This window comes from Aquarana catesbeiana, linkage group LG08 (genome assembly GCF_042186555.1).
Source record: "Aquarana catesbeiana isolate 2022-GZ linkage group LG08, ASM4218655v1, whole genome shotgun sequence".
Taxonomy (NCBI): Eukaryota; Metazoa; Chordata; class Amphibia; order Anura; family Ranidae; genus Aquarana; species Aquarana catesbeiana.
In genome coordinates this window covers 189918217-190885716 of record NC_133331.1, presented here as the reverse complement: position 1 = coordinate 190885716, position 967500 = coordinate 189918217, and the positions used below count along the sequence as shown (strand labels likewise).

The following is a 967500-nucleotide window of genomic DNA, read 5'->3' as shown; positions in this document are numbered from 1 at the left end:
TGGAATTTACACAGCTTTTAGTTTATGACTGCCTATGTCATTTCTTGAGGTGCTAAAATGGCAGGGCAGTACAAAACCCCCCCAAATGACCCCATTTTGGAAAGTAGACACCCCAAGGAAATTGCTGATAGGCATGTTGAACCCATTGAATATTTATTTTTTTTGTCCCAAGTGATTGAATAATGACAAAAAAAAAAAAAAAAAAAAAATATTTACAAAAAGTTGTCACTAAATGATATATTGCTCACACAGGCCATGGGCCTATGTGGAATTGCACCCCAAAATATATTCAGCTACTTCTCCTGAGTACGGGGATACCACATGTGTGGGACTTTTTGGGAGCCTAGCCGCGTATGGGACCCCGAAAACCAATCACCGCCTTCAGGATTTCTAAGGGTGTAACTTTTTGATTTCACTCTTCACTGCCTATCACAGTTTCGGAGGCCATGGAATGCCCAGGTGGCACAACCCCCCCCCAAATGACCCCATTTTGGAAAGTAGACACCCCAAGCTATTTGCTGAGAGGCATATTGAGTCCATGGAATATTTTATATTTTGACACAAGTTGCGGGAAAGTGACACTTTTTTTTTTTTTTTTTTGCACAAAGTTGTCACTAAATGATATATTGCTCACACAGGCCATGGGCCTATGTGGAATTGCACCCCAAAATACATTCAGCTGCTTCTCCTGAGTACGGGGATACCACATGTGTGTGACTTTTTGGGAGCCTAGCCGCGTACGGGACCCCGAAAACCAATCACCGCCTTCAGCGTTTTTAAGGGCGTGAATTTTTGATTTTACTCTTCACTGCCTAACACCGTTTCGGAGGCCATGGAATGCCCAGGTGGCACAAACCCCCCCCAAATGACCCCATTTTGGAAAGTAGACACCCCAAGCTATTTGCTGAGAGGCATGGTGAGTATTTTGCAGCTCTCATTTGTTTTTGAAAATGAAGAAAGACAAGAAAAAACTTTTTTTTTTTTTCTTTTTTCAAATTTCAAAACTTTGTGACAAAAAGTGAGGTCTGCAAAATACTCACTATACCTCTCAACAAATAGCTTGGGGTGTCTACTTTCCAAAATGGGGTCATTTGGGGGGGTTTTGTGCCACCTGGGCTTTCCATGGCCTCCGAAACTGTGATAGGCAGTGAAGAGTGAAATCAAAAATTCACGCCCTTAGAAAGCCTGAAGGCGGTGCTTGGTTTTCGGGGTCCCGTACACGGCTAGGCTCCCAAAAAGTCTCACACATGTGGTATCCCCGTACTCAGGAGAAGCAGCAGAATGTATTTTGGGGTGTAATTTCACATATTCCCATGGCATGTTTGAGCAATATATCATTTAGTGACAACTTTGTGCAAAAAAAAAAAAAAAAAAAAAAAATTTGTCTCTTTCCCGCAACTTGTGTCGCAATATAAAATATTCCATGGACTCGACATGCCTCTCAGCAAATAGCTTGGGGTGTCTACTTTCCAAAATGGGGTCATTTGGGGGGGGTTTTGAACTGTCCTGGCATTTTATGCACAACATTTAGAAGCTTATGTCACACATCACCCACTCTTCTAACCACTTGAAGACAAAGCCCTTTCTGACACTTATTTTTTACATGAAAAAGTTTTTTTTTTTTGCAAGAAAATTACTTTGAACCCCCAAACATTATATATTTTTTTAAAGCAAATGCCCTACAGATTAAAATGGTGGGTGTTTCATTTTTTTTTTTCACACAGTATTTGCGCAGCGATTTTTCAAACGCATTTTTTGGGGAAAAAACACACTTTTTTAAATTTTAATGCACTAAAACACACTATATTGCCCAAATGTTTGATGAAATAAAAAAGATGATCTTAGACCGAGTACATGGATACCAAACATGACATGCTTTACAATTGCGCACAAACGTGCAGTGGCAACAAAATAAATACATTTTTAAAAGCCTTTAAAAGCCTTTACAGGTTACCACTTTAGATCTACAGAGGAGGTCTACTGCAAAAATTACTGCCCTCGATCTGACCTTCGCGGCGATACCTCACATGCATGGTGCAATTGCTGTTTACGTTTGACGACAGACCGCCGCTTGCGTTCGCCTTAGCGCAAGAGCAGGGGGCGACAGGGGTGCTTTTTTTTTTTTTTTTTTTTTTTTTCTTTATTATTTTTTTGCTTTTTTATCTTATTTTTAAACTGTTCCTTTCATTTTTTTTTTTTTTAAATCATTTTTATTGTTATCTCGGGGAATGTAAATATCCCCTATGATAGCAATAGGTAGTGACAGGTACTCTTTTTTGAAAAAATTGGGGTCTATTAGACCCTAGATCTCTCCTCTGCCTTCAAAGCATCTGACCACACCAAGATCGGTGTGATAAAATGCTTCCCCAATTTCCCAATGGCGCTATTTACATCCGGCGAAATCTAAGTCATAAAATGCTCGTAGCTTCCGGTTTCTTAGGCCATAGAGATGTTTGGAGCCACTCTTGTCTCTGATCAGCTCTATGGTCAGCTGGCTGAATCACCGGCTGCATTCTCAAGTTCCCTGTTGAGACAGGAGAGCCAGAGAAAAACACGGAAGACGGTGGGGGGGGGGGGCATTCCCTCCCACGGCTTGTAAAGGCAGTCTAGAGGCTAATTAGCCGCTAGGATTGCTTTTACATGAAAGCCGACCGCTGGCTGAAAAGAATGATACCAAGATGATACCTAAACCTGCAGGCATCATTCTGGTATAACCACTCAAAGTTGTGAATGGCGTACCTGAAGACAAAAAAATGGTTAACAATAAAGCACAGTAAACAGTAAAGTATAAATAATTACATACCTGAAAAACAAACATGATAAAACATAATAACAATAAAACACTGCAGAATAGAATACAGTAAAAAAAGAGCAGAACAATAGAGAGAGAATAGAGAGAGAGAACAATAAAACGACAACTATTTTTTTTTATTTTATATATATATATTTTTTTTTTACACTTTTTTTGTAACTAACTTTTATAACGGTAACCGGTTCCAGGTTCGGGTCTCTCAAAATGCGATGGCATCTTGGGAGACCCTGTGAAAGTGTGCCTAGTCTGTGCAATGCTGTACCCTACGCTAATACTCAACTAGTGAATGGTAGCGTTCAAAACATTCACCAATGCAAAGACCAGGATTGTCAGGACAGGAGGGACAATAATAGCGGGTGTCACGCCTATATTCGCGCTTGCTGCAGACACAACATCTTTTTGGGGGGGTTCGTTGGGTAGGGGTACTCGGGAGGACATAAAGAAAATGCCTCTCATGCAGCCGACTGCATTTGGTTGGGGATGTGAATGAGGGAAGTACGGGCGCTGCAGAAGTGGTGGGTTCCCAATTAGGATTGGCGAATGCAGCAGGAAGGGCACTATGGGCACGACGGGCCTGTGTTTGTCTTTTTGGTGGCAGCGGGACACTACTTGTGCTTGCCACCTCACCAGCTTGAACTGCACTTATGGGACTCGCCACGTCACCAAGTGTTACTGCAGCGCTGGTTTGACTACGACCGGGGTATACTAGGCCGCTGGTGCTTGCCAGTTCAATAAAAAGCTTCCAAAAAAACTGTTAGCGATCGCAGGGATCAGGTCTGACTCTGCGAACGCTGCAGTTATGCGTTTAGTGTTTTGTAAGTGTCAGTGATCGATCGATACTGCACTTGGGTGGGCTGGACTGGGCCGGGCGGAGGGGCAAAACGCAGGTGCTAGCAGGTATCTGGGCTGATCCCGCTAACACTGCGTTTTTGGGAACCCTAAACTGCTGGGGACGCTAGTATAGATCTGATCGGATCAGATATTGATCCGTTCAGATACTATACCACTAAAGGAGGCGTATGCTGCGTGCGTGGGTGTTAGTGGTACTGGCGCTAACCTGACGCTGCCTGGGGCCGGTGCTTGCTAGTTCACCAAAATGCTACCAAAAAAACTGTTAGCGATCGCAGGGATCAGGCCTGACTCTGCGAACGCTGCAGTTATGCGTTTAGTGCCTTGTAAGTGACAGTGATCGATCGATACTGCACTTGGGTGGGCTGGGCTGGGCCGGGCGGAGGGGCACAACGCAGGTGCTAGCAGGTATCTGGGCTGATCCCGCTAACACTGCGTTTTTGGGAACCCTAAACTGCTGGGGACGCTAGTATAGATCTGATCGGATCAGATATTGATCCGATCAGATACTATACCACTAAGGGAGGTGTACGGTGCGTGCGTGGGTGTTAGCGCTACTGGCGCTAACCTGACGCTGCCTGGTGCTTGCTTGCCAGTTCACCAACATGCTACCAAAAAAACTGTTAGCGATCGTAGGGATCAGGCCTGACTCTGCGAACGCTGCAGTTATGCGTTTAGTGTTTTGTAAGTGACAGTGATCGATCGATACTGCACTTGGGTGGGCTGGGCGGAGGGGCAAAACGCAGGTGCTAGCGGGTATCTGGGCTGATCCCGCTAACACTGTGTTTTTGGGAACCCTAAACTGCTGGGGACGCCAGTATAGATCTGATCGGATCAGATATTGATCCGATCAGATACTATACCACTAAGGGAGGCGCATGCTGCGTGCGTGGGTGTTAGCGGTACTGGCGCTAATCTGACGCTGCCTGGGGCGACGCATATCACCGCCGGGCGATCAGGGGGCTAAACCTTTATTCGGTAATAAACGGCGGGTGCCCTGACACTATAAAAAATAAACAAACTAACCAGCGTCACCCGTAACGGTTATACGGTGATCAGTGGTGAAAGGGTTAACTAGGGGGCAATCAAGGGGTTAAAACATTTATTAGGTAGTATATGGGGGTCCCTGTCACTATAAAACGCTGACGGCGAACCTAAATATTTACCTCACTAACTAGCGTCACCAGTGACACTAATACAGCGATCAGAAAAATGATCGCTTAGCGACACTGGCGATGGGGGGTGATCAAGGGGTTAAAACTTTATTAGGGGGGGTTAGGGGGGTATCCTAGACCTAAAGGGGGGTAATACTCACTGTCCCAACACTGTAACTGTCACAAACTGACACTATGCAGTAATCAGAAAAAAAAAAAAAAAAACCTGCTGGTGTCAGTTTGTGACAGGGGGGGGGGTGATTGGGGGGGGATCGGGGGGGGGGGATCGGGGTGTTTTGTATGCCTGGCATGTTCTACTGTGTGTGTAGTGTGTTGTGCACTTACATTGATGTCTTCTCCCCTCGGCGCTGGAACGGAATACCGAGCCGAGGGGAGATGACATCATTTCCTTTGCTGCTGTTTAGCATACAGCAGCAAAGGAGTGTTCCCATTGGCCGGCGGCGATCGCGAGGGGGGGGCCACGAACGGATGGCCTCCCCCTCATCTCGGATCGCCGGGGAACAGAACGGGACCGCTTCGGGCACCGGGGGGGGGGTCCGATCGGACCCCCCACCCGCGAGAGGCAAATCACGTACATGTACGTGATTTTGCCTGCCCGTGCCGCCTTGCCGACGTAAATCGGCGTTAGGCGGTCCTTAAGTGGTTAAGAGAGGATACAAAATTCAGCTTTTCTGCTGTCAAGATAACCAAACCTATAAACTTAGTTTGCACCTTTTTATTAAAGTGGAATTGCAGCCCAACTAAGCTGAAAATGTCTCCCACCTCCTCCTATCTTATAGAAGGAAGATACTTATTCTTACCTATTCTCCGGTCCCATCATGTGATCTGGCCAGTGGCTGGCTTCAGGAGGAGAAAAGAGCGCCAACAACAGATGGAATGCCTGAGTGGTAGCATCACTGACGGGCTTACTATGGGGTATCCCTTGTCGGCTGTCCCTCCTCTCCCCTGAAGCCAACCACTGGGTGCTGATGACCAGAAGAAAAAAAAAAAGGTACCGTAAGTATATACAGCTTCCTTCTACAGGGTAGTTGGTATAGGAGTTAGGACGAGGGCAGGAGCCCTTTTTAAGCTTAGTTAGATCTTAACTGGAATTCCACTTTAACTACTTAAGGACCGCCAGCCACAGTTGTACATTGGCTGTTTGAAGTGGAATACCATTGTTACAGGAGCAGCTAGCTGCCATAACCTCAGTATCCTCTTCAAAAGCAGGTGCTCCGTTTTTAGATAAAAGTGGTCTCAGCAGCAAATTCGCAGCAAGATCACTTTTATCAGGGGTGGGAGAGGTGCGCTCCTGCTGCGCTTTGGTGGTCTCCGCAGCTTACCGGAGGCATCGGTAGCGACGGAGACGATCAGGTCCTGTCCCCTCACAGGCTGGATGCTGAGTGAGGGAAAGATGGCCCCTACCTTTTTTTTTATTTTTTTTTGCATTTTAGTGTAAAACGTGAGATCTGAGGTCTTTTTGACCCCAGATCTCACGTTTCAGAGGTCCTGTCATTCTTTTTTTTCCATTACAAGCGATGTTTACATTCCTTGTAATAGGAATAAAAAAGACCAAATAAAAAAAAAAAAAAAAAAAAACAGTTACAATTTTTAAAGCGCCCTGTCCTGCCGAGCCTGTGCTCAGAAGTGAACGCATATGCAAGTCGCACCCACATATGAAACCAGTGTTCAAACCACATGTGAGGTATCGCCGCAATCGTTAGAGCGAGAGCAATAATTCTAGCACTAGACCTCCTCTAACTCAAACCTGGTAACCTGTAGAAATTTTTAAACGTCGCCTATGGAGATTTTTAAGGGTCAAAGTTTGTCGCCATTCCACAAGCGGGCTCAAATTTTGAAGCGTGACATGTTGGGTATCAATTTACTCAGCGTAACATTATCTTTCACAATAAAAAAAAAAAAAATTGGGCTAACTTTACTATACGTGTTATTTTTTTATTCAATAAAGTGTATTATTTCCCCCCAAAAAATTGGGCTTGTAAGAGCGCTGCGCAAATACGGTGTGACAAAGTATTGCAACGACTGCCATTTTATTCTCTAGGGTGTATGAAATAAAATGATATACATTATGTTTGGGGGTTCTAGATAATTTTCTAGCAAAAAAAAGATTTTAACTTGTAAACACCAAGTCTAAAAAAAATAGGCCTGGTCCTTGAAGTGGACCTTAAGTAATTTTTTCAATTTTCCATATATTTAATCCTCTGCGCTTGTTTTAGCTTTGGATAGTAATTTTTTTTTCTGCCAGTAAATACCTTATACAGCCCACTTCCTGTTTCTTGTCTGGTAAAAAGACTAGGCTTATGACACCATGCACAGCTCTCTGTGAAAGTTTGCCAGGAAGGTAGGGGGGATGAGTCATAAGAGGGCCAATTAGAGCTGCAGAGGTGTGTGTGTGTTTAAATCCAGGAAGTTAACAGGCAGCTTCAGCTGCCCACAGTTAAAATGGATGCAGCCAGACACAGTGAGAGATTTCTGCAGCATATTTGTCAAGTACAGAATCACAGTGTATATAAAATAATATGCAAAGTGGTTGGAGGGAAGCTTCAGAATGGCAAAGATATTTTAATTACAAATTATGTGAGCAGACTGCAGTTCCGTTAAGTGGTTAAACAAAACTCAGAACACATTAATATATTGCTGCCATCTAGACTTTACTGCAATGATCAGACCTGAATGAGTCTTTACCAACTTCATACCATACTAGAAAAATTGAGGCTGCTATTGCTGACATAATAAAAATGATGTTTTTCTGCCTTGGGGACATTAAAGTAGAACTATAGGCAAAACATTTTTTTTCATTTTGGATAGAGTAAGGGAAGGTTATAACCCCTATCAGATTTTTTCCGCTGTGTCTCATTGCAGAGATTTCCCTTCAATTGCTGTCAAACAGGAAGTGAGGGGAAATCCCTGCAAATTAAAGGCATTCATTGGGGACCCCCTGGTCACCAGAACTAGTGTCCCCATTGGAAGATTTCCCCTCCGTTACTTTTCTGGGGACAACCCAAAATTTTAGATTTTCTTTTACTTTCAATAAAAATGGTAAACAGGACAAATGCAGAGGGTGACTCTCCCTAATGGGGTCATAGACAGCAATAAAAACTGGCAAACACTCTAATTCCTCTACGCTCTATCCAAAATTAAAAAAAAAAAAAAAAAAAAAAGTGCCTTTACTTATACTTTAATGTGAAAGCGATATTCAAAATGGAAAAAAACTTAAAATTTGTATCTCTATTCCAAGTCAGGGCCTTAGAAAGTACCTAAAGCAGTAGTAAAATCTGCTTGTTAACTTGTACCTGCAGGTAAGCATATAAAATAAGGCTTACCTGAGGTAGGTACAGTAAATATCTCCTAAACTTGTTTAGGAAATATGCACATTTGTAGCAGCCAGCGGCGTCACTGGTCCCACAGACTGTATGCACACTGTGCTCTGATTGGACAGCACACTCGAGTGCACTGTCCACTTGAGCAATATGCCGCGATCATGGCTCCCGTGTGCATGCACAGGAGGGATGTTATCGGAACCCCAACCATTGAAATGGCCGGAATGTGTGAAGAGCTGGCTACCGCTTTAAACCCAAAGCAAACATATTGTAGCCAATTCTAAGATGTGATGGCAGCATTAGTTTTCTTTATGCTCTCTTATTTTCACCTGGTAATCCAGCCAGTAAGTCTATTTTTCAGCAGAATAAGCTGTCCTGCAGTTACAGGGATGAGAAACTATTCACCACTGACAGGGGTGCTTACAATGATTAGCTTTTAAGTAAAGCCTTTATCCCAAAAGGAAAATTAAACTGTCGCAGTAACTGCAGTGTGACCTGAAGTTTGGCTTCAATTTGTTAGTGTATCTAAATCTGCTAGTAGATCTAACACTTCCCTCCCCCCAGACTGCTGTCCATTGGTGCCACCTGAGCTCCTATATGCAGAGTAGGGGCACTCGAATACAGGATGCATGTTACTGGCAAGATCAAGTGAAAACAGAGGGGGAAAAAAAAAAAAAAAAATGAAGAAAGCTAATGCAGCCCTAACACCTAATGATTGGTAAGCTGCAATATATTACATTTTTGGTTTTGGGTTTAACCTACAGAGCTACTTACTAGTATTATCAGAAGTCAAGGTCAGCATTCAAAGCCCCTATAAGGCTTTAGCACAGGTTTACTTTAAGATGCTGCACTTGTGTTTGCATACAGAAGGTTCTATGAACATATGAAGACTTTGCAGTTGCAGCCTGAGAAATGACAAGAACACAAGGCAGATAAAGCATAACTTCCCTACTGACTGCTTAAACCACTGCAACAATATGAAGTCGTTTGATGAATTTATTACACCTCTATCACTGCTGCTATCTAACAGCAAATCGATACCTGCACAACAGAACAGTCAAAGAAATTCCATGAATTTATAGTCACTGTGTCTACAGGACAACCAGCATGGCAGTAAAAACAGGATCAATGGAATCCTTTAATGGAACTTGACTTTCACACTTCACAAACCCTTACTCATTCTCATCAAAAATAATCCCTAATTTTAAGGAGTAGATTTTTAGAAAAATCAATAATGAATAAAAGAGCACTCAAAACTACTAAAAAGCTGACCGAGCTTATACCAACAAATTTTTCATAAAATTTGTTAGTCATGTTTTAATAATTTAAAAAAAAAAAAAAAAAAAAAGTATAAAACACCAAATTTCTATAATTCTTAGTAACCTTATGCTGACTCCAGTAAATCAAAAGGATCAGATCATACAAAATTTATACATTTCATTGTATTACTATTTTTGTGACAAACAATTTAAAAAAAAAAAAAAAAAAAAAAAAAAAAGGGGGCACATTACAGAGAACAATGAGATGGGAAGGGCATCAGCCATATCGGCAATATCCACTCTGCAGTTCGAACTTAGGCTGGCCATACATTATACAATTTTCTTTAGATTTACCTTCAACCATGGTGGATACAGTATGGGTATGTATGTATGTTCAGATTTTTTTTTGCTTTATATCAAATTTATTTTAATAAAATGCTTTTGGTGTAAATCTAAAGATAGTTTTCTATTTATGATACATTAACAATTTAGTTTATTCAGCATGAAATTGAGCTTAGTTATGTAGCATGAGGCTTTATATTCTGCAATATTTACATTGGTAAACTCAATGAATCCAAGCTCTGCAAGCTGAGATAACATGCACTGCATTGATGCATTCACACAATTTCACAGTAACCATGAGATAAGACAAAGTTCAGGAATATTCCTTTATCCCATTGTTTTGCAAATCTATGTACACTACAATCTGTATGATGCCATTTTACTAACCTGACAGATTATTATTCTAAATAGGAAACCTTCATTTTGTTTGCAAATATTAAAGATTCTAACTATCAGCAATAATGAGTCCTTACATTTAAAGAGCACCTGTTATTTCAGACCCATCATGGGTTAGCAGGGCATCCACGTCACTGCCGCATCACCAGCGTCCCATTAAAGTGAATGGGACTGTCGTGAGTCAACAGCGGATTAGAGGAGGATCAGCTGTGGTACAGAGATAACAGTTGCTCGTTAACTGCTAGCCTACCAGTAGTACTGCAGCAGGTTGGCACGGCTGCGCAAATCACCGAAGATATACATGAGCTCTTTAAGACGCTATTGCAGGCGCTCGTGCAGCGTGTCCCCGGAGCCGATGCACGTGCCCGGCAGGCGCGATGTCCACCGGGCACCTGCGATCGCTCGTGACAGAACGAGAATGTGTGTGTGTAAACACACAAATCCCGGTTCTTTCAGGGGAGAGGGGACAGATTGCGAGTTCCTACTAAGTAGGAACAACGATATGTCTCCTCCTCTAGTCACTCATATCCCCATACAGTTAGAACACACATTTAACCCCTTCCCTTCTATGGACATTTATACAGTAAACAGTGGCTATTTTTAGCTCTGATCGCTGTATAAATGTCAATGGTCCCAAAAAAGTGTCAAAAGTATCTGATCTGTCTGCCGCAATGTCACAGTCCCAATAAAAATTGCAGATCACCACCATTACTGGTAAAAATAAAAAAATAAATAATAATAATAAAAATGACATTAATCTATTCCCTATTTTGTAGACGCTATAACTTTTGCACAAATCAATATACACTTATTGCGATTTTTTAAACAAGAATACATATCAGCCTAAACCGATGAATCATTTTTTTTTTTTGATATTTATTATAGCAAAAAGTACAAAATATTGTGTATTTTTCAAAATTGGCGCTCTATTTTTGTGTATAGCGCAAAAAAAAAAAAAAAATCACAGAGGTAATCAAGTACCACCAAAAGAAAGCACTATTTGTAGGGAAAAGGGGACATCAATTTTGTTTGGGTACAAGGTTGCACGACTGTTGCGCAATTGTCAGTTAAAACGATGCAGTGCCGTATCGCAAAAAATGGCCTCGTCAGGAAGGGGGCAAATCCTTCCGGGGCTGAAGTTGTTGAAAACTATGATTTAAAATCAAATTGATTTAAATCAAGCCTTTTTACTAGGGATTTTAATGATTTAAATCGACTTCATTTAAAATCAAATCCACCCTGGCACAGACAGTAATGAAAAAACCTGACCCAAGCCATCTCCACTCTATCCAAAACGTAAAAAAAAATGAAGAAGCGTTTAAAAAGAGGTTACCTCCTATACTGACAATACACTGCTTTTATCTATTACCAATGAGAATTGTTTCCATTACGGTTTTGCATGGCCACATGAGAGCACTGAGACATGCATGCACAATCTGACAGTCCTCAGGCCAAGTGAATATTTAACTCATCAGAAAGTTTCTGGTGATGTAAATGGAGAGGGGAAGAGATGATCAGTAATGGCAGATGCTGCCAAGACCAGATATCAGAAGAAAACAATGCCAATTGGGTAAGAGTCTTGGTGCGCTAGGCCCCCCTTCCCTAAGTCCCACCCCACAAAGAAGGGTTGGCAAAACAAATTAATTTGTACTCCAATCAGGGTAAAAACAGCAGCAACTATCACCTCCTGTGTATAGGTGTCTTAACCCCTTTTGTGAGGTCATCGGTGCATACTACAGATGCCAAAGTCTAATTTACCAGTGATAGCTTATGTTGGTTAACTTAGCAATACTTATGACTAATTTGCATAAACTTATATAGAAACATTTTGATTTTAGTATACTGTTTAAAAAAGAAAAAACGGCTGAGAAATCTGCACAAATTTAAACAAAAACATTTACATTTTTCTATTTTATTAATATGTTTCTGACAGTTTGCACTACTAGATGGGACTGCAGATGAACATGCAGCCTGAAGGAGGCAGTGTTGTCTGTAAGCCAAAGCCTTACATTTTGTCAATGAAGCCTATGCTAAATGTATCATCAAAATTTGATCTCACTGTGAAATGCAGAAACAGAATGCTTTATCACCTAGTTTATCAGTTGTTAGAAAACAGAGTTCCAGAGAAATGCAGGCACATTCTGCTACAGCTCTAATTCATTCTTTCTAGAGCTCTTTCACAGTATGTGCAGCGATGTGCATTGGATAATCATCAGTTACAGCAAGGACATACAAAAAACAATCGTTTTCTATGTGCCCCGTTCACACCCCAATGCTGGTGTGTTAAGCAGTACAGAAATATTGCAAACATACTGCATTTTCCTGCAGCGTAATGGATGGCACCATATGTCATTGCACGACACATGGTAAAAAGCAGGCTAGCGAGAATAGGTCCTTAGGGGCTGCTCACTTCCACGTGTTTTAAGGCATGCAGCTGCATTTTTATGGGTTTGTTATTTTTAACATTGCTTTTTTACATTTGTGCAGTATATTGTGCAAAAAAAGCCATGTCTAGTTTTTTTTTTTTTTATCCTTCAATGTACATTCTGGGGTCTTTTGATGGGAATGGCATGTTGATACACCAGTGCAGAGCAATGAATGCATAAAAATGCACACAGAAGGATGAGCATCCAGCCTGAAGAGGTATGGACACTCTTTAAAACCAGCCACAGACCTTAAACCTCACAGAAACAGTTGGCAGCCACATTTTTTGCAGAAAGGACTATACTGCTACAGCACTTGAAAAAACAGACTTTTTATAGCTGCTCCCAGGGGCATCTGGCGTTTTTCTTCTGCCTCTAAACTCCACTGTACGTTGGCCTATATGTCCATGCATATACAGGCTTTTAGCAGTGTTTAGTTGCAGGATAGTTTAGAGGCAGGAAACAAACCCATTGCCAGTGCTTCCAGGAGCAGCAAAGTCTGGGCAGGAAAAAAAAAAAGGGAGGGGTTTGGGACTTTAAATGGGGCAAGTACAGCACGGCTAAAGGATGAACTAATTCATATTAAAGTGGTTGTAAACCCACAAAAAAAACAAACTTGCAAGACAAAGGCATAGTGAGCTAGTATGCATAGCATACTAGCTCATTATGAAATAATCACCTTAGATCGAAGCCCACGCACCGGTCCCAGCACACTGCTCTGTCCAGCGACACGTCTCCCGGAGTTATTTCCGGGTATCACAGGCTCCATTGCGGTGTCTGGCCAGAGCCGCAGGTAATGGCACAGCTAAAGCAACGGCACGAATGAGCCGTTGCTTCAGTGCGCATGCGCTGATGACGTCATAGGTTTAGGAGATAACCACAGTACCTACAGGTAAGCCTTATTATAGGGTTACCTGTAGTGAAAAGTGGTCTGTAAGGGTTTACAACCACTTTAATGGCCAGAAAAAAAATTATTTCTTCTGGCCAATGGAATGAATAAACACCCAAACGCTTGATGCGGTAAACGCATCGCACACTTTTACAAGTGTCAGGCGCATTTATTTATTTTTTGCCAAAAATGCTGCTGCCAAGAGGAAGACTTCTAGGGGAGTTTAGAAAATGTCCAGTGAGCATGAGGCCTAAAAAGTGATGTAAAAGAAAGTCATAACCACAGGTCGTTTAATCAGAGATTATTTGGTTCAGCTGTAATCAATTATATAGTGATTTCAGCAAAAGCCAACAGATTCACTTCAGAGCAGTGAGGGTACGTTCACAATGGAGGCAGGTTTAAAATCGTACGAGTTCAGCCCGCATTTCAATGCGAGTGCGGGCGCGACTTGAAAGACATCTGTGCAGGTTCATGCACAGATGTCTATTGAAGTCACCCCTAAAGTAGCCAAAAGTAGTGCAATATATAAGAAGTCAATATATAATACCCATAATATTCAACATATTTGATCAAGTTTAACTGCATGAGCAGTGGAGTATAATAAAGGTCCAATAAAAAAACAAAATGAAAACATTCCAGGCTGTAAAATGTTATTTTCTCCATGGAGGGGAGAAGAATCCACAGATGTTTATCTAGGTATCTCTGTGTAAACAAGGTATGAGGTGAGGAGGCTGCACAGATGAAGACACAACAGCAGCAGGTAAGTATAATTTCACCCCCAACATGTTTTTATATAAAGTCAAAAGTTTACCACAAGAATTCTTGCCATTATCACCCACTGCTTTGTATGTTTAATCCTATTTTTAAAACACCCAATGCACTTATGTAGAATAGCTTCCCATGTAATTTATTAGAAATGTACATTTTTCTGATTCTTTCCTGCAGAGGAATACACCTCAGGGTAAACATGTTGCCTTTTGAGAGTCCCAGTTCTGGAGCCATGCCTGTCAGCTGTACTCATGAATATACCGGTATTTTCATAAAAATATGTGCATAGCAGATCATCTTACCTGGCCCAAAAGCATGAATTACCAGTACCCCCACACAAACTCCTACTTTATGCTCCATTTCTTACAATTGAGGAAGACTAGATTTCAGTTTGCTAAAATCCTATACTTCACATAAACAAATGTGTGTTATGCTGTGTGGTTTACCACGCACTGCATTTTAATACTTGCATATAAAGCTTACAGAAGTTAAAAAGGGACAAACGTCACTGTTCTGCAGGGTGGTTTGACACAGTAAAACAGCAATATCAGAACTGATTTTAGGTTAACCACTTCAGCCCCGGAAGATTTGGCTGCTCAATGACCAGGCCATTTTTTGCGATACGGCGCTGCGTCACTAACTGACAATTGCGCAGTCGTAGGACACTGTACCCACACAAAATTGAAGTCCTTTTTGTCCCACAAATAGAGCTTTCTTTTGGTAGTATTTGATCGCCTCTGCGGTTTTTATTTTTTGCGATCTAAACAAAACGAAGAGTGACAATTTTGAAACATAATATCCCACATTTTTTTTTAATCAAAAAAACAAAATTCTTCCTCAGTTCAGGCCGATATGTATTCTTCTACATACACATATATAAAAAATATCAATAAGCGTATATTGATTGCTTTGCGCAAAAGTTATAGCGTCTACAAAATTGGGGATAGATTTATGGCATTTTTTTTTTTTTTTACTAGTAATGGCGGCGATCTGCAATTTTTATCAAGACTGCAATATTGCGGCGGACAAATTGGACACTTGACAATTATGCAGTGATCAGTGCTATAAAAATGCACTGATTACTATATAAATGTCACTGGCAAAGAAGTGTGTTACCACTGGGGGGCGATCAAAGTGTTAACTGTGTTCCCTAGGTGTGTTCTAACTGTAGGGGGATGGGACTGACTAGGGGAGGAGAGAGATCAGTCTTCATACTTCGTATGAACACACAATCTGTCTCTACTCCCCTGAGAGAACCCGGGATCTGTGTACACACACACAGATCCCGGTTCTTGCTCTGTCACAAGCAATCGCGGTTGCCTGGCACTCATCGCGCCCACCAGGCATCGTGCCTAGTGGCCAAAAGGCGAAGCCCAGCTGTGCCATTCTGCCACAGTAAAACTGTGGTGGCTGGTTGGCAAGCAGTTAAAGTGGTTGGAAACCCTATTTTACTACCTTATGATACAGGTAAGCCTACATTAAGGCTTACCTGTAGCTACCCAGGATATCTCCTAAACCTGCAGAGTTTAGGAGATATCCCCTGTATGTGCCGATGTAATCGGCACATGGGCACTGGGGAAAACTGAAGCAATGGCACCTATGTGCCGTTGCTGCAGTCTCCATGCCGTTACCAGCGGTTCCCATGCGGCGCTGTGATTGGCCAGAGCTGCGATACCCGGAAGTAACTCCGGGACGACATGTCGGCGGCTGGAGGGGGAGACAAGGACTGCTGCGGGGGCTTCGATCTGAGGTAATACATACTAGCATACATATGCATACTAGCTCATTATGCCTTTTCCTTGCAGGGTTTTTTGTTTTCTCTTTTTTTAAGAGGGTTTACTTCCTCTTTAATAGGTTAATCGCACATAATTGGAGAACTACTCAAATTCATTTATTTAAATGAAAACAATAACAATATATTCTATAAATATTGCCAAACTGGGTCTCTTTTACAGCCTGCTGCCATTTTGCACCTCAAGCTATGTGCAGAAAGATCACAAGGTTTATCAGCTGCTTAGAAGGTTTCACTTTCATGCTTGCCCTTCCTCCTCACACTTCGAGCCTGGTACAGATGCATTTGTCTTCAAACAATCATACAGTTTGTAGTGTACAAAGATTTGTAAAACAGTGCATGTTATCTCAGCTTGCAGAGCTTAGATTCATTGTGAGTTTACCAAAAATTTAAATATTGCAGAATATACAGCCTCATGCTACATAAGTAAGCGCCATTCATGCTAAATAAACGAAATAATTATTGCATCTTAAAATAGATTTTTACTCCAAAAGCATTTTAACAAAATAAATTTAATGATTTAAAAAAAAAATCATCAATTTTTATCCACCCTGCTGTTTTGACTTGTGCGTTGCGGTGTTCATACATGCGTTGCACGAGGAAAAAAGTGGGGCATGTTTTTTGTACCTTTTCTTTTTCAGCACAACACACTGGAGTGAGCTGCTCCTATTTGAATATGTTTCTTTTACAATCTATATGTGCTGGCATGTATTATCTGGTGTGAATGATCACTTAAGAAGTGGGGGTATCCTGATGATGTCAAAAGGTACCTCTATATCACTTGCTCTTAAAATAGATCTGTTGAGATCGATCACAATCCAAACAATAAGTTTTTTGTTTTTAACAGGACAGCATTAGAACCTTGGTCAGGATTTTATTACATTTCAGGATAGATAGAAATCAATGATTAAAAAAAAAAAATTTTAAATTATCAGATTTTGATTTTTAAATCAAATGCATTTGGAGTAAAAAATCTAAATATAGTTTAAGATACATTAATAATTTTAGTTTATTCAGCATGAAATGGAGCTTAGTTATGTAGCATGAGGCTGTATATTGTGCAATATTTAAATTTTTGATAAACTCATTCAATGGATCCAAGCTCTGCACATAATTTCACAGTAATCATGAGATAAGACAAAGATCATGAATATTCCTTTAACCCATTGTTTTGCAAATCTATGTACACTACAAACTGTATGATTGCATCCGTTCTGATATCGCTGTTTAACTAACCTGACATCTTATTATTCTAAATACTAAACCTTCATTTTGTTTGCAAATATTAAAGATTCTAATTAGTCGCAAGAATGAGTACTTACATTTAACCACTTGATAACTGGGCACTTAAACCCCCTTCCTAACAGACCAATTTTCAGCTTTCGGTGCTCTCACATTTTGAATGACAATTACTCAGTCATGCAACACTGTACCCATATGAAATTTTTGTCCTTTTTTTTCATACAAATAGAGCTTTCTTTTGGTGGTATTTAATCACCGCTGGGTTTTTTATTTTTTGTGCACTAAATCAAAAAAGACCGAAAATTTGGTAAAAAAAAAAAATCTGTTTCTGTTAAAATTTATTGCAAAGTATTGCACACGATTGCAGAGTATTGCACAGTATGAGCACAGAGCAGAGCTGTGGGCAATACAGATCCAGCCCACAGCGCTGCTAAAAATGATCTCTTCCCCCTCTCACTGTACAGATCAGTACAGAAATGGGAGGGAGACGCCGGTTTGTTTACAAGTGATCGCTCCGTCATTTGACGGAGCGATCACGTGGTAAATGGCCCTCCAGGCGGCCATTTACCGCTATCCGTGATGCGCCGGGTCAGGTCACGGATGTTTGCGGGGGCACGCGAGAGCAACATTCTGGGAGGACGTCCCACGGACGCCCACCCAGAATAAGCCGACCGCGCTGTAACCATCTTTCAGCTATGGCCGGTCTGCAAGTGGTTAAAGAGCACCTATCATTTCAGATCCATCATGGCAGTGCCAGTTAGCGGGCATCCACTCACCTGCTGCTACCACATCCCTCACCTTGTTGTGTCACTGCCGGTTTACCAGCCATCTCATTAAAGTGAGAGGAAGAGCCGCTGCCGGACAGAGATGACAGTTGCTCTTTAAAAATTATGATTTAAAAACTTCAGCCCTGGAAGGTTTTACCCCCTTCCTGACCATAACACTATATATATATATATATATATATATATATATATATATATATATATATATATATATATAAAAATAAAATAAATCGCAATAAGCTTATATTTGTTTGCGCAAAAGTTATAGCGCCTACAAACTATGAGAACGATTTGACATTTTTATTATTTTTTTTTTTTTACTAGTAATAGCGTGTTCTAACTGTATGGGGATAGGACTGAGTAGGAGAGGTGACATGTCGCTATTCCTACTTACTAGGAATTAACAACATGTCTCCGCTCCTCTGACAGCACAGGGATTTGTGTGTATTCCTGTGCAATGAGGAGCAGGGCGTTTACACACACAAATCCCCGTGCTGGCGCTCGTGGCGGCGATCACGACCACACGCATAGGGTCCCCCGGCGTGCAGCGGGCACACACCCTCTGGCGGCTCTTAAAGGAACCCCGTATATATACACACAGGGTTTCGTGCAGAGGTGCCATTATGCCGCAGTAAATGTACGCGAGCTGGTCGTGAACGGGTTCAATCAAGCTATTTTACTAGTGATTTAAATCAAATCCACCCAGAGAGAGAGAGAGAGATCTCCATTTTAAAAAAACACAGTAATTTTGGGTGCACCTCTACAACTTACATTAGGGTCAATAAAAATGTACTGTGCGTTTTTGTCCCAATCAATTTTTTCCCAGATGACAAGGCATGAAAACCATCCAAAATGCATTAAGCATTGCGTTCATTTTTAAATTTTTAAATTGCATTAAAAAAAAAAAAACACACAAAAAAAAAATCTGCGTTTTCAAAATCTGCAAATCCTGTGTTGCAATGCACTGATGTGAGCGTCCCTAAGCAGGACCCCAAAGGTTTATGCATCCCATTGGGCGAGATCCTCCTGTGTGGTCACCAGGACAGGAAGTGAGAGCAATGTCCCCCAGAAGGACACAGGTAACATGACATTAGACTGTACCCTTCCCATCCATAGACATTGGGATTATTCCAGGATGGAATGTCCTTTCGGCTCTGCATGAAGACACAACTTTCCTCCAGAAACAAAAGAGAACTTGTGACCAGAGGAGGGAATGGTCTGTGAGATGGATGAGAAGGTAGAAGGGATGAAAGCTGTCCAATCAGAGAAGAGGATACACCGATCTGGAGAAGGACACAATACAAACACAACAAGCCAGCGCAGGCCCGCCGCCACATACCTACATAGAGGACAAGACGGAGAACCCCTCCCTCCTTCCTTCTCCTCACCTACCCGCTCCTCCCGGCCTCCATGTCCGACACTCACACAGCAACACCGACAAATCCTCTCCGTTCTCCCAACACACTTCTCCGCCACAAGCTCCTCCGCCGCTGCCTGCCCGAATACCTCACACCTCCCTTGCGCGCTCCCGCAGACCCGTGCACGCCCCCGCCACGCACTACACTCGGGACTGAGGCACGCATGCGGTGACGTCTCCTAGTCTACCGCCAATGAGAGGAAAAGGATTAACCCACTCATGGCTGCCTTGTATTGTCTCACCTCAAAAGGTGCTAGTGTTCCTTCCTCTATGATGAGATATCATAGTAAGGAGCGGGATACAAACTACCCACAGTGAGGAGCAGGGTACAGACTACACACAATGAGGAGCAGGGTACAGACTACACACAATGAGGAGCAGGGTACAGACTATACACAGTAGGGAGCAGGGTACAGACTATACACAGTAGGGAGCAGGGTACAGACTATACACAGTAGGGAGCAGGGTACAGACTACCCACAGTGAAGAGCAGGGTACAGACTACACACAATGAGGAGCAGGGTACAGACTGCACACAATGAGGAGCAGGGTACAGACTATACACAGTGAGGAGCAGGGTACAGATTACACACAGTGAGGAGCAGGGTACAGATTACACACAGTGAGGAGCAGGGTACAGACTATACACAGTGAGGAGCAGGGTACAGACTATACACAGTGAGGAGCAGGGTACAGACTACACACAATGAGGAGCAGGGTACAGACTATACACAGTAGGGAGCAGGGTACAGACTATACACAGTAGGGAGCAGGGTACAGACTATACACAGTAGGGAGCAGGGTACAGACTACCCACAGTGAAGAGCAGGGTACAGACTACACACAATGAGGAGCAGGGTACAGACTGCACACAATGAGGAGCAGGGTACAGACTATACACAGTGAGGAGCAGGGTACAGATTACACACAGTGAGGAGCAGGGTACAGATTACACACAGTGAGGAGCAGGGTACAGACTATACACAATGAGGAGCAGGGTAAAGACTATACACAGTGAGGAGCAGGGTACAGACTACACACAGTGAGGAGCAGGGTACAGACTACACACAGTGAGGAGCAGGGTACAGACTACACACAGTGAGGAGCAGGGTACAGACTATACACAATGAGGAGCAGGGTAAAGACTATACACAGTGAGGAGCAGGGTACAGACTATACACAGTGAGGAGCAGGGTACAGACTACACACAGTGAGGAGCAGAGTACAGACTACCCACAGTGAGGAGCAGAGTACAGACTACCCACAGTGAGGAGCAGGGTACAGACTATACACAGTGAGGAGCAGGGTACAGACTACACACAGTGAGGAGCAGGGTACAGACTACAAACAATGAGGAGCAGGGTACAGACTATACACAGTGAGGAGCAGGGTACAGACTACACACAGTGAGGAGCAGGGTACAGACTACAAACAATGAGGAGCAGGGTACAGACTACACACAATGAGGAGCAGGGTACAGACTATACATAGTAGGCAGCAGGGTACAGACTACCCACAGTGAAGAGCAGGGTACAGACTACACACAATGAGGAGCAGGGTACAGACTGCACACAATGAGGAGCAGGGTACAAACTATACACAGCGAGGAGCAGGGTACAGACTATACACAGTGAGGAGCAGGGTACAGATTACACACAGTGAGGAGCAGGGTACAGACTACACACAGTGAGGAGCAGGGTACAGACTACACACAGTGAGGAGCAGGGTACAGACTACACACAGTGAGGAGCAGGGTACAGACTATACACAGTGAGGAGCAGGGTACAGACTATACACAATGAGGAGCAGGGTAAAGACTATACACAGTAAGGAGCAGGGTACAGACTACACACAGTGAGGAGCAGGGTACAGACTATACACTGTGAGGAGCAGGGTACAGACTACACACAGTGAGGAGCAGGGTACAGACTATACACAATGAGGAGCAGGGTAAAGACTATACACAGTAGGGAGCAGGGTACAGACTATACACAGTGAGGAGCAGGGTACAGACAACACACAGTGAGGAGCAGGGTACAGACTATACACAGGGAGGAGCAGGGTACAGATTACACACAATGAGGAGCAGCGTACAGACTATACACAGTAGGGAGCAGGGTACAGACTACACACAGTGAGGAGCAGGGTACAGACTACACACAATGAGGAGCAGGGTACAGACTATACACAGTGAGGAGCAGGGTACAGACTACACACAATGAGGAGCAGGGTACAGACTATACACAGTGAGGAGCAGGGTACACATTACACACAATGAGGAGCAGCGTACAGACTATACACAGTGAGGAGCAGGATACAAACTACCCACAGTGAGGAGCAGGGTACAGACTATACACAGTGAGGAGCAGGATACAAACTACCCACAGTGAGGAGCAGGGTACAGACTACACACAGTGAGGAGCAGGGTACAGACTACACACAATGAGGAGCAGGGTACAGATTACACACAATGAGGAGCAGGGTACAGACTATACACAGTGAGGAGCAGGGTATAGACTATACGCAGTGAGGAGCAAGGTACAGACTACACACAGTGAGGAGCAGAGTACAGACTACACACAGTGAGGAGCAGGGTAAAGACTACCCACGGTGAGGAGCAGGGTACAGACTACACATAGTGAGGAGCAGGGTACAGACTATACACTGTGAGGAGCAGGGTACAGACTATACACAGTGAGGAGCAGGGTACAGACTATACACAGTGATGAGCAGGGTACAGACTTCACACAGTAGGGAGCAGGGTACAGACTACACACAGCGAGGAGCAGGGTACAGACTACACACAGCGAGGAGCAGGGTACAGACTACACACAGTAGGGAGCAGGGTACAGACTATACACAGTGAGGAGCAGGGTACAGATTACACACAGTAGGGAGCAGGATACAGACTACACACAGTGAGGAGCAGGGTACAGACTATACACAGTGAGCAGCAGGGTACAGACTACACACGGTGAGGAACAGGGTACAGTCTATACACGGTGAGGAGCAGGGTACAGACTATACACAATGAGGATCAGGGTACAGACTATATACAGTGAGGATCAGGGTACAGACTGTACGCAGTGAGGAGCGGGGTACAGATTATACACAGTGAGGAGCAGGGTACAAACTATACACAGTAGGGAGCGTGGTTCAAACTACACACATTGAGGAGCAGGGTACAGACTACACACAGTAAGGAGCAGGGTACAGACTACCCACAATGTGGAGCAGGATACAGACTATACACAGTGAGGACTATACACAGTGAGGAGCAGGATACAGACTTTACATAGTAGGGAGCGGGGTACAGACTATACACAGTGAGGAGCAGGGTACAGACTATACACAGTGAGGAGCAGAGTACAGACTACACACAATGAAGAGCAGGGTACAGACTATACACAGTGAGGAGCAGGGTACAGACTATACACAGTGAGGAGCAGGGTACAGACTACATACAGTGAGGAGCAGGATACAGACTACACACAGTGAGGAGCAGGATGCAGACTACACACAATGAGGAGCAGGGTACAGACTATACACAGTGAGGAGCAGCATACAAACTACGCACAGTGTGGAGCATGGTACAGACTACACACAGTGAGGAGTAGGGTACAGACAACACACAGTGAGGAGCAGGGTACAGACTATACACAGTGAGGAGCAGGGTACAGACTATACACAGTGAGGAGCAAGGTACAGACTACACACAGTGAGGAGCAGAGTACAGACTACACACAGTGAGGAGCAGGTACAGACTATACACAGTGAGGAGCAGGGTACAGACTATACACAGTGAGGAGCAGGGTAAAGACTACCCACGGTGAGGAGCAGGGTACAGACTACACATAGTGAGGAGCAGAGTACAGACTATACACAGTGAGGAGCAGGGTACAGACTATACACAGTGAGGAGCAGGGTACAGACTATACACAGTGAGGAGCAGGGTACAGACTATACACAGTGAGGAGCAGGGTACAGACTACACACAGTAGGGAGCAGGGTACAGACTACACACAGTAGGGAGCAGGGTACAGACTACACACAGTGAGGAGCAGGGTACAGACTATACACAGTGAGGAGCAGGGTACAGACTACACACAGTAGGGAGCAGGGTACAGACTATACACAGTGAGGAGCAGGGTACAGACTACACACAGTAGGGAGCAGGATACAGACTACACACAGTGAGGAGCAGGGTACAGACTACACACGGTGAGGAACAGGGTACAGACTATACATGGTGAGGATCAGGGTACAGACTGTACGCAGTGAGGAGCGGGGTACAGATTATACACAGTGAGGAGCGGGGTACAGACTATACACAGTAGGGAGCGTGGTTCAGACTACACACAATGAGGAGCAGGGTACAGACTACACACAGTAAGGAGCAGGGTACAGACTACCCACAATGTGGAGCAGGATACAGACTATACACAGTGAGGACTATACACAGTGAGGAGCAGGATACAGACTTTACATAGTAGGGAGCGGGGTACAGACTATACACAGTGAGGAGCAGGGTACAGACTATACACAGTGAGGAGCAGAGTACAGACTACACACAATGAAGAGCAGGGTACAGACTATACACAGTGAGGAGCAGGGTACAAACTATACACAGTGAGGAGCAGGGTACAGACTATACCAGTGAGGAGCAGGGTACAGACTACACACAGTGAGGAGCAGGATACAGACTACACACAGTGAGGAGCAGGATACAGACTACACACAATGAGGAGCAGGGTACAGACTATACACAGTGAGGAGCAGCGTACAAACTACGCACAGTGTGGAGCATGGTACAGACAACACACAGTGAGGAGCAGGGTACAGACTATACACAGTGAGGAGCAGGGTACAGACTATACACAGTGAGGAGCAAGGTACAGACTACACACAGTGAGGAGCAGGGTACAGACTATACACAGTGAGGAGCAAGGTACAGACTACACACAGTGAGGAGCAGGGTACAGACTACACACAGTGAGGAGCAGGGTACAGACTATACACTGTGAGGAGCAGGGTACAGACTATACACAGTAGGGAGCAGGGTACAGACTATACACATTGGAGAGCAGGGTACAGACTATACACAGTGCGGAGCAGGGTACAGACTGCACACAATGAGGAACAGGGTACAGACTATACACAATGAGGAGCAGGGTACAGACTCCATACAGTAAGGAGCAGAGTACAGACTACCCACAGTGAGGAGCAGGGTACAGACTTCCCACAGTGAGAAGCAGGGTACAGACTTCCCACAGTGAGAAGCAGGGTACAGATAACGTGAGGAGCAGGGTACAGATAACGTGAGGAACAGGGTTCAGACTATACACAGTAGAGAGCAGGATACTGACTGTACACAGTAGGGAGCAGGGTACAGACTATACACAGTGAGGAGCAGGGTACAGACTCTACACATTGAGAAGTGGGGTACAGACTATATACAATGAGGAGTGGGGTACAGACTGTATACAATGAGGAGCAGGTTACAGACTATACACAGTGAGGAGCAGAGTACAGACTACCCACAATGAGGAGCAGGATATAGACTATACACAGTGAGGACAATACACAGTGAGGAGCAGGGTACAGACTATACACAGTAGGGAGCAGGGTACAGACTATACACAGTGAGGAGCAGGGTACAGACTATACACAGTGAGGAACAGGGTACAGACTACACACAGTGAGGAGCAGGGTACAGACTACACACGGTGAGGAGCAGGGTACCGACTACACACGGTGAGGAGCAGGGTACCGACTACACACGGTGAGGAGCAGGGTACCGACTACACACGGTGAGGAGCAGGGTACAGACTATACACGGTGAGGAGCAGGGTACAGACTATACACAGTAAGGAGCAGGATATAGACTATACGCAGTAGGGAGCAGGATGCAAACTATAAACAGTAGTTAGCAGGGTAAAGACTACACCAGGGCTTGACAAGTTTGCTTTGACTCTAGAAGCTGTTTTTTTTAACTAACAAAGCCTATGGGTAGAACAAGGTGAACTTATCATTTTAACCCTTTCGCTGCCAGAGCCATTTTTGCACACACGTTTAAAAAATCACTTTAGGCCTGAGGATTACATGAAACCTCAAAAACATTATATTTTTTTCTGAAAGCAGACACCCTAGAAAATATAATAGTGGAAGTTTCAATTTTTTTTATGTTACACAATGTTGCAGCAAAGGTCTAGGAAACACAACATTTCTGTAAAAACACATTAATGTTAATTTTAGATAGCACACAACTGCAATAAATGACCCAATTTTTTGGCAAAATATAAAAACAGAGGTTGCACCGAGTAAATAGATACCAAGGTACCCCCCCCCCATTCTATGCACCCGGCCCCTAATCTACACGCAGGATGCCGGACGCATGGATTTCAATGTTTTGGTTTTTTTTAAGCACGTGATTAGAGCCTGAGGCTCTTATTGGCTTCAAAAAAGGCTGGGCTTGGGGTGCAGAGTATTTCGCCCTGAGCCCACCCAGTTGTGTGACATTAGCGAATTAATATTCGGACTCCCAGCCAATCAGGTCTCAGGACCCACTCCCTGTTCGGCCAGGAGGAGAAACAACAGCCCCAACCCTTCCCTCGGCAAGCTGGTGCAAGGAGCAGCAAGTGGAGTGGCGGTGGGGCAGCAAGAGCCTCTTCAAGCTTCCAGGATCCCTACCCTGGATCCAGCACCACCTCGTCATCAACCTCCTAAGGTAAGGCCACTGATTGCCGCATTCGTCCCGCGGGGGGGTTTAGTGCGAGTGAGGGGCCAGGTTTGTTTGTTTTTTTTTTTTGAGATTCATACTTACCTAGGTGGATGCAGCATCAGACCGATGCTGCAGCTGTCCCCTGGTGTCTGCACTGAGAGCGGAGCCACCGAACACCATCAATGGCTCAGTTCTCACTCCTCCCTGAGAGAAGAGCTGCTGGTTGTCAGTCAGCATCTCTCCTGCTCTGTTCCTCCACGCTCATTGAAGCGCTGAGCTGTGGTGGGGCGGGGAGTGGCTGTCTCAGCGGCTTGCTGAGACTGCCATCAGTCAAGGCACCTGGCGAATTCAGACTTCTGAAGTTGGGATGACGCGGTGCCTCGACTGATTTCAGTGACGTCAGCGGAGAGCAGACTTCAGACCGCTCTACTCTGAAAACGGGTCACAGTAGTGCAAAACTTTTTGCACTCTTGTGACCCTTGGGAGAAGTCCAGCCTAAAAAGCTCAGGCTGGACTTCTCCTTTAATAGCCCTGTGACAGACCTAGCCGGGACAGAGGCTTTTGGAGGGGACTGAATGCCAGCCTCTTGCCGATCGATTATGGGCCCTGGCATTTGGGGGAACGGTGCTCTTTGTGAGCTGTATGCCTGGGGATCCTTGAGGTGGCATTACTTTAGATTCAGGTCCATGTCCCCCAAGACACACAGACTCTGGGGACCCTGGATATGCCATTGTGATGGGAGTCACTAATAGGGGCACAAGGTGAATGAGAACCCCACTATGATCTGTGCTAGTCAGACTCAATGCTGTATATATGTATATATAATGTGTGCTGTCTCATTGTGTTGTGTACTATTTGCTGTTGACCCTCAAGACAGAGCCTCGTCTCATATTTGGGGGAGGGGGGGAAGAATTATTCGTATGGGGTTCTTGTTCGGCTGATCGGAGTGCTGTATATATATCACGTACCTGGTAGAAGAGCCTGAATGGACGAGCAAGGCCTACCTTACACCTCTGACTTGGGACCTCTGATAGTGGGAACAGAAGGCGCCAAGGTACAGAGTCCCACGAGTGCCAAGAGTCTTTAGCTGGTAGCTGGACGACAGTCCTGGAAGGGCTGGAGAAGACAGAGGCAGACTTCAGCAGGAGGACCGACAGGCAGGCAGCTGGTGCGGATGGCAGTAATGAAGAAGCAAGGTTAAGCAGGCTGGGTCATACACGGCTAGGACAATCGGATGCAGGGTGCAGGCAGGTTCATAGTCAGGAGGCAAGCCAAGGTCAAAGCCGGATCAGCAAACATGAGCCAAGGAGAAGACAGGAGGATGGTCACAGGACAAGCCGGGGTCGGTGCAGGTGGAGATCAAGGGATGGTCAAATCAAGCCGGATAGGTAACATGGATCAAGATACAGGTTTTCAGGAAACAGGATGCACAGAGCTGAAGATGAAGCAGCACTGGGGCTGGGTACTGGCTGTGCTTAAATAGACTCACTGGCACCAGCATCGCTCACGTGTGCGCACGAGCATCGACGCGCACATGGGTGCGCGACGGCTTCTGTTTGCACGCCAGTTCGCGCATGTGCACACAGGTGCGCGACGGCTTCTGTTTGCGCGCCAGTTCGCGCATGCGCACTTCTATGCGCCAAAGCCCGATTCCTATGGGCAACAGGAATGCATGTATTTCTGCGCCTCAGAGCTCTTGTAGGGAGGCGGCTCTCTGCTGGTATGCGCATCCTGACATAGCCCCCCTCCAACGGGCAGCCTCCGGATGCCCAACTGAGCAAGTTTCTCTTGATGGTTTTGACAGAAGGTTTGGACAAGTCTCTCGGCATGAATATTGCCCTCTGGCTCCCACGAATTCTCTTCGGGTCCGTACCCTCTCCATTTGACCAGGTATTGGGCCTGATTCCGTCTCTTACTACAGTCTACGATCGCTTCTACTTCATACTCTTCTTTGCCGTTCACCATTACAGGTTCAGGAGGACCACTATTCCGTTCAGGAAATGGATCCGGACATGCAGGTTTCAGAAGAGAAATATGGAACACTGTGTGGATTCTAAAAGAGACTGGAAGTGCCAACTCATAGGCCACATCGTTGATCCTCTTTTTCACCTGGAATGGCCCCAAAAATTTAGGACCTAATTTTTTAGAGGGGCAAGCTAACTTAAGATTAGTTGTGGCTAGCCATACCTGCTCGCCGGGTTCCAGGATCAGATCTCCCCGTCTCTTTCTGTCAAAAGACTTCTTATAGTCTTCCTGAGCTTTGGCCATGGTCCTTTGCAACAGCTGATTGTTGGAATTGAAGAAGTCCATTGTGTCTTGAACTGCAGGAACAGGACATTCAGGAGCTATGGTAGTCAGGAATGAAGGGTGGAAGCCGTAGTTGGCCGGGAACGGGGATTGCTTGATAGCGGAGTGTTCCGAATTGTTGTATGCAAACTCCGCTAATGGTAATAGCGCCACCCAATCATCCTGTGAGAAGGAAGTAAAACAGCGTAAATACTGTTCCAGCATTTGATTAGTCCTCTCAGTTTGACCATTGGAATGTGGGTGATACGCTGAGGAGAAGGACAGTTCAGTCTTCAAGGACTCACACAAGGCTCTCCAAAATCTGGATGTGAACTGGACCCCGCGGTCTGACACGATATTGACAGGTAGTCCTTGCAGTCTTACAATTTCTATAATAAAAATCCGTGCTGTCTCTGAGGCTGAAGGGGTACCCTTCATGGGCAGAAAGTGTGCCATCTTTGACAAACGGTCTATGACCACAAAAATGATAGAGTAACCTTCAGAAGGGGGCAGTTCAGCGATAAAATCGATTTAAATCATTTGCCAAGGTCTATCCGGGAGTGGTAAGGATCGCAGCAGACCCCAGGCTTTAGTCCTGCTGGTTTTATTTCGGACACAGATAGTGCAAGTTTCATTGTACTTTTTACAGTCCACCAAAAGGTTTGTTGTAAAAGTTCAGCCGTTTTATGGAACCCAAAGTGACCTGCAAGGGCATGGTCATGGCAGAGACCCAAGGCAGTAACTTGCAAATTTTCTGGTACAAAGATCTTGCTGTTGTACCATAATAGGCCATCCTTTGCTTGTAACCTCATTCCAGAAGAAGACGAGATACCAACAGAGGCTTGCTTAATTTGAGACATGAAATCTTCTTGCAACAAGAGGAAATTCCCAGAGGACAGGATGGTGTTAGGGGGAACAGGATCTTCCGACACCCCAAACATGCGAGACAGAGCATCCGGTTTTACATTCTTTGATCCTGGCCTGTAGGTGATGTGAAAAACAAACCTCATGCAAAATAGCGTCCACCTGGCCTGCCGGGGTTTCAGACATCTTACAGCTTGTAGGTACTCCAAGTTCCGATGGTCAGTATATATTAAGATTGGGTGGGCTGCCCCTTCCAGCAGATATCTCCACTCTTCAAGAGCAGCCTTAATAGCAAGAAGCTTACGGTCTCCCACGTCGTAATTTTTCTCAGCCGAGGACAACTTGCGGGACAAGAATGCCACAGGATGTAGTAAGGCCTTGGCCCCTTGACGTTGAGACAGAATTTCCCCTACTGCCGTCTCCGAGGCGTCCACCTCCAAGACGAAAGGTAGGGCAGGGTCCGGATGCCGAAGTATAGGTGTGGCTGTAAAGAGTCCCTTCAAAGTCTCAAATGCAGATTGCGCCTCAGGAGACCACTGGAATTGTTGGGCTTGTCTTGTCAATTGGGTGATGGGGGAAATTATTGCGGAAAATCCCTTGATAAATTTCCTATAGAAATTTGCAAATCCGATAAAGCGTTGAACCCCTTTCTTGTCTGTGGGAGCTGGCCAGTTCAGAATGGCAGAGACCTTCTGGGGGTCCATTTTGATGCCATCTGGGGATAGAATGAGGCCCAGGAACTGGATACTTTGGCACTCGAACTCACACTTTTCGAGTTTTGCGTATAGGCCGTGCTGCCTGAGTCGTGTCAGAACATTTCTGACATATCCCCGATGAGTTTCTAAGGAAGAAGAAAAATCAAAATATCATCTAGATATACTATAAGGCCTCATGCACACGGGATGTTAAAATAACGTTATGAAAATGCCAGTATCTTTGCAGTGATTTTTTTTTAACTTTTTTCAGCTTTTTTCAACGTTTTTGCAATAGCGTTTTTTAGCGTTTATTAGCGTTTTTCCGCGTTAGCGTTTTTTAGCGTTTTTTTTTTCAAAAATTTTTTTTTTTTTCAGTGGATCAAAAACAAAAAAAACATTGGTGAACGACGTTTTTGAGCGTTTATCAGCGTTAGAGCGTTTTTACGGCTGAAAAACGTCTCTCAGAACCCACTGGTCCTGGGTTTTTTTTACAGCTTACAAACGCCTATGCCATTTGCAGCTCAAAAACGCCTAGATGGGCATGAAGCCATAGACTAACATAGACAGGCGTTTTTAAGCTGCAAAAAACGCTCAAAAAAGCGGCTGTAAAAACGTCCGTGTGCATGAGGCCTTACAAATAAGTCTAAATAGTCCCGGAAGACATCATTGATAAAATGCTGGAACGTTGCTGGGGCGTTACAAAGTCCGAAAGGCATTACTAAACATTCAAAATGTCCAAATCGGGTACGAAAAGCCGTCTTCCAGTCATCACCTTCACGAATGCATACCAAGTTATATGCCCCACGTAAGTCCAGCTTCGTGAAGATGACAGCAGAATGGAGTCTCTGAAACAACTCTGGCACCAGAGGTAAAGGGTAGCGATTTTTAATCGTTATTTTGTTGAGATCCCGGTAATCCACACACGGGCGAAGGGAATGGTCTTTCTTCTCAACAAAGAAAATTCCCGGCTGGGGACGTGGAGAGACGGATAAACCCCTTTCTTAGACTGTCATCGGTGTAGTCTTTTAGGACGGTAAGTTCAGGTTCAGTTAAAGGGAAGATTCGCCCGAATGGAATTTCAGCCCCTGGGAGGAGCTCGATGGGACAATCATAAGGCCTGTGTGGCGGGAGAGTTTCTGCACCCTTCTTACTAAATACGTCAGCAAAGTCTCGGTAAGATGCAGGCATAGCAGAACAAATTTCAGCATCCGAGTCCATACACAGTGTGTATGGACTTGTGATGGTTTGGCAAAGCAGTGTTGCAGACAGTAGCAGGAGAGGAACTCAATCTTCCCTGAATCCCAATGAATGCTGGAATTATGTGCCTGGAGCCAAGGCATGCCCAAAATGATAGGGAACAAAGGTGAGGCTATGGCATCCAGACGCAGCAGTTCTTTGTGAGTACCAGAAATGGTGGCAGGTAACGGCACAGTCTCTTGGGTAACAGGACCAGATTTAATACACGACCCATCCGCCAGATGAACTGTAGGTCCAAGAGATTTAGGTTGCAAAGGAACCTTATGTTGAAGAGCAAAAGTCAAGTCAATAAAGCAACTGCAGGCCCCTGAATCCACAATAGTGGGTACATGGATGACTCTTTCCGGAAGTTGCAGTGAAAGCTGGATAGCCAGATGAGCGGACTTGCAGGGCAACAAATACAAACTGGCAGCAGAGAAGGTCGGGCATCTGCAAACTTTGGCTGGACAGGACCTTACGTAGTGGCCACCCTTCCCACAGTACAGACACAGGTGATTTATTTGGCGGTGTTGGCGTTCTTCTGAAGAGAGAGAGGGGCGAGGCATGCCGAACTGTGCTGAATTCCATGGACTGGGTGCTTGTGGCAACATCTCTGAAGACTGGAGTTGTCCTGCTGACCTTTCGGCCCTGCGTTCTCTCAGACGTCTGTCAATCTGGATGGTTAAATTGATCAAAGTCTCTAAAGAATCAGGTACTCCCACACGGGCAAGCTCATCCTTTAGGGGTTCAGACAACCCTAGCCGAAATTGGTAACGGAGAGCAGCATTATTCCAATCAACATCTGCGCTCCAGCGTCTAAAGTCTGTTACATAGTCCTCAGCGGCCCTGTGGCCCTGCTGGAGCGCATGTAGGGCAGACTCGGCTGTGGCCGTTCGCAGGGGATCTTCATAAAGCTGAGCCATAGTTACAAAAGATGAAGATAGACTTGACAGACAGGGATTGCCCTGTTCCAGCAGGCGATGAGCCCAAGACTGAGCCTCACCTTGCAGAAGGGAGATTACATACCCTACTTTAGTAGCCTCAAGAGAAAAAGTCTGGGGTTGTAACGAAAAGTGAAGTACACAGGCGTTATGGAAAGTCCTGAGAACCTTTCCGGAGTGGGTACCCGGTGTTCAGATGGCTGCATTATTACAGCAGGTGCAGTGGGAAGTTCCATTGAAGCAGATGAGGCAGAAGCTGGCATGGGAGAACAGAGTCCAGGGATCCATTCCTCAAGCTGGCTGTAACCTTCCTGCAGAATCTTGACTGTTTGAGTGAGTGCAGAGAGGTGGTGGCACAGCTGATCCACCGGGGAGGTTGCTCGTTCAGGCTCGGACATGACTGCTTCGTACCTGGTAGAAGAGCCTGAATGGATGAGCAAGGCCTCCCTTACACCTCTGACTTCTGACCTCTGATAGTGTGAAAAGAAGGCGCCAAGGTACAGAGTCGCACGAGTGCCAAGAGTCTTTAGCTGGTAGCTGGACGACAGTCCTGGAAGCGCTGGAGAAGACAGAGGCAGACTTCAGCAGGAGGGCCGACAGGCAGGCAGCTGTGCGGATGGCAGTAATGAAGAAGCAAAGTCAGGCAGGCTGGGTCATACACGGCTAGGACAATCGGATGCAGGGTGAGAATTATTCGTATTGGGGTTCTTTTTCGGCTGATCGGAGTGTTCGGTAGCTGCCTTTGTGTTTGGAAATGGAATGTCTTAAACGGCTTTAACCCCTTTCATACTTGGGGTGTCGTTACAACTGGTGGCAAGCAGCGGGATCATTCCCACAGCCCAGAATTACAGCTACAAGAGGACACAGGACAATAGAAGCACAGTATGAATGGCTAAAGCTCTCTTCCCTCAAGGACTTACTGGAGAACCAGGGACGACCGGCCAACAACCGTAAGAAGAGGGACATTATCGCAGAACTAGTCGAAATAGAGCCGAAAGACTCAACATAACCGAAAGGCCCAGCATAACAGACAGGACACCCGAAGAGGCATGGTTTGATCGGGCTGTTAAAATAAGACTGGCACATTATGGTCTTAACCCTACAGCGGAGATCATAGACCTAGTTATAGCGGCTGTGGATGCAACTTGGCTACAGCAAAGAGGTGCTGCAGCAGCAGCATTCACAGCAGCACCAACTGAAAGGAGAGGTACAGATACCAGCTACCATGGAAGAGGAATTCAGAAGGAGGTTGCGAGAGATGCAGATACAGCATAGAGGACCAGTATCAGAGCAGGTCCTGCTGGGATGGTCTGATTCTATCAGATGCGAACTCTGGAAGGAAGCGCTAGCCCGTGAGCAGCGACACCAGGGAAAAGTTCTCCCCTCCATCCATGTAAGGTACTGGTCGCAGTATGAAGTACGAATGCTGTTATTGGGGGAACAGCCGAAGCAGGAGTGGACAGCTGAGTTAAGCAGGCTGATCCGGGCAGATATGCGGTTGGACGAGAGATACAGAGCCCTCCGGTGGTATGTAGCCCAAGCGTGCCCATGGTCAGTTGAGGACAGCCCCACGGAAGGCTTTGACTATGATGGCCTGGGATTGTTGTATTGGAGGCTGTCCAGGGACCCTGACTTTGGGAGTGATCGGGAGTGGCATTTGGAGGAAATAATGGAGCACAGAGAGCGAAGACTAAATGTCTCGGAAGGGCACTGGGCACAGGAAGATTTGGAGTTTCTGGCCGTTCAGGAATGGGAGCTGGAGATCGCCTACAGACAGCTGCTAGACTCTGCCCTTTGCCTGGGACTATCAGGAAATACCAGTTGACAACTCTGAAATCCTGGCTGAAGAATCGGCAGTGGAAAATCTGGAGATTGTCATCCCCAAAGCTGAAGTGCTGACAACAGGGCAGAGTTCTGCTAACCTCTGCCCAGCACTGATAGCATCTTCTGGGTTGCACGGACATGAGATTGTGAACTTCTATCCCCAGACACCAGTTGCAGAGACAGGGGATTTGATAGACTTTTCTGCTGAAGAAGAACAACCTGATGAGCCTCCAGCAGAAGGGCTGGTATCAGGGCCAAACTTCAGTGTGCTCTGCCCAGCACCAACAGCAGTATCTGTGGAGTTGCAAGGAACTTCCCCAGCTGAGGAGCTGGTCACCGGACAGAGGGTCCAAGACCTCTGCCCCACACCTGTGGCAGTTCCGGAGGCTCATGGTGAGAATGTGGCAATCACTTCCCAGTGGATTTCAGAGATGCAGGGAGGAGAAGCAGCCATTTTCCCAACAAGGGTTCGTGCATCTGGGAGACAATACCAGTGAAAGGGAGTTCCAACAGCAGACGGCGCCCCAGAATTATGACACCAACCCAGCTGAAGCTCTGGCAACTGGGCAGAGTGGCAACTGGGCAGAGTGCTACCAACCTCTGCCCAGCACCAGCAACAACTACAGAGTTTCAGGAAACCGGGGCAGTCGGCCTCCCTCCCCAACAGTTAGTTGGAGCAGATGGTGTGGGATTTCCAGCAGAAGGGCTGGCAACAGGGCAGAGTGCTGCTGGCCTCTGCTTTCAACAAATTTCCTGTAAGGGTGGATGGGGCTTCAGTTCCCACCTGTATACCCCAGGGATGCTGGGCAGTCGGCCCAGATCCCCAACAGCATGATGGAGTGAGCTCAGTCACCCTGTCTTCTCTCCAGCGGCTGAAAGGACTCCAGGGAGAAGGGCCAGTCCAGGCCTCTCCCCAGCGGCGGATATGTTCTCTGAGAGAGGCAGAGGTTGGCTGGGTGAGTAATACTCTGTTTGGAACAATTTGTTTGGGGTACTGTGTGGATACCAGCATTAGAGGACTGGAACTACTGACTAACTTCGGAGTCAAGCCGTCTGGGGTCTCCTACTGTGTTAGTCTCCTGCCAAAAGGTGAGAAATGTGACAGACCTAGCCGGGACAGAGACTTTTGAAGGGGGCTGAATGCCAGCCTCTTGCCAACCGATTGTGGGCCCTGGCATTTGGGGGAACGGTGCTCTTTGTGAGCTGTATGCCTGGGGACCCTTGAGGTGGCATTACTTTAGATTCAGGTCCATGTCCCCAAGACACACAGACTCTGGGGACCCTGGATATGCCATTGTGATGGGAGTCACTAATAGGGGCACAAGGTGAATGAGAACCCCACTATGATCTGTGCTAGTCAGACTCAATGCTGTATATATGTATATATAATGTGTGCTGTCTCATTGTGTTGTGTACTATTTGCTGTTGACCCTCAAGACAGAGCCTCGTCTCCTATTTGGGGGGGAAGAATTATTCATATGGGGTTCTTGTTCGGCTGATCGGAGTGTTCGGTAGCTGCCTCTGTGTTCGGAAATGGAATGTCTTAAACAGCTTTAACCCCTTTCATGCTCGGGGTGCCGTTACAAGCCCCCTATAGGTCATCAGTTTAGCGTTATGAAGGAGAGTTGGTGCTAGAATTATTGCTGTTATTCTGGCATGCGCATATGTAACGTGTAGCGCAATCAACGTTTTCAGGTATAGGCCCCCTGACACGTGTGTTTATGCTTGTGCCTATATGTGGGGGGCCTCAAATATTTTTTTTGCAGGGGGGGGGGGGATTTTATGATGTGCTTGGGTGTAAATGTATTTTTTGCAATTAATAAAACTTTTTTTTTATTACATAGAGGATAAAAAGTTATGATTTTTTGGGTGACAGGTTCTCTCTAAAGGACCCTGCATGTCTCCCCTGTGCTCCAGTGAATGTAATGCATGGCACATTGCACTATATTACCTTCTTTCCCGGCCTTGATGGCTGGGGGAAACTTTCAATGGGGACCCGGAAGTGACGTCTTACAGGTCAGCAACAAGAAAGGGAGGGGGGCGGATGTGTGTCCTCTCTCCTCCCTCCCCTCTACCCGGCGGCACCTGCTATGCCAGTCCTAGAGCCCCAGATGGGCAAGTGGAGCCCGGGATACATAGCAGGAGGGCGTGCGTGGGGTGTGTGGAAGCATTTGGATGGTAGCCCAGGCACAATTTCTTGTTGCTATGGCGACCTGGCGTCTGGGATTTGTCAAGACCTGGACTATACACAGCGAGGATCAGGGTACAGACTATACACATACCTCCCAAATTTTAAACTTCACTAAGGTTCCGTTTCCTCTAGTGAGACTTGTCATGCAACTTTGGACACATGAAGTTGCATGACAAGTCACAGCCCATTGATTTCAATGGTACCTGTTCCAATCTAAGTGACCTAAAGTTGCAGTGACCCAAGGTTCCTGCACTACTTTGATGCAAACTTTGATCCTGAGACTGTAAAGGTGGATCAAAGCTGCACTCTAAATCATGCGACTTTGGGGTCGCAATAGGGTAAACATAGCCTAAAAGTCATTCACCCAGGTACACAAATGTACTGCATTCGGATCTATAACACAAAATCCAAAAATCTCCACCTGAGGTCAGACATTTACACATATGTAAGATCCAGGTATTGGGGGAGAAAACATCACAATATTACGCAAGTATTTACTGATTATTGCTGAGGAACTTATGTTCCAGAAAAAAACATGCCTAATAAGATCGGTAATATTTTTACAGCCATGTGAATGTAGCCTAACAGGAACACACAGACCTCAGCACACTCATTTAAAAAAAAAAAATTAAACTGTAGTCCAGGTTTGACTTTGAAAGATGTTTTCTTGTTGGCTCAGCTTTCCTCAGCCAAATGCTGTCTAGTAGTGTGTTTATAAATTTTTAAAGTGTATGTATAGCCCAAACAATGGTCTGCAGTCCAAATAGAGGGGGTGAATCTCCCCAGTGGAGACACAGCAATACAAACTTGATAGAGGGTCTAAAGCCTCGTACACACGATCGGATTTTCCGCAGACAAAACCTCAGACTTTTGTCTGAAGGCGTGTGCCTGGATTTTGTCTTGCATACAAGGAATTGTCGGCCAACAAACACAAACGTACTGACGTACTACGTGGTTTTCCAGCTTTTTAGCACCACCCTTTGGGCTCCTTCTGCTAATTTCGTGTTAGTAGAAGTTTGGTGAGTGTTGATTTGTGCTTTTCCTTTTTCGCGCTTTTCATTTCACGCTTTTCATTTAGCACTTTTCAGTTTGTGCTTTTTAGTTTGTTTCTGAGCAGCCGTTCGTCAACCAGACATGTTGCGGAATCGGAGGAGAAAACGTGTTATTTATTATTGGCCTTGGAGTTATTGCTTTGACCCAAGTCCAATCCAGGAACAGTAGGAGGAGGAGGAGGAAAATCCGACAACAATTGTCCGATGGAGAGTACAAACGGTTGGATTTTCCGCCAACAGCCTGTCATTATTATTATTATTATACAGAATTTATATAGAGCTAACAGTTTACGTAGCGCTTTACAACATGAGGGTAGACGGTACAAATACAATTCACTTTAATACAGTAGGAATCAGAGGGCCCTGCTCCTTAGAGCTTACAATCTAAGAGGGAAGGTCAAGAGATACAAGAGGTAATAACTGTGGGTGATGTGCTGATTGAGAAGATAAATGTGCAGTTTTTAGGTGGGGAGCAGATAGGCTTCTCTGAAGAGATGAGTTTATAGGGATCGTCTGTCATCACACAATTCCCGTCGGAAAATCCGATCGTGTGTACGGGGCTTAACTCTTCTGTCTAGAGGTGCATTGTAATTTATAATAAGCCAGGCTAAAACAAAATATAGGACCCTTTTAGATCTTGGTGCTTGCACAGAAGTGTGTCATGGGAGTTGATTTACTAAAAGTAAAATCTGGTGTAGCTGTGCATGATAGCCAATCAGCTTTTAACTTCAGCTTGTTCAATTAAGCTTTGACAAAACATAACTGGAAGCTGGTTGGTTTTCTGTGCAGAGCTGCACCAGATTTTGCACTCTCTAGTTTTAGTAAATCAACTCCATAGAGTTTATTAGTACTCTGTATTCTTCTTGGGAACTAGCTGGTCAAGCTTAGGCTCTTTTCTGTGTTTCCTGTTTCTCTGCCACCTGCTGGAATTTTTTTTTTTTTTCCAAATGAAACATTTAATACAGAATGCAGGCATGACTTTCATGATTGTCAGTACTTGTGGTCAGTGGTGTATTTTGGTTTTGTGCTGCCTTAGGCAAGTCTAAAATTGGGTACCCCCCATCTAAATTTGTCCTACACCTTCCTATTTGAGGTGGCTATTCGGGGTCTCTGGTGGCTATGTGGGGGTCTTAGGTTGCTATGTAGGGATTCTGGCAGATATGCAAGGTCTCTGGCGGCTGTGCGGGGTCTCTGGCGGCTGTGCAAGGTCTCTAGAGGCTATGTGGGGTCTCTGGTGGCTGTGCGGGGTCTCTAGAGGCTGTGTGTGGTCTCTAGTGACCGTGCGTGGGTCTCTAGTGGCTGCGCAGAGTCTCTGGTGGCTGTGTGGGGTCTCTAGTGGCTGTATGGGGTCTCTAGTGGCTGTGTGGGGTCTCTGGTGGCTTTGTGGGGTCTCTGGTGGCTTTGTGGGGTCTCTGGTGGCTGTGTGGGGTCTCTGGTGGCTGTGTGGGGTCTCTAGTGGCTGTGCGGGGTCTCTGGGCGCTGTGTGTGGTCTCTAGTGGCTGTGCAGGATCTCTAGTGGCTTTGCAGGGTCTCTGGTGGGCTGTGGAGTAGTAACCCCCTGCTAGTCTGCCACAGTGCTCTCCCCAACCCCCCCCCCCGCTAACCTCCCACAACCCCTCCCCCCACTAGGAGATTAGGTAAGGAGAGAGATGGGGGACATGAAAATGGAAGAAGGGGAGAGTGGAGGGGTGAAAGAGGTGAGGGGAGAGAGGAGGGGGGTGAGAGAGACACCCCCAGTGTCCACATTCACCTCACACCCCTGCCCTCATACTCACCCCATACACCCCCAGTGCTCACACTCACATGTCTCCAGAGGACAGTTGTTGGCTGGGTGATGTAGTTGGTTTATACAAGGTGCTGACCAGCCATCTTCCATAGCACCCAGCATCATCTCTGCAGCGGGGGTCTGGAGCTGATCCAGATGACAGCTAGGGGGTTCTCGGTGTCTGGGCTAAGTTCCCCCCAAACCTGGCTCTCCTGCACTCCAAAAGCCCGCTGCAAACCCGCAGGGGAAGCCTCTCCTCCTGTATCCCCTTCCTTACGGCTGTAACCACAGGTTAGGAAGTAGGATGCGACTGTAGAGGAGGAGCCATGGCTGTGCCCAATCCCAGGGTGAGGCAGGGACAGTGCGGAGAAGGAGGGCAGGGCCTCAGGTTGCTGCTGTCTGGTTTGGCATGGTGCGGTGGATTCAGCAGGGAACAATGTTAGGAATTGTCACAAACCTGGTTATTGAGCCTGATATGCAGAGGGAGGCCTCCCTCACGATCCTGACTTGCGGCCCCTGATAGAGCTGACAGGAGTGCAGGACAGCACGAGTGTCTGGCAGGATCAACAGCTGGTATGCAGATCTGATGCTCCAGATGAAGCTGGGACAGCAGGAACAGCAGGTGGAATGCAGCAGACTGGAAGCTGAAGCAGGAGGGCAGGCACTCACAAGATTCAGGTGGATGGTCCCAAGGATAGAGACACAGGAGGGTCAGACAGGCTGGGTCATACACTGGAGAGCAGGACTGGAACAGATGCAGAAGGCTTGAAGGAAGGTCACTAGGCAAGCCGGGTCGGCAACAAACTGGTACGGATAAGCCAAAGGATCAGGCAGGAGCGAGGTCGTGGACAGGCCGGCGTCAGGTGCAGGCAGAAGGCAAGGATAGTTACAAGGCAAGCAGGTAGTCACAGGAACAGATCAGGAACACAGGAAACTCACAGGGAACGCTGTAGATCTGGCAGCAAGATTCCCCTGTCATGATTGGGTTTAAATAGCGCTTCTGGCGCCAATGGCCACGCGCGCAGATGTGCACGGGAGCGCACAGGCGCACACACGGAACCACTGTCCTCAGCAAGCCTTTCCTGACAGGAATGACAGGAATGTTGCAGGGATGGCGAGGGGGGGCACGGCGCGCCCCTGAAAACTGCCACCCCAGGCAAGTGCCTTGCCATAGATATACCCCGGATTGTGGGTCTTCTGAAGAAAGAGCACAAGTTTCTTCCTTTCTGTCATGCCGCCTCTTACTGAAGATTTGGACTGACAGTTGTGGGGGAATGGACTCCTTTGATTTATTTTGGATTCACACATGGTCTGCTGCGAATTGTATGTCCATTTTCACTGCAAATAAAAAAAGCATTTGTTCAGCGGTTCAGTTTTTTGATGCGGTTCTGATGTGAATTTGTAAGGCTCAGGATTTTTGTCACAGCTGCGATTTCAGTGCTGGCCAATACATAGTAGATAAAGGGTGTCAGCTCCTGTAGTAGGAGAGCAATCTGTGCTGAAATCCTGAACTGAACATACTGTAGCTAAAGACGTGCGATTGAGAAGCGTTTCAATGAGCCTGGAATTCAAGCCTGAACCGCACCACAGTACTCAGAAAACGCACAGGACTCTTTTTAAATTTGCATTGTGGATGCACCGCATATATTTAAACAGCGTCAATGAAAATCAATGTTATTTAACGTGTCATGCAAATCGGTTGCTGTTCAAAATGCATCCAGTTCGTATATATCTAAACCGAGCCTAAAAGTGATATTAGAGGTTACATTTTTTTAAATTAAAATAACAAACATGTTATTATTACCTGCTCTGTGCAATAATTGTGCACAGAGCAGCCCCGATCCTCCTCTTCGCGTGTCCCCTGCCAGCGCTACCTGGCTCCTCACCGCTGCTACGTGCCCCCATAGCAAGTGGCTTGTGCATGCTCGCTCCTAAGCAGGCATTATGTGTCCATTGAAACAAAGAGTGGGCCCTTAGCCCTCCCCCTCACTGGCTGTGATTGACAGCATCAGGAGCCAATGAGTAGAAAGAGAGCCAAGAGAGCCTCTGCTTTTGTGCACATCACTGGATCGAGATCAGGCTCAGGTAAGTATAAGGGGGAGCTGGGAGGGAGTTGCATACGGAAGGTTTTTTTTTACCTTAATGCATATAATACATTAAGGTTAAAAAAATCTGCCTTAAAAACACTTTAACCTAGTAACAGCAACAATTAAAGAGAAAGTAAACTCTCCCACTCTGATGCTTCTTTTCATTTAGTCCATTATAATAAGTAATTATCAAACTATAGCCACTGTAATCCAGCCCAAATTGCATATTACTTACATTGAGCACTTCCTGTGCTGTTAACTAAGCCTCCTTCTCAATCCAACGTTTCTATGGCAACCTGCTTCCCTGCTCATAGCTGACTTGTTTTATTTCATAGTATTTACTTGTGCCGATTATCTAGTGTTTGCCTATGTCAGTCTTATCAGCTTCAGCTGATAAGACTGCAGTTATGCTGTCTGATGCCCAGGTTTACACTCCATGTGATGTCACACGGTCACATGGAGTGTGGTAGGAAGCTCTGAGTGATTATACAGTCTTGTGGGATTTCAGTGTTGAGCCATAGGAAGTCCTGATAATAGACAGACAAGCACACAGAGTGTGCCGTAAATCAGGGGAGATATGGGCATGCTCAGTGACGTCATTCCAAAGAACAAAAAGGATTACAACGATACTAAGCAAGTAAGGAGATATCTACAAGCAGTGTTCATTAGGGTTTTTTATGCTGATTTACATGGGACAAAGTTGTGGGGGAGAGTTTACAACATCTTTAAACTATCAGTTAAATACTCTGCACAAAAAGTATCAGTACCAAAAATCTAAAATACTAAAATTACTAGAATGTGCAAAGCTAGATTTTGTAAATCTTGCCTTTGACTCATGAATTCGATTGGCTTTAGCAGGGATGCCCCAAGCTCTGCAAATTTTGATGGGTTCCTCTGGCGTGAAAAGGTGTTCAAATACCGTATGTTTATTTTGTTTTCTAAATCTCAGATTCTGGTGTTGAAATATTTAGGTGTCAGTTACCAGATCTGCATACAAGATTTCCTCTCTGTTTTTTGTTATTGTTTTGTTTTTGTTTTTTATTTTTAACATTTGTAGGAAGAATGGCTTAGTGGATAACACATCTACCTAGCAGCACTGGGAAACTTCAAATTCCAGCAAGGATAATATCCGCATGGAGTTTCTATGTTCACCTTGTACTTATGGGTGTTTCCCCCCCACACTACAAATACATCCTGGTAGCTTAAAGTGGTAAATGCAAGGAATTCATTAAGGTAAAAAATGTTTAGGAATTAGTTTCCTCCCCTCACCCCTCTTTTGCTTACCTTACTTAGCCTTTCATTCGATCCAGCGCTGTGCACATCTGCAGCTCTTCCCTTTCCTCAATGCCGTGTCTCACTGACTTTGCTGGGCACCAGAAGCCATTGGCTTTCACTGCTGTCAATCAAAGCCAGTAAAAAGTGTAATGGAACGTCCCACACTCCGCTTGAGTGCTTTCGTCATATACCACTTCCTCCCAGTCTGAATATAGATATCAGATATTCCAACCGCTAACAAGCACAAAACAAGACGATACTTGTTTAGTTGCTGAACATGGACTGTTAGAAGCTGTGGCAAGCTAGAATCGATTCAGTCAACTGTTCTCCAGTTGAACTATGGACTGGGATGGGGCGTGACCGGATGGATGGGCGGGTACGGGTGCGGCGTTGTGTGATGGAGTGAGCAGGGACGCTGTGTTGCTCTCTCCACCCCCTGCCTCGCTTCTCCGTGTAGCTGCATGGCTTTGAGCTAGCCGTGTCAGTGTGCCCAGGCTTGGATGAAGTTCAGCGGAGTCCTCGGGCACCTGGCTGTCTCCTTCTTTCTCCTCAACTCTCCCTAAGTCTCCGCTCTGCCGACGGGCGGTGCGGGGGGGGGGGGACGTTTATCCTCCAGACACAAGTGGGGAGCTCTGGATCATCCGGAATACTCGTGCTGCGGGGCCACGCAAGCTACACCAGCTGATCATCGCGAATTGCAGGTGGAGGGGTACAGTAAGTGGATTGAACACATGAATACAAGCTGTATGCTGCATGGCAGGTAACTTTTAGGCTAATAGGGGAAACCCGGAAGTGAATGCTAGCGGCACTGATTTATATGTTCCACACTATACTCCATAAAAGCTTATCTAAGAGGATATTATTGCTTTGCTCTGCTCTCAAGGAAGGGAAAAAGACTTTGCACTAAGATATATGGCCCAGTGAGGGGCACGGCGGACTGAGATGTTGGGGACATTCTTGGAGGGCGATTGGAGGGGTGTTCAGCAGTACTGGTATGCAAGTCGGCCCTGTCCATCAGGGTGAAAGTACCCCCCATTTTAATATCTTGAGCCTGAGTTGATTGGGAAGCTCTGTATCCCTATAGACCCTATAGACCCCCTTTAGGGGACTTATTCACATCAAATCTGCATCAAATCTATAAAGCTTAATAAAGAGTCGGCAGTTTGTGGGTCAGTGGACTGATATGGCGTGCTGCTTAGTGGCTTAGCACTAATGGTATCAACAGGGTACCTTATCTAGCAGGCAAAAGATACCTTTTCAAACCTTTGCAATCCCCTAGTATTTATGTTAACTGGGGAGTAAACTGCTCGGCGGTCCCTTCATTGGAGACACTGTCTCACTGTGCAGAGTGCATATTGTGTGTGCCTCTATCTGGTGTATCTGGTGTATTTAGCGGAGCATATTGAGGAAACAACATATAACATACAATACAGATAGCTCGGGTGTTTCTGTTTTATTTCCTGCTCTAAATAAACGCGAGGTGGGTGCCCTGGCACAACGGTTAAGAAACGCACAATGCAGAACCTGCGATCTGCCAAAGACAAAAACCCGCAACTGTCATCAGCAGCGTCAGCAGCTGCTAAGTTAGAGCAGTACGCTCATGCCTCAGCAGTGACCCCTCCAAAGAAGGGGACACAAGCAAAAACACACCAGGGGGGGAACCCCGATAGGAAAAGCTTGGGTCAGCAACCAGCTATGCCAACAGGTGGGGCGCAGGCTAAAACCCATAATCCAAAAGGATTGGGGTCAAATGATCAAAATATAAATGTGGACTCTTGTTCTGATGTAACTCTACCCTCAGAGAAAGAACCAACAATTAAGGATGTTTTTATGGCAGTAGGGGTGTGCAACTCCTCGCTTAAGGAACTCTGTGACCAGATGAGGGGAGTAAAAGCGGATCTATTATTGGTCAGGCAAGACCTTCAGAAAACCGCCGAGAGAACAACAGCCCTGGAGGAAAGAGTAGGCCTGCTGGAGGACGATGTATCCCCCCTGATTAAAGAAATGAAATTATTGAAGGAGCAGTTATCTAGACAAGCCTTCAAATTAGATGAAATGGAGAACAGGAGTCGGAGGGATAATGTCAGATTAGTGGGACTTCCGGAAAAAAGCGAGGGCTCTGACCCGCCTGAATTTATTGAAAGGTGGCTGGTGGATTTGTTTGGAAGAGAATCATTTTCTGCCTCTTTTTCAGTTATAAGGGCCCATAGGGTGCCTTTCAGAGCTCCCCCGGCAGGGGGATTTCCCAGACCCCTGCTCATAAGGTTTCTTAATTATAGAGACAAAGTAGTGCTGCTCAGAAAAATTAGAGAGGCAGGGTCAGTTTTTTTCAAGGAGGTCAGAGTTTCTTTCTATGCTGATTTTTCACCAGACCTGCAGAAAAGAAGGGCAGAATTCATCCAAACAAAACGTACCTTACAAAAATTCAATATCCCGTACGCCCTTTTATACCCGGCAAAATTACGTGTATCAGCTTTGGGGGGAACTTTATTTTTTGACTCCCCTCTAGGGGTGGAGAAGTGGCTGGAGGAGAATAGAGAAAAATTTATAAATCCAGTGTAAGAGGTTTGAGAGCCATAGATGGTTTAGGAAATTTTTCTGGTATTTGGGGGAGGGGGGGTAATGGGGGGGAGGAGAGTCGCACAGGCGGTGGAGTGAAGAAGTGAATGGGGAAGGTGCATGGGAAGAAGCGGATGGTAGTAGTTGGAGCTAGATGGAAAATGGTCACTGTTAACCCCCAGGGGGTTCACCTAGGTAGGTGGTGAGGAGGTGGGAGGGGGGTTGGAGGAGAGAGGGGAGGAGGGTGGGGGGATAGGGGGGATGGGAGGGGTGGAGGGGGGATGGGAGTGAGATGGGGAGGTAGGGGGGAAGGGAGGGGTAGTTTGATTGAAAAATTTAACACAAAAAATGTACACATTTGCGGAAAACACCTGGGCTGGAACCAGGGACCCACATTTAGATACACAGATAGACACAATGACAGGAAACTGGCTCTTAAAAATTATTTGGGTAAAAGACACATGTTTAAAGTTCACGTCTATATTAAGTTAGTATTATTTTGGCTTTCTGGTCTTCACGCGCGATAAGTATAGTGCAAACACATTCAATAGAATCAAATCAAGTCCCGATAGGAGGTATTGTAGGGGTTTTTTGCTGTTTTTTCACTGTATTTTTTTAAATAATGTGGGATGCAGGCTGAAATGTTGAAAGTTGGATCCTGGAATGTTAGAGGACTGGGGACTCCTCTCAAAAGGTTGGCAGTGTTCTCCGTGCTGGAGAACTATGGGGTAGACTTGGTCTGTCTGCAGGAAACCCATCTCACCAGGGATACAATACAATCTTTACAGATGCATAAATTCCAACATCAATATCATGCGGTTCACTCTTCTTATAGTAGGGGGGTGAGTATCCTGGTGAGAACGGGAGTTAAATTCTCCTGCAGACAAACCAAGATTGATGAAATGGGTCGATATATTTTTTTACTTTGCTCTATCAATAATGCTATGTATGTACTGGCTAACGTATATATCCCACCCCCTTTTAAGCTAGATGTTATGCTTAAACTCAATGAATTCCTGATAGACAAAAAAGGAGTTCCTATCATAGTAGTGGGAGACTTTAATGAGGTTTTAGACAGACAGCTGGACCGTTTCCCGAGGAGAACCTCTTTGGAGTATACCGCCAAAAGCAGATTAAGCCAGTTTATAGACGAGGTGGGGCTGGTAGACTTATGGCGGGTACAGAACCCGGGGGTGCTTCAATACTCATGCAGCTCAGTGTCACACTCGACCCTTTCGAGGATAGACATGGCCCTGGGGAATGATAGGACTCTCCAGCTAGTAGGCAAAATAGTGTATGGGCCAAGAGGGGTTTCAGACCATTCTCCTATGGTAGTTCCACTGAAGGTAGGGGAATATAGCCCCCGGAAGGAATGGAGAATAAGCCCGCACTGGTTTGAGGTAATCAGGAAGGAGAAGGAAATTCTATCCGCACTGAGGGAGTTTGTAAGTTTCAACCAGGGAACAGTGACATCAGTTGTATACTGGGATGCTTGCAAAGCGTTCCTCAGAGGGGTGTTAATACAGCAGATGGCCAAATATAATAAAGAAGATAGGCGAGATGTAGAGAACCTATGGAAGGACGTAATAGAGGCTGAAAGTAACTTCATTAGAGACCCAACCCCTGAAAAGGAAAAGATCTGGCAAGAGAAACAACGGGGGTATAAACAGATTACTCTACAGAAGGCTGAGACCAGACGACTTCTCCAGCGCCAGGTATCCTTGGTCGAGGGTGAGAGAGTGGGAAGAGTGTTAGCACAGTTGGTGAAATCTAATAAGGCTCCATCAACGGTCCTTGCTATTAGAGCGCAGAATGGAGAAATCCTTTCAAGCTCCCCAAAAATAGTGCAAACCTTCAGAGACTATTATAAAAAGCTGTATACCTCTCAGAAAAAAAATAAAGAAAGGGTGATGGAGGACTTTTTGGGGAAGCTGTCAGTCCCGCTATTATCACAAGAGGAGTGTGATCTGTTGGAATCCCCAATAACAACTACAGAATTACACCAAGCGATTAGAAGTATGGCGTGTCTTAAATCGCCTGGCCCTGATGGAATACCAATCGAAGCCTACAGGCATCTAGGGGAGGTGCTAATCCCTGAACTAATGAAGGTTCTGGGGGAAGCGAAGGAGGGGGGGCGTCTCCCTGCATCAATGCTAGAAGCAACAGTCATAGTCCTGCAGAAAGAGGGGAAAGATCCCTTTGATATGGCCGCCTATAGGCCAATTTCTCTAATCTGTACAGATGCTAAGATTCTGGCTAAGGTTTTGGCTGCCAGATTGAGCAGAGTCATACATAAACTAATTCATGAAGACCAGGCGGGCTTTATGGCTAATAGATCTACAAGCCTAAACATCAGAAGGGCTTTCCTGAACCTACAGTCTCCTATGGAAAACGAGAGCTCAAGAGCTCTGTTGACCCTAGATATTTCCAAAGCTTTCGATAGTGTGGAGTGGGACTACATGTGGTATGTGCTGGGAAAGTTTGGCTTTGGTCCATCATTTATTGGATGGATTAAGATGCTTTATAATAATCCTAAGGCAAGAGTCAAAATAAATAACGATCTTTCAGACTGGTTCGTGCTTGAGAGGGGGACGAGACAGGGGTGCCCATTATCCCCTTTGCTTTTTGCTCTGGTTATGGAGCCACTGGCTATGGCTATTAGAGCGAGCCATGAGATTAAAGGGTTCCAGAGGGGGCCAATTGAGGAAAGAATTGCCCTATACGCAGATGACATCCTGTTATTTTTAGATGATTGTAAGGGATCAATGGTAGGTGCAATGAGAATAGTGGAGGAATTCGGTAAATTTTCCGGTCTGGAAATAAACTGGGAGAAATCCGAACTCTTACCGCTTGACCCCCTAGGAGCACCAACTGTACCCGGGCTCCCCCAGGTGGCAATCGTGGAAGCACTAAAATACTTGGGAATTGTTCTAACTAAAGACCCCAACCAATACATTGGTAAGAACTTAGTACCTCTCCTGGCTAAATTTAAACAAAAAACAAGTATTTGGAGACGCCTCCCCCTATCAGTAGCAGGTAGATGTAGCCTGATAAAAATGATCTGGATGCCCCAATTGCTTTACATCTTGCATAATTCCCCAGTATGGATCAACAAGAGCTGGTTTAGGAAAATAGAGGCTCTATTTAGGGATTTGATATGGAAAGGTGGGCAAGCTAGGTTACGGTTACAAGTCCTCCAGCTTCCTATTAAGGAGGGGGGGTTTGCTCTTCCCCACCCGGAGCGTTATTTCCTTGCATCACAACTACAGCACTTAACGGGTTGTGGAATCCCAGAAGGGGCCACTCCGAATGGCAGGCTAATTTTGTTAAGTGCTCGGCATAATACGCTTATCGAGGCATTAGAGGCAGATATGTTTTACCATGAATTTCCGACAATTAGGTTGCTAATTAAGGTATGGAAGTCTGTTAAGAAATTAATGGGGTACGAGGGATTTACAGACCACACCCCTATTTGGAACAACCGGAATCTACAGGAAATTCTAAAAATTGGAAAGAGTAGGGGGTGGGAGGCTGGTGGTATTAAAAAGCTCAGACAGCTATACTCAGGTAACACCCTTAAAAAATTTCCTGAGTTGATCAGGGAATTTAAGATCCCTCAGAACTCCTCGTTCCTATACCGGCAGATAGAACATGCTCTCAGGGCTCAATTTGGTGATCAGCCTCCGAGGTGGGTAGAAATGCCCTTTACTCGTCAGTTACTTCAAGTAGAACCCACTAGGGGTCTAATAACTAAAATCTATGACCAACTAAGTAACTCAGAGAACAGATGGGAAATACTTCAGAAGGTAAGAGTTAAATGGGAAGAGGAACTAGGGGCAATTTCTGAAGAACAATGGAAGAGAATTTTAGAGATGGCACCCCAGGTGTCAGTAACCCCTTCGCAGAAGATCTCTCATCTGATGCTGCTTAATAGGGCCTATTATACTCCAAAACGGCTCTTTAGGTTCGGTAGAAGGCCTAATGATAATTGCCCTAGGTGCCAGGAGTCTGGGGATCTCATTCATCTGCTATGGAGATGTTCCAAGCTGCATCGATACTGGGAGGGAGTGGCTAGCAGTCTGGGTGAGACCTATCATACGTTAGTAAAAAGGGAGGCGGTGGAATGCATCCTGGGATACAGAAGGATAGAGGGGGAGAGGAGGGGTGCTACTCTGGCAATCCTGAGAGGGTTATTTCAGGCCCGAAAAATGATAATGCTAAGGTGGCAATCAAGGGAGCCCCCGACAGTGTATGATTGGATAGATACACTCGGTGCCTCCATTGACAGGGAGAGATTGGAGTATATAAAAAGGGGGAATCTCCAGGAATTCGACAAAATATGGAAGCCATGGATGGATAAGGCGGCCTGCATAAGGGGAAAGTTTGGAGTGTAAGGGATTAGGTTGATAGCCAAGATATATATGCATTAGAGAAATATAGAACCGGTGTACTACACAAAGTAATGTAGGGTTATTGGTGTTTTGATTAAGTAGGAAACATTAGGTAATAATAGTAAACAGCAAACTTTGTGTTTGGGTTGGATTTTGTATAGAAGGGGTATGGGGGTAGAGGGGGGTGGGAGTGGGGGAAGAGGTGGGGGTTTTCCACAAATACGTAACAGTTCACTAGTGGTCTGAATAGGGGGCTACGGGTGTGGGGACCCCATTAGCCCAGCTTCATACATGCGATTCTCCTAGATCTCATCGATGGGTAGCGTGCTTTTTTTTTTTCTTTTTTATTTCTTGTCGTCGGTTTTGCTCTGCGTTGGGTCGTGAGGGTAGATGTTATCCAGGGAGAAATAAGATTTATATAACCTGGTTATTTAAGTAGTTGAGAATAAGCGGACTAAGAAATCCCCTAATAGGGTACTTAATAAAGCTGTATATAATTTCCTGTTTTATATTTGATAAAAGCTAGAAGGAAAGATAAATAAATACACAAAGAAAACCACAATGATGTGAATCTAAGTCGGCGACAATAAATGATTATTACGCTGATTAGGCCAGTCGGTGGTGCTCACTGATGTGGAAAAAAAAAAAAAAAAAAAGAAAAAAAAAAAAAGAAGCTGTGGCAAGCCAGACTAGACTCATTTACATTGTAGAAGACAACAGACAGGTGGCTGGAGTTGATGACATTAGCATCTAACAGTATTGTGTCCCAACAGTATGAATCAGTCACTATTTCAAATGTGGCATATACAGGGTTCCCAGAGTCTGTGTGTCTTGGGGGATATGGACCTGAATCCAAAGTAACACCACCTCCAGGGTCCCCAGGCATACAGCTCACAAAGAGCACCGTTCCCCCAAATGCTAGGGCCCATGATCGGTAGGCAAGAGGCTAGCATTCAGTCCCCTCCACAAGCCTCTGTCCCGGCTAGGTCTGTCACAAAAAGTAAGCGGGGGGCGGGTCCAAGTCATACTGTCTGTGTCAATGGAAACAGCTGCAGGGCTTGGGAGCGCGCACACACAAGTGCCCCCATGGGAAGCGGCTTCCCGTGGGGGCACTGGACAGAGAGAAGAAGCACCTGAGAAGAGGAGGATCGGGGCTGTTCTGTGCAATTTCATTGCACAGAGCAGAATAGTATAGAGATGTTTGTTCTTTTTATTAAGGTGAGGAGATCTTGCCACTGAACTCCCCAGGAGATTTATTTCAGTTTCTAGCAGGTAACTTAAAGCGGAACTAATCTCTATCTATCAACATTAACTATTTTAAATCCCATATTTTAAATCCTTATAATACTAACATTAGTAAATAGGTAGAAAGGTATATTTACTGGTTTAAACTTTTTTTATTTTTTTTTTTTTTTTTACCTTTTTCCAGTTGCTTGCTGGTTTCTGGCATAGGCCTAAATTATGTCATACATCCCAGGAGTCTTCATAGGCATTTTTTTTTTCATCTGGAGGAGGGGCTTTCTTAGCTAAGCACACTTTTCTGCCTGCATGCCTGATCGAAGGGCAGATAGATTCTAGGAAGTAAATGCTACATGAATAATCTGGAATGGAAGAGGAACAAAGATGCCATTGGACAGCAGCATTGTGAGTCTGGGGGGAGTGTAGTGTTAGATGTACTAGCAGATTTAGATGGACTTGACTAATTATTTAAAGCTAGACTCCAGCTAACACTTTTTAACCATTTCAGCCCCGGAAGGATTTGCCCCCTTAATGACCATGCCATTTTTTGTGATACCTCACTGCGTCGCTTTAACTGACAATTGTGCGGTCGTGCGACGTTGTATTCAAACAAAATTGATGTACTTTTTTTCCCTACAGATAGAGCTTTCTTTCGGTGGTATTTGATCACCTCTGTGGTTTTTATTTTTTGCACTATAAACAAAAAAAGAGTGTCAATTTTGAAAAAAAACAATATTTTTAACTTTTTGCTATAATAAATATCCCCCAAAAAATATAAAAAAAACAAATTTCTTCCTCAGTTTAGGCCGATATGTATTCTTCTACATATTTTTGGTAAAAAATTGCAATAAGCATATATTGATTTGGTTTGCACAAAAGTTATAGTGTCTACAAAATAGGGGATATATTTTGGGCATATTTATTATTATTATTATTATTTTTTCTTACTAGTAATGGCGGCGAACTGCGATTTTTTTTATTGGGACTGCAACATTGCGGTGGACAGATCGGACACTTTTGACACTATTTTGGGACCGTTGACATTTATACAGCAATCAGAGCTAAAAATAGCCACTGATTACTGTATAAATGTAATTGGCAGGGAAGAGTCAAGACTAGGGGGCGATCAAGGGGTTAAATGTGTGTCCTAGGGAGTGATTCTAACTGGGGGGGATGGGACTGCCTGGGGGAGGAGACCAATCGTTGTTCATACTTAGTATGAACAACAGATCAGTCTCCTTACCCTTTACAGAACGGAGATCTGGCTGTTTACATTGACAAATCTCCATTCTATCTCTCTCAGGAGCGATCTCGGTTGCCCGGCAGACATTGGGGCCACCAAGCACGTGCATCGGCTCCGTCGTCGCGCCCCCTAGTGGTCTTAAAGCGGCCGACATATAGCTACAGCGATTTGCCCAGGAGAGCCAACCTGCCGCAGTATAACTGTGGCGGCTGGTCCTCTAGTGGTTAAAGGATACGTTCACCTTAAACCAAAAAATAAATAAATGCTAATTTTTTACAGGTATGTATGGTATGTAAGGTAAATATGCAATTTCTTTTTTTAGCAGCCTGGAAAGCATTGCACCAGATCGCTGGTGCCATGCAGGACTCCTGTAGACTGTCTGTGTAAGCTGTGTGCCTGCAGTTTTACACTGACAGGAAGAATTAATGAGCTACCAGGGCACTCAACGGCGCGGCGCCATGGTAGTTAATTGAGAACTACAAGCCGACATCCGGAAAAGGATGTCGGTACTTGTAGCTGATTCATTCAAAGAACTCTGCCAATCACAGCAGCTCTTTACCATTGTGACCAGCTATGTGTAATCACAGCTGATCACAGTGTAAACAGGATTTGCCAGTTATTGGCAAGCCTCTTCTCATGCTGACAGCACGTGAGGTAAGGAGAGGAGAGCCGATAACCAGCAAATCCACACAGGGGACATCTACACCGTTAATCAGGGCACTGATCATCAGTGTCCTGATGATCAGTGCAGCCCCAACAGTCTGCACAAATGCTGCCAATCTGTATCCATCAGTGCTGCCAATTAGTGCCCATCAGTCCTGCCTGTCAGTGCTCATCAGTGATGCCTGTCAGTGCTCACCAGCGATGCCTATCAGTGCAGCCTCATCAGCGCTCATCAGCGAAGGAGAAAAATTACTTATTTAGAAAATTTTATAACAGAAACTAATGAAAACATGTTTTTTTTCAAAATTTTTGGTCTTTTTTCATTTTTTAACCAAAAAAAATAGAAAAACCCAGTGGTGATTAAATACCATCAAAAGAAAGCTCTATCTGTCTCAAAAAAAGATAAATGTTTAGTTTGGGTACAGCGTTGCATGACCACGCAATTGTCATTTAAAGTGCCTGGTAGGCAAGTCGTTAAGCAGTTACAGCACCAGTTTTCGTTTTCATTTAGATATAAAGGCTTTACGTAAATAAATAAAAGCTGATCATTATAGCACCCTTGTCAATATTAAATGCTTTGTCTCAACCCTCTAACTGCTACTTTTGTGCTGGACAGCTTGGTCTGTTAAATGAAGCTTAAAAATAACAGACTTATTAGCCAGATCACCAGATAAATTAAAGAAAAAGAAAGCATAAAAAAAAAACGAATACAAATGCAAAATAACACATTTTACTTTATTACCGCTTAACCCACCAGATTTTACCTAGAGAAACAAAAAAGGAAATATACAGTACCAATTAATGAGACAATTCTTAATTTGGGCACACTGTGATTTTTGGTTCTGCAAAGCACTATTAATCTGATGAGCTCAGCTATGAATTATACAGGCTTTAGAATAATACATACCTGGAAATTACTAATTGCGTAATTACTGTACACTGCATAAAATATGAACTCGTAGTGGCCTTTATTGTTATGGTTTATTATATACAATTGCTTCTTAAGTAAGTAAATTTACTTGTGATAGCCCATTTCAAGCATATTCAATTGCTTTTACCATTTACTTATTTCTGGAGCTAGCCCATGGTGCCCATCTGTTAACATAACATTAGTTTTTGTACAAGAGGGCAATTCCAATTGTATGTAAAGCAGCAGGAAATACAGCTGCTTTCCTTTCTAGCTCAATTAATTGTTTCCTTTCTACATAAAACTGTAAGTATTGGCCACTTTGGGAAGGGGAGAGGATTTCCTACAATACTGCTCTTATTTCCTCTTCTAAGTACATTAACTAACGCTTGCAAATGATGAGTGGTAACAGAAGTGAAAGTAATAACCATACACCTTTACTGTGATAGAGTAGATAACCGACATTTCGATGTTTAAATTAAAGGATAAGTTCACCTATCCAATAAAAATAATTAATGCACATTTTTTTCAGGTAAAAAAAATGTATTTATTATTATTTTTTGTTAGGAGCCTGTAAAGCATTGCAGCTGCGATCATGGGTGTAATTCCACGGTCCTGCAGGCTGTCTAAGTAGCTGACTGCCCATGCCTCAACAGCGCCCTGATAGTTCATTGAGAACTACAAGCTTTCAGCCACAAAGGATGTCGTACTTGTAGTTTTCACATTCACAGAACAATGTGAACGAATGACGTGGCTGGGTGAGCAGAGCCCCGCATGGCCGCATTTTTTTTAGATTGTGACAGTGAGCAAGGAGGGGGGGGGTTGAGAAAAGGCCCTTTGGGGTGCGGAGGCCAGTGCATCTGTAATATGTTACATGTTATACCCGAAATATGAGTGTAGCGTGTAACATATTACAAAAGATGAACTTTTACTTTAGGCTGGGTTCACATCTAAGCCTCATGCGGCTCGCAGCAGGGATCTGGTGCGACCCTGTTCTCTGTTTCAGGGATGAATGAGGGCTGAATTTTTGCTTGAATTCGGCCCTGAAACAGAGCCAAAGACACACAGGACCTCTGTGCAATCCGCTCTGCAGACGCCCCGGAGATATGTGAATCGGCTCCATAGAGAGCTGGTCACAATCTCCTTTCATGGGAATTAGAAATTGCATCCAATTCTGACTAGTGTGAACCTAGCCTTAGTGTCCCCTTCACCTTAATTTTCTTTGTTGAACTCCTTATTGCATATAAGTCCATTTTTTATAGAACAACTGCTTGGCTTAAAGGGGTTGTAAACCCTCGCAATTTTTCACCTTAATACATTCTATGCATTGAGGTGAAAAACCTCTTGTAGTGCACCAGCCCCCCAGAGCCCCCCTTTTACTTACCTGAGCCTGATCGTTCCTGCGCCGGGGACGAGCACACCCGCTCCAGCTGGTGTCTCGGATCCTGAATGAATAGATTGATTGCAGCGCAGCCATTGGCTCCCACTGCTGTCAATCACATCCAATGAAGCGGGAGCCAGGGGTGGAGCCGAGTCCTGCTGTCTGTGTCATTGGATACAGCAGCAGGACACGGGAACGTGCCTGCACATGTGCCCAGAGGTAGAGCTCTTCTCCGACGGGCCACGACGGGGCACGTGAGAAGAGGAGGAGCCAGGAGCGCCGCTGAGGGACCCAAGAAGAGGAGGATCGGGGCCACTCTGTGCAAAACCAACTGAACAGCTGGGAAAGGCACAGTTGCACCACTATCAGGTCCTGAGGACACTAGCCGCAGTCCCACTGTATTTGCATCCTTCAGAGGCCATAGGTGCTTCTGAGCCACCGCGTCTGTATTGTAGCAACCACAGGGGGGTGGTCAACCTCGGCTTATTTCACTAAGAGTGACTTGGCGGCTTCTTTGGCTGGCCTGGAAGGTAAAATGCAGGCATATTTACCTCCATGGCACAGAACGGTAAGAAACAAAGGAAATCCCCTTCACCAGAGCCTCCTCCAGGGGCAGAGGTGGAACGCGTGGACATTGATAAAGCGGTGGTCAAAGTAGAGCTAGAAGAGGGTCAGACAGTATACTCTACCCCTGAAGAATCTGAGCCTAAGGAGGCACAGGGATCCTTAATCTTGCAGGCTCAGAAGGTGCAGTCTCTCTAAGATGATTTAAGCTGACATTTGGTTGCCTCCAGCTGAGTCCTTATCAATCAAGTCTGGGGTCTCTGGACCTGCCTCAGAGTTCACAGGCTTTTACTTGCATCCTCTCTTGGAAGAGCCGGTGTTACGTCAGATTAGGCAACCCGTCAGAATTTGTAACGGAAGTGACGTTTCGTTTCCACTATCTTGCTACACCCAGCACTCCTCTGCAGTAAGGATACACTGAGAAGGGGGCAAGCGGACATCTTGTTACACCCACCGGAGTTTTGCATTTTACCCTTTTTTTAAACCGCTTCAGCCCCGGACCATTTAGCTGGCCAAAGACCAGAGCGTTTTTTGTGATTCGGCACTGCGTCACTTTAACTGACAATTGCGCAGTCGTGCTGCATGGCTCCCAAACAAAATTGATGTCCTTTTTACCCCACAAATAGAGCTTTCTTTTGGTGGTATTTGATCACCTCTGTGGTTCTTATTTTTTGCGCTATAAACAAAAAAAGAGAGCGACAATTTTGAAAAAACTCAATATTTTTTACTTTTTGCTATAATAAATATCCCCCAAAAATATATTAAAAAAAATGTTTTTCTTTATTGTACATCACGGGACACAGATCACCATAATAATGACTATCTGAGTTATATGCTACCTTTAGGTGATTGGACACTGGCAACCAATAGTAAGAAGGTTCCTCCCATATAACCCCTCCCATACAGGAAGTACCTTTAGGTTTTTGCCAGTGCCTTGAAGGTGATGGTCACGGCTGTGGAAGCTCTTCAAATTTTCTTCAATAAATGTCCCAGTGAGGATGTTATATCAGATCCATTCGGATGGCATAAAAAAGCTAAAGTGGATGGTACCCAAGCCTTGGTTCAAGAACGAGGTTTTGCTTGTAATGTCTCCTTTAAGGTGCTGGACCCTTGTTATATGGTATCCCTGGTCTTCACTTGCCCAAGGGAACCAGAAGGGTGCTTTACAGGTCCAGGGGTGTGGACCCCGTACAAAGGGGGACCCGGTCCTTGAAGGTCCTCAGTGGCGCTACCCGCCGTGATAAGGGAAGATTGGGCCTGTATCAGGCCCTGCAGCCGAGGACCGGTGAGTACTCCCTCTGGGAGGCCTAACAATATTACTGTTGTTGCTAAACATAAAATGTCTTAGTGTATGCCTTGTGTCTCACTGCAAGCTGTTGTAGCAGAGGTTACAGAGAAGCTGACAGATGCAGCGTATGCGGGTGTCTCCCGCACGTGGCGGCGTGTTCTGCGCGAACAGGGGCGTGCGCATGCGTCGGGAGCGCGCGCCGCGTTCGTGCACGGTGCTCGTCCCCCATACTCACCATACCTCTCAGCAAATAGCTTGGGGTATCTACTTTCCAAAATGGGGTCATTTGTGGGGGGTTTGTGCCATCTGGACATTCCATGGCCACTGAAACTGTGATAGACAGTGAAGAGTGAAATCAAAAATTCACACCCTTAGAAAGCCTGAAGGCGGTGCTTGGTTTTCGGGGTCCCGTACGCGGCTAGGCTCCCAAAAAGTTTCACACATGTGGTATCCCCGTACTCAGGAGAAGGAACAGCATGTATTTTGGGGTGTAATTCCACATATGCCCATGGCATGTTTGAGCAATATATAATTTAGTGTGTATATTTTTTGTGTAAAAAAAAAAAATTGTGTCACAATATAAAATATTCCATGGACTTGACATGCCTCTCAGCAAATAGTTTGGTGTGTCTACTTTCCAAAATGGGGTGATTTGGGGGGTTTTGAACTGTCCTGGCATTTTATGCACAACATTTACACATCACCCACTCTTCTAACCACTTGAAGACAAAGCCCTTTCTGACACTATTTGTTTACATGAAAAAAATATTTTTTTTTTAAAGAAAATTACTTAGAACCCTCAAACATTGTATATTTTTTTTAAAGTAAAGGCCCTACAGATTAAAATGGTGAGTGTTTCATTTTTTTTTTCACACAGTATTTGCGCAGCGATTTTTCAAACGCATTTTTTGGAAAAAACACACTTTTTAAAATTTTAATGCACTAAAACACACTATATTGCTCAAATGTTTGATGAAATAAAAAAGATGATCTTAGGCCGAGTACATGGATACCAAACACGGCGTGCTTTAAAATTGCGCACAAACGTGCAGTGGCGACAAACTACATACATTTTTAAAAGCCTTTGAAAGCCTTTACAGGTTATCACTTTATATTTACAGAGGAAGTCTACTGCTAAAATAACTGCCCTCGATCTGGCCTTTGCGGTGATACCTCACATGCATGGTGCAATTGCTGTTTACATTTGACACCAGAACAACGCTTGCGTTCGCCTTTGCGTGAGAGCAGGGGGGGACAGGGGTGCTTTTTTTTTCTTTAGTATTTTTTTGCTTTTTTATCTTATTTTTAAACTCTTTCTTTCAGTTTTTTTTTTTTTAATCATTTTTATTGTTATGTCAGGGAATGTAAATATCCCCTATGATAGCAATAGGTAGTGACAGGTACTCTTTTTTGAAAAAATTGGGGTCTATTAGACCCTAGATCTCTCCTCTGCCCTCAAAGCATCTGACCACACCAAGATCAGTGTGATAAAATGCTTTCCCAATTTCCCAATGGCGCTGTTTACATCCGGCGAAATCTAAGTCATGAAATGCTTGTAGCTTCCAGTTTCTTAGGCCATAGAGATGATTGGAGCCATTCTGGTCTCTGATCAGCTCTATGGTCAGCTGGCTGAATCACCGGCTGCATTCTCAGGTTCCCTGTTGGGACAGGAGAGCCAGAGAAAAACATGCAGGATGGTGGTGGTGGGGGGGGGTGACATTCCCTCCCACTGCTTGTAAGAGCAGTCTAGAGGCTAATTAGCCACTAGGATTGCTTTTACATGAAAGCCAACTGCTGGCTGAAAAGAATGATACCAAGATGATACCTAAACCTGCAGGCATCATTCTGGTATAACCACTCAAAGTCCAGCAACATACCAGTACGTTGCTGGTCCTTGTTGGGCATATATTGTAATCTTTTTTTTATGCAGCCTGTGGGCTGAACGAAAAAAAGAGACTGATCGGGTATGCCCACCATTAGAATACCTCCCTTCATCCACCCACTTCTAATGATGGGCATACATGCACCATTTATGTATGCCGAAGCATGGGGGCATCCGCCCCAAAAGTTAGGAGAAAATCGCTCCTTCGCCCCTGCTGCCCCCATGCTTCGGCATATATCACCTCCGACAGCGCTGGAGTCACGGCTTTATGTATCGTGGGAGCAAACGCTGTTGCTGTCAAGATAAATAAATCTGCGCTGCAGCTGAATGGCGTACCTGAAAACAAAAAAATGGTTAACAATAAAACACAGTAAACAGTAAAGTATAAAAAATTACATACCTGAAAAGCAGGAAAAAACAGGATAAAACATGATAACAATAAAACATTGCAGAATAGAATACAGTAAAAAAGAGCAGAACAATAGAGAGAGTGAGAACAATAAAACGACAACTATTTTTGTTTTTTTTATTTTATATATTTTTTTGTTTTTTGTTTTTTTACTTTTTTTTTTTTACACTTTTTTTTGTAACTGTAACTTTTATAACTGTAACCGGTTCCAGATTCGGGTCTCTCAAAATGCGATGGCATCTTGGGAGACCCTGTGAAAGTGTGCCTAGTCTGTGCAATGCTGTACCCTACGCTAATACTCAACTATGGTAGCGTTCAAAACATTCACCAATGCAAAGACCAGGATTGTCAGGACAGGAGGGACAATAATAGCGGATGTCATGCCTATATCCGCGCTTGCTGCAGACACGAGATCTTTTTTGGGGGGTTCATTAAAGAAAATGCCTCTCATGCAGCCGACTGCATTTGGTTGGGGATGTGAATGGGGGAAGTACGGGTGCTGCAGAAGTGGTGGTTCCCAATTAGGATTGGCGAATGCAGCAGGAAGTGCACTATGGGCACGACGGGCCTGTGTTTGTCTTCTTCTTGGTGGCAGCGGGACACTACTTGTGCTTGCCACCTCACCAGCTTTAACTGCACTTATGGGACTCGCCACGTCACCAAGTGTTACTGCAGTGCTGGTTTGACTACGACCGGGGTGTACTAGGCCGCTGGTGCTTGCCAGTTCACCAGAAGGAATAGCGGTGCTAGTACTGTTCTGCTCCATACGAGAGACCTGTGGTTCCTGCACCTCAACAACAGCAAAAGAAGATTGGGGTCGGGTACGCCTGACCTTGGCAGGGACCACAACTCCGTCGTCAGAGCTATCTGTCATGGAGCTGCTGTCGTTTACAGGATCATATTCTGAGCCTGAATCTGACAGATGAGTGACTTCCTCTTCACTATCTGTCATGCTCAGAAACGTGTAGGCCTCTTCACTACTGTACCTTCGATTTGCCATTTTGGGCTCTAAATTTAGTGGTACACTAGTGAGACTCACAGGTAAAAAAGCTCCTGACTGTTAGTGACTGATTCAAACGCTACCAAAAAAACTGTTAGCGATCGCAGGGATCAGGCCTGACTCTGCGAATGCTGCAGTTATGTGTTTAGTGTTTTGTAAGTGACAGTGATCTATCAATACTGCCCTTGGGTGGGCTGGGCTGGGGCGGGCGGAGGGGCAAAACGCAGGTGCTAGCAGGTATCTGGGCTGATCCCGCTAACACTGCGTTTCTGGGAACCCTAAACTGTTGGGGACGCTAGTATAGATCTGATCAGATCAGATATTGATCCATTCAGATACTATACCACTAATGGAGGTGTATGCTGCGTGCGTGGGTGTTAGCGGTACTGGCACTAACCTGACGCTGCCTGGGGCGACGCAGACCCTATCTGACCCTAAAACCTAACTTGTATCACCTGCCGGGTGATCAGGGGGTTAAACCTTTATTAGGTAATAGACGGCGGGTGCCCTGACACTACAAAAAATAACTAACCAGCGTCACCCGTAACAGTTATACGGAGGTCACTGGTGAAAGGGTTAAATAGGGGGGCAATCAGGGGGTTAAAACCTTTTATTAGGTAGTATATGGGGGTCCCTGCCGCTATAAAACGCTGACGGCGAACCTAAATACTTACCTCCCTAACTAGCGTCACCTGTGACACTAATACAGCGATCAGAAAAACGATCGCTTAGTGACACTGGCGACGGGGGGTGATCAAGGGGTTAAAACTTTATTGGGGGGGTTAGGGGGGTGCCCTAGACCTAAAGGGGGCTAATACTAACTGCCCTACCACTTATAACTGTCACAAAATGACACCAATGCAGTAATCAGTAAAAAAAAAAAAAAAAAAACTGCTATTGGTGTCACTGTGACAGGGGGTGCAGGGGGGTGATCGGGGGGGGTGAAAAGTGTGCCTGCATGTTCTACTGTCAGTGTAGTGTTGTGCAGACTTACTTGGATGTCTTCTCTCCTCTGCGCCATAACGAAAAGGCTTCCAGAAGAGAGATGACATCACTTTCTCTGCTGCTGTTTACATTACAGCAGCAGAGGTAGATTTTCATTCGTTGGGAGCGATCGCGAGGGGGTGGCCACAAATTAGTGGCCTCCCCCTCAGCATTGATCGCTTCCCTAACGATGCTGACTGCTTGCGCCCCTCGCCCGCGGAAGGCAAATCATGTACCAGGTATGTGATTTTGCCTGCCCGTGCCATTCTGCCGCAGTATAACTGCATTAGGCGGTCGGCAAGTGATTAAAGCAATCTACTGAGCTGGCCAGAACCACCTCTGGAGGGAGTCTATACCACATTTTTGCTGCTCTTACTGTGAAGAAACCTTTCCATATTTGAAGATGAAATCTCTTTTTCTCTAGACATAAAGAGTTATCCTTATCCTCTGTGATGAACTTAAAGTGAATAACTCAACACCAAGTTCACTATACTATATATTGATCAGATCCCCACCTTAATCTCCTCTTCTCAAGAGAGAATAAATTCAGTTCCTCTAATCTTCCTCGTAGCTGAGTTCCTCCATGTCTCTTATCAGTTTGGTTGCTCTTCTCTACACCTTCTCCAGTTCCCCGATATCCTTTTTGAGAACTGGTGCCCAAAACTGAACTGCGTATTTCAGATGAGGTCTTACTCATGATCTGTACAAGCGCAAAATGATATCTCTCTCTCTTAAGTCCATTCCTCTCTTTATACAAGAATAATACCCTCTTAATTTGCTTGCTTTGGAAACCGCAGCTTGGCATTGCATTCTATTATTAAGCTTATGATCCTTCTCCACTATGGATTTCCCTAGTAGTACTCCCCCTAGTATGTATGATGCATGCATATTCTTAGCCCCCAATGCATAACTTTACTTTTATCAACATTAAACCTCATTTGCCACATAGTTGCCCAATTAAACAGTGCATTGAGTCCGGCTTGTAAGTTTAAGACATCCTGTAAGGACGTTATTCTACTGCATAGCTTGGTGTCATCTGCAAACACTGAAATGGTACTTTTAATCCCGACCCTAAATCATTTATAAATATATTGAAAAGTAAAGCCTCGTACACACAATCGGACTTTAAACAAACTTTTCCGTGGATTTCTGTCCAAAGGGCATGGGGCGTGAACTTGTATTGCATACACACGGCAGGACTTTTTAGGCAACAAACACGAACGTAGTGACGTTTTAACTTACTGACGACAGGGCGGGGATGAGGATAAACAAGCGCCGGCGGAACAGGGGGCGGAGTCTGTGTGGGCAGCTGCGGGAGCAGCGTCTTCTCCCCCAGGCAGCAAGACTTGTACAGTGTGGAGTGGAGATCAAGGGTAACTATTCCCCTCTAGCTCCGGTGCTCCAGAGCCTCTGGCATCCTCTCACAGTGATACATTGAGAGCGTGGAAAGTCAGCTATCTTGTGCAGGAGTCGGGCTGTGTTCTCCACTGTCCTCCTAACCCCTCCCTCACTGCACTGCTTGTCCAATCCAATACTCCGCCTCCCATTTGTGCCCGCCCACACTCCAGCCACATGCATGCAATGCACTGTACTGTGCTGTGAGAGGAGTTCTGTTTTCAAACAATAGCTGCCACAGCCCTGGGGAAGACCAGCCTGAATGGGAGAGCATAATTGGTGAGCGAGACCCCCAGAATAACCCCCTTCTCTGTACCCACCCCTTTGTGCTATGCACCTTCTTCCTCCCCCCCTCCCTTCCTCATCACCTTTTCTCTCTCTCCCCCCCCTTAGGCTAGGGCCTAGCCTGCCTGTATACTGTCCTAGCCTGCTTGTATAACGTCCTAGCCTGCCTATATACCATCCTAGCCTGCCTGTATACCGTCCTAGCCTGTCTATATACCGTCCTAGCCTGCCTGTATACCGTCCTAGCCTGCCTGTATACCATCCTAGCCTGCCTGTACACCGTCCTAGCCTGCCTGTATACCGTCCTAGCCTGCCTATATACCGTCCTAGCCTGCCTGTATACTGTCCTAGCCTGCCTGTATACCGTCCTAGCCTGCCTGTATACCATCCTAGCCTGTCTGTATACCATCCTAGCCTGCCTATATACCACCCTAGCCTGTCTATATACCATCCTAGCCTGTCTATATACTGTCATAGCCTGCCTGTATACCGTCCTAGCCTGCCTATATACCGTCCTAGCCTGCCTGCATACCCTCCTAGCCTGCCTGCATACCCTCCTAGCCTGCCTGTATACCTGCAGGCCACGGCTGGTGTGAGGAAGCGATCCGATGCAGCCACTATTTGTCTTCAGGCCAGGCGCAGAGATGCAGGTGCGGGCCTGCGGACCACAGCAGAAGAAATAGTGGAGAGGCACCGCAAACATCTCCCCCCCGCCACCTTCATCGTATACATGGGCAGGGCAAAGGGGGTGGAGTCAGGGGCAGAGCCAATGGGGCTGCAAAATTAGGTTTCGCCTAGGGTGTCAAAAATCCTTGCACCAGCCCTGCACACGATCGGACTTGCCGACGTAGGACTTTTGTTGCCGCCAAGTTTGTCTGTTCGCACAGCCAACATTTGTCTGATGAAAAACGAAAATGTTTGTCCGATGGAGCGTACACACGGTTGGATGTTGCCTTAAAACAGCTAATTTGCATGATTGTTGTCAAAAAGTCTGATCATGTGTATGGGCCTTAAGAGTCCCAACACTGAACCCTGGGGTACACCACTAATAAGCTTAGACCATTCAGAGTAAGAATCAGTAACACTACTCTGAATTCTGTCTTTTAGCCAGTTTTCTATCCATTTACAAACTGATCTTTCCAAGCATGTAAACTTTACCTTACACATTAGCCGTGTGTGGGGAACTGTGTCAAACGCTTTTGCAAAATCCAAGTATACTACGTCCACAGCTACCCCTCTGTCCAAGGTTTTACTTACCTCCTCATAAAAAGAAATCAGGTTTGTTCTGTCTTCTGTCTTTCATGAATCCATGCTGTCTGTTGCTTAAAATATTTCTTTGCAGCAAGGACTAATCTATAAGGTCTTTTATTAAACAGGTCTTTAGTTACTTGGTAAAGACTTTGATCCCTTTTTAAATATGGGCACCACATTGGCCCTACGCCAATCCAGTGGCACTATTCCAGTCATTAACGAGTCCCTAAAAATTAGAAACAATGGCTTTGAAATGACAGAGTGCAATTCTTTTAGAATCCGTGGGTGGATGCCATCCGGTCCAGGTTATTCTGTCTAGATATTTCTGAACCATATCACTTTTGAGCCATTGTGGATCATTCAGGGCTGTGTCAATATCATCCCCTTTATGGAAATGAGCTCCCCCATGCTCCTTTGTATACACAGAGCTGAAAAGGGTATTTAATAAAATAGCCTTCTCTTTGTCCCTAGTCACCCACTCCAGATTATTTTGTAAAGGGTCTACATGCTCAGATTTGACCTTTTTACTATTAATATGTAGCAATAACTCTCGGTGGAGCTGCTGGTTTAAAGCGGGCTGTTACCGTCACCTTCGTTACCTCTATTTCACCAGAACCGGGTCTAGGGTCCCGTTGAGTTTAATACCAGACAATGTAGGCACCGGACACTTGAGTATCTTTTCCAATGCTTTAATAAACATAAATTGAAGGAAGTAGCAGGAAAGAGGTAGAAGGAGAGTTGCAGGGAAGTTCAAATACCTTTTCTTAGTGTAGTATTAGGAATTGAAAGCTTGTAGATGATTGTACTCTCTCTTTAGAGTTGAATCCTTGCCAGCCTGGATAGGTTTCTCTCACTAACCTAACAGCCAGTACGGAGCACGAACAAAAGTCTCTGCCACAGACTTGATTGGAACAAAACCCGTACGATCCTCTGCCACAGGATGTAATGGTTTACGATGAACAGCAAACACAGCACTAGAATCTTTAAGCCGACCCGGCAGTACTATGCGGTAGGATTACTTTAGGATGCATCCTCCAACTGAGTCACCAGGCCCCTCTCCAGACCAGCACTCTGCATGATCCTTCCATGATGGGTCCTCCCCTGGGATCTTCTCAGTTGTCCAGCTTCTTCCCGTAAGACAGACAGCCCAGGACCATTCCTCTGCCGCTGTGGTAGGCCCCAGACAGGCTACTGGGCCCACCCACACGCTGCAGCGACGTGGGCCTCCCGGACGGAGGACCACGAGGTAATACTTCTAGCACATACCTGTCGGCCAGGAGGGCCAGCAGGTGGAACCGAACCCTAGAACATGGCGTCTGTCCCATAAATACCCTCTCCCAGAATGAAACTCGGAGGACCACCTCCACTGAGTTATCTCCGGGACAGAGGAGCACTCATACGCTTCAGCGCGTTGCCTTTCCAACACCGACCCATGGCGACAACGACACCCACAGGCACAGTGTGAAACTACATGCAACTCAGCCATGCTGGAACAGAGGCAAATCTGACTATGTATAAACAGACAACCAACTAAATTTACCTATAAGCAGTAGATTGAAAATCTACCAGCGCTACATACTCCCCCCACTACAATAGACGTTGTCCCCAACGTCTGTCAAAATAACTCCCAAGCCTGAGAGTAGGTATTTGAACTTAAAACTTGGATGAAGGGGAAGAAAGAAGAAAAGACAGTATAGAGATATTACAGTTTCAACATTTATACAACAATATGTTCACATCCGCAAACAAAATCACATTATGACTGTCACAACCCCACTGTCTATCTAGCTGAAAAGCCTAACAGCTTGATAGGAGATCCAATTGTTCCTGAAAAAAAAACAAAGTTAGACACACACTAAATATGTAAAGTACCCTCAATAAACAGTTTAGGAGCAAAGTCTCATTCCAAAAGAAGAATGACACTCTCTTCCCGTATATTTTTTTTTTTTAATAAAACGAACTGAAGTAACTTGAGAAGTCCATCCCTTATTTTTAAGTAAATCACATCCTTTCAATAAAGAAAATCCAGCTAGCAAAGAGTCTTTGGATTTAGAAACGCTGAGATGAACATTATCTCTTGACCACGAAGATCTCTAAACACTGACACTCTCTAACTATACACCCCAAAGTTCTTTGTTCACAATCACCAATAAAACTGAGGATCTGGCACTGTCAGTTTCTTTCCCAGTTTATCCACTGTAGTGATAAAGTACACAATATCATCTTTTCCAGGTCTGCTAATGACCACTTTGGCAGCATAGATATGCCGACCATAGTTCCAGTGTAGGAAACATCCACTGAAGCGTTCGTCCATGGCAACAGAATATCCAGTTTTCCGGAAAGGTTTTGGCACAAATAGTCCCAAACAGCTTCACTGTACCACAATTCCCGGTTGGCCTCAATTTCCTGCATAATTTCCTGAGTAACATAGGGAAACCAGAAACAGAAAAAACTCTCCTGCGCTCAGGTGTCCAGTGACTAATTATGTGGTGCGACCACCTTAATGGGGTAATGCCTGATGTCTTGCAGCCCTCCTTTGAACAATGGGTATTCATAGGCTAAAACGAAAAGAAAAGAAGGGGGGCGCACCGACCTAGTGCATTACCACTAGTAAACTTTATTACAGCATAAAAACAGCAAGAAATATACTAACAAACGAGCTATGGCTTAAACAGGGGCGCAAATGCGCTGTTCTGAAGGTCGACACACCGACAATAGGTCCCGGTGTGTCGACCTTCAGAACAGCGCATTTGCGCCCCTGTTTAAGCCATTTTTGATAGCTCGTTTGTGAGTATATTTCTTGCTGTTTTTATGCTGTAATAAAGTTTACTAGTGATAATGCACTAAGTCGGTGCGCCCCCCTTCTTTTCTTAAAATAGGGAAACTCCAGACCATATTCTTTGGCAACACGTTTGGTAAACACTCTCTGTAAACGTGCAAGTTTAGGCAAAGATCTATTTTTTCCCAAACCAGGAGGCACACAAGAGTTCAGTGATTTACTCACCATAGACCCGACGGGTGTCGGAAGCAAATTAACAACTTTAGACAATGTCTCTTTGGTAGTACTGTGCGGCTCCACACAAGGTGATGTCTTCCCAAAAGCCATGGCTGTCCACTTTGAGAAAGTCAAGGCAGAAGCAACATCTTCGCCCTGGGCCCACACTAGTTCCTGTGACATTGTCTCAAACAAATCATCATCACCGGAGAGATCTGACATGGAATCTATCTCCGAGTCTCTCAACTCTTTTGCTGGCAAATATTTACAAATAGTCCCATATATGCCCCCCTTTGATCTCTCACCCGTTCCTGACGTGGACTTCTCCGGATCCATGCACTTCTCCGGCTCCGGTTCGGGTAGTCTCTGGGGTAGGCCTCCACCACGACCCGGGAAGCCTTTACATATCCCACCTTCCTCTGGACAGGTGCAACGGGGATAGGTGTAGTAGACGTGGAAATGAAAGTGATGTCCGCTGATGAAGTAGTGACAGCGGTATCTCCCTCAGGAACACTCTCGGTGGCAACAGGCGAAATCATGGCCTGTTGTTCTCCAACAGCAATGGTAGCAGCTTCCACTGTGGGAATACCTGTAGCCCAGTCCACCCGATAAGCACGGGGCGACATAGTAGGTTGCTCCACTATGAACAAATATTCTCCACACTGCAAACAAGGAACAAATGGACGGAGATTTATGGCCAGTCCTTCACACTTGTGGCAAAGCATGCCCAGCCCTTCAATATCTCCAACTGTGTAGAGAACAAACCTCTCCTGTGGTTTCAGACGAATGCCGGTATCTCTCAGCAGGGTTCCGGTCAGCATAGCACCCGCAGCAGTACTCGTAGGGAACATCTTAGGTCCCATAGTTGGCGGTATCAACAGAAAAGAAGACATGACTGCACTCTGATCTTCTCAGCACGATCACGAGACCTCTCTTCTCCTCTGGCGCCAAACACACACGCATCCCACGCAGCAACAAGTAGGTTAGGCTCCTCTCACTTGTTCTTCTGATCACATAAAGTCCTGCACTTTAACCCCTTCTTCTCCCCAAAAATTACAAAGTCCAGAAACTTATTCCAACGTAAACTCCCTGTGAAATACTTCTCAGGGTTGCGGGAGGTTGACGGCTAACAATCCCGGATGATGCCCCACATGTAGCAATAACTCTCGGTGGAGCTGCTGGTTTAAATCGGGCTGTTACCGGCACCTTCGTTACCTCTATTTCACCAGAACCGGGTCTAGGGTCCCGTTGAGTTTAATACCAGACAATGTAGGCACCGGACACTTGAGTATTTTTTCCAATGCTTTAATAAACATAAATTGAAGGAAGTAGCAGGAAATAGGTAGAAGGAGAGTTGCAGGGAAGTTCAAATACCTTTTCTTAGTGTAGTATTAGGAATTGAAAGCTTGTAGATGAATGTACTCTCTCTTTAGAGTTGAATCTTTGTCCGTCTGGATAGGTTTCTCTCACTAACCTAACAGCCAGTACGCAGAACGAACAAAAGTCTCTGCCACAGACTTGATTGGAACAAAACCCGTACGATCCTCTGCCACAGGATGTAATGGTTTACAATGAACAGCAAACACAGCACTAGAACCTTTAAGCCGACCCAGCAGTGCTATGCGGTAGGATTACTTTAGGATGCGTCCTCCAACTGAGTCACCAGGCCCCTCTCCAGACCAGCACTCTGCATGATCCTTCCATGATGGATCCTCCCCTGGGATCTTCTCAGTTGCCTAGCTTCTTCCCGTAGGACAGACAGCCCAGGACCATTCCTCTGCCGCTGTGGTAGGCCCCAGACAGGCTTCTGGGCCCACCCACACGCTGCAGCAACGTGGGCCTCCTGGACGGAGGACCACAAGGTAGTACTTCTAGCACATACCTGTCGGCCAGGAGGGCCAGCAGGTTGAATGAAAACGAACCCTAGAACATGGCGCCTGTCCCATAAATACCCTTTCCCAGAATGGAACTCGGAGGACCACCGAGTTATCTCCGGGACAGAGGAGCACTCATACGCTTCAGCGCCTTGCCTTTCCAACACCGACCCATGGCGAAAACGACACCCACAGGCACAGTGTGAAACTACATGCAACTCAGCCAAGCTGAAACAGAGGCAAATCTGACTATGTATAAACAGGCAACCCACTAAATTTACCTATAAGCAGTAGATTGAAAATCTACCAGCGCTACAAATATATTTGAATAATGTTTTGGGGGTTGGTCCTACTATCTTTTGCAATCTGCGATTTATTTTGAATTTTTGCATCCTTGATTTCCTTTTACATATTCTGTTATATTCCTTGTAACATTTAAAGAATGATAGTGTTCCTTCATTTTTATATTGTTTAAAAGCTCTTTTCTTATTATTTATTGCTTTTTTTAACTTTGGCCGTGAGCCACATAGATAAGTGTAAAAAAATGAAGGTTGGACTCACAAACATCCAGCGTTAAATGGCATAAACAGCTCCATAATAGACTCCTCTCCTGGTCTGTAAGGATCAGTTAGCTCACAGCAATTAGCAGCACAGCAATTAGCAGCATGGTAAAGTGTTTCAGTAAGCACAGACCGCCTGCTTCCTTGTAACACACACCGCCCAGCGCACTGTGTTTGTTTTATATTTCCTGTATGTGTTTGTTGCTTACAGCTAACATTTAATGGAATCATGTTATGGCCACTGCTACCCAGATGTTCTTTTATATGAATATTGGTAATAAGCTCTGCATGGTTTGAGATTACCAGGTCCAGGAGAGCATCATTCCTAGTTGAGGCCTCAATAAACTGAGCCATAAAATTGTTGTGTAATAGGTTTATAAGTGTCTGCCCTTTAACTGTTCCAGCAGTGCCATTACTCAAGTCGATTTCCAGGTAGTTAAAATCCCCCATTATTATCATTGTCCCAGCCCTTGCAGCCCTTTCTATCTGTGCAAGGAGCTGAGTCTCCACCTCCTCATTAACAATGGGATGTCTATAGCAAACTCCAATGATAACCTTTAATTTGATGCAGTGTGCGGCGTATGGTCTGAGCACTGACAGGCTGACCCCCTACCCCCTCAACCTCTGCAGCAATGCTGGCAGCACTTATACGTCTATTTCCCAAAGACAACCTCTCGATATGACGCTGAGCATATGCACTCAACACCTTTGGTCTACCATGGCGAGGCCTGTTCTGAGTGGAAACTGTCCTGTTAAACCGCTGTATGGTCTTGGCCACCGTGCTGCAGCTCAGTTTCAGGGTCTTGGCAATCTTCTTATAGCCTAGGCCATTTTTATGTAGAGCAACAATTCTTTTTTTCAGATACTCAGAGAGTTCTTTGCCAGGCCCACCTGCCCCTCATCTATCCATTTAATGCATGTGCTTCCATTGTGGAGACGCTTATAAATTCAGTAGCGTTAGGACTGCAAGCATACACAGGTTGCCGTGAAGAGGCCTTGCAGCTTATGCATGCGTTTGAAAATGAGTGCTAACTAAACCCCTGTTTTTAACGCAGACTGTTGGACAGGTTAATTTGGTCAGTTGGCAGACTGGTTGGTGAGTTGAGCTATGGAATGTTCTGTTTTTGTCTTGCTGTTCTGAGTGGAACCTGTCCTGTTAAACCACTGTATGGTCTTGGCCACCATGCTGCAGCTCAGTTTCAGGGTCTTGGCAATCTTCTTATAGCTTAGGCCATCTTTATGTAGAGCAACAGTTCTTTTTTTCAGATCCTCAAAGAGTTCTTTGCCATGAGGTGACCAGTGACCAGTATGAGAGAATGAGAGCGATAACACCAAATTTAACACACCTGTTCTCCATTCACATCTGAGACCTTGTAACACTAACGAGTCACATGACACCGGGAAGGGAAAATGGTTACTTGGACCCAATTTGGACATTTTCACTTAGGGGTGTACTTACTTTTGTTGCCAGCTGTTTAGACATTAATAGCTGGGTGTTGAGTTATTTTGAGGGGACAGCAAATTTACACTGTTATACAAGCTGTACACTCACTACTTTACATTTAACCACTTGCCGACCGCCTAACGCACATATACGGCGGCAGAATGGCACGGGCAGGCAGAATCACGTACCTGTACGTGATCTGCCTCCCGCGGGCGGGGGGTCCGATCGGACCCCCCCCCCCCGGTGCCAGCGGCGGTCGGCATTTGACTGGGAGCGTCGGGAGGCGAGGGGGAGACCATCCGATCGTGGCCCCCCCCTCGCGATCGCTCCCAGCCAATCGGAATCCTCCCCTGCCTGTGTGTAGTTTCACACAGGCAGAGGATGTGATGTCATCTCTCCTCAGCTTGGCAGTTTCTGTCCCAGCGCCGAGGAGAGAAGACATGTGAGTGCACAACACACACACACAGTAGAACATGCCAGGCATACTTTACACCCCCCCCCCCGATCGCCCCCGATCCCCCCCCCAATCACCCCCCCCCCCCCGTCACAAACTGACAGCAAGCAGTATTTTTTTTTTTTTTTTTTTTCTGATTACTGCATGGTGTCAGTTTGTGACAGTTACAGTGTTAGGGCAGTGAGTATTACCCCCCTTTAGGTCTAGGATACCCCCCTAACCCCTCCTAATAAAGTTTTAACCCCTTGATCACCCCCTGTCACCAGTGTCACTAAGCGATCATTTTTCTGATCGCTGTATTAGTGTCGCTGGTGACGCTAGTTAGGGAGGTAAATATTTAGGTTCGCCGTCAGCGTTTTATAGTGACAGGGACCCCCATATACTACCTAATAAATGTTTTAACCCCTTGATTGCCCCCTAGTTAACCCTTTCACCACTGATCACCGTATAACCGTTATGGGTGACGCTGGTTAGTTCGTTTATTTTTTATAGTGTCAGGGCACCCGCCGTTTATTACCTAATAAAGGTTTAGCCCCCTGATCGCCCGGCGGTGATATGCGTCGCCCCAGGCATCGTCAGATTAGCGCCAGTACCGCTAACACCCACGCACGCAGCATACGCCTCCCTTAGTGGTATAGTATCTGTACGGATCAATATCTGATCCGATCAGATCTATACTAGTGTCCCCAGCAGTTTAGGGTTCCCAAAAACGCAGTGTTAGTGGGATCAGCCCAGATACCCGCTAGCACCTGCGTTTTTCCCCTCTGCCCGGCCCAGCCCACCCAAGTGCAGTATCGATCGATCACTGTCACAAAACACTAAACGCATAACTGCAGCGTTCACAGAGTCAGGCCTGATCCCTGCGATCGCTAACAGTTTTCTTGGTAGCGTTTTGGTGAACTGGCAAGCACCAGCCCCAGGCAGCGTCAGGTTAGCGCCAGTACCGCTAACACCCATGCACGCACCGTACACCTCCCTTAGTGGTATAGTATCTGATCGGATCAATATCTGATCTGATCAGATCTATACTAGCGTCCCCAGCAGTTTAGGGTTCCCACAAACGCAGTGTTAGCGGGATCAGCCCAGATACCTGCTAGCACCTGCGTTTTGCCCCTCCGCCCGGCCCAGCCCAGCCCACCCAAGTGCAGTATCGATCGATCACTGACACTTACAAAACACTAAACGCATAACTGCAGCGTTCGCAGAGTCAGGCCTGATCCCTGCGATCGCTAACAGTTTTTTTGGTAGCGTTTTGGTGAACTGGCAAGCACCAGCGGCCTAGTACACCCCGGTCGTAGTCAAACCAGCACTGCAGTAACACTTGGTGACGTGGCAAGTCCCATAAATGCAGTTCAAGCTGGTGAGGTGGCAAGCACAAGTAGTGTCCCTCTGCCACCAAGAAGACAAACACAGGCCCGTCGTGTCCATAGTGCCCTTCCTGCTGCATTCGCCAATCCTAATTGGGAACCCACCGCTTCTGCAGCGCCCGTACTTCCCCCATTCACATCCCCAACCAAATGCAGTCGGCTGCATGAGAGGCATTTTCTTTATGTCCTCCCGAGTACCCCTACCCAGCGAACCCCCCCAAAAAAGATGTTGTGTCTGCAGCAAGCGCGGATATAGGCGTGACACCCACTATTATTGTCCCTCCTGTCCTGACAATCCTGGTCTTTGCATTGGTGAATGTTTTGAACGCTACCATTCATTAGTTGAGTATTAGCGTAGGGTACAGCATTGCACAGACTAGGCACACTTTCACAGGGTCTCCCAAGATGCCATCGCATTTTGAGAGACCCGAACCTGGAACCGGTTACAGTTATAAAAGTTAGTTACAAAAAAAAGTGTAAAAAAAAAAAAAAAACACAAACAAAAATATAAAATAAAAAAAAAATAGTTGTCGTTTTATTGTTCTCTCTCTCTCTATTCTCTCTCTATTGTTCTGCTCTTTTTTACTGTATTCTATTCTGCAATGTTTTATTGTTGTTATGTTTTATCATGCTTGCTTTTCAGATATGCAATTTTTTATACCTTACCGTTTACTGTGCTTTATTGTTAACCATTTTTTTGTCTTCAGGTACGCCATTCACGACTTTGAGTGGTTATACCAGAATGATGCCTGCAGGTTTAGGTATCATCTTGGTATCATTCTTTTCATCCAGCGATCGGCTTTCATGTAAAAGCAATCCTAGCAGCTAATTAGCCTCTAGACTGCTTTTACAAGCAGTGGGAGGGAATGCCCCCCCCCCCCAACGTCTTCCGTGTTTTTCTCTGGCTCTCCTGTCTCAACAGGGAACCTGAGAATGCAGCCGGTGATTCAACCAGCTGACCATAGAGCTGATCAGAGACTAGAGTGGCTCCAAACATCTCTATGGCCTAAGAAACCGGAAGCTACGAGCATTTTATGACTTAGATTTCGCCGGATGTAAACAGCGCCATTGGGAAATTGGAAAAGCATTTTATCACACCGATCTTGGTGTGGTCAGATGCTTTGAGGGCAGAGGAGAAATCTAGGGTCTAATAGACCCCAATTTTTGCAAAAAAGAGTACCTGTCACTACCTATTGCTATGATAGGGGATATTTACATTCCCTGAGATAACAATAAAAATGATTTAAAAAAAAAAAAAAAATGAAAGGAACAGTTTAAAAATAAGATAAAAAAATAATAATAATAAAGAAAAAAAAAAAAAAAAAAAAAAAAAAGCACCCCTGTCCCCCCTGCTCTCGCGCTAAGGCGAACGCAAGCGTCGGTCTGGCGTCAAATGTAAACAGCAATTGCACCATGCATGTGAGGTATCACCGCGAACGTCAGATCGAGGGCAGTCATTTTAGTAGTAGACCTCCTCTGTAAATCTAAAGTGGTAACCTGTAAAGGCTTTTAAAGGCTTTTAAAAATGTATTTAGTTTGTCGCCACTGCACGTTTGTGCGCAATTTTAAAGCATGTCATGTTTGGTATCCATGTACTCAGCCTAAGATCATCTTTTTTATTTCATCAAACATTTGGGCAATATAGTGTGTTTTAGTGCATTAAAATTTAACAAAGTGTGTTTTTTCCCCAAAAAATGCGTTTGAAAAATCGCTGCGCAAATACTGTGTGAAAAAAAAATGAAACACCCACCATTTTAATCTGTAGGGCATTTGCTTTAAAAATATATATAATGTTTGGGGGTTCAAAGTAATTTTCTTGCAAAAAAAAATAATTTTTTTATGTAATCAAAAAGTGTCAGAAAGGGCTTTGTCTTCAAGTGGTTAGAAGAGTGGGTGATGTGTGACATAAGCTTCTAGATGTTGTGCATAAAATGCCAGGACAGTTCAAACCCTCCCAAATGACCCCATTTTGGAAAGTAGACACCCCAAGCTATTTGCTGAGAGGCATGTCGAGTCCATGGAATATTTTATATTGTGACACAAGTTGCGGGAAAGAGACAATTTTTTATTTTTTTTATTTTTTTTTGCACAAAGTTGTCACTAAATGATATATTGCTCAAACATGCCATGGGAATATGTGAAATTACACCCCAAAATACATTCTGTTGCTTCTCCTGAGTACGGGGATACCACATGTGTGAGACTTTTTGGGAGCCTAGCCGCGTACGGGACCCCGAAAACCAAGCACCGCCTTCAGGCTTTCTAAGGCCGTAAATTTTTGATTTCACTCTTCACTGCCTATCACAGTTTCGGAGGCCATGGAATGCCCAGGTGGCAAAAAACCCCCCAAATGACCCCATTTTGGAAAGTAGACACCCCAAGCTATTTGATGAGAGGTATAGTGAGTATTTTGCAGACCTCACTTTTTGTCACAAAGTTTTGAAAATTGAAAAAAGAAAAAAAAAATTTTTTTTCTCGTCTTTCTTTATTTTCAAAAACAAATGAGAGCTGCAAAATACTCACCATGCCTCTCAGCAAATAGCTTGGGGTGTCTACTTTCCAAAATGGGGTCATTTGGGGGGGGTTTGTGCCACCTGGGCATTCCATGGCCTCCGAAACTGTGATAGGTAGTGAGGAGTAAAATCAAAAATGTACGCCCTTAGAAATCCTGAAGGCAGTGATTGGTTTTCGGGGCCCCGTACGCGGCTAGGCTCCCAAAAAGTCCCACACATGTGGTATCCCCGTACTCAGGAGAAGCAGCTAAATGTATTTTGGGGTGCAATTCCACATATGCCCATGGCCTGTGTGAGCAATATATCATTTAGTGACAACTTTTTGTAATTTTTTTTTTTTTTTTTGTCATTATTCAATCACTTGGGACAAAAAAAATGAATATTCAATGGGCTCAACATGCCTCTCAGCAAATTCCTTGGGGTGTCTACTTTCCAAAATGGGGTCATTTGTGGGGGTTTTGTACTGCCCTGCCATTTTAGCACCTCAAGAAACGACATAGGCAGTCATAAATTAAAGGCTGTGTAAATTCCAGAAAATGTACCCTAGTTTGTAGGCGCTATAACTTTTGCGCAAACCAATAAATATACACTTATTGACATTTTTTCTACCAAAGACATGTGGCCGAATACATTTTGGCCTAAATGTATGACTAAAATTGAGTTTATTGGATTTTTTTTTAGAACAAAAAGTAGAAAATATCATTTTTTTTCAAAATTTTCGGTCTTTTTCCGTGTATAGCGCAAAAAATAAAAACGGCAGAGGTGATCAAATACCATCAAAAGAAAGCTCTATTTGTGGGAAGAAAAGGACGCAAATTTCGTTTGGGTACAGCATTGCATGACCGGGCAATTAGCAGTTAAAGCGACGCAGTGCCGAATTGTAAAAAGTGCTCTGGTCAGGAAGGGGGTAAAACCTTCCGGGGCTGAAGTGGTTAAGCAAAGTGTTAATTCTTTAGTGTTGTCACATGAAAAAATATAATAAAATATTTACAAAAATGTGAGGGGTGTACTCACTTTTGTAAGATACTGTATATACAGTATGTAGCAAAGAACAGAGAGAAGCACACCGCTCCAGGCAAACTCAGGTGCAGGATGGATCACAGGTGCAGAGCTCAGCAACGTAGACGAACAAGACAAGGAATTGGTTGCACACTGGAACTCCAAATTATCTCGATGTCATCTTTATTGTCAAAAAAGGGTCAGACAGATACAGGCAATGGTAGACGTTTCACAAGCGATAGCTTGCTTGTTCACAACCCAATATACAGTATGTAGGTGGGAGCTCTATTAGGGGAGAAATATACAGTATATATAATAAATTGCTATGAGAATAGTTTATCTCTCGTTGCTTTCTTGCTGCCCATCACTTGGCTCCGTTGGGGGCCTCTGCCCTCGCCCCTGGGGGGTTCTGAGTATTGGATATCCATCCTTTGTCAGAGTTGCTGGTGTTATTCTCCCCTTGAAGTCCTCCAGAGGAAGTGGGTTTTCCCCGCATAACGCATTGAGGCACCAACAAGGAGGATTGCAGACCCCCCCGGTGTATCACACCTTGGATGAGACACTGACTAGTGAAGAGGAAAGTCTGCTAGATGGAAGGTTTTTTTTTTATTCTTGCATTTGTACAATAATGTATATGTGGGTTTTTTTTTTTTTTTTATTCAGCTTTGAAAAAAAAGTTTCAAATGTTATTGGTTGTCCTTGTGCACCTTGCGCTGACTATCAGTGCAAGTCTGACAGGATGGGGAGCTGTCATAGGCTCCTTTTCAGTGCAGAGGACGTAATTTCCTTAAGTAGGGAATTGTCCATCAGTATTCTAGAGCTTCGAGCAGTCCAGCTTACCCTAGCTTAGTGGACAAGTCTGCTGCGGGGCTTCCAGTCAAATTTCAATTGTCACAGCATTGGCATATATCAACAATCAGGGTGGTACCAGGAGTCGGGCTGTCCAGAGGGTAGTGGATCATATTTTTGTTTGGGCAGAACATCATGTTTTGTGTGTTTGTTGTTTGTCCTTGTCCCCAGACAATTTTGTCTATTTATAGTGGTAGGTGTAGAATCTTTGCATTTTTTATCAATTGGTCTGTTTTTTCAATAAATGATATCTGATTAATTATTTATGCATCCTTTGGTTATTATTTCCCAGGACTCTCCTATGTGGCACTTGGTACTGTGCCTTCTTTCTGACACAGTGCACATTTTTTCAGAATGTCATGTTCCAACCCTATCAGTAGTTCATATCCTGAGTGTAGAGAACTGGCAGGCGGATTTCTCAGTCATCAGCAGTTGGTTCCTGGGGAGTGATCTGTTCATCCTGAGGTGTTCAGTGCCAGTGGCGGCTGATGGTATATTTGGAGGGGCTTCAGACAATGCACCCACAGCCAGCCTCCCCCCCGTCCTTCGGGTCGGGTCACCAGCAGCCCCTACCCCCCACCTTGCCCGTTCGGTCTATGAGCCCCTTACTTACCCCCAGGCAGTGCTTCCCTCCGGGTGGCTGCATCGTCCCCTGCACCTCCTCCCGTGGCCTCCACGTCTCCTCCCTTCTAATCTCTTCTTGTCGTGGTTCAATAGGATCGCTTGTCATTTTGGCCAGTTGAGAAATGGGTCTCATGACCCGCTTCCTGGTTGGCTGGGAGGAGATTCAGTGTGAAAAACCCATCCTTTTTTGAAGCCTATTAGAGCCTCTGGGTCTAGTCACGTGCTTCAAACCCCCCCGCTCTATTGGAATGCATGCATCCAGCGCCCCGAATGTAGATCAGGGGGCTGGAAGCATGGATAGGGGGGCGGCGTCCCTGCGCCCCTAATGGATGGGCCGCCCCTGTTCAGTGCCATTTCTCAGCATTGGAGCACGCTGGATATGGATCTTCTAGCGTCCAGATTCTATGCGAAACTTGATAGGTTTGTCTCCAGGACAAGGGATCCACAGTCAATAGGGGTGGATGCCCTGGTGACACCATGGAACCATTTATCCCTAATAAATGCCTCTCCACCAGTTCATCTGCTTCTACATCTGTTACACAGCATCTGGGAGGAGAAAATGCCAGTAATGTTTGCCGCACCAGCTTGGCACATAAGGGCATGGTACGCCGAGATTGTGAGCATGGTGGTGAATGGCCAGATCGCCTGTCCCAGAGGCCAATATTGCACTCTGCTTTACAGTTGCCGTTTTTGACAGCATGGCAATTGAGAACCAGGTTTTGAGGGACTGAGGGGTCTCTGGTACAGTTATAGCTACTTTGCTGAAGGCCAGGAAGCCTTCTTCCAGAAAGATTTATCAAAGGAACTGGAGGTGGGGGGCGTGGCTTGCCTACACCGCTGATGGCAGCCTGAATCCTCTGCTCCGCACAACCCACGGCTAATAGCGGCTCCACAGCGCAGTACAGGGGACATAAAACACCCGACTATCCTCACCACTTTTCACAGAACGACCAGGCACGATGCTGAAGAGGAGAAAACAACTTACTATGCCTCAAAAGCTGACGGATTTCTTCTCCATGGCCGGAGCGAGCCGCAGACAAGATGATGTCGGCACCTTACACAGCACTGCAACTCAGCTCTCCCTTCATGCTGACGGCGGCGGACCACAGCGCCCAGGCTTTCCTAATCTGGCTGACTGTGAGTACTCTCCTCCCCGATCACCCTCCTCTGCCTCCCCAGTTAAATCTAAGCCCAGGAGAGAGGATGACACCCCAGGACAGAGCCCCTGTATACCATTTATTCTGCCTCCTCCTAATATACAGCATCCCTCAGCAATAGATCATTTCCCTGCCTCAGACCAGCCTATCTCTGAGCAAACAATGAAGAACATGCTGATATCCCTTAAACAGACACTATACACAGATCTTTCAGCTGCAGTGTCCTCGCTGGCTAATGTAGTGCAGCACCAGGACCACCGTCTTCAACACGTTAAAAACAAAATGTCTGATCTCCTCACTGCCCATAATGATACAGTGGATGTATGCACAGCACATTAAGAGGAGATGCAGGCGATTAACCTTAAATTAGCAGCTCTCAAAGACCTTTCGCTCAGGAACAATATTAAATTCCGCAACATACTCGAAACGGTACAACTACCCGATCTGGTGCGATTCCTGCAATCCCTAATGCGGACACTGGTACCTGATTTAACCGACAGGGATCTGGAAATTGATAGAGCCCACAGGCTACCAAAGCCACCCCACCTCCCACCAGAGAAGTCACGAAATGTATTAGCGTGCATACTTTTCTACAAAGTAAAGGAGAAGGTGATGCTTGCCGCCAAGTGAACCTCTAACCTCCCTGAACCATTCACTGCAATTGCGCTATATACAGATCTCTCTAAAACAACAATGGAAAATGGTCAACAACTAAACACGATCACAAAGGCACTCCAAAACCACCATATCCAATATAAATGGGGATTCCCCACCAAACTGCTGATCACACTCCAGGGTAAAACTCATGTAGTTCGCACACTTCAGGCTGGCCTCCAACTACTGAGGCAATGGCGCATAATTCCTGAGGAAAACCCACAACCACCCCCGTCTCCTCCTTCACAAATGGAAGCTGACTGGTCACTTCAAGATGCCTGAACTTATCCCATCTGCACACTAGACCACATTATATTAACAGCCAGGTTGCAGCAGATGACTACCTCCTCCAAGCCTCTCTTTCACTGCATTGGCTCCAAGTTCCAGGACGCCACTGGAGGAATTCCCCCCGTTTGAAAGTATAAGCAGTAACTCTGCACATTGAACCCGTATTGTTAACGGGCTCTCCCTTTTTACTTCCCTCTCTACTCCACACCAGCTTCCAACTGATCCTTGACCTTGCATCACCAACTCACCTTTCTACGGATTGGACTGCTCTGATCTCCCAAGACCACGCCCATCTGTAAATAACTGCTCCTGTCAAAGGCTTTTCCATACCCACCACCGTAGACTTGCCATAAAGAACAACTGTCAACTGCCTTAAAATGCCATTAAAACTGACCTCCCTCAATGTAAAGGGCCTGAACAGCCCGCACAAACGAGCCAATTTGCAAAAAGAAATTACCAAACAAAATGCAGATATTGCATTTATACAGGAGACGCACTTTGCGGAATCCAAAACCCCAAGGTTTAGGCTCATAGGATTTGACACTGTCTACCTCGCCTCAGGCCCGAAGAAGAAGAACGGAGTGAAGACAGCTATTCGAGATACCTTACAGTTTCAACACCACCACACATATGCTGATCCACAGGGCCGATATTTTATACTTATCTGCACTATTGCTCAAGCCACCTACACCTTGGTCAACATTTACGGCCCAAACTCAAGACAACTCTGCTTTTTTCGACGCCTGTACAAGAAAGTTAACAGCTTACATCAGGGCAATATAGTACTAGGTGGCGACCTCAATATAATTGGCGATCCCTCCATGGACACCTCCACTAACACAGGCCAAAGCCGACCGGCTTTGAACCCTCTACTCTACGACCTAGATCTCTTTGATGTATGGAGAGCACAACATGGCTCAGAACGTGACTACACATACTTTTCTCACTCTCACCTATCATACTCACGAATAGATTCCTTCCTGGTGGATAAATGGACCCTGCAAAATGTCATGCATTCTGACATCGGTCTCATATCATGGTCAGACCATGCCGCTATTTCTATAATCTTGGGTGACCAACGACCTGGACCACCAAGATTATGGAGACTAGACCCTTCCTTGTTAGAGGACCCTAAAATCCAACAAGAAATGGAAGCTGAACACCAATCTTTCTTTGACATTAACGAACTACCTGATACCAACAAATTTACTCTCTGGTCAGCATACAAAGTTTACCTTCGAGGAATTTTCATAAAGCTGAGCAAAAAAACGAGATGCCTGAGGACCCAGCAGATAGACGAGGTTATGTCACAAATTGCCCACATAGAAAAAATAAACAAATCCTCTCCCTCTCACATGCAAGCCATCCAGCTCCTGGAGCTAAGACAGAAACTACACAAATTCGAATACAGCTTTACTTTTTCCAAGGCCAATTTTTATGCACTGGGTAATAAAGCTGGTTCACTCCTAGAGAAACAAGTTAAAGCCCGATATACAAAAGCCAAAATTCTCTCTCTCCATCACCCTACTTTGAAACAATTCTTAATTAACCCTCAAGAAATTGCGAACGCATTTAGTGAATACTACGCATCCCTATATAACCTTAAGCAAGATCGTCTCACCCCACAACCAACTGCAAAGCAAATACATAGCTTTCTCACCCCGATAAATCTCCCAAGATCTCGGAGTCACAATTTGATGATATCTCCAAACCGTTCACCTCAGAGGAAATCCTTCGAGCAATTAAGGCTCTTCCTCTACATAAGTCCCCAGGGGAGGATGGTTTCACTAATATCTTTTACAAAAAAATTGCCGACATCCTAGTCCCCAGACTGACAGATCTATTCAATGCTGCTGGGTGCTCGGGCTCCATACCTACAGATATGTTACGGTCGATCATAACCACCATCCCAAAGCCTGGAAAAGATGCCTTTGTTGCCTCTAACTACAGACCAATATCTCTCTTAAACACTGACGTCAAGCTACTCGCTAAAGTTGTGGCCAACAGACTGATGGTGTTTCTTCCTGAGCTGATACACCCAGACCAATCTGGGTTTGTCCCAGGTAGGCAAGCCCCAGACGCAACCAGAAGGGTCCTCAACCTTATCCATCATGCTACACAAACTCAATCGCCTTCTCTGCTATTGTCCCTTGATGCAGAAAAGGCGTTTGATAGAGTCCATTGGACATTTCTTCAAGCAGTACTAACTAAATTTGGTATTAAAGGGTGGTTCCAAGATGCAATCTTATCCCTGTATTTCAACCCATCGGCCAAAGTCCTCACCGGGGGGACCCTATCCACCCCCTTTGAGATTACTAATGGCATGCGACAGGGTTGCCCCCTCTCCCCACTTATTTTTGCCCTACTAATGGAACCTCTGGCCTCTAAAATCAGATCTAACACACAAATTACAGGTATTCCCTTCAACGGCATAGACCACAAAATTAGCTTGTTTGCTGATGTGATCCTGATGATCACTGACCCCCACCAGTCCCTACAAGAAATACAAAATACCCTCCACCAATTTAGCTTGGTATCATATTATAAACTCAACGCCACAAAATCCGTGATCCTCCCCGTGCATCTTCCGCCACAAATAGTTGCCCGGCTAAAATCCAACTCACCCTACATGTGGGCGAGCACTGCTATCCCTTACCTGGGAATTCAGATTGCTCCGAACTCGAAACGGCTGATTGACCTAAACTACCTATCCTTCGCTAGAAATTTACCCACACTACTGAAATCACTACGCAATATAGGCCTCTCTACTCTAGGTCGTATTGCTGCCTTTAAAATGATTATACTGCCCAAGCTTCTCTATCTATTTCAAACGCTCATTTTGCCTCTTCCCTGCTCCCTCCTGTCCTCAATCCAGAGTCAACTGACTAAATACATTTGGAACTCTAAACCCCTTAGATGCGCTGGCTACATACTCACTAGGCCCCATAACATAGGAGGAGTGGGCTTACCCCACATTGGCAACTACTCTTATGCCTCAATCTTGGACCAACTTTACTTTTGGTGGCATCCCATGTCCGAGAAATTATGGTCTACCATAGAATCTTCCTACTCACATCCAACTACCCTACCAGACTATCTCCTTCTACTCGCCAATCCTTTGCGAAACTAACCCAATGATCTCTGCCACATTGTTGGCCTGGAAAAAACTTTTAAACATATATGATCAAAACTCACCTAGTAGATCAATACCAATACCATTAAGAGCCATATCCTACTGCATTCCTGATTTGAACCTCTCCCGATGGCACTCCACTGGTATATTGACCATTGGAGACCTAACGGACCATGGTTTGCTGCATACATTTGAATCCTTCCAAGACAAATTCAAACTTCCCAGCTCAGAAGCTTTCGCCTATGTGCGAATCTCCCACTTCCTACACATAACTAAACTGCCTGCCACAGCACATATCCCCGTACCAATATACCACTACTACTCCACTGCCCCATTCCCTAGCAGAGGTATCTCCCAGATTTACTCATGCCTTAGCAACACCCGACCTTGCTCCCAAGTACATTCCCTGAACAAATGGGCGGAGGAATTGAATGTTCCACTCACCCAATACCAATGGCAACGAGCGTTCACAGAAACCTTTAAGGCATCTCATTGCTCCAATCACTGGGAATCCTACCAGAAGACCATCCACAGATATTTAACCCCCTATCGACTATCTAAAATCTATCCATGCCACCCACCATCCTGCTGGAGAAACTGCGGCAGTATAGGCTCCATCACACACATACTGTGGTTCTGCAAATCCTTAACCCCCTTCTGGAATCAAGTATTCGCTGTGATATCCTCCATCACTGGGACTTCATGGTCCCCGACCCCTGAACTGGCCCTCTTACACATTGGCATTGACAAATTCCCACCTCAATCTAGATGTGTAGTCCTCCATTTACTATATGCTGCCAAATGAAACATTACCAGACTATGGAAAACTACTACAATCCGCTCCATCTCAAGTACTGTTGCTGATCTCAACTTTCAGTGCGAAATGGAAAGGATAGTAGCTAGGAAAAATGTAAATTTTAAAAAATTTATGGCCATGTGGTCACTCTGGTTACAACACCCTAAATGTACAGTTCAAGTATGATTATACTGAAATGGTCTTTGAACAGCTCTGTCTTTTTCACTGGTCTGCTGGTGCCCTTCTTCCTCCTCCTTCATTTTATCCTCCCCACCCCTCCCCACCCCCTTTTCCATCTGGATTCTCTTACTACTCAACTACCTTGATTCACCCAACCCACTTCAAATGTTAATGTTTGCATTTACCACAGTGTTATTTGTTAGAAGAGCTTGTTTCCAGTTGGAACATCTATTCTGTTGCTACAGTTATGGCTATAACATGTATGTACCTTTTTTTTTAAACTCCAATAAAGAACTATTGACATAAAAGGAACTGGAGGTCTTATGTGGCCTGGTGTGAAGCTAGGAAGTTTCATCCCTGTGAATAAACAATTGGGCACATTTTGGCTTTCGTCCAATCAGGGGTGGAAATGAATTTGGCCTTAAAGTGATTGTAAAGCTTTGTTTTTTTTTGTTTGTTTTGAACCCTTTCATGACTAAGCCTATTTTTGACATTTGGTGAATCTAGAGAATAAAATGGTGATTGTTGCAATATTTTTTATCACACGGTATTTGTGCAGCGGTGTTTTAAACGCAACTTTTTGGGAAAAGGGACACTTTCATGAATTTTAAAAAATCAAACAGTAAAGTTAGCCCAATTTTTTTGTATAATGTGAAAGATGATGTTACGCAGAGTAAATAGATACCAAACATGTCATGTCATGTCGTGGAATGGCGACAAACTACGGTACCTAAAAATCTTCATAGGCGACACTTTAAGTTTTTTTATGGTTGCCAGGGTAGAGTTACAGAGGAGGTCTAGTGCTAGAATTATTTCTCTCCCTCTGACGATCGTGGCGATACCTCACATGTGTGATTTGAACCGTTTACATATGCGGGCGCGAGTTCCGTGTGCGTTTTCTTTGCTGCGCGAGCTCGCGGGGAAGGGGGCGCTTTAAAAAAATGTTTTTTTTCTTATTTATTTTATTTATTTTTATATTTAGAAATTGTGTTTAAAAAAAAATTTTTTTTTGATCACTTTTATTGCTGTCACAAGGAATGTAAACATCCCTTGTGACAGTAATAGGTGGTGACAGGTACTCTTTATGGAGGGATCGGGGGTCTAAAAGACCCCCGATCTCTCCTTTGCACTTCACAGTATTCAGATCGCCGAAAACGGCGATTCTGAATACTGTATATTTTTTTAAAACTGGCGCCATTGGCAGGCGAGTAAACGGGAAGTGATGTTGTGATGTCGCTTTGGCGTTTACAATTAGAAGTCTGGAACGAAGCCACTCACGACTTCATTCCAGACTGTCAGCAGCCTGCGGAGGAGGCGGATTGGTGATTGGGCCTCACGGTGGATCGGGAGGCCCGGTAAGAGCGGCGGGAGGTGGCGGGAGGGGGGGACGTCCCCTTCCGCTTTTCCGGTATAACAGCCGAGCGGCTTTTAGCCGCATCGGTTGTTATACATGGATAGCCGATCGCCCGCTCTACAAAATGTTACCGGGATGATGCCTGCAGCTGGTATAACCCCCGAAAGCCGAGTACGCACATCTGCGTACGCTCGGCCGGAAGGGGTTAAATAACAAACATGTTATACTTACCTGCTCTGTGCAGTGGTTTTGCACAGAGCAGCCTCGACCCTCCTCTTTTTGGGTCCACCGCTAGCGCTCCTTCCCCTCGCTGAATGACACCATAGGAAGTCATTTCCTTTGGGAGAATTCGTGCATGCTCTGTCCTGAGCCAGCTCTGTGTGTCCATAAGACACACACACAGTGCAGCTCGGCCCCACCCACTGTTCCCTCCTCAGCAAGCTGTAATTGACAGCAACAAGAGCTCTGCGCTGCATCTGACTGAGCCAATGGGGAGAGAGAGAGCCTAGAGAGCCTTAGCTCTCGTGCACATTTCTGGATCAAGATCAGGCTCTGTTGAGTATTTAAAAGAGAAGTTCGGGATTTAAAAAAAAAAACACCCACTCCAGCACTGGGCTGTGTGGGTGGGAGGGAGGAGTTGCAGGGTTTGGCTCAGGCTCTCAGCAGATCGCTGGGAGGCTGAGCCAGGTGTCATATGGTCAGAATCTTTCCCAAGCCTGGACCAGCTGAGTGACGTCCAGGTCAGTATGGATCACGGGAGTACAGTTGGTTCTGCACTTCTGTGACCCATTTTCAGCTGAGAGCGCGCTGAAGCCCGATGTTGTCATAAAACCCAGAGACGGTCTAGGCTCTGGAAAGATCTCAACCATATGGTCAAGATCCACTCAGAAGCCTGGATCGGCACCTGGCTCAACCTCTCAGCAACCCGCTGAGAGCCTAAGCCACCCCCCACTCTCTTCACAGTCCCCGGCTCTCTGAGCAGAGAGAGAGAACTGAGTGATCAGAGGTGTTTTAGTGCTCAATTCTTACAGATGCAGCATTGATTCATGAACTGTCACAGCTGCAAAATGTTTCAGTTCCCGCTGCAGCTCAAAAAAAAAAAGGGGGTGAATAAGCGCAAATGGGCTTCCTAGTGCTCTCTAAAGACAAGATGATTGCTAGCATTTAGGGTGGATTCACACTGCAGACAAAGGGTGTTATTTTCATTTTTAGAGATGGAGATTTGCAAACTATGTAAAAAAATGTATACATTTTTGTACATACCAAAAAAATTCATTTTCTGGAGTTAATTGGAGGACACAGGATTCACAGACTTGAGTTATACTGTCGCCTACAGGAGGATTTGGACACTGGCAAATAAAAAAACAGCGACTAGCCCTGTATAACTCCTCTTACACCTATAATAAAATCAATGTCAAGATAGAGAAGGGTGTACCTTTGTATCTCCAAGAAGTGGATTTTATGGTATTTATGGTATTGAAGGTCACAGGATTCAGAGAATGTTGGGATGTCCAAAAAAGAACTTGGACTGCCTGCAGCTCATTGAGCCACCTGAAGGCCCCTATGCCCGTAACTAGCCCATAACTGCCCGTAATATCTAGCTGGTAAAACCTAGAGAACATGTGAAGAAAAGACCAGGTGGCAGCTTTCGAAACCTGGGCAATAGTTGCTTGACGTTTAAAGGTCCAAAGGTACGCACAGATTTAGTAGAGTGTACATTGACAGGAAAGGGTGGAACACAATGCTTAAAGGCCATTAGCTTGGATGATGATGTGTCTGGGTCACCAAAGAACAGTGGAGCAAGAAGTAAGTTCCCTTTTATGGGGACTATCAGGGATGACAAATAAAAGTCAGTCATTTTAATGGATGTAGTGGCTGCGAGCTAGACATGCACAACCCACATTCAAATAATCTAATTCGTATGCAATGTAGTTGGACAGAGGGGAGTTGAGGTAGAAGGCTGAAAGCCATCTTAGGAAGTAAGGAAGCTCTAGGCCTTAAACAAGTTGTAAAGTCAGAAGGTTTTTTATCTTAATGCATTGTATGCATTAAAATAAAAAGCCTTCTGTGTGCATCAGCCACCCCATCACTCCCTAATACTTACATGAGCCTCCCTCTCTGTCCCTCTCGAGTGTGTCGGCCATCCGAGACTCTCCCTCCTGATTGGCTAAGACATTGGCCATTGGCTCCCGCTGCTGTCAATCAAAGTCAGTCAGCCAGTCAGGAGAGAGAGGGGGCTACATCTCTGTGTCTGAATGGACTCAGGGAGCTGTGACTCAGCTCAGTGCCCCCATAGCAAGCTGCTTGCTGCGGGTGCACTCGACAGGAGGGAGGGACCAGGGGCACAGAAGAGGCACCCGAGAAGAGGATGATCTGGGCTGCTCTATGCAAAGCCATTGCACAGAGGAGGTAAGTATACCATGTTTGTTATTTTTATTGAAAAAAACAAGACTTTACAATCACTTTAACACTATCTTGCTCTCATTAAATTACAAAGCTGCTAGCTCAGACACGTGCCTCGCATGGATGATGGTGCAAGTTAAACAACCTTGTGAATAAGAGTGAAAAGAGGAATATCCCTGATAGGTTCAAAAGGTGGTTTAGGTGTGAAGAAAATTCATATCCCACTGTGTCATGGGTGAGAGAGACACCTTGTACAAAGTCCTTATCAAAGAATGGGAAAATAGCGGTCTCTGAAACAAGATCGTAAGCACCGAGATCTGACCCAGGTCAAGATTAATCTCGTGGAGTATTTTTGGAATGAAAACTTCTTTCCCCTCACCAAGCAAAGTATGTCTTCCATATGCAATGGTAGGCTTGTGGGAAGTAGCCTTACTGGCTTTTAACATTGTGAAAATCACCAATTTGGAGAGCCTCCTCAAGACCTAGACTTCAATACCTATGCCATTAAAGCCAGCAACAGTGAAGCAGGATGGTAAACTGGTTATTAGGGATGAGCTTCGAGTTCGAGTCGAACTCATGTTCGACTCGAACATTGGCTGTTTGCAAGTTCGCCGAACAGCGAACAATTAGGGGTGTTCGCAGCAAATTCGAATGCTGCGGAACACCCTTTAAAAGTCTATGGGAGAAATCAAAAGTGCTAATTTTAAAGGCTAATATGCAAGTTATTGTCATAAAAAGTGTTTGGGGACCCGGGTCCTGCCCCAGGGGACATGTATCAATGCAAAAAAAAGTTTTAAAAACGGCCGTTTTTCAGGAGCAGTGATTTTAATAATGCTTAAAGTCAAACAATAAAAGTGTAATATCCCTTTAAATTTCGTACCTGGGGGGTGTCTATAGTATGCCTGTAAAGGGGCGCATATTTCCTGTGTTTAGAACAGTCTGACAGCAAAATGACATTTTGAAGGAAAAAACTCATTTAACCACTTCAGCCCCGGAAGGTTTTACCCCCTTCCTGACCAGAGCACTTTTTACAATTCGGCACTGCGTCGCTTTAACTGCTAATTGCGCGGTCATGCAATGCTGTACCCAAACGAAATTTGCGTCCTTTTCTTCCCACAAATAGAGCTTTCTTTTGATGGTATTTGATCACCTCTGCCGTTTTTATTTTTTGCGCTATACACGGAAAAAGACCGAAAATTTTGAAAAAAAATTATATTTTCTACTTTTTGTTCTAAAAAAAATCCTCAATTTTAGTCATACATTTAGGCCAAAATGTATTCGGCCACATGTCTTTGGTAGAAAAAATGTCAATAAGTGTATATTTATTGGTTTGCGCAAAAGTTATAGCGCCTACAAACTAGGGTACATTTTCTGGAATTTACACAGCCTTTAATTTATGACTGCCTATGTCGTTTCTTGAGGTGCTAAAATGGCAGGGCAGTACAAAACCCCCACAAATGACCCCATTTTGGAAAGTAGACACCCCAAGGAATTTGCTGAGAGGCATGTTGAGCCCATTGAATATTCATTTTGTTTGTCCCAAGTGATTGAATAATGACAAAAAAAAAAAAAAAATTACAAAAAGTTGTCACTAAATGATATATTGCTCACACAGGCCATGGGCATATGTGGAATTGCACCCCAAAATACATTTAGCTGCTTCTCCTGAGTACGGGGATACCACATGTGTGGGACTTTTTGGGAGCCTAGCCGCGTACGGGGCCCCGAAAACCAATCACTGCCTTCAGGATTTCTAAGGGCGTACATTTTTGATTTTACTCCTCACTACCTATCACAGTTTTGAAGGCCATAAAATGCCCAGATGGCATAAAACCCCCCCAAATGACCCCATTTTGGAAAGTAGACACCCCAAGCTATTTGCTTTGAGGCATGTTGAGTCCATGGAATGTTTTATATTTTGACACAAGTTGCGGGAAAGTGACAATTTTTTTTTTTTTTTTTTGCACAAAGTTGTCACTAAATGATATATTGCTCACACAGGCCATGGGCATATGTGGAATTGCACCCCAAAATACATTTAGCTGCTTCTCCTGAGTACGGGGATACCACATGTGTGGGACTTTTTGAGAGCCTAGCCGCGTACGGGGCCCCGAAAACCAATCACTGCCTTCAGGATTTCTAAGGGCGTACATTTTTGATTTTACTCCTCACTACCTATCACAGTTTCGGAGGCCATGGAATGCCCAGGTGGCACAAACCCCCCCCAAATGACCCCATTTTGGAAAGTAGACACCCCAAGCTATTTGCTGAGAGGCATGGTGAGTATTTTGCAGCTCTCATTTGTTTTTGAAAATAAAGAAAGACGAGAAAAAAAAATTTTTTTTTTCTTTTTTCAATTTTCAAAACTTTGTGACAAAAAGTGAGGTCTGCAAAATACTCACTATACCTCTCATCAAATAGCTTGGGGTGTCTACTTTCCAAAATGGGGTCATTTGGGGGGGTTTTTTGCCACCTGGGCATTCCATGGCCTCCGAAACTGTGATAGGCAGTGAAGAGTGAAATCAAAAATTTACGGCCTTAGAAAGCCTGAAGGCGGTGCTTGGTTTTCGGGGTCCCGTGCGCGGCTAGGCTCCCAAAAAGTCTCACACATGTGGTATCCCCGTACTCAGGAGAAGCAACAGAATGTATTTTGGGGTGTAATTTCACATATTCCCATGGCATGTTTGAGCAATATATCATTTAGTGACAACTTTGCGCAAAAAAAATTAAAAAAAATAAAAAATTGTCTCTTTCCCGCAACTTGTGTCACAATATAAAATATTCCATGGACTCGACATGCCTCTCAGCAAATAGCTTGGGGTGTCTACTTTCCAAAATGGGGTCATTTGGGGGGGTTTTGAACTGTCCTGGCATTTTATGCACAACATCTAGAAGCTTATGTCACACATCACCCACTCTTCTAACCACTTGAAGACAAAGCCCTTTCTGACACTTTTTGATTACATAAAAAAATAATTTTTTTTTGCAAGAAAATTACTTTGAACCCCCAAACATTATATATTTTTTTTAAAGCAAATGCCCTACAGATTAAAATGGTGGGTGTTTCATTTTTTTTTTTCACACAGTATTTGCGCAGCGATTTTTCAAACGCATTTTTTTGGGAAAAAACACACTTTTTTAAATTTTAATGCACTAAAACACACTATATTGCCCAAATGTTTGATGAAATAAAAAAGATGATCTTAGGCCGAGTACATGGATACCAAACATGACATGCTTTAAAATTGCGCACAAACGTGCAGTGGCGACAAACTAAATACATTTTTAAAAGCCTTTAAAAGCCTTTACAGGTTACCACTTTAGATTTACAGAGGAGGTCTACTGCTAAAATTACTGCCCTCGATCTGACGTTCGCGGTGATACCTCACATGCATGGTGCAATTGCTGTTTACATTTGACGCCAGACCGACGCTTGCGTTCGCCTTAGCGCGAGAGCAGGGGGGACAGGGGTGCTTTTTTTTTTTTTTTTTTTTTTCTTTATTATTATTATTTTTTTTTTATCTTATTTTTAAACTGTTCCTTTCATTTTTTTTTTTAAAATCATTTTTATTGTTATCTCAGGGAATGTAAATATCCCCTATCATAGCAATAGGTAGTGACAGGTACTCTTTTTTGCAAAAATTGGGGTCTATTAGACCCTAGATTTCTCCTCTGCCCTCAAAGCATCTGATGACACCAAGATCGGTGTGATAAAATGCTTTCCCAATTTCCCAATGGCGCTGTTTACATCCGGCGAAATCTAAGTCATAAAATGCTCGTAGCTTCCGGTTTCTTAGGCCATAGAGATGTTTGGAGCCACTCTGGTCTCTGATCAGCTCTATGGTCAGCTGGCTGAATCACCGGCTGCATTCTCAGGTTCCCTGTTGAGACAGGAGAGCCAGAGAAAAACACGGAAGACGTTGGGGGGGGGGCATTCCCTCCCACTGCTTGTAAAAGCAGTCTAGAGGCTAATTAGCTGCTAGGATTGCTTTTACATGAAAGCTGATCGCTGGCTGAAAAGAATGATACCAAGATGATACCTAAACCTGCAGGCATCATTCTGGTATAACCACTCAAAGTCGTGAATGGCGTACCTGAAGACAAAAAAATGGTTAACAATAAAGCACAGTAAACGGTAAGGTATAAAAAATTGCATACCTGAAAAGCAAACATGATAAAACATAATAACAATAAAACATTGCAGAATAGAATACAGTAAAAAAGAGCAGAACAAGAGAGAGAGAATAGAGAGAGAGAGAACAATAAAACGACAACTATTTTTTTTTTATTTTATATTTTTGTGTTTTTTGTTTTTTTTTTACACTTTTTTTTGTAACTAACTTTTATAACTGTAACCGGTTCCAGGTTCGGGTCTCTCAAAATGCGATGGCATCTTGGGAGACCCTGTGAAAGTGTGCCTAGTCTGTGCAATGCTGTACCCTACGCTAATACTCAACTAGTGAACGGTAGCGTTCAAAACATTCACCAATGCAAAGACCAGGATTGTCAGGACAGGAGGGACAATAATAGCGGGTGTCACGCCTATATCCGGGCTTGCTGCAGACACGACATCTTTTTTGGGGGGGTTCGTTGGGTAGGGGTACTCGGGAGGACATAAAGAAAATGCCTCTCATGCAGCCGACTGCATTTGGTTGGGGATGTGAATGGGGGAAGTACGGGCGCTGCAGAAGTGGTGGGTTCCCAATTAGGATTGGCGAATGCAGCAGGAAGGGCACTATGGGCACGACGGGCCTGTGTTTGTCTTCTTGGTGGCAGCGGGACACTACTTGTGCTTGCCACCTCACCAGCTTGAACTGCACTTATGGGACTCGCCACGTCACCAAGTGTTACTGCAGTGCTGGTTTGACTACGACCGGGGTGTACTAGGCCGCTGGTGCTTGCCAGTTCACCAAAACGCTACCAAAAAAACTGTTAGCGATCGCAGGGATCAGGCCTGACTCTGCGAACGCTGCAGTTATGCGTTTAGTGTTTTGTAAGTGTCAGTGATCGATCGATACTGCACTTGGGTGGGCTGGGCTGGGCCGGGCGGAGGGGCAAAACGCAGGTCTAGCAGGTATCTGGGCTGATCCCGCTAACACTGCGTGTTTGGGAACCCTAAACTGCTGGGGACGCTAGTATAGATCTGATCGGATCAGATATTGATCCGTTCAGATACTATACCACTAAGGGAGGTGTACGCTGCGTGCGTGGGTGTTAGCGGTACTGGCGCTAACCTGACGCTGCCTGGGGCTGGTGCTTGCCAGTTCACCAAAACGCTACCAAGAAAACTGTTAGCGATCGCAGGGATCAGGCCTGACTCTGTGAACGCTGCAGTTATGCGTTTAGTGTTTTGTAAGTGACAGTGATCGATCGATACTGCACTTGGGTGGGCTGGGCTGGGCAGAGGGGAAAAACGCAGGTGCTAGCGGGTATCTGGGCTGATCCCGCTAACACTGCGTTTTTGGGAACCCTAAACTGCTGGGGACACTAGTATAGATCTGATCGGATCAGATACTATACCACTAAGGGAGGCGTATGCTGCGTGCGTGGGTGTTAGCGGTACTGGCGCTAATCTGACGCTGCCTGGGGCGACGCATATCACCGCCGGGTGATCAGGGGGCTAAACCTTTATTCGGTAATAAACGGCGGGTGCCCTGACACTATAAAAAATAAACAAACTAACCAGCGTCACCCGTAACGGTTATACGGTGATCAGTGGTGAAAGGGTTAACTAGGGGGCAATCAAGGGGTTAAAACATTTATTAGATAGTATATGGGGGTCCCTGTCGCTATAAAACGCTGACGGCGAACCTAAATATTTACCTCCCTAACTAGCGTCACCAGCGACACTAATACAGCGATCAGAAAAATGATCGCTTAGTGACACTGGTGACAGGGGGTGATCAAGGGGTTAAAACTTTATTAGGGGGGGTTAGGGGGATATCCTAGACCTAAAGGGGGCCTAACACTCACTGCCCTAACACTGTAACTGTCACAAACTGACACCATGCAGTAATCAGAAAAAAAAAAAAATACTGCTTGCTGTCAGTTTGTGACAGGGGGGGGGTAATTGGGGGGGGATCGGGGGGCGATCGGGGGGGGGTCGGGGGTGTAAAGTATGCCTGGCATGTTCTACTGTGTGTGTGTGTGTGTGTTGTGCACTTACATGTTTTCTCTCCTCGGCGCTGGAACGGAAACTGCCGAGCCGAGGAGAGATGACATCACATCCTCTGCCTGTGTGAAACTACACACAGGCAGGGGAGGATTCCGATTGGCTGGGAGCGATCGCGAGGGGGGGGGCCATGATCGGATGGTCTCCCCCTCGCCTCCCGACGCTCCCAGTCAAATGCCGACCGCCGCTGCCACGGGGGGGGGTCCGATCGGACCCCCCGCCCGCGGGAGGCAGATCACGTACAGGTACGTGATTCTGCCTGCCCGTGCCATTCTGCCGCCGTATATGTGCGTTAGGCGGTCGGCAAGTGGTTAAAACTACCCGCGGCTATTGCATTGCCGACAATACACATTTCAGTTCATTGATAAAAACGGCACGGGAATTCCCCAAAGGGGAATCTAAAGTCCCAGGGCTATTTTTCTTGTTTATTTGTGCAAAGGGGAACCCCGAACCAAAATTTAAAAAAAAAAATGACGTAGGAGTCCCCCTAAATTCCATACCAGGCCCTTCAGGTCTGATATGGATATTAAGGGGAACCCTGGCCAAAATTTAAAAAAAAAATGACGTGGGGTTCCCCCTAAATTCCATACCAGACCCTTCAGGTCTGGTATGGATTTTAAGGGGAACCCCGCACCAAAAAAAAAAAAAAAAAAACGGCGTGGGGTCCCCCCAAAAATCCATACCAGACCCTTATCCGAGCACGCAACCTGGCAGGCCGCAGGAAAAGAGGGGGGGACGAGAGTGCGGCCCCCCCCCCTCCTGAACCGTACCAGGCCACATGCCCTCAACATTGGGAGGGTGCTTTGGGGTAGCCCCCCAAAACACCTTGTCCCCATGTTGATGAGGACAAGGGCCTCATCCCCACAACCCTGGCCGGTGGTTGTGGGGGTCTGCGGGCGGGGGGCTTATCGGAATCTGGAAGCCCCCTTTAACAAGGGGACCCCCAGATCCCAGCCCCCCCCCTGTGTGAAATGGTAAGGGGGTACTTACCCCTACCATTTCACTAAAAAACTGTCAAAAATGTTAAAAATGACAAGAGACAGTTTTTGACAATTCCTTTATTTAAATGCTTCTTCTTTCTTCTATCGTCCTTCATCTTCTGGTTCTTCTGGCTCTTCTGGTTCTTCCTCCGGCATTCTCGTCCAGCATCTCCTCCGCGGCGTCTTCTATCTTCTTCTCTTTGGGCCGCTCCGCACCCATGGCATGGGGGGAGGCTCCCGCTCTTCTCTTCTTCTTTTCTTCTCTTCTTCTCTTCTTCATTTTCTTCTCCGGGCCGCTCCGCATCCATGCTGGCATGGAGGGAGGCTCCCGCTGTGTGACGGCGCTCCTCGTCTGACAGTTCTTAAATAACGGGGGCGGGGCCACCCGGTGACCCCGCCCCCCTCTGACCCACGGTGACTTGACGGGACTTCCCTGTGACGTCACGGGGAATGCCACAGGGAAGTCCCGTCATGTCCCGTGCGTCAGAGGGGGGCGGGGTCACCGGGTGGCCCCGCCCCCCGTTATTTAAGAACTGTCAGACGAGGAGCGCCGTCACACAGCGGGAGCCTCCCTCCATGCCAGCATGGATGCGGAGCGGCCCGGAGAAGAAAATGAAGAAGAGAAGAAGAGAAGAAAAGAAGAAGAGAAGAGCGGGAGCCTCCCCCCATGCCATGGGTGCGGAGCGGCCCGAGGAGAAGAAGATAGAAGACGCCGCGGAGGAGATGCTGGACGAGAACGCCGGAGGAAGAACCAGAAGAGCCAGAAGAACCAGAAGAACCAGAAGATGAAGGAAGATAGAAGAAAGAAGAAGCATTTAAATAAAGGAATTGTCAAAAACTGTCTCTTGTCATTTTTAACATTTTTGACAGTTTTTTAGTGAAATGGTAGGGGTAAGTACCCCCTTACCATTTCACACGGGGGGGCCGGGATCTGGGGGTCCCCTTGTTAAAGGAGGCTTCCAGATTCCGATAAGCCCCCCACCCGCAGACCCCCACAACCACCGGCCAGGGTTGTGGGGATGAGGCCCTTGTCCTCATCAACATGGGGACAAGGTGTTTTGGGGGGCTACCCCAAAGCACCCTCCCAATGTTGAGGGCATGTGGCCTGGTACGGTTCAGGATGGGGGGGCCGCACTCTCGTCCCCCCCTCTTTTCCTGCGGCCTGCCAGGTTGCGTGCTCGGATAAGCGTCTGGTATGGATTTTTGGGGGGACCCCACGCCGTTTTTTTTTTTTTTTTGGCGCGGGGTTCCCCTTAAAATCCATACCAGACCTGAAGGGTCTGGTATGGAATTTAGGGGGAACCCCACGTCATTTTTTTTTTTAAATTTTGGCCGGGGTTCCCCTTAATATCCATACCAGACCTGAAGGGCCTGGTATGGAATTTAGGGGGACTCCCACGTCATTTTTTTTTTTTAATTTTGGTTCGGGGTCCCCCTTTGGGGAATTCCCATGCCGTTTTTATCAATGAACTTCTATGTGTATTGTCGGCAATGCAATAGCCGCGGGTAGTTTTAAATGAGTTTTTTCCTTCAAAATGTCATTTTGCTGTCAGACTGTTCTAAACACAGGAAACATGCGCCCCTTTACAGGCATACTATAGACACCCCCCAGGTACGAAATTTAAAGGGATATTACACTTTTATTGTTTGACTTTAAGCATTATTAAAATCACTGCTCCTGAAAAAACGTCAGTTTTTAAAACTTTTTTTTGCATTGATCCATGTCCCCTGGGGCAGCACTTTTGATTATTCATGTTCGTGTCCCATAGACTTTAACGGTGTTCGCGTGTTCGAACGAACTTTTTTCCTGTTCGCATGTTCTGGTGCGAACCGAACAGGGGGGTGTTCGGCTCATCCCTACTGGTTATGTAGACAGAAAATCCTAAAGATCTGGATGAACCAATAGAGCATCCCGGGAGCCAGGATAGCTTACCATAACCAAAATTATGAGTATCACCAGAAAGCCCTTCCTCTTGATCTTGCAACCTGCCTGCCAGTTGTCTACGCCTGGGATGTAAACAGTGAACAAGGCTAGAATGTGAGGTTTTGCCCAAGAAAGAATCCTTCTTACCTCTCTTGCCAATTCTCCTCCTGGCTCCTCCCTGATGATTGGTTTATGCTAATGGTGGTGCATTGTCTGATGTCAGTATGTTCAGCAATGTAGGGACAACTAGATCACCCTGAGCTCCAGAATGTTGATCAGGAGACCAGTATCCAAGTCACCTGCAAAAAAGGTGTCTTGGACTTCTCTTCAGCCTGGCATTTGTTGACAGTATCTTCCAACAGATGGGAAGGGAATATTTCCTCAAATCCAGAACTGGATTCCTAAGCCACTAGGCCAGAGACAACCAGATCCTTGGAGCCAGGCGAATCAGTTTATCCAGAGACTAAACCAATTTGTCACACGATGACAGGATGTTACGTTTTGGGGTTCTGGAATGCAATTGGGCAAACAAGACTGCCTTGAAGGAGGCTTGCATCAGCCCCAAGACTTAAATGCAGAAACAAAGAGTAAGCAACTCTTGGACTTCAAGTTGGAGTTCAAGTCTGGGAGCAGAGAGTTTGAAGTTTCTTTTGGGAAAGAAAAACTCTGGCTTGAGCTGTGTCTGTCTAGTACCTGGTAGTTGAACCTGACGTAAAGAGGGAGGCCTCTCTTACCGCTCTAGCTCAGGGACCAGTGGTAGTAAGACAGTGGTCGCAAAAGCACGGTGAGGTACGAGTGCCTGTAAGGTGTCCAGCAGATTACTCATGTAGGTAGCCAATGCTTTGCCAGGAATGGACCAGATGGCAGAGGCAGTGGAAGACAGATGCAGCAGGATCCCAAATTGGTAGACAGCTGACTGGCAGACACTTGGTTGGTTGACTGGTTGATGATTCAAGCAACCTGGCAGGAACCAGGTATGTAGCGTGCTGGTCACAGGACAGGCAGGATGAGGCAGGATGTAAGGTCAGGGAGTAATGAAAGGAACTATTATAGGCCTCAGAGGAGGGGCTGAGGTGAGTCTTCACTGTCTTAGACTTCTCCTGCAAGGACAGACGAGCACGCAACAGAGAAATGCCTTGAAGAACATACACAGCCACCTTTTTTTGCAGGCCTGTTCCCCAGCCCAACATTTCAGCCAAGGTGTCAACCAAATGTTTACTTACAGCTGAATTGTAAAGGAAATAAGTATCCACCATTCTGTTCACACAATGAATTAAGGCTGCTGGTATGAGCTCTAAATACTGAACGGGGGATCAGTTTTCAGGAAAACAAGATCTCTTCTCTTGGCCCTAGTCCAGTCCACTAAAGATTTACAGACTAGCATCACAGCCAAGGCAGGTTGCAATGCAGTGGAGCCAGAGAAAACAAGGCTTTGGGAAGGATCTCAAAAAGTTTATCAGTGGTGCATCCTTCATGGGGATTGTCCTCACTTTATTAAGATGGGATACTGGCAGATCCACACAAAGTGGTGTGCAACCTGTTAAAATGAGCCAAAATTATTTCTATAAGCCTGGAGCAATGGCAGTGGTCCACAACTCCTCAGGGGCATGGTCATCTGTTAAGGATTTCTGACATTCTGCATTATATGGAGCCTCTGTGGCAGATGGCTTAAAAGCCACAAGCAGATCAGATAAAAATTGTGCAGGGGAACGCAAGGAAGTAAATTTATAGCTTCTGTGGTCAGAGTCCGGAATCAAGGTTGGAATTTGGCCCATTAAATCATATATAACTGCAATGAAATTCTCCTCGATTAGAACCAAGGTATGTGCCACATCTACCGAAGTTGAGGAAAACTCTGAGGATTGTAGGGATTAAAGCAGAGGGCAAGGTTTTATCTGTCATTGTCAGGCCCTCGAGTGGGTGCTTTGCAGTTGGTACCAGGTCCATTAGTGGATAGTGAGCTGGGACTGCTCGTTTCTCATCTGGGATCCAACATGTTGCACTGCAAAACAGGGACAACATAGCTCAGGGTACAAGGCTAGGCCTTGAATACTCAGAAACTGGCTGGTGGTAGCAGATGAGGATCAGGTGGCTGGAGGTTACCAGGTCATTGTAGGCAGTCAACAGAGAACAACCAATTGACCTTGAGATAAAGAACAGTGGCTGGAAGGTGCTTTCTAATGCTGAATGGTGGGAACAAGAGCTCAGAACATTCACACGCAACCCTCTACTTAACAGTTTATGGCAATGCTCAGTCCTTAATCATTAAAGCCCCACTCCAGGATAGTCTATCTGATTGCTGGATTTAAAAATTAATACCTATCTAAATGCCCTTTATTACTTACAGGTACCTTTAGCCACGATCAAGTGATGCTGCAGCTAAGAGTCTGCTCCACTTTTGTTTACTTCCTGCTTTAATCCTTCTATCGATGTCCATTGGTGAGGTACTCTCAGGATCTAGAAGAGAATGATGTCATTACTGCAAGATGGTAGGACACCAGGGATCCCGGGTAAGGGAATCGTAAGGCTGCATTAGCATTCCCCCCACACAGAACCAGTGGCAGCAAGGGACCTGGAGGAACGCTTATGTGATATTTGGCTTTTTCAAAGCAAGGCGAAAAATGCCTACTAGCATGGGCTAAGATGGGTTAGGAGGGAGCAATGGTAAAAAAAATATAGTTTTAGCCCAAGCTAGAGCTTTAACTGGCTTTAACCCTTTCCGCGGTAAAACAAAAGATAATAGGGGTAATAGAGTTGTTCAATGGTCCTATTAACTAGGTAGTTTCCAGTGCTTGGCCAGCACCGCCTACTCAAAAAGTGTTTCTTCATAGACAGGGTTACACCAGAGGATTTCCTAAATCTCTGGACATAGAAAACATTGTTCAACTAACTAAAATATAACACCCAAATCTGGAAATATGGAGTCATGTTCCAGGCTAGCCTCACAACAATTGTCCAGTCCAGTGGGTATGGTCTCCAAAGTTTTTGCTGAGGATATGCTGATCTGAATAGCTATGCATAGAGAACAGCTCAAGAAACATATATGGCAACCTTGGTGGAAGAAATAATCTTGTATGAAAGAAAATGTCTAGCAAAAAATTGGTTCAACTTTTTTCAGTAGAAAAAAGCTGAACCATCTTCCTAGGACACTAATTAAAAACTGGGAGTAGGAGGAGTTATACTGGGCTAAACACTGTTTCTTCTTTGCCAATGTCCAAATTCCCCTGTAGGTGGCAGTATGACCCAAAAGCCTCTGAATCATGTCCTTCCATGAATGGGAAAAAATGGTGTATCCAAGCAATTTCAATATATATATATATATATTTTTTTAAAACTCACTGGTGAGAGTTACATGATCCCAAGTACCCTTGACATCAATACCTCTCTTACCAGTACTTCCTAATTGTGTCACAATTAAAGCCCTGTTCCGCTCAAATTCCAAACTGTTGCTGAACTGACTGTAAGGTGCACCCTGGGATATAAATGACTTTGCTCCTGTAAACCCACCTCGCTTATATGTTGTAGACATTATCCAGCATTGTTACCCGAAGCATCACTATGATTTATGCAGTATGCGAAGTGATGTAAATTCATCCTATAGTATGGGATTATCATTTTCTGAGACTGACCTTATTTCCAAAACAAAGGCCTGAACTTTACAGCCTCCTACCTAGGTGGAAAATGCCATTCAGAGAAAGTATGATGCTAGTTACCACTATTTTTGAAAACCTATGCATACGTTGTTTTGGACATCTTTAACGTAGAACTCACCAGAAGAAAAAAAAAAAGAAATGCCCCTTTTTATGGGTTGCACACTGTCTGCCAGTCTACATCATAGCTTTACATTTTCTGAAGGCTGGTGTATGCCCCAATAAATCATCTTGACATTTTACAGGAAGCAGAGCTGCACGATTCTGGCCAAAATGAGAATCACAATTTTTTTGCTTGGAATAAAAAGATCACAATTCTCTCACGATTCTCGCGGCATAAAATCTTTCACATTATACAAAAAAAATGGGCTAACTTTACTGGTTAGTTTTTCTTTAAATTCATTAAAGTGTAATTTTTTTCCCAAAAAATTGCATTTGAACGACTGCTGCGCAAATACAGTGTGACATAAAATATTGCAACAACCACCATTTTATTTTCTAGGGTCTGTACTAAAAAATTTATATATTTAATGTTTGGGGGTTCTAAGTAATTTTCTAGCAAAAAAAAAAGATTTTAACTTGAAACCTACAAATGTCAGAAAAAGATTTAGTGTTTAAGTGGTTAAACTTCCCTCATTTACACACCAAAGTGTATTCCTTTGATCTAAAGGACAAATCGTTACAATGGTTATACTACAGTTCCACTGCTAAAGAATGTTGTGATTCTTGGCAGACAGCCCGTTTTTTTTTTTTCCTTTCTTTTGACAGCTGTCGGCTTTAGCACAGCAGAGGGAATTCTCTACATAGAAAGAAATACTTTGTCAAGATCGCAACAGGGAAAAAATCACGATAACGATTCTTAACGATTAATCGTGCAGCTCTAACAGGCAGTAAGGAACCGTGTTTTAAAGAGTAATTGTGAGAGCCTAAGCCTACTGTATTACTGTATAGTGAAAGTATTTGGCGTCATATTAAAATTTTATTTTCTATGTGATATAAATGTAATTATGTAATTTTTTTTAACCTAATTTAAAATTAACTTTTGTTTGGCTGGTAGAAACATACGGTTCTAAGCCATCTACTCATGTATAGGGTCACTTGTATGTTGTGTTTTTTGTCTAGAAATGTAATCCTTTATCTAGTTTTACTACTGTCACCCGCTGTGATTGATTTCCCAAGCTTATCATAGAATCACAGGTAAAATAAAATATATTACAATAAATTAAATACAATTAAAAGACTTAGATTATTAGCTGAAAATATGGCAGGATTTAAATTGCATTGTTGTGATCACTTTTTACTGAATAAAAGTTAATTCGTTTTCGTATACAATCATAGTACACAAACAGCTAGGACCAGTGGAAATCACAGGAAAAACACACTGGGGGAGCTGAAGATCAACCAGCAATTACAGCCACTGCCAGGCTTCCTTATAAAGGCAGTTTGGCAGCAAACAGCGTTTATGCACCAGTGAGCTGCATGGTCTTGCGCGCACCCCTTCGCCAGCTTGCCAAAGCGCATTCTTGTGCGCATCTGCAAATTTGTTATGCGTCAGTGCAAGTTCCTGCGGCCATGTAAAGTACTGGCAGGGATGCCAGGTCTTCGAACACCTCCGTTGTGGATGGTACCTCCTCCCCCCCGACCTCTGCTACTTCCCCCTGTATTCCAGAAATCTCTGGAAAATAGTGGGAAGGAGAGCAAAGGGTGCAGTCAGAATATTTTTCTGAGACTCCCACTAATCCATGGGGAAGTGTGCCCAGAAGGTGGGGGAAGTATAACTGTGGTGGCTGATCGGCTAGTGGTTAAAGAACATAAATTACTTGTAAATTACACATTTTATTAACTGACTACCTATCACATTTGTGGTGGCCCTGGGGCACCAGGACAGTGGAAACACCCACAAAATGACCCCATTTTGGAAAAAAAACTCTTCAAGGTATTTTCTGAAAGGCATAGTGAGTCTTTTGAAAATTTAATTTTTCACCACAAGTTTTTGGAAAATGCAGTTCAAAAAATAAAAATGTATTTTTACATGTATTTTTGCACATAAAGTTTACAATTAATAAGGAGGTGATCAGGGATAATATAAAAATGTAAAAAACAGCAAGAAGCGCCAATCTAAGTGCAGTATCATGAAACTTTAATGAGATAATTATAAACGGACAAACAGCCAAATGGCTACTCACAAAGATGAAATAGGTTAAGGCAAGGACAAGTAATGGGTCCAGGGACGTCCTCCTCAGATGTGGGCAAAGTGCATGGTGCAGGTTCTCCTGGAAGCGCTGTCCACGTTAGGATGTGCAAGTAGTCACCGTGGTCATCGCTGGGTGCTGGGCTGCAAAACGATGGAGGTGTCCGCAAAGACAACCAGCGTCTAAGCGGACATGGAGAGCCAGAGCCGTCGCAGTAGACAGGAACCGGAAGACAAGCGTGGAACGCAAGGCACTTAGTCCAGGAACCAACAAAGCGGAAGTGACGTATGGACGTGTTGGATGACGCGTTTCAATGCTTCCGCATTTTCTTCAGATCCGATAGGCTAATACAACAGGTGTCCTTTTATGGGAGCTATGGAGTCAGTAACTAGGCAACAGCTAAAAACAAAACACAATATACTAAATACAATAACAATGAGATGAAGAAAATGAGTTCAAAAACACCAGAAAAATGTGAAAGTGAGATATAAAAAAAGGGTAGAAAGAAAAGAAAAAGAAAAAGAAAAACGGAAAAGGATGAATAAATAAAATAAAATAAGGAAAATTCAAAAATAAATAAAATTCAAAAAAATATATTAAAAATATACAAAAATATATAAAAAATATATGAAATAAAATATAAAGTAAAAATAATAAATAATAAATAATGAATAATATAAGAAAATTATAAAAAATTGTTGTTGGAAGAAATAAAGAAAAACCTTGGTAATAAAAAAGAGAGAAGAAAAAAATATATACATATAGAAACATATATATATATATATATATATATATATATATATATATATATATATATATATATATATAAAAAATTATTATAATAGAAATAATAAAATAATAATAATAAGTGGAAAAAGAAAAAAGAGAAAAAATGGGAAAAAGATCTCAGCGAGAAATATATATAAAAAAATATATATATAAAAATATATATATAAAAAAAGTGAAACCTAAAAGGGGAGCAGTTGATTAAAAACTGTATATGGGCTATAATAGTCACACATGTGTAAATGTAGGAAACATACATATTGACTACACCTAAAAAAAGGGGACATCTACATACAAATGGAGGAATATAGTAACCTTAAAAAATAAGAAATTATGAAAACCTAAAAACCTGTCGATGAACTTGTGTGTTTGTATGTATACACCCCCATGTACACACACAACACACATGATGGAAATATTATTGTTAATGAATTCAGAACAGAGTAGGAGAAAAATACCCAAAGGTAGCAGAAACTGAATATGGCTATAGACTGGAAGGGTATGGCCAAAGTGAGAGGAAAGTAATAATAGTAGGTAGCAGTAAGGAAGGGAATGACATTAAATGAAGTAATGATAAATGAGAAAATGATGATAAGAGGGGAAATAGGAACTTGCATAAGTCCTAAAACTAGGTCATACTGAACTAAATGACTGTATTGATCTCTATATCTTCGTTGAGACCATTAGGTGCCAAACTGTTTAAAGTAAAGATCCAGAAAGTTTCTGGAATCTTTCTGCAGGAGTGAATTGATCTGGTATAGATTCGATAACCCACACATTTAAGTCTGCAATATTTTGTTGATGATGGGTGGTAAAATGACGAGCGGTACTATATAGGGGATTATTGGCCTGTACTGCTCTTCTGTGTTCCCCAAACCTGGCCCGTAGGGTCCTGATGGTTCTGCCTACATACAACAGCCCGCAGGGACAGGAAATGCAATATATGACATAGGTGGTGGAACAATTGAAAAATGATTTTAGGATATATTGGTTCCCATTGGTGTAGAAAGATTTCTGACCATGTGTGACATGGGGGCAAGTAAGACATAATGCTTTCTTGCATCGGTACATGCCTAACAATGGAATAAGAGTAAGTTTTTTAGATGTAGATGATATTTTCTGAACTGGGATTTTGCTGGGAGCAATCTTAGTCTTGACATTGGGGGCCCTCCGATAAGCAAACTGAGGAACAGCGGGTAAGGAAGGTGCTAGGTGAGGATCTTGAGCTAGAATCGACCAATGTTTTTTAATGATCCGTTCCATTCTTTTATGACTAGAATGGAACTGGGTGATAAATCTAGTGGTAGGGTCTGTTTTCTGGGCCTTGGGGTTGGGTAAAGTGTCAGTCAGATAGAAGGAGGCTGCTTCGTTGATGGTACTAAGGGGATAACCCTTATCTGTGAACTTTTTAGAAAGAATGGTACATTGAGAACTGTAATCTTCCAGTCTGGTACAATTTCTCCTGAGCCGATGGAACTGGCTCTTGGGTATGTTATTGACCCACCTGGGGTGATGGCAACTGGAAAAATGTAAAAAAGAATTTCCAGCAGTGGGTTTGGTAAAATTTTTTGTTACAATCTGGTCATTTATGTGGAACAGTTCCAAATCTAGAAAGCATATTGATTCGGGATCCATGGTCGATGTAAATGATAAGCCAAAAGAGTTATTGTTGCAATGGGCAATGAATTCTTGCACAGAACTAGGGGGGCCGTCCCAGATGATAATAATGTCATCTATGTAACGACCGTAGAAGACCAGGTGTGCAGAGAAGGGATTATTTTCCCAAACACACCTGGTCTCCCACAGTCCCATGGTCAGGTTAGCATAGCTGGGCGCAAAATTTGCGCCCATAGCTGTCCCCTGTTTTTGTAGATAAAATTGACCATCGAAAGTAAAATAATTATGTTCTAAACAGAACTTGGTGGCAGAAATAATAAACTCAATCTGGGATGGATTAAGCAGGGGGTTGGAGTGAAGGTAGTAAGAAATGGCTTGAAGGCCTATTTCGTGAGGTATAGAGGTGTATAATGAACAAACGTCCAAAGAAACCCAAAGGTACGAAGACTCCCATCTGTAAGGATGTAAAAGATCGATCAGATGGGTACCATCTTTAATGTAAGAAGGAAGGGACTGGGCCAATGGCTGTAAAAACTGGTCAATATAAAGTGAGTAGCTGGTGGTAATGCTGTTCATGGATGCTACTATGGGACGACCTGGTGGCTTATTAGGATCTTTGTGTATCTTCGGTAGATGATACAGGTAGGGGACCTGGAAGAATGGTTTAAGAAACAATGATGCTTCTAGTTTGGTCAAGATTCCCTGTCCAAGTGCTAGTGTGACTAGAGTCTTAGATTCCTCAATGAATTTGGCTAGTGGGTCTGTTTTCAGTTTCTCATAGGTTTTGGTATCCGATAGAAGACGGTACGTCTCCTGGAGATAATCTGATCTATTCTGTAGTACGATCCCACCCCCTTTATCAGCAGATTTTATAATGATATCCATATTGGTGCTGAGTGATTTTAATGCTGTGAGTTCCTGGGGATTGAGATTGCGAGTGGAATATGAGTTTTTGGAAGATTCAGAAGCACAAAGACCTAAAAGGTCCTTATAGACAACTTCATAGAAAGTTGTCAAAAAAGGGCCTTTGGATTGGGTGGGGTTAAATACAGATTTCGGTCTGAAAGAAGTGTGTTGTATTGGCACAGTGGGCTGAGAATATTGGGACCATGCTACCAGGTCATCATCCTCATTGATATTCCATAGTTCACATAAATCAAGAATAGCTTGTTGGTCCACTGAATTATCCAATGAGAATAGCGGATCATCGGACACAGAAGTAGCTGTAGTGGGGGTTTTTTTGTCTTTAATATTGAAGTGTCTTCTAAGTGTGAGGTCACGAATAAATTTATTTAAATCCTTAAATAAGGTAAATGGGTTAGGAAGAGTGGTGGGGGCAAAATTAAGACCTCGAGATAACAATGAAGTTTCATATTCATTGAGAGTATAGGAGGATAAATTAAAAATGTTTATAGTTTCCGCACTTTGAGTGGGCGGGATAATTCTGGAATTACGATGTCCCCCTCGTCTGCCTCTTCTACGTTTTTTCTTTTGGATTGGAATGGGGTTAGGCTGGATGAGGGGGTCTGAACTAAAAAAGGAGAGGTCAACTTGTCAGGGGAAGAGTGTTCACTCACCCTGATATCTTTGATGAGATTTGGCTTAGTAGTAGATAATGGGCAAACAAGATTAGTGGCAGATGAATTAAGATCAGTGGGAACATGTGCGGCACAAGTCTGAGCAAGGAGTACAGACACAGAAGGTGAATCAGAGGGAAGATGGGGACGGAATTCAGGGTCATGGAGGGAAACCTGATTGGTATGATCAACTGCAGGTAAGGCAGGGGGTGAATGATCAACCATAACCGGATGGGGAGAAGCCAAAGGAGGAGATGTAGGTGCTGGATTGAAAGGAATAGGGTCAAGTAAAGAAGGCGAACTCGAAGTATGTTCAGAAATAAGAGGGGGGATGGGACGTGGAGGGGGTAGGAGAGGGGGGGGCTGGATATGTTTAGATTTCCAGTTGAAAACTCTATTATAGGAGTAGTCGTCCAGATCTCTTCTAAGTTTTCCTAATTTGTTTTCAATTAATGAATTCTCACTTTTTTTGGTATTAATCTTGAAAGTTTTGAGCCACGCAGTAGGTAACTGTGGGTGAAGGGACAAAAGATCTATAACAAGTTTCTCTGCTTTTTGACGCAAGGCAAGATAGCGTCTGTCTCTATGGGTGATGAGAACCTGTATCCACTTCTGGGTGCAGAACTCAGCCACTCCCTCCCATTCTGTGCGGAGGTCCTCATCCAGAAAGGCACAGCCCTTCAAAATACGGAGTCCACGTGGGGAAATTCTAGATTTAAAATATTGTTTCAAAAAGAAACCATCCCACCATTGAGTACTGGCGGAGGTGACAAGGTCTTCTAGACGTTTCATCTTGGTGGAGGCATCCCTGTACTTGGACAGAGGCCAAGTACGGGAATGAATGGAAGGGGAAAAAGTGTGAGAAGGAAAAATGGTGTATAACTCATCTAATAAAACATATTTATATATCTCTAGTTGCTCTATGATATCCATCTGACAAATAAAATGATAGCATCAATGTGGCAATAAAAATTGTATATGCTAAAAACAACCTCTGGATATATAAAATAAAATCACAATTAAATAAATAAATCACTGGAGAACTTCAATAAAGCATGAAATATCTGTCTGCAGCACATTAGCACACGCTTCAAAAATGGTATACAAAAAAGGATAAATGGCGCTAGAACATACAAACATGCATATAAAGAGTCCAAAGTAAATGTGAAAAAACATCCAGGGTGTGATAGTCAATAAAATTATATATATATAGAAAAATTGTATATATATATATATATATATATATATATATATATATATATATATATATATATAAAAAAAGTCACTGAAATTAAAGATCTGATAAAAAGCACCAGCGGCAGCTCACTTGAGAGTGGAAGCAGGCAACTCTGAAAAAACAATGTAAAAAACAGCAAGAAGCGCCAATCTAAGTGCAGTATCATGAAACTTTAATGAGATAAATATAAACGGACAAACAGCCAAATGGCTACTCACAAAGATGAAATAGGTTAAGGCAAGGACAAGTAATGGGTCCAGGGACGTCCTCCTCAGATGTGGGCAAAGTGCATGGTGCAGGTTCTCCTGGAAGCGCTGTCCACGTTAGGATGTGCAAGTAGTCACCGGGGTCATTGCTGGGTGCTGGGCTGCAAAACGATGGAGGTGTCCGCAAAGACAACCAGCGTCTAAGCGGACATGGAGAGCCAGAGCCGTCGCAGTAGACAGGAACCGGAAGACAAGCGTGGAACGCAAGGCACTTAGTCCAGGAACCAACAAAGCGGAAGTGACGTATGGACGTGTTGGATGACGCGTTTCAATGCTTCCGCATTTTCTTCAGATCCGATAGGCTAATACAACAGGTGTCCTTTTATGGGAGCTATGGAGTCAGTAACTAGGCAACAGCTAAAAACAAAACACGATATACTAAATACAATAACAATGAGATGAAGAAAATGAGTTCAAAAACACCAGAAAAATGTGAAAGTGAGATATAAAAAAAGGGTAGAAAGAAAAGAAAAGAAAAAGAAAAAGAAAAACGGAAAAGGATGAATAAATAAAATAAAATAAGGAAAATTCAAAAATAAATAAAATTCAAAAAAATATATTAAAAATATACAAAAATATATAAAAAATATATGAAATAAAATATAAAGTAAAAATAATAAATAATAAATAATGAATAATATAAGAAAATTATAAAAAATTGTTGTTGGAAGAAATAAAGAAAAACCTTTTTTTTATAATTTTTTTTTATAAAATTCAAAAAAATATATTAAAAATATACAAAAATATATAAAAAATATATGAAATAAAATATAAAGTAAAAATAATAAATAATAAATAATGAATAATATAAGAAAATTATAAAAAATTGTTGTTGGAAGAAATAAAGAAAAACCTTTTTTTTATAATTTTCTTATATTATTCATTATTTATTATTTATTATTTTTACTTTATATTTTATTTCATATATTTTTTATATATTTTTGTATATTTTTAATATATTTTTTTGAATTTTATTTATTTTTGAATTTTCCTTATTTTATTTTATTTATTCATCCTTTTCCGTTTTTCTTTTTCTTTTCTTTCTATCCTTTTTTTATATCTCACTTTCACATTTTTCTGGTGTTTTTGAACTCATTTTCTTCATCTCATTGTTATTGTATTTAGTATATCGTGTTTTGTTTTTAGCTGTTGCCTAGTTACTGACTCCATAGCTCCCATAAAAGGACACCTGTTGTATTAGCCTATCGGATCTGAAGAAAATGCGGAAGCATTGAAACGCGTCATCCAACACGTCCATACGTCACTTCCGCTTTGTTGGTTCCTGGACTAAGTGCCTTGCGTTCCACGCTTGTCTTCCGGTTCCTGTCTACTGCGACGGCTCTGGCTCTCCATGTCCGCTTAGACGCTGGTTGTCTTTGCGGACACCTCCATCGTTTTGCAGCCCAGCACCCAGCGATGACCCCGGTGACTACTTGCACATCCTAACGTGGACAGCGCTTCCAGGAGAACCTGCACCATGCACTTTGCCCACATCTGAGGAGGACGTCCCTGGACCCATTACTTGTCCTTGCCTTAACCTATTTCATCTTTGTGAGTAGCCATTTGGCTGTTTGTCCGTTTATAATTATCTCATTAAAGTTTCATGATACTGCACTTAGATTGGCGCTTCTTGCTGTTTTTTACATTGTTTTTTCAGAGTTGCCTGCTTCCACTCTCAAGTGAGCTGCCACTGGTGCTTTTTATCAGATCTTTAATTTCAGTGACTTTTTATATATATATATATATATATATATACATACAATTTTTCTATATATATATAATTTTATTGACTATCACACCCTGGATGTTTTTTCACATTTACTTTGGACTCTTTATATGCATGTTTGTATGTTCTAGCGCCATTTATCCTTTTTTGATCAGGGATAATATGACTGGTATGGCAGCGATTAAAGACACCGCAAGAGGATGGTGATTTGGACACTGAGTGGGTAGCAGTGATTAGCGGCACTGTGACTGGACTGCAGTGATCAGGGACACTCAGAATGGACTGCAATGATTAAGGACACTGTAAGTGAACTGCAGTGATTATGGACACTGTGAGTGGGTGGCAGTGATTAGGGATACTGACTGGCAGCACTGGTCTGGTGACATTCTACTGCTGTGGTGTTGATCAAAGAAAAGATCAGAGCAACAAGCCATTGTACATGATCATCGCCACAGCGATACAAAATCACCATAGTGCCACAGTGACACTATGTACAAAAATATATATATATATATATATATATATATATATATATATATATTTTACAATATGTTTTTCATATTGTCATATTGTCACCTGAGCAGTGCAGTGTCAACATAGTAACACTGTACTACTCTGGGGGGTATGATCAGGGATTTTTTTTTTTTTTGCACTCTGCTTAAACAGTGGCCATCGCTGTAATAAGCAATCAATAACACTGTTCAAAGGTTTCATTCATGAAACGTTTGTTTACTACTGTGATGCTGTGATTGGTCACAGCTATCACATCGTACAGGGCCATAGAAAAGGGAGGAAGATAGCAAGGTGATTCGTTTATATGCTTTTTCCCCTTGAAGATCAATGGGATGGATGAATTTACAGTTATAAAGATATAAATGTATTCTTGCAGAATGTTTTGTTTTAGGTTTGTCCATGAGAAAAAGGACGAGTCGAATTTGGTTGATCCATTATTGGGAAAGGGGGACAGTAAGGCATTGGAGGACCTTGTCTCTTGCTAGTTGAGAATAATTATATTTTCTCATCAGAGGAAGATGATGAAGTTATTTCTCAGAGAAAGGTGAACTTTACCATTAAAGAAGTGAAAAAACAATTTGCCTATGGGCCTATTTATACTGTGCCATGGCCATACCTGTTCATTGGTCCCGCCCCCTGCAATGTACCGGGTCCTTCTCACCCTGTCTCCACAACCCTCAGGCCAGGCTCTCCATTTGTGGGGTTCCTCTGATATTTAGAATATGTTTTCCTTTTAACCTGGGCTACTATGTTTGACTGTAAGTGTTTATGCTATATGCCAACTTTTTCTTCAGGGGTGATTAAATATATTTTCCTTTTGCATCATGGCAGCATACACTTTGGGTTGTGACTTCGCCCCCACAACCTGATAGGACCACATAACTATAAGTTGCAGAGAAGGCCCCCGCCCCAGTATTCTCTTATTTTTCCTCACCTGTCAGGACCGAATGAATCAGCACCCCCTTCGCCCCAGCCAGGTTTAGCCTCTCCTGGGTGGAAGTCCTTGCCTGGTCCTCATGATCGTCCAATTCAAGACGCAGAGAGACCTCGCACAGGAGAAGCCGCTCTTGCCACAGGCGAAGCCGCTCAAGTCACGGAAGAAGTCGCTCGGGCCACAGGGGAAGTCGCAGAAGGAGTCGATCTAAATCCGATTCAAGACATAGCCACTCCTATCGCAGAAGATCCCCTGCAGGCAGGCATCAGTCACCAGTGCATCACTCCCGTCCTGCCGGGAACTCTTGATGGGTATGGGGAGCCACCGCCCTCCCAGATAAGCTGGCCTGTCGCAGATGCTTCGATGAAGCCACCAAAGGGAAAAAATATCGGATATAAATGTATCATGACACAGAGTGGTACTGTGGATACATGGACAATATAAAGGTGCTGTGTCCTAAAACTATTAGATCAAAAAGAGAAGGGAGGGACTTTGGACTTTATAGGCACAGTAACACCAGGTATATTACAAAATAGTTTATTGAAAAAACATAGATAAAACGCTGATTATTAAAAGACCACAATTCATCTATATGCATGAATACTTAATAAAGTTGTTGCTGTACAAAACTATCTATATAGATAGAAACTCGGATGTAAGGATAACACTCCAAAGTAGATAGGGGTCCGAGAGTGTGGCTGGACAGCAGATCATTGATGAATTATTTCATAGCAATAATGTGCTCAACATGTTGCACGTGCCTTCACGCTTCTTCAGGAGAAAAAAATGTGTTGTGGCTAACAAGATAAGTAGAGTCGTACAGTTAGTATATAATAATTTAACAACAAAATAAATAAAAAGAAACATGGAATACAATCCAAACAGTTCAAAAACAACCTGTATTGGCCAGACTGCAGTGGCAAGGACTGGGCATAACAAAGGGAGCGATGAAAGAGTCACCACGGGGGCGTACAGAACATACAGTCTATACACGATTTTACATCTTAATACATTTACTACAGTAAGTATGCAATTTTTCCTTCCCCTTCCCCTCCCTCCCTCCCTCCTCTCCCTCCTTTTGTTCTATTAGATATTACTTTTTTTATCTGGCCATTTCTTTGGCTGGTTACCTTAAATGTCTACCCAGTATTCCCTCTATATATATTTTACTACAATGTTCTGATGAATTGTGGTCTTTTAATAATCAGTGTTTTATCTATGTTTTTTCAATAAACTATTTTGTAATATACCTGGTGTTACTGTGCCTATAAAGTCCAAAGTCCCTCTCTTCTCTTTTTGAACCAAAGGGAAAGAGCCGGACACCAGGGAATCCACTGGAGTCTCAACTCCGCAATTCTCAACTCCTGATACAGCATTTACAGCCCGAAGTGCCTCACCCGCTCCTCCCAGTACATCAAGGGAACAAGATTCTCCGTCTGACAATGAAGAGCTGGAAACATCAGCTGGGTTCGACTTTTCGCTGATAGAGCCTTTTGTAAAATCGGTCAAAGAAGCGATAAACTGGGAGGAACCCAAGGAGACCCAGCAGAAACAGAGAAAGTATTTTCCAAATCTCAAAAGGGACCCAGAGGCTTTCCCGTTCATCGACGAGTAGGAAGAGCTATCTCCAGCTGGTCTTCAAGCACCGAAAAGCTCGTCTCTGAGGGGGCGGATCAAGAAAAGATAGTCAAAGCTTTGCAAGAACTTAGTCTTGCGTGGGACTTTGTGGCAGAGGCTTCTGTGGACACAATTAAATCCGCATCAAGGGCCATGCTGGCCTCTGTAATGGCCAGAAGGCACTATGGCTGAAGCCCTGGACAGTAGACCCCGCCTCTAATTCCAACTGGTGCCGAATTCCGTATGACGGGGAAAACCTCTTCGGGGGGAAGTTGGACTCAGCTATTTCGAAAGTAACCGGTGTAAAGTCAGGGCTTATCCCCTCAGATAAAAGACCGAAACAGTAGAGACCGCCTCCCTTCAGCGCAATCTCCCGGAGAGATACAGAGATGCAAAAGCCTATAGGCCTGGGAAGGAATATAGAAGGTGCTGGAAAAACCCTCAGACGTCCTTCCTGAAATTCCAAAAACCCAAAACCCCTGCCTCCAGTGACCAGAAGTCCTTTTGAAGGTGCGCCTGCCCAGCCAGTGGTAGTGGGAGCCAGACTCACAAAATTCAGGCTGGTCTGGGCGGAAATAATAAAAGACCCATGGACGGTGACCATCATCAAATTCGGGCACAGATGGTCGTTCAAAGGACACCCCCCAAAGGATCAGTTCTGCTCAACCAATCTTCCACCATCTCGAGAAAGAAAGCTGTTACTAATCAAGTACATCCAGGATCTTCTCCAAAAATGGGCGATAGTGGAGGTTCCGCTAGAATCGAGTAGAATCATTCAAAATGGAAAGCCTGCAGTCGATCCGCCAAGCAATAAACCTGGGAGATTGGATGCTTTCAGTCGACCTCCAGGACGCATATCTGCATATCCCTATTCACGCCGCATTCTAGAAATTCCTTTGTTTTACAATAAACCATCAACACTTCCAATTCCAAAGCCTCCCGTTCGGGATTTCTACTGCCCCAGGACATTCACAAAAGTCCTATTACCGGTAATTGCCTCCTTGAGAGAGAGAGGACTAAGGGTCCATCATTACCTGGACGATATCCTCCTTCTTTCAGACAGCCAGGAATCTCTCATCCAACACATGGGAAATTCTAGTCTCCACGCTGCAGAGTCTAGGGTGGCTGATAAACTGGGGGAAAGCAATATCCAGCCCACCCAGAGAATGGTCTTCCTGGGAGCCGAACTGGACACCCGGATGAACACAGTGGAGCTTCCACCGGAAAAAATCCCTCTCTTGATCCAGAGAGTGAGAAAATCAATCTTAGCCACAACATTACCAGCCAGAGAATGCCTCAGTATCCTAGGCTCATTGTCAGCGATCATTCCGATGGTCCAATGGGCACAGTGGAACTCCAGACCCCTTCAAATCTCCTTTTTGCACCAGTGGGACGGCACGTCAATGTCTCAACCGATCTCCATCTCAGAGGAGGTCAAGCAATCACTACGGTGGTGGACACGACCTCGCAACCTAAAGAGATGCAAACACATAGTCACCCCTCTTTAGGAGGTAGTGACCTCAGATGCCAGCCTGGAGGGGTGGGGGGCCACACTATCAAGACTTTGCGGCTCAAGGCCGCTGGCCATTCAGGGCACAGGATTCCGTTTTGAATGTTTTGGAAATGAATGCAGCATTCCAAGCTCTCCTGGCCTTCAGCTCTCACTTGAGGGGGAAGCAGGTCCTCCCGAGAATGGCTGTCGCCTAAATCAACAGACAGGGGTGCACCAGAAGCAGCTCCATGATGCAGAAGGTCCATCCTGTATAGAATGGGCACAGCTGAACCTGTCGGACTTGAGGGCGGTTTACGTCCCAGGAGCCCAGAACCTCTTGGCTGACTCACTAAGCAGGAGCTTCATATCCAACAACGAGTGGTCTCTGAGTCCCCAGGCCTTCACCCTCATATCTTGGACCTGGGGATCACCGGATATAGACCTTGCAGCAACCCCAGCAAACACAAAGTGCCAGAGGTTCTTGTCAAGGATCCCCTTTCCATCAGCGGAGGGAACAGATTGCCTCCAACACCCCTGGAATTTCCATCTGGGCTACATCTTTCCCCCAACTCCCCTCATAGCGAGGTTCCTTCTAAGACTCAAGAGATCAGCGGCATTGGTAGTAGCTGTGATTCCCTTTTGGCCGAGGAGGCCATGGTTCACTACCCTCCTGCAATTGAACACGGCAGACCCACTTCCTCTCCCGTTATCGGTGGACCTGCTCTCTCAGGGTCATCTACTTCACCCGAACCCGGAGAAGCTGCATCTGACGGCTTGGAAGCTTAAAGGGCTAGGTTTCTAGACCAAGGCTTTTCCCAAAAGGTGGTAGATACCTTACTCCAGGCCAGAAGGCCTACCACCAACAGCACCTACAGGAGGGTCTGGGAAAAATTTGTTGCCTTCACACAGCAGCAAGGCTGGGACTCATCCTCTCCATCAGTATCACAGATTCTGGAGTTTCCGCAGTCAGGCCTAAAGAAAGGCCTTGGGTCAAGCACCCTGAAGATCCAAGTGTCAGCCCTATCCACCTTGACCGGAGTCAAGTGGGCACAAAATCCCCTTGTTATCCAGTTTCAAAGGGCCTGCCTAAAACTAAGACCCCCCAGAAAGCCTTCCTTCCCAGGCTGGGATCTTTCAGTTGTCCTGGAAGCCCCATCTAAGGAACCTTTCTTCCCGCTCGAGAACATCTCCCTCTGGGACCTAACGCTTAAAGTCTCGTTTTTAATTGCCATAACATCGGCTAAAAGGGTCTCAGAGATGCAGGCCTTGCTGGCTAGGGAGCCGTACCTGATCGTTTACCCAGACAGAATAATCTTGAGGCTTTCAGATCGCTTCATCCCCAAGGTATCCTCGTCTTTCCACTTCAACCAGGAAATTAACCTCCCAGCGCTGGTCACGGATCAGGGCAACCCTCATCCATTAGACATCAAGGGCAACATCTTGGAATACCTTTCGGCAACCAAACCCATCAGGAAAACGGAAAGCCTTTTAATCATCCCGCACGGCTTTAAGAGGGGTCAAGCGGCATCCTCTTGAACCATCACTCCATGGCTAGTGAAGGCCATCAAGAAGGCTTACTCGTTAAAGGTGCATGCCACCAGGGCAGTGGCAACTTCCTGGGCGGCCTACTGTAGAGTCTTGGCGGAAACTATTTGCAGAGCGGCCACCTGGTCTTCCAGAAACACCTTCATGTCTCATTATAAGGTGGATTCCGTTCGCTTATCAACAGTGGATTTCGGAAGAACCGTTATCCAGGCCAACTCTTCTATTCCTTGTTAATAAACTTATTTTGCATTCCCACCCAGTCTGCGAGTTATTCCCCAAAGTGTATGCTGCCATGATGCAACAGGAAACTGGAAAATTGTATACTCACCTTTCTGTAATTTTCCTTTCCTGTCGCATCTTCATGGCAGCATACAATCGCCCACCCTTCTGAGGTGATGTTAATATACAGAGAATACTGGGGCGGGGGCCTTCTCTGCAACTTATAGTTATGTGGTCCTATCAGGTTGTGGGGGCGGAGTCACAACCCAAAGTGTATGCTGCCATGAAGATGCGACAGGAAAGGAAAATTATGGAAAGGTGAGTATACAATTTTCCGGTTTTAAGCATGTATTGTTTGAATTGTTAATTTGATATTTGATTCACAGACATCCGATCAGAAACATCAAACTCATGATGAAGCACATCATGTTTCACAAACCACATTGGGATTTATGATGTTTTCCATTCTTTCTGTTGATTGGTACAATCTTTGATGGATTTCTTTATGAAGAGTCTTTACATTCGACTGTATGTATTGAAATGTGTAAAATTGTAAATAATTGTTCCTAGTGCCTTTCTTTATTTTTAACCTATTTTACTTTATGTGCTAAATAAAGTTGGTATATTTCTTTTATATTCTGTGTTTATATGACCCCTATAAAGTTCCATGTGCAAATAGTTTTTCACTTCTTTGTAAGTTTTTTTTTTGGGACCGATGTATAAGCCTCTGTACTGGACCTAGCAATTTTGAAGCTTACCATTAGATCAATCAAAATGCCATTCTTGAAAAAATAATAAATGGTTGACCCTATTTTTGGATTTGGTACAGAAGGACCTTAGGGAACTCGACTAGACAGGGAAAAGTAAAGAATAAGGATGAAAAATTGGATCTGAAAGAATTAGGAGAAGCAAAGGGTACGTCCTCCCAGAAGTAGAGAGCATTTCCCTGGTCAGTTGTCTACATTGGTAGTAAAAAAGTGTTCGCTTGAGTTTGGCTTTAATTTTTTTATGTAAATGCCATCTAAATCTGCTAGTGCATCCAACACTACCCTCTACCCTGATTGACAATGCTGCTATTCAAAAGTGTCACTGCTGCTTCTCCATCCAGAGTGGGGACACCAGACTTGAAGTGTGTTGCTAGGAAAAAAAAGAAAAGAAAACTAGTGAAACTACCACATTTAAGGATTGGCAAGCTGCAATAAATTAAATTTTTTAGTTTAATACCATTTTGGTTAGCCCATAAAGGGGATCAATTAAACACCCAATTTTCTGTGCAATCACTACAAAGTGATTGAGCATTTGAAACTCATATATACCAGGCAGCATTGAGATGATTAGTGAATGTAGGTAGGGAGATTGTTTTTGTTTTTTTTGTGTTGAGTTATCTTGGGGGAAAAAAACACTAAAAGAGTCAAGAAGATTGTACTGAGACACGTAGGCAGCAAAACTTTTATTTGTTTCCATTCAGTGTATGTCAATACAGACATTTGCTAGTGATATGCTTCTACAGAACCAAGTAATTGCAAGATACATTCAGGCACTACATTTTTTTATTATTTTTTATAGCACAGTTTTACATGTAGTATAAAAGCAGGAACACATGCTGCTATCACAGTATTTTGGTAACCTTCCAATTCTGCCAATTTTTTTGACAACTATGTAGGAGGGCAATGATATGCAAAACACCCACATTGGCAATTATCATCTTTCAACAGACTCTTGTAGACAGACTAATGAAATCTGATTTCTAATTGGCGGCAATATATTCCTATACATCTTTGCACTATATTAAAGTTTATGTAAATCCAAAATGTATTTTTTAGTATATTTTGCATTATGCCTCATCATATATAGTTTTCTTAAAGGCTAACTTTCCATTTGATAAAAAAACAATAAATGCACATCTTTTTTTTACTCTGCAGCCTGTTAAGCATTGCACCTGTGATCAGCAGATCATGGATGCAATGCCTGGATTCTACAGACCTTCGGTACAATGTCTGCCCGTGCTTTCAATATGGGCAGGCAGTCACTGAATGGCAAGAAGAATCAATGGACTATGAGAGTGCTTACCTGTGCCCTTGCAGTTCGTTGAGAACTACAAGCCGTCGGCTGGGGAGGGCAACGGAAGATGTAGTTCATTTATCATAGAACTCTGTAAATGAATGATGCAGCCCTGTGGATGGAGCCCTGCATGTCGGTGCTGGTTTAAAATTCTGACTGCGGATGCGGGGAGAAGGGGAGAAGGGAAGGAGGGGGGGGGTGGGAGGAGAGGAGGCAGGAGCTGGAACATGTTACATGTTCTACCCTAAATAGGAGTGGAACATGTAATATGTTTCAAAAGGTGAACTTATACTTCAAGCAAGCAGATTTTGTGAACTTATTTCAAAGTTTCTTAGACTGAGATGCTAACAATGGCCCGTCCCCCAGACAACATCATCTGTGATGAAACATGTAGGGTGGGGCTAAGTCAGATTGGTTGACGGCCGATGCCTTGATGTACCATTTGCAGCAACCCACAGGAACGCCACTATCTGGATGTGAGTGTCATATTTCCTTAATGTGTGTTTTATTCTTATCTGCAATTTTAAATAAAATCTGTGAAATGGTTTTACACCATGGGAGCGTCTTTTACATCTTGTCTTTTGAGCTAACTGGGGGACATGTCTCTGCATCTATCTGTTGCAGGATTGTAACATGGGATGTGTCAGTCCATCTAGGTAAGCGCTGCTAAAACTATCTGTTTATACAGGGGTCATTACAAACTGGTAAGAGCTGCACTGAATGTCCTTACACCGGGTGTTTGCTTTCTTTCTTATTGGTTGGATATTCTCAATGCATGAACTTCAACCGCTTCCGGAACGCCCAACGCATATATACTGCGGCAGGGTGGCCCGGCTGCGCAAAATCACGTACCTGTACGTGATTTTGTGCACGCGATCTGGGGGGCGTGTGTGCACAGCTGGAGCGCCGCTCCCGCTGTGATTGGATATAGCGGGAGACAATCAACGGGTCCGGTGGCCGCGATGGCCGCCGGGACCCACCAATCACTTGGAGGAAAGGCAGATGTAAACAAGGCAGACCACTGTTCTGTCAGGGAGTAAAAGGGAGATCTTGTGTTTAAGCTAAGCTGAAACACAGATCTCTCTTTTCGTCCAGTGCATCCACTCTCCGCACTGTTGGAAAGCTTTTCCCAGGAGCACATTTAACCCCTTGATTGTCCTTGGTGTTAACCTTCTCCCTGCCAGTGTCATTTATACAGTGACAGTGCATTTTTTTAGCACTGATCACTGTATTGGTGTCACTGGTCTCCAAAAAGTATCACTTAGTGTCAGATTTGTCCGCCGCAATGTTGTAGTCCCGCCAAAAAACACTAATCACCGCCATTACTAGTAAAAACAATTAAAAAAATAAAAAGTCCATAAATCTATCCCATAGTTTGTAGACACTATAACTTTTGTGCAAACTAATCATATTACGCTTATTGGGAATTTTTATTTTTTTAAATTTTTTTGTTTATAACGCAAAAAATAAAAACGGCAGAGGTGATCAAATACCACCAAAAGAAAGCTCTATTTGTGGGAAAAAAAGGACATCAATTTTATTTGGGTACAGCATTGCAGTTGTCAATTAAAGCAACGGGGGTCAGGAAGAGGGTAAAACCTTCCGGGCGTGAAGTGGTTAAAAACATGTGTTGGTGTTATTTTGGATTAGAAGATTTTTTTCTTCCTTTTTAAACACATATTTTTTTATTTTACTACTATGGACTTTTAGTGATGATTTTTATTCACAAGCTTTATATACGTATTTTGTTATAATTTATGTATCACTCGATATGTCAGCTATTGTTATGTTTGTCATTTGACACTTTAGTGCTGCACCTCATTACCATACACATCTTTAGAGTTAATGTATTCAAACTCAGTGCTGGCAGCTTTTTGTTGTTCTTTTTGCCCAAGAGCAGTGTTCTCCATTTTTTTGGAGATGCTAACAATACTAAGTCACCGTCTCTCAGGGTATCTTTGTCAACCTGCCATGCACACTCCTTCAGTTGGCCATCAGGCTGCTTAACAGGTGGACAGAAGGAAGGCACAAACTTAATAGGCAGTTCAATGGCCAAATGAAGGCGTGCTTGGCATCCTGTCAATGCTGCTGCTAATTTTGAGGCAGTGGTTTAGTGTTACCAGCCTGCAACTACAAGTGGATCTCCAGCCAATAGACTTTGCAACAGGTTTGCTGAAGAAAACTGTATACAGGCATGATGACAACAGATTTTAGGTTTACATATACTTTAAATACAGGCCTTTTATAAAAAGGACAAAATAAGATCAACAGGTGGAGAACCAAGATAGGATCCAAAACTTGTTAAGGTCAGAGAATTAAAAATGGACACTTATTATTGATGTCCTTATTTAGGTTCTCATGGGACACTAAACTTTTGCCAATAACACTAGATGTTGACTAGACTGGTGGTAAATGGGCAGGTGTGGCCATGAATAACTAGACAAAAAAGGTGTCTGGGCTTTGAATGGATTACCTGAGCAATGAGACCCACAGCAGTGCTTTCCATTGGTGCTCACACGGTACTTTTGTCCTTTCCTTTGCTCTATAACTGAAGAAAAAAGTGGGTCCATTTCCAGGTAATTTTTTCCAACAAGTTAGGAATTTCCCATGCAAAAGCTACCTCTAATTGTAAACAATGCTCAAAATTGTGAGCATCTTTTTGTATTTATTTGCCTGTTTGTAGCCACATTTAGTCATGGCTTATAAATACCGGTAATATAACTTGGCCAAAGAAACAGTAAATAAATCATGTTGTAGGTTGTTTGCTAAATGAAAAGTACATGAAATTTGGTTCTCTAAGAGCTATTGACTGATTCTGTGCAAAACAATAATTACAATTATTACAATTACAAAGCAATAATTCTCACTGTAACTTACACTTGTGCTAATATCAATGGAAACGTGAACTTTCTTCTCTAAAGCAAAACACAAAATAACAAGCCTCTGTGTACAAAGTAAATAGTTCTATGTAGCAAAGCAAATTTGTTTCACATTTAAGTAAGCCTGTTAAAATGTAAAACCCTTAAAGCTAGCATAGGTTAAATGCCCTCCTGGGGATCATGGGGGAAGGGGGGTGCCCATTGCACAAATTGCGGCCTTTAGCTTCATGTTGGAGTTCTGGCATGCCCTCTTGCTAGCTATGCGCCTCTTTGTAGCTCAAGAAGTTGTTCACATTGCATTAAGGAATGCAGGAGGGTTCTTCCAGCTCCAATTTGAAGCTGAAAAATACAACTTACATATTAAGCCACTAAGATGTGGATGCGAAGGAGAACATTTTGTAAAAAGGAGTGTTTACATTTATGTCTCGGTATCTGCTTCTATAGTATGATGGCTTTATTGGTTTTACATCAGCAGTTTTATCTTATATTGCAGTGTTAAAAATATCAACATTTTTTTATTGCTCTTAAAGGCAGTGTTGGCAAATCTGATAAATCTACCAGCTGTGGAAAAGCAGAGTAACTCATAGTAAGCAAGCGCATCAGATTGTTCTAAAAAGATCAAAAATGGTTGCAATTAGTTAATGCATATCTGCATAGTGTTACATTGCCCAAATGAAAACATTCTTGGGCTTATTTAAAACTTAACTCCAGTCAGGTAAAACTAAAAAATCAAGTAATACAGATATATATGTATTAAAAAATCAAATATCTTTTTAGATGCACCCATTGTACGTATCTAAATTTGAATTGGTATCAGCATTCTGTTATCCCCTGTACAGCAGGATCCCAAGTAGCCAATCAAGATTGCTGCATGTACATTTGCTAACAAGGGACATGCTCACAGGAGGAGAGAGCCGAGTAAGCAAAGGGATGAGCTCATTGGTTTGCTGCTGTTGCTTCATTGTCCAGTTACAGGCTGGTTTCAGGGAGGGGACATGTACTACATATTGTAGTAAAGGAAAATCAGGTTGTCAGCCTGACTCTGCTGCCTGGCAGAGCTGTGAAGCTTCAAAACTGGATAGACAAAAATGCAAATACTTTGGCAGGTAGAACCACACATTTAAAGGTATTTTCAACTGTAAATTTAGCTGGCTGTCTGGAGTTTAGCTTTAAACATGATGTAAGGATCACTAATGTGCAGTAACCTACTAACAAATTACTCGTATTGTAGGAATTCACTGGTAACGTGTAAAATCTGTGTTCTGGTTATTTTGTGTACTGCATACGTACTATACTAATACATGTGTATACATTACATGATTTTTGATATATAATCCATTAAAGAGCAGCTCCTCCCAAAGCTATTAGTTTTGCACAGTTGGTGACACACTGAGCCACATACTAGCTTCTCAGCAACTTCACTGGGGTGATGGCATCACCCAAATTCACTGAAAGGCCAGTGACAATGGTGCCATTTAAATTCACCGCAACTGCAGTGGCAACATGGCACCTGCAATTTTCCTGACTTCCCAGTCAATTGAAAAGTCAGCTGATGGTATCACAGTTCCCAAATAGATTCACATAATGTAGAATACACAGATATTTGGGATCCATTTGTAAAAGGGTGACACCTTTTTATTTTGCCCTCGTTAGGCCTCATGTACACTGCTGCTGGTAAATGGACATTCAGAGGCAGTTGGCAGCTTTTTTCAGCTGCCCCTGAACTCAACCAATGTTATCTTATGTGTACACGTACACAGGTTAGTTTAATGTCATTTTTAGGCAGTTCTTTGAAGGCAAAAAAATTAGTTCAGACACCGAAGTTTCCAACGTTTCAGACGCCAAACGCGGCTAAACGCGGTACTGGCATTTAACTGCGTTTCGTTTACAGGCGTCTTTCATTTTGGCTATTTTGGGAAAAAAAAAAATGTTTTTTTCAAAAGCTTCTAAACGCAAACGAGGCAAAACACCGCAAAACGTGGCATGTAAACGGATGTTTTAAACGTGGGTTTTTATCTGTCAAGTTAAATCATTCAGGAGAGGTTGTAAAAACGTCCCGTGTACATTAAGGCTTAGGGAAGCAGAAACGACTGCGAGGGAAACTGTTGCTAGAGAGATCCAAAGAGCTGCAAGTTGCCCATACAAATCTAACAGTGGGAGCCAGCCTCTAATCACATTCTTTCAATTGTTAATATTCTACGTATTAACATCTACGCTAACGAGCACCAGAAAATCGGTGACCATTTTTTTCTGTAGGAGTAAATGCTAGCATAGCTCAAGCACTTAAATGCCTTTCTTTTAAATAGGGCTGCCACCAAATCATCTGAATCCAGAAAGTGAACAAAATCTTTGTATTCCTGTGAAAATGTAAAGGGTAGAAAGTATTTGCATTGTGTGTGTGTGTTTTTTTTTCTGTTTCACATGTTTTAAGTAGCAACCCGTATATTAAATTTAAATATTCCTATTTAAACCCCCTTACCTAAAAAATATAATAAATAAAAACATTGCTAGCTATGTTTATATGCAACGATACTCTAAAAAAAAAAAAAAATGAAGTGAAATAACTAATGTTTGAGTTGCGGCACAGCTGTTTTTCAGCACACCGATGACTCAAACAAATTACACCTAATCTAAAAACAATACAGAACTTCATAGGTCCTTGCGTCCTTAAACAGATACCCATCTATTTTGCATACAAAGTCTGGATTCTGCAGTTTAATTCTTCAGGACTATTTAGAATTTGTAATTCTGTGTGGTCACTGCCCTGGAATTGTCTGAGTGCTCCATTTATTGCTCCCAAACACAGCGTGTAAAATCTTTTACTGTGAACACTACTATATAGTGTGTAATGCAATTTATCGCAGCTTATTAGTTCTTAAATGCAGTGGCTGTAGTAGCTTTATTATTTAGTTTTTTGTTTTACCTTTTTAGGTAATCCTGTAAAGGACACACTTCATGTGCTTATGTATCCAGAGAAGGAGCCATGGTTTTTAAACAGGCTGAACTTGCTTCCCTATGTTTATCTCCATAGCATAGTGGGTTGATGGGCCTAGCAGTTTACATAAGAAAGATAAGGATAATTGTGCTTTCACTTCAGCTCACGGTAAGTGGCAAGTACACCACATTTCTGTTACAATCAAGTATTTTCTGTACTTGCGTGTTCTTAGCCTGAAAATAGAAAAACAATGCAACCACCCCATTGAAGAACAGGTAAGCTGCAATATATCACATTTTTGTTTTTAGGTTTATTCTTCTAATAGGTTCTAGAAGAACTTTGGACTTTACAGGAGTGATCAGACAGCCCATACTATAACAGGTTCAGGAGTGTAACTACTTAGCAAAAATGCTTATGAGCCTTATCTCAACAGGTCTTGGCTAAATTTTCCGACTTTGGCACATTTAGAATCTCACTGTGTCTTTTAATACTGAAAGTAGTTTTATTTTTGGACAGTGTATGGATCACAAAACCTCCAAACAAAATTTTCTCATGTTCTTGTAACACACAATACTAGTGCATATGAGTGAATGTGCTGGGAGGGCAGATGGTTAATGTATTCTATGCAGAATACACACATATAGCATGTATCTTCCACCGACTGGAACATATGTTGTCCTATCACCAGCCCCTGCACTACATTTTGTAGTATCATCATGGTTTTAAGGTAAAGTGTTCTGTGCTAGCCTACATTATGTGCATGCGCCCAGCAAGGGCTTGGTATGACAGAACTGCATGCAGTCAGGCCACAGAAGACAAGAATACCCTTTGGTTCCTAATCCCAAAGAGACGCTAAAAATAGTAGATAGCTGGGTTTTACATTATAACAGTGATTATTTCATGCCTGATCATTTTTAAAGAGAACCTGCTGAGCATTTTGAATTAAAAAGTGGTGTTTTTTCTCCATGTTTTATGTAGCATTACTAAATGTGTAGGTCCTATTTATACAAGCAGTGTATCCAGATAAATCTTTGTCTAGTGCATATAAATATATGCAGGAGTTATGTAGTTGTGCAAGTCTATAGTTAGTGCTCTTGTAAACACAAGCAATTTTTCAAAAATACTGGATATCTTTAATACAATAGTCCGAAAGCCATTATATGGCAACCTCACAATGCAACAACAAGTAAACAATCTAAATATATGTGTATATATTAGCCCAAAGCCCAGCATGGCTTTAACTAGGCCAATTACTTTATTAGTCATATTTTCCTACCAATAACATGCAGTGCATACCATTGGAACAAGTCTATGAGATTAAGGCACAAAATACACTAAACTCCTCTGTGTTGGAACATAGAGATAAACAAAAGTAAAATGAAATATGAACATACATTCGTCCATGCCCCAGGTGTGAACAAGTATGCATATTTTGTACATTATTTTAACTTTTTGTGTTATATCACCTGATCCTTTTTTAACAGCAATATTTAGAAGTGCTAAAACCCATGTGAGACAGGTTAGAATAAAAATACAATGACTACTGGACCTTTTGGAGGTTTAATTCCCAGGGTTATTGCACATCTAAATTATTTTTCTTTTTTTTTTTTTTTTTTTTAGCAAACGTAAACTAAGGTAAACTAAGGTAAACTAAGGTATAGAACAGGGGTCTTCAAACTGCAGCCCTCCAGGTGTTCAGGAACTACAATTCCCGTCATGTCTGTGAATGTCAGAGTTTTACAATGCCTCATGGGATGTGTAGTTCTGCAACAGCTGGAGGGCCGTAGTTTGAGGATCCCTGGTATAGAATATTCACACACCAATAAATAAAGCTAAGTTTTTTAGCATACTATAACTGCACCAACTGACTCTAAAATCTAAATTCTTGTTACTTTTTCTATTTTTATATAAATATTTTTAAAATTTCACAAAAACGTACTTATTAGTCACAGTAGAAAATATCAGGTAAAGTAGTATAGCTAGTCGTCTTAGCTACATATAGAATTTGGTTTTAATTTTCCATAAACTTTTTCTAAATTCTACTATTAAATATTTGTGTAAATAGTTCACACACTAAACACACTAAAAGGCACTCGTGTTATTTTGTAAAGTAAGAATAAATGTACTTAAATATGCTTTCTTTTTTCTATTGCTTTTCATCCCATTGCTACAAGAATACTGTATATGTAAAAGCTGCATATATTACAAAGTTTAAAAAAATAGGTAAAATAAAATGGTAAAGTTAAGTAAATGTATAATATAAATTAATTTTTATTAAAGCATTTACTGTAGCTTGCAAATTATGCTTTTGTTAAAAGTATTGTATAAGCATTAGGGATGAGCATGGGTTAGGTCCAAACTTAGGTTCAGATGGAAACAAGAAGGCAGCTGTAACAAAGGGGTGCTCGTCACATCCATGACCTAATATGGCCACATGGTCATATTTGGCAATGACATCATACATATATATTTGCAGTTGATCTGGCAGGAATGACTGCTTGATTCCAGTTTTGGTATGAAAACAAGTTCGGACCAAACCCATGTTCACCCAAAGTAAGCATGATTTGCTATGTAGCCTGTATACCATACTTCAGATTCTTAGACGTGTTAATCAATAATTCTAGGGTTTAACTTTCCCTGGGGACTTTTGGTCAGGTTGAAGGTGTGACCTACTTTGTCTCCTAATTTAGATTGAGATTGTTGACAAGAACGGTATTCTGACATACAAAATCTGCTTATATAACGTTTAGTAATTCTATAAATGCACTCATGCTAAATCATCACACAAAAGATACATCCACACACTACAATATTTTACTAAATCAAGGTTTGTCAGGCCAGCTTTGATACAGCACAACTTTCAAATTCTTAGCCTCTACTGGACTTTTTTCACTAGTATTCTAAATTACTTACTCCATGACCGGGCCATAGAAAATCTGATAATTTCAGGGAAACTATGCAAACATTCTGTAAGCCACGCTGCCCATATTTGTCATCTATATGGTTGCGGTGCATAGTGTTATGTAACTTGTCTTGCTTTGCAGCTTTGTAAGTATGAAAAAATGGTTCAAAGCACATAAAGGAATAATAAACCTACAAACAAAAATGTAATAAATTGCAGATTTCTAATTCTTGGATGTGGCGACTGCTTTCATTTTCTTTTATAGGTTTTTTTCTTTATTTTCACCTGGTGATCCAGCTAGAAAGTCTGTCATTTTTAAATATACATTAACAAACCAAGCTGCCCAGACAAAGTAGCAGTTTGAGAGTTGAGATAAAACATTTAGAACTGATAGGAGTGCTTTCAATGGTCAGCATTATTCAAAAATGTAAAACCTTTATCCCAAAAGGAAAAAAATCTGATGCTATATCTGCATATAAAGTATACGCTGGAGTTCAGCTTTCATTTGTTAGTGCATCTACTGTAAATCTGCTAGTCTAACACTACCAGTGGTGGCTGGTGCTCTATGTTCTGAGGGGGGCGGCAAACAAACCACCCCCCATTCAGTCGGTCAAACCTCCCCCCGGTCGCTCTGTCGGTCAGTCGTACGGTCAAACCCCCCACCCCACCCCTGACGCTTGTCTGTCCATCAGCTACGCACTTACCCCATCCAGGCCGTGGGCAGCTTAGACGGCTTCCCACTGCATCTCCTCGGCTCCTCCCCCCCGCTCCGGCAAATACAGTCCTTTCTCCTCTCCTGATTGTTAAGGAAGAGAAGCAGGAACACAATAGCGAATTATAATTCGTTATTGTCACACAACCCTTTTTTGAAGCCAATTAGAGCCTTAGGCTCTAATCACGTGCTTCAGAAAAAAAAAAAAAACATTGAAATACATGCGTCCGGGTCACTACATGTAGATTGGGGGCAGGGAGCATGGATTAGGGGGCCACTGAACACTACCCTCCCCCAGACTGACAATGTGCTATCCAAAGGTGTTTTCTTTACTACTTCATCCGGAATGCAGAAACCCTAAGACAGGAAGTGTGTTACTAGCAGGATCACCCAGTGAAATAAAGCAAAAAAGCTAAAAAAAAAGAAAAAGAATATGGACACCACATGTAAGCATTGGTAAGCTGCAATATATTACATTTTTTGTTTTGGGGTTTGATAGTAAAAGCTAAAAAAACCTAAATAGTAAAATAGCTTTAAAGTAAAAAGTCTACATGCATGTGCCAACATACCTACACAAGATATTTCCCCCTGCATCTTTACTTAACCTTTCATCCATCTCTGGCCCTAACTTTCATACCATAAAAAATACATCTACACTTTACCATTGAAGGATTGTTCATTAGTGTTCTTGTTCATTAATGAAACTATGCCTTGCCCTTGCAAGACAAAAGCCCTACACGGTAGCACATACATTTTCACTGCTCTGCTACAGTACCTCATGTAATGAGAAATATCTGGTGCATTCTGGTATGTGACTCACTCTTTTTCCTCCCATGTAACAGCACCATTGCTTGATTACTGGCCACTCAGGGATCTATTGGTGTCAGATGTAGGGAGAAAGCCTTTTAGTGCTTTGTAAGCTGCAGTTAATCAGCTTGTGGCTTATGCAGGGCATGGCAGGGGAGTAAAAAGGGGTTAGTCATGTGCAGCTGAGGAGGGCGGTAATTAAGGAAACCTGTGGCTTTGCCCTGCATGGACCAACTACAGGTCCGCTTTAAAGGAAACCTGTACTGAGAGAAATATGGGGCTGCCATTGCTGCTCTCTTTCTGAAAGTTCTTTTTCTGTCTGTCTGGCTTTCCTAAAGCAGAATGTGCCATAACTTCCATTCACCATCTTTAGATCAGTCTCAGAATCTACAACATTTAACTGGAGAGCTACTGGCATCACTTTAGCCCTCACTCTGGTTTTGTTTCTCAGACTGACATTGGCAACTCTCCAATGAGAAGCTGCAGAATTTTGTAAGACTGGCAAAATCAGGAGAAAGATGGTACCTCTAAGACTGACATCAGGAAAATGGAGGAGGACCTATTGTAACTTTTTATAATGGCTTTAAATCTGCAAGAATGTGATATAACCATAAGTAAATGGTCTAATTCTAAAAGGCACTACACTGGATGTGTATTTCAATTGTATGGCATTCAACCTATTTACATATGTATCTGTATGAACTGAAAACTTCACATTTATTGCCAACTTAGCTTTTCATGCACTGGAAAAGGGGAGTACCCTGTATAATGTGAAAATAATTTTTAAAGTTTCATTTTATTAGATTTTATCCTGATTATTAATTATTACATTGTGCACTTGCTTTAACCTCAGCTTTCCAATTGGACAAATGGCACAAATAAGAGTTGCAGTAATGCATTTTAGTGTACCTTCTCATATGCTTTGATTTAATCAATCCGTAAGCCTAGAAGGGAAACAAAACCTTGTAAAGCTGGGGCTTTGTAAAAATGTAATATATCTGAAGCATGTCTTTCTGCAAAGCTCTATAGACTGTAAATGAGAAAAGAATCTGTGCTGTATTATCTATTAAACAACACAGTGTCCCTACTAATAAAAATAGCAATATTTTAGAAGAAGAAAATCCTTTTTTTTTTTTTTAAATGATGGTTTGGGAATATTCTGTTCTGGGGAACAGACTATGTATTGCCCAATCCCTCTATGCTTAGAAAGGTGCCGGGGGACCATGATATAAACAGTAGAGCAGCACTTCCTTTTTTGGCGAAGATGCACTTCATTTATTTTAAAACACTATCCACGGCGGCTCTAAAAATACCATACATCTGGTTGCTTGGCACTCTGCTTATTTTTCTGCTAGGATTGCAGCTCTGTGTTCAATCTCCCATCAGCATCATCCGAACAATGACTTTTCCATGTACTTTTACAAAACTGCTCTAGAACTGTATATTTAATAAACCCTTTTGGCGTCAAGGAGGTAACTTTTCCCACAGCCGTAAATTCAGATCAGGCAGTGGTTATATACACAATGCGTTGTAATGTTTTAGAAACAGAGTTAACACATTTTATATTGTTGCTCTGTCACTAAACATGACAATTCAGGAGGCTAATTTAATACTGAAAGTGGTGCTTGATGTATCATTAGTGTAAACGATGGCCTTGACTTCGAGTTTGAAGCTTAAGTAATCAGCAATAAAACATTCAATCAGTTTCCACAATTTCAGTATCATTTAATACCAGTCACTAAAACCTAAAGTTCTGATGACTTTTCCAGAGACCATAGGATATTTGATGAAGCTAGCAGAAGATTCTATTTCTGTCAAACTTCAAGGATTGCTAATAATCCAGTGGTGACGAGTAAAAACTGCAAGGCATTTTTCCATGTGTCCATTTAGTTATACTGACTAATACTACACATGTGGTTTATACCCATCTACTAGAGCTCTTGATTTATATTTTATCAAATCCTTGCTAATTAAAAAAAAAAAAAAAATCACACAGGCGCAGCAACAAAGTTAGCTGTCAATATTACACATATGCAATTTGCATAGATTTCTTAAAACAAACATTTGCATTGTACTCTGTTGTATGATGGTATTGCTTTTTTAGATTTATAAAACTGATTTAACTGCATCATCATTTGCAATGGTGAAAACATGCAAAAACTTGTGTTGACCAATAGGCTTGCTTTTCTCTTAGCCGCTTGCCTCCAGCAAAGGAGCCAGTAATACTTCTTACACATTGATGGCGTGGGCATGCTTCTTGCATAGAGGCTTGTCCTTTTTAGAATAAAAGGGTTGGCCCTCCAGATTCACATGACAAACCTGTAATCCAAAATGATTATGTTATTTAATATGTTTCCTAAAGAATGTTTCAATTCATTAACATGTGTAATTAAATTAATAACTAAAGGACTATAGCCTGGCTTATACATTTTGTCTACTTTATTGGCCCTTACATGGCTAAGCACAAAATTATCGGACGTGGCAGAAAACTATGCTACTTTACATATTGCAGTTTTTCTCTTCTTTATTTATGCACATTCTAAAACCTGTTTTGATTATGACAGGATATGATGGTCACGTGGAAAGTAATACTCACAGCACAGATGAAACAAGAATCATGCCAGGTGTGGCCAAGGGCCTCAATGAACTTGTCTCCAGCTTCAACAGGGAAATCACATCCATGGCATTTTGTACTGAACAAAGCAACATAATCTGCAAAGCAAACAAGTATGCTATGAGCTGGTTGATCTATATCTTCTTGATATGGCTATGATCCCAAACATTTTCTTCTATTCAGAGCTGTGTTAAAATCCTTCTAGTATACAAACATCACCTTATGTATCCTTAATCAACGTTCATATTAGGTACCCATTAGAAAACTGAAGTGATCACTTCTCAGAAGTCACTTGCTATTTCTTAGACAAGTAGAAATAAATTGCTTAGTGTTTCACATAAAATCTTTCTATGTATACAGTTTTTTAGTGATACAAAGGTGTCAAGCCTGCTGTTGTGCAGGTAGTGATAACATTTACATTCCACTCAGGTTAAAGAAGGAACTGGATAAACTGTAGTTTCTAGAGGGGAGGATATTTCCTTTATTTAGTGACCAGTTGCATGCATTGCAACCCCAATTCTAAAAAAGCTATGTAAAATTTACATAAAAACAGAATGCAATGATTTGCAAATCTCAAAAACCCACTTTTTATTCCCAATAGAAAACAGAAACATATGAAATTTTTAAACTGCTAAAATGTGCCATTTTAAAGTATAAGTAGGTTCAAAGCTCTTTTGGCCCTACTTCTCCTTTGGGTCACAGGAGTGCTGCACTCCTGTGACCCAGATTCAGCCTACAGCGGGCTAAAGTCTGCTGTCGGCTAATATCACTCAACCAGTCTAGGCTCTGAAGGAATTCCAACTTTATTGTTGGGATCCACCCAATTGCCTGAGCGGAAGCTGGCTCAGCCTCAGCAGCATGCTGAGAGGCTGAGCCAGCTGCTCCCACCCCCTCCACAGCCTGGTGCTTCAATGAGCACTAGAGGGGCAGAGCGGTGACTAACAGTTACTGGCTCTCTGCTCACTGAAGACCAAGAACCGAGCAATCAGCAGTCTTTGATCACTCACTCCTCAGTGTAAAGGAGGCAGGGGACTTAGGTAAGTATGTATGTTTGTTATTTTGAAATCCCACACTTCTCTTAAAAAAAAAAAAAAAAAAAGGTAATTTTGAAATTGATTGCAGCAACAGGTCTCAAAAACGTTGGGACAGGGCAACAAAAAGCTGGCAAAGCAAGTGGTAATAATAGTAACATGAATGGGTATAAAAAGAGCATCGTAGAGAGTCAGAGTGTCTCAAAAGTAAAGGTGGGCAGTGGTTCACCAATCTTTGAAAAGCTGGGTCTAAAGATTGTCAAACAATTTCAGAATAATATTCCTCAACGTAAAATTGCTAAGACTTTCAATATATCATCATCTACAATATATGATATCATCAAAAGAGTCCAAGGATCTGAAGAAATCTCTGTGTGCAAGAGACAAGGCCGAAATGTAATATTGGATGCCTGTGATTTTGGGCACTCAGACGGCACTGCATTAAAAACATGAATGATTTTGTGATGGAAATAACTGCATGGGCTCAGGTATGCTTCCAAAAATCACTGTCTGTGAACACAGTTCATCATGCCATCCAAAACTACAAGTTAAAGCTGTATCATTCAAAGAAGTAGTCATACATTATATGAACATGATCCAGAAACACAGCTGCCTTCTCTGGGCCAAAGCTCATTTAAAATGGTCTGTTGCAAAGTGGGAAACTGCTCTGTGGTCAGATGAATTGGAATTTGACATTCTTTTTCACAACCATGGGCACTGCATCCTCCGTTCCAAACGGAGAGGGACATTACAGCTTGTTATCAGTGCTCAGTTCAAAAGCCTGCATCTCTGATGGTATGGGGGTGCTTTAGTGCATATAGAATGGACACCTTACACATCTGGAAAGCCACCATCAATGCTGAAAGATACATTCAGGTTTTAGAACAACATGTGCTCCCATCCAAGCAATGGAGTTTATTTACTAAACCTGGAGAGTGCAAAATCTGGTGCAGCTCTGCGTAGAAACCAATCAGCTTGCAGGTTTTATTGCCATGGCTTCATTGAACAATTCAAAGTTAGAAGCTGATTGGCTCCCATGCACAGCTGCCCCAAATTCTGAGTGATCCAGGTTTTAGTAAATCTCCCCAAAGTTTTTTTCCGGGAAGGCCTTGCATGTCTCAGCAGGACAATGCTAAACCGCATAGTGCATCTATGAAAACAGCATGACTTCATAGTAGGAGAGTCCTTGTGCTTTACTGGCCTGCCTGCAGCCCAGACCTTTTCAATCAATTGAAAATATTTGGTGTATCTTAAATTTAAAAATACAACAAAGACACAGGACTGTTGAGTAGTAAAAATCCTATATCAGGCAAGAATGGGACAACATTCCTCTTCCAAAACTCTAGCAAATGGTTCCTGAAGTTCCCAGATGTTAAAAAAGTGTTGTTAAAAGAAGAGGGGATGCTACATTGTAGTAAATATGGCCCTTTCCCAACTTTTTTGTGATATGTTGCTTCCATTAATTTCAAAATTACCTTATTTTTTCTTAAAATGGTACATTTTCTCAGTGTAAACATTTGATATGTTTTCCATTTTCTACTGTAAATAAAATATGAGTTTATGAGATTTTCAGATCTTTGTATTCTGTCTTTACGTAGATTTTACACAGCGTCCCAACTTTGTTGGAATTGGGATTAAATACAGTGACAGTGCTAGGCCCTGCTACTGTTCAAATATGGGCAGAAGATGTTCAGGATTCTCAAGGATACAGCTTGAGAGGCTCTGGAGTACTGTGTCTGAGCGGCGAAGACTGGGGTTTTTAGTTTTCTCAGGGTTTTGTAATCCCAAATCAGGGTCTGGAGCCTGGAGACTTCAAAGAGATTTGGATGAGAAGAAGTCTCCAATCCTGTGTCTTACTGTGAGTGGACAGGTAAGCACACATGTTATAAGCAAGGCATGGCCATAGATCAGGGCTCTCGTTTGGATACAGGTGGGTTCTCCCATTAGGAGAGAGGTGTATACTCCAGCCAAAAGAAAGGTGTACTCCCATTAGGAGAGGAGCTCTACTCAGGAGACAGTACTCCATGTTGGTGAAATTCCTTACCCACAGGACTGGGAGAGTACAGACAGTTGAGTGAGTCTGGATGACTGGGTGAGCAGAGGTGACTAGCTGAGTCCAGGGGACTGAAGGAGTCTGTGAGTCTTGGTGGAGAGTCTGGGGTGCCAAGATATCCCCTATTGAGAGGCCGGGGAGTGAACCCATGTAGCTGGGTGCTATAACTAAAGACTGAGTGAGCCAGAAGAACCCAGAGAGCTGGGAGAGCTGGGTCTGAAGGATCTTGAGAAGTGTGACCTTTACTTTCATTTTGTTTAATAAAATGGGGTTGGCAAGCCCTTAACTACAGTTCGGACTGCATGAAACATATCTATCACTGAGCTAAACAACCCCAATATCACAATAGTCATAGCCAGCATTTGTCTGAATACATATGTAAATGTTATGTTATTTTTTTCTGTTCAGGGTATCAGGGTATCTTTTGTATTGGAGAAATGTTGACTTAGATTTTTCTTTGTAGTTTGTGGAAAACTCATGTGAAAGTAATGTATTTATTTCTTAAAAACTGTAATATGGGTGCTGAAAAATGTGTTGCAATAATGTCCAAATTCTAATTATCATCTTCCCTTTAATCTGCGCCAATATAAATATACATCAACACTAAGACCCTGCTCAGATCTCGCATAGTGAGAATGAGCTTTCCTGCTCCGAATTTCATAAGTGCAATTTACACGTTTCCACATGTCACTCCATATTCACTTCAGTGGGCTGCTTTATGCGTGTTTGTCATCCAAAAGAAGCTCTTGCTTTGGGGATCGAGCTTTGCGTGATTTTTAAAGTCTCAGCGAGGTGGCTTTGCCACGATTTCCATGCAATTCCGCTGTGTGCCAATCATGGCAAAATCGCAATGCATTTGGAGTGCCAAGAATTATGGCACTCAAACATGCATTGCATGTTTTACCTCGATTTTACCGCAATTTGGAATCGCCGGCAGAACCCATTCTGCCAGCGATTCCAAATGCCCAAGTGTGAATGAGGCTAAACAAGCAAAATGCAGAATTTAATAGCCCAGAGTTTCTTCTGTCTCATACAGGACTCTACATCTAAACAGCAAGATAAAATATATGTGATGCTGACAATATTTTGCTTTGTGTACCTATCCACACACCCGTCCACTTTAAACAAAACAAGACTGTTTTCATGGGACTCTTCCATTTGAGTCTTTCAAATGGAAGAGTAATTTTAAAACAAATTAGCAGTATTCTATTAAGAATGGGCACTTATACTCACTATAAGGCTACTTTCACACTGGGGCCTCCCCAGCATTAGCGCTAAAGTGCCTCTCGTTCTAGCAGCGCTTTAGCTCTGTTTAAGCGCCGCTTTTCACCCCCCCGTTAGCGTCCGAAAAAGGGGTTAAAATCGCTCGTATTGTGGTGCTTCCGAAGCAATTTGCAGACACTTCGGAAGCACTGCCCATTCATTTCAATGGGCAGCGCCGCCCCAAAAGATGCTGCTTGCAGGACTTTTCCTAACATCCCACAAGCACACCACCCCAGTGTGAAAGCACTCGGGCTTTCACATTCGGGCAGCATGGGAGGCAGTTTTCTAAAACGCCCGAAAACTGCCTCAGTGTGAAAGAGGTCTAAAGTAACACTTTTCAGCTTTTTTTTTAAAGCCAAAATAAGAAAATTGTTACAAATTGGTAGAGAGCACATAGATGAGTAACTCAGTCCAAAAGAAAGTCAAAGAGGTACCCCCTGGTACTAAAAGTCTGAAAGAAAGATTTATGACTTTGTGCTAATGATTTGATTTCCTTCTTTAACAATATGTGTGTGTGTGTGTGTGTAAGTGTGTTTATGTCAATACCATTTCCCATATTCCTGTATACTGCGTTCGCTAAGGTGCCCATCTAAGAGTTTTTTCCAATTATTGACACTTCCGGCTTATTGGCTTTCTTGCCCTTCTCTTCTCTCTCTCCAGTTCCAGCACATCCTTCCTGAGGTCTAGTGACCTAAACTGGACGGCATACTCACAACGCAGCCAGATTAGAGTCTTGTATAGTCCTATCCCTTGAGTAAATACACTTTTTACTGCATGCTATTATTCAGCTTGCTGCAGCTTGGCATTGCATGCAACTGCTGAGCCTGTGATCTACTAGGATCCCCAGATCTTTTTCCATCATGGATTCCCCCAAAGGTTCTCCCCCTAGCAAGTAACATGTATTCATGTTTTTGGCCCCCAAGTGTATTACTTTACATGATAACTTATTTTGAGCACATGTAAAAGATAGACAATAAAGTAGAACTATGGCATCCAATTAAAAGATATGTGCTGTGTCACTTAATTATTTGTACATCTGCACTTACAGCTATCTCTTAGTCCAATGCAAAGTCCCACAAATACCCATTGAGCCTGACAGTGAAGTCCACCTAATGTGGCTTTCTGTGATGGTTTGTCAATGATGCTGCACTGGTCCTGAATTCAGAGAAGAGTTGCCACTAATATTGGCTGTGCCTGCTAGTACTACAATGGGATAAAAAAAATGCTGCATGGGTGCGGCTATCAGTGTTGTCATTGCTGGTTCACAAACCTATGGCTTTTCAATCAAAACCTGGCCACATCTAATCCTGCTAATTTCTTTCTAAATTAACACTGACTGTTGTTATGACCTTCCTATTGTGAGCTACAATGTGTGGGATTAAAGAAGGATTTGGTTCAGCCAAGGAAAGTATAGGAAGTTTTTTTTCACTTTCCGAGGCTTGTGCATGATATTGTAACTGGATTTGGAACTTGCTTAGACTGTCATTCAAGAGCCTGATTTTGGTGGCAAAATGAACGCAACTGAGTGTCCAGCAACATCCAGCATTGGAATCTTCTGACACCAAAGTTGTTTAAAAATATGCCAAAAAATGTACAATGTTGCCCTGTTTCCCGAAGTTAAGCAAACATAATGCTTGCAACATAACCCACTGCCTATGAGTTATTTGTACACACAATAGAATGTATGCATATCTTGAGTGTATAACTATTTTAATGCACATTTCTAATAAGCAGTCTCTTCTCGTCTATAGTAAGTGGGTAACTCCAGGGGCTGTGGAACAACAGTGTGCTTAGCGCTGTCAATGTGGGATGCATGTTATCATTTTTAGCAAAAGAACTAAAACCTGAACATATAACTGTATTTTTATAATGAACTGTGAGCCTGTAGCACATACAGAAATGTGAGACTGTAATTGTTTTTCCAAGTTGCAGTTGCTCTTGTTACCTTTTTCACAGTATGGCTCTCCATCCTCCATATGGAAAAGGCTATTACCGAATGGCTTCCGGCAAGCAGCACAGACAAAGCAAGTAGTGTGCCAGGTCTGTCTTAGAGCATGCATCACTTCCTGGAAGGAGAGAAGACAGTGTTTTGAATAGTTTTCACATTTTCAGCATGAGACTTAATACCTAAATATAATATGACAAGCTCTTGTAACTTTTAAAGCTCTAAGAAAAACTGTGGCATGTCATTCCTTTTCTAAGTTTGGTAACTATTTGGCAAGGGGATTAAACAGGAACTGTTCTTCCTCTTCGCACAGGACACCATGTCCATTTCAGAGAAGGGGATTTTGTTATACTTTTAAGTATGTGCTTTTTTTCTTTTGTTTTCCAAATTATTTTAAATTGTATGTAAACCCTAAAGCTCTTCTCTGAAAATCTTGGGAGGAGCCGCTGTACTAAGCTATATTAGTACAACGATCTCCCCCACTGAGCTATTGTGTTCTGACAGTGGGACCGCCCCCCCGCCAGAACACACTGGTCAGCACTCTCAGCCAATGGCTGAGAGTGCTGATCTAATGCCGATTGGCAGACCTTTTTTTGTTTATGCCCCTTTCGACAGAAGCAGGCCTAATGGCCAGCATCTGTCAGACTGGCTGTCATACACCCTGGCCGGTGTCGGCCGATATTCGGCCCCTGTGTACGGCCCTTAAGGCTAGGTTTAGACATTCAGCAAAGATGCTGTGCCTCAGAATGTTGATCCATGGTCATATTGCTTTTCAGAAGCATTTGACACGCAGTGAGGAGTTGATATATCTCCTCACTGCCTGTTTTAGCCTTGTAAATGCCGCACTACACAGCAAACACGTGCAGTGCCATATGCCTGAATGGGTCACATTTGGTGGAGGTACTGCCCACCAAACATGATGGGGAGATCATTTTTTATGTAGCCGCAAAGCATGTAAAGGCCCCCATCCACTGCCACTGCAGCTTAAGTGGGTGGGGCTGTAACACGGCCTGACCGCATGTTTTCACTGCCACCCCAATTGCAAGTCTAAACAAGCCCTAACAATGAACTTCTCTTATTCACCCCCTTTTGGTGTGTTTAGTATACTAATGGAAGCATTTTGTTATACTATATCTGTTTGATAAGTGACAAAATAACTTGTTGATCTTTTTGGAAATTTAGGGTTGCCCTATGTCATCTGCACACTACTTATGTTTTCTCAAAAACTCCTTTGAGTTCTTAGCTTGGATACAGTTTATAGTAGTTAACTTTTATGTTATATAGATGTGAGAGTGGGAGTGGTTGAGTAGTTTAGCAAAAGACCACTGGGCATGGCTGACTACACTCAGTACACAAAAATGCTGTGTGTGCTGTCAGCCCCCAACACGAATTTAGAGCTAAGGGAATTTTTAGCAGATCGACAGGTATTTCCTATACTTGCATGGTCTTTAAAGTGGTAAAACACAGGAAATGTATATGTATTGCAGAGATGTACTGCATTTTTTTTTTGCCAGGACATACGCTTTTAAAGCAGTTGTATACCTGCACAAATTTTTTTTAATGTTTTTTTAAAACCTGTAAGGCAAAAGGCATAATGAGCTAGTACTGCTGAGGGAGCTGACATTTCCTCTCGGCGTGTCTTCAAAGGTTCGCAGCCCTGGCGCTGTAAGTGGCCGGAGCCGCAATGTCGTCACTCCCACGCATGTGCACGGGAGACTTCTTTCCAGCAAGGTCCAGCAGCATCTGCCGGACCTTCAGCCGGACCTTCACAGCTCATGCATGTACAGGTTTAGGAGATATTAATTTTACCTACAGAGAAGCCTTATTATAGGCTTACCTGTAGGTAAAAATATAAAAAAAAGGGTATACAACCACTTTAAGCGTATTTCCACTTTTGCAGTCAAATTTGCAAGATTTTTTACACAATGTTAGAGTGAGCCTGTCCTAAGTCTGTCCTCATTAACATACAATGCAAGAAACCAAGCCTGTATACCTTTAACCTTTTGCCAGACAGACAGTGTTCAAATCTAGGTACAATTGATAATGAAAATCTTCCTGCACAGTACAGACAGGGTTAATTACACAGCTACCCAGCCCCCTCGTAAACAATAAGAGCTACCTAGGATTTTTCCTTGCTTAAGGGCCCTGAATAGAGCATCTAAGAAAAGGTAAGCTACAATCTGTGAATACTTTTTAGTTATGCATGTAACAAAGATATAAAGTAGATGTTATAAAAGTGAAAATACACTTTAAGATATACACTTTTAGAATAAGTGCTATTACATTTTTAAAGCTGATATCCAGGTTTTAGTGAATTGTAAGTAGCTCATTTGGACCAAGCTGGTCTAAATGAACCATTTACTTTACTAACAGATGCACTGTCTATGAGTGCTGTACAAACAGCTACATACAGTTATACAGAGCTGTGTTCTCCAGGAAGAAAGTCAAGTCGGACTGAGTGCTACTCAGCTATCGACAGACAGCTTTTTATTCTATGAATGACTACAAAGCTTCTTCTGATTGGCTGAGGTGGAGATTATAACATAGTTTGCCCTCCTCTCCGGGGTGCTGCCAGGACACAGCACTGTATACTTTATGCATCTGCTGCATTTGTTGAAGTAGTTTGTATAAACCAGCTTGATCCAAACAAACTATTTAAAGTCCACTGAAATCTAGAGTCCTGCTTTAATGTGAATGCCAAATTGGAAATGATAAGCAACCTAAAAGTGTGCTCAAGCCCTTATCTCAATACAATAACATTTAAAAATCCAAGGACCTGCAATGAATGGTACCAAAGCCTGAATTTCAGAAAGATGTAAAATAAGATCACATAATTCAATTATGTATTTATTACATGTATTTTTACATAGAGTTACCATAAATGCCTAACTTTGTGTTGATATCAGCTGCCTGTAATTCTTTGCACAGTAGTATTCAGACTGGGGGATTGAGGGGGATACCGTGTAGCTTGGTGCTCTGCTGACTGCATGCTCCTCTGTTTTTTTCTCCCCCTCCAGCGACTGTGTGTTTTTCTCTGCCTATTCCTCCCTCCTCCCTACTGGCAGAGCAGTTAACAAGTGAGACTTGCAGCAGCTCCCCCTCCTTCATGGATGATGAAACAGCAGAGGACACTGGGAAATGTAGTTCAGAAGAAAAGCTGAGCTGTGAAATTAAAAAGGGCTGTTTACTACAAGAGCCAAGGACATTTTGTAATAGGAGAGATAAATAAGTTTCTCTCCCCAACTTTTGAGAACTTTTTTCTTGCTGCTGGGGACTGGAGCTACACAGACCAGTTTGTCTGCGTTTTAGCGACTCCACCAGAGAGAGAAAACCATGGAGGGCTGGTGTGCGGGGACCAGAGTTAAAGGGATCTGTCTGCCGTGTGTGTACAGAGGCTGAGGACTAAACCACTAAGAGGCTGTTGCTACTGAGGACTGTAGAGTAAAGACCTGCTGATTGGACCAGTCTGTGCCAACACTAGAGAGACTGGGCTTGTGAGAAACAGAGTACTGGAGATAGCCAAAGATCAGGATTCTGAGGACTGCAGCCTGTCAAATATCCAGGATAAGGTTCACTGTACATGTGCACAAGGTTCACTGTACATGGTGAGTGATTGCAATGGTGCCTATTTCACCACTTTTTAGCAAATTCAGTACACTAGGAGACTGTACATTTGCCTACCATTCTAAATACAAATCACTGCATGCAGTTTTAAAGAGAAAGTAATGAGCTCACCACCATACAGATTGGGCCCCACCATTAGCTGGCTGAAGAGTCAAGTCAGGGGTTATATACCGAACATTTACTTAATAGGGGAAACCAGATCTCAGGAGATTATATATAATATATCATGGCCTATTGTATACACTATATAACTAAAGTATTGGGACACCTGCCTTTACATACACATGAACTTTGGCATCCCAGTCTTAGTCCATAGGGTTAAATATAGAGTGTGCCCACACTTTGCAGCTATAACAGCTTTAACTCTTCTGGGAAGGCTGTCCACAAGGTTTAGGAGTGTGTCTATGGGAATGTCTGACCATTCTTCCAGAAGCGCATTTATGAGGTCAGGCACTGATGTTAGACAGGAAGGTCTGGCTCGCAGTCTTCGCTCAAATTCATCCCAAAGGTGTTCTATCAGGTTGAGGTCATGTCTTTATGAACCTTGCTTTGTGCACTGGTGCGCAGTCATGTTGGAACAGGAACGGGGGGAAGGGGCCATCCCGAAACTGTTCCCACAAAGTTAGGAGCATGAAATTGTCCAAAATGTCTTGGTTTGCTGATGCCTTAACAGTTCCCTTCACTGAAACTAAGGGGCCAAGCCCAACCCATGAAAAACAATCCCACCACATAATCCCCCCTCCTCCAAATGATTTGGACTAGTGCACAAAGCAAGGTTCATAAAGACATGGATAAGCGAGTTTGGGGTGGAGGAACTTGACTGGCCTGCACAGAGTCCTGACCTAAACCCGATAGAACACCTTTGGGATGATTTAGAGCGGTGCCTGGCCTCACAAATGCACTTCTGGGAGAACATTCCTTTAGATACACTTCTAAACCTTCTTGTAGACAGCCTTCCCAGAATAGTTGAAGCTGTTATAATTGCAAAGGGTGAGCCAACTCAATATTGATCCCTACGGACTAAGCTTGGATGCCATTAAAGTTTATGTGTGTGTAAAGGCAGGCATCCCAATACTTTTGTTAATATAGTGTATGTAAGGGGGACATACTGTAAATGTATACAGAGTGCACTCTGATACAGCTGATAGTTGTTTACTGCATTATGTTGTTCTTGATTCAAATGGTTCATGGTTTATGCTACTCCTTTACCAGTTCTGCTGATGCCAGTTAGATTTAGTTTAGTCTGTCATTCATGTCAATTAGTGCACTGCATTCAAATGGACTTATTTATCTACTTACTGTTCTTGTGCATTGCATTCTTATTTTTGCCTTGCAATGATATACCGCGTTTATCGGTGTATAACACGTGGCGTCGAACACGCACCCCAAGTTTAGAAGAGAAGTTTAAGGAACAAACTTTTAGTAGGGAAGTTTAAGGAAAAAATGCCCATCAATGCAGCCTTATCAGTGTCAATCTGCAGCCTTGCCCATCATTGCAGAATGATCAGTGTCCATCTGCAGCCTTGCCCATCATTTCAGAATGATTAGTGTCCATCTGCAGCCTTGCCCATCATTGCAGAGTGATCAGTGTCCATCTGCAGCCTTGCCCAAGTGTCCATCTGCAGCCTTACCCAAGTGTCCATGTGCAGCCTTACCCAAGCGTCCATCTGCAGCCTTACCCAAGTGTCCATCTGCAGCCTTGCCCAAGTGTCCATCTGAAGCCTTGCCCAAGTGTCCATCTGAAGCCTTGCCCAAGTGTCCATCTGCAGCCTTACCCAAGTGTCCATCTGCAGCCTTGCCCAAAATTGAAGCATGATCGCTTTTAAATGCTGCCGCCGAGATAGACAGAGCCGGATGTCCTGTGTACTTGGCTTCTCACGGCTCCTCTCGCAGTCCCGTCCCTTGGCCCAGCTCCTATGATGGACACAACACTGGTCCAATAGCGGGACGTAAATGCTAGGAGGCGGGACTGGGCATGACTGCGAGCGGAGCCGAACCTAGCCATGTACACAGTACATTCGGCTCTGTCTATGTCGGCGGCGCTCGGTCCCTCCTTCCCCTCCGAGGCAGCGGTTCGGCGTATAACACGCACCCTCGATTTTCCCCTGATTTCAAGGGGAAAAAGTGCGTGTTATACGCTGATAAATCCAGTAATTACTTTGTTTATAGTCAAGTAGTCTAATGTCTAAATTCATATGCTGATATAATTGTGGTAGTATGCTAATACCTAAGCTAACAGGTATTATTATTCTTTATCTGCTCCCTTTTCTTTTTGTTCAACACTAGCACTGACAATAGCGTCCACTAAGGTAAGTGACTCCACTATGTCAATACCTATTAAAACTGATCCTAAGGTGGCCTCTATTTTTTTACCACCAGCAACTCTGGAGTCCCGAAATCTGGGGACCCTGGAAACTCCCACTATGTAACTCCTGATGGAGAAACTCAATTTCAAATCTTAAATTTGTCATCTCACGTACTGCTGAGGAACCTTCTGCCCTGATGCAAATGCAGATAGTTTTGACATTAATAAATATACTCATCTTTTTGCCCAACGTTTAATGTTCAAGGTATTATATCACAAGCCACAAAACATTGATCATCTGGTCTCCTCTACTGGTGGGAGTAATCTCACGCTTAGAGAGGTCCAAGCTGTTCAAGAACCCATGGAATTGTGGGAGGAGAGTGACAAGTCTATTTGACTCGCCCCTTGACCCCCCACCACCACGAGATCGAACTACATTGAATAAATGTTTTCTCCTCCACAACTATTTCAACCCAAATCAAAGAACTTTCCCACATTGGGTAATAATCCTAATATTTGGACTTTTGTGCAACAAATTACCAAAGATGTGGAAGAGATGACTTGGTCGAGGTCACGTCTCGACAATCTCTCTCCACTCCTTAGGAAGGCATTATTATCGCTACAAAATGTTGAAATAATAATTAAACCAGCTGATAAGGGTGGAAACCTTGTGGTTATGGATCGTGCAAATTATGAACATATGTGTTCACATATTCTTCAAAATCGAGAATGGTACAGACCAATCTCTCGAATGGTTATTGAATGTTACTGCAATGAATATAGAAGTATTATTACCAAAGCTTACTCCAAAAACCTGATTGATAAACAAACCTGGACCTTTCTGAATGTTCAGGAACCCAAAGTTCCTACCTTTTATGCTCTACCCAAGGTCCACAAGTCCTTAACTGAGCCCCCCTGGTCGTCCTGTCATCTCTGGATGTGTAACTGAAAAATACAAGTAGTCTAATCGACACATATATGAGTCACCGCATGATATCTTTGTTTTCCTATGTACAGGATACCATTGACCTTATTAAAATCATTGAAGGTATTTTTGTTCCTGAACATGCTTGGCTTGTTGTCATTGACGTTGAAAGCCTGTACAACACGATCCCGCATGAGTTGGGACTACGTGTTGTGGCAGACCATCTGCGTGAACGGGGTCAACCTGCTTACAAATACGAGTTTATACTGGATCTTTTGAGATTTATCCTTACAAGGAATATTTTTATGTTTGGTCCCTCCCATTACCTCCAGGTGCAGGGGGGTTGCAATAGGGACACTAGTAAATACCTGGAGTATATAATTACCTTTCATCGATATATTGATGATATATTGATGATATGGTCGGGTACCCACCAGTAATTAATTGAATTTATGAATATCATAGGCATCAATGACTATAACCTTAAAGTGATTGTAAGGGTAATTTTTTTTTTTTTTTTATATAACAAACATGTCATACTCACCTGCACTGTGCAGCTCGTTTTGCACAGAGTGGCCCTGAACCTGCTCTTCTGGGGTCCCCCGGCGGCTCTCGCGGCTCCTCCCCACATCTGATAACCCCCTCAGCGCCCACGTCATTGGATTTGATTGACAGCAGCGGGAGCCAATGGCTGCCATCCCCGCCAACTGAATGAAGGGGTTCAGGTAAGTAAAACGGGGGGGCTAGGGGGCCGGCGACTGCCAGGTATTTTTTCACCTTAATGCATCATAAGCTCCCTGTGTCCCCCCCCTTTCTATTCTCATTGGCTGACTGACTTTTATTGACAGCAGCGGGAGCCAATGGTGCCATGCTGCCGTCTCAGCCAATGAGGAGGGGAGTCCCGGAAGGCCGAGACATTCCTACAACATCGCTGGAGCTAGAGGGACCTCAGATAAGTTTTAGGGGGACTGAGGGGAGCTGCTGCACACAGAAGGCTTTTTATCTTAATGCATACAATGCATTAAGATAAAAAACCTTCTGCATTTATAACCACTTTAAACTTTGTTTGCCAAGCATGATTGCCTCTTTCCTGAATGTTATTTACTTCTAGCTTGAAATCATGTCTAATCCTACAGATAGCAAGGCATCCATAGATGAATAATTTCCAAGAAATGGTTCCCAAGTGTTCGTCACTCCACTTTAATGTGGCAGTGAGTAAAGCAAGATAAGGTCATGCTGTTTTTCTGTTGTACTGCCAGGCTTTTTCTAATCTAGCTAATGTGGTGCATTGTGACCTTGTAATGCACTGTTGGGTCTATTCACAGCTTGGGATTGTTATCTAGACAGTCTGTCTGAAGTATATGACCTAACACATGGCATTGAGCTTTCTTCTATGCTTAAAATAATGAGTATTTACATTCAATGCTTTCTCAAAACTATGAAACAGGGCACAGCGTCTACACTATGGACACCATATATTTCAACGCTTGTCAGGCATACTCTATATTTAAGATTTCTTCTGACCTAGGACAAAGTGCTGTTACTACTGCCAGCAAAATGTTTAAAAAAAATGCTCAACTGCGTCAGTATGAACCTTTGGTGTTAAGACCCCATTTCTCTTGGTGCTTTTAGGCACTTTGTGCTTGTTAAAATGAGGCAATGGCCTTTCAGTCCATTTTTTAGAATGTAATTTAGATTTAGTAATTGGACAATTATGACAATGCTTTTTATAAATACAATTGTCAATCGAAATAGCTAATAAAATGTGACTATTCCTAAGGGCTCATGCATAATGCATCTCAAAGAAGCTGTTCCTACAGGCATTTGAGCTTTTTTGAGCTCTCATTTTTTTCTGTCTGGAAACTCCCCTCCATGTTAGCCAATGTGTCCATGCACACTATGGCTTTTTCAGGAGTTTACATGCATATGCTCTTACAGGCAGAAATCCCCCCCACCAAACTCGCGCTTTTGAGAGGAGCTTTCGGGCAGAAAAGACTTGACTGTTGGATGTGATGTAAGTGTTCTACCTTTTTAAATAAAGTTGGCAATCATGGTTTTACACTATGTGGAGGCTTTTTTATATTACTTGGTTTACCGGAATGCTTAAAATTATCGAATGAGTGGCAATCCTTTCTCAAGGTGGTGAAGTGAGACCTACCAAGCTGCCCTTGCAATCAATATTTGGATTAACAATGCCTTATTGACTCAGTACTACGGTATCCAAGTCCATTAGATCCGGTAAACGCAAAATCCCATCCTTGGTGGTGGATGCCTACTTATTGGTGTTATATATGGACTGTTATCATTACCATCCATAATTACTTTGATCACACTGGAACTTCTACAATCTCTTTGTACTTTCTTCAATATATATAAATTATATATATTGTTTCTTTCATTTTCTGCACTATGCACTTTATATCCATATGTTATATGGTCTTGTGAGATTATCACTGTTATGTCACTTATTACAATTTAAGCTCTGCACTTTTTTTTAATATATATTTGGTCACAATGCTTTGTCTATTGTAGTGTTGACAACTACAAGGAATTTATATTCATTTACTGTGGTATTCATTACCATACGAGCAGAAAAGACGCCTAAGTGCCCAAAAACGCATGAAAAAGTGCTAAAAACCTTGAAAAGGCACAAAAAAGCTCAAATAAGCTTGAAAACGCAGCTGAGCTGAGGGGAGGGTTTGTGAAAAAAAATGCTTATGCTCAAGGAAGCTTAAGAAAAATGCACAAAAGAACACAAAAAAAGCACAAGCTTTGTAAAGCTTTTAGGCAGAGTAATAAAAGCTCAAAAAATTTTTTTGAGCTGCAGTGTACATGAGCCCTAAGGTAGCATGTCAGCTAAAACAGCCAATGTTCAGGATAAACGAGTCCCGCTGCTGCGTCCATTGACACAGACAGCAGAACTCAGCCCCGTCCCCCGCTCACGTGTCATTGGATTTGATTGACAGCAGCGGGAGCCAATGGCTCCTGCTGCTATAAATCTATATACAAAAAGGACAGAGGCAGAGGCTGGAGTCGCTGGGCTCATGCACATCGCTGGAACGAACGGGCTCAGGTAAGAAAAAGGGGAGCTCTGGGGGACAGCTGTAGCACAGAAGATTTTTCACCTTCATGCATTCTATAGAGACTTTACAATCCCTTTAATTTCATGTATGATGCAATCATATGTGCAATAAGTCCATTGATCTTTATAATGTGTCCCATGCTTCAAACTGGTAAAAAAAAAAAAGGGCCAGTTAAAGGGTAACTCCACTTTCATGGGAAGAAAATAGCAAATAAAAAAAATAATAATATAGAATATACAGTTGCGACACAAGTCATATTATGTCATTGAATGTTATTAAATAATTTACTTTCCTTTTCAATCTGCAGCTCTGTAATTTTCTGTAAAGTGCAATGCAATATGTATACCTGGAGGTGTTCTATACACAGAATGTGTACAGAACACCCCCTAGAAACATCATTTTCTGCTTGTGTGATTGGCTCACTGATTTTCCCAGAAGTCTGCACTAATACAAGTCAGATTTTTGAAACAAATCTGCAACAAATATGTAATTTTTGGTAAGATACCCTGAATAGGAAATAACGTCTAAAGCAGGGGTCTCAGACTGGCGGCCCTCCAGCTGTTGCGAAACTACAAGTCCCATGAGGCATTGCAAGGCTGACAGTTACAAGGATATCAAATAAAATTGTAGCACATTGGAATCTTGGATTGCTTGATGGATACTTTATTGTCAAAGCCAGACACATGACAGGGAATGCAGTTAACACATTTCACAAGATTTGTATCTTGCTTGATCACTTTTTGTTTGACAGTTACAAGCATGACTCCCACAGGAAGAGGCATGATGGAACTTGTAGTTTTGCAACAGCTGGAGGGCTGCCAGTTTGAGACCCCTGGTCTAAAGGGATGCAGACCCTGCAATTTTCCTCTTTAGAGCCCTGCAAGTGCAGCAGCTGGTTGATAATTATGAAACCACTCCCATTAGACTCACTTAGCACATGGGCACAGAGGAACAAACACAGATTTATTCAGAATAACAAAAGGTAGGAGGAATCTGCAAAAAAATGCGTTAAAATCCCTGGAATGTACATAGATCAGACAGAGGGGAATGTTTTTTTTTCTCAACAAAAGTGGAGTTACGCTTTAAATCCCTTTCTCAATTAGAAGTTGAAGTAAGAATGTAAAGTTAGAAGAAGTTGAAAATGTAAAAAACAAACACAAGTCTGAATTAATGGGATCAGCTGACAATTCAGGGGCAGCAAGCCATCTCTTCATCTGAGGTTTCCAATTTAGTTACCACTAAAGGCAGGTAAGTGACAAATCAATTTTCCTCCTTGGGAACTTGGAAGGTCCAGAAAACAAAGAAGTGTGCTAACCTTGACAACCTGGTTGGTGTTTTGAAGGGTAAAGTAGGGGAGACAATTTCTGTTGTGTGTTTTATGCAGAGTGTATGGGAGTGTGTTTATTTATCTGTAATCATTTAGGCATGTTGTTAATGTGTTAACATAGATTTAAAGCGGAGTTCCACCCAAAAGTGGAACTTCCGCTTTAAGCACTCCTCGCCCCCTGACATGCCACATTTGGCACGTCATTTTTTTTGGGGGGGGGGAGTGTGTACCCTTTTTTCGTGGGAGTTCCTGTCTCACTTCCTGCTTCCTATCTTCGGCCGCCTAGGCAACTCCTCCTCTCGCCCTAGGTGGCCCCTCCCTGCCAGCAATCTTCTGGGACACAACTCAGGTCCCAGGAGATCGGCTGGCCAATAGGAGAGTGCAGCACGACTAGCGCATGCGCAGTGCCCAGCCATAAGCTGTCACGGCCAGGTGCCCACAGTTACCATGACGGCGCCGAGGGGGAGAGGAGCTAGCCTCCAGGTGGCCACATCACTGGACCGTGGGGCAGGTAAGTGTTGGTTTATTAAAAGTCAGCAGCTATGCTTTTTGGAGCTGCTGACTTTTAACCTCTCTGGCGTTATGATTGTTTCAGATTTTTGCGTCTCAAAGCGGTACAATTATTTTGCATAGAAATGTGGCGTTTTATATTGTGGGCCTGTAATTCTTAGCAATAACACACTTAAATCTGTCCAACAAGAGTCTAGTAGATATCCTGGGTATGATGAAGTTTGAAACACAGAATCATAAATTATAATATAATAAATAAATAATTATAAAAAATAATAATATAATAATAATAAAATACATTTCCCCACGATTCACTATCGCTCAATTCTGCAAGTGTTCTAATTTACTATCGCTGTTTTTTAGCTGGTCTAAAACCACTTTTGACGTAAAGGGACACTTTTTGGTTGCTATGGACAATCTCCAGTTTCCTGGCAGAAAGAACAGTATATATAATATAAAACTGCATGCAGGGCACTGGACAAAGCACTGGGGACAAAAGGGATGTGAAATGATTTCATACAGTAATGTAATCTGTAAGATTACAGTGTACTGTATGTGTTATAAATTTTCACTTTTTTGAATTTGCCGACAGGCTCCACCCCTGTGCATCGCAACGCTCGTAGGGAATGGAGCCCAGCACACAGGACATCGGGGCAGAGGATAGAGCCCGCAAACACAGCGGGGGGACATCGCAGGATCCTGGGGACAAGTATACTGCACCAGGATCCTGAGATGTAATCCCGAGTGTGGCTTGGGGTTACCGTTAATGGTGCTGAAATTTAACCCCGAGCCACACTCGGGAAAACTGCCAGGGAGGCTACTAAACTAAAAAAACGAGTGGAACCAAGCCTGCACAATGTGTGTCTGAATGGCCTCTTGAAGTCTCCTCCAGGGGAGCATGTGACAAGTGACAACACAAGAGCACAAGTAGGAGGCAGCTGTCACACAATAATAAGAAGTGCCTAAACAAAGAACTTTTATGGCAGGATCAACGGGGGGGGTCTTTTAACTGCTTGCCGACCAGTGCACGACGATATACGTCGGCATAATGGCATGGCTGCGCAAGTGGGCATACAGGTACATCCCCTTTAAGATGCGGCATTGTGGGCACGTGCCCGCCGCATACTCCGTGGCCGTGCCCTCGATGTCCGCCGGTGTCCCGCGATCGTGTCACGGAGTTCTAGTATAATGCTCCCTGTCACTGGGAGCAGTAATCACTGTCTTGTCCTAAGTAGCCCATCCCCCCACAGTTAGAATCACTCCCTAGGACACACTTAACCCCTTGATCGCACCCTAGTATTTAACCCCTTCCCTGACAGTGTTATTTACACAGTAATCAGTGCATTTTTATAGCGCTGATCGCTGTATAAATGACAATGGTCCCAAAATAGTGTCCGATGTGTCTGCCATAATGTCGCAGTCACGATAAAAAACGCAGATCGCCGCCATTACTAATAAAAAAAATTAATAATAAAAATGCCATAAATCTATCCCCTGTATTGTAGACGCTATAACTTTTGTGCAAACCAATCAATATACACTTATTGTGATTTTTTTTTACCGAAAATATGTAGAAGAATACATATCGGCCTAAACTGAGCAAAAAATTTGGCAATTTCGCAATTTTTTTGTTTATAGCGCAGAGAATAAAAACCGCAGATGTGATCAAATACCACCAAAAGAAAGCTCTATTTGTGGGAAAAAAGGACGTCAATTTTGTTTGGGTGCAACGTTGCACGACCGTGCAATTGTCAGTTAAAGTGATACAGTGCCGTATCACAAAAAGTGCTCTGGTCAGGAAGGGGGTAAATTCTTCCGGGGCTGAAGTGGTTAATTTATGCTGCAGATTTAGAAATGTTTGAAAACACTTTTGAAAGTACATTAGCATGTTAAAGCTTATATGATTTTTGTGATTGTATTTACGGTATGTATTACTGTATACTGTTTACTAGGGGTGCTGAAATTAATCTCTGCATCAATGCATTGCGATTTGGATGTCCCCGATGCGGCATCGATGCATACGACCAGAAAATCGATTGCCGGGTGACGTCATCCCGACTTGCCCCGCCCCTCCCGGGAGAGCGCTCTGAGCATATTGGTAAAATTGCTGTGTTTTAATAAATCCCGAGTTACAATGAATGAAGTGCCCCGCTGTATGTGGTTTTTAAAAAAATATGGAACTTCATACCGAATTTCACAGTACAAAACATGCCGCTCATGTGACTGCCCTGCCCGGCCCAGCCCGCCTCTCTCCTCTCCCATCTCATGTCTCTCCTGAGTCCCGATGTCAACTGGGAATTCTCAGCCCCACCCGCTGACTGTAGCTATCAGATCAGAAGAAAGGCTGGTGGGGCTGAGAATTTGTAGTCAGCAGCTACAAAAAAAGTGTATCTTCTGGCTTTTAATAAAGACACTCACTTGTGCCACACTCCAGCGATGTAGCCTCCCAAACCCTCCCTTTTCTCTCCCGCCTGTCCACGGTACTGGCAATACTACTGTGGGCATCCGGCTGTGGCAGCTTGCAGCTTCACAGCCGGGTGTGCATGTCTCACTGTGCTGTCCTGCATAGTCGGGCAATCTTTTGGGTCCTGTGGCGTGTCCCAGAAGATTGCAGGGAGGAAGGGCCACCTAGGCAGCCCAAGCGGAAGTGGGAGCTCGTCAGTAATTGTGATGAATCGTTGATCAGATAATTGTAATCAAATTGAATCGTGAGACCAAATAAGATGCGCACCTCTACTGTCTACTGTACTGTAATAGATTTTGAAACACGAGAAAAGACTATATGTATCTGAATAATAGTTTGGTATTTTAAATACATATAAATTCTTACTTACCCCCATGATCTTAGTGTTGCAACGAGCACAAGTTGGGGCAAAGAACTGCTCATAGCACCGTTCACAGTAAACGCCCTTCTGCTCCTCAACAAAACTCACATCAGCCAGGGATGACTTGCAGTGGGCACAGTTAAACTCCTCAGGATGCCATGATCGACCCATTGCCACTAAGAAAGGTCCCCTATATAATCATCAGAAAGCAAAATATCACTATAGTTAACAGTGTTTGGACCCAAAATGTTAAAGAAAATCTATCTATCTAAAAAAAATTGAACATTTAGATGTAACAGGGCGGCACAGTGGTGGTCCTCTGGGTACTCCAGTTTCCTCCCACACTCCAAAGACATGCTGGTAGGTTCATTGGATCCTGTCTAAATTGTGCCTAGTATGTATGAATGTGAGTTAGGGACCTTAGATTGTAAGCTCCTTGCGGGTAGGGACTGATGTGAATGTACAATGTACTGTATATGTAAAGCGCTGCGTAAATTGACGGTGCTATATAAGTACCTGAAATAAATAAATAAAAAATAACGAACATGACCATCAACTTAAAATCAAAATTCCTCTAATACACAACTACTTACAGTATATGTCTATAGAAAGGGGTACTAATCCTTCCTCAGTTGAGTTTTTCTCCATCTGGAGTACTATTAATAGTTTCACCAGACAGGAAGTGAGGGGAAATTTCCAACAGCAACACTGCAAAATACTGCTAAAACCCTTGTCAGCCCTTTTTTGTTGTCTTCATCTCTGTTGAAGATTTTTCCTCACTTCTTGTCTTTTAAAGCCATTGTCACTGGGCAGTAAATGACAGGAAATCTTTGAGGACCAATTAGGATCTGTCTGTTCTTGTGCATTGCATTAAAGAGGAAGTAAACACTGCCTCTTTTTTTGGTGACCTGAAAAGTAAAGGCATAATATGCTAGTATGCATTGCATACTAGCACATTATGTAAAAACTTATCTGCAAACGAAGCCCTTGTCATCCCCATTGGAGGCCGCATCAGAATTAATAACACCTCATGGCAAAGATGTGTTTTAGTACAGATCCCCAGGTAAGCAGTTTAAAATTACATGGGTTCTAATCTTTCTTCACTCTATCCAGATCTAAGGCTGCATTCACACTTGAGCTGAGTTTCTTCGGTAGTTTTGCAGTGTTTTTAGTGTTAGTATGGATGTTTTTGCAGGACTTTGAGGCTTGAGCTTTTTAAATTATTTATAACCATATGAAAGATAGTAATGAGGAGAAAAAAGTGTGATATGTGAGTTTTTGTTAATTCTTTGTGTTTGCATGTTTTTCAGACACTCCCATTGAAATTGGTCGGGTATTGGCTGTACGCTTATAGTTCAAAAGAAGGTCATGTACTTTTTTGAGCTACAAGCTTGAAGCGGCACAGCACTTAGGTGTGAAAAGGCACAACTGAAAACCATGGGATTTTGAAAGTTAAGCAAATTTGGAGCTTGGAGCTACGAAACACTCAGGTGTGAATGGGGCCTTAAACAAATAATACGTTCTGGCTAAACAAACACTTATTATGAAACTGTTCTCTCCCTCCTCACAGGGCATAATGATAGCTATTGGCTTCTGCTGCTGTTAATCAAATTCTGTCATGAGGATGCAGGGGGAGGGCTGAGCCTCACTGTCTGTGTCTATGGACACAGGTAGTGTGGCCTGGGATCGAGCCCGTGGGTGTGACACCATAGGAAGTAGCTTCCCATGGTGGCACACCAAGAAGAGGAGGAACTAGGGGCACTGGTGGGGGACCCTAGAAGAATAGGACTGGGACTGTTCTGTGCAAAACCACTGCACAGAGCAGGCGAGTATAAAGTTTATTATTAAAAATGAAAACCTTTACAATCACTTTAAGGTGTCTAACTAATGCTTGTCTGTAATTATTTGTGGATATCTAAATTAAATATGACTATGGACAAGTATCTATAGTTAAAAAATATGGCAGTACACCTAAAAGCAAAAGAAAAAAAAATCACCACCTTGCCTTGCTCATTTTAAATGTATAAACATGATGTCACTGGCATTATCCTATGTTCTACCATTCCTTTTTTTACACATTACATCTACAACTTTGTGCTTGCATTTGTCTACAATTCTTGCATAGTCTTCCTTCCAGAACATTTTTGCATGCTGCGTTCTTTGTCTGCTGCAAGTGGACTCTAAGCCCTTCATGCTAGTGTATCACCAGTTATTCAATAAAGCAAAACTTACCAATGTGTGAAATGTACTTAAAACAAAATGAGGAGTTTATTTAAAAACAGTACTATGGTGTAGCGTGGCCATACCGCTGCTGATTAAAAAATAAAACAAATCTGTGTGATTTACAAAAGCACATTGTGCTCTGCTAATCTCAGGAGTCTGAAACTAGTAGAGTACAAACACCTGAATGGCAATTATTAAACAAAAGCCAGAAGAATGACCTAATAAACAGACCTGCCAAAGTCACTATTGGCTCTCTCTGATGCATTAAAGCGGAGCTCCACCCTAAAGTGGAACTTCCGCTCATCAGATTCCTCCCCCCCTCCGGTGTCACAATTGGCACCTTTCAGGGGGGAGGGGGGTGCAGGTACCTGTATAATACAGGTATCTGCACCCACTTCCGGGTATAGCTAGCCGCAGCTAGCCGCAGACTCCCCGCCCACCCCTGTTGTGTTGTGGGAAATACACAGTTCCCACAACACAACGGGGACCAGTGTAGACGCGCAGCGCGACTCGCGCATGCGCAGTAGGGAACCGGGCAGTGAAGCCGCAACGCTTCACTTCCTGATTCCCTCAGTGTGAATGGCGGCGGCAGCACCCGAGGATCGAGGGACGGTTCGGTCTCGGGTGCCGACATCGCTGGACCCAGGGACAGGTAAGTGTCCTTATTTTAAAAGTCAGCAGCTGCAGTATTTGCAGCTGCTGACATCTAAAAATTTTTTAACTCCACTTTAAAGGAGAATTACGGGATTGGTAAAAAGCAAACATACAAACTCACTATGCTGCAACATCCATGTAACATTGTAAGCTGTACCATGCCAGCTTTTAAGCCTTGTATGCACAATGAGATTATTGGCCAACAAAGCGTGAGACTTTTGTCCGAAGGGCGTGTGCCAGGAACTTGTCTTGCATACAAACAGTACACAATTGTCGGCCAACTAACACGAACGTAGTGACGTACTACGAGGAATTTCAGCTCTTGAGCGCCACCCTTTGGGCACCTTCTGCTAATGTTGTGTTTGGTGAGTATTGATTCTGAGCATGCATGTTTGTACTTTCAACTTTTGTGTGATGGACATTTGTTGGCGGAAAGTTGGACAACAATGGTCTGATGAAGCGTACTAACGTAATAGTTTCCTGCCGAAAATCAGATCGTGTGTGTACGAGGCTTTAGACCAAGAGCTGAGCAGTCAGTTGTCCCCTGAACAGCTCTCAGTCTGCTCCCAACAGAGAAAAGTGACTGTCAGTCGCTGCACCCTACACTGCTCCTCCAGCACTCACTGGAGTGCCCAGCTGGGGAGGGGGTGGGAACAGCTGGCTCTAGGCTACACCCTAAAAGATAGAGCCAACTATAAATTAGGCAGGGTGGATCTTGACAATATTGTTGCAATGCTTTCTCAACTCGATGCAGTTGTGCTCCTTCAGGTAATAGCAGGCATTAGACAATATCAGCTGACTCTAGGTCACAGGAGAACATTGGTAAATGTACTCCTATTACCCAAAAGATAAGCATAACCCAAAAAGGTTTGGCCATACTTCTCTTTTAAGCAATGAGAACTTCGTAGGGCATCATAGGTTATACACCACAGCCCACATTTTATGGGCCGTATAATGTGGTGTGATCATACTGCTGCTTTTTTAAATAGACACTTTCCTCACCTAAACTCAAGCAGTTCAGAATCATGGAAAATGACCAGAAGCCAAACAGTAAACATGGCTCTGATCTCTTTTTATTGGTGCTGTACATACCTAATAATACCGTTGCATTGTCCACACAGAGGGGTCCTGCTGCTTGCTGGGAATCTCTCAGCACGCTGGATAAGCCCCCGAGGTACTTGTGAGGGAGGATGGCTCATGGGCTGAGGTGTATAGCTGTGAGTGGTGATTGGAGCCAGTGGTGGTGGTGCTGCTTTGGGCAGGATTTGCTTAGTAACGGTAGTTGTAGATTTGCCTGGTGCAAATTTTTGAGAGAAACTGTCATCAGTCACCCATGGTGGGCGACTTGTTGGGTCTTGCGTGGGTGCTGGGTAACCAGCTGCTGGAGATGGAGTGTAGCTTGGGGCAGGACCTGCAAAAATAAGAGAGCACTATCTATCAGAAAAAGAACATGCAAATATCCATATTCAAAAACAATGCAGTAGCGGAGTTAGTCATATGACCACCAAAATGCTGTTAACATAAATAAGAGTTATTTATTTGATTGGCAATGTATGGTAATCAGCATACCACAGAGGCAAACATCCACCTATGCATACTACAGTATACGTGACAATACCTAATATGTGTGGCACAAGAGTTGTGTTTGTACCTGTCTGCACTAGTATGTGCATATTCATGGGGACAAGGGGCTTTTAACATTTTAACTTTATTGCTATCACAAGAGGGCTGATAAGCCTCTTATGTAATAGCATAGAACAGGTGAAAGGTTCTCTTCAAGGAGACATGAGGGGTCTATTAGACCCCTCATGTCACCACTGCACTCTTGAGGCTAAGCAAGCATATTACTGTTCATTTACCTTCAGAAGTTTAAAGACAAATTTCCTCTGGATGGGACTTTAAGATAGGACAGGGAGCAGCTGAGGTATCACACGGGTATTTCAAAAATAGAAATCTTAGGTAATCATATAAATGTACAATACATGAAATTGAGTTGGATGCTGATATAGAAAAAATAGAGTTGATATCACAATTGATAGCCACAGTTAATCTGTTGAAATACAGAACAACAGGATGAGGACAACAGAAATACCCAACGCGTTTCAAGTCTGTAATATATACTTTCTCTTCTTCAGGGGTGTGTGGTTGCAGCAGGACGTATAAACGTCTACAATTGATAGAAAGAGTATAAATAAATATACAATGCATATAATACAACATCATAACGAACATGTATAATATCACACCATTTCTTATTTCATATCACAACTGTAAATACACTCTCAATTAATTTTTATATATGCCCCTATATATGCTTCATTTTTTGAGTTTTGTCATATATTTAGTTTGGTGCACACATTAGACCAATAACTATCCCCTTTCTTCCTTTCAGCGACTACAGTCTCTCGAGGATATACGAGGGGAACTCCTAGCGGGCTTTGCCAGGGCGTCCTTTGTGAGGGACCATCCCCCCTTTTGGGCCCAGATGCGCCCTGAGCAGTGTTCTCATCTCACTGAACCGGAACCGATCGGGCTTACAACCACAGCACATTTTTAATATCTTCCTTTTTAATTGGATGCAAGATACCTTGAACAGTTATACAGTTTGCACGGTCAGTGTATTTACAATTGTGATATGAAATAAGAAATGGCGTGATATTATACATGTCCATTATGATGTTGTATTATATGCATCATATATTTATTTATACTCTTTCAAATTGTCCATCAATTGCTGCAACCACACACCCCTGAAGAAAAGAAAGTATATATTACAGACTTGAAACACGTTGGGTATTTCTGTTGTCCTCATCTGTATTTCAACAGATTAACTGTGGCTATCAATTGTGATATCAACTGTATTTTTTCTATATCAGCATCCAACTCAATTTCATGTAATGTACATTTATATGATTACCTTTTTAACTTTAAACCATTGTAGCGCTGACAACTTTTGTTTTTAGCCATATGTGTGTTATACAGGACATAAGTTGTTATAGTGCCATCTTGTGGATAATTGAAAAGGTACAATACTTTTATGTTTCATGATTAACCACTTGAGGTCCGGGCCATAGCCGAATGACGGCTACAGCGCGGACCTCGATTTCCGGGAGGCCGTCATGGGACGTCCTCCCCTGTGTACGCGCACCCTGCAGGGCGCGCGGTGTGCGCGCTATGATCACCGAGTCACAGAGACTCGGATGATCACATATCCGAGTAAGGGGCCGGTCCCGGCCCCTTACCATGTGATCAGCTGTCAGCCAATGACAGCTGATCACATGATGTAAACAAAACCTCGGTGATTGGTTTCGTTTTCTCCTCACGCTGACAGCCTGAGGAGGAAAAACAAGCCGATCACCGGCTTATGTCAAAGGGACATCGGTCCCGAAGAGGAAGGAGGCACATATGCCTCATCTGTGCCAACAGGTGCCATCTGTCATTGCCACCTGCCAGTGCCCACAGTGCCCACAAGTGCCACCTGCCAATGCCCACAAGTGCCACCTATCAATGCCCACAAGTGCCACCTATCAATGCCCACAAGTGCCACCTATCAATGCCCACCAGTGGTGCCAATCAGTGCCACCTAGCAGTGCTGCCATCAATCAGTGCCCAATCAGTGCCCATCACCGCCACCCATCAGTGCCCATCACCGCCACCCATCAGTGCCCATCACTGCCACCTATCGGTGCCCATCACTGCCGCCTCATCAGCGTACATCAACGAAGGAGAAAAATTACCTGTTTGCAAAATTTTATAACAAAATATTTAAAAAAATATTTTTTTTTTTTTTAAATTCTGTCTTTTTCATTTTTTTTAACAAAAACTAAAAACCGCAGAGGTGATCAAATACCATCAAAAGAAAGCTCTATTTGTAGGAAAAAAATGATAAAAATTTCATTTGGGTACAGTGTTGTATGACCGCGCAATTGTCATCCAAAGTGCGACAGTGCTAAAAGCTGAAAATTGGTCTGGACAGGAAGGGGGTTTAAGTGCCCAGTAAGCAAGTGGTTAAGAGAAGTGACATGGAAGTGATTGATTGTTTACTTCTGAAATTTAACTGTGACCTACCCACAATGCTCCTGGACAAGAGAAGAACTGAACTGCATTGTGGGAGGATATAAAAGCGCTGGGAGCAGCCATCTTAGGTCTCTTGTTCCTGGGACGCATGGGCTGCCTGCAGAGCTCTGTGGGTGTGTGTGTCCCACAGGGTTGCGGCCTACTTTGTGAGGGAGCGGAGCAGCAGCAGGGATCCTGCCATCATATCACAGTGTGCTGAAGCAGCAGAAGTGATTGTTCCGGAGACCCGTGGAGGAGGTAACCGAGGACTCCTGGTCGTTACTGAATGGAGCAGTGTGACGGCGTGGCGGTGGTTCCGTACGGACTGAGAACTGTTGAAACAGAGGCATCCATCCGCCCGGATCTCGTGTGGTGAGAGGGTTAACACCCAGAAGTTTGTTTAAATACTACACACACTTAAAACTGTTACAGAGTGTTGCTGGGACTGATAGTCCCACGGAACAAGTTAAGTTGGAGAACATTACATCTGCATAGACTTCAGTATTCAAGAATTGATATTAGATGTTTATCTCCTTCGTATAAGAACACTTAACCAGTCTTCTGGATTATAACTGCTTTAGTGTATTACCTTACACTGCGCAACACCCAGGAGGAATACCTTTTTGTGGATTACAATTACAAATTCATAAGCTAGTGAAGACTGAAGACGTCAAGACTATCTCTTTTACTGCAGGGCCCTGCACTTAGTTACAGAGGATAGGGACTTTACAGTTTAGAGCAGGGGGAGCTCCCTGGTATAAATATAGATATATACATATACTTAAGTATATTTGTGTATGTTACTCAGACTGTTATAACTGTTTACTATAATGTGGCTCTACGTTGGTGTGATAGTGTAGTTATTGTAATAACCTTTTATATAAATATACTATTTTCTCAAAGAAAGAAGTTATTTTTGGTTATTACTGAAATTTGTGTGCAGTGTTGTTATTTCTTCTGCAGGTGGAGCTACAGACACCCAGGTAGAGGTAAATATAAACATAAGTGTATATTGTGGGTTAAAGTCAATACTCATATCATTACAACACTGCATGAGTATGAGTATTGACTTTAACCCACAATATACACTTATGTTTATATTTACCTCTACCTGGGTGTCTGTAGCTCCACCTGCAGAAGAAATAACAACACTGCACACAAACTTCAGTAATAACCAAAAATAACTTCTTTCTTTGTGCCAAGGGGATTGAACAATTTAAGAGGGGTAAAGAGACAAGAGGACAGGCCCGCTTTAAACCAGCGGCTCCACCGAGAGTTATTACACCATTAAAAGATTTAGATTTTTGTAATACCTGTGTGATACCTCAGCTGCTCTCTGTCCCATGTTAAAGTCCCATCCAGAGGAAATCTGTCTTTAAACTATGTAACTTAGGGATGTGGGTCAGTGCAGCCTTTTTGTGACAACTAGCACCACTTTCAAACAATTTACCTTCAGAAGGGATCTGGCAGTGACCGCTGGCCAAATTACTTCCACAAGAAAGCCAGCAGTCAGGAGTAAGGTATAAACAAACTCCCAGCCTCTATGGCTGCGTCGGCGGTCACTATTAGCCCCCCTTTCCCACAGTCTCAAAGTTTATACGGATCCAAAAGTTCCAAGATATGTTCATTTGTTGTCTTGGTGTCACAGGAACATAGAATCTACTCAAAGGGGTAGATTGAGGTAGAATCTACTCAATGGGGAGATTTTCTGATTGCTGAAATCAGAAATAAAATAACAATTTACAAAGAGTCTAGCCCAGTAAAGGCTCCAAAACTAATTACTTTGAAATAGACAAAGCTATAGCTTAACTGGGTAATAAACCTCACACTTATTCCATTATACCAGTAAACAACAACATTACTTTTTAAGCAAAAACCTTAAACAGAGGAACTATGGGCAATGAACTGCACCTACATGCCTGTCCTACCCATAGGTTTTCGACATGCACCTGATTAATCATAGGCCCCTAGCAAAGATTAGGTGTATTCGTAAAGAATCATCTTTACAAGATTAGATGTATTTGAAAAAATTTTATGGGTGACCTATACCAACAGCCCAGGGCAATTCTGACATTTCTCACATACAAAATCTGCCCTTTTTTTGCTAGAAAATTACTTAGAACCCCTAAACAGTATATATTTTCTGAAAGCAAAGGCCCTGGAGAATAAAATGGTGGCTGTTGCAATGGAGCATGTTCAGTTTTTAAATTTATTTACTTTATTAAAAATGTCTTTTTTATTTTTATACTATCTCTTTATTTATTTGTTTTTTGTTTCAACTTTATTGCTATAGGGATAAACAACACTCCATGTGATTGCATGGACAGTGACAGGTACTCTTTATGGAATTATCTGGGGTCTATTGTTGGTGATCTGTCCTCTGCTCTCCAAAAGCAGCTGGTCAAACCAAGACTGGTTTGATCTGCTGCTATACTAGCTGGTAATGACTAGTAAACAAACAAACCAAAACCAGAAGTGCTAAAATCCTCACAGCTTCCACTTTCTTTTGTCACAGAAGAGATCAGAGAATGGAAGTTACCTCCTATACTTCACTGGGCTTCCGATGCGACAGGTTGCAGCTGTCCATGGCTCCCCAATGAAATGGGAGAGCCTGGGAAAGGTGGCAGGAGGTGGCGGTAGGGGGTCGGACCCCTTTCTGCCTCCTGTAAAAGTGATCAGGTGGCTGTACAGCTGCTCAGATCTTTTGTACTTAAAAGAGAATCGCTGCCTGAAAATTTTGATACCAGGATTTGGTTATGCCAGCAGTTGCGGCCATGATTCTGGTATAGTGATCTAAACCCAAGGATGTAAGGGTACAGAAGTGGATAAAATTCCTTGGCATTTGAATTCTTAATACAAATCAATGCAACAAGTATTAAATGTTAGAGGTTTTCCTCAGAGCTCTTCACTTAATAAAACTCATCTGCTCACTTGAGACCCCATTCACACAGGGGCAACACGACTTGCAGGTCGCCTCAGCGAGGCGACCTGCAAACGACTGCCCGGGCGACTTGCAAAACGACTTCTGTATAGAAGTCTATGCAAGTCGCCCCAAGTCGCCCCCGAAGTCGTACAGGAACCTTTTTCTAAGTCGGAGCGACTTGCGTCGCTCCCCTTAGAACGGTTCCATAGCACAGAACGGGAGGCGACTTGTCAGGCGACTAGGTCGCCTGACAAGTCGTCCCTGTGTGAATGGGCTCTTAGCTTCCAAATCTGCCCACTAGAATTGTTTGTTAAATGTATATTGTGAAGAAAACCATAAAGGATCAGTGCACCACACTTTGGCTTTGCAATGGCAGCATGTTGCACCTGGAAATATTGGTGAAAGAGGTTCTACTGTTGGAGCTCTTAAAGGTGATAATAGCCAGACAGCGCCTAAACAGAACCAATCACCAATGGGCATTTGTGCTACTTTTATTCTCCTCTATTTGGTGGTTACAAAAGGGCAGCCCTAGCTCTAGGTGAAGAGTATGGAGGAGTGGTACCAAACACCACGTCACCTTCATTTTCTCCAGAATACATGTTAGTAACAAAAACGGCAGATTTAAATCTTATCTCTGTACTGAACAAATCACAGGCTAGCCTAAGATATTTTTTGACAAAATACAAGAAGGCTAAGACAGAATGCAGAGATTTTCTAAACCACTCACTAGCATCCTCACAAGACACCTGAACAATGGCCCTGTTGTAAACAGTAGTAGTCAGCAAAACAAACCTGTGAGTTAATTTTTTTACTGAAAATTGAACTTTCATAAATCTCAAATTCTGTGATCAGTATTCCATAACTCATACTTCAATAGAGTTATAGTCATACAAAGTGGTAACACCAAGGTATAGGAAGCTGCGAATCAGTTAGGTACCAAAAATGCCTATGATCCAAAGTCCAGGGAACATAGGACACATTAGACCTCCTGGGTGAAAGATGCATCCAATCTATATCAGGTCTACTATATGATAATTTGCAATTTAATTCTGTTAAAGCAGTTGTATAATAAGGCTTACCTGTAGGTAAAATTAATATCTCCTAAACCTATATGTTTTGGGAGATATTCACCTTGCATGCAGCCACTGACGTCAGCGGCACATGCGCTCTGAAGGTCTGGCAGATGCTACTGGACCTTGCCGGAATGGAGGACTCCCATGCACATGTGTGGAGTGACCTCACTGCACCAGAGCTACGAACCCGGAATAAACGCTGAGGGAACATGTCAGCTCCCTCAGCGGTGACCGGGGGTGGGCACTTAGTTCTAAGCTAAGTATTTCATAATGAGCTAGTATGCGGTGCATACTAGCTCATTATGCCTTTGCCTTATAGGTTTTTTTTGTTTTTTTAGGGCATACAACAGCTTTAAATAATATGTTGGTTGCTGGATCATGAAACCTTTTCAGATAGAAATATAGCTATGCCCAAGATAGTTAGCAGTAAAGGGCTGTACACACGGGCTGAAATATATCGAGCTGCATTCAGCCCGTGTGTACAGAAGCTGGACAAAAAAGGTCTGCCGATCGGCATATGATCAGCGTTCTCGGCCCATGGCCGAGAGCACTGATCAGTGTGTTCTGCCCAGAGGGCCGTCCACCTATCAGAACACAATAGCTCAATGGGGAAGATCGCTGTACTAACATTGGATCGTTAGTAGAGAGGCACCTCCTGAGCACTTCAGGTTTTTTTCATTCAGCCCGCTGCATTGAATGAAGAAAAAATAATAGTGTGTTCTATAGTTTTTGGTGGGTCAGGTGGGCATAATAAAGCACTCTGCTAAATCAAGGAATAAAAACATCTGTGCAGACTTCCTGATATCAAGGATGAGATTATGTATAGCAGCTAGATAAGGGTGGTTCCACAATTGTTACACCTCCCATTCTGTTCTTGGACATTCAACGTCTACACATTTCATGGTGATTGCATTAAGGTGTCTGTGCAACCTGTGTGGATTTAAAAGCTGGGGTATCTTTCTGAGACCTATTGGAACCAAAGAAGTGGTTTGAAGAATCTACAAAATGTTTTGAGGCCGAACCCTGGGATAAGCAATGTATATTCTTATTTGAATCTTAGTGTGCTTTGTGTGTTTCTTCCAGATCTGTGCACTAATCCAGTGTGAAACATTGGGGTTGATTTACTAAAGGCAGACAGAAATTCAGCCTAAGCTTCACAACTTAGTAAATGAGGAAAAGCGCTGCTGACTCCCATCATCCGATCACGTGCAAGCAAAAATTCAGTTCTTTTTTGTTTTCCTTGCATGTGATTGGGTACTTTTTGCAAAGTGAAGCTTTACCTAACTTAGGAAGCTCTGGAGCAACTGCACTTGCAAAGTGCACAGTCTTTTTGCCTTTAGTAAAACAACCCCTTTGTCTCTGTGCAGGAGCTTCTTGTAATGAAGACTGGTCACTGCTGCTCTCTCTCCTTGTTCGGGATGACTGGTCTTGTCTCCACCCCCTCCTGTAATTTTCTGCAGCAGCTTGTAGTGGTTGAGGTCTGCTAGGTACACTCCCACAGCTCTGCTCTCTACACAGGCAACACAGTGATGATGTCACTGCTTCTTTTTCAAGTTAATATCAGGCTTTGTGAAGGCATTTAGTGCACACAAAGAGGATTTATATCCTATAGTGGCTAATGAGGAATTATTTTATATTAAAGTTTTTGTGCTCGGAGTTCATCTTTGACCCCATTGATACCCCCTTCCTGCCCAAGCCATTTTTACATTTTCAGCGCTGTCATACTTTGAAAGAAAATTAATTAGCAAAACTGTACCCAAATGAAATTGGTATCATTTTTTTTTAGACAGGTAGAGCTTTCATTTGGTGGTACTTAATCACCACTCATTTTTTTAAATATTTTGCTATATAAACAAAAGATACCTGAATATTCTGAAAGTTTCTGTTTTTTGCAAATAAATAACCTTTCTTCATAAATTTAGGCAAAAAATGTATTATGCTACATTTATCTGGTAAAAATAACCCAAATCAGTGTATATGATTTACTCTGTGTGAAGGTTATAGAGTCTACAAACTATGGTATATATTTGAAAATTGATCAGTCCTGATGTACTGACACCCTATCTCATTTCTTGAAGCCCTAAAATGCCAGCACAGTACAAATACCCCCAAATGTCCAGTGATCTCCAGAACTGGAGAGCCTCGCCCGGCTGTATTTATACATTGGCCGGGTGAGAAGTGGTTAAAGTAATTGTAAATGCTATTAAAAAAAAAAAATGACAAAAATTTTTTACATACCTGCTCTGTGCAATGGTTTTGCGCAGAGCAGCCCCTACCCATCTCTTCTTGCGTCCCCCGATGGCGTTATTGGTTCCTCCTCCTACTCTTCGTGTGCCACCGAAGGAAGCCGCTTCCTATTGTGGCACACCTGTGGGCTTGATCCCAAGCGGCACTGTCTGCTTTCATTGACTCAGACAGTGTTGCTTGGCTCTGCCCCTTGTCACAGAATTTGAGTGACAGAAGTGGGAGCCAATGACAGAGCAGAGAGAGCTGTTGCTTTAGAACACAACACTGGATTGAGGTAAGTATAATGGGGGGGCTGGCGGGGGTGGAGCTGCACACAGAATGTTTTTTACCTTAATGCATAGAATGTATTAAGGTAAAATACCTTCTGCCTTTACAACCACTTTAAACCTTACAGAACAATTTTAGTTGAATGTGACTAACTATGACTCCTGAAGAGGTTGAAACATTTTGTGTTCCTTAGTTTCCCTAAACATGATTACACTTAAGGTACTTGCACCATAAAGCACCTTCTATGTTAGCTAGCACATCTGGCTAGCTCAGACCATGGCTTTGTTGGGGCCCATTAATCATTAAGTAGTGGTAGGTTGCCATGCCAATTACTGTATATATTGACACTACAGAAGCATTAATTTGATATTTTTGCAGTAGCCAATACCCAGTCACATAGCCTCATCTCTGGATGTGTTCCAGCTTTCCATTGCATATGTACAGTATATTAGTTCTCAAACTAAAGTTGCCATCCTTAATTAGCCTATGAATAGTAACATTCATAGGTTAAGCCTTGCATTACTTTAATTAGTTGTTACTTTCATAGTATTATATTTCCTACCAGCCAAGAGCAACCTATCGTTCCCTGTTATGCTTTTATGAAAGTTCCCACATGTACATTAATCACTTGACCACTGGGCACTTAAACCCCCTTCCTAACCAGACCAATTTTCAGCTTTCGGTGCTCTCACATTTTGAATGACAATTACTCAGTCATACAACACTGTACCCATATGAATTTTTTGTCCTTTTTTTTACACAAATAGAGCTTTCTTTTGGTGATATTTAATCACCGTTGTTTTTTTATTTTTTGCGCTATAAAAGAAAAAAGACTGAAAATTCGGTAAAAAAATGATTTTTTCTTTGTTTCTGTTATAAAATTTATCAAATTAGTAATTTTTCTTCATAAATTTTGGCCAAAATGTATACTGCTACATATCTTTGGTAAAAATAAGTACAAATTGGTGTATATTATTTGGTCTTTGTGAAAGTTATAGAGTCCAAAAGCTATGGTGCCAATATCTGAAAATTGATCACACCTGAAGTACTGACGGCCTATCTAATATCTTGAGACCCTAACATGCCAGAAAAGTACAAATACCCCCCAAATGACCCCTTTTTGGAAAGAAGACATTCCAAGGTATTTAGAAAAGATGCATGGTGAGTTTTTCTAAGTTGTCATTTTTTCCCACAATTCTTTGCAAAATCAAGATTTTTTTTTCTTTTTTTTTCCACAAAATTGTCATATTAGCAAGTTATTTGCCACACAAAGCATATGCATACCACAAATTACACCCCAAAACACATTCTGTTATTACTCCCGAGTACGGCGATACCACGTGTGAGACTTTTACACAGCATGGCCACATACAGAGGCCCAACATCCACGGAGCACCTTCTGGCGGTCTGGAGCACCCAGGCCAATTCTAAATGTAAATATCATCATTTATTTGCTAGAAAATGACATAGACCCCCAAAACATTATATAAGTTTTTTTTAGCAAAGACCCTAGAGAATACAATGGCGGCCGTTGCAACTTTTTATCTCGCACGGTATTTGCGCAGCAATTTTCCGAACGTGTGTTTTTGGGAAAAAAAACAGTTTTGTGCTTTAAAAAAACCCAAAATAGTAAAGTTAGCCCAATGTTTTTACATATTGTGAAAGATGAAGTTACGCCAAGTAAATAGATACCTAACATGTCACCCTTCAAAATTGCACAGGCTCGTGGAATGGTGCCAAACTTTGCTACTTAAAAATCCCCATAGGCGACGCTTTAACATTTTTTACTGGTTACATGTTTTGAGTTACAGAGGAGGTCTAGGGCCAAAATTATTGCTCTCGCTCTAACGTTCGCAGCGATACCTCACATGTGTGGTTTGAACACCGTTTTCATATGTGGGCGGGACTTACGTATGCGTTCGCTTCTGCATGCGAGCACGCGGGGACAGGGGCGCTTTAAAATTTTTATTTTTTTTTGTTCATTTTACTTTATTTATTTTAGTTTGACACTTTAAAAAAAAAAAAAGGAATCACTTTTATTCCTATTACAAGGAATGTAAACATCCCTTGTAATAGGAATATGGCATGACAGGTCCTCTTTACAGTGAGATATGGGGTCAATAAGTCCCCACATCTCACCTCTAGGCTGGGAAGCCTGAAACAAACAAAAAAAACGATCCTGGCTTCGATCGTAACGGTGAGTCGGTAGAAGCACCGGAAGGCAGTGGGAGGGTGGGGCGTCCCCTCTCGCCTCCCGTAAGAACGAACAAGCAGTGGAACAGCCTCTATGATCATTGTTATGATGTAGGAAATCGCCGGATAAAAAAGCTGATATCTGAATGATGCCTGTAGCAGCAGGTCTCATTCAGATATCCCCGCACAAATACGTCATATGATGGCCGGCAGGCGGGAAGTGGTTAAAACGCATTTTTTTTAACTCAAAGTTGTCCATTTATACAATATTTCTAACACATAGCATGTACATACCAAAAATGACACCCCAAAATAGATTCTCCTACTCCTCCTGAGTACGGCGATACCACATGTGTGAGACTTCCACAGCCTGGCCACATACAGAGGCCGAGTACAGCCGAGTATGGCTGAGCATGGCAGAGCATAGCAGAGTATGACCGAGTATGGCTGAGCATGGCTGGGTATGGCTGATTATGGCCGAGTATGGCTGAATATGGCCGGTAATTGCAGGGTATCGCCGGGTATGGGTATGGCTGGGTATGGCAGAGTATGGCTGGGTATCACCGAGTATTGCAGAGTATGGCTGGATATTGCAGAGTATGGCTGGGTATTGCAGAGTATGGCTGGGTATGGCAGAATATGGCAGTGTATTGCAGGGTATTGCAGGGTATTGCAGAGTATTGCAGGGTATTGCAGAGTATTGTGGGGTATTGCAGAGTATTGCGGGGTATTGCAGAGTATTGCGGGGTATTGCAGAGTATTGCGGGGTATTGCAGAGTATTGTGGGGTATTGCAGAGTATTGCGGGGTATTGCAGAGTATTGCGGGATATTGCAGAGTATTGCAGGGTATTGCAGAGTATTGCAGGGTATTGCGGGGTATTGTAGGGTATTGCAGGGTATTGCGTGGTATTGCAGGGTATTGCAGAGTATTGCAGGGTATTGCAGAGTATGGCAGGGTATTGCGGGGTATTGCAGAGTATTGCAATGTATTGCAGGGTATTACAGAATATTGCAGGGTATTGCAGAGTATTGCGGGGTATTGCAGAGTATTGCAGGGTATTGCAGAGTATTGTGGGGTATTGTAGAGTATTGCAGAGTATTGCAATGTATTGCAGGGTATTGCAGAGTATTGCAGGGTATTGCAGAGTATTGCGGGGTATTGCAGGGTATTGCAGAATATTGCAGAGTATTGCAAAGCATTGCAGACTAGTGCAGGGTATTGCAGAGCATTGCAGGGTATTGCAGGGTATTGCAGAGCATTGCAGAGTGGTGCAGGGTATTGCAGAGTAGTGCAGGGTAGTGCAGAGCATGGAGGGATGGCTGAGCATGGATGGCTGGGTGTGACTGTAATTGTCACAGAGCAGCGCTGTGGGCACTACACATCCAGCCCACAGCGCTGCTGCCATCCGATCCCTCCCCCTCTGTACCAATCGGTACACAGAGGGGAGAGAGGAACTGGCGTCATGAAATGACGCCGGTTTGTTTACATGTGATCGCTTCGTCATTTGACGGAGTGATCACATGGTAAACGGCCGTGATCAGCGGCCGTTTACCGTGATCTGTGATGTGCCGGGTCCTCTGGACCAGGCGGTCACGGATGTTCACGGTTGTGCGCCCCAGGGAGCGCGCGAAAGCAGGATTCTGGGAGGACGTCATAGTACGCCCTCCCAGAGTTATCCAACCGCCCTGCAGCCGTCATTCGGCTATGGGCCGGTTGGTAACTGGTTAATGAAGTAACTAGAAGAGTCAGCTATGAGTTTACTAAAAATTCTTCCTTCATTAATTCTAGCCTTATTACAGCTGTATCAGTTTATTTATTAACTATTTTAAATACATGATACTGTGTATGTAAATGTTAATTGTTTTAAATAGAGCAAGATGTGTTGATTTTGGTAAGCCTATATTAAAAGGTTGGTCCACCTAAAACTGATTTTGAACAGCTGTTTCCCTTTCAGAGTAGAAAGAATTTTATGCAAAAACAATACAAAGCCAGTGAATAGCTAAGGAAATCAACTTCTTTCAACAACTTCTTCTTTCATTTCATATTCCTGATATGTGCCTGCTGTATCATGTACTTGTGTTAAAAAGTTTCCTGTTCTCTTTGTATGTATTGCTTCCTTTGTGTGAAACCCCTGGTGTTCCTGCCCGTCACTCGGTTTTCCTATTAAAAACTGACCACACTAGGCATGAGAGCTGCGCTGAGAACTCAGCCTGCTCTTATCCAATGATCAGACTTGTCCTGACGTGCTCCTCTGAACAGCTATTCACTGGGAAGACCAGTGTACTGCTGTTTCTCCTCACCTAGCTCTCTGAGCTTCTTATGTATCAAAGAACAGAGAGCATGTGATCACTTATAAAAAAAGGGGGAAAAAGGTGTTAATAGTGTTTGTATATCGCTATACAAATGTTTTGCCTTTCATGTCTATTTTAAACTGAATAGGTTGTTTTACAAGGTGAGTGCATAGCTGCCAACTGTCCCGGATTTCCCTGGACATTCCCGGGACTTGGACTCCATTCCCGAATTTGTGGTGTCCCGGGAAATGTCCCGAAAAATCCGGTTCCCGTTTTCGAAACCGCCGCCGCCACTAGAGGTCGGCAGCCGGCGGAGACATTGTCTCCGCCAGCCGCCATTTTGTGGAAGTTCAGGAAGACGGCTGGGGGGGGCTAGACGAAGCTTCTGCGTCGCCGCCCACCCCCTGCCCCGCTCCGCCTCGGCCCGCCCCGCTCCGCCCCGCCTCGCCCTGCTCCGCCTCGGCCCGCCTACCCCCCGCCCCGCTGCCAGTCTGATATGGAAAGGGGCGGGGGTTCTAGCCATGCTGCGGACACACCTCTAGGACACCTCTGAGGTGGGGGGGAGCGCGCGGGGACACCTGATGTGAGTGGGGGGGGCACTGGGGACACCTGATGTGAGGGGGGGACACTGGGGACACCTGATGTGAGGGGGGGCACTGGGGACACCTGATGTGAGGGGGGGCACTGGGGACTCCTAATGCGAGGGGGAGCTCAGCCGGGGACACCTGATGTGAGGGGGAGCTCCGCCGGGGACACCTGATGTAAGGGGGGGCTCCGCCGCGGACTCCTGATGTGAGGGGGGGCTCCACCGGGGACTCCTGATGTGAGGTGGGGCTCCGCCGGGGACTCCTGATGTGAGGGGGAGCTCTGCCGGGGACACCTAATGTGAGGGGGGGCTCCGCCGGGGACTCCTGATGTGAGGGGAGGCTCTGCCGGGGACCCCTGATGTGAGGGGGGGCTCCGCCGGGGACTCCTGATGTGAGGGGGGGCTCCGCCGGGGACTCCTGATGTGAGGGGGGGCTCCGCCGGGGACTCCTGATGTGAGAGGGGGCTCCGCCGGGGACTCCTGTTGTGAGGGGGGGCTCCGCCGGGGACTCCTGATGTGAGGGGGGGCTCCGCCGGGGACTCCTGATGTGAGGGGGGCTCCGCCGGGGACTCCTGATGTGAGGGGGGGCTCTGCCGGGGACTCCTGATGTGAGGGGGGGCTCCGCCGGGGACTCCTGATGTGAGGGGGGGCTCCGCCGGGGACTCCTGATGTGAGGGGGGGCTCCGCCGGCGACTCCTGATGTGAGGGGGGGCTCTGCCGGGGACTCCTGGTGTGAGGGGGAGCTCTGCCGGGGACTCCTGATGTGAGGGGGGCTCCGCCGGGGACTCCTGGTGTGAGGGGGAGCTCCGCCGGGGACTCCTGGTGTGAGGGGGGGCTCCGCTGGGGACATCTGATGTGAGGGGGGGCTCCGCTGGGGACATCTGATGCAAGGACGGACTCTGCTGGGACACCTGATGCAAGGACGGACTCTGCTTGGACATCTGAAGCAAGGACGGATGGCTGGTGGCAGGCGACGTGGCTGGTGACACGCACAGGGATCCCACTGATTCTGCATTATGGTAAGTTGAATGATTTCATTTTATATTACAATGTAATAATAGAAATAATGCGCTTCAATCATCCTGACACCATAACAACCATGGTGCCGGGATGATTGAAGTGCTAACACCAGGTGTTTGGAGTATCTTTATCTGCTTTCTTTAAACTTTCTAGAATACACATATTTCTATTGTGTAGGATCTGGGGCTGCTGTCCCGTCATTTCCCTCTCTCTCCCCCTCTCTCCCCCTCTCCATCCCTCATTCATTTCAGACTCTAACCACACCCTCTAGAGCCACGTCCATTTAAGCCACGCCCACAATTGCGAGTAAAACCACGCCCATTTTTTGCCGCGGCGCGCTTAGCGCGCCGCACTTGTCTATTTTTGCTAGGCCACGCCTGCTGACGAATGCCCCGCAACCCTAATTATTGGACAGCTCCGCCTACAGCCACAAAAGTGTCCCACATTTTTTTTTTACAATGTTGGCAACTATGTGAGTGTTTACATATACTTTAATCTGCAAAGGCAGCCAGATGGGGTATTATACTTGCCATGGCCAATGATCACCCTTCCCATTCCACAGGCAATACCACCTGCTGAATATGACCAATTCTAGTGAATAGGGCTGCATTGAAACGGCATGCGATGCACACGGTTATAGTACGGTGGTGCAGACTTTTAGAGGTTAAAACAGACAGTGAGAAGGTGACATATTGCCTCCCAACTGCCTGTCAAATGCCCTTGAAAAAGTAATCACCTTTTAGAGGGCAACGCTAATGTAAACAAGGTCTTAGGCTGCATTGACACTAGCCTCATACATTTAGTTTATTTAAAAGGAGAAGGAGAAGTGATCTGGGAAGTATAAACAAACTTTACACTACCCAGATCTATTGCTCCTGCATTAACATTGCATCTGCATGTGCTTAGTCGCGTTCAAAGTTATCACGTTTCCCCTGTACACACCAAAATTTTTTTTTTTTTTTAAATACAGCTATAGCAATAAAATCATGATATGCAAAAAAAGTAATGTAATCTAAACACTCAGCTACACAAGATATGTTTTTTCTCCTCTAAGAATAAGAATACATAACACTTTCCAGTACATTGGCTCTGGGGCTCATTTACACATGCGGTTTCCAATAAAGAGCGATTGTGGGGTGCCCCTATTTAGTTCAATGGGTCACGTTTCGGCGAACTGTATTGCTCACTGAATGTGACAGCAGGGATAATTTTTGCTGTGCCATGACGCAAAACATTGTAACCCCGTCTTCTGCCCTTCAGCTTAAAGGGTAGTGGTTGTAGGGGGGGAAAACATGGCTTAAAGTGATTATAAACCTTCACTTTTAAAAAAAAAATAACAAACATGCCTATACTTACCTGCTCTGTGCAATTGTTTTACACAGAGCAGCCCCGATCCTCTTCATCTAGGGTGCCCTGTCGGTCCTCCAAGCCCGTCCTCTTCATCGGGTGCCATGGGGGAACCTGTGTGGGCTTGTTCCCGAGTCCCACTACTGCGTCCATTGACACAGACAGCGGGACTGGGCCCCATCCCCCACTCCGGTGTACAGCTTTAGATTAGCAGTAGCGGGAGCCAATGGCTCCTGTTGCTATCAATATATCCAATGAGTAGAGCAACAGCGGCTGGAGAAACTGTGCTCCTGCACATTGCTGGATCGGATCAGGCTCAGGTAAGAAAAAGGGGGGGTCTGGGGGGGGGATATGCATTAAGGTGAAAAACCTTAAGGCTTTACAACCACTTTAACTGCACGTTTTTACTCCTCCCTATCACAAGTGTAAACAAGGCCTTACAATGTTCTACCAATGCTGGAAAGGAGTAAGCCATATGTTAGGAAGACTTTAAAAGTTTGTATCTGGGCCCTCTGTATCTTAGGAGCAACACTATAGTAATGACAGTTCATTTACCATGCTGAATTATACTTGAGTTCTAATTATATAACTTCACTGACACAAAAGCATGGAAAGCACAAGCACCTTATAGTGACAAAGTAACACATGGCATAGATACATTATTTGATAAAACCCTAATTTAGAGAGTGTGGTGTAATGTTGTGGTGGATGTGTGCTTAGCAATTGTGGTTGAGCATGGAATGATATATCAATAAGCAGTCATGTGCAAAAAACACAAATCACGCAATGCTGGTTAAAAAAAAGCCCTGTATATAATACTTAATCTTGTATCAGCGAACCCTGGCATTTTCTTTGGAGCATGACATTATAAAGCACAAAAAGAAAATAACAGTCATTTAGATAAAAAGTGTGTGTGAGTGTGTGTGAGTATATTATAATTTTGTTATTGGGTTTAGTTAGTCTTTAGGCCTACACGAGTCATCATCAACCATTAATGAATGCCTAAAGAAACTTAATTAATTTCAATTCGTAAATGAACAATAACAAAACTTGTTGGGTATAGGAGGCCTGCATCTAACAAGAAAATTGACAAAGCAAATTTCCTTTATTGAAATTGGGGATATCTTTCACTGCTCTGCACCTTAACTTTGGGTGGTGCCTGTTGGAAATTTAACATTAGCTTTATTTAACCAGTTGCCGACCGGCGCATGCCAATGTACGTCGGCAGAATGGCATGGCTGGGCAAATGGACTTACCGCCGGCAGCTCCGTGAGTTGGGTCGCGGGTCCCGCGGACTCGATCACCACGAGGATACCCACGATCGCCTCACGGAGAGGACAAATGGGGAGATGCTGATGTAAACAGCATCTGCCTGTTCTGCCTAGTGACAAGTGTCACTGATCACAGCTGTCATCGGGAGCAGTGATCAGAGTAATGACACTGCTAGCTCATCCCCCTACAGTTAGTAATCACTCCCCTAGGACATACTTAACCCCTCCCCGCCCCCTAGTGGTTAACCCCTTCACTGCCAGTATCATTTACACAGTAATCAGTGCATTTTTAATCGCACTGATCGCTGTATAAATGACAATAGTCCCAAAAATGTGTAAAAAATGTCCGACATGTCCGCCATAACGCCACAGTCACAATAAAAATCGCTGATCGCCGCCATTACTAGTAAAAAAAAATTATCAATAAAAATGCCATAAAACTATCCCCTATTTAGTAAACGCTATAACTTTTGCGCAAACCAATCAATAAACTCTTATTGCGATTTTTTTTACCAAAAATATGTGGCCTAAACTGAGGAAAAAAAATGTTTTTTTATATATTTTTGGGAGATATTTATTATAGCAAAATGTAAAAAATAATGCGTTTTTTTCAAAATTGTCGCTCTTATGTTGTTTAGAGCGCAAAAAATAAAAATCGCAGAGGCGATCAAATACCACCAAAAGAAAGCTCTATTTGTGGGAAAAAAAGGAAGTCAATTTTGTTTGGGAGCCACGTCACACGACCGACACCGTGCCGAATAGCAAAAAACGCTCTGGTCAGGAAGGGGGTAAAATCTTCTGGGGCTGAAGCAGTTAAGTATTTTCAAATTATAGTATGGTCATAAACTCCAGCGCTCCAGAAGCATAGACATCACAAGAATGAAATGCAATCCAGGTAATACCCAGATGTATCTTCAAAAAGCATACAGGAGGGCTCAAAGGCCTTAGGCCAACCTGCATTAGCAAATCCAAACACCAAAAACATACTTACAAATATACTCATAAAATAGTGTTGTCAAGTCAACAGTCACACCAGAAGAAGTTCCAGCAGTGGGGTATTGTGCAAGCCCTCACTTCAATTAACAAGCTTAACATTTCGGGAGACACTTTCCCTTCCTCAGACCTAAACCAGGGCGTACGTCTTTCTTTAAATATCCATCAATAAAATTCTACCACTCTCAAACAAGGTGGGTGGAGCCAGTATAATAGATAGGGTCATGTGTCCACATTCAAATAAACCCACATAATTTGATTAGATGCAAGTACAGATCAAACAATCACTACTACCATAAGATAGAATAAATAATAATAAGGCGCAGAGTATAATATATTATATGAAATATAATATAAAAATATAGTGAAAGTTTACAAACATAAGTATTCAGAAATATATTGAAGTTTACATACATAAGTATTCAGAAATATATGGAAGTTTACATACATACATATGTCATTTTGGGGACTATTTCTATTGTCCATGCAGGGATGCCCCCCATTCTTGATTTTTATAGGCGTGGGCAGTGATTGTAATTGCATTGATAAATGGCACCATTTACTGAGCAATCTGCTCAGTATCCAAACCGTATTTGGCAGACCGGGGGGCCACTGGATTGCACTCTCCATTGCCTGGGGCATATAATAGGCACCAGAAGTATGTCATCAGGCCGGACATCGGAAGTGCGTCATGGTTGCCCTGGTTTGGTTTTGCTCTAAGAAAGGGAGTGTGTCTCCCAAAAGGTGTAAGCTTGCCAATTGAAGTGAGAGCTTGGACATTGCCCCACTGCTCAATCTTCGTCTAGCGTGACAGTTGACAATACTATTTTATGAGTATATTTGTGAGTATGTTTTTGTTGTGTGGAGTTTTAATAAAGTGTTATTTGGTAATGCACAAGGCCTTTGTGCCCTCTTTTTTTTTTAAAGTTCATTCTTTCATTTGAGAGATATAGGAAGAACCAAGCCCCTTATTCCCCTCCAGACCTTCCATAGTTATTAGGCCTTATGCACATAAGCAGAAAAAATGCTAGCGGGATCTAGCATTTTTTTTTATGCCCCCCAAAGGAGCTCTAGGTTATCTAATGTGCACCATTGGAGGCAGCGTGCTTTAAGTGGAACTAAAGGCACAATTACTTATCTCGGTTCCAATGGTCCCCCGACATCCATTGCTGGCATTTTCGTTGCAACTTCTTCTGGGTGCTGGTGTTTGGTTGTCTTGAGTGACTGCAAGAGTGCAGTCATTAACACACAGGCAGTGTGCCAGAATGTAAACTGTGCTGCGCTGCTCAGAGTGCACTTTACAAGGGATTGCAAACAGACAGGTAGGTGTATTTTATTGTAGAAGAGACATTGCCTATCTGCTTGCATTTTTCTATTTTTCAACTTTAGTTCCACTTTGAGGGTCCATGCATTATACATTTGTGGTAACCCAGTGTGCATTAAGACATGCTGCGCTTAGGTAATACATTAACAGATTACATCCAGTGCACTGTTGTTCTACTTTACTGTGCTTTACTGTGTGCTAGCACAACATATCAGTGTGAATGGATCCTTATGAAGCACCCTCTAGTGTGCTAGAAGTGTAAATGATTTTTTTTTAGTGTAGGTAAGTTTGTTCAGGCTTGGGTGACAGCTAGGGATGAGCTGAACACCCCCCCCCCCCCCCCCCCCCGGTTTGGTTTGCATCCAGAACATGCAAACAGGCAAAAAATTTGTTTGAACACGCAAACACCATTAAAGTCTATGGGAAACGAACTTGAATAATCAAAAGTGCTCATTTTAAAGGCTTATATGCAAGTTATTGTCATAAAAAGTGTTTGGAGACCAGGGTCCTGCCCCAGGGGACATGTACCAGTGCAAAAAAAAGTTTTAAAAATGTCAATTTTTTCGGGAGCAGTGATTTTAATAAAGCTTAAAGTGAAACAATAAAAGTGAAATATTCCTTTAAATTTCGTACCTGGGGGGGTGTCTATAGTATGCCTGTAAAGTGGCGCTTTTTTCCCGTGTTTAGAATAGTCTGACAGCAAAATGACATTTCTAAAGGGAAAAAAAAAAGTCATGAAGTAATAGCAGTGTCAGCTATAGTGAATTGTCTATGGGAGAAATCAAAAATGCTAATGTTAAGGGTTAATATGCAAGTTATTGTCATAAAAAGTGTTTGGGGACCTGGGTCCTGCCCCAGGGGACATATATCAGTGCAAAAAAAAGTTTTAAAAACGGCCTTTTTTTGGGAGCAGTGATTTTAATAATGCTTAAAGTGAAACAATAAAAGTGTAATATTCCTTTAAATTTCTTACCTGGGGGGTGTTTATAGTATGCCTGTAAAGGGGCGCATGTTTCCTGTATTTAGAACAGTCTGACAGCAAAATGTCATTTCTAAAGGAAAAAAGTAATTTAAAACTACTCGCGGCTATAATGAATTGTCGGTCCGACAATACACATAAAAGTTCATTGATGAAAACGGCATGGAATTTCCCCACAGGGGTACCGCGAACCAAAATTTAAAAAAAAAATGTGTGGGGGTCCTCCTAAATTCCATACCAGGCCCTTCAGCTCTGGTATGGATATTAAGGGGAACCTCGCCCAAAAATGAAAAAAAAAAATGGCGTGGGGGCCCCCCTCAAAATCCATACCAGACCCTTTTCTGAGCATGCAACCTGGCAGGCCGCAGGAAAATAGGGGGGGACGAGAGAGCGCCCCCCTTCCTGAACTGTACCAGGCCACATGCCCTCAACATTGGGAGGGTGCTTTGGGGTAGCCCCCCAAAGCACCTTGTCCCCATGTTGATGGGGAGAAGGGCCTCATCCCCACAACCCTTGCCCGATGGTTGTGGGGGTCTGCGGGCGGGGGGCTTATCGGAATATGGAAGCCCCCTTTAACAAGGGGACCCCCAGATCCCGGCCCTCCTCCCTGTGTGAAATGGTAAGGGGGTGCAAAAGTACCCCTACCATTTCACAAAAAAACTGTCAAAAATGTTAAAAATTACAAGAGACAGTTTTTGACAATTCCCTTATTTAAATGCTTCTTCTTTCTTCTATAGCCATAGGGAACTCCCGTGCATCAGAGGAGGTGGGGTCACCGGGTGGCCCCACCCTCCGTTATATAAGAAGTGTCAGAAGAAACAAAGCATCACACGGCGGAAGACTCCCACTGAGGCGGATCGTGCGGATGGAGCGGAGAAGAAGCAGGAGATGGATGTGGAACGAGAAGAGCGGAGGAAGAAGAAGATTGAGAAGAAGAAGATGGAGAAGAAGAAGATGGAGGAAGAAGAACACCAAAGGAAGATTAGAAGAATGAAGATGAAAGAAGGAGAAATTAATAAAGGACTTGTCAAAAACCGTCTCTTGTTTTTTAACCTTATTGAAACTCTTTTTGTGAAATGGTAGGGGTACATTTGTACCCCTTTACCAATTCACACGGGTGGGCCGGGATCTGGGGGTCCCCTTGTTTAAGGGGGTTTCCAGATTCCGATAAGCCCCCCACCCGCAGACCCCCACAACCACCGGCAAGGGTTGTGGGAAAGAGGCACTTCTCCTCATCAACATGGGGACAAGGTGCTTTGGGGGGCTACCCCAAAGCACCCTCCCAATGTTGAGGGTATGTGGCCTGGTACGGTTCAGGAGGGGGGGTGCTCTCTTGTCCCCCCTCTTTTCCTGCAGCCTGCCAGGTTGCATGCTCAGATAAGGGTCTGGTATGGATTTTTGGGGGACCCCACGACATTTTTTTTTTAAATTTTGGTGCGGGATTCCCCTTAATATCCATACCTGACATGAAGGGTCTGGTATGAATTTTAAGGGGGACCACCACGCCATATTTTTAAAAAATGTTGGCGTGGGGTTCCCCTTAATATCCATACCAGACCCTGGTATGGAATTTAGGGGGACCCCTACGCCATTTTTTTTACATTTTGGTGCAGGGTTCCCCTTAATATCCATACCAGACCTGAATGGCCTGGTATGGAATTTAGGGGGACCCCCATACGTTTTTTTAAAAATTTTGGTTCGGGGTTCCCCTGTGGGGAAATCCCATGCCGTTTTTATCAATGAACTTTTATGTGTATTGTCGGACTGACAATTCATTATAGCCGCGAGTAGTTTTAAGTGACTTTTTTTCTTTACAAATGTAATTTTGCTGTCAGACTGTTCTAAATACGGGAAACATGCGCCCCTTTACAGGCATACTATAGACACCCCCAGGTTTGAAATTTAAAGGAATATTATACTTTTATTGTTTCACTTTAAGCATTATTAAAATCACCGCTTCCGAAAAAACGGCCGTTTTTAAAACTTTTTTTTGCATTGATACATGTCCCCTGGGGCAGGACCCAGGTCCCCAAACACTTTTTATGACAATAACTTGCATATTAACCCTTAAAATTAGCACTTTTGATTTCTCCCATAGACAAGTCACTATAGCCGACACCGCTATTACTTCATGACTTTTTTTTCCCTTCAGAAATGTCATTTTGCTCCCGACAAAACAGACGTTTTTAAAACTTTTTTTTGCATTGATACATGTCCCCTGGGGCAGGACCCGGGTCCCCAAACACTTTTTATGACAATAACTTGCATATTAACCCTTAAAATTAGCACTTTTGATTTCTCCCATAGACAATTCACTATAGCCAACACCACTATTACTTCATGACTTTTTTCCCTTTAGAAATGTAATTTTGCTGTCAGACTATTCTAAACACGGGAAAAAAGCGCCACTTCACAGGCATACTATAGACACCCCCCAGGTACGAAATTTAAAGGAATATTACACTTTTATTGTTTCACTTTAAGCTTTATTAAAATCACTGCTCCAGAAAAAACGTCAGTTTTTAAAACTTTTTTTTGCATTGATACATGTCCCCTGGGGCAGGACCCGGGTCCCCAAACACTTTTATGACCATACCATGCATATAAGCCTATAAAATTAGCACTTTTGATTATTCATGTTCGTGTCCCATAGACTTTAACAGTGTTCGCATAGATGGTTTGAATATCATCCGCATCAGCAGGGACTTGCCGAGGTTCAATTCATGTATGCCTAGCCCCCAACTGTCCCTGATTTGGAGGGACTATTCCTGATTTGGAGCAATGTCCCTCTGTCCCTCTTTCCTCCTCAATTGTCCGTCATTTTGGTCTGATCTCTATAGTTGTATATAAAATGCAATTTTAATCTATCAAAAAGTGTTTGCCAGCACCTGGGAGTACTTGGGGGGGGGGTATCTATAGTATGCCTGTAAAGGGGCGCATGTTTCCATGTTTAAAACAGTCCGAGAGTAAAATGACATTTCTAAAGGAAAAAAGTCATTTAAAAGTACTAGCGGCTAGTAATGAATTGTCGGGTCTCTGCAATACACATAGAAGTCATTGAAAAAGACGGCATGGGATTCCCCCACAGTCCATTACCAGGCCCTTTTATTAATATTAATATTATATATTATAATATTAAGGGGAACCCCGAACCAAAATTAAAAAAAAAAAATATGCGTGGGGGTCCCCCCAAATTCCATACCAGGCCCTTCAGGTCTGGTATGGATTTTAAGGGGAACCTTGCACCAAAATTTTTTTTAAAAATGGCGTGGGGCTCCCTCTAAAAATCCATACCAGACCTTTATCCAAGCACGCAACCTGGCAGGCCGCAGGAAAGAGGGGGGACAAGAGAGCGCCCCCCTTTCTGAACTGTACCAGGCCACATGCCCTAAACATGGGGAGGATGTCCCCATGTTGATGGGGACAAGGGCTTCATCCCCACAACTCTTGCCCGGTGGTTGTGGGGGTCTGCGGGCAGAGGGTTTATCGGAATTTGAAAGCCCCCTTTAACAAGGGGACCCCCAGATCCTGCCCCCCCGTGTGAATTGGTAATGGGGTAAAATGTACCCTTACCATTTCACAAAAAAAGTGTCAAAAATGTTAAAAAAGACAATAGCCAGTTTTTGACAATTCCTTTATTAATGTCTCTTTCTTTCCCCGCTTCTTCTTCCATCTTCTTCTGGTCTTCTTTCAGTTTTCTTCATCCATCTTGTTCTTCCCCCCACTTCTTCCTCTATCTTCCTCTGCTTCTTCCTCCGGTCTTCTCTTCCAGCATCTTCCTCTGGTCTTCTCCTCCGGTATCTTCCTCCGGCTTATTCTCCGCTTCGACCTCTCGACGATCCGCCTCAATGGGAGGCTCCCGCTGTGTGACACTTCTGTTCTTGTGACAGCTCTTATATAAATAAGGGCGGGGCCACCCGATGACCCCGCCCCCTCTGACGCACAGGGGACATCCCTATGGCTTCCCCCGTGGTGTCAGAGGGGGGCCGGAGGAAGAAGCAGAGGAAGATAGAGAGGAAGCGGGGGAAGAACAAGATGGAGGAAGAAAACCGAAGGAAAACCAGAAGAGGATGGAAGAAGAAGCAGGGAAAGAAGAAAACATTAATAAAGGAATTGTCAAAAACCGGCTATTGTCTTTTTTAACATTTTTGACACTTTTTTTGTGAAATGGTAGGGGTTTACCAATTCACAGGGGGGGCAGGATCTGGGGGTCCCCTTGTTAAAGGGGGCTTCCAGATTCCGATAAGCCCCCGCCCGCAGACCCCTACAATCACCAGGCATGGGTTGTGGGGATGAGGCCCTTGTCCCCATCAACATGGGGACATCATCCCCATGTTGAGGGCATGTGGCCTGGTACAGTTCAGAAGGGGGGGCCACTCTCTCGTCCCCCCTGATTTTCCTGCGGCCTGCCAAGTTGCATGCTTGGATAAGGATCTGGTATGGATTTTTAGGGGGACCCCACGCCATTTTTAAAAAAATTTTGGCATGGGGTTCCCCTTAAAATCCATACCAGACCTGAACGGTCTGGTATGGTATTTGAGGGGGTCCCCCACACCAATTTAAAAAAAAATTTTGGCACGGGGTTCCCCTTAATATCCATACCAGACCTGAAGGGACTGGTATGGAATTTGGGGGGACCCCCACGCATTTTTTTTTTTAAGTTTGGTTCGGGGTTCCCCTTAATATTCATACCATACCCAAAGGGCCTGGTAATGGACTGTGGGGGAATCCCATGCCGTTTTTTTTCAATGACTTTTATGTGTATTGCTGAGACCCAACAATTCATTAATAGCCGCGAGTACTTTTAAATGACTTTTTTTTCCTTTAGAAATGTCATTTTGCTCTCGGACTACTAAAGGCATACTATAGACACCCCCAGGTACGAAATTTAAAGGAATATTTCACTTTTATTGTTTCACTTTAAGCATTATTAAAATCACTGTTCCCAAAAAAAGTCAGTTTTTAAAACTTTTTTTGCATTGATACATGTCCCCTGGGGCAGGACCCAGGTCCCCAAACACTTTTTATGACAATAACTTGCATATTAACCTTTAAAATTAGCACTTTTGATTTCTCCCATAGACTTTTAAGGGGTGTTCCGCGGCTTTCGAATTTGCCACGAACACCCCAAATTGTTCGCTATTTAGCGAACGGGGCGAACAGCCAATGTTCGAGTCAAACTTATGTTTGACCCGAATATAAAGCCCATCCCTACTGCCTACATTGTGTATTGTCATTTTCTTTGTTTTGACTTTTTGCATATGTTCCCATTATTACAAATAGTCAAAATATTATTTAGATCTTCACATATAGATATGTTTAAAAATGGAACGTTTAGATGTTTAATACATCTGAACACAACATCCCTGTTGATAATGCTGTTTTTATTAGTGTAGACTTGTTTAAATGGTATGCATGTAGCATAACTTTAGGTGAGCTAAGATATTTTGCATTCACTGAACTGTGTAGGTTTATTGCTTTAGATAAAGACCCTTCCCCTTGTTTCGCATAACTAACTTTATGTTCCATGATGGAATGTGAAAATGCCTGCAAAGACAAAACACACCTAGCTGGGAGCAGCACCTTATACAAGCACAGCAAAGGGGTGAAAGAATGATTGGAATGCCCTCTAGTGACTGCTTCTGTTAACAGCAGCTATTCGTTTTTCTGCAAATAGCGACCAGTAGAATTCTTCATCCAATTAAGCTACATTTACATGGCAGTTTAACAGCGGGCAGGAATCAGAATCAGTATACAAACGCTACTTGTGTGAACAGCAGCAGCTGTCAGATGTATACTCTGTACAAATCAAAGACTGGTACTACCACTCTTCACATGTAACTGCTATGATCCCCATAAAACAACTTTTACAACTCTTTAGCTGATCACATGAATAAATACTCTTTCGATGACCAGCAGGAAATGCCAACTCATCTTAAGTTCCTTAACCACTTCACCTCCAGATGATTTACCCCCCCTTCCTGACCAGGCCCTTTTTTATGTGATACAGCACTGCGTTGCTTTAACTGACAATTGCGCAGCCGTGCCATGCTGTACTCAAATATAATTTATATCCTTTTTTTCTCACAAATAGAGCTTTGTTTTGGTGGTATTTGATCACCTCTGCGTTTTTTATTTTTTGCACTAGAAACAAATAACGATCGAAAATTTTGAAAAAAAAAAAAAATACCTTTCTACTTTCTGCTCTAAAATATATATATATATATATATATATATATATATATATATATAAATAAATGTAAAAAAACAAATGTCTTCATCAATTTAGGCCAATATGTATTCTGCTACATGTTTTTGGTGAAAAAAAGATACCAATATGCGTACTGTATATTGACTGGTTTGCGCAAAAGTTACAGTGTCTACACATTATGGGATATTTTTATTTATTTTTTTATATTTATTATTTTTACTAGTAATGGTGGCTTATTGCTGGACTGTGATATTGCAGCAAACAAATCGGACACCTAACTGACACTTTTGACACTTTTTGGGGGACCAGTGACACTAATACAGTGATCACTGCTAAAAATATGCACTGTCACTGTACTCAGGGTTGCCACCTCATCCCTTTAAACCCGAACACATATGAATTACACAGGTTCTGAGTCTAATTAAATGCAGATAAGGCAACAAGTGAGTTTAATTACCACCTTAATCAGCCACATAACATGTGTAATTAATATGTGTTCGGGTTTAAAGGGCTGATGTGGCAACTCTAAGTGTACTAATGACACTGGCAGGGATGGGGTTAACATCAGGGGCAATCAAAGGGTTAAATGTGTGCCTAGGGAGTGCTTACTAACTGTGGGGGAGGTGCTTTTACTACTGGAAGACATGGATCAGCGTTTCTGCTTCACAGAAACAGAGGATCCATGTCTATTGGACTTACAGAATGACAGTCTGCCTTGTTTACATAGGCAGGTTGTCATTCTGTCAGAGTAACGAAGGATCGGCAGGTCTCGGCGGACATTGGTTCTGCTGAATTTATATCCTAAAGGTTTTTGTACCCTGAGTTAAGCTTTAAAGTGGAATTAAAGGCAAAACCTTTTTCTTCATTTTAAAAGTAGAGTAGAGTAAGGGAGAGTTAAAATGATGTCAGTTTTTTGTCATCTCTGTCCCATCAGGAAGATTTCCCTTCATTTCCTGTCCCATAGCCAAAACAGGAAGTGAGAGAAAATCCCTCTAAAGTAAGGGATTTGCAGGTTGTCACCAGGGTCACTAGAACTAGTGTCCCCACTGGAAGATTTGTGATATTCTTTCACTTTCTGTGATAATGGTAAACATGACAAATAGAGAGGGGGAATCTTGCTAAAACGAGCCCATACAGCAATAAAAACTGACAGGTGTTGTAATCCCTCTCCCCTCTATCCAAAGCTAGTCATTAGGTATACTTTAACCACTTGCTGCCCGCCCACTGTCATATGACGGCGGGAAGGTGCAGCTGTTATCCTGAGCCACCGTCATATGATGGCGCTGCCTACCAGGATCCCTAGGGGGCGGCGCCCGCGCGCCCCCCGCATCACTCGGGTCCCGGTGCGCGTGCCCGGGGGCCGCGATGTCCGCCGGGCACCCGCGATTGCCCAGTAACCGAGCAGGACCGTGGATCTGTGTGTACAGAGGAACACCGATTGGTCTCCTCCCCTTGTGAATCCCCTCCCCCCACAGTTAGAATCACTCCTTAGGAACACATTTAACCCTACAGCGCCCCCTCCTGGTTAACCCCTTCATTACCAGTCACATTTATACAGTAATCAATGCATTTTTATAGCACGGATCCCTGTATAAATGTGAATGGTCCCAAAAATGTGTGTCAAAATTGTCTGATGTGTCCGCCGCAATATCGCCACGTCACGATAAAAATTGCAGATCGCCGCCATTACTAGTAAAAAAAAAAAATAATAATAAAAACGTTATAAATCTATCGCCTTATTTTATAGACGCTATAACTTTTGCGCAAACCAATAAATATATGCTTATTGCGATATTTTTTACCAAAAATATGTTGAAGAATATGTATCGGCCTAAACTTAGAAAAAAATTTGTTTAAAAAAAAAAAATTTGGATATTTATTATAGCAAAAAGTAAAAAATATTGTGTTTTTTTCAAACTTGTCACTCTTGTTTTGTTTATAGCACAAGAAATAAAAACCGCAGGGGTGATCAAATACCACCAAAAGAAAACTCTATTAGTGGGGAAAAAATGATAAAAATTTAATTTGGGTACAGTGTTGTATGACCGCGCAATTGTTATTCAAAGTGTGACAGCGCTGAAAGCTGAAAATTGGCTTGGGCAGGAAGGGGGTGAAAATGCCCTGTATGGAAGTGGTTAAAGGAAAAAATCCCTTTGGTAGCACAGCTGCTTCTGTATGTTTTACTTATGGAACCCTGAACAGGGAAAATACATCTGTGTGCCCGTGTGACTGGGTCTCATAGATATATAGCGTGTGCTGTACTCTTTGTATTAATGCATAGTTGCCAATAGTCCCGAATTTCCCGGGACATTCCCGGGATTTGGACCCTTTTCCCAATTTTAGTGTTTCCCAGGAAATTTCCCGAGAAATCCCTTTTTTCACGATTTTTTATTTTCGGTAGAGGTCTGCAGCCGGCGGAGATAATGTCTCTGCTGGCCGCCATTTTCCAGAAGACCAGAATGTCCATACGCTATGTGTTTGAGCCGAGCTCAGCAATGGGCAGCGGTGGGTGTCCTGTAATTGGCCGAGCAGGTCATGTGCGGGACAGACGGAGGACACGATTGCCACCTGGAGGAGCTGGTCACATGTGGATGCAGGGCTGGACTGTGTCTGTGAGTAATCGCGCCAGCCCTGCATGCTTCCAGAGTGTCCTATACTCGCACTGTGCGTCTCTGTCATCTGCTCTATCAGCCGCCCCCCTCTCCTCTCTGTCAGCTGCCCCCCTCTCCTCTCTGTCAGCCGCCTCCCCCTCCTCTCTGTCAGCCGCCCCCCCTCTCCTGTCTGTTAGCTGCCCCCCTCTCCTCTCTGTCAGCCCCCCTTCCTCTCTGTCAGCCGCCCCCTCTCCTCTCTGTCAGCCTCTCCCCCTCTCCTCTCTGTCAGCCCCCCTCCTCTCTGTCAACTGCCCCCCTCTCCTCTCTGTCAGCCCCCCTCCTCTCTGTCAACCGCCCCCCTCTCCTCTCTGTCAGCCCCCCTCCTCTCTGTCAACCGCCCCCCTTTCCTCTCTGTCAGCCACCCCCCTTCCTCTCTGTCACCCGCCCCCCTCTCCTCTCTGTCAGCCGACCCCCCCCCTCTCCTCTCTGTCAGCCGACCCCCCCTCCTTTCTGTCAGCCGACCCCCCTCTCCTCTCTGTCAGACCCCCCTCCTCTCTTTCAGACCCCCTTCCTCTCTGTCAGACCCCCCCTCCTCTCTGTCAGACCCCCCTCATCTCTGTCAGACCCACACTCTTCTCTGTCAGACCCACACTCTTCTCTGTCAGATCCACACTCTTCTCTGTCAGACCCCCCCCTCTTCTCTGTCAGACCCCCTCTTTTCTGTCAGACCCCCCTCCTCTCTGTCAGACCCCCCTCCTCTCTCATACCCCCCTCTTTCACCTCTCTCCCCCCCTTTCTCTCACCCCCCCCACTACTCTCTCTCAAATCCCTCTTTCCCACCTCAGGTTGTACGGGAGCCCCGATAATTTCTAACAGCAGCCCTGTGAGTGCACCAGTTCAGATGTGTCTTGACCTACCCCCTGTCATAGAGGCTATATGACAGGGGGTAGGTCAGTGTGGAGTGGAGGGGTCCCTCTGTGACAGGGGGTAGGTCAGTGTGGAGTGTAGGGGTCCCTCTATGACGGGGGGTAGGTCAGTGTGGAGTGTAGGGGTCCCTCTACCTCTTTCCCCGTGCTACATCTACTAATGCATGTCCCGCCCCTTAATTATAAGGTTACTCCACCACAGCCAAAAAAGTGTCCCAAATTTTTTTTTACAATGTTGGCAACTATGTATTAATGTTTTTATCCTAGTGACATTAGTTTAACCAGAACGGAAGTAAGGGGAAGGGTAAACAGGGAAATAGCAACAAAAAGTTAACAGTTTATTAAAAAAGTTTTATTTTCAAATTTTTTTATTTCTGTCTGCGCTGATGTTGGAGATTTACGCACACTTTCAGTCTGGTGAAACCTTGGAAAGTAAATGAGGAGATATCAAACGTGTCATAATGTACAAGTATGCAAACTTGCACACTATAGCAAAAGCCCACTTACCACAGTGGACTTAACTTTTGCTTGAAATGTGCTTAACCACTTCAGCTCCGAAAGATTTACCCCTCCTCATGACCAGGCAATTTTTTTGCGATGCGGCACTGCGTTGCTTTAATTGACAATTGTGCGGTCGTGCGACACTGTACGCAAATAAAAATGTTGTCCCCCCCCCACAAATAGAGCTTTATTTTTATGGTATTTGATCACCTCTGCGTTTTTTATTTTTTGCTCTATAAACAAAATCCGACCAACAATTTAAAAAAAACAAAACAATATTTTTTACTTTCTGCTATAAAACATATCCAATAAAAAAATGTAAAAATCTATTTATGCCAATATGTATTCTGCTACGTAGTTTTGGTTAAAAAAATCCCAATAAGCGTATATTGATTGGTTAGTGCAAAAGTTATAGATCTACAAACTATGGGGTATTTATGGAATTTTTGTTTATTTATTTTTACTAGTAATGGTGGCGATCAGCAACTTATAGTGGGACCGCTATATTGTGGCGGACAAATTGGACAGTAACTGACACTTTTGACACTTTTTTGCGGGCCAGTGACACTAATACAGTGATCAGTGCTAAAACTATGCACTGTCACTATACTAATGACACTGGCTGGGAAGGGGTTAACATCAGGGACGATCAAAGGGTTAACTGTGTGCCTAGTGTTTTAATGTAGTGTGTGGTGCTTTTATTAGGGGAAGGCATGGATCCCGTGTCCCTGCTTTGCAGGGACACAGGATCCATGCCTTCCTTACTGATAAAATGGCAATCTGCCTCGCTTACCTAGGCAGACTGCTGTTCTGCCTGTGTACCGAACGATCAGGCGGTGCTGATGGAAATCGTAGAATCACAGTGGGAGTGAGCCACCGAAAGTGGCTACCTGGAAGTGCAGGATCATGTATATATACGTGATCCTGTGAAGCACGGCAGCCCTGTAGCAGTAAAACTTCTATAGGGCAGTCGGCAACTGGTTAAAGTGGTTGTAAACCTCAGTCATGAAATGTGAACAAAACACATACAGTGTATCTGTAGTGTTTACTTAACCACTTGCCGACCACCTAACGACGATATACGTCGGCAGAATGGCACGGGCAGGCAGAATCACGTACATATACGTGATCTGCCTCCCGCGGGCGGGGGGTCCAATCGGACCCCCCCCCCCGGTGCCCGAGGCGGTTGGCTTGTGACTGGGAGCGATGAGAGGTGAGGGGGAGACCATCCGTTCGTGCCCCCCCCTCGCAATCGCTCCCAGCCAATGAGAATCTTCCTTTGCTGCTGTATGCTAAACAGCAGCAAAGAAAATGATGTCATCTCTCCTCGGCTCGGTATTTTCCGTTCCGGCGCCGAGGAGAGAAGACATCACTGTGAGTGAAAAACACACACACAGTCAGTAGAACATGCCAGGCACACATTACACCCCCGATCCCCCCCGATCGCCCCCCGATTCCCCCCCCCCCCCCGTCACACTGACACCAAACAGTTTTTTTTTTTTTATCACTGCATGGTGTCAGTTTGTGACAGTAAGTGTGGTAGGGCAGTTAGTGTTAGCCCCCTTTAGGTCTAGGATACCCCCCCTATAAAGTTTTAACCCCTTGATCACCCCCCGTCGCCAGTGTCGCTAAGCGATCATTTTTCTGATCGCTGTATTAGTGTCGCTGGTGACGCTAGTTAGGGAGGTAAATATTTAGGTTCTCCGTCAGTGCTTTATAGCGTCAGGGACCCCCATATACTACCTAATAAATGTTTTAACCCCTTGATTGCCCCCAGTTAACCCTTTCACCACTGATCACCGTATAACTGTTACGGGTGACGTTGGTTAGTTCGTTTATTTTTTATAGTGTCAGGGCACCCGCCGTTTATTACCGAATAAAGGTTTAGCCCCCTGATCACCCGGCGGTGATATGCGTCGCCCCAGGCAGCGTCAGATTAGCGCCAGTACCGCTAACACCCATGCATGCAGCATATGCCTCCCTTAGTGGTATAGTATCTGAACGGATCAATATCTGATCCGATCAGATCTATACTAGCGTCCCCAGCAGTTTAGGGTTCCCAAAAACACAGTGTTAGCGGGATCAGCCCAGATACCTGATAGCACCTGCGTTTTGCCCCTCCGCCCGGCCCAGCCCAGCCAAGTGCAGTATCGATCGATCACTGTCACTTACAAAACACTAAACGCATAACTGCAGCGTTCGCAGAGTCAGGCCTGATCCCTGCGATCGCTAACAGTTTTTTTGGTAGCGTTTTGGTGAACTGGCAAACACTAGCCCCAAGCAGCGTCAGGTTAGCACCAGTACCGCTAACACCCATGCACGCACCGTACACCTCCCTTAGGCTGCATTCACACTGGGGCGGTAGGGGGCGTCGGCGGTAAAACAGAGTTATTTTTAGTGCTGTTTTATCGCGGTATTCGGCCGCTAGCGGTGCGGTTTTAACCCCTCGCTGGTGGCTGAAAAAGGGTTAAAACCACTCGTATAGCGCGGCTATAGCCGTGCTGTCCCATTGATTTTTAATGGGCAGGAGCGGTTTAGGAGCGGTGAATACACCGCTCCTTCACCGCTCCAAAGATGCGGCTGGCAGGAGATTTTTTCTTCTCCTGCCAGCGCACCGCTTCAGTGTGAAAGCCCTCGGGCTTTCACACTGAACAAACAGCGGAGGCTGTTTTGGGGCGGTTTGCAGGCGGTATTTTTAGCGCAATAACGCCTGCAAAATGCCCCAGTGTGAAAGGGGCCTAAGTGGTATAGTATCTGAACGGATCAATATCTGATCCGATCAGATCTATACTAGCATCCCCAGCAGTTTAGGGTTCCCAAAAACGCAGCGTTAGCAGGATCAGCCCAGATACCTGCTAGCACCTGTGTTTTGCCCCTCCGCCCGGCCCAGCCCAGCCCACTCAAGTGCAGCATCGATCGATCACTGTCACTTACAAAACACTAAACGCGTAACTGCAGCGTTCGCAGAGTCAGGCCCGATCCCTGCGATCGCTAACAGTTTTTTTGGTAGCATTTTGGTGAACTGGCAAACACCAGCCCCAGGCAGCGTCAGGTTAGCGCCAGTACCGCTAACACCCATGCACACACCGTACACCTCCCTTAGCACCAGCGGCCTAGTACACCCCGGTCGCAGTCAAACCAGCACTGCAGTAACACTTGGTGACGTGGCAGAGTCCCATAAGTGCAGTTCAAGCTGGTGAGGTGGCAAGCACAAGTAGTGTCCCGCTGCCACCAAGAAGACAAACACAGGCCCGTCGTGCCCATAATGCCCTTCCTGCTGCATTCGCCAATCCTAATTGGGAACCACCACTTCTGCAGTACCCGTACTTCCCCCATTCACATCCCCAACCAAATGCAGTCGGCTGCATGAGAGGCATTTTTATGTCCTCCCGAGTACCCCTACCCAACAAACCCCCCCAAAAAAGATGTCGTGTCTGCAGCAAGCGCGGATATAGGCGTGACACCCGCTATTATTGTCCCTCCTGTCCTGACAATCCTGGTCTTTGCATTGGTGAATGTTTTGAACGCTACCATACACTAGTTGAGTATTAGCGTAGGGTACAGCATTGCACAGACTAGGACACACTTTCACAGGGTCTCCCAAGATGCCATCGCATTTTGAGAGACCCGAACCTGGAATCGGTTACAGTTATAAAAGTTACAGTTACAAAAAAATTGTAAAAAAAAAATACACAAACAAAAATATAAAATAAAAAAAAATAGTTGTCGTTTTATTGTTCTCTCTCTCTCTATTCTCTCTCTATTGTTCTGCTCTTTTTTACTGTATTCTATTCTGCAATGTTTTATTGTTATTATGTTTTATCATGTTTGCTTTTCAGGTATGCAATTTTTTATACTTTACCGTTTACTGTGCTTTATTGTTAACCATTTTTTTGTCTTCAGGTACGCCATTCACGACTTTGAGTGGTTATACCAGAATGATGCCTGCAGGTTTAGGTATCATCTTGGTATCATTCTTTTCAGCCAGCGGTCGGCTTATATGTAAAAGCAATCCTAGCGGCTAATTAGCCTCTAGACTGCTTTTACAAGCAGTGGGAGGGAATGCCCCCCCTCCCCCACCGTCTTCCATGTTTTTCTCTGGCTTTCCTGTCTCAACAGGGAACCTGAGAATGCAGCCGGTGATTCAGCCAGCTGACCATAGAGCTGATCAGAGACCAGAGTGGCTCCAAACATCTCTATGGCCTAAGAAACCGGAAGCTACGAGCATTTTATTACTTAGATTTCGCGGGATGTAAACAGCGCCATTGGGAAATTGGGGAAGCATTTTATCACACCGATCTTGGTGTGGTCAGATGCTTTGAGGGCAGAGGAGAAATCTAGGGTCTAAAAGACCCCAATTTTTTCAAAAAAGAGTACCTGTCACTACCTATTGCTATCATAGGGGATATTTACATTCCCTGAGATAACAATAAAAATGATTAAAAAAAAAAAAAAAATGAAAGGAACAGTTTAAAAATAAGATAAAAAAGCAAAAAAACCCCTGCCCCCCCCTGCTCTCGCGCTAAGGCGAACGCAAGCGTCGGACTGGCGTCAAATGTAAACTGCAATTGCACCATGCATGTGAGGTATCACCGCGAAGGTCAGATCGAGGGCAGTAATTTTAGCAGTAGACCTCCTCTGTAAATCTAAAGTGGTAACCTGTAAAGGCTTTTAAGGCTTTTAAAAATGTATTTATTTTGTTGACACTGCACGTTTGTGCGCAATTTTAAAGCATGTCATGTTTGGTGTCCATGTACTCGGCCTAAGATCATCTTTTTTATTTCATCAAACATTTGGGCAATATAGTGTGTTTTAGTGCATTAAAATTTAAAAAAGTGTGTTTTTTCCCCAAAAAATGCGTTTGAAAAATCGCTGCGCAAATACTGTGTGAAAAAAAAATGAAACACCCACCATTTTAATCTGTAGGGCATTTGCTTTAAAAAAATATATAATGTTTGGGGGTTCAAAGTAATTTTCTTGCGAAAAAAAATAATTTTTTCATGTAAACAAAAAGTGTCAGAAAGGGCTTTGTCTTCAAGTGGTTAGAAGAGTGGGTGATGTGTGACATAAGCTTCTAAATGTTGTGCATAAAATGCCAGGACAGTTCAAAACCCCCCCAAATGAACCCATTTTGGAAAGTAGACACCCCAAGCTATTTGCTGAGAGGCATGTCGAGTCCATGGAATGTTTTATATTGTGACACAAGTTGCGGGAAAGAGACAATTTTTTTTTTTTTTTTTTGCACAACGTTTTCACTAAATGATATATTGCTCAAACATGAGATAGGAATATGTGAAATGACACCCCAAAATACATTTTGTTGCTTCTCCTGAGTACGGGGATACCACACGTGTGAGACTTTTTTGGAGCCTAGCCTCGTACGGGACCCTGAAAACCAAGCACCGCCTTCAGGCTTTCTAAGGGCGTAAATTTTTGATTTCACTCTTCACTGCCTATCACAGTTTCGGAGGCCATGGAATGCCCAGGTGCCACAAAACCCCCCCAAATGACCCCATTTTGGAAAGTAGACACTCCAAGCTATTTGCTGAGAGGTATAGTGAGTATTTTGCAGACCTCACTTTTTGTCACAAAGTTTTGAAAACTGAAAAATGAAAAAAAAAATTTTTTTTCTTATCTTTCTTCATTTTCAAAAACAAATGAGAGCTGCAAAATACTCACCATGCCTCTCAGCAAATAGCTTGGGCTGTCTACTTTCCAAAATGGGGTCATTTGGGGGGGGTTGTGCCACCTGGGCATTCCATGGCCTCCGAAACTGTGATAGGCAGTGAAGAGTGAAATCAAAAATTTATACCCTTAGAAACCCTGAAGGCGGTGATTGTTTTTTGGGGTCCCGTATGCGGCTAGGCTCCTAAAAAGTCCCACACATGTGGTATCCCCATACTCAGGAGAAGCAGCTAAATGTATTTTGGGGTGCAATTCCACATATTCCCATGGCCTGTGTGAGCAATATATCATTTAGTGACAACTTTGTGCAAAAAAAAAAAAAAAATGTGTCACTTTGCCGCATTTTGTGTCAAAATATAAAATATTCCATGGACTCAACATGCCTCAAAGCAAATAGCTTGGGGTGTCTACTTTCCAAAATGTGGTAATTTGGGGGGGGGGGGGTTATGCCATCTGGGCATTTTATGGCCTTCAAAACTGTGATAGGTAGTGAGGAGTAAAATCAAAAATTTACGCCCTTAGAAATCCTGAAGGCAGTGATTGGTTTTCGGGGCCCCGTACACGGCTAGGCTCCCAAAAAGTCCCACACATGTGGTATCCCCGTACTCAGGAGAAGCAGCTGAATATATTTTGGGGTGCAATTCCACAGATGCCCATGGCCTGTGTGAGCAATATATCACTTTAACTGCAGCTCTCCACCCCCTCCTCTGTGCTCCTGACAGATGAAGAAGGATTTTAACACGATTCTGCCCTTTTGAAGGGGTGTAGGTTAGAGAAGACTGCAGATACACAAGTAAAACTTATGTAGGAGTTGTTTCAACTCTGTGTATCATTTGAGGCTATTCACTTCTCTGGGCGTATGAAAGGGTTTACTACTTGAAGATGCTTTCCCATGCAGGCAGTTGTAAAAAAAAATGTAATACAGTAACTGGCCACAGGTATGGTGAGCAGGTTCTAACAGCAGCCGGAGATCTACCAGTTGTTTATCACTACTCTAAGGGCTTGTTCACACTTGACTAAATCTTTGACGCTCAACAAATGCTTCTACAGCGTTTGTAAGGTGTTAGTATGGGCGTCAGACTGGCGTCAATGAGCTTTAGATTGGGGTGTTTTACAAGCGTCAAAAACACTTCCTAAACGCCCTATGTGCGGTTTCGTAGTGTTCGATGAGCGTTAAAACTGCTCCACAATGGAAAGTGACAGAAATAAACGAATTTTTGATGTCTCATGAAACAGGAGGTTGCCTCCTGGGTATTCTAAATGAATGAGATATCCCGGGGAATACAGGATATCATTAACTAGGATCCTATTTCAGGCTCGTAAGCTCATAGCGCAAAAGTGGATATCACCAAGCCCACCTACAGTAGCAGAATGGAAGATAAAAATAAGGGAAACATTAGTTAAGGAAAAGTATATAATTTTACACAGAGGCTGCCCAGGGAACTTTGCAAAGATATGGGGAAGATGGACGGACATTTTGGATATATAATGTGGTGGGAGAGAGGAGGGGGGGCGCTTTTATGAGGGTTTTTTTTTTTTTTTTTCCACCCCATCTTATTTCGTGCCGGGGTTGTATGTTAGGTGTATGTTGTCTTTGATGTTTTTGTATATTGTATGAAAAAGTAATAATAAAGAATGACCTGATTAAAAAAAAAAAAAAAAGAAATTAACAAATTTTAACTTGCAGCAATCGCACCAAAACCGCACTGAACACGCAAGCAAGAGCATTTGCGGAGCTTTACCATAGACTTGAATGGGAGGCGTTGAAAGGCTTCAAACGCCTCCTGACTCGACATGGGGCTTCAATTTTGAAGCGAGGCTAACGTTTAGTGTGAACAGCATATTGTGCTGTCTATTATATCTTGTGCATAGGCGTTTGAGGGGCATTTTTAACATCTGTCAAACACCTCTGAAACGCCTGCTCTTTTTGCCAGTGTGAACTCATCCTAAGTCAGAACATACCAGGCCGACTTTCTATATGGATGACAGAGCATGCAGAAACTTGTACTTCCATAGCAACTGAAACTCTACCTATTTAGAGTTCCAGTAGGCATTTTTCTTGAATATTAGTTATATTTTACTTGTTCAAATTTATTAAATAGCCAATAATTACACATCTTTTAGATGAAATCCCATTCTCGAAGTTCTTCATGTTTAGTGCACTTATTTAAATATCTCTATTGGGTAATCTAGTGGCAGAAAGTTTTTGGGTGAATGTATATCTACAAAATTAAAACAAGTCTTACAGCTGTGGTTAGTTTTAACAGTTGAACTTGTTTCTTTTACTTGTAATAGTATTAAAAGCTTTTAAAACCAAATGGATTTACTTTATTTTTTTTTCTTACCTGGAGCTGGTTGATAAACAGATGGTTTGATGCTTGCAGTTGTCACTACCCGTGGTTTGGGAGCAGGAGCAGAAGGCTCATTGTACCCTCCATAAGGCAAAGGACCTTTGGCAGCAGTTGCTGAAGAAAATCCTTGGCTAGATGCACTGAAATCAAAGGATATGTTAAGATACAGCTAAGATACAGCTAAGATACAGCTAAGCAATGTACATTGGCAGATTCCTAATGGAAGTTCTAGGCAGTAATCTATAGACCACCTTAAGGGATGCATTTATCTTGTCTCCTAGTTAGCTGGTTATATAGCACTCAATATGAGCTTTAACTCATTAGCACTAGTTTTATTTCCTACCACTTTCACAGAGTAAAATAAAAAACAAATGTTAACGTTAGTTATCAGCTTCTCTCCTTAACACTTTTTCATTTCCTACCACTTTCACAGAGTAGAATAAAAAGCAAATTTTAAAGTTAGTTTATGTTAATGTCATACTGCTTTGTGTGGATTAAAAATGCTCATGAAACAAATACACAAAGACACACGACCTTTAAAAAGAATGGAATATGCATGCACATGAGACAGCCATATTTTGATGATCTATTGAGATCCATGCATTTACAAAAATGGTTGTCTTTTGTCACCATGAACCTTGCCAACATTCTCAGGTCCTGGATAAAATAAATCCCAATGCCCCATCTCACCAGATTCCATATATAAGCAGCACTGGTCTCCATTTCACTCAATCCAGGACTGTTGGCAAGTATGAAGTACACATAGCCATGACATAGCATCCAGAACAAAGATGTGGGCATATTCAATAAACTGTGCAAGAAGCAAAATGCATTAATCTGAAGTAACCAATTGGAAATCACTTTATATTGGTGCTCCAGTTTGCACTTGTGTCTTGTCTTGTGTGAATAATCTTAATGGTCATTGTAGCCTCTGGGAACATGTCTTCAAACTGCCGTTAAATCCATTTATACAAGTTCCCCAACCCCAACTGCTACCTCAGTGGAAAACTGAAGACAGCTAAAGAGGAGCTGTTCTTCGACCTCTACTATTTTCACTCAAGGAAGCTTACCAGTAAACTTATAGTGGCAGAGACAGGAAAAGCATCCAAGGATGTGCCATCAGAGAAGGCATATGGATGAACAACAGGACTCTTGGGAAAGCAGAAGGTGTTATTTGGGGCCAGGAAGAGATCTGAAAAATGTATCTGATGCTTTTTCAGTGGGGCTGCATGAGACAAGTCTGTCATTATCCCACACACGTACATTTGTATGTCCACTTTGTAGCTCTGCCAACACCTTGTTAATACATAAAGCATACCAGGCAGGAGGGGGCAATGACTTTACCACAATTCTTATACTCTGCTTTTTACCTTTATGCGCACATGGTGAGCTGTGAGTTAGGATCTAACTTTTAAAAACAGTACTGGGTTTAGTGGGTTGGTTACTTTTTATATTATAGCAGTTAACACTATGTTAACACTACATAGATAGTGGCTATACCTTAATTTTGACTGGTAGCTGGATGAGTAGGTTGCTTGCTGATGAAAGCTAAAAGAATAACAAGAGGTCATGTCTGTTATACTGCATAAAACATCTACACTAGTGATTGTTACCCATAGAGTGGGTGGTGACATCTTTTTCAATATAACCACCATATGAAACAAATAAAATAGATCCTTGTTGACCTTGTTGATCACTTTCAAAGCACGTGAAGAATTGAACAAATATACAGTGGTACCAAATATTCTCACATATGTATATACACTATCATTGTTAATAAAAAAAATCATAGTGGCCTTTTGTGGGCCATGTGGGTGTCTGAACTAACAAAAATAGGATGCAATTTAGGCACACTCTTCAAATTAAACATTTCTATGGGAACAAACCGAGTATTTTATTCCATTATTACTTTTTGTAAACCTGGTAGATAAAATAGTCTTTGTAATTCAGTTTGTAATATAAGTATAATGTAAAGTTAAAATGTAATCCTATTGCTATTTACGCCAAAGGATTTGGCTCCCAACATGTATCACCATTTCCTATAATACTGATCTAATCAATCATAGACACAGTAAACCATTCCTCGAGTAACAGTGTAGAAGCCTAATACGTAATTGGTCATTAGTTCATGGAAGAAATGGCCTGCTGTAGGCTTAATATTTTTTTTGTCTATTCATAGATGGAGGGTAAATGGAACAGTGTGAATGACTGGAACTAAAAAAGGCAAGCCTTTCATTTGCCAAGTGACAGAGGATGTACTATTTTGGCTTGCATAGTGATTTCTATTTTTTCTTCTATGTTTTAAAAATTAGCTTAATAGGATAGATAGCCACCACCACCACCACCATATTTTTCAAGGGGCTATTTTTGTTCTTGCTTCACTGATTGGTGAGTCACTGATCTGGAACAGGCATGCAGCCAGTGCAGTGGTGGAACACCTGACCTGAATTCTTGTTCTGGATCTGTGACTCTCTAAGTAGTGATGCCAAGAAGAAGATTAGAGCAAATTACAGGTACACAGGGACTGATATGCAGCATGGGAAGCATGGAATGCCCTGGACAAATGTAAAACTTTAAAACAGATACAGGGGTTGATATACTAAAATTGGAGAGTGCAAAATTTGCTGTAGCTGTGCATGGTAGCCAACCAGCTTTTAACTTCAGTTTGTTCAATCAGGCTTTGACAAAAAAAACTGGAAGCTGATGGTTTCCATGCAGAATTGCACCAGATTTTGCACTTTCCAGTTTTAGTAAATCAACCTTATGGTACTTTCCTGTGTGACAGATTCCTACAATTGTAGATTTTCCTACAGAAACATAAAACAAAAACAAAAAATCTGAAACCACATTCTTTCAAGACACAAAACAGATTATGGAAAAATGATATATACAAAGGCTTAAGGATATCCAAAGTGTCTGAACATTTAAACTTAAGCTATAAAAATATGCTTAGACTGTGATACAAATAAAGAACGTCACATATTCACTGTTCTATTTAATTATTAAACAGAACTAAATCAAACTTTTTACTTTTCTAAGAAAAGCAATGCTCTGGACTTTTACAGTGGCCATTAACATCACCGAAGCATTGGTCATGTTATTACAGCTAAAAGGGCATAACTGTCTCATATTCAGACAGCAATGACCAATGCCTCTGCATTTGTCATGTGGCTGCCTATCATAGAAAGTTGGAGCAAGGTTTTCTACAAGGATAAGTGAAAAACAATAGGATTTTTGAAAATTTAAAAATCATTTAATATTGTAAGGAGGCAGGAGTCTGAGCTGGCCGCTCCCTACCACTCCACAGCCGAGTGCTCCAATGAGTGTGGGGGGGGGGGAGCAGAGCAGAGAGCCGGTGACTGACAGTCACTCTCTGCTCAGGGAGCTCTGAGAACTGAGCGATCGGCGGGGTTTGATTGCTCAGTTCTCAGCCTTAGAGCCAGCAGGGGACAGATGCAGTATTGGACTGATGCTGCATCCTCCTAGGTAAGTATGATTCTAGAATAAAAATATTCCCATACTTCTCTTTTAAGGAAATAAATACTGCTGTGTAGTTGTTTGGTTTTTCCCTAGTCCAAACCTATAGCTACAGATTTAGAAAGAACACACCCATATCTGTAAACATTGTCTATATAGACTCCAGAAGTTGGGACTGTCCTGTTGAACTAAAGACAGCTTTGAAATTTGTTCTATATTGAAACAGTGGTTATAAAGATGAAAAATGCAACTAGCGAAACAAAACCTTTTCGTCTAAAGCATCCGCTTATCAATAGACGTTTAATTCCTGCAGTTTTGCTGTAAAGAAGAAAAGCATATGATTGGATGTCCAACAATTAGGTGACCAAAATATTACATTTTGAAATCCATTTTTTGTAACAAGGTAAAAGGAAGATTGACAAAGAGGGCAACACCAACAAGCTTATTGTTAGCCAGAATTACTAAGCAAAGTGAAAGCAAACTTAGTCAAAGGCACATCTAAAAACACTGCTAAGAGCAAATGCTTTGTGGAAATCCATGTTCCACAAAAAAACCCTTGAGTGCTTGCAAGGTGTGAAATTATTTTCCTCCTTAAAGGGAAATGATCACTTTATAGAAAATTGCCATAATTAGCATTTTCTCATCAACAAATTAACATAATTTTCTTCTACTAATTTTGTATGGTTTCAGTACAGAAGAGATTTTATTTTTAAAGTAAAAAAATGGTCCTTGATAACTGTGGGCCACTTCCAATTCTATTTGAAAAAAAATATATATCTTCAGAAGTAAAACAAGTCCAAGACACCATCTTACCAAAAATTGTTAATCTGTTTAATGTCTAAAGTGGAACAGACCCTCCTATCCTTTACAGCCAACCAAGCTGCCATCTGTTGGATCTCCAGTTGAAAAAGCGCTGCACATTAAATCAGTTATGATGCCAGCCATTGGATGGTTTGATAGTTCGGTTTAGAGAACAAGCAAATGGACTTTTATCATCCATGGCATGCCTTAAATGTAGCCGTTTTGGGAAACCATTAAATGAATGGATTTATTTCTGCTTTAAAGAAACCAGAAATATAAGAAAATTGCCTGGCTGTCTCTAACATTTAATACTATGAAACAAACATGCAGCAAGTGAAGTCAAACCCTCCAAACTGCACACTTGTTTTGCGTCAGTGAATCCAAAAGTATTGATTAAAACTATCTGGTCAGCCTTATAGCTAGACAACTAGCATTTATAAATAAAGTAAAGCAGCTGTTATTGTTTGCCTCAGGGAATCTTTTTTGGTTCTTTATGTGTTAAACTGTCAGATCTATACATAGATTTAATCAAGGTCACTCCACACACCACTTTCTATGGAATTAGGTAAACTTTATTAAATAGACAGCTTTTGAAGACACTCCACTCCAAGCCTTGTCTCTGATATTTTTTGTTCCCTTCTGGGGCTTAGTCGTAAAAACCTAGTTATAGAAGGACTAAACAACTAAGCTCATGTAGGGCGTGAAACATGTCAGAAAAAGGTGTGAAGTGAATTATCTCCAGAAGCTGCCTATGCAGTGACATTTATGCAACTATATGCAAGCAGTGTAAAAAGTTCACTAAATTTAATCTACAAATGGAGGGAGTTGATGCAGTCCAGGGCATTGCTGGCACTCATGACTGGAGAGAGAGGCACGAGACCAGGCATGGTGCCTGAGTGCATATTACAGATCCAGGATTAATTCCCCCCAAGCATATAATCAGAAATGTTGGGGTTATGCCAATCAATTTCTTACCCTGCAAAAAAATTAATGCACTTGTTTTCATGATTGGACTTCACCATTTTTGATCTTCTAAATTACATATTAAAAAAATGATGGTATCCTTATTGAGGTTTCATTTGAAGCATGACCAACCAACAAGACATCAAAATGCTAAATGCAATTCATAAAAAGTGATGATTTCCGTTTAAATCTTGTCTGACAACAGAGCTTTATCCTCGTTGTCTGACTGTGGATGAAGAGTTGCTGACCTCTCAGCACTGAAGGTAGGAACTTGTTAATATCTAGCCAGCTGCTGTAGCTGTACCTCGGAGATACTTTTCTTGGTAGATATGAGACACCAGTTCTTTTTGTTGTTTTAGTTGTTACGTTTCTCTTCTTGAGCAGAGGTGAAGTAGTGAATATAGGTGTAATATAAAGGGCTTCCAAGGCTGGTGGCAGCATGGGAGACCTATATGTGTATCTACCCGTTGAAAAAAGTTGCATAGGGAAAAAAGGAACATATCAGGATGTATAACTGTTGTAAGAGTTAAATGTTAGATAGTAGCATCCTGAGAAAGAAACTTTAGTTTGATCAGGCCTTCAAAAACCTTATAAGCAATATTTCCTGTTATTTGAGTTTCATTGCTTGACCAAAACAATGATACAGTTTTCACTAGTAGAAATATTTGCAAGAATGTGCATCATCTGATATACTGATTCCAAACACTTGGGGGGAAAAAAAGGTCAATTATAATAATTTTTTCATCTGGTTTAAACCAAGACCATGGTAAACTTAGGAATTTCTTAAATGAGCTTGGCAATTTCAGTGAGAAAACTAATCCAACCAGATCCAGATATACCATTTTGCAAGACATGGATAGCCAGACAAAGAAGATGGATCAGACTCTCTTGTCCAGACCTTTTATATTCCAGAAATGCATGAAGCCTTTTAGCTTTATTCCTACTGGTCTACTGCAAGTTCACATTTTCCAATCAGTGGTTCCCTAGTATGCTTTCTAATACTACTTAATAGTGTTCTGATACTGGGAGTTTTGGCTCCATTGGTCATCCTCAAAATTTTGCTTATCTGCTGCTGTCTTGTGTCTGGTAGTGAATTTGAGCTGTAGACTATATAAGTGAAATGATCAGTCCAGGATTCAGCAAACGATTCATAGACGGCTTCCTAAAACCTCCCGGCACAATCCCCCCCCCCCTTTTTTTTAGAGTACCGAAATATATTTAAAATGACCATGTGACCACCCTTTACCTCCTCTTTAGGTGGTCTTAAAGCGTTTGTTACCCCAACACTTCATATTTCTGATTTGTGCCTGCTGTACCATGCACTTGTATGAGAAAGTATCCTGTTCTCTTTTTATTGCTTCCTTTATGTGAAATCCCTGATGTTCTCAATAGTCTCCTTGCTTTCCTATTAAAAACTGACCACACTAAGCAGGAAAACACAGTGTGGTCAGTTCTCTAGCTATTCTGGGAACTCAGCCTGCTCTCCTCCAATGATCAGACTTGTCCTGACACACCCCTGCTGCACAGCCATTCACTGGGAAGCTCAGTGTGCTGCTGCTTCTCCTCCCCCAGCTCATAAGCTGGGCTCACAATATTGAGAATTGGATGTGGATTTCCCTGCATCCAATTCGCATGTCAGGAGATTGTGACCGGCTCTCAATGGAGCTGGTTCTCACATCTCCGGAGCAGCTCTGGAGTGAATTGCACAGGAGTCTTGTGTGTCTTCTGGTCCGTTTCAGGTTTGAATCCAGCCAAAGACTTGAAACCTGACCTGAAATGGTGAACAGGGACGCACCGGACCCCTGCTGTGAGCTGCTCCTTACGGCAGTGTGAACCAAGCCTTATGTAGCTGAGATGGAGAATGGGAAGAAAAGGTATTTATAATCTATACACAAATGTTTTGCCTTTCATTTCTATTTTAAACTGAATGGGTTATTTTACAAGGTGATCATTTACAATTACTTTAAATCGTACTTCTATGTTCTCAAATCACTGTCGAGAAGGTAATTTTTTTTCTGCATGCACAGCTGGCAACTGGTCAAAATGAGGGTGAGTGGCTAGGATATGTAAAGATTTTTTGACCTTGAGTAATGTTGTAATGCTGCTATGGCAATTATGACACAAACATGGCCTTAGCATGCACAGGTGGAGGTGGAGATGCAGCACGGATTCCATTATTGTAATAACAATGGTGTCTGAAATTAATATTTAGGAAGGTGTGTTTTGCAGTGGACCCATAGGAAACATTTATAACACAACACCTGGGAGGCTGGAGACTATCACAAGCTGGAATAAATGAATCTGAGCAATATCCAATTCAGTGGAATCAGTTAGAGGTATAAAAATTACTTTTATGTAATCATGGCCAATGCACTTGCATGGTTAATTAGAAATGTGCTAAATGTTAAAAGAAAGCAATGAAATAAATTCTCATCCTTTGGAAACATTGTCTATAATAAAAATGTCTAGCAGTGGTATTGACCACACACTGTCCTTAAGTGAAAGAGGATGAAGAAATCTACTGACAAAAGGCATAATGAATTACTATGCTAGGCCAGCATCAGTAAGTGCTACTTGTAAATGTAAGCAGAATGAAAAATGTTTCTTGATAATGGTGTCTATTTAAGTAATTGATGTAAGATTTAATAGTCAAGAATGACTTTTGGTGAAAGACCAAGAAACCTGGAAATGCAAAAGGGCCAAACACCCTTGCCAGTTATTAGTTACTGATTTCTGAGTGCCACATTATAGTCTAATTTACCATGTATGATTGTTAAACTATTACTATTGTATAACAAAAGCTAATGTGACACAATGATCTCAAATTATTTTAAATTAAATATAACTAACTGGGACTTAACACTCTGGTATCCACTAGTCATTTACCCTGGTTCACACTGATGGGATTTCGGATATGTTCCAGAACCCAAGTAATCGCATTACAAGTGAAATAATCTGAGTTTCTGTGGAGGCTGTTCACATATACTGTATGCAGTGCGATTTGGATGCAATTTAAAAAAGGGTCCTGTGCGTGCTTATTGCAGTGCAGTGTGATTTTGAGCTTCATAGACTTGAATGGAATCTGCAGGCAGATCAGCTATTTGTCCTAAAGTAATACAATTCCAGCACATTTTCCAGTACTGTTTGTTGAGAGAGAGACCACAGCACAGAAATCACAGCTGTATCCATATTGCATAATAAAAGGATCAAGCTCGCATCTGAACCGCTTCAAATTGCACTGCATCAGTGTGAGCCTAGGCTTAAACACACCTAATATATACAGAGAACAAGCACTCTGAAATGTGGTACAGCACTGCACAGAAAATACCTGTAGTGTACCTAAAGACCAAGGCAAGCTGTATATATTTGATGACATTCTTCCAAGGCTTAACAACTATTTGGCAATGAAAACAAGACAAACTAAATGGCATAGATGATTGGCACAGTAACTACCATCCGTCTAAAACACAGGAAACACTATCAATACTGCTATTCTTCATGTTATGTATATTTCCATTCACCCTAACCTTTGAAACCTGGCCCAACCTTTATGTAATGCAACCATATTAACAACTGTTTCATGGGAGGCCCAGTTTTAGTTCCAAATGGTTCCTTTAATTGTACACAGCTATTTTAAAAGTCTGCATTTTTTATAGGAGCTCACATCACTGAAAGGCAATGGGAAAAATGCAAACATAGCTTCAAATGGTTCCTGCTTAAAATGATCATTTAGAAAGTATTTATTTCTTACACAAGATACATATTCTTGTCTGGCTGTGAACCCCAAAGCTGAAATATGAAAATTTAGTTAGATGTTGAAATTTTCCATTTCCACTAACAGATATCCTGTATTGAAGAAAATGTGGGTGTTTAAAAGAAAAAAAAAAAAAGTCTGGAAAGAGCCCTTGTAGGTTAGGAAAATGCCTCAAAAATGTTTTAGTGTATCAAGCAATGTCTCTTCTTTTTTGTAGAAAAGAAAATGGTGATGAACCTAGCATTGACTTAAGAATTAAAGGTAATCATTAGTTCAATACAAAGTTCTAAAATCCTCACATTCACAGGTGCCTAAATGTTTTTTGTATTGTATTTTATTTTCTGTAAAGCAGGTTTTATGGCTGGAAGGCAACCCTGACATAATTAGAACAAACATTTGGCTTTTTCCGTAATGCAGTAATGAGCGTCTTAACAAGCAAGTTGAGTAACCCAATAAATTCAAACCTCAGTTTATTATCAGTGCTTACAAAATGTAAAAAAAACTACCACTGCTAACTTCAAGTAGTAAGTAAGCACTTGCTTTAAAATTCATCAGCAGTTTTATTTAATTTTTTACATCTTGCAAAATAAGCACATGTAAAACCTTTCAACATTTACAATGTCATCATCTGTTAAATAATGTTACAAGGAACAGCTGTCACAGCTATTATATAGAACCTTTGTGTTCCAACCATTTATCAAGAACATAGTTCATGTAATGACCTGTTGTATGAGCATGAACAGTAAACAGATATGGAAACACATTCAAAACATGACGCAAAGAAGCAAATGTGTACCTAGACTGTGAAGAAATGGCAGAAGATATAGTGGAGGCTGCAGCAGATATGTTCTTAGCGCCCAGGATGGGTTTGTTCTGTGAAGGAGAAATGCTGGCAGCAGTTGGAGCTCTGCAAATGACACAGCAATGCATGAGACACAAAACAGACAGACGGATGAAATGCAGCTGAGACCCCTCGATTACCACAATTCCATGAACTGTCCACAGCAAGACATTTACTAGCAATGAAAGTTCCAAACAACAAATATCATTAGATACCGTTCTACTTAATCCACTTTGATAATCATTGTCAAAATCCTCCTTCCCTTAATTACTGTTGGCATAGTGTATATTTTTTGAATAAACATAAAAATAACCACACGTTACAACATAATATTAAAAATATTGCTGAATATCTGTCAAAAACCTGACGAGAGAAAAACAAGGGCCCTAAGGATTCATTTTTATGCAAATCGTGAAGGGTAGGATTTCAGAGCCAGAACGTTGTGTCATCACAGTGGAGGTCCGTGTGGCGGTGTTATATATTTTTTTCTTTTTCCGGACTATCTGGAGTTCCAGAGATAAGGATCAAAAGAGAGGATTCATCCTACTCCACACGAGAGGCATTATCAAAGCGTGTTTTCTGCACTTAATTATGTAGTCACAAATTCTGAGTGTCAGAAGGGTCGGGAGCCTTGTAAGGTCAGGGCAACAACTGGGTCAAGCATCAACGGTTCATGGGAGATGTAGTATCAGGACTGGCAAAGGAAGGAAGCAGCAAGTCCCTTTCAAATTCAGCAGTGAGGAGGAATGACATCACAGAAACTTGCTGTATACAGCTAAAAGGAGAGGGTTTCACGCCACCTGGTGGTTGAATTAAGGAGACGGAGAGTTTTAAAGATTGCCATTCAAAGTCTTGTGGTTATTGAAATTGTGGTGAGTGCAATCTCACGGGGGGTGACCCCCTCACGCGGTGATCACTATTGGTGGAAGGATTTCTACGTATTTCTACATACCCACAGACCACAGATCTATTTTGAACTTTCCTATTTTCTCCAACATCTGTTCTATATAGAGTGTTTTATGACATCGGACACTTAGCGCTGCTTCAATAAGCAAAACAAATCAGAGACTTGGCACGCTTATTCATGATTTATGACTTATTGCTTGATTATATGTTCAATATTTAAAGTAGCGGCATAAGTCTACTACAGCAGATTACGGAGTAATTTAAAGGCGCAGATTAATATGAGGCAGAGGCGGTTTATATTGTCCACACATTTCTTGCAAAAACAAGGAACTGTCTGCCATTGCTGACCTCTTGAAAGTGCTAGTTGCCTGGTTGTTATCCTACTCACTGGCTTTGGTACCTTCTGAATCACTGACTTGGAATAAGTGTACAGCTCAGAAAAAGATCATTATCTGTACATTTGTAATGCAATAAGCCAGTGGATCAGCATCACTTCCAGACAACTAGCATGCCACTGCTGACCTCCCCATTAGAAAATGCTAGTTGCCTGGAAGTGAAAACTAGTTTCTCTCATAAAAAGATTGCCTTTAAGGCTCAATTAATTATGAAAGTCCTTGACTCCATATCGCAATAGGAAATATATTTAAATTCTATTGGTTAAACTACACGGAAGAACCTGTATAACTAAGCGTAAATATACTGTATGTGTTAAAATCTCTTCCGTAGCTTATAAAAATGCATTTTTGACTGATCATGGTTGACCTTTGATCATACAGTACACTAACCAGATTTTACTGGTGTAGCTAACTGTTAATAATAAAACTTTGAGGATGCTCACTAGGATTGGTTGAACTGAACCATGCCTAAGTTTGATTGTCCCCCTCTCCACTCTCCAACTGATCTGCACTCATACTGGATACACTTACAAGTGTTCCCAAGCACACTTACATCATCACCTCTGCTAACCAGACCACAATGATCACTGCTTCTGTGCATAGTCATCTATGGAGAGTTATGAGCTCTGGTACAGTTTGTACTCAAACTGAACCGAAATGTTTCAGACCACAAGTGAACTGTGCCTAGGACCACATCTGGTCCTGGGCAATGTTTGCTTAATGTGGTTATAAACCTCAGACATAATATATGAACAAAGCATATCCCTGTATAGTGTGTACTTGTCTCAATTAAAAGCACTAAGTGCCATTTCTGTCTGTTGCTTTGCTCCTCTGCTATCAGTATGAATCACTTGTGATAAGTTTTCCAGACATCAAGAGAAAAATGATAACAGGTGAGGGACCTCCAACTGATTGACAGGATAGTGACGTCACTGGGTATAGGTAGAGTTTTACAACCACTTGAACTGGACCAAGGAGGTGAACCATGCCTGGGATCGGTCAAAACTGCCAGTGTGAGTGCACCCTTGATGACAAGAAAATTACTATTTTGGGTGTTGCATACTTTGATTATTTGAGTAGAATAATTTTCTTGGGTTTTAGCTGCCCAGGATATTTTCTCTTGCACTTAGTAAGCTACATGCAAAAACAGCCTCTTGTTTTTAGAAACATCTCTGAATGGTTGAGATGACCTTATATTATTTTGTATTGTGTGGTTGTTTTTCAATGTAATATTGGCTGCTAAATCAGCTGTAATTTGTATATGGAAAAGTAGAACCTGATCTTTAATGATTGCATGTTATTAGTAACACACATAAAATACACAACATACATGTTAACATAAATTACATGGTAAAAAATAGTATTTCACTTCATGGGCATTTTAAAGTTAAAAGCTAAAGATTCTCAACTCTTATTTGTATATTTATATATCATTTCCTAAACTTTATCCAGTGCTAGATGTCTGTATCCCTGAAATTGTCATTTTGTCAGACAATCAGTTCCTAAACAGTATTCTGAAGGCAGACAAATGTTCTGGATCCACATTCTCTAGATTGTTCTGTTTCTCTTTATAAATAATGGCCATGATTCATGCTCAGAAAATGGTGGACTGCACTCTGTAATTTCTGTACAAGTAAACATGATTTGTAATCCTACAAATGCCTGCTAATGTTAAATATGTCATTATAGCAAGTTGATTTGACCAACAACACAATAATAGCAGCACTACAAGGTGGCAATATTCGTTTTTAATGAATATCTTGCTGCTGCAGGATGTGGAATGTAAACAATTCCAGCTTGGTCGGAGTCCGGAACTCCCCCCACCCTGAGCAGAGACTCCTAGGTGTAAGAAGGGAGCAGACAGAATCTGTGTAGACACCTTCTGATATCTCCTATTAAGCAGTTGGCTTAATCCATTTGCCATGGTGACATGCACATTCATATTAATCTAATATTTTTTTTGGAAATATTTGTAGTCTTCATAGCAAAATATACAACATATAAGCAAAAATAAAGCGTTACCTCTCGCTGAAAGGTGAGAAAGCAGCAGGGGGGGCAGAGGAAGCAGCTGCAGTTGGAAGCGGTGATGCTGGGTGTTGTTGGGCTGTGTATAGCTCAGCAGTAGCAGTTTGATTTGCAGAAGCGGCAGGTTTGTTCACAAATTCTGTGTTGGCTGGTGCTGGTGCATGCTCAACTGGGCTACTGAGTAAAGTTAAAGCCAGTAAGAAAACACGACATTCTAGGTTGTATGCTTTAGATGTGTTAAAGCTAAAAGCAACTGCTGCTCTCATACACAAATACATTTTTATTTCACATATTGCAGTTTTCTTTGTTATTGTGCTTACTGAGTTTGTATGAGCTCAAAATACCTATTGTTAGAAGCAGCAAAAAAACTAAGCTACATTTAAACAACTAGGCAGGTTCTATAGTTGGAAGGAAATATAAATACAGGCAGAACCAGGATGCAACCTGAAAAAATAAGGTTAAGGTTAATATATTCAATCAGATGTCAGCAGTATCACTGTACAAAATAGATTAGATTTTCTATGCAGGTAATTTGGAAAATAAAAAATTTACAGACATCAATATATATATATATATTTTTTATGAATGCAACATCTGATTCTGTCTTAGGAAACAGTACAGTCATACTGGTTACATTCATGCTTCATAAGCATTTAGTGCAAAGCCATTCCAAGTATCCCTGCAACACGAGTGTTTTTTTCTACTGTAATATACAGCATATGGTATTCTAGTATAGATGGTTGTAGAATAACATTTATAGTGTTTTAAAAGGATCGAAAAGTTGTAAGTTGGCATGAAAGAAAGGTTATAGAAACAAATTCTGTGTATTTAAAAAGCTATCAATTTTTTTTTTTTTTTTCGGTTGGGCTCCAATGAGTTGATTCACCTGCTGACTTTTTAGCAATTGATGATTCCACAAGAGACATTTCTCCACAGCAGTTTTACTCAATTTCACAGAGACATAATGAAGATTGCACTGACTAGTAGCCAGAATCGTCAACTATTTCTTCTATGAAGAATCTTTCAATGGCTCAACTCTTGCATTTTCACTAGCACTAGAGTTGTTATTATTCCAAAACTTGTTAAGTGCTGAGAAAAATACAAAGGCTGGGATTGCTGGCTCCTCATTCTGTAAATGGGAATCGCCTGACTTTCATGCTTACACAGTGGTTTCCACACTCTTTAATCTTTGAACAGGAAAAATTATGGCGATGTGGTGTTTTGACTTCCTTTTCTGCTTCCAGTACTTGTTCCAGGAAGAACAGCAGACCAGATATTTCTCTCAGAACTAGTCTCCTTTAGGCTCAGTTTACATACAGTATATGTGAATCGGATACGTTTTGAGCCGCATTCGATTCATTTGCATAACATGTGAAGCAGACTGGCTTTCAATAGAGCCGGTTCACATATATGCAAGCCGGTTGCGGTGCAAATTAAAAAAGAGTTCTGTGGGTTTTTCAGTCCAGGTGTGATTTCAGTGTCAAATTTCGAACTGACTCGCACTTGAACTGCTGAATGGAAGCCGTACCGAACTCTGAATTAAAACGGGACCCGCATATATGTGAACCCAGTATAACCCTATTGCAGTTTTAGAACAACATCCATTTCTATGAATACAAATGAAATTAGGCTATTCATACTTTATGGAATGTCTTAGCTGAGCAGCTCTGGTTAATTTAAAAAGAGGTTTTGCTCCCATAAACTAATAAGAGCTTTCATTCCATTTGTTCCATAACATAGCTCTGTCTGGCAATGGTTTTAAAGAGTAGAGTGGACACCAGTTGCATACCACTAGCTATAGATATCTACATGGGTGCTATGGGGCATGGGGTTGGAAGAAGGCCCCGTTATAGGGGCTATTGGGGTAAATGAAACATTGAAAAATATGTGTGCGTGTGGAGATAACGGAAATTTAGTACAGTATCATTAATTACTGCAGAAGTTGCTGCTGACATTGACCCTTAAAGTGACATTAAAGGTTCTGATTTGAAAAAAAAATATTAACAAACATGTCATACTTACTTTCTCTTTGCAGTGGTTTTGCACAGAGAAGACCTGATCCTCCTCTTCTTGTGGCCCCCCGCCAACACTCCTGGCTCCTCTCCCTTGACCAGAGCCCAAAATAGCAAGCCGCTTGCTAAGGGGCACTGGTGCTTGCTTGCTCCCGCACTATATGTCTTATGAATGCATAGAGCTGGGCTCAGGAGCGAGCTCAGCCCCACCCCTGCTCTCTCCTCATTAGCTCATTGGCTGTGATTGACAGCAGTGGGAGCCAATATGAAGAGGAAGTCCCGGGACAGCCGAGTCTCTTCTGCACATTGCTGGATCGAAGGTGGCTTAGGTGAGTATTAGGGGGGCTGTAGGGGGAACAGCACACAGAAGATTTTTTACCTTCATGCATAGAAAGCATGAAGGTAAAAAACCTTCAGCCTTTACAACCACTTTAACCCTTTGTGACATTTCCAGTCAAGAATAGCTGATGTCTGAGCACAGGAGGTGATTTTAGAATTGTTTTCGCTAGTCACAGTTCCCCTTCTGCAGGTTTTGCAGTAATGAGAATCTGATTAGCTGTCCTAGCAGTGTACATTTATAGCCCTAAGAGCTTCTGGCCATCCCAACCTGCACTGACATTAACCCTGTATGCCCAGTGCAGTCTTTCTTAGGCTGTTTGCAGTTTTGCAACAAAAAATTCCAAAGTTTAAAGACATTTGTATGAGGGTTATCAAGTAATTGTGTCTAGGATGACTACTACAGTTCCTGTTTTTTAACTTACTATTGGGTCAACTCTTTCAGCACTTGCTTGCTGTGGTAGTGGTGGGAGGACTTATATTGTACATCAAGTCCCTGAGATATGAGATTCTGAAAAAGACTGGAGATTTACTGAGGACAAAGATCCCATTGTAAGTGTTTCAGTGGCATTAGGGAAGTAGTAAGAGGATTTTTGGGTCATCATCATATGTGTGTATATGTGTGTGTGTGTGTGGAGGGGGGGGAGTGGGCTCTTTTTTCCTTTTTTTTTATTGTGTGTGGAGGGTGGGTAAGGAATGTTATAAGATATTTTGTGTATTTTGTAGTGTGCAAAATGATACAGAAAGAATAAATAACAAAAAATGTGGTCTGTTGGAAGCAAGTTTAAGAGGAACAGGAGACATAGAAATCCATGTGAAATATTGTAAATATTATTAAACTACAAAATGTAGAATTTATTATAGATTTTCACCATTGTTTAAAATGATGTAGTAAATACCATAAATTGCAAAATGAAAAGTAATTGATAGAATATTGTGATAGTGCAAGGCCATGCCACAGTGAAAATGTAGGAGAAAGTGACAAAGGGTCCCCAACCCAGGGTCTGGGTTTTGCCAGTAGCCAGTAACCAGAGGGCAGGAGTTTGTAACCCTTAGAGATCTGACCATACTCCAGGGCTCCATCCTCCCGAGAAATCCATGTGTGGTTGCAAGGGAGCAGCCAGAGAAGTGTACATATCTGCACCATGCTGTCTGGGACAGGACAGGAGAGACCGAGGCCCGAGCCTGAGAGATGGAGCAGCAGGGAGCTCCAGGAAAGAGACAGAGAGCTGAGAGAGCTACTGCATTTGTACGAGAGCTCAGGAGTGCTGTGTCAGATGGTCAGGAGGACCAAAGCATGAGGCCTGAGCAGCAGGGCTGCCAAAGAAACCGGGAGGCTGAATATTGTTAAGGGAAGCTGTTTGTTTGTTGGAGTTTTCTTTCTGTTTAAATAGAAGTGGACCAACCTGCTCTTAATCGGCATATCTAAAGTGACCAAAACTTTTTTTAGTTGTGGTAAGCATGGGCAAGGATTACACCTCCCTTTTTCTGGTAAAAAGGTTGTCCCCACATCAGAAAGTTTTAGGAAATATCTCTAACAGCAACACGTTGGGGTTGATTTACTAAAGGCAAATCCACTTTGCACTATAAATGCACTTGGAAGTGCACTTGGAAGTATAGTTGCTGTAGATCTGAGGGGGACATGCAAGGAAAAAAAACCCTGCTTTTTTGCTTGTACATGATTGGATGATAAAATCAGCAGAGCCTCCCCCCATTTCAGACCTTCCCCTCAGAGCTACAGAGACTCTCTAGCGGAGTCTTGTTTAACAGTAAAACCTGACAAGGGTTGTAATCTTTACTCATTCTATCTAAAACTAAAAAAAAAAAATTGTTATAGTTACACTTTAATTTAGGGGATTTTGGTTTCTAACAAATGTTAGAAGGGTTTGAAAATCCATAGCAATGTTAACCCTAAATGTATGCTGCATTGCTTTTTAAAAATAACTCATTGTTTTGCACAGGAACAAAATTTATGTTTTTAAGTGATATAAAATGTACTTCAAATGAAAAAGATAGTTAAATTATAATGAGTAATCTGTGGAAAAATCAGCTGTGCGGCTCCGTGGTTGCTGGTGGTATATTTTTTGGGGGCACACGGCAAACAATGCACCCACAGCCACCAATATCCCCCCGGTCAGTTGGTCAGTCACCAGACCCGCAATTACCCCATCTAGGTCGTGAGCAGTGCTTCCTCCGGACAGCAGGCGACGGCTACCCCTGTGTCTCCTCCTCCTCAGCATAATGATGGCTTTCGCCGTGCGTCTCCTCCCTCCTCCTAGGCGGCCAATAGGATTGCTTCTCCTCTTGGCCAATCGGGTGTAGGGGCCCACTTCTTGATTGGCCGGGAGGTAAATCAGCAAGACAATAGCGAATTAAAATTCAAAATCACACAAATGGGTAAGCTCAGGGCGCAGTGCTCTGCACCCTGAGCCCACCCTTTTTTTAAGCCCATTAGAGACACAGGTTCTAATCATGTGCTTCTAAAAAAAAAAATACCCCCATTAGAATGCATGCGTCCAGCACCCTTGGTGTAGATTAGGGGCTGGGCACATGGATTAGGGGGGCAGCTTTGAAAAGAACAGGAACTAGACATATCGTATGCCAACCATGAGAACAATTATGTATCTGGTAGAATTTGCAGGATGTTAAATCATTACACTCATAGATGAAAACAAGATGGGGCAATTTCTAAGTGCAAAAATTGTGTAAGGAAATTGGAATAGGAAAGATATCAGAGACTGGAATGCAAAGGTGGCATGTATAGGTTGAGAAAAACATAAAATACAGACATGTGCAATGTAGCAGGGAATGGAGTGCCTCCTGTGAGGCAGGTGTGTGATATGAGGCAAACGTAGAAGTCTACTGGGATGAAAAAGCAAAGAGCTGAAATTGCAAGTAGATGCCATGCTGTGGAATAGAAAGGGCAAGTCCGCCCCATGTTGTGGAATGAAACTGATAAGACAGCAGAGTTATAAAGCAAAATGACAGATGAGCTCCAACTGTTCTCCCAGACAGAAAATTAAACTGATAGGAGTGATGAAATGATGACATAAGAATAATAGTTACATTTCATGAAAGAAAAAAGAAAGGACAGGCAGGCTTCATGCTGTAAAAAAAAGGAAAGGAGAGTTAAATGCAATAGACCCCCAAGCTAGAGAGTAAAAAATAGAAGGGACTAGTGGCCTACAAGCAATAGAAAGCACAGATAGAGTAGAAAGCACAGATCGGTTTTAAGCTAGAGAGCAGAACCAACAGGTGGACTCTAAGCTAAAAAGTACAGAAAAATACAGATTAACTCCATTTAAGAGAGTAGAAAGCAAGGATAGGCTCCAAGCTTCAGAATAGAAAGGATAGGTGAGCTCCAAGCTAAAACATAGAAAGGACAGGTGAACTCCAAGATAGAAAGTAGAAAGGACACGTGGGTTTCATGGTAGAGAGTAGAAAAAGACAGGTGAGAATGGATCCAAGTTGAGTATTATTTTATAGAAAGAACAAATGAGCTTTGTAAAATAGGATAAACCGTATAGGAGGGCAAAACTAAGGAGTAGAAAGATTAGGAGAGCTCTAAGCTGAAAACAGAAAGGACAGTTGAGTGCCATGCTGCGAAATACAATGGACAAAAGATCTACAATGTTTTCTATGGAATAGAAAGGACGTGTTTTCTACACAACTGAAAATTATAGGAGAGATAGGCAATAGAATAGAAAGGGCAAATTCTTTTCATGCTAGATAGTAAAAAGCATTAATAAGTTCCATTCCAAAGACTTGAACGTACTCCTTGCTAGACAGTAGAAAGACAGGTGAAGTCTAGGCTTGGAAATAGAAAGGACAGGCATGCTATGTTCTTCGAAATAGAAAGATCAGACATCCTGCAGTCTTGTAAATAGAAACTACAGGTATATACCATCTGAGGAAATTCAAAGTATAGAGGAGCAATATTATGAAGAAGGAATAAAAGGTATACGTAATGCTATAAAGTAGAAAAGACTGATGAGCTTCATGCTACAAAGGAAAGAAGGGTTCCATGCAGTAGAGCCCCAAGTTAACAGAAAGACAAGAGGGCTCAAAGCTAGAGAATTGAATCAGCAAGTAAGCTCCATGCTAGGTAGTAAAAATTATAGGTGGGCTCCAAGCTAGGTAGTAGAAGAGACAGGTGGGCTCCAAGCTTGAGAGTAACAAAGATATGTAAGCTGCACACTAGAGAGTAGAAAGGACAAGTGAGCATCATAGTAGAGAGTAGAAATGACAGATGAGCTCCATGCTAGAAAGTAGAAAAGGACGGGTGGGCTCCAAATTAGACAGTAAGAAGGGCAGGAGAGTTCTATGCTGGAAAGTCAAAAGGAAAGATGAGCACCATACTAGAGACTAAAAAGTTCAGGTGAGCTCCATGCAAAAGAGTAGAAAGGACAGGTAAGCTCAATAATAAGGGGGTAGAGGACAGAGGGGCTCCATGCTAGAGAGTAAGAAGGACAGGTGGACTTCAAGTTAATCAATAAAGCATAGAATATAGATTAACTAGAAAATAGGAAGGAGAAAGGACAGGTGGGCTCCATGCCAGAGCATAGAAAGAACATGCTATAGAATGGAAAAGACAGATGGGCTCTATGCTAGAGAGTAGAACTGACAGGTGAGATCTAGATAGGACAGTAGAGCTAGAATATTGAGGTGGACTCCATGCTAGAGAGTAGAAAGGACGTGAATTCAAAACTAGGGAATGAATTAGAGTTGGGCATTTTCTGATGGAAAGTGAATTCTTTGCAATTGAATAGACAGTATAGGAGAGCAAGACTAGGGAGTAGAAAGGACAGGACAGCTTCATGCTTGAGCACAGAAAGGACCGTTAACCTCCAAGCTGTGAAATAAAATGCACAAGTAATCTTTAATAGAGCTCTATGGAACATAACTGGTAGGTAATTTTTGCACAATGAAATGAAAAGTATAAGAAAGATAGGCAATGGAGTAGATGTTCTCTCCATGCTAGAAAGTAGAAACATAGATACATTCTATGCTAAACACTGCAAAGTAGTAGAGTAGTAGAAAGGACAGGTGAAATCTGTGTTTTAAAATAGCATGGACAGGCATTTTTCATGCATGGAAATAGAAAGGACAGGTGTGCTCTATGCTTGGAAATAGAAAGGACAGACATGCTGCATTACTGCAAATAGAAAGAATGGGTATAATCCATGTGAAGAAATGAAAAGTGCAGGAAAGCTAAATTATGAAACAGGAATAAAAGGTAAACTTTTTGCTAAAAAGAAAAAAAAAGACAGATGAGCTCCATGGTAAAAAAAAGTAACAAACAAAAGTAACAAAGGAAAGGATGGTTAGAGGGTAGAAAACAAAGCTAAGCCCTAGCTAGAGAATAGAAAATACAGGTGGGCTCCAAGTTAGAGGGCAGAACGTGTAGATGAATTCCATGCTAGAAAATTTAAATTATAGGTGGGCACCATACTAGAGAACAGAAAGACTAGGTGTGCTCAGTGCTGGAGAGTGGAAAGGACAGGTGGGCTCCAAGTTAGATAGTCAAAAGGGAAGGAGAGTAGGAAGGCCAGGAAGACACTATGCTAAAAATAGAATAGGACAGTTGAGCTGCACACTAGAGAGTAGAAAGGACAGTTAAACTGAAGCTACAGAACAGAAAGGCCGGGTGATCTTCACGTTACAGAGTAGAAAGGACAAGTGGGCTCTAAGCTACATAGTAGGGAGGTAAGCTCGAAGCTTAAAGGCAGAAAGGACAGGTGATCTCCAAGCTAGAAAGCAGGAGGGCTTGGAAAGCACCATACTAAAGAATAGACATACCAAGTGATATCTGTGCTAGCTATTACAGTAGGCATGTGAGAACAACTCCTGTGAGTAAAAAATAGCAGATGGGTGCCATGCTAATGAATAAAGAGGACAGGTAGGCTTCATGCTAGACAGTAGAAAAGGCAGATGTGGATTCAAGGAGGAGCAGGTGAGCTTTATGTCAGAAGACGGAAAGGACAGGTGAGCTCCAAGATACAAAGTAGAAAGGACAGATGGGCCCCAAGCTAGAAAGTAGAAAACACAGGTGGGCTCTATGCTATAGGGTAGAAAGGACAGGACAGCTTCAAGCCAGAGGATAGAAACGGCAGGTAAGCTGCATGCTAGATAGTAGAAGGATGGATGAACTCCATACTAGGCAGTAGAAAAGACACCTGGGCTCCAGGCAAGGAAATAGAAAGGACAGCTGAGGGCCAAGTAACAAGGGCTGGTGGTCTCCATGCTAGAGAGTGTAAAGAACAGGTCAGCTCCAAGTTAAGATTAAAAAGGCCAGGTGAGCTCCATACTAGAGACTAGAAAAGGTAGGTAAGCTTCACACTAGCAAGTAAAAAGCAGAGCTGGGCTCCAAACTAGAGAGTGGACAGAACAGGTGGGCTCTATGTCAGACACTAGATATTAGAAAGGACAGGTGAGTTCTAAGCTAGAGAGGAGAAAAGATTGGTCAGCTCCAAGCTAGAAATTAGAAAGGACAGATGGGCTTCAAGCTAGAGAGTAGAAAGAACAGATAAGCTTCATAGCTAGAAAGTAGAAAGGACAGGTGAGCTTCAAGATAGGAAGTAGAAAGCACAGATGGGCTTCAAGCTATGGAGTTGAAAGCACAGGTAGGCTGAATGCTATAGAATAGAAAGGACAGGTGGGCCTCAAGCTATTTAGTAGAAAGAGCATTTGAGCTTCATCTTTGAATGTGGAAAGGACAGAATGCTAAAAAGTAAAAAGAAGAAAGGAGGAGTGGGCTCCACGTTAGAAAGCACAAAAGACAGGTGGGTTCTATGGGTAGAAAAGGGCAAGTGGACTCCAGGCTCATAAGTAGAAAGGACAGATGGCCTGCATGCTAGAGAGTAAAAAGGGCAGATGAGCTTCATGTTAGAAAGTGGAAAGGACTGATGGGCTTCAGGCTATAGTGTAGAAAAGATTAGTGGGCTTCTTGGTAGAGAGTAGAAAAGACAGGTTAGCCGCAAGCTAGAAAGGAGAGGTGAGCTATATGCTACATGGTGGAAAGGGCACATGGGCTTCTACAGAGTAGAAAGGACAGGTAGGCTCCAAGCTAAAACACAGTAAGGACTCCAAGATAGAAGGTAGAAAGGACAAGTTGGCTCAATACTAGAGAGTAGAAACATCCCTGTGTTGTTTCATAGAGATGACAGGTGACACCTCTTTGCTTATGAAGTGTCCTCTTTGCTTATGAAGGGTGCTGTGCTGTTGATAAAAGAGGTTGGTTAGCTTTGTGCTATGGAATGGGAGAGGCTGGTGGTTTCTGTTCTGTAGAATGGGAGCAGAAGGCAAATTCTCTGCTGTGGAAAAGAAGGGACGGGTGAAATTTTTGCTACAAAAAGCAGGGGCAAGTGAACTGTGTTCTGTGGAATGGAAGGGACATGTGAGCTCTGTAATGTGGTATCGAAGGGACAGTTGAGCTCTGTGCTGTGGAATGGAAGGGACAGGTGAGTTTTCTGCTGTGGAATGGAAGGGGCAGGTAAGCTGTGTATTGTGAAATACAGTAGGCAAGAAAGTTGGGTAATATGAAACAGGACAGGTGAATTCTATACTACAAAATAAAAGGGTGTGTCTGAAATGGAATATAACATATAAGTGTGTTTTGGAGAAAAAAGGAGGCAAGCAGATTATATGTAAACTAGGTACTTTTAAATAAAGATGGCATGACACCTTACAGAATAGTTGGATGACTTCTATGCTATTAAATGGAAAAGACAGGTGAGTTTATTTGCAGTGCAACAGAGATAACAGCAGATTACTATGTCAGGACATGGAAAGGGCAAGAGAATAGAGTGTTCAATAGTGGAAAGGTTAGGATAGACAAATGCTACAAAATAGACTGCAGAAGATTTTTTCAAGCTTTTTGAAAAAGTCTATAAAGCTCCATGACATTAAATGAAAAAGATATGCATGCTGAGATTGAGAACTTTTAATTTAGATCTGAGTGTTTGTGTTGATATAAAAGAGGTGTAGCAAGGGGAGAGCATTGCAGCAGACACTTTTGGTTCCTCATCTCTTGGGAGATAACACTTGATTAAATTTCCGGTTCCACTGCTTGACCCATTTCCACCCCAGACAAGAATGCACTTTACAGACATGGGATTAGCACCTGACCCCCTGACTACCAGCTCCTGCCTATTGGGAGATTTACTGGGAGGCAAAACAATATATGGGCAGGATGGATATACTACTCTTATGAGATCACAGACCCTGATAGATATTGAGAACATAGTGAAATTCACCCGCATAGATCCTCTAATATAGCCATTGGATTATGGTTTTATAGTTCCTCGAAATGATTTCTGGAACACGTCAAGATTTTTTTTTGAATGTACATCTGATTGTATGACATTACCACTACCATATGTATATACAGTAATACTCAATGACAAAATAGAATGTATATACAGTTTTGAAGATACAAATTGTAACACTCTAGTATCTATCTTGAGTGGAAGGCTTACAATTAAATAACAAGTGATTATATAACTATGCATCTTATTACTATTGGATACTGATGTCTCACTGTACAAACTAGAACAAATGTTATATGTGTCGCTTGTCTTTTTACTTTTTTAAAATCAATAAATTTTGATTACATAAAAAACAAAAAACAAAAAAAAACAATGGAATAGAGCCATCTATACTCTAGACCCAGAAATAATAAGCACAGCAGCTTAGCACCTAAAGTTAACAATATATACTTTTTCATTTTTCTTTTTAGCAGGCTAAAAGAACAGATTATGTATACAGTATAGTATATGAGACCTGACTTAAAAGTTTTGTGTTATTTTTCCCCAGAGGATCTTATTCATACGGGATGATTTAGAATTTGTGATTAAAGCAAATTCGTTTTTTTACAATGGCTATTTTACATTACTAGCTGGCTAGTAACAAGGCGGTTTATCTTTTACTTGATATAACATAGAAGGGGGTAGTCAATAGCTCCAGAACCTTGACTATAGTAAATTGTGTTGCTTGTAGATCCATCAAGGATATCCCTCTTACTGGTGTATAATCCTTAAACAATGCAAAGACCTCACTATTTTGAATGTCTTATTTTGAATGTCTTAAGCATAAATTATCCTACTTAATTTAAATATAGAAAAAAAACAATTAGAATTATTCTTCATGACCATTTATTTGTGTTAAGGGATACTAGGAAAGTGCACGCGCTTTTGAGCAAAGGGGTAGGTTTGGTTACTCTACATATGCAGCAAGATTTATTTATAAAATCATCAGGATTCTGTGTATTTTCACAAGCATGGTCTGCAAGCATGTTTTAATTCATACCATGATTAAATGTGCAAAATGTGCTATAAAATATATGTTGGTTAATATATATTTAAATATTTTCTGTCCATAGTTTCAATACATTCTCATGACTAGCCATGTGCCTTGCTTCTGTGTAGCAAAATAGACTATAATTAGATTTACTGGTAACCATATGTCTACATATTTGACATAACAGCACACCTGACAAAGTCCACCCAGGTGATGAAGGAGTTATATTTCCAACTATTTCAAATTCATTAATGCTTGTTGTATGTTATCAAGCTACCAGAGGAATGAGGTGCTGAAACATAATATTGCTTGGAGAATTTGTGAGGGAATATTATGTGCTTTAATGGAATTATAAAGACTAGTTGATGTAATAACTTGAATATTGAATAAAAAAATCAGTAGTAACCAGTTCAGTCAATCAGGTACTACACATTTACTCCTAGTGAAAAAAAATAATGCAATTTTAAAACAATAAATGTAACCTAGAAAACTTGACAAATCAGGGCAACTGCTTAATGTTGTAGTAAAAACTCTTTGAGAAAGATGAAAAATCTTTTAACCCTAGTTAAAGTGGGGCATTTGTAGTGTGGACTAATGGACATATAATGGACTAGATAAGGTTATAAGCATTTTGAAGCATCACTAGAAACTCCATAAACACATTTATTTGATCAAAATGTCAGAAGTTCTAATATGGAAGCATCGAAGAACTCTGCAATTTCAGAAACATTAGCAGAGTAGCTCCAAATATTATACTAGTACTTCTCTGATGTGAGCGTGTTGGGTTTTCATTGGTTAAATCATGAACTAAATGTTAAATATAAACATTAGTTGTGTTGTTGTCCAATACATAATAAAACTCACAAATCTTTACCAGTACATTGTTAGGAAGCTATTATGAAGAACTTCAATCTGCAAAACACTGATTATTATGTTAATATCTGTTATCTTAATACCTTTTATAAGAGGAAGTAATTGGGGGTGAGGGCTTAACCACTTTCTGGCTTGTAAAAGTGGGTTTTCCTGGACTTGTATTGGCACCAAATCTCACGGAATTACCTCTGGCAGGCATTACATTTGTTTGGGCAGGGGTGGCATTCATGGTAGTTGGCTTAGAAGGTTGCCAAAACTTTGAGGTGATACCTTGTGACACTGATGTACCTGCAGGCCTGGGTGACAGAAATGACGATGTGCTTTCAGCACACTCCAAAGAAGGGTTCAAATCATATAACCATGACAGTTAATACAGAGTAGAGCTATTGTAATAGCGTAACTAAGCTATTAAAAATATACATTTTCAGGACTATAGCTTGGCTTGACCTTTTTCTGATAGCAGCAATACTGTTAAAAGGACTGTCCTCATTCAATAAAAAAAATTAAATAAACTGTATGACAACTCCATACCCCCCTATAACATTATGGAGAGCATCCATTCTCTCCAACATTGTCAACCTAAAGTATAATGTATGCAATTGCATATTTAAAATACAACCTAAATGCCTGGTGCATGTAGTCATGCATGGCAATATAAACATGATATATTCATAAACATGGAAGAAATTAGTGCTTTGTGCTCCATATGTGCAGTGGGACTAGCAGACAACTCTTTTATTCCTTGTCTTCCTATTGTAAGATGATTTATCAGACTTGAAAGACTTACCAAGTGAACATCAAAACAATTTAAGTACAGCCATTTGATTTTTTTTCCAAAAATAAATTTAAAGCAGCACCATGGTTCAATAATCTAAAACCTTGACTAAAATATTTTGTAAATCATCACTAGCAAGATAGGTAATGTAATTTTATGCCACAGTATGCCATTTATTTTTAGGCAGTCACAACTGATATCGATGATGGGTGAATACTGTTCAGATAAAATGCTCACAGATCTTGGGGATTCCTGTCAGATTTAAAGGAACAGGAGTCTCTGCTGTGATTTGACCCCTACTCCTGGGTGCCATTAGGCTCCCTGCCATTTGCTCTGCCTCAGTAGAATATACTTGTATCATAATGAAAGTGTATTACACACTGGGGCTGATTTACTAAAGGCAAACTGGCTGTTCACTTTGCAAGAGAGTTTGCCTAAGAGCTGGGTGCATGTAGTGATTTCACTTTTCAAACACTACCCAATCACTTGCGAGGAAAAAATAAAATTTTTGCTTGCACACAATTGGATGATGTAAATCAGCAGAGCTTTACTTAGCTCACTAAGCTCTAGGGAAAATTCCCTTGTGGAGTGAACAGCCCATTTGCCTTTAGTTAATCAGTCACACTGTATATTGAAATTTAATGTAAAGTTGTAGTGCGCATGTGATACAGGCAGTCCCCGAGTTACGAACACCCAAGTTACGAACGACTCCTACTTACGAACGGCCTCAAATGCCAGCCACTTGTGCTCCACGCTGGTCCTGGATTCCTCTGGACACATCCCATACTGCAGTACTACATGTACTGCATGACCAGAAGAACCCCAGATAACATAACAAGCACCCGGAACATTCCACATCCACGCACAGGCAGACCTTACACTTACGAATGCAGTGTTGCGACTTACGAACAACTTCGACTTACGAACAAACCTATAGTCCCTATTGTGTTCGTAACTCAGGGACTTCCTGTAGTGAAGATCTTACTGCAGCTGGAAGCCCTACAGTCTCCACTGATGTCAAGTCCAATGTTTAACAATGACTCCAGACTCACCAAGTTCCCATCTTTCTTGCACTATGCCATTTGAAATGCACCCTTGAACAACAGTATTGCCAGCCAACAGAAAATAGTTACTGTCCATCAGAGTATTTCCTACCTCACTAGGGGTATAATGTGAGGCTTACAACTTACATCATCAGATCACATCTAACAGACTGGAAAGGTCTTTGCTCTTTTGAGAGTCAATAGGAGCAACTTAAAGTAAATTCTTATAATAATACAATTTCTGAAGATTTTTTTCCATGTAAATTTCAGTCCTTGATTTTAAAATAGTCTATTTTTCTTGTTCTCGTTTGCAAAGTATTTGGATGCAGAAGGGTAATGTTTGGGTCTTAATTCTTGCTTCAGGGTACTGGAGCTTTAAAGTGGTACTAAACATAAAGACATTTGTGGTAGGTAGTTTTTTTGGGGAAAAATATACTTTGTATGTCTTTTTTTGCAAAAAACTAATTTACCTCTGCTAGCAAAGAAGATTGTGGGGTAAGTCTGCCATAATACGCAAGTATTCTCTGCATACTTGCACATTATGACAAATGCTGTGCTGACCATAAATAGTTTTAGTTCCACTTTAAACTATACCTTTGACTTCTATGAAAGATTAGCTGCTTAAGTTCCTTCACACTCTCCCTACTCCTTCTAAAACATCTGCATTGTAATATTTAAAGAACAGAAGAGATCATAATGGTCGTTTAACTTATGAACTCAGACAAAGAGATGTCTGAGAAGACTATTTTTAATTCAGCCTCCTGGTATCTAGTCAAAACTAAAATCTCAGGTTTGAGTGGACTGACGTTTCTAGAAAGTTAAATAGTAGGTGCACCTAACTTCTTGAGTGGCTTTACAATTTTAAAGACATTATTTGTGGTTTGATTGCCATCTTAGCTGTATTTTCTCTAAATTGTTTAAACCAGTTTATCAGTAAAATGTATGCTCCTTTTATGGACTGTCTCAATGATTTTGAATCCCAATTTTAAATGTTAAACAACATAAATGTGCTTTTTTTAAACATTCTTGTAATGGTAATATAAGTGCATTTTTTCCCTTTTACTCTAATCTGTATTGTGGTGTTGTATAGGTCCCAGAGAAACAAAGTCCATTGTACAAGTTACCTTGCTTCAGGAGATTTGGGTACATTTTCCTTGCTGCTGCGAAAGAAGAGGACACAGTGAATGTGTTTCAAGAGACTCAGAATCTATCAATCAGCTCTTCAGGGCAAGAGTCCCCAGTCGTGATGGCAGTATGAATGAAGATGAATGGGGGACATCCCTGCTGTGTGTAATTAGCAACAGAGCCATGACTCACTCACTTTGCCATTTATAAAATGTTTTTGACAGGAGGGGGCTAATTTTTTCCAAATTATAACTTAATTTCAGTTATTTTAAAAGCCAATCAAGATATTTTAATATGAAGACCTTTAACTGCTTGTCAACATCAAAATACAATACAAATGTCACCAAATTTACATTTTCACTTTGATTTTTTATCTTGATTTTATTTCTTTTTCTCAACCAAGGCTAATGGTGAGTCACGGATGTAGACTGAAGCTGGTGGAATGAGAGATTACACAGTGGTAAAAGAGAAGTAAAAACAATAATATACCAAGAACCTCAAAAGTACATGCAGTGGAAGTTAAAGATCACTCAAAGCAAGAAAGTCAGAGGCGTGTCCAATAAAGCAAGAAGATGCTCCAAAAGTCCTAGAATCTATGTATAAAGCAAGCAGTTGGGTAAGGCTTCTAGCAGCATTAGGCCTTTAGTTATATACTCTACTTTTTTGTTTAAAATGCAAGTTTCCCCAAACAATAATATGTCATCATTTTTTGCCATTTTGTTCACCTATACATAATGTGGGACTTTAAAGACAGTGGCAGGGGAGTTGATTTGTGTTAAGAGAAAGAGACAGGATGGTAAGAAGAAACAATATTGGTTAATACACAATGATAACAAAGGACATTTTTATGGCCAAAACACTGAAACCTAAAAATTGCCAGTCATTTGTTACATAAATAGCCTACTTTAGTTTACTACAGATTTTTTTTAGCATTAAATATTTAATTTTGTGATGAAAATATGTTATGATGCCTACTATGTAATAAGCATAGGCCTATTTTTAGAAATAAATTATATCCACATCTTTATTGTAAGAGTGCCACCTTGATTTATCATTTCAGCTTATTTGTTAAAAAATGTTACTATAGCTGAATCAAAATGTTGTTTGTCTATTATTATTATTACTATCATTATATTTAGAATTTAAAAAAGAACTTCACCTGAAAAGAGAAGCTCTTCCTATCCCCCCACCCCCTCTATCATTATTGGGAATATTTTTTACCTGCTCCCACTTCTGCTCAGCTCACAGAAGCAAGCCAAACAAAAGCTGCCCCCCCCCCCCAAGCCCACAACCTCCTGGGACACGTCTCAGGTCCATTCAGAAAGCGCAGCTCAACTCGCGCATGCGCAGCAGAAGGCTGGCTGTAAAGCTGCAGTAAGTCACAGCTGGCTTCCCACAAGCAAGATGGTGATGTTGGGGACCCAAAGACCGGCTAAGAACTGGCCTGGGTAATGACAGCGCTGGATCCCAGGGTTTGTTAGTGTCTTTGTATTAAAAGTCAGTAAGAACAGTATTTGTAGCGGCTGACTTTAATTTTTTTTTTACTGACCGGAGTTCCTCTTTAACAAATATTAGTTATTATTATATGTAACATTAATTCAATTTAAGTTCTTCTTTGTAAGCTATTTTAAGATTTGAAAAAATAAAAACAATGAATCAAGTTACATTCTTTATTTTTTAATTAAATATTACATGGCAAATTATTACTATACTATACTATAATTGTAACATGCTTTATATATGGTTTAACTGGAAAAATCTAAACTGACAAAGTAACCTTTTTAGCCAATCAATTTTTAAAAGAGAAATAATTACATAAATTAACAATTTCTAAAGGATTATCAGATTACTAAACCTTCAAAAAGCTTCTTTAGGTAAAAAAAAAATTACATATAAGATCCCATTAATTTGACTGGATTCATGTTATAAAGAAACTAAAGAAGTGTTTATTGGTTAATGTTAAATGCTTCTGTATTATGAAAAAAAATCATCCTTGAATAGAGACTAAATCTATTTAAAAGAAATGTAGCATAAGCACATCCATATTATCAGTTTATATGTTATTAATTTTTGTTTCATCCTTTTTACAAAATCAAAAGTATGCACATGGTAACACAGTTGTAAGAAAAATGAAAACAAATTATGCTTCTGATTATTACATAGACATTTAACATGCATTGCTAGGGGGCATACTTTCTTGTGAAGCCCATACAGTCACTGTGCAGTGATAAAACTGTGACAGCATGAGGTGAAATTTTAGAACACATCAAATCTCTTACATACACAATAATGCATTCCTACATGTTAATGCACCATAGATGCCTCCAGATCTGTTTTTTAATACTCCAAGTAAATGGATGCATGTGGACTGTACAGTGACTGAACAGCTGCAAAAGTGTATGCATAGGCTCAGGGATTACATGAGAAAAACAAGGCATTCTCTCTTCTCAGCCACTTTATTAAAAAAAAAAAAAGAAAGAAAGAAAAAAAAAAAAAAAAAACAGCCCACGCTACAGGCCTTGATGAAAAAAAAATCACCTTTGAATTGACCAAATAAGGTGTACTTGCAAGCTAAACACAGGGACATATTCTCTGCACACTGTTATTCATATGAAAGCTCCAAAGTACTGAAGCTGGTGATAATTTTCTTTAAAGACTTGAGTTTCTATTCTGTCTATGCTGATTTACCTCTGAAATGTTTATGCAGTTAAATAAAATGCATAGTTAAAAAAATAAAATTTTCAGTAAACTATCCTATAATTTCTTACATCCAATAAATACGAGTGCCTGGCAATTGTGGTTTATTATATTAAATAATGTTTTGTAGAATTTCAGCTATATCTTGTGGAATATCCCTCAGATCATTTTGGTAGCTGAGCAAAGAACAAAGTCCGACTGCTGGAGAGTGCACCGTGCTGCTCTTTGTGTGAGAGCACTGGTCTTTCTGTAGGGTTCCAACATGCTCACTGCTGAGTCAAAGCTAAAGCTGTGCAATCAATAGGGAACATAAGCACTGCTGGCTGCACAGTTCTATCTCTGACCCAACTGGTTGGTCATCAGACCGATACAGAGAGCAGCAGATCTCTCTGCAGCTGAATGTCTGGGGACAGGTTAGGTTGCTCCTAAAGAAGAATAAAAACTAAAAGTTTCCATGCTAAACATTCAATTAAATGTGGTGAAAAGAAGTCCATAAAGTGAAGCTGTACATGCTATTCTTAGAAGTGACAAAAACAATAATTCAAAGTTTGTAATTCCCCTAGTATGCATCCAGTTTGAGTGAATAAGGTGAATTAACGTGCCAATCATCCAAGTGCACCTCCACTGTAAATCATATGAAATGTCTCCTTACCGGAAACCTCCAAATGATAAGAGTCTAGAAAAGTGCTGCTCACAAATCCAGAATCCCCTTTCTATTATACTAATGAGGGTAATGTCATGGCTAATGATGAGGGTCCCTCTGTCACAACACCCATGGGAAAGAGAAAAAGAACACCGGCCAGAACTCAGACATTTCACCAGCTGATTCATTCATCAAACCCAGTCATGCCAGAAGCAGGACAATGGAAAAGTTTTGTTCAGGACAGAAATAAAAAGTTTTACACTATGTGGGCATTCTTTATCTCTTTCCCATGGGCGTTGTGGTGGAGGGATCCTCATCATTAGCCATGACATTACCCTCATCAGTATAACAGAGGGAGAGGATTAGACCTTCTGGATTTGTGAATAGCACTTTTCTAGAATCTTATAATTTGGAGTCTAGGTTTCCGGTAAGGAAGCATTTCATATGATTTTTTACGGTGGAGGTGCACTTGGTTGATCTGCACTTTTATTCACCTTATTCACTCAAATTGGATGCATACTGGAAGAATTTCAGACTTTGATTTATCGTTTTCGTTGCTATGAAGAATAGCGTGAACTGCTTCACTTTATGGACTTCTTTTCACCACATTTAATTGAATGTTTAGCGTGGCGACTTTTCGTTTTTTATTCTGCCATTTCACAAGTTGTCTTATTGTGTTGTTGACAGCAGCTTTTATTTTTTATTTTTTTATTTTATACCTGCAGAATAATTATTTTCTATTCAGTGTTTCAAAGATAAAAGGGATGACCTTGACAACTTATTGTTTGGCTTCTCCCTGGGTCCATTTATAGCAATTTATTAGAGACACAAGTCTTGCTTTGAATAAAAGGGGCAATCATTGTCTGCCTTAAGTCATAACATTTACAAAATGTCTGTTTAAATTTATAGAGAAATTACATATAATGAAAAGAATTAGGCTAGAAAAGGTTTGCAAACAAAGCTGAAAAGTAAAGTTGAAAATGCTAACCTATGTTTATCAGGGTGAATAATGAAGGATGTCAGCCAAAAAGCACAGAGAGAGAAGATGATAATCAGGAAACAGTGTACACGATTACTGGATAGGGATAATTAAGATAGCTAGGAAGATGTTTTATAAACAAATGTTTGATTAGTCAGGTTATGTATTTGATGGTATGCACATTTATGTATAGGCTAATGATTTCACATACAAGACAAAGAAGCAAAGAGGTTGAAAGTCTTTTGGAAGCAGTTGTGGCACCTGTTGTATTTGCTTCAAGAATCTATTTTTTTTTTATTATGACTATTCTATACAAGTCCCTTGCCACCCATTATATTGATATAACTTATCCCCTAGTCAAGAGATAAAACTAAAGCGCAAAGATATTTGTCACAGGTTTAAGGGTAAAAGAAAGGAGATAAGACTAGTAATGTTAACATCTGTTGTTAACATCTACTCTAGAAAGAAATCTCTGTGCAGGCATATTAAGCACTGGTTATAGAAAAAAGCAAGTATTATGGCAGAGCACATTTCAAGATCCAATGCAAGCGTCAGTGACCTAGGCAAGACATAACTCCATGCCTCGAGTCAGATCTTTAATGCAGGGAACAGACACAATTTGGCTTTAGGGTCAGCCATGAAATACACTAATATGCTATCAATTAAAAAAAAAAATGTCTGGTGTATAAAGCATGCAGACTTACTGCATTCACCACATGCAATATATAAATCCAATTATATTGCATATCTAGCCAATGTAAAGCATAAACTGGACAGCAGGATAGTAAGGAAAGAGGAAGGGAAAGGATAAGAGATTAGTTCAATTAAACAAGCGCAGGCCACAGCAGATAAGGGTGTTTTTTATACAGGTACCAGTCAAGCAATTTTACCTTGTAGGCAGATATTTTTTGTATAGATTAACACTGGAAGCCCATTGGTAGCATCTTCATGGATGCACAAACTTGCGGCTTATCAGTTCAGTATGGGATGGTAGGATGGATTGGTTGCCCACGCGCTACATTTTATCTACTGAAGCTGTTTCTAAAGTTTTCAAGGCCTGCCTACTCAAAGTGGCGCATTAAACAAACCCAGAATACCAGGCAGGAAAAAAATTTGGACTCCTAAAACTGAACAGTTTGATCGAATCAGAAATGTTCTTAAACCAAACAGAAGTGAAGTTGCTAAACCATGTAATCAGTGTCTTGGAAGGCACACTGGGACTCGTGAAGGGTGATGCTCATAGCAATACATCTCACTGCTTACTATGGGTAGCATCTCTTCTCTAAAGTAATGTTGTAATCTCTCTTTTTTTCTGAGATTTTCTTATTCTTCAAATTTTGACTATTAGACTAATTATTCATATATAATTTTTAGGTACTTTATCTAAAAAAAAAAAATTGATATTCGCTAATGTGTAAATATGCTAAAAGCAAAAAAAATTTATAAATAATTGATTAATCATATCTTTCCTATGTTCCTGTTACTGTTTATTAGGTATTTAGGGAAATATATGAAATGGAGTCAAAACAAAAACATTTTAACTATTTTTAACAGAGAAATAGAGCAATTACTGCATAAACGATAGTTATTAGACAGTGCATAAAGTTGTGTAGTTGCCGTGCAGCTTTATGGTGGTAAATGCAACTGCATATGCGTTAAATATAGTTAAAAGCTGCATGGAAAGTTGAAGCAGCTTTGATCACATTATTAGAATGTTGCATTGATCAGAGCTTCTGTGTTTAAATTAAATAAATGTCCCATTATATTATGTGATATTTATGTCATAACCTAGCTTTTCAAGATGTCAGGCTGGCTGCTAAAGGGTGAAGAAAACTTGCATGTCTTTTAACCAATATCTTTAACTAAATTAACACTTTGCTTTGGTATTTATGATGGAAGCGATGCCTTGAAAACATCTTAGGAAAAGAGTTCTAAAAAAATCAGATTGCATGTGTAACAACAAATCCAGGCCTATTTATGTATTACGTTTACTTATAGTACAATGTATAGAACAGTGGTGCACAGCAACTCATAGTAATCACAGCAATTTTGAATAGCAGTAGGCTACAAAAATGCCAATTGATGATATGTTGCTTTTAACTACTGCTTATTTCTGCTTTTGCTCACTTTTTGTTTCTCGAGTAGACATTTTAAAGGGTACTTTTAAAATTGTAACAGTTAAATATTAATGAAGCAACAGTTTAATGTTATGCAAAAAGGACAGCATCTGAAAACTGCATGGAATTTGTTATATTATAGAATTTTGTTTAACTACTTAGGTCTTTTTTTCTCTTTTTGATCTTTAGTAAATTCAGCTTGCATACACTAACAAATGTTTAGTAACACCAGTAAATTTCAGATATAGGGCTTTTATATTTGAACATTTTGTATATTGATATTTTAGATCAAAATACTTGACGCATGTTTTGTCTATTCAGTTAGGATGTTTGTGGACTTTTAGGTTTTAGGTTATCATAGAAACTCTGCTTCTCTAGTTGTCTTCAGCACAATTATCCCTACCGTTTAATTTAAGCAAATACAGCATGATGTTTTTATGAACCACTTTATTATCACAACACAAAACACAAACACATAATGTGGTTCTATTACAGAAAATCATCATGAGGAAAAAACAATACAGGAAATGCCATTTGTAATTTAAACATCAAAGCAGTAAAACATTGAATGCAATACAACATCTTATAATACATCATCCATCTTGGATTCCAATCATATAATGTCTATAAACACCCTAATGAATGAACCCTTATGTAACTATTACCTCTAGTCTACGTTTAACAGTTACAAAATATATAATTGATACTGAAGAGAAATATCATATGTCTCTATTATCTCGGTTATATCTAGAAGCTTAAGCAATGCATACTGCTTTTAGCATTAGGAATATCAAATGTGTTAAGGTCTCCATGGCATCTTTGCCATTGAAAAGAAACTGTAATCCAGACATCATCCAGTAAATCAATTATCATTTTAAGTGACAAATGAGTGGATAACTATCAAGGGATGTCCATAAACCTTTGACATTTACTATATCTGAAAATTATGATTATAGAATCTATGTAGGTTCAAACAGTAAAACCCATACACACACTATACAAACTAAAGGCTTAACCACTTCTTTAAAATGATGTGCACTGTCATTAACATGGCTCCCAACTGTACAGATATTGCCAACATCCACCACAAAAGGGATCAGAAAGATGAAAGGGTTGCTAGAAAACAGCATTTACAAAAGAAACCCAATCAACTGCTATTTTACCTGTACAGGAAAGCAATAAAATAATTAAGCAACTGTATAACTGTTGGCAGTGTTTTGGGAACCACAGTTCAACAACACAGCAGGACCTGTTCCTCTGCTTTATTTCACAATACAATAATATCTAAACTACATGAATAAAACAGTCCCATGTACCTATATTTTAGTCAAGCTTGGTAACCTTGCATCTCTTCCACTAAGCCAGTGTCGATCATACACCTGCATAGCAGGCACGCTTCCTACTGAACCCCTACAGCAATCCCTACTTTCCAAATCACTAATGTCTACCAAGATCACACAACACCTGAAAAGGTTAGTTTTTTAGATTTTTTTATTTAAAGGAAAGGAAATACAAGAGCAACTTGATTCCAAACAGCAGTTTTAGGATCTAAATGCAACACAAAGCAAATGCCAATAACTATTATATTTATTTGACAATGGTGGGTTAAAAGGATAACAGGAAAATAAGGTAATGATAGGCACTAAAAGAACACATCCCTGTGTTTTTTTTCTATTTATATATATTTATATTTTATGTATATGGTAGTTTGTTTCTGCATAGTGATGCAGAATATTTTAGTGTTTCATTGCTTTTCAATAGATATTGTGTTACACGTGGGCATTTAACTTTAAACATTAAGGATTTGTGCTGAAAGGCCATGATGCCAGGTGCGCAATTTGGCAAAGCGTGGGCTGTTACGTTCCGTTTCAAACTTTTCCCTGTGGCATGGAGAAACAGAGAGAAAGAGAAAGAGAGAGAGGAGGAATAAAGAAGGGGTTAGGGATAGTGAGCTTCACTCCCCTGCCTAGAAATATAGCAATTTATTTGGATAGTCATTTGTCAGGATGCCTCAGTAATTGAATAGTTCATCTTTAAGACCATAACACTGGCACACAGCTAAATATTGCAATATGTTCTCTGCACTAAGATGTTTTACTTTTACTGCCAGGGGGTAATAAAAATGTTTAGGGATCATTTTTCTCTACCTACAGCAATTTTTTTCCAGATAAGGTAAATGTATGTTTCTGTAAAACAAGGATAAGGACTACAATTGCAAGCACACCACACAACCAGCCTTCATTGATTCATTACAAAAGTAGCCATAGATAAAAGGAAAAAAAGAAACAAAAAATAATCAAAAAAATTAAGTGTGGTGTTTATCTAGAGATATTTGATAAACACCAAGTGGATTAGCACAATTGCACTGCCAAACCACATGGTAAGATAACACAAGTCTCTCTTGCTGTATTGGAGTTCGATTCAAGGAGGTTTCTACTTTTTAATATGCAATATTTGCTGTATAAACTGAAATTAGTTTTTTTTTTTTACTCAAATGCACTAATCACATATATTTTACATTTTGGCCATATACCTGTTCTTGCATAATGGTTTAAATGTCTTGTAGTATTCTGACTGAGGAAAAGGGGGGAACGGTTTCATAGTTGAATGTTGGGAGATAAAAAATGTGGTCAGTCTAGTCTACCCATTTGTCTTGGTGAGTCTTGCTGACACTTCAACTGTAAACCATTCAGAGTAAAGGTATTATAAAAGAAGCAAAACACCGATTCAGAAATATTAACGGTTTTCACAAATTTAGAGGCTGCACATGTTCCAGAGCAGTAACTTAACACAGTTAATGGCTGGTTATATCAAACGCTTCTGAGATAGATACTTTGCTTCATGCCAGATTATCTTCTATCTCTATAGGTGATGGAAGTAACAGAAGAAAAGTGAGAACCACTGAAATCCTCTATACTACAGATATGATTTCTCCTGTATATGGTCCTGATGTAACAGAAACAGGACACTTGATTTAGGTGTAAAATATTTACCAATTGTAAAATACATACTGTATTAGAATTATAGTATATGTATTCACATCTGTTTTACATTAATGAGTGATAATTCAGTAGAAATTCACAGAAGTTCAATTACAATCCTATGTGTGAAACCTTCGTTAACTGCATGTCAGTATATTCTTGTAGAACTCTGTATGTGTACGATGTTGTATTCAGATAAAAATATCCAAATAAATTGCTCACATATCAACATGCCACAACATCATTTATAGATGAATTCTCTAGAAACATTCTTTAAAAAAAAAAATAGATCATCTATCGTTTGGGTGTACATAAAGTTGCCAATTTGAAAGCCAATAGCAGATTAACTTAGGTGTTAAATCTGATCTTAACTTATGTTTATTAATTTTGCTTCAGAGCTTTACGCATTTTGTTATCTATTAAGATGGCCACATAGTTCTGCTGCTAGTTGCCTACCTTGATTTTCTTAGTGCATCCTCATCAGGGTCTTGCACTGTAGGAGGAAAAAAAAGGAAAAATTACTTATACTACTACTATACTACATATCAGATGACTAACAGGTAATTTATTCATTGAGCATGGCATGTTGAGCGCCGGCATTGTAAGTAAGGGAAACTGGCAGTGAAGTCTTCAGGCTTCACAGCTAGTTTTCTACTGCAAATGCACGAGTTGCGCTGCGCTTTCTGAATGGTCCCGCCATCTTCTGTAACCTGTGTGTGTCCCAGAAGGCAGCAGGGGGGAGGAGGAGGGTCCGGAAATGCTCATAGATTGCCACAGCAATCTTACCCAGAAGTGGGAGTGGGTACCTGCCAAAACCAGGTATCTGCTCCCCCAAAAAAAACTGCCCTTTGGGTGGAGCTCCACTTTAAGTTTTGTCAATAAGAGAAAAGTACAAAAGTACAAAAATACAACAGATCATTGACCGTTCACAACGTTGAACAAGAGCTTCATAACAGAAAAAATACAAAAACAGTAATTTAATACACTTTATCCAACTGTATATTTGAAATGATGGGCATAGAGCAGGGTGGCCCAACATGTTTAAGCAAAATAGATCAATAAAAAGTACAGCCAGAATTTACTAGCTTTCAAATATTTTTCTGCCACATTAGAATTTAAACTTACTGTATTCTGTTCCTGTGATCTGTGCAAGGACACGGAATGACTTGGACTGCAGGTTGGCAGCACGACGTGTCCACTCTTCAATATCATTTTCACTTTTGCCCTGATTTTTAAGCACAGCCTGATACACTGGAGAAGCAATGTCTACATGAGGATCTTTAACTGGGAGGTTACTGCAATGTAGAAAGAGGGAGTTGAAGATCTGCTACAAAATGATTCAGGTCTCCTGTACATGCGAATAAAAGATTATCATTCAACACATTCACAGTGATATTTGGGAGAAGCATTAGCAAATTAACTGAACAAATAAGAAGAATACATTAAGACTTTATCCATATAGGTCAACACAATTACTATCAAGGAAGAACAGACCCATGTTTTGTATTTAGACATGTGGCAAAATATATAATATAATATAATTATGGCTGGATTTAAAGGAAATTCTTTACTTTTTCAGTGGTTACTTTTTTTTTTTAAGTAAAACATCTATGTTGGTGCACTTTCTTAATAGGCTGAAATTAAGGATTTAAAGTATATTTCACTTACTGAAGATGATCTTATAATAGATTGAGAATTCCACAGATTTTTTTTTAAATTTCCAGTTGTTATTTTGGAATGATGAAGAACTACGTGATTTTCACAGTTCTGTCTATTTACTAATATGCTATCTGATATATTCTCAACAAATACCTAGCAACAATTAAAGGGTAGTTATGAATTAGTTTCACTCACTATCCAATACAAAAAAATTTTGTTTTTTAAAAGTTTTGATTTTACATAAACTTTAAAGAATGATACTCGGCCGTGTCCTTACCAGTAGGTTGTTAAAAGGGATTAGGGTGGTGCATCATGACAGGGACCACCATGAGAAACCCTCTTCCTGTTATGATAAAGTTACTCAGTTGCAATAGTTCTTGACTACAGCAGAGAGATAACTGTGTCTATGACCTACTTGGAACCTGTTCCTATACTTTAAAATGATTACTACTAAGTCACCTTTAAATGTTATTAAAGCGGCAAAAGTATTTAAAAATACTGTATTATCTAGTATGAAATAACTTAATATAAATGTTATCAATATTTCTTCCTTCAGCTTGATTGTGGCTGGTAAAATGCTAATTTCAGAAAAAAAGGCAGAGTTTTGCTCCACAGTACAGTTTTTTACTATCCACTCAGTGTTTAGGACAGTCCTATTACAGAGGCTGGAATATACCACTTCACAATCTCTTTCAATATCTACTAGTAAATAAAAGCACATAGGACAACCTGGGTCCTTTGTACTGCTGACCGCTAATTGGATGTGGTAGGCTGTGGGGTCCAAAATACCCTTTATGTGTTCACTAAAGAATTAATTGATCTTCCAAGGTGAACCTGAGGTAGTCACTCATTCATCCCTAACTGGGCTGATCCAGTGTAAACCAATCTCAAGTTGGGGATTAACAGGAAACCTAAACATTTTTGGTAGACAAATCTACATTTTATATTTATTTATCTGACTTATATATTGTTGATGAATAAAAAAAAAATCTTTGAATATTTCTGCAAACATCCCATATATTGTACCTGACTTTATATACGTTATATTTAATATTCACAATGTTCTGTATCTTATTGATCGTTTACCCAACCATAATGTTTTTATGTATCCTAAAGGGTTTCTCTTTTTTTTTTTTTTGGTTTACATTTTTATATGATTTTAAGTTTATACATTTACATATAAAATATGTTTAAATGTTTTGGATAAAATATTTCCTGTGTAAAAAAGTATTACAGGTAGAATCCATTAAACTAGTAGGGTAGACCTAAGGCTTCCAGGAGAGCATAATGGGCCTATTCTGAGTCATTTGGGACTATTTTAGGACAACGGCCATTACCTGAGCCTCTGGGAATCCCTTCCATTTTATTGCAGCTCATTATCTGCTAGCTGTAAATGGTAAGTAATTAAAAGTTCATACGCAATATTTCATATTTACATGAGAAAAAGATATACAAAGAAAATCTACCAAATACGCATTCCCGATGACCAGCTCATGCAAGGGAAAATAAGAGAAATTTAACAGCCCGTTTCTTTATGTGGTTTTATTATTTCCAAATAATGCCAGTCTAAATACAAAAACCTGACATTATATTAGATGATACAAACCAGCATTTCAGTTTCTGAAGAAGTTAGTGCATTTTAATATGCAAATAAAGGCAAATAATTTAACTACTAATGTGTTATTTTACTATTTGTCATATTTTGAGAATTTGTAGCAATATATCATGCTTGCATTTGTGTTTATAAAATTAAGTATTATATGACATTTTTTGTAGAAGCCTTTTTTGCATATTTCAACAATCTTACCAAAATAAATAAATAAATCAAACCTCTAATAACTACATGTACTGTGTTATGACCATGCAAGATAGTACAAATTGTACACATATTGGAATACATATTACATTATGCATTGGGAAAATATAATTAAGTCTATGACCCATATTATATTTTTGCTATACAGCAGAGATCCTTATCCTTTGTCAGCTCAGGAGCCACAGGCAAATATAAATAAAGGAAGTGATCCACTGTAAACATAAAAAAAAAGATATGGAAACATTTTAATAATGAAACTACATAATTGTAAAAACATCTGTGGGACCATCTGATTATTACTAGTGTGTAATGAAGCAGGTCTTGAGACATGATATTAAAAGATAAGCACCGGCTGAGAGGCCTTACCATGAAAGGTAGCTAAGAGCCATTTGTGAATTCTGAGCAACTGGTTGAGGATCTTTGCTTTAGAGGTTTGATTCAGTATTGTTCAGAATATCAAAATATGACACTGACTGTTGGTTCTTGGTATATATTGCGATATGTTCCATTGCAAATTGAAGACAAAGGGTATTTAAAAATAATTTTACCCAGAGCATATTTAATAAAAAATCCTGGCATGAGCATGTGAAATATACTGAAATCACTTGAATGTATTAAATCACAGTGCTACTATTAGTAATGAAAGGTCAGAGCTCATTGACACCTCTGGACAAAAAAAATGTATAATACAAGCTAAAAAGGTAAATTAATTAGGATGCACTTCTTACGTTTCAAAGAATCTGATTTTAACTTTAAACACTACATGTTGCGTTTGTAGGTTATAGAAATGAACGCTTTTGACCATGCCATGTATCATTGTTTTCTTTTCAGTAACATAGTGTTTAAAATAAAAAGACTACCGAATTTCATTCAATACCTGTGATATATCTGCAAATTCTAAATCTGCAGCTGACTATTTTACCTCCCAAAACAAAGCAGAAGACTTTTGATTTAATTGTTTCTTATGAACCCTCATAATATCTCATGAGTTTATGATATGTTTAGGTAACAAAAGAAAAACACAGAGGCCAAAAAACAGTTAACAGTATGCAAACATATGACAGTCACATACAGAATAAAGCAAGCACATGGAGTGGCCCCTTTACTGTGCAAGATAATTAAGATGACTGTAAGCATGGCAGTATGGATCAAAGAAGTCATGGCATTGATATATTCTCATGGCATTTATATATTCTCATCCACATGAGCAATTATTATTAATCTGTACACTGTATACAACTTTAAAATTAAATGTGAAAATGTATTGCTCTTCTTCTTCTACTGTTTTGTGACTGTTTCATTCTGTTAGCTTAAAGTAAATAAAAAAAGATATTTCCCTTAAGCTCCTTCAGGAGTTTAACCCCTAAGCGCCAACAGTACGCAAATATGCGGCCTCTCAGCAGGTGGTCCTTGGCGCTGATCAGTCGCATATTTGTGTACCAATTAGCCGTTACAGCTGTGCCGAGAGCACGTGCCCTGTGTGCTCCCGCCACGGTTACCAGTGGCTAACGGAAAGCTCCCTATCACTCCTTTGTGATCGGGAGCTTTCTGATCATGTGATTGCTGTGACAGCCAATCACGCCGGTCACATGATCATAAACTAAACTCCTGGCATCTGAAACCTCTTAAAGGGCCAGGAGGCACCAGCGTAAAAAAGGTTAAAGAGACTACTATTGGCTTGGCCTAAAAAAACTACCTAAAAATTACCCTATCAAACATTTTAGCCAATAAGCTTTACCATAGGCAATACAGCCTAAGGCTCCTTTCACACCGATGTGGTGTGGTTTGGTGTGGGTTAGCTGTGCCTTCCCATAGAGATCCATTATGTCCCGCAGTTTTGGTGCACTTTCAGAAAACGCACCAAAACCGTGGGAGATAATAGAAGTCAATATAAAAGCACAGCTAACACTCACCAAACCCATGGGCACACTTTGCTGCACCCCCCAGTGCAATCAAACCGCATTGCATCCATGTGAACGGAACCTAATTCTTATTAAACAAATGCAGCACACTTAACCTGTTTGATTTAACCTGCTTGATATGCTATTTGTTTTACTCCAATCACCTGCCAAGTTAGAATCTGGTAGTATGTAATATAGCAGGAAAATTATGAATGTTTAATAGCAGGTGAGGAAGATGTGAGTTAATAATGCAGGGATACTTAGAATGGCTACTGGAACAAAAACACTGTGGAGAATAAAACAGTTGAAGATGAATCTGAAAAGATGAATGTCCACCTAAGAAGAATAAGCCTATTCTTTGTAGTGATCAAGTTAGAAAATGTTTTCTACTTACACCTGTGTAGCTTCAGGGCCACTGAGAGTGATACGACCAAACCCAACAGACCAGTGCATTGAGGTTTGGTACCCAGCAATGTGATGATGTGATGGGCACAGAGTAATGTTAGTATTAGAAGTGAGTTAATAAAGAAAGAATGGATAAAGAGGAAAAAAAGAAGAACATAGTCAGTAAAGGAAAACATAAGCATAATTAACATATTAAAAGATACCTTAGTAAAGGAAACAAGATTGTCAAAACATAAAGAAAAGGTCCAATGATCTGAAAAACCGTAATTACGTGACGATGTGGAAGAAGTAAAAGGTGTCAAAGAAGAAAAACTGAATAAAATGTTTTTGACAGATGACTATTTTTCCTCTTTAAATTTTATATTTTAGCTGTGTATTAGGCACTGTCATTGGGTTGAAATAGTAGTTTTCCCCCTTATAATATACAGTATATTTATCTTAGGATCTTAGGCTTAGTTACAACCATACTACACAGCTAGGATTTTAAAAGACTAACATAGTGCGGTTGTACAGTATATATGTGCAAATATTTTTTAATAAAATCATTGATACACATGAAAAACGTGATTCCCAATCTATTGGTGGTACTGTTAAATAACACGTCACATAGCATAAGGCAGGTCATGAGACCAGGTTCTCTTTATCCCATAGAGAGCCACAGTGATGCTGATGTCTAAGTGGTAAAAAAGTCAGCATTATCACCATCTCTGGTCACTGCAGGGTTGGGAAAATTGCAACCCATGGTCTTGAAGTAAGTAAATATAATGTCACTGATGTACCACCAATGACAGTGCTGCAGCTATGTCAATTACATTACCTTTTGGTATGCCATAAATTTAATCTATTGGAAAAAAATAGATTAGACTTGTGCCACATGATTGTCCTCGTACTGAAAAATTCTCTTGTTTCCAAAGGTATGCATACACACGTGACACTTGTCTGATGAAGCTGATGTACAGAGCACAAGCAGAATAACGATGCTTTCATCTGCCATCGAACATACAATACAAGATGGACTGTACGATTAGAAATGTGATCATCCCACTTTGAAAATGTTGCACACATATCTTGTGTAGTCAGAAATTATGATTGCATTGTAGAAATTTAATCATGAATATAGATACTTTTCTACAACTGTCAGGCGATTGAGGTGAAAGCCAAGTTGTCAATTTTATGTTTTACAGTTTTAGGCTTATGTAATAAAGCAATGAATAAGTGCAAAGTGTAGAAACCCATAACAACTAATCAAACTTAAAGCAGAGTTCCACTCAAAAGTGGAACTTCCGCTCGTTGTACTCCTTCCCCCCTCTGGTGCCACATTTGTCTTTCACAGGTATCCTGTCTCCCCTTTCAGGAGCCTCAGCCGTATTTGCGTCATCGCTGGGGCTCCCTCCTCCTTCCCTGGCTGCTGGGCCAGTAGGAGAGAGGAGCGGAGCCTCACGCATGCGCAGTAGGGTTCCCGGCGTGGAGCCGTAAGGCTACACTGCCGGGTTCCCTTACTCGCAATTGAGGTGACATGCACCCGACAGCTGATGGAAACATCAGAGGGGTGCCATATGAAAAATAATAATTATAGTTGTGCTAATATTAACCTTCCTCAAAATAAATAGTGTGTGCTCAGATAATTAAAACCATATAAATGTGAAAAAATATCACATCAAAAGGTCACAGTGTAAATACTAAAAACGTGTAAAGAATAATTATTACAACTCCCGAGCTGTCCCAATAAAGTGAAAAGTGCAGAAAAATCCCACTTGTACAGATAGATGAGCGATCTTAATTGAATTATAACATCATCAATCAGAACAATCCCTTTGATAGTAAAACCTTCAGAACATAAAATTTGTCCAAATTCCGCTGTGTGATGAGATGTTTCCACCAGAGGTTAGATCTATTCATCAAAAATCCAAATACCGCTGTATGATATAATATTTCCACCAGATATTTCTTAGATGTCCCCAGTATATGTAATAAAAAAATAAAAGAACATCATTGCGCAATGAACTATTATTAGAGAAAAGGCAGCACTACACAGAGTGCACTCACGTAAGCCAGAATGGATAACAGCCTGGAAGAACAATCAGCCGCTTGGGGCACGGTGGATTCTCACACCGCTTGTAACCAGCTGCTGACTGTCCACAATAGCGGACGTCACTGACTCCTCCTACGCATTGCGTCACCTGACACGTGACTTTTTCAAGGATGGTCATGTGACGCTCGAGCCTCCATTATATATTGGTGCCAGCGTCAGTGTTACTATAGGAACAGCGGTATCATTGAATCATCATTTTGTCCTTACATCGGGCCTGATTATCATACTGCATACCAGCTTTATTGATAAAACAACATAAAAATTATACATTTAAAAGCCACTAATCTAATAAGATTTTCTGAGATAGTGCAGGAGTATGCACTCTTTTTTTGGAAGGTTAATATTAGCGCAACTATAATTATTATTTTTTTATGGTATTTCAGGTGCCTGAACACTTATTTAGTTTGCTGCTTTTTTTATTTGGATATCTTCCAAAGATTTTTGCACTTCATATTTATTGATTTATTCATTGATTCATTTATTTTCACTACTGCACTTGAGTATATTTTTACATCAGCTGCGGTGCTGACATCGCTGGACTCCAGGACAGGTAAATGTCCGATTATTAAAAGTCTGCAGCTGCTGGCTTTCAAAGTGGGCGGACCTCCGGTTTAAGCGAATTACCCTTAATTGATAGTTTTGGGTTTGCTGTGTTTATATAATGTGGTTTGCTGTTTACAGGACATCCACAAACCATATACACTTGAAAGTTGGACACACAAAATATACAGTAACACGTTTTGCTACAAAACACATTGACTTTTGACCTTTGCTGTCGGGTTTGCTTTGCTAGTTTGTATGAAATAAAGCCACTCAATACCCTTCTCACAAAAAAAGGCTAGAGATTGCTTTCCTGACATTGAAGAATATGTACCTATTTATGCTTCTGCTTCTACTTTACTATAGCTGTGATATTTATTTTTGGGTATTGTTTTACATGTCTTTTCGCATCTTCAGCTTGTCTGCGTGGCTCTCAGCTCAGTCTAGTCCTCTATTTAAGCAACATTAGGATGTTCACATGACTGAGGGACATGTCAGTGTTTTATGAGTGTACTCATTTATGAGTGTACTGCTAACATGACGCCACTGGCCAACTCTGCTCAGCCTATTTCTGCTTCTGTACTTGGCATTAATTGCAGCATTAATAATTCAACAAATTAAAATAGTTTCTGAGAATCGGTTTATAAGTTAGTAAATCTGTTCAGTTCTATAAATTTCGAGGTAAGGTAGTTCATAAATACAGCGTTGCATTTACATGAGATCCTATTATTTTTCCAGGATTAATTGAGCAAAAAAAAAAGAATCCAATGCTGTAATCAGTCCGTACTAATTGTTTGTCTTCTTTATCTCTTTCTCTTCTCGCTGCTTAGCACAAATTCATGCACCCCAGCTGATCAATGCCACAATTGATCCAAAAATAACCATTCTGCGATTGGATGTTGTGAGTACCATTTCATGTCTAGGGGTGTCTTTAATAAAACAAACTAAAAATATGCATACTTCAAATTGAAAGTATAATAAAACAAAATGTATAAGAAGAGTTAACATTTAACAAAATACTCATGTCAATCTAGAGATAAACTCCTAAGACCTCCTGGAAAGGTTGTGCTTAACGTATGCCTCCTTTAAACACACAAACACATCTTGAACCTCCATATTGGCCTTTTAATGTGATGACAAAACAGCTAAGTTGGGCAGGCAGGGGAGCATGAGGTCAACCTCAATTTTAGTGTTCCTCTTTTTTATTTTTATTAAAAAAAAGAAAACATTTTTAAGACATTTCCTTTCACAAGTATTGTTGGAAAATAATTCTAACCAAAACTTTATTTGCATTTTTTAAGTTTTAAATCAAACAGCTGGAATCTATTAGATTTATATTGTTGTCTGTCTTTCAACTAGGGATAATTGCTCTCACTTCTTGTCCAAATGAAGATGCTTACTAGGAGAAAGTAATGCCGCGTACACACGAGTGGACTTTTCAGCATCAAAGGTCCGACAGTCTTTCCGACGGACTTTCGACAGAGTTACGACGGACTTTCGAACGACCGGACTTGCCCACACACGAACGGACTAGAGTCTGTTCGAAAGTCCGTTGGTTTGAACGTGATGACGTACGAAGGGACTAGAATAAGGAAGTTCATAGCCAGTAGCCAATAGCTGCCCTTGCGTCCTTTTTTGTCCGTCAGACTAGCATACAGACGAACGGATTTTTCGACCGGACTCGAATCCGTCGGAAAGATTTGAAACATGTTCCAAATCTAAAGTCCGTCTGATTTTCGACAGAAAAAGTCCGCTGAACGTCTGATGAAGCCCACACACGGTCGGATTGTCCGATTCGTTCCGTCGGACCAGTCCGGTCGAAAAGTCCGGTCGTGTGTACACCGCTTAAGGTAACAAAAATAAACCTGGGAGTTGGAAGAGAGAGCAGCACCATACCAAATAATAGTCCAACACATATTTATTTAATCATAAAAATGAAACCAATGCCCTAAAGTGGTTGTAAAGCCTCAAGGTTTTTCACCTTAATGCATTCTATGCTGCAGCTCCCCCCAGACCCCCCCCATTTTTCTTATCTGAGCCTAATCAGATCCAGCGACGTGCATGAGCGCAGTGGCTCCAGCCGCTGTCTCTCTCATTATTGGACGGATTGATAGTAGCAGGAGTCATTGGCTCCTGCTGCTGTCAATCAAATCCAGTGACTTGGAAGAGGGGTGCGGGACCGAGTCCCGCTGTCTGTATTAATGGATGCAGCAGCGGGACTCAGGAACGAGCCCGCATGGGTGCCCCCAGGGAAACTGCTTTCCATGGGGGCCCCCAATGAAAAGGAGGGGCTTGGAAAGCTGGCAGCGCACCCGATCAAGAGGATCGGGGCAGCTCTGCAAAATAAGTGTTCCCTATAAACACAACACTTGTTTTGACTGGAGTTACACTATTTTCCATCAAGTAATGAAAAATGTATTTTTTCAAAGCAAATGTTTTTTTTCAGAGTAGCTATTCCCAAAACGAGGAAGACATACTTCAATGTATTTTTCCACCACATGATAGAAAGATAAGATAAGAAGAAAAAGAAACATGATTTAAAAGCTAACACAATTTTAATTCTTGTGTTTGTACTGCAAATTTATACTGTTTACACTGTATAAGCACTATCCTGGAGTTTCTAACGGCTTTTTGGTTTTTGGACATCTACCATTAATCTAGCTTGTCTGTACTCTGTCTTCTCTGTGGCAGTGTAAATGACAGATTATTTATGAAGTGATAGCATTTAAACAAGATCATTTTACTGGCCAGGAGCACAGATCTAATCCTACCATCCAAAAGTCATCCACACATTTTTTCATTATTTATGTTTGAAAAATTATTTATGAAATCATCTAGTTACACGCTCTCAAGGTTTTCTTTTTCGCAAAAGCATATTAACAGAAGTAAATCTGTAACAATTGTGACAACAAGATTTAATACACAAAGTGAAAATAATCTGCAGAAATGTGATGTTCTTCTCCAGCATAGCCACATGAGGGCAGGCAACATTTACGATTTTATTTTTCATACTCAACTGAAAAATTTTCAAATCTCAGATCATCACTGACAACATTTCTGCAACAACTTCACAGATGTAATTATTACAATAGTCTGTCATAGATCTGAAGCTTAACCATTTCATAATCCTATATTAGCTGAGTTCTTTCTACATTTTAATATATACATTACAGTTACACTTGCCATATTCTTGTAACAGTGTGATTGTCATTCAGAGCTGTTCGTAAATTTAATGTACATGTGTTGATTATCTATCTATAGTATAGGGTCATTTTGGATCTACCAACTTGCCAGTAATCAGCACATGTATGGGAGGTCACCCACTCTCACTTCCGATTTTTTTAGGGGGATGGAAAATGTTATCACTTGAAGATTACATCAGTGAATGTATGCAACTCTGAAATCATGGTCGTCTCTTGAATGATATGATATGAGTATAACAATCTATGTTTGGGCTGACAAGCCAGCATTGCTGCAAATCAAGCCACCAGCAAAAACATGTCTTGGGTAGCCCCATCTACAGAAGTAGGGGCACCTTTGGGAGCTCAGTAGTTTATGGCCTTCTGCCAGGCTTATCTTGTGGATGGGGCCAGTTAATAATAATGATCACAATTAAAAATATCCAGCAAGACTGACCACTGTTCTGTCTGCCCTAACCCAGCATCCTTCAGGGTACGCTTGTTCACAGTCAGATGTTACCCAAAGCCATGGAAATTGTCACCCTTTCTGACTGAAACTGGGGTGATCTTTAACATCAGCTCACCCATATTTGTTTCCTGAGTTTTAGGTAGACGATAAATGCTAGCTCTGAACTTCAACAAAGAAATATGAAGAAATTATTAATTATAATACATACTGCACTTGTTGGGTATGTGCCACATAGGCTAGGAAATTAAGTTGTATTTACCATTTAAAAGTGCTAAAATTTATAATTTAATATAGCTGGGAAAGCATGCTAAATATGACTACATCAATAAACTATACCAATTCCTAATGTGACAACAGAAATCAGTCATTTGTGGTGTTTAGGTAGGTGTGTAGGTCTCTACAGTGCCAGTTTAACCAGTGAGCATGCAAGAAAGAGTTGTATTTTGCTTACCCTGTGAGATCACTGCCTCTGGCCTGTGCTTGGCCAGCAATAGCATCCATAATAGCATCTTGGGAATACATGCTGATTGGGGTGTTATACTGGGCGTGAATAATTGTGGCTTTGCCTCCAGGACCCTTGACCTCAATTGGCTTGTGGGTAGAAAGTGCTGAGTCCTTGAGCACATTGGGGTTGAATTGGGGTACGAACTCAGAGCTGACAGGAAGTGAAGGGAGTGAATAGTGCAAAAGGGAAATGAGAAAAAAAGAGCAGGAAGTGTTAAATGCAGAGTAGATCAAAAACCCATAGCCACATTGTAGGTTATGGTCTTCAAGAGTAAACGGACAATGTATGGAGGGTAATTCATGCTTTAAGTGTACACAAGTCATACCATGCATATTTTCTAAGAACATTATCCAGACTGAAAGCATTGCAAGAACTTAATTCAAAATTGGTAGTGTGAGAATTTAGCATAGAGAAATATAACTATTTTTTAATGTCATTTTTTATGTCATTTTGGCTCCTGCTTTGATCAAGGAAAATGTATGTTAGGAAAATACCTTCATTGATAACCTTTCTGAAACACTCTGCACAGTCTGAATAGAATGGAGGCAGAAATACAAGAGGAAGTATTAACCCATGCAAGTCTCTTCACATTTCACCCAAAAAGTTTTGGTGGAGTCTGCTAATAATTCTGAAGCCCAATTTCCCACTATTTATCTCTAATACTAAAATAAAAGTGTCACCTATACATTTGTTTTGGTCTCCATTTAAGCATGTACAGTATATCTCTTAATTCCTTTTCCATTTTGAAGTAAGTCCATTCATGCCCTAGATGCATTGTTAAATGAACAGATTATTGAGCAGGTAAATATTTAAAATTGCCAGGAAACTTGCTAGGAAACTTTCCATCAACACCACTAGTGTAATTCATAAGAGATATACAATACAATACTTTAGGTAACATTTAATAACCAAAGTATTTGAAAATATTCATACAATAAATTGTGTGAATATTCACTTGAATTATCCAAACATTTGCAGGTGAAATAAGTAAAAAGGGATTTTCTTTCCATATGATTGGATAATTTAGGTAAATCTTCACACAATTTATTGTGTGAACATTTTTAAATCATTTAGTAAAGCAGGCTCATTATGTCTACGCCAAGTGGCAACTAAAGTGTAACTGTTCTTTTGTGTAAATGTTACATCATAAGCCAAGGAACACAGACAATAATTAAAATGCCTTTCTTTAATAGGTGTAGGGAAAGACCAGAACACTGGCAAGCTTTTTATTGCTGTCTGTGTATCTGTTGGATATAAAATATTGTTTTTTTTCCCCATTGTATCTCCTACACTTCTGGTTCCTCTTTTGTTTCACTAATATGGCAAGGTCTGTTCCATAACTGTGCACATGGTCACTACAGATGCATTGGGGGCCTTAAAGAACATCTAATACATGCTCACCATGAATGTAAATTCCCATAGCAAGAATGTTTAAAAGAGACGTATGGTCAAAGCTTTTTTGGTTATACTTCTCATGTGGCTCACAAGGAGTGCACTTGTGCTCTCCTGTGACCCACAATCAGCTGACACTGATCCCACATGTCGACTGACATCACAGAGCCCATCAGGTCTCTGGAGGGATCCCAACAATAATGACAGGATCCGCTTTAATACCTGACCAGCAGCATGCTGCTGAGAGCCTGAGCCAGCTGCTCCCACCCCCTCCCCAACCTGGTGCCCCAGTGAGCACTGGAGGGGCAGACCACAAAGTCACTGCTCTCTGCTCAGAGCGGACTGAGAACTGAGCGATCATCGGTCATGTGATTGCTCAACTTTCAGGCTTAGGACTAGAGGAGGACAGCTGCAGCATCAGACCGATGCTGCAGCAGGAAATTGAGTATGTATTTTTTTTTGTTTTTTTTGTAAGTTCACACTTTTTAAATTTATATATAGCTTTAACTGTGTAAAATACTAGACATTTTACCTGTGCCAGCTTTTCCAAATTAAACTGTGTTTTTACCAATATTTGCAAAGTTACATGGATTCGTCTTTTCCAAATAGGGTTGTTCATGATAACCTGTGCCATCTGCAACTGGCATTTGTTTTCTTAGATAAAAACCTATGAAGAATGATCTTTAAAGGCTTGCTCATTAACATGCATATTGTGCAACATGTTGAGTGCATTGACCTGCATTCCGGCATTCAAATTAGTTCAACACAATATGCATCAATGTCACCAGTTTCTGACATAAACAAGCTGGAGGTGTGTTTGTGAGTTCAGTTTATGATCAAATTACTTAAATCACCTTTGAGCAATCACCTGTCTTGGAACACAGGGCTTTTTACAGGCAACTTTTTTCCATGCAATCATGCATTAGATTGCAGACAATAGCACAATGCTTAATTTTAGTCACATTGTGGTTTTAGTGGCATTTTTTAGGAGCTTTGGTTAACTTCCAGTAGTCTCCTTTTCCATGATTTTGATCTAGCATACCCCCCTTTTTATTAAAGGAGCCGCTATAAGCCATTGAATGACTGAACAAAAAATGTGAAAAAATGCAATATGATCATACGTAGTCTCATGACAAATATTACATGTTTGCGCTATTTATTTTTTAACTGCATAATCAAAAATCTTTTTGTAACCTTAGAGCCTAAGAGTTACTCTGTAGCCATATTTTTTGTGGGTTCTCCTACATTCCAGGATGGACCCTTTTTTATGCAGCTGCCATGACAGCCTAAAAAGCCATTTAGTTAAATTTCCCCAGCAGGCCTTTCAAGAAAAAAATGCAAATTTAGTTATGTAATGTTAGTACTGCCACTGATACATCAACTACTGGTTTAACAATAGTGTGAATTACTCCTCTACCCACGTACAGCTCTGTTAAGCTGGCTACACATTATACAGTTTTCTTGTTCAATTCCCTTTAGGTTTACCTTCAACTATGTAATGCAAGGGCCTGCCTGATTGCATACAAACTGAAAGTGTTAAGGTTTTACCTCATATTATATGATTTTGGTAAATCTAAAGGAAAATTGTATATTGTGTAGCCAGCTGTGTTGCATCCTATTTTTGTTATGTTCTTACAATAACACCACATACCATGCCAACTAAAAAGGCACACAGCAATACAAAGGGTCCAAACAACACATAATAATGCCTTTATACTAACTTGGCAGAAGTGTTGGCTATAACCTGCAGAGAAAAAGAAGAGAGGTGAATCAGTAGAGATAGATTTGTTATAAGATGGTAGAGTTATATTAATGATTTTCCTTCTCACTGTAAACCAGTCACAATGATGGTTACAAAAGCATGTAAATAATCCACATTGAATATAGCAACTTGGAGAGGTATCAAATATTTTTTACTTCCCAGAGGTGCATCAAGAATGATGGAAGGACCACACTGCAGTGGTCAATACAGTATTTAAAATCATAATTTATATCTACTTTTGTTCTTTGGGCAAGGCTGGTTAGAAGAACGGCATGAAATGCATATTTTATGGCTATGTGTTTTAAACATGACCATCTATCTGCATACTGTTAAGAGTAATTTTTAGAACAGAAGCATTTTTCCTGTATTTCATCACATTGATGGTAAGTAACAAAATGATCCCCTGGTCCTTTCAGCATTATTTTGAAAGAAGATAGAAAGAAGAATGGTCTATTATCTTATATTTACCAATCAGGTTTCAGTTTATTGTAGCTGAACATGTTATTTTGCTAATCAGTTCTGAGCAATACATATGACTATGTTGTATGATGGATCTAAGTACAATAAAGTATATTTAAAGCTTTTTCAAAGTTTTGGATAGATTGGGAAACAGTTAAGCCCCAGACAGTTTTTTGGTCATCTGTGTCTGACTGGGGAGATTTCTCTTTACTTCATCACTTCACACATCAGAAAGTAAGAGGAAACATTTGGGGAGTATTCTTTCTTGGATAGTAGTCATTGTCCAAGGTGTCCCTATTGGAAGATGCCCTCTCTGTTCAGCTGTGCCAACTAATTTTTTTCCTTCTTTTTGGTCCTGACGACAATGGTCACCAGAACCAATGTTAACCTGAAACTCCAAAGTGAGTACTCAGATACCAAATCAAAAATACTGAGAGGGTCGATAACCCTTCTTTATTTTTATCCAAAACAAAAAATAATGTTTCAGCTTTTAAATAACTCATTGTAAGTTAGTGTTCTTGATATGTATGGATGATGGTATTACCTTGTTTATAAGAGAAAACCATTAAGTGATAATTTCAGATACTAGTTAATACTAAACTATGGAAAAATCCTTTTGAGAATGCATTTCGGCTATGGTATTATTTCTTCCAAGTTTTTCATTGTTAATCTACATGCCCCTGATTCTGTTTTACTTAATTACAGTAATGTACAAGGATATTTTATGATCCAGAATTGAAAAACTGCACATCATGCTTGTATTTGAAGGGCACTTGACATTAACTGAAGCTTTCAAGCTGTTTATATCTGTCTACAAATAGAAGGAGAAAACAACTGTATAACTAAAATACTGATGTGAGTAATAGACATAAAATGTGTGGATTACAATTTATCCAGCAAGACTTATAAAGGTTTCGTGTCTGCTGGATGACTTCTAAAAGTATTTTTGTGCAGACCTTTTTCCTGAAGGACGCTGCATGTCATGTTAATCCCAGTATTCCAAAGCATGAACATTTTGTGTCACCTGGTATTTCTATACTTTAATCCTAAAGAATAAATGCACAGAGATGGCTGTTAACTGCCTCTGGCTAAATCATAATCCATAATACATATAGACTGAATGCATACTTAGGAAAAGGGTCAACGCCAGCATTACTGACATTCTGTTCTTGGGGAAGGGATCCTTTTTTACATCACTTAATGCTTTCACACATGCTGTTGACGTCTGGCAACTAAAAGGATTTTATATCATGTATGATACCAAAATTGCTGTCATGTTTGATTATATCATGATTGAAATAAACTAGACCATCATCTTTGGTGAATGTTTCCAAGAAGATCACAACCGGCTGCTGGCTTTGGCATACACTGCCATTTTCTGAGTGTTACAACAGGGTTAGTGATGCTAAATATAAAATAAATGATCCTTTTAAGGAATTGGGCCATGCTAACCCAATATGGCTATCTACGAATAAGGACATATTAAATAATGACCCTATTTTTAGCTGTAGGTAAGAAAAATGTGATAAATGTATAGCAAATTTAATGGTTGTGACAGTTTCTGAAGAAAACCTCAGCCTAACTTTCTAAAAATGCTAGTAGTTTTCCTGTCATGCTAATCTTATGGTATCACTACTCTGACTTGTTGTCAAGGAAAAAATATTCAGATCGGGAGTTTAGACACCATTTGAAATAAAATTTGTTGGAGGAATGTTTCATAAAAGTCAGAGAAGCAACATGAATGCCAGACAACTATCATTCTCAGTCCTTAGATTTAAGGCTTCCTATATTAAGTCCATGACCCATTGCAAAAGAACTATTTGATCCCTCCATGGCACTGATTATAGTTACCCATACATATTTGCAAATCCACTTGACAGGTTTCCATCCTGACATTTTTATTTGGTGTGAGTTACTGCTGTGGATCTTCACTGCTCTTGAGAACTTCTTTTAGAGCTTTGCCTCTGACCATTGCTCCTTTGTTCATGGCTCCTCTTCATGCTATTTTGTACTGTCTTTTTGCATTTGCTGACATCATATCCACTGGCTGTTCTGCTTTCCACAATGTCCTAAGCCCTCCACGCCCAACTAGTTTACCTTCTGGATAGGTAAGCTTACAGATAAGAGTTTACTCAAAGTACAGATAGGTTTGCAACCAGTCGTACTCTACAGCTTTGACAATACACTCCACATACTCCTCCAATAAGCCCCTTTTACAGCACAGGATTAGCAGGCAGTATGTCCTAATTAGGATTTGCTCACACCTTGATGTTAATATTGCCTGACACACTCCTACACTGCCTGTAACTTGCACAATAGGTTATGTACCATGTTTCCCTGGTATTGTTTACATTCTTTAAGTTTCATGTGTTGCAATAGGAACAATTGAGTACTGTCCATGATAATTTCTTTATTTGCACTATTCTAATTTTTCAGGACAAGCGTTTAGGATGTACCCCCCCCTCTTTTTTTCAAGGTCCAAGCAGTATTAATACACAAAGTTTTAGCAGTTTTACCTAAAACGTGTTGCAATTAAATTCATACATGATTGACTGCAGTGTCTTGCAAATGCATCTTCCAAAGCTTGCACCAGTCTTTACTATGGAAGATGTAATGTTTAACACATGCTACAGAATACATAATGTAGGAACTAATGCTAATAAAAGCTTACAAGGCTTATAAAACATTTTACTTTATTGGATATTATTTCAAGTGTTCACTATTGTAAAATATTTAGTAGTGTTTTAGGTGGACAGCAAGTGTGTGTCTTTTACATAGCGAAAATCACATATCCAGTCAATTCATCTTAATGCAGAATTGCAGGCTTACAACTAACTACATAACTTAAATGTGAACTGTTTTTTTCTGCCAAACAATTAGTGATTTTGTTAAAGTATACTGTATCTATGGTCAAAATGTAAACTCTTATATTCATTTCCACATTGTATTTCAATTTTTTTCTAGCCTACTCTTATTATTGCAAACAATCTTGAAGTTTGTAAATTTGCTTTGCAAAGATCCCTACTACCCTGAATTCTGTGACATGTTTTCATTGTGAGTAAGCACTGCTGTGTCACACAGTTCATAGAGCCTGCCTTCGGATGTACAGAGGTGCTGAGAGGAGGAGTTTCAGAAGGTGGAGTTACTACAGGAATCCATGCTTACAAGAAGGAATGTACCATGGGATATGTAGTCCTTTAAAGTTGAAAGTAAACAGCAGAGGAGAAGCTCCAAAGCATGCAGGGATTTCAGGAAGTTGTGGATAGAGATGGCCAGCAGGCAGGCAGCACTCATAACATGATAGGAGATTTTTCAGGTAAGCTTATATTGAATTGTCAAAAATAAAAATAGTTTGTATTGCTATTACCGTGCTGATGTTATAAAATTAGTACATATGAACTTTACAGTTTTAAAGCTGATGTTTAGCTTTTTTTTCTCCACAGCTTTAGTGGCCTAACGTACCTGTAATGTGCCATTTCTTGCATTCCCGAGGATACTGTAGAAATCATCTCTGTAGGTTGCATGGCCCTCATCTTGGCACTGAATTTTTGGAGTTACAATGGGTAATAGCTTTGGGTCTTTGGGCTGAACTGCATTAGAGTGGGGTCCCACTCTTCTCTCCTTTCCTATTTAGAAAAGTTCTTTCATTTTTACACTGAATGGTGGAGATGATCCTGTCATTCTTTTGACTCTCCCTCATTCAAAAATTGTGTTACATTCAGTGTTAACAATGAAAAAAAACTTTTCTCAATGGAGAAGGAAGGAGGAGGAGGTCCCCATCGGACCATCTCTAATGCAGTTCATCCTGAAGAACCACAGCTATTAACAATCTTCGTGCCAGAAGTTCAGTGCCAGGAAGAAGACCGGGCAACTTGCAGAAAGCATGTCTACAGGATCCAACAGCCTGCATGAGGGTACTTAGGGAACTCAGTCAAGTGATTGCCAGACCGTTGTTCCTAATTTTTACAGATAGTCTACTGACTGGAATGGTACCAGCTGATTGGAGAAAAGCCAATGTAGCACCAATATTTAAAAAGGGCCCAAAATACATCCCTGGGAATTACAGACCAGTTAGCCTAACATCAATAGTATGTAAACTCTTGGAGGGGATGATAAAGGACTATATACAGGATTTTAGTAATACGAACGGTATCATTAGCAGTAATCAGCATGGATTCATGAAGAATCGTTCTTGCCAAACCAATCTATTAACCTTCTATGAGGAGGTGAGTTGCCATCTAGATAAAGGAAGGCCTGTAGACGTGGTGTATCTGGATTTTGCAAAAGCATTTGACACAGTTCCCCATAAACGTTTACTGTACAAAATAAGGTTGGCATGGACCATAGGGTGAGTACATGGATTGAAAACTGGCTACAAGGGCGAGTTCAGAGGGTGGTGATAAATGGGGAGTACTCGGAATGGTCAGGGGTGGGTAGTGGGGTTCCCCAGAGTTCTGTGCTGGGACCAATCCTATTTAATTTGTTCATAAACGATCTGGAGGATGGGATAAACAGTTCAATCTCTGTATTTGCAGACGATACTAAGCTAAGCAGGGCAATAACTTCTCCGCAGGACGTGGAAACCTTGCAAAAAGACCTGAACAAATTAATGGAGTGGGCGACTACATGGCAAATGAGGTTCAATGTAGAAAAATGTAAAATAATGCATTTAGGTGGCAAAAATATGAATGAAATCTATACACTGGGGGGAGAACCTCTGGGGGAATCTAGGATGGAAAAGGACCTGGGGGTCCTAGTAGATAATAGGCTCAGCAATGGCAGGAAATGCCAAGCTGCTGCTAACAAAGCAAACAGAATATTGGCATGCATTAAAAGGGGGATCAACTCCAGAGATAAAACGATAATTCTCCCGCTCTACAAAACTCTGGTCCGGCCGCACCTAGAGTATGCGGTCCAGTTCTGGGCACCAGTCCTCAGGAAGGATGTACTGGAAATGGAGCGAGTACAAAGAAGGGCAACAAAGCTAATAAAGGGTCTGGAGGATCTTAGTTATGAGGAAAGGTTGCAAGCACTGAACTTATTCTCTCTGGAGAAGAGATGCTTGAGAGGGGAAATGATTTCAATTTACAAATACCGGACTGGTGACCCCACAATAGGGATAAAACTTTTTCACAGAAGAGAGTTTAACAAGACTCGTGGCCACTCTTTAAAATTAGAAGAAAAGAGGTTTAACCTTAAGCTACGTAGAGGGTTCTTTACTGTAAGAGCGGCAAGGATGTGGAATTCCCTTCCACAGGCGGTGGTCTCAGCGGGGAGCATTGATAGATTCAAGAAACTATTAGATAAGCACCTGAATGACCACAACATACAGGGATATACAATGCAATACTGACACATAATCACACACATAGGTTGGACTTGATGGACTTGTGTCTTTTTTCAACCTCACCTACTATGTAACTATGTAACTATGATTTGGGACATACTTCATTACAGGTAAGTTGGGAAAAAAAACATTTTTTAGGTAAACTTCAGCTTTGGAATGCTTGCTATTTGAATTTGCGGTCTTTAGAACCTTCTAAGATCACCCCAGATTTGATTTACTTTCTTTGTTTTATTCTTTTTTTTATTGCTTTAACATTATATTGTTGAAGCAATAGGAATCTCCTAAGTGGGAACACAGTGAGGCTGATTTACTAAAACTGGAGAGTGAAAAATCTGGTGCAGCTCTGCATAGAAACCAATCAGCTTCCAAGTTTTTTTTGTTAAAGCTTAATTAAACAAGCTGAAGTAAAAACTGATTGGCTACCATGCACAGATTTTGCACTGTTCAGTTTTAGAAAATCAACCCCAGTCAGTCATAAAAAACTCAATAAGGGTTCCTATCTTTCTCTTCTCTATCCAAAACTTAAACAAAAAAATTTGCTTTAACCTCCCTGGCGGTATGATTATTTCGGATTTTAGGTGCTGAAAGCGGTACCATTATTTTGCACGGAAATTTGGCGTTTTATATTGTAGGTCTGTAAATCTTAACAATAACACACTTAAATCTGTCCAAACCAGAGTCTAGTAGATATCCCGGGTATGATAAAGTTTGAAACACAAAAACATAAATTATAATATAATAAATAAAAATAAATAATAAAAAAAAATTTAAAAAAATAGTAATAAAATAAATTTCCCCACAATTCACTATCGCTCAATTCTGCAAGTGTTCTAATTTACTATCGCTGTTTTCTAGCTGGTCTAAAGCCACTTTTGACGTAAAGGGACACTTTTTGGTTGCTACGGACAATCTCCAGTTTCCAGGCAGAAAGAACAGTGTATATCATGTAAAACTGCATGCAGGGCATGGGCCAGAGCACTGGGGACAAAAGGGATGTGAAATCATTTCATACAGTACTGTAATCTGTAAGATTACAGTACTGTATGTGTTATGATTTTGACAGTTTTTTTAATTTGCCGCCAGGCTCCGCCCCCGTGCGTCGCGCCGCTCGCAGGGAACGGAGCCTGGCACGGAGAGGCTTCGGAGGAGGACGGAGCCCTCGGACACTGCGGGGAACATCGCAGGATCCCGGGGACAAGGTAAGTAACGCCGCCCCAGGATCCTGCAATGCGATCCCGAGTGTGGCTCGGGGTTACCGCTAATGGTACTGAATTTTAACCCCGAGCAACACTCGGGAAAACCGCCAGGGAGGTTAACAGCTTCCCGACCAACCACCGCAGTTAAACTGTGGCAGGTTGGCTCCCCTGCATGAGCCGTCGTAGCTATACGTCAGCTTGTGGGGTCGGAATAGCAGGTGCATGCCCGCTGCACAGCGGGGGTGCCCATGCTCGCGGCCGACGGTCGCGATGACCTCCGGCCACGAGCGATCGTGAGCAGGAGACACAGAACAGGGGCGAGTGTGTGTAAACACACACTTCCCTGTTCTGTTCTGACAGGAGTGACAGATCGTTTGTTCCTATTAGGTAGGAACCACGATCCGTCACTTCCTCTAGTCAGTCCCCTCCATAGAATCACCTCCCAGGGAACACAGTTAACCCCTAGTTCGCCCCCTAGTGTTAACCCCTTCACTGTCATGTGACATTTTTCCAGTAATCAATGCATTTTTATAGCATTGATCGCTGTATTAATGCCAATGGTCCCAAAAATGTGTCAAAATTGTCCGATGTGTCCGCCATAATGTCTCAGTCACGATAAAAATCTCAGATGGCCGCCATTACTAGTAAAAAAAAGAAGAAGAAAAATGTAATAAATCTATCCCCTATTTTATAAACGCTATACCTTTTGCACAAACCAATCAATATACGCTTTTTGCGATTTTTTTTACCAAAAATATGTAGAACAATACATATCGGCCAAAACTGAGAAAAAATTTGCTTTTTAAAAAAAAAAAAATGGGGATATTTATTATAGCAAAAAGTACAAAATAATGCCTTTTTTTCAAAATTGTCCCTCTTTGTTTGTAGTGCAAAAAAATAAAAAGCGCAGAGGCGATCAAATATCACCAAAAGAAAGCTCTATTTGTGGGAAAAAAAGGACATCAATTTTGTTTGGATGCAACGGCGCACGACTGGGCAATTCTTAGTTAAAACGACGCAGTGCCGAATCGCAAAAAGTGCTCTGGTCAGGAAGGGGGTAATTCTTCCGGGGCTGAGGTGGTTAATTTGTACAGTGACAATAAGTGAAAATCGAATTGTATTATAAACATGTTGATGTGTAAAGCACATGGGCTTCTTTTTTGTGCATTCTGACAAAAGTACAGAGATCTAATGCTATATTTTATATCTCCACTTTTAATCGTTAACCAAAGGCTTTGTAATGTACAGAAATAAAGCTTTAGTATTTCAAGGTAGCAAAGCGTATATATATATATAAAGAGTAATTCCTTCTTAAAAAGATTCTACATATTTTTGCTTTGTGCTACCTCTTATATCATTCTACTGTCAAACTTTCATTAATCCTTCCTTTGCTTACTACACCTAAAAAAATAAATATTATGTATTTTAAATAAGGGCTGTTCTGTTATTTCCCCTGAAAACAGAGAATCACCTCTTTTGCTAGGAGACACATTCTGCCATTTCTCTTAGCCTCTGAAATATCTGCCTGCTATAGTATCTAGTGAGATATATTAGGAACAAGCTGGAGTCTGTAAGCAGATAGTCATATAGCCATTTTTGGTATGTGTTCAACAGCTGAGCATCCCCTTACAGTCAAACACAGTGTAACAGTATCATTTGGTAAAATAGGTCCCTGTGTCTGTTTTAATCTCCTGAGCTTCAGATGACATTTTTAAGGTAGAACAGGAGAGTAACAAAATTAAATTTATTACTCAGAGGAGAAGATGGAAAAATGCAATGTATTTCCAAAGTGGAAATACGTTGTTTCAGAGTTGAATGAATATATACAACTTCACATTCTCCAGATGTTCATGTAACTGCACTCAGCCAGCAGAAGTAATACCCATTTGCAGTAAATAGTCAAGTCAGCAGAGGAATCCTTTACAACTTTCCTGTACAGAAATCAAGGCAGTACACACCGAATGATGAAGATGCCTGCAGCACAGAAGAACTAGAAGAACTACTTGGTCCTTGTTGTTCCATGAATGTATATGTGGAAGTGGAAGGAAGGGGTCAACAACCTTTAAGAAATGTGATGATGGAATGGAAAAAAAATTCAATTTTTTTCTACCTATTACCTTTTACATAAATTGAGTATGTATATATTTATGGATGATACATTTAATTGTGTCATGGGTAAGGGGGAGCTTCTGTGCATTGGTCAGAGTTTATATCTACAGCTGGTGACACAAAGCGTAAAGTGTTAATTGTCTTCACTGCTGCTGACCTCATAGGAATGGTACATGGCTGTGTGTAAGGTTGCAGTCATCAAAATGGCCCTACTGTTGAAAGGCAGGCAAGAGAAGAGCAAATTAAGCACTCCATCCTAAAGCGGAAGTTATATCAGAACCAGTTGTAAAGCTAGAGCAGTCAGATGATGGTTGAAAATGGCTTCAAATCAGAATGACAGTCAGGAAAGTCCGATGAAATACCAAAGTGCTCAGGATCTGACAGGAGCTGAAAAGAACTTTTATGTCTAGGCACTGGTACAGTGCAGTGAACAGATCTAAGACAACATTCACACTTGAGCACAGTTTTTATAGTCATTTTCCTACGCCTGACAAAGCTCAACATGCATAATCCTTCTTTCTCCTTGTGCCCGTTTACACTTGCATGCTAAATCAACCCCATGCTCTAGGCCCTATGATCAAAAAGTATATGAGCTTTTTTTTTTAGCATAGCCATCAATGGGTGCGCCTGTATGCTTGTAATGAAAGTTGCACTTTGCAAGGAAATTTGCCCTAGAGTTTAGTGAATGTGCTGAAACTTCACTTTACAAAGAATAACCAATCACATGCAAGCAAAATTAAAAAAGAACAACATTTTTGCTTGCACATTATTGGACAATGGATGCCAGCAGAGCTCCATCTCGTAACTAAGCTCTGGGGAAAACTTCTTTGCAAAGTGGAACTCTACTTGCAAAACAAACAGCTTGTTTGCTTTAGGTAAATCAACTCCCTAGAAGTGAAACAGGGGTATGTGCCAATATGTGTAGGAGAGCTTGATTTGGCACTGACACGGGAGTAAGCAGATCACATCACTCTCCAGTGGTCTACATGTTTTTCTAAATACTCTCCCCTGCTCCCCCCAACCCGCAGCTCAATTACCACTTTAGGGCTGAGAGGAAGTTGAATTGATATAGAGAAAACATTTTCCTGAAAGCACTACCCCTGCTGCATTACTTACCATTTCCCTTAATAATTACAGATCAAGTTTAACCACTTGCCGCCCGCCATATAGCAAAATGACCGCTGCAACATGGTTTCAATAACCAGACTGGGCGTCATATGACGTCCTCAGGATATTAAGCCGCTGCGTGCCCCCGGGGGCTCGCATCGCGGTGTTCGTTGTTTCGGTGTGTCAGTCTGACTCACCGCAACTCCGATCTAGGTAAAGAGTCTCTGACGGAGACTCTTTACCATGTGATCAGCCGTGTCCAATCACAGCTGATCACGATGTAAATAGGAAGAGCTGGTAATCGGCTTTTCCTCACTCGCGTCTGACAGACGTGAGTAGAGGAGAGCCGAACGGCTGCTCTTCTGACAGGGGGGGTCCTGTGCTGATTGTTTATCAGCACAGCCCCCCTCGGATCCCACCCAGGACCACCAGGGAAGCCGCCCAAGACCACCAGGGAAGCGGCCCAGGACCACCAGGATGGCCATCCACACTGGACCACCAGGTATGCCCCCTAGACCCCCAGGGAAATACTAATCTGTGCCCAGGCAGCTGACAATCAATGCCCAGGCAGCTGCCAATCAGTACCCACTCACAATGTCTACCACTGCCAGTGCCACCAGGGATGTCTATCAGTGCCTCATATCAGTGCCGCGTATCAGTGCTATCAGTGCCCAGCAGTGCCGCCTATCAGTGCCCATCAGTACCCAGCAGTGCCACCTATCAGTGCCCATCAATGCTGCCTATCAGTGCCACCCATAAGAACCCATCTTTGCAGCCCTTCAGTGCCCATCAGTGTCACCTATCAGTGCCCATCAGTGCCCACCAGTGCCACCCACTGCCACCCATGAGTGCCCATCAGTGCTGCCTATCAATGCCCATCAGTGCTGCATATCAGTGCCACCCATCAGTGCCGCCTACCAGTGCCGCATATCAGTGCCCATCGTCAGTGCCCGCTCATTGGTGCCACCTCATCGGTGCCGCCTTATCAGTGCCTGTCAGTGCCGCCTTATCAGTGCCCATCAGTGAAAGAGAAAACTTACTTATTTACAAAATTTTTTAACAGAAACAAAAGCAAAACTTTTATTTTTTTCAAGATTTTCGGTCTTTTTTTATTTGTTTAACAAAAAATAAAAATCGCAGAGGTGATCAAATACCACCTAAAGAAAGCTCTATTAGTGGGAACAAAATGATAAAAATTTAGTTTGGGTACAGCGTTGTATGACTGCTCAATTGTCATTCAAACTACGACAGCGCTGAAAGCTGAAAATTTGTCTGGGCAGAAAGGTGTATAAGTGCCCTGTATTGAAGTGGTTAATAATAGTCTTCTTTAAGTTACCTTCTTATCCATTAAATCTAGGCAGCTTGTTTCAAAATTATGGAGTATACAATTCTAATGTGATAGATGGAATTCTATGTGGTTTGGTGTAATTATTTATGATACAAACCTGTATAACAAAAAGGCTGGACCATATGACTGCTACTTGAAATTTAAAATGAAAAAAATACACTTATTTGCATGAACCTTTTTTTTTTATTCAATTAAAAAGCCAAGTGATTTTATAGATATCATAGCAAAGCTGCTTATACAAAAAATGTTAATTTGCCTTGAGTTATTCAAAGCAAATAGAGTGTTTACTTTAAAAGTGAATTTTACCCAGAACTTAGTGAGTGTGGTAAAATTTCACTTTGCAAAGGATACCAAATCACATGCAAGGAAATAAAAAACACAGTTTTTGCATGCACATGATTGGATGATGGAGGTCAGCAGATCGCCACCTCATTCACTAAGCTTTGAGGATATTTTCTTTGCAAAGTGTGATTTCCTATGCAAAAAGAACAGTCTGTTGCCTTTAGTAAATCACCTTTCTAATTCCATGTTGAGAGTAACTGAAAAACCTGCTTATGGATTGATATGCAAACATACAAAATTTCGACTTCTGAAGTAAGCTAACACTTATTATAATTCTGATCTCAATTGATGCCGAAAGGTTACCTGAAGTCTTTCCTTTCTTCCTGTGCAGTACTTTGCCCCTCTACATTGATAATACTGTGACATTCAGTGAAGTTTCAATATAACATATACCAAATAGCATTATGACCTGGAGGACATGTACAGCTGTTCCAAAGAACAAGATGGGTAGCAGAAAGGTCAGTGTTTATGGCAACGTTACAATGTTCATTGCTAATGCCAGGAATAAGAAAGCAGACCTACTCCAAATAATATAACCAACCACCAACAGTTATTGTCAAATGCAGATCCAGACATCAATATGGAAAGCCAAAATAATGCAGCCAAATTCATCAAGAGTACTGTATTAAAATTCTGGGCCAAATGGCAGCTCTTCAAGTTGTTACAAGGTCCTTTTTATTTATTACTGTCCTCCTGAAGAATAATTTTCTGATTGCCAGTACAATTGCACGTTTTACATACAGGCAATGTGTCTGGCATCTGTAATTTTATTTAATCAGTACATTTTCAAAAATCATTATTTTAAAAAATGTTATTATTAAAAGCATACTTAAGATTCTGTCCACTGAAAACTGGAACTTCAATTATAGGTGGGCTTTAATGGCCTGAATTACCCATAGGCTTTTGATTTCACAAAGACTCCACTTTTTTCAAAAAGTCTTCCTCCCCTGCTGCAGCTTGATGAGTCTCGCTGCTCTCTGTTTCGATAATGGTACACTAAATGATATATTCAATGAGAATTAATTATTTTTATAATGGCAATGCCAGTGGGAAAAGCTGTGAAGTCATAATAAAATCTCTGCAACATATAACTTATATGTGATTGAGCCCACTGATCTAATTAGAAATTGAAGACGTCAGTTTTGGGTGGACCCTTTAAGTACACTGACTTCAACCCTATGGTTATATTGTGAAAGGTAGCAAATTGTGCCAAGCAGATATACATGTGAAACACTTCATATATAATAATTACCGGTAAATTAAAATATCTTACATACCCTCTAAGAAGAAAGCTTTCTGAAGCCCTTCCCTTGAGACTTAGCTTATGCTTTCCAGCCATTTCATTAAGGGTCTCAGCTGAATATAGGCCAATGGGATTGTTATATAGTCCTTTCTTAGGCAAACTAAACTGGTTTTGATCATTTTCAGCATTTACTAAAACATCTGATGTTGCACTTATGCTACGCCTGATAGGAGATGTTTCAGAAGTCACAGAGTAAGAAGACCAAGAAGGTTTCAGAGATGGCTTTACAAAAGATGAGCTATGCGACTGGTGGACCTCTTGCTTGTTCAGGTAGCCTGATATTGTCTCGTTGGTGGTCACTCCACCACCCAGAGGCACAGCTGTTTGGCTACACAGAGCACTGAAGTCAGTTCTGCCATTTATTTCCAAAGCGTAGTCCTGTAGCAGCATACATGCAGGCCATAAAGGAGAAAACAGCAGTCAGAGTAAACATGCAAAGCACACAGCAAAGAAAATGAGATTTCTATGATGTACAGGCGAAGCATTCTATAACACATCTAACCATATTTTCATTTTTTTTTCTATAGCAAATAATCAAGCTGTTAGTTTCATATCACATCATATTGTTTAATGCAGCAAACAGAACACTTAAGTTAAAAGGCTTTTTAGAGAGATTTATTCTAGTACAAGGGAGCTGATTACATAATGGAATAGGAAAACAACACTTTAGATAAATGTAACTGTTGCATTTTAGTTATTTAGAGATGTTGTAATAAAGTGTCTGGGACCTATATCTTCATTATAATAACAAATTTCACTTAAAGTGGATGTAAACTCTCACATATACCCAGTAAAGTGAACAGCCTCAGATGATACACAGGGATTAAACAAATCTCCCTACATAAGTTTTACATACGTTTTACTGCTGTCTTTCTCTTTCTATACCCTCTGAAAAGTGCAGATCATGTTAAAAATATTCTTCTTCTTTCAGCAGTACATAGGGCTGGGTGGGGAGACTGTGCCTACACTGTGTGAGAGCTGATTGCAGGAAAGGGACACCCCCCCTCCACATAGGCAGAGGAATGAAGAAACATGCAGAGCTGTACTCTGAACAGACAAGCTCCCTGCTTATCTCTCTCTAAGCTCCCTCCCCAACACAGATTTTCAGCTCATGTTATCTCATATGTCAGAGAACTTGTCAGAAGTGACTGCTGATAACAGAGGAACAAAGCACCAGAGAGAAACAATACTTAGAGCTTTGGAGAGAGATAAGTAAACACTACAGATATATGTGCTTAGATCAAACTGCATGAATGGAGTTTACAACCACTTTGATGTCTCTCCATGCCTTTAAGAAATGGCACTTTTTTTGAGGGGGTGAGCAGGTACCTGGTTTTGACCTTAAAACCGGGTACCCGCTCCCACTTCCGCTCAGATCACCTAGGTGATCTGAGCAGAAGTTCTCCTCCCCTCATCCCTCCCTGCAGTCTTCTGGAACTTGTCACAGGTCCCAGAAGACTACGGGACCATTCACAAAATGCAGCGTGGCTTGAGCATGCACAGTGAGCAGCCTGCTGTGAAGCTGCAAGCTGTCACAACCGGGTGCCCACAGTTAAGAACGGCTGGAGTGAGCACATTTTACAGTTTTTGTAGCTGCTGACTTTTAATTTTTACAAAAGGTGACTGGAGCTCCTATTAAAAGTAAATGTAAATCCATTTTTTTTTTAAGTTTTGGATGGCATAGGGAAAGATTGCATTACTGTCAAGTTTTTACGCTGTCCTTGCCCTGCTGGAGAGACTCATCCCTTTATTTGCCCCGGTGATCATTGTCACCCCAGCCAGAAAGTAAGTAGGTTGTCAACAGAACAAAAATGGGAGTAAATCGTCCAAAAAGTATACTAGTTCAGGTGACAACTGTCTAAGATGAAATTTCCCCTAATTAGAGAAAAAAAAGAGACCTCCAGCATGTCAAATGTAGAGTGTGGTGGTCCCATCCCTGGTGTGATAGAACAAGGAAAGATACCCCTTAAATGGGACTTTGACAAACCACCAACTCTATGATAAAAAAAGTCTTTTTTATTCATAGAGTTGGTGGTCTGTCAAAGTCCCATTTAGGGGGTATCTTTCCTTGTTCTAAATTTCCCCTAATGGTTTCCTTTTTGTTTCTCCAAGACAGGAAGTGAAGGGAAATTTCCACAACAAACAACAAAAAATTAAGCTGACATCAATTTTAACTCCTCCATATTCTATCCAAACTAAAAAAAAAGTAGGGCTTTACATACATTTTAAGTTTAAAAGATCAGAGATATCAAGCTACAGAAAATAAATAATTAATTTACAAAATTTAGTTTTCTGCATTGATGCTTATGTAATTATTAAGGTGAGCATTTATCTATTTTAAAAAGTAAGTCACCTTTTATTTATTTTACTAACCAAATGAGCTTATGTGCCTTTCTCTGATTTTGTTTTCATTTAGGTACAATGATCTTACTTTATTTGATTTGATAGCTAAGATCCACTAATTGCAAACACCTTATCCAATGAAAATGTCATTTATAGCCACTGAACCAAAGCAACATCCTACTGCTTTTACCACCTGGATCATTGATACAAGCACATATTAGATCCTCATATTCCCATGAGTATTTTCTTTAAAACAAGTGCTTCCATAATAACAGCCCTGAAGAAGGGGACGTGTGCAACCCCTGAAACACATGGGCTTTTATTCATACACAATATAGTGAACTTTTCAATGAGCTTCCATTAATTTAGGAGTATTTCCTTGGCACTCTCAACACATACATTCCTGGATCTTATAGCCACTGAGGCCCTCTCATGGGACAGCTAAGCCAGTTGGCAGGGATAAGCCATAAAGTCAGAATGTTTTCATGCATAAACTCTGGCAAGTGCCACTCTATTGTCTATTGAGAGTGCTTCAGTGGCTATAAAGGGTGTCAGGTGGCATCGACCAGTTCAGTAGAAACAGGGCAACATTTAGTCCGTGTGTTCTGCAGTTGGTCCAACAGAAGACAGCTGTTTGGCCGGCCTCTGTTGAAGGGGCATGACCGAAAAAGGTCTGCCGATCATTTTGTCAATGGCTGAGAGCGCTGACCGGAATGTTCTGGCGGGGGGCCGTCCCCCTGTCAGAACACAATAGAACAGCAGGGGAGAATGCTTTACTAACGTCAGATAGTTAGAGATAGTTAACGTCAGAGGCTCCTCCTGAGCTGTCAGTTTTTTTCATTCAGCCCTACTGGGCTGAACAAGAAAAAAACTACTATTGCGTACTAGGCTTAAAGTGGGGGTCCACCTATCTATCGTTTTTTTTTTTTGAGTTCATTCACAAACTTTTCTTCTCAGCATTACATACTCACATATTGTGTGTAATATGTCTGCCTGTGTCAGATTTCGTCGGAAAGAATAACTTATATTATTCACTGCAGGCGGTTTCCATCTTCATTGTGGGCATTTGAAGCCCACAAGCATTTATTTCCTGGATGTGGTGAATGCTGTGCTCCCAGCATTCACCGCTCGTTCCCGCACATGCTCAGTGGCATCCTGGGAAGCCTGAGACTAGCTCCCAGGAGTCTGGGAGAGGCTAGAAACACGCCTACTCCCACGGGAGGAGAACCAGGAAGTGCAAAGAAGAATAGAAAAATAAAAGGTAATTACGGCGATTTAAATTTTTTTAAACGGCATGTCAGCATCTAGGCAAGGAAGAGAATACATACAGATATTGTTCAAAATTTGGGTGGAACCCCGCTTTAAGTGCAACTAAAATAAACAGAAATCAGCACAAGGAACCTAACAGTCAGTAGGATGTGTCTCTTGTGCTGATGGCTCTTCTTTTAGTTGAAATCCTCTCTCAAAGAAGCCCCCTCCATCCTGCCTCTGTAATCTTCCATTGTGGCAGGGGTTAATACAACTAAAAGGCTGTCACAGGCTCTCATCAAGGGAGCTATTCCTGCACTTTATTCCCAGCTGTTCCATTTATAGAAGCTGTACGATAGTTTCTTGGAATGAAACCTGATCTATGAATGGGGGGGGGGGGGGGCTTATCAATTATCTGTCTGTCCTCCATTTTTAGATAATGTTTCATTCATAGAAGCTGTAGCACCTGTAGCACAGCTTCTATGACAGGAGCAGTGGGGCAGATAGAGCGGACATAGTTGGGCTCCCTTAATGAGAGCCTGTGAGAGACCTTAGTTGTATTAACTCCTATCGCACCAGAAGTTTATGGTGGAAGGGGTGGGGGTGGGGAAGCATGGAGAAAGGTAGGATTTCAACTAAAAGAAAAGGCATCGGCACAATGGACACATCCTACTCACTGTAAGTTATATCCCTTGTGCTCATTTCTGTTTATTTTGGCTGCACTTAGATTTTAACCTCTACTAACTGCCATTACCCTGCTTGACCAAATGACATTCTTCAGTCTAGTAAAAGTACCCTTTATAGCCACTAAAGCACTCTTATTGGACAATACAGTGGCACTTGTGAGAGTTTATCAATGAAAGCATTCCGACTTTATGGCTTAAACCCTGCAATAAAAGATTACAAGCAGACAGCTCTTTATTGCAGGAGAGACATGCTATATCTCTTCCACAATAAGACAAACTTACCTGCTTGTTTGCAATATTTTATTGGATGTAAACTGACATGCTCATGCTTAACTCAGTTGACATTCCCAGGACACTGCGGTGGTGCCAGAATGAATGACTCCAGCATGCATGTGCGGGAGTCACATCATCCCCTACCAGCCTATCAAAAAGCTGTAGACCCAGCACCCAGAAGAAGCCCAGGGAGATGTTGTCAGCGGCTGGGAAAGACTCTCAGGGTGGTATCCGTGGAAGAGAAAAGATATACAGTATGCCTAGGTTAATTTGCCCTGGAGGTAGACCAACGGTGCTTCAGAGCTCATGGTGTCTTCCTGGCAATTAAAACAGCATGAGAGTATAAGGTGAAGAGTCAGCAACGCGTCCTCCCGATAAAAGTACTTTATTGATAAAGAATGCAGTGTGCAAGTTACAACAGCTTACACGTTTCGGTTTAGTTTTGGTTATAAACAAGGTTTTTACCAAAACACGTAAGTGGCTGTAACTTGCAGACTGCACTCTATCAATAAAGTACTTTTATCGGGAAGGGGCAGGTGAGACTTTAGTTCTGCTCTAAAAGTCCAGCCCCTGCAGCTAAGTGAAATTAAATCAGCAAGGCACACAAAAGATGTATTTCTGGCTATTATACATAATTTGTTGGGTTTGCTCTGTGTTGTGTTTACTCTTTGGCAGGCTGTTTAGTTTAAAAAGTTTAAAAAGAAGTACAGGTTAGAGCACAGTAGTCCAAGATCTGCCATTTTAGCCTCTAGACCACTGTTAAAAAGTTAATCCACATGGACTGATGCAGCATTTAAAAGATGTGAAAATGAAATATACGATTTAATGTTGACCTAAAATGCACTACACTGAGAATATACTGGACACTCTTCTCTTGTTGACAGTAATCAAAAAGTGGTTAAAAGCTTAGCAAGTAAAATTTTTTGATGAAAGTGTGACCCAAAAATTGAGGTTAAAGCAATTTTTATGTTTTCTTGTATTTAACTAGATTATTATCTTTAATAAAAAAACATAAAGTGAATATGTCAGCAAAGAAGAGAAGCTGGCCACTCAGCAAGAGACTGATTAAATTAAATGATTTCACCAAGTGCATCGCTGCCCAGATTAACATTAATATGTTATGCAAAATTTACAGTTATACAGAATAAGTATCTGCAGGGCTCCTGACTCGATGCAGTTTTCTGCTATAGATTCAGAGATTTAAAGGAAACCTGTATTAAGAGATATGCGAGCTACATGTTGCAATTCCGCTACTCAGACTACTGAAGTCTGATGAACCGTCTGAAGGTCAGGCAGCCGGTATTTTTGGCTGTAAAATATATCTTTTAGCACAGGGTTTAATTATAGGTGTACCTTTGTTTAAAAAAACTCTGAAAGGCTTTGCCCATCCTCCTATACCAAAAATACCCTAAATGTTGTTGTACACTGCCTGGCTGTCCCCTGTACCGGGCATTGTTTTTATTAATTTTTTTTTCCTGGGTGCCAGTACTCTAGTGCACAGACGTGACTGTTGAGCTTGAAATCATGTCTGTGCTCCAGTCCACCGGTCACCAGGAGAAAGTGGAATGTATAGTGGGACTATGCTGCAACTGATACAGTTGTGCTCAAAAGTTTGCCTACCCTGGCAGAAATTAAAAATATGACTGATCATGCCAAAAAACCTGCCTTTTATTTAAGGATAGCAATCACATGAAGCCATTTGTTATCACATTGTTTTTTGTCTCCTTTTTAAATCATAATGATAACAGAAATCACCTAAATGGCCCTGATCAAAAGTTTACATACCCTGGAATGTTTGGCTTTGGTACAGACACAGAAAGTGGCACACACAGGTTAAAATGGCAATTAAAGAATAATTTCCCACATGTGTGGCTTTTTAAATCACAATTAGTGTCTGTGTATAAATAGTGAATGAGTTTGTTAGCTCTGACATGGATGCACTAAGCTGCCTAGACACTGAGCCATGAAAAGGTAGAAAAGAACAGTCAAAAGACCTGCGTAACAAGTTAATGAACTTTACAAAGATGGAAAAGGATATAAAAAGATATCCAAAGCCTTGAGTATGCCAGTCAGTACTGTTTAATCACTTATTAAGAAGTGGAAAATTAGGGGCTCTTTTGATACCAAGCCAAAGTCAGGTAGACCAAAAAAGATTGACCCCCTAAAAATTGGGGTAATGCATTTTTTTATGGGTTACTTTAAATCAAACTAGCTGATTAGTATGATTTCTACATTGTTCCATACACTTGTCTTCATTTATAAATTACAGATTTTCAATAAGCCTAATCCACTGCGGCTGCGGCTCTCTGTTTGAATTTCACATACACAGCCTGGCTAATAGATCACACAGCAGTTTTATCAGTGGACAATCTGCGATGTCAGGCTGCTGCCATGTATGACACAGCCCAACATTGCTAATTGCTTATTCCTATAACTGAAATATCACTCAGAGCTGCAGTGCTGTGTGCTCCATCAGCTGGGCTATGTATGTGTACAGCTGCTGATAGCACTGAAGGCTGTATGACCTTTTTTTCATGAATGGCAGTGCTGGTCTCCAGAGTGGCCCTGGCTGCAAGAGACCAGAGCTGTCACTCACAAATGCATCTCCTTTTTAGCAGCATTGTTGGACAGGGGAGGGGGGAAAGCTGTCCAACCATACTGATTGGTAACTTATTAGAAACTAAGGGACATACTGTATGGTGGCCAATCAGCTTCTAACTTCAGCTTGTTCAGTCAAGCTTTGACATATAAACCTGGAAGCTGATTTCTATGCAGAGCTGCACCAGATTTTGTCCTTTCCAGTTTTAGTAAATCAACCCCATTGAGTCTAATGCAAAAATCTATCTGGCATAGTAGAGCCAGATCTCCTTTTCTTGGGCTTTATTTCATCACTTATAATCCGCAAAATAGAAGGTCATTCACTTTACCTCCATGCTTTTCCCACATATGACGTGGAATTGGTTTTTCCATTTTTATTATATCACCTACATGTTCCAATATTCTCTTTCAAAGTTGTCTCATAGTTTTCTCCACATAGAGTAGTTGACAATGACATTTTGCAGCATAAATGACACCTGTGGAATTGCACATTTCAGTTTCTTCTATTTTGATGTTTTCCTCATTCTTTGGATTAGTAAAATTCTTCACACTGGGCATACAGTATATTGGCATGCTTTGAAATGTCTACATCTATGAGAGCCTTTCGGGAGAACAGGGAGCCAGTTGCTCTTTTGACCATCCCAACTCTGCATTTTCTTTCAAAATGAACAATTGATCACACAAATATCTTTCTCTCTGATTAGGTTATCTTGTCCTCTAGGACCTCTTTTAAACTCCTAACTTGTTATAATAAAAGCCAATATTTCTTAAAAATGCCAAATATGCTGCTTGATTGTACTGAGTAATTACCTATTGCCCAAATCCTTTCCTTGATGGTTCTTTCACTTCATTCATCGACAGATGTTCCTGTTTTCAGTTTTTTTATAAGATAATTTAACAAAGTTTGGTGGGATTCTGACTGGATATGGACATGCATAGAGGAATATGTGTCACACCTTATATGCTAATTATTTGAGATTTCAGTTTTTAATATGTGTATAGATTTAGGCCTGTGGTAAATTTATATAGTTGTCTGCCATCTCTAAAAATGTCTTTCAAACAAATACAGATGGATAAATTAGAAATTGCCAGAGTTACCATGAATGAATAACAAGACAAATTCTTAACATAATAACCCGAAATATCTATGAAAACAAAAATAGTGTACTTTACATGGCCTGTATTTTGATTGAAATGCGTATTTTAATATAATATGATCAGGTCTATAAGGACATGTCAGAGACAGACTGGGGTAGGACAATTACCTTCTGATGTGGAATCACTGGCATGGGTGAGTCCATTCGTGGTGTGGCTATTGGAACTGGTCCTGGACGTTTAGATCTGTATAAAGAAAAATAAAACATCAATAGTTGTCCTCATATGTTTCTATGAAAAGTTTTAATTAGTAACAATATATGTTTACTCAGTCATGTATTTTATTGCTGCCTATGTGAAAAATGGGCAAAAGTTTAAAAACAAAAAGATTGTTCTTTATCCCTTTTTTACAAGGTAATTGCTTATATTTCATTGATCCAATCTCTTTGTTTCTGCTTATATTATCAATAGCAAGTGTGGCCTGCATTACTTTAGCTGCTGAAGCAAATGACCTGCTGTAGAGTTCTCACAGTGACAAAATGGGAAATTAACCAGTAAGAGAAACCTAACTTATGAAGATCCCTAAAGTAGTTCGCTGTCATGTTCTCTTGTCCCATCAGCAATGCTCTCCGAAACAGAAGGTTATACTCAGGGAAGGCTTTAGGAAGAACAGCAAACATTATCAGTAGGGATGAGAGTCACATTCTCGAGCTGTCAAACAACTCCTTTTCTGTATATTTCAGCTTTGTCCTGTCTCTGTATTGACCTTATATTAACCCATTCACTTCCCTTATCTTGCACATCTATACAATAATCCCCACTATATGTGACTTGTACATTAACCGTTTTACTTCCTCCCCCCTCTGTGTATGATCTGTATATGTAATTATTCGCTAAATTAGTGCACCATTTCCAAGCTCTATTTATTAACCACTTGAATACCAGCATGTTTCTTCTTTTACAAAAATATGTAGCAAAAATTGAGATCACCTTGGGGTGTATACTTTCCAAATGTCAGAAAATGCCTTACAGAGGGAATCTTGCTGCTGGTGCACATGCGGGTCTTGGCGCCAGATCTCCTATTTAAACTGGGCTTGTAAACAGAGTCAGTGCTGTCTGATCTGCAGCTTCCTGTGACCCCTGCTACCTGTAACATGCTTTGAGATCCTGTTCCTGTGTAATAATCTGGCTTGCCCTTGACTATCCCTGCCTGCTGCCCGTACACGACCCCAGCTTGTCCCTGACTTTGATCCTGCCTGCTCCTCTTATTACCTCGCTGTCCGCCTGTTGCCAACCAAGCCTGTACCCGACCTGCCTCTGCACCTGTCCGGTTTTTCTAACCTGTATGTGCCTGTGCCTATCTGTGATCCCAGCTCCTCTACTGCTGCTGTGCTGACCCAGCACCTCTACTGCTCGCTGTGCTGACATCTCATCCCACCAGCATTAGGAACAACTCTCATGACTATCCACATGCAAGGCACTCATACCATTCTGTACTCTCAGGTCTCCTGTCTACTCTATTAGGGGCCGCAAGTCAGATATGTAAGGGAGACCTTCCTCTGCATTACCATGCTCATCTATAAGGTACGTGGAAACATGACACCAAAAAGGGTTTTTAGAACAGATGTACCCCTTCCTTATTCTCCTGGGGAAGGGGGGCAGGATATCTGTTAGTTTCCTAATTCAGATTCCTATAAGTCCCCCACTCACACACAAGCAAACCATTCCTTTTTGGGGACATAATTTGTGAAGAGTGTCTTATCCCTTAACATTGGGACAAGGTGCCTTGCAAAGGGGGATGCTTGAAGACCCCACATGCAAGGTGCATTCCAATGTTGAAAGGCAAGTGGCCTGATATAGTTTAGGAAAGGGGCCAGAACACCACTACCACTGACGTTCTGGTCACCCAGGCTGCATGCTTTGATAAGTGTTTGATTTCAATCTTAGGGGAAATCCTGCACTCTTTTCCCAGTTTTTTTCTTTTAACCCCTTTGGAACCGCGATATAGCCAAATGATGGCCACAGCATGGCTGCACTTTGCCAGGAGGCCATCGTATGTCGTCCTCCCATGCCCGCATTGCCTGTATCGGCAGTGATCTGTAATTTATGCGTCCTTTGGATGCAGCAGATCACAATCACAGAGGCTCTTCACTATGTGATCAGCTGTGTCCAATCACAGCTGATCATGGATGTAAACAGGATTTGCCGATTATTGGCAATCCTCCCCTCACGCTGACAGCGCGTGAGGAGAGGAGAGTCGAAAACCGGCAAATCCACACAGGGGACATCTGCACTGACAATCAGGAGCCCCAACAGTGCCCAGCAGTGCTGCCAATCTGTGCCCAACAGTGCCCACCAGTGCTGCCAATCAGTGCCTGCCAGTGCTGCCAATCAATTCCCATTAGTGATGCATGTCAGTGCCAATCAGTGCCGCCTATTAGTGATGTCTATCAGTGCCACCTATCATTGCTGCCTATCAGTGCCCATCAGTCCTGCCTATCAGTGCCACCCATCAGTGCCGCAATATCAGTGCAGCCTCATCATTGCCTCCTCATCAATGCCCATCAGTGCCGCCTCATCACAGCCTATTAATGCCCACCAGTGAAGGAGGAAAATTACTTATTTGGAAAATTTTATAACAGAGACTAAGAAAAACTTTTTTTTTCAAAAGTTTCTGTCTTATTTTGTTTGTTTAGCAAAAAATAAAAAAAAACCCAGTGGTGATTAAATACCACCAAAAGAAGGCTCTATCTGTCTCAAAAAAAGCTTTTTAAGCTCTATTAAAAGATATTGAAAAAGGCCATAAATACAATACAAGTTCCACCTGCCCTAGACTCCAGTGGGCTTTGGCACCAAGTTCAGGATTTGCAGATCTCTGCAAACTGAACCCAATCCAGTTTGATCATTCCTAAATGCCAACAGATAGAGCATTTTAGTATAAAGCAATGCCAGCTCAATATACATGAAATCTTCTTGACACCTGGGCACCCTATTTTGACAAGTGTGTGTAAATGTTCTTAAGAAACCTTTAAATAGTCCCAAAATAATATATGAGGCATTATATAGGCAAGTAAAAATAATAATGTGAGTACTATGGATGTAAGATACAGTCCATGACTGTATCTCTTTTATGCAACCAGGGTACATCTCTTGTGTTGTGGTAGACAGTGCACTGTTTAAACCATATGATCCTACTCATAAGCGTAATCACTGGATCATCTGACTGGTCAGCAACTCTGCTTTTCTCTGCAAGAAATTAGGTAAACCTGCTTGCCAATCTGCTAAAGTGCCTATTGCAAACTCAGGCCTGGTATCAGCCCAGGTGAGCAAATGGAGATCATGACTTTCTCCCCATTCTGCATAGCACTGGAGACATCAGATATCTATTTAAACCCACAAAGCCTGAAAGAGTTCAGTGCACATGTAACATGTATTAGCATGTAGCAGTGTTGCCAACCGTCCATTAATTTACGGGCAGCTCGTAAATTACACCCCATTTTCGGGGCGCCCGTCAATGTCCATTACGGGCAGCGGTGCCCATAAAAAAGATGGCTGCAAGCTGACATCGCTACTGTGCATGCGCCGTTCCAAAGCCTACCCAGCTCGGGAGAACTCGTACACGCTCGGGCGGGCACCATGGGCAGGCGCATGCGCAGTGATGTCATTTCGCCACCTGGCACCTGGCACCAACAGCAGGGTTCCGGGGAGGTCGATGATGCCTGTGCCTGGCCAGGATTCCAGAACGGAGCACTGCCACTGACTGACCATCCATCCATCCAGGTCAGTCAGACCTCAGATTGTGTATTGTGCTGAAGGTGACCTACCTATACTGAGCCAAGTATGGAGGAGGAGGAGGGAGGACAGATAAACAGAGCAACTAAGCAGGAGCAGAGCCATCCACATAGACAAACCCCCTCCTGTACCATGTCCATTGTCCGCACAGCCTGAGCCTCTGACCCCTGTACCATGTCCGCACAGCCTCTGACCCCTGTACCATGTCGGCACAGCCTGAGCCTCTGACCCCTGTACCATGTCCGCACAGCCTGAGCCTCTGACCCCTGTACCATGTCCGCACAGCCTCTGACCCCTGTACCATGTCCGCACAGCCTCTGACCCCCTGTATCATGTCTGCACAGCCTCTGACCCCCTGTACCATGTAAATGAAGAAATATGTTTTTTGACTTTCGTTTAACTTAAACACATTGCTAATAGCACTAGCTATATGTTTATAGTTTAAATATTGATATTTGCACTGTTTAGCACTGAAAACAGGCACTGTAAGTACTTTTTTTGCAGTGCCAGTAAAAAATGTGGCTCTGTCAGTAAATGTCATGATTTTTGCCAGCAAGAAAATTGGTGGCGTTTGTAAATTTTGGGGTCCTGCCAGTAAATTTTACTTCGGGGGGTTGGCAACACTGGCATGTAGCATGGAACAAAATAAGAACATGAGAGACAATACATTTACATACATTCTCAATGTGTAATGTATATTTTGTTGGTTTATGTAAAAACTAAAACATAAGCTTGGCAACTGTGAGGGCAAAATAAAGGAACAGGTCCAAAGTAGAAAAGATTTAATTAGATATTTATCACTATTTGCAATTTCATAGATTAGACCAGCTGGATCAAGTCACTAGTTTAAAAAATTAAAGGTAGAAGCACAGAAAAATCAATTATTTGGTTCAAAGCTTACTTGCAGCGATTTTTGTTTCCATAAACAATGTTTTATTAATCTACAATGTATCTTTGAACTTACTTGCCAACTTCACTAGTCAATTTCCTAGCATAGCTGCCCAAAGCTAGGAGGCTGCCATGTCGTAGCTTTCTCTTCTTTAATATAGAAAGAAATTCTAAGATGCCCAAGTCATTGCCTATAATCTGGGTTAAAATAGCTATTTAACCCGAACAATTCTAAACACAATAACCTACTGGAAGCACTGAATAACATGTCTTTTATTGTAAAGAAAATTACATCTGAACTATGGATTTTTTTCTGTCATAATGCTCAGTGACTGGTAGAGAATAATACCTTTGTATCATACAATTTAGTAAAGTCTAATCTCCCCCGTATAACTTTTATCTACTAGAAGGCCATTGAGTGAAGTCAATACGATGTTTGCAACAGGCTCTATTCATTGTTTCTCATCTATGTTTTATTCTGGCACTTGTAATCAGTGGAATATATTTCTATTGAAGGTTAGAGAACTTCAAATTTTCAGTTACCTAACCCAATCTGCCCTGGTTGCTAGCAAACTAAGGCTGTCAATAAAAGAATTTATGATGAAATTGATTATAATTAACAAGTGTAAAAAAACAAATCTATGACACAATCCAAAGAAACCATTAAGAAATACATTTTACTGGTTTAAATACACTAAAGTTATTATCCAATTGCTTTGAGTTAAAGCACCTTTTAGATCACTGGAATGTATGATCCACCATAGTGTAAAGTCATGTGTTCCTTCCTCTCCTTGGGTGCTGATACTGCAATAATATGTCATTCATTCATATATCATTCATTGGTTAATGCAAGCACATCTGCAATGTACACATTCCTGCAGACTGACCTCGTGAGTTGCAGATTAAAGTGATTGTAAAGTCTTTTTTTTTTTTTTTAGATAACAAACATGTTATACTTACCTCCTCTATGCAGTTGATTTTGCTCAGAGCAGCCCGGATCCTCCTCTTCTCTGGTCCCTCTTTGCTGCTCTTGGCCCCTCCCTCCTATCAAGTGCCCCCACAGTCAGCAGCTTCCTATGGGGGCACTGGAGCTGAGTCACAGCTCTGTGAGTCCATTCAGACATGGAGCACTGACCTGGCCCCACCCCCTCTCCCCTGATTGGCTAACTGACTTTGATTGACAGCGGCGGGAGCCAAGGGCACCACTGCTGTGTCTCAGCCAATCAGCAGGAGTGTCCTGGATGGCTTAGACATTCGTAGACATCGTTGGAGAGAGATGGGGCTCAGGTAAGTAATTGGGGTAGCTGGGGTGGCTGCTACACACAAAAGGGTTTTTTTATCTTAATGCATAGAATGCATTACAATAAAAAACCTTCTGCCTTTACAACTTCTTTAAGGTGTAATGTCAGGTTTTGACTAACCTAAATTAAACCTGTGTTTGCCTAAAAAAAATAATTTCAATGCCAGTTTCTGCAGCTGCTAATACTAGCCTTCCTTTTTTATGTCTGTGTTCACCCGGGAAAATGAAGTGATATAGTGAAGCATAGGTGTGCACAGCCTACGGCATTAGGGTGTGCACCCCAAAGCTCCAACACATATGCATGTACTGTATATATACCGACAGTGTCAGTAGGGCAGTGGACGGTGTCATTAGGGCAGTGGACAGTGTCAATAGGGCAGTGGACGGTGTCGGTAGTTTTTATTTTTATTATTTTTTTTTTTTTACAATCTTATTTTTTTACTTTTTTTTTTTTTTTACAATTTAGGAGCCCCTTTAGGGGGCTTTGGTGAAATATTAGGGGTCTAAACAGGGGGAATCTGCGCCACATGGGTTGATTAGGGTGTGTCCAGGCACACCTGGCACACCCAGTGCACACACCTATGTAGTGCAATGCCATTCTTATAAAGAGCTCATCTCAATGGCTCAACACTGGGGCTTACTAACATTTTGTGAGGTACCCTACACTGCATTGTGGGATGCAATCGAGGTCCCGACTTTGCTGAACCAGGAATTGTATGCTGTATAAGAACTCAGGTTTAAGAGGCTACATGAAAGCCATTCAGTAACAGATCCTTGGATAAATTGTGATAACTGGAACTTGAGGGTACCCAGGATTCAAGTATGTGTCATAAGAGGAACATAAAGATTAACAATACTGACCCCCCTTCTGAAAATGCTAGTTGCCTGGTTGTCCTGCTGAATTTCTTGTTTAAAGCGTAACACCACTTTTGCTGAGAAAAAAACATTCTCCTCTGGGTGATCTATGTACATTGCAAGGATTTTAACAAATTTTGTTGCAGATTCCTACCTTTTGTTATTCTAAAGAAATCACTGTTCCTCTGTGGCCCTGTGCTGAATGAGTCTAATGGGAGTGGTTTTATAATTATCAACCAGCTGCTGCAACTGTAGGGCTCTAATGAGGAATATTGCAGGGTCTGCATCGCTTTAGACGTGATTTCCTATTCGGAGTATCTTACCAAAAATCAATTTTTGTTGCAGGGGATGCCAACAATCTGACTTGTATCTTAGGCACTTTCTTACTGGGCACTTAAACCCCCTCCTGTCCAGACCAATTTTCAGCTTTCAGCTCTGATGCATTTTGAATGACAATTGCGCAGTCATACAACACTGTACCCAAATGAAATTTGTATCATTTTTTACCCACAAATAGAGCTTTCTTTTGGTGGTATTTGATCACCTCTGCGGTTTTTATTTTTTGTTAAAAAAATGTAAAAGGACCGAATTTAAAAGAAAAAAAAATTTTTTATATTTTGTTATAAAAATGTTAAAACAGGTAATTTTTCTCCTTCATTGATGTACGCTGATGAGGCGGCACTGATGGGCACCGATAGGTGGCAGTGATGGGCACTGATGGGTGGCAGTGATGGGCACTGATGGGTGGCAATAATGGGCACTGATCAGTTACACTGATAGGCAGCACTGCTAGGTGGCACTGATTGGCACCACTGGTGGACATTGATAGGTGGCATTTGTGGGCATTGATAGGTGGCACTTGTGGGCATTGATAGGTGGCACTTGTGGGCATTGATAGGTGGCACTGGTGGGCACTGTGGGCACTGTCAGGTGGCAATGGCAGGTGGCACAGATGAGGCATAATTGCCTCTTCCTCTTCGGGACCGATGTCCCTTGCAGATGAGCCGTGATCGGCTTTCTTTTCTCCTCACACTCTCAGCGTGAGGAGAAAAGAAAAATGATTACCGAGCTTTTGTTTACTAGCGCGGATGTCAAGTGGTTAGTGTAGACTTCTGGGAAAATCAGGTTGAAGGGGTCGGGGGTCAACCTGTCAGTGCTCAAACCATATGCCGCACACTGCATCAAATTGGTCTGCATGGCTGTCATCCGAGAAGGAAGCCTCTTCTAAAGGTGATGCACAAGAAAGCCGGCAAACAGTTTGCTGAAGACAAACAGACTAAGGTCATGGATTAATGGAACCATGTCCTGTGGTCTGATGAGACCAAAATAAACAAATTTGATTCATATGGTGTCAAGCATGTGTGCGGCAACCAGGTGAGAAGTACAAAGACAAGTATGTCTTGCCTACAGTTAAGCATGGTGGTGGGAGTGTCATGATCTGGGGCTGCATGAGTGCTGCCGGAACTGGGGAGCTGCAGTTCATTGAGGGAACCATGAATGCCAACATGTACTGTGACATACTGAAGCAGAGCATGATCCCCTCCCTTCTGAGACTGGGCGGCAGGGCTGTCTTCCAATATGATAACGACCCCAAACACACCTCCAAGACGACCACTGCCTTACTAAAGAAACTGAGGGTAAAAGTGATGGACTGGCCAAGCATTTCTCCAGAACTAAACCCTATTGAGCATCTGTGGGGCATCCTCAAATTGAAGGTGGAGGAGCGCAAGGTCTCTAACATCCACCAGCTCTGTGATGTCATCATGGAGGTGTGGAAGAGGACTCCAGTGGCAACCTGTGAAGCTCTGGTGAACTCCATGCCCAAGAGGATTAAGGCAGTGTTGGAAAATAATGGTGGCCACACAAAATATTGACACTTTGGGCCCAATTTGGACATTTTCACTTAGGGGTATACTCACTTTTGTTGCCAGTGGTTTAGACATTAATGGGGGACAGCAAATTTACACTGTTATACAATCTGTACACTCACTACTTTACATTGTAGCAAAGTGTCATTTTTTCAGTGTTGTCACATGAAAAGATAGAATAAAATATTTACAAAAATGTGAGCGGTGTACTCACTTTTGTGAGATACTGTATATCGGCGTGCGGCAGTCGGCAACTGGTTAAATACTTTGGGTTATTGAAGCACATAAGAATTTGTGACTTGCTGATCTGCATATGTTAAAGATCCCAAATCAGTGGGGCTGATTTACTAAAGACATATAGACTGTTCACATTGCAAGGGAATTTTTCCCTTGCATTAGCGAAAGTGGTAAAATGTCACTTTCCCCAAAAAATACCAATCATGTGCAAGAAAAATAAAAAAATATAATTTTGGATTGCACATAATCGTATGATGGAAGTCAGCAGAGCTTCATCCCATTCACTAAGCACTGTAGCATATTCCCTTGCAAAGTGAACAGTCTATTTATTTATATTACTTAAAATGAGCTCCAGTGTGTCACTATAACTGTTAGACAACAAGCAGTTTTCAGGAGATCATGTTACCTGCACTATGCTATCAGATAGGGACTTATCAGCCCCCTCATAATAGATAAAGTTAAGTACCGTATATACTCGAGTATAGGTCGACCCGAATATAAGCCGAGGCACCTAATTTTACCACAAAAAACTGGAAAAACGTATTGACTCGAATATAAGCCTAGGGTGGGAAATGCAGCAGCTACTGGTACATTTCAAAAATAAAAATAGATACCAATAATGTTTTTGAATATTTATTTCAAAGAAAAACAGTAAACTAGCTCTGTAAGTGGAAAAGAGGGTCAATAAAAACTATATGGTATCAACAATAACTTTAAAAGTACAAAAACCTTAGCTCAATCAGCAACCAAGCTAAAACACAAGAGTTAAAATCCTTCAAAACTGGATTCCTCCTCATCATCTGTATGTCCAAACAGAGCTTCAGCATTAGCTGGTGTGAGATTATCAGCATAAACATTGTCATCATCACTGAGTTCGCAGTCATCACCGTCACTACTGTCATTCTCAAACAAAGCACTGTCTTCACTGCCACCCATAGCATTACTAATGCCACATTTCTTGAAGGCGCGTTGCACCATGTCCTCTGGAATCTCTTCCCATGCATCACGAACCCACGTTGCTATAAATTCTATGTCGGTCTTCATCAGATTTCCACCTTTTGTCAGTCGGGCTTGACCAGATGACATCCATTCATGCCACCTCTTTCGCACGCGGTCTTTGAAAGGTTTATTTAAACACACATCTAGCGGCTGCAATGCAGATGTAATCCCACCTGGAGTAACGGCCAAAGTAACTTGAGAAGATTTTGCCAATTTTTTTATGTCATCAGATGTGTGGGCTCTGAACATATCCCAAACTAGCAGTGATGGTTTTATCTTTAAGGCTGCTCCTGGTCGTCCGTTCCAAATTTCTTCCAGCCATTTTTTTGTTCCGTCTTCATCCAACCAGCCTTTAATATTTTCACGCACTGTAATTCGTGGTGGGAATTTGAACTTTTTAGGCAAGCTCTTTCTTATAAAAATAATGACAGGCCGCAACTTAATTCCATTAGCCAAACATGACAGAACGACTGTGAAATGTTTTTTTTCATTCCCTGTGGTTCTGAGAAAAATAGTTTTGGCTCCCAAACTTGCCACAGTTCTGTTGCTTGGAAGATCAAAGGTCATAGGTGTTTCATCCATATTTCCAATATCTCCCAGGTCAAATTTTTGGATCCTTCTTTGTTTTATGATGAATGAATGGAATTACATCACTTTTTCATTAAGGTATTTTGGCAACTTCTGTGAAATCTTTGTTCTTTGCCGCAAACATAGGCCAAACCTATTCATGAAGCGGGTACACCATCCTACTGACGCAACAAAATTTTCAATGCCTGTTGCTTTTAATTTGTCATCTTTAGCCATTTGAAGGGCACGTAAGCAAATTCCCATGCGTGTTACGCAGTAACCATTTTGACGACACTCCATAACCAATTTATGCAATTCAGTCTCTAGAGCCCCATATGAAGTTGTTAAACCACATCAAGCTTTTTTTTCCCTTGGAATCTTTTCCAAGTCAGCTTTCATTTTCCGCCAGTCCCTCACTTGTTTTTCATTAACACAAAATTCCCTACTTGCAATACTGTTATTGCTTTCTTCTGCTCTTGACACAACCTTAAGTTTGAAACCAGCTTCGTATAACCTGCGTTTTTCTTTTGGTCCAGGATTACCGGTAGAAGTATTGGGATCCATTTCTAACAGGATAAAAAAAAGACTTGTATAGTTTGAGGCCTAATGCAGGCTGATGATATTACAGAATGTGATAAAATGACTGTTTGCATAGAGCAGCCTGTGTTAGGGTTCATAATATACATTCTACCAGTGCCCATGAAATGCAGCCTGCCATTATATACGGCCTTCCAGTGTCCATTATATACAGCCTTCCAGCGTCCTTTATACTGGTATATAGCCTGCCAGTGCCCATTATATATGGCCTTCCAGTGTCCATTATATACAGCCTTCCAGTGTCCATTATACCGGTATATAGCCTGCCAGTGACCATTATATATACGGTAGCCATTGTAAATGTCAAACAGTTTGTCTCAACCAACTAAATACCACTTTGAAAGAAAGTTAAAATAACAGGATCACTTGGGGAAAAAATGCTGTTGAGTGGCCATAACACTCCTGTTGAATATGTGTGTATTGGGACCAGAGCTACAGGTAGGAACCTGTACCAACCATAGCTCTGGTCCCAATACACACATTATCTGGTATAACGTCAATATTTTGTTTCTGCAAATGTCATACATATATGTGGCAGTTATTGGAGTGGAGCAGAGCAGTAAAAGTAACAGTAGTTCACTCACCACATGTGAGATGTCCCACTGTGTCAGATCACCGTGCAGCCGCGGTAGCGATGTGCCGCCTCCTATGACACACGGCACAGTGATTCTTAGCATTGGATCACTGTGCCATCTGTTACAAGAGGAGGTGGGACATCGCTATGTGGCTGGTTGCGCAGAAATCTGATACAGCATGGGAAGGAGGGGAAACGTTCAGTAACACAGGCCTGACGACACAAGAGGAGGTGGGACATCGTTATGCCGCGGTGATGACACACACATTTGCATGGCGATCTGACACAGCATTAGAGGGACGCCGGGCCATTCACGAGCGTCACCCAGCGGCACAGGCCCCGCCCCTTTTTCTCCTCCATTTCGGACATTTTTGTTCACTGAGTCGAGTATAAGTCGAGGCAGCTTTTTACAGCCAAAAAAATGGTCTGAAAAACTCAACTTATACTCGAGTATATACGGTAAAAATAAAGGAATAAAGTTTAAAAATATAAAGTGTAATAAAATAAATAAAATTAAAAAAAAAACACCTACGCCTACATACTTATACATATTATGCAAACTCATGCTTCAGGTGCACACATGTACGAAAATGATTGCACCATACATATTAGGCATCATCACCACACACACCAAAGTGAGAGCTATAATTCTAGGGCTATCATTCTCTGTTAATTCTAAACTGATTGCCTATAAAAGCTTTTAAAGCATTGCCTATGGACACTTTGGGTACCGTAGTTTTCCATACAATTTTTAGGCTTTGAATATTTGGTATCAATTTACTTAAAGTGGAACTACACTTTACAGTATCTTAGCACCACAAACCAAAAATGCTATTCATTAATTTTTGTAAAAGAGAGAAGAACTAATGCGCAAAACCAAACTCGCTCAAATACACAAAATAAGGATAAGAGAAGCTTAGTGTTCCCACACAGAAAAAATGAATGAATAAGAAAGTATGTGGTGCTAACTATAAATACTAAATGTTACAAAAAGTGAACAGCAATGAGTGTTATAAACACACTAAATAAAGATCATTTCCAGAACCGTGTTGCGGCTAATGTGCTGAATAATCTTCAGCATAATAAATAATAATAAACATTCATAGTAATAATAAAGTGCAGACAAAGCTATAAAGTGCAAATGTGCTTGAAAAAATGTGCAAGTAGTGCAATCAAAATCCAAAGTCCAATATTCTCATGGAGTGCAAATAGAGCAATAAAGTGCAGTCAAATAGTCCAAAAAGTGTTGAAAGTGCAATCAAAATCCAATGAATAGAGAACAAATCTCTGTATGGCAGTTCATAGAAAAAGAAAGTGCATGTGCAATGTAATCGAACGATATCCACTTCCTCCAATTACTAACACCATCCGTAGTGCGCCACTTGTTTCCCCCAGCCTCTCACCTCATAAGAAGACCCCTACAGGTTAAGTCAGGCCTTAGTATGAATAAAACCAGGATCCTCAGCAATCGATCGACTCCCTTAGCTAATGCTAGCAGCAGAAGGATTAAAAATAGTCGATGTTGATTGAGAGAATGATCTGCTTTAAAGGAACATCATCTTTTATATTTTACCAGTTAGGGATTATATTGTGTTTGTGTGCATTAAAATAAATTTCAATGTATTTATTACTGAAAATATAGATTTGATAAACAGAAGAACAAATATTGTGTGACATAAAAAAATTACCACTACTAATATTTTTTTTCCTCAGGGCCTCTGCTTTCAGAAATTATATACTGTTTTTAGGGTACAAGTGTGTTTTATTATGTGCGCGCAGAAAGAAAAATGTCTCTGGCAAGGGTTTAAGATTACAATGGTGTTGCCTTCTTGATTCCTACCTGCTAATTGCATAAAAAAGGAGCTGCAGCACATGTATGAGCCAATCCCTGTGCCTTTCCCTCCTGAAAACATGTTCACAGCGTTAGACTGACAACACTGTGCAATGCTATAGAGTTGTGAACCAAAATGCATGACTTGAAGCCAATATAACGACAGGTTAATGAATCAAGAAAACACATATATCTTGTAACACGTGTCATGATTTTTTTTCTCAGTACATTTTATAAAGTATCTGCACATTACATAACAATGATTAAAGAAGAAGTTCACCTTTTAGGAAAAAATAATACATAATTTTTTCAGATAATGTGCTCATGAACATGAACAGGGCACGCAGTGGCACATGTTACAAGTTACACCCTAAATACAGGTGTAACATGGGGTAGGGAGGGCGTGTGCACGTGTGCCCTGAACCCAGAATAAGGGCGCGACGTACAGGTACGTCACTGTGCCTGTAGGAGCCGCCCGTCCACAGTACAATGCAGATGGGTGGTCCAGAAGTGGTTAATATACAGTGGGGAAAATAATAATTTGATCCCCTGCAGATTTTGTAAATTTGCCCACTTACAAAGAAATGAAGGGTCTTTAATTTTTATCATAGGTGTATTTTAAATGATAGAGACAGAATATCAACCAAAAATCCAGAAAAAGCACATAAAACAAATGCTATAAATTAAGTTGCAGTTCAGTGAGTAAAATAAGTATTTGTTCATCAAGCAAAACATGACTTATTATTTGGTGGAGAAACCCTTGTTGGCAGGCACAGAGGAAGATGTTTCTTGTAGTTGGTGACCAGGTTTGCACACATCTCAGGAGAGATTTTGGTCCACCCTTCTATACAGATCTTCTCTAAATCCTTAGGTTTCAGCTTTCTCCATAAATTTTCTATAGGATTAAGGTCTGGAGACTGACTAGGCCACTCCATGACCTTAATGTGCTTCTTCTTGAGCCATTCCTTTGTTGCCTTGGTGGTATGTTTTGAGTCATTTTCATGCCTCAAAGACCCATCCACAACCCACTTTCAGTGTTCTGGCTGAGGGAAGAAAGTTCTCATCCAAGATTTTACAATACATGGCCCCGTCCATTGGCCCCCTAATGCAGCAAAGTCGACCTGTACCTTTAGCAGAGAAACAGCCCCAAAGCATCATGTTTGACTGTAGGGATGGTGTTCTTGGGGTCATAGTCAGCATTTTTCTTCCTCCAAACACAGCGGGTCGAGGTAATGCCAAGGAGCTCAATTTTGGTCTCATCTGACCACAGCACTTTCTCCCAATCCTTCTCTGAATCATTTAGATGTTTATTGGCATGAATGTACATGTGCCTTCTTGAGGAGGGGGACTAGCCGTGTTTAAAGGAAGAAAAATGCTGACTATGACCCCAAGAACACCATCCCTACAGTCAAGCACGGAGGTGGTAACATTATGCTGTTTCTCTGCTAAAGATACCAACCGACTTTGCCGCATTGAGGGGCCAATGGATGGAGCCATATAATGTAAAATCTTGGGTGGGAACCCTCAGCCAGAACAATGAAGATGGGTCATGGATGGGTCTTTGAGCATGACAATGACCCAAAACATACCACCAAGGCAACACAAGAGTGGCACAAGAAGAAGCACATTAAGGTCATGGAGTGGCCTAGCCAGTCTCCAGATCTAAATCCTATAGAAAACGTATGGAGGGAGCTGAAACTGTCTTTTTAAGTCATTGTTCTGTGGCCCAGAGGGACCATTTGCTGGACTTCAGAACAATGACTTAAAAAGACAGTTTCTAATGAAACGTTTATTGGATGCAGTAAAGCAGTGTCAGATAAGATTTGGAGGACGCAAAGAAATTGCTTCAGATTCCAGTAGCCGGCTGTGATGCAAGGAGTTGGTGTGCCATCCATTACTTGGAGCTGGGTCGCATAGGAGACACGAGTGGACGCCTGCATTGGATTTGGGAAGCCCTTCATCTTTTGCCGTTACATGCCTATTACCCCTGCAGGGGTATGAGGAGCTGGTGAGTGGGGACCCTTGAGGGGGATCACGGAAGGCACCGGATATTATTTTCAGCACAAGAGTCATGATTTTTTATGAACATTCTTGCCATTCTGGAGCTTCACCTTTAATGCTTTAATATTTTTTACATATTTTTTACTTTTCTATGGGACTGTTGCTTACATTTCTTATATGGTGATTTTATATGTTGATTTTTCATTCAATATTTGTGGTTATACTCACTGGAGTGGACACTTAATACGTGTTTTATTATTACACGCTAGATATTAATATTGTTTACACAACTTTTTCCTGTTCATCTTATGTGGGTTATCAGGGGAAGATTTTGATGGTCACATTTTCTCTCACTGCAATTAGACCTTTACGTCACTTTTTACCCCTTTTTTACTATGGTAGTGTTGCTATGTTCATTTGAATAGTTATTGTAACACATATGTGCTTATTAGCTTTGTTTTATTTGATTTTGTTTTAGGTGTAGGTTTTACATGGGTTTAGTATTATGCCTATAGGTGTATAGCACACACACCCTACAGGATACCCCGTCATACGGAGCGCCACCCTTCTTTCAGGAGGTGTGATCCAGGGGAGGCTGCATACCGGTCCCGTCCTAAGCGCAGGAATTTTGTGTTTTTCTATAAAAATTATAGACCCTTCATTTCTTTGTAAGTGGGCCACCTTACAAAATCTGCAGGGGATCAAAAAATATTTTCCCCACTGTAGAAAGAAATTCTGAGATGGCCAAGTCAATGCCAGATCACCTGTAATCTGGGTTGAAATAGCTATTTAACCTGAGCAATTCTAAACACAATAACACAGACCTACTGGAAGCACTGAATGACCATGTCTTTTATTGAAAAGTAAATTACATCTGAACTATGTTTTTTTTTCTGTTATAATGCGCAGTGACTGGTGGAGAATAATAACTTTGTATTGTACAATTTTAAAAAGTCTAATCTCCCCCGTATAACTTTTGTCTACTAGAAGGCCATTGAGTGAAGTCAATACAATGTTTGCAACAGGCTCTTTTCATTGTTTCTCATCTATATTTTTTCTGGCACTTGTAAATCCAATCAGTGGAACATATTTCTATTAAAGGTTAGGGAGCTTCACATTTTCAGTTACCTAACCCAATCTACTTTAGTTGGTAGCAAACGAAGGCTGACAATAAAATAAGTTATTATTATTATTAATATAATACAGGATTTATATAGCGCCAACAATTTGCGCAGCACTTTACAACATGAGGGCAGACAGTACAGTTACAATACAATTTAACCAGCAGCCTACCGCCCACCGTCATATGACGGCGGGACGGTAAGCCTCTTGTTCTGGGCGGACGTCATATGACGTGAGCCCGTTTAAACAGGGCATGCGCGCGATCATGAGCGCGCAGCCCTGTACTGTCGGTGGCGGTGTGTCACCGAGACACCGCTCGTCACCGACAGGGGTGAACAGCCACTGGGCATGGCTGTTTACCACGTGATCGGCCGTGATGAAGTCACGGCCGATCACTAATGGTACATCCCCGCATTGCACGGCGCATGCGCGCTGCGCGTGCACGTCAGTGGCGGCGTGTTCCCCGGGAACACTGCTCGTCACCGACGATAATTTACAGCCATTGGCCAGGGCTGTGTACCATGTGATCGGCTGTGATCCATTCACAGCCGATCACTAACTGTAAACAAAGAGCTGTCACTAGCTGTTACTAGCCCTTCTCTCTTCACACACCGTTTCCAGTGTGAGGAGAGAAGAGCCAGGAGCAGTGAGTTACAGATCTATGTACTGTAGTGTCTGCACCAACACCACTTCTGTCCCATCGCCCCCCCCAATTGTCATCTGTCACCCAACAGTCACCCCATAAAAAGTGCACCTGTCACATAGAGACTGCCATCAGTGACCATCAGCGGTGCCACCGTCACCCACCAGTGACCGTGCCCTGTCACCCGTCACCCACCAGTGACCGTGCCCTGTCACCCGTCACCCATCAGTGACCTGCCCTGTCACCCGTCACCCATCAATGACCTGCCCTGTCACCCATCACCCACCAGTGACCATCAGCGGTGCACCCGTCACCCATCAGTGACCTGCCCTGTCACCCATCAGTGACCATCAGCGGTGCACCCGTCACCCATCAGTGACCTGCCCTGTCACCCATCAGTGACCATCAGCGGTGCACCCATCACCCATCAGTGACCTGCCCTGTCACCCATCAGTGACCATCAGCGGTGCCACCGTCACCCATCAGTGACCTGCCCTGTCACCTGTCACCCATCAGTGACCTGCCCTGTCACCCATCAGTGACCATCAGAGGTGCCACCGTCACCCATCAGTGACCTGCCCTGTCACCCGTCACCCACCAGTGACCGTGCCCTGTCACCCATCAGTGACCATCAGCGGTGCACCTGTCACCCATCAGTGATCGTCGCCTGTCAGTGACCGTCGCCTGTCAGTGACCGTCGCCTGTCAACAATCTGTGACTTTCACCTGTCACCGTCCATGGCCTGTCACCCATCAGTGACCGTGCCCTCTCACCCGTCACCCATCAGTGACTGTGCCCTGTCACCCATCAGTGACCATCAGCGGTGCACCTGTCACCCATCAGTGACCGTCACCTGTCAACTATCTGTGACCATCGCCCATCACACCATCACCTCTCAGTGAACGTCACCTGCCACCCATCGCACAGCCCATCAGTGACCGTCACCTGCCACCCATCTGTCACCCGTCGCACAGCTACCCGCCACACAGCCATGTCCAAAAGAGTTTATACTAGTGAGGAGGTGTTCCAGATCCTCTCTATGACTGATGAGAGCACCGGGGAGTTCTCATCAGAGTCCAATTCTGATTCCGAATCAAATTCGGCATTTGAACCGATCGAGAGTAGCAATGATTTGGATGAAGAATGGGTCCCTCCTAAAAGGGCACGACACTCTGGAAACCAGGAAGCCGCCAGCAACCAGGATTATATTCCCAGGCCCAGTACCAGCTCTGCCGCCAGAAATAGGCCCCAGGAAGAAAGGCCCAGTACCAGTGCTGCCGCCAGCAATAGGCCCCAGGAACAAAAGGCCCAGTACCAGTGCTGCCACCAGAAATAGGCCCCGCGCACAAATGCCCAGTACCAGTGCTGCCACATCACACCTGAGTTCCAGCACAGGAAATTCAACTCCCCCAACTACTGGAGTGTCACGTCCCCCAAGAGCCAGGGCCGCTACATACATGCCAGATGGTCTTGCCAACCCAACATGGCTGCCTTCCAACTCGGGATCACCAAATATTCCCCCTTTCACAGCACAGCCAGGTGTGCAGACCAACACCCAAAATTTTACAGAGATCAATTTTTTTCCCCTGTTTTTGCCCGACACTTTGCTGCAGTTCATTGTGGACCAGACAAATTTGTATGCCCAGCAGTATATTGCCAGCAACCCCCAATCATCTTATGCCCGCCCGTTTGAGTGGAGAGATTTAAATTTGGAGTTCAAATTGTTTTTGGGCCTCACCCTAAATATGGGCCTTACAAAAAAAAAATGAAGGACATACCTATTGGTCCACCCACCCCATCCACCATATGCCCATGTATTCTGCCGCAATGTCCAGGTCCCGATATGAGATGATTATGAGATTCTTTCATTTTAACGACAACACCCGCAATCATCCAAATTCCGATAAGCTATACAAAATTCGCCCACTGATAAATTTATTTTCCCAACGATTTGCAGAACTTTATGTCCCCAAGAAGAATATATGTGTGGATGAGTCCCTGGTACCATTTTCAGGCCGGCTAGGAATAAAACAATATATTCCTAGCAAAAAGGCCAAATATGGAGTCAAATTTTACAAGCTGTATGAGAGAGCCACGGGATATCTATATGCGTTCCGCATATATGAGGGAAGAGATTCCCAGCTCCAGCCCCCTGAGTGCCCGGCCTACATGGGCACAACTGAAAAAATCGTATGGGACCTGGCTTACCCACTTCTGAAAAAAGGCTATCATATATACCTAGACAACTTTTATACCAGCCTGCCCCTTTTCAGACACCTATATATTGAAAAAACCCTGGCCTGTGGAACCTCAAGAAAAAATAGGAAGGGCTTCCCACAATCCATAGTGAACAAAAGGCTGCAAAGGGGGGAAAGAGCAACACTGAGATGTAATGAAGTGCTGGCCTTGAGGTGGAAGGATAACAGGAACGTGCACATGATGTCCACCATTCATGATGACACTACAGTTGTAGTTCAGCGAAGACGAGGTCCCATTGAAAAACCGACATGTTTCTAAGACTATAATCTCTACATGGGGGGGGGTGGATTTCAATGACCAAATGATTCAGCCCTATTTGTCAATAAGGAGGTCCCAAATCTGGTACAAGAAGGTAGCAATATATCTAATCCATTTGGCCATTTACAATTCCTACATAATCTACACAAAATCCACAGAAAGCCCCGCCCCCTTCCTAAAATTCAAAGAAGTAGTAGTCACGTCCCTCATCTATCAACAAAGACCCCCCCCAGAAGGACTTCGTTCTGATGCTGTTAGCCAACTTCATGAACGCCACTTCCCGTACAACATTCCACCATCGGAAGCAAGCCGAAGACGGCAAAAAAGATGTCGCGTGTGCAGCAGAAGAGGTTTTCGAAAAGATACCAGCTTCCATTGTCCCCAGTGTCCCTCCCAACCTGGCCTTTGCATTGGTGAATGCTTCGAACTGTATCATACATCCCTAAGTTATTAGCCCATATTTTCCCCATTTTCGCTGATCATTTTCCATGCTTCCCCAAATAACCATGCCACTGCCTTCAATGTGAACTGACCTTGGCCTGCCTTTTGACTATGCCTCTGCCTACCGTTTGGACTGCTTCCACATGAACTGACCCTGGCCTGTTTTGACTATGCCTCTGCCCACCGTTTGGACTGCTTGCTCGTGAACTGACCCTGGCCTGTTTTGTGACTACGCTTCTGCCCACCGCTTGGACTGCTTGCACGTTAATTGACCCTGGCCTGTTTTATGGACTATGCTTTTGCCTACCGCTTGGACTGATCTGTTGCCCTGCTACTATAGTACACAGGGGTCTTACATATGTGAGGGGCTCCAGAAAAGTTTTTCCGGATGGAGATAACAATTTTTTTTGTTTTCTCCCAGTTTTGTAATTTCCGGATTAGGGTCTGGAGTCCGGAGGCTTCATAGAGATTTGGGTGGGTCGAAGCCTCTACCCCTGTGCCCCTGTGCACAGGTCTTACCCGATTGCGGCCCTCAGCCTTCTGCTGACTTACTGTTATCATGCCTTTGCCTGCCGCATGAACGGACCACACCTCTGCCTGCTACCTGGACTATGCAAATAATTCGCTGTAGCAAGAGGCAGTATGTTTATGAAGGGCTGGAGAGCGGTACAATAATGAGTGTCTGCAGGTAACAGTGTACCAGGACCAATATTATGGCTGTGCTGGCTGTCTCTGCCTGGACAATTCCTATGGACTGTGCTGTGCCAACTATAGACAATATTCCTGCCTGCTGCCTGGATAGTTATTATTGCTGTCGCTAAGCACATCCCTGACTGCTGCCTGGACCAGTGCTCTCTTCTGTGGACACTACTAAAAGCACAGGTAATACTTTTTTTTTATCCTTTCTGCAATAGAATTTATTTTGGATTGTAATTCTTGGTATGGACATGCTATGTGTTAGAAATATGAAGGGCCTTTAAAAATGATAGGTTGCCAGAAAATTATCTATATAATGTATGCTCCTAGAACGCCTGATGGTGCTACTTGGATGTTGGGCCTCTGTATGTGGCCAAGCTGTGTAAAAGTCTCACACATGTGGTATCCCCATACTCAGGGGGAGTAGCAGAATGTATTTTGGGGTGTCATTTTTGCTATGTGTTGGAAATATATTATAAATGGACAACTTTGTGTAAAAAAAATGCGTTTTTATTTTTTTTCCACATTTTCCAAAAACTTCTGGAAAAAAAATAACCGTTCAAAAGACTCATTATGCCTCATAGATTATACGTTGGGGTGTTTGCTTTCCAAAATGGGGTCATTTTGTGGACAATTCCTTTGTCCTGGTGCTCCAGGGCCTTCAAAAGTGTAATAGGTGGTTGAGAAATGAGATGTGCAATTTATGTTCGTAGATCGCCTGATGGTGCGACTTCAATGTTGGGCCTTTGTATGTGGCCAGGCTGTGTAAAAGTCCCACACATGTGGTATGGCCATACTCAGGAGGAGTAGCAGAATGTATTTTGGGGTGTCATTTTTGCTATGTATTTGCTATGTGTTGGAAATATCTTATAAATGGACAACTTTGTGTAAAAAAAATGCATTTTCATTTTTTTTCCACATTTTCCAAAAACATCTGGAAAAAAAATAACCGTTCAAAAGACTCATTATGCCTCATAGATTATACATTGGGGTGTTTGCTTTCCAAAATGGGGTCATTTTGTGGGCAATTCCTTTGTCCTGGTGCTCCAGGGCCTTCAAAAGTGTAATAGGTGGTTGAGACATGAGATGTGCAATTTATGCTCGTAGATCGCCTGATGGTGCAACTTCAATGTTGGGCCTTTGTATGTGGCCAGGCTGTGTAAAAGTCCCACACATGTGGTATCCCCATACTCGGTAAGAGTAGCAGAATGTATTTTGGGGTGTAATTTGTTGTATGCATATGCTCTGTGAGAGAAATAACCAGTTAATATGAAAATTTTGAAAAAAAAAAAAAATCTTCCTTTTGCAAAGAATTGTGGGAAAAAATTACAACTTAAAAAAAAACTTACCATGCTATTTACTTAATAACTTGGAATGTCTACTTTCTAAAAAGGGGTCATTTGGGGGGTATTTGTACTTTTCTGACTTGTTAGTACCTCAAGAAATGAGATTCACCTGGTGTACTGAAGGCCTGATCAGATGTTTTCAATTTTCAGTGATTGGCACCATAGTTTGTAGACTCTATAACTTTCACAAAGACCAAATAATATACACTAATTTGGGTTATTTTTACCAAAGATATATAGCAGTATACATTTTGGCCAAAATTTTTGAAGATAAATTACTAATTTGCTAAATTTTATGACAAAAACAAAGAAAAAGGCAATTTTTCACAAAATTTACGGTCTTTTTTTATTTATAGCACAAAAAATAAAAAACCCATTAGTGATTAAATACCACCAAAAGAAAGCTCTATCTGTGTGAAAAAAAGGACACAAATTTCATTTGGGTACAGTGTTGCATGACTGAGTAATGGTCATTCAAAATGTGAGAGCACCGAAAGCTGAAAATTGGTCTGGGCAGGAAGGGGGTTTAAGTGCCCTGTATTGAGGTGGTTAATACAGGTGGAATCAGAGGGCCCTGCTCGTTTTAAATTGGTTCTATTCAACAGGTGTAAAAAAAAAAAAAAAAAAAACAATGAAGTAATCCAAAGAAACCATTTAGAAATTTGTTTTACTGGTTTAAGTACATTGCTGAAAGTTATTATCCAATTGCTTTGATTTAAAGCTTATAGATCACTGAAATATATTAGCCACCATAGTGTAAAGTCAAGTGTGCCTTCCTCTCCTTGGGTGATGATACCACAATAATGTATCATTCACTGGTTTGTACATCTGCAATGTACACAGTCCTGCAGACTGGCGTCATGAGTTGAAGATTAAGGAGTAAGTCAGGATTTGTCTAACCTAAAGTAAACCTCTGGAAGATTTACCCCACTTCATGACCAGGCCATTTTTTGCTATATACGTCACGGCGTTACTTTGACAATTGCGCAGTCATGCTACGCTGTACACAAATTAAATTTATACTTTTTTCCCAACAAATAAAAAAGGAAAAAATACTGAAGAATTTGAAAAAAAAAACAATATTTTTTACTTTCTGCTATAAAACATATCCAATACAAAAGTTTTATCAATCTAATTTCTTCATAAATTTAGGCCAATATGTATTCTGCTACATATTTTTGGTAAAACAATCCCAATAAGCATATATTTAGTTTGTGCAAAAGTTATAGTGTCTACAAACTATTGAATATACTGAAATTTGTATTTATTTATTTTTTAATACTAGTAATGGGGCAATCAGCGACTTAAAGCAATCTAGCGCTAACTGATGTTAACTGACACTTTGTGGGAACCAGCGACACTAATACAGTGATCCGTGCTAAAAATATGCACTGTGACTGTACTAAGGACACTGGCTGGGAAGGGGTTAAACATCTAGGGCAATCAAAGGGTTAAATATGTGGCTAACCAGTGTTTATGTGTGTACTGGGAGCTGCTTTCAATCTGGGATGTGCTGGTTTTGATTCCCTGCTGTGCATGGAAACAAAAAACACCAGTTCCCTGCAGACAGGACAGAGCTCTGCCTTTTTTACATAGACAGAGCTCTGTCCTGCCTTCCTCCTCGCCAATCAGTGAGTATTGTGGCAGTCATCCATTGGCGCCTGCTGATCGGCTTGTGCTGTGACTAATCACAGCACAGGCACTGCATCGGCCCCTACCCAGAGGAGCAGAATCACGTATATATACATGATTCTGTGGAGCCGGCCCGTATTGTAGCAGCAAAGCTACAGTGCATGGTCAGGTAATGGTTAATGCCAGTTTATGCTTATACTAGCATGTTTGAAGCCTACTAGCATCTTGTTTAAAGTGGCAATCATCTCTTCCATTTTGATCTGTGTTCAACATTTACAAAATGTAGCTGAATGGTACTTTAAAAGCTTCAACAAAGCTAGCTGAAAGCTTTGTCAATGCTTTGTCAAAGCTTGCTGTTCACACTGCTCTTATACAAGCTGAAGTCCATGTGAAACAGGCCTAAGGTTAAAGTGATACTAAAGTCTTGTTTCTTAAAAATAACAAACATGTTACAGGGGTTTTGCACAGAGCAGCCCAGATCCTCCCCTTTTTGGGTCCCTTTTCAGCTCTCCTGGCCCCTCCCTCCTGTTGAGTGCCCCCACAGCAAGCAGCTGAGCCGCAGTTCCGTGTGTCCATTCAGACATGGAGATGTAACCCGGCCCCACCCCCTCTCTCTCCTCATCTGTTCACTGACTTTCATTGACATCAGCGGGAGCCAATGGCGCCATGCTGCTGTCTCAGCCAATGAGGAGGGAGAGTCCCGGGCACCCGAGACACTCCTGCAATATTGCTGGATCGAGATGGGCTCAGGTAAGTATTAGGGGGCTGCTGCACACAGAAGGCTTTTTTATCTTAATGCATAGAATGCATTAAGGTGATTGAACAGTTTCATTTTTTTTTGTATGAAAATAACAAAAACATGTTATACTTACCTACCCTGTGCAGTGGTTTTGTACAGATCATCCCAGATCTTATTTTTGGGTCCCTCATTGGTGCTCCTGGCTTCTCTCTCCTGTGGAGTGCCCCCACAGCAAAGAGCATGCTATGGGGGCAACCAAGTTGAGCCAATTCAGACACAGAGCAGTGGTTTGGCCCCACCCCTCTCTCTCCTGATTGGCTTACTGACTTTGATTGACAGCAGCGGTAGCCAATGGTGTCTCAGCCAAAAAGGAGGGAGAGTGTCGGATGGCCGAATCTCTCGTGCAGCATCGCTGGATAGAGAATTGGCTTAGGTAAGTATTAGGGGGGCTGAAGGGAGCTGCTGCGCACAGAAGGTTTTTTTTTAATCTTAATGCATAGAATGCATTAAGATAAAAAACCTCCTGCCTTTCTCAACTACTTTAGGATAAAAAACCTTCTGACTTTACAACACATAAGTAAAGGGAAAAAAGTGAGAAGTAAAAAGTGTAATAAACTAAATACAATAAAAACACCTCTACCTTTACTTGCACATATACAATGCAAACACGTGCTTCATGTATGAAAATAATTGCACTATACATATTAGGCATCATCACACATGTCAAAGTGGGAACTATAATTCTAGGGTCATCATCCTCTGTTAATTCTAAACTGATTGCCTACAAAAGCTTTAAAGGCTAAGTTCACCTTTTTTTTCTAAAATCCAGCTCCCCTATGTACCAATATACCAGTATTGTACCTCTGTTGCACAAGTTTTCTTTGATTTTGAATACAAGGCCTACCTCATCCATGGCGGTAGTTTTCAGATCACTTCAGAAACGTCCTGGTAGATAGAGGACAGACACACAGGACAGACAAACCAGTAAGACACAGAAAGGAGTTTACTAGCTGACCTCATTAGCATACCTTCACCCATCAACTAAGTTTTCACAGCATCCCCGGCATTCCTCCATGCGTGCATTTGCCTGGCATCCCTTCAGACGGGCTCAGGCTGCATGCTAAATTCCCTGGGGCCCCATTCAGCCCACGGGACACCCCTGATGTAGTGCAAGAGCCTGCCTGATTGGATACAGAGTGATTGGATAGATGGTGTCTCCTCCTTTTATATAGTTTTGGTAAATCTAAAGGGGATTGTACAGAGATTTTACAATTAGATTATATAGTGTATGGACAATACACCTAAAATGACCTAGTTGCGCTTTCAGTGTCATTAATTGTTAACGGCACACCAAACACAGAAGCAAAAACAAATTTTGCCACATAAAAAAACAGGTGACAAATGCAGTTAAGAACTTACAAAAATGTCCCACAAGCTACTGTGCCAGGTGTAGCACAGCCCATTGAAATCAACAGGCTGCCCTATGTGTGTCATGGGAAAAATGAGCCAAAAAAACATGCACTCCAACTACTCTAGGTGTGAATGAGGCCTGAAAGTGAAATTGGTGCATTAACATAAGAACAATGAGGCTCCATTCACATCTGTGCATTTTTAAACGCATGGCAAACTGCACAGAAAATGCATGCTTTGCCATGCATTTCAGAAATGCTGCAAATGTGCATCGTGCCTGTGTTGTCATTACATGTTATAGGCTCCCAAAGTGCAGCAAATGCACCAAAAACTGCGGTAACACACCACGCTCCGCTACAAAAAAATTTCTGGAGCTTTTGGAGCGATTGTTGCATGTAGGGCAGCCTATTCAAGTGAATGGGCTGCCTTATGCCTGACGAGGAGAAAATGCTCAAAAACAAACAAATGCATGTGGGAATGTGAGTTTTCACTACGTGGAGATGTGAACGGGACCTGACAAATGAGCGTCCCCATCCACTCCCTCCTATATACTTGTATAAAGATGGCCATATACTATCAAACTGATTGTACAATCTCTGTACAGTTTTCTTTAGATTTACCAGCACTATGCAATAGAGGACACACCTGAACAACCCATTCAATTTGTATCCAATCAGACAGGCCCTAGTACTACATAGCTGATGAGAGATCTAAAGAAGATTGTACAATCAGATTGTATAGGGAGTAGAAGTAAGGTAGTATTATAATGATGGAGGTGTGGTCCAGAGTGGTGAACACATCGTATCACACCCTCTTCTGTGATGCAACAAGGAAGTGAAGGCTTCTGGGAGATGACCTAACAGGAAGTGAATGCTGATACAAGCTACAGGAAGTGATGGAATCTGAAAATCCATTTAGAGATACAAAAAGACTGACAAGATTCTAAATCTCCTGTGGATGAGGCAAGTGAGAGAAAAGCACATTGGGATGGCTGGGCCAGAGATGGCATTGGAAAACACTTCTATTTATTATGAAAAGTGAAACTCTGCCCGAAAAGGTGAACTTATCTTTTAACCACTTACTGCCCGGCCCATTGCAGATGACGGCCGGGAGGTGGTTCAGTTATCCTGACTGGGCGTCATATGACAGGACAACATGCCGCCGCGCGGCTGCAGGGGTGCGCATCGCGGCGATCGGTGGAGTGGTGTGTCAGTCTGACACACCGCTCCACCGATCTTGGTAAAGAGCGGAGGCTCTTTACCACGTGATCAGCCGTGTCCAATCACAGCAGATTACGATGTCAATAGGAAGAGCCATTGATCAGCTTTTCCTCACTCGCGTCTGACAGACGCGAGTAGAGGAGAGCCGATCGGTGGCTCTCCTGACAGGGGGGTCTGCGCTGATTGTTTATCAGCACAGCCCCCCCTCAGATCACCACACTGGACCACCAGGGATTGCCACTAGGACCACCAGAGAGAGGGGCAACATGTGGATGGCCAGGTAAGTACCCCATGGCCATCCACATGTGCCCAATGTGCCCAGTCAGTGCCCAATCTGTGCCAATCAGTGCCCACAAATGGGCACTGATTGGCACCAGTATATTGCAGTGATGCCCAGCAATGCCACCCTTAGGGGCATCAGTGCCAACAATCAGTGTCATCAGTGCCACCCATCAGTGCCCATCGGTGCCACCTGTCAGTGCACATCTGTGCCCACCTATCAGTGCCCATCAGTGCCCATCCGTGCCACCTATCAGTGCCACCCATAAGTACCCATCAGTGCCACCCATAAGTACCCATCAATGCCACCTACGAGTGCCCATCAGTGCTGCCTATGAGTGCCCATCGGTGCCGCATACCAGTGCCACCTATCAGTGCCCATCAGTGCCACCTATCAGTGCCCATCAGTGCTGCCTATCAGTGCCCGTCATCCGTGTCCGTCAGTGCCACCTCATTGGTGCTACCTCATCGGTGCCCATCAGTGCCGCTGTATCAGTGCCCGTCAGTGCAGCCATATCAGTGCCCATCATTGAAGAAGAAAACGTACTTATTTACAAAAATTTTTTACAGAAACAAAGAAAAACTTGTTTTTTTTTCAAAATTTTCGGTCTTTTTTTATTTGTTGCGCAAAAAATAAAAAACGCAGAGGTGATCAAATACCACCAAAAGAAAGCTCTATTTGTCGGAACAAAATGATAAAAAATGTGTTTGGGTACAGTGTAGCATGACCGCGCAATTGTCATTCAAATTGCTGAAAGCTGAAAATTGGTCTGGGCGGGAAGGTGTCTAAGTGCCTGGTATTGAAGTGGTTAAAAGCATCACCTATGGACAATATTGAGTACCGAATTGTTGTCATCACGATTTTTAGGCTTCACAAATTTGGTATCTATTTACGTAAAGCAACATCATCTTTTACAGTATATTCTAACAGTGTGATTATATTGTGTTTGTGTACATTAAAATACATTTGAGTGTATTTATTACTGAATATATAGATTTGATAAACAGAAGAACAAATATTGTGGGAATAAAAAAATTGCCACTAGTGACATGTTTTTCCCTCAGGGCCTCTGCTTTCATGAATGATATACTGTTTTGGGGTAAAAGTTTGTTTTATTATGTGCGTGCAAAAAGAAAAATGTCTCTGGCAAGGGTTTAAGATTACAAAGTTGTTGCCTTCTTGCTTCCAACCTGCTAATTGTAGAATAAAGGAGCTGCAGCACATGTATGAGCCAATCCCTGTGCCTTTCCCTCCTGAAAACATGTTCCCAGCGTAATGCCTCGTACACACGATCGGACTTTCCAGCAGACTTGGTCCGACGGCCTTTCCGCCGGACTTACCGGCGGACTACCTGAACGGACGGACTTGCCTACACGCGACGGGACTTTCCGGCAGGCTAGGTCCGCCCGTCTTTCCGACGGACTTTCGCCGGAGTTACAGCGGACTTTCAGAATGAACGGACTTGCCCACACACGGACAAGTCCGTTCATTTTGAACATGACTCGGGTACGATGGGACTAGAAAAGGAAGTGAATCTCGCCGCTTTTATCGGCGAGATTGACACCTTGCGAGCCCCGTCACGGGGCATACCAGGCCCTTAAGTCTGGTATGGATTTTAAAGGGAACCCCCTACACCAAAAAAACCGGCGTGGGGTCCCCCCCTAGAATCCATACCAGAGCCGATCCGAGCAGCAAGCCCGGCCTGTCAGGAAAGGGGGTGGGGACGAGCGAGCGCCCCCCCCTCCTGAACCGTACCAGGCCGCATGCCCTCAACATTGGGGGTGGGTGCTTTGGGGGAGAGGGTGCCCTGCGGGGGCCCCACCACCACAAAGCACCTTGTCCCCATGTTGATGAGGACAAGGGCCTCTTCCCGACAACCCTGGCCGTTGGTTGTCAGGGTCTGCGGGCGGGGGGCTTATCGGAATCCGGGAGCCCCCTTTAATAAGAGGGCCCCCAGATCCCGGCCCCCCACCCTACGTGAATGAGTATGGGGTACATGGTACCCCTACCCATTTACCTAGGGAAAAAGTGTCAATAATAAAACACACTACACAGGTTTTTAAAGTAATTTATTAGACAGCTCTGGGGGGGTCTTCTTCCGGCTTCGGGGGTCTTCTTCCGACTTCTGGGGTCCCTTCAGTTCCTCTTCTCCCGGCGTCCGGTTGGTTCTTCTCCGCTCTCTCTGGCCTCTTCTCCCGGTGTTCCCGTTCTTCTGCCGACTCCTCCGCTATCTTCATGCCGCTCTTTTGCCAGCGGAGGCCCAGACTTCTGGATTCTTGGCTTCTTGGCTTCTGGGCTTCTTCTGTTCTTCTCTTTTTCTGATGTTGACATGACGGTCTCTCAGGCTGGAATGCTCTCTGAGCGCTCCGATGTGACTTATATAGGCGGAGACCCCACCCCCTTATGCCGTCACAGTCCCTGGGCATGCTGGGACTGTGACATTTTAGGGGGCGTGGTCACCGGGTGATGTTGACCACGCCCCCTAAAACGTCACAGTCCCAGCATGCCCAGGGACGGTGACGGCATAAGGGGGCGGGGCCTCCGCCTATATAAGTCACATCAGAGCACTCAGAGAGCATTCCAGCCTGAGAGACCGTCGTGTCAACATCGGAAGAAGAGAAGAAGAGAAGAAGCCCAGAAGCCAGAAGTCCGGGCCTCCGCTGGCAAAAGAGCGGCAGAAGAACTGGAACACTGGGAGAAGAGGCCAGAGAGAGCGGAGAAGAACCAACCGGACGCCGGGAGAAGAGGAACCGGAGGGACCCCTAAAGTCAGAAGAAGACCCCCGAAGCCGGAAGAAGACCCCCCCCCGGAGCTGTCTAATAAATTACGTTAAAAACCTTTTATTATTGACACTTTTTCCCTAGGTAAATGGGTAGGGGTACAATGTACCCCATACTCATTCACATAGGGTGGGGGGCCGGGATCTGGGGGCCCTCTTATTAAAGGGGGCTCCCGGATTCCGATAAGCCCCCCGCCCGCAGACCCCGACAACCAACGGCCAGGGTTGTCGGGAAGAGGCCCTTGTCCTCATCAACATGGGGATAAGGTGCTTTGTGGTGGGGGGCCCCTGCAGGGCGCCCCCTCCCCCAAAGCACCCACCCCCCAGGTTATGGGCATGCGGCCTGGTACGGTTCAGGAGGGGGGGCGCTCGCTCGTCCCCAACCCCTTTCCTGACCGGCCTGGCTGCGTGTTCGGATAGGGGTCTGGTATGGATTCTAGGGGAGACCCCACGCCATTTTTTCGGTGTAGGGGGTTCCCTTTAAAATCTATACCAGACTTAAGGGCCTGGTATGCGCCACACTTGGCACAATAGGAAAATGTGTTTTTCCTATTGCAGCGAGCGCAAGATGCAATACCCTGCCCTTGTCGGACCAGCATACAGATGAACGGGCTTTCCGTCAGGAACTGAGTCCGGCGGACTAAGATTTGAAACATGCTTCAAATCTAGGTACGGTGGACTTTTGGGAAAAAAAAGTCCGCCGGAGCCTACACACGATTGGATTGTGCGGCGGACTCTGGTCCGCCGGACCAAGTATGCCGGAAAGTCCGCTCGTGTGTACACGGCATTAGACTGACAACATTGTGCAATGCAATAGAGTTGTGAACCAAAATGCATGACTTGAAGCTAGTTTAAAGCCAGGTTAATTAATCTAGATAAACATAGTTTATCTTTATTAAAAAAAAAGAAAAAAAAAAAAAAAGATTTTTTTTTTCTGCTTCAATACATTTTATTAAGTTTTTGCACATTACATAACAATGATTAAAGGAGAAGTTCACCTTTTTAGGAAGAAATAATACATGTACATATTTATTTGCAGAAAATGTGCCCTGTGAGCATGGCATAAGCTGGAACATGGTACAAATGACACCCTAAATACAGGTGTAACATCTTCCAAAGGTGAACTTAGGCTTTAATCATGGGGACAGCATACCTCCCAACTTTTTGAGATTGGAATGAAGGAAACATATATCAAAAAGTATGTGGGCATAAGCCGCACCCCCTGCCATGCCCCTTTACTAGAAGAATTATATATAAAAAAAATAAGTTAAACTCCCAAGTGCTTTTTTTTACCACTACTATTCCTTTATACTGGGTTTTGACATTTACAAATTCAGCAATTTGGATGAAAGGTTTAGCTCTGGGAAACACTTTTTGAAAGCTAAAAAGTTCATTTTATACACAACTAAATAGATCAGACCAAACTGAGGGACAAATAAGGAAAGAGGGACAGAGGGAGATTGCTCCAAATCAGGAACAGTCCCTCCAAATCAGGGACAGTTGGGAGCTATGGGATCGTAAGAGGCCTGGCATTCACCAAAAATATGATCATAAACCAGCAGCTTCATCAACCAAATTAACAATATATCCACATCAGTCTGATCATCAATATACAGTAAGTGGTACATTAATTGGGTGACCCAACTGCCAGGCTGTTGTAATCTTCCAATGATTTTTTCTAACAAATGCATACTGTAACTGGATTTAATTATGGTATAATTTATATTTTCCTGGAATTCAGTTTTTATGTAGCTCCTTTTGAAGTGCTAAGACAAGAATGTTATTCCTCTTCTAGCTGTAGTACTCACAATGCTTTCTAAAGGCTTTCTAAAGTTTGAACTATCATCAGTTTAGCAATTCATACAATGTATTGAAACACATTAAAAATTGGATGTAATTTAGCTTGTCCTTTCAGCTGTCTTGTATCGTGTATTCAATTTCTAAGCTATCTTTTGGAACTGGAAAATTGACTAAGAGAAAAAAGCTCTATCTTCTTTCTATAAACATCAATGCTACTTCAATGAACAGAAAGAATGAACTTCACTACTTTGCTTTCAGCAAAATAGCTCTTCAGTGATCTCGCAGCAGTCACTGAAGCTTTTCTGTGATTTATTATCTACTGATGTATTGATCTTTTTCTGTGTTTTGTTGGCTGCCATTTTTTTTATGTAGATGAAGCTTTGAGTAAACGTGTTGCAGTTCTAGGCAAATCAAACTCTGAATATTATTATTATTATTATTATTATAATACACGATTTATATAGCGCCAACAGTTTACGCAGCACTTTACAATGTATGATAAAAAAAGAATAGGCAGGGTTTTTACTTTAGTGAAAATGGCATGTTAGTTGAATTAGAATATCAGCAACTAAACTTTTATTGAAAACTGGATTTTTCTTGTGTAGTATTACCCCCTAGAGGGCCGCTGGATTTTTGGGTACCCCTATTTCTATGCAACACACATTTTCCAACTTCCACACAGAGTCAGTAACCAGTCAATGGGCTTGCTTTTGTTGTTTTATTGAGAGAAAACAACTTGGATGGGGGTGAGGGGGTTATGGGATGCCCAACTTGACATGGTAGAGTAACTTGAGGACAAACTTCCTTCACCATATACATAAAAAATGCAGATTCTGGATTGTACCCAGAGTGTACTTCCAGAGTGATATCAATCGCTGATGGATCAGTAGCAAGGTTTTCTCTTTTCAGGAGCTCTATTTCCCTGGGGTGAATAGCAAAGTCCCAAAACTTACAGGAGCTCTATGTCCCCTTGGTGAAACCAGCAAAGTATCAAATGTATGCAGGAGCAATGTTGCCCCTTGGTAGAAATAGCAAAAAGTAACGAACTGTATGCAGGAGCACTATGTCCCCTTAGGAAGAGAACCTCACAAAGTCCTAACGCTTGCAGAAAATACCAGCCCACCTGGCTGCCTTGAAAAGTGTCCAAGAGCAAGGGATTTATGTTTAGCTGTGACACCGTCCCTATGAAAGCATGTTGTATATTGCATCTGGCAGCCTTCTCCCTTGTAGGCCCTTGGGGTGTAGAGGTACTCAAACGGTCTCTTGAATCTTGCTGCTTTGGATAAGACTGCTGTTCAGGCCTCCTGCTGGACAGATCTTTCCATGCTGGACAGGGTGTCTACTGGATGAGACCGAAGGGTGGTGAAGGTCCCTCTCGTCAGATTCCTCTTCCTCCTTCCTCAGCTCCAGCCTGGAGGCAGAGTCCCCCGCCCGAGGTCCCCTCCCAGGCCTTACAACATCTTCCTCAGCACTCTATCTTCCACCCAACAACAACAACCTGCCAGGCTTTTCAATATTTATGGGTCTTACCACCCTGCCAGGCCTCCTGCCTAGGGATTGGTCAAAGCTCCCATCAATATTCAGACCTTGCCTCCTTACCTCCACCCACTAGTTTCTTGAAGTTTCCAAGGACCCCCAGAACCAAGGAGAGGAGATAGAGGTCTGGTCTGCAGAGCCTTCCAGCCTGACCTTAAGCTGAACCCACAGCAAATTCAGAATCACACAAACTACTATGAGTCAGCATAAATTTACCCCACCACACTGTACACTAGAGGGTGCTACACTTGTAAAAATTGAGCCTGGCCCACAAGTTATCAATCCCTTATTTTTTTGGTCTAGAAATGATGGATGGCCTTAGTCACCAATAGGGATGGACCTAATTCAACTTTCACAAACATTATTAACATTCACACATATGAAGGTCAGGTGAAATGGGCAATTTAAAAGTTTTGTGTTTAATATACTATAGCTCATTGTGTTCTAAAATGTAAGAGCACTACAGAATAACAACTCAATTTAGTGTATAGGTTTACTCAATAATATTCATATTCTTATTCAGTAGGTACAGGGGCATTCTTTTTATTTCTTTATTGATTAATTTAATAAAAACCGTCTGACATTCAGCCTGTGTGTACAGCATGACCGAAAAAGGTCTGCCAATCGGCATCCAATCAGCACTGGATCTCCTCTCGAGCTTTTCAGTTCTGTTTCGTTCAGCCCACTGGGTTGGCCATACAACATTACAATTTGTTAATTCTATTAAAAACTATTTTGTATTCGGGGCAGAAGTTGAATTGTTTAGGCCGACCCTATCGCTAAAGGATTAATGCTAAATCCAAAGTAGATTTTACAAAGGTTGTACAATCAAACTTCAAAGGCCCCCATAGATGGTTTAAATCTCAGCCAATTCCTGCTAAATCAGACAAAATTCAAGCTATGGGTGACCTTGCAAGCACCACCAGTTGAAAAAAGTAAATTTAAAAATGTATAGAACTGGGCGGAAAATTATTGGTTGAACAGTGACTTCATCATATAAAATACAGTCACTATTCAGCAGTGCCTCTGAATTCAGGCAGTCATGGGTGCCACAGCTGCCAGAGTAAACTAGCCAGCAGCGGAGATTCATCTATCCACCTTGCAAAGCCGGCCATACATGATTCATTTTTTTGTTCAGTCAAAAAAGTGAACCGATTTTCCCCATCCATACATTCAAGGTGGATGTGGGAATCCACACTGCTGTGCTATTGCATTCTGCGGGGACTCCTTCACTGTCAGAATACACAACCAAGCGCTGCAGATTGAGAGATGATGAATGAGCTGCTTTTATCCAACAGGAAGGTTTTACTGAAGTCGATAAGTAGATCGATTTCTGTTTAACTGCAGTGGCCCCACATGGATCAAAATTCAGCCGATCCATGCTGAAGCAGCTGAATTTCGATCCATCTATGGCCACCTTTAGTGTAGAAATAAAGGGATTTTCTCAGCTAAGGAGCTGAACGAGAGAAAATCAAGCCATCTATCGCGGGCTTAACATATATAGACAGTCTGAACCTTGCCATATACTGACCAAAATTAGGCTGGTCCAGAAGGGAACTTCCAAATTTTGATGAGTATGTGGGCTTCCCCACTCCACAGACGTCGATTGCCCAATTTACTTTTGTTAAAGGGACGTGTTGGAAAGTTGTCAATTGATCAGCAGCTGCAGTCATTTGGCTGCACCTGCTAATCAGTGTATTCTCCCAGTGGCATGCACCACAGTTAGAATATAATATCCCAATGGGGGCATTCCTTCATCCACCTCGTTCGTGTGGATGGGGGAACAGCTTTGTTTTTTTACGTTTAGCCCTCTGGCTGAACAAAAAAAAAATCTAACCGTGAATGGCCAGACTAACACTTAAGATTGACATCTCTTTACTAAATGGGTTATTGGTGTTATGGCTACCCAATTCTACTATTCATGCAAATGGTTTGGATACAACTAATTTACACACATTTACACATTGTTTACATCTAGCACTTCAAGAGAAGCTTACTTTTGTAAGGTGAGACCCAGGTTGTAGCTGGCTGACTTGATCTTGTTCTGGGCCTCTAAATGAGTCATGCCATCTGTGTTTACTCCATCGATGGCCACCACCAAGTCTCCCTGATTTACATTGGATTGTGCTGCTTTACTGCCAGGTGTTACCTTGAAATAAATGAAAAAGAGAAGATGAGAAGTATGGACAACAAGCTTCATTTACTCAATGTGAAAACATTCAATATGCACTCAATAGCATTTCTCTGAAGTTTGTGTTTATAATCTGCTAATTTATGTCAGTCTTGGGATCCCCCAGACACAAATTCAGTAAGCTGGTGACCTAAGGATTTGTTCACTCTTTATATCCATTTCAGGGAGTGAGGTTAATGGAGATGATCTCAGATGAGAATAGGTCAGTTATAAAGAGCAATTTCAGGCAACAACTGAAAACAATTGCCGAGCTACTAATATACAAAGTAAATACAGCTGTAAAGAAAGTCAGAAACTCCACTAGGTTTATTTGAAAACAAACCAGAAATATGGAAAATATGGAAACCAGAAATATGGAGGTTGCCATTAATAACCACTTTATGTTAATACTAGTTCCCTGACTCTCTCTAGCTTCAATACTTTCAGAGCCACTGGCCTAGAACAAATGTTCAGCAAGTGAAGGAAGGACAGATCAGAAGTTGCAGCTTCCATATCATATCCATATATAATATCCTTATCAGCACTGGTAAGCACTGGTTTCCTTTACTCTAAAATTATCTGCAATTGACCTCTGTCAGAATCCAGAGAGCATTTAACAGTCTCATGTAACAACTTTCTCTGCTTCCGGCATCACCACTCATTTTCACACTGTGGGTGTTTGTGGGAACAGCTATCTCTTACGTCACAAGCAAAGTTTCTCACATCACCAGCACTAAGCAGAAAGTATGTTTTCCCTGTAAGCATCTCAACATTTTTGGCTGAACAGTTCCTGCATTCAATCACTAGCCGCTGTTTGGGTATTCTGACAGTCACCACCAGCAGGGAAATTCCTCCCTCTGTGCAGGGGTATAACCCAACAGGGGGTTTTAATCATCTGTGGTCTTTAGTGTGCTTGGAGGAACCTGTTAGATTTCTTTCATTCAGCCCACAGGCTGAGCAGAAGATATCGAACAAAGTTTTGCTAGCTTTGGTCTAAGCTCTCTGTAATCCACCTTGCCAGATTTCATGGAACACTTCAAAGGGTGACTGGGAGTGCACTTCCCAAAGTGTGCAGCTTCTTGTAACAGCAATCGCCTTCACAATTTCAAAATGTTTGTATCTGATTGGTGACTGTGAGATATTTCTTAGTGCTGATCCTTTTTTACATGTCTGTTCAGCGTGCAATACAGCAAAGTGCATGCAGTGGGAGTATTTAGGAATAGGTCTCCTGTACCACAAACAGCTTATTTAGATTGCCAGATTACTGACAAAAGTGACTAGTGAAATTTTTTTTTATGAATTTCAAGGTTTCACTTTCCATTTCAGCTGAAGTATACCATTAACATCAAATATCGATTTTTTTTTATATATAAGTACTTCTACTTTTTTGTACAGAGAAACAAAGCTAATAGCAAATGTGCATTATTTGATCTGAGTATATAATCTTTTAAATGCTTGCCTTTACTGTTAACCAGTGCATCCCAATGGGAAATAAATTTAAAAGAGCTAATAAAAGTCCTGGGTGGCTTAATTCTAACGTAAGAACGCATATAAAAGCAAAGGAGAAGGCCTTCAAAAAATAAAAGGCTGAGGGATCAGCATCAGCATTCCAACTTTACAAAGAATGCAATAAGAAATGTAAGGTTCAGGGGGGCTAAGATAGAACACAAAAGGCACATAGCGGAGAAGAGTAAAAAAAATCCCAAGAAATAGTAAGTACATAAATAGTAAGTACATAAATAGTAAGAAAGGGAGGTCAGATCATATTGGTCCCATAAAGAATGATGAAGGCAATCTGGTTACTAAGGATGGAGAGATGGTGAAGGTATTACATTCACGAGGACTGCAATGTTTATCTTCATGACATGTCACATGAAGCACCCCAATGGCTAAGGGGATAATAGGGGACTATATACAAGAGTTTAGTAATGAAAACTGTATCATTAGCAGTAATCAGCATGGATTCATGAAGAATCGTTTTTGCCAAACCAATCTATTAACCTTCTATGAGGAGGTGAGCTGCCATCAAGATAGACGTGGTGTATCTGGATTTGGCAAAAGCATTTGATACAGTTCTCCATAAACGCTTACTGTACAAAATAAGGTCCGTTGGCATGGACCATAGGGTGAGTACATGGATTGAAAACTGGCTACAGGGGCGAGTTCAGAGGGTAGTGATAAACGGGGAGTACTCGGAATGGTCCGGGGTGGCAAGTGGGGTCCCCCAGGGTTCTGTCCTGGGACAATTCCTATTTAATCTATTCATAAATGACCTGGAGGATGGGATAAATGGCTTAATCTCTGTATTTGCGGACGATACTAAGCTAAGCAGGGCAATAACTTCTCTGCAGGGTGTGGAAACCTTGCAAGAAGATCTGAACAGACGAATGGGGTGGGCAACTACATGGCAAATGAGGTTTAATGTAGAAAAATGTAAAATAATGCATTTGGGTGGCAAAAATATGAATGCAATCTACTCACTGGGGGGAGAACCTTTTGGGGAATCTAGGATGGAAAAGGACCTGGGGGTCCTAGTAGATGATAGGCTCAGCAATGGCATGCAATGCCAAGCTGCTGCAAGCAAAGGAAACAGAATATTGGCATGCATTAAAAAGGGATTAACGCCAGAGATAAAATGATAATTTTCCCGCTCTACAAGACACTGGTCTGGCTGCACCTGGAGTATGCCATCCAGTTCTGGGCACCAGTCCTCAGGAAGGATGTGCTGGAACTGGAGAGAGTCCAGAGCAGGGCAACACAACTAATAAAGTGTCTGGAGGACATTAGTTATGAGGAAAGGTTACGAGCACTGAACTTATTCTCCCTGGAGACACTTGAGAGGGGATATGATTTCTATGTACAAATACTGTACTGGGGACCCCACAATAGGGATAAAACTTTTCCGTGAAAGGAAATCCCTAGTCTTAATTTCCCTGTAATCTATTTGTCATGAAATGTTTTTTTTTTTACTGTGTTTTTCTGCCTCTTTGACCTCCTGAACCTTTCTTTCCCCCCTCAGTTCCATTTGTTTGGAACCAGCAGTGCATGTTAGTTACAGTCATGTGTTCTGCTCTGTGCACACTACAAATCCCAAAGTTCATAGTCCCTAGTCCTTCTTGGAAACGAGAGTGTGACTATGTTCCTACATATAGCGGGGCCATGGAGAACCCATCCTCAAAGAAGTCATATCAGAGAGGAAAAAAAAAAAATAAAAGTATTTGGTGATTTGGAGGAGGCTGAGAGCAACAGAAGGTACTTTTTTGAGTTAAGAACACATATTTGGTTGGAATTTTTTTTTTTTAAACCAGAGAAAAGTGTCATATTAAAAAGCAACCACACTTGTGTACAGAATGCCTCCAGGTTGCATATTGCATCAAATTTTACAGAAAATTACAGCACTGAAGTTTGAAAAGGTAATTTTTATTAACCAATTAAGGACTAGCCTCGTTTTGGATTTTAGGTGTTTACATGTTTAAAACAGTTTTTTTTGGCTAGAAAATTACTTAGAACCCCCAAACATTATATATGTTTTTTTTCTAACACCCTAGAGAACAAAACGGCGGTCATTGAAATACTTTTTTTTGCACCATATTTGCGCAGCGGTCTTATAAGCGCACTTTTTTTGGAAAAAATTCACTTTTTTGAATAAAAAAAATAAGACAACAGTAAAGTTAGCCCAATTTTTTTTTATATTGTGAAATATAATGTTACGCCAAGTAAATTGATACCCAACATGTCACGCTTCAAAATTGTGGCCGCTCGTGGAATGGCGTCAAACTTTTACCCTCAAAAATCTCCATAGGCAATGTTTAAAAAATTCTACAGGTTGCATATTTTGCATTACAAAGGAGGTCTAGGGTTAGAAATATTGCTCTTGCTCTACCGGTTGCGGCGATACCTCACATGTGTGGTTTGACCACTGTTTTCATATGCGACCGCTACTCGCGTATGCGTTCGCTTCTGCGCGCGAGCTCGTCGGGATGGGGGGTTTTTAAAAAATTTTTTCTTATTTTTATTATTTATTTTACATTATTTTATTTATTTTTACACTGTTAAAAAAAAAAAAAAAGTGTCACTTTTATTCCTATTACAAGGAATGTATACATCCATTGTAATAGAAAAAAGCATGACAGGACCTCTTAAATATGAGATCTGGGGTCAAAAAGACCTCAGATCTCATATTTACACTAAAATGCAATAAAAAAAAAAAAAAAAGTAATTTAAAAAAATGACATTGAAAAAAATATGCCTTTAAGAGGCGTGGGCGGAAGTGACGTTTTGACGTCGCTTCCGCCCAGCAGTGCCATGGAGACGAGTGGACTCCATTTTAGCCTCACTTGTCTCCAGGCACAGGAGGGAGACGGACGCGATCGCCTCCGCCGCTACCGACAGCTCCGGTAAGCGGCGGAGGGCACTGGATCGCGGCGGGACGGGGGGGCCCTCTCTCACCACCGATAAAAGTGATCTCGCAGCGAATCCACCGCAGGGACCACTTTTATCAGAAAGCGGACCACCACACAAAAACGGGGATACCGGGGTTATGGCAGCTAGCTGCTGCCATAACAACGATATCCCCTTCAAAGTTTAGACGTACATCGGCGTGCGACGGTCCGGAAGTGGTTAACATTCAATTATAGTATGGTTTTTGTAGCAACTGTATATGTATATGTTATATTATTTTTTTTAATATGCTATATTTTTTTACTACGAAAATGGAATTACCCTTTAAGCTGTAAGTATCATACCTTGTTATACCAATACAAAACAGTAAACTAAAGCAGCCATGTAGAAACATAAATGTCTAGTTTGAGCTAGATTGTCCAAACCTTAGTTTCTGAAAGAATGCCTTTGATGTGAATGTGTTATACATTTATTACTGAACATCTCTTGATGAGCCACCTTAAATAGCAATTAGTGAGCAAACAAAAGGCGGCCATGCAGCCCAGGGAGAGACAGAGAAAGAGGGAGAGATGATTAGTGTCTCAAATGTATCCAGCGCATCAACACATTTGATTGGATGCCTAATGTTTCCAAGACAATGGGGTATTTAAATATCTTGCTTCTCACAGATCACGCAAGAGCACCACTGTATAATGCAAAGGGTGATTCCTTTCCCTTTCATTAACCAGCAATCTGCTATATACACATTATCTGTGTACCGGCTGTGATTACTAAAGTAAACTAAGTACCCTTATGTCATCAGAAAAGTTTAAAATACAAATTGCCTGAAGCAAACATGTCACAAACCTTGGGCAAAGGCACTCACAATTGTGCCATGTTCTTTCCATCTGTAGTAATAGATTTAGCAGTGCATCAGTAGCTATACTTATTTTTTCTTGTCAAAAGAAGTTTATTGAGTATACAATGTTATAAAGATACATAAAGATACATAAAGTAAGTTTACAAGGATCTATAAAGTAAGCTCATTGTTTTACAGTAGGGTTTATATAGGTAAATATCATGAAATTTCAAATATTAAACATTGGGTTCAGGTAAACCTAAATTAAAGATATATATCATTTCCTCAGTTACTTTTGTAGGTATTTAAATGATTTATACCTACTATACATATTGTTTACAAGTAGAGTGTATATAGGTCAAATAAATTCTGATAATGAGCTTTAATCATAAGGTGGAGAAAAGGAAAGAGAAAGAAGAAAAAGGGTTGAAAGGTAGAGGTATGGTCCACAAGGTTGTCCCGCTCGTCAGTTTATTATTCTTTTTAGTTCTCTTTGAAGCCTTAGAATGGGTGTCTCTGTAAGTCATTTAATCTGTTACCATGGCAACAGGACAGAGTCATTGAAATTTGACAGGAACTGTTGTTTTATCCAAGGATGCCAAAGTTTTTCAAATTTTGGAATTTGATTTTGATCGATGGCTACCATCTTAGCATGGGACATTGTATTATTCATTCTGTGAATTGTTTCTGCTAGTACCAATGTAGGAGATTTCCATGCCTTGGCCACTGTTTGTTTTGCAGCCGTTATTAGTTGGATCATAAGTTTGAATTGAGAGAGTGTTAACCATTCCGGTTTTAGATTAAGTAAAGTTAAATATGGATCTGGTTGTATTATTTTTTTAAATATTTTAGATGCAATCACGAAGACTTCCTTCCAGAAGGTTTGGATTACTGGGCACGTCCACCATATGTGTAAATATGTGCCTATTTCTGGGCATCCTCGAAAACAAAGAGTTCAGGTATTAGGTGAATATTTTGCCACTCTAGCGGGTACAAGGTACCAGCGAGTTAGGACTTTATAATTTGTCTCCAGTGCCAAGATGTTGGGTGAAGATGACTTAGATGTGAGCCATATATTAGACCAGTCCGTGTCTTCTAAAGTTCGTCCCAGGTCCTCCTCCCACCTCTGAACGTAAGAGGGTCTATTAAGATTTGCTACTCCATATAATTGATTATAAAGTGATGAAATTGTACCTTTAGCAAATGGATCTTTTGTACAGATTGATTCAAAAATGGATAATTGGGATAATGGTGTATCCCCCTTTAGGAATGGTGTATAGAAATTTTTGATTTGGAGATATCTAAATATCTCAGAGTTTGGTAGATCATATTTTTCTCTAAGCGATGGGAATGAAAGGAATGATTTAGATGCTATGAAGTCATTTAGTGTCTGAATGCCTGATGTTGTCCAAGCTTTAAAAGAATTTGGGTAGATCCATGCCGGATAAAAGGCCGGATTTCTGATAAAAGAAAGAAGAGGATTGTGTGGAGATTGTAACTGATATTTGGTTTTTAGTTTATCCCAGAGAGATAAGAAGTGTTTAGTTATGGGATTATGAATTTTAAAGCGGTCTTTAGGATCAAGCCATAATAAATTTGATATTAATAGAGGGTCATTTTCTGAAGCCTCTATAAATACCCATAATGGGATTTCCTGTTTTGCATGGTATTTGGACAGACTGGCCAAATGTGCTGCTCTGTAGTAGTTAGTAAAATTAGGGTATCCCAGGCCTCCTTTATTTTTGGGAAGATGTAGTGTGTGTATAGGTATACGTGGTTTAGAAGATCCCCATATAAACGAAGTTGCTCTTTTTTGTACTATTCTCAAAAAATAGGAAGGAATTGGAATAGGGAGGACTCTGAATAGATAAAGCAATTTGGGTAGAATAGTCATTTTGATTGCATTAATCTTCCCTATCCAGGATAAAGGAAGTTGCGACCATTGTTTTATTAGATTTGTGATCTGTCTTAATACAGGAGGATAATTGGTTGAGAATAAGTCAGAATGAGATGCTGTTAAATGAATTCCAAGATATGGGATTGATTTTTCTGCCCATGTGAATGGGAGTGCAGCCCTAGCCGGGATCAATTCCATGTTTGTGAGTGAAATATTAAGCACTAGGCATTTCTTAGGATTAATCATAAGGCCGGATAGGGCTGCAAATCCATCAAGAGCTGGTATTAAGTTAGGACCAGAGACCTGTGGTGATGATAGAAAAAGTAATATATCATCTGCAAATATACATAATTTGTGTGTAATACCTCTTACTTCAATGCCAGTTATAGTTTGGTTTGTTCTGATGTATTGGGCCATGGGTTTGAGTATAAGGGCAAATAATAAGGGAGATAATGGGCAACCCTGTCGGGTACCTCTTTCGATATTAAAGGCTTCAGATTTGTATCCAGCATATTTTATATAGGCTTTGGGTTTATTATATAATGCTTTGATCCATGTTAAAAAGTGGGGTCCAAAACCCCATTTTTGTAATGAATATTGCATATATTGCCAGGATACTGTGTCAAATGCCCTCTTAATATCGAGAGATAGAAAACATAAAGGGATTTTCAGTTTTTTAGCAATATGTGCCAATAACACTGCCCTGCGTATATTATCGCCTGCCTGTCTATTTGGCATGAAGCCTACTTGATCTCTATGTATTAATTTTCCTATAATGCTATTGAGGCGTTTTGCTATTATTTTTGCTAATAATTTAATATCGAGGTTTAACAGAGAGATAGGCCGATAATTCACACAGGAAGTATCATCAGAAAGGGGTTTTGGGATCATACAAACAATTGCCATTAGTGTTTCTTGCCGAAAAGAATGTCCATCTAGAGGTTTGTTAAAAGTTTCAGTGAGAATGGGAGAGAGTATTTCTGAGAATGTTTTATAGTATAAAGCCGAGTAGCCGTCTGGGCCTGGTCTTTTGTTAAGTTTTAGGTCTTTTATGGCGTTAGCAACTTCATCTATAGTTATAGGCTCATCCAAACTGCTTTTTTGATTCTGAGATAACTCAGGTAAGGTTATTTTTGAGAAGAAGGATTCAGCTTCTGTAGGATTAAATTCATTGTTTGTCTTGTATAAAGTTGCGAGATGTGAGTGAAATTTATGGACTATTTTAACTGGATTACAAGTGTAAACATTTTTTGATAATTTCAAACGTATTGGTTTGAAAGATTTGTTAGTTGAATTTAATGCCTGAGCCAAATATGTACCTGGTTTGTTTGTATTCATGTAGAAATTGTGTTTGGAGCGTTTGAGGGATTTATCAACTGACTCAGTGAGAAATAGATCGTATTTCAATCTAGATTTTTCCAGATGAGATTTTGTACTCTGAGATGGATTATCTTGAAATGATATGTAGTCTGCATTAAAATTGAGTTCTAGTTTTTTTGCTAGATTTTTGCGTTCCCGTTTAAATAGTGCCATTTGTCTTTGTATTGTACCACGCAAGACAGGCTTATGAGCTTCCCACAGTGTTATTGGGGAGATGTCTGTTGTATTATTAATTGATATGTATTCCTTTAAAGCTTGTTCAATGGCCATCTGATGTAGTGGGTGTTTGAGCATTATGTCCGGTAAGTACCACGTTGGGTCATGCGCTTTTGGTATGGCTGAGGCTATAGTAGTGTATACTGCATTATGGTCAGACCACGGAATCGGAATTATATCTGATGCAATAATTTCTGGTATCATTCCTATTGTTAGAAAAATATGATCTATTCTGGTGAAGGTTTGATGAGGGTGCGAGAAATAAGTGAATTTCTTTTTCATTGGGTTACTTTCTCTCCATGAATCTACCAGATTGTATTTGGAAAGAAGTTGAGAAAAAGGTAATCTAGAGGTTATTTTGGATGGTGTAAAAGGTGATTTATCTAGAAATGGGAGGAGGACCTGGTTCGAATCCCCACACATTATCACTGTTCCTATTTTGTGTGTATTAATCACTTGTAATATATGTGAGAGGAATGGTGTAGGTTGTTTGTTAGGAGCGTAGTAGGAAATCACCGCGATTGCTGTATCCATTATATAACCCATGAGTATCAGGTATCTACCTTCTGGGTCTTTAATTTCTGATGATAAGGTGAATGGTGTGGATCGGTGAAATGCAATTAGAGTTCCCCTTTGCTTGGTACAGGCAGAAGCCGTGTAAATTTGTTGATAAAAAGGAGAAATATATTTTGGAGTAGAATCTTTGGTGAAGTGTGTTTCTTGGAGGCATACTATGTGAGCCTTCTTGTTATGGAAAGTACGGAAGGCTTTGGTCCTTTTTTGAGGGACATTTATTCCCTGAACATTCAGGGAAAGTATATTCAGTGGTGCCATGGCAATAGATCAAATAGTTTTGACTTACTTTTTGTTATGCAGAGCTGACTGCGCAGATCAACCTGTGTGGACTGAAGAGATGAATAGATAGAAAAGAAACTAGTGAATTCTGGAGTAAAGAGTAAACAAAAAACATATGAGATTAGATGATACATTGTATAAATTATTTTTTGCAAGTAATCACAATTTACCCGTGAAAGAGAATAAATATCTCTCTCAGGGGAATAAGTGCCTTCGTCACACTCCCACATAATATGGTTGGGAGAATGAGGAGGGCTAATGGGGGTACACGGATCTTCCGCTTACAGGAGAGAAGTGCTATGTCAAAAGACATCAAAATTATGTTTCATTAATTGGAGTGCAGAATATAGTTTTTGTTGAAATTATTTATTCCAGGGTGGTTGTATATGGTTAGTCTTGCCCTAGGCTAAATAATTCAGTTAGAAAGGTACTGTTAATAACTTTGGTATTGATGAAGATAGTTTGAATTATTTTGGGATTTTAACCCTTTTAGAGTAAACAATTACATATTTTATTCATATGTAACTGTTTAGATATGTTAACTCATAAAATTGAGGTTGTATTGCTTCAGATTAGAATAAACAAAAACATAATTCTAGGAACTAGTTAGGTAATAATATATTTGTTTTAAGAAAAGAAAGAAAAAGCTTCCATTACTTCTGGATTATTGAACATATTTGTCCTAAAAAGTAATAAATCTATTGTTATTACCTGATAATATATAACTGAACAAGAATTTCCTTATTTCACTTATATATTCTAAGGCTATATGAATCAGAAGTAATAAGAAATATAACTGGAATGTAACATGATCCCACACAGTGTGTGACTATCAGAATGCAGTTACATTCAGTTATAAATATAGGTTTTTTTATAGAGAACCATCTCTTAGTATAATAAATGAAGAGATATCAGGAATTAGGATGTCAGTCCATTGAATCTTCTTGGTCCATGGATGATGTGGCATAACGGCCTCTTTTGTGAGAATGATGATTCCCATTTTGTTCTGAAATTTTCTGGGTGCTGCCTGAAGGTGAAGATGACGCTATTCTTCTGCGTGTGGGAGTGTTGCTGCTTGTGGGTTCTGTCAGATTTAATTTTAAAAGGGTTTGTTTTAGTTCATCTGCTGATCTGCTTCTGTAAATTGTACCTTGGTAGTTAAATCTGACTGAAAAGGGGAAGTCCCATTGATACATAATGTTGTGGCGTTGCAGTTCCATTAGTTGGGGTTTCATGGATCGTCTTTTAGTAATAGTAAGTTGGGATAGGTCAGCAAAAATTTGATAATTGTGTCCTTGAAAATTAAGTTCCTTTTTTCTCTTGCAGCAATTAGTATTTGTTCTTTCGTTCTGTAATAATGAAATTTTGTGATTATATCACGTGGGGGTCCATCTTTCTTTTTGGCTGTGAGGGCTCTGTGTACTCTGTCCAGTTCTAAACGTTCAATAGGGATATCTGGCTTTAGTTCTTGTAATAGAGCAGTAATAGTAGATTGCAGGTCTGTCACAGTTTCAGGTATTCCCCTTATGCGCAAGTTTGAACGTCTGGCTCTATTTTCGTAATCTTCGAGCTTAGTTTGAAGTATTAAATTCTCTTTTTTTAATTGTTGCAATTCTGTTATATTTTCTTGGGTTGTAATTTCAATTTCATCCATTTTTATTTCTAAGGCTGCGGTGCGGTTTCCCAGCTCTCTTATTTCTTTGGTTAGGCTTTTTGTTATTTGGTCTGAGGTTTGTTGTAAAGCCTTATGAAGCATCTTTTCAAATTGTAATAATATTACTGGGGATACTGAGGAGGCTTGTGGAGAAGTTTGTGAGAGGATTTGTTCTGTATCTGACTCAAATGGAGAGTCTTGCTGTGACATTTTCTGTCTGTGAGAGCGCCCTGATGCTGTATCTTGTGAGGTGACTGGAGCTGCTTCAGCTGCAGTGAGTGCCTGTGAGCTCTTTGTGATGTGATTTTTATTTCTGCCACGGTTTCCTCCCAGTACCATATTTCCTGCCCAAACTTTCACAGTTTGTTCCCTGGGGCAAAAAGGTTCAAATGGATACCTTTTGAGCCTGCAGGCTCCGCTTTGTCCTTCTCTTCTCTCCTCAGCGGTGTGCAGCTCTAACAATGCATGTCTGCTCTGCTAGGCTCCGCCTCCTGCCCCTCCGCTATACTTATTTTTAACCCTACCCTAATTTTTCTAAATTTTTTCCACAATTTTGTTTTGCTACCACCTTGATTAAATTTTGTTATGGACTGTACTGTAATTAACCGCTTCATCAAGAACAAATCTGGGTATGCCTTCCAGAAACAGGTGTCTATTTAGTGATCATGTGACATCTTTATTGCACACGGGTAGACTTCATTCAACAAATTTTAGGACTTCTGTGGTCAGAGCTTGTTTAGGTGTTTTACATACTTTTGGAATGTAGACTTTTCAGATTTTTGTTACTTGTAAATATAAACATATTAAAAGTTGAAAATTCCAAGGTGTCAACATCTATGTAAACAACTGTACACTTGACCCATCCAGGTTTAGACATCTTATCAGGACAAGATGTTTAAAACTGGAACAGATAGGCACACAAATGTTGTCATGTCTTTACCTCTATCACAAGAGAATCTCTAACTGGAAAGGGTATATATGGCCAAACAGTGTTTTAGGCACAGGCCTAATGGTACATCCCACACAGAGTTTAAAAGAGAAGTATAAGATTTTTTTTTTTTTTGGAATCATATTTTCCTAGGTAGATGCTGCTTCTGCCCCCCGCTGATTCAAACACCGCCGATCGCTGGGTTCTCAGAACTCCCTGAGCAGAGAGCTGGTGACTGTCAGGCACCGCTCTCTGCTCTGCCCCCTCCCCACACACTCACTGGAGCACTGGGCTGTGGAGGGGGCGGGAGCCGCCGGGTCAGCCTCTCAGCTGCTCGCTGAGAAGTTGAGCTGGGTGCTGGTCTGGGCATGTGGGCGGATCCTGACCATATGGTCGCAATCTTTCCCTAGCCTGCACCGGCTCTGTGATGTCAGCCAACAGTAGGCTTCAGCACAGGAGTGCAGTGGAGGAAAGCATCAGAATAGAAACCGTCGGGATTCTAGCAGCATGGAATCTATCTGGTGTGTGAGATATGCTCCTTTTCTAGAAATTGTATTTTTACCTACAACAGGTTAAGGTGGCCATAGTGCTCAGGAGATGATCAACATCCAACTGTTAGGTTGTTAACAGCACGTTAACGGCCATGGAGCTGGTAGAATTAAACACCTCCCACACTAGCCAATATTGGAAGATACCATAGTTATTGGATAAACTTTCTTTTCTATCCCACCCTCCAATTTCTCCATAATCAGTCAACAGGGACTGTATGCTGATAACTATAGAATAAGCTGTTCTCTGATCTGGTCTGGGCATTAATCACATCAAATTTAAGGGCAACTATAGCAAATTGGATTTCACAGTTCCTAGGCATATGAACCTTTTTTTTATTCCTTACTGTTTCTAAAAAGTCCTACAATTTAGCTCTGAGACCTGGGCAGTTTCTGGCATGGTAATACCTAACTACCTTAGATATGTGGCTTTGATATTACCGGAGGACTGATATAAGACTCCAGTAAACAAGACCAGAATGACCAAAATTCATCAATACAAGAGGCGGTAAGAAGCTTAACACCAACCACTTTGCATATTATTTTCTATATACTGTGATTCTGTACTTGCCAAATATGCTGCAGAAATCTCCCTCCACTGAGTCTGGCTGCAACCATTTTAACTGTGGGCAGCTGAAGCTGCTGCCTGTTCACTTCCTGGATTTACACAGACAAACAGAGGCACACATCCAGCTCTGCAGCCCTGCAGCTTTCATTGGCCATCTTATGACTCATCCCCCCTCCCTTCCTGGCAAACTCTCACAAGAATGAGAGAGATCTGCATGATGTCATAAGCCTAGGCTTCTTACCAGACAAAAAACAGGAAGTGGGGCTGTATAAGTTATTTACTGGCAGAAAAAAAAATCTATCTAATATAAAATGGCAGTCATTGCAATACTTTTTGTCACACCGTATTTGTGCAGTGGTTTTACAAGAGCACTTTTTTTTTTAAAAATACACTTTTTTAATTAAAAAAATAAGACAACAGTAAAGTTGGCCCAATTTTTTTATGGTGTGAAAGATGATGTAGAGTAAATTGATACCCAAAATGTCACGCTTCAAAGTTGCGCCCGCTTGTGGAATGGCGACAAACTTTTACCCTTAAAAATCTCCATATGCGACTTTAAAAAAATTCTACAGGTCGCATGTTTTGAGTTACTCTACCGATCGTGGCGATACCTCACATGTGTGGTTTGAACACCGTTTTCATATGCGGCCGCTACTCACATATGCGTTCGCGCCTGCATGCGAGCTTGGCGGGATGGGCGCATTTTTTTTTCTTATTTATTTTACCTTTTATTTTTTATTTTTACACTGTTCTTTAAAAAAAAAAAATGTGTCACTTTTATTCCTATTACAAGGAATGTAAACATCCTTTGTAATAGAAAAAAACCATGACAGGTCCTCTTAAATATGAGATTTGGGGTCAAAAAGACCTCAGATCTCATAATTACACTAAAATACAATAAAAAAAGAAAAAAAAAGTTGTTTGAAAAAAAAAAAAGTCTCTTTAAGAGCTATGGGCGGAAGTGACGTTATGACGTCGCTTCCACCCTGCAATGATATGGAGATGGGTGGGGGCCAACTTCCCCTTATGCCGCGTACACACGGTCGGACTTTTCGTCTACAAAAGTCCGACAGCCTGTCCGACATACTTCCGACGTACCTTCGGCGGACTTGCGGCAGACTTTCTTACGAACGGACTTGCCTACACACGACCACACAAAAGTCCGACGGATTCGTACGTGATGACGTACACCGGACTAAAATAAGGAAGTTCATAGCCAGTAGCCAATAGCTGCCCTAGCATGGGTTTTTGTCCGTCGGACTAGCACACAGACGAGCGGATTTCGGGGTCCGTCGTACTTACGACGTAAAGATTTGAAGCATGTTTCAAATCTAAAGTCCGTCGGATTTGAGGCTAAAAAAGTCCGTTAAAAGTCCGGAGAAGCCCACACACGATCGGATTACCAGCCAGCTTTAGTCCGTCAGCGTCCGTTGGACTTTTGTAGACGAAAAGTCCGACCGTGTGTACGCGGCATTACTCAGCTCCATACCACAGACGAGAGCAGACGCGATCACCTCTGCCGCTGCTGGCGGCTCTGGTAAGCGGTGGAGGGCACTGGAGCATGGCGTGGGGGGGGCCTTCCGCCGCTTACCGGATGTTTTATGAATTGCGTGAACAGACACAACCTATACGCAGCGATTTGTGTATACAATTTCACTGCATGAAAATATAATTAAAATCTGTGATAGTTTGTATTTTCCATAAAATTTCTAGAACAAATATTTGTTGTGATAACAATCACTTTATTAAAGCTAGGGTTATAATTTGTAGCAAATTTGTAGAGCTGCATTATTAATAACTAGTAGTATTAACATCAACTTGTAACTGGAAGGTGTGAAAAAGATGCTTGGGGGCAAAAGTAGGATAGGGAGGGTGAAAATGGCCAGGATGTGGACAGTATATAGATTGTTAGCGTTCCAAGAGAGGTTAACTTAAGTCCAGTGATTGGCAATGCATAATTTATGGATTATGTTGATCATTTTTATTTTTACATTTATTGATACACATACAAATACATATACATCTGGAGAAATCCTTCACCTTTTTTTCCTTATAGTTTCCTTTAATTACTCAATTGCTCAGCCAGAAATATCCTTTTCCTTTTGTTTGAGAGCTCCCACTGATTGCCACATAGCAGCCAAGGTGTCACGTATTCATTCATTAAACCACTATAATCTCTATCTATCTGAACTTTTTTCCATTTACAGTAGCTAAACTTTCTCAGACTTCTTTACACAGTTTTATAATGTTTTCACAAGAGGAAAACTGCCAAACCAAGAGCTTTCATCGCAGCATTTTCTTGCCGCTAAAACCCCTTCCTGTTGTTCATTGTTTTATTTTGTAGCTTTTAGTAAAAGTGTTCAAAGTAGAATAAAAACATCAAGAGGAATTTGCATCACAATGTCATATTAAAAGATGAGTTTGAGGTTGTTGTTGCTAGATTGCTTTTTAATAGAGGTTTGTATAATGCTCAATATGTTACACAATTATTGGTTGCATAATAACAATTCATACAGTGTCGGCTACTATTATGCAGATATAATATGAATACTTGGCTTTAAAGCTTAAAAAAAAAGTAGCTCTTAAAGAGTAGATTTGTTGGACTGCTAGGAGAAGTCAGGTAATAAAGAAGAAGAAAGATGGTATGAGTCTTTAAAATTAGTTAAGCCGGCCTTCCCTAAAGTAGGTAAACCTTATCACGAAAATCTCATAAAACCTTTAACATGGATATTTCAAAAGTTGGGTATTTCAAAATGATGTATTTACAAAAATAAATGGTGTTTATAGGGGGAAACTGAAAATGTGATTTGATATAGAAGGAATTGCTTGATATAAATGAAAATAAAGGTTATTAGGATCATGGTTGCTAGCTCATGGTTTTCTCTTGCTTTTCTGTTGGAAAAAATAGCTGACTCTACTTTTTTTTACTCATGAAACATGATATGAACACTGGTGGCTAAAAGTAGATCTGTACAACTTGCACTGTACACGTATTATTTATATAGTTATAGTATATCTAATGCCCAAACTTTTTTTAGTTTTGTATAGAGTAGAGAATGGTTACTTTTATAATTATTATTATTTTTTTTTATTTTTTGCCCCATTAGGAAGATTTTCCTTTGCTTCCTGTCTCAACAGGAAGTAAGAGGGGATCTTTCCAAACTAAGGAAATTATAATTATTGTTCCCATTGGAAGATTTCCTCTAAGTAAGGCTAGGTACACCCGATCCGAATATCGGCCGGTTCAGCAGTATGTACAGCTGCCTGTTTGACAGAAACCGGCCTCACAGCTGGCTTCTGTTGAATGGTCTTGCTGGAAAACCAGTACCCGACCAGCAGCCAATCAACGCTGGCAACCAGCCCCCCTGTCAGAACACAATAGCTCAGCGGGGAAGATTGCTGCACTGACATGGCTTAGGAAATATGGCAACCTCTCAGGTTTTTTTGTTCAAACTATTGGGCTGACCAAAAAAAAAAACTGTACGTGTGTACCTAGCCCAAGGCTTACTCTTTATGAATCTCAAAGCAAGTATGAAATTCTTGAGACAAAATCTGAAAATTCAGTTGACATTGTCAGAATTCAGGTTACTTGTCAGAAATCTATGTTAGAAGGATGACATGTTTCTATGACTAGATTGGATCTCTGCAGATATGTTTCTGCTACAAGGATATACAGTATTAAGATAAGTTACGTTTCTGCTAGAAGTACATAATATATAAATATATACCTATTTTGGCCTTACTGTTTTACTGTCTTGGTAAGAACTAGCATTAAGGCTTTTCATTTGAATGTTCCTATCTTCTGTCACGTGCAGACAAATTGTTTTTCTAGTGCCCTTGTTTATAGAACAATCTACTACTACCTTATCAGTCTCTAAATAAACCAGGCATGACTCTATCATTTCTGACTTCAAGCCAGAAAAAAAATCCAACTACTAGTTTCCCCCTAGTGAGTGATCATGTAACACATTCTTCAAAGGTCACAAATGATAACGAAGACTTAAGGGTCTCCCAGAGGGCATCGGTATGATTGCTTTTTATCAGCTGTGCTCTTTACCAGGCATTCAGCTACAGCTTTGGCATTACTAAGACTTTCAATTTAATAGGCACCTATGAAAGTGGGCAAGCAGTAAAGGCCATACGAATCTACCATTTCTACTGATTCCTTCTTTTAAAGAACAACAGTACCAATGTCCTTTAATGAATCCTCCTCAGTGCAGTCTGTTTATTAAAAAACTTACATTTCTTCCCAATCTTTACTGTGTGGCCTTGCCTGGTGTTGCACAGCCTTTGCCAGGAAAGTCACTGTTAAAGTGGTTGTAAACCATCCCACATAACTTTAGCACATATTAATCATCAGTGAATACACTGCAAATTGCTGTGTGTAGATGTTGCTTGTAATTTGTCCCGTTCTATTTATTGACGTCACTCACTCCTGCACATATTCTCCCTGATTCACAGCATGCTTTGTGCCGTTAGTCCATTAATAAGCTTGCCGTCTCCTTCATTTCCCCTCTCCGCGCCACTGCGCCAAGATACTGCGAGATTTTGGTCCCATTCAGAAGTGTCTGATACCAATGCGACCTTAATCGTCAGAACAGGCCTGCTGTGATAGGCGAGACGCGGTTGCCATACCAATCCCAAAGCTAGAACGAGGCTTGGCTAAGGAAGCATTGAACATTGTGCATGCGCGATATTGCAGCTAGGAATAGAAAAGTGAGCGGAAGTATATTACAATGCAGACTTGGAAAACCATACTTAAAATGGAGCTAGCTTATACCAGGAAGCACGGATTTTTAAACTGCTGAAATAAAGTAAGAAACGCGCGAATGGGGCTTTTTATACTGTAGAATATGTTGTAATACTTTATTATACTGGTTTATTTTAAAAACAGCATCTGAGGGGCAGAGTTTACTTCCTCCTTAAGTCTCTTCTAATGCCCCGTCCACACGGTCGGATTTTCCGACGAAAAATGTGTGATAGGACCTTGTTGTCGGAAATTCCGACCGTGTGTAGGCTCCATCACACATTTTCCATCGGAATTTCCGACACAAAAAGTTTGAGAGCTTGCTATAAATTTTTCCGACAACAAAATCTGTTGTCGGAAATTCCGATCGTGTGTACACAAATCCGACGCACAAAGTGCCACGCATGCTCAGAATAAATAAAGAGATGAAAGCTATTGGCCACTGCCCCGTTTATAGTCCCGACGTACGTGTTTTACGTCACCGCGTTTAGAACGATCGGATTTTCCGACAACTTTGTGTGACCGTGTGTATGCAAGACAAGTTTGAGCCAACATCCGTAGGAAAAAATCCATGGATTTTGTTGTTGGAATGTCCGAACAATGTCCGACCGTGTGTACGGGGCATTACTGCGCATGCACTCTGCAGCCCTATTCGTTCTTATCGGTGAGCTGTACTCTACAGGACTGCTGGAAGCTCACCAATAGGAAGGAATAGGGCCATCATGCACATGTACAAAAAGAGGAAGACTCGGAGAGGATGTTTTCATTGCAAAGGATGTGTGACACCAGAGATAGTGAAGATTGCTGGAAATGAGAGGAATGTTGTATTTAAAATGCAAGCTCGCAAAGTTGAATTTTTCTTTTGGGTAGAATGTTGAACATTTAAGATGTCTCTTGGTTTGTACTTATGTCTGAGGCCTTGTTGTTCTTATACTGACTTTCTGTTAAGGTAATAACAATATCACCAGGCAGAAAGGGAGGTGAAACCTCCCCATCAGAGTTCCAGACATTTTCCAGGAGTCTTGTTTTTCTTAACAATCAATTTTCTTAGCTGATGCTTAAAGTAGCCTTATGTATCCTAAATTCTATAATATCTGAATCCAAAATATTGCACAGAAACAGTGGTGTCTTGACCATGACAATGAGTTCACTGTATTCCAATGGCCTCCACAGTCACCAGATCTCAATCCAAAGGAGCACCTTTGGGATGTGGTGGAAGAGAAGATTAACATCATGGATCTGCAGCCGACAAACCTGCAGCAACTGCATGATTCTATCATGTCAATATGGACCAAAATCTCTGATGAATGTTTCCAAAACCCTGTTAAATCTATGCTATGAAGAATTAAGGCAGTTCTGAAGTCAAAAGGGGGTCCAACCCAGTCATAGGAAGGTGTACCCAATAAAGTGGCCGGTGGATGTATCTCACAAAAGTGAGTACGCCCCTCACATTTTTGTAAATATTTTATTCTATCTTTTCATGTGACAACACTGAAGAAATTACACTTTGCTACAATGTACACTTTTGTTGCCTGTGGTTTAGACATTAATGGCTGTGTGTTGAGTTATTTTGAGGGGACAGCAAATTTACACTGTTATACAAGCTGTACACTCACTAGCTTGTATAACAGTGTAAATTTGCTGTCCCCTCAAAATAACTCAATACACAGCCATTAATGTATAAATCACTGGCAACAAAAGTGAGTACACCCCTAAGTGAAAATGTCCAGATTGGGCCCAAAGTGTCAATATTTTGTGTGGCCACCATTATTTTCCAGCACTGCCTTAACCCTCTTGGGCATGCAGTTCACCAGAGCTTCACAGGTTGCCACTGGAGTTCTCTTTCACTCCTCCATGATGACATCACAGAGCTGGTGGATGTTAGAGACCTTGCGCTCCTCCAACTTCCGTTTGAGGAAACCCCACAGATGCTCAATAGGGATTAGGTCTAGAGACATGCTTGGCCAGTCCATCACCTTTACTCTCAGCTTCCTTAGCAAGGCAGTGCTCGTCTTGGAAGTGTGCCCTGTGGCCCAGTCTCTGAAGGGAGGGTATCATGCTCTGCTTCAGTATGTCGCCGTACATGTTGGCATTCATGGTTCCCTCAATGAACTGTAGCTCCCCAGTGCCAGCAGCACTCATGCAGCCCCGGACCATGACACTCTCACCACCATGCTTGACTGTAAGCAAGACACAATTGTCTTTGTACTCCTCACCTGGTTGCTGCCATACACGCCTGACACCATCTGAACCAAATACGTTTATCTTGGTCTCATCAGACCACAGGACATGGTTCCAGTAATCCATATCCCTAGTCTGCTTGTCTTTAGCAAACTGTTTGCGGTCTTTCTTGTGCATCATCTTTAGAAGAGGTCTCCTTCTGGGACAACATCCATGCAGACCAGTTTGATGCAGTGTGCGGTGTATGGTCTGAGCACTGACAGGCTGACCCTCACCCTTTCAACCTCTGCAGCAATGCTGGCAGCACTCATGCATCTATTTCCCAAAGACAACCTATGGATATGATGCTGAGCACGTGCACTCAACATCTTTGGTCGATCATGGCGAGGCCTGTTCTGAGTGTAATCTGTAATGGGCCCAATTTGGACATTTTCACTTAGGGGTGTACTCACTTTTGTTGCCAGTGGTTTAGACATTAATGGCTGTGTGTTGAGTTATTTTGAGGGGACAGCAAATTTACACTGTTATACAAGCTGTACACTCACTACTTTACATTGTAGCAAAGTGTCATTTCTTCAGTGTTGTCACATGAAAAGATAAAAATATTTACAAAAATGTGAGGGGTGTACTCACTTTTGTGAGATACTGTACCTAACAGGCAAGACACTTAAGCGCATACAGGCAGCATCATATTGCATACAAGGCAAAGTGCCCGCCTGACCCGATACAAAATATTGCTGTCACCCTGAAAGATTCTCCATATCGGTAGCGGGCCAAGTTGTTTTCTTGGAAGTTAGATCACAGGTATAAATACAAATGCTCACTTTTGTATTTCAGTGGCTTTAAATGATAAGTGCCATTTTAAAGGCATGTTGGAGAATGCACAGGCTATGACAGCATGTAAATTCAGTATAGGCCCCTTTCACACAGGTATTCCATCTGTCTGGTTTTCATCCATCCTTTATTGGATGAGAAACAACAACAATTCATTACTATAGACAAACAGATGTAAACGGATAAGCATCTATTTATATCCATTTACATGTTCAATTCCTTTTTTTTAAACGGAACAGGCAGTATCCAGATCTGTTGAAATGGATCAGAACAGGCGTAAACAGACGACGTCCGTCTACACCTGTTCCTTTAACCACTTGAGCTCCGGAAGATATTATCCCCTTTGTGACCAGAACATTTTCTGCAGTTCGGCACTGCACTACTTTAACTGGCGATTGTGCAGTCATGCAATGCTGTACGCAAACAAAATTTATATACATTTTTCACACAAATCGAGCATTTTTTGGTGATATTTGATCACCACTGGGTTTTTTATTTTTTGAGATATATACGAGAAAAAAGACCGAAAAACTTGAAAAAAAAAATTATATATATATATATATATATATATATATATATATATATATATATATATATTTTTTTTTTTTTTTTTTACTTTCTGCTACAAAACATATCCAAAAAAAAACATTTAAAAAATTTAATTTCTTCATAAATTTTGGCCAAAATGTATTCTGCTACATGTCTTTGGTAAAAAAAAATCTCAATAAGTGTATATTGATTGGATTGTGTAAAAGTTATAGCATCTATAAACTATGGTATAGATACTGGAATTTAAATTTTTTTATTTTCTTTATACTAGTAATGGCAGCAATAAGTGACTTATAGTGGACTGCGTTAGTGCAGTGGGAAATCTGACACTAACTGACACTAAGAGGGAACTGGCTAACTGCCAGTGGCATCTTCAGTGACACTAATACAGTGATCAGTGCTAAAAATATGCACTGTCACTGTACTAATGACACTGGCTGGGAAGGGGTTAACATCTAGGGCGATCAAGGGGTTTAATGTGAGCCCAACAATATTTGCAGGGAGAAAAAAAATGGCACATCACTGCTGTACAAAGAGAGCTCTGTGTTGTTTACCGACACAAGGCTCTGTTCTGTCATTCCTTGAGATGATCAGAGGGTGCTGGCCATAAATCATGGCATACCTGAGTGGCCCCAAAAGAAAGTCATGACCTACAGATATGTGTGTCCTATACGAGCCCACCTGCCACAGTATTGTACTGTGCCAGGTCGGCAAGTGGTTAAGATCCACTTTTTAGCATTTTTTTTATATACTTTTATCCAGCATGAAAAAAGGTACATAAAAACAGATGTAAACTGATGTAAAAACAGATGACAAACAGATGTAAACTGATGTAAATGGACTGGAACTAAAAGGAAATTAAATGCAAACTGATGTAGCCTGATGTACAGCACACTGAACTGAATTGAACCGAAGAGGGATGCAAAAATGGATGTTAACTGATGTAAATTTAATCCATTTACCTTGTTTTTTCATGAAAAAACGTGACTGAACGGATGATGCCCATTTGAAAGGGACCTAAGGCTTTCCAAATTCTGCCTGATATTTAGAAGCAGTACAAATGAATCAAGATTTTATACAATCATTGGATCATGGGTTAGCAATTGGAAACAGTAAAGACTCATTCAGAGGCAGCTGAATGTCATCATTCAGATGTGGCTAGACTCCACATCTGAATGCAGTAGCATTCTGTGCTGCGGTCATCTACAAACTGGCCAATTTGTTGTGTTCAGGGAGTGTCGGCCTGAACCTTCGTCCCTGGTTGCAAACTGTCTGCAACAGCACCAAAACTGAAATTAGGGAAGGACATAAGCTTGAGCTCTTTATTCCCTGCAAGGTGCCATTCTCTACAAGGAAGCCTGACTAGGTGGGCTAGAACATCACATTGCTGTTAACCACATTCACTGAAGAGTTGTGATGGAATTAAAACAAGACTGCAGGGCTCAAAAGTCGGAGACCTGGTTCACCTGCTTAGTATCTCTAAACAAGTGCCCCAGATGTCCAGTCCTAGCAACAGCATTAAATAGCAAGCCCCCTTTAACCACTTCAATACCAGGCACTTAGACACCTTCCCGCCCAGCCCAATTTTCACCTTTCAGCGCTGTTGCAATTTGAATGACAATTGCGCGGACATGCTACACTGTACCCAAACATTTTTTTTATCATTTTGTTCCCACAAATAGAGCTTTCTTTTGGTGGTATTTGATCACCTCTGCGGTTTTTATTTTTTGCGCAACAAATAAAAAAAGACCGAAAATTTCGAAAAAAAACAAGTTTTTCTTTGTTTCTGTTAAATTTTTTTGTAAATAAGTACGCTTTCTCCTTCAATAATGGGCACTGATATGGCTGCACTGATGGGCACTGATACGGCGGCACTGATGGGCACCGATGAGGTGGCACCAATGAGGTGGCACTGATGAGGTGGCACTAACGGGCACTGATGATGGGCACTGATAGGCGGCACTGATGGGCACTGATAGGTGGCACTGATGGGCACTGATAGGTGGCACTGGTATGCGGCACTGATGGGCACTCATAGGTGGCACCGATGGGCACACATAGGCGGCACTGATGGGCACTCGTAGGTGGCATTGATTGGCATATATGGGTGGCACTGATGGGTACTTATGTGTGGCACTGATGTGTGGCACTGATGGGCACTGATAGGTGGGCACTGATGGGCACCGATGGGCACTGACAGGTGGCACCGATGGGCACTGACAGGTGGCATCGATGGGCAATGACAGGTGGCACAGATGGGCAATGACAGGTGGCACTGATATAGCATTGCTGGGCAGATCTGGTCATTGCTGGGCAGATCTTTGGCATAATAGTGCCAATCAGTGCCCATTTGTGGGCACTGATTGGCACAGATTGGGCACATGTGGATGGCCATGGGGTACATACCTGGCCATCCACGTTGCCCCTTCCCTGGTGGTCCTAGTGGCATCCCTGGTAGTCCAGTGGGGTGATCTGCGGGGGGGCTGCGCTGATAAACAATCAGCGCAGACCCCCCCTGCCAGGAGAGCCGCCGATCAGCTCTCCTCTACTTGCGTCTGTCAGACGCGAGTGAGGAAGAGCCGATCAACGGCTCTTCCTATTGACAGCGTGATCAGCCGTGATTGGACACGGCTGATCACGTGGTAAAGAGCCTCCGCCGGAGGCTTTTTACCAAGATCAGTGTAGCGGTGTGTCAGACTGACACACCGCTCCACCGATCGCGGCGATGCGCGCCCCCGGGGGCGCGCTGCGGCATGTTATCCTGCTGGACGTCATATGACGTCCAGTCAGGATAACACAACCACTTCCCGGACGTCAATCCGCTATAGGGCGGGCGGGAAGTGGTTAAAGTGTAACTAAAGGCAAAGCCTTTTTTTTTTCATTTTGGTTAGAGTAAGGGAGGGATATAACTCCAGGTTTTTGTTGCCACATGCATCCCATATGGAAGATTTCCCTTCATTTCTTGTCCCATAGCCAAAACAGGAAGTGAAATCCCTGCAAAGTGAGGAAATCCTGAAGAGTCACCTTGATCACAAGAACTAGTGCCCCCATTGAAAGATTTTTCATTTACTGTATTACTGTTCTGGTTTTAACCAAAAATTTGGGATTTTCTTTTACTTTTACTTTCAATGATATGGTAAATAGGACTAATAGATCGGCTGAAGCTTCCTAACGGGGCACAGATAGCAATAAAAAGTGACTGATGTTTTAATCCATCTCCACTCTATATCCAAAACTAAAAAAAAAAGTTTTGCCATTAGTTACACTCTAGGCTCCAAGGGCAGCAGGACAGGGTAAAACACATGCCACAGATGCAATGCCTTGCTTCATGGCTGAGGTTAAAATTAGACCCCTGTCCCATTTGGTTGACATTACCACTACCGAACATAACCCATTAAATCAATAGAGTAGCACCGTTACCGCCCTGCCTGTTGAGGCGGTGTGGTGTGGGCTTTACAGGGTTATATAAAGGTGCACATCAATTACTCCAATGCCTGATATACCCAGTTACTCCAATGTCAAGTTGTATTACCAAAATTGTAACCTGAAGATAAGCAATGTCTACTCATGTGTCCTTTCATCCAGCAGATTATACTATCTGTTCTGTTCATTATTATTATTTCATGCACAAACATAACGTACTTATTTATATGGGATCCACCGCATAGCAAAAATTCCCCCAAAATTCCCCAGCCTGTTGCAAGGAATAAGCACAACTTTATACTGTATGTCCATATATGTTTTTGCATATCCCTCGAAATACATGCATACTATCTACTTATATATGCAAAGCTATCATATGGGGGATTGATAGTTGATTCATAAATAGCAAATTGTGCTATAATTTCCACAATATTTGCGCATATGTTCCACCATCCAGCAGATCATTCTTATAAATAAAGAATTGGATATTACAATGAAAAGTTATTTGAGTGCAGTTAGACTTTTTAACTTTTCCCTTGTTGATTTAATTCTATTTACCTCCTAAACATATTTAACAGTAAATTATTAAATGAACTGTAAAATACTGTTTTCGGGTAATTAAAGATCAAAAAATGTAAAGACTTTCTCATGCACCCTGAATTAGGAATGCATAAATAAAGTATGTCTATCTAACTATGTGCGTACTTCCTATCATGCAACTATCAAGCCATTGTTAGGTGAACTCTACTGACCGATCATACAGGGAAGTCTGGAGTCACAGGACATGGTCTGAGATGTTAGTATTACTTGAGTGAAGCTATGAATGTGAGTAAGTCTTTGTTAGGCTTTCTGAATACAACCGCCTAGGCACTTCCCATCTTGAAAATGAGACACTACTGTTAAGTCATCAATATATCATTTCTTTACAAGGGGTCATTTTTTCTGGGTTGACTACAGGAAAAGAACTGACCAGAACATGCATGCAAAGTTTGGTTTCGGAAAATGACATCAAACCAAGGACGTTCTCTTCTATTCAAATTTTTAACTTGTCTATGAACTTTAATGACCAAAAATGATGAATGGAAAGCATGTAAAACATTCGATAAAGCTAGATTACCCTGCATACATAATTTTTTATAAAGTACAGAAGGGTTAGAACATCTCTGTCTGTCCTGGTGATCTCTGTCACTGGGGATTATTGTGAGAAAAAAAAATCCAACATTTTGCATTATTATTCAACCAGTTATAGAGGGGAAAATATTATTTTTGGGACACTTGTTCCAGAAGGGATTTCCCTTCCTTTGCAGAGCACTCCTCTCACTTTTGTTGTGTATTGAGAAAGAAAAATGCATACAGGGATGGATGAGTGACCCGGAATGAAAACTGTCTGCACCCAAGGGTGCACATAAAAAGTTTTGCCGTTAGATATATTTTTAAGTAGATGTTTTGGGTTATAAAAAAACAAACATACATACTCACCTCTATGCTGCAACATCAGTGCGATGCCTCAGCTGTCTTACGTTGGCTCTAAGTCTGAGAACTGAGTAATCACATGATTGCTCGGTTCTCGGTCTTCATATATGGCCAATGACATCATGAGGGGGAGGGGTTCCCAGTAATGTTACTGAATCATTCCGCCTCTTTGTTTACTTTGGTGGTGGTGGGAGCAGAGTGTCATTTGGCACTGGGCAAGCAACAGGAGCGGTTAGGTGTTGGCGGACAGCTGTTTTTGTTTTTGTGCGGTGCTGCCATAATTCCTTGTGATTAATGTTGACCCACATCTCTGGACAACATGATTGATGATGGATGTACAACAGGGGGGCATTTTTTTTTAAACTTTTTAATGAAGGACCTGTTAAAAACTGTCTTTGTGTTTCTATTTACACTTTTTAGGTGAATGAGTAGGGGCTGTATGTACCCTTTACTCATTCACATGGGGGGCTTCCAGATTCCAATAAGCCCCCTATCCACAGACCCGCACAACCACCAGGCCAGGGTTGTGGGGAAGAGGCCATTGTCCTCATCAACACAGAGACAAGATGCTTTGCCTGGCCTACTAGACTGCATGCTTGGATAAGGAAACAAATAAAAAACAAACACAAGAGGGCACCTTCATCTAGGTGTAGCCATTTATTTAAAAAAAAACTATAAAAGACAATAAAAATGCACTCACTAGATAAAAGTGGATCAAGGCTCATACACCTCCCACAGGATCACCGTGAGGCTGCAGAGCTCAGCATGCATGTGGCTAGTTAAGCTTCTAGGAGTGGCAAGATGGCTGCAGCTCCAAACAGCACCTCTCTCGACTGGGTGATCACAGGAAGTGGGGGGGAGGGGCTATGGCTACATGTTTCAGGTCAGACAGGAGGGCCCCTTTATTAAACCATAGCTATGATACTTGTGTTTTACATTCTTTTTTAATGCCTTTCCATTAAAGTCTATAGGGCCAGATCACATCTGCAATCACACCAAAGTGGTCAAGGACCCTGTTCCAAAATTAAGCCATGCTGTGCTGCATTGTTGTGAACTGGCACCATAAGGAATAATATGCATTCCAATGTCATGCAATTCTGTGCAAATCAAGTTGAAGCTGCAATCGCACCCATGTGAACTAGGGTTTGTAAAGGCAGAAGGAGTGTGTTACATAGGGTTGCCACCTCATCCCTTTAAACTTGAACACATATGAATTACACAGGTTCTGAGGCTAATTGAATGCAGATAAGGCACCAAGTGAGTTTAATTACCACCTTAATCAGCCGCAAAACCTGTGTAATTCAGATGTGTTCGGGTTTAAAGGGATGAAGTGGCAACCCTAGTGTTCCCCCCCTCCCCAGGTTTACGCCCACACAAGTGTTCCCATAGCAAGCAGACACTTGGAAGGTAAGGAGGAGCCAGAAGTGCTGGTGAGGGACCCCAGAAGAAGATTGGGGCTGTTCTGTGCAAACTACTACACAGAGCAGGTATGATATATTTGTTATTAAAAAAAACAAACAAAAAAAAAAACATTACAATCATTTTAGCCACTTAGTGTGTTTAACTGGTGTATGGCTAGCATTAGGCTAGGTTCAAACATACAGTATGTGACCCACATTCTGCAGGTAGGGAAGCCCATTCATTTACAATCGTGCAGCACAGAGTCGCATGGTGCTGCAGGACCATGCAGTTTCAAGTGGGTGTTTTGCCTATTTTGTCTGCTAAGGAGCAGCATGTTTTGCTTGCACAAGTGTGAACATAATTTTAGGGACAACCCCCCTGGTCCCTGGCTGATGCATTAATGACCCCTGCTAAACAGTGTTCTATAACAATCACAACAAGTGGGATAAGGGGGGTAGTCTGAGGATTGCAGACTGGAGAGGAACTCAATGGAGGCAACTAACAAATAGAAATATGTCAGTTTTGTGGTAAAAATATTGCCACATTTTTCTTGCGCCAAATCAACAATGATAAAAGACATGCTCCATGTAATGTGGCACCGGCTGCACCAAATCACATAAGGCTGGGTTCACACTGATGCCAATTGAATGCGGGTTTCTCCGCATCCAATTAGCATGAAAGGAGACTTGTGACCTGCTCTCAATGGAGCCGGTTCACACCCCTCCTGTTCGACTTTGGCTTTGTTTCAGGTGCGAATTAAAGCAAAAATGCGGACCTGATTTGCACCTGAATCGGTGTACAGGGATGCACCAGGCCCCCTCCTGAGACCCGCGGCAGCATCAGTGTGAACCCAGCCTAACAGTGTGCTTTGCAACAGTTAAAATTTCTGATTGTGTGTGCCAAATTAGTGAAGCACCTGTGCCAGTATACAGTCGATCATTACCAGAGTACATAGCTTCTGCTTTGCACCAACATTTTGGGGCATTTATGATTCTGGTGCACCACCTTGCGACAAATAAGCCAATTGTGCATGCCAGTTTTATTAATTTGTCATTTATTTATTTATTTATTATTATGTATTTATTTTTATAGTTGAACTAGATGGACTTTTGTGTCTTTTCACAAAGCTTCCGAAAAAGGGTTAAAAGCGCCCGCAAAGCACCGCTGCAGTGGCGCTTTGCCAGCTCTTCGGTAGTGCTGCCCATTGATTTCAATGGGCAGGGGCGCTGTAGGAGCAGTGTATAGCGGTGTGTCTCTAATAACTTTGGCTGCAAACCTGCAGCCAATGAGATTAATCAGCTATATGGGGCTTAGCATCTCAGCATTGGTCATTAACTTTGGGTCTTGCTCTAAGGTTGATTTCACATTGCTACGCTGTGGTTTGGCTGTAGCAAGGGGGTGTATCTGCAGTTTTTGCATGTTTTACCCACAATGTTAGCCACGGTCCCATATTTTTAAAAGCACAACAAAGATGCAGCATGCAGAACTTCTGATGCACTTTGAGAAAATGATCAAAAATGCATGACCTAATAGAAAGTCTATGGGACCGCAGCTGTGTGGATACACATGCACTGCAGCCAAACCGCAGCACAGCAGTGTGAAACCAGCCTAATTGCAGTCCAAATGGGGAAGCAAGATAGAAATCTCTCTCTCACCTGGTAGCCTTACCTCATTAATTAATCTCAGCTGTTCACAGGCCTTTTTATATGTGAGCAGAATGGAGCTTAGACTCACTTGCTAAGTATGCATCCTGCCTGTTTGTTTTGGGACAACCATTAGTGGCAATGCTGTTAGAAACTGACATGAGTTTACTTTTTTTCCCCCTTGACTGGAGGTTTTGTTTTTTTATGCTATGAACTTGCTGTACAAACAAAATTTATGACAAACCTGCTTGGACTGTTTCTGGGTGTCCCTGTCTGGTGCATGGTTTACTGCCATGGATACCTGTTAATTACGGTATGTTCCCCACAAAACTTGGTGGTTTATGGCAGCACAATAAAGGGACAAGGACCTATTATTAAACAAAATGGAGGAGCTTGTAAACAACTTAAATAGGCAAATGCTAACCAAGTAAGTGACAGTAAGTAAATTGCAAACAGCTTAATTGCCCAGCAGATGCAGTAGCTGACTGAAGCCCACCAGGCCTCCCTAAAGGGCCAGCAGCAAGTGAATCTGTCTCTACAATAGCAGATAGAGCAGGTGGTGGCGCAGGGGCTGACATCAACATTTCAACATCTAATACAGGGTACTATGTGGAAATTATCTCTGGAGGATGATGTTGAAGACTACCTCGGCATCTTTGAGAGGATCTTGGAATGTGAGTTGCTACTGATGTGCTAACACCTTTTTTAACAAGGGAGCCCAAAAAGTCCAACTTTGACTTTTAATCTAGGATGCCAAGTTTTTTCATTAACCTAAAAGTGAAATCCTAGTCAGGCTCAGGAGTTCCATGACCATCCGAAGTACAGCTGGAGTTCACATAGAAATATAATCCAGGGAAGCCCATGAGTTTCTGAATGTATGGATTTCTCCCACCATACAAACAAGTGGTTACAACCAAAGTCGTTTAAGTCTGCTCAGGTAGTGAAGCGAGTGTTTTCTAACTGTTACATCAGTGGCTTGTCTATTACAGTGCCACATTAGGCATACAGACCCCCAGAATGTGGATGAGCTGGTGTCCCTTGAGGAGTGACTTATTTTCCACTGAAGACTATCTCCAGAATTCACCCTCAAAGCCAGCAATCCCTAAAAACAGGAAAAACCAACCCCAGATAAGACTGTTGCTTTTTTATCAAAGGGGTAAATGGACTCTTATGGAGGAAGATGAGATACCCTTGGGTGCCAGATATGAATGGCCTGCTAGCCAAAAGGAGTCGTTTTGAGATAGTGGCAACCAATTGCCCCACAATCCATGGGAATGTGGCCTGGGAGGCGAATGCCATTTTTTTGCCAGGTTGGCTCTTGAAGCACATCTAGAAACTGAGACTGGAAGGCTAATAAATATGTCTTATTACCACAGAGGGACACCTGGTGGAGGCATTGTTAGACTCTGGAAATTTCACCACTTTGATCCATGTCAGTCTGGTGAACCCTGCCAAGCTTGGCTAAGACCATATGGAAATACTTTGTATATATGGCAATATCAAAGACAAATGTGATGATGTCAAAGTGTGGTGGTTATTGTTAGTTTAAAAGAGTGTCTGAAGTAAATTGTCTTACTATTTTGCCTGAACTTCAGGGAGATGTTTTGTAACGCTATGTCAGATGAACCTGACAATCTACACTGGGCATAGTTGGGTAATCAGAGGAAACAGCCTCAGACTTAACGGATAAACCAAAGGCCAGGGATGACTCTTTTAAAACATGTAACAGTGATAACGGAGTACGGCAGAAACCTGTGGCATATCTGCACATTCATGGGGGTTTCCTGCACATGCGCACTGACACCACAGGTATTGAAGGCCCATATGCCAGTGTTGCGTGCAAATGCACAGGAAGCCTCATGCATGTGCAAATGTGCCACAGATCTCTGTTGGGCCCTGAAGATCTGGCAGTGACTTTTGGCACATCTTCGCAGCTGTGAGATATTCAAAGAGATAGGGGAAAGACCAACTGAATCTCCTTTTTAGTGCAACCCATCCACATTTCCAAAGTCCGCTAGTACCCATGCCTATAATAGAGTGCCTTTTAGAGGGTTGCTATGGATCTGGGCCAATGAGGAAATCCATTAGGGGGCATCAACACATATTGGTAGTCCTTGATTATGACACCAGGTATCCAGTACAAATCCCATTAAAGTCACGTGTTTTCCCATACAAGTGTAGCGCACTTCCTTAAGGGCCGCTGATAAACTGGGATCCCCCACCCTGTACAGCCAGGCACACAAAATTTTCACAGGCACTTCAGAGACAGAGAACAGTCCGTGACTTTGTTTTTGTGGTTTACTGAGGGTTAATAACTTGGATGGGGATTTTAGGTTATGGGATGCCCACTTGACTTCAGTAACAGAACTTTGGCAACATCTTCAGGAACATCTTCCTATACAGTGTCTATATACAGCCTCCTTGACATTCCTCCTGCACTTCACTTACTTGCAGACTCCAGCTGAATCGCTGAAATAGATCTTACAGGCACAGTCAGCTTTAGCAATGGCCCTATGCAGGCAGTAACTCGAAGCCCCTTTGTTGTCTAGCAGAACACGCTTCCTCCTGTGGCTACTGGTCCCAGCACCACCTCTTCAGGCACTGCCAACCCACCTGGCTGCAGCTGCCTCTTTCACTAGCACTCCAGGCTAACTTTCCCCCACAGTCCTCCAGACTGACTCACACCAGCCCACCCAGCTGACTCTGCAGGAGATCTCCCAGGGAAGCGCTGAAGACTTGGCACAACACTGTCTTCAGGGAGAACTGGCTACATGTGGCAGTCTCCCCCCTTGCAATTTCCCAGTAGTGTTGCTTTATTCACACCATCCTCCACTTGCTCCTGTGTCCAGGATGGGCTTCCTCCGTTTGTTGGGGCAGGATCCTTCCAACACCCAAACCTCGGGCCAAGGTCACCCCCCAGATTCGGAGGTACCCCAGAGGGCCATGACAGTCTCTGCAGTTATCTCCATCTTCCACCCGACTGGTATGGCTCATGCCAATTTAGGAGGTAAGCCTTGCCCCCTGCCAGCCCAATACTGGGGATTGGCAGAGGCTCTGATAAATATTCCAAACAGCTCCCCCTAACCTCCACCCACTAGCTCTAGAAGTTTCTACAACTTTCTAGACCAGGGGGAGGCACCAGAGGAGCTGTCAGGATGATTCATCCAGCCCTGACTCACTGAACCCTGACCCAGATTCATAGCTCAGGCTTAGCCCTGAGCCAAACTAAATGTTCCTACACTAACAAACCTACACGACAAAACTTACATCTAGCACACACTAGAAGGTGCTACACAAGTATTCCAAGATGTGTGGGTTATTGAAAATTATTCCCCTACACACCTTAGTGTACCGCCTCCAAACTAATGGGCAAATTTGAAAAGTTCAATAGAACCCTAAAAGGTATGCTATAAACTCAAGTGCAGGATAACGTAGCAACAGTCATGTGCATAGTTTGGGAATATTTGCAGCAAGTCCAAGAGGTGCCAGCCAGTGTTTATAACCACTCTGCCAAAACCACTTTAAAACTTTTAAACCAGGAGACAGACGTACAGAACATGTTGCCAGGAGGACTGATGGACTGTAACATGTACTGTATATTGGAAAAATGGGTTCCATCTCACAGGTCAGAGGAGGAGGGTATGTGAGGCACTGGCTGGCAAGGTTGTGGATGGCAGGGTTGTGGATGGTGTATGTGTGCCAATGGCAAACAATGCTGTAAAGACAGTCCAGTATAACCCCTTCCACTGTCTGCATGTGTTTTAAGCAAACAATGGTAGGAGTGGATCCTATGAACAGAATGGATGAAGCTGTGTTTTGTAATGTACAAAAAAATTTTACAGGTAAGATAAAAATCCCATTTTAATAATCATACATTACAGCACACACAGGATGAAGTATTTTGGAGCCAATGATATGTCCAAAAACAGTCCAATCAAAGCATGGGCAACAGAACACACAAATGGCTAACAGGCCCAAAAGCAAAACCAACAGATTAACAGATGTGGCTCAACAAAGCCCACAGTTCTTCCAGGACAGCCATATATCCAAATCCAGCAACAGCTTAGGGCTAAATATCCACCGGGTAAAACTTAACTAAGTGTGAGCAGAAAGCCATGTAGCAGCCTTGGAAATCTGAAAAACAAATGCCTGATGCTCACCTCAGGAAGAAAAGAGGCTCTGGGCCTGTGTAGCACAAGAAATAGTTCCCTACAGGTTAAAGCCGCCACCTCGAAAAACTTCCCTTGCAGAAGTGATGGCGACAAGAAAGGCTATTTTGTGAGTAAGGTAGACAAGAATACCTCTGGTAGATCAAAGCGTGGCCTTGCAGAACCAAAAGAAGCAGGTTGAGATCCCACAGAGTCACAGGGGAACATGCAAAGGGAATTATGTATGGGACACCCTGTAGGGAGGTCTTCCACATGGAGTGAAAGGCAAGCAATCTCCAAAAAAGGAACTGTTAAAGGATATGTTCACCTTTTAAAAAAGATGTATAAATGCAAATTTTTTTTGCAGGTAAAAAAATGTGTATTTGCTATATTATTATTTTTGTTTTTTTAGGAGCCTGGAATGCATTGCACCAGCAATCAACAGATCACTAGTACCATGAAGGGCTCCTGCAGACTTTCAGTGTAAGCTGTCAGCCCATAAGTCATATGGCCAGGCAGTTTCACACTGACAGGATGAATCACTTAACTACCAGAGCACTCGACAGCGCCCTGGTAGTTCATTGAGAACTACAAGCCGACAGACGCATAGGATGTCGGTACTTGTTGTTCAATACTTCACAGAACTCTGTGAATGAATGACATGGCCGTGTGTGTGTGTGTGGGGGGGGGGGGCCCGCATGGCCGTGCTCTTGTCAAAAAGTAAAGTTGGTACGGGGAACTTCTCCCCATACTGCTGTCACACAGAGGCAGTGGATCACCGAGCGGCTGCAGAAGCTGGAGGATGTTTCATGTGCCACCCTATAAACAGGTGTAGCATGTGACATGTTCCTGAAGGCAAACTTATCCTTTAAGGTCAGAGACTGACCATTGACAGCACTCAAGGCCAAGCATTGATTCAGGACCAGACTGGACAAAAGACAGGATTCATCCCGCAGAGAACTTCTTAGGTTGTAATTTCACTGTTATGCACAATGTTTTACAAGTGCAATGGTAGACTTTGCAAAAAGTCAATTTCCAAGCTTTTAAGAGTTTAAAGATGATAAAATGTGAGATGCCCCCCTCCCTCAGGACTTGGACTTCAACAGTCAAACTATTAAGGCCAGCGAATGAGAAGAAGGGTGAAAAACTGGGCCTTGGGGCAAAAGATCTAGGCAATCTGGGGAGGCCCACAGAGAGTATGCCAAAAGTCAAATAAAGTCCAAGTACCATGTCCTTCTGGGCTCATTTGGTGCAATGAGAATAACCAGGATACCCTCATCTCAATTCTGTTGAGTAGGTGGGAAAGGAGCTTAATCCATCTAAATCCATAGACAATCCTGCTGAGGTTGTATATAACCATCAAAGTAGGACCATGTCTGGTGTCCCCCACCTGCAACAAAAGTCTCAAAACACCTCAGGATAAAGTGACCACACTCCAGACTTCAGACACTGACAATAGAAGAAATCTGCCTGCCAATTTTCCATGCCTCTAAAGTGCACGGCAGGCAGAATAGGAATGTAAAGTTTATCCCAAGCTGTAATCAGATTCACTTCTCTTTGATCTGCAAGACATCTGATTCCTCCTTGATGGTGGAAGTATGCCACTCCTGTGGCATTCTCAGACTGTATCCTGGTCAGATGTCCTTGCAGATGAAACAGCCAGCATTAAAGGGATAACCAAAGTGCCCTGAGTTAAGAATATTGTTCAGGACACAAGATTCCTCCGATAACTAAGTTTCCTGAACCAAAAGGGTACCAAGGACCCCTCCCCAACCCAACTGACTGGCACCTGTTGTGAGTACCTTCCAAACCATTGGGAGGAAGGTTTTTCCTAAATCCAGCAACAAGCTTGTGACCCATCCTGTTGGTCAGGCATATGGCACAATCCAGAGACTACACTCTTTTGTCCCATGCTACCAGAATGTTGAGTTGCAATGCTCTGGACTGAGATTGGGCATAAGGAACTACCTTGAAGGAGGGCATGATTAGGATTATTAGGAATGTCAAATTCAATAAATGGTCACAGCCCTCAGTTCCCGCCGCCGGAGAGTGACACAAACAGTCGCCGTCAGCACTACCTAGTTTACCCCCTAGTGCAGTGGTCATCAACCCTGTCCTCAGGGCCCACTAACAGGCCAGATTTGCAAGATAACTGAAATACATCACAGGTGATATCATTTGCTGCTCAGTGATTGCAGTATTCTAGTCTGCATCTCCCCAAGGTAATACATAAAACCTGGCCTGTTAGTGGGCCCTGAGGACAGGGTTGATGACCACTGCCCTAGTGGATTCAGAAGGTTACCCCTAGCACACCCACATTCCAACAAGGGCATAAGGCTCAGTCTGATGGATGTGGACCATAGTGGTATAACCCATAATACTTTAATCCAGAATACTTTATCCTGTAATCTGTAATGAGGGATTATAAAACAAACCTGTTTTCTCAGATCTTATTAAAGTGTCGTCTAGCGGGCGTGGCTGGATGGAGGTCTGAACAGACGTGCCCATTGAGAGCTCCTGCCATTTTGGGGCACATTTCCATCTTTTTCCCCCTAACAGGACTGCCTTGCCACCTACACAGAACCCGGGGTCCCTCTGAACACCAAGGTGTCACCTGGGACCGCTGACACGGCTAACCGTGTTCCGGCCGATTTCAATACAGGCCGCGGCTTTGGCCTTAACAAGGGGAGTGGCAGCCATATTGATACACCCGGCCTGCACAGTGCCGCATCCAGACCTTCCTGGTTACTCTGCGCCTGGCTCTCTTCCTGCATGGACACCGGGGCAGCCCAGCCTACTGACCGCAGCCTGCGTTCTCCCCTGTACCACCCCTGCATGCCAGCCTGAAGGACTACCAACACACACAGTAAGTGACGGCCAGCTTGCTACACCTCAGTAGCTTCCCCGTCTCCTCTGTGCTCAATCCAGGCCCAACCTAAACACCAGGGCACCCCGACCTAGTAGACTGTGACCCCAGAAAGGGACTAAAACTAATATTCACTCCCATTTGTGGGGTGGATTGCAACACTGACCCCTGGGGCCACGTGGAGCGGCCATCTTGCTCCACTCTGCTCCAGTATATGCATTTGCTCCTTAACCACTTTGCTCCTGGATCACTCCCTACACTGTCCCTACACTGTCACCAGAGCTGCCCAGAGGACCCAGCTGCCACCTGTAACCTTCTCACAAAATAACTACTCCTTGGCTGACAGTTTGCTACCTCGCCATAGTTCTGCAACACGTTTCCATCTCATTCTGTGGTGAAAAAGACTAGCCGGGAACGCAGTCCTAGCTCCAGAGTCGCAGGTAGCGACCGTCCTACCCCCCCATACTAGATACCATGCTTCCTGGCTGACGATGGACGGCTGAAGACATGGGCTACTGAGCTCTGTGCTCTCCCGTCATTACCAGGCTGTGTTACCAAATACCTACATCTCTATGTCATCCTCAAGCTCTCACTCGACTGACTCCGCTGAGCTGCAGCAAGGTTCAATCCAGCGCTACCTACTCAGGACATCCTCGCTTGACTCCTGCACGGGAAAGGACAAGCTGGCGGCCAGTCGCACCCCAGGCAAATCTAAACCTCCTTATCTGGTTCACATGGACTCCTGTATGTGTAGGGACACTACAGGTGAGCCCTCGGCCCCTCCGATGGCCCCTCCAACCCCTGTCACAGGGGCAGCTATGCCCCCTGTCATCTCCACTGAAGATGGCCCCAAGGAGCTACTTCCTCTGGCCTCGGGCGGATCCGCTGGCTCTGCGACCACAGCCCTTCTTTCTGCTTTTGGGGTGGACTTTCAATCCTGGGCGTCCAAGATGGAAGCCTCCCTCCATGTAGAACTACAAGCCCTCCAACATCGGGTTTCAACAATGGAGACAGCTGTATCCATTCTGGCTACTACCCAAGATGACCATACGGCTCGTATTGTGGCCCTCGAATCTGCAACCACGTCACATTTGCCCCGCTTGCGGCAACGCCAACTCCGCATAGAGGACAGTGAAAACAGGAGCCGCAGGAACAACATTAGGATACAGGGAATCCCAAAAGCAACCTCAGGCACTGATCTAAAACCCACTGTCTTCTCTATCCTCAACCAGGTACTGGGCAGGGAAGTTACATCTCCTATTGAACTGGACAGAGTACATAGAGTGGGAGGCATGGGGGGAGACCGCAGCGACCGCCCCCATGATGTCCTATGCCGGGTCCATTACTATACCCTCAAGGAAGAGATTATGCGTAAGGCCTGGTGCTTGGGTCCTGTAGAATTCGATGGATCTACAGTACACCTCTATCTGGACCTCTCCCGCAACACGTTATACATGAGACGGGTGGTCCGCCCACTTTTGGATTTGATCAGGCTGGGGCTACCTACACCTGGGGCCATCCTTTCAGTATCAAGGTTACCCGAGATGATAACTGTAAGTTTGTTTTGTCAGGCCTTGAACAACTTTCTGCCTTCTTCACCTTCCTTGCACAAGACCCTATCAGCATCCCGAACTGGCTGGACCCTCCAGAGGATCGCCAATGACTACCGGGCCTTTTCCCGCAATGTCACAGATGTCCGAGATCTAAATCTGCTTCTTTTGGTCCTAGAGCAAGACATCCAACATCCCCGGAAGACTGATTTGGCTCCCCATGTGAGCCAACACTGTTACTTGTTCTCTCTGTCCAATATTTTACAATGGGTTTACACCTTTCAATCTGCAGTTTTCATTAAGGGACTTGACCAGGTTTGCATTGGTACTGTGTTCTCTCTGTACCCTCCTTCTATGAACTCATACTAACCATACCACTCTGCTTACAGGGATAGTATAGAAGTTTACTAAGCTCGGGGGGGGGGGTTGTGTTGCCCTTACTGGGACCGTTACATCTAAAAAAGGATGTAGATTAGACGTTGACAATGTTGCTGCTCTTTATAGCTACGTGGGGGCTCCATTCAACACCGGACGTCCCTGGCCTTAGCTGTAAACTTTTCCACACATGGACCATACCAAGACCAAATTGAATACTATGAGCATTGTTTCCTTAAGAAACCTTCCTCTGTTACCTAGTTATCCAGAACCCTATGATTCTCTTAATCAGGATGCGGCCCGGCCCGAATGGAGCCCACCACTAAGTTCCTGGGGTGGTACCTGTAGCCAATGTGCCTTTCTAGGTCTTCGGACCTGGGGACCCGCTGACTGACTTGGAGTCTCCCAGAAGCTACCTTATTACCTGTTCTGGGCTTCTTGGTCTCCTCTCAGTCCCTGGCCTAACTGATCCTATACCATAGAACTAGTAGAATTCCTCAACGTTACCTCATTTTTTAAAAATGCTTGTTATACATACTATTGCTTGTGATGATAGCTGACTGATTATGTTCAAGTGTTTTTTTCAAACATTGATTAGATATATGCCATGTTCTTCTGTAACCTAAAATTTTTAAGTACTCAATATACTACAATAGACGGGTGTGATACATATATGTTATATATGTCTGCTATGTTGTCAGGTTTACAACTCAGAACTCTCTAATCCGACCTCCCTCCCCAAATAGGTTTGGCACGATTTGTGCCTAGCACGTGATATTTCACGGAGTGTCTCGCTGCTGCTAACACATTAGATTTTATTTTGAGAGACCTTTCCCAGGTGTCCTCTACCTAGCCATCTTCCATTCCTCTTCCCTTTTGTAACTACCTTCTCTTTTCCATTTCTTCCCCACACGCCTCCCCCTCTTTTTCTAGACTTTCAAATTTCTTCTCATCTCCTCGCTCCACCATGGCCTATACGGTATTATCTCACCCTCGACTAAAACTGTGTTCATACAATGTAAATGGACTCAATGTAGCCTCTAAACGTGGACAAATTCTATTTCAAATGCATAAATGCCAAGTTAATGTACTCCTCTTACAGGAGACACACTTTCAATCAGCCTCCACCCCTTGCTCTAACAGATATTTCAACAGATGGATCCATAGTACTAATCCATCCCAGAAAACTAAGGGAGTATCTGTAGCTTTTCACAAGGCTCTCCCCGTTGAATTGCTTGATCATCTCTCCGACCCTCAGGGAAGGTACGTCTTTTGAAATTTTTGCTGTGGGGAGTTAAATTTACGATAGCTAACATATATTTGCCAAATGTCAACCAAGTTCCATCAGCTTTGCAGTATCTGAAGATTCTATCTGAATTCATGGAGGGCAAGCTTATCCTTGGAGGAAATTTTAATACCCCCCTGGGGCCACCATTGGACTCCTCCACCTCAAGGTCACGTATCTCATTCCCCAAATTGAGGGCCCTGAAACGCGCACTATATGACTTACGCCTTGTAGATGTTTGGAGGGTTCTGTACCCTAAGGCTCGTAACTACACACATTTTTCTCAGGTACATCAGACCTATAGTCACATAGACTATCTATTGAGCGACCACAGTTGTCTAGACTGGTCTCCTGAGAGTGAAATAAACTCTATGATCTGGTCAGACCACTCCCCTATATACTTGACGTTCTCGCTCCCCTCCACACCTGTGAGGGAGTGGACATGGCGCTTGAACGATTCGTTGCTAGCTAACTCAGACTGTATTACACGTATCTTGGAAACAATCTCTAACTTTTTTGGGGACCATGCACAAGACACCACATCGTTCCCCATCCAATGGGAGGCACTGAAAGCAGTATTACGTGGAACCTTTATTCAATTAGGATCTCGTCTGAAAAAGGAACGCTCAGCTGCTATAGTGGATGCAACTCAAAAGCTCTGAAACCTGGAAACTGACCATAAGCGTTCCCCAACAATCGAAATGCTCACTGAGGTTTCCAATGCCCGATCACATCTCAGAGGTCTATATGAGACCTCTGCACGTACATTCGCGGACAAGCTCGCCTTCCAACAATATAAATTCCAAGTGTGGCAGGTCACTGGCCCACTCCCTGCACCCAAAAAGATCCTCTACTTTCATCTCCCATATCCAAGGACCGCATAGAGAATCAATCTCCTCACCTTCTAAGATTGCGCAGACGTTCAGGGATTTTTATCAATCCCTGTACAATATATCTGCGGCCCAGTCGTCAGGCTCCCCCTCTACTACAGAGGAGCACAAGTTCTCTTATATCATGGAAACCACGCACTCCACTTTGGATGAGGACACCGTTACCGAACTTGAAACACCTATAACAGCAGATGAAGTTGCGAAAGCCATTGTGAGTACACCAACTGGCAAGAGCCCAGGGCCAGGCGGCTTTACCCCAAAGTTTTATAAATTATTTGCTCCCCTTCTTATTCCTTTCCTCACTAAAGTATTCAACTCTGTATCAGAGGGCTCAGTGCTTCCCCCACAAACACTTGAGGCTCATATTTCCCTTATTCCAAAACCAGAGAAGGACCCGACTTTATGTACAAATTATAGGCCAATATCCTTGATCGGGGTGGATTTGAAGATCTTCGCTAAAGTGTTAGCCAACAGGTTACAACCATTGTTGCCCAGTTTGATCCACTTATATCAAGTAGGACTTGTGAGTGGCCGAGAAGCAAGTGATAACACCCTGAAAACCCTTCTTTTATCCAACTATGCCCGAACTCACGATATTCCTTTATGCCTCCTAACAGTCGATGCGGAGAAGGCATTCGACCGAGTAGATTGGCAATTCCTTCAGCTGTCTTTACAACAAATAGGACTGGGAGCCCACATGATCTCAAGGATAATGTCCCTCTACTCCTCTCCATCCGCTAGGATAAGACTGAACGGCTCTTTGTTGCCGGCATTCTCTAACGGGACATGAAATGGATGCCCCCCGTCTCCCCTCCTGTATGTTCTCACCATGGAACATTTACCTATTGCTTTGGGAAACAATCCCTCTGTGCACAGAATAACAGTCGGGGCCACTCAAACCAAACTTGCTCTGTTTGCAGATGACCTGCTCCTATTTTTGACACGTCCACACTCGTCCCTGCCCTCGGTAATGCAGGAGTTCCAGAGAGTTGGGGAAGTCAGTAACTTTAAAGTAAACTACAATAAATCGGAAATTCTCAATATTTCTCTGCCAAAGTTGGACCTACACAGACTTTCTACTGCCTTTTCCTTTAAAACGGGATCCACCTCCATCCAATACCTTGGTATTCAAATACCGGAGGATGCATCCCATCTCTTTTCCAAGAATTTTACCCCCTTACTTCTTAGAACTCAAGCCGATCTGTCTACTTACACATTTAAACGGCTCTCCTGGCTTGGTAGGGGGAACACCTTGAAAATGGATGTCCTTCCCCGGTTTTTGCACCTATTTCAGACAATCCCTATATACATACCTAACTCCTATTTTCTGAAATTACGCCAGCTGTTCTCTAAATTTATTTGGAATTCAGCCCGTCCTAGAATTAGATACAGAACATTATTTCTTCCGAAAGCGAGAGGGGGAGCTGGAGCCCCGGACGCTTCATTGTACCATAAGGCAGCGATACTTACTCGCATACTGGACTGGTTCCATAACCATACGACCAAGCTCTGGGTTCACTTGGAAAGCCATATGAACTCCATTGATCTCTCAGCTCTTCCATGGACCACACCCGCAATTCGTAGGGGTTCACACCCCCTCTGTGACCTCACCCGTCAAACGATCTAAATTTGGGATCGCTTAATCTCTAGCGGTAACATATCTAATCCTTCGGGGCCTATGACCCCCCTATTTGGGACCCCAGCCTTCCCACTGGATATGCATGTGACAAGCTTTGGACCTTGGCGAAAAGAAGACCATAGGAGGCTTTACCAGGTTCTCCGAACAGACCCTACTCTAATGCTAGATACCCCCCCCGAATCGCTTTCTCGATACCCTATGCAATGGCTTCAGAAACAACAACTGACTTCCTATATCCTAACCTTCCCATCAATACCAGCTATTCTATAGCAATATATGTTTTTTCACTTTTTCTCTAGTCACATCTGTATTCAGCTCACTGGCTGGATAAGAGTGTCTGGCATCTCCCCACCTGGGGATAAGCGCCACTATTTCATTTATAATTTTCTTTTGGTGAATTCGGTTTATATACATTTTATTGTTAAGTGGCAGCCTTGGTAGGGTTTTGACATTTATTAACATAGCGCGGAGGTGGTAATACAGGTCAGGGGTGGCGTAATTTGCACCTGGTTATCTCCAGTCTTCAACGCCAGATACTTGTTGGTGATGTCTAAGCTCCAGTGGCACCATGCTCCACATTTGGTGGGAATGCCCCCCCCATACAGAAATTCTGGCAACAGATCTTCCTACTATACTGCAAACTGATGGCGACCGCTCTCTCTCCTACACCTGAGATAGCTCTCTTATCCATGCTCCCGGGCACACTCAAGTCCATTAAAAAAGATGTATTACGTAATTTCTTGGCAGCTGCTAAAATGATGATTCCAAGATATTGGAAGTCAAGAACTGTACCTTCCCTGGGGAGTGGGCTATTGAGGTGGACTGCATTAGAGACCTTGAACGTCTGTTGGCTAAGGAATCTAAACAAGACAATCAGTTCTCTCTTACTTGGACTTCGTGGTCCATGTTCCGCTACTCATCAGACTTCATCTCCTGGGCAGAGGGCAACCTAGACAGTACCACCTCATGACCATGCTGGAGCGACTCCTGTTCCTAACCTTTCTGCTTCCCTACTTTCCCCCTAATCCTTCTCCTCTTGGTATAAATGTACTCCTCAGAATCCAGATGCAAAATACGACCCCCACAAGCTAATCCTCTACAACATAACAGGTTTCTGGATTAAGTTTGATTGTAGTAACACATGAAATTTACATGTAATCCCCTCCTGTATATGGTGAGGGCTCTTTGGTTATCCTTATTATGTCTCAACATGTTGTTTAAAATAATGTTTTTTCTTTGTTATCTGCACACATAACGACCTCGGTACGATAATACATTATGTATCCTTCGAATACACTGAATTTATTGTCATCACCTACTATTATTATTAATGATGTTTATGTGGAATACATTTCCTTGTATGTTTCTTTCAATAAAATAATATTGAACTAAAAGTGTGGTCTAGGTTTTGGAGCTTTGGATGTGATAAAGCCTCCATTCCCAGATCAATATCTTTCCTGTTAGCCAGACGTCATTAGTTAGTCTTAGCTGCACATGGGCCTGTTAGTCAGGAACTGACTCGTGCATGTATATACATTAAAAATTGGGGAAAAGCACATCATCCTCACCTAGGCAAGGATTGCAGAAGTGGGTGCGGGTACCAATAAGCTCACTTCTCTCCCCTCCCGCCAAATAAACCTGCAATTCAGTTGCAGACTGGAGGAGAGATTGACCAGTGGGGCTTCACTTTTTTAATGAAGTTCCGTTTTAATGTAATTTTATTTATAAAGGTGCTAACTATATATTTGATCACAATACAATCTCACTGCCCCTTCTTCTCCACTATCAAGCCCCATTGACTCCTCTTTCCCTTTCCACAATTCAATCTCACTGAATCAATGATTCTTGTTTGCACTTAAGCTATAAAAATTGTTTTTCAAAAGTTGTGGGGTATTGGTGTTCTCTGGAGTTGATTCTACCAAAAGGGACCAAGAGTCTATCCCTGCAGTACAAGTACAAAAAGTATTTTTTATTCTGTGCTGTATTTAGGCATTGGTAAAGCTTGGAAGTGCAGAGTATGTTCTCGTGTCCTTTCAAATTGGCTCCATGATATAAGTGTCTTGGACACCCATCAGTAGTTAAATGCCCAACATTCTCTACTACTGCTAACAGACATCCTTACATACTGGTTGTGTGGCTGAGACAGAAAAATTGGAAAGTCAATGTCTTAATATATTTTACAAAAGCATACTTTGCATATTTCATCTCAGGTATTTTAAAGAGGTATAAATAGCAAAAAAAAATTAAGAAAAATAAATAATAGTAAATATGCCAGAATATACTGTAGTGCACATGGAAGAATTGCTGTCCATAAGGCCAAAATAATCCAACTAGCAACTAACAATTTGCACTAATGCTTCAATATTCCTCTTGCAAATTGGGACTATCATGAATTTATTTATAAATAGTAAAACATAGCTTTAGGGCCTTGTTCACATTTGCTCAAAATACTGATGCTTAACAAATACACCTATAGCCTTCTAGCAAGTTGTTAGTTTGACTTGTGTGACCGCGCATTAAAAATGCTCCCCAAACACCCTATGTGTGTTTGACATGCAAATGGCTGCTGGCGCGTATGTGGTATGTTACAATAGACTTAAATGGAAGGAGTTAAGATGCTTCAACTCCTTTCAAACTCCACACGAAGCTCCATTTTTGAAACGGCACAATGCAAACTCTTCATGTTTTGTGCTGTCCATATTATCAATTGCAGACTGCTTTACTAGGCATTTTTAGAAGAGTTAAAAACGCACCTCAAACTCCTGATTTTAATGAGCGGTTTTGTATTAATACACTTCATTTGGAGGACTTGAAAGTTTTAAGCTTTCTATAAACCCTTCACTGTTTACCTCACGGAAGATCACATGGTCTAACACAATATCTGATACATGTAGCCTGAAATATCATTGTAATAACCACTGTAAGTGAAACTCGCTGTTTATATAACGAGATCAGAGAGGGTCCATTTATTCAAGGCATACCTAAAGGAGCACTTTTTTTTCAAAGTGGAGCTATTTAAGTAATCCTGTCATGGTCAACAAAGTGCATGCATTAGCATTACTGGTAAAGTGTCTTGTTTGTTTATGCATTGAAGGACCCTGGATGCTAGGCCCGGCTGCATATAGGGTCTCAGTATCTCTTCAAGTTAAGATTATTGCTGGTCATACACTAGATAAATTATGTCAGTTTGCCTGTCCAGCAATCAATCACAACTGGATTGAACCAGGGGCATGCCCTGAAACATGTAGTCAAGACAACTGTCTGTTCTTATCATTCTATCTACTTGTGATTGACTGCTGCCAAACCATCCAGAGATTTGCCCTTCCAGTGGCTTTCCCTTGGAGTGTTTCCGCCAGTCTGTGACGTCATATCCGTGTCACCAACTGCATCACTTCCGGTCCACAGTTAGCTGCGGTCTGAGCCCTGGCAGACACCGGAATTCCCTCTGCTTGTCAGCAGTCACAGAGGTAACATCCAGGATTAGTTCCCCATATCATGACACCAGACCTGGATATATCCCTGACTTCACTGTATTAGGATATTTGATTGCTTCGTTCCGATTTGGCAAGCTGGCTATACTTCTTTTGACCTTTTTATGTGCAATATATTGACTATACCATTTGCATAAATAAACTGTGTTTTTTACTGCTATGCCTGGTGTTCTTGTGAGCTTGGAGATAAGATGTGGGGCTCCTGAATGATTTTGTTTTGTGTAGCAGTAGGCTTTTTTCAAAGAAATCCATGACCTTTGGGTCTTTCAGAATCCTTTCTCTTATTCTGAAATATGAAATGGGTAAAGATCTCTAACAACTGTGTGCAGAGGTCAGTGGTGGAACTGGATGTTCCTTGGCCCAGCAAAACACAGACATATGGACCACGAGCCTTATGAATCCTGACTGAAAGGGGAGAAGGCAGTTTAAAATTCAGACATGTCTGACAATGTAATGTGAGCATGTTGCCTCTGTTGGATATAAACATATTTGAAGCATACACTGCCTCTAGACACTGTAGCACTGCCTACTGGCTATCTATGGATATCTGAAGCTTGTGCATTATTTTCATGCTTCACATTTAATCTGCATTGGGTAGCACAGTCATTATATTGTATTTGATCAGTGTTATATTTCCATATAAAACAAAGTAGACAAGAATAGTTCTGGTATGTGGACTCCTTTTTACTAAAGGTCCTGTAATAGACTAACCAGATTATTTTTAATAATCATGATGTATTTTCTGGAAACAGGTTCTGAGGCTGGCTGACTGGTAAGGCGTGAAATGGCCAAGTGTAGACCTCTGCTTTGTTGCCTGTTTAGAATTATCCAGGCCCAGAACCTATGCAGATCATTTAACAGTCTAAGCCTTGAATTAAAAGCCACATCAGATCAACATACCCAATAATGGCTGCTTAGGCTGATGACTTCATGGCATTAGCGTCTGTACTGGCACGTGTCCTAACTGTAAAGCAAATTTAAATAGTATATCAAGCTATACTCATCTTGCCAAGTTATAAGTAGGCTTGTGAATGTTAATTACAGTTATTTAATATTTACTGACTGTATGTATGTATAGTGGTCTGTTTAAACTGGTTCTGGCACATTACCAACTGTCTACCTTCTGGCATCCTCATGCCACTAGAAGCAATAACTGTATAACAAGTCTATTTAGAAGGATAAGAGAGCGAGTTTAGTGCTAAGTAGTTTACAAGAGCATAACTAATCATAACACAACCTTTGCATCATTTATTTTACCTCTGGCTGTTGGTTGTACGTCTGCGTTATTTCCTCTATCTGACATTTCATATTTCCATTGCAGCACCATAAAACAATGTATACATTTTTCCACATTCATAGAGGAGTAAAAAGTTGTAACTCAGCTCTAGTCTGCTGTGATTGCTTAAATGTTTTACAGAGTGCTGTAAGAGAAATTACTTGACTGTCAACACCATAACCAGGATAATGCACAGTTACAGGGGAATCATTAAAGTGGTATTAAACTCAAAACCAAAAATGTAATATATTGCATCTTACCAATCATTAGAGGTGGTGGCTGCAGTAGTTTTCCTTTTTTAGGCTTTTTCCCTCTGTTTTCACCTGGTGACACACCTCTGGTATTATAATGCCTCTGCTTTGGATGAAGGAGCACAGGGGCACAGCAGACAGCGCCATTGTTAACCTGTTGTCGCTTGCGCTATAGCCGAATGATGGCTACAGCGTGGACTTCCTTTGCCGGGGGGAGTCTATTGACGTCCTCCAGTAAATCGCGCCCCCTGCGGTGTGCGGGCGGCGCGTTCTGTGTTTGCCAAGTCTGAAGGACTCAGCTGATCACAGATCGGGGTTAAGGGTCAATCACAGCAGCCCTTTACCACGTGATCGTCACGGATGTCAACGCAAGCCGGGTATCGACTTTTTTTTTCCTCACGCTGACAGCCGATAACCGGTTTGTGTTAAAGGGACATTGGTACTGATAAACAGGGCACTGATTATCAGTGTCCTGATTATCAGTGCAGGCCCACCAATGCTGACAATCAGTGCTCATCAGTGCTGCCAATCAGTGCCCATCAGTGCCGCCTATCAGTTCCCATCAGTGCCACCTATTAGTGCAACCTCCTCAGTGCCTTCTCATCAGTGCCCACCAGTGCACATCAGTGAAGGAGAAAAATGACCTGTTTGCAAAATTTTTATTAAAGGTGTGACAGTGCTGTAAGCTGAAAATTGGCCTGGGCAGGAAGGGGGTAAAAGTGACCAGTGGGCAAGTGGTTAATTTGAGGGAGGAGCAGGGGCGGACTGACCATTGAGCCACTCGGGTACTGGCCGAGGGCCCTGGGCCACTAGGGGGCCCCATCAGGGTTGCCAGCCTCAGTAAAACCAGGGACAGTATGTATAAATCTGTGTTTTTTTTACATCTGTCTGTGTATACTGTGTGATTGTATACTGTGTGTGTGTATACTGTGTGGCCCCATAATCTCTGATTGCCTGGGGGCCCCATAATCTCCTATTGCCCGGGGGCCCCATGAGTTATCAATCTGCCACTGGGGAGGAGGTAGATTTACTAGAAGATTTAGATACACTGACAAATTGAAGCCAAACTCCAGCTGATCTGTTGCAAGCAGTTACATTGAACAATTTTTCATTTTTGGGATACATATCTTCATAAGCTTTGCTACCGCCTTGTAATCCAAGGCGTCCTAATACTTGGTTCTAACCTCTTCTGGCAAATCTGAGAGCTAGCCTATCTTGTGCACCTCCCTGGTTATTAGTGAGGCTACCCATCACAAAAACAAACCAATAGGGAAGCAGGAGAATGCATAACAGGGTTTGGCTTGTCCCAATCTTACCATAACATGTCGTATCTGTATTAGCTAAGAAAATAAAAAAGGGTCACAGTCTGATTGGTGCAAATCCAAATTCCTATGGGGAGTCATAAAAACATACTAGACAGCTTGCTTAGACTGGCATGGCAAGAATAGTCCTACTGGAACTGTGGGGGGATAAAATATAAGTGCCTTACTTCAGTTTTTCCCTGCTAAAATAGCCAGTACTGTAGAAGTCATTCTGTGGCTATGTCCTCCTGCCCTTCTCTCTTCAAAAAGTTACATTGTATCCCTGCCAACAAGATAAGTTTGTGCTGAAATGTGTTCTTTTAACGAAGGGTGGCATGATCATGCAGCCAGATTCCATGTTTGGCACTACAGTTTAAGTGGAACTTTAGTAATTTTTTCATCTTTCCATCTAAAAAAACCTCCGCTTTTGTTGTTTTAACTTTAAATAGTAAAACATTTTTTTTCTTCCGGTAAATGCCTTATACAGCCCGCTTCCTGTTTCTTGTCTGGAAAAAAGCCTAGGCTTATGAGACCGTGCACAGCTCTCTCTCTCACTCTTGTGAGAGTTTGCCAGGAAGGGAGGGGGGGTGAGTCATAAGAGGGCCAATGAGAGCTGCAGAGGTGGAGGTGTGCCTTTGTGTGTCTGTGTAAATCCAGGAAGTGAACAGGCAGCAGCTTCAGCTACACACTGTTAAAATGGTTGCAGCCAGAGTCAGTGGAGGGAGAATTCTGCAGCATATTTGGCAAGTACAGAATCACAGTATATATAAAATAATGTGCAAAGTGGTTGGAGGGAAAATTCAGATTGGCAAAGATGTTTTTATTACAAATTATGTGAGCAGACTGCAGTTCCTCTTTAAGTAGCTGGCCAAAGTCCATTTATCTTTTCAAAGAAATAAGGTTAAAGAATAGTGGAAACCAGAGCTTTTTTTCAGCTGGAACTTGGTGGAACTCACTTCCACCACCTCTGGCTCAGGCCCTCTGCTCACCACCATCACTTGTAAACACAGAAGTCCGGCTTCTGTGTTTAAAAGTGACAGCTTGTCTCCCAAAGATCTAATCTCCTGAACAGCTCCCGCTGAGTGCAGGATGGGGAAAAAAGAAAAGCAGGTGTTCAGGGTGCAGTGTGGATGCCGACGCCCCCACTGGATGATCTCCCTGCAAGTGAGAAAGACGGGGAGAACTACAGTGGGAGGTAAAGTACTAGAGCCGGCTGGGTGCTTCAGCTTAACACAGCAGCAAAAGTTGGACATATGGAAGATAGTGGAGATTTTAATGAGGGGGGGAGCATAAGGCAATGGGGAATTGCATGCAGAGGTCAGAGCTGAAGAGGGGTGAAAGTGAGATGTGGACAGGGTATACAGAGGTAAGCAGCTGTGGAAGAAGGCTGAACTCTGCACTCTGTGTAGCTCACCCTTGAACTTTGCACTATGTAGGTGGTGCAACCCTGAACTCTGCACTCTGTGTGTAACCCCCCGAATGTATGTAATGCACTCCTGGTATTTAATGCTCTTTAAGACCCCCCATTGTAAAATGTAACCACACCCACTATTTGATGGAGGGTGTTTGTGGGGGAGAAGGGGATTTCGGGGGTTGTGGTTGAGTTCCTGCACCTATTTTCAGAGAAAAAAAGGCCTGGTGGAAACAATAATAAAGTAAGCTAAACCTTTAGAAAAATACCAAAAGTAGACAGAAACCTGAGCAATGCTTAATTTGCTAATTTACTGTGTACCATGAAAAAAATAATGAAATATTAACTGCAATTAAAAATAATATGCAATTTTCATCTTTTATTCTAAGCTTTTCAAAATGCTTTTCCCTTCACTTCCTGTTTTGTGGACTCAGCAGGAAGTGAGAGGATGTCTTTCCTATGTAAGGGAATTTCCGTCAGCAAAAGATTGAGAGCAGGTTCTCTATTTTTCCGATGGAAAAAGTTCCTATCGGAAATTCCGATCGTCTGTATCAATTTCCACGCGCAAAATTCCAATGCATGATCGGAAATATTTGATGCATGCTCAGAAGCATTGAACTTAATTTTCTCGGCTCGTCCTAGTGTTGTACGTCACCGCGTTCTTGACGGTCGAAAGTTAAGAGAACTTTTGTGTGACCCTGTGTATGCAAGGCAAGCTTAAGCGGAATTCCGTCAGAAAAACCATGCAAGGTTTTTCTGATGGGAATTCTGATCGTGTGCACGGGGCATAAGTATGATGATGTATGATGTGTGTAACACTAACACAAAGGTTCAACATTTTTTGATTAAAAAAATAAGTTTGATTATACTTAAAAAATGTTTTATGATGTTTTACATTTGGGTAAAATAGTTCACAAATGTCTGTAGCTGTAGGTAGGGCAGACAATGTTCAGACAGAATCATAGGATAAGTTTAAATTGGGGCAGATGGTGTACACACAGAGTCATTCCACAGGCAAAGTTCAGGGCTAGTGACAGACAGGTGAACAACGGCATCCAAAAGGATTAAAGCCAGAATATCAGTAGACAGTAGAGTACTGAAGGACCACAAAAAAAAAAAACAGCAGGCACCTGTTTGCCCCAGTGCAAGGCAGAAATAATGTTTACTGTGTGGTGGCATCACACACTTGAGTGTAATCAAGCTGCAGTGGCAATAAATGCTACCAATGCATATACATGCCTAATAATAGCATGCCTAGCCAGACCAGAGAGATGATGGCAGCAAAGCCAGCCCCAAGAAGGGAGGACCATTGACTGCCTGTGAGAGATGAGTGGGATTCTCCAGTTCCTGACAATTAGTAAGAAAAAACTATATTCCTTATTCTATATTTTTTTAAATGTCACACACTCCCCCCATTTTAATATTTTAAGAACAGCACATTTGCATTTAGGGAACCCGAACAAAAATGTTTTGGCTGAAAAAAATAACAGGCGATCAAAAGCTAAACATGTTGCATAGTATTTTATTTAACTTTTTTATTGGCACAAGGAGCAAATTCATATTCTGTTAATTGATTCGTTATTGGATAGCCATCTGTGTTACTGGATGTATCCACGAAGGTTTAATCAGGACATGTATTTAGTATAAAATGTCCTGTCCTCAGCATACATTCCAACAGGGTTATGGAAATGAGTAGCAGGTCCAAAATAGACTGCTGTGTACCAGCTTGCATTAAAAATAGTCCTAGGCTCTCCACTATATGTCTAACACATTTAAATCCACAATATGACACCTTCAAGCCCTATGCTGTCATAGGTTTCTTCTTAATTGCTGTTATGGGGCAAATGATTACATCACTATGGTGTGCTCATCTCCTCAAACATTCCTCCCTATGTTGGTTAAGAACACAAACAAATGATGAACAGCAATGCTTGACATTTTATCACCATATAAATAATTTTGAATATACACGACACAATAGTTTATTTCAGATATGTAAAAAGACAGTATAATGTAAACCAGATTAACAATTCTTAGGTTTGTGAAGACTAATTCAGTACAGATTTTGAGAGACATTGTTAAATGCTGAACCACATTTTTAAAAGGAATATTTAAAAAAATCAAGCTTCTAGATCCCAATAGAAATTTTGAAATGGGCAAAGACAGCGCTTATACAAACCACCACTCTAAAGATTGTGCAATAACATAGAACTATATAAAGTAAGTCCACATATTCTCTTTCTGTGCTCAAGTACATTTGATCCAGCCAAAATGTGCTCCAACCGAACCACTTCATCACACACTGCACTCACCAGATCCTATTGACCTCTTGTATTCAACAAGAAAGTCACAATGCCCCTCTTTAAGTCTGATGTTTCACAAGCTGGATCATGTTGTACTCAGTATCTTGCTGTAAGCACCTTAAAACCAATTCTCCATCACACCAGAAAAAATCCCTCTTTTTCTTTAATTACTCTTGGACCATCATAAAATTTTCAGCTTATTACTCAAAAAGAGAACAAAGAAAAGCCTCTCATAGTGTAATACATTTATTATAACCCCATGCAATAAAAATAATAAATATGCAATGCCAATATAAGTGTAAGTTTATAGCCTTTCGAAAGTGAAATCCGCTGTGCCCTCCAGTGAAGCAGAAGTGATGTACCAAAAGTCTCACCCTATGTGTTTTATCATAGAAGTTGGAGAAACTGCAATATAGAGTGGTTGAGGTCCCTGCAGCCTTTCCTAGGTGCACCATTGATTGTCATGGAAAATGTAGGATTCATGATTGTTGGTTAGTTGAGTCTAATCATCATGTCTTGTTTTCTTTCTGTAGAGGAGATCAGGAAGCAGAACATAAGGTTACAAACGCTGAGTTCCACAGAATTAAAAACACACTAGCAGGTAGGTGCAGATAGATGCTTGCCTTGGAGGCATTCAGCAGCAGCAGCTTCTCCTGGCCTTCACCAGATAAAGTTTTGACTGCAGCTCTATCTAGTGAAGGCCAAGAGAAGCTGCTGCTCCTGATTGCAAGGCAAGCATCTATCTGCTTCTGCTCGTGAGTTATCAATTCTGTGGATTCAAGCTTTAGTAACCTTTCTTTCTGCTTCCTGATCTCCTTTACAAAGAGACAAAACAAGACATGATTGGGCTCAACGTATTAATAATCATTGCTGAACCTTAAATTTTCAATGACAATCAACGGTGCACCTGGGGAAGGCTGCAGGGACCTCGACTACTGTAAACTACAGCTTATCTTAATTCTATCATGAAATGCATAGAAAGGGACTTATGGTACGTGCGAGAGGATTTAAAGAAGCATAGGAATATTTCCTGGTGTGATGGAGAATCCATTTTAAGGTGCTTATAGTAGGATACTGAATACAGCATGGTCAAGCTTGTGAAACTTCAGGCTTTAAGAGGCACATTTTGACTTTCTTGTTGCATACAAGGGGTCAATATGATCTGGTGAGTGCAGTGTGTGGTGGAGTGGTTCAAGCATGGTTGGAAAACGTGTGGGCTGGATTAAATGCACACAAAGAGAATATGTGGACTTTATATAGTTATATGTTATTGCACAATCTTTAGGGTGGTGGTTTGTATACAGACGGTTTTGCCCCATTCAAAATTTCTATTAGGGTCTAGATGCTTGTTAACAAGATTACTTGCTTGCATAGTAATAGTAGGGTAGTAGTAATACTAATAGTAGGGCCAACAAGCACCGAAATTCTCCTTTAGTAGTGCCTCTTTTACCTTTTAGAGCTTCGGGCATTGAGCTTAAGGCATTTAAATACTCAAATGTGAACAGGAACAACTTAAAAGCATTGCATTTGGCTTGGTAAGCATTCTGGAGCTTTGAGCCCTGAGATACAAAACCCTCATGTGTGAATGTGGCTTAGAGTGGACTTAAAGCCTAGCACACACTACTATTTTTTTTTTGCTCAACCCAGCAGGACTGAACGAAAAAAAACTGACAGCTCAGGAGGAGCCACTGTACTAACTATTCAATGTTAGTCCAGTGATTTCCCCTGCTGTGCTATTGTGTCCTGACAGGAGGATGCCAACCCCCCCTCCCCTCAGAAGACTCCAGTCAGTCGGGAGCCAATCAGGAGACCTTTTTCGGTCACGCTCCTTCTTTCAGATCGGCTTCAGTACACATGGGCTGAATGTTGGATGGTTTCTATTGAACTGGCCGATGCTACCTGATATTTGGCCCATGTGTGCTAGGCTTTACCTCACTATAGAAGTTTACCTTCCTGACCCACCCCACAATGCTGCTGCCAATCCAAAAGGAGTATCAAAACCACTTAGAGGCAGGCCAAACAACAGGTTGCCTATCTCTAAATTACCAAACAATGCCTCTGCCTCACACAAAGCCTGCACTCATCAATGGCTTACCCCTGAAAATATTTGAGAATCAGCAGGCTAATGGTGATGTTTAAGGAGTCCTAGGGGTTAATTTAGTAAAGGCAAATCCACTTTGCACTACAAGTGTACTTGGAAGTGCAGTCGCTGTAGATCTGAGCGGAAGATCTTAAATGAGTGAAAGCTCTGCTGATTTTATCATCCAAACATGTATAAGCAAAAATGCTGTTTTTTATTCTCCTTGCATGTCCCCCTCAGATCTACAGCGACTGCAATTCCAAGTGCACTTGCAGTGCACTTGTAGTGCAAAGTGGATTTGCCTTTAGTAAATCAACCCCCTAGTGTCCTTTGTGGATAGGCAGCAGTGAAGAGGAGCAGATTGGAAAATGGTTATCAAATAAATTAAATTCTTTCTTTTTTTTTTTTTTTTTTTTTAGTTTTCTAGATTCCTTTTATTTGGGAATTCTTTTAAAATTCCATTTCTTTATTCAACAATTTCTTAATTATTACAAACAATATTAAAAAAGAAGGGAAATCAGACAGGTCTTCCAAATCCCACCCTCCACCCCTGATCAATCCACCCCTACAAAGAAAAAGTCATTATGTTCCAAGTACTGTGAGCGTGATATTTAGGGGGGACAGATGGCCTAGGGGGGGACTGTGTGAAATGCCATTAAGGGTTAATTTAACTCCCATCCAGTACACCCTCCCAGCTCACCCAGACCATTCATTCCCTCCAACCATACATCTCTCAAACTCACAAGGGCCGGCTTCTTTTAAGTCACTTCCCGACACATCAATATTTTACCCGGTAAGCAGGGATTATATATCAATCTCTCTTGTATCCCACCAGGGTTTCAAGATCAGTTCATATTTCCATAACGCACTTTGTTTTATATACACCACTTTTTCTTTAAGAATAACCGCATTCATAGTATTTAGCCATTCCTGACTGGCTGGAGGTATCGCCGACTGCCACCTCCGAGCAATTAGATTTCTTGCTTGGAATAAACATCTTGTGGCTGCTAGCTGCCTGTTTCCTAAATTCCCCCCTCCCTCCACAAATAAATGAAATTCTAGCTGTGATTGTATCTTTCATTCAAGAAAAAAAATCATACCTATTGTATTATCATCTTCTAGGCGCAAAATAAACCTGTTTAATTTGTCTGGGATTCCATTTAAGTAGCAAGTGTGGACAAAAATTTAGGGTTTATGAACAAAGTTATGCTCTGATGAACGATTTCTCAGTATTTCTGTACAAATGTTTAAGGGTAATTCTGATGGTTTACTGTCAGATTTACAGATCTTCCATGTAAAGAACGTAAATACCCTAAGTTTGTGTTTTTGTTGAATGGCTTTATTTGCACATACAGTCATTTCCAGGAAGCATTACTCCGAAGTGTACTATTTGTACTTAGAATCTGCTAATGTCTCTTTAGAAAGCAAGTATAAGAATAACAGAAACATTTTATGGAAGGTGGGAAACAGACATTCAGTATTGGAGAGATATATTTAGTTTTGCAACAGAACAGTAATTTGTCTGGGATTCCATTTAAGTAGCAAGTGTGTACAAAAATTTAGGGTTTATGAATAAAGTTATGCTCTGATGAACGATTTCTCAGTATTTCTGTACAAACGTTTAAGGGTAATTCTAATGGTTTACTGTGAGATTTACAGATCTTCCATGTAAAGAACGTAAATACCCAAAAGTCTGTGTTTTTGTTGAATGGCTTTATTTGCACATACAGTAATTTCCAGGAAGCATTACTCCGAAGTGTACTAATTGTACTTAGAATCTGCTAAGGTCTCTTTAGAAAACAAGTATAAGAATAACAGAAACATTTTATGGAAGGTGGGAAATGGACATTCAGTGTTGGAGAGATAAATTTAGTTTTGCAACAGAACAGTAATATAAAAACAAGTAAGTAGAAAGTACGTAGAAATCTAATTTGTTTGGCTAGATTTGTATGTATGAAAAACTTAGTCATACGCTAATTTAAATCAGATTTCAGTTAAGAAAAAAAGTTCAGAAGGACAAAACCCCTTTAAAGTATTTTAATGTCACTCCTGGGATCTAAAAAAAATTACACAACTGCACTGTCAGGTTACTCTCTGACCCAGGATTATCAGATTGTGTCTGTGATAACTTGACAGTTAGATCACCAGAATCATCTTGCAAGGTTTATTTATAGATGGAGAAAAGAAGGGACAATGCTGCCTCTGACTGGGACACACAAATGGTCCATCACCTGTCACTGTTTGATTGACTATGACCTCCTGCACTGACCGTCCTGGGACCTCCTACAGTTTCTTTAATCACCTGAACCTAGTCTAATCCTGTGCATCTATAATTAGGAGACAACAGGACTTCAAAGAGATAGAGAAAAAGGGCAGTATATTAAACTAAGCTCAAAACTTTCTGCATCTGTTCACATCTCTCATGATAATGTTAGATCACACTGTACACAAAAACACATTTACAGAATTAAAATCCAAAACTCACCAAGTTAGTTTTGCATATATTAGAAATAAGTTAGTTTTGCATATATTAGAAATAAACATTGTGTAAAATAAATTATATTAGTAATAAGAAGCCTACAGACTAAGATCATGACTGCTTCCAGGTGCCAGTCATGACTGCTACTTGATCATGCTTAGCAGGAACAATCAATGGGGTAATTTAGAAAACCTATTGCAATTTACTATGTGTTAATCTAGTGCCAGTGTCCCCCACCCACTGACAGACAGGCATTTGCATTTGCATATTGGAGCATTCTATGTTTGAGCTCCTAGGATGCGTTTCATAGTGTGGTTAATTTCTACGTCTGCCTGCAGTTTAGCAGCTTTTAAATGAATGACTGGTTGTATGGTTGGCAAATGAATAACCAGGGGCACATAGTACCCATTACTCATTTATGTAGGAGAACTTATTTTAAACATTTCAGATCATACCTCCCCTCTCCCCATAGACCGTCACAACCACCACACCAGGGATGTGGGGACAAGGTGCTTTATTGGGGGGGCTCTATGTTGGGGACATGTGACCTGGTATAATTCAGGGCCAGTCATTCTTGGCCAGCCAGCCTGCATGCTCAGATAAGTCTGGCATGGATTTTTTTTTCTATGGGGGGGGGGGGCATACTGTTATTCACGGGGTTCCCTTGAAAATCTTTACAATACCACATCCATAGCACCTTGACGATATGACAGCATTTTCACACTCTGGCGCCAGCCCAGATAGAAAGGATAACTTGCCACAAATGTGTGGCAGTTGTGAATTGGAAGTCTTTTTAACTTGCTTCCCCTTTTTTACTGGCGACTTGAACACTTGCAGAGCATCTGAAGCACAAGTTCTAGTTGACACTTTTCCCATTTGTACCAAATTTGCATTGGCAAGTTTCTAGCAAGAACAAAGTTGCAGTGGTGAGTCTAATGCAAGAGCTCTGCAAGTCACAGTGACCCCTGTGGTGGGATGACTATTGCACAACACAACTGAACCAGAACCTGCAGCAGACTTGCAGAATGTTTGGAAAGAAAGTTGGAGTCCTGCAATGTGGACTTGCTGCAATTGTGCAACAAACTTGTAAGGCCTGGCAAGTCAAGCAATAGCTTAGCAAGCTTTCCTGGATAACAATTGCTTGTTATCCAGGAAATGCTCAACCAAGTGCACAGTTCATTCATATTTCTAGAATGCAATTTTTCTATTCATGAGGCCAATTAAGGGATGCTGATAGTTTGTACTTGAGGATGTAAGAGATCCAATAATGTCAATCAGATATGTTCACTAGTGATTTTATATAATTTAATGTGAGATTGTCTTATAAAAGAATGCATATGGTGTGTATTCAGCCCCATTGCATACACTGCCATTCTGCTCCAGATTAAGCTGTTGCTTTCCAATTGATGGCACGACACCACTGAGGTCAATGCTTTGGACTGGGCTGGCTTACTGTCTGGCTGGGGGTAATTTGTTCCAACATTCTCTACTAGCAATATGGAATGCTTTTAGGAGGTTACCCAACAAGTGTTGTTTAGAGTATAAGCATGCAGAACAACCCAAATAACACCTTAATGGCCTGTCCCAATGAGGTTATTAAGCTTTTTCTCAAGCTTTCTGCTACCCATGATAAATAATGTAATTTATTTTTCTAAAATATTGTTTACTAAAAATCAGGCATACTGTGGTGTCAAGTGGGATTTAATGTCCCAAAATAGTTTAAAAATCCTTCATAAGCTTATTACCAAATTGTATGTGATGTACAAGTGTTTTTAAAATAACAATGCTAAACACAGGGTATTACATTACAGAAAATGAGGAAAATCCTGCCAATCACATTTCCTCATAATTATGAGTAGAACCTGAGCTTGTTAGCTGCATGAATGCACTCCAAGTAATTAAATCTCCCGCATGACATAATGATTCATGGCTCCTGAAAGTTGTGAAATTTTACAGTTGACATTTATTGAAGCCCTTTTTTCAGTTTTATGTAAACAGGTGGAGCTCTGTGGCATTTTTATGTAGTTGTAACTTTATCAAGGCCATAGCAATTTTCAAACTATCTTAGTTAAAAGGAAAGTGGTACCATTCATGAGGTCAGGTAAGCACAATAAGATTCAATGCTTGCTACTCTGAAGCTTTTTGAAAATACTGGGATGTCAGTGGCTGAGCCTGGGGAAAAAGTTGTAGCACAGTTGAATTTTTTCTAAGCCCAAAAAACAAAAAAATAATATATTGTAGCTTACCAGTCCTTAGATGTGGTGGCTGCATTTGTTTCCTTTTTTTATGTTTTTTTTCCACACTTCCTATTATTGTGGCAACACTCACTTACTGTATTTATGGAAGACCAGTGTTGTCACCCTAGCCTGGTCTCTTGATATGGCATGCAAACACCTTCTCTCCTCATCTCCATTACATAGAGGGGATAGTTTATTTAGGTTCACAGAAGATTGTTGGAAAAGCTGATAACATTGTTTTTGTGATCTGAGGATTATTTGAGGGTCAACAGGTAGTATTCTGTATTTGCTAAAAATGTACTTAGCCTGAAAAAAAGACAATGAATGCAGCCACCACATCTAAAAATGGGTATACTGCAGTATATTATCTTTAGTTTTTTTTTTAACTGTATAGGCTCTAGACAGAGGATTTTAAAACTTGTATTTTTTGCACTAAACACACATGAAGCTGTGGGGGACACAGCAAACATGTGAAAAAAGATGCTCTGGAAAATTAAAGCAAAATTGAACTTTTTGGCCTAAAAGCAAAATGCTTAATGTGGCAAAAACTAGTACTGTACATCACCCTGAACTCACCATCACCACTGTGAAACATGGTGGTGGCAGCATCATGCTGTGGAGATGCTTTTCTTCAGCAGGGACAGGAAGCTGGTCAGAGTTGAAGGGAAGATGGATGGAGCCAAATACAGGGCAATCTTGAAGTAAAGAAAGTCTGCAAAAGACTTTAGACTGGGGTGGAGGTTTACCTTTCAGCAGGAGAACGACCCTAAACAGAGCTACAATGGAATGGTTTAGATCAAGGCATATTCATGTGTTAGAATGCCACAGTCAAAGTCCAGACCTAAATTCAATTGAGAATCTGTGGCAAGACTTGAAAATTGATGTTCACAGACACTCTCCATCCAATCTGACAGAGCTTGAGCTATTTTGGAAAGAAGAATGGGCAAAAATTTCCCTCTCTAGATGTGCAAAGCTGGTAGAGACATACCCAAAAAGACTTGCCGCTGTAATTGTAGAGAAAGGTGGTTCTACAAAGTATTGACTCAGGGGGGCTGAATACAAATGCATGCCACACTTTTCACATATTTATTTGTAAAACATTTTGAAAACCATTTATAATTTTCCTTCCACTTCACAATTAACACTTTGTGTTGGTCTATCACATAAAAACCCAATAAAATACATTAACATTTTTGGTTGTAATAAGACAAAAAGCAGAACATTTCAAGGGGTATGAATACTTTAAGGCACTGAAAATGTGGAATTGAGTCTAAAAATAATTAAACTCATTTGGGACGCATTTAGTAATTCCATTCTGTACTAAGAAAAGTAGTTTTGGTTTGCTCACAAATGACAGCCTTGTCCTGAAAGGCATTTTATTTTAATGCGCCTTAGGATTTTGTAGGCTTTTACAGACTCTGAAGGTCCTTTTTTGGCATCGGTGAGAAGTGCTTTTGGCATTTTGCTACACACTGCTCTATTTTTTTTGCCCTATTGTAATGCTATGCACATGAGATATACAGTACATGGGATACCTATTTACTGTATATGTATGCTTGCTTTCTCAGTTTGCCAGCCACAATCAATAATGACCACTACTAATTCTAGCGGATGCTTATAAACTATTTCATACCAAAGTGAATCTGCTGTTAAAGTATCATGGGGATACTTAACACTGTGTAAATATTGGCAGTAATATGAGCATGTATAGGTGTCATTAAATCTTATTGGTCATAGAAACCAGACAATGGACCTCAGCTTAGAAGTAAGCATGTGCCATGTGCCATCTACCTGTCCCGAGGATAATTTACTATGTGTGGGCAAATCAATATGATAGTGTGAACGCCATGTTTCTTTGTCAAAATGATATTGAGGACAATGAAGAAGAAAAATTAATATATGTAATCTAGTAATACACATTTTTCTTTTTGGGATTATGATGATATATACAAAACACCAGTAAATGTGTATTTTATGTGGAAAAAGGTAAATAGGCACTATAATAACATTATGCCAAAAAAATAAAAAATACAAACTCATAAAGTTTAGGACCTAAAATGTGTCCTGGAACAAACAAAAGGATATTTAAAGTGGGATAATCTTCTATTCAGAAATGGTCTGCATCACATTTATAATAAATGTAAAAAGTACAGTATATTACTTGAGAAAAAAGCCCTGACTTGTAGACTTCTATGGACCACTCAAAAAGTATTGCAAGGGGTTTAATAAAGTACTGACTGGAGCTTGCTCCCCATGAAAGGTCTTCTTATTCATGCAAATTCTAAAACACATACCATGGTAGCTTAAAACATTTCTGAACTGGATGCCTGGTTCTCTGGAATTCACAGAGTCACAATATATGCATCAATATATGACTTGACTGCCATAAAATTCTAATATACTCTCTTTCAATGGGTTTTTTTTTGTCAAAATCAATGGAGTCAGCTCTGGGAGCCCACCGATGTCCCCTCTTGATCTTTAAAGGAAGCAGAAGAAAAGGGTTTCCCTTGGACTCAAGTAAGCACTGTATCAAAATAAAATATACAATAAATGACCACTTATGCAAACTCTAGTGCAGCTTTGCATGGTTTCCGGTCCTCTGATTTCCACCTGTCTAATTTTCCTGCTCCTATAAATACACATCCGTTTGCGTCATAACCACGCCCCTGATGATGCATGTTGATGACGAAACGTTGGGTGACAAGAGACTGGTGACGCAGGACGCGGTTGGATGGTGACACGGCAGCCATCTTTGTGGTTAGAAGTGCTGGACGCTTCATACTGCTCTATACCTTCTTACCAAATGTGAGTGGCTTTTTCTTTTTATATAATAAATTATCCTTTTTGATGGAATTTGCGCAATGGGCGTTTTCTCTTTACTCCCTACATACCATGATTCTTGAGGCGCATATACCCACTGGACTATACCTGGTTCTTAATCCTGTCACAAGCAGGAGACCTAAAGCCTTCCATATAGTTTAGAGGGAAAGGAATATGTTTATGCTACTCCACTGGAGGATCGTTGGTCTATCCCAGGAAGATTGCCCCTTGCTATCTGTTCTCTACACATGTGTATAACCCATACACTGATGGTAAGGGTCAGTTTGTTTGGGTGTTGGTGATGCTGTTTACATCTCCCTTCTGAGTGTCCTTTCATTATGGATTTCGCTAAACAGAGTGTTACCATTTCCTTCTGATGAAGAGGACTTTGTTCAGCTATTGTTATTTTATTTTTACCTTTATGGGGACATTTACACTTAGCTTCTAACTTCAGCTTGTTCAATTAAGCTTTGACAAAAAAACTGGAAGCTGATTGGTTTCTATGCAGAGCTGAACTACATTTTGCACTCTGCAGTTTTAATAAATCAACCCCACTTTGTCCAAGGGAATACCTTGTCTTCTGCATCCTTTTGAAGGACACTGGTGGACTCATGGAGTTGGAGCTTTTGATTTTGACAAAGAGTACCTATTGAAAGAAGGTCTTTTTGAATTTTGTGACAGTCTAGGAATATACTGATAGATAAAATGTGTCTCTGTGAATTTCATAGAATTGAGGATTTGGCTGTTTAGCATGATTTAGGTTACCTTGGTACGTATTTTTTATTTATAATATGAATAAACACTCCTGTTATGAGAAGTAATTTCCAGTCTTTTTTTAGAACTTTATCATATCACTTCAAAAATCTTTTTGATTGGTCTGTAGAAGTACATAAGAGAGGGCTTTTTTTCTCGAGTAATCTTTCGTTAGGACTGAGGACTCTGGACCATTGAGAGGGTTGTGGTTATTATGTAAAAAAATGAGTTTTATTAAGTAAAACATTGTGAATGCCTTTTCAGTCTTCAAGATGTGACACAATGACAAATTATATACATTTAAATGTACTCTTTTGTTTTTTTTTAAGCAATTCTAGTAACTTAATTAAAGTCTGCTTCTAGGCTAAATCTTTAACCGCTTTATTTTTGCTGCTGACCAAAGTGAGGGGAAATCCAAAATGTTAGTGCTGTCCTTAGAACAAGAGGTAAAGGGAAATCACAATTGGGACTCCTGTTCTAAGAGGGAAGTCCCCTTACTTTTGGTGATTCCCTCTAACTTCCTGTTACATTTCTCAAACAACATGTGAGGATAAATTTCCCCTGTGGGACAAAGACAGAAAAGCAATAAACTGACTTGAGTCTTAGGCAGGCCATACACGGTGCAAATTTTTTTCCGGCAACCACGTATTGCAAGAAAGAAATTTTCACGATTTTCCAGGTGGGGCGGCTTCCTCCGCCCACCCACCGCCAGGAGCAGACAATTGCTTGGCAGGAGGGATTCCCCTGTCAGCACTGTCTGTGTTGATGGGGGAATTCTGCAAACCATGGATGCAGTAATGAAATTCACACCAAGTATGGCCTGCTCAAGAGAGCGATTATCGCTAGCGGCTATAGTAGCCGCTAGCGATAATCAAAAGAGAATCAGATAGGCTGGTTGTACTCAGGTTGATTGCTCGATCAACTTGGTACATTCAGCCTGCCCATTAATGGTTTGAGTCTAAGCTGATTCAGCAGATTCGACCTGTGTATGGCTAGCCTTAACCCTTATCTTCTCTATTCAAATCAAAGAAAAAGGTTTGGCGATAGATATACTTTAAGTCTCAAAGAACACTATATGCAAACCATACAAAAACTGTATGGGAGAATTAGCAATTTAACTATATACAATCATTTAAGCAATTTTAAAAAAGAATATCCCTTAATTTTCAAGACCTGCACTGCTACTATATATTTAAATCTATTTTTAGACCACATTAATATTGCTTTTATTGCTTGTTGGCTAAAAAATAACATTTGACCTTTTTTACTCCAAATATTAATTCAAATAAAGTTCCTTTTATAGAACTGTATTTTCAATCTACACATCACTAAGTAAAAAAGGACTGCTTGAGTTAAAGCTGTATATAGACCTTCAAGGGTGGTCACATGCACATGCAAGATCTGGCTTGGCCAACAAGGTTGGTTGGTGGATGCACAAACATGGCATTTCTCTGTCTCCTCTTCTGGAGAGGGAAGGAAATATTTAGTAATGGCAGAATCAGAACAACTGTAAAATCATTATTTTTTGTCTCAATTCTCTCTAATGTAAGATCTGTGGAGAACCATGTATCTTAAAAATCCAGGGAATAAAGTCTAATGAATTGTATGAGTCTCAGCAAACTACACAAATCTACATGATATATTCAGGAAAAGTAAAAATACATTGTACTTTGCTAATTTTACCAGTTTGACTAGTTTTAAAACAAATTTCCTCACAGGAAGAGATGATTGGCGGTGGCAGATGGCACCACTGCTACTCATCTCATAGGGAAACAATATTGTTTGAAACAGGTTTTCTAGTATGCCCAATCAACTGTTTTGACAGTAGTTAGGATCTGTCTATAGCTATGAAATCATCTCCAGACCTAGCTGCAAACATTATCTCATGTCTGTAACCTAACACCCCGTATACACGATTCAAAAATTGTTTTTTTTTGTTTTTTGCATGCTAGTCGTATATCGAACCTGAAGAGTTTACTAAAGTTCCGAAAATTCTTGTACGACAAAATTAAAAATCGGAAGTGATGTCATGTGTTGTAGTGTATTTGTATTGTACTTTTGGATGAAAACTGTACTAATTAAACAAAAAACGTACGATCTGGTATCGTACGAGAAAAAATTTCTTGCATGTCCGGTAAAATAATATCGGATGAACTGTCGTGTACTAACAATCCGATTACTGTACGAACGCGTTGAAAGCGGTATTTTTCATCCGATTTTCGGATCATGTGTATGGGCCATAAAACAGGTCACCATTACACCGATCTGAGAAAAACTAGTGATAATTTATACATGTATAAGTTAACAAATGAGCAATAAAAAATCAATTATATCTGATGAACATCTTCAGTATTCCATTCTAGAATTTTATGTATGCTTGAGAATCTCTAAGCTGTTAAGAAATGTTAAGAAAAAAAAGGCAAAGAGGGGGCGAATAATTAAAGAAACAGAATAAACTCGCTGTCCCAGCATTTGCAGTGAGGTACATGTCAGATCTGTCATCAAATCTGATTAAAGATCTGACTGGGCGGCATCAGACAAGTGGTGTGCATACTGCAATTTTTTTTAAATTGAACATCACAAGCTTCAATCTTCATGGTGAGCTAATAACTAAACATAAGCTCAGGATGGGTTTTCCCTGAGCTCTCCCTTGTCACAAAAATGTGAGTAGCAATGCTCCCTTACAGAAAATGCTGGAATCAGCTATCCCCATTGTAACCTATATCATGCTGATGTAGATTCTGTCTGCCTTCTATGAAAAGGAACATTGCTATATCTTCAGTGAACCAAATTGTGGTTCTCCTATCCTACTCTCACACTTACAAATGTCATTTATCATGTGACCTAAAGCTGGATACACACTATACAATTTCTTTCAAATGTTTCCTTTAGATTTACCAAAACCATATAATATAAGATCAAATCTACACAGTTTCAATTTGTATGCAATCAGGCAGGCCCTTGCACTACATAGATGAAGGTAAATCTAAAGGAAATCGAACAACAAAAGTTGTATAGTGTGTATCCAGCTTAAGTCTTAGATACACAAGCCAGGGCTTGAGAGCCTAATGGGGTCCCAGAGTACATTTCTGGGGTCCTTTAGGTTGTCATAACAAAATCAAGCATTTCCAACACATTAAGGGTCCCAAAACAATATAAAAAAAGTAATTTTATATTTCATATAACACAGTACACTAGAGGTGACAACATAAAAAATGGCTGGGTAGAACAGTGTGCAATTTCTCATCAAATCAACAGCAAGCAAGATAAACAGTAACAATGCATGCATTTCCATTACATTATAATGGCCTTAAGCTGTTCACTATAGCATGTAATCAACTGCTAAGTATTGCTCTGCATTTGTTTTCTGTGTGTTTGAATGAACACATTTTACACATTTAGCATTTTTGTAATATTCTTATTCATTCAAAAATCTGCAGCAAACAGTTTTACAATGAATACACAGTTTTTAAAATCAGGATTACTAGGCAGCACAGAGTTAAGCAGATTAATCTGGAACCTTTACAACTAGTTGATACAATTCAATACTTTTCACAAATATCCCTTGAATTTTCTCCAACTCTGACACTTCTCGCTCTGCGGAATACCATGCATTTATATCACATACATACACACGTACACAATTTGTTCAAGGTGATCTCAGCACTAAACAGTATTGGCTTGTCGCCTCTTTGCACTTACTCTGGAGATGGTCAAGGGCATGTTAAAGTCCTTTCCTCCTTGCAGCCGGAATCCCCACGGCCCTGGTCCAGCGAGGGATACATTGTAAGCCATTTTTTCCCAACTTTTAGCACAGCCACTAACAGGCTCTGAGAAAAATAAAAACAGACAATATAAGCGTTTTCACCAAGGTCAGATTAGAAAGAGAAAGGCAAGAACGCAGAAGAGGGGAAAAAAAGAGTGTGCTTCACACATTTATAAGGTTATTGTAATCTTGCCTGTTCACTCGGCTTGAAGTGCCACTAAGAATAGAAGAGAGGTATAATGCAGATACAGATATCCCAGCTGAGCAGGGTCCATAAAAGGTATGTAACCAAATACCTTCCATGGAAGGATACTGTGACTCAGAGATCTATTATTGCCTCATAGCAGTCAAGAGGATCTTTCCAAGCATCTCACTCCCAGATTGTGTTCTACAATTTTCTATAATGTTAAATGCTTCATAACTGCATTAAAAAAACACACCAGTAATACTATGCATAACATAACATTACATAACCATGTGATTATGATAGATAGATAGATAGATAGATAGATAGATAGATAGATAGATAGATAGATAGATAGATAGATAGATAGATAGATAGATAGATAGAATTTTACAGGGGTGATTTTTATCTAGCAAACAAATTTAATTCTACATATAGACATTAGATAAATCACCAGAGCTGGCCGTTTTCAGCAGGTTAGGTAACAATCTGTTTTAAATACAACACAACTACTCAACAGGAATGTCTACAAGGAATAGCGTACCTTGCCACATTCTGCTTTCATTTTAGCTTGCAATGGGACCAATTGTACCAGCCTATCCCAGCATCTGAAGTCTATAGAGAAAGCACATGCGTAGGATGTTAGTTGTAACAGCCAACAACCAAAAGATCTTTCCTTGAAAAGGCAGACTGATTTAGAACAAGCATGTATGTTTATGTCCTAAGCCTACACCCATGGCAGTAGCCTTATCTTTGAGAAATAATAGCAATCCTTTTAGAACATATGCTCTTAGATAAGTTGTCAAGAGGAGGCTGCAGAGTTTGCAGTGCAGGTTCATAGACATGCAGTTATCATTGTCCTAATTAACTGAAGTTCATCTCATGTCTATAGGCAACCAAACCTAACAACCTAAACATCACTTGATAAGCTATCTTCTGCTTGGATGTTTGATACACATCCTGGTCTGACACTAAAGCCTTGTACACACTACTAGTTTTTTTTCGTTCAACTCAACGGGTTGAATGAAAAAACAAAACATGACAGCACAGGTCAGAGCCCCTGTACCAACAATCCGATATCAGTACGGTGATCTCCCCTGCTGTGCTATTGTGTTCTGACAGAACACTCCGGTCATTGGCTAAGAGCGCTGATTGGGAGCTGATTGGCAGACCTTTTTCGGTCATGACCCTTCGAAAGAAGCCGGCCAAATGGCCGGCTTCTGTAAAACTGGCTGCCGTACACACGAGCCGAATGTCAGTTGGTTTCTATTGAACTGGCCAATGCCGCTCGGCATTTGCCCCATATGTACTAGGCTTAAGGTTGGCCATAGAGGGTTTGAATAGATTTGAACCATGTATGGGTAAGTTGAATGTACAAAGTTGATTGATCAAGCAACTTGGGTACAACCAGCCTGCCGGATTTTATATGTGATTATCGCTAGCGGCTGGTATAGACGCTAGAAATAATTACTGTCTTCTCCTGGCAGGGACGGCTTCCCCCACCTGGAGAATACAATGGCTTGGCAGGAGGTATCTGCTCCCACTTGTGGGAAAAGATCGCTGCACAATATGTACGTAATGCCTTTTCATGAAAACATCTTTTAGTTGTTGTCTGTTACAACTGCCATCATACATATGTGCTTGCCTTATGGACTTCAGATGGTGGTGGGATAGGCTGATACAAGTGGTGCCATTGCTGGCTAAAATGAAAGTAGTTATTGCTCATTACACGTATTTCTCGCAGTAGAGAGGATTCTATTAAAGGAAACATATGTACTGAAGAAATATGAAGGCTTCCACTGTTGATATCCTTATCTAAAACACTAGTTCTTTGGCTGTCATGCTGGTCCATTTGTTCTAGTACTTTGTGTGCTTGACCCAGAACAAGGATAGAGATTACACATAGAGAACATATATACAATCAGAGCAAACATAATATGCACAGTCAGAGCATACAATCAGAATACACACAGAGAACACATACGCAATCAGAGCACACATATATATGCATAGTCAGAGCATACACAGTCAAAATACACACAGGGAATACACACACACACACACAATCAGAGCACACATATTATGCACAGTCAGAGCATACACAGTCAAAATACACACCGGGAATACACACACACACAAGCAGAGCACACATATTATGCACAGCCAGAGCATACACAGTCAAAATACACACCGGGAATACACACACACACAATCAGAGCACACATATTATGCACAGCCAGAGCATACACAGTCAAAATACACACCGGGAATACACACACACACAATCAGAGCACACATATTATGCACAGTCAGAGCATACACAGTCAAAATACACACCGGGAATACACACACACACACACAATCAGAGCACACATATCATGCACAGTCAGAGCATACAGTCAAAATACACACCGGTAATACACACACACACAATCAGAGCACACATATTATGCACAGTCAGAGCATACACAGTCAAAATACACACAAAGAACACACACAGACACACACAATCAGAGCACACATATTATGCACAGTCAGAGCATACACAGTCAAAATACACACTGGGAATACACGCATACAATCAGAGCACACATAATATGCACAGTCACAGCATACAGTCAAAATACACACAGAGAACACATAACAGACAGATCGCATGAAGTATACTCCCACAGACACAGCATATCACACAGTTAAAGAACACATAGTCAGAGCATGCATTTAGAGCACACGTAACAGAGAACATGCAAGCAGAGCATACCGACAAGCAAGAAATACACATTCAGAAAACACAGAGAAATAGTACACATAAATAAAAAACATGCAACTGGAAACCAGACAGGAAGATCACATAGAGTTGAAATAGACAGAACACATATAAACACAGTCATACGGCACACAGGGAACACACAATATAAAAATATACAGAAGACACACAAGACACAGTCTCAGAACACACACAGTATGCATAGTTACAGTACAAAAGCAATTTATAATATACTTATTTTTTGTGATATGTGTTGTCTGAAGCGTATGGGAGAATTACAGTTTTTGCTTATTGTGTAGCACATTATTTTGCTTTGCATGTAATGCATTGATATGCCCATATGGGAGATGTCCCTATTATATGTCTGCAATGTGACTAGGGTCTAGTAGATTATGACAGCTTGCTTGGTCCATAAGCACAATGTTCTCAATATGTATAGCATAGGAGATAAGCGCAAAATGGCAGATGTCTGTGCCATCACTATCAATTATTTAACATAAGGCTACAAAAATTGCTTTGCAGAAAAGCAATTTGAGGCTATTTCAATGATCAAATGATTGCTCTATGTATACAAGGAAGCAGACTCTTGTCTGATGCCTGCTACACTAGTATCTAAGGGCCCTATTATGTTGCAACACAACTCTGAGCAGCATATGGCATGGTGTCCAGTGTGCTGAGCAGCACTGTGAAAAATGCAGACAGCACCTATTTTTTTTCATAGTTGAAATGCATTGCAGCCTATTCAGTTTTTATGGGCTGCCTAACACAGTGTGCCACAACACAAACAATGTGTGCACTGTTTTGTGGCGTGAAATTGGTTAGCACCAAGAGAGACTCATTGACAAAAAAGTTGGTTCAGGTATAATACATACCTGTTATGACTCAATCCCAAGCTATTCTGAAGAGCCAAGCTCTGACACTTTCAGGTACTGTCAGATCTTGCTACTACCTCCCACTCCAACACACTCCTATTGGCCCACCACTGTGACTGGCTAGTGGGAAAGGTAAAAATGGGCAGGCAAGCCCAATTTGACCAAAACAAGGTGCAATAGAACTAGAGTTGAATGCAGCTTATAAGAAAAAAAAACACTTACCTGACATCACAATGCCTCACTGCTGCATGCTGGAAAACGTAGATGTTTGAAATCCTGTGAGAATGCATCCAGCATAGTGTAGGAGATCCTATGTGTGGGATTTTGAGTTCTCAACTTCCCTAGTATGCATCATTGAGGCATGGTGCTGTAACCCGCACCTCCCTGAAAAGTTGGACGGCGCGTTCTGAGGGATGTCATCTAAGCAGACCTTCCATTTTCACAAAAGGTCTGCTTTGACCTTAAACAGAGTAGGTAACTGGCCAAATGATCAGACAGCACGTAACTGTAGCTTGCAATTTACTAAACAGGTGCAAAGTTATAAGTAATAAGGCGAATCCTGTTCAGGATGGCAGAGAGCTTGTGTACGCTGCAAAATAATACAAAATAGATTATAAAGGTTCACAAACATGGACTCTTCACAGCATTATCTCTGTAGCTGAATCAGGATAATGTGTGGCTACAAAGCATAGTCTATAAGACTTAAAAAAACAGAGTCTAGCTGAAGCGTTTACTTGAGTAAAACAGTTCAGAAAATAAACTGTTAGTTGCAATTATTCCAATAAACAGCATCCCTCCTAATAAAGCTTTTTTGACATAGGCAAACAGCCAGAGGGATAAAAGGCCCAAGGACAAAGGACCAGACCACTGGAACTGGAGTACTCTGCTAGCAATCAGGGATGTGCTTCCCACAGTTGCTGGATCTTCTGGAGAAGCTACATCCTATTAGGATCCTGCTTGGTTGCCCACACCCCAGTTCTGTCAGTGGAGGGCTTCTCACCTGGCTGCAGGTAACTTGCCCAGCTATCTATGCTTCATCAGGGGTAGCCTCTCTGAGTGGCTGAGCATTGGAATCTGAGTAACTTATGATCTTTTAGTGCGTCCAGGAACCTAGGGACTTGTGGGAAATGAAGTTAAAGGGGCCTGAGCCTGCATCTGAGCATGGTGAGTAAATGGGCACTCCAATACTGAACCACATAGGCTGTTGATTTCAGTCTTTTAGTCATGCAGGGGAAAGCCTAAATTAGATTTTCCTACATGTAATTGAATATTCAAAAGTGAAAAAAGCTTTACTGAGCCATCTGTTCTCATCCTTTAGCAAATCAATCCCAATATGTCAGACATGTTTAAACAAATATTTGTTTTCCTTAGCTAAAAAAACTTCAATAGACCTTTACTTGTTGGTGATATTATTAGGACACAAAGTTAAATGGCAAGTCCTGAGCGTCAAGTACAGATTGTAGGTTCTAAGTTATTCAAAATCGCTTATGTGACAAAGAAAAATCTTTGTTGGAGTATTTTGTGTCGTGAGAAGTCTTAACTCCTAGCCAAATGATAGAGAGTTAATGAGTGCTAAGGATTAACACTCTATAGGAAATCTGTAGTACATGGTCAGGTTTTCTAAACCTGTGGTCTATGCAGTACATAAATGGTGTCCAACCCATTCTTGGCATTTATGTCATATTTAAGTGGGTAACCAGAAACCTGTAGAATACATCTTTACAAGGTAGCACATGTGCATTTAAATTATTCTTCAAAGGTTATGGTAAAAAGGTCACCATCTGGCAGAGTTCTCTGCCACAACTGTGACAAATCCACCATGCTGACAATATATCATTAGACATATACCAGCAATTAAAAGAGAAGTGTGGGTTTTTAAAAATAATAAACATTTGTACTGTTGCAGCTGTCCCCCACTGCCTCTACACCGAGAACTGAGCGATCAAACACAGCTGATTGGTTAGTCTTCGGTCTTTAGTGAGCAAGGAGCTGGTGACTTTCAGGGTGCGGGAGTGGCTGGCTATTCTCTCAGCGGTGTGCTGAGAGGCTGAGCCAACTGCCGGTCATGCATCTCGGCAAATTCCGATATTATTGTTGGGACCCTTGCAACGCCTGTGATGTCAGCCGACAGTGGGCTTTAGCCCACTGTCAGCTGAATCTCTGTCACAGGAGTGTGGGAATAGGTGCACTCTTCTAATTCACAGGAGAAGTATGGCCAAAAGAGCTTTGGCCATACTTCTCCTTTAACTGCTTGCCGACCTGCGCACGCCGATGTACGTTGGCAGAATGGCGCCGGTAGGCAAAAGATACAGGTACGTCTGCTTTAAGAAGCGGTGTCACGGGCCTCTGTGACCGTGGGTCCCGCGGACTCGATGTCTGCCGGGTGTCTGCGATCGTGTCACGAAGAGGAAGAATGGGGCGATGCTTTTGTAAACAAAACATTTCTCCATTCTGCCTAGTGACAGGACAGTGATCACAGCTCTCTCTCATCGAGAGCTGTGATCACTGTCCTGTGTGTTGAAGTCCAGCCCCCTTACAGTTAGAATCACTCCCTAGGACACACTTAACCCCTTCACTGCCCCCTAATGGTTAACCCCTTCACTGCCAGTGTCATCTACACAATAATCAATGCGTTTTTATAGCATCGATCGCTGTATAAATGACAATGGTCCCAAAATAGTGTCAAAAATGTCCGATGTGTCTGCCATAATGTCGCAGTCCCGAAAGAAATTGCAGATCGCCGCCATTACTAGAAAAAAAAAAATGAAAAATAAAAATGCCATAAAACTATCCCCTATTTTGTAGACGCTATAAATTTTGCGCAAACCAATCAATATACGCTTATTGCGATTTTTTTTACCAAAAATATGTAGAAGAATACATATCGACCTAAACTGAGGAAAAAATGTTTTTTTATATATTTTTGGGGGATATTTATTATAGCAAAAAATAAAAAATATTGCGTTTTTTTTCAAAATTGTCGCTCTTTTTTTGTTTATAGCGCAAAAAATAAAAACCACAGAGGCGATCAAATGCCACCAAAAGAAAGCTCTATTTGTGGGGAAAAAAGGACGTCAATTTTGTTTGGGTACAACGTCGCATGACCGCGCAATTGTCAGTTAAAGCGACGCCGTGCCAAATCGCAAAAAGTGCTCTGGTGAGGAAGGGGGTGAAATCCTCCGGGGCTGAAGTGGTTAATTGTAAAAATATTACATTTGTTAGTGGGTTTTCAGCAATAACAAATAGTAATGAACTATGAAGGAGATTTAAAATGACTCTGTCTAGAGACAAGCACTGGGGGTACCATTGCTGGTTTCTTTCTGATAATGTTAGTTACCTGGCTCTGTCTATCTTAAACTGGAATTGCGCTCAAAAGTAAAGATTTGCTATGTTACATGTAATATCTACTGCTGCTCACCTCTGCACCTCCCTCCACTCCTCTTTCAATACTACTCAGTGCTCACCTTTTCTCTCCTAATGACATACAATGCCTATCCCTACCCCCTCTTAAACCCACGGAAAATACAGCCTCGTTCCACCCCTTCTCACAAACAAATCAGCCTCCTAACACCACCCCACATATACATACAATGCATCTTCCCTCACACATACGTTTAATGCAGCCCTTCTGCTCCCTTCCCATACATATAACACAGCTTCCCCTCCTCAAACATACATACATACAATGCAGACCCCCCGTCCCCCCTCCCCCATATACATACAACACAGCTTCCCCTCCTCAAACATACATACATACAATGCAGACCCCCTGTCCCCCCCCCCCCCCCCCATAAACATACAACACAGCTTCCCCTCCTCAAACATACATACATACAATGCAGACCCCCTGTCCCCCCCCCCCCCCATAAACATACAACACAGCTTCCCCTCCTCAAACATACATACATACAATGCAGACCCCCTGTCCCCCCTCCCCCATAAACATACAACACAGCTTCCCCTCCTCAAACATACATACATACAATGCAGACCCCCTGTCCCCCCTCCCCCATATACATACAACACAGCTTCCCCTCCTCAAACATACATACATACAATGCAGACCCCCTGTCCCCCCTCCCCCATAAACATACAACACAGCTTCCCTTCCTCAAACATACATTCATACAATGCAGACCCCCTGTCCCCCCTCCCCCATATACATACAACACAGCTTCCCCTCCTCAAACATACATACATACAATGCAGACCCCCTGTCCCCCCTCCCCCATAAACATAAAACACAGCTTCTCCTCCTCAAACATACATACATACAATGCAGACCCCCTGTCCCCCCTCCCCCATAAACATAAAACACAGCTTCTCCTCCTCAAACATACATACATACAATGCAGACCCCCTGTCCCCCCTCCCCCATATACATACAACACAGCTTCCCCTCCTCAAACATACATACATACAATGCAGACCCCCTGTCCCCCCTCCCCCATATACATACAACACAGCTTCCCCTCCTCAAACATACATACATACAATGCAGACCCCCTGTCCCCCCTCCCCCATATACATACAACACAGCTTCCCCTCCTCAAACATACATACATACAATGCAGACCCCCTGTCCCCCCTCCCCCATAAACATAAAACACAGCTTCTCCTCCTCAAACATACATACATACAATGCAGACCCCCTGTCCCCCCTCCCCCATATACATACAACACAGCTTCCCCTCCTCAAACATACATACATACAATGCAGACCCCCTGTCACCCCTCCCCCATAAACATACAACACAGCTTCCCCTCCTCAAACATACATTCATACAATGCAGACCCCCTGTCCCCCCTCCCCCATATACATACAACACAGCTTCCCCTCCTCAAACATACATACATACAATGCAGACCCCCCGTCCCCCCTCCCCCATATACATACAACACAGCTTCCCCTCCTCAAACATACATTCATACAATGCAGACCCCCTGTCCCCCCTCCCCCATAAACATACAACACAGCTACCCCTCCTCAAACATACATTCATACAATGCAGACCCCCTGTCCCCCCTCCCCCATATACATACAACACAGCTTCCCCTCCTCAAACATATACAATGCAGACCCCCTGTCCCCCCTCCCTCATATACATACAACACAGCTTCCCCTCCTCAAACATACATACATACAATGCAGACCCCCTGTCCCCCCTCCCCCATATACATACAACACAGCTTCCCCTCCTCAAACATACATACATACAATGCAGACCCCCCGTCCCCCCTCCCCCATATACATACAACACAGCTTCCCCTCCTCAAACATACATACATACAATGCAGACCCCCTGTCCCCCCTCCCCCATATACATACAACACAGCTTCCCCTCCTCAAACATACAAACACTGCAGTCCCTCTGCCCCCTCTCCCCCGTACATACAACACCGCTTCCCCTCCTCAAACATACAGTACATACATTTCAGACCCTCTGCCCCCCTCCCCCATACATACATTGCACCCTCCGCCCCCTCCTTCACAAAAACAATTCAGCCCTCTGCCCTCCTTCCCCTCACATTGCAGCCCTCTGTGCCCTGCATACATGAAATGAATGCATCTCCCTTCACACATACAAACAATTCAGCCCCTCGCCTCCTCATACATACAAACAGTACATTCCCCTCCCCTCACATATACATACAATGCAGCCCTCGATCTCCTCACACATATAAACAATGTAGACGCCATCCCCTCACACACAGTGCAGCCCCCTCTCCCCCTCACACATACAAGCAATGCAACCCACCCCCTCACGTATACATACAATGCAGCCCCCATTGCCTCACACATACAGTACAAATAATGCAGCCCCGGTGCCCCCCTCACACATGAAAACAATGCACCAACCCTCCTCAGACATCCAAACAATGCAGCCCTTCTTCCCTCATATTTACAAAAAATACAGCCCCCTCCCCCTTCCACATGCATACAATGGAGCCCTCCTTCACCTTACACATATAAATAATGCACCCCCCTCCCCCTTACACATGCATACAATGCAGCCCCCCCCTTTCCACATAAATACAATGGAGCCCTCCTTCCCCTTACACATATAAATAATGCAGCCCCCTCCCCCTTCCACGTGCATACAATGGAGCCCCCTCCCCCTTACACGTGCATACAATGGAGCCCCCTCCCCCTTACATACAACACCGCTTCCCCTCCTCAAACATACAGTACATACATTTCAGCCCCCTCCCCCTTCCACGTGCATACAATGAAGACCCCTCCCCCTTCCACGTGCATACAATGAAGCCCCCTCCCCCTTCCACATGCATACAATGGAGCCCCCTCCCCCTTCCACATGCATACAATGGATCCCCCTCCCCCTTCCACATGCATACAATGCAGCCCCTCCCCCTTCCACGTGCATACAATTGAGCCCCCTCCCCCTTACACGTGCATACAATGAAGCCCCCTCCACCTTCCACGTGCATACAATGAAGCCCCCTCCCCCTTCCACGTGCATACAATGCAGCCTCCTCCCCCTTCCACATGTATACAATGGAGCCCTCCTTCCCCTTATACATATAAATAATGAAGCCCCCTCCCCCTTCCACATGCATACAATGCAGCCCCCTCCCCCTTACACATGTATACAATGGAGCCCTCCTTCCCCTTACACATATAAATAATGCACCCCCTCCCCCTTACACATGCATACAATGCAGCCCCCTCCCCCTTACACATGCATACAATGGAGCCCTCCTTCACCTTATACATATAAATAATGCAGCCCCCTCCCCCTTACACATGCATACAATGCAGCCCCCTCCTCCTTACACATGCATACAATGCAGCCCCCTCCCCCTTACACATGCATACAATGCAGCCCCCTCCTCCTTACACATGCATACAATGCAGCCCCCTCCCCCTTCCACATAAATACAATGGAGCCCTCCTTCATCTTACACATATAAATAATGCAGCCCCCTCCCCCTTCCACATAAATACAATGGAGCCCTCCTTCATCTTACACATATAAATAATGCAGCCCCCTGCTCCCCACATACCAACAATGCAGGCTCCCACTACAGTAACTCACCGAAGCCTCTTGAAGATGCAGGCAGTTGTGGAAGAGTGTGGCCATATGCTGTGCAATAGGACTCCTGTTTGATGCAAGTAGGGATTGTGACTGTGAGTGGCATAGTGAAGGGTGGCTGACAAGCTTGAGGAAGGTGCACATAACATGGTTATAGATAGAAGGGTCCGCGCTTAGGACAATGTGAGAGCTGCTGCCTATTCCTATTAGTACCCCAAAGGGTCCAGTGATAAAATGAAATAATAAGGGAATAAAAATGGCGCTGCCCCCAATATGATTAGGTGCTAATAGGTGATATGGTAAGTAAACCTACACTATGTGTTCTTCATGCAATCTCACAGAATTTGCAGAAATAACCAAGAACCAAAAAATCCAAAAGATAAAACACCCAGAAAATAAACAAAGGACAAATGTCGTAGCCTCAGTACATACGACACTACTACATGAAGTAAAAAAATATATAAAATGAAATTCCCCAGTGGGTTATCAAAGTAAAGTGATAAAGTATAAGTGAACTGTGATTCAGTAGAAAATATTATATTTTCTCAAAACTCAAAAGTTTTGGGACAAGATGACGCCAAGAGTGATGTGAATAATGTGGTGGATTATAGTGAGTTGGGTGTGTTTATAGTGTTGCTATGGTCTCCGTGTACCATTACCATGTGTAAATAAGATCATGCTGCAATTTCCAAAAGTATTGGGACAACATGGCATTAGTGAACCAAAAAAAACTTTTAAATCTTATGTAGTGAACCATGAAATACTTAATTGTGAGATCTTATTAACCCACTCCCTATAAGTTAAATACGATTGTAAAAAACATACAGCAACCATGAGTCCATTTTAAAGTGCATATTCAGCAATCATTAGCTCCTAAAGGGTCCATACAAGGGGTCTTACATTAATGACCAGGTGGAGAAGACAAAGTTCAACAATATAAATGCTGTTAATTCTTATCCTTGGGGACACACACTGCAGTGACTTCCGTGCCTTTCACTCAAGACGGTGACTTTCAGGTGCTCACCCCCCAATGTTACCCCACTCACCAGAGATGATCACCCCTACAGGGGTACCGAGCGACAAAGTGGGTGTCCCGGGACAGGTGGTATTCACTCCGAGTGTGCTTCCCTTCCTGTGCAGCGTTCAGTCCTCACATCTACTCCAGGGAACAGGGTAATTCAGCTACTTAACCTTCAGCTCTCCAGTATACCGGAGAAAAAAGAAACACAAGGGGGCCTCCTTGGTGTAGTACGTTGTGTAAAGTTTATTGCACATAAGCGTTACAAAAGAGTCCCATTTCAAATGTCCACAGGTTAAAAGCCAAGTTACAAGCCAAAAACACGAAGTGAGGTTAAAACAAGCACCGCTGTGTGCAAGGTTGGAACCGGCAGCGAGCTGCGGGCATGCGTTCCACCGTGCGTTCCAGCCAGCACTTCCGGGTATGACGTGTGAGCGTGACTCCGCCTTACGCGTTTCGTCATAGGACGTTCTCAAAGACGGTGTCGACGCCTACGCTTCACACACTGATATAGTTCCACAACACACAGAACCACTCCCCTTATTATGGTAATGTCGCTCGGGTGGGAGGGTGTGATCCGGCCGCTAAACATCACATATATATTCCTGTGTAGGCAGGTCTAGGCATTAACCTATCCTTTACCTAACTTTTCACCGCTGTCAGTGATCCAATCGTACACTATAGTGTCGGCCCCCCAACATATTCTGTTGGTATAGAGCAGTGGTATATGGTCACAAGAGAATAACATCCCTTAATATATGTGTGTGTTAAGACAACTAGCGGTGAATAATTTATATTATAATTAAGTGATGAGAAATAAATAAATAAAATAAATAAAATAAATTTGGTCTGCCTTTGTGGAACTATATCATTAAATGAAAACTACATATAAAGCAAATCTTATTGTGGTCCCCAATATTAAATAGACATATCTAAATCTAAATTCCTAAAAAATTCATAAAAAACCTTAAAAAACCTTTACTAGAAATATTTTTAGTAAAACTAAATACATACATCATGACATTCCCAAAATTTATTAAACATTTTTTTAAAAACCAAAATATTAAAATCCCTGTATTATATCAACTTATGTGTAATATATATCCATATACTAACGTATAAAACTACATAAAAATGTAAAAAAATATAATTAAAAATATGTATATATATAGGAGAGGTAGTAGTGGTCTAGTGGATGTGAATGTGTGTATACACAGGTTTTCAATATAGGTGATTATTCTTAATCTGGTGTAGAACCCTATACGGCATGGGTAGTGCACCCATACTTCAAACTATGGATAAACACTTTATATCGTGCCACCTTGCTTTCCAAGGTTCACCATGCTCTATAAGGTTCAAAAATATTAGGACAAACCTATAAAATGTGTGGATAGAGTCAGAAAGTACTAAGGGGCAAGAAAAATAGTGGAGTGCAATAAACTGCAATAAACTTTACACAACGTACTACACCAAGGAGGCCCCCTTGTGTTTCTTTTTTCTCCGGTATACTGGAGAGCTGAAGGTTAAGTAGCTGAATTACCCTGTTCCCTGGAGTAGATGTGAGGACTGAACGCTGCACAGGAAGGGAAGCACACTCGGAGTGAATACCACCTGTCCCGGGACACCCACTTTGTCGCTCGGTACCCCTGTAGGGGTGATCATCTCTGGTGAGTGGGGTAGCATTGGGGGGTGAGCACCTGAAAGTCACCGTCTTGAGTGAAAGGCACGGAAGTCACTGCAGTGTGTGTCCCCAAGGATAAGAATTAACAGCATTTATATTGTTGAAGTTTGTCTTCTCCACCTGGTCATTAATGTAAGACCCCTTGTATGGACCCTTTAGGAGCTAATGATTGCTGAATATGCACTTTAAAATGGACTCATGGTTGCTGTATGTTTTTTACAATCGTATTTAACTAATAGGGAGTGGGTTAATAAGATCTCACAATTAAGTTTTTCATGGTTCACTACATAAGATTTAAACGTTTTTTTTGGTTCACTAATGCCATGTTGTCCCAATACTTTTGGAAATTGCAGCATGATCTTATTTACACATGGTAATGGTACATGGAGACCATAGCAACACTATAAACACACCCAACTCACTATAATCCACCACATTATTCACATCACTCTTGGCGTCATCTTGTCCCAAAACTTTTGAGTTTTGAGAAAATATAATATTTTCTACTGAATCACAGTTCACTTATACTTTATCACTTTACTTTGATAACCCACTGGGGGAATTTCATTTTATATATTTTTTTACTTCATGTAGTAGTGTCGTATGTACTGAGGCTATGACATTTGTCCTTTGTTTATTTTATGGGTGTTTTATCTTTTGGATTTTTTGGTTCTTGGTTATTTCTGCAAATTCTGTGAGATTGCATGAAGAACACATAGTGTAGGTTTACTTACCATATCACCTATTAGCACCTAATCATATTGGGGGCAGCGCCGTTTTTATTCCCTTATTATTTCATTTTAGCACATAACATGGTGTTCCCAAATCCCCATCACAACACTATGCCCTGCCCCCCTCCATTTGTCCTGGCTCTGGGTCAGTAACAGGGAGAAGATTTCCTGAATGGAGACCACAGGCAATACTGGGGACTAGTTCTTTCTCTCTGCCTTCCTTTTTCTGGGCACAGTTTCCAGGGTTCACTTCCTGTTAAATAACCTTTAAGCCACAGACCTGTAACAGGAATGTTGTAAATGAGTGTGAGAAAAGTGTTATGCCCCGTACACACGATCAGACTTTCCAACAACAAAACCGTGGATTTTTTTTCAAAGGGTGTTGGCTCCAACTTGTCTTGCATACACACGGTCACACAAATGTTGGCCAACAATTAGGAACATAGTAATGTACAAGACGTACGTGATATCTCCATTACGAACGCTTCTCCGGCTCATACTTGATTCCGAGCATGCGTAGATGTTTGTCCGACAGACTTGTGTACACATGATCAGAAAGTCCGACAACAAACATTTGTTGGCGGAAAATTTGAGAACCTGCTAGTCAACATTTGTTGGCGGAAAGACCGACAACAAATATTCGATGGAGCATAAACACGGTCAGACTTTCCGCCAACAAGCTTGCATCCAAAATTTCTTGTCGGAAAATTCAATCGTGTGTATGGGCATTAGAGTTTCTTATCTCTATAGTTGGTCTGGGTTACCAACCAGGTAAGCTTTTCAGCCAAAGTTGCAGTATGGCCACCAGGAAACGGAGAGTTCAGCTATGGCAGCCCCCAATGACTCTCTGTCCAGGGTTCTCGGCTCTTGATTGGATAGATTGATAGCAGCGCAGCCATTGGCTCCAATAACTAATCCAATGACGCGGACGCTGAGGGGCGGGGCCGAGTCATACATTCGGTGGCTATGGACACCGAATGCTGGACTTGGGAGCGCGCCTGCAAGGTAACCCCCTGTGTATCTATGGGAATGTTTGACCATTCTTCCAGAAGCGCATTTGTGAGGTCAGGCACTGATGTTGGAAGAGAAGGACTGGCTCGCAGTCTCCACTCTAATTCATCCCAAAGGTGTTCCATCGGGTTGAGGTCAGGACTCTATGCAGGCCAGTCAAGTTCCTCCACCCCAAACTTGTTCATCCATGTCTTTATGAACCTTGCTTTGTGTACTGGTGCACAATTATGTTGGAACAGGAAAGGGCCATCCCCAAACTGTTCCCACAAAGTTGGGAGCATGAAATTGTCCAAAATGTCTTGGTATGCGCCTTAAGCATTCCTTTCACTGGAACTAAGGGACCAAGCCCAACCTCTGAAAACAACCCCACACCATGATCCCCTCTTCACCAAATGATTAGGACCAGTACACAAAGCAAGGTCCATAAAGACATGGATGAGTGAGTTTGGGGTGAAAGAACTTGACTGGCCTGCACAGAGTACTGACCTCAACCCGATAGAATACTTTTGGGATAAATTAGAGTGAAGACTGCGAGCCAGGCCTTTTCGTCTACATCAGTGCCTGATCTCACAAATGCGCTTCTGGAAGAATGGTCAAACATGCCCATAGACACACTCCTAAACCTTGTGGATAGTCTTCCCAGAAGAGTTGAAGCTGTTATAGCTGCAAAGCGTGGGCCAACTCCATACTGAACCCTACGGACTAAGACTAGGATGCCATTAAAGTTCATGTGCGTGTCCCAATACTTTTGGTAATATAATAAATGTGCTTAGATTAAGGTGACCAGATTTTCAAAATTAAATCTGGGAACATATTTTTATTTTTTTTATTGGCAAATGGTAAACTATTACATATACAATGCAGGGCTAGGAGTGCTTGGGAGCACTACATAAAGAATGCAGGGCTCAGGAACAGGCTACATAAAGAACGCAGGGCTCAGGAGTGCACTACATAAAGAATGCAGGGCTCAGGAGTGTGCTACATAAAGAATGCAGGGCTCAGCAGTGCCCATCAATGCAACCTCACCAATGCCCATCAATGCGGCCTGACCAGTGCCCATCAATGCAGCCTCACAAGTGCCCATCTATGCAGTCTGACCAGTGCGCATCTATGCAGCCTGATCAGTGCCCATTTATGTAGCCTCAACAGTACCCATCTATGTAGCCTCACCAGTGCCCATCCGTTGCAGCCTCACCAGTGCCCATCTAATGTAGCCTCACCAGTGCCCAGCAATGCAGCCTGACCAGTGCCCATCTATGCAGCTTTACCAGTGCTCAGCAATGCAAAACTAAAAATGGGTGCCCCCCCCATCTAAATTAGTCTCACCACTTCCTTTTATGTGAGCAGTCCAATTGGATCTACCTGTCTGTTTTTCAGGCCGACCCAATTGGACCCTCCACTCTTTTGTATGGAGCAGCGGGTGTAATCTCCAATCCAATCCGGTTCACTAAAATCAAATGGAAGGGGATCTGTTCCCCTCCATCTGGATGTATCGGATCAGATCGCAGTCGGGTGTAAATGAACCGCAGAGTTTGTTTACATATGATCGCCCATAGTGCAGAGTGGGCTCTGCGGAGGGCATGCGTGGTGCACTATACAGCAATGGACAGGCAGGTAAGTAACTTTAATGCAGAAGAGACAAAGTATGTCTCTTCTGCATTAAAATTCCTGCCTGTTCACCCATTTTAAAACTCAGGACTAAAGTTTCACTTTAATATAATAGGTCTTACAGTTTCAGGCAGGTTTTCCCCTTTAAATTTGTGCTGTGGCTGAGGTGCTGTACTTTCTGCTAGAGAATGGGAACAGCAGCATGATGCTATGCGGGCAGGACCTCTGCAGGAGGAGTGTGACCTCACAGCACACTAGCGCTAAACCACTCCACTCTTCCTGCCCACCCCATAGAAAAGCATTTTTAGTGACACTAAATAGCTTAGCAACAGCAGTTGCAGTGTCACTAAGAATGCTTTTCTATGGGGTGGCCAGGAGGAATGGAGTGGTTTACCGCTAGTGCCCTGTGAGGTGCTGGCACCACTGAGTAATCAGACAACTGTGTGTGACATTAGACTTGATCTGCATTGGCAACCTTAGAACTGTGGTATCTGGTGCGAGCCACAACACCCGCACTCCCTAGGTACACCACCGCCCCTCATTCTCCACCAGTACTAAGCTCCCCTCACCCCCATGTTCCCTATTACACAGAGCTCCCAACCCCCAGTACACAGAGCCCACCTTCCTTCCACCCCCCAAATACAGTGCTCCTCCCTCAACTCTGACCCCCCCTTTCCTCACTACAAGCCCCACCCCCAATTCTCCCCCCAGCTTCCCCATCTCCTAGATGCCCCCCACTTCAAAGCTCCAACTACCCCTATACCCCTAGCCCCCTGGTACACAGAGCTCTCCCTGTATTCCCAACCCCAGAGCAGAGCTCACCCCCCAGAACAGAGCTTCTCCACTTCTAGTAAACAGAGCCTGAGCCCCCCCAGGACACAGCGCCTCTTTCTTCGCCCACCTCCCCCCTTGCCCAGTACACTCAGCTCCTCCTGCCCTACATTCTCCACATACCGAACCACAGCAGCACTAGGATCTACTGCTACAAAGTTTACCACTTACTTCAGTTTCTCCGCTCTGGCACCACTTTCCCTTCCTTTCCCGGCCCTTAAATGATGTCATGTCAAAGGCCGGTGCAGAGTGATGTCCGCCTGACAGAGAATGTAATCTGTGGACGGTAGTTTAGACTGGTGCCGGGTGCAGGAGAGCACTCGGCACCCCGCTCCAGCTTTGCTTTTGTCTGTCAATCTTCAGCCGGGAGACTTTAGCCCCGGTGCTGCCTGCACACCACACTTCACTTCAAAGGAGTTTCTGTTCCTTCGGCACCCTCTAGTCCTGGCCCTGCTGCCTGTCACTGTGCTCCGCTCTCTGGATAAATGTGCAACCAGGCTGGGCACCACCCCCATGAAAAAATGCTGCCTTGCCTCGCTGCAGATATGTTCCTGAGTGCCGCCTCTGCAATCCGGGGACAAATCCGGGGACAGACGGGCTCCGGGGAGAGTGTCCTCAATCCGGGGACTGTCCCCGGAAAACGGGGACGTCTGGTCACCTTAGCTTAGATATTAGGTGAAAAAAAAAGTCAATATAAAACTCCCAGAGGAGTGAAACTCTTGCTATTCATACTTATATCCTGTACAGCAGCTAGGACACTTATTTATTTATTTTTATAGATTTATATTTACTTAATGTGGACTAATATAGTATATATAGATTTCCTTTAATGCCCAACTATGGACAACATTGTTTTCAGCAGAGAAGTGCTAAAAACTCAGTCAAGTTTCATTGAGCCCATTAGACAGAACTCTCTCCTCAATTCCTGTCCTGGAGACCAGGGTTAGAGTGACAGGAAGTTAGATTATATCTCTCCAACAGGGATACCAATAGCACAGAAAAAAAAATGAATAAATGTTAGAGCCCCTTTCAATTTTAATGCTGCCTGTCTCGCCCTGTCTCAGTGACCCCATTTCCCTCCTTTTTCTCAGATGGAATCATAGACAGCAATACAAAAGATTTACCCCATATCCACTCTGCAAAAATAAGCAATGTTTTGACAGGGGTTGGGTTTTAAATCAAGATGGTTATGTTCTACATTGTCCTATAGATAAAAGTAATCAGCCATATGGCACATACAGATAAAACCTCGCGTACTGATTATAATCTTCAGGGCAGCTGTTAATCAAGAAGATTGTGTATTTTACAGACGTCCAGATTACAGAACTGTGCTTTCTTTAATCAACGAGTTGAGGGGAAACTTTGTGTTTTTATATTTTCCTATACCATACGGTATGTTATTTTAAAAAGGCATTCTCGGCAAATGTATGCACTGAAAATCACTAACAAGACGATTGGTATGGTAGATATGATAGTAACTGACGTTGTTTGTAGTCAATGTGTGTGTATGGCTTCTTTGTGTCCCAGATGTTCGGATATAGGTACATTTGGATCTAATTGATTATAAAATAAACTATGAGTCTTAATGACTGAATGTTTTGGAATATACTTTTTCTTATCCCCTAATAAAGTAACAAAAAAAAAATCAATTTCTATGTTAGTGCAAGAAAAAAGTAAACCATGTAACTAACATGTACCTGTTCAGGTCCTGCCCCCAAATAAACCCTATTCTTATTCTTTACCTAATGACCTTATTCATTTTCTGAAAGTGTTACTAAACCCACAACAGTAAAATCAGTCTGTATATGTAGTAAAGCATGCTTGTTATACTCACTGTGGAACCTAAGGGGTTAATCCTCTGCATTGTGTAAAAAGGCTGCTTGATTCTGACTTCTCTGATCATCCCCTTCTTTCACAGTCCCCAATCCATCTTTTCACAGAACAGAGCCTTAGGGGCACTCTGCACATGCTCAGTTTGGTGTGTATTGCTAGAGAGTTTTTTTTTTCTTGGGGAGTGCATGTGACCAGCACAGGGCCAATCAGCACTGTCCAGACAGAGGGTCAGGGGTCCTGCAGTCTCATAGGACAATCAGGGGAGAATGAAAACTCCTTCTACAAGCTTTAACCAGACACTGATAGAAGTCACAAGTCTGCTCGAAATGCTGATGAGAAAATGTATTTAGAAGTTTATATTTACAAAAACTTTTGCACTTCCAAGTTGTGTATTTTGGGAGACCAGATATAGTGAATGCTGGGCCCTAGGTTTAGTAACACTTTAAGTACATTGTTGTGGGTAAATCATCCTATTTTATATACTTGAACTTAGCAGAATGGATTCTTATTTGTTTCTCTAGGTTACTGCTTTTAAGAAATATCACCTAAGTATGGTATAAGTAAACCCTGACAATGAGCTTCTCTTATTTGCTCCCTTTTGGTCTGTAAATATACTATTTGTGGGCAGGGCCAAGAGCTGTGTTAGCCAATGGAGAGAGAGCACTAACAGAGACTAAATGCGGTATAAGTTCTTGAGTTTGAAGAAGTAGTTATCAAGGTACTGTAAATTGTAGTAACACTTTTAGTAACACTGGCAGTAACTAGTACTCCATTCTTACACAGCATATATTCAGGTAGTGCAAACATCCAGACAATAATGGTACAGATTGCAGCATAAAGCATACAGTGAGGTCACTAATTAATGCAGCAGTATTCCTCCCGGACTCAGTAGTAAGGCACTATCCCAGGCAAGACCTACTTTACCCATAAGGGCATCTGCTGGAGGGGTGACTAACTGGAAACGCAACTAGTGGCTCTTCTAGACTGTACAGAAAACCTCGGCAATGGCTCTGGTGACCAGAAAGAAGGAATATAAGTGGTGTCCCTATACTTTCTCTCCTTGAGCAGGAACCTTTCCCTACACTTGGTGTCACCCTAACCAGGGCCATCTTTAATGCAGGGCAAAAGGGGCAGCTTGCCCCTTGAGCTTACGCTGCCTGCAAATAGTTGATAGGTGAATTCAGGTGGGCCCAAGAAAATGTTTGCCCAGGGTCAAATCAATATTAAAGACAGGCCTGACCCTAACAAGTGGGGATCCTGTCCCCAACCTAGCCACTCATAAAGGCATCTCTAAACAGATAGGTGCGCTTCCACAATGAATGTGCTAAAAAGTGTCAGTGCTAAAATAATCAAATAAAAGTACAACATTTATTTCATAGAAAAAATAAATAATAGAAAATCCATCCAGAAGTGTATGTACAGACCAAATCAGTGACCAGTAATTCATGCTATTAAATACAATTAAAAGGGAATAAAGTCCAATAATCAATAACTATTGTAATCATCAGTCCATGCAGCTTTCGTCCACCAGATGCTGGAAAACGAAAAGCAGATAAGTGCTTTGTCCGTGACTCCCCCACCAAAGATCATCGAGCCTCTTACCACATTGATCTCCTAAATAGGCCTCATGCACACTGGACGTTATGTTAACGTTATAAAAACGCCAATAGCTTCGCAGTGAGTTTTTCAACGTTTTTGCAATAGCGTATTTTTTTTCGTTTTTTTGTGTTTTTCAACGTTAGCAGGTTTTTTTCCAATTAATGAAAAACATTAAAAACACTGGTAAGCCACGTTTTTCAGCGGTTATCAGCGATTTCAGGCGTTTATTGACGTTAGAGCATTTTTACAGCTGAAAAACGCCTCTCAGAATCCACTAGTTTGGGAGGTTTTATTACAGCCAAAAAACGCCCCAGCCAAAAACAGTTGATAACAGCCTATGTGTGCCTATGGACACATAGGATAACATGCTGGAGAGTTTATTGACTGTAGAAAAAAACATCTGAAGCCAAAAACAGCTGCTGTATAAATGTCCAAAACCGTCCAGTGTGCATGAGGCCTTAAAGAGAGATCAATATGGGCTCATTGTAGATGAATCCTTTGGAAGATCTCCTCCTCCAGTTAGTATTAACCAGCAAAGTCATGACCAGAGTACACGAAAGGTCAAGCGAACACCACACTGGATAAACTTAACCTCAAAAGAAACCAAAAGCAGCTGACATAGTGTAATACTGCCAGAGGAATCGGTTTATTTCACACAGGAGATGTACTTACAAAAAGATACAGAGAAACAAAAGCATAGAACGCCGTACTTCTGGGAGTCCGTGGCCGTGATGATGTCACCGGCCAAGCCCCACCCAATGCATTTCGCTATCAACATTCACTGACAATGCTTGTTGGTAGCAAAACACGTTGGGAATGTGAATGGGCACATACATATACATAATGCAGTGTATAGATGCACACAAAACACTAATTTAAATAGAATGCAAAAAAGTCTTATTCAGAGTATTCTTTTCACTGATGATCCAGCCAGTAATAAAAAAAAATAAAAACAAATATAAGGAATTTGCGCAAGGTTCTTAAAAAAGCCCTATAGCAGCTAGCACAATATCCTGATACCAGACATACAAAATGTATTCCACAAAATGTGCAGCGCATGCATATACAATAATGTGACAAAAATGCTAAGTAACGTACAACTGTGCAATCTCCCCCCAACGCATTTTGTCTCATGTGACATTATCACGGGTTTAACAGATCCCCTGATGACATCACATCTGATGAAATGCGTTGGGAGGAGCCAGGGCGTACTTCATGCATGCCAGACAGAAGCCATTTTGGATGTGGGCATAATCAGAATATCTCGGTGTATAGCGCTGTTTTTACATGTTGAAGTTTGTAAGTGTCATTTTAATAAACTAAGCGTATATTGTTGGTTTTTACATGATGAAGGTGTGTTTGTGGTTGACATCAGAAACCAAGGTAATCATTTACTGCGGCATGCCTAAATGTTTACAATAGCCAGAGGGATCTTCTTTGCAAAGCTTTTTTTGACCACTCTTTAATTTGAGGGTCGAGCTCACATGGTAAGCTCCCACTGTACATAGCAGTGTTTCCCAACTCCAGTCCTCAATGCGCCCCAACAGGTCATGTTTTCAGGATTTCCTTCAGATGAAACAGCTGTGGTAATTACTAAGGCAGTGAAACTGATCAAATCACCTGTGCAAAATAATGGAAAGCCTGAAAACATGACCTGTTGGGGCGCCTTGAGGACTGGAGTTGAGAAACACTGGTACATGGTATAGAAAGATGCACTTGCATGAGTGTAATTGTCATCATCTCTGCTGAATTGTATTGGGAAGATTGGAACAAGCACTTTCTGTATCCACTTGGAATTGGGACTCTCTTTTCTTTATGAACTCTTAGCACATATTATTTTGTTATATTTTTACATATATAGTATATTTTGAGAAAACAATATCCAGAATTGCACTTGCATGTGAAAATTATTTTCTTAACAGGAAATTCAACACAATTTGTTTTGTTGTGAGTGTGGGATATATTTTGTGAAGATAATGTCTGGGATTGCACACTATAAGTTACTTAGCATTATTTGTCACATTATTACATATTTGTTTAATGCGTTGCACATTTTTTAGAATAAGATCCAGCCAGTAACACACTTCTAGGTGCTGCGAGCGCTGTGCTCAATGAGGCTAAACCTGCACTTTATCAACTCATTTGATTTTTAACAGGGTTATCGGGTATTTATTTGCATTTATTAAACAGATAAAACAATGTCAATGGTATGTTTAACAACCAAAATGGTACAAATAAGGCAGGTTCCTTTTTAAGGGTTTACATACACTTAAGAGAAGCGTAGTGCTAGAGAAACCTGGAAGCTGCCATTACTGCCTTCTTATTCTAAAAATACTAATAGCCATGATGATTTAATGGCTTTGATTCATTCTGAGCCACAGATCAGGAAGATTTGACACATGCTCATTTCAGGTCACCTAGAATGTATTCAAGTGAGAGTCAGGTCGACAATGGCATCCTCTAGGTTTCCTTTAATGGGGACTAAACTGAATGAATAGATACATTCTGTACAGTAATCCAGTCTCCTTCCTTCACCACTGTTAGCTCTACCTGTGTGGATGACATAATACCCTTCTGTTGAAGTTAGCCGGAATGTCAGCATGTTACAACAAAAGGGAACAGCAAGGAGGAGACCATTAAATGAACCTCAGTGGATCTACAGTAGTCAGAGAGGATGCATTTGGTTTTGAATGTTAGTTCAGTATTTTTGGAAGGAGAATTTTTAACTGTCAGGTCAGTTACATGTTCAGCTGTCATGCCAAATAAACTGACATGTCTGTTGTTGGGCAGTTGGCATATACAAAAATATCTTCACCATAATGACTAGGGATAGCATGTTTAGTGGTAAACCATTTTAAATGCTTATTTAGGTAAAGTGACTTGAATTTCAGGCTCAAGAGTCGTTAAAGTGTGTTTTATACAGTTCTCATCTACGCTTGTCACACAGTGTAGCTTTGAATGCGTGCTATGTGACAGGTGCTGCTGTAATCAATCTCTCTGTACAGCTTTCATTGCTGGCATTGATTGTAGAGGAAGTCAGGGAACAGATCTCATTGAATCCAGCTCCTCAGAGTTGTCCAGAGCAGCTGGTCAGACCATTAGGTCTTCAGTTGGGCAATGTGAAAGCTGAATCCACGCCTGTCTGAAACAGGGCTGTCTTTTCCTCCTGTCTAAACTATGCGGTGAATATAAATAGCTTTGGGTGTTAGTTTTTGGTTTTACTGTACAAAGATATCCCCAACATGTTGGTGGACGGTATAATAATGTTATCTGTACAATTAAACATTTGCACAGTTGCATAGTTTTTCATTCTTCAGTGGGATGTACATGAAATGCAGTGGTGATCACGTCTACGGCATGTAAAGCAGCCACTAAGGCATGTACCAGTTTACATTGTACCATATTATGTCAGGAGAATTAAAACTTGCCAACAATCCCATACCTCCCAAGTGTCCCTCATCAGTTCGAGGGACTGTCCCTGATTTGGAAAAAAGTCCCTCTATCCCTCTTTCCTCATCATTTGTCCTTCATTTTGTTCTGATCAATATAATTGTATATAAAATGCACTATTTATCTTTCAAATGTCAAAATTGCTGCATTTGTAAATTTCAAAAGCCTATATAAAGGAATAGTAGGGGTAAGAAAAAAAAGCACTTGTGGGCTTTTTTTTGTATAATTCTCCTTTAAGGGGGGCGTGGCAGGGTGTGTGTCCTACTCCTACATACTTTTGCTAATGTCCCTTGTTTCCATCTCAAAAAGTTGAGAGGCATGCAATCCCCATGATGCGCACTACTACATAGAAAAACTAACGTGGTAATTTTCATTAAATACACTTTTCATGACAGAAACATGGAGGCAGCTATCGCTGACCACCTTTTGGTTTCCATTTAAATGAACAATATCCTTTCAAAGTGGCCTACTTATTAACAAAGCTCTAAATGAAGTGGGCCTTATCTAACAGAATACTCCCTCACACTCCCTTCACGACCCAGAGAAAGCAAAGTTACACGTGCTAAGATTTGACTTAAAGTGATTCGAAACTCAAACTGTATTTTACCTTTTGCATTCTCTGTTTTAAGGTAAAAAAAATTGCCTGCTAACTGCTAGTTGTCTTTTTGCTATCTGTCTCCTCTTGGGGAGATTTCCCTTCACTTTTTCTGTCCTGTAGACATAACAGGAATTCACAAGAAAGCCTCCTCCTGGATAGTTGTCACTGGAACCAGTGTCCCCATTGGAAATTACAAATCATAATGTTGATTATTCTCTCGCTTTCAGTCCCAGTGGTCACTAGAACAAAAAAAATTGAGTAAATCTCCCTAACGGGGACATGGACAGCTATATAAATCTTAACAGTGGTTCTAACCCTTCACTACTTTATCCAAAACTATAAAAAAGTTTTGGCTTTAGTTACACTTGAAGAGTAAAATGGTCTTGCAATACTTTGGCTGAGCAGTCATGTAAGCTGGTCATATAAATGGGTATTTATACACTTAATAGCAAGTCACTCAGTATTAAAAGTCCTCTTTATATAACCATGGAAAAGTCTGGGAGCAAGGCCTCAGTAGCATTGCACATTGCACTGTGGTTTTCCTTTATTTAGATATTTGATCATAAATTCCTATAATAAAGAAATATTCCATCTAAGTTCATAGGAACTATTGTTATCAGCTCATAAATTGTATAGATCTATAGAATTCCCCAAATTGGGGTGTCAGTGTCTGAGTGGACATTACCATTCTCTGAAAAGCAGGATTTGTAAAGCAGTATGTTACAGGAGAGCATTATGAAGTAGCTTCCGAATTATTTGATAGGGTAGTGGAAATATGTTTAGCTGGTGGTGCATGTTATAGTATCATTGAACAATCTCTGTGCAATCTCGAGATTTACCAAAGCTATGTAATGTCAAGGCCTACCTGCACACTTTATTTGAAAATCATGCAGGCTTTTGCACTACAAAACTGTCGGTAGCTCTAAGGTCCCTTTCACGTGGCCGGTTTGTTGGAGCCGCTGGATTCATGCATCAAGAAGCTGGGAATTCTTGCTGCAGGAATGACCGGATTATCCGATCAGCATTGGCTGCTCAGCCCATTTAAACTAATGGGGGTTTGACAGCGGCCACTGCTGATTACATGTAGTCGCATGAAGAGCGATTAGCTGCATATAGGGACAGATGTCCAAGCCTGGATGCAGCTGGCTGCATCTGTCCCGAACCACAGCTAACCGCTCTGTGTGCAGCTACATGCGATCAGCAGCAGCCGCTTTCAGCCCACTGTTAGTTTAAATGGGCTGAGCAGCCAACACATAAGGCGGATTGTTCCAGCAGCACGAATCCACAGACTCTTGCCGCAGGAATCAGGCGGCAACAACAAACCGGCCGTGTGAAAGGGACCTAAAAGGTTATTGTACAATAAAATTGTGAAGTATTTGGCCAGCCTAAATAACACTAGCAAATAGTAACCAGCCACAAAGCTTTGATTAACTAAATTTACTACATCTAAAATGTCTTTGGTTATTATAGGTTAGTACAAATATCTCCTTATTTATTTTTCACATAATCAATAGGCCTGCTTAAGTTATTGGATAGTTCTGTTAGAGAAAAGAGAAATAATATTTTTTTCTTATTGACCAGGGCTGACGACACACAGGCTATTTTCCCACGATTTAAGCCCCTCCTTCAACTCGCTTTGTTACACCCACTTGTCACTAAGAAATCATAATGATTTTCTATGGGAAATGTTTAACGCAATTCACTCAGTCACAGTCACTCTGTCGCTCACCAATCAAGATTCATCAGGGTTTTGGCTTGGTGGCAAATTTGCTAAAATTTTCTATGAAATGTTGCAACAGTCACTATGCTTAGCTACAATTGCTGAAGTGGAACGATTTGTAGTAGAGCACAACCCAATGGTGTGGTAAATCACCAGCACCTCTAGCAATTAAATCACTACATACAAAATTACTATTTATCGATGACTTTTGCGATTTGTAGCAGCAGTAAATCTGTACAAAAAAAATTGCCTATGTGTAATATGACAATTCTAATCTTTTTGGTTCACAGTAGTGTACAGTTAGCTCTTTAAGTGGTTGTAAACCCTTACACCACACTTTTTGCTACAGGTAAGCCTATAATAAGGCTGTAGCTACCCTGGATACCCTGAACGGTTTAGGAGATATCCCATGTATTTGCATGTGCCGACATCATCGGCACATGCGCACTGAAGCAAACTGAAGCAACGGTGGGTAGGTTAGACAGTGCTGTTACTGGCGGCTTCCGCGCGCAGGAGTGATGTCATCGCGGCTCCGGCCAATCACAGCACCGGAGCCCGTGATACCCGGAAGTAACTCCGTGAGCGATGTCGCCGACTGGAGCGGTGAACAAGGACCACTGCGGGGGCTTCGATCTAAGGTAAGTAATATATAATGAGCTAGTATGCTATGCATACTAGCTTATTATGCATTTGTCTTGCAGGTTTATTTTTTTGCTAGGGTTTACAACCACTTTAAGTGGAAAAACAAGGCAATTCTAAGGCCCAAATTGGAAAGTTTGTTAATTTTTATAACCTACATTTTTTAAATCATTTTGAAATGTGTGTAACAAAATTTGAAGTATAAAAGGAACATAAGCAGTATTTGAATATCCAAAACAGAATATGTGACATTTATATACTGACACATGGATATTTATTTAATACTATTGTACAAAGATCATTAACCCCCCTGACGGTATTTCCGAGTCTGGCTCATGGTGGATTTTCAATACCAAAAGCGGTATCCCCGAGCCAGACTCGGGAACGCATCGCAGCATCCTTGTAGATGTTACTTACCTTGTCCCCTGGATCCTGCGATGTCTCCCCGCTGTGATCGGCGAGCCGCTGTGTCTCGCTTGATTCACAGTGCTGAGCGCCGTTCCCTGCGAGCGTTGCGACGCACGGGGACGGAGTTCGGTACCAAATTCAAAAAGTAAAACAAACAGTACAGATACAGTATACTGTAATCTTACAGATTACAGTACTGTATCAAATAATTACACATCCCCTTTGTCCCTAGTGGTCTGCCCAGTGTCCTGCATGCAGTTTTATATTATAAAAACTGTTCTTTCAGCCTGGAAACTGGAGATTGTCCATAGCAACCAAAACTGTCCCTTTACATCAAAAGTGATTTCAGACCAGCTAGAAAACAGCGACAATAAATTAGAATCACTTGCAGAATTGAGTGATAGTGATTTGTGGGGAAATCCGTCATCAAACACTAAAAGTAACTAAAGCGACCATTCTGCAACTGAGCAAATTTCAATGTTTTTGATCTGATTACATTATTGAATAATTTGTATTATTATTATTATATTATTATTTGTTATAATTATTTATAGTTATTTATTATATTATAATTTTTTATTTCTTTTTTCAAACTTTATCATACCCGGGATGTCTACTAGACTCTTGTTTGGACAGATTTAAGTGAATTATTCCTAAGAATTACAGGCTTATAATATAAAACGCCAAATTTCTGTGCAAAATAATGGTTCCGCTTTCAGCATCAAAAATCTGAAATAATCATACCGCCAGGGAGGTTAAAGTGTACCAAAGCACAGAAAACACTATTTTGGCTTTCTGCAGTCTAGTGCAGTCAGAATAATGAGAACTAAAATGTGAACAATTGCTCTGTTATCTCTATTATTGCAACTGTCCCTTTTACTGTATATCCATATCAGTATCAGGATAAGTAAATTTTCATTTAAATAATCTCACAATGATTACTGAAAGCAAATGCACTTATTGTTAGGTGTCATCATATTAACCTCTTCATCTGTACATTATTAGTACTGCTTTGGAGGAAAGATCCTACATATGTTACTAAAGTAGTTTTGCCAGTTAGACAAGTTAAAGCATAACGTAAAGGGCTGATATTGATGTTAATACAATGTAAGTAATAATTCTGCTGTCCTACACAGCAGCATCAGTCTCTATTCAGTCTGTTAAGAGCTGATCCCCTGTGATTAGGAGAACAAATGGGCTGCTGTAAGACCCGGCTGGCACAGCAAGCACAGGCAAAGAAAAAGCAAACAACATGAACTGTAAGGCACTGTTTAGAAGAATAGAAATGCTAAGAGCTGCATCATGCAACAAGTTAGAAGGGAAAATGCTGGTGGTATATGTCCCGTGTCCCCTCTGGAAGAGGTGCTAGTATTGTCAGATAGACAGTAATGCATTAGATTCTACCTGGGAGCTGTTCTGCAGATCCCTTCTGGTGCTCTTGTGGCTCAACAGTTGCTCCATAAGCACATTTATCTGATCCCTGCATCCAGCGTGACGTCATGTTCATGAGGAGGGGGGGAGTTCTTAAGGTGGACTCTTTACAGTTCCAATTATATCTTTAAAAGGTTCCGGGCCCTATATGAAAATGATAACAGGTCTAAGTTGGATTTATCCTTTCTTATACAATGTATGAAGCAATCTTCTGAGTAGTTAGATCCATGCTAAAATTGTTTTAGTTAAACTACTTTTAGTTTATGTTGGAACTACAACTCAATATTATTACCATATATGTGATCTTTTCTTTTGCTGCCACCATATGTACTTATGTATACTAATTGTTAAAATTCAATAAACAAATTTGACAAGAAAATGATAACAGATTAATAATAATTTCTGAAGGGCATCAATGCAACAGCTTTTATATTTTTACCTTTATTTAAAGTATTGTGACAAAAAAAAGGAAATAAAAAAAAACAGTTAATTGTTATGACAATTCCAAAGTACATAACGTAAAAAGTTATAAGGTGAGAGATACGATTAGGTGAACAAGACATGGATTTATCTGTATAAGTAGTGTTTTTGTGACAGGAGCAAAGCAGGGGGTTCAGTTGCAGCATGATTGACTGCTAAGAAGTAGGATTAGGGATGCATCAGTCAATGTAACATTTATGCGTAACTTGTAAAATAACATGCTCAACATAGAGAATGCAGCATTAACAAACAAGAGATAAAACAGATTATAACGGTCCAATGACTGAGATCAACATGACTGAGATCAACAAGTGTTGATATTTAGAGTAAGGAAAGAGATGGAGGATATGGATCAGGCCATGTATAGCGGAGGAGTGAAGAAAACTCATAAAAGGGGGGGTGCTTCTAATATCCTGAATCCAAAGTTCCCAGTTTTCATGGAATTTTGCAAGCTGAAGCTGAGCTTTGCTGAAAGCAAATTCCTTGAGGTAGTGTTCCTTGAGCAGGGCCGAATTAAGAACATCATGGGCCTGGTGCTGAGGATTATGGTGGGGCTTTTTATATTAAAAAAAATTATAATAATTAAAAATGCAAACAATTTTTTGTTATAACAAATTGAATTAAATAGAGAGAGGGAGGATGAGAGAGAGCGAGAGAAAGGGGATGAGAAAGGTGTGAGGGGTAAGGGAGGGAGGATGAGAGATAGAGGGGGGATTAGAGAGAGAGGATGTGGATGAGCATGCGTGGAAGTGACAGCAACACAGCCCGGCCAAGGCAAGTGACCTAAGGCACAGAACCTGGAAGGAAGACAGGGTCAAGATGGAACAAAAGTGTGCCCGTTCTAGAGCTGGTAACATTGAGGATATTCCATATCCATTTTAAAGAACTGTTTTTGTGTGTAAGAGGCATAGGGGAGGAGTATGGATGGTATAAAAGTGGGAAGTATGTGCAGGTGAGGGAGAGGATTGTGGAGGGTATAACAGTGGGCACTATGTACAGGAGAGGATTATGGAGTGTATGCCAGTGGGCAGTATGTACAGGAGAGGAGTGCGGAGGATATGGTGGGGGCAGTATGTACAGGAGAGGAGTGTGGAGGGTATGATAGGGGCAGTAAGTAGAGGAGAGGAGTGTGGAAGGTATTATGAGGTTGGTATGTACAGGAGAGGAGTGTGGAGAGAAAGATAGCTGGCAGTATGTACAGGAGAGGAGTGTGGAGGATATAACAGTTGGCAGTATGGAGAGGAGTGTAGAGGGTATCACAGTGGGTAGTATGTACAGAAGAGGAATGTTAATGGTATGACAGTGGGCAGTATGTACAGGAGAGGAGTGTGGAGGGTATGACAGTGGGCAGTATGTACAGGAGAGGAGTGTGGAGGGTATGACAGTAAGCAATATGTACAGGAGAGGAATGTGGAGGGTATGACAGTGAGCAGTATGTACAGGAGAGGAGTGTGGAGGGTATGACAGTGAGTAGTATGTACAGGAGAGGAATGTGGAGGGTATGACAGTGGGTACTATGTAGAGGAGAGAAGTGTAGAGGGTATGACAGTGGGCACTATGTATAGGAGAGGAGTGTGGAGGGTATGACAGTGGGCACTATGTACAGGTGAGGAGGATGTAGGAATCTGGGAGGGAAAAATGTAAAGGATGTTTAGGGACTGCATGGTGGTTAAGCGGGCCATACATGAATTGAAATTAAGCCAATTAAGCAGAGACCAGAGGAGTATGGATGGTATAAAATTGGGAAGTATGTGCAGGTGGGGGAGAGGATTGTGGAGGGTATAACAGTGGGCACTATGTACAGGAGAGGAGTGTGGAGTGTATGCCAGTGGGCAGTATGTACAGGAGAGGAGTGTGGAGGGTATGATGGGGGCAGTATGTACAGGAGAGGAGTGTGGAGGGTATGATAGGGGCAGTATGTAGAGGAGAGGAGTGTGGAAGGTATTATAAGGGTTGGTATGTACAGGAGAGGAATGTGGAGAGAAAGATAGTTGGCAGTATGTACAGGAGAGGAGTGTGGAGGATATGACAGTTGGCAGTATGGAGAGGAGTGTGGAGGGTATCACAGTGGGCAGTATGTACAGAAGAGGAATGTGGCGGGTATGACCATGGGCAGTATGTACAGGAGAGGAGTGTGGAGGGTATGACAGTAAGCAGTATGTACAGGAGAGGAGTGTGGAAGGTATGACAGTGGGCAGTATGTACAGGAGAGGAGTGTGGAGGGTATGACCATGGACAGTATGTACAGGAGAGGAATGTGGAGTGTATGACAGTGAGCAGTATGTACAGGAGAGGAGTGTGGAGGGTATGACAGTGGGCACTATGTAAAGGAGAGAAGTGTAGAGGGTATGACAGTGGGCACTATGTATAGGAGAGGTTGTGGAGGGTATGACAGTGGGCACTATGTACAGGTGAGGAGGATGTAGGAATCTGGGAAGGAAAAATGTAAAGGTTTGTGGAAGGATGTTTAGGGACTGCGTAGTGGTTAAGCGGGCCATACATGAATTGAAATTAAGCCAATTAAGCAGAGACCAGCTATAATTGATCTATGTATGGGCTAGCTGGTTGTACACAAGTCAATCTATTAATTGACTTGAGTACAACCAGCCTGTCAGGTTTTTCCCAAAACAGTCAGTGCTGTCAGCTATAGTTAGCAACACTGATCATTGTATTGTGTGGGTTGGGAAGGCTCTCCACTGGCAGAACACAATACTGCGGGAGTGATTCCCCCATCCACAGGTCAGCAGGTGAGAAGGAGTGTGGGGACAGGCTGGAGAGAGAGGTCTGTCTGCACGGGGGTGTGAGGTGGTCATGGAGGGATATGTATCAGCGGGTGGGGGGGAGTAACTGGGAGTGACATCTTTTGGAGTAGGGTCTGTCATCTGCAGGTTGGGAAATGGTCATCTGTGATAAGTTAAAGGGAGGTGGCTAACATGGAAAGTGGCTGGGGAGTGACCTGGTTGGTGGTGAGTGTGAAATGGATGATGTGTTTCAAGTTTCTTTCACACTTGCAGTAATGCTTAGACCCCTTTCACACTGGGGCGGTTTGCAGGCGGTATTGCGCTAAAAATACCGCCTGCAAACTGCCCCTAAACAGCCTCCGCTGTTTGTTCAGTGTGAAAGCCCGAGGGCTTTCACACTGAAGCGGTGCGCAGGCAGGGCGGTGAAAAAAGTCCTGTATTCACCGCTCCTAAACCGCTCCTGCCCATTGAAATCAATGGGACAGCGCGGCTATACCGCGGCAATACCGCGTCTATAGCCGCGCTGTACGAGGGATTTTAACCCTTTTTCGGCCGCCAGCGGGGGTTAAAACCGCACCGCTAGCGGCCGAATACAGCTACTAGAACGACGGTACAGCAGCGCTAAAAATAGCGCTGTTGTACCGCCGATGCCCCCACCGCCCCAGTGTGAAAGGGGCCTTACTGTCCTCTGAAAAGTGATCTGTGGTATATTGCTTTTCAACGTGTGGTATAGCAGCAGCTGACAGGAGTTCATGAGGTTCTACTGCCACCTCCTTTTTTTTTGTGAAGGCACTGTGCCTTGGGCCCACAAAGAAAGGAAAAGTTTAATAAAGGAGAAAATTAGTACAACCAATTGAGAAAGAAACTTAGGCTACTTTCCACTGGGGCATTGGGGGCATCGGCGGTGAAGCGTTTTTGTTGCACTTTTTGGCCACTAGTGGGGTGCTTTTAACTCCCTGTTAATGGCTAAAAAAGGGTTAAATGCACCCGCAAAGTGGGCAGGGGAGCTGTAGGAGCAGTCTATGCACCGCTCCTACAGCGCCTCAAAGATCCAGCTTGCAGGACTTTTTTTGGGGTCCTGCCTTAGTGTGAAAGCAGGCTTAAAGTGAATCCATGTAGTGCAAAGCAACAGTTCTTTTTTTTCTTTAATTAGGGCATTAGCAGAACATATTTGCCCTCCTTACACAACTTCAATGCCACATTCGACAGTCAAGATCAAAGAGGGGAAGCCCTGTGTGAGCTCCAAATCATTGCTTGGGGCTTAGGCAAAATAGAGACCCCTTTCCCTTGTGGTACGCGATGCTGCTAGGTCCTCGAGCTGACAATTAGGGATAAACAAAACTGCTCAGGTTCCATTTGTTTATCCATATACATTACTTATGGGAAAGACCACAAAAAAGGTTAGTTATTCTTGAGGATTATAGAGCCTCCATGCAATATTTTAAAATAATATACTTTATTAACCAAAACTGTGAATTACAAATGGGTATATTATCAATTTTTTAAATGTATACACCTTCACCTTTTCCCTAAAACCACAATGACAACATTGTCATCTAACATCAGGACATCTCCTTTCACACCACAACACTACTATAAATATGAAAGCAAACTATTATTGTTCAGTAATGCCTCACAGATGGAATGCATATCTTATACTAGTCATAAGTTTGCCATAAAATTGTGTCTTATTAGCAATGCTGTTACTCTGCCTGGTTTCAGAAAAGTCTGATAGCTATCTACGATCTTATAGGGCAAAGATGGAAGCAAGCAAGAGTTGCAGAGTCCACTTGTGTAAAAATCCAAGTGTTAGCATATCTTTCATGTTTAAATGTAAACCATTTGTATCATATATAAAGTCTGCTATAATTGCTTTTCATTGGATTTTAAATAGTGTTACTTATAGGAGCCATTTTCACTAAATCTCAAAAAAGAAATATTTGCTAAAGGTGGACTGTTTGAAAAATGTAGCCATTTTGAAAGATGGTACATCCACGCCAGCTTTTGGATCAGCAATATAGCAGCAGCATAACTGGAGCCGATGAAGGAGATAAATGCTTGCAGGAATGAGAATATCACCTTTAACAGTCAAACACAGATAAAGGTGTCCGTTTATGAAGCAGTGAAATCTATTCACTGCTTCGTTCTCCGGCATTCACAGTGAAGAATCTTCTCCTCTGTGTGCCAGTTTATGAAGCGGTGTAGATCGCTTCACCTTTGGAGGAGTGAAGTGATCTACAAATGCTTCAAATAGTGGAGAACGGCCCCTGATACTGGAATCTCGTGAGACTTTACGAGATTACAGCACCAGATGTCAGTTTATCAAGCAGTGATAAATTATCACTGCTCAACGGCGTGGATTAATGTTAATAAAATAATGTGTCCCCCTGCATTATACACATATGTATACACACACACACACACTATATATACATGTATATACACACACATGATATATATATACATATACACATTATATGTATATATGTATAAATATGTATACACATAAATATGACAGGGGGACATGCTTACAGTGTTGGGGGGTCTGAACGAGGCATAAGGAAGTTAAAAATCTTCCTCCTTCCCCCTCAGATCCCCCCAGATTTCCTCTTCACTCCCCGATTCACCACCTCTGAGATGGTGAACCTGGGAGTGTGAATTCTGACACAGATCGCCAGTGAAGCGGTGAGATCACCGCTTCATAAACTGGCTGTTACTGTGTCATTCAATGAGGATTCTCTATGTGTAGAGATAATCGGCGGGAGAACAAGTTCAAACATGTTCTCCCCCGATTATCACTGTTTCATAAACTGTTTATGGACTGTGATCAGCGGTGATCCTCGGGATCACCGCTGATCACTGCTTCATAAACGGACACCAAAGCACAGTTGTAGCATCAATTTGTTGATCCCGACTTAGTAAAGATCTGTATTGAAGACTATGGGGGTGAATCTTGATACCAAATTCTTGACATCTTCAAGGCTAATAGGCTAGCAATTTTTTTTTACAATAAAAAAGACATGACGACCTGGGCGCTAAGCAAAAAAACATTTTTGAATACCTTCTAATTGATATTCAAGGTGAATTTGGACAAATACCAATCCTGTAAATGTCATGCTTGGGGGATGCCCCTTCAAGGTATATGTGGTGTTAAGGAACATTAAGATTTTCACGAAAAGCATCAGCATCACCATGTTCTGGCATCACATTTTTGGATATGTAATTGATTTTGTAACTTTTACATGTAGCATGGCTTAAATACAGCAGCAATACCCTAATTTTTATTTATTTAAACTTAAAAAAAGGTGGTTTTGGCTGCTACACCTTTTTTTTATCAAGTGGTAATAGGCCAGAACTGATCGTAAGTAGCAGCAGCCACAAAATATCTAAAGGCTATAGAAAAGTTTACACTTGAAAAGAATAAAGAAAAGCCCTCAAATTCATACAAAATGGCCAGTGGCAAAACAGATTAACTGTATGTATTTTTTTTTTTTGCACTACCACACTGCACTGTCTTAAAAATGTTAAGAGTGCACAAAAACACAACTCCACATTCCTCAAAATGTACTCCCATCCCTGTATCGACAATCTTCTTGCAAGCTTTAAAATATAAACTTTAGGTATGTGTCTGGTAGAAATTGGCTAGCATCAGCACCAGTGGCGGCTGGTATTAACCAGATACCCAGCGCCATGGCTTCTGTGTTAACCTGGTCTTCTTTCAGGGTTCCAAATCTTCAGCATCCTGTCTTGATTGGCCAGGATGAGAAGCCGGAAACCGATGGCAAATATTGATTCGGGGCATAGAGGACAACCTAACACAAGCCAATTAGAGCCTCAGGCTCTAATCACTTGCTTGTAAAAAAATATGATGGACCCTGCACAGTGCCCAGCCACACACATAGAATGATTGATTTTTAAATAAATTATATGACCAACGTTTCCTAACTCTAAGATGTTAACAGATGTTAGTCATATTTATTTTATAATTTATTAAAAAATAAATCATTCTAGGATTAGATTCTACAAACTAGGGGGAGGGGGGGGCACCCCTCTGCCCCTTATGGATCAGCCGCCATTGTTTCTGATCACATAGTAAGTGTATAGAAAACGCAATCTTTTAAAAAAATCGCTCTATTTATGGCCATAATAATAGCCAAATGTATCATACCCACAACAACAGAACTTTTACTGAGGATCTAAACATACAAATCAAGCAAAAATCAATTCACATAAAAGTAGAAATGCTTACTGATTATATGTATTATATGTGCTATATGTCAGCAAATAATATAAATAATTGTAAATAACTGTACATAAATGTAAATAACCATTTGTTTCCTCCTGTTTACCTGGCTGTCACCTATGTACATATGTACATATGTCTGATCTGCTCATGTGCCCTCTGCTGGCAGGAGGAAACAGTGTCAGCAGTCTTACCTTTCTCACAGCTGTGGTGTCTTGGTACCGGAACGCTCTCCTTGTTCCCCGTCAGTAGTGTGCGGTGGTTAGTTGCAGGTCCCCGAGCAGCTCTGGTGTCGGCCGATCAGTTCCAAGTCTGTAATATGATGGGTAGTACACCTGGCAGCTCTCCTGTCTCCTCATCTCCAGGTTTGAACTGCAGTCACAGCTCAACTGCAGTCACAGCTCAACTGAGTCCAGCCTTCCAGCACAGTGTACACGGCCATGTCTGCTCAGCACACACAATCCCCCCGGTCAGTCGGGTCATGCAGCGGCTTCGATCCGGGCAGTGGGCGGGTGCTTTCTCCTAGGAGGCTGCCCGTCCTCCTCCTGATGCTGGAGGCCAATCCAATCAGATCTCCTTTTCAGCCAATCAGGTGACGGGTCTCACAAGGGAGGAGGATCAGTGTGAGAATAGCGAATACTCATTCGCTATTGTCATACAACTAGGTGGGCTGGAGCGCAATGCTCTATGCCCCAAGCCCACCCTTTTTTGAAGCCAATTAGAGCCTCGGGCTCTAATCATGTGCTTCAAAGACAAAAAAACCTGATTGGAATCCATGCGTCCGGCGCCCTGAATGTAGAGCAGGGGGCCGGACGCATGGATAGGGAGGGTGGCGCTCGTGCACCCCCCCATGGATGGGCTGCCACTGATCAGCACAGTACACAAGCACTTGAGTAGGCAGAAAATAGAACAAGACAAGGCAGGTTTCATCTTGTATGTGTCAGTGACGCAACGCGTTGGGAGGAGCTGGGTGACATCACTGCTGGTTGTGGCTGCGACCGGAAGTTCAGATTTGATAGCTGTTGCTGTGTGACACCGTGGTTTCACTCGTTGGATGCACAGCAGTTATTTTAACTGTAAGTCTCTACATTTTTTTATAAACTTGTCAATACTACTACACCAAGAGCATTCTTATTCCATGTGCTGGCCGTTTGAGTACCATCAACCACTGAGTGTTATACACCCCATAGAGATCTGTGATTCATTTGAAATGTGTTAGACTGAATCTGAAGGTGAGCAGCCATTGCACATAGTGGTGGAGCACTTGCATTAAACACTGGATTGCACAGTTTTTTAAATGTCATTGGATTTGAAGTATTATTTGCAGCACCTTACCAAGAACTTTATATATTATTGGCGTGGTTCACGCAGCACTGAATTTTGGAGGCACTGCCCATTGGGGCTTTTATGAGCTGATAATCACGTTTTTTTTTTTTTTCATTTATTACATGTAACATTTATGATTTACTGGTTTTATTATATGATTTTTTCCTTATATGATCAGTTTAGCAGTTTTCTGGTGTTTCACTTGGAAACAACAATATCTTTAGATTTAGCATCACTCCATTTCTATGTTTAAAATATTGATCGTGTATGTGGTGACACTACAGGGTTTGGCAGCTTTATCCTCACAATACTTGTATATTGGTTTTGGGTTTAGTGGCAAACTCATTCTGCCGCTGAAGCTGCCGCTGATCTACAGACCAGTGAAAGGAAGAAAAAAATTTCCCAGAGAACACACCGCTAGGATATGGCTAGAGGTAGTCTTGATGAAAGCACGAAATGGCCTTTCTGTAAAAAATTGAAAGTATATGCACCTGTCAAACAGGTGCTGAAAAATTGGGCTTTGGGTGTTGGTGGTGCCTTCACACCATAACCTTATAGAGGTACTCTTGATGAAAGCAAGAATTGGCTTTGCTGTAAAAAATGTAAATTATATGTACCTGTCAAACAGGTGCTGAAAAATTTGTCCTTGGGTGGTAACTGTGCCCATGAAACCTATACCAAAAAATTACTTCAAGATAAAATCAACACCCACAAAGCTAGGCAGTCTTGCAGAGATTCCACATCCCACAAAACATTTCATCAGTGACATCGGCATCAGGGGCTTGATAGCTGGTGCTAGTCCAAGACTGATTCATTTTGACAAATGTTAGCCGTTTACCGGAGTCTGTGGACAGACACGCTCTTTTATCTTTCACAAACTCTCCGGCAGCACTGAATGCCCATTCAGGAAAGCACGCTGGATGCAGAGCAGAAACTTCCAGAAACTTGATCCTGTTATTCCTGTGTTTGACCTGGCTTGCCTCTGACTCCATTGAATCTCTCCTACCTTGACCCTGGCCTGTATCTGGACTTTGGGATCACCTGTGGCTGCTGTCCTCAGAGTTGTGATGGCTCTGTATGATCAAAGAGAGTGGGAGAGAGAGAAGGACGCACCAATCTAAGTGCAGTATCCCAAAAGTTTTTAATACATAGGTGGATTAAGAACACTTACAAGAGAAATAATTAAAATAGGCTCATCTGTCAGTGGATCTCCAGGGCTGTACTCAAGGCGGCTGTCATGGAATTTGTCATCGATGTAGTTGATAAAGTCCAACTGCTCTGTGTAGGAAGCAGGGAGGCGATGTCTGGAGCCTCGAGGGGATAGGAAGTCGCATTCTGTCTGTGTGGAGCGTCCCACGGCTATGACGTCACAAGCGGGGACAGGAGATAGCTGGCAAGTGGGAGGAAAAGGCAAGGCTACGCGCTCCGAGCATTCGGCTCCTTCTACATTCAGGCTCCTTCTACAGGGCGTGTGCAAACGCCCTGCAAATTTGGGTGTTCACAGAACTAGCGAACCCACCAGACAGAAAAGCAGGAGTTGTAAAGCCAGCAATTTGGACAAGTTGGAATTCTGACGCTGAGCATGTGGGTGCCAGGAAGTGTATTTTTTTTGATGCAGCAGCTGGGGCAGAGAAATTCACCTGCTTTTGTCTACAGCTGGTGGTGTGCTGCTGCAGACGTGTTGCAAGGACCTGTGACACCCTTTCCTATACCATCATCCCTGTCAGTGGAGGCTGCTGAGAGGCCATGGGATATAGCGGGGGTAGACATGAAGGGTGAGGAATGAGGAGAGGAAGAATTGTGTCCCTTTTTGTGTGGCTTTCAGGTGCTCTTGCCAACAGGCTGAGTGTTGAGAGGTTAAATGCCTTTGCAAGCATGTGGTACCCAAATGGCTGGTGTTTTTGCCACGCTTAGAGATGTGAAGGCCCGGAAAAAAAACGGAAAAATTTGGAAAAAAACGTTTTTTTTTTTCATGCAGGCTTTTTTGTTTTATTTTCCCAAAAATTGGAAAAATTTAAAAAAGAAAAAAAAATTGTGGAATATTTTATTTTAACATGATGAATAAAATATTTTCAGACAGGGTGTTCAAATATTTTCTAAATCATTTCCAAAAAAAATGTATGATATCAGATTATTCTAATTTCTGTGAGTGAGGACAAGCAAGTCCTAGGTAACAAACTGAACCCTCCAATGCAAGAACAGTATGCATTTCTTACTTTAGGAGGTGCTGTGCTGCTATTGTAACAAGAAAAAGGTTTCAGTTTTGCTTTTGCATGTTAGTGGGTGTGTTTGGTTTGTTCTGTCCTCTTCACTAGGCCTCAAAAGCATTGGAAGAAAATACAGAGCAACAAAAAAGGAACTGAAAGTATATACTTAATTAAAAAAGGTAAGAGTTTACATTTATCTGATTCTGAATCCAGAAAACTGAATCATTTAGCTACATTAGTTTATCTTTATAAACTTTTGTGTAAATAATAATTTAATTACCAGTAATCTGATTCTTCCCCCACCCCCACACACAACCATAGATTAGTGTCTTCTTGCAAAGTAGTCATTTTTTCTTGTTTTTATTTCCTACTCCCCTCAGAAAAATGGTGAGACCAACATCTAGCATATGGAGGCATTTTCACATTACAAGGTCTTCTGAAAAGAAAAATGTGATTTGCAAATATTGTCAGATGAAATATGCATTTCCAAATGCTACCAGGATGACAAAACACATTCTTGTATGTAACAAGTGTCCTGTAGATATTAAAAAAAAGTGAAGAGGACAACAATGATGACAATGCACATAGTTTTTCTCAACGTTCTCGTAACAGAATGACTTTCAATCTTAAAAAGACAAAAAAGTGCTAATGTAGCCTTTTTTTCAATTTTTCCAAAAATTTCATTAAAAAAAAAAAAAAAAAACGGAAAGAAACAGGTTTTTTTCCGAGCTTCAAAATTCTCCTCTGCATGCTGTAGCTGGGTAGCATGGGCAACATCATTAAACAGAAAAAAGTGCCCTGCCTGAGAACGGACCACGTATAACGTTGCCTGTGGACACAGACGCTGCTGGCCCCCTCATAGTGGCATGGTAAGTCTGCCTCTCCTTGTTGGCCTCCTAGACGTGATGGGGGGGTTTATTACTCACATTTAATACATGCAGGGAAATGTGTAATTGGATGCACTTTATTCCAAAAAGTGGTGTTTGGTGCACTTTAATTTGAGGACTGCCGCTGACAGAAATTTTAAAACTAAAAAAAAAAGGGGGGGGGGACAACAGCGTCACAGTCAGAAAAACTACAGATGACAATTTAAAAAAAGAGGGCAGGCACTGGGCAAAAACAAAAAAACACAGCAACCAGAAAAAAGGGGGTATACAGCACTAAATGTTATGTAATGTTGTGTTAAACACTACACTAACACTACTGTAGGGGCTGCTGAAAAACAATGTCACCCTGCCCAGCCCGGCATTCACTTTCAAGTCACTTTTGAGACAATGAACAGTCCATGTGATTTTGTATTTTTATTGAGGGATAGGAATATATGGGATGCCCAGTAGAACAAGCAATTGGTTGATTGTATATCAATCAGTTGGGACAACTATATATACTCGGATTACGCCAGTCTCCTCCAGCACATCACTTGCTTGCAGACTGTTACCCTCTCTCTCTCTCTCCAGCACATCAGTTAACTCCAGGCACAGCTAGCACGTGGTTAGGCCCAACTCTAACTCAGTCAGGCCTCAGCAACTGCCTTTTGCAGGCAAGGACCGTGGGACTCTTTAATGTAGCAAAACATCAGAATAGGAAGACTTTTAGTGCTAGCTGTCTTATGGTGGACTACTGCTCCCAGTAAGTCCTCTTCAGGCCCTGACAGCCCTCCTGGCTGCCGCTGCCTGACTTCACTGCCCATGACATTGCAATTCTCACTGCCTCCACACCCAGCTCTGACTGTTTCCTCTTAGTCCTCTCTGACATGCCTCTACAGTCCTCCCAACTACCCATGTCACTCACCAGCCCTCCTGGCTGAAAACCGGTGGTTCCCTCCTGAAGACTTGCCCGGCAGTACTAGCTCCTGCTGCCCTCTCTGACTCCTCTCTGTGCCTCCTGTTCAGATCCTCCATTCTTGAAAGGATCCGTCCTGCACCCGAGTCCCAGGCCCAAGGTCACCCCCCCCCCAGACTGGGGAGCTCACTCAAAGGCCCTGACAGCCTAGTACTCCATCCTTAGTTCTTCCACCCGACAACTCCCCCCCAGCTGGGATGACTCTAGGTATTTGAGGATATAGGAATCAGAAGTTTGGTCCCCAACCAAAACTCCCTAGAGAACAGGGGCAATTGGACTATCTCGGCACAAGTTAAACTAAGGTAGGTTCAAATGTATAAACACGTATATAGAAAAATATATAACGTTTTATTAATACAAAATCAATAAAAGATAACACATAATCAGATACAGATTAAAAGCATGGTGACAATCCATGTATATCGCCAGTATAATGGTCCCCAAGACAGGGAAATATCCTGGTAATGACTGACTACTTCACTCGGTATGCCCAGGCATTTCCCGCAAAGAATCAATAGGCATTCACGGTGGCCAAGATCTTAGTGGAGAAGTTCTTTGTACACTATGGCCTGCCCCAAGGTATCCACTCTAATCAAGGGAGAGACTTTGAGAGCAGCCTCATCAAGAGACTTTTAGACATGTTAGGCATTAAGAAGTCCAGAACCACCCGTGCCATCCTCAAGGGGATCCTCAGCCAGAGAGGTTCAACTGAACCCTCCTGGATATGCTTGGGACTTTGCATTCAGAACAAAAGCAGCACTGGAACAAGCATATAGATGCTATTGTGCATGCTTATAACAGCACCGCAAACAATGCCACAGGATGCTCTCCCTATTGTCTGATGTTTGGACGTTTGGACAGGAGGCCCGGCTGCCAGTAGACTTGGCCTTTGGCATGTCCTTAGACTATACCTCAACAACCTCCCACAGAGGGTATGTGGACCGCTTACGGAAAAATCTGAACACTGCCTATGACAAGGCCCAAGCTGCCTCAGATGTCTGAGGACTGAGGAACAAAAGAAACTTTGACCTCAGGGTACGGGTGCAGGACTTGTAACCAGGTGACAGTGCTGCTGAGGAATCTGGGTGTCCCTGGAAAGCACAAGTTGGCTGACCCAAGTTGCAGTCCTATGTCATTTGCAAGCAGCTGCCAGAACTCCCAGTGTATCAAATCCGGCCAGAGGGGAGCACTGGCCCGCTAAAGACTTGGCACTGCAACCATCTATTGCCTCTGTCAGAAGCAGTCCATTTGCCACCACAGCCAGATTCGTGGTCCACACCCACGGCCTCTCAGAGATCCCGACCAGTCACTAGATCTCAGTCTGTACTCCTTGCTGTAGATGACGAGGACAGCGAAGATGAAGAGATGGGAATAGACTGGTTGTGGCCATCCCAAATGCCAGGGCCTGCCACCCCCCCTTCATCTCCTCCCAAGGTGACAGACATTGGGATTCTCAGACCAGAGGCTCCTGAGTTTGTGCCTCAAAGTCCACCTTCTGAAGGGTTGGAAGGCCCTCAGTCTTCCTTGCTGACAGCAATCCTCAAAACATGCCATCCTTCAAGAGGAAGCTGAGGCTGATATGCAGGAAGAAGAAAAAGCTGTGGATGAAGCAGAAACCAATGTGCCTGTAACTCCAGAGCCTAAAGAATAGAGAGAGCGAAGAGCTATTCACCCACCTAAGAGACTTTCCTATGATATTCTGGGTGAAAGCTCTGAGGAAGCTGTTTTCACTTCAAAAAGGACTCTTGAGGTGCCTGATTCCTCCACCACACATTTAGTAGAGGAAAACCCCAACTCACCCCTGGCACATCTAGCTGGGCCATTCCAATTAAGATGGCCTGTAGGCAGGACAACCATTCTTTATAGGATCATTGGTGGGAGGTTCCTCTGCCAGGTACTTATGCAAATGCAAACTGCTTTTTTTCCTGTGTACACTAACTTGCTTTTTCCTCTGCGTGTATTTACAAAGCATGTAACAGGTCACCTACTCTTTACCTCCTTTGAAGGACCAAAGGTTCTTTGGTGGGGGAGTGTGTGGTGGGTATTGCAGCCAAAGACTTACATTAACACAGATGGGCTGCCTGTACATTAACACAGATGACTGCATGTACATAGGCTTTCCAGACTGAAAGAGGGGAGAGAGCTGGCTGTCATGTCTGCATGGCTTTTTCACCCCAATTCACAAACCATTTAAGGGCACAGTTACAACAGCTAATGGGAGAGACTGTACTGAACTGCAGGGAGAGCTGCAATGGATTCGGGGACATGCAGTTCCCACATAAAATGGCCCCATAGACTGGTATACAGAGAGAAATGCAAATCCCAGCAGGCTTTGCTGACAGGAAAGTAAAAGACTCCATTTTGTGTCCGGAGGTAAAAGTCAATCGATGAGAGAGTGAGAGAGACACAGACATGATCTGAGGCGCTGCTGTTACTCACGGAGGGGATACATCCAGCCACAGTTCCAGAGGTTGTTGTGTTGATCCTGCCACAGTTCCAGGAGTTGGACGGTGATGGACATCCCATCTGAGAGGGATCCCGGCCATATCTCCAGGTGTTCCTGAGGGTGTGGGCCGATCTTGGTTCAAGGTGGCCAGTCGGACCTTTTGGGGAACTTGTCGCTTGATCCTTTGGTTGCAGGACGGGTGAGCGTGCGTTTGCCCATCTTTAAAGACACGATAGTCAGGCAACATTGCCTCACCAGTGCCCACATTTGTAGGAAAGCTTGCACCCTGCTAAACAGTCACTACATTCCACTTTGCCTATCAGGATACTGCTAGCATCCTACATCTCATTTTTGCCTACCAGGATACTTTCAAGTACCCCTTTGTTTATCCTGCTCAACAGGACACCAAGTGCACCAATGCCAGGCTAGCCGAAGATCCTGGATAGCTCCATTGTGAGGACCCTTTCTGTTACTCCTTCAGTATCAGTAATTTAGTGATTCCAGTGACTACCTTTAAAGGGGAACTCTCACATTAATTATTAAAGTGATAAATTACATTTGTGGCCTATTGCCTCACATGTAACTGCCTGGGTCTGTGATTTCAGGATTTGAGGCAAACAGACTGACTGTTGTTAAGTAAGTTCAGTTCCCCTTTATGCCTGAGTGCATGAGCCACTCTAGACCTATTTAAGTTGTTTGACTGTGTTATTTTCAAGTCTGCATTTTTGGTTTGATTAACACTATTAAAGACCACAGTTTGCCATTCTTGACTATTGAGTTACCAGATCACTGTTTGTTTGATTGTGGAAAGTCTCCCAGTAAACAAACTTCCTGTTCACTACATTTGTGTCTGTTTTGCTGTGTTTGCAAGTACACTCCTTGCTAGGTGTGTCAGAGGGGCTGAAACAGTTCTTTGGGGCTGAGAGGCAGAGTAACGGACTGAACAAACTTAAAGCGGGGTTCCACTCAAATTTTTAACTTAATCTTACCCCCTCCAGTTAATTGCATAGATGTTCAAATGCCGCACGAAAATTTTTTTCATCGTTGTAATTACCTTTATATTGTACTTTATTGTGGCACTTCCTGTCTCTCCTCCCATGGGAGTAGGCGTGTTTATTGCCTTTCCTCGACGCCGCACTGTCTCCTGGGAGCTTAGTGTCAGGCTTCCCAAGATTCAGTGTGGGAACAATGATCATGCTTGTGAACAAGTTGTGAATGAACAGCATTCACCGCATCCAGGAAATCAATGTTTGTGGGCTTCACATGCCCACAAGCAAGATGGAAACAGCCAGCATCACATTTTTAAAGTTATTCTTCAGTACGAAAACAGACAGAGGCGGAAATATTACACCCAAACTGTGACCTAAAAAAAAAAAAAAGATTGGTCGCCGGACTCCCGCTTTAAGCAGCTACTTCGGGGTATCACTACACACATATGGTATCCTCATACTCGAGAGGAGTTGCAGAGTAGTATGTGTTGGGTTGTAATTATAAGTATGCCTATACTGTGTGTGAGAAATAACTTGTTAAAATAAAAACTTTGTGAAAAAATTTTTTTTTTCTTTTTCAAACAATTGTGACAAAAAAATAACAGCTTCAAAAATCTCACCATGCCTCTTACTAAATACCTTGGATTGTCTACTTTCCAAAAAGGGGTCATTTGGTGGGGTTATACTGTCCTGGCATTTTAGGGCCTCAAGTAATGAGATTGGCAGTCAGTATACCTGGACTTATTGATTTTCAAATGTACATATTTACCTTTAGTTTGTAGAATCTATAACTTGTATAAATAATATACATTGCTCAAAAAAATAAAGAAGCACTTTTTAATCAGAGTATAGCATCATGTCAATTAAACTCCTAAGATATTGATCTGGTTAGTTAAGTAGCAGAGAGGGTTGTTAATCAGTTTCAGATGCTTTGGTGTTAATGAAATTAACAGGTGCACTAGATGTGCAACAATGATACGACCTCCAAAGTGGAAATGGTTTTACAGGTGGAGGCCACTGACTTTTTTTTCCCTACTCATCTTCTCTACTGTTTTTCACTAGTTTTGCATTTGGCTATGGTCAGTGTCACTACTGGCACATGAGGCGATACCTGGACCCTATAGAGGTTGCACAGGCAGTCAAACTCCTCGAGGATGGTACATCCATACGTGGCATTGCGAGAAGGTTTGCTGTGTCTCCCTGCACAGTCTCAAGAGCATTGTGGAGATTCCAGGAGACAGGCAGTTACTCTTGGAGAGCTGGGCAGGGCCGTAGAAGGTCCTTAACCCATCAGCAGGCCCAGTATCTGCTCCTTTGTGCAAGGAGGAACAGGATGAGCACAATACAAAATGACCTCCAGCAGGCCACTGGTGTGAATGTCTCTGACCAAACAATCAGAAACAGACTTCATGAGGGTGGCCTGAGGGCCCAGCGTCCTCTAGTGGACCCTGTGCTCACTGCCCAGAACTGTGGAGATCGATAGGCATTTGCCATTGAACACCAGAATTGGTAGGTCCACCACTGGTGCCCTGTGCTTTTTACAGATGAGAGCAGGTTCACCCTGAGCACATGTGACAGACATGAAAATGTCTGTAGAAGCCGTGGAGAAAATTATGCTGCCTATAACATCAGTCAGCATGACCGGTTTGGTGATGGATCAGTGATGGTCTGGGGAGGCATATCCATAGAGGGATGCACCGACCTCTGCAGGCTAGACAATGGCACCCTGACTGCCATTAGGTATGATGAACTCCTTGGACCCATTGTCAGACCCTACACTAGTGCAGTGGGTCTTGGGTTCCTCCTGGTGCATGACAATGCCCGGCCTCATGTGGCAAGAGTATGCAGCCAGTTTCTGGAGGATGAAGGAATTAATACCATTAAATGGCCCCCACACTCGCCTGACCTAAATCCAATAGAACACCTCTATTATGGACATTATGTTTCAGTCCAGCTGACGCCGCCAGGTTGCACCTCAGTCTGTCCAGGAGCTCAGTGATGCCCTAGTCCAGATCTGGGAGGAAATATCCCAGGACACCATCCATCATCTCATTAAGAACATGCCCCAACGTTGTCAGGCATGCAAACAAGCATGTGGGGGCCATACAAACTACTGAGTACCATTTTGAGTTGCTGTAATGAAATTTCTGAAATGTCTTTGAATTCAGCCCTCTGTAGGTTGATAATTTTCATTTCCATCAAACGATGTGGCATCCTTTCTTTCCTAACACATTACCCAGTCCATATCAGTATAGATATCCAGCAGGATCCTTTTTCCCATTGAGATCTGATGTGTTTTTAAAATGTTTCTTGATATTTTTGAGCAGTATACATTGATTTGGGCTATTTTTACCAAAGAAATGTAGCAGAATACATTTTGACTTAGGTTTATGAAAAAAAAAGGTGTTTTATTCACAAAATTTTATAACAGAAAATAACAAAAAATATTTTTTTAGTTTTTCTAGCAAAAAAAAACCTAGTGGTGATTAAATACCACCAAAACAAAGCTCTACCTCTCTCAAAATATGATTTAAAAAAAGTTATTTGGGTACAGTGCTGCATGCCTGAGTAATTGTCATTCAAAGCATGACAGCGCCAAAATCTGAACACTGACCTGGACCGGAAGGGGGTGAAAGTATCTGGACATAAAGTGGTTAACAAAATCGAAAATAAATGAACAGAAGAGAAGTTCAAATCAAATTAACATTTGCTGGGACCATCCTTTGTCTTCAAAATTGCACACAGTTTTTGAAGGAACTCAACTGGTAGGTTCCAAAAATCTTGGTGAATTTAAGGCAGCTTACATCCACAGAAGATGTGATTAGTTATCCTAGATGTTTTTTCAGCAATCCACAAACAAATCCTCAGCCTCCTGGCTTACTCTTGCAGTGCTGCTACTCTGGCCCACTGACTTGGACGTCTTACCCACAGACAGTACTCAAACTACTGTGACACATGCGCCTCTGACAGCTACCTTGCAGCCACATTCCCTACTGGGGAGGGTGAAGCCCTGAACTGTTGCCATCACCTTTCCTGGAAGGGTTGTGTACCCCTGCACAATTAGTGTGCTGATTGATGGCAAAACATGAGTACAGGATTGGAGACTTCATCTCTCCCAGGTCTCTATGAAACCTCCAGGCTCCAAGACTCATCCAGGATTTACTAATCCCAGAGGACTCGGAACAACCAGTTTTCTCTGTACCAAACATGCATCCTGGAGTCCCTCAACCTATTTGGATGAGAATTCTTAGGGCCACTTAACCTTTCTCACACATTTTAGCAGGCTATTGTACTGTCACAGTATATTTTCATCCAGATCTGTTTTCGTATTTAAATGTAGCTTTCAATTTTATCTGAGTGTGTTATAGCATCTTTGGCTTATATATGTGTCAGCCTAGTACCCTACATTGAGAGAGTGATTTGTTTTCATTTGTGGTAAACTATTTTTGTCTTAGGGCTACTATGAATGTCTAATTATATTCCTTTCCTCTGTTTTGTCTCAAGTGATGTGCTGGAAGATTAACAGCAATTTTCCGGTCAAGTACTTGAAGAAATACCACAAGAAATCCCTCAATAGTGTGGTAGAATTTGGAATGAGGCCATCAGAAGCACTTTACACCTTCCCAAGTCCTCTGAATCCCAGGCGCACTTGTTTTTTTTACCCCTGACAGATCTTTATATACAGGACATGAAAAATGTAAATGCCTCGCTTGGCACTTATGTCTAAAATGGCAGGTTCTCTCTGGCTCCAAGCAACCAGAAAACCACAAAAAAAAAAAAAAAAAAAGCATACAGTGAAACGTACCTAGGTCCACTTGCAGAAATATTCACAGTTGTAATGCTTATCATGGTTATTTATATTATTCTTATTCTCATATGACATTAAACTGCCTTTTTTCCATTGTACAAGAAACAGAGAGAGAGAGAGAGAGAGAGAGAGGATAAAAAGAGAAAGAGAGATTAAGGCTGGGTTCACACTTTTGCGAATTGTATGTGGATGTGGGGAGTTCACACTTCTCTGGGGTGGCTGCGGAGTGGATTGCACAAGGGTCCTGTGCATCTTTGGCTACGTTTTCAGGTCCTAATTCAGGCAAAAATTTGGGCTTGATTTGTCCCTGAAACGGAGAATGGGGACGCACCAGACCCCTGCTGTGAGCCGCTGAATTAAGTATGACCCCAGCCTGAGAGAGAGAACCTATTCATCAGGTTCAGAATCAGTGTTACATATTTTTACATTTATTTATTACTGTACCTAGAATCTACAGTAATTCAGGTTGGAGTCCTTGGTTTTCATCACAAACTGTCTGAAATTTAGATAATGGGTAGCACCCTGGTACCCAACAGTCTTCAATTTGAAAATCAAAGGAGCTGGAAGGATAGTTCTCGACTGAACAGTGACTGCAGCCAATCTGCTTCAGTTTCTGTTTGGCAGGACCCATTGTATTCTGACAGCCACCGGTTTTGGCTGTCAAAATACAATAGCCTCAGCAGAAGATTCATCCATCGCCTCTGTATGACAAGCTATATTCTCAATTATGCAAATAAAAAAATGTGAATACACTTTTTTTTAAATATAGCTAAAAGATTACCAAGGGTATACACTCATATCTATGGTGGAATTTTTAAGGAACGACTAAGAAATAGTAATTAAAAATTAAAGTTTATTACAAAAATACATTTGTTAAAATAAATATTGTTGAAGAACATATTATTCATACAAAAATGAACCTTTCCACATGCTAGTGTGTTTGGTGTCCAAAGCAGATTTCATACAGTTCTGTTCAGTGTTGATTATAGAAAACTCCTCCACACACTCAACGCGTTTCTTGGATAAAAATCTACTTCATCAGGAGTGCATTGGTGGAGCAAACATATATCAGCTGAGCACATGGACACAGAGAGATATAACACCTGACCACCCTCGTAGGGAGAAAGACATGGGTTGAACCCTTGGTGGAAGGACAGGGTGCCAGGGAAAACCATGGCGGTTGGGAAACCGCACCACTGTTGCTGCTACAACTTGGTTGAATTGATTTAAAGCATCTGAGGGTCAGATCAAATTAATACAGACACAAGCCACATTGTAAATTTCACAGACATGATATAGATGTATATGTGCTCTGTAGCATCCATCATATATTTTGGTGTGATATCTGTGGTTTTCCCCGGCGCCTTGTCCTTCGATCAAGGGTTCAACCCATGTCTTTCTCCCTGTGAAGGTGGTCAGGTATCCTATCTCCCTGTGTTCATGTGCTCAGTTGATATATTCTTGCTTCACCAATGAACTCTTGATGAAGTGGATCTTTATCCAAGAAATGTGTCATGTGTGGAGGAGTTTTCCATAATGGCTATATTGCTTAAATCAACACTGAACAGAACTGTATACAATCTGCTTTGTACACCAAACCCACTAGCATTGGAGAAAGGATAATTTTTGTATGGATAATATGTACTTCAACAATGGTTGCTATTTTAACTAATGTACTTTTGTAATACACTTTTTTTAATTACTATTTCTTAGTCATGCATTAAAAATCCCACCATAGTTATGGGTGTACAGTATACCCTTGGCAGTCTTCTTGATATGTTACAATTAGGATTTGGCACTTACAAGGCCTCCTAAATCAGACTAGTTTTTTTAAATATATTCATAACAAAACATCCTTTTTTCAGTTTGGTAAAAAAGTTACAACTTGCACTTTGTGGATTTGTGCCAGTATCCACTGGCACCCATTGGCTGTATGGCCTTTGTAGAGTCAAAGGGGTTTATTTAATAAAGGCAAATAGACTGTGCACTTTGCAAAGTGCAGTTGCCCTCTGCAAGTAAAGTTGCTCCAGAGCTTAGTAAATGAAGTAAGGCTTCACTTTGCAAAGAGTACCCAATCACGTGCAAGGCAAATAAAAAAACAACATTTTTGCTTGCACATGATTGGACGATGGAAGTCAGAAGAGTTTCTGCTCATTTACTAAGCTCTGGAGCAACTACACTTTGCAAAGTGCACGGTCTTTTTCCCTTTAGTAAAACAACCTCAAAGTCCCAACATAATGCATGCTGAGATTTGTACACTTTTTTGCATTTATCCTTTGCACTTTGGGGATGTTCGTTTTACCTTGTTATACAACGTACTTGATGTTGGTATAAATCAGACATCACTAAATGGCAGATGGTGGTTCTGACCCGGACAGAGTAACAGTTTGATCCAGAGATCACCAGCTTGTTAACATGAAAAGTTGGATAACTCCCATCCTCCATTCAGATTGGCTACACCTCCTGCCCTCTGGCATGCCGTGTAAGTTAGGTCTGTGAGGGAGGGGAGACTGGAGGTTGATGCAAATGGGGGTTATGTCAATTGAAATGAAGGTAAGACTGTGATGTAAAGAGGGGGAGACAGATGTGAAGGAGGAGCTGAGAACACTGATGTAATAGTGGACCATGATGTAAAGGAAGGTGTGATGTGAAGGGGGGGACTGAAGTCACTGATGTTTGGGGGGGGGGCAGCAGTATGATGTAAATAATGAAAGAATGTGATGTCAATGAGGGAGCCAGAATACACTGATATTAAAGGGGGGACTGTGATGTAAATGGGGAGCAGTGATGTGAAGGATGTGGGCATCCTTCATAGCAAAAACATGAGATTTTGACCTCCTTTTTTACTGACCTCACCTTTGTGAATTTTAATTCTATGTTACAAATAGATAATCATGTTTGAATTGAGTCTCATTTGCCTACTTATTAGAGAGAGTGCTTAACTGACCAAGGACAGCTGTGTAACACACACAGACACACATATAGGGAAGTTCAGCTGTGATTTACTCAAGTTTCTATGAAATAGGGGTGGGAATACCTCCTTATGGCTTATTTTGTAAATTCATTCAATTTTTTTTGTATTATCAGCAATTGGTAAAGCTTACCTTCAGTTTAAATGAGCTAAATACACTCCAGGTGCATCAAAAACAAAAAGTGTTCAGTGTTAACAATTTGCTTTTTTTTTTCTAAAGAAGCCACCCCCTGTGGAGAAATTCTGGTTCCCTGTCAGAAAGTGTAAGTGGGACCCTTGCTTTCTGTGTGGAAGCAATGGTCTCTCTGCAGGGATCCAACACACCCCTACTATGTTAGACCTATAGCTCTGCAATCAGCAATGCTCACATCCCCCTGATTGAAAAGCTCTGGCTCTGACTCAAAGGGGGGTGACAGACATCTGCATAGCGATCACTGTTTCTTTACAGATAGCAAAGGTCCACTTGCTAACAGGGGACATGAAAAAAGCTTTTAAATCTGAACTTCAGGAAACCTTAAAAACCTGCCGAGCATTGGGGCTGTGCTCATTTCTAGACGATTTGGAAAATCAGATTTACTTACCCAATCTTCTGCACTTGCAAGCTCCACTGCAGTGCAAGACCAGTCCCTGAAGCCTCTTCCCTTCCATGCTGTGATGTTCTAAGGTCCTCAGAATTCATAAAGACTGGTGCAGGGTCCATAGCCCTGCATTGGACATGAGGACACTGCCAGAGACTAGGGGAACATCACTGCCAGGGCAGCAGAGAATTGGGTAAATAAAAAACTTTTAGGATTTACTTGTAGCGCGACTAGCACCCTCTAGTGTGTGCTGCTAATATTGATAGAGTAGGTAAAGTATATTCTGGCCAGGAATAACCTTAGTCACTAAATTGGGTCACGGTTATTAGATGCCAGGGCTGAATGAGTTATCTTGGCAGCTCTCTGGTGCCTCCCCCTGGTGTCTAGAAGATTGGAGAACCTTCTAAAATTGGAGGGTGGGGGCTAGGTGGGGCTGCCATGAATATTTGTGGGGCCTCAGCCAATTTTCAGAAGTGGGATGGCAGGGGGCTGGGACTACCTCATGAATAGACATGGGCCATACCAGCAGAGCAGTCAGGTGGTAGATGGAGATAGTGGAGACTGTCAGTGGTCCTGAGGGGTACCCCCTAGTCTGGGGGGGGGGGTGTCCTGCCATGGGCTCAGGTGCTGGAAGGATCCTGTCAGTGGTCCTGAAGGGTACCCCCTAGTCTGAGGGGGGGGTGTCCTGCCATGGGCTCAGGTGCTGGAAGGATCCTGCCAAAGACACGAGGGAGGAAGCTTTTCTGGAGGCACAGGAGCAAAGAGAAGACAGAGTGAGTAGTGCAACACTGGTGGGGATCAACAAAGGTGGGAGCCACCTTCTACTTTGAAGACAGCGGTGTGCTTAAGTCTTCAGCCTTTCCTTAGAGATCTCCTGAGAGTCAGCCGGGTGGGCTGGGGAAGAGTCAGTCGGGTGTACTGGTGTAGAGAGACAGTCAGAAAGGCTGGTGAAAGGGTCAGCTGCAGCCGGGAGGTCTAGCATTGCCTGAAGAAGGGATGCTGGGATCAATGGCCACAGAGGAAGCTGGAGGAAAGGTTACACGCTTTTTCACTCCATATGTGCTGAATCAGCAGAAGCTGTGCAAAGTAGTGCAAGTGTGTACATAGGAAGATGTCCCTGAAGTTCTTGTTACAGTCAAGTGGGCATCCTATAACCTCCTATCCCCATCCAAGTTGTTAACCCCCCTAATAAACAACAAAAACAAAGCTATGGACTGTTTTCTGACTTTGTGTGCCTGTGAAGATTCAGTGTACCTGGCTGTGCAGGAGTAGGAAATCCCTGTCCATCTGCAGCTCTTACATGGGGTGTGCTACAACTGTCTCCTAGTTAACTTGTACAGTGTGGGCTCATTGCCAGTGCAAGGGAGAGTTTTTAAGTTTCATGGAGTTGTGCTTTAAAGAAAACAAACTGTAAGATCTTGCACATCTTTGTTTTGATGCATCTGAAATATATTTAGCTATTTAGCCAAGGGTCCTTTCATATAACTGGCATCCATTCTGATCAGCAGGGAACCCCCGTGAATAGATCCTAGGAATTGTGTGATGAAGGAAAAATGGAGCTTATTGTATCAGTGTTACGTCTATGAGCAGACTAAAAATTATTATTATGAATGGTGGAATGTTCAGAAATTAAAGGAATTAAGGAATTAAGGACTTAAGGGAATGTTGGCTGTACAAAAAATGGACATACTACATTAGTCATATTGAAAAAATGTAAACCTTTACCTCGCAAAAAAAAAAAAAAAGTTGAAAATAGAACTAGTTATATATTAGTGGGTATAATTTACAATCAATACATTTGTAATCTACAAGCAGTTCAAAATCCTCAGTGAAATGAAAGTTACTAAACCCAGGACTCTGCATTCACTATATCTGGTCTCTGGTGTATATATATATATATATATATATTAGTAAATATAAACTGCTAAATGCCTTTTCTCATCAGCCGTATATAGCAGTATTGTGACTTCTATCAGTGTCTGGTTAAAGCTTGTAGGAGAAGTTTTTATTCTCCCCTGATTGTGCTATAAGGCAGCAGGACCCCTGACTCCGCTTTCTGGACAGACACCAAACTGAGTATGTGCAAAGTGCCTCCCAGTTCTATCAGTAGATGGATTGGGGACAGTAAAAGAAGGGGAAGATCAGAGAAAACCCGGATCAAACAGCTTTTTTACACAATGAACAGGATTAACCCTTTAGGTTCCACAGTGAGTATAACAAGCATGCTTTACTGCATATACAGACTGATTTTATTTGTGTGGGTTTAGTAACACTTTAAGTTGGTAATTGTCAGTTCCTATCACATGGGCTATAGAAAATAATCAGCCATAGAGTCATATGGCATATCCAGAAAGAGCTGGGAAAAATATGAGGGAGGAGAATGGTCAATACACTGCGTGGCCTGATTAGAGATAGTCAGTAATTTTTACAGAAAATTATTTGTGCATATAGCTTTGGTGTATCTTTTTTGTCAGAGTTTCAAGGTAACATGCCAGAACAAATACGGTATATGGAATAAATGGCTGTCATTCTTATCCTTTCTTCTGCTGTCACTGAGTCTCTCCCAGGATAAATATACAGATAGTGAATTAGGATCCTCAGAGCTGCATATTTATTTCAGGTAAGTTACCCAGGAATGAACCAAAGATAACATCTCTGTAGTTTACAGGATAAATCCAACAGGAACTCTCAGAATGGCTCTATGATGTGATCCCTGGAGCTTGCAGGAGAGATCCAACAGGAACTCTCACAATGGCTCTATAATGTGATCCTAGGAGCTTACAGGAGAGATCAAGCACTTTCCTATAGCTGGCTGCCCCTAGATGTGGCCTTGCTATAAACCTCCATTCCCCACAAGGTAGGTATTAGTGCGGTCCATTATTTCCTCAATGCTGCTTCTCTGTTACATTACAAGCAGGTTCAGTTTGTAGCTGATTGTATGAAATACTGCCTAGAGAACAATTATTTTGTTTTTTTAATGGGGCCTATCACCTACAGACCTATGGCACTGCAATGGGTGCCAATTTTGCACCCAGTTATTTCAGTTTGGCTATAGATCTGTAACAATAATCCTTGTCTGTCCCAGATTATATTTTACAGTTGTTACATCAAGGATATTGTGATTATATGGGACAGTTAGCCATATTATGCTATACCTTTTGTCATCCAATGTAATAATAACCCCATGGGCCTCAAATTTACTTGTTTGTCTGAGTAAACTTCTCTAATGTTTTGGGATCTCATACTAGGCAATGACGAACACACTATAATTAAAAAAAAAAAAAAAAAAATTCAAGACGGTAGCTTGCAATTCCTATCTCCATGCAGACAGTTGATACCACCCAAAACGGAAAGCCAGCATTCTAGGGTTGTTGACTGGATTCCCAACCATGGCACTACCTGCCTAGAGTTTGCATGATCTCTCTATGCTTGCATGGGTTTCCTCCAGGTACTCCAGTTTCTTCCCACACTCCAAAGACATGCTGGTAGGTTAACAGGCTCCTGTCTAAATTGGCCCAAGTATGTGTATGTATAAATGTGAGTTAGGAACCTTACATTGTAAGCTCCTTGAGAGCAGGGACTGATGTGAATGTATAATACATATTTAAAGTGCTGCATACATTGATGGCACTATCTAAGTACCTGTAATAAATAAATAACATTTCCAAAATCCAGTACTGTTGATTGAGAAAAAAACTACACTTGCTTGGGGGACTATATTGAACAAAGTGAAGTATTAACAAAAAAAGTTCTGGGTAAGGGATATAAGAAGGAGTTAGTGGATGAAGCCTTTTGCCACTATTTGAAGACCCATACCTCCCAGAAGGTCTCTCACAATGAAGTTTTTAAAGGTGTTAAACTCATTTCACAACTTAATTATCAGCATAAAGAAATGGAAAAAATCCTCCGTAAACATGGGCCCATCCCGTCCCCTGCTCGCATGAAAGCCTAGAGTGGTATATCTCAAGGTCCCTGGTATAAAAGGGAAGATTACACCTAGCAATCCAAAAACACGGAAGCACCTCTCTAAAACTAGCTGAGGTCTGTTTAGCACCATAATTTGAATGTATCAGTGCCACAAAAAGAAATGTCTCACCTGTCAATTTGTCATCCCTAGACAGAAAGACTTTTCATACAATGGGACCAATTATCAAATTAAGGCTTTGTAAAAATGTTCAACAGAGTTTGTTGTCTACTGACTCCAATGCCCTTGTGGCTTACTCTATGTGGGGCGAACTATTAGGGCAATCCCTAGTTGGTTCGGCGAGCATGGTTGCTTCATTGAACAAGGAAGGGATGATCACAGTGTCCCCAGGCATTTCTTGGAATTCCATAAATATTCCACTATAGGTCTTAAAGTGTGGTTTATGGAAGCTATACCTGGAAGTTTCCCCCTCCTGGAGTATCTCCGTAAGCTCTGCGAGAAGGAAATGTTTTGGATTTATAAACCAGACACACTATCCATCCATGGTCCTAATTCAAGCTTTGAACTTTATAGTATATTGTGAGTATATAGAGGTATTTATGGTAGTTTGCCATTGTATTTTTTGCTTACCTCTAAATCATTAGCTAGACTCCCTCTCCTTTTCTTTATTTGGCTTTTTTTTGTGTATTTTGTATATACAACATTCATATAACCTTTTATACAACAAATTTTATCCATCCACTCATCCATCTATCTATCCATTCATCTATTCACCAGGAATTTCTTATCACTATTTCTACTACATCTCAGTTTTTTTTTCTTTGGAGTTTCTCTGATTATTATTCATATATCATTTATGATGATGAAGATGATGATTATTATTTCTGGGTACATTTATATTTCATTTATTATTTTTAAGTTCAGATTTTTTATTATTTTCTATAATCTTTATTACCATTTTACTTATATGTATTTTTTATATATATCGCATTAAGTTCATTTTCTCTGGTTTATTTTTTTTGTTACAACTGTTGCCATTATTATTGATTTTTTTTTTCCTCTAGTCTGTCATAATAGGTTGCATATACGTGGTTGGTAATTCCGTTCCCTTGTTGGTGTTTTTTGGAAATACCTCTACATTTACTGTTTATACTGTAGGTATACATAAAAGATCCATAATATGCATTTGTTTTTTAAAAATAATTTTATTAACAATTCCACTTTACCTTATAATTTTTAGTTCCCATATTCTTTTGTATTTGTTTTTAGCTTACTGTTCAGTGAAATACTTTTTTTACTTTTTTAATTTTGGCGGCTCTCTTTTCTGTGGCTCCTGCTGCTCCCTCCAATTAACATTTACATTTCATTCTCCTCCAGTGGTCTCCAAGCATGATAAAGGGGAATATTCACCCGGAAACAGGTTGCCTTTCCCCCCGTTTTCCCCCTACACCACAGGCATGTTTGCCAGATGCTCCCACCAAAATTCTGCTTACTGTCTCTATTATGCAGCTGCTACGGACCCTGCTCTCTGCTTCCACTGGCTGCCTGTCATCATCCGGTCCCTACTGCTTCCATAAAATAGGCAGTGTGTTTTGGACCCTTTTTCTTCACTCCACCGATGCTGATGTGCCTTTCTAAGAGTTGACATGCTGCTTCATTACCAGGCTGAGCGTTTTCTTCTGTAATGTAAGTAGATGCTGTTTTTATTCCAAAAAAAATTGAATTTTGATAGTGACATTGCCCTGAGTTCTGTTTTTTGTTTTTTCTATTGTAATTCCTTGGTTATTAGATTGTGATTTATTTTTTTGCACACTTGTACACATGGGTGTTTGAGATTAGCGCAGCACTTTGTGGATTCCACACTATGGTGTTGCCTTGAAATGGATTACAGTGCATTGTAAAGAACTGCAGAAATGCATTTTGCATAGAAATTGAATCGAATTTTATTACATTTCAGTAAAAAAAAGAAAAAAAAAAGGTAAATAGCACCTTGCATTGTGACAACACCAGGCACAACCCCCCTACCACCCGTACTCAACGGACACAAGCCCACATGCTAAAATGGCTTGTGTGAATGATCTCCTAATATTCAGCACATTGTATATTGACACAGCACAACAGCAGTTGGCAGCACAATGACAGGATCATCATCACTATTTTTAGATAATTGATAAATTCTCAGAGGAAGATAGGAAAAGCCAAGAAAAGCTCATTTCTTAAATTGGCGCCATGTAATATAAAGTTCCAAGAAATTATTAAGTGTCCTGGATCCAGACACATCTGATCCTGCCAAGCCAAAATCGTCAATGTTCAGGTGGCCGACGCTAACCAGGAGGACGTTGTCTGGCTTAAAGAGGCACTAACCTTACCTCTACTCCTGTGATGCAACATTTGTGAATTCTCTCACTGACATCAACATGTTCTCCCAGTCTTCCTGGTTCAATATTTTTAGCCATTTTGCTTATCTGGCCAAGGGATGAAGTAACTACTGCGCATGCCCAAAAAGTTAATTCATTCCAGCATTTTATTACACATAACTTCACATAACTACCAGACACTTCACATAACTACTACTGTATCTCACAAAAGTGAGTACACCCCTCACATTTTTGTAAATATTTTATTATATATTTTCGTGTCACAACACTGAAGAAATGACACTTTGCTACAATGTAAAGTAGTGAGTGTACAGCTTGTATAACGGTGTAAATTTGCTTTCCCCTCAAAATAACGCAACACACAGCTATTAATTTCTAGACCGCTGGCAACAAAAGTGAGTACACCCCTAAGTGAAAACGTCCAAATTGGGCCCAAAGTGTCAATATTTTGTGTGGCCTCAATTATTTTCCAGCACTGCCTTAACCCTCTTTGGCATGGAGTTCACCAGAGCTTCACAGGTTGCCACTGGAGTCCTCTTTCACTCCTCCATGATGACATCACAGAGCTGGTGGATGTTAGAGACCTTGCGCTCCTCCACTTTCCATTTGAGGATACCCCACAGATGCTCAATAGGGTTTAGGTCTGGAGAAATGCTTGGCCAGTCCAACACCTTTACCCTCAGCTTCTTTAGCAAAGCAGTGGTCGTCTTGAAGATGTGTTTAGGGTCATCGTGTTGTTGGAATACTGCCCTGCAGCCCAGTCTCCGAAGGGAGGGGATCATGCTCGGCCTCAGTATGTCACAGTACATGTTGGTATTCATGGTTCCCTCAATGAACTGTAGCTCCCCAGTGCCGGCAGCACTAATGCAGCCCCAGACCATGAAACTCCCACCACCATGCTTGACTGTAGGCAAGACACACTTGTTTTGCATTGCGATTTTGTATAGTAATATTTTCTGCTTAGTAAAGCTGGTCACAAATGTTACAATCTGATTTCATTTAGATTTATGAGAAATTCAGTAGTGCATATGCTCACCAGTTTTTTATTGACATTCTTGGTGGGCCTCTCATACTTCACAGTTGTTTGTGAATTCAAAGTAGATTATCCAATCTGATTGCATCGTGTATGAAAAGTTTGAATCTTTTATTAGATGATCATCACCCATTCTTGCAAATAATGATTTGATTGTTAAACAACAATTTGTCTATGGACACTTTGGGGTTGATTTACTAAAGGCCAATAGACTGTGCACCTTGGAAAGTGCAATTGCACTGCAGTTGCTCCAGAGCTTAGTAAATGAGGTAAAGCTTCACTTTGCAAAAATTACCCAATCACATGCAAGGAAAATAAAAAAAACAGCATTTTTGCTTGCATATGATTGGCTGATGAAAGTCAGCAGAGCTTCTGCTCATTTACTAAACGCTGGAGCAACTGCTCTTGCCGTGTGCAACTGCACTTTCCAAATGCACAGTCTTTTTGCCTTTAGTAAATCAACCCCTTTGCATCATTCATCTGCCCACACTAACTGACAGTTCAGTCTTGAGGTAAATGTCATCATACAAAAGGGATTTTCCCAGAAGATAGCCAAAAACATATGATAAATGTGCATGTTTACACATAGATCATTCATAAGACAGATCTAATGACTTCCACCTCATGTCTAGGGTTATTCCCCACTTTGATGTCATCTATCCACAATAGATTATTCTACCCTCCGCCCCACTACTAGGACATCCCATTGCCAGTCTTACCTGGTGACAGTACTATCCATGGGAACTCTAGGGGCCATTAAGTTTAGCACTTCTCCATGATTCATGCCCCATTCACACTCGGCGATTTGGAATCCCGGGCGGAATCCGTGTAATTCTGCCCACGATTCTAAATCGCATCGCAATTGCTGCAAAGCGCACAACACACATTTGGGTGCCATTCATTCATAGCAGTGCTGTATTTAGGCCTAGGCCAACAAGGCCCAGGCCTAGGGCGGCACTTTGCGGGGGGGCGGCGAAACAGCCGCCCACCGCCCCCCCACCACCCGCCTCCCGTATCTCGCGGCCTTCTCCCGCACAAATGCAGGGTTTGCTGTGGTGTGATGGCGTGCTTGGCCGTGGGGGAAGCTGCTCGCGTCCCCATAAGCGGCCGGTGTCTGGCTGCATGTAATTCGGACGGGCGGGGGCGGAGCCTAAAGCTCCGCCCTCTACCCTCCTCCGTTCGGCCCTCTTTTGCTCCGCTCGTCTCCCCAGCCAGGGGCGGGGTCTGTCTGATGACAGGACCAGAAGGAGGAGGAGGAGAGAGAGAGAAGCACGGAGGGGAACCCCCTACCCTCTAGCCAGGACAGCAGGTAAAGTAAAGTCCATTTCTATTACTCTTCTATTTAGCACATGCATGGGATCACTTTATTGCAGCTAATCTGTGCTCAATATGGAAATGAATTTACAGATCATGATGCTGCAATAAAGTGATCCTTTGCCTTTGCTACAAACTCATTAAACAGTCCACCTTCAGTGGAAGTTCATGTACTGCAAACTTTGCAGTACATGAACTTTCACTAAGATCCCTTTCACACTGGGGTGTTGGCCCATTCGCTGTTAAAACGCCGATATTTTTATCAGCGATCTACCGTCATTTTTGCAGGGGATTTTGGCCGTTAGCAGGGCGCTTTTAACTCCCGCTAGCGGCCGAAAAAAGGGTTAAAACGACCCACAGTGCCGCTTTGCTGGCGGATTTAACCCCTTTTCAGCCGCTAGCGAGGGTTAAAACTGCCCCGCTATCGGCTGAATAGCGCCGCTAAAACGACGGTAAAGCTGTGCTAAAAATAGCGCCACTTTACCGATGATGCCCGGGCGCTTTCAGTGTTAAAGGGCTCTAAAGAGGTTAAGGCTGCACTGATTGCCACTGATTAGGCGGCACTCTTAAGCTGCACTGATTTGCTACAGTGATGGGCACTGATGAGGCCGCACTGATGGCCACTGATAACCTGCACTGATGAGGCTGCATTGATAGGCACTGATGAGGCTGCATTGACAGGCACTGATGAGGCTGCATTGACAGGCACTGATGAGGCTGCATTGACGGGTACTGTTGAAGCTGCGCTGATGGGCACTGGTGAGGCTGTGCTGATGTGTACTGGCGAGACTGCCCTGATGGGCACTGGTGAGGCTGCATTGATGGGCACCAGTGAGGCTGCATTGATGGGCACCGGTGAGGCTGCGCTGATGGGCACCAGTGAGACTGGATTGGTGGGCATTGGTGAGGCTGCATTGATGGGCACTGGTGAGGCTGCATTGATGGGCACCAGTGAGGCTGCATTGATGGGCACTGGTGAGGCTGCATTGATGGGCACTGGTGAGGCTGCATTGATGGGCACCAGTAAGACTGCATTGATGGGCACCGGTGAGGCTGCATTGATGGGCACCAGTAAGACTGCATTGATGGGCACCGGTGAGGCTGCATTGATGGGCACTGGTGAGGCTGCATTGATAGGCACTGGTGAGGCTGCATTGATGGGGACCGGTGAGGCTGCATTGATGGGCACTGATGAGGCTGCATTGAAGGCAGTGATGAGGCTACACTTGGTACCGACTTTTAATGTAGAGAGAGGAAGAGGTGGAGCTCTAAGATGAAAAGATGGAGCCTAAAATGGAAAGGTATGTGGTTTACGGATGACAGGGCGGGACTTAAACTCAAAGGGGTGTGGCCTTGACAAGAAGGGGCGGGTCATATTTAAATTAGGGGTGCATGGGTTTAGTCAGGCCTAGGGCAGCACAAAACTTAAATACACCACTGATTCATAGTGCAATTTTTCTGCAATTTTTCTTGCAGCAATTGTGGCAAAACAAAGATTTAACCTCTTGCCGACCGCTGTTATACGGCGGCAGGTCAGCATGGCTCACAAACCGCCGTAGGTGTACGTCGGCCACTTTAAGAGGTATAGGGGAGCCAGAGCCGATGTGCATGGCCAGCGGCTGCGATGTCCGCTGGCAACCCGCGATCGCTCCTGAGAGAGCCATAACAAGGATCTGTCAATGTAAACAGACAGATCCCCATTCTGTCAGGGAAGCAGAGAGAGATTTGCTGTTCCTAATGATCAGGAACAGCGAGCTCTCTCTACTCACAGTCAGTCCACCCCCCACAGTTAAAAACACCTCCCTAGGGAATACACTTAACCCCTTGATCGTCCCCTAGTGTTAACCCCTTCCCTGTCAGTGACATTTATACAGTAATCAGTGGCTATTTATAGCACCGATCGCTGTATAAATGTCATTGGTCCCAAAAAAGTGTCAAAAGTGTCCAATCTGTACGCCGCAATGTTGCAGTCCTGCTAAAAATCACCTCCATTACTAGTAAAAAAAAATAATAATAAAAATGCCATAAATCTATCACCTATTTTGTAGACGCTATAACTTTTGCGCAAACCAATTTATATAGGCTTATTGCGTATTATTTTTTTTTTATATTTATTATAGCAAAAGGTAAAAAATATGTATATTTTTTTAAATTTTCGCTCTTTTTTTGTTTATAGCGCAGAAAATAAAGACCGCAGAGCTGATCAAATACCACCAAAAGAAAGCTCTTTGGGGGTAAAAAAAGGACACAAACTTTGTTTGTGTACAACGTTGCTTGACCGTACAATTGTCAGTTAAAGAAACGCAGTGCCGTATCGCAAAAAATGGCCTGGTCATTAAGGGGGCAAATCCTTCTGGGGGTAAAGTGGTTAAAAATCGTCTGAAACTTGTCACCCAAAAAGGAGCAGGAGCTTATTCTGGGCGACAAACACACAAAGAGCAGCCCACTGAATCGAAAGGGCTGACTTATGTGCGACACACAGAATCACATGAAAATTGCCTACACGAAAATGCAAGCTTGAACATGAGTTCCCACTGCGCAAAGTGTGAATGAGGCCTCAGATACTCCACCACAGAGAAGATATAATACTATAAAAGGGACAGAGAGATACAAGTTATAATACAGTTATTATCCACTCTGTGATTCCATATGCAGTCTCTTACACTTAGCTCTTTCCTTAGAAAAAGTCACACCTACCTCTCCCACATAAAAGTGGAAAACTAATTTTCACTTACCTCTGTGTAGGTAGGTACCGAATACAGATGAGAAAAACTGACTGATACTGACTAATTGGGCATACTAATCAGTCACTTTTCAGGGATGCCTTTCTCTTATTAATAATTTTCACTGCCAGCTGCTGATCACTGGCAGTATGCGACACTGGCACCATCTGGAGGATAAAGAGTGTTAGTAAATTATTGTTGATGATTAAAGAGTAGTTTACTCCTCTCTGATACCTGAAATGTATGTAAACCCAAAAAAACAAAAATAATATTTTGCAGTTGACTAGTCCTTAGATGAGATAGCTGCATTAGTTTTAATTCCCATTCTTATCACCTGGTGGTCCTACAAATAACACATTTCTTGTCCTTACTCTTCCATATCTATGAAGGAGCAGCATTGTCACCCTAGGCTGCTTTCCTGATTCAAACTACTTCTCTTCCTCTCCATTACATGGGGGTCAGGGGGATATTGTAGGTTACAGTAGATAACTTGAAAAAGTGATAACACTGTTTGAGAGTTCAGTTCACAGGAAGGGACATGGACACTGCTTATCTGGCAAGATCAACAGGTATTTTCTGTGCTTGCTGAAAAGGCTAGTAGCCTGAAAATGTAAAGCTAATGCAGCCATTTAAGGTGTCACTAAACCCAGGACCCTGCTTTCACTATATCTGGTCTCCCACAGTACACAGAACATGGAATGCATTTATTTTAGTAAATTTAAACTGCTAAATACCTTTTCTCATCAGCAGTATATAGCAGGATTGTGACTTCTATGAGTGCCTAGTTAAAGCTTGTAGAAGGAGTTTTCATACTGCACTGAGCTGTTCTATCAGGATCAAGGACCCCTTAACCCCTGTCTGGACAGTGCTGATTGTGGCCCTGTGCTGATCACATGCACTCTCACAAGAAAAAAAAAAAACCTCTCTAGCAATACTCACCAAACTGACAATGTGCAGCCTGACTCCAAAAGCTTAACATGTTATTCGGACAATGCAAGAAAAGGAGGACCTGTGTACACAGGATCACACAACCTTTTTACACAATGCAGAGGATTAACCCATTAGGTTCCACATTGAGTATACCAAGCATGCTTTACTGCATATACGGACTGATTTTACTGTTGTGGGTTTAGTAACACTTTAAGGACACATAAGCTGTAATATATTGCATTTTAGTTTTTGGGTTTAGAATCAAGCAGGCAGTTGTTTTAAACTTGATAGCACGTTACAGTGGCGGCCCGTGCATTGAGGGTGGACGGGCGCTGCCTCCTCTCTCCTGCCACCCCCTCTCTCACCAATAGATCTATCTATGGCCACCTCTGGCAAGTTATGAAAAGGACTTGGCAAGATGCAGACAGTACAATGTGCCGATTTTTTTGTTAAGGGCCTAAAAGAATGCTAAAATAGGTTTGAAGCACAGATGCTCCTTTGTTAAAACATGTTAGTCATTTATCATCAACTTCAACTGATTATTAATGCCAACATTGATGCCCTATATGCATTGCTTGGAAATGATTTAAACTATTACAACTTATACTGGGTCTGCTCATTTGTTGTCTATATTTTATAATGATTGTCAATTGGTTACCTTCTTACTGTAAGAATTGCTTGTTTGTTGGCAACATATTGTCATGATATCCTATCAGTCGCCCACATTTTACTGTGATTGCCAATTTGTCGCCCATGACTTGTAATAATTGCTTATTTGTTGCCCACATATATTAATGATTGCCTGTTTCTTGCTCATGTAATGTTAGGATTGCCATTTGTTTTCCTACATATTGTCAAGTTAGTGTTATTTGTTTAGAGGACCATACTACTATAAACATATCCCCTGCAGGCCTGCCACTAACAAGCCACAAAACTGTAATCCCCATGTTTCACTGCAGCACACTAAGGGTATCGCTATTAGACCTCTCAAGATACACTACACATGCTGCTGTCAACTCACCCATCAAGTTTATTTACTAAAGGGAAAAAGACTGTGCACTTTGCAAGTGCAGTTGCTCCAGAGCGTAGTAAATGAGCAGAAGCGCTGCTGACTTCCATCATCCAATCATGTGCAAGCAAAAATTCTGTCTTTTTTTATTTTGCTTGCACGGGATTGGGTACTCTTTGCAAAGTGAAGCCTTACCTCATTTACTGAGCTCTGGAGCAAATGCACTTCCAGAGGCAACCGCACTTTACAAAGTGCACAGTCTATTTGCCTTTAGTAAATCAACTCCACTGAGTTCAGTTGGGCTGCCTCTTGAACATCTGTTTTTTTTTTACTTTTATTTTTAAATTGCTGAACGTCAATTTTACATTGCAGGACTGTGCTGCAATTGCGAGATGGCGGTTGCGAGATGGCGATTGCAGTGTGATCCCATTGAGCTCAACGGGCCACCTTGCAAACTCTGCAACTCAAGCATTGTAGCCGTGACACTTGTACAGCTCTGTCTGGCTGCATTGTTACAATTCAGGTGACTATGACTCAGCCACCTGTTTTTACTGTCCCCTGGCTGCCTTTCTGAAATAGCGCAAAAGGTAAAATTTTTCTTTGATTTTCAAATTTCCTGCCTTACTTAACTATTTCCACCCGTCTCCCAACAGCATTGCATAGCCACAGTAGAAGTTGCTTTTATACACAGCATAGTCAGGACCTGGAAGTGTGCCTCTGCGTGCAGTAAAGATGTTTACACATTCCCTGCACTGCAAATGTGCTGGCACAGTCTGACAGAGCTCCAGTGAGAGTGAGTCAGGAGGCTAAAGTATTCTTTTGTGCAAATTACAGTAATGGTCTCTCTCTCTCATCGCCTCAGTGTTGAACCAGTGCTAAAGGCTAACCCATTATTCTTCATTATTATAGAGTAATATTTTATGCTGTTTTTCTCCTTGCATCATGGATTGGCTTCATCCAGTCAATAAAAAAAACACAATTACGAATAAGTTAACCAGCAGTATCTTGTCATATTAGATAACTTGTGGAGTAAGAACTAACAGCACTAATGTTGTGAAAAATCCATCAATCAATAGTGATGGATTAAATGTTAATTTATTGCTACCAGTAAAGCTGAGATCCTGAAATTGAGGTGTTGGAGGGATGGACTCTAAGATCAGTGATGGTTCTTGTCAAAGGAAAGGATTAATGCATTTTGGCAACTCTCTAATGGTCTCCTGGCCCGATATCAATTGCTTGTCGTTCTTGTCCTTTCAGGGTTTCTTGTCCTTTTCCTGTCGGGGGGTTTGAGGACATGCTTTCTGATTGGCCGGGAGGAGAAGAAGGAAGACATTAGCAAATATTACATTCGCTAATATCACACAAGTGGGTGGGCTCACTGCGCCCCAAGTCCAGCCTTTTTTTAAGCCAATTAGAGCCTCAAGCTCTAATCATGTGATTCTAAAAAAAAAAAAACATTGAAATCCATGCGTCTGGCGCCCTGCATGGAGATTAGGGGCCAGGCACATGGATTAGTGGGGCGACGCCCCTTCACCCCTAATTGAGTGGCTGCCATTGCAAAAGACGCTGCTGTTGTAGTTACCTACCACTATAGCACCTAACTAGGAGGCTGCTACAAGTATAAATAAATATAGTAATAAAATGTGCTAATTTAAGATACTTAATCTAGACTGCTGAAAATCACTGTATCATTGTATGTTGGTTTACTTGAGTAACCAAATTTTCAAATGTTGCCAGGTGATTGGAGAGTTAGATAAACACTGGCTGCAGCTGCTCTATACTTGCTACCCAGTGGGGCTGAACTGGTTGACAGCTATTGTATATCAGCAAGAGGAGGGAGTTGCTGAGCAGGAAGAATTTAATGGACTGAGTCAGGCAGCTCTGCAATGTGGGAACTGTAGTTCAGAAGAGATCAACTCTACTGTAACCAAGAGCTTTTGAACTGCATTTACCAGAGAAAGATTGCCAGGAAGAAGAAAAGAGCTGTGGTTTATCAGGCTGTACAGGACACAGTTTCCTTTGCCTTGAGGGAGACCGTAGAGTACACATTGCTGTCTAGTGTGCACCATCACTGCTACATGTCAGCGGCCTGAGCAGGATCCGGAGTTCTGAGTTTGGAAGAGTCAGCCAGAGTCACCTGGGTCTGGAACAGAGAGTGTGACTAATCGCAGTGTGTGACCAGGTGGAGAGCTGCAATATTGCTGGGACTGGTGAGCTGCTGCTGTGGGGATTTATTATCTGCTGCTAGAGAGACTGAGCCCTTTAGGAACGGACCATACAGCCATCTAGTAGCCTTATTGCTGCCTGCAGGTTTCACTGGGATTATTCTTGTGTGCACCAACAGTACAACTGGGCCCCTACTCTAACTGGCTGAAGAGTGAGGACTAAAGACTGCCCCTTTACAGCTGCTACACAGAGACCTTCACTTATTGCTCATGCTAAGAGGTGCTTCTCATGAATCAGCAAAGTCATCAATAAACAGTGCATATAAACATTAACTGCAATGTAAATAATAATATTATATTGTAACTAGTCTAGATTGCACTCTAGGAGAATGACTAGAGTGCAATCTAGACTAGTTACAATATAGTATTATTATTCACATTGCAGTTAATGTTTATATGCACTGTTTATTGATGACTTTGCTGATTCATGAGTTAATCCCAGTCTAGTGATACAGAATTATATTCTAAGTTACCTTGACATAGTGATTATACTGTCTAGCGGACTGTGTCTGAACCTACCTTCTGTATGATCCTTTATGCTCAAACCACCATTTATTCTTACCCGTACCAATACATCGAGTTAATTTACCACTAAACATTCTTGTGTCTTTTTAGTGGTACTAGTTCACAGCTTAGTTAAAGTAATTTATATTCATGTTCTTAGAACTTTCATTTAACCAGGTGTGTCAGAGGAGCTGAGGTTGTTCTTGAGTTAAAGGGGTTGTAAAGGTATAAATTTTTTCACCTTAATGCATTCTATGCATTAAGGTGAAAAAACTTTTGATAATACCGCCGCCCCCAGCCCCCCCGTTTTACTTACCTGACACCTCAAAAACTCGCCTGCGCGTTCCCGACCTCCATTCAGCCGATCAGCCTGGTCGCTGATTGGCTATAGTGGATGGATTGAAAGCAGCGCAGCCATTGGCTCGCGCTGCTGTCAATCACATCCAATGACTCGGCGCGCCGGGGGGCGGGGCCGAGAGATACAGCGAGCAGTTATAGCCGCCGGCTGTATCACGGGAGCGCGCCCGCAATAACTATCCACCATGCGAGGGAGCTCGCATTAAGGTGGCTAGTTATTGCGGGGAGGAGCCGAGACAGCCGCCGAGGGACCCCAGAAAAGTAGGTTCGGGGCCACTCTATGCAGAACGAGCTGCACAGTGAAGGTAAGTATAACATGTTTGTTATTTTTAAAGAAAAAAAAATACCTTTACAACCCCTTTAAGGAGAAGAACAGAGAACCAAAATTACCTAGCAGTTCCTGTGGGGGGTAGCGCTACACAAATAATAAAAACAATGGTTGAAACAGATGGTCGTCTTACAGCGGTCTGCCTAAACACAAATTCCTTCAGAAAAAATACACCACAGTCAGGTTTGCCAAGCTAACACTTGTGCTCTTATGGACAACAGCTTTGAAAATAGGAGACAGCCAAACATTTTACAGTCAATTTTCTAAGGTAATATTAGATTGTCCATATTGTTTTTATATTTTTTTTACCTAGTTTTCAATGAAGCTTTATTAGCACCTGACTGTGCCCAACCTTGGACACCTTTCCCTAACTGCAGGTGAAATGCAATAACAAATATCAGTTTGCACAATTATCAAAATCACACCAGCAAGCAAGCTAGCACTTGGAAGTGAACTCTCCACCGCAATGGGTACCAATGACAAATATGTAGTGCAGCGCTACCCTCACTAAACTCAATTCACAGAAAAAGCTTACAATAATAAAAATAATGGTGATAAAGCTGGAAATATTTCTAACAAAACAGCACTGTATGAAAATTAAGGCAAAATTATAATAAATCCGACAAGTGTGGTTATGTGTAAAACACATCTCAAAGTTCACATATAAAGTGATATAACAAAATGAATCAATTCAATTCATCGCTAATTTTGTTATATCATTTAGGGATTTATACTTATTTATAGCAGCTGGTTATTGGTTGAAGAATAATTTATTTGGTTCACAGTTTTTCAATATAATTTTCTCACAATTTATTATATTCATTAGTGCGGAAGGGTTTATATATAAGTGTTAGATAACCAAAATCACCAGTATGCTAATGAGTGCTTGGGATCCATGAGAGTAGTGGTGGTGAGCTCTGTAATTGGTGCCATCCATTTGGTTCACATATATTGGATTGGTTTAAAGAGATATTAAAGCCTTGTTTTTTTTAAAATAACAAACATGTTATACTTATCTGCTCTGTGCAATGGTTTTGCACAGAACAGCCCGGATCCTCCTCTTCTCGCCTCCCATGCCAGCGCTCCTGACTCCTCCCTCCTGCCGGGTGCCCCCAGAGCAAGTAGGCACACTTCCAATCCGTGGCTCTGTGTGTCCATTCACCCCGCCCTCTCCGTCTCCTGATTGGCTCACTGGCTTCTGCCAAAAGACAATTAGGAGTGTGAGTCCCCAGAGAGGCAAGGCTCTCCTGGACATTGCTGGATTGAGATGGGCTCAGGTAAGTATTAGGGGGGCTGGTGGGGCTGCTGCACACAGAAGGCTTTTTACCTTCATAAAACCTTGTGCCTTTACAACCACTTTAACCACTTTTGTGCTTTTACTACTTTGGTTGTAAGTGCTTTTAATCCTAAGTCCCCTTGCACACTGGGAGTTTTTACCAGCATCAGACTTTTTTCTTTTGCAGCTTAACCACTTCAGCCCCGGAAGAATTTGCCCTCTTCCTGACCATGCTATTTTTTGCAATACCGCACTGCGTTGCTTTAACTGTGTGACGCTGCACCCAAACAAAATTTATGTCCTTTTTTTTTCCCATATATAGAGCTTTCCTTTGGTGGTATTTGATCACCTCAGTGGTTTTTATTTTTTGCGCTATAAACAAAAAGACAGCGTAAATTTTGAAAAAAAACACAATATTTTTCACTTTTTGCTATAAAAAATATCCAAAAAAAGAAAAAATGTCTTTGCCAGTTTAGGCCGATATATATATATTCTTCTACATATTTTTTGGTAAAAAATCGCAATAAGCGTATATTGATTGGTTTAAAAAAAATATAGCTTCTGCAAAATAGTGGATAGATTTATGGCATTTATATTATTATTATTATTTTTTTTACTAGTAATGGTGGCGATCTGCGATTTTTAGCGGGACTGCGACATTGCAGCAGAGAGATTTTTGACACTTTTTTGAGACCATTGACATTTATATAACGATCAGAGCTAAAAATAGCCACTGATTAGTATATAAATGTCACTGGCAGAGAAGGGGTTAACACTAGGGGGCGATCAAGGGGTTAAATGTGTTACCTCAGTGTGTGTTCTAACTGTGGGGGGATGGGACTGACTGGTGGAGGAGACCTATCGCTGTTTCTAATTACTAGGAACAGACGATCACTCTCTGACAGTCAAAACATAGCCAGAGTTCAGCAACCTTGAATGGATAGTCAGACAGCTGAGTGGTCAGCTTTGAGAAGGAAGGGCTGAGCCCAGCCCTGACAGTACCCCCTCCTCAATGACCCATCCCCCTCGGAGGACCACCAGGCTTGAGGGGAAAACGTCTATGGAAATCACGGAGGAGGACAGGGGCATGTACGTCTGAGGATGAGACCCAAGAGCGTTCCCCGGACCGTACCCTTTCCAATGCACCAGGTACTGTATGTGCCCACGGAACCTACGGGAGTCAACAATGTACTGTACTTCATACTCCTCATGGTTCTCAACCTGTACAGGGTGAGCACGAGGCACTGAGGTGGTAAAGCGGTTGCAGACCAAAGGTTTTAATAAGGAGACATGAAATACATTTGAAATACGCATATTAGAAGGAAGGTCTAATGCATAAGCCACTGGGTTAATGCTGCAAAGAATATGGAAAGGCCCAATAAACCAAGATGCAAACTTCAGTGAGGGAACACAAGGTTGGAGGTTGCGAGATGACAGCCAGGCCCTGTCCCCAACCTGGTAGGAAGGCGCAGGCAGGCGTCTGCGGTCAGAATGGAGTCTGTACCTATCATTAGCATGTTGCAAAGCCTCCTAGACTTGTGCACAAGTGGAACAAAGACCACAGAGATGCTCCTCTAATGCAAAAATACTCTGTGGAACAAATGAGTCATGCAACATGGAAGGTTGAAAACCATAGTCCACCATAAACGGGGACAATTGGGAAGCAGAATTCAAGGCACTATTGTAAGAGGTCTGACCAGTTGTTATGATGGTCAGAAATATAGCAATGTAGGAATTGCTCCAAGGACTGATTGGCTTGTTCTGCGGGCCCCATTAGACTGCGGGTGACAGAGGAGCAGAGGAGAAAGCAAGCTGAATTCCCAACTGTGCACAAAAGGCTCACCAGAACCGGGACACAAACTGGCTAACCCTGTCCAAGACAATCACCTTGGGTAGCCCATTTAAGCGAAAGATCTCCCGAGCAAAAATGGAAGCCAGTTCCTTAGAAGTGGGCAACTTCTTAAATGGAATACAATGGGACATTTTCGAGAACCGGTCAACCACCATAAGGATAACTGTGTTGCCCTGGGAGTTGGGTAACTCCATCCTCTGGAACTCGCTACCTCCACCTGTCCGGCTATCCCCTACTCTTGCTACCTTCAGGCAATCCCTGAAAACTCATCTCTTCAGGAAAGCCTATAACGTCTCTAAATAATCTTTTACCACTTCCATCAGCTCATTTCCCACAGTTACAACCCTTTGTACCACCTGCCCCACCATATTAGATTGTAAGCTCTTCTGAGCAGGGCCCTCTTAATCCTCCTGTATTTTATTGTATTATAACTGTACTGTCTCCCTTTTATATTGTAAAGCGCTGCGTAAACTGTTGGCGCTATATAAATCCTGTATTGTAATAATAACCCTTTCATGACTAAGCCTATTTTTGAAATTTGGTGTTTACAAGTTAAAATCCATATTTTTTGCTAGAAAATTACTTAGAACCCCCAAACATTATATATATTTTTTTAGCAAAGAATCTAGAGAATAAAATAACGATTGTTGCAATATTTTTTATCACACGGTATTTGTGCAGCGGTGTTTTAAACGCAAATTTTTGGAAAAGTGACACTTTCATGAATTTTAAAAAATCCAAACAGTAAAGTTACCCCAATTTTTTTGTATAATGTGAAAGATGATGTTACGCCGAGTAAATAGATACCAAACATGTCATGCTTTATAATTGCACGCACTCGTGGAATGGCGACGAACTACGGTACCTTTGAATTTCCATAGGCGACGCTTTAAAAAATTTTTACGGTTACCAGGTTTGAGCTACAGAGGAGGTCTAGGGCTAGAATTATTGCTCTCGCTCTGACGATCGTGGCGATACCTCACATGTGTGGTTTGAACACCGTTTACATATGCGGGCGCGACTTCCGTATGCGTTTTCTTCGCTGCGCGAGCTCGCGGGGACAGGGGCACTTTAAAAAATTTTTTTTTTTTTTTTTTTATTTAATTTATTTATTTTTGTACTTTATAAATTGTGTTTAAATTTTTTTTTTTTTTTTTTTACTTTTATTGCTGTCACAAGCAATGTAAACATCCCTTGTGACAGTAATATGTGGTGACAGGTACTCTTTATGGAGGGATCGGGGGTCTAAAAGACCCCCCATCCCTCCTTTACACTTCAAAGTATTCAGATCGCCGAAAACGGCGATTCTGAATACTGTGTACTTTTTTAAATTCGGCGCCATTGGCAGCCGAGTAAACGGGAAGTGACGTCATGACGTCGCTTCCGCATTTACAAGAAGAAGGCTGGAACGAAGCCGCTCGCAGCTTCGTTCCAGTCCGCCCCCAGCCGCCGAAGGCAGCGGACCGGACACCGGGCCTCCCGATCGCACGGGAGGCCCGGTAACAGCGGCGGGAGGCGGCGGGAGGGGGGGGATGTCCCCTCCCGCTCCTCCGGTATAACAACCGAGCGGCTTTTAGCCGCATCGGTTGTTATATACGGGTAGCCGATCGCCCGCTGAAAACAACGGTACCGGGATGATGCCTGCAGCTGCGGGCATCATCCCGGTATAACCCCGGAAAGCCGAGGACGCATATATGCGTTCGGTCGGCGGGAAGGGGATAATAATAATAATAATAATCAATTCCATTGTATAATCATACACCGGGACTACACATCCCAGAAATCCTTGCCACTATGCAGGGGACTTCTGGGAGAGACTATAAAGAAGACCGGAGATCCTTCCCATGCTCGCTTTTTCCTGGGCCCTGCGTAATGCACTCCTCTCCGTGAGGGGGAGAGAGAGGTTGCGGCCCACTACGCGGTGTTCAAGTGATTCCAGCCCGGCCTCGGAGGGCCTAACTCTGCTTGCTGTTCGACAGACATCTACATGGCACCAACACAGCAGCTCGACACCATGTTCGTCCACACTCTGCGCCTGTGGGTCATTGCTGGCGGTTTCATTGACGGATGTCTCTTCCCGGGTTGCTGTCTGCAAGGCATCTAGGTTAGTCTAGTCGTTGGTGAGGGGGCAATAGCCCATCTTCTGCAGTCTTCCCTGGTTACTTTATTGGAACACTGTGTACAGACACCTTTACCTTGGAAACACCTTACTGCACTGTCATTTGAACATTGTACATAGACACCTCTACCTAAAACCATTTCAAGGAATACCATTAGCCTGTTTAAGCCAGTCAATCTGTTGATACAACACTCTGCCTTATTGGATATAATCTAATGAGCTCCAACTGCCGGTGAAGACTATCAGGCCTGCACCTCGGACATTGCTGTTGTTACTATTTAAGGACCCTACACTATCCTTATTCTGTCTGATCCCGCATTATGATTTACAGGTTGAATAGGCCAGCCTGGGGTTCCTCCAGTAAAAGCTAAGTTAATATAAACATATTGATCTGTGTGACATATCATTAAAAGGTGCTGGTGGAAAAATGTCTGAACCCAGAGTGTCAGGTGGGTTGGAAGGTTTACAGGGTCATGTTGATGCAGATGAGCAGGTAAATCCAAGCAATCCTCAAGAGACCATGCTACAATAGCACAATCATTGGATTTATTAAAGTGGTTGTAAACCCTTTACAACCACTTTTACCTACAGGTAAGCCTATAATAAGGCTTACCTGTAGGTACCATAAATATCTCCTAAACCTGCTCGTTCGTGCCATTTCTTCAGCTGCTGTGTCATTACCGGTGGCTCCCGCGCGCATGCGCGGCAGTGACATTATCGCTGCTCTGGCCAATCACAGCTCCAGAGCCCGCAATACACGGAAGAAACTCTGGGAGACATGACGCCGGCCACAGCGGTGGGCCGGGACCACTGCAGGGGCTTTGATCTAAGGTAAGAATTTCATAATGAGCTAGTATGCTATGCATACTAGCTCATTATGCCTTTGTCTTGGAATTTTTTTTTTTTCATGGGTTTACAACCACTTTAAGAGTTTGCCTAACTGCAGGTATCCGCTTGGTGTGCAACCACATGCAAACAGCAATGGCTGCTGTCAGCCTCTCCATACTTTGTATAGGCTGATTTGCCACCACGATTTGCTTGCACCTGTCATTCCAGTCACAAGAATTTCTTGTCACTGTAATCTGTTGCATGTTGCTAAGTGCCGTGTGAAGGAGGTCTAAATATACAGAACCTTTTTTTAACCCCTTCCCACTGGCCACTGATGAAAGTGGGTCTTTTTCTGTGGGGTCACATTTGCATATCTCTTTGTGCTGGCGGTGTGTCGCAAAGCGCACTCCCAGCACAAAGTCTGGGCTCTCTCACCAAGGGTCCCGGGTCTCGTACTAACGATCAGGACCCAAGACTCCTGGTTCTGGGTCACCTGATCACTGTGATAGCCTCTGATTGGCTATCACAGTGATCAGCCACTGTGAGCCCACCCCTGTGTTTATTTTCTCTTCTGAATGGAGAGCAAGATACATTGTATCTTCCTCTCCTTGCAGAAGATGAAGCTGTAAATAAAAAAAAGTGTGTAAAAATAAATAAATACATAAATAAATAAATTCAAAATATAGAAGAAAAAATAAAGAAAAATATAACAAGATCAAGGTTTGCAAGGGTTAGTGTTAGGAGCAAGGTCGGGCTCAAAGGTCAAGGTTGGGGTCAAAAGTCACAGTCACCATATTTTGAGTAGAATTAAAAAAAAAATTAAAAATATTATCAGTGTCAGTTAGTGTCAGTGTCAGCGTCAGTTTGTTTTAGGTAGGCTATAAAAAAGCAAAATGCGCACCATTGTTTCTGGGCCCTACTATGGGTACAAACAACAAGTAGCATACACATATGTGGCATCGCTGTGATCGTCTGGAGCAGGAGAATTTATTTGGGTTTAACCACTTAAGGACCAGAATAAAATGGCGATCATTGCAATACTTTTTTTCACACCGTATGTGTGCAGTGGTCTTACAAGCGTGCTTTTTTTGGAAAAAATTCACTTTTTTGAATAAAAAAATAAGACAACAGTAAAGTTAGCCCAATTTTTTTTTATATTGTGAAAGATAATGTTACGCTGAGTAAATTGATACCTAACATGTCACACTTCAAAATTGCGCCCGCTCGTGGAATGGCGTCAAACTTTTACCCTCAAAAATCTCCATAGGCGACGTTTAAAAAATTCTACAGGTTGCATGTTTTGCATTACAGAGGAGGTCTAGGGCTAGAATTATTGCTCTCTCTCTAACGATTGCGGAGATACCTCACTTGTGTGGTTTGACTACCGTTTTCATATGCGGGCGCTACTCATGCATGTGTTCGCTTCTGCGCGCGAGCTCGTCAGGACGGGGGGTTTTTAAAAATTTTTTTAAATTTGTATTATTCATTTTACATGATCTTATTTATTTTTACACTGTTTTTTAAAAAAAAATGGTGTCACTTTTATTCCTATTGCAAGGAATGTAAACATCCCTTGTAATAGAAAAAAGCATGACAGGACCTCTTAAATATGAGATCTGGGGTCAAAAAGACCTCAGATCTCATATTTACACTTACATATATACACTAAAACCACCGATAAAAGTGATCTCGTGGCGAATCCGCCGCAGAGACCACTTTTACTTGAAAGCCGACTGCTGCACAAAAACGGGGATACTGGGGGTTATGGCAGCTAGCTGCTGCCATAACAACAATATCCGCCGCCAAACTTTGGATGTACATCGGCATGCGGCGGTTGGCAAGTGGTTAATTGGGTTGCTCTTTGGTGGTAAACTTTGGTAATAGCAAGAAATTTACAACATTTTAAAAACCTTTTTTAAACTATTTTGGGCCAGTATTCCTCTGATAATAGAAAAGAAAAATCAGGAGATATCCATTACCATTTACCATCAAATGAAAGCCCAATTTGTCCTGAAAAAAAAAAAAAAAGGTATAATCCACCTGGATACACAAAGTAGTTGTGATGATATGTACAGCTTTAGGCTCCATTCACACTTGCGCGACTTGTCATGCTAATTTGGACATCGTTGTTCCCCATGTTTTACAATGATAACTATTCATATATGTGCAACTTAAAGTTGCAGCAACTTCTAAGTAGATCATGCACTACTTTGGTCCAACTTTCATGCAACTTGAGGGTCATAGACTTCAATGTTAACCCGCAGGAGTTGCATGAAAGCCGTACTGTGCGGAGTGTTATACAGTGCAACTTGTGGCATCAGTTGTCCATTATCACTGGTTAAAGCCAAAGTTGCATCAAAGTTGCAGCATCCAAAATTGTGTCAAAGTTGCACCAAAGTTGCACTCCAAAGTCGGCACAACTTTGGAGTCATACAAGATAAACAATAAAACAATGGACCCCCTAATGGCGGACTTTTAAGGCACTTGGAAAAAATATTACAAAATATTAATACCAATGTAATTTATTAAATTTCAACATTAAAAACAATAGTAGTATAACAAATACTATACAGAATGCATAACAGACATTTTTACATGTTTGTACACAGTTTCAGAGGTATTCTTGCACCCGATGCGTTTGGGAGTAAATATACCTCCTTCCTCAGGGGTGGGTGTAAGTTAGAGACATTTTTATTATTATTGTGGTGTGTTACTGACTTGCCATTCCATATAATTGAAAATTAAAAACAACAGCAGGGACACAGTCTGTCAACCATAGAAATTCTTGGTTCCAAGAGGAAGCAATGGTTTTCAATTGTTAGAAATTTGTTTGGTATCCGTATTGGGAAAGGACTGAGATGAAACAATTCATTCACAAATATCTTTGGTGAGGGAGGGGGGTTAGATCCTCCCTTGGCCTTCCAACAAAAAGAGGAAGGGAGGCCAGTAGGGGGCGTAAGGATATAGTATTTCTGAGAATACACTGAGGCCGAGAGGCAAATCCTGAGAGATATTTAGCGGCCCGGCTACTGATGTTGCTAGTGTATAGGGAGTAACTGAATGTTCCAAGAATAAGCAAACTTCTAACAGCACAGACCGGTGTCATACAGCAGAGTGTGATAGACATTGGAGTCATACAAGTGTGAATGGAGCCTTACTGACACATGTCATAGTTGCAAAATTGTGCTTAGACATTAACATTTGTTTTACCCTTAGGTGGGAAAGGGTTAAAGTAGTTGTATGTCCATGGTACAATGTTACATCTGCTTTTTAAATAAAACGTCCTAATCATTTTGTGTGACAGAACCAATGCTGAGAAAAATTGAAATCACACTATGGAGAGCTGCACAACAAACAGAAGCACTATACAATTCTCAGCAGGCAACGAAATAATACATATTAAAGACACTTAGTTAAATTGACATGTGACTAAAGCACTCTGGATAGCATACTGTAAAGTTCAGGGGTGATAGCAATAAACATAAAATGTCTTTATTTTCTTCAAGGCAAACAACAAGAGTACTAAGCAACAAATGTAAATAGCTAAATACCAGTAACAAAAAAAACAACAAAAAGTCCACTTATCTTCAGCAAAATAAAACATAACAAAGTATCAGCTGCATAAGGGATTTACCCAAAGGCAGGACAGTCCCCGTAATCAGGAATGGAGGTTCTTTCCCACCCCAATATCTCTCTGAACCTCCACAATTATAGGGGTTATTTACGAAAGGCAAATCCCCTTTGTACTACAAGTGCATTTGGAAGTGCAGTTGCTGTAGATCTGAGGGGAAGATCTGAAATGAGGGGAAGCTCTGCTGGATTTTATCATCCAATCATGTGCAAGCTAAAATGCTGTTTTTTTTTTTACCTTGCATGTCCCCCTCAGATCTACAGTGACTGCACTTGAAAGTACACTTTCAGTGCACTTGTAGTGCAAAGTGGATTTGCCTTTCGTAAATAACCCCCTATGTGTCCCAAATAAAAAATGATTAGTGCAGAGAGAACAGTAAGTCAGTTTTTTCCTTTATGATTGCACTTTCCATAACCTCTTACACTGCACAGGTGAGGACCTCTGAGTACACCAAAGCTATCCTCCTTAAAAGGAACACATCCAAAATATGGGTGAAACATAGCACCCGTCCAGGACCCATCCTCGGCATCCAGTACACTTTGTCCATTTGGGGCAAAGTGACAGTGCATGTGCAATGGGGCCTCCGACCCACTGATACTGACATTGCCATCACACCCCCAGCTACTTTAGCTGGCAAAAATAGCTGGTGAGGGGGAGCATATGACCAAGCAGCTAATAATTAGTCCTGAACACTGTCAAATGATAGAGACAATGAGGTTACTGCTCTCCTTAACTCTGACAATAGCAGACACTGGGGATTTTAGGGCAGGCAGTGACAGGGAAAGGAGCGATGAAGGAGTGCTGGCAAGCTGAGACCCTTTCCATAAAACACTCCCACTTTTTGTTTTACATGTTACATGCATGTGTAGGAAGGTGTTCCCTAAGGCCTCCATAAAGAGGAACTTCACTCCTCTCTCACTTTTTTTTTCTCTTTTACCTGTCATTCCAGGTTGTCCTAGATTCACATACTCATCTGCCTAGCAAATCCAATATTGTCTTGCTGCTGAGCTGTGAATCCCACGCCACCATCTTGGTCTTCCCCAGTCATTGGGAGCCAGCTGCCCCTTTTAGGTTCATGCAGCTGGCCCCTGATGACATGGAAAAATTATAAAATACCGCGCTTCCCTACACCCCCCAAGCTGCAGTCCTAATCCTCAGGTAAAAGAATCAAGTAAGTATAGCAATAAAAAGAACTGCGCTAAAAAAGTAAATAAATTAAATTGAATTAAAATAAATTAAAATAAATGGATACACAAAATAACTCAGAAAATGTATTGCATTCCCCTATTAATCACATCTGTGAACCCAAGTAACAACACAATACCAATCAGATATCTTGATATATCAGAAATTATCGTGAAGCACTTAATTCAAAATAGACAAGTGACAGAAATCCAAAAAGTCTGTGACAATAGAAATGGCTCAGGAAATCAGCAGTCCTTAGTGCAAAACAAATCCACCGATAGTGATTGAAGACTTTTAGTGAAAAAGCATCTCGTGAACAAAATCCACCACCTATAACAATATGTGCTTACCAGAGGTAAGCTATAATGGAGCTTATGTTCGAAATCCACTCCGTGGGGACACCAACATCGATCTCGGCATGGAGGAGGAACACCCGAAACCCACCAATAGAAGGGTCGATTATTCAGCAATGGACACCCAGGGAAATAAAAAGTATATCCTCCATAGTGTGAATCCGTATAAAGCAATTTATTTGAAGGATAAAAATAACGCACTTACTACAAATAGCGAGTAAACAGCGTATGATACCAATCAGCCGGCCGGCCTGCATACACCCGTTCACTGTAAACTGGAAACGATAGCGCTGACGTCATCGTTTCCAGTTTACAGTGAACGGGTGTATGCAGGCCGGCCGGCTGATTGGTATCATACGCTGTTTACTCGCTATTTGTAGTAAGTGCGTTATTTTTATCCTTCAAATAAATTGCTTTATACGGATTCACACTATGGAGGATATACTTTTTATTTCCCTGGGTGTCCATTGCTGAATAATCGACCCTTCTATTGGTGGGTTTCGGGTGTTCCTCCTCCATGCCGAGATCGATGTTGGTGTCCCCACGGAGTGGATTTCGAACATAAGCTCCATTATAGCTTACCTCTGGTAAGCACATATTGTTATAGGTGGTGGATTTTGTTCACGAGATGCTTTTTCACTAAAAGTCTTCAATCACTATCGGTGGATTTGTTTTGCACTAAGGACTGCTGATTTCCTGAGCCATTTCTATTGTCACAGCCCTGATGACATGGGTCAGGGTCGTCCACCAGCCACTATGTATCTCTGCTCCTGCAGGCTCCTGGAATAAATGACATATTATTCCAGGGGGCTGTGAGAGCAGAGGCATGCCATTCTCAGCTAGGCACACAGGCAAGAACAGCCATGGGGGGGCAAGGCCGGGATGAAAAAATGTAAAAAAAAGTAAACAAAGAAAAAAATTGCATTTTTACTTCACAGTTTTGCTGTAGTGCATTGATTTCTTCAGTAGGATGTGCTCAGAGAGTTGCTATGTATCATCTGCTAGATCTATTGAAAGATCTAAATGGCTAAGCCAGACATGCAGCATGAGGCTACCTTGCATTGAGGTGTTACGGCCATTTGTGATCATCATTTTGTTGGCTTGCCAACACAGATAAACTTTTCTTCAGTTGGCTGAACCGGGCTTTAACAAATATTCTGAGCAGACTTCTCAAGGATTCTTTTTCCTTATCTATAGGTTGTTACCTGAGTTTGGAGACCTGGGCTGGAGCCACAGGCCCTAAAGGCCTCATTCATCTGGGGCCACCATGTGCTACATGATTAAGAGGACCTTAGCCATGCTGATCTGGCTGCTCAGGGGATGATATTGGGGGACAGCAAAGCCACACTTGAGCTTCTACTGGTGTGGGACATCGCCTATATTGATCCAGTAGCTGTAGTGATATCCCTGAGGATACTGAAGTAACACTTGAACCTACAATGGTCTGATGCTGCAGTTACTATCTGGTACAGAGAAATCACAAGACCCTTTGTTGTAATGGGTTCTACTTCTGTCTGCTGTATACAGAAAAAGTCTGAGCTCCAACCAGGAATTGTCCACTTGAGAAGATACACTATAGTTTGGGTCTTCCACCCAGAACTTGGAGCGCCACTCAAAGCACTATAAAGTGGTATGCAGCATTTCCACCTGCTGTATTCTGGCTTGCTTCCATTTATCCTGCTGCTATTGTTTCCTCAATAAACTTTAAAAAAAATACAAATTGCACTGCCATTACTGCAAGAGATACAAGTAAGTGAATAGTATGCCTCAGGACAAGGTTAATCCTAATTGGAGCTTCCGCTTTCACTACACAAATCCCAACTGAGTAGAGGTTCTGCCAGAGACTGTACTGTGGTCCCCACCTTGTAATGGCTCAGTCTTCAGTACATAGCACAGGTACATCTTTAAGCAGCTTCAAGAAAGGAACATCTAGGAGTATTTAAAAACAAAGCCACACATGCATTATCTAGGAAGTCACTATGCATGCTTGTAGCAGGTGAAACAAATATAGGATTAGCTAATCAGCCCATCTGACTAGCCGTTTATAGCATGATACACTCTACTGCAACCTGAAAGTCGCACTACTTACTTATGGTGCAACTTTGCCAGGTAGCTTCTTGGCGACGTGATGCGACTTGAGTACTACTATGATACAACTGTTTTGTGCAGGTATGCAGAGACAGCAGCATACAGGAAGATGCCATGCACTACCTGGGCAATCTCCCTGTAATGTCAGATCCAAATCACATCAATATGATGGTGACTTCCATTAAATCTATGGATAGAAATCTAGTCGGATAGAAATCACCTTGAAGCAGTACAGGAATGTTTTCTAAAGTAGAAGCGACTTCAGAAGTGCTAATTAAGACAGCTCTCATTGACTAACATTGGATTTCACGTGTCGCGCGATTTGGGGTCTTGAAAGTTGTATCCCAAGTCGCAGCAGTGTAAACCAAGCCTTAATGAGGCTGTATCCAGCTGAACCGTAGCCTGTGAATTAACAGTATTACCAGATGCAGATGCATGAGAGATGTAAACCTATTATTGTCCAATACTTTAACTGAAAATGCTTCTGCATTTTTGTAAGTGTAACCGACAATGTATTTTCTAAAAATGCAATAGTATGTTTCATCATATTCAGATAATTGAGGCACTTTGCCATTTTGGAGGACTAGCCTGGTATTATGATGAATGAATTTGTCAAAAACCTTCAGTACATAATATTATGAAATTTGGTATGAAAGATGTGTGCTTACAGTCAGGGGCGTACCTAGAGCATTTGGCACCCGGGGCGGATCCTATATCTGGCACCCCCCCCCCCCCCCCCCAAGGCAGGCGGACAGCACCCATTCGAGGTCAAGAGATGTTATCGAAGTACTGGCAGGTTAGGTGATAGAGTACCAGGTTAGGGTGGTATATAGTGTCAGTTTAGGGTGGTATATAGTGTCAGTTTAGGGTGATATATAGATACTGGTTAGGTGGGTATATAGTGCCAGGTCAGAGTGGTATATAGTGCTATGTCAGGATGGTATATACTGCCAGGTTAGGGTGGTGAATAGTGTCAGGTTAGGCTGGTATATAGTGCCAGGTCAGGGTGGTATATAGTGCCGGGTTAGGGTGATATATAGTGCCAGGTTAGGGATGTATGTAGTGTCAGGTTAAGGTGGTAAATAGAGCCAGGGTAGGGTGATATATAGAGCCAGGTTAGATGGGTATATAGTGCCAGGTCAGGGTGGTATATAGTGCCAGGTCAGGGTAGTATATAGTGCCAGGTTAGGGTGATATATATAGCCAAGTTAGGTGGGTATATAGTGCCAGGTTAGGGTGGTATATAGTGCCAGGTCAGGGTGGTATATAATGCCAGGTTAGGGTGGTATATAGTGCCAGGTCAGGGTGGTATAATGCCAGGTTAGGGTGATATATAGAGCCAGGTTAGGTAGGTATACAGTGCCAGGTCAGAGTGGTATATAGTGCCAGGTCAAGGTGGTATATACTGCCAGGTTAGGGTGATAAATAGAGCCAAGTTAGGGCTGTATATAGTGCCAGGTCAGGGTGTGTAATATTGGGGGTTATTTAGCTTCATTGTAGAGCTTACCAGTGAGCCGAGTTTATGCCAGATATGCAGTTTAAGGGCTTTTTTGGCCCATGTTTATTAAAGTAAAAGAAAAAACAGTCCATCCAGGATTGTCACGCAGGAGTTTCAACTTCAAAGCAATAATTAAATAAATGAAAAATACCGAGCCACCTGGCTGTCTGGTCAGCACTGCTATTCAGGCGTTGACCTTGGTCCTCTTGACACTGTAACTGTGTCCCTGTTTGGTACCCACACTGTACCTCTGGTAACACTCTCCCACCTGTACAATCAACAAGGCTATCAGGAACCATGAATCAGACCGAGACAGAAGTAAAGTTAAATCACACTAGCTTAATAATAATAATAATAAGGTAAACAGAGTAAGCGTAGTCAAAATAAGCCAGAGTTCAGTAACCAGATCGGGTAGTCAGCCAAGCAAATGTCAGAGAGCCAGAGATAGACATAGTAGTACAGCAAGCAGAATTAGGAGCCAGAAGGAATGTCAGCCGAGCAAGTCTTCAATAGGAACGCAGGAGAATGTCTATGTGATGTTGACAAAGGGGAAGGCAGAGATCAAGTGAGCTGGACGACTTTAAGTAGGCAGGACTGACGAGCAGAATTAACAACAGCTGGGTAACTGTGGAGAGAGATGGGAGCTGGCAATCAGCCGACAGCTGAGCAGCCAGCTCAGAGAAGGAAGGGCTGAGCCCAGCCCAGACAGTACCCCCTCCTCAACGACCCCTCCCCCTCGGAGGTCCACTGGGCTTGAGGGGAAAACCACTATGGAAATCAGGGAGGAGGACAGGGGCATGTACGTCCAAGGATGAGACCCAAGAGTGTTCCCCTGGACCGTACCCCTTCCAATGCACCAGATATTGTATGCGCCCACGGAACCTAGGGAGTCAACAATGGATTGTACTTTATACTCCTCATGGTTCTCAACCTGTATAGGGTGAGGACGTGGCACCGAGGTGGTAAAGCGATTGCAGACCAAAGGTTTCAATAAGGAGACATGAAACACATTTGAGATGCGCATACTAGGAGGAAGGTTCAAGGCATAAGCTACTGGGTTAATCCTGCGAAGGATACGGAAAGGCCCAATAAAACGAGGTGCGAACTTCAAAGAAGGAACACAAAGTTGGAGGTTGCGAGATGACAGCCAGACTCTGTCCCCAACCTGGTAGGAAGGTGTAGGCAGGCGTCTGCGGTCAGCATGGAGTCTGTACCTATCGTTAGCATGTTGCAAAGCCTCCTGAACTTGTATTCAAGTGGAATGAAGACCACGGAGATGCTCCTCTAACGCAGGAATCCTCTGCGGAACAAATGAGTCAGGCAACATGGAAAGTTGGAAGCCATAATTCGCTATAAACGGGGACAAACAGGAAGCAGAATTCAAGGCACTGTTGTGAGCAAACTCTGCCCATGGTAATAGGTCTGACCAGTTGTTATGATGGTCAGAAAAATAGCAACGTAAGAATTGCTCCAAGGACTGATTGACTCGTTCTGCAGCCCCATTAGAATGCGGGTGATACGCAGAGGAAAAAGCAAGCTGAATTCCCAACTGTGCACAAAAGGCTCGCCAGAACCGGGAGACAAACTGACTACCCCTGTCTGGGACAATCACCTTGGGTAGTCCATGTAAGTGAAAGCTCTCCCGAGCAAAAATGGAAGCCAGTTCCTTATAAGTGGGCAGCTTCTTAGGTGGAATACAATCGGACATTTTCAAGAACCGGTCAACCACCATAAGTATAACAGTGTTGCCTTGGGAGTAGGGTAACTCCACAATTAAATCCATAGACAGGTGGGTCCAAGGCCTTTCTCCATTGGGTATGGGTTGTAGGAGGCCCACTGGAAGGTGTCTTACTCTGAGCACACAGGGACAGGCAGCTACGAAGACAGTTACATCAGCCCGTAGACTAGGCCACCAGAATTGTTGGGAAATGGCCCAAACGAGTTGATTCTTCCCAGGGTGGCCAGCTGCCTTGGGAGAATGGTAAGTCTGAAGCACAGACTCTCTGGGACAAAGCAGCGGTCACAAGGTTTCTCAGAAGGAGCTTGGACCTGAGCAGCAAGAATTTTGTCACCCAAAGGAGAAGTAAGACTGGTGCAAACCATAGCCAGGATATGATCAAGAGGAATCACAGGAACTGACTCCAACTTGGGAGTGGAGGAAAATTGTCGTGACAAGGCGTCAGCCCTTACATTCTTAGTATCGGGTAAGAATGAAACAATGTAATTAAAACTCAACAAGAAAAGAGCCCGTCGCGCCCTTCTGGGAGAGAGGCGCTTAGCCTCAGACAAGAATGTGAGATTCTTATGGTCAGTAAGAATGAGAACCGGCAAGGTGCTCTATTCAAGGAGATGTCTCCATTCTTTCAGGGCTAAAATGATCGCCAACACCTCTCTGTCACCAATCTCGTAATTGCACTCTGCAGGTGACAATTTTTTGGAAAAGTAGCCACACGGATGCATAGCACTATCAGAGTTAGGACGTTGAGACAGAAGGGCGCCAACTCCAGTCTCAGAAGCATCAACTTCTAGGATAAAAGGCAACGTAGAATCAGGATGTGCCAACACAGGAGCAGAAACAAAGGCTGCCTTCCTTGAGACTCTCAAAGGCCTTAATGGACTCCGGAGACCAAATCTGTGGGTTACCGTCCTTTCTGGTCATATCAGTCAGGGGCTTGACCAGAGACGAGAAGTTACAAATAAACTTCCGATAATAGTTGGCAAAGCCCAGGAAACGCTGCAGAGGACGTAAACCCACGGGTCGGGGCCACTGTAGGACTGCCGAAAGTTTCTCTGGGTCCATTCGAAAAACCAGCAGTGGAAATGACATAGCCCAGGAATTTAACCTGTTCACAATGGAACTCGCACTTCTCCAGTTTACAATAGAAATTGTTTTCTCTTAGTTTCTGAAGCACACGACAGACATCTGTGTGGTGGCTCTCCAGGGACTTGGAAAATATGAGGATATCATCGAGATAAACCACCACACATAACTGCAACAAATCTCGGAGGACATCGTTAATTAATTCCTGGAAAACTGCCGGGGCGTTACAAAGGCCAAAAGGCATTACGAGGTACTCATAATGGCCTGTTCTGGTATTAAAAGCAGCTTTCTATTCGTCGCCCTCCTTGATCTGCACGAGATTGTATGCCCCTCTCAAATCAAGCTTCGAGAAAAACGTTGCTTCCTTGAGGCGGTCAAATAACTTTGTAATCAACGGAATCGGGTAGGCATTCTTCATCGTGAAACGATTGAGACCCCTATAATCAATACAAGGTCTCTGTTCACCGTTCTTCTTCTTCACAAAGTAGAAACCAGCACCAGCAGGAGACAAGGATTTGCGGATGAAACCTCGAGAAAGTGCATCTGCAGCATACTCCTCCATGGCCTTATCCTCCAAGACCGACAAAGGGTAAACCTGGCCACGAGGGGGTATGGCACCAGGTTGAAGGTCAATTGCACAATCATAAGGCCGGTGTGGAGGCAAACTACCGGCTTGACCCTTGTCAAAGACATCGCTAAAATCACGGTACTCCTCTATCAGGGAGGAGAGTAAAGAGGTGCACAGGACCTTGGCTACCTTCTGGAAGCATGTCTCACTGCATTGAGGTGACTAGGAGAGAACCTCAGCAGGGAGCCAATCAAAAGAGGGGTTGTGCCTCTGTAACCAAGGATAACCAATAACCAGTGGAAACCTAGGTGAGGAAATAACTTGGAATTGGATTATCTCATGGTGAAGAGCCCCTACGGCCATGGACAACGGAACCATTTTATGAGTCACATGGGCAGGCTGTAGAGGTCTCCTGTCAAGAGCCTCAATGGCAAGTGGAGTGTCACACAGCTGCAACGTAATCGAGTGCTGCTATACAAAGGCAGCATCAATGAACAGGCCTGCAGCCCCAGAGTCGATTAGAGCCTGTATCCCAATGGACGACTCAGCCCAAGAAAGGGTGACCGAAACCAGGGGCTTATCCTTCTGGATAACTGGGGATGAAACAACACCACCTAAGGTCTGTCCATGACAGGACCTCAAGGTTCAGGTGTTCCCTGGACGGGCAGGACAAGACTTCAAAAAGTGACCTGCCTGGCCACAATAAAGGCACAATCTCTCCCTCCTCCTAAAGGCTCTCTCATCCGCAGAGAGACACGTGAAGCCCAAGTGCATGGGTTCATCTTCACTGACCGACTCGGTACCAGGAGGCATGGGAGGTGAGGGAGGCGCGGGTGGGACTGCAAAGCTCGAAGGCAAACATTCAGGAGGCTCCTGCAAGCGCTCCTTAAAAAAGAGTCTTTCTCTGAGTCTGGAGTCAATGAGGATTGTTAAATGTGATCAACCTCTCCAGCTCAGTGGGTATATCTTGGGCTGCTATCTCATCCTTGATGGAATCCGAGAGACCATGAGAAAAAGCAGCCACGAGGGCCTCATTGTTCCAAGCAACCTGTCAGGGACGTGCCGGTGCCCGTCAAGCGAATATGCGTGCACGCATGCGCACGCGGGGACTGTCCAGGGCAACACAGTTGAATTTCCCCACTGGTGGGCGCCGTGCGCGCGCCCATTCGCGCTAGCACTGTTTGGCGCCAAGGGCCCTTTAAAAGAATGTCAGCTGCACTCATGTGCTGTTCATCTGCAGCTCTGCACCTGAAGTTTTTGAATCTGCCTGCTGATTGTCATTGCTGTTTATTGACCCGGCTACGTCTGACCATTCCCCTATCTCCAATCCGACCCGGCTTGCCTGACCTGCTATATCCTTGTGACCTGGTGCCGAACTCCTGCCTGCCTGACTACTTTGTGATTACCCTTTTGGCAATATCTGCCTGATCTCCTGCCAAACGGACTGTCTGCTTTTGCCTGTGTCCTGTATCGCTGCATCCCAGCCCTCTCATCCAGCTCTAGGTTCTGCTGCTGCCACACCATCTACTTGCCTGCCTGCTGATCCGCTTCTCCCTGCCTACATCCGCAGCTCAGCCATCTCTGAAGGATTCCTCATCAGCTCCTGTGCCGGCCTCTGCAAAGAACCTTCACCAGGCACTCCTACCCACTGTGCTCACGAGACCACTGTTCCCACTCCAGTGGCTCCTGAACCAGCGCTGTAAGAGGGGTCTTCTCCTACCAGTCGGGCTCAACTACCAGGTACCTAACAGTATGAACAGCCATGACAGAGCCTGCAGGAGAGACCTCTCCCATCAAGGAGATCTGCACGCACTTAGCAGCGCTCACCCAAGCCGTGAAGACTTTGCAGGATAGCTACACCAGACTGGAGGGACAAGTCCTGAACCTTACTGGTCCTGGAAGCGTGGCCTCTGCCCCTGCGGCTGCCCCAACACAGACTGTCTCATCTCCCTCTGTGGTAATGCTTCCACCTGAGCCAAGGGTCCCCATCCCTGAAAGGTTTTCTGGGGACCGAACCAAGTTCCGGGCCTTCCGCAGCGCTTGTCAGCTTTACTTTGCCCTGCAGCCACGAACCTTTTCTCTTGAGGCTACTAAAGTGGGGTTTGTTATATCCCTCTTACAAGGAGAACCCCAGACTTGGGCTCACCGTTTACTTGAAACAGACTCTGTACAGATCCAGTCCTTACCTTCCTTCTTCGAGGCTATGGCCCAGCTGTACGAAGATCCTCAGCGGATTGCCACAGCTGAGTCAGCTCTGTTCGCGCTCCAGCAAGGCCGCAGACCGGCCGAGGACTATGTCATGGACTTCAGACGCTGGAGCGCGGATACTCAATGGAACAACGCAGCCTTACGCCATCAATTCCGCATGGGTTTATCCGAGGGCCTGAAGGATGAGCTTGCTCGGGTTGGTACTTATCACCCTAACGATTCAGATTGATCGACGACTCCGTGAACGTCGGTCTGAACGTTCTTCCCAACAAGCACGCCCACTGTGGATGGCCACAAGAGTTCCAGCTCCTGCTTCCCGTTACTCACCTCCCACCTGTTCAAACTCGGTCACTCCAACACCTGTTGTGCATGAACCCATGCAGCTAGGACTAATGCGAGCTACTCTGTCCCTAGAAGAACGGGCACGCCGACGCCAGCTAAACCTTTGCCTTTACTGTTGTGGAGCAGGCCATTACGTGCACAACTGCCCCGCCAAGACCCGTAAGTGTTTCCCTTCTGCTCCGGCCAGTTTGTCTGCTTTGACCGCTAACGCAACTCAACTTGCTCTCCCTCTCTCGTTACAGCTCCAGGGAAGGACAATACAAGTCAACGCCATCATTGACTCCGGGGCATGTAGCTGCTTTATTGACTCTGTTTTTGCCACTCAACAAAATCTTCCCCTAAAAGACAATTTTCCTGGCTGATGGGTCCCACATAAAGTCTGGACAAGTCTCTCAGGAAACCCTTCCTCTGCCTGTCATCAGTTTATCTCAGCATAAGGAAATTCTAACCTTGGACGTTATCTCCTCTCCGCTGTTTCCGATCATTTTGGGCATGCCCTGGCTCCAGGCCCATAATCCCCACGTCAATTGGACTACCGGTGAAGTCAAGTTCTTGTCATCCTACTGTTAAGAACATTGCTTGCATGAACCCTCCAGATCTTCTACCACCTTACTGTGTATGGACATAGATCAGGATCTACTTCAAACCATACCGGAGGCCTATCGGGAGTTTGCGGACGTGTTCAGTAAGAAGGGAGCTGACTCCCTGCCACCCCATCGCCCTTTCGACTGTCCAATTGAGCTTCTTCCTGGGGCCGAGATTCCTTTTGGCGCATCTTTCCGTTATCCGAAAAAGAGCAAGAAGCACTTAAATTATACATCAACGAGAATTTGGAGAAAGGATTCATTCGACATTCCACTTCCCCAGCTGGTGCCGGAATATTTTTTATTTCCAAAAAAGATCAGACTCTTCGTCCATGTGTGGACTATCGGGAGCTAAACAAAGTCACGTTCAAGAACCGCTATCCGTTGCCCTTGATACCTGAACTGTTTCAGAAATTGAGATCTGCTGTCATCTTTACCAAATTGGATTTAAGAGGAGCCTACAATCTGGTCCGCATCTGGGCTGGGGATGAATGGAAGACGGCTTTCCGGACTCGTTTTGGGCATTATGAGTATTTAGTCATGCCCTTTGGCCTATGTAATGCTCCTGCCACATTTTAGCATCTTATCAACGATTTATTCAGAGACTTCCTGGACATCTTTGTAATCTTCTATCTGGACGATATTTTGATCTTCTCTGACTCACTTAATCAACACTGGGAACATGTTCGCAGAGTCTTGGGCTGTCTTCCTCTGCACGGGCTATACACTAAAGCAGAGAAATGCGAATTTGAACAGAAGAACATCCAGTTTTTGGGGTTAGTGATCTCCCCAACTGGTATCAAAATGGATCCTCAGAAGGTTTCCGCCATGCTAGACTGGCCAGTTCCCCTGGATAAGAAGGGCGTGCAACGCTTCATTGGGTTCGCAAACTTTTACAGAAAATTCATCAAGGGGTTTTCCGCCATCATCTCACCCATCATGCAACTAACCAAACAGAACTGTTGCTTTCACTGGAGCCCGGAGGCTCAGGACGCCTTTGAAAGACTGAAGAGGCGCTTCACTTCAGCCCTGATTCTCAGTCATCCTGACCCATCCTTACCTTTTATCCTGGAAGTTGATGCTTCCGAAGTGGCCGTGGGAGCAGTCATCTCTCAACGGCAGGGCAACAAGGATCTAATGCACCCCGTGGGTTTTTCTCTCGAAAACTCTCTCCGGCTGAACGGAATTATGACGTGGGTGATCGGGAACTACTCGCTATCAAGACAGCATTGGAGGAGTGGAGGTACCTGTTAGAGGGCGCAGCCCATCCGGTATTAATATATACCGATCACAAAAATTTAGAATATTTAAGATCTGCCAAATGATTGAAACCTCGACAAGCCCGTTGGCCTTTATTGTTTACATGATTTTGTTTCCATATCACATACCGGCCAGGAACTAAGAATGTTAAGCCAGACGTGCTTTCGCGCATGTTTGATAACCCTAAAGACTTATCTGTACCTGATACCATTCTGCCTGCAAACAACTTTTTACTCCTGCAGATGGATCTTCTGTCCCTGATCAGAGAGGCATCTCCAGAAGCTTCAAGCCTCCAGGGTTCACCTTAACACCTCGTGATGGATTATTGTGGAGAAGAAGCCAAATCTTTGTTCCAGAGAATGTTCGAGTCAAGGTGTTAACTCTACTTCACGACCAGCCACTTGCAGGACATTTTGGGGTCCGTAAAACTCTGGAACTCATGCAGCACATGTTCTGGTGGCCTAATCTGAAGGAATTCTGCAGGAAGTATGTCGGCTCTTGCCCTGTCTGCATCCAGAACAAGACCAAAAGGAACCGAGCCTGGGGACTGCTGAGACCCTTACCAGTACCAGACAGGCCCTGGAGGATGATAGCAATGGACTTCATAGTTGAACTACCATGTTCAGAGGGGTGTTCAGCGATCTTTGTGGTCGTCTAAGATGGCCCATTTTGTACCTTTAAAAGGAACACCTTCTGCTGTGGAGACGGCCCGTGTGTTTATCAAGGAAATCGTCAGGCTACACGGAGTTCCTGCAAATATAGTGTCTGACGGGGGGTGCAGTTCACTTCACGATTCTGGAAGGCCCTGTGTGAGATCCTGAAAACTGAACTAGCTCTGTCCTCAGCATATCCCCAAACTAACGGGCAAACGGAAAGGACAAATCAGACTCTAGAACAATACATTAGGTGTTTTACATCTTTTGTACAGGATGATTGGGTGTCCCTGCTTCCACTAGCGGAATTCGCTTATAATAATGCTAGTCACTCTGCCACCGGTCAGTCCCCCTTCTTTGCCAATTACGTTTTTCATTTATCCTTTTTACCTGATTTTCTTCCAGAATCCTCAGTTCCAGCGGTCCAGGACACTTTGCAGAAAAGAAGAGGGGATCTGGACCTCCAGCTTGGCGATAAGGTATGGCTGTCTACCAATAACATTAAACTGACTTGCCTTTCCAAGAAGTTTGCTCCTAAGTTTATTGGCCCTTTTCCGGTTAAAAGGAGGATTAATGAAGTGTCTTATGAACTATGTCTACCTGACTCCCCTAAGATCCACCATGTATTTCATGTATCACTGTTGAAGCCTGCCATGCCTGATCCTTTCCTGATAGGGGTACCAGGGTTCCCAAACCTGTCCTGGTGGATGGAAGTGAGGAGTATGAGGTGGAAGCCATCCTCGATTGCAGAAGAAGACTGGGGCAAGTACAATTTTTAATAAAATGGAAGGGGTATGGTCCAGAGAATAATTCATGGGAACCTGACAGTAATATCCATACTAAACGCTTAATCCATGCTTATTTTTCTGCCCACCCTGAATAGAAGAGTTACTTGGGCATCCTGAGGCTGCCCGTTGGGAGGGGGCAATGTCAGGGACGTGCCGGTGCCCGTCAGGCGAATATGCGTGCGCGCATGCGCACGCGGGGACTGTCCAGGGCAACACAGTTGAATTCCCCCACTGGTGGGCGCCGGCACGCTCCCGCGCACGCGCGCCCATTCGCGCTAGCGCTCTTTGGCGCCAAGGGCCCTTTAAAAGAATGTCAGCTGCACTCATGTGGTGCTGTTCATCTGCAGCTCTGCACCTGAAGTTTCTGAATCTGCCTGCTGATTGTCATTGCTGTTTATCGACCTGGCTACGTCCGACCATTCCCCTATGTCCAATCCGACCCAGCTTGCCTGACCTGCTCTATCCTTGTGACCTGTTGCCGAACTCCTGCCTGCCTGACTACTCTGTGATTACCCTTTTGACAATATCTGCCTGATCTCCTGCCAATCGGACTGTCTGACTCTGCTTTTGCCTGTGTCCTGTATCGCTGCATCCCAGCCCTCTCATCCAGCTCTAGGTTCTGCTGCTGCCACACCATCTACTTGCCTGCCTGCTGATCCGCTTCTGCCTGCCTGCATCTGCAGCTCAGCCATCTCTGAAGGATTCCTCCTCAGCTCCTGTGCCGGCCTCTGCAAAGAACCTTCACCAGGCACTCCTACCCACTGTGCTCACGGGACCACTATTCCCACTCCAGTGGCTCCTGAACCAGCGCTGTAAGAGGGGTCTTCTCCTACCAGGTACCTAACACAACCTCTGCTGCCAGAGTACGAAATTCAATGGTGTAGTCGGCAACAGTTCTTGTACTCTGTATGATGGACATGAGGCACTTGGCAGCAGAAGAGGAGCGTGCGGGAACGTCAAATACCCTTTTAAAGGAGGCCACAAAGTCAGGGTAACTCAACACAACAGGTTTTTGCGTCTCCCATAGAGGGTTTGCCCAGGCCAAGGCTCTCTCAGAAAGCAAAGATATCACAAAACCTACTTTGCTTCTGTCCATGAGAAACGCCTGGGGCAGCATCTCAAAGTAAATCTCAACCTGGTTGAGAAACCCTCTGCATTGAACTGGATCGCCCCCAAATCGCTGGGGAAGCAGAGAGGAACCAGACATAACTCTTATAGAGGTAATACTCGAGGCGGGTGCCTGCTGAGAGACTGAAGCAGCAGCAGGGATGGCCTGCAACTCAAGTTGTTCCCAGAGCAGCCACAGTGGGAGTTTCCAGGTGAGCCATGCGACTCAGGAGCATTTGTAACGCCATGGCAAACTGATCCATGCGGTGATCTTGCTCATCCAATCTGGAAAAAATATTACCATCAAGTGGATTGACTGTATCTTCTGAATTCATGGCCTTTGCTTACTATCAGGAACCATGAATCAGACCGAGACAGAAGTAAAGTTAAATCACACTAGTTTAATAATAATAATAAGGTAAACAGAGTAAGCGTAGTCAAAACAAGTCAGAGTTCAGTAACCGGATCAGGTAGTCAGCCAAGCAAATGTTAGAGAGCCAGAGATAAACGTAGTAGTACAGCAAGCAGGATCAGGAGCCAGAAGGAACATCAGCCGAGCAAGTCTTTAACAGGAACACAGGAGAAAGTCTCTGTGATGTTGAGATCAAGTGAGCTGGACGACTTTAAGTAGGCAGGACTGACGAGCAGAATCAACAACAGCTGGGTAACTGTGGAGAGAGATGGGAGCTGGCAATTAGCCAACAGCTGAGCGGCCAGCTCAGAGAAGGAAGGGCTGAGCCCAGCCCTGACAAAGACAGACTCCTGGCTGCTCCCAAAACCTGGTCCCAGAATTAGAGATTCCATACCACCCAGATCGCTATGAAATCTCCAGGCTCCAGGTCCCCAACTGGATTTTACCAACCACAGAGGAAACTGATAAAACAGTTTCCTCCAAATTAAATAATCCTCCTGGAGCCCCTCAACCTGCCTATTTGAGAATCCTGGGCAACAATTACTAGGACAGGGATCCATACTGTCACAGGTGGTATATAGTGCCAGGTCAGGGTGGTGTATAGTGCCAGGTTAGGGTGGTATATAGTGTCAGGTTAGGGTGTTATATAGTGCCAGGTTAGGGTGGTATATAATGCCAGGTTAGGTGGATATATAGTGCCAGGTCAGGGTGGTATATACTGCCAGGTTAGGTGGGTATATAGTGCCAGGTTAGGGTGATATATATAGAGACAGGTTAGGTCTGCATGTAGTGACAGTGTGCATTGTTCAGCCACTTAAAGCATGTCAGAAGATTCCCGGGCTGCTGTAGTCTCTCCTCCTCTTTCTTCTTTAGCTGTGGAAGGGGGTCAGCCTGAGGGGAGGAGTCAGTAAGAGGAGTGGAGGAGGCAGCCACATCCTGACCTCGCCCACGACCTCCGGCTGCCTCGGGAGATAATGAACATCCCCGGGGGACAGCCTAACTTGATGAGATGACAGGGGGGAGTTACAGACAGCTTCCCCCAAACCGCTGGGGTCTCTGCTGATTAGATCAACTATTTACAAAGCTGCAATGACAGGGAAAGTGCAGGGGCCCCCACGTGCACCAGGGGTCCCTGGGCAGTGCCTGACACCCCCCCCAATGAATGTCACCCGGGGCGGACCACCCCCGCACCCACCTTGGTACGCCACTGCTCACAGTTAAATCTGATGTTAATCCTTTGAAACAATCTAATCCTAATGTACCCAGGCCCGGTTACAGAAAGGACATTCGTTTTTCATTCATTAATGGCCGGTGCAAAGGGACAAATTCAAGTAGGTGTAGGCACAAATGCTCTCTTTGCTCTGTTTCACACCCATTAGTTAGATGTTTTAAAATAAGCTAATTTACCAGCTACAGAGCAATCGCAGTGTACGTTTTCTTCTTACAAGCGTTAACTGCTGTTAACCTGGCAAGAATACGCCTTTTCTTGGTAGTATATCCAAACAAGTTAAAGGCGTGATTTGTAATAAGTGATTTTTCTGGTTTCTATTTACTGGTTTCTATTGGTATTACTTGTACATGGATTGAAAAATTACCACCTGTTTTCAATTCTAAACTATGGTAATTGTTTTTGACAAAAAGTTAAGCTAATCCACCATCTGTCACTGAATAATGACATTGATAATTCCTTCTCTTCAGTTTCCTACACTACTTTTGAGGCTGCTTTGGCAAGAATTAGATCATTTGAGCATAATGCTCTCCTCGCTAAAGCGGGCATAAAATCTGCTTTTCAGCTACTTCCAGTTTCTTCTGAGTCTTTTTCTTTCCTAGGTAACCACTTTGATAGTAAGTTTTTCTTTGATAGCTGTTTTATCAATGGGATGCACTTTATCCTGTTCTTATTATTTTTTTTTCTTCATTTTTGGAATAGATCGTTTTTTACGAATATGGTTCTGATGGTATAGTACGCTATTTAGGTGACATTTTCTTTATAGATCTCACTGATTCTATTCTATTGTGGTGATTTATCATTTAATTAGTTTGGTATTTTTTAGCTCATTAGAAAATGTTTTTCCTGTTTAATATTTAGAATTTTGGGGCATGGATAAGTAAGTACCGGTAACGACATTTATGTTGCCCACATTAAAAACAGAGAAGTTAAAGTGTTTTTTTTTTTTCCTGTTTTCAGAAGAAGGTTTGCATCGAGACTTATGCCCCGTATACACGGTCGGACTTTGTTCGGACATTCTGACAACAAAATCCTAGGATTTTTTCCGACGGATGTTGGCTCAAACTTGTTTTGCCTACACACGGTCGCACAAAGTTGTCGGAATTTCCGATCTCCAAGAACGCGGTGACGTACACCACGTACGACGCGACTAGAAAAGGCCGGTTCAGAACCAAGCGCGGCACCCTTTGGGCTCCTTTTGCTAATCTCGTGTTAGTAAAAGTTTGGTGAGAGACGATTCGCGCTTTTTCAGACTCATGGCTTTCAGATCGTTTTCTGCCGTTCAGTTTGTGCTTGTGGGTTTGTATCTGCTCTTCAGTGCGTGCAGTCAGTTCGTATCAGAGTTTTCTGTGCGATCTTGCCCGCTCGTTGCTGTTTTTCAGGTCGCTCTTCACAGGCCTTGCTGTTCTTCAGTGCATTCTGTTACTTTGTTCTGAGCAGCCGACCGTTTTCTAGCCATGTTTCGTATGCGTACTCCTCGTAGAGTTCGTGCTGTGCGGGGGCTTGGTGTTGGGGTCCTGACCTTGACACAAGTCCAGTCCATGAACAGGGTGGGGAGGAGTTCATGGACCAAGAATTGGTTGCTTCAGCGTGACCAGTTCTGTCATATGCCTTTGCTCCGTGAGATCCGTGAGAATAATCCTGATGATTTCAGGAACTTTCTCAGGATGATGGACCCCGTATTTCACCGTTTGTTGGCTTCGCTGACCCCCTATATTAGCAGGCAGGATACCTGCATGAGGCAAGCCATCACTCCGGAGCAGAGGTTGGTCGCTACCTTGCGGTATTTGGCCACAGGGAGAAGCCTGCAGGACCTCAAGTTCTTGACAGGCATCTCCCCCCAGGCTCTGGGGATCATTATCCCAGAGACCTGTTCTGCCATCATCCAGGTCCTGCAGAAGGAGTATATGAAGGTAAGATTTTTATCCTTTTATATCACATTTTATTGTATTGAATGTTTGATAATATATTGTATTTCTTCCCTCATTCCCTAATTACCATGATTGTAATATGCTGTGAATGTCCCCTTTGTTCTCATGCATGCTGGATTTTTATGTAATTATTATTTTAGGTCCTTCATACATATTTGCCCTTCAATAACCTCCCCAGCATGGTGTCTCCTGCCCTATATTCACCTCATGTAGTCACTTAGCAATGTATTTTATCAGCTCCATAGTAGTGCTTTACCCCAAACACCCCCTAAAATGTTTGGAAATGTTATTTTTGATTTAAATTCAGGCAGAGTGCCAGAGGCTTTTTTTTGTGCTGTCCCCAAATTTTTGGTAACCCTCCCTCCCTCCAACTGCTAAGTCAGCTGATCACAATTCTCTATCCTCAATCATCTATCTGCTGACTTTGCCAAACCCATACACACTATACCCATCTCTTTACTGGTCAGATTTATGGATGAATTCCCCAAAGCATGTAGTGCAAGGGCCTGCCTGTATACTTTCCAATGGTACTGTTTAAAGTTTTTGGATCCTATTTTTATCTTGATAGGTAATAGCAGAATGTTCAAATGTCCTCAAATGTGTACAGTGTGTATTTATATCTTTGTATTATGACACTTCTTACCTGTCCAGTGGTCTGCCAATAGTGTAACTAAGGAGGGGCTGTTCCAAGTAATACCCTGTATTTAGGCATTCATCTCTCAATGAAGTGAAGAGGGTTACCTGTCCAAGAGTTCCCCCCCCTATAATGTTAGAAATGGCCCATGAGAGGGGGGGAGGGGGAATATGATAGGTGTACCTTATACTTTGTTGTTGTTAAATTCCCCTTAGTAAATGCTATCTGGAGGTTGCCCCATAATGTTTGTGTCTAATCTGCTTGCCATGTTTCTGTGAAAAAATAGTAATGTTTATTGTTTTTTCCTCAACAGTTTCCTTCAACGCCACAGGAATGGCAGACTGTGGCCTCCCACTTTGCCCAGCGGTGGGACTTTCCTAACTGCGGAGGGGCAATTGATGGGAAACACGTCCACATCGTCCCACCACCCAACTTGGGGTCGTACTATTATAATTACAAGGGGTTTAATAGTATAGTGATGTTGGCGGTGGTGTCGGCTAATTACGAGTTCTTGTATGTGGACGTGGGGAAGAATGGCCGGATGTCCGATGGTGGAGTGATCGCCCAGACGGAGTTCTACAGGCGTCTCCAGAATGGCAGCTTGGACTTGCCACCTCCAGAGGACAATGTTGAAGGTCTCCCATTTGTGTTCGTTGCTGATGAAGCATTTGCGCTGGGGGACCACCTGATGCGGCCATTCCCGATGAGGACCCTCACCCCGGAACAGAGGGTTTTTAATTACAGGCTGGCCAGAGCCCGAAGAGTGGTGGAGAACACATTTGGAATCCTGGCCAGCCGGTTCCGATTATTTCTGACACCCATCCATATGGCGGAGTATAAACTGAACCATATAATACTTGCCTGCTGTGTTCTCCATAATTTTTTAAGAAAACATTCAGCCAACTATGCTGGCTCAGTTGGGCCTGAGGCCGGAATCCCTAATCCATCAACACTGACGGCGCTTGAAAGTGGCCGTCCTGGCTTGCCCTCCCTGAATGCCCGTGATGTCCGGTTACGCTACCTGGAGTTCTTTGCGGGTAGGGGGGCTATCAATATGCCAGACAATCTGTGACACCTTTTTCAAATAAAATACAACCAAAAGAAATTCTTTGTGGACATTTACTGCTTGTGTTTGTTTTAGCTGACCCTGACAGAAATGTGTTGAGTGCAGAAAATGTCGTGGTTGGGTAACCTTATAAAAAACAGTGTTGGCTGGTACTTCCTAAATGCAAAAACACATTTCACTACAAGTGCACTTGCAACTGCACTGAACCTGCACTTGTAGTGCAAAGTATATTTGCCCTTAGGAAATAACCCCCATTTTTGCATAAAACAGCAATTACATCACCCCAAAAGTGTTGTAGTGTTGAGACAATAATAAACACATTCTTGAGTAAGGCACTTTTTTATACCTGCACAATCACATGTGCATTTCCCAAAGTTTTTTAAAACAAACCAACATGTTTGTTGTATAACAATGTTTGCAGTAGCATTATCAAAAATCGAAATATCCATTTCAGATAAAACAGGCCTGTGTAAAACCAACAAGAAAGCCAAAAAACTTGAACTTACAAAGTTCACATTAGGTAAAACCTGAAGGCTATATCAGACATCAGTATTTAGGAACTGGGTTTGATATAGCGTTCAGATGGGGGGAAATCACCCCAGGAAAAGCCAAATTTGGAAGATGCACACCAATTTACGAATGTCAACATGTGCTATCTGCCATCAGGGGGGATCAAGGGACGTGTTTTGGGGGAGCAAGCCCTTCCTCAACGCTACTTTATAATTGAGGAAGGGGTTGCACCCCCAAAACGCGTCCATTGATCTCCCGTGATGGCAGATAGCACATGTTGGCACACTGTGTGCATCCTCCAAATTTGGCTTTTCTAAACATAGAAAAAATTTTTGTACGATAAAACAGGTGATTTTGTGGGGTTTAAATTCGCCCCAAAACATTAATGATGTTATTATTTTTTTTAATAACATCACTGATTTGTTGCTGGATGTTTTGCAATTGGAGATTACACCCCATGATCTCCCCGATCAGTATCTGGGCACTTTCAGATGTAAAGCGTTCTGGATCACGATCACCTAAAAAGAGATAAAGAACAAAAAAAAAAGGTCTCAAAAATCTGCCACCATCCATCTCTTTTACCTGAGCCTGTGTTCCCAGACACTCACCTGTTGTGGTGCCAATCTCCACCACGTCTTCTTCTTCCTCCTGCTCAGCTTCTTGGGTTGGTATTTCCCCTTCTTCCAGAGGGGGGGGTCTCTGGTCTCCTGGGATGAGGGGTGTCCGAGTCTTTTCTCCCCTAAAAACAAAAATGGTATAATTAGCACACAGATATTTGATGGCAGAACTAGAAATAGGAAACATTGCTTGGAAGTGGGGTACAATTGTCTATTTTAGCAGAGTTCCAAGATGTATTTTTTTTATTGGCCTTTGTCAAGCTGCAATACTTTACCTGTTTAGTACAAGCTTCACAGATGTAGCCCCCCCTATAGTATACACTGGAGCACCTGTGTGGCCCCCCTAATAAAAATGGTGTTCTTGTGTCCCACACTAGTGCTCCAGTGTCCAGATGTGAAAACAGCTGCTGAGTGTCCTCTCCTTACACACAATCTAGTTGGCATTTCATTCTAGTAACAAACCCATCTACACAAACAAATATTTGGCATCCAAGTAGGCCCCCAAAAATGTGTGAAAATGCATATGGCCTAAACAATGGTGTTCTAGAGGCCGAAAGAAAAATGTTTGATACGAACGAATAATGGGCCCATGAACATTAAAGTTGACCTTTTTAAACGTTACAATTAATAAAAGCATATGGAGCAGAACGAACGTAATAAAGACAGAAAGAATAGCAACACAGCACAACTACTTACTTTTTTGCAGCACTCTCCGGATCTTTCGGTACTGCTCTGGCTCTCTCAACTTCAGGTCCGACCACCGCTTCCTGAGCTGATCTTTAGATCTTCATACCCCGAAATTCCTCTCAAGACTCCTGACCACTTTCGCCATGATCTTGGCCTTTCGGATGTTCGGGTTGGGGTAAGGCCCATATTTTCCGTCATAGTCGGACTTCCTCATGATGTCGACCATCTCCAACATCTCCCCAAACGACATATTTGTGGCCTTAAAACGTCTCCTTCTGGATCGGGACGTGCCTGGATCCGGGCTTTCCTCCTCCTCCTCCTCGTTGCTAGAATTAGCACGCACCTGTTGTAACTCCGCCATGTGCTCTTCACCCACTGCGCCAAACGAAAAGGGGCGGGGAATACACTAGAAAGAACGTCAGGGGCGGGCGGAGTTAAACGCATGCGCAGTGTGTATAAAGCGTAACACGCGTGCGTATTACGTACGATCTGTGAGTGGAGGAAGGAGCATTGGACGCGCCGATCGTAAGAACGAAGGTAAGAGACAAACTTGTGCCTATACTGCTTCTAGATTGAGGCCTATATTGTAACAAGATTAGGAGAGTTTTGTCTGACATTAGGCTTTGTCTTGTGTTGTGTCTTGCAGTGAACATGGATATCTTAATGAAAGATAATGACTTCATGTCAGTATTCATAGAGATGCTAAGTGAGCTGCCCTGTCTGTGGGAGATTACCCACCCCCATTTCAAGAACCAAGCAAAGAAGAAGGCAGCACTGGAGCAATTGTGTGAAATTGTGAAGCAGGTGATCCCCACGGCAGACATCACCTATTTAAAGATCTTAATTGGTGGCCTAAGGAGCACATATCTAAGGGAGCGCAAGAAGGTCCAGGATTCACAGAGATCCGGAGCAGCAGATGACATCTATGTCCCCAGGATGTTGTACTACGACAGGCTGCACTTTCTGGCAGGCCAGACTGAACCCAGGTCATCCCTCTCCACTCTTCCTTCCACGCTTCCTTCCCCCCCGGCTGAGGCTTCTGACGCCCAACCTGGGCCTTCCAGGCCACATGTGGAGGAGCCCAGATTGAGCCAGGTATAGCATTCCTCTAAATATTTCTGCTTGTCCAATCAATGATGTTAACTAGATGTTAGTTGGGACTCGGGAGTACTAATTTAGGATTGTGATTGATGATGCAAAAACTAAAACCATGTCCCTTTTTCATACACAGGGAAGTCTCAGCCAGGAGGTGGCCGGGCCGAGCCGGCTGGCTGATATCAAGGTCCCTCCACCCCCCCTGAAAATAGAAAGTGGCAGTAGGAGGAGTACCCTAGAGGAGGCTGCTATAGCATTCTTTTGGAGGGCTACAGAGGTCCTGGGAGCACCACACACCATGCAGGAGAACATTGCTGCCTTCATAGCCTATAAAATGCAGAGGATGGAGGAGGGCCAAAAAGTCTTGTGTGAGGCCCTCATATCAGAGGCTCTGGAGAAAGGTATGAGGGGCCAAATTACACCTCACACACATCTTTGGGATGGTCCTCCTCCTCTTCCTGCAGGTCCTCCTCCTCCTCCTCCCTCTCCTCCAGGTCCCCCCAGTCCTCCTCCTCCTCCAGGTCCTACTCCTCCTCCTGCCACATCTCCAACTGCACAGCCACAGCCGGGAAGGAAGCGTGGAAGGAAGACCAGACAGTGATTGCCCTGGGTTCAGTCTGGTCGGCCAAAAGATGCAGCCTCTTGTGGTACCACAGCCTGGGGACACAGATGTCATCTGCTGCTTTCCAGATCTCTGCGAATCCCGGACCAGACTGCACTCCCTTACATATGGACTCCTCAGGCCACCAATTTTGATGTTGAAGAATTGATGTCTGCCGTGGGGGTCCCAGGCTTCGCTAATTTCTCCTGTTGATCCAGTGTTGCCTTCCTCTTTGTTTGGTTCTGATCCCTTAATAAAGGATTTTTGTTTTGAATTATACTCTCCTATGTGTTTTACTTCAAAAAGGACAGTTTGTTTGTGAGGATTCAGGTACATTTCAAATATACAATGTGAAATGAACAAGGGACACCAACACCAAACAATCTCCTTGAGATTAAATAATAAAAGATATCAGTGGTGTTGGGGTAACTTGACACACAAAACACACACAAAAATATTCTGGAGTAAAAATAAAAATAACATTGAACAAAGATCAGCCTTGGAAAAAATCCAAACATTAAAGAAAAAAAAAGGCTTAAAATCCAAAATAAAAAAAAATTAAAAAATATAAAACTGTCAGATGTGACAACTAATAACAATATATTCAGGGAATCCCACTAAAAAAACACAAATAAAAGTTTGTGAGAAGTGTGTGTGAATATGAGCAGCAAAACTACTTAATTCTTGTCACATTATAAAGAAGAAGAGAGTGCGCTGTATTAAACCATTTTTAACATTGCAGCGCGACGAAAGTGCTGTATCCATTGCGAACGCTAAGTTTACCAGAACGAGCTGTCCCGTGTCGGAATTTCTTCTGAGCATGCGTGGCACTTTGTGCGTCGGAACAGGCCACACACGGTCGGAATTGACGCGATCGGATTTTGTTGTCGGAAAATTTTATCTCCTGCTGTCCAACTTTGTGTGTCGGAAAATCCGATGGAAAATGTCCGATGGTGCCCACACACGGTCGGAATTTCCGACAACCCGCTCCAATCGGACATTGTCCATCGTAAAATCTGACCGTGTGTACGGGGCATTACTGTTGACATAAAAGCAGATTTAAATGCATGGGAGTTTTTGAACTCTTATAATGGCTGATTGTTTTTACAAGCAGACTTTACTTTGGACAATGCTTTCCACCTATCAGCTGGCACTGCGGATTCTAGAGGTTTTACGGCCATTTGTGGTCATCATTTATGTGCAGGCTCTTGCCATAGTTCTTAGCGTGGAAAAAAGGAAACAGGGAATATTCTCCTGTAGAATTATTCCCTATCCATGTGGCTAATAAAGGGGACACAGACTTAAAAGACATGTCTGCATACAAAATTTTAGTCCCCCACAATTACTCCTCTTTTGATAGGTAATATCTGGTATGCATTCAAAAAATTTCTTGGTAAAATAATTTCACTAGATTTACACCTGTTTGGGACAGACAAACTTTTTCCAGAACTTTTAAAATTGCAGAGCTTTCAGAGTTTGGAACAGATGGGTATTCATACTCTCAGCTGTCATCTGAATTCACTCTAAACTCAAAGTGGTTCTATTATTATCTCCAACTTAGACATGCCATACACTCACAGTTTGTCCTGACCTCTGTCGCCTTTTCCCCCACCCCTTTTACTGATGCGCTGGTTCAAACCACAGCCAAAAGTTTTATTTCAGAAGCTTACTTGACTCTTCTAGATATATTCCTAATAAAGTTTTCTCAAGCTTGTAAGATGAAACAGGAAATAGTTGTAAGCCCTATTACTGATGAGATCTGGGAGGCTATTTTATAGTCCATGCAAACATTCTCTTTATCCCCCTTGTGTAAATGAACCCAGGTATTTATTCTTCACCGAGTCTATCGAACCCCCCTTTTTTCTTCACAAGATCAGGGCTAGAGCTAACTCCTGCTGTGACAATCCTCAGTGTCACTCCTCAGTGTTCCTCCATCAATTGCACACTAGGTTAGTGGTGACGTCATCACGTCTGCTCATCTGAGACACAGTATTCTGTTTTGCTGTCTTCCTGTACACATTATGTGATTACCTTTCTTTTATAAATAAATGGGATGTTTTTGTACTACACTGTTCCTTATGCTGGATACCATCTGTCCTGATTCCATTAGAGTTTTGAGCAGCATTTTCCAAGACCTTCCATATCTTGAGGTCTTAATATCTGGTAAGCAGTTTACTGTGTACAATTGGTGGAAGAACACTGAAGAATAACACTGAGGAAGGACACAGCTTTGGATAATACTGTACTTATGCTTTGCTAGGCACTTATTTTGGGTATTCAAAATTGCTTTTTATATTTATGCGCTAAAGTTTGACATTGCAACACATTTTTTTATCTATTATAAAAGAATATGCACTCAGTCAGATAAAAAAGTCCCTCTTGGTAATACATTTCTATGTCATTTAGTGTTTAAGTGTTTACACCTCAATATTTGGATTAAGGCTAAATACATCCTGGACAAAGTTAATTAAATAGGTGCCATTGTTCCTATCAAGTGGGCTAGCTATAATACTGCACTGTCTAAATTGTTATCTTACAATTATAGCTCTACCCCCTAAGGAACTGCTGAGTTTTGAGTCCCCCTATAGTCTGCACAGCCAGGCAATACGCATTTTCCAATGTGCATCCAGACACAAGAAACATGCTCATTAAATATTCACAGTGCTGGAGAAAAAAGTAAGTGAATCCTTGGAGTTAATAGCAAGTCAAACTTCCTTTGACAGAAATGACTTCAATTAAGTATTTTCTGTAGCTCTGGATCAGACCTACATAACATTCAGGAGGAATTTATTCCTCTTTACAAAATTGCTTCAGCTCAAATACATTTGTAGAATGGTGTGAATGGCTCTCTTGAGGCCATTTCACAGCATCTCTATGGGGTTAAAAGAGTTGTATATGCAGAAGGTTTTTTATTTTAATGCATTCTATGCATTTGTCAGAAACCATGAATCAGACTGAGACAGAAGTACAGTTAATTCACACTTGTTTAATAATGATAAAAAAAGGTAAACAGAGTAAACGTAGTCAAAACATAGCTAGAGTTCAGGAACCGGAATGGATAGTCAGACAAGCCAAAATGTCAGAGCCAGAGATGAGCGTAGTAGAACAGCAAGCAGGATCTGGAGCCAGAAGGAATGTCAGCTAAGCAAGTCTTTAACAGGAATACAGGAGAGCATCTCTCGGGATACGACCAAGGCAAAGGCAGAGGTCATCTGGACTGAACCGCTTAAGTAGGCAGAACTGACGAGCAGGATATCATCAACAGGTGAGTCACTGTGGAGAGATAGGAGCTGGCAATTAGCCAACAACTGAGCAGCCAGCTCAGAGGAAGGAAGGGCTGAGCCCAGCCCTGAGAGCATCAAGATAAAAAACTTCTGTGCGTAGCAGCCTCCCCAGCACCCCCTAATTACTTACCTGAGCCTCATCTCTCTCCAGTGATGTCCACGAGTGTTTAAGCCATCCAGGACTCTCCTCCTAATTGCCTGAGACACAGCAGCGGTGCCATTGGCTCCCTCGGCTGTCACTCAAAGTTAGTTAGCCAATCAGGGGAGAGAGGGGGCGGGGCCGAGTCGGGGCTCCGTGTCTGAAGCTGCTTGCTGTGGGGGCACTCGACAGTAGGGAGGGGCCAGGAGCAGCAAAGAGGAACCCGAGAAGAGGAGGATCCAGGCTGTTCTGTGCAAAACCAACTGCACAGAGGAGGTAAGTATAACATGTTTGTTATTTAAAGAAAAAAAAACTTTACAATCACTTTAAGGTCTGGCCTCCTGCTGGGCCACAACAAAAGACACATTTTTTTTAATGAAACCAGTCTGTGGTGGCTTTACTTCAATGTTTAGGGTCATTGTCCTGCTGTATCACTTAACTTCTACTAAGCTTCACCTGGTGGACAGCCACCGTGACATATACTTTAGGGTATTTTGGGTGAATTTGGGAATGATGGCAAGTTGTCCAGGGCCAGAGGCAGTGAAGCAAGCCCAAATCAAATGTCCCTCCACCATACTTGGGATGATATTTTGATGTGGGTAAGCTTTACCCTTTTTACGCCATACATAGTGCTGCGTATTTTTCCCAAACAATTCAACATCAGTCCACAAAACATTTTCCCAGTAGCTCTGTGGCAAATTGCAGGTGAGCAGCAATTTTTGTTTTGGATAGCATCAGCTTTCTTCGTTGTATTCTACCATGGACACCCTGCCTCAAAGATTTACATATAGTAGACTCATCAACAGGGATGTTTGCCAGTTTCAGTGATGTCTTCAAGCATTTAGCTGTTACTCGTGAGTTCTTCTTAACTTCATTCTGTGTTGTTTGCTCGGAGTCATCTTGGCTGGGCGCCCACTTCTTGGAAAAGTAGCAACATTACTAAACTGTCTCCATTTATAGACAATTTGTCTAAGTGCCAGTTCACACTGATGCGATGCCAAACATCGCACAGACATCGCATGTAATTCGCAGCGCACTGCCGTTCACATTACATGCGATGTCTGTGTGGTGCGATATCAGCCATAGAGATAGTATGGCTGATATTGCACCGCATTCGGGGCAAACACGCACAGGACCTTTTTTCTGTTCGGACCAGAATCGGATCGCATGTGTGTTCACACATATTCGATCCGATTCATGTCCGAACTGTCAGTTCGCAGCGCGATATGCGAGCTGAACTGGGGGTGTCGTTAACAATGTATTGACACTCCCCAGCGATTCGCATATGGCAGTGTGAACTGACATGCGATGCGGGAACACGCAGTGGATTTGCAGTGTTCTCGCATCGCACCAGTGTGAACCGGCACTAACTGTTGACTGATGGATGCCGAAACACTTTGAGATTTTTTTGTATCCCTTTTCAGCCTTATGCAGATCAACTACTCTTGAATATGTCTTCAGAGAGCTCCTTTTTGCAAGGCATGGTTCACACCAGCTGATGCTTCTTGTGAAAAGCAATCTTAAAACATTTGAGTGTCTTTTATCAATCAAAGTAGCTCTAAGCACTGAATGCGACTTTAAAATTGTGCTAGTTCATTTAAAGTAACACAATTTCAAAGTTGCAGGTCAGTGCCATTTCAGGTGTGGCTTGCCTGACATCTGTGCGACTTCATGCACATGAAATAGCCAAAAATAGTGCAGTAACCTGTTTTTTTTTTAAATCAGTGTGGCACCGCAAAGTTGGAGTCGCACCGATTTGAACAGTTAATTCCAAAGGGGTTCACATACTTTTTCTTGTCGCTTGTGTGTGTGTGTGTGTGTATATATATATATATTTATATCTATATATATATATATATATATATATATATATATATATACTACTGTACTGTGCAAAAGTAGGCAGGTGTGAAGAAATACTGTAAATGCTGTTAAGTAAGAAGATACATTTCAATTGTTTATTTTTATCAATTTACAAAATGTAAAGTGAGTGAACTGAAGAAAAATCGAAATCAAGTGAAAATTTGGTGTGATTACCCTTAGGCTTCAAACCCGCTAATGATCATCAATTTCATGTAGGTTGAAACACATTCATTAATTGAAATAGAGACAGCTGTGTAGTAGGCTTAAAACTGGGTGAGGAACAGCCATACTTATTACTAAGGTGAGGTTGTGGAAGACAGTTTCATGTGACAGGTCATCATACACCATGGCAAGACTGAGCACAACACAAAGACACAAGGTAGTTATACCGCATCAGCAAGGTCTTTCCGAAGCAAAGATTTCAAAGCAGACTGGGGTTTCAAGATGTGCTGTTTAAGTTCTTTGGAAGAAGCACAAAGAAACGGTCAATGTTAAGGACCGTAGATGCAGTGGTTGGCCAAAGAAACTTAATGCAGCAGATGAAAGACACAACATGGTTACTTCCGTTCTACATCAGAAGACTGTCCAGCACTGCCATCAGCAACCACTAGGAAACCAGCGGGACCCAGGTACACCCACCTACTGTCCAGAGAAGTCCAGCCAGAAGTGGTCTTCATGGAAGCCATACCTCTGATGTGGAAACAAGGCTAAGTGAATCAACTATGCATGAAAACATAGGAACTGGGGTGCAGAAAAATGGCAGCTGCTGTTCTGGACTGATGAGTCAAAATTTTTAATGTTTGGCTGTAGCAAAAGGTAGTTTGTTTGCCGAAGGATTGGAGAGAGGTACAATGATGCGTTTCTGCAGGCAACCATGAAGCATGATGGAGGTTCCTTGCAAGTTTAGGGCTGCATTTCTGCAAATGGAGTTGGAGATTTGGTCAGGATCAATAGTGTCCTTAATGCTGAGAAAGACAAGAGCAGATACTTATCTATCGTGCTATAGCATCAGGGAGGTGTGTGATTGTCCCCAAATTTATTCTGCATCCGGACAATGGCCCCAAACATACAGCCAATGTCATTAAGAACTATCTTCAGCGTAAAGAACAGCAAGGGGACCTGAAAGTGATGGTTTGGCCCCCACAGAGCTCTGATCTCAACATCATTGAGCCTGTCTGAGATTACATGAAGAGGCAGTTTATATCCACAGAAGATCTGTGGGTTAGTTCTCCAAGGTGCTTGGAATAACCTACCTGCTGAGTTCCTTCAAAAATTGTGTGCAACAAGTATACCTAGAAGAATTGATGCTGTTTTGAAAGTAAAGGGTAGTCACACCAAATATTGATTTGACTTGGACCTGCCAAAAACTTTTGCACAGTAGTGCAAAATATATATATACAGTATGCTGTATATACCGATCAGCCATAGCTTTATGGCCACTGACAGGTGAATAACATTGATTATATTGTTATGCCCCGTACACACGGTCGGATTTTCCGACGGAAAATGTGTGATAGGACCTTGTTGTCGGAAATTCCGACCATGTGTAGGCTCCATCACACATTTTCCATCGGATTTTCCGACACACAAAGTTTGAGAGCAGGATATAAAATTTTCCGACAACAAAATCCGTTGTCGGAAATTCCGCTCGTATGTACACAAATCCGACGGACAAAGTGCCACGCATGCTCAGAATAAATAGAGATGAAAGCTATTGGCCACTGCCCCGTTTATAGTCCCGATGTACATGTTTTACGTCACTGCGTTTAAAACGATCGGATTTTCCGACAACTTTGTGTGACCGTGTGTATGCAAGACAAGTTTGAGCCAACATCCGTCGGAAAAAATCCTAGGATTTTGTTGTCGGAATGTCCGAACAAAGTCCGACCGTGTGTATGGGGCATAACACTGGCTTCTGAAAGTCAGTGGGAAATATTAGGCTGCAATTTGGGCAATGTCCTGATGGGAAACCTTGTGGATGTTACCTGGCACGTACCACCTACCTAAACATTGTTGGTGACCTACTATACCCTTTATGGAAATGGTATTCCCTGATAGCAATGGCCTCTTTCAGCCGGATAATGTGCCCTGCCACACTGCAAAAATTGTTTAAGCATGGTTTGAGAAACACAGTAAAAAGCTTGAGGTGTTGACTTGTCCTCCTAATTCTTCAGATCTAAATCCAATCGAGCACCTGTGGGCTGTACTCACAACTTACAGGACTTTAAGAATCTGCTACTGACAACTTGGTGCCAGACACCACAGCTGTCAGGGAAATGGCTGTAGGAGAACTGGCAATAGTGCCAGTACTGGTAATGGACGATTTGGGCACATTGCCATGCGCACTAGTGCAAGAAGTGCAAATGGGCGTATGCGGTCTACAACGGTGCTAACATGCGAACGCGCTTGCGCAACTACGCTAATTGGCGAACGCACAATGACAGATGCGGCCACTTAATGGCCTATATAAGACTGCTGCTGAGCCCATCCCATTGCTGGATAGTCGTCAGCCTTCCCGTGTTCCTGAGCCTCTGTGCATATTCTACTTGGATTTCCTGTTGTGACCTGGCTTGCTTCATACTTGTCTGATCTGCTCTCCTGGTTTGACCCCCCTGGCTTGCTTTACCGACTTTGCTGCTATCTCCAGTGTCTGATCCCGGCTTGGATCACGGACTTTGCTACTGCTACCTGTTCCTGGTCTGCCTTCCTGTATTTGATCTTGGCTTGACCCTGTTCCTGCTACCTGCCTCTTCCTCCTGTCAGATCTACAGTGTTTGACCCCTGGCCTGGCTTCCACTACCGTCTCCTGCACACACCTTTGCAAAGTGTTACTGGGGATTCGTAGAGACTTTGGTCCAGCTGTGTATCCTGCATTATCCGGTATACTTCAGGTGACCACCACCTCTACACTCCTGTACCCATCTGGCAACCTGTGCTTCTTTGGGCACTACACCTTCTGTACCATCTTCAGAGGTTTACTGCACTTAGCCACAAGGGGGGCCCTCTCTGCACTTCTGCCTCTGACCAAGTATGTGACAACAGTATGCCTTCAGAGGTCTAGTGGTGTCCATGCTTCGATGTGTCAGGGCTGTTTTGGCAGAAAAAGAGTCAGTTTTAGTGGCAAAAGGGAGGCCTACTCAAAATCAGGTGGATACAAAGTTTTTTTAGTGGAATTAATACTAAACAATTTTTTTCTTAAACATTGGTTTACGTACGAAGAGACAAAAATGACCAGCTTTACGGGTGACGGATGGGAAACATTGATGGAGGGTTACCTAAAAGATTTTGGAGATAAGGAATCTGTTGACTCTGAGATATCTTCCCTTTTCTCCAGACTATCTAAAACCCTGGAGAAAAAATCTCTATTTTACTGGCATGTCAAATCATTTCAGGACTACATTAAAGAGGATATTAACCCTGCGGGACTGCGAGTCCAGATCTTCCCGACACTGGAGGGCCTGGACTCGGAGTTCAAAAACAAATGGGAACATGCACTACGGGCATGTTCGCAAAGTCTAATGGAAATCCTGATCGAGGAATATAAAAAGAGATCTAACATTCTAGACTCAGACATTGTAACTCTCTGCAACAAGCTACAGCAATTAAAAATGCAGAGACCACTCACTAACAAAGAAGATAAACTGAAAACACATTTAGAAACATTCAATAAAGATGTACTTATCAAAAAAAGACAGAAACTCATCCGTGACAGGAATGCGTTTAAAGATGGAAGGGCCTATAGATGGACTCAAAATAGGACTAATCAGAACAGAAACCATCAATACCAGGGATACCAAACCAATCCTTCACAAACCACCTCCAATCCACCCCAAATTCACAACCAAACACTCCAGAAACCCAATACGGGACACAGTACCAAACGCACATTTCGGGGTGACCCCAATGAGGGGCAACAAGCAAAGAAACTAACCCTCGATATCCCTAAAAAAACTTATCCCCCCACAGTGACACAGGAACCAATTCCCAAAACACCATATGCACAGAGTAATACACACACCCCGATAAGGGATATGAATTCCCAATCTAACCCCTCGACAGTCACAACATTGGATACAATTTCCAATGACCCATCTTTTTTAGAGAAAATTTTGATGGGTGTACAACCCACGCAATCCAACCCCAATACTTACACCCAAATAGCACTCTAACTATCCCTGATACTGATCAAGAATCGAAACCCAATAGTCTCAATATTATTAATCTTTCATCATATGAACTCTCCTATGATGAAACCAATGTCCTGCAAAAAGGCCTAAACTTCTGTCCCAATCAAAATCTGGACAAGTTTGAGATCTATAAGGACCTCCAACTTTTCATACGTAAGCTTATTTTAAAAAAACTCTATCACAAGCAGGAGGGACCTACTAACATGACGCCACAGGAACACCAAGCACTAGAGCATTTGGTATCCCTTCTCGATGAGAATGATCCAACTGATCTCATAGATGAAATTAATTTATTCCAAATACTAGACTCTATTGAAAGATCTAATGAACCCCCGAAGGGAAACATCTCCACACTTAAAAAGAAGTCTGATTTCTGCCCTGCGCCAAGTACCCATCCAAACGCAGCAGCCTTCTTAAGGCTAGTTGGCAAAGAATTAGATAAAATAAGAATCCACAACAAATTTCCTGAAAACCTCACTAAAAATGAGAAGGTAGCGCTCAAATCATTGTCAAAAAATGACAATATCACGATTAAAAATGCAGATAAGGGTGGGAACATTGTAGTATTTGACAATAAGGATTACATCAAGATGTGCAATAGAATACTGGACAACCGAGAGTGGTATCGTCCTATACCGGCGAGTCTGGTCAAAAAATATAACAAGGACTTCTACATACTGATAGATACGGCATACTCCAACTCTACTATCACCAAATCCCTATGGCAGTTTATCAGAAATGACTTCCCACGTACACCAGTATTCTATGCATTGCCCAAAGTCCATAAAGACATCAAAAATCCCCCCGGCAGACCGATCATCTCCGGTATAGGGGCTATCAGTGAAAATGCGAGCAGGCTGATAGATGAAGTACTCAAACCATTTGTTCATGCCCTCCCCTCTTTTGTAAAGGATACAGTACACTTTCTACAAATCATTGACCAGCAAAAAATCCCTGAACATGCCATGTTTGTCACAATTGACGTTGAATCCCTTTACAGCTCTATCCCCCATGAGAAGGGCGTAGCAGCCATAAAACACGTTTTACGCACAGCACAAGACCTGGACCCTACATATAGTGAATTCATTACTTCACTTTTGGAACATATTCTCAGCCATAATGTTTTCACCTTCAATGGCTCCCACTACCTCCAGGTGCAGGGGGTTGCGATGGGGACATGTTGTGCCCCATCGTATGCCAACCTGTACCTGGGGGAGTGGGAGGCCATGTTCCTAAGCGATGAGAGCTTGTCGATGTACACGGACCACATACTGTGTTGGTACCGGTACATCGACGACCTCTTCATCGTTTGGGACGGACCAATTGACCTCCTTAGGGAGTGTCTATTGAGGATGAACCGTAACGACTTCAACCTCAATTTTACTATGTCATTTGACAAACAATGCATCACGTTCCTTGATGTAGAGGTCTGCAGAGGTGAGGAAGGCAGTGTTACTAGCAAACTGTACAGGAAATCAACCGCAAGCAATGCCATATTGCATGCAAGCAGTTTTCACCCCAAACCCCTCCTTAATTCTATCCCATATAGCCAGTACTTGAGAGCAAAACGAAACTGCTCAGACAGTAACACCTTCAAATTAGAGGCGAATAAGCTACGTGATAGGCTATTACTAAGGGGGTACTCCCATGCATCTTTGAAACGTTCTTTTAAAAAAGCTCTCTTGCAGCCTAGAGAGGAATTGCTATACTCTCAAAAAACCAACAAATCTGACAAGAATGATATTGGTACTCTTAGAATCATTACCAGATTTAACAACCAACACAGACAGGTGAGGAACATTGTGACAAAGTATTGGCACATGTTACAATGCGATCCAACTCTAGGACCCTTGGTCCCACAGAGACCCCTCTTTACATTCAAAAGAACTACCTCCTTGGGAGATAAAATCACAGCTAGTGAATTTAAGGCAGGGAACAACAAGACACACTGCAAACACAAGGGGACATTCATGTGTGGCAAATGTAGATACTGTAAATATATGCTTACAACCAGAAACCCGACCCTTCCAAATGGACAGCTATTCCGCCCCAAACATTTTGCCAATTGCAGGACTTTTGGGGTGATCTACCTACTCCTTTGTGAATGTACTTGCTTCTATGTAGGAAAAACTAAGACTGAATTTTGGAAGAGGGCATACAGACATTTAGCAAGCATGGAAACTGGTGACCCGGACCTCCCATTGGGGAGACACACCTTAATAGTACATAATGGCATATGCCCAAAAATCAAATTTCTTATCTTGGATCGGGTACATCCAGAGTCAAGGGGAGGGGACTGGAACAAGACATTGCTGCAACTAGAGTCTCGGTGGATATATAACCTAAGAGCCACCGAACCCCCAGGCTTAAACGAAACCATTTGGTTTAAACCCTTCCTCGAAGGCTTTTCATCTGGTGGTAGAGAGCAATAGGGAGGACCACCCCATAGATAACTACATGCTTGGGGTGGCACTATGGACCAGTTAACTACTCTTACTCCATCTATTAGTACCACCAAACATAGGGGACTCTACTATTGGCCATATGGCCCCATATACGTTTGGTGTACCCCCCATATATCTGCTATCCACACCCACTAATAGGAAAGGAAAGACTCCATATCCAATATTCAATGCAGCAGCCGAGCCTGACCACTGCATACTGGGCCCCCCCCCTCCCCTTTGGCCCGCATAAAAGGGCAACCCTGATTATATTATGGGACATACAGTCCCTATACTATATATTATGCCACTCTAGGTCATGTATTGAAATGTTGCTTTCTATCCTGTATACTGTATGATACTTGAGGTTATTGATGTCTAAACGATATGCATATATATTTGATGTCACTTTATTTGTACAACATGCCCCCGAACTATACTCTCAATATCTGTATGTGATTATTGTTTTGTTATGTTTTCCTCCATCAGATTGCCCTCCTAACCTGTATTGCACTGTCCATCGGCCCTGTTTCCCTGCTATAGCAACAAGATTCGGCACTATATTCTCTATTTAGCTGCATATAACATATGCTTTTCTCTTATTGATCCTATACCACGATCTGTGATCCGCCCGGCACGAAAAGAGCCGCCTGAGCGAAGTTTGGACTCATGGTGGCGCTGTGTGAGGTACAGAATCATCTGTCCTCCATCTTGCGACCCCAACGGACATGCGCAGTCCGCCGGGGAAGCTAGACGTGCCGGCGGGTGCAGTAGGCGTGGCCACGCCTCACGACGTATGCGTCCGCATGCGCTGTGGGTGCCTGGCGGCGCGCGCTCCACCCGGGGGGCCAGTCATAGTGGTTCCGCCCCTCCCTCACCATAATCAGCTGTTGTAGCTTTTCCATCAACAGCTGATAGGTGGGGAGGGCTTTATATATCCGGCTCTAGCCCACACCAGGCGTCATCTGCTGCTGACAGGACGCTTTCGGTGTGAGGTGCTGTAACACTTGGTTAGTAACCCACCACATATTTATTGACATGGATTTTTATGTTGGAACTATTGGCTGTAAATCCTGCTTGTTGTCCGTCATGCTTCACTTGCTTCATCCGCTATCTGCTATGTTCTGGGGTTTACCCTTTTCTCTTATAATACATCTAATGATCTAGTCTCTTTCATTGAAACTATTAGCCATTCATGCTACTTGGATCCCCTACATTTTTTCTTTTTTCTGTCTTTTTATTTACCATCCTTTTCTTTCTGTTTCTTCCCCCCCCCCCCCCTTTCTTATTCCCCTTCTTTTTTCTTTCCCTTCCTCCCTTTCTATCTCCCCCCCTCCTCTTCCCCCCCCCCCTCCCCCCCCCCCCCCATTTCTTCCCCCCCCCTCCCCCTCTCCCCTTCTCTTTTCTTTTTCCCCCCCTGTTTTTCACAAATCAGGGTTCTAATTTACCTCTCATTTCCATGTTGACTTTCCAGCTACTTGGACCACACTTGATCCATACTCACCATCAGTTACTGTTCTTTATAATTTTAGGCGGACCAGGTAGGACACATTTTTTGGATTTTCCATGTATTACTTTGGCTATCCTTATGTACGCACATCCTTACATATATATATATATCTTCATGATTTACAGGATACACATTTGGCCCCAGTGCGATCTCAGATCTAAACTATCATACGCCCGTTAACAATGGGCCCTCCTTCCCATTGGAAGGAAGAATAAAACCATCTTACATATCCATACCTTCCTATCTCCACCTCGACAGTGGCTTTGTGAATACTGCTGTTATACTTTACTAAAGCTCCACACATTACGACCAGGGAACGCGTCCGATGGGCAGTACGTCAATACTTCTATGTTTCTTTTAAACTCGTCTTGGAATGCATAATCTATATCCATAGATACCAATGTAAGTGTAAACAGAAAAATGTATGTGTATATATACAGATTCATACAACTATAGATTTTGTCCTTATGATCTTTTCACTGTGCACTTACCATGTTTATGTTATACATACTATTTCCCATATAGAAAATTCTTGTTGCAAACCCTACAATCACCCCTGAAGAAGGAGGCATAAGTAACTCCGAAACGCGTCGGGTGCAAATGTATTGGTATCATTAATCTTTGTATTTATGGAACTGCATTCCTTGTTTTTAACTATGTGATTATGTGACTTACTTGATTATTTTTTGTAATTAATAAACTGTTACCTACTTTACATACCTTTCTAAATATTTTCTCAAATGTGCCTTTAAAGTCCGCTAGGGGAATTTCTCTTGCTTTAAATTCGAAATTTAGGATGTGGCACAACCAGTAGATAATTGATCGATCAAATTTCTTGTGGATACAAAGTTATGGCCGATCGGTGTACATACACAGTATAGTTACATTTGTTTCCTCTCCATTCTGTATCTAAGGGTGGCCACACATGTCATGGACATATTTCTCATAGACAGTGGGTATGCGTGCTTGTCGGTGCACAAGACAGGACTGTTGGTAATTTTCCATGTAACTCCATTGAAATTGAAGAATTCCAATCATGATTATTACTCTTTTTACCATTCTCCATAGAAAGGCAGTTTTAATTATCTGATGGCCTGAGGTATTCATTTTTGTTATCGTGGGAAAATCCACATAGCCCGAGCCTTCCCTGCTCAACACGAATTATGACTGAATAGAGAACTGACATGAATGTTGTTAAATGTGGCCAGTTTATTCTACCTTAGTTCTTTTCAAGTAGTGATGCTGATCACTCTCTCTGATCAGATAGCCACAAAAGGGAGAATTTACAAATCTGCAGATAAAATACAATTATGATCAATGGCATATGAAAGAGTGAGCATGTAAAAATGTGAAAATAATCTCAAATACTACATGTGGGAAAGCTATGCAATAATAGATGTGTACTTATTGAATGTGCACCATCTCTTCCAGATTTTCACAGCGCTACTGTCTCTTGGTCTTAAGACTGTGCACTTTACAAGGGAATTTGCCCCAGAGCTTTGTAAATGAGGTGAAGCTCTGTTGACTTTCATTATCCAAGCATGTGCAAGCAAAAATGTTTTTTTTTAAATTTTTTAATATTCCTTGCAATTGATTGGGTATTCTTCACAAAGCAAAATTTCACCACTTTCACTAAATTCTGGGGCAAACTCCCTTGCAAAGTGCAACTTCTGCAAAGTTACCGTCTTATTTGCCTTTAGTAAATCAATCACTCAGTAATCACACCGGTGGCACTGAACTCCCTTCCTCCTATAATCAGATCTAAATTTCTCTGCCTGCTGCCAATCAGTATACAGTACAGGTATTTATATAGATAAGCTTATAGGAACAATCCACCATACACTGATCCTCTGTAAATACCCAGTCCTTCTGCATATGTAGGGGCATACGAGCTTTGCTCATGACGCAGTATGCATTGGCCTGGGCAGATAATTACCAGACCTGAACACTGTCATGTGAGCAGGAGGAGTTTTTTTCTTTTGTGAACTTCCACTTATAAATAGAAAAATAAGTTTTTGATTTAAAAAAAGAAAAAAAAGAAGAACACATTACTTAACAAATGAGTGTTTTTTTTCTTTTGTTTTTTTGTAATTGCCCACAGTTATTCTTTAATATACATTCCTGTGTCATTGACAGTCATACACAAATTATGTGAAGTAAAATTACCTTAAATGTCATTATAATGTTTATTGACTCTTCAAGCTATTAACGTATACGTTGATTTTTTGGCACTGTTTTCCATTTATTTAGACATTCGGTTAAGCTCCTGAGGAAGCGCTCTATTAGCGCAAAACTAGTTGAGCAGGAACTGTCACACCCCAGACTGGAACAGTCCCCGAGCGATTGTCATCGGCCAGATCTCATTGTGTCTTCTGTTAGGTCACCTTGTATCGGGGTAACCAACCAACTTTATGGGTGTTATCGGTTCATATTTTCTTTTTTTTTTTATTATTAATTTGCATAACATTGTCAGAATAAAGATGTACACATGTTTTTAATTTTATTATTTGTGCCTGAAAAGGATGCATATTCTCTTCCATAAAAACTCCTCTGTAAATACCCAGTCCTTCTGCATATGTAGGGACATATGAGCTTCACCCATGACGCAGTATGCATTGGCCTGGGCAGATAATTACCAGACCTGAACACTGTCATGTGAGCAGGTAGGAGTTTTCTCTAAACTTTCTCTTTAAACGTCCACAGATAAATAGAAAAATAAGTTAATGATCTAAAAAAAAAAAAAAAAAAAAAAAGGAAGCACACAATAGTTAACAAATACATTTTTTTTTGTATTTGCCCAGAGTTATTCTTTAAATTCTTTATTAACTTTTATAAATCTACTATTTCTATACTATTTAATAATATTTCTTTTTTTTTACAGTAACATTCTGGTATTTCACATTCAACAGGCAGTATATTTTCTGCCATTTCTACTGATACATTATATTTGCACAGTATAAATACTGTATACATTTCAAGTGAAATTTAAACATTAGGAATTATTCTGCTTGAATCATTTCTGTTGTTTCTTCACATGCTTTATATTTTGCCAGTTTGATTACTCTATCAATTTCTTTTCTACAACTCCTACAAAATCGAAGACATCTGTACTTCTGTCTAAAAAAACCCAACAAAACTCCTGGCATTTAAATAGTCTCAGAATAAACACTCAGTCACTACAGATAGATACATGTGGTGAATACACTGATGGTGTGGAATGATACATTTGCCATATATACAGAACTAAATACCCTTTCTTTGTATAGTAGCCAGAATAAATAATGGCACAGTGAATAGTCAATGTATACATCATTTTTCTTCATGATTTTTTTGGTGATGACTGATTTGTCGATGTTTCTGTGCTGTTTTCAGGTATAGTTTCCGTAATGATGGTGGCGATTGTATTATGTTTTGGTCCATTGGTCCTGTGACAGGGAAGAGTTGAGTTATGTTCTACTGCTGCCTGGTTGCCTTGGTAATTGCTGTAGGTCACTACGATGCTGGGTATTCGTGATGCTGTTACACGGGAGATAGGATCTCCCTTTCTTTGTCCAAAGCCATTCAAACTTCTACCTGTCTTTAATGTGAAAGGAGAACAAAAGGTTTGTCAGTATAGAAAGCACATTTGTAATTAGATTTATAAGCCGCAAAATGGCGAAACTGTAGGTCATTTTAATGACTAAATAATAACCAAATCTCACTCTTGTGAGACTAGCAGTCAGAGGCAGCAATGCTTTAGATCAGGGGTGTCCAACTCAATTTCATTGCGGGCCGCATCAGCATTATGGTTACGCTCGAAGGGCCGGTTGTATCTGTAAGACTATATAAAGTTATGCAGGGCTTTTTTTTTCTCAGAGAATATGTGCAGGAACTCAACCACTCCCCCCACCGAACCACACTGAGTGATGGGTGTGACCAAATTGCACTAACAGTGGGAGGATCTTAAAGGGTTAATAAATACCAGGCGTGTGTTATGTGCAGAGCTCAGGGATGCACTACGTGTGAGTGCAGAGTGTGCAAGAATCAGCTGTCTTTCACAGGCTGTTAACATCTCAGTTCCACCCTCCCCCTGGGTGTGAGGGCCACATGAGATGGCTTGAAGGGCTGAATTCGGCCTGCGGGCCTTGTGTTCCACACATGTGCCTTAGATGATCTCACACTTCAAATATACAGCTAATGGCAAAGGAGTACCTAGGCACACAAAGCACACTGTTATTTTTAGGAGGAAACAAAGGCGAAAGATATATTTTTAAAATCACTGCTTAGGCACAATAAACTGCATATGGAAAAAAGCTACCTATATAGAGAAATATTAGGGGGGTCATTAAGAGGATATTGTAGATTTTTACAGTTAAAAAAAGCATGCCCCAGTACAAAGGGTTTGTGTTGCAATTCAATGAAGGCATGAGTAGAGCAAGGTTATTCTTTTTAACCACTTCAATCCCTGGCCTATTCTGGCACTTCTCTCCTTCATGTAAAAATCATCATTTTTTTGCTAGAAAATTACTCAGAACCCCCAAACATTATATATGTTTTTTAGCAGACACCCGAAGGAATAAAATGGCGGTCATTGCAACTTTTTAGCTCACACGGTATTTGCGCAATAATTTTTCAAACGCCTTTTTTTGGAAAAAAAAAGTTTCATGAATTAAAAAATAACAAAACAGTAAAGTTAGCCCAATTTTTTTGTAAAATGTGAAAGACAAAGTTACGCCAAGTAAATAGATAACTAACATGTCACGCTTTAAAATTGCGCACAATCATGGAATGGCGCCAAACTTCATTACTTAAAAACCTCCATAGGTGACTCTTTAAAATGTTTTACAGGTTACCAGTTTAGAGTTACAGAGGAGGTCTAGTGCTAGAATTGTTGCACACGCTCTAACGCACACGGCGATACCTAACATGTGTGGTTTGAGCGGCGTTTACATATGTGGGCGGGACTTACGCATGCGTTCACTTCTGAGCGCAATCTACCGGAGACAGGGGCATTTTAATTTTATTTTTTTATTATTTATTTTTTTATTTTACTAAATTTTTTTTATTTTTACACTTTTTTTTTTACATTTTTTTTTAATCACTTTTATTCCAATTACAAGGAATGTAATAGGAATCTATGTGACAGGTCCTCTTTATGGAGAGATGTGGGGTCAATAAGACCCCACATCTTTCCTGCAGGCTGGAAAGCATGAGATCGGGAAAAAAAAATTCACCGATCTCATGCTGACGGCTTCGTTTATCTCCGGGTACCCGGGTGTGACGTCATAACTTCGCGCCCGGGCCTCCGACGGTCATAGAGATGACTGGTGATCATCTGGTCACCAGAAATCTCTATCGTCCTCATCCGGCGCCGGACGATTCTTTCTCCGGGCCCCCGATGGCACGGGAGAGCCTGGAGAAGCACCGGATAGCGGCGGGAGGGGTGATGTCCCCTCCCGTCACCTATAAGAACGATCAAGCGGCGGAACTGCCACTATGATCATTCTTATCGTGCACAGAATCACCGGCTGCAAAAGAATGATATCTGAATGATGCCTCTAGCTGCAGGCATCATTCAGATATCCCCCCTAAAAGTCAAGGATATCATTTTACTATGGCCAGGTATTGAACTGGTTAATATCTCCAGATATTCATCTGCCGATGAAACGATGACATATATACCAGTGTTTGGTTTTCTCCATGCAGGGGGAATATGGCATTGTTGGAAATGCCCCCCCCCTCAAGATGCATCCTCTATTGAGTTGAAGTGAGGAAAGAAAGTACATGATCGGATCTCTGTGTGAAGTAATCTGCCCTAACAGAAATTGCCCCAGCCACCATTTGTAATACTGGTACTGTAAAAGTTGCAAGTGCCTAATGGCTGTCAAATTAAAAAAAAACAATTTCATAAAATGTCTTAAAATTGTTTAATGAATGACAGTTGTGTGGACTTTATTTTTATTCAGAATGCACCATGAAGATGATTCCTCTGTAGTAATGCAGGCAGTTATAAGAGAGAGGGATTAAACATGTGAAAGCAGTGAGAGCCGGTTCACACTAGAAGCGGCATGACTTGCAGGTCGCCTCACCGAGGCGACCTGCACACGACTGCCACGGCGACTTGCAAGACGACTTCTGTATAGAAGTCTATGCAAGTCGCCCCCAAAGTAGTACAGGAACCTTTCTTCTAAGTCGGAGCGACTTGTGTCGCTCCGATTAGAACGGTTCCATTGTACAGAACGGGAGGTGACTTGTCAGGCGGCTAGGTCGCCTGAACGGGGCCCCCCCGTGTGAACCGGCTCTGAGGGTACAGAGTTTATTTAGGTCTAAGAGAAGGCAGTGAGGGTACAGAGTTTATTAAGGTCTAAGCGGAAGCAGTGAGGGTACAAAGTTTATGAAGGTCTAATAGGAAGCAGTGAGGGTACACAATTTACCAAGGTCTATGAGGAAGCAGCAAGGGTACAGAATTTGAAGACTAGAAGGAAGCAGCGACACTGCAGAATTTTTCAAGCTGTAGGTATCAGCAAGGGTACAGGGTTTATTGAGCTGTAGGAGGAAGCAGCAAGGGTACAGAGTTTATCGAGATCTAGGAGGAAAAAGAGAGGGTACAGAATATATAAAGGTCTTGAAGGTAGTAGTGAGGGTACAGAGTTTATCAGTGTCTGGGAGAAAGCAGGAGGTCATGGAGGAAATAACGAGGATACCACGTTTATAGAGGTCTTGAAGTTAACAGCGAGGGTATAGAATTTACCAAGGTCTAGGAGGAAGCAGTAAAGGTGCATCATTTATTGAGTTCTAGAAAGAAGTAGCAAGGATACAGAGTTTATAGAGGTCTTCGAGGTAGCAACAAGGGTAAAGATTTTATCAAGGTCTAGCAGGAAGCAGCAAGGTTATAAAATATGTTGAGGTCCAAGAGGAAATAACAACAGTTCAGAGTTGTTAAAGGTCTAGGAATAAACAGTGAGGGTAAAGAGTATATAGTATAAAGGTCTTATAGGTAGTAGTGAGGGTACAGAGCTTATCAAAGTGTAAGAGGTAGCAGCAAGGGTACAGTGTTTATCAAGGTTCAAGAGGAAGCAGCAAGGGTACAGAGTTGTTTGAGGTCTAAAAGGAAGCAGCGAGGGTATAGAGTTTAGGAGCAGCAAGGCAAAGAGATCTCGTCCAGATCTAGTAAACTGCTTGAAAGGGATTTGTTAGGTCTCCCCTCCACACAAGGAGCCCTGTAAAAAGATGGTTGTTGCTATCTGCATCTGGAGAGGCCATAATGTAACACTGATCACCTTAAGGCCTAGTGAGATTTCTGTTGATTGACAGTAGAGGAAAGCATTCAGAGTGGAACATATTGAAGAAAGAGTGTAATACCAAGGCATATGGTACCCATTGTCCGCTGCTGTCATAGGTTGCTAGTGAGCACATGAGTAGGACTGATGAAGATCTTGCTCTGCCTTAGTAAGCTTCACTCTTCAATGGCTACTCTCCAATCTCCCCAAGCCCTGTATTGTTCTTATATGTGTTACAGAAACTATCTCTATAAAATAGTATTTGCCAAAGTATGGAAACATTTACTATACAGTAGGTGATGGTATACACCAGTGTTAATTTTGGCAGCAAATTTAGATTTAGTTTTAGTCTTAGGACTAAAATGGCATTTTAATTTTAGTTCCATTTTAGTCTTCTGCAGTTGTTTTAGTTTTAGTCGTATTTAGTCAACTAAGTCTCCAGTACATTTTAGTCCACTAAAATGTCCTACGTTTTAGTCAAATAAAATCTCCAGTACATTTTAGTCAACTAAAACTCATTTTAGTGGTCTAAAATCGATTGGGTGTAATTAAATTGTAATGCATTAGTTAACCTTTCTCTACAATTTCAAAACTCATTATATACTGCTGGAGTGAAAAATCAAATATTTTATTATTTATGGTATTGAGGTATGAACATGCACTACAGACCAGTGTTAATTTTGAAGTCAAATTTCAATTTAGTTTTAGTCATAGTCTTTTGACTAAAATGCCATTTTAGTTTTAGTCCCATTTTAGTCTTTTGACTAAAATGCCATTTTAGTTTTAGTCGTATTTTAGTCATCTCAATTGTTTTAGTCGTATTTTAGTTGACTAAAACAGTATTCATTTAGTCGACTAAAATGTTTTAGTCGTTTTAGTCAACGAAATTAACACTGGTATACACCAAGGAGTTCTGGATCATAAGGAAATATAAAGTTTTGACCATTCTAGAGAGGGCTGGCAACATCATAACTTGATGGCAATTCTTTTGGGGGTATAAATCTGACCGTTCATACTGAAATAATAGGATGCAGACTGATGCCCCGTACACACGGTCGGACTTTGTTCGGACATTCCGACAACAAAATCCAAGAATTTTTTCCGACGGATGTTGGCTCAAACTTGTTTTGCGTACACACGGTCGCACAAAGTTGTCGGAATTTCTGATTGCCAAGAACGCGGTGACGTCAACCACGTACGACGAGACTAGAAAAGGCCAGTTCAGAACCAAGCACGGCACCCTTTGGGCTCCTTTTGCTAATCTCATGTTAGTAAAAATTTGGTGAGAGACGATTCGCGCTTTTTCGGACTCGTGGCTTTCAGATCGTTTTCTGCGGTTCAGTTTGTGCTTGTGGGTTTGTATCTGCTCTTCAGTGCGTGCAAGCAAGTTCCGTGTGGCTTATAGTCATTGTGTTCTTGTTAGTTCGTTACTGTTTTTCAGGTCGCTCTTCACAGGCCTTGCTGTTCTTCAGTGCGTTCTGTTACTTCGTTCTGAGCAGCCAACCGTTTTCTAGCCATGTTGCGTATATGTACTCCTCGTAGAGTTCGTGCTGTGCGGGGGCTTGGTGTTGGGGTCCTGACCTTGACACAAGTCCAGTCCATGAACATGGTGGGGAGGAGTTCATGGACCAAGAATTGGGTGCTTCAGCGTGACCAGTTCTCTCATATGCCTTTGCTCCATGAGATCTGTGAGAATAATCCTGATGATTTCAGGAACTTTCTCAGGATGACGGACCCCGTATTTCACCGTTTGCTGGCTTTGCTTACCCCCTATATCAGCAGGCAGGATACCTGCATGAGGCAAGCCATCACTCCGGAGCAGAGGCTCGTCGCTACCCTGCGGTACTTGGCGACAGGTAGAAGCCTGCAGGGCCTCAAGTTCTCGACAGGCATCTCCCCCCAGGCTCTGGGTATCATTATCCCAGAGACCTGTTCTGCCATCATCCAGGTCCTGCAGAAGGAGTATATGAAGGTAAGATTTATCCTTTAATATCACATTTTATTGTATTGAATGTTTGATAATATATTGTATTTCTTTCCTCATTCCCTAATTACCATGATTGTAATATGCTGTGAATGTCCCCTTTGTCCTCATGCATGCTGGATTTTTATGTAATAATTTTTTTAGTCCTTCATACATATTTGCCTTCACTTACCTCCCCAGCATGCAATCCTGCCCTATATTCACCTCATGTAGTCAGTTAACAATGTATTTTATCAGCTCCATAGTAGTGCTTTACACCCAAACACCCCCTAAAATTTTTCCAAATGTGATTTTGGCTTTAAATTCAGAGTGGCAGAGGTTTTGTTTTTTAGTGTCCCCAAATCATTCCCCCCAACTGCTAAGTCAGCTGATCCCAATTCTCTATCTATCCTCAATCATCTATCTGCTGACTTTGCCAAACCCATACACGCTACACCCTTCTCTTTTGTGGTCATATTTATGGATGAATTCCCCAAAGCATGTAGTGCAAGGGCCTGCCTGAATACTTTCAAATGGTACTGTTTGAAGTTTTTGTATCCTATTATTATCTTGATAGGTAATAGCAGAATGTCAAAATGTGCTCTAATGTGTACAGTGTGTATTTATATCTTTGTATTATGACACTTCTTTTACCTGTCCAGTGGGCTGCCAATAGTGTAACTAAGGAGGGGCTGTTCCAAGTAATACCCTATATTTAGGCATTCATCTCTCAATGAAGTGAAGAGGGTTACCTGTCCAAGATCCCCCCCCCATAATGTTAGAAATGGCCCATGAGAGGGGGTGGGAGGGGGAATATGATAGGTGTACCTTATACTTTGGTGTTGTAAAATTCCCCTTAATAAATGTGATCTGGATGTTGGGCAAGAATGTTTTGTGTCTATAATCTGCTTTCCATGGTTATGTGCAAAAATAATAATGTTTTTTTTTCCTCAACAGTTTCCTTCCACGCCACAGGAATGGCAGACTGTGGCCTCCCACTTTGCCCAGCGGTGGGACTTTCCTAACTGCGGAGGGGCAATTGATGGGAAACACATCCACATTGTCCCACCACCCAACTCGGGGTCGTACTATTTCAACTATAAGGGGTTCAATAGTATTGTGATGTTGGCGGTGGTGTCGGCTAATTACGACTTCCTGTATGTGGACCTGGGGAAGAATGGCCGGATGTCCGATGGTGGAGTCATTGCCAAGACAGAGTTCTACAGGCGTCTCCAGAATGGCAGCCTGGACTTGCCACCTCCAGAGGACAATGTGGAAGGACTCCCATTCGTCTTCGTTGCGGATGAAGCATTTGCGCTGGGGGACCATCTTATGCGGCCATTCCCGATGAGGACCCTCACCCCGGAACAGAGGGTTTTTAATTACCGGCTGGCCAGAGCCAGAAGAGTGGTGGAGAACACATTTGGAATCATGGCCAGCCGCTTCCGCCTATTTCTGACACCCATCCATATGGCGGAGTATAAACTTAATCATATAATCCTGCCGTGCTGTGTTCTACATAACTTTTTATGCCAACATTCTGCCAACTATGCTGGCTCAGTTGGGCCTGGGGCCGGAATTCTACATGATACAACCCTGACGGCGCTTGAAAGTGGCCGTCCTGGCTTGCCCTCCCTGAGTGCCCGTGATGTCCGGTTAAGATACCTTGAGTTCTTTGCAGGTAGGGGGGCCATCAATATGCCAGACAATTTGTGAAGCATTTATCAAATAAAAAAAAAATAGCTAATCTTTGGTGACATTTACTGCTTGTGTTTGTTTTAGTTGACCATTCACAGCAATGTGGGGAGTCCTGAAAATGGCGTGATTGTGTAACCTTTTATACAAAGCACTGTTGGGTGTTATTTACTAAAGGCGTAGACACTTTGCACTACCAGTGCACTTGAAACTGCACTGAAACTGCACTTGTAGTGCAATCCTCTTTTGTAGTGCAAAGAGGATTTGCCCTTAGGAAATAACCCCCATTTTCACAGAAAACAGCAATTACATGACCACAAAAGTGTTGTAGCATTGAGACAATAATCCACACATTCTTGATTAACAAACATTTTAATACCTGCACAATCACATGTGCATTTAGAAAAGGTTTTTAAAGCAAACCAACATGTTTGTTGTATAACAATTTTTGGGGTGGCATTATCAAAAATAGAAATGTCCATTTACGATAAAACAGGCATGTGTAAAACCAACAAGAAAGACAAAAAAATTGAACTTACAAAGTTCACATATGGTAAAACTTGAAGGCAATATCAGACATGAGTATTTAGGAACTGTGTTTAATATTGCATTCAGATGGGGTGAAGTCACCCCTTGAAAAGCCAAATTTGGAAGATGCACACCAATTTACGAATGTCAACATGTGCTAGCTGCCATCACGGGGGATCAAGGGACGTGTTTTGGGGGAGCAACCCCTTCCTCACCGCTACTTTATTATTGAGGAAGGGGTTGCACCCCCAAAACGCATCCATTGATCGCCCGTGATGGCAGATAGCACATGTTGGCACACTGTGTGTATCCTCCAAATTTGGGTTTTCAAAACATCGCTAAAAAACTTTTAAGATTGTAGCACACAAAAAAAGAAAGTGATTTTGTGGGGGTTTTAAATTCGCCCCAAAACATCAATGATGTTATTATTTTTTAGAATAACATCATTCATTTTTTTCTTGAGGTTTCCCAATTCTAAATTACACCCCATGATCTCCCCGATCAGGATCTGGGCACTTTCTGATGTGAAAGGATCTCGATCCACAACATCACGATCACCTAAAAAGAGAGAAACCAAACAAAAACAGGTATCAAAAATATGCCGGCATCCATCTCTTACCTGAGCCTGTGGTCGCAGACACTGAAAACAAAAGAAAAAGTTTCCCTAGGGTGGGGTTTTTAGGCAGCACAATGACGAAGTGGAGTCAATAATATATAAAAAAAGTATAACAAGTTTATTAAATATGTACCATGAAAGCTAAAACAATGAGCTCCAGTGGGGGGTACTTAAAATACAATTAAATTAGATAAGCTGAACATACATTGGCAGACACATATTCATAACAACGCTTGGTAACATGAATATTAAACCTGACGCGTTTCGACCCCTATGCTTTGGGTCTTCTTCAGAGGGTCAGTCTGCTGGAAAAATATACATAGATAGAATTGGTATACATATATAGGTTCCATTGATATAATAGTAATTACATCCACCGTATGGTGCATAAATCCAGTATAGTTGCCCAATAATGTGTGTCCAGCAGAAAAAGAAAAAAAGGCCTCCCACATGGAAATCCCCTAAAAGGACTGTCCTCCCCTCTTTCCCAGAGGGAGAATCCCAGGCGCCTCTATCGCCAACACGACTTAGACCAGGGCAGTGAGAACAACGACGTGACTTACGAGAGGTCACACTCTTGAAGCACCGCCTGCCAGGCCAGACGACCAACCAGGGGACACAAAAACACACCTGCGACAAGAATCAGAGAAGGCGTCCATAATGTGTTTCATTACCATACTATATCTGTTATGTGACCAGAACAGGCCACTAGGGGACAAAAGTCTCCAATATGTATCATGGGCATAAATATAAATAAATGTATATAGTATAATATAATTCATAAACAATATAGGGTATTGGCAACCATTCAGTCAGTGCTCTATATAAATATTTATATAGAGCACTGACTGAATGGTTGCCAATACCCTATATTGTTTATGAATTATATTATACTATATACATTTATTTATATTTATGCCCATGATACATATTGGAGACTTTTGTCCCCTAGTGGCCTGTTCTGGCCACATAACAGATTGTAATGGAAATTTGTAAGTTCTGTATATAATTGTATTGTATTTTGTATGTATTGCACACTGCCCTCACTGTGCACACGGCACTAATAATATTTTCAGTAAATGTTTACATTCTTTTGAGTCCTGATTAGAATAAGCCTGCCTATGCAACGCCTCTTGTTACCATGAACGTACAATTGTAATATTAATGTGATACCTACGTAATCATGTGCATAAAAACCTTCAATTGCGTCATAATAAAGCAGAACAGTTATTTGGAAAGATGCAGAGCGTATCTTTTGTGTCTGTTCCCTACTGCAGTAGTTATTGTTAATTTGGAACCACTAATCAATATGAGGATAGGAGTTGCCTATCATCAATTCAACCGAATCAGCATGGCGAGCTTTGCCTTAGGAGGGGATTCCAGGTGACCCTGAGTATCCGAAACGAGGAGCTTGAGACGATCCGGGAATTTCTGATAATCAGCCGGCTGAGGTAAGCCTTTTGCTTACATTTGAGTTATCAGACTTCCTTGATCGGTAAGGCATTTTCGGAACAAAGGGTACCTATTTTGCTCCCCTTAATCGAACTGTATTGATTGGTGGTTATATGTTATGTTGTCCCTGTCTATTGTCCATTGGAGTGTTATAGATAAGAAAGGGAAGAATAGTGCTGTTCACAGGTATATGTAGTACATCTGCTAGATAAAGTAGTTTAGAGGCAAGAGGGTATAGGCACACGTAGAGAAGAGAGAAGACTGGCCAGTCATTATGGGCATTGAATTAAGTAAGGGAATGAAGGGTAAGAGACCCTCAAAAATGCCCAGCGCAAGAGGAGCGCTATATATGAACCGAAGGTGTGGTTCCGCCTATACTGAGCCCCTAGATTAATGGTTAAAGTTGACAGTGATCCACATTGGGTAACTGGGTTACCAAGGTCCACAGGGACTAAGAATCATGCAGAGTAAACAGCTAGAGAAACAGCTATCTATGTGAGCAGGATGGATCAAGGGTGACATTAGAACTAGACAGAAAGGGACATTTTCATGTTAAGTTGTGGGATGAATTTGGGATCAGGCACTACAACTATTATGCCGCGTACACACGGTCGGACTTTTCGTCTACAAAAGTCCGACAGCCTGTCCGACAGACTTCCGACGTACCTTCGGCGGACTTGCGGCAGACTTTCTTACGAACGGACTTGCCTACACACGACCACACAAAAGTCCGACGGATTCGTACGTGATGACGTACACCGGACTAAAATAAGGAAGTTCATAGCCAGTAGCCAATAGCTGCCCTAGCATGGGTTTTTGTCCGTCGGACTAGCACACAGACGAGCGGATTTCGGGGTCCGTCGTACTTACGACGTAAAGATTTGAAGCATGTTTCAAATCTAAAGTCCGTCGGATTTGAGGCTAAAAAAGTCCGTTGAAAGTCCGGAGAAGCCCACACACGATCGGATTACCAGCCAGCTTTAGTCCGTCAGCGTCCGTTGGACTTTTGTAGACGAAAAGTCCGACCGTGTGTACGCGGCATTAGAGTCAGAAACAGAGAAATGAGAGGTAAAACAGAATACTTTATATGTTGTCAGAGAGGGAAGATGGGATGAGCACTGTGGCTCCCCATCTGATCATAGAATCATAGAAGCTAGATATAAAAGTTATTTAAACAAAATAAGGAAAGCAGAATTTAGGCAGGGAAATATTAAAGAGTTAAAAGAAAGTGAGAGAATGATATGCACATGTTGTGTACAAATGGGAAAAATGTAAGCGATTTTAGAGAGATATTGGTGTGTGTGCGAATGCTGGGACCTTTAGTTCTATTGCTTGTGTGTGTCATGTACGCAGATGTGACCCCCTCCTTTGTGCTCTAATGAAAGAAATGTGGCTGGGATGAGAGGTTAGTGATAAGCTGGAAGGACACCATTGCCAATTTCTGTTTTTTAGACAAAACATTTATAACAAAATGTGCTGGGTTAACGAATCTAATGGTAAACAATGTGATCACAATTATTTTGAATCTGTTTTCCAAACATGGTAAAATGAAGGTTACATTTAACCGTGTATTACACAAATTGAATATCCTTTGATAGTGGAAACAGTGCATTTAAAAAAGGGAAATTAAGTAAAATTAAGTAATAATGAGTATTAATTTCTAATATGAGTTTAACAATTATATAGATATATTGAAACTGGTTTAGACAACCTTTGGTTGGAAATGAAATCCAGGTTATTGGGGAAATTTGTAAAAATGGGATTAGTTTAGATTAAGATAACAATTTTGTAATTTTACATTTATACAATAAGCCCTTATTGAGAGAAAAAAAGATTAAGATGAGGTTGTTATTTTGAATAAAGCTGCCATAATATTTAACAAAGCCAAGATGGATGGAATACATAAGAAGTTCTTCTACAAAAATGAGAGCCTCTTGAGCCCATCGGGAAAGAGAGCCCTGACTGATGGGGGCATGGCCAGGGAGGAGTTGCAGGAAAATTATAACTCAGGATTGGTACAAGGGGGAAAAGGGTTGGGCCTGAGCTCAGAAGTTTGGCACCCCAGGGGATTATGGTCCTTTTCGGACGGAAGCATGGAAGAGCTCGGACCTGACCCTGCGGCTCCAGCTATGGACACGGATCACCTCCTGGCTAAGGTCCGTGAGCTGGCCCTCAGGGGTCAGGCTGACTGGCTCTTTGCCCTCTTATCCCCTGGGGTGCCCTCTCCTGCCCCTTCCACTGCCCCTTCCCCTGTGCCTCCTCCCGTGTCGGATGGACGCAGGGCCCGCAGACGTGCCCGTCCACCTTCTCGTTTCAGCCCCAGCCCCTCTGCAGCCTCTCACTGCTCCCCCCCTCCTCCCCCCATCCATCCCTCTCCAGTTCGGGTTCCCAGGGCTCCAGCAGCCAGGAAGCAGGGGTCGGCCGCTCGCTCTCGGCGTGCCCCCCCTCGTCGGTCGCCTTCCCCAGCCATCCGGAATGACGTGCGGCCCCCCCGTTCTCGTAGCCCCCGCTCAGCAGCCCCCCCCTCGCCCCCCTCCCCCCCTCCCCTTCCCTGTGTATGGCGCGAGGCCTGGATGGAGCTGGAGCGCTCCGGCCCACGGCCTCGCGTTGCATGGTACCTGCTTCCGCCCCCGCTAGCAGCAGGGGGGCGGCGGGTGTGCGGCCGCTCCGCTCCTCGGCCAGGCTGTCCTCTCGCAGGGCGGCTGGAGGGGGCCGGAGCTGCTCGCCTGCTCCGGCGGCTTTCGATCCCTCGGACGGCGGCGTGTGCAGCGGCGGCGCCTCGGCTCGGTACCGGCTCCCCCTAGCGGCCAGTTCACTCCCTGCGCCTAGCCAGGTGGGAGTATTCGAACTGGCCGTGCACAACACAAAAAATGCACGCGCCCAGCACCCCTCTGCGCCCGGCTGGGCGGGGGGTGATTGTGGGGGCAATCATAGGGGAGCATATGGGTGCGGGCTGCCTCATCCTGCGCCCTCCTGGGCGGGGTCGCAGCTGGCCCAGGATTCATATGGCCAGGGTGCCTTGCAAAACGCGGCCCTTTCAGCACCCGGCTGGGTGGGGGGTAATTCTTCCCGAGACGGGAATCATACAGACGTGGCCAGGTCGCAAGGTCCCCCTGCGCCTCTATGGGCGGGGCACTCGGCGGCTTCTGGGCCATCAGGAGCGGGCTTTTCACAGGGCAGGACTCCCATTGCGCCCGGACGGGTGGGGGACAGGTCCCAGACCCAGGCCGCGCCATGCCATTTAGCATCCCGGATGGGATGTGCCCCCTCTGCGCCCGGCAGGGCGGGTGCGGGTTTTTCGGCCCTCACGGATGCCATCCCCCCCCCGTGCTCTCGGACGCCCTCCAGTGCCCGGTCGGGCGGAGGGCTCGCGGATTCCCCCCGCCAGTCACCGGGGTTTAACCCCTCCTACGCGGTCAACATGGCGGGTAACGCCAATCTCCCTGCGCCCGGCTGGGCGGGAGATTCCGGATCCATGCTGGCGGCAGCTTCCGCCCTGGATCAGCCGGTCAGAATCCAGAGACACTCCTGCACCTGCACAGTCACTGCCCTCGGCCAAGAGAACCCTTCAGTGTCCGTGGCGGGACCCCCGCCTTTGGATCTATCAGTCGGCCGAGACGGCCCGAACATACACGGCCCCGTTGCTCCTCACGGTGCTGGCCGTTCCAACCTGCAGTCTTCCGGAGTCGCATGGGACACCGCCTCGCCCGTTGATCGCCCGTCATCGGTGATGCCCCCAAGGATCAGTGAGTATGATTGTGAATTGATTTGGGGGAGGTCAGTTGATGATTCTGTATCGGGCCCTGAAGACCGTATAGCGTCGGTGGTTAGGTCGGTTCTCTCTAGTATGGGCGTTTCGGGCGCGGCGGCAAATCTTTCCCCTCCTTCCGGAGGGGCCTTGTGGGCTGTAGCTCCCACGGGTTCCCACATACCGGAGGAGACGAAGGAAAGAATATGGCGTCGGGATTTCGTTGATTTCCTCGCTCTAGTTCCGTCAGACAGGGAAACGGTCGACAAATCCCGGCGGGTAGACGTCGCTACACAGGGCGATAAGGTCAAGCAGCTTCCTAGAACATTTGGGAACTGGCTGCAAGGTTTTTGTGCCTACGCGGGTGTGCTCTGTGAGCGTTACCCAGAGTTGGCGACCTCCTTGTTCTGCTACCTGGACCTTATCTGGGGAGCGTACAAGGTTTATGGGGGTCAATGCTGGTTCCAGTATGACACCCAGTTTCGACAGAAGATGGCGGCGCGCAAGGAGCTTCGTTTCGACTGTCAGGATGGTAGCCTATGGTTGTTGCTAATGTGCCCTCATAGGCCAGCGTCCTTTCAGTCCGCGGTCGGCGCTCCTCAACCCGGAGCGTCGGCCGCCTCCAAAAAAGGTGTCTGTTGGCTTTTCAACGAAAGCCACTGTAAGTGGTACTCCGCCTGTCGCTTCAGGCATGAGAGCTCTAGCTTTGGGGGTGCACACCCCTCCAGCCGGTGCTTCAGGAAGGGAAAACAGACATTTTCCAGAGCGGGAGCCAAGACCGACCTTCCTAAGCCGGAGGATGCCGGTGAACGTCCTAGAGATGTTGCCCTGGCTAGACCGGTACCCCCTTCGTAGGGAGGCCCTGATCCTAAAGGATGGCCTGGATCGAGGTTTTTGGATACCGTTTTCCCCGTCGGACGCTCCTACCATGTCGGCTAATTTAAAATCGGCTGTGGAATTTGAATCCGTAGTGGCCGAGAAACTCCAGAAAGAGCTGGAGATGTGGCGCATGGCGGGCCCCTTTGATCTTCCCCCATTCCACAACCTGCGGGTGTCCCCACTCGGCGTGGTCCCCAAAAAAGCGAGTGGTAAATTTCGTTTAATTCATCACTTATCGTACCCTTCCGGCTCCTCTGTCAACGACGGAATTGATCGCGAGGAATCGCGGGTGCATTATGCGTCATTTGATAAGGCTCTTCACCTCATCAGGGCAGCAGGGCGTTCCGCTCTTTTGGCAAAAGCGGACATTGAATCCGCTTTTCGCCTTCTCCCGGTCCACCCGGATTGTTTCCACCTCCTGGGTTGCTACTTTCAGGGAAGCTATTTCTTCGATATGTGCCTGCCTATGGGTTGCGCCATTTCGTGTTACTTCTTCGAGTTATTCAGTAGCTTCCTTGAGTGGGTAGTCGCCCGGGAGGCCGGGTCTCAGTCCATGCTGCACTACTTGGATGAATTCCTTTTTGTGGGTCCCTCGGACAGTGGGCAGTGTCAATGCTCGCTCTCTGTCTTTCAAGATGTTTGTCGGCGTTTCGCCGTCCCGCTGTCCGTGGACAAGACCGAGGGTCCGGTAACGGTACTATCTTTTTTGGGTATCGAGATCGACACAGTGGCCATGGTTTTTCGCCTGCCGAGGGAGAAGCTGACCAGGCTTCTATCCCTGGTTCATTTGGCGAAAGGGTCCAAAAAACTGCAGCTGAAACAGCTACAATCTCTGCTGGGGCACCTAGTATTCGCGTGCAGGGTCATACGCATGGGGAGGGCTTTCTGCAGGCGATTGTCTTGGGCCACGAAGGGCGTTACGGCCCCGCACCATCACGTTCGGATCACCAAGCCCATGCGGGCGGATTTGGACATTTGGCTAACCTTTTTGCAATCCTACAACGGACAGTCTTGTTGGTTGCAGGAGGAGGTACCGAACTCACAGCTGGAGTTGTACACTGACGCGGCAGGCTCCTGTGGTTTCGGTGCCTTCTTTCGGGGGGAGTGGTCTGCGGAATGTTGGCCGGCCTCATGGGCCCGCATGGACTTATTGCGCAATCTCACCCTTTTGGAGCTTTTCCCGATCATTGTAGCGGTGGAGCTTTGGGGCGAACAGTTGCGCAATCGTCAGGTGATCTTTTGGTCAGACAATATGAGCGTAGTGCAGGTAGTGAACAAGCAATCGGCCAGTTCCCCCCCGGTTGTGTCACTGTTGCGTTTTTTGGTTTTAAGATGTTTGCATTTTAACATTTATGTTAGGGCAAAACACGTTCCGGGAGTTTCCAATGACATTGCCGATGCTCTTTCCCGCCAACAGTACCCCCGTTTTCGTTCCCTGGCTCCGTCGGCTTCGCTGGAGGGCCTCCCCTGTCCGGCCCACTTATGGAACCTCGTTTCCGGGGATTGTTAGAACTGCTTCGGTCGTCGCTTTCTCCGCGGACGTGGGCGTCGTATTGTCGGGTCTGGCACGAGTGGTCACAAGCGTCGGGCGGTGAGTTCTCTATTTCATCTCCGGATGATAGACGTTTGATATTATTTGCTTACCTGGTCCAGTTACAGGATAAGGGAGTGTCGGGTTCCACTGTCTCTTCGGCTATGTCCGCCTTATCCTTTTGGTTTCAGCTCCTGGGATGGGGGGATGTCACAAAAGCCTTTCCAGTGCGTCGGATATTGAGGGGCTGGAAACGCATCACTCATCTGCCTGATTCCAGGCGCCCCATTTCTTTACAGATCTTATCGGATGTTTTGGCTATGTTGCCGGAGGTGTGCTCATCCGAGTTTGAGATTTTGCTGTTCCAAGTAGCTTTCTCATGGGCGTTTTTTGGGGCTTTTCGCATCGGGGAATTAGTTGCGAAATCCAGGTCTTCTACTGGGGGTATTCGATCGGAGGATGTTGCCCTGTCGGAGCGCAGTGTCACCATTTTATTGCGCTCCTCGAAGACTGACAGTCTTGGCAGGGGCCGCCGAGTGGTGCTGCACCACTGTGGCGGGCCATTCTGTCCTGTGTCTCTGGCCTTTCCTTTTCTTTCCGCGCGCCCCCCATCCCCTACGTTTTTCGTGCACGCTGACTCCTCCTCTTTGAGTCGCTTCCAATTTTTGAAAGCTTTTCGTTTTTGCCTCGAGGCTTTAGGCTTACCAGCGGGCGATTTTTCGACTCACTCATTTCGCATAGGCGCTGCCACCGCCGCTTCTGGCTTAGGGTTTTCCGATACGGAACTTCAGTGGCTGGGTAGATGGGAGTCGTCTCGTTTTTCGCTGTATGTTCGCCCTCACCTTTTGTGTTAATTTCAGGTTTCCCCCCGACTCAAGTATGGATACTGGGCGATTCCTTTGTCTTCTGGGCGGCTCGTCGCACAGGGATCCGAAAATATGGGAGAAATTTGGGACTCTCTTCAGAAGTGGCAAGGATTCGCTGGCTGGGCCTGCGCGGGCTGCGTTGGCATCAGGTACTGTGGGAATGTTGGCACCTCCGTACCCGCGTGTCCGGTCACATTGTCCTTGTGGTTCACGCCGGCGGGAATGACGTAGGTTACACCCGGTCCGTGGACCTAATTGCTGCCATAAAGAGCGATATTGCTCAATGCCTTGCGATGTTTACCAGCGTGACTTTCGTATGGTCAGAGATTGTCCCTCGTTCCATTTGGGCTAGAGAAGTTCCGGGACCCTGTTTAGAAAATTTTCGGAGGAAGGTCAACGCCCAAGTGTCCAAATTTGTTCGGAGGATCGGGGGGGTCGTTGTCCGTCATAAAGATTTGGAGGGAAATAACAATGACTTGTTGAGGAGGGATGGTGTTCATCTCAACGACATTGGCATGGACATATTTAACCTGGGACTTCAGAGGGGGGTGGAACAGGCGCTGGCTGCGGTGGGGCGCCCGTCAGTGGATCACTGACTGGCTGGTGGCGGTTTTGGTGACCTTGCCAGAAAATATGGAACCCCTTTGATGCCCGGATGGTAATTGGGAGATTGACGGCCGGTCCGGCACTGATGGTAAGGACAGGCCCCTCCTTCATCTCCCTTTTACATTTGTAGTTGAGTGCTCACAGTACAACTGTGACTGGCACGGTCCTAAAGGTTAATGTTAATGTTGATTTAAATAAAGCTGTGGCCTTGCCCTTTCCAACGTTAATGGTTGTATGTGGTTTTTATTGGATGAGAAGAAGGGGTAAGGTATGACAAGTGGTATGGTTGGGACCTGGGCTTATTGCACCTCAGCAGTCATGAGAGCCTCTTGAGCCCATCGGGAAAGAGAGCCCTGACTGATGGGGGCATGGCCAGGGAGGAGTTGCAGGAAAATTGTTATAACTCAGGATTGGTACAAGGGGGAAAAGGGTTGGGCCTGAGCTCAGAAGTTTGGCACCCCAGGGGATTATGGTCCTTTTCGGACGGAAGCATGGAAGAGCTGCCCACCCTCCCGCCCTAATTTTTGATGTCACAGCGTGTTGCGGTTTTGGTGACCTTGCCAGAAAATATGGAACCCCTTTGATGCCCGGATGGTAATTGGGAGATTGACGGCCGGTCCGGCACTGATGGTAAGGACAGGCCCCTCCTTCATCTCCCTTTTACATTTGTAGTTGAGTGCTCACAGTACAACTGTGACTGGCACGGTCCTAAAGGTTAATGTTAATGTTGATTTAAATAAAGCTGTGGCCTTGCCCTTTCCAACGTTAATGGTTGTATGTGGTTTTTATTGGATGAGAAGAAGGGGTAAGGTATGACAAGTGGTATGGTTGGGACCTGGGCTTATTGCACCTCAGCAGTCATGATATTGTAAGGTTTTTGATGATAACTTGATGTGCGGTCCATGATGTAAGAGTAATAATAAATAAAATTTAAATATAACAGACCCATCACATCAAGTCCACACACCCTGTTAGGATAGATGCCACCTGCAGCCAGTTGTTTTATAGTTTTTGATGCTTTCTGGTCCATCATATAGATTGGTCCTTTTGTTTTTATTTATTTTTATTTTTGAAATCCAAAGCAGAATGTGTGGATTGTGAAATGATGTGCCCCTTTTTCTTGTAAGTACACTGGTATAAGCAGAAGAATATTTTGGATTTATGGGCATCTCTGCATGACCGCAGGGTATTGTTATCATTTATTATAATATTGCCAGGAAAAAGTTGTCTTTTGAAACATGAAACTGGAGTTCTTACACAAATAGTGTGATAGAAAACAAGACATTGTAATATATTTATGCAAGCTGGACCCAGTAATGAAGGGTTCACCCCGATATATCAGAGCTGTAGCTTTTATGCAAAGGCGCTATTAGACAGTTAGATATTGTTTTGGTCAATGGTCCGACATTCTGTGCAGCAAATTTACAGCTAACTAAATGTTTGTATAATGAAAGGTTTAAAATTTGAGTTTGTTTATGTACAAATCTAACAATGAAAAATGCGTACATTTATTCAAAAGAAAGGAAAAGACGCATGTGTTAAATTGATGATATAGGAATCAGCTGCTGTGAGCCCAGTGCAGGACACACTCCCTGAAGACCCAGATATTTAATTTTTTGTAGATTTGAGTATGCAGTTTATCACCCAGAAGGATACTCTGTATTCAAAGTCATTGGATCCTTTTTGCCCAGCTCAAGAAGCAGAGCTCCATGTTTTAGCAAAGCCTGTGAGCTATAAAAAGAGTGTATATTTATATAGATAGTCGAGATATAGAGAGCGTTTGGTTCCATTTGAAGGGCCAGAAGGTTGTTTTTTCTTCGGGAGGTAAACCAATAAAGCATGCCAAGTTAATTTGATCGGCTGTTTTCAGCCTTCCAGGTTCTTGCTGAGGTAGCCATATTAACTTTCACACATGGAAGCAGACCAGGTGACTAAGGATGCTGCATTTACAGCCCCGGACACTTGATGGGTCTGTGCAACTCACAGATTCCACCCTAGTTCTGGCCCAGTATAGCTGGGATTAATAATTCAACTTTAAGGACCCCAGAACGAGAAGAACAAGTGGTCCACAGGGGGCAACTTCTTATGAAACAGGACTTTGGAAAAGGTGATCAGTTATGTCTGCCAGCCACTCTTTTCCCTCTAGCTTGACACATGGACTGTGTCATCAGTCACAAGCAGTTATGGCTGCCTTAGTAAATGAGCATGGGATAGAGCCAGGGTTCTCCACAGTTGTTTTTATAACATACCACTTCTTGTTTTACCTGTTACCAAAGGTGTTACCAAAAGCTGAACATCCCTCCCAGAGATTACAAAAAAGATATATCCAGATGCCCAAGTTAGGATCTTACGAGTATGCATTTTGTCTGTATGGACATGTTTTTTGGATGTCCAGTGGCAAATGCTACTGCAAAGGCCACAGTAAAAAGTGTTATCAGAAGTAGTTTGTAAGTACAGAGTGCCAGAAAGTACAGAGAGTAACAGAGGAAATCATTTTTATAGGAGAGTCCTTACTAGAAGTTTTGAGGTTTTATTTTTACACCCCCTACTGTCTACAATATAGCGGACAAAGTAAAGTAAGAAACTAGAAAACTTTTGCCTGAATGTTTTTTTAAATTTTATCAGGCCTCTAAGGGGGATATTGGACTCTCTCCCTATGGGATTTTGTTTGGGAGTGTGTTACTCACTTGCTTATATTTTGTCTCAGCAGCTTAAGTCCTCCATTCGGATCTCACGGAGAATGCTGATGATCTTTTAAGGTTTTTTACAAACTCATTTATGTTTTTTCTCCCCAATTCCAGATCCTAAAAGTTTGGAAGGATCTAAAACTAAAGCCAAGTGACTTGTGGATTGTTAAGAGACATTTATATATAAAGAAATGTTTGGAGACTCAATACAGCATCTATTTCATGTACAGTTTTTGCAAAACTTGAAGGGAAAGTCACCTGGATCCACACCAGACACTGCAAAAAATGACTAAATTAAAGAAATCTCTGTGTTTGATTTGTTTCCCTCTTGTCATCACAGTCTAGGGTACTTTTTGATTCAATTACTTTAATTGTAAGGGATAAAAATAGTTTAGCCATGTTGAAGTCATATTTGTCTTTTGTATGTCTTCCATTATATGTAGAATTGTCTGTGTTTACATATGCTGATAAGTCAGCATACCAACAATTCAGCTAGAAGGCCATTCTGGCCACAGGAGTGTACAGCCAGTATTCTGTAAATATGTCTTATCAATCATTTGTTTTTCACAATGAAAAGTCATTTTGTAATGAAAAAGTTGCTCAGCTATTATTTTCTCCACAATGGAGTTTTTTGCCTCTTTGGCCAGGACTACCTCCACCTAAGCGTGTGGAGGTTCCAGGTTAAAGGTGATAGCAGGTATGGTTAGTGATCAAAATATTGATCAAAAGAGGGGAGACTGTAATGGAAATTTGTAAGTTCTGTATATAATTGTATTGTATTTTGTATGTATTGCACACTGCCCTCACTGTGCACACGGCACTAATAATATTTTCAGTAAATGTTTACATTCTTTTGAGTCCTGATTAGAATAAGCCTGCCTATGCAACGCCTCTTGTTACCATGAACGTACAATTGTAATATTAATGTGATACCTACGTAATCATGTGCATAAAAACCTTCAATTGCGTCATAATAAAGCAGAACAGTTATTTGGAAAGATGCAGAGCGTATCTTTTGTGTCTGTTCCCTACTGCAGTAGTTATTATTAATTTGGAACCACTAATCAATATGAGGATAGGAGTTGCCTATCATCAATTCAACCGAGTCACAGATATAGTATGGTAATGAAACACATTATGGACGCCTTCTCTGATTCTTGTCGCAGGTGTGTTTTTGTGTCCCCTGGTTGGTCGTCTGGCCTGGCGGGCGGTGCTTCAAGAGTGTGACCTCTCGTAAGTCACGTCGTTGTTCTCACTGCCCTGGTCTAAGTCGTGTTGGCGATAGAGGCGCCTGGGATTCTCCCTCTGGGAAAGAGGGGAGGACAGTCCTTTTAGGGGATTTCCATGTGGGAGGCCTTTTTTTCTTTTTCTGCTGGACACACATTATTGGGTAACTATACTGGATTTATGCACCATACGGTGGATGTAATTACTATTATATCAATGGAACCTATATATGTATACCAATTCTATCTATGTATATTTTTCCAGCAGACTGACCCTCTGAAGAAGACCCAAAGCATAGGGGTCGAAACGCGTCAGGTTTAATATTCATGTTACCAAGCGTTGTTATGAATATGTGTCTGCCAATGTATGTTCAGCTTTTCTAATTTAATTGTATTTTAATACCCCCCACTGGAGCTCATTGTTTTAGCTTTCATGGTACATATTTAATAAACTTGTTATACTTTTTTTATATATTATTGACTCCACTTCGTCATTGTGCTGCCTAAAAACCCCACCCTGGGGAAACTTTTTCTTTTGTTTTCAGTCTTCAAGGGGTGAGCAGCAATCTTTTTTTCTCTCTCTAGTGTCCCCTTCTTTTTGTGGTCGCAGACACTCACCTGTTGTGGTGCCAATTTCCACCACATCTTCTTCCTCCTCCTGCTCAGCTTGTGTTGGGGGTATTTCCCCTTCTTCCAGAGGTGGGGGGTCTCTGGTCTCCTCGGATGAGGGGTGTCCTTTGAGTCTTTTCTCCCCTATGTAAAACAAAAATGGTATAATTAGCACACAGATATTTCATGGCCGAAATATAAAGATGAAACATTGCTTGGAAGTGGGGTACAATTGTCTATTTGGGCAGAGTTCCAAGATGTAGCATTTTTATTGTCCTTTGTCAAGCTTCAATACTTTACCTGTCTTGTACGAGCTTCACAGATGGAGACACCCCTATAGTATACGCTGGAGCACCTGTGTGGGCCCCCTAATAAAAAGGGTGTCCCACACTAGTGCTCCTGCGTCCAGATGTGTAAACAGCTGCTGAGTGTCCTCTCCTTTCACAGAATTTATTTTGCATTTCATTCTAGTAGCAAACCCATCTACACAACCAAATATTTTTCATACAAGTAGGCCCTAAAAAATGTAGCAAAATGCATAAGGCCTAAACAATGGTGTTTTAGAGGCCGAAAGAAAAATGTTTGATACGAACGAATAATGGGCCCATGAACATTAAAGTTGCCATTTTAAACTGTACAACAATTCAGAAAAGCATATGGAGCAGCACGAACGTAATAAAAACAAAAAGAATAGGAACACAGCACAACTACTTACTTTTTTGCAGCACTCTCCGAATCTTTCGGTACTGCTCGGGCTCTCTTAATTTCAGGTCCGACCACCGCTTCCTGAGCTGATCTTTCGATCGTCGTACCCCGAAATTCCGGTGCAGACTTTTGACCACTTTCGCATTGATCTTGGCCTTTCTGATATTGGGGTTGGGGTAAGGTCCATACTTTCCATCATAGTCGGCCTTCTTCAGGATGTCCACCATCTCCAACATCTCGCCAAAGGACATATTTTGGCCTTAAATCTCCTTCTGGATCGGGACGTGTCCGGATCCGGGCTTTCCTCCTCCTCATTCCTGTAATTAGCACGCACCTGCTGTGTATCCGCCATGTGCTCTTCCCCCACTGCGCAGAACGAAAAGGGGTGGGGAATAGTCTAGAAAGAACGTCAGGAGTTACACGCATGCGCAGTGTGTATAAAGCGTACCACACGTGCGTATTACGTACGATCTGTAAGCGGAGGAAGGAGCATTGGAGGCGCCGATCGTAAGAACGAAGGTAAGAGACATACTTGTGCCAATACTGCTTCTACATTGAGGCCTATATTGTAACAAGATTAGGAGAGTTTGGCCTGACATTAGGGTTTGTCTTGTGTTGTGTCTTGCAGTTAAAATGGATATCTTTCAAGATAGTGACTTCATGGCAATATTCATTGACATGTTCAGGGAGCTGCCTTGTCTGTGGGAGATCAACCACCCACATTATAGGAACCAAACAAAGAGGAAGGCAGCGCTGGATCAATTGTTGGAAATTGTGAAGCAGGTGATCCCCACGGCAGACATCACATATTTGAAGATCCTAATTGGTGGCCTGAGGAGCACATATGTAAGGGAGCGCCAGAAAGTCCAGGATTCGCAGAGATCCGGAGCAGCAAATGACAACTATGTCCCCAGGATGTGGTACTATGACAGGCTGCATTTTCTGGCAGGCCAGACTGAACCCAGGTCATCACTTTCCAGTCTTCCTTCCACGCTTCCTTCCCCTCCAGCTGAGGCTTCTGACGCCCAACCTGGGACTTCCAGACAGCAACATGTGGAAAAGCCCAGCTTGAGCCAGGTATAGCATTCCTCTAAATATTTCTGCTTGTCCAATCAATGATGTTAACTAGATGTTAGTTTGGAGTACTAATTTATGATTGTGATTGATGATGCAAAAACTAAAACCATGTCCCTTTTTCATACACAGGGAAGTCTCAGCCAGGAGGTGGCCGGGCCTAGCAGGCTGCCTGATCTACAGGTCCCTCCCCTACACCTGGAAAGAGAAAGTGGCAGGAGGAGGAGTGCCCTAGAGGAGGCTGCCATAGGCCTCTTTTGGAAGGCTACAGAGGCCCTGGGAGCACCACACACCGTGGAGGATGACTTTGCTGCCATCATTGCCTGTAAAATGCAGAGGATAGAGGAGGGACAACAACTCATGTGTGAGTCCTTAATGTTGGAGGCTCTTAATAAGGGGTTGAGGGCACAAATAACATCTGATACACACCTTTGTGAACTCACACATGGTCCTCCTCCTCCTCCTGCAGGTCCTCCTCCTCCTCCTCCTCCTTCTCCTCCAGGTCCTCCTAGTCCTCCTCCTCCTCCAGGTCCTACTCCTCCTCCTGCCACCCACATCTCCAACAGCAGAGCCACAGCGTGGAAGGAAGCGTGGAAGGAAGAAGAGAAAGTGAGAACCCTGGATCCAGTCTGGTCTGGCAAAAGATGCAGCCTCTTGTGGTACCACAGATGTAATCTGCTGCTTTCCGGATCTCTGGGACTTCTGGACCAGACTGCCCTCCCTTACATATGGACTCCTCAGGCCACCAATTTTGATGTTCAAGAATTGATGTCTGCCCTGGGGGTCAAAGGCTTCGCTAATTTCTGCTGTTTATCCAGCGTTGCCTCCCTCTTTGTTTGGTTCTGAGCCCTTAATAAAGGATTTTTGTTTTCAATTATACTTGCCTATGTGTGTTTTCCTTCAAAAAGGACAGTGAGGATTCAGGTACATTTCAAAAATACAATGTGAAATTAACAAGGGACACCAACACCAAACAATCTCCTTGAGATGAAATAATACAAGATATCAATGGTGTTGTGGTAACTTGAGACACAAAACACACACAAAAATATTCTGGAGTAAAACTAAAAATAACATTAAACAAAGATCAGCCTTTGAAAAAAGACAAACATAAAATCGAAAAAAAAATGGCTTCAAATAAAAAACAAAAAACAATTATTTATGTCAGATGTGACAAATAACAATATATTCAGGTAATCCCAATAAAAAAAAAAAGAAATAAGTTTGTGAGAAGTCTGTGTGAATATGAGCAGCAAAACTACTTAATTCTTCTCACATTATAAAGAAGAAGAAAGTGCGCTGTATTAAACGATTTTTAACATTGCAGCGTGACGAAAGTGCTGTATCCATTGCGAGCGCTAATTTTACCAGGCCGAGCTGTTCCGTGTCGGAATTTCTTCAGAGCATGCGTGGCACTTTGTGCGTCGGAACAGGCCACTCACGGTCAGAATTGACGCGATCGGATTTTGTTGTCGGAAAATTTTATAGCCTGCTCTCAAACTTTGTGTGTAGGAAAATCCGATGGAAAATGTCCAATGGAGCCCACACACGGTCGAAATTTCCGACAACATGCTCCGATCGGACATTTTCCATCGGAAAATCCGACCGTGTGTACGGGGCATAAGACTCACAAAGATACAAGGAGAAGAAGTCATGGCAGAGTTACATATATGGCCACAGTAAGTGTAATTAAAGATGTCCCTTCTAAGGCGGAAACAGTGATAGATATTTTAAGAAAAAGCTGACCCTTTGTAAGTAGAGGTGGCATCTGGATGCAGCAAAAATTATGTTCATGGTACATGATGGACAAAGTTATGATACACTTTGGTGCTGATTTACTAAAGTCAAATAGACTCTGTGCTTTGCAAGTGCAGGCATACCTATTTTCCCCAGTGCTTAGTGAATGTGGTGAAACTTCACTTCGTAAAGAATAACCAATCTGGTGCAAGGCGAATAAAAAAACTGCATTTCTGCTTGCACCCGATTAGATGAAATCAGCAGAGCTTTACCACATTCACTAAGTTCTGGGGAAAATGAGTGCATACACCCCCCCCCCCCCCTTTTTTTTATAATACTGCCCAAAATGTATCCAATAATACCCTTCTGTCAATTGGTTATGTTTTTAAGACATTAAAATGTATATCATTATAATTATGAATATAATTTTAAGCAATCCAAAGCTTCAAAAGATTTGCTAGGAAGTTCATTTTGGGTCCTATACCTAGACTCTAGAAACATTTATGATTTAACCCATACTTACTACAAGTGGAGAACTGCGATCGGATGGGCCAATTTCAACCAAAGATATGTCATCTGCATCCATGGAGGTCTAGAACATATTTAAAAAGTAATTTTTAGTGTTTATAAACAATAACTACATTACAATAAGAAATAAAAAATAATTAAAAATACAACCCAAGCATTATTGAGGTATAAATGGTAACATAATTTGAAAATAAATGGTATGGCACACATGCATAAAAGCAAAAATTGTATAAAACATCTAATTATTGATTTTGTGGTGTCATAATAAATAGTATAACTATAAAACAAAGCAAAAAGTAAACACAGAATTTAAATTGAATGGTTATCACCAACAATAAGGGGATGGGCCATAATGGAGAACTAAAATGTACCTTGTAACATAAAATTGTAAATAATATTTCAATATGCACATTTACCTTCTCAAAAATTCCAGAATCATGACTTTTCAGCTTAGCTTTGGACATTATGTCACTGAGCTCAGTGGTGTCTTTGCCCATTTCATAGGAAACCTGCCTACTGGCTGGCCTGGAGTTCACACTACTAATGTCAGCTTCAGTATCAGTCCAGCCCTGTAATGAATATATTGGAAATCATCATACTGTTTTATGGGGTGCAGATCATTTTCCATGAAACAACTGGATGGGTGGCAAGGTGAAAATGAGAATGGACAATGTAATAAATGTGTTGCCACGGGGGTCAGTCTACACCAAATTGATATTTCTGTTATAAGCGGACACTGGTGGCCATTATATATATCTTATAAGGTCTTCAGCAGGAACATTTGCAAATATTCTTATCCTCATCCCCCACGCTTTGGACATTTTCTTCTCTCGTTACAGCAAGGGAGAAATCGCCAATGAGGCAAGTAAGACTCCTAGACTTTGTTGTAGCAGGTGGGCAAACCTGGATTTGTAAATTTTACCACTAGAGTTACATATAAATATGGCGTGTTGACTGACCCTTTAAAAACAAAGCAAACTCTGGACTGCTATCAGGTAAAAAAAGAACCTGAGAAAACATATACATAAAAAAATCAAATCATATACATAAAAAGTTGACCGTAAGCAGCACAATTTTAGCAAAGGATTAGATACTGCTATATGGTACTGAGTCTGGTGTTCAACTATTAGTGTTTAGGTCATAGTATGACCTCTTGCATTGTCAACTTGGGAGGTGGACAACTAGTTCTTTAAAATTTGTCTATAACTATCAGTAAAAAGAAAGTGACAAGGATCAGACAGCTTGCCCTGACCGTCAAGTGATGGATTATTTCTTTAGTTCAGCCTTTCTCGACCTTTTTTTTTACATGGAGCTAACTTTCACATCTCAGGAAACCCCTGCTAACTATTATATACTTTAATAGAATGGGAAAAGGATTGCATCCTCTGTAAAATGTTATTTCTATCTTTGACAATGGTAAGACATAACAGGGAGTAAAGAAAAAAATCCACAATGAAACAGCAATTAAAACAATTAATACAGTGCCTTGCAAAAGTATTCACCCCCTTGGCTTTTTACCTATTTTGTTACATTACAGCCTTTAGTTCAAGTTTTTTTAATCTGAATTATATGTGATGGATCAGAACACAATAGTCTAAGTTGGTGAAGTAAAATTAGAAAAATATATACATAAAACTATTTTTCAGAAATAAAAAACTGATAATTGGCATGTGCGAATGTATTCATCCCCTTTGTTATAAAGCCCATAAAAAGCTCTGGTGCAACCAATTACCTTCAGAAGTCACATAATTAGTGAAATGATGTCCATCTGTGTGCAATCTAAGTGTCACATGATCTGTCATTACATATACACACCTTTTTGAAAGGCCCCAGAGGCTGCAACACCTAAGCAAGAGGCACCACTAACCAAACACTGCCATGAAGATCAAGGAACTCTCCAAACAAGTAAGGGACAATGTTGTTGAGAAGTACAAGTCAGGGTTAGGTTATAAAAAAATATCCAAATCTTTGACGATCCTTGGGGCACCATCAAATCTATCATAACCAAATGGAAAGAACATGGCACAACAGCAAACCTGCCAAGGGACAGCTGCACACCAAAACTCACGGAGCAGGCAAGGAGGGCATTAATCAGAGAGGCAGCACAGAGACCTAAGGTAACCATGGAGGAGCTGCAGAGTACCACAGCAGAGATTGGAGTATCTGTACATAGGGCAACAATAAGCCGTACACTCCAGAGTTGGGCTTTATGGCAGAGTGGTCAGAAGAAAGCCATTACTTTCAGCAAAGAACAAAATGGCACGTTTTGAGTTTGTGAAAAGGCATGTGGGAGACTCCCAAAATGTATGGAGGAAGGTGCTCTGGTCTGATGAGACTAAAATTTAACTTTTTGGCCATCAAAGAAAACGCTATGTCTGGCGCAAACCCAACACATCACATCACCCAAAGAACACCATCCCCACAGTGAAACATGGCGGTGGCAGCATCATGCTGTGAGGATGTTTTTAAGCAGTCGGGACTGGGAAACTGGTCAGAGTTCAGGGAAAGATGGATGGTGCTAAATACAGGGATATTCTTGAGCAAAACCTGTACCACTCTGTGTGTGATTTGAGGCTAGGACGAAGGTTCACTTTCCAGCAGGACAATGACCCCAAATACACTGCTAAAGCAACACTTGTGTGGTTTCAGGGAAAACAGGTAAATGTGTTGGAATGGCCTAGTCAAAGCCCAGACCTCAATCCAATAGAAAATCTGTGGTCAGACTTAAAGATTGCTGTTCACAAGTGCAAACCATCCAACTTGAAGGAGCTGGAGCAGTTTTGCAAGGAGGAATGGGCAAAAATCCCAGTGGTAAGATGTGGCAAGCTCTTAGAGACTTATCCAAAGCAACTTGGAGCTGTGATAGCCGCAAAAGCTGGCTCTACAAAGTATTGACTTTAGGGGGGTGAGTAGTTATGCACATTGACTTTTCTATTATTTTGTCCTGTTGTTTTCTTCACAATAAAAAAAAAAAAACAATTTCAAAGTTGTGGTCATGTTCTATAAATTAAATGATGCAAATCCTCAAACAATCTATGTTAATTCCAGGTTGTGGGGCAACAAAACACAAAAAATGCCAAGGGGGTGAATACTTTTGCAAGGCACTGTGTGTGTATATATATATATATATATATATATATATATATATATATATATATATATATATATATATATATACCCTATATTACCAAAAGTATTGGGCCACCTTCCTTTAAACACCCATGAACTTTAATGGCATCCCAGTGTTAGTCCGTAGGGTTCAATATTGAGTTGGCCCACCCTTTACAGCTATAACAGCTTCAACTCTTCTGTGAAGGCTGTCCACAAGGTTTAGGCGTGTGCCTATGGGAATGTTTAACTGTTCTTCCAGAAGAGCATTTGTGAGTTCAGTCACTGATGTTGGACAAGAAGGTCTGGCAGTCTTCATCCCAAAGGTTTTCTATCAGGTTGAGGTCAGGACTCTGTGCAGGCCAGTCAAGTTTCTCCACCCCCAACTCACTCATCCATGTCTTTATGGACCTTACTTTGTGCGCTGGTCCAAATCTTTTGGTGGAGGGGGGATTATGGTGTGGGGTTGTTTTTCAAGGGTTGGGCTTGACCCCTTAGTTCCAGTGAAGGGAACTCTTAAGGCGTCAGCATACCCAGACATCTTGGACAATTTCATGCTCCCAGTTTTGTGGGAACAGTTTGGGGATGGCCCCTTCCTGTTCCAACATGACTGTGCACCAGTGCACAAAGCAAGGTCCATAAGTCATTGATGAGCGAGTTTGGGGTGGAGGAACTTGACCACATCAGTGCCTGAAGTCACCTGAAGCCAAATGCTTGAAGCTCAAAAAGTTCTGGAGCTTTTCCGGAGCTCAAATTGGGTAGATTTGCGAGTTTTTGGCGTGTTTTTATTCACATAGAAATGAACGGAATCGCAACATTTGGCATTTTTGTGCACATTCACACGTTTTGTTACACAGTTTTCTGAGATTCTCTGCTCAAATGAAAAAATGTAAAACAAAAAATTGTAATATAACATGAATAAATAAATGCATAATACATTTTTATTATTTTTGTTAATAATAATAATAATAATAATAATGTATTAATAATAATAATACCAATGTATTAATTAATTAATATTTCTTTCAAGGGTTAGTGGTTAAGGTTAAGGGTTAATTGTTTATTGTTACATAGTATTCATTTATTTTATTTGTTTATTATTCATGATTATTTTTATTTATTTGTGTATTTATTTTACATTTATTTATTCATTTGTTATTATTATTATTATTATTAGTAGTAGTAGTATTAACACCCTAATCCTAACAAAAAAAAATAATAATAAATAACCCTAAACCCTAATCCTAACCCTAACCTAACCTTAACTCTTACCCTTTACCCTAACAAAAAATAATAATAAATGAATAATAAAAAATAAATAAATAATAAAAGCTGATAGAAAAGCTAAAAAAGCTGAAAAACCTAGCAACAAATGATGCAACAGATGATAGTTTTCTCTATTGGCAAAGTTCCAAAATATGCATAAAAATGCACATAAAAACGCAAGGAAAAATGCTCAAAGAAGCTATGCTCAGGTATGAATGTAGCCTTTAGTAGAAAGTGGGATTTTGATTTAGTAGAAAAAAAGTCCCACAAAGGCTGGAACGACATCAGTATTTGTAAATCCAGGACTTATCTTGTATTCACACAGCAGCTATTGCTGCACAGGTCTCTGGGGTATTAGGCATGAGCTGTAGGTACTCAGAAGATGTACCTTGAGGTACAGACTTTTCTCATCTTACCCAACTTCTCTGTGCCACTTATCATTTCAGCAACAGTATTGCTTTTCAAGTTCATCTGCTTTAAATTGACTTCAGCATTTGTGGGACTTGGCAAACAATTATTGTACCATTATACATGTAATGAAAGATATGTGTGAGCAGTAGCATTGCGGAATAATTATACATTGAAAGAAAGCAACTTTGAGCATTTTCTTCTGTCCCTCATAACCTCACATGGGCCATCCTTTTCCAGCATTCTCTCACAACACCAAACCAAGAGCTCTTATAAGGTATTCATATCACAATATTTTCTTTGCTTGGGGGTTATTTTTTCAAGGCTAAGTACATCCACCTCAGTGGAAGACAGTATTTGTGGATATATAACAATTTATACAATCTAATACTTGAGCTGTAATGGCAGCCCTTTGAAGCATGGAAGGATTGTGCCTTGGAAAGGCTTGGCTATATAATACCAAGGATTAAAAATTGTACATTATGCAATAAAACACAGAACAATAAGCTCTTTTGTCTATGTAACTATCACTACATTTTTCTTTATATGGATCTCCAAGGGTGGAGCAATTCACATTAGCTTAATCATATAGCTATCACTGGAGGATTGCATTTGGATTTTTTCCTTAATGTGCTATCAAGGATTGTAAAGGTTGCTCTGTGTGTCATGTGTTAAAAGCAAATTTCAAAACATTGTGCAATATGCTTTTATAAGTTATTTTTTCCACTTGCATGTTGACTTAATGTAGAATCTCATACATGCAGTATTCCACAAAGCAATAGCTCATAATAATGGATGGAAAGTGACTTCAAATGTTGGGGTCAATCTCTTTCTTTGCAATTATCATTGCTAGAATGGTCGGCATTTAAAAGTGCACCAGGGGCATATAACAACATGTGTTGGGCCATAATAGCATGCACTCTATTTTGTTTGGGATGGTCCTGGAATGTGTATGTTTCTTTTGTGTATTCGGAGATATCTATATGTCACATTTCTATTAGACCAACAGTAATAAATAAGTCATGTTCAATTATACAGTAATGCCTCGTACACACGATCGGACTTTCCAGCAGACTTTGTCCGACGGTCTTTCCGCCAGACTTTCCGGCGGACTACCTGAACGGACAGACTTGCCTACACACGACCGGACTTTCCGGCAGGCTAGGTCCACCCGTCTTTCCAATGGACTTTCGCCGGAGTTACGGCGGACTTTCAGAATGAACAGACTTGCCCACACATGGCCAAGTCCGTTCATTTTAATTGTGACTCGGGTACGACGGGACTAGAAAAGGAAGTGAATCTCGCTGCTTTTATCGGCGAGATTGACACCTTGCGAGCCCCGTCGGAAGAAGACCCCTCCCCCGGAGCTGTCTAATAAATTACTTCAAAAACTTGTGTAGTGTGTTTTTATTATTGACACTTTTTCCCTAGGTAAATGGGTAGGGGTACCATGTACCCCATACTCATTCACATAGGGTGGGGGGCCGGGATCTGGGGGTTCTCTTATTATAGGGGGCTCCCAGATTCCGATAAGCCCCCCGCCCGCAGACCACAACAACCAACGGCCAGGGTTGTCGGGAAGAGGCCCTTGTCCTCATCAACATGGGGACAAGGTGCTTTGGGGTGGGGGTGCCTCGCAGGGCCCCCCTCCCCAAAGCACCCACCCCCATGTTGAGGGCATGCGGCCTGGTATGGTTCAGGAGGGGGGCCGCTCGTTCGTCCCCACCCCCTTTCCTGACCGACCGGACTGCGTGCTCGGATCGGGGTCTGGTATGGATTCTAGGGGCGACCCCACGCCGTTTTTTTGGCGTAGGGGGTTCCCTTTAAAACCCATACCAGACCTAAGGACCTGGTATGCCCCGCGCTCACCGCAATAGGAAAATTTGTTTTTCCTATTGCAGCGAGCGCGAGATGCAATACCCTACCCTTGCGTCGCATCTGGTCTGTCGGACCAGCATACAGACGAACGGGCTTTCCGTCGGACCAGCATACAGACGAACGGACTTTCCGTCAGGAACTGAGTCCGACGGAAAGATTTAAAACATGTTTCAAATCTAGGTCCGGCGGACTTTTGGGGGAAAAAAGTCTGCCGAAGCCTATACACGATCGGATTGTCCGGCGGACTCTGGTCCGCCGGACCAAGTATGCCGGGTAGTCCGCTTGTGTGTACGCGGCATAAGTGTACTTAAAGGGATAATTCACCTTTACCACAAAACTGCTTACGCAGATAAGGGGCATCTGTAGGTAAAAACAAACTGTGCAGCTCTGACTAAAGTTGAATAATACCCTTGCTATAGGTGTAGTCCATTTACATACCTCATGAAACCTGACTTGAATACTCCCGAGACGTTGCTAAGTGAGGCCTAGTCATTACTGCTCATCTCCACCATCACAATGCTGACCGCAGAGCTACTGCATCAGGGGAGAGACAGAGCATGTGAGGGGCTTGAATCAGAGAAAGAGCTCACTCCCGTGATGGTGGAGGTGAGCAGTGATGACTAGGCCTCACTTAGCAGCGTCCTGGGAGTATTCCAGTCAGGCTTCATAAGGTATGTAAGTAAATGGCCTACACCTATAGCAAGGGTATTATTCATCTTTAGTCACAGCTGCATAGTTAGTTTTAGGCCTGATTCACACCTATGCAGGTTGCTCATTGCATATTGCAAGTGCATTTTGTAAGTCTACAAACATCTCTTGTCTTACCTGCATAGGCAGGTTTTTTGTAAAAGTGAACTATCCTTTTAAACTATTTAAAATGATCTCTCTTTCAGAATATTTTTTCAGATTGCCCTGCACTTCATGTCCAGGTGTCAGAACAAAATGTACAATGTTGTTCAGTGGAAATAGGGACTAAAAAAAATAAATTGCCATAGGTTCCAACCCTTCCCAACTCTATTATATAATAAAATGAAAATTATTTTCTGGTGGGGGGCTATAATAAAATACAAATGCTTTGCTCTGGTGGTTTGTTTTTCGCTTGAGTAGTGGTTTACTTTAGAAATTAAAAAAAAAAACAGTACTACAAATATTTATTTTTTTCTACATGACAATTATTCTCACCCTTAAACATATACACCATTATTATACATTGGCAACTCTTAATAATAATTATTTTGCTTCATTATTAACCGCTTACCGACCAGTCATTATACTGCGGCAGGTTGGCTCGTTCCCGCAAATCGCAGTAGGTGTATGTCGGCTTGTGAACTCAATTTTGTTGGCACGCGCGCTCCCATTGGCCAGTGGGGGAACCAATCAGCGGGTCCAGCAGACTTGATGTCCACCGGCCACCCGCAATTGTTCCCCCGCAGTAACAGTGTAAACAAGGCAGATCTCCGTTCTGACAGGGGAGATCACACAGATCCTGTCTTTGTGCTAAGTCACACAGTTCCCCATACAGTTAGAAAACACAAACAGGGAACACATTTAACCCCTTGATCGCCCCTGATGTTAACCCCTTCCCTGCCGGTGTCATTAGTACAATAACAGGGCATTTTTTTAGCACTGATTACTGTAATAATATCACTGGTTCCCAAAAAAGTGTCAAAAATGTGAGTTAGGTATCCAATCTGTCTGCCTTATTGTCACAGTCCTGCTAAAAATCACCGATCGTCGCCATTACTAGTAAAAAAAAAAATAATATTAAAAATGCCATAAAAGTATACCCTATGTTGTAGACACAATAGCGTTTGCGCAAACCAATCAATATACGTTTAATGTGATTTTTTTTAACAAAAATATGTAGCAGAATACATATTAGCTTTTTTTTGGAAATGTTTTATAGCAGAAAGTAATTTTTTTTTTTTTTCAAAATTGTCGCTCTTTTTTTGTTTATAGTGCAAAAAATTCAGAGGTGATCAAATACCACCAAAAGAAAGCTCTATTTGTGGAGAAAAAAGGACATCAATTTTGTTTGGGTACAACATCACACGACCGTACAATTGTCAGTTAAAGCGACGCAGTGCCGTATCGCAGAAAATGGCCTGGTCAGGAAGGGGGTAAATACTTCCGGGGCTGAAGTGGTTAAAGATGCAAATCAGAAAAATGATAACAGTAACCCAATAAAACTTACCTATTGCCTGGCAACTTTGAAAATAAAAGTATTGCTTGTCAAGAGTTTTGGAACAACCTAAAATATACTAGTTATGGGAGAAGAATAAGGGCTGCCATTGCAGGCTTCCTTCTAAAATGCTATTTGCCTGGCTGTGTCTGGCTTTAATATGTTTGAGTGGAAGACCTTAAATAATCATATGCCATTGTCACAATGCCTTAGTGACCTAAAAGGCATTGAAGCCAAGGCATCAGGATGACAGTTGGGGAATGAACATTCTCAAAAAGAGAAGTAAGCAATGGCTGCTTTCACAATTTTCCCATAACAGGTTTTCTTAATTTTCTGTTCTTTTTATTGGGGGGGGGGCTTTTTTGTCTTTCATTTTTGTTTGATTTGAGGTCAACAGTCTATTGTAGCTGCTGTCCCATCCACAACAATACACAGCAATTTTTGTTCCTTTTTTGCTGTAGGCGAAAAATGGATTTTGCTGTAGGTGTTTTCATTTAATTTGGTGGTATATCTGTTTTTAATTTTATGTTGACTGAGCCTTTATTTTTAGGTTAAAATTTTTTTGATGCAAATCTTTCCATTTAAAAAAATTATTTTGACTTCAGAAGCGGTATTTGGGGGTTTTCATTTGTTCTTTGTTTTTTTTTATTTTTATTTTATGTTGGCCTTTTTTTAAGTTTGGGTTGCTTAAAGGGGAGCATTTACTTGTTAGTCACCATCTGTTGTTGTTGCTGCCTTTTGTTCACAGCATGCACCTAAAGTACCTCACACTATATCACTTACATTCGATGCACTCCTACCTCCATGGGTAAAATAAAAATAGGCATACATTAGTTAGGCTTATTTTTTCTGATTAAAACGGTCCTTATGCTGTGCATTTTTACACTATTCTAAATTGTCCTGCTGCTGGTTAATTTTTCAATGTTGTCACCTGCAGTCTCTTAATTATTATTGTAGTTAAACCTCTGCCTGTGCTGTTTTTCACTAATATACAGTATTTCAGCCAATTGTGTCTCATTATAATGATCTGAAACAGGCCAGTTTTGCACTGTATCATCTGCGATCTCTTTTCTTAATGAGAGCTTGATAGAAATTGGCCAGCAAAAGGAAAGTTTTACATCAACGAGAACAGGGACAAAAGAAAGTATTGGAGAATTTTTATCTGTTTGTCAAATTGGCCCTATTACTGTTTGATGAAAAAGCCTGTGTTGCTGCCAAGTAGGACCTGACTGGCCTACCGGGATACCGGGAAATTTCCCAGCGCTCCGCTCCCCTCTGTTCTTTTCCTCTTGTGGAGCTGGGTCTATGTGTGTACGGCAGTGATGTAACAAGGTCCCGCCCCCCTAGACCGGCTGGTGTTATAGTCTTCTATGGAACACTGATTGAATCAGTGTTCCGCCTATCACATGAGCCGGTCTAGGGGGGCGGGACCATGTTACAGCACTGCCGTACACACAGACCCAGCTCCACGACAACAGTGAGGCTGCATTCATGGGCACCATAAAGCTGCATTTGATGGGTACAGTGAGGCTGCAATGATGGGCACCATAAAGCTGCATTTGATGGGCACAGTGAGGCTGCAATGATGGGCACTGTAAGGCTGCATTGGTGGGCACAGTGAGGCTGCATTGGTGAGCACAGAGAGGATGCATTCATGGGCACAAAGAGGCTGCATTCACGGGCACAGTGAAAGTGCATTGATGGGCACATTGAGGGTGCATTTCATGGTCACTGGTGAGGCTGCATTGATCTCTTGTATCATGTCTGCAGTCTCTGGCCATCTCTTGTACCATGTCTGCAGTCTCTGGCCATCTCTTGTACCATGTCTGCAGTCTCTGATCATCTTTAGTATGATGTCCTCAGTCTCTAACCATCTCCTGTACCATGCCTGCAGCCTCTGACACTTCCTGTATCATGCATGCAGCCTCTGACCATCTCTTGTAGCATGTCTACAACCTCTGACCATCACTTGTATCATGTCCTAGGTCTCTAAACATCTCTTGTATCATGTCCTCAGTCTCTAAACATCTCTTGTATCATGTCCTCAGTCTCTAAACATCTCTTGTATCATGTCCTCAGTCTCTAAACATCTCTTGTATCATGTCCTCAGTCTCTAAACATCTCTTGTATCATGTCCTCAGTCTCTAAACATCTCTTGTATCACGTCCTCAGTCTCTAAACATCTCTTGTATCATGTCCTCAGTCTCTAACCATCTCTTGTACCATGTCTGAAACCTCTGACCATCTCTTGTCTTATATCATGTCTGCAGTCTCTGAGGGGGAGTCTGGAGAGGAGTCAAGAGTGGGAGTGCCGCTGGGATGGAGATCATGGGAGAAGTCAGACGTGTGTGGACTGTGGAGAGAAGACTATAGGATAGAACCAGAGCCATCAACCTGGAGCCGTCTAACTGAGCCCTGCACAGTGTACTTGAGAAGAGGTCAGTGACAGCGCTGCCAGGAAGTGTAAGGGGGGTCACTGATGTAAGGGGGGAGTGAATACAATAATATAAGGGGGCACTGATATAAAGGCTTCCCCCTTTTATCAGTAACCCACCCCCCTTACCTTTGTGTATTCTTTCTGCAGAAGGTGGCAAAAGGTGGTCTCTGGAAACCAGAGTCCCCCCCACGTTCCCAGAGTTCCTGGGGTGCCCCTTGATGATTGACCAATCTTTTAACTGGAATTTGCTTTTATATATATATATATATATATATATATATATATATATATATATATATATATAATACACTCTTCAAATGTGCTTTAAAATGCATGGTTTTCCCTTTCATGAACAAGGAAATAATGACGTTATGATGGTTATGATGTTGGGCTGGTATAATAATGCTAGGGGGCTGGTATGACATTTTTTCCAGGGCTGGTTTTTATTCCCAGTCTGGCCCTGCTGCCAAGGCTACCTGGAAAATCTGAAATGTATCAGATTGGGGTGTTGCTTCTGTATACAAGCAAAGCTAACTGTCCCTAACACCATGTGTAACTTTAAGGTAACACCCAGGCATGTTACGTAAAGTATTTTCAATACTGCCCTCGAATCTACATATAAAATAACTCTCCCTGGTGCAAAACATTTTATACAATTTTTTTTTTTTTTGCATTGCTACATGTCCTTTATGGAAGTACCCAGCTTTCAATGCCTTTTTTATGTTAGTTTGCCAATTAGCCCTAAAAAAATAGCCAGAATTGAACAAGATTCAGTAGCATTCACCTCTTAGTTTGTCAAACTTTGAAAAAGATTCTCCAAACCCTCTGTGAATTGAACCTGGGCAAATTTGCCCATCACAAGTTAAAATCCCCATCAGATAATTTTTTTCACTGTCTTTGTATCGTTGGGGAGATTTCCCTTTACTTCCTGTTTAAAGACAGGTTAGGAAATGGGAGGAAATCTCTCTAAAATAACTAAAATAAGTTAGCTCACAACATCAAATCCCTGCACGGTATTTTAATAAAATTATATGCTACTGTAGTGCCCGCATAGACTTCTATTGTGGTGACTAATCCCACGGAAATAATGGCACTGAAAGCACTGAGTTAACCATACTGCTAGATTTCGGAGAGTTTAAAATTATATACATACCTCCTTTGAAAAGATAATCCTTAGGATTCTAATTTAACCTTTAAACAAAACTAACTGTGCAATGACCATATGGAGAGTCAGTATCTTAGCTTGGGCATATATAGAAAGAGGCAATTAAAAGAATAGATGGGGGTTTCTTGATTTAAAAAAAATTGTAAAAACTCTATAGCTAAGCCTATTATATGCCAATTTTAGTATGGTTAAATAAAGAACACAATTGTGGTGGACATTTTTGTAATTACTATTATATTGCCAACAAGCAACGTCATACTCTATCACCTTAGTTGTTTCTACACCGTGCAATCACACTCAAAAGTTTTATAAATAATAAAAACTCCTCCACTGATTATTGGTGTAAGAGCTGTGACAATCTGTTGCAGCAAAGTATCCTGCAAACCAGGCTAATATATCACAAGTAACCAGAACAAAGCAAAGCATACTAGAACATTTATTAGTATAAAATACTTAAATATCATTCACAAAGTGTGAGTAGGCCTATCATAAAGGGCTGTACTTGCCAAGTGTATGTAAGTATGTCTGTACTCCCTCATTGATAGTCGGTATGTGGGGAAGGATGATCCAGACTGCTATCGGGATAGTTTGTTCTCCATCAAGAACCACATGGTAATCATGAGGCTAAAACCGCTGACACAAGCATATCAACAGGGGCACTGACTGCTTGTGTCAGCTGTGTTAGCCACATTATTTCCATTGTGGTTATTAATAGAGTACTATCCAGGTTGCAGTCTAGATCATCCTTCCCCACATGCCAGATATCAGTGAAGAAGTGTATTTACATACATCTTTAATGACTGGTCCACACATCATTTGTGAGTGCAATTCCAGTTAATTTATTTGTATTGTGGAGTAGCGCTCCTTAAAATATTAATACTCAAAAGTGATCATCACCCATATGTACTCAGATCATAATTTAATTTCAGTATATTCTGCTTAGAGTACACTATACCCCGAAAAACTCCACAAAACGGGTAGGCACCTAGGCCCATTGTGTGGTAAATGTAGACAGGTTCCTCGGGATCTCATTCATCTCTTCTGGTGTTGCCCAACGCTTGATAGGTATTAGAGTGGGGTTCTCGCCACGCTCAATCATGTCTATTAAACAGCTGTTCCTCTAGATCCAATTTGTTGCCTGCTTGGTATTATGGAGGAGATGATTCAAATGGCCTTCTCTGGCTCTATTCAAGGCTAGGAAAGTTATTCTTATGGTGTGGAAATCAGCCATTCCACTATCTGTTAAAACCTGGGTGCATCATATGGGGAATTTGCTTCTTCTTGAATGGTACATATACCAGCACAGGGGTAGGCCAGGCAAGTTTGACAGATTATGGGCCCCCTGGCTTGACATTCCGGAACTAAGCCCTAGAGAGCTCTTTATAAGAAGACTTCTACAATGCCCCTCTGGCTGAATGCAAATATATCAGAGGTCTCATTGAACCCCAAGGCTGTAATGTTTGGTTCACTCCTTATATGTTCACTTTGACTGCAACACTGTATGACTGAAGTTTTGCAGTACTGATTCGGTGAGATGCTTGAAACACTGCTATCACTGTGATGCAAATGATTGTATAATGTTTATTGCTATATCACGCTACACTGGATTGTTTTTGTGTGTGTTTTCTATGCTTATCTGCAATAAAACCTTTTCTGATATAAAAAAAATATTTAATTTCAATGCATGTACAAAAAACAACATGTACCAACCACTGTTCTTATATACACAATATTGCCAAAAGTATTGGGACGCCTGCCTTTACACGCACATGAACTTTAATGGCATCCCAGTCTTAGTCCGTAGGGTTCAATATTGAGTTGGCCAACCGTTTGCAGCTATAACAGCTTCAACTCTTCTGGAAAGGCTGTCCACAAGGTTTAGGAGTGTGTCTATGGGCATATTTGACCATTTTTCCAGAAGTGCATTTGTGAGGTCAGGCACTAATGTGGACGAGAAGGCCTGGCTCACACTCTCCGCTCAAATTCATCCCAATTGGGTTGAGGTCAGGACTCTGTGCAGGCCAGTCAAGTTCCTCCACCCTAAACTCGCTCATCCATGTCTTTATGGACCTTGCTTTTTGTACTGGTCCAGATCATTTGGTGAAGGGGGGATTATGGCGTGGGGTTGATTTTCAGGGTTTGGGGTTGGCCTCTTAGTTCCAGTGAAGGGAACTCTTAAGGTATCAGCATACCAAAGACATTTTGGACAATTTCATGCTCCCAACTTTGTGAAAACAGTTTGGGGGTGGCCTCTTCCTGTTCCAACATGACTGTGCACTAGTGCACAAAGCAAGATCCATAAAGACATGGATGATGGAATTTAGGGTGGAGGAACTTGACTGGCCTGCACAGATTCCTGACCTCAACCTGATAGAACACCTTTAGGATGAATTAGAATGGAGGCTGCAAGCCAGACCTTTTCGTCCAACACCAGTGCCTGACCTCACAAATGTGCTTCTGGAAAAATGGTCAAACATTCCCATAGACCCACTCTTAAACCTTGTGGATAGCCTTCCCAGAAGAGTTGAAGCTGTTATAGCTGCAAAGGGTCAGTCAACTCAATACTGAACCCTACGGACTAAGACTGAGATGCCATTAAAGTTCATGTGCGTGTAAAGGCAGATGTCCCAATACTTTTGGCAATATAATGTATATATACATATATATATATATATATATATATATATATATACATATATATATATATATATATATATATATATATATATATATATATATATATATATATATATATATGAACTTGCACCTAGTGCGCATACAGATTTGCCCTCACCTTCTTAGGTGGACCTCACTATTAGGTCACTAGAGGTCATAAATAGCACTACATCAAAATCAGTTCCTCTCTACTTTGAAGTCTCAGTCCCCCTCTGAAGAGTACTCCTGGTCCCATATGCTCAATGAAAAACATAAGAAGACTCTATACTGCTTTACCACCAATTTATTGAAAATAAAAACAAAGCTTCTCCAAATGCACTCGATATCTAATAAACATGTATAAGCAGATCCACTCAGAGCACTGAGCAGAGTGCAGAGCACTCCAGATTCCAACATTTACCAGACAACGGGCTCAACCCATCCCGCAATGGGACTGGCATGGCAATGTCAGAAGGCTCCTCCCACCTGATACATTGCATCCTTCTGGACTTTCTCAAAGACCTTTGTGTGTTCGATGTGAGTGCATTTGGAGAAACTTTGTTTTTATTTTCAATAAATTGGTGCTAAAGCACTATGGAGTCTTTCAATGAGCATATGAGTACCTGAAGGGGGACTATAACTGCATAGTAGAGTGGAGCAGATTGTAATATAGTGCTGTTTATGACCTCTTTTTATTAGTGAAGTCCACCTAAAAGGTTAGGACACCTCTGTATGCGCACTAGGTGCTAGTTGATTAACAAAGCAAGAGTCACTGAAGGAGTCGGAAGGTTTCACACGTTTTCCTTGGAATTGAGACAGTATGATTTTAATTGGACTGTGGATTTATGAATGTTGTATATATCAAGCACTGTTGATGTATATATAAGCACAGTGGTTGGTTGTTTTTGTACATGCACTTGATATGAGATTATGATCTGAGTATATATAGGTGATAATTACTTTTGAGTATTAATATTTCAAGGAGCCCTGCCTGCACCACAAGACAAAGAATATAACTTTCACTGTGTGCAGTGATTCACAAGGGTTATTATAGCTGCTCTTAGATCACACAGGGATTGATTAATAAATAGCAAATAGACTATGCACTTTGGAAGTGCAGTTGCACTCATTTGCCTTACTAAATGTAATGTGGTAAAGCTTCATATTAAAGAATACCCAATCGGGTGCAAGAAAAATTTTAAAAAAAGCATTTTTGTTTGCACTCAATTAGATGATCAGCAGAGCTTTACCACATTGACTAAGCTTTGGAGAAAATAAGTGCAACTGCACTTAGAGGGCGCACAGTATCTCTGCCTTTAGCAAATCTGCCCAATAGAGTTAGATTATTTAAAGCAGGGGTCTCAAACTGGTGGCCCTCCAGCTGTTGCAAAACTACAAGTCCCATGAGGCATTGCAAGGCTGACAGTTACAAGCATGACTCCCAGAGGCATGATGGAACTTGTAGTTTTGCAACAGCTGGAGGGCCGCCAGTTTGAGACCTCTGATTTAAAGGGTATAGCATGGGACTAATATCATTCATCTGAACTCCAGCTAATTATTTAATTATTATTGTCCTATGTGCATTTTGTTCTTTTATCTTATGTCATTGTATTTAGTACCTCCCTGATATACTGTACACGAAGCTGCAAGAATAGGAGCAGATCATTTGTAAGCATCTGGAATTCACAGTTTTCCTCTATCTTGCATTACTCAATGACTTTTATTGATCACCACTTTTGATTAGGGCCTTTTGGGTCCAGGGTCACCTTCCCAATGAGCGCAGCCTGTGTTGTGTTGTTATTAATCGTCAAGTACTTTAAACTTATTAGCTTGTTATTGAACTGGAAAAGCTATAAACACGTTCACAAGAAATGCTACCAACTGTTACACCAATAATAATATGCAATAGAATTCTATAGCTTAAGCTGTTCGTACTCTAGTAGAATTTTGTGTGATATTTTTTAAGAATGGTCATGCTATTTACTTATCATTAGTGGGGTTAAATCCATATTTGTTTTCAACTGCACTAATGAGAACATCCAAAGGCGCAGGATGAAAACCTTCTTTAACAATAATTGTGTTTTTTTATTCAGGAAAGTCCATTAACTGCAAAATCAAATGTTAAAAGCAAAAGAAATCCTAAAGTGCTTTTGAACAGCATTCACCAGTCATCAAATATACTGAGAACTTTTGCATGTATTTTCGTTCTTCATACAAACATTTGTTAAAAAAAAATCAACTAGTTTGGCCAGCTTTAGCATTTTAATCCTTCTTATATCTTGCTGTTGCCTAGCAGGGATTTCATTTTAATTTATTTTTTTGTGGTTCTAACTCTCTCGCTGTGGGGTTGATTTACTAAAGATAAATAGACTGTGCACTTTGAAAGGGCAGTTGCGCTCATTTTCCTTAGTAAATGTAATGTGGTAAAGATCCACTTTGTAAAGAATACCTGATCAAGAGCAAGGAAAATAATAAAAAAAAAAACACTTTTGCTTGCACATGATTGGATGGTGGAAATCAGCAGAGCTTTACCACATTTACTAAGTTCTGGTGCAAAATAGGTGCAACTGCACTTAAAAACGGCACATTCTATTTGCCTTTAGACCCCTTTCACACTGGGGCGCTTTGCAGGCGCTACAGAGCTAAAAATAGAGCCTGCACAGCGCCCTGAAAGAGCCGCTGCTGTGTTTCCAATGTGAAAGCCCCGAGGGCTTTCACACTAGAGCGGTGCGCTGGCAGGACGGTAAAAAAGGTCCTGCTAGCAGCATCTTTGGAGCGGTGAAGGAGTGGTCTATACATCACTCCAGCCCATTAAAATCAATGGGTTAACGCGACTATACCACCACCAGCGCTTTGCGGTGGTTTTAACCCTTTCTCGGCCGCTAGCAGGGGGGTAAAACCACCCCACTAGCGGTCGAATACTGACGCTAAAATGACGGTAAAGTGGCGCTAAAAATAGTGCTGTTTTATCGCCGATGCCGCCCCTGCCCCAGTGTGAAAGAGGCCTTAGTAAATCCACCCCTGTGTGGTACGATGTGCACCATTTTGATCCAGTTAGTCATTGATAAAGGTCAGTTAGTTAAAACTTATTTTGCTTGATCTGAGTACCTGAGTACCAATGCTTACCCTATATGTTCACAACAACAACAAAAAAAATAATAACATTTGTGTAACCATGAAAGCTTTACTTTATCTTGGAAAAAAGGTTAATTTGTGTAAGTTGACAACTTTGTCAAAGGGTGAGATGGTAAGGTGATGATATATCAGATATATAGTACATAAAATCTTATTTCAGAAGCGCACTCTTGTTATATAAAGAATTAGTGATTATGATGTGATATGTTTTAAAAGCGAGATGCGGGGGAAATAGGAGCTGACTCCAGAAGTTAATTGAAAATCCCATGATTTAAAATCATGCTTACCGATTCACTATCTGAGACAGAAGGCATGGGTCCTTTAAGTCTGGGGTGCCCACATATGTCAGAAGATTGACTGCAATGACTTGTAACAGTGGAGCGACGAGAAGATGGATAGCTGCTAAAGGATCTGGAATCTTTGCGAGTCACTCGGAGGATTGGTCTCAAACAAGGAATATACTTTGCAATTGCCATCCTGTGTTATAGAAGAACTGGGTTTTATTAGTCATATATTTTTTAAAGGAGTTTTATGGTCACAGCATACACTTTCATTTTATAGTAACAACATTGTAATATCAACACAAACAACAGTTATTTTTTAAAAAATCCAATACAAACTTACTTGAAAACGTTTCTATCATGTTGTGATTTCTGCCTATCTGCTGGCCATATCTTTCCAAAACTTCCTAGATTCCCTGCATGCTTTTTGCAACTTTTCCTCTACCATTTACCTAAAATTTCTAAGGACTACATATCCAATGGTACCTTGCTGCCTGAAAGCTGTGATTCCCGTATTGTCTCCACTTCATTAAACTTCTCCACTCCTTGGTAGTTCAGAAGGCAGGCTCTGTGAATTATGTGACACAGCAGTACCTACGCACAGGGTATAGTGAATACGTGTCACAGAATTCAAGGGAGTTAATGTGCGGAGATCTTCACAAAATACCTTTACAGATTTAGAAATTGTTTAAATAAATCGGAGTAGACTGGAAATAATTGAAATACAATGTGGAACTAAATATATGTATTTTACATTTTGACCATAGATACACTTTAAGCTAGCTTTGGTGTATTAAAGTCAAAATACTTTTCTCATCCAACAATGACTATCTGTTCTATCAAATTGTTGAAAATCATTCCTTTGCATTTCTTCGACTGCTTATTTTCTTTGTCCTTCCAGTGTTACCATGCATACCTTGGAGGGGATTGGGGTGGGAGTAAGAATCACATAGTTAAGATTTGATTAATTTGATGAACTCAAATCATTTCACCATTAAATACCCATTGGGGAGTTCCAGTGAGATTCAAAAACAAGATACATTATTGTTTCTTTACAGTAAAAAATATATTTCTATTAGTGGTCCATGTGCAACAATTATATAATCATATGCTCTGGTAGACAGACATGGCTGTCTGTCTTTGAATTCTTCAGTGTGATAAGGCAGTGTGAATTGCTTGAGCAAAACCTTTCTTTGATTTTGTTACCAGACTTCTGAACCAGTGTCTGATACCCGTATATGTCCTGAACCCATTTTTTTAAAGATGCCTGTGTGCTGCCACTGCTGACCTCTTGTTTGATCTTCGTCTCACCATACAATTCTGTACCTTGTCAAGTGCAGATGTATGTGAGCACCTCAACCTGGGAGCCGTCTACAACAAAAGCCCATCACTTCTTGAGTGGTGCTCTGATACACACTAGGCAGCTCCTGAGATTCTGTACCTGGGCCTTCTTTAGAGCCTATATTTACCTGGCAATGCAGAGGGGTCTTCTACTACTTTGACATTTTGAATAGACTGATGTTGTTTGTGTGTGGGGGAAGGTTAGAACCCCTATCATGATTTTTATTGTTGTCTCTATCCCAGTTAGGTAGATTCACCTTCTCTATTTGTCCTGATGATCATTGTTGCTAAAATAGAAATTAAGGAAAAGAGAAAATTTCCCCAGAACAAACGGCAAGGGTAAATCTTGCAATAGAGACACTTTGACAACTGTCTGAGAAGAATTTAACCCACTGTCAGGAGCATATGCACTCCTGCTCCTTTATAGCTCCTGGTTCCAGCATCCTGGTTTTGGCTGTGGCATTCTCCTTGTCTATCTGTCCACCTGCAGGGTGGTTGATTCTGGTCAGACTCTGGGTGGAGAGCGGACCTGATTTGGGTCAGCTAAGCCTTCAGTCTCATGCTTGTGATAGAGTGTGTTAAAGTGTTAATACTTGATCAAGCTCCCTCCCTTGTCTACCCTGCTCTTCTAAATTGGATTTTCCTCTTTATGACCTTGGAACAGATAACGACTATTCTCTGAACTCTGCCTGCCTTTTACCTGGATGGTCATTAAACCACTCTACCTGTCTGTCAACTGCAAGTACCTGTTTTTATCTGGGACAGGAAGTGAACAGAAATCTTACTAATGGGCAAAGAAACATACCTTCTCTATTAAAAAATAATAAGAAAAACAAACCACTATAAAAGCCATGTAATGGCTTTACAAAAGCAATTCTACTGTGCTGGTATAGATGTTCTCTAGTAAATGTAATTGTATGGATAGTATCAGTTCAGTCCACTATACTTTTGATTTATGTATTTCTGTAGTTAGATAAAAATACTGTATCTTGTATTTCAGGTGTTAGATTTTCTCAAATCCAAAAAAGATATACTTCCAGATTTCCAGACTAAACCACCTAGGAGACATGTTCAATATTGTATGCATTATGTTTGTTTATGGCTCTAGTCGGTATCCCTTGTAATACCTTGTCATCTCCCCTCATAAAGTTTTGCCTAGGACATACTATTTCATTGCTTGTGTCTGCTTATTACTGCTGATTCCCTAGCAAATTTTAAATTACTTATTCTATGTGTTATTATTTTCAAAAAGCTTATTATTTTTAGATCATCAGATAAGACATTTTATCCTAACAAGGTAAAAAATAGAATGAAATTATAAGAGCATGAAGCTAAATGTTTCATCACTGTTTTGATAGTTTTTATTCTGGGTTCAATGCCAAGAGAGCTCTTTCAGAGCAATGGGCAGACAATAGGATGGATGCCTGCTGTGAATCACAGGAGTGCAAACAAGTTACAGTGCCCAAAAATGGAGACACCGTGTAGTTCTATATCAAGCAACAACAAGATTTGGCATCTATTTTTCTCATCTGTAGTTAACAGCTCAAAGGTTGTAGTCAGAATTGCAATGTGGTGATGGTAGGCATCTTGTGTGTACCATATATACTATATGTTATCAGTTGACCTTGATTCAGAGAATTCGCCATCCCTTAAAAAAGTGTCTCCTAATTCTGCCTTCAAGGCCTTATTCACATGGACGTGAATGTCTTTTTAAGTGCATCCAAATAGACTTGAATAGGGTTCCTGCACACAGCAACTGTCAAGTAGGAACACATAAACAAACTGGCCATTCACAGTATATGGGCATTAGCACCCATGTGAATAAGACCTAAGTTCCCACAAAAGATTATGTTTTACAAAGTTTCCCATTGCTGAAACTCTGATTATTCCACCTGTGTATACATGAGGCTACCTACAAATCAAGTGATATAGAGAGAGCTTAAAATGTAAACAAAAGTGTCTTGAAGGGCTAAAACAGGCAGTCCATAAGAAACAAATTCAGTGTCTTGAAGGGCTAAAACAGGCAGTCCATAAGAAACAAATTCATGTCATAAAAATAATATAAAAAGAAATAGCTGGAGTCCAGTGCAGCTGCCAACCACTGGGAAGGTGGACAACAGGACAAAAAACAACAATAACAGCGCTCGATGGGACCAGCACAAAAGTTCTTGACAAATGGTGAATTCAAACAAGTAAGTTAATTTATTGGATGCACTTGACAACTGTCAATAAGACTAAAACGAGCAGAAATAAATTGATAACACCAAACTCATAGTCATAGTGGAAGCACTTTGATAATTGTTATATACGATACCGCCAGATGACGAAGGGTTAACATCAGAAGGCTCCAAGTTCCGTATCAAAATTGGAAAACCCAATTGCCCGCTCAGCAAGAGAGATATCCGGGTGGGGAAGCCCGGGTCTCAAAGCTGTGGCAATGGCTCTGTAGTGAGTGTAGGACCTGCCGTGCTTCGGGAGATGTATTGTGGACCGCACTCCTGGATCTACCTCTCAACAGACTGATCAAGCTGGCTGAGGCTGAAGTGGATTTAATACAAGCGGCGTCCTGGATGGCGCGGACGGACGTGCAGGCCGGATCCGGAAACTGGAGCCGAAAGGGAAGAGAGCTTCAGATGAGGGGCGGATCGTAAACTCGTTGTTGCCGTGGCGACCATGGCTCACATGTTTCGCACGCATGCGCCTTATCAAAGTCCTTTGAGGGGTTTGATCATGCGCGCATACAAAGCCATTGCCACAGCTTTGAGACCCGGGCTTCCCCACCTGGATATCTCTTTTGCTGAGCGGGCAATAGGGTTTTCCAATTTTGATATGGAACTTGGAGCCTTCTGATGTTAACCCTTCGTCATCTGGCGGTATCGTATATAACAATTATCAAAATGCTTCCACTATGACTATGAGCTTGGTGTTACCAATTTATTTCTGCTCGTTTTAGTCTTATTGACAGTTGTTTTTAATTTGAAAGTGCATCCAATAAATTAACTTACTTGTTTGAATACACCATTTGTCAAGAACTTTTGTGCTGGTCCCATCGAGCGCTGCTATTATTGTTTAGAGCTTAAAATGTGTCTAAAACCACCTTTTTTTATATTATTATGGTTAGAATCTCTGTCAAGTTTCAATTGCTAATAGGAAAAAAATTGCGCTAGTCCAATAAGACAATGAGGGTGGACAAGTCCCAAAAGCTGCAATTAATGTGGGATAAACACAGGCATAAATAAAAGGAAAAATCGCGCTAAATAAAGTCCAAAATTGTGAAATGAAATAATATGAAAAAAATATATAAAATTATGAATATATACAGTATATATATATTGATAAATATGTGAAAAAAGTTCCAATTGCTTGAACAGATGATACAAGATAAATGCCAGTGAGTGGATCACATAAAAATATACCATCACCATGTGAAATACATGCTTACCAAATTGTAAGCCAAATGAGCAGGTAGCCGTTACCCCAGCCCGGGCTAAAAATTTTGCAAGATGAACCACGACGTTTGAGATCCTCTCAGCATAGGTATGCGTTGGTTCCACAGGTATTGATATATATTAAACAACAAAAAAATTTACATAGCGTGATACTGTAAAAAATTATAAAATTGTGCACAATGGATGCAGGAGCACTAACAGTGTGAACAACCAAAGATTATAAAGACAGATGCCACCCAGTGAAAAGAGCAACATCGAGTGTCCCGTCACCACGCAGAGGGCCTCCTTACCAAATGCTGAACAAAACAGGCAGATGTCTCTTTTAAGATGGCAAGATGTCAGCTGGACCCAAACAGACACTTGAATGGTGGACATTTGAACAACTCTCAGCGTGGGACCGAAAGAATCGTCAGACCGTAGGTGTCAATGGATAATGACCCAAGGGAGGATACAACACACCATAGTGTAATACCATCAACACTACTTTAATAAGATTAAAAAATGCACTTAAAGAAAACGATAAAATTCATGCATAAGAATGTAAGCCGGCCAGCTGTATTCAAAAAGCTCCCGTCCTCCTCGACGAGACAACGTGGTCATGTCAGCACGTACCTCCTCAGACACGTTTCATCATAGATAACATTTTCAATGGGGAACTTATAAGAATGTAAGCCGGCCGGCTGTATTCAAAAAGCTCCCGTACTCCTTGACGAGACAACGTGGTGACGTCAGCACGTACCTCCTCAGACGTGTTTCATCATAGCTAATATTATCAGCATTATTATATGTGATCCACTCACTGGCGAACATTTACCTTGTATCATCTGTTCAAGCAATTGGAACTTTTTTCACATATTTATCAATATATATATATATACTTGAGAACACTTGTTCTGATGGCAACTGTCCAAGAGGGATCTTTCTGCACTTTTGAGAGATTTCGCTTTACTTCCTGTTGTGTCTACCAGACAGGAAGTTAAGGAAAATATCTTCAATGGGGTAAAAAAAAAGCCAAACAAGGATTTTAACAAATCCCTATTCTGTCCAAAATGAAAAAACATTTTTTTAGATACTTTTTCATTATGAAATCTACAAGATTGATTTACTAAAGGCAAATAGCCTGTTCACTTTTGCAAGGGGGTGGTCCCCAGAGCTTAGTAAATGTGAGGAAATTTCACTTTACAAAGAATACCCAATCATGTACAAGGAAAATAATAAAAAAAATACTACTAAAACGAATCTAAGGTAAGTTTCTCTTTGCAAAGTGAACAACCTATTTGCCTTTAGTAAATCAACCTCGTTGTGTATCCCCTATAGTCTTTCTAGTTCAACGCTTTCACACAGTTGACAGCCATCACAACTTAGTATAATTTTTACCAATTATCACAATCCTACCTGTATTTAGGATGAGTAATGGCATAGATTATTGGATTGTGAATGGCAGATGCCTTTGCAATCACAGCAGGCACAGAATTCATATATGGTGTTAACATGTTTGCATACCTGTGGAAGAATAAGAAAAACACGAAGATTAAATAATCACAGATATTACAAGTCAAAGGACTTATTTACCCCCTCTCACTAGTTACTTCTATTTCTTCTGTGATGTTCCTTTTATATATTATTAATAATCATTTTGACTTTATCGCTCTATAGTAACAAGTGTCCCAAGGTCTTTTAACCCTGGACTGGATTTATAATGCATCCAGGATGTGACAATTCCTGTACTGAGGGACACCACTTCTTGTTCTGGCACTTAGCTTGGGAGGTCACAGGTGCCTATTTGAAGGTTGGGTCTCTCAGAAACTCAGAAGCAAGAGCATGTAGATAGGCTTGTGAGAGCCCTCAATTAACAACTGTATATGGAGGGGAGAGATAAAACTACTGCTTTAAGGTGTAAGTTCACAAAAAATGAAAAGATGAATTACCAACCTTCACCCTCTCCATTGCTATCACTTTCACTGCCCATGCACTTGATACAGTGGTCTGGGAATATGAAAAGCCTCACTTTTCTTCCCTGTCTTTTCTTGAGGGATCCAGGACGGATCAGAGCGATTCTGATCGGTGAAATTGGTCTTGAGACTGTTTAGAATTGCTCTAATCCATCCCCAAGAAAAAACAGGGAAGGAAACGGCACTTTAAAATCCCCAGATTGCTGCACTGGCTGCATTGGCAGTGACAGCTAATCACCCACGTTGGTAAGTGCAGCAGGAACTGGGGGGTGGGGGGTTGTAGGATGTTGGTTCACATTTTTATTTTTGTGAAAAGGTGACCTTACAGTTTAAGTCAAGAGGCTGGATCTGTTTTATGTTGTATTTCTTGCACCCCGCAAGCATGGCCGGGACAATGGGTGGGTAGAAGGGGTGGCTGCCCTGGGTGCAACATGTATTGTAGGGATGAACCTGAATCTGAGCACTGGAATGGAGTTACCGGGATCAACTACTACATTGAAGATTCTCAGAGTCAGAGCTGTGCTTTTTGTGTTTTTGCAGTGTATTGTAGGGAAGGGGGTGCCCCAAGTTCATGCTACTATAAGGCTGACAGGAGTAGGGACAGCTGCATCACTTCTTCTGTCAGCCAGGAGAAAAGGAGAGAAAAGGTGCAGGCTGTGCTATCTCACCCTCCTCTTCCTCTCACATAATAAAGGGGGTGTGCAATTTGCCATCTTTGCCCCAGGCACTGGATGATATTGCCCCGGCACTGCCCGCAAGGGAAGAGTGTGGATTCACACTGCTGCAACCTGCATGGTAATGCACACACATAGGCCCATATCATTTCAATTTTCCTTTCCAATTCCATAGGTATGCATAAGAATAGAATTTTGACTTCTAATGCATTTTCATGCAGAAAAATGCATGAAAATGGACAAGTGTGAATATACTATTTTCTTGCTAAAGAATAAACATGAATAAGCAACAAGATTGTATTAATTGGTGAAACTGTTACATTTTGCCCTATAAATGCTTAAAGCAATACATACATCCAAAAATGATCAACTTCATGAATTGATCAACTTCATGAATATATATATATATATATATATATATATATATATATATATATATATATATATATATATATATACACATACATATATATACATACATATATATATATATATATATATATATATATAGTATAAGATATAAGATATACAGTATCTCACAAAAGTGAGTACACCCCTCACATTTTTGTAAATATTTTCTTATATCTTTTCATGTGACAACACCGAGGAGATGAGACTTTGCTACAATATAAAGTAGTGAGTGTACAGCTTGTATAACAGTGTAAATTTGCTGTCCCCTCAAAATAACTCAACACACAACCATTAACCACTTCAATACCAGGCACTTAGACACTTTCCTGCCCAAGCCAATTTTCACCTTTCAGCGCTGTTGCAATTTGAATGACAATTGTGCGGTCATGTTACACTGTACCCAAACAAATTTGTTATCATTTTGTTCACACAAATAGAGCTTTCTTTTGGTGGTATTTGATCACCTCTGAGATTTTTATTTTTTGCGCAACAAATAAAAAAAGTCCGGAAATTTTGAAAAAAACAAGTTTTTCTGTGTTTCTGTTAAAATTTTTTGTAAATAAGTAAGTTTTCTCCTTCAATGATGGGCACTGATATGGCTGCACTGACAGGCACTGATAAGGTGGCACTGGTGGGCACCGATGAGGTGGCACCAATGAGGTGGCACTGATGAGGTGGCACTGATGGGCATTGATGACGGGCACTGATAGGCAGCACTGATGGGCACTGATAGGTGGCACTGATGGGCACTCATAGGCGGCACTGATGGGCACTTGTAGGCGGCACTGATGGGTACTTATGGGTGGCACTGATGGGTACTTATGGGTGGCACTGATAGGTGGCACAGATGGGCACTGATAGGTGGGCACTGATGGGCATGGATGGGCACTGATAGGTGGCACTGATGGGTTGCACTGATGTCACTGATGGGTGGCACAGATGATACTGATGGGTGGCATTGCTGGGCATCACTGATGTGTTTGTACATACTTGTGCCAATCAGTGCCCATTTGTGGGCACTGATTGGCACAGATTGGGCATTCATTTGAACATGTGGATGGCCATGGGGTACATACCTGGCCATCCACATGATGCCCCCTTCCCTGGTGGTTCTAGTGGTGTCCTTGGTGGTCCAGTGTGCTCATCTGAGGGGGGTCTGTGCTGATAAACAATCACCGCAGACCCCCCTGTCAGGAGAGCTGCCGATCGGCTCTCCTCTACTCGCGTCTGTCAGACGCGAGTGAGGAAAAGCCGATCAACGGCTCTTCCTATTTACATTGTGATCAGCCGTGATTGGACACGGCTGATCACGTGGTAAAGAGCCTCCGCCGGAGGGTCTTTACTGAGATCAGTGGAGCAGTGTGTCATACTGACACACCGCTCCACCGATCGCTGCGATGAGCGCCCCCACGGGCACACGGCGGCTGTTATCCTGAAGGACATTATATGACGCCCAGTCAGGGTAACTGAACCACCGCCCGGCCGTCATTTTGCTATAGGCCGGGCGGGAAGTGGTTAATGTCTAAACCGCTGGCAACAAAAGTGAGTACACCACTAAGTAAACATGTCCAAATTGGGCCCAAAGTGTCAATATTTTGTGTGTCCACCATTGTTTTCCAGCACTGCCTTAACCCTCTTGGGCATGGAGTTCACCAGACCTTTACAGGTTGCCACTGGAGTCCTCTTCCATGCCTCCATGACAACATCACTGAGTTGGTGGATGTTAGAGACCTTGCGCTCCTCCACTTTCCGTTTGTGTATGCCCCACAGATGCTCAATAGGGTTTAGGTCTGGAGACATGTCCTTAGTCTGCTTGTCTTCAGCAAACTGTTTGCGGGCTTTCTTGTGCATCATCTTTAGAAAGGGCTTCCATGCAGACCAATTTGATGCAGCGTGCGGCGTATGGTCTGAGCATGGCTGACCCCCCACCCCTTCAACCCCTGCAGCAATGCTGGCAGCACTCATATGCACTCAACTTCTTTGGTCGACCATGGCGAGGCCTGTTCTGAGTGGAACCTGTCCTCTTAAACCACTGTATGGTCTTGACCAGCGTGCTGCAGCTCAGTTTCAGGCAATCTTCTTATAGCCTAGGCCATCTTCATGTAGAGCAACTATTTTTTTTTTCAGATCCTCAGAGAGTTCTTTGCCATGAGATGCCATGTTGAACTTCCAGTGACCAGTAGGAGAGAGTGAGAGCCATAACACCAAATTTAACACACCTGTTCCCCATTCACACCTGAGACTTTGTAACACTAACAAGTCACATGACACCAAGGAGGGAAAATGGCTAATTGGGCCCAAATTGGACATTTTCACTTAGGGGTGTACTCACTTTTGTTGCCAGCGATTTAGACATTAATGGCTGTGTGTTGAGTTATTTTGAGGGGACAGCAAATTTACACTGTTATACAAGCTGTACACTCACTACTTTACATTGTAGCAAAGTGTCATTTCTTCAGTGTTGTCACACAAAAAGATATAATAAAATATTTACAAAAATGCGAGGGGTGTACTCACTTTTGTGAGATACAGTATGTGTCTGGTAGTTATGTGAAGTTATGTGTAATAAAATGCTGGAATGAATTAACTTTTTGGGCATGCGCAGTAGTTACTTCATTCCTTGGCCAGATAAGCAAAATGGCTAAAAATGTTGAACCAGGAAGACTGGGACATGTTGATGTCAGTGAGATCTTAATCAAATCTATATTTGGTGGGACTACCCTTTGGCTTTAAACCAGCATCAATTTTTCAAGGTTCGCTTGCACACAGTTTTTGAAGGAACTCAGTAAGTAGGTTGTTACAAACATCTTGGAGAACTAATTACAGATCTCCTGTGGATGTTGACTTCCTCAAATCCTTCTGTCTCTTCATGTAATCCCAGGCGAAAGTAATGATGTTGAGATTAGGGCTCTGGGGGGGGCAAACCACTAAGGAGTGATCCCAACTTTATTGCTTCAGTCTGGGATTACATGAAAAGACAGCAGGATTTGAGGTAGCCTACAACCACAGAAGATCTGTGGTTAGTTCTCCAAGATATTTGGAACAACCTACCTGCTAAGTTCCTTCAAAAACTGTGTGCAGTGGGGTCGATTTACTAAAACTGGAGGGCAAAATCTGGTGCAGCTGTGTGTGGTAGCCAATCCAATCCACTTCTTACTTCAGCTTGTTCAATTAAGCTTTGACAAATAAATAATCTGGAAGCTGATTGGTTTCTATGCCGAGCGTCAACAAATTATGCACTCACCAGTTTTAGTAAATCAAACCATTTCTGTACCTAGAAGAATTTATGCTGGTTTGAAGCCAAAGATTAGTCACACCAAATATTGATTTGACTTGGATTTCTCTTCTGTTCATTTACTTTTCATTTTGTTAGTTGCTAAAAATAAACTATTAACACTTCTATTTCTGAAAGTATTCTTAATTTACAGCATATTCACACCTGCCTAAAACTTTTGCACAGTACTGTACTGTGTATGTGTATATATATATATATATATATATATATGTAGCAATATGGACTACAAGCATACAGCACCATGCCTACTAGTATTTTAAAGTATCGCTTGTCCCTCTTGTCCCTCTAGTGATCAATGTATCCAGTGACATCATATCTGTATGCCAAAAAAATGGATCGTGGGAGGAATAGTCCTCACGTCAGATAATTGCTTTGCACAATTGTGTGCCAGGACTATATATCCCAAGGATCTTTGCTACCATCTGAAGATTGCTGGGAGTAGCTATATAAGCAGCAGAAGTCCGCACGGAGGTCTCTTCCTCCTGGGCCTGACGCAAGACGGACCTTTCTGTGCAACAGGGAGAGAAAGGTCGCGGCCTACTACACGGAGTATTACTTTCCAATCCGTGGTCTGAGGGGCCTAGCTCTGCCGTTAGCTATCAGACATCATTTCCAGCACCACACAGTCAGTGTGTGTGGTAAGCTTCACGTCAGGAGATCAAGACAGCGGATCCGCTGTACTAGTGTCGCTACACGAGTTCCTGTTTAGAAGACATCGGTGGAATCTGGTCGTTGGTGAGAGAGCAAATTGCTTGACCTTTATCCATTCTTTGTCACAGTTACATTGAGACACTCTGCACAGACATCTTTACTCCAGGAACACTTGACTGCATCATTTGAACACTGTGCTCAGACATCTTTAGGTTTCCTCACTACAAGGAATCTACTGTTCCCACTACATCCAAACGGATTACAGTTAACGAGCTCCAACTAGCCGGTGAAGAGCACCAGATCTGCAACGTGGAATTTATTGCCATTACTTATAGAAGGGCCTCTATATTACTTTTCTCTAGACCCATTCTCCCTTTCTAGGATAGCGTGTAGGCTTGCCAGGTTCCATCTTTTATAGTGTGGCAGTTAGCTAAAACATCCGTTTAGGGGGTAACATTATCGCTAAATGAAGTGTACATATATATATATATATATATATATATATATATATAGTATTGTCGTTGTTAAAATATTGTCTGGTGTCTTTTGGAGGAATTCTTTTGCTGAGTTGGTGCTGTTGCCTAGAACTCAGCAGATTTATCACCTCCTCTTTGTGACAACTTTCCCTTTGTCTAGGAACCAACAGCAGGAGAAGGGCTCTAGGACCAAGCATCTCTACCAGCACTTATGGCAGGAGAAGGACTTTAGGAACCAGCATCTCTGGCAGGAGAAGGACTTTAGGACCCAGTATCTCTACCAGCAGGTCACATGGGCCTAAATAAGGAAGTCTGCTAGTGTCTGCAATTGCTGGTTAGTCTTCAGCTCCCCCTGTGTTCCTGGGCCCTGTATTATCTGCTGATCTGATCTCCTGTGTACTGACCCGGCTTGTTTTGACCTGCTCTTCCTGATCCTCCGGCTTGACCCTTTGGCTTGCACCTGACTTCCTCCTGCCTGCTCCCAACATCTCACCCAGGCCTGGCTATTGGACTCTGCTTATCCTGCTCCCTGTATTAAGACGCAGCTGACCTTAGGTCATTCTGATCCTGGACTGTCTCTCTGTGAATGACCCCTGGCCTGGCTCCCGGCTCGGCTATTCATTACCCCACTGGTCTCTGTCTTCTGGACTTTCCAAGCACACCTGTCTCCAGCAACTCGGCACCCGTGCTTCTGTAGGCACCACACCTGCTGTTCCACCTTCAGTGGCGTGCTGCAATCAGCCGCAAGGGGAGCCCTCCCAGCATCTCGCCCTCCTACCAAGTTCTCGATACCCTTTTTATTTGGTTGAGTTAAATTAACCATAGAACCTAAATACATTGAGTTGTCTGATTATTGCCATACAGTGATACAAGGATGTCTGAACCCAGTGTGCCAGGTGGGTTGGAAAGTTCACCAGGTATGGCCGTGCAGATGAGCAGGTAATTCTAAGCAGTCTTCAAGGGGGCCGTGCTACATTTGTATACATACCCAGCAAAGGCCACCAATGCGACAGTAGAATAGGGGGCCCATGAAATCACATAAAGAAGGATGACAATGAGTGCAATCTTTGCCATCTTCCACTCATTCTTCATTTTCTGATACTGTTTCTGAGATTCCTTGTTGTCGTCAGATCCGATTTTATGAACAGCCCTGTTATAGACAAATGTAGAATTTATCATAAGTATTACATGCACCAAAAAGCAGAAGTGTGCGTCTGAATTCGCTGTCTAGCAAAAAGGGGATTTCACCATGTCAGACAAGTGTGTTTTTGCCACATGCCTATTCTATAGCAAAAAAAAGAAAATCCCCCTTCGTTGGGACTTTGTAGGCAACAACCACACATAAGTAGATTAAAGAGTATATTTATTGTGTATATATAAAATCGTTCGATCATTCAAACATGAAATGATCATTTAAAAAGACATATCAGAAAAATACATATTTCAAAATCAAACAAAGAAAAAGGAAAAGACAAAGAACATGACAGATTACATAGTTTGCACTCGAGACCACTCTGTACCAGAGAGTAATTTTTCATGCCATGCAAACTATGTAATCTGTCATGTTGTTTGTCTTTTCCTTTTTCTTTGTTTGATTTTGAAATATGTATTTTTCTGATATGTCTTTTTAAATGATTATTTCATGTTTGGAAGTTGCTGTCTTTACACAGCTTAGTATTTCTTGACCCCTACAGTTTACAGAAGAAAAGGAGGCAGGAAAAAAGTGATTGGTAAATGTTCTTAATGTCTGGTTCTGTGCACTCGCTGTTTTATAGTGATTGTCAACTGCACACATTTTTAGCAGTAGGTAACAATCTGAGTGATTTTCTAGTTTTGTATTGTAGTAATAGATAGTTTGCAACACACAGAACCAGGACATTACAAGTGACAAATTTAATTTCCCGTTACAGCTGTAAAATGTCTGGAATGTTTTTCCCTTTACACATTTAGAATGATGTGTTGAGTTTTAACTTGTTCTGCCATAAGCATTGTCATGACTTCCTACATCATTGTGGACTGTGACTTTTCTGACTCCCATAGGGTAGTTAGCAAGGATCCACTGGGGTAACTTGGGGCTTGTATCAGAAAATGGATGAAAGGGTGCATCCAGTGCTACTTTTCTATCCCCTGTCCAATGCGGTCCCTCTGGGGGACCACGAGATGAAACATACAAAATGAATAAATGCTGCACCATCACCACTGGTAAAACACCACAACAAATCTTCATATTGTGACAAAAATCACAAAATGAATCAGGTCTCTAACTTGGGGCTAAACTACAAACTCTTAATATTCAAAGATTTAACGGTGAATTCCATTCATGAACTTTATTGCAGTTACCTCGGTCCAGCTTGGACCGTACCTGTGCGACAACTGTGGAAGTGGAGCATCACTGTAGTAGTTGGCACTATTACAGTGGTCACCATTGTCACCATTGTCTTCCAGGTTTTGTGCCAAACAGCTGCCCTGCTATATAGTAACCATAAGGGGCACTGGTTTGCCACAGACAACTCTCACATTTTTGTCAATAAATGCAAGGTGCTCTCTGATTGGATGAGTTGGAGGGGTTGGACAGTGACATCACAATCTCCACCTCATCCAATTAGAAAATGGTTTGCATTCATGGGAACCGGAAGAGTGGAGATCACTGTAGTAGTAGCGATTACTACAGTGATTCTCTGCTTCCACAACGGTCCTGCAGGTACGGCATATGCAAATTACCTTAATAGCAGCAAACAAATACTCTTGCGCATAAGCATGATGTCTGGGTTATCTAATGTTCAGACCTTGCTGCCCTCCAGGATAGGGGTACCCTAGCAATCAAGAGAGGGAATAAAGAAAAGAGGGCACACAGCCTTGTGCATTATCCTTTAGTGAATTTGCATATTACAGAAGGGCCTGGTATAGACTAAAGGGGGGGACCCATGCTGTTTTTTTTTTTTTTCACTTTCTAATTGCCGGCAATTTTTTTTTTTAATTCAGCTGTCAGCGGGGAAGCCAATTGACAGCTGATGACTCATCGGTTGTTCAGGGCGCCGCGGCCGGCTTTCCGGCCCGCTCCTTAACAATTAGCTATTCACTGCGCCCTGATTGGGCAAAGCTTTGCCCAATCAGGGCTGAGAATACACTGTGCAGCATGTTCATACAATGGTCCATGGATCCCAATAAGATGCTTCTGCTTGTGTAACTTACTTCATGGGGTACCATTTTTTTCCATCAGCCATCAATTTCTACTCCTAGTAATGAATTGCTTTTTATTTTAGCAATGCCATTGAACTACTAAACATCTCCTATGTAGCTTTATCTCAATGAAGTGACTGCCAGCATGTAGTTTAAGCATAATAGAAAAAACTTAAAATCATCTCTATAGCTGGTAGAATTCAGTTTGAAAGTATTCGCCTTAGGAGCATTAGTTTAATATGCTAATTTCTAATCAATGTTTGTTTTCATCATTCTTAGGCCTTGTTTACATTGAAAAAAGACAGCAATAGCAAGCAAGGATTGGGTTTTGTCCCTTAATCTTCCCCTTCTTGGTGAAGAGTTGGTAGAAATCTTTGGGATAGCCCTCCAAAATTTAGAAGACTGGGATAGGGCTGTAAGGATCTTGAAGTAATTTGGCACCAATGTGCACTTAAAATATATAAGGGAGGCCTGTGTCACTGTGGGCAATAATATTCTTCATATCTCTGCATTTTTTGGGGCACAATATACTTATTTTACATGCATTTCAATACAAGAGATACCCTTTCTCTGAAAAATGCATGAAAAAAATGCATTTTGCAAAAGGCTAAAGTAGCCCTTGGGGATCATGTACACACTGCTTTTTCCAATCTATGCATCTTTTTGGTCTCAGAAATGCAGTGCAATTATAAGGAGCATGCGTCAGGCAACCTTTTTGCCACCTAAGTGCATGCTCACATCAGAGCTCTTACTCCTATTTTGCGCTTCTCAATCCCAGACCATTTCCAGGAATCTTTTGCTATCCCCCCATCTCCTTAGTGTCAATAAATGTATCCTATATATTTCTATAGCTCTAAACCCAGTGGAGAACAATGAAGGGCTGCAACACAATCTGTGCTTGCTAGTAAATTAGGCGATTCTCTATGAAGCAGATTGTATTTACTGTAACTGATGGTTATTGCACCCAAATTATAAAATTGAGCTAATTTTTTTTTTTAATGGTGAAAAAAGTTGTCGTTAAGGGTCATAGACACTATGCGGGTGCTGGATGCAACTATAAATTACAAAGTATCTAGGAAGGATTCAGAAGTCAAAATGTCTAGGTGTATTAACACCTGCTTTGGAGATTGATATATGTGAGCTATGTGCTTTATGTTAGTTACACATAGCTGCACATGTACTGAGGCATAGGTTGCTGGAAACATTTCAACCTTGGTTTGAGTATTAAACGTATATCTTCTAGCTCACAGAGCACAGCGGGTTCCCAGATGACTTATGTATTTCAGAAGACAGGAGGATCGAGCAGTGAGGAGTTCACATTTCATTGCTGATAATTCTTTAGCTCTATATAATGGTTTTGTTTTACCCACTGTACACGTGTTAAGTCAATCACCTGTTAGTGTTCTTGATGGCCTTAAAAATAAAGATGTAGCAATAGATTATAACAAAAAGAGGGATGAAGAAGACAAAGCAGAAGAGGAGCATGGTGTAGGCTCTAACAGAGGGTGTGAAGGTCACATAGTCCCAGGTACAAGATGTCAGGAGGCCTTCAGGCACATAAGCACCTAGAAAAGAGAAAAGTAACAATATATAGAAAGCTTTCTGTTGTTGCTGTGAAATGTATAGGACACTTAAACTGGCTATACACTAGTAGATTTTTGAATGACAATTGCACTAACATTCGTATGAACATTTGTATGAACAAAATTCTCAGCACGCCTTGCATGACTTGTTGCATGTCCTTCAAAAGTACTTCGAAATTTTGTTTACTTTTAACTTTTGATTTTGGAATGAATGGACTTACCAAACAAAAATGGCATATGCTGTGTGAAATAAGTTTGAGAGAAAATTTCCATCCTGCACCTTCAAATTTTCTCTTCACTAAAGATAAAAATGAACGTTGATTTGACCCCACTTATGGTTAGAAAATCAAGCAAACGTTCCTAAAACAAAAAGGTTCCATCAAAATTCTACTAGAATATTGGCAGCTTTAAACTGTATAGTTAACTAAATAAAGAACAGGTTTACAATCAAAATTAAGAACATTTTGATAAACATTAGAAAACTAAAACTATTTAAAGTACAAACACTAACAGTGAACTTCTCTAATTTGCTTTGTTTTCTAGGAATAAACATACCATTGAAATATTTTATATGTTTGGATAAATGTAAAAACAAAATGCCTGTTGATCAGCCAGAAATTCATTGCTGTCCTGTGCACTCTGCATTGTTATCGGAAACAATGTTACTAGTAATTGTGTTAAGACTACAGAACACCCAGTTATGAAGAAGAGGATATGGGTGGCATTCTGTGGTCCTATGAATGTAAGGGTGACAAAATTACTCTATTATTGATAAAATAAAATGAGTGAGGCTTGTTATTCTAGGACACTGTGGGGTTGATTTACTATAACTGGAGAGTGCTAAATCTGGTGCAGCTGTGCATGGTAGCCAATCAGCTTCTATTTTCAGCTTGTTCAATTAAGCTTTGACAAAAAAACAGAGCTTCACCAAATTTTGCAATCTCCAGTTTTAGTAAATCAAACCCCAAGTGTGTTATCAGCAGGATCATATAAAAATAAAGGAAACCATATACTTCTTGTTGGTCTAGATACATTTTTTTTTTTTTAAAAATGTTTATTGAACTATTATAGTGATTCAGATGTTCAAATAAACGTAAGTAACATTTAATTTAAGTTTATCACCTTCCCACTCAATAGTTCTAAACCGATTTAAGCATAATTTGTTTGCCAATTAGTAGAGACAGTCAACTGCTCATGTCTGTTGACTTAAAGTAATATTATTAGCTTGTTGTTTTTTTTTTGTAATAACAAACATGTCATGCTCACCTGCTCTGTGCAATGGTTTTGCACAGAGCAGCCCTGCTTCTCTTCTTTTTAAGTCCCCTGCCAGCGCTCCTGGCCCCTCTCTCCTGCCAAGTGCCCCCAGAGCAAGCAGCTTACAATGGGGGCACCTGAGCAGGCTTCTTTCCGAGCTGATGCTCTGTGTGTTCATTCACACACAGAGCCACGGCTTGGCCTTGCCCCCTCTTTCTCCTCACTGGTTGTAATTAACCATTGGCCAATGGCTCCCGCTGCTGCCTCAGGCAATAATTAGTGAGAGTCCCCGGAGAGTCAAGGCTGTTGTGCACATCACTGGACCATGATGGGGCTCAGGTAAGTATTAGCGGGGCTGCTGCACAGAGAAGGTTTTTTACCTTCATGCATAAAATGCATGAAGGTAAAAACCTTGAGCCTTTACAACCACTGTAAGAGAAGCATTTGTTTGTATGGTAGGAGCTTTGGGCAAAGTAATGCTCTACTTAGGTCATTTGACCCCCATGATGTGCTGTCTAGCTGCATAGCACCAAGATGATTACATTTTGTTAAGTCTAAAGTCCAAACTCCATGCCACTGTCTCTGTTCTTGGCTGCTGTATGCACTACAAGTGAACACTAGCACACAGTTGATGCCCACTTTGTGCTCTTTTCTGCATATAATTCTTCTTTTACACACCATTTACGCATTTTACATACCATTCACGCTGCAAGCCTGTTTTCGTTTTAAGCTAAGTTGTGGCACTGAAATCTACAAGACAAAAATAACTGGCTCTTATTAGTATATAGCTTTTGAGAAATATTAAATGTTTGCTTTTAAATGTTCCCCAGGAGTTGTAGTGTACACGCTAGAATAAACAACCATTTTAATACCCCAAATAGAATGTTATAGGTGTATTAATTTTTTTTTAATAATAAAGGCTATTTACCTGTTTATACGTGTATATGCATGTTGTTCAACAGTCACATGACCACACAGCCTCATTCACACCCCCTCTTCCTTGACTTTGTTTATTATGCAGGCAGGCGGTGTAAGTTATATCATGTGCACTGCAAGATAGGTAATGCCCTGTTTTTAACTGACATATTGGGATTGATTTACTAAAGGCAAATAGACTGTGCACTTTGCAAAGTGCAATTGCACTCTGCAAGTGCAGTTGCTTCAGAGCTTAGTAAATGAGGTAAAGATTAGACATGTGCAATCCGTTTCGTAACGAATCGAAATTTGTCCGAATTTTGCATCTTTCGGACATTCAGATGCATCCGAAAGTCCGAATAAAAACAATTACGAATTTCAACTAATACGAAAGAAATTATAGCGGATATAACGAATGAATTTGACATGATTCGGTAATTCGTTAAAGATCTAATGAAACAAAAGGTCAACTCAAAGTAAATCTTACAGACCAATCAGCTGATAAATTTTGGTGCTGGAGGTTGGATTACTGGCAAAGTGCATTCCTGAGAACTGAGTGAGAAGGATGGTATATTGTATTTGAGCAGAGGAGAAGAGATATTGTCATTGTGTGTGTTAATAGATTCAATAAACAAACGGCTTTCCAAACTACTAATTATTATCACAAATATATATACATACATAAATATCGAATTTCAACAAATACGAAAGAAATTATAGCGGCTATAACAAATTAATTTGACATGATTTGAGATTCAGAATAACGAATATCGACACTCTACGAATAGTAACGAATTATCCGAAAACTAATTAACGTAACATAACGAATATGACAGAACGAAATTATGTATTTTACGAATGGCAACGAACCGAAACTAAACGAAATTTCCTGTTGTGCACAAGTCTAGTAAAGATTCACTTTGCAAAGAGTACCCAATCACATGCAAGGACAAAAAAAAATAAAAACAACACTTTTGCTTGCACAATGCACTTGATTGGATGACGGAAGTCAGCAGAGCTTCCCTTCATTTACTAAACTCTCGAACAACTGCACTTTGCAAAGTGTACAGTCTAATTGCCTTTAGTAAATCAACCCCACTGACTGTAAGGTGGAAGGCATGAACCATGTTTGATGAGGGCAACTGCTGGGTTAAAATGTCAATAATAGAATTGAAACTTTATGTAATTTCCCCTATGAGAATGCATTAGGACTGCTCCTGATATCACTGTAAATCAGCGAAAAGAAGGGGCTGGTCTGGTGGGATGCTACTTCCGCAAAGGTAGCACTCCACCTCCATTTACAGTGAAAATGCTGAACTGGAGTAAGACATTGTGAAGGGGGGGGGTGCAAAACTGACTAAAGTGTTGTCACAGTGCCCTGTAACTCTTAGCAGAGTTCCCTGGGACATGAACTGGCCACACCAGCATGGATTTGCTTCCATGCTTACCATGGTTAGTATAAACAAAAGCAAGGGGAACTGGCAGGAACCCCATGTATTCATCAGCAGAATACAAAATATAAATGTTACAGGATGTATTTACTGAAAACTATATGAATAACCAGACACATACAGATGCATCTCATAAAATTTGAATATCATCAAAAAGTTAATTTATATCAGTAATTCAATTCAAAAAGTAACACTTGTATATTTTATATAGATGTATTATACACAGAGTGATATATTTCAAGTATTTTTTTCTTTTAATTTTGAAGATTATGGCTTACAGCTAGTGAAAACCCAAAATTCAGTATCTCAAAAAATTTGAATATTACATAAGACCAATTAAAAAAAAGTATTTTTAATACAGAAATTTTGGCTTACTGAAAAGTATGTCCATGTACAGTATAGTATGCACTCAATACTTGGTCGGGGGTTCCTTTTGCATGAATTACTGCATTAATTCGGCGTTGCACAGAGGCAATCAGCCTGTGGCACTGCTGAGGTGTTATGGAAGCCCAGGTTGCTTTGATAGCGGCCTTCAGCTCGTCTGCATTATTGGGTCTGGTGTCTCTCATCTTGCTCTTGACAATACCCCACAGATTCTCTATAGGGTTTAGGTCAGATTAATTTGCTGGCCAATCAAGCACAATGATTCCATGATCATTAAACCAGGTATTGGTACTTTTGGTAGTGTGGGCAGGTGTCAAGTTCTGCTGGAAAATGAAATCAGCATCTCCATAAAGCTGGTCAGTAGAGGGAAACATGAATTTCTGTAGAATTTCCTGGTAGAGGGCTGCGCTGACTTTGGACTTAATAAAACACAGTGGACCAATACCAGCAGATGACATGGCTCCCCAATTCATCACTGACTGTGGAAACTTCACACTAGACCTCATGCAACTTGAATTTTGTGCCTCTCCACTTTTCCTCCAGACTCTGGCATCTTAATTTCCAAATGAAATGCAAACTTTTCCACAGTGCACGATGATTTGTGGAGCCATGTCATCTGCTGGTGTTGGTCCACTGTGTTTTATCAAGTCCAAAGTCAGCGCAGCTGTCTTCCAGGAAATTCTACAGCACTTCATGCATCCCTCTGCTGACCAGCTTTATGAAGATGCTGATTTCAGCAGGACTTGGTACCTACCCACACTACCAAAAGTACCAATACCTGGTTTAATGATCATGGTATCACTAGGCTTGATTGCCAGCAAACTCACTGACCTAAACCCCATAGAGAATCTGTGGGGTATTGTGAAGAGGAAGATGAGAGACACCAGACCCAACAATGCAGACGAGCTGAAGGCTGCTATCAAAGCAACCTGGGCTTCCATAACACCTCAGCAGTGCCACAGGCTGATCGCCTTCATGCCACACCGCATTGATGTAGTAATTCATGTAAAAGGAACCCCCGACCAAGTCTTAAATGCATACTATGCTGTACATAGACATACTTTTCAGGAAGCCAACATTTCTGTATTAAAAATGCTTTTTTTTTTTGATTAGTCTTATGTAATATTCTAATTTTCTGAGATACTGGATTTTGGGTTTTCGCTAGCTGTAAGCCATAATCATCAAAATTAAAAGAAAGAAAATGCTTGAAATGTATCACTCTGTGTGTAACACATCTATAAAATATATGAGTTTCACTTTTTGAATTGAATTACTAAAAAAATAAATGAACTTTTTGATGATATTCTAATTTTATGAGATGCACCTGTATATGGATTCTTAAAGTGGTTCTAATGCTAAAACATTTTTTACCTTAATGCATTTTTTGCATTAAGGTAAAAAAATTTGACATCTTGCTGTGCTTCCACACCTCTCTGAATACTTATCTGAGTCTTTAATCAACCTAGCACTGTGCCCGTCTGCATCTCTTCTCTCCTCTCGCCCTCCACTCACATGGACTGAGGCAGCAATGGGAGCCATGGGCTCCTACTGCTGCCAATCAAGTGAGGAGGGAGTGGGTTTAGGGCTGAGCCAGGCTATGTGTGTGTCTATGGACACATACAGCCCAGCTGAGGATCGAGTTTGCACATCTACCCCATAACAAGTGGTTTTGAGAACAGGAGTAGGAGAGATACCCAGTGGGGGACCCCTGAAAAGGAATTTTGGGGACCATGGTAAGTATAACATGTTTATTATTTTAGTTAAAAGAAATTTTGACTGTAGAAACATTTTAAAATCGGGGTTACGTTGCACTTTATTGTTTCACAGTAAGAAGGAAGGTAACAAAGTGTGCAAGCTTCACTTTATTAAAAATAAAGGGTCATGTGTATGGATGCATTTAAGAAGGCTTGGTGCAAAATTGGTAACATACAGAATATAATTTAATAATTAGTTGGGGAATTTCTAAGTTTTATAAGATTTCCATTGAGGCTCCTTTTTATTATTTTGAAACCACTACCTGGCCATTAAAGTTTATAGTAAATCCTTTTAATGCAACTTATTTATCTTTTAATCCTTGTCTGTGTTCCAGTTTAAGCTGGTGCCATGACCGTTGCCCAGGTTTCCTGTTTCAGGGTGGCTTCTTGCTCTTGCGGGGACTAGAATTGTGCCTCTCTACACGATGTACATCAGTAGGAGCCTACAACCCTTTAGCCTAGGATGGCAAGGCACTCCTCTGCTCCTCGCTCCTTCTCTCCCTCCTTTCTTCAAGCTAACAGACTGGCTGAAGACTGTACTGTCCACTGTTAAAGTGTTACTAAACCCACAACAGTAAAATCAGTCTGTATATGCAGTAAAGCATGCTTGTTATACGGACTGTGGTACCCGAAGGGTTAATCATCTGCATTGTGTAAAAAGGCTGTTTGATCCTGTATGCACAGATCCTCACCTTCTTTTACTGTCTCCAATTCATCTGCTGATAGAACAGAGCCATAGGAGGCACTCTGCACATGCTCAGTTTGGTGTGTATTGCTATAAATATTTTTTTGGGAGGGTGCATGTGATCAGCACAGGGCCAATCAGCACTGTCCAGACAGAAATTCAGGGGTCATGCAGCCTCATAGAGCAGTCACAGGAGAATGAAAACTCCTCCTACAAGCTTTAACCAGTGCTCGGCCGGACATTGATAGGCGTCACAAGACTGCTTTATACTGATGATGAGAAAGGGTATTTAGAAGTTTATATTTACTAAAACAATTGCATTTCCATGTTCTGTGTACTGTGGGAAACCAGATATAGTGAATGCAGGGTCCTGGGTTTAGTAACACTTTAACTCTTTCCTGTGAAGATTGGAAGTTCAGGGAAGCAGCATAGAGAGCAGGAGCCAGCAGCATTGAAAGTTTTAAATTGCACATGCTTGATAACAAATAGTTTACTGGGGAATGTGTATTTTGTTGTGCAAAACATGCTGAGGGTTTATTACTACTGTAGCACCCTCTAGTGTGTGCTACTAGAAGTGAGTGTAGGAAAAAGCATTTTCTGGCCCAGGGATAAACCTAAGTCACTGAACCTGGGCCAGGGTTATTAGAGGCCAGGGCTGGATGACTCATCCTGGCAGCTCTTTGGTGCCTCCAGCTGTTTTCTAGAACATTGAAGAATGTTCTGGAACTAGAGGGTTGAGGTGAAGAGGAGATGCCTTGAATATTTTATGGGCCTTCAGCCAATCCCCAGCAGTAGGCCTGGCAGGGGACTGGGAAACCCATAAATAGAAACGGGCCATGTCAGCTGGGGAGTTGGGTGGAAGATGGAGAAGCAGTGCTGAGGGAGGCTGTCAGTGTCTGGGAGCTCAGGAAAGCTGGGCTTGAAGGATACCACTACAGGAGGCATTTGGAGGGATTCATGCTGGAGAGGCAGCAGGAAGGAACAAGCAGAGACAGTGAGTGGATCTGCACGATGCAGGGAAAAAACAAGGGGAGAGGCTGTCAGCTGTAACAGTGCTCTCTTGAAGACCGTGGTGTGCCAAGTCTTCATCTAACCTTGCCCTGGGGAATCTCCATGTGCGTGTGCCAGTCGGGCAACACTGGTGCAGAGAGTCAGTTGAGAGGACTGGGAGGAAAGGCATCCAGGCGTGGCTGGTGGCAGCCAGGTGGGCTAGCATTCTGCAGGCAAGTGAAACTGGGAGCAGTGGCCACATGGAAGCAGAAGGAGAGACGTTATGTTGTTTACTCCATTTGTGCTACTTTTGTCAAGGGACTGAAAGTTCCTGCCTGTAATGGGCCTTACAACATACTGCTAGTTCCACCAGGAGTGAGCAGCAGGTGCTGTACAGAGGAACCAAGTTTGTGCAGGAAGAAGGAAGAAGATCTGTGTAAATAGGAAGGAAGTTGTCCCTTTCTCTGTTTGGACATTTTCAAGTTGGGCATCCCATAATTTGCTTACCTCATCCATGTTATAATCCCCTAATAGAACAGCAAAACAAGCCAAGGACTGATTTTCTGTGTTAGAGTGAATGAAGGAAATGCTAATGACTGGCTGTGCAGCAGTGGGGAACCCAAACTCATCAGCCCTTACAAGGGGTGTGCTACACTACTTTAATGCTGGTAGCTAAAGGGTTAGCCCTAACAGAGCACTTCATAAGTTTATGAATGATGATCACCAAATGACCTTTGGTACAGTAACTCATAATGACCATCAAGTGATTCAAGCATGATCTCCAAAGTCTTCTATTTGGCAAAGAATGGGAACATGTAAAAATAGATTGCATTCACTGGGAAGTTTTTTACTTTTGGCTTTTCTATTATCAAGGCTTTTGCTTTCATTTATTGTTGCTCTACTTTAGTTTATTAGCCAGTTGCTTTGTTAAATGATTTAGTGCTTTCTGATTTTCCATTTTTCTTAAAAGCCAATTTATACATTTGTTCTGAAAAGCTGTGGGTGAATATTATCTGCAGGTTTCCAGTTTGTATCCAGCGCAGTTTAATTTAAGTCCCCTTTCACTAGACCCAATGCACAATGTAACCTGCTATATTGTGTAAATAATGGCATTGGCCATTGAAAGCTGATGTTCCCTATGCAAAAGAGCAAAAAAACCTTATCCAAGTTTGTTTTTCTGGCATTAGTCATAAGTTAATTCATACCTGTTACAAAATGTATGAACTATAATATTGAAAAGTGTGCCTGATTACTAGGAGCCTAGAATATGATTACCTTTAAATAATTGTTAAGAACAAATCAGATTTTCATTCTTGTCAAAAAACCTTTTAGAGTCAGGTTAATCATATTGTTTGGATCTTCAACACATCTGAGTTTGGCAGTTTGGGTGGTGGGACAGGTTAAGTGATAATTGCCTTCTTTGCAGAATAGCTGCATTTAAAGTGATTCTAAAGGCAAACTTTTTATTTTGTTAAAATAACAAACGTGTTATATTGTCCTTATAGTGAGGGGAAAAAAGTATTTGATCCCCTGCTGATTTTGTATGTTTGCCCGCTGACAAAGCAATTATCAGTCTATAATTTTAATGATAGGTTTATTTTAACAATGAGAGACAGAATAACATCAAAAATATCCAGAAAAACGCATTTCAAAAAAGTTATAAATTGATTTGCATTTTAATGAGTGAAATAAGTATTTGATCCCCTATCAATCAGCAAAGATTTCTGGCTCCCAGGTGTCTTCTATACAGGTAACAAGCTGAGATTGGGAGCACTCTCTTAAAGGGTGTGCTCCTAATCTCAGCTTGTTACCTGTATAAAAGACACCTGTCCACAGAAGCAATCAATCAATCAGATTCCAATCTCTCCACCATGGCCAAGACCAAAGAGCTGTACAATGATGTCAGGGACAAGATTGTAGACCTACACAAGGCTGGAATAGACAAGACCATTCGCCAAGCAGCTTGGTGAGAGGGTGGCAACAAATAACTGTCAAACTCCCTTGGTCTGGGGCTCGATGCAAGATCTCACCTCGTGGAGTTTCAATGATCATGAGAACATGTGAGGAATCACAGAATCCCAGAACTACACAGGAGAATCTTGTCAATGATCTCAAGGCAGCTGGGACCATAGTCACCAAGAAAACAATTGGTAACACACTACGCTGTAAAGCACTGAAATCCTGCAGAGCCCGCAATGTCCCCCTGCTCAAGAAAGCACATGTACAGGCCCATCTGAAGTTTGCTTATGAACATCTGAATGATTCAGAGGAGAACTGGGTGAAAATGTTGTGGTCAGATGAGACCAAAATCGAGCTCTTTGGCATCAACTCAACTCGCCGTGTTTGGAGGAGGAGGAATGCTGGCTATGACCCCAAGAACACCATCCCCACCATCAAACATGGAGGTGGAAACATTATGCTTTGGGGGTGTTTTTCTGCTAAGGAGACAGGACAGCTTCAAAGGGATGATGGACGGGGGCCATATACAGTCAAATCTTGGATGAGAACCTCCTTCCCTCAGCCAGGGCATTGAAAATGGGTCATGGATGGATATTCCAGCATGACAATGACCCAAAACACACGGCCAAGGCAACAAAGGAGTGGCTCTAAAAAAAGTACATTAAGGTACTGGAGTGGCCTAGCCAGTCCCCAGACCTTAATCCCATAGAAAATATGTGGAGGGAGCTGAAGGTCCTAACATCTGATCATTCTAGTAACTAATCTACTTTGTTAGTTGTGGTTACCTACACATCCTCCCATTTAATAAGAAAACAGAAATATAAAAGAGCAAGTTTATAAAAAATGTGAACATTACAATATTATTTTTTTAAGACAAACTCTGCAAAAATACAGCACCATTACAAAAAGTTAAGTTAAAAATCACAGAAAAAATCAGGAAGAAAAGCAGTTATAAGCAATTTTACAGGGACAAACATTTTTTTTAATTCTTCATAAAAAATGGGAAAAGGAATCTTATTGATCACAACGGCAACAACTCAATATTTTATCCCTTTTAAAGTATTACTAAACTCACTCATCTGCTCCCTTTGAATAGGCATGGCACACCAATAGCCACAAATGTGATTACACTACCTAGGGGGCAGAGCACATGTCTAATTTACTTCGCACTCTGAATGGCCTTGAAGGGAGGGCATGTAACAGTGACATCACATGGCACGTGGGTAGTGCTGCTAAGGACAGAAATCATGTGACCTAGTAAGTCGTGTATAGTAATGCGTGGCTTACTTACTTAGCTAAATAGTGAGCATGCGTACTGTGTTGGCAACACTACAGAGGCTCTATGAGACTGCAGATCATTGCCACCAGGAAGAAGAAAGCCCTAGGATAGGCAGGATCACCAGTAATTTCTATTATTGGAAATATTTATATAAAAAAATAACAGTGCAGATAGTTACCATAATAAATGTATTTAGGAAGATTTATTCCAGTTTTTAGATTGAATGTAAAAATTGAAAATAGTCAATCCCAGAGTACATTTTAAATGATGCACTTTGAATTATATTTTAGCACTAATTCCAACTCTCTGCATTAAAATGTAACGTAGTCTAAGCAGAGAACTGTTGCACAGGCAAGCTCTTTTTTTTCTTGGGGTCTGGTTCCTTTTAGGTCTGCCTATACAATTTCTTGGGGTCTGGTTCCTTTTAGGGCTGCCCATACAATTACATCAGCTTACATAAGAAAGGAGAAAACATAATAAATGTATTTCTACAGGATGAAACATGCTTCCTCGGAAATTAATTGTCTCTCTTAGGCTGTGTAATTAAACAATAACAATTACATTTATAAAAGATGGGTCTTTTTAAGACATTTAGTTCCTTCTATTTCTGAAAATAAATTACAAACTAATAATCTTTCTTATATGACAGGCAAGTCGTGGTTGACTCTAAGAAAGCACTGTGATTCCTAATTCATATTATCTGTTCAAAGCAGTCATCCAGACTTACTCCAACCAAAGAAGGGAGGAAGGCTCCAGGCCAAAGAATACAGCCAAACACCTAAAAGGATTAACACTGCCCTCTTCTTGGACACCACTCCAATGGAGGCAAGCGGTCGGGTGATTACGAAATACCTATCCAGAGCAATCACCATCAGTGTAATCATCGATGTGATCCCAAACAGGGCACCACAGAAAGCATATAACTCACATCCTAGAATAAGAAAAAAAACAAGAATTACACTTTATCAGAATTCACAATGTTTGCATTAAATCACACGTGGCACATTGACAAGAGTTTTGCAATGTATTATAAAAAGCTGTCTAGCGAATTATACAACCTAGTTCCAGTCATTACTTAAGATTTACATTCATCAAGAGTTACAATTATACAAAGAGCAAGGGTAAGCAGTAACCATATCGCAGCCACAAATATATCATCTTTCAGCTATTCGAAGATCATTTCAAATTGGTTGCTATCTCTTAATAAACCAGTTCTATTTGCATTGTTCTATTAAAGAGAGCCCATCTAAAATGGGCATTTAAAATCAGAATCTCTACTCTTAAAGCCCAACTCTAGATAAAACTTTTCTTTCAGTGTTCATTAGGGTTACAATCAGAAGTGTCAAGTTCTTATTGCTGTCTGTGTTCTCATGAGAGAGTACCTTCCCCCTAACTTTCTGTCCTGGTGACACCAAGACAGGAAAATAGAGGCTGCAGTGTTATTAAATATTAATAAATGTATCTTTGTCGTTGTCCATGTCCCCATCAGGCTGATGTTACAACTGCCTGTGGAATCTCTAATGACAGCGTTGGAGCTGTACACAGGAACATGCTGGAACACTGTATGCAACAGGGGTAAGTACACATTTCATCAATCAATGAATACAAACGACTGTTGGGATTACTCACTAATGCATACACTGTGATGGAACGCCCCTGAGCTCATGCTCAGTGCTGCCATCGTAAATCATTTAATACTCATGTTTAATCTGCTTATATTGCCATTGTCTTCCCTGGTTGAAAAAAATGAATAAAATATTTCTATTTCGATTACATACTTTAATTTACACCCTGCAATGTCATTACTAGGTCTCTGTGCTGCTCTGTGCAATGCAGGTAGATCATGGCTGGTGGAAAGGGTACTGTGATATTTTTCTGTAGACAGTAGAGGAAAACATCACAGCCCCCAACTACAGTACCTCTCTCAAGAGCCCTAAGGCCTGAAGCAGCAGTGGGCATGTAGGCAGCTGTCAAACACGCCATGTCCATTGTGTTTTAAAGAAATACTGTTCAGTGATGTAAGGGTTAATACACTGCTGTTCGACCTGTGATGCTTCCCATAGCAGGAGTATTCAAGCAAGAAGAGGTTGGGCCAGGAGGTTGGAATTGGATGGTCATGGTTTGAGAAGTAAGAAGGACCATACACAAATAGATGTAGAGTAGCACCTCAGTGGGGTTGCCCCTTGGTGGAACCCTGAAATGGGACTGCCTGGGGGCTAGGGTTGATTTACTAAAACTTGAGAGTTCAACATCTGGTGCAGCTCTGCATAGAAACCAATCAGCTTCCAATTTGTTTTTCCTCAAAGCTTAATTGAACAAGCTGAAGTTAGAAGCTGATTGGCAACCATGCACTCTCCAGTTTTAGTAAATCAACCCCACTGTTATTTTGAAAACTTGTTGCATTCCCACGTGATTGATGGAAAATAAGTGAATAGTCTGATCTGGTTTACTGTGAACACAAAGTGAGAGTGAGATCCTACAGTGAAAAGGAATGAGGAAGGAGGTAGAGACCTTCATATTCACTTTCACAGAGTCATGAAGAGTAAGAGATAGAAGGAAGGAGAAGCAGCCAGTTTGGGAGTGGAGGTGGTGATGGCCAGTGAATAAGGTTCTTCGAAGGGGTGGATTGGTGGCTGTATGGTCTACCCTTCCAAGCGGCAAGTTAGGGCCCGCTGCATAGCAGAACCCTCCTAGGGACTGGGCCTAGACCACAGGTGTGCAGTAGAAGACAATGTATATTGCTAGCAGCTATAGCAGCTACTAGCGATAATTGCAAGAGAATACCGCAGGATGGTTATACCCAAGTTGATTGATCGTTCAACTTGATAAACTCAACCTGCCCATTAATGGTTCGAATCTCGGCCAGTTCCTGCTTAACCAGCTGAGATTTGAACTGTGTATGGCCGGCCTGACTCCAAAAATGAATAATAAAGTCAAATAGGAGTTACTTGCCTGTTAAGAGATTCTGTTATGACCACTTACAACGTCAGATGTGTTTATGACATAGCAGCACCTGTCATCTTGACTTATAAATACTAAAGTCAATTTCTTCTTGGCATGGCTTTTCAACATATTGGCCATTGTCTTCTCAAAAGTACTAATGTATTGGAGTGTCAGTAATAAGACAAACAGTGAGGAACATATGATCAGTATGTTATTTTACTTACATGAGATGACCTCTAAATCCAACAATATTTTAGGGAAATGTGTACTGTGAGTATGAAGGCTGACATTTTTATTTTTCTGAAAAATGTTAATTGCCTGGCTGTTATGCTGATCCATTGGCTTTAGTATATTTTGAGATTCTGGCCAGGAACAAGTATGGAGATCAGGTGGTTTAACTTCACTCAAATCCACTCTGCTGCATACCTCCAGATCAATGACTCAAGGTACTGAAGTTGGAGACAGCTAGGTAACTAGCACTTTTAGAAGTAGGTCAGTAATTGTGGCCTACATATGTCCTTCAGTACAGGTTTCCTCTATTACTAAGATTCTCCAAGAACAGCTGAAAGCTCTAAGGCCAAAGAAACCCTTCTTCCAGCAGAACATCCACATTCCAGGTCTAATTTTAAAATTGAAGGTGATGTCACGCTTCAAACATCAAAATCAACACATTTTATACAGGTTGTTTGTATACACATTGACGGCCCATCCACGGCACTATATCAACACAGCAGCAGGGGATTATTCCTGATTAACAATGTCTCATGCCTAGTACACATGATCAGAAAATCGGACAAAAAATACAGATTTCGAAGCAAAAGTACGATAATCTAATCATTGGTGCACAGCTGTTGAGAGCCAATCACATACAATCACATACAATATAACCGGTTCCCGACCGGCGCATGCTGATGTACGTCGGCAGAATGGCACGGCTGGGCAAATGGGCGTACCTGTACGTCCATTTGAATTCCCCGCTATGCCATTGCGTGCGTGCCGACCGGGAGCTCCGTGAGTCGTGTCGCGGGTCCCGCGGACTCGATCGCCGCGGGGATACCCGCGATCGCCTCACGGAGAGGACGAACGGGGAGATGCTGATGTAAACAGCATCTCCCCGTTCTGCCTAGTGACAAGTGTCACTGATCACAGCTCCCTGTCATCGGGAGCTGTGATCAGAGTAATGACACACAGCCCATCCCCCTGACAGTTAGAATCACTCCCCTAGGACACACTTAACCCCTCCCCGCCCCCTAGTGGTTAACCCCTTCACTGCCAGTGTCATTTACACAGTAATCAGTGCATTTTTAATCGCACTGATCGATGTATAAATGACAATGGTCCCAAAAATGTGTCAAAAATGTCCGACATGTCCGCCATAACGTCACAGTCACAATAAAAATCGCTGATCGCCACCATTACTAGTAAAAAAAAAAATTATTAATAAAAATGCCATAAAACTATCCCCTATTTAGTAAACGCTATAACCTTTGCGCAAACCAATCAATAAACGCTTATTGCGATTTTTTTTTACCAAAAATATGTAGAAGAATACGATCGGCCTAAACTGAGGAAAAAAAAAAATGTTTTTTATATATTTTTGGGGGATATTTATTATAGCAAAATGTAAAAAATAATGCGTTTTTTTCAAAATTGTCGCTCTTATTTTGTTTATAGCGCAAAAAATAAAAATCGCAGAGGCGATCACATACCACCAAAAGAAAGCTCTATTTGTGTGAAAAAAAGGATGTCAATTTTGTTTGGGAGCCATGTCGCACGACCATGTAATTGTCAGTCAAAACGACGCAGTGCCGAATCGCAAAAAACGCTCTGGTCAGGAAGGGGGTAAAATCTTCCGGGGCTGAAGCGGTTAATCGATTCAGTATTCATCTGAAAAAAAAATCGGAAGAGCAGACCACCCATGCTTGGAAACAAAAAAATGCATTACAATACAATACAACACATTACATCACTTCCGAAGTTGTATTCTGTATACGAGAATTTTCGTAACTTTAGTAACCTCTTCATTTTTGGTATAAGACTAGCATGCAAAAACCAAAAAATAGACAATCTTTTGTCTGCTATTCTCATCATGTGTACAAGACTTAAAGAAAATTTTTGTAGGTTTGTTAGTCCTTTCAATATGTTTCTGGCCTCTTATGCTGACTTGCCTGTTTTATACATTGGGGACGGAAAGTATTCAGACCCCCTTAAATTTTTCACTCTTTGTTATATTGCAGCCAAATGCTAAAAACATTCAAGTTAATTTCTTTTCCCCATTAATGTACACACAGCACCCCATATTGACAGAAAAACACAGAATTGTTGACATTTTTGCAGATTTATTAAAAAAGAAAAACTGAAATATCACATGGTCCTAAGTATTCAGACCCTTTGCTGTAACACTCATATATTTAACTCAGGTGCTGTCCATTTCTTCTGATCATCCTTCAGATGGTTCTACACCTTCATTTGAGTCCAGCTGTGTTTGATTATACTGATTGGACTTGATTAGGAAAGCCACACACCTGTCTATATAAGACCTTACAGCTCACAGTGCATGTCAGAGCAAATGAGAATCATGAGGTCAAAGGAACTGCCTGAAGAGCTCAGAGACAGAATTGTGGCAAGGCACAGATCTGGCCAAGGTTACAAAAAAATTTCTGCTGCACTTAAGGTTCCTAAGAGCACAGTGACCTCCATAATCCTTAAATGGAAGACGTTTGGGACGACCAGAACCCTTCCTAGAGCTGGCCGTCTGGCCAAACTGAGCTATCGGGGGAGAAGAGCCTTGGTGAGAGAGGTAAAGAAGAACCCAAAGATCACTGTGGCTGAGCTCCAGAGATGCAGTCGGGAGATGGGAGAAAGTTGTAGAAAGTCAACCATCACTGCAGTCCTCCACCAGTCGGGGCTTTATGGCAGAGTGGCCCAACGGAAGCCTTTTCTTAGTGCAAGACACATGAAAGCCCACATGGAGTTTGCTAAAAAACACCTGAAGGACTCCAAGATGGTGAGAAATAAGATTCGCTGGTCTAATGAGACCAAGATAGAACTTTTTGGCCTTAATTCTAAGCGGTATGTGTGGAGAAAATCAGGCACTGCTCATCACCTGTCCAATACAGTCCCAACAGTGAAGCATGGTGGTGGCAGCATCATGCTGTGGGGGTGTTTTTCAGCTGCAGGGACAGGAAGACTGGTTGCAATTGAGGGAAAGATGAATGCGGCCAAGTACAGGGATATCCTGGACGAAAACCTTCTCCAGAGTGCTCAGGACCTCAGACTGGGCCGAAGGTTTACCTTCCAACAAAACAATGACCCTAAGCACACAGGTAAAATAACGAAGGAGTGGCTTCACAACAACTCCGTGACTGTTCTTGAATGGCCCAGCCAGAACCCTGACTTAAACCCAATTAAGCATCTCTGGAGAGACCTAAAAATGGCTGTCCACCAATGTTTACCATCCAACCTGACAGAACTGGAGAGGATCTGCAAGGAGGAATGGCAGGTCCAAATCCAGGTGTGAAATACTTGTTGCATCTTTCCCAAAAAGACTCATGGCTTTATTAGATCAAAAGGGTGCTTCTACTAAATACTGAGTAAAGGGTCTGAATACTTAGGACCATGTGATATTTCAGTTCTTCTTTTTTAATAAATCTGCAAAAATGTCAACAATTCTGTGTTTTTCTGTCAATATGGGGTGCTGTGTGTCCATTAATGAGGAAAAAAATGAACTTAAATGATTTTAGCAAATGGCTGCAATATAACAAAGAGTAAAAAATGTAAGGGGTCTGAATACTTTCCGTCCCCAATGTACACACTTTGGTGATCAGTAGATTGAATCCTGAAAGGTGTTCTCACAGTACATTTCTGAGGACCCTAGATTATCATTAAAGGAATTGGGTTGATAGCGTTCTATTGAATCAGTTTTGTTTTTACAGAACCATGGCAAACCATAAGTTAGGGGTCTCAGAAAACACTATAAAAAACGTTGAGCACCTTTATTTTAAATGATAAATTGTGGTGTATGTACAAGGTCTGTCAAATTATGTGGTGTGGGCATGTTTGGGAGAGTGGAAGTATTCACATAGATGTCAGGAGTACAGCCCACTTCATGCAAATGAGGCTTGTGCTTGAACATTTGTTATAGATTTGAAAACTTTGTATGTTTACTTCTAAGGGTCTAACACTTCCTGAAAATTATTAATATTATTATACATGATTTATATAGCGTCAGTTTGCACAGTGCTGAACAGTATAAAGGGAGAAAGTGCAATTACAATACATTTCAATACAGAAGAAATAGGAGGGCTCTGCTGATGGAGTTTACAATCTAAAGGGAGGGGGAGATAATAAAAAAGGTAATAGCTGGGGGGATGATCTGATGGAGGTGGCCAAGTACAGTTTTTAGGTGGAGGTGGGGTAGATTTCCCTGAATAAATGAGTTTTCAAGGATCACCTGAAGGCGCACAGGGTAGGACATACTGGGTAGGGATTCCATAGGATGGGAAAGGTTCTAGAGAAGTCTGGCAGGAGAGCATGGGAGGAGGAAACAAGGGAGCTAGAGAGTAGGATGTTATGGGGAGAGGAAAGTGGATGATTTGGGTCATATCTCGAGATGAGGTTGGTGATGTAGTTTGTATTTTTAATTTTATACGTTGGGCTAGTGGAAAACAGTAAAGGGATTGACAGAGAGGGGCAGAAGTCAGGGTTTGGTTAGTAAGGTGTATAAGTCTAGCAGCAGCAATGGGATAGACTAGAAGAGGAATAGTCTGTGTAAAGGTAGGCCAGTGAGGAGGGAGTTTCAGTAGTCAAGGTAGGAAATAACCAAGGGGTGCATAAGTTGTTTTGTGGTGCTGTTAGTTAGGAAGGGGCAAAGTCTGTAAATGTTGTGGAGGTTAAGCAGCAAGATTTAGCCAGTGATTGGATGTTCAGTCCAAAGAAGAGGTCAGAGTCTAGGATTACACCTAGCACCCTGGCATGTGTGGAGAGACCAATAATTGTGCTGTTGATCTCAATGGTAAAGTTGTGAGGGGGGAATCGGGAGGAGGAAATATTGCAAGTTCAGTTTTAGGCAGATTGAGTTTGAGGAAATGGTGTGACATCCATACTGATATGTTTCTCAGTAAATTTGTGATATGTGAGGAGATTGAGGGGGTGAGCTGGGGAGTAGAGAGATAGATCTGGATGTTGTCGGCGTAGAGGTGGTATTGGAAGCCATAGGAGGTTATCAACTGGCTCAAGAAAGAGGTGTAGAGAAAGAATAGGAAGGGTCCAAGGATAAAGCCTTGGGGTACACCAACAGAAAGAGGAAGAGGAGCAGAGGAGATAGATTTGTACGTGACACTGAAGGTTCCCTGAGATAGGAGGAGATCCAGTAAAAAGCAGAGTCGCGGAGGCAAAGGGAGTAGAGTTTATTAGGGAGGAGTGGGTGGTCGACTGTGTCAAAGGCAGCGGAAAGATCTAAGAGTATGAGTATGGAGCAATGGCCGTTGGTTTTAGCAGTTGGTAGGTTAGTAGGGTGAGTTCTAGTAGGGCAGTTTCAGTGTAATGTTGTGAGTGGAAGCCAGACTGTTGGGGGTCAAGAAGGTTGTTATTAGTGAGGTAGCAATTCAACTAGGCAAACGGGAGCAGGGAGATGGGCCTTAAGTTGCTCAAACAATTGGGGTCCAATGAGGGTTTTTTAAGTATGGAGTAACCAGTGCATGTTTAAGCAGGGAGGGAAAGGTGCCGGTGGAGAGGGAGAGATTGAAAATGTGGATTAGAGACTGTAGGATAGAGCAGGCAGGGGGCCATAGTAGCTGTGAGGGGACAGGGTCCAGAGGACAGGTGGTGAGGTGGGCCTCAGAATGGCATTTGGCAACTTCCTCAGTGGTAACAGGGTTGAAAGAGGATAATATTAAGTGTGGTGTTGGACCCGGTGTGTTGGTTGGAGGAGAAAGCTGGACACTGGAGATCTTATCACTGTTATCCTGTTGTGATTATCTCCATACACTACATAATATAGACTGAGACCCATAACTATAGTATATAGAATTTAATTCTCATCTATGATTTTGTGTCCATTTAAGCAGGTTTGACCATTATGTTTTTTTTTTCAGAAATAATTTGTAATAATTATTGGACTTGCTCTATTACAAATAATCAACGTAATCATTATGGCATTGATAAAAATGATAACAAACCCTTTTATAATCAGAGTGTGATTGAAAAGGTTACTAAAACTACAACTAAGAGAAATACAGTGAAAATTAAATACTGTGATGAGAGTGACCTACAGTGCCTTGAAAAAGTATTCATACCCCTTGACATTTTCCACATTTTATCATGTTACAACCAAAAATGTAAATGTATTGTAGTGGGATTTTATGTTATAGACCAACACAAAGTGGCACATAATTGTGAAGTGAAAGTAAAATGATAAATTGTTTTCGAAATGTAAAAAAAAAAAAAATATGTGAAAAGTGTGACGTTCATTTGTATTCAGCCCCCTTTACTCTGATACTCCTAACTAAAATCTAGTTCAGAAGGCACCTAATTAGTAAATAGAGTCTACCTGTGTGTAATTTAATCTCAGCATACATGCTGTTCTGTGAAGCCCTCAGAGGCTTGTTAGAGAACCTTGGTGAACAAACAGCATCATGAAGGCCAAGGAACACACCAGACAGGTCAGGTATACAGTTGTGGAGAACTTTAAAGCAGGGTTAGGTTATAAAAAATATCCCAAGCTTTGAACATCTCACAGAGCACTGTTCAATCCATCACCCAAAAATGGAAAGAGTATGGCACAATTGCAAACCTACCAAGACATGGCCATCCACCTAAACTGAAAGGCCAGGCAAGGAGAGCATTAATCAGAGAAGCAGCCAAGAGGCCCATGGTAACTCTGAAGAAGCTGCAGAGACGCACAGCACAGCACATCTCTGCACAGGACAACTATTAGTCCTGCAATCTACAAATCTGGCCTTTATGGAAGAGTGGCAAGAAGAAAGCCATTGTTGAAAGAAAGTCATAGGAAGTCCCATTTGCAGCAAGAAGCCATGTGCGGGACACAGCAAACATGTGGAAGAAGGTGCTCTGGTCAGATGAGACCAAAATTTAACTTTTTGGCCTAAAAGCAAAACGCTATGTGGGGCGGAAAACTAAAACTACAAATCACCCTGAACACACCATCCCCACCGTGAAACATGGTAGTGGCAGCATCATGTTGTGGGGATACTTTTCTTCAGCAGGGGCAGGGAAGCTGATCAGAGTTGATGGAAAGATGGATGGAGCCAAATACAAGGCAATCTTAGAAGAAAACCTGTAATGCCGCGTACACACAATCGGACTTCTCGTCAGAAAAAGATATGATGGCTTTTCCGACGGGATTACGCTCAAGTTTGCCTTGCATACACACGGTCACGCAAAAGTTCGCTGAAATTATGACCGTCAAGAACTCTGTGACGTACATCACTACAACGAGCCTAGAAAATGAAGTTCAATGCTTCCAAGCATGCGTCGAATTGTTTCCGAGCATGCGTAGGAATTTTACGCGTCAGAATTGCCACAGATGTGCCACAGACGATCGCATTTTCGGATAGGAACTTTTTCCGACCGAAAAATTAAGAAAGTGCTCTTAATCTTTTGCTGGCTGGAATTCGCCCAGCAAAAGTCCGATGGAGCATACACACGGTCGCATTTTCCGACGAAAAGCTCTCATCTGTCTTTTGCGGGCCGAAATTCCGATCGTGTGTACGCGGCATCAGAGTCTGCAAAAGACTTGAGATTGAGGCAGAGGTTCACCTTCCAGCAGGACAACAATCCTAAACATACCACCAGAGCTACAATGGAATGGTTTAGATCAAAGCATATTCATGTGTTAGAATGGCCCAGTCAAAGTCCAGACCTAAATCCAATTGAGAATCTGTGGCAAGACTTGAAAATTGCTGTTCACAGACACTCTCCATCCAATCTGACAGAGCTTGAGCTATCTTGCAAGGAAGAATGGGCAACAATTTCACTCTCTAGATGTGCAAAGCTGGTAGAGACATACCCAAAAAGACTTGCAGCTGTAATTGCAGCGAAAGGTGGTTCTACAAAGTATTGACTCGGGGGGCTGAATACAAACGCACACCACATTTTTAACATATTTATTTGTAAAAAAACTTGAAAAACATTTATCATTTTCCTTCCACTTCACAATTATGTGCCTCTTTGTTTTGGTCTATCACATAAAATCCCAATAAAATACATTTACATTTTTGGTTGTAACATGAGAAAATGTTGAAAATTTTAAGGGGTATGAATACTTTTTCAAGGCACTGTACTTGTTTAATGACCTTGCTCAGTGTTACTAAAAATGTTTTAGTTACCTTTCTCTCCAAAGATCCACCTCTTATGTAGGCTTGTTGTAAAAAACACTGGTGCCTGAGTTATGGACATTAAGAAATCACTAATAGCTAGATTGATAATGAACATGTTGGCTGGAGATCGAAGACTCCTACTCCTATATAAAAAAAGATTGAGGCTTCATTAATGCAAAGCTGTGATGACCAGTGAAAAACAGCTGTCAAATGACAGAAGAGAAATTTAATTTATCCTATATTAGCTTGCACTGCTCAGCAGCATTCAATTAAACAGTCTAGGTTCAGCTACTGCCCTACTGCATGCTCTCTTCTATCATTTGCAGGAAATTAAAAGTGACCTCCTTCACTGATTTTCTGGATTTGGGTGATGCTGAGCTTGGGGATCAGGGGCATTTTCTACACTTGATGAGATTAGGTCTGACTACTAAATATGGGGATTACACATTCTGATTAGATAATGCATCAGTTGCTTCTTCAGATCTTCACAGCAACCTCTGGCTTCACATTTGATGAAGGTTTAAAGTACAAGAAGGTTATGAAATAATCAGGGTCTATGTTCAAGTACATGTCACACTAGTTTACATTTATTGTGCCTCCCTCTATTGTGACAAATTACTAGTAACCTTATCAGTTTAATAGTTAATTATCTACATCACAGGGGAAGAAAATAATTCCACACTTGTGCTATATTTATGTTTGTGAATTGAACATTTTGATGAGAAAATGATAGAAGGCACCTAATATATAGAATTTAAGATGTTCTATTTTTTTCAATTATTAGTGTCTGAGTCATTTGTTTGTTAGCTATAATATAAAATAGGAAGATATGTATGGGTAAAGGGGTGGTAGGTCTCTTTTACACATGCAGTACATGCCATTGACAGATTTTTGTAGAGACTTCTGAGTCATAAAGGAATCCATTCTAGTAAACAATTGTTTCTATAGGGGCTCCTGGGATGGAGCCTGGTGATCAGCTTTTGCGGTAACCTGGAAGGCACACAAGGTGTGGTGAGTGTAGGAGCACCTTACACAGAGTCACCAATATTATTATTATTATCATTTCTAATCATTAGTTTTATTATTTTCCAGGAACCACCAAAAACGACTTTTTACAAATTTAGTCTATCTGTTTTTATTTTCTAAGGTTTATATTCGGCTAGTCTTTTCTACAGTTTTACATAACATGACCATATTGTTTACTCCACCCCCTAAGTCCAAACATTGTCTCCAAACATTAAATTGTATGTGTGCTGTTTTCTTTTCTATAATCCTGCCATAAACCCCCAAAATACATTGGCTATATGACTACCAATTAAAATGAGATTCTGACTGCATGTATAATGCTGTATAAGGATCTCCCTAGCCACTATGGACTGATGTCACTTTGCTTAAGAATCACCAGTATTCCTGTTTTTTTGTTTTCAAACCTTGAGCAGTCAAGGACAGATATTTGAGGTTACACACTGCCGTCATCTAACCATCTAACCAGTGCAAACATCTAACCTTGGGCTTGAGCAGCTAACACCATCTATACAGATGGCCCAGCACCATCTCACACACCAAAGACTTGAACTGAACACTAGGCAGCTGCATTGATTGTACTGCTTCTGTAAAGTAAAGATATAAACCTGGACAGGAGAGAGAAACGATGTGGCTCTGCAGATAACACATGAGGGGATTGGCTGTAACATTTAACAGTTGAAAGCTCTGGTATATTGTTTAAGCCATCGTAAAATGTTGGGATCAGCTGGAGTCCCCAGTAGGAGGTATCAACACTCAAGGTAGAAAAAGACTGTGAAGCATAGATGTGCCACAAAGAATGGCAAAACTGCTTAGTAGTAATAAGGTGACAGAAGACTCATAACTACATTTAAAGTGTTACTAAACCCATAACAGTAAAATCAGTCTGTATATGCAGTAAACCATGCTTGTTATACTCACCGTGGAACCTAAGGGGTTAATCCTCTGCATTGTGTAAAAAGGCTGTTTGATCCAGTCTTCTCTTTTCCTCCCTTTCTTCCACAGTCCATCCAAACCATCTCCTGATAGAAAAGAGCCTTGGGGGCAAGCTGCACATGCTCAGTTTTGTATGTATTCCTAGAGAGTTTTTTTTTTTCTTGAGAGAGTGCATGTGATCAGCACAGGGCCAATCAACACTGTCTAGACAGAGGGTCAGGGATCCTGCAGCCTCATAGGACAATCAGGGGAGAAAGAAGGAAACTCCTCCTACAAGCTTTAACCAGACACTGTAAGAATTCACAAGACTGCTATATACTGCTGATGAGAAAAGGTATTTATCAGTTTATATTTACTAAAATTGTTGTATTTCCTTGTTCTATGTACTTTGGAATATAGTGCAGATATAGTGCATGCAGGGTCCCGGGTTTAGTAACACTTTAAGCTTAGCGAGTGAGAAAGGCAGCTTCTCCTAATAATTTGGAAAGTGCATTATAAGCGACTCTGTATTATGCTCACAGCCATCTTGGGATTACCACTGGAGTGCCACAAATGTTTACTTTAGACAGCTATATTATATTCCTGCAAACAACTGTAGATCCCAACTTTTTTGCTTTAAATATTATTATTTAGTATTTTATAAGAGACTGAGATGCCAAGTGCATTGTGCAAAGTTACCATTATTTCTCACGTGTTTTGCTTGGCCCTGTCCTAGTTTTCTGAAGTTCAGTGCTGCTGTGTAAACCCATTTGCATTACACAAATTGCAGATTATATAGTAAACCAAGAAGAATGCAGGTTACCTGGCCCATATAGTCAATTTTGTAAGCAGATTTCAGAGTGCTAGTTCAATCAGATTTTCTTAATCCGATTAGCTTTAAGTTAAAGTCAGATGACATTAAATATAGAAAATGGATGATATCCAGCAAATCCAGCAAGAAATAATATAATTAAAGTTTGACATTTTTCCTGCTTTTCCAAAGATTCAAATACAAAGCATGCAACAAAATTAGCTTATGTATAATACAATTACACACATCTTAGCAAAGATCATATTTTGCATATTTAACTAAAAAGGGTGCTATTTTATATTTGTAATTAAAGCTGAACCCTGGGCACATATAAAAACATCAATGAATGCAGTTCTGCGATTAAGAAAAAAAAAATCTTCATATGTATTTTAGATGCAACCAGCATAAATAGATACAATTTGGCTGTTTTCCCAACCCCAGTGTGAGCTGTGCTGCACACCTATCAGGCCTATCAGGTGCAAAGACATGAGCTGAAAAAATGAACCTGTTTGCCTGGAATTCAGCTTTAAAGATGAATATCTGAAATGGATATTTTTATATAGTTGCACTGGTTCAGGTTTAGAAAATGAAGTGTTCTCTGAAAGGAGCCCACATTGATTGGGCAGCCTCCTGTGTTCAGCATGCAACATAGCTGCCAATTGGCATAGGAGCCAGAAGTTATTGGAGATCACTATAGTAGTGGCACCTGCTACGGTGATTTCTAGCTTCCAGGGTATGGCAAATGCATAGTTACATTGGTCCAAGCTGGACCAATGTAAAAATATCCATACCTGGAATTTATCTTTAAGGAATATGCACTACATAATGCAAATGAAGTTTAGTCTACGTCAAAAGTTCGATACCAGTTTAACATATGTAACATGTAATAACATTTGGCAGGCTACAGAGCGACACATGTCAGTACCTGGAAAAAGCATAGATGACAAGGAAGTTACCCAACATTCCTGTTATTCCTACTGCCAGGATCACAGCTCCAATTGTATAGTGGACATGATCTGGAGCATCAACTGTAGGGAAGACATGGTGAACATTATCCTTTGGTGTTTCCTAAATAATACATTAAAAGGAAGAATATGTTAATAAATCTAATCAAATTCAGTAAGATTATGAAGCAGTAATGGCACATATTTCAAATGTTATGTAATATAAGCCCAAACTTAGAAATGGTAAAATATTACATATACTATGATATAACAATACAATATATTCAGGCAAATTGAAAAAAAATATTATCAATAGCACTTTAAAGTTGCTGAAACAGTTTTTTAATTTAGTTGTAATAGAATATGGGATTGATTTGCAAAAAAACAAAGACCGTTCACTGAGCAAACTGAACAAGGTGAAGCTGTGTTTACTTTAATCATCCAACTATGCATCATCAAAAATCCTGTTTTTTAAATCTCTCTCTCAGAAACATTTAGAAGGAATATACAGTATGTTCCTTAATTGTACAGTACAGGACATAAGAATTGTGGCTGCACGTGGGTTATAGGCTTCCACCTTCACGTGATCGGACACTGGCAAACAAAGTTGTTAGGACAGTCCGATATAACCGCTTCCTCTTACAGCAAGCCTCAGTTTTTTACTTGCATCCTTAAATGATGACTATCAGTGGCGGCTGGTCTTTTTTTGTTTGGGGGGGGCATATGGGCATCCGCAGAACTTTTTTCGGGGGGGGGGGCATCATTTTAAGGTCACCCATGCTCTTCCCCTTTTCGATAATGTCATGAAGGGGAGGGGCTTAGTCATTATCACATAAAGCGTCATAACCCTCCGCCTTCCACTGCCACATTTGGCACATTTTGGGGTGGGAGAGTGTACCTGGTTTTGCAGTGGCCAAGATGTGGGAACTGTTGTTGAAGCCTCTGCTAGTTTACCAGTGGATGTGGTTGATAGGGATGAGCTTCGTGTTCGAGTCGAACCCATGTTCGACTCGAACATCGGCTGTTCGCCCGTTCGCCGAATTGCGAACGATATGGGCCGTTCGCGCTAAATTCGTGTGGCGCGTCACGGCCCATAATTCACTGCGGCATCGCAGTGCATTGCTGGCTGATGATTGGCCAAGCATGCACTATGACCCGCATGCTTGGCCAATCACAGCACCGTCAGTAGAGAGAGCTGTAATTGGCCAAAGCCAGGGTGGCTTTGGCCAATTATGGCTCAGGGGATTTAGTACACACCCCACACTATATAAGGCCGCCTGCACGGCGGCCCTGTGTAGTGTGTGTTCCGGTGTGCTGAGAGATAGAGAGAGAGAGAGACAGTGTCATTTGATTTGAGTTAGATAGATTAGGCAGAACAGTCAGTCAGTTAGCTGCACTTACAGTGTATTGTGTATATATATGCATCCCAGGTGTTGCATATATATATATACACTGTATTCAGTTTAGCTAGATCCATTCCTGTTATCTTCTATCTAGACTATTTACATTTAATGCAGTGCGTCCTGCTCACAGTGTTCAGCTAGATCCGTTCCTGCTATTTACATTTAGTGCAGTGCGTCCTGCTCACAGTGTTCAGCTAGATCCGTTCCTGTTATCTTCTAGACTATTTACATTTAGTGCAGTGCGTCCTGCTCACAGTGTTCAGCTAGATCCGTTCCTGCAATTTACATTTAGTGCAGTGCGTCCTGCTCACAGTGTTCAGCTAGATCCGTTCCTGCTATTTACATTTAGTGCAGTGCGTCCTGCTCACAGTGTTCAGCTAGATCCGTTCCTGCTATTTACATTTAGTGCAGTGCGTCCTGCTCACAGTGTTCAGCTAGATCCGTTCCTGCTATTTACATTTAGTGCAGTGCGTCCTGCTCACAGTGTTCAGCTAGATCCGTTCCTGCTATTTACATTTAGTGCAGTGCGTCCTGCTCACAGTGTTCAGCTAGATCCATTCCTGCTATTTACATTTAGTGCAGTGCGTCCTGCTCACAGTGTTCAGCTAGATCCGTTCCTGCTATTTACATTTAGTGCAGTGCGTCCTGCTCACAGTGTTCAGCTAGATCCATTCCTGTTATCTTCTAGACTATTTACATTTAGTGCAGTGCGTCCTGCTCACAGTGTTCAGCTAGATCCGTTCCTGCTATTTACATTTAGTGCAGTGCGTCCTGCTCACAGTGTTCAGCTAGATCCGTTCCTGCTATTTACATTTAGTGCAGTGCGTCCTGCTCACAGTGTTCAGCTAGATCCGTTCCTGCTATTTACATTTAGTGCAGTGCGTCCTGCTCACAGTGTTCAGCTAGAGCCGTTCCTGCTATTTACATTTAGTGCAGTGCGTCCTGCTCACAGTGTTCAGCTAGATCCGTTCCTGTTATCTTCTAGACTATTTACATTTAGTGCAGTGCGTCCTGCTCACAGTGTTCAGCTAGATCCGTTCCTGTTATCTTCTAGACTATTTACATTTAGTGCAGTGCGTCCTGCTCACAGTGTTCAGCTAGATCCGTTCCTGTTATCTTCTAGACTATTTACATTTAGTGCAGTGCGTCCTGCTCACAGTGTTCAGCTAGATCCGTTCCTGTTATCTTCCTACTGACAGGCAGGCTTGTCTGGTTACAGTATATAAAGCTACCTGAAGAAAATTACAGGTGTTCTATTTGATCCTATTAGTACCACGGTCAGGCAGCTAGACTATTTACATTTAGTACAGTGCGTCCTGCTCACAGTGTTCAGCTAGATCCGTTCCTGTTATCTTCCTACTGACAGGCAGGCTTGTCTGGTTACAGTATATAAAGCTACCTGAAGAAAATTACAGGTGTTCTATTTGATCCTATTAGTACCACGGTCAGGCAGCTAGACTATTTACATTTAGTACAGTGCGTCCTGCTCACAGTGTACAGCTAGATCCGTTCCTGTTATCTTCCTACTGACAGGCAGGCTTGTCTGGTTACAGTATATAAAGCTACCTGAAGAAAATTACAGGTGTTCTATTTGATCCTATTAGTACCACGGTCAGGCAGCTAGACTATTTACATTTAGTACAGTGCGTCCTGCTCACAGTGTTCAGCTAGATCCGTTCCTGTTATCTTTCTACTGACAGGCAGGCTTGTCTGGTTACAGTATATAAAGCTACCTGAAGAAAATTACAGGTGTTCTATCCCAGCTTAGTGCAGCTACAGGCCATTAGTATGTCTGGAAGACCAAGAAGGAGAGGCAGACAGTCACAAGCCAATAAGAGAGGGCAAGCAGGCTCTGTGTCTAGTGCTGGTCGTGGAGACGGTGCATCCTCATCAGCACGTGGCCATGGGACACGCTTGGCCTTTTTTTCGGCAGCTGGCCGTGTTGAGCCGCAACATGCGGAAGACTTGGTCGAGTGGATGACCAAGCCGTCCTCATCCTCCTCATCCTCTCTCACCCATGCCCAGGGTGCTTTGTCTGGCAAAGCAGCGGCCTCTTCCCTCAGCTCAATGTCATCAGTGACTCCTTCCCTAGCTCCACCATGTCCTCATGAGGATTCCCTCGAACTGTTTGACCACAGTGTTGGGTACATGCTCCAGGAGGATGCCCAGCGTTTGGAAGGCTCTGATGACGATACTGAGCTCGATGAAGGCAGTAACATGAGCACGGACAGAGGGGGTGCCCAAGAAGGACAGCAATCTGGCAGTCATGCTCCCCCTGCTGCAGCATACTGCCAGGTTTGCTCCAGTGATGAGGAGGGAGTTGATGAGGAGGGAGTTGATGATGAGGTCACTGACTCAACGTGGGTGCCTGATAGGAGAGAGGAGGAGGAGGAGGAGGAGGAGGAGGAGGCGGCGGCACATCACCAACGAGGCAGGATGCCCTCCAGGGGCCAGCCTAAGAGCAGCACATTGACTGCATCACACCCCAAAGCTCCACATGTGCAGGGCGCTGCAGTCTCTGCGCGTTATTCAAAAAGTTCTTTGGTGTGGGCCTTTTTTGAGACGAGTGCATCAGATCGCACCGCTGCTATTTGCAACATATGTCTCAAGCGTATCTCGCGTGGCCAAAACATCTCCCGCTTGGGTACCACATGCTTGACCAGACATATGTTGACCTGCCATGCAGTTCGTTGGCAAGCGTATCTAAAAGACCCACACCAAAGAACAAAGAGGATCTCTCCTTGCTCCTCATCAGCTGAGATTTCCAACCCCACTAGACCTTCAGTCCTCTCTGAGACCTGCAGTGAGAGGAATGAAGGTGTAGAATTAGGTGTGTCACAGCCAAGTACTTGTGGGCAATCTGCTTTTGGTACACCAACGTCAGATTGTACCAGGCAAATTTCCCTGCCCCAGCTGCTGCACCGCCGAAAGAAGTTTGCTCCCAGCCATCCACATGCCCAGCGGTTGAATGCTAGCTTGGCAAAATTGCTAGCACTTCAACTGCTGCCTTTTCAGTTGGTAGACTCTGCCCCCTTCCGTGAGTTTGTGGAATGTGCGGTTCCTCAGTGGCAGGTACCCAAACGCCACTTTTTCTCACGGAAGGCGATTCCGGCTCTCTACCGGCATGTGGAAGGCAATGTCCATGCCTCGCTGGACAGGGCGGTCAGCGGTAAGGTGCATATTACCGCTGACTCATGGTCCAGCAGGCATGGACAGGGACGTTACCTAAGTTTCACGGCGCATTGGGTGACTCTGCTGGCAGCTGGGAAGGATGCAGGACAAGGTGCAGTAGTGTTGGAGGTTGTTCCGCCACCACGCCTCCAAAATGCTGATTGTGACACACCTCTCTCCTCCACCCCCTCCTCTTCTTTTTCCTCCATGGCCTCTTCCTCGGAACCAGCGGTGCTCCGTAGGCGTTCAAGGGGCTACACAAGTACGCAGGCCAAAAGATGCCATGCGGTGCTTGAGCTGGTGTGCTTGGGGGACAGGAGCCACACTGGGGCAGAGGTTCTGTCAGCTCTGCAGGGGCAGGTTCAGAGGTGGTTGACGCCACGCCAACTTAAGGCAGGAATGGTGGTTTGCGACAATGGCACCAACCTCCTCTCTGCCCTCCGACAGGGACAAATGACCCATGTGCCCTGTTTGGCTCACGTCCTTAACTTGGTGGTGCAGCGGTTCTCGGGCAGGTACCCGGGCTTACAGGATGTCCTGAGGCAGGCCAGGAAAGTCTGTGTGCATTTCCGCCGGTCATATAATGCCAGTGCTCGGCTGACGGACCTCCAAAAGGAGTTTAACCTGCCCAAGAACCGCCTAATCTGTGGCATGCCCACCAGGTGGAACTCAACGTTGGCCATGCTGCAGCGGCTGCACACGCAGCAGAGGGTCATCAATGAGTACCTGTGCGACTATGGCACCAGGACAGGGTCAGGGGAGCTTGGTTTTTTTTCCCCACGCCAGTGGGCCATGATCAGGGATGCATGCACTGTCCTGTCACCATTCGAGGAGGCCACGAGGATGGTGAGCAGTGACAGTGCATGCATCAGTGACACTGTCCCCCTTGTCCACCTGTTGGAGCACACGCTGCGTGGAATAATGGACAGGGCACTTGAGGCAGAACAGAGGCAGGAAGAGGAGGACTTCCTTAGCTCTCAAGGCCCCCTTTATCCAGACAGTGTTCCTGCGTGCCCGCCGATCGCACAGGAAGAGGACGAGGAGGAAGAGGAGGAGGAGGAGGAGGAAGATTGTGTCAGTATGGAGGTGGAGCCTGGCACTCAGCATCAGCAGCAGTCTTTAAGGGATCAGTCCCAAGAAACACATGGACTTGTACGTGGCTGGGAGGAGGTGGCTGCGGACCATGTCGTTCTTAGTGACCCAGAGGACTCCGGACTGAATGCCTCAGCAAACCTACGCTGCATGGCCTCCCTGATCCTGCAAAGCCTGCGTAAGGATCCTCGTATTCGTGGTATCAAGGAGAAGGACCAATACTGGCTGGCAACCCTCCTTGATCCACGTTACAAGGGTAAGGTTGCGGACCTTATCTTGCCATCGCAGAGGGAGCAGAGGATGAAACATCTTCGGGAGGCCTTGCAGAAAGGTCTGTGCAACGCGTTCCCAGAGACTGGGAGGTTACAAACTCCTGTTTCTGGACAACGTGTTGCTGAGGCTTCGGTCAGTCAAAGAAGGAGCGGTGGAGAAGGTGGCCGTCTGACCGATGCGTTCAGACAATTTTTTGGTCCGCAGCCCCAAGGTATGATCGGTTCCAGCAACCATCGCCAGCGTCTGTTTTACATGGTGCAGGAATACCTAGGGGCAAGATCAGACTTGGACACCTTTCCCACCGAAAATCCTCTGGGTTACTGGGTCTTGAGGATGGATCACTGGCCAGAGCTTGCACAGTATGCAATTGAGCTACTGGCCTGTCCTGCATCCAGCGTTCTTTCGGAACGCACATTCAGTGCTGCTGGAGGCGTGGTAACTGATCACAGGGTGCGTCTGTCCACCGACTCGGTCGATCGGCTGACCTTCATAAAAATGAATGAGTCTTGGATCACCACCAGCTACCAAGCACCTGATGCTGATGTAACCGAATAATTTTTTTTGAAATCTCAGATCCCTTCAAAGACTGCCTATGCTGATGCTGAGTGACTATCCCTGAGTAATTATCCTCTTCCTCCTCAATCATCACGCTGATAGCTTGTAAGAACATTTTTGGTTCTGGGCGCCACCACCAGTGCCTAAGGCACAATTTTTCAGCCCCTGTTTAACAGGGGCGTGTAATTACAATTTTTGATGTAATACTTTGCAGCAGGGCTCGTTCCTGCATTCCAACTAGAGTGTCTGTGAGGGGTTGCAGTGTTGTGGCACCAGCACCAGTGCCTAAGGCCCAATTTTTCTGCCCCTGTCTAACAGGGGCGTGTAATTACAATTTTTGATGCAATACTTTGCAGCAGGGCTCGTTCCTGCGTTCCAACTAGAGTGTCTGTGAGGGGTTGCAGTGTTGTGGCACCAGCACCAGTGCCTAAGGCCCAATTTTTCTGCCCCTGTCTAACAGGGGCGTGTAATTACAATTTTTGATGCAATACTTTGCAGCAGGGCTCGTTCCTGCGTTCCAACTAGAGTGTCTGTGAGGGGTTGCAGTGTTGTGGCACCAGCACCAGTGCCTAAGGCCCAATTTTTCTGCCCCTGTCTAACAGGGGCATGTAATTACAATTTTTGAAGCAATACTTTGCAGCAGGGCTCGTTCCTGCGTTCCAACTAGAGTGTCTGTGAGGGGTTGCAGTGTTGTGGCACCAGCACCAGTGCCTAAGGCCTAATTTTTCAGCTCCTGTTCAACAGGGGCATGTAATTACAATTCTTGATCTAATATTTCACAGCAGGGCCCTGTGAGGGCTTACAGTGTTGTGGCCACAGCAACACCTAAGGCCCAAATTTCTGCTGAGTATATAGGGCAGGACCCTACTTTCAAACATCTAACTTACAAACGACTCCTACTTGCAAACGGAAGGAGACAACAGGAAGTGAGATGAAATCTACCCCTAGGAAGGGAAATTCTCTCCTGTAAGAGTTAATATGGGAAAACAATTTCTCCTTTCCACTGATGCTTTCCAATCCTTGTTCCACAAAAAAACCCAAATTTTCAAAAAACATTTTTCATTGGGACAAAAAAGTGAGGTGAAATCTTCTGAAGAGGAGGAAAGACAGCAAAACAAATGTCACAGGGGTGATAACTCTTCCCTATGTTTTCCAAAAAGCTTAGAAAAGATTTTTTGGCTGGAGCTAAACACGTTAAAAATGTTCAAAATTACAAACAGATTCTACTTAACAACAAACCTACAGTCCCTGTCTTGTTTGCACCGCCTGTATACTGCTGTTCAGAGTATATAGGGCCTGGTGGCCCCACACCTTTCCTTATTTTAATTTGGGTGCGGGGTTCCCCTTAATATCCATACAAGACCCAAAGGGCCTGGTAATGGACTGGGGGGTACCCATGCCGTTTGTCTCACTGATTTTCATCCATATTGCCATGACCCGACATGACATTAAACCCGCAAGCAGTTTTAAATGAGATTTTTTTCCTTTAAAAATGACATTTGGTGCAGGGACTGTTCTAAACATGGGAAACACGCGTCACTTTACAGGCATACTATAGACACCCCCCAGGTACGATATTTAAAGGAATATTTCACTTTTTTTTTTTACTTTAAGCATCATTAAAATCACTGCTCCCGAAAAAACGGCCGTTTTTAAAAGTTTTTTTTGCATTGATACATGTCCCCTGGGGTAGGACCCGGGTCCCCAAACCCTTTTTAGGACAATACCATGCAAATTAGCCTTTAAAATGAGCACTTTTGATTTCGAACGTTCGAGTCCCATAGACGTCAATGGGGTTCTAACGTTCGTGCGAACTTTCGGTCCGTTCGCGGGTTCTGGTGCGAACCGAACCGGGGGGTGTTCGGCTCATCCCTAGTGGTTGACCTGGTGTCAGTTTCTGCAATAATAATTCCCAGCATTGGTGTTAATTTCTGCAATAATAATCCCCAGCGTTGGTGTCAGTTTCTGCAGTAATCCCCAGCATTGGTGTAGTAGCTGCAATATTAGCCCCCAGCATAGATGTTCAGTGGTGATATGCCAATTTAAAACCATGCAGCGTGAAGGAGCTAATTAACACTGTCATTGGTCACTAATTCAGCTCAAAGGGTTAATGAACACTGCTATTGATCACTAATGCAATAGTGGCCAGTGGCAGTAATAACCTATTCCTGGTGCAATACAAAGGGGTAAACACAGACACTGGCAACTAATGCAACACAAAGGGGTTAATTAACTGCAGTGGCCACTAATGCATTCGAGATCAATGGCAGTGTTCATTAATGCCTTATGCTGAATTACTGGCTAGTGTCAGTACATTAACCCCTTCATGCTGCATATTACTGACTAATGGCTTAATTAACCCCCAATCACAAAACCCACCACAGTTCCCAAGACATTAACCAGTCCTGTGCACTGGAAAAGATTCACTGCAACATTATACTGTTAAACAACATATATTCTAATTCTCTTCTGTCTGCCATTGGTCCATGAGTATTTTCAGCCCTTTTTTCCCATTGTTCTTTGGGCCTATTAGCAGTTATCTGCTGTGTTGCTCATCCCTCAGTTGTACAGCTTTTGGACATCCCATGATTATGGCTAAAGTCCTGCGTACTTTACTGTATGATTAGGAAAATAGGATTTTGACTTGCCTGTAAAATCCTTTCTTAGAGTACAGTACAGGACAGAGGTTCCGGCCCTCTGTTCTTTGTGATCTCCCTCCTGCTTGGTACAAAACTGAGACTTACTGGGAGAGGGGAGGGGGGTCATATGGAGCTGTCCTAACAACTTTGTTCTCCAGTGTTCATTTACTTGAACCCATGACTAAGAGTACTTTCACACTGGGGTGGGGGGCGTTATCGGTAAAGCGTAGCTAATTTTGGCGGTGCTTTACCAATGTAATAGCGTCACTTTTTGCTCGCTGGTGGGGTGCTTTTAACCCCAGCTAGCGGCCCAATAAAGGGTTAATAGCGCCCACAAAGTGCCGGGGCAGGGGCGGTGGATTCATCACTCCCGCACCGCCCGAAAGATGCTGCTTGCAGGACTTTTTCTAACATCCTGCAAGCGCACCGCCCCAGTGTGAAAGCACTTGGGCTCTCACACTGGGGCTGCAGGGGAGGCGTTTTTCAGGCACTTTACATGCTATTTTTAGCCCAAAAGCGCCTGAAAAATGCCCCAGTGTGAAAGGGGTCTAAATGTTATAACTAAAGTTGTGTACCCTGTACTATACTCCAAGAAAAGGATTTTACAGATAAGTCACAAATCCTACTATTTCTCTGTGTTGTTTTTATTGTTATCTTGAATAATGGCAAATACAATGTTTGATTTACTGAAACTGGAGAGTGCAAAATCGTGTGCAGCATTGGATTGAAACTAATAAGCTTAAAGGTTTTTTTGTCAAGTTAGCATGCACAGCTGCACTAGATTTTGCACTGTCCAGTTTTTAATTATGTTAGACTAAAGATCTGTTTATCTGTCCAATATTTCCCTAAACTTAAGAAGAAAATATTTGTCCACACACAGTATACTTAAGGAACTTCTTTACTCATAAATGGCAAACAGTTTAACACAAAATATGTGGGCAGATTATGGATTATACTGTATACTGTGCATATTCGTAATAAACAGTAAATACATTTTAACACAAGTCCTCACTAACCTTCGTAGCTGCAGGCACCGTGAAACATTTCATCTTCAAATTTCCCAGCAGAATTACTGAAGTCAATCGAGATGGGTCTTAGTACTCTGCTCTCTACCTTCCACAGCATCTGTTCTGTGTTTACATTAGAGATTGGAAGGCTGGAGGGCTGCCAAGCTACTGCTAGGAGGGACATAATGAACTAAGTGGCTGAAAGTGGAAGTCTTCCTGTTGTAAATTTTGAGGATGAATACCTCCACAGTACCTGCAACTACAAAGGTCAGTGCAAGCTTATTTTGTAGCTCATTTACTGCTTTTTAAGAATATGTCACTTGAATGGCAATAGCCTTGCCATAGTTACACTTTAAATATCCAGCAGTAATGGAAACTTTGATTAATTTTGTTCTGTGAAGTTCATCATACACCTCTAAACTCCCATAATTCTTATATTATTCACAGGTTTCCTTTAAAATAAGGTCAATGTTTAGAATGTTAGCATCATTACAGTATGTACTCATCTCAGACATAATATTTTTACATTTCCAGCATGACTTGGTTGGCTTCCATGGGGCCCAGGGCTTTTTCCACCCAAAGAATTTTGAATGTGTGTTCTGTTTAGTATTTACTGAGTTAGAAGAACACTTGCAGTCAGCAAAATGAAAGTCACAGCCAGTTCCATACTGTCTTTGTTTATAAGAGTTATAATTATAAGAACTATAAAGATAACTATGCCAAAGGTGTAATCCCATATCTATCCTATGACTTTAACATGATGGTTTTGTCAGCATCCTTCAAACCCTATTAGAAATATTGTGCAATGGAAGGGAGAAATACTGTATGTACTGATATCCAGACAGATATGAATGTATTGGGGAATTCCTGTGAGCCGCCTGGGTCAGAGACATGTGCAGGTGCTGCATATAAAATCACGGTCAGGTGTGCATATGCATTAAGAATTGTGTGTAGCAGGGCGCATGCGCGGCAGCCTCATGAACGGTCGCGCGTTCTGAGAGCTCCGCTCCACTCCGGCCTACGATCACCGACACAGCTATAAACAGCGGCGGAACCGGACCATCGCACCTTCTCCTAACCGTCAGGAGTCCTGAGGGACCCCCTCGCATGACCGGGGGCTCGGCAAGACGGGACCTTTCCCGATTTCTTTACTCCGGCCCGCGGACCGCGGCCTTCACAAACATGGCGGCGGCCGGCGCCACACGAGGCTCCTCAGGGAATCCGGAGGCATCCCTGGAAGACTTTCCACCCCTGCCCTCCCCCAGTGCCACGATGAAACAACAAACTGTGAGTAACTCCCAGGATGGGTTATTATCAGGATCCCCCACGAATTCATTAGGCTATAGCCCCATGGAAGTACCCTCCCTATCCCAGATGGAGGAGAGCGGCCCCATATCCATACCCAACCCTCAGAATGATCCCTCTGCTCCCATCCCTGCCGACTTTGCAGCCCTGATGAACACTTTCTCTAACATGCTGACAAGAGGTTTGGCACACAATGCCTCACAAATCACCACTACCATACAGGCTGACCTGCAGCAGCTGGGTGCACGCATTGAAGCAATCGAATCAAAGACTGATCAAATTGCTGCAGTTGCCAACCAGAACACTGATAGGATCCAAGAATTACACGACCAACTGGACATGGCATACTCAAAACTCGATGACCTCGAGAACAGGTCTCGCAGATACAATTTTAGGCTAAGAGGCCTTCCAGAATCTTTTAAGGACACAGACAAAATCGTTCGCTCTTTTATCAAACATTTAATTCCGGACATACCAGACTACAGGCTGGAACTGGACCGGGCACATAGGGCTTTGCAACCTCCACGCCAAGACGGCCTACCCAGAGACATTGTGGTTAAACCCCATTTCTTCAGAGTCAAAGAAGAAGTCATGCACAGAGCTAAAGAATCTGAAAATCTCTCCTTCCAGGGACATTCGATTCAAATTTTTGCGGACCTTTCCCCCTTCACGATTTAGAGACGGAGATCATTAAAGCCTCTTTTGAATATCCTATCGCAAAAATCGATCGCCTACAGATGGTCATTCCCCTTTCGCCTCAACTTTGCCCACCTAAACAAGTCCTACAGCTTCACAAATTTCGGAGAGGGGGAACGTTTGCTGCTGCAACTGGGCCTTATATCTCACTCGCCAACATCTTCTTCTGCTATGGATTCCAGAACACCTCAGTCTGCGAAGAGACCACCACCCTCGAGCCCCATCCAACCCTTACGGAATAAACAACAAGCCAAGAGATCCAAAGATGGACGCCCTCCTTAACGGAATGTCTGCTATCAACAGTGCCTTCTCCTCCCCAGGATTCCCTGGTCAACCTTCTGGCAATGGGACGCTGACCTCCCAAGCCCCCGTTCTCCTTTGGCTGGCTTTTTGCCAGATCTTGTCTTGATGCTGAGACATTTGATTTTTGTTTTCTGTTGCTCCGTTTCTCTCAGGACTCCTACAAGTTTGCCTTTTTTTGTGGTTCTATTTTTTGTTTTTCTCTAAGGCGGTTTGGCCGGAGTGGCTGCACTTCGCCTCCACGAGTTTCTGAGTGGCATTTTCCCCCACTCAGAAACACCTTTATAACCCCTTTACGGGGTTCCCGTTTTTGGGAAAACCCTTTTTTTTTTTTTTTTTCTCTAGGGGGTGGCGGTCTGCCAACCCCCCTGTTAGGGTTCTTGGTTTGTTATCTAATTACACTAAGAATGTCTGATCGCTTACATCATCTGTTTTACATTGTTATTAATATGTCTTGTCTCTCTTTCTCAGGGTCGATCCCCCCCAACTTTCTACCCTCCCCATCTCACCTACTCCTGGTGTCACTCAGAGGCCTAACTTTCTTGCTATTTCCCGGTTACCAAAACCTTCAGGCAGCGGAGGCTTGGATAAGAGCATGAATCTGGAGGTCTCAGGTAGGCTCCTTCTATGTGAAGCGCACATCCCCCCCTCTGATCCATGCACCCTGACACTCATGTTCCTCCTTCCCAAATCTGTATAGCCACGCATAATGTACAGGGCATGAACTCCCCTGTCAAACGACGCAAATTATTTAATCATTATAAATCACAAAAAATTGCAGTTCTCCTATTGCAAGAAACTCACTTCCCAGCCTCATATAACCCCTCCTTTTTGCACGGTTATTACACGCAGTTTTTTCTTTCCAATGCTGAAAATAAGTCTAAGGGGGTAGCCATTTGTTTTGCAAAACACCTTAAATTTTCCCCCTCCGAAGTAATTAAAGATCAGGCGGGCAGGTTCCTACTGGTAAAAGGGACGATTGAGGGTTTATTATATTCCTTTATCTCTTACTATGCCCCAAACAAAGGCCAGGCTTCCTTTTTTTCCACCATGTTGTCCACTTTAGGCCCAAAACTCGAGGGGAAGATAATAATGGGAGGAGACACGAATCTCCCTTTTGACATTTCCCTAGATAAATCAGGGTCGGGACCCTCTCGATCCAAAAAACCCCCAAAGCCAAGTACTAAAATAGCTTCCGATCTGTATTCTCTGGGCCTGGTGGACATATGGAGAGAAATGAACCCTAGGTCCAAAGACTTTACCCATTATTCCGCCCCCCATCACCTCTACACCAGAATCGACCATATATTTATACAATCCCAAAATATCCCCAGTGTTAAAAGAGCAGTTATTAGAGACTCCCCCATTTCAGACCACTCTTTGGTTCTCCTATACCTACAGCAATCTCCTAACCAGGGAAGCAAATTCATTTGGCGCCTCAATGAAGGGCTCCTTAGTGACCCAATACAATGCTTGATTATAACTAAAGAGATTCAGGACTATTTTAGCTTAAATGACACGGGAGAAGTTTCTCCGGAAACGCTGTGGGCGGCCCATAAGCGGTTCTCAGAGGGAAGATTATTCAAATCTCTTCCAACCTTAAAAAGGAACGCAAGGCTGACACTGATAATCTTCGTTTAAGATTTCACTCCTTGTCTAGAGCACATAAGAAGAATCCCACTAAGGATTCGCTTGAGGCGCTCGAAAATGCCCGGACATCTTTGAACCTGGCCCTCACCTCCGAAGCTGAGAAACAGCTCCGGTGGTCAGGTGCACGCTTTTACTACCAGACTGACAAGATAGGTACTAAACTAGCCACCAAATTATCCCCAAGACCTCGTTCAGCTGCCTTCCCCAAAATCCGCACTCTATCTGGCGTACTCTCTCAAAACCCTAAAAGTATAATGGAAACATTCCACAATTTTTACACTTCACTATACAAACAAGAACAATCAACACCTGACCATTCTATATCGGACTTCCTAAATAGCTTATCACTCCCCAAATTAGCGTCGGAACATTCGGACCTTCTGGAAGATCCTATTTCAGAAGTAGAGGTACTCGGGGTGATTAAACACCTGAAACAAAACTCAGCCCCGGGACCTGACGGCTTTTCCGCGGGTTATTACAAAAAATTCGGATATATCTTAACACCGTACTTGACCAAATTTTTTAACTCACTCAGGTCCGGCTCTCCCCTGGATAAAGCCCTCAATCTTGCCTTCATTTCGGTCATTCCGAAATCTGGCAAAGATACGACTATGGTCTCCAATTACCGTCCTATCTCCTTAATCAACAATGATCTAAAAATATTAACTAAAGTTCTTTCCAATCGGTTAGCTTCTTGCATAGCCACCTATATCAACAAGGACCAAGTGGGCTTTATCCCGGGGAGACAAGGACCTGATCAGATCAGGAGAGCAATTAACATTATCTCTCTCCTCAAATCTGAATGGGATGGGGGCCCCCCGCAACACGGCTATTTGTTATCCATAGATTTGCAAAAGGCTTTTGACACAGTCACCTGGCCCTACTTATTCCATGTACTAGAAAGTTGGGGATTTGGTCAACGTTTTATGAACATCCTTAGAGCCCTGTACTCCGGCCCCACTGCACAGGTCAGACTACAGGGCACTACTCTGAGCCTATTACTATAGAAAGGGGTACTAGACAGGGGTGCCCGCTCTCCCCCCTCCTGTTTGCCATAGCCATGGAATCCTTGGCTATCGCAATTAGAACTCACCCTGACATCAAAGGAGTGGTATGTGGTAAAAGCGAGCACAAATGCGCCCTTTTCGCCGACGATTTGTTGCTTTTCGTGACCTCCCCCCTAATCTCTACTCCTAATATCTTCGCCTTGCTAGATAAGTTCGGGGAGATATCGGGACTGCGAGTTAATGTAGCCAAATCTTCTGCCCTGAACATCTCGGTCCCTCCTAATGTTCTAAGTAGCCTTCAAGACCACTTTCCGTTTTCCTGGAACGAGGTCTCCCTTCCATACCTAGGGGTCAATCTTACAGCAAATGTAGCCTCTCTCTACTCAGCCAACTACCCTGCCACCTTTCGTAAATTGATTTCGGACCTATCCATTTGGGACAATCATAACTTATCTTGGCTAGGCCGTATTAACGCAGTCAAAATGACCCTCCTGCCCCGTATACTTTACTTATTCAGATCTCTGCCCATCCCTATCCATAAATCGCAAGTTCACCTACTCCAATCCAAAATCGTAAAATTCATCTGGGGAACGAGGGGAAGTCGCTGCGCACAACACATTCTATTCCGCCCCAAATCACAAGGGGGTCTAGCTCTACCCAACATTTGGTGGTATTATCAGGCAGCCCAATTGGCCCAGATCTCCATTGTAAACTCAAAGGGCCAGAAACCTGATTGGGTATCAATGGAACGACTTGCAGTCCCTCGTCACACGATTGACTTTTTACTCTGGTCCCCCTCTAAATTGAGACCACCCATTCTAGCCCCCACACTATCACACTCTCTTGCACTGTGTGACCGACTTTATAAAAATCCCTCCCTGATTTCCCCCCTTAAACCCCTGACACATATCTTTCATAACCCGGACTTCCCACCTGGAATGAACATTTTAGCGTTCGGTTGGTGGTTGAATAAAGGCTTACTCAGGATAGGGAACTATTTCTCTTCCTCAGGCCCACTCTCTTTGGCGTTCTGCACAAGTAAGCTGGAAATGCCCTCGGCCGAACGATTTCGCTTTATGCAGATCCACAATTTCCTTCACTCCATTTGGCCAAATAAACCAGAACCCCCCTCAATAACTAACTATGAATCATGGTGTGCGGGTGCAGTGGATCAGAGAGGGGGGATCTCCACCATATATGCATCACTTGCCTCTGCAGTGTCCAAGCCTCCATACGCCTTATCCTGGGAAAAAGACCTTGATTTCTCCTGGGATAGTGACCAATGGTTTTACTGCTTTCTTCGCTCATTTAAGGGTATCCTTAATGTTTCCCTCATGGAGGGCAGCATTAAGGTGCTCATGAGATGGTACAGGAAGCTGTGCTTCCGGGGCTGCAATCACACAGGGACTCTGCTCCACGTTTGGTGGACATGTCCACGGATAAGGGGATTATGGAACAAAGTATTTTCAGTCATCCGCAAAATATCCTCCGCCCAGATTCCTCAAATTCCAGAAATAGCCCTTCTGAACCTGAAAGTAGATAAGGTTGATAAATATACCCAACAGCTGATCTTCTACATTCTACTGGGCACCAAAATAACGATAGCCTCTTGCTGGAAAAAACACAGAGTCCCATTCACAGCGGTGAAGCATAAAATTTCCTGGATTATGGCACAAGAAAAGATAGTATTATCCAAGATAAAGTTAATAAATTTGAGTTAACTTGGGAACCTTGGGCCAATTTCTGTCATATTTCATTACGCCCTGGCACTACCCAGCCAAGGGCAACAGGCTCTCTGAGTGACTCCGCTGCCATTCCTCATCAAGCGCGATAGTACTCCCTCCCCCTGGCTTCTCATCTCATTTATCTTCCCCCTACCTTCTCCCTTTAGCACCCCTGACCCTCTGATTGTTCTCCTTTGTAAAATGTTATCCCCTGGCATTTCGTTAGATTATTTGGGCACCTCCCTTTTGCCCATTTTTTGGATGGATAAGTTATTGCCCTAAATACCCCAGGGTCCCTGGCCCCAGGGGCTGCACGTCTGTTCATATTACTCCCGTTAAGGAGAAATCTTTGGTCCTATGTTGGTTTTACCACCCGTATATAATTACTAACGGGACAGGACATTACTCTTTACTACATTTAGCTTTTGAGACTGGGTTACCCTCTTTGGGCAGGAATCGCCAGTGGGTGGGGGATCGGGGGGGGGGAGTGGCCCCAAACCCGCAGTAAGTTCCCATATGGGGCGGGTGGCGGGCGTCTCCCCTGATCCCTGATCCCTTGCAAACATTGGATTTAAGTCTCCCTTACTCTTTATAATCACCCCTTACTTAACCTGGTAAATGAGTTTTACATGACCCCTGTTGGGTTCTGGTTTGACAGACTATTCATTTGTTACTGTCCTAGCGCCAGAGACGTACCTATCCTTTTTGTATAATTTTATTTTATAATTTTGATATACTTTACACTGTAACACAGCTTTTTACGGGCAGGACCTTTTCTCTTACATCTTGCATTAAGAGGCTTCCCCTCGAATTAATTTGCTCCTTATGTACTTTTGTAACCTCCTACCATGTAATGCCTTATACAACCGTTCTGTAAAAATTTTTTTTTTGTGTGTTACCACCAATAAAAATCTATTGAAAGGAAAGAATTGTGTGTAGCCTTACGCACAGACGTGGGTGCACATTCACAGTCAATGTTGGTGCCACATGGCCTATATAAGGCATGTCCTAACCCAATGTCAGGGCTGATTGGTCTTCAGCTGTGTCCTGTGCTCTGATTGTACCCTGTATATGATTCCTGCTACTGACCCAGTTTGTCCCTGACCTGATCTTGGAATCTACTTGTACCATTGTTTACCAGTTCCTGACCTCGGCTCTGTCCATGACTTTGATTCGGCTCATGATTCCGTACCTCGCTGCCCACTCGCTGCTGACCCTGACTACCTATGTGACTATGCTTCTATCTCCGATTTGGCTCCATTCTATTACCGGGTCTCTGCTCTGGCTGCATCTAGCATCAGCTTCACTAATCTTTGTGTGTTTCTGTCATAGGTTGAATGGGAGTACTAAGAACCCCGCCTTCTGAAACTGCAGTACAATCAGAGTATCTCTTAAAGCTCAGCTGGTTCTTCTCATTGTGCTGTGGTTCCTGCCAGATGTTCTGTCGCATCTTCTCAGCCTGCATTTCCAGCTCAAGGTTCTGACAACAACATCTACCAACACTTGCATTGCTCCTGTCCCTCAGCACTATCTGTTTACCTACCAGTGGTGTTAGGGCCAGCGACACAAGGGGGGCCAACCACGTCATTTCAGTCTCCTATCAGGTACGTGACATACTGTGAGGAGCACTTTCACATTTCCTGCCAGAGTACTACAGTTCCAAGTGGGGTTGCCCACCCAGTTCCTCAAGCCCTGGATTCCTCCAGCTGTTTGCCTGTGTTACCATACCTACCCTCCACTTCACTGCGAGAGATTTTTGTGACTAAGCACAAGTAATTGTTTATGTTCTGTACTCTTTGCTGCTATAAATTCTTATAGAGATGTTGCTATGCCCTGACTGAGCTACAGATTCATCGCTGAGAGTCCATGTTTGTGAATCTTTCATTATATGCTTTTCCATTTTTCTGCAGTGCATTCATGCTGTTTGCCATTCTAAACCTGTTTTGCATTATTGATTGTAACTTTCTGCCTCTTTAGTAAATTATAAATTGCAGTTACTTTCTGTTGTTAATTTGGCTAATAACCCATCCTGTTACACAAGCCATGAAAGTACTTCAAGTTGACTGATATCAGCCTTTCGAAGTCCCCTTTCAACATAGCCAAGATTGGGCAATAGAGAAAAAGCACACAGACCACATAAGTTGTGTTGCAGTGCAAACAAGCTAATAGGAGGAGAGAACAGAGCGACAGAGAAATTAGCTCATCATTTTGCTGCTTCTCTTTTCACTGTCTAGTCACAGATTGGGGGAGGGATAAGACCTGTGTTACTAAACTGCAGACAGGACCATGCTGTGTGGTGGAACTGAGTAAATCTCAGCCATCTGTTTAAGCTGTTTGCCTGGAGTTCAGCTTTAAAGTGTTTTTTAAGCCACAGGGTACAATTTACATTATCTTCTTGGATGATGAATCTAATGTCCCTCTGTGACTGTGCTTGATAAAAAATGCAGCTAAATACCTTGTTTACAGAGTGCAGATCTGCGATCATGTGACCCGCCGTCTTTCTCTTCTCTCATCCTGACAACTGCAGCGGGTGGGGCCGAGGATCCCCCGCTGACATCATTCAGGAGGGGAGGAGGAGAGGAGGAGGGAGGCAGCCCCACCCGCAGCAGCTGTCATGCGAGAGCGGAGAAAGAGGGTGAGTCACATGATCGCAGATCTGCGCTCTGTAAACAAGGTATATAGCTGCATTTTTTATGAAGCGCCACAGAGGGACATTAGATATATCAACCAACAAGATAATGTAAATTGTACCCTAATGTGAGCAGCAGAAGGCGAGGGAGCAGGCATGGACACGGAGCTCACAGACAGGAAGGGGAGGGGGAGGAGGACAGAGGAGACAAAGAGCAGGGCTGCGGATGACAAAGGCACATAAACTGACCACAGTGTCAGTGATTAGCTTTACAGGAGGGTAGAAACTGTCAGGATCAGTCAGGTTTTTTAGGTGTTACAGCAGGCCAAATGACACAGCACAAGCACTGTACTGTATAACATGCTTTAACCAGTTGCCAACCTCCGCATGCCGATGTACGTCGGCACAATGGCACGGGCAGGAATAAGGGCTTACCTGTACGTCCCTGACTGCCCGTGGGCGGGGGGTCCGATCGGACCCCCTCCCCCGGTGCCTGCGGCGGTCGGATTAGCACCAGGAGCGATCCGAGCTGAGGGGGAGGCCACTGATTCATGGCCACCTCCTCACGATCGCTCCTGGCAAATGACAATCTTCCTCTGCTGCTGTAACGTAAACAGCGGCAGAGGAAGTGATGTCATCGCTCCTCGTGAAGCCTTTTCGTTACGGCTTCCGAGGAGAGAAGACATAAAGTAAGTGCACCAAACACTACATGAACAGTAGAACACTCTAGGCACACTTTTCACCCCCCAATCACCCCCCCGATCACGCCCCGATCACTCCTCTGCACCCCCTGTCACAGTGACACCAATAGCAGTTTTGTTTTGTTTTTTTACTGATTATTGCATTGGTGTCATTTGTGACAGTTTTAAGTGGTAAGGCAGTTAGTGGCAGGCCTCTTTAGGTCTAGGGTACCCCCTTAACCCCCCCTAATAAAGTTTTAACCCCTTGATCACCCCCCGTCGCCAGTGTCACTAAGCGATAGTTTATCTGATCGCTGTATTAGTGTTACAGGTGACACTAGTTAGGCAGGTAAGTATTTAGGTTCATCGTCAGGTGTTACCTGTGAGTCTCTCTTCTGTACCACTAAATTTAGAGCCCAAAATGGCAAATCGAAGGTACAGTAGTGAAGAGGCCTACACGTTTCTGAGCATGACAGACAGTGAAGAGGAAGTCACTCATCTGTCAGATTCAGGCTCAGGATACGAACCTGTAGACAGTAGCTCTGACGACGGAGTTGTGGTCCCTGCCAAGGTCAGGCGTACCAGACCCCAATCTTCTTCTGCTGTTGAGGTGCAAGAACCGCAGGGCTCTCGTATGGAGCTATTCCCTCTGGTGAACTGGCAAGCACCAGCGGCCTAGTACACCCTGGGCGTACATCCAGCACTGCAGTAACACTTGGTGACGTGGCCAGTCCCATAAGTACAGTTCAAGCTGGCGAGGTGGCAAGCTCAAGTAGTGTCCCACTGCCACCAAGAAGACAAACACAGGCCCATTGTTCCCATAGTGCCCTTCCTGCTGCATTCACCAATCCTAATTGGGAACCCACCACTTCTGCAGCACCCGTACTTCCCCCATTCACTGGCCAACCCGGCATTCAGGTGGAAACAGTTGATTTTACGTCACTTGATTTTTATTCGCTGCTTTTCACTAAAGATCTCTATAGATCTATTGTGGACCAAAGCAATTTGTACGCTGGTCAACACATCACCACTATTCCCCAGTCCTCCCTTGCCAGAGACTAAAAGCCAATTACGGTTTCCGAATTTAAGATCTTTCTGGGCCTAACTCTCCTCATGGGCATAACCAAAAAGAGTGAGTTGTGGTCATATTGGTCCACTGACCCAATTCACCATATGCCCGTGTTCTCTGCTTCCATGGCCAGGGCACGATACGAGCAGATTTTGCGGTTCATGCACTTCAACAACAATGAACTCTGTCGTCCTCGTGGAGACCCTGGATACGATCAGCTCTACAAAATTCGGCCCCTCGTAAACCACTTCAACCAACCTTTTGCAGACTTGTTTACTCCCCATCAAGTTGTCTGTGTTGATGAATCCCTGATTAAGTTTTCTGGCCGCTTGTCATTCAAACAGTACCTTCCCAGCAAGCGTGCCAGATACGGGGTCAAGATGTATAAGCTCTGTGACAGGGCCACAGGCTATACATGTAGTTTTATGGTTAACGAGGGAAGAGATAGTCACGTAGAGCCAACAAACTGCCCTGACTACATAGGAAGCGCTGGCAAGATTGTGTGGGACTTGGTGTCACCCTTATTCGGAAAGGGGTACCACTTGTACGTGGACAAATATTACACGAGCGTGCCACTTTTTAGTCACTTGTTTGATCGTCAGATTGGAGCATGTGGCACCATGCGATCTAATCACTGGGGCTTTCCCCAGCGGCTTGTAGATTCCCGTCTTAGGCTGGGGGAGAGAGCCTGCTTGAAGTGTAATAACTTGCTCGCTATGAAGTGGAGGGATAATAAGAATGTTTTCGTTCTTACCTCCCTTGATGCAGACACAACTGTCCAAATTACTACGGCAACTGGTGTTGTACAGAAACCCCTCTGTGTCCACGAATATAACCAAAATATGGGAGGGTGGACCTCAACGACCAGTTGTTGGCGCCGTACCTAGTTGCCCATAAGGCCAGATGCTGGTATAAAAAAGTGTCTGTATACTTATTTCAATTGGCTTTGCTGAACACTCATGTGCTATACAGAGCTTCAGGATGGACTGGATCCTTCCTTAAATTCCAGGAAGAGATCGTCAGAGCCCTTCTGTTTCCAGACGGTGCTCCACCTCACCTTCCCCAACCAAATGCAGTAAGCCGGCTGCATGAAAGGCATTTTCCTTATTGTCCTCCCGATTACCCCTACCCAACGAGCCCCCCAAAGAAAATGTTGTGTCTGTAGAAAGTGGGGATATAGGTGTGACACCCGCTATTATTGTCCCTCCTGTCCTGACAATCCTGGTCTTTGCATTGGTGAATGTTTTGAGCGCTACCATACACTAGTTGAGTTTTAGCATAGGGTATAGCATTGCACAGACTAGGCACACTTTCACAGGGTCTCCCAAAATGTCATTGCATTTTGAGAGACCTGAACCTGGAACCAGTTACAGTTACAAAAGTTACAGTTACAAAAAAAAAGTGTAAAAAAAAAAAAAATACACAAAAAAATATAAAATTAAAAAACCAAAAATAGTTGTCATTTTATTGTTCTCTCTCTCTCTCTATATTGTTCTGCTCTTTTTTACTGTATTCTATTCTGCAGTGTTTTATTGTTATTATGTTTTATCATGTTTGCTTTTCAGGTATGTAATTTTTTTATACTTTACTGTTTACTGTGTTTTATTGTTAACCATTTTTGTGTGTTCAGGTACGTGATACAGCTGCAGTACGGATTTATTTATCTTGACAACAACAGAATTTGCTCCCACAATACATAAAGCCGTGACTCCAGCGCTGTCAGAGGTGATTTCACCACCACAGTTAAAAAAAAGAGCATATATGCCGAAACATGGGGGCAGCAGGAGCGGAGGAGCGATTTGCTCCTACCTTTTGCGGGTGGATGCCCCCCATGCTTCGGCATATATATATTTTAGGCACAGGTTGCGTTAAAAAAATGTTTATTTTTTACTATTTTTCTTTGTATTTGCTTTGCAGGTATGGTAAGTTGTTATACTGTAATGTTATTTTGTTTTATTGTTAACCATCATTTGCTTAGCAGGTACGCGATTCGGTTGCAGCGCGGATTTATTTATCTTGACAGCAACATCGTTTGCTCCCACGATACATAAAGCCGTGACTCCAGCGCTGTCGGAGGTGATTTCACCACCACAGTTAAGGAAAAGAGAGTGGGACATAGGGGACAGTGGCTGATGTTGGCCCCATAATGTTCACACCCTAAAATGGCTGGACTATACCGGTACAGGTAAACGATGATAGACAGAATGTATAAAAGGAATTTATTACAAAAAGGAAATACATGGTATACAGATTAAAATGCAAAAACAGAAATTCAAAGATCACCAAAGAATATCTGTAAATTACAAAATATTGACTGGTCTGGTTCTCGACTAGTTTCGCGATATTATCGCTTCCTCAGGAGGACCAATCTATAAGACAAATAATATAATGCAATACAAGCAAAAACAATATACAGTACACTACAAGTAGTGATCTTAAAAACAGCATGTAGAAAGGGGAAAGAATAAAACATAATTACTAGTTCGGCTTACCCTATAATTGGGTGATCGTGTGCGGCACCGGGCCACCCAGACAACTCTCCCCCGCGGCGGACAAGGGGGATAGTTTAGAGCCCTCTAAGTAAAAAGCATAGCGTAAGTGGGGGGCTACAAAGATAGCTGGTGAAAGGATACAATGGATTTAGCCAAACACATATTGAGGGAGCGGAGGGAGGGGAGGGAGGGCCAAGGGGAAAAGGGGGAAGGAAACTGGGGGGGAGGGGGAGGGGGGGAAAAGGAAGGGGGGGAAGAGGAGGGAGAAAGGGGGAGCGGGAAGGGAGGAGGGAAGGAGGGTAAGGGTAATGGAACATGGGAAGGGGAAGGGGGGGGGGAAGGGGGGGGAAAAGGGGGGGGACTGGGAGGGACACCGGGGGAGGGGGTAGTGGAGGGAAAGGAAAAAAGGGGGTAGGGGACAGGGTGAGGAGGAGCAGACAATGCACAGGAACAGGGAGGGTAGAGGGAGGGGGGGAAGGGGAACAAACAAGAGGGATTACACTGGGCTAATAAACAATAGAAGCGTGTGATGTGGCTTACCATAATGGTTGGGACGAAGGGTAATACATATGCTAGCCACGAAAAGACTTGCGATGGCGTGGGGGTCGAGTGGCCCGTAATGAGCAGGAGAACCAACCAATTCCAAGCACTGGGGCATCATGGAGGGTACAATGTGTGGAAGTCCACCACTAAGGGTAGATAACCACAGGGTTGCATGGCAGTCTGTCAATAAATAGTATCAAATGTAACATGAGATACAGGATAAAATCCAAGTGAAGGTATCTAAAATAGATAGCGTCGGGTAGAGGATAGTATCCAAGGTAAGAGAACATAACGTACCTATAGATGTACACCAGTGAGGTGTTGAAGGCCTCCGTTCCATCCCAGCCCCACGTCAGCAGTCTATCATGGGGAGAGCTCAGATGCTCACTCACAGGCCCGAGGGCCCATTAAGTGAGCTCCCCAACCCGGAGACGCCCACGACGCCGCCAGCCGGCAAGCGTCTGACGTCACCGGGTCAGTTTCTCCGCACTGCGCAGGTGCGCGGACCGCGCTACTGCGCAAGCGCGTTCAAGGCGAGCCCGTGGGTAGGAAACCCTGGGCTCCGCAAGGACAAGCAGGAGACGAACACCAGGGCGTCTTCTCCTGCCAGGAGAAACACATGTCCGCCGCTTGGAAAGGCACAGGCAGCCACGGACCACACAGGGCACCTAGGGTCAGCCGAACAAAATAAACAAAAACATTAAACATCATGACAAAAAATGGTAATAAATAAATAGCAGTATGTGTAAAAGAAATAAGAGTGGCAGTAAATTGCCACCCAATCCATTAAGGTGTTGGTAAACACAAACGGGACTTGGTCCCCATAGATGGCACTACAAACAGAGGGGGGGCAGCATTGGCTACTAAGAGACCTGGTTGAGAGATGAGAGCATTAATCAGTTGGGGCTACCTGTTGGTGAGTGATAGGAGTGAGAATAAGGACAGGGAACAAGGAGGGGGGGAAGGGGTGTGGGGGGAGGGGGTGTAGGGGGAGGGGGGGGTTTTAAGGATGTGCCAATGGAAGATGAAGTGTGTGTTGTAAATGAATAGAAGTGATGCGGTGAAGAGTGGTAAGGGAATGGATGAAAATTATACATGGTTGATTGGTAGTAACAGATAATAAAATAAAAACCGTGAGCATGTGTAAAACAGTGGATCTGAGTACAACGTAGTAGGGATAGAAATCTGAAGGTAATAGTGACAACCAACAGCGAGGAAGCCATGGTAGATGGATGGGAAGAATGGAATAAATCCTAACAATAATTAGATTAGGGGTTAGATGACATGAAGGCAGGGAACTCCATAGGGTGTCAAACTACATAATGTAATATTCTAGGCTAGAAAGGGGTAATCGCAGAAAGGCGATGATGTAGCAATGATAGGATTAGGTTACAAAGGGCCAACATGGGTAAGGGTCAGCTACGGATTAGGGGTATGGATAACACAATAATCACACTGGACCGGAGATTAAACGGTCCATAGTAGCACATACTCTTGGGTAAAGGGTAGTGAATATAGACTGACCAAACCCCATTCATGGCAATAATAGGTGTAATATTAAAGGTTTGAGTTGAAATATGGTATAGTGGGGTAACTGTGAAGGAACGTCTGGCTGTATGGAACTTAACCTGCGTGGTCAGTGATAGGGCTGCTCCCATGTATGGTCCATCTAAAGGAGGGGGCCAAACTCCGACGTAATGGGATAATTAATAAACAAAAAGGTAATCTAAGTTAGGAATTAGAGGCACTCAAGGGGAAAAAAAGAAAACGGGTGTGTTATCCACCCAATGAATATGCACAAATTGTGAGTATAGCCTCAAATAATAAGGGTAGTAAAATTTAAACCGTACCATCATCCAAATTAATATGTACAAGGAAAAGAGAGTGGGACATAGGGGACAGTGGCTGATGTTGGCCCCATAATGTTCACACCCTAAAATGTCTGGACTATACCGGTACAGGTAAACGATGATAGACAGAATGTATAAAAGGAATTTATTACAAAAAGGAAATACATGGTATACAGATTAAAATGCAAAAACAGAAATTCAAAGATCACCAAAGAATATCTGTAAATTACAAAATATTGACTGGTCTGGTTCTCGACTAGTTTCGCGATATTATCGCTTCCTCAGGAGGACCAATCTATAAGACAAATAATATAATGCAATACAAGCAAAAACAATATACAGTACACTACAAGTAGTGATCTTAAAAACAGCATGTAGAAAGGGGAAAGAATAAAACATAATTACTAGTTCGGCTTACCCTATAATTGGGTGATCGTGTGCGGCACCGGGCCACCCAGACAACTCTCCCCCGCGGCGGACAAGGGGGATAGTTTAGAGCCCTCTAAGTAAAAAGCATAGCGTAAGTGGGGGGCTACAAAGATAGCTGGTGAAAGGATACAATGGATTTAGCCAAACACATATTGAGGGAGCGGAGAGGGAGGGGAGGAGGGAGGGCCAAGGGGAAAAGGGGGAAGGAAACTGGGGGGAGGGGGAGGGGGGAGGGGGGGGAAAGGAAGGGGGGGAAGAGGAGGGAGAAAGGGGGAGCGGGAAGGGAGGAGGGAAGGAGGGTAAGGGTAATGGAACATGGGAAGGGGAAGGGGGGGGGGAAGGGGGGGGGGGGGGGCTGGGAGGGACACCGGGGGAGGGGGTAGTGGAGGGAAAGGAAAAAAGGGGGTAGGGGACAGGGTGAGGAGGAGCAGACAATGCACAGGAACAGGGAGGGTAGAGGGAGGGGGGGAAGGGGAACAAACAAGAGGGATTACACTGGGCTAATAAACAATAGAAGCGTGTGATGTGGCTTACCATAATGGTTGGGACGAAGGGTAATACATATGCTAGCCACGAAAAGACTTGCGATGGCGTGGGGGTCGGGTGGCCCGTAATGAGCAGGAGAACCAACCAATTCCAAGCACTGGGGCATCATGGAGGGTACAATGTGTGGAAGTCCACCACTAAGGGTAGATAACCACAGGGTTGCATGGCAGTCTGTCAATAAATAGTATCAAATGTAACATGAGATACAGGATAAAATCCAAGTGAAGGTATCTAAAATAGATAGCGTCGGGTAGAGGATAGTATCCAAGGTAAGAGAACATAACGTACCTATAGATGTACACCAGTGAGGTGTTGAAGGCCTCCGTTCCATCCCAGCCCCACGTCAGCAGTCTATCATGGGGAGAGCTCAGATGCTCACTCACAGGCCCGAGGGCCCATTAAGTGAGCTCCCCAACCCGGAGACGCCCATGACGCCGCCAGCCGGCAAGCGTCTGACGTCACAGGGTCAGTTTCTCCGCACTGCGCAGGTGCGCGGACCGCGCTACTGCGCAAGCGCGTTCAAGGCGAGCCCGTGGGTAGGAAACCCTGGGCTCCGCAAGGACAAGCAGGAGACGAACACCAGGGCGTCTTCTCCTGCCAGGAGAAACACATGTCCGCCGCTTGGAAAGGCACAGGCAGCCACGGACCACACAGGGCACCTAGGGTCAGCCGAACAAAATAAACAAAAACATTAAACATCATGACAAAAAATGATAATAAATAAATAGCAGTATGTGTAAAAGAAATAAGAGTGGCAGTAAATTGCCACCCAATCCATTAAGGTGTTGATAAACACAAACGGGACTTGGTCCCCATAGATGGCACTACAAACAGAGGGGGGGCAGCATTGGCTACTAAGAGACCTGGTTGAGAGATGAGAGCATTAATCAGTTGGGGCTACCTGTTGGTGAGTGATAGGAGTGAGAATAAGGAGATAGGAGTGTCCTTATTCTCACTCCTATCACTCACCAACAGGTAGCCCCAACTGATTAATGCTCTCATCTCTCAACCAGGTCTCTTAGTAGCCAATGCTGCCCCCCCTCTGTTTGTAGTGCCATCTATGGGGACCAAGTCCCGTTTGTGTTTACCAACACCTTAATGGATTGGGTGGCAATTTACTGCCACTCTTATTTCTTTTACACATACTGCTATTTATTTATTACCATTTTTTGTCATGATGTTTAATGTTTTTGTTTATTTTGTTCGGCTGACCCTAGGTGCCCTGTGTGGTCCGTGGCTGCCTGTGCCTTTCCAAGCGGCGGACATGTGTTTCTCCTGGCAGGAGAAGACGCCCTGGTGTTCGTCTCCTGCTTGTCCTTGCGGAGCCCAGGGTTTCCTACCCACGGGCTCGCCTTGAACGCGCTTGCGCAGTAGCGCGGTCCGCGCACCTGCGCAGTGCGGAGAAACTGACCCGGTGACGTCAGACGCTTGCCGGCTGGCGGCGTCGTGGGCGTCTCCGGGTTGGGGAGCTCACTTAATGGGCCCTCGGGCCTGTGAGTGAGCATCTGAGCTCTCCCCATGATAGACTGCTGACGTGGGGCTGGGATGGAACGGAGGCCTTCAACACCTCACTGGTGTACATCTATAGGTACATTATGTTCTCTTACCTTGGATACTATCCTCTACCCGACGCTATCTATTTTAGATACCTTCACTTGGATTTTATCCTGTATCTCATGTTACATTTGATACTATTTATTGACAGACTGCCATGCAACCCTGTGGTTATCTACCCTTAGTGGTGGACTTCCACACATTGTACCCTCCATGATGCCCCAGTGCTTGGAATTGGTTGGTTCTCCTGCTCATTACGGGCCACCCGACCCCCACGCCATCGCAAGTCTTTTCGTGGCTAGCATATGTATTACCCTTCGTCCCAACCATTATGGTAAGCCACATCACACGCTTCTATTGTTTATTAGCCCAGTGTAATCCCTCTTGTTTGTTCCCCTTCCCCCCCTCCCTCTACCCTCCCTGTTCCTGTGCATTGTCTGCTCCTCCTCACCCTGTCCCCTACCCCCTTTTTTCCTTTCCCTCCACTACCCCTCCCCCGGTGTCCCTCCCAGTCCCCCCCCCCTTTCCCCCCCCCCTTCCCCTTCCCATGTTCCATTACCCTTACCCTCCTTCCCTCCTCCCTTCCCGCTCCCCCTTTCTCCCTCCTCTTCCCCCCCTTCCTTTTCCCCCCCTCCCCCCTCCCCCTCCCCCCCAGTTTCCTTCCCCCTTTTCCCCTTGGCCCTCCCTCCTCCCCTCCCTCTCCGCTCCCTCAATATGTGTTTGGCTAAATCCATTGTATCCTTTCACCAGCTATCTTTGTAGCCCCCCACTTACGCTATGCTTTTTACTTAGAGGGCTCTAAACTATCCCCCTTGTCCGCCGCGGGGGAGAGTTGTCTGGGTGGCCCGGTGCCGCACACGATCACCCAATTATAGGGTAAGCCGAACTAGTAATTATATTTTATTCTTTCCCCTTTCTACATGCTGTTTTTAAGATCACTACTTGTAGTGTACTGTATATTGTTTTTGCTTGTATTGCATTATATTATTTGTCTTATAGATTGGTCCTCCTGAGGAAGCGATAATATCGCGAAACTAGTCGAGAACCAGACCAGTCAATATTTTGTAATTTACAGATATTCTTTGGTGATCTTTGAATTTCTGTTTTTGCATTTTAATCTGTATACCATGTATTTCCTTTTTGTAATAAATTCCTTTTATACATTCTGTCTATCATCGTTTACCTGTACCGGTATAGTCCAGCCATTTTAGGGTGTGAACATTATGGGGCCAACATCAGCCACTGTCCCCTATGTCCCACTCTCTTTTCCTTGTACATATTAATTTGGATGATGGTACGGTTTAAATTTTACTACCCTTACTATTTGAGGCTATACTCACAATTTGTGCACCACCACAGTTAAAAAAAAGAGCTTATATGCCGAAGCATGGGGGCAGCAGGGGCGGAGGAGCGATTTGCTCCTAACTTTTGGGGCGGATGCCCCCATGCTTTGGCATATATAAATGGTGCATGTATGCCCATCATTAGAAGTGTGTGGATGAAGGGAGGTATTCTAATGGTGGGCATACCCACCGATCAATCTCTTTTTTTCGTTCAGCCCACAGGCTGCATGAAAAAAAAGATTACAATATATGCCCAACAAGGACCAGCAATGTACTGGTATGTTGCTGGACTTTGAGTCTTTATACCAGAATGATGCCTGCAGGCTTAGGTATCATCTTGGTATCATTCTTTTCAGCCAGCGGTCGGCTTTCACGTAAAAGCAATCTTAACAGCTAATTAGCCTCTAGACTGCTTTTACAAGCAGTGTGAGGGAATGTCCCCCCTCCCACCGTCTTCCATGGTTTTCTCTGGCTCTCCTGTCCCAACAGGGAACCCGAGAATGCAGCCAGTGATTCGGCCAGCTGACAATAGAGTTGATCAGAGACCAGAATGGCTCCAATCATCTCTATGGCCTAAGAAACCGGAAGCTACGAGCATTTCATAAAAGTATAGAAAGGTCTTGCGAGCCACAAATGGGTTAATGCCTCTAGAGTAAATTTCCTAATGAAGGCAAGCTGCAAACACTAACCACGTTTCATATCCGTGTAAGTGACAAAATTAATCTAAAAACTGTGCCTGCGCTAAACCAAGGATCAGTAATAAAAAATGTGCAAAAAGCAAATATAAACATTAAAAATGCAAATAATAAATATGACAATCATATGTGCTATCAATCGGTGATAAATAATCAAAGTGCAACATGCATAAAATATAGAGTCCAAGTGCTCAAAAAGTATCAAAAGGTGTATTCACTTCTCCAATAAAGTGATATGCACAGTTCATAAAGTTCATAAATAACAAACGCAAGATTCATAAATGACAAAACTCAAAGTGTGAATACACCTTTTGATACTTTTTGAGCACTTGGACTCTATATTTTATGCATGTTGCACTTTGATTATTTATCACCGATTGATAGCACATATGATTGTCATATTTATTATTTGCATTTTTAATGTTTATATTTGCTTTTTGCACATTTTTTATTACTGATCCTTGGTTTAGCGCAGGCACAGTTTTTAGATTAATTACAAGCATTTCATGACTTAGATTTCGCCGGATGTAAACAGAGCCATTGGGAAATTGGGAAAGCATTTTATCACACTGATCTTGGTGTGGTCAGATGCTTTGAGGGCAGAGGAGAGATTTTTTCAAAAAGGAGTACCTGTCACTACCTATTGCTATCATAGGGGATATTTACATTCCCTGAGATAACAATAAAAATGATAAAAAAGAAAAAATGAAAGCAACAGTTTAAAAATAAGATAAAAAAGCAAAAAAAATAAAAAAATAAAAGCACCCCTGTCCCCCCTTGCTCTTGCGCAAAGGCGAACGCAAGCGTCGGTCTGGCGTCAAATGTAAACAGCAATTGCACCATGCATGTGAGGTATCACTGTGAAGGTCAGATCGAGGGCGGTAATTTTAGCAGTAGACCTCCTCTGTAAATCTAAAGTGGTAACCTGTAAAGGCTTTTAAAGGCTTTTAAAAATGTATGTAGTTTGTCGCCACTGCATGCTTGTGCGCAATTTTAAAGCATGTCATGTTTGGTATCCATGTACTTGGCCTAAGATCATCTTTTTTATTCCATCAAACATTTGGGCAATATAGTGTGTTTTAGTGCATTAAAATTTAAAAAAGTGTGTTTTTTTCCCAAAAAATGCTTTTGAAAAATCTCTGCACAAATACTGTGTAAAAAAAAAAATGAAACACCCACCATTTTAATCTGTAGGGCCTTTGCTTTAAAAAAATATATAATGTTTGGGGTCAGAAAGGGCTTTGTCTTCAAGTGGTTAGAAGAGTGGGTGATGTGTGACATAAGCTTCTAAATGTTGTGCATAAAATGCCAGGACAGTTCAAAACCTCCCCAAATGACCCCATTTTGCAAAGTAGACACCACAAGCTATTTGCTGAGAGTCATGTCGAGTCCATGGAATATTTTATAATGTGACATAAGTTGCGGGCACAAAGTTAGCTTGGGGTGTCTACTTTCCAAAATGGGGTCATTTGGGGGGGTTTTGTGCCATCTTGGCATTTTATGGCCTTTGAAACTGTGATAGGTAGTGAGGAGTGAAATCAAAAATTTACGCCCTTAGAAATTCTGAAGGCGCTGATTGGTTTTCGGGGCCCTGTATGTAGCTAGGCTCCCAAAAAGTCCCACACATGTGGTATCCCCATACTCAGGAGAAGCAGCAGAATATATTTTGGGGTGTAATTTCACATATGCCCATGGCATGTTTGAGCAATATGTCATTTACTGACAGCTTTGTGCAAAAAAAAAAAAAAAAAGTTTGTCATTTTCCCGCAACTTGTGGCAAAATATAAAATATTCCATGGACTCGACATGCCTCTCAGCAAATAGCTTGGGGTGTCTACTTTCCAAAATGGGGTCATTGGGGGGGGGGGGGGGGGGTTGTGCCATCTGGGCATTTTATGGCCTTCAAAACTGTGATAGGTAGTGAGGAGTGAAATCAAAAATTTACGACCTTAGAAATCCTGAAAGCGGTGATTGGTTTTCGGGGCCCTGTATGCGGCTAGGCTCCCAAAAAGTCCCACACATGTGGTATCCCCGTATGTATAGCCAAAACTTTTTTTTCCAAGTTTTAGATATAGCAGGGAAGGTTGAAATCCATCTCAGTTGATTTTTTTTATATGTCTTTGTCCTTTTTCCTTCACTTCATGTCCCAAAGATGCAACAATAAGTGAAAGGAAATCTATACAAAGTATAGGAATTCTCCTGTTGACAGATGTCACCAGAAAAGGTGTCCCTATTGGAAGATTACAACCGTAAAAGTTTTGATTTCCCATCACTTTATGTCTTGGTAACATTTGCAACCAAAACAATTAGAGAAGGTGAATCTACCTAGTGAACAGACAGGTAGTAACAACTTGACAGGCGTTCTAATCCTTCCCTATTCTATCCACAATCTAAAACAATGGACTATATTTACACTTTAACCAGTTGCGGACCGCCCATCATAGATTTACTGCGGCAAGGCAGCCGCTCTGCGCCAGATCACGTACCTAGTACGTGATCTGGCACTTCTAGGTCTGGGGCTTGCACGTGCGCCGCTGGCAAGCCGCTCCCACTGTAATTGGACATTGCGACCGCCGGGACCAGCCGATCGTCCAGGTCTGCTAAGCAGGAACACTGATCTTCCCCTAGTCAAAGCACATCCTCCACAGTTAGTAATCACTCGTAGGCACACATTTAACCCATTGATTGCCCCTGATGTTAACCCCCTTCCCAGCCAGTGTCATTAGTACAGTAACAGCGTGTGTATTTTTTAGCACTGATCACTGTATTAGTATCACTGGTCCCCAAAAAGTGTCAAAAGTGTCAGTTAGGTGTCCGAATTGTCTGCAGCAATACCGCAGTCCCGCTATAAGTTTCTGATTTAAGTATCAATTCTGACAATACTTCTAGAAAGAGAAATCCAGGCCGGCCTGTTTAATCTTTGATCCTAATGAGAGATGAAGCTAAACATGGATGGTATGAGGTAAAGTAAAAAAAGTGGTAGTATATCTGGTGCTGACTGTAACTAAAGATGCTTATGTACGGTGTTTAAATAAAGGTGCAGTGAAGTGTTCCCAAAGTAAAGCTGTCTGTGCACAGTATCCCAGTGAAACAACAAAGGAAAGGTTTGAAAAGATGGGCAGTGGCCCTCTCACAAATGACCAGACCCATTCGATGTCTTCCAGCTAGCGAATCCCAGATGGACGTCCTGGCTGCGGACCCGCTTGTGACGATCACCCGATGCTGAGCACGAAGTGTGGGTTGCTGCACTGTAGAGGTGGTGCTGGTCAGATGTCCAATGAACAGCAGGCAATGCTGGACCCCCTCTCGGCCAGGTTGGATGACTGTGGACCACGTGGTAGGCCGCGACCTCACTCTCCCTGCATGGTGAAATCCATTGCACGTCCAGGAGGATAAGAGCGTGGGGCCGATCTCTGGTCTTCTTTATAGATCTTTCCAGCAATCTCTCTGGTGGTAGCAAGGATCCCTGGGATATGTAGTCCGGGTGTACAGTCATGCAGACAAACAGCCATCTGATGGAACTACTAGTCCCACAATCCCTTTGGTTGGGCTCACGAATATGATGTCAGTCCAGTAACACTGGACAACAGAGGCACAATACGACATACAGATGGTGCAGGGAATGCATTTTCATCATAGTAATTATAGTCCACATTGCTACATCAGCAAAAAGTTAAAAATATTGTTTTTTTTTTCAAAATTGACAGTCTTTTTTTGTATAAAGCGCAAAAAATAAAAACCACAGAGGTGATGAAATACCACCAAAAGAAACCTCTATTTGTGGGGAAAAAAAGGACACAATTTCTATTTGGGTACAGCGTCGCACGCCCACGCGATTGTGAGTTAAATTAACGCAGTGCCGTATCGCAAAAAAATGGCCTGGTCAAGAAGTGAGTAAAACCTTCCAGAGCTGAACTGGTTAAGGCACTGCAATGCAGCAGTGTGTAATAACCAATCATATATCAGTTTACTGAAGACTCATCAGTAAAATATCTGATTAGTTATTGCATGTTAAATATTATAAATTTGCCCTAATAAATACATCTATAAATGTTTAGCTTCAAACTTAATTACCTTTGTAAGGAGAACTTCAGTCACTCTAAACAAAAGCTTCTAATATAGCTTTTAATGGCAGATTTTTTTTATTCCTCGTTATATTATAAATAAATGTAACTAACAGTTTTTTTCTGTGTTTTTGAAGCTGGGAGCATGCTGAAAACATTAACTCATAGTAGACATGTGCAATTCGTTTTGTTTCAAATTTGTATTTTTAACGAATTTCAACAAGCGCGAAACACTCACCAAACTTCTAATAACACAAAATTAGCAGAAGGAGCCCAAAGGGTGGCAATAAAGAGCTGAAAAACCATGTAGTACGTCACTACGTTCGTGATTGTTGGCCAACAATTGTGTGGCCGTCTGTATGCAAGACAAGTTTATGCCAACGCCTTCGGACAAAAGTCCACAGTTTTGTCGGCCAACAATCCAATTGTGTGTATGAGGCTTTATGCCCCGTACACACGGTCGGATTTTCCGACGGAAAATGTGTGATAGGACCTTGTTGTCGGAAATTCCGACCATGTGTAGGCTCCATCACACATTTTCCATCGGATTTTCCAACACACAAAGCTTGAGAGCAGGCTATAAAATTTTTACCTCAAAATCAGTTGTCGGAATTTCCGATCGTGTGTACACAAAGTGCCATGCATGCTCAGAATAAATAAAGAGATGAAAGCTATTGGCTACTGCTCCGTTTATAGTCCCGACGTACGTGTTTTACGTCACCGCGTTCAGAATGATCGGATTTTCCGACAACTTTGTGTGACCGCATGTATGCAAGACAAGTTTGAGCCAACATCCTTCTGAACAAATCCTAGGATTTTGTTGTCGGAATGTCCGATCAATGTCCGACCGTGTGTACGGGGCATTATGTTCAGACTGTTACTGCGCACACAGAGAGGTTCAGCAGAGCTGTCATCTAAGTTTCCTGCCTCCCATCCTATATTCTTATGAGTGCACTTGTGTTTTTAATACATTTTACAATTGTTTTCTTTGTGCCCTTGCAGAGAACTTTATGCTGTAAACAGGGCACATACAAAATAGTTTTTTTTGGGGGTCCTGGCAGAGACCTACATTAAGAAAACACACATTTCTGCACATGATGTGAACAAGCCCAAAATATTCTATGCGAGTTAAATATGTATGTGTCTTCATCAGTTTGAATGAGGCCTCAGAGGCTTGAAAACCCCATCAGCAAGAACATAAAAACAAGGGGTCCATTGAAAAAAGCAGCGGTTTAGCCATACTGAAGTCACATTGTTGCTTTAAAAAAAAAAAAAAAAAAAACATAATACAATAATAAAGCCAATAGTGTGCTTTACAAATGTGCTTTGCGCACTGCAGGCTTCAAGACTCAGGTTTCTATTAAAATGAATAAGTAAAAATAACAAAAAAGGCTGGGGTGACTGCCTGGTCACATGACCTGTCACAGTTATGTGGTCAGCTTCTCCTCCAATTATTGTTCTATCTGCAGGCACCAAAATGCAGCCTGCATTTTCATAATGAGCTATATTCAGAAATAAAGTTTTTTAATGCAGGTCGTATAGTGATATCCACTCTCCATTATACAGTAAATAGGACCCTATGTATTATTTTTTTTCCTCCTAGAAAGGGTTTTTGATTTTTTGTAATTTTTCTGGGTTACAGTATGGTATTCGTTTAGATATAATTAGTACTTCGCTAATTTCTTACATAATATTGAAATAATAAAGCTGTCATATGTGTCCTATTTGTTTAATTAACACTATACAGTATATTCCTAAATTGTTTACTGTTTTTTTTCTTTATTTGTTGCTGCTCCTTAATTTATGCCAGGCAAGCTTCTAAAGGTTGGGGGCCCCAAAACATGCCATGTTTGCTTAGAACAGAGTTGTAATTTAACCCTTTTGAATATTAAAAATACAGTATAATCTGAACTTCTTCACTTAAAAGTAATTGAAAATGTTTTATCACTCAACTCTAACGCTGTTGTAAGTTGAAGCATTCCATTGGATAATGATTTTCTGCAATTCGAATATAGCTTAATTTAATCTGTTTGTACTTTGTACTTTATAGGGTCTTTTTCTATCACTAAAGATAGATAGTCTCTAAAGTTTGTGGGAATCCTAAACCAAAAATAATTTGTACAGTATAGTCATCCCTAGCCAAAAAAGTAACAATTATTTTGCTTTTTTTTATCACTCACACTGATAAATCATGCCATATAAATTGCTATATATAAAAACAATATTAACAATAAGCTCCACACCATAACTCTATTCCCAGAGTAACTGCAAAGGCAGGTAAAATCTTAGGATGTGTAAAAAGGGAGCTAAAAACACTTATTTCTAATATAGTATTGCTTCTGTATAAATCACTCGTAATGCCACATATAGAATATAGGCTCCTGTTTGGAGTACTTAGTTACATAGTTATATAGTCGGTAAGGCTGAAAAAAGACAATAGTCCATCCAGTTCAACCTGTGTAGGTGTATGTGTATTATTGTCTATAATTATCTCCCATATTCCTGTATGTTGTGTCCTTTAAGATGTACATCTAAGAGTCTTTTAAAAATATCCATACTCCCCACAGCCACCACCAATTGTGGGAGAGAGTTCCACATCCTTATAGCTCAAACTTACACTGTTTAAGGTTAGACTGCTTCTCCTCCAGTCTCATTGTGTGCCCCTGTGTCCTTTTACACTCGCTGGGACTGAATAGTTAATTTCTTATGCTGGGATCCCCATTGAGATATTTGTAGATCTCTATCATGTCCCCTCTCAAGCGTCTCATCTCCAGCAAAAATAAATTTAGTGTTTGCAGTCGTTCCTCGTAATTGAGGTCCTCCAGTCCCCTAAATATTTTTTCTTGCCACTCTTTGGACTCTCTCCAGCTCAAGCACATCCCTTCTGAGGACTGGTGACCAGAACTGGATGGAAAACTCCAGATGTGGCCTGACCAGAGTTTTATAATGTGGCAGAATTATAGTTTTATCCCTGGAGTGTATCCCTTTTTTATGTATGCTAATATTCTACCTGCCTTGGTTGCTGCAGCTTGACACTGCATGCTGTTGCTCAATCTGTCATCTATTAGCACTCCTAGATCCTTCTCCATCCTTGATTCTCCCAGAGGTTCTCCACCTAGTGAATATTTTGCATTTATGTTTTTTGCCCCCACGTGCATTACTTTACATTTCTCCACATTAAACCTCATTTGTCATTTGTATGCCTACTCCTTTTATCTTATTCAGGTCATTCTGCAAAATGTCTTTGACCTTATGTGAGTATTACTCTGTTTATCTTTGTGTCATCCGCAAAAACTGAGACTGAACTAGTTATCTCATACTCTATATCATTTATTAATATATTGAAAATAATTGGTCCCAAGACAGAACTTTGGGGTACCCCACTCACCACTCCAGACCAGTCTGAGTGTTATTTATATCACCACCCTTTGGACCCGTCCCTGTAACCAGTTTTTTACCCAAGCACAGACCCTATGGTCCAAGCCTGCAGACCTCAGCTTGTAAATTAACGTGTTTGTTAAGGCAATTATATAAGACTTTCTTTATTGTACATCACGGGACACAGAGCAACTTAGTAATAACTATATGGGTTATTGGCCACCTTTAGGTGAATGGACACTGGTATAATCAAAAGGAAACAGGAAGTGCCCTTCCCTATATAACCCCTCCCATACCGGGAGTATCTCAGTTTTTTCGCCAGTGTCTAAGGTCACGGTTGATGAAGTGCTAAGACAGCTCCGCTAAGTAATCCCTGACGGGATCAAGAGGCTGTGCAAACGGATCTATCTAAAGTGCCTGAAAGCCAAATGGATGGTACCCAGGCCTCGTACAAGAAGAAACGAGGTTTTTGCCTGTAATGCTTTTCTTTTGAGAGCTGGACCCTGGGACCCGACACCTTGGTCATGTTAATACAGCCAAAGAGTTTTCCGGCAGTGGTGCTGTACAGGTCCAAGGGAGTGGACCCGTGAAAGGTCCTTGAAGGTCTGGTATGACACGGCCCGCCATGATGGGTGAAGGCTGGATCTGTCTATGATAATTTCCAGCAGTCCTGCAGCGGGGATCAATTAGGTCAGGAAGACAGGGAATGTATATATATATATATATATATATATATATATATATATATATATATATTTCACTTGATCTTTCTGATGTGAGTATGCAATGCCTTGCCTGTGTTTTGCCACTAGAGGGTTAAAAGCTACATACCTGGCTTCCAGCATTCCATGCTTCCTCTGTGATGTGCTCAAGTGTCAGCAAAGTCTTCCAGCGGCAGCATTGCTATTTCTTCTGCTCTGTCAGCCATCAGTAGGGGTTTGGGGGGACCATCCACCATCAGAGAGGTCAGGTTCCCCCCTGCTGAAGACCCCCCCACCCAGCCTCCCTCAATCCACCCTCACTACAGGTCCGGCTATCTTCGCACAGAGCTCGGGAAAGGGATCCTTTAAAGAAAAAAACATGCGGAGCCTAAGTCCGTGGGGGGCGTGGCTTAAACGCCACCGACGTGCACATGGGGCACAAGGCTTACTGCTTAAAAGCTTTACGCTATGGGAATGTCTGGTTGGCTAACGGAGGGACACAGAGCGCACAAGGGCATGTAAGCTGTATGGGTGTGTGGATACAGGCATTTCCAAGGGGCACATTTACTCAGCATTGAGACTGGGCATTTATAGCAGCATATTATGTAAATTGCTAGACTAACGCTCGGCAGTAGATGCATTTTGTTTAGTACCTCTGCTTTTTTTGTGCTTAGGACTATGTCTGCCCGTAGGAGGGGTAATTCATCAGGGTGGAGTGCAAAGTCGCTGCAGTCAGAGCCTGAGGCTCCTAGTTGCACACCCACAGTTCCATCCTCCCCTGAAGGACCTGGAGCATCTGGCGAATCTGAGCCATCTTGTCTCACAGGTATGGTGGCTACCCCAACATGTCAGCTTCTGCATTCGTCACTAAGGACGATTTAGCTTTGGCTCTGGCTGGTTTGGAGGGAAAAATAGCTGATTTGTTCGTGTCATCCTCCCAGGAGGTGAGAAAACGCGGTAGGTCCCCTTCTCCTGCCCTTGACCTTCCCGTTTTGGAACAACAATGGGCAGATGATAATTGGGTACCTTTTGAGGGAAGGAGGTTCAGGTGATTCCTCTTCTGAGGATTCAGCATCTGAAGAACCTTTCTCAACTTCGCAATCTCCGAAATCGCTAATTCAATCCCTTACAGACTTGGTCCCCTCTGGATATAAGTTGCCTCCTGCAGAGGTGGATGAGGTTTCCTTCTCCTCTTTGGGTTTGCTAAAACCCCCGCAGGGTTCTCATGCTTTACCTATGCACCTGTTACTGGAGAAACTGATTTATGCTGATTGGGATCACCCATATAAGCAGTTTCCTCCCCCTAAGAAATTTTAGTTTCTTTACCCTATAGAGAAAAAGTTCTCAAAGAGATGGGATTTTCCAGCAGTGGATGCTGCTATCTCCTCTATGAACAGTAGTTTAACTTGTCCAGTGGACAATGTACACGCATTTAGAGATCCAGCAGTTGGAATCTCTACTAAAAGCCTCATTTGCTGTAGCCGGTGCGGTGGTACAGCCTGCAGTAGCAGCATTAGGCATCTGTCAGTCCCTTCGGGATGAAATCATGCAGGTTATTAAAAAAATTCCTGCTCAAGCTGATTAGGCCCAAAGTTTAGCTGAGCTACCTAGGGCCCTATACTTTGCAGTGGACGCTATCAAGGATTCCATCCATCAGGGGTCTCGCCTTACACTTATGTTGATACATATGCACAGGACTCTGTGGCTTAAAAATTGGTCAGCCGAGTTACCATGCAAGAAGCTCTTGGCTGGGTTTCCCTTTCATTGAGAAAGGTTGTTTGGGGAATATTTGGATACATATATCCAAAAGATTTCTGGGGGTAAGAGTACCCTACTGCCAGTTAAGAAAAAGAATAGATGGCCTTCTTTCAAAACTTCCCCTCCTATGCCTGCGGCAACAGCCTCCAGGCAGTATCAACGGCCTCCGATGTCAGGGGCAAAGGGTAAGCCTCATAACCAGACACAGGGCTACAAAAAGCCCTGGGGTCAGAAGTCCATAAAACAAAATCCCAGGGCTTCCCTGTGAAGGGGCGCCCCTACTCAATCGAGTGGGGGGAAGACTGCGGTGGTTTTCAGAAACTTGGCAAGAGGAAATCCAAGACAAGTGGGTCATCTCTGTAGTAGCCCTTGGCTACAAACTAGAGTCCCAAGAGTTTCCACCATCACGTTTTCAAAAATCAAACGTTGCCAAGGACCCAATAAAGAAAAACTCCTTATTCCTGGCACTGGACCGATTACTGTGTCAGGGAGTGATAATAGAGGTTCCTTCAGAAGAGAGAGACATGGGGTTTTATTCAAATCTCTTTATGGTACCAAAACCAAATGGAGATGTCAGACCCATTCTAGATCTCAGGAATCTGAATTACTTCTTAAACATCTGCTCTTTCGAATGGAGTCGATTCGGTCAGTTGTTTCCACCCTACAGGGAGGAGAGGTTCTAGCATCCATAGATATCAAGGATGCGTATCTACATGTGCCAATATTTCTCATTCACCAGAAGTTTCTGCGGTTTGCGGTAGAGCAGTGCCACTTTCAGTTTGTGGCCTTGCCTTTTGGGTTAGCCACCGCTCCCTGACTGTTTACAACAGTGTTAGCCCCAGTATTAGCAAGACTAAGGGGCCAGGGTATAGCAGTAATAGCATACCTAGATGACCTGCTACTGGTAGATCAGTCAATAGCAGGGTTGAATCAAGGGGTGTCCAGAACAGTCAGTTATGTCAGACACCTGGGTTGGATTCTCAATCTAGAGAAATCATCCTTACAGCTGGTAAGAAGGCTGCAGTATTTGGGCCTGGTCATAGACACAACCCAGGAAAGGGTGTTCTTGCCTCAGACAAAAGGTCAACACTCTAAGAGAGCTAGTCCAGGCGGTCAAGGCAAAGAAGGGTCCTTCAATTCACCTTTGCATGAGATTACTAGGGAAGATGCCTTCCCTATGCCCAGTTTCATTCAAGACTGTTGCAACACAGCATTCTGTCTGCTCGAAACAAACGGACCCAAGCCTTGGATTATCCAATGAATCTGTCTCTAAAGGTACATCAGAGTCTCATCTGGTGGTTGATAACCAGGAATTTACAGAAGGGGAAATCCTTCATTCCAATTTCCTGGAAAGTAGTAACAAGGGATGCCAGCCTATGGGGCTGGGGAGCAGTTCTAGAAGAGACCACCGTTCAAGGGAAGTGGTCAGAGTCCGAGAAGACCTTGCCCATCAATATTGCAGTACGTCTGGCTCTAATAGCCTGGACATCCAGGTTGCACAATGCTCCTGTCAGGATACAATCCGACAATGCCACATCAGTGGCCTAAATCAATCACCAAGGGGGCACCAGAAGCCACGCAGCCCAAAGGGAGGTGGACCATATTCTGTCTTGGGCAGAGAAACATGTTCCTTGCTTATCTGCAGTTTACATTCCAGATTTTTCTGCCTGCCAATGTCTTTTTGGCCATATGCCAAAGATGGGGGATGCCGAACGTAGATCTATTGGCATCCAGGTTCAACAAGAAGTTGGACAACTTTGTGGTGAGAACAAGGGATCCACTTGCACTCGGAATAGATGTGTTAGTGACCCCGTGGAATCAGTTTTCACTGATTTATGCATTCCCTCCAGTTCAGCGGCTACCACGGCTGCTTCACAGGATCAGGGAAGAAGGCAAGCCGGTAATCCTAGTGGCCCCGCCATGGCCCAGAAGACCCTAGTATGCAGGGATCGTGAGAATGGGAGTAGGGGAGTCTTTGACTCTTCCACCTCTTCCGGACCTGCTGTCGCAGGGACCAGTATTCCATCCTGCCTTACAAATGCTACATTTAACGGTGTGGCTTTTGAAGCCCATATTCTAAAAAATCAGGGGGCTTTCAGGTTCGATAATAACCACCCTGATTAATGCCAGAAAACCGGCCTCCAGGACCATTTATTACAGGGTCTGGAAGGCCTACGTCACTTGGTGTGAAACCAAGGGTTGTCACCCTCGTAAGTATGTCATAGGAAGAATTCTGGCCTTTCAACAATTAGGAGTAAAAATGAAGCTGGCCTTGAGTACAATCAAGGGTCAGATTTCGGCCTTGGCAGTGTTTTTTCCAAAGGCCACTTGGCATTCTTTAGTCCGAGCATTCATACAAGGGTTAACTCGGATAACTCCGCCAGTTAAAATACCCTTGTGCCCATGGGATTTGAATCTGGTTTTGTCGGTATTGCAAAAAACAACCCTTTGAACCTATACGGAATATTCCTTTGATCCCTTTGACAAGGAAATTGGTATTCCTTGTTGTGATAACCTCTGCAAGAAGAGTATCAGAGTTGGCTGCTTTCTCCTGTAAAGAGTCATACTTAATCATTCACAAGGATAAGGTGGTGCTGCATCCGCACCCAACCTTTTTGCCAAAGGTAGTGTTTCATCTGAATCAAGATGTTTCCTTACCTTCTTTTTTCCCAGAACCCCGTTCTGCGGAAGAAAAATTATTACACTCTCTCGATGTAGTGAGAGCAGTTAAGCTGAAAGCGACTAAAAGCGACTGCTTAGATACGGAAAACTGATGTTTTGTTTGTGTTGCCAGAAGGCTCTAAAAAGGGTCAGGCAGCATCAAAATCTACTGTTGCTAAGTGAATTCATCAGGTGATTAGTCAGGCTTATGGCCTGAAAGGAAGGGTTCCTCCCTTTAAGATTAAAGCGCATTCTACCTGGGCAGTCAGTGCTTCATGGGCAGTGCATCACAAAGCCTCTGTGGCTCAGGTTTGCAAGGCCGCTACTTGGTCATCAGAACATACATTCACAAGATTTTATCAAATGGATGTAAGATGGCAGAAGGACACCGCCTTCAGGCGCAGTGTGCTGCAGGCAGCAGTAATACAGTCAGGTCCAGAAATATTGGGACATCAACACAATTCTAATCTTTTTGGCTCTATATACCACCACAATGGATTTGAAATGAAACGAACAAGATGTGCTTTAACTGCAGACTTTCAGCTTTAATTTGAGGGTATTTACATCCAAATCAGGTGAACGGTGTAGGAATTACAACAGTTTGTATATGTTAAAAGAACCACAAAAGTTAACGCTGCGCTCAAAATTAAATTAAAAGGTAAATAATGAAAAAGAAAATAAAGCAGCCAGCACCAAAAAGTCTAATACAAAAACTCCAATACATAAGTGAAAAGGATGCAGCGCTAAAGTCATATATAATCACAACAAAGGAATAATGAAAAAAACTCTCATCAGAATAAACTAAAGCAGATACCATATAAAATATATATATAAAAAAATGAAAATATATAAAAGTCAGACTGAGAAAAAGTAATGGTGAAAAGACTTTCATCCAGAAAGACTAAGGCGGATACCGCACAAAGAAAAAAAAATGTGATGTGCAAATAAATTTGACCACATAAAATTGGTTAATAAAATATGTGATAAACCAACTTAAATAAAGGGATAACAGATACAAAAATCAATATTAAAAATTCAAAAAAAATTAAATATAAATGTGAAATCCCATCTCAGAAATAATCATTGAAAAAGTAGATAAGAAAAAAGTCCATAAAAAGGTGAGGATGATAGTACAGAAGTAGGTGTATGAAACCGAATCCTAGTTCCAGGATAATAGCACACCCAGTGTGAGAATAGAGGCTCCTTACCAGCTGCAAGTGACCACCGTAGGTGGTCTCACCAAGCACAGGGAATGATAAGGTCTCCCAGGAACATATAGCGGCATCTGTAAAGGCAGCTGGGTCCATGGCACTCAAAAGACAGAAACAAAAGGAGCTCCCATAGTGTAATCGTTTATATGAAGGATTTATTGAATAAAAAACATTGCACTTACAAGAGATTCCTTTCAAATTGAGCAAATAATCACCACAGATCAGCGGTTAAAAATCGCGGCGTCACCACAGGCTTCCTGTAGTCAGCTTGCTTCCCATTAGTCTCGACAGGAAAAACGTAATGACGTCAGTGTCACAGGCCCCACCCTATGCGTTTCGTCACGATAGGACCTCTTCTGGGGATTGGCCAAGTCAACATATATTTTATATGGTATCTGCTTTAGTTTTTTCTGATGAGAGTTTTTGCATTATTCTTTTGTTGTGATTATATATGACTTTAGCGCTGCATCCTTTTCACTTCAGTTTGTATATGTGCCTTCCACTTTTAAGGGACCAAAAGTAATGGGACAGATTAACAATCATCCATCAAACTTTGACTGTAATACTTGGTTGCAAATCCTTTGCAGTCAATTACAGCCTGAAGTCTGGAACGCATAGACATCACCAGACGCTGGGTTTCATCCCTGGTGATGCTCTGCCAGGCCTCTACTGCAACTGTCTTCAGTTCCTGCTTGTTCTTGGGGCTTTTTCCCTTCAGTTTTGTCTTCAGCAAGTGAAATGCATGCTCAATTGGATTCAGGTCAGGTGATTGACTTGGCCATTGCATAACATTCCACTTCTTTCCATTAAAAAACTCTTTGGTTGCTTTTGCAGTATGCTTCAGGTCATTGTCCATCTGCACTGTGAAGCAGTCCAATGAGTGAAGCATTTTGCTGAATATGAGCAGATAATATTGCCCGAAACACTTCAGAATTCATCCTGCTGCTTTTGTCAGCAGTCATATAATCAATAAATACAAGAGAACCAGTTCCATTGGCAGCCATACATGCCCACGCCATGACACTACCACCCCCATGCTTCACTGATGAGGTGATATGCTTTGGATCATGAGCAGTTTCTTTCCTTCTCCATACTCTTCTCTTCCCATCACTCTGGTACAAGTTGATCTTGGTCTTATCTGTCCATAGGATGTTGTTCCAGAACTGTGAAGGCTTTTTTAGATGTTGTTTGGCAAATTCTAATCAGGCCTTCCTGTTTTTGAGGCTCACCAATGGTTTACATCTTGTGGTGAACCCTCTGTATTCACTCTGGTGAAGTCTTCTCTTGATTGTTGACATTGACACACATGCACCTACCTCAGGAGAGTGTTCTTGATCTGGCCAACTGTTGTGAAGGGTGTTTTCTTCGCCAGGGAAAGAATTCTTCGGTCACCTGGTCATACGGTTGTTTTCCGTGGTCTTCCGGGTCTTTTGGTGTTGCTGAGCTCACCGGTGCGTTCTTTCTTTTTGAGGATGTTCCAAGCAGTTGATTTGGCCACACCTAATGTTTTTGCTATCTCTCTGATGGGTTTGTTTTTTTTTCAGCCTAATGATGGCTTGCTTCACTGATAGTGACAGCTCTTTGGATCTCATCTTGAGAGTTGACAGCAACAGATTCCAAATACAAATAGCACACTTGAAATTAACTCTGGACCTATGGAATAACACACACCTGGCCATGGAACAGCTGAGCAGCTAATTGTCCCATTACTTTTGGTCCCTTAAAAAGTGGGAGGCACATATACAAACTGTTGTAATTCCTACACCGTTCACCTGATTTGGATGTAAATACCCTCAAATTAAAGCTGAAAGTCTGCAGTTAAAGCACATCTTGTTCATTTCATTTCAAATCCATTGTGGTGGTGTATAGAGCCAAAAAGATTAGAATTGTGTCGATGTCCCAATATTTATGGACCTGACTGTAGGTCCTCACGCCTGGTGGGGGCTATTTGCTTTGTGTCTCCCTCCCCTCAGGTGGCATTGCTTTGGGACATCCCAGATAGTTATTACTATGGTGCTCTGTGTCCCGTGATGTACGATAAAGAAAATAGGATTTTTATAACAGCTTACCTGTAAAATCCTTTTCTTGGAGTACATCACAGGACACAGAGGTCCCCCTCCCCTCTTATTGGGATATGTGTATATATTGCTTTGCTACAAAAACTGAGATACTCCCGGTATGGGAGGGATTATATAGGGAGGGGCACTAAAACCCATATAGTGATTACTATGGTGCTCTGTGTCCCATGATGTACTCCAAGAAAAGGATTTTACAGGTAAGCTGTTATAAAAATCCTATTATGCCAGTCCCTCTATTAGAGGCTGGCATAGCACACTGTGTGAGTTGTTTTGAAAAAATTAGTTTTCTAAATACCAAATTTCAGGTTGGTCACATTACTCGTGTCCGCTTTACAGCTCAGATGGATGTCTTCTGCGGGAGGGGGCGTGATCTCCCTCTGACGTAAGCCGGGGAGATCACATGGCCGCTCGTCTCCTCCACAGAAGCCATCCATCGGAGCTGTAAAGCGAGTCGCCTGAACGGCCTGAAGACAGCTGAAATTTGGTATTTAGAACACTCATTTTTAAAAACAACTTACACAGTGTGCTATGCCAGCCTCTAATAGAGGGGCTGGCAGTGACAAATTTAAGTTTTTATTATACAATAATAGTGGCGAGGCCGGAGACAGACAAAGAGGGAGATGACAGACAGGAAGGAGGGGGGGGTGAGGGGGGGGAGAGAGGAGAGCAGAGCAGGGCAGCATATAATGAAGGGACGCACTTTGAACACGGTGATTAGGGTGGAGCACCCCTCGTTATCGTGGTCTGTTTAGAGAGGACATACAGAAAGTTGCAGATTTAGGGGTTTTTCTTTTAAGTTTAGAGGGGGCCGATTACACAGCACAAGCACTGTGCTGTGTAATCTGTTTTAAGGGACCAAAATCTATATATTTTTTGGGGGGGTTAACAAACGCTTTAAGCGTTTATGGGGGACTGTATCAAATGCTTTTGCAAAGTCCAGATGCACCACATTCACAGGCCTCCCCCTATCTAGATGGCAGCTCACTCCCTTGTAGAATGTTAGCACATTGGTCTGGCAGGAACGTCCTCTCATAAACCCATGATGATTACCGCTAAGGATATTCTTCTCCTTAGTAAATCTTTGGATATAGTGCCTAATCATACCCTCCAATAATTTACCCACTATTGATGTTAGAATGACTGGACTGTAATTCCCAGGAATATGTCTCTGCCCTTTTTTGAATATTGGTACCACGTTGGCTTTCCTCCAGTCAGCTGGTACTAATCCTGTCATTATGCCATCCACAAAGATCTGGAATAATGGCCTGGCTATAACTTGACTGAGTTCTTTGAGGACTCTCGGGTGTAAGCCATCTGATCCTGGTGATTTATTTGTGTTAAGTTTATTAAGTCTTTCATTGACTCCGGCCTCTGTTAGCCACATGGGTATGTCATGTATTGTGTCACTAACACTACAGTCAGAGTACCTAATTGCGAAAGAACATTTGTACAACATTGCTCAATCATTGGATTACAAAAGTAACTCGATCGGGGGTCATGGTTTCATTACCCAACTAGGAACACTATGTAGAAGTTTGTACAGTATGTCCTTGGTTGTCACTGAGGGTTCTGCTTTCATGCTAGTGTCACGTACCTTACAGTGGAGCCCGAGATGATGAGGGTGGCCCCTTGCACGGTTCCTGTCCGAGCACCCCTGGTAGTGGAGACAGGGACTGCTAGGGCAGCGGAAGGGTGCCTGCTGGCAGTGGGAGTGGGCTGAAGCTTGAAGACACAGGAACTCTTGTTGTGGTGACGTGTAAGCTGGTCACAAGGCTTGTTCAGCGGCAGCCAGACAGGCAGGTGCAGGTTCAGGATCAGTTGCAAAGTCAGGAACAGGCAGAGGTCGGCAATGTGCTGGCAGCAGGGTATCCAATCAGGAGGCAGAGCCCTAGTCATAATAAGTCCAAGCCGGGGTCAGTAATATAGGCAGAAGGCAGATAATCAGGCAGGGATGATCCAGGAGAATAGTCAGAGGGAAGTCGGGTTTTAAGGAACAAGGTCAGCAGGTATGAATAATAATCAGGAACACAGGAACGAGCTGAAGACAATCCAGCACTGAAGCTAGGCAGACTCTCAGTTTAAATAGGGCGCCGTGCGCCAGAATTCGTGGGTGCGCGCCTGCGTGCACACACTAGCGCACACACGCTCGTATGGATGTGCCATTGCACATGCCCGTTCCAATCCTTGCTAGTCTCTGTGGCTCTGCACATGCGCATTAGCTTGGGAGGAAGGGGGATTAGCAACTGCCACATAGGAAGGAGCACTTGCTGTACAAGTTCTCTGACAGTAAGTTATTTAATCTGTTATTTTGTAAAATTTATTAACATTATATACAGTTAATGATTGCTGTATAACCATGGTTATAGAAATAATGGGAATTGATGTTTTCATAGAAAATTCACCATTGCTTGTTTGCTTTACAATCCTTAGACAAAGGATCTTTAAAACTATGCATGACCATTAAACTTGGGGATTTTGCACTATTTGCAATCTGTTTAATTTTTAAATGGCTAATACTGTATGAATACGGAAGGCAGGTAATATATCTATCTGCATGAAAGCAAACTTCTAACTGCATAAAGACCTTTAAATAATAGTGGAAAGTGTCTCATATGAATGATTCAGATAAAAAGGATTTGGGACCTCATGGACATATACACTAGGGCATATAACTTTTTATAAAAGAAGGGCAAATAAAAAGTTGAGTATGTTTTTACTTTTGGAGAGAGGGAGTTGCAAGCCCATAAAGTGAGATTAATGACTAAAGACACAAAGATTTGTTGAAAAAATTGTTTTGATCACATATTGATTGTTCACATTTGTCCATGAGTATCAGGATTGGAACTAATGCAGTGGTGGCCCGTGCATTGTGGGCGCACGGGCGCCGGCCCCCCGACATCTCCGCCGCCCTCCCTATTCATGTGCCCGGCCCCTTTCAGGACACCGGACACATGAATTCCTATGGCGGGGGGTGTGTATTTTGAAGCACATGATTAGAGCCAGAGGCTAATAAATAGAGAATAGGCACTCCAAAGCCACGTCTGTAGTATAAGGGAAAAAAAGGGGTAATACTGGCGGTATTACCAAAATCTGACTTTATGGGCCAGAAAACAATGGAAAAGAAATATTACAAATAAATCCTCATTTATTGAAAATTACAAAATGTACACATAATTATTGTAAAGGTAAAAACTATCATACATATGCATTATACAATTGTACAGCCTAGGCTGTCTCCCAGAGGCACACTTCCTCAATATATGCTGCATGCACAGCATGTCCTGTCAGTCCTTGCCAGCTTCAAGCAGCATTTAATTCCATTAAAGGTCTCCTTGTTGAGAGGATATGTCTTTTAGCAAACATTACTTGATATATATATTAATGTGGAAAGAAATTTGCATACGCTCTAATAAGAGTTTATTCCACAAGGCGTGCCGGAATCATGCTGTATTAATGGGGGTCGTGGGTGACAGTTGTGTGTATGGGTGTGTGTATGAATGGTGTGACCTTGTTCTGGTTGGGGTATTACTGTTTTATACAGCTGTACTACTGTACTACTACTACTACTACTACTGTACTACTACCCTGTTGTGTGGCATAGCGAATTAATTTTCTCTATTTTCACACTGAGGTTCCTCCCTGCCAATCAGCAGGCAGGTCAGTGAGACCTATCTCCCGATTGGCCAAAGCATTAGGTGATCCTATTGGATGCCTAACGCTTTAGCGGAAGAGAAAACGAGCGGACACAGGAGCAAGAGAGCCGCCGAGGAGAAGAATCACCGAGGAAGAGAGCCACAGAGAAGAGCCGCCGTGGAGAAGAGCCCTGGCCCCTGTAACTCCAGGAGAGGAGCGGTAAGTGCCGCTGGACTGGCCGCGCAGGGGGGGTGAGTTAGGGAAGTGACTGCATTAGATGGGCACAGGTGGCTGCATTAGATGGGCACAGGTGGCTGTATTAGATTGGCACAGGTGGCTGCATTAGATGGGAAACAAGTGGCTGCATTAGATGGGCACAGGTGGCTGCATTAGATGGGCACAGGTGGCTGCATTTGATGGGCACAGGTGGCTGCATTAGATGGGCACAGGTGGCTGCATTTGATGGACACAGGTGGCTGCATTTGAATGGGCACAAGTGGCTGCATTTGAATGGGCACAAGTGGCTGCATTTGAATGGGCACAGGCCATCACTGAATGAAAGAAGACACAAAGATTTGTTAAAAATGTACATAGCAATTGTTGAAGGAACAGGTTATTAATTCCAAACGTTACAGTGTTTAAAAAAATCTTTGCAACATGTTTCTTTTGACATTTTTTTTATCAGTTGACCATTAAGTGTTATTTCATAGTATATCATGTTCTAACCATTCAGAGCCACATCTTTCCAATGAAGCCAAGTCTTTTGATGTTAATTAGGTAATAACACAACTGTCCATTGTTGTCAAATGCTCAGATGTAACACCGCGACCATGGCAGACCTTTATATTAGTATACTGCAGAGTTCAATACTAACATCAGTAGGCTTTGCAAAGACCCATTCACTCCTGAGCATTTTGTTGTGCATTGTTCGAAACCCGACAATGCTCAACATGAGTGATCCCATTGTTTTCAAAAGTGTTGCTACACCTAAGTGTCATGAAAAACTAAATGAGCTTTTTTGATGCAGAATTGTGCTCTTTTGGTTCCATGGATGAAAATGCATGACACAACACAAGATTTTTCATGCTTTTTCATACTTGACTACTGGTCTCCTCCTAATACCAAGCATGTGAAGAAAATGGAAGATTCAGCAATGTCCATGCTTCAAGTGGAGGATTTGATCCATCTCATCAGGGCCCATACAGGTTGGTATGGCCCCTGATGGATACAAATACACAAATATAATACAAAAACCATGGGAAGTGGCAGTGGTACTGGGAAGAAAATGATAAAAAAAAGTGTTTTACAACTTGGAGAAATTTACATTGTCCCAGAAAGACAATAACGTTAATTGTCTACACAGCTGTAGGAACCATATGTTTAGGTATGCTCTATACTCCATGCAGATATAAAAAGAAATTCATGTGATATCAGAAGCAGATCCATTGCTACTGCACCGACTGCATACAGTCATGGCCAGGAACTGGATATCCTCCAACCATTACTAGAAATGATGAGGTAAGCAAGCATCTGTGATCATCTACAGTTCTCTTCACATAGGTTTACACAATATGTATGTTTAAAGGCACATGTTGTATTTACAGTACAGAAAGCAGCTGGGAACCAACAGAGGAAGAAAGGGACAAGCTGGAATCACAAGTTACCACCAGCACCTCTTCCTGTGTTACCCCAGTACCCGAGGAGGAGGATACAGTGTTCCAGAGATTTGCCTCTGTACAGCCCAGGACAACAAGAAAGACCACACATGAGGGAGTGCAACCAGTCACAATATAAACTGCCTGCTGAATATCACATTATTGATATTTGTACAACTGAAATTCCAGCGCTGTAACAAGCAATCCTTGCCAGATAGCTTAGTGGGCCTTCTTAAAAAGGTGTAGGAAGAATTCCAGATGGAGATGCAGGGGCCATGCAATACATTGCCTTGTTCATTCCTGCTCCTCCATTTACAACATTTTCAAGTCTTTACATTCCGTTGAACCCTGCATCACAACTTCCAGGTCCATACACCCTACCCCTCCTCAGCAAACATTTTCTTTCCTCTCACCACAACCCCAGCCCTCTTTCCCTCATCTATACTCCTCGTTCATCTATCCATATGCCTCTACCAACTATCCTCACCACCTCCCATCTCATCCAAGCCAGCAATACTATCCAACTACACACAATACTTAGCCCACCACACACTTCCCTACAGTCATTAAATCTTACCACTCCTTCGCCCATTTGACCATCATTCAAAACTTCATTTTCCTCCCAGGGAATGCTCCCTGTCACCATTCTCCTTCCTCCAGCATTAATTTTTGAAGGTATTACGTTTTTATTTACTGATATTGTGTTTACACACCCATTTACAGTTGCTTCTGCCCACTCTCCTTGAGTAAACTGCTTCAGCTCAGACTGTCTTCTTGTATGTTTGTATGTAAATTTGGAGAACATGTTGTTGATGTGACAAATCTCAGTTATTAAATCTTTATTACTGGATTTATTATATATATATATATATATATATATATATATATATATATATATATATATATATATATATATTGTTATTTGAGTTATTTTTATGGGCTAAATCTTGAATCTCTTAATGATACAAACAGGCACATAAAAAAGGACATAAATCACCTGAAAACACTATTGCTCAAGTGTAATTGCAGCCTCAATTAACCCTATTCAGTTTCAAGGGCCAGACTTTATTATAAGGAAAAGCCCAGAAAAGCTGGAACACAAAGCCTATTGTTTCTGACTGAGCTTAGTTGCCGCATAGTAATTTACTCTGGTTACATTCTTTTTGAAACACAAAATATAATAGCAAGCCACCTAGAATAATATTTTTGAAAGTCATTTTTAAAAGAGGAGAAAAAGTGAAATTCAGATATATAGGGTAACATAGAAAGGCCATTCAGTGTGTGGAAGCTCTGTGATGTCAGATTTTGGTTGGTTGTATTTGCTTGTATTTCACACTGGATAGTACAACAGAGAGGATGGGACACTGTAGGAATTCAGGTACACTAATGCATGACCTTGACCTTATTTTAATAAATTGGGAAATGGTAGGAATGGGGTCTTTTGGTTTGCAGTAGTTTTACTTTTATAAGCTGGTTCAGTTTTCTCCTTCTTTGAGTGTGTTCCTGACTTTTTATGTCTTAGGGCTCGTTCACACATGTGTTGATTATGAAGAATGAAGCAATGCTCATTAACATGCCTATACCATTTATGACGTGTTTATGATGTGTTTTTGTTGTGTTTTTGTTGTGTTTTTGAAGCGTCATCAATGCTTCTTATATGTCCATGAAAGAGTTGTTTTCCGAGTGGGAAATGCTTAGAGGTGAAGTGATGTACTTGTAGGGGAAATGATCTGCTTTGCGGTGTATTTAGGTTGTGGTGTGATAGCAGACATTTTTGTGAATTCTCTGTAAGATGGATTCATATACTTTGATCTCTTTGACATTAGGCTTGGTCCAGCTCAAAATGATCATGGAAAGACTGTCAAGGTCTCTTGCTGGCACTGACATTTTTCTGAGACAAAAAGCTTTGCCACTGGCAGTAATGCTCAGTGCCCCTCACACAGAAGCAACTGGTGTTATCACACAGCTGCTCTTTACAAGCAGCAAGAGTCTTTGAGCTGCTCTGTCCTAGTTCTGTATTATTTGCCTGTGCATTCTCGGATACAGGGACCTGTCTCTCCCTCAGCATGCAGCTAACACTTTATAAATGCTTCACTAACACACCATAAACATTAGAAGCTAAGGTGTGGTTACAGCACATTGCCATTGAAATCAATGAAGGTGGCAGACAAGCATGGATAGCTCATGAAAGCAACATGCTGCCTAATTTTTAACACAACACAGTACAACACTACAGCATGTGTGTGTACTGCACTGTGTGGTGCCCATTGTAAAATTTATGGCAGACATTGAAGGGCTGTTATGAGTTTTTAAAAACACTGCATACATGCTACCTAAACACAGGGTATTGACACGTGTGTATGATCCCTTAGGGCCCTTGGCACCCCAGATGTTTTGGAACTACATTTCCCATTATGCTTAACTACTTTGCAGCATCATGGGAAACTGTAGTTCCAAAACATCTTGAGTGCCAAGGTTTGCCATCACTGCCTTAGGGTATTTCAAAGAGATGAAGAGACTTATGGAAATGATTGTAATAAAATAAAAGGAGACACTGCATGACATAGAGAGTCATGAGTCAATTGTGGTAGAGGAGTAGAATGGGACACACTGCATGTAATAGAGAGGCAAAAATTATGGGTCACTGTGTGCAATAGAGCTGCGAGACAATGCAGATGCTAGTAGGGAAATGAGGAGCTGCATGTAATAAAGAGGTCTGGGGCACTATATGTAAAATAAAGAAGTGTATTTGTGGAATTAACATAAAGACGTGAGATCTTGCATGCAACAGAGAGGCATATAGCACTGCATGTAATACAAAGAAATGTAGTACTGCATGTAATACAAAGAAAAAGGCACTGCGTTAAATACTGATGCATGGCAAATATGTAATTTATATAGGCTGATTTACCATAGGCAAAAAGGCTGTTCACTTTGTAAGAGAAAAGAGAAGTTGTACTTTGCAATGAATTTTCCCCCAGAGCTTGGCGAATAAGGTGATACTCTGCTGACTTCTATCATCCAATCATGTGCAAGGAAAAATACACCCTTTGGCTGGGAAATTGCAATGTGAAAGTCATTTTTCCCTAGAGATTATTAAATGTGGTATAATTTTACTTTGAAAAAAATAAAGTACAAGCAAAATTTTAAAAAATTTTCGGATGATGGGCATCAGCAGAGCTTTACCTCAGTCATTAAACTCTGAGTGGAAAAAAAGGTATAAGTACCACAGCGCTGACAGCCTGAATAAATACAATCAAGTGCAACTGTAGTGCATACAAAATTAAGTGCAAAATTAATCCAAAAAAAAACAAAAAATATATCAAGCATGTAGCCAGTGAAAGCTTAACCGCTTGACATCCGCGCTATAGCCGAATGACGGCTACAGCGCGGACCTGAATTCCCGGGAGGCCGTCATATGACGGCCTCCCCTGTGCATGCGCCCTGCGCGCGCGCGTGGTGCGCGCTGTGATCACCGAGTCACTGAGGGTGATCACCGATCCAAGTAAGGGGCGGTCCCGGCCCCTTACCATGTGATCAGCTGTCAGCCAATGACAGCTGATCACATGATCAAAACAAAAGCTCTGTGATCGTTTTTTTTTTCTCCTCGTGCTGACAGTGCGAGGAGCAAAAAAAGCCGATCACCGGCTCACCAGCAAGGGACATCAGTCCCGAAGAGGAGGAGGCAATAATGCCTCAATTGTGCCTCAATCGTGCCACCAGTACCCCCCTGCAGTGCCACCTGACATTGCCACATCACAGTGCCCACCAGTGCCACGTATCAATGCCCATGAGTGCCACCTATCAATGCCTACAAGTGCCACCTATCAATGCCCACCATTGCCACCTAACAATGCCCACCAGTGGTGCCAATCAGTGCCACCTAGCAGTGTTGCAGATCAATGTACCAGATCAGTGCCCATTATGGCCACCAATCAGTGCCCATCACTGCCACCCATCAGTGCCCATCACTGCCACCTATCAGTGCCCATTGGTGCCGCCTCATCAGCGTACATCAATGAAGGAGAAAAATTACCCTTTTTAAAATTTTATAACAAAATATAAAAAAAAAAAAAATTTTTTTTTAAATTCGGTTTTTTTAAATTTTTTTAACAAAAAATAAAAACCGCAGAGGTGATCAAATACCACCAAAAGAAAGCTCTATTTGTGGGGAAAAAATGATAAAAATTTCATTTGGGTACAGTGTTGTATGACCACGCAATTGTCGTTCAAAGTGCGTCAGCGCTGAAAGCTGAAAATTGGTCTGGATAGGAGGGGGGTTTAAGTGCCCTGTAAGCAAGTGGTTAAAAAACATGTGCAAATATGTATAAACTTCTAGTTGGAAGGTTCCTTTCACAGGTGCTGCTGTGCTAGAAATAGTGCAAATCAATATTAAGCACGTGACCAGTGAAATCAGTGAAAAAAGACATGCACATAAACATGTAGCAGTTCTCAGTTGAAAAGTTCATTTCCCAGGTTCCTTTCAAAAGTGCTGCTGTGCTAAAAAAAAAAATGATGATGTAAACAGGTGCATACGGGATCCACACCCCCATTAATGGTTGAACTCACCAGATCCAATGGACCCCCAAGCAGTACTGAGCGGGGTGATGAAAACACCTGGGTGCAATCCTTCCTGGGGTGTTTTAAGGCACAAACATACGGAGAGAGCCCGCATAGTAAAGTGCGTCTGATGCTGCGTTTCTCCCTTCCCACAGGGTGTTATCAAAGACATCTTTGATAACGCCCTGTGAGATGGGGGTTGCCACAAGGAGACCGGTGCCACATCCCCCTACAGCCCAGACCTCGCTCCAAGTGATCTCTCCCTGTTTGGACCCCTGAAAGAGTTCCTCGGAGATCAGCATTTCAGCACTGATGATGAAGTGAAGTAGGCTGTCCTAGGCAAGGCAGGACTTAGGGTGGTGGGGGCCCCTGGGCTTGAGTCACTTTCGGGCACTACCTTCTATACATTACCTTAAGCCTTTCGTTTTCTTTTACGCGCGCCACTCTGATACTGTTTGTCCGCCATTACATCCCTGTCTAATGCAGACAGGTTTTCTCAACGGCAGTAAATGAGGCACTACGTAACTGCCAATAACCAATCAGCAAACCTCAAGATAAGAGTTTAAGAAAAAAAACTATTTAAGGAAAAAACTTACATTTAAATGCTCATCAATGCAGCCTTGTCAGTGTCATTTTCAGCCTTGCAGCCTTGTCAGTGTCATTTACAGCCTTGCAGCCTTGTCAGTGTCATTTACAGCCTTGCAGCCTTGACAGTGTCATTTACAGCCTTGCAGCCTTGTCAGTGTCATTTACAGCCTTGCAGCCTTGTCAGTGTCATTTTCAGCCTTGCAGCCTTGTCAGTGTCATTTACAGCCTCGCAGCCTTGTCAGTGTCATTTACAGCCTTGCAGCCTTGTCAGTGTCATTTACAGCCTTGCAGCCTTGTCAGTGTCATTTACAGCCTTGCAGCCTTGTCAGTGTCATTTACAGCCTTGCAGCCTTGACAGTGTCATTTACAGCCTTGCAGTCTTGTCAGTGTCATTTGCAACTTTGCAGCCTTGTCAGTGTCATTTGCAGCCTTGCAGCCTCCATCTGCAGCCTTATCAGTGTCCATCTGCAGCCTTGTTCGTATCATTTACAGCCTTGCCCAGGCTGCAGGTAAACTGCAGTGACTTGTTAAAGTCACTGCAGTTTAAATATGGCGCCGCCGAGATACACAAAGTCGGTCCTGTGTATCTCAGCTCCTGTCGGCTTTTCTCGGGCTACTCTCGCAGTCCTGCTCAGTCCCGCCCTATGATGGACATAACACAGGTCCAATGGCAGGACTGGGCATGACTGTGAGCGGAACTAGCCGAGTATAGCCGAGTACACTCGGCTGGGGCCCGTGGGGCCCCTATTGGGCGGGGCCCATGGGCTGGAGCCCAGTCAAGCCCAACGATAAGTCCGGCCCTGGTCCTAGGATGGTTCAGGCGTACTGACAAATCTTTCTATGCCAAAGCTTTCCAGTCATTAGTGAAATGCTGGCATAAGTGTATAAATGCAGTTTCCACTCCTCAAAATCTGTGTTCTTGTATTATATAAATTCAAAAGTCCCAGTTTGACTTGAACATCCCTTGTATAGCATCTCTGGAGCTAGCCGCACATGCATCCAGGCCTGTACTGGCCATTGGGACTACAGGGAGTTTCCCGGTGGGCCGATGGCTCAGTGGGCTGGTTTCAGTGACAGCCTGTCAAAGTAATGGCTTTCTTGGTTCACCCTCAACTTCACACAGTGATGTGAGAAAGATGAGAAAAATACAGAGGAGAATAAGTGAAATAGTAAAAGAGGTTAGTGAGGACTCCTTATGTTATGCTACTTATGTTTTTTTGCACAATTGCGTATAGTTTATATACTGTTTTTGTGCTTGTTTGCACAAATAAAGTGGGCCGGTCTGGATGAAGTCCAGGGCCAAATTTTTATCCCAGTCCAGCCCTGCATGCATCACAATTGTATCTCAGGCCAACTTTCCTTCAAACTGCACAGACATGTAAATTTTTGTCAGCTTTGTTGGTGTGGCAAAAAAAAAAGAGAGTTGTGTTTAAAGGTGAGCGTGGTCATGAAGGTGTACACAGATGAAATTTTGAAAATTTGATAACCTTACAGAAGAAAGGGAGAAACAACCCAACATTTACACCAGAATGTGCATTTTTCTAGAAGAGGAGGAAGTAACATCAGGGTGACATCATTTTCTGGATATAATTGGTTGGCTTGGATGAAGAGTATAGCATTGGCTAGAATAAGTGGCAGATTTAACTGCTGTCATGGATACTGGGGGGGGGGGGTAAGCTGTGTACTGGAATGTAGGTTTCTTTGGTGGTATGGATGATATAGAGTTCTGTGTGTAGGGAGGATGTCGATTCAAACATTCTCTTCTCTTGTTTTCACTTTCTGTGTGTTGTGGAACTCAGTAACATATGGAAGTATGGGTGTACTTCTTCCTCCTTCTAAAATGGTTTATAACTGTTAATATCTTCCACTTTCTCAAACTTAGCTAGAAATAGAAATGTATTACAATACAACTACAATCTTTATGTAAGATCATGTATAATATTGTACTAGTATGTGAAACAAATGGGAAGGCTGACCGCAGGTCAGCCTGTATTTGTAGGAGGAGTCAGGCTGTATTTAAACCCGCCCTCTATCCTCTTTTGCCTGTCAACGGTTCTCTCGTGTACAGTCGACAAGCGTAATTTCCGGCGCGACCTTTCTGACGTCACTTCCGCATTTTCGTTTCTACTAGGTGGACGTGCGGCTGCAGCAGGCTCTACTTCTCCCCGTTCTCACGTGCGGGATACAGGTATCGATCGGAGGGGCTACAGGTGAGGTCAGGGGGCCGGCCCATTTGGACTATTGCAGGCCTTGGTGCTGGCCATTTGGGGGGAACGGGGGAGCAGAGCCAGGCAAGTAATGTTTGGGCATTAGCGTCATGTGTGGCATTGGTCTTAGTGTCCGGAGGGGGAGGATGTTGTTTGGGGGTTCCTTCATGGTGGGGAGGTTGTGGCAGGGTGTGTGTAACTCAGGGCAGCTAGGGTCTATGGGCGGGTCTCTGTGGCGGGGGTCCCTGGTGACACTTGTTTCCAGGAGGGCTGGTACAGCCGGGAGGCATGTGCTGCATCACAGTAGGGGATGATTGTAATATTTTCACCTGTTACATGGTTGTTCCTACTGGGGTTTGGTGGTCCATCGGGCCTCTGCTTTTGTTGACTAATTCCAGTTATAGGGCAGCACTGCCTACCACCTTGTTTACTGCTGTCATTTTGGGGTGGGGGGGGGTGCCCTGTGGGCAAGTGGTCAAATGATGAACAACTAAAGCAGTCTGGACTTCTGTTTCTGCCCAACTTTCATTTCTTTTCTAAATTGTATCAAATTACTTTAGATTGCTAGTGTTTTGCAGTATCTACGTAGTGGCGGTTTTTGACCACTACAACTTGTTTATTAATGTGCTTTTGGTATACCAAATTCTCATAACCAGAAAAAAAAATTGCACCATCAGTCCATTTTAGATGCAGGTACCTTCCTATTTTACCTAGGTACCCCACATCATAGCTTGGCAGGGGTCACATAGTGCACGTACTGTCCAGACTTCCCCACTTAGAGGTCATTCCCTGTGTTCCTATACTCCACAAGTCAGGCATGGTTCAGCTACGATGATTTATTTTTCAAACCTGATTTCAATAATGTATGTGTGGTTACAATTGGTAGCGTTGGTATGTTATGTTTCTTTTTTTCCATAGGTATTGTCCCTACGTGCCATCAGGGATCACAAAGGTTTTCCGGCATGTTCTTTTTGTCTCATACATTTTACATGATCATATTTTCATTGGTTAGGCTTATGGCGTTGCACCACTGCGGGGTCGCCCATCACGTTTATGGGTGCTAACGGATTGAGATGATCGTTTCTAATTGGCTTGGACAGTGGCAAGTCTTCTCATCCGTTTCTCATACGTTTAACGTTTCGGTTTTCATACATCATGACATTTCACTACTCATGTAGTGGCCTGGCTTGTCTTCAGGTTCATCGGGCCTGAGTTTACGTTTTGAATTTGCTTGCTATGTCTCAGGTTGCTCGGCCTCTGTAAATTCATGGGTTTGACACATTTTCAGTCCTGCTCATACGTTGTATTTCATGGTGGGCCTCGGTCACCAGATGCAAACCTTGCCAGAAAAATAAATAAATAAGGGGGCGAGGTATCTTTGTCAAAGGTAAGATATGGTTACTTTTAATGTGTATTTCTGGCTTATGTGTGTCTCTTCATCCATTTCTCATACAGAATACGTTTGACTGTTTCATATGTTTTTTCTTTGCACTACTCACTTTGTTGGCTTGACATGCTTGTCAGGTTCTGTAGGCCTGAGTTTACGTTTTTAATTTGCCTACTTCACTTCGGGTTACTCGGCCTCTGTAATTTCATGTGTCTTACACTTTCTCATTCTTACACAATACATATGTCATCTTTAGCCACGGTCAAAAAGAAAAAAAAAGCACAAAGAAGGGTTAATCCATGTCAATGTAAGACATAGGTTTGTTTTTTTCAGTTTTCAGTCCGTTTCAGGTAGGTATTGTTTGTTCCAAATATCGGAAATCCGTGGGGGTTGTTACAAACATTCAAACATTTCTTTGGAACCGACATCGGTCCGCACGCATTGGTAGCTTTTTGTGTGGTTGTGTTCCTTTTCTATAGTGGGGGTTTCTACATATCAACAGGTTGCACAGAGTTCATTCTTGCAGTCCATTTCAGGTTGGTACTTTTCATCTCCCTCTAACACCAGGTTCGTTGTCATCGCATACACGGTACATGATCATTCTTCACATTGTAGGTATTACGGCATCACACCACTGCAGTGTTACCTATGATGTTTATGGGTACCAGCGGGTTGAAATGGTCATTTCTAATTGGCTTGTACGGTGACAAGTCTCCTCATCCGTTTCCTCACTCAACATACGTTCTTACGTCACAGTGTTTTCACTACTCAGATCATTTGGCTAACACTTTTTCAGATTTCCTGGGCCGGACTTTACGTTAATTTGCCTGCTACACCTCAGGTGATTCAGCTTTTGTCTAAATCCCGAGACTGACATGTTTTAGTCCTGCACAAACATACATTTCATTTTTCATTGTCATCTCATACATGTCACGTTCATATCTTCATGTTTTAGATCTTACGGCAACACTCCACTGCAGGTTTCCTCATCCGTTTCCAGTCTCCTCATCCGTTTCTTATGGCTTACTCTACAATTTCATACATCATGACATCTCACTACCCATATCAGTTGCCTGACACATCTTCAGGTTTCATAGGCCTGAGTTTACATTTTTAATTTGCCTAATATACCTCAGGTAACTCGGCTTTGCTAGTTTCTTGAGACTGACATGTTTTCAGTCTTGCACAATGTATGCTTCGTCATTTAATCACAGTTACCTTTGGAAGGTTGTTTTTAAAAAAAAAGTGAAGAGATTTTCCTTTCCTTAGGGTAAGTTTGGGGTATATTTGGTTATAACTCTTGCTTATGACGGTGTTGTTCTCGATTGCATAGGTCATGTCACAGGCAGTGGATATCGAAGAATTTGCCTACATCCCTCCTGCTCCGGCTACGGGTTCTGAACACAGTAGCACGCCCTCCTTAAGAACCTGGACCATCCCAAGACTCATGGCCGAACTACGACACAGGGGTATTTCATACCCAGCTTCAGGTCGCAAAGCGGAGCTATTCAGATTATTATTCCCCTGTGCTTCAGGCTCTAATGCTGAGCAGGTTACCCTATGGTCTGTCGCATCATCCCTTTTACAGATTCACACCACTCTGAGCTCACAGGCAACATCCTGTCAGGAGTTGTGGGCCAGGGTTGAGGTTTTGGAAAACCATCAGTCTGGCCCCAGAGGCTCCTACGGTACTAAGGACATAAGCAGGTTCTGGGACCCCCTTGGTACCATGCCCTGTACCTTTAGCTTAAGGTAAAAGTACAAGTGCTCCTTCCATTACCCCGGCATCCTACCAGGTACATCCAGGGCATTCCAGAGTTTACTCCTGGCCCCAGCTCATTCAGCTGACATAGCGGATGCTTTCAAACTTCTCCCGATTCTGCCGTCACTCTGGCAGTGGCATAGGATAAAGTGGAGGGGTCTGTATTATTTTTCTACTAAATTTACCTTTGGGTCCAACCCTTGGCTATTTGATACCTTCACGCACGCACTCAGCTGGATAGCCACCCATATAGAATGCTGTCAAGAAGTCATCCACTCTCTGGACGATTTCCTCCTCATCAAAAGTTCCAAACAGGCCCCCTCCGATCTATAGAAGCTGACATCAGTTTTCTCTGCTCTCAACATCACACTGATGGCAAGAAAAATGGAAGGCCCGGTGACTGCACTTACATTTCTGGGGATTACGCTGGATACTCAGGCTATGTAGGCCAGTCTGCCTGCAGACAAATTATACAGAATCAAAGACCGGATATACCAAGCCTGATCCAGGGTAGAATTGTAGTCACTGTCAGGCATGCTAAATTTTGCCATGAGGATCATTCTCCAGGGTAGGTCATTCATTTCTCGTTTGTTGGCCTTGTTGCCTTCAGCCCCCAATTCTGACTCTTGGGTCAAGTTAGATTCCGCAGCGCTATCTGACTTACATATGTGGGACGAGCTCCTCTAACATTGGAAAGAAATCACCATGTTCTTCCCTGCAAAGTCATTTTTTTCTCAAAATCTTGACTGATACAGCAGCCACCAAAGGCTATGCGGCTATTTTTGGCACTTACTGGCTAGCTGGGCTATGGCCAGATGAGATTTTGGCTATTCCAGGGTTTACGGAGACATCAGCTTTGTTCAAGAATTGCCCCATAGTGTCGGCAGTGTGGGCGTGGGGTCACTTTTGGATAGGTTAAACTGTTGTTTTCTCCACGGAAAATCAGGCTACCTCAGAAATTTATAACAAAGGCAGAGCCAGGTCTTTACCCATCAGGCCTTTTTTACGTAGGCTGATTTGGCTGTCCCTTCAGTTCCATTTCCACATACACAAGGTTCATCAGTGGTGTAGAGAATACAGCAACGGATGCTCTGTCCCGTTTTAAATACCCGCTATTTTCTGACAGGTCCCGGACACAGACGCCTGTGCCACACTGTCCCCATATTTCTTGCTGCTAACGATGAACTAGGTTCCCACTGGGCTTATGCGGCAAATTTGATCTACAAGTCATTATCAATTAACACCAGGAAGGCTTATGACATGGCCCGGAAAACCTTCCAGGCTTTCCAGTCTTAGTATCTTGGGAGTGATTGTCACAACATACTGGTTTTTGTTGCCTTCTGCCACTCATGGCTCAAGCTATCCTACAGCACTATCAAGACATAGCTGGCAAGAATCCTACTCCCTAGTGCTCCCCTCTCCTCAGCACAGTTCATGAAACGTTGCTGCACCTTGCTGTCAACCCTAGGTTTGGACCCCAAAGCTTATTCCGGCTATTCTTTCAGAATAGGTACGGCTTCCGCTGTTTCTTGCCAGAGGGTTCCCATTTATGTGATTAAGAAGTGAGGTAGGTGGAATTCAGTATGCTTCTCCAGATATATCCAGGATCCACATGTTGACATGTCACGGGCTTTCATGCATTTGGCTGGTTAATGTTACATATGATTACTTTCAATTAATTGTTTGCTAGCTCATCCTACTGTCTTTATTTTTGCCCCCTTTAGGCATACTGACCATGTGACTATGGCACACCCCAGGTCACTTTTCCCATTCCCCCTCATACTTTTTCCTAATACGGTCTACTAGGGACTCTGAGTACAAATGGTAAGGCTGACCTCAGGTCAGCCTGTATTTGTAGGAGAAGTTGGGCTGTATTTAAACCCTCCCTCTATCCTCCATTGCCTGTTGACGGTTCTCTCGTGCCCCACCCACCCTTCCCCTTTTCTTTCTATTTCTTCTCTTTTACTTATACTTGGGTATGCCCCCTTTATGCATATTGATTATGTGACTACTGCACACCCCAGGTCGCTTTTCCCGTTTCCCCTCATATCTTTTCCTAATACGGTCTACTAGAGACTCCTAGTACAATTGCAAATATGTTCAGGATTTCATAGGTTAGATGTGAATATTCTGACCTTAGTTTGGAAATTGATAATGGGAATTCAAAAGTAGGCAAACATGCATCTGTTCATGAACTAGGTTAAATTGTTTTGGGGTTTTGAAGTGTTTCATGATGCTCTAGTATGCATGTCTGCCCATCTGACAAAATTGTATGTGTGTATATATTTATTTGGTCAAATGCACCATTCTACCAGAACTGATCATTGAGGGAAATAGAGTCTAAACTGATTGTTAAGCTAGAAAGAGACATAAAGGGAGCTGTTTATATATTATTAGGAGAAGTGGCAGAGTGGTTGCTATTTATGGAATGCCAGAATAGAAAGAGAAGGTAGAATGAAAATTGGTTGTGAACAGGGAGGTATAGAGGAGGTAGAGTTGAAGCTGATCAACAAGTGATGGAGGAAAAGGAGGAACAACAGCAGGCTGTCCCACCACAGCCGAGTGGATTTCAAAGACAGAGAAGTAGCCGATGGAGGAATAAAGAGAGAGGAGGCTGTGCATGAACCGATGAAGTTTCGTGAGTGAGAAATAGGCAAAAGTAGGGGGGCGGGGCATTTGAGAAAAGATTATCATGGAGCATGTGAAGGGATAGAGGAGATATAGTGAGATCAGGGATAGAGTAGGCCAAGCATGATCTGATCTTGAAACTAATGCTGGCCATACACTATACAGAAAATCGGCCGAACCCATTTTCGAAAAACGAACGTTCGACCGTGACCGCAAACGATCGTGCCATCATATAATGACCGATAAATTGTTCAGTGGACATGAATAAATAATTTTTTGTTTGTTTTTTTACATATACCTAGTGCAGACAGTTTGGACGGGAAACACATTAACCTTGCAATTTATCGTACGTTCGGCAGAAATTTTCCAAACTTCCCGTTCGTTTTTTCCCACAAAAACGTCACAAACGATTATCGATTTGTGCCCATTAACTTGCCGAAAAACGTACGAAGTGTCTATACGAACGATTTTTCGCCCGATTTTTCGTATAGTGTATGGCCAGCATTAGATAGAGTGCTGTTGTACATAGTTTTGGGCATGGGGGGGGGGGATATTGTGGCTGGGGAAGTAAAGTTACACTAACTGTAAACAATGAAGAGAGAAAATGTATTCATAACTGCTTGTTGATGAGGCTGCTAAGAGGGCAGCAACAGCTGGCTGTGTATCTCGATGGAAAGCAGAGGAGGAACTGATCATTAACTGGATGGAAAGTAGAGAGGGAGCTGGTTGTGGCCTGGGTGAAGGAGTCATAAAACTGTAGTGCAGGTGTTTGTACCAGCCATAATATACCTGTGACAATGGGTGGGAAGGGGCAGAGGATCATGCATATTTAGGAAATGGCAGATGAATTTAATATCTGATTGTGTCTCTATTATGGCAGTTATTAGATTGTGGTGAAGGAGTCCAAATAAATTATAACAGAGAGGATAGTATGATAATACATAGGAAGCACAGAGTGCCAAAGACACTGGGGTTGAATTACTAAAACTGGACAGTGCAAAATCTAGTGCAGATCTGCATAGAAATCAGCTTCCAGGTTTCTTTGTCAAAGCTTAACTGAACAAGCTGAAGTTAGAAGCTGATTGGCTACCATGCACAGCTGCACCAGATTTTGCGCTCTTTAGTTTTAGTAAATCCACCCCACACAGTGTTGCCAACCTACCAGATTGATATTTACTGACACAACACCCAAAATTTACTGGCACAGCCAAGTTTTTACTGGCATTTCCAAAAGTTACAAAATTACATTTTAAGTGCAAATTAGAGTATTTAGGTGACAAACATATGCAATGTGCAATTAGCAATATGATTTAAGGTAGATAATAAGGCAAAAAACATATCTCTTATTTTATTTTAGATATAGTAAGTAAGTAGCTCAGGGACAGGACTCAGGAGGGCAAGAAATTAGAATGGGAGACACACATACAATTGACTCTCACAGTGACACTGACAGCAGTGTGCAGCAGTACAGATGAGGATGAAACCTCACTGATATGACACTTCCCCTCCTGAGTCACAGTGACAGTATCTCTCCAAGCCAAGTGGTCCCTTCAGTCCACTCCAGTCCAAACAGCACTGACGGTCCCAGACTGTCTTGCTCCCATACTGCAGACCCGCACACAAGGCTCTGGCCACTCTGCTGGGGCTCCAATGCACCGCCAGAGCCACCCAATCACACTGTAGAAGGCACTCGGATGGTCTCAGCCGGCTTGGGACCAAGCTGAGCGTCACAGCTATATTTTTTACTGGCAACCTTTTACTTTTACTGGCATTTACTGGCAGGAGAAAACTGCCTGTTTTTACTGGCTGCCAGTAAAAATACTGATGGTTGGCAACACTGACCCCACAGGACCACAAAATCACACTGGAACACAAAATCGCCAACAAAGCCCAAGGTCTCAGAGTTAAGGTAGTATAAAAACCTCAAGGGATCAGCAAGTGTGCAGTTCTGCATGCAACAGATTATAGTGAAATACTGGGGTGGAGAGTGGTGTAAGTACAGACATGTTCAGGCTCTAGTGTGGACATTAGTGTGATGCCTGCAAGAGAAACTATTGTTTTCCTTCATCATTTATCTTGATTGTATAATCCTCCAGCAATGTAACCAAAGGCTACAATCTCTCTCTGGAGAAGGAGAGTAATAAAAGCCACTAAGAAATTCTAAGTAGCTGGTCAGTGCTGGAACCTGCTTATCCTGTGAGCAGCTGGGCAGGGCTGAGACTCAGTGGGGTTGATTTACTAAAACTGGAGAGTGCAAAATCTGGTGCAGCTGTGCATAGTAGCCAATCAGCTTCTAACTTCCTCTTCTTCAATTTAGCCTTGACAAAAAAAAAAAAAACCTGGAAGCTGATTCTAGGCAGAGTTGCATCAGATTTTGCACTCTTAAAGTTCCACCCATTTAAAAGTCAGCAGCTACAAAAAGTTGACTTTTAATAAAAAGAAACTCACCTGTCCCATGGTCCAGCGATGCGGCCGCCCGAAGCCTCACTTCTCTCCCGCCTCCGCGGCATTGCAAGTATGGGCCCCTGGCTGTGGCTTCATAGCCAGGTGAGTACTGCACATGGGCGAGCTGCGCTGTGTGTTGTGAATGGCCGAGCAATCTTCTGGGACCTGTGACGTGTCTCAGAAGATTGTAGGGAGGGAGGGGGGGGAGGTGTTCTGCTCCAGGAGAGGAAGTGGGAGCCGGGTACCTGTGAAAACTAGGTACCCGCCTCCCCCAAAAAAATATCAGGGGGTCACCAGTACTTAAAGCGGAAGTTCCACTTTTGGGTGAAACTCCGCTTTAAGTTTTAGTAAATAAACCCCGATGTCTTTGGCACTCTGCACTTCCTATGTATTATCATGCTTTCCTCTCTGTTATAATGTCTTTGGACTCTTTCATCACAATCTAATACAATCTAATAACTGCCATCTGATAATGGCTGAAAACTCAAATGTGAATTTTTTATTTTAGTTTTAGTAAATTGCATATGCCTGACTGAATGAGCCCTAATAAAGTAAAGGGTAGGATGCATGTACTGGGGTTGATGGTATATTTACCCACTTCAGCCCCGGAAGATTTGGCTGCTGAATGACCAGGCCATTTTTTGCGATACGGCACTGCGTCGCTTTAACTGACAATTGCGCGATAGTGTGATGTTGTACCTAAACAAAATTGACATCCTTTTTTTCCCCACAAATAGAGCTTTCTTTTGGTGGTATTTGATCATCTCTGTGGTTTTTATTTTTTGCACTATAAACAAAGAGTGACAATTTTGAAAAAAACGCAATATTTTGTACTTTTTGCTATAATAAATATCCCCATTTTTTTTTAAAAGGCAAATTTTTTCTCAGTTTAGGCCGATATGTATTCTTCTACATATTTTTGATAATAAAAATCGCAATAAGCGTATATTGATTGGTTTGCGCAAAAGTTATAGCATCTACAAAATAGGGGATAGATTTATAGCATTTTTATTATTATTATTTTTTTTACTAGTAATGGTGGCGATCTGCAATTTTTATCATTACTGCGACATTATGGCAGACACAACGGACAATTTTGACACTTTTTGGGACCATTGGCATTTATACAGTGATCAGTGCTAATAAAAAAGGCATTGATTACTGTAACATGACGGCAATTTGCGCAGCCGAGCTATGTTGCCGCAGTACTCCGCCTGCTGGTCGGCAAGCGGTTAAAGTCTATTGCCATTGAACTGATATCCCCTGCAGTCACCAGCAGGAATTTATCCCTGCAGAAGTCACTGGCTCTGTGCCCTTTCCCCCTTTGGAGTTTTACTTCTTCTTTTGAAGAAGATCTAAGAAGTTTGAGACTCCTGATAAAGGACATGTTTAGTAGGGAGATCTTTGAGCTTGATGGGGAATTTCCACTATCAGTTACAGAAGATTTTAAATAAATGTGTAATTCAGTCTGCCAATATCTATATAAAATAAAAAAAAATACAAAGTTCTTATTTGTAAGTTAGCCCAGACTCCTGGTTTCCACCATACTCTTCCACAGTTATTTTAGTGGAGAGCGATGTGTCACTGAGCATTGACAACAGGTTAACTGCACCCATCATAGAATGCTAATATCTAAGTGCAAAGACACTAAAGCAACCTGCAGTCTCAACTTTTCAATAGGAGAAGATCCCATGCTGAAACTACTAAAACTATTCTATAATAATTTATTCTTTTTTTTTTTCTTAACAGTAAGGTTTTCTGCAATGTACTGTAGTAGTCGTTATGTTCTGGATAACAAAAGACAGGTGTTATGGAAAGACATGTCATGTCTTTGTCATGTCACATATTTTTACTTGCTGTGCTGTCTAGACACCTATGCTATTCTACATAGATAAAATGATAAACTGCTAATAGGAGTTAGCATAACTGGCATTGACAGCACTCAAAGCTCAAATGTTTTTGTTTAAGTGAATTACTTTTACATTATATGCAGTGAATGCAAATAAGAAATTTGTGTTAAATTATCTATCTTTGTTCACTGTGTGTAGCGCTTACCCCTAGAGCCACTGCTTCTCAGGCCCCCTGCCTGAGGATCCTAATAGTACCATACACTCTGACACACCTAGCTGGGTGGGGAATATTCATTGCAGATGTGCATGCAGTACCCAGGTAGCGAAAAGAGATATGGCCAACAGTAACAACACTACAAAAAGTTAAACAATAGCAAGAAATATACTGTAAATAGTTGAAGAGTAGCAAGAAATATACTGCAAATAGGTGAACAGTAGCAAATAATATACTGTGGAAACAAATAATTGACATAGAGAGCAACCCCACCTAAACCCTATACTGGGACAATTCTAAATAAGGGGAGTCACACCACCATAACAGTTCAGCAGTCAGTAATATACTCTCTCTTTTGCTGGCCAGCTTGTTGAGGTCCAACTCTTATGTCAGAGCGCTCAGAATAATCGGTCAGTTATAAAGGAACTGGCTCTGTGGTGCTTGCAGGTAACAATGTCCCTCTGGTCAGAAATATAGCAATGTAGGAATTGCTCCAAGGACTAATTGGCTTGTTCTGTGGCCCCATTAGACTGCGGATGATACGCAGAGGAGAAAGCAAGCTGAATTCCCAACTGTGCACAAAAGGCTCGCCAGAACCGGGACACAAACTGATTACCCCTGTCAGAGACAACCACCTTGGGTAGCCCATGTAAGCGAAAGATCTCCCGAGCAAAAATGGAAGCCAGTTCCTTAGAAGTGGGCAACTTCTTAAGTGGAATACAAAGAGACATTTTTGAGAACCGGTCAACCACCATGAGGATAACTGTGTTGCCCTGGGAGTTGGGTAACTCCACAATGAAATCCATAGACAGGTGGGTCCAGGGCCTCCCTCCATTGGGTATGGTTTGTAGGAGGCCCACTGGAAAGTGTTGTGAAGTCTTACTCTGAGCACACACGGAACAGGCAGCTACGAAGGCAGATACATTAGCACATAGACTAGGCCACCAGAATTGTTGGGAAATGGCCCAAAAGAGTTGATTCTTCCCAGGGTGGTGAGCAGCCTTGGGAGAATGGTAAGTCTGGAGCAGTATGGAGACTCTCTGGGACAAAGCAGCGGTCACAAGGTTTCTCAGGAGGAGCATGAACCTGAGCAGCAAGAATTTTGCCACCCAAAGGAGAAATGAGACTGGTGCAAACCGTAGCCAGAATACGATCAGGAGGAATCACGGGAACCGGAACTGACTCCATCTTGGAAGTGGATGAAAATTGTTGTGAAGCGTCAGCCCTTACATTCTTAGTACCAGGTAAGAATGAGACAATGTAATTGAAACTAGACAAGAAAAGAGCCCATCGCGCCCTTCTGGGAGAGAGGCGTTTAGCCTCAGATTAGAATGTGAGATTCTTATGGTCAGTAAGAATGAGAGCCGGCACAGTGGTACCTTCGAGGAGATGTCTCCATTCTTTCAGGGCTAAAATGATCGCTAACAGCTCTCTGTCACCAATCTCGTGATTCTTGGAAAAGTAGTCACAAGGATGCATAACGCTCTCAGAGGTAGGACTTTGAGACAGAAGGGCGCCAACTCCAGTCTCAGAAGCATCAGCCTCAAGGATAAAAGGTAACATAGGATCAGGATGTGCCAACACAGGAGAAGAAACAAAGGCAGTCTTGAGACTCTCAAAGGCCTTAACAGACTCCAGAGAACAACACTGTGGGTTACCGTCCTTTCTGCTCATGTCAGTCATATCAGCTTGACCAGACACAAGAAGTTACGAATAAACTTCTGATAATAGTTGGCAAAGCCAAGTAAAACACTGCAGAGGACGTAAACCCACAGGTCGGGGCCACTGTAGGACTGCTGAAAGTTTCTCTGGGTCCATCGAAAAACCAGCAGTGGAAATGACATAACCCAGGAATTTAACCTGTTCATAAAGGAATTTGCACTTCTCCAATTTACAATGGAGATTGTTCTTTCTTCGTTTCTGAAGCACACGACAGACATCTGTGTGGTGGCTCTCCAGGGATATGGAAAATATGAGGATATCGTCGAGATAAACCACCACACATAACTGCAACAAATCTCGAAGGACATCGTTACTAAATTCCTGGAAAACTGCCGGGGCGTTACAAAGGCCAAAAGGCATTAAGTGGTACTCATAATGGCCTGTTCTGGTATTAAATGCAGTTTTCCACTAGTCGCCCACCTTAATCGTCACAAGATTGTATGCCCCTCTCAAATCAAGCTTTGTGAAAACCGTTGCTCCCTTGAGGCGGTCAAATAACTTCCTAATCAACGGAATCGGATAGGCATTCTTCATTGTGAAAGGATTGAGACCCCTATAATCAATACAAGGTCTCAGTTCACCACTCTTCGTCTTCACAAAGATGAAACCAGCACCAGCTTTCAAATGAAACCTCGAAAAAGTGCATCTGCAACATACTCCTCCATGGCCTTATCCTCCAAGGCAAAGGGTAAACCTGGCCACGAGGAAGTATGGCACCGGGTTGAAGGTCAATTGCGTAATCATACAACCGGTGTGGAGGCAAACTACCGGCTTGACCTTTGTCAAAGGCTTCGCTAAAGTCGCAGTACTCCTTCGGCAGGGAGGAGAGAGATGTGCACAGGACCTTGGCTACCTTCTAGAAGCATGTCTTACTGCATTGTGGCGACCAGGAGAGAACCTCAGCACAGACACAGAGCCAATCAAAAGAGGGGTTGTGCCACTGTAACCAAGGATAACCAATAACCAGTGGAAACTTAGGTGAGGAAATAACTTGTAATTGGATTATCTCATGGTAAAGAGCCCCTACGCCCGTGGACAACGGAACAGTCTTATGAGTCACATGGGCAGGCTGTAGAGGCCTCCCGTCAAGAGCCTCAATGGCAAGTGGAGTGTCACACAGCTGCAGCGGAATTCAGTGCTTCGATACAAAGGCAGCATCAATCAACATGTCTGCAGCCCCAGAGTCAATTAGAGCCTGTATCTCGGTGGACGACTCAGCCCAAGAAATGGTAACCAAAACCAGGGGCTTATCCTTCTGGTTAATGGGGACGAAACAACGCCACCTAAAGTTTGTCCATGACAGGACCTCAAGGTTCGGGCACTCCCTGGATGGGTAGGACAAGACTTCAAAAAGTGACCTGCCTGGCCACAATAAAGGCACAATCTCTCCCTCCTCCTAAGAGTTCTCTCATCCACAGAGACGCCGTGAAGCCCAAGTGCATGGGTTCATCTTTGCTGACCGACTTGGTACCAGGAGGCATGGGAGGTGAGGGAGGCAAGGGTGGGACTGCAAAGCTTGGAGACAAATATACAGGAGGCTTCTGCAAACGCTCCTTAAAAGAGAGTCTTTCTCTGAGCCTGGAGTCAATGAGGATGGCAAACGTGATCAATTTCTCTAGCTCAGTGGGTATATCTCGGGCTGCTATCTCATACTTGATGGTATCTGAGAGACCATGAGAAAAAGCAACTACGAGGGCCTCATTGTTCCAAGCAACCTCTGCTGCCAGAGTACGGAATTCAATGGCTTAATCGGCCACACTTCTCGTACCCTGATGGACATGAGGCACTTGGTAGCAGAAGCGGAGCATGCGGGAACGTCAAATACCCTTTTAAAGGAAGCCACAAACTCAGGATAACTCAAGACAACAGGTTTTTGTGTCTCCCATAGAGGGTTTGCCCAGGCCAGGGCTCTCTCAGAAAGCAAAGCCGTGCGACTCAGGAACATTTGTAACGCCATGGCAAACTGATCCATGCGGTGATCCTGCTCATCCAATCTGGGAAAAAATATTACCAACAAGTGGATTAACTGTATCTTCTGAATTCATGGCCTTCGTCTACTGTCAGAAACCATGAATCAGACCGAGACAGAAGTATAGTTAAATCTCACTTGTTTAATAATAACAAAAAATGTAAACAGAGTAAACGTAGTCAAAACATAGCCAGAGTTCAGGAACTGGAACGGATAGTCAGACAAGCCAAAACGTCAGGGAGCCAGAGATGAGAATAGTAGAACAGCAAGCAGGATCTGGAGCCAGAAGGAATGTCAGCCAAGCAAGTCTTTAACAGGAACACAGGAGAGCGTCTCTAGAGATGTGACCAAGACAAAGGCAGAGATCATCTGGGCTGGAATGGCTTAAGTAGGCAGGACTGACGAGCAGGATATGATCAACAGGTGAGTCACTGTGGAGAGATAGGAGCTGGCAATTAGCCGACAGCTGAGCGGCCAGCTCAGAGAAGGAAGGACTGAACCCAGCTCTGACATGCAGGGACTGTCATCCCTATCCTTGACCAACCAACTGGTCACCTCTTCTGTGTAGTAAATTGGTGCTTAAATCAAAAGTTTAAAACATGGATACAAATGGAATTGGATGACATATGCATGTCACTACAGGAACAGCATGGCTCAAAACTACCTTACCTAAATCTATCGGATGCTACCTCTAGGGATAATCTTATGGGTAACAAATTAAATATTACATCTACCTATCATTTGGCCATATCCCTCTCCTTTAATTACAGTTATTGGGGAGCCAGAATTTCCCAAGGGTCTCAAACAAAGATTTGAAGGAGCTCCTAGAAGTACAGATTTTGTGTAAAGAACTTTGTACCCTCTGGGGGATGGGCCACTTTTCAGGAGATTCAATCACTTCTGTAGCCCCCATTAGCTACTGGAGTGCAATGCAGTTTGGACATTTCATGTAATCTATCCCTTAGCACCCTTTTCTTTCCAGAGGCCTCACTTTATTCAAAAATCCATGACATACAGCTCAGAGTTTTTAGTTTCATGCACCATTCAACTTAGGACTTCGAATGATAAGAATTGCTCTTTGAACATGCAGTAGCAATATACATACCATACCCTGACTATTCAGGTAATGAATGCTCTCTATGACACATGCTATGGCAAATCCATGCCTCGTTGTTCATCTTTTTGTGTATGCTACATACTTGGAGCTCTGAGGGATAAAGTACACTCTATATAATAGCAATATTTATATGCTGACTTAAAAAAAAAAAAAAATCCTCTGTATGATTAAATGCTAGGCCATATTCTATGCCTCATTGTTCACCTTTTTGTTCTATATTTTGACATGAATGTACTCATGGTATGTCTAAATAACCAATTAAAAAAGAAAAGTGCATTCAATTAAGGTATGGGCTTCTGAGCTTTCCCAACCTAATGATCACCCCAAACCCACAGCTCAATCACAGAACTACTGTACCTGCCTGGAGTTTGCATGTTCTCCCTGTTCCTGTGTGGGTTTCCTCCAGGTACTCTGGTTTCCTCCCATACCACAAAGACATGCTGGTAGGTTAATTGGTTCCTAGCTAAATTGGCCCTAGTATGTGTACATATGAATGTGAGTTAGGGACCTTACATTGTAAGCACTTTGATGTGAATGTACAATAGATGTAAAGTGCTGTGTAAATTGACGGTGCTATATAAATACCTGTAATAAATAAATAAATGATCCTAACGCCTCTTCTACAGTACTCTAGTAATTTCCTCCAGATTGCACAGTATGTGCTATCTTCTTTAGAAGTGATTTGGCTGCACATTTGTGATGGTAACAGAGAAGACTTGAATATGGTAATAATACTCTATGGAACCCTAGGGGTGGGGACCCAGTTGCAAATATAAGCTCTGCTACTTATGTTTCTTTATCACTCCAAGTGATAATCAGAGTCTTTAGCAGACATTGCTAGCTGGTAATCGGCTGGATATAAGTCATACACAATTGAGTAGTGGCATTTCCTTTGTGCGCATTTCATTATTTTTCTTTTTCAATTCCTTTTGTGGACAGCTTATTTGCAGTATTTCCCATGCAGAAACGTGTAATGCTCTTTTCTATGAGAGTATGAAGAACTATCTTTAAATCATTCAGAAGTTTCCAATTCATTGTTAGTATTTGCCCGCATTCTCTAGCTTAGTAACTCTTAAACAGCCCAATTGGAATCCAAATAAAGTTGCTTTCAGAAAGCAGTCCATGTATGACCACCCTATCATGGTACATCTACAAACAGTGATACTATTCTAATTTATAAGGACACTAAAGCTGGATCATATATGTAGTAAACTGAGAGTAACAAAAATCAAACTTGCTGCAACCTATTACCATGTTACAATATATGCAGTTAACTAGAGAAAAGAGGATTGCTATTTAACTACCGTTGTATTAAAGTTCCTGCAGTTTTTTTTTTAAAGCCAAACCCTGCAAGGGTTCAATGCTTCTTTGGGTCTAGGGGAAGGGAAAAGCAGTTATATTTAGCCAATCCTCCACCTCCATTAGCAGACGGTGCTTCCCTATGCTCAGTGGCAGTGGATTGCTCCTTGGCATTCTCCTTTCCCTCCTTTCCAATGCAGAGTTATGGGCCCTGCATCAGTTCTGGATAACGTCAGAGGACTTTTTACTGTGGAAGCATAAGGAAGTCTGGCCTTGCAGCCTGGAGGAAGTCTGTAAAGACAGAGGATTGGGTAAGAAAAACAGCTTTTTGTTGCCCCTAGACCTAAACAAGAATTTAACCCTTGCACTGAATGGATGGCCCTATTGCAAGTGAGCATTGTATGTCTAGGCCATGAAAAAATGCAGACGATTTTGAAAAAAAAATATTATTTTTTTTACTTTCTGCTATAAAACATATTCAATAAAAATGCTTTAAAAATCTAATTTCTTCATAAATCTAGGCCAATATGTTTTCTGTTACATATTTTTGGTAAAGAAAATCCCAATAAGCGAATAAGCGTATATTGATTGGTTTACATGAGTGTTATAGTGTCTTCAAACTATGGTATATATTTATGGAATTTTTATTCATTTACTTTTATGCTAGTAATGGCGGTTATCAGTGACTTATAGCGGGACAGCAATATTGCAGTAGACAATTGGACACTAAATGACACTTTGTGGGAATCAGTGACACTAAAGCAGTGATCAGTGCTAAAAATATACACTGTTACTGTACTAATGACACTGGCTGGGAAAGGGTTAAACATCTAGGGTGATCAAAGGATAAACTGTGTGCCCAGCCCATGTTTGTGTGACTTTTTTTTGTGTGTGCTGCTTTTACTAGAGGAAGAGATGGGTTTTATTCCCTGCTTTGAATACACAGAACCATTCCTTCCCCCCTGCAAGAACTGAGATCTGCCTTGTTTACGCAGGCAGTTCTCTATTCTGTGTGTTTTACCGATGATTGGTGGGTGCCAGCAGACATCAAGTGCCCAGCACCCGCAAACTGGCTTCTGCTGTGATTTATCACAGCAGAAGTGGGCTGCCGTTGGCAAGCCCCCTAGGCAGAAGTGCAGAATTCTGTATATATATGTGATTCTGCACAGGGGAGCCCCCCTGAAGCAGTAAATCTGCTATGGGGTGGATGGCAAGTGGTTAAATGAACTGTTCACTCTTAAGATTAACCTTGCAACCTGATCCACTACAGTAGGCACTGTAGTAAAACCTTCTGCTCCTTATCTCTCTTTTTTTATTACACACACCAAACATTTTGCAAACCTGTCACAACCATGATTTGACCAGGTTTTGGAGAATGTAATCTGAAGACAGGAGCAAAATACTATGAACTTACTGGAGTGACTCATGCTGGAGAGTCTGTCTTAATGTCTCCCATTATTCAAAGTCAAGAGAAGAGAAAGTGTTAATTTAATCTAGTAGGGCAGGGTAAAAACCTATGGCATTTTTTTATCCCTATTTGTGTCTTTATTAGTGAAATGGGCCCTCTGTTTGTCCAGGTAACCACCGCCACTGGGACTGAAGGTGAGAGAAAACCCCAAATTTGAGTTGTCTCCAGAACATGAAAATAGGGGAAATCTTCCAGGAGGGACACTTGTTCTGGTGGCAACTGTCTAAGAAAGGATTTACATAACTCTCAGAGATTGCCTGCCACTTCCGTAAAAACGGAGTCCCCCCTGTGAAAAAAGAATTAAAAGTGAGCAGCTACAAATACTGTAGCTGCTGACTTTTAATATATTGACACTTACCTGTCCAGGGAGCCCGCGATGTCGGCACCCCAGCCGATCTTCAGATTGGCTCCCGGGTGCTGCCGCAGACATTCCTGGTAAGGGAACCAGGCAGTGAATACTTTCGGCTTCACTCCTGGTTCCCTACTGCGTATGAGCGAGTCGTAATGAGCATTCTGATTGGTCCCTATTGTCTTCTGGGACCTGTGTGTCTCCCAGAAGACAGCGGGGGGGGGGGAGGATATGCCGGACATAGTTTAGTTCGCCACACATTCCCTGGAAGTGGGAGCAAATACCTGGATTTGACAGGTATCTGACTGATCCCCCTCCCCCCGAAAGGTGCCAAATGTGACACTGGAGGGGGGGAGGAATCCGAACAGTGGAAGTTCCATTTATGGGTGGAACTCGGCTTGAAAGCAGTACTTCACCGTTTCAAAAAAAATTAAAGTCAGCAGCTACAAATACTGTAGTTGTTGACTTTTAAAAGAAGGACACTCGCGTGTCCAGGGGTCTAGCGCCTTCCTCACCTGTAATGTTTTTTTGCCGGTTTAAGAATCCCTGGGGCCGGCATGTTTACTGTGGCCAACTGGCTGTGATTCCTTGTGGCTTCACAGCCGGGTGTCCACTGCACATGTGTGATCCATGCTGTGCTTTGTGAATGATCCCACAGCCTTCAGAGACTTGTGACATGCCCCAGAAGGTTGCGGGCGTGGGGAAAGAGAACTTCCAGTGGATCCATCTGGGAACCAACCTTCCTTGCATACAAGCCAGGAGTGATGAAACATGTCAGGGAAGGATGGTTCCCAGGTGGGGACGTGATATGCAGTTATTTTGTTGACAGTTAATAAATACAGCAAGAGTGGAGTGCTCCTGTTTGTTTTTTAAAACTTTGATTCACTTAGTTCACAAGCATAGTGTCTCTTCTGTATAAGGTGCCTCAAACAAGCATAGTGCCCCCTCTGCATAAGGTGTCTCAAACATGCATAGTGTCACCTATGTATAAGGTGCCTCAAACAAGCATAGAGCCTCCTCTGTATAAGGTATCTCACACAAGCATAATGTCCCCTCTGTACAAAGTGTCTCATACAAGCAAAGTGTCCCCTCTGTATAAGGTGTCTCATACAAGCATAGTGTCCCCTCTGTATAAGGTGTCTCACACAAGCATAGTGTCCCCTCTGTATAAGGTATCTCATACAAGCACAGTGTCCCCTCTGTATAAGATATCTCATACAAGCATAGTGTCCCCTCTGTATAAGGTATCTCATACAAGCATAGTGTCCCCTCTGTATAAGTTGCCTCACACCAATCTTAAATGTTTGGAGAATACACCTCGTATACTCAACCCCAGCTAAGAACCTTCAACACCTGCTGAACATTGGGATACACTGTGCCTATCACTAAAAGTACATCAACAAAACCAGCTGAAAGGGGCACCCTCCGTGCCCACAAAAAGCACATACTTCAACCCTTGTGTCTTATTTTTTCAGGAGTCACTGCTATTATTCAAGAAAAGGACTCTTCCCAATGCAAACAAGCCCTGCCACCTCTTTTGGTGACTTCTTCGGTGGCAGTCCATGCAATAGCATGGCTCTGAAATTTTAGTTACAGTAGGCCACAATTTGATTGTTAACCTTTCAAAAAGAATAGTTTGCACAAAGAAAAAAAATAGTTTTTGCAAAAAAATTAAGTCACAAAAAACTAGCTGTGTTATGCCTTGTTTATTATTTTATAGTGTGTTTGCCTGTAATTCCACATTAACCCACAAGCACTCCTATTTTACCCTTGAATTTGCTCTTCTAAACCACTTAGCACCTACATCGGTCTTCACAGGTTTAAACCTCCAATGCACACATTTGACTTAAAGTCAAATGACAACTACATTTTTCTTTCATGGAATTGCCTAACCTACACTGGAAAATGAATAGTTTAATATGCAGTAAATATCAAATGGTTTGTAAGATACACTTTATCTATATACTAAAATAGTTTAAATTGGAATGAAGGTCATATGTAAAAGCATCAACATTTTTTTCTCTTATTTTTATTATTTTCTATTAGTTTTATTCAAAAGTTTTCACTAAGTGATATTTTTTTGTCTTTTTTTACGTTTTTGTTTTTTGTCTTTTTTTACATTTTTTTTTATTTTACAGACAACACAAACAGCTGTGCTGTACTATGAAAAAGAAAAAAAGAAGTGTTGTGCTGTCATCAAAAAAAGTGCTAAATAAAGTCATTTGGATAAATACTAATCAACAATTATTCATAAAGTGCATACAGTACCTAAAGCAAATGATTAGTGTAATAAAAATTCATCCAATTAGTATAAATGCAATTCAAATTCATAAAGACCGTGCTATCAAGTGCTGTACTATGTCCATAGTACAATTTAACAGTACACTAAACCACAGAACTTTCATTGTCTTCATATTATTATTAAAGCCTACTAGTATATATTTAGGTTGTCATTTTCTTAGCCTGTAGACGTTTTAAATATCCATCTTGTGTATCGCTAATAAAATCAAACCTTCATTTAAAATGATTTAGTTATTTGTAAAGTTGCAAATGTACATACACGGTTTTTAGTTGCATATGTTTTGCTGCATGTAAATATGGTTTAGACTTACATGAGATAAGATGACAGAGGTTCGATTCATAAAGTAAATGCATCAGGTTAAAGAGCTTTATTTCTTTTTTAAGTGACAGTTAATGTCGGGTGAGTCCAATGAGATCTAAATATCACATTCACATGGCTAAAATGCAGCTCTTTAACCTTGTGCTAGAGATTTGTATATTATGCCGCAGGTAGGATAGAACTTACCATAGTGGTGAAGACTGGTGGTAGTTCCACAAGTCTGTATGAGCTCACTTCTGAACTATTCCAGGTGCTCATGGACTCCAGAATCCTAGTGCAGTTAGCATCTTGAGGAGGGCAAGTGATGCCCTTTCTAACAGACAAAGTGTTCATCCTTAGAAGTTAATTTTCAGGGTCTGTTGACTGTATTTAGTAGTTCTGACAATGATCTGCCTTTTCTGAAGCAGAGATGGAGATTGTTTATCTGTGCAGCTGCAGATAACTGCTTTCATGTGCTGCTGCCAGGAGGCAGAGATGCATCCTCCCTTTAAATATAAGAGCATGTACTGGCTGCACATGCTCATTGAATGTCTGCTCTCATTCATACTACAATTACATGATTCCATTCAAAGACACTTCTTGTCTGTACTCTTTTTGATCTTAGCAAATTAAAATCAGCCATACCATGTATTAAGATAATGTGCTTTGAAAGGCAGTCAAAGACAGGTTGACCTGCTTATGAATACTTAGGAATGTGTTGTCATCTTTTTCCTTACAGACAATTTTCCATAATCTGTCGTTAGATAACACACCTTGCACTGATCCTGATTATTTAAGATAAGAGGAAGGAGGCATTTAGGAGCAACAATAATTAGGTCATCATCAGCAATCTAACATTTTTTTTTTAGACTTTTCTTGGGATTTAATGATAAAAAGCATATATGTTAACTGCTTTATTAAATCAAGTAACGCTATCATAATGTGCTGCTCATAGTGTGACTATATCTTTTTGATATATGTGACATTGGAAAATAGTGAAATCGACAATTTTATTTATGGCTGTCATTCTCTGTCTGATGACCTTATGCTTTTTTTTACCCAGTGGGGAATTATTCACGTATGTAAAACCTATATCATAAAAGGAAAAATAAAAACTATTGCTGTAATTGCTTAACCCTTTCGCACCTAAGGGTAAAACAAATCTTAATGCCTAAGCCCAATTTTGCAACTTTGAGATGTGTTAGTAAAACTGTACATATCATCACAACTGCTTTGGGCAGCCTTGTTTTTTTTTCAGGACATATTGGGCTTTCATTTGGTGGTAATGGATATCTCCTGATTACTTTTTATTATCAAAAGAAAACTGGCTTAAAATAGTAAAAAATAGTAAAAAAAAAAAAAATCTGTCCAAAAAAATACTGACCTTGACCTTTAACCCTGACATTGACCTTTGACCCTGACCTTGACCCAAACACTAACCCTAGCACTGGCCTAGATCAAACCTTGATCTAGGTACTTATTTATTTATTTATTTATTTTTTTAATTTATTTATTTATTTATTTTTTTCTACACGCACTCCATTCACAGAGACAGAAAACACAGGGGTGGGCTTCACAGTGACTGATCACCAATATCACCAATCAGAGACTATCACAGCAATCAGGTGACCCGGAAGCTCAAGTTCAGGGTCCCGATCGCTAGTATGGGGCACAGGGATCACGGTGAGATCCCAGTCTCTATGCTGGGAGCACACCGTGTGGCACATTCCCAGCACGTAGGGAGAAACACAAATATGCGGCCCCATGGAAAAAAGCCCAGTCCAGTGTGACCACATATTTGTGTGACGTCGGCACCAAGGGGTTAAAAAAAGCTAATACAGAAGAAAAGTAGTTGTGAAAAAAGAATTTTTGTTTTAACCAATCATTTTTAACATTCATTCTTCAGGGTCCGCATAAATGGGGGCGTGACAGGAGTGTGTCCTTTACCCACTGTATATATTTTGTGTAAAAGCTGACCTTCTTTCTATTTCTATTAATCCTAAACTTCAGGATTATAACCACTATCAAACCTTAGCTCCCTTTCCCCAAGATTAAAATAAATGCTTATAAGTTTTCCAAAGTAATGGTTTACTTTTTAATGTATGAACTTTTTTCTATCTTGTGTAGCACCCCCTAGCTGTGTTGCTAGAGTGCTAGGATTTTTGTTTGTTTGTGTAGGTAAATTTCAGCCTTGGCTAGTAGCCAAGCCTGTGTGTTTTCTGGGTCAGGGTTTGAGTGACTCGGGGAGAGCTGGATGACTCACAGGCAGCATCGCTGAGACCTCCCCCCTACTTCTAGAATGTAATGGAACCTTCTGGAAGAATGGGAGGGGAAGTAAGGTGGAGCTGCCTGGAGTATTCTAAGGGCTCTGACCAATCCCCAACAGAAGGGTTGGCAGGGGGCAGGCCCTCCTCAAATACTCTGGGTCAGCCCAGCAGGGGCAGTAGGGAGTTCGGGTGGAAGCTGGAGATGGAGTGTTAGGCTTTCGTGGCCTTTGAGGGAGCTCCCAGTCTGCAAGGGTGACCTTGGGTCTTGGCTCGGGTGCGGACAGGACCCTCTTCAAGACACACGGTGGTGTCCTGGCCAGGAGTCATGGGAGCAAGGAGAGGACAGTGGGAGAACACTGCCAGGTAAGTCTCCAGGAAGAAAAAGAACAGCCAAGATAGCTGGTGAGTGACACACAGTCAGGGAGGCATGCCTGAGAGGACTGGGATGGAGCAGTCTGGGATGGGTGCAGAGAAATGTGGTGGTACGGGCAGTGGAAAGGGGCAGCTGCAGCCAGGGGGGCTGGCAGTGCCTGAAGTGGTGTTACTGGGAGCGGTAGCCACAGATAGGACAGCTAGCAGCAAAGACTTCCATTTTGCTATATCATAGGGGCCCGCGGTCCCTGCCTGCAAAGGGCATTGATTCAGATTCAGCTGAGACTGTGCTGAATCTGAAACTGTGCTAGCTGGTCCTGGGAGTTGTTGTTCTACAAGCAAGTCTGTGCTGGAAGTAGAAGAGGAAAGTGTGTATATACTGGGTGCATATAGTTCAAGTCCCTAGAGAGTTCTAATGATCATATGGGAATACCATGTCACCCCTTCCCTATCCAAGTTCAATTCCCCTAATAAAAAAACAAACAAACAAAGCTGCAAGGACTGCTTCTTGTCTCTGAAGTGAATGGAAAATTTGTGTGCCTGGCTGTGCAGGGTGAGAGACCACCACATACACCTGCAGCCCCTACGTGGGTAGCGCTACACTTGTGACATTATAATTTGTTTCTGCACCCCGGCGGGGAAGGAGGGTCAAATCAGGCAGCACACATAATTTCCAACATCTTTCTGATGAAGTACTATAATTAGATTTCCTATGATTCATGGAATTAATGATGTGCTGGACGTGCATGTGGTCCTTGCTTTGGGTTGTTCCAGGAATAAAGGTAAACGTCCACATAGTTAGCCAGTTTCTGTGAGTGGGTTGCTACAGGGTGCTGTGGAGATGGGCCCTGCCCACAAAAAAGAAGTGTGAAGAAGCACATCACTGCTTAATTCTAAAAGCTAATGGAGGAGATTATGCGACTGGGAGCCATTTCTCCATGGGGTTGAAACAGTAGCGCCGGTCGCACAAATAGGACAAAGCAAAGAAACAACAGCTATAGGGGGCATGTTTGGGAGACACAAACAAGGGGAAGAAAAAACATGATGAAAAATTAAATGCAATGTGTTTTTGAACTAGATAAGGGCGTACCTTGGTAATGATGTAATCTTCCTCCTGGCTTGAGTTAGCTTTAAAAAGTAGAACTATAGACAAACCTTTTTTTATTTTTTATAAATTTTTGATAGAGAAACAGCCCATTCACACGATCTGAAAAACGGATGAAAAAATACCTCTTTCGAGGTGATCGTACGATAGCCTGATCGTTGGTACACAACTTTTGGAGAGCCGATCACGACAGTTCATCTGATATTATCTGAAAGAACAAGAACGAAAATTTTTCGTGTACAATACTAGATCGTAAGATTTTAGTTTAATCGATGTAGTACAATTGTCGTTCAAAAGTACAATACAAATACACTACAACACATTACACCACTTCTGTTTTTTTTATTCTGTTGTACAAGAATTTTTGTAACTTTAGTAAACGCTTCATTTTCGATATGCGACTAGCATGCAAAGAAAAATGGACGATCTGTTGTCCGATTTTGGGATCATGTGTACGGGCCATTGGGGAGGGTTATAACCCCTGTAATTTTTTATTAATTTTTTTACCACCTGTGTCTCATTGGGGAGATTGACCTTCACTTCATTTCTCCACTGCCTTCACTGTCCCATATCTCAGTCAGGAATAATATCCTAGAAAATTAAGGGAATCCTTTGGGGCCACCCAGGTCACCAAAACTAGTGTCTCTATTGAAAGATTTCCCCTCTATTACTGTTCTGGGGACAGGCCAAAATATTTTTTTTAATTTCACTTTTGATGAGAACAGTAAACAAGACAAATAGGGATGGTGAATCTCCCTAATGGGGGCAAAGGCAGCAATAAAACCTGACAGGAGTTCCAATCCCTCACCACTCAAAAAAAGTTTTGCCTTTGGTTATACTTTAATGTTTTTGCTTGACACTGTAACTTGCAAATTACTAAATGGGTGCAAAGTTAGAAACAATAATGAAAAATAGGTAAGTGAGTGTGGGGGTAAGCATGAGATAATTAGGACTCACACGGAGCCACCGTCCCCAGTAGAAACAAAATTTAGAGAAGAACGTGGATTGGGACTTTGCATGTGCCTCGGTGGAGTGATGTAGAAGTCTTTTATGCTTTATATATGCACTATTAACATTTTATCTAATATAATTTTATGATTTAGCTAATTTTGCAATTTTGTATCCCTAGGACATCTTTAGTATTCACATGCTGTTTATGCTGTTCTAAAAGGCCCTGACGAAGCGGGGTTCCCGCAAAAGGCATAGGCCACACTATGATATTCCATACCAGGACTCGCACAACCTGGACCAACTTAACAGTACAATTGTATTTTCTCTTAAACTGGAATGTTTTAAATATTTTCATCCAAGGATGGTAAATAAAGTATCTGTATGTTTTTTTTTTTTAAAAACATTGTGTCATAAATCATTCATCTTCATTCCACCGAGCCATATGCAAAGTCCCAATCCACCTTCTTCTCTAAATAATGAAAAATAGTTTCAGGATAGCAAGGGGCATGCATACGCTGCAGAATAATGCAAATATGGGTGAGGTTAACATGGAACATCACTTTAGGTTGGCCCATTTTGCAGGCATAGCTATGCAAACCGTTAAAAAGAAGTGCCTATAATGTTCACAATCCAGTAATACACTGTCTCACCCTGCTCTGTACATGCTCACTTGCTCTCCATTTTTAGTCACTGCACCTAATTTGTAGAGGCCAATTTGCTAACAGCCAAAAGATTTACTGCTGCTCAGGGACTCTGGGCTTCAGCAAAATGGCAGCCTCCAGCAAAAAAAAAAAAAAAAAACAAGAACAGTACTGGAGGCACTTTACAGTGCACACTAATTTTGGTAGCATAATTATTAAAGTGTTACTAAACCCTCTGTTTTTTTTGTTTTTTTTTACATTTAAATAACAAACATGTTATACTTACCTGCTCTGTGCAATGGTGCAATTGATTCTCAAGATTTGCTCCCCCAAAGATTTCACTGGGGTTCAGATTAAGGTTTCCAAATTTCCAAAATTTACAATGAGTTAATCGAAAGACCAGTGACTCAAATCCAGGCTCATTTATTCATAAATACAAAACAGATCATGAAAACTGCACAACCATGGATTCCTCACAGCAATGAACCTGTGTCTTAATTCAGGGTAACATGTGGCCGCATAGCATTGTCTCTGTAATACTCTGTAACAGACAGTGTAGCTGAAAGTCTCTACTTCAGTAAAACAGTTCAAAACACAGCGACTTGCAGTTTTCATCATGAACAGTCTACCTCTCAGCAGAGTAGCAGTCCAAGGTGTCAGGAGGGAAGCTGAGATACTTATCTTCCCTAAGCATGTCCAAGAACACAGGGAGTTTTGGGACATTGAGTTAAAGGGGTCTGTGTCTGCATTGGACAATGGTAATCAGATACTCTGTTACAGTCATACATTGTAAAATCAAATTTTGCTGTGATTAATTCTAGTCTCACATTTTTCTAAGAGATGAAATAGTGCTGTAAGCACAAGTGAAAACTCTACCTGTAACCACGGCGCATATGAAATGGCTCACTCTGGCCAATCCCAGAGCCGGAGCCTGCAAACCCGGAAGTAACTCCGGGACGACATGTCGCCGGTCACATCGGTGTGCCAGGACCACTGCAACAGCATCGTTCTAAGGCAAGTATTTCATAATGAGCTAGCATGCGATGCATACCAGCTCATTACGCCTTTGTCTTGCAGGTTATTATTTATTTTTTTATCTGGGTTTACAACCACTTTAAAGAGAATACAAAATATAAATATTAATTTTCAGATTTGGCAAAAATATAATTTTTTTGGCCATGACTATAAGGAAAACAAATATACAAAGCCACTATACTATACTTTGCTGAGGGAAATATGTCCTTTGCTTCTGAAAATGCTAGATAACTGGTTGTCATGCTGATCCAATGGCCTAAATAATTTCTGGCCAAGAAAAGGAATGTAGAGAGCAACAGCTAAGCAATTAGGTTTTCAGGAAGAGCTCATGAAGAGCAGCTTACAAATTTATATCAGTACAAACCTAATGTATCAGTACAAACTTAAAGTAATGACACAGGAAGAACACTGCATTTCTGGTAAGAGCAACAGGTATTTTCTGTACTTAAAAATGAAAATATTGTAACTTTAAGCTAGAACGTGCACTTCTATCACCCTATCGATCCGGGCTTATGTCCACCTACTACGCATTGCTGTTAGACAAGCCAACACCCCAATTAAAGAAAGCCTATAATACATGGGCGGCGGACATAGCTCTACCTGTCTGCGATTTCCCACCTGACTCTTCATACCCTCTGGTAACTGCATAGATCTTCCCTGCAACACAAAGTCGCTCTACCTGTCTGCGATTTCTCACCTGACTCTTCATACCCTCTGGTAACGGCATAGATCTTCCCTGCAACACAACAAAGTCACTCTACCTGTCTGCGATTTCCCACCTGACTTTTCATACCCTCTGGTAACGGCATAGATCTTCCCTGCAACACAACAAAGTCGCTCTACCCGTCTGTGATTTCCCACCTGACTCTTCATACTCTCTGGTAACTGCATAGATCTTCCCTGCAACACAAAGTCGCTCTACCTGTCTGCGATTTCCCACCTGACTCTTCATACTCTCTGGTAACTGCATAGATCTTCCCTGCAACACAAAGTCGCTCTACCTGTCTGCGATTTCCCACCTGGTTCTTCATACTCTCTGGTAACGGCATAGATCTTCCCTGCAACACAAAGTCGCTCTACCTGTCTGCGATTTCCCACCTGACTCTTCATACTCTCTGGTAACTGCATAGATCTTCCCTGCAACACAAAGTCTCTCTACCTGTCTGCGATTTCCCACCTGATTCTTCATACTCTCTGGTAACGGCATAGATCTTCCCTGCAACACAAAGTCGCTCTACCTGTCTGCGATTTCCCACCTGACTCTTTATACCTTCTGGTAACTGCATAGACTCCACTCTTCTCTTAAACACTGGACTACATTGCCTAACTGAACTCTAATTCTGCCTTACTAAGAATTTGAATCTGCTGTCTATACTTGTTTGTTTATTTTTGAAAGTGTTACTTATTTTGTATTACGCTGCCTTGGACAAGATCAAACAAAACCTTATCCTGCTCCCCCCTCTTGCATTGCACTCTGTCCAGGCCAGTTGTAAACCCCACCCACGAGCCTGTTTTTATCAGCTCCTCATTGAAAAATTGTGAATCTTCTCCCCACACCATCCCTGTATAAGTTCATTTCTTATGACAGCTGGCGTGAGTTTGGGCTGGCCACTCCCTGCGCAAAGTGTCACTCCGGCGACTAGTGTTTGGCACTTGTACACGGGCACTTTGACTAAGGCACTGCTACAAAAAAAAGCAAGTACAGACATTTGTGTTCCACACCTATTTTACACAAAGTTCCCCTTCATCCTCTAACTTTCCTCAGACTTCCTTTTATTCGCATCTCCCCACCCTCCAACATGCTCACACTAATCTTTGCTATAATGTCCTCTCTCCTCAAACTCTTATTTCTTTACCCCCCCCCCCCCCCAGCCTTCAACTTGTACATGCCTCCCTCTCTTCTGCCCACTCAATATTACTGCATTTATCACCTCCCCCTCATTCTAAGCCCACACAGTATCACCACTTCCACTCCACTGCCCTCCTATAAATCCCACTCCTGCCTTACCACCCTCACCCTCCTACTACTCCTAATGTCTGGGGACATCACACCAAACCCTGGGCCTCCCACACCCAATTCCCACCCCCTAAATTGGCTGTCTGCCTCCTCCAACAGTAGTTATAACTCCCACTTTCTCATCCCAATTCCCCTGATTCCACAAGTCAGCCCCCCTCTTTCATGTGCCCTCTGGAATGCCCGTTCAGTCTTTAACAAACTAGCTTCTGTCAATGACCTTTTCCTCTCCAAATCCCTTGATCTATTTGCTATTACCAAAACCTGGCTCCAGGAATTCGACACTACCTCTCCAGCTGCCCTGTCCCACAGTGGCCTCCTCTGGACTCACTCCACCAGAACTAGTGGACGAAAAGGAGGTGGCATCGGACTTCTCCTCTCTCCACAATGCACCTTCCAGGTTCTTCCCACACCTCCCTCTCTTTCCCCCTGCTCTTTCGAAGTGCACTGCATTTGTCTTTTCTCTCCAGCTTGTCTGAGGGTCGCAATCATTTTAGGCCTCCTGGACCAGTGTCACGCTTTCTGTATGACTTCTCTGCATGACTACCCTACTTGCTCTCCTCTGAAGTACCTGCCATCATCCTAGGTGACTTTAACATTCCAATAAATGTTAATACTGCAACCACTTCTTAACTACTCAACCTAACCTCCTCTTTCAACCTAACACAATGGACACAAACCACCACTCACTCCAACGGCTAAATTCTCGACCTCGTATTCTCCCATCGCTGCACTCCCTGCCACCTCTCTAACACCCCCTTTCCTCTCTCTGATCACAACCTTATCCGTTTCACACTCTCCTTGTCTCCTACCTCCCATGCTGCCAACCCACAAACCACTACCCACAGAAACCTTCGCAACTTCAACCCTTCCCTTCTTCATTCTGCTATTGATGGCCTTTGTGACAAAATCACACCCCTGTCCTGCCCAGACCTAACCACTTCCATCTACAACAACACGCTGTCATCCTCCCTAGACATACTTGCTCCTCTTTCTACATGCAGAACCAGGCCCCATCTGCCACAACCCTGGCAAACAGACGACACCAGAAGTCTTAAGAGACGCAGCTGTGCTCTTGAGTGAGCATGGCATAAATCTAAATCCCTGCAAGACTTTACCCTCTACAAATCTGCCCTTCTCAAATACAACTCCTGCCTCCACACTGCTAAACAAACCTACTAAAACACTCTCATCAAAACCATCTCATCCAAACCTTGTCAACTCTTTCCTACCCTTAATTCCTTACTTCACCCCCCACTGCCCCCACCCATGAACTTGCTTACCGCTCAACCATTTCAAAAGCAAAATCGACACAATTCGCAAGAAGATATCCAGCATTCAACTTCCTCCCCTACCCAACATATCAGATCCAACACCACACTCAATACTCTCCTCTTTTGCCCAGTTACCACCAATGAAGTTGATAAACTCCTCTCCATGGCCCACCTCACCACCTGTCCCCTGTCCCATCACAACCACCTTCCCACTCGATCCTAAACTCCCTAACCCACATCTTCTTTTTTTTTTAATCAAAAGATAAGTTTATTGAGCATAAAAGTCAATACAGGTTGGTGCATTTAGGATACAAGGTGCAGGTTGCACCGAACATATGTAAAATAACTTTTATACAGAGTTGTCTGACAAGTCATTGTATCTGCAGGGTTATTGCCGAGCATTGTCATATAAATGAGGAGCATATGTTTACAGAGCCATGACAAAATTGAATAACAGTGATTATCACTAAGCAGATATCAAGAGAGCATTTGGCCTTAGTCAATACAAGTGGAGGAGTCATTCGCCCATCTATCCCATATTTTCTGAAACTTATCTGGGCAACCGCGATGGGTGTACAAAACTTTTTTGTAGGGGAGGGTGAGATTCACAGCCCTCTTCAATTGCTGAATGGTGGAGGGGGTGGGCCGAAGCCATAGTTGGGCTATCTAGATTCTGGCGACAAATAGAGTCTCCTGTAGAAATATCGTCAGGTATTTCTCCTCCTCTGGAAGGGGGAGGAGGCCAAGCAGGTATTGGCGTGGGCATAATGTTAAGGGGGAACCCATATAGTCATGGAGGAATTTGACTATTTGCGACCAATAACGCTGAATAGACGGGCAAGACCATATTAGATGGTAAAATGTACTAACAGTGCCACCACATCTAGGACAGGTTAGGTCAGTATCCGGTTTATACTTAGATATACGAGCAGGGGTGAGGTAAAATCTATGAAGGATGTAGAGGTGGGTGAGCCGGTCTGATAGTTTAGGAGATACTTTTGTGCAGGCCGCCAGAATTTCCCCCCCATTGCTCATTGTCTATTTCCCCAAAATCAGTTTCCCATTTAGCTTTTAGTTGGTATGCATGGGTAGTGGCAGATGGCGAGAGAAGATGATTGCACAGGGTGGAAATCAGCTTCTTAGGGTCGTCACCTAGAACCATATCTGCAAAGACCACTACTTCCAGCCTAGGGATAGAGGTACTGAATTGGGATTAGAGGGCGTGGCGAACTTGGAGGTAGCCGAAAAAAATGTAGTTGGGAAGAGCAAATTCATCCTTAAGGGCCTGAAATGATTTGACAGCACCTCCAGTGATGAGCTGGGAAAGGTATATGATTCTATGAATTACCCATAATTTAAAGTCTGGGACAGTCATTAATTCAGGGAGCTGGGGATTTTCCCAGAGTGGTGTGTGAGCATGTAGAGGGGGAGCCCTGATGATGGCAAGTGCACGCTGCCAAATTTTACTATGATGCTGTAGCATATGTTGCCTATCACCAGAGTGGGAAGAGCCCCTGTGTTTACAGAAGAGTATCTGGAAGGGATGAGCCACCACATCAGTCGCAGATGTGCACACTAGTGTGGAGTAGCGGAGTTTATTGTGTCTGTTGAAATAGTAAAAATGGGACAACTGGGAAGCTATGTAGTAGAATGTTAAATCGGGGGTGGCCGTACCCCCTAAGTGGTTGGGACATTTCAAGGTCTGCCATGATAATCCTAACCCACATCTTCAACCTCTCCCTCTCCCCCGGCACCTTTCCTTCCCCGCTCAAACATGCACTGGTTACCCCATACTTAAAAAACCCTCACTAGACCCCACCTGTTTGAATAACTTAAGACCCATCTCCCTGCTCCCATTTGCCTCCAAGCTCATCGAAGGCCTTGTCCATGACCAAAAGAGTCGCTACCTCATGGACAACAACCTTCTCGACCCCCTACATTCCGGCTTCTGTCCACAACATTCCACTGAAATTGCTCTATTAAAACTCACCAATGACCTACTTACTGCTAAAACCAATGGCCATAACTCCATACTCATACTCTTATGCCCTGTAAACACGACCAGTTTTGCCATCAGAATAAACTCTGAAGGTTTTTCTGATGGAATTCCGACAGAATTCCGCTCAAGCTGTCTTGCATACACACGGTCACACCAAATTCCGACCGTCCAGAACACAGTGATGTACAACAAGTACGACGGGACTAGAAAACGGAAGTTCAATAGCCAGTAGCCAATAGCTTCCGTCTCGTACTTGCTTCAGAGCATGCGTCGTTTTTGGTGCGTCGGAACAGCATACAGATGAGCAGTTTTTCCGATAGTAATTTCTTCCATCGGAAAAATATAGAACATGTTCTCTATCTAAGTCCGTCTGAATTTTCGACAGAGAAAGTCCAATGGGGCATACACACGGTCGGACTATACGATGAAAAGCTCCCATCGGACTCAACCGCTATCTGCTGCTGCACCTATCGCACCAGTCACAGCCACACATTATTAAATCTGCCAGCCCGTTTCTCTGGGGACTCCAAGGCCTGCAGGGGGTTCCTTAGCCAGTGCACAATTCATTTTGAGCTTCTGCCCCAAAACTTCCTGTCCGATCGGGCAAAGGTAGCCTATATTATATCCTTCCTGTCCGGCGAGGCGTTAGCCTGGGCTGCCCTTCTGTGGGAACTAAATGATCCAGTGGTTTCTAGCCTGTCTGATTTCTTGAAACTTTTTCGGAATATCTTCGGGAACCGGGTCGTGTCTCCTTAGCGGCCAGCGCCCTTTTACGTCTCCGTCAAGAGTCCGCTTCTGTGGGACAGTATGCTCTTCATTTTCGTACTTTGACTGCTGAGCTGAGTTGGAATAATAAGGCCCTAGTTGCAACCTTTTTACATGGCCTCTCTGATAGAGTGAAGGATGAATAAGCAGGAAGATCTCTACCCTGCTGATCTGGATGGTGTCATCACCTTGTGTAACCAGATTGATATTCGCTTTCAGGAGAGGGCCCTGGAAAAAAGACGCCAGCACTCCCCGTTCTTTAGGCAGCCTGAGCTCCATGTCCCTTCTCTTCATTCCGAGGGGCACCTCCTGCCTGCTGAGGAACCTATGCAGCTGGACTGGACCAAGTTATCTCCCGAAGAACGCACTAGGCGCAGAACTCTGAGCCTGTGCCTCTACTGTGGCGTCAAAGGTCATTTTCGTCATAGTCATTTGACTATTTGCGACCAATAACGCTGAATAGACGGGCAAGACCATATTAGATGGTAAAATGTACTAACAGTGCCACCACATCTAGGACAGATTAGGTCAGTATCCGGTTTATACTTAGATATACGAGCAGGGGTGAGGTAAGATCTATGAAGGATGTAGAGGTGGGTGAGCCGGTCTGATAGTTTAGGAGATACTTTTGTGCAGGCCGCCAGAATTTCCCCCCCATTGCTCATCGTCTATTTCCCCAAAATCAGTTTCCCATTTAGCATTTAGTTGGTATGCATGGGTAGTGGCAGATGGCGAGAGAAGATGATTGCACAGGGTGGAAATCAGCTTCTTAGGGTCGTCACCTAGAACCATATCTGCAAAGACCACTACTTCCAGCCTAGGGATAGAGGTACTGAATTGGGATTAGAGGGCGTGGCGAACTTGGAGGTAGCCGAAAAACATGTGGTTGGGAAGAGCAAATTCATCCTTAAGGGCCTGAAATGATTTGACAGCACCTCCAGTGATGAGCTGGGAAAGGTATATGATTCTATGAATTACCCATAATTTAAAGTCTGGGACAGTCATTAATTCAGGGAGCTGGGGATTTTCCCAGAGTGGTGTGTGAGCATGTAGAGGGGGAGCCCTGATGATGGCAAGTGCACGCTGCCAAATTTTACTATGATGCTGTAGCATATGTCGCCTATCACCGGAGTGGGAAGAGCCCCTGTGTTTACAGAAGAGTATCTGGAAGGGATGAGCCACCACATCAGTCGCAGATGTGCACACTAGTGTGGAGTAGTGGAGTTTATTGTGTCTGTTGAAATAGTAAAAATGGGACAACTGGGAAGCTATGTAGTAGAATGTTAAATCGGGGGTGGCCGTACCCCCTAAGTGGTTGGGACATTTCAAGGTCTGCCATGATAATCCTAACCCACATCTTCAACCTCTCCCTCTCCCCCGGCACCTTTCCTTCCCTGCTCAAACATGCACTGGTTACCCCATACTTAAAAAACCCTCACTAGACCCCACCTGTTTGAATAACTTAAGACCCATCTCCCTGCTCCCATTTGCCTCCAAGCTCATCGAAGGCCTTGTCCATGACCAAAAGAGTCGCTACCTCATGGACAACAACCTTCTCGACCCCCTACATTCCGGCTTCTGTCCACAACATTCCACTGAAATTGCTCTATTAAAACTCACCAATGACCTACTTACTGCTAAAACCAATGGCCATAACTCCATACTCATACTCTTATGCCCTGTAAACACGACCAGTTTTGCCATCAGAATAAACTCTGAAGGTTTTTCTGATGGAATTCCGACAGAATTCCGCTCAAGCTGTCTTGCATACACACGGTCACACCAAATTCCGACCGTCCAGAACACAGTGATGTACAACAAGTACGACGGGACTAGAAAACGGAAGTTCAATAGCCAGTAGCCAATAGCTTCCATCTCGTACTTGCTTCAGAGCATGCGTCGTTTTTGGTGCGTCGGAACAGCATACAGATGAGCAGTTTTTCCGATAGTAATTTCTTCCATCGGAAAAATATAGAACATGTTCTCTATCTAAGTCTGTCTGAATTTTCGACAGAGAAAGTCCGATGGGGCATACACACGGTCGGACTATACGATGAAAAGCTCAACCGCTATCTGCTGCTGCACCTATCGCACCAGTCACAGCCACACATTAATTACATCTGCCAGCCCGTTTCTCTGGGGACTCCAAGGCCTGCAGGGGGTTCCTTAGCCAGTGCACAATTCATTTTGAGCTTCTGCCCCAAAACTTCCTGTCCGATCGGGCAAAGGTAGCCTATATTATATCCTTCCTGTCCGGCGAGGCGTTAGCCTGGGCTGCCCTTCTGTGGGAACTAAATGATCCAGTGGTTTCTAGCCTGTCTGATTTCTTGAAACTTTTTCGGAATATCTTCGGGAACCGGGTCGTGTCTCCTTAGCGGCCAGCGCCCTTTTACGTCTCCGTCAAGAGTCCGCTTCTGTGGGACAGTATGCTCTTCATTTTCGTACTTTGACTGCTGAGCTGAGTTGGAATAATAAGGCCCTAGTTGCAACCTTTTTACATGGCCTCTCTGATAGAGTGAAGGATGAATAAGCAGGAAGATCTCTCCCTGCTGATCTGGATGGTGTCATCACCTTGTGTAACCAGATTGATATTCGCTTTCAGGAGAGGGCCCTGGAAAAAAGACGCCAGCACTCCCCGTTCTTTAGGCAGCCTGAGCTCCATGTCCCTTCTCTTCATTCCGAGGGGCACCTCCTGCCTGCTGTGGAACCTATGCAGCTGGACTGGACCAAGTTATCTCCCGAAGAACGCACTAGGCGCAGAACTCTGAGCCTGTGCCTCTACTGTGGCGTCAAAGGTAATTTTCGTGATGCTTGTTCTTTTCGTCCGGAAAAACGCTCAGGGCTAATACATCTGGAAGGTGGAGTATTGGACCCTGAAATATCACCTTCACCTTCTCGTCTTCTCCTTTCTGTGTTCCTTCATGTTGGCGCTTCCCCTCATTCGGTCTCAGCATATCTGGATTCCGGAGCCGCTGGCAATTTCGTGGACTGGGGAACTGCGTCTTCCATGAGACTTACCCTTTTGCCCCTTACAACGCCATTGGTGATCTTGGTGATTTATGGCACTGTTCTCCCAGGGGGCCCTATCCACTTCCAGACCCTCCCTGTTAAGATGTCGGTAGGGACACTCCACCAGGAGTGGATATCCTTCCTTGTCTTACCTAAGGCTTCATCTCCTATCATATTAGGTCTTCCTTGGTTATGGCTCCATTCTCCACATGTTGACTGGACTGCTGGACAGATCTTGACTTAGGGTTCCTCCTGTTCCTCCTCCTGCCTACTCAAGGTTACCCCAAAAGAGAAACTTCCTGTTGCCACCATCCCAGTATCTTCTGCTCTTCCCGCTGCATATAGTGATTTCTGAAATGTCTCCTGCAATAGTCGGGCTGAGGCACTCTCTGGGTTGTGTGGCACTCTGGATGAGGAGCCCACCTGTGAACCTGAGCCGATCAGTCACTCCAGTTTGCATGGCCATTTCCCTTTGCCTGTCCCTGGACCCCCTTGGACACACACCCAGGCTGACTCGTCCACCAGTTCCACAGTCGCTACGCCCTGCGATGCAATTCTGGTGGTCGCTGCACCTGGCGATGCTGTTCAGTCGGCCTCTGCACCAGTCCAGCCTATGCCCAGTGAGCTTCCTGCTTCTTGTTTAGGACCTTCTGTAACCTGGCCTCACCCTACTGCTACTACGTCCATTCAAACCTGTTTAAGAGGCTCAATCCATCCTTTGGATAGACTGCCTCATTCGGCCAGGTGGGGTTTTCAATCCTTTGTTCAGGGCTCTCTGCATTCTGTTTGTGTTTCAGCTATCCAGCTTAACTCTTGTGACACGTCACCTTCTAACCAACCTGACCTTAGGGATCCACTGACCTCTATCCAGTCTGATGGTCCTGTGTTAGATGTCCAGCTCATCTTTAAGGGTCTGGGGGACCCTGCTCAGACTTTTGATGGTCTTCTCGTGCCCTTACCCATTTCTAAAAAGCCTTTAGTCCTCAATAAGTCCTTTCGTCCTCTCCCTACCTTGGTTCCGCTCTCTGAGGATAATCTAAGGTACGAGGTTAATCAAGTTTTGGATTCCCGGCTCCGTAAAGGCATTCTTCAGTAACTCGTACATTGGAAAGGGTTTGGTCCTGAGGAGAGGTCTTGGATCACTGCATCTGAGGTCCTCGTCTATTGAGGAGGTTCCATCTGGAGTTTCCCTTTAAGCCTGGGCACAGGTGGGGGAGGGGGAGGCCTCATAAGAGGGGGGGTACTGTCATGGTTATGCAATAGAGTTTTCTCTGTTAGCTTACCTGTCTCCATGTGTTCATCTCTAAAGACCAGCTGCCTCTCACCTGACTGGTTTTATAACCTCTCCTCTAAGCATGGCCCCACCCCAGGCCCTATCAGGGAACCCTATATTAACCTGTGCACTGCAAGCCAGCAGTGCTGATCAACCATTGTGTGTTAGCTTTAGTGTGTACTTGCTGTGTTTCCTACGTCTGATTCCGGTTACCGACTTTGGCCTGTTCTTAACTATTCCTGTCTGCTCGTGACCCTGACCCTTGGGGTGTCCCCGACCATCCCTGTTTGCCTGTGACTCTGAACCTTGGCGTGAACTCTGTTGTCCTTGTCTGCTTGTGGCCCCGACCTTGGCTTGTCCCTTACTTTCCTTGTTGTTCCAGCCTGCTGCCTCCTTCTTCTTCTCCTGTAGTCTACCATGAGCGTGAGCTGTGAGACCCTGGGGGCCGAGACCTGGAGCCAGACTGCAGCGCAGTCCATCCTCACCATCCTCACCACTAGAGGCTCTGGTGAACACCTGCTGGCTCTTAGACTTTGTGCCATGGGGAATCTATGCTCTAGCTCCCAGTGGGATCTGTGTCAGTGACACCTGCTTCCTGAACCTCCCAGGGTTCAATCCGCAGCAGTCAGTCCTAGGGTCCACTACCTAGCGGTGCACTTCTGACTCCTACAGAGTGCATCTGTCACCTAGCCTCAAGGTGACCTGACAACAACCATTGGTCCCTCCACACATGCCAGTGTGCTTGGTGTAATCCTTGACTCTGACCTCTCCTTCAGCCCCCACATCCAATTACTGGCTAAATCCTGCCGCCTTAACCTCCGCAACATCTGCAGAATTCGACCCTTCCTGACTAATGTCACCACAAAGCAACTTATTCACTCCTTGATTATTTCCCGCCTTGACTTCTTCAACTCTCTCCTTAATGGCCTACCCTTATGCAAGCTATCCCCCCTTCAATCTATTATGAATGCTGCTGTTAGACTAATACACCTCACTAACCGATCCGTGACTGTTGCCCTTCTCTGCCAATCCCTTCACTGGCTTCCCCTACCCCACCGTATAAAATTCAAAATGCTAACCACAACATACAAAGCCATCCACAACATCGCCCCCAGCTACATCACCAACCTTATCTGCAGATATCGCCCTAATCATCCCCTCCGCTCCTCCCAGGACCTCCTGCTCTCTAGCTCCCTTGTTACCGCCTCTCATGCTCACCTTCAGGACTTCTCCAGAGCCTCTCCCATCCTCTGGAACTCCCTGCCCCGGTATACCCTATCAGCCCCTAACCTGTCCACCTTTAGGAGATCCCTGAAAACTCACATATTCAGGGAAGCCTATCCCACACCCACCTAACAGCTGTCCCCAAGCCACCCCCATCAAATCATTCCCCCATCTATTACCTTTTGTACCACCTCCCCCCTCCCTTTAGAATGTAAGCTCAACGAGCAGGGCCCTCCTGTCCCTTCCGTATTGAACTGTACTGTAATTGTGCTGTCCCCCTCTACATTGTAAAGCGATGCGTAAACTGTTGGCGCTATATAAATTGTGTATAATAATAACAATAGCTGATCTTACCATTGAGGAAGTAGTGTGTCTCTCATACTGGGACACAGTTACTGTATCTCGGTTAGGGATAAATTAATACAGCTTACATACAGTATCTGCTTTAAACATACTATACCCCAAAAAGGCTATTTCTGATGTGGAAGTGGCCTTCCCCAACTTGGCATAAGTGTGAAATAGAGCGGGGAAACTTCTTGCATATGGTGTGGGGGTCAGGTTATGGGTATATGGCGTATCTCAGCCAATGGGCAGGGGTTTTCTTGAATCCCTTGGCCTGCTGGGAGAGCTTATATATTTGGGTGGAGTCAGGTGATCTAGGGTTGGTGCCACCTGGACGGCTGTCTGGGTGGACATGTGTCATGTGCCCCAATATGCTAGGCCGGAGATTGGGCCTATCCCGGGGGCATCTGGCTACTAGGCTGTGTGAGGGCCTATCCAGAAGAAATAGAGCAGCTTAGGGTTGGGATTGCGGCTTGCAGTCCAACCAGAAGTGACGGTTCTGCCGGCCGGAGAACCTTTCATTGGTTGGAGGTAGAAGGGAACCACAAAGGGACCAACCACCTTATTACCAGGGACCACAGTGAGTAACTGAAGCAAGTACTGGAGCAGCATTCTCACCAAACGGGCACGGTGGAGAATCTGGAAACTTCAGGCGGTGATCAAGTCAGGGACCCAACCAGCGGAGGTGACGTTAGTAGAGCAGCCTTGTGGGTCAAGTCAGGGACCGAGCCGGTCAGCAGGGGTGAAGCTTGAGAAGTATCTGGAGTGCCAAGCTAGGGACCCAGCAGGGAAGCGTGGGTGATAGACATGTGCATTCGTTTTCATCCGAATGCATTTTCGTCCGAATTTCAGGTATTTTCGTTATCGTTTTAACAAACAATAACAAAAGTGCAGAATCCGAAAAATGAAAGATCCGACATAAACAAATGCTTTATTTTCATTTTCATTGCTACAACAGTTCGATATAGATAGGAGATTCGACATGATGATGACAATAACAATCTGTGTCCATCAAACCTGTGGTCGAATGTGCCTAACCTTAACCCTATTAGTCCAAGATTATTCTACATAGAGAGAAAAGATTTGACACAGAGAGAAAAGATTTGACGTAGGGGAGAAAAGATTTGACGTAGGGGAGAAAAGATTCAACGTATGGGAGAAAAGATAGATAAAAATAATGATGGTGATGAATGTTATTGGCTGATTGTAACCAAAGAGGAGGAGCAGTAAAATAGCTAGAACTAAGTACACACATACTTTGGCTTATGGTGTCTGTTCTAAGAAAGTTCTAAGAAGATTCAACGGAGCAGGTAAACTATACGGCGTCGTACAGTTTAGCTGCTCCGTCGAATCTTCTTTGAACATTCGACAGACACCATAAGCCTTCAATGACAGATTCAACCTTAATTAGAATTTTCGGACGAATGCAATTTTTAACGAAAAACGAAATAAATAAAAATGAATTTCGGGAGTAACTAAATAAATTTATTTTTCGGACAAAAACGAAATTCCGAAACGAAATATTTCATGTGCACATGTCTAGTGGGTGACGCTTGAGGGAGATACCACTGCAAAGATTGGAGGAGCTCAAGGGATTCAGAGTCAGTGAATCAGAGGGTCTAGTGAGAATCTGCCAATTAAATCTACAGCTACTTAGGAGTGTCCTGGCCCTAACCCTCTTTCCCCCAAAAATACAAAAATGACTGTAAAGAGAAATAAAACCTCTTTTACATCCAAGAAGTGTCTGGCGCCCAATAACTTTGTCCACCTTGCACCCTATGCCTTACAACCCACTACATACAGAATAATGTCAGCTATCTTTGGCCTGGAAAGTTCTCATTAGACTGGACAAGGCCAGAGACCTTGCTACACACACAAATTGGACATTTGATATAGAAAAACACACAAATCCATAGCTCCGCTCAAAACCAGCCTCTCCTGCACATGGATAACCTGGGTGCCGGCCATCACAGTCTGTCTCGACTCGTTCTTGAAAATTCTATACTTCCCCTGTTCTTGTGAGCAAACCAGGAGCGGTAAAACATGTTGAGGGAGGTTGGTTTTGTTTAAAGACATTACTTTATACAGTCAATTCACTGATTATTAAAACCACTGCAAGAAGAGCTAATTGGAGTGTGGCTGATATTTTTTCCTATAGGCATTTTATTTATTATAATAATACAATGCAATGGTAATATTTTAATACAAAATATGATATACATTTAGCTGGTTTCTTACAAAATATACAATATACATTTAGCAGGTTTCTTTTAAATTTCTTTTTTTTATCTCTTTGTATTTCATATTAACTACAATGACAGATTTACAAATATATTTGAAAATAATGTATACAGATAGGTTGTTGTATTACATTTTACAGAAAGTAGCATAATGAAACTAAAAAAAGAAACTATATGATGTATTTGACAGTATGATAGGATAAACAAACAATACCTCCTATTTAGGTTTAGAGTAGAAGCAGAGTTATACCATATATGCCAGATTTTGTGGAATTTGTAGGGACATAAATAATAATAAATATCTAAATAACATAGAAATACTATGGATCTCTTATATAGAAAAAGGGCCGGGGGAAGTAAATATTATTTACTTCCCCCCAGCACTTTTAATACTTCCATATTATTTTGCTTGAACTATTGTATTTTTTATGGTGTTATTTGATTTTTTAGTAGACGTGGATTACCTGTGGTTTTTAATATTGAACAAGTATTAAACAATTGATGGCAAGAACATCCATTTATTCAGACCTTGAACTACTTTTTGCTTTGCTCACAAGGACAGTCTCTGTGAATACTGCTGTGTATCTTTAATTCTCTAGATCTTATATTTCCGGGCTTTCATGCTCTAACCTTAAAACATTTGAGCTATAAGAGGAGGAAATATGACTCTAGTAAATGGAATCAGCATAAACAACACTATAGTGAATAAGAGGGCCACAACCTATAGGTTTATAGAGCTGGGAGAAGAAAACAATGTAAACTCACTACTAACGCAGGATTCTGAAGATGTGGGCTGGAACGCTTATAAGCAAGACGTCCTTGTATTGATGTGTATACATATGTTATTGACATTTATTTCAATTGAGGCCTTTTAGCTTTAAATAAGCTGCATGGATAGCCTTGAGCATTAAGTGTAAAACATAACATGATCTATGAGTAGTGTTCCTGTTCATGTTCAGGAATAAATGGAATCCACCATGAATATCACATACTCAATTTGGAAGTGCTAGAAAAAAAATTGCAAAAAATTGGTGGGCTATCCATTAATACGCTGGGCTTCTGCAACAGCAAATCCGCAGCAGGCAGTCTTGGTCCCAGGTAGCACTCAAGCTTGACAAAGGAGCGCACATGCTCCAGTACAGCATGGCGCATGCTCCGAAATGCGTCGCATTGCATCCTGGTCCCGCTGACGTCACCACGCCGCCAGCTGCGCTCCAGGCTGCTTTCCACCAGACTGAGAAAGACATCAGCTGGCTTCCTCTCAGTACCTTGGGCAAATACACTGATCCATCTGGCGGCTCCTGCAGACTCTTGTTCCATCTGGCATACCGAACCTTGCTACACGATGAGCTTGTTTTAACTAACCTATGTGGGTAGCCCTTCATGGGGGTGTATTAAAGTTACTTGTCCTGCTACACTTGGAGGCGCTTCTCCTTTTCTTTATTTCTCCTGATTCTTAGAGCCAGCTTCAGCTCATGGACTAGCCTGCCCTAGTGATGGACCCCTTGGACATTTATTGTGCATTTATTAACCACTTCCTGCAGGGAGGACATCCATGGACATCCTCAGGTTTCAGTGGTTATACCAGGATGATGCCTGAACCTGACGCCATTCCTCTCTCTCTCTCTGTAACCCCAGAAACCGGGAGTGACGAGTAGTTTGTCACTTCCGGTTCCACCTCTTTGTTTATCTGCCCGCCAGCGGCCAGCAAAGCAGCCGATCAGACCAATCTGTGTCTGATTGTCAGGGCTGGGCTCTTAGCAGCTCCCTTCTCTGTGCTCAGACTGCTCAGCTGCCAGATAATTGTCATCAATCATTGATCCCTCGATGGCTCACCTGGTTATCATTATCTGCTTGTTAGTCCCGCCTACAGCCAGCCCCTTCTGGCTATTTAAACTGCTTTGTTCATTCCTTTCCTGCCTTCACCTTGGTCAACATATCTGGAGATTATCGGCTGTGTTCCTATGAAAGACTTTGCCCGGCTGACGTCCTTTCTGGTTCCTGATCCTGTTCTTCTGCCTACGACTATGCTGATCTCTGGTTTCCTGATTACTGGCCTGTCTGACTACACGCTTTGGTCACCGATCCCTGGCTTATGTTTTGACCATGTTTACCGATCTGTACTATTTTTACCATTATATTAAAAGGTGTGACTTTTACTGCATTTCTGTCTCAGTCTGATTCATGGTTCCTGACACTGATCGGCTGCATTGGAGGCCAGAGGAGAGATTGGGGTCTAATAGACCCCAGGCCTCTCAATAAAGAAGACCTGTCATGGCCCATGCTGTTACAAGGGATGTTGTTCATCCCTTGTGATTGTAATAAAGTTAATCCAAAAAAAGTATAAAAAAAAAAAAAATTAAAGTGCCCCATCCCACCTTGCTTATGTGCAAATGCAAATGCATACATTACTCCCGTGCACATATGTAAGCAGAGATCGCACCACACATTTGAGGTATTGTCGCAAATGTCAGAGTGAGAGCAATAATTGGAGCACCAGACCTTCTGTTTAACTCTAAACTGGTAACCTGTAAAGGCGATTAAAGTGTTGCCTATGGAGAACTGTAAGCACTGCAGTTTGCCGCCATTGCATGAGCAGACGCAATTTTAAGAATTGTCTTTTTACTCAGACTTTTTACTCAGCATAACATCATTCTTCACAATATACAAAAAAATTGTCTAATTTTAATGTTAGTTTTTTTAATTCGTGAAAGTGTTTTTTTTTTCCAAAAAAATTGCGTTTGAAAATCCGCTGTGCTGATACCGTGTGACATAAAAAATTGCAACACCCACCATTTTATTTTATAGGACCTTTGCTAAAAATATATATAATGTTTGGGGGTTATATATATAGCAATAAAAAGTTGATTTTTACATGTAGGAGCAAAGTGTCAGAATTGGCCCGGATGGGAAGTGGTAGATTGAGAGACAATGCCTCTGTGCCTATTTTCTCCCCATAAATACATGCATAAATAAATTATATTAAATGTGACACTTACTCGACCCCTGTTAAAGCAGATCTAAATCCAAAAACTAAAATTTTACATGTTGTGGCTTACAAATTCTTAGATATGGTGGCTGCACTAGTTTTATTTTTTAGGCTTTTTTTCACCTGGTAATCCTGTGGATAACACACTTCATGGCTACACTCACTTCTCAACTGTATCTATGGAAGGAGCCATGGTTGTCACACAGGCTGGACTTCAAACACTACCCTGGGGAACATGTAGAAGTCAAAAAAAAATTCAAAAAATTTAGCCCTTTGGTCAGGAGCAAGCAGTGATTTTTACAAAAGGAAAAATGTTTTTAAAATGCTGACAAATCACAATTTCCCTTCTATCCTCTATTTAAAAAAAGATATCACACAAACTACTCCAAAGGTCCCTCTCCAAAGATACCTCATGCAAGAAAGACAAAAAAAATGTTTGAGGACCTCAAGGCAATTCATATGTAGCAATGTGGACTACAATTGCAAAACCTAGCAATTACCTGTCATTTCTATGTACTGTATTGTCCCTCTAGTGCCCAGCATCACTAACTGACATTATATCTGTGAGCCGAGCCAAAAGGATTGTGGGATCAGTAGTTCCTCAGACTGGCAATTACTCTGTATGACTAAGCACCCGGACTACATATCCCAGGAATCTTTGCTATCATCTGGGAGAATGCTGAGAAGATCATAAAAGAGACCAGAGGCGCATGCTGCGTTCTCTTCCTCCTGGGCCTGGCATGTGACGGACCTCTCCGTTCCAAGAGGGTGAGGTCGCGGCCTACCACGTGGTGGAAGACATTCCAACCAAGCCGAGAAGGGCCCATCCCTGTTTGCTGATTATTGGGCATCTATCCAGCATCACCCTAATAGTCCAAAAACCCACACTTGGTGCTGTCCATTGGATGATCGTCGCGAGTGGAACCGCTCGAGGGACGTCTCTTCAGGAACCACTGTTCGGAAGGCATTTAATCGGCCTGGTCATTGGTGAGAGGGCAATTGCCCACCTTTACAAACCTTTCTTTGCTGCTTCACTGGGACACTGTGCACAAACAACTTTACCCTGGGGAAACACTCTACTGCATCTCTATTTGAACATTGTTCATACAGTATACACCTGTCGCATCAACCCTTTCTTTCAAGAAGTATCATTACCTTGCTGCTACATCCTATTGGATATAGTTAAAGAGCTCCGACTGCTAGCGAAGACCATCAGGCCTGCAACAGGACATTACTGTCACTACTACTTAAAGGGCCCTCATACTGTTCTTGTTCAATTGATCTCTCATTAGGATTAGAAGTTGAATAGGCCAGCCTGGGTTTCCCCTTTAGAAGTCTTGCCAGAAATCAACTCTCGCTTATCCTTTTCAGGTTATGCTAAAATGGTACTCAATTGTATATGCCTATATAGGTATAAGTGTACTGTTATCTCCAGATTGTCTTAAGTTGTACTATTGCAGAGGAGTTCTTTTTCTGAACTAGGACTGTTATCCGAAGCTCAGTTGATATATTACCTCCTTTGTGCAACAAAAATCTTCTTGAGTCATTCAGTAAACGTTAATAGAATATAGACTCATTGAGTGGTTTGATTTATTACTTCAAAGTGGTGCAAAGATGTCTGAACCCAGAGTGCCAGGTGTGTTGGAATGTTGCCAGGGTCATGATGGTGCAGATTAGCAGGTAAATTTAAGCAGTCCCCAAGGGGGCAGTGTTACACATACTAGACTGTTCAGGTCTGATATGGATTTAAAGGGGGATCCTCATACACAAAAAACAAGATAAAAAACAAAAAAAAGGGAGTTCCCCCTAAAAATCCTTAATCTGAGTATGTAACCTAACTGGACAGGAAAGGAAGGGTGTCAAGCTTACGTCCCCCCCCCAAACCATGCCAGGCACATGTCCTCAAAATGGGGGGTGCAAGGGGTCCCCTCTGGCAAAGTACCTTGTCCCCATACTGATAAGGACAGGAGCCTTTTTGCCACAACCCTGGCCAGTGTTTGTGGGTGTCTGGGGGAAGGAAACTGAAAGCTCCCTTTAAAAAAATTGGTACATCGTACTCATTCGCAAAAAAAAAAAAAAATGCAATATAAAAAGAAAGACACCTAAACATTAGATAAGTCCGTTGTTAATAAAACAATCCCAAAAAATGTTACTCATTGTAAATTCATGATGCCCACCTCTCACCAAGGTAAATTAAAAACATGACCCTCCCTGTAAACACAATCAATCCCAATGGTACTGCATGCCAAATGACAGCTATATAAGGAAAGAGTTGGGAACAGTAGTGACATAATTGTCTAAATATGGCCAGTGACCATATTTGGACAGTGATGTAACTGCTATCCCTGCCCCTTTGCTTACATGGCTGGGGATTCCTGGCCATGTAAGGCAACATGCCTTGACTGGAGCAGTTGCTACGGATGCAGCAGGTGCCAGCACCCACTGCTTCCTTAGAAACCACTGACAACGGAAAACTGTCATGAATAAAAATACACCCAAAGTTTGGTCCGAATCCAGGTTAGTAACAAACTGTCTGCTGAACCTATTGTTGACTCTTAAAAACATGGTTACATGGTTACATATAGTTACATTGTTAGTCAGGTTGAAAAAAGACACAAGTCCATCCAGTTCAACTAATAAAAAAAAAAACATACAATCCCATATACATAATCCTATACCCACAGCTGATCCAGAGGGAGTCGAAAAACTCCAGCAAAGCATGATCCAATTTGCTACAGCAGGGAAAAAAATCCTTCCTGATCCCCCGAAAGGCAATCAGATATTTTCCTGGATCAACTTTACCTATAAATGTTAGTATCCAGTTATATTATGTACATTTAGGAAAGAATCCAGACCATTCTTAAAGAAATCTACTGAGCTGGCCAGAACCACCTCTGGAGGGAGTCTATTCCACATTTTCACAGCTTTTACTGTGAAGAAACCTTTCCGTATTTTGGAGATTAAATCTCTTTTCCTCTAGACATAAAGAGTGCCTCCTTATCCTCTGTGATGAACTTAAAGTGAACAACTCTACACCAAGTTCACTATATGGAGCCCTTACGTATTTGTACATGTTGATCATATCTCCTCTTAATCTCCTCCTCTCAAGAGAGAACAAATTCTGTTCCTCTAATCTTCCTCATAGCGGAGCTCCTCCATGCCTCTTTTCAGTTTGGTTGCCCTTCTCTGCACTTTCTCCAGTTCCCCGATATCCTTTTTGAGAACTGGTGCTCAAAACTGAACTGCATATTCCACATGATGTCTTACTAATGATTTGTACAAGGGCAAAATGAGACCATGCCTCTCTTAATACAAGAAAGGACTTTGCTCGCTTTGGAAACCGCAGCTTGGCATTGCATGCTATTATTAAGCTTATGATCTAGCAAAACCCCCAGATACTTCTGTGGCAGGGCAGCCCCACTGCGCAAAATCACGTACAGGTATGTGATTTAGGGCATGCGGTTTTGGGAGCACATGTGCGCGGAAGCGCCGCTCCCACTGTGATTGGACACATCGGGAGCCAATCAATAGATCCACAATGGCCACAGCGACCCGCCGATCCTGTGTAAACAAGGCAAACGGCAGATCTGTCAGGAAGGGAAAGAGAGATCTTGTGATTCAGCTAAGCTGAATCACGGATCTCTCTTTTCCTTCAGTGTGACACTGCCCCACACAGTTAGTAAGCACCTCCCTAGGGAACAGTTAACCCTTTGATTGCCCCTAGTGTTAACCCCTTCCCTGCCAGTGTAATTTATACAGTGATCAGTGTATTTTTTATAGCACTGATCACTGTATTGGTGTCACTGGTCCCCAAAAAGTGTCACTCAGTGTCAGATTTGTATAACTTTTTGTATAACTCCAAAATGTATATTATTTTAAATTTTTTTGTAACCTTTTTGCTTTGTTATTTAACCTCTGGCTTTTTACTGTTTACCTGTGTAAAGGGGTTCAGGTTATTCAAGTTAAAGGAGAAATACAGCCAAAGCTTTTTTGGCTGTACTTGTCCTATGGATCACTCCTGTGACCTGTTTTCAGCAACAGCGGGCTAAAGCTCGCTGTCAGCTGACATCACAGATCTAGACCAGCAGCTGGCTCAGGCTCTTATCGAGCCTCTGGGAGACTGAGCCAGCCCCTCTCGCCCCCTCCAAAGTACAGTGCGCCAGTGAGCGCTGGAAGGGCAGAGCAGCAACCTGGTGACTGACAGTCACCAGCTCCCTACAGTCTAAAGGCAGAGAGCTGAGCAATTAGCGGTGTTTGATTGTTCCGTTCACGGTCTTAGAGACAGCAGGGGACAAATGGAGCATCGGAACGATGCTTTATCCACCTAGGTAGGTATAATTTTTTTATGACTCTCGAACTTCTCTTTTAAACAAATTTCAATAAAAATGGGTTAATGATGGTGTTTAGACATGTGCACTGTCGAAAAATGTGTTTGTTTGTTTTTTTTTCGTTTTAACTAACTAACGAATGTATGAATGTACGAATGAATGTAACGAATACGAATGTATCCAAAGTTACGAATTATCCAAAATAACGAATGCCGAATGGAACGAATGCAATGAAACGGAACAAATTAATAATAATAAAAAAATATATAATAATAATAATAAAACGTTTTTATTATTATTATTGTTATTTATGATTAATAATTCATTAAAGTGGAGTTCCACCCACTTTTACAACTCTTCAGCATCCCTCACTAAACTGTGCACTGTAAACAAATTGGATATTTTTAAATTTTTTTTTCTCAGCACCTACTGTATATCTGCTGTATTTATTTTTCACTTCCTCCTCCCTGGCCGCGGCCCATCGCATCATTTCCTGTTTGCAATGCCTTCTGGGAAGGGGCATCAACTTCCTCTGAAACTGCCGTTGCTATGGAAACCTGACCTGAAACCTATTACACTGCTTGTGCTGCACTGAGCATGTGTGAGATCTGCAAGAATGAGATCCAGGAAGAAATACAGTCCGGCTTCAGCACTTAAGATGGCCATGGCCTGCTATAAGTTTATAAAATAACAAACTACTGCTATAAACTAACAAAACAGACCTTAGTTTACAGACTAACTTTACTAGAATACATTAAGCTTGTGTATTATAGGGGTATTTTTAATTTAAAATGTATAATTTTGGCCGGAACACCACTTTAAGTTCCATTTGTTCCAAAGCAGGTATTAAGAGCCATTAAGTAATAGCATAGTAGTTAGAATAACAGGCTTATATTGGTTAACTTTTGGGTTCTAATCCAGACAAGGGCATGTTGTTTAGATATATATTGATATTATATTAAACATATTTTAAAATATGAGTTAGTGAGGGCTTAAATTGTATTTTATCCATATATCTAAACTGATTTCAAAGTATATATACAAAGATATTGATAAATTTAGCATACTAAGTTGTATATGCTGACTACTATAAATTAGAGAGTAGAGATTATTTTTGAATAAATCTGTGCATATATTAGGGTGATCAGGGCGATTAGTGTGACATCTTCAGTTCCCCGAAGACAGTTGCCAATTTCAGGAGACTGTCCCTAGGTAAGAAGGTACCTGGAAGCTGCATGATAACCATCATGCCGCACAATTTAGCCCTGGTCTCTGCACTATTAGGCCTCATGCACACTGAACGTTAAAATAACGTTATAAAAAATGCCAGTAGCTTTGCAGTGAGTTTTTCAACTTCTTTCAACTTTTTTCAATGTTTTTGCAATAGCTTTTTTTAGTGTTTAGTAGTGTTTTTAGTGTTTTTCCGTGTTAGCATTTTTTAGCGTTTTTTTTTTTTCAATGGATCAAACACGTTAAAAAAAATGCTGGTGAGCGATGTTTTTGAGCGTTTATCGATGTTTATCAGCGTTTATCAGCATTAGAGCATTTTTACAGCTGAAAAACGTCTCTCAGAACCCACCAGTTTTGGAGTTTTTTTACTGCTCAAAACTCCACTGCCCAAAACTGCTGATAACAGCCTATGTGTGCATGGACACATAGAATAACATGATGGAGAGTTTAATGACTGTAGAAAAAAACGTCTACAGCCAAAAACAGCTGCTGTAAAAACGTCAAAAAACGTCCAGTGTGCATGAGGCCTTAGCGGTTTACCCACACCCCCGGTGCAGCACAGTGTATCTGCAACTTTCCTGGGCTAGCTGCACTTTGCCATATACTTCTTTTATATACTGCAGGTGTGGTGCACTCTCTAAAAGCTTACTAAGACTCCTGCATTCAGAAAGTGCACCTTACCCATAGGATATAATAGAAGTCTATGGCTAAGCGCAGCAAAGCCACAGGAAAGCTGCAGGTACACTGCACTGCACCTGCAGTGTGAGTAAACTGCAGCACATCAGTGTGATAGCAGCCCTATACTTTTATACCCAGTGTATTGCTTCACACTGACCTGAAGATCTCCTCTTTCCTGCTGCTGGTACCACTCTGGAGACCGCTAGCCAAGATAAGAGGTGGAGTGCGGTTGGTATTACTCCGCATGGGACAGGAGCCAGCACTCCAGAGGAGGCATTGGCTTATGCGGCTCTTGCTCAATACACCTCCAACTTTACAAGTAGTCCCTATGCATTGCACTCTGATGCTCTGGAATGGTGGAATGGTGGGTCAGCAAGCCCAAACCAATGATCTACCAGTCACCTTGTCGTGATCTACAGGTTGCTGACCCCTGAGCTAAACTATGTGTGTGAACTACAATGTACATGCACACACAAATATCTCCTCTCTGCTGACTGGCAATAAATAAATAGATATAAAAGCTACTTCCCTAACAGGTTCCCTTAAAAGACAATAAAAGTATTTTTATAAACTCTGTGTGTTATTTGTTTATCTCTGCATTAGTGGTCATTTCTATTGTATTATGGAAGGAGGGCCTTCCTGTAAGGGGCCATTCACTCTACGTGTTTGCACCATAAGTTCAGAGAATTCTTCTGTCAGACAGTGATCTGTACACACGGGTTGAAAGTTACCAGGTTCCTAATTTTCAGATGATTTTTGGGATGTGTGTACCCAGCTTTGGGCAAAGAGGCTGCAGTCGGGAGAGAAGAACCGCAATACAGCTGTCAGTTTGGCGGTAACAGATGGTGGAATGCAGTTAGGTTCGGACTCTAATTTAGGATCGCTTGGCTGGCAGTGACATCAGAAACTTCTGCCTTGAGAAAGGGGAGGTCTGATTGCCCCAAAACACCTAACCATGCCCCCTTATGTTTCTGACATCACTTCCAGCAAAGGGATCCTGATTGAAGCTGAATCTAACTGCTTTACACCCGGCACCATGTGTTACCACCTTGAAGTCACTGAGGTGTTTGCATTCCAAAGTGATAGTGGTTCTTTCCTCTCACCCGTAACTTCCTTTCCCAAAACGGTACACACAGGCTAAAAATCATCTGAAAACGGTCAGATCAGCAGGAACCTGACAACTTTCAGCCCGTGTGTACAGATGACTCTCCAAAAGAAGAATTCTGTGAACTTATTGTTCAAACATGTAGAGTGAATGAGTCCTTACAGGAAGACCCACCTTCCATATATCAATAGAAATGATCATTAATGCAGATAAAAACAAATAACACACTTTTATTGAAATACAAAAAGCAAACTGAAAAGTGAGGAAACGCACCTATCCCCAACCACTGACATTCCAGACTGACACTCTTTTCCCCCCGCCACTGACAACCCAGGCTGATAGACCCCCCACTCCCACAGACTGACAACTTCCACCACCAACTATTTACACCCCAGACTGACAGACGTCTTCCACATATAGACTGACACCCCCTCCCCTAACTCCTAACCCTGGGCCAGACCCCCCTTTAATGTCACTGACACCCCACACTGACAAAACCCCACTCCCAACTACTGACACAATTAGAACAACTATGGAGGGGACAGAGATAAGCAAGGAGCCTACAGGAGATGGGAGGTCTAAGACTGAGCTGTCTCACCTCCCCAAAGTATGCAAGGATCACATGTTATTTACATGGTGTCTGCTCAGATTAAAGGCAGCTTCTCCTTCTTCCCCTTTCTGGTCATGTGATGTCACATGACATAGGAGACAGGAGGAATGGCAGTGTGCTCTGTGCTCTGTCACTCCCTAGTGGCGCTGTGCTCAGACTGAGCACCCGCTCTCTTCCACCCACAGCTGGTTGGAGGTAGGAGGAAGCAGACTTCTCCCTTCAGCAGCCATCACACATTGCGCCCTCTAATGTGTGACGCAGTCATTCCTGTGAGTGAACAGCAGGATGAGTGACCAAATTCTAGCCCCTCCATTTGATGCCTGGGACACATGCCCCTTCTGCCCCCCCCTTCTCCCAGACCGGCTTCCCCTGCAGCACAGTGCTGGCCAATAGTGGATAGGTAGGCAGCCAGCCAATCAGTGAAGGGGAGATATTGGGGTGTGCATTTACATTTTAGTACACACGCACAGATTACCTTATAGTGCAGAGCCCAGGGCTAAGTTGTGAGGCATGATGGTTATCATGCAGCTTCCAGGGACAGTCTCCTGAAATTGAGAACTGCCCCCATGTCACCTAATCACCCTGATCACCCTAATGTATACACAGATTTGTAAAAAAATCCCTACTCTCTAATATTTAGTAGTCAGCATATACAACAATTTTATCCTCATACCTTGAAATCAATTTGGATATATTAATAAAATACAATTTAAGCCCTCACTAACTATATATATATATACAGTTAGGTCCATAAATATTGGGACATTGATACAATTTGAATCTTTTTGGTTCTATACACCACCACAATGGATTTGAAATAAAACAAACAAGATGTGCTTTAACTGCAGACTTTCAGCTTTAATTTGAGGGTATTTACATCCAAATCAGGTGAACGGTGTAGGAATTACAACAGTTTGTATATGTGCCTTCCACTTTTTAAGGGACCAAAAGTAATAGGACAATTGGCTGCTCAGCTGTTCCATGGCCAGGTGTGTATTATTCCCTCATTATCCCTTTTACAAGGAGCAGATAAAAGGTCCAGAGTTCATTTCAAGTGTGCTATTTGCATTTGGAATCTGTTGCTGTCAACTCTCAATATGAGAGCCAAAGAGCTGTCACTATCAGTGAAGCAAGCCATCACTAGGCTGAAAAAAACAAAACAAATCCATCAGAGAGATAACAAAAACATTAGGTGTGGCCAAATCAACTGTTTGGAACATCCTTAAAAAGAAAGAACGCACCGGTGAGCTCAGCAACACCAAAAGACCCAGAAGACCACGGAAAACAACTGTGGTGGATGACCGAAGAATTCTTTCCCTGGTGAAGAAAACACCTTTCACAACAGTTGGCCAGATCAAGAACACTCACCAAGAGGTAGGTGTATCTGTGTCAAAGTCAACAATCAAGAGAAGACTTCACCAGAGTGAATACAGAGGGTTCACCACAAGATGTAAACCATTGGTGAGTCTTAAAAACAGGAAGGCCCAGATTAGAGTTTGCCAAACAACATCTAAAAAAGCCTTCACAGTTCTGGAACAACATCCTATGAACAGATGAGACCAAGATCAACTTGTACCAGAGTGATGGGAAGAGAAGAGTATGGAGAAGGAAAGGAACTGCTCATGATTCAAAGCTTACCACCTCATCAGTGAAGCATGGTGGTGGTAGTGCCATGGCGTGGGCATGTATAGCTGCCAATGGAACTGGTTCTCTTGTATTTATTGATGATGTGACTGCTGACAAAAGCAGCAGGATGAATTCTGAAGTGTTTTGGGCAATATTATCTGCTCATATTCAGCAAAATGCTTCAGAATTTATTGGACGGTGCTTTACAGTGCAGATCGACAATGACCCGCAGCATACTGTGAAAGCAGCTAAAGAGTTTTTTTAGGGGAAGAAGTGGAATGTTATGCAATGGCCAAGTCAATCACCTGACCTGAATCCAATTGAGCATGCATTTCACTTGCTGAAGACAAAACTGAAGGGAAAATGCCCCAAGAATAAGCAGGAACTGAAGACAGTTGTAGTAGAGGCCTGGCAGAGCATCACCAGGGATGAAACCCAGCTTCTGGTGATGTCTATGCGTTCCAGACTTCAGGCTGTAATTGACTGCAAAGGATTTGCAACCAAGTTTTAAAAAGTGAAAGTTTGATGGATGATTGTTAATCTGTCCCATTACTTTTGGTCCCTTAAAAAGTGGGAGGCACATATACAAACTGTTGTAACTCCTACACCGTTCACCTGATTTGGATGTAAATACCCTCGAATTAAAGCTGAAAGTCTGCAGTTAAAGCACATCTTGTTTGTTTCATTTCAAATCCATTGTGGTGGTGTATAGAGCCAAAAAGATTAGAATTGTGTCGATGTCCCAATATTTATGGACCGGACTATATATATATATATATATATATATATATATATATATATATATATATATATATATATAATATTATATATAAAATGGCTCTTAATACCTACTTTTTATGTTTGATATGAGGTTAATTGTCTATGAAACAACTGTATTAGTCCAGACAAGTAATTGCTATGATCGATCCGTTATGACCATAGACACACATGTCCTGCTGCCATGTTTCCTACAGTGCAATGTTTCCTACAAGTTGGGGTGCAGAGTTGTGCTGGCCATTGTGTTCTGTTATCTATGGAAACTGTGCCCCCCCCCCCCCCCACTCACTCACACAATACACACATTTTCAGCATGGCTCTTTATGTTGGAGCAGATGACAGAGAAGGAGGATAAGACAGCAAACCAAGGAACTATTAATACAGTAGAGGAACCAGAGACCCCAGCACTGCCTGCTTCCCTATACTGTGTATTGTAGCTAAGATAGATTTACATATTTATATATAGAGCAGAAGACATGTATCTCTGCAGAATGATGGTCTGTGGGTGTTACTACATTATTGCTCATTGGTCCTAAACCCCCCCTAATAAAGACTACTCTATTTGTAAACACAGAATTCTGACTATGAATCTCAGAATTCTGACTTTTGAATCTCAGAATTCTGATTTTAAATCTCAGAATTCTGACTTTGAAACTCAGAATTCTGACTTTTAATCTCAGAATTCTGACTTTGAAACTCATAATTCTGACTTTTATTCTCAGAATTCTGACTTTGAAACTCAGAATTCTGACTTTAAATCTCAGAATTCTGACTTTGAAACTCAGAATTCTGACTTTTATTCTCAGAATTCTGACTTTGAAACTCAGAATTCCGACTTTGAAACTCAGAATTCTGACTTTTAATCTCAGAATTCTGTAAAAAAAATGTTTTAAACTCACAATTCTGACTTTCAATCTCAGAATTCTGAGTTTGAAACTCAGAATTCTGACTTTCAAACTCAGAATTTAGTAAGAAAAAAAATGTTTTTTTAAACTTTTAAAATTTTAAATGTTTTATGATTTTTTTTTTGTATAATGGTCCCAGGGCTCGTCCATATTTTACATTATAATGTTCAGAAGAGTGTACAAAAATGTGGATTTTATAATAAAACCAAGGTAAATAGCAAGGAGCCACATGGAATATATAGTGTACAGGACAGTGTATATAGCCATTCAACATGAAGAATATTTACGCAGTTGAGCAGTGTGTATGCATAATATACACCTTAGTGTATACAGACCTGCAATGTTCATTATCCTGCATATTATAGATAATGCATGAAGCAGAGAGGAGAAGAATACATAATGTTCAGCACAATGTATACAGCAGAGCAATGTCGAGTATATAATGCCAGTGTGTATAGCCGTTTAGAATGGAGTATATAGCACAGTGTATACAACCAAGTGCTGAAAAGAGTGATACAAACAGCATCATTTAGGCAATGGAGCTGTGTAGAATATAAAATTACAGCACAGCGTACAAAAGCGAAGTAACATGAAATGTATGTAGAGCACAGTATACACAGGCAAGAAGTGTTTATTGTATTAAAATGTACAAATGGGACTACTGTTCCGTTTTTACTGTATCACAGAAAGTAAAGTGCAGTTAATGTTAACTGCTCAGTGTTGTATAGTAAAGGGTTAACATACATGTAATGGTTAGGGGTGCACAGGAAAGCGTACTGTACATGCACAGTAAATGTCAACATATACTAAATGGAAAAATGGAAGAGAACAATATGGGGTTAATATGCAGTGACTGATGTATGTATATTGAATAGAAGTGGCAGAATATAAGGTCAGTGGCTGAAATGTGTTCACTAAAAAGGTTAACGTGTGGTGAAGGACACAGGGAATGACTTCAGCTACTCCTTATAATTTGATTCCAAAGTAAAATAGAAATCTCCTGTTTTTATTGGGGCCAATGCATATTTTTGTAAAAAACATAAGACACCTATCCCTATTGTCCTGTGAGTGCTTGGCAGACTGAACTCCAGCCAGAAACATACACTTGATTACCACAGGGAATAGCATGTTAAAATAAATCTGTATATATTTAGTACATAATGCATTTATTTATTATGATTAGGAATAAAACATTATTATTTGTAGAAATATTCTTTATTCCGGTTGAGTATATAAATTGCATTCACCTTTTGAACTAGTAGATGAAGCGTTTGACTGCTTTTAACATTTTGCAGGCACTTCCTTTGCCTCTTTAATACAAAAAGACTGTTTGCTTGTTTACAGTACGCAATAGCTCAAGTTGAAATTGACAAACACTAGTGAAAAAGAGCAGTGGCTTTTATTTCTTTTGCTGACTCTGTGCTCAATTTACCTGCAGGAGTAGAATAAGAAGCCCTTCATAAGTCTCCCTGGTCGGAGCTTACACAAGATAATAGACTCTCTACCAAGCCTCGTGTGGCAGCGATGGTACCTGGTGTTTGGCCTCTCCAGCATTCTTGTATCGCAAATGTGACAGTCTACTATATCCAGAAATATTGTTTATTTCCCTTTGCTCCAGATGGCAAGCAGAGAGCTTTGGGAAGTGATTGGAAATTAGGCATATTAAGGGGAAAGGCTGACTTTTAAACAAGATCTATCATTATAATATTTTGTTACAGTTCTGCCCTCTATACTACATATAGTATTTTGTCCAATGTTGCTAAGTGTTTTCCAACCATAGTTATGAGCAGGGCTTATTTTCACAGAGAATAGGTGCAAGAACTCCTCCCTTCCGAGTCACCCCTTGACTCCACCTCCTACCCACCTCCGAGCACCATTCATTGGTTCCACCCCTCACCCACCTCCCAGTACTGCCTCTTTTAGGGAATACCGAACAAAGTATCATTTTGTGGTGGTACGTATTTTGTATGGAATTTGTTAATGATAACAAGAAAGGCAGTAAAATATATCTAGGAACAATGGACACCCCAGCAACAATGGACACCTAACTGCCAGCATCAATAGACACTCCAGCAGCCAGCAACTTTAGACCCCTCCCTCAATGGTAGATCCCTCCCAGGAACGATTGACCTCCTGCAACAGAAGACCCACCCCCAGCAAAATAGATCCCCCACCAGCAACAATAGACCTCCCCAGCAACAATAGACCCCCCTGCAAAAATAGATCCCCTCTAGCAACAATAGATTCCCCAGTAGCCAGCATCAATAGCCTCCCCAGCAACAAAGACCCCTCCCTCAACAGTACATCCCTCCCAGCAACGACTGACCCCCTGGCAACATAAAACCCACCCCAGCAACAATAGATTCCCCATGAGCAACAAAAGAACTCCCCAGCAACAATAGCAACCCCCTTCCTTCGCAAAATAGATCCCCTCCAGGAACAATAGATTCCCCAGCAGCCAATATAAAAAGACCCTCCAGCACACCCAAGCACCTCTTGCCATTACATACATTCAGTTCTGGAGGTGCTGGAACTGCGTTCCCCAGTGTTCCCGCTGATAAAAGCCCTGGTTTTGAGGTCAGACAATGCCAGCTCCCCCCCCCCTCCAGGTGCCACCTGACAACAACTTTGAAGGAAATGGTTGATCCTGACAACAACTTTGAAGGAGATGGCTGATTCATAATGCAGCTTGTCTTGGCTGTGGGCACTTTTCACAGACAAGCAACAGCAAGAGGAATCCACAGGGAGGGGGGATGTGTCATGTCCTACGTTCCTCTTGCCATTGCTTGTCTGGAAAGTTTTCACAGCTGAGACAAGCTGAAGCCATAAATCCGTTGTCTCCTTCGAAGCTGTTACAGGATCAGGCTGGGGCAGGAGAGCAGAGGGTCGGGTTTGACCTCATAACTATGGTAAGCACTATGGAAAGCACTTATGTACTTTGTCCCATAGGGAACAGAATTGTAAAGTAAAAATGATAAAGATAGATCTTCCTTAAGTTAACCTGTTGCCTTGCCCTGTATGAACAAAGTATAGGTTCACTTTAAGTTTGCAGTGTATTATTATATTTTCCTAGGAGGTGGCTCAGCAGCTGAGGTTGTAATGAAGATAATTTGTCCAGAAAAAAATAAAACCTGCAGAAGATAAAATCTTACTACACTGCTGTTGTATTGCAATTCTACAAGATTATTATTGCTTTCATATAAATCACCTTTAATTATCTGTACTATGGTTATATTTGGTACAAAATGTCATATATTTTTCTAAATCTCATATGTTATTATATGTTAAGTATATCTAAAGGCATTGTTTTTAGTTTTGGATAGAGTAGAGAGGAATTAGAACACCTGTCGGGTTTTTATTGTTGTCTGTGTCTCTGTTCGGGAGATTCACCCTCACTGTCTGTTCTGGTGACAACCACACTTTGGAGGGATTTCCTCTCACTTCTTGTTGTGGCTTTGGGACATTAAGCAAAAGGAAATCTTTCTAATTGGAAAAAACCTGACAGGGTAATATATATCTCCCTTAAAGCGGAGTTCCACCCACTTTTAAGAGGTGGTCCAAAATGAAAGAGGAATGGCGGCGCCTGCACCTGATCCGATAGACGGATCGGCCTCGGGGGGCCGACATCGTGGGCTCCCTGGACAGGTAAGTGTCCTTATTAAAAGTCAGCAGCTACAGTGTTTGTAGCTGCTGACTTTAAAAAAAAAAAAAAATTACAGGTGGAACAACGCTATAATCTATTAATTATTATTAATATGAAAAAAAGTTTTGGCTATAGTCCTACTTTAATGATTAACTCAAGCATCCCTCCACTAATAACTATAACTATAGAGTATATAACTTAAATCCAGGTGTCTTGTGGACATTCACATGATGAGTGTGATCTATCCTATTCTTCACCAGCAACGGTGGTGGGCAGCCTTCAGTGCTGTATAGAATGGAGTTCATGAGCACTGGTGTATACAACATTTCATTGAAAGCCCAGGCTATGTGATTATTTACCCCAAGACATGTCCCATTGTCATTCTAGGCTCACAGAAACTGGGTTTCATTACATAGGTATTAATATTAAAAGACCATGCTATACTAAATATAAACATGAATCATAAAACCTTAATCTATATCCAGTGGTCAAGTATACGGCTCAGTGGATATATACTGGCAAGAAAGTGTGTATATCAACAGCAATCTACAGTAAGAGGTGAATAAAACAGTTCATCGGGTGCTATGAGCAAGTCATTAATGGTATTAGTCCCAACAGGTGTAAAATCACTACACCCAATACTCTGTGAGTTAAAAAAGCAGGTACACAAGGCACCAAAGATAATTCTTACCACTAGGTTATTCTCATCTTAGGGTATTGACCTACCAAATATTTTGGTCAAAATGCGCTTTTTTTCCATATGGGGAGGGGAGGTGTCAATCCCATTCAAATTACTATAAACAAACCATGCAAATTGTTATAAACCAACACAAGTCACCACGCTCCAATCCCTCTGACGAAGCCACTCCTGTGGCGTAACGCGTAAGGGGGGGTCGCAAGTCATTGACATTCCTCTTCAACACCAGGATTCCATTGGACAAAGAGCAGGAGATCCCAGCGGGCGGTGAACGCAGGAAGCCGGATGGGACTTCACTGCACGGCGGTAACACAATTAGCTGTGAATTGCGGATCCCATCACCTCCTTTTTTTACTGGAAGTTGTATATATTTACCCACGTCTGAACCCTGTAGTGCACTGGAACAGTTCACTTTTTAAGATACATGTGGTGATACACTGAATAAACTCAGGAGGATAGGTCCAAGTAAATCAGAACAGAATTGACACCACCCTATATGGGAAAATGTGCATTTTGATCAAAACATTCAGTAGGTCAATACCCTAAGGTGAGAAGCTAGTGGTGGTTGTCACTAGTGGTGATTTAATCATCTTTGGATGTGTGCCTACTTTTGTACCTTACAGATTTCCGTGTGTAGTGATTTTCCACCTGTTGGGACTAATATCATTAATTACTTGCGCATAGCACCTGATGAACAGTTTTTTTCACCTCTTACTTTGGACTGCCGTTAATATACTGACTTTCTTTCCAGTATATATCCATTGAGCCGTATACTTGACCACTTGATATAGATTATGGTTTTATGATTCACATTTATATGTGGAGTAGCATGGTCTTTTAATATTAATACTGTTTTGTACAATGTGATGTATACACATAGGACTTGGCAGCAACACCGTTATCACTTGATTATATTTTATAGACATTTATCTCCATGACTGCGCAGGTGTCTCCTCTTCTTATCATTACATTGTTGTTATTCAACCTAGAAGAACTGGATTTTCTTTCAAGCAGGAACAGGAGAAGGGATACTTTTAAAAAACAATATATAAAAGTGAAGCATTTTGATGGTTAGCATAAAAACCAATTCCTCAGAACTAAAAATTCTACTGCAATCGAAAAAAAAAAAAAAAAACTGTATTTAGGGTCTCAATGAGGTTAAATCTCATTTTCATTTAGCATTGTTCCTAAAACTTAGAGCCACTCCTTTGCAGTTATCCATTGGAAGGCTGCATGGCACAAAGGGGTTCTCCTACTTACTTCCAGTGATCTGAAAACAGGAAGGACAAAGAAAATAAGTTAGTATGAATATACTGTAGTGAGCTCTGCTATCACCCTGATTTATTACTAGAGCAAGCTGCTTCCAGCCCCCATGTCAGAGTGATTGGCTGCTTAAACAGTGGGTAATGCATTATGAAGTGAAAGGGTGAGTATCACATGCCCCTCATATCCACTAGTACTGGGTATTTCTTGGCATTCCATAGACTGATTGGGGCAGTGCATGCTTGCTGGGAACGTAAGTAAAGACAGCACATAGTGTCTCATATAAATTTAATCATTATATTAAAACTGGTTTGCGTAAATTTGATTGAAAGTTAGAAAATTATATTTTTCTTTAGGCTACTGCAAAACATTTTGTAAAAACTTTACTCTCATCAATTTACTGTGCTTTCAGACTTTTTTTTTTCTTTCTTCCACATGAACACCTTCAATAAATCCTGTGTGAAATTGATCACTTTACCCTTCTTACAGCATCTGCTCACATTTCCACCATACCTTTGTAAAAGTATCACTGGTTCATTTCCAGTTCAGTGGATTGCTCTTTAAAGTGAAGCACCTATGAGGGTGCCTTGCGTTAAGCACGTTTGTGATATGATTGGCACAATGATCAAATACAAGAGTAATCCTCAGAGGTCATCCAAAAAAAGCTGAAAATCATGTGTCTCCTTAGTAGCTTTGCTGTGCCATTCCATTCCATTCCAGACTGCTGAATTCCACTTTATTAAATGCTTGCAGAATGAAGGGATGGGTGGAAGAAGCAGCTTAAAATAGGAAATACAACCTAATACATGGCTCAGTAAGGAACAGATGGTCCCATTTTTTCTGCCAGGTAGCTTGAACTATTCAAAGACATTTTTTTCACTTAATGCTGTTCATAATAGCAGGATATAAATACATATCATTAGTGCTAGGACAAGGTCATCCAATGCCCTGGATGAAGATGCCAAAATGCTCTCCCCTACCCTCTACCCTGATCATCTTCTGTATCTAGGGTCCTACTCCCAGCTGTCCCCCACTTGTCTCAGCATCACTATGCAGCTCTAGGTAAACAGGCGCCATTGCTGAGTTTTTTTTTATTGAAAAAAAAAGAGTTTTACATGGTCCTAGAAGTGCACAGTGATGTGGTGGAACCTTCCTGCTGTGTGTTTCTACCTCCATCAGTCTCCTTGTGTTGATTGTTAACAGCGCCAGACCGGCTAGGGGCAAAATAAAAGGCAGGGCACACATGTGATGAGTATACCTAGACAAATTCAAGATGTGGGGAGCTTGATACTGGGGAGCAGCAAGAGGTGGGGCCGATTACCTAGTGCGTCATGCTGAAATGGAAGCAATGGTTTAATATTGGCTTACATAAGGCTGCGGCCAAATATAAGGCTAACAGTGTTGTGGTTTGATAGTGACATACCTTTAAGAGATTAAACTATCCAGTAACCAATGGAAGAGATATAGTGAAGAGTAGTGGCCATTGTTGGTGTGGTGGCTAGGCAAAGATGCGGTGAGGGTGGGGGTGGGAAAGTTGTACTCATGCCTACTAGTCCCCCCTGGAGATTGGGAGCACAGACCCCAGTTGCTCCCTTGGCCAGGTCAGCATCAGCCCCAACTCAGTAAGTGTACAGGTGCATTGGAGGTCATGAGTAGAACAGTGTGTCTAAGCAGTTGGCAAGCTTCAGCAACGTTCAGCGTTGGTTCATTACTTCCAGCACCTAGCTGACAGGCGTAGTGATGATGATGTTATCACTTCTGTTGGCTTGTAGCAGTGGAGCTGGAGGGAACTCATCCCCCCCCCTTCCCCACACCACACACATACATGTGTACACACATAAACAAGCACGCTGTACATGGGGAAGCTGCTCCTTTTAGCGGGTCTCCTGATAGTGACAACAGCAGACCATGCCTGCATAATGTGTGTTGAAACAACAACCAGTCTTCCCCATCATTCCCCAATCATCATTTTTCATTTATAAACCCCATAGAAGCTTTTCTCCCCACCAGAAAAAATGTACCTGCTCACCAGCATTTGAGAGCCCTTCCAGCCATTGGTGGCTGGTGCTCAATATTTGGGGGGTGGCAAACTAACACCACCATTTTTTGTAGGCAATTTGAGCCTCTGTTTGTCTGCACCCATTTTTCATGTACATCCTTGTAAAACTCAGAGATAAGAATTTTATACAGACCAAATCTGAAGTTACACAGTGTACAAGACCTCTGAGAGTTGACTAGAGGGAAGGCACACACCCCCTTCCTCACAGCACACATTATCAATGCAGAGCTGAGCATGTGAATCACAGGCTGTGTGCTAGAGCTCTCCTCCTCCGTCACCTTTTTAACTTTTGTGTCTGGAAAAACTGTCAGAAGTGACTCATGCTGATACCTAAGGAATTAGGCAGCAGAGAAAAATGGTACTCAGTGCTTTGGAGAGAGGCAAGTACACACTATTGAAATGTGTGCTTTGTTCATATTTCATGTCTCAGGTTCACAACCACTTTAAGATACCGCAAGCAGCACCTACCTCCCCAATTTCCCAGGGTTAAGGCAATGGTAGATCATCCGACTTCACTGTTTCTTTGTCTTTACTCCTTTAGTCCTAGCAGAACCACATTATTCCTCTAGTGCCAGGAAATGTGTTGCATTGCCTCAACCAAGGACTAGTTGATTCTCAGATCAGGGAGCAGACATTTTGGATGTAGGGAGAAATTTTATAGTCTTTCCCAAGGTGAAGTATACTGTGAAAATGTGTGACTGTAACAGAAACATGGTAATGCTGTGCATCTTACTGCAAAGGCTAGTTATAGGTTGGGGTGGTTGCCACTTTTTTGTACAGTTTGCTGAATTGGGTGCAGGGATGCTCTGGGTGCCTTGGCTGCCATTTTGCTCTTAGTGGGCATCATGTGCATCCCTGTGCCTTTAAAGAGGTGGGCTCCCCCCAGGCACACCTGGTTTTAATCTATCCACTGCTATAAAATATATATACTCTATATAATAAATAATAGAGTTAGGACTGCAGGAGGAGCCTTGGCGTGGACACTGCAGCATGTGCATATATTTGCAAATGTGTGCAAACAAACCCCTTTGTTTTAAACAAAAAATGTTAAACAGTATCAATTTGGTTGTTTGGCAGGCTGGCTGGTAAGGCTTCATGAACATGAGACGCCAGTGCAAACTCTGCTGAACATGTTTTTAAAAGCTGAAGCCGGTGTTTAGAAACGCTCGCTGCGTTTAGCCGCGTTTAGGCGCGTTTGCATCTAGAAGCATCTGCAGAACAGAGAATTACATTTTGCGACCCAACTTTGGGGCCCCGTATCTCAGGGCCACTTGGTTCTAGGAACCCCAAATTTGGTGTGCTAACAAAGTGGAACTAACACTACAACATAGCCCCAAAGTCGGGTCGCAAAATGTCATTCTCTGCTGCAGAAAAGTGCTTGACATTTTGTGACCCGAATTTGGGGCCCCGTATCTCGGGGCCACTTGGTGCTAGGAACCCCACATTTGGATATGTAGTGCCAGTTCCACTGTGTTTTCACACCAAATTTGGGGTTCCTAGCACCAAGTGGCCCTGAGATATGGGGCCCCAAAGTCGGGTCGCAAAATGTCATTCTCTGCTGCAGAAAAGTGCTTGACATTTTGTGACCCGACTTTGGGGCCCCGTATCTTGGGTCGCAAAATGTCATTCTCTGCTGCAGTTTGCCATCATACTCCTGTGTTTTCTGGTCCAAAAAATAGGTGCCTTTAAAACACTTACGCCGTTATCGGCCTTTAGCCGCGTTTAGCCGCATTTGGCATCTGAAACGTGGAAAACGTTTGCGTCTGAACCCATTTTTTTGCTTCTGGAAAAACAAGGTTAAACACAACTGCCTAGAAACGCCAAAAAACGAGACTGTGTACATGGACACATAGGATAACATTGAATGAGTTCAGGGTCAGTTGAAAAAAGTGTCCAACTGCCTCTGAACGCGTGTTTAACAGCGTCTCGTGTGCATGAGGCCTAAGTGTGTTGGGAAATCTTTTGTTTGTTTGTGATATGAGCTGCCCTTCCATGTGCACCTTACTGCAAAGTTTGGTTATAGGTTGGGGTGGTTGTCACTTTTTTGTAATGCTACTAGTCTATACCTGTCACTGCAGTAAGAAGAATTGAGCTACTAGAGGGCAGATGTGACTCACCTGTTTTAAATAAAATAATTTGCACTCAAAGTACAAATTCATGAATTTAAAGAAAATCGCCAAGTCTCTTTCCTTAACCCCCTTAATACACTAAAATGTGGCACCCCCCTACAAGTCTCCACTTATCATCTCCAGCTGCAGCCTCTTATGCTGTCTATGGCCTGATCAGTAAAATACTAATGCCAGGCTGCCTGCACACGAACATCCCATAGACTTAAAGGGTAACTCCACTTTCATGGGAAAAAATAAATGTAGCGCACCCCCGTAAGAGTCGCAGATGAACTTGGATCCCCCACTCCTGCACAGCCAGGCACACCGAATTTTCACAGGCACTGCAGAGTCAGAGAACAGTCCGTGACTTTTTTGGGTTATTTATTGAGGGTTAATAACTTGGATAGGGATGGGAGGTTATGAGATGTCCGCTTGACTTCAACAAAACTTTGGCAACAACTTCAGGGACATCTTCCTATAAACATTTTATATACAATCTCCTTTACTCTCCTCCTGCACACACTTGCTTGCTGGCTTTAGCTGAATCACTGTTAGTTGATCTGGCAAGCTCTCAGTCAGATTTAGCAATGACCCTTTACAGGCAGGAACTTGTAGCCCCTTGTGGTGTAGCAAAGATTACAGTGAAAAAAATGGTACTCCTCCTTAGTTGATCTGGCAAGCTCTCAGTCAGATTTAGCAATGACCCTTTACAGGCAGGAACTTGTAGCCCCTTGTGGTGTAGCAAAGATTACAGTGAAAAAAATGGTACTCCTCCTATGTGGCTACTGATCCCACCACCTCGTCAGGCATTGCCAACCCACCTGGCTGCAGCTACCCCTTTTACTAGACCTCTAGGCTAGCTTCTCCACCACCAGTCCTCCAGACTGACTCTTCACCAGCCCACGCGGCTGACTCTCAGAAGATCTCCCTGGGAAGGATGAAGACTTAACCACACCGCTGTCTTCAGGGAGACCGGCTACATGTGGCAGTCTCCCCCATTGTCAGTCCCCAGCAGTGCTTTTCTACGCACGCTGTCCTCTCTTGCTCCTGTACCTCCAGGAAGGGCTTCCTCCCATGTGTTATGGCAGGATACTTCCAGCACCTGAGCCCCGGCCCAAAGCAAGACGCCCCTCCCCCAGACTAGGGGGTACCCCTGAGGGCCACCGACAGCCTCCTCAGCACTGTATCTAAATTTCCACCTGACTGCCCCTGCTGGCATGGCCCATGTCTATTTATTGAGTGGTCTCAGCCCCCTTCCAGCCAGCCTCTGGGGATTGGCTGTGGCTCCATAAATATTCAAGGCAGCTCCTCCTAACCTCAACTCACTAATTCTAGACCAGGTACCAGGTACCAGAGAGCTGCCAGGATGAGTCACCCAGCCCTGTACTCTAGTAAACACTGACCCATATTCCATAGCTCAGGCTTAGCCCTGAGCTAAACTAAATTTACCAACTGTACTCTAAACTCTAATGCCCCGTACACACGGTCGGACATTGATTGGACATTCCGACAACAAAATCCTAGGATTTTTTCCGACGGATGTTGGTTTAAACTTGTTTTGCGTACACACGGTCGCACAAAGTTGTTGGAATTTCAGATCGCCAAGAACGCGGTGACGTATACCACGTACGACGAGACTAGAAAAGGCCAGTTCAGAACCAAGCGCGGCACCCTTTGGACTCCTTTTGCTAATCTCGTGTTAGTAAAAGTTTGGTGAGAGATGATTCGCGCTTTTTCAGACTCGTGGTTTTCAGATCGTTTTCTGCTGTTCAGTTTGTACTTGTGGGTTTGTATCTGCTCTTCAGTGCGTGCAGCAAGCTACACGTGACTTTGATTAGTCATTGTGTTCTTGTTCGTTCGTTACTGTTTTTCAGGTCGCTCTTCACAGGCCTTGCTGTTCTTCAGTGCGTTCTATTACTTCGTTCTGAGCAGCCGACCGTTTTCTAGCCATGTTGCGTATACGTACTCCTCGTAGAGTTCGTGCTGTGCGGGGGCTTGGTGTTGGGGTCCTGACCTTGACACAAGTCCAGTCCATGAACAGGGTGGGGAGGAGTTCATGGACCAAGAATTGGTTGCTTCAGCGTGACCAGTTCTGTCATATGCCTTTGATCCGTGAGATCCGTGAGAATAATCCTGATTATTTCAGGAACTTTCTCCGGATGACGGACCCCGTATTTCACCGTTTGTTGGCTTTGCTGACCCCCTATATCAGCAGGCAGGATACCTGCATGAGGCAAGCCATCACTCCGGAGCAGAGGCTGGTCGCCACCCTGCGGTACTTGGCGACGGGGAGAAGCCTGCAGGACCTCAAGTTCTCGACAGGCATCTCCCCCCAGGCTCTGGGGATCATTATCCCAGAGACCTGTTCTGCCATCATCCAGATCCTGCAGAAGGAGTATATTAAGGAAAGATTTTTATCCTTTAATATCACATTTTATTGTATATAATGTTTGCTAATATGTTGTATTTCTTTCCTCTTTCCCTAATTAAACAGATATATATATAGTGTAGCGCTATGTGTATGGATAGATCAGGATGAGATGTTAAGATCGAGCCATCTAGCAATGGCCAGAAAACAAACAGAAATTACTTTAAAAAAGTGAATTAAAAAAGGTATAGTTGCACAAATACAAAGTCATATATAGAGCATAATAGAATACACCTGTGAAAGAGTGAAAACACAGACACAATATAAATCAACCGTAAATAAAGTCCATGTAAATAAAATGTGTCCTTGATGAAAAGCCACCACCAACGGTCTCTGAGGGTAAGTTGATGAAGGCAGCAACAGGGTGTTACTGGTGGGTGAGACGGAGGAACACCAAATCCAATGTGACGTCTATGTATGTGTCAGAACCACCACCATAACATCTGAGGAGGCTTACCGGACGTAGAAGACTTGTAAAGACATACGTCTTGAGAGAGGAGACATTGCTGGAAGAGGCAGCAGAGGAGCTGCCTACAGATCTTCCCTCCTCACTTATTGAAGTTTTGGATACTTGAAGTTTTGGATTTCTGATGTTTTCACCCTGCTAGCCCCGGTGGCTAAACAAGCTTTTTGTGACTTGCAAGACGTATGTCTTTACAAGTCTTCTACGTCCGGTAAGCCTCCTCAGATGTTATGGTGGTGGTTCTGACACATACATAGACGTCACGTTGGATTTGGTGTTCCTCCGTCTCACCCACCAGTAACACCCTGTTGCTGCCTTCATCAACTTACCCTCAGAGACCGTTGGTGGTGGCTTTTCATCAAGGACACATTTTATTTACATGGACTTTATTTACGGTTGATTTATATTGTGTCTGTGTTTTCACTCTTTCACAGGTGTATTCTATTATGCTCTATATATGACTTTGTATTTGTGCAACTATACCTTTTTTAATTCACTTTTTTAAAGTAATTTCTGTTTGTTTTCTGGCCATTGCTAGATGGCTCGATCTTAACATCTCATCCTGATCTATCCATACACATAGCGCTACACTATATATATATCTGTTGAATTTTTTACTTCTTTGTCTTAGAGGTGTGTTAGCTGCTTACTGTATTATATATTTTTTAGCATCTCTGTAGCAGCGCTGTACTTATCCCTTACCTCTTTCCCTAATTACCATAATTGTAATATGCTGTGAATGTCCCCTTTGTCCTCATGCATGCTGGATTTTTATGTACTTATTTTTTTTTGTCCTTCATACATATTTGCCTTCACTTACCTTCCCAGCATGGTCTCCTGCCCCTATATTCACCTCATGTAGTCACTTAACAATGTATTTTATCAGCTCCATAGTAGTGCTTTACCCCAAACACAACCTAAAATGTTTTTAAATGTGATTTGTGCTTTAAATTCTTGCAGAGTGCCAGAGGCTTTTTTTGGGGGGTCCCCAAATCATTTGTAACCCTCCCTCCCCCCAACTGCTAAGTCAGGTGATAACAATTCTCTATCTATCCTCAATCATCTATCTGCTGACTTTGCCAAACCCATACACACTATACCCATCTCTTTTGTGGTCAGATTTATGGATGAATTCCCCAAAGCATGTAGTGCAAGGGCCTGCCTGAATACTTTCAAATGGTACTGTTTAAAGTTTTTGTATCCTATTATTATCTTGCTAGGTAATAGCAGAATGTCCAAATGTGCTCAAATGTGTACAATGTGTATTTATATCTTTGTATTATGACACTTACCTGTCCAGTGGGCTGCCAATAGTGTAACTAAGGAGGGGCTGTTCAAAGTAATACCCATTATTTAGGCATTCATTTCTCAATGAAGTGGAGAGGGTTACCTGTCTAAGAGTCCCCCCCCCCTATAATGTTAGAAATGGCCCATGAGAGGGGGGGGGGGGGGGAATCTGATAGGTGTACCTTATACTTTGGTCTTTAAAAATTCCCATTAATAAATGTTATCTTGATGTTGGCCAAGAAGTTTTGTGTCTAATCTGCTTTCCATGTTTATGTGCAAAAAGACTAATTTTTTTTTTGTTTTCCTCAACAGTTTCCTTCCACGCCACAGGAATGGCAGACTGTGGCCTCCCACTTTGCCCAGCGGTGGGACTTTCCTAACTGCGTAGGGGCAATTGATGGGAAACACGTCCACATCTTCCCACCACCCAACTCGGGGTCGTACTATTATAATTATAAGAGGTTCAATAGTATTGTGATGTTGGCGGTGGTGTCAGCTAATTACGAGTTCCTGTATGTAGACGTGGGGAAGAATGGCCGGATGTCCGATGGTGGAGTCATCGCCCAGATGGAGTTTTACAGGCGTCTCCAGAATGGCAGCTTGGACTTGCCACCTCCAGAAGACAATGTGGAAGGACTCCCATTCGTCTTCATTGCAGATGAAGCATTTGCGCTGGGGGACCATCTTATGCGGCCATTCCCAATGAGGACCCTCACCCCGGACCAGAGGGTTTTTAATTACCGGCTGGCCAGAGCCAGAAGAGTGGTGGAGAACACATTTGGAATCATGGCCAGCCGGTTCCGCCTATTTCTTACACCCATACATATGGCGGAGTATAAACTGAATCATATTATCCTGGCGTGCTGTGTTCTACATAACTTTTTACGTCAACATTCTGCCAACTATGCTGGCTCAGTTGGGCCTGAGCCTGGATTTCTAAATGAAACAACCCTGACGGCGCTTTAAAGTGGCCGTCCTGGCTTGCCCTCCCTCAGTGCCCGTGATGTATGGCTAAGATACCTTGAGTTCTTTGCGGGTAGGGGGGCCATCAATATGCCAGACAATGTATGAAACCTTTATCAAATAAAAAAACAAATTAAGCAAATCTTTGTTGACATTTACTGCTTGTGTTTGTTTTAGCTGACCCTGACAGAATTCTTGGCTCGAGGTTCAGGATCCTGAGCCATGCCCAGCAAGGAGTTGTCACGGACATCTATCCATTTGAAGCCAGCTAGTGCCATCCGGCAACCTTTGGAACAGGCATTTCCACCACCAGCCAGCATTGTCTACAGGGCTTTAATTCAAGCCCCTTAAGGTAAGGGCAATGTGAGCATGAATACAAGTGGATTGTGCACGGATATTATTTCTATTCAAGCATCAAAGAATTTCTATGATTATTAGCACTGCAGATGTCATATGTACAGAAGATTCATCTGAGCCATTGAACTTTGGTGTTTCTACCAGCATCACCACCTTGTGTTGATTCTTTTATATGCCACTTATTTTTCACTATTTCACTATTGGACAATTTTCATTTTATTTTATTTATACACTTGACCGACACAAGGTGATATTCATTAAGCTTCAACTCAGGTCACACATGGGAACAAGTCTGTGACATATATGAATTTATACCCATTTTTTACATGTTTCTGTGTTTGTGCAAAATCATATATTTATTTATTATTTACATACTGTGTTTGATATTGCGTTCAGATGAGGTGAAGTCACCCCCGGAAAAGCCAAATTTTGAAGATGCACACCAATTTACGAATGTCAACATGTGCTAGCTGCCATCACGGGGGATCAAGTTTTGGGGGTGCAACCCCTTCCTCACAGCTACTTTATTATTGAGGAAGGGGTTGCACCCCCAAAACGTGTCCATTGATCTCCCGTGATGGCAGATAGCACATGTTGCCACACTGTGTGCATCCTCAAAATTTGGCTTTTCTACAATTTGCGCAAAAAATTGAAAATTGTAGTACACCATAAAAGAAAGGGCTTTGGAGGGGTTTTAAACTCTCCCCAAAACATCAATGATGTTCTTATTTTTATTAATAACATCATTGATGTTTTTGGTGATATTTTCCAAGGCAACATTACACCCCATGATCTCTCCAATCAGGATTTGGGCACTTTCCGAGGTGAAAGGATCAGGATCCACAACATCACGATCACCTAAAAAGAGAGAAACCAAAAAAAAACATGTATTATAAATATGCCGGCATCCATCTCTTACCTGAGCCTGTGGTCGCAGACACTCACCTGTTGTGGTGACTAGTTCCACCACGTCTTCTTCCTCCTGCTCTTCTTGTGTTGGGGGTATTTTCCCTTCTTCCCGAGGTGGGGGGTCTCTGGTCTCCTCGGATGAGGGGTGTCCTCCGAGTTTTTTCTCCTCTATGTGAAACAAAAAAGGTATACTTAACACACAGATATTTGATGGCAGAACTATAAATATGAAACATTGCTCGGAAGTGGGGTACAATTGTCTATTTTGGCAGAGTTCCAAGATGTATAATTTGTATTGTCCTTTGTCAAGCTTCAATACTTTACCTGTCTTGTACAAGCTTCACAGATGGAGACCCCCCTATAGTATACACTGGAGCACCTGTGTGGGGCCCCCTAATAAAAAGGGTGTTCTTGTGTCCCACACTAGTGCTCCAGTGTCCAGATGTGAAAACTGCTGCTGAGTGTCCTCTCCTTACACAGAATCTAGTTTGCATTTCATTCTAGTAACAAACACATCTACACAACCAAATTAGTTTCATACAAGTAGCCCCTAAAAAATGTGGTCAAATGCATATGGCAAAAACAATGGTGTTTTATAGTCCGAAAGAAAAATGTTTGATACGAACGAATAATGTGCCCATGAACATGAAAGTTGCCATTTTAAACTGTACAACAGTACAGAAAAGCACATGGAGCAGCACGAACGTAATAAACACAAAAAGAATAGGAACACTGGACAACTACTTACTTTTTTGCAGCACTCTCCGGATCTTTCTGTACTGCTCGTGTTCTCTTAATTTCAGGTCCGACCACCGCTTCCTGAGCTGATCTTTCGATCGTCGTACCCCGAAATTCTGGTGCAGACTCCTGACCACTTTCTCCATGATCTTGGCCTTTCTGATATTGGGGTTGGGGTAAGGTCCATACTTTCCATCATAGTCGGCCTTCTTCAGGATGTTGACCATCTCCAACATCTCCCCAAAGGACATATTTGAGGCCTTAAATCTTCTCCTTCTTGATCCAGACGTTTCCGGCTCCGGGCTTTCCTCCCCCTCCTCCTCATTGCTATAATTAGCACGCACCTGCTGTGTCTCCGCCATGTGCTCTTTTCCCCACTGCGCCGAACGAAAAGGGGCGGGGAATAGACTAGAAAGAACGTCAGGGGCGGGCGGAGTTACACGCATGTGCAGTGTGTATAAAGCGTAACACGCGTGCGTAGTACGTACGATCTGTGAGCGGAGGAGGGAGTATCGGAGGCGCCGATCTTGATAACGAAGGTAAGAGCCAAACTTGGGCCTATACTGCTTCTAGATTGGGGCCTATATTGTAACAAGATTAGGAGAGTTTGGCCTGATATTAGGGTTTGTCTTGTGTTGTGTCTTGCAGTGAAAATGGATATCTTGAAAGATAACGACTTTATGGCAATCTTCATTGATATGTTCAGGGAGCTGCCTTGTCTGTGGCAGATAAACCACCCACATTATAAGAACCAAACAAAGAGGAAGGCAGCACTGGATCAATTGCTGGAATTTGTGAAGACGGTGATCCCCACGGCAGACATGACCTATTTGAAGATCCTAATTGGTGGCCTGAGGAGCATTTATCTAAGGGAGCACAGGAAGGTCCAGGATTCCCAGAGATCCGAAGCAGCAGATGACATCTATGTCCCCAGACTGTGGTACTATGACAGGCTGCATTTTCTGGCAGGTCAGACTGAACCCAGGTCATCACTCTCCACTCTTCCTTCCACGCTTCCTTCCCCCCCCAGCTGAGGCTTCTGACACCCAACCTGGTACTTCCAGCCAGCACATGTGGAGGAGCCCAGCTTGAGCCAGGTATAGCATTCCTCTAAATATTTCTGGTTGTCCAATCAATGATGTTAACTAGATGTTAGTTTGGAGTACTAATTTATGATTGTGATTGATGATGCAAAAACTAAAACCATGTCCCTTTTTCATACACAGGTAAGTCTCAGCCAGGAGGTGGCCGGGCCAAGCAGGCTGCCTGATATGCAGGTCCCTCCCCTACATCCACAAAGACAGAGTGGCAGGAAGAAGAGGAGTACCCTGGAGGAGGCTGCCATAGGCCTCTTTTGGAAGGCTACAGAGGCCCTGAGAACCCCCCACACTGTGGAGGAGGACTTTGCTTGCATAACTGCCTGCAAAATGAAGCAGATGGAGGGGGGCCAACAACTCCTGCATGAGTCCTTAATGTTGGAAGCTCTCAATAAGGGGTTGAGGGGCCAAATAACATCTGCTACCCACATTTGTGACCTCACACATGGTCCACCTCCTCCTCCAGGTCCTACTAGTCCTCCTCCTCCTCCTCCAGGTCCTACTAGTCCTCCTCCTCCTCCAGGTCCTACTCCTCATCCTGCCACATCTCCAACACCTGAGCCACAGCCAGGAAAGAAGCGTGGAAAGCAGACCAGAAAGTGATGACCCTGGGTCCAGTCTGGTCTGGCAAAAGATGCAGGCTCTTGTAGTACCACAGCCTGGGGACACAGATGTCATCTGCTGCTTTCCGGATCTCTGGGACTTCTGGACCAGACTGCACTCCCTTAGATAAGGGGGTCCAAGGCTTCGCTAATTTCAGCTGTTTCTCCAGTGTTGCCTCCCTCTTTGTTTGGTTCTGAGCCCTTAATAAAGGATTTTTTGTTTCAATTATACTCTCCTATGTATTTTTTCCTTCAAAAAGGACAGTTTGTTTGTGAGCATTCAGGTACATTTCTAAAGTACAATGTGAAATTAACAAGAGACACCAACACCAAACAATCTCCTTGAGATTAAATAATTTAAGATATCAATGGTGTTGTGGCAACTTGACACACAAAACACACACAAAAATATTATGTAAAACTAAAAATAAAATAGAACAAAGATCAGACTTGAAAAAAATACAAACCTAAAAAAACAACCAAAAACAGCCTTTAAAACAAAAAACAAAAAAAAACAACCCAAAAATAATTTTATCAGATGTGACAAATCCAAATATATTGAGGGAGTCCCGATAAATAATAAAGAAAGAAGTTTGTGAGAAGTCTGTGTGAATATGAGCAGCAAAACTACTTAATTCTTCTCACATTATAAAGAAGAAGAGTGTGCTGTATTAAACCATTTTTGACATTGCACTGTGATGAAAGTGCTGTATCCATTGCGAACGCTAATTTTACCAGACCGAGCTGTTCCGTCTCGGAATTTCTTCTGAGCATGCGTGGCACTTTGTGCGTCGGAACTGGCCACACACGGTCGGAATTGACGCGATCGGATTTTGTTATCGGAAAATTTTATAGCCTGCTCTCAAACTTTGTGTGTCAGAAAATCCGATGGAAAATGTCCGATGGAGCCCACACACGGTCGGAATGTCCGACAACACGCTCCGGTCGGACATTTTCCATCGGAAAATCCGACTGTGTGTACGGGGCATAACACTACTTCTAGCAAACACTAGAGCAGTGGTTCTCAACCTGGGAGTCGGGACCCCCTCGGGGGTCGAATGACGATTTGCCAGGGGTCACCGAATCCTGGGCTGTTCCTGAAGCCCGCATCGTTCTCCAGCCTTTTTGCAGTCGCCCAGCAAGGCTGCCCCTGGAGCCTGTGTCCACCCAGCTGGGCTGTTCCTGGAGCATGGCTGGGAGGCAGAGACTAGAGGTCAGCTGACTGGTGAGGAATGTGAAGTGGGAGGGGGTGGAGGAGACCCTATCTCCTGATTTCAGCATAGGTGTCACTGCTATGAGACACCACAAAGTCAGAGACATAGTGAAGCCGGAGACACAATGAGTAACACTACCTGTGATTATAGCTGCCATTAAAAGTCCCCACTACAGTTCTCAAATCAGCAGATGACATTGATCAAGAGCAAATAAGTTGGCTGATCTGAACTCCCCCCAGCACTGCCACTGATCCCATCCCCCCACCAGCACTGCCACTCATCCCATCCCCCCCACCAAGGAGTAAGAGAAGGAATAAAAATTGAGAATACATGGAAGGGAGAGGAAAAGAGGGGGAGGAACAAAGAAAAAAGGGAGAGAAAGAATAAGAGAAAGAACAAGAAAGACGGCTAGAGAGAGAGATGGGGAAAAAAACAAGAAATTAGCATAAAGAGAGATAAAAGGGAAAGAAAGGAGAACAAAGAGAAAGAGTGGTACATCCTAAAATGTACCATAAGGGGTTTTAATACTGTACAAGTGGAAGGGACTCAGGGGGCGCTATATGTTCGTGGGTTAGGGGCGCAAATTACTTGTCTTGCCCTGGGTGCTGACAACCCATGCAACGAAAATAATTTTACTGTTAGGGGTCCCCACAACTCAGGAAATTTTATCAAGGGGTCACGGCACTAGTAAAGTTGAGAACCACTGCACTAGAGGGTGCTACACTAATAAATAAATTAAAAATAATATAGCATATACAACTGCGACACAAGTCATGTTGTAATTGAATGTTTTAAAAAATTACCTTTCCTTTTCAATCTGCAGCTCTGTAATTTTCTGTAAAATGTTATGCAATATGGCTAACTGGAGGTGTTCTGTACACAGAATGTGTACAAAACGCCCCCAGAAACATCATTTCCTGCTTGTGTGATTGACTCGCTGATTTTCCCAGAAGTCTGCACTAAGATACAAGTCATATTTTTGGCAACCCCTGCAACAAAAATGTAATTTTTGGTAAGATACTCCTAATAGGAAATCACATCTAAAGGGATGCAGACCCTGCAATTTTCCTCATTAGAATCCTGCAGGTGCAGCAGCTGGTTAATAATTATTAAACCACTCCCTTTAGACTCACTCTGAACATTGGTACAGAGAAACACACATGGATTTCTTCAGAATAACAAATGGTAGGAATCTGCAACAAAGTTTGTTAAAATCCTTGCAATGTACATAGATTACCCAGAGGGAAATGTTTTTTTCTCAACAAAAGTGGAGTTACTCTTTAAATAGGACCTACCTGTACTGCAAGAGAATCATCCTGTTCAGGTCTATTTAAGATAATTTAAGATAATTAAAATTTAGAAGCACCACCCTATGTCACAGCCTATATTGACTATACAGAAATCCTGCCCAGATACAGAGAAAGGCAAGAGAGGTGCTGAATAGCCATAAAGGTGAGCACACAATAGCAGAAATCTGTGCTATTAACAAGAATGAGACGCTTAAATCTTTATTTTTTCAACCATTGAAGAATTACAGCAATCTCCACAGTTGGCACTATTCTTGACCATTTATTGATTATTCTTTTACACAGCGACCTAAAATTTTGCTCAGAAGCGTGTGGGAACAATGAACATTCTATGCAATTCATTCTAGAATATTATTTTTCCAATAGAAACATTAAACTGGAGATGAACTACATAACCCCTCTGGCATAGAGATAACAAAAAGGATCAAAAGACAAAAAAGCAGCGCTCTATGGGTAGGAGCCAAAATTATATATATATATCTATATATATATATATATATATATATATATATATAGATATATATATATGAACCATGGACTGGATTCAAACTTAGTTTATTGCACTGTAGACAGTGGTGGCAGACACACTTCATCCTAAACAGTTTGGCACAACGCTGTTGGATTACAGAGGTCAGTTCCAGCCATCATCCCAGCCAGCCAGTGTCTCCCTGCTCACACGGTATTCCTCTGGATTCTGAAGGTACCTGACCTCACGTCAGAAGCAAGAGGCAGTCCATCACCCCACTTTCTTCCATCAAGACAATACTGTTCCCCACATGTTTTGGAATGATCTCTCTCCATGTGTGACGGGTGAGCCTCCAGAAAGCATTTAACCCCTTCTCATGCAGACATCATGGTGGTACCGTTTTTAATTTTAATATAACATAGTTACATAGTAATATGCTTTTTATTATGTGCTGTAGTTTTGTACCAGCACCAACCGCCTGTGTAATTTGCTGGGTAACTGTCTACAGTGCAATAAACTAAGTTTGAATCCAGTCTATGGTTCATATATACCTTATTTAACGGCGTGTAACACGCACCTTAACTTTAAGAGGGAAGTTTTAGAAAAAAACCTTACATTTTAAAATAAGGGTCAGTGCCCATCAATGCAGCCTGATCTATGCCCATCTGCAGCCTCTAATATGCCCATTATTGCACCCTGTTTAGTGCCCATCTGCAGCCTCTAACATGCCCATCTGCAGCCTCTAACATGCCCATCATTGCAGCCTGTTTAGTACACATCTGCAGCCTCTAATGTGCCCATTATTGCAGCCTGTTTAGTGCCCATCTGCAGCCTCTAACATGCCCATCATTGCAGCCTGTTTAGTGCCCATCTGCAGACTCGCCTTTGCCGATCATTGCAGCCGCACCAGTGCTGGATTACACAGATCCGTAATCTCCTGTGTATCCGGCGCTCAGTCACTCACAGTCCCGCCCGGCTCATATGATGGACAGAACAGTGGTCCAATGCCGGGCCAGAGGGGCGGGACTGTGTGTGACTGAGCACCGGATACACAGGAGACCGTGGCTGTGTGTAATCCAGTGACGCTCGTCCCCTCCTTCCACTCCGAGGCAGCAGGGATCGCCGTACAACACGCACACACGATTTCAGGGGGAAAAAAGTGCGTTATACGCCAATAAATACGGTATATAACATTTTGGCTCCTACCCATAGATCACTGATTTTTTGTCTTTTGATTCCTGCTCCCTGTTTTTCCAGTGGTTGGCAGCTGCACTGGGTATCAATTTTATCCACATATATCCACATATGATTGACAGTTTCTAGGGCTTCAGGAACTTGTTGTTTGTATAACAAAAAGGATAGTTGCATTAGGAACAACAGCAGTCAGAACAGGAAAAAAAATCCAAGGCTAAGACCTTGATGTTTGCAATAAAGAAACATTATCGTTCATAAACCGTCCGAGCTTGTGATTTTTTTGCATTATAAGAAAAACCTACAAAACAAGTGAATGCATCTTCAAATTTTATGATTTATAGGTTCAATTTATAGGTAATAACTGAAGATTAGTGAACTGACGTATACTGCATATAAATCCAAATGTGAGGTAGATTGCACTAACTTATTGTAATATAACTGTATACATTTCAGGTTTAGTATTGCATTTATAGTATATATGTATCAACATGGTATATGTATTGGACATCATTGCCCTGGTACAGTATGGTTCTAGTTTCCAACTGTGAGAGAAAAAAGAGAAGCAGAAACTCCCAAACATACATTGCATTGAAAATCTGATTTAATTATGCCAAGGAACAAACAAAATCATAGAAACCTGGAGATGAAACTAAAGCTATTTAAAACTGTTACCAGTAACCCCCCCACCACCACCACCACCACCATCATCACCACAAAATTTTTATGATCACCCCATAATTTGTGTTTATATACATACCGCATACCGTATGTGTGTGTGTTTATATATAGAGTATATATACTGTATATATCTGTATATATGTACTATCTCTCTCTCTCTCTCTCTCTCTCTCTATTTTTATTTATTTCAGGTACTTATATAGCGCCGTCAATTTTAAGCAGCGCTTTACATATACATTGTACATTCACATCAGTCCCTACACTGAAGGAGCTTACAATCTAAGGTCCCTAACTCACATTCATATACTAGGGACAATTTAGACAGGATCCAATTAACCTACCAGCATGTCTTTGGCATATATATATATATATATATATATATATATATATATATATATATATATATATATATATATATATATGCACTATAAAAAAAAGTGCATAATAAATTCCCATGCAGTAGTCATAATGTGAAGGATTTACTGTAATAATATTTGTCAAAAATGAGAAAAGAAAATATTAAAATAAATTATTGTAGGTGATTCTATATTTAACTACCTATATATGTTTCACCATTTTATTAATATTGATATAGTATGGTATGTAATGTTTAGACAGGCACATTTTAAGTGCACGTTTATCTTGGCTATAGGATGCTATTACTTGTTTACAGTAGGCAGTTTCAGACTGAACCTCATAGTTTTAATATATCCCTATAGGGATGACACTGCCACTAATAGGCAACCGGTATGAAGTAAATTGATATTTTGTACAGGTTTCTAATTATGTGTGTGTATATACTTTTAAACAGCTCCCATACCTGTACACCCCTTATGGACTTGAGACACTTTTGTGTTAATGCTATGAGGTTGTCGCAAAAAAAGAAATTTCTAAGCAGTATATAGACAAATAGATGTACAGTATATAGCTGTATATAGACAAAAGCAATGAACATTATTTTTTCCCCCAAAAATTTTATTTAGATTTTGTCAGTTACAAAAGCAAAAGTACAGGTCCAGGTGTACAGCAAAAACAGCAGTAAACAGATAACCAAATAATATCACATTTTGTTGTATAGAAAGGTTTGCATTGTAAATAGTTAATAAGACACATACAGTAGATCTGAGATCAATTTCTGTTGATTGACCCTTGCTTCGGGCATTTGTTATGTGTGTTATAGTAAAGCAATGTAATCATCTGGTACAAAACTTCAAATCTTTAACCAATTAACATAAAAAATAGCTTGAAACCGAATTAGCTCTATTAGTCAAGCAATGTTTTTTTCTGGAGTGAATTTTTTAAGGGTATCCCAAACTTGTCATCCTGGGTTAGTCTTTGGTGTGTAGTTGATAATGATAATCACTTACTTAGACCATATTTTGTTTAGTTAGTTAGAGGTCACCTGTATTTTCTCTCAGTACATCTCTAGCATATTATGCAGTGTATCTGAAGGTTTAAAAATTTGTTTTTCTGAGGAAACCAATGTTTTATCAATAAATTGTAACTAGCATTGTTTGGATTGAGGCTCTCTATTGAGACTTCCCACTGGTGCTAATTTTTCAATATCTCTGAGGTCACCTTGTACCCTTGCTAGTGTCAGACGGTTAAAAGGAAAGCCAATCGAATTATGAAACATCTGGCTGTTAAAAGACAAATATGTTCCCTATTTTTGTTATGTTGTGAGGTTGGGATTCTTTGAGGGTTTCAGAAAAATTAAATACTATCAGCGTGGGATCTAGAGGTATGGGGTATCCCCAGATTTCTGCAATATAGTTAGATTTGTTTTCCCAGAATCTATATATTGGTGGGCATTTCCAGAAACAATGTGATAAAGTGGCCCATCTCTCCCCCCATTTTGGGACAGGAGTTATTAAAGTTGGAGTCTGGTTTACGCAAATGAAATGAGATATAGGCCCTATTTCTTCCTGTTTTAACCAATGTTATAGGTAGTGCTACTGTAGGTAAAAATGCACAATTTATCTTATAATTTGTCCCACTTAGAAATGAGCTGCTTTTTTGTACAGCTGTTCGGAGATTTGGCAAATGGCTGAACTAAATAGGTGTTCAGCTGAACCTTCGGCTGCAGTAGGAATTGATAATACTACCGCTGCTAAATGTGACAGTTTTCTGCTTAGGGTTTCTGTTTGTCAGGAAGCTGGTGGACGCCAGTTTCCTAATAACCTGTGACTCATCCCTGCTTGGCCCACTGCCCATTCAGCTGTCAGACAGGGATTCTCAACTGACAGGTGAATGTAAACAAAGGGATAGCAAAAAAAAACAGAAAACAGCATGAGGCCCTCCTCAAAATTTATACCATGGAAACCCCGTGTTAAAAACACAAAAAAGCATTAGTTCCCTCCCCATAATTGCATTAGTTCCCTCCCTAAATCCATACTAGACACTTATGTAAGCATGTAACCTGGTTGACCAGTGTGCGCCTGTGACCGACACAACTGGGACAGAGGCTTTCGGAAGGGACTAGGGGCAAGTCTCCTACCCACTGATTATGGCCCATGTAGAGAGCAGATTGTTCTCTAGTGATGGACAATCATGTGATGAACGCTTAGAGCAAGGCTTGGATTAATTCTCTGAATAAGGACAATAAAGCTTCCCTTCTGGAGTGGATGGAAAGGTGTAATATTAATCTTGTACGGGTTAATGGTCAAAGGGAATATGGTGGCCCTCTTGCAGACTGGGTTGGAGAGGCTTCTTCACTTGGGACAGAAATATTTATCAACAATATCCCTCAATAAATCGATGAATATGAAGATTTTCAGACTACTGGAACATTGTATAAATGTTGTTTCAAAGACTGTTGTAGACTGTTGATGGACAGGCTGCATGCTCAGATAAGGTTCTCATATGGATTTTGTGGGGAACCCATGCCTTTCTTCTTGTTTTTTGCATGGGGTTTCTGCTTACAATTCATACCAGAACTGAAGAGTCAGGTATGCAATCTGGGGGAGGGGGGAACCACAAGAACCACGTTTTTTTTTGTTTTTTGTGGGGTCCCCCTTGGCATCCATAGCAAACTCTCATCCAAGATAAGAGTCTGATATGTATTTTTGGGGGTGGGTAACTCTGGCCTTTTTTGTGGGAGGCTTTGTTACCATCTATACTAGACCCTCATTTAGCATAAGGGCCTGTTACAAATGAAGAGAATTCCCAGCTGTTTGTTTACAAACAGAAATAAGCATCAGCAAAATGTAATTTACCAGAAATGTAAATGGCATTTTTTTCTTTTCTTTAGTAAGTTGTATAAATAGTGCAGATGCACCTCTTCACAGGCAGGTAATGGAACCCCCAGGCATGTTGTTTAAGGGAATTTTTAATTTTTAAAGTGTTACTCCTTACCAAACAGAGTGTTATTTTCTTTTTTATCACTTTGGTACATGTTCCCCAGGGCAGTGTCCAGCCATCCATGCCAATTGTTTGATAACCCCTTGATTATTAGCCTAGAAAATAGCCATTACTGGTGTAGCCAGGAGCTGGATATCTGTGCCTGCAATCAGGAGACACTGTGTAACCTCACTGTTTGGGCATTGTTTCCCTCTAGTGTTGAGTTCAGACTTTAAAGCTGTCTTATCTAGAATGCAGAGACCAGGCAGAGCAAAGCATCTTGGGACATGTAGTTCAGATTGATTGGATTTGCCCACTAGCCGAATCGTAGGGAACTGCAACTACCAGATGGCTAAGAAGGAAGAACCAAGTGCTGGGAGAGTTCATAAAAGTGACTGGTTGAGGCCTAGCTTGCTCTCTTTGGACCCTGGCCTGGATCTGTTAGCAGAGATTCCGTGACCGTGAGTGTTGCGAATGCATCGTGGCCTGCACAAATGGAATCACCCAGCAGAGATTCAGAGGGACGCCTACGGACAGCATCCCCTTCCCTGTCTGAAGGCAGCCTGGAGGCTGCACCTGTTCCATCTGTCCTGCATTTGCATCAAATTCGTGTGAGTCATAGTGTGGTGCAGTGCAGGCCGGACACCATCACTTGAGCCAAGTTCCTGAGGAAGAGCTTGCCAAATCATCATCATCCTCATCGTTCATTCCAGTATCGGTGAGCAGGCATAAGCCCATTCTTTTGTAATATACACTGTATACAGACACCATTGTCCCTATTCACTACCTGTCGCTTATGGTATCAAAGGATAAAACCATTCATCCACATAGACACTGTATACAGACATCACTGTCTCCATTCACCCCACTGTTACTTGTAGTTCTACAGGATACAGCACCTATGAACCAGCAGTCACTGTGATTTCACCTACATCTTGCTAACACAAGAAGAGTTTGTTCTTTAATCTAATCAAGTCAGCCAAGTTGCTTTGCTCTGCTATTCAGGAATTCCTTACTTGCAATTTTCTCAAGGCTAGCTGACGACAAAAGGATTGCTTCTTTATATTACAGGACTATTTCAAATCTCCCTACTCACTTCAGGGATTTCTATTACTGAGTTTGAATTTCCCTAGAACTCTCTGAAAGAGCATGCTAAATTCCATTGCAGTTGATTATTATTGAAGGTTTATGGCATTTGCATTTAATGTTTGCGTCTGTGTGTTGAGGGACAGAAGGGAGATGTCTGATACAGCTAAAAGCCATTCCTCTGCTCTTCTGCTGTCTGTTCACATAGGCTATGTATATGCATAGATATTCTTTGTATTTACCTGTTTGTCCTTTTCCATCTGAATGTCACTTCATTTCTGGTAATATTCAGACTGGAAACACTATTTTAAAGCATAAATCTAAGTTGTTTTCTTTTAATTGCTTTTATCTTACAAAGTGAACAAGTTTGTTGATTTAACAGATTGTGGTGTACCTATTTCATTGTTGTCACTCACTGAAGTAAAACCATGTCTGAACCCAGGGTGTCAGAGGTGGCGGAGGACTTGCAGGGCCGGGGCAACCAGTGGGGTACTGGTTCTATCAGCGACCCTCACGAGGGTAGCGCTACACTTTATTTTAATATTCCGCTTTTATTAATTTCAATGGGGTTCTGATTTGACATCCAAACTTGTGTTATATTTGCAAACTTACCCTCAATCCAAACCCCAGGCCAGGGCCTCTGATAAGGCAGTACAACTGGTTGTACTGGGCCTGGGCCCCATTAGCTAAACAAGGGGGCCCAGGCAGCTTTATAGTTCATTTCTAGCTATTTTGAGCCCATCGGGTCAACAGAGGGGCCAAGGAGGTGAGAGCAGAGGTGGGACTTTTTCTCCATTTTTGGGTGCAGGCAGATAATCCCTCTCCGCATTCTGCTCTACACCAGTGGACCTGCACAAATTATAGTTCAAGCCGAGAACTTCCCTGGCAGGTGGATTCTCTTGTAGAGCCACTCCCATCCCTCAGTAAGTCCCGGAGCTGCAGCCTGGGGGACAGAATGATCCCTGAAGCAGCTGATGCGCCCTGCAGACGGAGTAATCCCGGTAGCGATGCACAGACCTCCCATTGCGCACTTATGATCATCATTATGATGATCACAGCACAGCAGGTACTCTATGGCTCTGTCATATGGCTGTTGGGTGCTGATTTTGTTCATTTATGTCTTCAATGTGTGTTACAGACTGTAATACAGTACAGCCATAACAAAGAACCAAACAGCCATGTTTTTGATGCAGACTTTATTGAAAGCTCCATGTAGGTCTACGGGAGTCTGAATGTAAATGGATATACTGTATGTCCATTTAGGCCAACCTACCTCCATGTCCATTCAGGTATAAAAAAAAAAAAATTGGAAAATTATCTTGTCCTTTTCTATTTTTCCAGACATAAATGTGACAGATCAGAGGTAGCCAGATGTAAACAGACATAAGTCCATTTACATCTGACCACCTGTATAGCCACCGCAAATCCACCCCTGTCCACTGTGTGGTATATGCAGACACAAACTGAACAGGCAAAACACTGACATCTGTTCCATTCAGCTCCAGCTATAATTGGTAGGGCACTGTGACTGCTTCCTACTGGGCTAGCTGAGGCAGGATTAGATTAGGGTACGAACATGCCTGAGCTCATCCCTGCTTTGTTAGTTGTTGTCGAAAAAGTTCTAAAATAAGACATCTCTGCTGCATTAAAATATGTGTAATAGCTTTAGAATATTTATGGTTATTAAAGGCTAAATTTAAGTTTTGGCACATGTTACATGTTCCACCTGTATTTAGGGTGGAGCATGTAACATGTTCCAGCTCCTGCCACCAATCCTCCAAACCCCTCTTCCTGTAACAGCATGGGGTCAGGGGTGGGGTCGAGGGCTGGGTCAAGGGGGTCTTGGCAGGTAGGCAGTACAGGGCCCCATGATTTCTAACAGTGGCCCTGCCCCAGGCATTTAGATCATCACTAGTCTCATTTATAATGACACTGAAATTAAATTTATGGTACAAAGGCACCTTTTAAATGTAAAATGTGAAAATTTTTTGCAACACTGTTACAATTTAAAAAGAAAAATTAATGAATAAAAAATGTAAATAATGGTAAAAATATATAAAAATCAACATTAAAATTATATTTAGGAGGCAAACGGGAATAAAGATTTCATTAGTGCTGATTAAGGTTAACTGGGTTATCTATTGGCACTGCCCACCTCAATTTAAATTTAGAGGATTATATTAACTATGTCCTGCCCGGCCACTGTAGATAAACAGTCGGGTGCCTCGTGCACAGCAGCATGATCTGTAATTTCTGGGGTACAGGGATACTGTCACGTTGTAGATCCTGACGTGAAGAGGGAGGTCTCTCTTACAACTTCGGCTCAGGGACCACTGGTTGTGAGACAGTGGTCGCAAGAGCGAGGTGAGGTACAAGTGCCTCTGAAATGTCCAGCAGACTATGCAGGTAAGTGGCTAGTGCTTCGCCAGGGATAGATCAGATGGCCAGGACAGCAGATGGCAACAGGTACAACAGATCCTAAGCTAGCAGATGGCAGACTGGCTTGACCACTTGTTGCAAGCAGGCTGGTGGGCACTTAGCTAACAGATGACTGACAGGGACCAGGTAAGTAGCATACTAGTCAGGGGATGTTGAGCAGACAGGACAAGGCAGGATGCATGGTCAGACAATTAGATCAACCGGGTCAGTAACAGACAATTAGATCAGGCATGGACAACAGGCAGTAGAATGGTCAATGTACAGGCTGGGGTCAGCATAATAAAAGCAGGCAAATGAGCACAAGGTAGAGTCCAAGACAACCCGAGGTCAGGGCAGGAGAAGATCAAACGTGGTCAAGACAAGCCAGGTCAAACTCAGAAGTAAATAAAGAACTTGGCAAAGGAGCACAGGAACACTGTAGATCAGACAGCACTGCCTAGTACCGCTGCTAATCTTAAATAGCCCAATGGGTGATAGTTTCAGCAAAATATCCTCCCCCGTGCATCTGCATGAACTTCAGAGCTTCACTTGTACTATGGCCAACACTTCCCTGACATTGTAATTGACCCTGTACCATGTGATCGCTGTGACCAATCAGAGTGTGACGAAACCGTGCCACACTTCGCTTGAGTGCTTCCGTCAGAATAGCGCTTACCTATAACAGGAAATATAGCAAGAGTGCAGTATCACACTATGTGGAGTTTCATATCTTATATATACTCTGGCATCGAGTTACATTGATGGTCTTCTGACACTGCTTCCTGGTTTACTGTGAGCTTTCCGGTATACACCATCTGCGGCCACTAGAGATGAAATCTGGACTTTCCTCCAGTGGATCATGGATCCGATTAAGTGCTGTTTGACCTCCCTGAGTAAAGGGCAAAAATTTGGCCCTGAACTTCATCATGACCGGCCCACTTTAATTTTGAGTGTCCCCAACAGCGTCCCCCTTACATCAGTGTGTCCCCAACAGCATCCCCCTTACATCAGAGAGTCCCAATCAGCAGCTCCCTTCACAGAGAGTCCCAATCAGCAGCCCCCTTCACATCAGGGAGTCCCAATCAGCAGCGCCCTTCACATCAGAGAGTCCCAATCAGCAGCGCTCTTCATATCAGAGTCCCCATCAGCAGCCCCCTTCACATCAGAGAGTCCCCATCAGCAGTCCCCTTCACATCAGAGAGTCCCCATCAGCAGCCCCCTTCACATCAGGGTCCCCACCAGCAGTCCCTTCACATCAGAGTCCCCACCAGCAGCCCCCTTCACATCAGAGTCCCCGCCAGCAGTCCCCTTCACATCAGAGTCCCCCTCAACAGTCCACTTCACATCAGAGTCCCCATCAGCAGCCACCTTCACATCAGAGTCCCCATCAGCAGCCCCCCTCACATCAGAGTCCCCACCAGCAGCCCCCTTCACATCAGAGAGTCCTCCATCTCCTCCCCCTCCCACATGTACTCACAGTTTTCAAGGCAGCTTCTCGTTCCTCTCTCCAGTCATGTGATAACAATCTCCCCCTGCAGGCTGGAGGGAGCATAACGCCTAATGCTCTCTCCAGCAAGTGACGGAAGCAGCTCCTCCTGACAGGAGTGAAATTGCGATCACTCACTGTCAGAGAGGAGCGGCTCCAGGAATGCACCTGACCGGCCCACTGAGCCATTCGGCCCACCGGGAAACTCCCGGTAGTCCCAATGGCCAGTCCATGCCTGGTAAAGGGGGTCACTGGCTTTCTGGTAAGCCTCCATTTTAGCTTTGGTGATGGGTGTAACACTGCTGGGTGTTTGAATTTAACTTTCAACACAGACTCTTTCATGGGATTTCTTAAATGGACTTTAGCTTTATATCAGTTTTGTTTGCACAGGACTGCATTTTATTTATATGTATTATAACACTGTTTACATGTGTTTTGAGACTCATGGTCTCCGTTTGAACTTTTTCCCTGATCAGGCATATTGTTTGCACAGATTACACTTTATTTGTTCAGTGCTGCACTTTATTTATATATGAGTTGAAAAAAATAGTGTTGTGCTGTCAGGAAAAGAAATTCAATATATAGTTTATAACAACCAAATCACAAAATAATAAAGTTGTATAAACAAAATATCAAAGTCCATCAAATCTGCACAAAATCTTCATGCAGCTGCTGTGCACCAACCACCAAATGATTATATTGCCACTTACCAAATATCACGTACCAGGTGCTGAAGGCCAATGGAGAGAGGGCTTCCTTTGCAGCTAAGTTCCAAACTTCCCTGAAGGTGAGACAGGAGGAGTCGGGCACAAAGTAGCACATGTCGCCTGTGAAGTTGCTTTCAGAAAACTCAGGAATGCTGCTGTTGTGATAAACAGAGTCTACAGGCAGGTGGCACCTGTGAGGTGAGACAGGTCTGTAAAGTCACTGAGATAATAGACTAGTCAACACAAGCCGAGATCATAACCAGGTTTAAAGCAGAGCAGACGAAGTCAGGTGGAAGCCGGGTCAAACACGCAAAGCAGGCAGAGGGTATCTGTGAGACGAGCCGGAACTGGAGATAGGCAGACAAGTCGGGAAACTAGGGAACACAGGAGCAAGGAATCACAGGAACACAGGTAACAAGCTGAGATCAGACAGCAATGTCAAGCACTGATACACTTCCTTATAAAGGCCCATGTGATGTGCCGCTGGGAACACTGGGTCCTAGAGCCTTTCTTCTGTTGTTGGTGCCCTAACAGATGCAGAGTCCTAAAGACCTAATCCTGCTGTCAGCGCCCTAACACTAAATCCTTAGACTCCAGAACTCAAGAGGTCTAAATCAGTATTTAAAAGATGTCAGATCCCAGATGGATGGATGGATAGTTACAGCTCTCTTCCTCTCACACCTCAGCAAGCCCCAAGACTCACTCTCTCATAAATGGCATGCCCCAAAAGTGGTCACAAAAACATTTACTGAAAAACCAAGTGGGTACTCACAAAACAGATAATATGACAACATATTGCACAGCATCACTGAGTCTGCGGGTGGGCGTGTTAACGTTACCGCTAAACTCTGCCCTATGCAAGTTTCATTCGATGGGACATCTTGCAAGGGACAACCCCCATTTGCTTGAAAGGGTCACGATCAGCAGGGGTACAGGTAGCATAATACCTGCCACAGCTGCAGCATGTGTACACCTCTGGTCACTGTCTCTGCAGCTAAAGGGTGTAGCGGTTGAGGGACAATAAAAACACAGCTCAATTGTAAGGTTTTACCCCCAACCTCATGTATGAACAAGCCCTAATAGTACAGTCAGGCACAGTGTCTCTGATCATCACCACACCAGTCACAGCATCGTCAAACCAGTGTAGCTAGAATCAGTGTTTCTGAAAAATATTTGATTAAATTGACAACCACAATAACAGTCACATTTAATATTTTATTAAATTGCCAACTCTGTGTAAAAAAAAATAGTTTTTAATTGCCTTTTGCATTTTCCAAACGTGTGGCAAAAATATAAAGTCTTCAAAAAAGTTTTCATTCCTCTTAACAAATATCTTGTGGCATTTACTCTCCTAAATGTGGTTATTTTGTGAGTGTTTATACTGTGCTGTTGCCCCAGTGCCTCTAAAAATGTGATAGGTAGTCAGGAAATTACTGTAGATGTGTAATTTATAGCCTTAGAAAACCATCAAGGTGCTCTATTTAGATTTGGGACCTCTCTATGTGGTTAGGCTGTGAAAAAATCACACATGTGGTATCCTGATACTCGGGAGGAATATCAGAATGTGTTTGAGATGTAATTCAAAGTATGTCTTTGCTGTGTTAGAAATATCTTGCTAATTGACAACCTTGAGCAAAAAAATAAAAAATTAATTTTAATTTTTCATTACGCATGTTACAAAAACTTCAGGTAAAAAATAAAGTCTTCCAAAGACTCACCATGCCTCCTAGAAAATACCTTGGGTTTTTTGCTTTCCAAAATTTGGTCATTTTGCTGGTGTTCCCACTGTTCTGGTGATCCAGGATCTCCAATAATGTGATAGGTAGTCAGGAAATTAGATGTATAATTTATACCCCTGGAACTCAAATTTTGAGCCCCTCTATGTGGCTAAAAGTCTCACACATGGGATTGGGGAGGCGTGTGACTGTGTGTGGAAAAGCTTGATCTGTCTGATCCAATAATAACAAACAAAAAAAACACACCTGGTACCAAAAGGTACGGTGACAAACCCCTTAAGGGTCGTTAATAGACAGATAAAGCCAGAAGTATAAAAGTATCAATTTTATTACACAATGTCAATAGTATACAGTACATATACAAACAATACATACAGTACAAAAAAGCCATATTTGATACCCTGCTTGATACAGTTGTATAAGAAATTCACCTGTGCAAAGGACTGGCGGTGATCAATTCAATGTGAATAACATCTTACATGTTACGGACACAAAGTCCTTCTTCAGAGGTTTTATGTTATTGACTCAAATGTGTATAAGGTTTCTACAAAGAGAAAAGGAGTATATAAATATAAGTTCATCTTAATTCAACATAATACTTTTAGAATCTGTTCAGCTAGATAGCCAACCATGCAACATATAATGCAAACATAAGATGTAGTACATGAATTAGCTTACTTACATGGCAAACCATTCACATAAGACAAAATTCAAACTAAAAGCAAAGTGGAGCGGGACTTTGAGTATGCCTTAATCTATACCACAGATTAAAAATGTAGAAAACTTTATTCACCATCCATGGATGGAAACCTTAAAAACAATTTACAATCTGAAATAGACTACAGTTTTACTGTTTCTTTTGGTTCAGGGTGTGCAGATCCTGGTAGAAAGTATCAGAAATATGGCCTACGTGTTTCGCGGGTGACCCCCCGCTTCGTCAGGGCCTTTAAATTAGCACAAGAATGATATATATAAATATTACAGTATTAAAGAGTAGTCGAGAAATACAGTACCAACAACATTTACAAAAATAATGTTTAGTGAACAACAACATTGCAGATACAGTATATAGAAAATCACATTTTACATATTATAAAAGTATTGTGACATGGGGCATTTGTGATTGCCCACTAATGAAGCTCCAGCATATCAGCCTAGAGCTTTAACTAAAACCATGTAGATACAAAACATTTTGTCCGATGTTCAGCTGTGTCTCATGAATGGAAAATACAACACAAGAAGCAGTGCAGGTTACAATGTTAACAATAAGCCTCAATACACATTAAAAAGTCCTTTGAGCACTGGAAGCTCTTTGTGAGATGTGTACGGTCTGTTAGCAGGGCAGCCTTAACAGAGGGGTGAAGCCACTCCAAATATGTAAAAGAAAGGAAAAACAGCTAAGGCGCCTCTTAGTAAGATCGTAAAATTTAATGACACAATTCCATTAAAGCACTCACATATAAAGACTGTATAGTCCGGCGTGGGTAGGTTCAGTAAATAATATTAGTGCTAAGGCTGGTATTATACCGATATTGTGCATAAGCACATAATTTTTTATTCTTATTTTTATTCCTATTTTTATTAGTTTTATTTTTAAATTTCGTTTCCTCCTTATATATCTTTCAAATTGTTATTCCTTTTTGTATTAGCCATTATGTCCATTAAGCGGCAGTGCCAGGTGAGCATTTAAATAGGCCGCAAACACACCAACCCTCCCTAGCTTGAAAAAGGAGCGCGCTGCAATGCCCATGCTCTGAAACGCGTTGCTTTACGGCAGTACAGTGCCATCATCAAATCTGCGTTCCAGCCCTCCATTCGACTGCCTGACGGACTCCCAAGCCTCGTTCTGGACTACGATCGAGTCCCGGAAGTCAGCATTATACTAGCAGGCGGCATAGAGGAACCAGGCTTCTTTCCATCTGAGAGCACGGATATGGCCTTTACTGAACCTACCCACACCGGACTATACAGTCTTTATATGTGAGTGCTTTAATGGAATCGTGTCATTAAATTTTGCGATCTTACTAAGAGGCGCCTTTGCTGTTTTTCCTTTCTCATGAATGGAAGACTGAAGGAATGAGGAGAATTACATACATGTCAAGATACTAGATTCAGTCATCATGGATAATAAGGTTCAATTCATCCATTACCTTCAGATTATACAGTCTGTATATCAGTCCAGGAGATGCAAAAAAGCCTGGGGAGCCAATGGGGATAGCCTCCCGAGCCTCGTCGAGGAGAGCAGGGCGGACCCCTATGTGTAAATGATGATATAGTAGGAATTTAGAAACATATTGTGCTGATAAAGGTGCTTGAATGAGAAATACAGTGAGACATAAAAGGGAAAGGGAGAGGAGGGAAGAAAGGAAAGGAGGAGGAAAGGGAAGGGGAAAGAGGGAAAAAGGGGGGAGTAGGTAAATGAAAAAATGGGGGGGGGGGGGGGGGAGGGGAAGGGGGGAGGAGAGGAAAGGAAAGGGAAAAGAGAGAGAAAGATGGGCGAGAAAGAGGGAGGGTAGATGAGGGGGGATGGAGAAAAGAAAGAAAAGGAAAATAAAACAAGTGAAATGGAAATGTTCCTTTTCTTTCTTTTCTTTTATGCTTTTCATCCCTTTCTCCCTCTCCCCTTCCCCCCTCCCTTTTTTCCCCTCTTTATCTCTCCCTCCCCCTTCTCTCTCCCCCTTTTCCCCTCCCCTCTCTCTTCCCCTCCCCTCTCTCTTCCCCTCCCCTCCCCCTTTCCCCCATCTCCTCTTCCCTCTCTCTCCCCCCTCCCCCCCTTTCCTTCTTCCTTCCCTCTTCTTCCCCCCTCCCCTCCTCTTCACTCTCCTCCCCCCTTTTCCCCTCCCCTCTTCCCCTCTTACCTTTTTCCCTTCCCCGCCCTCACCTACCCTTCCTCTTTCTCCCCCATCTTTCTCTCTTTCTTTTCGCTTCCCCCCCCCCTCCTACCCCTTCCCTTTCCCCCTTCCTCCCCCCCTTTTCCCTCTTTCCCCTTCCCTTTCCTTCTCCTTATCTTTCTTCCCTCCTCTTCCCCTTCCCTTTCCCTTTCCCTTTCCCTTTTATGTTTCACTGTATTTTCTCATTCAAGCACCTTTATCAGCACAATATGATTCTAAATATATATTATATCATCGTTTACACATAGGGGTCCACCCTGTACTCCCCGGCGAGGCTCAGGAGGCTATCCCCACATGCTCCCCATGCTTTTTTGCCTCTCCTGGACTGATATACAGACTGTATAATCTGAAGGTAATTGATGAATTGAATCATGTAATTCTCATTCCTTCAATCAGTCTTGCATTCATGAGACACAGCTGAACATCGGACAAAATGTTATGTATCTACATGGTTTTAGTTAAAGCTCTAGGCTGATACGCTGGAGCTTCATTAGTGGGCAATCACAAGTATCCCATAATGTCACTATACTTTTATAATATGTAAAATGCAATTTTCTATATACTGTATCTGTAATGTTGTTGTTCACTAAACATTATTTTGTAAATGTTGTTGGTACTGTATTTCTTGACTACTCTTTAATACTGTAATACTTATATATACATTTCTTGTGCTATTTTAAAGTCCCTGACGAAGCGGGGGTCACCCGCGAAATGCGTAGGCCATATTTCCGATACTTTCTACCAGGATCTGCACACCCTGGACCAAAAGAAACAGTAAAACTATAGTCTATTTCAGATTGTAAATTGTTTTTAAGGTTTCCATCCAGGGATGGTGAATAAAGTTTTCTACATTTTTAATCTGTGATAGATTGTTATTTCAACTTCACCGAGGCACACTCAAAGTCCCACTCCATTTTGTTTTTAGTTTGAATTTTGTATTTCACAGGGATGGTGCCTCTGTGGAGTTATAATTCTCCCACGGCTGCCCCCACCCTTACATTCACATAAGACAAATATCTGAAGGGGCTTGGCTAAGTCAGGCAACTCAATGGTCAATGGGACAAACACCATCCGACCCACCCAACAACCAAATCATATGATTTGGTTGTCGGGTGGGACCGGTTGGTGTTTGTCCCATTGACCGTTAAGTTGCCTGACCTTGCCAAGCCCCTCCAGATATTTGTCTTATGTGAATGGTTTTCCATGTAAGTAAGCTAATTCATGTACTACATCTTATGTTTGTTTTATATGTATGCATTACATCTAGCTGAACAGTTACTAAAAATGTTTGCATTATATGTTGAATGGTTTCTAGCTGAACAGATTCTAAAAGTATTATGTTGTATTAAAATGAACTTATATTTATATACTCCTTTTCTCTTTGTAGAAACCTTATACCCATTTGAGTCAATAACATAAAACCTCTGAAGAAGGACTTTGAGTCCATAACATGTAAGATGTTTTTCACATTGCAGGGCCCTCTGATTCCTACTGTATCAAATTGTATTGTACTTGTACTGTCTACCCTCAAGTTGTAAAGCGCTACGTAAACTGTTGGCGCTATATAAATACTGTATAATAATAATAATAATTGTATTGATCGCCGCCAGTCCTTTGCACAGGATGGTGAATTTCCTATACAACTGTATCAAGCAGGGTATCGAATATGGCTTTTTTGTACTGTATGTATTGTTTGTATATGTATACTATTGACATTGTGTAATAAAATTGATACTTTTATACTTCTGGCTTTATCTATCTATTAATGACCCTTAAGGAGTTCTTCACCGTACCTTTTAGTACCAAGGTGTGTTTTTTCAAAGTCTCACACATGTGATATTGCTATACTTGAGAGGAAAGCAGAATGTGTTTTGGGGTGTAATTCTAAATGTATGCCTTGTTAATTGACAACCTTGTGTAAGAATATCCTACAACAACAGTTTGGAAGCCATTGATATTCCCTAGGAACTTAAAGATTTAAATGTGTATCTCCTCCTCCCAAAGTCCAGAAGTTCTATTGTGAGTCTGTTTCATTTTTTATACTAATATTAATTATATGTTATCATTGGCTACTTTGGTGTTGTACAGTGGGATACAAAAAATGTGAATAATGCAGGTAACAGAAATACATAACTTCAAATGAATAGAACATGCAGTTGAGGAGCAAATAATTTTGCATCAACATTATACGATAGGAAGTGGATTCTTGCCTGTACACAGTTCCAATCCAGATGAAAAAGGGGTAGACAGGGGTGAAAGAGTAATAAGGATGCAGTGTATAAAGTACCTTATCGGAGAGAAGAGGGAGCAGTGCTGGATCAGTAACTAAAGAGAATATCTTCAGCTAAACTGATATACATTTGTCTGAAGAATTGAGTTTAAAGGTAAAAATGTTTCTTTTGCATTGTCTTTTGGGTCTGTTGTCATCATGGCTGGCACTCTTATCTTTGATGCTTAGGGCAGTGCAGGCTAATTTTGGTTGCTATGCCTGACTTCTAAAACTGGGATTGACTTGATTACCTGTGAATCTTTTCAGAATTTGTGTCCTTGTAGCTACCTGTGCACTCAGCTGATATTTCAAACAATATCATCAGCCTTCCCAGCTGTCTTCTTTCAACTACAAATTCCCCTCTTCCCTCTAATGGAGGTGAGAAAAGGAGGCGTTTGTAGTCCACATCAGGAGATAAGCCTATGGTAACAGTGTTGCACCTTCATAGATATAGTAGAGTGATGAGGTTTGTTATCCTAGGACAAACCAATGCTGCTTCAACTTCTAAGGAATGATAATCTATAAAAAATAGTGTTTCTGTTTTTAGCTTTAGATATGTAGTAAAAAGTGTACTGAAGCGCTGATATGAACTAGTAAATAAATAAATAAGTGGCAAATACTAGAAGATGACCAAATAATATAGCTGCAATTATTATGTATGTGAACTGATACACAAAAAAAGTGTTGTTATATTCAGAATGTATAATGCGCTAATATCACCAAAGACGTTACATTTCTTCACAGCAGTATGCTGTCCTATTGAGATATCTGTGTACTGTGGTTCATCACATTAATATATCTCATCTTTTTTTTTTTGTGTTCATTAATTTATCATCACATTGATATTTAATTAAAGGATTTTGTTATGGTGAAGGATGTTATGTTATTTATAATAGGCTCCATTTGCTTATTTTGCACATGATTCACTGATTAACCATTAGGAGGTTATACCGTGTTATATTGGGAGGTTAATATTAGCTTTAGATATGCTTTTCAGAGCAGTGAATATCTCCCTAAAAGTATAGCCAAAGGCAAAACCTTTTTTCTTTTAGTATTAGATAGAGTGGAGAGGGATTCGAATGCGTGTCAAATTTGATTGCTGTCTGTGCTCCCATTCAAGGAGATTCACCCTCTCTATTGGTCCTGTTTACCATTATCATTGAACGTGAAAGAAAAAGAAAATCCCAAATTTTGGGTTTTCCCCAGAAAAATAATAGAGGGGAAATCTTCCAATGGGGACACTAGGTCTGGTAACCTGGGGGTTCCCAAGGAATTCCCTTAATTTGCAGAGATTTCCTCTCACTTCTTGTTTGGCTATGGAACAGGAAGTGAAGGAAAATTTCCACAATGGGACACAGATGGAGAAAAAAAATCTGACAGGGGTTATAACCCTGCCTATACTTCCACTTTAAGCTAGACATACACTGTAATAGTACAGTAAAATAATATAAACAATGTGGATGGAAGAATCCTAAACTCCCCCACTCCAGGACAGCACTCGCTACTGTCAGAATACACTGATCAGCAGAAGTCATTCATGCAATCAACTTCTGTCAAGAGGGGACTGCCACACACCAGCCACAAGTGGACAAATTTCAGTATGTATGGCCAGCTTTACTACACTCCCTCTGACTAACTGCATCCAAGGTTCCAGTTAGAGACAGGATTTCTGTTGTGGTCACTTCTTGTCATGGGTGCACCCCATGTTAAATGTATATTTGTAAAATAAAAGTCTTTATGTCCCGAGGAAAGGATCTAAAAGGATCACCAAAGCTTGTAATTTTAATAACTAGATTTACCATTAAATGGCAAAACGTAAAGGAGAAGTACAGGCAAAGCTCGTTTGGCTGTACTTCTCTTATGGATCACAGGAGTGCAGTTCATTCTGCATTCCTGTGACCCGTTTTAAGCAGACAGCGGACTGAAGCCCACTGTCGGCTGACGTCACAGGGTCGGTCCATATGGTCAGGATTCACCCACATGCCGAGACTGGCACCTGGCTCAATCCATCAGCCCCTCCACGGGCCAGTGCTCCAGCGGTCTTGGTCGTTAGTTTTTTGCATCATTAGTATGCCAGCTGCGACACACGATTTTTGTGTTGCAATCGAAAGTGCCTGATCCAACATGCTGGAATTTGTTTCGAAAAACAAAACAAATGATGGCATATTCTTATGCCCCATTTTCATTTTTCAATTGACAGAACGTTCAGTTTTCAACTTGTCTATGGCCAGCCTAAGTGAGTTTGACCTGGTATAAGCCTCTTGCAATCCACTATAGAGCAGAGCTCAGACTGGATATCAAATCAATAAGTTTATTAGTGCACTGCTTCTTTATTCACTGTCCAGTCACAGGACGGTAAGGGACAACACCTGTGAGTGGTGAGAGGTTAGAACCTCTGTCATATTCTTATTCCTGTGTCTCAGTTTGGAAGACATTTACTCACTAATTGTCTAGATCCCCAATGCCACAGGAATTGAAAGTAATAGGTTAATTTAAAAAAATTGAGTTACCACAAAAGACAGGAAAAGAGGAGAAATTTTCCAATAAGGACACTTTAAGTGGGGGTTTCCCACACATTGAAAAAGCATCCCCTCCCTTCCTATGTTGAGTTATCCAGGGGAATTCATTTTGAGGAATGGGGTAAAGGCCAACAGTTCCAATTTTGTTATTACAGTATATTTATACCAATTTAGAGCACATGCATGAATGCTGCAGGTTTGGTTGAATCTGGAGTTCTTGGTTAATGGTATAATTTGATGCAGGGAAATCTTCTCCAACTCCACCTGTAAAATAAATTGGGTAACATGATTTATTAAATCTAGTCACTTGAATTTTTCTCTAAAAGTACTTCCTATTAATATTGACTTCCTTTCTTGAACAGACTATTAGTATGTATGATGAAAGTCCAACACATTGATTTTAGCCTGGAGGAATATATCATGTAATTACTGTGCTTATTAGGAGAGCAGAAATAAAAGATATATGAGTTGGCTTTTTCCATTCTCTAAATTAAGATAAAGCTCTACTCTTTTCTTTACTGAGGCTAAAACTAAACTTCACCGCCTGGGACAAAAAAACTGAGAGTAACTTATTATTAATGGGCTAATCGCAGGTTAATTCTAGCCATAAACATGTAATTTCAATCGATAAACCAATTGCTCTGTTAATCTGATAACATCTAGTAATTATCAATTATTTTCAATATCATTTTGATTGCTCTTGGGGGGATTAAATCGAACATGAAAGGGATTGTGTAGTTCATAACATTTTGATTGTTTTGCATGGTCATTTGGTGTACGGGGCGAACAATCAATTCTGAAATCACCATGTTTACATTTTTATTTTATTTTACCAATTTGAAAAAAATATATAATTATTTTCTTTTGAAATTAAACCATGACCAGATTGATGCAGTAGATGAATAACATACATTATTATTATTATTATTATTATACAGTATTTATATAGCGCCAACAGTTTACGTAGCGCTTTACAACTTGAGGGTAAACAGTACAAATACAATACAATTTGATACAGTAGGAATCAGAGGGCCCTGCTCCTTAGAGCTTACAATCTAAGAGATGCATAATTTTATTCCCATACCTTATCTAGCATCTACTTATCTTACTAAACCTAAATGTCATGTATGGGGACACGCACAAGCAGTAAAAAAAGCACTACCAAAAAAAATTAAAAGTGCCCCACAAATATGCTGAAACCCACTACCAACTCCACAGTTAGCAATAATTGTACTGTAAATCACAGGAATTTAAAAATCAAAACAAAGACCATAACATCCAAATCAATTGAGACAAACAGGAAAAATTTGCTTACAAGAGAGGCACATTACAGGGAAGAAGTGAAGAAAAGAAGTATGCTACAGAGACAGTGTCAGGGTCCTGCTGTGACAAGACAGAGGTGCGTGTGTGTGCTCATGTGCACACAGGTACCAGTCGGACAGGGGCGTGTGAGCGATAGTGCGTGCCAGACGCATCTAGGTGCGCGCGTGCGCGGGGGGCACACACCGGTTGCGTGTACGCATGGATTAGACGAGATTTGGCGCCAATAGGCCTTTAAAAGGACAGCAGCTGCACAAGTGCAGTGCTGTTTGAGCTTCAGCTAGTGATTCCTGAAACCCTGCATCTGTCTCCTGATCACCTGTATTGACCCGGCTCTGTCTGACTTCCTGATTTCTCCAACTCTGACCTTGGCTTGCCTTGACCTTGCTATTTGGACTTTCTGCCTGATATCCTGTTGCCGACCTCTGCCTGCTTATCTGACCTTGCTTCAGCTACAGCCCTACTTGCCTGACTACCTGTGTTTGACCCGGCCTGTATCACTCTGCTCCAGCCTACCGTTTCAAGTTCTGTTTGAGTACCTGTGTCTGACCCGGCTTGTCTTACTCTGCTCCAGTCTGCACCTGCCAGCTTCCAGGTCACTGACCTGCACCTGCCTCCGCTGACATCTGCATCCGAACCTTCCTGATGGCTCTTCGTCCATCCGTGCCTACACCACAAACAGGCACTCCTACCTCACTGCTCTCTCGAGTCTACTGTTCCCACTCTAGTGGCTCTTGAGCCAGGGCTGTAAGAGAGGTCTCCTCCTACACGTCAGACTCTACTATACGGTACGTAACAGTATCAAACAGCCATGACTGAGTCTGCAGGAGGAACCACACCAGTGGAGGAGATTTGTCAGCATCTCACAGCTCTCACGCAAGCCATCAAATCCCTGCAGGAGGGCTATGTCAAATTAGAGGAGCAAGTACAGAAACTTTCAGGTCCTGGCCGCGCAGTTCCTGCATCCCCGGCTACACCTATACAGACCATGTCAACCCCCTCGGTGGTAATGCTCTCACCCGAGCCCAGAGTTCCTACCCCCCGAGAGATTCAAAGGGGATCAAGCCAAGTTCTGGGCGTTTCGAAACGCATGTCAGTTATACTTTGCTCTGCAACCTCTGACTTTTTCTTTAGAATCTACTAAAGGAGGATTTGTAATATTCCTACTCCAGGGATAACCCCAGACCTGGGCCCATCGGCTGCTTGAAGAAGATAATATGCAGACGCATGCTATATCCTCTTTCTTTAATGCCATTGCTCAGCTCTATGGTAATCCTCAGCAAACTGCCACAGCGGAGTGTTTGCGCTCCAGCAAGGCCGCCGAGCGGCCAAGGACTATGTCACAGACTTCAGACGCTGGAGCGCAGACACCCAATGGAATGATGCAGCCTTGCAACACCAGTTCCGCATGGGACTTTCCGAAGGTCTCAAAGATGAAATTGCCCGAGTTGGTATACCTTATACCATCGAAGCATTGATCACCCTGGCTATCCAGATCGATTGACAACTCCATGAGCGTCGTTCATAACAGTCTTCTCAACAGAGCCGCCCAGTATGGATGACCCCGAGAGCTCCACTTCCTGCATCCCGTTACTTGTTACGAACCCGTTCAAATCCGGCCAGCCCAGTACCTAATACCTCTGAACCAATGCAACTATGATTGATGCGACCAGTCTCCTTGTCTCCTGAAGAGTGGGTGCATCGCCGACAGCATAACCTATGTCTCTACTGTGGCGAGGTTGGTCACTACGTGCACAGCTGCCCTGCCAAGAAGCGTAAGTGCCTATCTACTATTCCTGCCTACCTATCAACATTGTCTGCCAATGCAACTCACCTTGCCCTCCCTCTATCTTTCCAGCTCCTGGAAAGGACAATTTCAGTCAACGCCATCGTTGACTCTGGAGCGTGTAGCTGCTTTATCGATTCAACCTTTGCCACTCCCTCTACAGCAAAAGACTCATGGATTTTCAGTTTATCTTGATGACGGCTCCTGCATTAAGTCAGGACAAGTAACCCAGGAGACTCTCCCACTGCCTGTCACTATCCTCGCCCAACTTAGGGAGCTACTGACCTTGGATGCCATTTCATCCCCACTATTTCCTGTAATCTTGGGCCTACCCTGGCTCCAGGTGCATAACCCTCAAATCAATTTGATACCAGGAGAGATCAAGTTCTTGTCTTCCTACTGTCAGGAACACTGTATACCAAGACCTCCCAGGTCATAGAGCCACCAAACACTTTGCTATGTATGGACTTTGATCAGGACATATTCAGGCAATACCCACACCTTATCATGAATTTTCTGACGTTTTCAGCAAATGAGGAGCAGATACCCTTCCAGCTCATCGCCCTTATGATTGCCCCATCGGGCTCCTCCCTGGAGCCCAGATTCTCTTCGGACGCATCTTCCCACTGTCAGAACAGGAGCAAGAGGCACTCAAGGAATACATTGATGAAAATCTAAAAAAAGGCTTCATCCGCCATTCTACTTCTCCAGCAGGTGCTGGAATATTTTTCGTAGCAAAGACGAAACTCTGCATCCATGTGTGGACTACCGTGAGCTAAATAAGATTACGGTTAAAAAACGCTATCCTTTGTCATTAATGCCGGAGCTGTTTCAGAAATTATGATCTGCCACCATCTTCACTAAATTAGATCTGAGGGGAGCTTACAATCTAGTATGCATCTGAACCGGGGATGAGTGGAAGACAGCCTTCCCTACTTGGTTCGGCCACTATGAATACTTGGTCATGCCATTTGGGCTCTGCAATTCCCCTGCCACTTTCCAGCATTTCATTAATGATGTGTTCAAGGACTTCCTGGACATTTTTGTGATCGTTTACTTGGACGATATCCTAATCTTCTCCAGAACACTAGACCAACATTGGGAGCATGTCTGCATGGTATTATGTCGGCTTCGCCAACACGGACTATATGCAAAGGCAGAGAAGTGCCAGTTTGAGCAGCAGAGCATCCAGTTCTTAGGACTTGTAATTGTTACAACGAGAATCAAGATGGACCCCCACAAGATGTCCGCCATATTAGACTGGCCTGTACCTATGGACAAAAAGGGGGTGCAACATTTTGTGGGCTTTGCAAATTTCTACAGGAAGTTCATTAAGGGGTTCTCTAGTATAATCTCTCCTATTACTCAGCTGACCAAGCAGAACTTGCGATTCCGCTGGAATTTAAAAGCCCAAGAAGCCTTTGAGACACTTAAAAGACTTTTTACCTCTGCCCCAATCCTCCATCATCCAGACCCATCATTGCCCTACATCCTCAAAGTGGACGCATCCAAAATAGCAGTAGGGACAGTCATTTCTCAACGGCAAGGTACCAAAGATTGAATGCACCCTGTGGCCTTTTTCTCATGAAAACTTTCTCCTGCGGAGAGAAATTATGATTTTGAAGACCGGTAACTGCTTGCTATCAAGGTAGCATTAGAGGAGTGGAGGTACTTGTTGGAAGGTGCCGTTCATCCAATACTTATATACACCGATCACAAGAATCCTGAATACTTGAGATCTGCCAGACTTCTAAAACCACGCCAAGCTCGATGGGCTCTGTTCTTTTCACGCTTCTCATTTTTACATCACTTATTGACCTGGATCAAAGAATGTTAAACCGGACGCTTTGTCTAGGATGTGCGATAACCCCAAGGATCTATCCGTCCCAGACACTATCCTGCCCGCAGGTAACTTCCTGCTTCTCCAAACAGATCTGCTCTCGCTTCCATGGACATTCCCAGACCCCCTGGGGTTACTCTGGTATCTAAAGAGGGTCTACTTTGGAGAGGAGATCAAATATTCGTTCCTGAGGATGTACGAGTTGGGGTTTTGAGACTGTTGCATGAATATCCACTGGCATGTCACTTCGGTGTCTACAAAACCCATGAGCTGGTGCGATGCACATTCTGGTGGCCTGGTCTGGAGGAGTTCAGCAAAAAATATGTAAACGCATGCCCTATCTGCACCCAGAGTAAGACAGCAAGAAGTCGGGCCTGGGGACTGTTAAAACCTTTGCCTGTTCCTGACAGATCATGGAGGATGATCTCCATGGATTTTATAGTAGAACTTTCATGCTCCAAAGGATGTACTGCAATTTTTGTAGTTGTGGACCGATTATCCAAAATGGCCCATTTCCTGCCACTGAAAGGTACCCCATCTGCCATAGAGACCGCCCAAGTATTTGTCAAGGAAATTGTTAGATTTCATGGAGTTCTTGTAAATATTGTATCCAATAGAGGGGTACAGTTCACCTCACGCTTCTGGAGGGCCTTGTGTGAAACTCTGAAAATTGAATTGGCTCTGTCCTCAGCCTATCATCCCCAAACCAATGGACAGACTGAGAGGACTAATCAGACCCTTGAGCAATACCTCAGATGTTTTACAATCTTTGTCCAGGATAATTGGGCGTCCTTACTGCCCCTGGCAGAATTTGCGTACAACAACGCCAGCCGTTCTACTACGGGGCAGTCCCCTTTCTTTGCTAAATATGGCTTTCACTTGTCATTTTTGCCTGATTTTCTTCCAGAAACTCCAGTTCTAGAAGCCCAGGATATGGTGAATTTCCTCAGCCACAATAATCAGATGTTGCAGGAAGCAGTAAGCAAGGTTCAAGCGGACAGCAAGAAGGCTTTTGACAGGAAGAGCAGATGTGAATTAAACCTACAGTTGGGCGACAAAGTATGTCTCTCCACGGTTAATCTTAGGCTGGCATGTCCGTCAAGGAAATTGGCAGCCAAGTTCTTAGGACCATTTCCAGTGAAGAAGAAGATTAACGAGGTATCGTATGAGCTATCCTTACCTGATTCATTGAAAGTTCATCCTGTCTTTCATGTGTCCTTGTTAAAGCCTGAAGTACCTGACCCCTTTCCTGACAGAGGATCCAGACCACCAGAATCTGTTCTGGTTGATGGAAATGAGAAGTACGAGGTAGAGGCCATTCTAGATTGTAGGAGACTGCAGAACCAAGTACAATTTCTAATTGAATGGAAAGGATATGGCCCAGAAGATAACTCCTGGGAGCCTGAATGTAACATTCATGCAAAAAGACTGATCCGTGCTTTTTTTCTTGCTCATCCTGAGAAAAAGAACCAGTTAGGCACCCCAGAGGCTGCCCCTTGGGAGGGTGCAATGTCAGGGTCCTGCTGTGACAAGATGGAGGTGCGTGCATGCGCACACAGGTACCAGTTGGACAGCGGCTTGTGCGCGATAGCATGTGCCGGATGTGCCGGATGTGCCTGGGTGCGCACGTGCAAGCGCCGGATGCGTGTGCCCGCGCATTAGACGCGGTTTGGTGCCAATGGGCCTTTAAAACGACAGCAGCTGCACAAGTGCAGTGCTGTTTGATCTGCAGCTAGTGATTCCTGAAACCCTGCATCTGCCTCCTGATCACCTGTATTGACCTGCTCTGTCTGACTTCCCGATTTCTCCTTGGCTTGCCTTGACCCTGCCATTTGGACTTCCTGCTTGATATCCTGTTGCCGACCTCTGCCTGATTATCTGACCCTGCTTCAGCTACAGCCCTACCTGCCTGACTACCTGTGTCTGACCCGGCTTGTCTTACTCTGCTCCAGTCTGCACCTGCCTGCTTCCAGGTCGCTGACCTGCACCTGCCTCCGCTGACATCTACATCCGGACATTCCTGGTGGCTCATCGTCCATCCATCCATCCGTGCCTATACCACAAACAGGCACTCCTACCTCACTGCTCTCTTGAGTCTACTGTTCCCACTCCAGTGGCTCTTGAGCCAGGGCTGTAAGAGAGGTCTCCTCCTACACTTCAGACTCTACTACACGGTACGTAACAGAGAGCAGTGAATAAGAAGAGTAGTGCAGGATGGACACTAGAGCATTGGATAAGGGAAGTAGTACAGGACAGACACTGGAGGTGGAGGTAAGGCACAGAAGAGGAGGATTGCTGGAGGAGGAGAAAATTAGTTGCAGAAAGGGGCATTTGTGGCAAATAAGATTAGTAGTACAAGAGGGGCACTGATGGGGGAGAATGCAAATCAGAGGTTTTGTCCATTATATTAGTTACATGTTAATGAACTGAGATGTCACGATCAGGGGTCAGGTCTGAAGACCAGTTGCTATAGCAGTAATGGAACTACCAGCAACCAGCAGGATAGGTACACAGGCAGTCACCCTGGTGAATGACGTGGGTTTACCTGAGGTGCGGAATCTAAGTACTAACCAGTGTTCACCAGAGCTCCTGATGGTGAATAGATTGTGCTGTGTGTTAGTTCCAGGTCACGGTCCTCAGTATCACCCCACCAGGAGGTGAGCAGGCCAGGGTCCAGTAGCGGATAAGCAAGTAGGGATCAAAGTATCAAAGGTTGGCATCAGGCAGAAGCATAGTTGAGGAACAAGCCAAGGGTCGATAACGAGTGGTAGCAAAATATAGACGGTAGCAGGGAAGACTGGAGTGAGATACTGTCTGGAGAGAGAGCACAATAATCTGGCAAACAGGTGTAGAGATATGGCTTAAATCAGGAAGTTCATGGGAAGAGCAAAGAGTTCAGGGTTCAAGACAAATAAGGTTCAAGAAAGGATCATTTAAGGAAGTGTCTAGGGATGTCCAGCATTCCAGGTAGCTCAGCAAGAAGAGACATTGCCTGACAGAGCAGAGATTTCAGGTTCACATCAAGGTCCTGACATGAGTTCTGAAGTCTGATGCAATTCAGATTCTCTGTTACTAAATATTTATGGAGTTCTAACCAGACTAACCAGGACTCTTTTTCCTCCACAAGATAGCAACAGCAAATGTGCTTATTGTTGGGTTTGAACTTAAAACATAGAATGCTGGGAAATGTGCTTTGGGCAGTGAGCGGATCCAGGTGAATGAGCTACTGTACTCAAGTGTATATGGGAGGCAGAGGCGCAGACAAGGGGAAGAGGGTATAAAAGGAGGCCCAGGAAGAAAGCAGGGGGATTGGATATTGCCACTAACTGGAGAGCTGCTGAGGAGTAATGTTTGTGATTCACTGTGAAGAAGTAGCAGACAGGCAAAAACTGTGTTGAAAGCCTCCGCATCCCTTCACAGACTGCTGGACTAAGTTAGACAGAGTTTGCACTGTTGGTCGCTCTGAAGTGTCAACTCACAGCTTTGGAACTCTGTCTGTATCACAACGCCTAGTGATCCAGACCGCCGCAGTCTAGGCCTACTGCAGAAACGAGCGAGGAGTCCTACTATTCCCCCCTACACCACTCTTCCCACCAGACAGCTTAAGGGCTTAAAAGGGGGGCCCCTCCAAAATCTTGGCTAATTGCTGAGGCAATCCCAAGGGAGGGTGGTGAGAGGGTCTTGGACCCACAGTTATGCTGGATAATGACATTGTTTTAACTGTTCGTCTTTCAAGGAATTAGTGATTTCTATTCAGTACACACAACTGCTCTAGAGTTCTGCTGTTCTGCTGGACTAGGCCTCTGCTTTGTTATACAACTTGTTGAAAATGTGCAATTAAGATTCCAACCATCTTCTACCCATCCCACTGGGGGCAAGTCTACAACTAGTTACAATATAGACATATCCAAACCTCGCGTGCCACCGTCTTCAAGGGCCCCAATTTAGCCGGCAGAAGAGTAACGCTAAGGCCTGCATTCAGGTCATTTGATTCTGAGGGCAGTTCTGTATTTAAATGTAAGTCTTATACCCCAGGCTTAGGCTTGGCTTCTCATTGTAAGAGCTCCCAAGTGACTTAGCTTATATCTAAAATATTGTTATCCACTCACCTCACTTGCCGCAGCTCATCTTTTGAGGAAAGGTATAGGAGTTACAGCATATGCTGGGATTTAAATTCACGACAGAGAACCCTATATACTGTGTGTACCTGGCTGTGTTTCCGTTGTTATGCTTTATGTTGATTGATCTTAACTTGTCTATACACTCTGCTATTTATCATAGAGTTGTGGGTCTAATTCTTGTTTGCCCCTTAAAGTGCATAACAGGTATTGCTCTACATTGTATGCTAAGGCATAGTTGGTGGTGTCAGTGAGATTACAGCCTCAAACAGGGTGGAAACAGGAGCAGAGGATCAGATTCAACTAGCAGCTCCTGCACGGGTAGTGCTACAGAGTATTGGACTACAGGGGGATTGTGCTATTCCAAGCCTTGCATCCGAGTCAGGGGAACAGCTCCCCTATTCATTATAGTGAAGTAATCTTAAAGTGAACTAAACTGTATCTGAGTACCACAAACTAAAAACACTACTTAATTAATTTGTAATATTCAAAGCAAACTCACCCATCTACCCATGTATCCATGCTTTATTTTGTTGAGAAATAACTTTGAAAAACACCCCCCTAGTATAGTCACAGCCATCTTGCGTAAGAGCAAATTTAAAAGTCTTATCTGGCATGACAATAAGGTTAATGGCGTTTTATGGCATATATTAAATACCTTATAAAGAAATGTCCCATATGCCAGTTCCTCAGGAATTTCAGTTGTTTAATCCAGAAAGCATCAACCACATACATAAAGTGAGTCAGAAAATGGGTACACAAAAGTAATAGATAATCCACATGGAACCTATTAACCACAAGACGGTGTGCTCTATGTCTCAAACAGCGTTTGCCTATAAACTAATAATATACAATTACTGATACAACATAAAATTGTGAAAGAAATAAGAGTTCAAAAATGTCCCTAAATGGAAACAAAGTGAACAAACTCAGTCCCATCCAAGTGTAATGATATCCAAGTTAGAGAATCCTTTTTTGACATGTGAAATAGTACAGTGCTGTATCTGCAACACTGATCCTTGCTCAGTGTCCCCAAATCACCACATGTAAAGTAAAGGTCCTTACTCACCAGATGGCGTTGACCCTCTTGTCTTATGACAAGAAGGGTTAAATATCTCTTGAATGGTCACCCATGACCAAGGGATATCCTCCAGCGTCTCTCTGGTGCCTTTATCTTGTGATGTTTGAGCCCAATGTTTCAGTGGCAAGGTTTAAAGGTGGAAGAATAAAGGGGAGAAAAGGCCTTTCATAGCATAAAAAAGTTTCTGTTTATTGTAAAAAAAACTCCCGTTGTGGGTAAACATGCAAAATCCAAGCACAGGTATCCAGACTGTGATAAGAAAGCAGGGTGCCTCCGGACATCGGAATGCGTTCCACCTGCTCTGAGAGTTATGCACCGTGCGTTCCAACTTGACACATTTTGTCAACACGTGACGTCTTCAGCAAGCTTCTTGAAACAAGAGGGTCAACGCCATCTGGTGAGTTGGGGACACCGAGCAAGGATCAGTGTTGCAGATACAGCACAGTGCTATTGTCAAAAAGGATTAACTTGGACATCACTGCACTTGGATGGGACTGGGTTTTTTCACTTTGTTTCCATTTTGGACTTTTTTGGACTCTTATTTCTTTCACAATTTTATGTTGTATAAGTAATTGTATATTATTATTTTATAGGCAAGCGCTGTTTGACACATAGAGCACACCCTCTTGTGGCTAATAGGTTTGGGACAGCAGCTGCACTACACACACACACAATTGGCGCAAGTGTATTTTTTCGAATCCACATGGTAGAATTATCTTGTTGAGAGCAGTAACCACATGACTGTATTTCTCCACTTTAACCTACATAACACATAGCAAAATAAGTTATCTTCTCATAATATAACAGTACCCATTCCGGATAAATAATTACAATTTTTTTTGTTCATGAGTAGTACAGAATTCTGTGCAAAAATAATAAAAAACAATATTTGTATATGAATATTAAAAGGCACGTTCCATGTCTTCCTTGATGGATGCGCCTCTCTTAAGGGATTTATGTGTTTTATGGAGCTTGATGTGTTTGGAGTTGATATCCATCAAGGGATGAATTAAAGGACAGTACTATGCGCTGGGTCCAGAACACCATTTTCTCCTCATCTTTTGAATATAATGTTAATTTGTATACAGAGGTATATTATATAAAATGATGACAAATTTAGGTGAGCTATATATGGCTTTTTGTGGTGCAAAAGGAAATCAATGGAACTCTGCCTTTGCCAGTGAATAGCTTGAGGAACTGTTGCTGTAAAAACCTAAATATTATGTGCTACACATAGCTATCTATATTTAATGTGCCAAAGTCAATACATTGAATGTTTAATGACTTTGTCGTCGCCTACTGTACCGTGAATGTGAGATGTATATTTTTATTGCTATTCACAGACCACACAGTCAATCTCCAGTTAGATTTTTTTGACATATTTAGGTTGCAGTGATCATATGGAAAATAGCTGTATTTGCAATCTGATAGCAGATGAATGCATTATGGGATGCGTGGTTTATGAAGCGGTGTTGTAGATGCATATCGTGGAGAAATATTATTTAACTCCATCAGCACCAAAATTACTTTTGGTCCCCACATTATTTATTTACATGGTCAGCACTTAGTTTGCTTTGCCCTAGCCACTGTTGAGCAATTTCATAGAGGACAGGGGTTAGGAGCCTGAGCTTAGAGCTGCATGAGAGATTTTACGTAACTCAATCATGCTTCTGTATTTGCTAGAGTTAAATTGCTAGGAGTAGTAACTGATCACCAAACAGCTGGAACAAATTGTTACACAAGTACCATATAGTAGCGATCAATCCCACATGAATGGAGCATTAAGCGATTAAGCTTGCCCACCTTTTTCTTGTGAATGAACATATGGTGGTGAGGTTTAATCTATCCTGCCCCTTTGTCACAGCTGAATACTGAGCCTTTCTGACAGTCAAAGCTTCGGCATTTCCTACTTATTTTATTAATTGGACAGCGGCCCTTATTTGGGTTAACTGCTTCCGGGCGGCCCCACGTACATTTACTGCAGTAGGGCGGCCCGGGTGCACAAAATCACGTACCTGTACGTGATTTCGTGCACGTAGTTTAGGGAGCGGTTTAGGGGGGCGGTTTAGCCGACGCGTCGCTCCCGCCATGATTGGACACAATCAGCGGGTCCAGCAGCTGCGATGGCCACCGCTACTCAGCCGATCGTTCACAGGAGAGACAGATCAGCCGTGTGCCGATGTAAACAAAGCACACCGCTGATCTGTCAGGGATGAAAAGTGAGAGATCCTGTTTCAACTACGCTGACTCACAATCTCTCTTTTCCTCCAGTGATACCACTCCCCCCACTGTTAGAAACACCTCCCAGGGAGCACATTTAACCCCTTGATCACCCCCTAGTGTTAACCATTCCCTGCCAGTGCCATTTATATAGTGATTAGTGCATTTTTATAGCACTGATCACTGTATTGGTGACACTGGTTGCCAAAAAGTGTCCTTTAGGGTCAGATTTGTCCACCGCAATGTTGCAGTCCCGCTAAAAATGACAGATTGCCGCCATTACTAGTAAAAAAACATAAAAAATAAAAGTCCCTAAATCTATTCCGTAGTTTGTAGACGCCATAACTTTTGCGCAAATCAATCATTATATGCTTATTGGAATTTCTTTTACCAAAAATATGTAGCAGAATACATATATGTCTAAATTGATGAAGAAATTTTTTTTACATTTTTTTTTTTTTGCATATGTATTATAGCAGAAAGTAAAAAATATATATATATATATATATATTTTTTTTTTCAAAATTGTCAGTCTTTTTTTGTTTATAGCGCAAAAAATAAAAACCGCAGAGGTGATCAAATACCACCAAAAGAAAGCTCTATTTGTGGGAAAAAGGACATCAATTTTATTTGGGTACAGCGTCGCACGACCGCGCAATTGTCACTTAAAGCGACGCAGTGCCGTATCGCAAAAAATGGCCTGGTCAGAAAGTGGGTGAAACCTTCAGGGGTTAAGGACCACCACTATAAAAAATATAAATATAAGAACTGAACTGGAGCCACTGTGGAATAAAACACTATCCAAAAGCAACAAAAATCCCTTCTTATAAGGCTACGTAGCTCAGAGCTATATAACCTTACATATCCACTAGACACCTAAGTCTGGTGCTTAAACATCGATGAAGCACATGTTAATGATGGGATAATTTCCCTCCATACTTACACCATTATTAACATACAAACATATGTTTGAGCCATGGACTTGGGTGCCTAATAAACATACAAAAATGTTGAATTCTTTTTACAGTATTATATCAATGTGCCTTTAGATATGCAATATACTATATGTTGCAATGCTTTCTTTGAATAAGTCATGACACATTTTTTGCTAATGTCATTCCCTATTCTATGCATTATGGGTTGTGCTTACTTTTAGTGTTTTTAACTTTAAATAAAGTCATTAAAAAGGAACTGCAGTCTGCTCACATAATTTGTAATAAAAACATATTTGCCATTCTGAAGCTTCCCTCCAACCACTTTGCACATTATTTTATATATACTGTGATTCTGTATTTGCCAGATATGCTGCAGAAATCTCCCTCCACGAATTCAGGCTGCAGCCATTTCAAATGTGGGCAGCTGAAGCTGCTGCCTTTTCACTTCCTGGATATACACAGACACACAGAGGTACACCTCCAGTCTGCAGCCCTGCAGCTTTTATTGGCCCTCTTATGACCCATCCCCCCTCCCTTCCTGGCAAACTCTTACAAGAGTGAGAGGGAGCTGTGCATGATGCCATAAGCCTAGGCTAATGACCAGACAAGAAACAGGAAGTGGGCTGTTTAAGGTATTTACTGGCAGAAAAAAAATGTTTTACTATCCAAAGTTAAAACAACAAGGGCAGAAGATTTAATCAATGGAAAGTTGAACAAATGACTGTATTTACAGCTTTCTCATAGTTATTGGTTGTATCTGTAAGACTATATAAGTGCAGTACCCTCTAGTGTGTGCTAGAAGTAGATGTTAGCATAGGAAAATTTTAGCTTGACTGAGGGCCAGGCCTGGGCTGTGAATCTGGATCAGGGTTTAGTGACTTAGGGGTTGGATGACTCTCAGACACTTCCTGGTCTGGCGGTTTGTAGAAACTTCCAGAGCTGGAGGGTGGGAGTAAAGAGGGGCTGTCATGCATATTTATGAGGCCCCAAACAATCCCCAGCAATGGGCCGGTAGGGGCAGATCCTACCTCATAAATACACATGGGTCATGCCAGCAGGGGAGTCGGGTCAAAGGTGGAGATGGAGTGCTGAGGAGGCTGTCAGTGGCCCTTGAGAGTGCCCCTTAGTCTGGGGGGTGACCTCGGGCCTGGGGCTCGGGTCCCTAAAATACATGGAGGAAACACTTCCTGGAGGCACGGGAGCAAAGAGAGAGGACAGCGGGAGCAGGTCAGCACATCTGGGAGATCTCCTGAGAGCCATCCGGGTGTGCTGGTGAGTGTCAGTCTGGAGGACTGTGGGGAGAAGTTAGCCTGGAGAGCTAGTGAAAAGGGCAGCTGCAGCCAGGTGGGTTGGCAGTGCCTGAGGACGTGGTTCTGGGATCAGTAGCCACAGGAGTGATATAAGCTGGACACTGAACTTTTACTACACAACCAAGGGGCCTTTGGTTCCTGCCTATAATTGGCTAGTATTTCATCTGACTGAGTGACTGTTGGATAATTCACAGTGTTCCAGCTGGGTTCTGTAAGCAAGTGAGTACTGGAGGAAGAAGATAAGCTGTATACAGAGACGGTATATAGAGACTGTATATAGAAAGAGTTGTCCCTGAGGTTTGTTCTGAAATCAAGTGGGCAACCCATAATCTCCCATCCCTATCCAAGTAATTATCCCCTCAATAAAACAAAAAAAAACACTTTTTTCTGGCTCAAGCGTGCCTGTGAAGATTCGGTGTGCCTGGCAGTGCAGGGTGGGGGATCCCATACTACTTGTGGCTCCTTAGGGGGTGCGCTACATAGATGTATCCAGGGCTTTTTTTAATCAGAGAATAGGTGCAGGAACTCAAGCACACACCCCGCCGAACCGCCGAATCAAATGGGGTGTGAGGCCAAATTGCATTAAGAGTAGGAGGATCTTAAGGTGCAGTAAATACCAAAAGTACAGGGGTGCACAGGGCCGGCCCAAGATATTGTGCTGCCTGGTACCAAGAATGAAATGCTGCCCCCCCTCCCAAAAAAAAAAAATCACACCCACCAAAAGGCCCCCACATTCATAATTTTATATCATGATAACTTAAGAGGACCTGTCATGGCTCTATACATGTATATAGGAGTATAAAGAGGACCTGACATGGCTCTATACATGTATATAGGAGTATAAAGAGGACCTGACATGGCTCTATACATGTAAAATAGTATAAAGAGGACCTGTCATGGCTCTATACATGTGTATAGGAGTATAAAGAGGACCGGTCATGGTTGTTTACATGTATAGGAGTATATAGAGAACCTGTTATGGCTCTATACATGTATGTAGGAGTATAAAGAGGACGTGTCATGGCTCAATACATGTATGTAGGGATATAAAGAGGACCTGTCATGGCTCTATAAAAAGGACCTGTTATGGCTCTATTCATGTTCAGGAGTATAAAGAGGACCGGTCATGGCACTATACGTGTATATATAAGTATAAAGAGGACCTGTCATTGCTCTTTACATGTATATAGGAGTATAAAGAGGACCTGCCATGGCTCAATACATGTATGTAGAAGTATAAAGAGGACCTGTTATGGCTCTATATATGTATTTAGGAGTATAAAGAGGACCTGACATGGCTCTATACATGTATATAGGAGTATAAAAGGACCTGTCAGGGCTCTATACATGTGTATAGGAGTGTAAAAGGACATGTCATGGCTCAATACATGTATGTAGGAATATAAAGAGGACCTGTCATGGCTCTATACATCTATGTAGGCATATAAAGAGGACCTGTCATGGCTCTATACATGTATGTAGGAATATAAAGAGGACCTGTCATGGTTGTATACATGTATAGGAGTGTAAAGAGGACCTGTCATGGCTCTCTACATGTACATAGGAGAATAAAGAGGACCTGCCATAGCTCTATACATGTATAAAGGAGTATAAAGAGGACCGGTCATGGCTCTATACATGTATATAGAAGTATAAAGAGAACCCGTCATGGCTCTATACATGTATAGGTGTATAAAGGGGACCTGTCATGACACTATACATGTATTTAGGAGTATAAAGAGGACCTGTTATGGCTCTATACCTGTATGAGGGGGAATAAAGAGGACCTGTCATGGCTTTATACATGTATATAGGAGTATAAAAGGACCTGTGTGTGGCCACGATGTCAGCCAGCCACCCACAATCGCTCCACAGAGAGCCAGAACGGAGATCTGTCAATGTAAACAGACAGATCCCCATTCTGACAGGGGAGGAGAGACAGATCTGCTGTTCCTAGTAATTAGGAACAGAGATCTCTCTCCTCCTTCAGTCAGTCCCATCCCCCCAGTTAGAAACACCTCCCAGGGAACACATTTAACCCCTTCCCTGCCAGTGACATTTACACAGTAATCAGTGCATTTTTATAGCACAGATCGCTGTATAAATGTCACTGGTCCCAAAAATGTGTCAAAAGTGTCCGATTTGACCACCGCAATGTCGCAGTCTTGCTGAAAATCGCAGATCACCGCACATTACTAGTAAAAAAAAAATAATAATAAAAATGCCATAAATCTATCCCCTATTTTGTAGACGCTATAACTTTATGTGTAAACTAATCAATATACACTTATTGCGTTTTTTTAATCAAACATATGTAGAAGAATACATATTGGCTTAAACTGATGAAGAAATACCACCAACAGAAAGCTCTATTTGTGGGAAATAAAGGACATAAATTTTGTTTGGATACAGCGTCGCACGACCGCACAATTGTCAGTTAAATCGACACAGTGCCATATCGCAAAAAAAATTATTGAAGTGTATTATTTCTATTATTGCATTGTTATATAATATAAAATAATTCAACTTACCATAATGCAGAATCAGTGGGAGCCTGAGTGTGTCACTTGCCACGTCACCTGCCTTCAGATGCGGATTGTCACTTGCCGCGTCACCTGCCACCAGATGCGGATTGTCACTTGCCACACTTTGCGGATTGTCACTTGCCACGATGTCACACATTGTGGATTGTCACTTGCCACAATGTCACACATTGTGTTTTGTCACTTGCCACAACGTCACCTGCCACACATTGCGGACTGCCACTTGCCACAACGTCACACATTGCGCATTGTCACTTGCCACGACACCACCTGCCACACAATGCGGATTGTCACTTGTCACTTGCCACAACGTCACCTGCCACACGTAGCGGATTGTCACTTGCCACAAAGCCACCTGCCACACGTAGCGGATTGTCACTTGCCACAAAGCCACCTGCCACACATTGTGGATTGTCACTTGCCACAACGTCACCTGCCACACGTAGCGGATTGTCACTTGCCACAAAGCCACCTGTCACACATTGTGGATTGTCACTTGCCACAACGTCACCTGCCACACGTTGCAGATTCTCACTTGCCACAACGTCAGAAAAGAAAACAAATAGTGTAGCGCTCTAAAAATACATGACGTGACGCGTATATCAAACAACAAGCAGAGTCCTTCCACTGCCGCTATTTGATTTTAAAACACTGATTTCTGCCTGCTATGTGGCCCTTTCTGTTCTTCCTTCTTTAACTACCCCTAGCACATTTATGGACATCTGATCATCGTCTCTTATGAGACAAACCCACAATTCCTGTTTCAGCAATCTAAGGGTTTCAGTGTTCATTCCCATTGGTCGTCCAAACAACACAAGCCCATTTGACCAGCAGAACATACGTTCTTGTGGGTTCAAATGCTCCGGTAAGCCTCCTAACTTTTGGTGGTGGTACCCTTCACTTTAAGCCATACATCCTGATTCACTGTTTTGGATACTCACATGAAGTTTTGAACTATATTTTGTATAGCATCACCTTGATTTTTCTTGGACATTTATTATTTGTCACAGCGTTTATCACGTTTGCACATGTTCCTTTGTTTTATGTATAAGTTGTGAATATTTGGGTTCATCACCCGTTGTTTGATATATGTGTCACGTCATGTTTTTTTAGAGAGCTACGCTATTTAATTTCTTTTGTTTTGCTATTTATCCAATTTGCTGTGTTAGCTGCTGTTTACAAAGGGAAGTGCGGTATTACTTGTTACACCATTTGCCACAACGTCACCTGCCACACGTTGCAGATTGTAACTTGCCACTTCACCTGCCACACGTAGCGGATTGCCACTTGCCACAACGTCACCTGCCACACTTAGCGGATTGTCACTTGCCACGTTACTTGCCACGACGTCACCTGCCACACGTTGCAGATTGTCACTTGCCACTTCACCTGCCACACGTAGCGGATTGCCACTTGCTGTGTCCCAGAGTGAAGGCAGGCAGCAGAGAGATGATGTAATCTCTCTCTGCTGCCGGCGGGTGCACAGTGAGGGCGGAACTGCAGTGATACAGGGCGGGCGGTGAGAGATGATGTCATCTCTCTGCTCCCCCGCCCACCGGCCCACTGATTGGCCAGCAAGCCCGCTCACGCCGTCTGTCTTGCAAGTTCATTCTGCCGCCGACCCGCCCCCTGACTAATTCCCTGCCCGCACACTCCTTTCACCTCGGCGCCGGGCTCCTCACAGTGGGATAAGCAGTGGAGCGGGTTGGCTGGCAGGTGGCAATTTGCCGCCCCTCTGAAAGTGCCGCCTGGGACCGATGGTACTATTGGGTCCCATGGTAGGAGCGGCCCTGGGGGTGCGCTATGTACAGAGTACACTATGCAGAGTGTAGCATTCAGGGGTGCACTATGTACATGGTGCAGAGTTCAGGGGTGCGCTATGTACAGAGTGTACAGTTCAGGGGACTGCTACGTAGAGAGTGCAGAGTTCAGGGGTGCGCTGTGTACAGAGTGCAGGGTTGAGGAGTGCACTGCATACAGAGTGCAGGGTTTAGGGGTGTCCTATGCTCAGTGTGCAGGGTTCAGCTCTCTTTCATAGGCTGTGCACACTTTCACCCCTTTTCAGCTCTGACCTCTGACCCACTCTCACTCATCCTCCACCTCTGCACACATGTCTATTCATAACCCTCATCTCTCCTCCCTCCCCCCAAAAGCTTCCTCGTATCTCACCAGCCTGGCTCCAATACCTCCCTGCAGTGTAGGCTTCTCTGTCTCTCTTTCACTTGCAGGATGATCATTGATTGGCACCTGTGCACCCTGGAACAGATGGGGGATCACAGTGTGGCTTACCATGTGATGCCCCATCCCACACTGCACCTGCATCTCCCTTGTCCCCACCATGAGTGCAGGGTAGGCAGGGATCTGTGAGACCCGCTAAGCGTAAAGCTGTCCTTGTAATCACAGAAGAATTTACAGGCACTGTAAAAAAACTCATGACGTGATATGTGAAGAAAATGATTTGTCCATTTTCCTTTGTGCTTTAATGCACAATCTGTTTTTCACCTTGACTAACATATTTGCACTTATTGTCCTTGTCTAACATTATATAATAAAGTTATTGAATTCAAGCATGAATAAATGAGAATCTAATTTTACACACAAAAAAAAAATACTGTTGTATGGTGACCACAACTTGACCCAACAACTGTTTGGAATTTTTCAGACAGATGTATTGTATAAGGATTTATTGTATTCACAGCTGTGGAACTGTTAATTATTTTAGAAATGAAATGTAGCACCCTGGTGTTTAGGCAGGGTTGCTCCTAAAATTTACCTGCCAGGTGTAGTTACCTTGGCTCATTGTTACGGATCAATTAAGTTCACCCTAAGTCTGGAATTTCTGCACTTCTCTCGTCTGCTGCTAGGTGGCCGGGTACCTGGTGACATTAGATAAGACAAGGGCAAACCAAGGACAGATTAGGAGTATATGGGGTATCTCAGCCAATGGGCAGGGGTTTTCCTAAATCCCTTGGCCTGCTGGGAGAACCTATATATTTGGGTGGAGTCAGGTGATCAGGGTTCTGTGCCACCTGGACGGCTGTCTGGGCAGACGTGTGTTGTATTGCCCAGGCTGCTAGGCTGGAGTTTGGGCCTATCCCGGGCACATCTGGCTGCTAGGCTGTTTGAGGGCCTATCCAGAAGCAAGAGATGAGTGCAGGTTTGGGATTGTGGCTCGCAGTCCAACCAGAAGTGACGGTTTTGCCAGCCGGAGAACGTGTTGTGGTCGGAGGTAGAGGGGAAGCTGTCGCCACTATGGGACCATCCACCTTATTAACAGGGACCGCAGTGAGTAGCTGAAGCAAGTACCAGAGCAGAATTCTCACTGAAATAAATATTCAACTAGATAATACCTGGGTGGTGGCTATGGATTGCCTCTATTTATTCCATAAAGAAGAGAACAGGCACCTCTAAGTTAGAACTTGTGGCATTTTAATGAATTACAGGTGCAAATATACACTTACATCAAAGTTATGGAAGTCCGGCACATGTCCTATCCACACTGATGTGGCGTGTTGCAGCTGTTCGTAGCCCGGAAGAGGGGGATCCTGACCGGCAGGGTCTCTGAGAGGCTGGAGAGCAGTGACCGAGGCATGGTTAACCTCCCTGGCGGTTTTCCCGAGTGTGACTCGGGGTTAAATTTCAGTACCATTAGCAGTAACCCGAGCCACACTTGGGATTGCATTGCAGGATCCTGGTGCGGTTTACTTACCTTGTCCCCAGGATCCTGCGATGTCCCCCTGCTGTGTCCGCGGGCTCTGTCCTCTGCCCGAAGCCTCTGTGTGCCGGGCTCCGTTCCCTGCGAGCGTCGCAACGGCGGCAAATTTAAAAAATTTAAAAATCATAATACATACAGTACACTGTAATCTTACAGATTACATTACTGTATGAAATTATTTCACATCCCTTTTGTCCCTAGTGCTTTGTCCAGTGCCCTGCATGCAGTTCTATATGATATATACTGTTCTTTCTGCCTGGAAACTGGAGATTGTCCATAGCAACCAAAAAGTGTCCCTTTACATCAAAAGTGGTTTTAGACCAGCTAGAAAACAGCGTTAGTAAATTAGAACACTTGCACTTATTATTATATTATTATTTTTTATAATTATTTATATTTATTATATTTATTTATTATATTATAATTTATGATTTTGTGTTTAAAACTTTATCATACCCGGGATATCTACTAGACTTTTGTTTGGACAGATTTAAGTGAGTTATTGCTAAGAATTACAGGCCTACAATATAAAATGCCAATTTTCTATGCAAAATAATTGTACTGCTTTGAGACGCAAAAATCTGACATAATCATACCACCAGGGATGTTAAAGCTGTGGGCTGGTGTTGGGATGCGGCGTCGGGCGCGATGACGTCACTGGTTGGTCGTGACGAAGTTTCGGAGCATGCGCACTGGCCAGAAAGACGGGCGCACTCCTTTCTCAAGCTCAAGATGTCGAGCTTAGGAGACAGCATTCCTACACATGCACATGCCATAGGAGACAGCATTCCTACACGTGCACAGGCCATAGGAGACAGCATTCCTACACATGCAGATGTGGCGTCTAGCTAGATGCCTTTCCCTGCATGGCTGTCTTCCTTAAATCAAGTTGAATGTAATGAAGCTTGTTGAACCATGTATAAATATATAGTATGCACCCTAAAATCATGGTTGCCCTTCAGCCCCTAAATGTCTGCAAAACAACAATTGTCCCAAACAGGAGGGGGACCAGGAGAAAGTGGGGCTCAAAGGAAAGGCAATCTGACTAAATGTATATGTATTCAAACAAGTGTTTATTGTGGTACATAAATATAATACATGTGGATAAGAGAGCATAAACCGATGGTTACATAGCCCTGATAAAAATCGATCGGTAACTAGAAACCAATCAACACAACTACACAGACAGGGGGGACATAAAACATATAGTCAAAAACTCACAAACAAACAAAGCGTCCGGACGTCTAGGCAATTGATGTCTGCGCAGCCTACTACAATGAGGAGTGTTCAGCTATGCTGAGTAAGGTTGCTAAGCAGACATCAATCCCCCCGGGGGGGTGGCTCAAACCAGGGTAGATGGGGGGAGGGAAAGGGGGAAAAAAAGGGGGGGAGGTGAGGTGGAGAAGGAGTGGAAAAAGAATGGGGTAGGGCAGAAGAGAGAGTAAAAAGCCGTGGAGTGGGGCGCTGATGTAGGCCCTAATAGTCAGGCTCCAATCAACCAGTAGATGGGGGATATGTGGCCATAGATGTATGAAGGTGGAGCAGGAGTAGCAAAAAGTACAAGGAAATATGTGACAAAATGCTTCAATGAGCAAGATGGTACTCTGGATGTGACCAGGTAAGTACTAGTACGGTAAATGGAACAGTGGCTGGCGTATTGTATGATGAGTAGAAGCATACAGTAAAGGTGGTCAAGTACGTTACTATTTCCTGTATGGGAGTCCACAGATACTGCCGAATCGAAATATCACTTGTGCTGTGATCTGCACCACTTGTCACTGCATGTAGTACCAGGTACTTCCTGCGGGATCTCCGCACTCCAGAGGGCACTCCTCAGGTAGGTGGATGGCCGGCCATCTAGGTGCACCTATTACCTCCTACACGGTTGTTCCGAACAACAGGTCGGAACGCTCCCTCGGTGAGTGAGCTGGCTAGCCCCAACGGGGGATGACAGCGGGCGTGACGTCCGGACGGAGTGACGTCAACACGTTTCACAAGACCAAAATGTGTAGCTTCATCTGGACATCTAGGTGGCGTGTGAGGGCTCCTTCTTATTGCCGTCCATTCCTCGTACACGCCCACCCAGCTAATCTGTATGAAGGAGATTCTCCTCGTCTATGTGTGTCCAAATTGTCGCCTGCTGTTTGTTTGCCACTCCGTATATGTAGCAAGCTTCTTTTATATACCCGTGAAGTCCTTAACCCACGATCTCTTAAATATGCAGCCCATAGATTTGGAACATTGATAAAAATACATATACAAGTACAGATATTAAACGTAATTAACGTCCCTATTTCCTGCAATGTAACATCTGTTCAGTATAGGTAACATTTATATAAGTCACTTCTTATTCTGTTTATTATATATAACAGGCATCAAAGCAATGAAAGAATAGGGAATTCATTTCGAACATCAATCAAATCAAAGGGGAAAGCAAGAGAGGGAGGGAGAGGATATAGGGAAAAGAGGAAGGAAAAGAGAGAGGGTATGCATCCACACAACAATTAATCTCTGTAGAGCCATCTCTAGATACAAATTATCAGTGGTGGCCCATAGTGGCCCAATGTATATTTAGATAGGGCACAAACACAGAGAGGTTTATTAATGTGGATCACAAGGATTGCTGGTCTACATCCATGAATCCTGACCATGTGTATTTATCTATGTCGTATCTGTCAGGTCAATTAAAGGGATTCAGATAAGAGATGCGAGCAAAGTACTATCTATAGTCTATTTTGCGTGCTATGTGCCCTTATAGTTGATAAGAGAGGGTGAGCAATGATAATAATGCTCAATCATAACCCCAGTGTAGTTAGTGGGAGCACTGCAAGAACTAAAAGATAGATAATTAACCAATTCTTCATAGGGTGCACATCCATATTGTTTAGGCTGCTAAGAAGGGCTGTAAATTCAGTTCCGTATTTAGGCCTGATGGGACCAGAGACCCCAAACGGAAAATCCATCTTTTTTCTTTTTGCTGCAAAATTTGGTCGAAATCTCCTCTTCTAGAGGAAAGATTCAGGGCATAAATCCCCTTAACCAGCATGCCAGACAGCTTGCCCTGGTGATATTGGGCAAAGTGTCTGGCCACCGGTTTCTCAGGGTTTTTTTCCAGGATTTCCCTCATGTGTTCTCCTAGGCGAATCCTAAATTGGCGTTTGGTCTTGCCGATGTATATCTTTTTTTACAAACTTACGTTCTTTATTGAAGTAGTATACAGGTGTACAATACAATAATTTCACAATACATGTGGCAGGCACAGGCAGTACATGACAAATGAGGAGTACATCAAGATCTTACATTTGTTGAGAACAGGCAAAGTGATGGAAATACACCAGGTATAGATCAGTATATAGGTTTGTTCATTGCATATCAATACTCTCAGTTGTTGTAATTTACTAGCATGGTTAGTTTTCTAATTTTATTTAGACAGGTGCTGTATCATCTAGTTCATCACATGTGGAGGCTTCATTTAGCCAAGTATCCCATATCTTGTTATATTTAGCGGGGCAGCCCCTATGAGCATATATTTCTTTTTTGTATGGCAGGACAGCATTTACCAGTGTAACCCATTCCTTAACAGAAGGTGGTATTGCCCTGAGCCATTTCTTTGCAATAAGCACTCTGGCCAAGAACAATGTTTCTTGGAGAAAAATATGGTGAAATTTGTCTGATTCAGGGTCTGGGAATATTCCCAATAGGCACTGTTTCGGACATAGAGTTAAGGGGGAACCCATAGTATCATGGATAAATTTAACAATTTGGGCCCAGTAATTATGTATTATGGGACAGAGCCAAAAGAGATGAAAGAATGTTCCTTGAGGGCTTGCACATCTAGGGCAGGTTGGGCTATAGTTAAGTTTAAATTTGGCTAGTCGTGTGGGGGTCAGATATGAGCGATGTAGAATAAATAACTGCGTGAGGCGGTCTGATAGTTTGTGTGAGACTTTTTTGCAAGCGTCCAGAGCCTCTTCCCATTCCTCGTCCTCCATCTCACCCACATCTCCTTGCCAACACTCCTTTAGTTTATAAGCGATTGTTATCGCATCAGGACGTGTTAAATGCGAGTACAATATAGATATTAATTTTTGTTGATCTGGACCGTTTATCACAGCCAGAACGTCCAGTTGTTCTAGGTTGGGTGGAGAGTTCTGAAATTGGGTCATTAGAGCGTGTCGAAGCTGGAGGTATCGGAAATGCATAGAGTTTGGAAGTCCGAACTGGTCTTTCAATTGCTGGAATGATTTCAGTATCGTCCCAGTGTACATGTCTGCTAGAAATACAACCCCTCTAGAGATCCATAACTCATTGTCAGGTAAGTGTAATAGTTCAGGTAGGCCTGGGTTGTCCCACATTGATGTCTGACTATGTGTTGGGGGAATTTTAAGTTTGCGTCCAACAGTCTCCCATATCTTACGGTAGGTATACAGTAACCCCCTGTCTACACCTCCCTCTGTCCCACCTCGTTCTCTATTCTCTCTAAGAATGAGCTGAAAGGGGTGAATATGCGTTTTTGCAGCCTGAGAGCCTATTAGAAGCATGAATCGCTCCTTGTCATCTTTGTCGATATGAAAGAAGTGGGACAGTTGTGCTGCCAGGTAGTACAAGTTGTAATCTGGCAGTGCCGTGCCCCCCAAATCAGTGAGGTTTTTCAGCACCTGCCAGGACAGCTTGTGCCGTGTTTTTCCCCACACAAATGTGTTTAAGATCACTTCTATAGATTTGAAAAATCTCAGGGGTATATAGACAGGAGCATGCCAGAATACATATAGGAATTTAGGTAACAGGATCATTTTTGTCAAATTTACTCGTCCCATGATACCCAGTGGCAGTCTGGACCATAGTTGTGTTTTGGATTTTAGTATTTGAAATAGGGGTTCCAAATTAAGTCTGATATAATCTATTGGGGAGCGTGTAATTTTTATGCCTAGATATGTAATTTCGCTGACTCACATTAGTGGTGAGGATACCTGTATCTCGGTTGGGACACCAAGGTCCACGGGGAGTATCTGAGACTTTTCCCAATTAACATTTAGACCTGAGTAGGTTCCAAATTGTTTAATAATATCGAGGGCCGTTAGCAGGGAGTCGCCTGAGTCTTCTAGGTATAAAAGCATATCGTCCGCATATAGACTAATCTTCTCAACCAGCGGACCGCGATTCAGCCCTCTAACCCCGGGATGTTCCCTCAGTGCTGTTGCCAAGGGTTCTACCGCCAGGGCGTATAATAAAGGGGAGAGGGGGCAGCCCTGCCGCGTACCTCTAGTCAATGGGAATGCCTGAGACGTTTTACCATTGACCAAGATCCTGGCGCTTGGAGCCTGGTACAGAAGCTGGATCCAGCGGATGAATTTAGGACCAAACCCAAACCCGGCCAGACACTCCCAAAGGTAGTCCCATTCAACAGAATCGAATGCTTTGGCAGCGTCTAGGGACACTATCACTCTTGTACCCATTTGGTCGTGTCTGGCCTGTAGGTTCATGTACAGCCTCCGTAGATTGAACGCTGTATTTTTTGTCGGCATGAATCCAGTCTGGTCAGGGTGTATAAGGTTCAAGATCACCCTATTCATGCGTAGCGCCAGGACCCTGGCCAATATTTTTATGTCCAATTGCAATAGCGAGATGGGGCGGTAAGACTCGGGGAGCGCGGGGTCTTTACCCGGCTTTAGTATGAGTACAATGAATGCCTCATTCATTGATTTGGGAATGGAGCCAGAATCAAACATATAGTTAAATAACTCGTGGAGTTTGGGGGTCAAAATCTCACTGTAGGTATCATAGAATTCCAGTGGGAGGCCGTCTGATCCAGGAGCTTTTGAAGAGGCAAGGTGGGACATGGCCTCCGCAACATCATCTTTAGAGATGGGCGCCTCCAATGTCTCTATTTGGGAACCGGTTAATTGTGTGAAGGTTATATTGGATAGGAAGTCTGCTATTTCTTGTTTAGATTTGTTGGTCTTGGACGAATATAGAGAGGCGTAGAAGGCGCGGAACACATCCACCACCCTGTCAGGATCTTGTATCAGATCCCCCATATGGTCTCTTAGGGCAACAACAGTGGGTGGCCTGTGCTCCATATGGGCCAAATATGCCAATAAACGTCCCGCTCGCTCTCCACATTCGTACACTTTTTGCCTGGTGTAAAATATCTTTCTTTCTGCTCTTTCAAAGTGGAGCCCGTTCACTATACGCATTTGTAGTTTTACCCGATTCGCTGTTTCATTAGAGGGATGGTCTGAGAAGGCTTTATCCGCATCTGCCATTGCTAGTTCTGCCTGCCGGATGATGTCATTTGACGTTCGTTTGTGTCTGGAGATTTTTTGTGCTAAAAGCATGCGGGCGTGTTTTTTAAACATGTCCCAAACTATGTCAAGGGGGGCTGTGCCAGTGTTGACGTGGAAGAAAAACTTCCATTCCTCTCCCATAACCTCCAATCCAGGGACAACTGACAGCCAGAAGGGGTTGAGTCTCCATGCATAAGAAGAGGAGGGGGGGCCCATCTCAAGTTCTATCCAGTAAGGGGTGTGATCAGAAAGAATGCGAGGGGACATCCCCGCTTTTTTGAGGTTTGGTGCTAAAGTGTTGGAGATAAGGATTAAGTCGATTCTCGACATGGTGTTATGTGTCGCAGAGAAGCATGTAAATGCTTTTGTTATGGGGTGGAGGGATCTCCATGTGTCTATCAGTCCCATCTCACCTAATAATTTTCCGAAGCGTGTGGGAGAGGGAGTGTCGTCAATCGGGGATGTCAGGGAGGTCCTGTCTATGTGGCTGTCCAACACCGCATTAAAATCTCCCATCCACAGGGCTGGGATTGTGGGAAATTGTGCCATAAAGTCCAGTCCCTCATTAATGACCTGAAACTGAAAAGGGGGAGGTATATATATTGCCAGTATAAGTATTTCCAGTCCATTTAGTCTGCAGTGTATAAATAAAAATTTACCCTGGGGATCAGACCGCAGTGTCAGCATAACAAACTGTGTTGTTTTGGTTACTAATATCGCCACCCCTCTAGAATAGGCCGAGTATGGGGCCTGGTACACCCATCCCAGCCAAGGTTTTTTAATAGATAGCATTAACTGACCAGTTAGGTGTGTTTCTACCAAGACCATCACCTGTGCCCGTTGTGCCTTAAGATATGTCATAACAGCGTTCCTCTTGGATTTGTCTCTAAGTCCCCGGACATTCCATACTAAACACTTTAAAGACAACATAGTCTTGCAATCAAAGTACGTGCATAGCCTCCAGCTCGCGTCGACCCGTCCCAGCAACAGGGCTTACTCGCCCAATGCCGCTGGGAGGCGCCCAACATACGACCCGGAGGCATGCAGACAGGTTTATCGTATGCATTTCACATTTTTCCGCAGGGTTTGCGTGCCTTTGTATAATACCATGTATAACGACAGAAATAATGATAAGAACAATAAACTTAAAATTAAACAAAACAGTGTTGTGAACCATTGCACCGATCCGGCTGGGCCCCCTACACCTCCCGCGCAAATATTCGCAGAGGGCGTGCTCCCAGACGGACCGGGGAAACTTAGCTTGTGCAACATTTACAGTATGATCCTGTATTGAAACAGCGGGGTCTAACACAGCACCCGCAACTAGTGGGGCGAACATCCGCTGAAGAGCCAGCATCCGTGTGAGGAAAGCTTTCCTCAGGATCGGGTCAAACAAGGAAGGTGGTAGAATAAAAAGGAAAAAAATAAAAAAACATAAAACAGTCATTGTATGCCCAGTCACAAAGCTTTCGGGTGTGAGATAGCTCGAGGTTGTTCCAAACAATCGACAAGCACAGTAGATGGCTTCAGGGTAAGTGAGGGTCAGTAGAGATAGAAATAATATGTCTAAACTAGGAGCATGGGAGAGGAAGGGAAGAGAAATCCGGATAAGCGGGCTGATAGTAGAGAGTGTCTCGGGGGATCCTCTTCTGGGCTCACGGAGAAAAGTTCTATATCCCACGGCGCAGCCGCTCCGAGGATATCACCAAGGTGTGTGATGCTTATAATAGGCCTTAACACAAAATAGCTGCTCGGCCATATTGCTCATAAAGGGGTGAGTGTAGGCAAGTCAGACTCCCTCAGCATCACAAGCCACAGAGAGTATACCGCGACGATGTATATCTTTTTACATGAGCAAGTCAACATATATATGACCCTTGTAGTTGCACAGTTGATGAGGCTTTTAATCTCAAAGTTCTTTTTATTTAGAGAATCACTGAAGGTGGTTGTCCTATGTACATACGGACATACCTGACAATGTCCACAGGGGAACATGCCCTTGCTTCTGGGGAATTGGGATAGCCAAGAACTATCAGTGCTCCTAACGTGTTCAGAGTGGACTAGGCAGTCACCCAGATTTCTAGCCCTCTTTGCCACCATTTTTGGGGCAGATCCAACTATTTGAGCTATACCCGGGGTGTTAGTGAGTATGTCCCAGTGTTTCTCCAATATGGATCTAACCATATCCCATTGGGTCCCAAACTCGGTGATGATCCTCACTGGGTCCGGAGCCATGGAGGAAAGAGGGACATGTTGTGGATTTTTTGTTGATCTTTTGTCTAGAAGTGAAGGCCGGTCAAGTCCTGCTGCTTTACGCTTTGCTCTCCTTAGTTGTTTATGGGAGTATCCGTGTTCCCGGAAGCGTTAATATAATTCGTCGCTTTCACGTCTGTAGTCTTCTTTATTGGAGCAATTTCGCCTAATTCGTAGAAATTGGCCAACAGGGATACTATCCTTGAGCCATTTCGGATGGTGACTGTCCGCTCTTAGAAGTGTATTCGCAGAAATCTCCTTCCGAAAAGTATGAGTCACCAGGGATAGGTCCTTCCTGCTAATTGACAGGTCCAGAAAGGAAATTCTTTCTCGGTCCCATATGTAAGTCAGTTTGATGTTTCGGTTATTGGAGTTCAGATAATCTATGAATAGCGCCAGTGAGTTCTGATCGCCCTTCCAAATAACAAACACGTCGTCGATGTACCTGAGCCACGTGTGTACATGGCTCAGGTACATCGGCGAGGTGTAGACCACGTCCTCCTCCCATAATCCCAGGTGGAGACAGGCATATGCTGGGGCCCAGGGTGCCCCCATGGAGGTGCCATTGATTTTCTGATAGTTATTTGATAGAAACTGAAAAAAGTTATTCTTGAGGGCAAAAGTCAACAGGTCCACTAAAAATTCATTCTGTGGTCCGTAATTAGGAAAGTGTCTATCTAGGAAGATTTCAACCGCTCTGATCCCCCAGTCGTGGGGGATCGACGTGTAAAGAGATTCCACGTCAATCCCCACTAAGAGAAGCTCTCTCCATACAGCAATCTCAGAGATATGTCTCAGGACATCACCTGTGTCCTTCACATAGGACTTCAGGTCTGTGACCATCTCCTTAAGTAGATTGTCTAAGTACTTTCCGACTCTCTCTAGGGGACCTTTTATCGCTGAGACAATTGGTCTCCCCGGAGGATTCTCCAAAGATTTGTGTACTTTCGGGATGATATAGAATACCGGTACATTGTATTCGTTGACTATAAGGTAATTTAATTCCTGTTTACCTAGAAGTCCTGCCTCCCCTGCTAGTTTAAGTTTACTATTCAAGTTCGCGACAAGATTAGGGAAGGGGTCACTGGATAATTTTTTGTAAGTTGTGGCATCGCCTAACAGGCGGAACACCTCCTTTTCATAATCTTTTTCATCCAGGAGCACCACATTCCCGCCTTTGTCACTCCTTTTTATCACTAGTTGTGGGACTTCTGACAGTTCACGGATGGCTTTCCGTTCTTCTGGGGAGAGGTTGTCCTCACTTTTTATACTCCAGTCTATTTTGGATAGGTCTGTTTGTACCATATCCAAGAATAGGCTCAGCCACCTATTTTTATTGAGTGGGGGCATCTTGGTGGATCTGATGTTACGTTTAGACTGCCTTTTGTAAGGGCCATACCCAGTTTCCTCTCTATCATTTTCCTCAAGGAGGGAATTGAGAATAGCCAACATTTCCTCGTCTTGATTTTTAGTTGTATTCATACCTGTTTCGGATGTCGGACTATTTGTGTGGATAAAGTGAAGGAAAACCTTACGTATAAATAGGGTGACGTCCTTAAATACTGTGAACTCATCCATCTGATTAGTGGGTGAAAAGGACATCCCTTTTTGTAGAAGATCAATATGTCTCTTGCTTAGATTAAATTTAGACAGGTTAATGATTTTCATATCATTCCCATCTACCTTATCTATGATAGGTTTGTTTATTTCCGTTGACTTCTGGTGCGTGCTCCCCCTTTGGTTGTCTGTCTCTGAGGACCGGGGGCTAGTTGTTTGTGTGTGTTTGAGTTCTCTTCCGACCGATTTCCCGTGTCTTTGCCCACCTCCCCCTCCTCCTCTAAAAAAGTCACCGTTCTAGTTAAGCTATCCTCTTCGGTATCACTTAGGGATTTTTTACCTCTGGAGGATGATCTCTGGTTCCCTCTTCTAGATCTACTGTGGTTACGGCGTGGGGTTAAATAAAAAATGTCTCCCTTTTCCCAATCACTCAAGTCCCATCTAAATTTAGATTGTTTTGTTGTTTTTAATGTGGATTGTGTTTTTTCAACTTCCTTCTTTAGGGCCTTGTTGAGTTTCTGAAACTCCTCTAGTTCTTTGTATGGCTCTAATTCCTGGGAACTCCCAGTGATCGCCGTCACCAACTCCTCTAACTGGATTTTTTCCTCTTCTACTATTAGTTTCATAACTGAGACTCCATGGTCTATACAGAGTTCCTTCCACTGTCTGTCTTCCTATAGAAGTCTCGGAGTCTGCCAATTAACATTGCAACTGCTTAAGGGTGTCCTGGCCCTAACCCTCTCTCCCAAAGTTCTGTTTAAGAGAAATAAAATCTATTTGCATTCAAGAAGTGTCTGGCGCCCATGATTCTAACTTGCATTACACCCACTATGCCTCACAACCCACTCTGTATGGAAGGATGTCAGCAGTTCTGGCTCTAAAGGTTCTCATTAGACTAGAGGAAGCCTGGGACCTTGCTACATAAAATATATAATTTGCCCCTAGAAAAGATGACTACAGATCTGTCATAGAAATGAGCATAGAGAGGAAATTTACGAAAGAGGACTCCTGTGATGTTGACAATTGTCATTATCAAATGAATTATTATCCTTAACCTCAGGAGATTTCCTCTACCTCCCTTTTGTGTCCCACATATAAGGGTTGATTTACAAAAGGCAAATAGACTGTGTACTCTGAAATGGCATTTTCTCCAGCGCTTAGTAAATAAGGGGAAGCTCTGCTGACTTCCATCATCCAATCATGTGCTAGCAAAAACATGCTTGCTTTATTTTCCTTGCATGTGATTGGGTACTCTTTGCAAAGTAAAGCTTTACCTCATTTAATAAGCTCTGGACCAATTGCACTTGCGAAGTGCACGTATTTGCCTTTAGTAAATCAACCCCATACTGCAATAAGAAAACCAACAGAGGTTCTAATTCTTCCTCACTCTTTTTTAGAGCTTTAAGCAAGCAGAGAGAAGAGTAATAAAAAAATGCAATGAGGCCCAACTCCTTTTTTTGGATAAACATAAGAAGAATATGTATTTTCCTGCAGTTTGTGTCCCCACAGGAAAGATTTTCCATCTTTTTCTGTCTAAAAAACTACCCATTTGAACAATAGCCATGAGTCAGAAATGGTAGCAACTGTTAGTATAAGCTACAAGTGGAATGCATGGCTAATATTACATTGTAAAAGACTCTGTTATTAGTAAAGTCAAAAATGTATCCACAAAGCAATGTTTGAGTTCTTTCAATTTAAAGGTTCCTCTACTTTTAATTCATTTAAAGTTGATATTCTGAGCCAGGGAGGTAAAATCAGCTTTGTAACTAATATTTATTACTTACAGTATATTGTTCGGTAAAGACTGATTTAAGGTCTTGACATTTATACTATGCCCAATTACATTTCTTTAAATATTGTTTGATGGCATGGGGTCAATATTCAACTATTAACAGTTCACTATGGAATGTATACACAGACATGGCATTTTTCTGCACTTTCCACCAGCAACAAGCAAAATGGAAAGATTCTTAACTTGACACCGTTGAAACTTCAAGATCCTATGTTGGCATGGACCATAAGGTTTGTACTTGGAAAGAAAACCTGGCTACGGGGGTCGTGTCCAAAGGCTTGGTGATAAATAACGTATACTCAGAATGGTCTAGAGTGGTTAGTGGGGTAACCCAAGGCTGCCCTGGGACCAATTCTGTTTAGAGGATGGGATAAATAGCTCGGTCTCAGTGTTTGCTGACAACACAAAAATAGGTAGGGCAATAACAACACAGCAGGATATACAAGAGGTCCTGAATAAATGAATGGAGTGGGCTAATGCATGGCAAATTAAGTTTAAAGCGTTCTGCTGTTAAAGAGTTTGCTTAAAAAATACCGCAGCTGATGACTTTTAATAATCGGACACTTACCTGTCCCAGGGTCCAGCGATGCGGATGTACAAAGCCCCGCTAGTCTCCCCACTGCACATGTGCGCGCCGCGCGCCGTGACTGGCCAGGGAATCATCTGGGACCTTTGACGTGCCCCAGATGATTGCCGAGAGGGAGGAGAGGTGATCTCCCTTCTGGTGCTGCGGTGCGCCGGGAGGAAGTGGGAGCTGGGAGCCCCCCCCCCAAAAAAATGCCAAATGTGGCATGTCGGGGGGTCACCTCCCTTAAAGCAGAAGTTCCATTTTTTGGGTGGAACTCCGCTTTAACATTGAAAAATGTAAGGTAATGCACTGCGGGGGGGGGGGAGCAAATAAACTGAAAAATTTGGAAAAAAAAAAAAACATCAATTGCAGCCTCACTGTACCATCAATCTCAGCCACTGTGCCATCAAATGCAGCCACTGTGCCGTGAAATGCAGCCACTGTGCCATCAAACGCAGCCACTGTGCCCATCAATTGCCGCCACTGTACCATAAAACACAGCCACTGTGCCATTAAACGCAGCCACTGTGTCCATCAAACACAGCCACTGTGCCCATCAAACGCAGCCACTGTGCCATATCAAATGCTCCCACTGTGCCATCAAATGCTGCCTTTGTGCCATCAAATGCTGCCACTGTGCCCCATCAAATACAGCTAATGTGCCCATCTTATGCAGCCACTGTGCCCATCTTATGCAGCCACTGTGCCCCATCAAATGCAGCCACTGTGACATCATATGCAGCCACTCTGCCCATCAAATGCAGCCACTGTGCCCATCAAATGCAGCCTCACTGTGCCCATCAAATGTAGCCTCACTGTGCCCCATCAAATGCAGCCTCACTGTGCCCCATCAAATTCAGCCTCACTGTGCCCCATCAAATGCTCCCACTGTGCCCCATTAAACGCAGCCACTGTGCCATATCAAATGCTGCCAGTGTGCCCCCTGCCCGCCATTTGTACTTACCCTGTCTCGGTGGTGGTGGGACAGCTCCTCGATGTCTTCTCCCGTCCTCTCTTCTCGTCCTCTGCTATGATTGGACGCCCGATAAGCATCCAATCATAGCGCCTGTCGTTTCAGCCAACCAGGTGATGGGTAACAGATCTGAGCACCTGATTGGCGGAGAGGCGGTTTAGTGTTAGGAAAGCGAATATTCATTCTATTTTCTAGCACAGGTGAGTGACCTGCGAGCGCCCAGCATGGCGCTCACAGGTCACCTTTTTTGACGCCTATTAGAGCCTAAGGCTCTAATCAGGTGCTTCAAAAAAAACCCTGCCACTGTAATTCAGGTGTAATTCAGGCGCCCGAAAATGGACCGGGCGCCTGAAAAGGGGGTGGCAGCAGTGACCATAAATAGATTCATGCAATGCATGAATCTATCTATTGGTGCTAGAGGGGTGGCTGGAGAGAGGGGGCGGCGCCCGTATGCCCTTATGGACGCACCGCCACTGGGTAAAAATATAAATGCAAGTTATTCATTAGAGGGAGAACACCTAGGGGATTCCTGGATGGAGAAGGATCTAGGGGTCCTAGTTGAAGATAGACTGAGCAATAGCATGCAGTATCAAGCTGCAGCTACCAAAGCCAGAAAATATTAGCATGCTTTAAAAAGGGAATTTACTCCAGAGATAAAACTATAATCCTGCCACTTTATAGGACTCTGGTTCAGCCACATCTGGAGTATTCCATCCAGTTCTGGTCACCAGCCCTCAGAAAGGATGTGCTGGAGCTGAAGAGAGTCCAGAGAAGAGCAACTAAATTAATATGGGGACTGCAGAGCCCTAATTATGAGGAAGGACTACAAGCACTAAAGTTAATCTCCCCGGAGAAGAGGCGCTTGAGAGGCGATACGATAGCGTTATACAAATATCTCAATGGTGATCCCAATGTAAGAATGAAACTTTTCAGTCCCAGGGAATGTAAAAGGACACGGGGCCATGCGATGAGACTGGAAGAGAAGCGGTTTAACCTTAGGCTGCGTAGGAGGTTTTACACTGTCAGGGTGGTAAGGATGTAAAACTCTCTTTCACAATCGGCGGTGTCGGCAGGAAGTATGGATAGTTTTAAAAGACTCTTGGACAGGCATCTTAGCTAAAACAATATACAGGGATATGGGAAATCATTTTTATTTTTATTTTTCAGGTTGAACTGAATGGACTGTTGTCTTTATTCAACCTTACCAACTATGTAACTATGTGCATGTGATAGAACAATAGATAAGGGATGTCTTATACAAAGCCAATTTCTGCCCTGGGTAAATATTAAGTTACCATTTACATTTTTTTTGTTTTGGATAAGTGGTGAGAGATTAGAACTCCTGCCAGGCTTTAGAGCCCAACTCCAGGAATTACCAAAAATTACCCTTTCAGTGCCGCCCTCACCCCCCACAATGCAAGTGTTAAATGACTACTCAAATGGATGAGGTAAAAGGTGTATTACTTTTCCTACTTCTCCCACCAGCAGGATTTAGTGCTCTCCTCTGCTCCGCCTTGTGGGTAACCCCTCCTTGTCCCCACACATAATGAAGGGCTATTGGCCCTGCATTGTACTTGATTACATCATCATGCAACTGCGGCCCAGACATGTCGTTTCGGGGGACAGGTTGAACAGTAAAGGGAGCCTGCCAGAGTTCTGGGTAAGGTATTGCACATTATTACTCATCCCTAAGACCTACCATACATTGAGTCAATGGGCCCCCCAAACTGCAAGGGTATTTTTTTTTTTATTCCCCCAGTTGGACTTTAATTGCTGTCTGAGTCCTATCTAGGGAGATGTACCCTCTCTGTTTGTCCTGGGGACCCTTGCCACAAAGAATGAAAGCGAGGACAAATCCAAAATGCTTGTCTCGACCAGAGAAGGGATAGAGGGGAAAACTTCCAATGGGGAATCTTGTTCCAGTAAGTAAAAGGGGATTTCCCTAACTTTGGAGAGGTTTACTTTTATTTCTGTTGTATCTACAGGTCAGGAGGTGAGGGAAAACCTCCCTAATGGAACACAGATGAGAAAGAAAAACATGAAAGGGGTTTTACCCATTTCCTACTCTATCCAACGTTGAAAAAAAGGTTAAGCTTCACCTATACTTTAGGTACCATAAAGCCCAATTAGTGAAAGATAAAGTAGTACTTTTTTCTGCTACTGATTTTTTTTTTCAGTTTTTTTTTTTCAGTTTGATGACCATTAAACCAATAAACCCACTTGCTCTGAACCAAGGTCATCTTGGACCTACCCCCAGCTGGTGACTGGACTGTGAAGGAAGAAGCAGCACAGTGACAAACTAACCTCTCTGTCACTCTGCTTACTCCTTCTATCAGTATGCTACTTATCCACACATGAACTGATTGGCTCCTTGAACTGCTTCTTCCTCTTACACTTTAACTCACTCTAGAGTTATTCCTCCTACACTCTAGCTGTACTAATGAATTCGGAGCTAAATTCATTTTTAACTTTTATATCGCCCTAAAATTCAGCTTTAGGTACATATTGCCTTGATCTGAATATCTGCGTTAAACAAAGTATATCAATGTCATCAGTTTGTGTCCAAGAAAGAACAGCATGAAATTTTGACCCTCAGGTTCTTCATCATGCCAGACACGGCAAAGGGAAATGAAACCTATTATACAGGCTTTTCTTCTGGACAAATCCTGGTTTATTAAATTGATATTGCACTTTCTTAATGAATGAGACAATCCTTCTTATTTAGCTTCCCTGTAATCCAAATAAAGACGTTCTTTATGAACAACAAACAGCAGTGACCCATATCTGTGTACATGTGATGTCCAGGCTGTCATGAGACAGCTGTCACAGAGAAGGACCCTAATTAATATGAACAGCAATTGTTCCCATGCAACAAGAAGATCCATTTGGCAACCTTTCAAGATACACTTTTTTTGTATTATTGTGCGTCATTATTTGGTCAGCAAGCAAGTGCGTGACTCCAACCTCTATGAATGATCCAGTTCTGGCAAATAGGATGCAAGGGTGCACTTACTGCATAAGCTCAAAATACTTGGGCTAAATTTATAAGGAAATGCACGTAAAGTGCAGAAACACCAAGCAATCAACTAGGTTTTGGTTTGGACCAGTTAGGTAATAAATTCTAACTGGTTGTCATGAGTTAGTGTAATCAATAAATCATTATGATAGTTTGCACTACTGGAAAGGTTAAGGTACCTTTTCCCATGTGTATTAGCATTTTCCAAGGTGGATTCTTTCCATTTTATAGTTCTGTGTAGGTGTATATTTTGTGAATGTCAGACTAGGGCTGGCCATAGATGATACGATTTTCTTTCCTTCCAAAAATCGATTGACTCCCCCATCAACAAACATGTCTCCCACTGCGCTATTCTGCCAGCAGGGGGCGTGGGAGCATTCCTGGCCAGCAGAATTCAATGATCACTGCTAGTGGCTATAACCACTGGCTGTAACCGTACACAGAAAAATCAGACATGCTGGTTGTACTGAAGTTGATCAACTTATGTACAATCAGCCTGCCCATACATAGTTTGAATCTTGGCTTGTCCCTGCTGAACTGGCAGAGATTCTAACCGTCTATGGTGGACTTAAAGAATAACTCTACTTTTGTTTTATTTAGATTAAATCATTTTTTATTCAACAATTCATTCAAATGACATGGTTATCAATTTATATACAACTATTACATTAATACAATACTACAATGGCTTATACCAGTACTTTACCCCCCCACCACCACCAAAAATAAAACCACATCCGAACACAGACACCACCATCTATTTCTATTTTCATATACCTTAACTAATATAATATTTTTAGGATCTGTTTTTCCATGGTTTCCTCCATATGTTTTCAAATTTACCCACCTATCCTATTAAATAAGCGTAATTTTCCTTTATTATCGTGTTATTAATCCCTCTCAACCACTCTGCATGAGAGGTGAAGGGGACAACTATTTCTGAGCAATTTGTTTTCTAGGTTGGTAGAGACATCTCAATACTGCTATTTGTGTCGAAGAAGGGGCTGTTTGATATTCCATATATCCCAATACACATAACAAGCAGATTTACTTCAAATACTGAACTTACCATATCAACCACCTCCTCCCAATATCTATATAGTTTGGGATACCTCCAGAGCATATGAATAAGGCTCCCACCGAGTCTCCACAACTGGGGCATGATGGCTCTGGCCTTCTCTCAAACAAAAATAATTTCCTTGGTGTTTAATATGTCCTATGTCTCTTAAGGATATGTATAGTAGTTATTCCCCATACACATGAATCAGGTCGGTGTAGAATGGAATCTGTATCTTGGATCCAAGCCTCCGAACCATCGCAGGCTATGAGCTAATACATGGATCTACCTGATGGCTGGAGAAGCCCTATTGATCTTATACCTAAGATGAAATGGTGTGGCTGTTTGTGTCTGCCAGGTGGAACAGGGTGTTCCACCTGGCAGACACAAACAGCCACACCATTCCATGTACTAGCTCATAGCATGCGATGGTTCGGAGGCTTGGATACAAGATACAGATTCCATTCTACACCGACCTAATCCATGTGTATGGGGAAGGACTATTATACATCTCCTTTAGAGTCACTGCGAACATATACTACAATCTTTGCCTTTGGACTACTTTTTCCTATATGGATCACTGGCTGTCGCTATCTTCCTGGTCTGATGCCTGTGCGGCGGCTCTGACGGACATGTCTCTCTTTTCATCATTGAGTTATGATCTCTCTATGTATGGGTGGAGCTCTAACACTTGGGATATAAGCTACAGATTTGGAACTCGTAAGGTTTCAGCTGTTTCCACTTCTGCTCCCAATATATGTGTTTGTTGCTTTTATTTCCAATCTGATGTCGTTGATTGTTATCAATGTTTAAAGGGGTTGTAAAGGTTCACGTTTTTTCACCTTAATGCATCCTATGCATTAAGGTGAAAAAACATCCAACAATGCCGGCCCCCCCAGGCCCCCCACGTTTTACTCACCTGACCCCTCGAAAGTCCCGCGCTCGCTCCCGACATCCTCTTCGTCGCTCAGCCTGCCCGTTGATTGGCTAGAGTGGATGGATTGAAAGCAAAGCAGCCATTGGCTCGCGCTGCTGTCAATAACATCCAATGACGCGGCGCGCTGGGAGGCGGGGCTGAGTGATACAGTCGGCGGCTATAGCCGCCGGCTGTATCACAGGAGCGCGCCCGCAAGAACTAAACACCATGCGAGAGAGCTCGCATGAAGGTGTTTAGTTCTTGCGGGGAGGAGCTGACACAGCCGCCCCGAGGGACCCCAGAAGACCAGGTCTGGGGCCACTCTGTGCAAAACGAGCTGCACAGTGGAGGTAAGTATAACATGTTTGTTATTTATATTAAAAAAAAAAAATATACCTTTACAACCCCTTTAATAAATTTGAACAATTTTTCTAAAATACTGTTTGTGGTCTGCTTAAAGTCCCAACTTGAGGAACCTGTTTTTACAAAAAATATATAAACAACATATATTTAAAGGGTATATTTGATATGTGTCAATACAGAAAAAAAATATTATATATATATATATATATATATATATATATATATATATATATATATATATATATATATATATATATATATATTACAAACAAAAAAAGAGGGGAAGAGGGATGGAAAAAAAGGAACTGGTATGCAAACGGCTCACCAATTCCAGTGTTCTGACGATAAAGGTCCCCCCATCAGATAGTGTCCGCCCTGTACTGCGTAGGCGCAGCGCTTGTGCAGTACGGAGGACAAAGGAGATGCCAAAAGTCTCCGAACATGAACAGCTGTTCATGAGCTCTACACGGCCCCTGCGCAATTAATAGTACATTCTGTCACGCGCTCCCGGATGCTTCCGATGCTCATGGAAGTGTATTTCTCAAATGGGCGGATCTCTGCGGGGCGTGTTTACACAACCAAAGGGTAGGTTTAGCAATGTTGATGGGCGGGTTTGGTAGACCTATTAATAAAAATAAAATCAGTAAAGTATTGAAATTGCTTGCGTTATGTTTGTAACATTGAACAACCCGCCCTTATCAGCTCTGGCCATCATTGTAAAACTCCTTCAGTTGTGTAATCAGCTCTGCCTATTCTGTAGGCCCACCGCCCCTTGCAGAGTTGTACGAGCATCGTGAGTGTGCGGGAGCGTGTGACAGAATGTACTATTAATTGCACAGGTGCCGTGTACAGCTCATGAACAGCTGTTCATGTTTGGAGACTTTCGGCATCTCCTTTGTCCTCCGTGCTGCGCCTGCGCAGTATAGGGCAGATACTATCCGATGGGGGACATTTCTCGACAGGACACCTGATAAAGATGTTAACTCCACTGTTTTTAAAATACAATCCCACTGATCGTCCATTAATCTTCCTATATCTTCTTCCCATTTTACCCTGCATGGAAGATCCATATCCTTTTATAGTGCAGCTAAATGTATGTTGGTATACAATTTTGATATTAACCCTTTAGAAGAGGTGGCACACACTAATATTTTTAAGAGGGGGGCCTTTCTCCATTCTAATCTTGTTACCTTGAACTGTGCTGACAACACATGTCTTATCTGCAAGTGTTGATAGAAACACTTATTCGAGAACCCAAACTCATCTCTCAACTCCTGGAAGATTTTCATTACTCTAGCGTTCTATAATTGAGACAGCCTCCCCACTCCTTTTTGTTTCCAGTTATTGAGATTCTCCAATTTCTCCAACTCTGATAGGTTCTTATTATCCCATAATGGTGCATATTCTATAAACCCTGAATATTGAAGTAGGGAACATATCATTTTCCATACATTCAGTAATAAGTGAATTGTAGAGCAATCTCCATCCGTCTTCAATGAACTTGCTTCTAGTGCCTCAATCAGTGTGGAGTGTGGTGTACAGGACAGCAATGCATGTGTGCTATAACTTACAGTGTCCATTCCCAACGCGCACCCCCACGCCGCCATGAAATAGCTTTGAGGGTGTGGCAACGTAAGACTACCCATATCTTTTGGCAATTGCAGTACGTGCAGACGTATCCTAGCCTCCTTCTCCACACCAAATCCCTAGATAAAGTATCTACAGTATCTTCCTAAACCAACTACCATTAATCCATACTGGTGAGTTATGCAAGAGGTAAAATTGTAGGCATCCACACCATCTTGATTAAACTTCAATGTCCCACCACCCACAAAGGAGGGTCACACCATGCCTTGAATTTGTCTTTTAAAGCCTCTAATAGAGGGACTAAATTGTTTGCGATGTATGATTACTGTTACGTTTATTCCCAGATATTTACAATTTTCCACCACCCGCAAGTGCCTAGCACTATCAGGTATTGTCCCTTCTAATGGGTCCAACAGAAGTAGGGTTCATTTCTCCCAGTTAATAGATAGACAGGAAAACGTGCCAAGTTCTTTATAATGTCCATTATTGTAGTCAATGAGCGGCCCATATCTCCCAAGTATAGAAGAATATCATCCTCATAAAGCAAGATTTTTTCTCATCTACCCCTCTACAAAAGCACCTTATATGTCTTTCTGTCCTGATGGCTATGGAAAACGGTTCTATGGCCAGGGCAAAAACAAGGGCGATAAAGAGCACCCCTGCGTTGTCCACCGGGCCAAAGTAAAATAATCTGATAACTCATTATTAATCCTCATCCTCGCTTTAGGGGCATTATAAAGCAATCTCACCCACCTTGTGAATACGGGACCGAATTTGAACACTGACATGACTTTCCACAAGTAATTCCACTCAACGCTGTCGAATGTTTTGGCAACGTCAAGGGAGAGGATAGCTCTTGAACCCATCTCCTTCTTTGGAACTTGTAGATTTAGAAAAAACTCTTCTAACATTTAGGGATGTTGACCTACCAGGGATAAATCCGGATTGATCCAGATGAATCAAGGTATCTATTATCCTACTCAATCTAGAAGCCATAACTGTTGCCAATCTGTTAACATCCGCACAAAGAAGAGAAATTGGGCTATATGACAAGGGCTTTACCTGTTTATGTATCACTATGATCATGGTTTCTGTCATTATGGGCCCCATTTAACACTTGCAAGAGTTCTCGTAGCAATACTTTCCCATAATGTTTATATATTTCTGTTGGTAGCCCATCTGGACCTGGTGTTTTATAATTAGCAGAGGCTGATACTGCACTTTGGAGTTCCTCTATAGTATTGGGTGCCTCCAACATGTCCCTATCCTCTTCAGAAAGGGATGAGATTGCTAGGCCACAGAAGACATTTCCCATATCCCTATTTACATCTCCTGTTTTGGAACTATACAAATCTAAATAATATATTTTTAAAAACCTCTGTTATCTCAGCAGGACACATGGTGACCCTTCCAGCTACCAACTCAATAGATATTATGGTGTATGATTTTGCATTTTGAGTCCTAGCCAGGAGGGCCAGCATGTGTCCCATTCTTTCCCCATCGTCATACCAATGATGTTTTTTAAACATCCTTTTATTTTCTGCCTTTGTCAGGGATACTGTTCAGTACATTTGCTGTATCTCGATCCATTTAGTTATGTAGTAAAGTCCCAGGTCCCTTGAGGCCTAATGGTGACCTCCTTCTGTGTAGAGTGGGTTACAAGGCATTGTGGGTGTAATGCAAGATGAAATGGTGGGTGCCAGACACTTTTTGAATGCAAAGAGATTTATTGTCTCTTGAACAGAACTGTGGGAGAGAGGGTTAGGGCCAGGACACTCTTAGGTAGATGCAATGATAATTGGCAGACTCTGAGACCTCTATAGGCAGACAGCTATACAGGTGAAGGCCTCCAGCCAGACACTGCTTCTGTATAGGTAGGACAATCTTACCTCTACAATCTTGTAGCAGTTACTAAAGGTAGTTATATTCAACTATTAGCAACACAAACAGTTCACCTTACCCCACAGTCCCTCACTGTGGGTCTTTACTCAACGAACTCCCAGTCTTTCACTAGACTTTGGATCCACTAGCCACTGAATACCTTGAGCTCCTCCACTTTTAGCGCTCAGTATCTTCCTCATGCGTCACCCCCGCTTCCCTGCTGGGTCCCTGGCTTGGCACTCACAGATACTCTTCAAGCGTCACCCCCCACTGACACGTTAGGTCCCTGGCTTGATACTCACTAATGCTCTGCAAACGTCACCTCTGTTGTCCCGATGGGTCCCTGACTTGGCACTTGCTGAAGTTTTTCCACTTCTTCACCATCCCAACTGGTGAGAAGTCTGCTCTGGTACTGTCCTCAGCTTACTCACAGTGGTCTCCGGTAACAAGGTGGATGGTCCCTTAGTGGCGACAGCTTCCCCTCTACCTCCGACCACAGCTGGTTCCCCAGCCGGCGGAAACGCTACTTCTGGTTGGACTACAAGCCCGCAGTCCCAACCTTACACTGCTTCTCCTGATGCTAGATAAGCCTAACAGCCAGATGTCCCCGGCAGGGGCCTCAGGCTTACGACCTAGCAGCCCGGGGCAGCATAACACACGTCCTAGACAGCCGTCAAGGTGGCACAGAACCCCGATCACCTGACTCCACCCCAATAAATAGGAGCTCCCAGCAGGCCAAGGGACCAAAGAAAATCCCTGCCCATTGGCTGAGACACCCCATTCATTCATAATCTGTCCTTGCCATGCCCTTGTCTTATCTAATGTCACCAGCCACAATGCCACCTACTGACAGAAGAGAGAAGTGCAGCAATTACAGAACTAGGGGGAAATCAATTGACCTCCTAACAATTGGCCAAGGCAACTATAGCCTGGAAACTAAATTTGATAGCAGCCCTGCCTAAACATCAGGATGCTACATTTATATTTCCTTGGGATGGATCTTCTATATACATTTTTTCCGGCCTCACTCACCCCCTTCATAACTGACAGTTCGAAATCCATATGCCGTGTACACACGGGCGGACTTTTCGACCGGACTGGTCCGACGGACCGAATCCGGCGGACAATCCGACCGTGTGTGGGCTCCATCGGACCTGCAGCAGACTTTTTCGGTCAAAAATCTGACAGACTTTAGATTTGGAACATGTTTTAAATTTGTCCGACGGACTCGAGTCCGGTCAAAAAATCCGCTTGTCTGTATGCTAGACTAAAGGACGAAAACCCACGCTAGGACAACTATTAGCTACCTTATTTTAGTCCGGTCGTACGTCATCACGTATGAATCCATCGGACTTTGGTGTGATCGTGTGTAGGCAAGTCCAAAAAGTCCGTCGGAAGTCTGTCAAAAGTCCGTCGAAAGTCCGTCGAAAAGTTCGTCGGACCAGTCCGGTAGAAAAGTCCACCCGTGTGTACGCAGGATATGTTGATTTTTTTCATTTTTCGAGATTTGTTGTTTTATAAGCCCTCTAAGATATGCTTTATGGCCTGGTTCATACCTATGCATAATTTGGTGCATTTTCAGTTTTGCTGAAACACACTACAGTCCATTTAACATGGTTTCCTATAGGACTTTTTTCTGGTTTTTGGTTCCATAAACCTAAATAGATCAAAAACTTGTACTGAAAAATGCAAAATGCACCTGGAATATGCCAACTGCAACCTACATAGGTGTGAACCAGGCCTAAGTGTATACCATACCTTACCCTGAGATGTTGGTGCTCTCTCTATTAATCGCTAGAAATTTCCCAAGTGTCTTCATCATATGCTCCTCCGAATCAACTGCAGCCAGCTAGGGTTCACCTTCCATTCCCTTTGTTGTTATCTCCCACGCACTCCCATTGTCATAACCAGGGGAGAATGGTCTGACAATCCCCTAGCCATGTACCTTATAATATATCCCTTATTAAGGGTAACACTTCTACATTCCCCAATGCCACATCTATTCTGGAAAGTGTGAAATAAGTACCAGAGTGACATGAGAACGTTTGCTTTTCTGGGTGATGTTCCCGCCAGATATCTCTCATCCCTGATTCTATAAGTACTTTATATAGTGGAGTATATCCCTCCTGTCCTGCTCTCTTCCACACAGGGAATTTATCCCATTGTGTATTCATCACTGTGTTAAAGTCTCCTACTGCTAGGACTGGAACTCTTGGCTTGTCTGCTGTAAATTTTAATGCATGTCTAATTACCTCCATCTTAAAGGGGGGTAAATACATTGTTCAGTATACATGGAATACCTGCTAATAAGCTATATATATATATATATATATATATATATATATATACACAGGGCTTTTTTTCAGGGGGAACTTGGTGGAACTCAGTTCCACCACCTCTGGCTCAGACCCTTTGGTGCCTGCTCACCACAATCACTTGTAAACGCAGAAGTCTGGTTTCTGTGTTTTCAAGTGACAGCTCTGCACTCTGTTTCTCTGTGTTTACAAGTGACAGCTCTGCACTCTGTGTCTAACCCCCATGAACTCTGCACTCTGTATAGGGTGTGTGTGGGGGGAGGGGTTTTGGGGGGTCGTGGTTGAGTTCCAGCACCTATTGTTTGAGGAAAAAAAGCCCTGTATATATATATATATATATATATATATATATATATATATATGGGTATATACCGTCCTCCACTGTCAATCTTCGCCTGTCTGCAGGAGAAAGGAACTGACCTGTGTATTAATATATTTGTTCTTCATGAATAAGATGTATATACTGAGTGATAGTGACAGGAAAAGTCCTTATGTTTCAGTTTTATCACTGTCTCTTTAATAAAGTGTGTCTCCTGCAGACAGAGGACAGAAACCAGTGGAGGCAAAGTTGAATATAGCAACTTTGTTGGCTTGTGTTGACAAAAAAACATTTCCCTCTGGGTGTTCTATGTACATTGCAAGGATTTTAACAAACTTTGTTGCAGGTTCCTTTTGTTATTCTGAAGGTATAGCTGTTGGTGTCCATGTGCTCAGTGAATCGGTATGGGAGTGGTTTTATAATTATCAATCAGTTGCTGCACCTGGAGGGCTCTAATGAGGAAAGTTGCAGGGTCTGCATCCCTTTAGATGTGATTCCCCTTTGAGAATATCTCACCAAAAATTACTTTTTCATTACAGGGGATGCCAAAAATCTGATTTATATCTTAGTGCAGACTTCTGGGAAAAATCAGTAAGCCAATCCCACAAGCAAAAAATTACATATCTGGGAGGCATTCTGTACACCATATGTGTACAGAATGCCTACAGGTAGCCATATTGCATTGCATTTTACAGAAAATGACAGCACTGCAGATTGACAAGGAAAGGTAATTTTTAATAACATTAAATTACAATATGACTTGTGTCGCAATTGTATATGTTATTTTTTTTTTTATTTGATATTTTTTTTCCCACGAAAGTGGAGTTATCTTTTAGGTTGGTCTTGTTATGTCATAAGGACCTTAGGCTTTCCTTCAGCACCACAGTATGCTACAGGGCAATGTGGTAAATAATCTGGGCAGCAGCGGTCTACATTAACAGAATGGGTAATCGGCTGAAAGATCAGACAGAGTAACTGAAATTTACAGTTTACTAAACAGGTGCAATTTTATAAGCAATAATGCAAAACAGAATTAGGATGGCAAAAACATGCATGTACAGAAGAATAAAAAAGAGTGCACAAACACATAAAAACTGCAGATACATGGACTTTTCACAGCAATGTGGCTGCATAGCATAGTACCTATGAGAATATAAAAAGAGAGTCAAGCTGAGAATCACAGCTTTGGTAAAACAGCACAGAAGACAGCTAAATGCACTTATCCTTATAAACAGCTTCCCTCACAATAAATGCAAGAGTAACCAAGGTGAATGGCTGGAGGGATCTCAGACCAATTCACACGGGGGGACTGGACCCACTGAAACTGGAGTACTCTGGTAGCATATTGGTAGGATCTCCTCACAGTAGCTGGGCCTTTTTTTATATACTGCTAGTCAACCAATAAACTAACTTTCTGAACACATGTGGTGCCCTTACTGAATTATATCTGTATATATGTGTCAAAAAATTCTGGCTGAAGTGGTTGAAATGGGGGCACAATACATAATTTCCCACTGCCTGTGGATTTCTCGCCATGCTGGTGGATCTTTAGAAAAACATAGACACTAAAGGGCTTGGTGAGAATGGTATATGACTTCTGATTGTATGGCAACATTGCAAGTATTTCCCCTGAGAGTCATACAGCCTAGGTCAGTGATGGCAAACCTTGGCACCCCAGATATTTTGGAACTACATTTTGCATGATTATCATCTACACTGAAGAGTGCATGAGCATCATCGGAAATGTAGTTACAAAACATCTGGGGTGCCGAGGTCTGCTATCACTGGCCTAGTGCATCGTCACCAATGCAGCTTACCTTTCCTTCCCTGGCCTTTGATGGACAGCGTATAAGGAGAGGGGAAAAAAAGAAAGAACCTGATAGGCCACAGCAACCTCAGACTTCAGCTTTACCCACTGGTGCCAGGAAGTGTCTTCAATACAGGAGGGGCAAAAGCCATTATGTTGAAGAATGAAAGAGGAACTCCATTGGCTGCTTTTCAGACCCGTTTTTCTAGTCCCACCCACTGGTGCCCAAGAAGGAGGAAAGCCTGCACTAAGGACTGAGAGCCACATCTGGAGTGATGCTAGGGACTGTGCTGTGGACAAATCAGCAGAGACCTTAGGGAGAGCCCCACAAGACTGCTGAGGAAAAGAGATGGGTGGGCTGTGAAGCAGGCTGCAGAGATCAGGGTATCTTGACTCCAGCATGGAGAGAACTTAGCTTCTGCACAGTACCATGCTGCTGTGGGAAACAGTCTAGTGAGAGAAAGTCTCATTTTGCTCTACTGTGTGGTGCTCCTAAAAGGAGAGGCCCAGTCGGGCTGAAGACTGTGAGCTGCAAGGAAGCCTGAGGATCCAGCTAATGCAAGCTTGACAGGGGAGCCCAATGTGTGGTGTCTCCTCTTGCCTGGCCTCAGGGAATGGAAACTGAATAGCATACCTCCCGAATTTTTGAGATGGAAACGAGGGACACCTACTGGCAAAATTATGTAGGCATAGGACACCCCCCCCCCGCCACACCCCCTTAAGGGGCATTATACAAAAACATGAGTTAACACAAGTGCTCTTTTTTTTTTATCAATATTATTCCTTTATATTGGCTTTTGACATTTACAAATGCAGCAATTTAGAAATTGGATGAAAGGTTTAACACTGGGAAACACTTTTTGAAAGATAAAAAGTGCATTTTATATACAACTAAATAGATCAGACCAAAATGAGGGACAAATGAGGATGAGAGAGGGACAGAGAGACATTGTTCCAAATCAGGGACAGTCCCTCGGAATTAGGGACAGTTGGGAGCTATGGAATAGCATTAGTGGTGAGAGGCCTCTTAGCCATCTGTACTTATACTGACCAGGTTTCTAGTTACTTAGGAACTCTGCTGCTATATGGAGAGTTGGCCAAAGACTTTAGGGGCATTCTATCTGATTAAAGGTACTCTCTTGAGAATGAGCACTTCAACGGGAGTTCACAGGCAGCAGACTGCGCTATAGACCTTCCACTGGCTAGAGGTACAGTATAGCCAGGGCCTCAGAATTAGGCCACATTGTTGTCCTTTATATCTCTTTATAACAGTGTTTGTTTCTGAAACTGTTATTACAATTGCCCTGTTATTTCCATACTGCTTTAACAAATTTTCTTACTCAGGGCTTTTGTTCTTTTTTAACTAAAGCGCTCTTTTCGCTACTGGAGAGTCAGTAAGCAGGGCCGGGACAAGGGATGGGCAGGAGGGGCGGCTGCCCTGGGCACTGTGGCATCATGTGTGGCGGGGGGGCACTGTGAGGAGATTGGAGGGAGGGGATTTGTGTTGGGAGGGGGAGCTGGGGGGGCAGCAGGGGGTAAGACATATTCTAGGAGGGGACATTTGGATGAAAAATTGTTCTAGGAGGGGACATTTGGATGAAAGTGCTGGGAGAGGTGGTTTATGGAGATTTGTGTAGGGAAAGGGATAGGAGAAAAGGATTTGTGCTAGGAGGGGGGATTTGAAGGGTATTTTTCTGGGGGGGAGAATTTGTGCTAGGAAGAGAAATGGGGGGGGGGGGGGGTAATTTGTGCTGGGAGGGGTTTTTGGAGTGGGGGGAGGTTGTGCAGTTTGAGGGGTAGAAGATTTGTGCTAGAAGAGTGATTTTTTGGGGGGGAGGCAAAGATTTGTGCTGGAGCAGGAATTTCAGCAGGGGGGCGGATTTGTCCTGGGAGGAGGGGAATTTATGCTTAGGAGGTAAGCATGCAGATTCGTGTTCAATTTTGGGGGAGGGGTGTTTGCTGACACATAATGCTCATACATCTTGGGGAGGGGGGCAGTTTGGCATGATCGCCCTGGGCTCTAAATTATCTTGTCCCGGTACTGTCAGTGAGTATTGGGTCTAGTTAGGGTGGGTCACCAATGGGGGATAGCTGAAGGGCCCATCTATTCAACAGCATCCGGAAGGAGTATACAGTGGAGCCTTGAATTGCGAGTAACGTGGTTAGCAAGCGTTTCGCAATACGAGCACTGTATTCTAAAAAATCGTAACTCGGTACCGCTTTTGGCCTGAGGTGGGGGGTGGGCGCCGGAGCCGAGCAGAGACGAGCGTCACATTCGGAAATGCACGGAAAGGCCCGAGTACAGCACGTCTGACCTCGGCAAATCTCGGGTAGGAAGTCTTTCCGAGGTTTGCCAAGGTCCACCAAAGTGTCCTCGGGCCTTTTGGACGTTTCCGAGGCTCTCCGGCGCCCCCCGCCTCTGGCCGCATTCGGTATTGTATCCCATTGAAGTCAATGCAGAACAAATTATTTTTGTTTACATTGACTTCAATGGGAAAACTCACTTACATGGCACTTATTTAACTAGTTCAAGACTTTGGATGTGCTAAACACGCTGTTAAAAATACACCAACTGAATTATCCTGTCTAACAGTATACGTTAACAGGGGTTTTTGTCTGCACACATTTGCAAATGCATGCGTTAGCTACAGAGCCCCATGAAGGCACCCCACCCAGTATTTTCTATAGTTCGAACTCCCACTATGCATTTCGTGTTACACACATCATCAGGAAGCTTCCTGATGATGTGTATAACACGAAAGGCATAGAGGCTGCGTGTCCGCTTTCACTGACATCATATCTGGTCCTGCTGGTTTCCAACCTCTGGGATTTGAAACGCACGCCGTGGCTTGTAGGACGGCGTGCAAATTCAATCTAAGCTCTATATGTTGGTGCTGACATATTGCACAATTAAATATAAGTGGGCATTTTTACATTTACCTGCTTATATCCACTTTGAAAAGTTTGTTGCGCTATGATCCTCTATATGATTTCTCTGAGTATTTTTGTCTAGTTATTGCCAAAGACAAAGGAACTATCTTCGTCTATGCTGTTAGTTGCAAGAAACCCACCATTTCTCCAAGGTTCTTATCATTTTTAGCTTTGGTGAGTGGCACAGTGGTGTAGTGGATAGCACTTTCGCCTAGCAGTAAAAAAAAAAAAAAAAAAAAAGGGTCGCTGCTTTGAATCCCAACCACGACACTCCCTGCCTTCAAGTATGCTGCAGGATTTCTAATTTAATGGCTAGAGTGTTATATGATATATATTGGCCATGGAAAGCTTGCATGAAATGTGCCTATTTTAGGGAACACTTCTGACAAACAGCCTTGTAGGTCTTCTTTAGGAGCAATGATTAAAACTTCTGAACACTGTCTGCAGTAATTATCACACACGCTTTTACAGATTGGCAATTATTACTTTAGAGAACAGAGAACAAACAACCCAACACATGTGTCACTAACACTAATCCACTCACTTGTTCATCTAAACATTCAAAAACAGGCAGCAGTCTTCCTAATCTAAAGTACACTGCAACCCTATAAATAGACAGGTAACTGGGGGACACTGGTTGTCACAAAAGTTTGCCTTCCTTTGTTCATCTCCATTACATGGTGAGTTGATGAGCTAGATGTTTACCCAACAAAAATATAATTTTGTGCTTCATTTTATTTTCACTTTTGCAGGCAAATTGCCATAGCACCTACATTATACAGTATATGTCACATGTTCTCATTTGTTTATGAGGAGGCTGTAGAGATATATTTGCCATAATTAACCCTGTCTGTACTGTGATGGCAGATCTCAATGTCAATTGTAAACTAGCTTTGAACGCCGTTTGTCCTAACATAAGGCTATAAAGAAAATTAACCCCAACAGGGACTTTGAGGACAGATAGGGGAAGGGGAAGGGTAAGAAGCATAATGTTATATAATTTTCCATCCTCTGGGGTAGAGGATGTGGGTGAAATATGTCTACAAAAGTAATCATCATGGGTATTAATAAAATGTATGTTAGTAGTGTGCTCCACAATTTGCCCACCCTCCCTCTGCAGTAGAGGTGACATACTCATATGCTACTTGTTATGGTCCCCACATGTTGCACGGAGCTGGTCTCTTTGGATGCACCTACCTTTGTTATGTTTAGCCGGTCTGGATATGCTGCTGGAACACACTACTAACATATATTTGCTTTTAACCACTTAAAGACTAGCCTCGTTTTGAGATTTGGGTGTTTACAAGTTTTAAACAGTTTTTTTGCTAGAAAATTATTTAGAACCCCCAAACATTATATATATATATATATATATATATATATATATATATATATATAATTATTGCTCTCGCTCTAACGATTGCGGCGATACCTCACATGTGTGGTTTGACCACCGTTATGCGGGCGCTATTCACGTATGCGTTCACTTCTGCGCGAAAGCTCATCGGGATGGGGCGCTTTAAAAAAAAATGTTTTTCTTATTTATTTTCCTTTATTTTATTTATTTTTTCACAGTTTTCTTTTTTTAAATTTGGATCACTTTTATTCCTATTACAAGGAATGTAAACATCCCTTGTAATAGAAAAAAGCATGATAGGTCCTCTTAAATATGAGATCTGGGGTCAAAAAGTCCTCAGATCGAGCCGGATGGACGTGTGAGACCGGAGCTCCGGCGAGATAGGGAACAGTAGCGTCACACAACGACCATCCGAAGCGAAAAATTATAGGATCTGGCAGTGGGCAAGGCTGGGAGACCCCACAACTATGCCCGGGAAGTGGAGAAAGGACGGAAAGGTCCAGCGTCTCACGAACTTTTATTCCCCAAACGGCAGAGCAGATGAGCAAGATGGCGCCGAGGCCTACTCCACAGCGGCGGCTCCAGCACAACAATGATCATCTCAAGCAGGTAATCGTTCCCAAAATAAAAGCTCCCCAAGGGATAAGATGCAGAATCCATCCACTCCATCCACCTGCAGTCCAGCCAAAACAAAACCCAGGCTGGATGCTAACGGATTCCGTAACACAGGAAGCCCGGTCTCAGATTTTGGGGAGGACACCAGAGAACTCCCAGAATCGATTGAATCTTTCCCCACACAAAACCAACCAGTACTAGATATAGTATTAAAAGAGATGCTGCTATCTTTGAGAAGCACATTACAATCTGACATGGCAGGATATATGCACCGTATGAACAAAGATACAGGATATGGGGAATAGAGTGGATCATATAGAGACAAAAATGGGGGAATATGCTTCCACTAATTATTGCCTGGTCGACGCTCAGGAGGAAACTGAAGCAGATAACGAATGGATCTAGGCAAAGCTGGCAGACATGGAGGACAGATCCAGAAGGACTAATTTAAAAATTAGGGGGGTCCCTGAATCTGTGCAACAACAGTCTCTGGACCCATACACTGCCACTTTGTTCAAATCTCTTATGCCAAGTCTTACGGACTTAGACATTACCATTGATAGAATTCACCGTCTGCCTAAGCCGTCCCACTTGCCAGACCTGATACCTAGAGACGTAATACTCAGGCTGCATTTCCTTCACGTGAACTAACAACTGATGACCACAATGAGAAAACAAGAGCAGATTCCGTCACAATATCACAATCTACAATTTTTTGCAGACTTGTCACAGTACACCCTGCAAAAACATAAAAACCTGAACACAGTGACAAAAGTACTACGCAACCACAAAATTGTGTACAGATGGGGGTATCCCACAAATAAATATCACTAAGGGCAACCGCACTTACACAGTGACATCCCTGGAGAAGGGCATCAACCTTCTGAAAGAATGGGGTATCCTCCCTGACCCCCCGGAAGAAACTGCAGCCACTAGCACTCCGCGCCACTTATCACAAGAATGGAAAACGGTTACAGCAAAAAATGCCACCTCTTATTCTTGAACAGATAAAGCTGGTCTATATTCTTTTCTTTTAGTCCCTGACTAATGAAGTCCTCAAGATTGAACTTATCCCCCAGCTACATGTAACAGCAAACTGCTGTTCTTGGGTATTTTTTACCCCCCCCCCCGTATATGTTGCATCAATTGCGATGTACCAAAGTTGAAAGTTAAAAATCCTTTGTTTTTCTTTTTGCTTATACTTTATATTTTTTCTATGTTCTTGTCGTTGCTTTTGGGATGTAGGCAGCATCGCTTCACCCACACTCCCACCTCTTCCACACAGGAAAAAGAACAGAAGCTTCTACGATGGGAATCGGCTTCGAATTTACCCTCCAATGCTGAACAACCTCTCTTATGCCAAAAGATAACTTATGACCTATACAAGTAAGTCTACACTAACACATAGAGTCCTAATTGCACCAAGCATATGTGGACTAAGCACTAAAATTGGGATGCTGGTCTTAATTTTAAAGCTTACCTCATATAAAACCAATGCCTATTAACATAATCTCCATTAATGCTAAGGGGCTCAATCACCCCATGAAATGCAAATCACTATGGCAAGAAGCATTGTCACATCAAGGAGATATATTATATGCTCAAGAAACTCACTTATACAACCAAGCACCACCGAAATGTACCCACAAAAGCTTTCCGCATGTTTTCACTGCCAATGCGGATTCTAAAACGAAAGGAGTACTAATAGCCATAAGAGATTCTGTAGCATTCACTCTACATCAGGAAATCCGAGATCCTCTGGGTAGATACCTAATTCTGATATGCGAACTGAATTCTTCAATGTACACCCTAGTAACTGCTTACTCCCCTAATAAGCATCAAGTACACTTCTTTAACAAACTAATGAGAAAAATCAGAAAGTGTCAAAGAGGACCGCTTATACTATGTGGTGATTTCAATGCTACCCCGGATCCATCAATAGACTCTACATCTAAATCCATACGCTACACTCCTATACTGTCAACTTCCCTTCACAAGTATAATCTATATGACGCCTGGCGTTGCTTTCATGCCAACGAAAAAGACTTTACATTTTTTTCTGCAGCGCATAAAGTTTATACAAGAATTGATCTCTTCATAGTGGACCAACCTGTTTTATTAGGAACTAAAGCAGTATCTATCAACTCTATAACGTGGTCGGACCACGCGTCTATAGTACTGACGTTATTGGATTCTGCTTCTCCCAGACACAGCCCAATTGGAGAATTAACACCTACTTGCTACAGCAACAAGACTTTAAAGAACAGATTAACAACCACTTAACTAATTTTTTTGCTGAAAATACGGGTTCAGTACAAAGCCCTTTTATATTATGGAAGGCCCATAAAGTGTTCATAAGAGGCGTTTTTATACAACTGAGCGCAAGGGTGAAAAGGCAGAGGCAGCAACGACTGACTGAATTGTTAAAACATATCTCTGAATTAGAAACCAAAAACAAACAAAATTACCCCCAAAATACTTCCCAAAAATTGACACAACTGAGATCCGAACTGAGAATTTACCTATTAGAAAATTTTGAGAAAGCCAAAATGACTTATTATGTGAACGGAAATAAGGCAGGAAAACTTTTAGCACAGAATATTCAAGGTCATAGGTATAAATCGAGAATACCATTTATAATACATCCATCCACCAATCAAAAAGAATATCACCCACAAAAAATTGCTGATGCTTTCAGCCACTATTATAGATCTCTTTACAATCTAAAAGACGACCCATCCACCATTCAACCCACCCCTGACGCAATTAATGACTTTTTAAGTAAATTATCCATACCGAAACTACACACACACAACTACTAACTACACACCAGATCCAAGCTCTTAACCAACCATTTACCGATGCAGAAATACATAAAGCTATTAACTCACTCCCTACGAATAAATCCCCAGGACCGGACGGTTTTTGTGGAGAATACTATAGAGAATTTAAGACCCTACTGACCCGCTTCTTGACTCATATATTTAGTTCAGCAGCTACCTCTGCCTCTTTCCCTCCAGAAATGCTAGAAGCTTTGGTTGTGGCTTTGCCAAAGCCAGGAAAGGAGCCCACCTCTCCCTCAAATTTTAGGCCAATATCTTTACTAAACACTGATCTTAAATTGTATGCCAAGATCATAGCACTACGTCTAGTTGACATTCTGCCTAACCTTATCCACCCTGATCAAACAGGCTTTACAAAATATAGACAAACTTCGGATGCGACTAGACGCATGATTAATATCATTCATATGGCGAAGGTGCACCAGAGGCCTTCTCTGCTCCTGGCGTTGGATGCAGAGAAGGCCTTTGACTGTATACATTGGCTATATCTAACCAAAGTATTAGAATCATTTGGTTTTGTAGGACCTATCCTTTCTGCCATTATGGCTCTATATTCTACTCCGTCTGCCAAGGTCTATATATCTGGAACTATTTCAAAACCTTTTAGTATATCAAATGGTACAAGGCAAGGATGCTCGTTGTCCCCTCTAATCTTTAATTTATTAATGGAACCCCTGGCCATATATATTAGAAGTCATCCAAATATAAAAGGATTTCCTGTTGGTAAGGATACTCACTCTATAAGTTTATTCGCAGATGACATTATCATGATATTGACAGAGGTGGTCTCTTCCCTTATGGCGGCACATGAGGCGTTAAATTTATTCAACACAATCTCATATTATAAAGTCAATGAAAATAAATCGTATATTTTAGGTTTGGGAATAGACAGTACTACTAGCAATAAGCTTAAATCACAATTTCCGTACAAATGGACTACAGAAGGGATAAAATATTTAGGAATAACACTTACAGCTGATACAAAAAAAATAGCAGAAACAAACTATACTCATTTTTTACTAAACCTAAACCAAAAACTGCAAACAATAAATAGAGCAGAATTCACATGGTCAGGCCGTCTTGCGGCCTTTAAAATGATGATACTCCCCCAATTCATTTATTTATTCAGGGCCCTTCCAATACCAGTCCCAGATAGTTTCTTTGTCAAAGCGCAGTCCATGGTTAATGGATTCCTTTGGCAGGGAAGAAAGGCTAAATGTGCATTCCATTAGCTTATCAAATCCAGAAGGACAGGAGGAGTGGGACATGTCCTATTGAAGGACTACTATCTTGCGGCAATTTTGGCCCAACTAAAATATTGGTTTCCTGGAAATCATATATCAAGATGGCAAGAATTGGAATCTTTCCAATCCCCTAATCATAGCTTATATGACCTAATATTGGCCTGCAGAATGATGCCACACTCTCCCCCCAAACTTTCACCCACAATGGAAGCATCTATTAACACATGGAAAACATTCCTAAACACTCCTGTTACTGATAATCCTCTGAAATCCATTCCCCTTCCTATCACCAGTTTACAACTGTTGATACCAAATATAAATGGTAAACATTGGGAATCCAAGGGCCCTAAAACAGTTGAAGATATTTACATAGGGCCTACAATAAAGACTTTTAGAGCAATTCAAATAGAACATAATTTAGATTCTAAAGAATATTATGCGTATTTACAAATATCACATTTACTGTCCTCTGTCAATGATACTAACACAAATATTTTATGGAAGGTTTATCTATATTTCACGAATCCCACGACCTCCATCAAAGGCATCTCCTTATTTTATAACCTCTTGCACCAGAAATCAATATTCAGCAAGACACCTTCTATGAGGACTTGGGAAATTGATTTCAATACATCCTACACTCTAGAGCAATGGAAACAAGCAATCTCGTCCATATACAAGGCCACCAGAAGTGTTAACTTGTGGGAACTATACCAAAAAATACTCTTAAGATGGTACTTAACCCCTACACGACTAGCAGGATTTAACTCCCATATATCTCCACTATGCTGGAGAAAGTGCGGCCAAAGAGGTTCCATCATACATATATTTTGGTCATGCCCAAGATTGAGAATCTATTGGTCCAATATCTTCCATTTTATAGAGCAGATTACCAAAGCCCAATTCTATCATACCTCCAACATGGCTATCCTATCCTTAGGAATAGATATGGTACCTCATTCTATGAGACATATAGTCACCCAGATCCTTACCAGTGCTCGTCTTGAGTTGACGAGAAGATGGTTGAAAGCTGAAACACCAACCCTTAATGACGTGATCAGAACCACTAATCTCCACATATCATAGGAACTTATGTTTGCTGCCTCTCAAGGCACTTACACATCCAAAAGTCTGATTTGGAAACCATGGATAGATTGGTATCATACATTTTGCACTAAGTGAGAGAGGGAGTCATGTTTGCCTGATATATCTATACTAGATATCCTTTTACCCTTTTTCTTTTTTTTTTTTCTTTTTTTTCTCTTTTTTCTTTACGTAAAACTGCCTATTTACCACCTCTTTATATAACTATTGTTCTATATGAAGTTGAAGCATAACATTACCTTGGTGCAGTTACATCTGAAATACACAACTTAGCCTACGAGTAGGTAATAGAGATAGGATGATATTAACAGAGTGTGCGCTCGTCTACCGAGGTACAGAGAGTTCCCATTGGGGTGCCGGGTGGTTGAGATGCACACTTAGAATTATACCAATGTTAATCCTGTCGTGCTACCTTATATATATATATATAATTTCCACTAAGATGTTATTGATGTAAAAGTTTTAACAATGGAACAATAATAGCAAATTTCTATGTATACGGTTACTACCTATATGATATTTCTCTTCCTTTGTTTTACCTGTTCTTATAAAACTCAATAAAAATTATTGAAACTAAAAAGTTCTCAGATCTCATATTTGGACTTAAATGCAAAAAAAAAAAAAAAAAAAAAAAATTTTGTCATTTGAAAAAATGACAACAAAAAAATGGCCTTTTGACCACTTCAGCTCTGGAAGAATTTACCCCCTTCCTGACCAGAGTGTTTTTTGCGATTCGGTACTGCGTCGCTTTAACTGACAATTGCGACGTGGCTCCCAAACAAAATTGACATCCTTTTTTCCCCACAAATAGAGCTTTCTTTTGGTGGTATTTGATCGCCTCTGCGGTTTTTATTTTTTGTGCTATAAACAAAAAAAATAGCGACAATTTTGAAAAAAACGCATTATTTTTTACTTTTTGCAATAATAAATATCCCCAAAAAATATTTTAAAAAACATTTTTTCCTCAATTTAGGCCGATACGTATTCTTCTACATATTTTTGGTAAAAAAAAATTGCAATAAGCGTTTATTGATTGGTTTGCGCAAAAGTTATAGCGTTTACAAAATAGGGGTAGTTTTATGGCATTTTTATTATTCTTTTTTTTACTAGTAGTGGCGGCAATCTGCGATTTTTATCGTGACTGCGACATTATGGCGGACACATCGGACATTTTTGACACATTTTTGGGACCATTGTCATTTATACAGCAATCAGTGCTATACAAATGCACTGATTCCTGTGTAAATGACACTGACAGTGAAGGGGTTAACCACTAGGGGGCAGTATAAGGGTTAAGTATGTCCTGGGGAGTGTTTCTAACTGTGGGGGGGTGTGGCTACGTGTGACACGTCACTGATCTCTGCTCCCGAACACAAGGAGCAGAGATCAGTGACACTGTTATTAGGCAGAACGGGGAGATGCTTGTTTACATTAGCATCTCCCCGTTCGTCCTCTCCGTGAGGTGATCGCGGGTATCCCCGCGGCGATCGAGTTCGTGGGACCCACAACCCGACTCACGGAGCTCCCGGCTGGCGCGCACGCAATGGCATGGTGGCAAATTTTAAGGGACATACGAATACGCCCATTTGCCCAGCCGTGCCATTCTGCCGACGTACATCGGCGTGCGCCGGTCGGAACCGGTGAAGACGTATGGGCGGAGCTGATGTTATGATGTCGCTTCCACCCTCCTATGGTATGGAGACGGGTGGGGGCCATCTTCCCCTCACTCGTCTCCATACCACAGACATGACAGGTCCCGATCGCCTCCGCCGACAGCTCAGTAAGCGGCGGAGGGCACGGGAGAACGGTGGGAGGGGGGTGGCACCTCTCCCATCGCCGATAACAGTGATCTCGTGGCTAATCCACTGCAGAGACCACCATTATCGTAAACACGACCGGCTCCTGAAAAGATGTATACCTCAGTTGTGGCAGCAGCTGCTGCTGTTACCGAGATATCCATCTTTAAAGTGCAGACGTATATGTACAGGAGCCGGTCGGTAAGTGGTTATTACCTATGATGATTACTTTTGGAGACATATTGCACCCTCATCCTCTCCCCTGAGAAAGGAAAATTATATAAAATTTCCGAAACACACTGGTTTCGGGTCAAGCTGTGAACACCTTCACAATCCTGGTGGACTCTCACTCCTAGTAGGCCGGTTTGGTGCTCCAGCGTACCTTTTGATCAGGGTGCTTTTTTGCATATATGTCAAATTATGTTGTCATCTTTTTTATACATACGTCCCCATTTTGGGAACATTTTATTAATTGTAACCAATAAACTTTTGTTATACTTTTTACTTATATTATGCTTCTTACTCTTACCCTTCCCTTATCTGTCCTCAAAGTCCCTCTTGGGGTTAAGTTTCTTTATAGTCGCTGTTTGGGATGTTGACTGATTTAGTTGGCTCTTAGTGGCCTATCAAGCTCTGCCTTTCACTCTTAACATAAGGTTGTAAAGTATATTTCAAAGCTGGGCTTCTCCATTTCATGTTCTTCTAAGAGGAAACTCAGCTATTCCCTAGCTTTTCTATGGGGACAGACTTGATTTGAAATGGTTCAGAAATGCTTTAACCACTTAAAGACCGCCCCACATACATATACTGCGGCAGGGCGGCCCTTAAGTGCAAAATCACGTACCTGTATGTGATTTTATCATTGGGTCGGGGGCGTGCACGCTGCCGGAGCCAGAGTTGGACTCAGCGGGACCTGACGATCGTTCTGAGGAGAGGCAGAACGGTGGTCTACCGATGTAAACAAGGCAGATCGCCGTTCTGCCAGAGGGGAAAATGGAGATTTTGTGCATCTGCTAAGCAGAAACACAGCTCTCCGTTTTCCTTGTTATGGAATTACCGTATTTATTGGCGTATAACACGCACTTTTTTCCCCTTAAAATCAGGTGGAAATCGTGGGTGCGTGTTATATGCTGATCCCCCCCCCGACTATGAGCCCTTTGGCGGCTTTCGGGCCGCTCCCGGCGGCTTTTGGCAGCTCTTGCAGTCCCGCGTGAGCCGCCGAAAGCCACCAAGAGCGGCCGAGTGCGTCTGAAAGCTGCCGAGAACGGTCAAAAACCGCCGAGAGCGGCCAAGAGCCGCCGAGAATGGCTGAGAGTGTCCGAAAGCCGCCGAGAGTGGCCGACAGCCGCCGAGAATAGCCAAGAGCGGCCGAAAGCCGCCAAGAACGGCGATGCCATTTTTAAACGGCAGTAGTCTGCAAATGACACAGGGGCAAGGCTGCAGATGGACACTGACAAGGCTGAAATGATGGACAAGGCTACAAATGGACACTGACAATGCTACACTGACAAGGCTACACTGACACTGACAAGGCTGCAGATGGACACTGACAAGGCTGCAATGATGGACAAGGCTACAGATGGACACTGACAATGCTACACTGACAAGGCTACACTGACACTGACAAGGCTGCAGATGGACACTGATAAGGCTGCATTGATGGGCATTTAAATGTAAGTTTTTTTCCTTAAACGTCCCTCCTAAAAGTTTTTTTCCTTAAAATTCCCTCCTAAACTTGGGGTGCGTGTTATACGCCGGCGCATGTTATACGCCGATAAATAAGGTATTTCTGATTGGGACTCTAAAAACAGAAGTAATTCCATAACAGTTGGCGAGTAATTTCAGGAGTTTGGCAGAGTATCCAGAAGGAACCACTCTTTGATCGGGATCATCGGGAATGCAGAACTCTAAATGCCGGCTAGAACCAAAATTTAACAGACCACATTTGGTGCTTTTGACAACCGGTTCTGCTGTCAAGTTGGAAGGAAAGCCCATCTGCATTCACAACAATCACTGCAAGAAAATCCTGAAGTGATGATATCCTTTAAAAAAAATGATGTTTCTTTTTTTGTTTGTTTGTGAGAACTGAGACATGGAAAAATAACCCTTTCATCCAAATGTTAAAATTGTATGCAACCAATAGCAACGCTAGTAACTGCTGGGTGTGTTCTCACTTACATCCCCAAACAGGAACAATACCCATGATAGCAATGCCTCTCAACTTCACTGATCTAAACAGAACCAGAATATATGGCTCATACATCGTCTCCACAGCTAATGAGCACAGATCGAGGGAGATGCTTGTTTACATTAGCATCTCCCCGTTCGTCCTCTACGTGAGGTGATCGCGGGTATCCCCGTGGCGATCGAGTCCGCGGGACCCACAACCTGACTCACAGAGCTCCTGGCCGGCGTGCACGCAATGGCACGGCAACAAATTTAAAGGGACGTACGGGTACGCCCATTTGCCCAGCCGAGCCATTCTGCCGACATACATCAGCTTGCGCCGGTCGGGAACCGGTTAAGACGTATGGGCGGAGCTGATGTTATGACGTCGCTTCCACCCTCCTATGGTATGGAGACGGGTGGGGGCCATCTTCCCCTCACTCGTCTCCATACCACAGACACAGACTAAAATTGTAACCCATAGCGATGCTAGTAACTGCTGGGTGTGTTCTCACTTACATCCCCAAACAGGAACAATACCCATGATAGCAATGCCTCTCAACTTCACTGATCTAAACAGGACCAGAATAAATGGCTCATACATAGTCTCCACAGCTAATGAGCACAGATCAGTAACATTGATGGTTTCAAAAGAGATAGACACTCCACAGATTTGTCTAAACATTACATGCCCGTTTAACATTAAATGTACATGGTTGGGCAATTCATATTGCATTGGAGCAAGGATTACAGTTTATGGAGGAAACTATGGTCAATATTATTATATCCCAGATCCAGAACTAAATAGAACCCTTCATAGTAGAAATTGCTCACAGTTTCAATATGTGAAAATATCGGTTACCTGAGATTCCATGTTATTGCTTCCAGTTTTTTAGGAGCTGGTATACCATCCATATGTAGAGGGTTATATTATATATGTGGAGTTAAAGCTTACGCCTAGTTTCCTACTAATGTTACAGGTACATGTTATATTGGGAAGTTAGCAGCTAGGCTGTTCGCAAAGATACAGTACAACCAGGTCAAAGTCCAGAATACCCTTTAGTGTTCAAAAGAGAACTGTTCACTGAAGGTGACATGGCATGGTCATGGTTCCCTTCCTGGACAGGATGGGGAATTGAAGCAATGAAAAGAATAAATAATTACACTACAATAAATGAGTTTGTTAACCTTACTACCACTGATATAGGTTTATTAAGTGAAGAAATGTCTCAGCTTAAAAAAGTAGTATTAGAGCATAGATTAATGCTAAATTATCTCACTGCAGCTCAAGGTGGGATGTGTAAGGTATTTCACACTGACTGTTGTATATACATTTCTGATAATGAGGACATTATTAAAGGGCATCTTGCTAAAATAAAATAACTACAGAATAAGGCCAGAGATATTGCTAAAGATGGATGGAACCCCTTTAAGGGATTAGGAGGCTTTGGTGACTTTTTATATAGCATAGCAACATGGTTACAGAAACTAGGCACTTACATTGTAATGTTCCTATTTCTCATATTTGTCATTTACTTCCTCATCAGGCTATGCCTCTGTGTGACTACCCGCTGTACCAAGAAATGGTCCACCAGCCCTGATGAACCCATTATTCTGAGAAAATTAGGAGAGAGCTGAACAGGACGCCGTTTCTCTGCGCCAATGTAACAGGAGTTACCAGCAATCGGCTGAATGTAACGTGGAGAAGAATGGTGTAAAATAAACAAAAGGAGGGAAATGACATGGACTTTCACTGTATTGTTCATTTAAGCACAAGAGACTCTATTTTGTTCATGCTGTTGAAATGTGTTCTGTAGATAGAATATGTGTGTTAGGATATATGGAGGAAATTGGAGTGCAAACACCGAAACAGTAATATCAAGGTGCCTATTCCAAGCCAGGAAATTGACTGTGCAAAATTGGCAATCAAGGAGTCCACCGGCATCTGAAGATTGGGTTAAGGTGGTAAATACTACAGTGTGGAAGACAAAAGTGGTATATACTAGAAGAGGAAATTTTGATAGATTTTTAAAGATGTGGAAGCCCTGGCTGGATAATATGGGTTGTCCCCATGAGGGATTGAGAGAGGAGACTAGAGTAGAAATATGTGGTTGGAATCTACAAAGCTGCAATAATATGAATATAGGATTTTAATTTCAAACATTAGTTTATAGGTGGTGCTGTGAGAAGAGAGAGGGAGGGGGAATTAAGAGGAAAGAGAATAAGGAAAGTATAAATACATCTTTCCCCTTAACATAATTAGCAATGCTGTGTGTGTGGGAGTAACATTACATTTGCACAGGGTTGGGGGGGAGGGGGGTGGGGGCCAGTAGCGGGGGGTAAAGAGTGGTGGTTCACAAGTGAGAAACAAAGGGTTAAAGTTGAAATTTTGTATTAGTACACTAGAATGGAGGGAAGAAAGCGAGGAGGGGGGGGTGCCAAGCCCATCTGTTGACACAGTTAGATCCTAGATGAGGTGTCTGAGAGTGGGGACAGTGTCTTCTAGCTCAACTGGGGTTAAGAATATATTTTATGTTTAAAGTTTAAATATGATTTTTGGTATATTAATGGAATTAAGTAACCATTTTGTAAGCTACACTTTGATGTATACTAGGTCATGTTGTGGAATTTGTCTTTTTCCCTTTTTGGGATTGTATTTTTCTGTATATGTGAAAACCTCAATAAAATAAAAAAAATGATTGAAAGAAAAAGAAATGTGTTCTCTAACCTTCACCTAACACACAGACACATCTTCTGCTAGAAGCTCTCTCTGTCTCTACTCTCCCCTCCCCTCTCAAGGTTTTACTTTTGCAATTGTTCTATTCACTAGCTTTTAATAATATATTCCTATTTGTTAGCTTTTAATAACATATTTCTATTTGTTAGTTTTTAATAACATCTCACACCACCCCTTTCTTGTCTATGTATAAAATAACATGTAATAATAAACTTTGGCTATGAACGGACATTTCAAACACAGTGATTGTGTCCTGTGAATCTGTTCCTGCAGCTGCAGTATTAACTTCTGTTTTTAGAGTCCAAATCAGAAATAATTCCATAACATTCTTTAGTCAAAGCACAGTAAGAAAGCACTCCCTAGGGACACATTTAACCCTTTGATCGCCCCTGATGTTTACCCCTTCTCTGTCAGTGTTATTAGTACTTTAACAGTGTATTTTTTGTTAGCACTAATCACTCCAATGCCCTGTACACACGATCGGACATTGATCGGACATTCCGACAACAAAATCCATCTGATTTTTTCCGACGGATGTTGGCTCAAACTTGTCCTGCATACACACGGTCGCACAAAGTTGTCAGAAAATCCAATCGTTCTGAACGCGGTGACGTAAAACACGTACGTCGGGACTATAAACGGGGCAATAGCCAATAGCTTTTGTCTCTTCATTTATTCTGAGCATGCGTGGCACTTTGTGCGTCAGATTTCTCTACACACGATCGGAATTTAAAGGATTGGATTTTGTTGTCGGAAAATTTTATAGCCTGCTCTCAAACTTTGTGTGTCGGAAATTCCGATGGAAAATCCGACCGTGTGTACAGGGCATAATAGTTCTGCTGGTCCCCAAAAAGTGTCAAAAGTGTCAGGTAACTTTTGCGCAAACCAATAAATGTACGCTTATTGGGAATTTTTTTTACCAAAAATATGTAGCAGAATACATATTGACCTAAACTGATGAAGAAATTAGATTTTTAAAAAATTTTTATTGGGTATGTTTTATAGCAGAAAGTAAAAAGTATTTTTTTTTCAAAATTGTTAGTATTTTTTTTGTTTATAGTGCAAAAAATAAAAACCGCAGAGGTGATCAAATACCACCAAAAGAAAGCTCTATTTGTGGGGGAAAAAAAGACATCAATTTTATTTGGGTACACTGTCGCACGATAGCACAATTGTCAGTTAAAGCAACTCAGTGCTGCATCACAAAAAATGGCCTGGTCAGGAAGGGGGTAAAACCTTCCAGAGCTGAAGTGGTTAAATTTGGAATGACACTTTCTCCAGAGAAACATCTAAAAGGTAGGAAATATTTATTTTATTTTTTTAAGCCCAACTCTGGGCAAAAAAAATGTTTGCCTATGCGGTGCGGCTGTACCCGCATTGCATGGGTTAATTGCTTGTTTTGTCCAGGGGTGACCAGAAAGCTTACACTCAACTGATCCTCCGCTCCAGTGGCAAATGGTGCTCCCCCATGATCCAGCAGTCGACTGTTCCTGACGTCATCACGTCCATAGCAGGTCTATGGACGTGATGACATCAGGAATATTCCACCGCACAAGGCCGCTAGACCACGAAGGAACAGGAGCTACAGGGACCTTGTGCTGGGAGAATAGGAGGATTAGGCAAGTATATCTCTGTTCTCCCCTAGGAATAAATGAATAATTAACCCATGCAGTGCAGGCAAGACCCCTTTGTGTCGGGAGGGAGGGCTCAGAAAGGAGCTGGTCTATTCAGAACACAGTTCTTCTGCTGTGTGAAGGGGGGGTAATTCCTTTCTTCCAATGAGCTATCACACAATATAACTGTAGTCTCTCCGCTCGCTCCTGACAGAAGAAGAAAGATTTTTAACACAATCAGCCCTTTTGAGGGGATGTACAGAGGAGAAGACTGCAGATAAACAAGTAAAACCTATGTAGGAGGATTGGTTTAATCTATGTGTATCATCTGAAGCTTTCTTTTCACTGGGTATATGTGAGGTAAGGGTTTGCAACCACTTTAATCCAACACCATCTTTTATATTTTACAGAAAATTGGGTATTATATTGTGTTTGTGTGCACTAATGCCGCGTACACACGAGCGGACTTTACGGCGGACTTTGCCCGGCGGACTGGATTTCGTCGGACAATTCGATGTGTGTGGGCTCCAGCGGACTTTGTTTTCTCAAAAGTTGGACGGACTTAGATTTTAAACTTGTTTAAAATTTATCCGTTGAAATCGAGTCCGGTCGAAAAGTCCGCTCGTCTGTATGCTAGTTCGACGGACAAAAAGGCACGCTAGGGCAGCTATTGGCTACTGGCTATGAACTTCCTTGTTTTAGTCCGGTCGTACGTCATCACGTACGAATTCGACGGACTTTGGTGGATTGTGTGTAGGCAAGTCCGTTCATTCACAAAGTCCGTCGGAAAGTACGTCGAAAAATCCGCCGGGCAAAGTCCGCCGTAAAGTCCGACCGTGTGTACGCGGCATTAGACTCATTTTGTTGAATTTCTTTGCCTTTGATAAACAGTTGCACAAACATTGTATCACATAAACAAAAATGCAACTGCAACCATTTTATTCTCCAGGGCCTCTGCTTTCAGAAAATCAATCATTTTACAGGGGTTTGGAGTCATTTGGAGTGAAAAAATGCAGATTCTAACGTCTGTGAAAAATGAACCTCACAGGAAGTGACAAGGACACTGCATTTCTGGCATGATCAAGAGCTATAATATTTTAGTTTTAGGTTAGATAAGCTTTAAGTGACTTTTTTTAACTGAGTTTATTTTAATTTACATAATATTTGAACTCGATAACGTACTCATTGATACACAAATATTCTAATCTGAGTTTGTGTACATTCTTTTTCAGCAGCAGGAATGCATGGCTATAATTGCAATGTCATTTATTTAATGATTTTCTAGATTTATATGGTGATCTCACTCACCTTGGTCTATATACTGTTCTGTTATCTTATGCATAGCAATCAAATACAGAGCATTGCTTTGCAGATGGAAAATTGCTCTATAGTTATATTTTCCTAAGTGTTCCCTAAATGGCCCTTTTGTTTATGAGATGCTTTGGGTTGAATAAAATATGTACCCTTAGAATGTGTTCAATACCAATGTAATTGTTAAGGCTGAGCTACAAAATGTATATTGGAAAGCACCATACGCTACGCAAACAGATGAGTATTTGGTCAGGCGTTGCAACAATAGTATGCTGCATATTAAGCTGTATAGTGCAGTGGGAAAAACATCAAATGTCACCAGGGAATCTAAGTAATGTCCACCATTCCACACTTCTAAATGTTTGTTTGTGTGTATGTATTGATAATTCATTTTGGTTCAGCATCTGCTCTTACAATGTCTTTGGTTCTTTTTCTTTAATTCTAGCTCCTCGTTTACAAATGCAATAAAAAAACATTGTATATATATATATACTGCGTATGTATATATATATATATATATATATATATATATATATATATATATATATATATATATATATATATATACTGTATATAAATAAATGAACTCTGATCTTTAGTTCTTTCCATAGATTTTCTATTGGATTCAAGTCAGGGCCATTCTAGCAGCTTCATTTTCTTTCTTTAAAACCAATTGAGAGTTTCCTTGGCTTTGTGTTTGGGATCATTGTCTTGCTGAAATGTCCACCCTCGTTTCATCTTCATCATCCTGGTAGATGAAAATAAATGAATACACCGCGCTAAGTGCTACACATTAGTAAATAAACAGATAACATAGCATAATATCGCAATACTATAGTCGCTTTAAATAATAGTCCCAATCAAGTGATAATAGTGCTCTGGAGCTTCCTGATGACGGCCCATTTGATTGGCTGAAGCGCGTCGAGGCTTCATCATGTCATCGCGACATACTTCCGCCCACCATTTGTTTCCGGGAATCGAGCATCAAACGCGCCAGCAGTCTACCATTGTTTATGGGCTGATTTCCCCAAAAAATCACCTGCTATTTACACTGGGTGCCAAGCCACAGGCACCCTTACATGTGAGTTAAACTATTTTGCTTTTAAGTTTTGAATAAACCTTTTTAACCACTTCCGGAGTGCCGCATGCCGATGTACATCCAAAGTTTGTCAGCAGATATCGTTATTATGGCAGCAGCTAGCTGCCATAACCCCGGTATCCCCGTTTTCGTGCGGCGGCCGGCTTTCTGATGAAAGTGGTCCCTGTGGCGGATTCAACGTGAGATCACTTTTATCGGTGGCAGGAGAGGGGCCCCCCCAGCCACGATCCGGTGCCCTCTGCCGCTTACCGGAGCCGTCGGTAGCGACGGAGGCGATCGCGTCCGTCACCCTTCTGTGCCTGGAGACGAGTGTCGTCTCCATGACACTGCAGGGCGGAAGTGACATCAAAACGTCCTTTCCGCCCACGCCTCTTAAAGGCATATTTTTTTCAATGCCATTTTTTTAAATTACTTTTTTTTTTATTTATTGCATTTTAGTGTAAATATGAGATCTGAGGTCTTTTTGACCCCAGATCTCATATTTAAGAGGTCCTGTCATGCTTTTTTCTATTACAAGGGATGTTTACATTCCTTGTAATAGGAATAAAAGTGACACACTTTTTTTTTTTTAAAACAGTGTAAAAATAAATAAAATAATGTAAAATAAATAATAAAATGTAAAAAAAAATTTTAAAAACCCCCCGTCCCGACGAGCTTGCGCGCAGAAGCGAACGCATACACGAGTAGCGCCCGCATATGAAAACGGTGGTCAAACCACACATGTGAGGTATCGCCGCGACCAGTAGAGCGAGAGCAATAATTCTAGCCCTAGACCTCCTCGGTAACGCAAAACATGCAACCTGTAGAATTTTTTAACCGTTGCCTATGGAGATTTTTGAGGGTAAAAGTTTGACGCCATTCCACGAGCAGGCGCAATTTTGAAGTGCGACATGTTGGGTATCAATTTACTTGGCGTAACATTATATTTCACAATATAAAAAAAATTGGGCTAACTTTACTGTTGTCTTATTTTTTTATTCAAAAATGATAATCATGTTTTAAACATGTAAACACCTAAAATCCAAAACGAGGCTGGTCCTTAAGTGGTTAAACGGTATTGCGCAATGAAGTTCCTTCTTTCATATCTACTTGCATGAGGTATATCCATCCCAGGAACCGGCAGCTTAAGAAAATCTCCAGGGGTCTCCCCACACGCTTATATGACCATACTAGAGATAGTTGGTCCATACTGAGAGGTGAGTTTACATCCATGAGAGGGCACCTTGTCTAGGCACCAAGAAACACGGATTTCGTTATCTTGAGCACGAGCACTATTATCACTTGATTGGGACTATTATTTAAAGCGACTATTGTGTTGCCATATTATGCTATGCTATCTGTTTATTTACTAATGTGAAGCACGTAGCGCGGTATATTCATTTATTTTCATTGGTATTTGCACAGCAAATTTTTCACTGCAGTTGCTAATTGAATACATATATATTTGATTAATTTTTTTCATATCTTTTTTCATATCTTTGGCTCTTTAGTTATATATATATTCTGGTATATGGCAGCAGATTTTTACCAATATATTGGTACATTTTTCCATTCATCCTTCCTTCAATGACTTGAAGTTTGCCAGTACCATATGCTGAAAAACAGCCCCACACCATGATTTTCTCACCTCCAAACTTCCCTGTTGGTATGGGGGTGTTTTTGGGGTGATGTGCAGTGACATTTGACCTACAAACATGTTGTGTATTATGGCATACCTGCTAATTCCAGGTCTTTCTGAAGCTCTCCAGCAAATCTTCTGATAATTCCTTTCACCCCTCTGTCAGAAATCTTGTGAGGAGCACCTGGTCGTGGCTGGCTTATGGCGAAATTATGTTCTTTTCTGGTTCATACTTCTGAAATTATGTTCATACTTCTGGAATATGGTCCCAACAGTGCTCACTGGAACATTCAGAAGTTTAGAAATCCTTCTGTAACCAATGCCATCAGTATGTTTTGCAGCAACAAGGTTGCAAAGGTCTTGAGAGAGCTCTTTGCTTCTACCCATCATGAGATTTTTCTTGTGACACCTTGGTAATGAGGCACCTTTTTAGAGGCCATCAGTTAAGACTGACAAGGGGCAGGATTGCTTTCTAATTACTGGTAGATTTCAGCTGGTGTCTTGGCTTTCAATGCCTTTTTGCACCTCCCTTTCTTCATGTGTTCAATACTTTTTCCCTGTGTCATTCCATTTTATTACACATAACTTAATTTCTGAACTTATTTGTTTTTGTTTCTTTGTATGTATGGATTGCATGGGTTATTACCAACATGTGGGGAAAATTTCATGTCAATAGGACATTTAGAAATGTATTTACCTAGAAAAATGGTGGCGTGTTCAATACCCTTGTTACCCGCTGTATACTGTATATGTATATATGTTCAAAAAAATATACATAAAACAACTGTTGTTTTAAATAAAAATAATAGTACACCACAAAGGATTCCCAAAACACTATGGATTAGCTAAAGCGATGACACAACAAAGGCAGTTCTAAAGAACACACTAATCTGAAGAGAAAGTGAGTCAATGTTTGCACAACCTCTACGAGTGAAATTACCTGGTTTACCAAACCTTTAGCTACTACAGAGAGCAGTGTGTACAGTATGTGGTCTATGAAAGCATGCTGTCAGAGTTTCCCACAAGACTGTAATCTGTGAATGGTAGAATCTTGAGTCGTATGCCGTGTACACACAATCGCACATTCCGATAACAAAATCCATGTTTTTTTTCCGACGGATATTGGCTCATACTTGTCTTGCATACACACGGTCACACAAATCTTGTCGGAAATTCCGAACGTCAAGAACGCGGTGACGTACAACACGTACAACAGCACTAGAAAAGGGAAGTTCAATACCAAGTGCGCCACCCTTTGGGCTCCTTCTGCTAATCTCATGTTAGTAGAAGTTTGGTGAGAGACGATTCGTGCTTTTCAGTCTCGTGCTTTTCCAATCGTTACTGCTCTTCAGTTTGTGCTTGTGGGTATCGTATCTGGTTTTCAGTGCTTGCCCCCCCAAAGTGTACGCGAGGTCCATATAAAACATATGGAGTACTTTGCGGGTAGGGGGGCCATTGATATGCCAGAAAATGTTTAATAAACATTTTACAAAAAAAATTTTTTATTTAAACTGAAATAATATTTCCTTTGATTTACTGCTTGTGTTTCTTTTAGCTGTCTCCTAGGTTCTCCAATGGGCTTCTTTTTTTTTTTACATTTTCTTCAATAGTGCAAACGTAATTTATTTGATACATGAGGTGACAATCTCTTCTTCAGCGAACTATTATTATGTTGTGGGTCTACTACACAGACACCTTGTTTTTGTTGTTAATGTATGTAATGCATTACTGTTAAAAATATACATAATTTTCAGCACCATGAATAAATTTTGCAGAGTCACGAAAATGGCATGATTGTGGCAAATTATAAAGCACTGTGGGAGTTATTTACTAAAGGAAAATCCAATTTGCACTACAAGTGCACTGCAAAAGTGCACTCGAAACTGCACTTGAAACTTCACTGAAAGTGCACTTGTAGTGCAAAGTGGATTTGCCTTTAGTAAATAACCCCCATTTCAGTGTGAACACCAACTTAATCCAAAAAATGATATTGAGCATTGAAAGAAGAAGCCACACATTATTGAGTAGAAAACATTTTACTCTGTGCACATTCACATGTGCGTTAGAAAATGTTTTTTGAACAAACCAACATATTTTAGTAATAACATTTTTGTTTTTTACAGTACAAATAGCCTTTTTTGTGTTTAAACAGGCCTGTTTAAAACCATAAAACAATACACAACTCAGGAACTTACAAAGTTCAACTTTGACATAGTGAAGGCAATATCAGACATTAGTATGTCCAAACGGTGTTGATCTTGCCTTCATCAGATGGGGTGACACCCCTGTGAAAGCCAAATTTTGAAGATGCACACAAATTGAGAGTCAAAATGGGGATTTCCCTCCTGATCCCATGCCTAATGTCAACATGTGCTAGCTCCCATCATGGGGGATTAATGGACGTGTTTCGGGGGTGCAACCCCTTCCTCTCATCTACTTTATTTGCGAGGAAGGGGTTGCACCCCCAAAACGCGTACCTTGATATCCCCTGAGGGCAGATAGCACATGTTGACACACTGTGTGCATCTTCAAAATTTGGCTTTCTAAAAAATATTTAAAATGTGTGAAAATACTAAAAATAAAAATAAACTAGAAGAATTTTGTGTTTTTTTAGATTCTGCCTAAAACATCTATGATGTTTTTGTGTTTTTTTCCACATCACTGATGTCTTCCTTGATCTTATGTAAATTACGATTGCACACCATGATCTCGCCGATGAGAACGTGTGCACTTGCACTTGTGAAATGCGAATCTTCTTCCACAACATCCACATCATCTAAAATTAAAAAACACACCATGTATTATAAATATGCAGGCATACATCTATTACCTGAAGCTGTTGTCTCAGACACTCACCTGTTGTGGTCACTATTTTGCCCACTTCATAAACCTCTCCTTCCTCCACATCTTCTGGTTGTGGTGTGGGGATTTCCTTTTTCTTAGGAGGTTGTGGGTTCCTGGTGTCCTCAGATGTCCCGAATCTTTTCTCCCCTATGTGAATAAAAAATAGGTATACTTAGATCACAGATATTTGAGGCCAGAAATAGTAATAGGAAACATTGCTTGGAAGTGTCGTACAATTGTCTTTTTTGGCAGAGTTCCAAGCTGAAGACATTATTTTTTTCCCTTTCTAAAGCTGGAATACTTACCTTTTTTGTACAATTTTCACACATGGAGACACCCCTAGTATCCACTGGAGCACGTGTGTGGGACACCCTAAAAAGTTTGTTCTGGTGTCCCACACTAGTGCTCCTGCTGTCAGGGCAGGCTCAGCCCTTCCTTTTCTGAGCTGGCCGCTCAGCTGTCGGCTAATTACCAGCTCTCATCTCTCTCCACAGTTAACCAGCTGTTGTGGATCTGCTCATCAGTCCTGCCTACTTAAAGATCTCCAGCTCACTTCATTCCTGCCTTCGCCTTGGTCACATCACAAGAAACCATCTGCTGCGTTCCTGTTTAAAGACTGGCTTTGCTGACATCCCTTCTGGCTCCTTATCCTGCTTGCTGTTCCTCTACTTGGATTCCTGACTTCTGGCCTGGCTGATTACCCGATCTGGTTACTGAAATCTGGCTTGACTGATTACCCGATCTGGTTACTGAACTCTGGCTTGGCTGACTACTCAATCCAGTTACTGGACCCTGGCTATGCTTTGACTGCGCTTATTCTATTTACCTTTTTATTTTTATTAATGAACAAGTGTGATTTTACTGTACTTCTGTCTCAGTCTGGTTCATGGTTTCTGACAGCTGCGTCCAGATTTGTAAACAGCTGCTGAAAGTCCTCTCCTTACACTGAATCAAGTTTGCATTTCATTCTAGTACCAACCCATGTAGACAACAATGTCATACATTTCTTTTAATACAAATAGGCCTGAACAAATGTAGTTAACCTGTATTTGCCAAAAATTTTCAGGTCTGACCAGCGTTTTCTCAATTGATCTTTGGATCGTCGTACCCCAAAATTCCTGTGCAGACTTTTCACAACTTTAGCCATGATCTTGGCATTTCTGGCATTTGGGTTTGGGTAAGTTCCATGCTTCCCATCATAGTCGGCCCTCTTCAAGATGTCCATCATCTCCACCATCTCTATAAAGGACATATTTGAGGCCTTAAATCTCCTCCGGGATCGAGACGTTCGTGGCTCCGGGCTTTCGTCGTTGCTGCTTTCCCCATGCATGCACTTGCTCTTTCTCCGCCATGTGCTCTCCCACTGCGCCGATAGACAAGGGGCGGGGAATAGACTAGAAAGAACCTCAGGGGCGGGCGGAGTTTCACGCATGCGCAGTCTATATAAAACGTAACAAGCGTGCGTCGTACGTATGATCTGTGAGAGTAGGAAGGAGTATCTGAAGTGCCGATCGTTAGAATGAAGGTACAATTTTAACTTGGTGCATCAGTGGCCTATACTGCTTATAGATTGAGGCCTATATTGGGACAAGATTAGGAGAGTTTATCCTGACATTAGGGTTTGTCTTGTGTTGTGTCTTGCAGAGAAAATGGATCTATTGAATGATCAGGACTTTATCCCCATATTCATTGATGTGTACAGGTAGCTGCCCTGTCTGTGGCAGGTAAACCACCCCTTTTATAGCAATAAAACAAAGAGGAAGGCAGATCATTAACTGGAATTTGTGAAGCCGGTGATCCCCACGGCAGATATCCCCTATTTGAAGGCCCTAATTGGTGGCATGAGGAGCACTTATAATAGGGAGCAAAAGAAGGTCCAGGATTCCCAGAGATCAGGAGCTGCAGCAGATGACATTTATGTACCCAGGCTGTGGTACTATGACAGACTGCATTTTATGGCAAGCCAGACTGAACCCAGGCCAGCACTCTCCAGTCTTCCTTCAAGGCTTCCTTTCACCTCAGCTGAGGCTTCCGACGTTCAACCTGGGCCTTCCAGCCAGGAAGAAGTGGAGGAGCCCAGCTTGAGCCAGGTATAGCATTGTTCAACATATTTCTAGTCAAATAATTAATGATGTTAATGAGATGTTATTATTGATCAGTAATTTCTGATTTTACAAAGTGTTTTTTTTTTTTTAACGGAAATTTTTTATTAGACAAATCAGCATTACAATACAGAATAATACAGTACATGCATAAAAATAAGGACAAAAGCAGGAAAAACTACCTTCATCCGGCAGTCATAATTTAGCAAGTGTTGAAGCAGTGCATGTGTCATACGCATCAGTTATCATTACACATCAGGGCACGATATCGTCAGTAAAACCTCACAAATATTATGTAAATATCCAATATTCAAGTGGGCCGGGGGGGGGGGGGGGAGGGGGAGAAAGAGGGGAAAGATACAGCAAAGCAAGGAATACCCTGAGTAAGTAAAGGAAGCAGGGGAGGGGAAAGGAGGAGGGGGAAAGCGCAGGAAGGGAGGGGGAGAAACAAGGTACGAGGGAAAAGGCATGAGATAGAGAATATCTGCTAGTGTAATTCAAGTCATAATTAGGGGGAAGGGGGTTCAGGGTCATCAGAGGCGTCTATACAAGAGGACCAGATTTTATCAAATTTCTTTGGGCATTGTCTACTTTCATAAGTCATTCTATACAGAGGAAGTACAGAGGTCACCGATCTCCTCCATGAGGCCAGAGTAGGAGGTTCCCCTAGTTTCCACTTCAGTAGAATTTCACGTCTTGCATAATGTAATGAGAAGGTAAGACACAACTTAGAATACCTGTCTCCCTCAACATCTTCCAAATGGCTTAGTAGTAGTATTTGAGGATCAACCTGTATATTCAATCATGTTACATTGCTAAGTGTAGAAGCCACTGCCGCCCAATAAGGTCGGAGTTTGGGACAGGACCAGACCATGTGCCAGAAGGTTCCCACCTCCTGTTTGCACCTCTGACAGTTCGGGTCTATTTGATGGTAAATGCGCGCCAATCTCTGTGGGGTGAAGTAGGCCCTGAGTAAGAACTTAAATTGTATGAACCTATCTTTTGCAGCAACCATCGAAGGAATGAATGAAATTAAACACTCCTTCCATTCCCCGTCGTCGAGGGATGGGATATCTATCCTCCATTTTTCCCAGGTTTTGGTTAGTTTGGTGTCATACTCTACTGTAAGATAAAAGTATAATATCGAGAGAGGCTTCCCCATCACACTGGAGATCAAGATACGCTCAATGGAGTCTGACTCCAAAGTGAGGGGGGCAGGGAACTGGTGCTTCAACTGCCAGTATCTGAACTGAAAAGAGAACGGAAGTGCGTATGTTTGTCTCATCGCCTGGAAAGTCATAATCCTACCATCCTGCACTATGTGCTTTAAGGTAATAATTCTAATTTAATTTAAGGTAATAATCTAATTTTTCGCCCATAAAGAGGGGTCTGGGATACTGTAGAGGTGGGAGAGCATAGGGTTACCCCAGAGGGGCTTGTGTGGTGAAATGCAGTTGGGTTTCCCGTAAATCTTCCTAGCCTCCTGCCAGACCCTAACTGTAGTTCGCATCAAAACTGTCATAGACGAACTCGCCCTCATTCCACGGAATGGTAAATTGCTCAGGGCTGCAAAGGAGCCCAGGATGGCCGCTTCTAGAGTGACCGCTGGATTCTGTGCGGGCTGAGAGAACCACCAGCGAACTGTGACCAGGACGGTCTCCCAATAATAAAGTTGAAAGTTCGGGAGCGCCAATCCCCCCCGAAAGTGGGAGTTATAATATCTGTTTGGCCACCCTAGGGGGTCTCCCAGCCCAGACAAAGGATATCAGCAGACTCTCCAACCTTCAAAAAAAAGTCCTGGGAATGTGCGTGGGGGTATTACGGAAGAAGTATAAGTATTTGGGAAGATAAATCATTTTTAGCAGATTAACTCTGCCCACCGGGGTCAAAGGGAGGAAACACCATGCTGCACATCTAGCCGCTAGATGTGTCATAAGTGGACGCAAATTATTTTCCATATAGTCATGCACTTTACAGCTAATTTTAATCCCCAGATATTTAAAATCATCTACCCATTTAAGCTGCAGATGTGGCACACTAGGGGTCGAGGGATGGAGCGGGAAGAGACCCGACTTGTCCCAATTAATACGAATCCCCGAGTATCGACCGAATCGATTAATTAGTTCCAGTGCAGTCTGTAAAGAGGATGACGCATCCGCTAAATAAAGCAGAGAGTCATCCGCATACAGCGACAACTTTTCCTCAATTGGGCCTACCTGAACCCTGTCTCGTGCCCCGAGTTGATTGAAACTTTCCCGATAGGCAACCGTTGGTACGGATTCTAGCTGAGGGGCCATGGTATAACATACCAAGCCAGTTCGTGAAACCTGGACCAAACCCGAAGCACGAGAGCACTTCCCATAAGTAACCCCACTCGACGGAGTCAAAAGCTTTCTCTGGGTCGAGTGATGCCACCATTCCCATTGTCGTCTCATCTGCTCTGTCTATGTGAGTAAGAAGGCGTCTGATATTAATATCTGTGCCTCTTCCAGTTATGAAGCCCGTTTGATCCCTTTGGACAAGGGCAGTAATGACCAAATTGAGCCTATTAGCCAAAACTTTTGCCAATATTTTTGCATCGCCATTTAGTAGGGATATGGGACGATACGAGGAACATAATGTGGGGTCCTTTCCCGGCTTGGGGATCACGACTATAATCGCTTCACTCATTGTGTCAGGAAGTTTCTCGAGGCGCGTTGATGCAGAGAAGAGACTATGGAGTTTATCAACAAGTTCTGTGGCGTTCTGCTTGTAGAACTCCACTGGGATGCCATCGAGTCCCGGAGTTTTCCCTGCCTGCATTGATTTAAGTGCCTGCATTATCTCCAAAGTCGTAATAGGGGCATCAAGTTTGTTACGATATGTTTCGGTAAGGGTCGGAATGTCAATATCAGCTAGGTATGCTGTCAGGTCTTCCTTACTGTAATCTGCCCTAGAGGTGTAAAGGGATTTGTAAAATTCTGCAAAGCAGCAATTGATTCCGTCTGGGGTAAGAATCAGTTGTCCTGAGGCCTCCCTGATATGTGAGATGCTCATCCCTCCTGACTGTTCTCTGGAGAGCCAAGCCAACAGTCTCCCCGATCTCTCCCCCTGCTCAAAGATCTGTTGGGACTGTGCTAGCATTTTCTTCTGGGTAAGAGAGGTACGGGGGCGTACAACCTCTTTAGTCAAATGCTGTAAATGTGAGTAGTGTAGGGGATCACGGGTGCGAACAAAAAGAACCTCAGCGCTAGTCGCCTCCCTCTCTGCCTCTATCAAATCTGCCCTGCGCTCCCTGCGAACTCTGGCAATGATGGTCTGGCAGTGTCCCCTCGTCGTGGCTTTGAAGGCATCCCACACAACCGTGGGCTCCGCCGAGCCACCGTTAACCACCCAGTAGCCAATCAATACAGATCTGAATTGAGCGTCCACAGCAGTATCTGAAATCCAAAATTTAGATATAACCTATCAACTGAGCCCAGGGAGAGGTCTAATGACAAGAACAAGGGTTCATGGTCTGAAATTCCCCTAGGAAATATTTGTATGTCCGTGACCCTTGGAAGAACCGGGCTCCCAGCAAAAACCAGGTCTATGCGGGAAAATGTTCTATGGGAGGCCGAGTGACATGTATATGCCTGGGTCTGGGGGTGTCTCCACCTCCAGACATCTGTCAGGCCGTAGGTATCTGCCCATTCAGCCAACCCAGGACAATGATGTCCCGCAGTCGTCAGCCTGTCCAGATCTGGATCAGGGACTAGATTAAAATCGCCTAGGATGATAGCGTTGTCAGAGGCAAACTCGGCCATCTTGCTGGTGATTTGATTTAGCACCAGCAAGGATGCCGGGGGAGGTAAATATAAACCCACAATGGTCCACGTCAAAGAGTGAATCTTAGCGTGAATGATGACATACCTACCATCTGGGTCCAGGGCCAAATCCAAGAGCCGGAAAGGAAGAGACTTCACTACCAGAATGCTAACACCCCTGGAAAAACTGGAATACGTGGAGTGGTAATGATAGCCCACCCACGTTTTTTTAAGGGCGAGTACCCTGCTCCCTATGAGGTGCGTTTCTTGGAGCACACATATATGTGGGTTATAAGCTTTAATGAATTGAAACACTAAGGAGCGTTTGACCGGGGAGTTTAACCCCTTGGTATTCCATGAAAGGATGTTAAGGGTGGACACGTGTTCTAGGGGCAATAAAAATATCAGGATCAATATAGATCTCGGCTCCTGAACTGGACCTCTGGACCCAAAACGGACACATCTGAAAACAATGCAATGCTGACAAATCTATTATTTTAGTGCACTTATAAAACAAAAACAAACTAAAAACATTTATAAGGACCCAATAACTGAAATAAAATAAACTGGCCCCGTTAGGGGAAGTTTCATCACCCCCCACCCCACCCAACCCCCCTAAACTGAGGCGGGTATGTATCCCAACCTGATTCAGCTCGCCGGCTGCAACTAGGGGTCCGTGTAAGAGGCGAGCTTAGCCCCCCCGGAACTTCTTGGGGGGGGGCAAGCAGCAGTTCCAGCAGTTTTCCAAAGTGAGATTACCACTGATTTAATGTAGCAGGCTGTAAGGGACAAAGAGTCAAAAAGAGGAAAGAAAAACAATAGGGTGTCCCCACAGTGAATTTGATCCAGCATTAGGCGGGCATACATAGTATGAAGTCTAATACTCCAGGAGGGGAGCAAACAAGTATAGAGGAACGGCATATGAATGAATGATTTGTAAAGCGCAGCAAATGCAAACTGAATCGCCTCAAGGCGCTGAGATACATTCTCTGTTGTCAGCTTGTTAGAAGAGGAAGGTCTTTAGTTTTTTCCTGAAGGCCTGGTGGTTTTCTTCCATGCAGATGTTGGTTGGAAGAGCATTCCATAGTCGGGGTCCTTGGACTGCGAATCTTCGTTCTCCCTTTGCTTTGTAGCGGTATTTGGGAATGATACGGAGATTTTGGTTGGCTGATCGAAGACTGCGATTCGGTGTGCAGTGTTTTATTTTCTCCCGGAGATATAGCGGAGCATTTCCTTGTATACATTTGTGGGTGAGGCAGAGGGTCTTGAATGTGATCCGATTCTTCACGGTTAGCCAGTGTAGGCTCTTTAGGGCTGGGGAGATGGATTCCCAGGGTTTTTTTCCTGTTAACAGTCTTGCCGCCGTGTTTTGGATGAGTTGCAAGCGCGCAAGCTGATATTGGGGTAGTCCTACGTAGACCGAATTTGCGTAGTCGAGTCGGGAATTGATGATTGTTCCCACAACTGCCGCTTTGTCCTCTTCTGGGATTAAGGGGATTAGTCTGCGTAGCTGGCGGAGGAGATGGTGGGATCCGCTCACCACTAATCCTATTTGTGCATCCATTGTCATTCCTGAGTCAAAAATGACTCCAAGGCTCTTGGCTTTGGTGCTTGGAGAGATGGTCTGTCCGAGGATGGTGGGTGGTGTCCACGGAGTCTTTATTGTGGAATTTTTGTTAGCTTGTAGGAAAAGAAGTTCTGTTTTTGAACCGTTGAGTTTGAGGAAGCTACTGGTCATCCAGTCATCTATTAAAGTGAGGCATTTCTGTAATTGCTGATTAAGGTCTTTTTGTCCGTTGATGCGAAGGTAGAGTTGGGTGTCGTCAACGTATGAGTGGAAGCAGAGATCGGTTTTCCTGATGATATTGAGAAGTGGGCGGATGTAGATGTTGAATAGTATTGATGACAAGGGTGAGCCTTGAGGGACTCCACAGGAGACTGCCCGGGTTTCCGAGGTGAATGTTCCTAGTTTCACTGTCTGGGAGCGATTCTCTAAGAAGGATGTAAACCTTTTTAGAGCAGAATCTGTAGCTCCTGCAACTTCAGCGAGGCAGACAAGTAAAGTATTGTGGTCCACTGTATCGAATGCTGCGCTGAGGTCTAACAGTACCAGGAGACTCGGTTCTCCGTCGTCTGCTGCTTCAAGGGCGTCATCCCATATCTTCAGAAGTGCTGTTTCTGTGCCATGGCCTGGGCGAAAGCCTGATTGCAGAGGGTCCAGGAGTTGGTGTGAATCCAGGTGGTGTTGTAGCTGCTGTATTACTGCTTTCTCTATAATCTTGGAGATGGTGTTAAGGCTGGTTATTGGTCTGCGGAAGTTAGGGTCCTTGGGGTCGAGATTGGGTTTCTTTAGCAGGGGTTTGACGATGCCTTGCTTGAGGGAGGTTGGCACAGTCCCTTCTTTGAATGATTGATTTATGAGATGTGTTAGGGTAGGGGCCAAGATGTCGGCACATTCTTTAAACAGTTTAGTGGGGATGATGTCGTTAGGTGATGTGCTGTCTCGAAGGCTTCTGATTATGTTTTTAGTCATGTCCGTGGTGATTGGGGACAAAAAGAAATTTGGCGGTTGAGTGAAGTTCGTAACGCTATCCTCTTTTTGCTTTGGTTTGGTTGTTATTTTTTGATGGATTGATTTCCGAATGAAGTCGATTTTGGTCGATGAAGAAATCTGATAACTCATTGCAGAATTCTTGAGTATTGTTTGATGGGGGCTCTAAGTAGGTCAGATTCATTGACTGAGCAACTATTTTGAAGAGTTCACGTGGGCGGTTTAAGGCGGATGAGATGGTGTCTGAGAAATGTTCTTTTTTGGCTTTGAAGATTGCCTTGTGGTATTTCACAGTGCGTGTTTTGTAGTTAGCATGGTTTTCCTTGGTGGGATTTCTTCTCCATGCTCTCTCAGCTCTTCTACGTTCTTGCTTGAGTAGGGTGAGAGTACCATTAAACCAACTGGAGTTTTTTTTGCGGATAAGTGTTCTGCGTTTTGGCGCCACGGAGTCTGCTGTTTGTAGTAATACATTGTTTAGGAAGTTGAGTGTTTGTTCGGTTGAGAGGTTTGAGTTTGGCAAAAGAATTTTGCTTGATAATGTAGTTTTGAAGAGATCAAAGTGAAGTTTCTTCTGAGATCTATTCCAGTGTGTTGCTGTTGCGTGTTTCTGTTTTTGGAGGATGCCGTTAGTGGTGATTATAAATTTAATAGCATGGTGGTCCGTCCATGGTAGTGGAGTGTTGTCAAGTACTTTGATGTCCATATTCTGTTTGAAGATGAGATCTAAAGTGTGTCCTGACCCATGGGTGGGAGAATTTATCAGTTGTTGAAGGCCAAGTTCTTCCATTTGGTTGACACAGGCGGTTGCGATGGAGTCTTGGGCAGAATTTGCCCAGAGGTTAAAATCCCCATATCACAACAGTCTCCTGACCATGTCCTTTTGTCAGGGGCACTAACTTAAATGTCATCAGCAGGAGTGATTAACTACCGCTGTCAAATCCGCACATACCATGGAATCAAACAGGGCACAACAGGTGCAACAAAGATAGTTCGACCATGGGGTATTTTGTGGGGCAATCGGATTAATTTGAACAAAATTGAGGGTGTCGTGCGGCACATACCGTTTAGATGATCAGCGGATCTGTGGTAGCGAATCCAGCCAGGTAGATGCCTCTCTAGGTGTACGGAAGAATCGGGTCGTTTCACCATCTTGGACTCTCAGACGGGCAGGGAAGAGTATGCTGTAGCGGATGTTGCGCGTTCTCAGTGCTGCTTTGACTTGATCGAAGGATTTTCTGAGCTTTTGGGTCTCCACGAATATTCATGGAAGATCATTAACTTGACATTTTGATATCGGAGATCCCCAACATTCCTAGAGGCACGGAGGACTTTATCTCTGTCCCTGAAGTTAAGGAGACAAAGAATGAAGGTGCGCGTGGGGGGGGGTCCAGGAGGCCCCGGTTTAGGCGGTACGCGGTGTGCCCTTTCCACCACGTAGTGAGGCGACCAACGAGCCTCAGGTAGGAGGTCATGTAACATACCCTCTATGAAGGAGGAGGGGTTGTTTCCTTCTGCTCCCTCAGGTAGGCCGACAATACGGAGGTTATTACTTCTTTTTTCGGCATCTTCGGCTCTGTACTCCAGGGCCTTTACTTTGGTTTGAAGGGTGCAGAGTGCTGCTCCGTGCTCTGCCGTTGTGTCTTCATTACTACTCAATCTTTGCTCTGTCTCAGTGACTCTCGACCTGAGTTTGTCTATGTCTTGGCTGATTAGGCCCATATCCAGCTGAACAGCCTCAATTTTTGTTGTTAATGTAGATTGGCAAGTGGCGCTGGCCGCCATGCCGCCCGCCAGCCAGGGGGTCGGGACTCCTTCGAGTCCATGGGGCCCGTCTGTGAAGCTCTGTGGGCACTGCGGGTGATGTGAACCGCTGCACAGGGGTCGGTGGGTGTTTGAGGGGGATCTGGCTGTGATGGAAAAGTCAATTTTTTGCCCCGTTTGCCAAACTTTGCACTGGAGTTCCTGCGCCTCATTCAAATATCTGGGGCCACCCTCCTGTCTATATGGGCAACGATGAGAGCCAGATAGTGGGGTCAGAAAGTGTCCAGGGATATGGCTTGATGAGTTTAGGCCCCCCAGGCAATCTTCCCCCTCACCTGCAGTTTTGGAATGCAGCAGCAGTCCTCCTCAGGGGGGTTCAGGATCCTTCAGGTATGTCTGTCTCCATTGCGGCCTAACCCAGCGAGCAGGCTGGGTCCATGTTGGTGAAGCTCCAGACCCTCTCACACTCCTCAGGCCCTGTCTTGTGGGCCGCACGGAGCACCCGCCCTCCGGCGGAGGTCAAGTAGCCCCTCCCGCCCGGTCCGGATCAGCTGGGCCGTCAGGAAAGGCGGCGGCTGCGGCCTAGTTGGTCTCAGGGTGGGGAGATGTACCCGCATGTGTGGCCTGTTGGCACTGGAAATAGGGCCCACCTGTCACCACCGATCGCCCCCATGAGGCGAAACGGACCGTCCTCCAGATCAGGGCACTCGAGGAGCTGGATCCGGAGTTTATTAGAAGAAAGAACGGAGCTCTCTGAAAAGCAGCCGCTCACAGAGCCATCTTGTTTTACATATCAATAGACAGTAGTGGCCACAAATGATTGGGACGAGAATGAAAAATGCTGGGTTGAGAATGATAGTATTTTCTATTTATTAACATTCAATTTGCAACAGTCATGAGCTGAAAATTGTGTGTGATTGATGAACCAAAAACTAAAACTATGTCCCTTTTTCATACACAGGAAAGTCTCAGCCAGGAGGAGGCTGTGGAAACTGGCAGCCAGGAGGTGGCCGGGCCCAGTAGCCTGTCCAAATCCCAGGTCCCACCCCTCCGCCTTCCAAAAAAAAGTCCCAGGAAGAGGAGTAACCTGGAGGAGGCAGCACTTGGCCTATTTCGGAAGGCTACTGCGGCCCTCAGAACTCCCCCCCAATATTCAAGAGGACTATGCCTACATGGCAGCCTGCTAAATGCAGGAAATGGAGGAGGGCCAACGCCTGATATGTGAGGAAGTTATGTTACAAGCCCTAACTAAGGGGTTGAGGGGCCACAACTACAACACCAGAGCTACAGCCTGGAAGCCTGGTCTGACAAAAGATGCAAGCTGTTGTAAGACCAAAGCCTGGGGACAGATATGTCATCTGCTGCTGTTCCTGATCTCTTATAGTCCTGGACCGGATTGTGCTCACTATTATAAGGACTCCTCAGGCCACCAATTTTGACTGTAAAATAATTGATGTCTGCCCTGGGGTACAAAGGCTTCGCAAATTTCACCAGTTTCTCCAGCGTTGCCTTCCTCTGTATTTTTTTATGACCCATAATAAATGGTTATTTATTTTTCACAAATACTTGCCTATGTGTTTTACTTCAAAAAGGATAGTTTGTGAGTAGGCAGGTACATTTCAAAAATACAATGTCAAATTAACAAGGGACACCAACACCAACCTCCTTGAGGTTAAAAAAATACAAGATAATAATGGTGTTTTGGTAACTTGACACAAAACGAAAGAAAAAATTATGGAGATCACTATAAAACAAATTAAAAAAAATAGAAGATCTGGATAAAAAAAAATATATACATAAATTCTAAACATTATTATGGAGATCTCACGAAAAAAAAAAAAATTATTATTCATGAGATCACGAAAAATAATAAGAAATCAGTGTGTCAGAACTCTGTGTAAATATCAGCAGCAAAACAACTTCATTATTCTAGCATTATAAAGAAGAAGAGAATGCGCTGCATTAAAAGATTTTAAAGTTTGCAGTGTGACGAATGTGCTATCTCCATTACAAACGCTAGTTTTACCAGAATGAGCGCTTCAGTCTCATACTTGATGAGAGCATGCGTGGAACTTTGTGCGTCGGAATTTACAAGAACGGATTTTGTTGTCGGAAAGTTTGAGATCCAGATCTCAAATTTTGTGTGACGGAAATTCCGATGGAAAATGTCTGATGGAGCCTACACACGGTCAGAATTTCCGACAACAAGCTCCCATCGAACATTTTCCGTCTGAAAATCCGACCGTGTGTACGGGGCATTAGTGTGTGGTTTAATATGTCTGGACTGGTGGGATTTAGGGTTCTTCTGATTTTTTTGTCAGTGTGCTGGTAAACTTCTGAGGATGCTTGACAAACAATAACCCTCTGCACGTTGTTTCTGACCCTTCCCTCTTTCTACGACAGATACTCCAAAATCTTATGGAAAGCTTTGCCAAAAGAGTGGAGTCTGTTAAAGCCAGAGGGGTCACAAATTCCGCATTAATGCCCATGGTTCGGGAATAAGATGTTCAACAAGCTCATTTAGGTGTGATGGCAGGTATCCACAAACCTTTGGCCATATAGTGTAGCTGTAGTATAGTGTAGTGTTAAAAGGAACTAGAAGGCTATAGCAATATGTATTTCATATTTGCTTAAAGGGGTTGAAAAGTCTCAAGGTTTTTCACCTTAAAGCATTCTATACTTTAAGGTGAAAAACCTTCTGTGCTGCAGCTGCCCCCAGAGCCCCCCTTTTACTTACCTGAACCCATTCCTTCCACCGAGTACGAGCCCAGCGGCTCCAGCCGCTGTCTCTGTCCTCATTGGATAGATTGATAGCAGCAGGAGCCATTAGCTCCCACTGCTGTTAATCAAATCCAGTGATACAAGAGTGGGGGGTAGGCCGAGTCCTGCTGTCTGTGTCAATGGATGCAGCGGCGGGACTCGTGAGCACGTCCACATGGGTGCCCCCATGGCTCTCCGTGGGGGCACCCGATGAAGAGGAGGGGCAAGGAGCGCCGCCGGGGCACCCCAGAAGAGGAGGATCGAGGCTGCTCCGTGCAAAACGCTTGCACAGAGCAGGTGAGTATAACATATTTGTTGTTTAAAAAAAAAAAGGAACCTTTATAATCACTTTAAGTTAAAAAAAACAAACACTTTTTTCTACTTTTTTTCTTGCTAGTCTAAGCCAGTGGTCTCCAAAATGCGGCATGGGGACTGGATGCGGCTCTTTTCTTGTCTTTATCCAGCCCTTGGGACACTTTTCCTTCCACTTATAACAAACTATTCCTCCCTCTGACACCAACAATGGGGCAGAATTCTTGTTACTGACATCAACAACAGGGCGCTATTTCTCCCATTGACACCAATGATGGTGCGCTATTCCTTCTACTGACACCAATGATGGTGCGCTATTCCTTCTACTGACACCAATGATGGGGCACTATTCCTTCTACTGACACCAATGATGGGGCACTGTTCCTCCCCCTAAAGCCAAATATGCACTGTTTACTCCCACTGATGTCAAGACAGTTTCTACTCTCAATGGCCACAGTCTGCCCCCCCTAAATTCTAAAAGACAGTAAATTCACCCTTTGTTTAGAAAGTTTGGAGACCCCTGGTCTAGGCCATAATAAATAGAAGAGGAATATACATACAAAACCACTGTACATTCCTTTTAATCTGCCCAGAGGTGTGCAGGCAGGATCTAACTACCATAGGATATTTTGTAAGAAATATCTTGCCATAAACTGCATGCCTGGATTGGCCAAGTATACATACTTATGTCTATTTTGGAAAACTGCTAGACGTTCCTGGAGCCAACTTATAATTATAATTATTCTGAACATTCATCCAGGCTGACCACTATTGATCATGTAGTGAATGTTCACCACAAGATTCCTCCATGCACGTGTATGCTTTTTAAAAGATTGCCTAAAATAAGAGTAGAAGGGGCCTATGGGGGTATTTACTAAAGTTCCGTGCTTTGCAGAGTAATGCCACGTACACACGATCGCACATTCCGACAACAAAATCCATGTTTTTTTTCCGACGGATGTTGGCTCAAACTTTGTCTTGTATATACACGGTCACACAATGCTGTCGGAAATTCCGAACGTCAAGAACACGGTGACGTACAACACGTACGAAGAGCCGAGAAAAATGAAGTTCAATAGCCAGTGCGGCGCTTATGCTTGATTCCGAGCATGCGTAGAATTTTGTGTGTCGGAATTGTGTACACACGATCGGAATGTCTGACAACGGATTTTGTTGTCGTAAAATTGGAGATCCAGATCTCAAATTTTGTTTGTCGGAAATTCTGACAGACAATGTCCGATGGAGCCTATACACAGTCGGAATTTCCGACAACAAGCTCCCATCGAGCATTTGTTGTCGGAAATTCCGACCATGTGTACGTGGCATTGGGCTTCATGTACACGGGCTGTTTTTACAACCTCTCCTGAACGATTTAACTTGACAGATAGTAACCCATGTTTAAAACGTCCGTGTTGCCACGTTTACATGCCGCGTTTTGCCGCGTTTGCATTTAGAAGCATTTCTAAAAAAAAAAAAAAAAATTTTTCTTTTTAAAATGGGCAAAAACGAAAAACGCCTTTAAAGGAAACGCGGCTAAACGCGGTTTGCCGCGTTTAGATGCATTTAGCGTCTGAAACGTCGGAAACTTCGGCGTCTGAACTCATTTTTTTGCCTTAAAAAAAAGGCCTATAACGCAACTGCCTAAAAACGACAGTAAACGAACCTGGGTACATGTACACATAAGATAACATTGAATGAGTTCAGGGGCAGTTTAAAAAAGTGTCCAACTGCCTCTGATCATCCGTTTAGCAGCAGCAGCGTACATGGGGCCTAAGTAATATTCAGCGATGTGCAAGTGTTTTTTGAATGTGAATTCTTTAGAGATACTGACAATACCGACAGCCAGGGCTTTTTTTTCTCAAACAATAGGTGCTGGAATTCAACCATGACCCCCCAAAACCGATCCCCTACACACACCCTCCAAATCACATCATATAGTGGGTGTGGTCAATCAAATTTCATGAAAATTACATTAACATTCTTAAAAAAATATAAAAAAAAATTTGAAAAAAAATTTTTTTTACTCACCAGAAACACCTGTTGCTAGGCAGTCTTCCTAATCTGCCTCTTCCTATTCCGCAGCGCTGTTTCTTCAATTCCTCCTCCTTGGCGAGTGGCCCCATTATCTTCTGGGACATGTGTGTGTCCCAGGAAAAAACGGGGCCATTCACAAAGCGCCACGCAGCTCGCGTGAATGCACAGTAGGAAACAGGTAGTGAAGCCGCAAGGCTCCACTGCCTGTTTCCCTTAGTTAGGATAGCGGCGCCGGCACCGGACGGATCGGCCTCGGTGGGTCGACATTGCGGGCTCGCTGGACAGGTAAGTGTCCTTTTTAAAAGTCAGCAGTGTTTGTAGCTGCTGACTTTAAAAAAAAAAAAAAAAACGCTGGAACACCCCTTTAAAGGTCATTAAATACCAGGATTGCATTACACACAGAGTGCAGAGCTGTCACTTGTAAACACAGAAACCGGACTTTTGTGTTTACAAGTGATTGTGGTGGGCAGGGAGCAGAGGGTCTGAGCCAGAGGTGGTGGAGTTCCACCAAGTTCCCCCTGAAAAAAAAGCCCTGCTGACAGCAATAAAACAGCGGTTCTAAACCTTCCTCGCTCTATGAACTCAATTGAACTGAGACAGTTTAGACAGTTTGGAATGTGATTTTGTTTTAATCTGTAAAGAAATGATACTCATAAGGGCACATTTACTTTGTCCAGCCAAGAATGAGCCCTCCAGCAAGAAGAGAAACCTAATATTATGGTTGAACATGTGTTATATTGTATGTTTCTCAAAATTTAAAAATGTGACTTTACCAATGAGAACAGATTTACAAATGTATCAGCTTCAAAATAGCTCTGTAAATAAAATGTGTTAATAGCTAAACCTTATGGGGATCTAAAATATATGAAAGAATACATGTTTAATGTTTTGTTGAAGTGTTGCCAGAGTGGCAAAATAACGTACTTAAAGTGATTGCAAAGAAAGCTGATAGTTGTGATAGTCAGGTAACAAGAGTATGGTTCAGGCAGGGAGGGAACTGCTGATTACCAAAGTTGTACAGGCAGAAAGTCAAGGCAAGCTTAAAGTGTAACTTCATCCCCCCCATTCCCCTTACTGCCACATTTGGCACTTTTTTGGGGGAGCGGGTACCTGGTTCTGATAGGTACCTGCTCTCACTTCCAGTCAGATTGCCGAAACAATCTGTACAGGAGTTTGGCCCCTCCTCGTGCCCCCCGCAGCCTTCTGGGACACATCACAGGTCCCAAAAGAGTGTGGGACCATTCACAAAGCGCAGCATGGCTCGCGCATGCGCAGCAGGAAGCTGGCTGTGAAACCCTTACCTTAGATGCCGGCACCTGAAGTTGATTGAAGAATCAGCTCAGATGATGACATTGCTGGATCCCTGGACAGGTAAGTGTCCTTATATTAAAAGTCAGCAGCTACAGTATTTTAGCTGCTGACTTTTAATTTTTTTGGGGGGGAGTGGAGCTCCTCTTTAAGATGGCTGCTGCAGCTTTAAAGGACTATATTGTGGAGATGTAAGTTTGAATGGGACTGAAGTAATCTGTTTCAACGCTGGAGAGGACTTGGTACTGTTGTGTAGTGAAGCAGCATGTGTGCATTTGTTCAACCCTTTAGGGCCTGGCAGTGGGTGATGCTCTAACAACTCTAGTGAATCCTGCTCCTGACATGGCCCACATTGGCTCTTTCCCTTCTAGAGGCCCCTAAAGGCAACCCAGCCTGACTGGACCAGGTTTCCATGGTCTATTGAGTCAGGGCTAGGGACCCCACATCCCCAAAATAAACAGAAAAGTTTCAGTGAACATTCCCTTTGGTCAGGAACCAGACTGATGCATATTTTGTATGTGATGCTTTACTGAAAGATTGAATAAACAGAGTACAGCACATTGAGCCACTCCATATGTGTGACAGTCCAACATCTTGGTAACATAAAGAAACATGGTTACAAAGAAGTTCTTTCAGGCTGGGTTCACACATGTACAGCCGTGGGTTCGTGCCTGGTGTCCAGTGCGTGTCTGTTTACCTGTTCAGATGCGATTCAAGGTCTGAATTTTTGCCTGAATTCGCTCAAACATGCACCGGACCCTTCTTCAATCTGGACCGCAGCTGCCCCAGACATCTGTGAACCAGCTCCATTGAGAGACGGTCACACTTGCCTGTCATGCGAATTGGATGTAGGGAAATCCACATCCAATTCACATATGTGTGAACCCAGCCTCAGAGGGGTGACTACACTGAGCCCTGTGCTCTTTAGCATAGGGAAATAACAGGGGAGTAACCTAGCTTTCTGGGTCTTTAAAATGGCACAGGAAATGGTTGGTAGTGGTATGCAGATACTGTTTCAGTTATTGTTTCAAGTCTCTCTACGACACCCGTGCCAGTTTCTATTTTAACATTTAAACAGTAACTTGTGCAGGTCTGCACCTAATTAAAGAGGAGGTCCAGCCCCCCACCTAAAAATTAAAAGTCAGCAGTTACAAATACTGTAGCTGCTGACTTTTAATAGTAGGATACTTACCCGCCAAGGGATCCTGCGATGTTGGCACCCCAGTCGATTTTCCGATTGGCTCTCGGGTGCTGCCATTCGTGGTTATGTAAATAGTTATATATATGTATGATTTTTGACATATAACAGTCTCCATTGTGTGTTTTTTTGTCTCTTTTTTTTGTAATAATGTTCCGCAGACAGATATACACCTTACCTCCAGCCCCTGAAGAAGAGGTCGCAATCCTTATATAAAGCCTCGAAACGTGTTGGGCCTGCACTGTCAATTGGCTCCTTGCTGATATAGCCTCTGTGGGGTTTTGTGTAGCTCTGTCGACCTGTCGTGTTTATCCTGGTTGTATTTTTCATCATTTGTAAATTCTGGCATCCATTGTTGCTTTTAATCATTGCTCCCACTCTAGCACATGTTCTACTTTTAAACTTTCGATACAATAAAATTTTGATAATTTTTTATACTCTTTGTTATACTTTTTTGAGACCTCCGCCCTTTAAAATCCCACTTAAGAGGAAAAACCGTCTACTGTATTCGTGGTAAGGGAAACATGGCAATGAAGCCATTATGCTTGCATCACACTTTGTTAATTTCCCCCAGGTCCAGGCATCCCCAGCATGGGGCATACTTTTTTCTAATGTAGTGGGTGTCTCACTCTGTCACCCATGACCCCGCCAGGAAAACCACCACAATGTACATAGGCTTTCCAGCCTGAAAGAGGAAGAGAGCTGCCTGTCATGTCTGCATTGGCTTTTTCACCCCCCTACTTCTTCCTGATCACTTACTAAGTTTAATGTAATGTGAGCTGACTTACACAGGCTATTCTGTTCCTCCCTGTGTTCCTATTGGTAGGAGGAAGAAAGCCAATTAGAGGAGCAGTTACCGGAACCAATCGATGGGGCTTTAACAAGCAGCTGATGCAAAGGATTCTGGAATGTGTAGTCCCTATCTAAATCGACCCCATAGCTTTCTATGGGGACAGAAATACAAGAGCCAGCATGTTTTAGGAGGCAGGAAACAAAAAATCCATTTTAATTCCTGAAGAGAGCTCAGTTACCATGAGGCAGTGAAAGAAATCAGACCTGGAGAAGAGATGCTGTCTCTCAGATGATCTCCCTGCACGATTCAGGCCTCCACCGCCAGTCGGGACATCCAGCCTGAGAGGGGAATTCCAGGTGCATATCGTGGCACACCTGCACCAACGATAAAGCGTTCCAGTGTGAGGTGACTAGTCGGGTCACCCAGAAAGCCTGCTGTTCTAGGACGATCGTTTGGGCCTCGACCACAGGATTTGGTGAGAGGGCGTTTTTGACCCATCTGCAGGGAACAGAGACATTATACTCTCACCTTGCTGAGGAAGATCCTGCCTGTTTCACTTGATAAGCTGGGCCAGTTGTGTTGTTTGGGCCCGTTATATAGGAGGTTAAGTGCACCAATGAAAGTGGCTAGTTGAAGACACCAAATCCTATCTTTTCTTCAAAAGGACTGAAGCTACTAGTGCCATACGGATCCGCACACACATGTTCAGGGCTCTGCATATGCATTGGGGGCATGGGACAGTTTATCTAGAAAGTTAAGCCATTACTTGTTGACTTAAGTAAGAGTGTAAAGTTGGGCCTGTGGTGTCAGGGGATGGTAGAGAGAGGCCTGACACAAAGGGAGTCATTCCTCTGCTCTCCTCCTGCCTAGACTCAATCTGAGTAAAGGTAACCAATCCAATTTAAAGTGTCACATTGTGCTTTATTTACCATTAAAGTGTGCCTCTGCTCTTGGGGACATTCTCAGGTTTGGAATCCCCTGAAAGCAGCTTGAATATAGGATTGAGAGCTCTATTGCTCTTAAATCTCAGTTATTGATCTCTAGTTGATTACTTTAATATATACTGATACTGTCTGTTATACTTCTACAGAAAAATTGCAGTAAAGACAATTTCTGTGTTTTATCATGACGTGTGTGTTTCTCATTGGTCGTTGCACTTACACTATTGCCAGGTGTGCCAGAGAGGGCCGAGGCTATTATTAAGGTTCAGAGGCAGAAAAACGGACTGAACTAACAAAAGCAGCTCCTTCTGGGTATCGCTACACTTACATCCAAGTGGAGGGAGAAGACCAGTGGTGAAGCATATTAATTGTACTGCAGGCTATATCTCTCTTGGCTGAAGACCAACTCTTCCCATGACTGACCGCCTATGCACTCTCCCACCCCCTCATTCCCTGTAGGGGGAAATTACTGAAGACAGTTCTTGTACCCTAGGGAATTGCCATCTATCATGCAAATGAGAGGCTATACGACAGCCATTAACCATACCTCTCAGCATTAACCTCATTTGTTGAGCTGTATCATTCAGTCACTTCTTTTACCTCTTCAAGGATTAAACAGCCAGATCTTCGTAGCACAGTTTATGGAATCTCAGTCTCTGTGCTGCATTGTGCATAACACGGATGATGAAAAGAATTGATAAAACATGGCCAAATTGATGTAAAAAATTATATGAAGAAGAGGACATGAGAATAGAAACAAGAGATAATGAACCAGAATTTAACCAGAATTTAATGGCTGTGGGCTATCATCTGGTGGGTGGTCTATCATCTCTTTCCCATCGGGCTGTCATCGCTCTTTATGTGGTTCAGGTGGTCTATTCTCCACGTCCTACCAGCAAGCCACCTGGATGATGTCAACCCCCTCCCACCCAGATGTCAGTGTGGTACCGTTTTTCCTTTTAATATCATAATGTTTCAACAATTTATTTGCTACATGCTTTTATGCTCTTATGACTGATTGCTGAATCTTTCTTAATATTCTACAGTTTTTTACAGACTTCTGCAGTGGTTGTTCACCTTTATAGTGCAATAAACTAGATTTATTTAGCCATTGGTCTAAATGTACTTTCTTACTTTACCCATAGAGTGCTGCTTTTTTGTTTTTGTCTTCTGTTATCCATTTTCCAGTGGTTGGCAGCTGCACTGGGCTGTAGTCCAATCTACACCTTCCCGAGTCCCATATCCACACATCTGACTGACAGCTCTTAGTGCTTAAGGAACTCAACCTGTATAGGTGTAAACCAGGCCTTAACGAACAATGAAAAGGTAAACTAACTCCAAATGTCCTGGCCACTCCTCCGTACTCTGCTGCATAAAATGGTCATGATGCCCCGTGTTGTAGAGTTCCATACACCGCAATACACAACCCCAGAGGGAGTATCTATCATAATGTTCACAATGACAAGTGCTCATGGGTCAGCAGTGACCAGTGAAAAGCACTTCTTTCTTTTGGGACACCCCACTGAAAGAAGAAGCATCAGATATGCCTCTTACTGTTCACCACACTGATCAATAAGAGCTTGCCATTTTTACAGTCACTTGCATTATGATGGATACCTACTCCGGGGGTTGTGTATTGTGGTGCATGGAGTACGTACCTCTACACTAGCAGCACAGGCCATTACGGCCGCTATGTGCAGCAGAGTCTGGAGGCATGAAGTTAGTTCTTCTTTTCATTTTTACCCTTTAAACTATACAGTAACTAAAGACAGTCTTGGATAGAATGTGGAGGGATTAGAACACCTGCCGGGTTTATTGGTGTCTGTGCTTCCATTTGTGAGATTCACCCTCTCTAGTTGTCCTGTTTACCAATGTCATCAGGAATCAATGTGAAAGAAAATCCCAAATTTTGGGTTGTCACCTGAATATAGGAATAAATCTTTTGGGGACACTAGTCCTGGTGACAATCAGGGATTCCTTCACTGGAGAGATTTTCTCTCACTTCCTGTTTTGGTTATGGGACAGGAAGTGAAGGGAAATCTCCCCAATAGAACACAAAAAAGGTTTTGACCTATATCTACTCTACATATTTCTGGAACAATTCAATTGAATCTAATAAAAATTGTGTTCATTTTTAGTTTAAGTTGTTTGGATCTTATGTGAAATAATATATAAATATATACCTAAATATACACAACAGTTGAAATAGAAAAATAGGGCTAGAGATACATACAGATCACCTGTCTTTTACCAGTGACATCCAGGCATTGCTGCAGTGCTGCAGTTCTCTCCACTCCTCTCCGTCAATAATCTGCTGATCCTGAAACTTGACTTTAATCTTGGAACACTCTCCTTGCTGCCTTTAACATGGCAAAAGCCTACAATATTGGTAGGGCTAAATACAGTTTCTTGCAGTCACCAATCAGCTTCAATGTTGCCTTCGAAATGTGATCAGTGACGCAGTAGGCAAAGAAAAAATATGTTAAACAACATAGGCTATAAATTCCTACAGCCCACCTACTGAGCATGTGAGGTGGTCTGTATGCTGTGGCTGCAAGGGATTATAGAGAACTCAGAGTAAAATGAGTGATTGACCTGATGTCAACACAGTAATGCCCCGTACACACGGTCGGACATTGATCGGACATTCCGACAACAAAATCCTAGGATTTTTTCCGACGGATGTTGGCTCAAACTTGTCTTGCATACACACGGTCACACAAAGTTGTCGGAAAATCCGATCATTCTGAACGCGGTGACGTAAAACACGTATGTCAGGACTATAAACAGGGCAGTAGCCAATAGCTTTCATCTCTTTATTTATTCTGAGCATGCATGGCACCTTGTGCGTCGGATTTGTGTACACACGGATTTTGTTGTCGGAAAATTTTATAGCCTGCTCTCAAACTTTGTGTGTCGGAAATTCCGATGGAAAATGTGTGATGGAGCCCACACACGGTCGGAATTTCCGACAACAAGGTCCTATCACACATTTTCCGTCAGAAAATCCGACCGTGTGTACGGGGCATTAGAATGCATAAATAACTGACTAATCTGGTTTTCACTTGTTGCCTGAATGCGATGCCTCTTTAATTCACAGAACAGCAAATTTGGGTTCTCTCTGTGAAAATCACAACCCTCTGGCTGGGTCTTACTCCTCCAGGAACAAGAGGTCTTTGCTCTGGGTTCCAGCCTATTTTTACTCCTCTCAGCCCTCTGCTGGTTACTCGCCATATTGACCAGGGATTGGCTGGAGATGTTCTGTATTATTATGCAGGCTGGAGTCAGAACTCTTCCACACACAATGTCCCAGGTCTCTGGGATACAGGGGGAAGTAGCTGAACCCATACCAAGAGAGCCCAGAGCAGACCTAACTAAACAATTGTTTCTCTCCTTGACTACAGGGAGGCCAAAAACGAAATTGTAACCATTAGTAGCCTATTGGGGTGCTACAGGAGGATAAGAAAGGCATATCTCCCAACCATCCCGGATTCTGTGGGAATGTCCCAGGATTTCAACAAAATTCAGGTGTCTTGCAGATCCAGGCTGAGTCTTGGGGCTCAGTGGCGAAATGAGGTTGCCAGTTTCCCAAAGTATCCCACATTCTCAAGTTCTAAATTGGGGGGGGTGTATGGAAACACGGGAGGAAAGAGTTTTTAAAGTTCAACTCTGGGCTCAGGTTTCTTCTCCCCTTCTCCATTTGCCCCCTTTAAAGTGGTTGTAAACCCTGTACAACCACTTTTATCTACAGGTAAGCCTATATGAAGGCTTACCTGTAGGCTCTGGAAATATCTTAAGAAACAAAAGTGTGGCGCTATATATCACATCCACAGCCCTGTGTATTACAATAAAGACATATAAAAATGGTGAATACTACCAAAAAATGTATGACCATAAAATGGATAGTGTCAAATAATTAATCAGTGTTGATCACATATAAGGTAAATACACAATAATACTTAATCATCAGATGTGCCAGTGATTAATAAATACCCGTGCTGGTTCCATGAGCCAGACACCAAACATAAAAAACATAAAACTTTAGAAGTCCATAAAAAATGTGTAGAAAAATAGTGAAGAAAACATCAACAGAGTTCAAAGGGGGTAATGCATGGCCAGATGGTATTCACAGAATTTTAGTCGCACCAAATCTGGCGAGTGGGCAGAAGGGAGACCACAAGTGTGCATAGATTGTACATCAGTGCCGGGGCCAACACCAGGAGTAGAGGAGGCTTACCGGAAAAAATTGACCTGAAATGGCGTACGCCAGACAAGTCAAAAAAGCATAATAACCACTGGTTCTGGGAAATGCGTCTTGTCAGATGTCATCAACAGATGGTGGAAAGAAAAGGGGGGGTCCGCACGGCTTCCTCTCCCATAGGTAATCCAGCATAAGCCAAACGTGTAGTTTCATATGCCATGCAAGGAGCAAACAAAACTCACATAGCGTAAAAACGTTTTAAAACGACAGTGTGTGTGCTTCCACACAGCGGGGACAGCGGTGACATCACTGGTTTCCTTTGCAGGTAAGTGCAACATAATGGATTAGTAAGGGATGCTTTTTTTAGCCTATTATGCTTTTACTTTGCAGGGGAAAAAGAGGAAGTAAAACCCGTCAGGGTTTACTTCCTCTTTAAGTGGGGCATCCCTTTGATCTGTCTAGAAACCGGATACTGTTGCCTTGGTTGTGAAAATGTTGTGAGAAAGTTTCGTTTTTTTGCATTAATGAAAAATGATGGCTAGCTGCAGAATGAAGCAGAAAAGTAACTGTAATTACCATTGAATCATAGAATGGTTTGTGAAGTTATCATAACTGTTGTACCTGTTGTTAATGTAATGTTGTCCTTTAAAGATTTCTGCTGAGCTTAGCACCAGCTACTGTGCACATTACTGATTTGTAATTTTCAGCCCCAAACTCCCCTGGCTGTATAAGAAGTTGGTAACATAATGGTATTGCAATATACTATATAACAAAGCTGAGATTCTGCTTTTATTGGTTTTTGGATTCATTTGGGATTTTTAAGAATTTACTGTATGTGGTTCACTTTAATAAGCTATGAAAATAAGCTTTATATGGATAGATACATCAAGATATTGGGTTTATATTCAATTTTAGAGGTATGATTAAACTACTTTTGTTGTAAATCATGCTCTCTCTTTTTTTTTAATAAGAGTAGGATTTATCGTATCAGTGATCAGCTACCATATGTATATTCATCCTGCTGATGACATGTACAGTAAGTCTGACTGAGTGATTTCAATAGGCAGGCTGAAAAAGGACAGTGTGTTGCAGTACTCTAAAGTGACCACTGGATGTCTCTATGCACTAGGAAAGAATAAAATAGGATATGGATTAAGCAATTTTGGAAATCAGTGTTGGTAACTAGATGCTTTTTGGTAAAAAGGTCATATAGTTCCTGAGAACAATCGCAAATTTTAATACCCTGGCTTTGGAGAGTTGACATGTTAATGGCTGGTTGTAACTACTTATATTTAATGTCTTTTGTTGGCCACTATTCCGCTCTTGTGGCTATAAATGGAACAGTTTATTTTCCTTTGAGCAAAACTGACAAATGTTTTCCTATTCTTCAAATACTGATTGGTTGCCAGGACTTGCTCAACTTGGCACATAATAATTGCACTTTCCATCACTGTAATAAATAGGCCTGAAAGTGACAGTTATGGACTTTATTCAACTAAAGGCCCGTACACACATTACGAAAATCAGATGGGAGAATTCGTACGACGAGCCGTCTCCTGATTTTCGGATTGTCAGTACAGTGCTTTCGACAGCCGATTTCACTTTTTTGTCAGACAAAAGCTGGATGTGCAGACTATAAAATTTTTGTCGGATGTGAACTCAGCGTCCGATTTTCATTTAATCAGTATGCTTTTCATACGAAAAAAATTGTAAGAGCAAGATTACGCATGCTCAGAAACGAAAGAATACATACAAAACTATTCAACACATTACGTCACTTCTGATGTTGTATTCTCTCGCATGAAAATTTTCGTATTGTTAGTAACCTCTTCACTTTCGACATGACATGAGACTAGCATGTCACAAAAATCGGACGCTCAGTCGTACGAAAATCTAAGCGTGTGTACGAGGCTTTAAAGTGTTACTGAACCCACAAGAGTAACATCAGTCTGTATATGCAGTAAAGCATGCTTGTTATACTCACTGTGGAACCTAAGGGGTTAATCTTCTGCATTGTGTAAAAAGGCTGTTCAATCCTGTCTTCTCTGATCCTACCCTTATTTTATTGTCCCCAATCCATCTGCTGATTGTACAGAGGCTAGGGGACAAGCTGCACATACTCCATTTGGTGTGTATTGCTAGAGAGTAGGGATGAGCCGAACACCCCCCGGTTCGGTTCGCACCAGAACCCGCGAACGGACCGAAAGTTCGCACGAACGTTAGAACCCCATTGACGTCTATGGGACTCGAACGTTCGAAATCAAAAGTGCTCATTTTAAAGGCTAATTTGCATGGTATTGTCCTAAAAAGGGTTTGGGGACCCGGGTCCTACCCCAGGGGACATGTATCAATGCAAAAAAAACTTTTAAAAACGGCCGTTTTTTCGGGAGCAGTGATTTTAATGATGCTTAAAGTAAAAAAAAAAAAAGTGAAATATTCCTTTAAATATCGTACCTGGGGGGTGTCTATAGTATGCCTGTAAAGTGACGCGTGTTTCCCATGTTTAGAACAGTCCCTGCACCAAATGTCATTTTTAAAGGAAAAAATCTCATTTAAAACTGCTTGCGGGTTTAATGTCATGTCGGGTCATGGCAATATGGATGAAAATCAGTGAGACAAATGGCATGGGTACCCCCCAGTCCATTACCAGGCCCTTTGGGTCTTGTATGGATATTAAGGGGAACCCCGCACCCAAATTAAAATAAGGAAAGGTGTGGGGCCACCAGGCCCTATATACTCTGAACAGCAGTATACAGGCGGTGCAAACAAGACAGGGACTGTAGGTTTGTTGTTAAGTAGAATCTGTTTGTAATTTTGAACATTTTTAACGTGTTTAGCTCCAGCCAAAAAATCTTTTCTAAGCTTTTTGGAAAACATAGGGAAGGGTTATCACCCCTGTGACATTTGTTTTGCTGTCTTTCCTCCTCTTCAGAAGATTTCACCTCACTTTTTTGTCCCAATGAAAAATGTTTTTTGAAAATTTGGGTTTTTTTGTGGAACAAGGATTGGAAAGCATCAGTGGAAAGGAGAAATTGTTTTCCCATATTAACTCTTACAGGAGAGAATTTCCCTTCCTAGGGGTAGATTTCATCTCACTTCCTGTTGTCTCCTTCCGTTTGCAAGTAGGAGTCGTTTGTAAGTTAGATGTTTGAAAGTAGGGTCCTGCCCTATATACTCAGCAGAAATTTGGGCCTTAGGTGTTGCTGTGGCCACAACACTGTAAGCCCTCACAGGGCCCTGCTGTGAAATATTAGATCAAGAATTGTAATTACATGCCCCTGTTGAACAGGAGCTGAAAAATTAGGCCTTAGGCACGGGTGCTGGTGCCACAACACTGCAACCCCTCACAGACACTCTAGTTGGAACGCAGGAACGAGCCCTGCTGCAAAGTATTGCTTCAAAAATTGTAATTACACGCCCCTGTTAGACAGGGGCAGAAAAATTGGGCCTTAGGCACTGGTGCTGGTGCCACAACACTGCAACCCCTCACAGACACTCTAGTTGGAACGCAGGAACGAGCCCTGCTGCAAAGTATTGCATCAAAAATTGTAATTACACGCCCCTGTTAGACAGGGGCAGAAAAATTGGGCCTTAGGCACTGGTGCTGGTGCCACAACACTGCAACCCCTCACAGACACTCTAGTTGGAACGCAGGAACGAGCCCTGCTGCAAAGTATTGCATCAAAAATTGTAATTACACGCCCCTGTTAGACAGGGGCAGAAAAATTGGGCCTTAGGCACTGGTGCTGGTGCCACAACACTGCAACCCCTCACAGACACTCTAGTTGGAATGCAGGAACGAGCCCTGCTGCAAAGTATTACATCAAAAATTGTAATTACACGCCCCTGTTAAACAGGGGCTGAAAAATTGTGCCTTAGGCACTGGTGGTGGCGCCCAGAACCAAAAATGTTCTTACAAGCTATCAGCGTGATGATTGAGGAGGAAGAGGATAATTACTCAGGGATAGTCACTCAGCATCAGCATAGGCAGTCTTTGAAGGGATCTGAGATTTCAAAAAAAATTATTCGGTTACATCAGCATCAGGTGCTTGGTAGCTGGTGGTGATCCAAGACTCATTCATTTTTATGAAGGTCAGCCGATCGACCGAGTCGGTGGACAGACGCACCCTGTGATCGGTTACCACGCCTCCAGCAGCACTGAATGTGCGTTCCGAAAGAACGCTGGATGCAGGACAGGCCAGTAGCTCAATTGCATACTGTGCAAGCTCTGGCCAGTGATCCATCCTCAAGACCCAGTAACCCAGAGGATTTTCGGTGGGAAAGGTGTCCAAGTCTGATCTTGCCCCTAGGTATTCCTGCACCATGTAAAACAGACGCTGGCGATGGTTGCTGGAACCGATCATACCTTGGGGCTGCGGACCAAAAAATTGTCTGAACGCATCGGTCAGACGGCCACCTTCTCCACCGCTCCTTCTTTGACTGACCGAAGCCTCAGCAACACGTTGTCCAGAAACAGGAGTTTGTAACCTCCCAGTCTCTGGGAACGCGTTGCACAGACCTCCCGAAGATGTTTCATCCTCTGCTCCCTCTGCGATGGCAAGATAAGGTCCGCAACCTTACCCTTGTAACGTGGATCAAGGAGGGTTGCCAGCCAGTATTGGTCCTTCTCCTTGATACCACGAATACGAGGATCCTTACGCAGGCTTTGCAGGATCAGGGAGGCCATGCAGCGTAGGTTTGCTGAGGCATTCGGTCCGGAGTCCTCTGGGTCACTAAGAACGACATGGTCCGCAGCCACCTCCTCCCAGCCACGTACAAGTCCATGTGTTTCTTGGGACTGATCCCTTAAAGACTGCTGCTGATGCTGAGTGCCAGGCTCCACCTCCATACTGACACAATCTTCCTCCTCCTCCTCCTCCTCTTCCTCCTCGTCCTCTTCCTGTGTGATCGGCGGGCACGCAGGAACACTGTCTGGATAAAGGGGGCCTTGAGAGCTAAGGAAGTCCTCCTCTTCCTGCCTCTGTTCTGCCTCAAGTGCCCTGTCCATTATTCCACGCAGCGTGTGCACCAACAGGTGGACAAGGGGGACAGTGAACCTGATGCATGCACTGTCACTGCTCACCATCCTCGTGGCCTCCTCGAATGGTGACAGGACAGTGCATGCATCCCTGATCATGGCCCACTGGCGTGGGGAAAAAAAACCAAGCTCCCCTGACCCTGTCCTGGTGCCATAGTCGCACAGGTACTCATTGATGGCCCTCTGCTGCGTGTGCAGCCGCTGCAGCATGGCCAACGTTGAGTTCCACCTGGTGGGCATGTCCCAGATTAGGCGGTTCTTGGGCAGGTTAAACTCCTTTTGGAGGTCCGTCAGCCGAGCACTGGCATTATATGACTGGCGGAAATGCACACAGACTTTCCTGGCCTGCCTCAGGACATCCTGTAAGCCCGGGTACCTGCCCAAGAACCGCTGCACCACCAAGTTAAGGACGTGAGCCAAACAGGGCACATGGGTCATTTGTCCCTGTCGGAGGGCAGAGAGGAGGTTGGTGCCATTGTCGCAAACCACCATTCCTGCCTTAAGTTGGCGTGGCGTCAACCACCTCTGAACCTGCCCCTGCAGAGCTGACAGAACCTCTGCCCCAGTGTGGCTCCTGTCCCCCAAGCACACCAGCTCAAGCACCACATGGCATCTTTTGGCCTGCGTACTTGCGTAGCCCCTTGAACGCCTACGGAGCACCGCTGGTTCCGAGGAAGAGGCCATGGAGGAAGAAGAAGAGGAGGGGGTGGAGGAGAGAGGTGTGTCACAATCAGCATTTTGGAGGCGTGGTGGCGGAACAACCTCCAACACTACTGCACCTTGTCCTGCATCCTTCCCAGCTGCCAGCAGAGTCACCCAATGCGCCGTGAAACTTAGGTAACGTCCCTGTCCATGCCTGCTGGACCATGAGTCAGCGGTAATATGCACCTTACCGCTGACCGCCCTGTCCAGCGAGGCATGGACATTGCCTTTCACATGCCGGTAGAGAGCCGGAATCGCCTTCCGTGAGAAAAAGTGGCGTTTGGGTACCTGCCACTGAGGAACCGCACATTCCACAAACTCACGGAAGGGGGCAGAGTCTACCAACTGAAAAGGCAGCAGTTGAAGTGCTAGCAATTTTGCCAAGCTAGCATTCAACCGCTGGGCATGTGGATGGCTGGGAGCAAACTTCTTTCGGCGGTGCAGCAGCTGGGGCAGGGAAATTTGCCTGGTACAATCTGACGTCGGTGTACCAAAAGCAGATTGCCCACAAGTACTTGGCTGTGACACACCTAATTCTACACCTTCATTCCTCTCACTGCAGGTCTCAGAGAGGACTGAAGGTCTAGTGGGGTTGGAAATCTCAGCTGATGAGGAGCAAGGAGAGATCCTCTTTGTTCTTTGGTGTGGGTCTTTTAGATACGCTTGCCAATGAACTGCATGGCAGGTCAACATATGTCTGGTCAAGCATGTGGTACCCAAGCGGGAGATGTTTTGGCCACGCGAGATACGCTTGAGACATATGTTGCAAATAGCAGCGGTGCGATCTGATGCACTCGTCTCAAAAAAGGCCCACACCAAATAACTTTTTGAATAACGCGCAGAGACTGCAGCGCCCTGCACATGTGGAGCTTTGGGGTGTGATGCAGTCAATGTGCTGCCCTTAGGCTGGCCCCTGGAGGGCATCCTGCCTTGTTGGTGATGTGCCGCCGCCTCCTCCTCCTCCTCCTCCTCCTCCTCTCTCCTATCAGGCACCCACGTTGAGTCAGTGACCTCATCATCCCCTCCCTCCTCATCACTGGAGCAAACCTGGCAGTATGCTGCAGCAGGGGGAGCATGACTGCCAGATTGCTGTCCTTCTTGGGCACCCCCTCTGTCCGTGCTCATGTTACTGCCTTCATCGAGCTCAGTATCCTCATCAGAGCCTTCCAAACGCTGGGCATCCTCCTGGAGCATGTACCCAACACTGTGGTCAAACAGTTCGAGGGAATCCTCATGAGGACATGGTGGAGCTAGGGAAGGAGTCACTGATGACATTGAGCTGAGGGAAGAGGCCGCTGCTTTGCCAGACAAAGCACCCTGGGCATGGGTGAGAGAGGATGAGGAGGATGAGGACGGCTTGGTCATCCACTCGACCAAGTCTTCCGCATGTTGCGGCTCAACACGGCCAGCTGCCGAAAAAAGGCCAAGCGTGTCCCATGGCCACGTGCTGATGAGGATGCACCGTCTCCACGACCAGCACTAGACACAGAGCCTGCTTGCCCTCTCTTATTGGCTTGTGACTGTCTGCCTCTCCTTCTTGGCCTTCCAGACATACTAATGGCCTGTAGCTGCACTAAGCTGGGATAGAACACCTGTAATTTTCTTCAGGTAGCTTTATATACTGTAACCAGACAAGCCTGCCTGTCAGTAGGAAGATAACAGGAACGGATCTAGCTGAACACTGTGAGCAGGACGCACTGTACTAAATGTAAATAGTCTAGCTGCCTGACCGTGGTACTAATAGGATCAAATAGAACACCTGTAATTTTCTTCAGGTAGCTTTATATACTGTAACCAGACAAGCCTGCCTGTCAGTAGGAAGATAACAGGAACGGATCTAGCTGAACACTGTGAGCAGGACGCACTGCACTAAATGTAAATAGTCTAGAAGATAACAGGAACGGATCTAGCTGAACACTGTGAGCAGGACGCACTGCACTAAATGTAAATAGTCTAGAAGATAACAGGAACGGATCTAGCTGAACACTGTGAGCAGGACGCACTGCACTAAATGTAAATAGTCTAGAAGATAACAGGAACGGATCTAGCTGAACACTGTGAGCAGGACGCACTGCACTAAATGTAAATAGTCTAGAAGATAACAGGAACGGATCTAGCTGAACACTGTGAGCAGGACGCACTGCACTAAATGTAAATAGCAGGAACGGATCTAGCTGAACACTGTGAGCAGGACGCACTGCACTAAATGTAAATAGTCTAGAAGATAACAGGAACGGATCTAGCTGAACACTGTGAGCAGGACGCACTGCACTAAATGTAAATAGCAGGAACGGCTCTAGCTGAACACTGTGAGCAGGACGCACTGCACTAAATGTAAATAGCAGGAACGGATCTAGCTGAACACTGTGAGCAGGACGCACTGCACTAAATGTAAATAACAGGAACGGATCTAGCTGAACACTGTGAGCAGGACGCACTGCACTAAATGTAAATAGTCTAGAAGATAACAGGAACGGATCTAGCTGAACACTGTGAGCAGGACGCACTGCACTAAATGTAAATAGCAGGAACGGATCTAGCTGAACACTGTGAGCAGGACGCACTGCACTAAATGTAAATAGCAGGAACGGATCTAGCTGAACACTGTGAGCAGGACGCACTGCACTAAATGTAAATAGCAGGAACGGATCTAGCTGAACACTGTGAGCAGGACGCACTGCACTAAATGTAAATAACAGGAACGGATCTAGCTGAACACTGTGAGCAGGACGCACTGCACTAAATGTAAATAGCAGGAACGGATCTAGCTGAACACTGTGAGCAGGACGCACTGCACTAAATGTAAATAGCAGGAACGGATCTAGCTGAACACTGTGAGCAGGACGCACTGCACTAAATGTAAATTGCAGGAACGGATCTAGCTGAACACTGTGAGCAGGACGCACTGCACTAAATGTAAATAGTCTAGAAGATAACAGGAACGGATCTAGCTGAACACTGTGAGCAGGACGCACTGCACTAAATGTAAATAGCAGGAACGGATCTAGCTGAACACTGTGAGCAGGACGCACTGCATTAAATGTAAATAGTCTAGATAGAAGATAACAGGAACGGATCTAGCTAAACTGAATACAGTGTATATATATATATATATGCAACACCTGGGATGCATATATATACACAATACACTGTAAGTGCAGCTAACTGACTGACTGTTCTGCCTAATCTATCTAACTCAAATCAAATGACACTGTCTCTCTCTCTCTCTATCTCTCAGCACACCGGAACACACACTACACAGGGCCGCCGTGCAGGCGGCCTTATATAGTGTGGGGTGTGTACTAAATCCCCTGAGCCATAATTGGCCAAAGCCACCCTGGCTTTGGCCAATTACAGCTCTCTCTACTGACGGCGCTGTGATTGGCCAAGCATGCGGGTCATAGTGCATGCTTGGCCAATCATCAGCCAGCAATGCACTGCGATGCCGCAGTGAATTATGGGCCGTGACGCGCCACACGAATTTAGCGCGAACGGCCCATATCGTTCGCAATTCGGCGAACGGGCGAACAGCCGATGTTCGAGTCGAACATGGGTTCGACTCGAACACGAAGCTCATCCCTACTAGAGAGGTTTTTTTTTGGGAGGCTGCATGTGATCAACACAGGCCAATCAGCACTGTCCACACAGAGGTTTTGCAGCCTCATAGGACAGTCAGTGGAGAATATAGCCTCGCTGGTAACATACAAGGCGTCCTGACACTTATGCGTAAGAGCAGGGGATACCACGGGCGTTTGGGCCAGTCTGGAATTACCGCCAGCACCGTGATGTCTTCACGTCTGTTCAGAAAGGGCAAAATCAGAGGCAACGGGGGGGAAAGGTGTAAGCTGTCCGAAAATTCCACCTCGCAGTCAGTGCGTCCACAATGGTTGCCCATTGGTGAACCCATTTCCTGCAAAATCTGGGGAGTTTTGCATTGTCCGGAGATGCGAAGAGGTCCATTTCCAGGAGAAACGACCAGGCTACCAGCTCCCTGAACACTTATGTCATTCGTTGTTGTCCATTGCGGTCCTGGACAGGTAGTCCGCCTGGAGGTTCATGAGTCCAGGTAAATACACCGCTGAGCGGGGAAGCAGATTCTCCTGGGCCCAATTCCTTATGGGTTCCACTTCCTTCAGGAGGGACCGACTCTGCGTGCCACCCTGCTCCATGACATGGCCACAGCTGTTACATTGTCCATCTTTAGCAGGACCAAGCCACCATGGATCATCGGGGCAAAGGCCAGGAGAGCTTGATATGCCACCCTCAGTTCCAATCTGTTGGAAACAATCTTCTTCGGAGGGTAAGACCATCTGCCTCCACAAACAGCCCCCAATCCTAAATCTGTAGACAAAAGGAAAAGGTCTGGTGACACCCGCAAACCAACTCCATCCCAATATACGCAACACAAAACAGGAAATCCACCCGGGTCTTTAAATGAGGTGAATGCGTTTAGCCAACAATTGACAGAGTAAATGCAGTCTCAAAATGTATTAAAATAGTCATGCAAACATAAACATGAATCATAGCCAAGCCACTGAAATGATACATACAGTAGAAAATTTCATTACACGCATTAAGGTAAAAAATGTAAATGGCAGAGTACACATGCATATAAAGTATCCAAACGCGTTTCGCGAGACCATGCTCGCTTCATCAGGGGTAGATGCGTGTGTAGTACATCTGTAGGGGGTATAATGAACCAAATAAATATCAACACAGACATGGTATCATGACAATTAGTCAAGAGGGTCCAAAAACGTGTGGCCCTATACTCACCAGGCGCTGGATCAGACTACCAATTACTTGATACCCAGAGGCAGCAGTAATGAGCGCCTGGCTCGGGAGCTGAGGAGGGAGAGGGAAAACCAACCCAACAGAGCACAAACGTGGGGCAGACATGGCCGGGATGGGGGAATGTGTCAACCAAATATCTCCCGGTATACATTAAAAATGTCAAATGAAACATAAATGCATATGTATCAATAGGTGCTGCCATACCAGCACAGAAGTAAAGTAGTATATGATAAGAGTATGTATATGCATGAACCAAACTGGTTCAATAATGGTATTAGCTAGGAATCTAGGGGACAATGGAGAGAAAAAAAATGTAGACATAAAATAGAACAAAAAAAATATATATATACTGTATATATAAAATCACATATGAACCACTGCTGTTCAAAGCTAAATGGACTTGGAAACTCGGAGACAGCTGTAGCTGTTCAGTGAATTACTTTAGTGTGTCCTTGAATGCTTCCTTCATAAGGGACACCATTTCTTCCTTTCCTGCCTCCTTGTCCTTGGCTGCGTCTTTAAGGCAGGTTTCACAGTCTGTTGTGCCAGGAAGTCTTTTGGACAAGCCCAGCACATTTGGGGCCCAGGCTGAGGATGGTGAGGGGAGTTTCGGGTCCTCACAGGGGAGCTATGATGTCTGGATCTCGATGAAGCATGTCGATCCCTCGACCTCTCTCTGCGCTGGCTACTCCTGGATCTTGAGCTATAGTTTTGTCCTGAACAGCATCTCTTTGAGCAGGCAGCTAAACTATGTCTTGAATCCAATGATCTGGCAAAGAGAAGGTTAAGAAAACAAGTGTCAGCCCGGGAAGCATAACGATCCCACATAGTGGTGGGTGCGCCTCCTACCTTCTCGGCATACGCTGGTCTTTTGGGGTTGGCAATGTCTCATACGCAGCAATGGAAGATGAAGACTGGTGAGGAAGCACAGGAAGAACAGGTCATCTACAGTTCGCACAGCCCACACAGTCTCAGCAGCAGACACCCGGCCTACCTCACTCTCCTTGCTTGCAAATTACGGCAGCCTCCGCGCTGATCCAGCACACTGTTTCTGGTGAGGCAGCATCACACTGAGTCCCCTGCCAGTTTAAATCCTGTAGCGAGCCGTCTGGCCATGCCCCCACAATCTCTGAATGCTCACTGACCTTGCACATGCTCCATCCTACTTACTAGGGCCAGTGACCTTGATTGTAGCTGTATGGCAAGAACTCTGGGGGCTTCACAAGCCGCTGATGCTTAGAAGGATGAAAGACAATGCCACCCTGACTGCAGACCTTTAGTCCACTTCTTGATGCCCCAAAAAAACAGCAGCAGGGACCCCACACAGCCGAGGCGTTGAGCAGGCATAACGGGGGAGGACCCACACTGGACAGATAGCCGGATCTTTAATCCAGCGAGGTAGGAGACTGCATCAGGTACTGACAAGTTGACAACACAGAGGAGAAGAAAGGAACGCTGTTCAGGGCAAGGAGGTCAAATCTATGAGTAAGGTCCTGATAGCATGGGGGTGAGCGGAACCTTACCCAGAGGTGGCTGACATGGAGCTGTCAGGAAAATGTATTTAGCAGTTTATATTTACTAAAATAATTTCCATGTTCTGTGTACTGTGGGAGACCAGATATAGTGAATGCAGGGTCCTGGGTTTAGTAACACTTTAAAGAGGAAGTCCACGTTACCATTTTTTTTACTCTTTTACCTTGTCGGTTGCGTTGCCCACAAAAAAACGTACTTTCCCATTCAGTAGAGTCAGCATTGTCTGGTGTGAGCTGCCACTTTCTTTCAGCACTCTGGATCCCATGCCACCATCTTCTCATCTTATCAGGAGGCCAGCTGTCCCTCCCTGGTTCTTGCAGACAGCCCCCTGATGATGAGCCTCGGCAAATGCGCAGTGCAGTGGAGATAGCCCAAGACATGCGCAGTGTGATGGGGATTGACACGAAGCCTCCAGGGATGTGTGACACTGTATCCCAGAAGGCTTCAGGCCAGGCAATGTCACTCTTGCCTAGAAAGGGTGGGTCCAGGTCCTGCAGAAAAGCTAATTAACTCCCCACCAAACTTTTTTTATATCCAATTGTTAAACAGAGGGGAGGCAAACAATGGTAAATGAAAGAAGAGGATGAAGGTCTGTTCTAACTGTTTATACAAATCATTTCTTTAGGTGCTGTTTGTTTTCTTACTACTGTACTTATGCACTCATCTAATAATGCAATCTGTGTACATTTTCCTTTGCAAATCAATGACAGGCTGTAGCAGTATTCTGATAACTGTACACTTGAATGTTTACATGTGTACAGGGATGGATGCGCACCCCTGGATGTAGAGCATTTGCATCCAGGTCTGTCCATCAGTCCCTGTATACATGGAAACATTCAGATGTTACCAGTGTACCGCCGTAGCCTGTACAGGCGACTATATGCAACACCTGGAAATTCAGGTGGCAAAATACTTATTTTTTTATAGAGTATGACCCACTTGTGAATAAGCCGTAAAGGGGCTTATACAATCAGGCTGTAACATGTACGCTCAGCTTAATGTAGGATTGAAGTGATATTAAACCCTTATATTTTAAGCACTATCAGGAGCTGATGTAATCACTTACTGAGTATGCAGCTTCCTTGTCTTTTAATCCCTGTCTGTGTTTCAGCCTAGGCTGGTGTCATGGCCACCGTCCAAGGTTCTCTGTTTCAGGGTGGCTCCTTTCTCTTGCAGCATCCTATAGAGCCACCATTGAATGAAGGGACTATAGTTGGGTCTCCCTACACTGTGTGCATCAATAGAAGCACACAGCCCTGTAGCCTAGGATGGCAAGGCACTCCTCCTCCCTTCTCCCTTCTCCAGGCTAACACAGACTGGCTGGAGACTACACTGTCCACTGTTTACCCTTTCATGTGAAGATCGAAAGCTCAGGGAAGCAACACAGAGAGTGGTAGCCAGTAAAAGTTGCTGGGGTAAAATTTTAACAAAGCACTTGGGGGGGGGGGGGGGGTCACGTTGCACGATTTAAGGGGGTATTATTTTGCCGCTCATTTAGTATATCTCTATTGGAGATTTTTCCCCCAACTTAAAGTGTTACTAAACCCACAACAGTAAAATCAGTCTGTATAAGTAGTAAAGCATGCTTGTTATACTCACTGTGAAACCTAAGTGTTAATTGTTTGCATTGTGTAAAAGGATGTTTGATCCTGTCTTCTCTGATCCTCCCCTTCTGTTACTGTCCCCAATCCATCTGCTCATAGAAAAGAGCTTTAGGGGCACTCTGCACATGCTCAGCTTGGTGTGTATTGCTAGAGAGTTGTTTTTTGGGAGGGTGCATGTGATCAGCACAGGGCAAATCAGCACTGTCCAGACAGAAAGTCAGTGGTCATGGAGCCTCATAGGACAGCCAGAGCAGAATGAAAACTCCTCCTACAAGCTTCAACCAGTGCTCGACTGGACACTGATAAAAGTCATAAGACTGCTATGTACTGTTGATGAGAAAAGATATTTAGCAGTTTATATTTACTAAAATAATTGCATTTCCGTGTTCTGTGTACCATGAGAGACCAGATATAGTGAATGCAGGATCCTTTAAAAATTCAGTGGTTATGGTGGAGGCAGCGGTTCCTACATCATACAAAATTATGATTTAATTAATTTACTATATACGTAGGAGGGAGATCATGTGCGTAGTTGGGGGAGGTTTATACTTACTGGGTAAAATTTTGAATGTGCCTTTTTCTAGGTCAACTAATAGCCTCTTGTGGTTTAACCTATCCTATATGTGATAAAATATGCACATCATTTATATTCCCAGGGGCATTTTTGCTCTTTTGAAGACCTATGTAGGGAGAGGGGGGTCTCGAGGATATGGAGATATAGATATCTTCAGTTGCGACATGCTGGGATAGCACAATTTGGGGGCAGTGAGGTGTTCCAGGTTAATACTAAACTGGAGTCTGTCCTTTTGGAGTATTATAAGTGAGTTTCTAGGTATTATGTGGCCTTAGCTCCTTGTACTTCTAAATTGGTGTGGAGAGGCAGAGACCGTTGGTTTGCCATTGTGCCGGAGTTGACAGAAGAACAGTGGAAGGAGGTGCTTGGCACTTATTTACCTATGGTTAGCGCATCTACTGATAGAATGATACAGATACATTATTTGCATCAGACCTGTTTCTAATGCAGAAAAGGGACTCAGCCTTATGTCACAAGTATCGGTTATTTGAGGGCATTTTTTCTACATGGGGTTTGGGAGTGCCCAAAGGTTAAGCCTCTACAGTCTCAGGTGACGGAGTTTATGGCTGACAATTTTACAGCTGACAACTGTGACAGTAAACTTTGATGTATTTGCTTGCTGTATGTCACCAATGGATACTGTATGTTACAATATTATTTGTAAAGGTTTTTCTTGCTGTCTGGTGAATAAAAAGTTCTTTAAAAACAAAAAAACAAACAATTTTTAACAAAACGTTTGCTGGAGAATGTAGATTTAACTATGTTCAATGTATTAAACTAAAAAAACAAAAACCCTGTATTACTTTGCTTTATACTTTTAATGGTGATGTATTCTGCTGCCGTCTGATAATTAAACCTTAAATATTTTTCTACATAATTAAAAGTCATCTCCAAGCAAATATGACATTTCATACAGATGCAGAGAATTTCTAACCTTTTATTATGGCTTGCTTTTTTCCTTCAATGCTTCCGCCTCCTGCAATATTCAGTATAAATTACTCTAGAGGCAGTTCAGGGGACCTTAAAAATCTGCCTGTTCTATGTCAGCAGAGTGACTAGTTGCCACAATGTCCTTTGTAATTTTATTTCAGCTTGCCCTGATATAATCATGTCAGTTTGGTATAAAATAAGTAGGCAAGCATGTTTAAATGTCTTTATTATTCATGTGGCCCAAAAACCTCACTCACGTTTAAAAAAAAAACATATAAAAGGATCCCATAGTGTATTAATTATAATAAAATTTAATTTATTAGGTAAAAATACACTCACATTTAAAAATACTTGGTTAAAACATCATAACCTCCATAAGGGAATACCAGTGTGAGTTTCTGATGTGTCATGTCCGGTCCATGTCTGTCAGCTCCACCCTACGTGACTTCCTCAGGGGAACCTTGAGGAGACTGAGGAAGTCACTTTACCATGACGTAACGAGTAGGGCAGACCGGAAGTGACGCATCAGGAAGTCGCACTGGTATTCTCTTACGGAGTTTATGATGTTGTAACCAAGTGTTTTTAAATGTGAGTGTATTTTTACCTAATAAATTAAATGTTATTATAATTACTAAACTATGGGATCCTTTTATATGTTTTTTTGAAACATGGGTGAGGTATTTGGGCCACATGAATAATTAAGACATTTAAATATACTTGCCCACGTATTTTATACCAAACTGACATGATTATATCAGTGCAAGCTGAAATAAAATTACAAAAGACATTTTGGGGACTAGACACTCTGCTGACATAGAACAGGCGGATTTTCAAGTATTTTTAAAAGGGAGTTTATTGGAATTACTACCCTATAGGATCATTTTATATGTTTTTTTGAAACATGGGAAAAGTGTTTGGGCTTAAAGAGATTAAAAGGGACCTCACTGTTTACTACCTGGAACCATCACTGACCCCACCAAGGGAGACCCTAGTGGACAGGAAGCCTGGAGGTGTTCAACCTAAACCTTGGCCGGCTTCTGTCAGACGAGCATGCTGGAAAACCAGCAGCCGACCATCTCCCAATCAGCGCTCTCAGCCAATGGTTCTGGTGGGGGGCGGGGGGTCAGAAAACAATACTTCAGCAGGAGATATTAAATGGCCAATGGCGCCTGCTGCTGTGTCACTGCTTGTGCCAATCAGGAGGGAAAGTTCCGTACAGCCGAGTCTCTCGTGCAACATCACTGGATCTAGATGGGCCTCAGGTAAGTATTAGAGGGGCTGAGGGGGGCTGCTGCACACAGAAGGCTTTTTATCTTAATACATAGAATGCATTAAGATAAAAAAACCTTCTGCCTTTAGAACCACTTTAAAGTAGAACTAGAGGCAAACTAACGCCAGCATGGCAGCATACATTTGATATAGCTCCGCCCCTATATTCACCCACAGGACCTGTCCAAATCTATAAAAGTCTGACTGAGAGTAACCTTCCTCATTCTCCTTTTTGTCCTCAATATATACACCCGCAAGACCTTGATGTTGCGATAAATCCCTACCTGTCAACTATGTCGGTGTGCGTCTGGGTTCAGCCTCTCCCAGGCTCAGTCCCGCATCTTAGGTTGCTAAATGCACCTTCTGGTGGTCTTTTGGGGCTGAGGAGTTTTCTAACTAGAGATGTCAGAACCTCATATGGTGCACCTGAATTGGTGTTTGGTTGCTGGAGTCCATGATGCATGTGTTTCTCTGCACACCTGTGCTGAATCCTGATGCTGGTGTCAGTGCTGCATTTTCTTTTCTCCTACAGGTATGTGTGATCCCTTTTTGTTCTCTTCCCTTGCCTCTAACTTCAATAGGCTTAAAATTTGATTGCAGATCTTCCTCTGCTTCTCTTTTTGTGCTGCATTCACACCACAAGATTAGTTCTGTCCTTGTCAGTTTGCTACTTAAATTAAACCAATGACCTTGTGCACTATTATTGGTGAAATGTGTTTTATGATCTCAAAACAAAGACACGAGTTCACTGCTGAGATTTTAGTTCACAATTCTTAACTCATACTGCACATATTCCATTAGATGGGGGTCAGAATTTCCTTTCACATCTGATTGAAAAGATCACACCACATACCATACAATTTTCACATGATAATAATCTCACAACGGGCTGGTGTGCTGGTACTAGTAATTTTTTTTCTTTTGTCTGCAGTTTTTTCCTTTCATCTGTGACTTTCCTGTGACCAGTGTGCGTGCACGATTTGGCCCAGGTTTTGTGGCTTGTTTTCCAGTCTCAGGGCTCGCTATCTCATCCATGCATGCACAGTGCCGAGGGCTTCGTGTGGCAGCCATCTTTGCTTTGGCATGTCCAGACTCACACATGCGTGAGGTGTTTTTTGCACTGGAAACATCTTTTGTTTTCCCTTGCTTATGCTGCAAGTGAATGGGGGGGGGGGGGGGGGGGGTAGGTGATTCAGGCACATGTCTATGATCTGTTTGCTTTTTTTCTGAGTCTCCTTTTTTCTTTCTGCACAGTGCTAACATCCTTGCTCCAAAAGGAACCTTCTGCTCCATAGCCAAGACCCTTCATGTGCTCAGGTAGGGACCATCAGTCTGGTAAGTAAGACAAGGAAAAAGAGTGCCTTTACATGAGTGTGGCCTTCATCTTCTGATGCAACCTAGCCGCTCTTGCTATTGCTTAAAGTCAAGCTAAAAGTGCGTTGCCATGTCATGATAAGTCCAGTGTGGACAGCCGCTCATTGATCCCCGCAGATCTCACCCAGGAGGCCTAGAAAGTTACCAGTGAGTATCAGCATTCCTCCTCCCCTAAACGCTAATAGCGACAGAAGGGTAAGAAGTGCTGGGCCTGCAGCGCGGAGCTATTACCAGACTAACATGTCTGTGGATATTGTCGCCGAGACCTCTCTAAGGACAAGGGATGCTGTAAGCCAGCAAGTCATAGCCACTCATGGACAAGTAGTTAGTGAGTCTCTAACTCAGTTCTCTAAGCACTTATGCCAGCAGACCAGGCGTAATGTCAAGGACGCAACCCTGCAGATGAGTTCAGGTCATCTCAATTAGCCCTTTGGTTGGCTGTATCCACAATTGATGTATTGACGGATATCTGAGAGATTCATTTTGAGAGGCAGGAAGCATTTGTAAGCCTCCATCACCCAAGTGGAAGTCTCCATCACCCATGGATCACTGAATGAGCAGATTTTTTAGTGCTCTTGGTGAGCTTTAGTGCTCAGAGGATTTTGTGGATGAAGTAGCATTTGTTGTTATCAGAGTTCCCCTAAGGCATTGCTGCATTCATTGACAATGAAGGGGGCTTTAAAGCCCAGTCCTTGGTTAACAAACCCATCCTCAGGCAGGGTGGTCGTAAGTGCCTGTATTATTACAAGTTTTTCCCTCTCAATAGAATTTTTAACTAGTCCAAGAGACTCACCGCCGCTCAACCCTGGATGTCCTTAGTTGCTGTGCAGATGGATGGTGCTCGCAGTCGGCTCTTGATTGCCGTATAACAGTGTTTAAGTTTCATAGAGCTGCACCCATCCTTGAAATGTCGAACAGGCTTTATTGGGCACATGTACATCCCAACACTAAGCACTATTCCAGGAGCAATCGGTGGTAAGTATGGCCTCCCTCCTCATAGGAGGTGTCAGACTTGCACGTACCTGACTGACGAACCCGATGTAGCAGGGGGAGGCCTCCCGTATGTATCTGGTTCCCGGCCCCTGGTAGTGTAAACAGAAGGCACAGGAGCGCAGAGTGGTAAGAGAGCCTGGTGGGTGACTTGCGAAAGTAAGGCCCAGGATCCTGATGCGAGTGGTCTGGAAGTCCTTAGCAGGCTGGGAAGTAGGCAGCCGGGGCAGAGCAGGAGCAGAAAGGGCAGGTCCGGTCACAGGCAGAGTTGGCAACAAGCGGTCAGCACCGTACAGAGGAACAGGCAGGCTCAAAGTCCGGGTCACAGGCAGGGTCGGCAGCAGGCGGGCAACGTGGTACAAAGGAGCAGGCAGATTCGTGGTCAAGGAAAGCCGGGGTCACGTGCAGGCAGATAACAGAGAAGAATCCAAAGACAGGCCGGGGTCACAAGGAGATCAAACAGGCAGACAGGTAACAGGAACTCAGGAACTGGGAGCTTCAGATCAGACAGCACCGAGCGGAAGGTCTCAGCAGACTAAATAGGGCGATTAGCGGCCCCGGCGAGGGCCCGCACAACAGCGCACGCGCCCGCACAACAGCGCGAACGGGCGCGCGCCGACGTGGACCGGCGCGAACCAGATCGCCCAATAGCCTGTCCATTCCGAGACCTCCTCTGACAGGAGGTCAAGGCTCCGGTGAGTTCTTTCTGCTAGTTTGGTCTACTCTACATTCCAGGACTCAAGATCCTTCTGCCAGAATGGATAACTTCAAGTGCGAATGAAAGGGTGTGCAAGGGCACCTTTCTGAAGGATGCACAGCCGCAGTCCTTTTAAATCCCTTCATCCCCTACAGGAGTCTGGTTGACGGGAGGACCCCCCCCCCCGGCTAGTGCAGTGGGGACCAGGGTGGCCGAATGTGCGCACAGATGGTAAAGCCCATTTTTTGGGATCTGTGGGTGCCATCTACAGTAAAACTCTGTTACTTTTGGTGTTTCAGACATCAGCCTCCAGACCACTTCTTCATCCTGACCAGAATAGCACATTCTGCTGAGGAAGAGGATGTCCACTCAATATTATATGACTGCAGTGGGGAAAGATTCTAAGTCCTCCCTCAGAGAGATTTACAGGCTTTTATTCTCCTCAGTGTCTCGTACAAAGAAGACCTGTGTTGTATTTAAAGAAACTGAGTCTCGGTGGGAGATGGGCATTTTCAGTTCGTGTGTCTTTCAGGGCTCTCCATGTCACCAATGACCTTTATTGAGGTTCAAATCTTTGTGTAGCCCCTCTGAGGAAATGGGGGTGCTTCAAACAGATCATTACTTGAATGGTATTCTACGGTTGTCTCAGAGTCGACATGACCTACTAGTTTAAAAGGGGATTCTTCTGGCCAGCCTGGAAGTTTTGGAGGAATAGGAGATGTCAAGACAGTTGGAGCAGACCTGACTAGTCATTGATATGGAGGCCCAGTTCATTGCTCACGCAAGAAATTTCCCAATGCAGGGGTCTCCTGGAAACACTGATGTCTTGCATCCCTATGCTACCCTGGGCAAACTGGATTTTCTGGACGTGCCAAAGAATTTCCTTTTTTCAATGCAGAAGGCAGCAATTGAGCTGATTCAAAGTGCTTCTCCCTATATGCGCAGGAGCCTCTGATGATGGGTATACCCAGTGACTCGCACTTGATCCCGTCCGGTAGGTTCATTATCCAGGAACATTGTCACCACTGGTGCCAGTACTTGGTTCCCAATCACGTATGGGGTATCCCTCAGCTGAGTCTGTTTGCATCACCATCCATTCACAGGGTGCCTCTCCTTTCTACCCTCACTCATTGGTCAAGGAAGCGGATGCCCACCAAGAAATAGTCACCTAGCAGATGCCTTTCCTCTATTGCCTTTGGTCAGGAAGTTCTAGGGGAGACTGTTGTCTGAGGGTCTCACTTGGATAGCAAGCATGTCGATTGGTCCACAGGCCTTGGGTTTACCCTAGCCATGGAACCTAGTCAGGTCCAAGCACTTCAGCTACCAGTGTTTCCACAACACCTGTCGAAAGATGGACTGTACATTGAGGGGGAAGGATTGGAGAACTTGGCCCTTCTTCTGGAAATGGTTAAAATCCTGACAAGGTTCCAGAAAGGACATCAACAAATGCTATTTACCCTGAAGTCTAGAACTGGGCAGAATTTTGATCCTTGCAACCCGGAGGTTGCAGAGTTGCTATAATTTCCTCACAAGGATCTGGATTTGGGGCTCAGCCTAGTTCTGTAAGGGCTCTAATTTTAGCCATTTCAGCTTTCACCAGGAAAAATGGGCATGTGAGCTGCCAGGGAAATGCTTCACGAGGTCAGTCCTGAGACTTTGCCCTGAGGAGGAATAACATTCCCCAGCAGGTTTTTATTCTGGTCCTGGGTTTCTGTGCATTATCGGAAAGCAGTCCTTAGTGGGACATCACTTGAGGGACAGTGATCCTTGATAACTTCAAGTGATAACTTGGGCAGAGGGGCAGAGTATCGGCTCTGCAAGCACTTGGTGCTACAGATTTCTACGTTTTGTTCCTTTCCAGACAAGTTGGGGCCTATGCCTCTTCGAGCACTTTTGTTCCCAAGGTGGCTTCTGTTTTCATCTTACAAAGTGGCGGTTTCATCCTTTTCGGCAGAGACAGTACCTAACCTACACTGGATGTGCCAAGTGTCTAAAATGCCTACCTTCAAGCAGCTTCCTAGTTAAAATCCTCCAGAAGGCTGTTTGTGTTTCCATCAGGCAAATTCGGAGGATCAAACGACAGCAAAACCTTGTCATCTCAGAGAGCCAAGGTCATCCAGAAAACTTAGTGTGGCCAGGCAAGAGCCTCCAGAAGTGATATAGGCTCATTCAGCTAGGTCCATTTTTACAACTCTAAATTCAGGCATTTGCCTATGAAGACATCTGCAGAGCAGCCGGCTGGTTGATGCAGTGCACTTTCCTCAGGCACTGCAGGGAAGATCCAGGGGCTTGTACATCAATGGACTTCAACGGAATGACGGTCCAGGCTTCCATGCCCATTCTAATAAAGTTTGATTATACATTTTAGCCCTCCCTGTTTACCTAGTTATTTATCATATGTATGCTGCCATGTTGGTGTCAGAAAGCGGGAAAATTGTATCAAATACTTACCGTAATTTTCCTTTCCTGACACTAATTATTGGCAACATACAAACCCTCCCTTTTTTTATCTAGATATTTTTGCAGAGAATGGGGAAGGTTGCTCTCAGTCAGACTTTTATAGATTTGGACAGGTAATGTGGGTGGATGTCGGAGTTATATCATATGTATGCTGACATGGATTAGTGTAAGAAAAGGAAAATGACAGTACAATTTTCCGGGGTTTTTTACTTTGGATATAGTAAGGGAGGGCTATAACTCTTGTAAGGTTTATTTTTGACCTCTTTGTCCAATAGTAGAGATTTACCTTCACTTCCTGTCCCATAGGCAAAAGAGAAAGTTAGAGAAAATCCCTGAAAATGAAGGGAATCTCTTGGGGCCCCCCAGGTCATCAGAACTAGTGTCTCTACTGGAAGATTTCCCTTCTATTACTTTTCTGGAGACAACCCAAAATTTGGGATTTTCTTTTACTTTCACTTTCAATGATAATGGTAAACAGGACAAATAGCGAGGGTGAATCTCTTTTACGGGGACACAGACAGCAATCAAACCTGACAGGGTTTCTAATCGCTCTCCACTCTATTCAAAACAAAAGTTTTGCCTTTAGCTTTACTTAAAGCAACCTAAAAGCTGATCCACTTTCTTGTTGTTTTAATTCATCCTAATTTTATCCTTATTTTAAGATTCATTAAATGTAATTTAGTCCCGTTGCACTGACTATTTTAAAAATCTGTCACTTTCTTAGGCTTCCTTTATACAGGTGGGCCCAAATGCATACTGTCTGTATTTAGTGCCAATCACTTGCACTTGCATGCCTGTCAAATTAGAACGAGAGGCTGTGTCCATACAGCCACTGCATCCCCATAGACTTATGAATGTGTGAATGAGGCTTTATGGGCCTAGGGACAGTCCACTGCCAGAGCGGGGGGGGGGGGGGATTATATAAGTAAAAATGTTCTTCCTGTCCCCTAGACTAAACAAGCAATTGACCCCTGCATCCCCACTTCAAGCGTACACTTTTAATGCTTCAGAGTTCAGCTTTAAAGTGAAACTAAAATATAACCTTTTTCTCCAAAAATAAACCATACACATCCACTAACACAAGAAAGAAAAGAAGAAGGTGCACCGGCCTAGTGCATTATCAAAAGATCTTTAATTAAACCAAAATCCAATGTACTCACAAAAGTACACAGAAAAGTGCATGTAATATAGTCCAGTCCCAACAGTGTAATTGCGTCCATTCACTGGGATTTTGGTTTAATAATAAAAGGTCATATGATAATGCAATGGGCCGGTGCGCCGCCTTCTTTTCTTTCTTGTTTCAGTTTTGGTTTTCCCCGATCTGAAGTGGGCAGTAAGGCTGGTGTGAAGTTGAGGTTCCCAGTGGCGGAGGTGTATATCTTTGTTCAACAAGACTGAAGAGGAGCCTGCTCTGGGCCTACAAATTAGACTCTTAGCTTTGAGGGTCTCATTCACCTGTAGCCCTGATAAGATTGTTTGTTTTTGTTTTCCTATACATCCATCAATTAACGGCCCTGTAATCTCTTTTTCATGAAATTGTTTCTCATTGTGTTTTTCTGCCTCCCTGTAATGTCTCCCATAAGCTCTCAAACCTTTACTTTTCTCAGTCACTTCTGTTTGGAAGAAGCAGTGCATGTTAGTTGCAGCCATGTTAACTGCTCTATGCAGACTGCAAATCCCAAAATCCATAGTCCATCACAGGGACGGGCAGGGGAGGGTGGCTATGTACAGTAGGACCATGGAGAACTAGCAAAGCTACCCTCTAACAGGAAGTCAGATCATACAAAGTAATTTGGAGATTTGGAGGAGACGGAAAGCAATAGAGGGGACTTTTTTGAGGTAATAATATATATTTTAACTACTTTGTGGAGCTTTTAACCACTTTATGACCAGACTACTTTTTGCTATGTGGCACTGCGTTACTTTAACCACTTCAGCCCCTGAAGGATTTACCCCCTAATGACCAGGTCATTTTTTGCGATACGGCACTGTGCCGCTTTAACTGACAAGTGCGTGGTCATGCGATGTTGTACACAAACAAAATTTATGGGGTTTTTTTCCCACAAATAGAGCTTTCTTTTGGTGGTATTTGATCACCTCTGTGGTTTTTATTTTTTGCTCTATAAACAAAAAAAAAAATGACAATTTTGAAAAAAAAACAATATATTTTGCTTTTTGCTATAATAAATACCCCCAAAAAAACTTTAAAAAAAATAATTTCTTCATCGGTTTAGGCCAATATGTATTCTTCTATACAAAAAATCGCAATAAGCATATATTGATTGGTTTGTGCAAAAGTTATAGCATCTACAAAACAGTGGATATATTTATGGCATTTTTATTATAAATTTTTTTTTTTTACTAGTAATGGCGGTGATCAGCAATTTTTAGAGGGAATGCGACATTGCGGTGGACAGATTGGACACTTTTGACACTTTTTTGGGACCATTGACATTTATACAGTGATCAGAGCTAAAAATAGTCACTGATTATTGTATAAATTTCACTGGCATGGAAGGGGTTAACACTAGGGGCGATTAAGGGGTTAGGTGTTCTCTAGTGAGGTGTTTCTAACTGTAGTGTTCTGACAGGGAGTAGCGAGAGATCGGTGTTCCTGATCACTTGGAACAGCTGATCTCTCTCTACTTCCCTGACAGAACAGGGATCTGTCTGTTTACATTGACAGATCCCCATTCTGGCTCTCTGAGGAGTGATCGCGGGTTGCTGGCGGACATCGCGGCCGTCGGCCACGCACATTGGCTCCGGTTTTGCAGCGCATGTGGTAACTAGTGGTGGCCCCCCTCCAGGCAGCAAAAAAAAAGTAAAAAAAAAGGTCCTTAAGTGCACTGTGTTCAGACGCCGGACACAGTGCGATGCCGGACACAGTGCACTTATGGGAAGCGCCACATCTATGCAATCACGAGATTGCAGACGTGGCGCTGCATTTGCGGGCGTGTAGCGCCGAGTAGCTTCCGCCCAGCCATAGTAATAGATACTACAGGTGGTGGGCGGAAGCTACTCAGCGCTTCAGATTTGATTGACATCTGCCCTGAGTTAGATGTCACTTCCTGTTTCTATCTCTCATTGTGCCCGAGAGAGGAAACAGGAAGGATGCTGCTGCCAGTGTGAAGGAGACACCGCAGGAGACCCAAAGTAAGTACCGCTGTGCGGAGAAGGGGGGGTTTGAAGTGACAGAGGCTACATTTGGGGGGGACAGAGTCTACATTTGGGGGGGACAGAGGCTGTATTTGGGGGGGACAGAGGCTGCATTGGGAGGGACAGAGGCTGCATTTGGGGGGGGCAGAGGCTGTATTTTGGGGGGGACAGAGGCTGCATTTTGGGGGGGATAGAGGCTGCATTTGGGGGGGGGACAGAGGCTGCATTTGGGGGGACAGAGGCTGTATTTGGGGGGGACAGAGGCTGTATTTGGGGGGGACAGAGGCTGCATTTTGGGGGGGCAGAGGCTGTATTTGGGGGGGACAGAGGCTGCATTGGGGGGGGGGGAGGCTTTATTGGGGGGGACAGAGGCTGTATTTGGGCGGGCAGAGGCTGTATTGGGGGGACAGAGGCTGCATTTTGGGGGGGACAGAGGCTGTATTTGGGGGGACAGAGGCTGCATTTGGGGGGGGACAGAGGGTGCATTTGGGGGGGGACAGAGGCTGCATTTGGGGGGAGTAGAGGCTGTATTTGGAGGGGGGACAGAGGCTGCATTTGGGGGGGACAGAGGCTGCATTTGGGGGGACAGAGGCTGCATTTGGGGGGGGCAGAGGCTGCATTTGGGGGACAGAGGCTGCATGGGGGGGACAGAGGCTGCATTTGGGGGGGGACAGAGGCTGCATTTGGGGGGGGACAGAGGCTGCATTTGGGGAGACAGAGGCTGCATTTGGGGGACAGAGGCTGCATTTTATGTGACAGAGGCTGCATTTGATGTGACACAGGCTGCATGTAAGGAGGGACTCCGCTGGGGGCATCTGATGTAAGGACAGACTGCTGGGGACGCCTGATGGTATCTGGTTGTAGGCGACGTGGCTAGTGACAAACTCGGGGCTCCCACTGATTCTGGATTATGGTGAGTTGAATGATTTAATTTTATATTACAATGTAATAATAGAAATAATGCGCTTCAATCATCCTGACACCATAACAACTATGGTGCCAGGATGATTGAAGTGCTAACACCAGGTGTTTGGAGTATCTTTATCTGCTGATTGTTAAACTTTTTAGAATACACATATTTCTATTGTGTAGGATCTGGGCCTGGTGTCCCTCTCTCCCTCTCCCTCCATCCCTCGTTCATCTCAGACGCTAACCACACCACCTTAGAGCCACGCCCACTATTTTGCTGAAACCATGCCCATTTTCACCAAGTGGGAGGGGTAAAAAAGGAAGGGCGGGGTCTGGCGCCCCCCCATCCTGAAACTTCACCAGCTGCCACTGGTGGCAACCCTATAGCTCTTAAAGCGGCCAACGTACACCTATGACGATTCACGCAGCCGTGCCAACCAGTATAATGACGGCAGCTGGTCAACAAGCAGTTAACTGGTAACTGTGCAGTCATGTATTGCTGTACTCAAACAAAATTTATACCATTTTTTTCAACTAAATGTAGCTTCTTTTCAGTGGTATTTGATCACCTCTGGGTTTTTCATTTTTTATTATATAAATGAAAAGAAGAGTGACAATTTTGAAAAAAAAGCAATATTTGGTACTTTCTGCTATGAAACATATTTTTATAAAAAATAAATAAAATCTCTTAACCTCCCTGGCGGTATGATTATTTCAGATTTTTGATGCTGAAAGCGGTACAATTATTTTTCATGAAAAATTGGCTTTTTTTATTGTAGGCCTGTAATTCTTAGGAATAACTCACTTAAATCTGTCCAAACAAGAGTCTAGTAGACATCCCAGGTATGATAAAGTTTAAAACACGAAATCATAAATTATAATATAATAAATAACTATAAATAATTATAACAAATAATAATATAATAATAATAAAAATTATTCAATAATGTAATCAAATCAAAAACACTGAAATTTGCTCAGTCGCAGAATTGTCGCTGTCATTACTTTCAGTGTTTGATGATGGATTTCCCCACAAATCACTATCGCTCAATTCTGCAAGTGATTCTAATTTATTATCACTGTTTTCTAGCTGGTCTAAAGCCACTTTTGATGTAAAGGGACAGTTTTGGTTGCTATGGACAATCTCCAGTTTCCAGGCAGAAAGAACAGTATTTATAATATAAAACTGCATGCAGGACACTGGACAGACCACTAGGGACAAAAGGGATGTGAAATAAATTGATACAGTAATGTAATCTGTAAGATTACAGTGTACTGTATGTGTAATGTGTTTTTACTTTTTGAATTTGGCACCGTTCTCCATCCCCGTGCGTCGTAAAGCTCTCAGGGAACGGAGCTCGGCTCTGTGATGAATCGAGCGGAGGACGGCTCACACACAGAGCGGGGAGGACATTGCAGGATCCTGGGGACAAAGTAAGTTTGCTGTACCTGGATCCTGCGATGCAATCCCGAGTGTGGCTCGGGGTTACCGCTTTTGGTGCTGAAAAACCACCCCGAGCCACAATCGGGAATACCTTCAGGGAGGTTAATACATTTTGGCCAAAATGTATTTTGCTACATGTCTTTGGTAAAAAACAAAAATCCCAAAAAGTGTATATTGATTAGCTTGTGTGACAGTTATAGCGTCTAGAAACTATAGGATATATAGTGCTGTGAAAAAGTATTTGACCCTTCCTGATTTTCTATTTTTTTGCATATTTCTCACACTTAAATGATTCAGATCATCAAACAAATTTTAATATTACACAAAGATAACCCGAGTAAATTCAAGATATGATTTTTAAATTATTATTTCATTTATTAAGGGAAAAACGCTGTTCAAACCTGCCTGGCCCTATGTGAAAAAGTAATTGCCCCCACCCATGCTGAATCATGAATGAACAGTGATTAGCCACAATTTTTCCTGAAAGCTGAGTTCAATTTCACTTGCCACACCCAGGCCTAATTACTGCCAGACCTGTTGAATCAAGAAATCACATAAATAGAAGCTGTCTGACAAAGTGAAGCATGCTAACAGATCACAAAAAGCCACACATCATGCCACAATCTAAAAAAATTCAAGAACAGATTAGAAACAAGTAATGTACATATATTGGTCTAGGAAGGGTTTCAAAGCCATTTCTAAGCCTTTGTAACTTCAGTGAACCACGGGGAGAGCCATTATCCACAAATGGAGATAACTTGGAACAGTGGGGAACCTTCCCAGGAGTGGCCGGCCTACAAAAATTACTCCAAGAGCATGACGACGCCTCAACCAGGAGGTCATAAAAGAACCCAGAACAACATCTAAAGAACTGCAGGCCTCACTTGCCTCAGGTAAGATCAGTGTTCATGATTCAACAATAAGAAAGAGACTGGGCAAAAATGGTATCCAATGGAGAGTTCCAGGGCCAAAGCCACTGCTGACCAAAAAGAACACAAAGGCTCATCTCACATTTACCAAAAAACATCTTGATTATCCCCACGATTTTTAGGCAAGTATTCTGTGGACTGATGAAACAAAAATGTAACTTTTTGGAAGGTGTGTGTCCCGTTACATCTGGCATAAAACAAATACAGCATTTCATAACAAGAACGTTATACCAACAGTCAGACATGGTGGTGGTAGCGTGATGGTCTGGGGCTGCTTTACATCTTCAGGAACCGGATGACTTACCATAATTGAGGGAACCATGAATTCTGAGCTCTACCAGAAAATCCCAAAGGAGAATGTCCGGCCATCAGTTTGTGACCTCAAGCTCAAGTGCACTTGGGTTATGCAGCAGGACAATGATCTGAAACACAACAGCAAGTCCACCTCCAAATGGTTCAAACAAAGCAAAATTTAGGTTTTGGAGTGGCTTAGTCAAAGCCTGGACTTAAATCCAATTGAGATGCTGTATCATGACCTTACACAGGCTGGAAAACCCTCCAATGTGGCTGAATTAAAACAATTCTGGAAAGAAGAGTGGGCCAAAATTGCTCCACAGCAATGTGAAAGACTCATTACCAGTCATCGCAAATGCTTGATTGCAGTTGTTGCTGCCAAGGGTGGCACAACCAGTTATTAGGTTTAGGGGGCAATTACTTTTTCACATAAAGCCAGACAGGTTTGGACAGCTTTTTTGCCTTAATAAATGAAACCATCATTTAAAAACTGCATTTTGTATTTACTCATGTTATCTTTGTGTAATAATAAAATTTGTTTGATGATCTGAGTCATTTGAGTGTTACAAATATACAAAAAAATAAAAAATCTGAAAGGGGGCAAATGCTTTTTCACAGCATTGTATACTGGAATGTTTATGTTTTATTTTCTTTTATACTAGCAATGGCAGTGATCAGCGACTTATAGAGGTACGGCGAGCAATCTGACACTAACTGACACTGTATGGGAACAAACTAACTGCCACTGACATCATCAGTGACATTATTACAATGATCAGCACTAATAACATGCACTATCACTCTACTAATGACACTGGGCAGGAAACATCTACGGTGATCAAGGGGTTAAATATGTGCTTAACAAGTGTTTATGTGTGTATTGTGTGCTGCTTTTACTGGGGATCTAGTGGTTTTCATTCTCTGCTTGGTCACTGAACACAGCTCTGTGTTGTTTACATTCACAAAGCTATTTTCGGTGAAGTCAGTGTTGCTGGCGGTCAATTACTGGCTGGGACCCGATGATCGTAGGGTTGCGATCTCATCCCTTTAAAACCGAACACATAATAATTACACAGGTTCTGTGGCTGATTAAGGTGATAATTAAACTCACTTGGTGCCTTATCTGCATTTGCCTCAGTGCCGGTTCACACAGGGGCGACGTGTCAGGCGACCTAGTCGCCTGACAAGTCGCCTCCAGTTCTGTGCTACGGAACCGTTCTAATAGGAGCGACGCAAGTCGCTCCGACTTAGAAAAAGGTTCCTGTACTACTTTGGGGGCGACTTGCATAGACTTCTATGCAGAAGTCGTTTTGCAAGTCGCCTCGGAAGTAGTTTGCAGGTCGCCTCGCTGAGGCGACCTGCAAGTCGTGCCGCCCCTGTGTGAACCGGGGCTTAGAACCTGTGTAGTTCATATGTGTTTGGGTTTAAAGGGATGAGGTGGCAACTCTATGTGATCAGCATGTGTGATGAATCAAAGCAGAATCACATATATATATATATATATGATTCTGCGCAGCCGGCAGTAAAAGTACAGTAGTACAGTGCATGGTCGTAAATGGTTTAAAGAATGTTTTTTAAACCAGAGTTTAGTGTCACTTTAAGAACACCATGCAATATATTCTTATAAGGTCTTTATGCAAGACATTTTATCACACTGAAGGATTGAACCATGAAGAGTTTTCTTTGTATTACAAATACTGTTGTGTGAAGCATTTCTAAAAACACAGAGAAAGAGGCTCTTATGGTTTGTAGATGAAAGACATTTCATTTGTGTTTTTGGCTCAAACAGATCTTGACCTTAACATATTTCACATTGCAGTTGTATAAAAATGAATAAAAGGACCTGTATATAGATAGTTGAACACTGCTTTCTGTAGCTTATACTGGTAGAGCTTGTGGTACTTTAAAGTGCAAAAGGGGCATATATAACACATGCTAGGTAATATTGAAGTGTCATCAAACAATTGATGAAAAAGTCCAATCCTCCATAATGTCATAAGAATGTTAGGGTCCTTTTACACTGGGGCGGGCGGCGGCGGTAAAGCGCCGCTATTGTAAGCGGCGCTTTACCGTCGGTATGCGGCTGCTAGCGGGGCGGTTTTACCCCCTGCTAGCGGCCGAGAAATGGTTAAAAACCACCGCAAAGCGCCTCTGCAGAGGTGCTTTGCCGGCGGTATAGCCGCACCGTCCCATTGATTTCAATGGGCAGGAGCGGTGAAGGAGTGGTATACACTCCGCTCCTTCACCGCTCCGAAGATGCTGCTAGCAGGACTTTTTTTACTGTCCTGCCAGTGCACCGCTCCAGTGTGAAAGCCCTCGGGACTTTCACACAGGAATGAAAGCAGCGGCACTTTTGGGTCAGTTTGCAGGTGCTATTAGCGCAGTAGCGCCTGCAAACCGCCCCAGTGTGAAAGGACCCTTAAGAATGAAGACTGGCCCATGTGCTGCTGGCTGCTGTGAAAGGTTGAAATCTGAAGTCTTCTACACCTGGATACCCCCACAGAGGTAAACTTCCTTTGCTGTGGGGGTAAATTTAAACAGCTTTACCTGTGATAGACTATGCCTGCTCTTTCAGTCCCAATGCTCTATTTAAAGAAGCAATACTATCGGTTACCACAATGAAAAGCATTCCATGATTGGAGGAGGTGGACCTTTCATTTGTCTACTCATCCTCCACTTATAGAATGTTTTTCATTCAATTTTCATTAAACTTCAGCTTTGAAGAGTCAGTTAATCCAAAAATGTTATAATTAAAGATGGAACATGGTGGGATGAATCAGCATTCTCAAATGCTTGAAAACTGCAACAGTGAGATCTCAGTACCATATTTACTGGCAATTTTCTGTCCATCTGGAAGTTTTAGGTATTTCTATCCATTTTTGCAGTTTTAGCACCTAGTGCTTGATTCTCCATAATATAACGTACATAAAAAAATCCAGCAGTGAAAGTGGGACCCATCATAATGGCCACATCACATCCACAGACCCTGGAGCTCAAGCATAGCTATCTCATCTATAGAGTCCCGGGGAGTCTGTAGCTAAAATATGAGTGTTGGATGGCTAACCCTTTAAATCTTACAGAAGTTTTCCAGCTTCAGCTATAAGGTAAACAACCCACGCTTCTGCCCCTGGTCTGAACAGCAGGGGCTTGTTTTCTTGATGATGAACTGTTTGACCTGAGGCATGAAACATCTGTAAAGGTTCGTTCACACATGCTGTCAGGGTGCAGTAAAACCAGGCAATTGAGCTGTAACTTTACCGCCACCGGACAGAGTTTCTGCCACACATGTGAACGAGCTAAAAGCTTTTTACTTGGCATGACACAGTCCGATTTATAAAGGTTTATGATAAATTAAATTTCTCTTTACACAGAATTCTAAAGATGTGCTACAGTGCACAGCAGTCATGTATAGGAGGGCTCCACTGTGATGCAGAAGTGATTTGCAATCAGGGGCATAGTGAGTGGAGCTTGAGGCTAAGCACAAAAGGAAGAGGAAACCAGAATGTGCTTGAGAGGCAATGTATTGAGATGGTTGGCTTCGGGTAGGTGGTGCAAGGTTCCCAGTATGTAAGATTGTAGGTACTGGTCTGGTGACCAGTGAGCACCATGTGTGTGGGTAGAATAGAGGTGTGCTCATCTGGACAGTTCAGATATGTGGTCATCAGTGGAAGGAATACTTTCTTGTATCAGTAGAAGGAATAGTGCCCCAGGGACCCGTGGGTCGCAGTTTGGAGACCCCTGATTTAAAGTATTGAAATCAATGGGTCTGAATAACAACCAGGCAACTAGCCTTTCCAAAGGAGGTCAGTAATAGAGGCCCAGCACATCTTTTATGGCTGATTCACTTTAAAGACGAAAAAAATATTTGGCGCTTTACCCTATTAACTTCTAATATAATTACCACCGGACTCAGTTGGAAAAAAAAAAAATCTAGAACAGGGAAAGAACTGTGAAATAAGAATAAACAATGTTTACCTCTATTATTTTTCTTGCATTCTAATTTTTCCAGATGGCCTCAATTCATTCAAAGAATTTGTCCTGCAATGTCTCCTTCTGTTCAAGAATTGTTGTTCTTTACAAACGCTTTTTTTCCCTGGATGAAGTCCAGCTTACTAATTAGTCACTACTAGTTCTGTGGGATTTGTCATGCTGTTGTATTTAACTGGGAGCAATTTTCATTTTAAGCTTCCTTTGCTGTGCTCTTCAGGTGCATATTTTGTGTTTTGCACCTCAAGTGGTTGAAGGCTATGACAACCCCGAACAAAGAAAATAGCTTTCCTTGCCTAACCATGGCTATATCAGACACTTTCATATTTGTTAGCACAAACAAAACAAGGCTTTGTTTTTTTGGCTCCTACACAGTATTTTTAGCTGATGGAAGGCCAGATTGTGCGTGCTGAATATATGTATGTACAGTGTGTGAATATATATATATATATATATATATATATATATATATATATATATATATATATAGGCTCAGCTGGTCTTGGCAGTGGTTAAAACATTTTCACCTCAGTGTCCTGGTGGTAACCAATTGCCTAAAGTGATACTAAAGTCTTTTTTTTTTTTCTTAGGGGCCCCTTAGCCCCTTCCTGGCAATCCCTGCCAGAGCTGTCCACTCCTGTTTCCTTCGGGTGAAGGATCAAGCCAGATGCCAAGGAGGAACCCGTGCATGTTTACTCCCAAACCAGGCTATGTGAATCCAGAGACACACACAGTGTCCATAAGCCATGTCCCTGCTCCCTCCTCACTGGAGTTTGAGTGACACAGGCAGGAGCCTATGGCTGTGCTGCGCTCAGTTTCTCCTGTGAAAGCAGGAAGTTAGGGGAGCGGTGCTGGAGACAGGACTGGAGTGGTGACATGAAACCTGGTCAGAATTTAGGAATTGGGGGGGTTTACGACAGGTAGTGGGGCATTATTTTTTTGTTTTGTTTTTACATTAACACAGAGAATGCATTAAGGCTAAACACTTTTAGAACACTTTCGAGTGGATAGTAGGGGTTGGTACAGAGGAAAATGGACTCTAAATATTTTATTTATACAAAAAAATATTAAAATTGATCTCCATATTACATCACATGCAACAAAACAGTTGCTGGTAACCACCATCAACCCAAATGTAAGGTGGGACTCCACAAGATAGATATAAGGATTATGTGGGGGTATATCCATTTTCTTCTGTACCAACCCATACTATTCAATTTAGGATGAGGCTCACATGTCCACAGTATCACTCTGTGTTGACATATAACATTGATCAAGCTTGAAGTGGAACTAAAGGCAATTTTGTTTTTCATTTTAGATAGATTAAGTGAAGGTTATAACTACTGTCATTTTTTTTTGCCATCTGTGTCCCATTGGGTAGATTTCTCTTTACTTCCCGTCCCATAGCCAAAACAGGATAGGAGAAGAAATCCCTCTAAGGTGAGGGAATCTTTGGTTGTCACCAAAGACACCAGAACTAGTGTACCCCTTGGAAGATTTTTTCTCTTTTCCTGTTCTGGGTACCACTCAACGTTTGGGATTTTCTTTCACTTTCACGTTTGGTGGTCACAGTCACAGACAAATACAGAGGACAAATCTTCCTAATCCCTCTACATCCTATCCAAGATTTAGTTATACTTTAAAGCAGTAATAAACCCAAAAGCAAATATTTATTATACTGCAGCTTACCAATTCTTAGATGTGATGGTTGTATTAGTTTTCTTTTTTTAGGCTTTCTTACTTTCTTCTATTTTCATCTGGCGATCCAGCCAGTAAGTTTGTTTTTCGAAAGCACAAGCTCTACAGCAGAATGTATCAGTTTACATGGATGAGACAAACCACTTCACTTCACCAAATCACTGGCAGGGGTGATTAAAATGATCGGCCTTTATGTATGCATGCAAAACCTTTATCCCAAAAGGGAATAAATGTTTGCTGTAACTGATTATAAAGTGTGAGCTGGAGTTTGGCTTCATTTTTAGTGTATCTAAATCTGCTAACAGATATAACACTACCCTCCCCCAGACTGGCAATGCTGCTGTCTGATGTGCCTCCTATGCTCATTCCTTCAGAGTTGTGTCTCAAACAACTGGTGTTTGAGACACAAGCCAAAGAAAAAACAAATGGTGCAGTCACTGATTCCTAAGCTGCAATACAATACATTTTTGGTTTTGGGTTTAATACTGCTTTAGGTTCTTGTATATGTGTCACAGGAACAGGAACTTATACAGAATCTCCCTTATGGGGTCAAAGACAGAAACCTTTCCCCACTATATAACAAGAAAGTCTGGACAAATGCCTGCAAAGGGAAATACATGCTTACATAGAAATGAAACCTGTCAAGATACTGAAGTAAGGAGAAGCTTGCTGCCTCCTCAAACAGAACCCCGGGGTGAGCGACTCACAGTGCATCACATCCTAATGTAAGCCTGTCAAGAAAAAAATATGGGGACTTTTTATAAATGCCTTTCTGAAAATACTAATTGCCTGGCTGACTAACTATCTTCGGTAATATCTGATTTACTCATCTAAAACAGGCATATCAGGAAAGTCAAAAATATCAGAAGTCATTTCCGAAGGAAAGTTCAGCAAAAGCAGCCTCCAGGGTTTATTTTAAAGCCCTATTGAACTTTAAGCTAAATTCTGCTAGATACATTCCAGGTGCATCAAACTAAAAGGTGTTCAATATCTTTTCGATCATTTTCTTTAGAAAGCAGCCTTAGCCAGAGTAGAAAAGCCCATCTCTTGCCAGCGTGCTGCAGAGAAAGACCCTTGCTCTCTGTGTGGAAGCAGTGGACTCCCTGCAGAGATCTGACACACCCCCTGCTGAGTCTGATCTATAGATCTGCGATCATCACACCCTCATGCTCAGTCCTGATTTGAGCATATAGGTCTGACTTAGCGGAGGGGGGGGGTTAGACCTCTGCAAATATAGCACTGCTTCCACACAGAAAGCAAGGGTGCTGCTCTGTAGCGTGCTGACAATGGACAGGGTATTTTACTCAAGCTGTGGCTGCTTTATAATAAAAGTGAACTGCAAGATTCCTGCACAGTGCGATTTTGCAGCCCATTCATTTAAATGGGCTGCATAACACACTGGAATGAAGAAAAAGTAGTGCATGCACTACTTTTAAATGAGAAGCATGAGAATGTTTATTTATTTTGTATTTTTTAACCACTTCAGCCCCAGGAGATTTTACCCCCTTTCTGACCAGAGCACTTTTTGATAATTTGGCACTGCGTCACTTTAACTGGTAATTGCGCAGTCATGCTGTACCCAAACGAAATTTGCGTCCTTTTTCCCCCACAAATAGAGCTTTCTTTTGGTGGTATTTGATCAGTTCTGCGTTTTTTATTTTTTGCGCTATAAACAAAAAAAAGCGACAACTTTGAAAAAAAAACAATATTTTTACTTTTTGCTATAATAAATATCCTCAAAAATGTTTTTAAAAAACAAATTTCTTTATCAGTTTAGGCCAATATATATTTTTCTACATATTCTTTGTAAAAAAATCGCAATAATGGTATATTGATTGGTTTGAACAAAAGTTATAGTGTCTGCAAACTATGGGAAAGATTTAGGGTATTTTTATGGCATTTTTATTATTTTTTTTTTTTTACTAGTAATGGCGGTGATCAGCGATTTTTATTGGGATTGCAACATTGCGGCAGACAAAAGCAAAAAAGGCGCCTCTAAGTGCAGAATTACAAACTTTTAATATCCCCAAAAAGGGTTAAAAACACTTACAGGATCTGCAGTAAATGAAGGCATGTCATATATCCTATATACTCGAGTATAAGTCGATCCGAGTATAAGTCGAGGCCCTAATTTACCACAAAAAAAATGGGAAAACTTATTGACCCGAGTATAAGACGAGGGTGAGAAATACAGCAGCTACTGTAAGTGGAAAAAGAGGGTCAACAATGACCATCTGCAGCTGTATACCTCCCTGTGTCCTGTGCATGTGTCCTGTGCATGTGTCATGTGTCCTGTGCATATGTGCATGTGTATATGTGCATGTGTCATGTGTCCTGTGTATATGTGTAATGTGTCTTGTGTATATGTGCATGTGTCATGTGTCCTGTGTATATGTGTAATGTGTCCTGTATATATGTGCATGTGTCATGTGTCCTGTGTATATGTGCATGTGTCATGTACCTGTGTCCTGTGTATATGTGCATGTGTCATGTACCTCTGTCCTGTGTATATGTGCATGTGTCATGTGTCCTGTGTATATGTACATGTGTCATGTACCTGTGTCCTGTGTATATGTGCATGTGTCATGTACCTCTGTCCTGTGTATATGTGCATGTGTCATGTACCTGTGTCACGTGTATATGTGCATGTGTCATGTACCTGTGTCCTGTGTATATGTGCATGTGTCATGTGTGTATGTACCTGTGTCATGTACCTGTGTCCTGTGTATATGTGCATGTGTCATGTACCTGTGTATATGTGTATATGTACCTGTGTATGTGTCATGTGTATATGTACCTGTGTGCATGTGTCTGGGTGCATGTGTCTGTGTGCATCCTACCTGTGTCCTGTGCATCCTCCATGTGACGCTCTGCACTGATCAGCGTGTGCGGCGGCCATTCACTGTTCAAAAGCCGCGCCTCCTCCTCGTCCATGATAGGCAGAAAACTCCATTTCCCAGCAGTCAGCGGTCAGCCTATCACAGACATTCTCTCATCCTCATACCACGGATGAGGATGACAGAATGTCCGTGATAGGCTGTACACTGACTGCCTATCACAGATGAGGAGGCGTGGCTTTTGAACAGTGAGAGGCTGCCGAGTGCTATGTAGCACACGCTGGCCGCCGTCTGCCTGCATGAAACGCTGATCATGTAGGCAGACGGTGGTGACTCGAGTATAAGTCGAGGGGAGCACTTTCAGCCCCAAAAAAGGGGCTGAAAGTTTAGACTTATACTCGAGTATATACGGTATTCATAAAGCAGGTGGTCCGGCATAGGAGGGGTCCCCAGTGTATTAAAGAAATCCCAGCAATGTCAGTGTATGGCAGCGGAAGATCCTAGGGTAGCCTGCAGATGGACGTCCTACGGCTCTGGAGACACTAATGGAACAATCACGCTGTCCGGATCAAATGTGTCAGATTGGACACTTTTGACACATTTTTGGGACCATTGACATTTATACAGCGATCAGTGCTATAAAAATGCACTGATTACTGTGTAAATGTCACTGGTAGGGAAGGGGCTAACACTAGGGGGCGATCAAGGGGTTAAATGTGTGTTCCCTCAGTGGGTTTTAACTGCATGGGGATAGGACTGAGTAAGAGAGGAGACATATCGTTGTTTCTATTTACTAGAAACAAACGACATGTCTCCTCTCCCCTGACACCACAGGGATTTGTGTGTTTACACACACAAATCCCCATGTTGGCGCTCGTGCACGCGATCGCGTGTGGCCCTCTGCTAGGTCTTAAAGGGCCAATATACCCATACAGGATTTTGTGCACCCATGCCACTTTGCCAATGTATATCTGCGTGAACCGGTCGGCAAGTGGTTAATCATACTTTCCTAGCTGGCACTTTGGTATAATCCACAAGATAACAAAAAAAATCCTTTATCAAAAATAGGGACAATACAAAGAAATCAACAGAAAAATGCTAACATGCTTCGGCCATTCATGCCTTAAAGTGATTGTAAAGTCTCGTTTTTTTCTATAAAAATAATAAACATATTATACTAACCTGCTCTGTGTAATGGTTTTGCACAGAGCAGCCTGGATCCTCTGCTTCTCGGGTCCCTCTTTGGCTCTCCTGGCCCCTCCCTCCTGTCGAGTGCCCCCACAGCAAGCAGCTTATTATGGGGACACCTGAGCTGAGCTGCAGCTCTGTGTGTCCATTCAGACACAGAGCCCCGGTTCTGCCCCACCCTTTCTCTCTCCTGATTGGCTAACTGACTTTGACAGCAGCAGGAGCCAATGGCACCATTACTGTGTCTCAGCCAATCAGGATGGAGAGTCATGTACGGCCGAGGCACTCATGGACATCACTGGACAGAGATGGGGCTCAGGTAAGTATTAGGGGGTGTCGGGGCAGCTGCTGCACACAGAAGGCTTTTTATCTTAAAGTGGATGTAAACCCGATCCATGAAATTTGAGCTGGGCACATATATCTGCAGTGTTTTGTTATCTCTCTTCAAAGCACTATGTCCCGTAGCTGCTCCGTTTTTCTGTTATCAGCCTGATAACTCCTGACAAGTTCTCTGACACATATGATAAAAGCAGCCAGAGTTTTGTGTTGGGGAGGATGCTATAAATAGATTAGCAGCATGCTGAATGATTCCATAAACAGAGCTGAAAGTCTCTACCTATGAGGAAAGGGGGGTGTGCCTTTCCTCCAATCAGCTGTCTGGACTGTATGCCCAGGCTTCACTGCAGTGTTAACCAGGAAGAGAAAATCTCCTAACACGATGTGCACTTTCTAAATAGTATATAGAGATGAAGACAGCAGATATACATGTAAAACTTATGTAGGGAGATTAGTTTCATCCCTGTGTATCATCTGAGGCTGTTCACTTCACTGGGTACATGTGAGGGTTTACATCCACTTTAATGCATAGAATGCATTAAGATAAAAATCTTTCTGACGTTACAACCCCTTTACTCATAGCTCACACATTAATACACACACTCACATATGCGGTATACTAACATAAGGTCACATGAGAACAAAAAGGGAGGAGTAAATCGATAACAAAGAAAAATAGTAGTAAAAACGGACCGTAGCAAAAAAGAAAAACAGATATGTAGATACTGTACATCTAAGTGCAGAAGTAAAATATCCACTTCCTGGATTCGGCTTTCATGCTGTCTCAGACAGCCTAGCTACACTCTAGAACATTTAAAGGATGTCTAGTGACATGTTATTGTAATATGTAACATTGCATAAAGGAAAAGAAAAAAAAACAGAAACAAAATCAAGTTAAATTGATTAACCTCAAAAAAGATAACGTAGCTTTGTATGAAGTAATTATTTTTTTTTTTGTTTTCTCTTTTTTCTCTGTCCCCTTTTCTTTTTTTTCTTTTTTCCTCCTCTTCGCTACTTTAAGTATCCATTCTCTGAAGACTTAAGCCCAAGAGCCTGAATAAGAAAAAGGAAAGAGGAATTGAAAGTGGGAGAGAGGGGGGTGGGAAAAGAGGGGGGGATGACCCTGGGGTGGGGGGGGACGGAGGCTCATTATAGGGAAAGAAGCGTTAGGTCAAATCTTGATGGGCGATTATGGGTCACCCAGGGTTGCCATATCCTGAGGAATTTATCATGCGTGTCCAATAATATGGCCGTAAGTTTCTCGTTTACCATGATATCATTCACACAGTTTTTAACTGCCTCAAAACTGAGGTTCGGAGTTTTCCAGGCCCTTGCTATGGTCAATTTAGTTGCGGTAAAAATATGTGCTGCTAGTTGGCGTTCAGGACGAAGAAGTTCTGCAATTGGTTTCCATAAGAGGGCCTCAAAAGGGTCCCGCTTTATAGTGGTATTAAAAAGATTGCGTAGTAGTGCGTATACTCTGACCCATAATCTGCAAACCCCGGGATAGGTCCACCAGATATGCGCCATCGTGCCCTCCTGTGAGCACCCACGAAAACAGAGGGGGGAATAAGATGGGATGAAGCTTGCTAACCTAGCCGGGGTATAGTACCATCTATAAAAGACTTTGTAGGCGTTCTCCAAGAAGAGAACATTCTTTACATTCAAAGTATTTTATTGTTGTTTTAACATGACATACATGAGAAAGCATCAATTTCCATCAATAAAGGAAACATAACTCATAATGTATTATAAGTATACGGAGAAGTAATACAAATTAGTACCAGATGAAGGTAACAGAACTATCTGTACAAGAAAGATTTTAAGTTGTGATATGCTCTTAAGTTATGAAGGATTAATCATGTAACATCACGAGGAGATTTTAGATCCGAGCATTACAGGTCCTAGGTTATATAAGATAAAGCCCGGACACCTGTGTCTCAGGAGTACCAAATGAGGAAAACTTAAAGTGTATAAGTCTTTCACTTAATATCCTCAGGAGTCTCAGGGTACCTTAATGTATGCACGGGTCCCGTGAGCCATGTGTAGAAGTCAGGGTTGTCCGAAGGACCCTCCCATCCCAGGTGGACAGGCATAGGTAAAGTTACACTCTCTGAGGAGAGACATCGGATGACCCCGGGCGCCCTAGCACACCCCCCCTAATGGGATCTTCCTGTGGGTGTGGTCGGATACCGCCTCGTGTCATCCAGCTCCCCAGGAGCGTTGTAAATTGTCTAGGGGGTTAACAGAACAGAACTCCCCGTTTCAGTTAGGTGTCTAAATGCCCAGTCGTCCCCCTGAGAAGAGGGGGTGATTCCTCCACACACCCCAAGCATTCAAGCCCTGAGAACTCCTCTTAGATAACCGATAAATCATATTATACCTGAGATATAACGAGGTCTAAGCATACTTAAAAAGGGGAAACAGAAAAGGGGTGAAAAGAGGAAGGAGAGAGGGTAGAGAAGATGGAGAGAGAGGTTCATTTAATAGCAGAGGCTAAACTTGCTTCAGGTTCTAAGCCCGGTATAAGGGATATGTTGCAAAAATTGGCCCAAGGTTCCCAGGTGGTATTAAATTTTTCGACTTTGTCATTTAATTTCGCGACTATTTGTTCCTGGGACATGATCCATGATATTTTTCTTTTGCAAGCCTGGAAGGATACCGTGGGCTTCTTCCAGGCTTTTGCTATAGTGAGTTTTGCACCCAGTAAGATAAAGTACGACAATGCCCGCAAGTATTTAGGTGCATTGGGTATGTCATGGTTGAATAAGGCTATATGTGGATTAGGGGCAGTCGAAACCTCAATGAGTTTGCTTATTGTGTGAAATATGTGCTTCCAGAAGGTTCTGATACGGGGACAAGTCCACCAAGTATGAAGCATGGTGCCCTCTAGATTGCACCCACGGAAGCAAAGGGGAGAGGTACCGGGATATATTGTTGCTAATTTGGATGGAACGTAATACCATCTGGACAGGACCTTTAGGCTGGCTTCTATGAGGGAAATGTTACCAATACCTCTGTATGAGCGCATCCAGGATCTGAACCAGTCTGCTGTCTGCCAAACTTCGCCCGTATCCTCCTCCCAGGTCTTCGCATAAGATGGTTTGTTCAGGTTTGTCTGTAGAGCAGTGTAAATTACGGATATTCCTCCCTTTTGGCCGTTAGATTCGAGCACCAATGCTCATAAGGGGTTATTGAGGGGGGTTCCAGTTTGTTGGCCCAGATAGATTGTAAGAAGTGTGAGATTTGTGTAAAACGGAACTGTTCCGTGTCCGGCATTTCTGGTTTATATTTGCAATATGCTCTAGTAAGGGGGCCAGCAGGGGTTAGGAAGTGTCCGATCCGGTAAAGGCCCTTATCGGTCCACCATCGGAATGCTCTGATATTCGTTCCTGGTGTGAATTTTGTATTATTGAATAGATGGGCAAGCGGTTTGAGCTGTGATGTAAGAGAGGGATGTTGTAGAAGTTTGGTGCATGTTGCTATGGAGTGAGAGAGGGTGGGGGCCATTACAGCTGGTTTGGCGGCAGGGTCACAATATAGGAGGAAGTCAATGGTGTTGAGGGGTGTAGCTCTTCTTTCCATTGAAAGCCACTCGGGTTTTGGTCCTTTAGAGAAAACTATAGAGATTTGCGACAATTGCGCCGCTTGGAAGTAGTTCCATAGATCCGGGAGGCCTAGGCCTCCTTGTGTCTTAAGGCGATACAGTATCTTGGAGGGACATCTATAACCCTTTTTACCCCAGATAAAGCGAGTAATCTCTGATTGAAAGTTTCGTATGACATTCCTCGGAAGCGGGATTGGTAGAGAGCAAAATAAATATAAGATGCGGGGAAGGAGGGTCATTTTCACTGCGTGAATTTTTCCCAACCAGGATAGACCACATCTTGACCACCTCCGCAAGTCCCCTCTACACTTAGTAAATATGGCGGGGTAGTCGGCTTTAAAGAGGTTATTAACATCTGGGGTTAAATTAATCCCTAGGTAAGGAATGGTTGTGGGCGCCCAGGAGAAATCAAAGTTATCAGTTAGTTGTGTGTTTATGTCGGGGCTAACAGTAATGTTTAAAGCTATGGATTTAGACATATTAACCTTTAATCCGGATATTTTGCTAAATGATTTTAGGACTCTATAAATGTTCGGGGTAGTTATTAAAGGGGAGGTAATATATAGCAGGAGATCATCTGCATAAAGTGCGCATTTATGTTCTTGTTCCCCGCACGTCACCCCTTTAATATCAGGGTTCGATCTAATCGCTATGGCCAGTGATTCGATGGCCATAGCGAAGAGAAGGGGCGAAAGGGGGCAGCCCTGCCTAGTGCCTCTTCCAATTGATAAGGAGGAAGAGTATCTCCCCATCAATCGAATTTGGGCAGAGGGGTTAGAGTACATGGAGTTAATAATATTTAGGAAGTGGGGGCCAAAGTTCCAGCGTCTAAGGGTTTCAGAGAGGTATTCCCAGTCGATGGAATCGAAGGCTTTGTGGAGGTCGATAGAGAGAATAAAACCAGTTTGTGGGGGGTTTCCGTCCCAACTAGATTTAAGGAGGGAGATTATGTCTATTGTCCTTCTGATCTGGTCTGGGCCTTGTCTTCCAGGTATGAACCCCACCTGATCGTTCTTTATATATACCGAGATAAAACTGGCAAGTCTATTGGCTAAGATCTTGGTCATAATTTTTATGTCATTGTTGATTAAGGAGATCGGCCTGTAGTTACCTACTTCGCTCGGATCCTTCCCTGGCTTGGGGATCACAGAAATGTATGCAGCGTTTAGATCAGGACCCAGAGGGTGACCTTCCCTAAGGAAGTTGAAAAGCTTTGTGAGATGAGGGGCTAGGGTTTCCCCATATTTCTTATAATACCCATTGGAGAACCCATCTGGTCCAGGGGAGGAGCCGATCTTCAAGGACTTAATGGTGTCTAAGACCTCTGTGACCGAGAAAGGGCTTTCAAGTAAGTTCCTGTGTTCCGTGGACAAAGAGGGCAAGGGCAGGGAGTCAAAGAAGTCATCCCGGGAGAGATCTGGACGCTGACTTTGGGGTCTGTAGAGTTCCGCGTAGAACTGATGGAAGGTTTCCATGATCTTGGCGGGGTTCTGGGACAGGTCACCTGAATTCAATTTGATTTTAGGGAAAGTCAATAGGCGGGGCGTAGGAGTGAGTTTTACCGCCAGTTTCGCACCTATCTTATCCTTCTGTGAGTAGAAACGCGCCCCAGTCCACCTGAGGTGTCTTTCTGCAGTGGTTGTTAGGTTGAGATTAAGAAGGGTCCGGGCTCTGTCCAACTGAGATAAAGATTCCACAGTAGGATTACGCTTATGTGCTTTTGCTAGCTCACGAAAATTTGCGGTAAGTTTGATCACCTCACTATTGTGTTCTGCTTTCAGTGAGGCTGCTAGTTGCATTATTTTCCCCCTGATTACCACTTTATGAGCCGCCCAAATTGTGGCCGGAGATATATCTGCTGTAGCGTTTATTGTGAAGTATTCTTTAATAGATTTCCCTATTATGGTGGCCTGTATTGGGTCGTTGAGAATGGATTCCTGTAAGCGCCAGCGGTTGCGTTCTCTGTGGCCTGATGATCTATGGGTGGACAGAGTAACCATTGAATGGTCCGACAGTGGGGAGTCTACAATCCGGGATTTAATAATCCCCGGGATCACAGAGGTCTGTATGAAGATGTGGTCTATCCTGGCATAAGAATTATGGGGAGCAGAATAATGAGAATAATCCCTAGTACGAGGATTAGTTTCTCTCCAGGCGTCTACCAATCCCGCTTCGTGAAGTAACTGGGCCACTTTAACGCTCTGTTTAGTGGGGCGTTTGAGTTTTTTAACACCCTCTCCTGATTTATCCATTGAAGAGTCAAAGGTTAAATTCGAATCCCCCCCCAAGATAGTAGTTCCCTTGAAGTGAGGGCGCAATGTGTGTAGCATGGAATCAAAAAAAGCCCGCTGGACTTTATTAGGGGCGTAATATGAGCCGAACGTATATAATAAACCATCTATGGTCCCTGAAACTAGCAAATACCGTCCCATGGGGTCTACCATCGTATTAGTTTGAGAGAGATTAATGTGCTTCGCGAAACATATGGCCACCCCTTTTGTCTTATTGGGAGCTGATGCAATAAAGAATTGGGGGAAGTTGCGATGGAGAAATGTAGGATTATATGAGGCGGGGAAGTGAGTTTCCAGTAGAAACAGAATATCCGTGTGCATGGATTGGTATACTTGGAATAATTTCCTCCTCTTAACAGGGGAGTTCAACCCTTGAGTGTTGTGAGAGGTAAAATTAAGTGTTGGGCGAGCCTTGTGGTTATCGGCCATGACTTGTGTGTCGAGGGGGTGCGTGTATATAAAAGGACATACCTAAATTAATAGGATAGGTCATCTCGATGATCGCCTGGAGGAGTCCTGATTGGGATGAAAGACCCGGGAGGAGAAGCCACGGACGAGCGCAGAACCTGGAGACTCTCGAGGTTGGAACAAGAGGAGGAGAGAGTAAAGGGGAGAAAAGAAGAAAAAAAATGGAGATTAGACCTGTAACAAAATACTTATACACGTATCTGTCGTACACATTACTAGAGCAATTACTATATATACAGGGGTTCCCTAACCCCTTCCCCTCCCCTAGGTAGGGTGAACCGCCCATACCGTACTCGTCACTTACGAGGGCCGGTTGCCAGCTGATTGGCAACCGGGCAAGAGTCCAACTACACTCTAGTGCACTTGGATTCAGATAGAGGTGCATTAAGTCCACCACGGCCCCGCCACCTCTAAATCTATACTTCTAAGAACATGTGAACTTTTAATTATTACTTCCATAAACTAAATTGAACCAGGAAGATAATAATAAAAATAAAGAAAAGGAACTTAAAGGAAGAACTTAAATGAACATTATGGAGGACGATAAATTGGAGCAACCCTAATCTCTAATGGATGAGTGTAAGATAGGGTTATACTGTCTTAACCGGACTTCAGGGCTCTAGCGAGCCGTCAGGAATAAGTAAATGCCAGGGACTGTCGTAGGGATCAGGCCCATAAAGGAGATTAAAAGTGGTTTAAAATTAGGAATTAAATTAGGATAAGAACTACTGAGGAGTCTGCTAGCTAGTAGAGGGTCATCCAGACCACGTACCCCCAGGAACCCGTCAGGCCCAAACAGTAGTTAAGAATGGATATTTATATTAAGTATCTGAAGGGGTATAATAGACCTCCTCCCGGCTCTGGCACCATATCGTGGATTCACAGAAGCCACTGTTGCTGGGTCCATGAATCCCGAGATGGTAGTAAAAGTGTAAACCATTTGCTGAGAAATAGAACACATTAAATATAAGGCATCAGGGTAGCAGACTTAGATATGAGGATGAGGGAGTGTCCCGTAAGGGATAACTGTATCCCAATAAGTCCATCAGGGATCACCGAGACAGGATCTGTTTCCAGCTAGCGATTGGTCCGTCATGGTGGAAGGTTCTCTTTGGAGCGTTTGGAGCTCTGTTTAAGCCAGTTGTGTTGCAGGGGGCTTGCTGGTGGGGGCCTTTTTGTAGATGAGGAGGAGCTCCTGCTGTTCTGAAAAGAGGCAGGGTCCTGAGGAATCAGTCCCAATTGTAGGAGGAAACGTTCCCCTTCAAGCAAATGAGGAAAAGCCATAGCTCTTGTTCCTGTATGAAAAATTTAGTCGAAGAGGGAAAGACCATCGATAAGTGATTTCTTTTTTTAGCAGAGGTTGAAGTAAAGGTTTGAGAGAGCGTCTTTTTTGCACGGTGTATGGTGACAGGTCTGCGAAAATTTGGATCCTGTGCCCCATCAGAGATAGGTTTTCCTGGCCCCTAGATCTTCTCATTACTTCCTCTTTTATGGAATAAAAATGGGTTTTCACGATGATGTCTCTAGGGAGCCCGTCTGAGCGGGGGGGTTGGAGGGCTCTGTGTGCTCTGTCCAGCTCAAGTTGTTGTTCCGTGATGTCTGGTATAAGATTCTTTAATAGGGTCTTCACTGCACCATGTACATTCTTCTCTGATTCAGGGAGACCTCGCACCCTGAAATTATAGCGTCTCGACCTGTTCCCGAGGTCATCTATTTTGGCAAATGCTGATTCCAGCTGGTCTTGCATATCTTGTAATCGTGCCGTATTTTGATTAATCCGGGAAACTGCCTGATCTGCCTTTTTTTCAATTGTGTCCATCCTCATCCCTATTTGCTGCAGGTCAGCATGGATGGATGAGGTAATGTGTGCTGCATTTTGGGCTAGGCTTTTTGAAAGGAGCTGTGAGAATGCCTCCATCATGGATGGGAAGTCTGATGGTACAGGGAATTCAAGCTGGGTCTCTGTGGCTGTCAGGAGCATGCCTGTATGCGGATCCAGCATTGGTGTAGAGGGAAGGCCCAATCCCATCCTGCTCAGGAGGGATTCAGTGGATGCTGGGGATGTAGCCAGGGGCAGGGGTGGATAGTCCTCACCTGGGGATCGTGGCGGTGGAGGAGGCTGAGAGTCCTGTTCCCCCCTAGAGAGTTCCATCTCCTCCTGTGTGTGAGGGCCTCGTGGAGCCGCCGCCATCTTGGCGTAGCTGAGCGGAGGGCCCGTCGCGGTCATCTGGCTCAATAGACTCCGGCGGACGGTCGCCGTTTTGGGGAGTCTGTTCTAGGGGTTCCCCCCCGTTCGTTTCGGCCGGTTAGAGGCTCCGTGGGTTGCTCCTGCTGCTCCGCTGGTGGAGCGGAGCATTAACAGCCGGCGGCCATCTTGGTTGACTCCGTGCATGCGCCCCTCCTTTTTCGAAGAGAACATTCTTAGAGCATTTGGATAGCATAATAGTCATACCTTGCCAATCCTCCGGGTCCAATTGTTTTCCAAGTTCGGCCTCCCACTGAAGATGATAAGGTCTCAATGGTGGCGTCTTGGAGTTAATTATAGCAATATATATGAGGGAGATCAGGCCCGAGGATTGGGGGCGCGATCTACAAAGACTTTCAAATGGGGTCATGGTAAAGGGGGCCGATTGGGATTTTGTAAGCTGTTGGAGAAAATGCCTAATTTGCAGGTAACTATAATGTTCCTTAAGGGGGATATCATGTGAGGAGCGTAAAGCAGCGAAAGGGATGATCTTGGTTGGGGTGAATAGCGAATGGATATCTGTAAAGCCGTTATCAGACCACCATTTAAACTGCAATGGATTATCACAACCTGGTTGAAATAAAGGGCAGTGGAGGAGGCAAAGTAATGGGAGATGAGGAGAAATTAGGCCTGCTGAGTACTTGACTGCATCCCACAGTTTAAGAGAGTGAGCCAGACAGGGACCTATGGTAGAGGGGCGATGTGCTTTAGGAAGCCACGGAAGAGAAGCTAGAGGTGTTGGGTGTGCGTCGACTAAATCCATGGTGGCCCATAGTGGCATTTGTTGTTTCTCATGGAGGTGAGATATTGGGGCAATACCCGCAGCCGTGTAATATGCTCGTAAATTAGGAACTGAAAGGCCACCATTGATTTTGCGCGCGTAAAGTACCTGCCTCTTGATCCTGGGTTTCTTAGGGCCCCATATAAACTGCATAATTTTACGTTGATGTATTCCAATGATATGGGGGGCACATGGACTGGCAGAACTCTAAAATAATAGAGTAATTTAGGGAGGTACGTCATGCGTACTGTCGCTATTCTGCCGAACCAAGAAATCGGGAGTGTGGACCAAGAGGCAAGCATAGCCTCCAGCTTTCCGAAAAGCGGGGGAAAATTGGCTTGGTACAATCCCGAGTATCTCGGAGTAAGTTTAATACCCAAATAGGGTAGTGAGGTTAACCACTGGAATGAGAATGCCGATTGTAGGGATTTTAGTTCCAGGGCCCGAAGGTTGATAGACATCACTTTAGATTTTGCCGGATTAACTGAAAGGCCTGAGAATGAGGCAAAGGAGTCTAAGAGAGAGAATAAATTGGGGAGGGAGATTCTAGGTTTAGTAATGGTTAATAAAATGTCATCCGCAAACAGTGACAATTTTTGCGCAGTGCCTGCTAATTCTACTCCTGATATATCTGGGTGAGAGCGTATGGCCTCTGCCAGGGGTTCAAGTGCTAGTATAAATAAAAGTGGGGAGAGCGGGCATCCCTGATGTGAACCTCAGGGACCTGTATATCTCGGTCCATTAGGGAGATGTGGGATTTGGATAGGGAAGGTAGAGATAACTCTTTTAAGAAAGCATTCAGGCCCTGCATTGAAGAGAGATTTGGGGGGGAGTAAAGTTTGGTAAGGCGATGGCAGAATTCTTCCAAGACCTTCTGGGGGTTCCCCGTGAGGATGTTATGGCGGGTGCGCAAGGTTATGGGGGTAAATTTTGGGGTAAAAGTGCGTAGCCTATTGGCCAGCTGAGCAGTGGGTTTGTTTGCCTTAGCATACCATTTCTGGCGGGCCCAACGTAAGGAACGGTCCGCATCGTCTGTCAGACATAGATCCAAGTCTGTGCGGGCTTTGTCTAAAGATCTGCGATTAGCAGGGGTGGGGGTTAACTTAAAGGCCGCCGATCGGTCCTCCAAGTTCTGCTCTAACTTGCGTCGGGCCTGAATCCTTTCTCTTTTGCGTTAGGACGCTATTCTAATAACGCGACCCCGGAGGACAGCTTTATAAGCCTCCCATAGTGTTATTGGGGACGAGACAGAACCTGCATTGAGTCTAAAATATTCTGCAGAAGCTTCTTGGATTTCGATGAGGATCGGTTTGAAGGATAAAAGTGAGTCGTTCATTACCCATGGAGCATGTTGTGGTTTGCTATGTAGGGAGCGACAGACGGTTAGAACAGGATCGTGATCTGACCAAGGGACTGCTAAAATCGAGACCGATTCTATTAAAGGGAGATGTTTCCCTAACACAAACGAATGATCGATTCTAGAATGGGAGTGATGAGGATGGGAATAGTGTGTGTAGTCCCTGCCCATGGGATGAAGCTCTCGCTATATGTCCACTAAATCAAAATTTTGTAGGGTTAGCAAGACTTTTTTTGAAGCAAGGGAGGGGGCTTTAAGATCCGCCGGGTATTTATCAAGGGCAGGATTGAGCGTCACATTAGAATCACCCGCCAACAGGAGGGTGCCTCTCTGGTGGACCTGCAACAAGGAGCAGACATGAGACAAAAATGGGCCCGGATTGTCATTCGGGGCATAATAAGTCATAATAGTTACTTCATTGTCCTGAACAGAACCCTGCAGGAGAAGGTATCTACCATTAGGGTCAGCTATTTGCTTGTTACAGATAAATGGGATTGATTTACGTATAGCTATAAGGACTCCTCTCTGTTTAGTGGGGCCATTAGCCGTATAGACTTGGGGTTAGTTTGCCGCGAAATATTTGGGGCAGGAAGAGGAAGAAAAGTGTGTTTCCTGCAAACAGGCAATGTCAATTTTTTGTTGCTTAAGGTAGTTAAAAACCTTAACCCGTTTTTGGGGGGAATTCATGCTCTGAACGTTCAGGGACAACCAATGAAGGGTCATTGGGTCTGAGATGTGACGTTATGGATTACTCCATCCGCACACCCCAGGGTCCGAGGGAATGGGGAAAGGGAGAGAGAAGAATAGTAAAAATAAGAAAGAACATAAGATATAGGAATACCGAGAAGAACTCGGAGAATAGCATGTAGTGTGTACATTGACGTATCACGTCGTGGGCAACAGAGCCCACAATGGGGTGGGACCATAGCCAAGACAAGTATCTTAGCCAGGTGCCAACGTTTGAGGGGAGCAGTGGTCCGTCGGAACCACCGACCTATAGTGAAGATAATAGAATCAACTTAAACAAAATGAACATAGAATTTAAACAATACTTAGAAATAGCATCAATATAAGTAGCTTAAAATGAATTACAGTATGAGAACCTCAATGCGTTATTAATATTTGAAGGTGTAGATGCGGGAGACCCCCCCGCCCCCAGGGGCGACAGCCACAAGACCATCCACCCCAGAGGGCGGGCCGGGACCCCACAACAAAGTCAAAGCGCCAGCCCTATCACTCCACTGCACAGGAGTGAAGGGCCTCGGTGTGTAATCAAAAACAGCCAACCTACATAACAGTCAGTGGAGGTGTGTCCTTAGCCTAAAACCATTTACCCTTCTCTCCCCACCCCAACAGGTCTTAAAAGTGATGTCTTACGCCTGATGAACCCTCCAGTCCATGAAAGCCACCAGCATGGTAGAAGTGGTTTGGGGGGCAGACCAGTGCCGGAGACCCAACAGGGGATCCCATATGGTGTGTTACATGCCCGGGACCGCCATCTCACGAGCGGGGCAGTCTACGGTCGGCAACGCCCACCTCTGCCAAGCAGTAGTCGACGCAATAGGGCAAAGGTACGGCAGGTGGACGTCCTCCAAGACAAGCTGCTGGGCTCCTCAAGTTAGGTTGGAATTTAAAACAAGAACAGTAACACACCGGGTAAGCGACCAAAAAAAAGAAGAAAAACAAGTGAAATGCACATCAAGGGAGGATGGGGACTTTCATCCGTTATTGGCATGTTGGAAACGTTGGGCCTGCAAGTCCCACAGCACCTGGGATCCAGATTGTGATCTTTGTGATGCTTGAGAAGATTGACGAGGAGGTCTGGCTGGGCCTGGTCGGGAATTTGAAGCCTGGGCATCCAGTTGGGACAGAGGGATGTCCAGTTGCAGATCCTGGAGATGCTGTTTTAGGCCTGATGGGGAGGTGGCATGAAACTGGCGACCCTGATGGGAGAAAGAAAGTTTGAAGGGGAACCCCCATCTGTACTTGATCTGATGGGATTGTAGAACTTGGAGATAAGGCTTAAGACCTCGGCGCCTGGCAATGTTGACTGGCGAGAGGTCCACGAATATTTGGAGGGGGTTGCCTTGGAAAGAGATGTCCCGCTGCTCTCGTGCAGACTGTAAGAGCTTCTCCTTGGTCCTATAATAATGGAATTTGATGATAACATCCCTCGGGGGACCTTCGGAGGGTTTAGGGGCCAGTGACCGGTGGATACGGTCAAATTCCAGCCTGTCCACCAGAATCTCAGGGGCCAGTTCTTGGAAAAAGGCTGTGGCTGTTCCCTGCAGGTCAGCGACCGTTTCAGGGATGCCGCGGATACGAAGCTTGTCCCTGCGGGCCCTATTTTCTGCGTCCTCTAATTTATCTTTGAGAGCGTCTATTTCTGCGGACATTCTGTCTACCTCCTCCTCATGGCCTTCTAACACAGTGGTGGCCAGATCCATGCGGTGTTCCAATTGATTGGTGCAGTGGCCTATCTCCTTGAGGCCACGGACCAGATATGAGGAAAGCTTTCGGGAAGCCGCCGTTATCTCATCTCTGACAATGCTGCGGAACTTGGCTAGCATGGCATCAGAGTCAGCAGGGTGAGGACTTACGTGGTCCGTGGGAAAGAGATGGAGACTTTCGGCGGGAGATCCCTGTCTCAGTTGAGAGAGCTGTGTGTCCTCATCAGATTCAGGAGCATTGGGCGCCATTTTAGATTTGTTTTTGGCTGGGGCTGGAGATTTGCTGTTGTTCTGCCGGTTTTTTAGCTTGTTTTTTGTGGAGCGGTACATCACCGCTTGTGGCTCCAGGTATTCCTCTATCCTGTGAGGTACAGTGTTCCCCTCCTCGTATCGTCTATGTTGTATTAGGTCGGGTAACGGTTTCCGACGGCGCAGAACGGAGGGATCAGACTTCCATTACCCCCGCTCGTGCGTATGCGCCCCTCATAGACAGTGGTTTACATAGCAAGGGAAAGGATTTTGTTAGATATGATGGGGCCGTTAGTCAGTAGCCCTGTGGGTTTGTATAGTATTTGTGGGGGGGGGTGATGGTTGAGGGAAGTGGCCCTTAATGTGCCGTGAAGAAATGGCCAGCCGGATATTGTAGGATAGTCAATAATCACTTGTAGCCTCTTCCCTCACTGTAACAAGCAGGCTGAGGCCAGGTAAGATGGATGAAGTATTAGGGATGTCTGTGTGCAGAAGGTCCAGGACAGTGTGGCAGAGGCAGCAGCTAGTGGGGGACACCAGGCTATCTAATCTGTTGGCTGAGCCAGGCAGACAATCTCTGGCAGTGTCACAGGCTCTGGGAGGGACCAGGGGGTTTGAGGACACAGGTGAGGGAAGGAGGCCTGCTGTCAGATGTGGGTCGGCCAATCACGGCGTCCCTCGGCGGGGATAGGGCTTCAGGAGAGAGCGGGGATCCACAGGCCTTACTAGGCCACACTAGGCCGGACCAGACCGCGGCCGCTACGGGCGTCCCCGGAGCTCGGCGGAGCCTCCGGACCGTGCTAGGAGTGCAGGGGGACAGGCTGTGGGTGCGAATTGAGGTCCCCTTACCTCCAGATCCGTCCGTTTGGCGATTCCCCTGGTAGGCCTCGGAGCGGCAAGATGGCAGCGGCGGCGGGAGTCTGGAGGCTACACCGCACAGCCTCTTACGGACCGGCTACCACCGAAATATTCGTAGATGCCGCTGCAGGGGGTCCCGGAGGGTAATCTGGCAGATTGTGGTGGTTTTTGTAGGGCCTATGTGCAGGGATGCAGGCGGATTGAGAAGCAGGGCTCCGGAGCTCTTCTCCAAGACGTCCGCCGCCGCTCACGTCCGGACACCAAGTATTTTTAACTCTTTTGGGAACTATAAAGTTTCATTTCTGCACTTAAATGCGCCTTTTTTTCTTTTCATTTTACTTCCAGAGTTTGCTTCTCTCTTTAAGTGCTGGCGGAAGTGCATGAAGACCCTCTTCTATTTCTACATAGACTGATATCTGCTTGGTCTGTTATTCAGAGCGCCCTTTTACACACTTTTATCTGGAGACATGTAGATACCAACCATCTAATGGTGGACATATGCACATTTACAGATTACACCAGGTACAATGCAGCACAAGTATCTAGTATGGACAAGAGAAGCATTCGAGGAAAATGGCAGGCATGTGTTCACCAGAGAGGGAGGAAACTATTTAGGGTTCAGATAAAAAAACCCCAACAATAATTAAGGCCATGTGGAACACGAGTCTGCAATTTATGGATCCACCAAACCTCCCTCTCCGGTAACCTGCAATACCTGTCACTGCCTCGGCTGTGGAGATGCACCCTCTCAATACCACAGAACACAAAAGAGGACATTTGATCATTGTGAACTTTTCTAAAATGTGTAGACACACTAGAGATGTTTTTGCATTGATATTAAAGAATATGTAAACCCAACATTTCATATTCCTGATTAGAGATGGGAAGACCGAGAAAAAAACAATGTCGTTTTCAGTTTTTTTTTTCGGGAAAAAATGGGGAAAAAAAGAAGTGTGGAATAAGTTCCTTTACAATGATAAGTAACATTTGACATGGTATTCAAACTATAAAACATGAAGGCCACAATGAAAGATTTCTGAGACTTTATGTAAAGTCTTAAATTATTGTAAGTTCTCTCAGATGAAGACAAGCAAATCCTGGAATACAGTTCAAGTACCTCTAAATGCAGTTCTCAAACAAGAGAAATATGCATTTCTGCCACTAGGGGGCACTGCAGGGGGAAAGGCTTCAGTTTAGTTTGCTTGTGGGGTCCATTTTGTACCTCCTACAGTTGGGTGATTGTTGGGATACAGTAGATAAGGGGTCTTCAAATTTTCAAAACAAAGGGCCAGTTTATTGCCCTTCAAACTGCCCTGGCATCAGTGGGAGTAAACAATGCCATAGTTGGGGGGGGGGGGATAAAAATCTCTATTTAGACACCATCAGTGCTTACATAAAAAAGCAAAAAGCAAAAGAGTGGTAAAAAAGTACAAGGTAATAATCTACTATTGATAGCCCCCTATATTACATGACCATATCCAATCAGAACAATAAGTGCTATATACGTGTTGATATTAATAGTGGCTAATCACATCCATTAACAGTGGTATAGCTAACCATTAGGTAGCTATAAAAATTATATATCGAAAATAATAAAAACAGTGCTATATCAACTCATGAATAATAATTGCCGTGAATTCAAAATTTGCACCACTCATATTCAAAATATGTGCATCATACCAAGTCCAACAGTTAAAATATATATATCAAAATATGTGCATCATAACAGGTCCAACTGTAAAGTATCCCAAAAAATCATCCAGATAATAGTGAGAAATGGAAAAATAAAAAAGGTTAAAAAGTAGTGAAGTTCCAAAATGGAAAAAAGTTCAAACAATCTGGTGACTCTTGTGCTCAAGCTGAACAGATGACTCTTGTGCCCCCCCATTTTGGAGCTTCACTACTTTTTTCCCTTTTTTATTTTTCCGTTTCTCACTATTATCTGGACGATTTTTTGCTTCATTGCTTTGCCCTTGTCTTATCTTATGTCACCAGGTACCCGGCCACCTAGTGGCAAAATAGAGAAGTGCAGCAATTCCAGACTTAGGGTGAACTCAATTGATCCCTAACAATGAGCCAAGGTAACTACACCTGGCAGGTAAATTTAGGAGCAACCCTGCCTAAACATCAGGGTGCTACATAAGGAAGTCTTACAAAACACTGCCTCCCAAAAATACACAATCACTTAATTTATTAATTAAAATGACACCTGAAAATCAGGAGAACATTACTCAAGCTCTTCATAGAGCAATATATTCTTCTGGATCAGCATTGTCAATAACTGAAAATGCATATTGACAGGAAGCTTATACATTATTATGAGGGAAAGAGGGGTGGTTGCCTGTTCTCGTGTATAAGTGAAATGTTATTATCATAAAGTCCTTGGTACTCTATTTGTAATAAAAAATAAAATTTTAAAAAACAAGTTTATTCATTGAATAAGCTGTACTTTTATTTCAAGCATAGTACTTCTATATGCATTGCATTTCACTTTCCAGTGTAACAAAATGACTTTCAATTTGTAAAACGACTCCACTGAATTTCATTTCAGTTTTTCCAAAAGTTCTATATTTTTCTGGAAAAAAATGTGTTTTTTTAATCGCTTAAAATGTTTTCCAATTTTACATCTCTATTCCTGATATGTGCCTGCTGTACCATGTACTTGTGTGAACAAGTATCCTATTCTCTCAGTATTGCTTTCTGGGTGGAGTTCTGACGTCATCGTGCTGCAACGTGTCGACCGCGGCCATCTTTGTGGTTGGAAACAATTGCTGCTTATACAGACTGCTGCTTTCTGTACATGCTCGTTTTTATTTGATGAAATGTGAGTACCCTGGATTTTTCTTTAAATAAATATGACTCTGGTTTTATAATACTACACCATGAGGAGTTCCTTCTTTTATATATTTATGCATGCACCTCTGATTATTTGGTGAGACTACAAGACCCAGCCATCTGTGATCTCCATTATTGGTTTCGTGGCTCTGTGGATTTATCATGCCTGTTTGACCACCTGTGATTAAGTGGTCCATTCTTTTTGGTAAGAGGCCTGGTGTGTTGATGTTCGGTGGAGGATAAGTCCGTATTCACCTAATTTGTATTCCTGTCTACACTATGGGTGATTCCAGCTTTTTTCCCTGAATAAGGACCTTATTTCAAACACTATGGACTTTTAATGTAATACTATACTTGTAGCGCTGCGTACCATTATATTTTTTATTACTTTCTTTGTGTGAAATCCCTGGTGTTCCTGCAAGGCCCTCTGCTTTCCTATTAAAAACTGACCACACTAGTCATGAGAGCACAGCATAGTCAGTTTTCTGCCCTGATATCCCCCTTACATGCAGAGCCATTGACTGGGAAGATCAATGTGCTGCTATTCCTCCTCCCCCACTTCTCTAAGCTTCTTATGCAGCCAAGAACTGAGAGAATGTTATCACTCAAAAAAAGGGGGAAAAAAGGTATTTATAAAGTTTTTTATAAATATTTTGCCTTTCATTTTCATTTAAAACTGAATGGATTGTTTTCCAAGGTGAGGGTTTACATATACTTTAATCGTACCACAGTAGTCTTCACACACTCTAGTACGCAAGTGTCAGGGCTGGGCTCCTGCTATTTACTAGCAGCTTTTTCTTTCAGTGCACTGAGGCTGCTCAGCTGTTGGTTAATTACTAGTCATTCATTGTTTCCACAGTGACTCACCTGGTTACCATTATCTGCCTCATTAATCTACAACCCCTGGCAAAAATTATGGAATCACCAGTCCCTGAGGATGTTCCTTCAGTTGTTTATTGTTGTAGAAAAAAAGCAGATCACAGACATGGCCAAAAACTAAAGGCATTTCAAATGGAAACTTTCTGGCTTTAAGAAACACTAAAAGGAATCAAGAAAAATAATTGTGGTGGCCAGTAACAGTTAGATTTATAGAACAAGCACAGGGAATAAATTATGGAATCACTCAATTCTGAGGAAAAAATTATGGAATCACCCTGTAAATTTTCATTACAAACACTAACACCTGCATCAGATCAAATCTGCTTGTTAGTATATAGGTAAAAAAGGAGTGATCACACCTTGGAGAACTGTTGCAACAAGTGGACTGACATGAAGCATGGCTCCAACACCAGAGATGTCAATTGAAAAAAAGGAGAGGATTATCAAACTCCTTAAAGCGGGTAAATCATCACACAGTGTTGCACAAGATGTTGGTTGTTCACAGTCGGCTGTGTCTAAAACATGGACTAAATACAAACAACATGGGAAGGTGGTTAAAGGCAAGCATACTGGTAGACCAAGAAAAACATCAAAGCGTCAAGACAGAAAACTTAAAGCAATATGCCTTGAAAACAGAAAATGTACAACAAAACAAACGAGGAACAAATGAGAGGAAACTGGAGTCAACATCTGTGACCGAACTGTAAGAAACCGCCTAAAGGAAATGGGATTACATACAGAAAAGCTAAGACCCCTTTCACACTGGGGCGGTTTGCAGGCGTTATTGCGCTAAAAATAGCGCCTGCAAACCGCCCCTAAACAGCCTCCGCTGTTTGTTCAGTGTGAAAGCCCGAGGGCTTTCACACTGAAGCGGTGCGCTGGCAGGAGAAGAAAAAATCTCCTGTCAGCCGCTTCTTTGGAGCGGTGAAGGAGCGGTGTATTCACCGCTCCTAAACCGCTCCTGCCCATTGAAATCAATGGGATAGCGCAGCTATACCGCGGTAATACCACGTCTATAGCCGCGCTATACGAGGGGTTTTAACCCTTTTTCAGCCGCCAGCGGGGGGTTAAAACCGCACCGGTAGCGGCCGAATACCGCGGTAAAACAGCGCTAAATATAGCGCTGTTTTACCGCCGACGCCCCCTACCGCCCCAGTGTGAAAGGGGCCTAAAAGAAAGCCATCTCTAACACCTAAACACAAAAAAACAAGGTTACAATGGGCTAAGGAAAGGCAATTGTGGACTGTGGATGATTGGATGAAAGTCATATTCAGTGATGAATCTCGAATCTGCATTGGGCAAGGTGATGATGCTGGAACTTTTGTTTGGTGCCATTCCAATGAAATTTATGCAGACAACTGTCTGAAGAAAACATGTAAATTTCCACAGTCAATTATGATATGGGGCTGCATGTCAGGTAAAGGCACTGGGGAGATGGCTGTCATTAAATCTTCAATAAATGCACAGGTTTACATTGAAATTTTGGACTCTTTTCTTATCCCATCTATTGAAAGGATGTTTGGGGATGATGAAATCATTTATCAAGATGATAATTCATCTTGCCATAGAGCAAAAACTGTGAAAAAATTCCTTGACACAAGAAAGACACATAAGGTCAATGTCATGGCCTGCAAACAGTCCGGATCTCAATCCAATTGAAAATCTGTGGTGGAAGTTAAAGAAAATGGTCCATGACAAGGCTCCAACCTGCAAAGATGATTTGGCAACAGCAATCAGAGAAGGCTGGAGCCAGATTGATGAAGAGTACTGTTTATCACTCATTAAAGCTGGCCATACACCATACAATTTTCCTGTTCAATTTTCTTTAGATTTACCTTCAACTATGTAGTACAAGGGCCTGCCTGATTGCATCCAAATTGAAAGTGTTTAGGTTTGACCTCCTATTATATGGTTTTGGTAAATCTAAAGGAAAGTTGAACAGGAAAATTGAATAGTGTATGGCCAGCCTAAGTCAATGCCTCAGAGACTGCAAGCAGTTATAAAAGCCAGAGGTGGTGCAGCAAAGTACTAGTGATGTGTTGGAGTGTTATTTTGTTTGTTTGTTTTTCATGATTCCATAATTTTTTCCTCAGAGTTGAGTGATTCCATAATTTATTCCCTGTGCTTGTTCTATAAATCTAACTGTTACTGGCCACCACAATTATTTTTCTTGATTTCTTTTAGTGTTTCTTAAAGCCAGAAAGTTGCCATTTGAAATGCCTTTAGTTTTTGGCCATGTCTGTGACCTGCTTTTTTCTACAACAATAAACAACTGAAGGAACATCCGCAGGGACTGGTGATTCCATAATTTTTGCCAGGGGTTGTAGCATACAGCCAGTCTCTTTTTGGCTATAGCTTTGCTCATTCCCTCCATGCCCTCTCGTAGGCAACATCTTCAGTTTGTTCCTTTGTATGACTTGGCCTGGCTGACTTCTCTTCTGATTCCTGCTCCTGATTTTTAGCTCCTGACATGCTGACTTCTGGTTCCCTGATCCTGGCTTGTCTGATTACCCACTCTGACTTCCAAACCCTGGCTACTGTTTTTGACTACGTTCCTGAACTGTTGTTATTTTTGCTATTACATTAAAGGTGTGATTTTAACTGCATTTTCTGTCTCTTCCTGGTTTTATGGTTTCTGACATCAAGGAATGGTGGTGCAACCCACATACTGGACATTACAGAGGGTACATTGAATCATATAGACAACATAGTTAGTGCCACAATTAATATATTGTCTGATAGGAAACTTGTGTCCAGTTGTGGCAGAAATCACCATGTAGCTTACCTGGTGGGCACAGCAATACTTGAATGTGCTAACATCACATCGAAAAGATCCTAAATATCAGAGCCAGCTAGGTTTAATATTTCTAAGACTAGAAAAACAACTGGGGTAAAGTAAGGAGGTTAGGATCAGTGCCCCACGACTGGAAAAATGGCACCCTCCTGATAGTGTGGTAAAGGCGCTCCCTATCCAAAAAGGGTATAGAGAGTTTCCTCTTAATAATTGCCACAATAGGAATGTATTCTAGAGAATGGGTGGTTACAAAGGTAGCTCGGGATTTCCAATGATGTGTATCTCTATTGCTTCCCTGCAAAACTGCTGGAAAACGATTGCTTTCCCAACCTATTTGGGTATAGTTCAATAACTTTGATCAGGATTTCACTGAAACAATATCAAGACCTCTCCGTATAGAGCATCGCAGATATTCTCTCAACTCCAGCCTAGTCCCAATATTCTCACCTTTCAAGAGGTAGACTGCCTCCGTGGAAGAGTTTTTCCTGGCACACATGGATTCACCTATTATAATGGATTCCACAGTGTGTGAGGGATGATAACTGCTTGTCAATAAAGTGGCATTGCGTGCACAGCCCTTCCTATATCTTTTGTGGTGACGGTACCAGTTTTCTTATCAACTTGCAATGTAACATCCAAAATATTGAGTATCATCAACTTCACAAGTGATATTTAAATTGAATTCATAATTGTTTATATAATGAAAAAAGTGTGGTAATGTGGATTCTGAGTCCCCCTTCCAAATGATCAGGAGGTCATCTATATAGCAACCATACCACTACAAATTGTCGTCTAAAGGATTGTGTGGAGAAAAATTACATTTGGTTCCCGCAAACGCATTGTGTTTGCGATCTTTCTTTGGCACCACGTTCTGGTATAAACTGGCTCTGAAAATTGAGTTTAGTGTGCAAAAGGTACCAGTTTCACAAAAAGTTAAATAATTTAATGTAAATAGAGAGTAAAAGAGAGAGAACTCAAAGCACATGGATGACATTGTCCGTACAACACCTAAAGTAGACCCTAACTGAATTACATTTAAATATTATACTTGTTATCTTTTTTCATCCTTTGGTGCATCCCAGTGCTGCTGATTTCCTGTAATCCAACAAAAGAGACTTTTTGGGCCTCATCTAAATAAGCACAAGTCAAAACCTTAGGTGTAAACCAGAGAAAAATCTCCGGTACCCTATAATAGCAGACTATAGCAACAACAGAGTGGAGACTAGGTAAAATAACATAATATTTATTAAAGTGGACCTTCAGTCATTTTTTCAACTTTCCATCTATTAAATCTCCTGCTCTTGTTGTTTTAAGTTTGGATAGTAAAATATTTTTTTTCTGCCACTAAATACCTTATACAGCCCACTTCCTGTTTCTTGTCTGGTAAAAAGCCTAGGCTTATAACATCATGCACAGCTCTCTCTCTAGTTTGCCAGGACGGGAGGGGGGATGAGTCATAAGAGGGCCAATGAAAGCTGCAGAGCTGTAGAGCTGGAGGTGTGCCTCTGTGTGTCTGTGTAAATCCAGGAAGTGAACAGGCAGCAGCTTCAGCTGCCCACAGTTAAAATTGCTGCAGCCAGACTCAGTGGAAGGAGATTTCTGCAGCATATTTGGCAAGTACAGAATCACAGTATATATAAAATAATATGCAAAGTGGTTGGAGAGAAGCTTCATAATGGCAAAGATGTTTTTATTCCAAATTATGTGAGCAGATTGCAGTTCCTCTTTAAGCAAGGTTAAAATGAGTAAAATGAGGATATCCAGCCCCAGACAAATGGGGAGGAATACGATACTTTCCATCAACTGTAGTTAGCTCGCAAATGATCCATATAGGGCTGTACAATTCTGCAACCTGTATGCGATGTTTCTGTTTACTGAATACTAAATCATTTTGCTTCCGTATGTGAATTTTAAATGAGCAAATCCTTATTTTATCATAAAGAAATGCCTGACCACAAGATGTCACTGCAGGACACTAAATGTCATGTATGTTCTGTGCGTTAGCAACTGGCCAGAAGTCAAATCTCTTTCCTTATGAAGACGCTCCTCACATTCACTGGGAGACAAAATAAATAAAAGCACAATTGTTTCATCTGAAATGATGGACTCAGCTGGGATCCTTAAGAGTCGTGTTCTCCAGCAAGTAGCAATAATTCTTAGGAGAAATATGAGTCTTATAAACACAGCGGCCCTGGATAATTATTATTATTATTATTATTATTATACAGTATTTATATAGCGCCAACAGTTTACGTAGCGCTTTACAACTTGAGGGTAGACAGTACAAGTACAATACAATTTGATACAGTAGGAATCAGAGGGCCCTGCTCCTTAGAGCTTACAATCTAAGAGGGGAGGTCAAGAGATACAAGAGGTAATAACTGTGGGTGATGTGCTGATTGAGAAGATAAATGTACAGTTGTTAGGTGGGGGCCAGATAGGCTTCTCTGAAGAGGTGAGTTTTCAGGGATCGTCTGAAAGTGGATAAAGTAGGAGAAAAACGGACGGATTGGGGTAGAGCATTCCAGAGGATGGGGGAGGCTCTGGAGAAGTCCTGAAGGCGAGCATGGGATGAGGTGACAAGGGAGTTTGAGAGCAGGAGGTCTTGGGAGGAGCGAAGAGAACGATTAGGTTGGTATTTTGTGACTAGGTTAGAGATGTAGCTAGGGGCCAAGTTGTGGATGGCTTTGTAAGTTATAGTTAGTATCTTGAATTTAATTCGGTGACTGAGTGGCAGCCAATGGAGGGATTGGCAGAGGGGTGTAGCAGACGCTGAGCGGTTTGTGTGGTGGATGAGCCTGGCCGCAGCGTTCATGATGGACTGAAGTGGGGATAGCCTATTTAGAGGTAAACCAATGAGGAGGGAGTTGCAGTAGTCAAGGCGGGAGATGACCAGGGAGTGGATTAGAAGCTTTGTGGTGTCAATGGTTAGGAAGGGGCGTATCTTGGAGATGTTGCGAAGACAGAGGCGGCAAGCTTTGGATAGTGATAGAATGTGGGGTCGAAAGGTTAGTTCAGAGTCCAGGATTACACCTAGGACCTTGGCGTGGGGAGATGGGTTGATAGTTGAGCCGTTGATCTTGACAGGGAGATCAGGGGAAGTGGCACCTGAGGGAGGAAATATCATGAGCTCGGTTTTGGATAGGTTGAGTTTGAGAAAGTGATGTGACATCCAGGCTGATATGTCTGCTAATAAGTTGGTAATGCGTGAGGAGACAGATGGAGAGAGCTGGGGGGTGGAGAGATAGATTTGGGTGTCATCAGCGTAGAGATGATATTTAAAGCCGTGGGAGGCAATCAACTGACCCAAGGAGGTGGTGTAGATTGAGAAAAGGAGAGGTCCGAGAACAGAACCTTGGGGGACCCCAACGGAAAAAGGAAGAGGAGAGGAGGAAGTAGAGTTGTAAGTGACACTGAAGGAGCGGTGGGATAGGTAGGATGAGAACCAGCGAAGAGTGCAGTCACGGAGACCAAAGGAGTGGAGTTTATCGAGGAGGAGTGGGTGGTCCACTGTGTCAAAGGCAGCAGAGAGATCCAGGAGAAGTAGTACAGAATAGTGTCCATTGGCTTTAGCCATTAGTAGGTCATTTGAGAGTTTAAGGAGAGCAGTTTCCGTGGAGTGTTGAGGGCGAAAACCGGACTGAAGGGGATCAAGAAGTTTATTCATGGTCAGATGGTCACTTAATCGGTTGTAGACCAGTCTTTCAAGAAGTTTGGAGGAGAAGGAGAGTAAGGAGATGGGACGTAAGTTGTTGAGATTGGTGGGATCCAGTGAGGGCTTTTTTAGTATGGGGGTGACTAGTGCATGTTTTAGAGAGTTTGGGAAGATGCCACAAGAGAGGGAGAGGTTGAGAATGTGAGTTAGAGAGCGTAGAATCGAGTCAGAGGGTGAGCGTAGTATTTGCGAGGGAACAGGATCCAGGGGGCAAGTGGTTAGATGAGTGCTAGATAAAAGTTTAGCAACCTCAGTAGTAGTAGCAGGGTTGAATGAGGGAAGTAATGACTGTATCTGTGGACATGGGGTGTTGCATGGGGGAGGTTTTTGCGCATTGGCGATCTCCTCATGAATTGTATCAATCTTAGTTTTGAAGTGATTGGCAATCTCCTGGGCGGTGATTGAGTTGGTGGGTGGAGGCAGTGGAGGACAGAGTAGAGTGTTGAAGGTAGAGAAGAGTTGACGTGGACTGGATGAGAAGGTGTTGATGAGTGTGATAAAGTAGGTCTGTTTGGCAGTGTGAAGGCAGGAGTAGTATTTTAGGAGGGCAGATTTATATTGTGTGAAGTCTTCCTGGGTCTTAGTCTTATGCCACAGGCGCTCAAGAGCGCGGCTACGTTTTCTGAGACTTCTGGTGTCATCTGTTTGCCAGGGCTGTAGCAGTCGGGGCCTAATTCTGCGTGTAGTGAGGGAGGCCAGCTTGTCTAGGGAGGAGGACAGTGAGCTGTTGTAAATGAAAGTAGCTAGGTTGGGGCAGGACAGGGGGGAGATTTTGTCATAGAGGTGATCAGTAGCAGAGTAGAGAAGAGAAGGGTTGAGGTGGCGAAGGTTTCTGCGTGTAACTGTTGGGCGGTTGGAGGGAGAAGAGGTGGAAGACAAGGAGAGAGCAAAACTAATAAGGTGGTGATCAGAGAGTGGGAATGGATTGTTGGAAAGGTTGCACGGAGTGCACAGATAGGAGAAGGCAAGGTCAAGGGTGTTGCCGTTGGAGTGGGTAGGAGCCTGTATCCATTGCTTCAGGTCAAGCGATGAGGTTAGACTGAGAAGTTTAGAAGTAATAGTAGTGTTAGTGTTGACAGGGATGTTGAAGTCCCCAAGAATAATTGTGGGGATTTCAGAAGAGAGAAAGTAGGGTAGCCAGGCAGAGAAGTCATCAAGAAAGGCTGATACCGGTCCAGGGGGCCGGTAGATGACAGCAATTCTTAGAGAAATGGGAGAGAAAAGACGAATGCAATGTGCCTCAAAAGAGGAGAGTGTCAGAGAGGGAGGTGGGTGAAGAACCTGATAGGTGCTGCATGGGGCTAGAAGGATTCCCACTCCACCTCCCTTCCGTCCACTTGGTCTGGGGGAGTGAGTCCAAAGAAGGCCCCCATGGGAGAGGGAAGCAGGAGAAATAGTATCCGATTCATGAAGCCAGGTTTCAGTAATGGCAAGTAGGTTAAAGGAATTTGTGATGAAGAGGTCGTGGAGGGCGGTGAGTTTGTTGCAGACAGAACGTGCATTCCACAGGGCACAGGAAAAGGGGGGGCTGGTTTTGGAAAGAGGAATATGGACCAAGTTCTGTGGGTTGCGGCTCCTGCCAGAGGGTGTAGGGGGATGGGAGCGTTGGGCAAAGACAGATGATGGTGGCCCAGGGTTTGGGGATATGTCACCAGAGATTAGGAGAAGCAGGAGGGTGAGGGAGGTAATGTGGGACTGTGATTTATGTGAAGGGGCATGTCTCAGAGTACTGGAGGTTTTATCAGTGTATGGATGTAGAATGAGCGAGAGTTGGTAAGAGCAGTAGTAGGGGGAAGACAGAAGGCAGGGTGATATGTATAAGCAGGCGGGTGGAGAGGGGGGGTGAAGGTAAGAGAGTTTGCGGAGAGAGGACAGGAGTGTCAGAAGCAGTGGTAGAGAGTGCATGTTACAGAGTGGAAGGAGAGCTTAATAGAGAGACGGGTCACCTGCAGTCTGTTAGCTGCTTTCCAGTGCAGATTGCTGTATTTGTTTGCTTCGTGCAATCGCTGAAGTGCAGAGAATGAAGTGCATATCACTTGTAGAAAGAATCACTTAGAGAAAGAAGCCTTAACGATAGAAGCCCCTGCAATGTGCTACCCCCTTAAGGATGCTCAAATATATACTGTTATAAGGGTGGGGTTGAAGTTCGTTAATTAATCATGAGTGACTATAAGAGTGCCTAGCAATCAAAGTGAACTTTTTGCTTCAAAAGTCAGAATAGCAAGAGGCCAAGACAAGATCAACACATAAAACTTAGGTAAGACAGTCCAGAAAAACAAATAATGTCATGGTTGTTCGCACAGGGCAACAGATAGAAAAGGCCACATACCAGAGAGACACACACACACACAGAGACAGCAAGCAGATCCCAATTGCAGTTAACGGTGGAAGATGTGGATGAGCTGACACATACCTGTAAAGAGACAGAAGGAATGATCAGGTGAGGCAGAACCCAGTGCAGAGAATGAAGTGCATATCACTTGTAGAAAGAATCACTTAGAGAAAGAAGCCTTAACGATAGAAGCCCCTGCAATGTGCTACCCCAGCAATGTGCTACCCCCTTAAGGATGCTCAAATATATACTGTTATAAGGGTGGGGTTGAAGTTCGTTAATTAATCATGAGTGACTATAAGAGTGCCTAGCAATCAAAGTGAACTTTTTGCTTCAAAAGTCAGAATAGCAAGAGGCCAAGACAAGATCAACACATAAAACTTAGGTAAGACAGTCCAGAAAAACAAATAATGTCATGGTTGTTTGCACAGGGCAACAGATAGAAAAGGCCACATACCAGAGAGACACACACACACACAGAGACAACAAGCAGATCCCAATTGCAGTTAACGGTGGAAGATGTGGATGAGCTGACACATACCAGAGAGACACACACACACAGAGACAGCAAGCAGATCCCAATTGCAGTTAACGGTGGAAGATGTGGATGAGCTGACACATACCAGAGAGACACACACACACAGAGACAGCAAGCAGATCCCAATTGCAGTTAACGGTGGAAGATGTGGATGAGCTGACACATACCAGAGAGACACACACACACACAGAGACAGCAAGCAGATCCCAATTGCAGTTAACGGTGGAAGATGTGGATGAGCTGACACATACCAGAGAGACACACACACACACAGAGACAGCAAGCAGATCCCAATTGCAGTTAACGGTGGAAGATGTGGATGAGCTGACACATACCAGAGAGACACACACACACACACACAGAGACAGCAAGCAGATCCCAATTGCAGTTAACGGTGGAAGATGTGGATGAGCTGACACATACCAGAGAGACACACACACACAGAGACAGCAAGCAGATCCCAATTGCAGTTAACGGTGGAAGATGTGGATGAGCTGACACATACCAGAGAGACACACACACACAGAGACAGCAAGCAGATCCCAATTGCAGTTAACGGTGGAAGATGTGGATGAGCTGACACATACCTGTAAAGAGACAGAAGGAATGATCAGGTGAGGCAGAACCCAGTGCAGAGAATGAAGTGCATATCACTTGTAGAAAGAATCACTTAGAGAAAGAAGCCTTAACGATAGAAGCCCCAGCAATGTGCTACCCCCTTAAGGATGCTCAAATATATACTGTTATAAGGGTGGGGTTGAAGTTCGTTAATTAATCATGAGTGACTATAAGAGTGCCTAGCAATCAAAGTGAACTTTTTGCTTCAAAAGTCAGAATAGCAAGAGGCCAAGACAAGATCAACACATAAAACTTAGGTAAGACAGTCCAGAAAAACAAATAATGTCATGGTTGTTCGCACAGGGCAACAGATAGAAAAGGCCACATACCAGAGAGACACACACACACAGAGACAGCAAGCAGATCCCAATTGCAGTTAACGGTGGAAGATGTGGATGAGCTGACACATACCAGAGAGACACACACACACAGAGACAGCAAGCAGATCCCAATTGCAGTTAACGGTGGAAGATGTGGATGAGCTGACACATACCAGAGAGACACACACACACAGAGACAGCAGGCAGATCCCAATTGCAGTTAACGGTGGAAGATGTGGATGAGCTGACACATACCAGAGAGACACACACACACAGAGACAGCAAGCAGATCCCAATTGCAGTTAACGGTGGAAGATGTGGATGAGCTGACACATACCAGAGAGACACACACACACAGAGACAGCAAGCAGATCCCAATTGCAGTTAACGGTGGAAGATGTGGATGAGCTGACACATACCAGAGAGACACACACACACAGAGACAGCAAGCAGATCCCAATTGCAGTTAACGGTGGAAGATGTGGATGAGCTGACACATACCAGAGAGACACACACACACACAGAGACAGCAAGCAGATCCCAATTGCAGTTAACGGTGGAAGATGTGGATGAGCTGACACATACCAGAGAGACACACACACACAGAGACAGCAAGCAGATCCCAATTGCAGTTAACGGTGGAAGATGTGGATGAGCTGACACATACCAGAGAGACACACACACACACAGAGACAGCAAGCAGATCCCAATTGCAGTTAACGGTGGAAGATGTGGATGAGCTGACACATACCAGAGAGACACACACACACAGAGACAGCAAGCAGATCCCAATTGCAGTTAACGGTGGAAGATGTGGATGAGCTGACACATACCTGTAAAGAGACAGAAGGAATGATCAGGTGAGGCAGAACCCAGTGCAGAGAATGAAGTGCATATCACTTGTAGAAAGAATCACTTAGAGAAAGAAGCCTTAACGATAGAAGCCCCTGCAATGTGCTACCCCAGCAATGAGATGTAACTTAGTTAATTAGATGTAACTCTTGGAATAACGACAAATGCTAATTATATTTTTAATTGCCGTTTCACTTGTTTGCTAGAGGTGAGATGAGTGATTTTTGGTGAAGTTGATTTCCCCAACAAAATGACAAAACATTCACCAAAACAAAAATTCTCAGATTTACTCATTAAACTCCCTGCAAAAAAAAAATAATAATCCTTCATAAAAATTTATCTAGTGGGTAGTTTATTTCATTTTAGCAGAGCTGGATTCACGCTTCTGCTTTGCAGTACCACACCTAACATGTTTGGCTGAGCTATTGATTTTGAAACGCAACACACCTGCGTTGTAGCGCACTGCAATGCAATGGAATGCAATGGCTACGCATGGTAGTTTGTAAAGTGATTGTAAGGCGTCATTTTTTTTTTTTTTAAATAACAAACATATCATACTTACCTCCACTGTGCAGTTAGTTTTGCACAGTGTGGCCCCAATCCTCGACTTCTGGGGTCCCTCGGTGGCTCCTCCTCTTATCAGATAACCCCCTAACCCCCCTCCCAGTTGGTTACCTTGTGGGCGCACTTCCGAGTCCAGAATTTGCGTCCATAGACACAAATGCTGGACTCGGCCCCACCCCCCGGCGCCCGCGTTATTGAATTTGATTGACAGCAGTGGGAGCCAATGGCTGCGCTGCTATTAATCTATCCAAGAGCCGGGACCCTGTGCAGAGAGGGAGAGCGCATCTCCGCCGAGTGAATGAAGGGGCTCAGGTAAGTAAAACAAGGGGACTGGGGGGGCCGGTCAATGCCAGAAGTTTTAAGCCAAACCCAAAAATGAATGTATTCCAGTGCACGCTTTTCAGCCAAAGACCTTAGGTGGGTGCTGTAGCAAACTGACAGATGGTGCCATCAGCAAACAAAAGTCCATAGGCAAAGTGACCTCTGGCACGCAAAAAATATCAAGCAAATCTTTTTTTCATCTTCCTCATCTTCACCTTCCTCAGGCAGACAGTGAAAACAAACAAGGGTGAAAAATAGGTTTAAATAGACAGAACAGCCAATCACCATTCCCAAAATCCCAGGGGCATTCAGGAGGTGGCAGTATCGTCTCATGAATGGCTGGCAGTTGCTTTCCATGACACTCTGAAAAATGAACCAACAATTAAGCTACTTTTCCAAAAGCTGGCGGGACCTTAGTGAAGTAGCTAGTTGAGAGTCCCGGGGGAAAACTGCACTCCAAAGTTAAGAAAGCATCCAAGAAGAAGGAACAAAAGCCGTTTGTTGCCCCTTCCTCTCCCTTGTCTGCTAAAAAAACAAGGACCCCAGGAAAGGAAACACAGATACAAGAAATTAATGCACACCCTTCTGAGTGAGTTGTTAAACAGACTCCACTGCCTCAAAAGAGGCTGATTAGGGTCCAAACTGTAGAATCACCAGCTGAGAGTTTGCCAAAGGACCTGGTGGGACCTTCTCCCATAGTCCCCATACAAGTAGAGGGTATCTATACACAAGCCTTGTTGGATACTGGAGCCCAAGGAACGTTGTTGTATTGGCATTTCTATCACAAGTACTTGAAGCACATCCCTTTGTTTAAACTCGAAGATCTGGGGTATAGGAACACAAAAGTGTCCATATGACGGTTATATACCCATCAAGATAACCTTTGATATTTCCTTGGCTGGAAAGCCAGAGACTTTCGACACTCTGGCTGTTGTCTGTCCCCGACTTCCTGGGGCCGGCTGAAATTCTTTGTTGATAGGCACCAACACCAATCTTGTGAGGAAATTACTTACGCCCTTGGCTTTGGAGGGTGCTCCTGTAGGGAAGATCCATCCTCAGTTGCGGCAGGCTTTTCAGCGAGTACTGCGGGAGATGAAGGCCCCCGTGGAAGGGGTGGGAAGACTGTGGTGGTTAGACACCCAAGAAAAGGTGCTGCAACCTGGGGAAAGAACCTGCATGACACTGTTAAGTTGTCATAGGAACAACCGGGTCCTTATGTGGTAGTAGAAGCTGAGCCACTGGAGGAAGATAACGGGATAGAACTGGTTCAGGAGATCATACCCACTAGGGCCTTACTGAGAAGTGGGGGGGGAAATACCTGTCAGTGTGAGGAACATCACTAGCCATCCAATCAGCTTGAAGCCTCATATGGTGATTGGAAAAGTAAGTGCTGCCACCCCGAGGACTGGGGATGACTTAACCTGGAAGGAAAATGGAAGAGAGACCACTGTCCAAATCTGTCCCCCAGATGGAAAGAGAGGATCAAAGCTCAAGTAGCTCGATAGGAGAAAATGTTCTCCAAGAATGACTTCAATGTTGGCTGTGACAGGAGTGCCCAACACCGAATTTGGTTAAGTAAACAAAAGCCTTTCTGAGAAAGAGCTAGACAAATCCCTTTGTGTGATCTGGAGGACCTTCCAGAACAGTTGGCTGAACTGAAGAAGTCAGGGGTCATTAGGAAATCCAAGAGCCCTATGCCTCGCCAATTGTGGTTGTGAGAAAGAAAAATAGGTCCCTCCGGATGAGTATCGACTACCGAACTCTGAATCGGAGAACTATTCCAGATCAGTACACAACTCCTCACATAGAAGAGGCCCTGCAATGCTTATCTGGAGCTAAATGGTTCAGCGTTCTGGATCTGAAAAGTGGATATTATTAGATACCCATGCACCCTGATAACCGAGAGGACAGTCTTTATCAGCCCTCTAGGCTACTTTGAATTTGACCGAATGCCGCAGGGATTAACAGGGGCCCCTGCCACCTTTCAGAGACTAATGGAGAATACAGTGGGAGACATGAACTTGATAGAAGTGCTAGTGTATCTGGATGATATCATAATTTTTGGCAAAAAATTGGAGGAACATGAAGCTCGATTGGAGAAAGTCTTTCAATGATTACATACTGAGGGATTTAAGTTGTCGTTAGAGAAGTGTCAAATCTATCTAGACATGTACAATCGTTTTCGTCCAAATGCATTTTCATCTGAATTTCAGGGATTTTCGTGTTTGTTTTAACAAACCATAACCAACGAGCAGAATCCAAAATCCGAAAGATCCAAAATAAAAAATGCTTTATTTTTGTATCCATTATATTTTTGTATCATTGTGACAACAGTTCGATATAGATAGATAGAAGATTTGACATGACGGTGACAATAGTGATCTGTGTCTATCGAACCTGCGGTTGAATGTGCCCAACCTAACTCTATTAGTCCAAGATTAGTCGACATTATAGAGACATGAAGATTCGTCGAAGCAGCTAAAGACATACGATCGCCGCGAGTAGCAATTTATGGTCAAATGCTCCGCCCATAGGCTATAGAAGAATTCTAATGTTGTGTGACTAGTAATAATAATGAATAACTATAATTATTACTAGCCAAACAATATTAGAATTCTACTATAGCTTGTGGGTGGAGCATTCGACCGGAAATGTACAATCACGGCATCGTACAGTTTAGCTGCTTCGTCGAATCTTCTTACAACATCCGACACTCACCTTAAGCCTTCAATTGACAGATTCGACCTTAATTAATTCGGATTTTCGTACAAATGCATTTTTTAATTAAACAAAATAAATAAAAACGAATTTCGGGAGTAACTAAATACATTTCTTTTTCGGACGAAACCGAAATTACGAAACAAAGTATTTCAGTGTGCACATGTCTAATTCTATCAGACTTCAGTCACTTATCTTTGACATGTTGTATCAGCTGAGGGAGTAGCTACGGATCCTCAGAAGTTGAAGGCTGTTACTTCCTGGCCTCGCCCAAACACTGTCACCGAACTGAGGTTGTTTTTGTGTTTCTGCTCCTACTATAGAAGATTTGTGAAGAATTTCGCACAGATCGCCAAACCTCTGAATGAGCCATTGCAAAAGCAGACGGGTGAGGACCTGCAGAAGGCCCACATTGGAGGCCCAAGAAAGCCATGTGAGTCTATCCAGAAACAATGGACAGTGAAGTGTGAAAGAGCCTTTGAATGCCTGAAAGGGAGTCTTATTGAAGAACCTGTGTTGGCCTATGCTGATCCCTCGAAACCTTACGAATTACACGTGGATGCCAGCAGAGATGGCTTAGGGCAGGGGTCTCAAACTGGCGGCCCTCCAGCTGTTGCAAAACTACAAGTCCCATCATGCCTCTGTCTGTGGGAGTCATGCTTGTAACTGTCAGCCTTGCAATGCCTCATTGGACTTGTAGTTTTACAACAGCTGGAGGGCCACCAGTTTCAGACCCCTGGCTTAGGGGGAGTGTTATATCAAGAGTCAGAAGGGAAACTATGCCGGTGGCTTATGTCAGTCGCAGTCTCACTCCCTCCAAGAAGAATTATCCGGTACACAAGTTGGAGTTCCTGGTCCTATAAGTGGGCTGTAGTGGACAAGCTGCGAGATTATCTATATGGGGCCACGTTTGTGGTGAAAACAGATAGTGAGGTCGAGGCCACTCTTACAGTAAAAAGCCCTCTACATAGTTTAAGGTTAAACCTCTTTTCTTCTAATTTTAATGAGTGGCCACGAGTCTTGTTAAACTCCCTTCCGCGAAAAAGTTTTATCCCTATTGTGGGGTCACCAGTATGGTATTTATATATTGAAATCATATCCCCTCTCAAGCGTCTCTTCTCCACAGGGAATAAGTTCAGTGCTCACAACCTTTCCTCATAACTAATATCCTCCAGACCCTTTATTAGCTTTGTTGCCTTTCTTTGTACTTGCTCCATTTCCAGTACATCCTTCCTGAGGACTGGTGCCCAGAACTGCACAGCATACTCTAGGTATGGCTGGACCAGAGTCTCGTAGAGCAGGAAAATTATTGTTTTATCTCTGGAATTAATCCCCTTTTTAATGCATGCCAATATTCTGTTTGCTTTGTTAGCAGCAGCTTGACATTGCATGCCATTTCTGAGCCTATCATCTACTAGGACCCCCAGGTCCTTTTCCATCCTAGATTCCCCCAGAGGTTCTACCCCCAGTGTATAGATTGCGATCATATTTTTGCCACCCAAATGCATTATTTTACATTTTTCTACATTGAATCTCATTTGCCATGTAGTTGCCCACCCCATTAATTTGTTCAGATCTCTTTGCAAGGTTTCCACATCCTGAGGAGAAGTTATTGCCTTGCTTAGCTTAGTATCATCCGCAAATACAGAGATTGAACTATTTACCCCATCCTCCAGGTCGTTTATGAACAAATTAAACAGGATTGGTCACAGCACAAAACCCTGGGAGACCCCACTACCCACCCCTGGCCATTCTGAGTACTTCCCATTTATCACCACCCTCTGAACTCGCCCTTGTAGACAGTTTTCAATCCATGTATTCACCCTATGGCCCATGCCAACGGACCTTATTTTGTACAGTAACCATTTATGGTGAACTGTGTCAAATGCTTCTGCAAAATCCAGATACACCACGTCTACGGGCTTTCCTTTATCTAGATGGCAACTCACCTCCTCATAGAAGGTTAATAGATTGGTTTGGCAAGAACGATTCTTCATGAATCCATGATGATTACTGCTAATGATACCGTTCTCATTACAAAAATCTTGTATATAGTCCCTCATCATCCCCTCCAAGAGTTTACATACTATTGATGTTAGGCTAACTGGTCTGTAATTCCCAGGGATGTATTTTGGGCCCTTTTTAAATATTGGTGCTACATTGGCTTTTCTCCAATCAGCTGGTACCATTCCAGTCAGTAGACTGTCAGTACAAATTTGGAACAATGGTCTAGCAGTTACTTGACTGACTTCCCTAAGTACCCTCAGGTGCAAGCCATCTGGTCCCGGTGATTTATTAATGTTAAGTTTCCCATGTCTAATTTTAATTCTGTCCTCTGTTAACCATGGAGGTGCTTCTTGTGATGTGTCATGAGGATAAACACTGCAGTTTTGCTTACTGAAGCCCCTTGATTCCCTTGTGAAGACTGAGGAGAAGAATAAATTCAATACCTTCGCCATCTCCCCATCCTTTGTAACCAGATGTCCTTCCTCATTCTTTATGGGGGCCAATATGGTCTGTCCTCCCTTTTTTTACTGTTGACATACTTAAAGAATTTCTTGGGATTTTTTTTGCTCTCCTCCGCTTTGTGTCTTTCATGTTCTATCTTAGCCATCCTTATTGCACCCTTACATTTCTTGTTGCATTCTTTCTAAAGTTTGAATGCTGATGATGATCCCTCAACCGTGTATTTTTTGAAGGCCTTCTCCTTTGCTTTTATATGCATTTTTTCATTGGAGTTAAGCCATCCAGGACTTTTGTTCGCTCTTTTAAATGTATTACCCAATGGGATGCATTGGCTAATGCCCTTATTTAATATGTTCTTAAAACAAACCCATCTCTCCTCCGTGTTCTTTGTTCTTAAGATTTTATCCCAATTTATGCCTTCTAGCAAGGTTTGTAGTTTAGGGAAGTTGGCTCTTTTGAAATTCAGTGTCTTTGTATTCCCCTTATGTTTCCTATTTGTGTGCTTTATACTGAAGTCAATTGACCTGTGATCGCTGTTACCTAAATTCCCCCGTATTTCCTCATCCGTGATCAGGTCTGTATTGTTGGTAATCAGTAGATCCCGTAACGCTTTATTTCAAGTTGGTGCGTCTACCATCTGACCCATAAATTTGTCCTGCAAAACATTTAGGAACTGGCGAGCCTTAGATGAATGCGTGGTTTCATCTGCCTAGTCTATGTCTGAATAATTAAAATCCCCCATTATGATAATACTTCTCATCCTTGCCGCTAATCCAAATTGTGATAGGAGATCTGTCTCCCCTTCCTCTCTCGGGTTGGGGGGCCTATAGCATACTCCCAGTATTATTTTCCCCTTAACTTCATCCCTTTGGAGCTCTACCCGTAAGGATTCCACCTCCTCCTTAGCTCCCTTAGTGATGTCATCTCTCAAATTCACTTGTACATTATTCTTGATATATAAAGGCATACCCCCCCTTTACCCTCTCTATCCTTGCGATAAAGGGTATACCCTTGAATGGTTGCCAGCCAATCATGAGAGCTGTTGAACCAGGTCTCTGAAATTCCCACAAAATCCAAATCCTTCTCGTACAACAATATCTCTAGTTCACCCATCTTGTCCGCCAGGCTCCTGGCATTGGTGAACATGCCACGTAGTTTAGATCGTCGCATATTTTCCTCTTATTGGGTGTTCCGAGATTGCAACTAGGACTTGCTACTATACTTACCTTGAGTTTATGTGCTTTGGTCAACCTACCACTAATGCCCCCAATACTACCTTCTGGAATATGTTCCGCGCTGACTATCTCTACCTCTGGACCCTCCCCCATCGCCTAGTTTAAAAACCCCTCTAACTTTTTGGCCATCTTCATTCCCAGCTGATCTGCACCCTCCTCATTTAGGTGCAATCCATACCTTCTTTAATACTGGTTAGCAACTGAGAAGTCGGCCCAGTCCTCTAGGAATCCAAACCCCTCCTTACTACACCAGCTCTTCAGCCACTTGTTTACTTCCCTAAACTCCCTCTGCCTTTCTGGTGTGGCTCGATGTACCGGTTAAAACCCGTTAACTTACTTGCTGTCCACTGCCAAACTGGATGCCACTGGACATCGATGATTGGCCTCCCTGTCTGAGTTTCGTTTCAGTTTGAAATATCAGCCAGGAGTGGGAAACCGAGATGCTGATGCCCCCTCCCAAAGACCTTATGCCACGGACACTGGTTAGAAGAGCTGGATCCAATTGCCCCTGGAGGGAGTACTGGCTGTATGCCAAGGAATAGATCATCGACACAAAGGGGCAACAGGGGCCAAAGCTGTGGGGGTCACCCCTGCTGATGTGCCCAGATATTACTGTGATTTGACTCAAGTGCGTCGTCAAGAGCTGCCTCAACTAACTAGTGAGGACATGAGGAGGGACCAACGTGAAGACCCATTGGGTAACCTTATAGAGAAATCCTTATCAGTTTGTGACCCTCAGATGCTGTTAAGTAGTTCCATTGAGGGAGCTAAAGTAGTCCATAAGGAATAGGAACCAATGCGGCTAGAAGAGTTGTATACCGGAAAGGCCCATCGGAGGAACCAGAAGGTGTCTGTCAACTGTTCCCTCCTGAGAAACACCGATTAACAGTGCTGACCGCTCTTCATAATGACCATGGTCACTTAGGTCCAGATAGGACTTGTTTAAACTTAGGTCCAGACAGGACTTTTAAATTAGTCAAACGTCAATTTTATTGGTAGTCTATGAGGGCCGAAGTGGAAAGTTATTGACGCTCTTGTATCAGATGCATCCAGAGAAAGACTTTACCAAGCAGGGCAGCCCCAATGGAGGATACGTCAACAGTAGGGATGAGCCGAACACCCCCCTGTTCGGTTCGCACCAGAACATGCGAACAGGAAAAAAGTTCGTTCGAGCACGCGAACACCGTTAAAGTCTATGGGACACGAACATGAATAATCAAAAGTGCTAATTTTAAAGGCTTATATGCAAGTTATTGTCATAAAAAGTGTTTGGGGACCTGGGTCCTGCTCCAGGGGACATGGATCAATGCAAAAAAAAGTTTTAAAAACGGCCGTTTTTTCAGGAGCAGTGATTTTAATAATGCTTAAAGTCAAACAATAGAAGTGTAATATCCCTTTAAATTTCGTAGCTGGTGGGTGTATATAGTATGCCTGTAAAGGGGCGCATGTTTCCTGTGTTTAGAACAGTCTGACAGCAAAATGACATTTCAAAGGAAAAAAGCCATTTAAAACCGACAATACACATAGAAGTTCATTGATAAAAACGGCATGGGAATTCCCCACAGGGGAACCCCGAACCAAAATTTAAAAAAAAAGTGACATGGGGGTCCCCCTAAATTCCATACCAGGCCCTTCAGGTCTGGTATGGATAATAAGGGGAACCCCGGCCAAAATTTTAAAAAAAATGACGTGGGGGTCCCCCTAAATTCCATACCAGACCCTTCAGGTCTGGTACGGATTTTAAGGGGAACCCCGCGCCAAAAAAAAAAAAAAAACGGCGTGGGGTCCCCCCAAAAATCCATACCAGACCCTTATCCGAGCACGCAACCTGGCAGGCCGCAGGAAAAGAGGGGGGGACGAGAGAGCGCCCCCCCTCCTGAACCGTACCAGGCCACATGCCCTCAACATTGGGAGGGTGCTTTGGGGTAGACTCCGGAAGAATTTAAAGACTGCCTATGAAGCATCCACCACCAAAGAACAACGAAACAAGAAAAGCTTTGATCTTAAAGTAAGGGTTCAAGACCTGCAACCTGGAGATCGGGTGTTGTTGCATAATCTGGGAGTACCCGGGAAACATAAGCTGACTGATCGATGGCGCTCTCAGCCCTACATTGATTGCAAATGTTTGTATCAGATCCGCCCTGAAGGTCAGACCAGCCCTCTAAAAACTTGGCATAGAAATCATCTGCTGCCTATATCCGAAGCTGTCAGAGTGCCTCCATCCCCTTGCCCAGAGACTTATCAGACTCCTGCCTTGAGTTCTAGGATTGTTCGTGGTAGTGAATCCATGCCTCCAGATGAAGAGAGTGATGAGACAGAACTAATCCTTAATTGGCTATGGGTCCCCCCCTCTGAAGACAATCCTACCCCTCCTCAGACTTCACGGGGAAACAGTAAGGAAGCATATTCTGGGAGGAAGACCCGGGTTTTCCGGCCTAAAGCTGAAGGGCTGAGGCCCCACCTGACAAGAGCAAACAAGGGAATTAAGATGGAACTCAGTGAAACATCTAATGTGGAGGAAACCCCTGTTTCTCATAATAATGAAGTAGAAAGTGAGAGTGTTCCTGACATCCAAGGGGAGCCAGAACCTGAGCTAGCACCTGAGCCAAAATCTGAGACAGCACCTGAACCAGAACTTGAGCCAGAATCTGAACCAGAACCCGGATGTAGTTTCTGGGGAACAGATCGTGGACCGGAACCACTGGAATGCATGTATTCTAGGTTGAGACAGAAAATCTGCCCTCCCAAGAGATTGACTTGTGACACCTTTGGAAAAAATTGTGATGAACTTATTCCTTATGCTCAATATTCTAGTCAAGCACTTGCCTCCTTAATCAAGCCTTCGAGAGAGGATGACCCTGATCTGCTTCCTGACACTACTGGGTGAGCCACTAATTTATTACTGGCCTGTCACAAAATTGATATGACTTTGCCTGACAATGTATATAATTTGCTTCTAGAAAATTCTTCTTTGGATCAGTTGCTGACTGTTACAGCTCCTGGTATCTAATTACTTTCTTATGATACAGTAAAGTGACCTCATAGATTGTGTTCTGTCTTCGGGACCAAAGACTTTCAAGTGGGGGGAGGATGTAGCAATGGCGGACTATAAGTGTAACATTATGTGCCTTCCACATCACCTATAGTTGTGACCCTTTAATGTGGGTTGGCTCACCAATATGATGACAGTCACACTGAACCCATCTGCTGCACCACCGTAACCCGCTTTCTCATCTGCCCCACCAATGTACCTCCTGCACATCTGTCTCACCTCTGTACCCCCCTGCTCTCCTGCCCCACCACTGTTCCCCCTGCTCTCCTGCCCCACCACTGTTCCCTCTGCTCTCCTGCCCCACCACTGTAACCCCCTGCTTATCTGCCCCACCAATACACCTCCTTTCACATCTGCCCCACTGTTCTACCACCCTGCTCATCTGACTCAACACTGAACCCCTCTGCTCATCTGGCCCAACACTGAACCCCCTGCTCATCTGGCCCAACACTGAATCCCCTTGCTCATCTGGCCCATCACTGTACCCCCTGCTCTTCTGTCCCACTGCTTAAACCCCCTTCTCATCTCTTCCACCACTGTACCTCCCTGCACATCTGCCCCACCACTGTACCCTCCTGCACTTCTGTTTCACTTCTGAACCCCTCCTAGTCATTTTCCCCACCACTGTACCCTCTTCTCATCTATGATATGCGTGATATGCAGAGTGTTGAAAGGAAGCAGAGATGAGACACATCTACCTGTCCTGGCACACTCATCCTGCTGATCCACCTCTCACATCCTCCTCCTGGAAACAGTGACCGCCCCCCCAGCAGAACTGCACCAAATCTCTTCCCCATCACAAAAGCTGACTATCGCAGCTACAGCAAAGTTAGAACCAAACAATGTTTCCCATCTTTTACAATGTGTGGACTCACAGTGCCTCCCCCTCAGTGCAGGTGCGAAGTGGGGAACCCTGAAATTGGAATGCATTAGTGTCTCACTGTCACTTCCCTGTGCTGCTCTGCTGATGGGGAGGGAGTTGAGTTCTGGCAAAAGAGGCTTTGAGTGCCACTTGCGCCACCCATGCCCGGGGTTGCCTACCCCTGCACTAGACTATTCTCTGTAATAATTATAAATCAAACATTTATGGATAACATGTAGCATTGACCAAAAGAGCCTTGTTTTTTTTTTCCCGCTTGCCACGGCCAACTTTTCATACAATATGTTTCATGCTTTTCCTCAATGATTACTTATGTGCAACGTTTGCCATTTGGACAGTAACTATACAGTAGCCACCCTTGAGGTAGTAGGTAAAAAAGTGCGTTCAGATAGCTAATTTAAAAATACATATTTATTAAATGTCATATGTGTTCATTTACATGCCTGTAGAAATGAAAAACTCTAGATTTAGCCATTGCAAATTAAACCATTTGGAGACCATAGTGGGATGTAATCTAAAATAATTTCTTCCCATAGCAACAAAAGAAACATTCCTCACTGTGACACTGTAAAATTAAAAATCAAGAACAGCAGCAGAATTTTCAAACTGATTAATGTCTTCTATGGCACAGTGTTAATGAAGATCCTAACGGATATTCTATGATGTGCTTACAAGGTATGCAAGATCATTTAAATGTAATTGCATTTATAAATTGAAGTGAAAGAAAAAGATAAATGAAAAGAAATGTAAATTGTATATTGTAAATTACCAATGTTTTTCGGTGTTCTTCACGGTCTGTCAAGTGTATTGCTAATATTAAAAATTACCAACATTTACAAAATTTTACTTTGCTTTTATGTTTATTTTTTTAGGGCAGACTTGTTAGTCCAGGTATATTTGAGCTCTGTTACAATTTATTTTATTAAGCATTCACTTTCTATCATTCTCTACAAGGGATCTGAGTGGAGGACTATAGCTACTGACCCACATACACATACGCGTGTACGGGGCATTACTCCGTAGGGTTCAATATTGAGTTGTCCCACCCTTTGCAGCTATAACAGCTTTAACTCTTCTGGAAAGACTGTCCAGGAGGTTTAGGACAGAACATCTTTAGGATGAATTCGAGTGCAGACTGTGAGCCAGGCCTACTCGTCAAACATCAGTGCCTGACCGCACAAATTCGGTTCTGGAAGAATGGTCAAACATTCCCATAGACACACTCCTAAACCTTGTGGACAGCCTTCCAAGAAGAGTTAAAGCTGTTATAGCTGCAAAGGGTGGGCCAACTCAATATTAAACCCTATGGACTAAGACTGAGATGCCATTAAAGTTCATGTGTAAAGGCAGACTTCCCAATACTTTTGGCAATATAGTTTATATACATAGAAGAGGAGTACACATACTTTAGCTCAGCCATTCTTAACAAGGGTTATATGGAAAGGGTTTCTCTAGAGGTGGCTAGGGGTTCCCTGAGCTGTGGCTGATTGATCTCCCATTTGATGGTGGTACATAGTTCCAGAACCAATGCCACTTGGCAAAACCAGCTGCATGACACCAATGCTCTTTTTTAGCTTTCTGTAAAGGTGACATTCTGACCACCACTTTGGGGTTGCATTCTTCCTACTGACCACTGAAGTAAGAGGCATTTTGCCATTGACCCCTGATGAACTGACCTCCTACCTGATGGTGTCTGCACAGTTCCAGAACCAACGCCACTTGGCAAAACCAGCAGCATGACATCAATACTCTTTTTAGCTCTCTGTAAAGGTAACATTGTAACCACCACTGTGGGGATGCATTATTCCCACTGATCACCAATGTGAGAGGCGTTTTGCCATTGACCCTTGTTGAATCAGTTTTTGTAAGGGTTCCCTGTGACCTGAAAATTATTTTAGGGGTTTCTTTGGGAAAAAAAGGTTGGGAAAGGCTGCTTTACGCTGGCCATACACATATAATCTACAATATTCCAATAGAATCGTTTATCCACACTATGAAAATCTGACAGATTTCTCTAGCCATGCTATTCGAAGCTAATAGATGAATCACTCATTGCAGCTATTGTGTTCTGACAGCCGCATCCAATCAGATACAGCCGCTGTTTTGCCAACAGCTTTCCACCCTGCTCCTTTGATTTTTCAATTGAAGGATGTCTGGTGGGACAACAAGGCCCTTCACTAAGCAGTTCTTTAGTAACCGGTTGAAAGCTTAAAAGTGTATGGCCAGCTTTATTCTTTAAACTACTGTATATGTCTATTTTGGAGTGAGACTGTGCTTCAGAAAAGTAAAATGACGTAAAGAAGACTAGAAACTAAACCATTGCTTTTTAAATATACCCCTGAGTGTTCTACATGGTAAACATACCAGTAATTACAGACCAAAATGGACATGAAGAAAAGGCAAAGACATTTTTTGATTAGTCTAAAATGTGATTTATTTTCATTATTGGATAACAGTACAACTTTACAGAATAAGTGCACCTTTACTTGACATCTTCCTGTCTGCAGGGCTTTACTGACCAACCATAATGGCACTCATAGGTTAGTGTCTAGGGATCTAGGAAAACAGGGTGACATGGAGCAGCAACATACATCAAAATGTACATAATTTGGTATCTTTAGCCATATTTTCTCTCTCTTCTCTCTCCACCTCTGAATATTTGAGGCTAAATTTAGGCTAACATCAGGTCTGGAAGCTGGGAGGGAGAGCTTGGAGGGTTGACTTTAGACATAATGCTTCAACCTTTATATTGTGCAGGTATTTCTTTTAATTTAGATTAGAATGTGTCTAATAGTAACTACGCTGTTTGTTGTATAGACCTGAACCTGTACCTCCTGTGACCCTGTTACCTTTACCCTTGCCCTGCAGCCTGATCCGTCCACCTTCTCCCTGTCCTGTTTGCTCCTTGCCCCCATCTGCTGATCTCCCGTTGATGACCCTGGCCTGGCTACGTTTACAATTCTGGTATTCCCCATCTATTGTATATACCTGTTGACTGTTGTTATTTGTGGGTCTCTGTCTGGTAGTTGGTTTGTTGTGCACTGTGTTGTTTTGAAGGTGTTGTATCTATATTCACTTACCTTAAATAAATTACATTATCTAACTTTACATATGTTTGGTTTCCTCTATTGTTGTCCACGCAGTTCTGGTAACACCTGATTCATGACAGTAGGATTGCGCAATTGACCTTCAACCTGGTGCCGTACCCCCTTGTGGCCGGGTTTACCCTTTGTCGGTCTTAGAGGATAAGGCCATGAAGGAGTATGTTGCAGACGCACTTTCTTGAGGTTTCATTCGCAAATCCTCGTCTCCTGCTGGTTTCTTCTTTGTGGAGAAGAAGAGTGGTGAACTGAGACCTTGTATTGATTATAGGGGTCTCAATCATTTCACAATTAAAAAGATTAGTTGATTATGGAGTTATTTGACAACCTCAAGGGAGTAACGGTTTTCACGAAGCTTGATTTGAGGGGCATACAATCTCGTGAAGATTAAGGAGGGCAACGAGGGGAAAACTGCGTTTAATACCAGAACAGGCCATTATGAGTACCTTGTAATGCTTTTTGGCCTTTGTAATGCCCCGGCAGTTTTCCAGGAATTTATTAACGATGTCCTCCGAGATTTGTTGCAGTTATGTGTGGTGGTTTATCTCGATGATATCCTTATATTTTCCAAGTCCCTGGAGAGCCACCACACAGATGTCTGTTGTGTGCTTCAGAAACTAAGAGAGAACAATCTCTATTGTAAACTGGAGAAGTGCGAGTTTCATCGTTAACAGGTTAAATTCCTGGGCTATGTTATTTCCACTGCTGGTTTTTCGATGGACCCAGAGAAACTTTCAGCTGTCCTACAGTGGCCCCGACCCGTGAGTTTACGTCCTCTGCAGCATTTCCTGGGCTTTGCCAACTATTATCGGAAGTTTATTTGTAACTTCTCGTCTCTGGTCAAGCCCCTGACTGATATGACCAGAAAGGACGGTAACCCACAGAGTTGGTCTCCAGAGTCCATTAAGGCCTTTAAAAGTCTCAAGGCTGTCTTTGTTTCTGCTCCTGTGTTGGCACATCCTGATCCTACGTTACCTTTTATCTATGAGGTTGATGCTTCTGAGATTGGTGTTGGCATCCTTCTGTCTCAACGTCCTACCTCTGAGAGCACTATGCATTCTTGTGGCTACTTTTCCAAGAAATTGTCACCTGCGGATTGCAATTACGAGATTGGTGACAGAGAACTGTTGGCGATCATTTTAGCCCTGAAAAAATGGAGACATCTCCTCGAAGGTACCACTGTGCCGGTTCTCATTCTTACGCACCATAAGAATCTCACATTCTTGTTTGAGGCTAAACGCCTCTCTCTCAGAAGGGCGCAATGGGCTATTTTCTTGTCAAGTTTCAATTACATTGTCTGCCTTCTTACCCGGAATGTAAGGGCTGACGCTTTGTCACAACAATTTTCCTCCACTTCCAAGATAGAGTCGGTTCCGGTTCCTGTGATCCCTCCTGATCGTATTCTGGCTACGGTTCGCACCAGTCTTACTTCTCCTTTGGGTGACAATATTCTTGCTGCTCAGGTCCATGCTCCTCCCGAGAAACTTTGTGACTGCTGCTTTGTCGCAGAGAGTCTCCGTACTGCCGTGCTCCAGACCTACCATTCTCCTAAGGCTGCTGGCCACCCTGGGAAGAATCAACTCTTTTGGGCCATTTCCCAACAATTCTGGTGGCCTAGTCTACGTGCTGGTGTAACCGCCTTCATAGCTGCCTGTTCTGTGTGTGCTCAGAGTAAGACTCCACAACATCTTCCAGTGGGCCTCCTACAACCCATAGCCAATGGAGAGAGGCCCTGGACCCACCTGTCTATGGATTTCATTGTGGAGTTACCCAACTCCCAGGACAACACAGTTATCCTTATGATGGTTGACCGGTTCTCAAAAATGTCTCATTGTATTCCACTTAAGAAGTTGCCCACTTCTAAGGAACTGGCTTCCATTTTTGCTCGGTAATCTTTCGCTTACATGGGCTACTCAAGGTGATTGTCTCGGACAGGGGTAGTCAGTTTGTGTCCCGGTTCTGGCGAGCCTTATGTGCACATTTGGGAATTCAGCTTGCTTTTTCCTTTGCGTATCACCCGCAGTCTAATGGGGCAGCAGAACAAGCCAATCAGTCCTTAGAGCAATTCCTACGTTGCTATATTTCTGACCATCATAACAACTGGTCAGACCTATTATCGTGGGCAGAGTTTGCTCACAATAGTGCCTTGAATTCTACTTCCCGATTGTCCCCGTTTATGGCGAACTATGGTTTCCAACCTTCCATGTTGACTGACTCATTTGTTCCACAGAGTATTCCTGCGTTAGAGGAGCATCTCTGTGGTCTGTGTTCCACTTGGGCACAAGTCCAGGAGGCTTTGCGACATGCTAATGGTAGGTACAGACTCCATGCTGACCGCAGACACCTGCCCGCGCCTTCCTACCAGGTTGGGGACAGGGTCTGGCTGTCATCTCGCAACCTCCGACTTTGTGTTCTCTCACTGAAGTTCGCACCTGCAGCCGTCTCTCCATGAGGGTTTTTTGTATTAGTGCTTGTTTCCTGGCACTTAAAGTGGTTGTAAACCCTTTACTACTACTTTAACCTACAGGTAAGCCTATAGTAAGGTTTACCTGTAGGTACTGGAAATAGCCCCTAAAACTGCACGGTTTAAGAGATATTTACCATATACGCTTGCGTCGGCATCATTGGTGCATGCGCACTGAAGAAAGGGCATGATCGTGCCATTTCTAAAGGGCTCGTGCCGTTATAAGCGGCTCCTGCGCGCATGCGCGTGAGTGACGTCGCGCGACACCAGCCAGTCACAGAGCCGGAGTCCACGGCCCCGGAAGGAAGAGTGGTGAAGATGGATGTAGCCACCAGCGGGGACGTCACGGATATCGTGGGCTTTGTTTGCAGGTAAGTGGCACATAGTGGGCTAGTATGCGATGCATACTAGCCCATTATACTTTTACTTTGCAGGGAACAAAAGAGGAAGTAAAACCCATCAGAGTTTACATCCTCTTTAATGAAGTGCTTTATTTGTAAGTGCGATTCCTTTTTTATTCTACTAAATTTGATGGCAGAGAGCACTAGATGTTTCTTATTTGTTTCTACATGCTGGGATACTGGTGATTATCTGCTATCTATACACTGATGGGACATTCGTGCATGAATCCATCTGGCATTCCTATAAGGTCTATACTGGGAATTTGACCCTTTATGGGAAAGCTTGTCTGACCCTTTGTTGATTCAGGGGTCCCAGTGCTGAGGTAAGCTGCTTTGAGTGTCTAAGGTGGAGGTGTTTGCATGTTTGACACGGAACTCATTGATTACAAGGCACATCGTCACTTTATTGGGAATTTTTTGCTATATTGACTTTTTCTCTTTATAAACTTTTATTGAGTGCTGCACTATTTCTTATGTTTTTTATATATATATATATATATATATATATATATATATATATATATATATATATATATATATATGTTATACTGATCTGGGGTGTTGTAAATTTTACCTGGAGTGTTCAGCTGCTGTTCTTATGTGTTTAGGTTATTTGCACCAATATATTTCATCACTGTGTAACTTTTAAGGTAGGCTAAGTTTATATTTTTACAGTGACATTAGTTCTAGTAGATTTTTCTAGGTTTTTTTTTTTTGCTGCCGTCTTTACTTTTTATTGGGAGCTTGCTAGTTAATTTCTTCAACAAAAAAAAGGGGGGTGCTGCATCCCGGTGATCTTTGATCTCTTCAATGTTGTCCAGGTAGATCTCCATCTCTCAAAGGTTGCCTACTCCTGGACTTTAAGCTTTCATTATGATTTAGTAGTTGTTTTTTCATTAGCTCATCCACAGCTGCACATTACCACAGGCTGTGACCTTTCTTTATTATGCAGAAAAACCCAGATCTTCTTGGGGTTTGTGCCCCTGGGAAGAACTGGCATTGCTTAGTAATCAAACTATGGGGAAGTCTATGCCTACCATTGGTGACACCAAAGGTCTTTGCTATCCTCTTATGCAGCATACACACGGTCGGACTTTTCAGCCGGACTTGTCCGACGGACGCCAAATTACCAAATTCGGCGGACAATCCGATCGTGTGTGGGCTTCACCGGACCTTCAGCGGACTTTTCCAGTCACAAATCTGACGGACTTTAGATTTGGAACATGCTTCAAATCTTTACGTCGTAACTTCGCCGGACCCAGAAATCCGCTCGTCTGTATGCTAGTCCGACGGACAAAAACCAACGCTAGGGCAGCTATTGGCTACTGGCTATCAACTTCCTTATTTTAGTCTGGTGTACGTCATCACGTACGAATCTGTCGGACTTTGGTGTGATCGTGTGTAGGCAAGTCCGTTCGTTAAAAATTCCGTCGAAAGTCCATCCAAAGTCTGCTGGAAAGTCTGTCGGACAAGTCCGGTCGAAAAGTCCGCCCGTGTGTACGCGGCCTTACTCTCATCTGTGGAAAATAGGCAGAAGCAGGCTTTCCACACAGGGATCTCTGCAAATGTGTCATGCCTTTGCATTGTACATTGACCCATGCATTAAAGCCTAAGTATAGGTCTTTTTTTAAATCGGCATAAGGGATGGTACTTACATTTAATGTGAGTACTTACATTTAATTATGACAGCTGGCACCAGCACAAGGGACACTTCAGATTAAATGTAAGTATCGGCCCATGTGCTGATGTCTTTAAAAAAAAAAAAAAAAAAAAAAAGGTTTATCTAAACTATTTTGTCATTCCCCTAACATTTTCTACTTGTTTGTCTTATCTCTTTGAGTTCCTAGTATTCTAAACTGATATATTTTCAATTTATATGCAGCCTAAGCAAAAGCTCTGTTGCAGTGTATAGCTACTGTCACATGTCTTCCAAATGTCAGCTGGAAATATTTCCCCTTTTATATCCCTGCATGTTGTGTCTGGCATCTAATGACATCAAAGCTGAGCTTATGTGATTATTTTCAGCTCAGAGTGAAGATACATAATATAGATTTTAAATAAAGAGTGTCAGTTTGGTTAACTTAAAAGGGGTCATAATTAGGCTTTTGCAAGAAAATTATTATAATTTTGGAGGCTCAATTATATAAGATTTACTTAGATCCACTAACATACTCTGTCTTAAGCCTAGTGCAGACCACTGACAGCCCGGGTTTCGGAGCCACTGTACCAATAATCCAATGTTAGTACAGCGATCTCCCCTGCTGTGCCGATGTGTTTTGACAAGGGGAACCCCCCCCCATCAGAACACTGGCTGAGAGCGCCGATCAGAGCTGGTCAACAGATTTTTTCGTCATGACCCTTTGACAGAAGCTGGCCCAACCGGCTGCCATACACACAGGCTAAATTCTGGCTTCTATTGACCTATATGATGCCGCCAGACATTCGGCCCATGTGTAATAGGCTTTAGGCTAAGTTATTTCCACTTTTGCTGCCAAATTGGGGTAACGCTTACCTTATATTCGTTGCACGTCCCCATTCACATAGCATAACTTAAAAAACTGTAAATATTTCAGCTTAACTTTTTTTTGTTTAGATGCCTTATTCTTGACCCATCAGCAAGAAAAAAAACAGGGTAGTTCTATGTTCATGAGGGGGCTGGGCAGTTGTGTTTGTCATAGTTAAGCCTGTCTGTACTATGCAGGTAGGACTCCATTATCAAATGTACCTCAATTTGATGTAGAGGTTGGGCTTCTTGCAGTGTATGTTATCAAAAACAGACCTAGGACAGGCTCGCTCTAACATTGTTCAAAAAGTCTTATGCCCCGTACACACGATCAGATTTTCAGACAACAAATGTTGGATGCGAGCTTGTTGGCTGAAAGTCCAACCATGTGTATGCTCCATGAAACATTTGTTGGCGGACTTGGCTAGCAGGTTCTCAAATTTTCCGCCAACAAAACTTTGTTGTCGGAATTTCCGATCGTGTGTACACAGGCCCGACGCACAGAAGTTCACGCATCGCAGGGAAAACGTAGCCCAGACAAAGGGGAAAGCCGCCTTAAGGGTCGTGGCCAAGTGGGGTGCCAGGCAGGTGGGGAGAATTTCGGATTTTGAGAAATTTTATTTTGAAGTTGGAAAGAGACCCAAAGAGCTTCAGTTCCTTCATCAAGTTGAGCAAGGAGAGCAGGGGGTCCGAGAGGTAGAACAATACATCATCGGCATACGCCGAGAGTTTGTGCGCTGTGTTACCGACCTGAAGGCCTTTAATGTCAGGGCTAGCTCGCACTGTGCGGAGAAATGGCTCCAGCACTAGGGCGAACAAAAGGGGTGAGAACGGGCACCCCTGCCTCGTGCCGTTTCTGATGGGGAATCAAGTCGATAGCATCCCATTTACTTTGACCTGGGCGCAAGGTGTTGAGTATAAGACCGTAATTGAAGCCAGCATATGCGGACCTAACCGTAATGACCAGAGCACTTCTGTCAAATAAGACCAGTCCACGCGGTCAAACGCTTTTTCCGCATCCGTTAATAACATAATATAGGGTTGTGGAGCCGGGCGGGTACGAGCACAATTTTTATTATATTGTAGCTTACTAATTCTTAGATGGCGATAGCTTAGCTTTGTGTGTGTGTTTTTTTTGTTTTTTTTGTTTTTTGTTTTTTTGGCTTGGTTTTTTTTCTTTCGTTTTCCTCTGGTGATACCTAAAGTCTGTTTTTCAAAAGAACAAGCTGTCTTGCACACTGTATCATTTACAGGGATGAGACCAACTATTTACTACTGATGGGTACTTGCAATGATCAGCTTTTATTTATGTAAAACCCCTGTCCCAAAGGAAAACAACTGTTTGCTGTATCTTTGTTAGCTGGAGTTTTGGCTTTAATTTGTTAGTGTCATTAAATCTGCTAGTACATCTAACACTCCCATCCCACCAGACTTTCCAAATGTTCCCCTTGCTCCTTCATCCACAGTGGAGGCACTCTAATACAGACGATGTGTTACTGGCCGAATCACTAGGTCAAAGCAGTGTGGAAAAAAGCCTAATTAAAGAAAGCAAATGCAGCCACCACATCTAATGGTAAATATATATATATATATATTGTATTTATTGGCGTATAACACTCACTTTTTCACCATGAAAATCAGGTGCATATAGCGAGTGCGTGTTATACGCCAATACTTCAATTTTAGCTGCCTCTGAGGGGACAGGGAGGGGGACGGGATGAGCGCCGTCAGATTAAATACAGTGAGAATCTCCTGTTTACTTGGCGGCCTCTGTAATAGAAAGTCCCGTCTCCTGGGCCACCATTGGGCAACTGTTCTGTCTATCATAGGAGATTCTAACTGTATGTAATCTGTCGGCACTTGTCCTGCCCCCCTCCCTGTCCCTTCTGGGCTGCAGATGGGCATCGATCAGGCTGCATTGATGGCAGTGGTGAGGCTGCTGCATTGATGGCAGTGGTGAGGCTGCTGCATTGATGGCAATGGCAAGGCTGCTACATTGATGGCAATGGAGAGGCTGCATTGATGGCACTTGTGAGGCTGCAGATGGGCATTGATCAGGCTGCATTGATGGCATTGGTGAAGCTGCAGATGGGCACTGACCCTTCTTTTGCTTCAAAGTTCCTTATTAAATATTTAAGTTTTTTTCCTGAAACTTCCCTCTTAAAATGAATGTGCGTGTTATACGCCTGTGCGTGTTATACGCTGATAAATACGGTATATATATATATATATATATATATATATATATATATATATATATATATATATAAATTAAAATATAAAAAAATTTATCACAGTTTTGGGTTTAATAACGCTTTAAAGTAAACTTGACAAAATACCAGAATTCTTAGATTTCCCTCTCCAAAGTCTGAAACCTGGAGAACTCTAATGAGAAAACTTCTACAATTTTGGTACAGGTGTCAGAGTTGCAGAGAGGAGAAAGTTATTGACCTGAATAGCAAATGTTGCATTTGTATGTTGTAACCCCTTGTGCACTAACCACTATCGAAAAACCAAACAAAAGATTTTTGGCAAGGTTTGGGCTTTAAAGGTATGTGAAGGTATCAGTAGCTGTCTTCGTTATGTTGTAGCCTATTAAAGGAGTTGTTAAGGCAAAATGTTTTTTTATCTTAATGCATTCTAAAACCTTTTGTGTGTAGCAGGCCCCCCAGCACCCCCTAATACTTACCCTGAGCCCCTTCTCTATCCAGCGTTGTCCACGATTCCCTTGGCCACCCGGGACTCTCCTCTTGATTGGCTGGGGCACAGCCGCGGCGCCATTGGCTCCCGCGGCTGTCAATCAAAGTCAGTTAGCTAATCAGGGAAGAGAGGGGGCCAGGTCGGGGATCCTTGTCTGAATGGATATATGGAGCTCTGACTCAGCTTGGGTGCTCCCATAGCAAGCTGCTGGTCTATGGGGGCACTCGTCAGGAGGGAGGGGCCAGGAGCAGCGAAGAGGGACCCGAGAAGAGGAGGATCCAGGCTGCTCTGTGCAAAATCACTGCAACAGGGCAGGTAAGTGTAATACGTTTTTTTTTTTTTTGTTTGTTTGTTTTTTAAAGCGAGACTTTACAATTACTTTAAGTCCTCTTAAAGCAGAACTAAATAAAAGGTTTTTGTCAGGAAGTGGGCTTTAAAGATATGTGGAGGTACCAATAGGTGTCTGCATTGTTATGCTGTAAACTCTTCAGTCAATGTAAAGTAAAACTAAAAGCAAAAACATTTACAGGCATAAAAGCTTTCTATTGCACAGACAGCTTCTTGGCATGCCTATGTGCTGGGATGAATTCACTATTCTTATGCATGGGAGTAATATAATCTCAGGCTTGCCAATCAAGATGGACAAAGATACCAAACCCAGAAAAAGACCAGGCAAAGATGCAGCAAGGAAGCTTGTGTATGTCACTTTGCGGGAGGGAAAGCAAACATATGCTTCTTTAGTTCCATTTTAGGATATTGACAAGTTTAAATTCAATTGATGTCTTGAGTTTTCCACTTACTCATTACAGTTGTTTACTGTTTCAGAAATATTCCTCCAGGCATCTTGCAGCAAAAGGTTTATAAGCTGAAGGCCCGGAATGTTCCTGACTGGCAGAGTCTGAGTTTTAAAGGTACTCTCCATTTTCACAGAGTATACATTTGATTGCACATGGTCGCATATGCCTTTTTTAAAGCAGGGGTCAGCAACCTTTTTCCACTTAAGGGCCGTATTCAATGTATATGAATGCATGGAGGGCCTCATTCACCTGCTAATAAATGAAGATCATAATCTGGCCTCCTTTACATTACCCAACCCCCACTCTTCTGAACCCCTTTACATTACAAAGCCTCCCTCCAATGTTATGCTTTAAAATTGCGCATACTCATGGAATGGGGACAATATACTGTGCTTTAAAAATGTTTACAGGTTACCAGTTTAAAGTTAGAGGAGTTCTAGTACTAGAATTATTGCTCTCTAACGATTGCGCCTCACTTGTGTGGTTTGAACACTGTTTACATTTGTGGTTGCAAATTATGTATGCGTTCGCTTCTGCGTACGAGCATAGGGGGATGGGGCGCTTTTAAAAAAAATATATATATATTTTTTTTTTTTTTCTTCATTTTTTAAAATTTTTAAAATGTCCCTTAAAGTAAAAAAAGGTATCACTTTTATTGCTGTCAGAAGGAATTTAAACATCCTGTGTGACAGGTACTCTTTATGGAGGGATCCCAAATTCCTCCTTTGCCCTTAAAAGCATTCAAAACACCAAGTTTGGCTGTTTTGATGAATATTGTCTTTTTTTTTTTGGCGCCTTTACCCACTTGCCGACCGCCTCACGCACATATACTGCGGCAGAAGGGCTCGTACAAAATCACGTACCTGTACGTTGCCCTTTAAGAGGCAGCCAGCGGGTGCACGCGCGCCCGCGGCAAGCTCCGTGAGTCGGGTCGCGGGTCCTGCGGACTCGATCGCCGCGGGGATACCCGCGATGTCCTCACGGGGAGGAAGAACGGAGAGATGCTGATGTAAACAGCATCTCCCCGTTCTGCCTAGTGACAGTGTCACTCGATCTCTGCTCCCTGTCATCGGAGCAGAGATCAGTGACGTCACACTCACAGACCATCCCCCTGACAGTTAGTAATCACTCCCTAGTACTGATTTAACCCCTCCCCGCCCCCTAGTGGTTAACCCCTTCACTGCCAGTGTCATTTACACAGAAATCAGTGCATTTTTATAGCACTGATTGCTGTATAAATGACAATGGTCCCAAAAATGTGTCAAAAATGTCCGATGTATCCGCCATAATGTCGCAGTCACGATAAAAATCGCTGATCGCCACCATTTAAAAAAAAAAAAAAAAAAATTAATAAAAATGCCAAAAAACTATCCCCTATTTTGTAAATGCTATAACTTTTGCGCAAACCGATCAATAATCGCTTATTGCGATTTTTTTTACCAAAAATATGTAGAAGAATACGTATCGGCCTAAACTGAGGAAAAAAATTGTTTTTTTATATATTTTTGGGGGATATTTATTATAGCAAAAAGTAAAAAATAATGCGTTTTTTTCAAAATTGACGCGCTATTTTTGTTTATAGCGCAAAAAATAAAAACCACAGAGATGATCAAATACCACCAAAAGAAAGCTCTATTTGTGGGGAAAAAAGGACGTCAATTTTGTTTTGGTTCAATGTCGCACGACCGCGCAATTGGCAGTTAAAGCGACGCAGTGCCGAATCACAAAAAGTGCTCTGGTCAGGAAGGGGGTAAATTCTTCCGGGGCTGAAGTGGTTAAGTCTTCTGTAAACCGGAAGTGATGTCATAACATCGCTTCCAGGTTACTAGACTGGATCAAAGCAGATTGCGGTTTTGTTCGGGTCTCTGGTCGAGCCAAGCAGCGGGAGGGGACGTCCCCTGACGTCCCCTCTCGCTGCTTGGGATAACAGCCGAGCGGCTTCTTAGCTGCATGGGTTGTAACCCTAAAGCCTCATACACACGATTGGATTTTCCAACGGGAAATGTGTGATGACAGGCTTTTGGCGGAAAATCCGACCGTGCGAATGCTCCATCAGTCAATTGTTGTCGGATTTTCCATGGACAAATGTTGGATAGCAGGTTTTTAAAATTTTCCGCGGACAAATGTCTGTTGCCGGATTTTCCGAGCGTGTGTACACAAGTCCGTTGGACAAAAGTCCAAAGTACAAACACGCATGCTCGGAAGCAAGGACAAGCCGGAAGTGGTCGGTCTTATAAACTAGCATTCGTAATGGAGAATTAACATTCGTGACGTGGCAAATTATGAAATCTAGAAATGCAGCGCGCATTCTCTTCTTTAATGGGATAATAATGAAGCTGCTTTGCTGGTGATACTGATGGAGTTATTGCAAACAACTTTTCAAAGGCTTTTTTTTCTAGTGATTTCAAGAATAATAATATTATTTTTTTTTTTTTTTTTTTTTTTTGGGAAAGTTACCACAGCACCATTATTCCGTAGTTTTTAAGATCAAAGATACTATGTGGGTGTCCCTTGTCAATTTTACTTTGTATTTTTTTGTAATGTAACTGCCTACTCCCAAACTGTCATTTGAAGTAAAGCACATAGCCAAGTATTATTCCACACAATTTTTTTATTGTGCATTAAAAAAGAAAACAAATAAAATTAGACATGCTATCTGCCAATAGAACAATAGAATAACTCCAAGGCCAATAATAAATAACACGTTATCTCCTCCGATTCCGCAACATGTCTGGTTCACGAACGGCAGTTCAGAAACGAAAAGTGCGAATCAACACTCACCAAACTTCTGCTAACACAAAATTAGCAGAAGAAGTCCAGAGGGTGGCGCTAAAGAGCTGAAAAACCATGTAGTACGTCACTACGTTCATGATTGTTGGCCAACAATTGTGTGCCGTGTGTATGCAAGACAAAAGTCCACAATTTTGTTGGGCAACAATCCGATCGTGTGTACAAGACTTTAGAAAGCCGACCGGAGTTAAAATGTCCAGGGGCTGGGTGCACGTGAATTCATTACATGCACTGAAGAGCTGGACATGTAGCAGCGGCGGGCCATAGGTTGCCGACCCCTGCCTTAAAGCATTTTTGCCTTAACTTTAACCTGATTTCTGTACTGTTTCCATACTAGCATATACAGATTTGTAGGTTCCTCTAGTGCAGGGATATGCAATTAGCGGGCCTCCAGTTGTTTCAGAACTACAAGTCCCATGAGGCATAGCAAGACTCCGACAGCCACAAGCATGTCACCCAGAGGCAGAGGCATGATGGGACTTGTAGTTTTGCAACATCTGGAGGTCCGTTAATTGCATATCACTGCTCTAGTGGCTTTTTGTATTTGATTGACATCACTTGCTCTTTAATGCAAACCTGTTGTAAAAAAAAATACAGATTACAGTTCCTTGCACTAAAAGAGGATGTATGCTCACCTCTCCAACACAGGGTGGGGTTGATTTACTATAGAAACCAATCGGCTTTCAGATTTTTGTTTTGCCAAAGCTTAACTGAACAAGTTGAAGTCAGAAGCTGATTGGTAAACATGCACAGCTGCACCAGATTTTGCACTCTGTTTTAGTAAATCAACCCCATTGTGTCTTACCTCCACTCTGTTCCAGTGTTGAGCTTTAAGGAAAATGTTGTGGGATTAAGGGTCGGTTCACACTAGGACGACTTGGGATCCGACTTGTACGCCCTCAAGTCGCCCCAAGTCGCCCCAGAAAGAGATTCACATTTAAGTGAATGGGAGCGTCTTAATAGACACTACTGAAGTCGCTCCGACTTCAGAGCGTACTCCCTGTACTACTTTGATCCGACTTTGATCCGACTTCAACCTATTGACTATCATTGAAGTCGGATCAAAGTCGGATCGCCGTCTCGCATGATCCGACTTCGGCATGCGACTTGTGCTCAGATGATCTTGAGGGGGAACTCCGCGCCAAATTTTAAATAAAAATCCGGCATGGGTTCCCCCTCCAAGAGCATACCAGGCCCTTGGGTCTGGTATGGACCTTGAGGGGAACCCCCTACGCCGAAAAAGCGGCGTGGGGGGTCCCCCAATCCATACCAGACCCTTATCCGAGCACGCAGCCCGGCCGGACAGGAATGAGGGTGGGGGACGAGCCAGCGCCCCCCCCCATCCTGAACCGTACCAGGCCGCATGCCCTCAACATGGGGGGGTTGGTGCCTTGGGGAAGGGGGGCGCGCTGCGGCCCCCCCACCCCAAAGCACCTTGTCCCCATGTTGATGAGGACAAGGGCCTCTTCCCGACAACCCTGGCCGTTGGTTGTCGGGGTCTGTGGGCTTATCGGAATCCGGGAGCCCCCTTTAATAAGAGGGCCCCCAGATCCCGGCCCCCCACCCTATGTGAATGAGTATGGGGTACATCGAACCCCTACCCATTCACCTAGGGAAAGTGTCAATTTAAAAAAAAACACTACACAGATTTTTAAAGTAATTTATTAGACAGCTCCGGGGGTCTTCTTCCGACTTCGGGGTCTCTCCGGTTCTTCTCCGCGCTCTCCGGGTCTTCTGCCGGGCTCCTCCGCTATTTTCTGCTCTTTTGCCGCTCTTTTGCTGTAGCGAAGGAGCCCGGTCTTCAATCTTCTGCCTTCTGCCCTCTTCTCCTGATGTTGACACAACGCTCTCTGGGGCTGGAATGCACTCTGAGCGCTCCGCTCTGACTTATATAGGTAGTGACCACGCCCCCTTATGCCGTCACAGTCCCTGGGCATGCTGGGACTGTGACGTTTTAGGGGGCGTGGTCATCACCCAATGACCACGCCCCCTTATGCAGTCATAGTCCCAGCATGCCCAGGGACTGTGACGGCATAAGGGGGCGGGGTCACCGCCTATATAAGTCAGAGCGGAGCGCACAGAGAGCATTCTAGCCGGAGAAAGCGTCGTATCAACATCAGAAGAAGAGGAGAGGGCAGAAGACGGAAGACCGGGCTCCTCCGCTTTAGCAAAAGAGCGGCAGAAGAGAGCGGAGGAGCCCGGAGGAAGATCCGGAGAGCGTGGAGAAGAACCGGAGAGACCCCCGAAGTCGGAAGAAGACCCCCGGAGCTGTCTAATAAAATACTTTAAAAATCTATGTAGTGTTTTTTTTTAAATTTACACCTTTTCCCTAGGTGAATGGGTAGGGGTACGATGTACCCCATACTCATTCACATAGTGTGGGGGGCCGGGATCTGGGGGCCCCCTTATTAAAGGGGGCTCCCAGATTCTGATAAGCCCTCCGCCCGCAGACCCCGACAACCAACGGCCAGGGTTGTCGGGAAGAGGCCCTTGTCCTCATCAACATGGGGACAAGGTGCTTTGGGGGGGGGGGCCCGCAACGCGCCCCCTCCCCCAAGGCACCAACCCCCCATGTTGAGGGCATGCGGCCTGGTACGGTTCAGGGGGGGGGGGCGCTCGCTCGTCCCCACTCCCATTCCTGTCCGGCCGGGCTGCGTGCTGGGATAAGGGTCTGGTATGGATTGGGGGGGACCCCCCACGCCGTTTTTTCGGCGCAGAGTTCCCCCTAAAGATTCATACCAAACACAGTGGCGGGGATCCAAGTCGGATCCCCGTTCATTGAAAGTCGGACACATGTCGCAGGGCAAAGTCGGATCCACAAGTCGCGTTGAAGTCGCGTTGAAGTCGCGTTGCAAAGTCGCGTTGAAGTCGTGTTGCCCCTGTGTGAATCGAGCCTTAAGGGAACTCTGGGAAGGAAAATGCTCTGGGACTCAGTGGGGTTTACTGCTAACGCTCGAGCGTCTGCAGTATGGAAGTAGCCTTACATTTGTGTCAGCACACATGTCTAGCAATTGCTAATAGACTTTAACTAAGTGTGTAATATTGTACAGTCTGTTTTTACAGCTATTGAAATCCAACCTAAAACGCTTTTTTTTTCTTCTTTTTTTACTTGCTTAGAAATTGTAGATCATTTGTACCAGGAGGTTCTACCAAAGCTGAAAGCCAAGGTGGACCTGGCATCTACTTCCCAGGATAAATTCGATGTAAGTAGAATTTGGCACTTGTATAGTTTACAAACGTTGGGGACATATGTTTTTTTATCAGAACGTGTACAGAATCTGAGTGCCACCTATGGTTCCTACATTTACATTTTTACAGCACAGCTTCACCAATACTGAAGGCCTTTGGTGATCACAAAAGAATATAATATTTAATAATTGCATTTAAAGCCAGAGTCAGGAGTAGGCTCCTTTTTTTAATGATATTTACCAAACTAGCTAAACTTGGAGCACATGCATAACCATTTATTTAGTAGTTACAGCAGCGGAAGGGTTAAAACTTCCGTCAGTTTCTTTTTTTTTTTTCTTCACTTTTTTTTTTTTGTCTGCATCCTGTTGTGGACATTTCCCTTTACTTCTTGGTGACAAATTTAAGTTTTGGATCGCAGCTTTTTTCATGGTAGGAATGGTGTTGGATAGCGACATGGTTTAATATGTTACTTCAGGTATTTCTTTCCAATATTTTTATTGAATATGGTATATGGAAAATACACAATACATATTTCTTAAATATAAACGACAATGTAGAAGAGATTAAAGGAACAGAACTCGGCCAACATGGCCTACTCACATTACATATAGCAAAATGTAACCGTTTTACTGGTTAAAGGGGTTGTAAAGGTAAAAATTTTTTCACCTTAATGCATTCTATGCATTAAGGTGAAAAAACTTTTGACAGTACCGCCGCCCCCAGCCCCCCCGTTTTACTTACCTGACGCCTCGAATCTTCGCTGCACGTTCTTGTCATCTTCGCTGCAGCTCAGCCTGGTCGCTGATTGGCTGCAGTGGATGGATTGAAAGCAGCGCAGCCATTGGCTCGCGCTGCTGTCAATCACATCCGATGACGCGGCGCGCCGGGGGGCGGGGCCGAGTGATACAGCGAGCGGCTATAGCCGCCGGCTGTATCACTGGAGTGCGCCCGCAAGCACTCACCACCATGCGAGGGAGCTCGCATTAAGGTGGTGAATGCTTGCAGGGAGGAGCTGAGACAGCCGCCGAGGGACCCCAGAAGACTAGGTTCGGGGCCACTCTGTGCAGAACGAGCTGCACAGTGAAGGTAAGTATGATATGTTTGTTATTTTTTAAAAAAAAAAAAATACCTTTACAACCGCTTTAAGTATAACATCTCTACTTCTGTCTGTTCTTATATTTTAGTTGCCCCGGAATCACTGCCATATCGCTTATGTATTCCTTGTAGAGAGGGTGTAGCGCCGGGCGCACACCCGTCCACCCCCTATGGGATCTACTCTGTGGACGCGAGGCCCCCAGCCCCCCCCCACTTATAGGCAGCAGTGCTACTATCGCTTCTTGACTCTTTGCAATACTGCGAGGGCAATAACACCAGGCAGGAAAACCTGTATAGACTAACAAAAGTAAAGAGGGGGGAATTAAAGAGCAAGGGAAAGAAAGAAGAAGAGAAGAAGAGGTGGGAGGAGGATTGGGGTTGAGTGCACCCCTAGGGATCTTCTCTGAGATCCATTAATTATCAAAGCCCGCAGATAGGTATGTCAACCATGGTTCCCAAATCCTGTCGAAGGCCTGTTGTTTATCCGAAAGGATCGCCGACAGGCGTTCATTAATCATGATCCATGTCAGTTTAGCTCTTACCAGTTCAAATGGGATCAGAGGCTTTCTCCAGGATCTAGCTATCGCAATTCTAGATGCTGTGAAGACAAAGGATATAAGTTTTTTCGTGTACCGAGGCACTCCTTCCATTGGGCCTCCCAGTAGCGCCTGTTGTGGGGATTTGGTTAGATTAACTTGGGTCAGTGAGTAGATAAAGTTATAAATACGTATCCAAAACCGTCTAACTTTAGGGCAGGACCACCAGGTATGATATATTGTACCCCCCCCCCACACCCCCTAAAACCCAGAGAGGACGTGCCGGGGACGCATGTAGCAATTCTCGCCGGAACCATATACCACCGTAATAAGACTTTATAATTCGCCTCTATCAGGGAGGTATTTATATAACCTTTAGAGGCTAATTGAGCCGTATTAAACCATGTGTTCGTTTCCATCGTTACCTCCATATCTTGTTCCCACTTTTGCATGTAAAATAATTTTTCTGTCTTAGAGGACAAAATACCGTAGATTTTGGATATGTGTCCTTTATGTTTATCAAAGGACCTGCATAGACATTCCATTGGAGTGAACGTCATAATATCGGATTTGCGCTGTAGTGATTTCAGGAAGTGTACTATCTGGAGGTAGTGATAGAATTCTGTATTAGGTAACTGGTGTTTTTCTATAAGAGCTTGTTTTGATTATATACCTCTATGGTCATATAAGTCAGCTATACGAATTAGGCCCTTGTTGGTCCACCATAATAATCTTTGAGGATTAAGACCCGGGGTGAAGTCTGGGTTGCCCGTTAATGGGGCTAAGGGGGCATGAGGTGAGCGGAAGGTAAAGGGTTTTTGTAATCTATCCCACAAACTTAATGAGAAAGATAACGTGGGGCACAAAATGGTAGGTCTGTCTTTCATATGGAGCCACAACAAATGGCTAATCGGTTTTGTGGGGTATGGGGATGATTCCAGTTTCATCCAAGAAGGTTGAGGTAGTTCAGATTGGGCACGGATTAGTTGGGCCAGTTGGGCTGCTTCGAAATATCTGGCCAAATTTGGTACTTCCAATCCCCCTTTAAGTTTGGGGGTGTAGAAGGTTCGCTGATTCACCCTAGGTCTTGTATCTCCCCATATAAACTTCATGATCTTTTTCTGGAAAGCCTTAAGGTCAGGCCTATTGATTGCTACTGGAAGGGTTCTGAACAAATACAACAGTCTTGGTAAAAGATTCATTTTAATGGAATACAGTCTGCCAAACCACGACGGAGGGCTTTTAGCCCAAGTTAATAGATCTGCTGATAGCTTCTTATAGAGAGGGGGGTAATTGGCCTGGTACAGAGTCTGTAGATTGCGAGTTAGGAAAATTCCCAGATATGGGAGTTTATTTTGTTGCCATTTGAACTGAAATGATTTTTGGAGAAGTTGTACTGTCTGCGGTTCTAGAATTATATTTAGGGCCTCAGATTTGGAATGATTTATCGTGAGACCCGAGAACGCAGTAAAGCGCCTCAGGATTCGGTATAAATTAGGGAGGGACGTGATCGGAGAGGAAAGGAACATGAGGATATCATCGGTGAACAGAGAGCATTTCTGCTCCCCGTCTCCGCAGCATATGCCTTTTATATCCTGGTGATTTCTAAGCTTTATTGCTAGGGGTTCTAGTGCTAATATAAATAAGATAGGAGATAGGGGGCACCCTTGTCTCGTTCCCCTGTGTATACTGATTGTGTGAGATTTGTAGCCTTTTATCTGGATTTTGGCCGTGGGTGTGTTGTATAGTACTTGTAATATATTCAGAAAATGAGGCCCGAATCCATATCTTCTCGACGCGTAATATATACACTCCCACGTTACCGAGTCGAAAGCCTTACAAAGGTCTAACGACAATATCATACCCTTCCGTGGACCCAAATTATCCCAATTTGAGTTAAGTGCTGCAATGATATCTATCGCTCGTCGGGTTTGGTCTGGGGCCTGTCTATTGGGAACAAATCCCAGTTGATCAGGATGGATATATTTGGCAAGAAAATAATTCATTCTGGTTGCCAAAACTTTGGTCATTAATTTAAGGTCCACATTATACTTCAGGTATTTCACTTCCTGGTTGACACAGCCAGGTAGGAATGAAACACATCAAAGCTTTGTGATCAGAAGATCAATGGCTTGGCTCAAGCCCACCTGCTGTGATTACAGGCTTCAAAGAGAATAAGAGTTAGCTGAGAAGGCACAGGGCTAATGGAGCTGCCCCTAGTGGACAATACAGCCTGCTTCCTGGAGAATGGGCAGACATTTGGAGGAATTCCTCTCGACAATATCTATTGGATGAAAGGCAAATGGGGGTGGCTACGAGTGGGCGTGTATGTTTGAATGAAAGAGCACACACACAGGCGATTCTGTCTCCCTGCCCCTTGCTCTCTCTCTGCTAAGGTTGCTCTGTGCAAGCCTCATGTGGCTCGGCTATCTTGAGACCTTGCTCTGGGTGCTGGTTTCAGCCTAAACTTCATGCAGCATTGAGCTCCCTCTTTGCAACACCAGGAGACCAGCCGATAGGATGTGTTAAGTATAAATCTTGTGTTGTGTTCTGATTGTAAGCTTTGTAACATTGCAATTTCTTGTAATACCTCTATTTTAGTTTTTTCCTAATTCTGCTGTGTTAGTACATTCCTATTTTATTGGGAAATAAATGTAACTTGTTTACTAAACAGAGGTGTTGGTTATATCATTGTGCTTATCAGACTCTTACAGATTAGCAACTATAGGGATTAGACAAATTAATACATGTATGCAATAGTTATATAGGATATATTAGATTGTATAATATTGCACCGTTTACATCAAATGGTCACCAGGACAAAGAGGCCATTTTAACCAACAAGAACACACTGACGGCAACAACAATGCGATAGTGGGTCTAACCCTTACCTACTCTATCCAAACTTGCTACTTACATTTCAGCTGAGCTGGTATCCATATGCACCTATCTGAATCGGCCTTTTGTCAGGCTGACTTTGGAGTGCTGTACCTGGACTTAGACATGCAAGAATGATCTGAAATGTGACCTTCAAGCACTGGTTAAACTACATACTGGTAAGTTAGATGGGGAGCATTTTTCATGTCCAGAGCTGTGGCATAGCTATGATCCGATCTCTGAAGACTCACATTTTGAGTAGGGCAGGAGCCACCCTGTTACTGGGACCAAACGGCGTCTTTAAGTTTCCTGCTTTCTATCGGTGCTAACACAGAAGGGGATAACTCTGAGGAACTGAGCATTGATGCCCCCTGCTAGGTCGACTGTTGCACACGCTGTGCTTTTTTCCTGCAATTTCAAACTTTACTGCAGCTGCCCTCATTTGCAAGAGACACATGAAACTATCTTCGGTTTGCCCTTACTGCCTGCCCTGATCACTGCTGCAGTCTCCTATATATTATTCTATAACCATAGACAAATAAAACAATATTCCAGGTAAGAGAAAGGGTAGACTTCCCCTGTGGAGTTGAAAGTGAGGTAGCACTGCAGGTCTGGTGTTCCAAAGTGGTATAGTCTCAAATTGCTCTACATGTTTCACGTTGACAAAGAACGCTTCATCAGGAGCTAGAGGTTCTATTAAAAAATGCATACAAACACAAAGAAAGACATATATCATAATCACAGTCATTAGAAGCTATTCTCAATAGGTATGCTAGAACGGGAGAGAAAGGAAGGAATCATATAGCAACATGGGATAGAAACAAAAGGAAAGATGGGGAGGGTTCCCCCCCCCTCCCTTCTTCCTCCCCCCCTCCAAACCCTCCCCATCTTTCCTTTTGTTTCTATCCCATGTTGCTATATGATTCCTTCCTTTCTCTCCTGTTCTATTTTTACAGGTAAAAAAAGTACATTATATTTTTAACCTCTTCAGATCCGCGCTATTGCCGAATGGCGGCAACAGCGTGGACCTGCTTTGCCGGGACTACGGCTATTGACTTCGTCCCGTGCACGAGCGGCCTGCGCGCCCCCTGCAGGGCGCACGCGGCGCGCTCGGTGATCAGCGAGTCTATGAGACTCGCCTGATCACAGATCGGAGTAAGGGGTCGGTCCCGACCCCTTACCACATGATCAGGTGTCAGCCAATGACAGCTGATCATGCGATGTAAACAGAGCTGGCAATCGGCAATCACCGGCGGCCGTGAGAGGGACATCTGTCCCGATCACGGCAATCATCTGTGCCCCCTGCCAGTGACACCTAGCAATAGACAGCAGTGTCACCTACCAGTGCCCACCAGCGTCACCCAGCGTCACCCATCAGTGCCCACAGTGCCACCCATCAGTGCCTACAGTGCCACCCATCAGTGCCCACAGTGCCACCCATCAGCGCCCACAATCAGTGCCACAACAACAGTGCTGCACATCAGTGCCACCTATCAGTGCCCATCAGTGTCACCTACCAGTGCCCATAAGTGCCCATGAGTGCCGCCCATCACTGCCCATCAGTGCCACCCATCAGTGTATTTTTTTTTTTTTTTTTTTTTTTTTATAAAAGAGGAACTTAACCTTTTTAGACGATGAAAATTTTGACTTGTCTAGAAGTTCCAGTACAGGATACAGGTCCCTCCCCTTTGTTTCTCCGTATTGTTTGCTACAAAACTGGAATATGGTGGCGTGGATGGGGATATAGGTGGCTGCTCTGGGGGGGCATCCCAGCAAATCTTTTGCCTTTGTCCAATCACATGCAGCATTCCTTTGATCACAGATCCTGTGTCCATTGCTGTACTTCATGATATAGAATTTACTGGTTCAAATCCCCATTTTGTCTTAAAATCTGTTTACCAGAGACCATTGAGTGACATGGGTCCTTCCTCTCTGTGTTAATGATCATGCTCTCGGTATTGCGTTGCTACAAAACTGAGACATGTTGGTAGTAGGTGAGATTATCCTGGGTTCTTCTATAGGTTTTTTTTTTTTTTTTTTTTTTGGTGGGGGGGGTGGCAGTGTCCATTCTTTCTGTATATGGCAGTATAACCTGAAGGTGAGTGATTCCCTGTGTCCTTCAATGGACATAAAAAAATTTTTTATGACGAGTACATGGATTCTATTTTTATATGTATTGATGTACTGTGGAAAAAGTAAGTTGGCTCTTGGCCCCAGAAGTCTTTGATACCAACTCTTTTTTTGACCACGCCTTCATGCAAAATTCCTTAAAGCGGAGTTCCACTCAAAAGTAGAACTTTCAGGGGGGGGATAGGTACCTGTTTTTGACAGCTACCCTTCCCCACTTCAGAGACCTCGACACGTTGCCCTCTCTCGCAGGTTTGGCTTCCTTCCTCTGCCACCGGGCCACTTATGTTACGCATGGGCAGTAGGGAACCGGCCGTGAAGCTGAAAGGTCGGCTGCGGTGCCAACATTGCGTGCTCTCTGGACAGGTAAGTGTCCATATATAAAAAGTCGGCAGCTGCAGTATTTGTAGCTGCTGACTTTTAATTTTTCGTGGGGGGCTGGACCTTCTCTTTAAGTTGCAAGATGTTTATGGGTTTCTGTGCATGAACTGCCCATTTCAAATACAGTAGGGACGGAAAGTATTCAGACCCCCTTAAATTTTTCACTCTTCGTTATATTGCAGCCATTTGCTGAAATCATTTAAGTTCATTTTTTTTTCCTCATTAATGTACACACAGCACCCCATATTGACAGAAAAACACAGAATTGTTGACATTTTTGCAGATTTATTAAAAAAGAAAAACTGAAATATCACATGGTCCTAAGTATTCAGACCCTTTGCTGTGACACTCATATATTTAACTCAGGTGCTGTCCATTTCTTCTGATCATCCTTGAGATGGTTCTACACCTTCATTTGAGTCCAGCTGTGTTTGATTATACTGATTAGACTTGATTAGGAAAGCCACACACCTGTCTATATAAGACCTTACAGCTCACAGTGCATGTCAGAGTAAATGAGAATCATGAGGTCAAAGGAGCTGCCTGAAGAGCTCAGAGACAGAATTTTGGCAAGGCACAGATCTGGCCAAGGTTACAAAAAAAATTCTGCTGGAGGCACAGTGGCCTCCATAACCCTTAAATGGAAGACGTTTGGGATGACCAGAACCCTTCCTAGAGCTGGCCGTCCGGCCAAACTGAGCTATCAGGGGAGAAGAGCCTTGGTAAAAGAGGTAAAGAAGAACCCAAAGATCACTGTGGCTGAGCTCCAGAGATGCAGTCGGGAGATGGGAGAAAGTTGTAGAAAGTCAATCATCACTGCAGCCCTCCACCAGTCGGGGGTTCATGGCAGAGTGGCCCAACGGAAGCCTCTCCTCAGTGCAAGACACATGAAAGCCCACATGGAGTTTGCTAAAAAAACACCTGAAGGACTCCAAGATGGTGAGAAATAAGATTCTCTGGTCTGATGAGACCAAGATAGAACTTTTTGGCCTTAATTCTAAGTGGTATGTGTGGAGAAAACCAGGCACTGCTCATCACCTGTCCAATACAGTCCCAACAGTGAAGCATGTTGGTGGCAGCATCATGCTGTGGGGGTGTTTTTCAGCTGCAGGGACAGGACGACTTGCAATCGCGGGAAAGATGAATGCGGCCAAGTACAGGGATATCTTGGACGAAAACCTTCTCCAGAGTGCTCAGGACCTCAGACTGGGCTGAAGGTTTACATTCCAACAAGACAATGACCCTAAGCACACAATTAAAATAACAAAGGAGTGGCTTCACAACAACTCCATGATTGTTCTTAAATGGCCCGGCCAGGGCCCTGACTTAAACCCAATTGAGCATCTCTGGAGAGACCTAAAAATGGCTGTCCACCAACGTTTACCATCCAACCTGACAGAACTGGAGAGGATCTGCAAGGAGGAATGGCAGAGGATCCCCAAATCCAGGTGTGAAAAACTTGTTTCATCTTTCCCAAAAAGACTCATGGCTGTATTAGATCAAAAGGGTGCTTCTACTAAATACTGAGCAAAGGGTCTGAATACTTAGGACCATGTGATATTTCAGTTTTTCTTTTTTAATAAATCTGCAAAAATGTCAACAATTCTGTGTTTTTCTGTCAATATGGGGTGCTGTGTGTACATTAATGAGAAAAAAAATGAACTTAAATGATTTTAGCAAATGGCTGCAATATAACAGAGTGAAAATTTAAGAGGGTCTGAATACTTTCCGTCCCCACTGTACACCTACACGATTTCAATAGAATACAAATTAAAGCTTTGACTAGGCCAGTCCATAATCCTTGATGTCTTCTTCTTGGGCCTTTGCTTGGTTGATTTGCTAGCATGCTTGAGATCGTTTTTTATGTTAAAAGATACATTTCTGATTTTAGCTTCAACTTTTGGATGGTCGAAATCTCATTCCTATTAGGCACCCTTAATATGATGCAGAGTGGACAACTGGAAGTTATCCATGTCTCACAGCAGTAAAGCAACCACAATTCATAGCCTTTCAACCACTACATTGCTATGATGATCAAATAACTCTTTGATTTGTCAGAGCAAATTTTGTTCAAGAAGGCCTAATCTTTGCCTAATCTATGGTTAGTGGCAAACTAGTGGCCGGAGCGTAGCACCAACAAGAATCTGGATCTTCTCAATTGTCTGGCTTCTTCCCGCAGGACAGACAGCACAGGACCATCCCTGCAGTAGTAGTAGTAGGCCCCAGACAGACTTCTGGGCCCACTCACATGCTTCAGCAATGCAGTCCTCCGGCCCGGAGGACCACGAGGTAGGACTCCTAGCACATACCTGTTGGCCAGGAGGGCCAGCAAGTGGAAAGAAAGAGACCCAGAAAAATGGCGTCTGTCCCTTAAATACCCCTTCCCAGAATGTATCGCAGGGGACAACCTCTGCCGAGTTACTTCTGGGAAAGAAGAGCACTCAATACACCTCAGCCTGTTGCTTTCCAGCTCCGGACTGTAGTGACACCGACATCTACAGGCGACGGAGTGGAACTGCACGCAACACAGCCAAGACTGGAACAGAGGCTAATTTAGCCATAGATTAAATATGAACTATATACAGAACAGACGACCCACTAAATTTACATATAAGCGGTAGATTGAAAATCTACCAGCACTACACCTATATTCTGTACGAACTACCCCTAAACAACCACATGGGCTGTACCCCTATGAGATTTTATTTGGAGGGCCACCCAAAACAGGGCTATATTTTCCCCAACAGTTGCAGGCTTCTCACTCTAGTCTGTTAGAATATGTTCAGATTTTGCAAATAACATTGAATAAAATACATGAAAGTGTTTATAAATCTATCCCTGACCCAGATTCTGTTTCAGGTATTCACAGAATCCAACCAGGTGACTGGGTGGTCGTCAAGCGACACGTCATAAAGCCGCTAGAATTTGATGGACCACAATTGCTGCTTTCGACAACCAGTTCCGCTGTCAAGTTGGAAGGAAAGCCCACCAGGATTCACGCCAGTCACTGCAAGAAAATCCTGAAGTGATGATAGCCTTTGAAAAAATGATGATGATGTTTCTTTTCTTTTTGTTGTTTGTGAGAACTGAGACATAGAAAAATAACCCTTTCATCCAAATGTTAAAATTGTATGCAACCCATAGCAACGCTAGTAACTGCTGGGTGTGTTCTCACTTACATCCCCAAACAGGAACAATACCCATGATAGCAATGCCTCTTAAATTCACTGATCTAAAGAGGACCAGAATAAATGGCTCATACATAGTCTCCACAGCTAATGAGCACAGATCAGTAACTTTGATGGTTTTAAAACAGATAAACACTCCACAGATTTGGTTAAACATTACATGCCCGTTTAACACTAAATGTACACGGTTGGGCAATTCAGATTGCACCGGAGCAAAAATGACAGTTTATGGAGGAAACTATGGTCAATATTATTATATCCCAGATCCAGAACTAAATAGAACCCTTCATAGTACAAATTGCTCACAGTTCCCAATATGTGAAAATATCGGTTACCTGAGATTCCATGTTATTGCTTCCAGTTTTTTAGGAGCAGGTATACCATCCATACGTAGAGGGTTATATTATATATGTGGAAATAAAGCTTACGCCTGGCTTCCTACAAATGTTACAGGTACCTGTTATATTGGGAAGTTAGCACCTGCTTTGGCTGTTCCCAAAGATACAGTGCGACCAGATCAAAGTCCAGAATACCCTGGACAGGATGGGGAATTGAAGCAATGAAAAGAATAAATAATTACACTAGAATTGTAGATGAGATTATTAACCTTACTACCACTGATATAGGTTTATTAAATGAAGAAATGGCTCAGCTTAAAAAAGCAGTATTAGAGCACAGATTAACGCTAAATTATCTCACTGCAGCTCAAGGTGGGATGTGTAAGGTATTTCACACTGACTGTTGTATATACATTTCTGTTAATGAGGACATTATTAAAGGACATCTTGCTAAGATAAGAGAACTACAGAATAAGGCCAGGGATATTGTTAAAGATGGATGGAGGGTTTAGGAGGTTTTGGAGACTTTTTATATGGCATAGCAACATGGTTACAGAAACTAGGCGCTTACATTGTGATATTCCTATTTCTCATATTTGTTATTTACTTCCTCATCAGGCTATGCCTCTGTGTGACTACCCGCTGTACCAACAAATGTACCACCAGCCCTGACAAACCCATTATTGTGAGAAAGCTAGGAGAGAGCTGAACAGGATGCCGTCTCTCTGTGCCAATGTAGCAGGAGTTACCAGCAATCGGCTGAATGTAACGCGGAGAAGAATGGTGTCAAATAAACAAAAGGAGGGAAATGACATGGATATTCACTTTACTGTTCATTTAAGCACAAGAGACTCCATTTTGTTCTCACTGTTGAAATATGTTCTGTAACATTCACTTAACACACAGACACATCTCCTACTAAACGCTCTCTACTCCCCCCTCCCTTCTCAAGGTTTTACTTTTGCAAATCTATTCGCTAGCTTTTAATTATATATTTCTATTTGTTAGCTTTTAATAACATATTTCTATTTGTTAGCTTTTAATAACATCTCACACCACCCCTTTCATATCTATGTATAAAATAACATGTAATAATACATTTTGACACTGAACGGACATTTTAAACACAGTGATTGAGTCCTGTGAATCTGTTCCTGCAGCTGCAGTATTAACTTTGTTTTGTCCCAATCAAAAATAATTCCAGAACAGGAAGTTGAATGTAGAGTGTGGTGCTGCGCTAATCCAAAATTACTATACAGGTCGTGCTATAGAGCTCCCAATCAGAGTAATTAAAGGGCTAGCCTTATGAAGGCATGGGATGCACTAAAAGTGAGCTTGCTGATATGCAAAAAATACGCAAAGTGCAAAGTGCAGTGGGGTGTGTATACTCTCTGAAGTAATATATCAGTATACCTTAATCAACTGGTGCATAAAAGCTTAAAAAATAATTAATTAGTACAGCCAATATAACAATAATAAAGTGCAGAACAATCAGTGTAAACCAGTATTGTGTTGTGCATTTAAAACATATAAACTTCAAAAATCAGTGCATCCAATTAGGAGATAATAAAAATACAAAACATTCAGTGTCAACCAATATCCGTGTGTCCAAGCAAACCTTAGAACGTATTGGATAATTTAAAGTGTCCAGTGCAAAGCGGAGGCAGAGGTGAGTCTCTAGAATTAAATAATATATATATTTATAATAATAAATAATAACTATAAGGCACCACAGAGAAAATAAAAAACAGAAAGTGACATGTGCAATAAAATCAGTGTTTACAGTAGCAAATCAGTCCATATAGTGCCAATCGGTGAATAGATGCATACACCAAGATCACTCCATAGTTCAACCAATCAGGTAGATGGAAACCGTGAGGTGTATAGACCAGAAAGGGATAGTGGATCGTCTTCATGCACCAATCCTACGCTGATAAACAGTGGCCCCTTACCTCATTAAACTGATATCACAGCATAGGTCAGAACCGCTGATACCAGCTCCTATATAAATGGGTCCTGGATCCTGGACTAGATCTCCATAAGTCTCAGACCCTCAGGGGGCGAGGCGGCCATAAATAAAGAAGAGGGTATGCCACATAGTGTAGTAGTTTGAATCACAATCAATTTATTCAAGAAAATAGTACTCACATAGCACACAGCAAAGAACGCAAAACTCCAACGAGCGGCGAGCTCGTTCGCATCTGTCAATGGAAAGTGCCTGTCCTGTCCCTACGCGTGACGTCACACACCTCGTGACTTCATCAGGGGATGCTAGGAGGCACACAAAGCTGTCTTTAAATAGTAATAACTAAATCAATGTATGGCGACCATTTTCTCGTAGTCCAATGGTAAAACGCCATAGTGGCCATTTTCCCAGGGTTGTACGGAGGTGGCCATTTTCTTGGTTATCTAAGACTGACAGGGACGCAGATAGAGCTGAGGTCAGCGTCTATTAGTGTAAGCGAAAACAAAAACAGAAACTGACACTCAGGGATGGCTTGGATGTAGGTGGAAATATTAAACCAACGGAAGAAGGAAACTATATAAAGCCAGATCATCCTGGTACAAACTTGTAGCCGAACAGTTGGAGCTAGTATTTAAAAAATTTGCAGTTAATTAAAAACACTAATAAAAATTCAATAAAACATATAGTAAAAAACCGAGAGGTTAAAAACCCGGATGGGATAAGCCTTTCCACTGATATCAGCGTGAAATGCAGATATAAGTAAGTGCATAAACTAGAGATAATTTGTCTAGGTACTATAATATTAAAATACAGCAATAATAAAAATACCAAACCAAGTAATTACAATCCAGAAAAATACATAGTATCTCAAAAATTGAAGCTAAATTCTACCTTAAGGTATGACGATCAGTACACCTGGCAGTATAAAAGAATAGCAAGATGAGGGAATGGGAGAGCGGGACTCCTAGGGATATAAATTTAACCAAATAAAAGTAAAAATACAAATAGGGCATTCGCAGCAAAACTGCAATGAGGCTGAAAACAGGAGTAAAAATGCTAGAGGGCGCTAAAATAGCTGAGGATCTCTATCCAGTCCAGCGAACATACAAAAGGCATAGAGAATGATACATAACATAGGGATTAGGGATGAGGAAACATACATCGTAACTTACATAAAATAGGTAGAGAGGGGTTTCCTAAAATGTAAAAAACTGGTCTAAGGATATTTAAAAATCACTAAGAAAGCAGTTCAAGTCAAACTCAATATTAAGGCCTCTCGGCGCGAATGTGTCCAGCATAAATATCCATTTGGATTCTGCCTGACTGAGGGTTCTGACCTTGTGTCCCCCCCGCCAGTGTCTAATGTAGGGTTTAATCCCCCAAAATTTAAGGTGGGTAGCGTCCTTAATATGGCATAGCAAAAAATGTTTAGAGACACTATGTTTATCATAACCATTCAGAATGTTTTAACATGCTCTTTAATCCATACCTTTAGTGGTCTTTTTGTCCGGCCAACATATTGGAGCCCACAACTGCATTCTAGGGCATATACAGCCCCTTCAGTATTACAGCACATAAAGTTTTTCACCTCGTATGTGTCTCCTGTGCTAGTGGATGTAAACTGGAATTTCCTTTCATTTGGCCTTCTCGTTTTTACACATGCAAAGCATCTCTTACATGGGAAAAAACCTTTTCCCGTAAAGAAGGTGTAGGTCCCCTTTGGTGGATCTATTATATTCTATACCACTTTATCCCGAATAGTTGATGCTCTTTTGTATATAAATCTAGGATTCACAGGTAAAGATTCTTGTAATTGTTTATCTTCTAGGAGTATATGCCAATGGCGTTTGATAATCTTTTAAATTTTCTTGTGCTGTGCACTAAAATCTAAAATTAGAGGTGCTCCCACTAGTGGCTGTTTCTGTTTGCTCGTATCTTTAATTAATGTATTCCGATTCATCGCGGCAACCTCTTCTATTTTATTCTCGATAAACTGGCGGTCATAGCCTTTGTTGGAAAATCTAAGTGCTATCTTCTCTGCTTGATCCAGAAAGGGATTTAGATGCGTGCAGTTCCGTCTTAGCCGTACAAATTGACCCTTTGGTACGTTAAAAAGCCAATTTTTATCATGACAACTCTCGATGGGGAGGTAGCTATTTCTGTCAACGTTTTTGAAATGGGTTTGTGACCTCAGTGTGGAATTTTCTTGTATAATTTCTAAATCCAAAAACGTTACTTTCGTATCACTAATGTCCCAAGTCAGTTCTATGACTTGGGACATCAAGTCCCAAGGTAAGCTGGTCTACGTCACCTTTTCATAAAATGAAAATGTAATTAATATATCTTTTATAAATTACCAATTCACCTGGTGTATTCAAAAAAACGTTTTCTTCCTTCCACTGGGCCATAATTATGGATTATGGCCACTGCGGACGTTTCCTTGTTATACACAATAATACCCCACCATTTGGCATGCGAAGCTGCCAAATGGGGTCTGAGGAAACACACCCAACTACTCTGTATGCAGAGAAAGTTTCTAATTAAATGTATTGACTTCAGTTTAAAGAATAATTACTTTTGGTACAATAGTAGTTACTATCATCAACACACTGGAGTAGCAATGGGAGCCAAATTTGCCCCAAGTATAGCTGGATTATTTATGGCCCAGTGGGAGGAAGAAAACGTTTTTTGAATACACCAGGTGAATTGGTAATTTATAAAAGATATATTGATGACATTTTCATTTTATGGAAAGGTGACATAGACCAGCTTCCTAAAACATAGAACTGACTTGGGACATCAGTGATACGAAAGTAAAGTTTTTGGATTTAGAAATTATACAAAAAAATTCCACACTGAGATCACAAACCCATTTCAAAAACGTTGCCAGAAATAGCTACCTCCCCATCGAGAGTTAATGATAAAAATTGGCTTTTTAACGTACCAAAGGGTCAATTTGTACGGCTAAGACAGAACTGCACGCATCTGAATACCTTTCTGGATCAAGCAGAGAAGATAGCACTTAGATTTTCCAACAAAGGCTATGACCGCCAGTTTATCGAGAAGAAAGTATAAGAGGTTGCCGCAATGAATCGGAATACATTAATTAAAGATACGAGCAAACAGAAACAGCCACTAGTGGGAGCACCTCTAATTTTAGATTTTAGTGCACAGCACAAGAAAATTGAAAAGATTATCAAACGCCATTGGCATATACTCCTAGCAGATAAACAATTACAAGAATCTTTACCCGTGAATCCTAGATTTATATACAAAAGAGCATCAACTATTCGGGATAAAGTGGTGAAGAATATAATAGATCCACCAAAGAGGACCTACACCTTCTTTACGGGAAAAGGTTTTTTCCCATGTAAGAGATGCTTTGCATGTGTAAAAACGAGAAGGCCAAATGAAAGGAAATTCCAGTTTACATCCACCAGCACGGGAGACACATACGAGGTGAAAAACTTTATGTGCTGTAATACTGAAGGGGCTGTATATGCCCTAGCATGCAGTTGTGGGCTCCAATATGTTGGCCGGACAAAAAGACCACTAAGGGTACGGATTAAAGAGCATGTTAAGAACATTCTGAATGGTTATGAAAAACACAGTGTCTCTAAACATTTTTTGCTATGCCATAATAAGGACCCTACTCACCTTAAATTTTGGGGGATTGAACCCTACATTAGACACTGGCGGGGGGGACACAAGGTCAGAACCCTCAGTCAGGCAGAATCCAAATGGATATTTATGCTGGACACATTCGCGCTGAGAGGCCTTAATATTGAGTTTGACCTGAACTGCTTTCTTAGTGATTTTTAAATATCCCTAGACCAGTTTTTTACATTTTAGGAAACCCTTCTCTACCTATTTTATGTAAGTTACGATGTATGTTTCCTCATCCCTAATCCCTATGTTATGTATCATTCTCTATGCCTTTTGCATGTTCGCTGGGCTGGATAGAGATCCTCAGCTATTTTAGCGCCCTCTAGCATTTTTATTCCTGTTTTCAGCCTCATTGCAGTTTTGCTGCGAATGCCCTATTTGTATTTTTACTTTTATTTGGTTAAATTTATATCCCTAGGAGTCCCGCTCTCCCATTCCCTCATCTTGCTATTCTTTTATACTGCCAGGTGTATTGATTGTCATACCTTAAGGTAGAATTTAGCTTCCATTTTTTAGATACTATGTATTTTTCTGGATTCTAACTACTTGGTTTGGTATTTTTATTATAGCTGTATTTCAATACTATAGTACTTAGATAAATTATCTCTAGTTTATGCACTTACTTATATCTGTATTACACGCTGATATCAGTGGAAAGGCTTATCCCATCCGGGTTTTTAACCTCTCGGTTTTTTACTATATATTTTATTGAATTTTTATTAGTGTTTTTAATTGTCCGTAAATTTTTTAAATACTAGCTCCAACTGTTCGGCTACAAGTTTGTACTGGGATGATCTGGCTTTATATAGTTTCCTTCTTCCGTTGGTTTAATATTTCCATCTACATCCAAGCCATCCCTGAGTGTCAGTTTCTGTTTTTGTTTTCGCTTACACTAATAGACGCTGACCTCAGCTCTATCTGCGTCCCTGTCAGTCTTTAGATAACCAAGAAAATGGCCGCCTCCGTACAACCCTGGGAAAATGGCCGCTATGGCGTTTTACCATTGGACTACGAGAAAATGGCCGCCGTACATTGATTTAGTTATTACTATTTAAAGACAGCTTTGTGTGCCTCCTAGCATCCCCTGATGAAGTCACGAGGTGTGTGACGTCACGCGTAGGGACAGGACAGGCACTTTCCATTGACAGATGCGAACGAGCTCGCCGCTCGTTGGAGTTTTGCGTTCTTTGCTGTGTGCTATGTGAGTACTATTTTCTTGAATAAATTGATTGTGATTCAAACTACTACACTATGTGGCATACCCTCTTCTTTATTTATGGCCGCCTCGCCCCCTGAGGGTCTGACCCATTTATATAGGAGCTGGTATCAGCGGTTCTGACCTATGCTGTGACATCAGTTTAATGAGGTAAGGGGCCACTGTTTATCAGCGTAGGATTGGTGCATGAAGACGATCCACTATCCCTTTCTGGTCTATACACCTCACGGTTTCCATCTACCTGATTGGTTGAACTATGGAGTGATTTTGGTGTATGCATCTATTCACTGATTGGCACTATATGGACTGATTTGCTACTGTAAACACTGATTTTATTGCACATGTCACTTTCTGTTTTTTTATTCTCTCTGTGGTGCCTTATATTTATGTGAGTCAATTCTAGAGACTCACCACTGGCTCCGCTTTGCACTGGACACTTTAAATTATCCAATATGTCCTAAGCTTTGCTTGGACGCAGAGATATTGGTTGACACTGAATGTTTTGTATTTTTATTATCTCCTTATTGGATGCACTGATTTTTGAAGTTTATGTTTTAAATGCACAGCACAATACTGGTTTACGCTGATTGTTCTGCACTTTATTATTGTTATATTGGATGTACTAATTAATTATTTTTTAAGCTTTTATGCACCAGTTGATTAAGGTATACTGATTGTCACGGGCATGGCCAGGGCAGAGGCTGTTGGAGAGGACTGTGTGCAAGCCTGTTGCCCACCGATTATGGGCCCTAGCATTTGAGGTGAATGAGAAGTCCAGTCTGAACTGTGTTAATCGGACTCAGTCATGTATATATTGTATGGGGACTCCTTACTGTATATTTGTGTCCCTGAAGAGGGAGGGGGGATTCCTCCAGCAGCCCCCTGCTGATAAGACTGATTCATTCTGTTGGGACACATCCTGTGAGGAGATGCTGGTGTTAACATGTGTTTATGTTAATTGAGAGAGCTGATCACATTAGCCACCAGCCCTGGCTAATAGACGAATGGTCTAGGCTGAGGAGGGGGAGATTGTTGTTTGTATTGTTAATTGTATTAATGTGTGAAGCTCGGTGCCCACAAGACTGTCATCTGGTCTGGGTACATTTTGTAGTAAATTAGGTCATGTTAATTAGGTTAGCTTTGAGTCATCCCTGCTGTATAAAGGTCTGTGAGATCTCAAAATAAAGACAGTTCTGATGTACTCCAAGACTGGTGTTGTCTAGTTCTTGGGGTTCCTATAGCCAGATCCATTGGACTCGTGTTCCAGAACTTAGGAAGCGGTATATGACGGAAGCACTCAAGCGGAGTGTGGGGCGTTCCGTGACATTGGTGGCAAGCAGCGGGAAAGCTTCCTGAAGTCTGAAGTCTGGGACATCCAAGCCTCCAACTGGATCCAAGATCAGCATAGCAGACTTCAGTCACCCCAGCGGAGATATGGACCTGGCATCAGAATTCCCGGGGCTGCTGCGGATCATCCTTTCAACGTACACCAGGACTGTGTCTGAGGATGAATACCTGGAGCTCAGGCAGCTGATTCGGGTGGAGCTCTGGATTGCAGCCCTCCGTCTCGCTGGTATAAAACAGGGCAAGTGCTTTCCAACCCAAGAGCAACGGGCCAGTGACCAACGGGCATTGCGGATGGCATTCCTGGGAGAGCAGCCCCAGGAGCAATGGGTAACTGAGTTGGACAGGTTGGTCCAGCTGGAGATAGAGCTGGACAATCGTTATCGGGCTCTGCAATGGCACGCAGAGGAGGGATATTTAGGGGAGACAACAGAATGCTCTCCGGAGGGATATGACTTTGGAGGCCCTGGATTGCTGTGGGAGAACCTTACAGATCTTTTTATGTTTGGCGATGAGGGGGAACCTGACCTTGAGGACATGAGGGACTATAGAGAGTCTATGCTCGGTCTTGCAGGGGTCTCAGAGCTCAAACCTGATCTGGACCATTTGCTAAGGAAGGAACAGCATCTGGAAAGGGCATACGGGAAACTGCTAGAACAAGTTCAGCAGCATGCCAGAGAATCGGCAGTGGAAAATCCGGAGATTGCCGTCCCCAAACCTGAAGTGCTGACAACAGGGCAGAGCTTTGCTAATCTCTGTCCAGAAATGATAACATCTTCTGGGTTCCATGGACAGGAGATGGTGAACCTCTATTCCCAGACATCAGTTGCAGAGACATGGGATTTGATAGACTTTTCTGCTGAGGAAGAACAACCTGATGAGCCTCCAGCAGAAGAGCTGCTATCATTGCCAAAGTTCACTGTGTTCTGCCCAGCACCAACAGTGGCTTCGGCCTTCCTGAGAGAAGAGGTAGTCGGCCTTTCTCCCACAACACTGACAGGGACATGTGATTTTCTGCCAGCAGCATCTATGGAGTTAAAACAAACTTCTCCAGCTGAAGATCTGGTAACTGAACAGAGGGTCCAAGACCTCTGTCCCACACTTTTACCAATTCCAGAGACTGGGGATTTAATAGACGTTTCTGTAGAGGAGGAACCACCTGGCAAACCCCCAGCAGAAGTGCTGGCAACCGGACAGAGGGTCCAAGACCTCTGCCCCACACCTGCAGCAATTGTGGAGGCCCAAGGTGAGGAGGTGGCAGTCTATCGCGAGCTGCAGATCAGGATCCAAGGAGAGAATGCAGTCATCACCTCACAACTGCAGCTTGATCTGGTGTTGGTTGATGGGGCTTCAGTCCCCACCTGTATACCCCAGGGATGCTGGGCAGTCGGCCCAGATCCCCAACAGCAGGATGGAGTGAGCCCAGTCCCCCTGTCTTCTCTCCAGCGGCAGAAAGGATTCCAGGGAGAAGGGTCAGTCCGGGCCTCTCCCCAGCGGCAGATATGTTCTCTGAGAGAGGCAGAGGATGGCTGGGTGAGTAATGCACTGTTTGGGATGATTTGTTTGGGGTACTGTGTGGGTACAGGCAGTAGAGGACTGGAGCTGTGGACTAACTTCGGAGTCAACCCGTCTGGGGTCTCCTCCTGTGTTAGTCTCCTGCCGAAAGGGGAGAAATGTCACGGGCATGGCCAGGGCAGAGGCTGTTGGAGAGGGACTGTGTGCAAGCCTGTTGCCCACCGATTATGGGCCCTAGCATTTGAGGTGAATGAGAAGTCCAGTCTGAACTGTGTTAATCGGACTCAGTCATGTATATATTGTATGGGGACTCCTTACTGTATATTTGTGTCCCTGAAGAGGGAGGGGGGATTCCTCCAGCAGCCCCCTGCTGATAAGACTGATTCATTCTGTTGGGACACATCCTGTGAGGAGATGCTGGTGTTAACATGTGTTTATGTTAATTGAGAGAGCTGATCACATTAGCCACCAGCCCTGGCTAATAGACAAATGGTCTAGGCTGAGGAGGGGGGAGATTGTTGTTTGTATTGTTAATTGTATTAATGTGTGAAGCTCGGTGCCCACAAGACTGTCATCTGGTCTGGGTACATTTTGTAGTAAATTAGGTCATGTTAATTAGGTTAGCTTTGAGTCATCCCTGCTGTATAAAGGTCTGTGAGATCTCAAAATAAAGACAGTTCTGATGTACTCCAAGACTGGTGTTGTTTAGTTCTTGGGGTTCCTATAGCCAGATCCATTGGACTCGTGTTCCAGAACTTAGGAAGCGGTATATGACGGAAGCACTCAAGCGGAGTGTGGGGCGTTCCGTGACACTGATATATTACTTCAGAGAGTATACACACCCCACTGCACTTTGCGTTTTAATTGCATATCAGCAAGCTCACTTTTAGTGCATCCTATGCCTTCATAAGGCTAGCCCTTTAATTACTCTGATTGGGAGCTCTATAGCACGACCTGTATAGTCATTTTGGATTAGCGCAGCACCACACTCTACATTCAACTTACTGTTATATTAGGGGATAGCTAGGACCCTATTCGGTGCAAGCAGCTTTTCCTGTGTCATTTTACTATTTCTATTACTTTTTACATGGTAGCGCGGGAATAAAACACTTTAAATTCCAGAACAGGAGGAACCCCAAATAAATGTTGTCACCCTTTTCTGTACTAGAACAAAATATTACAGCGCACACATGCAAAAAAGCCATTTACCTCCTGCAGGGCTATTTAAAACACCTAGACATTTTCAAAAAACATTATCAAAAATATATATATGTTATATATATTGCTATATGGTGCTTAAGCCCACTTACGGCGACAAAGTACCCCATGATTAGTGGGTCCTACACTATCCATAGACTGAAAGATCCTACTTCTCTGAACCATGGGAGCCATACACTCCTCTATATGGGAGAACTAAAGGTCTCCATCCATGACACAGGTGAACACTAATGAGAGGCACTGATGAGGGAGTGGGGTGCTCCTGCCCAAAAGGATTTGGTCAAAATCCATACAATAGACAAACAAGATATTTGGGGGGCACACCCTAAAAGATGCATTAAAGATGGTGCAGCCATAAGACCATATAACAAAACAAAATATTACAGCGCACACATGCAAAAAAGACATTTATCTCCTGCAGGGCTATTTAAAACACCTAGACATTTTCAAAAAACATTATCAAAAAATATGGGGATTTGGTCACACCATATTGCTATATGGTGCTTAAGCCCACTTACTGCGACAAAGTACCCCATGATTAGTGGGTCCTACACTATCCATAGACTGGGAGATCCTGCTTCTCTGAACCATGGGAGCAATACACTCCTCTATACAGGAGAACTAAAGGTCTCCACCCATGACACAGAGATGCATTAAAGATGGTGCAGCCATCACTCACTCTCATTCCCCTGGTAGGGATGTACCAATGTCACACAAAACTGTGCAAAACGTGCAAATTTGTAGAACATGGGCAGAAATCGTTTGGCACCAAAGGAAATACTTATCCTTTGAAAGATTTCTATAATTGCTCTTCCAATTACGTAGTATACGGCCTCACCATGCGGCCTAATGTACGTTGGCCGTACCATCCGGCCCCTCAGACAGCGCTTTGGAGAGCACAGGAGGTACATTGAGGGTGGAACAGATCCACACAGCATTCCATACACTTTGCTGTGGCCCACCAAGGCTCCACCACTGGGCTGAGAGTTTGGGTTATAGAACAGATCTCTAGCTCTCTCCGGATAGTTGAATGTTTTAAAAAACTATGTGCGAGAGAGACTTATTGGATCTACCACCTTGATGCCCTTTCACCAGGAGCAATCAATGAATGTATTAAAGTATTTACCATTCTTAATACCTAACATCCCCTCATTTATCTCTGTTCTTATAGCCATTTTACTACCATTTTAGATACATTATTGCATAGTATTAAATTTTTGTTCTTATCCTCAGTTTTAACCTTATCCACCATGATCTCTATGAAATCAACCAATTTTTTCCATATATAACCTATAGGTTGGCCTCCCATCCATTCCCTCATTCTCCCATGGGGGTGGCGGGCCCTCTGTGAGTACGGCTGAACATACCCCTTTCCTTCTCAACCCCCCCTCTTCCCAATTCTCCTTCTCCCTCCCCCATTTGCCCCCTCCCCCTCTTCTCTCTTCCTTTCTCTCCCCCCCCCCCCATTTTTTTCCTTTATTCTTTTCCTCCTTTTTTCCCTCCACACTCTTGCTCCCCCCCCCCCATTTTTTCCAGCCCTTTTCCCCTCCCTTTCCCCCCCATCTTTTTTCCTTCCCTTCTTTTTCTTTCCCTCCTCCCCTCCCTCCCATCTTACCTCTTCAAATATAGTATGCCTTTAAGTTTACTTCCACACATGCATACATAACTAATCCTCTGCCCACACCATATTGTTAATATATCAATTTATTTATCTATACACATTTCCATATATCCCCCATTGTCCGAGGAAGGCAGCGGGGGCAGCCGAGAACCAAGTGATTGCTCGTCATCTGCTGTCGACATCGCGGGCACCCTGGACAGGTAAGTGTCCATTTATTAAAAGTCAGAAGCTGCAGTATTTGTAGCTGCTGGCTTTTAATAATTTTTGTAAGGTGGACCTCCTCTTTAATTTCTGTTTGATATGCAGTTCTCATGGTGTTGTATAGGTGATCAGCCATGACACCAGCCATATGATGTGTTTATAGTTTGGTTGAAAGCAACATGTTCTGCTTTAAAAGTGCCCTATAATATGATAAAAAGTACATTTGAAAACTGATAGTCCTTCAGTCTGTTAGATACTCTGCCGCCAGGTTCTGGCAACTGGCTAGGTGCCCTGCCACTTGGGTCTTGAAGCTGGCTGAGTGCCTTGCTGCTGGGGTCTGGAAGCTGGCTGAGTTTCCCGCAGATCAGATCCTTTAAGAAGTACAACACTTGGATCTTGCAGCTCCACAAGGCAGAAAATATCCCAATGCTGGGATCCCATGGACTATCTGCAGGCTTAAAATGGAGTCCCTTAACCCATACTGCTTTTCATTTTACCAGTCACCCAGGTCTTTCCAAGGAATTGGTTCCCCAGCATAGGTTCCCTAACACACTTGGAGTCGCAGAGGCACACATTACAACTGGATCAGGACAAAAGTCAGATGGAAATCTGCCCTCACCCAGAACACTTCTACTACTGGAGCTGTAAGTGTAAGTGTATTTTAACAGTCACCCAGGTCTTACCAAGACATTGGTTCCCCAGAAAAGGTCCCCTAATGCCCTTGGAGTGGCAGGGGTGCACATTACAACTGGATCAGGACAAAAGTCAGATGGAAATCTGCCCTTACCCAGAACACCTCTACTACTGGAGCTGTAAGTGTAAGTGTATTTTAACAGTCACCCAGGTCTTACCAAGACATTGGTTCCCCAGAAAAGGTCCCCTAATGCCCTTGGAGTGGCAGGGGCACACATTACAACTGGATCAGGCCAAACGTCAGATGGAAATCTGCTCTTACCCAGAACACCTCTACTACTGGAGCTGTAAGTGTAAGTGTATTTTAACATTCACCCAGGTCTTACCAAGACATTGGTTCCCCAGCAAAGGTCCCCTAACACCCTTTAGGACCATCCATCCCCTTTTATTTCTCTCTTTTTGTGACGGGCTGCCAGTCATGGTGTACCATTCAAGTACTAAGGTTTAAGGAGCCACCTGGTCTTCACCAGAGCCACTGGAGGTGTGGATGTTGCGCTGCAAGGCAGCTCCCAGGTTGCAGCTCTCTAGCACACCCGTGAAATCCAATGGATTCAAGCTGGATAGCAGGTAAAGGATTAGTAGTGTCTCTATGTGCTGGGGAGAGAGGGAGGAAAGGAGGCTCTGTGCAGTGTGCACTTCATTCTTTCTTTCTCCCACCAATCCCCTCTCCTTTCTTTCTTTCTTTCTTTCTTTCTTTCTTTCTTTCTTTCTTTCTTTCTTTCTTTCTTTCTTTCTTTCTTTCTTTCTTTCTTTCTTTCTTTCTTTCTTTCTTTCTTTCTTTCTTTCCTTCCTTCCTTTCTTTCCTTTCTTTCTTTCTCCATCCATCCCCTTTTATTTCTCTCTTTTTGTGACAGGCTGCCAGTCATGGTGTACCATTCAAGTACTAAGGTCTCTTTTACTGAGGACATTGGAGCAGATTAGCTGGCGGACTACTTTGTTTTCAGGCCGCGGCCGGCCTTCTACAATCTACAGCCATCCGGCATCCACAACCATCAAAAACTGCCCCAAAGCCTATCTAATAACCACTGGGCACTAGGAGAGCCTTTTACTGAGGACATTGGAGCAGATTAGCCGGCGGACTACTTTGTTTTCAGGCCGCGGCCGGCCTTCTACAATCTACAGCCATCCGGCCTCCACAGACATCAAAAGCTGCCCCAAAGCCTATCTAATAACCACTGGGCACTAGGAGAGCCTTTTACTGAGGACATTGGAGCAGATTAGCCGGCGGACTACTTTGTTTTCAGGCCGCGGCCGGCCTTCTACAATCTACAGCCATCCGGCCTCCACAGACATCAAAAGCTGCCCCAAAGCCTACCTGGTAGCCACTGGGCACTGGAGGAGTCCTTCCCTGAGAATATTTAAGTAGATTGGCTGACGGATTGCTTGTTTTCGGGCCGCGGCCGGCCTCACTCCACAGACGCACTCCTACGAGACACACAGAATCCCCGGTCTCGGGTGCCGCGGAGGGCGATCGGGGGCCCTGGGGCCGGGAGGGCTGTATCCGGAGCGGAGGGGACACCAGACAAGGCAGAGAAAGCAGGCACTGGATGCTTGCGGCAGGCCCGAGGCCTGTGAGGCCCCCAGCATCACCGCATCTTGGCGCCACGACCGGAGGTAAGGGGGTCATATAATTCACCCTCACTTAAAGTGGCCCCCCCTGGGCATATCTGACAAGTTTATAGCCAGCTCAGACCCATCGCTGACCCCGGTAACACTAGAGACTTCCAGTGACGGCCGCCATCTTACCATCTTGCGGCCTAGCTTACAAGACGGGCCCGCACTATCAGAAACTGTGCCCTGGCTGGACGGTGCTCTCCCCCTTGAACCCATACGGTGTCCCAGCCTTGCGCCCATGTTAATAGGGTGACACCGCTGCTCCCGCAGGCCTGGTCACCCTCCCCAGTCCCCCTCATCTCCGTGGAAGATAGGTTTTGATGGAGAGAGACTAACTATGGATGGCTGAAGACCCGCACCCCTGAGTCCCGTGCTATCCCGACAGCTACAGGCTATTTACATAGCATAGCACACCCACATAATACATGGCGGCAGCTAGCTCACACTCCACGGAGCTTACCGACCCCCAACAAGGCACCATACAGAGGTATCTACTTAGAACTACGCCGATTGATCCCCGAACTCCCAAAGACAAGATGGCACCCGGCCGCAACCCGGGGAAGACCAAGCCTCCCGCCTCAGCAGCAGCTCACACGGCAGAGGACAATAATGAGAGACTTCAGAATTCTACGGGAGAGCCCTCAGCCTCCTCCACAAGGTCAGTCTCATCGTCCGACACAGGCACCGGGGAATCCCAGTCTGCTATGCATCCCCTATCAGGAGAACCCATTAGATCGGAAGCTGCTGCCCTCCTCTCTGCCTTCAGAATGGATTTCGAATCCTGGGCAAGCAAAATGGAAGATTCCCTCCACGTGGAGCTGAACGCCCTGAGGCAACAAGTCACAGCTAACGAGGAAGCAGTATCGGTCTTAACCACGGCTCAGGATGACCACGAGGCACGTATAACAGCCCTTGAATCCTCATCCGCGACACATCTTAGGCGCATACGTCACCAGCAACTCCGCATAGAAGACAGCGAAAATCGCAGTCGCAGAAATAACATTAGACTGCAAGGCATACCGGAGGCAACATCTGGAGCAGAATTGAAACCCACTGTCATAACTATCCTCAATAAAGCACTGGGAAGAGAGGCAACATCACCAATTGAACTGGATCGTGTTCACAGAGTAGGAGGACCAGGGGGGGCCCGAGATGGTCGCCCCCGCGATGTTCTATGTCGGGTCCACTATTACACTTTAAAAGAAGAGATCATGCGAAAGGCATGGAACTTGGGTCCTGTTGACTTCTTTGGTGCCCCTATTCACCTATACCCTGACTTATCTCGCAATACGCTGTATATGCGTAGAGTGGTGCGCCCTCTACTTGACCTTATACGGCAAGCTGGAGCTACCTATACATGGGGTCACCCCTTCAGCATCAAGGTGACACGGGGCGGCAACAGGTTTACGCTCTCTGATCCAGACCAACTGCCCGACTTTTTCCTCTTTATCGAACAAGATCCAGTGGAAGTTTTGAACTGGTTAGACCCTCCAGAGGATAGATCAGGCCAGGTGGGACTTGGTCCACTTCCACAGCGCCGCAGACGTCCTAGGTCCAGATCAGTTTCCTCTGGCCCAGGGATAAGAAGACCTACTTCCCCAGAAGATTAACTCAACAGTTAATTAGAGACTGATGGCTTGTTTTGTCTCCACTGGTTCTTTCCCTGCTCTTTGCCAATTTACAATTTGGCTGGGGTTCGGGTGAGAACATAGATTGGAGTCAATCTTATGCCTCTCATTATGAAGAGCGTCAGGTAATGCGAATGTCTACCAATGCTATGTTTTTGTGTTTTTCTTTTTTCCTTTTTATCTGACGTTTTTCTAAAGATGTTTTGCATTGTCTCAGATTGATTCCTCTCACCTTCCCATGATGATATATGCAGTGGGGGAGGTGTAGCGGGAGTGGGGGGATACCTTCCTCGGAGGGGGGTTTGGTACCCGGTTTTACTCGGTCTCTGCTACAGAGAATATAGGGTTTAAAGGACGTTACACATGGAGCAGAGGATTGCCCCCATGGGGGGATCCCCCACTCTCCCTGCCCTCCATATACCCACCCAATTGTCTTGGCGCAATAACTTTCTTTATATACATGAAACAATGCAATAGTTTTATATATACCTCAGGGTTACTTATTTAAATCCAATGCACACACTTGGTTGATTGTTATCATTTGTTGTGGTTAAGCTGCCTTATGCCCCACACTCGTTTTAAATATCAAGTGTGCCACACATACTACTTGCATGCCTGATATGCTGTCGGGAACACGGCTCAGACCCATTCATCTCGACTTTTCCCCCACAATAGGACAGGCACGGTTTGTGCCTAAAACGTGAATTTTCACGCAGTGTTCTGCGTTCGCGGACACATTAGTTTTCCAGACACATCTTTTTAGGTGTCTTTTCATTTATATCGTATTTCTTCCATTATCCTCACGCTCCTTTCATTTTTCTTCCTCCCCTCCCTCTCTTCCCCTCCTTTGTCTGTTTATCTTTTTCTTCATCTCTTCTTTCTTTTTCTTTCCTGCTCCCTATACCTTTCCTCCATATCTTAATACTTTCTCCCTTTTACAGCTTTTGGCACTCCAGCATGGCTCACACGGTGACTTTGCGCCCACACCTGAAACTTTGTTCGTATAATGTAAACGGACTTAACATAGCGTCGAAACGTGGGCAAATTCTATATCAGATGCACAAAAGACAGGTCAGCATACTCTTGCTGCAGGAGACCCACTTCCATTCTGACTCCACTCCTTCCTGCTCCAATAGATATTTCAATAGATGGATACACAGTACCAACCCGACACAAAAATCTAAAGGAGTATCTATTGCGTTTCATAAAACACTCCCTATTGAGCTGCTTGATCAGATGACGGACCCCCAAGGCAGGTATGTCTTTGTAAAAATTTTATTATGGGGGACTAAATTTACAATTGCCAACGTATACTTGCCTAACACACACCAAGTCCCATCAGCCTTGCAATACCTAAAGATTTTGGCGGGTTTCACGGAGGGCAAGCTCATACTCGGAGGGGACTTCAATACTCCCCTGGATCCACTTTTGGATTCATCGACATCCCGTTCGTCTATATCCTTTCCAAAAATACGGGCCCTAAAACGTACCATCTACAATATGCATCTCATAGACGTATGGCGAATACTGTACCCGGACTCACGAAACTACACACACTTCTCCAACATCCACCAATCATACAGTCGTATAGATTATTTTTTAGTCGAGCACGGCTGCTTAGATTGGTCCCCCAATTGTGAAATAGACCCTATGGTTTGGTCCGACCACTCACCCATATTCCTGACGCTTACAATCCCCTCTACACCAATAAAAGAATGGACATGGAGGTTAAATGACTCTCTCTTGACTGAACCAGGGTTTGAAACACAGATAGCAGAGACGATATCAAACTTTTTCACAGATCACACATCTGATGACACCTCACCACCCATGAAATGGGAAGCATTGAAGGCGGTATTACGGGGTAGGTTTATTCAGATGGGTGCTCGCATGAAAAAAGAACGTTCAACTGCGATAGTTACGGCAGTACATAAGCTAAGGACACTAGAAACTACTCATAAACGCTCCCCGACGGTTGAACTGCTTACGGAGGTTTCTTCTGCTCGCACCCAGCTTAGAGAGTTATATGAGGCATCAGCCCGCACGTTTGCGAACAAACTAGCTTTTCATCAATATAAATTTAGAGATAAATGTGGTAGATCCCTGGCTCGCACCCTCCACACCAAACAACCTAACTCCTTTATACCTCATATACGGGACAGCTCTGGGAAAACTGTCTCATCACCTTCCGAGATGGGACAGGTGTTCCGGGACTTTTATCAATCCCTATATAATATACCTGCAGCGAGCTCCACTGATCCTCCCCTCACTACAGCGGAAACACAAGCCTTATACATCGAGCAAACTGCATTACCCACTCTAGATGGCGAGACGATAGAGGACCTTGAGGCCCCGATTTCGGAAGACGAGGTTGCCCGCGCCATTACTTCTACCCCATCTGGTAAAAGCCCGGGTCCTGATGGCTTTACTCCGAAATTCTATAAACAATTTGCTACCCTTCTTACTCCCTTCTTGACAAAAGTATTTAACTCCATCTCTGAACGATCAGTGTTCCCACCACAAACCTTAGAGGCACATATTACCCTCATCCCCAAACCAGACAAAGACCTGAATGTTTGCGCTAATTACCGACCTATTTCGCTAATAGGAGTAGATCTAAAGGTGTACGCAAAAATTTTAGCTAATAGGTTGCAACCATTGTTACCCCGTTTAATACACCTAGATCAGGTTGGCTTTGTGAGTGGAAGGGAGGCGCGTGACAACACCCTAAAAACACTCCTCATTGCTGATTATGCTCGGGCCCACAATATCCCATTGTGCCTTCTCACAGTCGATGCGGAAAAAGCCTTCGACCGTGTCGACTGGCAATTTCTCCGCTTATCATTACAACAACTAGGTCTAGGCCAAAACATGATCTCCAGAATAATGTCCCTCTACACATCTCCTTCCGCTAGGATTAGACTAAACGGCTCCCTATCCCCTAAGTTTACTATACACAATGAAACGCGGCAGGGGTGCCCCTTGTCCCCCATTCTTTATGTAATTGTCATGGAACACCTAGCCATTGCCCTTAGAAACAATCCGGCCATACATGGCGTTAGAGTAGGCCCACTACACACTAAAATTGCCCTATTTGCTGATGATCTACTCATATTTGTAACCCAACCACAAATTTCTCTACCCTCCATTATGCAGGAGTTTCAGAGGTATGGAGAGGTTAGTAATTTTAAAGTTAATCTAAATAAGTCAGAAATCCTCAACATTTCACTCCCAACAGCAATTCTACAACAGCTTACGACTTCCTTCCCTTTTAAGACAAGCTCCACATCTATCCGCTATCTAGGAATCCATATTCCAACAGTCTCATCCCAACTATTCTCCAGCAACTTCACCCCTTTACTTACCAGAACTCAAGCGGATCTGACCACATATGCCTCTAAACAGCTCTCCTGGCTGGGTAGGGTGAATGTCTTGAAGATGGATGTTCTCCCTCGATTCTTATACCTTTTCCAGACCATTCCTATCTATATCCCCACCTCGTTCTTCAAAAGGCTCCGTCAGATCTTCTCTAAATTTATATGGCAGGGACGTCGCCCCAGGATAAAACATGACACAATGATTCTCCCGAAAGTCAGGGGGGGTGCGGGGGTCCCAGATGCCTCTATATACCATAAGGCAGCGGTACTCGTGCGTATAGTGGATTGGTTCCACCACTCTTCCTCCAAACTTTGGGTTCAACTAGAGAAATATCTTAATGAGGCTGATCTTTGCGCCCTGCCATGGACCCCTATGGCTGGGCGTGGGGACGGCTTATTCTCCACTGCTCTTACTCGCCAAACTCTCCAGATTTGGGACCGCATGATCTCAGCGAGTAAATTGTCTAAAATCCAGGGCCCAATGACCCCTCTCTTCGGGACTCCGGCTTTCCCCCCAGCAGCGAACAAGTTAAGATTTGGACCCTGGAGTAGGGATAGCCATAGACGTTTAGCACAGGTCTTACGCGCTGACCCATCCTTGAGAACGGACATACCCTCTCGGACGGAATTAGGGACCTCAACAATGTGGTTACAAAGGGGTCAAATAACGTCATACATACGCACTTTCTCATCCATCTCAGAGATACTGGCCGACCCATCAGACTTTGACGAACTGCTTTTACAACCAGACCCACCAATACATGTAGTATCACTGTTGTATTCCCTACTACTGAACGAATATGCCCCTGACCTTCCAACATATACACAGAAATGGGAAGCGGAGCTGCAACACTCCATCTCCCCCACTGATTGGCAAAAAAGCTTTATCCTAACGCATAGGATTTCCCTGGCAACCAAGAACCAAGAAAAAGGGTTTAAATTATTAACGAGGTGGTACAGATGCCCAGTAGATATTAAAAAGTTTAACCCCTCTTTGACAGACGTGTGTTGGAGATGCCTGTCCTCTAGCGGGACAATGCTTCACATCTGGTGGGCTTGCCCTCCAATCTGGAAACTATGGCAAAAGGTCTTTGATCTTTACAGCAGGCTGATGGCGACATCAATTAAACCCACACCAGAGATAGCCCTATTATCTATACTCCCAGGCCCCCTCAAGTCGATTAAAAAAGATGTACTGCGCCACTTTCTGGCAGCAGTTAGGACAGTGATCCCCCGACATTGGAAAACGACAGATGTGCCTTCCTTGGGAGAATGGGTGGTTGAAGTGGACCAGATAAGAGATCTGGAGCGCCTGTTGGCGGAGGAAGTGGGAAAGGAGGAGCAGTTTACCGCCACCTGGACCTCATGGTCCATGTTTCGCTATTCTGATGAGTTTTCCCTTTGGGTCAGAGATACCCCACCCTTACCCGCCGATTAGCCATGCTGGAGTGCCTGGTGCCTCAGGTACCATCCCACACTTCTACTCACGTTCTTATTTCTGACTTTTTCTGTCTCCTCTTTGTTAAGTACTGAACCGACCACTCACATATATAGTTAAAGATCATATCTTTGGACTAGCTAAATGACTTGATTATCTATAATAGGTGAATAAAAGACTTCTACAGCAGTCTAATTCGTTGAGAGGGAACCCTCAGATAACACCAACCCGCGAAACTACAAGGTTCATTATATGTTGGCCCCCACCCGTATATTATTCCTCTCTTAGAATAAAGATTTCAATATACAATATGATATACCAGTAGTTCACCGAAAGCTGTATGTTAAAATGATCACTCCTGTTTATACATGGGTAAAGTACACCTCACTATTCTATGTATACTATATGTGTTGCCAAACTGTAAAGAATGGTATTTTTCTGTTATATTCTTTGTGTTCTTACTTTTGAAAATAAACTAAGATTGAAAACAAGTACTAAGGTCTAAGGAGCCACCTGGTCTTCACCAGAGCCACTAGAGGTGTGGATGTTGCGCTGCAAGGCAGCTCCCAGGTTGCGGCTCTCTAGCCCACCCGCGCAATCCAATGGATTCAAGCTGGATAGCAGGGGAGAGAGGGAGGAAAGGAGGCTCTGTGCAGTGTGCACTTCATTCTTTCTTTCTCACACCAACCCCCTTTCTTTCTTTCTTTCTTTCTTTCTTTCTTTACTTCCATCTTTCTTTCTTTCCTTCTTTCTTTACTTCCATCTTTCTTTCTTTCCATCTTTCCTTCTTTCTTTCCATCTTTTCTTCTTTCTTTCTTGCTTTCTTTTTCTTTCCTTTTTTTCTCCCTCCATTCCCCTTTCTTTCTTTCTTTCTTTCTTTCTTTCTTTCTTTCTTTCTTTCTTTCTTTCTTTCTTTCTTTCTTTCTTTCTTTCTTTCTTTCATTCTCCATCCATCCCCTTTTATTTCTCTCTTTTTGTGACAGGCTGCCAGTCATGGTGTACCATTCAAGTACTAAGGTCTAAGGAGCCACCTGGTCTTCACCAGAGCCACTGGAGGTGTGGATGTTGCGCTGCAAGGCAGCTCCCAGGTTGCGGCTCTCTAGCACACCCGCGCAATCCAATGGATTCAAGCTGGATAGCAGGTAAAGGATTAGTAGTGCCTCCATGTGTTGGGGAGAGAGGGAGGAAAGGAGGCTCTGTGCAGTGTGCACTTCATTCGTTCTTTCTCCCACCAACCCCCTCTCTTTCATTTCTTTCTTTCTTTCTTTCTTTCTTTCTTTCTTTCTTTCTTTCTTTCTTTCTTTACTTCTTTGTCTTTCTTTCTTAGTGGATGCTGCTGCTGGTGCAAGGACTTGTCTCCTGCTTGCTGCCATCATATTGTCCTCATATCTCTGTTCCTATTAAAAAAAAGCAAAAATTAGGTCTTTTGCACTTATCATGAAAGGTGTGTGGGTATTGTAATCACTAAAATTGTTATTTTCAGCTTAACGCAAAATCCATTTATTTATTTTGCTCCCCCTCCCCCACAATAGTGCAAAACAAAAAAAGTAGGGGAGAAATGATTACATTACAACATTTTCTCCTGTATATAGTATGAGTGATGGTGAGATCTCTACATGATGGTAAGTCCCTCCAGTTCTAGGAATGGTGTGGGGACCTGCGGTGGTATAGCAGGGTCCCTTGGAGGGAATGCAATGCAGTGTTATGGCATACCTCCCAACTTTCTGAGATGGGAATGAGGGACACCTATTAGCAAAAGTATGTAGGCATAGGACACACCCCCTGCCTTGCCCTCCTTAAAAGAGAATTGTAAAAAAGATTGGTTAAACCCACAAGTGCTTTTTTACCGCTACTATTCTTTTAGATTGGCCTTTGGAATTTACAAATGCAGCAAATTAGAAATAGGATAAAAGGTTTAGCACTGGGAAATACTTTTTGAAAGATAAATAGTGCATTTTAAATACAACTATATAGATCAGACCAAAATGAGGGACAAATGAGGAGGAAAGAGGGACAGAGGGACTTTCCTCCAAATCAGGGGCCGTCCCTTGAAATCAGGGACAGTTGGGAGCTATGTTATGGTATGGAATATACTTGTAGTCCATCTATTCAAAAAATGAGAGTTGGGGACTATACTCACTTTAGAAGTCATTCCTCGCCAATAACGCTTTGTCCTTTTGCTGCATTGATGGACGGCGTCGTTGGATCTCTTTATTCTGAAACGCCCGGGACTTTTGCTGGCAGCCGCCACTGGTGCGGGGATCTGACTTGCAGCCGCCCCTGGTCCTTCGGAGGACTGGTCAGATATGTCTACTTCTGTTGTGGTGGAAGTCTGAGTAGCAGCCGCCACTGGTGCGGGTAACGAACTTTCAGCTGCCACTGGTGCGGGGATCTGACTTGCAACCGCCACTGGTGCGGGGACTTGTCTCCTGCTTGCTGCCATCATGTAGTCTTCATATCTCAGTTTCTATAAAAAGAGGTAAAAATTAGTTCTCTTCCACATATCTTAAAAAGGTGTGTGTATTGTGATCACTAAAATTGTTGTTATTTTCAGCATAACGCAAAATCCATTTATTTATTTTGCTCCCCCTCTCCCACAATAGTGCAATATAAAAAAAAGTAGGTGAGAAATTATTACATTACTACATGTTCTCCTGTATATAGTGTAGCGCCCACCTACTTAGGTGTGTGCTAAAGTAGGCAGTTAGGATTAATGCTAGGTAAAATTGCCAGTGTTTTACCCTGTTGGCGTAAGCTGGTTGGTTAATCTGGTTGGGAGGTTAGTTAGAGTAGAGGAAGGTGTGACCACCTACACTCTGCTCTGTAAGATCTCCATCACTTTCCATGAAATGTTCTGGAAAGTGGGTGGACTAAAGGAGTAGAGTGACAGGTAGTTTTTGGAGACCCCTCTGAACCAATCATTGTTTTGCTTGGACAGAGGCAGGACTGCTATAAAAAGCAAAGGTCACATGCTTCTGGGGGATTGTGGAATTTGGAGAAGAAGACAGCATGTAGGGGCTGGTCCTGCTCGGGTGCTCTCCTCTCTGGGGAGGGGAACGTGCCATGTGGAGAGGAGAAATGGAGGAGACATCAGGAGGAAGTTGCTACTACTAACAGAAACAAAGACTGGGAGAGGACCCTCTGTGGAAAGCATGGACGGTTGCTCAGGAGTACAAGTGAGTTGAAACCCAGGGAAACAGTGCTTCTAATGCCGCGTACACACGGTCGGACTTTTCGTCTACAAAAGTCCAACGGACGCTGACGGACTAAAGCTGGCTGGTAATCCGATCGTGTGTGGGCTTCTCCGGACTTTCAACGGACTTTTTTAGCCTCAAATCCGACGGACTTTAGATTTGAAGCATGCTTCAAATCTTTACGTCGTAAGTACGACGGACCCCGAAGTCCGCTCGTCTGTATGCTAGTCCGACGGACAAAAAAACGACGCATGCTCATAAGCAAAAACTAAACGGAAGCACTCGGTCTAGTAAAACTAGTGTTCGTATTGTAGGTAGCACATTCATCACGCTGCAAAATCTGTGATCGTTCAATGCAGCGCATTTTATTTCTTCTTTACGAAGGCTCTAAAGAACGAAGGTGTTTTGCTGTTCATAATCAGAGTTCTCCCAAACTGATTTCTGGATTCTTTTTCTCTTTGATCTCATGAATGATATAGTATGCCTTTTTAAAACAATGTTTCCATACTAATAATACTTTTTCCCCCTTTTTTTTTTTTTTTTTTTTTTTTTTTTAGGTTTGTAAAGTTAACACAAAGAACCCATTATTATTTTTTTTTTTTATAGTGTTTATTTTTTAGTTTTTAGATAAAGTTAACCCAAAGCACCGTTTTTGGTTACGTAATTTTTTTGATTTTCAAGACTTACCACTTGAACATTATTAACATTAGTAATGTATTTTTGGTGTGTTTTTTTTCAAACTCAATGAGATTGTTGTCCCTTGTTAATTTAACATTGTGTGTAAAATCAATGATTTCAAAGAAAACACATAAAGTATTTTGCTAAACTCAAAAAATATCCATTTATTCATGGTCAAAATAAAATAAAGAGGAAGTCAACGCTGGAAAAAGTCGGTGTACCAGAAAATTGGGATCTTGAGGAGTCCATA

The 967500-nt window shown here is 42.9% G+C and overlaps 4 protein-coding genes and 1 long non-coding RNA gene across 9 annotated transcripts in view; 1 reads left to right on the top strand and 4 right to left on the bottom strand.

The window, feature by feature from the left end:
• Positions 1–19619, bottom strand: part of BMPR1A (bone morphogenetic protein receptor type 1A) — a 178209-nt gene extending 158590 nt beyond the window's left edge. The window contains exon 1 of one of the 3 annotated variants that reach the window (XM_073596732.1): positions 19441–19619. The gene's annotated coding sequence lies outside the window, so the exon portion shown is untranslated. The remainder of the gene's footprint in view (positions 1–19440) is intronic. The other 2 variants (XM_073596731.1, XM_073596733.1) reach the window with 2 other exon arrangements.
• A 105832-nt stretch (positions 19620–125451) lies between these two features.
• LDB3 (LIM domain binding 3) lies at positions 125452–402474 on the bottom strand. Of its 2 annotated transcripts, XM_073596730.1 has the most exons (14): positions 402374–402474; positions 372901–373028; positions 306335–306486; positions 270838–270913; positions 249173–249195; positions 246006–246209; positions 234619–234788; positions 233950–233986; positions 195448–195593; positions 155709–156027; positions 151749–151929; positions 137141–137261; positions 130831–130946; positions 125452–130553 (listed from the first exon to the last, which is right to left on the bottom strand). In XM_073596730.1, exons 1-14 carry the CDS (start codon positions 402468–402470, stop codon positions 130464–130466), a joined length of 1860 nt encoding a protein of 619 aa, XP_073452831.1. In that variant the 5' UTR covers positions 402471–402474; the 3' UTR covers positions 125452–130463. The 2 variants fall into 2 exon arrangements, with proteins under 2 accessions (XP_073452831.1, XP_073452830.1); XM_073596729.1 differs by lacking the exons at positions 125452–130553; positions 130831–130946; positions 137141–137261; ... (1 more) ...; positions 155709–156027; positions 195448–195593 and adding an exon at positions 230943–232392.
• Positions 274335–801545, top strand: LOC141106185 (uncharacterized). Its single transcript, XR_012235686.1, has 3 exons — positions 274335–274447; positions 530945–531112; positions 800806–801545. It is a non-coding gene; the product is annotated as an uncharacterized lncRNA (long non-coding RNA).
• On the bottom strand, positions 492927–661463 carry OPN4 (opsin 4). 2 transcript variants are annotated; one of them, XM_073596727.1, is made up of 11 exons: positions 661168–661463; positions 580987–581129; positions 577322–577455; positions 566758–566961; positions 555170–555341; positions 551585–551746; positions 544533–544640; positions 538354–538543; positions 520249–520401; positions 519828–519896; positions 492927–493700 (listed from the first exon to the last, which is right to left on the bottom strand). In XM_073596727.1, the coding sequence occupies exons 1-11, from the start codon at positions 661312–661314 to the stop codon at positions 493443–493445; spliced, it is 1740 nt and encodes a 579-aa protein (XP_073452828.1). In that variant the 5' UTR covers positions 661315–661463; the 3' UTR covers positions 492927–493442. The 2 variants fall into 2 exon arrangements, with proteins under 2 accessions (XP_073452828.1, XP_073452829.1); XM_073596728.1 differs by lacking the exon at positions 520249–520401.
• A 162342-nt stretch (positions 801546–963887) lies between the features above and the next one.
• LOC141105320 (uncharacterized) lies at positions 963888–965839 on the bottom strand. The gene is made up of 2 exons (XM_073595191.1): positions 965519–965839; positions 963888–964775 (listed from the first exon to the last, which is right to left on the bottom strand). The coding sequence occupies exons 1-2, from the start codon at positions 965822–965824 to the stop codon at positions 964398–964400; spliced, it is 684 nt and encodes a 227-aa protein (XP_073451292.1). The 5' UTR covers positions 965825–965839; the 3' UTR covers positions 963888–964397.
• Between the last annotated feature and the right edge of the window lie 1661 nt (positions 965840–967500).

What these genes read in the sequence shown, in the direction of transcription:
- LDB3 (XM_073596730.1), bottom strand. Translation starts at nt 402,470, where the DNA reads ATGACGTCACGCTGGATGCAGGGATCAGATAAATGTGCTTATGGAGCA. An exon ending in GATCACAGGAACAGAATACA is followed by an intron (nt 233,987 to 234,618) that starts GTAAGTTTAAAT and finishes TTCCTCCTACAG; the next exon opens with TGCAAGACCCTGATGAGGAT. An exon ending in GATGCACTAAGAAAATCAAG is followed by an intron (nt 195,594 to 233,949) that starts GTAGGCAACTAG and finishes CTTTGATTTCAG; the next exon opens with TGCATCTAGCCAAGGATTTT.
- OPN4 (XM_073596727.1), bottom strand. Translation starts at nt 661,314, where the DNA reads ATGAACACTTTGTCTGTTAGAAAGGGCATCACTTGCCCTCCTCAAGAT. An exon ending in GTCATCTATGCTTTTTCCAG is followed by an intron (nt 577,456 to 580,986) that starts GTACTGACATGT and finishes TTTTTTATATAG; the next exon opens with GAGTAGGAGTCTTCGATCTC. An exon ending in ATCGCAGTTCTCCACTTGTA is followed by an intron (nt 493,701 to 519,827) that starts GTAAGTATGGGT and finishes TTCACATTAAAG; the next exon opens with ACAGGTAGAAGTTTGAATGG.
- LOC141105320 (XM_073595191.1), bottom strand. Translation starts at nt 965,824, where the DNA reads ATGATGGCAGCAAGCAGGAGACAAGTCCCCGCACCAGTGGCGGTTGCA. An exon ending in GGCGAGGAATGACTTCTAAA is followed by an intron (nt 964,776 to 965,518) that starts GTGAGTATAGTC and finishes TTTTTTTAATAG; the next exon opens with GAACAGAGATATGAGGACAA.